The sequence below is a fragment of the Salvelinus alpinus genome, chromosome 5, assembly GCF_045679555.1.
Source record: "Salvelinus alpinus chromosome 5, SLU_Salpinus.1, whole genome shotgun sequence".
NCBI lineage: Eukaryota > Metazoa > Chordata > Actinopteri > Salmoniformes > Salmonidae > Salvelinus > Salvelinus alpinus.
In genome coordinates this window covers 49,465,823-50,442,289 of record NC_092090.1, presented here as the reverse complement: position 1 = coordinate 50,442,289, position 976,467 = coordinate 49,465,823, and the positions used below count along the sequence as shown (strand labels likewise).

At 42.4% G+C, this 976,467-nt stretch overlaps 3 protein-coding genes, 1 long non-coding RNA gene and 1 other non-coding gene across 7 annotated transcripts; 3 read left to right on the top strand and 2 right to left on the bottom strand.

Annotated features, from left to right (window-relative positions):
- The first annotated feature begins 203,830 nt into the window (after positions 1 to 203,830).
- LOC139576296 (cytoskeleton-associated protein 5-like) lies at positions 203,831 to 295,348 on the top strand. Of its 3 annotated transcripts, none has more exons than XM_071402238.1 (43): positions 203,831 to 203,892; positions 206,187 to 206,287; positions 206,484 to 206,674; positions 207,108 to 207,314; positions 207,550 to 207,721; positions 208,582 to 208,815; positions 216,280 to 216,393; positions 216,481 to 216,585; positions 216,729 to 216,818; positions 217,432 to 217,596; positions 218,872 to 219,000; positions 221,625 to 221,771; positions 222,418 to 222,522; positions 222,710 to 222,820; positions 235,904 to 235,996; positions 236,303 to 236,488; positions 237,476 to 237,570; positions 237,673 to 237,730; positions 237,984 to 238,109; positions 238,399 to 238,532; positions 239,115 to 239,289; positions 239,680 to 239,793; positions 239,891 to 240,019; positions 240,245 to 240,439; positions 248,821 to 248,953; positions 249,309 to 249,397; positions 250,270 to 250,389; positions 252,067 to 252,216; positions 253,834 to 254,037; positions 254,669 to 254,804; positions 266,046 to 266,239; positions 271,121 to 271,293; positions 271,540 to 271,731; positions 272,236 to 272,356; positions 272,566 to 272,745; positions 279,695 to 279,882; positions 281,444 to 281,519; positions 289,801 to 289,989; positions 291,651 to 291,758; positions 291,902 to 291,976; positions 292,197 to 292,359; positions 292,452 to 292,558; positions 294,942 to 295,348. In XM_071402238.1, the coding sequence occupies exons 2-43, from the start codon at positions 206,231 to 206,233 to the stop codon at positions 295,167 to 295,169; spliced, it is 5,958 nt and encodes a 1,985-aa protein (XP_071258339.1). In that variant the 5' UTR covers positions 203,831 to 203,892; positions 206,187 to 206,230; the 3' UTR covers positions 295,170 to 295,348. The 3 variants fall into 3 exon arrangements, with proteins under 3 accessions (XP_071258339.1, XP_071258340.1, XP_071258338.1); XM_071402239.1 differs by lacking the exon at positions 203,831 to 203,892 and adding an exon at positions 203,908 to 204,031 and having other exon boundaries at positions 272,236 to 272,311; XM_071402237.1 differs by lacking the exon at positions 203,831 to 203,892 and adding an exon at positions 203,908 to 204,031.
- Positions 254,295 to 254,403, top strand: LOC139577395 (small nucleolar RNA SNORD67). The gene has a single exon (XR_011675286.1). It is a non-coding gene; the product is annotated as a small nucleolar RNA SNORD67 (small nucleolar RNA).
- Positions 295,349 to 297,990: 2,642 nt separating the features above from the next.
- On the bottom strand, positions 297,991 to 299,665 carry LOC139575206 (uncharacterized). The gene is made up of 5 exons (XR_011674911.1): positions 299,447 to 299,665; positions 299,289 to 299,364; positions 298,854 to 299,008; positions 298,187 to 298,242; positions 297,991 to 298,111 (listed from the first exon to the last, which is right to left on the bottom strand). It is a non-coding gene; the product is annotated as an uncharacterized lncRNA (long non-coding RNA).
- Positions 299,666 to 392,743: 93,078 nt separating this feature from the next.
- On the top strand, positions 392,744 to 921,335 carry LOC139576292 (protein kinase C-binding protein NELL1-like). Its single transcript, XM_071402224.1, has 21 exons — positions 392,744 to 393,101; positions 393,840 to 393,968; positions 423,714 to 423,864; positions 448,727 to 448,897; positions 500,572 to 500,668; positions 516,340 to 516,412; positions 517,634 to 517,716; positions 533,645 to 533,779; positions 550,827 to 550,929; positions 571,757 to 571,830; positions 591,453 to 591,552; positions 597,266 to 597,394; positions 754,337 to 754,462; positions 794,942 to 795,064; positions 848,310 to 848,405; positions 888,398 to 888,538; positions 895,988 to 896,181; positions 907,334 to 907,510; positions 909,746 to 909,970; positions 912,253 to 918,930; positions 918,967 to 921,335. Exons 1-20 carry the CDS (start codon positions 393,053 to 393,055, stop codon positions 912,301 to 912,303), a joined length of 2,427 nt encoding a protein of 808 aa, XP_071258325.1. The 5' UTR covers positions 392,744 to 393,052; the 3' UTR covers positions 912,304 to 918,930; positions 918,967 to 921,335.
- On the bottom strand, positions 525,933 to 529,682 carry LOC139576294 (putative nuclease HARBI1). The gene is made up of 9 exons (XM_071402227.1): positions 528,653 to 529,682; positions 528,501 to 528,562; positions 528,332 to 528,418; positions 528,203 to 528,244; positions 528,091 to 528,134; positions 527,193 to 527,686; positions 527,008 to 527,123; positions 526,800 to 526,911; positions 525,933 to 526,705 (listed from the first exon to the last, which is right to left on the bottom strand). Exons 1-9 carry the CDS (start codon positions 528,753 to 528,755, stop codon positions 526,335 to 526,337), a joined length of 1,431 nt encoding a protein of 476 aa, XP_071258328.1. The 5' UTR covers positions 528,756 to 529,682; the 3' UTR covers positions 525,933 to 526,334.
- Positions 921,336 to 976,467: the final 55,132 nt, after the last annotated feature.

The following is a 976,467-nucleotide window of genomic DNA, read 5'->3' as shown; positions in this document are numbered from 1 at the left end:
CTCTGCAAGAGCCGCGGCTTTTGTGGAGCGATGGGTAACGATGCTTCGTGGGTGACTGTTGTTGATGTGTGCCGAGGGTCCCTGGTTCGCGCCCGGGTCGGGGCGAGGGGATGGACTAAAGTTAAACTGTTACATTGATGCTGTTGACCCGGATCACTGGGTGCTGCGGAAAAGGAGGAGGTCAAAAGGGGAGTGAGTGTGGCCGATGTGAAATGGCTAGCTATTTAGCGGTGGTGCGCGCTAATAGCGTTTCAATCGTGACGTCACTTGCTTTGAGACCTTGAAGTAGTGGTTCCCCTTGCTCTGCAAGAGCCGCGGCTTTTGTGGAGCGATGGGTAACGATGCTTCGTGGGTGACTGTTGTTGTGTGCAGAGGGTCCCTGGTTCGGTCGGGGCGAGGGGACGGACTAAAGTTAAACTGTTACAGTGGCATCTGCAAAGGACATGAACCGAACGTAGCTTGTCAAAGTTAGCTAGTCAATCAAGCAACTCAAGCCCAGACGTTAGAATTGCTTTGCAGCTTCCGGTTTCGTTTCCAAAATAAATGTCTAGAGCTTGTTTCAGAATGGCATTCGATAACAACCTTATACCAGTAGATGGCATAGTACAGGCTTGGGCCAAATGACTTGTGTGAGAATGATACTATAAAGACCCAGAAGAGCCTCGTCTAGAACAACCACCTGAGCTGCAAAATAGAAAGTAAATATGATTTAGGCTTATTCCACTATCTAAATATGCCATGCTGTTGTGTTATTTAATGGCAATATAATTGCATAATTTGTTTTTGCAGCAGCGTCGGGCTACTGTGGTGATCACGTAACCTAATGAATCACACTTTTCCCTGTATTTGGCAGCACGTACTGTAGGCTTTATATTTGGCATTTGGACTGTTGTATTTGCAAATTCCACTCTGTATGTAGGCTTGTCATAGCCAAATTAAACATTGAATTATTAAAGTGATAGGCTAAAGAACTTTGGAGAATTTAGATAATTTCAAATACACATATGGCTTTCAATAAACAAATGGATAAGACTGTTCTATTCTCTTTGATTTAGTTCCTATTGCATCTCAGACAAATGACAGAATGGATGACATACTGACTAAATGAAGGATGAATTAAATGTTCAAATATGTTGGACTGATGAGTTGCACGCCTCATGCATGCTCTGCACTTTATTTTGGCTAGTAGGCAAATAGGTCTACACTAGGGTATAAAGACTATGGCTGTATGCCTCCAGAAGGGGATCTTCTGAGGCTGAGGGGTGCTTTTCCGAAGGTGTGTGGTGCTGCATGAAGATCACAAGCTCTTCAACTGGGCAGCAGTATCGCAATGGAAGGGATAGCCTATACGGAGACCACCTAAGACCACTGCAACAGAGTTATTGTAAAGCGTGAGAATAATCTTATGCCAGACTTAGCCTACGTTTAACCTCGCCCTTGTTAATTTCAAAGTCCATATGTTCATGACCCAATTCATATAAATCATGTCAAATCATTTTAAATTCATATTAACCCCCCTTACAGAATATGCTTTGGCAAGATTTTGAGTGATGAAATTAATTGAGAAATATTCTATAAAAAAAATATTTTGAGTGGCAAAGACTCCAGTGGTCATACATAATTCATAGATTCACCAAACATTGTTATTATGTTTCATAATTCCTGCTATATACTACTGGTTATGATTGCAGACAGAGCCCTGAGAATTGAATGGTGCAATATTGAATTAGTCATATTTTGATACCGTGCATGCATGGGGATGTCCACGTCACCCAGAGATATTCCCATGCTGTAGAGATGCACCTAGCGGACTGAAACTTCATTGTTGTAGGCATAATACAGCGCGTGCTATCCAGACTTGCACTGGCAAACAAATCAATTACATTAGCTACCTAAATGTGAAGTAAACTCAACTGTGGAGTAATAGAGAATGGAGACTATTAACTTGGAAAAAGTACAGAATACCAATTTTCTGGTTTCTCTGACTTTCAGGTTTTTTATACTGTGTTATGCTTGTTTGTGTAGCACTCCTCACAGGGAGTTTGGTGTACGTTTTTTTGTTGGTGAGATGACACTGCCAAAACTCTGAAAGGTATTATTGTACGTCAGAATTGCAACACAAGATTTGTTCAAGCCTAAAATGTTAGTCCGTAATCGTTCACAGATGAACTTTCACGTTTACGTTTCATGTTTCAAGTATGGCTTTTATTACGATCCTAACAATTTATGTATGGATTTTCTTATGATCCTAACGATACATGCGTTCAACCTTTTGGCAGCAATCTGGCTCCATAAATTCAGTTCTGACTACAGTTGTGGCCAAAAGTTTTGAGAATGACACAAATATTATTTTCACAAAGTCTGCTGCCTCAGTTTGTATGATGGCAATTTGCATATACTTCAGAATGTTATGAAGCGTGCTCAGATGAATTGCAATTTCCACTTTCCAACATTTCCACTGCATTTCAGCCCTGCCACAAAAAGACCAGCTGACATCATGTCAGTGATTCTCTCGTTAACACAGGTGTGAGTGTTGATGAGGACAAGGCTGGAGATCACTCTGTCATGCTGATTGAGTTCGAATAACAGACTGGAAGCTTCAAAAGGAGGGTGGTGCTTGTAATCATTGTTCTTCCTCTGTCAACCATGGTTACCTGCAAGGAAACACGTGCCATCATCATTGCTTTGCACAAAAAGGGCTTCACAGGCAAGGATATTGCTGCCAGTAAGATTGCACCTAAATCAACCATTTATCGGATCATCAAGAACTTCAAGGAGAGCGGTTCAATTGTTGTGAAGAAGGCTTCAGGGTGCCCAAGAAAGTCCAGCAAGCGCCAGGACCGTCTCCTAAAGTTGATTCAGCTGCGGGATAGGGGCACCACCAGTACAGAGCTTGCTCAGGAATGGCAGCAGGCAGGTGTGAGTGCATCTGCACGCACAGTGAGGTGAAGACTTTTGGAGGATGGCCTGGTGTCAAGAAGGGCAGCAAAGAAGTCACTTCTCTCCAGGAAAAACATCAGGGACAGACTGATATTCTGCAAAAGGTACAGCGATTGGACTGCTGAGGACTGGGGTAAAGTCATTTTCTCTGATGAATCCGCTTTTCGATTGTTTGGGGCACACGGAAAAAAGCTTGTCCAGAGAAGACAAGGTGAGCGCTACCATCAGTCCTGTGTCCTGCCAACAGTAAAGCATCCTGAGACCATTCATGTGTGGGGTTGCTTCTCAGCCAAGGGAGTAGGCTCACTCACAATTTTGCCTAAGAAAACAGCCATGAATAAAGAATGGTACCAACACATCCTCCGAGACCTCCGAGAGCAACCTCCCAACCATCCAGGAACAGTTTGGTGATGAACAATGCCTTTTCCAGCCTGATGGAGCACCTTGCCATAAGGCAAAACTGATAACTAAGTGGCTCGGGGAACAAAACATCGATATGTTGGGTCCATGGCCAGGAAACTCCCCAGACCTTAATCCCATTTAGAACTTGTGGTCAATCCTCAAGAGGCGGGTGGACAAACAAAAACCCACAAATTCTGACAAACTCGAAGCATTGATCATGCAAGAAGGGGCTGCCATCAGTCAGGATGTGGCACAGAAGTTAATTGACAGCATGCCAGGGCGGATTGCAGAGGTCTTGAATAAGAAGGGACAACACTGCAAATATTGACTCTTTGCATCAACTTCATGTAATTGTCAATAAAAGCCTTTGACACTTATGAAATGCTTGTAATTATACTTCAGTATTCCATAGTAACATCTGACAAAAATATCTAAAGACACTGAAGCAGCAAATTTTGTGGAAATTAATATTTGTGTCATTCTCAAAACTTTTGGCCACGACTGTACATCAATTCCCCCAAGGTCAAATTTTTTTTAAAGTATTAAATGCTTAAATGCTTACCGTGTACCTATTTTTTTCCTCTGTAGTGGTGTACTTTTCTTTGTTAGCATTATTATGAAGGTCTATACACACACTGAACAAAAATATAAATTTCAACATGCAACAATTTCAAATATTTTACTTAGTTACAGTTCATATAAAAAATAAATGAATTAGGCACTAATCTATGGATTTCACATGACTGGGAATGCAGATCTGTATCTGTTGGTCACAGATTTTTTTTTTTATTGAAGGTAGGGGGGTGGATCAGAAAACCAGTCAGTATCTGATGTGACCACCATTTGCCTCATGCAGCGCGACATCTCCTTAGCTTAGAGTTTATCAGGCTGTTGATTGTGGCCTTTGGAATGTTGTCCCAATCCTCATCAATTGCTGTGCAAAGATGCTGGATATTGGTGGGAACTGGAACACGCTGTCGTACACATCGATTCAGAGCATCCCAAACAAGCTACATTTTTTTATAAAACATTTTATTTCACCTTTATTTAACCAGGTAGGCTAGCTGAGAACAAGTTCTCATTTACAACTGCGACCCTTTCCAAGATAAAGCAAAGCAGTGCGACACAAACAACAACACAGAGTTTAACATGGAATAAACAAACATACTGTCAATAACACAATAGATAGAAATTCTATATACAGTGTGTGCAAATGAGGTAAGATAAGGAAGGTTAGGCAATAAATAGGCCATAGTGGGCAAATAATTACAATTTAGCAATTAAACAATGGAGTGATAGATGTGCAGAAGATGAATGTGCAAGTAGAGATACTGGGGTGCAAAGGAGCAAAAAAAATAACAGTATGGGGATGAGGTATTTGGGCTATTTACAAGATGGGCTATGTACAGGTGCAGTGATCTGTGAGCTGCTCTGACAGCTGGTGCTTAAAGTTAGTGAGGGAGAGATGAGTCTCCAGCTTCAGTGATTTTTGCAATTCGTTCCAGTCATTGGCAGCAGAGAACTGGAAGGAATGGTGGCCAAAGGAGGAATTGGCTTTGGGGGTGACTAGTGAAATTTACCTGCTGGAGCGCGTGCTATGGGTGGGTGTTGCTATGGTGACCAGTGAGCTGAGATAAGGCAGGGTTTTACCTAGCAAAGACTTATAGATGACCTGGAGCCAGTGGGTTTGGCAATGAATATGAAGCGAGGGCCAGCCAAAGAGAGCATACAGGTCGCAGCAGTGGTGGGTGGTATATGGGGCTTTGGTAACAAAACGGATGGCACTGTGATAGACTGCATCCAATTTGTTGAGTAGAGTGTTGGAGGCTATTTTGTAAATTACATTGCCAAAGTCAAGGATCGGTAGGATAGTCAGTTTTACGAGGGTATGTATGGCAGCATGAGTGAAGGATACTTTGTTGCAAAATAGGAAGCTGATTCTAGATTTAATTTTGGATTGGAGATGCTTAATGTGAGTATGGAAGGAGAGTTTACAGTCTAACCAGACACCTAGGTATTTGTAGTTGTCCACATATTCTAAGTCAGAACCGTCCAGAGTAGTGATGCTGGACGGGCGGGCAGGTGCTGGTAGCGATCGGTTGAAGAGCATGCATTTAGTTTTACTTGCATATAAGAGCAGTTGGAGGCCACGGAAGGAGAGTTGTATGGCATTGAAGCTCGTCTGGAGGTTAGTTAACTTCTCACGAGTCACCAACCCTGATCCGGTAGCACCCCCCCCCCCCCCCCCCCCCCCCACTGAGTAGCATAGCTAGCATAGCGTCACAAGTAACTTGTAGCATCTAAATATCATTAAATCACAAGTCCAAGACACCAGATGAAAGATACAGGTCTTGTGAATAAAGCCACCATTTCAGATTTTTAAAATGTTTTACAGGGAAGACACAATATGTAAATCTATTAGCTAACCACGTTAGCAAAGGACACGATTTTTTTACTCCCAATAGTTTTTTCCTGCGTCAGTAGCTATCACTAATTCGACTAAATAAAAATATATATAGCCACTAACCAAGAAACAACTTCATAAGATGACAGTCTGATAACATATTTATGGTATAGCATAGTTTTTTTTTTGAAAAATGTGCATTTTTCAGGTATAAATCACAGTTCTACATTGCAGCTGCAATCTGAAATAGTGCTGACCCAGCCAGAACAATTACAGAGACCAACGTCATATAACGAATTACTCATCTTAAAACATTTCAGAAAAATACACAGCGTACAGATATTGAAAGCCCAACATCTGGTGAATCCAAACAATATTTCAGATTTATTAAATGTTTTATAACGAAAACAAAATGTAGCGCTAAATTAGCATAGCTATACCAGGCAGATTCGGCTAGGCGCCCACGGCCAGTTCACATGCACAACAGATATGATATAACATCGTAAATTGGGTCTTACTATGGCTGATCTTTCATCAGAATGTTGATCAAAGTGTCCTTTGTCAAGATGAGTCGTTGGTTCCGTTCAGAATTGTTCCTTTCCCACTCCATTTAGCACAGGTACTGGTCGAGTGGCACGGATCTCTCAAACGTAAATAAAATCAGACAACGGAACACCACAAAACTCCCGAAAAAATTCAAATAATCTGATTAAACTATATTGAAAAAACATACATTACGATGATATGGTCACATGTATCAAACAAAATTCGACACGGAGATAGTTTTCATCCATAACGCCAGCAAAACAGTACACAATCGCAGCTCCAACTTGTGCGAATCAGAAAACCGGAAGTTGTCGGTCACGCCAAAGAAATAGGTCTTATTTCACGTCAGTACCAGATAAACAAAGAATTTCTCCTCTGATGTCCTCTTGACACCCAGAGGAAGGCGAATGAAGTGTGTTTCTGGTCATAGGGGTCATGACCATATATAGGCAGAGCGTTGAAGCGAGCATAGACTTCTTGCATTCTACTTCTTGGTCAGGGAAAGTGCTGTCAAATGACTTGTGTATCACTCAGAGACAAAATTGAAACGGTTTTAGAAACTAGAGATTGTTTTCTTTCCAATGGTATTATTTATATGCATATAGTAAGAGCAATAATTGAATAAGAGGCAGTTTAATCTGTAGAGCAAATTATGCTAATGGAAAAATAGCACCCCCTGTATTCTCAAGAAGTTAACACAGTGTCCAAAGAAGGGCCAGAAGTATACAGAATGGTGTCGTCTGCATAGAGGTGGATCAGAGAATCACCAGCGGCAAGAGCGACATCATTGATGTATACAGAGAAAAGAGTCGGCCCGAGAATTGAACCCTGTGGCACCCCCATAGAGACTGCCAGAGGTCCGGACAACAGGCCCTACGATTTGACACACTGAACTCTGCCGATAAGAATGTGGTGATTGACAGAGTCAAAAGCCTTGGTCAGGTCTATGAATACATCTGCACAGTATTGTCTCTTATCGATGGAAGTTATGATATCGTTTAGGACCTTGAGTGTGGCTGAGGTACACCCATGACCAGCTCGGAAACCAGAATGCATAGCGGAGAAGGTACGGTGGGATTCAAAATTGTCAGTGATCTGTTTGTTAACTTGGCTTTCGAAGACCTTAGAAAGGCAGGGTAGGATAGATATAGGTCTGTAGCAGTGTGGGTCTAGGATGTCTCCCCCTTTGAAGAGGGGGATGACCGCGGCAGCTTTCCAATCTTTAGGGATCTCAGACGGTACGAAAGAGAGGTTGAACAGGCTAATAGGGGTTGCAACAATTTCAGCTGATAATTTTAGGAAGAGAGGGTCCAGATTGTCTAGCCCTGCTGATTTGTAGGGGTCTAGATTTTGCAGCTCTTTCAGAACATCAGCTATCTGGATTTGGGGGAAGGAGAAATGGGGGAGGCTTGGGCAAGTTGCTGTGGGTGGTGCAGGGCTGTTGACCAGGGTAGGGGTGACCAGGTGGAAAGCATGGCCAGCCGTAGAAAAATGCTTATTGAAATTCTCAATTATTGTGCATCTATCGGTGGTGACAGTGTTTCCTAGCCTCAGTTTAGTGGGCAGCTGGGAGGAGATGCTCTTATTCTCCATGGGCTTTACAGTGTCCCAGAACTTTTTGGAGTTTATGCTGCAGGGTGCAAATTTCTGTTTGAAAAAGCTAGCCTTTCCTAACTGCCTGTGTATATTGGTTCCAAACTTCCCTGAAAGTTGCATGTCGCGGGGGCTATTCGATACTAATGCAGTACGCCACAGGATGTTTTTGTGCTGGTCAAGAGCAGTCAGGTATGGACTGAACCACAGGTTATATCTGTTCCTGGTTCTAAATTTTTTGAAAGCGGCATGCTTATTTAAGATTGTGAGGGAAGCACTTTTAAAGAATAACCAAGCATCTTCTACTGACGGAATGAGGTCAATATCCTTCCAGGATACCGGGGCCAGGTCGATTAGAAAGGCCTGCTCGCTGAAATTGTTTTAGGGAGCGTTTGACAGATCTCGCTGAGATCCTGGTTGAAGACAGCACAGGTGTATTTGGAGGGCAGGTTGGTTAGGATGAAGTCTATGAGGGTGCATGTGTTTACGGATTTGGGGTTGTACCTGGTAGGTTCATTGATCATTTGTGTGAGATTGAGGGCATCAAGCGTAGATTGTAGGATGGCCGGGGTGTTAAGAATGTCCCAGTTTAGGTCACCTAACAACACGAGCTCTGAAGATAGATGGGGGGCAATCAATTCACATATGGTGTCCAGGGCACAGCTGCGGGCAGAAGGTGGTCTATAGCAAGCGGCAACGGTGAGAGACTTGTTTCTGGAAAGGTGGCATTTTAAAAGTAGAAGCTCAAATTGTTTGGGCACAGACCTGGATAGTAAGACAGAACTCTGCAGGCTATCTCTGCAGTAGATTGCAACTCGGCCCCCTTTGGCAGTTCTATCTTGTCAGAAAATATTATAGTTAGGGATGGACATTTCAGGGTTTTTGGTGGCCTTCCTAAGCCAGGATTCAGACACGGCTAGGACATCCGGTTTCGCAGTGTGCTAAAGCAGTGAATAAAACAAATTTACGGAGGAGGCTTCTAATGTTAACATTCATGAAACCAAGGCTTTTACTGTTACAGAAGTCAACAAATGAGAGCGCCTGGGGAATGGGAGTGGAGCTAGGCACTGCAGGGCCTGGATTAACCTTTACATCACCAGAGGAGCAGAGGAGGAGTATGATAAGGGTACGGCTAAAGACTATAAGAACTGGTCGTCTAGTACGTTCGGAACAGAGAGTAAAAGGAGCAGGTTTCTGGGCGCAGTAGAATAGATTCAATGCATAATGTACAGATAAAGGTATGGTAGGATGTGAGTACAGTGGAGGTAAACCTAGGCATTGAGTGACGATGAGAGAGGTATTGTCTCTAGAGACATCAATTAAACCAGGAGAGTTCACCGCATGTGTGGGAGGTGGGACAAGAGGGTTAGCTGAGGCATATTGAGCAGGGCTGGGGGCTCTACAGTGAAATAAGACAGTAATCACTAACCAAAACATCAGTGGACAAGGCATATTGGGGCGGCAGTGTAGCCTAGTGGTTAGAGCGTTGGACTGGTAACCGCAAGGTTGCAACGGTACAAGTCTGTCGTTCTGCCCCTGAACAGGCAATTAACCCACTGTTCCTAGGCCGTCATTGAAAATAAGAATTTGTTCTTAACTGACTAGTCTCGTTAAATAAAGGTTAAACCTTTTTTTTTATATATAATAATAATAATATTGACATTAGGCAGAGACATGCGTAGCCGAGGGATCATAGGGTTCAGTGAGAAGCTGGGCAGGCTGGAGACACGGCCTTAGAGGGACGTTGCGACGGAAGAAGTCTGTTGTAGCCCCCTCATGCGGTTACGTCGGCAGACCAGTCATGATGGATCAGCAGGGGTTCGAGTAGTAAAAGGGTCCAGGCCAATTGGCAAAATAGGTATAGTAGCCAAAGAAATTGGCTGATGGACCTCTTTAGCTAACAGTCCAGTATGCTCTAGACAGCTAGCGGGCCGCGGCTAGCAGGCTAGCAGCTGGGCATTCAGGGGTCGTCGCGACGGAGGAGCCTGTTGAAAAAAAACCTTGGGCCGATTACGTCGGTAGTCCAGTCGTGATGGATCGCAGGGGCTCCGTATCGACAATAAAAGGGGTCCAGACCAATTGGCAAAATAGGTATTGTGGCCCAAGGAGTGGCTGATGGACCTCTTCAGCTAGCCGGGAGATGGGCCTAGGATAGGCTAGCTCCAGGCTAATTGGTGCTTGCTTCGGGACAGAGACGTTAGCCAGGAGAAGCCAATTGGATAGCAGCTAGCTGGCTGCGATGATCCAGGTGAAGAGGTTCAGAGCTTGCGGTAGGAATCCGGAGATATGGAGAAAAAGAAGTCCGATAAGCTCTGGGATGAATCGCGCTTTGCAGACTGGCAGGAGTTGTCCGGGCTAAAGGTTAGCTGATGAACGCTAGCAGTGGCTAGCTGACTACTAGCTAGTAGCTAGTTAGCTGGCTGGCTTCTGTTGGGGGTTCCGGTTCTAAAGTAAAGAAAATAGCAGATCCAGGTTGCAGGAGAGTATGTTGAAGTTGGGGTTAAGAAAAATATTTAAAAATATATGCGAAGAAAAAATATATAAAAAGATATATACACGGGACACAACAAGACGAAGACAAAAGACGTCTGACTGCTTCGCCATCTTGGATATATACCAAAACCTTGGTGGGTGACATGTCTGGTGATTAAGCAGGCCATGGAAGAACTGGGACATTTTCAGCTTCTAGGAATTGTGTAATGATCATTGCGACATGGGGCTGTACATTATCATGCTGAAACATGAGGTGATATCGGCTGATGAATGGCATAACAATGGGCCTCAGGATCTCATCGCGGGATGTCTGTGCATTAAAATTGCCATTGATAAAATGCAATTGTGTTCATTGTGCGTAGCTTATGCCTGCCTATACCATAATCCCACTGCCACCATTGGCCACAAACCATTTGCCAATACGATGCCATCCACTCTGTACAGTTGAAACTGGGATTCATCCGTGAAGAGCATACTTCTCCAGTGTGTCAGTGGCCATCGAAGGTAAGCATTTGCCCGCTGAAATCGGTTACGACCCCGAACTGCTGTCAGATCAAGACCCTGGTGAGGACATCGAGCACGCAGATGAGCTTCCCTGAGACGGTTTCTGACAGTTTGTGCAGAAATTCTTTGTATGTGCAAACCCACAGTTTCATCAGCTATCTGGGTGGCTGTTCACAGACAATCCCGCAGGTGAAGAAGCCTGTTGTGGAGGTCCTGGCCTGGCGTGGTTACAAGTGGTCTGCAGTGTGAGGCCAGTTGGACATAATGCCAAATTCTCTGAAATGACGTTAGAGGCGGCTTATGGTAGAGAAATTAACATTAAATTCTCTGGCAACAGCTCTGGTGGACATTCCTGCAGTCAGCATGCCAATCGCACAGTCCCTTAAAACTTGAGACATCTGTGGCATTGTGTTGTGTGACAAAACTGCACATTTTAGAGTGGCCTTTTATTGTCCCCTGCACAAGGTGTACTGATCATGCTGTTTAATCAGCTTCTTGATATGCCACACCTGTCAGGTGGATGGATTATCTTGGCAAAGGAGAAAGGCTCACTAAAACAGATGTAAACAAATTTGTGCACAGAATGAGAGAAATAAGCTTTTTGTGTGCATGGAACATTTCTGGGATCTTTTATTTCAGCTCATGAAACATGGGACCATCACTTTACATGTTGTGTTTTATATATATTTTTCAGTATATACAGTACCAGTCAAAAGTTTGGACACCTACTCATTCAAGGATTTTTCTTTATTTGTACTATTTTCTACATTGTAGATTTTTTAAACCTTTATTTAACTAGGCAAGTCAGTTAAGAACAAATTCTTATTTTCAATGACAGCCTTGGAACAGTGGGTTAACTGCCTTGTTCAGGGGCAGAACAACATATTTTTACCTTGTCAGCTCAGGATTTCGATCTTGCAACCTTTTAGTTACTAGTCCAACACTCTAACCACTAGGCTACCTGCCGTCCCAGAATAATAATGAAGACAACAAAACTATGAAATAACACATATGGAATCATGTAGGAACCAAAAAGTGTTAAACAAATATAAATATATTTTATATATTTTGATGTCATTTATATTTATATTGTCATTTTGATGACAGCTTTGCACACTCTTGGCATTTTCTCAACCAGCTTCACTTGGAATGCGTTTCCAACAGTCTTGAAGGAGTTCCCTCATATGGCTGTGTAACAGTATAACTTTACGTCGTCCCCTCGCCCCGACACGGGCGCGAACCAGGGACCCTCTGCACACATCAACAACTGACACCCACGAAGCGTCGTTACCCATTGCTCCACAAAAGCCGCGGCCCTTGCAGAGCAAGGGGAAACCCTACTTCAGGTCTCAGAGCAAGTGACGTAACCGATTGAAATGCTATTAGCGCGTACCCGCTAACTAGCTAGCCATTTCACATCCGTTACACTCACCCCCCTTTCAACCTCCTCCTTTTCCGCAGCAACCAGTGATCCGGGTCAACAGCATCAATGTAACAGTATAACTTTAAACCGTCCCCTCGCCCCGACCCGGGCGCGAACCAGGGACCTTCTGCACACATCAACAACGGTCGCCCACGAAGCATCGTTACCCATCGCTCCACAAAAGCCACGGCCCTTGCAGAGCAAGGGGCAACACTACATATTGGTTTCAGAGCAAGTGACGTAACTGATTGAAATGCTACTAGCGCGTACCCGCTAACTAGCTAGCCATTTCACATCCGTTACACTCACCCCCCTTTCAACCTCCTCCTTTTCCGCAGCAACCAGTGATCCGGGTCAACAGCATCAATGTAACAGTATAACTTTATGGCGTCCCCTCGCCCCGACCCGGGCGCGAACCAGGGACCCTCTGCACACATCAACAACGGTCGCCCACGAAGCATCGTTACCCATCGCTCCACAAAGGCCACGGCCCTTGCAGAGCAAGGGGAAACCCTACTTCAGGTCTCAGAGCAAGTGACGTAACCGATTGAAATGCTATTAGCGCGTACCCGCTAACTAGCTAGCCATTTCACATCCGTTACAGCTGCTTTTCCTTCACTCTGCAGTCCAACTCATCCCAAATCATCTCAATTGGGTTGAGGTCAGGTGATTGTGGAGGCCAGGTCATCTGATGCAGCACTCCATCACTTTCCTTCTTGGTCAAATTGCCCTTACACAGCCTGGAGGTGTGTTGGGTCATTGTCCTGTTGAAAAGGAAATGATAGTCCCACAAAGTGCAAACCAGATGGCATGGCGTATCACTGCAGAATGCTGTGTTAGCCATGCTGGTTCAGTGTATCACGTTTCAGGGAAGACCGAGATACAGACAGTGTCGAAGTTACAAAAGTTTATTACTAGAACAGCGGGCCAGCAAAACAACAGGTCAAGGGAAGGCAGAGGTCAGTAATCCAGTGTGGTGTGACAAGGTACAGAATGGCAGGGAGGGTCAGGGCAGGCAGAATGGTCAAAACCGGGAAAACTAGAAACAGACAGGACCAAGGGAAAAAAAATGCTGGTAGGCTTGACGAACAAAATGAACTGGCAACAGACAAACAGAGAACACAGGTATAAATACACTGGGGATAATGGGGAAGATGGGCAACACCTGGAGGGGGGTGGAGACAAGCACAAAGACAGGTGAAACAGATCAGGGTGTGACAAAGTGTGCAATGAATTCTAAATAAATCACCAACAGTGTCAACAGCATAGCACCCCCACACCATATCACCTCCTCCTCCTTGCTTCACGGTGGGAACCACACATGCAGAGATCATTTGTTCAACTACTCTGTGTATCATAAAGACATGGCAGTTGGAACCAAAAATCTAAAATTTGGACTCATCAGACCAAAGGACAGATTTCCACCTGTTTAATGTCCATTGCTGGTGTATCTTGGCCCAAGCAAGTATCTTCTTATTATTGGTGTCCTTTAGTAGTGGTTTCTTTGCAGCAGTTTGACCATGAAGGCCTGATTCACGCAGTCTCCTCTGAACAGTTGATGTTGAGATTTGTCTGTTACTTGAACTCTGTGAAACAATTATTTGGGCTGCAATTTCTGAGGCTGGTAACTAATGAACGTATCCTCTGCAGCAGAGGTAACTGTGGGTCTTCCCTTCCTGTGGCGGTCCTCATGAGAGCCAGTTTCATCATAGCGCTTGATGGTTTTGCGACTGAACTTGAAGAAACTTTAAAAGTTCTTGAAATTTTACACATTGACTGACCTTCATGTCTTAAAGTAATGATGGACTGTCGTTTCTCTTTGCTTGTTTGAGCAGTTCTTGCCATAACATTGACTTGGTCTTTTCGAATAGAGCTATCTTCTGTATACCACCCCTACCTTGTCACAACACAACTGATTGGTTCAAACACATTAAGAAGGAAAGAAATTCCACAAATTAACTCAAGGCAAACCTGTTAATTGAAATGCATTCCAGGTGACTACCTCATGAAGCTGGTTGAGAGAATGCCAATGCCAAGAGTGTGCAAAGCTGTCATCAAGGCAAAGGGTGGCTTCTTTGAAGAATCTCAAAAATAAAATATATTTTGATTTAACACTTTTTTGGTTACTAAATGATTCTATATGTGTTATTTCATAGTTTTGATGTCTTCATTATTATTCTACAATGTAGAAAATAGAGAAAATAAAGAAAAACCCTTGAATGAGTAGGTGTGTCCAAACTTTTGACTGGTACTGTTTATATAGGCCTTCATAATAAGGTAGGCCACCTACGATATATTTTCTGTTAAACATAACTTGTTAATAAGAATTTGTTCTTAATTGACTTGCCAAGTTAAATAAAGGTTAAATAAATACAAATAATAATATCAAACAGCATCGATTAATTCCATGAAACTGTTGAAACCAATAATGTATACACTGAGTGTTCAAAACATTAAGAACACCTTCCTAATATTGAGTTTGGATTTGACATCACACCAAAGTAAAACGTGATTGTTAGCTTCTGGTCTGTGTCCTGATGTAGCTAGCTATGGATGGAGATGGGGATCTAGCGTTTCTAGTTAAAAATGATGGAGTAAAATTGTCATTTGAGCAGCTGCTGAAAATCAAGGAGAATTGGAGGCGGACTCCAAAATTGTGCAGGGGAGAGTAGCCACAGGATGGGTCACAATCTTTCAACACTGAGAATAGTGTGGCTAGCTGGGAGTAGTAAGTTAAAGATGCTGTTTTTCTGGCCATGCCTTCTATTTGACGAGAGCAAATATTTGCTCAACAACCCTGAAATTAAAGTTCTTTGGTCGAGTTCGGATCAACAAGGTGTTCGACCAGGCCGCAGACCAGGCACAACGAACAGGTGAAGAAACATTCTGTTTAGCTCACATAATATAATTGTAAAGTATGCAGTAAGGTCTGTAATTGTATTAACGTGGCAAAAACACATGTAGACATTAATAATTTCAATTCTATAGCTTCCCAAAACATTTTTACACTGGTGGGGGAGTGCCAAGATGGAGGCGCGGTGGCTTCAAAACAGCACGTGCCAAACATTTTCTAGGAATGTAAATAGAAAATATTAATTCATCACACGCATGAATCTGCTTCACTTTTCATAGGAGGTGCGTAATAGGCTCAGCCTAACCACCAAGCAACATTTTCCATGAGCGTCGCTTCATCACCATTCAGATGAATGCCAATGTTCCGATTCTAGATCCAGATTACCCCGGCCCTGCGCCTAGCTTCAGATTATATGAATAACCGTAACAAAGACAGTACAGTATGAAGACAGGCAGAAATGGCCTCTCCAATAGAAATCCTTGTTCACACTTGCCATGGCAACGTTGGCTAGCTAAGCTCATGCACAAAAACACGTCATTGGGTCTAACTGTCGTCTTACGTCAAACTGCACATGTGCAGGCTGTCAAATCAAAGGCACTCCTTCGATTTAACTTGGTTGTTAAACAAACAAATATTGAGCAACGTAATTACTCTTTGTGTCAAAAAAAACACTTCACATATCCTGAACCTCCCCCTATGATGGTGTCACACACACACACACACACACCACAACAAACTCAGTGTCACACCTTCCAGACCCACCAGATAGAGCTTCTGTTAGACACCTTTTGGCCATAGAGACATATGGCCGGTGGCAGAGGAAATGTGTGTGTGTGTGTGTTACACTGCCTTCTTAAAGTATTCATTCCCCTTGACTTATTCCACAGTTGTTGTGTTACAGCCTGAATTTGTCACACCCTGATCTGTTTCACCTGTTCTCGTTATTGTCTCCACCCCCTCCAGGTGTCGCTTGTTTTCCCCAGTGTATTTATCCCTGTGTTTCCTGTCTCTCTGTGCCAGATGTTTCTAAGTCAACCAGTGGCTTTCCCCGTTCTCCTGCTTTTTACATTCTCCTTTTTCTAGTCCTCCCGCGTTTGACCATTGCCTGTTTCTGGACTTTGTACCCGCCTGCCTGACCATTCTGCCTGCCTTGACCACGAGCCAGTCTGCCACTCTGTACCTCCTGGACTCTGATCTGGTTTTTACCTTTTTGCCTGTCCACGACTATTCTCTTGCCTACCCCTTTGGCTTAATAAACATTGTAAGACTTCAACCATCTGCCTCCTGTGTCTGCGTCTCGTCTTGTGCCTTGATAGAACAAACTGGCCATGACAGACCCAGCAGACTTGGACCAGCTCCACCACGCTGTCTCCCTGCAGGGGACCACCATTAGGAGACATGAGAAGTTGGTACAGGGCCTTTTGGAAGGGCTCAGGTCCTTGACGGAATGCCACAACCATGGGTTAAAGGCTATTATGGAGAAAATCAGGGAGTTAGCTCAGAGACTGCCTGCCACCTCTGAAAAATTCCAATCACCCCAGTAATTTTCCCCCTATCTGTGGAGTTTGTACAGCCTATCCCGGCTCCCCAAGAACCCTGCTTACCACCGGAGTGATATTCGGGGAATCCTGGTACCTGCCAGGGTTTTCTTTCTCAATGCATGCTTATTTTTGAGCTATAGCTATCTTCGTTTCCTTCAGACCGATCGAAGATACGCTAATGTCGGGAAGGGCGCTCTTCTGGGCTACGGCAGTTTGGGAACAACAATCTGTTATTTGTGGTCATCTGGAGGAATTCATGGCAGAAGTGAGAAAGGTATTTGAATCTCCGGTTCCCGGGAGAAAGGCGGCCAGTAAACTGCTTGTCTTACATCAAAACTCCCGTAGTGTGGCAGACTATGCAGTGGATTTTCGCACGTTGGCCGCCGAGAGTGCCTGGAATCCGGAGTCTCTTTTCGATACTTTTATGTACGGATTATCTGAAGAGGTTATGGATGAGCTAGCTGCTCGGGAACTGCCGGTGGACCTCGACTCCCTTATCGCCTTAACCGTTAAAATTGATGGACGCCTAAGGAAACGCAAGAGTGAGAGGAGGTCTGGTCTCGGGCACACTCGTGCACCCGATATGGCGCATTCACCTCCTATGGAATCCGGAAGTTTCCGAAGGCAGCTCTTCCGAGATGAGTCGAAGCCACCTGAGCTCTCTCGTGAATCCACGACGGGTGAGTTGGATATTCCTGAGCCTAGGCAGTTGGGAAGAACTAGGCTATCAGTTTTGGGGCGCTCGCGGAGGATGAATAATAACTGTTGTGTGTACTGTGGAGGGGAAGGACATTTTATAGCTACCTGCCCTATTAGGAAACCCCTGTCTCTAGTGGGTACCAGTACTATGGTGAGGCAGACTGGGAGTTCCCTAATTCCCATCACACGCACACCACTTTTTGCTCTTGTGCTGTGGGGAGACCAATCTAAGTCTCTCCGAGTGCTCGTTGACTCTGCGGCTGATGAAAATCTTATGGATGCCACCATAGCTTCGGCGCTTGATATTCCCACTCAGCCTCGCTCCGTGCCCATGGATGCTAGGGCACTGGATGTCCGCTCTACAGGGGAAGTCACCCATAGTACTGTGCCCATTCAATTACGGGTTTCTGGTAACCACAGTGAGACAATACAGTTCCTCCTCATTACCTCTCCCCATGTTCCGGTGGTTTTGGGATTTTCCTGGCTTCAAGAGCACAATCCAATGATTGGACCACAAGCTCCATCCTGGGTTGGAGCCCATTTTGCCATTCCCACTGCCTTCAAGCAGCACAGCCTTCCTCAAGTAATCTTCCTCAGGATGTTAGCAAGACTGTGGAGGTCTCTGCTATTCCCACAGAATAGCATGACCTCCTGGAAGTGTTCAGTAAGGCACGGGCTACTTCCCTTCCCCCGCACCATCCTTATGATTGTGCCATTTGATCCAGGTACTACACCACCTCGGGGTTAGTTGTATTCTCTGTCTGGACCAGAGACCAAAGCTATGGAGGAGTACATAGAGGAGTCTCTGGCCGCTGGGGCCGTCCGTCCGTATGCATCTCTTTGTGGAGAAGAAGGACAAGACCCTGCATCCCATCCGTGCATTGACTACCGGAGACTTAATGACATTACTGTCAAGAATCGTTACCCCCTACCTCTCCTCGGCGTTTGAACCTCTCCAGGGGGCCACCATATTTTCCAATTTGGCATTCGAAATGCCTACCACCTGGTTCGGATATGCGAGGGGGATGAGTGGAGGACAGCCTTCAACACAGCCAATGGACATTATGAGTACCAGGTCATGCCATTTGGACTCACCGAAACCCCCGCTGTTTTCCAGGCTTTGGTCATTGATGTGCTTCGGGACATGCTAAACCGGTTTGTGTTTGTGTACCTTGACGACATCCTGTTTTTTTGCCGATCTGCACGAGAACATGTTCTACAGGTCCTTCAGCACCTCCTGGAGAACCAACTGTTCGTGAAAGCCGAGAAGTGTGAGTTCCACCGCTGAGGGCAATGTTCAGATGGATCCTGGAAAGGTGAAAGCAGTGGTGGATTGGCCTCGACCAACATCCAGGGTGCAGTTGCAACGGCTTCTTGGTTTTGCAAACTTCTACCGCCGTTTCATTCGGGACTACAGCACACTGGCCACCCCCCTCTCGGCACTCACCCCTCCCAAGGTACCGTTCAAATGGTCTCCAGCTGTCTACAAAGCCTTTGTGGACCTGAAGCATCGGTTTACAGCAGCACCCATCCTCATCCATCCGGACCCCTAGCATCAATTTATGGTGGAAGTGGATGCTTCGGATGTTGGAGTGGGGGCCATCCTGTCCCAGCGATCTGCCCAGGCCCAGAAGCTTCATCCCTGTGTCTTCCTGTCCCATTGTCTCAATCCTGCTGAAAGGAACTAGGATATTGGCAACTGAGAACTCATGGCGGTGAAGATGGCTTTGGAAGAGTGGAGGCACTGGCTGGAAGGAGCAGAACAGCCATTCCTGGTCTGGACCGACCATAAAAAAATGGAATATCTCCGTACAGCCAAGCACCTCAAATCCAGGCAGGCCTGGTGGGCCCTCCTGTTCACCAGATTTAACTTCACCATCTCCTACTGCCCAGGGTCAAAGAATGTGAAGATCCTTGACCTCTGAAACCATTCTCCCTACCTCATGCCTTGCTGCCACTGTGGATTGGGGTACTGAGAACCTGGTCCGCGAGGCACAACGCTCCCAGCGTGGAATGGGCTCATTCCTCCAGGCTGACCTGTCATCCAGGGTCCCGTCGTACACTAGCCTTCCTTCAACAACGTTTCTGGTGGCCCACAATGGTCCCTGACATCTCTGCCTTCGTCACTGCATGCACTGTGTGCGGTCAAAACAAGACTCCGCTGCAAGCTCCTTCTGGCCTCCTGCAGCCACTACCGGTTCCTCATCGTCCCTGGTCTCATATGTCACTGGGCTCCCTCCGTCTGATGGCAACACTGTCAGTCTGACAGTAGGCGACCAGTTCTTCAAGGCCATCCATTTCATCCCTCTCCCCAAACTACCTTCTGCCAAGAAGACAGCCCAGCTTATGGTGCAGCATGTCTTCCAGATCCATGGACTCCCGGTAGACATGGTCTCCGATTAGGGTCCTCAGTTCTGGAAGGCATTCTGTGCCCTTATTGTGTCGTCGGCCAGCCTGTCATCCGGATTCCATCCCCAAACTAACCAAGACCTGGAGACCACCTTAATGTGCCTGGTCTCAAACAACCCCACTACCTGGAGCTGTCAACTGGTCTGGGTGGAGTATGCCCGGGACACTCTTCTCAGTTCTGCCACGGGACTCACCCCATAGAGCACTCGAAAGGGGAATCAGCCTCCACTTGCCTGAACAAGAGCAGGAGGTCAGAGTACCCTCGGCCCACTGTCACACCCTGATCAGTTTCACTTGTTATTGTCTCCACCCCCTCCAGGTGTCGCTTGTTTTCCCCAGTGTATTTATCCCTGTGTTTCCTGTCTCTCTGTGACAGTTTGTCTTGTATGTTTCCAAGTCATCCAGCGTTTTTTCCCGTTCTCCTGCTTTTTGCATTCTCCTTTTTCTAGTCCTCCCGGTTTTGACCCTTGCCTGTTTCTGGACTCTGTACTCACCTGCCTGACCTTGACCACGAGCCAGTCTGCCACTCTGTACCTCCTGGACTCTGATCTGGTTTTGACCTTTTTGCCTGTCCACAACTGTTCTCTTGCATACCCCTTTGGGATTAATAAACATTGAAAGGCTCCAACCATCTGCGTCCTGTGTCTGCATCTGGGTCTCGCCTTGTGCCTTGATAGGATTCAATATTTTTTTCTCACCCATCTACACACTACCCCATAATGACAAAGTGAAAACAGGTTTCTAGAATTGTTAGCAAAATGTACTGTAGTAGTAAGACAGCTGTGGGTTACAAAAGAAAGAAACAGGGAATTTAGTCTTATGACCACCAGTATTAGCATGCTCACAAAGTGAACGGAGACAAGACACAGCATAATGAACATTGGCCGTGCATAGTAGATCACCTGTTGGTGTAGATTCGTCAGGAAATGAAAATAAAATGAATGTCAATGTTCTATGGTCAGAGGCGATAGGACAGCCATCCTCTGCTATAAACTGTTCATCGGCACGTTCTGTTTTGTCCTTAACTTCCACAATCAGTCAGTGTACAGATGTAGGATCTTAATTTGATCACCCTGTTGCAGGAAAACACTACGAGAAGAGCAGCCTGCTGGTGTTAGTGGGTGGATAGGGACATTAACCTGATTAAGGAGGGATATCACACATGGCAAAAATTGTCTAGTCTAGTTTCTTCTGCAAGCAGGTGCCCTAAACCTGCCCCCGGAGGGGAGTAGTTCAAAGTCAAGGTGCAGGCGGTGGCTTGGGTCTGAAATGGTTTTGTGAGCCTTGCTGAGGGCCCTAACCTTGAAGATTTCATCCAAGTCTGTCTGTTTGACTCCAAGTACCTTGCTTGCTGTGGTGATAATCTTTCTCAGCATGTTCTTTTGGCTGACAGTGGCATTACCAAACCAATGCAAAATGTAAAAATACTCTCAATTAAAGATTTGTAAAAGTCTGTATAGTTCAGTCAACATGAGATCCATGAAAAGAGACTGGTGCACAGAGCTTGTTATAGCTGTATGACTGCTTTGTCGTGTTTAGAGGGCTGGTGTGTAATAGAGATATGACCTTTTCTGCATCGACTTGCAAAAGTACATTCCTCCCTGGGGTTGGCTATTAACACAGGAGCTTTTTCATTTCCTGGGCCTGAGCAGAGAGGTAGCTAAAGTAAATAAGACTCCACACACACACATTGGAATTGCTGAAAGTTGATTAGCACTAAATTGGTTTCAATTCTCACTAGTCTTGCTCAGTATAATAATGCCTTTATTGAATGATAGTTGAGAACATGTTCTACTTTGCCATGTACCTGATGAAAAAGAGCGCCACCAACTCGTGATCGACTCAGAGAGGTGCCAGTTTAGAATAGAAACAATCAACCCCAGTGTCCCCGCTCAGAGGGATAATGACATAACGGGAGACATACTCAAGTCAGTCATTTATTGCCTTAAAACACACACACACACACACACACACACACACACACACACACACACACACACACACACACACACACAGCATTGAACAGTAGATAGCAATGTTGATAATGGTAAAGGTGTAGTAGAAGTGGTTATGATAGTGGTATTATATTGATAAGAAAGCGTAAGAATACACAGGCTGTACTTACAGTGATTACTAAAGCAGTGTAGACTTGTATGCTAATGTATTAGCAGCAATGTACATAAGGTGCTATACAACGAGCAAAGCAATGGAACATAGCTGCTAATAAGGTGATTAGCATAGCATACACAGTTGATAAGGAAGGACAAATAATCAATAGCAGTGCAATTGTAACTGGTGTGAAATGGCTAGCTATTTAGCGGTGCACGCAAGTAGCGTTTCAATCGGTGACGTCACTCGCTCTGAGACCTTGAAGTAGTTGTTCCCCTTGCTCTGCAAGGGCTGCAGCTTTTGTGGAGCGTTAGGTAACGATGCTTCGTGGGATGCAGTTGTTGATGTGTTCAGACAGTCCCTGGTTCGAGCCCAGGTTGGGGCAAGGGTAGGGATAGAAGCAATACAATTACACAATGTTAACAGTAAACAGCAGATAAATACCAATAAATAGAGTAGAAAGTACAGTAAGCAGCTAATAGCAAAGGCACACAAAGCTGCAGTAATAATATTTAGCAGACACTTTTATCCAAAGCGACATACAGACATGCATAAAATGTACAAATGGGTGGTCCCGGGAATCAAATCCACTACCCTGGTGTTACAAGCGCCATGCTCTATAAAGGACCACAGTAAATAAGCACTATACAATACACACTATTTACAAAGGTGAGTTGGCATTCTAACAATGCTAGCCTGTAATTTACATGAGTTGACTGGTGCCCAATATCGGGGGCCAAACTTGATTTTTTATTGTATTTATTAAAAAAATAATTATTGATTAAAGCATACAGTATACAGTACATCTGACTGCATCAAATAAGGTATCATTCGATAGGCCTCAGTCCTGTGCTTCAAATTAGTGAACTTACTACACCCAACTTTACTACATAGCAAAATGACATCACCGTCCATGTTAAAGTTTATTTGGCTCATGAGATTTAAACATCTCTATATGGACTTCCGCATTACTGTCTTAAACCCTTACGTTTGGTACCAATGTTTTCATCTTGAGCAGGGGATTATAAAAAAACTACATTCGGCACTGTAGGTCCTGACAACAGCTTACCAGACCTGAAAGCTAAAAATACAATACATTTTTTAATAGATATGTGTGTGTTTGTCTGATTTAGACACAGATTATATCAAACAAAAAGGCTGATCAAAACATGTCTTTGGTGTATTGTTTGTCCGTGTCCAACAGAAGGGGCCACGTAAGGGTCCCATGTGGTTCAGTTCAGTTAGAGCATGGTGCTTGCAACGCCAGGGTTATGGGTTCGATTACTATGGGGGACCAGCATGAAAAAATATAAAAATGTATGCACAGGATAAGACTGTCTGCTAAAATAAAAAAAATACAAAAAATACAAAATGTAGGAGTAGTACTGCAATTTGCATATTTTGTTTTACCATTGCTCATAATTTCATGATACATTTGAACAGTATAAGACAAGTAAACCTTCTTGTGCTGTCATGCACCCTCTGTTTGAAACAATAGTTGGAAACGATTCACAGGGTGAAAAGACAAGTTCATTCACAAATTACATTTTCATATACAAAATGATATGATTCAAAAGATTTTGTAAAGCAAAAATAATATTTGTATGATGTATTTGAGTCTGTGCTATGACAATTGAGTAAGTCTGACATGGAAGTGAGGAACCGCTGCGACTATTTGTAGTCTTTTAGTGGTTCTGGAGGCAGAGGCCAGTTTAGCTCCAATAACATCCTATGTTATGGGGATACCACATGAAATGACTGAAAACTCTAAGATCATTAATGTAATGGGTAAACTAATAGAACCCGCTAACAATATGCAAAGCACAAAAGAGTGCCATATCAATAGTTTACTAGCACACATAGTTGTAACACAATAATAACATTGTAACACTATCATACAGTATAATAGCGAAAATATTTGCTAATTACACAAACATTGCAAGCATGACATGGTTGGCTGGAATAGGGCTCTTATATGTCATGCAATAGGACAACACCATGTTGGGGAAAAGTGTCCAGTTTATAGTCCAGTGTTGTACTCTTCGGCTGAAGTATAATCCACCTGTCTGAAGATCTTGGCCTGTGGCCAGGTGGGCCGGGTCAAAGGTGATGACGGACGGGTCAAGAGTTCCAATGAGAGGTCACTGGGGAGACCTGCCCCATGGCAGGCCATCTCGTCGAGATGGAAAGAGGCCTCATCATTGTATCTGTGCCATTGTGGTGTCTGTAACAGCATGGGCAGCGCCATTGAGGCAGAAGTAGTCAATTTTCTTCTTTACGATTGGCTGATCCCTCCTGATGACAGGGACAACAGGAGGGATCAGCTAAGGAAGTTGTAAGTCCCACCCAGTTGACTACATTAAAATGATGGACGTCCTCAATGGCTCTCATTATATTTTGATCCAAAGCCACGGATGAGTGAGTCACTCAGCTTTATGCTGACAAATATAGCTTTATGCTGCGAAATAGCCTACTAAATAGGACAAGCCTAAACAAAAAAGTAAAAAAGTTTTTTAAAAGTATGCTGATTTTGTACGTTTGCCCACTGACAAAGAAATGATCAGTCTATAATTTTAATGGTAGGTTTATTTGAACAGTGAGAGACAGAATAACAACAACAAAAATCCATAAAAACGCATGTCAAAAATGTTATAAATTGATTTGCATTTTAACCTCTCTTGGGTACGTGAGACGTTAGCGTCCCACCTCTTCAACAGCCAGTGAAACTGCAGGGCGCCAAATTCAAATATAGAAATACTCATTATAAAAATTCAGAAAACAAAACATATTTTACATAGGTTTAAAGATTAACTTCTTGTGAATCCAACCACGGTGTCAGATTTAAAAAATGCTTTACGGCGAAAGCATACCTTACGATTATTTGAGAACATAGCCCACTAGACACATTATTACAAACAGTAACCAGCCAAGTAGAACAGTTACACAAGTCAGAAATAGAGATAAAAGTAATCCCTTACCTTTGATGACCTTCATATGGTTGCACTCAGTAGACATTCATTTACTCAATAAATGTTCCTTTTGTTCGATAAAGTCTCTTTATATCCAAAAACCTCCGTTTTGTTCGCGCGTTTTCTTCAGTAATCCACAGGCTCAAACGCAGTCAAAACAGGAAGACAAAAAATCCAAATTGTATCCGTAAAGTTCATAGAAACATGTCAAACGATGTTTATATTCAATCCTCGGGTTGTTTTTAGCCTAAATAATCGATAATATTTAAACCGGACAATAACGTTGTCAATTTAAAAGGTAAACAAGAAAGGCACTCTCTCGGTCTCGCGCATGAAAAAGCTCTGTGACACTTTAGGGTCCACTCATTCAGACTGCTCTTACTTCCTCATTTTTCAGAATACAAGCCTGAAACAATTTCTAAAGACTGTTGACATCTAGTGGAAGGCATAGAAACTGCAATTTGAGTCCTAAGTCAATGGATACTGTAATGGCATTGAATAGAAAACTACAAAAACAAAAACAAAACAACTTCCTGAATGGATCTTTCTCAGGTTTTCGCCTGCAAATCAGTTCTGTTATACTCACAGACACTATTTTAACAGTTTTGGAAACTTTAGAGTGTTTTCTATCCAAATCTACCAGTTATATGCATATCATATCTTCTGGGCCCGAGAAGCAGGCAGTTTAATTTGGGGATGCATTTCATCCCAAATTCCGAATGCTGCCCCCTACCCTAGAGAAGTTAATGAGGGAAATAAGTATTTGACCCCTCTCAATCAGAAAGATTTCTGCCTCCCAGGTGTCTTTTATACAGGTAACGAGTTGAGATTAGTCTCAGTTTGTTACCTGTATAAAAGACACCTGTCCACAGAAGCAATCAATCAATCAGATTCCAAACTCTCCACCATGGCCAAGACCAAAGAGCTCTCCAAGGATGTCAGGGACAAGATTGTAGACCGACACAAGGCTGGAATGGGCTACAAGACCATCGCCAAGCAGCTTGGTGAGATTGTGACAATCTCACCAAGATTATTCGCAAATGGAAGCGATTATTCGCAAATGGAAGAAACACAAAAGAACTGTCAATCTCCCTCGGCCTGGGGCTCCATGCAAGATCTCACCTCGTGGAGTTGCAATGATCATGAGAACGGTGAGGAATCAGCCCAGAACTACACGGGAGGATCTTGTCAATGATCTCAAGGCAGCTGGGACCATAGTCACCAAGAAAACAATTGGTAACACACTACGCCGTGAAGGACTGAAATCCTGCAGCGCCCGCAAGGTCCCCCTGCTCAAGAAAGCACATATACATGCCCGTCTGAAGTTTGCCAATGAACATCTGAATGATTCAGAGGACAACTGGGTGAAAGTGTTGTGGTCAGATGAGACTAAAATGGAGCTCTTTGGCATCAACTCAACTCGCCGTGTTTGGAGGAGGAGGAATGCTGCCTATGACCCCAAGAACACCATCCCCACCGTCAAACATGGAGGTGGAAACATTATGCTTTGGGGGTGTTTTTCTGCTAAGGGGACTTCACCGCATCAAAGGGACGATGGACGGGGCCATGTACCATCAAATCTTGGGTGAGAACCTCCTTCCCTCAGCCAGGGCATTGAAAATGGGTCGTGGATGGGTATTCCAGCATGACAATGACCCAAAACACACGGCCAAGGCAACAAAGGAGTGGCTCAAGAAGAAGCACATTTAGGTCCTGGAGTGGACTTGCCAGTGTCCAGACCTTAAAACCTGTTTGGGATAGGGGGCAGCATTTTCACGTTTGGATGAAAAGTGTACCCAGAGTAAACTGCCTGCTACTCAGTCCCAGTTGCTAATATCTGCATATTATTAGTAGATTTAGATAGAAAACACGGTGAAGTTTCTAAAACTGTTTGAATGATGTCTGCGAATATAACAGAAATCATATGGCAGGCAAAAACCTGAGAAAAAATCCAAACAGGAAGTGGGAAATCTGAGGTTGTTCATTTTTCAACTTATTCCCTATTGAAGATACAGTGGGATATTGGTCATGTTGCACTTCCTAAGGCTTCCACAAGATGTCAACAGTCTTTAGAACCTTGTTTGATGCTTCTACTGTGAAGGGGGGCCGAATGAGAGGGGAATGAGTCAGAGGTCTGCCAGAATGCCTTGAGCTCATGACGCTCGTTCACGTGAGAGCGAGCTCTGTTCCATTGCTTTTCTACAGACAAAGGAATTCTCCGGTTGGAACATTATTGAAGATTTATGTTAAAAACATCCTAAAGATTGATTCTATATTTCGTTTGGCATGTTTCTACGAACTGTAATATGACTTTTCGTCTGAACTTTTGCCTGGACCTGCCCGTGCGTCGTGAGTTTAGATTGTGTACTGAACGCGCGAACCAAAAGGAGTTATTAGGACATAAATGATGGACTTTATGGAACAAATCAAACATTTATTGTGGAACTGGGATTCCTGGGAGTGCATTCTGATGAAGATCATCAAAGGTAAGTGAATAATTATAATGCTATTTCTGACTTATGTTGACTCCAACATGGCGGATATCTTTTTGGGTTGTGTTGGTCTCTGAGCGCCGTACTCAGATTATTGCATGGTTTGCTTTTTCAGTAAAGTTTTTTTGAAATCTGACACAGCGGTTGCATTAAGGAGAAGTATATCTTTAAATCTGTGAATAACACTTGTATCTTTTATAAATGTTTATTATGAGTATTTCTGTAAATTGATGTGGCTCTCTGCAAATTCACGGGATGTTTTGGAGGCAAAGCCAAATGTAAACTGAGGTTTTTGGATATAAATATGAACTTGATCGAACAAAACATACATGTATTGTGTAACATCTTGTCCTGGGAGTGTCATCTGATGAAGAATATCAAAGGTTAGTGCTTAATTTGATCTCTATTTCTGATTTTTGTGACTCCTCTCTTTGGTTGGAAAATCGCTGTATGCTTTCTGTGACTAGTTGCTGACCTAACATAATATGTTCTGCTTTCGCCGAAAAGCTTTTTTGAAATCGGACACTGTGGTTGGATTAACGAGAATTTTATCTTTAAAATGGTGTCTAATACTTGTATGTTTGAGAAATTTGAATTATGAGATTTCTGTTGATTGAATTTGGCATCCTGCAATTTCATTGGCTGTTGGCGAGGGGTTCCGCTAGCGGAACAAGGTTAATCCCATAGTAAATCTGTGGAGGGAGCTGAATGTCCGAGTTGCCAAACATCAGCCTCGAAACCTTAATGACTTGGAGAAGATCTACAAAGAGGAGTGGGACAAAATCCCTCCTGAGATGTGTGCAAACCTGGTGGCCAACTACAAGAAACGTCTGACCTCTGTGATTGCCAACAAGGGTTTTGCCACCAAGTACTAAGTCATGTTTTGCATAGGGGTCAAATACTTATTTCCCTCATTAAAATGCAAATCAATTTATAACATTTTTGACATGCGTTTTTATGGATTTTTTTGTTGTTATTCTGTCTCTCACTGTTCAAATAAACCTACCATTAAAATTATAGACTGATAATTTCTTTGTCAGTGGGCAAACATACAAAATCAGCAGGGGATCAAATACTTTTATCCCTCACTGTATATTAAATTGCCTAAATAAACTAGTACATTTTATAAATACATGTCTTGAAAATGTTTTTCCCCTCCCTATCCTTGCTGGACTCTCTTTCATTCGGTTTCTTCTTCACATCAGCAAAGAAGGACTCCATGTTTCAGAAACTCACTTTATATAGAGGGGCTATCACTCTTTCACACTGTGGTAAATAAAGCCAGTTTGCTATTTATTATTTTTTCTGTCGGTTTTTAGAGGGAGAGAAACCAAAAGCCCACGTGCCTATTTTTTTGAAAATCGCCAGTCCACATGTCAAGTGTAATCAACTCCGGGACCACCCATCAGCAATTTACCACAATCAACCACCTCATCACAAATGGTCGTGGCATAAGCTCAAAAATGTTAATTGAGGAACCACTGTAAGTCAGAAGGATCTGTGTAGGGGCAGGACATGTGCCGCTTTCCAGATCGTAGGGATAACACAGGAAACAATTGTCAAGTTAAAAATACAGGTTAAAGATTCAACATTGAGTAGGGCAGAGAGCTGTAGTGTCACGTTCCTGACCTTATTTCCTTTGTTTAGTCTTGTTTAGTTGGTCAGGACGTGAGCTGGGTGGGCGTTCATGTTTTATGTTCTCATGTTCAGGTCTGTTCACGTCGTTTTGTTGTTTTGTAGTTCATCAAGTGTTTTTCGTCTTCGTTATTATTATTTTAAAAAGTATGTATTCAAACCACGCTGCATTTTGGTCCGATCCTTGCTCATCCTCAGACGAGGAGGAAGACGAGCGTTACATGTAGTAAGAAGGGATCAAGTGAATCAGCCCCTATGTATTTTTTTTTACATCGATCTTTAGCAAGGCACTTAGTACATCATAGACATAAAACGGTTGGAATGAAAATAAAGAATGTGTGTCTAGGAGTATATAATTCTCTACAATATGTTTCAAGTTGAATAAAGGACTCCCTCTAGTGGAATTAGAGGAATTTTCAGAAACAATTATTTTCAAATAGGTGGCCAGCTGAGGCATAATGTTTATTAATTCTTGTCAATAGGGGGGCGCTGTTTTCACTTTGGAAAAAATCGTGCCCAATTTAAACGGCCTCGTACTCTATTCTAGATCATACAATATGCATATTATTATTACTATTGGATAGAAAACACTCTCAAGTTTCTAAAACTGTTTGAATTATATCTGTGAGTAAAACAGAACTCATTTGGCAGCAAACTTCCAGACAGGAAGTGAACATTCTGAAAATGGGGCTCTGTTTCAGGGCCTGCCTATTCAACTGGCTTATATTTATCGATATACATGCACTTCATACGCCTTCCACTAGATGTCAACAGGCAGTGGAAGGTGGAATGGGGTGTCTAGCTTGATCTGAGGTCGAATGAGAGCTTTTGGAGTGGCAGGTCAGGAATTTCCTTTGTCTACCAAGGCTCGACATTAGCTTCTGAAAAGCTTTCGGTTTACACGGCGAATATCTCCGGCTCTGATTTTATTTGATACATGTGATAATAACATCGTAAAGTAGTTTTTTTCAACCGAGTTTTATCAGTTTATTCAACGTTTATTGGGACTTTTGGAGTTTTCCATTCTTTGCGTCAAGAGAGGGTGGGAACGTTATCAACCTTGGCTAGCATTGTGGCGCGAATTCGACAGAAGAAAAGGACATTCTAAAACCAAACAACGATTTATTCTGGACCAAGGACTCCTTGTACAAGATTCTGATGGAAGCTCAGCAAAAGTAAGAACAATTTATGATGTTATTTCGTATATCTGTGGAAAATGTTGATTCCTATTCTCCGCCGTTTTGGTGAGCGCTGTCTCGTAATAACGCAAGCTGTATGTTATGGTAAAGTTATTTTTTTAAATCTAACACGGCGGATTCACAAGATGTTTATCTTTCATTTGCTGTACACCATGTATTTTTCATAAATGTTTTATGATGAGTATTTATGTATTTCACGTTGCTCTCTGTAATTATTCTGGCTGCTTCGGTGCTATTTGTGATGGTAGCTGCAATGTAAAACCATGATTTATACTTCAAATATGCACATTTTTCGAACAAAACATAAATTTATTGTATAACATGTTATAAGACTGTCATCTGATGAAGTTGTTTCTTGGTTAGTGACTAATTATATCTCTATTTGGTCGGTTTTGTGATAGCTACCTATGCGGTAGAAACATGGTGAAAATATGCGGTTGTCTTTGGCTATTGTGGTTAGCTAATATAAATACATATTGTGTTTTCGCTGTAAAACATTTTAAAAATCGGAAATGATGGCTGGATTCACAAGATGTTTATCTTTCATTTGCTGTATTGGACTTGTGATTTCATGAAAATTATATTATATGATATCCCTGTCCCGTTAGGCTAGGCTATGCTAGTCAGCTTTTTTGATGAGGAAGCTCCCGGATCCTGGATGGGTATCACTGAAAGGTTAATCAAATGAGTCCCACTGTAACGCTAGCGCGTTTTGGACTTCTAACCCCTTTAAACATTGTGTCTTTGAGCTACAGACTTCTGTGTGGTTAACGGGGGCTGAGCTAGAGCGATGTTTGTGAGACAAGGGCGGATCCTTAAGGGGCCCTGGGAAGGGACTTTTTACAAAAATGGCTGTAGAGTCTGGTTTGAGCTACAAACTATTAAACCAGGTAGGTTAGTTGAGAACAAGTTCTCAATTACAACTGCGACCTGGCCAAGATAAAGCAAAGCAGTTCGACACATAGTTACACATGGAATAAACAAACATACAGTCAATAATACAGTAGGAAAAAAACCATATACACAGTGTGTGCAAATGAGGTAAGATAAAGGAGGTAAGGCAATAAAATAGGCAATAGTGGTGAGGTAATTACGAAATAGCAATTAAACACTGGAGTGATAAATGTACAGAAGATGAATGTGAAAGTAGAGATACTGGGGTGCAAAGGAGCAAAATAAATAAATAATAAATAAATACAGTATGGGGATGAGATGGGCTATGTACAGGTGCAATGATTTGTGAGCTGCTCTGACAGCTGGTGCTTGTTAGTGAGGGAGATGAGAGTCTCCATCTTCAGCGATTTTTGCATCTCGTTCCAGTCATTGGCAGCAGAGAACTGGAAGGAAAGGCGGCCAAAGTAGGAATTGGCTTTGAAATATACCTGCTGGAGCGCATGCTGTGGGTGGGTGCTGCTATGGTGACCAGTGAACTGAGATAAGGCGGGGCTTTTCCTAGCAAAGACTTGTAGATGACCTGGAGACAGTGGGTTTGGCGACGAGTATGAAGCGAGGACCAGCCTACGAGAGTGTACAGGTCGCAGTGGTGGGGAGTATATGGGGCTTTGGATTCGAACCAGGATGTCTGTAGTGACACCTCTAGCACTGGGATGCAGTGCCTTAGACCCCTGCGCCACTCGTGATGAATGTGCCATCTGATTCAATGAATTATGGAGCCGAGTTGGCCTTTTGCTTACTTTTTAAATAGATATATTTATTTATGTAAATATTGGCATATTGAATTGTGTAAAAATGCTTTAGATGCCCAAAACGGTTTTAATTCTGTGAGAGCAGCTTACCGATCACTGTACCTGTACCACAGCCAATCTATAAATAGCATACCCAACTACCTCATCCCCATATTATTACTTACCCTCTTGCTCTTTTGAACCCCAGTATCTCTACTTGCACATCATCATCTGCACATCTATCACTCCAGTGTTAATGCTAAATTGTAACTATTTTGCCTCTATAGCCTATGTATTGCCTACCTCCCTACTCTTCTACATTTGCACACACTGTACATATATTTTTCTTTTTTTTTTCTATTGTGTTATTGACTGTACGTTTGTTTATGTGTAACTCTGTGTTGTCGTTTTTGTCGCACTGCTTTGCTTTATCTTGGCCAGGTCGCAGTTGTAAATGAGAACTTGTTCTCAACTGGTCTACCTGGTTAAATAAAGGTGAAATAAATCAAAAAGAAGCAAAGAGGCAAAATACAAGTTTTTTCTCTGTTCTTCTGTTGTTGTAGTTGTACTTTAACCATGGGAATTTTGTTTGCATAGAGTTTGCATAGACCCTGGCATTTTTATGGGAAAATAGTAAGCTAGAATATCCATTCAGACTGTTCAGCTAATTGGGTCATTGTAGAATTAAGAGTTCACGGAGTCCATTTATAACAACAGGTGTTGCAAATCACACAACAGGTATGCACACAGACATTTTCACACATGCACGTGCACACAAACACAGCCACAGATACTCACACACACACACACTAGGCACACACACACATGCAGAAGCATACCCACACATGTAAGACTTTTAAAAGAGAGTAATCATGCAAATCCAAAGAGCAAATACCATGTTCATTTTAGCCAGAAGCTGAACATAAATGGCTGTAGCCAAGGTTTGGAGGCTGCTTTATGACTGCACGGTAGCGTATTGACACAGCTGCAGTCCCCACCCTCTACAGATGTCCATATCGCTAACAAAAAGGAGGGTTGCATTAAAAGGAAACCTGCACAGCAACCAACCGGGGAGACATTATGGGGGCCCCTATAGAAAACAAGTAGGCCTCACACGATAGCATGTACTGGGCTATTGTGTGTATTGTTGTAAATTTACATGGTGGAAGAAAAATATAAATAAATGCCTTACTCTGTGTGTGTGTGTGTGTGTGTGTGTGTGTGTGTGTGTGTGTGTGTGTGTGTGTGTGTGTGTGTGTGTGTGTGTGTGTGTGTGTGTGTGTGTGTGTGTGTGTGTGTGTGTGTGTGTGTGTGTGTGTGTGTGTGTGTGTGTGTGTGTGTGTGTGTGTGTGTGTGTGTGTGTCACAGCTCTCTGGCTGTTGCCGGGCAGGGAGTGTCATTCCCTGGAAAGATGCATAGCAATTTCAAGTTATATTTTGGAGAATACAAAGAGTGAGAGACGGGTGGAGAGAAAGAGAGAGCAGAGGAGAGAGCAGAGAAATAAACGTCTGCCTATTTATGGAGACTCGCTGTGAGAGACTGACTGGCTTTGTGTTTGAGATGGAACATGTGGATGATAGAAATTGTCACATTATGCCTTGTGAAGACTCTGGCTTGTCATTTTGTCATATTCAGACAGCAGAATTTTTTAAAGGAGAAAGCCTTGGGCTGAAGTCAAGCACACATCAATCAGTGGGTGATTCAGAGAGTAAACACTCAGGTTTGCACACATACACACACGGACAAACATACGCCCTTACACACACACACAGACAGCCATACACACACACACACACACACACACACACACACACACACACACACACACACACACACACACACACACACACACACACACACACACACACACACACACACACACACACATGCATCTACCTCTTAAAAGGTATTGATTTTCAAATCAAGAAGCAAAGTGTGTGGAGGGCTCACAGAGTGACCTTGATCCCTCTTTTTTTATTTTCTTTCAAATAAACAATTGAACAGGGGAGAGAGGGAGTATGTGAGGTAGAGAAAGAGAGGTATCCAGCAGAGAAAAGTACAGATTATGTTTTGGAGAGACCAAATCGACAGTTAGACGTGGAACTACCGGCGCCGACAAAGATGGCAGTCTCGCTTCGCGTTCCTAGGAAACTATGCAGTATTTTGTTTTTTTACGTGTTATTTCTTACATTGGTACCCCAGGTAATCTTAGGTTTTATTACATACAGTCGGGAGGAACTTTTGGATATAAGAGCAACGTCAACTCACCATCATTACGACCAGGAATACGACTTTCCCGAAGCGGATCCTCTGTTTTGCCCACCACCCAGGGCAATGGATTGGATCCCAGCCGGCGAACCAAAACAACAACGCAGTAAAAGAGGCAGACGAAGCGGTCTTCTGGTCATGCTCCGGAGACGGGCAAATCGCGCACCGCTCCCGAGCATACTACTCGCCAATGTCCAGTCTCTTGACAACAAGGTAGATGAAATCCAAGCACGGGTAGCATTCCAGAGAGACATAAGAGACTGTAACGTTCTTTGCTTCACGGAAACATGGCTCACTCGAGACACGCTATCGGAGTCGGTACAGCCAGCTGGTTTCTTCACGCATCGCGCCGACAGAAACAAGCATCTTTCTGGTAAGAAGAAGGGCGGGGGGTATGCCTTATGATTAACGAGATGTGGTGTGATCATAACAACATACAGGAACTCAAGTCCTTCTGTTCACCTGACTTAGAATTCCTCACAATCAAATGTCGACAGCATTATCTAACAAGAGAATTCTCTTCGATTATAATAACAGCCGCATATATTCCCCCACAAGCAGACACATCGATGGCCCTGAACGAACTTCATTTGACTCTATGTAAACTGGAAACCACATATCCTGAGGCTGCATTCATTGTAGCTGGGGATTTTAACAAGGCCAATCTGAAAACAAGACTCCCTAAATTCTATCAGCATATCGATTGTGCAACCAGGGCTGGTAAAACCCTGGATCATTGTTATTCTAACTTCCGTGACACATATAAGGCCCTCCCCCGCCCTCCCTTCGGAAAAGCTGACCACGACTCCATTTAGTTGCTTCCAGCCTATAGACAGAAACTAAAACAGGAAGCTCCCGTGCTCAGGTCTGTTCAACGCTGGTCCGACCAATATGATTCCACGCTTCAAGATTGCGTCGATCACGTGGACTGGGATATGTTCCGCATTGCGTCAAACAACAACATTGACGAATACGCTGATTCGGTGAGCGAGTTTATTAGCAAGTGCATCGGCGATGTCGTACCCACAGCAACTATTAAAACATTCCCAAACCAGAAACCGTGGATTGATGGCAGCATTCGCACGAAACTGAAAGCGCGAACCACTGCTTTTAATCAGGGCAAGGTGACTGGAAACATGACCGAATACAAACAGTGTAGCTACTCCCTCCGCAAGGCAATCAAACAAGCTAAGCGTCAGTATATCGACAAAGTAGAGTCGCAATTCAACGGCTCAGACACAAGAGGTATGTGGCAGGGTCTACAGTCAATCCCGGATTACAAAAAGAAAACCAGCCCCGTCGCGAACCAGGATGTCTTGCTCCCAGACAGACTAAACAACTTCTTTGCCTGCTTTGAGGACAATACAGTGCCACCGACACGGCCCGCTACCAAAACCTGCGGACTCTCCTTCACTGCAGCCGACGTGAGTAAAACATTTAAACGTGTTAACACTCGCAAGGCTGCAGGCCCAGACGGCATCCCCAGCCGCGTCCTCAGAGCATGCGCAGACCAGCTGGCTGGTGTGTTTACGGACATATTCAAACAATCCTTATCCCAGTCTGCTGTCCCAACATGCTTCAAGAGGGCCACCATTGTTCCTGTTCCCAAGAAAGCTAAGGTAACTGAGCTAAACGACTACCGCCCCGTAGCACTCACTTCCGTCATCATGAAGTGCTTTGAGAGACTAGTCAAGGACCATATCACCTCCACCCTACCTGACACCCTAGACCCACTCCAATTTGCTTACCCCCCCAATAGGTCCACAGGCGATGCAATCGCAACCACACTGCACACTGCCCTAACCCATCTGGACAAGAGGAATACCTATGTGAGAATGCTGTTCATCGACTACAGCTCAGCATTTAACACCATAGTACCCTCCAAACTCGTCATCAAGCTCGAGACCCTGGGTCTCCACCCCGCCCTGTGCAACTGGGTACTGGACTTCCTGACGGGCCGCCCCCAGGTGGTGAGGGTAGGTAACAACATCTCCACTCCGCTGATCCTCAACACTGGGGCCCCACAAGGGTGCGTTCTGAGCCCTCTCCTGTACTCCTGTTCACCCACGACTGCGTGGCAATGCACGCCTCCAACTCAATCATCAAGTTTGCAGACGACACTAAAGTGGTAGGCTTGATTACCAACAACGACAAGACGGCCTACAGGGAGGAGGTGAGGGCCCTCGGAGTGTGGTGTCAGGAAAATAACCTCACACTCAACATCAACAAAACAAAGGAGATGATCGTGGACTTCAGGAAACAGCAGAGGGAGCACCACCCTATCCACATCGACGGGACAGTAGTGGAGAGGCTAGTATGTTTTAAGTTCCTCGGCGTACACATCACGGACAAACTGAATTGGTCCACCCAAACAGACAGCGTGATGAAGAAGGCGCAGCATCGCCTCTTCAACCTCAGGAGGCTGAAGAAATTCGGCTTGTCACCAAAAGCACTCACAAACTTTTACAGATGCACAATCGAGAGCATCCTGTCGGGCTGTATCACCGCCTGGTACGGCAACTGCTCCCCCCACAACCGTAAGGCTCTCCAGAGGGTGAGGTCTGCACAACGCATCACCGGGGGCAAACTACCTGCCCTCCAGGACACCTACACCACCCGATATCACAGGAAGGCCATAAAGATCATCAAGGACAACAACCACCCAAGCCACTGCCTGTTCACCCCGCTATCATCCAGAAGGCGAGGTCAGTACAGGTGCATCAAAGCAATGGCCGAGAGACTGAAAAACAGCTTCTATCTCAAGGCCATTAGACTGTTAAATAGCCATCACTAACATTGAGTGGCTGCTGCCAACATTCTGACTCAACTCCAGCCACTTTAACAATGTAAAAATGTATAAAAAAAATGTATCACTAGCCACTTTAAAAAATGCCACAGTAAATCACATTAAGGGTTTGGTAAACATGGCAGTGTTTCTAACTGGTGAGGCTGGAAGGAGTGGATGTCAATTTCTGTGGTCTGTGCTGTGACTCGTTCTAGCCAAGGAAGGGTTATAAACAACAGTTTTTGTGAAGGGCCTAAAATCAGATAAGTGTTCTATTCATAATCATGTAAACAACATAAGTGAGTTTTAAAAGCTCAAATATGGAGTGTCTCTCAAATGGTCGGATAGAGCGTTCCATAGGCGAAGGGCAAGGGAGCAGAACTCATAGGCGAAGGGCCATGGTCGGGTGATGTGTCTTGGGAACCTGAAGCAGAGGGGAGTGGCTTGTGGTTTGGGGTAATGTGGGCTGACTCTATCTTGGTCAGAAGTCTGGCAGCACTGTTTTGGATTAACTACAATTTGTTAACTGATTTGTCTGTTGACCAAAACAATTGGCGGGCAGACGGTTTGTTGTTTTTAAAATCCCAGACTGTAGCTGTAATGTCTGAGATACATAAAGCATTGGGTTCCCGCTTCAGGGTACCAGTACTGAGTCATTGTGCGGGGGTACAGGTTGGTCGAGGTAATTTGTACATGTAGGTAGGGGTGTCAATGTAAATAGTCCGGGTGGCCATTTTGATTAATTGTTCAGCAGTCTTATGGCTTGGGGGTAGAAGCTGTTCGGAGCCTATTGGACCTAGACTTGGCGCTCCGGTACCGCTTGCCGTGTGGCAGCATAAAGAACAGTCTATGACTTGGGTGACAGGAGTCTTTGACAATTTTTGGGGCCTTCCTCTGACACCGCCTAGTATATAGGTCCTGGATAGCAGAAAGCTTGGCCCCAGTGATGTACTGGGCCGTACGCATTACCCTCTGTAGCGCCTTATGGTCGGATGCCAAGCAGTTGCCATAGCAGGCAGTGATGCAACCGGTCAGGATGCTCTCGATGGTCCAGCTGTTCAGCCCTCCTTTTCCTGTAGTCCACGATCATATCCTTTGTCTTGCTCACGTTGAGGGAGAGGTTGTTGTCCTGGCACCACACTGCCAGGCCCCTGACCTCCTCCCTATAGGCTGTCTCTTTGTTGTCGGTGATCAGGCCTACCACCATTGTGTCATCAGCAAACTTGATGGTGTTGGAGTCGTGCTTGGCCACCCAGTCGTGGGTAAACAAGGAGTACAGGAGGGGAATAAGCACGCACCCCTGAGGGGCCCCCGTGTTGAGGCTCAGCATGGCAGATGATTTGTTGCCTATCCTTATCACCTTGGGGCGGCACATCAGGAAGTGCAGGATCCAGTTGCAGAGAGGGGTGTTTAGTCCCAGGGTCCTTAGCTTAGTGATGAGCTATGTGGGCGCTATGGTGTTGAACGCTGAAGTCAAAGAACAGGATTTTCACATAGGTGTTCCTTTTGTCCAGGTGGGAAAGGACAGTGTGGAGTGCGATTGAGATTGCGTCATCTATGGATCTGTTGAGGCAGTATGCGAATTGGAGGGGTCTTGAGTTTCCGGGATGATGGTGTTGATGTGAGCCACGACCAGCCTTTCAAACACTTCATGGCTACCGAAGTGAGTGCTACGGGACGGTAATCATTTAGGCAGATTACCTTCGCTTTCTTGGGCACAGAGACTATGGTGGTCTGCTTGAAACATGTAGGTATTACAGACTCGGTCAGGGACATGTTGAAAATGTCAGTGAAGACACTTGCCAGTTGGTTTGCGCATGCTCAGAGTACACGTCCTGGTAATCCGTCTGGCCCCATAGCCTTGTGAATGTTGACCTGTTTAAAGGTCTTGCTCACATCGGCTACGGAGAACATGATCAAACAGTCGTCCGGAACAGCCCTCATGCATGCTTCAGTGTGGCTTGCCTTGAAGCGAGCATAAAAGGCATTTAGCCCGTCTGGTATCCTCGCGTCACTGGGCAGCTCGTGGCTGGGTTTCCCTTTATATGCCGTAATAGTTTTCAAGCTGACGAGCGTCAGAGTTGGTGTAGTAGGATTCAATCTTAGTCCTGTGTTGACGCTTTGCCTGTTTGATGGTTCGTCTGAGGGCATAGCAGGATTTCGTATAAGCTTCCGGTTTAGTGTCCTTCTCCTTGAAAGCGGCAGCTCTAGCCTTTAGCTCGGTGCGTATGTTGCCTGTAACCCATGGCTTCTGGTTGGGATATGTACTTACATTAAGTATTTACTAGTTACACATTTTGTTATGTTACAGACTTTTTCTGAAATTTATTAAATCGTTTTTTCCCTCATCAGTCTTCACACAATACCTCATAATTGCGAAGCAAAAACAGGTTTTTGCAATTTTTGCAAATGCATTAAAAATACATCACTGAAATATGACATTTACATAAGTATTCAGACCCTTTACTCAGTACTTTGTTGAAGCACCTTTAGCAGCGAATACAGCCACGAGTCTTCTGGGGTACGACAAGCTTGGCACACTTGTATTTGGGGAGTTTCTCCCATTCTTCTATGCAGATCCTCTCAAGCTCTGTCAGGTTGGATGGGGAGCGCCGCTGCACAGCTATTTTGAGGTCTCTCCAGAGATGTTCGATCGGGTTGAAGTCCAGGCTCTGGCTGGATCACTCAAGCACATTCAGAGACTTGTCCCGAAGCCACTCCTGCGTTGTCTTGGCTGTGTGCTTAAAGTTGTTGTTCTGTTGGAAGGTGAACCTTCACCCCAGTCTGAGGTCTGGAGCAGGTTTTCATCAAGGATCTCTCCATACTTTGTTCAGCTTTCCCTCGATCCTCACTAGTTTCCCAGTCCCTGCCGCTGAAAAACATCCCCACAGCATGATACTGCCACACCATGCTTCACCATTTCCTGCAGACGTGACGCTTGGCATTCAGGCCAAAGAGTTCAGTCTTGGTTTCATCAGACCAGAGAATCTTGTTTCAAATGTTTTGCCAAACTCCAAGCGGAATGTCATGTGCCTTTTACTGAGGAGTGGTATCTGTCTGTCCATAAAGAGTGCTGCAGAGATGGTTGTCCTTCTGGAAGGTTCGCCCATTTCATTTTTTGATACCCTTCCCCAGATCAGTGGCTCGACTCAATCCTGTCTCGGAGCTCTACGGACAATTCCTTCAACCTCATGGCTTGGTTTTTTCTCTGACATGCTCTGTCAATTGTGGGACATTATATAGACAGGTGTGTGCCTTTCCAAATCATGCCCAATCAACTGAATTTCCCACAGAATTTCCCACGGACTCCAATCAAGTTGTAGAAACATTTCAAGGATGATCAATGGAAACAGGATGCACCTCGGCTCAATTTCGAGTCTCATAGCAAAGGGTTTGAATACTTATGTAAATGAGGTGTCTGATTTGTATTTTTAATACATTTGCAGAAATTTTTGAACCTTTTTTTCTTTGTCATTATAGGGTATTGTGTGTAGATTGATGAGGAAAATGTTTTATTTAATCAATTTTAGAATAAAGCTGTAACGTAACAAAATGTGGAGAATGTCAAGGGGTCTGAATACTTTCCGAATGCACTGTACAGTCACTGTGGGGATGACGTCGTTGATGCACTTACAGTGGGGAGAACAAGTATTTGATACACTGACGATTTTGCAGGTTTTCCTACTTACAAAGCATGTAGAGGTCTGTAATCTTTATCATAGGTACACTTCAACTGTGAGAGAAGGAATCTAAAACGAAAATCCAGAAAATCACATTGTATGATTTTTAAGTAATTAATTTGCATTTTATTGCTGGACATAAGTATTTGATACATCAGAAAAGCAGAACTTAATATTTGGTACAGAAACCTTAGTTTGCAATTACAGAGATCATATGTTTCCTGTAGTTCTTGACCAGGTTTGCACACACTGCAGCAGGGATTTTGGCCCACTCCTCCATACAGACCTTCTCCAGATCCTTCAGGTTTCGTGGCTGTCGCTGGGCAATACGGACTTTCGGCTCCCTCCAAAGATTTTCTATTGGGTTCAGGTCTGGAGACTGGCTAGGCCACTCCAGGACCTTGAGATGCTTCTTACGGAGCCACTCCTTAGTTGCCCTGGCTGTGTGTTTCGGGTCGTTGTCATGCTGGAAGACCCAGCCACGACCCATCTTCAATGCTCTTACTGAGGGAAGGAGGTTGTTGGTCAAGATCTCGCGATACATGGCCCCATCCATCCTCCCCTCAATACGGTGCAGTCGTCCTGTCCCCTTTGCAGAAAAGCATCCCCAAAGAATGATGTTTCCACCTCCATGCTTCACGGTTGGGATGATGTTCTTGGGGTTGTACTCATCCTTCTTCTTCCTCCAAACACGGCGAGTGGAGTTTAGACCAAAAAGCTCTATTTTTGTCTCATCAGACCACATGACCTTCTCCCATTCCTCCTCTGGATCATCCAGATGGTCATTGGCAAACTTCAGACGGGCCTGGACATGCGCTGGCTTGAGCAGGGGGACCTTGCGTGCGCTGCAGGATTTTAATCCATGACGGCGTAGTGTGTTACTAATGGTTTTCTTTGAGACTGTGGTCCCAGCTCTCTTCAGGTCATTGACCAGGTCCTGCCGTGTAGTTCTGGGCTGATCCCTCACATTCCTCATGATCATTGATGCCCCACGAGGTGAGATCTTGCATGGAGCCCCAGACCGAGGGTGATTGACCGTCATCTTGAACTTCTTCCATTTTCTAATAATTGTGCCAACAGTTGTTGCCTTCTCACCAAGCTGCTTGCCTATTGTCCTGTAGCCCATCCCAGCCTTGTACAGGTCTACAATTTATCCCTGATGTCCTTACACAGCTCTCTGGTCTTGGCCATTGTGGAGAGGTTGGAGTCTGTTTGATTGAGTGTGTGGACAGGTGTCTTTTATACAGGTAACGAGTTCAAACAGGTGCAGTTAATACAGGTAATGAGTGGAGAACAGGAGGGCTTCTTAAAGAAAAACTAACAGGTCTGTGAGAGCCGGAATTCTTACTGGTTGGTAGGTGATCAAATACTTATGTCATGCAATAAAATGCAAATTAATTACTTAAAAATCATACAATGTGATTTTCTGGATTTTTGTTTTAGATTCCGTCTCTCACAGTTGAAGTGTACCTATGATAAAAATGACAGACCTCTACATGCTTTGTAAGTAGGAAAACCTGCAAAATCGGCAGTGTATCAAATACTTGTTCTCCCCACTGTATATATGAAGCCGGTGACTGAGGTGGTATACTCCTCAATGGCATTGGATGAATCTCGGAACATATTCCAGTCTGTGCTAGCCTGTAGCATAGCATCCGCGTCAACTGACCACTTCCATATTGAGTGAGTCACTGGTACTTCCTGCTTTAGTTTTTGCTTGAATCAGAATCAATAATCAGGTGGATAGAGTTATGGTCAGATTTGTCAAATGGAGGGCGAGGTAGAGCTTTGTACGCGTCTCTGTGTGTGGAGTAAAGGTGGTCTAGAGTTTTTTTCCCTCTGCTAGAAATGAGGTAAAACGTATTTAAGTTTGCCTGCCTTAAAGTCCCCGGCCACTAGGAGCGCCGTTTCTGGATGAGCATTTTCTTGTTTGCTTATGGCCTTATACAGCTCGTTGATTGCGGTCTTAGTGCCAGTGTCCATTTGTGGTGGTAAATAGAAGGCCATGAAAAATATAGATGAAAACTCTCTTGGTAGATAGTGTGGTATACAGCTTATCATGAAGTACTCTACCTCAGGTTAGCAATACCTTGAGACTACCTTAATATTAGACATCGCACACCAGATGTTATTGACAAATAGACACACACCCCCATCCTTCGTCTTAACGGACGTAGCTGTTCTGTCCTGCCGCTGCACTGAAAACCCAGCCAATTGTATATTATCTGTGTCGTCATTCAGCCACGACTCAGTGAGACATACTATATTACAGTTTTTAATGTCCCATTGGTAGGATAGTCTCGAACGGAGCTCATCCAGTTTATTCTCCAGTGATTGCACGTTGGTCAATAGAATGGATGGTAGAGGCGGGTTACCCACTCGCCAACAAATTCTCACAAGGCCCCCTGTATTTCCTTCTTTTCTTCATGTGAATGACGGGGATTTGGGTCTTGTCTGGGAGCAACAGTATATCCTTTGTGTCAGACTCTTCGTACAGTTTGAGGTGAGTAATCGCTGTTCTGATATCCAGAAGCTCTTTTCAGTCATAAGAGACGGTAGCATCAACATTATGTACAAAATAGCACAATTGGTTAGGAGCTCGTAAAACGGCAGCCATCCCCTCTGGCACCATTCTATTCTGATGTGCAAAACGCTCTCCACACTACATATTCCCAACACATTTTGATATGTCAGCCACATATTCAAATTACTGGGAAGGGAGCACTTTGTAGCACAATCACAAAAAAGCTTGTGATTTTACATGAACTACTTTTATTGTATGCTGGCAGTGGCAATGTCCCCAAACAACATGGTTATAATGAAGTTGATAGTGACAACCTATCTCACATTCCATATGACAACCAGCCCTAGCAACTGATCTCACTTTTAAATCTTAATCTCGCCCTGAGAGGTAATTCTACTCTACAAAGCCATATCAAAGGGTTTCTTCTGTATATACATTTCACTGGGATTTTACCAAGAGCACAACTCTCACCCCCACCCCGCCCCAACCAGAACCCTCAGAGCCAACCCAGCGCCTCGTGCTCTCTCTCTCTGGGTATGCTCTGGAAGTTGTGGCTCTCTGAGCTTGGAGCCTCTGGCGATGTGAGTCATGCAAGATCTAATGGCTTTCTCTCATCGGCTTCTCTCTCACGCCGTAAAGTTCAAAGACAAGATGCCAATGGGCCAGGTGCTGGAGTGTTTTTTTAAAAAGGAGTGAGTGGATATAGGTGTGTGTAAAGGAGCGTAAGTATATGTGTATGGTGTGTGTGTGTGTCTACACTGTACCGTAAAGGTGAATGTTTTTGTCTGTTTGCAGTGTTGAACAAGTCCCGTGAAAGAGTAGTGTAAATGTTTGCGTGTGTGTGTGTGTGTGTGTGTGTGTGTGTGTGTGTGTGTGTGTGTGTGTGTGTGTGTGTGTGTGTGTGTGTGCGTGGGCGTGCGTGCGTGCCTGTCTCTTGAAAATACAATTGGAAACACTGGCTATTTTAGAACACTAAACACTGAAGTTATGTTTTGGACTGAAAAATACAATGTACAATTGCAGAGAAAGCCCTTCTCATTTTTAATGGAACAACCCTGCTATCAAAACCAGTCTTCAAACTTCAAACAGCATGCGACACAAGCAGAGACCCGGAGGTGGCAAAGCTGTGTGTGTGTGTTTGATTGTGCGTGTGCATTTTTGTGTATGTGTGTCCATATGTAAATGAGGCCATTGTATGAGAAGAACATATAGAGATGAACATCCACAAAATTAAACCCTAAATAGAAAAGCACTGTACTTAGCCAACCCACATGCCAGCCTCCCGGGCCCAGACACACACCACACCAGTGTGTGTGTGTGTGTGTGTGTGTGTGTGTGTGTGTGTGTGTGTGTGTGTGTGTGTGTGTGTGTGTGTGTGTGTGTGTGTGTGTGTGTGTGTGTGTGTGTGTGTGTGTGTGTGTGTGTGTGTGTGTGTGTGTGTGTGTGTGTGTGTGTGTGTGTGTGTGTGTAACAGCCCTGCACCAAGCTGCTGGGCCGAGATCCAGAACTAACCAGCACTAGAGAAACCGTAGAAGTAAAATAGTATAGAATATGTTGTTATAGCCCAGACTATGAGTTCTTCTGTTATTGCAACGCAATATAAAAACAGCATAGTTGTGGTAAGAAACTTATTTCTACAAAAACAGCCTATGTAGCATTGATAATGACTGAAACATTTATTCTAGTGTCAAAATTGACTACAAAGTGTAAATTGGATAATTTTGGTCATAAAGTCAGAATCGTCCAAAACTAAATTTTGTGAGATTTGTGAACAAGTTAAAGGAACATTTCACACTGGCTCGGCATATAGTCATTACTATATTAACAACATTATGTTTTTGTCATAAACATCAACATTATCCAAATCACAAGCTATTACGAGCGCATTTTCATTTCACTGGTAGAAGTGGGATGTTTCGACTTACTGTGTATTCTCCTGATCATAGTGAACCACAAAGTCCGGCATTCATAGCGAATGCAGATACCGCCCCGCTAGGTAGATGGGGCGTGCCCACAAACTTAGTTGGTGGCGTTTACTACGATCGACCAACACATAGTAATCTCAGAATTTTACATTTATGTTTGCTTTTCACTAATGTTTGTCATCATGCCAGTGTGGTGTTCTGTGTCTGGCTGTGCTAATTACAAAGAAGTGTGAAAATGATCTTTCACCGTTCTACTTACCAGAGATTTACCCCGATGCTGCCAGTGGCTTGCGGCTATCAAGAATGATGCTTACGGTGACCAAAGATCGTAGGGATTTTCAGGCTGACTAGATGGGGATTCCATTTAGACAACAGCTGAGAATTGATGCGAAACAACATTTTTTCCCCTTCAGAACAACACTGAAGATTCTTGATTAGAGGTAATGTACGTTAGCTAGCTTGCTAACCTAGTTGGACTAGGCAAGTTATTTCGCTAGCTAACATTACAGTCCTGTATTGAACTCTGAAAGACATCAGCTAAATCATATAGCTAGCTAACTATCTTTTGGATACACTGTCAATCAATTTTGCCTATGCCATGGTAGTGTTAAGCACCCAAGCTAACTGGCTAACGTTGACTAGCTTGCTAGCTACTTCCAGACACAAATGAGTGAACAGCTAACTCTGACCATTTTACTTGCCCTAGCAGTGCTGGTTAGACTGTTTTTATGTTATGAAGAGTGTTGGTGACTGCAACTGTGCTGCTGGAAACAATTTAATTACTATTTTTTTGCCAACGTTTACTGACAACGGCCATATTCAACGGGTGTTGAGTGTTGCTAAATTCATCAGAGAGAAAAGCAGGCGTGAGAGAGAAGCCGATGAGAGAAAGCCAGTTAAAGTGAATTTACCAGCTACATCTATCAACAGTAGTCGCATTGGCATCATGAACATTCTATTGAAATGGTTACTTGCATAATAGAGTATTTTGTTCAGACATGTAGCTTGCTATTCATCTAAACAATGAACCATAATCCCAACTCATGACGTTACTACCGTGCATGAATCTGCAGGTAGCTAACCAACCTGGTTCAATGTTAGCTAACTAACATTAGGCTAACTAGCAAAGCAAATGGCTCTGAGATACGAATAATAATACTACACAGATCAAACACAAAACATTAGCTAGCGAGCCACCCAGCCAGCCAGCTAACGTTAGCTAGCTAGCTAACAGTACACTTAACTTGAAAATGGAAAAGATGGCGCTGAAGAACATGGCTGACGTTTTACATTCTCCCAACCAATTGTGCTATTTTGTTAGTTTTTTGTGTTTTGTGTAACTTATTTTTTTACTTATTTGGAAGAAACGTTTTCCTTTAATGAGTCTGACGAGAAGGATACTGGAACAGGCCCAGAACCCCGTAATTTGTTTGAAGAAAATATGCAGGAAAGGGAGCCGCAGATCAGGCTGCCTTCTGAGAATCCATAGGTGAGTGAGTAAACTCCCACTGCCATCCATTCTTCTTGCTAACGTGCAATCATTGGAAAATAAAAATGATGACCTACGATTAAGATTATCCTACCAATGGGACATTAACAACTGTAATATCTTATGTTTCACCGAGACGTGACTGAACGACGATACGGATAATACAGAGCTGGTGGGATTTTCCATACACCGGCAGAACAGAAAAGCTACCTCTGGTAAGACGAGGGGTGGGGGTGTGTGTCTATTTGTCAATAACAGCTGGTGTGCGAAGTCTAATATTAAAGAGGCCTCAAGGTATTGCTCACCTGAGGTAGAGTACCTTATGATAAGCTGTAGACCACACTATCTACCAAGAGAGTTCTCATCTACGTTATTCGTAGCCGCTCTCAACCAACTCTATAAGGCCATTAGCAAAGAAGAAAATGCTCACCCAGAAGCAGCGCTCCTAGTGGCTGGGGACTTTAATGCAGGGAAACTTAAATCAGTTTTATGAAATTCTACCAGCATGTCACATGTGCAACCAGAGGACAAAAAATCCTAGACCAACTTTACTCCACACACAGAGATGCATACAAAGCTCTCCCCCGCCCTCCATTTGGAAAATCTGGGCATAATTCTATCCTCCTGATTCCTGCTTACAAGCAAAAACTAAAGCAGGAAGTGCCAGTGACTCGCTCAATACGGAAGTGATCAGATGACGCGGATGCTACACTACAGGACTGTTTTGCTAGCACAGACTGGAATATGTTCCAGGATTCATCCAATGGCATTGAGGAGTACATGCACCTCAGTCATCGGCTTCATCAATAAGTGCATCGACGACGTCGTCCCCACAGTGACTGTACGTACATATCCCAACTAGAAGCCATGGATTACAGGCAACATCTGCATCGAGCTAAATAATAGAGCTGCTGCTTTCAAGGAGTGGGAGACTAACCCAGACACTTATAAGACATCCCGCTATGCCCTCAGACGAACCATCAAACAAGCAAAGCATCAATAAAGGATTAAATAAGATTGAATCCTACCACACCGGCTCTGACGCTCGTCGGATGTGGCAGGGCTTGCAAACTATTACGGACTACAAAGGGAAATCCAGATGCGAGCTGCCCAGTGACGCAAGCCTATCAGGTGAGTTAAATGCCTTTTCTGCTCGCTTCGAGGCAAGCAAGACTGAAGCATGCACGAGAGCACCAGCTGTTCTGGATGACTGTGTGATAACGGTCTCGGTAGCCGATGTGAACAAAACCTTTAAGCAGGTCAACATTCACAAAGCCGCTGGGCCAGACTAATTCACATGACGTGTACTCAAAGCATGCGCAGACCAACTGTCAAGTGACTTCACTGACATGTTCAACCTCTACCTGACAGTCTGTAATACCTACATGTTTCAAGCAGACCACCATAGTCCCTGTGCCTAAGGAAGCGAAGGTAACCTGCCTAAATGAGTACCGACCCGTAGAACTCAGGTTGGTAGCCATGAAGTGCTTTCAAAGGCTGGTCATGGCTCAAATCAACAGCATCCTCCCAAACACCCTAGACCCACTCCAATTCGCATACCGCCCCAACAGATCCACAGATGACGCCATCTCAATGGCACTCCACACTGCCCTTTCCCACCTGGACAAAAGGAACACCTATGTAAGACACAGAATGGTCCAAACATACCAAGACAGTCGTGAAGAGGGCATGACAAAACCTTTTCCCCCTCAGGAGACTGAAAAGATTTGGCATGGGTCCCCATATCCTCAAAAAGGAGGTGCACCATCGAAAGCATCCTGACCGGTTCCATCACCACCTGTTATGGCAACTGCTTTGCATCTGACCGCAAAGCGCTACAGATGGTAGTGTGTACGGCCCAGTACATCACCGAGGCCAAGCTTCCTGCCATCCAGTACCTAAATAATAGGCGGTGTCAGAGGAAAGCCCATAAAATTGTCAGAGACTCCAGTCATGTTTTCTCTGCTACCGCGGTACTGCTACCGCGGTGCCGGAGCGCCAAGTCTTGGACCTAAAGGCTCCTCAACAGCTTCTACCCCCAAGCCATAAGACTGCTGAACAATGAATAAAATCTCCACCGGACTATTTACATTGACACCCCTTTTGTACATTGCTGCTTCTCACTGTTTATTAACTATGCATAGTCACTTCACCCCAACCTACATGTACAAATTACCTCAACTAACCTGTACCCCCACACACTGAGCTCGGATATTCTCTGTAAGGGGACAGTTTCTACATGTATCCAAACCGGACTTCAGAAATCTCCCTGCTACCATATGAGTCCAGGGAGATATCTGGGGTGAGATCCCTTCAAGACACCCCTGATGCACTTACATATTTGTAGAATATTTTAACTCCAGAAAGGGTATGTGTCAACTTGCTGAAATATCTAAGCCTTTATACTTAGGCATGAACGAATCCACGTACTTATATATATGTAGTCATTACCTGATCATTTATGGATCCATATTTTTTTTATTAAATACACAATTTCAATAGATATCCTTACATGATATGTAATATTCATCCTCATATGTCTGACCGAAAATGGACAAAATCATGATCAATGTCAAGCGTCCAAATTATTTTACATGTTCAGGCATCGAAAATCATCATGCTTCTTCACATGAAGCGGACATATCCGAGCATATATTTGCACCATATTCAGTAATAGGTAATAGTAACAAGGCACGGAAAAGCAAACATCGTCATATTTAATCCAAAGCATATCTCTACTAGTTCTGTTTGAAAAAACGCAGCATAGCAAATCCAGAGCTCGAATCACAACACCTGTTTTCTGTAAAGATGCAAACCTAGACCAAGCTTTGCTAAAAATGTATTGTATTTATTTAACAGAAACAATTTGCACACCCTAAATACCTCTGCCAGCCCTGTTTGTTATGTACGATGGGTGCAGATTGGGTCGACAGCGGCGCCAGCAGCAGTCCCTCGCAGTCCAGACCCAACGTGGTTGTAGTGTTGGTCTGTGATCCAATCCAAACTGTCAATGGATAATGAATTGTGTCAATACTGCCAGAAAATATTGTAATTTCACATAACCATACCATAAGGTAGCTACTCTACCTGCTTTATTCTTGACAAGAAAACTAACTGTAACAAGTTGCTAGTTAGTTATCTTCCCAGCCGCTTCCGGCTGAGAGTCAGGCACTCGGCTGAGAGTCAGACTCGGCCGACGTCATGTGGCCCAAATGTATTACTTGGGGCTTGGTCCGATTCCGGTGAGAGTTATCTGGCCCAAATTTATATATTACTTGAGGCTCGGGCCATTTCCGGTTTGAGTTATCTGGCCAAAATGTATTTCATTTTTTATTTTTTTCATATTTTCTCATTGTTTCTGTGATAAAATTAACATTTAAATTAAATTCTTTAAGAGTCCTGTGTAATATTTTTGTATTTTTATACTTTGTGCAATGCAATTGATAAGCATTCAAAATGTTGTGGATGGAGCCTCCTGAGTGGCGCAGCGGTCTAAGACACTACATCGCAGTGCAAACTGCGTTGCTACAGATGCTGGTTCGAGACCTGTGCCGACCGCGACCGGGAGACCCATGAGGCGACATCGGAGTTCGGGGAGGTTTTGGCCGGCTGGGATGTTTCTTGTCCCAACGCGCTGTGGCGGGCAATGCGCATGCACGCAGACACGGTCACCAGGTGTTTCTTCTGACACAATTTGTTTTTTTGAAGATGGGTATAATTGTATATATAAAATATATAATAGTAATATTAATGACTAAATCGGATAATTTTGTATACATTTATATACATTTGCATCGGGTCACGTCTGGGGGGGATTCTGGTAAAATGCCGGAGAAGTCAGCTGAATGCCAGTAGACAGAAATGGCCCGATGTACTTGGGCCGATTCTAGGCAGTCATTCATTTTGATTCCGGGCCGAGTCCGACACCCGATTCCGGAATGATTCAATCAGTTCCGGCCCCTCGAAAGAGGGCCACTTCTGGGCCGATTCTCATTGCTAGCTGGGTTATATTAACCAGTAATACATAACACGCCCAAACGTTTCAAAATGTTAGCTGTCACTTCCCTGAAGGGAAGGAAATATTGTTATTTGTTAGCTAGTTAGGCTATCAATTCGCTTTTACCCCTATAGCTAGCTAGCCCTACTGGCTGCTGGACAAATTAGCTAACGTTCTTGATTCTAGTTACAAAGATAAGAAAAACATCTCAAATTAGCGTTAACTTCTTTGAGGTATTTTCCGAACAGCTTCTCACTTCTTTGTTTCTTCAGTTGTCAGTTAGACCACACATTGTTTACAAACTCATTTGTGGCGCATAAATTCAAAAATGGCAGATAAAACTCCACAGCAGAAAAGGCGTAATTTTTGTTGCTAAGCTACCAGTTACAGTGCTTTTAGCTAGCAGTTTGCGCGTGCCTTTATGCAGATGGAATTCAAAAAGTTTAGCTAGTGTGTCACGTGTGCGCCCTCTCCGGCCTCTATTCACCAGGATGCTTGTTATGGCGCACACCTGTCACCATCGTTACGCGCACATGCTCATCGTCAGACTCACCTGGACTCCATCACTTCCATGATTACCTGCCTTATATATGTCACTCCCTCTGGTTCCTTCCCCAGGCGTCATTGTTTCTGTTTTTGTTTCATGTCTGTGCGTTGTTCGATGTTCTGGGTTTTCTATTATGTTCCGTTTATTTTATTAAAACACTCACTCCCTGAACTTGCTTCCCGACTCTCAGCGCACATTGTTACATAGTGTCTGAAATAACTATAGGGATTTAATGTTTGTGAAGTTATTGAACATGTCCTCAAAACTAAAATAAGCATCAGAAATTGTCCTTATTTAGCATATCAAAAATCATATCAAGACCCTGATATGGGCCTTAGCCAAGGGAAAGCATATCTGGAAACAATATACACTACATGACCAAAAGTATGTGGACACCTGCTCATCGAACATCTCATTCCAAAATCATGGGCATTAATATTGAGTTGGTCTTCCCTTTGCTGCTTTAACATCCTCCACTCTTCTGGGAAGGCATTCCACTAGATGTTTGATCATTGCTACGGATCATTGCCATTCAACCACAAGAGCATTAGTGAGGTTGGGCACTGATGTTGGGCGATTAGGCCTGGCTCGCAGTCGGTATTCCAATTCATCCCAAAGGTGTTTGATGGGGTTGAGGTCAGGGCTTTGTGCAGGCCAGTCAAGTTCTTCCACACCGACCTCGACAAATAATTTCTGCATGGACCTCGCTTTGTGCAATGGGGCATTGTCATACTGAAACAGGAAAGGGCCTTCCCCAAACTGTTCCCACAAAGATGGAAGCACAGAATCGTCTAGAATGTAATTGTATGCTGTAGCATTAAGATTTCCCTTCACGATTATTCCTCCTCCACCAAACTTTACAGTTGGCACTATGCATTGGGGCAGGTAGAGTTCTCCTGGCATCCTCCAAATCGCAACGAGCTTTACACCACTCCAGCCGACGCTTGACATTGCGCATGGTGATCTTAGGCTTGTGAGCAGCTGCTCGGAAATGGAAACCCATTTCATGAAGCTTTCGACGAACAGTTCCTGTGCTGATGTTGCTTCTAGGGGCAGTTTGAAACTCAGTAGTGAGTGTTGCAACCGAGGACAGCCGATTTTTACATGCTACACACTTCAGGATTCTTCCCATTCTGTGTGTGAGCTTGTGTGGCCTACCACTTCGCGGCTTTGCCGTTGTTGCTCCTAGACATTTCCAATTCACAAATACAGCACTTTCAGTTGACTGGGGCACATCTAGCAGGGCATAAATTTGAAAAACTGACTTGTTGGAAAGGTGGCATCCGATGACAGTGCCACGTTCAAAGTCTCTGCGCTCTTCAGTAAAGCCATTCTACTGCCAATGTTTGTCTATGGAGATTGCATGGCTGTGTGCTCGATTTTATACACCTGTCAGCAACGGGTATGAAAAAGCCGAATCCACTCATTTGTATATATAGTGTCGCTTATTATTTTGAATGTGCTGAAAAAAACTAAGATATGTGATGTATACAGTCAGTATTTGACAACACGAAGGGAGAAAATAGGATGTCTCATATCTAAGGATATTGAATGAGTCCATATCCGGCCATAGGAAATGTTCATGTGTGATATTCAGAGAAATCCCCAAATCATATTCAGTACGTCTAAAAGACACATCTGGATTCAGAATTTGTCAGGATGTGGTGCAAATCCACAAAACTCTAAATATGCATTGGAAATGGTCTGTCAAAAACATGTAATGTAAAGATATCCCCTGACATGGGCCCTTTCCGCCCAGTGGTTGCCCTACGTCCCTTCCACAAAAAGTGTAAAATGGTAAAACCACAACCATGTCTTTCCAGGAGATGTGCAGTATCAGCAAATCTGCAAGAGGTCCAAACAGTTGGTGGTGAAGGTCTATGAGCCGTACACCACTTCCAGTAGGGTTATCCAGCTGGCCATACACCGCAGATAGGACAAGACCATTCGCCACAAGCACAAAGAGTCTCAGCTTCCACAGCCCAGCATGCCAAACAACATTGCCAGTGTACTGAAGCTGGATAAAGGACAGTGTGTCTCAGCATTAGACCATGTAGAACCAACATAAAATAAATATGTATGAACAGTTCAGTGTGTCTGAGTGTGTATCATCTACAGTGAATGTAGCTACAGATTGTTACACCAGATAATGTGATTTAACCAAAGATTTTTGGTATCCATTACTGGGAGTTGCAGGCTAGGTACTGTTTGGTGTAGTACAGGTAGGGCTCCATCCCATAGTGCCTCATGTCATGATGACAGTCACCTGTTTCAATCAATGAGATAATGGATTTTCTAAATTCAAACTGAACCCCTGCACCTGGACACAGACATTTTATGAGACTCCTGTTTCCAAGAATCGAGAATTCTCTGTGGTACTCATTACCTATCCTGTAACTCCCAGCAATGGATACAAAATAATCTTTGGTTAAATCAGATCATCTGGTGTAACAATCTGTAGGTAGGTGAACTGGTGGTCATGAAGAAATTTCCATTAACCCTTTCACACGTACCATCACACTGGTGTGATTGTTCTACAGTGGTCCCTGAAGCGACCGATCACACCCCTGTGATTAGAGCGCACATTTAGAAAGCTTGTTTAGAACGGCCAGTTTCGAATGACGCAACAATCAGAAATTGAGCTGGCCACACTTTTTTTCAGAAACTATTTACACAAACACAGTCCTTACAAAGTTATGTCCAGAATGTGAGCAGTTTATTTTTGGATGCAATGTTCAGATATTCACAGAAGTATCTATAGCATAACACAATCATCCTAACCGGAAAAATGTAGGCTACATTTGTCCTAGCGCTAACTGAGGAAAGATTGACGCAACACAAGCAGTCATATTTTCTAACTCTCGGCTGACATAAACTACAATATGAACTAGCTAATAGCAATTACTATATATAATTAATCACATCACGGGTGAGCTCACCGTTGATCAAGGTAATTGAGTAAAACACTTTCTAGAAATCGAAAGTAATCCAACGATTAGTTTCAGCGCACAGCCATGCTTTTTTCCTCACAGAAACCAAAGATAACAAGAGAAGACAAGATGAGTTTGGTCTGTTTATAGTATGCATGTTGAAGGGGTGTGTCGTCTACCATTGTTTACATCCCACCATTCACTTCCTGAAGTTCTCAAAAAATGAGTGAACCTTTACTCACCTCATTTTGTTATAGCATCTTTGGTCCGACAGACGATCACGTGAAACCCAGAATTCATTGTATGTCAACAAACCTGTCTCCACACACATAGCTGAAATTAGCTTAGCTCATCAATCAGTACAACCTTCAAAAAAGTATTTTACACACATACTATGTGCCCATTACAATCTATGCAAAAATCGGAATGCATGATTTATCACCGGTAATTGAAAAACGTGAATAAAATAGTAAATATATCAATAATTACCACACAAAACATTTTCTGATAGTGATATATTGATACAAATGGCGTGTGCGGGCAGTCAATCATGTAACCTCTCACTCCCACTCTGAGCCATTCAGTGTTGTTGTTAATGTATGTAGCTAATGAGCTAAGCTGTAGCATTAGCAATGTCTTTCAAAAGGAGACGACTCACAAATTGCGGAAATTCGGACAATTAGTCTGAAAGTCAGGAATCAGATTCTGACAGTGAGGAGCTGCCCCCTGCCATCGAGAAGCCTGAATCTGAGGACCCCTTGTCCAGTGACAAAGTCCTAGTTCCATTTGAAGATGCTGGTGGTGATGGAGGCAGACCAATAGTGGATGAAGTACAGGAGTTATGTGGTAGCTGGAAGGCTGCCAGCCATTTCACCCTCCTGGCCCTGCTGTTTGCTTGATGAGTCCCAGTCTGGAGTGCAACGCCCCTTTCCATCTGAGGCAGAGTGCTTCAAGTTGTTTCTGACAGAGGAGCTGGTGGGAGACATAGCAGAGACCAATCGCCTTGGAGCCTTGGAGCTACAGGAGAAGAGAGCCAGGAGTGGGGGGGACAACCGCAATTTGTGAAATATATACCTTCCTGGTGACAGTCCTTCTCATGGGGATAGTAAAGAATTACTCCCTACTTTGCCACCCTCTTTTCCCAAGACTGCTTCCTAGTTCTGCTGCTATGACTGCATTTCATCAACAACGCTACTGGCATCCTAAATGACCCGTTATACAAAATAAGAAACGTCAACAGCTGGCAGTAAAGTGGCATGACAAACGAGACAGTTTAAAATTGCCAGTATAACATCAACATTAGGGTAGACTAGTTTAACATGTGCACAGGCACATAGATTACATTTAGAATAACATCTAGCCTATTTGAAATAAATATGGCATAACCCTCAACCGTTGCACGTTGAACAGACCATATAAATGTACCTACAGCTGAAGTCGGAAGTTTACATACACCTTAGCCAAATGCATTTAAACTCAGTTTTTCACAATTCCTGACATTTAATCCAACTAAAAATTCCCTGTCTTAAATGGAACCCAAACCGCGTGCGCCATCGTGCGCCATCGTGCATAAATGTATTTTATCATTCTACACCAAACGCGATCACGACACACAGGTTAAAATATCAAAACAAACTCTGAACCAATGACATTAATTTGGGGACAGTTCGAAAAGCATTAAACATTTATGGAAATGTAGCAAGTTAGCTTGCACTTGCTAGCTTGCACTTGCTAGCTAATTTGTCCTATTTAGCTAGCTTGCTGTTGCTAGCTAATTTGTCCTGGGATATAAACATTAGGTTGTTATTTTACCCACTGCACAAGGTCCTCTACTCCGAATATTAATCCACATATAAAACGGTCAACCGAATCGTTTCTAGTCATCTTTCCTCCTTCCAGGCCTTTTCATCTTTGAACTTATATGGTGATTGGCATCTAAACTTTCATAGTATTACCACGACAACCGGGCAACACAGCTCGTCTTTTAATCACCCACATGGGTAAAACCAATTAGGAGATGGCACGTGGGTACCTGCTTCTACAAACCAATGAGGAGATGGGAGAGGCAGGACTTCTATTTTAGCCCTTGGCAACACAGACGCTCGTTGACACGCGCGACGAGTGTGGGTGCAATAGTTGAATAACATAGATTCCTACATATATTTTGCGACGCGAGCGGTGTGGTCAGCGTATTAGGTCAGTTAGGATCACCACAGTATTTAAATAATGTGAAATGTCAGAATAATAGTAGAGAGAATTATTTATTTCAGCTTTTATTTATTTCGTCACTTTCCCCGTGGGTCAGAAATTTACATACACTCAATTAGTATTTGGTTGCATTGCCTTTAAATTGTTTAACTTGGGTCAAACATTTCGGGTAGCCTTCCACAAGCTTCCCACAATAAGTAGGGTGAATTCTGGCCCATTCCTCCTCACAGAGCTGGTGTAACTGAGTCAGGTTTGTAGGCCTCCTTGCTCGCACACACTTTTTCAGTTCTGCCAACAAATTTTCTATAGGATTGAGGTCAGTGCTTTGTGACGTCCACTCCAATACCTTGACTTTGTTGTCCTTAAGCCATTTTGCCACAACTTTGAAAGTATGCTTGGGGTCATTGTCCATTTGGAAGACCCATTTGCAACCAAGCTTTAACATCCTGACTGATGTTTTGAGATGTTGCATCAATATGTCCACATAATTTCCCCCCCTCATGATGCCATCTATTTTGTGAAGTGCACCAGTCCCTCCTGCAGCAAAGCACCCCCACAACATGATGCTGCCACCCCCGTGCTTCACTGTTGGGATGGTGTTCTTCGGCTTGCAAGCCTCCCCCTTTTTCCGTTTTTCTGTTTGGCCATAATGGTCATTATGGCCAAACAATTCTATTTTTGTTTCATCAGACCAGATGACATTTTTCCAAAAAGTACGATATTTGTTCCCATTTGCAGTTACAAACCGTTGTCTGGCTTTTTTATGGCGGTTTTGGAGCAGTGGCTTCTTCCTTGCTGAGCGTCCTTTCAGGTTATGTTGATATAGGACTCGTTTTTACTGTGGATATAGATACTTTTGTACCTGTCTTTTGTACCACAAGGTCCTTTGCTGTTGTTCTGGGATTGATTTGCACTTTTTGCACCAAAGTACGTTAATATCTAAGAGACAGAACGTGTCTCCTTCCTGAGCGGTATGACGGCTGCGTGGTCCCATGGTGTTTATACTTGCGTACTATTTTTTGTACAGATGAACGTGGTACCTTCAGGCGTTAGGAAATTGCTCCCAAGGATGAACCAGACTTGTGGAGGTCCACAATGTTTTTTGGTGAGGCTGATTTTTTCAAGCAAAGAAGCACTGAGTTTGAAGGTAGGCCTTGAAATACATCCCCAGGTACACCTCCAATTGACTCAAATGATGTCAATTCAGCCTATCAGAAGCTTCTAAAGCCATAACATAATTTTCTGGAATTTTCCAAGCTGTTTAAAGGCACAGTCAACTTCTGACCCACTGGAATTGTGATACAATGAATTATAAGTGAAATAATCTGTCTGTAAACAATTGTTGGAAAAATTACTTGTGTCATGCACAAAGTAGATGTCCTAACCAACTTGCCAAAACTATAGTTTGATAACAAGAAATTGTGGAGTGGTTAAAAAACTAGTTTTTTTAAAGTGTATGTTAACTTCTGACTTCAACTGTAACTCACCACTTGGTTATTGCAAGGCTAACTCCCAGGGAAATCATGACTTGGCAGCAAAATATAATCCAGTGAAAATGGCTGTGTTTATGTGGTGTAAATCTGAAAATTAGCAGCTGCCATCTTAAGGGATATTTAATTAATGCATGTGAGACAGGTTCCATGTACAACAAGACAGGCAGAGATGGAGAAAAATAACACAGAACAGGTTAATTACCTCTGGCTATGGACACTTTTGCCAGCAATAAAGCTTCCACGGCCTGTTCCTCGGGCAGTGAACATCTGGCCGTATCTACATTTTCGACCCCTTGGTCAGCTCGCTGTCTGAAAGTAAAGAAAACAGCATTTTTTTTTTATAGATATGAGATATGACCGTTCAATCTTCAGCAGCAGATGTCATTTTGAGGATACGTCAATACAGCCCAGTGCTGCTACCTGAGATGTCATCTTCGTAACTGTCCGCTTTGACTTCCTAAGTGTCGGAAAAAAGTTGCTTTCAGAACAATTATTTTTGATTGAAAATAAAAATGTGTTTTGCTCTCGACAAAAAGACACAAATGTACATCCATAGCATATAACAATTTGCCTGTGAATAACCACACTTTCACACAAACGTGCTACTACTGTATGCATAATTCTTGACGCAGAACCGAAGATGCTGCCATATCCTGCCAGCACGCCCACACGCAAGCCACTCAGGAGCAGAATCATGACGCGTGGAAGAGGGAAAGGAATGAGATTTGTTTTAAGTTGGGGAGGAGGGCTAATAGCTGAACAATAGACTATTCAACCTTTACTAAAGAATAGCCGAGCTAGGTGTGAAACCCCCCCCCTCCTATTACAGACCAGATTTGCCCTAACGCCCAAGGGGTAGCTTGCTACTCAATGTAATAAAGTAATGACTTTTCAAATAAGTTACCTTACACGTTATGTTGGCTGACAATTTGTTTGCTACGCTGTCCTTACGAACCACATAGCATATCATTACAGCAGTATGTACCGGTATGTTAGCTAGCTACCTAACATTAGCAGTTATGCATCAAAATTGCCAGTATATTAACTATAGGCTATCTAATTACCCAACGTTTATTGACTTGATTATTTTCGTCATTCTTAGCTTAGCTAAATGATAGAGTCGGTGTGCCTTCTCAATGGACATTCGGGTGTTTTCGTAAATTCGCTCTGGCTATCTATAGACTAGACAATAGAATGAGTCAAAATACACCCAAGGCTGAAAAACGGCTAAAGAACGTTGGCTAAACTGGAACACTAGCGCGAGCCCATAGCAAATGAATGGAATCGAACTGTCACGTTCCTGACCTGTTTTCCCTTGTTTTTGTATTTGTTTAGTACGGTCAGGACGTGAGCTGGGTGGGCATTCTATGTTGTGTGTCTAGTTTGTCTGTTTCTGTGTTCAGCCTAATATGGTTCTCAATCAGAGGCAGCTGTCAATCGTTGTCCCTGATTGAGAATCATATATAGGTGGCTTGTTCTGTGTTGGGGATTGTGGGTGGTTGTTTCCTGTCTCTGTGTTTGTGTTCTGCACCAGATAGGACTGTCTCGGTTTTCACGTTTGTTGTTTTGTATTGTTGTAAGTGTTCACAGTTCGTTAAATTAAACATGTTGAACACTAACTGCGCTGCATTTTGGTCCTCTCCTTCATCCCAGGAAGAAAGCCGTTACAGAACCACCCACCTAACCCGGACCAAGCAGCAGCAGCAGGAGAGGCTGCAGCTTCAGCAGCAGCAGCAGCAGCAGCAGGAGAGGCTGCACTGTTTGGAGGAATGGACATGGGAGGACGAATTAGACGGCAAAGGACCCTGGGCAGAGCCAGGGGAATATCGCCGCCCCAAAGAAGAGCTGGAGGCAGCGAAGGCGGAGAGGCGCTATTATGAGGCGCTAGCACGGCAGAGCGGCTGGAGGCCCGAGAGGCAGCCACAAAAATGTCTTGGGGGGGGGCACACGGGGAGTGTGGCAGAGTCAGGAGTCAGACCTGAGCCAACTCCCCCTGCTTACCGTAAGGAGCCGGTCAGGGTGGAATTGGAGGTGAGCGACGCAGAGACAGTGAAGGAGTTAATGGGGAAATTGGAGGAGAGAGTTATGAGGGAGGTGCTGGTTTGGTGCATGAGGCACGACATCCGCCCGACTGAACGTGTCGGGGAGTTGATTTCACCGGGAACAGCTCTCCATACTCGTCCTGAGGTGCGTGCTAGCCGTCTGGTTAAGACTGTGCCAGCCTCACGCACCAGGCCTCCTGTGCGCCTCCCTAGCCCTGCACGTCCTCTGCCAGCTCGGCGCTACAGCTCTCCCAGCCGTGCTTCCAGTGGAGAGAGAGGGCGTCGTACCGGGCAGGCACCGTGTTATGCGGTGGAGCGCACGGTGTCCCCGGTGCGTGTGCTTAGCCCGGTGCGCAACATCTCAGCTCCCCACATCTGCCGGGCTAGGGTGAAGATCCAGCCAGGGCGGATGGTGCCAGCCCTGCTCTCAAGACCTCCAGTGCGCCTTCACGGTCCGGTCTGTCCAGTACCACCAGTTCCGGCACCACGCACCAAGCCTCCTGTGCGTCTCCAGAGTCCTGTACGCACTGTTCCTTCTCCCCGCACTCGCCCTGAGGTGCGTGCCCTCAGCCCGGTACCACGCACCAGGCCAATAGTGCGCCTCGAGATTCCAGTGTGCCCTGTTCCTGCTCCCCGCACTAGCCTTGAGGTGCGTGTCTCCAGTCCGGTACCACCAGTTCCGGCACCACGCACCAGGCCTACTGTGCGCCTCAGCAGGTCAGAGTCGGTCGCCTACCCAGCGCCGTCTGAGCCATCCGTCTGCCCAGCGCCATCTGAGCCATCCGTCTGCCCAGCGCCATCTGAGCCATCCGTCTGCCCAGCGCCATCTGAGCCATCCGTCTGCCCAGCGCCATCTGAGCCATCCGTCTGCCCAGCGCCATCTGAGCCATCCGTCTGCCCAGCGCCATCTGAGCCATCCGTCTGCCCAGCGCCATCTGAGCCATCCGTCTGCCCAGCGCCATCTGAGCCATCCGTCTGTCCCGAGCCATCAGAGCCGTTCGTCAGTCAGGAGCCGCTAGAGCCGTCCGTCAGTCAGGAGCCGCCGGAGCCGCCAGCCAGTCAGGAGCCGCCGGAGCCGCCAGCCAGTCAGGAGCCGCCGGAGCCGCCAGCCAGTCAGGAACCGCCAGCCAGTCATGAGCCGCCCTCCAGTCATGAGCCGCCCTCCAGTCATGAGCCGCCCTCCAGTCATGAGCCGCCCTCCAGTCATGAGCTGCCTTCCAGTCATGAGCTGCCCTTCAGTCATGAGCTGCCCTTCAGTCATGAGCTGCCCTTCAGTCATGAGCTGCCTTCCAGTCATGAGTTGCCTTCCAGTCATGAGCTGCCTTCCAGTCATGAGCTGCCTTCCAGTCATGAGCTGCCCTCCAGTCATGAGCTGTCCTCCAGTCATGAGCTGGCCCTCAGCCCGGAGCTGCCCTTCAGTCCAGAGCTGCCTCTCTGTCCGGAGCTGCCCTTCAGTCCGGAGTTGCCCCTCTGTCCTGAGCTACCTCTCTGTCCTGAGCTACCTCTCTGTCCTGAGCTACCTCTCTGTCCTGAGCTACCTCTCTGTCCTGAGCTACCTCTCTGTCCTGAGTTATCTCCTCTATTTAGGAGGGACCTTTGGGAAGGTTCCTAGACCAGGGTCGGGGGCGAGGTTCGCCACTCAAAGGACGCTAAGGAGGGGGACAAAGACAATGGTGGAGTGGTGTCCTCGTCCTGCGCCGGAGCCGCCACCGCGGACAGATGCCCACCCAGACCCTCCCCTTGAGTTTTAGGGGTGCGCCCGGAGTTCGCACCTTGAGGGGCGGGTTCTGTCACGTTGCTGACCTGTTTTCCCTTGTTTTTGTATTTGTTTAGTATGGTCAGGACGTGAGCTGGGTGGGCATTCTATGTTGTGTGTCCAGTTTGTCTGTTTCTGTGTTCAGCCTAATATGGTTCTCAATCAGAGGCAGCTGTCAATCGTTGTCCCTGATTGAGAATCATATATAGGTGGCTTGTTTTGTGTTGGGGATTGTGGGTGGTTGTTTCCTGTCTCTGTGTTTGTGTTCTGCACCAGATAGGACTGTCTCGGTTTTCACGTTTGTTGTTTTGTATTGTTGTAAGTGTTCACAGTTCGTTAAATTAAACATGTTGAACACTAACTGCGCTGCATTTTGGTCCTCTCCTTCATCCCAGGAAGAAAGCCGTTACACGAACGTTCGCAGAGTCTGTTTTGACTGGAGTGATGCTTTGAATTCCATTAAAAAACATATATTTTTATTTTACCACTACAATCTGTTCGTTGGGCGAAACTGGAAAAAAACTACTTGTGTAGAAAGTAAACATCCGCACCTCAATGGTGTCAACTGTGCTAAAATCTGCGTAATGAAGTAGGGAAAAAATGAAAACTTCAGACTATTTCTGTTCTAGTGATCGATGACAAACGAGCTCGCGACCCAGACTTACATAATTACAAAGAGGAGATTCTCCTGATTTAAAATGGTGTCCGTGTAACAGTTTTGCTTCCGTCCCTCTCCTTGCCCCAACCTGGGCCCTCTGCACACAGACAATAGCCTCCCTCAAAGCATCGTTACCCATCGTTCTACAAAAGCCGCGGCCCTTGCAGAGCAAGGGTAACTATTTCAAGGTCTCAGAGTGAGTGATGTCACCGATTGAAACGCTATTAGCGCACACCTCGCTAACTAGCTAGCCATTTCACACCGGCTACACCTGACTTGAAAAAAATCCAAATATACACATTGCGAGATATTTGGCGAAATAGACAGACATGTCTATATTTCCCCAATAGGAAACAATGGGAAGACCGCAGAGTTCCAATATTATTTTTGTTGTTTACATTTTAACTATAAAACAACGTGAGCAGGTCTCATTGCCAACAATAGCGAAGCAGGCATTGTGACATTGAACAATAAGCTGGGAATAGAACGTTCGGAAGGCGAGTTGGTGACACGGTGCTCAATAGAAATAATAGGAGCAGGCAGGGTGAAAAATGCACTAAAATAAGGCCTGTTTTTTCACGATTACTTCAAAACGACGGCAAGCAGCTGGGAAATATGGTCATATTATGATACTGGGCTCCACGGCGGATGCAATGAACTAGTTTTTATCAGAAAAGAAAGTTGTTAAAAATTGAATGTGTCCAGCCTACTATCTACACGGATTTCATAGCACTCTCGTCTGAGTGTACCAGAGCGCAGAATAATTACATTACGAGCGCTCAACACCCGTTGAATATGGCCGGTGTCAGTAAACGTCGGGAAAAAAGCGCAATTAAATTGTTTCCAGCAACACAAACTGCCTTACCAGCTCTGCTTGAGCGAGTAAAATGGTCAGAGGTAAAATGGTCAGAGGCACAAAGGTCTCATTTGTGTCTGGAAGTAGCTTGCCAACGTTAGATTGGGTGCTTGACTGCCGTTGTAAGGCCAAAACGCTCAAATCAACCCTGCTCCTCGGCCCGAACGTCCAATGTGTGTTCCGAGAGCGAAATGGTCTGAATTTGCAAACTGACAATTTTTCTCTGAATAGAAACACCATAATATTAATCTAATTAATTAAGCCAAATTTCTTAAAATCAATCCCATATACTATGTTATTACAAAAAGGTTTTAAATTCTCTGGTAATGCCAATACTGAATACTATTAAATGCTCCTCAAAGATACCCTCTGGTGGTCAAACTAGCAATTACTTGCAGTAACAGAAGAAATGGCTGAGAATTAAATGACGTGCCACAGAATGCTGTGGATGAAAAGCATGCCCAAAGTAAACTGCCTGCTACTCAGGCCCAGAAGCTAGGATATGCATATAATTGTTAGTTTTGGATAGAAAACACTCTAAAGTTAAAATAATGTCTGTGAGTATAACAGAACTGATATGGCAGGCGAAAACCTGAGGAAAATCCATCCAGGAAGTGCCATTATTTTGAAATGGCTGTTTTTCCAATGAAAGCCTATCCACCATTTAAAGGGATAGGACCCAGATTCCGTTCCATATGGCTTCCACTAGTTGTGAACAGACTTTAGACATTGTTTCAGGCTTTTATTCTGAAAAATGAGGGAGAATGACCACATTAACTTCTTGAGAATACAGGGGGTGCTGTTTTCGCATTAGCATAAATGGCTCAACAGATTAAACTGCCTCTTCTTTAATTATTGCTCTTACTATATGCATATAAATAATACCGTTGGAAAGAAAACAATCTCCAGTTTCTAAAACCGTTTCAATTTTCTCTCTGAGTGATTCAGAAGTCATTTCACAGCACTTTCCATGACCAAGAACATAAAATCAAGATGTTTTGTGCTGGCTTCAAAGCTCTGCCTATATATGGTCATGCCTCCTATGACCCGAAACACAACTCACTGGCCTTCCTCTGGGTGTCTAGAGGACGTCAGAGGAAAAATTTCTTGTCTATCTGGGACTGACGTGAAATGAGAGCAAAATCTTTGGCATGACCGACAACTTCCGGTTCTCGATTGGATGGAATTAGAGCTACGTTTTTCTTGTGTTGTGCGGCCATTATTATCTCCGTGTCGAAGTTTGTTTGATACATGTGACCAGATCATCGTAATGTATGTTTTTTCAATATAGTTTAATCAGATTATTTGAATTTTTTAGGGAGTTTTGCGGTGTTCAGTTGTTAGATTTTAGTATCGTTTGAGAAATACGTGCCACTCCACCGGTACCTGTGCTAAATGGAGTGGGAAAAGAACGACTCTGAACGCAACCAACAACTCATCTTGACAATGGACACTTTGATCAACATTCTGATGAAAGAGCAGCCATAGTAAGACCCAATTTACGATGTTATATCATATCTGTTGTGCATGTGATCTTGCCGTGGGCGCCCAGCCGAATCTGCCTGGTATAGCTATGCTAATTTAGCGCTACATTTTGTTTTCGTTATAAAACATTTTATAAATCTGAAATATTGTTTGGATTCACCAGATGTTGGGCTTTCAATATCTGTACGCTGTGTATTTTTCTGAAATGTTTTAAAATGAGTAATTAGTTATATGACGTTGGTCTCTGTAATTATTCTGGCTGGGTCGGCACCTTTTCAGAATGCAGCTGCAATGTAGAACTGTGATTTATACCTGAAAAATGCACATTTTCAAAAAAAAACTATGCAATACCATAAATATGTTATCAGACTGTCATCTTATGAATTTGTTTCTTGGTTAGTGGCTATATATATTTTTATTTAGTCGAATTAGTGATAGCTACTGACGCAGGGAAAAACTGTTGGGAGTGAAAAAATCCTCTCCTTTGCTAACGTGGTTAGCTAATAGATTTACATATTGTGTCTTCCCTGTAAAACATTTAAAAAATCTGAAATGGTGGCTTTATTCACAAGACCTGTATCTTTCATCTGGTGTCTTGGACTTGTGATTTAATGATATTTAGATGCTACAAGTTACTTGTGACGCTATGCTAGCTATGCTAATCAGTGTGTGGGGGGTGGGGGGTGCTCCCGGATCCGGGATTGATACTCGTGAAAGGTTAAGTGAGTGGACCATGGGATGTCCCCAGAGCTCTTTGCTGTGCGTGACCGAGAGTGCGCCTTTCTTGTTTTTATTTTATATTGACGACGCTATTGTCCGGTTGAAATATTATTGATTATTTAGGCTAAAAACAACCTGAGAATTGATTATAAACATCGTTTTACATGTTTCTACGAACTTTACGGATACTATTTGGAATTTTCGTCTGCCTCTTGTGACCGCATTTGAGCCATTGGATTCCTGAACAAAACGCGCCAACAAATTGAGGTTTTTGGATATAAAGAGGGACTTTATCAAACAAAACAAACATTTATTGTGTAACTGGGAGTCTTGTGAGTGCAACCATACGAAGATCATCAAAGGTAAGTGATTAATTGAATTGCTATTTCGGACTTTCGTGACCATGCTAATTTGGGGCTAGCTGTTGTAGCATTGATTGATACACTCACAAAAGCTTGAATTGCTTTTGCTGCAAAGCATATTTTCAAAATCTGACACGATAGGTGGATTAACTTTTACTGCCTCAGAAACCCGGATCCGGGAGCACCCCCCACCCCCCACACACTGATTAGCATAGATAGCATAGCTTCAGAAGTAGATAGTAGCATCTAAATATCATTAAATCACAAGTCCAAGACACCAGATGAAAGATACAGATCTTGTGAATAAAGCCACCATTTCAGATTTTTAAAATGTTTTACAGGGAAGACAAAATATGTAAATCTATTAGCTAAACACGTTAGCAAAATACACCACTATTCTAACTCCATCAGTTTCTTACTCCTTCAGGTGCTATCACCAATTCGGCTCAACTAAGATATTGATAGCCAATAACCTATAAAAAAAACCATCAGATGACAGTCTGATAACATATTCATGGTATAGGATAGTTTTTGTTAGAAAAAAGTGCATATTTCAGGTAGAAATCACAGTTTACAATTGCACCGACCATCACAAATCCACTAGAATTACTAGATAGAGCAACGTGTATGACCAATTTACTCATCATAAAACATTTCATAAGAATAGACAAAGCATAGCAATGGAAAGACCCAGATCTTGTGATTCCAGACAATATTTCAGATTTTCTAAGCGTTTTACAGCGAAAACACAATAAATCGATAAGTTAGCATACCACATGTGAAAACGTTACCAGAGCATCGATTCCAGCCAAAGAGCGCTATAACGTAATCACCGCCAAAAGATATTAATTTTTTCACTAACCTTCTCAGAATTCTTCCGATGACACTCCTGTAACATCATTTTACAACATACATATACAGTTTGTTCGAAAAGGTGCATATTTAGCCATACAAAACCGTGGTTACACAATGAAAATACTAGGAAATCAAGCCTCAATATGTCTGACGTCATCTATCAGAGTGATCTAGTTTAATTAAAAGCTAATCATATACTTGACTAAAAAATACAGGGTTGACAGGAATCGAAAGACAAATTAGTTCTTAATGCAACCGCTGATTTACATTTTTAAAATTATCCTTACTTTTCAATACAGGGTTGGCCAAGTGAAGCTATACAAAACAAAATGGCGATATATGCGTTTAAAATATTTCGACAGAAACACGGTTTATCATATTAAATATTGCTTACTTTGAGCTGATCTTCCATCATATTCTTGGGCAATGTATCCTTTCTATGTTATAAACGTCTTTTGGTCGATAGATGTCCTCTGTCCTTCGAAATGTCCATCACCAACGACCGACACCCTAAAGCGTGTCCAAACTTTCAGAGTGCACGACAAAGAAATTCCTCAAAATCGCACTAAACGGATATAAATTGATATAAAACGGTTAAAATTCACTACATTATGATGTTTTTAACAACTATAACGACTGAAAACATGACCGGAGAAATACTGCTGGTTAGAAAACGATTTGGAACGAGGCAGGTCCGATGGCCTTCACGCTTGAGGCGCACGTTGAGAAAGAGGGGTCTCTGTACATTTTTGTCATTTATAATGGCTGTGAACGTCCCATAGACTTCATTGAAAACGTGATGACGTACAGACACCCAGAGGAAGACGTAGGTAGTGTCGGTTTCTTCATAGCATTCACTGTGGCCTTATAAACAGACCCCAGATCAGAGGTAAAAATTTCTGAAATCTGAACCCTGTCATGAAAAGTGCTGTAGAAATTGTTCTGTACCACTCAGAGACAAAATTTCAACTCCTATAGAAACTATAGACTGTTTTCTATCCAATAATAACAATAATATGCATATTGTACGATCAAGAATTGAGTACGAGGCAGTTTAATTTGGAAATGTAAAAAAAGAAATAATGCTAACAGCTCCCCCTATTGACAAAAGGTTAATAACAAGCTAAGCTGTGTTTTGGTATATTTCACTTGTGATTGCATGATTATAAATATTGTTAGTAATATTTTGCGCCCTGCAATTCAGCGGTTGTTTAGGAAAATGATCCCGCCAAAGGGATCCGTAGTTAATCGAGCACGGCATCTCCTCCTAGGCTGGATAATCCACAATCAAAGTGTAGCATCCACCTGGGTGATGCTTCGACGACTGTAAAACTTAGAGCCAGAAAAGACCACCACACCTCAACAGTAGTCTGGAACAGTCCCCTACGAGGAGAGCCTCTGCCATTCCCTCACACTGCAGTCCATATCTTTCCAGGAACCAGGACAAGTGGAACAAAAAGCCGGTGATGTGATGCATCCTTTCAAATACCATTAGGCAGCTACCTAGCTAGGTAGCCAAGCCACATAAACTGACTTGCCGTCATCAGGCCTGCAACTCCGTGGGTTACCACCAGATATTTCAGATCTACCCTCAAGTTAACAAGACAAAAAAAGTTAACTTAAAATGCAATTAAAAACACTTTAAAATATGAACAATATTTACAGTGCTCTCTGCCTTGGCGACCTACCAGCACCATGGCAACCAAGGAAATGTCCTATTACAATATTTACTTTCACTCTTGCTTTTCTTATCCAGCTCCTGTTCCACATGATAATTATTCTCTTTTCATTGTGTGAATGAGCCTCACATTTTAACTCTTTGTATGTATCCTGAATTTTGGGGAAGGAGGAACTATGTGTGTTGTCACGGTCTTGATAATGGACGGACCAAGGCGCAGCGTGTGTTGAGTTCCACGTCTTTTATTTAAGTGAAACTTTCAAACAAAAACAATAAACAAGCAACAAAACATGACTTACATGGTGCAACCATCACAAATACAAACAATATCCCACAAAGCAGGTGAGCGAATGTGCTTCCTAAATATAATCCCCAATTAGAGGCAACGATTACCAGCTGCCTCTAATTGGGAACCATACAAAACCACAAAAACATAGAAATACACATTCTAGAACACCCCCCCCTAGTCATACCCTGACCTAAACCACTATAGAGAATCCAAGGGCTCTCTATGGTCAGGGTGTGACATGTGTGCCCTGAAAACACCACTGAGAAAAGGTTCATGACAGCTCCTCCTGTTTGTCATTCCTACACACACATGAAGAGACACACACAAAGGTACAGACACATGCATACACACACGTTGTGATATTGTTGTATGGTGGTATTGAACATTTTGTGTTGTGGATATGTGGTGGTGTAGGGATGTTATATGATGTACTGTTTTATCTTTAGCTCATTCAGTACAAACATAGTTCACTGTTTTATCTTTTGTTTTATATGTAATGTGGGTGCTTTGGTGTGTTTGGACCCCAGGAAGAGTAGCTGTTGCCTTGGCAGCAGCTAATAGGGATCCCTAATAAATACAAATACAAATATACAATATACACACACACACACACACACACACACACAGATTATTTTGTCATTCCTAACCTGAAGCCATTGCACTTCCCTCCTGTGACATGCCAAAAGTGTGTCCTGACTCGTGTACACACTACGTTCGAACGCATCTGTGTTGTTTGGTAACTTTAGAGTGTTTCTTAATGAATTTGGTGTGGACAGCCAAAACATTGCCCTGAGTTTTGTCTCTCGAAATAAGACTCTTCCTACTGCTTTCTCTCTCTCAAGGTCTCTCTCTCTCAAGGTCTCTTTCTCTCAAGGTCTCTCTCTCTCTCTAGGTCTCTCTCTCTCTCTAGGTCTCCCTCTCTCTCTAGGTAGCTCTCTCTCTCTCTCTCTAGGTAGCTCTCTCTCTCTCTCTCTTCTCTCTCTCTTCTCTCTCTCTCTCTCTCTCTCTCTCTCTCTCTCCCCCCTTTGTTGGCCTGTCCTCCTCTCAGGAGTAGGATTATGTTTTCTTCTGCCAGTTTTTCTTAAGGTGAAAACGAACAAAAGCAACAGAGCCCTGCAAGCAACAGAGCGTCCACTGCCAACAAATTTCTCATCACAAATCTAACAGATGTAAAAGAGGTCTCGGATAACCTTCACGAGCAAACACACACTCACACACACACACACACACACACACACACACACACACACACACACACACACACACACACACACACACACACACACACACACACACACACACACACACACACACACACACACACACACACACACACACATACATACATACATACATACATACATACTGTACATACATGCACGCACACACACGCAAACAGAAAACTCACTCAGTTTAAACCAGGGGCTAGCATACGTAAAATTCAGCCGTTTCTCATTGGAGACTATAACCAGGTTGCAAGCCGCAGACTGCGTTATTGAACTGCGTTAGTGTCCTATATGCAGTTAATATATTTCAAAGCAAAATAGAAGATTGACCTAGAATTATTTACAATATGAGTGAAATAGTTTTCCTTCCAAAAATTGTAATTTAGTATGTTTAAAATCAGCTTTTCTGTGCGCCCTTGCTTGGGCCTGTTCACAAACAATAGAATGGTATGCCCCATGTGTTGTATTTTTTTAAACCAAAGAAGGCAGAAGCAGGCTGCAGCTTTCAAAACGAGTCAGGTATGGATGGACTTCGAAGTAAACTCATGATGGAACTACTAGGGCACTTTACCATAACAACAATAAATACAGACTTTGGCCAGTATTTAATGCAAATTAAATATATTTTTATTTGTCACATGCGCCGAATACAATACAACTTTGCCTTGAAATGCTTGCTTCCGGGCCCTTCCCAAAGATGCAGAGTTAAAAAATAATAATACAAATAAAATAGTAACACAAGATAAATAAAATACCCAAGAATTAAGCTATATACAGGGAGTACCAGTACCAGATCAATGTGCAGCGGTACAAAGTATTTGAGGTAGATACAGTGGGGAGAACAAGTATTTGATACACTGCCGATTTTGCAGGTTTTCCTACTTACAAAGCATGTAGAGGTCTGTAATTGTTATCATAGGTACACTTCAACTGTGAAAGACGGAATCTAAAACAAAAATCCAGAAAATCACATTGTATGATTTTTAACTAATTAATTTGCATTTTATTGCATGACATAAGTATTTGAAAACCTACCAACCAGTAGGAATTCCGTCTCTCACAGACCTGTTAGTTTTTCTTTAAGAAGCCCTCCTGTTCTCCACTCATTACCTGTATTAACTGCACCTGTTTGAACTCGTTACCTGTATAAAAGACACCTGTCCACACACTCAATCAAACAGACTCCAACCTCTCCACAATGGCCAAGACCAGAGAGCTGTGTAAGGACATCAGGGATAAAATTGTAGACCTGCACAAGGCTGGGATGGGCTACAGGACAATAGGCAAGCAGCTTGGGGAGAAGGCAACAACTGTTGGCGCAATTATTAGAAAATGGAAGAAGTTGAAGATGACGGTCAATCACCCTCGGTCTGGGGCTCCATGCAAGATCTCACCTCGTGGGGCATCAATGATCATGAGGAAGGTGAGGGATCAGCCCAGAACTACCCGGCAGGACCTGGTCAATGACCTGAAGAGAGCTGGGACCACAGTCTCAAAGAAAACCATTAGTAACACACTACGCCGTCATGGATTAAAATCCTGCAGCGTACACAAGGTCCCCCTGCTCAAGCCAGCGCATGTCCAGGCCCGTCTGAAGTTTGTCAATGACCATCTGGATGATCCAGAGGAGGAATGGGAGAAGGTCATGTGGTCTGATGAGACAAAAATAGAGCTTTTTGGTCTAAACTCCACTCGCCGTGTTTGGAAGAAGAAGAAGGATGAGTACAACCCCAAGAACACCATCCCAACCGTGAAGCATGGAGGTGGAAACATCATTCTTTGGGGATGCTTTTCTGCAAAGGGGACAGGACGACTGCACCGTATTGAGGGGAGGATGGATGGGGCCATGTATCGCGAGATCTTGGCCAACAACCTCCTTCCCTCAGTAAGAGCATTGAAGATGGGTCGTAGCTGGGTCTTCCAGCATGACAACGACCCGAAACACACAGCCAGGGCAACTAAGGAGTGGCTCCGTAAGAAGCATCTCAAGGTCCTGGAGTGGCCTAGCCAGTCTCCAGATCTGAACCCAATAGAAAATCTTTGGAGGGAGCTGAAAGTCCGTATTGCCCAGCGACAGCCCCGAAACCTGAAGGATCTGGAGAAGGTCTGTATGGAGGAGTGGGCCAAAATCCCTGCTGCAGTGTGTGCAAACCTGGTCAAGAACTACAGGAAACGTATGATCTCTGTAATTGCAAACAAAGGTTTCTGTACCAAATATTAAGTTCTGCTTTTCTGATGTATCAAATACTTATGTCATGCAATAAAATGCAAATTAATTAGTTAAAAATCATACAATGTGATTTTCAGGATTTTTGTTTTAGATTCAGTCTCTCACAGTTGAAGTGTACCTATGATAAAAATTACAGACCTCTACATGCTTTGTAAGTAGGAAAACCTGCAAAATCGGCAGTGTATCAAATACTTGTTCTCCCCACTGTATGTACATAAAGGCAGGATAAAGTGACTAGGCATCAGAATAGATTATAATAAGAGTAAAGTACAGAACAGAGTAGCAGCAGCAAATGATGAGTGTAAAAGTGAGTGTGCGTGTGTAATGTGTATGTAGGTGTGTTTGTGTTGTGTCAGTAAATCCGTCGTGCCTGTTGACAATGCGCCATTTCAAGGTAATTTCAGATTAAGCCGACACCTGCAGTGTTTTACCGTGATATTTGCGATGGGATTGAATCCCAGCCTAATTATTCTCCAAACGTGAGTTGTTTCTGTCTATTGCTTTGTCATTTAGCCTGCCATATTTTGTTGTTTGGCTAGCTAACTAGTTAGCCACAGTTGCAAGCAGGTAAGCTAATAACTGCTGAAATATCAACAAGCAGGCTAGCCAAAGATCCGACTCTAGGTTCAGATTGTTCTCTTTGAGTCAGAGCAGGCTGTAGCCAGGATTAAGCCAGTGCTGAGCCGGTGCAGAATAGGGATTGAAAACGTACCACAATCCAGAGATGCAATATGGCACTGTAATCCGAAGGGCCACAGTATCCCAACTGACAAATCGAAGAAAGAAAAATACTGCTCATTTTTAATTAAAGTGCCATTTTTGTCCTCATGCTAGCTAGTAGAAGCCACCAAAGCCATTTTGGAATGACACGTTGCGTTGAACAACGAAGGATAGTCAGCCAATCAGCTCGTTTGTTGTTCAACACGATGTGTCATTCCAAATGTCTAACCTCTGCGCAACAAAGTTTTGATAAATAATGTGGGAAAAAACATCCATATGAACATCAAAAGCTGCTATTTATTGCTGACCAGTAATGAGCATTGTGTTAAAAGCTCTGAGTAATGGGACTCCTGGGTGGCGCAGTGGTCTAGGCTGTGCCACCAGAGATTCTGGGTTCGAGTCCAGGCTCTGTCGCAGCCGGCCGGGACCGGGAGGCCCATGGGGCGGCGCACAATTGGCCCAGCGTCGTCCGGGTTAGGGAGGGTTGACCGGCAGAGATATCCTTGTCTCATCGAGCACCTGCGTCTCCTGTGGCGGACCGGGCGCAGTGCACGCTGACCAGGTCGCCAGGTGTATGGTGTTTCCTCCGACACATTGGTGCGGCTGGCTCCCCGGGTTGGATGGGCATTGTGTCAAGAAGCAGTGCGGCTTGGTTGGGTTGTGTTTCGGAGGACGCATGGCTCTCGACCTTCGCCTCTCCCGAGTCCATACGGGATTTGCAGCGATGAGACAAGACTGTAACTACGACCAATTGGATAGCACGAAATTGTGAAAAAAAAAAAAAAGCTCTGAGTAATTAACTGTTTTTCCTCAGAAAGTCTTGTTTCCCCATCACTAGTTATGCAGAGATTTTGTCGGTTTAGCTAACACCAGATTTCTGGATTGCTTACATTGCTCTTTCAAGTAGGTACTGGATGCTTGTTTTGCAAAGTGTGCAGTGTGCATTCCCAAGCCGTGTTATCTCCCCATCTGTCACGACTCCGACCGAGGCAGGCTCTCCTTCCCGTTCGGGTGGCGCTCGGCGGTCGTCGTCACCGGCCTATTAGCTGCCACTGATCCTTTTCTCCCCCTCCTTATGTGTTTATTGGTTACACCTGTTTTGTGTTTGTGCTTAATTAGTTGGGCTTTATCAGTCAGCCGGCCCGCCCGTTTCTTTGTGCGGGATTGTTAGTGTGTAAGCTTGGTGTTTGTTCGGACTACGTGTTTATGTATGTTCGAGTTTGTTTACTGGACTGTTTTTCGTTCCCCGTGTCTGGGGCAGTTTACGTAGAGCACCCAGTGTATTAGTGGGGTGGCCGAAGTGCCGTGTTTCATTAAAAGGAACATTGTTATTGAATCCTCTGTTTTTCCTGCGCCTGACTTCGCACTCCGACACCCAGTCCTTACACCATCTGAGAATTTGTGAGAAAAAAACTTCATGTTAAAACCCCCTAGAATCGATGTCCGAGCCCCCGTGGAATTCTAATTATAATAATAAAAAAATTCCCATCAAAATCAGTCTGTTTAAATATTTTCTCTTTATTTACTAAAGAGCAGATTGTGAATGTAAGTGTCTATTTTTGAAAGTCAAAGTCATTCTTTCATGTCACTGGAAAAGTTCAAGTTTCACTTCAAATCAAATTTCATTTGTTACATGCTTCATAAATAACCGGTTATAGACTAACAGTGAAATGCTTACTAACGGGTCCTTCTCAACAATGCAGAGGAAAAACATTTGAAATAGTAGAAAAATTATGCAGCGAGGAATAAATACACAATGAGTAATGATAACTTGGCTATATACTGTATACTGTAAATCCTTTCCACCTGAGGGGGAAGAGGCGTTGTCGTGCTGTTGTGGAAATTCAACACAGGGGACACTCAAAGTTAATCTTCAATGAATCATTGTTTATTTAACAGCAAGCTGGAGAGGTCACAGTCAAACTTAGATGCATAAAGTACCGGTCTGAAGTGAGCTCCACTGGGACAGTCCTGTTAGTTCTCTTATATACTGCTTACACAGACAAGTTATTTTACATTATTCATCATTAACTTTATTTTACCTTTTTAACCTTTATTTACCTAGGCAAGTCAGTTAAGAACAAATTCTTCTTTACAATGACGGCCTACCGAGGCCAAACCCGGACGATGCTGGGCCAATTGTGCGCCACTCTAGGGGACTTCCAATCACGTCTGGTTGCGATACAGCCAGGAATCTAACCAGGGTCTGTAGTGACGCCTCTAGCTGTTCTAGCAGGGAATGAACACCTCCCTCTGCAACTGGATCCTGGCAATGAAAACGCGCCTTGATATACCGTCGGCCCCGCGGCCTTGCGGAAAGGATTTCTACCTGACTCCCCAGATAGCCTAGTGGTTACCTTACATGGCTCTCTGAGAAAGAGATCACACAATCCTCATGCGTGGCAGGGGCATCACGTGTCTTAATGACGCGGAATGATTTTCTTCTATCACAGCCATTAAACTCTGTAACTGTTTCAAAGTCACCATTGGCCTCATGGTGATATCCCTGAGCGTTTTCCTTCCTCTCTAGCAGCTGAGGTAGGAAGGACGCCTGTATCTTTGTAGTGACTGGGTGTATTGATACACCATCCATAGTGTAATTAATAACTTCACCATACTCAAAGGGATAATCAATGTCTGCTTTTTTTACCCATATAACAATAAGTGCCCTTCTTTGCGAGGCATTGGAATACCTCCCTTCTCTTTCTGGTTGAAATTAACTTGTATGTGTGAGGTTGTCATTAAAACATCAGCAAATTTTTACTCCTGAACTTATTTTGGCTTGCCATAACAAAGGGGTTGAATACTTATTGACTCAAGACACTTACACTTTTCATTCCATTTTGACATTTTGGGGTAATGTGACACAAAATCTCAATGTAATCCATTTTAAATTCAGGCTGTAGCACAACACAATGTGGAAAAAGTCAGGGGGTGTGACTACTTTCTGAAGGCACTGTACTGTCACAAGCAGACAGTGCCCAATCCAAATTTACACATAGACCCTGTGCACTTCTGTAGATCTGAGACGATTTGATTGGTATAAGCAATACTTCCACAGGGCAGACTGAAGCTATCATCATATTCTTCAAATACCACCACAGTCCAATCTCTAACACAACGGGGTGGTAGCCCTTTCTTGCAGTCAAATTACCTAGTGGCCTCATGGTTGAAATGTTATTAATATTTTTCACAATTGCATAATTAATAAACATATATTTTTAACACCGAAATTCGGTGTTTCTATGTCAAACCTTTAAAAAAATATATTTTTTAGTCTTCTGTGATGTACTGTATATAAAGTGTAATAAACAAAATGTAATACATTTCAACTCTGACATGGTACATAACCATGTTGTCATGGATAGCTAGGAGTGGTGGGTGTGGAGTCAGGCGCAGAGAGCGTTTATTAAGCTGGGTCTAGCCAACAAACAGGCAAAATGACCAATAAACAGGTATGTCCCCAAAACCAGGGAAAAATAACAGACAGCAAAATACGTATAAGCAAAACAATTTCACCACTGACAGTGAGAATAAGCCCGCACAAAAGCAGGCGGGCCCTGGAAGTTTAAATAGGCCATAATTAACAACAAATAAGTAACAGGTGAAAACAATCAAGACAAAACTAACAGAAAAGAAAAAGGAATCGGTTTGCAGCTAGTAGACCGGTGACGACGACCACCGAGCGCCGCCCGAACAGGGAGAGGAGCCACCTTCGGTGGAAGTCGTGACACATGTGTTTGAGGTGTTTACTTTTGTTTCAAAGTTGATTTGTTTAAGACTATCAAGAAACACTCTGTGTGACACTGATTTAGCACACTGCAGTAAAAGGTTTTAAGACAGGCCACACAACAACAACAGAGCAATGGGGACTGGGGAAACTTCCACTGGGACACATTTCAAAGTATTACAGTACAGTTCACATTTTCAAATATTTTGGCCAGTGGCTTTTTTTATCTTATTTTCTTGCCAAGGTAATGATAGAATAAAATTGGAATGTGAAGTTTTATTTACCCTGTACCTATTTGTTTAACTTTAATTCCACCTTGATTTCTGCTCTTATTATTTAATTCCCTCTTGAATAAAACAGGATGATTTTGCTCAGTTCTGCATCAGTTCAGTGTCGGACACTCTGATTGGTTCATGATGTGGGTAGTTGTGGAGTGTCAGGTGGGTGCGACATAGTCCACTGACATCCACGCAAGAAAGAGAGAGGACAAGAGACAGACTGGGTAAGGGAAAGTGAGGAAGGGGTAAAGGGGAGGGAAGAAGGGGGAGTCATTCTTTGAAAGCCCAGCCACAAAGTCATTTTTTTTCTTCAATTCAATTCTTTTTATAAACCCAAATCTCAGAAGTTAAAAATCTACCCGTGCTGAAAGGATCTGTAGGAAAAACAGAGGGTGAAGCCCTGAGCTCAAATTAAAATAGCACTTAGTTAAAATCTCTGGGTTTCATCCTGTGGTTACACATACCTCTTGCTCTATCATATCCCTGACCTTCTCATCCCAACCAGCCTCTATACGGCTCTAAGCAGGGTCAAGGGGAGTGGATATCCCCAGTACTCCTCCTGGAAATTCATTAATAAGCATTTATGTACTGCATATACTGTGTGACCTCCAACATAACTGCAAATGCCTCTTAACCTCAAATATCTTAACCTCAAATAATGTTTGTTTAAAAAAACACAGTTCTGTCACATTCATATGTAGTTTAATGTATAATGCATACAACATGAATAATGTAAACCCCATGACATATGTAGCATTATGTTTTGTGGTAGGCAGTATTCCATTATCTGACAGGTATACCCGTGTGTATATGTTTAACCAGCTGACTTATTCCTAATTACTTTAATTATCAATAGGAGGGAAGTGAGATCAACCCTTTCTTTTTGGAGGATTATCCATGACATCCATTAACAATAGCATCCTGACACTACAGGCCATCTGATTGTGCATCCTATCTTGACAGGTGATTTAAAGGAAGCCAGAATTTGTGTGTGTGTGGGCGTGTGCATGTCGGTGCATGTGGCGTTGCCTGAGGCTAAATAGTTTGATTGACACATACTGCAGCTGAGCACACCCTAATCAGTCCAGAGGTAGCATGTCTCCTGAGTAATGTTTGACAGGACTGTTTTCATCAACATCAGTTTAGACTCGATGCTGATTCCTGATATTGTATAGTATTGTTCCATTTGGTTTGCAGTAAAGCCTTTGTTGAAACACAACCTGGTGTTTACATCCAAGTCAAAAACATGATAAATATTAAAGAGGCTAGCCAGGATATTGAAAACTATGTTGATATTTTTAAACCTGTTTTGGAAGGTTTAAAAATATGTATGGCTAATATATGCATATTAAACCATCTGTATTTGTATTTGTATTTATTATGAATCCCCATTACCTGTTGCCAAGGCCCCTATTCCACTAACACATAGTGCGGTTAACTTCTTATGGCTGGGGGCAGTATTGAGTAGCTTGGATGAATAAGGTGCCCAGAGTAAACTTCCTGCTACTCAGTCCCAGAAGCTAAGATATGCATATTATTAGTGTATTTGGATAGAAATTTTTCTAAAACTATTTGAATGATGTCTGTGAGTATAACAGAACTCATATGGCAGGCAAAAACCTGAGGAAAAATCCAACCAGGTAGTAGGAAATCTGAGGTTTGTAGTTTTTCAACTCATCGCCTATCGAATATACAGTGGGATATTGGTCATATTGCACTTCCTAAGGCTTCCACTAAATATCAACAGTCTTTAGAACCTTGTTTGATGCTTCTACTGTGAAGGAGGGGGGAATGAGGGCTCTTTGAGTCAGGGGTCTGGCAGAGTGCCATGAGCTGACCATGCGCGTTCACGTGAGAGTTAGCTTGCGTTCCATTGCATTTCTGAAGACAATGGAATTCTCCGGTTGAAACATTCTTGAAGATTTATGTTAAAAACATCCTAAAGATTGATTATATACATCGTTTGACATGTTTCTACGTACTGTAACGCAACTTTTTAACTTTGATGTGTATAATGTTGAGTCTACTCAAAGCTTTACTCAAGCCAGTGGCATGTCACTCGTAAAGATTGAAAAAAGTAAGGGGCCTAAACAGCTGCCCTGGGGAATTCCTGATTCTACCTGGATTATGTTGGAGAGGCTTCCATTAAAGGACACCCTCTGTATTCTGTTAAACAGGTAACTCTTTATCCACAATATAGCAGGGGATGTAAAGCCATAACAGATCAGTTTTTCCAGCAGCAGATCATGATCGATAATGTGAAAAGCTTCACTGAAGTCTAACAAAAGAGCCCCCACAATATTTTTATCATCAATTTCTCTCAGCCAATCATCAGTCATTTGTGTAAGTGCTGTGTTTGCCTTGAGTAGAACAGACTATATGGGATTGATTTTTAGAAATGTAGCTTAATTAATTTGATAATACAGTATATTGGATAACAGATCCAGGTTTCTAAATGAAAATACTTGCAGATCTGTAACGATTCTCGTTAGTGGAAGGAGAGGAGGACCAAAATGCAGCGTGGTAAGTGTTCGTCATATTTTAATTTCAAACTGAACACTACACAAAATAACAACGATGAGAAAAACGAAACAGTTATGTAAGGTGAACAGACACTAGACAGAAAATAAACACCCACAACCCATAGTGGGAAAACAGGCTACCTAAATATGATTCTCAATCAGAGACAACGATCGACAGCTGCTTCTGATTGAGAACCATATCAGGCCAGACATAGAAATACAACAACATAGAAAACAGAACATAGACTACCCACCCAAACTCACGCCCTGACCAACGTAACACAAAGACATAAAAAGAAACTAAGGTCAGAACGTGACAAGATCAATACATTTTCTTTGTAGATCTAATTAAATTGAGAGGATTGGAGGATTCTAAATTAATATCTAAGGGGCATTTTTTGTTAGGGAAAATCTGGTCTGTGATATTGAGTCAAAAATGTAAAACCTTACAGAGAATATTTAAGGGGCTTTTATAGAAATATAATGCAGGGTTAATAATAATAATCGCTGGATAACAGTTCGGCTCTCGGAACTCATTAAGAGGTGGCTTCTATATTCAATATAATCATTCATTCAGAAGGTTAAACTCATAGGTTTTAGGCCTGCAGTAGGTTGTAATAATCTATGCCTCCTGGGAATGTTAAAAAGTCCATAAGTTATTGGTGGAGTCAGAAGTATTAAAATCGACCAATGTTAGCCTTTAAATGCTTTATTATCCAAATTTTTAAAGTGTGTGTGGGCGGCGGAGAGAAACAAAATGGTGCAGTTTGAGGCCATGAGGCGGAGAGTGATGCAGGCGCTGGATATGGGGGGGGGGGGGGGGGGGTGAGCAGGTGCGTCTTGGCAGGTGTGATGTAGTTGTTATTTATATGTATATGTTTTGTATTGTCAAAAAATATCAAATAAATTTGTACAAAAAAGAATAAGGAAAAATAAAGCACATAACACGCATCTGATTATTCATTATGTATAGGATTTGATTTGTTTTGTTTACATTCTTCTTGTAACCACAATGTCACAAGTAATTGAACACAGACAACATGAGGAGATTAACTTGGTCAAAACATTTCTTTATTAATGACTATCAGAAATTATGTTGGTTCTTATTTATTTATTTCATTCTGTTTCTTCTTCACATCAGCAAAGAAGAACTCTGTGTTTCAGAAACTCACTTTATATAGAGGGGCTATCACTCTTTCACGCTGTGTTAAATAAAGTCAGTTTGTTATTTAGAATGATTTATTTCTGTTTTTAGAGGGAGAGAAACCAAAAGCCCACCGTGCCTATTTTTTCGAAAATCGTCAGTCCACATATCAAGTGTAATTCCCACATTGTATCTACCTAAGTTCTCTCCAGGACCACCGACAGTTTTTTGTTGTTGTTGCCTGATGCAGGACTAGTGCCAGAGAAGAGAGACTCTCAGACTGAAAACACCTCCATTAATTTACGAAAAGATAGTCAATTTGTGCCAGAGTTTTGACTAATGATAGATTAGCGTTCTAACTCCCACCTGTGATAGTGTGGTGCAATGACAGAATGCCACCATCTAAAACTAATGGTCGCGTCATAAGCTCAAAACCTTTAAAAGGAAGAACCACTGTACATTCGGGAGCAGCTTAGTAACATCATTTACTCAAGCTCCAGGATAGGAACAGTCACATTTCTTAGAATGGAGCTGCCCAAAATCACGGCTGGTGAGAAGGACGAGGAAATCCACCCACTCCCATGCTTCACAGGATTCTGAGAACCCTTTAAGCACGGGTGAAAGGCAGGATAACTTGAGCCTGGTGCAGGCTTCCGACAGATAGAGAAGCCCCGCTCGATCCAGAGCAGGGACGGAAGGTTGCCGGCGTCGACTTCGAAATCGTAGGGGAAGGAGTAGGCACAGCGGCCGCAGACAAAGGTACCCCCAGCAACGGAGGTGCAGTAAGATCAGGCTCCAGGGCGGCGAAACTATTCATTGTTTGTATCCTGCTGGGCGTCTCGTTGGGAGTGTAGACTGCTTTGCGGGAGGCCTCTGTCTTCGGCTTCCACGGCTCGTGACATGCGACCATCGTTGATTGCAATGCTCCTATTGCTGTGCTCCTTCGATTCTGTTATCAGGTGATGAGAGGCAGCAGATGGCTCCCCTGGCGAACAACCTCCGGGAAACACCGACCAATCGGATAACAAAGTATCAGGTATGGGGTTCTTTTCTACTCATGCGTTCTCATTTCAACACCAAACCCACCACTGGTGTGATTGGCCAAAGAGCTCTATTTTCATGTCATCTGACCAAGGCACCGGTTCAAATCCAAGCGCCAATGCTGTTTAGAAAACTTCAGGTATTTACATTTGTTGGATGGCATGAAAACAGAGCTCTTTGGCCATGCACACCAGTTGTTGGTTTGGTGTCGAAATGGAACCTACTGGAAAATATGGTGGTGGAGCTTTGATGTTATGGGGCTATTTTGCATCCACTTGTCCTGGGGCCCTTGTTAACAACATTATGAATTTTACCCAGTACCATACATACAGTATTTAATCAAGATATATTATGTTTTATGTTCAATAAATAAATACATTAAACATTTTTTTACCCACTTTGACTTTAGAGTATTTTGTAACACAAAATGTGAAGAAGGTCAATGGGTTGAAGAGGTGTTCACGAGTCCCAAATTTGAACCCGTACCCAAACGGAATAAATAATAATAATAATAATAAATTCCCCTTATTAGCGTAAAATAATACTGAATTCAATCTTCCATAAAACAAGAGGCTAATGATGCTAAATGTAAAAAGAAGTGAGTCAGTCTGCATCTGGCACACTGTACCTTGAGGTGCCTAAACACATCACAGAGTGAGAACTATAGTGTTGTCCAGAAAGGTCCTGTTTATAACCAACAAAACCCCCCAATCCATGGCAGCGCTAGGTCCAGACCCTGGGAGCCCTCTAAGGCTCTTCTGGTGAAAAAACAGAACTCTGGAAACTGAACAACAAACTACATAATTGTTCAACGTTACAGCCTGACACAGATCAATATTTTCACTGTAATTCACTCAACTGTGTTATCACTGCTTCAACACTAGAGAGGGAGAGGAAGGAGGGAGAGAGAGAGAGTGGGAGGGAGAGAGGAGTTAGAGTGTCACGCGCTGACCTTAGTATTCAATGTTTTCTGTATTATTTTGGTCAGGTCAGAGTGTGACGAGGGTGGATATGATTGTTTTGTATTGTCTAGGGTTGTTGTATGTCTAGGTGTGTGTGTGTAGTCTAGGCATATGTAGGTCTATGGTGGCCTAGATTGGTTCCCAATCAGAGGCAGCTGTTTATCATTGTCTCTGATTGGGGATCCTATTTAAGTTGCCATTTTCCAGTTTGGTTTGTGGGTTATTGTCTATGTGATGTTGCATGTCTGCACTCGTGTCATTTAGCGTTCACATTCGTTTTGTTATTTTGTATAGTTTGTTCAGTCTTCTTAATTATTAAAAGGAAGATGTATATTAATCACGCTGCACCTTGGTCTCCTCTCTACGACGTTCGTGACAGAATAACCCACCATAACAGGACCAAGCACCGTGAAAAGGAGGAAAATCGCTTAATGGGGAAATGGACCTGGGAGGAGATATTAGATGGAGCAGGACCCTGGACACAGCCGGGGGAGTATCGCTGTCCTAAGGAGGAGTTAGAGGCAGCGAAAGTGGAACAGCGATACTACGAGGGAAAATACCGGAGTATAGAGGAACGGCAACGATATGAAAGTGGAACAGCGATACTACGAGGAAAAATACCGGAGTATAGAGGAACGGCAACGATATGTAGGTACACGGCTAGCACGGAAGCCCGAGAGGCAGCCCCAAGAGGGGGGGAGGCACACGAGGAGATTGGCTGAGTCAGGTAGGAGACCTGAGCCAACTCCTCGTGCTTACCATGGGGAGCGTGTAACTGGTCAGGCACCGTGTTATGCAGAGATGCGCACGGTGTCTCCAGTTCGCATTCTTAGCCCGGTGCGCTCTATTCCATCTCCTCGCGTTTGCCGGGCTAGAATGGGCATCCAGCCAGGACATATTGAGCTAGCTCTATGTTCTGGATCTCCAATGCGTCTCCACGGTCCAGTGTATCCTGTTCCTCCTCCCCGCACTCGCCCTGAAGTGCATGTCCTCAGCCCGGTACCACCAGTTCCGGCACCACACACCAGGCCTCCAGTGCGCCTCCAGAGTCCAGTATGTCCTATTCCTCCTCCCCGCACTCGCCCTGAGGTGCGTGTCCCCAGCCTGGTACCTCCAGTGATGATCCATGGCACGAAGCCTCCAGTGATGATCCATGGCACGAAGCCTCCTGTGATGATCCATGGCACGAAGCCTCCAGTGATGATCCATGGCACGAAGCCTCCAGTGATGATCCATGGCACGAAGCCTCCAGTGATAATCCATGGCACGAAGCCTCCAGTGATAATCCATGGCAAGAAGCCTCCAGTGATGATCCATGGCACGAAGCCTCCAGTGATGATCCATGGCAAGAAGCATCCAGTGATGATCCATGGCACGAAGCCTCCAGTGATGATCAATGGCAAGAAGCCTCCAGTGATGATCCATGGCACGAAGCCTCCAACAAAGGCTGCCAGTCCGGAGCCTCCAACGACGCCCTCCAGTATGGAGCCTCCAGCGACGCCCTCCAGACCGGAGCCTCCAACAACACCCTCCAGTCCGGAGCCTCCAGCGACGCCCTCCAGTACGGAGCCTCCAGCGACGCCCTTCAGTCCGGAGCCTCCAGCGACGCCCTCCTGTCCGGAGCCTCCAGAGACGCCCTCCTGTCCGGAGCTGCCAGAGTCGCCCTCCTGTCCGGAGCTGCCAGAGTCGCCCTCCTGTCCGGGGTCTCCAGCGACGGTCCCCAGCCCGGGATCTCGAGCAACGGTCCCCAGTCCAGAACATCCGCCGATGATCCACGCAGCGAGGGTCCCCAGTCCGGGGCCTACGGCGAGGATACGCAGTCCAGAGCCTCCGGCGATGATCCACGGGTCAGTGCTACAATTGAGGACTCAGTGTAAAGAAGGGGGGCGGCGTCCAGATCCAGAGCCGCCACCGAGGGTAGATGCCCACCCGGAACCTCCCCTATAAGTTCAGGTTTGCGGTCGGGAGTCCGCACCTTTGGGGGGGGGGGGGGGTACTGTCACGCCCTGACCTTAGTATTCTCTGTTTTCTGTATTATTTTGGTCAGGTCAGGGTGTGACGAGGGTGGATATGATTGTTTTGTATTGTCTAGGGTTTTGTATGTCTAGGTGTGTGTGTGTAGTCTAGGCATATGTAGGTCTATGGTGGCCTAGATTGGTTCCCAATCAGAGGCAGCTGTTTATCGCTGTTTCTGATTGGGGATCCTATTTAGGTTGCCATTTTCCAGTTTGGTTTGTGGGTTATTGTCTATGTGATGTTGCATGGCTGCACTCGTGTCATTTAGCGGTCACGTTCGTTTTGTTATTTTGTATAGTTTGTTCAGTCTTCTTAATTATTAAAAGGGAAGATGTATATTAATCACGCTGCGCCTTGGTCTCCTCTCTACGACGTTCGTGACATAGAGAGAGAAGAAGATGAGGGGAGGGTGAGAGAGGGAGGTTGAAGAGACACATATGAGAGAGATGAATAGAGGAGACGAACGCCAGATTGTGAAAAAAGTGTTAAAGAAAAGTAATACTGTTATTTTTCAGTTATTTTTCTGCTCAAGAGGAGAGTTTGTGGGAAGTCTTGTTCCCACTGCGCTCATTTGCAGCCCATCTAAAAAGTAAAATGCCTCATGCATTGTTTGTTTTTATTTGGAAACTGCGTGGGCCGCTGGTAAAGAAATCTCACCTTTGCTGTTTTGGCAGTACACAGTATGATTTCTGAAGCAGCCCTTATGGCTTATAAAAGGGTGAATAAAGAGACTGGGATGGCAATGAAAACACTTGCATGTTAGTAATATATACAGTACTCATAACACACAACATCTGGCTCTGATCTGTGTGGCCTGGCTGATAAAGAAGGAAGAGGGGGTGAGAACAGAAGCAGAAAGAGAGAATAATCTACACTGAGTGTACAAAACATTAGGAAAACCTTCCTAATATTGAGTTGCACCCCCTTTTCCCCTCAGAACAGCCTCAATTTGTTGCGCTGTGGACACTACAAGGTGTCGAAAGCGTTCCACAGGGATGCTGGCCCATCTTGACTCCAATGCTTCCCAAAGTTGTGTCAAGTTGGCTGAATGTCCATTGGGTGGTGGACCATTCGTGATACACACAGGAAACTGTTGAGCTTGAGAAACCCAGCAGCGTGGCACTTCTTGACACACTCAAACCGGTGCACCTGGCACCTACTACCATACCCCGTTCAAAGGCACTTAAATGTTTTTTCTTTCCCATTCACCCTCTGAATGGCGCACACACACAATATGTCTCAAGGCTTAAAAATCCTTCTTTAGCCTGTCTCCTCCCCTTGATCTACACTGATTGAAGTGGATTTAACAAGTGACATCAATAAGCGATCATAGCTTTCACCTGGATTCACCTGATCAGTCTGCAGTATGTCATGAAAAGAGCAGGTGTTTCTAATGTTTTGTACACTCAGTGTATGTAGCCTCTTTGAAATCACAGGGAAAAAGAAAAGGGCGAGAAAGAGAGAGAGAGTGAGTGTACATTGTATGTGAGAGAAAGAGATTAGGAGAGACCTGGGAGAGCGAAAGAAAGAGCGAGAGAAGGAGAGGACTTTGTATTTACCCTCTGGTCTCTAGTATGTGGGCTTGATAGGACAGTGTGCAGAAACACATAAAGCTTCACCCTCACTCTTTGGAGCAGTCTAGGCACGCACACACAGGTATGCATGCACATGTGTTAAAACACACAGACACACTCACACCAGCATGTGCACACACATGCATGCACACTGGCACTACTCATGCAGAGCTACGCACTTTATAATGTCAGTGCATAACCCAACCCACCCCTTGAGTGTTACCCCTACGATTTACAGCTAACACACAAGCGGGCACGCACGCATGCATGCATGTACACCCACACACACTCCACCACTAGTATAATTGACTACAGTCTGATGGGGTGTATGCATTCATTCTCCCTGTCCTGCTCCATGGCACACTTTTGCTGTCCTCCTAGGCCTTACTTAATTTACTGCCGTGGGCTAAACCAGAGGCGCACAGTGTTTCTTGGTAGTCTTAAACAAATCTACTTTGAAACAAAAGTATACACCTCACACACATGGTTGAGGCTTAAAAAAAGAGGACACCTGAACCATGTCAGATATAGAGTTGACATGAATTAAATTTGGGTTTGCATTCCAATGTTACACTTATATATATCACAGAAGACTGAACTATAACAAAACCGCTTGACAAAGAAACACCGGATTTTCAGCTTGGTTTTTAAAATAGTGTATTAATTATGAAAAATATGAATTGCGTTCCAGTTGCAGTTGTGTGACAATGGGTGTTTTTGATGAGTGTGTCCACATGAAAACGGTTGTATGTTAAATGTGTCTGGTTAAAATGTTTTCAGCAGGGTTTAGAACCTGTTCAGGGAACAGAAGCGAAAATAGGAAAATAATGACATTTTCTGAGTTAGGAAACAGAACCGGTGAACGAAAGTATTCTCTAGTGTTACGGAACAGAACAATATTTATTTTTTCAAATCTTGAGAACCGATTAATAATGTAATTTTTTGTTGCAAAAATATTCTTAAGATGTAGAATATCATTATTTCTAAGATGTAGAATATCATTATTTCTACAACAGTATTGTTGAATACTAATTTCTGATTGGCTAGAAGAGCATTCTAGAATGGACATTAAAACCAGATAACGGGACAGTTGGAAAAGACATTGGGACACCTTGCAATCATGACACAATATGCGCCTATACATGCAGTCCGCAATTGCTACAAAGTTACAGAAAGCTAAACCAACAACTACACAAACTGAAATTGGATACATTGTCAACGCAGGTCCAACGATGAAAAAACGTAGCTAGCTATCTAGCTAGGTAGCATTGATTTGTTTTTTTCAGATACATTTTTTTTTGAGCATCTGATGACTTAACGTGGTGAGTAATGAACATGAATTTCTCTGGTCCCCTCTGCCGCTAAAGCTGTCAAATCCTCCAACGTTTTTAGTTTGACCAGGTGTTTTCAGAAACTGATATTTTTGAATTCGGTTGTCATACTGTATTGGCAGGTTTGCTAGCAATTAACATTTTAGCTAGCTTCTAGCCTAGTGTTTGATATGCAATGCGATGTCGTAATGAACAGTCAGTGTTGATGAGTTTCCTGATGAGAAGGCAAACTTTTCTAGCTATGCCAGGCAAAATCGGCAATATCAGCTTATTGTTATGGATATATGTCAATAGAAAACAGCTACTTTACTGTTATTCTGGCTACAGAGGTCGTGACTGTGTTAGCCATAGCTAGCTGGCTAGTTAGCAAGCAAGGGATAAGAACGGAACATAAAGAACGAACGTCTGGGTCACGTCGGTAAATATTGAACTAATGACTGGGTCACGTCTCTATTGTATTTTTTTATTTAACCAGGTAAGTTGACTGAGAACACATTCTCATTTACAGCAAAAACCTGCGGAATAGTTACAGGGGAGAAGAGGTGGGAAGAATAAGCCAATTGGAAGCTGGGGTGGCCATGGGGGATAGATTGGGAATTTAGCCAGGAAACCAGCGTTGTGTCATGGAATCTTTAGTGACCACAGAGAGTCCGGACACCCATTTAACATCCCATCTGAAAAACAGCACCCTACACAGAGCAATGTCCCCAATCACTGCCCTCGGGCATTGGGATATTTTTTGAAAGAGTTCCTCCGACTGGCCCGCCAACACCACGTTCAGCAGCATCTGGTCTCCCATCTAGGACCAACCCTGCTTAGCTTCAAAGGCAAGCCAGCGTTGCTTGCAACCAAAAGAAAAGAAAGTATGAATTTGCCTATAGAAATTAAAATATCAATGAAGAAAATGCTAAATGTGCGCTTTCATATTGTTTTCTTTGGCAACTGTGGTATAAGAGGGATAAACGCCTCCGTTCTTGTAAGGGCTGTCTCTCTCCTCATCCTCGGACGAGGAGAGGAGAGAAGGATCATCAGACCAAAATGCAGCAGTAGGGAAATAGGCCATCTCTTTTATTTCAATACGACGATGATGGCAACACGGAAAAAACAAAACACCTTCAAAAATACAAAACAAGAAAACGAAGTAGACGAAACCTGAACATAAACTTACATAATTAAACGTAACACTTACGGACAGGAACAGACTACATCGAAACGACACGAACAACCGAACAGTCCCGTATGGTGCAAGACATAACACAGATACGGAAGACAATCACCCACAAACAAACAGTGAGAACACCCTACCTAAATATGACTCTTAATTAGAGGAGAACGCAAAACACCTGCCTCTAATTAAGAGCCATACCAGGCAACCACAACCAACATAGAAACAGATAACATAGACTGCCCACCCAAAACACATGCCCTGACCTAAACACATACAAAAACGACATAAAACAGGTCAGGACCGTTACAGAACCCCCCCCTCAAGGTGCGAACGCCGGGCGCACCAGCACAAAGTCCAGGGGAGGGTCTGGGTGGGCAGTTGACCACGGTGGTGGCTCTGGACGCTGCCCCCACACCACCATAGTCACTCCCCGCTTCTGTCTTCCCCTTCCAATGACCACCCTAAAACTAACTTCCCCTAAATGAACGGCCAGCACCGGGAGAAGGGGCAGCACCGGGACAAGGGGCAGCACCGGGACAAGGGGCAGCACCGGGACAAGGGGCAGCACCGGGACAAGGGGCAGCACCGGGACAAGGGGCAGCACCGGGACAAGGGGCAGCACCGGGATAAGGGGCAGCACCGGGATAAGGAGCAGCACCGGGACAAGGGGCAGGTCCCGGCTGAGATACTCTGGCAGATCCTGGCTGAGGGACTCTGGCAGATCCTGGCTGAGGGACTCTGGCAGATCCTGGCTGAGGGACTCTGGCAGATCCTGGCTGAGGGACTCTGGCAGATCCTGGCTGAGGGACTCTGGCAGATCCTGGCTGAGGGACTCTGGCAGATCCTGGCTGAGGGACTCTGGCAGGTCCTGGCTGAGGGACTCTGGCAGGTCCTGGCTGAGGGACTCTGGCAGGTCCTGGCTGAGGGACTCTGGCAGGTCCTGGCTGAGGGACTCTGGCAGGTCCTGGCTGAGGGACTCTGGCAGGTCCTGGCTGAGGGACTCTGGCAGGTCCTGGCTGAGGGACTCCGGCAGGTCCTGGCTGAGGGACTCCGGCAGGTCCTGGCTGAGGGACTCCGGCAGGTCCTGGCTGAGGGACTCCGGCAGGTCCTGGCTGGACGGCTCCGGCAGGTCCTGGCTGGACGGCTCCGGCAGGCCCTGGCTGGACGGCTCCGGCAGGCCCTGGCTGGACGGCTCCGGCACGGTAAGCACGATATTCCCCTGGCTGAGCCCAGGGTCCTCTACCGTCCAGGATCTCCTCCCAAGTCCAGAAGTCCTGGTTGCTCTGTTGAGCATTCCCTTGCCGCTTGGTCCTAGGTTGGTGGGTGATTCTGTAAGGGCTGTCTCTCTCCTCATCCTCGGACGAGGAGAGGAGAGAAGGATCATCAGACCAAAATGCAGCAGTAGGGAAATAGGCCATCTCTTTTATTTCAATACGACGATGATGGCAACACGGAAAAAACAAAACACCTTCAAAAATACAAAACAAGAAAACGAAGTAGACGAAACCTGAACATAAACTTACATAATTAAACGTAACACTTACGGACAGGAACAGACTACATCGAAACGACACGAACAACCGAACAGTCCCGTATGGTGCAAGACATAACACAGATACGGAAGACAATCACCCACAAACAAACAGTGAGAACACCCTACCTAAATATGACTCTTAATTAGAGGAGAACGCAAAACACCTGCCTCTAATTAAGAGCCATACCAGGCAACCACAACCAACATAGAAACAGATAACATAGACTGCCCACCCAAAACACATGCCCTGACCTAAACACATACAAAAACGACATAAAACAGGTCAGGACCGTTACAGTTCTGTACATAGCCTTGGATAAATTAACACCGCCTCGTCCCGCTGTGTCGTCCATTATTTCCAAGGTAATGTACATACGTTGGCGTATGCAAAACACCAGTCTCAACGTCAACAGTGAAGAGGCAACTCCGGGATGCTGGCCTTTGGATGTACACACCGAGCTATCTGTTTGAACTACTAGCACAGCTCGGACACCCATGCATACCACACAAGATATGCCACAAGAGATCTCTTCACAGTCCGCAAGTCCAGAACAGACTATGGGAGGTGCACAGTACTACATAGAGCCATGACTACATGGAACTCTATTCCACATCAAGTAACTGATGCAAGCAGTAAAATTAGTTTTAAAAAACAGATAAAAAACACCTTATGGAACAGCGGGGACTGTGAAGCATCATAAACATAGGCACAGACACATGCATACACACACACTATAACATATGCACTATACACACACGTACACATGGATTTTGTACTGTAGATACAGTGGGGAGAACAAGTATTTGATACACTGCCGATTTTGCAGGTTTTCCTACTTACAAAGCATGTAGAGGTCTGTAATTTTTATCATAGGTACACTTCAACTGTGAGAGACGGAATCTAAAACAAAAATCCTGAAAATCACATTGTATGATTTTTAAGTAATTAATTAGCATTTTATTGCATGACATAAGTATTTGATCACCTACCAACCAGTAAGAATTCCGGCTCTCACAGACCTGTTAGTTTTTCTTTAAGAAGCACTCCTGTTCTCCACTCATTACCTGTATTAACTGCACCTGTTTGAACTTGTTACCTGTATAAAAGACACCTGTCCACACACTCAATCAAACAGACTCCAACCTCTCCACAATGGCCAAGACCAGAGAGCTGTGTAAGGACATCAGGGATAAAATTGTAGACCTGCACAAGGCTGGGATGGGCTACAGGACAATAGGCAAGCAGCTTGGTGAGAAGGCAACAACTGTTGGCGCAATTATTAGAAAATGGAAGAAGTTCAAGATGACGGTCAATCACCCTCGGTCTGGGGCTCCATGCAAGATCTCACCTCGTGGGGCATCAATGATCATGAGGAAGGTGAGGGATCAGCCCAGAACTACACGGCAGGACCTGGTCAATGACCTGAAGAGAGCTGGGACCACAGTCTCAAAGAAAACCATTAGTAACACACTACGCCGTCATGGATTAAAATCCTGCAGCGCACACAACGTCCCCCTGCTCAAGCCAGCGCATGTCCAGGCCCGTCTGAAGTTTGCCAATGACCATCTGGATGATCCAGAGGAGGAATGGGAGAAGGTCATGTGGTCTGATGAGAAAAAATAGAGCTTTTTGGTCTTAACTCCACTCGCCGTGTTTGGAGGAAGAAGAAGGATGAGTACAACCCCAAGAACACCATCCCAACCGTGAAGCACGGAGGTGGAAACATCATTCTTTGGGGATGCTTTTCTGCAAAGGGGACAGGACGACTGCACCGTATTGAGGGGAGGATGGATGGGGCCATGTATCGTGAGATCTTGGCCAACAACCTCCTTCCCTCAGTAAGAGCATTGAAGATGGGTCGTGGCTGGGTCTTCCAGCATGACAACGACCCGAAACACACAGCCATGGCAACTAAGGAGTGGCTCCGTAAGAAGCATCTCAAGGTCCTGGAGTGGCCTAGCCAGTCTCCAGATCTGAACCCAATAGAAAATCTTTGGAGGGAGCTGAAAGTCCGTATTGCCCAGCGACAGCCCCGAAACGTGAAGGATCTGGAGAAGGTCTGTATGGAGGAGTGGGCCAAAATCCCTGCTGCAGTGCGTGCAAACCTGGTCAAGAACTACAGGAAATGTATGATCTCTGTAATTGCAAACAAAAGTTTCTGTACTAAATATTAAGTTCTGCTTTTCTGATGTATCAAATACTTATGTCATGCAATAAAATGCTAATTAATTACTTAAAAATCATACAATGTGATTTTCAGGATTTTTGTTTTAGATTCCGTCTCTCACAGTTGAAGTGTACCTATGATAAAAATTACAGACCTCTACATGCTTTGTAAGTAGGAAAACCTGCAAAATCGGCAGTGTATCAAATACTTGTTCTCCCCACTGTATGTGGTAGTGGTGGAGTAGGGGCCTGAGGGCACAGTGTGTTCTGAAATCTGTAATCTCTAATTTTGCTGGATCCCAGGAAGAGTAGCTGCTGGGGATCCATAATAAATACAATTACAAATCATAATAATTGTTTGCCAAAATAACAATTTCTTGTCAAAACTATACATTTTGTAATGCCAATCCTGGTAACAATCTAGGTAGCAATCCTTTGTATGAACTGCCAACATTATTATGTGTATTATACGTTAATTGTGGAAATAAATTGTGACTAGTTTCAGGAAACTAGGCATATGTCGCATGTCACTACTTCACAGGAGCAGCATTTGAACATAATAATTTTCTTTTTAAAATCAACATTCGTTTTTTGGCCAGAAATGCCTTCTGGAACATGTGAACTTTCATGTGACTTAATAACAAACTTGTATTGCATCCATAAATACATTAAAGCAGACATCAAGGCAAAGGGTGGCTATTTTGAAGAATCTCAAATATAAAATATGTTTTGATTTGTTTAACACTTTTGGTCAAATGTAGAGACTCAGAGCTACAAAATCATATATCACACACTGCATTTGAGGAACAATGGGAAAGTAATTCTGCTTTGAAAGTTGATACACTTGTAAACTCACTTTTGAGAAAAGGGCCTTTGAATGTTTTGGTACCTACTGAAGAGCTCTCCTTTGTCTACATCCATTCAGCATTGTTCACACCCTCTTAAGCCAGACCCACCCATCTCTTAAGGATTCATATGTGAGGTCATGTGCTAAACAGTAAGTAGTGTAGTAAAGATTAAGACTAAACGTGGTAGTAGCCTACAATAATGAAACATTCCAGGAAAACAGAAAGTGTCCAGATGTCACCCAGTAAAATACTACTTGAGTAAAAGTCTAAAACTATTTGGTTTTATACTTAAGTATCAAAAGTAAATGGAATTATGTATCGAAAGTAAAAATATAAATCATTTCAAATTCCTTAAACCAGAAGACCTAATTTGTCACACCCTGGCCTTAGTTATCTTTGTTTTCTTTATTATTTTAGTTAGGCCAGGGTGTGACATGGGGGATGTATGTGTTTTGTATTGTCTAGGGTTTTTTGTATGTTTATGGGGCAGTGTCTAGTCTAGGTGTATGTATGTCTATGGTTGTCTAGATTGGTTCTCAATTAGAGACAGCTGTCTATCGTTGTCTCTGATTGGGAACCATATTTAGGCAGCCATATTCATTAGGTAGTTCGTGGGTGATTGTCTATGTCTATACGTTAGTTGCTTGTGTCTGCACTTTCGTTTTATAGCTTCACGTTCGTTTGTTGTTTTGTATAGTTTGTCAGTGTTCTTCGTCTTCGTTATAATTAAAAGGAAGATGTATTGTTATCACGCTGCGCCTTGGTCCTCCTCTCTTCAATGTTACGACGAACGTGACACAATTAAAATATATACTGTATATATATATTATTGACGGATAGCCAGTGGCACACTCCAACACTCAGACATAATTTACAAACGAAGCATTTGTGTTTAGTGAGTGTGTGGTATGTCACAAAATCATGTTACGACAACACATATCAATATTCATTTTACATATCAATATTTTGCTAAGTGGATGGATCTCTACAGAAGGTGTAAACTGTACAGCCAAAGGGTTATTTGCATAGTAGCAATATCAGAAATAGATAGTGTCAATATAAATAAAATAATATACAGTATGTACACTAACGATAGTGATAGATGAGGTAATTGTATGCATACAATCAGGGGTAAAGTGGCTGAGCAGCAGGATAATAAAAAAAATAGTAGCAGCAACGTATGGCGTGTGTGTTAGGAGAGAGTCATTTGAATAGAGGCACTGCAGATGCTGATGACTGGTCCATCAGAACCACACATGAACAAGCGAGTCTATTTTCGGAGAGCCTGTTTCTGTCCTGCCCTTTACTTTGGTGCAGGGCATGTGATGTCCATAGCCTCTTTGTCGCAAAACTCCCCGATCTTCTCAAAAATATATGTTTGTCTAGCTGTGTTCAGTCGAGGCATCAGCTGAAACCTGGCCCTGACTGAGTTCGAACGTTCCTTGGCGACAACAACACCAGGCTCCAGAGCATCGAAGCTGTAAAACAGGAAATAACAAACAAAAAAATAGAAGACATTACAACCTTGCACAACAGAAATTCACCTCTCAAGTTTAGATAAGAAGAATAACCTCATACAATGCAATGAAAATGATATTCACCTAAAGTGCTGTTACTGCTTGATCTGTGGCAGTGGCCTGAAGTATGGAGTCGGGTGTTGTTGCCAGCCATAGCTTTCCACCAGCACCGTACCATCCTCCAGTCCAACCAGCTGTGGCATGTTGACCCCCGTCACAGTGCTGTCCTTCACAGCACCAGCAATCTCAGACAAAGTGTTCACTTTGGTCTTTCTGAAGCGCTGCTTTAGGTTGAGGTCAAAGCACCAGTCAGGGGCAAACTTGGTGTGGCCTGTGATCAGGAAGTGAAGGTCTAGAATGTGGTGGAGATTGTGCATGGTCCGCCAGGCACAATACCAGAGGACAAACTTGTTCTTGTTTTGGCCACTGCAGTTATCACAATTCGGGCCCATACGTGTTTCCCCAACTCCGTAGTTGAAGAAATGAGGCGTTGTAGTTGATAACTGCACTGCTGCCTTTGCTGGATGACATGCCTTCATCAATCAAGTAGTTGACTTGTTGTGGTATTCCTTCACAGCAGACCCCAAACAAGCCACAATCCATAGAGTAACGTTAGCAAGTCAGCCACTGAACTCCAGCAGGCCAGCTAACAACAAGCTTTAACAAGCAATACAAACCGATAGTCATAGCTAGCTAAAGTTAACCAAACAGGTTCATTGTCAGCTAGCAAGCCAGCCATCTAACTTCGTTAGATGCTCAGCCCCCTCCTGTACTCCCTGTTCACCCATGATTGCGTGGCCACGCACGCATCGAACTCAATCATCAAGTTTGCAGATGACACAACAGTAGTTGGCTTGATTACCAACAAAGACGAGACAGCCTACAGGGAGGAGGTGAGGGCTCAACATAAACAAAACAAATGAGATGATCGTGGACTTCAGGAAACAGCAGAGGGAGCACGCCCCTAGCCACATCGACGGGACCTCAGTGGAGAAGGTGGAAAGCTTCAAGTTCCTCGGCGTATACATCACTAACAAACTGAAATGGTCCACCCACACAGACAGTGTAGTGAAAAAGGCGCAACAGGAGGCTGAAGAAATTTATCTTGGCACCTAAAACCCTCACAAATTTCTCAGATGCACAATGGAAAGCATCCTGTCATGCTGTATCACCGCCTGGTACGGAAACTGCACTGCCCGCAACCGCAGGGCTCTCCAGAGGGTGGTGTGGTCTGCCCAACGCATTTCAGAGACTGAAAAACAGGTTCTATATCAAGGCCTTAGAGGCTGCTCCCCTATATACATAGACTTGAAATCGCTGGCCACTTTAATAAGGGAACACTGATCACTTTAATAATGTTTACATATTTTGCATTGCTCTTCTCATATGTATATACTATATTCTATTATATTCTATTCTACTGTATCTTAGTCCATGCCGTTCTGACATTGCTCGTCCATATATTTATATATTCTTAATTCCGTTCCTTTACTTAGATTTGTGTGTATAGGGTATATGTTGGGAAATTGTTAGATATTACTTGTTAGATATTAATGCACTGTCGGAGCTAGAAACACAAGCATTTCGCTACACCCGCAATAACATCTGCTAAACACGCGTATGCGACCAATAACATTTGATTTGATATACAAAAGTATGTGGACACCCCTTCAAATTAGTGGATTCGGCTATTTCAGCCACACTCTATGCTGACAGGTGTATAAAATCTAGCACACAGCCATGCAGTCTCCATAGACAAACATTGACAGTACAGTGGCTTTACTGAAGAGCTCATTGACTTTCAACGTGGCACAGTTAGGATGCCACCTTTCCAACAAGTCACTTTGTCAAATTTCTACCCTGCTAGAGATGCCATGGTCAACTGTTAGTGCTGTTATTGTGAAGTGGAAATGTCTAGGAGCAACAACGGCTCAGCCGCGAAGTGGTAGGCCAAACAAGCTCACAGAACGGGGCAACTGAGTGCGGAAGTGTGTAACGTGTAAAAACCGTCTGCCCTCGGTTGCAACACTCACTACTGAGTTCCAAACTGCCTCTCGATGCAACGTCAGCACAAGAACTGTTTGTCAGGAGCTTCATGAAATCGGTTTCCATGGCCAAGCAGCCGCACACAGCCTAAGATCGCCATGCGCAATTCCAAGTGTCAGTTGGAGTGGTGTAAAGCTCACCACCAATGGACTCTGGAGCAGTGGAAACGCGTTCCCTGGAGTGATGAATCACCCTTCACTATCTGGCAGTCCAACGGACAAACCTGGGTTTAGCTGATGCCAGGAGAACGCTACCTGCCCCAATGCATAGTGCCAACTGTAAAGTTTGGTGGAGGAGGAATAATGATCTGGTGCTGTTTTTTGTGGTTTGGGCTAGGCCCCTTAGTTCCGGTGAAGGGAAATCTTAACGCTACAGCATACAATGACATTCTAGATGATTTTGTACTTCCAACTTTGTGGCAACAGTTTGGGGAAGGCCCTTTCCTGTTTCAGCACGACAATGCCAACATGCACAAAGCGAGGTCCATACAGAAATGGTTTGTCGAGATTGGTGTGGAAGAACTTGACTGGCCTGCACAGAGCCCTGACCTCAACCCTATCGGACACCTTTGGGATGAATTGGAACGCCGACCGTAAGCCAGGCTTAATCGCCCAATATCAGTGCCCGACCTCACTAATGCTCTTGTGGCTGAATGGATGAAAGTCCCCGCAGCAATGCTCCAACGTCTAGTGGAGAGCCTTCCCAGAAGTGTGGAGGCTGTTATAGCAGTGAATGCGGGACCATCTCCATATTAATGCCTATGATTTTGGAATGAGATGTTCGGCGAGCAGCTGTCCATGTACTTTTGGTCATGTAGTGTCTATTATTATAGCAAAGACATACTGTATGAATGTAAAAGCTAGATTTCCACAATGTTTGCCGCAATGAGAGAATTCACTTGTACTCATTCTTTATACTCTCCTGTTTTTATTAAGTTCTGTCTGGGATTTCTAGGATTGTAAACTCAAATGTACTTTTAGTTTAGAATCATTACTGGCATGCTTTGTTGAAGCAGTAGCAAACAGATACATAATTGACACACACACACTCTCTCTCTCTCTCTAGGACATGTGAATGTTATGAATAACGATTACCATATGTGAGACAGGTGGTTGGGAGGCTTGCATCTGGCTGTATCTGTCTCTGTTACATGTCCCTGTTATCCCTCCTTGCTCCACGTTCCCAATCCCACTGGGGGGAAGCATCCCGATTCTGTCAGGGTACCTGGCTGACAGTAGGATTCAAGCCGCCACGGGAGAGAGTTCAGAAGACAGAACCATGAGGGAGCGAGGGAAGGAGGGAGGGAAGGGAAGGAGAGAGAGAGAGAGAGAGAGAGAGAGAGAGAGAGAGAGAGAGGAGTGGCATAGATAAAGTGAGATGGAGGGGGAGAGAAAGAAAAGGGGAAAATGGAGAGTGAGGCTAAAGAGGGGGGGCAGGAAGAAAGAAAGCAACAGAGGGAGACAGAGGTAAAGACAATATTATAAACAGTGTTAAATGTAAAGTCATCTTCCAGTTAGTATTTTAGATGTCCAAAATGACCAATGAAATGGGATGTAGCTAACAACATATCTGCGTCCTAAATTGACTGATTTTCTCTGGAACAGTTACTGCATGCCTGATTCTGAAGATGCTACACCGAGGAAACACGTGTCAGAGAGGGATTCCAATGGCAAACAAATCCCTTCTCGTCTCTTTTGGGTCCAAACACTCATTTTTTAAGAATAACACTGCCTTATAAAGCCATGGCTGTCTGTGTAGTGGAGAGCATAGTGCAGTATCTTCACTGCTGTTCGTAATTTATTGACTTACTGACAAGCCAGCATGTTTATGGAATAAGTGAAAGAGTGAGAGAACTCAGTAAACAATTAATTAAAAAGGGTAATAAAAGAGAGAGAGACAGAGAGTAAAAGGTGTGTGTGTGCGTGTGCTTGCATGTGTGTGTATGTTTGCAGTCTGTCTATCTTTCTGCAAGTCTATCTGTGCATGAATGTGTCTGCCTACCCATGTTACATGCCCTGAAGTAGCTGTCTCAACCTGACCTTAAAAGCTAGCTTAGATGTACAACACTAGTCAAAAGTTTGGACACACCTACTCATTCAAGGGTTTTTCTTTATTTTTACTATTTTCTACAATTTAGAATAATAGTGAAGACATCAAAACTATGAAATAACACATATGGAATCATCTAGAAACCAAAAAAGTGTTACACAAATCAACAAAGGGCTATTTGACCAAGAATGAGAGTGATGGAGTGCTGCATCAGATGACCTGGCCTCCACAATCACCCGACCTCAACCCAATTGAAATGGTTTGGGATGAGTTGGACTGCAGAGTGAAGGAAAAGCAGCCAACAATTGCTCAGCATATGTGGGAACTCCACCGTTGGAAAAACATTACAGGTGAAGCTGGTTACTACATGATTCCATATGCGTTATTTCATAGTTTTGATATCTTCACTATTATTTTACAATGCAGAAAATAGTAAAATAAAGAAAAATCCTTGAATGAGTAGGTGTGTCAACTTTTTCCTGGTACTGTAAGTTTCATGATTAACTACTCATGGTGTGATTGTGATAAGTTACAGAAACTGAAGTTATTTTGTTCACCCGACCTAGAATACCTCACAATCAAATGCCGACCGTCTAACCTTCCAAGATAATTCTGTTTGGGTATAGTCATTGAATCAGATGGCTCATTCATTACAAAACCGACTGATATTGAAAACTACTTTAATGATTCTTTCCATGATTAGCAAACTTAGGCATGACATGCCAGCAACAAACACTGACACTACCCATCCAAGTATATCTGACCAAATTATGAAAGACAAGAATTGTAATTTTGAATTCCGTAAAGTGAGTGTGGAAGAGGTGAAAAATGTATTGTTGTCTATCAACAATGACAAGACACCGGGGTCTGACATCTGCGATTGGAAAATTACTGAGGATAAAAGCGGACGATATTGCCACTCCTATTTGCCATATCTTCAATTAAAGCCTATTAGAAAGTGTGTGCCCTCAGTTATTCCGCTACAAAAATAGCCGACCAATCAGCCTGTTACCAACCCGTAGTTAAGTTTTGGGAAAAATTGTGTTTGACCAGACACAATGCTATTTTACAGTAAACAAATTTACAACAGACTTTCAGCACGCTTATAGGGAAGGACATTCAACAAGCACAGCACTTACACAAATAACTGATGATTGGCTGATAGAAATTGATGATAAAAAGATTGTGGAGGCTGTTTTATTAGACTTCAGTGCGGCTTTTGACAGTATCGATCATAGTCTGCTGCTGGAAAAACGTATGTGTTATGGCTTTACACCCTCTGCTAAATTGTTGATAGAGTTACTTATGTAACAGAACACAGATGTTGTTCTTCAATGAAAGCCTCTCCAACATAATCCAGGTAGAATCAGGAATTCCCCAGGGCAGCTGTCTAGGCCCCTTACTTTTTTCAATCTTTACTAATGACATGCCACTGGCTTTCGTTAAGGCAAGTGTGTCTATGTATGCGGATGACTCAACACTATACAAGTCCGCTACTACAGCAACGGAGATGACTGCAAAAACTAAAAGCTTTGTATTTTGGACAAACCATTCACTAAACCATAAACCTCAACTAAATCTTGTAATAAATAATGTGGAAATTGAGCAAGTTGAGGTGATTGTCACGGTCAAAACATATTGATACAACAGTAGCTAAGACGGTGCAAAGTCTGTCCACAATAAAGCACTGCTCTACCTTCTTAACAGCACTATCAACAAGATAGGTCCTACAGGCTCTAGTTTTGTTGCACCTGGACTACTGTTCAGTCATATGGCCAGGTGCCACAAAGAGGGACTTAGGAAAATTGCAATTGGCTCAGAACAGGGCAGCACGGCTGGCCCTTGGAGTGTACACAGAGAGCAAACATCAATAATAATCATGTCAATCTCTCCTGGCTCATCACTACTTTTTTTAACTCCTCCACTCTTCAGAGGACAAATATCTTTTAGTTTTTTCCAGCTTTTCTGCTACATATACAGTGGGGAGAACAAGTATTTGATACACTGCCGATTTTGCAGGTTTTCCTACTTACAAAGCATGTAGAGGTCTGTCATTTTTATCAAAGGTACACGTCAACTGTGAGAGACGGAATCTAAAACAAAAATCCAGAAAATCACTTTGTATGATTTTTAAGTAATTAATTAGCATTTTATTGCATGACATAAGTATTTGATCACCTACCAACCAGAAAGAATGCCGGCTCTCACAGACCTGTTAGTTTTTCTTTAAGAAGCCCTCCTGTTCTCCACTCATTACCTGTATTAACTGCACCTGTTTGAACTCGTTACCTGTATAAAAGACACCTGTCCACACACTCAATCAAACAGACTCCAACCTCTCCACAATGGCCAAGACCAGAGAGCTGTGTAAGGACATCAGGGATAAAATTGTAGACCTGCACAAGGCTAGGATGGGCTACAGGACAATAGGCAAGCAGCTTGGTGAGAAGGTAACAACTGTTGGCGCAATTATTAGAAAATAGAAGAAGTTCAAGAACACTGCTATTTGTAAGGTTAAGTTTAAGGGTATGTTGTGATTTTTTTAATCATTCCTGAACCTGTGACCAGAAACAAGCTACATAGGAGCAATACCAGAATAAATGATCTATTGATTCTGTCTCTTCGCAGCAAAATGTACAGAGCTGAGATTGTTCTATGCCCCATATATATATCATTCTGTTGGTGGCAAACAATTTTATATAATAATTTAAATTGAATAACTCAAAGTGTTGAATCAAGTGTAGTTTTTTGTACCAGTTCATAAACCATGTGCCATGGATTTGGTACATCGAAAATCTCTTCCCATTTATTTTGCAACCTGTATGGCACAGCTGTCAACATTTATGTCCTCAAATGAAACTGATATATTTTTCTATTTATGCCAGTTCCTTTCAGCCAATTTGTATCTTTAATATATGGCAGGCAAACAAGTTCCCTGTCCCTTTTCCAATTTGGATTGAGCAGATATTCCCATATATTTCCGATAGCTGCATATGTGACATAACTCCTCCATTCAACTCCTTCTATTCAAAATATAAATAATACATATCATACACATTTTTTACCTTTTTTACATAAAGAATGTTTTTTTATTAATCAGTATATTTGAGTTTAACATTTACATTTACATTTACATTTAAGTCATTTAGCAGACGCTCTTATCCAGAGCGACTTACAAATTGGAAAGTTCATACATATTCATCATTTGTTGTATTATTTGTTCTATCTTTTCTGGGGGATAAAACTGAAATTTTAACCAGCTTTGTATGGCTTGTTTAAGAAAGGGAGATACTTTAAACAAAATTTCATTTTCAATTAGACGGAAATGAGAAGTTGCAATCTGTATGAAGGCAAAAAGGCAATTTTTGAACAAAGAATGAGCCTTTCTTAATAATCTACTGGAGAACCTGGAGAACTTATGTATGAGTGATGCTTTTAGTGAGAGGTTAAAAGCTTTAATATTTAATAATTTTAGCCCCCCAAACCCCTATTCATTATATAAATAGGCACGTTTAATTTTGTCTAATTTTGTAAAATAAACAATACAATTTAAGACGGAGAATCATTATTGTCTTTACCGGAGATAAACAAAAAGAACGCGCTATCTCGGCCTGAGTAGCTTACTTTTTGCACGCTTTTCATCCGGATGTCAAAATACCGCCCCTATCCCAAAGAAGTTTTAACCCCCAAGATTCTAAATCTAAGTAACATAATAAAACATAAAAATGTTTCTAAACACTTCTACATTAATGTGGATGGTACCATGAGTAATTGATTGGTGGGTCCCCTGCGGGACGGTTGAGCTATCATAGGCTAATATGATTAGCTAGCATGAGGTTGTAAGTAACAAGAAAATTTGCCAGGACATAGACATATCTGATATTGGCAGAAAGCTTAAATTCTTAAAGTCAATCTAACTGCACTGTCCAATTTACAGTAGCTATTACAGTGAAAGAATACCATGCTATTGTTTGAGGAGAGTGCACAGTTTTGAACATGAAAAGTTATTAATAAACAAATTAGGCACCTTTGGGCAGTCTTGATACAACATTTTGAACAGAAATGCAATGGCTCATTGGATCAGTCGAAAACTTTGCACATACACTGCTGCGATCTAGTGGCCCAAATCTAAATTGTATCTGGACTGGAATAGTACATTATGGCCTTTCTCTTGCATTTCAAAGATGAGGGTACAAAAACATACAAAAAAACGTTCGTTTTTTTCTTTGTATTATCTTTTACCAGAACTAATCTGTTATATTCTCCTACATTCCTTTCACATTTCCACAAACGTCAAAGTGTTTCCTTTCAAATGGTACCAAGAATATGCATATCCTTGCTTCAAGGCCTGAGCGACAGGCAGTTAGATTGGGTATGTCATTTTAGGTGAAAATTGAAAAAAAGTGTCCGATCCTTAAGAGGAATGAATCGTGAACATTGATGATTCAGAAAGTTACATGCTAACCTTTCAACATTACAATAACAGGGGAGGTTAGCATGTCTTGTTGGTATGGTCTTTTACCCTCTATAACTGCGCTCAGATCATTCTGCAGGCAGCATAGCGAAGAAAAATACATGATTAGAATTGATAATTGATCGCATGGTGCAAAGATGAATGCAATTAATTGATTATTTAATTTTATTGATGGACACACAGCTTTGTAGAACCAAGGTTACCAAGAACCAAGGCGAACCAATAACCAAGGCTACACAGCCTGCCTCTGCTCAACACGCGTGAAAAAATAGTTTATGGGGGATCCTGCAGTTCAGAATGAAATGGTCTTATCTCCCACGCGGCAGTCAAGTTATCCTGCCGAGTCGTTCACAATGCTCCCAAGTGGTGCAGTGATCTAAGGCACCTCATCTCAGTGCAAGAGGTGTCACTACAGTCCCTGGTTCATATCCAGAATGTATCACATCCAGCTGTGATTGGCGCACAATTGGCCCAGCGTATTCTGGGTTTGGCCGGGGGTAGGCCATCATTATAAGTAAGAATTTGTTCTGACTTACCTAGTTAAATAAAGGTTCAATAAAAAAATATATCAATAAAAGGTATCAATAAATCTTATTTGTATGGCTAGAAATCACAAATGTACATTGTTTGAAGCACACATTTATAAGTGTCAATCCCAAATGACAGCTCCAATAAGCCTGCGGGGAATGAGAATCATAACTCTTTTGAGTTTTCAGTTCATCGTTTGCTGGGAGGGGATCCTGCGTGCTCTGGCCATTATTCAGTCCCTTGCAACCAAAAATGCTTGATTTTGCGGCAGCTTTTCTGAAATTGTGCGATACATTTTGCAATGTTTTTTTCATGTTAATTTCCTAAAAAGCAATACAAATCATATGTGCTCAGTTTTAGAATGATTTTAATTAATCAGAATACATCATACAAAAACAATTAGAAACATTTGAAGTGCTACATTTTGTTTCTTTTCTGAACAAAAAAGGGGGTGGAAGCTAGCTCAAAGTCCCAACATAAAAGAAATGCATGCCCCCATAATCTGTAGGTATTAAACAAGTTTAAACTAGGACAAAAGAAACACCTGGCGTCCAATCTGCAATTAAGACATATTATATCTCAAGTTAATCTTCCATGAAAACAATTAGAGACAAAGTGCTCTTTTGGGCTGTTTCTTTTTTGGAACAAACACAGCTCTTTTTCTGAACATAACAAGAGGTGCGAGGTGACCTAGCTCATCTAGACCTATATCTCAATGTAATCATCCATTTCATCCTCCATTTCATCATCCCTATCCTCCTCCATATCAATTGCTCCACTGCGAAGTCGTTGGTTGTGGTACATTACGTTTTAAAGAGTTTCAAATGGCAAAGCTGACAAATTGCACTCAGTGCTTTGAGCAGTGCTCTCCATAGACAGACTCAGGAGAGCAGAGTGCCGACCACCCTACTAAAGCCAAGGTTAGCGGAGTAAAGGTTTGAGTGAAACGCTACTCGCCTTGATTCTTTCAGCGCTTGCCACAGTCTTCCCTGCTACCTCTTCAGTCAGGGTGATCTGCCGCTGCTGTGGGAACTGTTCTGACATTCTCATATGCTTTGTTGATTCAAAGTGAATGTTGATTGTCAACTTTCTCTTGTGACCCAGCACAACGTTGCACGGAGTGCAAAACAATTTCCCCCCCACTTTCATGTAAAACATTTGGAAATTGTTTTGCATGGTCTTTAGCTGTTATTTTTGTAGGCAAATGATTTCTGTTCATTATACTGCCTATCAGCCATCAACAATCAGCCATCATCTCGCACGTGAATACGCTGACAGGCCAGGGGGAAAAAACTTTGTTGATGTGTGGTTGGATTGGTAAAAATTATGAACCCGCTATTGATTGGACCCTTTTATGCGCTAAAAGTGCGGGGATTTGTCAAAATTGCGAGCTCTCGCATAATATGCGCTGATTGGTTGATTTTGCATTAAATTATGCGATTGCAGAATCCCGGAGGGACTGATTACTGAATCAAATTAATGAAATTTGTTGAAAGATTAATTATTTTTACTGAATTTTTACTGAATTAGGTGTCCTAATTAGTGCTCTTAAGTAAATGCGGGTCCTGATGCACTGGCCATATGCATGCATGAATATTCATGATGATACTGAACAAGCCCTGCCTGCTCTGGCCTAAACACTGCCTTTCTTCTGCCCTCATTATTCTGATGTGCTGAAAAAGAGCAACTAGGCAAAGAACAAGAGTGGAGTGCAAAGTCACACTACAGCAGAGAAACTTCAGACTCCCTGTGACCAAAAAGGCAACACAAGCACAACGAACTTAAGGGCATAAAAGTATACGGGCATAAAAGGGCATAAAAGTCCCTGCAACATATTTGAATGAATATCAGACCTACTAAAACTAATTGCAGAATGGAAGAGGGACAGAGGTAAAGCTTTAAAAATTAGCATTTCAAACAAGGAAGTTGAGTGTCTACATTCTAACGCATACTATGGCAGGAGTCCAAAAACAGGAGGGCTTTGTCACTCATCAAATGAATCAATGTGTGTGTGTTGTGCGTGCGTGCATTCTTGCTTGTCTGCTTGTGCGTTCATCCGTGTGTGTGTGTGTGCGCACAAACGGTCTGACTATGTGTGTAACCAGGTTTCGCTACGTGTGTGTGGCAGACATATTTGCCAGGGAGATGAACTGTGATACAGTATGGTCACAATGTAAGCACTTTTCTGTGCCTTGTTTTTTAGTGTATCGTTATCATGACATGTCACTGAACATCACTAATCTCTCAGACTGAATAAACCACAGCATGTCCTGTGAAACCAGCTCTTCCAGTCTAGCATACCAGAGAGACATCAAGGGAATCAGCCTGAGGCTGCAGCTATAGACCCCTGTGCATACATACACAACACATATAGCTACGCTGCTCAACAAGTTCCCCTTTTATGGCAGCAAACACAATTGATTTTCTTGTTACACTGCAAGACAATGGAGTGACAAAGTCAAATGAGCATCAACGGGTAACAAATACAGCCGTGCTGTTATACACAGTGTGCCTGAGTAGGTCTGTTGTGGTGACCGTATTACAGCAACACTGGCGGTCACGAGTCATGAAGGCAGTCAAATTCCACGTGACCGCTTAGTCACTGTAATTAAGCTTCTCCAAGCTCTGATGGTGCTGATGGTCATTAGTAGCCTACCAAAATTACTAACTACCTGGTACTCAGCACTCTATTGTCCCTCTAATCACTCTGACATCAATGCAAATGTAATCGAAAATCTAATCAAACACTTCACGAGAACCCATGAGCTTATGTTGCCCAACATTTCAATAGGCTATGCAATTGCGTGAGAAAACAGAGTGATGGCCTCTATAAAAAAAGAGGAGGCTTCCATCAGCGTTTTTATAGGCTAGGCCTACTATATTTATTTCTCAACATTCCTAATATTAAGCACATTGCTTCTCTTTACAACAGGAGTATAGCCTACCTGGCTGGCATGAAAATGAACCATGGGAAAAGTGTCCTCTATTCACTATTTAAGTGCAGAGATTACATTTATTTTTAACAGCTGTGTCGAGACAGGTGTATATTCTAAATAAAAACAAATTTCACACATATATTATTAAATCAAGAGAGGTCTGATGGGTGACAATATTAGCCTATCACTTGTGAATGATATATTATCACTTATGAATACTGATGCCCGGCGTAATTGTACCGATCATAGTCTGCTGCCTGAAAAACATGTGTTATCACTTTACATCCCCTGCTATATTGTAGATCGAGAGTTACTTGTATATCAGTCCACAAAGTGTGTTCTTTAATGGAAGCCTCTCCAACATAATTCAGGTAGAGTCAGGGCAGATGTCTAAGCCCCTTACTTGTTTCAATCTAATGACCTGCCACTGGCAACGAGTAAAGCCTGTGTGTCTACGTATGCTGATGACTCAACATTATAAACGTCAGCTACCACAGCAAGTGAGAAACAACGTCTATGAAGTCACTAACTTGCTTGTAACAGATTACATTCATATTCTGACTATCTCTGAAACTCACTTAATAATACCTTTCATGATACAGTGGTAGCAATACATGGTTAAGACATCTCCCGAATACAGAAATGTCAACGGGGGCGGTGTTGCGGTCTATATTCCTGTAATTTAGAGACAATCTAATGTTAAATACTCTTGAAGAATTATGGCTACAGGGTAATCTGTCTCACCTAAAGCCCATTCTTGTGGGAAGCTGCTATAGACCACCAAGTGCTAACAGTCAGTATCTGGATAATATGTGTAACATATCTTTTTTTTAGAGGGTGGATCAGCTTTATTATTGCGGATAGATTGTTGCTTCCATCAATGTAATTGTCTGCATCATTTCCAATCCCCAATATCTTTTTTGGTAAATATATACATACATACATACACACACATATGTATATATATATACTGTATATATATATATATATACAGTTGAAGTTTACATACACTTTATCCAAATACATTTAAACTCAGTTTTTCACAATTCCTGACATTTAATATGTCACACCCTGACCTTAGAGATCCTTTTTATGTCTCTATTTGGTTTGGTCAGGCTGTGATTTGTGGTAGGTATTCTATGTTATATTATTTGTATTTCTATGTTTTGGCCGGGTAGGGTTCTCAATCAGGGAAAGCTGTCTATCGTTGTCTCTGATTGAGAACCATACTTAGGTAGCCCTTTCTCCCACCTGTCTTTGTGGGAGGTTGACTTTGTTTGTGGCACATAGCCTTAAGCTTCACGGTTTGTTTTGTATTGTTTATTGTTTTGTCGGCATCATTTCTAATAAAAAGAAAATGTACGCTCACCACCCTGCGCTTTGGTCAAGTTCTTTCAACGGCCGTGACATAATCCTAGTAAAAACTCCCTGTTTTAGGTCAGTTAGGATCGCCACTTCATTTTAAGAATGTGAAATGTTAGAATAATAGTAGAGAGAATTATTTATTCATATTTTATTTATTTCATCACATTCCTAGTGGGTCAGAAGTTTACATACACTCAATTAGTATTTGGTAGCATTGCCTTTAAATTGTTTAAACTCTTTCAGCTAGGGGGCAGAATTTTTATATTTGGAAAAATAATGTTCCCAAGGTAAACAGACTATTTCTCAGGCTCAGATATTAGAATATGCATATAATTCACAGATTGGGATAGAAAACACTCTAAAGTTTCCAAAACTGTCAAAGTATTGTCTGTGAGTATAACAGAACTGATTTTGGAGGCGAAACCCTGAGGAACTCCAACCCGGAAGTGCTTTTTTTTATTTAATCCCTGTTCCATTGCTTACCCCTCCTCCATTTAAAGGGGTATCAACCAGATTCCTTTTCCAATGGCTTCCTCAGGCTGTGACCAGGCTTTAGACATAGTTTCAAGCTTTTATTTTGAAAAATGAGCGAGATTTATCAAAACGCGTCAGGTGTCCTTTGATTAGTTCCTGCGCAGGAGAGATGTGGCTCGACATTTTCTTTCTCTGTAGTATTGAACAGTTTACCGTCCGGTTGAAATATGATCAATTATGTATGTTAAAAACAACCTGAGGATGGATTATAAAAAACCTTTGACGTGATTCTACGAACATTACGGATACTTTTTGGAATTTTTGTCTGCCCTTCAGGACCGGAACGAGCTTGTGGTTTTCTGAACATAACGCGCAAACCAAATGGCGTTTTTTGGTTATAAAACTAATCTTTATCGAACAAAAATAACATTTATTGTGTAACTGGGAGTCTCGTGAGTGGAAACATCCGAAGATTATCAAAGGTATGCGATTAATTTTATTGCTTTTCTGACTTTTGTGACCAAGCTAATTTAAGGCTAGCTGTTCTAACAGTGATTGATACACTCACAAACGCTTGGATTGCTTTCGCTGTAAAGCATATTTTCAAAATCTGACACGATAGGTGGATTAACAACAAGCTAAGCTGTGTTTTGGTATATTTCACTTGTGATTTCATGATTATAAATATTTGTAGTATTTTTTTTGAATTTGGCGCTCTGCAGTTTAGCGGTTGTTGTTGATAAATAATCCCGGTAACGGGATCCGTTGCGTCAAGAAGTTAACCTGGGTCAAACGTTTCAGGTAGCCTTCCACAAGCTTCCCACAATAAGTTGGGTGAATTGTGGCCCATTCCTCCTGACAGAGCTGGTGTAACTGTGTCAGGTTTGTAGGCCTCCTTGCTCGCACACACTTTTTCAGTTCAGCCAAAAAAATTCTATAGGATTGAGGTCAGGGCTTTGTGATGGCCACTCCAATACCTTGACTTTGTTGTCCTTAAGCCATTTTGCTACAACATTGGAAGTATGCTTGGGGTCATTGTCCATTTGGAAGACTCATTTATGACCAAGCTTTAACTTTCTGACTGATGTCTTGAGATGTTGCTTCAATATATCAACATCATTTTCTTTCCTCATGATGCCATCTATTTTGTGAAGTGCACAAGTCCCTCCAGCAGCAAAGCATCCCCACAGCATGATGCTGCCACTCCCATTCTTCACGGTTGGGATGGTTTTCCTCGGTTTGCAAGCCTCCCCCTTTTTCCTCCAAACATAACAATGGTTATTATGGCCAAACAGTTCTATTTTTGTTCCATCAGACCAGAGAACATTTCTCCAAAAAGTATGATATTTGTCTCCATGTGCAGTTGCAAACCGTAGTCTGGCTTTTTTATGGTGGTTTTGGAGCAGTGGCTTCTTCCTTGCTGAGCGGCCTTTCAGGTTATGTTGATATAGGACTCGTTTTACTGTGGATATAGATACTTTTGTACCTGTTTCCTCCAGCATCTTCACAAGGTCCTTTGCTGTTGTTCTGGGATTGATTTGCACTTTCGCACCAAAGTCCGTTCATCTCTAGGAGACAGAATGCGTCTCCTTCCTGAGCGGTATGATAGATGCGTGGTCCCATGGTGTTTATACTTGCGAACCATTTTTTGTACAGATGAGCATGGTACCTTCAGGCATTTGGAAATTGCTCCCAAGGATGAACCAGACTTGTGGAGGTCTACCATTTGTGGAGGTATTGGCTGATTTTTTTTGATTATCACATGATGTCAAGCAAAGAGGTACTGAGTTTGAAGGTAGGCCTTGAAATACATCCACAGGTACACCTCCAATTGATTCAAATGATGTTAATTAGCCTATCAGAAGCTTCTAAAAGCATGACTTAATTTTCTGGAATTTTCCAAGCTGTTTAAAGGCACAGTCAACTTAGTGTATGTACATTTCTGTGTATGTAAAATCCATGTAATATAGCCTACACCTTCACAATAAATGTATTATTTATTATAGATAGGTCTAAAGAAACATGATTTGAAGAAAATGTGGTCTATTTCAGAAGAACAGAATAGCATACTCTGAGTTGTTCTTATATTAGGTCCTGATCTGTCTGTGGATTACACTAGTTCATTTAGCAGACAAGTTTTGCTTAGAATTCCGTGGCATTAGTTTATAGTATGAAGAATACAATTGAACAAAACTGAATAAAATAGAAAGGATATTTTCTCCAAATGATTTGAGGGACTACGCACATGTGGCTATCCTGTGTTGAGCGGTTAACAAAGAAATCAGTATTCCTATGTGCTTAACTTCTTGCAACTATAGGGGGTGCTGTTCCGCATTAGCATTTTTTGGTCTCCAAATTAAACTGCCTCGTGCTCAATTCTTGATCGTACAATATGCATATTATTGTTATTATTGGATAGAAAACACTTTCTAGTTTCTATAGCCGTTGGAATTTTGTCTCTGAGTGGTACAGAACTACTTCTACAGCACTTTTCCTGACAGGGAGTCAGATTTCAGAAATTTTTACCCCTGATCTGGGATCGGTTTTAAGGTGCCAGTAGATGCTATGGAGAAACCGACACTGCCTACGTCTTCCTCTGGGTGTCAGTACATCATCACGCTTTGAATGGATTCGATTGCGCAATCAGAGCCACTATAAAACACGAAAACGTGGAAGTACCGCTCTCTTCCTGCATGCGTCTTGCGCAAGATGGACATCAGACCTGCCTCCTTCCAAATGGTTGTTTAGCCAGTGATATTTATCCGGTCATGTTTTTAGTCGTTATAGTTGTTAAAAACATCATAATGTAGTTAATTTGAACCGTTTTATAGCAATTTATATCCGTTTAGTGCGATTTTGAGGAATTTCTTTGTCGTGCACTCTGAAACTTTGGGCACGTTTCGGGGTCCCGTTCGATCGTTAGTGGATATTTCGAAGGACAGAGGACATCTATCGACCAAAAGAAGATTAGACCCAAGAAAGGATACATTGCCCAAGAATCTGATGGAAAATCACCTCATAGTAAGGAATATTTAATATGATAAATCGTTGTTCTGTCGAAATATTTTAAACGCATATTACGCCATTTTGTTTGTTATAGCTTCTCTTGGCGAACGCTGTATAAGAAAGTAAGGATAATTTTAGAAATGTAAATCAGCGATTGCATTAAGAACTAATTTGTCTTTCGATTCCTGTCAACCCTGTATTTTTTAGTCAAGTATATGATTAGCTTTCGATTAAACTAGATCACTCTGAAAGATGACGTCCGACATTTTGAGGCTTGATTTCCTAGTATTTTCATTGTGTAACCACGGTTTTGTATGGCTAAATATGCACATTTTCGAACAAACTGTATATGTATGTTGTAAAATGATGTTACAGGAGTGTCATCGGAAGAATTCTGAGAAGGTTAGTGAAAAAATTAATATATTTTGGCGATGATTACGTTATAGCTCTCTTTGGCTTGAATCGATGCTCTGGTAACGTTTTCACATGTGGTATGCTAACTTATCGATTTATTGTGTTTTCGCTGTAAAACGCTTAGAAAATCTGAAATATTGTCTGGAATCACAAGATCTGGGTCTTTCCATTGCTATGCTTTGTCTATTCTTATGAAATGTTTTATTAAGAGTAAATTGGTCATACACGTTGCTCTCTATAGTAATTCTAGTCGTGTTGTGATGGTCGGTGCAATTGTAAACTGTGATTTCTACCTGAAATATGCACTTTTTTCTAACAAAACCTATCCTATACCATAAATATGTTATCAGACTGTCATCTGATGAGGTTTTTTATAGGTTATTGGCTATCAATATCTTAGTTTAGCCGAATTGGTGATAGCTACTGGTGGAGAGAAAAAATGGTGGACAAAGAAATTGTGTATTTTGCTAACGTGTTTAGCTAATAGATTTACATATTTTGTCTTCCCTGTAAAACATTTTAAAAATCTGAAATGGTGGCTTTATTCACAAGATCTGTATCTTTCATCTGGTGTCTTGGACTTGTGATTTAATGATATTTAGATGCTACTATCTACTTGTGAAGCTATGCTAGCTATGCTAATCAGTGTGTGGGGGGGTGGGGGGTGATCCCGGACCCGGGGTAGAGGCTCGTGAAAGGTTAATTTAGAATTATTAATGTAACTTTAGTTGTTCTATAAACATTGGGCTAGATTTTTTGATTTTTCAGACATTGTAAGGCTGCATGATGCGACTCTAATGATGATTTGAAAAAAGTCGCTTGAAAGGCATGAGCTCTGCTTTGTTTTTTTTGCGCAGGCTTTACACACTTCATCAGTCTCTCATTCACAATTTCACAAGCACTCGATAATGCCTTGAATTTCCCGGCGGTATCCCCTTTGTGTGGCTGCAATGCCCCCTAAAAAATCATTGTGTTTTGCAGTCAGTGGACATCGTTCCCTTCAACCTGATTGCTGCGCGCTCCATCACACAGGTCTTTCTCACATGCTCCAAGTGAAGACAAACACATTGTGGACACATCTGCATGCATCCTCATCCAATTCTGAGATGCATGTTGAAGATATTGGAAGAACTGTCCACATTTACTTTTCGTCAGCCAACAAGATGATTAGGCCTAACGAACAGCAAAAGCACTAGCCCATGTCAATCTACTATCCCACATAGTACAAAGGTCGACCCATTCTATTCTGTTCGAGAAATAAATATTCCAAACATAGCCTAGGACACTTGTGGGATGCGATAGATCCCAAATTAATACAACGACTAGCATAAAAAAAACTATTTTAAGAACTTATTTGGCCACTATAGGCTAGGCTACATAAGGTGTGCGACTATGATTAGAAAAGTTGCAAAAAATGCATTGTTTCTTATGCTGGGCATCATTCATAAGTGATCATATGTAATTCACATGTGATAGGCTAATATTGTCACCCAATATATGTGTGAAATTTGTTTTGATTTAGAATGGACCATTATCATGCACCTCTATCGAAAAAAATACATGTCATCTATGCACTTGAATAGTGAATTGAGGACACTTTTCCCCATGGTTTATTTGCATGCTAGCCAGGTAAGCTATACTGTTGTAAATATAAGCAATGTGCTTAATATTAGGAACATGAGCATGAGGAACATGAGCTCATGGGCTCTGATTAAGTACTTGATTACATTTTTGAAAAAATTTGCATTGATGTCAGGGTGATTAGAGGGACTATAGAGTGCTGATTACCAGGCAGTTAGCAAGTTTGGTAGGCTACTAATGAACATCAGCAGCATCAGAGCTTGGAGACGCCTAATTACTGTGCCTAAACGGTCACGTGGAATTTGACTGCCTTCATGACTCATGATTGCCGGTGTGGCGGTAAAACGGTCACCACAACAGCCCTACTATATACAAAACAAGTCCTACAGGCCCTAGTTTTGTTGCACCTGGACCACTGCCCAGTCATACGGTCAAGTGCCACAAAGAGGGACATGGGGAAATTACAGTTGGCCCAGACCAGAGCAGCACAGCTGTCCCTTAAATGTATACAGAGAGCTACCATCAATGACATGCATATCAATCTCTCCTGGCTCAAAGTAGATGAGAGATTGACTGCATCACTACTTGTCTTTGTGAGAGGTATTGACATGTTGACAGCACCGAGCTGTCTGTTCAAACGACTAACACACAGCTCAGACAACCATGCACACCCAACAAGACATGGTCTCTTCACAGTCCACAAGTCCAGAACAGACTCCGGGAAACATACAATATGACACAGAGCCATAACTCTATTCCACATCAAGTAACTCAGGGAAGCAGTAAAATCTGATTTAAAAAAAAACTGATAAAATGACACCTTATGGAACTGTACTGTGAAGGGACACACTAACAAGCACACACACACGCATACACACACACACGCTAGCGCATGCACTCTACACACATACATCGTAATATTGTTGTATGGTGGTTTTATCAATTTTGTAATGTGTAATAATGTTATATGATGTACTGTTTTGTTTTTATTTTTTTGTGTGATGAAAGTGCCTTACACTGGTTCCTCCTTTAAAAGTTGCAGCATATTGCAGCACAACTTGCGGGCTGCTGCAGCATTCTTTGGCATATTATTTAATTGTTAGTGCTTGTGTGACCACCAGCGGGCATCTTTGAGAAGCTTTTGATTGACTTCCATATTGATATTACTAGAGAATTTAAAACTATTTTTGTAATAACATAGTATATGGGATTGATTTTAAGAAATTTGGCGTGCCCAAACGGAATTTCCTCCTACTCTGTCCCAGAAGGTAATACATACATATTATTATTACTATTGTATAAAAAACACTCTGAAGTTTCTGAAACTGTTTGAATTATGTCTGTAAGTATAACAGAACTCATTTGGCAGACAAAAACCTGAGAAGAATTCCAAACAGGAAGTGAGAACTCGATTTTCAAAACAGTGCCAAATGATACCCCTTATAGTTATGGATGAGCAAACACTTCCTAGGGCTTCTTTTAGATGTCACCGTCTTTAGATTTTGGTTATATGATTCTACTATAAAGGATGGGCTCATAGGAGCTATTTTACTGAGTGGTCTTCAGAAATTCTCAGTCTCATTTTGCGCGCGAGCGAGAGAAAGTGCTCTCGTTCCAATGCTCTTTCTTCAGACAATGAAATTCTCCGGTTGGATCCTTATTGATGATTAATGTTAAACACATCTTAAATATGGATTGCATACATCATTTGACTTGTTTCTACGACCTGTAACGGAACTTTTTGAGTTTTTGTCTGGAGGGATTGCTCATGCGTCATGAAAATGGATTCGTGGGCTGAACATGCTAACAACAAGTGGCTAAATGATGGGCTTTATGGAACTTTTCAGTCATTTATTGTCGAACTGGGAATCCTGGGAGTGCCTTCTGATGAAGTTATTCGAAGGTAAGTGCATATTTATAGTGTTTTTGTAGCTTCTGTTGACGCCAAAATGGCGACTATTTCTTTGGCTGGATTTTGCTCTGAGCGCCGTTCTCAGATTATTCTTTTTCCGTAAAGTTTATTTTGAAATCTGACAAAGCAGTTGCATAGAGGATAAGTTTATCTTTAATTCTGTGAATAACACTTGCATCTTTTATCAATGTTTATTACGAGTATTTCTGCAAAATCACCGGATGTTTTGGAATCAAAACATTACTGCACGTAACGCGCCAATGTAAACTGAGATTCTTTTTATATATATATATGCACATTATCGAACAAAACATAAATGTATTGTGTAACATGATGTCAAATGACTCATCTGATGAAGATGTTCAAAGGTTAGTGATTCATTTTATCTCTATTTGTGGGTTTTGTGAAAGCTATCTTTGCTGTGAAAAAATGTCTGGGCTTTTTTGGATTTGGTGGTGAGCTAACATAAATATATGTTGTGTTTTCGCTGTAAAACATTTAAAAAATCGTAAATGTTGGCTGGATTCACAAGATGTTTATCTTTCATTTGCTGTATTGGACTTGTTAACCTCTTATGGCTCAAATATCAGCAGTGAGTATCAGCAGTGGAAAGAGGTGGCCATTTCAAACGGCCTCGTACTCAATTATTGTTCTTACAATATGCATATTATTATTACTTTTGGATAGAAAACACTGTCTAGTTTCTAAAACAGGTTTAATTATTTCTCTAAGTGAAACATAACTCTTTTTACAGCCCATTTTCTGTAAAAAGTGACATTTCCAAGAAGCTATGTCTCTCTTCAAGATACTCTCTATAAAAGGCCTTGGCACTTATGACTGTAGAAACACGTCACACGCCTTCCCCTGGATGTCATGCGGAAGTGAGAGAAGAAATGGCTTGATTATCTCTGTCAGGGACTGAAAACAACATCTTGGAGTGATAAGTGCGCACTTAATTTTTTTTTCTGGGCGCGAAGTAGGAACTGGACTGCGCTCCTGGAAAACACTCGTTATAGGTGAATATGACCTCCGGCTTCGATTTTTTTTGATACATGTCACAATATCATCCTAAAGTATGTTTTTTCAATATACTTTAATTATATTATTGAAATTTATTCTGGACTTTAGACGTGATGCGACGCAAGAATTTTGTCAAGACGGAGAGGTTAGCACGGCATGGCCAGTGTGCCATGCTAATTCAAGAGGGACATCGTTCGTTCTAGGTCCAAATGAACACGGTTCTGAACAAAGGACCCTTTGGAGAACATTCTGATGGAAAATCAACAAAGATAAGGACCCAATTTGGGATGCTTTTTCATATATCTGTCGAACTGTGCTATCGCTAGCGTTTGACTAGAATCAATGCTGCTGTGTGTTAGCTATTGTAGTAAGCTAATATAACGATATATTGTGTTTTCGCTGTAAAACACTTCAGAAATCGGAAATATTGTCTGTATTCACAAGATCTTTCTCTTTCATTAGCTATCCACCATATATTTTTCTGAAATCTTTTCTGATGTGAAATTAGTAGTTGACGTTGGTGTCTGTTTTCTCTGGCTACTGCCGTGCGATTTCTGACTGTAGCTATGATGGTGGCTAAGATGGTAGCAGTAATGTAAAACTGATTTATAGCTAAAATATTCAACTTTTTCGAACAAAACATAGATTTATTGTGTAACATGTTATAGGACTGTCATCTGAGGTAGTTTTTTCTAGGTTATTTAGGTTGGTTCTAGGTTATTTAGGTTGGTTCTAGGTTAGTTTGGTTAGCTTTGTGCATGCTAATTGCATGCTACCGTTGCTGTGAAAAATGTCTGTCTGTCTTTTGTATTTGGTGGTGAGCTAACATAAATATATGTGGTGTTTTCGCTGTAAAACACTTCAGAAATCGGAAATATTGTCTGTATTCACAAGATCTTTGTCTTTCATTAGCTATCCACCATATATTTCTCTGAAATGTTTTCTGATGTGTAATAAGGTAGTTGACGTTGGTGTCTGTATTTTCTCTGGCTACTCCCGTGCGATTTCTTACTGTAGCTATGATGGTAGCAGTAATGTAAAACTGATTTATAGCTAAAATATGCATTTTTTTTTTAACAAAACATAGATTTATTGTGTAACATGTTATAGGACTGTCATCTGAGGTAGTTTTTTCTAGGTTATTTAGGTTGGTTTTAGGTTAGTTAGGTTGGCTTGTGCATGCTACTTCATCCTACTTGTGCTGTGAAAAATGTCTGTCCTCTTTTTTATTTGGTGGTGAGCTAACATAAATATATGTGGTGTTTTCTCTGTAAAACATTTAAAAAATCGGACATGTTGGCTGGATTGACAAGATGTTTATCTTTCAAATGCTGTATTGGACTTGTTAATGTGTGAAAGTTAAATATTTAAAAAAAAATAGATTTTGAATTTCGCGCCCTGCACTTGAAGTGGCTGTTGTCATATTGTGTCCGGTGCCGGGCTTGCAGCCTGAAGAAGTTAATGTGTGAAAGTTAAATATTTCAAAAAAATATTTTTGAATTTCCCGCGCTGCCTTTTCAGTGGAATGTGGGGGGGGGGTTCCGCTAGCGGAACGTGTGTCCTAGACAGGTTCATTTGATTAATATTATGGTGCTTCTATTCCGAGAAAAACGAAACCCTCTGAGTTTCCATTAGGATGGAATGGAAAATATGGCACTGTACAACGTGATGGTAGGCTACAGCATAAGAGGATTGGAGGATTCTAAATTAATATCTAGGGGCATAACATTTCCACACCCTAATTGTAGTCTAACCGATACCCAAACGGAGATTCAGTGAAAATAAAAAATCTCATTGTTTTATCATGACCAGTCCCCATGCTTGTCTCAGAGCAGCGCAAAATGATGCTGAAATCCTTATTGCTTCAATATGCTTTTTAAATAAATAAGACCTACACCACTTTTACCAGCACATTACTCAACAATAGTGAGACTCATCTCGCCTATGGTAGGCCTACAGTATATTGAAAAAAATGTTTTTCAATGACGTGACTCCAATAATTACATTACGGTGATTGTAGGATTCTAAATGAATAGCTAAGGGGCATTTTTCGTTAGGATCTGTGAGAATATCTGAGAATATCTAAGGGGATTTTATATAATTCTAAATTAATTAATAATAATAATCGCTTTGTTTAAAAAGTAATGATATTTTGGAGATGATTTAACGGGCCACGAACTAGCATAAGTATCAACACAGTTAGCACTGCGATTCAGTGTCTTAGACCGCTGCAACAAACTCTAGCACCATGACCAGGATCTCTATTCATTTAAGTGAGAAGATTCGGGCTCTCAGGATATTTCAAAAATACTGTTAGACTTGGGGATTATGGTCACGGCATCAACTGAAGGTTGGTTCAAATACCTGATGTGCCCTTGAGCAAGGCACTTAACCCTAATTTGCTCCAGGGGTGCCGTACTACTATGGCTGACCCTGTAGAACAATGTAGGCCGTCATTGTAATTAAGAATTTGTTCTTAACTGACTTGCCTGGTTAAATAATAAAAAATATATTTAAAAAACTTTAAACTGACTATACAACAATGCATCAAATCAGATCATCTCAGCAAGGTGTTACCCGTGGTCGTGGAGCTTGGGGGAAGTGCAACTAGAATGTAGCTGAGATGTGGAGTTCTTAAGCATCGAATACATTGCAAATTGGGGGGATTTTCACACCTACAGCAGAAGGGCTATTAACCCTGCTAATCGATTGTCCTGCAAATAGCCTGGATTGTGACTATCTCGTTCCTCGCCCTCTTCAACGTGTCATTCTCCACCTGAGCTCACTTGTGGGTGTGCTGGCAGCATATGGCAGCATATAGCAGCGCCTTTGGTTGTGCATCAAGAATTCAGCATAGCAAGTTTGTTGTGTATGAAGGTTTGGTTATTCACAGGCAAATAGTAATAAGCTCTAAACCGCTCTGGTGACAAACTTTGCTGCCCTGTTTCCAATCGTCCACATGGCTGGGAGAACCTATTCAAGTAAGTAAATACATTTCGAAAATGTAAAAAAAAAAAGATGTATTATTAACTAACTAGCTACATTGCATTTGAACTCAAATGAGCTGCTAACGTAGCTAGCTAGTTTACATACTGTATTGTTGGAATTGGCTAAACTATGATCATTGAGATAGTAAATGAATGAAAGGAAATGAAAGAGACTGGGTTTTATGTCTCTGTAGAAGGACAGATAGCTGTGGAATGTGTTGGGGGGACGGGAGCAGAGCACCGTGTTGATACAGGAAAGACAGACGGACATCTGTGGATTAGATGGAGGGGTTGAGGTCAGGAGGTGAGGACAGTTCACCTGAAGGGAGTAATAAGGGTTTGGGATCTTGTTACTCTTTTCTGTTAACTTCTAGTTCCTCCCAAACCCGGATCCGGGAGCACCCTCCACAGTAAAAAAGCTGACTAGCATAGCCTAGCATAGCGTCACAAGTAAATACAAGCATCTAAATATCATTAAATCACAAGTCCAAGACACCAGATGAAAGATAGATCTTGTGAATCCAGCCATCATTTCTGATTTTTAAAATGTTTTACAGGGAAGACACAATATGTAAATCTATTAGCTAACCACGATAGCAAAAGACACAACTTTTTTTTCTCCACCATTTTTTTCCTGCATGGGCAGCTATCACAATTTCGACCAAATAAAGATATATATAGCCACTAACCAAGAAACAACTTCATAAGATGACAGTCTGATAACATATTTATGGTATAGCATATGTTTTTTTTGAAAAATTTGCATTTTTCAGGTATAAATCATAGTTTACCATTGCAGCCGCTATCACAAAACTCACCAAAGCGACTAGAATAACTACAGAGAGCAACGTGTATTACCTAATTACTCATCCTAAAACATTTCTTAAAAATACACAGCGTGCAGCAATTGAAAGACACAGATCTTGTGAATCCAGACAATATTTCAGATTTTCTAAGTGTTTTACAGCGAAAACACAATATATCGTTATATTAGCATACCACATGAGCTAACATCACCCCAGCATTGATTCAAGGCAAAAAGAGCGATAACGTTATCACCACCAAAATATATTAATTTTGTTCACTAACCTTCTCAGAATTCTTCAGATGACAGTCCTGTAACATCATATTACACAATGCATATAGAGTTTGTTCGAAAATGTGCATATTTAGCATCACAAATCGTGGTTATGCAATGTAATCAGTCGAAACATGGCATGCATTCTGGCCGGCGCCATCTTGGAAAGGCACCTAAGTTTACGATTATTTATCGATTAGATTGACAAAAAAAATACAGGTTGGACAGCTAATGAAAGATGCATTAGTTATTAATGCAACCGCTGAGTTAGATTTTTAAAATTAACGTTACTAGACATACAGTGTGCGTTACAGCCAGACTAGTGCCGCAACAATGGCCGACAAATGCGTTTACATTTTTCCACATAAATACGGAATAAAATCATAAATAGCTCTTACTTTTGGACGAGCTTCCATCAGAATCTTGGGCAAGTTGTCCTTTGTCCAAAAGAATCGTTGCTTTGTTGTAAAACGTCCTCTTCAACTTCGGAACTAGCAGCTAACAATAGCTATGTCGCACAGACATGCCCAAATGGCCAAAGTGCAATACTAAGGAAATACCGAAAATAGCAATATACTCGCATAAACTGATATAACTCAGTTTAAAATAACTTTGTTATGATGTTTCTAACACCTGTATCGAATTAAATTACAGACGGACATATCTAAGGCCGATAACTGAGCGTTTCAAAATGCTATCCTGAGGTCTTGCGTTGCGTAATGGCGGAAGTCGAAAAGAGAGCGCACTTCGTTCCTTGGGGCTTTATAAGCTCTGAGAAATACGTAGAGACTCCATTCCACTTCTCATTGGTTACTGACATCCAGGGGAAGGCGGGTGCAGTTCATTTCGATCCATAGGGCACACACAGAGCTTTAAACTGATCTGAGAACAGAGACTATTTTTCTGACCTTCGCATGTCCTGTCATGATTTTCGCTGGAGAAAGAGTTCTGGTTCACCCACAGACATAATTCAAACGGTTTTAGAAACTAGAGATTGTTTTCTATCCAATAGTAATAATAATATGCACATTGTACGAGCAAGAATTGAGTATGAGGCAGTTTAATTTGGAGACGATATTTTCCAAAGTGGAAACAGCACCCCCTGTATTGAGAAAAGGTTTTAAACCATAAACTAAGGATTGGAGAGAGAGGGAGTGTCTTAAGTAGGAGGTATATAACTGTGATTTGAGAAATGTTTTGCTGTCTGATTACAGCTGTACAGAACCTTTGGGAATAATTAAACTTGGTTAAAGCTTCTCTAGTGTCCGTGAGTCATTTACTCTGAAAAATAAGAACCTAACAGTATATATAGCTGGCAAAGTTAATTACATTTGACCAGCTACCTAACTTCATATTAGCTAGCTATCTTGATATATTTATCACTGTAAAAAACAAACTCCAAATGCATTTGTAGGTAGCTAGCTAACAGCCATGGAGGAGGGTGAAAGGATAGCAGGCCCAACTGTCAAGGAGAGAAAGTAGGCTATTCTGAATAGAGCAGGTACTTTTGTGTAGTTCCAGTCCCAAGAAGTGAGGAAAGAGAACATAATATTCAGTGCTGTCTAATTTGAGAATAACGAAGTCTATTTCTTGTGAGGTTTTCTGTCCTCAGATACAGAGAGCTGTGAAAGCCTGTCTGCAGATTAAGAGGTCCCAATGAAGAGCAGCGGTTGCCAGTCCTGGTCCTGGGACTCAAAGGGGTGCACATTTTGGTTTTTGCCTGAGCACTACACAGCTCATTCAAATGATCAAGTCATATTCAAGCTTCAAGTGGTATTTATGTATTCATTTGTGACGCTATCCTTGATATGATCCTGCTATTGTCACATGCTACACATGCACATGTATCTATCTATCAAATGTTATCATGATTTGTTATAAGGAATATTATACTTTAGTAATTCACAATTATCTGGAAATGTAAAAGTCTAATAATGACATTATCTTCTATTGTTTGTCCTCATGTGTCTGTTTTTCAGCATAAAGTACTCTGTAGCCACTTAGTGTGGACACCAGGTGAGGCCCCACACACACACAGATTCCTGTTGAACACAGTCTCTTTAAAGAGATGCTTTACATTGAAATACAGATAGAGACGTAGTAGTCCCAGAGTTAATGATCCAAGGTCAGTTTTGCATTTCACCTCTTGATAATTATGATGACTGACTGTGTTAGAATTTTAAAAAACAAGGCTTAATCATGCTCTCTCTCTATCCATCTGTCTCTCGTCTGCAGGTATGTTTTAATGTGAGAGAGGAAGCAAATCCCGTCATCGCCACATCACCTGCTCTTAAAATAACCTTCGGGCCAACTGTGGGCCCAAAGCTGGTTAGGAGACACCGCTAGAGACACTATGTAATGATGTGATGAACTGAGAGAATATTAGGGTAGCACTGTAATTCATTAATCATATGCTGTCTTCCCTGCTCCTCTGTTCTTACAGTGGTTCCTCCTTTAAAAGTTGTGTCATACTGCGGCACATCTTGCGTGCTGCCGCAGCACGTAATTGAATTCTCAGGCATTTTTTCTGTTACTGCAAGTTATTGCTAGTTTGACCACCAGAGGGCACCTTTGAGAAGCATTTGATAATATTCCGTATTGCCATTACCAGAGAATTTAAAAACTTTTTTGTAATAACATAGTATATGGGATTGATTTTAAGAAATGTGGCTTAATTAATTTGATTAATATTATGGTGTTTCTATTCAGAGAAAAACTAAAATGAAACCCTCGGGGTTTCTATGGCGCTGTACAACGTAACGTCGGGAGTAGGCTACAGGATCGGAGGATTCTCAATTGTTTGCCTTCATTAGACAACTTTCTTCCAATATTTCTGTAAATGAGTGATAATTATTCCAATAGTAATTCATTATGGATCCATAACTAAATCAACATCTGCATTTTGAAAGAGTATTTTTTATAATTATTTTATTAACGAAATGTGTTTATTTGTTTATTAGGCTATTGTGTAGTCTACAATACATACTGTAGTAAACATGGGAAAGTGCCTAATTCCTTACATAAGGCAGAGCAGGCGGAGGTAGCGGTCCTGCTGCTGGGTTGTTGCCCTCCTACGGCCTCCTCCACGTCTCCTGATGTACTGGCCTGTCTCCTGGTAGCGCCTCCATGCTCTGGACACTACGCTGACAGACACAGCAAACCTTCTTGCCACAGCTCGCATTGATGTGCCATCCTGGATGAGCTGCACTACCTGAGCCACTTGTGTGGGTTGTAGACTCCGTCTCATGCTACCACTAGAGTGAAAGCACCGCCAGCATTCAAAAGTGACCAAAACATCAGCCAGGAAGCATAGGAACTGAGAAGTGGTCTGTGGTCACCAGCTGCAGAACCACTCCTTTATTGGGGGTGTCTTGCTAATTGCCTATAATTTCCACCTTTTGTCTATTCCATTTGCACAACAGCATGTGAAATTTATTGTCAATCAGTGTTGCTTCCTAAGTGGACAGTTTGATTTCACAGAAGTGTGATTGACTTGGAGTTACATTGTGTTGTTTAAGTGTTCCCTTTATTTTTTTGAGCAGTGTATAATTCTAAAATTAATTAATAATAATAATCACTTTGTTTAAAAAGTAATGATATTTTGGAGATTTAGTATTAATTTTACCTATAGTGAGCGAGAAAAAGGCAATTCTTGAACATGGGGTGAGACATTCTTACTAATTTGTAAATAAAGCCAGAACAACGTGTCAAAATAAATTTAAAAAAATGACGTGACTGCCAATAATTACATTTAGAGAATTGGAGGACTCTAAATTAATATCTAAAGGGCATTTTTCGTTAGATATTCTCACAGATCCTAAGGGGCTTTTATATCATTCTAAATTAATTAATAATAATAATCACTTCGTTTAAAAAGTAACGATATGAGTGAGAAAAAGGCAAAAAATCACTTGCTTATATTCAGTCAACACATATCTCAAGAATATCATGGCATATTTGAACAAGTAAATTGTTATGAATCCATAACTAAATAAACATCAGAATTTTGAAATAGTATTTTTATTATTAACGAAACATAGCATATAGCACATACTGTAGTAAACATGGGAAAGTGCCTAATTCCTTACATAAGGTGCGCAGGCCATGTCCAGACTTTCTCGGTGACCTCAAGTACTCATTAACTCTGTCTTTAATGCTTTTTCGGGTTGCATCAGTCATGGACAGAAACTTCTGTGACACAGTATTAATGATGAACACCTGGAGGTTTACTGGTAAGCCACATTTGCCTCGGGATCCATCCCAGTTTGTATTCTGTGCCCACTCGTGGCAACTCTCTTTGGTTACACATCTCCACCTGACTCTCCACCAATGCCGCCTGACTCTCCGCTAATGAGGAGTGACTCTTCGCCAATACCGCCTGGTACCGCCAGGCTCTAGACCAATGCTTCAGCTGTCGCACGTATCTCTGCCCTCAGAGAATGTTTCTCTTTCTGAATGTCTGCCTTCAATGACTCGATCTCGGTCTTCAAAGTTTGAATGTCACCCATGAGCACCTTCATCAGATGAGCAGAATGGTACCGCCCTGAGCCCCCATCGATTACAGTGGCCTATGATAGAAACAGTAGATATATTAAAAATTAAAAGTGACTCCAACACACAAATGAAGCATACACATTTTAAGAATCTAGCTTAACTAACTGCTTTCTTGGCAAACATGCATTTTTTCAGTGCGGCCGGTTGTCCAGCCCTTTGTCCACTGATCTGCACGGATGGTTGTCGGCATGGTTGCAAGCTCTGCAAAAACACATTTACGTTTTTAGTACACAATTATCGATTTTATTGTACAGTATGCTTACACATTGATAGGTTATATACCTTCTCTTTTTTATATATTAAATGCTCTGAAACCAAAATACCAGTAGTTTTGGTGATCCTCTCAGCTCCGGCTCATTTCCAAGTCCTCTGGTGGTTACAGTCCTAACCCTGGAACGGGTAGCACCATAGAAAGAAGATGGCTTGATGAAAACAATGTTCATTTCGTCTGTTCTCTTTGGTCGCAATGGGATTTTATTTTGATTAACAGCTTGTTTTGAATGGTAACTGTGTTAAGGGTAGAGTTTTGGGCGGGTTGAGGAAAGACGTGACTTTCAGGTTACAATAGGCTGTTAGTATACAGCAGATTGCCGACTGTCCTCACTTTGATTATGCTGTACCACCATGACCAGGATCTCTATTCATTTAAGTGAGCAGATTAGGGCTTTCAGGAGGAACAGAAAATCTACTGGAGACATTTATAAAAAATACTGGTAAACTTGGGGATTTGTCACGGACAGTGCTATTCGCAAACACTATCATCAGATGCCTGTTCTACGCCGAACTCAAAAGCCCAGGAAAAGGAACAGGTACAGTAGTCTACGATACTTTAATGTAGGCCTAATAATGCTAAAATTAATTAATGCTTAAAAAAATAGACCTCTGGTCTTTACTGTATGCTGCACATTTTCACATTTTTTTTTTTTTATCAGAACATTAATCATGTGTGTTCGCTTGTTTGTACTGTTCTGTAGTTTCGACCCAATTATTAGTTACAGTACATTGTTTAGATCGAATCTGCAGACTTTTTTTCTTTAAATGATTGTTTCATGTAGGATGCTAAATTTTTGACCAGTTGCAATTGTAAGTAGGCCTACTAAAGCCTCATAGCCTACCTCCGCCAGTTAAGTTATTTTATATAGGTCTAGGCTCCGAAGAAATAGACTCCAATTAAGCCCTCTTGTTGTTTGTAAAGTCACATTAAAATTAAGATTAGTGTTGAAATGAATTGCTCGACTGGTGTAGGTTTTCTCCATCTGTTAGTGTTCAACACTTGCATAACAAGCTAGATATATTTTCAGCACCAGCCTACCCCAGCACCAGCCTACCCAGGCCAAACCCGCTGTGCCGCCCTATGGCACTCCCAATCACGGTCGGATGTGATACAGCCTGAATTCGAACCATATATAAAAATTCAGAACATTAACCATGTGTTGGTAGATATGTGTGTAGGTAGATGTGGAAAGATAGATACAAATGATTTGTTGCAAGTTGGGGAGGTGAGGAGGTGGGGGTTCACATCTAGCTCAAATTTGGGAGGGGGGGTTTACACCTAGCTCGGCTATTAGATCATTATTTTGTAAAGGTTGAATAGTCTATTGTTCAGCTAATAGCCCATCCTGCTACGCTTGTGAAAAACGAATAATAATACTTTTTCCCCTTTCCACATGTTAAAGATTCCAATAGATAAAGTGTTTTTAGCCACAATCGGCCCCAACCCCAATTAATACATTTGGGCACAGTCGATAGCGCCCTGGACTTCGGGCTAGAATGTTGAGGGTTCAAAACCTGCTCCCTGCTTTTCATTAAATTATTACGCAGGTCTCAGAGCAAATAGCCTGGATTGTTACTCCCATCACATTCCTCGCTCTCTTCCACACGTCATTCAGCACGCTTGTGGGTGTGCTGGCAGGATGTACTGTTTTTTTTCTGTATATATGAATTACAAATCAGCCTTTACTTAAATCATGATTCTAGTCTATTGCATAGTTACAATGTGTAATCATTGATGTCCCAGGAGCAGGAGTGGTAAACACTGTTGAAGTGCATAATTGTAATACATACAGAAAAAAACTTGCAAAATAGCGATTTTCGTAAATTGACTTTATGACAATAAAATATGCACAATCGTTTGTCTCTACATTAACTAACATATTCCTGTCAATTGTAAAAAAAAATCTTGACTCGATATGACATTATAATTACTTACATTTTCTTCCACCGTAATGTTTTGTAAGCCATCTTTGCTGAAGAAAGTCACCAGCGACGGGTGGCATAGCATCAAATTCGTCATTGGAACCGCTCAATATGATTGGTCATATAAAAACCTTGGGACCCAAATGCATAATGAGTGCTCTAACTCCCCCCTGCGGTGGTCTGGAGCAATGAAGTTGTGACGCTGGGTACCTCTAAGTCCCGCGACGTAAACTCGCAACTTGTAATGGAGGACCCACTGTAATGTGTTTGGACCCCAGGAAGAGAAGCTCTGCCTTGACAGGAACTAATGGGTATATGTGACTCGTTTAACCTCTCTAGGCTAGGGGGCGGTATTTTCACGTCCGGATGAAAAGCGTGCCCAAAGTAAACTGCCTGCTACTCAGGCCCAGAAGCTAGGATATGCATAGTATTAGTAGATTTGGATAGATAACACTCTGAAGTTTCTAAAACTGTTTGAATGATGTCTGTGAGTATAACATAACTTATTTGGCAGGCGAAACCAGGAATTTTGTTTTTGAGGTCACTCTCTTTTCAATGTGTTTTCTATGGGGATCTAGATTTCTAAGGCACTTGTTTGCAGTTCCTATCGCTTCCACTAGATGCCAACAGTCTTTAGAAATTGGTTGATGTTTTTCCTTTGAGAAATGAAGAAGTAGGACTGTTCAGAACGAGGGTCGAGTGTAGTGTACTGTTGTGGTTGGGGCGCTTGACCTGAAAGCTCGCTCCACTTTGTTTTTATCCGCTATTGAACGCAGTTTATCCCGTCTTAAATTTTATTGATTATTTACGTAAAAAAATACCTAAAGTTGTATTAGGAAAGTTGTTTGAAATGTCTGGACAAAGATTACAGGTAACTTATTAGATATTTTGTAGTTATGTTGCACAAGTTGGAACCCATGTTTTTCTGGATCAAACGCGCCAAATAAATTGACATTTTGGAGATATAACGACGGAATTAATCGAACAAAAGGACCATTTGTGATGTTTATGGGACATATTGGAGTGCCAACAAAAGAAGATCTTCAAAGGTAAGGCATGAATTATATCGTTATTTCTGAGTTTTGTGTCGCGCCTGGCGGGATGAAATATGATTGTCTGTGTTTGTTTGATGGGGTGCTGTCCTCAGATAATAGCATGGTTTGCTTTCACCGTAAAGCATTTTTGAAATCTGACACGGTGTCACGATCGTTTGAAGCATACTCGGACCAACGTGCAGCGTGATCTGGGTTCCACATCTTTTATTTTTAAAGTAAGTGAACCACACAACAAAACAATAAAGAATAAACAAAACATGACGACAATGGAGTGCTAACATGCAACTACACATAAACAATATTCCATAAAACACAGGTGGAAAAAATGCTACTTAAATTTGATCCCCAATTAGAGACAACGATAGCCAGCTGCCTCTAATTGGGAATCATACCAAACACCAACATAGAAAAACTAAACTAGAACCCCACATAGAAAATAATAACTAGAAAAAAACCCAGTCACGCCCTGACCTACTCCACCATAGAAAATAAGGACTCTCTATGGTCAGGACGTGACACACGGTGGCTGGATTAACAAGAAGTAAAGCTTTAATTTGGTGTATTGCACTTGTGATTGTATGAAAGTTAAATATTCTACCATTTCACCGGATGTTGTCAAATCGATCCCGTTAACGGGATTTGATCTTAACTTCTTTGATATAGGGGGCAGCATTTTCACTTTTGGATGAATTGCGTGCCCATAGTGAACTGCCTCCTACTCTGTCCCAGATGCTAATATATGCATATTATTATTACTATTGGATAGAAAACACTCTGAAGTTTCTAAAACTGTTTGAATGGTGTCTGCGAGTATAACATAACTCATATGGCAGGCAAAAACCTGAGAAAAAAGAGGAAGTGAACAGGAAGTCAGAATTCTGAGAAGGGTCGATGTTAAAGTCATTGCCTATTCAATTCCCTGTAATATATGGATCTGTTTGCACTTCCTACGCCTTCCACTAGATGTCAACAGTCTGTAGAACGCTGAATGAAGCCTCTAGTGGGATGTGGGGCCGGATGGGAGGTGTTTCAGTCACTGGTCTGGCAGATTGACAGTTCTTGCTCACGCGCTTTCCTCATGATATCGCCTTGCGTTCCATTACTTATACAGACATGAAGAAAAGCTCCGGTTGGAACGTTATTGGATATATATGATAACAACATCCTGAAGATTGATTCTCTACTAAGTTTGACCAGTTTATTCGACTTGTAATATAACTTTTTGAAGTTTTCGTCCGACGTTTGCCTGCATCTGCGTGAGCGTTTGGACACGTGTACTACACATGCTAGCAAAATTAGCTAATTGGACATAAGTAATGGACATTATCGAACAAAACAACGATTTATTGTGGAACTAGGATTCCTGGCAGTGCATTCTGATGAACATAATCAAAGGTAAGGGAATATTTATGATGTAATTTTGTATTTCTGTTGACTCCAACATGGCGGAGAAATGTTGTTAAATCTGAGCGCTGTCTCAGATTATTGCATGGTGTGCTTTTTACGTAAAGTTATTTTTTATATCTGACACAGCGGTTGCATTAAGAACAAGTGTATCTTTAATTTTGTGTAAAACATGTATCTTTCATCAAAGTTTATGATGAGTATTTCTGTTATTTGACCTGGCTCTCTGCAATTACTCCGGATATTTTAGAGGCATTTCTGAACATGGCGCCAATGTAAACCGAGATTTGTGGATATAAATATGCACATTATCGAACAAAACATAAATGTATTGTGTAACATGATGTCATATGAGTGTCATCTGATGAAGATCATCAAAGGTTAGTGATTAATTTTATCTCTATTTCTGCTTTTTGATACTACTATATTTTGCTGGGAAAATGGCTGTGTTTTTCTGTGGCTATGTACTGAGCTAACATAATTGTTTGGTGTGCTTTCCCCGTATATCATTTTTGAAATCAGACATGTTGGCTGGATTCACAACATGTGTAGCTTTAATTTGGTGTCTTTCATGTGTGATTTCATGAAAGATAGATTTTTATAGTAATATATTTGAATTTGGTGCGCTATATTTTTTCTGGATTTTGGTCAAGTGGGACGCTACCGTCCCACCTATCCCAGAGAAGTTAAGGAAACTAAGCGTATGTTGTGAGAGCCGTTTGAATTTAAACTTTTTTTAATCAAAATGAAAAATTTTGGGGGCAGAAATGCCTTCTGGAACATATGAACTTTCATGTGCCTTAATAACAAACTAGTATGCCATCTGTAAATACAAATAAAATGGTTAAATTACCAGCCAAGTTGGTTTAGCCACAGAAAAAGAGGGGCAACCTTCCCGCTAGCCATGATTGGCTGAGATAATGAGTGGGCTGGAGATGCTGAGAGATGAGTTTGGATTGGTCTGCCATGTAACACACTTTTTTAATATTTGAGCTGATCAATTTGTATAGGTAATCGTGTCTAACGTGGCTTTTAAAATAAATATACCTCGTAGTAGAACTGCATAAGTGTTGCTTTCCACTTTCTGGAAGACCGGGTTTTGAAATCAGAGTAGGATAGCTAAAGAGATGGAGAAAACACCTGTCTCTGGATTACATCTTCAAACTAAGGGCAACCATGGCATCCATGAGAGTGGTAGAAGCATCCATCTAGTTAGCTACATTTTCAGATATTACATGTTTCAAATTTTGTCATAAAATTCATTTCATTTCAAGTTAACATGTACTTTTAGCTAGCTAGCTAACGTTAGCTGGCTCGCTAGCTAACATTACGTGTATGATCTGTGTAGTAATATTATTCATATCTAGCATTGAACCTTGCTGGTTAGCTACCTGCAGTTTCATGCAGGGTAGTAACGTTATGAGTTGGGATTATGGTTCATTGTTTAGCTAGCTAGACTCCACTATGCAAGCAACCATTTCAATAAAATTTTCAATAAATTTCGCTCTGGATATCTACTCTGATTTCAGAGCACTCTCGTCTGAGTGTACCAGAGCGTAAAATAACTTACGAATTTACGAACACTCAACACCCATTGAATATGGCCGGTGTCAGTAAACGTTGGGAAAAAAACATACATTTTTGCCAGTACCACAGTTGCAGTCCCCAACGCTCTGGATAACAGCTCTGCTAGGGCGAGTAACATGGCCAGAGTGAGCTGCTGTCTCATTTGTGTCTGGAAGTAGCTAGCAAGCTAGTTAACATTAGCCAGTTAACTTGGGTGCTAGACTGCTGTTCTTAGGACAGAACCCTCGGATCAACCCTTAAAGAGATGGGTGGGGCTAAAGCTTAAGAGGGTGTGAACGATGCTGAATGGGTGTAGACCAAGAAAAGGCAATATTCTCAAAAGTGAGGTAACAAGTTTACCAACTTTCAAAGCAGAATTACTTTCTCATTGTTCCTCAACTGCAGTGTATGATATACCATTTTCTAGCTCTGAGTCTCTACTTTTATCCAATGTAAAAACCACAATTTCAAATGTTGCTACATAAGACCGAATCGAGCCGGTCGGTCACATACTGTATGCAGTATGTGCACTATGTCCATATATGTGACTCACCACCTGGATTCAAATTTGAAATTGTGTTTTTTACATTGGATAAAATTTGAGATTCAGAGCTACAAAATGGTATATCATACTGCATTGTTGAGGAACAATGGGAAAGTAATTCTGCTTTGAAAGTTGAAAAACTTGTAAACTCACTTTTGAGAAAATGGCCATTGAATGTTTTGGTATCTAGTGAAGAGCTCTTTTTTGTCTACACCCATTCAGAATCGTTCACACCCTCTTAAGTTTTAGCCCCACCCATCTTGTTTCGCCCTCAGGGCGTTCAGAGCGCACACTTGAGTTAACCATCCAGGTTCAATGTTAGCTAGCTGACATTAGGCTCTAACTAATGAAGCAAACAGCTGTGGGATACCAATAATAACATCAGCCAGCTAGCTAACAGTACACTTTAGCTTGTGTTCCTGTTAGGAGAGAATACCTTTTTATATACCGGCTTTGTTGAGTTGAACAAACTACCACAACAACTCAAAGCCATACCAACCATAACCACTATGTTTAGAAATAAATTACCTTTTTCTGGCCCGCAAATAGATTTGGCTGACAAATCAGCCCAAAACTAAATATGTGCGGCCCTCTGTTGAATTTTGAAAAATCTTGACGTGGCCCTTGAGCAAAAACTATTTCCCTCTCTTAAAATTATGCATAAAATTACATTAAAAAGAGAAGAGAAGCAAGGAGGTGTCAGCAAAAGAAACCGAGCCTGGATTATACCCCCGGGCTATTCATGTGCTGTGCTTTCCAGTTCCTCTTCCTCTTTCCCTAATTCCTAAAAAAATTAAGGTAAATTCCAACTCGTTTTGCTGACACTTCGTGACACGCCTATGTTTCCCAGTGTGTGTGTGTCTGTTTGTCTGTGTCTTATATGATTATCTCTCCTTGCTTCTCTTCTCTTTTTAATGTAATTTTATGCTTAATTTATAGAGATTGGGGTAATCTCTGGATTTCAGATTAGCTCACCACCGTGCCAGTGCTAAACAATATGATCCTGTCCACCATGGCTCAGGGCAGCCAAGTTGTCAAAAAATCCTGAATAATTCATGAATAAATGAAGTGAAGGAATTTACACCGCAAGCTGAGATGTTAGTATAGGCCATGACAAAAGCCTGGGGGCACAGTGAAGGGCTAGCCTCCTCTCGCTTCTCCTAATCAGCTGCTGTCCATCACATTGTCCCCTGATCTGGGGGATCAGCTCAACCGGTGAACAGGTGGGCACCCTCCAGCCCCCACTCACACTAAACAGACACAAATTAGCTGCTTTAGCTAGGCTACCTCCAGGGTACCATTTAATTGGTAGTCACTAGCAGACACCCTCAACATTATTCTTCTGCAAACAATTCTGAGACAGAGATGGAGCTTCTGGAAGTCACCTTCCCCCAAACTCGGGTGTTTGCAGCAAGTTTCCCACGGATTGTTAATCCACACATGCACGCACATACACAAGTACACACACACACTGCCCTCCACACAAAACCTGTCATTTAGCAGGGCGAGTGTTGAGAAGTCTGTCACTCCTAGATAAGATAAATAAGCGGTAGTTAGCTAATTGTAGGACACAGACCCCAGGGTGAGGCAGATTGGGGATTGGTGTGTGTGTGTGTGTGTGTGTGTGTGTGTGTGTGTGGTGTGTGTGTGTGTGTGTGTGTGTGATGTTGCAGTGCTGGTGATCTGTTTCCAATTAGTTTCCTCTCTCTCTGGTAGCGTGACCAATGTCCCTGTCGGCCAGAGCAGACACAATGTGCTGGACCTTGGTGCCCTGAGACAGTAGACACTGGAGACAGGGAATCGGAGACGGAATCGGCGACACTGGAAACCGGGAATCGGCTACAAAGAACACTATAGGGTTAAAATAGGGAATGGTGACAAACACTATTAAGGATAACTGATGCTGGGGGCGACCATCAGAAATGGTTCATGAATAATTCTATGGGGGTCCCATCAGGCAAAAACATTCTCATTCTCGCACAAACATCCACAGATATACACACAAACCCATGCACACACACAGATGCATGCACACCAGTTGAGGCTCTTCAAAGGAGGAAGGGGAGGATCCTCCTCCTAAGTGAGTTTCATAAAAATAGTAAAACGTTTTTAAAAAGTTATCCTTTTTAGGTAAAACTATACTAAATGTATGTCACCAAATCATTTATTAAAACACTGTTTTTCAATGAAGGTCTACAGTAGCCTCAACAGGACTCTGTAGGGTAGCACCATGTGGTAGCTGGAGGACAGCTAGTTTCCATCCTCTGGGTACATTGACTTCAAATACAAAACCTAGGAGGCTCATGGTTCTCACCCCCTTCCATAGCCTTTCAAAGTAATTATAACTTCCGGAGAAAGTAGCTCCAACCTATCAGAGCTCTTGCAGCATGAACTGACATGTTGTCCACCCAATCAGAGAATGAATCTAGTACTGAAAGCATAAGCTACAGCTAGCTAGCTCTGGAGTGCATAAAATGTGGTGAGTAGTTGACTCAAAGAAAAAGACAATAGTTGAACAGTTTTACACAAATGAATTTCTTCAAAAATTAAGGTGAGGCAAGAGAGGGAGCTGGATATATTAGATTTTTTTTCACTTTAACTTACTTAGCGAATGCAGCTTGCTAGTTTAGCCTACTCAAACTGAGAGGGATGCTATGTTAGCTAGCTGGCTATGGCTATCCAACACGGGAACTCTTCCAAGTCAAGGTTAAGCTTCGGGTTTTATACATTTTATTGCCATCGGGGCCTGCTGGTGTAACTGCTAAACTGCTTGCTGACTACACTGTACTGCATGATTGTTAAGGGTTTAATATAGTACCTATATTGACTATATTGTTAGCTAATAATGGTGACAATGATGTAAGCCATGTGTTAGTGGTTACATGAAGATTTGAAATACACTGCTCAAAAAATAAAGGGAACACTTAAACAACACAATGTAACTCCAAGTCAATCACACTTCTGTGAAATCAAACTGTCCACTTAGGAAGCAACACTGATTGACAATAAATGTCACATGCTGTTGTGCAAATGGAATAGACAAAAGGTGGAAATTATTGGCAATTAGCAAGACACCCCCAATAAAGGAGTGGTTCTGCAGGTGGTGACCACAGACCACTTCTCAGTTCCTATGCTTCCTGGCTGATGTTTTGGTCACTTTTGAATGCTGGCGGTGCTTTCACTCTAGTGGTAGCATGAGACGGAGTCTACAACCCACACAAGTGGCTCAGGTAGTGCAGCTCATCCAGGATGGCACATCAATGCGAGCTGTGGCAAGAAGGTTTGCTGTGTCTGTTTGCTCCACCGGTTTGCTCCGCCTCTGCACATTTGTGGCCTGCTGGAGGTCATTTTGCAGGGCTCTGGCAGTGCTCCTCCTTGCACAAAGGCGGAGGTAGCGGTCCTGCTGCTGGGTTGTTGCCCTCCTACGGCCTCCTCCACATCTCCTGATGTACTGGCCTGTCTCCTGGTAGCGCCTCCATGCGCTGGACACTACGCTGACAGACACAGCAAACTTTCTTGCCACAGCTCGCATTGATGTGCCATCCTGGATGAGCTGCACTACCTGAGCCACTTGTGTGGGTATTTTTATGCCTGGTCACAGACAGCTGATGTGTGGTGCACTTCAGGAAAAATGTGAGGAGAGCCTGTAAATATGAGAAGGAATTATAGCTACAACATTCAAAGTGATCCTGCTTTTCATATGTGGCTGCTATGAAAGTGAACTGTGTGTGTGTGTGTGTGTGAGATCAGGGGTGTATTCATTCTGCCGATTCTGTTGAAAAACTCTTAAACAGAACGAAACGGGGATAAACTTACAGGAAAATGTCCAATGGAAACTCGATTGAAACTGTTGGACTAATGATTACACCCTTGTTCAGCTAGATGCAGGCAAGAGTGTGCAAGGCGGTATTGAATGTTCACTGTCGGTCACCTTAATTACTCAAATTTCTCTCAACCTGTGCACCTATGTTGTAAACTTTCATTCATTGGCAGGTTGTCGCAACCTCATGATGGGTATAGAGAAAAATGTTGTATCATGTAGTAGCCTAAACCTATCAATGTTACGTTTAGCTGGGTGAATGGAATATGAATGACAGTCATCCAATATGCTGTAATAGAAATAAGGCCATGCTCATTAAAAAAAGTAAATTGTCCTGTCATTTTAAATGGCACCAACCATCAGTGATGCACACACATTATAAACACATGCACAAACACTCACGTAGACTGTTACGCACACCTCTTGGAGGGAAAGCAACACCCTGCTACACTCAATTCCCCGTGAAAGAGGTATGGGATTGCAGGTGCAGGTAAAGATGACAGAGGCAGAGAATTTTACTGTTAACAGGGAATTTATTTCCTTTACACAGTAAGGTGGGGAAAAGGGGCTGGACGGAACCAAAGCAAAGAAAGTAAAAGTTAGAGCCCCCTCTCCATCTCAGCACCACCTGGCATATTAACCAAAATACAGGGGATGGTCCACCCAGGTCTTACCTAGTGCATAGACATAGTAAATACTACAGGTATATGTATGCCCACAGGCCTCTTGCCTAAGCACTCCCAAGGTGCCTTCCCCTTCCCCCCTGGGAACAAAAAAATAGAATAATTACCAACGTAAGTAAACAATTTCAATAAACCAAAAAATAAAAAAAAATGGTCCTATACACAAACCTCTGCAGGACCGGTTACAAAATACTAGCCACAAATTATACAAACCAACAACAGGACATACCAAGAAGCTCTCTCTCCTAACAAAGGAACACTGGCTTATAGAGCTGCAGAAGGAGTCTGCTTTGGACTTCAGGAAGCCATTTCCTGAAATACACACATAAACACATACAAACCCACAACAACACAGAAACTGGGGAACGTAACACAGACGATACAAGCACCCTCAGTTTCAATGGGCCTGATGCCACTGATGTTCACCTTGCCTAGGAGCTTTTTAATGTGTAAGTATATTTGGTCTTCAGTGAAGAATTCCTTCTGTAGTTAAGTAACATGTGTTGTTATTTTTCTGCATGTCTATATACAGTACAGAGTCTATGTTCCCACAACACTCTAGAACCACACAGGAGGCAGATGGTTAGAGTCTGATATTTATTAGAATACAAGGGGCAGGCAATAGGCAGGTAGAAGTTCATTAACCAGGTCAGAGTCCGAAAGGTACAGGGGGGCAGGCAGGTTCGAGATCAGGCCAGGATGATTGGTCAGGCAGGCGGGCTCAGAGTCAGGGCAGGCAGAACAAGTCGGAACCGGGAGGGCTAGAAAACAGAGACTAGGAAAAACAGAAGCACAGAAAAACACGATGGTAGGCTTGACATGACAAGGCGAACTGGCAACAGAGAACACAGTTCTCACACTGGGGATAATGGGGAAGATGGGCGACACCTGGAGGGGGGGTGGCGACAAGCACAAAGACAGGTGAAACAGATCAGGGTGTGACACACTATGTTTCTAAGCAACTAAGCAATTAGCGAGAGAAACACTTTTTTCCATTCAACCCTTAGGAGAGGAACTGAGGCAAGAATGTGATCCTGCTCGGGATGAAGAGCCGTTGGGACTCACTACCTGCCACAAAAGGGGAGATTGATGTCCATCTGATCTGTGTATTTGTATTTATTAGAGATCCCCAGATCCCCCAGCTACTATTCCATGGGTCCGGTAAAATGAAGGCAGTTATACAATTTTAAAAACATTACAATACATTCATTACAGATTTCACAACACACTAAGTGTGTGCCCACAGGCCCCTACTCCACTACCACTCATTTACATCACAAAATCCATGTGTACGTGTGTGTAGTGCATATGTTATCATGTGTGTGTATGCATGTGTCTGCCTAACATGTGTGTGTATGCATATGTCTGCCTATGTTTGTGTTGCTTCACAGTCCCCGCTGTTCCAGGAGGTGTATTTTATCTGTTTTTTAAAATCTGATTCTACTGCATCCATCAATTACCTGATGTGGAATAGAGTTACATGTATTCATGGCTTTATGTAGTACTGTGCGCATCCCAAAGTCTGTTCTGGACTTGTGGACTGTGAAGAGACCTCTGGTGGCATGTCTTGTGGGGTATACATATGTGTCTGAGCTGTGTGCGAGTCGTTTAAACAGACAGCTTGGTGCTTTCAACATGTCAATGCCTCTCACATTATACAAGTAGTGACAAAGTCAGATTCTCCTCCACGTTGAGCCATGAGAGATTGACATGCATATTATTAATGTTTGCTCTCGGTGTACACCCAAGGGCAGCTGAGCTGCCCTGTTCTGAGCCAAGTGCAATTTTCCTAAGTCCCTCTTTGTGGCACCTGACCACACAACTGAACAGTAGTCCAGGTGCGACAAAACTAGAGCATGTAGGACCTGCCTTGTTGATTGATAGTGCTGTTAAGAAAGTAGAGCAACGCTTTATTATGGACAAACATCTCCCCATCTAACAACCCAACATTATTAATCAACAAGGTTGCCGAGAGGCCTACTAGGCTTTCATGGCAACGGCCGTTAGAGCTCACTTTGCCACGTATGTGCCCTGGTTAGAGTCCCTGTTGCAGCATTCACTTTCTTCCGCTACGTTGGTGGCATCGTTGGGATCACGTCCAGCTCACGTCTAGTTATGTGATCTAGTGGTGGGAAGCATTCTGTTTTTCAACATTGTGTTGGGTGTAATTAGATTTGATATATCTTGAGAACAATGGATATGCAACAATGGGTGTGAAGGATAGAAGTAGTTATGCCCTGACCAGTTATTCAGAAGAAAATCCTCTGTGATTGTCTAATTATATAAGTTAACTTACCAGTGTAGACCCAAAACAAACACATTATACACATTTACAAATGACCCGTTTTAAAGTGTTATTACAACTACAGTGTTTGTTTGAAAATGAAACGTTTAAATCTAATAACCTGACAATGATCCACATCAAATAATATAAGCGTGTTATGCAGAAAACCACAAATATAATTTTTGGGGGGGACGCAAACCAGTAATATGAATCACTGTTGATCCATCCTGTTCTGATCTAATGAGATGGATGTAGGATTTTCTACGGCCTAGAATCAAGGCCTTTCCCAGTCATGAAGGACAAGTCAGTTTCCCAGTCATGAAGGCCCCGCTTGGTTCTCATTGGCGTAGACTGAACTCAAATTAGGGGTTATATGTCAGACTCTCCAACACCACTTTGCCCAACATGTTATACCCCAGAGGTTGTAAATTAATTATGTTTAAGGTGATATAATTTGTATCATTATTTTAGGGCTGTGAAACATATATCTGAAAAGCTTCAGACTGAGCATTTCTCACTGGAAATTGCTGATGACATTTAGCATAGCTTAGGGCTAGGATATTTAATTAATTTGACTCTGTTATACCACTATTCCTAACATCTTATACCCCATAAATTGTAAATAAACCCTTTTTAAACTGATATAACTTGTATCGTTATTAAAGGGCTGTGAAACCCATAGCCAAATGGCTTCAGACTGAGCATTTCTCACCATTTATTTACGAAGAGCAATTTCCATTTTATAACATGTAGTGTCCATTTATTTACAGTAGTTTGTTGATTAATTATTGCTTTCTTCAGTGGAAATACAGAATACAGTGCCTTCGGAAAGTATTCAGACCCCATGACTTTTTCCACATTTTGTTAGGTTACAGCCTTATTCTAAAATTGATTAAATAGTTTTTTCCCCTCATCAATCTACACACAATACCCCATAATGACAAAGCAAAAATAGTTTTAGAAATGTTTGATAATTTATTAAAAATAAAAAATGCATTCAGACCTTTTACTCAGTACTTTGTTGAATCACCTTTGGCAGCGATTACAGCCTTGAGTCTTATTGGGTATGACACTAAAAGCTTGGCACACCTGTATTTGGGGAGTTTCTCTGCAGATCCTTTCAAGCTCTGTCAGGTTGGATGGGGAGAGTTGCTGCACAGCTATTTTCATGTCTCTCCAGAGATGTTCGATTGGGTTCCAATCTGGGCTCTGGCTGGGCCAATCAAGGACACTCAGAGACATTTCCCGAAGCCACTCCTGCATTGTCTTGGCTGTGTGCTTAGGGTCGTTGTCCTGTTGGAAGGTGAACCTTTGCCCCAGTCTGAGATCCTGAGCGCTCTGGAGCAGGTTTTCATCAAGGATCTCTCTGTGCTTTGCTCCCTTCTGCTTTGCCTCGATCCTGACTAGTCTCGCAGTCCCTGCCGCTGAAAAACATCCTCATAGCATGATACTGCCACCACCATGCTTCACCGCAGGGATGGTGCCACATTTCCTCCAGACGTGACGCATGACATTCATGTCAAAGAGTTCATCTTGGTTTCATCAGACCAGAGAATCTTGCTTCTCATGGTCTGAGAGTCTTTAGTTGCTTTTTGGCAAACTCCAAGCGGACTGTCATGTGCCTTTTACTGAGAAGTGGCATCCGTCTGGCCACTCTTCCATAAAGGCCTGATTGGTGGAGTGCTGCAGAGATGGTTGTCCTTCTGGAAGGTTCTCCCAACTCCACAAAGGAACTCTAGAGCTCTGTCAGAGTGACCATTGGGTTCTTGGTCACCTTCCTGACCAAGACCCTTCTCCCCCGATTGCTCCGTTTGGCCGGGGTGGCCAGCTCTAGAAAAAGTCTTGGTGGTTCCAAACTTCTTCCATTTATTAAGAATGATGGAGGCCACTGTGTTCTTGGGGACCTTCAATGCTGCAGAAATGGTTTGGTAATCTTCCCCAGATCTGTGCCTCGACACAATCCTGTCTCGGTGTTCTACGGACAATTCATTCGACCTCACGGCTTGGTTTTTGCTCTGATATGCACTGTCAAATGTGGGCCCTTTATATAGACAGGTGTGAGCCTTTCCAAATCATGTCCAGTCAATTGAGTTTACCACAGGTGAACTCCAATCAAGTTGTAGAAACATCTCAAGGATGATCAATGGAAACAGGATACACCTGAGCTCAATTTCGAGTCTCATAGCAAAGGGTCTGAATACTTATGTAAATAAGGTATCTGTTTTTTGTTTAATGAATGTGCAAAAATGTCTAAAAACCTGTTTTTGCTTTGTCATTATGGGGTATTGTGTTTAGATTGCTGAGGAAATTGTTATATTTAATCCATTTTATAATAAGGCTGTAACGTTTTTAAAAAATGTGGAAAAAGTCACTGTATGTGTAAAAATTCCAAGTATACCAAAAGCTAAATAAAGCAGAGATTTAGGACTGTTTAACCATGTTAATCATTACTGAAACATGCAAACTGCAAATATCTAGCCAGTTAACGATAATGAATACATGACAACTGTCACACCCTGATCTCTTTCACCTGTCTTGTGCTTGTCTCCACCCCTCTTCAGATGTCGCCCATTTTCCCCATTATCCCCTGTGCATTTATACCTGTTTTCTGTTTGTCTGTTGCCATTTCGTTTTGTCTTGTCAAGCCTACCATCGTTTTTTCCCATGCTCCTGTTTCTCGTTAGTTCCTGTTTTCTAGTTCTCCCGGTTCTTGACCATTCTGCATGCCATGACCCTGAACTGCCTGCCGTTCTGCACCTATCGGACTCTGTCCTGGATTACTGACCTCTGCCTGCCCTTGACCTGTCATTTGCTTGCCCCCTGTTTTGTAACTACTCTTTTGTTATTTCGAACCCTCTGCATCTGAGTCTTATCCTGAGGTCTGATAGTACGAACTGGCCATGACTGACCCAGCAGACTCAAACCAGCTCCACAACACCGTCTGGGAGGCATGAGGAGTTACTTCGAGGTCTTATGGAACGATGCCAGACCTTGACAGAACGCGATGACTGTGCCTTGAATGCATTGCTGGAGCAATTCAGCGGATTATCTGTGAGGCAGCTGGCCACGACAGTAACCGCCCAGCCCCTCAGTAACACCGCTGTCAGCAGTGCGTCTCTCCAGACCACCCCGGCTTCCCGAGAACCCTGATTACCTCCCCCGGAACGCTTCGCTGGAGGGTCAGGAACCTGTCGGGCGTGTTCCCTCATCTTAGTGCTGCAGCCTTCGTACTTCCCCTTGGACCACTCGAAGCGCATCTCATAACGCTAATGTCCGGGAGGGCTCTCGCCTGGGCTACGGTGGTGTGGGAACAACAATCTGCCATGTGTTTCAGCCTGGAGGAGTTCGTGGCTGAGGTAAAAAAGGGTTTGCAATTCTCTGTTGTCCGTGAGAAAGGCTGCCAGGAAGTTACTCCAGCTTTGCCAAAACTTCCGCAGTGTGGCGGACTATGCGGTTGATTTCCGCACGTTGGCTGCCGAGAGTGCCTGGAACCCTGAATCCCTGTTCGACACATTCCTTCGTGGATAATCGGAAGAGGTTAAGAATGAGCTCACAGTCCGGGAGCTGCCTACGGATCTCGACTTGCTCATCGCCTTGACCATCCGGATCGATGGGCGGCTACGGGAATGTAGGAGGGAGAGGAGGTCTGATTCCGGTCCCAATCGCTCGCCCAAGGATCCCATCTTGCCTCCAAATAACCCCGGAAGTTCCCGATGTCTATGTCACTGCGAGAATCTGAGCATACCAGAGTTCCCCGAAGAATCTCCAAGGTCTGCAGACTCTGGAGCCGATGTAACTCGGCAGAGCTAGGCTGAACGCTTACAGACTTAACACCCAGAGTTGTCTGTATTGCAGAACTGCCGGTCATTAAAATACCAGGCTCATCAGTAGGTAAGAGTACTCTGGTGGGTCATACATCATTTTTCTTCTCCCCTTACTCACACCCCTCTTCATGCCATCCTGCTGTGGGGTGACAGTTAATCTCTCTGGGTTCTCATTGACTCTGGGGCCGACAAATGTTTCATGGACGCCACCCTGGTGTCTGAGCTGGGCATACCCACTCAGCCCCTCTCCATTCCCATGGACGTTAGAGCACTGGATGGGCGCTCTATAGGTAGGGCCACCCACAATACTACTCCTATCCACCTGCGTGCGGGAACCACAGTGAGTCTTTACAGTTTATGCTCATCAAGTCTCCTCAGGTTCCCGTGGTACTAGGGTTTTCTTGGCTCCAGCTCCATAATCCCCTTATCAACTGGACTGCTGGTACTATCATGGGCTGGAGCCCGTTCTGCCATGCCCATTGCCTGTAGTCGGCACAGCCTGCCCCGGGACGTCTTCCTGTGGGCTCGGAAGAAGCCTCTGAACTCTGACGTTCTCGCGGAGTACCAGGACCTCTGGGAGGTTTTCAGCAAGGCCCGGGCCACTTTGCCTCCTCCTTATCGACCCTATGACTGCAGGATCAATCTTCTCCTGGGCACTACACCACCCCAGGGGGACGGCTGTATTCACTGTCGGGTCCGGAGACCAAGGCTATGGAGACGTACATCGAGGACTCCCTGGCTGCAGCGAGTATCCATCCTTCTGCCTCCCCCACTGGCGACTACCAGGGCCTCAATGACATCACAGTTAAGAACTGCTACCCGCTATCACTCATCTTCTCGGCTTTTGAGACGCTCCAGGGGGCAACTATCTTCTCTAAGTTGGACCTGCGGAATGCCTACCAACTGGTACAGATACGGGAAGGTGATGAGTGGAAGACAGGATTCAACACTGCAAGCGTACACTATGAATACCTGGTGATGCCATTCGGTCTGATCAATGCTCCTGCTGTGTTCCAGGCCCTGGTTAATGACGTTCTCCGCGACATGTTGAACCGGTTCGTGTTTGTTTACGTCAACGACATCCTCGTTCTTTCCCGCTCGGTACAAGAACACGTTCTCCACCTGGAGAACACACTTTTTGTCAAAGCCAAAAAATGCAAATTCCATCGCACCACCATCTCCTTCCGTGGATCCATAATCGCTGCTGGGAATGTGCAGATGAATCCCGGACAGGTGAGAGTGGTGGTGGATTGGCCCCAACCCACGTTGAGTGCAGCTGCAACGCTTCTTAGGATTTGCCCATTTTTATTGCAGTTTTATCCAGGGTTACAGCACCCTGGCTTCCCCCATGTCAGCACTCACCTCTCCCAAGGTCCCATTCACATGGTCCCCAGCTTCTGACCGGGCATTCCTGGACCTTAAGCACCGCTTCACCACAGCTCCCATATTGATCCATCCGGACCCGTCCCATCAGTTTGTGGTGGAGGTAGATGCATTGGATGTCGGAGTGGGGGCTGTCTGCTCCTAGCATTCTGCCCTGGACCTTAAGCTGCATCCCTGCACCTTCTTCTCCCATTGTCTTAACGCCACGGAGAGTAATTATGATGTATGGAATCGAGAACTACTCACGGTGAAGAGGGCATTGGAGGAGTGGAGACACTGGTTAGAGGGGGCGGAACTTCCATTCATAGTGTGATCAAAACCATCTGTGTGGATTCCGATTGGACAGACCAGCGTTGAATAGTTCTTAGCACAGGGACCTCCTGTTTGAGTTTCTGCCTATGGGAAGGGAGGAGCAAAATGGAGTCGTGATCAGTTTTGCGAAGAGAATTCAGGGGAGGGCCTTATAGGCATCCCGGAAGTTGGAGTAGCCGTGGTCGAGTGTTTTAGCAGCGCGAGTACTGCAGTCAAATTGTTGATAGAACTTCAGTAGCGTTTTCCTCAAATTTACTTTGTTAAAATCCCCAGCTACAATAAACGCGGCCTAAGGATATGTGGTTTCCAGTTTTCATAACATCCAGTGAAGTTCTTTGAGGGCCGTCATGGTTTGATTGTGAGGTATTCTAGGTTGTTTGAACAAAAGGACTTGAGTTCCTGTATGTTATCACAATCACACCATGAGTGATTGTCAGAGAGTCAGCATGGCATGATCATCCTCCAGAGCGTTTTCTCACTGACCTTTGTGCATAGCGCTATTAACTTCAGGGCAGCAATGTTGAGAGCAGTAGCAAAACGTTTTAAGTTTTTCATGATACCTTTAAAAATAAAAAGCTGTGGTAGACAGGATTATCTACACCTACTTAGCAGCTCATGTTATAGACAGAAGCATTCTACATGGCAGACCAATCTGAACTCATCTCTCGGCCAATCATGGCTAGTGGGAAGGTTCCTGTATTTTCCCGTGGCTAAACCAAATATGCTCGTTATGTAACAATTTTATTCGTATTTACAGATGGCATAAAAGTTAACATGTTCCAGAAGGCATTTCTACCAAAAATGTATTGTGATCTACATTTTATTTTTTTAAAACATTCAAATGCCTCCCCTGCGAAGTAGAGACGTGCCACATACGCCTAGTTTTTTTTAAACGGGTCACACATTCCCATATACACCCCTTTGTATCATGTGAATATGCCAAATAAACATTGATTTTGATTTGATTACATAATATAGATGGAATATGTGGTGTTGTGCTTCTGTAACCAGTGTAACATGCTAATGTAACCATCCTATGACTTGATGGCCCATAGTTCACCAATATGTCATGTAGATGAGCCATTGTTTACTTTACTGACCATGCTGGGCATTCAATCGTTCTGGTGAGTAGTTCACACTAGGTAGCAATCAAAATTACTGAGGATAATATCGGACAAGGTATGTTGAGCCAGGAGAGATTGACATGCATATTATTAATGTTTGCTCTCTGTGTACATCCAAGGGCCAGCCACAATGCCCTGTTCTGTGCGATTTGAACAGTATTCCAGGTTGCGACAAAACTAGAGCCTGTAGGACCTGCCTTGTTGTTAGTGCTGTTAAAGCAGCTCTTTATTATGGACAGACTTCTCCCCATTTTAGCTACTGTTGTAACAATATGTTTTGACCATGACAATTTATAATCCAGGGTTACTCCTAGCAGTTTAGGCACCTCAATTTCCACATTATTTATTGCTAGATTTAGTTGAGGTTAAGGGTTTAGTGAATGATTTGTCCCAAATACAATGCTTTTAGTTGAGGAAATATTTAAGACTAATTCGTTCCTTGCCACCCATTCTGAAATTAACTACAGTGCTTTGTTAAGTGTTGCAGTCATTTCAGTGGCTTTCGTAGCTGACATGTACAGTGTTGAGTCATCCGCATACATAGACACACTGGCTTTACTCAAACCCAGTGGCATGTCGTTAGTAAAGATGACTTTTTTCAATCTACCTGGATTGTTGGAGAGGCTTTCATTAAACAACACCCTCTGTGTTCTGTTAGACAGGTAACTCTTTATCCACAATATAACATGGGGTGTGAATCCATAACACATACATTTTTCCAACAGCAGACTATGATCGATGATGTCAAAAGCCACACTGAAGTCTAACAAACAGCCCTAACAATCTTTTTATCATAAGATTCTCTCAGCCAATCATCAGTCATATGTGTAAATGCTGTGCTTGTTTAATGTCCTTCCCTAAAAGCGTGCTGAAAACTTTACTAAGGGTTGGTAACAGTCTGATTGGTCATTATTTGACCCAGTAAAGGGGGCTTTAGTATTCTTAGGTAGTGGAATTACTTTTGCTTCCCTCCAGGCCTGACGGCACACACTTTCTAGTCAGCTTAATTTCAATATATGGCAAATAGGAGTGGCAATATCGTTTGCTATTATCCTCAGTAATTTTGCATTCAAGTTGTCAGACCCCGGTGGCTTGTCATTGTTGAATGACAACAATCATTTTTTTAACTCTTCCACACTGACTTTACGGAATTCAAAAGTACAATTCTTGTCTTGAATAATTTGGTCAGATATACTTGAAAGTGTAGTGTCAGCGTTTGTTGCTGTCATGCCTAAGTTTGCTAATCTTGCGAATGAAAAAATCTTTAAAGTAGTTGATGATATCAGTCGGTTATGTAATGAATGAGCCATCTGATTCAATGAATGATGGAATCTGAGTTTGCCTTTTTTTCCAAAAATTTCATTGAAGGTGCTCCAAAGCTTTTTACTATCATTCTTGGTCATTTATCTTTGTTTCATAGTGCCGTTTCTTCTTTTTATTCAGTTTAGTCGCACAATTTCTCAATTTGCAGTATGTTTGCGAATCGGTTGTGCAGCAAGACTTATTTGCAATTCCTTTTGCCTCATCCCTCTCAACCATACTATTTTGCAATTTCTCATCAATCCACAGGGATTCAACACTTTTTACAATCATTTTCTGAATGGGTGCATGGTTATTAGTAACTGGGATAAGCAATTTTATTAATGTGTCAAGTGCAACGTCTGTTTGTTCCTCATTACGCACCACGGACCAACAAATATTCTTTACATCAACAACATAGGAATCACTACAAAATGTATTGTATGACCTATTATATACTATATTAGGCCCAGCCTTTGGAACTTTGGTTTTCCTAGATATGGCTATATATTGTGGTCACTACATCCTATGGATCTGGATACTGCTTTCAAGCACATTTCTGCAGCATTAGTAAAGATGTGATCAATACATGGTGATGATGTCATTCCTGTGCTGTTTGTAACTACCCTGGTAGGTTGACTGATAACCTGAACCAGGTTGCAGGCATCGGTTACAGTTTGAAGCTTTTTCTTGAGTGGGCAGCTTGATGATAGCCAGTCAATATTTAAATCACCCAGAAAATGTACCTCTCTCTTGATATCACATATATTATCAAGCATTTCACACTTTATCCAGATACTGACTTGGCACTATATAGCAGCTTCCCACAAGAATGGGCTTTAGGTGAGGCAGATGAACCTGTAGCCATATTACTTAAATAGTATTTAACATGAGATCCTCTCTAATCTTCACAGGAATGTGTTTATGAATATAAACAGCAACACCTCCCCCTTTGGCATTTCTGTCTTTTTTTCTGTCTGTAAATGTTATAACCTTGTATTGATACCACTGTATCAAAGGTATTACCGAAGTGAGTTTCAGAGATAGTCAGAATATGAATGTCATCAGTTACTAGAAAGTTACTAATTTCATGAACCTTGTTCTGGGATGCTTGCTTGTTTTCAATGCTTTACTGGGAAGCTTAGCAGAATTAGATATTCTCGTGTTATTTATGTTAGTGCAGGGTGAGCTGCACACAGTGTGCTTCCTACTAGGGCAAACCGCCTCAGTGCTAACAGCATAAATCTAGTTCACAGACACATGATCGTTGCATACAATCACTTTAGGATCAGCAGAGACATTCAGGGCAGTTAGAGGGACATAAATTAGGTTACTCACATTGTGTCTACTGTCATGACGTTGGCCTGGGGGTAGGTTTATGACAGTCATAAATACCTCTTTCCCCCCTCCCCCGTTCCTCTCCCTACTCTACTGATGTGACATTAGAAATCCCCTTTGGTTAACATAGAGATTCTGGGAACATCAGAAGTTGGGGGGAAATGAACTATATTCTGGTAATCCGACCAACTGAACATATGCGGTGGTACTTAAGGTATATTATGTCAGTTCGGTTGCCCTCTGACACATTCTCATCAATGATAGAATGACAAACTCTACTGTGGAAAGTCTAAACATCAGAGGTATCGGATTCACATGGAATTGTTGTTTAATTCAAATGTTTGAATATGAAATTATTTGTGAAGAGATTAAATGTAATTTTAGCTTCCAAATGAGAGATTTGGGTTTTCATAAGTTTGGGCCTCTGCTCAACCAGTGGCCCGCCCCTGTGAAGAGACATGGGTTATAAACTTTTCAGACACACCCCTCTCCCTCCACTATATAAGCCATTGACGAATATTTAACCTTCTGTTCCGGGTACATTAGGGTGACGATCCGATGTCAGAATGGTTCAGGTAATCACTACCGAATGAAACCAACCTCAGCATGAGCTTTGGTTGCGACTGGTATGAACTTTGAAATCTTATTGACTATAGAAGTGATACCTCCTAGACGTTGTAAGCAACAGCAGCTGCAAATGTAAATTAGGACAGACAGAGTATCCAGTCTACCACTCAGCGCAGCAACAGACATTCTTCAAAGGACAACGGACCCGGTTGGGCCACACGGCCTTCCATCTACCACCAACCTACTGAAGCGCAGCTCAGAGTAAATATTTATTGCATTTTCCTTTTCCAAATGGGCGGTAATTTAGAATGCATAAGATATTGTATTTATGATAGCACAGCTTCGCCCTTTGTTCCTCAGTCTTCCCGCTCTTTCACTAAAACCCAGCCCCTTTTCTTTTGTGTAACAAGCTGTCATATCTGTTCCGCCCGCTAGGGACGTTTTCCTTTATGACGGCAATTTGTAATCAAGTTATGATTTAATTGTGTATGTGTGATTCTGTGTGATTAGTTAGGTATTTAGTAAATAAATAATTAAACCCAATTTTGTATTGCTGATTCAACTTGTTAGCCAGGGTTCGTGAAGATAACCAAGAATTTACAACTTTCAGATGAGACTGAAATAAGGTGACGATTAATATTGACTGCTATTGATGTAAAATATTATTAGGTCTTTAAGAGTTTATTCGGAAGATAACAGCTCTATAAATATTATTTTGTGGTGCCCCTCCTCCTCTAGTTAATTACATTACATGATTAGTTCAATCACTGTATTTTATAGAATAGCATGTCATAACACTTAATCCGGCATAGCCAAAGACACGACACTACCAATGCTCCTGGTATAATGTACATTTGCTAAAGCATTATGATGACTCAGCAACACAATGGTAGGGATTAACTGAGTTGGGCTTGGGTCATTGACTCAACGCAGCCTTATAATGCTGTGAAATGATCCAGGAACCCAAATGATTTGGGTGGATCCCATCCTCCTTATAAAACATGTTTTGTTTCCAAAAGGTATCAAAATTGTCAACAAAAGTTACACCCATTGAGCTGCAATAATCAGGTAGCCAGTTGTGAAGAGAAAGAATCCTGGTAAAGCATTCAATGCCACGATTCAGGGAGGGTACAGGGCCAGAAATGATGGGTCTTTTCTTAGTGTCTTGCAGAGAGTCAATCACCTCTTTGAAATCCAGTTTCAACAGTTCAGAGCTGCCCTTCATAATGTCATTAAAACCCACAGACTACGATATAATCTACATAGTACATTCGATAGCAGTTTAGTAATGTAATTTACTCGCTCTCTGGGATAGGGCATTGTTTTTGCACCAGGAATAGTCACATTTCTAACCATGGAGCTGCCCAAAATCATGGCTGGCAAGAAGGACGAGGAAATCCGCCCACTCCCACGCTTCAGAGGATGGTGCAGGCCTTCGACAGCTGGAGAAGCCCCGCTCGATCCAGATCAGGGACCGAAGGCTGCCGACGTCGACTTTGAAATCGTAGGGTAAGGAGAAGGAGTAGGCACAGCAGACACAGGTACCCCCAGTGACGAAGGTGCATGAAGATCAGGCTCCAGGGTGGCGAAACTATTCGTTATTTTTTTATCCGCTCCGGCCCTCTCACATTGGGAGTGTAGGCTGGTTTGCGGCAGGCTGCTCTATTCAGCTTCCACGGCTCGTGACATGCGACCATCGTTGATTGTCATGCTCCTCTTATGTGCTCCTTTGACTCCGCTATCAGATGGGAGAGGAGAGGCAGGAGATGCGCATAAACTCCGGGCAACACCGGCCAGTCAGATAACGACAAACCTCAAGACCGAGATGCATCCAACATGCGAGAACGCCGTACAGCCACCGGCGTAAAGGTAAACATTCCACTCTGCGTTTTCCCAAGTTTCTTACATAGGCTGGCTACCTGCGTGATCAAAGAAGCCACCTCAAGCCTATAATCCTCGGCAAGCAAACAATTGCCACATTGGAACCCTGAGTGATCCAGTTTGTCCCGAAAACAAAGCGCAGTAGATACAGCACTGGAACCATTCATTTACATCCTCAGACATAGAGGGCTCCATTGGAAAGCTAATCTGGGACTAACTTCGTTAGCTTGTTGGCTAACGTGAGCAGCTTAGCTAGGTTAGCGGCTCTTTCAAGCAGACTTTAACCTTTCTGGCGCAGGCGTTCCGCTAGCGACCCACCTCGACAACATCCGTTGAAATTGCAGAGCGCCAAATTCAAAATAGAGAAATAGTCAAAATAAACATTCATAAAAAATACAAGTGTTATACATCGGCTTAAAGATTAACTTCTTGTTAATCCAGCCACTTTGTCAGATTTCAAAAAGGTTTTACAACGAAAGCATACCATGCGATTATCTGAGGACAGCGCCCCGCTTACAAAAGCATACAAACATTTTACAACCAAGTAAAGGAATTACAAAAGTCAGAAATAGTGATAAAATTAATCACTTACCTTTGAAGATCTCCATATGGTTGCAGTCACAAGAGTCCCAGCTACACAATAAATGTTTGTTTTGTTTGATAAAATCCCTCTTTATATCCTAAAAACTCAGTTTTGTTGGCGCATTTTGTTCTGTAATCCACTGGCTCAAAGGCGGTCAAAACATGCAGACGAATACATCCTAATAGTACCGGTAAAGTTCGTCGAAACATGTCAAACGATGTTTATAATGATAATATTTCAACCGGAGAATAGCATATTCAATAGAAAGGAAAAACAATGAAGGACGGTCACGTGCGCAAACCAGCTCTGCATTCTTCCTCAGTCCACTGACAGAAAGGTCTCATTCTTCTTATTTTTTTCAGAAAACAAGCCTGAAACAATGTCTAAGGACTGTTGACATCTAGTGGAAGCCATAGGAACTGCAATATGGGTCCTAACCCATTAGATACTCTATAGGCATTCAATTGAAAATACCCACATCAAAAAAATCCCACTTCCTGGATGGATTTTCCTCAGATTTTTGCCTGTCATATCAATTATGTTATACTCACAGACATTATTTTAACAGTTTTGGAAACTTTAGAGTGTTTTCTATCCAAATCTACCAATTATATGCATATCCTAGCTTCTGGGTCTGAGTAACAGGCCGTTTACTTTGAGCACACTTCTCATCCAGATGTCGAAATACTGCCCCCAAGCCATAAGAAGTTTTAACCCTCTGAATGGCACACACACAATCCATGTCTCAATGCTTAAAAATCCTTCTTTAACCTGTCTCCTCCCATTCATCTACACTGAGTGAAGTGGAATTAACAACATCAATAAGGGATCATAGCTTTCACCTGGATTTGCCTGGTTAGTCTATTTCATGATAAGAACAGGTGTTCCTAATGTTTTGTACACAGTGTATATGTTATGGAGGTGTGATAGCATGCTGTGTTTGTGTTACTTTGCATGTTTTTGGCAGCATAAATGTCTGAGTTTGTGTATATGTCTTACTGTGTCTGTTATGTTTGATGTAGAGGTGTGTGTGTGTGTTTCCAGAGAGAGTCTGGCTGAGGGTTTATTGAAAATGTGAGGTCTACTAACACACTGAAATATTTTGGGTAGCTCATCCAGGCCATCACACACATTCCTGACTGAAAGGCTCACAAAGGAGCATTGTGCCTCAAAGGTGGATCTGAGTCATATCCTCACAAAAAGTAACCTACGCACGCACACACACACACACAATTGGCCTGAAGCCATACATTGTGAAGCTTAATGAATGACAGGTTTAATACCAGCTGTAAATGCTTCTAGACTATATATCCAGAGAGGGGGTTGCAGAGATAAATGACTGACTCTCACAATGGACAGGTGTGAAGGGTGCTGTGGAAGTTCTCCACTGTTATGTGACGCTAGTTGTGGCTATATGGGGCAGGTGTGTGTGTGTGTGTGTGTGCACACGCGCACATATCCGAGCGTATACATCCGTGTGCGAGTCACACTCCAAACCTGTCAACTCTTCACACAGCCACTACATCTTTGAATGTCTTCAAAAGCATTGAGGATACGTGCTACCTACAGTTGAAGTCGGAAGTTTACATACAATTAGGTTGGAGTCATTAAAACTCGTTTTTCAACCACTCCACCCATTTCTTGTAAACTAACTATAGTTTTGGCAAGTCAGTTAGGACATCTACTTTGTGCATGACACAAGTGAATTTTCCAACAATTGTTTACAGACAGATTATTTTACTTATAATTCACTGTATCACAATTCCAGTTGGGCAGAAGTTTACATGCACTAAGTTGACTGTGCCTTTAAAAAGCTTGGAAAATTCCAAGCTTAAGAAGCTATAGTGCCGCTTTGCTTGACATCATGGGAAAATCAAAAGAAATTAGCCAAGACCTCAGAAAAAAATGTGTAGTCCTCCACAAGTCTGGTTCATCCTTGGGAGCAATTTCCAAATGCCTGAAGGTACCACATTCATCTGCACAAACAACAGTACACAAGTATAAACACCATGGGATCACATAGCCATCATACCGCTCAGGAAGGAGATGCGTTCTGTCTCCTAGAGATGAATGTACTTTGGTGCGAAAAGTGCAAATCAATCCCAGAACAACAGCAAAGGATCTTGTGAAGATGCTGGAGGAAACGGATACAAAAGTATCTATATTCACAGTAAAACGAGTCCTATATCGACATAACCTGAAAGGCCGCTCAGCAAGGAGGAAGCCACTTCTCCAAAACCGCCATAAAAAAGCGAGACGGCGTTTTGCAACTGCACATGGGGACAAATATCGTACTTTTTGGAGAAATGTCCTCTGGTCTGATGAAACAAAAATATAACTGTTTGGCTATAATGACCATCGTTATGTTTGGAAGAAAAAGGGGGAGGCTTGCAAGCCGAAGAACACCATCCCAACCGTGGACCACGGGGGTGGCAGCATCATGTTGTGGGGATGCGTTGCTGCAGGAGGGACTGGTGCACTTCACAAAATAGATGGAATCATGAGGAGGTAAAACTATGTGGATATATTGAAGCAACATCTCAAGACATCAGTCAGGAAGTTAAAGCTTGGTCGCAAATGGGTCTCCCAAATGGACAATGACCCCAAGCATACTTCCAAAGTTGTGGCAAAATGGCTTTTACGGACAACAAAGTCAAGGTACTGGAGTGGCCATCACAAAGCCCTGACCTCAATCCTATAGAACATTTGTGGGCAGAACTGAAAAAGCATGTGCGAACAATGAGGCCAACAAACCCGATTCAGTTACAACGGCTCTGTCAGGAGGAATGGGCCAAAATACACCCAACTTATTGTGGGAAGTTTGGAAGGCTACCCGAAACGTTTGACCCAAGTTAAACAATTTAAAGGCAATGCTACCAGATACTAATTGAGTGTATGTAAACTTCTGAAACACTGGGAATGTGATGAAAGAAATAAAAGCTGAAATAAATAATTCTCTCTACTATTATTCTGACATTTCACATTCTTAAAACAAAGTGGTGATCCTAACTGACCTAAAACAGGGAATTCTTACTATGATTAAATATCAGGAATTGTGAAAAACTGAGTTGAATTTTTTTGGCTGAGGTGTATGTAAACTTCAGACTTCAACTGTACATTAGGTGTCACGTTCTTCGTCCTCCTCGTCAGAGGAGGAGTAATTGGAGTATTCATATTTAAAAGAATACTTTCAATAAAGAACAAAAACAATAAACTGACAAAATAAACGAAGACGCAACAGTCCCGAAATGGTGAACACTAAACACACGAACAGGAACAATCACCCACAACCCACAATGACAAAACAGGCTACCTAAATAAGGCTCCCAATCAGAGACAACGACTGACACCTGCCTCTGATTGAGAAACATATCAGGCCAAACACATAGAAACAGACAAACTAGACATACAACATAGAATGCCCACTCACATCACACCCTGACCAAACAAAACATAGAAACATACAAAGCAAACTATGGTCAGGGCGTGACAGAATCCCAGGCGGGCTCCGGCACTCTCTCTGGATCGATCGACCAGTGCTCTATTTCCTCCCAGGTTGTATAGCCCAGATCCTTCTCCCAAGTCCATGAGTCCTGCGTAATGGGCCGCTGCTGCTGTTGTCGCTGCTGCCCGTTACCACGCTGCTTGGTCCGATGTTGGTGGGTGATTCTGTAACGACCGTCGTTAGGTGGAAGAGAGGAGGACCAAATCGCAGCATGGTACGTTTCCATATTTATTGGAACACTTCATAAACACGAACAAAACAATAAACAGAATGAAACCAACGACGCTACAGACCTGAACATGTGAACCTAGTGAAAACAAAGAACGCAATGAACAGGAACCATCACCCACAAACAAACAGTGAACACAGCCTACCTAAATATGGTTCCCAATCAGAGACAACGTAAAACACCTGCCTCTGATTGAGAACCATATCAGGCCAATCAGACACACCTAAACCAATGAGACACATAGAATATACCCACCCAGCTCACGTCCTGACCAACTAAACAAAGACTAAACAAAGGAAATAAGGTCAGGAACGTGACACTGCAGTAGATGTCAACAGTCTTTAGAAAGAGTTTCAGGCATGTTTTTTGAAAAATGAGCTAGAATTTGTAGTTTTTCTAAGTGGCTCCCATTTTGGCTGTAGTGTTGTGGCGCGCGTCGGTGAGGGCACGCACTTCGTTATTTATCTCTGGTAATACTATTAACTTCTTTGGGCTGCAGGGGCAGTATTGAGTAGCTTGGATAAAAGGTGCCCATTTAAAACGGCCTTGTACTCAATTCTTGCTCGTACAATATGCATATTATTATTACGATTGGATAGAAAACACTCTCAAGTTTCTAAAACCGTTTGAATTATATCTGTGAGTAAAACAGAACTCATTTTGCAGCAAACTTCCTGTCAGAAAGTGAAAAATCTTAAATCGAGGCTCTGTTCCAGGGCCTGCCTATAAATGTGCTTGATATCTATTAGTATACATGCACTTCATACGCCTTCCACTAGATGTCAATAGGCTGTGAGAGGTGAAATGGGGTTTCTAGGTATTTCTATGGTCAAAAGATAGAGCTTGGAATGACATGACCCCAGAATTCCTTTGTTCAGGAAGCGCATAAAGGTCACCAGTATTGGCTTCTGAAAAGCAATCGTTATAGACGTCTTATATCTCCGGCTTTGATTTTATTTGATAAATGTGATAATATCATCGTAAAGTCTGTTTTTTCAATATAGTTTTATTAGATTATTGAACATTTTTCGGGAGTTTAGGCGTGTTGCGTTCTTTGCGTTTGGTGACGAAGGAGAGCTTAGCGCCACTTGGCTAGTTTTGCTTGCTCATTCGAGAGGGAAAAATGCCATTCTAAAACCAAACAACGATTGTTCTGGATAAAGGACCCCTTGTACAACATTCTGATGGAAGATCATCAAAAGTAGGACCCATTTATGATGTTATTTCATATATCTGTCGAACATGTTTACTTTTAGTTTGCGCCCAGATTTTGGGCGCGCTCTCGCTATAACGTAAGCTGCATGTCGTAATGAAGTTATTTTTAGAATTCTAACACGGCGATTGCATTAAGAACTAGTGTATCTGTTACGGTAGTCCTCCTCCTCTTCAACCGAAGAGGAGGAGTAGTGATTGAACCAAGGCGCAGCTTTGTGAAATGACATGATTTAATAAAGACACGACCAAACAACTAAGACAGAAAACGAACTAGACTTGAATAAACTAACAAAATAACAAAACGAATGTGTAGACAAACCTAGACATACGAACTTACAATAAAACACGAAGAACGCACGAACAGGGAAAAATAGACTACACAAAAATGACGATGTACAAACATACCGAACAGTCCCGTATGGTGCGACAAACACTGAAACAGGAGACAACCACCCACAAACAAACAGTGAGAACAACCTACCTTAATATGACTCTCAATCAGAGGAAACGTCAAACACCTGCCTCTGATTGAGAGCCATACCAGGCAACCCAAAACCAACATAGAAACAGAAAACATAGACTGCCCACCCAAAACTCACGCCCTGACCAATAAACACATACAAAACAAGAGAAAACAGGTCAGGAACGTGACATAACCCCCCCCTTAAGGTGCGAACGCCGGGCGCACCAGCACAAAGTCTAGGGGAGGGTCTGGGTGGGCATCTGACCACGTGGTGGCTCAGGCTCCGGACGCTGTCCCCACACCACCATAGTCACTCCCCGCTTCTGTATCCCCCTCCCAATGACCACCCTCCAACTAAACCCACCTAAATGAAGGGGCAGCACCGGGATAAGGGGCAGCACCGGGATAAGGGACGGCAGCTCCGGGATAAGGGACGGCAGCTCCGGGCTGAGGGACTCTGGCAGGTCCTGGCTGAGGGACTCTGGCAGGTCCTGGCTGAGGGACTCTGGCAGGTCCTGGCTGAGGGACTCTGGCAGGTCCTGGCTGAGGGACTCTGGCAGGTCCTGGCTGAGGGACTCTGGCAGGTCCTGGCTGAGGGACTCTGGCAGGTCCTGGCTGGACGGCTCTGGCAGGTCCTGGCTGGACGGCTCTGGCAGGTCCTGGCTGGACGGCTCTGGCAGGTCCTGGCTGGACGGCTCTGGCAGGTCCTGGCTGGACGGCTCTGGCAGGTCCTGGCTGGACGGCTCTGGCAGGTCCTGGCTGGACGGCTCTGGCTGGTCCTGGCTGGACGGCTCTGGCTGGTCCTGGCTGGACGGCTCTGGCTGGTCCTGGCTGGACGGCTCTGGCTGGTCCTGGCTGGACGACGGCTCTGCAGGCTCAGTCCAGACGGGCAGTTCATGCGGCGTTGGGCAGACAGCCAGCTCTGACCGCTCGGGACAGACGGGCAGCTCTGACAGCTCAGGACAGACGGGCAGTTCTGGGCAGACTGGCAGACCTGTAGGGAGGAGACGGAGAGACAGCCTGGTGCGTGGTATAGGCACTGGCTGCGCTGGAGAGGAGGAAAGCTCTGACAGCGCTGGACAGGTGGGAGCAGCTGGAGAGAGAACCCGGAGAGACAGCCTGGTGCGGGGGGCTGCCACCGGTGGACTGGTACTTGGAGGTGGCACCGGGTATACCGGACCGTGAAGGAGGACACGTGCTCTTGAGCACCGAGCCTGCCCAACCTTACCAGGTTGAATGGTGCCCGTAGCCCTGCCAGTGCGGCGAGGTGGAATAGCCCGCACTGGGCTATGCTGGCGAACCGGGGACACCATCTGTAAGGCTGTAAACTTCCGGCGCCGAACAGGATGGCTGCCTCGCTTCGCGTTCCTTGGAAAATATGCAGTATTTTGTTTTTCTATGTGTTATTTCTTACATTGGTACCCCGGGTGATCTTAAGTTTCATTACATACAGCCGGGAGGAACTACTGAATATACGATTAACGTCAACTAACCACCCTTCCTACCAGGAATATGACTTTCCCGAAACGGATCCAGTGTCTTGCCTTCCACCCAATACAATGGACCTGATCCCAGCCGGCGAAGCTACACGACGCCGAAAAAGGGGCAAACGTAGCGGTCTCCTGGTCAGGCTTCGGAGACGAGCACATCGCGCTCCACTCCCTAGCATACTACTCGCCAATGTCCAGTCTCTTGAGAATAAGGTCGATGAAATCCGAGCACGGGTAACATTCGAGAGAGACATCAGGGATTGCAACGTGCTCTGCTTCACGGAAACATGGCTAACTGAAAAGACGCTAACGGAGTCGGTGCAGCCAGCTGGTTTCTTCACGCATCGCGCAGACAGAAACATACATCTTTCTGGTAAGAAGAGGGGCGGGGGGGTATGCCTCATGATTAACGAGACGTGGTGTGACCATCATAACAACACTCAGGAACTAAAGTCATTCTGTTCACCTGATCTAGAACTCCTCACAATCAAATGTAGACCGCATTATCTACCAAGGGAATTCACTTCGGTCATAATCACAGCCGTATATATTCCCCCCCAAGCAGACACATCGATGGCCCTGAACGAACTCTATCTGACTCTCTGTAAACTGGAAACCACACACCCTGAGGCTGCATTCATCGTAGCTGGGGATTTTAACAAGGCTAATCTAAAAACAAAACTCCCTAAATTCTATCAGCACATCGATTGTCCGACCAGGGCTGGCAGAACTCTGGACCATTGTTATACTAACTTCCGCGACGCATATAAGGCCCTCCCCCGCCCTCCTTTCGGAAAAGCTGACCACGACTCCATTTTGTTGATTCCAGCCTACAAACAGAAATTAAAACTACAAGCTCCCGCGCTCAGGTCTGTTCAACGCTGGTCCGACCAATCTGAATCCACGCTTCAAGACTGCTTTGATCACGCGGATTGGAATATGTTCCGCACGGCGTCCAACAACAACAATGATGAATATGCAGATTCGGTGAGCGAGTTCATTAGGAAGTGCATTGACGATGTCGTACCCAGAGCAACGATTAAAACATTCCCAAACCAGAAACCGTGGATTAACGGCAGCATTCGCGTGAAACTGAAAGCGCGAACCACTGCTTTTAACCAGGGCAAGGTGACCGGAAACATGACCGAATACACACAGTGTAGCTATTCTCTCCGCAAGGCTATCAAACAGGCTAAGTCCCAGTACAGAGACAAAATTGAATCGCAATTCAACAGCTCAGACACAAGGGGTATGTGGCAGGGTCTACAGTCTATCACGGATTACAAAAAGAAAAGCAGCCCCGTCGCGGATCAGGATGTCTTGCTCCCAGACAGGCTAAATACCTTTTTTGCCCGCTTTGAGGATAATACAGTGCCACTGACACGGCCCACTACCATAACCTGCGGGCTCTCCTTCACTGCAGCCGAGGTGAGTAAAACATTTAAACGTGTTAACCCTCGCAAGGCTGCAGGCCCAGACGGCATTCCCAGCCGCGTCCTCAGAGCATGCGCAGACCAGCTGGCTGGTGTGTTTACGGACATATTCAATCAATCCTTAGCCCAGTCTGCTGTTCCCACATGCTTCAAGAGGGCCACCATTGTTCCTGTTCCCAAGAAAGCTAAGGTAACTGAGCTAAACGACTACCGCCCCGTAGCACTCACTTCCGTCATCATGAAGTGCTTTGAGAGACTAGTCAAGGACCATATCACCTCCACCCTACCGGACACCCTAGACCCACTCCAATTTGCTTACCGACCCAATAGGTCCACAGACGACGCAATCGCAACCACACTGCACACTGCCCTAACCCATCTGGACAAGAGGAATACCTATGTGAGAATGCTGTTCATCGACTACAGCTCAGCATTCAACACCATAGTACCCTCCAAACTCGTCATCAAGCTCGAGACCCTGGGCCTCGACCCCGCCCTGTGCAACTGGGTCCTGGACTTCCTGACGGGCCGCCCCCCAGGTGGTGAGGGTAGGTAACAACATCTCCACCCCGCTGATCCTCAACACTGGGGCCCTACAAGGGTGCGTTCTGAGCCCTCTCCTGTACTCCCTGTTCACCCACGACTGCGTGGCCATGCACGCCTCCAACTCAATCATCAAGTTTGCGGACGACACTACAGTGGTAGGCTTGATTACCAACAACGACGAGACGGCCTACAGGGAGGAGGTGAGGGCCCTCGGAGTGTGGTGTCAGGAAAATAACCTCACACTCAACGTCAACAAAACAAAGGAGATTATTGTGGACTTCAGGAAACAGCAGAGGGAGCACCCCCCTATCCACATCGACGGGTCAGTAGTGGAGAAGGTGGAAAGTTTTAAGTTCCTCGGTGTACACATCACGGACAAACTGAATTGGTCCACCCACACAGACAGCGTTGTGAAGAAGGCGCAGCAGCGCCTCTTCAACCTCAGGAGGCTGAAGAAATTCGGCTTGTCACCAAAAGCACTCACAAACTTCTACAGATGCACAATCGAGAGCATCCTGTCGGGCTGTATCACCGCCTGGTACGGCAACTGCTCCGCACACAACCGTAAGGCTCTCCAGAGGGTAGTGAGGTCGGCAGAACGCATCACCCGGGGCAAACTACCTGCCCTCCAGGACACCTACACCACCCGATGTCACAGGAAGGCCATAAAGATCATCAAGGACAACAACCACCCAAGCCACTACCTGTTCACCCCGCTATCATCCAGAAGGCGAGGTCAGTACAGGTGCATCCAAGCAGGGACAGAGAGACTGAAAAACAGCTTCTATCTCAAGGCCATCAGACTGTTAAACAGCCACCACTAACATTTAGCGGCCGCTGCCAACAAACTGACTCAGCTCCAGCCACCTTAAAAATGGGAATTGATGGAAATTATGTAAAAATGTACCACCAGCCACTTTAAACAATGCCACCTAATATAATGTTTACATACCCTACATTACACATCTCTTATGTATATGTATATACTGTACTCTATATCATCTACTGCATCTTGCCATCTTATGTAATACATGGACCACTAGCCACTTTAAACTATGCCACTTTATGTTTACATACCCTACAGTACTCATCTCATAGGTATATACCGTACTCTATACCATCTACTGCACCTTGCCTATGCCGTCTGTACCATCACTCATTCATATATCTTTATGTACATATTCTTTATCCCTTTACACTTGCGTGTATAAGGTAGTAGTTGCGGAATTGTTAGGTTAGATTACTTGTTGTTATTACTGCATTGTCGGAACTAGAAGCACAAGCATTTCGCTACACTCGCATTAACATCTGCTAACCATGTGTATGTGACTAATAAATTTGATTTGATTTTGATTTGATTTGATTTGGTGCCATGTATGCCGGCCCGAGGAGACGCACTGGTGGCCAGATGCGTTGGGCCGGCTTCATGACATCCGGCTCGATGCCCAACTTAGCCCTACCAGTGCGGCGAGGTGGAATAGCCCGCACTGGGCTAAGCATGCGTACTGGGGACACCGTGCGCTTTACCGCATAACACGGTGTCTGACCAGTACGACGCCCTCTCACTCCACGGTAAGCACGGGGAGTTGGCTCAGGTATCCTACCCGGCTTTGCCACACTCCTCGTGTGCCCCCCCCCCAAGAAATTTTTGGGTCTGACTCTCGGGCTTTTCGGGCTTCCGTGCTAGACGCGTCCCCTCATATCTGCAGTTTTGGGCTTGATTCTCCGGTCTCCAGCCTTGCTTCCTAGCTGCCTCCTCATATCGCCGCCTCTCTGCTTTCGCTGCCTCCAGCTCAGCTTTGGGGCGGCGATATTCTCCTGGCTGCGCCCAGGGTCCTTTGCCTTCTAGGTCTTCCTCCCATGTCCATTTCTCCAAATAATTAAGCCTCTCCTGTTGCGTGTTCCACTGCTCGAACTTATGCTGCTTGGTTCTGGATTGGTGGGTGGTTCTGTTACGGTAGTCCTCCTCCTCTTCAACCGAAGAGGAGGAGTAGTGATTGAACCAAGGCGCAGCTTTGTGAAATGACATGATTTAATAAAGACACGACCAAACAACTAAGACAGAAAACGAACTAGACTTGAATAAACTAACAAAATAACAAAACGAATGTGTAGACAAACCTAGACATACGAACTTACAATAAAACACGAAGAACGCACGAACAGGGAAAAATAGACTACACAAAAATGACGATGTACAAACATACCGAACAGTCCCGTATGGTGCGACAAACACTGAAACAGGAGACAACCACCCACAAACAAACAGTGAGAACAACCTACCTTAATATGACTCTCAATCAGAGGAAACGTCAAACACCTGCCTCTGATTGAGAGCCATACCAGGCAACCCAAAACCAACATAGAAACAGAAAACATAGACTGCCCACCCAAAACTCACGCCCTGACCAATAAACACATACAAAACAAGAGAAAACAGGTCAGGAACGTGACAGTATCTATCATTTCCTATACAACATGTATTTTTTAGTAAAGTTTATGAATAGTTATTTGGTCAGAATAGGTGAGTGTCAGAAACATATAAGGAGATTCTGGAAAATAATTGCTACATGGTCACATTGTATAACCACGGATTTCAGCTCTAAATATGCACATTTTCGAACAAACCATATATGTATTGTGTAATATGATGTTATAGGACTGTCATCTGATGAAGATTTATCAAAACGCGTCAGGTGTCCTTTGATTAGTTCATGCGCCCGAGAGTTGTAGCTCATTTTCTTTCTCTGTAGTATTGAATAGTTTACCGTCCGGTTGAAATATTATCGATTATGTATGTTAAAAACAACCTGAGGATTGAATATAAAAACGTTTGACATGTTTCTACGAACATTACGGATACTTTTTGGAATTTCCGTCTGCCCTTCAGGACCGGAACGAGCCTGTGTTTTTCAGAAAACTAATCTTTATCGAACAAAAATAACATTTGTGTAACTGGGAGTCTCGTGAATGCAACATCCGAAGATCATCAAAGGTAAGCGATTAATTTTATTGCTTTTCTGACTTTCGTGACCATGCTAATTTGGGGCTAGCTGTTCTTACTGTGTTGTCTAGTGATTGATAAACTCACAAATGCTTGGATTGCTTTCGCTGTAAAGCATATTTTCAAAATCTGACACGATAGGTGGATTAACAACAAGCTAAGCTGTGTTTTGGTATATTTCACTTGTGATTTCATGATTATAAAAAAAAAATATATATATTTTTTTTATTTGGCGCTCTGCAATTCAGCGGTTGTTTACGAAAATGATCCCGCTAAAGGGATCCGTGCGTCAAGAAGTTAACCACTTAACTGAGGAACTCAATTTAACCTTCCGCAATACCCTAGATGCAGTCGCACCCCTAAAAACAAAAAACATTTGTCATAAGAAACTAGCTCCCTTGGTATACAGAAAATACCCAAGCTCTGAAGCAAGCTTCCAGAAAATTGGAACGGAAATGGCGCCACACCAAACTGGAAGTCTTCCGACTAGCTTGGAACGAAGAGCCCTCACTGCTGCTCGATCATCCTATTTTTCCAACTTAATTGAGTTAAATAAAAACACTCCAAAATTTCTTTAAGATACTGTCGCAAAGCTAACAAAAAAGCAGCATTCCCCAAGAGAGGATGGCTTTCAATTCAGCAGTGATAAATTCATGAACTTATTTGAGGAAAAGATCATGATCATTAAAAAGCAAATTACGGACTCTTTAAATCTGCGTATTCCTCCAAAGCTCAGATGTCCTAAGTCAGCACAACTCTGCCAGGACCTAGGATCAAGGGAGACACTTAAGTGTTTTAGTACTATATCTCTTGACACATTGATGAAAATAATCATGGCCTCTAAACATTCAAGCTGCATACTGGATCCTATTCCAACTAAACTACTGAAAGAGCTGCTTCCTGTGCTTGGCCCTCCTATGTTGAACATAATAAACGTCTCTCTATCCACCGGATGTGTACCAAACTCACTAAAAGTGGCAGTAATAAAGCTTCTCTTGAAAAAGCCAAACCTTGACCCAGAAAATATAAAAACCTATCGGCCTATATCGAATCTTCCATTCCTCTCAAACAGTTTTGATAAAGCTAACTGCCTTCCTGAAGACAAAGAATGTATATGAAACGCTTCAGTCTGATTTTAGACCCCATCATAGCACTGAGGCTGCACTTGTGAAGGTGGTAAATTACCTTTTAATGGCGTCAGACCGAGGCTCTGCATCTGTTCTCGTGCTCCTAGACCTTAGTGCTGCTTTTGATACCATCGATCACCACATTCTTTTGGAGAGATTGGAAACCCAAATTGGTCCACACAGACAAGTCCTGGCCTGGTTTAGATCTTATCTGTCGGAAAGATTTGTCTCTGTGGATGGTTTGTCCTCTGACAAATCAACTGTAATATTTGGTGTTCCTCAAGGCTCCGTTTTAGGACCACTATTGTTTTCACTATATATTTTACCTCTTGGTGATGTCATTCGTAAACATAATGTTAACTTTCACTGCTATGTGGATGACACACAGCTGTACATTTCGATGAAACATGGTGAAGCCCCAAAATTGCCCTCCCTGGAAGCCTGTGTTTCAGACATAAGGAAGTGGATGGCTGCAAATGCTCTACTTTTAAACTCGGACAAAACAGAGATGCTTGTTCCAGGTCCCAAGAAACAAAGAGATCTGTTGAATCTGACAATTCATCTTGATGATTGTACAGTTGTCTCAAATAAAACTGTGAAGGACCTCGGCGTTACTCTGGACCCTGATCTCTCTTTTGACGAACATATCAAGACTGTTACAAGGACAGCTTTTTTCCATCTACGTAACATTGCAAAAATCAGAAACTTTCTGTCCAAAAATGATGCAGAAAATGTATCCATGCTTTTGTCACTTCTAGATTAGACTACTGCAATGCTCTACTTTCCGGCTACCCAGATAAAGCACTAAACAATCTTAAGTTAGTGCTAAACACGGCTGCTAGAATCTTGACGATTTGGTCCTGCCGTACATACCTACACGTATGCTATGGTCACAAGACGCAGGCCTCCTTACTGTCCCTAGAATTTCTAAGCAAACAGCTGGAGGCAGGGTGTCACGATCGTCTACTGAAGAGAGTGAGGACCAAGGCGCAGCGCGTGAAAAGAACATCTTCTTTTATTCAGAAGAGAGAGAACATGAAACGAACACTATACATAAACTAAACAAACGACCGTGAAGCTATAAACGTTGTGCACACACACACACACAATCACACACACACACACACACACACACACACACACACACACACACACACACACACACACACACACACACACACACACACACACACACACACACACACACACAGGCTACAAACGTTCAAACATAGACAATTACCCACAAACACCTAAAGCCTATGGCTACCTTAAATATGGCTCCCAATCAGAGACAACAATAACCAGCTGTCTCTGATTGAGAACCAAATCAGGCAACCATAGACTTTCCTAAACACCTACACTCAACCATAGACAATCCTAGACACATACACTCAACACAAACCCATACACTAAAACCAACACCCCCTTTACCATAATAAACACCCAAAACACAAACATACCCCATGTCACACCCTGACCTAACTAAAATAATAAAGAAAACAAAGAATACTAAGGCCAGGGCTTGACACAGGGCTTTCTCCTATAGAGCTCCATTTTTATTGAATGGTCTGCCTACCCATGTGAGAGATGTAGACTCGGTCTCAACCTTTAAGTCTTTATTGAAGACTCATCTCTTCAGTAGGTCCTATGATTGAGTGAAGTCTGGCCCAGGAGTGTGAAGGTGAACAGAAAGGCACTGGAGCAACGAACCGCCCTTGTTGTCTCTGCCTGGCCGGTTCCCCTCTCTCCTCTGAAATTCTCTGCCTCTAACCCTATTACAAGGGCTGAGTCACTGGCTTACTGGTGCTCTTCCATGCCATCCCTAGGAGGGGTGCGTCACTTGAGTGGGTTGAGTCACTGAAGTGATCTTCCTGTCCGGGTTGGCGTCCCCCCCTTGGGTTGTGCCGTGGCGAAGATCTTTGTGGGCTATACTCAGCCTTGTCTCAGGATGGTAAGTTGATGGTTGAAGATATCCCTCTAGTGGTGTGGGGGTTGTGCTTTGGCAAAGTGGGTGGGGTTATATCCTGCCTGTTTGGCCCTGTCCGGGGGTAGCATCGGATGGGGCCACAGTGTCTCCCGACCCCTCCTGTCTCAGCCTCCAGTATTTATGCTGCTAGAGTTTGTGTCGGGGGGCTAGGGTCATTCTGTTATATCTGGAGTATTTCTCCTGTCTTATCCAGTGTCCATTGTGAATTTAAGTATGCTCTCTCTAATTCTCTCTCTCTCTCTCTTTCTTTCTCTTTCTCGGAGGACCTGAGCCCTGGGACTGCCTCAGGACTACCTGGCCTGATGACTCCTTGCTGTCCCCAGTCCACCTGGCCGTGCTGCTCCTGATTCAACTGTTCCGCCTGCGGCTATGGAACCCTGACCTGTTCACCGGACGTGCTACCTGTCCCAGACCTGCTGTTTTCAACTCTCTAGAGACAGCAGGAGCAGTAGAGATACTCTGAATTATCGGCTATGAAAAGCCAACTGACTTTTACTCCTAAGGTGCTGACCTGTTGAACCCTCGACAACTACTGTGATTATTATTATTTGACCCTGCTGGTCATCTATGAACATTTGAACATCAGGCCACCCCTCATAGCCTGATTCCTCTCTAGGTTTCTTCCCAGGTTTTGGCTTTTCTAGGGAGTTTTTCCTAGCCACCGTGCTTCTACACCTGCATTGCTTGCTATTTGGGGTTTTAGGCTGGGTTTCTGTACAGCACTTTGTGACATCAGCTGATGTAAGAAGGGCTTTATAAATACATTTGATTTGATGTCTCTCTCTTCCCTGTTAAAATAAATGTCAAATCAAACAGGTTTAAACAATTATATCCTAATGTTTGTGTGTTTCAGATTCATTTCCTGCTAAGAATGTTTAAGGAGCTAACAGTTATAGTAAAAACAGTCAAAGTTAACATTTTGGTGTTTGACAATTTGGTGAAAGTCAGAAGTTTATAATGGGTGGTGGTGGTGGACAACAAATGGTCTTGTGTTATCACATTGAGAATCACAGCCATTATTTTTTTACTGAATCACAGCTCAAGACTAAATAAGACTCCTATTAGGCATATCCTATGTCCTACAGCATTTTTGTGTTCTTGCATATGTCAAATGATATAGGCTTAATCATCAAAATAATTAGTTCCTCAAATACCAACTCAAGCTGGTTTGAAAGGGTCAGTCTCAGTTATCATATAATAAGGGTTAGTTGTAGAGGTAGTGGGAATAGCTCTGAGTGCTTCCATTGCATCAACACTTGTCAATAGCCCATTTAGCACCCGGATTCCCAGGCTCTGTGACATAAACAGAATAGGAGAGTGAATGAGACAGAAAACCAACATGTCAATTTACCCTTAAAGCAGTTTCGGTACCATTAGTTAAGGGTAACAGAAAGACAATCTCAATTGTTTTGTTTTAAGTGACCACTGAGTGTTGAAACCTCCCGATAAGGCTGTTTGTAGATTTGAGATGTCTGTATTTGGTACCAGGAAAGAGCAAATAAACCTTTGGGGAATATGCACACACATATTCATAATACACACAAATTATGAATCAAAAAGTGTGCATTGTGTGCATTTTTTGCATTGTTCTATCTGACTGCACCTTGCTCAACACTTAGCGCCTTTAAAAGTATAAGAGTGTGGAATTCAATGACACTAAATTAGGTCCTTGGCTAATAAACTCTTTCAATATACAGTACCAGTCAAACGTTTGGACACACCTACTCATTCAATGGTCTTTCTTCATTTTTACTATTTTCTACATTGTAGAATAATATTGAACACATCAAAACTATGAAATAACACATATCCAATTAAGTAGTAACCAAAAAAGTGTTCAAAAAATCAAACTATATTTAAGATTTTAAATTCTTCAAAGTAGCCAGGGACTTAAACTAAATAAAAATATTAATGTACTGGAAAAAACATTGAGGTGGCTAGGGTTATACACTGGAGGGTACTATGTTAAATAATCTATATGAACGCAGCGTCCACTAGTCTGGATGCAGTTTGTCATAGCACACTCCACTTTATTACAGGTGTCCGTTTTCGCAAGCATTGATCTGTATCAGAAAGTGGGCTTGTCGTCCCTGGCAACTCGGAGAACACACCATTGCCTTCTGTTAGTTTACAAAGCACTCGTGCATAAACAACCACATTACCTCACATTGCTCCTGACATACAGAAGTACGAAATACCTCACTGGCTCCCAGGAATAGCTAATTCTTCAAATTCCTTTTGTCACTACTGATCTAGATAAAATAGCCTTTAGTTGTTATGCGCAACATATACTGAACAAAATATAAACGCAACATGTAAAATAAAAGATCCCAGAAATGTTCCATATGCACAAAAAGCTTATTTCGCTCAGATTTTGTACCCAAATTTATTTACATCCCTATTAGTGAGCATTTCTCTTTTGCCAAGATAATCCATCAACCTGACATGTGTGGTATATCAAGAAGATGATTAAACAGCATGATCATTACACAGGTGCACCCGTGCTGGGGACAATAAAACTCTAAAATGTGCTTTGTCACACAACACAATGCCACAGATGTCTCAAGTTGAGGGAGCATGCTGACAGCAGGAATGTCCACCAGAGCTGTTGCCACGCAAGCCCAGGACCTCCATCTGACTTCTTCACCTGCGGGATCATCTGGGTCCAGCCACCCTGACAGCTGATGAAACTGAGAAGTATTTTTGTCTGTAATAAATCCCTTTTGTGGGAAAAAACTCATTTTTATTGGCTGGGCCTTGCTCCCCTGTGGGAGCATTCATTAGGCCCTAATCTATGGATTTCACATGACTGGGCAGGGGCGCAACCATGGGTGGGCCTGGGAGGGCATAGGCCCACCCATGGCTGCGCCCCTGCCCAGTCATGTGAAATCCATAGATTAGGGCCTAATGAATTTATTTCAATTTACTTATTTCCTATGAACTGTAACCTAGCAAAATCTTTGAAATTGTTGCATGTTGCGTTTCTATTTTTGCTCAGTACATTGTATGAATTTCAGGATATTCTGAGACAGTGCCTCTCGGTCACTTCGGGGCATTGGTGGGAGACCTGTTCAAATTTGAGTGTACGTGTTTTTTGTAATTGACTTCTGATGTCTTGATGGGATGGGGTAAAACTGTTGGGGATACTATTTGATTGTATTCTTATTGATTGATTGCATTTCATATTTAATGTGTATTTTTGCATGCAGGGCTAATTTGTAAAAGAGACCTGGGTCTCAATATGACTGCCTGTTAAAATACAGGTTAAATTAATATGATAGATATGTTGTAGAATATTACCTTTGATTGAGGGGAAAGAGTGGACAGTGGACCGCTGGCTTGTGTACTTGACTAAGGGGACTAGTGTCCTCAAGTGGTGAAAGAGTGATGTGATCCTCTTGTGTGGATTTTAAACATGGAACACACTTATTAAAATCCCCCCCAAGAATTGATCAAACATTCTTTATACCTTGGTATAAAATACATGTTTTAGCCATAGTTTCATATGTCATAAGAGTCCTTTTAGTCAAGTTGATTTGGGTCCATATTACACGCCATCTGCTGGGTTGATGCATGCATCAGACAAACTTGATTTTGGGGTGAAATACTATCTTTAAGTGCCTGCTCAGATAAGAAACCTCAGTGTCTGCCTCATACATAGGTAAAGCAGGGATGGTGAGATGGCAGCCTGCTCTGATAGGACCAGATGGTGAAGGTGTATGAATAATGCAAGACTGTCTACATTCAGACAGGACCTGGCTGATCCGAGGTCAGATGAAAGACACAGCTGGCTGCTGCTGAGTGTTAAACGTTGTGTGGTGTGGTTCCCGGGGGTGAGCTGTGATTATTGGCGCTCTGCCCTCAACCTGTCTCCCCCATTTTGTCTCCTCCCTGTCTTCACCCCCTGTTGTGTCATCACTCAGTACCACACACTGAGGGCCTGACAGGGATACCTGGAGGTGAGGGGTGGAGTAAATTAAGACACTTTTCAAGCTCTATCTCTGACTCTGGAGGTGACCCTTCAACTCTCGTGGACAGACTGCGTAAACATAAAGGGTACTGTAGATCTGTCATGATACAACGGGATGCATGAGATAACAAGCAGCATTAGTTCTGATGCTTTTGACAAATTATTTCTCAGGTGTTAGCAAAAATATAAGAATCCTTGATAAATTCTCAGCTACGATCTTTCTTATCTACAAAGTGTATTCAAAATGTTCATCAGTCTAGTTTCAGACCAGGACATCTCTGCTGCATGTTATAGTAAATTATGTAGTACATTTTAATGGATAAGAAACGGGTTGGAGCTGAAATTTATTTTCCATTCATTTCGTTGTGTACAGAACAATTCATTTTTTTGTTCAGTTCCACTTTTCCGACCTGCAAAATAAAGTTCTGAACTGGTTCTAACCCTAAAAAAGTACCGGTTTCTATTGCTGAACTTTGAATGTCTGAACTTCTGAGAGTTGGAGCAGAGCGAAGCTTGTGTGTGCGGAGCGGCACTAGAATTTTAAAACATGTCCGTTTTGTAGTTAATAAATCCAATGTGAAATACGATATCTATAGTATCCGTTACTAGCATTGAAAAAGTGTATCCATTCTTCTTTAATAAAATAATTTCTGAATCATGCTTGTAATGTCTGTAAGCTACAGTAGCCTAAGCTTCGGGAAGGGGAGCGGCACGTGGCATACACACGCGCACACACACTGGCAAAGATTTTAGTTAGCTAGCTAGGTGGTCTTGTTATGTTAGCTTCCAAGTCAGCTAGCTATCTATGCAGGTTATTAGCTTGCATAACTTGTGTGTATAATTATAAGGGATAATTTTGTCGAAATAGTTACGTTTACAGAATGGGTAATTCCGGACAGGCTGATCAGATTCAACAGCAGCCTCCGAGGCTGATAAAATCAGGATGCTGCCTTTTAGGCTGTTTCATAGGCAAAGCTCTTTGCAGACAGTTTAGCAGTCAGCGCCTTATAAGCTGATGCATATATGATCCAGTGAGTTTAGCTTAATTCCCTGCAGGCTGATCAGATTCAATAGCAGCCTCAGACATTGATAATTCAGGATGCTGCCTTCTAGGCTGTTTCATAAAGCTCATTGCAAGCATGTCCACATCCCCATCTACCATGTCCACCTCACCAGCTACCATGTCCACCTCCCCAAAGTGAACCGAACTGAGACCATCTCTAGAGGTGGTCTGAGTCTGGTTGGCTTGAATTCCGTGGTCTGGTTTCTTTTTTACGGCAACGTAAACACAAAGCTCCCCAGGTTCGCTTGTCATTATTACTGCACCACACACTAGAGTACTTCAACACCGTTTCCCTTGCCATAACCCCTCACGCTGGTGCCACAAAAGAGAGATGAGGATGTGCAGGTTCGGAAAAAACATGTTCTGTTTTTGCACATTGATTAGCCATTGTCAAGTATGCAAAAAAAATCCAAAATATGTGTGGTTTTTAGTTCAATATTATTTGTTTGCCATATGTGATCTATACTGTAGCCTAAGAGGGCTTCATAAGCTGTTTATTCGATTGTGGGGTTTAAACACTGTGAGAAGAAAACATATTTTGTGAGAATTGCAACTTAAGGTAGAAAATCAATTATAGCTCTTAAAGGGGCAGTAGCCTACATTGGGTGTACAATTTTCAATTACAACATTATTTAATCAGCAGTTATTGTTCTATTTATTCTGTTACCAATAATATTTACATGTTAATATTATCTTCTGATTACAAGTATTATGTCTCATATTTTAACTAAATGCAATCTATTAGCTTCCAAAATACAAGTAGATATACAGTGGGGAGAACAAGTATTTGATACACTGCCGATTTTGCAGGTTTTCCTACTTACAAAGCATGTAGAGGTCTGTAATTTTTATCATAGGTACACTTCAACTATGAGAGACGGAATCTAAAACAAAAATCCAGAAAATCACATTGTATGATTTTTAAATAATTAATTTGCATTTTATTGCATGACATAAGTATTTGATCACCTACCAACCAGTAAGAATTCCGGCTCTCACAGACCTGTTAGTTTTTCTTTAAGAAGCCCTCCTGTTCTCCACTCATTACCTGTATTAACTGCACCTGTTTGAACTCGTTACCTGTATAAAAGACACCTGTCCACACACTCAATCAAACAGATTCCAACCTCTCCACAATGGCCAAGACCAGAGAGCTGTGTAAGGACATCAGGGATAAAATTGTAGACCTGCACAAGGCTGGGATGGGCTACAGGACAATAGGCAAGCAGCTTGGTGAGAAGGAAACAACTGTTGGCGCAATTATTAGAAAATGGAAGAAGTTCAAGATGACGGTCAATCACCCTCGGTCTGGGGCTCCATGCAAGATTTCACCTCGTGGGGCATCAATGATCATGAGGAAGGTGAGGGATCAGCCCAGAACTACACGGCAGGACCTGGTCAATGACCTGAAGAGAGCTGGGACCACAGTCTCAAAGAAAACCATTAGTAACACACTACGCCGTCATGGATTAAAATCCTGCAGCGCACGCAAGGTCCCCCTGCTTAAGCCAGTGCATGTCCAGGCCCGTCTGAAGTTTGCCAATGACCATCTGGATGATCCAGAGGAGGAATGGGAGAAGGTCATGTGGTCTGATGAGACAAAAATAGAGCTTTTTGGTCTAACTCCACTTGCCGTGTTTGGAGGAAGAAGAAGTATGAGTACAACCCCAAGAACACCATCCCAACCGTGAAGCATGGAGGTGGAAACATCATTCTTTGGGGATGCTTTTCTGCAAAGGGGACAGGACGACTGCACCGTATTGAGGGGAGGATGGATGGGGCCGTGTATCGCGAGATCTTGGCCAACAACCTCCTTCCCTCAGTAAGAGCATTGAAGATGGGTCGTGGCTGGGTCTTCCAGCATGACAACGACACGAAGCACACAGCCATGGCAACTAAGGAGTGGCTCCGTAAGAAGCATCTCAAGGTCCTGGAGTGGCCTAGCCAGTCTCCAGACCTGAACCCAATAGAAAATCTTTGGAGGGAGCTGAAAGTCCGTATTGCCCAGCGACAGCCCCGAAACCTGAAGGATCTGGAGAAGATCTGTATGGAGGAGTGGGCCAAAATCCCTGCTGCAGTGTGTGCAAACCTAGTCAAGAACTACAGGAAACGTATGATCTCTGTAATTGCAAACAAAGGTTTCTGTACCAAATATTAAGTTCTGCTTTTCTGATGTATCAAATACTTATGTCATGCAATAAAATGCAAATTAATTACTTAAAAATCATACAATGTGATTTTCTGGATTTTTGTTTTAGATTCCGTCTCTCATAGTTGAAGTGTACCTATGATAAAAATTACAGACCTCTACATGCTTTGTAAGTAGGAAAACCTGCAAAATCGGCAGTGTATCAAATACTTGTTCTCCCCACTGTATCTAGCTGTCCAATAACACATTCTGATGGAATGGCTTGTCCTGCACTTTGTAAAAACCCAGAGTGCATTGAGTGAATGTTGGGAAAAAGATTTTGTTCCTTTCTAAACATAGCAATGTGAATGCAAAGATGACTTGAACCACAAAATAGGTGAAGTGAGATGGCAAAAGAGTTGAGTCCACATTCAAAGGTTCCTTTTAAAGAGGACTACAGTGCCCTCCGTAATTATTGGGACAGTGACCCATTTTTGCTGTTTTGGCTCTGTACTACAGCACTTTGTTATTTGAAATGATACAATGACTATGAGGTGTTGTTTAATTTGAGGATATTTTCATCCATATCGAGCGAACCATTTAGAAATTACAGCGCTTTTTGTACATAGTCCCCCCATTTTAGGGTATCAAAAGTATTGGGACAAATTCATTTATATGAGTATTAAAATAGTCAAAAGTTTAGTATTTGGTCCCAAATTCCTGGCACGCAATGATTACAACAAGTTTGTGACTCTATAAACTTGTTGGATGCATTTGCTGTTTGTTTTAGTTGTGATTCATATAATTTTGTGCCAAATAGAAATCCATATCAAATAATGTATTGTGTCATTTTGGAGTCACTTTTATTCTAAATAAGAATATAATATGTTACTTATCACTTGTACATTAATGTGGACGCTACCATGATTACGGATAGTCCTGAATAAATCGTGAATAATGACGAGTCAAAGTTACAGACACAGAAATGTCATACCCCCAAGACGTGCTAACCTTTCACCACTACAATAACAGGGGAGGTTAGCATTTTGGTGATGGTATGATATTTGTGCGTCTAACTTTCTCACTCATCATTATTCACGATTCATTCAGGACTATCCGTAATCATGGATCATCCACATTAATATAGAAGTGTTTAGAAACACCTTCTATTCTTATTTAAAATAAAAGTGACTCTAAAATGACACAATGCATTTTTATAAAGTGCTGTACTTTCTAAATGGTTCACCCAATAGGGATGAAAATACCTTCAAATTAAAGCTCACTGTCTGCACTTTAAATCCAGAATGCGTGAGTACAGAGCCAAAAGAAGAAAACATGTGGGTAATACGCAAGCAGGAGTATATATATGGAGTAATTGCTAACATTAATCATGTTACAGTGTTCTGCAATGTTTTCCATGTATGCAATGAGGCACATGAGTGTCAAAAGAAGACCTATTAAACTTTGTTTACACATTGGAATTAGCTGAAGCTGTTGATCTAGGGGCCAACATGGAGAAGTTTGCTGCCACCCACATCCCCTCCAACTTCATGCTGTTGGACAACAGCAACAAAGAGGTTGCCATCAGCAGACCTGCCGATTTCAAGTAAATATACAAGATGTAGAATGATGGGTAGACAGTAGAGCATGAATAATCACCTTTATTGATCACGTATATTAAAGTTCTTTCTGCAAGGAATTTGACTTGGTGTCTTTGATGTCACATACAGTTACATAACAATACACATGGTACACATGGTACATTGGACGAACAGGACCTCGTAGTGCAGATGAACAACAAGTGCAACAACATAGATAATAGACTGTACACACAGTATTTGCAGCAGTTCGTGGTGGAGGTAAGTTGCAGTGAGTGTCCAAGAAAGTAGTTTCTAGAGGTATCATGATATGAGAGAAGTGAGTGTGTAGCAAGCATTAAAATACTACATATACTGTAGGTGGGGTAGGTGTAGACCAGGAGGAAATGTCATATTTTAGGGGTGCAGGGTGTTTCGTCTATGTGGTTGTGTAGAACGACTCTGCCAACGAGGTTGTTGGGTGGTTCTGATAGACTGGTTTTGGTCTCCTGAGTAATTGCAACAACAACAAAAAACATTTATGAGTAGCACCAATACACTGAGGCAGCTGACCGTGGCGCCGGCCTGGTGTGCTCTGTCTGAAAGTGAGCAGTAATACACACACAAACACACATACCAAGCCTGGTTTTAATGTTGCACACAGACCAGGCTGTGCTACTTTTGATTTGAGATCTCTAAACTGGATGTGCTACGTTGTCCTGGACTCACTCACACTCTCGGCCTTGGCCTGAAATTGTTCAGGGTCCGCTGCTCGATTCTTGAAAGAGCAACAGACTCTGAAATATAAAAATGTAGTGGACTAGCACAGGGGAATCTGTAACAATCTGAGCGATGGGACTGGAGAAATGTAAGCAGTGTTGGTTTACTGTACATATACTTTGTTTACAAACAATGGAGTTAAACAGGTGTATATTTTGGGTTCTGATGTGAGGTATGACAGTTGAACTACGCCCATGAGGCATTTAAGTTATATTCTTCAAGAATCAATACATACCATTAATTTGTAAGTGTTCAGAACGGAGCTAATGTGCATCTTCCTTCTTAAATATTATGTTCTTTCTTCTTAAAAGAAACATTTTTGATCAAGTTAATCTTCTCATATTTTGTGTGGTAAACTGCTAGCCTATGCCTATATACTGTATCTAATGAAAATATTCTAGCATAATGTTGAAATGCTGCCGATATATTGGTTTTAATGCATTTGATGAACCATTTAGCACTAGCCTGCCCAGCCCTGTAACATTTGCTTCATTGATGACTAATTTTAGTGATATGCAGGTAGTCAATGGGAAAACCTTAATTGCATACTCCTCACAAATCAGAATAATTCAGTGTGCAGTGTCACTTTTCCATGCCTGATATTTACCTGAGGGAGTCAGGAGGAGTGTAACCTTCCTGAGGGGAGGCTCTATTGTGTTGACACAGTCCGGGAAATAGTGCAGTCGGCTGTGGGAGGTTGGGAAACGGGCTCCGATCCATGTTCACTCATGAATTTAAAATAAAACTTACCTTGCGCATACTTAACTGTCCTGGTCTTCTGTGTTGGGGTTGTGTGCTTAACATTAAATCCTGTGTTGGTTGGAGTTAAAAGGGGTTCACACTAAACTGTGACAGCTCCTCAAAGAACCAAATTGAAAACAACACTCCTTCAGACACTGTATGATTAGACTCAGCAGCTAAACTATGTAATTCAACTGTATTATTCTTATAGACTGCATGTTGTAAGTTTTATTGGAAAATGGACCGACTATTGTCACGCTCCTCTTCCTGGAAATGACTGAACCAAAGCGCAGCGTGGTACGTGTTCATGATATTTTATTAAATCAGAACACTAGAACAAAAATAACAAAGAGAAAAACGAACAGTTCTGTAAGGTAACTAAAACTATACAGAAAACAACTTCCCACAAACACAGGTGGGGAAAAGGCTGCCTAAGTATGATTCCCAATCAGAGACAACGATAGACAGCTGCCTCTGATTGAGAACCACACCCGGCCAAACACAAAGAAATAGAAAACATAGAAATAAAGAGACTAGAATGCCCACCCAAGTGTCACGCCCTGGCCTTAGTTATCTTTGTTTTCTTTATTATTTTAGTTAGGTCAGGGTGTGACATGGGGGATGTATGTGTTTTTGAATTGTCTAGGGGTTTTGTATGTTTATGGGGCAGTGTCTAGTCTAGGTGTATGTATGTCTATGGTTGCCTAGATTGGTTCTCAATTAGAGACAGCTGTCTATCGTTGTCTCTGATTGGGAACCATATTTATTAGGCAGCCATAGATTCATTAGGTAGTTCGTGGGTGATTGTCTATGTGTAGTGTTTAGTGTCAGCACTATTTGTTCTATAGCTTCACGGTCGTCGGTTTATTGTTTTGTATAGTGTTCTTCATTTTTCGTCTTCAATAAAAGAAGATGTATTGTTATCACGCTGCGCCTTGGTCCTCCTCTCTTCCACAATATGATGATCGTGACACCAAGTCACACCCTGGCTTAACCAAAATAGAGAATAAAAGCCTCTCTATGGCCAGGGCGTGACAACTATTATGTGGCCTACCATACATAATATGCAATTCTGTACAGGTTTCACTAATTATATAGTTTCCCACAAAGTATTCTAGCAGCAAACAATATAGGTTATTTTCCTGTTTGTCACCAGATATCCCTTCATGAAGGATAAAATGGGATCTGGTTATGTAAGTACAGAGAAATACAGTATGTATGTTTCATCATTTACAAAAACTAAATTAATTTCAGTATCACCAAGTTAACTAGTCCTTGGTTATAGGACGCTTTGTATCGGACTTTGAAAAATACATTAAAGAAGGAAAGGTGCCCACTGATCCATGACGAGAAGGTGCATGAAGTGAGGGCCAGGTTTGCTGTGACGGTCTGTCAGGAAGCGCCACATGTCACATCCGCTGACGGAGCTGAGCCAGCTTGAACATATACAGTTGAAGTCGGAAGTTTACATACACTTAGGTTGGAGTCAATAAAACTCGTTTTTCAACCACTCCACAAATTTCTTGTTAACAAACTATAGTTCTGGCAAGTCGGTTAGGATATCTACTTTGTGCATGACACAAGTAATTTTTCCAACAATTGCTTACAGACAGATTATTTCACTTACAATTCAATGTATCACAGTTCCAGTGGGTCAGAAGTTTATATATACTAAGTTGACTGTGCCGCTAAACAGCTTGGAAAATTCCAGAAAATTATGTCATGGCTTTAGAAGCTTCTGATAGGCTAATTGACATCATTTGAGTCAATTGGAGGTGTACCCGTGGATATATTTCAAGGCCTACATTCAAGCTCAGTGCCTCTTTGCTTGACATCATGGGGGGGAGAAAAAAAAATCGGCCAAGACCTCAGAAAAAAAAGGTAGATCTCCACAAGTCGGGTTCATCCTTGGAAGCAATTTCCAAACACCTGAAGGTACCACGTTCATCTGTACAAACAATAGTACCCAAGTATTAACACCATGGGACCACGCAGCCGTCATACCGCTCAGGAAGGAGACGCGTTCTGTCTCCTAGAGATGAACGTGCTTTGGTGCGAAAAGTGAAAATCAATCCCAGAACAACAGCAAAGGACCTTGTGACGATGCTGGAGGAAACAGGTACAAAAGTATCTACATCCACAGTAAAACGAGTCCTATATCGACATAACCTGAAAGGCCACTCAGCAAGGAAGAAGCCACTTCTCCAACACATTTACATTACATTTAAGTCATTTAGCAGACGCTCTTATCCAGAGCGACTTACAAATTGGTGCATTCACCTTATGATATCCAGTGGAACAACCACTTTACAATAGTGCATCTAACTCTTTTAAGGGGGGGGGGGTTAGAAGGATTACTTTATCCTATCCTAGGTATTCCTTAAAGAGGTGGGGTTTCAGGTGTCTCCGGAAGGTGGTGATTGACTCCGCTGACCTGGCGTCGTGAGGGAGTTTGTTCCACCATTGGGGTGCCAGAGCAGCGAACAGTTTTGACTGGGCTGAGCGGGAACTGTACTTCCTCAGAGGTAGGGAGGCGAATAGGCCAGAGGTGGATGAACGCAGTGCCCTTGTTTGGGTGTAGGGCCTGATCAGAGCCTGAAGGTACGGAGGTGCCGTTCCCCTCACAGCTCCGTAGGCAAGCACCATGGTCTTGTAGCGGATGCGAGCTTCAACTGGAAGCCAGTGGAGAGAGCAGAGGAGCGGGGTGACCCGAGAGAACTTGGGAAGGTTGAACACCAGACGGGCTGCGGCGTTCTGGATGAGTTGTAGGGGTTTAATGGCACAGGCAGGGAGCCCAGCCAACAGCGAGTTGCAGTAATCCAGACGGGAGATGACAAGTGCCTGGATTAGGACCTGCGCCGCTTCCTGTGTGAGGCAGGGTCGTACTCTGCGAATGTTGTAGAGCATGAACCTACAGGAACGGGTCACCGCCTTGATGTTAGTTGAGAACGTCAGGGTGTTGTCCAGGATCACGCCAAGGTTCTTAGCACTCTGGGAGGAGGACACAATGGAGTTGTCAACCGTGATGGCGAGATCATGGAACGGGCAGTCCTTCCCCGGGAGGAAGAGCAGCTCTGTCTTGCCGAGGTTCAGCTTGAGGTGGTGATCCGTCATCCACACTGATATGTCTGCCAGACATGCAGAGATGCGATTCGCCACCTGGTTATCAGAAGGGGGAAAGGAGAAGATTAATTGTGTGTCGTCTGCATAGCAATGATAGGAGAGACCATGTGAGGATATGACAGAGCCAAGTGACTTGGTGTATAGTGAGAATAGGAGAGGGCCTAGAACAGAGCCCTGGGGGACACCAGTGGTGAGAGCACGTGGTGCGGAGACAGATTCTCGCCACTCCACCTGGTAGGAGCGACCTGTCAGGTAGGACGCAATCCAAGCGTGGGCCGCGCCGGAGATGCCCAACTCGGAGAGGGTGGAGAGGAGGATCTGATGGTTCACAGTATCAAAGGCAGCCGATAGGTCTAGAAGGATGAGAGCAGAGGAGAGAGAGTTAGCTTTAGCAGTGCGGAGCGCCTCCGTGACACAGAGAAGAGCAGTCTCAGTTGAATGACTAGTCTTGAAACCTGACTGATTTGGATCAAGAAGGTCATTCTGAGAGAGAAAGCAGGAGAGCTGGCCAAGGACGGCACGTTCAAGAGTTTTGGAGAGAAAAGAAAGAAGGGATACTGGTCTGTAGTTGTTGACATCGGAGGGATCGAGTGTAGGTTTTTTCAGAAGGGGTGCAACTCTCGCTCTCTTGAAGACGGAAGGGACATAGCCAGCGGTCAAGGATGAGTTGATGAGCGAGGTGAGGTAAGGGAGAAGGTCTCCGGAAATGGTCTGGAGAAGAGAGGAGGGGATAGGGTCAAGCGGGCAGGTTGTTGGGCGGCCGGGCCGTCACAAGACGCGAGATTTCATCTGGAGAGAGAGGGGAGAAAGAGGTCAAAGCACAGGGTCAAAGCACAGGTGACTTAGCAAACGAGGATCGGATGTCGTCGACCTTCTTTTCAAAATGGTTGACGAAGTCATCCGCAGAGAGGGAGGAGGGGGGGAGGGGGAGGAGGATTCAGGAGGGAGGAGAAGGTGGCAAAGAGCTTCCTAGGGTTAGAGGCAGATGCTTGGAATTTAGAGTGGTAGAAAGTGGCTTTAGCAGCAGAGACAGAAGAGGAGAATGTAAAGAGGAGGGAGTGAAAGGATGCCAGGTCCGCAGGGAGGCGAGTTTTCCTCCATTTCCGCTCGGCTGCCCGGAGCCCGGTTCTGTGAGCTCGCAATGAGTCGTCGAGCCACGGAGCAGGAGGGGAGGACCGAGCCGGCCTGGAGGATAGGGGACATAGAGAGTCAAAGGATGCAGAAAGGGAGGAGAGGAGGGTTGAGGAGGCAGAATCAGGAGATAGGTTGGAGAAGGTTTGAGCAGAGGGAAGCGATGATAGGATGGAAGAGGAGAGAGTAGCGGGGGAGAGAGAGCGAAGGTTGGGACGGCGCGATACCATCCGAGTGGGGGCAGTGTGGGAAGTGTTGGATGAGAGCGAGAGGGAGAAGGATACAAGGTAGTGGTCGGAGACTTGGAGGGGAGTTGCAATGAGATTAGTGGAAGAACAGCATCTAGTAAAGATGAGGTCAAGCGTATTGCCTGCCTTGTGAGTAGGGGGGGAAGGTGAGAGGGTGAGGTCAAAAGAGGAGAGGAGTGGAAAGAAGGAGGCAGAGAGGAATGAGTCAAAGGTAGACGTGGGGAGGTTAAAGTCACCCAGAACTGTGAGAGGTGAGCCATCCTCAGGAAAGGAACTTATCAAGGCGTCAAGCTCATTGATGAACTCTCCAAGGGAACCTGGAGGGCGATAAATGATAAGGATGTTAAGCTTGAAAGGGCTGGTAACTGTGACAGCATGGAATTCAAAGGAGGCGATTGACAGATGGGTCAGGGGAGAAAGAGTGAATGTCCACTTGGGAGAGATGAGGATCCCAGTGCCACCACCCCGCTGACCAGAAGCTCTCGGGGTGTGCGAGAACACGTGGGCAGACGAGGAGAGAGCAGTAGGAGTAGCAGTGTTATCTGTTAAAGCCAGACTACGGTTTGCAACTGCACGTGGGGACAAATATTGTACTTTTTGGAGAAATGTCCACTGGTATGATGAAACAGAAATAGAACTGTTTGACCATAGTTATGTTTGGAGGAAAAAGGGGGATACTTGCAAGAACACCATCCCAACCGTGAAGCACGGGGGTGGCAGCATCATGTTGTGGGGGTGCTTTGCTGCAGGAGGGACTGGTGAACTTCACAAAATAGATGGCAACATGAGGCAGGAAAATTGTGGATATATTGAAGCAACATCTCAAGGCATCAGTCAGGAAGTTAAATCTTGGTCGCAAATGTGTCTTGCAAATGGACAATGACCCCAAGCATACTTCCAAGTTGTGGCAAAATGGCTTAAGGACAACAAAATCAAGGTATTGGAGTGACCATCACAAAGCCCTGACCTCAATCCTATAGAAAATGTGTGGGCAGAACTGAAAAAGCGTGTGTGAGCAAGGAGTTCTGCAAACCTGACTCAGTTACACCAGCTCTGTCAGGAGGAATGGGCCAAATTTCACCCAACGTATTGTGTGAAGCTTGTGGAAGGCTACCCGAAACGTTTGACCCAAGTTAAACAATTTAAAGGCAATGCTACCAAATACTAATTGAGTGTATGTAAACTTCTCACCCACTGAGAATGTGATGAAAGAAATAAAAGCTGAAATAAATCATTCTCTCAACTATTATTCTGACATTTCACATTCTTAAAATAAAGTGGTGATCCTAACTGGCCTAAAACAGGGAATTTTTACTCGGATTAAATGTCAGGGATTGTGAAAAACTGAGTTTAAATGTATTTGGCTAAGCTGTATGTAGACTTCAACTGTATATAAGGTAGTTGTTGTGGAATTGTTTGATTACTTGTTAGATATTACTGCACTGTCGGAACTAGAAGCACAAGCATTTTGCTACACTCGCTTTAACATCTGCTAACCATGTGTATGTGACCAATGCAATTGTATTTTATTTGAATTTTATTTGAATTTGGTCCCAGGACCAAAATTGGTAAACACTGTTGAAGTGTATAATTCCAATACATACATGCAGACACAGCATAATTCAAAGACTGGAATTTGATACTCTTGGTATTGGATATGACTGAAAATGTATCTAAGATATTCATACCTAAACTGCACCTTTATTTGCCGAGGCAGAATACATGATCAGTGAATATATTAAATGTACAGGCTACAATGGGGGGATCCCATGCATAATAACTACATGTATATATGACTTGCATCCTTGGCACAAAGTTATATTATACTCTACTCAACCATTGGTTTCATTAATGTCATTCAGACTGTTTTGAAGTTGATACAACTGGCTATGATAGCTGATGTTCATAGCTAGGTTCTGAACTAATATGTATACCAAATGTTTTAGGGTCCATACACAGATCGGCTACATAGCTAGCTACACATCCATTGGCATACAGGTATTTTTATCCTCCACTGCACAATAAGCAAGAAAATAGTTAGCTAGCTAAGTAACTTCATCTGCATTGCATGGCAAATATCAGCAAGGAAAGCTTACAAAATTGTACATTTAATTGTACATTTAATTGTACAGCTAGCTAAAGCTAAATGCTTTAGCTAGCTAGATTCTTTACATCCACTGTTTCACAAGACGACCGCCTGGTTTGCTGGTTGTTTCACGAGTCCCTAAACCATTGAACAACCCAAGGCTGGAGACTTTCTTCAGCAAAGATGGCTGACAAAAATACTAGGATGGAAGCAAATGTAAGTGATTATAACGTCATAACAAATCATGCAAAAAAAATTACAGTTCAGAGGAATATGTTAGTTAATGTAGAGACAAACAATTCTGCATTTTTTTTATCATAAAGTTAATTTACAAAAATTGCGATTTAGCAAACTAGCTGACTAGCTAACATTAGCCAACATTATCCTTTATGGGTGTTGTGACATGAGTATGAAATTGTAATTCTGGTCGTTTAGTGTTTTAGGGCAGGGGTGCCCAACAAGTCGATCTACTGGTTGATCGCTGAGTGCTTGCCAGTCGATCGTGAGATGATTATACATCTACTAAAATTCAGCCACACAAATCAATGTCTATGATCTCTTTCTATTTTAACGTTTGACAGTGCTCCATTCACAGCAATGTCTGAATTCATGTGATTTACATAAAATATGACCAGTCCCTGCCCACTTATTGACGTATGCCTAGTTAGCGCGGTCAGATGCTGCCCGCCAACTCAAACTGACATACAGGATAAAAATACCTGTATGTCAATGAATGTGTAGCTAGCTATGTAGCCGGTCTGTGCATGGACCCTAAAACATTTGGTATACATATTAGTTCAGAACCTAGCTATGAACCTCAGCTATCATAGCCAGTGGTATCAAGCTTAAAACAGTCTGAAGGACATTAATTAAGCCTATGGTTGAGTAGAATATAATATAACTTTGTGCCAAGGATGCAAGTCGTATATACTGTACATGTAGATATTACCATGCATGAGATCCCCACATTGTAGCCTATACATTTAATATATTCACTGATGATGTACTCTACCTTAGCAAATAAAGGTGCAGTTCAGGTATGAATGTCTTTGAGATTAATTTTCAGTCATATCCAATACCAGGAGTATCAAATTCCAGTCTTGGAATTATGCTGTGTCTGCATGTATGTATTACGATTACCAATTTTGGTCCTGGGACATCGGTGGTTACACATTGTTACTATGCAATAGACTAGAAGGCTGATTTGTAATTTATATATACAGAAATAGAATATAAGAAACAGTACACTACACTTCCTATGCATCATGTAAATACTCTAAAACACGTTCATCTCAATATCTAATTTCCTTCATATGCATTGATGTAAGGGGTGCGTAACTGGTGGCAGTAAAGTCAGACGCAGGAGAGCAGAACTAGGTAATAGCTGGAGCAGTTTAATTTCAAAACCAACGGCATAAAGAAAATACCAACATTGGTACAAAACCCGATGCGCACCAGCAACCATGTGCACAAAGACATGGGGGGAACAGCGGGTTAAATACACAACACTTAATGAGGGAAATGAGAACCAGGTGTGTAGAAAAACAAGACAAAACAAATGGAAAATGAAAAGTGGATCGACGATGGCTAGAACACCGGTGACGCCGACCGCTGAACGCCACCCGAACAAGGAGAGGAACCGACTTCGGTGGAAGTCGTGACAATTGATCTGATAAACACAGGATCGGTGTAGTATTTCATCAAATGAGACTTAATTTCAACCAGTAGAGAATGTGAAATGCTTTATTGAAAGAAGTTCATTATCCAAGTGTTATAAATACATGCATTATAATTGCAATATATTATAAATGCAAGTTCAATCTTTACTTCAATGCACAGCTGTTGTGCATTATAAAAACAGAGGAAGAAAGAGGCGGCGAGAGAGGTGTAAGACAGAAAGGGAAAGAACAGAGGAGCAGGGAAGGCAGAATATGATTAATGAGTCACAGTGCTACCCTAATATTCTCTCAGTTCATCACAGTTACATAATAGTGTCTCTAGTCAGCCCGAAGGTTATCTTAAGAGCGGGTAAGGTGGCGATGACGGGACTGGGGGTTGGCATCCTCTCTTACATCAAAACATTCCTGCAGACGAGAGACAGATGGAGAGAGAGAGAGAGCATGTTTAAGCCTTGTGTTTAAAAAATATATATAACACTGTCAGTCATCATAATCAGGAGGTGAAATGCAAAACTTACCTTGGATCATTAACACGGGGACTACTGCATTTCTATCTGTATTTCAATGTAAAGCATTTCTTTAATAATACTTCCTGTTGACCTGACCAAGTGACCTCTCACCTTTGTAGCCAGTTCAGATGCGGGGTTTCACCGACACAGCTGATAACCTTAGAGGACATAGGGAGAAGGGGAGAGAGGGATGAAGTGAAGGAGAGAGACTGTTATTGAGAACAAAGGAATCTGTGTGTTCAACAGGAATCTGTGTGTGGCCTCACCTGGTGTCCAAACAAAGTGACTGGAGGGTACTTTATACTGAAATACATGCACAGACGCACAAGGACAAACAATATAGCATAGTTATTGAAATAATGAAATGTTTTACTATTCTCCATGGTTGGCCCTCTTGCCTATTCTTTGAAGGTGGAAGTAGCCACAGTTATACACCTGAGCCTGCTTACTGCAGAACACAATCCATCAATCAGATTGATACATGAGTGTGTAGGTGTGGGTTATAGGGTGTCTAATTATTCAAAAAAAATTCAATATGGGTGACTTAAAATAGCCTGTTTTGTTTTTGTGCAGACATCACACCCTTACCTAAACAGCACCCTCACCTGAGAAGTAGAAAAAAAGGGAGAGAAAAGGGAGAGAAACTGGGAATTGAATAACTTCAGTTGACATAGCTAAGTAAATGGAAGAATACTCTAATTGCAATGTGGATGGCTCTTAAAAAAGCCTTTGGTTGTGCATAGTGTAGTCTAAGGTGTTGCCAGGGAACAGCACCCTCTTCAAAGAAGTAGGAGGTGAAGATCTCACGCACACGGATTGCCTCTCTTGCTGCGTTGTTGGACCCCATCCTTGACACATCCTGCTGAGCACCAGACTTTCTCCTCTGGCACACTGCGAGCTGCAGATCCCCTCCTGTTCCTCATGTCCATCCTCATGAAGTTATGCAGGACACAAGTAGCCTTCACACGCCTGAATTCCTCCAGGAGGCAGTCCCAGATGGCCCTGGTCACCCAACCTTGCAGTGCCCTACACAGTAACTGTAGCCAATCGTTTTGAAATAATCTCCAGTTACAAGGTAGGAATATGGAAGATAGTTTCATTATTAGACTTTTACGTCACCAGGTAATTGTGGATTACTAAAGTATAATATCCCTTATAACAAATCATGATAACATTGGATTGATAGATGCATGTGCACACACGTGCATGTGTAGCATGTGTCAATAACAGGATCATATCAAGGATAGCATCACAAAAAAATACATAAATATTAAATCAGCTGTTTGAATCAGCTGTGCAGTGCTAAGGCAAAAACAAAAATGTGCACCCCTTTGAGTCCCCAGGACCGAGAACCACTGCTCTTCATTGGGACCTCTTCATCTGTAGACAGGCTTTCATAGCTCTCTTTATCTGAGGACAGAAAACCTCACAAGAAACACTTCATTATACTCAATTTACACTGCACTGAATATTATGTTACTATTATCTCAGTCCTCACTTCTAGGGACTGGAACTACGCAAAAGTTCCTGCCCTATCCAGAATAGCCAACTCTCTCACTTTGACAGTTGGAGCTGCTAACATTATCCTTTCACCCTCCTCCATGGCTGTTAGCTAGCTACCTACAAATGCATTTGGAGTTTGTTTTTTACAGTGATAAATATATCAATATTGCTAGCTAATTGATATATTCATTTAGCAGCTCATTTGAGTTAGCCTGCACTGTAGCTAGTTAGCTAATAACACATCATTTGTTTACATTTTCAAGATGTATTTCCTTACTTGAATAAGTTCTTCCAGCCATGTGGACAATTGTGAACAGGGCAGCAACGTTTGTTTGTCACCAGAGTGTTTTCGAGCATATTACTAATTACCAATTTAATAACCAGGCCTACATACAAATAAACTTGGTATGCTGAATTCTTGCCGCACAATCGAACGTGCTGCTATATGCTGCCAGCACGCCCACAAAGGAGTTACAATTGGCGGCCTTAGCAGCACGCAGCAATTTACCGCTTGCTACACGCCACGTTTGCACCGCCCTCTCCGCTTCTCACCGCTTTCCTTCCATTGAAAATGAATGGGAAGCTAGTGTACACGGGGCAAGGGAAATGGAGTCTCTAGAGATAACAAGAACAAGATAGGTGTCAGAAGTGGGGCAATAGTATTATCATAAGGATATTTATACTTGGAAAATGGAGGAGGAATGGAGGGAAAAAGAGAGTGAGAAGAGATCTAAGGGAGAGAGGGAAGAAGAGGGTGAGCTTGAGTCAGGTAAAAATGGTGGAAAAAGGGGAGATGGTTTGTTAAAGAAGAATGGTGGAAAGTGTAAGCAGAGGGAGCTGAAGACAGGAGGAGAAATGGCAGTGAATGAGGGTGAAGTATCGGAGGTGGTAGGTGCGCTGAAGTTATCGGTGACCTAGGTATGCACCAAGGATCAGGAAAAAGAAGAGTCTATGACAGTAGGAGTAAAGTATATGTAAAAAGTGGACTCTTGCCTTTTGGCTGATCCATTTGTGGTTTCATGGTGGGTGAAAAAAGAGTTGGGTCATGTGGAATTGGGGGGGGTAACCAGAAGTGGTCTAGTGATAATTGTTTGTGTTTCTGTTGGGCAGAGGGAGAATGTGCTCTGAATGAATGGGGGCAAGAAAAGTTAATTGTTTCGTTCTCAAGAAAAGGGCACCAATGAAAGGAGTGATAACTGGGGTAGCAGTAAATATAAAAGTTGACCAGCTGAGGGGAAAGATTCCCGTTGTATGTGATGCTTGTCGTTTGATGCGACGCAGACAGGGTGGCGGGAGTGGGGAAACAGAAGAGTTGAGTCTTTGCCCGACAAAGTGAAGTTAGGATATATAAGTTATCCTGTACGAGCGTATGTGCTGAATACATTACGGTGTTACAGGTGTCAATCTTATGGGTATGTGGCAGCAGTGTGTAGGAGGGAAGGTCCAAGGTGTGAGAAATGTGCAGAAGGGCATGAGACAAAGGAATGTGTACAGTGGTTCCTCCTTTAAAAGTTGCGTCATACCGCAGCACACCTTGCGGGCTGCTGCAGCATTCTATGGCACGTTAGTGCTAGTCTGACCACCAGAGGGCATCTTTGAGAAGCATTTGATAGTCTTCCATATTGGTATTACCAGAGAATTTAAAACCTTTTTTGTAATAACATAGTATATGGCTTAATTAATTTGATTAATATTATGGTGTTTCTATTCCGAGAAAAACGAAAATGAAACCCTCAGCGTTTCCATTAGGATGGAATAGAAAATATGCCGCTGTACAACGTGACGGTCGGGAGTAGGCTACAGCATAAGAGGATTGGAGGATTCTAAATTAATATCTATGGGGCATAACATTTCCACACCCTAATTGTAGTATAACCGAACTTTCAGTTGAGCGTACTTGATCTTAGCCTTCTCTACTTCTCTCCTGGAAGTTGATGCTGTTGCTATGCAACTTCTTGCTAGCTAGTTAGCATAACAAATGACTAGTTAGACATTTTTGGACTTTGGGTGTGTTCTTAAATTCAATCTGGAGTGCCTGCGCTCATAAATTCAGAGCGTTGTCAGATTGTCAGTTTGTAAATTCAGACCATTTCGCTCTCGGAGCGCACACTGGACGTTCGGGCCGAGGAGTAGGGTTGATTTGAGTGTTCTGGCCTCACAACGGCTGTTAAGTATCCAAGCTAACATTGGCTAGCTTGATGGCTACTTCCAGACACAAATGAGACCACTCTGACCATTTTACTTGCCCTAGCAGAGCTGGTAAGGCAGTTTTCGTGTTAACCAGAGCATTGGTGACTAACTGTGCTGCTGGAAACAATTTAATTATGCTTTTTTGCAGACGTTTACTGACGCCGGCCATATTTAACGGGTGTTGAGCATTCAAAAATGAATCAGTTATTCTGTGCTCTGGCACACTAAGACGAGAGTGCTCTGAAATCAGGAGTAGATAGCGAAGTGTGAATTTACGATAGCACCTGAATGTCCAATGAGTACGCACAACGACTATACCATTTAGTTAAGCTAAGAATGACGGGAATAATCTAGTCAATAAACATTGGGTAGTTAGATAGCCTATAGTTTATATACTGGCAAGATTGATGTATAACTGCTAACGTTAACTGCTAACGTAGATAGCTAACAAACCGGTACATAGTGCTGTAATGATATGCTATGTGGTTCGTAAGGACAGCGTAGCTAACACATTTTCAGCCAACATAACGTGTAAGGTAACTTATTTGAAAAGCCATTACTTTATTACATTGAGTAACAAGCTACCGCGAGGACGTACTCTATCGACTCTGCGGCTTGAGCATGCTTTTGGTGCACAGTCGATTACAGGCTGGACTTCGGGCAAGAAGGTTGAGGGTTCGAAACCTTCTCCCTGCTTGTTTCATTTGAAGTCATGCACAATTATCAGTTTATTATTTTGTTTATATTGCCCATTCATTGTCTGTTAGAGACACAGAGTGCATTGGGACCCAAAAGCATAATCAGTGCTTTAACTCCCACTTGGTCGTTAGGGCAAATCTGGTCTGTGATAGAAGGGGGGTTTTCACACCCAGCTCGGCTATGAGACTATTCTTTAGTAAAGGTTGAATAGTCTATTGTACAGCTATTAGCTATTATCCCCCCTCCCCAACTTGCAACAAATTGTTCCATCTCGTTCCTCGCCCTCTTCCACTCGTCATTCTATGGCATCACCTTCGGTTGTATGAAGGTCTAGTTATTCACTGGCAAATTGTTATATGCTATGGAGGTACATGTGTATTTTTGTCGAGAGCAAAACTTTTTTATTTTCAATCAAAAATAATTGTTCTGAAAGCAAAAACGAGGCTTCAAAGTAATAAAAAAAAATTGCAATCAAATATTTTGTAATAGAGCACAAAACTTTATGCATTTTATTCCCCAAGAATATTTTGAGAACAAAAATGTATTTGATTTTTTTTTTTTTTTGAGTGTCAGTTTGGCTTCAACCAATACTGTTCAGCCTTTCTTTCCGACACAAAGGAAGTCATAGCGGACACCTACGAAGAAGGACTGTGTGATGATGGCATCTCAGGTAAACAGCACTGGGCGTTCTTCCGTCCAACTTCTACATAGCTAGTAGTTAGCTCCTACGATTCAGTGTCGGGTCATAACAGTCTGCTAGATTACATACATGTTCAAACTTCCGGCGCCGAAAAGAGATGGCCGCCTCGCTTCGCGTTCCTTGGAAAATATGCAGTATTTTGTTCTTTTATGTGTTATTTCTTACATCGGTACCCCAGGTAATCTTAGGTTTCATTACATACAGTCGGGAGGAACTACTGAATATACGATTAACGTCAACTCATCATCGTTCCTACCAGGAATATGACTTTCCCGAAACGGATCCAGTGTTTTGCCTTCCACCCAATACAATGGATCTGATCCCAGCCGGCGACCCTGTGCGACGCCGAAAAAGGGGCAAACGAGGCGGTCTCGTGGTCAGGCTTCGGAGACGGGCACATCGCGCTCCACTCCCTAGCATACTACTCGCCAATGTCCAGTCTCTTGACAATAAGGTTGATGAAATCCGAGCACGGGTAGCATTCCAGAGAGACATCAGGGATTGCAACGTGCTCTGCTTCACGGAAACATGGCTAACTCAAGGGACGCTAACGGAGTCGGTGCAGCCAGCTGGTTTCTTCATGCATCGCGCCGACAGAAACAAACATCTTTCCGGTAAGAAGAGGGGCGGGGGGGTATGCCTTATGATTAACGAGAAGTGGTGTGATCATCATAACAACACACAGGAACTCAAGTCATTCTGTTCACCTGATCTAGAACTCCTCACAATCAAATGTCGACCGCATTATCTACCAAGGGAATTCTCTTCAATCATAATCACAGCCGTATATATTCCCCCCCAAGCAGACACATCGATGGCCCTGAACGAACTTTATCTGACTCTTTGTAAACTGGAAACCACACACCCTGAGGCTGCATTCATCGTAGCTGGGGATTTTAACAAGGCTAATCTAAAAACAAAACTCCCTAAATTCTATCAGCATATCGATTGTGCTACCAGGGCTGGAAAAACCCTAGATCATTGTTATACTAATTTCCGCGACGCATATAAGGCCCTCCCCCGCCCCCCTTTCGGAAAAGCTTACCACGACTCCATTTTGTTGATTCCAGCCTACAAACAGAAACTCAAACAACAAGCTCCCGCGCTCAGGTCTGTTCAACGCTGGTCCGACCAATCTGAATCCACGCTTCAAGACTGCTTCGATCACGCGGATTGGAATATGTTCCGCATCGCGTCCAACAACAATATTGACGAATATGCTGATTCGGTGAGCGAGTTCATTAGGAAGTGCATTGACGATGTCGTACCCACAGCAACGATTAAAACATTCCCAAACCAGAAACCGTGGATTGACGGCAGCATTCGCGTGAAACTGAAAGCGCGAACCACTGCTTTTAACCAGGGCAAGGTGACCGGAAGCATGACCGAATACAAACAGTGTAGCTATTCTCTCCGCAAGGCAATCAAACAGGCTAAGTCCCAGTACAGAGACAAAATCGAGTCGCAATTCAACAGCTCAGACACAAGAGGTATGTGGCAGGGTCTACAGTCAATCACGGATTACAAAAAGAAAACCAGCCCCGTCGCGGACCAGGATGTCTTGCTCCCAGACAGGCTAAACAACTTTTTTGCCCGCTTTGAGGACAATACAGTGCCACTGACACGGCCCCCTACCAAAACCTGCGGGCTCTCCTTCACTGCAGCCGAGGTGAGTAAAACATTTAAACGTGTTAACCCTCGCAAGGCTGCAGGCCCAGACGGCATTCCCAGCCGCGTCCTCAGAGCATGCGCAGACCAGCTGGCTGGTGTGTTTACGGACATATTCAATCAATCCTTATCCCAGTCTGCTGTTCCCACATGCTTCAAGAGGGCCACCATTGTTCCTGTTCCCAAGAAAGCTAAGGTAACTGAGCTAAACGACTACCGCCCCGTAGCACTCACTTCCGTCATCATGAAGTGCTTTGAGAGACTAGTCAAGGACCATATCACCTCCACCCTACCGGACACCCTAGACCCACTCCAATTTGCTTACCGACCCAATAGGTCCACAGACGACGCAATCGCAACCACACTGCACACTGCCCTAACCCATCTGGACAAGAGGAATACCCATGTGAGAATGCTGTTCATCGATTACAGCTCAGCATTCAACACCATAGTACCCTCCAAACTCGTCATCAAGCTCGAGACCCTGGGCCTCGACCCCGCCCTGTGCAACTGGGTCCTGGACTTCCTGACGGGCCGCCCCCAGGTGGTGAGGGTAGGTAACAACATCTCCACCCCGCTGATCCTCAACACTGGGGCCCCACAAGGGTGCGTTCTGAGCCCTCTCCTGTACTCCCTGTTCACCCACGACTGCGTGGCCATGCACGCCTCCAACTCAATCATCAAGTTTGCGGATGACACTACAGTGGTAGGCTTGATTACCAACAACGACGAGACGGCCTACAGGGAGGAGGTGAGGGCCCTCGGAGTGTGGTGTCAGGAAAATAACCTCACACTCAACGTCAACAAAACAAAGGAGATGATTGTGGACTTCAGGAAACAGCAGAGGGAGCACCCCCCTATCCACATCGACGGGTCAGTAGTGGAGAAGGTGGAAAGTTTTAAGTTCCTCGGTGTACACATCACGGACAAACTGAATTGGTCCACCCACACAGACAGCGTTGTGAAGAAGGCGCAGCAGCGCCTCTTCAACCTCAGGAGGCTGAAGAAATTTGGCTTGTCACCAAAAGCACTCACAAACTTCTACAGATGCACAATCGAGTATCACCGCCTGGTACGGCAACTGCTCCGCCCACAACCGTAAGGCTCTCCAGAGGGTAGTGAGGTCTGCAGAACGCATCACCGGGGGCAAACTACCTGCCCTCCAGGACACCTACACCACCCGATGTCACAGGAAGGCCATAAAGATCATCAAGGACAACAACCACCCAAGCCACTGCCTGTTCACCCCGCTATCATCCAGAAGGCGAGGTCAGTACAGGTGCATCAAAGCAGGGACCGAGAGACTGAAAAACAGCTTCTATCTCAAGGCCATCAGACTGTTAAACAGCCACCACTAACATTTAGCGGCCGCTGCCAACATACTGACTCAACTCCAGCCACTTTAAAAATGGGAATTGATGGAAATTATGTAAAAATGTACCACTAGCCACTTTAAACAATGCCACTTAATATAATGTTTACATACCCTACATTACCCATCTCATATGTATATACTGTACTCTATATCATCTACTGCATCTTGCCATCTTTATGTAATACATGTACCACTAGCCACTTTAAACTATGCCACTTTATGTTTACATACCCTACAGTACTCATCTCATATGTATATACCGTACTCTATACCATCTACTGCATCTGCCATGCCGTTCTGTACCACCACTCATTCATATATCTTTATGTACATATTCTTTATCCCTTTACACTTGTGTGTGTGTGTAAGGTAGTAGTTGTGGAATTGTTAGGTTAGATTACTTGTTGGTTATTACTGCATTGTCGGAACTAGAAGCACAAGCATTTCGCTACACTCGCATTAACATCTGCTAACCATGTGTATGTGACTAATAAAATTTGATTTGATTTGATTTGATTTGATTTGACATACATACATACCGTAGAATGATAAATCATGCAATTATTATTCTCAAGCTAACTAAAAACATTTAGCTACGAATGCCTGTTCTCGCCATTTTCAGTTGAATTCATCTAACTTTCTTTCATGGCAAATCATAAGCAGGCCATGCCCTATTTGTTTCATAGTCAATATATAATCATATTTCATGACAGTGTAACGGTTAGCTGTTTTTTACAGAAGGATGAAAGAACACAATATGTCTGTCAGGGAATGCTATTCTGATATGTCAGTTGAAGAGTTAGACCAGAAAGTCAGGGCCATTAAGGCAAAGATGCAGGTACCATTGCCAGAATGATTCAGCTTTTTTGCATTGCTCGGCAAAAATACTCTGTGCCTGCTCCCGTCTCTTGTCCACATTGATACAAATCATAAATTGATAAGGTACTAAGATGTAAAATGTCTCCATCAAATCTAAGAAGTAATTGTATTACTTATTCGTAGACAAATTTTCAAAGATGTATGAAATTGGAGATGTTCTTCATCAACTGGTATAAACTACATCAACTACATAAATAATGAAGCAGGTTAATAGGTTAAACACTTCACTTCTAATTCCAATGCTTTTTTTTCAAGCTACAACATCAAATCAAATCATAAATAATGAAGCAGGTTAATAGGTTAAACACTTCACTTCTAATTCCAATGCTTTTTTTTCAAGCTACAACATCAAATCAAATCAAAGTTTATTTGTCACGAGTGCCGAAGACAAAAGGTTTAGATCTTACAGTGAAATGCTTACTTACAGGCTCTAACCAATAGTGCAAAAAATGTATTAGGTGAACAATAGATAGGTAAAGAAATAAAACAACAGTAAAAAGACAGGCTATATACAGTAGCGAGGCTATAAAAGTAGCGAGGCTACATACAGACACCGGTTAATCAGTCTGATTGAGGTAGTATGTACATGTAGATATGGTTAAAGTGACTATGCATATATGATGAACAGAGAGTAGCAGTAGCGTAAAAGAGGGGTTGGCGGGTGGTGGGTGGTGGGTGGCGGGACACAATGCAGATAGCCCGGTTAGCCAATGTGCGGGAGCACTGGTTGGTCGGCCCAATTGAGGTAGTATGTGCATGAATGTATAGTTAAAGTGACTATGCATATATAATAAACAGAGAGTAGCAGCAGCGTAGAAAGAAGGGTTGGGGGGGGGTTGGGGGGGCACACAATGTAAATAGTCTGGGTAGCCATTTGATTACCTGTTCAGGAGTCTTATGGCTTGGGGGTAAAAACTGTTGAGAAGCCTTTTTGTCCTAGACTTGGCATTCCGGTACCGCAGGCAGCTTAGCCCCAGAGATGTACTGGGCCGTACGCACTACCCTCTGTAGTGCCTTGCTGTCAGAGGCTGAGCAATTGCTGTACCAGGCAGTGGTGCAACCAGTCAGGATGCTCTCAATGTTGCAGCTGTAGAACCTTTTGAGGATCTCAGGACCCATGCCAAATCTTTTTAGATTCCTGAAGGGGAATAGGCTTTGTCGTGCCCTCTTCACAACTGTCTTGGTGTGTTTGGATCATTCTAGTTTGTTGTTGATGTGGACACCAAGGAACTTGAAGCTCTCAACCTGCTCCACTACAGCCCTGTCGATGAGAATGGGGCATGCTCGGTCTTGGTTACGTTGAGGGATAGATTGTTATTCTGGCACCACCCGGCCAGGTCTCTGACCTCCTCCCTATAGGCTGTCTCGTTGTTGTCGTTGATCAGGCCTATCACTGTTGTGTTGTCTGCAAACTTAATGGTGTTGGAGTCGTGCCTGGCCATGCAGTCGTGGGTGAACAGGGAGTACAGGAGGGACTGAGCACGCACCGCTGGGGAGCTCCAGTGTTGAGGATCAGCGTGGCAGATGTGTTGCTACCTACCCTCACCACCTGGGGGCGTCCCGTCAAGAAGTCCAGGATCCAGTTGCAGAGGGAGGTGTTTAGTCCCAGGATCCTTAGCTTAGTGATGAGCTTTGAGGGTACTATGGTGTTGAACGCTGAGCTGTAGTCAATAAATAGCATTCTCACACAAGTGTTGCTTTTGTCCAGGTGGGAAAGGGCAGTGTGGAGTGCAATAGAGATTGCATCATCTGTGGATCTGTTTGGGCGGTATGCAAATTGGAGTGGGTCTAGGGTTTCTGGGATAATGGTGTTGATGTGAGCCATTACCAACCTTTCAAAGCACTTCATGGCTACGGACGTGAGTGCTATGGGTCTGTAGTCATTTAGGCAGGTTGCCTTTGTGTTCTTGGGCACAGGGACTATGGTGGTCTGCTTGAAACATGTTGGTATTACAGACTCAATCAGGGACATGTTGAAAATGTCAGTGAAGACACCTGCCAGTTGGTCAGCACATGCCCAGAGCACACGTCCTGGTAATCCGTCTGGCCCCGTAGCCTTGTGTATGTTGACCTGTTTAAAGGTCTTACTCACGTCGGCTACGGAGAGCGTGATCACACAGTCGTCCGGAACAGCTGATCTCTCATGCGTGCCTCAGTGTTGCTTGCCTCGAAGCGAGCATAGAAGTGATTTAGCTCGTCTGGTAGGCTCGTGTCACTGGGCAGCTCGCGGCTGTGCTTCCCTTTGTAGTCTGTAATAGTTTGCAAGCCCCGCCACATAAGACGAGCGTTGGAGCCGGTGTAGTATGATTCAATCTTAGCCCTGTATTGACGCTTTGCCTGTTTGATGGTTTGTCGCAGGGCATAGCAGGATTTCTTGTAAGCTTCCGGGCTAGAGTCCCGCACCTTGAAAGCGGCAGCACTACCCTTTAGCTCAGTGCGGATGTTGCCTGTAATCCATGTCTTCTGGTTTGGATATGTACGTACAGTCACTGTGGGGACGACATCCTCGATGCACTTATTGATAAAGCCAGTGACTGATATGGTGTACTCCTCAATGCCATCAGAATAATCCTGGAACATGTTCCAGTCTGTGATAGCAAAACAGTCCTTTAGTTTAGCATCTGCTTCATCTGACCACTTTTTTTATAGACCGAGTCACTGGTGCTTCCTGCTTTCATTTTAGCTTGTAAGCAGGAATCAGGAGGATAGAGTTGTGGTCGGATTTACCAAATGGAGGGCGAGGGAGAGCTTTGTACGCGTCTCTGTGTGTGGAGTACAGGTAATCTAGAATTTTTTACCCTCTGGTTGCACATTTAACATGTTGATGGAAATTTGGTAGAACTGATCTAAGTTTCCTTGCATTAAAGTCTTCGGCCACTCTGGGTGAGTGGTTTCCTGTTTGCTTATTTCCTTATACAGCTGACTGAGTGCGGTCTTAGTGCCAGCATCTGTCTGTGGTGGTAAATAAACAGCCACGAAAAGTATAGCTGAAAACTCTCTAGGCAAGTTGTGTGGCCTGCAATTTATCACAATATACTCTACTTCAGGCGAGCAAAATCTAGAGACTTCCTTAGATTTTGTAGACCAGCTGTTGTTTACAAATATGCACAGACCGCCCCCCCCCTAATCTTACCTGAGTGTGCTGTTATATCTTGCCTGTGCAGCGTATATCCCGCTAGCTGAATATCCATGTCGTCATTCAGCCACGATTCCTTGAAACATAGGATATTACAGTTTTTGATGTCCCGTTGGTAGGATATTCGTGATCGTACCTCGTCTAATTTATTGTCCAATGATTGCACGTTGGCGAGTAGTATTGACGGTAACGGGAGCTCTCCCACTTGCCTTTTCCAGGTCCTGACCAGGCATCCAGCTCTTTGTCCTCTGTACCTGCGTTGCTTCCTCTTGCAAATAACGGGGATGTGGGCCCTGTGGGGTGTTTGGAGAATTGGAGAATGTCTGTGCATTCTCCTTGTTAGCCTTCCAATAACCAAGTGGTGAGACACATAGCCCTCTATATTTAAATGTTTCAGGTACACTCAGATAGGTGTCTGCGTCACATACAGTCAGAAACCACTCACAGAGGCACACACAACTTGCATTTCTATGACCATCGGACCCACCTCAGTGTTCACCATTCATGGAGGAAGACCACAGAACCACAGACATTAGGTTCTTCCCCACCACAAAACCTTTTCTTTCTCTCTGTTAGAGTGGAACGCTTATGGAGAGATGTTTTGAGTGCTGAGACATGTCAGTACTACAACTTGCTGCACAGTTTGGAGGAAGAATGCTACCTTGACCTGTCGAATTCTATCCACCTCTGTGTGGTATATGTGTTCCTATCTCGTCTGCGGGCAGATCTGCAGCATTTCACAGAGAGTTGGAATAATCACCCTTTAAGTACAGAGGCGAACCTGACACCTCAAATGATCAACTCATCATCAAACTTCAAGTGGTATTTATGTATTCATTTGTGATCTGGTAATGTAAAAGTCTAATAGTGACATTATCTTCTATTGTTTGTCCTCATGTGTCTGTTTTTCAGCATAAAGTACTCTGTAGGCACCAGGTGAGACTACACCCACACATATTCCTGTTGAACACAGTCTCTTTAACTACCTTATTTTCTCAATAACAGTCTCTCTCCTTCACTTCATCCCTCTCCCCCTTCTCCCTAAATCCTCAAGGTTATATCAGCTGTGTTGGTGAACCCCTCCCGCATCTGAACTGGCTGACACAGAGGGCACAGCATGGTCATAGGTGAGAGTATTATTAAAGAAATGCTTTACATTGAAATACAGATAGAGATGTAGTAGTCCCAGAGTTAATGATCCAAGGTCAGTTTTGCATTTCACCTCCTGATGATTATGATGACTGACTGTGTTAGAATAAAAAAAACAAAGCTTAATCACGCTCTCTCTCTATCCACCTGTCTCTCATTTGCAGGTATGTATTGTTGTGAAAGAGGAAGCCAGTCCCATCATCGCCACCTCAACCGCTCTTAAGATAACCTTCGGGCCAACTGGGAGCCCAAGGCAGGTTAGAAGACACTGCAAGAGACACTATTTAATGGTGATGAACTGAGAGAAAATTTGGGTAGCACTGTAATTCATTAATCAGATGTTGTCTTCCCTGCTCCTCTATTTTATCTCTTTCCTTTTCTGTCTTCTACACCTCTCCCCACCTCCTCTTTCTTCCTCTTTTTTTTTATAATGCACACCATATGTGCATTGAAGTAGAGATTGAACTTGTATTTATAATATAATATTACAATTATAATATCTATAATGCATGTATTATGTATTTATAACACCTGGATAATGAACTTCCAATAAAGCATTTCACATTCTCCCCTGGTTGAAATTAAGTATGTCATTGAAATACTACACCTACACCTATTAGATATGCATAGGAAGTGTAGTGTTTAACAGTTTTTTTTCTGTATATATGAATTACAAATCAGCCTTTACTTAAATCATGTTTCTAGTCTATTGCATAGTTACAATGTGCAATCATTGATGTCCCAGGAGCAGGAGTGGTAAACACTGTTGAAGTGTATAATTGTAATACATACAGGCAGACACAGCATCATTCAAATAATGTAGTTTGATACACCTGGTATTGGATATGACTGAAAAAGAATGTCTCACAGAGATTCATACCTGATCCGCACCTTTACTTGCCAAGGAAGAGTACATGATCAGTGAATATATTCAATGTACAGGCTACAATGTGGGGATCTCATGCGTGTTGTTAGGTTCTAATTATCAGAGTAAATGACTCAACGGACACTAGAAAAGCTTAACCAAGTTTAATTTTACCCAAAGGATTGATACAGCTGGATTCAGATAACACATGTTTCCACCACCACAAGTATATATACTCCAATTTAGACACTCCTTCTCTCCAATCCTTACATCTTTTATGGTCCAACAGGAAGACGAAGTGATAGAGTAATAAACCGTTCTGTCTTCCTTAAGGTGACCTGACCTCAACCACCCTTGATGTCTATTCGGGAGGGTTTGACCGGTAGGGATATCCTTGTCTCAGTATGTATAAAAAATAAAAAAATAAAAATGTAATAAAATGTATGCACTCTACTGTAAGTCGCTCTGGATAAGAGCGTCTGCTCTTGGCCGGTAGGGATATCCTTGTCTCAGTATGTAAAAAAAACAAAAACAAAAAAGAATATGTAATAAAATGTATGCACTCTACTGTAAGTCACTCTGGATAAGAGCGTCTGCTAAATGACTAAAATGTAAAAAAATGTAAATGTATTCCAAAGCTCTCCACCCATATCACCTATAGCACTCCCGTGACTTCCTCCCGTCCACCCAGCACATTCCAAGGCCATCTGTCTCATACAGATAACCATTAACTTCTGATGTAACAACCATTCTCTATCACCCCTCAGATACTATAGTATTACTTCTGATCTATCATGTCTCTAGTACAGCAGTGTTCAAAGTTGAACCCAGAATCCAACAGTGGTAATAACTACAGTACATGTACAGTTGAAGTCTGAAGTTTACATACACCTTAGCCAAATACATTTAAACTCAGTTTTTCACAATTCCTGACATTTAAGATATCCCTCTAGTGGTGTGGGGGCTGTGCTTTGGCAAAGTTGGTGGGGTTATATCCTGCCTTTTTGGCCCTGTCCGGGGGTATCATCGGATGGGGCCACAGTGTCTCCTGACCCCTCCTGTCTCAGCCTCCAGTATTTATGCTGCAGTAGTTTATGTGTCGGGGGGCTAGGGTCAGTTTGTTATATCTGGAGTACTTCTCCTGTCTTATCCGGTGTCCTGTGTGAATTTAAGTATGCTCTCTCTAATTCTCTCTTTCTTTTTCTCTCTTGGAGGACCTGAGCCCTAAGACCATGCCTCAGGACTACCTGGCATGATGACTCCTTGCTGTCCCCAGTCCACCTGGCCGTGCTGCTGCTCCAGTTTCAACTGTTCTGCCTGCGGCTATGGAACGCTGACCTGTTCACCGGACGTGCTACCTGGCCCAGACCTGCTGTTTTCAACTCTCTAGAGACAGCAGGAACGGTGGAGATACTCTTAATGATCGGCTATGAAAAGCCAACTGACATTTACTCCTGAGGTACTGACTTGCTGCACCCTCGACAACTACTGTGATTATTATTTGACCATGCTGGTCATTTATGAACATTTGAACATCTTGGCCATGTTCTGTTATAATCTCCACCCGGCACAGCCAGAAGAGGACTGGCCACCCCTCATAGCCTGGTTCCTCTCTCAGTTTCATCCTAGGTTTTGGCCTTTCTAGGGAGTGTTTCCTAGCCACCGTGCTTCTACACCTGCATTGCTTGCTGTTTGGGGTTTTAGGCTGGGTTTCTGTACAGCACTTTGAGATATCAGCTGATGTAAGAAGGGCTATATAAATACATTTGATTTGATTTGATTTAATCCTAGTAAAAATTCCCTGTCTTAGGTCAGTTAGGATCACCACTTTATTTTAAAAATGTGAAATGTCAGAATAATATTAGATAGAATTATTTATTTCAGCTTTTATTTCTTTTATCACATTCCTGACAGAGCTGGTGTAACTGAGTCAGGTTTGTAGACCTCCTTGCTCGCACACACTTTTTCAGTTCTGCCCACATATTTTCTATGGGATTGAGGTCAGGGCTTTGTGATGGTCACTCTAATACCTTGACTTTGTTGTCCTTAAGCCATTTTGCCACAACTTTGGAAGTATGCTTGGGGTCATTGTCCCTTTCGAAGACCCATTGGGACGGCAGGGTAGCCTAGTGGTTAGAGTGTTGGGCTAATAACCACAAGCTTGCATGTCCAAATCCCTGAGCTGACAAGGTACAAATCTGTCGTTCTGCCCCTGAACAAGGCAGTTAACCCACTGTTCGTAGGCTGTCATTGAAAATAAGAATTTGTTCTTAACTGACTTGCCAAGTTAAATAAAGGTAAAATAATTTTGCGATCAAGCGTTAACTTCCTGTCTGATGTCTTGAGATGTTGCTTCAATATATCCGCATAATTTTCCTGCCTCATGATGCCATCTATTTTGTGAAGTGCACCAGTCCCTCCTGCAGCAAAGCACCCCCACAACATGATGCCGCCACCCCCGTGCTTCACAGTTGGGATTGGGGTGTTCTTCGGCTTGCAAGCCTCCCCCTTTTTCCTCCAAACATAACTATGGTCATTATGGCCAAACAGTTATATTTTTGTTTCATCAGACCAGAGGACATTTCTCCAAAAAGTATGATCTTTGCAACGTGCAGTTGCAAACCATAGTCTGGCTTTTTTATGGCGGCTTTGGAGCAATGGCTTCTTCCTTGCTGAGTGGCCTTTCAGGTTATGTCGATATAGGACTCATTTTTACTGTGGATGTAGATACTTTTGTACCTGTTTCCTCCAGCATCTTCACATGGTCCTTTGCTGTTGGTCTGGGATTGATTTGCACTTTTCGCACCAAAGCACGTTCATCTCTAGGAGACATAACGTGTCTCCTTCCTGAGCGGTATGACGGCTGCGTGGTCCCATGGTGTTTATACTTGCGTACTATTGTTTGTACAGATGAACGTGGTACCTTCAGGCATTTGGAAATTGCTCCCAAGAATGAACCAGACTTGCGGAGGTCTACAATTTTGTTTTTGATGTCAAGCAAAGAGGGACTAAGTTTGAAGGTAGTCCTTGAAATACATCCACAGGTACAACTCCAATTGACTCAAATTATTTATATTAGCCTATCAGAAGCTTCTAAAGCCTTGACATAATTTTTCTGGAATTTTCCAAGCTGTTTAAAGGCACAGTGAACTTAGTGTATGTAAACTTCTGACCCACTGGAATTGTGAATAAGTGAAATAATCTGTCTGTAATCAATTGTTGGAAAACTTACTTGTGTCATGCACAAAGTATATGTCCTAACCGACTTGCCAAAACTATAATTTGTTAACAAGAAATTTGTGGAGTGGTTGAAAAACGAGTTTTAATGACTCCAATCCAAGTGTATGTAAACTTCCTTCCGACTTCAACTGTATACACGACTTGCATCCTTGGCACAATAAAGTTATTATATTCTACTCAGTCCATAGGCTTCATTCATGCCATTCAGACTTGAAGTCGATACAACAACTATGATAGCTGAGGTTCATAGATAGGTTCTGAACTAATATTCATACCCAACGTTTTAGAGTCCATACACAGATCGGCTACATACTGTAGCTAGCTGCACATCCATAGGCATACAGTTATTTTTATCCTCCACTACACAATAAGCAAATAAACAGTTAGCTAGCTATGTTACTTCAGCTGCATTGCATGGCAAAATAAGCAAGGCAAGCTTACCCAATTGTACATTCAATTTGCAGTAAATGCTTTAGCTATCTAGATTCTTTACATCCACTGTTTCACAAGACGACAGCCTGGTTTGCCGGTTTTCTCAGGCGTCCCTAAAACATTAAACAGCACGAATTCCAATTTCATACTCATATCATAACACTAGTTAGCTAGCTGGCTAATGTTAGCTAGTCAGCTAACTTGCTAAATAGCAATTTTCGTAAATTAACCTCATGACAAAAAAGTATGCACAATCTCTACATTAACATATTCCTCTCAATTGTAATTTTTTTGCTTGATTCGTTATGACGTTATAATTACTTACATTTGCTTCCACCATAATATTTTGTCAGCCATCTTTGCGAAGAAAGTCACCAGCAACGGATGGCTTGCGTCACATTCATCATTGGAACCACTCGATTTGATTGATCATATAAAAACCTTGGGACCCAAATGCATAATGAGTGCTCTAACTCCCCCTTGCGGTGGTCTGGAGAAATGAAGCCATAACGCTGGGTACCTCTAAGTCCCGGGGTATAAGATCACAACTTTTAAAGGAGAAACCACTGTAGTATTGGGGAAAGTACTGGAATGTTTTAATTGTAGGGGTGCCCATGGAGCTGAAGATCAGCAATGTCCCGTGCGAGAGAGGCAGGTTGAGGTTTCCAGGGTTAAAGTAGTGCAGAAGTTGTCATATGCTGAGGCAGTGAAGAAAGTAGAGGAAGATGGGTTAAGGGGGAGGAGTGGTGAGAGTAGTAGAGACATACCAGTAGAGAGGGATAGGCCAAAAAGTGATATAAGTTGCAGTAAGATTGGAATTTTGCATTTATAGCAATGGTTATCAATTGTACTGCATGGATGGATCTGAAGTCTCAGAAAATTGAGGTTGTGGTGGCAGCTGCAGAGAGGTATTTGGGTGTGCGAGACTTGACATCAGAAGAGTTACAGGGTGATGGCATGAGGTAGAGTAAATACATTTAATTAGTGGAGTAGGGTGGTGTTCATTTTATTTTATATCATTTTGATATGAGTGAGTGTAGTGTTAGATGGTAGGGCATTTATTTTGTACATTGTACAAATGTCAGAAAGGGAGTTGTACTCCAGTCTTAGTAGGTGTCGGTAATGCAACAAATTGGATGCCAACCGCCTTTAAATCTCATAGAAGAAGAAGTACACGGGGCAATAAATAACGTGAGCCAGTTGCACAGACCCGCATAAAAGCGCGTTTAAATCAACCAATAATCGAGCGCGTTCCACGTTTGCACTTTCACAACCAATCACGGGTAAGCTTTGTGAAACTGACATTTTCAAATTAGATATTTTGTCTGCACTGTGGTGGTGTCGAGCAGAGAAATAATATTTACCCCCCCCATTGCCTTTCATTTCGGAAAAGATTAGCTACATATTGCAGAGACGAGTGAGGTAAGATTGGCATTGCTTGAATTAACGTCCCTAGTTTTAGGTTGGTGTTTCATTATGCGTTTAACTAGCCTGGTAAAGTCGAGTCGATAGTTTACGTTAGCTAACAGTAACTAGGTTATAAGACCAGCTGTGAAGTGTCGTAATGTTACAATACACAACTTGCGAGCTAGCACTACTGCTGCCTAACGTTAGTTGGTTACCTAAGGTAATTAGTTAGCTAACGTTACGTTAGATAACAGCAGCACAGTTACCGTTCACTAAAGTTCTGAACGCCGGTGTTGTACCGAAAATCTCCCCCCGTCAGAACCCCCACCACACCCTTTCGCGTTCTTCATTGCTTCGTCTTGTTTGCTAGTTGAGATTTCTGCTCTTAACTCCGCTGTCAGTTTAGCATACATTTCACTGATCTTAGAAAGCGTTTTTGTCGGTTTGGCCAATTGTTTCAAGTGTATGTGGCGGTTCTAGCTTGCCGCTGACCATGTCGCCCGTACCTAAATCCAACACTGATTTTTGTATTCATCTATAAATAAATCTCTCCCATTACTTATTCGACTAGTATTTTTGAAAGTGTAAGGATAAAAATGCAGCCATAGTAGTAATGAAATGTGTATTGCTTGCCAACATGTTACTCCCTCTATGTTTTAATATAACACACATACATTAATTATTCATTTCGTTTGCCTATCATGACGTGAAGTTTGTTCTATATAACGTATTTGACTGATGTGTGCCACGAAGTATTTGACTCGAGCCACAAAATTAAGGAAATTGGAGGAGGGGGGTGGAGATTTTCGGCACAACACCAAGGTCCTCTACTCTGACAATTATTCCTCTGAATTACTAGATACGACCTCTGTTTAATCTTATCTAGTCAGTATTGTAAATTAGGCTATGTTTATTAAGCAGGGCAATCCCGTTGGCAACTTTTATTAAGCAGGGCAAACCCGTTGGCAACTTTTATTAAGCAGGGCAAACCCGTTGGCAACTTTTATTAAGCAGGGCAAACCCGTTGGCAGTTTTTATTAAGCAATCAAACCTGTTGGCAATTTATAGCAGGGCAAACCGGTTTTGGTGATTTTTACATATCAAAATGAATCAATCGCAGCACGTCTTGTCATTCATCTCTTTTTTGCCAGATCAAGTACAATGCCATTGGAAATTATTCTGAACATACATTGCATTTGGAAAGTTTACAGACTCCTTGACTTTTTCAAAATGTTTACTTTACAGTCTTATCCTAAAATTGATTTGAAATAATTCCCCCCTTCAATCTAAACACACTATCCCATAATGACAAAGCAAAAACAGGTTCAGAAAATTTTACAAATGCACTCAAGAACATTCCGAGACTTGTCCCGAAGCCAGACAACGCAGGAGTGGCTGTGTTCTTAGGGTCATTGTCCTGTTAAAAGGTGAACCTTTGCCCCATTCTGAAGTCCTGAGCGCTCTGGAGCAGGTTTTCATAAGGATCTCTTTACTTAGCTCCAGTCATCTTTGCCTCTATCCTGACTAGTCTGCCAGTCCCTGTCGCAGAAAAGCATGCTTCACAATTTGTCTCGTTCACTTTAGCTTGTAAATGTCCACACTCACCGAAAATTACATTCGGTAGCTACTAACTCTGCTTGTATTATGAGCTGTGTTTGCCGGTCTTTGCATTTAGTTTGTCAACATTTATCTAAGCTTGTTAACATTTAGCTAAGTGTGATAGTTATTTTCACATTTTTTTTTTTGCATTGTGGTAATAGCCCCTATGGGCTTTTCCTTAGTGCCCCCTTGTGTGATATGCTGGTAATACTGTAAATCCTGGGATGCGAGAAGGATGGTATAACAACGTGAAAATCTGCTTACCACCCAAGCCTACTTTAAACATTAATTTACAATGGCGTTGTACTTAATCAGGTAACTGCTGAATGACTCAATGTGATTTGACTTTGATCTACCAGAAATCATCAAAACGGGTTTGCCCTGTCTACAACTGTTGGCCAGTGTTGGAATCTGGCTTGTTTTTGTCAAATGACCAAATGCATGCAAACTAGTTTATGTCTTCATAATAGCTGTCAGATAAATTAATATTTCTGACTAACTATTCTAGCTAAGACTCTTACAATTTTTTGTTGTTGCAATGAATATGTGCAAGTGTTCTCCTTTCCAACAGTATCAACTAGGTTAGCATTTTGAAGTGAATCCACACAAATCATCATGGGAGACGACAGTGACTGGATGAAGTTGCCAGTCGATCAGAAATGTGAACACAAGGTGACTCATCAGTTATTCTTTGGCATATTCTGCTCCTTTATGGTCCCTTTTGTGATACAGGTTGAAGGTTGGATTTCAGTTGGTTGTGGGAATGCACCATAAAAGCAAATTCACAACATTAGCTTGGCTTTATAGCTAACGTTACTCTAGCACCGTTCCACTTTTAACCCCTTATTGGCCCTTCTTGCTGTCCCAGGTATGGAAAGCCAGGCTGAATGGGTATGAAGAGGCCCTGAAGCTCTTCCAGAGGATTGATGATAAGAGTCCAGAATGGGCCAAGTACCAGGGAATCATCAAGAAGTTTGTGACGGACTCAAACTCAGTGGCCCAGCTCAAAGGACTGGAGGCTGTTCTGGCTTATGTAGAGAATGCACACGTGGCTTCTAGGTAAGGGGATGGAAAAATACTAAGTATTGTGTAGGACTAGATTATTATGAATTAATCATACAGAAATATCAACTCCACTTTCAACAACTCCAACGAAATTGCCTGTCTATGGTGTGGGAAGCGCTGACTCGCTGCCCTTTTCTATTATCAAGACATCTGCTGGTTACTAACTGGTTTATCTGTCGACTAGAACTCATGACTAAAGAGGCTTAATGCATAGCTTTTATTTTTACCCATAAGACTAGGAGTAAAATGTCCCTTGGGACCAATATTCTGTAGATACGTTTTGTAGATACGGCCCAGGGAGTTTTTCCTGACCAACTAGGCCTATGACCTGGATTATTTCCTTCTGGTCAGGTAGAACTCCTGGATCCTAGTTCTTGTGAAATAGATTGACTATTTTTGTTTTAACTTATCTATTGTTGCTCTACAGGATGGTGGGTGAGGTGTTATCAGGTGTGGTGTGTAAGGTTTTCAACCAGCCTAAGGCGCGGGCCAAAGAGCTGGCCTCAGACATCTGCCTCATGTACATAGAGATTGAGAAAGCCGACATTGTACAGGAGGAGCTCATCAAAGGATTAGAGAACAAGAACCCTAAAGTAGTCGTCGCTTGTGTGGAGACCATACGCAGGACACTCTGGTGAGACGCAGTAGAGAATGAATGTGTTCTTATCCTGGATAAGCACTAAATACTGGTACTTTTAAATACTGGTGATGATTGAGGAGACGTGACATGTTGGATCTTTTACCAAAGACTACACACACCCAATTTTGGGATTAAGACCTGGTTATGTTTTGCATGTACCACCTGCTTTGATTAAATGTAACTCAAAACAACAATGAAACTTCATGAATGTGCTTGTCTGCTTCCTTAGTGAATTTGGATCGAAGACTGTGACCCTAAAGCCCATAGTTAAAGTGTTGCCAAAGCTGTTTGAGTCCAGAGAAAAGGCAGTCCGAGATGAGGCCAAACTGCTGGCTGTGGAGGTCTACAGGTGGATCAGGGACTCACTACGACCTTCTCTTCAAAACATCAACTCTGTACAGGTGAGGGTTAAGGGTTGATCCAAACATGGTATTTCATCATTACCTGAATGAGAAGAGCGGATCAGCGTTGTTGCTGTGCATTGGAAAGCCTTCCATGAAGATGTCTTTGAACAGTGTTTTGGACAGATTCTCCCAGGAGATCTTTGCTGTGGTGCAGGCTTTCCCTAACTCAGCCCTGGGGCCCCTCCTAGGTGCATGTCATGTTTTTTGCTATAGCACTACACGTCTAATTCAAATAATCAAAGCTTGTTGGAGAGTTGGTTGTTTGAATAAGCTGTGTAGTGCTAGGGCAAAAAACAAAATGTGCACTGGGGGGGAGGGTCAGGTTGTTAAAAGCTGCTGTGTGTATATGTATGTAATCTGACCAAATTCACATAGAAATGTAGTTATAGATCTGCCATTTGAATTGAAAGCAAGTCTAAGAAAAGGTAGATCTGTTCTGTGTACTTTCTGTTTCCCGTTCTTAAGTATAGTTTTTGCTTCATACTTTCGTTATTGTATACCAGCTGAAAATACAATATTTTTGATTATAGAAAAGAGATTTCACAGCGGTTTAGATGGTACAATGATTCTCTACACAATGACTGCTTGTATTGTCACAAACTGAAATTAGGCAAACTTAGTATTTTAGCAACCAGGAAATAGTGTGATTTATGCGTATTGCACTTTTTTTTATGGGTTTTCGTCTTGGTTACTCACTATGCTGGGGAATTCAGACTGTGCAAGGCCCTTTTGCTTTTGACAAACTTGATAATTCTTGTGGGTGGTGTCTTTATAAAAGAGCCTTTTTTTGTAAACAAGCATACACCACTCTGCCTGTGTATATCTAAGCCAGTGTCTCTCTCCCCGTATGTCCCCAGTTGAAGGAGCTGGAGGAGGAGTGGGTGAAGGTGCCGTCGTCTGCCCCCAGACAAAGTCGTTTCCTACGCTCCCAGCAGGACCTGAGGGCCAAGTTCGAGGAACAGCAGGCCGTGGCAGGGTCCGACGGAGACTGTGAGGACGTAGCAGACTCTGCTCCTCAGGTGGACCCCTATGAGCTTCAGGACCCAGTGGAGATCCTCTCCAAACTGCCCAAAGACTTCTACGTGAAGATTGTAAGCACACACCTTACTGAGCATGGCCGTTATTTGGGCGGTATCCAGATTCTCATATCGTCATACCGTCCTTCTCATCCTGGCATTTATGGTTTTATTGGTTTAGTACACATGGGTGCGCCAATGCACTACACTAGAATATACACAGCGTAGTCATTTGCTAATACAACACCTTCAAGTAAGCATTTTACATCACATCCATTTCTGAGGTGGCTTTTTTCCATCTTTCATGAGTGCTAGGATTGGCTTTATTCATACGGCAGTGGATAACTCAACATAATTACCTCCTGAAAGTATGCTAGCCATTTACTTATATGAAGGTCAAGTGGTGGCAACCAGCGCTGAGAGTTTATTTATATATTTTTTTGGCAGGAGTCAACCCAGCCAGCCAAACTTTTCGCTCTTTCTCATTCAGCTGCATACCTGTATCATCGTTATGCAACAGCATAATTGGTTCTAGGGCTACAGTCACGTCCGAGAGAATATACAACACTTTCCTCCAATTTATATTCCTCAGGACAATCCCATAGCATATATTTGTATATGCCAAGTGAATTGAGGTTACAGGGGTCACAGTATGGGCTTTGAGCCTGTTTTGCATGAAATAATTTTGCTGATTTAAAAAATAATGAAAATATCTGTTTTAGGCTAAGGCTCTAACATAACAATGTGGAGAAAGTCTAGGGGTCTGAATACTTTCTGAAGGCTGTGTGTATATAGAAGAATGTCATCTGCATATACAGTGGTTCTTACTTTAAAAGTTTTGACTTTATGCCACAACCATTTTTGGGAGATGGTGGCAGATAGTGTGGCGCAATGACATAATTTACCACAATCACAAGGGGGAGTTAGAAAGCTGATCTATCGGTAGTCTAAACTGGCACAAATTTACTGTCTTTTCGTGTTTTCAGTCAGAGTTGCTCTTCTCTGGCACTAATGCCCTGAGAGTACAATGGGGGAGTTACACTTGACACGGAATGACAGTCCAGCGAGGATTTGTCAGCATAGAACTGCGTGACTCATTTATGGGGATATGATATGAGGAAGATTTCATCAGTATAGGAGAAGCAATTACATTCTGATGTTGTGCTATAGGCTTTAGCGACAATGAATAACGTTGGGGATACATAGGAATGGATTTGAGTGTATGCCATTCGTAGAAACCATCGCACCAGGGTTAGCATAACACACAAAACATATCGATAAAATTATTTACCAAACCAAATTTCTCCAAGTCCACAAAAGCCTTCTCAGCTTCTAGAGACAGCACACTGTGTCCTGGGCGACGCATATTTGGCACAGCGTTAGCCGGGGTAGGCCGTCATTGTAAATAATAATTTGCTCTTAACTGACTTTCCAATTAAATAAATAGAGATTAATGCAGAGTTGGTATGCTCAGGATTATTTTAATTTTTTTGTCAATGGCCGACTCCAATAATACCGTTCCTAAAATGTAGTAACACTTCAGGTGGAATGCCATTCGTCCCAAGTGACTTACCCTTTTTTTCCTTTTTATTTTACCCCTTTCAGTGCTGACTCCAGTTCTTCTGAGAGCTTGGCTCAGATCTGCAGATTGCTTCTTACACAATACGGACAAATCAAGATTATGTTAAAACTGCTTGCATTTGTCTAGTTCCAACTGGATAGAAGATTTGTAAAATCACTGAAATGTTGCATTAATTTCCTGTGGAACTGAAAGTAAGCCTTTTGACAGGGTCTATAGAAGTACAAGATTCACTTTGTTTAAATTAAGGCTAGAAGCCTGCTTGGTATGCTCCCATTTAAAATAATAGTTCTACCTTCCTCTATGCATGAACTCAGCTCTCCTCTTTTTAAATCATTCAGTTCCAGTTTAACCACCTTCAAATCATTGACAATATTTCAGGATCTTTTCAAGTGATTAAACATTTTTCTCCAATAACTTGATTCTGTGATTCCTGGCTTTGAGGTGAGGCGCCAAATATTATGTAGTCTCTGATAAACCCTTTAGTAGCCGTCCATGTAAACCTTGGGTCCTCAACAGAGTCCTTGATTATTTATTTTTTAATAATTCAACTATTTTGGCTTGAAATTCAGCCACAAACGATTCGTTTTGGGGAAGGGTTGTATTAAAACGCAAATGTTTTATTCACCTTAAAGCTCACATCGACTTGGGTAACCAGGGGATTATGATCTTAAAGAGTCACAGGCAATATTTCTATTGGCGTGACGCACATACGCTTGAATAGAAAACTCTACAGTCAATTCTACAGTATGATTTTGTTATGCAGGAAAAATATGCCCGGATTTAATGCCCGTATTCTAAACTCGCCACTCATCAGCGATATCGAGATGTTCCGTCATTGCATTCAACGCTAATGATGCTGATTGTTGGGCATGTGAAAACGTTTGCATGGATCTATCAAGCTTATGAATGCAGTTTTCGATCTCATCTGCCCTTATGACCAATTCGCACTCAAAGTGTTAACAATTCTTTGGTAAGCCCAGGGGAAAAGCTGTCCTCAAACAGCAGGTGCATAGATGGACACATACTACTTTCTTGTCCTATATAGACGTGCAAATGTAAGCTAAGCGGCCTGAAGTGTCCTTGCCAGTCTTTTCGTTAACTAAAGTTAAATTCCTTTTAATAAAAATAACTGCGCCTTTGGACTTAGAGGCTCCACTCGTCGAAGCAGCAACTTTACACACCTTATCCTGTAAGTGAGTGATATCTTCTACTCGCAAATGACATTCCTGGGTAAAGGCATTAAGCAAACATTTAGTTCTCTTTATTTTCACATTCAAACCAGACTTTTAGGCATAGGAGACAGCTTAACCTTTGTCAAAAACAAACCTGACAATTACAGGTTGAACTAAGTGGTTCAGATTTGCCTTCGATAAGCAGTGACATGTAACTCTGTTTCTGAGAAATGTAACATCCACGTAACTTAGGTCTCCAGAACTGGGGCCTAAATTAAAGGCCATATAACCAAGCGAAATTAAACTTGTGAAGCTTTGCAGCCAAACTTGAAAACAAAACTGGCTACAGTGGTTTAGGGAAATGGATACACAATGAGGTGATAAACATTAATCGCACCAAAAGCTAGCAATATCAACCCCCTACTAATCACGTTCCAACTTCAACATGCCTCCATTTCAGTATCGTTGAAACATTAGGTAGCCCGATTTGCTACAAATCCATGTTCTAACAGTTTTTCTAACCATTTTTTTTTTTATAGTCCAATACTAAATTATGAAATCCAATAGTCAACCGGTTGAACCAGCCTCCAGCTCTGCTAGTGAGCTAATATTAAGCATTATCTCCAACCGTGAAAGAAAGCATCCTACACCATTTTTTGGGGTGCTGGTACTCAAAGTTCTTGTCCAAAACAAAGATAATAGTTGCGTAGTCAAACGTTTGCTTCATCTTTACCTCCCAGTTGCTCCCGTTTCATGGGGGGTGTAAGACCTGTCGCTGGGCGGACTTCTCTGAAATTCCTGCCTCTTTTGCCGAGATGGAGAGCTGCTCACTGTTGAAAGTAAGTCACAGGGTGGTGGGATAGATCAGAAAAGAGGGTTTGCCCTGCAACGTATGGTTTTCCTGACATTTTGGATAGGGGCATTCTTTCTTGCTTCTCTTGCTTCACTCGCTCCTTGTAGAATAGCATTGCCATCTTGGTGTCTGAGAACCTATAAGACCATGGTCTGGGGGTTGTCCTTTGCATTTTGAATCGAAGTAGTTCCAAGTGATGGAATCCATTTGGGAAGGATTTCTTGCGGGAAAGCAATTGCATCACCTCCCTCCCGGTCTGTAGCAATCCCCGTGACCATCACGTTATTATGTCTGTCTTGATCCTCAAGCGATGTCATTTTGAACTGCATCTTCTCAATTTCCAGAGTGCAGAGGTTCACATCCCTTTTTAAGCCCCTTGACACAGTCTGAATGTGTTTCACCTTTTCTATTAGCGCTCAAACTGATCCCATGTGGGTGTCTAACTTTTTTCTTGCAAGGTAGCAACTTGTTCCCTCACTCCTTGAATTGCTGCACCAATAGCACATGTAACCACCGCCTCCATCTGGTCTTGTTCAGCTAAAGCTAGCATCAGTGTCAACTTCAGTTTTCTGGCGTTTAGTTGCCATTTTGGTGTGCAAACCAATGTTTCTTGACCCTAGACTTTCCCACTGACATTTAAACTAGAAAGTATAAAAAGTTGACGTAAACCTGAATAGAATGAGGAATTGTCGGCAGGAGCTTCAGTCTTCTGACCGTTTGTAGGTCATGTGAGCTGGTGTACATGCTGTTTGTGGAGTCTTGAGTCGCTAGGGCAAAAGGCCTGCTTGCTCTGATCGTAGAAGATGGCGGAGGAGCAGATGGGCTGACAGGCGAAAAAAAACAAGGACATCAAGATGCAGAATTCATCCAAAGGGCATTGACCTCTCAAACGCGGCAGAAAGCCAACGCAATATGATGCCCCATCTTATTAATTCAGCCACTTACTTGGATAACTAGCAAGTTAAATTTAGGTTCTTATTCTGCTTATCGCGCAGGGAAAAAATATAACTCATATCTTGCTGCGTTGTGTAAACGCAGGTCTAAAATACTTTATGTAATTTGTGCTTAGCATCAGAATTTTGTGCTGGTTGCACTTTTCCACTCGGATAAGAATTTTTGGTGTAGCCAGTCTACTTTTCTCTTGTAAATGTTAAATTAACTTTAAGGAAATGTAGCTGACTACTTTCTTTCTATGATAAACAGAAATATGATGGAAACGCATTGTTTTTGCAAAAGGACCTTGCGTGCTCATTTTACTTGTGGCTGCTGGCCAAATAGTTGTACTTCCGTTGTCATCTGATGAAATTCAGCTGTTTTTCTGCCTAATGTGTTGTGCTAATATATTTTCTGTGAAGGGGAAACTGTAGTTGCATGTCCCTGATCACTATTGATGCAAAAACCACGTGGCTTTCAATGTAAAATGCGACCCCTGGTCTCTACATAGCTGGACTCACCTGCTCCTGCTTTCTCCCGTTGTGCTATTTACAAACATACGTGATTGTAAGCTTCATAATGTGACTCGTAAAGTGATGAACGCAGTCTGCTTAATCTAACATATTGCAAAATTTGACTGCAGGTATTTAAAGTAGGTACAAAATATGACTTTTTAGTTAACTTCTAGTTGCACATAATCCCGGATCCGGGAGCACCCTCATCAGTAAAAAAGCTGACTAGCATAGCCTAGCATAGCGCCACAAGTAAATACTAGCATCTAAATATCATGAAATCACAAGTCCAAGACACCAGATGAAAGATGCACATCTTGTGAATCCAGCCATCATTTCTGATTTTTAAAATGTTTTACAGGGAAGACACTATGTATTTCTATTAGCTAACCACGATAGCAAAAGACCCAACTTTTTTTTCTCCACCATTTTTTTACTGCATAGGTAGCTATCACAAATTCGACCAAATAAAGATATAAATAGTCACTAACCAAGAAACAACTTCATCAGATGAGTCTGATAACATATTTATTGTATAGAATATGTTTTGTTCGAAAAATGTGCATATTTGAGGTATAAATCATAGTTTTACATTGCAGCCACCATCACAACTCTCACCAAAGCAACTAGAATAACTACAGAGAGCAATGTGAATTACCTAAATACTCATCATAAAACATTTATGAAAAATACGCAGCGTACAGCAAATGAAAGACAAAGATCTTGTGAATCCAGCCAATATTTCAGATTCTTTAAGTGTTTTACAGCGAAAACACAATTTAGCATTATATTAGCTTACTACAATAGCCAACCACACAGCAGCATTGATTCATGCACGTTAGCGAATAAACCAGCAAAAGATATTACATTTTTCACTAACCTTCTCAAAACTTCATCAGATGACAGTCCTATAACAACATATTACACAATACATATATTGTTTGTTCGAAAATGTGCATATTTAGCGGCACAAATCGTGGTTATACAATGAGAATAGTAGCCAAGCTGCCAACAAAATGTCAGGAGAAATCTTGGGAGAGGCACCTAATCTAATCAATAACTAATCATAAACTTGACTAAAAAATACAGGTTGGACAGCAAATGAAAGATACATTAGTTCTTAATGCAACCGCTGTGTTAGATTTTTAAAATTAACGTTACTACGACATACAGCGTGCGCTAAAGCGAGACCGCACCGAAATTAATGGCGGAATAGTAGTGTAACATTTTTCAACAGAACAACGAATTAACATCATAAATAGTTCTTACTTTTTGATGAGCTTCCATCAGAATCTTGTGCAAGTTGTCCTTTGTCCAGAAGATTCGTTGCTCGGTTGTAGATTGTCGTCTTCAACTTTGGAATTAGCAGCAAACGTTAGCCATGTGACGAAGACGTGTCCAACTCACTATAACGCAGCACAAATGAAATACCGAAAATCGCAATATACTGATATAACTCGGTTTAAATTAACTACATTATTATGTTTTTAACACCTATATCGAATAAAATCAGAGCCGGATAAATCTAACTCCTATAACGAGAGCTTTTCAGAATGCATTCCTGAGGTCTGTCTTGCGTCATGACGAACGTTGCACCCCCGGTTCCAAGAGCCTTTATACGGCCTCAGATCTACCTAGCAACCACATTCCAATTCTCACTGCTTACTGACATCTAGGGGAAATCGTATGCAGTGCATGTCGACTCATAGATTACATGCAAATTAATAAACTGACCCTGGAACAGAGTGCCCGATTTCAGATTTTTCAGTTCCTGACAGGAAGTTTGCTGCAAAATGAGTTCTGTTTTACTCACAGATATAATTCAAACGGTTTTAGAAACTAGAGAGTGTTTTCTATCCAATAGTAATAATAATATGCATATTGTATGAGCAATAATTGAGTACGAGGCAGTTTAATTTGGGAATGAATTTTTACAAAGTGAAAACAGCGCCCCCCTATTGAGAAAAGGTAACTTCAAATAGTTTTGACTGTTGGAAAATCCATCCCGTGGCTATTTTTCCAAATATTCCCAAGGCGCAATGGCCCTGTCCGGATTCCCATACTTGTGTCCTAAATAGTAGTGCAAAATGTTTGCCAGGATGGCGTACGCATTTTGGCTTTTCATCTAATATGAAATCACTCCATGCTCTTGAGGAACCGAATCTTCTTTTGACAACCGCTGATAATCAGATAAAGAGACGGGCTGTATCAAAATGAATGAATAACGGGACACGCAATAGTGCATTTAGGTGACATATTTGCAGTATGGGTGAGCCTAGTATGTTATTTGTTGCGTACTGCATAAATGTTTACTAAACCGTACATTGTCAATAATGTAGTAGCGAGACAGATTTTGGGCATGGCCTGTCTTCACAAAATCACATCTTTCCTGCGCAAAGCTTACACAAACTAAAGCTGTGGAGCCGATACTCAATTTGTCATTGTCGTGTATTGGGTCTGTGACCGAGTCTCCTTCTGTCACTGTAGGAGGCAAAGAAATGGCAGGAGAGGAAAGAGGCCCTGGAGGCCTTGGCGATGCTGGCTAAACACCCCAAACTGGATAATGGCGACTATGGAGATGTGGTTCGAGCACTCAAAAGGGTAGGCAACTCTAAGTGAGTGAAGTTGCAGTATGTATACAGTGCACTGACTACCCACTTAAACTCTCAATTGTTTGTCTATTTGTAGGTCATTGGTAAAGACACCAATGTCATTCTGGTGTCGCTAGCTGCAAAATGCCTGGCTGGATTGGCCTTCGGTCTCAGGAAGAACTTTGGGACGTATGCAGGCAATGTAAGTTCTCCCTTTAGACGGTTACTGAGAAACTAGAGATGCTTAAGATATTGCTTTACTGTGTAAGACTCTTCACCGGAAACGGTTTGTTAATCTCCAATTTTGACAGATTTGGTTATTTTAAAATGTTTATTTTCCTCAAGGTGGTGCCAACTATTTTGGACAAATTTAAGGAGAAGAAACCTGCTGTGGTCCAGTCCCTGCAAGAGGCAATCGATGCAGTCTTCCTGACGGTGAGTAGGAAGATTATTCCAACTGATTATCCTTTTGGTTCATAGCTTACTATGCACTTTAAATCTGTGTCAATGCTGTGTGAGCCTGTGTTATTGAAGGATCTGCACCAGTATCTCTTGGGCCATAGATCTCAACACAAAGTATAGTTGACTGTTATGTGAAATCTGTTTATGTAGCTGGTCTCTCCGGTCCTTTGTATAGGCCTTGTGCTAATCAACAGTTATTTTTTCCCTTTCTATAGTTGTCATTTGAGAAGCAGATGTATGCTAGTCTAGATGGTCAATGCATGTGATTATCTGTGGGCATGTACACCGATTACAGCATTTCCTTCACTTAGAATTTACTCCAGCTTTTTAATGTGGAGCGATGTTTAATTTGTCAAATGTAATTAACTCCATTAGAGGAGCAAATTCAACCTTGATCTATTTTCATTGGTAAGAGTTAAGCTATTTGCATGGGTCTGAAGTTAGCCAAATGTCATTTGTGTGATTTCCAAGATGACAGACAAGCCAGCATATCTTTCATATCACTTTACCTACAAATTGTTTAAGGGTAAAACAAAAAAAGTGAAATAGAAAAACAGGGTAATGGTCTGATTTTTGTTCTCTTCAGACCACTCTCCAGAACCTGAGCGAGGACATGCTGGCTGTGATGGACAACAAGAACCCGTCCATCAAGCAGCAGGCCTCTCTGTTCCTGACCAGGTGTATCCATCTTTCGACTCCTTCCACCCTGCCCAAGAGCCTGCTCAAACCCCTCTGTGCTGCCCTGCTCAAGGTTGGTCTCACCCATCCTGTAGGTCTCTAACTGTACATGTCCACTGGGGGAAAATATTATGTGAACATGCAATGTTCAGAGTTAAACTTCACAAATGTTCAGAAAATAAAGGAATATAAGGTTATTGTTTGATCGGGTGAAGTATTATACACCCCCAACATAGGGCTGGGCAATATGGCCAAAATATCATATGTATTTTATGTTTTGAATAATACAAGTTCTAAATTTGCTTTGAGAAGTTTGTGACCCTAGGGTGGCAACACATGAATTCAATGGTCTTTCTCCATTCTGATTGTTTTATACTGTTCAACTTCAACCCAAAATAATTTATAAATTCCTGCACTCATTTGAGAATTTCCACATTGCTATGTAGGGCTGCATGATATGGGCGAACAATCTAGGCCTTATTTTTAGCCAAACACTTCGCTGAACTGTTGTAATCATGGAAACAGAATGGGTTTTCTATAGTTAGAACATAGTAGTGGGGACTTTGAATACAGTGTTTTGACATGACAATGAAAAATGCTAGGGAGAAGTTATTGTAACAGGGTACGAACCTGTGTTTCCTAGGGGACCCTATAATCTTTGGCTACATTGAAAGTTTTCTCTTAGCTACTTCATGTAGCTAACATATTCATGCTTTGCGTAGTCCTCCTTGTTTTTATAAGATACTCTTGCACAAACATGCAGATTTAGGTCTACAGCATCGCTGAAGTTTAAATGCTGTATAGCTAATAACAATTGCTCTGACTCAGCTAGCAAATAAACGTACTAATTAGCATTAGCGGCTAACACAATTTTGGTCAAACTTGCTAAGGAAAGACATACTAGCAGTTTGCAAATATAAGAAATAAGAGCTAATAGTATAATTACTGACCACTAGTGGATTTATATTAAGAAGAAAAGTGAAAAGCATTGTCAACAATGTTGCATGTGCTGCATTGACCATGCACACTGAATGCAAGTGTCATGTTTACGGCACAACAAATGCACTCCTTGAGGGGCGGGGCTAGGTCTGTGGAAAACGGCATGTTTAGAGTGAGCGGAGCAAGATGACTCAATGAGCGAAGTAAACTATAAAAATGGACGTTACACACGGCGTATCCCATTAAACAAACCAAACATTTAAATACCGTTATAGAAGGTAAAGTGTAAACCCAATTCCGGTATATTGTAAAATACGGTATACTGCCCAGCCCTACCCCACAATTATTTCTATAAATCCCCATTTGAATATGGCTCTGTATGACATTGTGGGTTGTTTCTTCATGGCAGCAAGTGAATGACCCTGCTCCAGAGGTGAGAGATGCTGCGATCAAGGCTCTAGGCACGGCCATGAAGGTGGCAGGAGAGAAAGCTGTTAACCCCTTCCTAGCAGACCTCGACAAACTCAAGGTTGACAAGGTGAGGTGTATGTGTGTACATACATACAGTTGAAGTCAGAAGTTTACATACACCTTATCCAAATACATTTAAACTCAGTTTTTCACAATTCCGGACATTTAATCCATGTAAAAATTCTCTGTTTTAGGACAGTTAGGATCACCACTATTTTAAGAATGTGAAATGTCAGAATAATAGTAGAGAAATATTTATTTCAGCTTTTATTTCTTTCATCTCATTCCCAGTGGGTCAGAAGTTTACATACTCAATTAGTATTTGGTAGCATTGGCTTTAAATTGTTTAACTTGGGTCAAACGTTTCGGGTAGCCTTCCACAAGCTTCACACAATAAGTTGGGTGAATTTTGGCCCATTCCTCCTGACAGAGCTGGTGTAACTGAGTCAGGTTTGCAGAACTCCTTGCTCACACACGCTTTTTCGGTTCTGCCCACACATTTTTTGTGATGACCACTCCAGTACCTTGACTTTGTTGTCCTTAAGCCATTTTTCCACAACTTTGGAAGTAGTTGCCCTAACTGACCTAAGACGGGGCATTTTTACTAGGATTAAATGTCCGGAATTGTGAAAAACTGAGTTTAAATGTATTTGACTAAGGTGTATGTAAACTTCCGACTTCAACTGTATATTAGCCATTTGTATAGGCACCTGTATGTATGGTGCCTTTAGAAGTTATTCAGATGACTATTTCCACATTTTGTTATGTTACAGCCGTGTTTTGAAATAGTTTTTTTTCTCAAACTACACAATACAAAGAATGTAGAAGAATACAAAGAAATTAAATATGAAATAGCATGTTTACATAAGTATTCAGACCTATTACTCAGTACTTTGTTGAAGCACCGTTTGGCAGCGATTACAGCATTGAGTCTTCTTGGGTATGACAGCACAAGCTTGGCACACCTGTATTTGTGGAAGTTTCTCTCATTTTTCTCTGCAGATCCCCTCAAGCTCTGTCAGGATGGATGGGGAGTGTTGGTGCTCAGCTATTTTCAGGTCTTTCCAGAGATGTTAATTTGGGTTCAAGTCCGGGCTCTTGCTGGGTGACTCAAGGACATTCAGAGACATTTCCCGAAGCCACTCCTGCGTTGTCTTTGCTGTGTGCTTAGGGTCGTTGTCCTGTTGGAAGGTGAACCTTTGCCCCAGTCTGAGGTCCTGAGCGCTCTGTAGCACGGTTTCATCAAGGACCTCCGTACTTTGCTCCTTTCATCTTTCCTTCGATCCAGACTAGTGTCCCTGAAAAAGATCCCCGCAGCATAATGCTGCTACCACCATGCATCACTGTAGGGATGGTGCCAGGTTTCCTCCAGATGTGACGCATGGCATTCAGGCCAGAGTTAAATCTTGGTTTCATCAGACCAGAGAATCTTGTTTCTCATGGTCAGTATTTAGGTGCCTTTTGGCAAACACCAAGCTGGCTGTTGTGCCTTTTACTGAGGAGTGTCTTCCGTCTGGCCACTCTACCATAAAGGCCTGATTGGTGGAGTGCTGCGGAGATGGTTGTCTTTCTGGAATGTAATCCCATCTCCACAGAGGAACTCTGGAGCTCTGTCAGTGACCATCGGTTTCTTGGTCACCTACCTGACAAGGTCCTTCTCCCCCGGATTTCTCAGTTTGGCTGGGTGGCCAGCTCTAGGAATAGTCCTGCTGGTTCCAAACTTCCATTTTATAATGATGGAGGCCACTGTGTTTTTGGGGACCTTCAAGGCTGCAGAAATATTTTGGTACCCTTCTCCAGATATGTGCCTCAACATAATCCTGTCTCGGAGCTCTACGGACAATTCCTTTGAACTCATGGCTTGCTTTTTGCTCTGACATGCACTGTGAACTGGTGTGTAGACTGGTGTGCCTTTCCAAATCATGTCCACTCAATTGAATTTACCACAGGTGGACTCCAAGTTGAAAAAACATCTCAAGTACAATCATACATTTGCCAAAATGTATTATGCAGTATTGTGTGTAGATTGCTGAGAAACTTAAAAAAAAATAAAATCCAGTTTAGAATTAGGCTGTAACGTAACAAAATGTGGAAAAAGTCAATGTCTGAATACTTTCCGACAACACTGTGTATATCGTATCTCCACTGTTGGTATTGATAAATGGTTTTACACTTTTCAGGGCTCCAGAATATTTTTTTCCCCCTCTGGTTCCACTAACATTTTCAGTTGGTGGCACCAGGCCATGATTTGGTCGCACCAAATTTGTGTTGTCACTCAATTATAAAATGAAAGTTATTCACAGTACTGAGGTTATGATTCAAGAAATACGTTTATTTAAACAAGCAGGAATACATGATCAATATATTCTGATTTGCACCCCGAAAATATAAAGCTTTGAATTAAGTGACAAACTAGCATTTACAGCTCACACTGACGCAACCAATAACAAAAAATTGTGTCCCAAGTGAATGGATGCAAAAAATAATCCCTTTGGAGCCCTGCTTTTGGTCAACTTCAAATAAAATAGCTGTTGCAGTGTTTTCAGAGCCAGTTTGTGACAATGTTTGTATTGTTTACATAAATCAGAATTCTTTGTTTTAGATATATTATTGTTATTGACCTTGGGCCATCCTGTTGCTCAGATTGGTAATATCCAAGTGTTTTCTCTTAATGCTATTTTCCTCTCAAAGATTAAAGAGATTGCATCCAATGTGGAGCTGGCAGGAGGAAAGAAGGGAGGAGGAGCGGAGAAAGGGAAACCTGTCCCCAAGGCACAGCCACAGTCTGAGGCCCCGGCCAAACCCGCAGGGCCCCCTAAAAATGCCCCTGTGTATAAGGTGAGACGGCATGACCGGGCTCTTATTGTACGTTTCATGTCTCCGTAGTTTGCATGTCACGGTGGTCCTTGTCAGGTTTGTTGCACAAAATGTTTGAAGGTGTCTTTTAGAAGGGTTCAATTGAACTTTAATCATTTGGACAATATTGTTTTTCGCTCGAACCAATAGAGCTTGAAAACCAGTCAAATCCATGGGAAAGATACTAGAAGGTATTTGCATTGAAGCGTTCTTGTGTGATCCACTAAACCAGTGACTACCTAGTACCCAGAGCCCCAGGGACAATTTATTTTTGCTAAGCACAGAGCTTCAATATAAGGCTGTGGTCAAAACCATGACAGGTGGGGGTAGTTTAATGTTGAAGCTGGACTTATGGACAACCTGCTGGTAATATTAGTGCAACGAATACAGTGTGGGACAATGTAATCTCTGTTGACTATGTGGTCATCTATGCTGTTCTATTCCACAGCAGTGGCTCCTAAATGGTGGGTTGCAGCCAGTGTTTGGTGATTGCTTAAGGCTGGATTGGTTTTCCTCTTAAAAAGCATATTGGGGAAATATTTTAAATTGCTCTCAATGTGTTATTTCCTGTATGTAAAAAAATTAAATTATTTGTTTATTCTAAAATCTGGTTTAATCTGTCGTCTAGGATGTTGGCGTTGCTAAGAAAGGGAAGCCTGGGGCTGAAGGTGGAGCAGGAGCCAAGAGTAAGAAGCCTGCTGAAACCAAAGAGATCGTGGAGACTGAGCTCTCGGTGAGTACTCACATCTTACCGATTTTGAAGCATCTATATAGTCATCAATAAATTACTCTATTAAATAGATTCAAGTCGCAAATGGCAGCCCATCCCCCCCCCTATGGTGCACTAATATTTAGCTCTGGAATAGGGTGCAATTTTAAACTGGGCTCTAGTCAAAAGTACGTATTGACTGTGTTCTTAGGTGGAGGTGTGTGATGAGCTGGCTGCAGCGGTGCTGCCTGCCCCCTGTGTAGAGATGCTGGACAGCTCCAACTGGAAGGAGAGGCTGGCCAGCATGGAGGAATTTTACCAGGTCAGCAGCATTTATGATTTCACGTTCTCTTTGTTTCTCCGTCTACTCTATTACAACATTTGTTTTTGCAGTGTACGTCTCTTGAGTAGCCTTGCACCAGCCTTGGCTTGTGTGAGTAGGAATGGCTCATAGGCGCATATCTCCTGTTTCTGTATCGTGAGGCAGCTAGATGTACAAGTACACCTCCTGGACAGGACACTAATCTATCACCCCCAAGCAATCTCCTTCATGCTGAGTGCCAGGCAGGCTCATCAGATCTAGGGTTGAATATTTTGCAAATATTCCTTCCTGAGAATAAGTCTCTTTTTCTCCCGGGTAACCTGGTATTTCTCACCCAGACTAGAAGTGTCATTCTAAAGCATAAATATACAGAACAAACAATTATCCCAGAAACCCTAGACCATTCAAATTTGCATACCGCCCCAACAGATCCACAGATGATGCAATCTCTATTGCTCTCCACTCTGCCCTTTCCCAGCTGAACAAAAGGAACACCTATGTAAGAATGATATTCTTTGACTACAGCTCAGCATTCAACACCATAGTGCCCTCAGCTCATCACTAAGCTAAGGACCGTTGGACTAAACACCTCCCTCTGCAAATGGATCCTGGACTCCCTAACGGGCTGCCTCCAGGAGGTGAGGGTAGGTAGCAACACATCCGCCATGCTCATCCTCAACATGCATGCTCAGTCCCCTCCTGTACTCCTTGTTCACTCATGACTGCACGACTCCAACACCAAGTTTGCCGATGACACAACAGTGGTAGGCCTGATCACCGACAACGATGAGACAGCCTGTAGGGAGGAGGTCTGACACCTGGCCGTGTGGTGCCAGGACAACCTCTCCCTCAACGTGATCAAGACTAAGGAGATTGTGGACTACAGGAAAAAGAGGAGTGAGCACACCCCCATTCTCATCGACGGGGCTGCAGTGGAGCAGGTTGAGAGCTTCTTCAAGTTCCTTGGTGCCACATCACCAACAAATTAACATGGTCTAAGCAGACCAAGACAGTCGCGAAGAGGGCACGACAAAGCCTATTTCTCCCCCCCCCCCCCAGGAGACTGAAAAGATTTGGCATGGGTCCTCAGATCCTCAAAAGGTTCTACAGCTGCACCATTGCAAGTATCCTGACTGGTTTCATCACTGCCTGGTATGGCAACTGCTCGTCCTCCGACCGCAAGGCACTACAGAGGGTAGTACGTACGGGGACAAACGGGGTAGTACATCACTGGGACAAAGCTTCCTGCCACCCAGGACCTCGACACCAGGCGGTGTCAGAGGAAGGCCCTAATAAACTCCAGCCACCCTAGTCATAGACTGTTCTCTGCTACTGCACGGCAAGCGGTACCGGAGCGCCACGTCTAGGTCCAAGAGGCTTCTAATCAGCTTCTACCCCCACGTCAAAAGACTCCTGAACATCTAATCAAAGGGCTACCCATACTATTTGCATTGCCCCCCACCCCCCTATTTTACACAGCTGCTACTGTTATCAATGCATATTCACTTTAATAACTCTACCTACATGTACACTACCGTTCAAAAGTTTGCCGTCACTTCAAAATATCCTTGTTTTTGAAAGAATAGTTTTTTGTCCATTTTAAAATAACATCAAATGAATCAGAAATACAGCTGACATTGTTAATGTTGTAAATGACTATTGTAGCTGGAAACGGCAGATTTTATGATTTTTAACCGTCACTCCTGTGTTCTAATGGCACGTTGTTAGCTAATCCAAGTTTATCATTTTAAAAGGCTAATTGATCATTAGAAAACCCTTTTGCAATTGTTAGCACAGCTGAAAACTGTTCAGATTTTTTTTTTTTTTATACAAAAATACAATGGTCCTTTAGACTAGTTGAGCATCAGCATTTGTGGGTTTGATTGCAGGCTCAAAATGGACAGACACAAATAACTTTCTTCTATAACTCGTCAGTCTATTCTTGTTCTGAGAAATGAAGGCTATTCCATGCAGGAAATTGCCAAGAAACAACGCTGTGTACTACTACCTTCACAGAACAGCGCAAATTGGCTCTAACCAGAATAGAAAGAGGAATGGGAGGCCCCTGTGCACAACTAAGCGGACAAGTACATTAGTGTAGTGTACATATTACCTCAACTAACCGGTACCCCCTGATAAGTGGTTCGTCCTTTAAAAGTTGCAGCGTACTGCGGCGCAGCTTGCATGTTGCCGCAGAATTCTATTCTATGGCATGTTATTTAAGTGTGATCCGCATCTTTTGAGAAGTATTTGATAGCCTTCAATAATGGCTGTACTAGAGAATGCGGGCACGTTGGAGATCGGGGTTCAATTCCCCAATGGGGAGGAAGGAGTAGACTGTCCTTGTAAATAAGAATTAACTGACTTGTCTAGTTAAACTAAGAGCATATTATTTCTACACCCTAATTTTCTAGTTCTAGTCTAACCACTACCCAAATGAAAATTGTGAAAATAAAAATCGAATTGATTTAGCAAGACCAGTCCCCATGCTTGACTCAGAGTAGCGCGAAACAGTGCTAAAATAGGTGTAGACTATTGCTTCTAACTTAATATTCTCTTTAAATAAGACCTACACCACTTAACAGCACATTACTCAACACTTGTGAGACTCATGTCGCCTACAGTATATCGAAATGACGCTCTGCCAATAATTATATAGAGGATTGGAGGATAATTTATTCTCTTAGTAATTAGTTATGAATCATAGCTAAATAAACATCGGCATTTTGAAATATTATTTTATTAATGAACGCATAAAGATGCCATTTGTTAGATTGTTTTAGATTGGGTATTGAACCAGCATCTGTAGCAACAGCTTGAACTGCTATGCAGTGTCTTGTACAGTGCCTGAGTGGTGCAACGGTCTAACATGACCGGTCGAGAGTGGCCAACGGTAAGAGCAAAATATTCCTAAAAGAATAATAACCTTAGTGTAACAACCTTTTTAGTAAGTAATACTGAAGTCGTGCACAATTCAGTTTCTATTTAGGTATATATCACCCATTCATTGTCACACAGAGCACCGATTACGCTTTTGGGTCCTACTAACTCCCCCTTGCGCTGGTCTGGAGCAATGAAGTGGTGACGCAGGGTACTGTACTAAACCACAAATTACCTCTAAGTACTGCAGCATAAGCTCGCAACTTTTAGAGGAATCCCTGTATATAGCCTCGCTATTGTTATTTTACTGCTGCTCTTTATTTGTTTTTTCTTAACTGCATTGTTGGATAAGGGCTTGTAAGTAAGCATTTCACTAAGGTCTACACGTTCTATTCGGCGCATGTGACAAATAAAATTTGAACTGGCTATGCCATATTGCTGTGGGTTACACTAGTTCATTTAGCAGACAAGATTTGCTTAGAATTCCGTGGCATTATTTTACAGCATGAAGAATACAATTGAACAAAGCTGAATAAAATAGAAAACGTCCTTTCTCCAAACGATTTGAGGGAGTGTGCACATGCGGTTAACAAAGGAACAGGTTCTCCTATATGCTTCATTTAGTTATTTATGCAACTTTGGTTGTGATACAAATGTTGGGCTTTGTTTGGATTTTGAATACATTCTAAGGCTGCATGAAAGGCATGTGCTTTGTTTCTTGCACATACTTCATCACTCTTTCACAATTTGACAAGCACTTGATAATGCTGTGAATTTCCCAGCGGCATCCCCCTAATGTGGCTGTAATGCCCCTTAATGCCGTTTGTGGCCATTGGCCATTCTGCCCTTGGGCTGAATATAATGATTAGAATTCCCGGCTGCATGTTCTGAGGCGCCTCACTGTCATGGCTCTCTCAGATCTCAATTCTTTTTAGCCAATGCCCGTCACGTGATACGTTTCTTCTCACAGGCGTCTATCTTCGTTTCGATGTAGGCTGCAAGTGAAGACTGACACATTGGGGGTGCAACTGCGTGCATCCTTATCGAATTCCAGGCAACAAGATGAGTAGGCGTAACGAACAGCAAAAGCACTAGCCTATGTCCAGGCATGCAAACCTTTCAGCGAAATTCAGTTTTGAATCCAAAATAGGTGACCTACGTGATTCATGTAGATGAGGAAAGTATATACGAACGAGTGATGCGAGTTTGAACCAATACTGGCTATATCTAAGGCTCAGCCAGTCGTTCACAAAACCGAATGCAGCACGCGACTGAAGAGACAGACAATTTGCTAGTTACAGCATCAGCGCGTGCTCTGGAAAGAGTGGAGAGTGGAATGGCAGTTTGCCAGGTACATCAGCGTGTCCCCTGAACGATAAAAAAAAAAAGTTAACATTAGTGAGAAACCTGATCGCGGAGACAGGGGTGAGAAAGTGTATTGAATGAGCTGTAACCGAAAGACTACTGGCATTTGGAAAGTTTGAGGCAAGGGAGAAAGTGTGGTGGAACAAGTATTAAGTATCTTGCTAGCTGAATCGAATTCTCCGTCAGCTAGCTGGAGAAATGTTGAGCAGCATTAACCAAAATTATCTGATCAGTTAAATTGGCTAAGGTATTGTGTGATAATTAGCTGGCTAATAAAGTCAGACAAGTAACGTTAGTTAGCCAATGTTACATAAGAATAGTTAACGTTAGTAACCTAACCAATTTGCTATAGTATTACCTGGTATACGACTCCTTGCTGTTCCTCAAGTTATAATGCTTTAGTTGCTTACTGGACCCTGGCAATCTGATATGTTATCTAGCTAATGAACTATCTGAACTGTTTTTCCTCTACAGTACTATATGTTGTTCATTTTCTGAATGAGCTGTTGCTTGTTAAACAAGTGGATTCAGGGATCAAGTGTAGCTGGGCCTGGCATTGACTTAAGCTGGATGCCACTATAGATAGGCTGGACACAATTTAACAATGCTTTTTTTCTGATAACTAGTTCATTGCATCAGCAGTGGAGCACATTTTCATAATATTACCATATGTCCCAGCTGCTTGCTGTAATTTTAAAGTAATCGCTACTAAGCAGGCCTTATTTTAGGGTGTTTTTAACCCTGCCAGCTCCTATTACTCTTCTTTTGAGCACCGTGGCACCAACTTGACTTCCTCTTTTGAGCACCGTGGCACCAACTCGACTTCCGAATGTTCTTTTCCCAGCCCATTGTAAAATGGCATAATGCCTGCTTAGCTATTGTTGGCACTGAGACCTGCCCATGAACTCAGAGGCTTACCTCAGGAAATGTATTAAGTTCACTGCTACTTTGTGAGCCAGTTCACTTCTCCTGGATACACGTTGTTGTGACCCACAGGGTTAACGATGGCTGGCGCATAGCCATCAAACTTTAGACATTTTCTGATCATGTTTAACCATATTTTCTTTCAGCAAAAGGTGTAAAACTAAACAAAACCCGAGTCTCTGTTCTCTTTCAAGATGTGGCCGATTTTTAAACAGCCAGACATTTCCTTTTACTAAGAAATATCCTATTCTTTTGGGACGAGTTTCTAAATGTCTGCTGGGTAATTTGATATGCGTTAATCTGTTAAGTAGGCATCGAATGGAGCGAATGCTGGCAGGTTCATGGAGTTGCAAACCAAATGGATAGTTCTAGCTCCTTGATCAAGATCTGACGCATTTGCTACCTCAGCTTATGAACCCTAACAAGTGTCACAAATGAGTTATGTAGTACCCACAGGGCCACAGGGAGGAGCAAGAGCTTTAAACCCATACTATTTATAACCTATTTTAGCCCTAACCCTGACTTGTAACACAATGCACCTATAGCTGTAATGGTCACCATTTTTCTAAACCTAACTTTAACCCTGATTGACATAAAATAGCATGCAACAAAAGACTGTCTCTTTTTCTAAAATGGTCACATTACTTTGTGTGTGTACTCAGCAAAAAAGGAAATGTCCCTTTTTCAGGACCCTGTCTTTAACAGATAATTTGTAAAAATACAAATAACTTCACAGATCTTCATTGTAAAGGGTTTCCCATGCTTGTTCAATGAAACGTAAACAATAAATGAACTTGCACCCGTGGAACGGTTAAGACACTAACAGCTTACAGATGGTAGGCAATTAATAAGGTCACAGTTATGAAAACGTAGGACAGTAAAGAGGCCTTTCTATTGACTCAACACCAAAAGAAAGTTGCCCAGGGTCCCTGCTCATCTGCATGAATGTGCCTTAGGCATGCTGGAAAGAGGCATGAGGACTGCAGATATGGCCAGGGCAATACATTGCAATATCCGTACTGTGAGATGCCTAAGACAGCGCTACAGGGAGACAGGACGGACAGCTGATCATCCTCACAGTGGCAGACCATGTAACAACACCTGCACATAATCGGTACATCTGAACATCACACCTGCGGGACAGGTTGGCCACAACTGCCTGAGTTACACCAGGAACGTACAATCCCTCCATCAGTGCTCAGACTGTCTGCAATAGGCTGGACTGAGGGCTTGTAGGCCTGTTGTAAAGGCAGGTCCTCACCAGACATCACCGGCAACATCGCCTATGGGGACAAACCCACCGTCGCCGAACCAGACAAGACTGGCAAAAAGTGCTCTTCACTGACGAGTCGCGGTTTTGTCTCACCAGGGGTGATGGTTGGATTCGCGTTTATCGTTGAAGGAATGAGCTTTTACACTGAGGACTGTACTCTGGAGTGGAATCGATTTGGAGGTGGAAGGTCTGTCATGGTCTGGGGCAGTGTGCCCCACAGCATCGGACTGAGCTTGTTGTCATTGCAGGTAATCTCAACTCTGCGTTGAAGGGAAGACATCCTCCTCCCTCATGTGGTACCCTCCCTGCAGGCTCATCCTGACATGTCCCTCCAGCATGACAATGCCACCACGCACAGAACGAGCAGTATGGCTGATTTCCTGCAAGACAGGAATGTCAGTGTTCTGCCATGGCCAGCGACGAGCCCGGATCTCAATCCCATTGAGCACGTCTGGGACCTGTTAGATGTGAGGGCTAGGGCCCCCCCAGAAGTGTCCGGGAACTTGCAGGTGCCTTGGTGGAAGAGTGGGGTAACATCTCACAGCAAGAACTGACAAACCTGGTGCAGTCCATGAGATGCACTGCAGTACTTAATGCAGCTGTTGGCCACACCAGATACTGACAGCTCATTTTGATTTTGACCCACCCCCCCTTTGTTAAGGGAAACATTATTCAATTTCTGTTAGTCACGTCTGTTGAACTTATTCAGTTTGTCTCAGTTGTTGAATCTTATGTTCATACAAATATGTACACATGATAAGTTTGCTGAAAATAAATGCAGTTGAGTGAGGACGTTTCTTTTTTTGCACATGCATACATACACCTTTGCCAAATACATTTAAACCCAGTTTTTCACAATTCCTGACATTTAATCCTAGTGGATATTCCCTGTCTTAGGTCAGTTAGGATCACCACTTTATTTTAAGAATGTGAAATGTCAGAATAATAGTAGTGATTTTATTTCAGCTTATTTCTTTCATCACATCTCCTAAAGCCATGACATAATTTTCTGGAATTTTCCAAGCTGTTTAAAGGCACAGTCAACGTAGTGTATGTAAACTTCTGACCCACTGGAATTGTGACATCTGTCTGTAAACATTTAAGTCATTTACCTTTCCAACAATTGTTGGAAAGGTTACTTGTGTCATGCACAAAGTAGATATCCTAACTGACTTACCAGAACTATAGTTTGTTAACAAGACATTTGTGGAGTGGTTGAAAAGCGAGTTTGACGCCGACCTTAGTGTATGTAAACTTCCGACATCAACTGTATGTATATCGTATTATGCCTGTTTCTTTTGGGATGGAATGCGCTAACCTCAACTCTAGTATACATATATTATGTAATCATCTTAATATCTCAACAGTAATAGAAAACACAAGACTGCCTCAACAGCCTGCAAATAAATTACATCATGCAACCCTCGCAGTTAACAAATTTACCTCTGTGTGCTCTTCGTTTGCACGAGAAGGCAGAGTGATCGCTGCCGCTGACAGCACAAGCTTTTGGCAGAGCTTGTGGAGCTGGCTACTTGTGCGAGAAGGCAAAGCGGCTGGTTGATGAATTTGACAGTGAATGTAATAGGAAAATACGTTTCTCGACCAGAGGTGACTGAATTAATGTTCAGGATTATTGATAGTAGTTATTGGAACAGTAATCAAGTGTAATTTCAAAACATAAGCATGAAAATAATGATCTTGAATCATCATAGTAATTCGATCATCTGTTAAAATGCTGTTTCTGTCCTTCTCTTGCATTAGCAGTGTGGAAAGGGACAGGAAAGTGCGCGTCGGGAGTTTTTCTGTGAGGGTGTGGGGAAGTTGTACATGCAGGGAGAACTGATCTTCTTAAATGTCATTTGTGGTCTTATGCTCCTATCTATTGGGTTGATTTAGTTACTGCAGTTCATTTGTTTAAAAAAAATCTGATCATACTATCAAACTTTATATACCTAAGGTCACTGAATAAAGTGTATATCCTTACTGAAATAGTAATTACTCAAATGTTTAATATAAAATATTTGCCATTTCATTTAATCAATTACATTCAAAATAAAATATTTACAGCATAACAATTAAACTGATGGTCCATACGCATGTACAAAAAACACAATAGATTTAGTTATTTAAAGAAACACTTTCTATACATGGGTACCATTTTTTTTATTTGAGCTCCACCCCATCAATCTGCATAATCTCTTTCTAATTATGTAAGGCTGGGCAGTGTATCTCGTCATCAATTGCTAGCCCCGAAATACTATTTGCCCTTGGAACGCTGAACTCCCCCCATTTGTTTTCCTATGGAGAGGCATGCTGGTATATTTTGCCAAATATCTCAATGTGTATATTTAGATTTTTGGGGGGGAGTAGGACACCATTTTCATCTGTTCTTTCTAATTGTGACTGCCAGGTTGCAGTTGTAAATGAAAACTTGTTCTCAACTGGCCTACCTGGTGAAATTAAAAAAATAATTACGTAAGTCTGGGCAGTGTGTCTCATCATCGATCGCTAGAAACAAATAGTCCTAAATTGCAATTTGTTTCCTACTTCCTCCTTATGCAGACGTAAGGCGATTTGACACCATAGAGGTGCGTATGTTTTCTTTCAACACAAGTATTTTTTTCAGTTTTGTCCTTAGAACAAATTGTAGTGGTAATATAAAAAGGGATTCCTTTTTTTGTGCCTTTTGGGCAAAATGGATTTCTAAGCACAATTCCAGTCAAAATAGGCTCTGAGAACGTTCAATTCAATTAATTTGCTTTGGGCTCGCGCTAGTGTTCCAGCTTAGCCAACACTCTATTGCCGTTTTTTCAGCCTTGGGGGAATTTGGACTCGTTCTATTGTCCTGCCTACTATAGAGTTGAAAAACACCACACACTTTACCCCTTAATCACTTATTCAATACAGTGGATAAAAAAGGGTATGCCAGATGTACTGTGCCCGAATGAGATTATGCCAACAAAGGGTATCATGTTCTGCTGGCACATTGTAGAACAGATGTCCACAGGCAGAAAGTGTACAATGTAATAATGTGCAGTGTAGCTCAAATATTGTTTCTGTCGTGTTGAACTTGACAGTAACACGTGCGGGGGCATTATTAAATGTTTTACTCGGTGAACGTTATTTTTGTACACGTATCCTTGTGCTCTTGATGTCTACTATAATAGAGCAAAAATAGAATGCATGTTTCATTCCGTTTCTACTTAAAGATTTTTTCCCCCCAAGTGCAATATTTAGGTGTGTGTGTGGTCACAAGCATTCTATTATTAAGGCTGTCACGGCTAACTGCAATATCAGTGTATTTTTTGTTGTCATTTACAGTAAAGTCTAGGCAACAAATAACATTGGATTGCTATCTTTAATTTTTTAGCTACGAGTTAGGTTCACATTAACCACTTATTGTACACAGACTGATCATGTAGATCATATTCTTTTGTTTTAACCTGCATTTCCCCCTTGCAGGGATTTTTTTGTTTTGCATTTAGTGCAAAAAAAATAAAATACTAACCTTTTTGGGCAGTTTGCATCCGTCTGTCAATCTACTATCCCCCATAGTACAGCATTTGACCTATTCTATTGGTCAACTTGTTCTTCTGTATGATAAATAAATATTCCAAACATACTTTGTGGGATGCTATAGATCCCAAATTAATACAACCAATTATCAAAACCTTAAAAGAAATGATGCTGATGCAACAGATCAGACTGTTTTAGCTTAAAATGTTGATAAACTATGTGGCTATTTCTTCAAATAAAGTGCAGCAATGCGCACGCGGCAGTAGGCTACAAGCTCTCATATTCCAATATGCAACCAATTAGTGGGCAAACACCATTCTCAAGTGACCGCAAATGCGGTTATGCATGTAATGCTTTGTCGTTTTTTGCCTTAATGCATACAAGCTGGGCATCATTCTCAAGTGATGGGCTAATATTGTCACACATCAGACTATTCTTGATTTTAATCTTTACATATACTAAATGTGTGAAATCAGTTTTGATTTAGAATGGACCATTATCATGCCGCTGTCTCATGGCAGGGGGGAAAAATGCATGTCATCTATGCACTTAAATAGTGAATGAACGCTTTTCCCGTAGTTAATTTTCATGCCGGCCAGTTAGGCTATAGTCCTGTTGTAAAGAGGAGCAATGTGCTTAATATTAGTGAAATTCAGAAATAAATGTAGCCTATAGAAATTTGATAAGATCCTCTTAAAAATAGACGCCAACAAAACAATTTTCTCACGCAATTGCATAGCCTATAGAAATGTTGCCGAACATGAGCTCTTGGGCTCTCATGAAGTGTGTTGATTTTCGATAACGTGTTTTGTTCAGTGATTAGAGGAACAATGCAGTGCTGACTACCAGGCAAGTTTTGTATGCTAATGACCATCAGCAGCATCAGAGCTTGGAGAGCCTAGTTATGTGACTAAACAGTCACGTGGAATTTGACTGCAGTCAGGAGTCTTGACTGCCGGTGTGGTGGTAATACAGTCACTGTAACAGCCCTAGGTGGTACCACCATTTGACTCATGCAGCGCGACACATCTCCTTCGTATAGAGTTGATCAGGCTGATTGTGGCCTGTGGCAGGTTGTGTCCCACTTTTCTTCAATGGCTGTGCAACATTGCTGAATATTGGCAGGAACTGGAACACTCTGTCGATCCAGAGCATCCCAAACATGTTCATTGGGTGACATAACTGGTGTGTATGCAGGCCATTGAAGAACTGGGCCATTTTCATTTTCCAGTAATTGGGTACAAAGCCTTGCGACATGGGGCCATGCGTTATCATGCTGAAACTTGAGGTGATGGCGGCAGATGAATGGCACGACAATGGGCCTCAGGATCTTGTCACAGTATCTCTGTGCACTCAAATTGCCATCGACATGCAGTTGTGTTCGTTGTCTGTAGCTTATGACTGCCCATACCATAACCCCACCGCCACCACTTCGCAATGTTGACATCTGCAAAATTGTACGACATAAACGTTGTCTGTGGTTGTGAGGCCGGTTGGAAGTACTGCCAAGTTCTTAAACAACATTAAATTCTCTGGCCATAGCCCTGCATTCCTGCAGTCAGCATGCCAATTGCACGCTCCCTCAACCTGAGACATCTGTAGCATTGTGTTGTGACAAAACTGCGTACTTTAGTGTCCTTTTGTCCCCAGCACAAGGTGCACCTGTGTAAGGATCATGCAGTTTAATCAGCCGATACTGCGGTGGAAAGTGGCAGAGCTACAGCTCTGTCAGACCAGGAGATTTTCCTAAAAATGTCACCTCACAAAAACGTCTGTAGCGTCGACTGGTTTGGCCTACCACAATAGGGGAGATTCTCACAAACACGACCGTGTACTCCGTTTTGCGCTACGACCCCCACAAGTGTCATGGGACTTGTCTGAAGGTAACCCATACAAATGTATGGAGGTAGTTTTATGCCAACAAAAATAAGGGGTTAAATGTGTAAAAATAAATACTACTTGGGCCTAGGACAGATGCATGAATAAATGGCAAAAAAGACACTAAGGAATACGGTTTTGAAGTCTGTCCTAGGCCCAATAAGTATATTTTTTCCCCCCCCATTTAACTTTTATTTTTGTTGCTGTTCAATGTGTTTCTATGGGCTACAGTAGTAGAGTCCAAATTACAAATCCCAAAAATGTTTTGGGATGAAATATTGAAAGGGGTCCTAAAATACAAAATCAATTGGCTAAATGATCCATGGTATGACCTTAAAACAATTCCATATGTCAGCTTAAAACTGCATCTGCAGTTTAAAGATGCACCATGCAGAAGTCGCTCCGCCATTTCCTGGTTGCAAAAATTCAAAAAGTTCACCTAATTTTAAGTTTGACAAAATTAGCAAGTATAGTGGAGTCATTGTACAATCTAAACCGATGTAAAATATTGTATTTTCAGCTGTTTTGAAGCTGGTGTACAAAACCGAAAGTTTTTTTTACTGAAATATTTTTACTGAAATAGCACACACAGAACAGATCTACCCCCTCTTAGACTTGTTTTAAATGAGTGACAGATCTATAACTCACATCTATATGAATTTGGTAGGGTCGCCCCCAAAAAGTTACATTTTTAGCTTAAAACAAATCCAGATGGAGATGTAAATTAGTCCTTTATTACTGTAGCATAAGCAATGCTGCAGCAAATGTAGACCTACCTGTCACAATAGTACATTTTTTGTTTGTCATGAGATGCATTGTGATTAATCATGCAAATAGAGAGAAGGCTATAGAAGCCAGCAGAACATTTTAAGTTCCATGTCATGTTCATAAATAATTGACCCCTTACTCACATTTATCCTGGGAAATGAGTAGGTTTGGCTGGGAGATCTCAGTAACCCGGTTCCTGCTATTAAACCATAGTTGGGTCCCATTAGTTGGGACCATAGTTGGGTTACAGTATTTGCTATGACTCTGGATTGAACTCCTAATCTCAGGGCGTACACTACCCACAAGGCCACTGATTTGGTACAAGAACAGCCCTTAGCCGTGGTGTACAGTATATTGGCCATATACCACTCCCCTGCTGGTCTTAATGCTTAATTGATAGCCACACCAGGCGTTACACATTCAAAGAGATCCTTTATGAGTGCATGATGCTAACCCCTCTTCTGACTTCTCCCCTCCAGGTTGCGGAGCAGATGGACATCAGTGCGATGCCATGTCAGGCTCTGCTCCGCATGCTGGCCAAGAAACCTGGCTGGAAGGAGACTAACTTCCAGGTACCTAACAAACCTACCACACTCAACTGGGGGTTGTCCATAGACAGATTTTTGCCTAAATGTTTTGGATCTCTATAATCGTTTACCGTGCTTCTTGCCAATGCAAGATATTTAATGGTATTGGAATTGGCTAGTGATAAGACCCACTGCAGGCGATCAAAACTCTATTTTATAATACAGATTCACAATATTAACTGTCCAAACATGGCAACAGGATGATTTCACCTCCATACTGGATTTAAAATTAGTTGGTTCATGTGCGCTTAAACAGGCTACAGAATGTTCAGTGTTGTAACATGCCTCCAGGTGATGCAGCTAAAGCTCCAGGTGGTGGCAGTGGTGGCCCAGAGGGGCAGGTTCTCTAAGACGTCTGCCTCTGTGGTGCTGGATGCCCTGGTGGAGAAGATGGGAGACGTCAAGTGTGGAGGGAAGGCCAAGGACGCCCTAACGGCCATAGGAGAGGCCTGCTCTCTGTCCTGGATTGCTGAACAGGTAATAGACTGGATATACTGAACTATACTACACTGTAACTCTAAAGGAAAATGAATGTTTTGTCCATGTCTGTGAATGCCAAGTAGTTGAACTGGAACCAATGGCTTGCTTTAATGTGCTTTTGTTTTGGTCAGTGACTATTTCAAGAAAGGAGGGAAGGATTTGGGTGAACTCTGCTTGGATAACAAACTGTTACCCACTGATGCAGTTTGTCGATTGTTTTTTTCCCTCACTGGTATTAACTGACACCATTGATTTACTTTGTGAACCAAACTGCAGACAAATCCACTAACCCCTCTGACCACTCCAGGTTAGAGGTCGACCGATTATGATTTTTTTTTAACACGATACAGATTATTGGAGGACCAAAAAAAGCCGATACAATTAATCTGACATTTATTTTATTTTATATGTAATAATGACAATTACAACAATGCTGATTGAACACTTTAGCTTAATACATAAATAAAATCTTTCTGGTCTCAAATAAATAATGAAACCTGTATTGCCTGCTAACATGTTTTTCTTAACTAAATATGCAGGTAAAAAAATATATACTTCGGTGTATTGATTTTAAGAAAGGCATTGTTTATGGTTATGTACATTTGTGCAACGATTGTGCTTTCTTCTCGAATGCGCTTTTGTTAAATCCTCACCTGTTTGGCAACATTGAAGTAGGCTGTGATTCAATGATAAATTAACAGGCACCACATTGATTATATGCAACGCAGGACAAGCTAGTTAACTACACATGGTTGATATTACTAGGTTAACTAGTGACTGTGGTGATTGTTTTTAATAAGTTTAATGCTAGCTAGCAACTTACCTTGGCTCCTTGCAGCCACAAGCTCCTTTTGACGCTGCACTCGTGTAACAGGTGGTCAGCCTGCCACGCAGTTTCCTCGTGGATTGCAATGTAATCGGCGTCCAAAAACTCTGTTATGAACTTGAAATCGGTCCTAGTTAATCGGTCGACCTCTACTCCAGGTTGTGTCATTGGCCTTTGCCCAGAAGAACCCGAAAAATCAAGCTGAGGCACTGAACTGGCTGGCCAATGCCATGAAGGAATTTGGCTTCACAGGGTAAGTTATCACTCAGGTCTTATATTCCTTTGGAGTGTTGTCAGTGCTTTCTTGTCTCATTCATGGTATTGAATCAATCAAGCATGTCCTCTCCTGTTCCAGAATCAATGTGAAAGCTTTTATCAACCACGTCAAGACTGCTTTGGGTGCCTCCAATCCTGTGAGTGTTACTGCTGATTTCTATTTTTTGAGTTTGCCTTGCTTTATTTGTCTGCTGCTATTTGGGAGCAGTCAGTCAGTTTTTATATGGATTATGGTTCAAAACATTTCTACTTTAAAGTTGCCTTAGATTTACATTTTTGGGTCCTCATTCCTTGATCTTATAGAGCTCTCTGGTAGATGGATTGGTTCACAATTAAGATATTTTAAAAACGGTGAAACAAATGACTGCCTTTTTAACGTGTGTGTCGCAGGCTATACGAGCAGCAGCCATCTCTCTGCTGGGGGTGATGTACCTGTACATGGGTGCCTCACTGCGTATGTTCTTTGAGGATGAGAAGGCAGCACTGCTCGCTCAAATCGACGCAGAGTTTGAGAAGGTAGTATTTTAGTTGACACATCTTCATAAATATCTCTAGCTTACTTGACACTTGGAGTACCTGGTATGTTGTATCTATCCTTAAATGTATCTACCAAATGATGTGCCTTTTTATCAAATACTTTTGTTATTGTGAAATTGAATTATAGCCTCTTAAATGCCCAAAATATTTTCACACTAAATATTATCAGTGCAAGAATGCCCACTTTTTATTTTACACTGTTTCCAGGCGTAACTTAGTTTCCATATTGGCTCTGTGATTGACTCATCTTGGTTCTGCTGTGTCACAGATGCAGGGCCAGACTCCCCCTGCCCCCACTAGAGGCTCCATAAAAAGGACAGGGGGGCAGGAGGAGGGAGAAGAGGCCAAGGAAGAGGGGGGTGCAGGTGACATCATGGACCTCCTGCCTCGCACTGACATCAGGTTAGCACATCAATGTACTAGAGCGGTACTTCCAACCTTATCCTCGGACCACCAGACCTTTTTGTTTTAGCTCTAAACTGGCACACCCAATTTCAATTAGTCAAGGGGTTGATCATTAGTAGACTAATTGAATTAGGTGTGCCAGTTTAAGGCTGCAACAAAATTGTGTAACATCTGGTAACATCTGGTCCCTGATAAGAGGGTTGGGAAACACTGTACTAAAGAACTTCTCTAGCTTTGCAATAGCTGCTTCCGTGAGTGCATGAGTAGCACCACTTATTTAACTGTATGGGTTAGCATCACACCAGATCTAAAATTAGGTGGTGCACCTGAGTTTTTTTTGTTAAGCAAACGTTTAAAAAAATTAAAAAGCTCTGGGTAGAATGATACCAAGACTGTCAGAGGTATTGTCCTTCAGGCAGCCATTGTTCTAAGGTTAAAGTAATGTGGTGGCATTTATACTGTATTGCTTTCACAAATCTATTCTTATCAGATCAGTTCTTAGATGAGAACTGAAAGAACTGGGTGCATTTCATCACGGTCAAAGAAATGGCTCTTCTGACATGTTCTCTTTCTCTGTAGTGATAAGATCACAGAGGACATGGTGTCGAAGGTGGGCGATAAGAACTGGGCTATCCGTAAGGAGGGTTTGAATGAGGTGGCTGCAGTGCTCTCTGAGGCCAAGTTCATCAAGCCCAGCGTGGGAAACCTGCCCATCACACTGAAGGGACGCCTCAGTGACTCCAACAAGATCCTGGTTAGTGTTACACCCTGAGTGTTTCTCTAAATGGGAGTGTTTAAATGGGTTTACATTGCAGAGATGCGTGACCACTACCGTACCGTCACTTAGGCCTAAATGTGAATTAGTTTAGAGCAGTCTGCCCACATGTCAGTTTCCCTTCTATCTGATTGATTTGTTGCGCGATGTACTGTGACTTTAATGATAATCCGCAGCACTCACCAACATAATCTCACCAGTATAAATTGCATGCCAGAAGTGTTTGTGGGGAGTACTGCTGGGACTGTCATTTCCATGTCTCCAGAATTGACACATGAATTAAAAAATAATAATCAGTGCTTTGTCATTACTGCCTTGACTTGATCATGTGATCAGTTAAATGATTCTGTGTGCGTCTTTCTGTTTCAGGTCCAGCAGACCCTGTCGATCATGCAGCAGATGGCCACTGCCATGGGCCCTGCCCTCAAACAGCATGTCAAGACCCTGGGCATACCAGTCATCACTGTGTTGGGGGATATTAAGGTACACACGTGTCATAAACATCCCTTCTCTCTATCACAGACTGAAACGCGCGCACACACGTATGGTCAAACCCACACTTCTCATTGTCTTTCCCCAGAACACAGTGCGTGCTGCAGCCATGGCCACCCTGAACTCCTGGGTGGAGCAGACTGGTATGAAGGAGTGGCTGGAAGGAGAAGAGCTGTCTGAAGAGCTGAAGAGGGAGAATCCTTTCCTCAGACAGGAGGTGTGTGTGGGGGAAGGGGGTGGGTGTTATGGATAGGGTTTGTGATTTGAAGATTTTAGTACACATCATGATGTCAGTATAACAGCTGTTACATTTGTTGCCCTGTTTCTTATTTGCAGCAGGTCATTTCAAAGGGAATGGTCAGAGGCGCCCTCTAAAATTGGCCAAACTCTTTCATTTTAAAGCTTGAGTGACACCTGATTCAATCTCCCGCTCCTTCCACAGGTGCTTGGCTGGCTGGCAGTGCATCTGCCCACCATGCGCTCAGTGCCCTCCGATCTTATGCTGTGTGTACCCCCCCTGTTTGGTTGCCTGGAGGACCGCAACGTTGACGTAAGGAAGCGAGCCCAGGATGTCCTGCCTATCTTCATGATGCACCTGGGCTTCGACAAGATGAACAAGGCCACAGGCAAACTGAAGGTAGGGAACTAAGGAGATCAACTGTGCATGTCTTGTTTTTATTCTACTGTATGTACAGTGTATTTGGAAAGTATTCAGACCCCGTCACTTACTCTAAAATTGAATAAATTGCTTTTTACACACACTACCCCATAATGACAAAGCGAAAACAGGTTTTTAGACATTATTGCAAATAAAATAAATACCTTATCGAAATGGAGATCAGGTGCGTTCTGTTTCCATTGATCATCCTTGATGTCTTTACAACTTGATTGGAGTCCACCTGTGGTAAATTCAATTGATTGGACATGATTTGGAAAGGCACACCTTTCTATATAGTGTCCCACAGTTGACAGTGCATGTCAGAGCAAAAACCAAGCCATTAGGTCGAAGGAATTGTCTGTAGAGCTTTGAGACTGGATATTGTCATGGCACAGATCTGGGGGAGGGTAGCAAAAAATGTCTGCAGCATTGAATGTCCCCAACAACACAGTGGCCTCCATTCTTAAATGGAAGATGTTTGGAACCACCACGGCTCTTCATAGAGCTGGCTGTCCGGCCAAACTGAGCAATCAGGGGGAGGGCCTTGTCAGGGAGGTGACCAAGAACCCGATGGTCACTCTGACAGCTTCAGAGTTCCTCTGTGGAGATGGGAGAACATTCCAGAAGGACAAACATCTCTGCAGCACTCCACCAACCAGGCCTTTATGATAGTGGCCAGACGGCAGCCACTCTTCAGTAAAGGCACATGAGAGCCCGCTTGGCGTTTGCTAAAAGGCACCTAAAGACTCTCAGACAATGCCAACAAGATTCTCTGGTCTGATGAAACCAAGATTGAACTCTTTGGCCCGAATGCCAAGAAACCTGGCACCATCCCTACGGTGATGCATGGTGGTGGTTGCAGCATCATACTGTGGGGATGTTTTTCAGCAACGGACTGGGAGACGAAAGGTCGAGGGAAAGATGAAAGGAGCAAAGTACGGAAGTCCTTGATGAAACCGTGCTCAGGACCTCAGACTGGGTCAAAGGTTCACCTTCCAACAGGACAACGACCCAAATCACACAGCCACGAGAACGTAGGAGTGGCTTCGGGAGAAGTCTCAATCTCGAGTTGCCGAGCCAAAGCCCGGACTTGTACCCGCTCGAACATCTCTGGAGAGACCTGAAAATAGCTGTGCAGTGATGCTCCACGTCCAACCTGACACAGCTTGAGAGGCTCTGCAGAGAAGAATGGGAGGAGTTTCTCACCTGTGTCATACCCAAGAAGACTTGAGGCTGTAATCGCTGCTTTAACTTCTCTGCGCTACGGATCCCTTTTGCGGGATCATTTTCCTAAACAACCGCTGATTTGCAGGGTGCAAAATATTACTAAATATATTTATAATCATTCAATCACAAGTGAAATATACGAAAACACAGCTTAGCTTGTTGTTAATCCACCTATCGTGTCAGATTTTGAAAATATGCTTTGCAGCGAAAGCAATCCAAGCTTTTGTGAGTATCAATCAATGCTAGAACAGCTAGCCCCAAATTAGCATGGTCACGAAAGTCAGAAAAGCAATACAATTAATCGCTTACCTTTGATAATCTTTGGATGTTTGCACTCACGAGACTCCCAGTTACACAATAAATGTTATTTTTGTTCGATAAATATTACTTTTATAACAAAAAAACGCCATTTGGGTTGCGCGTTATGTTCAGAAAACTACAGCCTCGTTCCGTTCGACAAATTCCAAAAAGTATCCGTAATGATCGTAGAAACATGTCAAATGTTTTTTATAATCAATCCTCAGGTTGTTTTTAACAAACATAATCAATAATATTTCAACCGGACCGTAACCTATTCAATAAAAGAGAGAAAGAAAATGGAGAGCTACCTCTCTTGCGCGCAGGAACTAATCAAAGGACACCTGACTAGTTTTGAAAGATCTTGCTCATTTTTCAAAATAAAAGCCTGAAACTATGTCTAAAGCCTGGTCACAGCCTGAGGAAGCCATTGGAAAAGGAATCTGGTTGATACCTCTTTAAATGGAAGAAAGACGGGCAAGGAAACGCAGATTAAGAATGAATAAAAGATCACTTCCGGGTTAGATTTCCTCAGGTTTTCGCCTGCAGAATCAGTTTTGTTATACTCACAGACAATATTTTGACAGTTTTGGAAACTTTGGGGTTTTCTATCCTAATCTGTAAATTCTATGCATATTCTACGATCTGGACCTGAGAAATAGTCAGTTTACCTTGGGAATGTTATTTAAAAAAAAATATATATATATATATATCTGACCCCTAGCGTCAAGAGGTTAAACAATGTGATATTTCAGGTATCATTATGGGGTATTGTGTGTAGATTGAGAGGAGGGGGGGGGAGTAGTATTTATCATTTTCTATCCTGATGGGAGGCTTCTCTTCCAGGATGAAAATGCCCCCATCCACAGGGCACGAGTGCTCACTGACTGGTTTGATGAGCACACAAATGATGTATACCATGGCACTCTCACCAGATCTTCACCCAATTGTACATTCTGCAGCGGCACCTGAAAAGGCGTAGGGCTGGGCAATATGCACACCATAGTTAAGATGGCGCCGGAGAAAAAGGCTGACGTTTTACGTGTTCCTATCCAATAGTGTTTTTTTTGTTAGATTCTTTGCATTTAACTTTTTTAAACTTATTTTGTAAATAATGTTGCTGCTACTGACCGAAAATAACTTCTGGACATCAGAACTGCGATCACTCAGCACGATCTGGCAGAATCCTTTTTTTCCTTTAACGAGCCCGCTGTGAATGACATAGTTCTTTCCCGGGAGCAGGCCCAGATCCCCGTCATTTGTGTGAAGAGAAGGTGGAGAACAAGGGGCCGTAGGGGATCAAATAAATCCCTACTGCCTTCCATTCCGCTAGCAAACGTGCAATCTTTGGAAAATAAAATTGATAACCCACGCGGAAGATTAAACTACCAACGGTTCATTTAAAACCCATAATATCTATGCTTCACTGAGTCGTGGCTGAACGACGACACTATCAACATACAGCTGGATTGTTATATGATGCACCGGCAGGATAGAACAGCGGCGTCTGGTAAGATGAAGGGCAGCGGAGTATTTATTTTTCTATATAACAGCTGGTGCACAATATCTAAAAGTCTCGAGGTATTACTCGGCTGAGGTAGTATCATCAGCTGTAGACCACACGATCTACCTAGTTTTCATAATTTTTCATTGCTGTCTACATACCACCATAGACTGAAGCTGGCACTAAGACCGCACTCGATGAGCTGTATTCCACCATAAGCAAACAGTAACGCTCACCCAGAGCCGGCGCTCCTAGTGGCCGGCGACTTAAACCAGATTCAAGTTTCCTGCATTTAACTAATTTCTATCAGCATGTTAAATGTGCAACCAGAGGGCAAAAGAACTCTAGACCACCTTTACTCCACACACACAGAAGCATACAAAGCTCTCCCTCGCTCTCCATTGGGAAAATCTGACAATTCTATGCTTCTGATTCCTGCTTACAAGCAAAAATTAAAGCAGGAAGCACCTGATCAATAAAAAAAAAAGTGGTCAGGTGAAGCAGATGTTAAGCTACAGGACTGTTCCGCTAGCACAGACTGGAATTTGTTCCGGGATTCTTCCCATGCCGTTGAGTACACCACATCAGTCATTGGCTTCATCAATAAGTGCATCGACGACATCGTCCCCACAGTGACCATACGTATATACCCCAACCAGAAGCCATGGATTACAGGCAACATCTGCACTGAGCTAAAGGGTAGAGCTGCCGCTTTCAAGGAGCGGGACTCTAACCCGGAAGCTTATAAGAAATCCCGCTATGTCCTCCGACCCATCAAACAGGTAACGCGTCAATACAGGGCTTACATGCTGACCAGACCGGACACATCGCGTGCGCGAGCGTTTCAAAATATATGTAGAAATACATGTTATTCAATTATTGCACCCACACTGCTCACGCGTGCCAACAAGCGTCTGCGATGCCAAGGGCTAAAATAGAACTCCTTTCTATTTCTGACGCAGATCGCGCTGAAAGTCCTGCCTCATCGGTTTATAGAAGCAGGTACCCATGTGCCATCTCCTCATTGGTTATACCCACGTGGGTGATTGAAAGACAAACTATTTTGCCGGTCGTCGTGGTAATACTATGAAAGTTTAGATGCCGATCATCATATAAGTTCTGGAAGGAGGAGAAATGACTAGAAACGATTCGGTTGGCCGTTTTATGTGTGGATTAATTGTCGGAGTAGAGGACCTTGTGCATTTCAGGTAAAATAACAACTCAATGTTTATATCCCTGGACAAATTAGCTAGTAACAGCAAGCTAGTTAAATAAGACAAATTAGCTAGCAAGTGCAAGCTAACTAGCTAAGTTGCCATACATGTTTAATGCTTTTTGACCTGTCTCCAAATTAATGTCATTGGTTCAGAGTTTGTTCTGACATTTTAACCTGCGTGTCATGATCGCGTTTGGTGTAGGGGGACAAAATACATTTATGCACGATAGCGCACGCGTGGCAGCCGGTTTGGGTTCCGTGTAAGATGGCTCTGACGCTCGTCGGATGTGGCAGGGCTTGCAAACCATTAGTCTACAAAGGGAAGCACAGCCAAGAGCTGCCCAGTGACAAAAGCCTACCAGACGAGCTAAAGTACTTCTATGCTCGCTTCGAGGCAAATAACACTGAAACGTGCATGAGAGCACCAGCTGTTCCGGAAGACTGTGATCACGCTCTCCACAGCCGACGTAAGACCTTCGAACAGGTCAACATTCACAAGGCCGCCGGGCCAGACGGATTACCAGGACGTGTACTGTACGCATGGGCTGACCAACTGGCAAGTGTCTTCACTGACATTTTCAACCTCTCCCTGTCCGAGTCTGTAATGCCAATATGTTTCAAGCAAACCACCATAATTCCTGTGACCAAGAACACGAAGGTAACCTGCCTAAATGTATTTTATATATTTTTTTCCCACCTTTATTTAACCAGGTAGGCTAGTTGAGAACAAATTCTCATTTACAACTGCGACCTGGACAAGATAAAGAAAAGCAGTTTGACACACACACAACACAAAGTTACACATGGAATAAACAGTCAATAATACAGTAGAAAAAGTATATATAGTGTTCAAATGAGGTAAGATAGGGGAGGTAAGGCAGTAAATGGGCCATGGTGAAGTAATTACCATATACCAATTAAACACTGGTGTGATAGATGTGCTGACGATGAATGTGCAAGTAGAGATACTGGGGTGCTAAGGAGCAAGATAAATAAATACAGTATGAGCATGAGGTAGTTGGAATTGGCTATGTACAGGTGCAGTGATCTGTGAGCTGCTCTGACAGCTGGTGCTTAAAGCTAGTGAGGGAGATGTGAGTCTCCAGCTTCAGTGATTTTTGCAGTTCGTTCCAGTCATTGGCAGCAGAGAACTAGAAGGAAAGGAGGAATTGGCTTTGGGGGTGACCAGTGAGATATACCTGCTGGAGCACGTGCTACAGGTGGGTGCTGCTATGGTAACCAGTGAGCTGAGATGAGGCGGGGCTTTACCTAGCAAAGACGACCTGGAGCCAGTGGGTTTGGCGACGAGTATGAAGCGAGGGCCAGCCAATGAGAGCGTACAGGTCACAGTGGTGGGTAGTATATGGGGCTTTGTTGACAAAATGGATGGCACTGATAGACTGCATCCAATTTGTTGAGTAGAGTGTTGGAGGCTATTTTGTAAATGACATCGCAGAAGTCGAGAATTGGTAGGATGGTCAGTTTTACGAGGGTATGTTTGGCAGCATGATTGAAGGAAGCTTTGTGACGCGTAGCACTCACGTCTAGCCATGAAGTGCTTTGAAAGGCTGTTCATGGCTCACATCAACACTATTATCCCAGAAACCCTAGACCCACTCCAATATGCATACCGCCTTAACAGATCCACAGATGATGCAATCTCTATTTCACTCCACACTGCCCTTTCCCAGCTGGACAAAAGGAACACCTATGTGAGTGTTATTCATTGACTACAGCTCAGCGTTCAACACCATAGTACCCTCAAAGCTCATCACTAGCTAAGGACCCTGGGACTTAACACCTCCCTCTGCAACTGGATCCTGGACTTCCTGATGGGCCACCCCCCAGGTGAAAAGGGTAGGTAACCCATCCGCCACGCTGATCCTCAACACGGGCTCCTCGGGTGCGTGCTCAGTCCCCTTTCTTTACTCCCTGTTCACTGATGACTGCACGGCCAGTCACGACTCCAACACATCAAGTTTGCCGATGACACAACAGTGGTAGGCCTGATCAACGACGAGACAGCCTATAGGGAGGAGGTAAGACCTGGCTCTGTGGTGCCAGGACAACCTCTCCCTCAGTGTGATCAAGATAAAGGAGATGATCATGGACTACAGGAAAAAGAGGGCCGAGCACGCCCCCATTCTCATCGACAGGGCTGTAGTAGATCAGTTTGAGAGCTTCAAGTTCCTTCGTGTCCACATCACCAACAAACTAACATGGTCCAAGACCGTCGTGAAGAGGGCACGACAACCTATTCCCCCTCAGGAGACTGAAACATTTTTGGCATGGATCCTCAAAAGGTTCTACAGCTGCACCATCGAAAGCATCCTGACTGGTTGCATCACTGCCTTGTATGGCCACTGCTCGTCCTCCGACCGCAAGGCATTAGAGGGTAGTGCGTACGGGGCCCAGTACATCACTGGGGCCAAGCTTTCTGCCATCCAGGACCTCTATACCAGGTGGTGTCAGAGGAAGGCCCTAAAAATTGCCATAGACTGCAGCCAACCTAGTTATAGACTGGTCTCTCTGCTACCGCATGGCAAGCGGTACCAGAGCACGACGTCTAGGTACAAGTGGCTTCTAAACAGCTTCTACGCCCACGCCAAAAGACTCCTGAACATCTAATCAAATGGTTACCCAGTTGCGTTGCCTCCCCCCTCTTTTACACAGCTGCTACTGTTATCTATGCATAGTCACTTTAATAACTCTACCTACATGTAAATATTACCTCGACTAACCGGTGCCCTCGCACATGGACTCTGTACCGGTACCCCCCTGCATATAGTCTCGCTATTTAAATTTTACTGCTGCTCTTTAACTACTTGTTACTTTTTATTTCTTATTTAAAAATATTAATGTTTAACTGCTTTTTTGGTTAGGGGCTCGTAAGTAAGCATTTCACTCTGCTCTACACCTGTTGTGTTTGGCACGTGACTAAATTTGATTTGTCTAATTATTTTGAATGAATGTTTTACGCGATATTCCAAATGCCTGTATCGCAAGAATCAAGGGTACTTTTTTTATGAGCGCTTGTCTGCTTGTTCTCATGTTATATTTTCTACATTGTAGAATAATAGTGAAGACATCAACTATGAAATGACACATGGAATCATGTAGTAACCAAATAAATATAATTTGTATTTGAGTTTCTTCAAAGTAGCCACCCATGACGACTCCTTTGCACACTCTTGACCTTCTATCAAACAGATTCATGACGTAGTCACCTGAAATGCATTTAAATTAACAGGTGTGCCTTAAAGTTAATTTGTGCCATTTCTTTCCTTAATGCGTTTGAGCTAATCAGTTCGGTAGGGGTGGTATACAGATGATGGCCCTATTTGGTACAAGATCAAGTCCATATTATGGCAAGTAAGCGAAGAGAAATGGTCAGTTAGTCTGGAAAATATTAAGTACTTTTTAAGTTTCTTCAAGTGCAATTGCAAAAACCAAGCGCAATGATACTGCCTCTCATGAGGACTGCCACAGGAAAGGAAGACCCAGAGTTACCTGTGCTGCAGTGGATAAGTTCATTAGTTACCAGCCTCAAATTGCAGCCCAAATAAGTGTTTCACAAGGCTCAAGTAAGACACCTCTCAAATCAACTGTTCAGAGGAGACTGCGTGAATCAGGCCTTCATGGTCAAATTGCTGCAAACAAATTTCTACTCAAGGACACCAGTAAGAAGAGGAGACTTGCTTGGGCCAAGAAACACGAGCAATGGACATGAGACCGGTGGAAAGCTGTCCTTTGGTCTGAGTCCAAATTACATTTTTGGTTCCAACTGCTGTGTCTTTGAGACTTAGTTAAGTGAACGGCTGATCTCCGCACGTGTGGTTCCCACTGTGAAGCATGGAGGTGTGATGGTGTGGCAGTGCTTTGCTGGTGACTGTCTGATTTATTTAGAATTCAAGGCAGACTTAACCAGCATGGCTACCACACCATTCTGTAGCGATACGCCATCCCATCTGGTTTGTGCGACTACAACACCCTATCAAGACAATGTTGGCGTGTCCTTTATTTTGGCAGTTACCTGTGTCTTTAAATCCACTCCCAATATGCTTGCGATTAACACTGTCTTGAAGTTAATTGATAATTAATACATTTCTTGTCTAGCCTGCCTCTAAGGACCAGGTGGTTGCCATGCTGGACAAGGCCAGGGATGTGATGCCTGCTAAATCAGCTGGTCCTGCTAAAGCTGCCCCCACCAAGCCTGTATCCAGCGTCCACCCAGCCAAAGCCCTTGCAGGTGGGTTCACGTACAGCACTAAAGGAATTATATAATCCAGGGAGAGGGGTAAAAGGCGGACGGAATGAGGTCGTGGTGAATTACGTGATTGTTTAGTTTTCTTTATGCTGCCTTAGTTTCATTTTGAAGTACTAATGTGGCCCTCGAGCATTGATGTTGGCCATCCCTGAGCAAAAAGTAGAAATTGATTCGCTTTCTTTCCTTCAATCCAGACCTCAAATATAGCTAACACTAAAAGCAAAGCAAAACGACTCAACTTGTACTGACCCATAGGCATCTCTAACAAATTGCCTTTTTTTTTTTTGGTGCGAAAAGCCTCTTTAAATCCATGTTTCTCTCCCTCGCATCCCCTTAGCTTTGAGCAAAACCCAGGCTCCCATTGAAGAATATGCAGTTGCCGACCCAAAGAAAGCCAAGCCAGGGGCACTACCGGCCAAAGGAAAGGTGAGTGAGTCAAAGCTGTTCTCGTGTTCGCCATTTTAGGAGCGTCACCAATATCCATGTTTGTGTTACATGTACTGTACCTCATGTCTCATAGTTTGATCATGGTGCTAGAACATGCCAAAGTTCCACTTTAATTCTCCCTTGGATGATGGCCACCTAGGCAGTGTGCTTGTTTTATATTGATCATAGAAGTATTAATCAACAATTTATTTTTGAAGAATCAGTCAGTTAAGACTGTGGTCATCCAGAATGGAGGGATTTCTTTACAATGTTTATTAGGGCACGCTGTAGCAGATCTAGCATTTGTTGTACTACAAGTCCAGGTACCATCAGTTTTATCAGTTATGTTCCATTTCATGCCAAATGAACACGACCCTGGTGTTTTGTGTGGCTAGTGGAGGTCTCAGGAGTTGAACTCCACCCTAAACAGCAGCAGGAGCTCCAACGGGAGCAATAACACCAGCCTGGACAAGGAGCCTAGTGCCAGTCAAGCTAAAGGCTCAGCCAGGGGGAATAACTGTAAACAGCAGGTACCTCAGGCCTCTGCCTGAAAGGAAATGCACTTGTAAGGGTACTCGTACTATCTGCTGCTGTTGATGACATGCATGTTTCTTTTCGACAGGAACATGGTTTTCTTTTTATGGCACACACACTGCCATTAATGGAATCGTGCACACAAACCACCACGATCATCTCTCTTTTTCCAGGCACACAGTGTTAGAGGTGGACTCACAACTGTGCTTATTTGTTGCGTTCTTGCCTATTAATCAACTGTTCTCACCCCCCCCCCAATTCCTTTAAGGGTCAGTTTCCAGTCCCCCATCGCTCTGCTTTGATGCTCCTTTGAACCTATATCCCCCACCTCTCTCCAGGCTGCTGCTGGGAAGAAGCCCTTGGGTAAGGGTAAAGAAGAGGAGGACAAGTCTGGTCCCATCTTCACCATGGTGCCCAACGGCAAGGATCTGCGTGTCAAAGACGAGAAGAACTTGAAGGTGTGTATGTAATAGGGCTGTCCCCGACCCCAAAAAAGATCTTGGTCGACCGAGAGTCGTCTGTTCTTTCAACTAATCGATTTGGTCAATTTTTTAACATTTTCCAGAGACACACCCTGTGTTTTTAATAACTATATCTACTGAGCTTGTTTGGTGAAATAATTAAGACCCAAATGACTCGAGGGAGCCAAAGAACAAGAGCCTTTTATTTTTCTGGTTTACTTAATGTTCAATTGGTTTGTCTTATTCGTTGTCAAACTATTGTATGCAAACCGCTGTTTACAGTTTGCGTTCCATTTTATTTGGTGTCATCCTTTACATCAATGAAATGCTGCTGTACTGCAGACCTTTAGACATTTTGTCTTAAGTAGACCTTATAAACAACTACCGTATTTACCGGTAGGTAAGTCTTAGGCTACAATTAGGCTAATTTGTGTGTGCCGTCTACAAAAAAAATCTGGTTGGTTCAGCAAAAGGACGTTGGCCACGAGCAGCACCACAGATCTTGAGATGAACGAGATGCAAGAATTCGCTCTGTCATTCACAGCTTGGTTAGCCAGGGCACCAAAACAGCAGAAGTTGATCATCGTGCCCACTATGCTGTTTACTTTCTGCATCTACGTCATATCGCTGAGTGCCTTTAAATGAAAGTGAATGTTGGGCATTAATGTTAATACACTGTACAAAAATATAAATGCACCATGTAAAGTCTTGGTTTCATGAGCTTATTTCTCAAATTGTGCACACATTTGTTTAAATCCCTGTTGGTGAGCATTCCTTTGCCAAGATAATCCATCGACCTGACGTGTGGCATTTCAAGAAGTTGATAAAACAGCACGATCATTTCACAGGTGCACCTTGTGCTGGGGGCAATGAAAAGCCACTCTAAAAGGTGCAGTTGTCACACAACACAATGCCACAGATATTTTAAGGGAATGTGCAATTGGCATGCTGACTGCAGGGATGTCCAGTGGATTGAATGTTCATTTCTCTACATTACGCCGCCGCCTCCGTTTCGGAACATTTGGTAGTGCTTCCAACCGGCCTCACAACCGCAGGCCCACGTGTATGGCGTTGTGTGGGTGAGCGGTTTGCTGAGTTCCCCGCGGTAGGGTTTTGTTATGGGCAGGAATAAACTCTGGTCAACTAACATCTAGGGCAATTTGAATGCGGAGATACCGTGACACGATCCAGAGCTACATTGTGATGCCCTTTCTTTTGTGTCTGACCAGATGCATATCTATATTCCCAGTTGTGAAATCCATAGATTAGAGCCTAATGAATTCATTTTAGTTGACGGATTTAATGTTTGATTTTATTTTTGTTTACTATAGTAAACCATACAATTCTGAAAACACATTTATAAAATAATATACTAATTAGATTTGCACCTTTGTTCTTACATAATATAACCATATACAATTTCAATAGCACATGTCTTGGCGTGCCATCCCTGCGTCTTCTGCAATGGATTATTCAGTTGGCTGAGACAGGCGCAACTCAGATGGGTGTCTTGTGCCTAAAATATTTCCAATGCCTGTCAATTAAATGGGGTTAGTCCTAGTGTGTGCGCATCTATGGGCGAAAGTGCTTGGTGGTGAATTTTCAGAAGTGTAGTTCACGTTTGCCATTTGAGTAAACTGTGTGTGAGTTAAATCTATCCCCTGTGTGTTGTAGACGCTAAAGTGGAACTTTGGGTCTCCTCGCGATGAGTATGTGGAGCAGCTTAAAGTTCAGATGGCTCCCTGTGTGGCTAAGTGGCTTCAGGAGGAACTCTTCCACCATGACTTCCAGCACCACATCAAGGCCATCAACTCCATGATAGAGGTGAGACCATATGCATACATAGACTTCTAGTACCAACTCTGTGCTTTCACAGCCATAACAGGTGAGCTGACCCAGTTATAGTAGAATTTGTGAATGATGAGTTGCACCCTTAGTCAGGGGGCTAGTAGCAGGGGCACAGGTGTCTCGTACCTCTGGGGACACCAATGTGCACATGGGCTCACCCCCCCCATACACAAAGTGAGGTCCATACAAACGTTTTATTTTTTTTGAGATTGGTGTGGAAGGACTTGCCTGCACAGAGCTCTGACCTCAACCCAATCGATCACCTTCCGATGCGAACCACCTTTGGTGATGTGCCTGACCTCAGTAATGCTCTTGTCGCTGACTGGAAGCAAGTCCCCGCAGCAATGTTTCATCATATAGTGGAATACCTTCCCAGAAGAGTGAATGCTGTTATAGCAGCAAAGTGGGGAACAACTTCAGATTAATGCCTATGATTTTGGAATGGCATGTTCGACCAGCATGTGTCCACATACTTTTGGTCATGTAGTGTATTTCGAAATGCCAACGATATAATTTTCAATATAATGTTTAAAAGCAAATGTAGTTTAACGCCACTGCTTTTAACTATGAAGTATGTATAACTAAGACATCTAAGGTGTCAAATTTATATGCCACTCGCGTTCCAGCTTTGCATTGGTTTTGCTAGCTAAGGGGCTAGATGTCAAGATCACGCTTCTTGGTTACAGCAGAGACAATTCTAGGCTGAGGACCAGTCTGAATAGCTAACATTCTACTCCTTCTAATGGCAGAAAGGCCAGTCTCTTTGGCAATCTCCAAATATGAACATTCTATCATTAATGAGCTCGGAGTTGATCCTGATTCGATAATCCTCACCGCTTTCCTTCAATCACAACAATTATTCAAGTATTGGTACGCTAATTTTTTTGTCTCCGTAGAAAACGTTAATATCTGGTTTGCTAAGCAAATTTTTTTTTTTTTATCCAGTCGGTCAAAAATAACTAATGTAAATTCCCAAACTAAATAAATACAGCAATTCCAGCCACAACCTCAAAATACAACTAAATGCTTATTTTTGACTTTGTTATAATTGGAATTATAGAAACACAGCATGGCAGCAACACATGACAACATGGTAGAAACATGGCAGCAGCACAAAACAAGGTAAAAACAATGTTGGGCACAGACAACAAAACAAAGGGCAATAAGGTAGAGATGACAATACATCACGCAAAGCAGTGATTTAATCTAGCATTGGTAGGATGGTCATCAGGGTTAGTTTGGCAGCTGGGGTGAAAGAGGAGCGATTACGATAGAGGAAACCAAGTCTAGATTAGATTTAATTTAATACTAAAATATGCCATTTAGCAGGACATTTTATCCAAAGCGACTTACAGTAGTAAGAGCATACCTTTCATACTGATCCCCTGTGGAATCTAACTCACCACCCTGGTACAAGTGCCATGATTCACCAACTGAGCCACACATGATTTCCATAGTACTTGATGAATAGTAGGAAATAACCAGTATAAACATCATGGTGACCCTACCTTCATTTTGGAAGCAATCCTACATGTGTGAATGAATAAAGTTAACCCTCTACCTTTCTCTCTCCTCCCATCATCCCTTGTGTAGTGTCTGGAGGAGGAACACGAGGCAACGGTGGCCTGCCTAGACCTGGTCCTGAAGTGGTACACTCTGCGCTTTTTTGACACAAACACCAGTGTGCTGATGAAGGCCCTGGAATACCTGAAGCTCCTTTTCCTCAGCCTCAGCAAGCACAACTACCACCTCAGTGAACAGGAGGCCAACTCCTTCATCCCCTACCTCGTCCTCAAGGTCCATCACTGGGGGATCAAGGCTACGTCCCAAATTACACCCAATACCTATATAGTGCACTACTTTTACCAGAGCCCTATGGGCCCTGGTCAAAAGTAATGCGCTACATGGCGAATAGGGTGGCGTTTGAGACTCAACCTGTGTTTCACTGATAACTTTTTCACGCTGAGCGGTACTGTGCTGGTATGGGTATAGATCTGTTATATACTATAAGGGGTTGTTTATTCGGTACCAACATATGTAATTAGCTGTGGTGGGGTGTGAGTGATAAATTACAATGTCGTGGCGCTGGTTGCAGTGGCACAGGCGTCTCGTCCCGCACTTTGCTGGGGACACACCATGTGAACAGGAGCCATCTGACTCACCACCACCCAAAAAAATATTTCAAGTTAATCAACTCTAATCTGACAATTATTCCTACAATTGGGCAGCACACAATTGGCCCAGTGTTGTCCGGGTTTGGCCGGTGTAGACTGTCATTGTAAGTAAGAATATGTTCTTATCTGACTTGCCTATTTAAATAGGAGAGGGGGAAACAGTCCCAGATTGCAGTTGAACTGCCCTGACTGGTCTTTAACTCTAACCCTCCTGAGTGTTTACTTATTTGTTTGCTCTGTTGCCCCCCCCTCAGGTGGGGGAGTCTAAAGACGTGGTTAGGAAGGACGTGCGAGCCATCATGGGCATGCTGTGTAAGGTCTACCCTGCCAGCAGGATGTTCCCTTTTCTCATGGAGGGAACCAAATCCAAGAACTCCAAACAGAGAGCCGGTGAGATGACATAATACTCTGGGCATGGAATGAGAGCATCACCCCTTGTATTAGAATGTTTCTCTAGCTTTATCTGTATTTTGGTCTTGTAAGTCTTTCTAAAATGTATTAAGACACTGGGTACATACGACATCTGGCTTAAACCACCGGGTTAAACCTTATGGAACTTCTTTGGGCATGCGCAGTTTTATTTCCGTTAACAGGATGTGATCGAATATCTTCAGTACCTTGCTCATCATTCCACACACATGCATGCTTTCATGACCTAATTGTTTGCGTCGATAACAACTGGCCTGGTGGCTCACTGTGGGGAGGGTGTCTAATGGCTGCAGAATATTTTCGCAGCTTGAATCTCAAATGAGTTTTTTTAACTTTCTGATGTATACGGAACAAAAATAAATGCAATATGCAACAATTTCAAATATTTTACTGAGTTACAATTCATATTCATCGTTCTGCCCCTGAACAAGACAGTTAACCCACTGTTCCTAGGCCATCATTGAAAATAAGAATTTGTTCTTAATTGACTTGCCTAGTTAAAGGTAAAATTGATAAAATAAGGAAATCAGTCTATTGAAACAATACATTTATTAGGACCTAATCTATTGATTTCTCATGACTGGAAATAATTATGCATCTGGTCACAGTATATATTAAAAAAAAAAATTAAAAAAAATGTGCCTCGGATCTCATGGTATCTCTGTGCATTAAAATTTCCATGGATAAAAAATGTAATTGTGTTCGTAGTTTATACGCTGACAGACATGGCAGCTTTGCTTCTAGCTTCTAAGCAGTACTGTAATTTCTGGACTATTAAGCGCACCTGAATATAAGCCGCACCCACTGAATAAAAAAAAAAAAAATGTATTTTGTACATAAATAAGCCGCACATGTCTATAAGTGGCAGGTGCCTACCGGGCCCTCATGCTGTCCAACACGAGCAATGCCTTGTTCTTGTGAAAGAATCCTCCCGGTCGCTTGCCGTAACACTCCGTATGCCATTCATGCATTAGGCCTTCCGTCATCTAACCTTTCTTGTTGACTTTCACAACAATTCCTCTTGGAAATTTTTCTTTTGGCATCGTCATGCGTTTGACTTTTTCCTCGTAGTCGGGAGGGAGCTGCTGACAGACTCGTCCGTACCCTGATGGACAGGCCTTTACGTCTCAAATCTTAGACGCCACGATGGTCCACCTCTAAAATCCTCAAACTTCATTCCGGTGGCGATTGTTTTGGCTTTCAGTCGGATTAACGTTTTCTACGGAGACAAAAAAGTTAGCGTACCAATACTTGAATAATTGTTGTGATTGAAGGAAAGCGGTGAGGATTATCGAATCAGGATCAACTCCGAGCTCATTAATGATAGAATGTTCATATTTGGAGATTGCCAAAGAGACTGGCCTTTCTGCCATTAGAAGGAGTAGAATGTTAGCTATTCAGACTGGTCCTCAGCCTAGAATTGTCTCTGCTGTAACCAAGAAGCGTGATCTTGACATCTAGCCCCTTAGCTAGCAAAACCAATGCAAAGCTGGAGCGCGAGTGGCATATAAATTTGACCTCGGCCGTCTGCTCTCTGTGTGTTGACCCTGTCTTCAAGCTCATTTTCTAGTTCGGGCCATCTGCTTTTCTTCCCTCTGAAAGCTTTTGTTGTCTTTTTGCACTGAATCAGTTCCTCACGCTGCTGTTTCCAACGTCTTATCATCGACTCATTAAGGCCAAGCTCCCGTGCAGCAGCTCTATTTCCTTTTCCAACAGCCAGATCGATCGCCTTCAACTTGAAAGCTGCATCATATGCATTTCTCCGTGTCTTTGCCACGATGAGGGTGACAAAATGACTACCGTAATCAGAATGATGGGAAGTTTGAGCGCGCTCGATTTACGTCACATTGTGACGGTGCTCAGTTTTTTGGCGGCATGAATCTTGTGAAAGTGGGAAAAATCCATAAATTAGCTGCGTCATTGTATAAGCCGCGAGGTTCAAAGCGTGGGAAAAAGTAGCGGCTTATAGTCCGGAAATTACGGTATTTTGTTTGTTTTATTATATTACTAGCCCAGCAAATGTTTTGTTATTAAATACAGACGGAAAGATATTTTGGAGATCAGAGCGGTAGTAACTCACCAGCATTACGACCAGGAATATGACTTTCCTAAATTGGATCCTTTATTCGTACCCCCCGAGACAATTGAAATTATACCAGAGGCTGCTCCTAGACGCCATCTGTGGAGAAGAGGTATTCGGAGTGGATTTCTAGTCTGACTCGAGGCATGCACACATCCACCGCTTCCGAGTATATTACTCACTAAAGTTCAGTCTCTGCACAATAAAGCAGATGAGCTCAGGGCGAGGATCTCCTTCCAGAGAGACATCAGGGATTGTAACATACTCTGTTTCACTGAAACATGGCTCTCTCGGGATATACTCTCCACGTCCATACAGCCAGCTGAGTTCTCAGTACATCGCGCAGAAAGGAAAAATAAACTCTCCAGGAAGAAGAAACGCCGTGGTGTATGTTTAATGATTAACTACTCATGGTGTGATTGTGATAACATACAGAAACTCAGGTCATTTTGTTCACCCAACCTAGAATACCTCACAATCAAATGCTGGCCGTAATACCTCCCAATTGAATGCTCTTCGGTTATAGTCAGCCGTGTATATTTCCTCGCCGATACCACGACGGCCCTCAAGGAACTACACTGTACTGAAACCACATAACCTGAGGCCGCATTTATTGTAGCTGGGGATTTTAAACAAAGCAAATTTGCGGAAAGCGCTATCCAAGTTCTACCAACACATTGACTGTAGTACTTGCTCCGGGTTGACCTACAAGGACCTCCTCTGTTCATCCTTTGGCAAATCAGATCACTGTTCTATTTTGCTGCTGCCATTCTATAGGCAGAAACTCAAAAAGGAAGTACTCGTGCTAAGGTCTATTAAACGCTGGCTTGACCAATTGGAATCCATGCCTAATTTGATTACTTGGACTGGGTTATGTTCCGAGTGTCGTCTGAGAATAACGAGAATAACATTGACGTTTACACAGACATGGTGATTGAGTTTATCAGGAAGTCTATAGGTGGTGATGTTCCCACTGTGGCTAACACCTACCCAAACCAGAAAATGTGGATAGATGGTGGCATTCGCGCGAAACTGACAGTGTGAACCACCACATTTAACCATGGCAAGGTGACTGGGAATATGGTTTAATAGTGTGTTTTTCCCTCCGTAAGGCAATCGCAGGCAAAATGTCAGTACAGAGACAGTGGAGTCAAAATTCAGCGGCTCAGACACGAGACAGACTACAAAGGGAAAACCAGCCACGTCGCGGACACTGTTTTGCTCCCGGACAAGCTGAACACCTTCCTCCGCTTTAAGGATAACACAGTGGCCCGTATTCTGTGGTTCTTTGTGGCTGACGTGAGTAAGACATCGCAAGGCTGCCGGCCCAGACGGCATCCCTAGCCATGTCCTCAGAGCATGGGCAGACAAGCCTGCTGGAGTGTTCACGGATATATTCAATCTCTCCCTATCCCAGTCTGATATCCCCACTTGCTTCAAGATGTTCACCATTGTTCCTGTACCCAAGAAAGCAAAGGTAACTGAATTTACTATCGCCCCGTAGCACTTTTGTCATCAGGAAGTGCTTTGAGAGGCACTTGACCTGACACTCTAGACACACTTCAGTTTGCATACCGCCCCAATAGATTCACAGACGATGCAATTGCCATTGCACTGCACACTGCCCGATCCCATCTGGACAAGAGGAATACCTATCGAAGATTGCTGTTCATTGACTATAGCTCAGTCTTCACCATTAATACACTCCAAGGCTTATTAAGCTCGGGGCCCTGGGTGCTGAACCCTGCCCTGTGCAACTGGGTCCTGGACTTCTCGAAGGGGCAGCCCCCAAGTAGTGAAGGTAGGAAAAAACACCAGTTCGCTGATCCTCAACACAGGGTCCCCACAAGGGTGCGTGCTCAGCCCCCTCCTTTACTCCCTGTTCACCCATGACTGCATAGCCATGCACGCCTCCATCTTGCTTGCTCGCTTGCTAACGTTGTGTATGATCTGTGTAGTAATATTCTAATCAGAAATCCATTTGCTTTGCTAATTATAGCCTAATGTTAGCTGGCTAACAATGAACCTAGTTTGTTAGCTGTAGTATGAATCTGAAGGTAGCTAAAGCTATGACAGTTTGTATTTATAGTATATGAGTTGGGATTATGCCAGTTCATTGTTTACATGTCTAAACAAAAGACTCCACTTTGGCCTGATTATTACATGACCCATCAAATTAGCCACGTGTGTCGGGGGTGATTACGACCTTCTATTTCATGAACATGTGTACATGTCTAGACAATAGTGACCCATCCACTTAGCTAGATGTGGTTATAGCATTTCCTTGCCATCACCCATCAGTTTAGACAAGTGTGTTGGTAAGCGTCGTCTAATAATTATAAAATATTTATGTAACCACTTCACTGTATCGTTTACACCTTCTGTATCCTGTGCATGTGACAACCTTGGTATAGCAAATTCAAGGGCCATTTTCTGAAAAGTGGGGTTACAAGTTTATCAACATTCAAAGCAGAATTACTTTCCTATTGTTCCTCAACTGCAGTGTATGATATACCAGCTCTACTTTTATCCAATATAAAAAAAAATCACTTTCTAATTTTGCTACATATTGTCACATACACTACGTGGTCAAAAGTATATGGACACCTGTTTGTTGACCATCTCATTCCAAAATCATGGGTAATAATATGGAGTTGGTCCCCCCCCCTTTGCTGCTGTAACAGCCTCCACTCTTCTAGGAAGGCTTTACACTAAATGTTGGAACATTGTTGCGGGGACTTGCTTTCATTCAGCTACAAGAGCATTAGTGAGGTTGGGTGATTAGGCCTGGCTCGCAGTCGTCGTTGTAATTCATCCCAAAGCTGTTCGATGGGGTTGAGGTCAGAGCTCTGTGCAGGCCAGTGAAGTTCTTCCACACCGATCTCGACAAACCATTTCTGTAAGTACCTTGCTTTGTGCATTGTCATGCTGAAACAGGAAAGGGCCTTCACCAAACTGTTGCCACAAAGTTGGAAGCACAGAATCGTCTAGAATGTCATTGCATGCGGTAGCTTTAAGATTTCCCTTCACTGGAACTAAGGGGCCTAGGCTGAACCATGAAAACAGGCCCAGACATTATTCCTTCTCCACCGAACTTTACAGTTGGCACTATGCATTCGAAGGTAGCGATTTTCTGGCATCCACCAACCCCAGATTTGTCTTTCGGACTGCCAGATGGTTGTTCATCACTCCAGAGTACGCGCTTCCACTGCTCCAGAGTCCAATGGTGGCTAGCTTTACACCACTCCAGCCGACGAAGATTGTGATCTTAGGCTTGTGCGGTTGCTTGGCCATGGAAACCCATTTCATGAAGCTCCTGACAAACAGTTTGTGTGCTGAAGTTGCTTCCAGAGGCAGATTGGAACTCAGTCTGTCCTCGGTTGCGACACTGACTACTATCTACTATCTTGCCTACGGAGCTGTGAGGGGAACGGCACCTCCGTACCTTCAGGCTCTGATCAGGCCCTACACCCAAACAAGGGCACTGCGTTCATCCACCTCTGGCCTGCTCCCCTCCCTACCTCTGAGGAAGTACAGTTCCCGCTCAGCCCAGTCAAAACTGTTCGCTGCTCTGGCACCCCAATGGTGGAACAAACTCCCTCACGACGCCAGGTCAGCGGAGTCAATCACCACCTTCCGGAGACACCTGAAACCCCACCTCTTTAAGGAATACCTAGGATAGGATAAAGTAATCCTTCTAACCCCCCCCCCCCTTAAAAGAGTTAGATGCACTATTGTAAAGTGGTTGTTCCACTGGATATCATAAGGTGAATGCACCAATTTGTAAGTCGCTCTGGATAAGAGCGTCTGCTAAATGACTTAAATGTAATGTAAATGTATCTAAGTGCTTCAGCACTCGGCGGTCCCGTTCTGAGCTTGTGTGGCCTGCCACTTCGCGGCTGAGCCGTTGTTGCTTCTATATGTTTCCACTCCACAAAAACCACTATCGATCATGATCTGCTGCTGGAAAAAGTATGGCTTTGCATCCCCTGCTATATTGTGGATAAGGAGTTAACTGTTTAACCGAGCAGAGGGTGTTCTTTAATGGAAGCCTCCAACATAATCCAGGTAGAATCAGGAATTCTCTAGGGCAGCTGTCTAGGCCCATTGAAAAAGTAATCTTTACTAGAAATTTGCCGCTGGCTTTGAGTAAAGCGAGTTTCTACAGTGAGGGAAAAAAGTATTTGATCCCCTGCTGATTTTGTACGTTTGCCCACTGACAAAGAAATTATCAGTCTATAATTTTAATGGTAGGTTTATTTGAACAGTGAGAGACAGAATAACAACAAAAATATCCAGAAAAATGCATGTCAAAAATGTTATAAATTGATTTGCATTTTAATGAGGGAAATAAGTATTTGACCCCTTCTCAATCAAAAAGATTTCTGGCTCCCAGGTGTCTTTCATACAGGTAACGAACGGAGATTAGGAGCACACTCTTAAAGGGAGTGCTCCTAATCTCAGTTTCTTACCTGTATAAAAGATACCTGTCCACAGAAGCAATCAATCAATCAGATTCCAAACTCTCCACCATGGCCAAGACCAAAGAGCTCTCCAAGGATGTCAGGGACAAGATTGTAGACCTACACAAGGCTGGAATGGGCTACAAGACCATCGCCAAGCAGCTTGGTGAGAAGGTGACAACAGTTTCTGTGATTATTCGCAAATGGAAGAAACACAAAAGAACTGTCAATCTCCCTCAACCTGGGGCTCCATGCAAGATCTCACCTCGTGGAGTTGCAATGATCATGAGAACGGTGAGGAATCAGCCCAGAACTACACAGGAGGATCTTGTCAATGATCTCAAGGCAGCTGGGACCATAGTCATCAAGAAAACAATTGGTAACACACTATGCCGTGAAGGACTGAAATCCTGCAGCGCCCGCAAGGTCCCCCTGCTCAAGAAAGCACATATACATGCCCGTCTGAAGTTTGCCAATGAACATCTGAATGATTCAGAGGACAACTGGGTGAACGTGTTGTGGTCAGATGAGACCAAAATGGAGTTCTTTGGCATCAACCCAACTTGCCGTGTTTGGAGGAGGAGGAATGCTGCCTATGACCCCAAGAAACCATCCCCACCGTCAAACATGGAGGTGGAAACATTATGCTTTGGGGGTGTTTTTCTGCTAAAGGGACAGGACAACTTCACCGCATCAAAGGGACGATGGACGGGGCCATGTACCGTCAAATCTTGGGTGAAAACCTCCTTCCCTCAGCCAGGGTATTGAAAATGGGTCGTGGATGGGTATTCCAGCATGACAATGACCCAAAACACACGGCCAAGGCAACAAAGGAGTGGCTCAAGAAGAAGCACATTAAGGTCCTGGAGTGGCCTAGCCAGTCTCCAGACCTTAATCCCATAGAAAATCTGTGGAGGGAGCTGAAGGTTCGAGTTGCCAAACGTCAGCCTCGAAACCTTAATGACTTGAAGAAGATCTGCAAAGAGGAGTGGGACAAAATCCCTCCTGAGATGTGTGCAAACCTGGTGGCCAACTACAAGAAACATCTGACCTCTGTGATTGCCAACAAGGGTTTTGCCACCAAGTACTAAGTCATGTTTTGCAGAGGGGTCAAATACTTATTTCCCTCATTAAAATGCAAATCAATTCATAACATTTTTGACATGCGTTTTTCTGGATTTTTTTGTTGATATTCTGTCTCTCACTGTTCAAATAAACCTACCATTAAAATTATAGACTGATCATTTCTTTGTCAGTGGGCAAACGTACAAAATCAGCAGGGGATCAAATACTTTTTTCCCTCACTGTAGTTATGCGGATGACTCAACACTATGCACTTCAGCTACTACAGCGACTGAAATGACTGCAACATCTAACAAAGAGCTGCAGTTTCAGAATGGGTGGGAAGTTTGTCCTAAATATTACAAAAACTATTGTATTTGGGACAAATCATTCAACAAACCCTAAATCTTGTAATAAATCATTTGGAAATTGAGATGACTAAATTGCTTGGAGTAACCCTGGATTGTAAACTGTCATGGTCAAAACCTATTGATTCAACAGTAGCTAAGATGGGGAGAAGTCTGTCTATAATAAAGCGCTGCACTAACTTAACAGCACTATCAACAAGGCAGGTCCTACAGGCTCTAGTTTTGGCACCTGGACTACTGTTCAGTTGTGTGATCAGGTGCCACAACGAGGGTCTTAGAAAAATTGCAATTGTCAATTATGGAGGGCACCGTATATTACATAGGCAGTACCAGTTAAACGTTTGGACACCTACTCAATCAAGGGTTTGTCTTTATTTTTACTATTTTCTATAATATGAAGACATCAAAACTATAAAATAACACATGGAATCATGTAGTAACCAATAGTGGTAAACCCAAAATATATTTATGATTCTTCAAAGTAGCCACCCTTTGCCTTGACAGCTTTGTATACTCTTGGAATTCTCAAACCAGCTTCATGAGATATGCTTTTACAACAGTCTTGAAGGAGTTCCCACATATGCTGTGCACTTGGCTGCTTTTTGTTAACTGCGGTCCAACTCATCCCAAACCATTTCAATTGGGTTGAGGTAGGGTGATTGTGGAGGTCAGGTCATCTGATGCATCACTCTCTTGGTCAAATTGCCTTTACACAGCCTGGAGGTGTGTGTTGGGCCATTGTCCTGTTGAAAAAGAAATGGTAGTCCCACTAAGCGTAAACCAGATGGGATGGAGTATCGCTGCAGAATGCTGTGGTAGCCATGCTGGTTAAGTGTGCCTTGAATTCTAAATAAATCAATGTCACCAACAAAGAACCATCTCACCACCTCCATGCTTCACGGTGGGAACCACGCATGCGGAGATCGTCCGTTCACCTACTCTGTCTCACAAAGACACAGCGGTTGGAACCAAAAATCTAATTTGGACTCATCAGAACAAAGGACAGATTTCCATTGCTTATGTTTCTTGGCCCAAGCAAGTCTCTTCTTCTTATTGGTGTCTTTTAGTAGTGGTTTCTTTTCAGCAATTTGACCATGAAGGCCTGATTTCACACAGGTTCCTCTGAACAGTTGATGTCTGTTATTTGAACTCTGAATTATTTATTTGTGCTGCAATTTCTGAGGCTGGTAACTCCTAATGAATTGATCCTCTCCAGCTGAGGTAACTCTGGGGTTTCCTTTCCTCCGGCGGTCCTCATGAGAGCCAGTTTCATCATAGAGCATGATGGTTTATTCGACTGCACTTGAAGAAACTTTAAAAGTTCTCAATGTTCCTATTGACTGACCTTGTCTTAAAGTAATAATGGACTGTCGTTTTCTCTTTGCTTATTTGAGCGCTTCTTGCCAAAACATGGACTTGGTCTTTAACCAAATAGGGCTATATTCTGTATACCACCCCTATTTTGTCACAACACAACTGGTTGGCTCAAATGCATTAAGAACGAAAGAAATGACACAAATTAACTTTTAAGAAGTTAATATGCATTGTTATGATTTAAAATGCAAACATTTTTTACAGTTTCTGACTTAACTATACAAGTAACTCAAATGCTACTCTGTTTGCTGCACGGACATAACAAATAGTTTCATTGGTGGAGTTTAAACACTTGATCGATGTATGTATCAGAGTGTAATTGTCTTTACGACAGCTGTTTTTAGTCAAGACTTGTGTTTTTAACGTAATATGTAATTGTTGTACTGTGTTTTTATAGTGTTTTGTCTGAAACATTGTTCCCTCTGCTGCTATTGGACCAGGTCTCTCTTGGAAAAAGTGCATTAAAAAAAGTAATGCACACTTGTTAATTAAAATTTATTCCAGGTGCATGAGTTACCTCATGCAGCTGGTTGAGAGAATGCCAATAGTGTGCAAAGCTGTCATCAAGGCAAAGGGTGGCTACTACTGAAGAATCTACATGATTCCATGTGTGTTATTTCATAGTGTTGATGTCTTCACTATTCTACAATGTAGAAAATAGTAAAAAATATATAAAAAAAACCTTGCATGAGTAGGTGTCAACTTTTGACTGGTACTGTACATTAAAATGTTTAATATGCGTTAAGATTTACTTCGTCATGTATGCGTTATTTGAGGACCAACAGTAGGACGTTTTTTCCCCCAAAAAGTTTGTCAGGTGTGGGGATCAATCCCATACTTGATGTATCTAAATATTTACGATACATTTATATTTCACCATGCATGTACACTTTGCATAATCATCCTATGTCTTTTTCTGTAAAATTACACTGCTGTGATTGTAACTGGAAAAACTTGGCATTTTGTTGCGGATGGAAAGACGTGCCTTGAATTTTGTTAAGGATGCATGCAAATACATTATTCCAGCCCTCATTTTCAGACCTGTGTAAACAAGCTAAACTTTGAATATGGAGGTTTAGCTATCTCTGTTGCGCAAGTGGATGTATATTAAGGATTGGTTGGTGCACTATTTCTCCCCAGAAATGTGCACGTGTGACTTGTAGTAGCAAGGCTGCTACTTGTTTTCCTATGGGATAAGCTCAGTTGCTGCAGTTCTTACAAAAGGTATAAGCAGAGGGTTTACCCGGAGTTGATTTCAGTAAGTTGTTAACATTTCTGCCATTGTCTTGTTTAGTAGACCTATGTTATTGTTCTGTTCTCTTGCTATAGCTGTATCCAGATTGTCATACCTTCTTACAGATGTTTTCTTACTGGGATTTTCGGTATACTAACACTGAATACAATGGGGGTGTTGTTTTCAAAGCTAACAAGTACATGTAGAATGCTAATGACAGCATTGCGAAAATTTTATACAGTTTCTGACTTAACTATACAAGTAACTCAAATGCTACTCCGTTTGCTGCACGGACATAACAAATAGCCAGCAAGGCTATTGATCCTGGAAGGGATTCTCTGCTGTCACCAAGCGACTGCTTCATTTTGAAGAAGCTAACCACTTAGCTAGATAGCTAACTAGCTACTAAATTAGTGTCTTGTACCTCTCTGGGGGGACACCCATGTGTCTTAAACAGGGATTTTTTTGTCAAATACTATTAAATTACTTTAAATGCCTTAACCTACCCCATGACTACATACCACAATGTTCATGTTCAAAGGAAACGTTAGCTCATTTTATTATGAAGATGGTGTTCTCTATCAATCTAACTCCCTGGAATTATGTCTCTCCCGTCCTCAGAGTGCTTGGAGGAGCTGGGTTGTCTTATTGGATTTTACGGCATGTCTGTCTGCCAGCCGACTGCCGCCAAGTCCCTGAAAGAGATTGCTGTACACATTGGAGACCGAGACACGTCCGTCCGCAACACAGCCCTCAACACCGTGGTGACGGTCTACAACGTCTGCGGCGAGCAAGTCTACAAACTCATCGGCCATGTAGGTTTCACTCTTTAACGCGTTATGTGGGTGTAGTTTATCTAGGGACGTGAGACAACACAAACATACACATTATCAATTCCAGCAACAGATCACGTCTATAAACGGCATAAGAGTTGCGCTAGTTCTGTATGTACACGGGCCATCGGACCCGCCATCCACCATCGGATAGACTTGTCATGTTCAAGCAATGGTGTTAAAGATGAGGCCCGCGGCCACAAGTCGTCTGGTGGTTTGAGTAAAATAAACATATATAAATGTATATTCATTATCATTTCTACATGGTCTATTTTCTGTCCTTCTTGCTAACAATTGTTGCAACCCCTATTACTAGCCTGTTCAACCTCTCTTTCATATCGTCTGAGATTCCCAAATATTGGAAAGCTGCCGCGGTCATCCCCCTCTTCAAAGGGGGTGACACTCTAGACCTAAACTGCAACAGACCTATTTATCCTACCCTGTCTTTCTAAGGTCTTTGAAAGCCAAGTTAACAAACAGATCACCGGCCATTTCGAATCCCACCGTACCTTCTCCGCTATTGAATCTGGTTTCAGAGCTGGTCATGGGTGTACCTCAGCCACGCTCAAGGTCCTAAACGACATCATAACCGCCATCGATAAGAGACATTACTGCCCAGCCGTATTCATCGACCTGGCCAAGGCTTTCAACTCAATCACCACATTCTTATTGGCAGACTCGACAGCCTTGGTTTCTCAAATGATTGTCTTGCCTGGTTCACCAACTACTTCTCTGACAGAGATCAGTGTGTCAAATCGGAGGGCCTGTTGTCCGGACCTCTGGCAGTCTCTATGGGGGTGCCACAGGGTTCAATCCTCGGGCTGACTTTTTTTCTCTGTATACATCAATGATATTGCTCTTGCTGCTGGTGATTCTCTGATCCACCTCTATGCAGACGACACCGTTCTGTATACTTCTGGCCCCTCTTTGGACACTGTTAACTAACCTCCAGACGAGCTTCAATGCCATACAACTCTCCTTCCAAGCCTCCAACTGCTCTTAAACGCAAGTAAAACTAAATGCATGCTATTCAACCGATCACTGCCAGCACCTGCTCGCCCGTCCAGCATCACTACTCTGGACGGCTCTGACTTAGAATACGTGGACAACTACAAATACCTAGGTGTCTGGTTAGACTGTAAACTCTACTTCCAGACTCACATTAAGCATCTCCAATCCAAAATTAAATCTAGAATCGGCTTCCTATATTGCAACAAAGCATCCTTCACTCATGCTGCCAAACATACCCTCGTAAAACTGACCATCCTACCAATCCTCGACTTCGGTGATGTCATTTACAAAATAGCCTCCAACACTCTACTCAGCAAATTGGATGCAGTCTATCACAGTGCCATCCGTTTTGTCACCAAAGCCCCATACACTACCCACCATTGCGACCTGCACGCTCTCGTTGGTTGACCCTCGCTTCATACTCGTCGCCAAACCCGCTGGCTCCAGGTTATCTACAAGTCTCTGCTAGGTAAAGCCCCGCCATATCTCAGCTCACTGGTCACCATAGCAGCACCCACTCGTAGCACGCGCTCCAGCAGGTAGATCTCACTGGTCACCCCCAAAGCCAATTCCGCCTTTGGTCATCTTTCCTTCCAGTTCTCTGCTGCTAATGACTGGAACGAACTGCAAAGATCTCTGAAGCTGGAGACTCATCTCTCCCTCACTAGCTTTAAGCAGAGCAGCTCAGATCACTGCACCTGTACATAGCCAATCTATAATTTAGCCCAAACAACTACCTCTTCCCCTACTTTTATTTATTTTTTTAGCTCCTTTGCACCCCATTATTTCTATTTCTACTTTGCACATTTTTCCACTGCAAATCTACCATTCCAGTGTTTTACTTGTTATATTGTATTTACCTCGCCACCATGGACTTTTTTTGCCTTTACCTCCCTTATCTTACCTTATTTGCTCACATTGTATATAGACTTATTTTTCTACTGTATTGACTGTTTTGTTTATTCCATGTGTAACTCTTTTGTATTTGTCAACTGATTTGCTTTATCTTGGCCAGGTCGCAGTTGCAAATGAGAACTTGTTCTCAACTAGCCTACCTGGTTAAATAAAATAAAAAAACAATCACCAAAATGAAAGCTAGACAGTCAGGGAGCATACAATTCCAAGAACGATGGATAGAGGAGTATTTTTGGCAACTTGACAGTGAGGAAATATAAGCAATTTTGAGGTCCTTTCTTTGACAATAACAGCACTCCTCCAGCCTGACTTAACTGTCTCTCCCTTGTATGTTTAGAGAAGCCGTTGCTCATGTGCTAACAAATACATGCAAACATTGTTCACGCTGTCCATTTTATGTTCTTGTGTTTATATTTTGTATTCCGATAACTGCTTGCTCTTTAAATTAGTGGTGTGAATGTCAATGAAATAGGGATCCTTAATGTGAAGGAAATTCCCTAATGCAAAACAATATACAGTTGAAGTTGGAAGTTTACATACACTGAGGTTGAAGTCATTAACTTGTTTTTCAACCACTCCACAAATGTCTTGTTAACAAACTATAGTTTTGGCAAGTCGGTTAGAACATCTACTTTGTGCATGACAAGTCATTTTTCCAACAATAGTTAGTGAATTATAAGTGAAATAATCTATCACAATTCCAGTGGGACAGAAGTTTACATATACACTAAGTTGACTGTGCCTTTAAACAACTTGGAAAATTCCAGAAAATGATGTCATGGCTTTAGAAGTTTCTGATAGGCTAATTGACATAATTTGAGTCAATTGGAGGTGTACCTGTGGGTGTATGTCAAGGCCTACCTTCAAACTCAGTGCCTCTTTGCTTGACATCAGGGGAAAACCAAAAGAAATCAGCCAAGACCTCAGAAAAATAATTGTAGACCAAGTCTGGTTCATCCTTGGGAGCAATTTCCAAAAGCCTGAAGGTACCACATTGATCTGTACAAACAATAGTACGCAAGTATAAACACCATGGGACCACGCAGCCATCATACCGCCCAGGAAGGAGACGCGTTCTGTCTCCTAGAGATGAACGTACCTTGGTGTGCGAAAAGTGCAAATCAATCCCAGAACAACAGCAAAGGACCCTGTGAAGATGCTGGAGGAAACAGGTACAACAGTATCTATATCCACAGTAAAATGAGTCCTATATCCACATAACCTGAAAGGCCGCTCAGCAAGGAAGAAGCCACTGCTCCAAAACCGCCATAAAAGCCAGACTACGGTTTGCAACTGCACATGGTGACGAAGATCGTACTTTTTGGAGAAATGTCCTCTGGTCTGATGAAACAAATAGAACTGTTTGTCCATAATGACCATTATGTTTGGAGGAAAAAGGGGGAGGCTTGCAAGCCGAAGAACACCATCCCAACCGTGAAGCACGGGGGTGGCAGCATGTTGTGGGAGTGCGTTGCTGCAGGAGGGACTGGTGCACTTCACAAAATAGATGGCATCATGGCAGGAAAATGATGTGGATATATTGAAGCAACATCTCAAGACATCAGTCAGGAAGTGACAATGACCCCAAGCATACTTCCTAGTTGTGGCAAAATGGCTTAAGGGCAACAAAGTCAAGGTATTAGTGGCCATCACAAAGCCCTAACCTCAATCCCATAAACTTTGTGGGCAGAACTGAAAAAGCATGTGTGAGCATGGAGGCCTACAAACCTGACTCAGTTAAACCAGCTCTGTCAGGAGGAATGGGCCAAAATTCACCCAATTTATTGTGGGGAGCTTGTGGAAGGCTACCCAAAACGTTTGACCCAAGTTAAACAATTTAAAGGCAATGCTACCAAATACTAATTGAGTGTATGTAAACTTCTGACCCACTGGGAATGTGATGAAAGAAATAAAAGCTGAAATAAATAACTCGCTCTAATATTATTCTGACATTTCACATTCTTAAAATAAAGTGGTGATCCTAACTAACCTAAGACAGGGAATTTTTACATGGAGTAAATGTCAGGAATTGTGAAACCTGAGTTTAAATGTATTTTGATAAGGTGTATGAACTTCTGACTTCAACTGTATATGTAAGAAAATTCTGTTAAATAACAGTGCAGCTGGGCTTGCCTGCACTTTCTCTTTATGTGTTCGGTCAGTTTACATGCAACAATCTTAGCCTATTCATTGTTAAGCCTTCCTTTACTGAAGTTGCGGCACATTCCAAGCCAAGAAGTTGTTAATACAGCATTCAATTGCGAGATACAGCTTTTGATTGTTATATAAAAGGGCCTAGTGCACGCTTCTGCCTGGTGGCTGAACTGCCTCCACTGTGCACCGGCCCTCGATAGCTCGCTATGAAAGATGCAAGTGTTCTGTGTTGGAAGTACTAATAATTTTTCTCTTGTTCCAAAAATACTGAGTCTTAGTTGATTACTGGCAGATGTTTTCTTTATACTAAATGTTTTGTTAAGTCACAGTATTTCACAAACTTTAAAGTACTTTCTTAGGAGAGAGTGGTCTGTGCGCAAGCAGCTTGATTATTTGATTGACAATTCTGGTCGCCTAGTGATGGACGTTAATGTCGCTTCTGAAGCGTGACTTTGTCGTCATTTAAAAAATAAAAAATAAATTTAAAAAATGACTGCGGTAGATAATTGCCTAGCCCTGGTGGTCATATACGAAATGGGACCATTCTGCATTGTGAATTGACATGGAATTTTATTGCGGTTTAAACCTCACGCAAAGTTGTCCATTTGTCACATCGCTAATTCAAATTATGTGCATACAAGTGTTGGTGTCATTATATCCTAGTAAGTGTTTCTGAGGGGATAGGTTGGTGCAGGGCTCTGCACAGATTTGTCAATGTTTCTGCGCAGTCCAACTGCTGTGTAGCCATTGTCGATCAGTCCGACTGTGCTTCGTCCTCTTTAGCTGTCGGAGAAGGACATGAGCATGTTGGAGGAGAGGATCAAACGCTCAGCGAAGACCCCAGCCTCCACAGCCCCTACCCACAAACAGGGGGAGGAGAAGGCTCTGCCCACTCACCCCAATGCCAGCCTCCAACAGAAGCCCTCCAACAGAGCGCAACCCCCTATAAAACTCAGGTATGCAACCTTCCCCTCAATTAATCTGTACCGAGAATACATTACTTGTATCTCGAACTGTATTCTCTTCACCCACCTTTTCACTTATGTTTTCTACTAACTTATTTGACTGTGTTCCTTTGACATTGAAAAATGTTCACAAAAAGATGAAAGCTTTGACTTGGTTAATTTAAGTAATATTAGCAGACATGATTTAAAATGTTTTGCTTTTTTTGTCTGCCCTTATGTTCTCCTCCCCCCTTCCAGTCAGATCCGTCTGAATGCTCTGGTCCAGTCCCAGCAGGCTGAGCCCTCCCATGTTTGCCCTGTTGGGGAGTTCTATCTGGACCTGGATCTGCTGGAGCAGCTGGAGAGTGACCAAACCTCTGTTGTGCTGCCTGATCTGGTTAAACACAAACTAGAGGACTTGCTAGACCATGTTTTCATCCCAGAGCCCAAGTAAGAGTTTACTACACACCCCTTTGTCAGCAAGCTGCCTGACCTGGTGCAACAAACACACAGGTACACTATATATACAAAAGTATGTTGACATCCCTTTAAATTAGTGGATTAAGCTTTCAGCCTGTGCCCAACCTCACTAATGCTCCTGTGGCTGAATGTAAGCAAGTCCCAGCAGAAATGTTCCAACATCTAGTGGAAAGCCTTCCCAGAAGGGAAGGAGGAGGCTATTATAGCAGCAAAGAGGGGACCAACTCCATATTAATGCCCATGATTTTGGAATGAGATGTTAAACGAGCAGGTGTCCACATACATTACCAAAATTACATTATCAAAAGTATCTCATAAACCAAGTCTGAGTTGACAAACGCTGCAACTCAGCAAGCAACTCTTGCCCAAGTAAGTTACATACGCACTCACCCATTCACCCACTGCATGTCAGAGCCCAAGCACTGCACTACACTTGTCGTCCTGTGCCTCTGTGATGGTGTCTTTCCTCCACAGGCTTCGCCCAGTTCCCACCCACTTTGATGAGCTGCACGCAGGCCCCTCCTCCACCATCAACCTGGTTATCTCCCAGGTGGCCTCTGGTGATATTAACACTAGCATGCAGGCCCTTGCACAGGTACACACACAATATTTATGCTACAACTCTAATGTCCAACTCCAAAGGTTTAGTTTTTTGTGTACACAGATGTGCTATTGTGCGTGTGTGTGTGTGTGCGCCTAGATACGGATATACACACATGAATGCACCCACATGCTCACACATCTCTTTCTCTCACCCTCACTTACAGTTGTATTTCCATTACCTTCTCCCCTCTCCCCCTGTAGATAGACGAGGTGCTTCGTCAGGAAAGCATTGCGGAGGTGATGGTTGGTCACACAGATCAGTTCCTCATCGCTACCTCCCTCCAGCTCCGTCTAGCCCACAGCACACACATGGCTGACACACGCCTTCCCAGGGAGGACATCTTCAAACTCTACAGCTGTGCCATTGGAAACATGCTTACAGTGAGTACGAGACTAAAGGTGTGTGTGTGTTAGGGCTGTCAAAATAAATAGTGTTAATAGCATGATTTGCTGTATTTGAGAAATCTTAATTTGAGATTGTTCATATTTGGCCCTAATTGAAGCCGTTTCAATTAAACTTTCTGGCGCAGGCATCCCGCTAGCGACCCACCTCGACAACATCCGGTTAAATTGCAGAGTGCCAAATTCAAATTACAGAAATGTAAATATTTAACTTTCATGAAAATACAAGTGTCATACATCAGAAAAAAGCTTAACTTCTTGTTAATCCAGCCGCTGTGTCAGATTTCAAAAAGGCTTTACGGCGAAAGCACACCATGCGATTTATCTGAGGACAGTGCCCCGCATACAAAACCATGAAAAACATATTTCAGGCAGGTGTGCCACAAGTCAGAAATAGCGATAAAATAAATGCCGTACCTTTGAAGATCTTCTGTTGGCACTCCAAAAGGACCCAGCTACATCACAAATGGTCCTTTTGCTTGATAAAGTCCTTCTTTATATCCCCAAAACCTCAGTTTAGCTGGCGTGCTTCATTCAACAATCTACCGGTTTCCCTCCTTCAAAATGAATCCCAAACGTTACCAATAAACTTCTCCAAACAAATTAAACAATGTTTATAATCAAACCTTAGTTACCCTAATACGTAAATAAATGGTAACATTAAAGATGGAGAATTGTTGTCTTTACCCGGAGATAAAGACGTAGTGTTTTCTATCCAAATCTACCAATTACATTTACATTACATTTAAGTCATTTAGCAGACGCTCTTATCCAGAGCGACTTACAAATTGGTGCATTCACCTTATGATATCCAGTGGAACAACCACTTTACAATAGTGCATCTAACTCTTTTAAGGGGGGGGGGGGGTTAGAAGGATTACTTTATCCTATCCTAGGTATTCCTTAAAGAGGTGGGGTTTCAGGTGTCTCCGGAAGGTGGTGATTGACTCCGCTGACCTGGCGTCGTGAGGGAGTTTGTTCCACCATTGGGGTGCCAGAGCAGCGAACAGTTTTGACTGGGCTGAGCGGAAACTGTACTTCCTCAGAGGTAGGGAGGCGAGCAGGCCAGAGGTGGATGAACGCAGTGCCCTTGTTTGGGTGTAGGGCCTGATCAGAGCCTGAAGGTACGGAGGTGCCGTTCCCCTCACAGCTCCGTAGGCAAGCACCATGGTCTTGTAGCGGATGCGAGCTTCAACTGGAAGCCAGTGGAGAGAGCGGAGGAGCGGGGTGACGTGAGAGAACTTGGGAAAGTTGAACACCAGACGGGCTGCGGCGTTCTGGATGAGTTGTAGGGGTTTAATGGCACAGGCAGGGAGCCCAGCCAACAGCGAGTTGCAGTAATCCAGACGGGAGATGACAAGTGCCTGGATTAGGACCTGCGCCGCTTCCTGCGTGAGGCAGGGTCGTACTCTGCGAATGTTGTAGAGCATGAACCTACAGGAACGGGTCACCGCCTTGATGTTAGTTGAGAACGACAGGGTGTTGTCCAGGATCACGCCAAGGTTCTTAGCACTCTGGGAGGAGGACACAATGGAGTTGTCAACCGTGATGGCGAGATCATGAAACGGGCAGTCCTTCCCCGGGAGGAAGAGCAGCTCCGTCTTGCCGAGGTTCAGCTTGAGGTGGTGATCCGTCATCCACACTGATATGTCTGCCAGACATGCAGAGATGCGATTCACCACCTGGTTATCAGAGGGGGGAAAGGAGAAGATTAATTGTGTGTCGTCTGCATAGCAATGATAGGAGAGACCATGTGAGGATATGACAGAGCCAAGTGACTTGCTGTATAGTGAGAATAGGAGAGGGCCTAGAACAGAGCCCTGGGGGACACCAGTGGTGAGAGCACGTGGTGCGGAGACAGATTCTCGCCACGCCACCTGGTAGGAGCGACCTGTCAGGTAGGACGCAATCCAAGCGTGGACCTTGCCGGAGATGCCCAGCTCGGAGAGGGTGGAGAGGAGGATCTGATGGTTCACAGTATCAAAGGCAGCCGATAGGTCTAGAAGGATGAGAGCAGAGGAGAGAGAGTTAGCTTTAGCAGTGCGGAGCGCCTCCGTGACACAGAGAAGAGCAGTCTCAGTTGAATGACTAGTCTTGAAACCTGACTGATTTGGATCAAGAAGGTCATTCTGAGAGAGATAGCAGGAGAGCTGGCCAAGGACGGCACGTTCAAGAGTTTTGGAGAGAAAAGAAAGAAGGGATACTGGTCTGTAGTTATTGACATCGGAGGGATCGAGTGTAGGTTTTTTCAGAAGGGGTGCAACTCTCGCTCTCTTGAAGACGGAAGGGACGTAGCCAGCGGTCAAGGATGAGTTGATGAGCGAGGTGAGGTAAGGGAGAAGGTCTCCGGAAATGGTCTGGAGAAGAGAGGAGGGGATAGGGTCAAGCGGGCAGGTTGTTGGGCGGCCGGCCGTCACAAGACGCGAGATTTCATCTGGAGAGAGAGGGGAGAAAGAGGTCAAAGCACAGGGTAGGGCAGTGTGAGCAGAACCAGCGGTGTCGTTTGACTTAGCAAACGAGGATCGGATGTCGTCGACCTTCTTTTCAAAATGGTTGACGAAGTCATCCGCAGAGAGGGAGGAGGGGGGAGGAGGATTCAGGAGGGAGGAGAAGGTGGCAAAGAGCTTCCTAGGGTTAGAGGCAGATGCTTGGAATTTAGAGTGGTAGAAATTGGCTTTAGCAGCAGAGACAGAAGAGGAGAATGTAGAGAGGAGGGAGTGAAAGGATGCCAGGTCCGCAGGGAGGCGAGTTTTCCTCCATTTCCGCTCGGCTGCCCGGAGCCCTGTTCTGTGAGCTCGCAATGAGTCGTCGAGCCACGGAGCAGGAGGGGAGGACCGAGCCGGCCTGGAGGATAGGGGACATAGAGAGTCAAAGGATGCAGAAAGGGAGGAGAGGAGGGTTGAGGAGGCAGAATCAGGAGATAGGTTGGAGAAGGTTTGAGCAGAGGGAAGAGATGATAGGATGGAAGAGGAGAGAGTAGCGGGGGAGAGAGAGCGAAGGTTGGGACGGCGCGATACCATCCGAGTAGGGGCAGTGTGGGAAGTGTTGGATGAGAGCGAGAGGGAAAAGGATACAAGGTAGTGGTCGGAGACTTGGAGGGGAGTTGCAATGAGATTAGTGGAAGAACAGCATCTAGTAAAGATGAGGTCAAGCGTATTGCCTGCCTTGTGAGTAGGGGGGGAAGGTGAGAGGGTGAGGTCAAAAGAGGAGAGGAGTGGAAAGAAGGAGGCAGAGAGGAATGAGTCAAAGGTAGACGTGGGGAGGTTAAAGTCACCCAGAACTGTGAGAGGTGAGCCATCCTCAGGAAAGGAACTTATCAGGGCGTCAAGCTCATTGATGAACTCTCCAAGGGAACCTGGAGGGCGATAAATGATAAGGATGTTAAGCTTGAAAGGGCTGGTAACTGTGACAGCATGGAATTCAAAGGAGGCGATAGACAGATGGGTCAGGGGAGAAAGAGAAAATGTCCACTTGGGAGAGATGAGGATCCCAGTGCCACCACCCCGCTGACCAGAAGCTCTCGGGGTGTGCGAGAACACGTGGGCAGACGAGGAGAGAGCAGTAGGAGTAGCAGTGTTATCATTGGTAATCCATGTTTCCGTCAGTGCCAAGAAGTCGAGGGACTGGAGGGAAGCATAGGCTGAGATGAACTCTGCCTTGTTGGCCGCAGATCGGCAGTTCCAGAGGCTGCCTGAGACCTGGAACTCCACGTGGGTCGTGCGCGCTGGTACCACCAGGTTAGAGTAGCAGCGGCCACGCGGTGTGAAGCGTTTGTATGGTCTGTGCAGAGAGGAGAGAACAGGGATAGACAGACACATAGTTGACAGGCTACAGAAGAGGCTACGCTAATGCAAAGGAGATTGGAATGACAAGTGGACTACACGTCTCGAATGTTCAGAAAGTTAAGCTTACGTTGCAAAAAATCTTATTGACTAAAATTATATAGTACTGCTGGCTGGTGAAATAGGCTAGCTAGCAGTGGCTGCGTTGTTGACTTTGTTTGAAAGTGTAGCTGGCTAGGTAACCTCGACAATTACTCTAGACTACACAATTATCTTGGATACAAAGACGGCTATGTAGCCAGCTAAGATCAAACAAATCAAACTGTTGTACTGTAATGAAATGAAATGTAATACTACCTGTGGAGCGAAGCGGAATGCAACTACTCGCTCCAACCCGGAAGTGCGTATCGTAGAGGGAGAGGCAATAGAAGTGTTGTTTCTTGTATTATTGTCTTTTGTGTCTTTAGAGGACTGCTTCACCTTAATGTCCCCTTTCCCTTTTCTTCTGTCCTTATTTTGTCCCACTTTGTCCCTTCTTTGTCCCTTCTTCTCTTCTGCCAACTAGACACTCCTTGTTAGCTAGCTAGCTTCTTCCAGGAATGTCCCTAGCAACTGCCTAGCAACAGGTAAACAACTTAGCTAGCTAAGAAAACGGTATAATTTTATGAAAAATTGTTACTTTTTCAAAAGCCTTTCTTCTTTGTTAGCTGCTTGTTTGGTCTCCTATTCAGTTTGCAGTTTTCTTTTGATTTTTTTCGATGTACTTTACTCTAAAAAAACATTTAAATTTCAATATTTGTAGGAGCTCATCTTTTCAGCTGCTGCTGCTTAATTTGGAACTCCGGGATACTCAATTATATGCATATTCTAGCTTCTGGGCCTGAGTAACAGGCAGTTTACTTTGGGCACGCTTTTCATCCAGAGTCAAAATACTGCCCCCTAGCCCAAAGGGGTTTAACAAATATTTCATTGAGTTGTAGGTACAATATACGCTGTATATACAAAATAATCTGGACACATCTTCAAGTGGGTGGATTTGGCTATTTCAGCCACACTTGTTGGTGTATAATAGCATGGCTGTGTGGTCTATCTCCATAGACGAACTTTGGCAGTAGAATGTCTTTACTGAAGCACTCAGTGACTCAACATGGCATCGTCATAGGATGCCACCATTCCAACAAGTCAGTTCATAAAATGTCTGCCCTGCTAGAGCGGAACCAGTCAATTACGTGCTGTTATTGTGAAGTGGAAACGTCTAGGAGCAACAACTGCTCAGCCGCAAAGTGGTAGGCCACACAAGCTCACAGAACGGGACTGCCATGTGCTGAAGAGCGTAGGGCATACAATCTGTTCTCAGTTGCAACACTCAGTACAGAATTCCAAACTGCCACTGGAAGCAACGTCTGCACAAGAACTGTTCGTCGGCAGCTGCATACAAGCCTAAGATCACCATGGGTAATGCCAAGCGTCGGCTGGAGTGGTGTAAAGCTTGCCGCCATTGGACTGTGGAGCAGTGGAAACGCCTTCTCTGGAGTGATGAATCACGCTTCACCATCTGGCAATCCAATGGATGACTCTGGGTTTGGGGGATGCCATGTGAACGCTACCTAAAGTTTGGTGGACGAATAATGGTCTGGGGCTATTTTTACATGGTTCGGGCTTGGCCCCTTAGTTCCAGTGAAGGGAAATCCTAATGTTACAGCATACAATGACATTCTAGATTCTGTGCTTCCAACTTTGTGGCAACTGTTTGGGGAAGGCCCTTCCCTGTTTCAGCATGAAAATTCCCCCATGCACAAAGCGAGGTCAATATAGAAATGGTTTGTCAGGGCCTCCCGAGTGGTGCAAGGCAGTGCTTGAGGCATCACTACACATCCAGGTTCGATCATGGGCTGTGGCGCAGCCGGCTGCGATAAGCAGTCTGATAATGGGCGAGTTCGTTTTGCATAGCCCTGTGCACTATTATTCCCTATGTCGTTTGTCAACTACTGCTTTAGACTGCGTACTATTTGATTATCTTCATAGTATGCTGCCATATCGCAGTGAGTTGCTGAAAAGAGAACGAGCCAATGCTCTCAAATGATGAGAAAATAACATTACATTGTTATTTTGACTGCTTGTTTGATATGCTTGTCTAAATATCTGCATGTAACTCAGCAGCTAAGAAAACTGCCTGTGTCGTGATTGTTTGCAATACTCAGGGGTTAAAGTTCTCCCTCACTGCGATGGCTTTCCGTCATGGATTCAGGTGGTTGTTTTTGAGACCGCAATGAAAATCTCAAGGGCGGGGGCTGGTTTGAGGCATGTTCTACGAATTATATTCCTAACTCCGACAGAGACATGTAGTCTACTGTAGCTGCTGGCGAAGTCATTCAAAGCCTATGCAACTTTCCAGTTCCATTTTTGTTATGTTATTAAAAACAAAATCAGACAACCCTATAGTAGAATAGTTAGCCTACTTACCTAGTCGGCTTGTGTGTTTCATGCAAGTTATATAATCCTCGAGGCGTATTCGAGTTGCGAGAGCCATAGGTAGTGAAACATGTAGTCGGGAAATGATTCTTAATGAAATCGTGAGAACACTTAAAAGCTGTTTTGGATTTTGTTAGTGGGGGGTCAGTTTTCCATTGCTGACTTATTTGTTTACTCCTTCAATTGTGCGAGTGGCATTGTTTTACAAATTCAGTTAGAACTGGAGTTTCAAGCATGGTTTAGACTTAGAGATTGTAGTTAAGTGAGCAGTAGTTATGTTTAAAAAATAATAATAATAAAAAACTTGAACATGGGCAGAAATGTCAATAGCTACGGCAAGAAAATCCGGAACCGCAGCCACCATTTCTCAATACATTTTTATTAAACTGTAACCTAGACAGCAATGAATATCACTAACATGGTTGTAGCTATTTAATTAAATCAATGCCCATTCCTGTTTTTTATTTTATTTTCTTCATTTTTAAGATTCATTCTGTTTAGATCTTTCACATAGACTTATGTGATAGAGGTAGTAATTTGGGCTGTGTTCAGCCACACAAATGAATACACTACATTTAAGATGATTGAGAGTAAGACAAAAACAACGTATTTGCACATTATTTGCAGTTTATTACTACTTATATAATAGTGTACATTATACCATCTCTCCCTAGTTGTTTGGTGTGGCGCGGCTGGCAAGGGAAGCCTCCATGGGGGTGCTTAAGGACCTTGTCCAGGGTCTGGTGACAGTTCTGCTGGATCCCCGGATAGAGGAGAGCCAGGAGGGACAGCAGCTCATCCGCTCTGTTAACATGCTGCTGAGACGACTCTTCGAGGCCTCAGACCAGACCAACATACTCAGGTGTGTCGGGAGGAGAATTCAACTCAGTTTATGAAATTAAAATAGTGAAACATTAAATGTTTCCTTTTTTTAGATAACTATACGAAATATATTCACGTCACCAAATAACTGATTAAAACACTGTTTTGCAGTGAAGCTCTACAGTAGCCTCAACAGCACCCTCTAGGGCAGGGGTGTCAAACTCAAATACCCAGTGGGCCAAAATGTAAAACCTGAACAAAGTTGCGGGCCAACATTGAACAAATTAACCTTTTAATATGGACCCAAACAAGTTTTGCTTTAACATTGAATATGGAACAAGCATCGCTTATTACCATACAATATATAATTTAATAGTGGAGACATGCAAAATCGAATTTCAAATGAAAAAACACATCAATGGCATTCATTTATTAAATAAATAAAATAAATGGCATTATGGGATTCGTAGTATTAGCGGTGAATGCGCTGTATAATACCGGCGGGCCAGCTCTAGTAGTAATTTGGTATTGTCTCGCGGGCCAAATATAATTACCCGCGGGCCAGAGTTTGACACCCATGCTCTAGGGTATCACCATGGTGTAGCCGCAGGACAACTAGTTTCTGTCCTCTGGGTACATTGACTTCAATACAAAACCTATGGTTCTCACCCCCTTCCATCGACTTAGTGATTTTATATTGACTTCCGGGGAAAAACTTAAGGTCAAGCAGTAGCACTTAGCTAATGCAGCTAATTTGGCCTACTCAACAACCTGACTCAGAAATTATATTTGTTAGCTATCAAACACTGCAACTTCCAGGTCAAGATAAGCTTCTGGTTTTATTAATTTATTTTTACCAGGGCCGGCCAGTAACTGCTTGCTGTACACTACTGCGTGATTGTACACATGGATTAGATTGTGGGTTTACTAACGCGTTCTAGTTTGTTGACTAAGATTAATATGGTGACAATGTAGGCTGGTTAGCCATTATGGTGTGAAGGTTTGGCTTGGATAGGTTTTTGCGCCTGCTCACAGACTGTTGTGTTGTGCACTGAAGACCAAGGGAAAAGGTGAGAAGAGGAAAGCGCGTAGATGCAAGAAGTAAAGTGATGCTGTATGTGGCTGCTATGGAAGTGAACTGTGTGTGCGGGTGATCAATGGTGTATTCATTCCGCCGATTCAGTTGCTAAACGGAAGGAAACAACACGTGGAGGGATCTGCCTGAATTTGTCAAATAAACTCATTGTATTTGCAACTGTTGGGACAAATATTTACACCTCAGATCAGCTAGATGCAGGGTTGTGTGCAAGGCGGTATTGCATGTGTCACTGTCGGTCACCTTAACTACTTACATTTCTCTCGACCTGTGCACCTACGTTATAACATTATACGTTATAACACATCCAATATGCTGTAATGGAAATAAGGCCATGGTCCCCCCCCGTGTGTTTACTGCACACTGGAGAAAACGGACCTGTAACAATCAAAAAATTGTATTAGTGTATTCACTTGTATGACGCAGAATTGAAGAGGACTGATCAGACGGTCTTCTGGCAGTTACTGTTATGTTTATTAATGTGCTGTCACCTCTTTCTCTCCAGTGCTCTTCTGGTGCTACTGCAGGACAGCCTCCTGTCCTCCGCTGACTCCCCCAAATTCTCTGAACTCATCATGAAGGTAGAACTGTGTGTGGTCCAATTTGTGAAAAACATATACAGTTGAAGTCGGAAGTTTACATGCACCTTAGCCAAATACATTTAAACGCAGTGTTCACAATTCCTGACATTTAATCAGAGTAAAAAGTCCCTTTCTTAGGTCAGTTAGGATCACCACTTTGTTTTAAGAATGTGAAATGTCAGGAATGTGAAATGAATAGTAGTATTATTTATTTCAACTTTTATTTCTTTCATCACATTCCCAGTGGGTCAGATGTTTACGTACACTCAATTAGTATTTGGTAGCATTGCCTTTAAATAGTTTGACTTGGGTCAAATGTTTTGGGTAGCCTTCCACAAGCTTCCCACAATAAGTTGGGTGAAATTTGGCCCATTCCTCATGACAGAGCTGGTGTAACTGAGTCAGGTTTGCAGAACTCCTTGCTCACACACGCTTTTTCAGTTCTGCCCACACATTTTTTGTGATGACCACTCCAGTACCTTGACTTTGTTATCCTTAAGCCATTTTGCCACAACTCTGGAAGTATGCTTGGGGTCATTGTCCATTTGGAAGACACCATTGCGACCAAGCTTTAACTTCCTGACTGATGTGTTGAGATGTTGCTTCAATATATCCACATAATTTACCTACCTCACGATGCCATCTATTTTGAACTGCACCAGTCCCTCCTGCAGCAAACCACCCCCACAACATGATGCTGCCACCCCCATGCTTCGCGGTTGGGATGGTGTTCTTCGACTTGCAAGCCTCCCCCTTTTTCCTCCAAACATAACGATGGTCATTATGGCCAAACAGTTCTATTTTTGTTTCATTAGACCAGAGGACATTTCTTCAAAGTACGGTCTTTGTCCCCATGTGCAGTTGCAAACCATAGTCTGGCTTTTGTATGGCTATTTTGGAGCAGTAGCTTCTTCCTTGCTGAGCGGCCTTTCAGGTTATGTGGATATAGATACTTTTGTACCTGTTCCCTCCAGCATCTTCACAAGGTCCTTTGCTGTTCTGGGATTAATTTGCACTTTTCGCACAAGTATGTTCATCTTTAGGAGACAGAACGCGTCTCCTTCCTGGGCGGTATGATGGCTGCGTGGTCCCATGGTGTTTATACTTGCGTGCTATTGTTTGTACAAATGAACGTGGTACCTTCAGGCGTTTAGAAATTACTCCCAAGGATGAACCAGACTTGTGGAGGTCTACAATTTTTTTTGAGGTCTTGGCTGATTTCTTTTGGTTTTCCCATGATGTCAAGCAGAGGCACTGAGTTTGAAGGTAGGCCTTGAAATACACCTCCAATTGGCTCAAATGATGTCAATTAGCCTATTAGAAGATTCTAAAGACATGACATAATTTTCTGGAATTTGCCAAGATCTTTAAAGGCACAGTCAACCTAGTGTATGTAAACTTCTGACCCACTGGAATTGTGATACAGTGAAATAATTTGTCTGTAAACAATTGTTGGAAAAGTTGATGTCCTAACCGACTTGCCAAAACTATACTTTAACAAGTCATTTGTAGAGTGGTTGAAAAACGAGTTTTAATGACTCCAACGTAAGTGTATGTAAACTTCCAAATTCAACTAACTATTTGTCAACTTTATATTGCTTCCTTTTTCTCCACTGTCCTGTTTTTTTTAATTTTTTTATTATTAGTTGTCACGTGGACTAGTACATTAAAATGCCTTTCTTGCTCTTTCCCAACAATGCGGTAATCAAATTTCTGTACTTTTTATTTAAAAAATATAGTCAAGTAGAACAAAAACACACACGAAATAACAATAAGAACACAAAGTAAGCGAAATACAGGGTCAATGCATATACAATATTTTCAATGTGCAGGCATACTGTAGTAGATATTTATAGGTGTAAAGTGACTAGGCATCAGGGTATACACTGCACAAAACATTAGGGACACCTGCTCTTTCCTTGACATCGACTGACAAAGTGAATCCAGGTGAAAGCTATGATCCCTTATTGATGTCACCTGTTAAATCCACTTCATTCAGTGTAGATTAAGGGAAGGAGACAGGTTAAAGAAGGATTTTTAACCCTTGAGACAATTGAGCCATGGATTGTGTGTGCCATTCAGAGGGTGAATGGGCAAGACAAAATATTTAAGTGCCTACGAAACGGGGTGTGGTAGTAGGTGCCAGGGGCACTGGTTTGTATTTATTATGCCAAGGTAGCAGCTACTCTTCCTGGAGTCCTACAATATTAAGGCAGTTACACAATTTTAAAAGCATAATACTTTCGTAACAGAATTCACAACACGCTAAGTGTGCGCCCTCAGGCCCGTACTCCACAAAATCCATGTCTGTGGCGCAGCGTTCTAAGGCACTGCATCTCAGTGCAAGAGGCGTCACTACAGTCCCTGGTTCGAATCCAGGCTGTATCGCACCCGGCCGTGATTGGGAGTCACATATGGCAGCGCAAAATAAGCCCGGCGTCTTCTGGGTTTGGCCGGGGTAGGCGGTCATTGTAAATAAGAATTTGTTCTTAAGGTTCTTAACTGACTTGCCAAGTTAAATAAAGGTTCATATATTCACTCAGCAAAAAAATAAACAGCCCTTTTTCAGGACCCTGTCTTTCAAAGATAATTTGTAAAAATCCAAATAACATCACAGATCTTCATTGTAAAGGGTTTCAAATGCTTGTTCAATGAACCATAGACAATTAATGAACATGCACCTGTGGAACAGTCGTTAAGACACTAACAGCTTAGACAGTAGGCAATTAAGGTCACAGTTATGAAGACTTCTACTGACTCTGAAAAACACCAAAAGAAAGATGCCCAGGGTCCCTGCTCTCTGCATGAACAATCCTTAGGCATGCTGCAAGGAGGCATGAGAACTGCATATATGGCCAGGGCAATAAATTGCCATGTCCGTACTGTGAGACGCCTAAGACGGAGCTACAGGGAAACAGGACGGACAGCTGATCATCCTCGCAGTGGCAGACCACGTAACAACACCTGCACAGGATTGGTACATCCGAACATCACACCTGCGGGACAGGTGCAGGATTGCAACAACTGCCCGAGGTATACCAGGAACGCACAATCCCTCCATCAGTGCTCAGACTGTCCACAATACGCTGGACTGAGTGCTTGTAGGCCTGTTGTAAGGCAGGTCCTCACCAGACATCACCGGCAACATTGTGTATGGGCACAAACCCGCCATCGCTGGACCAGACAGGACTGGCAAAAAGTGCTCTTCACTGACGAGTCGCAGTTTTGTCTCTCCAGGGGTGATGGTCGGATTCGCTTTTATCGTCGAAGGAATGAGCGTTACACCGAGGCCTGTACTCTGGAGCGGGATCGATTTGGAGGTGGAGGGTCCGTCATGGTCTGGGGCATTGTGTCACAGAATCATCGGACTGAGCTTGTTGTCATTGCAGGCAATCTCAACTCTGTGCGTTACATGGAAGACATCCTCCTCCCTCATGTGGTACCCTTCCTGCAGGCTCATCATGACATGACCCTCCAACATGACAATGCCACCAGCCATACTGCTCGTTCTGTGTCATTTCCTGCAAGACAGGAATGTCAGTGTTCTGCCATGGCCAGCGAAGAGCCCGGATCTCAATCCCAATGAGCACGTCTGGGACCTGTTGGATCGGAGGGTGAAGGCTAGGGCCATTCCCCCCCCCAGAAATGTTCGGGAACTTGCAGGTGCCTTGGTGGAAGAGTGGGGTAACATCTCACAGCAATAACTGGCAAATAGGGTGCAGTCCATGAGAAGGAGATGCAGTGCTTGGTACAGCTGGTGGCCACATCAGATACTGACTTACTTTTGATTTAGACCCCCCCCCCCCCCCCTCCCCTTTGTTCAGGGACACATTATTCCATTTGTTAGTCACATATCTGTGGAAGTTGTTCAGTTTGTATTTTTATGTTCATACAAACATTTACACATGTTAAGTTTGCTGAAAATAAACGCTGTTGACAATGAGGACGTTTCTTTTTTTATTGCTGAGTTTTTATGTTTTAGTGAGTATGCACTTATGTTTGTTGCTTTTGTTGTTTCACTTTTCCGTAAGGTTTATTTTTAAATCTGTTTCTACTGCTTGCATCAGTTATCTGATGTGGAATAGAGTTCCATGTAGTCATGGCTCTATGTAGTACTGTGTACCTCCCATAGTCTGTTCTGGACTTGGGGGACTGTGAAGAGAGCTCTGGTGGCATGTCTTGTGGGCTCTGCATGGGTGTCTGAGCTGTGTGCTAGTCATTTAACAGCTCGGTGCTTTAAATGGTTCAATAACTCTCACAAATATAACTAGTGATCAAGTCGATCTCTCCACTTTGAGCCAGGAGAGATTGACATGCATATTATTGTTTGCTTTCTGTGTACATCCAAAGGCCATCTCTGCTATCCTGTTCTAAGCAAATTGCAATTTTCCTAAGCCCCTCTGTGGCACCTGACCACATGACTGAACAGTAGTCAAGGTGCCACAAAACTAGGGCCTGTAGGACCTGCCTTGTTAGTGCTGTTAAGGTAGAGCAGCACTTTATTATGGACAGACGTTTCGCCGTCTTAGTTACTGTTGTATCAATGTTTTGACCATGACAGTTTACAATCCAGGATTACTCCAAGCAGTTTATTCACCTCCAACATGCTCATTTTCCACATTATTCATTATAAGATTTAGTTGATGTTTAGGGTTTAGTGAATGAATTGTCCCAAATACAATGCCTTTTAGTTTTGGAAATATTTAGGACTAACGTATTCCTTGCCACCCATTCTGAAACTAAGTGCAGATCTATGTTGTGATGCAGTTGCTGTAGTAGCTGACTCGTAAAGTGTTGAGTCATCTGCATACATGGACACAATGGCTTTAACACAATGGCTCTAACAGTGCCAGTTAGTAAAGATTGAAAAAAGTAATCTTCCTGGATTGTTGGAGAGGCTTATTAAAGAACACCCTCTGTGTTATTTAATCGACAAAATAACAGGCTGACTACACCGCTAGTGTCGCATGCGCGAGCGTTGCAAAATAAATTAAGTAATCTGTATTCAATTATTGCACCCACACTGCTCGCACGCGCCAATGAGCGTCTGCGTTGCCATGGGCTAAAATAGAAGTCAGTTCTATTTGTGACGTAGATCGCGCGGCAAGTCCAGCCTCTCCCATCTCCTCATTGGTTTATAGAAGTAGATACCCACGTGCCATCTCCTCATTGGTTATACCCACGTGGGTGACTGAAAGACGAACAAGGTCAGTGGCGGTAATGCACCTAATTTATGGAAGTTGCCAATCGCAATATAAAGTCAAGAGAAAAGCCTGGAAGGAGGAGAGATGACTAGAAACTATTTGGTTGACCTTTTATGTGTTGATTAATTGGTGAAGTAGAGGACCTTTTGCATTTCAGGTAAAATAACAACTCAATGTTTATTCCCCAGGACAAATTAGCTAACTAAATTGCCATAAATGTTTAATGCTTTTCGACCTGTCCCCAAATTAATGTAATTGGTTCAGTTTGTTTTGATATTTTAACCTGCGTGTAATGATCGCGTTTGGTGTGGGGGGGACAAAATAAATGTATGCACGATGGCGCACGCGCGCAGCTGGATTGGGTTCCGTGTTTGGGGATGTAAAGCCATAACAAGTTTTTCCAGCAGCAGACGATGCTGGATAATGTCAAAAGCTGCACTGAAGTCTAACAAAACAGCCCCCACTATCTTTTTATTCATTCCTTTATTCATTTTTTATTCAAGTACTCTGCTTGTTGATTGTCCATCCCAATAAGCATGTTAAGTCTGTCAATTTGTTTACTGTAAAATACCATTGTATCTGGTCAAACACAATTTCTCCCATAACTTTACTAAGGGTTGATAACAAGCTGATTGGGCGTCTATTTGAGCCAGTAAAGGGTGCACACTTTCTAGTAGGCTTAAATTTAAGATATGGCAAATAGGAGTGGCAATTTTGTCCTATGTAATTTTCCAACTAACTTGTCAAACCCTGGTGGCTTGTCATTGTTGATAGACAATTTTTTCACCTCTACCACACTCACTTTATGGAATACAAAATTACGGTTCTTGTCTTTTCATAATTTGGTCTGATATACTTGGATGTGTAGTGTCAGCGTTGGTTGCTGCCATGCCTGAGTTTGCTAATCTTGCCAATGAAAAAATATATATTTTAAAGTAGTTTACAATATCAGTCGGTTTTGTAATGAAGGAGCCTTCTGATTCAATGGAGCTGAGTTTGCCTTTTTTCCTTTGTTTCATAGGGTAGTTTATTATTTTTATTAAGTTTAATCACGAGTTCTCCATTTTCAGTATGTTTGCCAATGGGATGTGCAGCCAGACTTATTTACCGTTCCGTTTGCCTCATCCCTCTCAACCATAAAATGTTTAAATCCTCGTGGATTGATGAGGAATTTAAGTTTTTAGTTTTCTTAATGGGTGCATCCTTATTAGTAACTGTTTGCTAGGTATTGTCTAAGTGAGTTTCAGAGATGGTCAGAATATGAATGTCATCTATTACTAGCAAGTTATTGATTTCATGAACCTTGTTTCTTAAGCTACATATGTTAACGTGGGCTATTTTGAGAACTTTTCTTGGATGCTTGCATGTTTTCATTGCTTTACTGGGAAGCTTAGCAGAAGTAGATATTCTCATGTTATTTATGTTAGTGGAAGGTGAGTTGCACACAGTGGACTTCCTACTATGGCACACTGCCTCAGTGCTAAAAGCATAAATCTGGTTCATAGAAGCATGATTGCTCCATACAATAGCTGTAGGTTCAGCAGAGGCATTTAGGGAAGTTAGATGGACATAAATTAGGTTACTTACATTGTCTACCAATGCCCTTGGTATAATACATTTGCTAAATCATTGATGACTCAGCGACACAATGGTAGTGATTAATGCAGCCTTAATGCTGTGAAAGGATCCAGGAACCCAAATGATTTGGGTGGATCCCATCCTCCTTCTAAAATGTGTTTTGTTTCCAAAATGTATTGAAGTTGTCAACAAAAGTTACACCCATTTTAGCTGCAATTGTCACAGACAATTGTGAAGAGAATCCTGCTAAAGCGTTCAATTCCACGATTGAGGGCACAGTGCCAGATATGATGGGTCTTTAGTGTCTAGCGGAGTGACAATCAGCTCTCAGGTTTGAGTGTCATGAATTGCAACGCAGCTAGGTTTTATCACGCTCAACGATTTCCATGTATCAAGAATGGTCCACCCACCCAAAAGACATCCAGCAGCCTCCCGGGTGGCGCAGTGGTCTAGAGCACTGCATCGCAGTGCTATGCTGCGCCACCAGAGTCTGGGTTCGCGCCCAGGCTCTGTCGCAGCCGGCCGCGACCGGGAGGTCCGTGGGGCGACGCACAATTGGCTTAGCGTCGTCCGGGTTAGGGAGGGTTTGGCCGGTAGGGATATCCTTGTCTCATCGCGCTCCAGCGACTCCTGTGGCGGGCCGGGCGCAGTGCGCGCTAACCGAGGGGGGCGGGTGCACGGTGTTTCCTCCGACACATTGGTGCGGCTGGCTTCCGGGTTGGAGGCGCGCTGTGTTAAGAAGCAGTGCGGCTTGGTTGGGTTGTGCTTCGGAGGACGCATGACTTTCGACCTTCGTCTCTCCCGAGCCCGTACGGGAGTTGTAGCGATGAGACAAGATAGTAATTACTAGCGATTGGATACCACGAAAATTGGGGTGAAAAGGGGATAAAAAAATTAAAAAAAAAAAAAAAAAAAAAAAAAAAAAGACATCCAGCCAACTTAACTGTAGGAAGCTTTGTCGTCAACATGGGCCAGCATCCCTGTGGAATGCTTTCGACCCCTTGCAGAGTCCATGCCATGACAAATTGAGGCTTTTCTGAGGGCAAAAGGGAGGGGTTGCGCAAAGCTAAATTCAGCAGCATAAATGATTGTGTGTAAGCAAATTGTGTGCATAGTGAGTGTTTGTGTGCCAAGAGATGGTTCAAAATGAAATGGAACGTCATTGCAGATGGTCAGTTTTTTTTGTGCTATTTAGCAGTCTTATGACTTGGGAATAGAAGCTGTTCAGGGGTCTGTTGATGTTAGACTTGATTCTCCGGTACCGCTTGCTGTGCGGAAGTTGAGAGAACAGGCTATGGTTTCGGTGGCTAGAGTCTTTAACAATTTTCTGGCACACTGCCTGAGATAGAGGTCCTGGATGGCAGGGAGCTCAGTCTCAGTGATGTGCTTGGGTGTCCGCACCACCTAGTACATCACTGGGGCCGAGCTCCATGCCATCAAGGACCTGTGTAGGATTTTGTGTATGTAATCTAAACCTCTCTGTCTCTCTCTGTGTGTAGTGTCTGTGGCGTATGATCAAGTTCCTGCCAGAAACCATAAGCAGTCTTACTCTGGACAAGATCCTGCTGGATGTGCACAACTTCATGAAGCTCTTCCCCAAAGAACGCCTACGGCAGCTCAAGACTGACATGCCCCACCGCACGCTCCAAACTCTGCTACACACACTCTGCCGCCTGGCAGGGCCCACGGTTGGCACACACACTATTAGATTCCCCTTTGCATCCTCATACTTTTGTGTATATATAGTGTAAGTGGATTTGTCTATTTCAGCCACACCTGTTGCTTAAAGGTGTATAAAATCGAGTGCACAGCCATGCAATCTCCATAGACAAACATTGGCAGCAGAATGGCCTTACTGAAGAGCTCAGTGACTTTCAATGTGGCACCGTCATAGAATGCCACCTTTCCAACAAATCAGTTCATCAAATTTCTTCCCAGCTAGAGCTGCCCCAGTCAACTAAGTGCTGCTGTTGTGAAGTGGAAACGTCTACGTGCAACAACGGCTCAACCGCAAAGTGGTGGTCCGCACAAGCTCCCAGAACGGGGACGCTGTAGTGGTAAAAATCGTCTGTCCTCGGTTGCAACACTCACTACAGAGTTCCAAACTCCCTCTGGGAAAAACGTCAGCATAAGAACTGTTCGTTGAGAGAATGAAATGGGTTTCCATGGCCAAGTAGCCGCACACAGCCAAGCGCCGGCTGGAGTGGTGTGAAGCTCACCACCATTGGTCTTTGGAGCAGTGGAAACACATTATCTGGAGTGATTAATCGTGCTTCACTATCTGGCAGTCTGACGAACTGTAAAGTTTGATGGAGGAATAATGGTCTGGGGTTGTTTTTCATGGTTCGGGCTAGGCCCCTTACTTCCATTGAAGGGTAATCTTAATGCTACAGCACATTGACAGTCTAGACGAGTCTGTGCGTCCAACTTTGTGGCAACAGTTTGGGGAAGGCACTTTCCTGTTTCAGCATGAATGCCCCCGTGCACAAAGCAAGGTCCATACAGAAATGGTTTGTCAAGATCGGTGTCGAAGAATTTGACTTCCCAGAATAGTGGAGGCTGTTATAGCAGCAAAGGGGGGACCAACTCCATATTAATGCCCATGATTTCAGAATGATATGTTCGCGCATGTGTCAACATACTTTTGGACATGTTCTGTAATTTGCTTATTTAAACACCATTGGATTCTCCTTTGGATCCTCATAATTTGCTTATTTAACATTTCTGTTCCTTACACCCTAACCGCAATTTAACGTGTACATGTTATTCATTGCATGTACATTCCTTGCGCGTGTCAGCAACCATCTGTTGCAAAACACTGAAATATATCTTGGTTCTATTTGAGACACTCGAAGCACTGCAAGTCCCGCCTGTCCCATCTACTCATTGGTTTTCACGTGGGTGCTTGGAACGATGAGATTAATCAAAGATGACTAACTAGGTTTCCCCTTATCTGTGGCTTAATTGTTTGTTTTCGTATGACTGAGTCAAAATTCTACAAAGGACCAAATACATTTCAGGTAAAATAACACCCCAATGTTTCTCCCAGGTCACAAACTAGTTAAATGTCCATTTAATGTTTCATGCGTGTTTCCACCTGCCCCCAAATTAATACACTTGATTCACAGATATTTTATCCTGTCATTATCGTAGATGGACAAAATCAACATAAACGTGATGTTGCACATGCAGACAGTTTACTCAGGTTGTTGCGCTTTTGTGATTGCCCAATTATGTCTTAATTACATGCGTGTTCACGGACTTGGCGCAATACCTTTACTAAAATTTGATTTCAACATTTATCCCAATAGTTTTGATGTTTGTTGAATGTTTGTCTTTCCATGAACAGATCCTGGATCACTTGTCACTGATTGAGAACAAGAGTGAGTCTGAATTGGAGGCTCATCTGAAGAGGGTTGTCAAGTCTGCCAAGACAGACAGAGAGACTGCACACACGGTACACTCCTACACATCTAGTTTGTTCATGGGCTCTCTTTTCCTCATGACAGATGGTTCTACATTTCCATCAAAGACACTCTGAATACTGCTTGTTACTGAGTGTATATAGCCTCATATCTGCTATTTGTCGTCTCTTAAAAGGTTCCCAAATCAAAGGATGCAGAGGTGTTGGAGGAGATCTTCAAAAAGATCTCTTCCAAGGAGAACAGCGAAGAGGTGAGGTTCAGATTCCCATGTAATTACTGTCAGACAATCTAACCCAATGGCAAACTAGCCAAGAACGTTATCTACAAAATATAGGCCTTAGGTTAGGGATGATTGGTTTGGCATCAGCTGTGTGTGTGAGAGCGGGTCTTCCTACCCAGTGTGATTGGTCTGGGTTTTTCCATGCTCTGCCATAGTGTTTCCCTGACAGCATGACTCTCTTTAATTGTAGGGTGTGTCTAAGCTGTGGGAGTTTAAGCAGAGACACCCTGAGGTGGACCTTGCCTCCCACCTGAAGAAGCTGCCACAGACATTTCAGACCTTTGTAGAGCACAGCCTAAACAAACTCTGCACAGAAAGAGGAGACAAGGCCAGGACACCATACCCCACCACAGGTACACACAACAGAGAGGGTAGGCATAGAGAATATAGCCCCTCACATGCTTCTCAACACCACCTGTTCTAACCTATTATTTATCCTCATTAGGTGTGGGTCTGGACCCTACTCCTGGCAGAGACGAGCTCAGACCCTCAGTCTACCAGGAGCGACTCAAGGTACTCCGACAGCTGCATGGCCTGGAGAACAACAACAAGGTACAGTATTTGCAAGAAGGGATGCGAATTCCGGTAAATTTTGCTGCTGACTAACCGACCCCCATTAACCGGTGAATTCTTTAGTGTAAAATGGGGTAGTTATGAGGGTTCTAAACTGCATATGGAATTATTTTAAGATGGTTGTACTATGGATCATTTAGCTATTTGAGTTTTGAATTGTAAGACCCCTTTAGGTATAAAAAAAAAAAACAACATTTGATTAAATATTGGTTTCAGCCTTTACTTCTTAGTCCATAGAAATCATTTGAATAACGCATTTGTAAATGGCCAAATATATGACTAATACATTAAATAATAAGAAACAAGGTTTTGAAGTGTCTGTCCTAAATCTAGGATATATTTTTTTAAACTCAGGAAATGTATATTTTTAGACATTTAACCCCCTTTTTTGGGTAGGCATATAACCTTCATACTTTAAAAAAAAAAAGTTGTTTTTTTTTTATTTTTTTTTTTTTATTCTTTTATACTGGTACCGGTTACGTTCATACTAGTCCCGTGACACTTGTAGGAGTTGTAGATCAAAACTGAGAACACCACTTTTGTGAGAATCTCCTCTTTCCATATTGGTCATAATTTTTTTAGCTCAAACCGTTCGGACGCTACAGAGGTTTTTGCAAGAAGACAATTTTTCGGGATGTCATGGTCTGACAAACACCACTCTAGCTCGGTCACTTTTCACCGCAGATAAACTTACGGATTTTGATAATGTATTGTAACTTAGTCAATCAACTCTAGTGGGTTAACAACCGAATAAATTTGTTCCAACTAGTAAAATACAAATGCGTGCGTACAAGGCACTGCCATTTTTCATTAAGAGCTGAAACTTGACAAAATCAATCATCACAGTCAAGAGGCTATTATTGAACATTCAACTACTCAAATGAAATGGCCAATGTAAAACATTTTTTGAATTGCTCGCTTACAGTAGTAAGCTATCCCATAGAACTTTAGCCTATTGGCAAATTTTACATAATCATCTTGTCCAACAACTGGAAAAAATATTGTAGCATAAAACAAATTAATGTAACGGGGGTTGAGTTGTTATTTTCAGTGACCACGTTGTCTGTCTGATACCACACCGTATTGCCTTTGCACTGAAATGCCGACTAGAGGGCGCGCCCCCCCCCCGTGGTTCCATTTTAATCATGCCAGATAAGCTATTCAGGTTATAAAACAGTGCAATTTGCTTGCTATTGCGAGTTGAGAAATAAATATAGTAGCAATAGAAAGGGATCCCCCTTTTTAAATGGTAACCATCAACTGTTTTCACACTACATTGCATTTACAAATGTTGCACAAGGAACAGGCTTAAAGGAATGCATTTTGCTCCATGCAGCAAGCAGTTGTTTTAGGAGCTGCGAGCTCTCGCTGCCGACAGGTGATGTCCCGGTTAAATAATGCTCTGTATGCGGTGGGTGTTTGATAATTAAGATTTATAGCGAATTAAACACAGACACACGCTTATTTAATTTTACTACATTATTCAAATTCACCTATAATCTGACAAACATGATCGATTACATGTATTCAGATGGTTTAGTCAACAATTAACATCCCTATTTGCAAGCAACATCATCTGACCAATTGGTGACAGATTTTCATGCGAATAATCTATAATCCTCAAAGAAAATATCAGCATTTTCCCACCAAATGGATTTGTTGTAGATAAAAATCAGTGTGATGTTAGTGCACACAATGTACTTTTTTGCTTAAGTTTTCAAGTACCGACTAAAAATGTAAAGTTCAATGTGTTTCCATTGCATTTTCAACTGTACAGATTTTTAAAAAATATATATATATTTGTTAAATAGCACGTGCCTACTCTGGTCTTGGCACCTGTGTTCTACCCAACAGGTAGTGTGGGTGGGCTGTGCGGATTGGCTAGTCAACATGAGATTATGGATAAGAGTGAGAATTTTATTTGTCAAGCATCGATCATGTCACCAAAATAAGACCCTCGATTTATTGGAAAGCAGCATCAAGCTCATCACTGAACTTTCACCACCCTGTGAAATGTATTTAATCCGTAGCTTAATTTTAACTATGGTTTTCTGAGTCGTAATGGGAGGACCACACACCATATCATCGTGTGACTCCAAATGTTCTTCGATATGGTTATTTTATCAATATTTCAACATAAAGGCATTTCCTCTGCCATTTCCCGCATAATACATTTTACTGACACAAACTTCCTGTTTCCACCCCATCTGTGATTTTATTAAAATTGTATGTACAATATGACTTCACTCACATGCACTGTGAATGGAAATGTGGTTACTGAAACATTTTCTGTTCTAGTAGTTTGTTGCTGTTATTGTAAATAGTGAGTGGATTTCTCTCCTATTCCCCTTCTCCCGTGTAGCCTCAGCAGAGGGAGGGTGAGGACGAGCGCACCGGTCTTCTCTCCAAGCCCCCCGTGGCCCCCTCTATGGATGTGCTCCAGAGCAAGATGTCCCAGATCCTCCACAACCGCCAATCACAAGACCAGCGCCACCCACAGAGCCCCGCCCGGCCCGCTGACTCCGGCTCCACAGGCAACCTAGCTGACCTCATGAAGAGACTACAGAAGATCAAGGGCAACCAACAATAAACTAGCCTGGGTGCCAGTCTGTTTCTACTCTTGCCAACTCCTTGTGATGTTTGGCATGCCAAACATCATGTTTGTGTATGCAATCAGCTAATGAAGGTGATGTGTGTGATGAATGCGATGCAATGTTTGTATGGATTATGTTTTGTATTTTATAAATAAAGTTTGACAAATATCTTGAATTGTTCTTCATGTTCAAGGCTGAAAAAGGTACGGGTGAAGGTCCAACCGTGTGACCGTTTTTATTTTTGTACTCTTGTAGCAAGAGATCTTACATTTTCAGCTGCATTTGACCACATTCTTATAGTTTAAGCGCTATCAGTGGGCAATTCCAAAATAATTATGTGAATGTATACATTTTTGTTGTGAAAGGATCAACTTGGGCGATGGAAAAAATGATCAGCCTTTAGGCAATAGTGAGGTTTGTGTGTCAGTCAGGGTTTTGCTATATAGTAAGTACATTTTGGTGGTGTGCCCCTGTCCAGGATTGATGGGAAGTTCGGCTTGTTTTACTGACTCGGATCTTTGACTCCTTCAGTCAAAAGAACAAGTCTTTAGGCTCATTTAATTCGAGTCCATAATGCGCAATGAACTGAACTTCAAATGTTCAAGCCTCTCGTTCACCATAAGGGGCTTACTGGAGCGGCCGTTTGTGACACTTGTAAAAGCGTGCCTTAAGACGTTTGTTAATTGCTTGGCGTATAAATAAGGTCTAGTGGCTGCAACCGGACCAGATTGTACACTGAAAAATATAAATGCAACGAAGTGTTGGTTTCATGAGCTGAAATAAGATCATAGAAATGTTCCATATGCACAAAAAGCTTATTTCTTAAATTTTGTGGATAAATGTTTACATCTCAGTGAGCAGTTCTCCTTTGCCAAGATAATCCATCCATTTGACAGGAGTGGCATATCAATAAACTGATTAGACGGCATGATCATTACAGATACACCTTGTTCTGGGGACAAAATGCCACTAAAATGTGCAGTTTTGTCAACGCAATGCCACACATGTCCCAAGTTGAGGGTGCGTGCAATTGGCATACTGACTGCAGGAATGGCAACCAGGGCCCTGTTTCAGAAAGCGGGTTTAGTGAAAACTCAGCTGACTCGGAGTTGAAGGGAACTCTGGGTTTTTGGTTTCACAAAGCCAGTTCAGCTTAACTCTGAGTGAGTTACTATGGCAACATACTCCGTGAAGCTAACCTGCTCACTGGCAGGTTTTCAACTAATCCTGAGTTTCTCCTCTTTAGCTATAGGCTGCAGACTGAAGGTGTCAGACGTGGCGTGTCCTTTTCTTGACGAGCCAGTTGATATTGAAGCACGAAATCACCGTCAGGAGAGAGTGATCAGACCCCGCTTGGATTTTTAATTCCCTGATTATCTGTTTGAGCGTTAATGTTTTTCTGAACAATATTCTCAGCCCTCAAAACGTTCATATGACACATCGTGGACATGCTCTCAGTTCTTTGTTGCACTTTGTTTTTTGGCAAGCGAGAGTTTTCTATATAACCTCGGTGACGCTAAGCATATTTCCAAGGCAACCATCTGTTGGGCTGTCAGAAAGTGACTATTCCACTGAAATGTTTACTGTACACTTTTGTGGTGTTCCCAAGTCACAAACCCACAAGAATTCCACAGAATTGCAGGTATCAGTCTAAGCAATCATTTATTTAGTATGAAGCTTTGAGACTTGAAGCACTAATCAGTTAATTTGATATATTTTAGGGTTTCCAGGTGTGATTGGCTGCATAGATGGCACTCATATTCCTGTCACAGTTCCTTCAGTAAATGGAGATTGTGAATAGGAAGTCTTTCCACAGCATTAATGTGCAGGTAGGCCTAAATAGTAGCCTTTAGCATTCCAAATGAAAGATACTTCACAATACAGCAACTGCAGCTAATTACTGTTCTGCACTGAAGATCTGTGTAATGTGATGTTGCTTCCATTTTGCTGATGTGGGCTGCGTGGCCTGGGTCTGCATGAATCGCAAGTTTTTCGTGAGTACTGAGCGCTAGATTTGCCCGTGGTGAGTTTAAATAGCAATATCCTATAATCAATTTTGTTTCCTGCTATTGCAACTGAAACTTTAAACTGTATTATCATAGTTTGATGGTTACCTACTCAGTAACCGGGTACCCCTGCCAGCCGTATTTGCTGATCCTGAGCCCGGCCCGCAGCAACAACTTGGCTCACTGCAGGACACAAGCCAGGGTAGCGATGACCATTGAGATGCTCCAGTGCCTTCATAGGACCCCCCCAGAAAGGGCAAGTGACATTGGCATGTGTGATTCTCCACAACATTGCCACAATTTGAGAACAATGTCCTACTCAACCAGTTAACGATCCTGACCACTCCGCTGACGCACGAGATGGAAGAGCAGTCCGAGACAATATGCTACCGTCATTTCTGATTGACCCATCACCTCCGCAGTGTCAAATAAAGACAATATGCCTTGCTTTTTATGAAGTCTGCCTCATTTCCTGCAAGTACACATGCAGTACAGTAGTTAATATTTATGTTCAAAAAAGTTAAATCATCCACCTGTGGGCACCTCACCCACCTTTAACTGATGTTCCAGCAGTTCTATTTTTATATTTTGCATCTGCAGCATGTGGTCAATTTCTAAATTACAGTTTTCAATTTATTTATCCAAGTACACCTTGTACAGCTGTTTCACATGGAGCTATAGAAACACAGTGCCAGGTCTACTTAGTTTCATTGTAAGTCATGGGCCGATGCTGAACAACATCTTACTGAGGCAAGTTGTGCTGTGGAGGTGGATGGACCCTCCGCCTCATTGTAATTCCAGCACTGCTCTGTTAGAAAAAGGTGCACGTTTTATTATGGTACAACACTATCGTCAACTTATGTTTAAGGTGTAAACCTCAATAGGACTCGATCTTCCCCCTCTGTGGCAGCTGACAAGGTGTCTTCATCCTCCTGTAATGAAAATTAACAATTTGTGTTCTACTCTAACCCATTATGAAAAATCTGTGGAGTATTAAGTATACTTACAACTGCATGGAGGTCTGTTATGGCAAAAGGTTCCACCAGACAGATTACACCAGTAACTGGTAGAAGATGAAGATTAGACAGTTACATGTATAACTTTACCCAGAAAAGTGCCCCACCTAATTTGAATTTTGGTTTTACAAGTGTGCAGGCCACATTTTTCAAATATATAACTGAGTCACCTTCATATAGATGTCTGAAGGACAACTAAGAATCTGAAAAAGTAACAGCAGTCAATTACAAAGAATTGTACCGCTACAAGAAAATCAGTGCGCTAAGTTGTGTCAAAGATGGATGGGTGGGCGTCACTGAGGTAACACTGGCAAAAGGATGAATGTACATATATTTGATTTACACAACATGCCTACCACTTTGAAGATGCAAAATGTTTTATTGTGAAACAAACATGAAAGGCAAAAAAACTGAACTTGAGCGTGCCTAACTATTCACCCCCCCAAAGTCAATACTTTGTAGGGCCACCTTTTGCAGAAATTACAGCTGCAAGTCTCCTGGGGTATATCTCTATAACCTTGGCACATCTAACCACTGGGATTTTTGCCTATTCTTCAAGGCAAAACATTGCTCCAGGTTGCAATGTAACAAAATAGTAAACACGCCAAGGGGATGATTAATTTTGCAAGGCACTGTATCATTAATTTGAATAACTAACCTGGTTGGGTCAAATGAGCTTCCTCCAGAGATGCCTTCAGAAATAGGTCGCCCACTGTTTTGACTGAGGGCCTTCTCTTCAGCCTCTGAGTGGTGGTGGTGGTGGTGGACCCCCCCCCCCACCTGTTTTTCAGCCCTCAGCCTTTTTTCTATTGGCTGTAATGGAGGTCACATTTGATATCCAGTAAGCACACATTTCTAGACTTGTATGTATAAAGGCATTTAGGGGTTACTTTCAAATAGACAATATTAAATACTGGCGGTGTTGGGATGGCTGAAAATTTTACTTTTTTGTGCTTGTGAAATTTTCTAAGTTCAAAAAGGGACAACTTTCTAAGTACTTAAATATATCACATGTTGAATGTAACCACGGAATGCTGTTTAATTAGGTAGGGTAGGCTGAACAACATCACCATTGCTTGTAATGAAATCATACCTTAACTATTTGAAGTATATTTTTATATTTCATCTTCAGTTGCTGCTGAGTACGTTTTGTGCCTGTTGGTTTGCACCTGCATAAATATTAAAACGCTCACTCACACACATATACATGTTGAATAAGTGGAACACTCGAGATTTCAATTTAATACTCACGCATTGACTCGGTCAGCAAGTTAATGCCACGCCAGCTCACATTTTTTTGCTGCTGGCACAGTATTGCTTTTTTTCTTAAATATTTACTCATATTCTGCATACACATTCTTTAATATTTCTAACTGCACAGGGGAGAAGTAGTAGGTTCAAGCCCTTTTTTCTCCTGTTGCCATGATGAATCATGTTATCTGCGTTCCATTGAGGGCTTTTTATCTCCTCATGCACGTGCTTTACTCAGGGTTAACTTAACTCGGAGTTGATTGAACTAATTGTTATCACCTGTTCTGAAACTGAAAACTGAGTTTTAAAAAATCCTAGGTTCTCTACTCTGACATTTAATCCACAGATAAAATTGAAAACAAATAATTTCTTGCAGGAGCGCAACTTTGCTTTTAGAAGTGGGGGGGACATATTATTTTACTTATTTATTTTCAGTCGGATAAACACTCCAAACAGCCTACCTGAAAGCTCGGAGGCGGCCCCGTGGTACTAAAGCTCACCGTTGCCTCGTTTTGTATCACATCCCAATGATAAAAATGCTATTTCAGAATGTGGGAGTGGACATGGGACATGTGAAAGTTGCGCCACTGGTTTCTATTAATCTCCTTTAGTAGTAGTCGGTGTCTAGTCTTCTTTTCTGTGGACTTTATATGTCGGTTGGCAACCAACTTTGTGCATTACCACCACCAACTGGTACTGAGGTCCACACTCCAGTCATCTTTCAATCAGCCTTGTGATGCTCCTAAAAACCAATGAGGAGATGGGAGAGGCAGGACTTGCAGCGTGTCATGCGTCAAAAATAGAAGCAATTTGTATTTTAACGCCTGGCTAGTCAGACTCTTGTTGACGTACGAGCAGTTTAGATTAAATGATTGAATAACATGTATGTGTACATTTATTTTGCAACGAGAGTGGTGTGGTCAGCTTGTTAGGTGAGAGAGTCTAACATAGCAGGCGTAAAAGAAACGCCTGAGCAGTGTTTCTTTCTGTTCCTGAGCATTAAAAAAAAACTGCCTGGAGGTTTTATTCTGCACTGTTCAACCACTCCAGTAAATGTGGAGGAGGAGTTAAGATGGAGTGTTGCCTTAACGTCCAAAAGCCTCAGTCGGGTCACAGGCTCTCTTTCAATTTCCCCTGAAAACCGGATACATCTGGTTAAGATTGACCCCCCTGAGGGTGGGTGAGAGATGACAGGGTTCTGGGTCATAGCTGTTTTTGATCTGGTTATAATAAGTTCAGAGTTTTGGATGGATTGACTAGTGCATGTTGGAGTGAACTTCAAAAGTGTGTACGTTACTGTAGGGCTTCCCTACAACTTTCTGTGTATAATGAAAATATGTGATGCAGAAAACCCCTGTTGCCAGGCGAATTTCCTCCGTCGCGATGTCCCTCTCAGGCCCTTCTGCTAGCTCGCTTGCCCCGGCCTGCTAGCTGTCTGAATCGCCGTGTCTCCAACCAGCCTAACTACTCACTGGACTCCTATGACCACTCGGCTACACATGCCTCTCCCTAATGTCAATATGCCTTGTCCATTGCTGTTCTGGTTAGTGACTATTGTCTTATTTCACTGTAGAGCCTCTAGCCCTGCTCAATATGGCTTAGCCAACCCGTTAGTTCCACCTCCCTCATATGCGGTGACATCAGCTTATTTTAAATGTTTCTAGAGACAATATCTCTATCATCATCAAACAATGCCTAGGTTTTGTCTGTACATTATGCTTTGAATCTATTCTATTGCGCCCAGAAACCTGCTCCTTTTACTCTCTGTGACGAACGTACTAGACGACCAGTTCTTATAGCCTTTAGTCGTACCCTTAATGGTAGATGTGAGGTTAATCCAAACCCACTGGCTACAGGTTATCTACAAGTCTCTGCTAGGTAAAGCCCCGCCTTCTCAGCTCACTGGTCACCATAGCAGCACCCACTCGTAGCACGCGCTCCAGCAGGGAAATCTCACTGGACACCCCCAAAGCCAATTCCTCCTTTGGTTGCCTTTCCTTCCAGTTCTCTACTGCTAATGACTGTAACGAACTGCAAAAGTCACTGAAGCTGGAGACTCACATCTCCCTCACTACCTTTAAGCACCAGCTGTCATAGCAGCTTACAGATCACTGCACCTGTACATAGCCCATCTGTAAACAGCCCATCTATCTACCTCATCCCCATACTGTATTTATTTATTTGTCTTGCTCCTTTGCACCCCAGTATCTCTACTTGCACATGCATCTTCTGCACATCTACCATTCCAGTGTTTAATTGCTATATTGTAATGACTTTGCCACCATGGCCTATTTATTGCCTTCCCTTTTCCTACCTCATTTGCACATGCTGTATATAGACTTTTTCTACTGTATTATGGACTGTATGTTTGTTTATTCCATATGTAACTCTGTGTTGTTGTTGGTGTCGAACTGCTTTGCTTTATCTTGGCCAGGTCGCAGTTGCAAATGAGAACTTGTTCTCAACTAGCCTACCTGGTTAAATAAAGGTGGGAAAAAAACATATATACGGAACGTAATCAGGGAAGTGATGGAGTCCAGGTGAGTATGATGATGCACAGGTGCGCGTAACGATGGTGACAGGTGTATGCCATAACGAGCAGGCTGGTAACCTAGAGGCCGGAGAGGGAGCACACGTGACAGTACCCCCTCCCAGACGCGTGGCTCCGGCCGCAGGACGCTGACCAAAATGACAATCCCGGGGATCAGGAGCGGACCGGTCACCCCTGAAGACGCGCGGGAACCTGTCGCCGGCTGGGGCACGGGAACCTGACAGACCGGCTGAAGCAGGGGAGCCTGGCGATCCAGCTGAGGCATAAGAGCATGACGAGATGGTGGACGCAGGGGAGCCTGACGAACCGGCGGAGGCAGGGGAAACCTGGTGATATGTCTGAGGCATGAGAGCCTATAGCGGCTCCCGGACCCGACGTCATTCCCCCGAAACAAAAACAAAAAAGCTTAAAATGTAAAATAATGTGACAGATGAAATGAAGTACGCAATCTATTTTATCTTCTAATGCATTGCACTGCAGGTATTTACTTACAAAGTATCTACAAATACTAAAATGTATACCCCGTTATAAGGTATAAACGCTCCCCAAGCCTACTGTAGATGCATAGCCGGGGGAAGATGTTTTAAGTTGGCTGTCCTTCCATGTCACACCCCTACCCAGGAGCAGTGGTGTAAAGTACTTAAGTAAAAATACTTGAAAGTACTACTTATGTAATTTTTTGGGGTATCTGTGCTTTATTATTTATATTTTTCACATCCAAAAATACATTATAAATGCTTAGCAGGACAGGAAATTGGCTAATTCACGCACTTATCAGGAGAACATCCCTGGTCATCCCTACTGCCTCTTATCTGGCGGACTCACTAAACACATGCTTTGTTTGTAAATGATATCTGAGTGTTGGAGCGTGCCCCTGGCTATCAGTAAATAAAAATAAAAAGTGCCATCTGGTTTGCTTAATATAAAGAATTTGAAATGATTTATACTTAAGTATATTTTAGCTATTACATTTACTTTTCATACTTAAGTATATTTAAAACCAAATACTTTTAGACTTTAACCCAAGTAGGATTTTACTGGGTGACTTTTACTTGAGTCATTTTCTATTAAGGTATCTTTACTTTTACTCAAGTATGACAATTGGGTGCTTTTTCCACTATTGCCCAGGAGGGAGGCTCGGACGCTGGCCCTCAGCGCCACTTTCTCCTTCCTCGTCACACCCCTACCCAGCTTTCCTGGAGGCTTTTGTTCTACCCCAGCAGTACCAGAAATAGCAACCCCTAACCCCAATGAGCCTTTTCAATAAATAATACTGCTCCCTGTAAGGTAATATTTTCTTAACTGATATATCGCACTGGCTTCGTAAAGGTTTTTTCAGATTCAGAGATTCAGATTTTAATAATCGCATATACAGGGTTGCAGGTTTGATTGCAGGGTACAGTGAAAATGTATGAAATAAAATAATGAAAATGGTAATAAAACAATAGAAATAGAAATAGCACTATATACATAATAGTAACTGTGGCAGTGATGAATAAATACATTTCAATAGGGGTGGATGCAGAGAAAAGACTGTTGGGGAGGGAGGGAGGTGTCACGTTCCTGACCTGTTTTTCCTTTTTCTTGTATTTATTTAGTTGGTCAGGGCGTGAGTTGGGGTGGGCTGTCTATGTGTGATTTTCTATGTTGGGGTTTTGTGTTCGGCCTGGTATGATTCTCAATCAGAGGCAGCTGTCAATCGTTGTCCCTGATTGAGAATCATACTAAGGCAGCCGGGGTTTCACGTGTGTTTTGTGGGTGTTTGTTCTTGTGTTAGTGTTCCGCCACACAGGACTGTCACGGTAGTTATTTTGTATCGCATATTGTTTTTGTTAATTATTAAATCACTATGGAAACTAGCCACTCTGCGTATTGGTCCGATCCGTCTCGCCTCTTCTCGTCCGAGGAGGAGGATTAGGACTGCCGTTACAGGAGGGGGGAGCAGCAGCATGATCGTTAAGTGAAATAAAACCCCAAAATAATATACATATTAACAACTGCAACAGTGATGAATGTCGTTGGGGTGGGGGCAGAGTAAAGTCCATAGGGGAAGAAGAATGTCCATAGGGGGACTAACAGGTAAGGTAAGTGAGAGTTGAGGGTGGGTGGGGGGGGAGTAGCATGGGGAGGGGGGAGCAGGTAGCTGACTAGTGGTGGCGATTCAGCAGCCTCATGGTCTGAGGGTAGAAATTATATCAGTTTTTGCCATGATGCTCCTATACTGCCTGGGTCTGAGTGATATTTATTACCCCTCTATGGGAAGAGGCTCTCACGAACACGTACATGTCAGTTGTTTTGCCACAGGCCTCACAAGACTCATCTGAAGGTCCCTCAGTACCAGTTGAACAAATGAATGGAAATATATGTATATGGAGACTGTTTAGTGCCAAAAATAAGGGGTTAAATACATGTTAAAAATAATAATAATAATGTTTCCTCATCATTCATATATCGCTCAGATATAGGACAGACACTTCAGAACAAACTTCCTTTTGATGCTATTTTGGGACTATTTGTTGTTCCATGTAGTGAATCAGTTATTCAGTTATGCATTTGTATGGGCTAATAGCGGTAAGGCCAAAACACATTTTTCATCAAATACATTTTTTACATATTCTTTTTGATACTTCAAGTGGTCTTAAAATTCAAAATCAAGTAGCATCCAGAAATCTGGAAAGCTGCATACGTCACACCTCTGCATAAAGCTGGAGATCCGTCCCAAGTTGGATAATTATCGCCCTATATCTAAACTTCATGTGCATGTTAAAGTTCCGGAGAACCTGGTGAATTCCAAGCTGAAAGACTTTCTCTAAAAGAATTGTGTTCTATCCCCAAACCAGTTGATATTTAAAGCTGTTGATATCCAAAAAGCTGACATTTTAAGTTGGGTTTTTAATTCAGGAATACATAGTGTTTCACTGTCAGTCAGGAAAGACCTTGTCCAAGGATAAAAAAAAAAATCTGTGCTTGATTATGGTGACATTGTTTATATGCCAGCGCCCTTACAGCCAGTGCCCTTAAGATACTTAACACTGTATATCACGGTGCGCATAGATTTTTAACAAATCCAAGACCACTCACTCAACACTGATCTATACGACATGGTGAAGTGTCCCTCCCTTCCTACAAGAAGGCTAAAACATTGATACATCTTGGCGTACAATGCAGTGCTTGGACTATTGCCTACTTTTCTGTGCTCCTCACTTATACAGCATATCCTTGGTCTTGAAACAAGCTGCAAAATACTTTAAAACTGGAGGAGAGGGTATCACTTGAGTTTAAAGCTCTGATAGAGGAAAATGTTGACCATTGTAATTGTTTTTAATGTATTGTACAATGCAGTTCTTGGACTATTGCCTACTTTTCTGTACTCCTCACTTATACAACATATCCTTGGTCTTGAAACAAGCTGCAAAATACTTTAAAACTGGAGGAGAGGGTATCACTTGAGTTTAAAGCTCTGATAGAGGAAAATGTTGACCATTGTGATTGTTTTCAATGTATTGTATTGTGTTCTTGGGTTTAATGTACACGCTGACTGCTTCCTGCTGACCTCTTGCCAGATCCCCCTTGAAAAAGAGGTTTATAACCCCAAGGGTCTTTTCCTGGTTAAATAAAGGTTAAATGAAAAACACACACACACCACCACCACTCCCATGCATGCACAAACACTTACATGCACACACACACAACACCACCACAATATTGGATGTGTGGAAATGCCTTTAGTGATGTTGTATTGAATAGTGGAGAGCCTTGGTAGTGCTCAGAGCTGTATTAATCTTCCCTGTTCTCCTCTGCTATGCTCTAGAGTACAGTCATGATGGATGGATGACCTTCTATTCCTTGGTGTCACACTCACACACTCCCATGCATCCACACACACTTACACACACCCACCACCACCACCACCACCACGTTGGTTGCCCATTAATAACTTATCCTTATAAATGGACCTAGTCGAGAACCAGGCTTCCCTAATACGAGAAAGCCTGGGGAAATTCATGGCAGAAATATAGCAAAATAGGGGTGGAGACCCAGTGTTAATCGTTTTACAGTCTTTGGTGAGAATGGCCGGGAAATCGCTGATTAAATCCACATCAAAATATGTTGTTGTATGTCTAAGAAAAAAGGTACTACAACCAAAAAGGTTTCTTCAGCTGTCCCCATAGGAGAACTCCTTTTGGTTCCAGGTAGAACCCTCTCCACAGAAATATTGACCATTGTCATTGTTTTTGATGTATTGTATTGTGTTCTTGTGTTTAATGTACACGCTGACTGCTTCCTGCTGACCTCTTGCCAGATCCCCCTCGAAAAAGAGGTTTATAACCCCAAGGGTCTTTTCCTGGTTAAATAATGGTTCTCCTATGGGGACAACCTCAGAACTCCTTTGGAGTGTGGAGCACACTTCTGGCAAAACATAATTACGTTTTTCCTCCAGGTTTTCTGCAATGTTGCAAACGAGCATACGGAACAACTCCGCAAAATGTGTCCTTCCCGGTCTGAAAACAGCGACAAACATAATACGTAGCACCAATGGGCATGTGGGGGAGGGTTCTTGAAATGTAACATCCAATCAAAATATTGCTGCTGGGAGCCAGCGGACCATTCAAACCTATTTTGCAATACAAAATTCTCCAGACCTCCAAGGGATGCGTGACAATGACGTGATTTTGAAGGTATGGCAATGCGAGACTAGGACCAGTCGAATCCAGTAATGGAAACTTGCCCAACCTTATCCCCTAATCTCCCGCACAACATATTTTCTACTGATCAATCTTAGTTTGAACGCCTATGAGGAAAAGTAATTCTGAATGTCATTGGCTATTGAATGTCATTGAGGAGTGGGGTGGAGGGCGGTAGTGTTAGGTGTCAGATTCATTTGTCAAACATTTTTTTTGACGCAAATCCTTATTGTATGGGGTGTGGAGGCGGGGTAGGTCGGGGTGGGGGGACATTCGTTATTCTCTTTGAAGGGTGTTGCGTCTGTGATTTATTCCGTGCTGCAGTAGAGATTGCGCAAGAGCATTATAACGTCATTATTGCTTGAAGTGTGACCCAATTTCTTTTTTCATCCTTCCTTTCATTCTCCTCCTCTTCTGTTGTCACCCAAATCCAGATGAAGTGTAGCTGAGCATATGGGGCTTTATCTGACTTTTCATCACAGGTTATCTAATCAGACTCAGTCACCATAACACGCCTGTCACAGCCGCTCTGTCTGAGAGTGGGAAGGAATCAACAGACTGGAGGAGGGAGAGAGAGAAAAGTAAAATACAGAAGGGAGAATGGGAGTCGGGAGTGAGACAGGAGTAAGGGAAGTGAGAGAGAAGATAGGAAGAACAGAGAGAAGGGAGGTCAAGGAATGGAGACACTTGTGAGACAAAAGGAGAGGGAAGGGAGGAAAATGAGAGGAAAAAGATAGGTAGAAGGGAGGGAGACAGAGGAGAGGGGATAGAGAGGGAGATCGGAAGAGAAGGAGACATGACAGAGATGGTAGTGGGATGGGAGAGACAGGAGAAGGAAGGGAGGAGGGAGAACAGAGGAGAGCGACAGGGAGATGGGAAGAGAATGAGACATGAGAGAGAGACCGTAGTGAGATGGCAGACAGGAGAAGGGAGGGTGATATGGGAAACTGGAGGAAGTTGGGAGTCAGAAGGGAGACAGGAGCAAATCAAAGTGGGATCGTTCTTTGTGGGAAGAGCATGCAGTGGACATCATACAGGAATCACTTGACTTTTGGCTGGCAGCCAACACACACGCATCTAAGACACACAGGGTCGCACTCTGACAATCAGAGAGGGGGCAGAATACTGTGGACTGACTGCACAGAGGTGCCAGGGAAGAAGGTTCTCCATGGGGGACCAGCGTGTGTGTGTGTGTTGAGGGGAAGGGGGTATCCAAGCTCCATTAGCCAGGTATAGACATTGAGTTATCAGATCTTCCCATCCCTGCTCTATTTTGGCGCATCTCTCAAACAGCTACAAATATTTACGCATTCACAAGGCAAATCTACTCTTGAGCTGGGCTCGGGAATGGAATAACTATTGAACAACTGAGCTTCAAATCAAATTTTATTGGTCACATACACATGGTTAGCAGATGTTATTGTTAGTGTAGCAAAATGCTTGTGGTTCTAGTTCTGACAGTGCAGCAATATCTAACAAGTAATCTAACAATTCCACAACAACTACCTAAAACACACAAATCTAAGTAAAGGGAAGGAATAAGAATATGTACATATAAATATATGGATGGGCCATGACCGACCGGCATAGACAAGATGCAATAGATGGTATAAAATACAGTATATACATCTGGCATGAGTAGTGCAAGACATGTAAACATCAGTATTAAAGTGGCGTTAATAAAGTGACTAGTGATCCATTTGTTAGTGACCAATGGTGTCAAGCCTGTATGTAGGCAGCTGCCTCTCTGTGTTAGTGATGGCTGTTTAACAGTCTGATGGCCTTGCGATAGAAGCTATTTTTCAGTCGGTCCATTGTAACCTGATCCTCACAGGCCAGTCATGACATTGGTCAAGTAGCCCTTACACAGCCTGGAGGTGTGTTTTGGGTCATTGTCCTGTTGAAATTACAGGACAAATTACAGTCCCACTAAGTGCCTGGTGACTCCCCAGGAGAGTAACCAGGGTGTCAACAAAACAAAGGAGATGATCATGGACTTCAGGAAACAGCAGAGGGAGCACCCCCCTATATATATCGAAGGGTCAGCAGTGGAGAAGGTGGAAAGTTTTAAGTTCCTGGGCGTACACATTACAGACAAACTGAAATGGTCCACCCACACAGACAGTGTGGATTTCTGTATTTCTGCATAAATTGGTCATCAAAGTCACAACAATAGACAAACATAGTGTGCATAGTGTGTCACCCAAAACCCTGACAAACTTTTCCAGATGCAAAATCGAGAGCATCCTGTCGGGCTGTATCACCGCCTGGTACGGCAACTGCACCGCCATCAACCGCATGGCTCTCCAGAGGGTGGTGCGTTCTGCCCAACGCATCCCCGGGGGCAAACTACCTGCCCTCCATGACACCTACAACACCCGATGTCACAGGAAGGCCAAAAAGATCATCAAGGACAACAACCACCCGAGCCACTGCCTGTTCACACCGCTATCATCCAGAAGGCGAGGTCAGTACAGGTGCATCAAAGCTGGGACCGAGAGATTGAGAAACAGCTTCTATCTCAAGGCCATCAGAATGCTAAATAGCATTCACTAACTCAGAGAGGCTGCTTCCCACATTGAGACCCGATCACTGGACACTTTAATAAATGTATCATTAGTCACTTTTAACAATGGCACTTTAAATAATGCCACTTTAATAATGTTTACATATATTAGTACCCATATCGCAGGTATATACTGTATTTTATACCATCTAGTGCACCTTGCCTATGACCGCTTGGTCATCGCTCATCGATATATTTATATGTACATATTCTCATTCACCCCTTTAGATTTGTGTGTATTAGGTAGTTGTTGGGGAATTGTTATTTGTTAGATATTACTGCACTGTTGGAACTAGAAGCACAAGCATTTCGCTACACTCGCATTAATATCTGCTAACCAAATCAAATCAAATGTATTTATATAGCCCTTCTTACATCAGCTGATATATCAAAGTGCTGTACAGAAACCCAGCCTAAAACCCCAAACAGCAAGCAATGCAGGTGTAGAAGCACGGTGGCTAGGAAAAACTCCCTAGAAAGGCCAAAACCTAGGAAGAAACCTAGAGAGGAACCAGGCTATGAGGAGTGGCCAGTCCTCTTCTGGCTGTGCCGGGTGGCGATTACAACAGAACATGGCCAAGATGTTCAAATGTTCATAAATGAACAGCATGGTCAAATAATAATCACAGTAGTTGTCAAGGGTGCAACAAGTCAGCACCTCGGGAGTAAATGTCAGTTGGCTTTTCATAGCCGATCATTGAGAGTATCTCTACTGCTCCTGCTGTATCTAGAGAGTTGAAAACAGCAGGTCTGGGACAGGTAGCACGTCCGGTGAACAGGTCAGGGTTCCATAGCCGCATGCAGAACAGTTGACCATGTGTATGTGACCAATACAATTTGTTTTCAGGTATTTCTACATGGTACACCTCATTTAAAGCTGTATAAACATCATCCCAATACACTTTCAACTTTGGACATGACCAGAATGTATAGTTGCTTACTTGTTCCTCCTAGAGAATGAAGGACCCATTTTATCTGTTATATGTGGTGTTCTGAAGAATCTTGTAATAATCTTTCATTTAAATTCCCTCCAGGTAGTTTGAACAGGTAACTAGGTGGGCCTCAGAGCAGATTTCATGCTATGTCTCTACTGATATTTCCTGCTCTATTTCAGCTTCCCACACATTACACCGGTTTTAAGGTCTCTGCACTGGCTGCCTATGAGTTTTAGAATTAATTTGAAGATTCTTCTATTTGTTTTTAAATCAATTCACAATTGTGCACCCCAATACGTCAGACATGCTTTTGAGTTATGTACCCAGTAGGTCCCTCAGGTCATCTGGCAGTAATGTGATCTTAAAACACATCTTTTAAGCTTTACTTTTCCTCAGAGTGCTTTTTAGTTGTTCAGTTTGTGTCATTCTTTAGTTTATCTTATGTTTGCATCCTGGAGTCACCTCTTCACTGTTGACGTTGATTCTGGTGTTTTGTGGGTACTATTTAATGAAGCTGCCAGTTGAGGATTTGTGAGGCATCTGTTTCTCAAACTAGACACTCTAATGTACTTGTCCTCTTGCTCAGTTGTGCACCGGGGCCTCCCACTCCTCTTTCTATTCTGGTTAGAGTCAGTTTGCTCTGTTCTGTGAAGGGGGTAGTACACAGCGTTGTGCAAGATCTTCAGTTCCTTGGCAATTTCTCGAATGGAATAGCCTTAATTTATCAGAACAAGAATAGACTGACCAGTTTCAGAATAAAGTTATTTGTTTCTGGCCATTTTGAGCCTGTAATCGAACCCACAAATGCTAATGCTATGCTAACATAATTGCAAAAGGGTTTAGCTAACACAACGTGCAATTGGAACACAGGAGTGATGGTTGCTGATAATGGGCCTCTGTACGCCTTTGTAGATATTCCATAATGTAGATATTCCAGCTACAATAGTACAACATTAACAATGTCTACACTGTATTTCTGATCAATTTGATGTTATTTTAATGGACAAAAAAGATTGCTTTTCTTTCAAAAACAATGACATTTCTAAGTGACCCCAAACTTTTGAAAAGTATTGTATATAAAAAATGATTTGATAAAATATGGAATTTGGCCTTTACTACTATAGCCTCCCCTTTCCATTGTGGGGTCATATTAGTTTGTAGCTCAAACGGTTCAGACGCTACAGACAGAAGTTGCACATCAGCGTAGCCAACTTCAGACGAGTCCTGTGACACTTGTGGGGGTTGTAGAGCAAAACGGAGATGTTCGTGAGAGTCTCTCCTTTCCATAGAAGGATAGCTCTGTTGTAATAGTTTGGTCGCAGAGTGGCCAAACCGTTCAGACACTACAGACGTTTTGTGAGAAGACCACTTTTTGGGATATCTCATGGTCTGACAAAAACTGCTGTAGCTCGGCCACCTTATATCTCTAGATTAAACTGATGATTTTGATGGGGATTTCTGTATTATGTCCGTCAATAGACCCATAATATGATATATTGATTTAGTTGATGGTTTACTATGGTATTTTTCAAAAAATGAGAGGGCTACTCACACAGTGTAGGGAAGGGATCACAACAGTGATTGAATGAGGGTATGAGGCAAGACTTGATATCCTCAGAGGCTTGACTTCAGGACAGGATAAGACAGGGGTAGATGTCTTCAGAGGCTTGACTTCAGGACACGACAGGCTCATCATGGATGGAGGGTGTTGGAGAAGAGCTCAACTCTTCTACTGAGGGCAGGACAGGATTTGACTGGGAACACAGAAAAACAGTACACAACACAGTTAGACAAAAGAGCTATGAATTAATGACTTCAGTCCAAGCAAGGAGTAAAATCTCATTTATGTGTAATAATGTGATTGTGTTAGTGAATTTCACTGACTGTTCATACAGTAATGAAAGACAATTGACAGGGCTATGCACAGCTCTTGGAGAGGAAACATTCAATTCTCCAGTGGATGAGGGCACATGGGACACGGCTTCAGGTCATGTTAGGAGAGAGTTGACACTGGTAGTACATTTACATTTACATTTAAGTCATTTAGCAGACGCTCTTATCCAGAGCGACTTACAAATTGGTGCATTCACCTTATGACATCCAGTGGAACAACCACTTTACAATAGTGCATCTAAATCTTTTAAGGGGGGGGGGGGGGTCAGAAGGATTACTTTATCCTATCCTAGGTATTCCTTGAAGAGGTGGGGTTACAGGTGTCTCCGGAAGGTGGTGATTGACTCCGCTGACCTGGCGTCGTGAGGGAGTTTGTTCCACCATTGGGGTGCCAGAGCAGCGAACAGTTTTGACTGGGCTGAGCGGGAACTGTACTTCCTCAGTGGTAGGGAGGCGAGCAGGCCAGAGGTGGATGAATGCAGTGCCCTTGTTTGGGTGTAGGGCCTGATCAGAGCCTGAAGGTACTGAGGTGCCGTTCCCCTCACAGCTCCGTAGGCAAGCACCATGGTCTTGTAGCGGATGCGAGCTTCAACTGGAAGCCAGTGGAGAGAGCGGAGGAGCGGGGTGACGTGAGAGAACTTGGGAAGGTTGAACACCAGACGGGCTGCGGCGTTCTGGATGAGTTGTAGGGGTTTAATGGCACAGGCAGGGACCCCAGCCAACAGCGAGTTGCAGTAATCCAGACGGGAGATGACAAGTGCCTGGATTAGGACCTGCGCCGCTTCCTGTGTGAGGCAGGGTCGTACTCTGCGGATGTTGTAGAGCATGAACCTACAGGAACGGGCCACCGCCTTGATGTTAGTTGAGAACGACAGGGTGTTGTCCAGGATCACGCCAAGGTTCTTAGCGCTCTGGGAGGAGGACACAATGGAGTTGTCAACCGTGATGGCGAGATCATGGAACGGGCAGTCCTTCCCCGGGAGGAAGAGCAGCTCCGTCTTGCCGAGGTTCAGCTTGAGGTGGTGGTCCGTCATCCACACTGATATGTCTGCCAGACATGCAGAGATGCGATTCGCCACCTGGTCATCAGAAGGGGGAAAGGAGAAGATTAATTGTGTGTCGTCTGCATAGCAATGATAGGAGAGACCATGTGAGGTTATGACAGAGCCAAGTGACTTGGTGTATAGCGAGAATAGGAGAGGGCCTAGAACAGAGCCCTGGGGGACACCAGTGGTGAGAGCACGTGGTGAGGAGACAGATTCTCGCCACGCCACCTGGTAGGAGCGACCTGTCAGGTAGGACGCAATCCAAGCGTGGGCCGCGCCGGAGATGCCCAACTCGGAGAGGGTGGAGAGGAGGATCTGATGGTTCACAGTATCGAAGGCAGCCGATAGGTCTAGGAGGATGAGAGCAGAGGAGAGAGAGTTAGCTTTAGCAGTGCGGAGCGCCTCCGTGATACAGAGAAGAGCAGTCTCAGTTGAATGACTAGTCTTGAAACCTGACTGATTTGGATCAAGAAGGTCATTCTGAGAGAGATAGCGGGAGAGCTGGCCAAGGACGGCACGTTCGAGAGTTTTGGAGAGAAAAGAAAGAAGGGATACTGGTCTGTAGTTGTTGACATCGGAGGGATCGAGTGTAGGTTTTTTCAGCAGGGGTGCAACTCTCGCTCTCTTGAAGACGGAAGGGACGTAGCCAGCGGTCAAGGATGAGTTGATGAGCGAGGTGAGGTAAGGGAGAAGGTCTCCGGACATGGTCTGGAGAAGAGAGGAGGGGATAGGGTCAAGCGGGCAGGTTGTTGGGCGGCCGGCCGTCACAAGACGCGAGATTTCATCTGGAGAGAGAGGGGAGAAAGAGGTCAGAGCACAGGGTAGGGCAGTGTGAGCAGAACCAGCGGTGTCGTTTGACTTAGCAAACGAGGATCGGATGTCGTCGACCTTCTTTTCAAAATGGTTGACGAAGTCATCTGCAGAGAGGGAGGAGGGGGGAGGAGGGGGAGGAGGATTCAGGAGGGAGGAGAAGGTGGCAAAGAGCTTCCTAGGGTTAGAGGCAGATGCTTGGAATTTAGAGTGGTAGAAAGTGGCTTTAGCAGCAGAGACAGAAGAGGAAAATGTAGAGAGGAGGGAGTGAAAGGATGCCAGGTCCGCAGGGAGGCGAGTTTTCCTCCATTTCCGCTCGGCTGCCCGGAGCCCTGTTCTGTGAGCTCGCAATGAGTCGTCGAGCCACGGAGCAGGAGGGGAGGACCGAGCCGGCCTGGAGGATAGGGGACATAGAGAGTCAAAGGATGCAGAAAGGGAGGAGAGGAGGGTTGAGGAGGCAGAATCAGGAGATAGGTTGGAGAAGGTTTGAGCAGAGGGAAGAGATGATAGGATGGAAGAGGAGAGAGTAGCGGGGGAGAGAGAGCGAAGGTTGGGACGGCGCGATACCATCCGAGTAGGGGCAGTGTGGGAAGTGATGGATGAGAGCGAGAGGGAAAAGGATACAAGGTAGTGGTCGGAGACTTGGAGGGGAGTTGCAATGAGGTTAGTGGAAGAACAGCATCTAGTAAAGATGAGGTCAAGCGTATTGCCTGCCTTGTGAGTAGGGGGGGAAGGTGAGAGGGTGAGGTCAAAAGAGGAGAGGAGTGGAAAGAAGGAGGCAGAGAGGAATGAGTCAAAGGTAGACGTGGGGAGGTTAAAGTCACCCAGAACTGTGAGAGGTGAGCCGTCCTCAGGAAAGGAGCTTATCAGGGCATCAAGCTCATTGATGAACTCTCCAAGGGAACCTGGAGGGCGATAAATGATAAGGATGTTAAGCTTGAAAGGGCTGGTAACTGTGACAGCATGGAATTCAAAGGAGGCGATAGACAGATGGGTAAGGGGAGAAAGGGAGAAAGACCACTTGGGAGAGATGAGGATCCCGGTGCCGCCACCCCGCTGACCAGAAGCTCTCGGGGTGTGCGAGAACACGTGGGCAGACGAGGAGAGAGCAGTAGGAGTAGCAGTGTTATCTGTGGTGATCCATGTTTCCGTCAGTGCCAAGAAGTCGAGGGACTGGAGGGAAGCATAGGCTGAGATGAACTCTGCCTTGTTGGCCGCAGATCGGCAGTTCCAGAGGCTGCCGGAGACCTGGGACTCCACGTGGGTGGTGCGCGCTGGGACCACCAGGTTAGGGTGGCCGCGGCCACGCGGTGTGAAGCGTTTGTATGGTCTGTGCAGAGAGGAGAGAACAGGGATAGACAGACACATAGTTGACAGGCTACAGAAGAGGCTACGCTAATGCAAAGGAGATTGGAATGACAAGTGAACTACACGTCTCGAATGTTCAGAAAGTTAAGCTTGCGTTGCAGAAATCTTATTGACCAAAATTATTAAAATGATACAGTACTGCGGAAGTGGGCTAGCTAGCAGTGGCTGCGTTGTTGACTTTGTTTGAGAGTGTCGCTGGCTAGGTAACCTCGGTAGCTAGCTATGTAACCTCGGTAACTGGCTCGTTAATTAGTATAAACTACACAATTGTCTTAGATACAAGGACAGCAAAGACAACTATGTAGCTAGCTAACACTACACTAATCAATCGTTCCGTTGATCCGTTGAATGTAATAGTTTCTACAGTGTTGCTATTCGGTGGCTAGCTGGCTAGCGAGCAGTGTTGACTACGTTACGTTACGTTAAAAGGACGAAAAATAGCTGGCTAGCTAACCGAATTAGTCTAAACTACGCAGTTATCTTAGAAACAAAGACAGCAAAGACAACTATGTAGCTAGCTAACACTACACTAATCGAGTCGTTCCGTTGAATGTAATAGTTACTACAGTGTTGCTGTTCGGTGGCTAGCTGGCTAGGTAGCAGTGTTGACTACGTTACGTTAAAAGTTACGTTAAAAGAACGAAGAATAGCTGGCTAGCTACGCAATTATCTTTGATACAAAGACGGCTAAGTAGCTAGCTAAGATTAAACAAATCAAACCGTTGTACTGTAATGAAATGAAATGAGAATGTGAAAATGTGATACTACCTGAGGAGCGAAGCGGAATGCGACCGGTTTCCACTCTAGCTTCCGGAATAAGAGGTGGCTTTTCTCCTACCATATCCATTGTGTTATATTCTCCTACATTATTTAAACATTTCTACAAACTCCAAAGTGTTTTCTTTCCAATGGTGCCAATTATATGCATATCCTGGCTTCAGGGCCTGAGCTACAGGCAGTTTACTTTGGGCATGTCATTTAGACAGGAAGAGGAGAAAAAAGGGGCCTAGCCCTAAGAAGTTTAAATTACAGGTTGTAAAGCAAAAAAATAGTAAAAACACCAAGGGGGATGAATACTTTTGCAATACTTTTGCAAGGCACTGTACATACTCTATTACCTCAATTACCTCATACCCCTGCACATTGACTCGGTATTGGTACTCATTATTGTTTTTATTGTGTTACTATTACCTTTTTATATGGCAAATATTTGGCTTACTTTTTTAACTCTACATTTTTGGGACTGGTAAATAAGCAATTCACTGTAAAGTCTACACCTGTTGTATTTGGCACATGACCAATACAATTGTATTTGATGATTTACATTTTTTCCCAATTTCAAACATTTTGAGTAATATAATATATTTTAGGGAAAAATTATTATACACCATATTATACACCAACAAACCAACTATTAACACATCTCAGTGCTGACTGATACATTATTTTTACCAGCAGGTGCCGCTAGTGTACCATGTCTTGATCAAAGCCTTGAGTAATGAACCTATTTCCCACACAATTGGCTGGAAAGCTTCCATGCTTCATGTCACCATCATTATTTTGCAAGCCTACCTGCAAGTCATATTATGCTGGCTTGCAAAGTGATGCTTATGTTCTATTGGAATCCAGACAGATTTAGGATATCTAAAAGTTGGAATTTGTATTAACTTGCAATCTGCATTCAGAACGACTACCAGAACATTGTGAGGACAACTATTTCAGCAACGGGTGCGAAAAAACGAATTAACTAATTGTATTACTATAGAAAAATGTATGTCATTTATCCTTGAGTAGCATAACATTAATCAATCAGTTACAGATATTAAAAACATTCCTAAAAAAATCGACCTGCAGTAGAGCATGCTGGGAAATATGATAATGATGGGTGGGAACGTTTTAATCTCCACAGAGTAAAATTGACACAATCACAATCTCAACACTGGTTGTTAAAACCAACTCTGAGGTTCTTTTACACAATGAGTGTTAATTTAACACCTTAATCAACACTAGAAATGTGTTGTGCGTGAAAAGTAGTGCACCTAACCTAAGATTTGGTGCTTTTATTTTGAATGGGCATCTTGTCAATATTTAAATCACCCAGAAAATATACCCCTCTGTTGATATCACATACATTATCAAACATTTCACACGTTATCCAGATACTGACTGTTAGCACTTGGTGGTCTATAGCAGCTTCCCACAAGAATGCTTTAGGTGAGGCGGATGAACCTGTAGCCATATTACTTCTGTCACACCCTGATCTGTTTCACCTGTCTTTGTGATTGTCTCCACCCTCTTCCAGGTGTCGCCCATCTTCCCCATTATCCCCTGTGTATTTATACCTGTGTTTTCTGTTTGTCTGTTGCCAGTTTGTTTTGTTCGTAAAACATACCAGCGTTTGTTTCCCTGCTTCTGCCTGTTTCTTGCTCCTGTTTTCTAGTCCTTCCTGGTTTTGACCGTTCTGCCTGCCCTGACCCTGAGACTGCCTGCTGTTCGGGACCCTTTACCCCTTCCCTGGATTATTGACCCCTACCTGCCTTGACCTGTCGTTTGCCTGCCCCTGTAATACACTTTTGTTACTTCAACACAGTCTGCATCTGGGTTTTACCTAAATGGGATAACTTCAACAGTATTTAACATGAGATCCTCTCTAATCTTTACAGGAATGTGGTTCTGAATATAAACAGTGACACCTCCACCACTGTCATTTCTGTCTTCTCTTTAAATGTTATAACCTTGTATGTCTACCACTTTATCATCAAATATATTATCTAAGTGAGTTTCAGAGATGGTCAGAATATGAATGTCATCTGTTACTAGCAAGTTATTAACATGGGTCATTGCTTGTTTTCATTGCTTTACGGGGAAGCTTAGCAGAAGTAGATATTCTCATGTTATTCATGTTAGTGGAAGGTGAGTTGCACACGGTGGACTTCCTACTAGGGCACACCACCTCAGTGCTAACAGCATAAATCTGGTTCATAGGCACATGATTGCTCCATACAATAGCTGTAGGATCAGCAGAGTTATTCAGGGCAGTTAGAGGGACATAAATTAGGTTACTTACATTGTGTCTCCCAAGCCCCTGGTATAATGTACATTTGCTAAAGCATTATGATGACTCAGCGACACAATGGTAGGGATTAACAGAGGTGGGCTTGGGTCATTGATAAGTCATTGTCTCAATGCAGCATGATAATGCAGTGAAAGGATCCATGAACCCAAATGATTTGGGTGGATTCCATCCTCCTTATAGAACGTGTTTTTTTTTCTAGAAGGTATCAACATTTTCAACAAATTGAGCTGCAACAATCACGTAGCCAGTTGTGAAGAGAAAGAATCCTGCTAAAGCGTTCAATGCCACGATTTACAAAGGATATGATGTATCTTTTATTAGTGTCTAGCAGGCCTCTGACAGATGGAGAAGCCCGCTCGTCTAGCCAGAGCAGGGATGGAAGGTTGCAGACGTCAACTTCAAAATTGTAGGGGAAGGGAAGGACTTCGGGCAGCACCGGCCAGTCGGATAAAGACAAACAACAAGGCGGAGATGCATCCAACAAGCGCGAACGCTGTCCAGGCACCAGCGTAGAAAAGGTAAACATTCCATTCTGCATTTTTCCCAGTTTCTCACGTAGGCTGGCGACCTGCGTCATCAAGGAAGCCACCTCAAGCCCATATTCCTCGGCAAGCAAACCATTTCTGCATTGGAACTGTGAGTGATCCAGTTGGTCCCGAATCAAAGCGTAGTAACTACAGTGGGCTCCAATGTAAAACTCATCTTCAACTAACTTCATTAGCAGCTTAGCTAGGTAGTGCTCCCCGTCCCTGGTAAGGTGATGCAAAATACTTGATTAAGAGGTCTATTCAATCAGATCTGTTTTAGCCGACATCTGCATAGAGGTTGTTTTAGCGGTGTCAGAGGTGGAACCGCTTTAGAGCTGTTAAATCCACAAGTGGCTCCTGGCATTATACCTAAAGCGGACATTACCATTGGCTGAACAGAGTTCCATTAAGAGAAATCCCATGCAGCCTCGTTTACAAGTTCGAACACTAGAATGTGAGATGTACACCTCGGTTAGGATGATAGAAATCCTCATTATTTTAGTTGAATTATTTTTCAATTTAAGTGTAATTATTTCTATATAGCCTACACTTTCTCATTCTGAATTTCTAACATGAGTGGGGCGGGTGTGTCTTTGAGTCAATGATCGCAAGAGCAGCTGCTCATCGATTTGACATCTCCAAAGAAGTTCCAAGTTATCTTTACTCACTGTGCATTTATAATTACTTTTATAATTACTTCTCAGTTGCCACTAGTTTTGGTGTCATAAGGCATTCATACTGTTAAATATATTTACGAATCAATGGGTAAATATCAACAATTTACATGACAACTGAACAACATCCAGGTTGTAGATTTAAGTTTGTCTATCGTTCATTGAACTTGTTGCAACACCTTTCAAATGCACAGTGTGACTGGAGTAACTTCAGGATAAATGCCTGCATACATTTCAGCTGCCACTAATAATACTGTATAAGCAGCACATAAGTGGTTTCCAGCAACATTAAAATGACATGGGCTTTTACATGATATAAAATAAAGTGTGGAGTGCAGCTGCCAGGGCATGTGGAAATTAGACTGTACTATTTAATATGCAGGTCACCTCACACCGGCTTAAATCCCCCGGAGAATGTTACACTATTTTCAGCTTTTCTCTCGGACGTGTTACACCTGGCACAGGGACACATTTGTTTTTCCTGTTGTCTGGGCTTAAGATACTGAGGAGGTGATCTTCTAGTATTGTCTTCTGAGTGTGTATGTGGGGGGAGGGAGCAGGGGTTGAAAGTGTAGTGAATAGAACAGGTGCAGTCTATTGTATACCAGTAGTTGTCGCGCTGTACCCAATGTGTGAAGATAAAGCACGCATTGCCAGGTGTTTTTCCCCTGTTCACCAGCAAACCCATCCACAACCATAAACGGTTGATACTGTGCTTGGTCATGACTGTTTATGGTAAACTGAGAATAAAGAAAGAGAAAGGAGAATGTCTGTTTTGAATTTCTCTATGGTTACATGATTTCCTCTTTCTTCCTTATTTTACTCTCATAGCCCTGCTCAGGGGTACTCTCATCCAAGCCTTGAGATCCGCACGTAGCACTGGTTTCCATCTTTTCCCTCTAATCAGTAAATAATTCAAGCCTGTGTCACCAGGTCAGTGAACTCTGGTCAATTAATGACATCAATTCATAGTCCAAATCAAATTGTATTGGTTGCGTACACATACACTACAGCAAAGGTGGACACCTGCTCGTGGAACATCTCATTCCAAAATCATGGCCATTAATATGGAGTTGGTCCCACCTTTGCTGCTATAACAGCCTCCAGACTTCTGAGAAGGCTTTCCACTAGATGTTGGAACATTGCTGCTGGGAATTCCATTCAGCAACAAGAGCATTAGTGAGGTCGGGCACTGATGTTGGCTGATTAGGCCTGGCTCGCAGTCGGTGTTCCAATTCATCCCAAAAATGTTCGATGTGGTTGAGGTCAGGGCTCTGTGCAGGCCAGTCAAGTTCTTCCACACCGATCTCGACAAACCATTTCTCTATGGACTTCGCTTTGTGCACGGGGACATTGTCATGCTGAAACAGAAAAGGGCCTTCTCCAAACTGTTGACACAAAGTTTGGAAGCACAGAATCGTCTACAATGTCATTGTATGCTGTACCATTAAGATTTCCCTTCACTGGAACTAAGGGGCGGCGCCCGAACCGTGCAAAACAGCCCCAGACCATTATTCCTCCTCCCCCAAACTTTACAGTTGGCACTGTGCATTGGGGCAGGTAGCGTTCACCTGGCATCCACCAAACCTAGATTCATCCAACGGACTGCCATATGCTGCTCGGCCATAGAAACCCATTTTATGAAGCTCCCGGCAAACAGTTCTTGTGGTGACCTTGCTTCCAGAGGCAGTTTGGAACTTGGTAGTAGGTGTTGCAACCAAGGACAGAAGATTTTTACATGCTTCAGCATGCGGTGGTCCCATTCGTGAGCTTGTGTGGCCTACCACTTTGCGACTGAGCCGTTGTGTCACAGGTTAGAGGTCATCATGGAGTGTTGTCCCCGAGGGTGCCACTGGAGGGTATCCTTATGTTTCTAGTGTCCAGGTGAGCCTGATTGGAATTATTGGGTTCACCTGGTTTAGGACTATTTAGGTTCCTCTATGGAACTGGGCTGGTTCCTCAGGTCTCTTGTCTTGTGTTGTGCACTTGCTTTGTTGTTTTTCCTGTGAATACTTCAGTAAACATTCTGGATTTCCCCTCACCTCTGCCTGCTGTGTATCCGAGTTTGCACCAGAGTTATTGTCACACGTTGTTGCTCCTAGAAGTTTCAACTTCACAATAAGAGCACCGGAGCAGCTCTAGCAAGGAAGAAATTTTACGAACTGACTTGTTGGGAAGGTGGCATCCTATGACGATGCCACTTTGAAAGTCACTGAGCTCTTCAGTAAGGCCTTTCTAATGCCAGTGTTTGTCTATGGAGATTGCATGGCTGTGTGTTCGATTTTATACAGACTGAACTAGCCAAATCCACTAATTTGTCTACATACTTTTGTATATATAGTGTATTTTGCAGATATTACAGCTGGTGCATCGAAATGCTTATGTTCCTAGCTCCAACAGTGCAGTAATACCTAACAATACACACAAATCCCAAAGAAAATATTAGAATTAGCAATGTCTGATTCTGGACTATAAATATACACTACCGTTCAAAAGTTTGGGGTCACTTAGAAATGTCTGTGTTTTTGAAAGAAAAGCAAATTTTTTGTCCATTAAAATAACATCAAATTGATCGGAAATACAGTGTAGACATTGTTAATGTTGTGAATGACTATTGTAGCTGGAAACAAGAACAAGAATAGACTGATGAGTTTCAGAAGAAAGTTATTTGTTTCTAGACATTTTGAGCCTGTATTCGAACCCACAAATGCTGATGCTCCAGATACTCAACTAGTCTAAAGAAGGACAGTTTTATTGCTTCTTTAATCAGGAACAACAGTTTTCAGCTGTGCTAACATAATTGCAAAAGGGTTTTCTAATGATCAATTAGCCTTTTAAAATTATAAACTTGGATTAGCTAACACAACGTGCCATTGGAACACAGGAATGATGGTTGCTGATAATGGGCCTCTGTACGCCTATGTAGATATTCCATTAAAAATCAGCTGTTTCCAGCTACAATAGTCATTTACAACATTAACAATGTCTACACTGTATTTCTGATCAATTTGATGTTATTTTAATGGACGAAAAATGTGCTTTTCTTTCAAAAACAAGGACATTTCTAAGTGAACCCAAACTTTTGAACGGTAGTGTATATGTATATGATGGTGTATATAGACATTATGGACAGAATATGAATAGAAAAAGTGTGTACAGCAGTAGTTATAAAAGATGAGCCTGACTAGAATACAGTATATGCATATGAATTGGGTAAAATAGTATGTAAACATTATTAAAGTGACGAGTGTTCAATAACTATGTACATAGGGCACTCTAAGGTGTAGGGTTGAGTACCGGGTGGTAGTCACCTACTAACAGTGATTAAGGTTTAGGGCAGGATACTGGATGGAGGCTGGCTAGTGGTGACTCTAACATTCTGAAGCTGTTTTTCAGTCCCTCGGTCCCAGCTTTGATGCACCTGTACTGACCTAGCCTTCTGGATGGTAGCGGGGTGAACAGGCCGTGGCTCGGGTGGCTGAGGTCCTTGATGATCTTCTTGGCCTTCCTGTGACACCAGGTGCTGTAGATGTCCTGGAAGGCTGGCAGTGTTCCCCCAGTGATGCGTTCGGCATTTTAAGGGCTGGATTGTCCCCATTTGGAAAGTCTTTTTTTACAGGGGCATATGGCAGTCCGTATAGCTCAGCGCAAAATCCCAGGTTCTATCATTATACTAGGACATACTGTACTTATTAATCCAGAGCCCCAAATTTGAATAGTCAAGGCCTAGTTCATATATCACCAAACATGGGGTGAGTATTAACCTTTTAAAAATAAGAATTCCCCTGAATGTACTTATTGGATCTTCAACCAGCACTGGTTCTTCACTAGTTCTTCACATCAGGAGTCATCTTCTCCATCAATGGAGAATGATCTGTCTGAAAACAGGCAATGCATCTATAATCCTTTTATTACTGGCCTTTTCAGCAGCCACTTTTTCTATCTGCCACCACTATCATCAACTAACTTTCTCAACCATGACGGAATGGCCCCTGTAGGAATTGAATCCACAGTTGAATTGTCACCACATTCGTTCCTTGGGCATTTTCAGATGAATTTCATCAGCGAGTGCAAAGATCAATTTCAGATTACTATAGACTGGGAATGTGTGTTGGTTATGTAAGTGACAGAGAGAGTGGAGTACATAAGTTTAGCTTCTGATTTTTGGCTTAGTATTTTCCTGACAAAGGGTTGCATTTCACACAGTTTTATTACATTGTTAACATTTTTAATATGATGTTTCATCTATTTGACTTGCTCTTTATACGTGTTGGCATTTGCTTGATGTAAATGCTGTACATAGCCAGGAGTGTTTGTGCATGTAAGAATTCTGTAGAAGAAAATACCAACACCTACTCATCCTATCAAGGGTTATTTTCTAAAGAAAACATCTTGGAAAATATAGATTTTCTATCCTTCTACCACTAGAGGCAATTAACCAGAGAGACGCAGGTGCGTTAGTATGTACAGTATGTGTGTGCAGGTAGAAGTGAATTGATACACTGTGGTCTGAGGCATGTGTATGGAATGAAGAGGACCAGAATATTAATGTGAGCTGGGGCCCTTGACATGAAGTCCTTGAGTGTGGTTCCTTGTAAACAATACAAAAAAAAAACTTTGAATGCATCCTTTGTAAGGGCCAGTGATTCATACTGAACAAAAATATAAATGCAACATGCAACAATTTCAATGATTTTACTTACAGTTCATATAAGAAAATCAATCAATTGAAATACATTCATAAGGCCCTAATCTACGGATTTCACATGACTGGGAATACAGATATACATCTGTTGGTCACAGATACCTTAAAAAAAAGTAGTGGATCAGAAAACCAGTCAGTATCTGGCGTGACCACCAGTTGCCTTATGCAGCCTGACACATCCCTTTCGCATTGAGTTGATCAGGCTGTTGAATGTGGCCTGTGGAATTTTGTCCCACTCCTCTTCAATGGCTGTGCGAAGTTGCTTGATATTGGTTGGAACTGGAATACGCTGTTGTACATGTCAATCCAGAGCATCCCAAACATGCTCAATGGGTGACATGTCTGGTGAGTATGCAGGCCATGGAAGAACTGTGACATTTTCAGCTTCCAGGAATTGTGAACAGATTGTTGCGACATGCAGCCGTGCATTATCATGCTGAAACATGAGGTGATGGCGGCGGACCTCGTCACGGTATCTCTGTGCATTCAAATTGCGTTTGTTGTCCGTAGCTTCTACCTGCCCATACCATAGCCCCACTGCCACCATGGGGCACTCTGCTCACAACGGTGACATCAGCAAACCGCTCGCCCACACAACGCCATACGTGTGGTCTGCGATTGTGAGGCCGTTTGGACGTACTGCCATATTCTCTAAAGTGGCACTGGAGGTGGCTTATGGTAGAGAAATTAACATTAACTTATCTGGCAACAGCTCTGGTGGATATTCCTATAGTTAGCATGCCAATTGTTCGTTCCCTTAAAACTTGAGAAATCTGTGGCATTGTGTTGTGTGACAAAACTGCACATTTTAGAGTGGACTTTCATTGTCCCCAGCACAAGGTGCTTATGTGTAATGATCATGCTGTTTAATTAGCTTCTTGATATGCCACACCTGTCAGATGGATGATTATCTTGGCGAAATGCTCACTAACATGGATGTAAACAAATTTCTGCACAAAATTTGAGAGAAATCACATATTTGTACATATTTTATTTCTGCTCATGAAACATGTTGCATTTATATTTTTGTTCAGTGTAGATCAAGTTAGATTAAACAAACTTCATTAAAGGTCAACTGCCACTTGGAACCAACTTCTCTGGTTTTAAACTGCCTATGTGACATCGATATGAGTGAGAAACATTATTTAGTGTCAAAATTGACTAGACGGTGTAAATAGGATAATTTTGGTCATAAAGTCATAACGTTTTGTGAGTTCATCACGACTTACTGGAGGGTATGGATTACATTCATGCCCGATTGCCTGGTGTCCACTATTAAGAGAGAAACATATGTGCTGATTGCGCTCTGTAAATTGCACACTCTCTATCGAATCATAGCAGCCCAGAACCTCCAGAGAGTGAGACAGACCTGCCCAAGACTTGTTTACATAAGACAACACGTTGCCAATGTTATGTTGAAATTACCCTTGGCTCTAAGCCCTTTATGGAGTGGCCACTTGCTGAGGTGTTTGATAATGTCAATCACTCGAGTCTGCCACTTTTTGGGCAAAATGAGAATTAAGACAATCAGAGCGCAATTGTATACCAACTGCAACTTGTCAATATTCCAAAACCCATTTGTGACCTGTTTTGTATCATGATTCGAAATGAAACACTGCCAGACAGATGCACACTCTGGTAATAGATAGTGATAAAGTAGAAAAAAACTAAACTGCACCGAAGCACACACATCGGCACACGCCATTGACCTGATAAGCTGATTGTGGCCTGGCTGCTCAATGTGCCTTCTAGTTACTACTTGCTAGCTTCATTGACAAATACAGAGTTGGTGTTTTTGGGCAATGATAAACAGTGTGTAGCTTGTGTGTTATTTACGTTAATTTGACTGCTTGAAGATGATAAAGTTGTAGACATGTTATTGTTCTCATAAATCAGTCCTGAGCTCGCAGCCAGACTTTCCCAACTCGATAGACTACGTTCGTTGCTCAATTGGTATCAAGGGACATCATGTGTGCCATTAAAATATTCCCCACACCAGTACACCACCGCCACCTGCCTGTACCAAACAGGATGGGTCCATGGACTCATGCTGCTTACTCCAAATCCTGACTCTGCCATCAGCATGACGCAACAAGGAGCGGGATTCGTCAGACTAGGCAATGTTTTTCCACTCCTCAATTGTCCAGGGTTGGTGATCCAGGAGCTGCTTCTTCTGTTTTTATCTGATAGTAGTGGAACTCGGTGTGGTTGTCTGCTGCAATAGCCCATCTGTAACAAGGATCGATGAGATTGTTTTGTACACCACTGTTGTACTGCGTGTCTGTTTGTGGCCTGCCTATTAGCTTGCACAATTCTTGCAATTTTCCTTCAACCTCTTTCATCACAGGACTGCCACTGACTGGATGTTTTTTGTTTGTCACACCATTCTCAGTAAACCCTAGACACAGTTGTGCTTGAAAAGCCCAGCATGGTGGCCGTTTCTGACATATCGTTTCATACCACTCTCAAAGTCGCTTAGGTCACTCGTTTTGCCCATTCTAACTGAATGCCTTGATGTCTGTCTGCCTGCTTTATTTGGTATTTTGTATTTTATTAGGATCCCCATTAGCTGTTGCAAAAGCAGCAGCTAATCTTCCTGGGGTCCACACAAAACATGAAACATAATACAGAATGACATAATACAGAACATCAATAAACAAGAACAGCTCAAGGACAGAACTACATAAAAACATTTTTAAAAGGCACACGTAGCTTACATATCAATGCATACACACAAACTATCTAGGTCAAATAGGGGAGAGGCGTTGTGCCGCAAGGTGTTGCTTTATCTGTTTTTTGAAACCAGGTCTGCTGTTTATTTGAGCAATATGAGATGAAAGGAAGTTCCATGCAATAATGGCTCTATATAATAATGTACGCTTTCTTGAATTTGTTCTGGATTTGGGGACTTTGAAAAGACCCCTGGTGGAATGTCTGGTGGGATAAGTGTGTGTGTCAGAGCTGTGTGTAAGTTGACTATGCAAACAATTTGGGATTTTCAACACATTAATATTTCTTATAAAAATAAGAAGTGATGCAGTCAGTCTCCCCTCAACTCTTAGCCAAGAGAGACTGGCATGCATAGTATTTATATCAGCACTCTGATTACAATTAAGAGCAAAACATGCCGCTCTGTTCTGGGCCAGCTGCAGCTTAACTAGGTATTTCCTTGCAGCACTGGACCACACGACTGGACATTAATCAAGATTAGACAAAACTAGAGCCTGCAGAACTTGCTTTTTGGAGTGAAGTGTCAAAAAAGCAGAGCATCTCTTTATTACGGCCATACCTCTCCCCATCTTTACAACCATTGAATCTATATGTTTTGACCATGACAGTTTACAATCTAAGGTAACGCCAAGTAATTTAGTCTCCTCAACGTGTTCAACAGCCACAGCATTCATTGCCAGATTCAGCTGAGGTCTAGAACTTAAGGAATGATTTGTACCAAATAAAATGCTCTTAGTTTTAGAGATTTTCAGAACCAGTTTATTACTGGCCACCCATTCCAAAACAGACTGCAACTCTTTGTTAAGGGTTTCAGTGACTTCATTAGCTGTGGTTGCTGATGTGTATATGGTTGAATCATCAGCATACATGGACACACATGCTTTGTTTAATGCCAGTGGCAGGTCATTGGTAAAAATAGAAAAGAGTAGAGGGCCTAGAGAGCTGCCCTGCGGTACACCACACTTTACATGTTTGACATTAGAGAAGCTTCAATTAAAGAAAAGCCTTTAAGTTCTATTAGATAGATAGCTCTTAATCCACGATATAGCAGAGGTTGAAAAGCCATTACACATACGTTTTTTCAACAACAGGTTATGGTCAATAATATCAACGGCTGCACTGAAATCTAACAGTACAGCTCCCACAATCTTCTTATTATCAATTTCATTCAACCAACCATCAGTCATTTGTGTCAGTGCAGTACTTGTTTAAAAAAAAAATATATGTTTATTATTTTCCAATATTTTTCTTTTTTAAAGACAGCAATACAAACATTGACATTCATTGTACTGTTGAATGGGATGGCCAATTTAGAGGACAAAACAAAACTCACACAAACAAAAAATAAAACAAAATCCTATTAGGTGGTACATGTATAAGAAGACAGCATATAGTCATCACAAGCAGTGTAGTTAAGCCAAAAATAAATATTGAGTGGAGTACAGCACAGAGTAGCAGCAGATCATCAACCCAGTTATGAAGCGAGACTAGACCATTTATCCAGTATTGGCTGCCATATTTTGTAAAACATTGGACTTCTATTGGAGGTATTGTATCAAATCTTTTCCATATGCATTACATTCCCTAAGTCCCGTAACCACATTTCAAAGGTAGGTACAGTCTCCAATTTCCAAAATTTGGCTAACAGAGTACAAAGGGAGACAGCCTTCCCCTCTTGGTTATTCCCATCAAATGCACCAAACAAAGCGATCAATGGGTCTGGGGCTATAACTCGATCGAAGGCTTTAGATAAGTAATCAAAAATAAGAGCCCAGTAAGCATGTAACTTAGGACATGTGCAAAATAAGTGGGTCAATGTACCCTCATCAATGTACCCTCTCACACAGTGGGAAGGTGTCCGGGAATATTTTAGGCAGTTTTACTTTTGAGTAATGTAACCTGTGTATTACCTTAAACTGTACAAGGTTGTGTCTGGCATTCACTGAACTGTGGTATATATTCCTGAGATCTTCTACCCAGTCCTCATCTGAGAATTCTGAACCAAGTTCTTGTTCCCAGGCCCTTTTAATAGTGTCTTTGGATACCTCTATGTGGGCCTGTAGCACATCATACAGTCTAGAGACCGACCCTTTTGAATGGGGTTTGACAAGGATCAGACTATCAAATGTTTGACTATTTGGCTTAATGCCACACTGTGGGATATGTGTTCTTAATAAATTCCTGATTTGGAGGTATCTGAAAAAATGTGTTGTTGGCATGTTAAACTTCCCCTTAAATTGTTGAAATGAAGCTGACAAACCCTCCACTGTGAAAACACCATATCATCCAATTCAGGGTGGAAAGCATGATTCAGGCAAATCGGGCTGTCAATGTATACAGTGGGTATGTTAAGAAAATACCTAATCTGTTTCCAGATCCTAAGAGATCCTGTTTCACGACATTCCCTAAGCCATTACAGTTCCAGCTGACTATCTTTATTCCACCAGGTCTACTCTGTGCTCGGTCACTATGTGGCATTTCTTATTTTAGAGCAAATTGTTGCTGTCAAACAAAACCCAGAAGAAAAACGTCCCGCCGTGCGGGAGCTTGTCATGCCACCCGTATTAATAAATCTGAACATAAAAAACAGACCTCATCCCCCCTTCCGTCCCTTTACTGAGTGACTTCCCCAAACGAAGCACTCCTTGACTAACACACTAACCTTAGAGTGTCTAGACATACAGCTTGAACTAACTCGTCGTCTGTAGATGCTCCGCATATAAACTAATATTATAAAACACTTAATTCTCACGTTAGGGGGTGAGTGGAGCTAAAACATGATAGGCTAAACATTGCTATATAAGCCATAACTTCTCACCTTTCCCAATTTCTGATCGAAAAGACATAGGCAGGAAATTCAAACACATTCCTGGCCTGTATTTGGCCATTTAGCCGGTTGACACAGCCGTTCTGTATCCTCAGCCAGGGAACTTGCTTGACAAGAACAGATCGGCCTCTTTTGGGTTGTCAAACGTACGTGTTGATCCCTCGACTGTCACCTTAAACAGGGCTGGGAAGAGGAATCCATATCGGATGTTGGCCGCCCTGCATTTGTTGCGTAACTCATCATACTCCTCCCGTTGGTTCCTCACCTCCAAAGTAAGATCTGGGTAGAAAGACACCCTGGCTCCGTTGTAGTTAAGGGGGAACTTATGACTAGCCAGCTTGAGGATGAGATCCCTGGTCTGGGGATAGTGCAGCTGTACAATGAATGGCCTTGATGGCGCCTCCTTGGCCGGCTTCGTTGCCTGTGATCTGTGTGCGCAGTCGATCAGGGTGGCCGTTTTGAAGTGTTCACTCCTCAGCAATGCCGGTATCAGCTCCGAGACAAATTCAGTGGGTTTCCCATTCTCAGTGTCCTCCTGGATCCTAAGTATTCGGATGTTCTGGTGTCTTCAATGTGACTCGAGCATTTCCAAATCGGGCTTTCAGGGTTTTGTTGTCCTTTTTGAACGTTGCGCACTGTTTCTCTATGTCCTGTAGCCTGGCCTCGTGATCGACTGTCGTCTGCTCAACCTCATGCACCCTTCCCTTAGTTGCCTTCACAGTTTCAGTCAAAGTCCCAATACTCTTTGAGATATCAGCCAACTGTGTGTCCACCTTCTTGCTTAGTGAGGAGTTTATGGCAGCCAGTATGTCACTTTGAGTAGGTTCTGTGGGGAACTCTTGGGAGCAAGCATCTTCAGCTAACTCCACGTGGGTCGGTGATGTTGATATTGGTTCATTATCTATCTCATTTAAATTATCTTGTTTAGCGCACCCTTTTTTTGGTGCCTTTTCCCTTTGTCATATTGCCAGACAATGTTTGAAGTTATAGGTTGTGAGATGTTAAGATAAATATGAATTTGTTTCAAAATAGAGTGGAGCTCTAGCGAAGCATGTCTATTCCATAGCACGCTCTCTAGCGCCCCCTCAGTGCAGTACATGTTGAGTGCACTTCTCTATAAGCATGCTGAAAGTCTGTTGCTAATTTGTTTACAGAGAAATAACATTGTATTTGGTCAAACACCAAGCATATAGGTCTGCTGTTAAAACCAGTAAAGGCCGCTTTACCACTATTGGGTAGTGGAATTACTTTGGCTTCCCTCCAGGCCTGAGGACAAAGACTTTCCTCTAGGCTCAGATTAAGGATACGACAGATAGGAGTGGCTATAGAGTCAGCTATATTTTATGCATGAATACAATTGCTCATTGTTGGCATTTCCTGCCTAAGTTTGTCCACTTTGCCAATGAAATAATCATCAAAATAATTGGCAACATCAAATGGTTTTGTGATGAATAAGCCATCTGATTCGATGAAAGATGGAGTTGAATTTGTCTTTCTGCCCATAATTTCATTTGAAGTTTTCAAGTTTTTTCCCCATCATTATTTATATCATTAATCTTGGCTTCATACAGTTTCTTCTTCTTTTTGTTGAGTTTAGTCACATAATTCCTCAATTTGCAGTAGGTAAGCCAGTCAGATGTGCAGCCAGACTTCTTAGCCACTCCATCTCTTTCAACCATACAGTTTTTAAATTCCTCATCAATCCTCATCAATCCATGTATGTGATGTTAGCAAGTTATTGATTTCATAAACCTTATGTCTAAGGCTACATATATTAATATGGACTATTTTCAGCCCTTTCCTGTGTAGCTTATCAGAGATATAATACTGAAAAGAGCAAACAAAGCAAGAGAAAAATATATACATTCAGCAGTCCATTAATCAATTGGTGTGTGTGTGTGTGTGTGTGTGTGTGTGTGTGTGTGTGTGTGTGTGTGTGTGTGTGTGTGTGTGTGTGTGTGTGTGTGTGTGTGTGTGTGTGTGTGTGTGTGTGTGTGTGTGTGTGTGTGTGTGTGTGTGTGTGTGTGTGTGTGTGTGTGTGTGTGTGTGTGTGTGCGTGCACGCGCGCTGCGGGGTTGAAGCTACGAACCCATAGGCTTGGCTCTCATCCCTTCCAGGCTTCTGTGAGGGAGGGATGAGCCTGTCATAGCGGATGTAAGCAATGTGCTCTGGCAGCTTTCATGGCTGGGATCAGTTCTTCCCTCTTCTGGCACAGCTTTAGGATAGTCCTCGTTGAGGAAGATATAGGTTCCTCTCAAGTTCTTGGCTCTTTCCAGAACAGCTACTGTACCTTGTCCTTGAACCTCAGGGACTTGACCACTATCGGCCTGGGCCTATCACCTGGGCCAGTGGTGGGTTTTCCAGTCGTGTAGGCACGCTACACCTCAATCTTCCTGTGGTCCATCTTCAATTTCTCAGAGATAATTTCCCTCACTTTGTCTTCAGACTCCGTCCAGGTCTCACGTTGAGATTCTGCAGTTCCGTCCACAACCATGCTGTTCCGCCTTGATTGTCAATCGAGATTTATCTGTCATTGTTATCACGGATTCACGCACAGAACTGATGTCTTCTCTCAATGACTTACAGATTGCTGTCATCTTGCCGTTCTCCTGTTTCAATCCATTGAGCTGATCCTGGGAGAACTGCAAACTGTTCTTCAGGTCCTGGATCTCTCTGGTCAGGTCGTCCATTTTTTTATTAGTAGAATCCACGTGGATTTGGACAAAACACTTGAAGCTATTTTCTTGTTGTTGTAACAACTGCTTGTACAGTGGTTGCTCAACTAAACGTTTTGAGATTATGCTGCGGGACTTAAAGGTAATTTGTGGTTTAGTACGGTACCCTGCGTCACTGTTACATTGCTCCAGACCAGCGCAAGGGGGAGTTAGAGCACTGATTATGCTTTTGGGTCCCAAGGCGCTAATGTGTCTCTAACTGACAATGAATGGAAACTAACATAAACCAAATAGAAACTAATAATTGTGCACAACTTCAAAATTTAATTTCAATGAACTGAATGATGAGGATGAAGAAGGTGATTGAATTTAGAACAATAGTGTAAGAATTGCTATTCCTCTGTCCTGCACGCACTCCTGGAAAAAAGACACTTATTTTTTTGTTACTACTCCTCAGTATTACTTACTAAAACTGTCGTTACACTAAGGTTTTTATTCTAAGAGAAACGAAAATGTTAAATTATATTGAACTCTCAACTGGTCACGTTGTACAGCACCATTATGGGCTATTAGCAGGACAATAGACTCTTGCCAACTCCTCTCTGTATTTTGATACTTTGTGCAAGGCAATTGATCAGCATTAAACACTTTGTGGATGGGGCCTCCCGAGTGCCGCAGCGGTCTAAGTCACTGCTACAGATGCTGGTTTGATAACCGTGCCGGCCGCGACTGGGAGACCCATGAGGCGACGCACATTTGGCCCAGCATCATCCGGGTTAGGGGAGGGTTTGGCTCCAAAATATAGTTATTTTTTAAACAAATAATTTAGAATTTTTTGTTTCTACTTGTTCAGAACAAATGACATGAAAAGCGCACATCCCAAACTCTAAAAGTAATTGGAAAGGTACATACAAATTATTTGTGACATTGTGGTTACAATAAAGAATGTAAACAAGATGCTGTGTTTTTATTTACTCTAGTGATGGACAGCTGGAGGCATTTTGAAAACAGGTTTTCAAACACTTGTTTTTCACTTTAGTACTGTAGTACTGTAGCAGGTGTAGCCCATCATGCAAACAATGTTTCCTATTAACAGGACATTAGACTCTTCACAGCCCGGCTACTGTAGGTGTGAAAATCCCCCAATGTGTAATGTATTCGATACTTAAGTACTATAAAGTGTTACATTTCTAACTCAAGACCTCATGCAACCGCAAAATGTCGGAGAGCCATATAGATTGAAAATAGTTGGGAATACATTTCATGGAATATGGTTTTTGAATTGACACGCAACTCTTCATAACCCGGCTGCTGTAGTTGTGAAAATCCCCCAATTTGTCCCAAACAGTTCTTCATCAACATCTCTATGCTCTAATTAATAAAATAACGAGATAAAATACATTAAAAATGTAGATGTTTATTTAAACTACATTTTAGTTGCACTTCCCCCAGCTCCACGAACACGGGTAAAACCTTGCTGAGATGATCAATAATTTTTTTGCATTGGTGTATCATCATTTTCTCAAGCCAAAACATTGATGGCCTTAACCAGTTAATCTTTGTTTGTAGGCTTGGTAGAGTTACGGATTCATGTTTTCAGTTGATGCCAAACAAGTTCGATCGGGTTTAAATCAGGAGACCTATACATGTAGAGATGAAAAAAATAATCTCGAGCCATAATACCTGAAAAAGGAGGCAACAGTGAATTATTGTGTTACACCTTAGCAGTCCGTGAGATGTAGGCTACAATATTTTATGTATCTTAGCATTATTAGGCCTACTTTACAGTATTGTAGCCTACTGTACCTGTTTATTTTCCCGGGCTTTTGCATTCGGCGTAACACAGGCATCTGATGATAGTGTTTGTGAATAGCACTGTCCGTTACCAAAATCCCCAAGTCTACCAGTAATTTTGAAATGTCTCCAGCAGATTTTCCGTTATTCCTGAAAGCCCTAATTTGCTCACTTAAATGAATAGAGATCCTTGTCATGGTGCTACAGTATGTTGTTACAGCATAATCAAAGTGAGATCAATTGGTGATCTGCTGTATACTTATGGCCTATTGTAACCTGAAAGTCACACCTTTCCAGTACTCCTCACCCTGCCCCAAACTCCACCCTTAACACAGTTACGATAAAAACGAGCTGTTTATCTAAAAAAAATTGACATTGCGACCAAAGAGAACAGAGGACATGGACATTGTTTTCATCATGCCAGCTACTTTCTATGATGCTACCTTTTCCAGGGTTAGGACTGTAACCACCAGAGGACTTGAAAATTAGTCGGAGCTGAGAGGATCACCAAAACTTAAAAGGTATTTTTGTTTCAGTGCATTTTCTTTAAAATAAATGTATCAATGTGTTGGCATACTGTGTAATAAAATCGATAATTAAATAAAGGTTTTAAAAATAAATAACTGTGTACTAAAAACGTGAATGTGTTTTGGCAGAGCATACAACCATGCCGATAACCATGCGTGGAGATCAGTGGACAAAGGGCTGGACAACGGGCCGCACCGGAAAAAAACTCATGGTTGCCAAGAAAGCGGTTAGTTTTGCTAGATTTTTAATATGTGTACGCAGCATTTGTGTGTTGGAGTCACTTTTAATTCTTAATTGATCTACCGTTTCTATCATAGGCCACTGTAATCGATGGGGGCTCAAGGCGATACCATTCTACTCATCTGATGAAGGTGCACATGGATCAGATTCAAACTTTGAAGACAGAGATCGAGTCATTAAAGGCAGACCAGCAGAAGAGAAACATTATCTGAGGGCAGAGATATGGGCGACAGCTGATGCATTGGTCCAGAGCCAGGCGGTATTGGCAGAGAGTCACTAGTCATTGGCAGAGAGGGCGAGGAATGAGATGGAGTCCCAATCCATGCCAGACACATCTGTGAGCTCTGGAACTCCACCTCCGACAGGCAGAGTCAACATACGTGGCGGGTTCATCAGGTCGTCGGTTCACCCTGACATTTCCATTCCTCTTCTGACAACAGAACTTGATGAACTGCTCACCAGGCACAGCAAGGGCCGTCCGGACCGTTATGCTGTTCTGCTATTCCAAGGATGTGTAACCGAAGAGAGATACCACGAGTTGACACAGAATACCAATACCGGCTCTCGGGGGCGCAGTGGTCTAAGCCACTGCAACTCAGTGAAAGAGGCATCACTACAGTCCCTGGTGCGAATCCAGTCTGTATCACATCCAACCGTGTATGGGAGTCCCATAGGGTGGCACACAATTGGCCCAGCGTCATCCGGGTTAATAGCACCATTATGGGCTATTAGCAGGACAATAGATACTTTGTGCAAGGCAATTGATCAGCATTAAAAACTTTGTGGATGGGGCCTCCCGAGTGGCGCAGCGGTCTAAGACATTGCATCGCAGTGCAAACTGCGTTGCTACAGATACTGGTTCGATACCAGTGCCGGCCGTGACCGGGAGACCCATGAGGCGGCGGTGGGATTTTGGTTTCTCTCCCTCTAAAAACATAAATAAATAATTCTAAATAATAAACAGGCTATATTTACAAATTAGTAAGAATGTCTCACCCCGTGTATAAGAATGTCCTTTTTCTCGTTCACTTTCGGAAACAAAATCCTCCAAAATATCGATTTTTTTTTAAACAAAGCAATTACTATTATTATTATTATTATTATTATTATTATTATTATTAATTCATTAATTTAGAATTATATACAATTATTGGCGGAGAGTCACATCATTGATATAGGCCTACCATAGGGACATGAGTCTCACTAGTGTTGAGTAATGTGCTGTTAAAAGTGTTTTTGGTCTTATTTATTTAAAAAGCATATTGAAGTTAGAAGCAATAGGATTTGAAGCAATAGCCTACCCGCTTGTGGTCAACTATTTCAGCTCCGTTATGCACTGCTTTGAGACAAGCATGGAGACGAGTTGGTCCTGATAAATCAATGAGATTTTTTTTCACTGAATCTACAGGTATTGGATATTGGTTAGACTATTGGGTATTGGTTAGACTACAATTAGGGTGTGAAAATGTTATGCTCTTAGTACTGTAGCCTACTCCCGGCCGTCATGTTGTGCAGCGCCATTTTCCTAACGTATAGTTTTGTTTAAAATTTTTCTTGGAATAGAAACACCATAATATTAATCAAATTAATTAAGCAAAATTTCTTAAAATCAATCCCATATTCTATGTTCTTACAAAAAAAGGTTTTACATGTTCTAGTACAGGCAATATTGAAGACTATCAAATGCTTCTCAAAGATGCCCTCTGGTGGTCAAACTAGCACTAACTAGCATTAATGGCAACAATAGCTGACAATTAAATAATGTGCCATAGAATTCTGCAGTAGCCCGCAAGGTGTGATGCAGTATGACTCAACTTTTACAGGAAGAACCATTGTAGGTATATTTTTGTTCGTTTAACTTCTTGACGCTAGGGGTCAGATATATATATTTTTTAAATAACATTCCCAAGGTAAACAGACTATTTCTCAGGTCCAGATCGTAGAACATGCATATCATTTACAGATTAGGATAGAAAACATTCCAAAGTTTCCAAAACTGTCAAAATATTGTCTGTGAGTATAACAAAACTGATTTTGCAGGCGAAAACCTGAGGAAATCTAACCCGGAAGTGATTATTTAAAAAAATAAATAAATCTGTGTTTCATTTCCCGTCTTTCTTCCATTTAAAGGGGTGTCAACCAGATTCCTTTTCCAATGGCTTCCTCAGGCTGTGACCAGGCTTTAGACATCGTTTCAGGCTTTTATTTTGAAAAATGAGCGAGATTTTTCAAAACTAGTCAGGTGTCCTTTGATTAGTTCCTGCGCGTGAGAGGGGTAGCTCTCCATTTTCTTTCTCTCTTTAATTGAATAGGTTACGGTCCGGTTGAAATATTATCGATTATGTTTGTTAAAAACAACCTGAGGATTGATTATAAAAAACATTTGACATGTTTCTACGATCATTACGGATACTTTTTGGAATTTTCGTCGAACGGAACGAGGCTGTAGTTTTCTGAACATAACGCGCAACCCAAATGGCGTTTTTTTGTTATAAAAGTAATATTTATCGAACAAAAATAACATTTATTGTGTAACTGGGAGTCTCGTGAGTGCAAACATCTGAAGATTATCAAAGGTAAGCGATTAATTGTATTGCTTTTCTGACTTTCGTGACCATGCTAATTTGGGGCTAGCTGTTCTAGCATTGATTGATACACTCACAAAAGCTTGGATTGCTTTCGCTGTAAAGCATATTTTCAAAATCTGACACGATAGGTGGATTAACAACAAGCTAAGCTGTGTTTTGGTATATTTCACTTGTGATTGCATGATTATAAATATTTTTAGTAATATTTTGCGCCCTGCAATTCAGCGGTTGTTTAGGAAAATGATCCTGCTAAAGGGATCCGTAGCGCAGAGAGGCTAACCACATCGCAGGCTGCTTTCAAGAAAACCCTGCTAGCTTGATATGCCGCTAGCTAGCAGCTAGGCTAACTGCGACGCCAAATAGCTCCTCAGACCTGTCCTTAGTCGGCAGGATCACTGGAAAGAGACAAGCAGTCCCAGCAACTGATGCCAACTGCGTTGCGGGATCCAAAATAAGAAGCTAGCTACCTACCAAGAACTTTGTATAGCAAGCTACGGCCATGTAACTCACTATCTTTAGGAGCGATCCATTTTCGTCAACAGGGTGGTGTACCTAATAAACTGTCCATTGAGTGTATGTTCTAATTAGAGAATGCCCCATTGATCTTGTAAAACAATGGGAACTGAACATTGATACATTGCACTCTCTCTCAACCAGTGGCACCGAAATCGATTGGACCATATTCCCCCAGACCACAAACATCTCTTTCTCTTAATCCTCTCCCTTTATTTTTTAATTGAAATGATCAAGATAGAGAGAATTGGACCAAGACAACTATTGGCCATTACCAGATAATATAGTGTGCATATGTTTGGGGGTTGAAAGCTGTTCAATAGAGATAGGCCCCAGTGTGTTTGTAGAATGAGCTTTTTCATTGCTCAGGATGTGGGGCTGTGATGGGAGAGATAACATCCAATCCCATAAGAGATGAGGGTAGTGTCCTCCCAAGTATAGGAGCCCAAGGGACAGACCTTAGGCTGCATCTCAAACGACACCCCATTTTCCATGTAGTGCACTACCTTTGAGAAGAGTCCCATGAAGTACCCTCATTATGTATGTCCCAAATAACACCTTATTCCCCATGTAGTGCCTTATGATTGGCCAATATATTGATCCACATGGGGAAATAGGGTCATTTGGTGAGCAGAAACAGAAGAGAAGGATACATCAATGGGCATCACCTCCAGTGATGAGGGGGGACAAGGAGATATACTTAATGAGGGTAATTCATCAGGTCACAGGTGGGATAAAGTGGGATTACATGCTGCTTTGGAATCTCTGTCCGTTTCCTAGGAGACATGGTTAAATCGACCTATGATCTCATCGTCTTCATTCAACGTGACATGTTGATTGTGTGCATACGTGCAAGTGTGTGTGTTTGTGAATCATCTGATCATACATGAAACGAAGGGCAATTATTAGCGCATTATTTTGCAAAGTTCTCTTGTATACTGTGTAAATGAAATCAACTGAAATGTTTCAGTTTGTTTGCGCATCTGCCAACAAGGGGTACTGTCACATAGAAAAACAGCCTGTGGTACAGAGGCCAACATCTGTCTGCCTCTGTGTGGGCCTTTGATTTGTGTTTGCTCCAGATGGCCCATCATGTATTGCTGTTTTACACCGCAGACCCTGGAGTACACAGAGGATTCCTGCCTCCAGTCAATGGGAAGACTTTCCAGCTGCACAACATTGAACGCCAGATAAATTAGAACTCCTCACTATGGTTACAATGCACCAACAGTCTCTCCTGATAATTACTCCCCCTGCCCTATACATAGCCTAATGAAAGAAAAGTTGAAATGTTAAATTGAAATCATTTTCTGTCATTGATTGTGTTTTTGATGTTGCTGGGTGCAGGAGTCAGTCACACACCGCTCCCAGTGGATAAGCTAATTGATGAGCTGTGTTATAGTTGGTACACAAAACTATTGTTTTGGGCTAACTGTTATATTTCAGGGTGAGCTGTGTGGGTATGAACTGGTATTTCTGTAAGTTGATGTGGCTCTCTGCAAAATCACCGGATGTTTTGGAGGCAAAACATTACTGAACATAACGCGTCAATGTAAACTGAGGTTTTTGGATATAAATATGAACTTTATCGAACAAAACATACATGTATTGTGTAACATGAAGTCCTATGAGTGTCATCTGATGAAGATCAGGTGGGGTGGCGATGATGGGACTGGCTTCCTCTCTCACATCAAAACATATCTGCAGATGAGAGAGCATGATTAAGCCTTGTTTTTTTTTATTCTAACACGGACAGTCATCTTAAATCAGGAAGTGAAATGCAAAACTGTCCTTGGATCATTAACTCTGGGTCTATTACATATCTGTCTGTATTTCAATGTAAAGCATCTCTTTAATAAAACTTCCTGTTGACCCGACCAAGTAAAAAAAAAAATATTATTTCACCTTTATTTAACCAGGTAGGCTAGTTGAGAACAAGTTCTCATTTACAACTGCGACCTGGCCAAGATAAAGCATAGCAGTGTGAACAGACAACACAGAGTTACACATGGAGTAAACAATAAACAAGTCAATAACACAGTAGGAAAAAAACAAAATGAGTCTATATACATTGTGTGCAAAAGGCATGAGGTAGGCAATAAATAGGCCATAGGAGCGAATAATTACAATTTAGCAGATTAACACTGGAGTGATAAATCATCAGATGATCATGAGCAAGTAGAGATACTGGTGTGCAAAAGAGCAGAAAAGTAAATAAATAAAAGTGACATCTCACCTATGATCATGCTGTGCCCTCTGCCAGTTCAGATGCGGGAGGGGTTCACCAAAACAGCTGATATATATGCCATCATCAGAGTCCTTTTTCGTAGGTGTCCGCTATGACTTCCTTTGTGTTTGAAAAAAGTTGCTTTCAGAACAATTATTATTGATTGAAAATATAAAAAGTTTTGCTTTCGACAAAAAGACACAAATGTACCTCCATAGCATATAACAATTTGCCTGTTAATAACCACACCTTCATACAAATGTGCTATTGTATGCAGAATTCTTGACGCACAACCGAAGACGCTGCAATATCCTGCCAGCACGCCCACATGCGAGTCGCTCAGTAGCAGAATGATGAGAAGGGCTAATAGCTGAACAATAGACTATTCAACCTTTACTAAAGAATAGTCTAATAGCCGAGCTAAGTGTGAAACCCCCCCTCCTATCACAGACCAGATTTGCCCTAACGACCAAGGGGTAGCTTGCTACTCAATGTAATAAAGTAATGACTTTTCAAATAAGTTACCTTACACGTTATGTTGCCTGAAAATAAAAACTTCTGACTATTTCTGGTCTAGCAATCAATGACGTACGAGCTCGCTGCCCAGACTTAAATAATTACAAAGAGGAGATTCTCCTGATTAAAATGGTGCCCGTGTAACAGTTTTGCTTCTGTCCCTCTCCTCGCTTGAACCAGGGACCCTCTGCACACATAGACAACAGCCACCATCGAAGCATCATTACCCATCGCTCCAAAAAAAAAAACAGAGCAGAGCAAGGGGAACAACTACTTCCATGTCTCAGAGCGAGTGACGTCACCAATTGAAACGCTATTAGCACGCACCCCGCTAACTAGCTAGCCATTTCACACCGGTTACTAATTGAGTGTATGTAAACTTCTGACCCACTGGGAATGTGATGAAAGAAATAAAAGCTGAAATAAATCATTCTCTCTACTATTTTTCTGACATTTCACATTCTTAAAATAAAGTGGTGATCCTAACTGACCTCAGACAGGGAATTTTTACTAGGATTAAAAGTCAGGAATTGTGAAAAAATGTGTTTACATGCATTTGGCTAAGGTGCATGTAAACTTCCGACTTCAACTGTACATATTGTGGCCATTGCATCGGCAGCTAGTTAGTGTAGCTAACTGCGTTTCACACTCTCTTTATAACCAGTTCATTTTGACGGTCTTGTAAGACTGCTCCTGGAACATGACAACATAATATAGTGACTAGCTGGAATCATGAGTGTTTTTTACTGGTCTAATTAGGCCGTGTCCATATTTTGGGACAGTGAATGTGTGTTGAATAGTCTGTTAGCTGTAGTTTGGGACCTGCTTCAAGTAATATCAGTCTAACCGTTTTGATTGTGTGTGTGCAGCTGATGTTAGTTACTTGCGTTTCACTTTTTGCACGTCTTTACTAGATAGCTTGCCCCTGTTCTGTGCAGTTAGTCTGCTCCATGTGGTTGTTCCATGGGCCCGTGTCTCATTTCAGCACCAAGCTGTTTTAGCCTCATGCTAGTTTGTTCTCTTTATTTCAGCTGCTTACTATATATTGAGGACAAATATGATTAACTTCTCTGCGCTACGGATCCCTTTTACGGGATCATTTTCCTAAACAACCTAATATACCAAAACACAGCTTAGCTTGTTGTTAATCCACCTATCGTGTCATATTTTGAAAATATGATTTACAGAGAAAGAAATCAAAGATTTTGTGAGTGTATCAATCAATGCTAGAACAGCTAGCCCCAAATTAGCATGGTCACGAAAGTCAGAAAAGCAATAAAATTAATCGCTTACCTTTGATAATCTTCGGATGTTTGCACTCACGAGACTCCCAGTTACACAATAAATGTTATTTTTGTTCGATAAATATTACTTTTATAACACAAAAACGCCATTTGGGTTGCGCGTTATGTTCAGAAAACTACAGCCTCGTTCCGGTGCTGAAAGGCAGAAGAAAATTCCCAAACGTATCAGATTCAAAAATATTACTAAGAATATTTATAATCATGCAATCACAAGTGAAATATACCAAAACACAGCTTAGCTTATTGTTGATCCACCTATCGTGTCAGATTTTGAAAATATGCTTTGCAACAAAAGCAATCTAACCTTTTGTGAGTGTAGCAATCAATGCTAGATCAGTTAGCCTTATATTAGCTTGGTTAGCTTGGTCACGAAAGTCAGAAAAGCAATACAATTAATCGCTTTACCTTTGATAATCTTTGGATGTTTGCACTCACGAGACTCCCAGTTACACAACAAATGTTATTTTTGTTCGATAAATATTACTTTTATAACAAAAAAACGCCATTTGGGTTGCGCGTTATGTTCAGAAAACCAAAGCCTCGTTCCATTCGACGAAAATTCAAAAAAGTATCCGTAATGGTCGTAGAAACATGTCAAATGTTTTTTATAATCAATCCTCAGGTTATTTTTAACATACATAATCGATAATATTTCAACCGGACCGTAACCTATTGAATAAGAGAGAAAAAGAAAATGGAGAGCTCCCCTCTCACGCGCAGGAACTATTCAGAGGACACCTGACTACTTTTGAAAAATCTCGCTAATTTTTCAAAATAAATGCCTGAAACTATGTCTAAAGCCTGGTCACAGCCTGAGGAAGCCATTGGAAAAAGAATCTGGTTGATACCCCTTTAAATGGAAGAAAGACGGGCCAGGAAACACAGATACAAATAATAATAATCACTTCCGGGTTAGATTTTCACCTGCAGAATCAGTGTTGTTATACTCACAGACAATATTTTGACAGTTTTGGAAACTTTGGAGTGTTTTCTATCCTAATCTGTAAATGATATGCATATTCTACGATCTGGACCTGAGAAATAGTCCGTTTACCTTGGCAACGTTATTAAAAAATAAAAAATAATCTGACCCCTAGCGTCAAGAGGTTATTAAGGTGAGTTGTTTATTTAGCCAAATTATAACTGCATTTTTGACTTGTGGGTGATGGTTATAGATACATATTGTGGCCATTGCATCGGCAGCTAGTTAGTCTAGTTAACTGCGTTTCCCACTCGCTTTATCACCAGTTGATTTTTTGCGGTCTTGTAAGACTGCTCCTAGAACATGACAACATAATATAGTGACTAGCTGGAATTATGAGTGTATTTACCTGGACTAATTAGGCCGTATATATTTCCGGACAGTGAATATGAGTTTAATAGTCTGTTTGCTGTAGTTTGGGACCTGCTTCAAGTAATATCAGACAAGTTGTGGTCATGATCCAATATTCTCATAATATACTTTGAAATTAGCATTGCAGGAGTATTGGTGAAAATGTTTGTAGTCGTCCTTATATAATGTGCCATGATTGAAATACAAATGTAATGCTTTTTCATCCATGTTGGCCTTATCGCGTACCATTTACTGCTTTCAGACCTAGTCATGCTGATCAGGGTGAAATTCAGTGGTGAACAAAAATATGTCAAGATCATTGACCTGACACTTGAAGACCTTTTGATTGGAGGTAAACTTTTAATTTGTGATTGGAAATAAATGTATTGTTTTCATACCAGTCAGTCTGATTATTCTTACCATTACGATTGCAATTATAATTGTAGGTTGTTGTTTTAATGTTTATCACAGCTTTCCTGAAAAGTATAGATCCCACTTACTAGTTTATCAGAGGCAAAGCTGTATGATGGCTCTGGAACTGAAGTTGATGGGGATGTGTTTGAGAAGGTGGTGACACGGCCAGATCTTGGTGTTTTCAAGCTCACACTGAACAATGATGCTAAAGGTATGTGCTGGTTTTCAAGTATTGGTTACTTGTGGCATCACTTTTATTATAACCATACATTTGACATGCCTGTATAATCATCTTTGTGTATTTCAGAATCTTCCCTGATGAGTCCTGTCTCTGCCAGTTCTGTGATGGGTGGTTCAGACCATGAGTCGGTTGATACAATCATTTTGAGCGAGGATGGAAGCCCCTCACGAAAGCGTCAAAGATCTGATGACGAAGCAAAAAACTCATTATTCAATTCAAGTGGCATCAAATGGATTTTTAACTGCTGTTTAAAAAAAAAAGCTAATAGAGAGCATACTGAAGAAAAAGCCTGGTGGAGAGGTTGTCATCAAGGAATACTCCAAAACTAAAAGCCTGACTGACTGCACCAGACGAAAGATGATCAACATTCTTGTTTCGGCGATGACAGAGACTCATGGGTAAGTTTAAAGGAAAGGTTCATAATGAAAATTGTTGAGCATTACTTGCTCCCATATCTGCTGAATGTTAAAAATGACTTCTGTATCAGTATCTCAGTCACATAATTGGATAGGCTACTGCTGACCATCCACTGCTATTGGTCGAAGATTTCTCTTGTATCAAACTCGATGGGAATGACACTGACTCAAAAATCACTCCTGATATTTAGCTGACTGGGGACGAATGAGATTCTGATTGCCACCTAAACATAACATTATATTCTTGTCAGGACATCACAATCGCGCAGTGTGAGAGAGACGTTTGCACAAGGCATCCTCTCCTTGTTCCCATACCTGAAGGATTCCTACACCGCAAATGGATATGTAAGTATACATTACAACTGATAAAGGGTATCTGCGTTTAATTCGTCTTGTATGGTATCTGAGAAAATGGGACTTGGTTATTTGTTTTTTCTTTCAAGATTATAAACCATGTTCATTTTCTTAAGGAACATTATTACAACCCGAATAGTGGAGAAGGGCACCTCTCGTATAGAATCAAAACCATTCAGAGAAATTTGGCTTCATCAGAGAAACGGCCCACTCAACTATATTCTGGAGGGCCAACTGCTGAGAGCGAGTCTTTGGCTACCCTGAGTGAAGACCAATGCTAAGAGGCCATTTCTCTTATGAAGCATTCTTCTGATGAAGAAACAGTCAAACAGAAGATGAAATCGACCTTTGAGTACAGGAAGAAGATGACCCACGACCCGAGTAAATGCTCCACCATCCTAACCAAATTTCCACACTTTCTTGATGTGAAGGGCTGGTTTCTTGATGTGAAGGGCTGTTTTAAAAACAGTTTTAAGTTGTATAAATTGTGTTTAATCTCTATATGCCAGTTCATGTTGGCCAGTAGTTCAATGAATGTGTAGGCTGGTGATTTACTCAAACTCTGTTTTGGAGGTTAAAGTGGAATGTTTTTGTCTTATTTGTTACAGATTGGACAGGATTTTGTGCTGCTGTTTGGAGAGGGAACATCAGCCAAGGTTTTTGGAGAGGTGGCCAACTACATTCAAGCAAAAGATCATCATGCTAAGCAAGACCCTAAGCAAGACCACTCAGGGAGCTGAACTTCAGGAGCTGATCCAGATGGCAGAATCTGCAGTTGATGAGGGAGCTGACACGAATGCTGATGGTTAGATGATCATAATGTATCATTTATATTTCAAATAACTCTGAAATGTTAATGTCACTGATGGAATTTCCCATTTTAATCAGGATCTCTTTGTTTAGGATGGGACGGTGACATTTCCTCCATCCTTCTCCTGCTCCATTTGACTCCTCCTTCATCACAAGGCCGCAAAAGGCCAGGCAAGATGTCTGCATCCCAAGCTGAACATCATCTTGTGATATTCTAAAAGGTTTGTATTGGTATTCTTATTCATGGACAGTGCTGCAGCCGTTATGATGAACTAATGATGGTGTTTGGTTTTGTCGTCTTCAGGCAGGAACCAGTATCCAGGAGCACCTTGATGCGATTGACCAGAGTCGCCAACCATATCTTCTTGCAGTCGGGACCAGGAATAGCGGCATCCATGCTTACTTCATCATCCTGGACAAGCGAGCCTTGCCGTGCAAGTCAACGAGCGCTCTTGGTGCCTTCGATGAGCTTTTCAAGACTCACTTTGTTTTTGGTACTGCTTACAATACACTGCTGCGCAACATGTACACCTTCATACAGACAACTGTGTACAACATAGACCTTGGGAAGGTTAAGGAGACTCCAAGGGTTGCTGAGCTCAGAGCTTTTTTAAAGATGGAGTTTACTTTGATTTGGAAGATGGACTATAAATGAAGAGACATTCTCTCTTTTCTAAGAGAAAAATGCATTGCAAATTCAACTTTTTTTATGATGACTTTGAGACTGCTAATCCATTGGGATCAAAAAAGGGTATTCACAAGTTGGGAGGTATATACTTTACTTTGAGAAATGTTACCCCAAAGTTTAATTCAATTTTGGTAAATATTCACTTATGTGCACTCTTCCATACCCAGGACCTTAAAGCATATGGATTTGATTCCATTCTTGAGCCAATAGTAAGCGATTTGATAGTGCTTGAGACTGAGGGTATTGAAGTTCCCTTCTTCAGTGGTCGTATACATGGCAGTATTGTCCAAGTAACTGGAGATAAGCTTGGTATACATTGCCTATTTGGTTTTGTGGAATCATTTAGTGCTCGTTATTGTTGCCGTTTTTGCCTCACTGAGAAAGCGGATTTTCAAACTGTGTTCTCTGAGGATGACCCAAGAGTGACTTTACGAACAAAACACATGCACTCAGACCATTGTCAAACTATTCAGTCAAACCCAACACTGCCTCATGTGTACGGTGTGAAGCATGCTTGCTTATTGAACTCTCTGCAATACTTCAATACTACAGACAATTTTTCTGTTGATATAATGCATGACAATTTAGAAGGAGTTGCACAATTTGAGGTAACTTGTGTTACAATATATACAAGCCAACTTTGTGACTGTTAAAGATGTGTACGGTAGAGTTCATTCATTTAACTATGGCTACAAAGAGAGGAGGAATCGTCCACCTGTACTCAAATTGGAGCAATGATTTGGGTCTAAATGCTATTCAGTCTTGGTGTCTTCTCTGTAATTTGCTATTGATATTTGGTGATCTGGTACAAAAAGATGATAAATACTGGCAGCTGCTTCTGTTACTACTACAAATTGTAAATATTGTGTTTTCTCCTATACTAACAGAGGGCATGACTATTTATCTGAAGGACTTCATTGCTGAACATCATAGGCTTTTCATGTATTTGTTTCCTAATAGAAATCTGTTACCGAAACACCACTTCATGATACATTATCCTCGTTGTATAAGGAATATTGGGCTCATTCTTCATTCGTGGTGTATGCGCTACGAGGCAAAACATAATTTCTTTAAAAAGCAACTGAAGAGTTTTAAGAATGCCACTATGACCTTAACCAAAATTACATCGCATATTATTGGGAAACGTTCAGCCAGGATAGACTAGCTATAGGTCCAGGAAAGATGTCACGGCTCAATGACCTGAAAGAAAGCCATGAGATTGCTGCCAAGTTGAATGTCTCAGTGCACACAAATGTTTTGTCAGTTAAATGGGTAAAGCACCATGGTACAGAATATCATCTTGATTTGGTCATATGTGGTGAAGTAGTCATTGAAATGCCAGTATTTTACAAAATGTAGGCTATTGTTTTGAAAGAGGATAATTCTTTGGGGGTTGGGTCAGCTCTTGAAACCTTATGTTTTAATGATAATTTGCATGCATTTAAAGTTGTTTTGAAGCAAAGTCCACCATGCAAGATGTTTCATGTAAATGACATCTATCACAAACCTTTTGATTTGCTCATGTCATATGGAGCAAGGGATTTTTTTGACTACATTGTCCCCTACTGTCACTTGATAACAGTTTAAGCCAGGGCTGTTACTTATGGTTAGGATGTGAGAAACATATTTGTTTTTAATGTAAATGTCTTCATTTTCCAACAAACCTATTGATTTGTTCATGTCATATGGAGCAAGGGATTCTTTTGACTACATTCTACTCTCACTTGATAGCAGTTTTAAGAACTGTAATATCTTATGTTTCACCGAGTCGTGGCTGAACGACAACACGGATAATATATAGCTGGCGGGATTTTCCATGCACCGGCAGAACAGAGAAGATGCTACGTCTGGTAAGACGAGGTGTGGGGGTGTGTGTCTTTTTGTCAATAACAGCTGGTACGCAATGTCTATTATTAAAGAACTCTCGAGGTATTGCTCGCCTGAGGTAGAGTACCTTATGATAAGCTGTAGACCACACTATGTACCAAGAGAGTTCTCATCTATATTATTCGTAGCCATCTATTTACCACCACAGATGAATGCTGGCACGAAGACTGCACTCAACAAACTCCATAAGGCCATAAGCAAACAAGATAATGCTCATCCAGAAGCGACGCTCCTAGTGGCCTGGGACTTTAATGCAGACAAACTTAAATCAGTTTTACCACATTTTTTACCAGTATGTCACATGTGCAACCAGAGGAAAAAAACTCTAGACCACCTTTACTCCACACACAGAGATACATACACAGCTCTATCCCACCCTCCATTTGGCAAATCTGACCATAATTCTATCCTCCTGATTTCTGCTTACAAGCAAAAACTAAAGCAGGAAGTACCAGTGACTCGCTCAATATGGAAGTGGTCAGATGACACAGATGATACGCTACAGGTATAACGGTTGTCGTCGGTGGAAGGAGAGGACCAAAGCGCAGCGTGGTTAGTGTTCATCTTATTTAATAAATCCAAAACTGAACACTTCAAATACAAAAACAACAAAGTGAAAACCGAAACAGTTCTATCTGGTGCAGACACACAAAGACTGAAAACAACCACCCACAAAACCCAACAGAAAACAGGCTACCTAAATATGGTTCCCAATCAGGGACAACGATTGACAGCTGCCTCTGATTGAGAACCATATCAGGCCAAACACAGAAAACCAACACAGAAATAGAAAACATAGATTACCCACCCAACTCACGCCCCGACCAACTAAAACAAAAGACAAAACAAAGGAACTAAGGTCAGAACGTGACAACAGGACTGTTTTGCTAGCACAAACTGGAATATGCTCCGGGATTTATCCAATGGCATTGAGGAGTATACCACCTCAGTCATCGGCTTCACCAATATGTGCATCGACGACGTCGTCCCAACAGTGACCGTACGTACATATCACAACCAGACGCCATGGATTACAGACAACATCCGCATCGAGCTAAAGGCTAGAACTGCCACTTTCAAGGAGCGGGATACTAATCTGGACGCTTATCAGAAATCCCGCTATGGCCTCAGACGAACCATCAAACAAGCAAAGCACCAATACAGGATTAAGATTGAACCCTACTACACCAGCTCTGACGCTCGTCAGATGTGGCAGGACTTGTAAACTATTGCCCACTACTCGCCCATTGACGCGAGCCTACCAGACGAGCTAAATGCCTTTTATGCTCACTTTGAGGCAAGTTACACTGAAGCATGCATGAGAGCACCAGCTGTTCTGTACGACTGTGTGATAACGCTCTCGGTAGCAGATGTGAGCAAGACCTTTAAACAGGTCAGCATTCACAAAGCCGCGGAGCCAGATGGATTACCAGGACGTCTCCTCGAAGCATGCGCGGACCAACTGGCAAGTGTCTTCACTGACATTTTCAACCTCTCCCTGACTGTCACAACTACATGTTTCAAGCAGACCACCATAGTCCCTGTGCCCAAAGAAGCGAAGGTAACCTGCCTAAATGATTACCGCCCCGTAACACTCACATCGGTCGCCATAAAGTGCTTTGAAAGGCTGGTCTTGGCTCACATCCTCAGCATGCTCCTGGATACCATAGACCCACTCCAATTCGCATACCTCCCCAACAGATCCACAGATGACGCAATGTCAATCACACTCCACACTGCCCTTTCCCACCTGGACAAAAATAACACCTATGTGAGAATTCTGTTCATTGACAACAACTCAGCTTTCAACACCATAGTGCCCACGAAGCTCATCACTAAGCTAAGGACCCTGGGACTGAACACCGCCCTTTGCAACTGGATCCTGGACTTCCTGACGGGCCGCCCCCAGGTGGTAAGGGTAGGCAACAACACGTCTGCCACGCTGATCCTCAACACTGGGGCCCCTCAGGGGTGTGTACTTAGTCCCCTCCTGTACTCCCTGTTCACCCACGACTGCGTGGCCAAACACGACTCCAACACTATCGTTACGTTTGCTGACGACACAATAGTAGTAGGCCTGATCACTGACAATGATGCCTTTAAGGAGGAGGTCAGAGAACTGGAAGTGTGGTGCCAGGACAACAACCTCTCCCTCAATGTGAGCAAGACAAAGGAGCTGATCATGGACTATAGGAAAAAGCGTGCCGAACAGGTCCCCATTAACATCAACGGGGCTGTAGTGTAGCGTGTCGAGAGTTTCAAGTTCCTTGGTGTTCACATCATCAACGAACTATCATGGTAGTTGCCTGAGGTAGAGACAGTCGTGAGGAGGGCACGACTACACCTTTCCCCCTCAGGAGACTGAACATATTTGACATGGATCCCCAGTTCTACAGCTGCACCATTGAGAGCATCCTGACCGGTTGCATCACTGCCTGGTATGGTAATTGCTCGGCATCTGACCATAAGGCGCCACAGTGGGTAGTGCGTATGGCCCAGTGCATCACTGGGGCCTAGCTTCCTGCCATCCAGGACCTATATAATAGGCATGTCAGAGGAAAGCCCATAAAATTGTCAGAGACTCCAGTTACCCAAGTCATAGACTGTTTTCTCTGCTACCGCATGGCAAGCGGTACCAAAAGGCTCCTCAACAGCTTCTACCCCCAAGCAATAAGACTGCAGAACAATTAATCAAATGTCCACCGGACTATTACATTGACCCCCTCTGGAGTGATGAATCACGCTTCACCATCTGGCAGTCCAACGGACGAATCTGGGTTTGGCCGAAGCCAGGAGAATGCTACCTGCCCTAAAGTTTGGTGGAAGAGGAATAATGGTCTGGGGCTGTTTTTCATGGTTCGGGCTAGGCCCCTTAGTTCCAGCGAAGGGAAATCTTAACACTAAAGTATACACTGACATTCTAGAGAATTATGTGCTTCCAACTTTGTGGCAACAGTTTTGGGAAGGCCCTGTCCTGTTTCAGCATGACAATGTCCCCGTACATAAAGCGAGGTTCATACAGAAATGGTTTGTCGAGATTGGTGTGGAAGAACTTCACTGGCTTCCACAGAGCCCTGACCTCAACTCCATTTTACACCGTTGGGATGAATTGGAACGGCGACTGCGAGCCAGGCCTAATTGCCCAACATCAGTGCCCAACCTCACTAATGCTCTTGTGGTTGATTGGAAGCAAGTTCCCGAAGCAATGTTCCAACATCTAATGGAAAGCCTTCCAAGAAGAGTGGGCTGTTATAGCAGCAAAGGGGGACCAACTCTATATTACTGCCCATGATTTTGGAATGAGATGTTCGGCGAGCAGGTGTCCACATACTTTTGGTTATGTAGTGTGTATACACACACACACACATATATATATATATATATATATATATACATATATATACTATACATTCTGTCATATTTATGTGATAAAAATGTCTGCCATTTAAAGGGGCTTTACACCAGCATTTGAAATGTACTTAATTTTATTGACAAAAACTGATGTATACATTGATCCTGAGAGACAATGTGCAATATAGCGTAATTGTATTTATTTACCACAGCCAGCATTAGCATCATTGCAGGTGCAACAATGGGAGTGCCATGGCTTATGGTAGGATGATTCAGAAAGCATGCCCAAATCCTCAAAGTCACTTTAAACCTAATGTTATCGTAACCCAAATACCATAACAAGTTGCACATATAGACTATTGGAGGATATTATAGGATTTTGGTATTTATATAACATTTCCTGCAATTTTTTTTATTTTTATTGTAAAATACACACCAATACAACAATATGTGTACATTGAGGGTAGCTGGTTTCTGTTAGCAGAGTTCTGAGCTGTTCTGACTGCAAGTAAGCATATACAGTGGGGAGAACAAGTATTTGATACACTGCCAATTTTGCAGGTTTTCCTACTTACAAAGCATGTAGAGGTCTGTAATTCTTATCATAGGTACACTTCAACTGTGGAAGACGGAATCTAAAACAAAAATCCAGAAAATCACATTGTATGATTTTTAAGTAATTAATTTGCATTTTATTGCATGACATAAGTATTTGATCACCTACCAACCAGTAAGAATTCCGGCTCTCACAGACCTGTTCGTTTTTCTTTAAGAAGCCCTCCTGTTCTCCACTCATTACCTGTATTAACTGCACCTGTTTGAACTCGTTACCTGTATAAAAGACACCTGTCCACACACTCAATCAAACAGACTCCAACCTCTCCACAATGGCCAAGACCAGAGAGCTGTGTAAGGACATCAGAGATAAAATTGTAGACCTGCACAAGGCTGGGATGGGCTACAGGACAATAGGCAAGCAGCTTGGTGAAAAGGCAACAACTGTTGGCGCAATTATTAGAAAATGGAAGAAGTTCAAGATGACGGTCAATCACCCTCGGTCTGGGGCTCCATGCAAGATCTCACCTCGTGGGGCATCAATGTTCATGAGGAAGGTGAGGGATCAGCCCAGAACTACACGGCAGGACCTGGTCAATGACCTGAAGAGAGCTGGGACCACAGTCTCAAAGAAAACCATTAGTAACACACTACGCCGTCATGGATTAAAATCCTGCAGCGCACGCAAGGTCCCCCTGCTCAAGCCAGCGCATGTCCAGGCCCGTCTGAAGTTTGCCAATGACCATCTGGATGATCCAGAGGAGGAATGGGAGAAGGTCATGTGGTCTGATGAGACAAATAGAGCTTTTTGGTCTAAACTCCACTCGCCGTGTTTGGAGGAAGAAGAAGGATGAGTACAACCCCAAGAACACCATCCCAACCTTGAAGCATGGAGGTGGAAACATCATTCTTTGGGGATGCTTTTCTGCAAAGGGGACAGGACGACTGCACCGTATTGAGGGGAGGATGGATGGGGCCATGTATCGCGAGATCTTGGCCAACAACCTCCTTCCCTCAGTAAGAGCATTGAAGATGGGTCGTGGCTGGGTCTTCCAGCATGACAACAACCCGAAACACACAGCCAGGGCAACTAAGGAGTGGCTCCGTAAGAAGCATCTCAAGGTCCTGGAGTGGCCTAGCCAGTCTCCAGACCTGAACCCAATAGAAAATCTTTGGAGGGAGCTGAAAGTCCGTATTGCCCAGCGACAGCCCCGAAACCTGAAGGATCCGGAGAAGGTCTGTATGGAGGAGTGGGCCAAAATCCCTGCTGCAGTGTGTGCAAACCTGGTCAAGAACTACAGGAAACGTATGATCTCTGTAATTGCAAACAAAGGTTTCTGTACCAAATATTAAGTTCTGCTTTTCTGATGTATCAAATACTTATGTCATGCAATAAAATGCAAATTAATTACTTAAAAATCATACAATGTGATTTTCTGGATTTTTGTTTTAGATTCCGTCTCTCACAGTTGAAGTGTACCTATGATAAAAATGACAGACCTCTACATGCTTTGTAAGTAGGAAAACCTGCAAAATCGTCAGTGTATCAAATACTTGTTCTCCCCACTGTATGTAAGGTCATACCTAGTTACAGTATAACCATTTATAACCATAGTCGGAACATAAGGTGCTCCATCTCTGCAGGTGATCTGTTTATCTGACCATTCTTAATAGACACGGTTCTTGACACACTCAAATTGGTGCGCCTGGCACCTACTACCATACCCCTTTCAACGACACTTAAATATTTTGTCTTGCCCATGAATGGCACACACACAATCCATGTATCAATTGTCTCAAGGATTAAACATCATTATTTAACCTGTTTCCTCCCCTTCATCTACACTGATTGAAGTGGGTGACATCAGGTGACGTCTATAAGGGATCATAGCTTTCACCTGGATTCACCTGGAAAGAGCTGCTCTTGTGTTATTACATTCTTAATGTTTTGTACACCCAGTGTATGTTGGTAGTATGAAGGTTGCAAAATTTGATCTCCACCAACATAAGGCAAGAGGGGTGTGAACAGTTTGGGGTCGCCTGGGTTGCAAAGTAGGGGGTTGTTATTACGCTGATAAATGACAATATCAATCCGGACCTTTGCCACCTACGAAATGTGTGTGATTGGACCTTCTCAAATAGTAGTTGAGTACCCCTGCTCTAGCCTATACGCAATATAGATGTTCCTTCCTAGTAGATCAGAGTTTGTATCCCAAATGGCACCCAATTCTCTATGTATTGCACTACTTTTGACCAGGACCCATAAGGCTTGGGTAAAGAATAGTGCACCAAATAGGGAATACAGACCATGTGTACTTGTTGTAAGCAGACTCTGCTTTGCAGTGTATGTGTGCATGCGTGTGTAGTTCTTTGTATGTGTGTTGGTGAGTGTATGTGTTTCAATGCATGTGTTTCAATATGTGTATGTGTGTGCATCCGTTTCTATTACACCAGTTGGTGTGTTTGTGTGTGCCACTGTGTGTTTGTCCTTATGTTTGTGGCGCTGTTTATTCTAGTGTCACAGTGTGTGTTCTGGGATTTTGGGGCTGGAGGCGATTCTCTTCTCCCATAGCAGCTGTGATTGGAGCTCCCAAACAGGCCAGTGTGGGCTCCCAGCACTACACCCCTGAATGGGAGGCAACAGCAGGCGCCCAGAGAGAGGGGAAGGCAGACGAGCCTGCTTCCACAGATACACTTCACCAGTTCCGGTCAACAACGGGATCTGCACAATACAACTGTTAATGCACTACTGTAGGCTTAAGCACGGGTGTTTACCACTGAGATTTAACTGAATCTTCGCCTCAAGATCACACATGGCCTGATCAGATGCCTTTATCTGTGATTGCCTCGGTTATGTACACAAATGGGATTATAGCGGTCATCAATGTGGTATCCATCTCCAGAGAGCTGCAAGTGTGTGGAAGTCCTTATTTCTATATCCATTTGGAGAAATAAGACAGTGGGGGCGTTGTGAGGGAACAAACTGTTGGCCATCTTTCCTCCGATGCTGCAAGTCCCTTTTGTTTCTGCTGAGGGGAAATGTCATTGCTTAAAGCCCAGCCTGCATGGCAGAGTTGTAGAATTGATTTCTGTGAAGGTCACTGAATGTGTTATCCTAATCAGGAAGACACAGCTGCCTTTAGTCATCCGCTGGGTAGGCCGGCACAGCCAGTGGTGGAACTACAAATGTTCAATTCACAGACTCTGCTGTTCCACTAAAATGAGAATGTAGCCAGAATGCTGGTGTTTTTCTTTTTCACTTGAGAAGAGCTGGGTCGTTTGCCGTTGGCCCCAGTGGCAGGTAAGGTGAATTAACGTGCCAGGTTAGGTGACATGTTAGGAGAATTAAGTTAAGGTTAGGAAAAGGGTTAGGGTAGGGCTTTTCAACTATATTCTTAAGGGTGCGAGATTTGAAAAAGGTTATTTCAGGGGGGCCAGATATTTTCGACCATGGATTACTCTTCCTAAAACTGGTATATAAAACAATGTTACAAACACAATTATAACCTTATAATTCACTTTTATTAAAATTAAATGTTGCTAAAAGTTCATTTTAAGTGCTTCAAGATTAGCCTATATTTGTGCATTTCTACTTATAACACCGTTGACCGGCATCACATTAATTCATCTTTTGTTTTCATTTACACATAGGTAAGGTTTTATGCATGGCATATCTCAGTTGACCAGAATCATGTTCTGTTCTATTTTCTATTTCTTTCTCATTTCGTTATTTTGACTTAAAAAAAATTAAATAATGTACACATAGAAACCTTTTATGGATGGCATATCTCAGTTGACAAGCTTTTGTGGAGAAGTCTCTCTCTCCCACACATCAGTAGAAAACGGGTCCCAATAACAAACTGCACCACTTATGTGGGGACTTAAACTTGTCAAATCTCGTTGCAAGTTAGCTGTCAGTTTATCTAAAAACTCTGACATCACGGGAGTGATCTGTACTGATGATGACTGAATATAGTTGCACAGTGTAGGGAAATTAAGTGTTTTGTTTGGGCTCAAATCAGAGGAGAAAATAACAAATGTACACTACCGTTCAAAAGTTTGGGGTCACTAAGAAATGTCCTTGTTTTTGAAAGAAAAGCAAATTTTTTGTCTATTAAAATAACATCAAATTGATCAGAAATACAGTGTAGACATTGTTAATGTTGTAAATGACTATTGTAGCTGAAAAAACACGTGTCCAGTGTCTGTTCTTTTGCCCATCTTAATCTCAGCCTAGAAGCTGCCAGTTGAGGACTAGCGAGGCGTCTGTTTCTCAAACTAGACACCCTAATGTACTTGTCCTCTTTCTCAGTTGTGCACCGGGGCCTCCCACTCCTCTTTCTATTCTGGTTAGATCCAGTTTGCGCTATTCTGTGAAGGGAGTAGTACACAGCATTGTACGAGATCTTCAGTTTCTTGGCAATTTCTCGCATGGAATAACCTTAATTTCTCAGAAAAAGAATAGACTGATGAGTTTCAGAAGAAATGTATTTGTTTCTGTCCATTTTGAGCCTGTAATTGAAACACACAAATGCTGATGCTCCAGATACTCAACCAGTCTAAAGAAGGCCGGTTTTATTGCTTCTTTAATCAGAACAACAGTTTTCAGCTATGCTAACATAATTGCAAAAATGGTTTTCTAATGATCAATTAGCCTTTTAAAATGATAAACTTGGATTAGCTAACACAATGTGCCATTGGAACACAGGAGTGACGGTTGCTGATAATGGGCCTCTGTACGCCTATGTAGATATTCCATAAAAAATCGGCTGTTTCCAGCTACAATAGTCATTTGCAACATTAACTATGTCTACACTGTATTTCTGATCAATTTGATGTTATTTTAATGGACTTTTCTTTCAAAAAGCTTTTCTTTCAAAAACAAGGACATTTCTAAGTGACCCCAAACTTTTTAACGGTAGTGTATGTAGATGCACTGTAAAATACATTCTGTACATTTTACAGTATATTACTGGCAATTAAGTTGCCAACAATTTATTGTTAATCTACAGAATTTTATCGGCAACTTGATTGCTAGTAAATTACTGTAAAAGAGGCACCAGTAACTTAATGTAAATAATATTAAAATAATGTAAATTTACACCGTTTTAATGTAAGTAAAAATTATTACAGCAAATTAATTGTCATAACACTACTGTAAATGAGACACCAGTAACTTAATGTAAATATATGAGAACCATTGAATGGAGGTGGCAGGTAGCCTAGTGGTTAGAGTGTTAGGCCAGTAACCGGAAGGTTGCTGGCTTGAATCCCTGAGTTGAAAAGGTACAAATATGTTGTTCTGCCCCTGAGCAAAGCAGCACTGTTCCCTGGGCGCCAAAGACGAGGATGTCGATTAAGGCAGCCCCCTGCACCTCTCTGATTCAGAGGGGTTGGGTTAAATGCGGAAGACACATTTCAGTTTATTATATTCAGTTGGATAACTGACTAGGTATTCCCATTTCAAGAAGCTAGGTGCATGTCACTACTTCACATGAGAGCCATTTGACTTAGACTTAAAAATAATAATCCAGTGATCATACACTGTTTACCAGGGGGCAGGGCTACTGACGTTAAGGCTAATCTGAAGATGGTACTGGTGAGAGCATAGGGATATTGTTATCCATGTTGGCACCAACGATGTTTGGATGAAACAGTCAGAGGTCACCAAGCGCAACATAGCTTCAGCGTGTAAATCAGCTAGAAAGATGTGTCGGCATCGAGTAATTGTCTCTGGCCCCCTCCTAGTTAGGGGGAGTGATGAGCTCTACAGCAGTGTCTCACAACTCAATCGCTGGTTGAAAACTGTTTTCTGCCTCTCCCAAAAGATAGAATTTGTAGATAATTGGCCCTCTTTCTGGGACTCACCCACAAACAGGACCAAGCCTGGCCTGTTGAGGAGTGACGGACTCCATCCTAGCTGGAGGGATGCTCTCATCTTATCTACGAACATAGACAGGGCTCTAACTCCCCTAGCTCCACAATGAGATAGGGTGCAGGCCAGGCAGCAGGCTGTTAGCCAGCCTGCCAGCTTAGTGGAGTCTGCCACTAGCACAGTCAGTGTAGTCAGCTCAGCTATCCCCATTGAGACTGTGTCTGTGCCTCGATCTAGGTGGGGCAAAACTAAACATGGTGGTGTTCGCTCTAGCAATCTTACTGGAATAAAGACCTCCTCCATTCCTGTCATTATTGAAAGAGATTGTGATGTCTCAGATCTCAAAATAAGGCTACTTAATGTTAGAGCCCTCATTTCCAAGGCAGATATAGTCAATGAACTAATCACTGATCATAATCTTGATGGATTTGGCCTGACTGAAAAATGGCTTAAACCTGATGAATTTACTGTGTTAAATGAGGCTTCTCCTCGTGGTTACACTACTGACCATATCCCCTGCGCATCTCACAAGTATTGCTAACATTTACGATAGCAAATTTCAATTTACCCCCCAAAAATGACAGCATTTTCGTCTTTTGAGCTTCTAGTCATGAAATCTATGCAGCCTACTCAATCACTTTTTATACGTAGCTACTGTTTACAGCATTCCTCACTGAGTTCCATGAATTCCTATTGGACCTTGTAGTCATGGCAGATAATATTCACATTTTTGGTGACTTTAATATTCACATGGAAAAGTCCACAGACCCTCTCCAAAACGCTTTCGAAACCATCATCGACTGGGGGTTTTGTCCAACATGTCTCTGGACCTACTCACTGCCATAGTCATACTCTGGACCTAGTTTTGTCCCGTGGAATGAATATTTTGGATCTTAATGTTTTTCCTCATAATCCTGGACTATCGGATCACCATTTTTTTACGTTTGCAATCACAACAAATAATCTGCTCAGACCCCAACCAAGGATCATCAAAAGCCATGCTATAAATTCTCGGACAACCCAAAGATTCATAGATGCTCTTCCAGACTCCCTCCACTTACCCAAGGACGTCAGAGTACAAAAATCGGTTAACCAGCTGAGGAACTAAATTTAACCTTGCTTAATACCCTAGATGCAGTCGCACCCCTAAAAACAAAAAAACATTTGTCATAAGAAACTAACTCCCTGGTATACAGAAAATACTCGAGCCCTGAAGCAAGCTCCAGAAAATTGGAAAGGAAATGGTGCTACACCAAACTGGAAGTCTAGCTTGGAAAGGCAGTACCGTGCAGTATCGTAGTTCCTTCACTGCTGCTCGATCATCCAATTTTTCCAACTTCATTGAGGAGAATTGGAGCAATCCAACATTTATTTTTGATACTGTCGCAAAGCTAACTAAAAAGCAGCATTCCCCAAGAAAGGATGGCTTTCACTTCAGCAGTAATAAATTCATGACCTTCTTTGACGAAAAGATCATGATCATTAGAAAGCAAATTACGGACTCCTCTTTAAATCTGCGTATTTCTCCAAAGCTCAGTTGTCCTGACTCTGCACAGCACTGCCAGGACCTAGGAGCAAGGGAGACACTCAAGATTTTTAATATTATATCTCTTGACACATTGATGAAAATAGTAATGGCCTCTAAACCTTCAAGCTGCATACTGGACCCTATTACAACTAAACTACTGAAAGAGATGCTTCCTGTGCTTGGCCCTCCTATGTTGAACATAATAAACGCCTCCCTATCCACCGGATGTGTACCAAACTCACTAAAAGTGGCAGTAAAAAGCCTTTTCTTGAAAAAGCCAAACCTTGACCCAGAAAATATAAAAAACTATCGGCCTATATTAAATCTCCCATTCCTCTCAAAAAAATTTGAAAAATCTGTTGCGCAGCAACTCACTGCCTTCCTGAAGACAAACAATGTATATGAAACACCTGATTTTACCCCATGATAGCAGTGAGACTGCACTTGTGAAGGTGGTAAATTACCTTTTAACTTCTTGGAACTACAGGGGGTGCTGTTCCGCATTAGCATATTTGGGTCTCCAAACTGCCTCGTGCTAAATTCTTGATCGTACAATATGCATATTATTGTTATTATTGGATAGAAAACACCTTCTAGTTTCTATAGAAGTTGGAATTTTGTCTCTGAGTGGTACAGAACAATTTCTACAGCACTTTTCATGACAGGGTTCAGATTTCAGAAATTTTTACCTCTGATCTGGAGTCTGTTTTTAAGGCGACAGTGAATGCTATGAAGAAACCGACACTGCCTACGTCTTCCTCTGGGTGTCTGTACGTCATCACGTTTTGAATGAAATCGATGGGACATTCACAGCCATTATAAAAGACCAAAATGTATAGGGACCGCCCTTTCTCGTCGTGCGCCTGAAGCGTGAAGGCCATCGGACTTGCCTCATTCCAAATCGTTGTCTAACCAGCAATATTTCTCCGGTCATGTTTTCAGTCGTTATAGTTGTTAAAAACATCATAATGTAGTTAATTTGAACCGTTTTATAGCAATTTATATCCGTTTAGTGCAATTTTGAGGAATTTATTTGTTGTGCACTCTGAAACTTTGGACACGTTTTGGGGTGTCGGTCGTTGGTGGTGGACATTTCGAAGGACAGAGGACATCTATCGACCAAAAGACGTTTATAACATAGAAAGGATACATTGCCCAAGAATCTGATGGAAGAACAGCTCAAAGTAAGCAATATTTAATATGATAAATCGTGTTTCTGTCGAAATATTTTAAACGCATATTTCGCCATTTTGTTTGGTATAGCTTCACTTGGCGAACCCTGTATTGAAAAGTAAGGATAATTTTAAAAATGTAAATCAGCGGTTGCATTAAGAACTAATTTGTCTTTCGATTCCTGTCAACCCTGTATTTTTTAGTCAAGTATATGATTAGCTTTCAATTAAACTAGATCACTCTGATAGATGACGTCAGACATATTGAGGCTTGATTTCCTAGTATTTTTATTGTGTAACCACGGTTTTGTATGGCTAAATATGCACCTTTTCGAACAAACTGTATATGTATATTGTAAAATGATGTTACAGGAGTGTCATCGGAAGAATTCTGAGAAGGTTAGTGAAAAAATTAATATATTTTGGCGGTGATTACGTTATAGCGCTCTTTGGCTGGAATCGATGCTCTGGTAACGTTTGCACATGTGGTATGCTAACTTATCGATTTATTGTGTTTTCGCTGAAAAACGCTTAGAAAATCTGAAATATGGTCTGAAATCACAAGAACTGGGTCTTTCCATTGCTATGCTTTGTCTATTTTTATGAAATGTTTTATGATGAGTAAATTGGTCATACACGTTGCTCTATCTAGTAATTCTAGTCGATTTGTGATGGTCGGTGCAATTGTAAACTGTGATTTCTACCTGAAATATGCACTTTTTTCTAACAAAAACTATCCTATACCATGAATATGTTATCAGACTGTCATCTGAAGAGGTTTTTTCTTGGTTAGTGGCTATCAATATCTTAGTTGAGCCGAATTGGTGATAGCACCTGAAGGAGTAAGAAACTGATGGAGTTAGAATAGTGGTGTATTTTGCTAACGTGTTTAGCTAATAGATTTACATATTTTGTCTTCCCTGTAAAACATTTTAAAAATCTGAAATGGTGGCTTTATTCACAAGATCTGTATCTTTCATCTGGTGTCTTGGACTTGTGATTTAATGATATTTAGATGCTACTATCTACTTGTGAAGCTATGCTAGCTATGCTAATCAGTGTGTGGGGGGATGGGGGGTGCTCCCGGACCCGGGGTAGAGGCTCGTTAGAGGTTAATGACGTCAGACCAAGGCTCTGTATCTGTCCTCGTGCTCCTAGACCTTAGTGCTGCTTTTGATACCATCGATTACCATATTCTTTTTCATATTCTATATTCTTTTGGAGCGATTGGAAACCCAAATTGGTCGACGCGGACAAGTTGGGACAAGCTGGTTTAGATCTTATCTGTCGGAAAGATATCAGTTTGTCTCGGTGGATGGTTTGTCCTCTGACAAATCAACTGTACATTTCAGTGTTCCTCAAGGTTCTGTTATAGGACCACTATTGTTTTCACTATACATTTTACCTCTTGGTAATGTCATTTGGAAACATAATGTTAACTTGCACTGCTATGCGGACAATACACAGCTGTACATTTTGATGAAACATGGTGAAGCTCCAAAATTGTCCTCACTGGAAGCCTGAGTTTCAGACATAAGGAAGTGGATGGCGGCAAATGTTTTAATTTTAAACTCGGACAAACAGAGATGCTTGTTCTAGGTCCCAAGAAACAAAGAGATCTTCTGTTGGATCTGACAATTAATCTTGATGGGTCTACAGTTGTCTCAAATAAAACTGTGAAGGACCTCGGCGTTAGTCTGGACTTCAATCTCTCTTTTGACAAACATATCAAGACTGTTTCAAGGACAGCTTTTTTCCATCTACGTAACATTGCAAAAATCAGAAACCTTCTGTACAAATATTATGCAGAAAAATGTATCCATGCTTTTGTCACTTCTAGATTAGACTACTGCAATTCTCTAGTTTCCGGCTACCCGGATAAAGCACTAAATAAACTTCAGTTACTGCTAAACACTGCTGCTAGAATGTTGACTAGAACCAAAACATTTGATCATATTACTCCAGTGCTAGCCTCTCTTCATTGTGTTCCTGTTAAGGCTAGGGCTGATTTCAAGGCTTTACTGCTAACCTACAAAACATTACATGGGCTTGCTCCTACCTATCTTTCCGATTTGGTCCTGCCGTACATACCTACACGTACGCTATGGTCACAAGACACAGGCCTCCTTTTAGTCCCAAGAATTTCTAAGCAAACAGCTGTAGGCAGGGCTTTCTCCTATAGAGCTCCATTTGTATGGAATGGTCTGCCTATCCACGTGAGTGACGCAGACTCTGTCTCATCCTTTAAGTCTTCATTGAAGACTCATCTATTCAGTAGGTCCTATGATTGAGTGTAGTCTGGCCCAGAAGGTGAACGGAAAGGCACTGGAGCATCGAACCACCCTTTCTGTCTCTGCCTGGCCGGTTCCCCCCTCTCCACTGGGATCTAACCCTATTACGGGCGCTGAGTCACTGGCTTACTGGTGCTCTTCCATGCCGTCCCTAGGAGGGGTGCGTCACTTGAGTGGGTTGAGTCACTGACGTGATCTTCCTGTCCGGGTTGGTGCCCCCCTTGGGTTCGTGCCGTGGGGGAGATCTTCGTGGTCTATACTCAGCCTTGTCTCAGGGTAGTAAGTTGGTGGTTTGAATATATCCCTCTACTGGTGTGGGGGCTGTGCTTTGGCAAAGTGGGTGGGGTTATATCCTGCCTGGTTGGCCCTGTCCGGGGGTATCGTCGGATGGGGCCACAGTGTCTCCGGACCACTCCTGTCTCAGCCTCCAGTATTTATGCTGCAATAGTTTATGTGTCGGGGGCGAGGATCAGTCTGTTATATCTGGAGTATTTCTCATGTCTTATCCGATGTCCTGTGTGAATTTAAGTATGCTCCCTCTAACTCTCTCTCTCTCTTTTTCCTTCTTTCTCTCTTCTCTCTGAGGACCTGAGCCCTAGGATCATGCCTCAGGACTCCCTGGCCTGATGACTCCTTGCTGTCCCCAGTCTACCTGCTGTCCCCAGTCCACCTGCTGCTGCTCCAGTTTCAACTGTTCTGCATGCGGCTATGGAACCCTGACCTGTTCACCGGACGTGCTACCTTGTCCCAAACCTGCTGTTTTCAACTCTCTAGAGACAGCAGGAGCGGTAGAGATACTCTGAATGATCGGCTATGAAAAGCCAACTGACATCTACTCCTGAGGTGCTGACCTGTAGCACCCTCTACAACCACTGTGATTATTATTATTTGACCCTGCTGGTCATCTATGAACGTTTGAACATCTTGGCCATGTGCTGCTATAATCTCCACCCAGAAACACAGCCATAAGAGGACTGGCCACCCCTCAGAGCCTGGTTCCTCTCTAGGTTTCTTCCTAAGTTCCTGCCTTTCTAGGGAGTTTTCCCTAGCCACCGTGCTTCTACATCTGCATTGCTTGCTGTTTGGGGTTTTAGGCTGGGTTTCTGTATAGCATTTTGTGACATCGGCTGATGTAAAAAGGGCTTTATAAATACATTAGATTGATTTGAAAGTTTTTTTGTTGTTGTTGATTGAATTGTGTTTTTTGGCAGAAATATCTTCTGGAACATGGGATTTTTCGTGTGCCTTATTCCCGATGGTTGATGTTCTCGCCTCACGGAAATCTAATTAACATAATAAAAAAATCCAGCAAAAAATCTGTCAGTTTAAGCTAGAGATATCTGTTTTTTACCCCCTTTGGCTGCATGTCTATCCACTGCATCTGCCTATGACAGCGCCAGAGCAGTGTTTGTCAGACATCACGAAAACCAGTGTTCTCACATTATTGTCTGTAGCGTCTGAACGGTTTGGCAAGATTAGACTCTCACGAACACGATGGTGTTCTCTGTTTATTTTATGACCTCCACAGCATGTTGGGACTCATCTGAAGTCGGAGCAGCCGATCTGCCAACTTCTGTCTGTAGCGTCTGAACAGTTTGGGCTACACACTAATATACTGTAACCCTTCTGTGGAAAGGTGAGACTCTCACGAACTCATACATATCCTTTTTTTGCTTCACAAGACACGTCTGTAGGTCCCCCGGTACCAGTTGAAAAAACGTATGGAAGTATATGGTCTACAGTCTATGGAGACTGGTACAAGTGATATCGGGTTAATAAAAAACATAATATTCCCATTGGAAGGTGACTACTTTTATACTGTTGCTTACAATTACGTAGCTAACAAGTTGAATGAACAGAAATCCATTCATTGAGTATCCATTTCACGCTCCTCTGTCCCAAGTTAGCTGGCTAACTGTAATATATAGTTATGGATCCGCTTTTTTGCAACCTGCTAATGTGGCAGTGAGTTGAAAGCCAAGGCTAGAAGCAGAAATAATGTGCAATTTCATGGCATGTACCGAATCAATTCCAAGATTTGACTCACATGTTCACAAGATGACTGCAACATTGCCCTTTCCACAAGCTAGCTATACATTTCAAAGCGAGGAGAATGACACTGACAGAAAATAATCTATTACTGATTTAGCTAAGAGGCAATGTTAGAAAAATATTCAAACAAGTAGTCTATGCTAACATTAATTTAAAAAATATGTCCAACATATGAAAAAGCCTGATAATAAATCTAAAAAGTATAGCAGGTTTCGTTTCACGAGTCTGTTGAACAGTTCTTACTAGATACCATAGCTACAAAGTCAGTTTTATATATCATAAAAATTAATGAAAACCAAAATGTGTTTTTGGTCTTAATTTAAGGTTAGGCATAAGATTAGTAGTGTGGTTAAGTTAGGAATACGGTTAGGGTTCGATTTTAAATCACATTTTAAGAAGAAAAATTGTACAAATAGTAAAAAAAAAAAATGTGTGGCTATGGTAATGCCAACCGAAAGCAATAATATACTGACTGTCATTTAGTATTGGAACAGCTTAAAATACAATGAGCTATTGCGTTTAGCCTAGCCTAGCTAACGTTACTAGCAAGTACTATTTGCAAAAAATACAATGATTTTATTCACAACATTTAAGACCCGATTCCACTGGCACTTAAAATTAGGGCCAAATTCGAGCTGGCTTGAATGGAATTGTGTTCAGGGAAACCCGGGCCAGCCCAGCCCAGTTTTACAACCCGGCTGGTGATGCCGTTACTATGTAACCACCAAGCTGATTTCTGCTGGATGCTGACACAACGTTTAGCTCGTTTGGGCTTGTTGCTGTTAGCTAGCACATGGACAAGCAGTAGTCAGACATGACATGAATTAACACCATAGCTGGAGCCTTCATTCATTTTTGCACGACACAATAAACTTTTATGAGAACAGTCAGTCCTCAAATGCTAGCTACCTAACTTATCTAGCAAATCAGAGATGAAACAAGCTAGCTAGCTTGCTAGCTAATGTGCGCTAGCAGTAATTTTTGCTGGCCAGGTAGTATTGAAAGCTAGCTAGCTACATCTTATCAAACCTGTTGTCTGATTTTCTTGGGATCAGTGTCCCATCTACAGTTGTAAATCATGTAGTGCAATGTGTTAAGAACGTGTTTTTTAGCGGGAAAAACATGTTGGTACATATAAGTGTCTTATATGGGCAGAAAGTGTAAATTCTTGTTAATCTAACTGCATTGTCCAATTTACAGTAGCTATTACAGCGAAAAAATGCCATGCTATTGTTTGAGGAGAGTGCAGAACAACAAACACTTTTTTCACCGCGACAGTTTTGATACATTCACATCTGAAGGTGAAATATTTACTTACATTCTGAAATCTTGCTCTGATTTGTCATCCCAAGGGTCCCAGAGATAATATGTAGTGTCGTTTTGTTAGATTAAATCACTTTTCATATCATAAAAAGGTCCCTATAGTTTGCACGATCGATTTTGTATTTCCACTCGTTCAACTTGCGAAGTAAGAAATCTGTGAAAATCGAATGCTAAACGTTGTTTCAACCAGTCAAATTACCTTTGTTTATATTCCTTAGACACCCTAAAAAGTAACCAGCCTTTTCTAGATCAGTCTGTATTCAGTCAATCCATTGGGAAACAAATTTTAGCTAGGAAGGCGTCATTCGGCATCATTACGTGCCGATGACACGGGCGGTGTTCACTTGATTGACTGTATCTTTGTTAAATGAGCACGTATCATTTTCAAACTAAGCTAGCTAGATAGCTAATGAGCTGTGCTTTACAAGAGTATGCGGAAACCCTTTGTCCATTGCACTATCTCTCAGCTATCCTAGCGTGCCAGGAGGCTAATTCCTTTTGGACATTTATGAAAGAATATGTCGAAGAGCGTTACGCATATCTGTGAGTTATGAAAACTAAGTGTTTTGCAAATTTTGAACTTACAATATGGCTACTAATACTGGAAAAGCTAAATCAAAGGTGAAGGTAAGTGCTTTACAGCAGAAAAAGACTTCGGACTTGGGACCAGCAGCACAATGTTGTGAAGAGCGTGTTCTAGATTCTGTAATTGTAAATAGTGTTTTTAAAATAAATTACTTTTACGTTGTGTGGTTTGTGGTGTGTTCGCTTCTGACATTAGATCAGTGTCGGCTGCAAACTTGGCCCTTATCTTAAATATTTCACTTCTGTGTTTGGAGACATTGGATCAGCATTCTTGTTGCGTCACCTGTTAGTACAATTTATGTAGGGAAGCTAAGGATCCATAATGTATGACATTCCTGGGAGTGTGTAAACTTGTATTTTTTATTAGCATAGCATTTTTGTATGTTTTCTATAGTTATATTCTTGAAAATCTATAAATTTACCAATTCGGCCACTTGGGTACATTTGAGCAAATCGTGAAGGACACCTACAGTGGGGAGAACAAGTATTTGATACACTGACGATTTTGCAGGTTTTCCTACTTACAAAGCATGTAGAGGTCTGTAATTTTTATCATAGGTACACTTCAACTATGAGAGACGGAATCTAAAACAAAAATCCAGAAAATCACATTGTATGATTTTTAAGTAATTTGCATTTTATTGCATGACATAAGTATTTGATACATCAGAAAAGCAGAACTTAATATTTGGTACAGAAACCTTTGTTTGCAATTACAGAGATCATACGTTTCCTGTAGTTCTTGACTAGGTTTGCACACACTGCAGCAGGGATTTTGGCCCACTCCTCCCTACAGATCTTCTCCAGATCCTTCAGGTTTCTGGGCTGTCGCTGGGCAATACGGACTTTCAGCTCCCTCCAAAGATTTTCTATTGGGTTCAGGTCTGGAGACTGGCTAGGCCACTCCAGGACCTTGAGATGCTTCTTACGGAGCCACTCCTTAGTTGCCATGGCTGTGTGCTTTGTGTCGTTGTCATGCTGGAAGACCCAGCCACGACCCATCTTCAATGCTCTTACTGAGGGAAGGAGGTTGTTGGCCAAGATCTCGCGATACATGGCCCCATCCATCCTCCCCTCAATACGGTGCAGTCGTCCTGTCCCCTTTGCAGAAAAGCATCCCCAAAGAATGATGTTTCCACCTCCATGCTTCACGGTTGGGATGGTGTTCTTGGGGTTGTACTCATACTTCTTCTTCCTCCAAACACGGCGAGTGGAGTTAGACCAAAAAGCTCTATTTTTGTCTCATCAGACCACATGACCTTCTCCCATTCCTCCTCTGGATCATCCAGATGGTCATTGGCAAACTTCAGACAGGCCTGGACATGCACTGGCTTAAGCAGGGGGACCTTGCGTGCGCTGCAGGATTTTAATCCATGACGGCGTAGTGTGTTACTAATGGTTTTCTTTGAGACTGTGGTCCCAGCTCTCTTCAGGTCATTGACCAGGTCCTGCCGTGTAGTTCTGGGCTGATCCCTCACCTTCCTCATGAACATTGATGCCCCACGAGGTGAAATCTTGCATGGAGCCCCAGACCGAGGGTGATTGACCGTCATATTGAACTTCTTCCATTTTCTAATAATTGCGCCAACAGTTGTTTCCTTCTCACCAAGCTGCTTGCCTATTGTCCTGTAGCCCATCCCAGCCTTGTGCAGGTCTACAATTTTATCCCTGATGTCCTTACACAGCTCTCTGGTCTTGGCCATTGTGGAGAGGTTGGAATCTGTTTGATTGAGTGTGTGGACAGGTGTCTTTTATACAGGTAACGAGTTCAAACAGGTGCAGTTAATACAGGTAATGAGTGGAGAACAGGAGGGCTTCTTAAAGAAAAACTAACAGGTCTGTGAGAGCCGGAATTCTTACTGGTTGGTAGGTGATCAAATACTTATGTCATGCAATAAAATGCAAATTAATTATTTAAAAATCATACAATGTGATTTTCTGGATTTTTGTTTTAGATTCCGTCTCTCACAGTTGAAGTGTACCTATGATAAAAATTACAGACCTCTACATGCTTTGTAAGTAGGAAAACCTGCAAAATCGGCAGTGTATCAAATACTTGTTCTCCCCACTGTAGGTGACTTCATACTAAATGTCATGTAGCTTGCTCATTCTTTAACTTCTTGTCAATAGGGGGGCGCCATTTCGACTTTGTAAAAATTCGTTCCCAAATTAAACTGCCTCGTACTTAATTCTTGCTCGTACAATATGCATATTATTATTACTATTGGATAGAAAACACTCTCTAGTTTCTAAAACCGTTTGAATTATATCTGTGAGTAAAACAGAACTCAAGTTGCAGCTAACTTCCTGTCAGGAAGTGAGAAATCTGAAATCGATGCTCTGTTCCAGGGTCAGTTTATTAAATTGCATGTGATCTATGAGTCGACATGCACTGCATACGATTTCCCCTAGATGTCAGTAAGCAGTGAGAATTGGAATTGTGTTGCTAGGCAGATCTGAGGCCATATAAAGGCTCATGGAACCGGGGGTGCACTCTTTTCAACGTTCGTCATGGCGCAGAGGAGGACCTCAGGAATGCATTCTGAAAAGCTCTCGTTATAGGCCTTAGATATATCCGGCTCTGATTTTATTCGATATAGGTGTTAAAGACATCATAATGTAGTTATTTTAAACCGAGTTATATCAGTTTATATCAGTATATTGCGATTTTCGGATATTTCTTTGTCCTGCGTTATGAAGAGTTGGGCACGTCTGGGCCACATAGCTAATGTTTGCTGCTAATTCCTAAGTTGAAGACGGCAATCTACAACCGAGCAACGATGATTCTGGACAAAGGACCACTTGCACAAAATTCTGATGGAAGCTCATCAAAAAGTAAGAACTATTTATGATGTTAATTCGTTGTTCTGTTGAAAAATGTAAAACTATTATTCGGCCATTAATTTCGGTGCGGTCTCGCTTTAGCGCACGCTGTATGTCGTAGTAACATTAATTAAAAAAATCTAACACAGCGGTTGCATTAAGAACTAATGTACCTTTCATTTGCTGTCCAACCTGTATTTTTTAGTCAAGTTTATGATTAGTTATTGATTAGATTAGGTGCCTCTCCCAAGATTTCTCCCGACATTTTGTTGGCAGCTTGGCTACTATTCTCATTGTATAACCACGATTTGTGCCGCTAAATATGCACATTTTCGAACAAACAATATATGTATTGTGTAATATGATGTTATAGGACTGTCATCTGAAGAGGTTTGAGAAGGTTAGTGAAAAAATTTATATCTTTTGCTGGTTTATTCGTTATCGCTACTGTTGGCTTGAATCAATGCTGTTGTGTGGTTGGCTATTGTAGTAAGCTAATATAATGCTAAATTGTGTTTTCGCTGTAAAACACTTGAAGAATCTGAAATATTGTCTGGATTCACAAGATCTTTGTCTTTCATTTGCTGTACGCTGTGTATTTTTCATAAATGTTTTATGATGAGTATTTAGGTAATTCACGTTTGCTCTCTGTAGTTATTCTAGTTGCTTTGGTGAGAGTTGTGATGGTGGCTGCAATGTAAAACTATGATTTATACCTGAAATATGCACATTTTTCGAACAAAACATATGCTATACAATAAATATGTTATCAGACTGTCATCTGATGAAGTTGTTTCTTGGTTAGTGACTATTTATATCTTTATTTGGTCAAATTTGTGATAGCTACCTATGCAGGAAAAAAATGGTGGGAAAAAAAAGTTGTGTCTTTTGCTATGGTGGTTAGCTAATAGAAATACATATTGTGTCTTCCCTGTAAAACATTTTAAAAATCAGAAATGATGGCTGGATTCACAAGATGTGTATCTTTCATTTGGTGTCTTGGACTTGTGATTTCATGAACATTTTATTATATGATATCCCTGTGGCTTTAGGCTAGGCTATGCTAGTCAGCTTTTTTGATGGGGGGGATCCCGGATCCGGGTTTGTGACTCGTTAGAGTTAACTAGCTATTAGCCAATACCATGGAAAGCAAGGGATTAATCTAGATAGCCTGTTATGCTAGCAACTACGCTAACCATTTAGCTAGCTAACGTCAGCCAGCCAAATACATGGCTCTGAGTCTGGCTGGCACTGGCAGGAGTATGAGGTAATGTTAGTTACAGCATGGTGGGGGTGAATTAAATTAGCTAGCTAACAAGCAACATTAGCAAATCCAGCTGCAGTCACATGTTGGCTACCTAGCAACATTACATCATTTCTAATTTCTGGAGGCAGTGGAAATGCAATTTGAGCTAGCCCACCAAGGCCAGCCCAACCTGAGTTGACCTCAAAGTGCCAAGGGAAATGGGGCTTTAGTCATAGTGAACATCATACAAAAGGCCGTTATGTGCCATTACCTTGCTCTAGTAGTATGCCTGCACCCTCGTCACATTAGCTATACACTGAACACTTTACCCCACTCCTTCACAAGGTACAAGGTCTTGTTAATTCATAATACAAAATATTTCCATAGATAGGAAGCTAAGAAGAAGGATTGTTAAACTGTCACTAACCAAGCTGGTTAGCTATCTGAATGTGAATTTTTGGCTTAAAAATGTGTTCCACCAGCTTGCTGTCAACATGCAGTAGTTCCCAGTTCCCACAATGCTGTGTGATTAGCATTTTTACTGTAGAAGCAAGAGCCAAAACTATCCAAAGTGCATTGCGATTTATAGTAATTCACAGATTATCAGTAAAACTGTAATGTATTGTTATGTTTTACTGTATAAACACATAATTTTGTTATACACTAGGGTACCATTGAGGATTTCCTCAACTGGACAACTTGTTACAGCTGTTGATAAATCATTGATAATAATCTGCCATTTTTTAAAAATGTCATTACATTAAGACATACGGTGGGACCATAGCTATATTCAATAAAATTAAGGAGTTGGTATAAAACCTATTTCTAACCCTTTATCATGGTGGGTGTCTTGACAGATTTGTCTAAAATCGTGTGACATAACACTTTGTGTTCACCATTTTTGATGGCTGACTTTTGTCCATTTCCAATAAGTTTAAACAGTGTTGAACCATTACCAAATGGACAGGCTGAAATCAACACTGAAACTGTTGGCAAATGGCATCACCGTAGTCTCTAGAACGTGCCGAGTTCAACGAGGTGCCCCACTTGACAGTAGCTCGCTCGGTCTGACCGCAGCGACCGTCCAACAAAGTAGGCCCAAAATGAAGCATTACCTAAATTTGAGGTGCTTTTGGGTGACAGCGGCAGAACCGCTGAGGCTAGAAACACAATTCAACCACAGGAAAGTTCCTAAGGTCCGCTTGATCTGTGCAAGCCTAACATTGACTGTGTGGAATTAACCCTTAACAACGTGTTTACGTGTTTACATTTTTTATGGTTTTAACAGAAGGCACGATGAATTGTGGGCCGGCACTGAAATATGTGATAGTTGGCTTCTAAAAGAGTTGGACAAAGTGAGGTTGGGGTCAGTATGTATAAGTTTGGTTTCAGTATGATATCTTATTGATTGATGGCTGACTTGATGGCAGTATAATATATTGGCATTGTACATTTTATATTGCAAATGGACAGTGTACATTTCCAATGTATTTAATGAGGGATTTACCATCTCCAAATGGACAGGCTGAAATCAACACCAACGAGTGATGGAGAGGAACCACTATCACTGCTTGGGCACCCCGAGTTCAATGAGCCAGTCAATTGGACATTTCTGCAGTATTTTAGAGCATGACCAATTCGTATCGGTAAATGCCCATTGTAATACATTGCAAATGGACAGCGTACATTTCCAATGTCTTTAATGAGGGATTTACCATCACCAAATGGACAGGCTGAAATCAACACCAACAAGCAATGGAGAGGAACCACTATCACTGCTCGGCCATCCCGAGTTCAACAAGCCAGTCAACTGGGCATTTCTGCAGTATATTAGAGCATGTCCAATTCGTGATGGTAAATGCCCATGGTGAGACATTGCAAATGGACAGTGTACAATTGTACATTTCCAATGTATTTAATGAGGGATTTAACATCACCAAATGGACAGGCTGAAATCAACACCAATGAGAGATTGGATAGTGTCCATTACACATACTGTATGCTATATTGTCAGTGTGAACATGCTCTTCATAAAGTTGACTGTGTCCATTGTCAATGTATATCCATAAGAACTTCACATTACGAAATGGACATGCTGAATCAACATCAGCGAGAAAGTCTTACTTCCTATGACTTCCTATGATCAAACATGGCAAATAGACATTCTAGGTTGATTCAGGGCTTAACATAGTGAAATATATCACTTTGTCAGTATATATGCCATTTGGACATTTCTTATGCCATTTGGACATGGTTCACTGACTTCTGGGTTTGGAAGCTGACTTCCTATGATCATATATGGCAAATGGACATAAAATCATGATTTGGTACTTTCAATACTTATATATGCCATTTGGACATTTCTTATGCCATTTGGACATGGTTCACAGACTTTTGGGTTCGGAAGCCGACTTCCTATGATCATATGGCAAATGGACAAAACATAGGCCTTAGGGGCAAACTCAATAAAATAAGACAAATGTATGTCCATACAGATACTTCATATGTGTATTTGAGAATTTCTTTGTTCAGATTTTGACATTTTCACCCTTGGGACTGGACTTTGTGACCATTTCCCATATGAAAATCTACAGTGAAGCGTGCTCGCCACCTTTGGAGTATGACACATGTTCCATTTATCATTTGTACCTTTTATTTAGCTAAGCAAGTCAGAACACATTCTTATTTACAATGATGACCTAGGAACAGTGGGTTAAATGCCTTGTTCAGGGGCAGAATGACAGATTTTTACCTTGTCAGCTTGGGGATTTCTTCTATCAACCTTTCGTTTTACTGGCCCAATGCTCTAACCACTAGGCTACCTTCCGCCCTTATACAATACTGACCTAGTATTGACCACTTGAAATATGTTTTTGATGAACTGCCTTCCATTTGAGTGGTATTTGCGATTGTGTATATGGTTGGCCCAATGCCAATAAGATGCCATACATTTTTGTCCATTTCATGGGCGTCTTCCCTTACCAACAAGTCAGTTTGTAAAATTTCTGTCCTGCAAGAGCCGGCCTGGTAAACTGTAAGTGCTGTTATTGTGAAGTCGACACGTCTAGGAGCAACAACGGCTCAGCCTCAAAGTGGTAGGCCACACAAGCTCACAGAATGGCACAGCCGCGTGCTGAAGCACGTAGCGTGTACAAATCGTCTGTCTTCGGTTGCAACACTCACTACCGAGTTTCCAAAGTGCCTCTGGAAGCAACATCAGCACAAGAACTGTTTGTCGGGAGCTTCATGAAATGGGTTTCCATGGCCGAGCAGGCGCACACAAGCCTAAGATCACCATGCGCAATGCCAAACGTCGGCTGGAGTGGTGTAAAGCTCGCCACCGTTGGACTCTGGAGCAGTGGAAACGCATTCTCTGGAGTGATGAATCAATTCCAGAAAGATGGTTGAACAAATTCTGGATTTCTGGCTTTTCTTAACCAGATAAGGTAGTCCAGGATTTCTTTCTTTCAGAACGGCTGCTCGTTTAAGTTATTGGGCTAAGCGAAGCGCATATTGGTTGATCTGACAAATGTCACATGCACGCAACATTCAAAAAGTCCTCATGTCGAAGGCAAAACCCCCCGATAGTTATGGAGTCAAAAGACAGAGCCCAATAAGTCTAGAACAACAACATACAATGAATATGTTCACATTTTTACCCCAAAAAAGAATACATCCAACTCTGGAAAAGCCAGAGAGGTGTGATGGAACATTTTATTTTGGTCGTTTTCTATTTTATACATTTCTGTGTTCTATGTTTGTTCTTTTCTAATAACCGTTTTCTTTCTTCATGCAAGTGACTTATTGAACGAACCCTCACTATCGGTATCTGCAATATGGCAGTATGCCCACACCCTTGTTTTGAGGACGATATCTTAGTTTCAAGGTCTCAGCTTAGAGAGAAGAAGCCTTGTGAGGTATTGGTCTGTCACATGTATGACCCAGTATTGTTCGGTCACATGAATGAAGCGGATGTTAATGATGAATTAATTTTGAATAAGCTAAATCATGCAAATATGACTTGTCTGCAGTATATAAGAGAACTAACATAACTGCCCCGTTAGAGCTCACTTTAGACCGGTACTTTATGCATCTAAGTTTGACTGTGACCTCTCCAGCTTGCTGACAATTAAGAGTGATCCATTTAGGATTGACTTGACTGTGTAAGAATTTCCACAACAAAGGGAGCCTGGCAGAAAATTGCAGACAGAGTAAATGCGCATGTGAAGTGGCCCGATTCCAATATCGAATAGGCCTAGCTTACACACATGGGTGATTAGTAATAATGCTTTCACTTTATAGAACACTTTTATTGCAACGCTGGTGATATTAAGTGTCAAGGCTATGGCCTAATATGTAAATTGTAGTAACAATGTCATAATTGTAATGGCATGTATATTATATTCCATAGTATGTATAGGATGAATAATAATGTATTTAATTCTCGGGCAACTGTGGTCTATGTTTAGTTGTAACCCTGTAACACAGAACCTGTTAGTTAATGCTGTGAAAATATGTTCTATTCATGTAGTCTCCTTCATTTGGTCCAGCGCGACTTTGAATTGGAGATATGTGTCCCATCTATAGCACCAATGACATTTGGAAATTGTATCATGTTTATCATGTTGCCCATGTTGCCTTATTAATGCCACGCCCTGATCTGTTTCACCTGTCTTTGTGCTTGTCTCCACCCTCCTCCAGGTGTCGCCCATCTTCCCCATTATCCCCTGTGTACTTATACCTGTGTTTTCTGTTGTCAGTTTGTCTTGTTTGTCAAGCTTACCAGCGTTTGTTCCTGTCAGCTCCTGTCTTTCCCAGCCTCTCTTTTTCTTGCCCTCCTGGTTTGTGACCCTTGCCTGTCCAGACCCTGTACCCGCCCGCTTGACCACTCTGCCCGTCCCTGAGCCTGCCTGCCGTCCTGTACCTTCGCTACACCTCTGGATTACTGAACTCTACCTGTTCCTGACCCTGAGCCTGCCTGCTGTCCTGTACCTTTGCTCCCACTCCGGATTATCGACCCCTGCCTGCCTTGACCTGTCGTTGCCTGCCTCGGTGGTTACAATAAACATTGTTACTTCACACAGTCTGCACTTGGGTCTTACCTTGATTCCTGATCATTAATTTGAGATTAGCAAAGCATCGCTAGTGGGCAAATGACCGCAGCCTACTGTACCTAGAGCAGCATCGCCCAAACATAAGAAAACTTCCAGTGGCAAAAAGCTGCTAAGCAATACACAGAGTTTGTATAGCAGTCAAAGCGAAACCACGTAGGGTTACATTTGCTATATATGGGTTGAGTAAATTGACCAGCTATATGAGTGATTGTGCGGAAAAACAATAATGTCAAGTGGATTTTCCAAGAAGGGACAGGCCATAGTGACGAATAAGAATCTGATTCGAGAAGTCCCGTATTTATTCATCAGAACAGGCTAAATCTTGCTAAATCACTAATCCGGCTTTCTGGAATACCTCTCGGATCCCATGTTTCATGAGCTAAAAAAAAAAAACGCAGTAATATGCACAAAAATCATATTTCTCTCCAATTTTGTGTACTAAAATGTTTACTTCCCTGTTAGTGAGAATTTCTCATTTGCCAAGATAATCCACCCACCTGACAAGTGTGGCATATCATAAAAGGGATTAATCAAATCAAATCAAATTGTGTTTGTTACATGCGGTGAATACAACAGGTCTAGATCTTACAGTGAAATGCTCATTTACAAGCCCTTAACCAAATATTCAGTTTTAAGAAAAAAGTAAGTGTCAAGAAAGTGTTTACTAAATAAACTGAAGTAAACAATAAATACAATAAATAAATAAGAGAATAGAAAAAAACAAATAATTAAACTGCTTGCTGTGCACTAGCAGAGAGAACAGTCTATGACTAGGGTGGCTGGAGTCTTTGGCAATTTTTAGGGCCTTCCTCTGACACCACCTGGTATAGAGGTCCTGGATAGCAGGAAGCTTGGCCCCAGTGATGTACTGGGCCGTACGCACTACCCTCTGTAGTGCCTTGCGGTCGGAGGCCGAGCAGTTGCCATACCAGGCGGTGATGCAACCAGTCAGGATGCTCTCGATGGTTTAGCTATAGAACTTTTTGAGTATCTGAGGACCCATGCCAAATCTTTCCAGTCTCCTGAGGGGGAATAGGCTTTGTCGTGCCCTCTTCACGATTGTCTTGGTGTGTTTCGAACATAATAGTTAGTTGGTGATGTGGACACCAAGGCACTTGACGCTCTCAACCTGCACAAATACAGCCCTGTCGATGAGAATGGGGGCGTGCTCGGCCCTCCTTTTCCTGAAGTCCACGATCATCTCCTTTGTCTTGATCACATTGAGGGAGAGGTTGTTATCCTGGCACCAGACTTCCAGGTCTTTGACCTCCTCCCTATAGGATGTCTCATCGTTGTCGGTGATCAGGCCTTCCACTGTTGTGTCGTCTGCAAAATTAATAATGGTGTTGGATTCGTACCTGGCCATGCAGTGATGGGTGAACAGGGAGTACAGGAGCGGACTGAGCACGCGCCCCTGAGGGGCCCCCGTGTTGAGGATCAGCGTGGCAGATGTGTTGTTACCTACCCTTACCACCTGGGGGCGGCCCGTCAGGAAGTCCAAGATCCAGTTGCAGAGGGAGGTGTTTAGTCCCACTGTCCTTAGCTTAGTGAGGAGCTTTGAGGGCACTATGGTGTTGAACGCTGAGCTTTAGTCAATGAAGAGCATTCTTACGTAGGTGTTCCTTTTGTCCAGGTGGGAAAGGGCAGTGTGGAGTGCAATAGAGATTGCGTCATCTGTGGATCTGTTGGGGCAGTATGCAAATTGTAGTGGGTCTAGGGTTTATGGGATAATGGTGTTGATGTGAGCCATGACCAGCCTTTCAAAGCAATTCATGGCTACAGACGTGAGTGCTACGGGTCTGTAGTCATTTAGGCAGGTTACCTTGGTGTTCTTGGGCACAGGGACTATGGTGGTCTGCTTGAAATATGTTGGAATTACACACTCCGTCAGGAACAGGTTGAAAATGTCAGTGAAGACACTTGGTCAGCGCATGCTCGGGAATACATGTCCTGGTAATCCGTCTGGCCCTGGGGCCTTGTGAATGTTGATCTGTTTAAAGGTCTTACTCACATCGGTTACGGAGAGTGTGATCACACAGTCGTCCGGAACAGCTGGTGCTCTCATGCATGCTTCAGTGTTGCTTGCCTCGAAGCGCACATAGAAGTTATTGAGCTTGTCTGGTTCGCCCATGTCACTGGGCAGCTCACGGCTGTGCTTCCCTTTGTAGTTCGTAATAGTTTGCAAGCCCTGCCACATCCGATGAGCGCCGGAGCCGGTGTAATAGTATTAAATCTTAAATCCTGTATTGATGCTTTGCCTGTTTGATGGTTCGTCAGAGGGCATAGCAGGATTTCTTATAAGCGTCCAGGTTAGAGTCCCGCTCTTTAAAAGAGTCAGCTCTACCCTTTAGCTCAGTGCGGATGTTGCCTGTAATCCATGGCTTCTGGTTGGGGTATGTACTTACGGTCACTGTGGGGACGATGTCATCGATGCACTTATTGATGAAGCCAGTGAATGATGTGGTGTACTCCTCAATGACATCAGAATAATCTCAGAACATATTCCAGTCTGTGCTAGCAAAACAGTCCTGTAGCTTAGCATCTGCGTCATCTGACCACTTCCGTATTGAGCGAGTCACTGGTACTTCCTGCTTTAGTTTTTGCTTGTAAGCAGGAATCAGGAGGATAGAGTTAAGGTAAGACTTGACAAATGGAGTGCGAGGGAGAGCTTTGTACGCATCTCTGTGTGTGGAGTAAAGGTCGTCTATGTCGCACTTCCACTTCTGAGGTGATATGTGACAGAGCTGGAGCGGTGTTTGTCAGGCCATGAGACATCCCGAAAATCGATTGTCTGAACAGTTTTGCCTAACAGTCCTACAAAAGCGATGGTGTTCTCCATTTTGCTCTACGACCCCCACAAGCGTCTTGGGACTCGTCTGAAGAGGGTACAGCCAATCTTCCAACTTCTGTCTGTAGCGTCCGAACAGTTTGGATTACACACTAATATGACCCCTCTGTGGAAGGTGAGACTCTCATGAACATGTACAGTCCCTCACAAGACTCGTCTGAAGGTCCCCGTACCAGTTGAAAAAAATGATAGAATTACAGTATATATGGAGACTGTTTAGTGACAAAAATTAGGGGTTAAACACATGTAAAAAAAAAAAAGGAACAAATGCTTCCTGATCTTTCTTATATCTCTCAGTTATAGGACAGACACTTCAGAACAAACTTCCTTTACATTTCTTTGGTGGACAATCTGTTGTTCCATGTAGTGAATTTGCTATTAAATGCATTTGTATGGGCTAATAGCAGTAAGCCCCCCCAAAAAATGTAATAAAAAAAATATATATATCAATTTTTGGGAAACTTCAAGGGGCCTTAGCATTGCAAATCCAATTGCTAAATCCTTGCTCTGTCCTTCTGAAAACAATTCCACATATCTTAGTAGAACCCCCCCCCCCCCCTCCACTGGTTTAGACAATTGATGCATATCTGTATTCCCAGTTATGTGAAATCCATAGATTAGGCCTTAATGAATTCATTTCGATTGACTCTTTTCCTTATATGAACTGTAACTTAAATTGTTGCATGTTGCGTTTATATTTTTGCTCAGTGTAGCTTTTGTTTTGATGACTGTTAGCAAGATGGACAGACTATAAATGTAGGTCCATAATAATTTCTACACAGTTTGTGTGGAAAACTCTACTTCTTCCAGTCAGATCTGGCCTTGTTTTCGGATGGCAAAACTGCTGCAAGGTGACAGTGCTCCACCCCACTCCTCAGAAGTGTAATTTTCCAGTTACACCTCTAATCTCTCACAGGACCCCCTGATCTGTCAATCTGACCCTGCCCACTTTGGCCCTTGGACCATTACTAGGCCGGCACCAATATATAAAGAGGTGATCGGGCCCAGGCCGGGACAGATTCAGTATACCTCTTTTTATTTTTTTTATTTTTATCCCTTTTCTCTCCCTAATTGGTAGTAGTTACAGTCTTGTCTCATCGCTGTAACTCCCGTACGGTCTCGGGAGAGGCGAAGGTCGAGAGCCATGCGCCCTCCGAAACACAACCCAACCTAGCCGCACTGCTTCTTGACACAATGCACATTGTACCCGGAAAATAGCCGCACCAGTGTGTTGGAGGAAACACCGTACACCTGGTGACCTGGTCAGCGTGCACTGCGCCCGGCCTGACACAGGAGTCGCTAGTGCGCGATGAGACAAGGATATCTTGCCGGCCAAACCCTCCCTAACCCGGACGACGCTGGGCCAATTGTGCGCCGCCCCATGGGCCTCCCGGTCACGGCTGGCTGCGACAGAGCCTGGGCTCAAACCCAGAATCTCTGGTGGCACAGCTAGCACTGTGATGTAGTGCCTTAGACCACTGCGCCACCCGGGCGGCTGTATAACTTTTCTTAGAGAAAGGATTAACACACAAACCACTGGACTGCTTTAATGGAGTTCGTTTCGATTAGATTTGAGTCATTTCAATGTTGATTGAGATTGTTTTTCCCCGAGATAGAAAAACAACATCAAACCACCCGGGGGACAGATTGAATGGGCTCATGGGCCAGGGCCTTGAGTTTAACACATATACTCTATAGCCTCTCTTCCTGTCTCAATAGTCCTGCTCACAGTGGGGTGGAGCACTCCCACAATCTCTCCCCTTTCCTCATGTCTCTCCATGGTCTCTCCTCACCTTTCTCTCTCTATAATATTTCCTTATTTCTATTTCCAGAGTCTCCTCACATCTCTCAATATTCTCCCCTCATTCTACCACCTCCTTAATCTCCCCTCATTCTACCACCCAACTCCTCCCAGTCTCACCTACAGCACACTCTTCTCCATACTCAAGGCATCTGTTTATGCCTTGCTGTACTGTAAGATTCCGACATTGTACTCTCTCACTTTCTGTCTCCTTTTACTTTAGTCTCTGACTCTATCTCTCTACCATCCAATCCACGCAGACATTATCAGCCCCTGATAAACTGCGGCTCGGCTGAGTGGTTCTAATTGACACAGAATCCTCTTGTTCCCCGCTATCTGACATCCAGCAGAATATGCAATGAGGAGAACAGAGATGAGAGCTGGAGTTGAATAGGGCGGCCACATTTACAACTACAGTGTGACCTGTGTGAAAACTGGCTCCATCTTATCTGTATTAAGTGTGATTAAAGAAACGGCGTGCCTCGTACAGGATGGCAGGCCACTGATAAAAGGCTGCCATCTCCAGAACTCATGTGAAAATTAACTGTCACTCGCCACCACATTCTCTGAGGCTGCTATCTGATATGACCAGGACTTTTTTAATACGATTGATTGAGTCTTATTTGAAAGGGAAATGGCTCAGTGATACATTTTCAGTTTTACTGGCAATGGGAGAGTGTGTGTCTGTTGACTGTGAGGGGAAAGGAAGGAAGTGGAGGTTATTACTTTGTGACAGTCCCAATCCTCTATTATCCCTCTAAGCACTCACCTGCTTCATTTGGAAAGGATAAAGACTCCCCTATACTCTTGAGAGACTGGAGGTATACCACTGTCAGTACCCTATTCTGCCTCTCAAACAAAGAGTTCTCTGGAGAACCCTGAAAAACTACTGTGGATCCAAGTCATACACTGTGATTAAGTGAGGGGTTGATGCTTCTATAATTACTAAGTCATTATCTATTAAATTAAATCTCGGCTGGTGAATATTTAAAATTGTATCATGAGGCTTTCTTTGGAAGACCGATTTTATATTCAAAATTATCTTCATTATGACCTCTTTCGGATGACACAAATATATTTTTTCTTAACGCCCATGTTAAGAATGTTAAACAAGTGTTCCAAAACTTTTTGGGGCCCACGATCCCATTTTGATATCAGAAAAATGCTTGCAACCCCACTATGAGAAAAAAGGGATATAATCAACACAGCCAGTGTTTACTTTTTTATTTGAGGCTATGACAAACTATTGACAGTATTTAAATCTGAATGAAGTATGGTTTGAAGTGACTGAAATTCATCAGAGGTATTGGGAAGTTCAGCAAGACATCAGGGAACATCAGGGAAGATCAGGCAATAAATGTGTATGATCTTCCGTTTAGAAAAAAACAATCATTGCTTTCCCCCCAGTAATTTTGTGCTGATTTGGTGCCTAGTCACGTTCACTCAGTTCCAACGAGTCCTGCACGTATTGTGGAGGGGAACAGAAGACACACACAGTGCCTTCAGAAAGTATTCACACGCCTTTTCCCACATTTTGTTTGTGTTACAGCCTGAATTTAAAATAGATTCAATTGAGATTTTTGGTCAAGGGCCTACACACAATATCCCATAATTGAAAAGTGGAATAATGTTTTGGATTTTTTTTTTACAAATTAATAAAAAATCAAAAGCTTAAACGTTTTGAGTCAATAACTAACTATTCAACGCCTTTGTTATGGCAAGCCTAAATAAGTTCAGGAGTAAAAATATGATTAACAAGTTAAATAATCAGTTGCATGGACTCTGTGTAAAATAATAGTGTTTAACAAGTTTTTTTTTCATGAATACCTCATCTCTGTACCTCACACATACAATTATCTGTAAGGTCCCTCAGTTGAGCAGTGAATTTCAAACACAGATTCAACCACAAAGACCAGGGAGGTGTTCCCATGTCTCGCAATGAAGGGCACCTATTGGTAGATGGGTAAAAATAAGAAAAGCAGACATTGAATATCTCTTTGAGCATGGTGAAGTTATTAATTACACTTTGGATTGTGTCACTACAAAGATACAGGCATCCTTCCTAACTCAGTTGCTGGAGAGGAAGGAAACCGCTCAGGGATTACACCATGAGGCCAATGGTGACTTTAAAACAGAGTTTAATGGCAGTGATAGGAGAAAGCTGAGGATGGATCAACAACATTGTAATTACTCCACAATACTAACCCAATTGACAGAGTTAAAAGAATAAAGCCTCTATGGAATACAAATATTCCAAAACACACATCCTGTTTGCAACAAGGCACTAAAGTAATACTGCAAAGAAATGTGGCAAGGCTATTCACTTTTCGTCCTGACAACAAATTGTTACGTTTGGGAGTACCACTCTCCATATTTTCAAGCATAGTGTTGGCTGCATCATGTTATGGGTATGCTTGTAATCGTTAAGGACTGGGCAGTTTTTTAGGATAAAGAACAAATGGATTGGAGCTAAGCACAGGCAAAATCCTAGAGGAAAACCTGGCTCAGTTTGCCTTCTACCAAACACTTGTAGATTATTTACCCTTTCAGCAGGACAATAATCCTAAAACACAAGGTTGCTTACCAAGAAGGCAGTGAATGTTCCTGAGTTTCTGAGTTACAGTTTTGACTTAAATCTATTTGAAAATCTATGGAAAGACCTGAAAATGGTTGTCTAGCAATGATCAACAAACAATTTGACAGAGCTTGAAGAATTCTGAAAAGAATAATGGACAAATGTTGCACAATCCAGGTTTGGAAAGCTCTTAGAGACTTACCCAGAAAGACTCACAGCTGTTATCGCTGCCAAATGTGCTTCTGCAAAGTATTGACTCAGCGGTGTGAATACTTATGTAAATGAGATATTTCTGTATTTTATTTTCAATACATTTGCAAAAATTCCCCAAAATGTTTTCACTTTGTCATTATGGGGTATTGTGTGATAAACTTTGAAATCAGACTGTAACACAACAACATGTGGAATAAGTCAACGGGTATGAATACTTTCTGAAGGCACTGTACATGTTCCTAATAGCTACAACCCAATCGCACCATATATGTTGCAAGAGATATCAGAGGTTACTCACGTAACCATGGTTCTATGAATTAAGCGCATTCAGTTGACTTCAGATTTGATTTGATTTTTTTGTTAGTTTTTCTTACGGACCCATTTCCAAATCAAGCCACCCAACCCCAATTTTGGTTAATGCTGATGGAAAGCCTACCAACTTGTGTGTGTCTGACAGAGAACCACCCATGCATATGTATATTGAAAGACCTGCTACATACTGTAGACCTACTAGAGTAGTTCTAAGTTTCCACCCAGAGAAAAAAATCCTGGAGCTGCAGGAGATAAGCTGGGCTTCACTTCATCCCTCATTGACTGAGGTGTGTGTGTGTGTGTGTGTGTGTGTGAGCTCGGCTTCCCTCGTTTCTCTTTGATTAAGGAGGACTTGCAGGGCCTCAGCCTTTGAAGTGGAGCCAGACCCATATAGGGGAGTCCTGGTGCTACCTGTGTGTGAAAGGTTAGGTACCAGAAGGGTATCAGGGCTACTTGTGGGGAAGCTGCTTAAACCCTCAGTGGCATCAGGCTACAGGGACTAAGCCAGAATGCCTGTGGAATGGCATCCAACCAAAACATCTGGTCAATCAACTCTCCAAAATAGATACAGAAAACAACGAGGCGGAGGAGTGATATGAAACGACAGTATATAAAGTGGTCTACATACCTTTGTTTTGAATATATAAGAAGATATTATGGTAGTACCTTCGGGAGTTGTTGCTGAAGCACCTTATAATCTCCAAGATTAATTTGATGTTTAAAGATGTACCTAGGTGATGGAGAGACTGTTTTATATGCCCTCTCCATCAGTCTACTATGTTCAGTCAGGATTAATTCCGGTGCTTTCCTAACCCAGCTCCAGTCTTTTACGCTGTGTGTCTCCTGGACTAGTAGAATGGCCATTCTTCCATTGATGGAACATCTCCCAGAAGATTTGGGAGGGCTTCTCTCCTTTTAAATCATTCCCATAGCAGGGCCCAAGACTGTCCGGGCATATTATTGATCACAGCAGGTTCCCACCTCATTTAGACCCTTTCATTGTTTTCATATAAAATGCACAGCCTCCTGTGGATTGAATCTGGGGCATGCTGATTTTCCTCAAATATACAGTCTTCAAGGGCTTTCTTTTGTGCTTGATTCATTGTTCCCATGCATCAGCTGTCTAACATGGCAGTCAGTGAAAAACAAAACAAAAACCAGCCATAGACCATTAATTTCTATGTATTTTTATTTCCACAACTGAGGTGTAGTTCTTGGGCATTCATAGTCTTTTCGGTGAGCTGCATCACTTGGCTCCGTTCATATAGAAGAGCCACATCATTTGGCTCCCAAACGGCTCTTCATTCAAAACGCTTGTAAATCGACCAAGAATCATGACCAAAATGCAAATCTCTAATGTATACCGAAATAAGTAGGCTACCATTATGTCAGATCGTGATATGGACTTTAAAATGCGTTTACCTGGCTAAAAATGGAATATAACTTTGCCATTTCTTAAAATGACATATTTGGGTGTTTTTAGAGCCTTTGTTCATGTTTTTTTGAGGGGGACGCCATACTACACAACAAGGATGAGGAAATGATTTGCTGTTTGGGGGAAATTTCTGAAACATGTGAAATTACAAAAAAGGTGTCTGGAGATTTGGTTGTAAAAAACGAAATTTACTCACCATAGTCTAGGAGTAAGGTAGGAACGTCGACTGAAGGATCCACTTTCTACTTAACACATTTAATCCCATCGGTCACAATAGGCTCAAAAGAAGTTAAAGTTGTAATATGTTATACATTAGTCTAGTATGATTCAGAGAAGATTCATATGATGGCCATTCTCAAAATGGTCACAAGACCACCAGCATAAATGTACTTTTACAGACGAATTTGGCACTAGAAGTCTGTATTCAACATTGTATTTAAAAAAGAAATAAAAAATCTAAATATAATGTTTAAAGGGTATAGTTTACATACGTGCTACGCGGTTCAGCACTTGGCGGTCCCATTCTGTGAGCTTGTGTGGCCTACCACTTTGCGGCTGAGCCATTGTTGCTCCTAGACGTTTCCACTTCCCAATAACAGCACTCTAGCAGGGCAGAAATTTGACAAACTGACTTGTTGGAAAGGTGGCATCCTATGACGGTGCCACATTGAAAGTCACTGAGCTCTTCAGTAAGGCCATTCTGCTGCCAATGTTTGTCTATGGAGATTGCATGGCTGTGTGCTCGATTTTATACACCTGTCAGCCACGAGTTTGGCTAAAATAGCCAAATCCACTAACTTCAAGAGGTGTTCACATACTTTTGTATACTGTATATTCAATATATTGAATCCATAATGCTTGTGTGATATGACATTATCTTAGCAGTCACATGTTTGACCAATGGAAAAAATACAGTGGTTCTAACAATATACATTTAATAAAAGCAGATTATTATTATTATTATTATGTTTTTTCTCCCAGTAGATTTAAGTTGAGTTGAGCTATGGACATACTTGATCAAGATGATCTTACAGATAATTTTACCATTATCCATTAGCCTATACATATGTTTAAATCAGTGATTTTGATTGTAACATTTCCTATTTTGTTATTTCAGGGGGAATACAGACACACAATAATTTACAAATATTTAATATCAATAGGTTTGTTTACTCTCTCTAGCACAATGGTAGACCAGGTTTGTGAGATTTTCTAAATAGTCACAAGGGTAGATCTGGTCTATCAGAGGATGAGTGACATAGCAATAATAATAATTTAAATGATGGTGATAGAGTCTGCTGAGGATCTTGTGGAGGTCAAGTCTGGGAACCAACCTAAGTCTTATAGCCACTGGAATTCTCTTCTTCCACTCTGTGAAGCACCCACTTGGGTGATGCCTCATCATCTCTGGACGCAAATCTCACCACACAATGTTCAGAGTAGTAGCCGGTCATCCTCTCTACGAGCCCTCTGCCTCAGCACTGTATTCCTCCATCTCCCATTCCTCTCACGCTTCAAGCGATTCCTCACATGATATTCTCAAAAGATGAGGAACTGGCAGCCAGTTACTGAGTCCAGATTTTGTTCAAGCAAAAACAAGCTAGCTAGCCAAGCCAAAAAGAGTTGACCTGTAAATCAATCTGCAAATCCGTGGCTCAAAACCACCAGATATATGCTGGCTGTATCACAAGCGGCCGTGATTGGGAGTCCCATAGGGCGGCGCACAATTGGCCCAGCATCACCTGGGTGTAGGCCGTCATTGTAAATAAGAATTTGTTCTTAACTGACTTGCCTAGTTAAATAAAGGTTAAATATATATATTTTTAAATGCAATAAAAACTCATTGTTATTAAAAATAGAAAAACTGTTTCCAAAAAGATTGGAGGACAAAAACTACCTTACAATAACAAATTATGTACAAATGTACAGGAGCTTTCTTTCTAGGCTTCTACCAGGGTGCCATGGCAACACCATAGGTGTAAACCTGGTTCGTATGAGTATTTGGGTTGAGATATATTCAGGTGTAGTTCTGGTTTATATTACACTGAACAAAAATATAAATGCAACATGCAACAATTTCAAAGATTTTATTGAGTTACAGTTCATATAAGGAAATCAGTCAATTGAAATACATGAATTAGGCCCTATTCTATGGATGTCACATGACTGGGAATACAGATACTTTTAAAACAGATACTTTAAAAGAGGAAGGGGCATGGATCAGTTAATCAGTTGGTATCTGGTGTAACCACCATTTGCCTCAAGCAGCATGACACATCTCCTTCATATAGAGTTGATCAGGCGGTTGATTGTGGCCTGTGGAATGTTGTCCCACTCCTCTTCAACGGCTGTGCGAAGTTGCTGGATACTGGCGGGAACTGTAACACACTGTCGTACACGTCAAACCATGGCATCCCAAACATGCTCAATGTGTGACTATGCAGGCCATAGAAGAATTGGGAAATTTTTAGCTTCCAGGAATTGTGTACAGATCCTTGCAACAGGGAGCCCTGCATTATCATGCTGAAACATGAGGTGCTGGCAGCAGATGAATGGCACGACAATGGGCCTCAGGATCTTGTCACGGTATGTCTGTGTATTCAAATTGCCATCAAAAATGCAATTCTGTTCGTTGTCATTAGCTTACGCCTGTCCATACTATAACCCCAACGCCACACTCTGTTCACAATGTTGACATCAGCAAACCACTCGCCCACACAAAGCCATACACGCCATCTGCCCGGCACGGTTGAAACTGGGATTAGTCCGTGAAGAACAGACTTCTCCAGCATGCCAGTGGCCATCGAAGGTGAGCATTTGCCCACTGAAGTCGGTTACGACGCCAAACTGCAGTTAGGTCAAGACCCTGGTGAGGACAACAAGCACGCAGATGAGCTTCCCTGAGACGGTTTCTGACAGTTTGTGCAGAAATTCTTCTGTTGTGCAAACCCACAATTTCATCAGCTGTCCGGGTGGCTGGTCTCAGACGATCCCGGTGGTAAAGAAGCCAGATGTGGACATCCTGGGCTGGCGAGGTAACACGTGGTCTGCAGTTGTGAGGCCGGTTGAACGTACTGCCAAATTCTCTAAAACGACATTGGAGGCGGCTTATGGTAGAGAAATTAACATTAAATTCTCTGGCAACAGCTCTGGTGGACATTCCTGCAGTCAGCATGCCAATTGCACTTTTCCTCAAAACTTGAGATATCTGTGGAATTGTGTTGTATGACAAAACTGCACATTTTTGTGATATTTTCTTGTCCCCAGCACAAGGTGCACCTGTGTAATGATCATGCTGTTTAATCAGCTTCTTGATATGCCACACTTGTCAGGTGGATGTATTATCTTGCTAAAAAGATAAATGCTCACTAACAGCAATGTAAACAAATTTGTGCCTAAATGTAAGCTTCATGTGTGTATGAACATTTTCTGGGATATGTTATTTCATGTTATTTCATGAACATTTTATGTTCAGTATGTTTTCGTTCAGTGTAGCTAGCTAGCTTCTGTGTGTATGCTTGTCCCAAAATGGCTGGCTGAAAGAGGAAGGGCTGGGGCAGTCCTATGTAAAACAATAGATCATGATTCAATTGGAAAAGTGGATATCCAACCAGCGTAGGGTGCCGCCTGAAAGTCTGAGTGCACAGCCCCTTCATCATCTTCTCTTCGTGGCGACAAATCAAAGTAACCATTCCAGACTCTCAAGTCAAGGATGTAGAGAGGATGGTGTTAGCAAGACCATATGAAACCATCATTACTATTCAGATAATTTTACATTCACTCACTCACTCACTCACTCACTCACTCACTCACTCACTCACTCACTCACTCACTCACTCACTCACTCACTCACTCACTCACTCACTCACTTACGCCTTCACTCACTCACGTACTTACTTACTTACTCCTTCTCTCACACATATCCTATCCCACACATGCATACACCACTCTTGCTCTCCCTCACACACACGCTGCTCCCAACTTAGAAAAGTTGTGACTGACTGGCTCAAATCAGTCTTATGTAGCAAAATAATATATATATTTTTTTTTACATTGGATCAAAGTAGAGACTCAGAGCTACAAAATGGTATATCATGCACTGCATTTGAGGAACAATGGGAAAGTAATTCTGCTTTGAAAGTTGATAAACTTGTAAACTCACTTTTGAGAAAAGGGCCTTTGAACAGTTTTGTTTACCTACTGGAGAGCTCTCCTTCGTCTACACCCATTCAGCATTGTTCACACCCTCTTAAGTTTCCAGGTAAAGAACAGATGAAATGCGTCCTGAGAACATTCTTGCAACTTAAATGTGAATGTTTTGTACAAACATTGTATAATCACCTGTCACGGCTGTTAAAAGAAGAGGACCAAGATGCAACATGTTGAGCGTACATTTTCTTTACTTGAATGAAAATGACGCCGAACAAAACAATAAACAATACAAAAACAAACCGTGAAGCTAAAGGCTACGTGCACTAAACAAAGTCAACTTCCCACAAAGACAGGTGGAAAAAAGGGCTACCTAAGTATGGTTCTCAATTAGAGACACCGATAGACAGCCGCCTCTGATTGAGAACCACACCCGGCCAAACACAAAGAAATAGAAAACATAGAAATAAAGAAACTAGAATGCCCACCCTAGTCACACCCTGGCCTAACCAAAATAGAGAATAAAAGCCACTCTATGGCTAGGGCGTGACAGTACCCCCCCCCCCCCCCCCCCCAAAGGTGCAGACTCCGACCGCAGCAAAACCTGACTCTAAAGGGGAGGGTCTGGGTGGGCTTCCTTTACGGCGGCGGCTCTGGTGCGGGACGTAGACCCCCCTCCGCCTCTAGCTCCCCCCACTTTGGTGGCGCTTCTGGTGCGGGAACCCTCGCCGCCGACCCCGGACTGGGCACCCTCGTTGCGGGCCCCGGACTGGGCACCCTCGTTGCGGGCCCCGGACTGGGAACCCTCGTTGCGGGCCCCGTACTGGGAACCCTCGATGGCGACTCCGGACTGGAGGCTGTCGCTGGAGGCTCTGGACTGGAGACCGTCGCTGGAGGCTCCGGACTGGAGACCGTCGCTGGAGGCTCCGGACTGGCTCGTAGAGTAGGCACCGGACTCACCAGGCTGGGGAGACCTACTAGAGGCCTGGTCCATGGAGGAGGCACAGGATGAACCAGGCTGGGGAGACCTACTGGAGGCCTGGTCCTTGGAGGAGGCACAGGTCGAACCAGGCTGGGGAGACCTACTGGAGGCCTGGTCCTAGGAGGAGGCACAGGTCGAACCGGGCTGTAGGGGAGCACTGGAGCTCTGGTGCTTAGCACTTGCACTGCTCCTCTTGGCTGCATGCCCACTTTAGCCCGTCACTTGCGGGGAGCTGAAACAGGCCGCACTGGGTTCTCCTGGCGAACTGGGGAAACCGTGCGTAGAGCCGGCGCAAGACTCACCGGGCTGTGGAGTTGCACTGGAGGTCTGGAGCGCCAAGCTGGCACAAGACGTGCAGGGCTGGGGAGGCGCACAGGAGGCTTAGTGCGTGGGGCTTGCACAGTCTTCACCAGACGGCTAGCACTCACTTCAGGACGACTATGGAGAGCTGACTCAGGTGACATCAAACCGAGGACACGCTCCGTAGGGCGAATGTCGTGCCTCATGCACCAACACAGCAGCTCTCTCATAGCTCTCTCCTCCAATCTCCCCATCAACTCCTTCACTGTCTCTGCTTCACTACCTTCGCTCCCCTCCAAGTTCACCCCGACTGGCTCTGGTTCCATCCTCGGCTCCGCCGACCGTCCCGTGTGGGGGGGGGCTGCCTCTCCTGGCCACGCTGCTTGGTCCTTTGTTGGTGGGAAGTTCTGTCACGGCTGTTAAAAGAAGAGGACCAAGATGCAGCGTGTTGAGCGTACATTTTCTTTATTTTAATACAAATGACGCCGAACAAAACAAAGAACACTACAAAAACAAACCGTGAAGCTAAAGGCTATGTGCCCTAAACAAAGTCAACTTCCCACAAAGACAGGTGGAAAAAAGGGCTACCTAAGTATGGTTCTCAATCAGAGACAACGATAGACAGCTGCCTCTGATTGAGAACCACACCCGGCCAAACACAAAGAAATAGAAAACAGAAATAAAGAAACTAGAATGCCCACCCTAGTCACACCCTGGCCTAACCAAAATAGAGAATTAAAGCCTCTCTATGGCCAGGGCGTGACATCACAAGAACAACTGGAGATTTGTTGTGTTATGAGAGCATTTGCCACAACCTAATGAATGTTCTATGAATCTTCACATAACCAATTTTGGTTTGCTGGGTAGGCATCTTTCATTTTCACTAAACTCTGTAACAAAAGTACCAAAATTAATATTGCCTGGGTATTTGAAAGTATGTGCATTGCACAATACAAGAAAATTTGATTTTAAGAGATGAATCTGCCAGCATAGTTTGATGGTATATTTGTTTCCTTTATAGTGACTAATTAGTAGACGTAGACTCATCACACACATAACAACGAGAATATTACACTCCCTAAGGCTTGGAGTCCTGTCCACGCCGTGCATACATGCCATCATCGCTGAATAAACGTACTTGTTTCAATGTCAGCGCATGGCTTGTGTCGATGCAGGTAACCTGACAATATACACACTGCACATATTGGTTGCATCCCACATGACAATCAATTCCATACATAGGGCTCTGATCAAAAGTAGTGCACTATCAGAGCACCGTGCGCAAAAGTAGCGCACAGTAGGGAACAGGGTGCCATTTGGGATGTGATATTACCTGCACTGGAGAAGCTCGGAGCGTGATTAATGGTATCCAACAAGGACAGCTCCCAGGAGGAAGATGGGTTGGAGTGCTTATAAGAAGCCCTCAGTATCCCAGGGGGCGAGATGGAGGGAGAGATTGATCGAGTTAGAGGTAAGGGAGGAGAGCGAGGAGACGGACACATGTCAGGGGTTTATGGATTGAATGTAGACTAACAGCGTGAAGTCCCGAAAAAAATACACATTCATGAGGACCTGACTAGGATTTAGCTGGTTAATAAAGAAATCCGCCTGATTCAATTAATCTTATCTTCATTATCATAGACCTTTTCTGTTGTGAAAAATACTGCATCTGATTATCTGCAAAAAAAGAGCAAAGGCTATGTAAGAGATGATGATTCGTAACAAATAGGCTATGTAATTACATGTAGCCTACTTGTTAGAATCCCAACTCTTATTACTGGTCCCCAGCGTCACCTCCAGAATTGGAGGTGTCTATCGTCACTGAAAGGGGGAGGATTAAGGTTCATTTTCGCCGCGCAAACATATCGTCTACAGATTAATTTGAATCCAGGAGGATGGCTAATGTGGTCTTCGTCAAGATTTGTGAATAATATCGCCTATTGAATAGATGGCAATAGTATTTAGAGTAAATTCAATGTAATTTACGTGCGCGCCGAAAGAACCCCTATTTCCTTGATGTGGAACGCTCCGAGCCTCTGCACCCAGCAACCGGGAGACGAGCGCAGTTTGCAGACAGACCTGAGCAAGTGGATTGCCAGCGAAGCGATCGACGGCGGATATTTTTGAGGAAACTGTACAGTTCAACTTCACACAAATGGATATTTACGTTGCTTTGTTATCCGTAGTGCTCATTGCGAAACCAGGTAGGTGTCACACTGGGACATATGCAGTTAGTTTACATATTGTTTTAGGTATCATTATCAGCTCTGTCAGCAATAGCTTTTTAATGCGCACCCACCCTCTCCTTCTCCATAGCCTAATTAGCAACTTGCGCGCAAGCTTCCCGATCGTTATTTTGTCTCTCGTAGATTTTTTATTAATCAATGAATTGTTTTATCAATATGCCCTTCATCGATTTTTTTATAAATCACATGTTTTTAAAATTCGTTTTATAGTACAGATAAATAGCATAGTTATCATCTCCTAAATCGTAGGGTTTGTTGTTGTGTCAGACCACATCTGTATAACGCGCAAAAGTCCCTAGAGAAATGACAGGTGTCGCACAGGTTGATGCAGCAGTCAATTTATTCCCACGCGGCAATAAGCCTAACATTTGGATTATGTAGACTTTCATTTAAAATGATCTGTCATTATATGGTATCTGATGTCTAGGGCCATGCAATTTACGCGTTTTGTCTCTGATATGATTGCCACTGTACCTTGGTGAAGGTGCTTTGAAATCGCATGGATTCAATCCCCATGTATTTGACTGTGTTGCAGTTCGTTGTATCATGCAGACGCTGAAGTTTGATTCTCAAACTCAATCATTAAAGAAGTGCCTTGCTGATATACGTTATACAGATCATATGGGTGGGAGGATGTGTGATAGTAACTGTGCACCCAATGTGTGACAATGTCTAAAGAATATTTCCCCCCTACAGTTATCGGCTTTGGAATAGATCCCGATTACCAGATAGATATCATCAATGAACTTGACTTCGCAAATGCAATTTATGGAATTACCCAAGTGGCAGGGCTTCACAACAATAGCAAAGCCTTCTTATTTCGAGGTAATGTATACTTCCTTTCTCTATTTGTGAATTAATTGATTGCTAGATCACTGTTTGATTTATCAGTGAATTGCAGAAATGTGTTTTAATTTGGCGTGGAATCCTGAGAACGTTTGATAAACTAATTTCATTTGTAAAATGTAGGTTACCCAAGCTTGGTTGTAGGATTATCCAGAATGTGTTAGGTAAAATGTTGGTAACAGATTGTGAACTAATCATCATCACATCACCAATGTATTGTAACAATTCTCACGATATGAGCCATATTACAATTCCTAACAAGTGGCCCAATGTGTAGGGTGCTTGCCTTTCACTGCACTGCCTCGCCGTTCGCTACATTGGTGTCAGAAGTTGGATGGCAGCCGAGAGGTCATCGTAACGCACAGCCCGGACATATGATGGGACTGAGTAGTCAAAATGCTTGGCTTGTTTGCCTTTGTATTTTGTATTTATTAGGGATCCCCATTAGCTCCTGCCAAGGCAGCAGCTACTCTTCATGCGGTCCAAACACATTAAGGCACTTACACATAAAACAAAAGATAAAACCGTACATCATATACCATTATTACCCAACTATATATCTACAATACAAAATGTACGTGTGTGTGTAGAGTGAGTGTGCTAGCGTGTGTATGCGTGTCTGAACCTGTGTGTGTGTCTCTTCATAGTCCCCGCTGTTCCATAAGGTATATTTTTGTCTATTTTAATCTGATTCTACTGCTTGCATTAGTTACTTGATGGGGAATAGAGTTCCATGTAGCCATGTCTCTATGTAGTACTGTGCGCCTCTCATATCCTGTTCTTGACTTGGGGATTGGGAAGAGACCTCTGGTGGCATGTCTTGTGTGGCATGCATGGGTGTCCGAGCAGTGTGCTAGTAGTTTAAACAGACAGCTCGATGCATTCAGCTTGTCAACATTTCTTACAAAAACAAGTAGTGATGAAGTCAATCTCTCCTCCACTTAGAGCAATGAGAGATTGACATGCTAGCTCTCAGTGTACATTTAAGGGCCAGCAGTGCTGCCCTCAGTCATTTTCCATCCAAGTTGTCAGACCCCGGTGGCTTGTCATTGTTGATAGAAATAAATAAAAAAATTCACCTCTTCCACACTCACTTTATGGAATTCAAACTTACAACGCTTTCATAATTTGGTTAGTTACACTTGGATGTGTATTGTCGGTGTTTGTTGCTGGCATGTCATGCCTAAATTTGCTAATCTTGCCAATTAAAAAATGATTAAAGTAGTTGGCAATATCAGTGGGGTTTGTGATGAATGAGTAATTTGATTCAACAAATGATGCAGCTGAGTTTGCATTTTTGCCCAAAATGTAATTTAATGTGATCCAACACTTTTTACCATCCTTCTTTATAAAATGTATCTTTGTTTCATAGTATATTTTCTTCTTTTTATTCAGATTAGTCACATGACTTCTCAATTTGCAGTACGTTTGCTAATCAGTTGTGCAGCCAGACTTATATGCCATTCCTTTTGCCTCATCCCTCTCAACCATACACTTTTTCAATTCCTCATCAATACAAGGGGATGTAACAGTTTTGTAAATGTAATAAGCATTTTCATAAATGTGTCAAGTGCAGTGTCTGGTTGCTCCTCATTACACACCACAGACCAACAAATATTATTTACATCAATAACATAGGAATCATTACACAACATATTGTATGACCTCTTATATACTATATTAGGCCCAGCCTTTGGAACTTTGGTTTTCCTAGATATGGCTACTATATTGTGATCACTACATCCAATGGATTTGGATACTGCTTTAATTACATTTTCTGCAGCATTATTATAGATGTGATCAATACATGTTGATGATTTCATTTCTGTGCTGTTTGTAGCTACCCTGGTAGGTTTGCTGATAACCTGAACCAGGTTGCAGGCACTGGTTACAGTTTGAAGCTTTTTCTTGAGTGGGCAGCTTGATGATAGCCAGCTGTGACATGGGGAATGTATGTGTTTTTGTAGTGTCTAGGGGTTGTTGTATGTGTATGGGGCAGTGTCTAGTGTAGTTGTCTATGTAAGTCTATGGTTGCCTGAGTGGTTCTCAATCAGAGACAGATGTCTTTCATTGGTCTCTGATTGGGAGCCATATTTAAGGCAGCCATAGGCATCATGCGTTTGTGGGTAATTGTCTATGTTTATGTTCTATGTTGCATGTGTGCACTTAGTTCTTCTTAGCTTCACGATCGATTGTTTTGTTCATTTTGTAAGTGTTTGTTTTTTACTTCATTAAAAGAAGATGTCTTATTTTTCACACGCTGCGTTTTGGTCCTCCATTCAAAGTCAAGACGATCGTGACAGAATTACCCACCAAAACGGGACCAAGCAGCGTGTCAAGCGGCAACAGGAGCAATGCACACAGGATTTATGGCAATGGGAGCAGGATCTGGGCTACACTACGTGGGAGGAGATCGACAGGTGGGCGATCGACCCAGGGCGAGTGCCGGAGCCCGCCTGGGATTCTCTGGCGCAGTGCGAGGAGGGATACCGGCGAATGGAGGCAGCACGAAGACGCGGTAGGAAGCCTGTGAGTCAGCCCCAAAAAATTCTTGGGGGGGGGCTAAAAGGGAGTGTGGCGAAGTCAGGTAGGAGACCTGCGCATACTCCCTGTACTTACCATGGAGAGCGAGAGTACGGGCAGACACCGTGTTACGCAGTAGAGCGCATGGTGTCTCCTGTACGTGTTCATAGCCCAGTGCGGGTTATTCCACCTCCCCGCACTGGCAGGGCTAGATTGAGGATTGAGCCGGATGTCATGAAGCCGGTCCAACGCATCTGGCCACCAGTGCGTCTCCTCGGGCCGGCTTACATGGCACCAGCCTTACGCATGGTGTCCCCGGTTCGCCTACATAGCCCGGTGCGGGTTATTCCACCTCCCCGCACTGGTCGGGCGACGGGGAGCATACAACCAGGTAAGGTTGGTCAGGCTCAGTGCTCAAGGGAGCCAGTACGCCTGCACGGTCCGGTATTTCCGGCGCCACCTCCCCGCCCCAACCCAGTACCACCAGTGCCTACACCACGCACCAGGCTTCCTGTGCGTCTCCAGAGCCCTGTTTCTCCTCCACGCACTAGCCCTATGGTGTGTGTCTCCAGCCCAGTACCACCAGTTCCGGCACCACGCACCTAGCCTCCTGTGCGTCTCCAGAGTCCTGTGCGTCCTGTTGCTGCTCCCCGCACTAGCCCTGAGATGCGTGTCCCCAGCCCGGTACCACCAGTTCCGGCACCACGCACTAGGCCTAATGTGCGTCTCCAGGGTCCAGTATGCCCTGTTCCTTCTCCCCGCACTAGCCTTCAGGTGCGTGTCCCCAGCCCGGTACCACCAGTTCCGGCACCGCGCACCAGGCCTACAGTGCGCCTCAGCCGGCCAGAGTCTGCCGTCTGCCCAGCGGCGCCTGAACTGCCCGTCTGCCCAGCGCCATCTGAGCCATCCGTCTGCCCAGCGCCATCTGAGCCATCCGTCTGTCCCGAGCCATTAGAGCCACCAACCAGCCAGGATCTGCCAGAACCGCCAACCAGCCATGAGCAGCCAGAGTCGCCAGCCAGCCATGAGCAGCCAAAGTCGCCAGCCAGCCATGAGCAGCCAGAGTCGCCAGCCAGCCATGAGCAGCCAGAGTCGCCAGCCAGCCATGAGCAGCCAGAGTCGCCAGCCAGCCATGAGCAGCCAGAGTCGCCAGCCAGCCATGAGCAGCCAGAGCCGCCAGTCAGCCAGGATCTACCAGAGACACCGAAGCGGATATTGACAATGGTGGAGTGGGGGCCACGTCCCGCACCCGAGCCGCCGCCATATTAAGGCCCACCCCGGACCCTCCCTTTCTGTGTCAGGTTTTGCGGCCGGAGTCCGCACCTTTTGGGGGGGGTACTGTCACGCCCTGGCCTTAGTATTCTTTGTTTTCTTTATTATTTTAGTTAGGTCAGGGTGTGACATGGGGAATGTATGTGTTTTTGTAGTGTCTAGGGGTTGTTGTATGTGTATGGGGCAGTGTCTAGTGTAGTTGTCTATGTAAGTCTATGGTTGCCTGAGTGGTTCTCAATCAGAGACAGATGTCTTTCATTGGTCTCTGATTGGGAGCCATATTTAAGGCAGCCATAGGCATCATGCGTTTGTGGGTAATTGTCTATGTTTATGTTCTATGTTGCATGTGTGCACTTAGTTCTTCTTAGCTTCACGATCGGTTGTTTTGTTCATTTTGTAAGTGTTAGTTTTTTCCTTCATTAAAAAAAGATGTCTTATTTTTCACACGCTGCGTTTTGGTCCTCCATTCAAAGTCAAGACGATCGTGACACAGAGAGTCACAAATAATCATGTTGTTTTGTAAAACTATATATATCCGACTCACGCTCAAGGAAATAAGTGGAACACAGTCAAATGTAACAAACAACTACATATTTAATAAAGAACTGTAAAAATTATACATTTATGACAAATCTACAAAGTTATGTGAGATCTATATGTAAAACATTTACATTTCACATTTTAGTCATTTTGCAGACGCTCTTATCCAGAGCAACTTACAGTTAGTGCATTAATTTTAAGATAACTAGGTGGGACAGCTACATATCAGAGTCAAATATACAGGATACAAAAATTCCATTCCAGCTAAACAATGGATATATAGCATTTAGCAAAAAAACTCATTTGAATTCATATCTAAAATCTATTAATTAAAAATCTAAGATCAGTAATACAGCCGGAAGTGTATATACATCTTAGCCAAATACACGTGAAGTCGGAAGTTTACATACACTTAGGTTGGAGTCATTAAAACTCGTTTTTCAACCACTCCACAAATGTCTTGTTAACAAACTATAGTTTCGGCAAGTCAGTTAGGACATCTACTTTGTGCATGACACAAGTAATTTTTCCAACAATTGTTTACAGACAGATTATTTCACTTATAATTCACTATATCAAAATTCCAGTGGGTCAGAAGTTTACATACACTAAGTTGACTGTGCCTTTAAACAGCTTGGAAAATTCCAGAAAATTATGTCATGGCTTTAGAAACTTCTGATAGGCTAATTGACATCATTTGAGTCAATTGGAGGTGTACCTGTGGATGTATTTCAAGGCCTACCTTCAAACTCAGTGCCTCTTTGCATGACATCATGGGAAAATCAAAAGAAATCATCCAAGACCTCAGATTATTATTATTTTTGGACCTTCACAAGTTTGGTTCATCCTTGGGAGCAATTTCCAAATTCCTGAAGGTACCACGTTCATCTGTACAAACAATAGTACGCAAATATAAACACCATGGGACCACGCAGCCGTCATATTGCTCAGGAAGGAGACGCGTTCTGTCTCCTAGAGATGAACGTACCTTGGTGTGCGAAAAGTGCAAATCAATCCCAGAACAACAGCAAAGGACCTTGTGAAGATGCTGGAGGAAACAGGTACAACAGTATCTATATCCACAGTAAAATTAGTCCTATATCGACATAACCTGAAAGGCCGCTCAGCAAGGAAGAAGCCACTGCTCCAAAACCGCCATAAAAAAGCCAGACTATGGTTTGCAACTGCACTTGGGGACAAAGATTGTACTTTTTGGAGAACTGTCCTCTGGTCTGATGAAACAAAAATACAACTGTTTGGCCATAATGACCATCGTTATGTTTTTAGGAAAAAGGGGGATGCTTGCAAGCCGAAGAACACCATCCCAACCGTGAAGCACGGGGGTGGCAGCATCATGTTGTGGGGGTTCTTTGCTGCAGGAGGGACTGGTGCACTTCATAAAATAGATGGCATCATGAGGCAGGAAAATTATGTGGATATATTGAAGCAACGTCTCAAGACATTAGTTAAGAAGTTCAAGCTTGGTCAAAAATGGTTCTTCCAAATGGACAATGACCCCAAGCATACTTCCAAAGTTGTGGCAAAATGGCTTAAGAACAACAAAGTCAAGGTATTGGAGTGGCCATCACAAAGCCCTGAACTCAATCCCATAGGAAAGCGTGTGCGAGCAAGGAGTCCTACAAACCTGACTCAGTTACACCAGCTCTGTCAGGAGGAATAGACCAACATTCACCCAACTTATTGTGGGAAGCTTGTGGAAGGCTACCTGAAACGTTTGACCCAAGTTAAACAATTTAAAGGCAATGCTACCAAATACTAATTGAGTGTATGTAAACTTCTGACTGTAACGCTCGTCTTTCTCCTCGTCTGAAGAGGAGCATGGATCGGACCAAAACGCAGCCTGGGTTGAATACATGTTTGTTTTATTAAAGAAAGACGAAGATGGAAAAACTCTTAACAAACTACAAAACAATAAACAACGTGAACAGACCTGTACTTGAGAACATAAAACATGAACGCACGAACAGGAAAGAACACACGAACGAAAACAGTCCCTTGTGGCACTGACACAGGAACAATCACCCACAAACAAACAGTGAGAACAGCCTACCTTAATATGGTTCTCAATCAGAGGAAACGTAAAACACCTGCCCCTGATTGAGAACCATATCAGGCTAGTTAACAACCCTAAACATAGAAACAAATAACATAGACTGCCCACCCCAACTCACGCCCTGACCATACTAAACAAAGACAAAACAAAGGAAATAAGGTCAGGGACGTGACACTGACCCACTGGGAATGTGATGAAAGAAATAAAAGCTGTAATAAATCACTCTCTCTACTATTATTCTGACATTTCACATTCCTAAAATAAAGTGGTGATCCTAACTGACCTAAGACAGTGAATATTTACTAGGATTAAATGTCATGAATTGTGAAAAACTGAGTTTAATGTATTTGGCTAAGGTGTATGTAAACTTCCGACTTTAACTGTATACACATATCTACCTCAATGACTTCGACTCGATACTGGTACCTCGTGTATATAGCCAAGTTATTGTTACACATTGTTTATTTATTCTTCGTTTTTTTATTTCTATCATTTGTTGCTCTGCATTGTTGGGAAGGGCTTGTAAGTAAGCATGGCAATGTTAGTCTACACCTGTTGTTTACAAAGCATGTGAGAAGTAGAATTTGATTTGAATGTGTTCCTCTTCTCACTTCTCAGTCAACATACCTGGTAGGATATAAATAGTTGTGATACTGTAGCAGCATGCCATTGGGCAATTCATTCTGAGGTGGGGATCGGAGGCTGAATTTTCTTTCCTCTCTTTTCCCAGTTTCAAAAACCTGTCCAAAACATGTGCCTCATACTGCTTACAAAGATTGCTCCACCTTTCCCACTTTTCTCTTATGCAGTTGACGAGTTAGAGCACAGACATTCTTTACCTTCACTGCCTCGAACAGTATCCTTACTGTAGGTGTTACACTATTGTGACTTTCGCATCCCAAATGGCACCCTATTCTCTATATAGTGTACCACTTTTGACCAAATGTCACCGAATACTGTGCATTCGGAAAGTATTCAGACCCCTTGACTTTTTCCACATTTTGTTACTTTTCAGCCATATTCTAAAATTGATTACATCGTTTTTTCCCTTCATCAGTCTACACAATACCCCATAATGACAAAGTTAAAAGAGAGAATAAAAATAATAATAAAAACACTGATATCACATTTACATAAGTATTCAGACCCTTTAGTCAGTGCTTTGTTGAAGCACCTTTGGTAGTGATTACAGCCTCAAATCTTCTTGGGTTTGATGCTACAAGCTCGGCACATCTGTATTTGGGGAGTTTCTCCCATTCTTCTCTGCAAATCCATTCATGCTCTGTCAGGTTGGATGGGGAGCATCGCTGCACAGCTATTTTCAGGTCTTTCCAGAGATCTGGTTCATGTTCGGGCTCTGGCTGGCCTCTCAAGGACATTCAGAGACTTGTCCCAAAGCCACTCCTGCATTTTCTTGGCTTGTGTGTTTGGAGTTGTTGTCCTGTTGGAAGGTGAACCATCTTCCAACCATCTTCCAGTCTGAGTTCCTGAGCGCTCTGGAGCAAGTTTTCATCTTTACTTTGCTCCGTTCATTTTTCCCTCAATCCTGACTAGTCTCCCAGTCCCTGCCACTGAAAAACATCCCCACAGCATGATGCTGCCACAACCTGCTTCACCATAGGGATCGTGCAAGGTTTCCTCCGGACGTAACGCTTGACATTCAGGCCAAAGAGTAGAATCTTGGTTTCATCAGACCAGAGAATCTTGCTTCTCATGACCTGAGAGTCCTTTAGGTGCCTTTTGGTAAACTCCAAGCGGGCTGTCATGTGCCTTTTACTGAGGAGTGGCTTCCATCTGGCCACTCTAAAGGCCTGATTGATGTAGTGCTGCAGAGATGGTTGTCCTTCTGGAAGGTTCTCCTATCTCCACAGAGGAACTCTGGAGCTCTGTCAGAATGACCATTGGGTTCTTGGTTATCTCCCTGACCAAGGCCCTTCTCCTCTGATTGCTCCGTTTGGCCGGGCGGCCAGCTCTAGTAAGAGTCTTGGTGGTTCCAAACTTCTTCCATTTAAGAATGATGTAGGCCGCTGTGTTCTTGGGGACCTTAAATGGTACAGAAATGTTTTGGTACCTTTCCCCAGATCTGTGCCTCGACACATTCCTGTCTCGGCGCTCTACGGAGAATTAATTCGACCTCATGTCTTGGTTTTTGCTCTGACATGCACTGTCAACTGTGGGATCTTATATAGACAGGTGTGTACCTTTTACAATCAATGGAATTTACAACATGTGTAGAAACATCTCAAGGATGATCAATGGAAACAGGATGCACCTGAGCTAAATTTTAAGTCTCATAGCAAAGGGTCTGAATTCTTAGGTAAAAAAAGCTATTACTATTTTATATATTTTTTTAATAAATTAGCAACAATTTCTAAAAACCTATTTTCTCTTTGTCATTATGGGCTATTGTGTGTAGATTGCTGAGGATTTTGATTTATTTAATCCATTTTAGAACAAGGCTGTAGCATAACAAAATGTCAAGGGATCAGAATACTCTCTGAAGGCACTGTATGTTGAATGAGCAATTAATGAGCATGGAAACTGGAGAGCCTCAAAAGTTTGCCAAAATTAGCTTATATCTTTCATTCTAATATGGCTATTTACTTACTTTTGTAGCTCTTCATCAGAAGCACACTTTTTGTAAGTAGTGAGGCCTAACTGTCCTCTCCAAGTTTAGTTGGAATTTAGCCCAAAGGTTTTTAGAAATGTGATTGGTTGATGATAGGCCTATGACATTGGCCTACGTCTCATCTGGCGCTGCTCAGAATATCAGATCTCAACAACGATGAAGAAGTGTTTAACATCACCAGTACCACATCCCTATGATGTATTTTTTTAAAGCACAACAACACTGCAAGAGACAGGTTGGAATGTCTGACTGAAATATAGAACAAATTAACTTGTGGTGTTTGAATTTGTTTATAAAATACAAGACATTATTATTTGGTTGTGGGACAAAGGGCCAAAATAGTGACTGTCCCGTACAATCCGGGACATATGGTCACCCTACATGCCTGGTAGGCTACTCCGGTTATCTCACTTCCCACAACAACCATTGTTTGAGGAGCATGCAACCTCTCGCCGTGCAACAGGTGATATTCCTGTCACGGATCCCCCTGTACTGATCTGATGCTCATTCTGTTCACCAGTTCCGGAGGTCTATGTCACCGGCTTTCTAGGCTTCACTGAACAGGATTCATTATCATCAACCCCGGGCTGTCTTGTCTGATTACACACACCTGGTTCCCATTTCCCCTGATTAGTATGTTATATATGTGCCCTCTGTCTTTGTCGGTTATTGTTCCCATGTCCGTTGGTCGTGTGAGTACCTCTGCGTTGGTGCAGCTGTTATGCTGCGTGCTTTATATATTGTGTATTACGGGTATCATCCCTTGTAGTTCAGTGAGGTTTACCCTCACTCTTTTGTTTGGGTACAGCCCAGTGTTTTTGTATACGTTTGTTTTGGGTGTATTAAAAACCCCTATTGTGTATTCCTGCGCCTGTCTCCAAATGTTTTATACCAGCGTGACAGAATAACCGATCTGCAAAATGGAGACAGCAAGAAAGACCGAGCTGGCGACCATTGTAGAGACAGTACATGAGGCCTGTCTCTCCAGACTCGGAATCACCATGGACAGTGTGCTGGCAACCATTCAGCGCTTGGAGGGGAGTGTGCAGTCCCTCCAGGCTCCAGCTCCGGTACCAGCTCCCACACCACGATCAACCTCCGTTCCATCGGAGGTGGTCTGTGGAATACCCCTGTCCCTCCCGAAGCGCTTCAACGGCCCACCAGCTAGATGCAAGGGGTTCCTTCTACAATGCGACATGTACCTCGCTCGCTACCCCGGGGCTGTTTCCGGAGAGACAGGGTTGCCACCATCATCTCGGCACTGACCGGACGAGCTCTGGACTAGGGTGCTCTGGTCTGGGAGACGGGCGGACCTGAGGTCGAGTCCTATGAGCGCTTCACCCTCCTCTTCCGCTCGTGTTTGATCATCCTGTGGAGGGCCAAGTGGAGGTTGAATGTCTACTCCGACTACACCAGGGATCTAGGACCGCCTCAGAGTTTGCCCTGGAGTTCTGGACCATCGCGGCCTCCACCGGATGGAATGAATTGGTCACCGTTTTCCGCAGCGGACTGCAGGAGGAGGTACAGCTGGAGTTAGCCTGCCGTAATGACATCCTGTCATTCGACCAGCTCATCAGCATGGTGATCCAGTTGGAGAACCTCCTGCGGTCCCGAAGAAGACCTGCGCGGAATTCGGAGCCCATGGCTACCCCTGCTCCGTGGCCAGAGCCGATGGAGGTGGGCTCGGGACGTTTGCCCGAGGCAGAGCATAGGCGAAGGAGGAATCTGGGCCTCTGCCTCTATTGTGGAGAAAGGGGTAATTTTTCCCCGACCTGCTCTCTATCCACGAAGAGGCGAGGAGGTGACAAGCCAGGGAATTCCCCTGCACCAACCCAGGTAGGAGGCAAGGTCTCCTCTCCTTGTCTGTCAAATCCACCAGTGTGTTTTCCCTTTAAATTCCCTGAGTACCCAAGCCCTTCACTCCCGTAAGCTCTGATTCCCGGTAGCTCCGTAAACAATCTCTTAGATGGCGCATTGGCCACTGCATTACACATTCCTTTGGTTCCCCTACAGTCAATCATTCCAGTTTGAGCCCTGGATAATCGTCCAATAGGAACAGGGCTCGTATATCACATTACTGTTCCTGTTTCTTTGCTGACCCATGACACTCATTCAGAACAGATCACTAACAGAAATGGAATAATGTGTCCCTGAACAATGGGGGGGGTCAAAATCAAAAGTAACAGTCAATATCTGGTGTGGCCACCAGCTGCATTAAGTACTGCAGTGCATCTCCTCCTTGTGGACTGCACCAGATTTGCCAGTTCTTGCTGTGAGATGTTACCCCACTCTTCCACCAAGGCACCTGCAAGTTCCCGGACATTTCTGGGGGGGGGATGGCCCTAGTCCTCATCCTCCGATCCAACAGGTCCCAGACATGCTCAATGGGATTGAGATCCGGGCTCTTCGCTGGCCCTGGATGAACACTGACATTCCTGTCTGGCAGGAATTCACACACAGAACAAGCAGTATGGCTGGAGGGTCATGTCTTGATGAGCCTGCAGGAAGGGTACCACATGAGGGAGGAGGATGTCTTCCCTGTAACGTACAGCGATGAGATTGCCTGCAATGACAACAAGCTCAGTCTGATGATGCTGTGACACACCGCCACAGACCATGACGGACCCTCCACCTCCAAATCGATCCTGCTCCAGAGTACAGGCCTCTTTTATTCTCCTAAGTTTTCATAACTGTGACATTAATTGCCTTCCGTCTGTAAGCTGTTAGTGTCTTAACGAACGGTCCACAGGTGCATGTTCATTAATTGTTTATGGTTCATTGAACAAGCATGGGAAACAGTGTTCAAACCCTTTACAATGAAGATCTGTGAAGTTATTTGTATTTTTAGGAATTATCTTTGAAAGACAGGGTCCTGAAAAAGCGAAGTTTCTTTTTTTGCTGAGTTTACTATGTTCTTACTTAACTTCTCTAGTACAGCCAATATAACAAAAGTTAAATGCTTCTCCAAGATGCCCTCTGGTGGTCTAACTAGCATTAATGGCAACAATGGCTGACACTTAAATAACGTGCCATAGAATTCTGCCCGCAAGGTGTGCTGCAGTACGACACAACTTTTACAGGAAGAACCACTGTACACTACATAACCAAAAGTATGTGGATGCCCCTTCAAATTAGTGGATTCAGCTATTTCATCCACACCTGTTGCTGACAGGTGTATATCATCGAGCACACAGCCATTTAATCTCCATAGACAAACATTGGCAGTAGAATGGCCCGTACTGGAGTGCTCAGTGACTTTCAACGTGGCACCGTCATAGGATCCCACCTTTCCAACAAGTCAGTTTGTCACATTTCTGCCCCGTAGAGCTGCCCCGGTCAACTGTAAGTGCTGCTATTGTTAAATGGATACGTCTAGGAGCAACAACGGCTCAGCTGCGAAGTGGTAGGCCACACAAGCTCACAGTCTATCCTCGGTTGCAACACTGACTACAGAGTTCCAAACTGCCTCTGGAAGCAACGTCAGCACAGGAACTGTTCATCAGGAGCTTCATGAAATGGGTTTCCATGGCCGAGCAGCCACACACAAGCCTAAGATTGCCATGTACAATGCCAAGCATCGGCTGGACTGGTGTAAAGCTCATCGCAATTGGACTCTGAAGCTGTGGAAACACGTTTTTTTGGAGTGATGAATCATGCTTCACCATCTGGCAGTCCAACGGATGAATCTGGGTTTTGCGGATGCCAGGAGAACGCTACCTGTCCGAATGCATAGTGCCAAATGTAAAGTTTGGTGGTGGAGGAATAATGGCCTGGGGCTGTTTTTCATGGTTCGGTCTAGGCCCTTTAGTTCCAGTGAAGGGAAATCTTAACACTACAGCATACAATGACATTCTATACGATTCTGTGCTTCCAACTTTGTGGCAACAGTTTGGTGAAGACCCTTTCCTGTTACAGCATGACCATCCCCCCCATGCACAAATTGAGTTCCACACAGAAATGGTTTGTCAAGATCTGTGTTGAACTTGACTAGCTTGCACAGAGCCCTGACCATAACCCCATCTAACACCTTTGGGATGAATTGGAACTCCGACTGCGAGCCAGGCATAATCGCCCAACATCAGTGGCCGACCTCACTAATGCTCTTATGGCTGAATGGAAGCAAGTCCCCACAGCAATTTTCCAACATCTAGTGGAAAGCCTTCCCAAAAGCCTTCCTGTTACAGCAGCAAAGGTGGGACCAACTCCATATTAATATCCACAATTTTGGAATGAGATGTTCGACGAGCAGTCGGTACATGTACTTTTGGACATGTAGTGTATGTAGTTCCAGCATTTCCACTTGCCACATAACCCTCAACATCCCCAACACCCCCCTTTCAGACTTCAAACAGGAAGTACCCGTGACCTGCTCCGTAGAGATATGGTCCTCCGAATCTGAGGCTATTTTGCAGGATTCCTTTGCTAGTGCTTACTGGAATATGTATCGGGACTCCGCCGATAGCATCGACGAGCTAACCACCTCCGTCTCGGGCTTCATCAGAAAATGCTTCACGTTGTCCCCACAGTGAAGGTTTGCTGCTTCCCCAATCAAAAGCCCTGGAATAATACCGAGGTACGCACTAAGCTTAAGGACAGAACTACCGCACACAGGGCTATCGCAGCCAACCCCAACTCTACGGCTGAGCGGAGCCATCAAACAGGCAAAAGGACAATATAGAAACAAGGTCGAATTCTATTACACCGTCTCCGACACTTGACGCATGTGGGGGGGATACAGTCAAGCTGGCAGTGATCTTCACGGTCATTTTCAACTTCTCCTTGTCCCAGTCTGTAAACCCCACATGTCTCAAGCTGACTACCATCATTCCTGTTCTAAATAAGTCTCAGGCTACCTTCCACAATGACTATCACCCTGTAGCACTAACATACAGTTGAAGTCAGAAGTTTACATACACTTAGGTTGGAGTCATTAAAAATCGTTTTTCAACCACTCCACAAATTTCTTGTTAACAAACTATGGTTTTGGCAAGTCAGTTAGGACATCTACTTTGTGCATGACAAATAATTTTTCCAACAATTGTTTACAGACAGATTATTTCACTTATATATCACTGTAACACAATTCCAGTGGGTCAGAAGTTTACATACACTATGTTGCCTTTAAACAGCTTGGAAAATTCCAGAAAATTATGTCATGGCTTTAGAAGCCTCCGATAAGCTTATTGACATAATTTGAGTCAATTGGAGGTGTACCTGTGGATGTATTTCAAGGCCTACCTTCAAACTCAGTGCCTCTTTGCTTGACATCATGGGAAAATTTAAAGAAATCAGCCAAGACCTCAGAAAAAGAATTGTAGACCTCCACTAGTCTGGATCATCCTTGGGAGCAATTTCCAAACGCCTGAAGGTACCACATTCACCTGTACAAACAATAGTACGCAAATATAAACACCATGGGTCCACGCAGCCATCATACCACTCAGGAATGAGATGCGTTCTGTCTCCTATAGATGAACGTACTTTGGTGTGCGAAAGTGCAAATCATTCCCAGAACAACAGCAAAGGACCTTGTGAATATGCTGGAGGAAACTGGAACAAAAGTATCTATATCCACAGTAAAACGAGTCCTATATCGACATAACCTGAAAGGCCGCTCAGCAAGGAAGAAGCCACTGCTCAAAAATCGCCATAAAAAAAGCCAGACTACGGTTTGCAACTGCACATGGGCACAAAGATCGTACTTTTTGGAGAACTGTCGTCTGGTCTGATGAAACAAAAATATAACTGTTTGGCCATAATGACCATCATTATGTTTGGAGGAAAAAGGGGGCGGCTTGCAAGCCGAAGAGCACCATCCCAACCGTGAAGCACGGGGGTGGCAGCATCATGTTGTGGGAGTGCTTTGCTGCAGGAGGGACTGGTGCACTTCACAAAATAGATGGCATCATGAGAATGGAAAATTATGTGGATATATTGAAGCAACATCTCAAGACATCAGTCAAGAAGTTCAAGCTTGGGTCTTCCAAATGCACAACGACCCCAAGCATACTTCCAAAGTTGTGGAAAATGACCTAAGGGCAACAAAGTCAAAGTATTGGAGTGGCCATCACAAAGCCCTGACCTCAATCCTATAGAAAATTTGTGGGCAGAACTGAAAAAGCGTGTGCGAGCAAGGAGGCCTACAAACCTGACTCAGTTACACCAGCTCTGTCAGGAGGAATGGGCCAAAATACACCCAATTTATTGTGGGAAGCTTGTGGAAGGCTACCCGGAACGTTTGACCCAAGTTATACAATTTAAAGGCAATGCTACCAAATACTAATTGAGTGTATGTAAACTTCTGACCCACTGTAATGCTGTAATAAATCACTCTACTATTATTCTGACACTAAAATAAAGTGGTGATCCTAACTGATCTAAGATAGGGAATTTTTACTTGGATTAAATGCCAGGAATTGTGAAAAACTGAGTTTAAATGTATTTGGCTAAGGTTATTGTAAACTTCAAACTTCAACTGTTTGTAATCATATCGTGCTTTGAAATGCTGGTCATGGCTCACATCACCGCCATCATCACAGACACCCTAGACCCACTCCAATTTGCATACTGCCCCAACAGATCTACAGACGATACAATCTCAATTGCACTCCACATTGCCCTCTCCCACCTGGACAAGAAAAATACCTATGTGAGAATTCTGTTCATCGACTACAGCTCAGTGTTCAGCACCATTGTCCGTTCCAAACTCATCACCAAGCTTAGGACCCTGGTACTGGACACCTCCCTCTGCAACTAGATCCTGAGCTTGCTGATTGGCTCACCCCTTTTGGTGATAGTAGGCATCAACGCTACCGCCACGCTGACCCTCCTTCAACGTCAACAAGAACAAGGAGCTGATAGTAGACTACAGGAAACAGGGGGGGTGCACAGCTAATGGCAGCAGCTAATGGGGATCCATAATAAATACAAATACACCCCCATCCACATCACGGGGGCCACAGTGAATAGCTTCAAAAGTTTCAAGTTCCTAGGTGTCCACATCACTTAACGTGGTCCTCCTACACCAGAACGGTCATGAAGAAGGCATGGCAACACCTCTCCTCCTTCAGGAGGCTGAAACGATTTGGCATGGCCACTCAGATTCTCAGAAACTTCCAGCTGTACCATTGAGAGCATCCTGGGTCGTTGTACCACTGTCTGGTATGGCAACTGCACCGCCAGCGCCCGGAAGGCCCTACAGAGGGTGGTGTGGATGGCCCAGCGCATCACTCCTACCAGCTACCAGTCACTTTTCAGCCCTGTTTACATGTATATCCTACTACCACTTTTTGTGTATAAACCCACCTCAACCACTCCAGTACCCTTGCAAATTGAATAAGGTACTGGCACTGACCTGTACATACTTTTTTAATCTATTTTCTATTATTCTATTATTATTATTATTGTCACTGCATTGTTGGGAATTAGCTCTCAAGGTAAGAATTTCACTATACTATTTTGACCTGTTGTACCCTGTGCACGTGGTGAATAAACTTTGAAACCTTATGTCATTATAATACGCTCACTGCTGACCTGGAAGGAGAAGGCTATTACACATGAATGCCAGCTCATTATAACGTATGGACCCTGGTCAAAACTAGTGCACTATATACGGAATATGGTGTCATTTGGGAAGCAGACCTGTTCTCCGCGGGCAAAGGCTCCACTCCTGTTCCTCATTGCAAATTAAAAAGGCCATCTGTACCATTGAGTAGAGACAGGAAGGATTTGCCAGCCTCCTGATGAAAGGTGTTGAGTTGTACCAGTGTGTGTGTGTGTTAGTGTTGGCCGATTTTACAGTTGCATTGTCTATCGGCGATGTTTGAAAGCCGTTGTCGATGGTGACGACATCATGATGTCACAAATGATGGTTTAGCATATTTGAACTTGACTGCACCGCCGGAGTCTGGCAGCACACAACAGCACAGCACAGTGAGTACACAGCAGGGCGGCATGCCAAATGGTCTATTCCCTATTTGCTATTAACATTGTTCTCTTGCACTATGTAAATTGTAAAAAGAGGAGAGAGCATTGCATGGCCTAGGCATTGCCTACTCTTCATGATCAACCATTGAAGGAATCCATATGCGGAGTTCCATCTCAGAAAGTTGTTTGCGAATAACCTAAATAAAAACATATTATAGTTAAAATTACACTGCACCAAATCCCCTAGTTTCAGACTCCTAATTATCCCCATATAAAATAAGCACAAATGTTCGAAAGCTAAATTATAAAATAATAAAAATAAAAACATAAGTAAAAAATGTATCCCAAACCCCCTTCCAAAAAATAAGTTATGAAATAACTAAACAAACAAACAAATATTGCAAGCTCTCCTCAACAGTGCAATACATACATATATAACAATAATACACACTCTTTATTTTGTTACTATAAGTAATAAAGATTAGTAAAAAGTCAGGGTGGGTGAGTGAGTTGGAGTCGGTGGAAAAAAGTCTCTTGAGAAGCAGGTGTGAAGAGTCAGTGAAAATAGTCTTTAAGGTGCAGGTGGTTGTCTGTGGTCAATTGCACAATCAGATGTTTTGGGTAGGGCTGCGGTGGAAGTAGACGGTTGCTCCAGTTTTTGTTCTGATGGCACTTTTCTCCCCAGAAGTGTGTTTGGCCCATCTTCTCTGGTCTGCTGATGGAATCGGGTCCTCAAACACATTTGACCGCGAGGGTGGGGAGGTTATTAAAAATTGCATCCAGGTCCTCTGGGTCTGTCTCCACATCAGACATCATGTCTTCAGTTGTCTCTGCAAATTACTGCTTCTCTTCAGCAGAGAGTTATTTTTACCTAATGCCCAGAGCCTGTGAAATTACAGGAGACAATAAATTATTCTGCCCAATAAACAAACGGTCTTGAATACTGGCATCTCAAAGCTAAAAAAGCTGGTGCTTCTGGCATCAGTCTTTCGTTCATATTAGCCATCGTGTTGTAGTCGAGCATCTGATTCAGCCTGACGATGACATCAGTGCTAGCTAGCTAGATTTCTTTGTTGAAAATAATAGGACTGCTTCTTACTTTGTTACAGAGTCACATTTGGAAGGTTGTGGCAGTGGGGTGTAGAGTATTGCAGAATCTGAGTATCGTTATAAACGTTATCCGTAACCATTTCCGTGGCTTAGTGCAACGAGTAGAAATTCCAGGAGTTGTTCATTGTTAGCTACAATAATATATATATGTTTTAATTCGCTCTGGATAAGAGCGTCTGCTAAATGACTTAAATGTAAATGTAAATGTTAATTACCACCAGTAGAACCCTCCAGTGAATTGTTGTGCCTTGAAGTGTTATGCAGTTTTCAAATTGCGTTCATTTAATTTTGTCATTTTCAACATTAACGCCCTCACTTCTGGTTTTGTTTGTTTGATTGGATTGTTTACCTTTCAATCACTACACCCTCCCTTCTATTCCCAAGCATTTGAATGGCTGATGAGTTTGTGCCAGTGTTGAAAATACACTTCCTGTCCCATCAAAACAGAAACTATATGGTCGCTCCATATACTTGAGTAAAAGTAAAGATATCTTCATAGAAAATGACTCAAGTAAAAGTTAGTCACCAAGTAAAAAACTACTTGAGTAAAAGTTTAAAAGTATTTGGTTTTAAATATACTTAAGTATCAAAAGTAAATGTAATTGCTAAAATGTACTTAAGTATCAAAAGTAAAATAAGAAGTATAAATCATTGAAAATTCCTTATATTAAGCAAAGCAGATGGCCACATTTTCTAGTTTTTATTTATTTACAGATAGTCAGGGGCAATCTCCAACTCTCAGACATAATTTACAAATGCAGCATGTGTTTAGTGAGTCCGCCAGATCAGACGCAGTAGGGATGACCAGGGATGTTCTCTTAATAAGTTTGTGAATTAGACCATTTTCATGTCCTGCTAAGCAATCAAAACTTTTTGGTGTCAGGTAAGATGTTTTGAGTAAAAATTACATCATTTTCTTTAGGAATGTAGTGAAGTAAAAGTAAAAATAGTAAAAAAAATATTAACAGTAAAGTACAGATACCCCAAAAAACGAATTAAGTAGTACTTTAAAGTATTTTACTTTACACCACTGCTTTAACACTAGAACCGCCTGGCCTTTCAGTCTTTCAGCCTGCTAGAGAATGTTATGAAATGCGTCACCTTTAGCATAAGCTTCAGATGCATATCAATCCATAAGGTGCGCAAACATAAGCACCAAGGCTAGATAAATAGTGCGTAAACAATTGTAAAGCATGAATTGCATGAAGAAATATTAGTGGAAATATGTCCATGTAAAAATATAACAATAGTTGTTTATTTAGATAGAGTCAAGGATATGTTTCACAAAGTCCTAGTGAAAAATGTAGGCCTAATGCACATTTTTGACACTTCCAGCCAATAACGCATCAACATTCTAACAGTCTAATAAATACATTTCATATATGCTATCGGAAGAATAATAATGAGGTTGTGTTTATAAAAGGCTTAGGTAACATGGGCCTATGGCAGTTCTAGTGTTAAAGAAGTCTAGTTGGGGCCTCCCGAGTGACGCAGTGGTCTAAGGCATTGCATCGCAGTGCTAGCTGTGACACTAGAGATCCTGGTTTGAGTCCAGGCTCTATCGCAGCCAGGCCACGACCGGGAGACCCCTGGGGCGGCGTACAATTGACCCAGCATCGTCCAGGTTAGGGGACTCTCATTCATATTCCATATACCAGTTCAATGTAACAGCAATAGGTTTAGGCTACTAAATGATACTCACATTTTTCCTATACCCATCATGAGGTTGCTACAACCTAGCCTGTGAATTAAAGTTTACAACGTAGGTGCACACAGGTCGAGAGACAAATTTGAGGAGATACATGGACAGACAGTGACGTTCAATACCACCTTGCACACTCTTGCCTGCATCTAGCTGATATAAGGTGTAATCATTAGTCCAACAGTTGCACACTAGAGTTTCTATTGGACAAATTCAGGTATGTTTATCCTCGTTTTGTTCCATTTGCTTCTGTTTAAGGAACGTTTTTCAACAGAACCGGCGGAATATATACACCCACTGATCACGCGTAAACACAATTCACTTTCATAGCACCATATTTGCTAAAGTAACGCCATAGTCCGCATAGCTAATATAACTAACACTTTTGTAAAACCTGCTACAATCATGCAGTAACGTTAGAATCATAAAACACGGGACGAGATGTTAAAACTGTCCATTGTGCCAATAGATGGTATGCACTCACATGAGATTTGCCGTGATGTTGACAGAGTGGCATGGGAGGTTTATTTCTTAGCCTGGGTTAAGATGTCAATTTTGGGACACATCCTCAGTAGTGTGCCTTAGAATCAGTGGGTGTTTCGGCCTTTAATCACTAAACACCCTCATCAAAGGTGGCCAGCTAAAGGGTGATCAAGCCTTAGCTTGTGTCCCATGCCCAATTAAGATTTCCCACGGGACTATGCAAGGCAGGGGCGTCCTCTTCCCTGAGCCAGCCCTATAGCTGACCGCATACCTCATATGCCCTCCTCAAGTTGGAGGGATCTGAATTGGGTTCTCAGGTGGGGGTGGGGGGTCATGAAGTTATAGCCCAGCAAGGTTCCTTCCGTTTGATCCAGATCCACTGGCTGCCTCTTTCAGCTGCTTGAGAAACTGCTCTGACGGTCTGCCGCAGAGCCTGTCCATGGATTCCAAGTTCTTTCAGCAACCTGATGGTGGAAGAAGCCACAAATCCTCTGCATCCCACTTCAACTGGCCAGACTTTTGCATTCCAGCCACGCTGAGTTGCGTCTGCTGCCAACTCTGTGTAACGCAGTTTCTTACGCCCGTAGGCCTCTTCAACAGAGTTTTCCCACTGGACTGTGAGATCTATGATGTACACAGCCTTTCGTGAAGGGGACCAGAGTACCATGTCTGGTCTAAGGTTGGTAGAAGCAATCTCAGGTGGAAAAATGAGTTGCTGGCCAATATCGACAAGCATCTTCCAGTCCCGGGCCATGGCTAGGTGTCCAGTTTCTGGCTTCGTAGGAGGATGCTTGGGTCTTTTCTGTCTCTCCCGGATGAATGTTGTTGTTTTGACGGGATTGCTTGTTTTTGGAGGTAATGAATTGGTTGCTCTTCTCTTGGTCTCAAGTGCTGCAGCCAGGCTCTCGAGGACCTGATTGTGCCTCCAGGTGTAGCGGCCTTGTGAGAGGCTTGTCTTGCAACCTGTCATTATATGCCTGAGAGTCGCTGGAGCTGGGCAGAGGGGACAGGTCGGGTCCTCGCCATACCATTGATGTAGGTTTTTTGGTGATGGAAGCACATCATAAACAGCTCTTATGATGAAGCTGATGTTGCTTGCCTCCATTTGCCAAAGCCCACTCCAGTTGATCTTTCTCCTCTCCAGGCCTTCCCACCACGTCCATTGCCCTTGTTTAGCAAGAGAGACAGCCTTTGCACTTCTTGCAGTCTCCTCCTGTCTGCGCACCTCCTCGACCACCAGCTTCCTGCGTTCAGATGTTGTTGCCTTATAGAACGTTGGTTTGCTTGCTGCCAGGCCAAAGCCTCCTCTTCCATGCTGGATATTCCCCACAATGTCTTGGTGTCTCAGGGCTGATGTTCCTTGCTGCACAGCCTTGGATGATGTCCATTTCCGTCCAGTTTGTAGGGAAGGTGCAGCCTTGCTAATGCTCTGGTCTTTGGAGTCCTTCAATGTCATCTGAAGTCTTACTTTATAGCACTTGTACTCCTCCGTTAGACTTGTAAGAGGTAGTTCAAGGACCCCTTTGCCATAGAGGCCGATGTTACTCAGGCATCGTGGGACACCCAGCCATTTCTTGACGTATGTGGTAATGGTTCGTTCCCTCTTCTCCACTGTTGTTATTGGGACCTCATAGACGGTGAGTGGCCACATTACCCAGGGGAGAAGTCCAAACTGTAGGCACCAAAGCTTGAGCTTCCCAGGCAGTAGGGTCTTGTTGATGTTCTCAAGACTGTCGGCGATGTCCTGCCTTACTTGCTGCACTTGATCTTTATCCCGGAGGCTTTCGTTGTACCATCTACCCAGGCTCTTGACGGGTTGCTCAGACACCGTTGGTATCGGGTCATCTCCAATGCAGAACCTCACATCTTTAAGCTGTCCCTTGACTATGGAGATGCTTAGAGATTTGCTTGGCTTGATTTTCATCCGGGCCCACTTGATGTTATCCTGCAGTTTTGCAAGTAGCCGCCTGGTGCATGCTGCAGTGGTGGTCAGTGTAGTCATGTCATCCATGTATGCTCAGATAGGTGGGAGACGGAGCCCTTCCTTAGTTCTCTCACCGCCGACCACCCATCTCGATGCCCTGATGATGACTTCCATGGCCATAGTGAAGGCCAGAGGTGAAATTGTACAGCCTGCCATTATGCCTACTTCCAAGCGCTGCCATGTTGTTGTGAAGTCAGGTGTTGTGAAACACAATTGCAGGTCTTGGAAATAGGCCTTTACCAGTGTAGTGATGGGTTCTGGTACGTGGAAAATGTTAAAGGATTCCCAGAGGAGTTCATGGGGAACTGAGCCAAAGGCATTGGCCAGGTCGAGGAAGATGACATAGAGGTCTCTCTTGTCCTTCTTAGCTGTTTGGATCTGGTGCCAAATCATACTAGTATGTTCCAGGCAACCAGAGAAACCAGGAATGCCTGCTTTCTGTACAGATGTATCAATGTACTTGTTCCTTTCCAGGTAAGTGGTCAGCCTCTGTGCTATTATACTGAAAAAGATCTTCCCTTCGACGTTGAGAAGGGAGATTGGTCGGAATTGACTGATGTCTGTCGCATCCTTCTCTTTCGGGATTAGCACACCACCAGCCCTTCGCCATGCCTTTGGTATTATTTCCTTCTGCCACACTATCCTCATGAGCCTCCAAAGAAAGCGTAGAACATCCGGGGCGTTCTTGTAGAGCTTGTATGGTATTCCATTAGGCCCAGGAGCCGAGGCCGCTCTTGCTCGTCGGACAACGTTCTCTACTTCCTTCCATTTTGGAGGGTCAGTGTCCAGATTGAATTCTGGTGGTTGAATAGATGGGATGTCATGTGGGATGATTATCTGCTCATGCCTTTTCGTGTCCTGGTGGACCTTTTCCAGATGTTCTTCCAGTTCTGGCTTTGGAGTTTTTAGGATTCCTCACTTTTCCTTTGCGAAGAGGTCTTTGACAAACTTAAAGTTTTTTTTATAGAACCGTGTTCTTGAGTGTTCCTTCTTCCTACGAAGTTTCCTTAAGTTTTCCGCTCTTCGCAAGGTTGCCAGCCGACATTTGATGTCTGTTTGGAGTAGCATGAGACCTTCTCTCTCTGCATCAGAGGCCTTCTTCCACTGCTTTCTCAGCTGCCTTCTCTCTCTGACAAGTATCTCGATCTCTTGCTGCCTCCTAGATTTGGCTGGCGCGTGTGGTGTCTTGCCACTTCTCCTTTCGTTTACTCCAAAGCGCTCTTCTCCGTAGTGGTAGAATGTCTACCATCCTTTCAAGCTTTTTCTCTGCTGTTCCTACCTGTTGTTCCAAGATTTTTGTCAGGTCGTTGTTGATTGTTTCCCACTCTCTCTTTTCAACAGCTTTGGGCCACTTCACACTCGGTCTGTGCCCTTTGATCTTTTCCTCTTTTAGAGGTCTCTGTGGTTGGGTGAGTTCATCCACCAGCATTTCCGTGCTTGTGTTATCCTCCTGCGCAGTGGTCTCTGCCTGCTACAATCATGCAGTAACGTTACAGTGTAGTCAGTAAGCAGTTACAAATTAGTAAAATCAAAAGCTTACCTTGACTCGGAAGAGTTCCAGTGTTGTTGGAAAGTCATCTAGCTAGCTAGCTAACATACCCTTCTCTGTTTGAGCAGGGTGTTTAATTAGGCTAAACTTGCTAGCTGCATTTGCTAGCTAAGTAAGTGATAAAAATGACACTCTCTCTCTCGCTTCTCCTTCATTCGGAAGAAATTAATTTGTTCAACTGCTCAACTATTGTCTTTCTCTCTCTTTGAGTCAACTACTCAACACATTTTAAACACTGGAATGCTAGCTAGCTGTAGTTTATGCTTTCAGTAGATCTATTCTCTGATCCTTTGATTGGGTGGACAAAATGTCAGTTCATGCTGCAAGAGCTCTGATAGGTTGGAGGACGTCCTACGGAAGTTGTCATTATTACTGTGTAAGTCTATGGAAGGGGGTGAGAACCATGAGCCTCCTAGGTTTTGTTTTGAAGTCAATGTACCCAGAGGAGGACAGAAGCTAGCTTTCCTCCGGCTACAACATGGTGCTACCCTACAGAGTGCTGTTGAGGCCACTGTAGATATTCTTTGCAAAATAATGTGTTTTAATAAGGGAGATGGGATTACAGTATATTTGGGATTACAGTATATTCAATCTGACACTGTCTCACTCTCCATTCCTCTCAGAGTTGGATTCCTTGTTTAGTTTACTTGTCTCACAGACATTCATTGACTAAAGGACCTGGGGCCGTATATATCAAGCTGTTGTAGCATCAGCTCCCCCTGTCCATTTAATCTTATTCATTGTGATCTTAAAGGCTAAACTGATCCTAAATCAGCACTCCTCTGAGACGCTTGATACATATGGCCTCAGATTAGTGATACATTATTATCTGCTATGAAGTGAATCTGGCCAGCTGGATTGGCATGTGTTGGTGGTGACTCAGTGGCCTTAAAAGAAGGGACTCCATCAGTCTCAGCCAGTTTCTTCTCCTTGACTCATCCTTCCATTAGGGCACCATAGCAGTAGACACTATGTAGGGGGACACACTGGCCTTATCCAAAATCTGTCTCGCCTACTACTTACTAAAACTACATAGGCCTATTATGTAGTAATCGTACTACATACCATTTAGAACGTAGCCTACTGTTTAGTAAAAACGAATGCAGTAGACAACAAATATCAACACCCGTCATGAGAATGGATAATCTAATGCACAATTGTGTTGATTCACACCATTCGATCATTTAGGTACAGCGAGTCTCCTTATCGGATTATCAGATGATTATCAGCTGTTGTCAAACACAAGTGACTCAGAAAATACGATTTTCTTCCTAAAAAGTGTGCAGTGAATTCTACTAGATAAAAAGTTGAAATGAGTATAACATCCTGGCATTTAAAACATACTAGATTTTCACATAATACAAAACTATTTTTGCATACATTATTATATTCCTACTATTTAGAACGCACATATTTGTATTTGTCTCAAATTACACCCTATTCCCTATATATAGTGCACTAATTTGACCAATGAGGAGGCTATTTAACTAAACTGGGCAAAAAAAAATGCATTAAAAAGAGTGCACTATAGAGAATAAGGTGTAATTTGATATTTGAACAAAGCGAACCACCACATTTAACCATGAGAACCACCACATTTAACCATGGCAAGGTGACTGGAAAAATGGTTGAATACAAGCAGAGTACTTATTCCCTCCATAAGGCAATCAAACAGGCAAATCGTCAGTACAGAGACAAAGTGGAGTCGCAATTCAACGGCTCAGACTCGAGACATATGTGGCAGGGTCTACAGACAATCATGGATTACAACGGGAAAATCAGCCACGTCGTGGACACCGACGTCTTGCTCCCGGACAAGCTAAACACCTTCTTTGCCCGCTTTGAAGATAATATAGTGCCACCGACGTGGCCCGCTCCCAAGAACTGTGGGCTCTCGTTCTCCGTGGCCGACGTGAGTAAGACATTTAAATGTGTTAACCCTTGCACGGCTGATGGCCAAGACGGCATCCCTACCCACGTCCTCAGCGCATGCGCAGACCAGGTGGCTGGTGTGTTTACGGACATATTCAATCTCTCCCTATCCCAGTCTGCTGTTCCCACTTACTTCAAGATGTCCACCATTGTTCCTGTACCAAAGAAAGCAAAGGTAACTGAACTAAATGAATATCATGCAGTGCTTTGAGAGGCTAGTTAACCTTTCTGCGCACAGATCCCGATTACGGGATCATTTCCCTAAACAACCGCTGAATTGCAGGGCACCAAATTCAAAAATATTACAAAAAATATTTATAATCATGCAAATCACAAGTGAAATATACCAAAACACAGCTTAGCTTGTTGTTAATCCACCTATCGTGTCAGATTTTGAAAATATGCTTTCCAGAGAAAGAAATCCAAGATTTTGTGAGTATATCAATCAATGCTACAACAGCTAGCCCCAAATTAGCATGGTCACGAAAGTCAGAAAAGCAATAAAATGAATCGCTTACCTTTGATAATCTTCGGATGTTTGCACTCACGAGACTCCCAGTTACACAACAAATGTCATTTTTGTTCGATAAATATTACTTTTATAAGAAAAAAACGCTGTTTGGGTTGCGCGTTATGTTCAGAAAACTACAGCCTCGTTCCGTTCGACGAACATTCCAAAAAAGTATCCGTAATGGTCGTAGAAACATGTCAAATGTTTTTTATAATCAATCCTCAGGTTGTTTTTAACAAACATAATCAATAATATTTCAACCGGACCGTAACCTATTCAATAAGAGAGAAAAGGAAAATGGAGAGCTCCCCTCTCGCGCGCAGGAACTACTCAGAGGACACCTGACTACTTTTGAAAAATCTCGTTCATTTTTCAAAATAAAAGCCTGAAACTATGTCTAAAGCCTGGTCACAGCCTGAGGAAGCCATTGGAAAAAGAATCTGGTTGATACCCCTTTAAATGGAAGAAAGACTGGCCAGGAAACACAGATAAAAAAATATATATATCACTTCCGGGGTATATTTTCTCAGGTTTTCGCCTGCAGAATCAGTTGTGTTATACTCACAGACAATATTTTGACAGTTGGAAACTTTGGAGTGTTTTCTATCCTAATCTGTAAATTATATGCATATTCTACGATCTGGACCTGAGAAATAGTCCGTTTACCTTGGGAACGTTATTTTAAGAAAATAAAAAAATATGACCCCTAGCGTCAAGAAGTTAAGGATCATATCACCTCTACCTTACCTGACACCCTATCCCATCTGGACAAGATGAATACCTATGTAAAAATGCTGTTAATTGAATATAGCTCAGCCTTCAACACCATAGTACCCTCCAAGCTCATCACTAAGCCTGGGGCCCTGGGACTGAACCCTGTGCAACTGGGTCCTGGACTTCCTGACCGGCCGCCCCTAGGTGGTGAAAGTAGAAAACAACACCTCAACTTCGCTGTTCGTCAACACAGGGGCCCCACAAGGGTGCGTGCTCAGGCCCCTCATGTACTCCCTGTTCACCCATGATTGCGTGGCTACGCATGTCTCCATCTCAATCATCAAGTTTGCAGATGACACAACAGTTGCAGGCCTGATTACCAACAATGACAAGACAGCCTAGAGAGAGGAGGTGAGGGCCCTGGCGGAGTGGTGCGAGGAAAATAACCTCTCCGACAACGTCAAAACGAAGGAGCTGATTGTGGACTTTAGGAAACAGCAGAGAGAGCATGCCCCTATCCACATCGACAGGACAGTAGTGGAGAAGGTGAAAAGCTTCAAGTTCCTCGGCGTACACATCACCGATGTTCTGAAATGGTCCACCCACACAGACAGTGTGGTGAAGAAAGCGCAACAGCGTCTCTTCAACCTCAGGAGGCTGAAGAAATTTTGCTTGGCCCCTAAGACCCTCACAAATGTTTACAGATTCACAATTGAGAGCATCCTGTCAGGCTATATCACCGCCTGGTACGTCAACTACAGTGCTTGCAACCGCAGGGCTCTCCAGAGGATGGTGCGGTCTGCCCAACGCATCACCGGGGGCACACTGCCTGCCCTCCAGAACACCTACACCACCCGATGTCACAGGAATGCCAACAAGATAATCAAGGACATCAACCACCCGGGTCACGGCCTGTTCACCCCGCTACCATCCAGAAGGCGAGGTCAGTACAGGTGCATCAAAGCTGGGACCGAGAGACTGAAAAACAGCTTCTATCTCAAGGCCATCAGACTGTTAAATAGCCATCACTAGCCGGCTACCACCCGGTTACTCAACCCTGCACCTTAGAGGATGCTGCCCTATGTACATGGACTCACTGGTCACTTTAATAATGGATACTAATTGATTTGATTCATAGTATACTATGGTAAATACTACAGCATACTACAGTCTGCAAAAACACTACAGTAAATGTAACTGTAGTATTTTTTATGTGGGTCAGTCAGTCAGTGTCTGTGCCTGGTCCTGTGCCAGTGATAGCGTGGAGGCTGAGTGGAGAGGGCACGGCGGATGCGGATCACACCGGCAGGACTTTGGCACCAACTGAGAGAGGTTTACAAGCCTGCCATGGGGGGCAGCCACTAACTTGTCCAATTATACTGAACAAAAATATAAACGCTAAATGCTACAATTTCAAATATTTACAGTTGATATAAGGAAATCAGTCAATTTATGTAAATTCATTAGACCCTTATCTATGGATTTCACATGACTGGGATTACAGATATGCATCTGTTGGTAACAGATACCTTAAAAAAGGTAGGGGTGTGGATCAGAATATCATTCAGTATCTGATGTGACCAGCATTTACCCCATGCAGCGCGACACATTTTCTTCGCATAGATTTGATCAGGCTGATGATTGTGGCCTGTGGAATGTTGTCCAACTCCTCTTCAATGGCTGTGCGAAGTTGCTGGATATTGACGGGAACTGGAACACGATGTCGTACATGTCAATCCAGAGCATCCCAAATATGCTCAATGAGTGACATGTCTGGTGAGTTTGCAGGCCATGGAAGAACTGGGACATTTTCAGCTTCCAGGAATTGTGTACATGGGGCTATGCATTATCATGCTGAATAATGAAGTGATGGTTGCAGATGAGTGGCTTTATGATGTCCCCATCACAAGTTGCACCTTTGTAATGATCATGCTGTTTAATCAGCTTCTTCATATGCCACACCTGTCAGGTGGATGGATTATCTTGGCAAAGGAGAAATGCTCACTAAGGGATAGGGATGTAAACAAATTTGTGCAAAACATTTAAGAGAAATAAGCTTTGTGTACGTATGGAACATTTCTGGGATCTTTTATTTTAGCTCATGAAACATGGGAACAACACTTTACATGTTGCGTTTATAGTTTTGTTCAGTGTAGAAACACTCGATTTGGTGTTCCATTGCACTACGCTTTGAAACATTTGTTACGATGTGCCCTAATGAACACGTCCATGACCTGTTTCGTGTGTCTTATGTGCCTCATAGATGGACATTTTTCTGGTGTACTTGCAAAACGAGTTTGAGTTTGTTAGTGGACATATCCTCCTAATGTTTCAAAGATTTGCTGTGTTGAACGCACCTCTGGGTTGGGACCTCATCTAGGTAAATAGGTGACAATTTTTCTTGCTTGATACTGAGTGTGTGTTAGTGTTAATCTTTACGTTGAATAATGCATATGATACTATGCCTTTCTTTGTCATTAGAGAAGGCATTCATTGAAAAAGAGAACCATATTGGTGAACAGTACTGTTTTGGTGAAAGTCAGCAGTTTTTCAGGCCGTGCCTCAGACAATGTGTGTTCCAAATGGCCCTGTGCGCCCTGGTCAAACGTAGTGCACAACATTGGGAACAGGTTGCCATTTGGGACGCAGACACTTTTCTGTCTTCTTTTCCCCTGCTAGCTGACGCCTGAACCTTAACAGGCAGACAGGATGTCGACTGTGAAAGCGGCGAACATGCCGTTCCCTGATTGCTGTTCTTTCTCTTTCATCCCCCAGATGTGGGGAGAGCAGTCCACGCGCCCGCCCACATCACAGAGAAGGTGGTGGAGCTCTTCAGGAGTAAAAGTGAATTTACCTTCCTGGCCTCCATCCAGCAGAAGTCCTCCACGTCAGGAGTCATCTTCTCCATCCATGAATCTGAACACAGGTAATGCATATTTAATCATTTTATTACTGCCTTCTCAGCAGCTACTTTCTCTATCTGCCACCACTATCGTCAACTAACTTTTCCCAGCTGTGACTCTGAATGGCCCCTGTTGGAATTGAACCCACAGATGACTTCCTGTTGCATTCATTGAGCATTTGCAAGGCGAATTTGATCAGCCCGTTGAAAATATCAATGTCAGATTACTCTGCTTTTGTGAGTGACGGAGGGAAAGGAGTGGGAGATGTGTAACTTTCTGAATGCATGTTTTTCTGCTTGCATGAATTGGAAAGAAAAAATGAGTTGCCCTCTCTCAAACTGGTGAATGACAGAAGGAAAATCATACTTGAAGGAGGAACAGACAATGTAGTCGTTGATGATCCAGCATTTGTACAAAGTGCACACGGACATGTTGCTTTAACCTTAACTCCCCCTCCAGCCATTTCAAATAACTTCAGTCACAAACGTATAATATCTCTGTATTTTGTGTGTATGTGTGTCTGTTTGTGAGTTGTGCCCTTATTACAGTCAACACACATATACAGTAAGCTCCAAAAGTATTGGGACAATGACAAATGTGTTGTTATTTTGGCTCTGTACTCCAGAACTGTGGATTTGAAATGATACAATGAATGAGAAAGTTAGAGGCATAAATATCATGCCCCCCAAAAATGCTAACATCCTCTCATATTGTAATGGTGAGAGGTTAGCATGTCTTGGGGGTATGCTATTTGATTCATTCAGGATGATCCATAATCATGGTAGCATCTACATTAACGTTTGTATGTCATTGTTACCCGGTGCTGACCCTGTTCCTGTCCTGTTCCATGTCTGTGCTAAATTAATTGTTCAACTCTCCGTACCTGCTTCTCATCTCCAGCGTCGGTTCTTACAGCTTTAACACATGTCCACTTATTTTGTCTGGGCCTGGGCTTTTCTGTGCGTTACATCCCCTGAACAACTTCAAAACATCAGCCTTTTTAACAACAACCCTCTCAAACATTTGTAATGATGCTTCCATTTGTTTTACCCCCGACACAAAGTCGTCAGATTCAAATCTTGAGAAGAAAACATTCAGCTCATTAGCTGGCCCTCATGTCTCCCAAGGTCGGCACTGGTTTTTCCTCTGCCTATGTGGGGGGTACTAGCCATGGATTTAATCCCTTGCCAGGCCACCCTTGAGTTCCCTGAGGGTCCTCTCCACCCTTTGCTTGTATGCCTCCTTGTCCACCAGTATCTGTCCCATACGGACTCGGGAGAGGCGAAGGTTGAGCGCCGTGCGTCCTCCGAAACACAACCCAGCCAAGCCGCACTGCTTCTTGACACAACGCCCACTTAACCCGGAAGCAAGCTGCACCAATGTGTCAGAGGAAACACCTTACACCTGGAGACCTGGTCAGCGTGCGCTGCACCTAGCCTGCCACAGGAGTCACTAGTGTGCGATGGGACAAGGACATCCCTGCTGGCCAAACCCTACCCTAACCCGGACGACGCTGGGCCAATTGTGCGCCGCCCCATGGGTTACCCGGTCACGCCCGGCTGCAACAGAGCCGGAACTCGAACCCAGAATCTCTAGTGACACAGCTAACAGTGCGATGCAGTGCCTTAGACCACTGCGCCACTCGGGAGGCCCGTAACCCAGCATTTTTTAGAGTGAGGATAAAACTAAATGGAATGGAGAAATCCTAGAGGAAAACCTTTCGACCAGACACTGGGAGAGAAATTCACCTTTCAGCAGGACAATAACCGAAAACACAAGAACAAATCTACACTGAGTTGTTTACTAAGAAGACAGTGAATGTTCATGATTGTCTGAGTTACAGTTCTGACTTAAATCTGCTATAAAATCTATGGCAAGACTTAAAAATGTCTGTATAGAAATGAACAACAACTTGGCAGAGCTTGAAGAATTTTGAAAATAATAAAGGGCACATATTGCACAATCCAGGTGTGCAAAGCTCTAAGAGACTTACCCAAAAGACAGACAGTTGTAATTGCTGCCAAAGGGTGTTTCACACATGCACACTCAGCATTAGTTTGTGAAAAATATCCTTTCTATGTTATTGTGTTATTCCAATATATTCTTCTCAAGATAAAATACAGTGAGCTCGAACTTATGTTGTTGTTTTGGCTCCAGCACTTTGGATTTTAAATGATATAATGACTTTGAGGTTAAAGTGCAGACTGTCAGCTTTAATTTGAGGGTATTTTCTATTTGTGTCCAATAGAAATGAATGGTAAATAATGTATTGTGTCATTTTTTTACCCCTTTTTCTCCCCAATTTCGTGGTATCCAATTGGTCTTGTCTCATCGCTGCAACTCCTGTACGGACTCAGGAGAGGCGAAGGTCGAGAGTCATGCGTCCTCCGAAACACAACCCAACCAAGCCGCACTGCTTCTTGATACAACGCACATCCAACCCGGAAGCCAGCCGCACCAATGTGTCGGAGGAAACACCGTTCACCTAGCAACCTGGTCAGCGTGCACTGCGCCCGGCCCGCCACAGGAGTCGCTAGTGCGCGATGAGACAAGGATATCCCTGCCGGCCAAACCCTCCCTAACCCGGACGACGCTGGGCCAATTATGCGTCGCCCCATGAGCCTCCCGGTCGCGACCAGCTGTGGCAGAGCCTGGGCTCGAACCCAGAGTCTCTGGTGGCACTGCAATGCAACCAGATAGGGTCCACCATTTATATCCAAATACCTCCTTTTTGTTTGCGTGTTTAGTACACAACCAAACTCACGACGCGCGGGCAAGTCCAGGCGAAAGTTCAGACGAAGTCATATTACAGTTCGTAGAAACATGTCAAACGAAGTATAGAATCAATCTTTATGATGTTTTTATCATAAATCTTCAATAATGTTTCAACCGGAGAATTCCTTTGTCTGTAGAAATGCAATGGAACAGAGCTAACTCTCACGTGAGCGTGCATGATCAGCTCATGCACCTCTGGCAGAGCCCTGACTCATTCAGCTCTCATTCCCCCCTCCTCACAGTAGAAGCATCAAACAAGGTTATAAAGACTGTTAACATCTAGTGGAAGCCTTAGGAAGTGCAATATGACCCCATTGACACTGTATCTTGGATAGGCAAAGAGTTGAAAAACTACAAACCTCAGATTTCCCACTTCCTGGTTGAATTTTTTCTCAGGTTTTTGCCTGGCATATGAGTTTTGTTATACTCACAGACATCATTCAAACAGTTTTCGAAACTCCAGAGTGTTTTCTATCCAAATCCACAAATAAATGCATATCCTAGCATCTGGGCCTGAGTAGCAGGTAGTTTACTCTGGGGACGCTTTTCATCCGGATGTGAAAATACTGCCCCCTACCCCAAAGAAGTTAACGGGATTTAAGCCATAAGAAGTTTTAAGGTCAGGGCCCTCCGCAAGGCTCACAAGCCACCCCCTGTATCCTGACTTTGAACTACTCCCCTCTCGGCACAGGTATAGGAAAAACAGAACTAGACAATAATTTGTGCCAGGTGTGATAAGTTAAGTACATGTGCTCTTGGATAGCACAACATTTTTGCTCCAGACGTTTCTCACCATTAAACTTCCTAATACAACGGCCGGAGAAGGGGATGGAGAAATCCGCCCAATTCTACCCCTCACACATTTCATGGAACATTTCACAGGCCCACGAGAAGCAGGATAGCGTACGCCCGCAGCTCCCGGCAATAGGTCCAGACCTGCCACAGCAGGAAGAGCCCTGTCAGATCCAGAGAGAGGGAAAGGAGACAAACTCGACAACGAGGCCGCTGTTGGAGTCAGTGCCGATGGAGTCAGCACAGCTGTCACAGATACAGGCAGACCCAGCAATGAAGGCGGAGGTAGATCAGGCACCAGGGTGGCAAAGCTACTCTTCATCTCGATCTGCTCCGGAACTCTCGCAGACACTCTAATCTATTTAGCAGCGTGCCGCTGCCTTCAGTTTGCGCGACTTGTGACATGGGACCAGCACTATTGGAACAAACCTCTTGATGTTCTCCATCTACTCCACCACAAGATGGGGGAGGAGGAGAAGCAGATGGAGACGACTTCCTTGGCAGGCAAGTTCCAGGTAGCACAGGCCATTCGGATAGGGACAGACGACAAGGCGGTGATACATCCATCAAGCTCGAGGAGCGTCCAGCCACAGGAGTTGAGAACGAGAAAGTTCCAATTGCCAGTTTTCACAATAAGTTCAGGCAGAATTGAAATTGGCTTGCTGAGGATAGCCACTTCATTCCTGTGCGTAATAGGAGCGTGCGCGCCTCAGTGAAATAGGCTACGTGGCCTGCGCTCCACGCTTTGGAGTCAGAACATTGAAAAAGAGAAGATTTTTCTACGTATGCATGAGTTGAAATATCATTAAGTCTGAGTAGGAAGAATGTAGGAATGTAGCAATATATGTAGAAATTGCCTTTTACATTGTAGAACCAGTTTATTGGTTTCCAATTGGGTAATTGTATGGTCCTGGGGGCCAAGTGCTTATATTATGCAGGCCTACCTGTTTGAGCTCCTGTTAGTCAGATTCAATGTGGTTTCTCAAGGGGAGGCTGTACAGTCTTGCCCTCTACCTGTAACGTCTGCTTCCAACTCACACTCTCAAACACATAGATCCCCTGAATGCATCTCAAGTTCCAACCCACTTTCCAGCTCACACTCTCAAACACATAGATCCCCTGAACACAGCTCACTCTCCAGATCCCAATCACCTGAATTCTGATCACCTGTTCACACACCTGTATGTCATTCTCACACCTATTTAGTTCAGTTCTTTGCACCCCATCATTGTGAGGTATTGTTTGTTTTGTGACACACTTCTATTCGGAGCTCTGGTTTTCCCGTAATTGAATCCGCCTGTGTATGATAATTTTTGCCTGCCTCACTAACGAAGCCTTCTGCCTGTTCTTTAGCCTATCGGATTTCCTGTTATCAACCTATTGCCTGATATCCCAGACGACGTTACTAGCCTTTTCCCTGCCTGTACTGTTGCCTTTTTGGACCTCAGTGTATGACCATCTGCCTGCCCCTGGACCCAGCTATCTGCCTCCTCCTGTGGTCCTTTACAATAAACATCTGCTGTGCCATGCGCTTCAAACCAGTTCTCTGTCTCCCATCCTGTTATTTACACTACCAGTGTCCATTCATATGGGACAGGCTATTGCCCGTGCATATTTGGTAAATCTACTAGTATATTTTCTTTGATATGAAGCTTTCATCATTGGATCAACACGACCTGTATATACCTCTACACTGAGTACAAGGTTCATATGTTACAATTATATTGAACAAAAATATAAATGCAAGATGCAACAATTTCAATGATTTTACTGAGTTACAGTTCATAAACTCAGCAAAAAAAGAAATGTCAACTGCATTTATTTTCAGCAAACTTAACATGTGTAAATATTTGTATGAACATAAGATTCAACAACTGAGACATAAACTGAACAAGTTCCACAGACGTGGGACTAACAGAAATGGAATAATGTGTCCCTGAACAAAGGGGGGTCAAAATCAAAAGTAACAGTCAGTATCTGGTGTGGCCAACAGCTGCATTAAGTACTGCAGTGCATCTCCTCCTTGTGGACTGCACCAGATTTGCCAGTTATTGCTGTGAGGTTACCCCACTCTTCCACCAAGGCACCTGCAAGTTCCCGGACATTTCTGGGGGGAATGACCCTAGCCCTCACCCTCCGATCCAAAATGTCCAAGACATGCTCAATGGGATTTTAGATCGGGGCTCTTCGCTAGCCATGACAGAACACTGACATTCCTGTCTTGCAGGAAATCACGCACAGAACGAGCAGTATGGCTGTTGGCATTGTCATGCTGGAGGGTCATGTCAGGATGAGCCTGCAGGTTGGGTACCACATGAGGGAGGAGGATGTCTTCCCTGCAATGACAACAAGCTCAGTCTGATGATGCTGTGACACCTCCAAATCGATCCCGCTCCAGAGTACAGACTTCGGTGTAACGCTCATTCCTTCAACGAAAAACGCGAATCAGACCATCACCCCAGGTGAGACAAAATCGCGACTCATCAGTAAAGAGCACTTTTTGCCAGTCCTGTCTGGTCCAGTGACGGTGGGTTATTGCCCATAGGCGACGTTGTTGCCGGTGATGTCTGGTGAGGACCTGTTTTACAACAGGCCTACAAGCCCTCAGTCTAGCCTCTCTCAGCCTATTTCGGACAGTCTGAGCACTGATGAAGGGATTGTGCATTCCTGGTGTAACTCGGGCAGTTGTTGTTGATTTCCTGTACCTGTCCCGCAGGTGTGATGTTCGGATGTACCGATCCTGTGCAGGTGTTGTTACACGTGGTCTGCCACTGCTAGGACGATCAGCTGTCCATCCTGTCTCCCTGTAGCGCTGTCTTAGGCGTCTCACAGTACGGACATTGCAATTTATTGCCCGGGCCACATCTGCAGTCCTCATGCCTCCTTGCAGCATTCCTAAGGCACGTTCACGCAGATGAGCAGGGACACTGGGCATCTTTCTTTTGGTGTTTTTCAGAGTCAGTAGAAAGGCCTCTTTAGTGTCCTAAGTTTTCATAACTGTGACCTTAATTGCCTACCGTCTGTAAGCTGTTAGTGTCTTATCAACCATTCCACAGGTGCATGTTCATTAATTGGTTGTGGTTCATTGAATAAGCATGAGAAATGGTGTTTAAACACTTTACAATGAAGATCTGTGAAGTTATTTGTATTTTTACGAATTATCTTTGAAGACAGGGTCCTGAAAAAGGGACGTTTCTTTTTTTGCTGAGTTTATAAGGAAATCAGCCAATTGAAAAACAATTATTAGGCCCTAATCTATGGAGTTCACATGACTGGGAATACATATATGCATCTGTTGGTCACAGATACCTTAAAAGGTAGGGTTGTGGATCAGAATACCAGTCAGTATCTCGTGTGACCACCATTTACCCCATGCAGCGCTACGCATCTCCTTCACATAGAATTCACCAGGCTGATGATTGTGGCCTGTGGAATGTTGTCCCACTCCTCTTCAATCGTCGTGCAAGTTGCTGGATATTGGCGGGACACGCTGTCATACACGTCGATTCAAAGCATCCCAAACATGTTCAATGGGTGACATGTCTGGTGAGTTCAGGACATGGAAGAACTGAGACATTTTCAGCTTCCAGGAATTGTGTACAGATCCTTGTGACACGAGGTGATGGCGGCAGATGAATGGCATGACAATGGGTCTCAGGATCTTGTCACTGTGCATTGAAATTGTGATCAATAAAATGCAATTGAGTTTGTTGTGCGTAGCTAATGCCTGCCCATACCATAACCCCATTGACAACCCCATCAACACACTCTGTTCACAATGTTGAAAATCGTCAAACCGCTTGCCGCATGACACCATACACGTGGTCGGTGGTTTTAAGTCCGGTTGGACGTACTGCCAAAGTCTTTAAAACGACGTTTGAGGTGGCTTATGATAGGCAATTGAACATTAAATTATCTGGCAACAGCTCTGGTGGACGTTCCTGCCCTCAAAACATGAGACATCTGTAGCATTGTGATGTGTGACAAAGCTGCAATTTTTTGAATGGCCTTTTATTGTTTCCTGCACAAGGTGCATCTGTGTAATGACCATGCTGACTCGACTTGGCTTGGTCTTAGAATGCACGACTTGGACTTGACTCGAGGCTTGACCCGCTATACTTGGGACTCGACTTGAGGCTCCGAGGTTGTGATTCAAATAATGGTGACTTGGTCCCACCTCTGATATACACTGAGTGTACAAAACATTAAGGACACATGCAATTTTTTTAGGGAGTAGCACAACTGCTCTTTCCATTACATAGAAAACCAGGTGAATCCAGGTGAAGTCAAGGTCCCTTATTGATGTCACTTGCTAACTCCACTTCAGGACCCTGTCTTCACTCCACAATGAAGATGAAGGGGAGGAAACAGGTGAAAGAAGGATTTCTAAGCCTTGAGACAATTGATACATGGATTGTGTAGATGTGTCATTCAGAGGGAAAATGGGCAAGACAAAATATTTAAGTTCCTTTAAAATGGGTATGGTAGTAGGTGACAGGCTCTCCGTTTTGTGTCAAGAACTGCAATGCTGTTGGGTTCTGAGGCTGTTCTGAGGGCAAAAGAAGGGGGGGGGGGGGGGGAACCCCAATATTAGGAAGGTGTTCCTAATGTTTGGTATACTCAGTGTATACATTGAAACATTAAGAACACCTTCCTAATACTGGGTTGCACCCCATTCCCCCTTTTGCCCTCAACAGCTTCAATTCATCCGTGTATGGACTCTTGAAGAGGTCGCAAGCGTTCTACAGGGATGCTGGCCCATCCCTGTATGACTCCAATGCTTCCCACAGTTGTGTCAAGTTGGATGGATGTCCTTTGGTAGGGGACCATTCTTGATATACACGTGAAACTGTTGAGCATGAAAAATCCAGCAGCAGTTCCTGAAACAAACTGGTTTGCCTGGCACCGACTAACTTATCACGTTCTACATGTTTTGTCTTGCCCATTCACCCTCTGAATGGCACACATACACAAGCTCATGTCTCACTTGTCTCGAGGCTTAAACATCCTTCTTTAACATGTCTCCTCCTCTTCATCTACATTGATTTAAAGTGCATTTAACAAGTGACATCAGTAAGGGTTCATAGCTTTCACCTGGATTCACCTGGTCAGTGGTGTTCTTAATGTTTTGTATACTCAGTGTATACAGTTGTGCATTCGGAAAGTATTCAGACCCCTTGACATTTTCCACATTTGGTTACATTACAGCCTTATTCTAAAATGGATTGAAAAAAACATCCTCATCAATCTACACACAGCACTCCATAATGACAAAGCGAAAAAAGGTTTTTAGAAATACCTTATTTACATAAGCATTCAGACCCTTTGCTAATACTCGAAATTGAGCTCAGAGGCACCCTGTTTCCATTGATCATCCGTGAGATGTTATTACAACTTGATTGGAGTTCACCTGTGGTAAATTCAATTTAATAGACATTATTTGGATAGGCACACAAATGTGCATATAAGGTCCTACAGTTGACAGTGCATGTTAGAGCAAAATCCAAACCATGAGGTCGAAGTAATTGTCTGTAGCGCTCCGAGACATAATTTTGTCGAGGCACAGATCTGGGGAAGAGTACCAAAAAGGTCCCCAAGAACACAGTGGCCTCCATTATACTTATATGGAAGAAGTTTAGAACCACCAATACTATTCCTAGAGCTGGCCACCCAGCCATACTGAGAAATTGGGGGAGAAGGGCCTTGGTCAGGGAGGTGACCAAGAACCCAATGGTCACTCTGACAGCTCCAGAGTTCCTCTGTGGAGATGAGAAAACCTTCCAGAACCTTCTCTGCAGCACTCCACCAATCCGGCCTTTATTTTAGAGTGGCCAGACGGAAGCCACTCCTCAGTAAAAGGCACATGACAGCCGCTCGCAGATTGTCAAAGGGCACCTAAAGGATTCTCAGACCATGAGAAACTAGATTCTCTGGTCTAATTAAACCAAGATTGAACTCTTTGGCCTGAATCCCAAGCTTCAAGTGTGAAGGAAACCTGACACCATCCCTACAGTGAAGCATGGTGGTGGCAGCACCATGCTGTGGGGATGTTTTTCAGTGTCAGGGACTGGGAGACCCTTGATGAAAACCTCCTCCAGAGCGCTCAGGACCTCAGACTGGGGGCGACGATTCACCTTCCAAAAGGACAGCGACCCTAAACGGCTTCTGGAGAAGTTTCTGAATGTCTTTAAGTGGCCCAGCCAGCGCAAGGACTTGAACCCGATCGAACATCTCTGGAGAGACCTGAACATAGCTGTACAGTGATGCTCCCTATCCAACCTGACAGAGCTTGAGAGGATCTGCAGAGAAGAATGGGAGAAACTCCCCAAATACAGGTGTGCCAAGCTTGTAGCTTGTAGGCTTTCTTCCTGGGATGAAGGAGAGGACCAAAACGCAGCGCGGCTAGTGTTCAACATGATTTAATAAAGATAATAACGTGAACACTACAAGCAACAAAACAATAAATGTGAAAACCGAAAACAGTCCTATCTGGTGCAGAACACAAAGACAGGAAACAATCACCCACAAACCAACAGTGCAAACAGGCTACCTTAATATGGTTCCCAATCAGAGACAATGACAAACACCTGCCTCTGATTGAGAACCATATTAGGCCAAACAACAAACCCAACATAGAAACCCAAAACATAGAATGCCCACCCAGCTCACGTCCTGACCAACTAAACAAAGACTAAACAAAGGAAATAAGGTTAGGAACGTGACATTAGGATCATACTCAAGAAGACTTGAGGCTGTAATAGCTGGCAATGGTGCTTCAACAAAGCACTGGGTAAAGTTATGTTTTGGGAAACATTTCAAAAAATCTGTTTGTCATTATGGGGTATTAGAACACAAAGGGTTTTCTTTAATGGAAGCTTCTCTAATGTCAAACATGTAGTTTGTGGTGTACCGCATTGCAGTTCTCTAGGCCCTCTACTCTTTTCTATTTGTACCAATGACCTGCCACTGGCATTAAACAAAGCATGTGTGCCCATGTAAGCTGATGATTCAACCATATACGCATCAGCAACCACAGCTAATGAAGTCACTGAAACCTTAACAAAGAGTTGCAGTCTGTTTTGGAATCGGTGGCCAGTAATAAACTGGTTCTGAACATCTCTAAGTGCATTGTATTTGGTACAAATCATTCCCTAAGTTCTAGACCTCAGCTGAATCTGGTAATGAATGGTGTGGCTGTTGAACAAGTTGAGGAGGCTAAATTACTTGGCGTTACCTTAGATTGCTAACTGTCATGGTCAAAACATATAGATTCAATGGTTGTAAAGATGGGGAGAGGTCTGTCCGTAATAAAGAGATGCTCTGCTTTTTTGACAACACAACGTTTTGCAGGCCCTAGTTTGGTCTAATCTTGATTACTGTCTAGTTGTGTGGTCCAGTGCTGCAAGGAAAGACCTAGTTAAGCTGCAGCTGGCCCAGAACAGAGCGGCACGTCTTGCTCTTCAATGTTATCAGAGGGCTGATATAAATACTATGCATGCCAGTCTCTCTTGGCTAGGAGTTGAGTAGAGACTGACTGCATCACTTCTTATTTTTATAAGAAGCATTAATGTGTTGAGAATTCCAAATTATTTAAATAGTCAACTTACACACAGCTCTGACATACACACTTACCCCACCATGCATTCCACCAGGGGTCTTTTCACAGTCCCCAAATCCAGAACAAATTAAAGAAAGCGTACAGTATTATATAGAGCCATTATTGCATGGAACTCCGTTCCATCTCACATTGCTCAATTAAACAGCAGACCTGGTTTCAAAATACGGATTAAGCAACACCTCACGGCACAACGCCTCCTCCCTATTTGACCTAGATAGTTTGTGTGTATGCACTGATATGTAGGCTATGTGTGCCTTTTAAAAAACATGTATCTAGTTCTGTCCTTGAGCTGTTCTTATCTATTAATGTGTGGACCCCAAGAAGAGTAGCTGTTGCAACAGCTAATGGGAATCCTAATAAAATACCAAAATACCAAATTGTGTTAAGATTGATGAGAAAAAAAATAAAAAATTCATCCATTTTAGAAACGGCTGTAACGTAACAAAATGTGGAAAAGTCAAGGGGTATGATTACTTTCCGAATGCACTGTATATGCCGTATTGTGATTTTATTCTATTCTATTACTTAGTATTATTACTATTATTATTTGTTATTATTGTTTCACTCACTTCTCTTTGACCTGCATTGTTGGAGCATAATCATTTCACTGTACCCTGCTGTATTACATCTGGGACCCTGTGCATGTGACTCATAAACTCTGATTTGATGTCTTTAGGAACCACTGTAACTAACTTGCTTACAATTTGTGATGAGTGAGTGTTTTTGCAGAAATAAATGGGCCTAAAGATAGGCCTACGCTACAGAGGCAGTATGTCATACATTTCTTTTTGAGCATCTGCTTCATGAAAGGTCTGTGCACTACACTGCCCTGTAGGCAGACTATGGCCTCTATTTTAACAAACCTAACTCAATAGTAAATCTAAGTGCAGGCGGTAACGCTATAGGTTCAGGGGTGTGTCAGAAATATTTGTGCTATTTTCACTATTACAATTATCGAGACATTTGCTGGCCTTGGCGGGAAAGTGCTGGGTTTTGATGAATGAACAAGTTGTGGGCGTGTCGAGGCTTGGCCCCTCACTGGCCAATCAGAAAGTGCTCCGTGGCGAAATATGTGGTTGCTTCAAGTTGTGTATTTATGTATTGCCTTGGAATCAACTCCAGTTCCAAAGTTAGTCCGTTATAGTTGGTTCAATGGCTTACAGAAACAACATAACAAAAATGAAGACCTATCTGTATGTTAACTTGAACCAGTTTGCAGTTCACATTGCTCTAAGTAATTGCATGGCTTCAATAGCATTCACACCTACTATAAATTGCATTATGGCTGAGCATGGATATGCCAAACATTGTAAATAAGCCAGATTAAATTTGTTATTGATAATGCCTAAAAAGACAGCAAATACTTCTAATCAAACAACTGGTTTTAAATAGGCTGTGTCTCACTTACAGGCCCATCATTTCCAGCATGTAATATTAAAACAACCCAGTCTATGGAGGGTTTTACACACATCCAAACTTTTCCCAGTAGCTGGACAAAGTTCAAACATAAATAGAAGGGGAGAATGTCCACTCACCGTTATACTGCTCGCAAATAGGCATATGTTTTATAAACACAATCGGAACCATTTATCAGATCGCATTCACAGATCACATTCATCTGCAGAAGTTTGCATTACAAGTATGCCACAGATTTTGTCATGAATATACCAGGGGCCTGATTTATAAAACTGTGCAGAGGATTCACGTCAAAAGATGGCATACGGATGAAACACAGAAAGTGCTTACGCACAAAAATATTCTGATTTATAACACAGAAAGGCTAAAAATGAAATTTCACCAGTGTGAAATAGAAATGATTGTAGGGGAGGTTGAAGCAAGAAAAAATATATTGTTTGGTGGACACAGTGTGGGCATTACAAATGCCAAAAAGGCGTTAGAGTGGCAGCATGTGGCGGACGCTGTGAATGCTGCTGGCTCAGAAGGACAGACTTTCTCAGGAATAAAAAAAGAAGTGGTCCGACATAAAAGTGGCAGCCAAAAGGCGCATAGCCTTACACAGACAAAGTGTTTGTACTATGGGTGGGGGAAAGGGGACAACGGAGCTCAACCCTCTTGATGAGCGACTTGCCGGAATTATAAGGGTATTCTTCCTGAGTGGAGTAGTGACGGAGGTGGAGGGGGACACGGACATGCAACCCTCCAGCGGCCGTGTCCTCACAGATGCAGTCCTGAAAACGCAAAGAGACACCTTCGACGCTATTAATGAGGTTGCCAAAGAGATGAAGTGGGACTGGCATGGCTTGGTTTCTGCTGATGCTTCTCTGTAAAGCTGGGCTCACTATACAGCACAGAGATCCAAGTGTTCCAAGTGAACAGCTCTTGGTAATCGGAAACGGCTTATAAGCCACTTATTATCATTGGCCAGTAAATCTTGCTGGTCTCTGAAAATTCGCTCTCTGAATTCTTCCATTTGCCAAATCTTCCAACAGTGCCAAAGCAGCCATTATGCGTCATTACGCATTGTAATTGCATGTCTTTTTATACCCACCCATTTGATTGTCAAAGCTACCCAATTGCGTAACACCTTCAGGTGTTGTAACGGCTCTCGCTGGTGGTAGAATGAAGAGTGGACCAAGGCGCAGCGTGGTAGGCATACATCGTCTTTTTATTGATGACACCAAAACACAACGACAAAAAACGAAAGCGAACAGTTCTGTCAGGCACAGACACTAAACAGAAAACAAGATCCCACAAAACCCAACAGGAAAATGACAACTTATATATGATCCCCAATCAGAGACAACGATAGACAGCTGCCTCTGATTGTTGAACCACACTCAGCCAAAAACAAAGAAATAGAAAAAATAGACTTTCCCACCCGAGTCACACCCTGACCTAACCAAACATAGAGAATAATGAGGGCTTGACAGGTGTGGTAATTACCCTGATTGTAACTGACAATGGCAGGGCCATTATCACATTGACAGTTCTGCGCAACGAACATGTGATAACAATATATGAAACTGTGCACTCGTATCTGCCCGACTGAGGCATTGAAAACGGCATCAGTTTAAACGTAATTTGTCCCATTGTTCACCTTATTATTTATGAGAATACATTTCATAACATACAAGTATTGTTTAATAATTACAGATCCAATTAATAATGATTACCGATTAAAATTTACAACATATTTGAGGGGTTCTTTTGCAAAAACAGATATCTCCATTTGTGTGCTTTACAGGGAACTCTTCATATAATACATGAGGTAATATTTAGATTTATTTTACACAATGGTATCAATTTCAAAGTGTTTCTCGAGTTTCATCCTTCTGCCATCGGAGTCGCAGTTTCTCATTTCTCCAGTTTATGTGCGTACGTATGGGTCAAAGTGTCCGTGGAAGACTGCATATTCTCCCGTCAAGTTATTATTTTTTTGATAAATCCCGAAGTTTGCTTAAAAATTGGCGTACGCCTTCTTTTGTGCTTACACAACGTTTATAAATGAGGCTCCAGGAAGGTGAAGTCTCCTTGTTTTTCGTTTAATTTTATTACAACCAATCTTTTTTTAATAAACTAACAACAATAAATAAATGTATATCATAAAATCTTCAGAATAAAAATACACGCATTGCTGTTGAACCTGTCTTCGTTATAGTAGGCCCAAGGGAGGGCGTTTTGAACATATGATGCGGAAAACACGCAATTTGTGAGGACAGATGCTGGAGATTAGAAGCAGGTACATGGAGTGAACATTTAATAACCAACGGATCTGGAACTATCGGGTATCAAGGTAAGACCCAGATGTAAACCGTGTCGAAGTAACAATGTTTATTACAGCAATAGAGGCAAAGGTACAGGACGGCAGGCAGGCTCAGGTCAGGCAGAGGTTGGTAATCCAGAGGTGGGGCAAAGGTACAGGACGGCAGGCAGGGTCAGGGGCAGGCAGAGTGGTCAGGCGAGTGGGTAGAGAGTCAGGACAGTCAAGGGTCAAAAACCAGGAGGACGAGAAAAGAGAGACTGGGGAAAGCAGGAGCTGACACAAAAACGCTGGTTGGCTTGACAAACAAGACGAACTTGCAGCAGACAAACCGAGAGCACAGGTATAAATACACAGGGGATAATGGGGAAGATGGGCGACACCTGGAGGGGGGTGGAGACAAATCACAAAGGCAGGTGACATAGATCAGGGTGTGACAGGAACAGAATACAGACAGCGTCTGGACAGGGGAAACGTAAATGACAATAATGCTGACACGGGGAACCAACGGAGGAACAGACAGATATAGATGGGGCAATCAACAAGGTGAAAGAGTCCAGGTGAGTCCAATGAGTGCTGATGCGCGTAATGATGGTGACAGGTGCAGCGCCAGAAAGGAGAGCGGAGCAGGCGTGACACCATTTTAACAGGTTACAGATAACTTCTAAATATGAGGTTCACCATATTCACCGAGGTTCTCGTCTCTTGTTTCATGATGGGCATGGACACGTAGCCTTTTACGCACATCCAAAATGGGACCTGTATGGCTAAAATAATGTGGGCCTGCCTACAATGCATAGATAAAAAGGGAATGTCAGCTCACTGTTTTACTCCTCTCAAACTTTATATTTCAATAAAGCTTTGGTGATTAAGATTTATTTGCAAGCAGTCTCAGGAGCCAAACCCTTTATTTATTGAGAGGTGGGGAAGCTTGGTTTTTAATCAAATACAACGAAATGGGAAAAAATCGAAATGTTTTATGTTTCTAAATACGAAGTATACAAGCACCAAAAGCACATTAGGCTACTCCATGTGCATATGGGCAGTGTGCATCATGACTGGATAGGCTGCGTTTCCACTGTAAAAAATGCATGCCTTTACCAACTGCGTTACCGCTAAAACCAGCTTAGATATCCATATCAGCACTGCCTGAAATTAGCACTTTGGTTCATGTTTTTAAGGACACACCTCAAATATTTCCACCCCGCCCATCTGAGCGCAAATGAGCTGATATAAGACAGGTAAATTGCCGTACATGGCGTTAGGGATGGAAAATGCCAGTGTGCCAGTTTTTACATGACAAAATTGTTAACTAATATGGGTTTGACAATAGAGCTGCCTTAATTAACGCCAGCCAAAAATAGAGCCTTATGTGTTAATTTGTGTGTGCTAGTAACTGCTGGCTGTAACTACTAACGTGTGTTTGTTCGTGTTACAACGGCTGGCCCCAGCGATAAAGCTATACTGTTATCTTATTCAAGTAATCTCAAGAACAGGAGGCTGCAGTTACGACAGGTATGAACTGATCAAATATGCTTGGAAAGTGGAGACCTCATAGAACGTTAAAAAGTAAACAGTACTGGAGACTACTTGCAGTTTTGAAGACATAGCGTTGACTAGCAGTAAATATTTGTGGTGGCTAATTAATGGTAAATAAGTTAATTGTTTCCCCCACAGCCAAGGTGATTACCTAGCCAGCTTAATTTGTTTACATTTATTTAGTGATTCTAGAGTTTGTACACAATTTTACTAGCTACAGTAGTGCTGCGTGTCAGACCTGGGTTAAAAAACGTACATATTTAAGTATTTGCATTTTAAAGACTTATTTTCTATGCGTTTGAGTATTTTCAAATAATGTGGCTGTGTCAACTACTTCTATCTGTAAACTTTGAAAGTATTTTTTATTTCCTATAAATACTATATGTGGTAGAGTGTAAAAATGTAATCTGTTTTGTTTGCATTCAACTTTGCATTCAATGCAAATGACTCGACCGGATGAAAAGTATCAACAGTATATTCATGTGCCTGTATGGTGTACATTTAGGGACAGTCTCACACCTCCTAGAGTAAATTGTCAACCCATCCTCACAGCTAACTCCTCCTTGATGCTGAGCGTGTCCTAAAATGTACACTGTACTCTTATATATTTTGTATAATTATTTTGTTACATTTTCTTTTTTTCTTTTTAGAGGGTAGATCAGCTTTAATATTGCAGATACAGTAGATTGCAACAACCATCGATGTAATTGTCTGCATCACTTCCAATCCACCATGTATTTTTTTGCAAATACACTGCTCAAAAAAATAAAGGGAACAGTAAAATAACACATCCTAGATCTGAATGAATGAAATATTCTAATTAAATACTTTTTTCTTTACATAGTTGAATGTGCTGACAACAAAATCACACAAAAATTATCAATGGAAATCAAATTTTTCAACCCATGGAGGTCTGGATTTGGAGTCACACTCAAAATTAAAGTGGAAAACCACACTACAGGCTGATCCAACTTTGATGTAATGTCCTTAAAACAAGTCAAAATGAGGCTCAGTAGTGTGTGTGGCCTCCACGTGCCTGTATGACCTCCCTACAACGCCTGGGCATGCTCCTGATGAGGTGGCGGATGGTCTCCTGAGGGATCTCCTCCCAGACCTGGACTAAAGCATCCGCCAACTCCTGGACAGTCTGTGGTGCAACGTGGCGTTAGTGGATGGAGCGAGACATGATGTCCCAGATGTGCTCAATTGGATTCAGGTCTGGGGAACGGACGGGCCAGTCCATAGCATCAATGCCTTCCTCTTGCAGGAACTGCTGACACACTCCAGCCACATGAGGTCTAGCATTGTCTTGCATTAGGAGGAACCCAGGGCCAACCGCACCAGCATATGGTCTCACAAGGGGTCTGAGGATCTCATCTCGGTACCTAATGGCAGTCAGGCTATCTCTGGCGAGCACATGGAGGGCTGTGCGGCCCCCCAAAGAAATGCCACCCCACACCATGACTGACCCACCGCCAAACCGGTCATGCTGGAGGATGTTGCAGGCAGCAGAACATTCTCCACGGCGTCTCCAGACTCTGTCACGTCTGTCACATGTGCGTGTGAACCTGCTTTCATCTGTGAAGAGCACAGGGCGCCAGTGGCGAATTTGCCAATCTTGGTGTTCTCTGGCAAATGCCAAACGTCCTGCACGGTGTTGGGCTGTAAGCACAACCCCCACCTGTGGACGTCGGGCCCTCATACCACCCTCATGGAGTCTGTTTCTGACCGTTTGAGCAGACACATGCACATTTGTGGCCTGCTGGAGGTCATTTTGCAGGGCTCTGGCAGTGCTCCTCCTGCTCCTCCTTGCACAAAGGCGGAGGTAGTGGTCCTGCTTCTGGGTTGTTGCCCTCCTACGGCCTCCTCCACGTCTCCTGATGTACTGGCCTGTCTCCTGGTAGCGCCTCCATGCTCTGGACACTACGCTGACAGACACAGCAAACCTTCTTGCCACAGCTCGCATTGATGTGCCATCCTGGATGAGCTGCACTACCTGAGCCACTTGTGTGGGTTGTAGACTCCGTCTCATGCTACCACTAGAGTGAAAGCACCGCCAGCATTCAAAAGTGACCAAAACATCAGCCAGGAAGCATAGGAACTGAGAAGTGGTCTGTGGTCACCACCTGCAGAACCACTCCTTTATTGGGGGTGTCTTGCTAATTGCCTATAATTTCCACCTTTTGTCTATTCCATTTGCACAACAGCATGTGAAATTTATTGTCAATCAGTGTTGCTTCCTAAGTGGACAGTTTGATTTCACAGAAGTGTGATTGACTTGGAGTTACATTGTGTTGTTAAAGTGTTCCCTTTATTTTTTTGAGCAGTGTATATACAGTACCAGTCAAAAGTTTGGACACACCTACTCATTCAAGGGTTTAGTTTATTTTACTACTTTCTACATTGTAGAATAATAGTGAATACATCAAAACTATGAAATAACACACATGGAAATATGTAGTATCCAAAAAAGTGTGGACCTGAATCAGGATCTCTAGTGGCACAGCTATTACTACCGGGGTGGCGGGGTGGCAGGGTGGCCTAGTGGTTAGAGCGTTGGAATAGTAACCGAAAGGTTGCAAGATCGAATCCCTGAGCTGACAAGGTACAAATCTGTCGTTCTGCCCATGAACAAGGGGGTGAACCCACTGTTCCTAGGCTGTCATTGAAAATAAGAATTTGTTCCTAACTGACTTGCCTAGTTAAATAAAGGTTAAAAGAAATACGATACAGTGCCTTAGACCACTGCGCAACTTGGGAGACTCTCCGCATGTGGAATTAATCATTCTGTTGTTGACGCCAAATTGTTGTGGCTACTCATACAATGTGATTTTCTGGATTTTAGTTTTAGATTCCGTCTCTCACAGTTGAAGTGTACCTATCATAAAAATTACAGACCTCTACATGCTTTGTAAGTAGGAAACACTGCCGATTTTGCAGGTTATCAAATACTTGTTCTCCCCACTGTATATACGTGTATATATATAAAACATCTATTGTATCTTTATCTTGAATTCTGGAAAATGACCCGTATGTAAGCATTTCACTGTTAGTCTACACCTATTGTTTACAAAACATGACAAATAACATTTTAGTTGATTTGATTTTGATTTTCTGTATATACACTACACCAACCACTGGCCCATATTCAGACAATCCCGCTGATTGAATCAGAAACCCTGTCTTTGATGTCTGTAAACACAGAATAATAACACTCCCCAGTAATGCTAGTTCATTTGCTCTGACTTAATTGTTTAAGGGTAACACGATTTCTCGCACAGGAGGGAGCAACGGTTGCTATGGAAACAGTTGAAGAGGAACAGGGGTCATTCATTCGATGGTGATGATGGGTTTTGAAGTTTATCGCCTTCATCTCCTCTTTTATTCATCTTCTCCATTTAGGAGCATACCTTTAGTGGTTATATAATGCATGGGCTTTTAAGATTAACATGTAGTGAAATTAAATACAAATTAGCACCTCGCAGTAAAGGCTATAGTTATATACTGTTGAAAAAGCTTATTTCATGAGAAACGTCCTACACTGTATGTCGGCTATTGTGTTTAAATAAATATACTCATGTTGTGCAATGTATCTCCCAACGGGTACAATCTTTTTAAATAATGTCATTGTGACATATGTTATAATCTCTCATGGACAGACTACGTAACATAACCGGTATCGTAGGGCCCTATAAAAAGAATGAGGACGGAATGATGGAATCCAGACATTGAAACAGATTTCAGCAATATTCAAAAATATGAATTTATAAGAGTGATTTAAATATTTTGAACTCAAGAGAAAATGTATTGATTTGTTCAAGTTTCTCACAAGATATGAAAATAATGCATCGGTGATTCGTATTTCCTGGAACTTTCTAAAGAAGCAACGACATGGGATGCCCCTTTCTGTGGGTTGCGCACATTGTCTATCACTGTAGCCAGTTAGCGATGCAAATGATAATGGTGTGATAATAGTTCTACCAATCTGTTTTACGGCCTCTGCATTATAATACATCATGACTGATCCTATATCTCCGAGCCTCTCTAACCTCTCTCTATACCTGGCATCCACCAAATGCTGCACTGTGTTCTCCCCCACAATTACAGCACTTAACCTTCACATTTCTTCCACATTCACCGTAATCATGTGCCCCTCCACACTTGGCACATATTTTCTTTCCTTTACACTGAGCAGCTACGTCCATTCTTTGGCATTTAAAACACTGCAGTGCATATGGGACTAATTCTCTAACATTGAAACTAAGGAATTCTATCTGTGCTTTTCCCGGCACGACTTTCTCAAACCTCAGCATCACTGATAAGCTTTCACTTCTTTGACCCTCTTTCCTACTGATCAACCTTTTGGCCTCAATCATTCTGCCTCCCTTCACATTTTCTTTGATATCTTCCGTGGAGATAGATATTGGGACCCCAGTGATGACTCCCCTCAATCTACCATAAGCACCAGGGACATGGCTTTTAATCTTCTTCCCTTTAAGCTTTTCCATTTTCAGAATCTTCTTTTGCTGAGCCTGGCTACCACACAATATTAACAATATACCATTTCCAATGAACCGAGCTCATTTCACTTCACGTACCTCTTTCTTTACAGCATTATTTAGTCGGATAGGGTGTAAGTGAGGCCCTGTGGTCTCATCAAACACTATCACCACTTTCCACCCCAACACATCATTCCTCTTGCTTCCTACCTTGGCCCTCTTTATGCTTTCTTTACTAGATGGTCTACTGCTTTCTGTATCATGATCTCTCATCTTCCTATGTCTTTCCACTACCAAACATTCCGGTCAATCTGGTTGTTGGGCAGTTGATTAAACTTAATACATTTTCTGCCGCTATTGTTCAAACAAAACGTCCCGCAACAGCTTTTCGGCATCTAAAAAGTAGGATTAGTTGAAGAAAGTCAGTTGGAATCAGCTCTTTGGCTGATAATCGTGACGTACATTCCATGTGACAATCTGTTCATGCAAAAAAAAAAAAAAAAAACGTTTAGAAATTGTTTTTAGGTAAAAAAGTTTGGACACACCTATTCCTTCAAGGGTTTTTCTATATTTTTGGTACTGTATTTTAGATTCTTTAAAGTAGCCACCCTTTGCCTTGATGACAGCTTTGTACACTCTTGGCATTCTCTCAACCAGCTTCACCTGGAATGCTTTACCAACAGTCTTGAAGGAGTTCTCACATATGCTGAGCACTTGTTGGCTGTTTTTCCTTCACTCAGCGGTCCAACTCATCCCAAACATCTCAATTGGGTTGAGGTCGGGTGATTGCGGAGGCCATGTCATCTGATGCAGCACTCCATTACTCTCCTTCTTGGTCAAATAGCCCCTACATAGCCTGGAGGTGTGTTGCGTGATTGTCTTGTTGAAAAACAAATGATAGTCCCACTAAGCGCAAACCAGATGGGATGGCGTATCACTGCAAAATGCTGTGGTAGCCATGCTGGTTATTAAGAGTGCCTTGAATTCTAAATAAATCACTGACAGTGTCACCAGCAAAGCACCCCCACACCATCACACCTCCTCCTCCATGCTTCACGGTGGGAACCACACATGCGGAGATCATCCGTTCACCTACTCTGCGTCTCACAATGACATGGCAGTTGGAACCAAAAATCTCAAATTCGGACTCATCAGACCAAAGGACAGATTTCCACTGGTCAAATGTCCATTGCTCGTGTTTCTTGGCCCAAGCAAGTCTCTTCTTCTTATTGGTGTCCTTTAGTTGTGGGTTCTTTGCAGAAATTTGACCATGATGGCCTGATTCACGCAGTCTCCTCTGAACAGTTGATGTTGAGATGTGTCTGTTACTTGAACTCTGTGAAGCATTTATTTGGGCTGCAATCTGAGGTGCAGTTAACTCTAACTAACTTATCCTCTGCAGCAGAGGTAACTCTGGGTCTTCCTTTCCTGTGGCGGTCCACATGAGAGACAGTTTCGTCATAGCACTTGAAGAAACTTTAAAAGTTCTTGACATTTTCTGGATTGACTGACCTTCATGTCTTACCAAATTGGGCTATCTTCTGTATACCACCCCTACCTTGTCACAACACAACTGAAAGGCTCAAATGCATTAAGAAGGAAAGAAATTCCACAAATTAACTTTTAACAAGGCACACCTGTTAATTGAAATGCATTTCTGGTAACTACCTCATGAAGCTGGTTGAGAGAATGCCAAGAGTACGCAAAGCTGTGGAAGTTTTGCGAACGTCTGTGTAGCATCCAGATAACCAAAAGATGATATCTTTCCCAAGATGTCTTGATAGCGAAAAATGCATCTGTACCTGGTTGTAATGTAATGGACCAGTTGGTTGTAATCTGGTTATATGACGTCTTGTCAGACAGAAAACCAGTTTAGGAAATGGAGGATACCTAGTCAGTTGTACAACTGAATGCATTCAACCGAAATGTGTCTTCCACATTTAACCCAACCCCTCTGAATCAGAGAGGTGCGGGGGGCTGCCATAATCGGCATCCACGTCTTCGGCGCCCGGAGAACAGTGGTTTAACTGCCTTGCTCAGGGGCAGGACGACAGGTTTTTACCTTGTCAGTTTGGGGATTCAATCCAGCAACCTTTCGGTTACTGGCCCAACGCTCTAACCGCTAGACTACCTGCCACCCCTTTTACCAGACATAATTAAGACATCACATGCCAAACCTTGCCCGCTGGCCTTGTGAATGAATGTACTCTATTTACAACCAGCTCATATTGTAAAGGGACAACAGAAACCTGGATTAGGCAGGTTCTGGTTCTGATTAATCCCTTCATGAATAGATGCCTGCCGCGAATGAAAATGCAGGCAGATTTGGATGCATGTGAATGGTTGTTGTATTGCCCAGCAATGAGGTGATCTCTTAGAGGTGGCAGTTGCCTGGGTACAGAGTACATGTGTTGATTTAATGGTGGCTCTTAAACGTTGAGGTCTGGCTGTCTGACTGTTTCTCTGGAACAGCTCCTGAACATTGTTCAGTCACACGGCTTACGTCCCAAATGGCACCCTCTTTCCTATGTAGTGCATTTCCTGTGGGCCCTGGTCAAAAGTAGTGTGTTATATAGGGAATAGGGTTCCATTTAGGATGCAGGCACACGCTCTGAGGGTTTACAACTTAATTAATTCACGTCATATTTGAGTTAATCTCCCTTCGTTTGATCAACTGCCCATTGAATCCACGGCCATATACATTATTTTTCTGTGTGTCGCATGGCAGTACTGTTTTGGATAGCTATCACGAGCTGCTCTCAGTTTTTCGGCAAACTGAGAATTGGGAGAGGGATAAATCCAGCTTCCCAGAACGGAGCCTCACTTGGTATTCTACATAGCGGGATGGTTGTATCCTCGTTGGGCATGAATATGGATGGGGCCTGGCAGGGCTGATGTGTGTGTGCGAGTTGGGACACTGTGTGTGTGTGCGTGTGTGTGTACATATGTGCATTTGCGTGTGTGGTGAACTCTGGGGATTGGAAACGGGAAAATGGTGGTTGTTTTAAGGGGCCAGTGTGCAGAAGTTTTTGAAGAAACAGAAATGTCACGGCTGGCTGGCTACGGTTCCCTGGGTGCTGCTGACTGTGGCCTCCTGGCTCTTAATTTAGCGCGGCTGATCAGAGCCTGAGTGCAGGGGTTAGGAGATGTCTGGACCTGGGTCATTACGCTCCATTGAAGGTTCATGGGGCCGCTCCTCCCTGTGTGTGCAATGCTGGACATGTTTAGAGACAGACGGCTTTAGAAACACACTCCCACACTCCTCCTCTCATTCTCCTCTGGGTGCTGACTCTCTCTTCTGCTTTTCCTCTGCACCTCTCCTGCTGTCCTTTTAAATGTTTTTCTTCTAATTTTCTTGTTCTTCAGACAGGCAGCAGACTCTTCTCGTCAGTTCTCTTCAGACCATTTGTTTTCTTTGGTTCTGCCCTCTTTGGTTCTCTTCTCTCCTGTTTTGTTCTCTACTTTCCTCTTCTCCTGTCAGTCGAACCGTGAATGTCTTTTTAGATTATTATTTTGCCATACGCGTTATTATCCGGCTTGTTTTCCTCTTGATTTTTGTATTAAAGACTTTATTCACATGTTTTAAATCAGTCAATATGATAACAAACAGCTCCAAGATGCCCATTACCCCATTGTCTTCACAAAAATATTGCTTACAACACTTTTTTGGTGACTACATGATTCCATATGTGTTATTTCATAGTCTTGATATCTTCACTATTATTGTACAATGTAGAAAATAAAGAAAAACCCTTTAATGAGAAGGTGTTTTAAAACTTTTGACCGGTAGGGTATGTATGTTGAATATTAACACACCACATTCCCCCATTGCATCACCTCATGACTCCAAGCTAAATTCTTCTCCATATTTCTCAGGGGCTGTAAGCGCTTCAGTGATCTCTGAACTCTGCCTGTAACCTTTGCCCTCTCCTCCCTTGCAGTTACTTTGAGCTGGAGAGCAGTGGGCTGAGGGAGGAGATCCGCTACCACTACCGCTACAAGGGCAAGCCTCGCTCAGAGTCCTTCCCCTACCGACTAGCCGATGGCCAGTGGCACAAGATAGCCCTCTCCATCAGCGCTACACACCTATTGCTGCATGTCGACTGCAACAGGTAAAAGACACACACAGGCGTAAACACATGTATGCGTATGCATGCACACACACCTATTGGTTAACATACAATCTAGCCATCTCCATTAGTGCTACAAGTACACTCCATTCTACCTACAAGTACAAGCAGTAATACAGACTGAAAGTCAGGCAATGGAAGCATCAGCTTGAACCAGCTTGAACCTTATATAACTGGCAACACTCATGTCACCTTTAGCATAAAAAAGGGAACCTTTGCTAACAGGATGTTACCAGAGGTGAAACCCCTGATACTGCTGTGAACTAACACTGTAGAAACTCACAGGTGGATGCACACACACCTACACACGTACACATGTACACTAATGCACTTGTGCACATGCAGTAGGTCACGCACACACGCACACATACGTATACACACAAGCACCACAGTTTCCACCACACACACAAACACACACACACACACACTCAAGGCAGTTAACCCACTGTTCCCCGGGCGCCGAAGACGTGGATGTCGATTAAGGCAGCCCCCCGCACCTCTCTGATTCAGAGGGGTCGGGTTAAATGCGGAAGACACATTTCAGTTGAAGGCATTCAGATTTACAACTGACTAGGTATTCCCCTTTCACTCAATCCCACACACACACACACACACACACACACACACACACACACACACACACACACACACACACACACACACACACACACACACACACACACACACACAGGGGCATGTTGAGAGGCTGTGATATTTCCAGCTGTCTCCCATAGCCACGTTCCCTTTGAGCATTCAGCGAGTGTCACAAGTTTCCCCGAGAAGTAACACCACTGATAAGCTCTGTGAGCTCATCAAGGTAAATATTTGTAAACACCTATTGTTGCTCTGGTGACAGGCTGCAGACAGTATTGGGTAAGAGAGGCAAGCTGTAGACTGTAGGGTTCTATATTTGTGTCACATCTACACATGTACATACTTATGCACACACATACACATGCGTGAGCACACACACACACGCATTTCCGCCCCCCCCCCCTCCCCCCAAGTTGTCAGATTTAAAAATATATATTTCATTGTTGGACATAAAACACCAGGAAATGAGCTCTAAGTTCTTTTAATGTAAAAAAAAATGTTTCCAAAGTTTTCCCACACGTAATAGAGAGGTTTGAAATTATTATGTTTTAGTCAAACATTATATCTGTTTGGGCTTTTTGCAATCAATTTGCAGTCTGCAAATCATTTGTAATTATGAACTGGGTGCTCCGAGGCTTGAATGCTGATTGGCTGACAGCCGTGGTATATCATGGGTATGACAAAACATTTATTTTTTAAATGGCGCCAAAGAGGATGGCTGACGTTTTACGGCGTCTTACCGTAAGGTGCTACAGAGGGTAATGCGTACGGCGCAGTACATCACTGGGGCCAAGCTTCCTGCAATCCAGGACCTATATAATAGGTGGTGTCAGAGGAAAGCCCATAAAATGGTCAGAGACTCCAGTCACACAAGTCATAGACTGTTTTTTTTGCTACTGCACGGTAAGCGGTACCGAAGCGCCAAGTCTAGTACCAAAAGGCTCCTTAACAGCTTCTACCCCCAAGCCATAAGACTGCTGAACAATTCATCAAATAGCCAACTGACTATTACATTGACCCCCCCCATCTCCATTTGTTTTTTACACTGCTGCTACTCGCTGTTTATTATCTATGCATAGTCACTTCACCCCTACCTACATGTACAAATTACTTATAACCTGTATCCCCGCACACTGACTCAGGACCAGTACCCCCTGTATATGGCCTCATTATTGTTATGTTGTGTTACTTTTTATAATTTTTTACTTTAGTATATTTGGTGAATAAAATTAACTGCACTGTTGGTTAAGGGCTTGTAAGTAAGCATTTCACGGTATGGTCTACACTTGTTGTAATCGGCGCATGTGACAAATAAAGTTTGATTTGATTCTAATTATATTGGTAACCAGTTCATAATAACAATAAGGCACCTCAGGGGTTTGTGGTATATGGCCAATATACCAACGGCTATTGGCTGTATCCAGGCACTCCGCGTTGCCCTGAATGCCAAGCGTCACATGTGGAGGAAACCTGGCACCATCCCTACGCTGAGGCATGGTGGGGGAAGTATCATGCTGTTGTTTTTCAGCTGCAGGGACTGGGAGACTAGTCAGGATGGAGGGAAAGATGAGCAGAGCAAAGTTTTTTATTTTATTTAACATTTATTTAACTAGGCAAGTCAGTTAAGAACAAATTATTATTTACAATGATGGCCTACTCCGGCCAAACCGAGACGACGCTGGTCAAATTGTGCACCGCTTTATGGGTGGCCGATGTGATGCAGCCTGGATTTGATCCAGGTCTTAAAAATTAGGATATTCTGGGAGAGAGAGAAAGAGACAGAGAGAGAATTCTAAATTCTTAAAAATGAGGACATTCTGGGAGAGAGAGAAAGAGATAAAGAGAGAGAGCATGGGAGAAAGTGAGAGAGCAAGGGAGAGACAGAGACAGAGTTGGGTAGAGCAACAGCAATGGTACTGTAGTGTGTCTGATAAACGCCTCTTGCACTGAGATGCAGTGTCTTCGACCACTGCACCACTCGGGAGCCCAAGTACAGAGAGATGCTTGATGTAAACCTGCTCCAGAGCGCTTAGGACCTCAGACTGCGGCTAAGGTTCACCTTCCAACAGGACAACGACCCTAAGTACACAGCCAAGACAACGCAGGAGTGGCTTCGGGACAAGTCTCTGAATGTACTTGAGTCACCCAGCCAGAGCCCGGACATGAACCCGAACGAACATCTCTGGAGAGACCTGAAAATGGCTGTGCAGTGACGCTCCCCATCCAACCTGACAGAGCTTGAGAGGATCTGCAGAGAAGAATGGGAGAAAATCCCCAAATACAGGTGTGCCATTGATTGTAGCATCATAGCCAAGTAGACTCGAGGATGTAATCACTACCAAAGGTGCCTCAACAAAGTACTGAGTAAATGGTCTGAGTACTTATTTAAATGTGATATTTAAGTTTTTAAAAACCTGTTTTGCCTTGTCATTATGGGGTGTTGTGTGTAGATTCAATCCATTTTAGAATAAGGCTTTTTAATGTAACAAAATGTGGAAAAAGTGAAGGGGTCTGAATACTTTCCGAATTCACTGTATATGCATTTTACGAACACAGTATACTTTATTTGTGATCTTGTTATTTTTAGTCCCACCATTCAGCTCCACAAAACCCTTCCCATCTATCTCTGAACACCATCCAGTTTTTATTTCTATTTGTCATGTATTTTTAATCTGAGCTGTGATGTTTACAAAATTCTCTACCTTTCTATTTTTATAGTATCTAAAGATTGTAAATTAAAGAAACATTTTTGCTAAGAGTATTATTATATTATTGATTGTAGAGGTCGACCGATTATGATTTTCAACGCCGATATCGATTATTGGAGGAACAAAAAAAGCTGATACCAATTAATCGGCCGTGTAAGGCCTGGGTGTCGGAGTGTGAAGGAAAAGCGCAGGAGCAGCAGGTGCAAATACAAATGTTCTTTAATGAACACGGACAAACTAGGCCACCCTACTAACACACTGGGTGTACACTACAAACTACCCCAGACACGGGGGGAATGAACACAGTCCAGTAAACGTGAAGCACAAAACCAACACCACACTTACATACAAACAATCCCGCACAAAGAAACGTGCGGGCCGGCTGACTAAATAAGCCCAACTAATTACACCCTCATACAAAACAGGTGCACCCAATAAACACATAGGGAGGGGGAGAAAAGGATCAGTGGCAGCTAATAGGCCGGTGACGACGACCGCCGAACGCCACCCGAACGGGAAGGAGAGCCTGCCTCGGTCGAAGTCGTGACAGGCCGATTTTTTTTATATATATATTTGTAATAATGACAATTACAACAATACTGAATGAACACTTTTATTTTAACTTAATATAATACATCAATAAAATCAATTTAGTCTCAAATAAATAATGAAACATGTTCAATTTGCATTAAATAATGCAAAAACAAAGTGTTGGAGAAGAAAGTAAAAGTGCAATATTTGCCATGTAAAAAAGCTAATGTTTAAGTTCCTTGCTCAGAACATGAGAACATATGAAAGCTGGTGGTTCCTTTTAACATGAGTCTTCAATATTCCCAGGTAAGAAGTTTTAGGTTGTCGTTATTATAGGAATTATAGGACTATTTCTCTCTATACCATTTGTATTTCATATACCTTTGACTATTGGATGTTCTTATAGGCACTATAGTATTGCCAGCCTAATCTCGGGAGTTGATAGGCTTGAAGTCATTAACAGCGCCATGCTTGAAGCACAGCGAAGAGCTGTTGGCAAATGCAGGAAAGTACTGTTTGAATGAATGCTTACGAGCCTGCTGCTGCCTACCGCCGCTCAGTCAGACTGCTCTATCAAATATCAAATCATAGACTTAATTATAGTCTAATAACATACAGAAATACGAGCCTTAGGTCATTAATATGGTCAAATCCAGAAACTGATCATTTCGAATCATTTCGAAAACAAAACGTTTATTCTTTCAGGGAAATACGGAACAGTTCCGTATTTTATCTAACGGGTGGCATCCCTAAGTGTAAATATTGCTGTTACATTGCACAACCTTCAATGTTATGTCATAATTATGTACATTTCTGGCTAATTAATTACGGTCTTTGTTAGGAAGAAATGGTCTTCACACAGTTCGCAAAAAGCCAGGCAGCCCAAACTGCTGCATATACCCTGACTCTGCATGCACAGAATGCAAGATAAGTGATACAATTTCCCTAGTTAAAATAAATTCATGTTAGCAGGCAATATTTACTCAATTTGCAGGTTTAAAAATATATACTTGTGTATTGATTTTAAGAAAGGCATTGATGTTTATGGTTAGGTACACATCGGTGCAACGACAGTGCTTTTTTCGCGAATGCACTTCTTAAATCATCACTCATTTGGCGAAGTAGGCTGTGATTCGATGATAAATTAACAGGTACTGTATTGATTATATGCAACGCAGGACAAGCTAGATAAACTAGTAATATCATCAACCATGTGTAATTAACTAGTGATTATGTTAAGATTGATTGCTTTTTATAAGATACGTTTAATGCTAGCTAGCAACTTACCTTGGCTCCTTTCTGCACTCGCGTAACAGGTACTCAGCCTGCCACGCAGTCTCCTCGTGGAGTGCAATGTAATCGGCCATAATCGGTGTCCAATTGTTATGAAAACTTGAAATCGGCCCTAATTAATCGGCCATTCCGATTAATCGGTCGACCTCTAATTGATTGATTGACTATGACTTTTCAAATCACCCAGAAGTGCTATTTGCAGAGTTAGGTCCAGGTAAATGTTGCAATTCTTCAGCAATTCCTGAACCTGCGACCAAATACAAGCTACATATGGACAGTGTCTCTTTGCAGCAAAATCTGCAGAGCTGGGAGGGTAGTATCCCCGATATATATATATAACATTCTATTGGTTGCAAGAATTGTCTATAATTTAAAATGAAAAACTCTGTTTTGAATCAGGTGTTGTTTTGTGTGTCAGTTCATAAACCATGTGCCATGGGATACATCGAAAGAAATTCTTCCCAACTAGTTTGTAATCTGTATGGCACAGCTGTCAATTTTTTGGTCCTTAAATGAAACTGGTATACGTTTTTTTTCATCACAATCTTCCTTAACCAATTTTGGTCTTTAACGCAGGGCTGACAGTCAAGTTCCTTGCTTTCTCCTCCTTCCACTTGCCTCTTCCATTTTTGCGGTTATGCTGCAATTAGTTGGTTGTAATTTTGGGTAGAAATGTCCATATATTTTTGTTTGCTGCATATGTGACATAATTCCACCAGTCCTATTTATGATATAATTTACAAAGATTATAAAAAAATGTAACATTTGATTTTGGAGGCCAGGTCATCTGATGCAGCACTCCATCACTTTCATTTTTGGGTAAACAAATATTGCATATCTTAAATTCTTTCCACAATTAATTCATAATATGTGTAATAATGTAGGCAGTTCATACAAAGGATTGTTACCTATAAGCAGTCAGTAATTATTTTTCAATTGTTTTTGGCAAGCAATTATTATTTTGGCAAATAATTATTGTGAATCATCCTGTATTGTCCCAAACCTCATTACCCCACAGCAACAGATGTGGGATACATACACACACACATTCCCTGCCATTCCCCCACAAACAACCATAAGCTCAGATGTTCAACAGTTGTTCCATCCCCAAACCCAATTCAAAAGAAGACTGTAGCTGTTTGAGAAGCCATGCAAAATTGAGAAGGAATGGGGAGATTTGATTAAACAAGGTCAAGTCCTAGCTGATGGAGCTCAGATACACCCCTTTACCCTGAAACACACAGACACATTGGTCCCCCGTTGTGACAATTTTCAATCTCTGTGCAGTCAGACCTTTTGATTATTTTGTGACACAAGGGCCATAATTATTTGCCCCCTCTCTGATTGTCCGAGTGTGACCACCTTCCAATGGGTTACTTACTGCAGCTAGTGTTTGCCAGCACTGTCACTACCTGAGGGCTTTGGTATTGTTAGACCAACCCTGCCAGGCAGGCTCAGAATATTGAGGGGCAGTGCAGCATTAGTGGGTCTCTGACCACATTTATCTTTCTGTCTTTGCTGTATATATTTATTTATTTATTTAACCTTTATTTAACTAGGCAAGTCAGTTCAGAACAAATTCTTATTTACAATGACGGCCTACTCCGGCCAAACCCAGATGACGCTGGGCCAATTGTGCACTGCTCTATGGGATTCCCAATCATGGCCGGTTGTGATACAGCCTGGAATCAAACCAGGGTCTGTAGTGACTCCTCTAGCACTGAGATGCAGTACCACTCAGGAGCCCCGTATAGGCTACTTGCAGTTCTCTTTAGTGTGTAGGTCGCTCAGGTGGGTGTCTAGGGTATAGGGTTGGGAACTGTTCCATCATGATAGGACAATAAATGAATAAACTATATCCCATATCTGCACAAAATTGAAATATCTCCTTGTCACAACTCCTGCTCGCAGACACACATGGGCTCTGGCATTTACAACCATTTTTATTTTTCACTCACTTAACTCCACACTTTTCCAAACACAGAAACAGACACCCCACTTTCCATCACAATACACTTGCACATACCCACATACTGTGCCTTCTATGTCCTCTGTTTGGTGTGTTTTTATCTCTACCATGTTAATTCCTACCTAATTTTGGGCTTTTAGTACTTTTGTGTTCCAGTTCCTTACAGTGGGGCAAAAAAGTATTTAGTCAGCCACCAATTGTGCAAGTTCTCCCACTTAAAAAGATGAGAGAGGCCTGTATTTTCATCATAGGTACACTTCAACTATGACAGACAAAATGAGAAAAAAAAATCCAGAAAATCACATTGTAGGATTTTTAATGAATTTATTTGCAAATTATGGTGGAAAATAAGTATTTGGTCAATAACAAAAGTTTATCTCAATACTTTGTTATATACCCTTTGTTGGCAACGACAGAGGTCAAACGTTTTCTGTAAGTCTTCACAAGGTTTTCACACACTGTTGCTGGTATTTTGGCCCATTCCTATATGCAGATCTCCTCTAGAGCAGTGATGTTTTGGGGCTGTTTCAACTCCCTCCATAGATTTTCTATGGGGTTGAGATCTGGAGACTGGCTAGGCCACTCCAGGACCTTGAAATGCTTCTTACGAAGCCACTCCTTCGTAGTTGAAGTGTTGAAGTGTACCTATGATGAAAATTACAGGCCTCTCTCATCTTTTTAAGTGGGAGAACTTGCACAATTGGTGGCTGACTAAATACTTTTTTGCCCCACTGTATATTTCAAGATGTATTATTTCAATAATTATCCTTTCTTCTAATGCTATCTTTTATCTATTTATAAAAACTATAAATATATACAGTTGAATACTAATTATTTTACAACGTTCCCTATCTTTAATGGTATAGTGTATTTGTAGTTTATTTCTTTATCAATAGTTTAAAAAAAATTACAATCCCTACCATGGAGAGTATTGGGTGTTCCAATATTCGACTCCATGGCTATTCTAAATAATAGCCATGGAGTCGAATATTGGAACACCCAATACTATATTTATAGTATATTTAGAATAGCCATGTGTCTCGGAACAGTTGGTTATCAATTTACAGTTTATCGACATCAAGAGCTAAACATTTCCCTTTAAGTCTATTCACCTTGAAGAGTGGGTACATAACTTTGCGCTGTTCTGCAATTTCCTTCGGGAGTTGATCATTCATGCCTAATTTTGTGCCAGCGAGTCTTTTGCCCGGATTTTTAAAAATTTTATACATTTTTTTACCTCTTTTTCTCCCCAATTTCGTGGTATCCAATTAGTAGTAGTTACTGTCTTGTCTCATCGCTGCAACCTCCGTACAGACTCGGGAGAGGCGAAGGTCGAGAGCCATGCGTCCTCCGAAACACAACCCAACCAAGCCGCACTGCTTCTTGACACAACGCACATCCAACCCGGAAGCCAGCCGCACCAATGTGTCTGAGGAAACACCGTACACCTAGCGACCTGGTCAGCGTGCACTGCGCCCGGCCCGCCACAGGAGTCGCAAGTGCGCGATGAGACAAGGATATCCCTGCCGGCCAAACCCTCCCTAACCCCGGACGACGCTGGGCCAATTGTGCGTCGCCAAGCGTCCTCCGAAACACAACCCAACCAAGCCGCACTACTTCTTAACACAGCGCGCATCCAACCCGGAAGCCAGCCGCACCAATGTGTCAGAGGAAACACCGTGCACCTTGGTTAGCGCGCACTGCGCCCGGCCCGCCACAGGAGTTGCTGATGCGCGATGGGACAAGGATATCCCTACCGGCCAAACCCTCCCTAACCCGGACCACGCTAGGCCAATTATGCGTCGCCCCACGGACCTCCCGATCGCGGCCGGCTGCGACAGAGCCTGAGCGCGAACCCAGAATCTCTGGTGGCACAGCTAGCGCTGCGATGCAGTGCCCTAGACCACTGCGCCACCCGGGAGGCCCTGTTGTGACTTTTTTAACCATTCCTGAACCTGTGACCAGAAACAAGCTACATAAGAGCAATACCAGAATAAATTATCTATTTATTCTGTCTCTTTGCAGCAAAATGTACAGAGCTGAGATTGTTCTATGCCCCATATTTATAGCATTCTATTGGTGGCAAGAATTGTATATAATCATTTAAATTGAATAACTCGAAGTGTTGAATCAAGTGTAGTTTTTTGTACCAGTTCATAAGCCATATGCATTGGAATTGGTATATCGAAAAGCTGCTCCTATTTATTTTGCAACCTGTATGGCGCAGCTGTCAACATTTTTGTTCTCAGATGAAACTGGTATATTTTTCTATTTATGCCAGTTCCTTTCAGCCAATTTGTATCTTTAATATATGGCAGGCAAACAAGTTCCCTACCTTCTCCCTTTTCTACTTGCCTCCACCATTTTTGTGGTAGTGCTGCAATCATTTGGTTGTAAGTTTGTATTGAGCAGATATTCCCATATATTTTCGATAACTGCATATGTGACATAACTCCTCTGTTTCGATTCATAATATCATTAACAAATATAATACTATTTTTAAACATTTGTTCCATAAATAATGTTTTTTTATTAATCAGTATATTTCAATTTAACCATAACTTGTTGTAATATTTGTTAAATATTTTCTGGAGGATAAAAATAAAACACAGCTTTGTGTGGCTTGTTTAAGAAAGGGTGATACTTTAAACAAAATTTCATTTTCAATTAGTCGGAAATGAGAAGTTGCAATCTGTATCAAGGCAAAAATAATCTACTGGAGAACCATTTTTGGTTTAAGTATAATTTATGTATGAGTGACGCTTTTAGTGAGAGGTTTAAAGCTTTAATATTTAATACTTTTAGCCAGCCAAACTCATATTCATTATATAAATAGGCACGTTTAATTTTGTCTGGTTTAGCATTCCAAATAAAATGAAATATTTTTGCTCATATGATTTAAAAAAACGAGTCATCTGGAGTAGGCAGTGCTATTAGTAAGTAAGTAAACTGTGATAGGACAGAATAGTTAATCAATGGGATTTTTCCATAAATAGACAAGTTTTTACCTCTCCATTGCTGAAGAATCTTATCTATATTTCCTAACTTTCTATTCGAAATGAATTATGTTAAGTTAATTTATATTTTTTGAGATGTGAATACCAAATATGTCTACTTCATCGGTACAATGTTGTTCATCCATCCTCAGTTTTCTCCTATCACAGCCATTCAACTCCCTGAGTGATTTCCTTCCTATCCGACAACTGAGTTAGGAAGGACGACTGTATCTTTGTGGTGAATGGGTGTATTGATACACCATCCAAAGTGTAATTAATAACTTCACCATGCTCAAAGGGATTCAATGTCTGCTTTTACATTTTTACCATCTACCAATAGGTGCCTTTATTTGCGAGGCATTGGAAAACCTCCCTGGTCTTTGTGGTTGAATCTGTGTTTGAAATTCACTGCTCGACTGAGGGACCTTATAGATAATTGTATGTGTGGGGTACAGAGATGAGGTAGTCATTCAAAAATCATGAAAACACATGAGTGACTCAATGTAATGTTTTATCTGACTTGGTAACCATATTGTTACTCTTGGACTTATTTAGGCTTGCCATAACAAAGGGGTTGAATACTTATTGACTCAAGACTTTTCAGCTTTTCATTTTTTATTAATTTGTAAAAAAAATATATAAAAAAAACATAATTTCTCATTGACATTATGAGGTGTGGTGTGTAGACCAGGGACCAAAAAATCTAAATGTGTACATTTTAAATTCAGGCTGTAACACAACAAAATGTGGAAAAAGTCAAGGGGTGTGAATTATTTCTGAAAGCACTGTAAATTCTTTAGTATTTAATTGCCATTTCACAAAAATCTGACTTTCCCCACATGCAAACTCATTTTTCTCAGCTTCAGAAGCATCTACATTCACCAAGCTGTGTGGTTTTCCTTTGATACTACTGTATATTCTCCAGACTTACTCAAAATGTTTAATTTGTTGTAAATTTTTTATTCTGGATAAAATGTTCTTGGAAAAATTTTCACAAACATCATACCCCCCCCAAAAAACTTCCCCTGTTATTGTAATGGTGAGAGGTTAGCATATCTTGGGGGTATGATATTTGTGTATCTAACTTTCTCACTCATCATTATTCATGAGTCATTCAGGACTACCCATAATCAACACTAATGTAGAAGTGTTTAGAGACATATTCTATTCTCATTTACAATAAAAGTGACTCCAAAATGACACAATATATTATTTAGAATGAATTTCTATTGGGCACAAAATAATCTGAAACACAACCAAAACAAAGCAAATGCATCCAACAAGTTTGTAGAGTCACAAGCTGGATGTAATGGTTGTGTGCTAGGTATATGGGACCAAATACTAAACTTTTTACTACTTCGATACAGATTTGTCCCAATTCTTTTGGTCCCCTAAAATTGGGGGGGGCTATGTACAAAAAGTTCTGTCATTTCTAAACAGTTCACTCGATATGGATGAAAATACCTTAAAATTCAAGCTGACAGTCTGAACTTTAACCTCATAGTCATTGTATCATTTCAAATCCAAAGTGCTGGAGTACAGAGCCAAAACAACAAAACATGTGTCACTGTCCCATTTTTTTTGCTCCCTGTATGTGCATACTGTATATGCTCATATGGTGCCTGGCCTTAAATATTGATCCAGTCATTGTAAGATCTGACATGCGACTGCAATGTAGTTAGGCAGGAACTCCACCAGCGTGTGTTGATTTGGTGAATGCGTTCAAGGTCAAATCTAATCTCCGAACGGGACTGTCAGAAGGTCAGATTGAGATACAATTATACGTCGTAATTGCTCTTCTTCCTCACAAACATCCCTATCCTACCCTGGCTCTTTTGTTGTTAGGAACCTGCTTGGTTAATTTAGAAAATAACATTGGCTATGCCGGTCACATGGTGGTCCTTCTAAACTGGAGAAGTGTCTTCATTTACTCTTGTTGCTCCGAAGGTCACGTTAGTTTTTGCTTAATAACTTCTTGCAAAAATATTAGAATCCTTGATCAATTCTCAGCTACGATCTTTCTTATCTTCGAACTGTATTCTGAATGCTCATCAGTCTGGTTTTGGACCAGGACATACTGTATCTCTGCTACATCACTTATAGTAAATTATATAGTAAATGCTATGGATGAGAAATAACATTGTGCTGCCCTCTTTATAGACTTCTCCAAGGCCTTTGATACTGTTGATCATACGTTGTTTATACAGAGGTTATTTTCTATTGGTTTAGATCACGCCGCTTGCATTTTGTTTCAGAACTACATAGCTGATAGATCACAATGTACATCTGCTGACAGGTCAAGTTTCCTTTTTATTTTTTTTATTTTTATTTAACCTTTATTTAACCAGGTAGGCAAATTGAGAACACGTTCTCATTTACAATTGCGACCTGGCCAAGATAAAGCAAAGCAGTTCGACACATACAACAACACATAGTTACACATGGAGTAAAACAAACATATAGTCAATGATACAGTGAAAAAACAATAAGTCTATATACAATGTGAGCAAGTGAGGTGAGATAAGGGAGGTGAAGGCAAACAAATATATGTATAAATAAATAAAAATATAAAAAGGCCATGGTGGCGAAGTAAATACAACACAGCAAGTAAAATAAAAACTAAAAACACTGGAATGGTTGGTTTGCAGTGGAAGAAAGCGCAAAGTAGAGACAGAAATAATGGGGTGCAAAGGAGCAAAATAAATAAATAAATACAGTAGGTAAAGAGGTAGTTGTTTGGGCTAAATTATAGATGGGCTATGTACAGGTGCAGTAATCTATGAGCTGCTCTGACAGCTGGTGCTTAAAGCTAGTGAGGGAGATAAGTGTTTCCAGTTTCAGAGATTTTTGTAGTTCGTTCCAGTCATTGGCAGCAGAGAACTGGAAGGAGAGGCGGCCAAAGGAAGAATTGGTTTTGGGGGTGACCAGAGAGATAAACCTGCTGGAGCGCGTGCTACAGGTAGGTGTTGCTATGGTGACCAGCGAGCTGAGATAAGGGGGGACTTTACCTAGCAGGGTCTTGTAGATGACCTGGAACCAGTGGGTTTGGCGACGAGTATGAAGCGAGGGCCAGCCAACGAGAGTGTACAGGTCGCAGTGGTGGGTAGTATATGGGGCTTTGGTGACAAAACGGATGGCACTGTGATAGACTGCATCCAATTTATTGAGTAGGGTTTTGGAGGCTATTTTGTAAATGACATCACCGAAGTCGAGGATTGGTAGGAGGATTGGAGGATTCCTTCACAGAACAAAAGGTGTTTTGCAAGGTTCCATTCTGGGCCAAGTACTTTTTAATATGTACATCAACAATATTGCACAATATTTCACCTTTATGCAGATTATACTGTTATGTACTATATTGTCTCCTCTGTGAACCAGGCTTTATCTGACTGCTTTTAATGTCGTAGAAAAAGCACTTGTTGACCTTAAATTAGTATTGAATCAGAGAAAAACAAACTACTGTATTTTGTTTTCTAGAGCCCACAACATTGACTCCACAGATAAAAAAATCTGCACCTTGAATGGAGCCCAAATTGAGCATATCCCTTTTTACAAATACCTGGGCATTTTGGATCAACTCTAAGTTATCTTTTAAAACACATATAGTTACAAAATTTTATTTTGCATGTCACTGTATCTATCCTAGATTATGCCAACATTATCTACATGAATGCAGCTGCCACTTCATAAAAGGAGTTAAATGCTGTCTAAACAAACAACAAAGAGGCCAAAGATAACCCTGAAGGAGCTGCAAAGCTCCACAGCGGAGATTGGAATATCTGTCAACAGGACCACTTTATGCCATACACGCCACAGAGCTGGGTTTATGGAAGAGTGGCCAGAAAAAAGCCATTGCTTAAAGAAACAAATAAGCAAACAAGTTTGGTGTTCGCCAAAAGGCAAGTGGGAGACTCCCCAAACATATGGAAGAAGGTACTCTGGTCAGATGGGAATAAAATTGTGCTTTTTGGCCATCAAGGAAAACACTATGTCTGGCGCAAACTCAACACTTCCCATCACCCCGAGAATACCATCCCACAGTGAAGCATGGTCATGCTGTGGGGATGTTTTTCATCGGCAGGGACTGGGAAACTGGTCAGAATTGAAGAAATGATGGATGGCGCTAAATACTGGGAAATTCTTGAGAGAAACCTGTTTCAGTCTTCCAGAGATTTGAGACTGGGATGGAGGTTCACCTTCCAGGATGACAATGACCCTAATCATACTACTAAAGCAACACTCGAGTGGTTTAACTTCTTGTCAATATGGTATAGTGACTAATTATATCTCTATTTGGTCAGTTTTGTGATAGCTACCTATGCGGTAGAAAAATTGTGAAAATATGTGGTTGAGTCTTTTGCTATTGTGGTTAGCTAATAGAAATACATATTGTGTTTTCGCTGTAAAACATTTTAACAATCGGAAATGATGGCTGGATTCACAATATGTTTATCTTTCATTTGCTGTATTGGACTTGTGATTTCATGAAAATTATATTATATGATATCCCTGTCGCGTTAGGCTAGGCTATGCTAGTCAGCTTTTTGATGAGGATGCTCCCGGATCCGGGATGGGTAGCAATGAAAGGTTAAGGGGAAACATTTAAATGTCTTTGAATGGCCTAGTCAAAGCCCAGACCTCAATCCAATTGAGAATCTGTGGTATGACTTAAAGATTGCTGTACACCAGCGGAACCCATCCAACTTGAAGGAGCTGGAGTAGGTTTGCCTTGAAGAATGGGCAAAAATCCCATTGGCTAGATGTGCCAAGCTTATAGAGACATACCCCAAGAGATTTGCAGCTGTAATTGCTGAGAAAGTTGGCTCTACAAAGTATTGATGTTGGGGGGGTGAACAATTATGCACGCTCAAGTTTTCTGTGTTTTGTCTTATTTCTTGTTTGTTTCACAATAAAACATATTTTGCATCTTCAAAGTGGTAAGCATGTTGTGTAAATCAAATGATACAAACCCCACAAAAATCTATTTTAATTCCAGGTTGTAAGGCAACAAAATAGGAAAATTGCCAAGGGGGCAAAATACTTTCGCAAGCCACTGTACGTGTTGACTGCCTTCATTCGTCGTCTATCTCAGTCAGGACCAAGCTCTCGGAAAGTTGTATCGATGGGCTCCCCCGGGAGTGTAATGCTCTGATTGTCCACCAGAGGTCACAATGTCCTTCTTAGTTGTCTGTGGCTTCAATGATTCACCAGTGATCGTCTGGGGTGAGCTTCTCGCCTCTTTTCTTCCTCAGGTAGATAGTCAAAGTTCCACACCACTTTACACACGCAGCTGCAGATTGGCAGTGTTTCTGGTCTGGTAGGTGAGGTTATCTTCTTCATTTAGTTTTGAAGTTGAGAGCTTTAGAGTTTCTGACCATTTCAACCTTTCTAAAGGTATTATTCTACGTTCAGCTCCCAACCACTTTACACGCCAGTAGCCACCTGGCAATGTTTTGGTCTGGTGTGAATTTCGTTACCTAGTCATTTAAGGAGTGGTCGGAAAGGGGCGGTTCCATCACACTTACAATCTTTTCTGAACTAAATCGGGGCGTGGCTTGTTACTGTGTAAGGTATTCTCAGAAACAATTATCTTATTAGAAAACTAAAATCACATTCCTATCTTAACAACAATAGTTTCATAATTTCAGACTTTATACCTGTAGTGTAAATACTTTTCAAGTTACAGTATTTCCTTTATAACCTTACTAATGCCATCACAAAATGAAAACAATATGACATGATTATTCTTTAGGTCCCCACTGACCATTTTTAATATTCCAATCTTAGAAATATTGCGGCAAAAGTCTTCTGGGGGACAAAGGCACACCTTAACAGAGTGTTAAGATGTCAAAACCATTATTGAAAAAAAAAAATATTGAAAAAATGAACTTGCTATGGCTTTGCATCTCTTGCCATCACATGGTTGGAGAGTTATTTATCCAATAGAACCCGAGAGTGTTCTTCAATGGAAGCTACTCTAACGTCAGCTATGTATAGTGTGGTGTCATTCAGGGCAGTTATCTAAGGCAGTTCATCTTCTCTGTTTTTACAAAGGATTTGCCACTGGTCTTACACAAAGCTAGAATGACTATGTATGCAGATTATCCCACACTCTACATGTCAGCACCCAACGCCAGTGAACTCACTGAAATTCTAAATAAGGAGTTACAGTCAGTATTGGGTGATTAGTAATAAACTGGTCTGAAATACATCTAAAACTAAAAGCATTGTATTTGGTTCAAAACATTCTCTCTAAGACCTAAACCTCAACTGGAGTTGTGCATAAAGGGTGTGACCATTGAGGAAGCTAAACTCCTTGGTATAACATTGGATGGTCAATTATCATGTTCAAGTCCTGTTGACAAAATTGTAGAGAAGATAGGGAGGAGTCGGTTATAAATATATGTTCTACCTTTTTGACACAAAAATCATCACTGTACTACTTGTTCAGGCTCTGGTCTCATCTTGATTATGTCTGCTAAAATTGTCAAGTGCAGCAAAGAAAGAACTAGCAAAGCTAGTCTGCATGCCAATCTTTCCTGATTGAGGGTTGATGAGAGATTAACTGCTTCTCTTCTAGTTTTTATGAGAAATATTACTGTGATGAAAATGACTGAATTATCTGTGTAATCAAATAACATTCAGCTCAGACACCCATACTGTCACACCCTGATCTATTTCACCTGGCTTATGCTTTTCTCCATCCTCTCCAGGTACGCCGTTTTTCCCATTATCCCCTGTGCATTTATACCTGTGTTTTATGTTTGTCTGTTGTCAGTTCGTCTTGTCTCTTCAAGCCTACCAGCGTGTTTTTCGGTACTCCTGTTCACTTTAGTCCCTGTTTTCTAGTTCTTCCGGTTTTGACCATTCTGCCTGCCATTCTGCACCTTTTGACACTGCCTTGGATTACTGACCTCTGCCTGCCCTGACCCTCAGCCTGCCTGCCGTTCTGTACCTTACAGACTCTGCCCTGGACTACCGACCTCTGCCTGCTCTTGACTTGTTTATTTACAAAACTGGGGACAAGCAAATGACATCTGTGTTTTAAACTGTCTGCATCTGGGTCTTATCCTGAGTTCTGTTAGTACGAACTGGCTATGACTGGCCCAGCAGACTCGGACCAGCTCCGCAATGCCGTCACCTCCCAAAGAGCCACCATTGAGATACACAAGGAGTTACTTCAAGGTCTTATGGAAGGATTCCAGAACTTGGCGAAACACCATGACCGTGCCTTGAATACATTGCTGGAGCAATTCCGCGGATTGTCTGTTAGGCAGCCAGCCACGACATTAACCTCCCAGCTCCCCAGTAACCCTGCTGTCAGTAGGGCATGCCACCCCAGCTTCCCGAGGACCCGGCTTCCCTCCTCCGGAATGCTCCGCTGGAGAGTCAGGAACTTGTTGGGTGTTTTTCTCTGTGTTTTTTCATCTTCGAACTGCAGCCCTCGTTCGAAGATAGCTTACCTCATAACGCTGATGTCCAGGAGGGCTCTCACCTGGGCTACGGTTGTGTGGGAACAACAATATCCCGTGTGCTTCAGTCTGCAGGAGTTCGTGGCTGAGGTGAAAAATATTTTTTGATTCTCCGTTGTTCGGGAAAGAGGCTGCCTGGAAGTTACTCCAGCTCTGTCAAGACTCCCGCAGTGTGGCAGGCTATTGTGTACATTTCCACATGTTGGCTGCCGAGAGTGCCTGGAATCCGGAATCCCTGTTCGACATGTTCCTCCACGGATTATCGGAGGAGGTTAACCTCTCTGGGATATTCGGGACGGTAGCGTCCCACCCCGCCAACAGCCAGTGAAAGTGCAGGGCGCCAAATTCAAAACGACAAAAATCTCATCATTAAAATTCCTCAAGCATACAAGTATTTTACACCATTTTAAAGATAAAATTCTCGTTAATCCAACCACAGTGTCTGATTTCAAAAAGGCTTTACAGCGAAAGCACCACAAACGATTATGTTAGGTCACCACCAAGTCACAGAAAAACACAGCCATTTTTCCAGCCAAAGAGAGGAGTCACAAAAAGCAGAAATATAGATAAAATTAATCACTAACCTTTGATGATCTTCATCAGATGACACTGTCAGATTTAAAAAAAACTTTACGGAAAAAGCACACCATGCAATAATCTGAGTACGGCGCTTAGAGAACAAAACAGCCAAAGAGATATCCGCCATGTTGTGTAGTCAACATTAGTCAGAAATAGCATTATAAATATTCACTTACCTTTGATGATCTTCATCAGAATGCACGCTCAGGAATCACAGTTCCACAATAAATGTTTGATTTGTTCGATGAAGTTCATCATTTATGTCCAAATACCTTCCTTTGTTAGGGAGTTTGGTAAACAAATCCAAACGCGTGTGCAAGTCCAGCCGAAAGGTTGGACGAAAGTCCAAAAAGTTCCGTTATAGTCCGTAGAAACATGTCAAACTAAGTATAGAATCAATCTTTAGGATGTTTTTAACATAAATGTTAAATAATGTTCCAACCGGAGAATTCCTGTCTGTAGAAAAGCAATGCAACGCGAGCTACCTCTCATATGACCGCGCGTCACGAGCTCAAAGCATTCTGCCAGACTTCTGACTCATTCCCCTCTCATTTGCCCCCACTTCACAGTAGAAGCCTCAAACAAAGTTCTAAAGACTGTTGACATCCAGTGGAAGCCTTAGGAAGTGCAGCATGACCAATATCCCACTGTATCTTCAATAGGGAATTGAGTTGAAAATCGACCAACCTCAGATTTCCCACTTCCTGGTTGGATTTTTTCTCAGGTTTTCGCCTGCCATATGAGTTCTGTTATTCTCACAGACATCATTCAAATAGTTTTAGAAACTTCAGAGTGTTTTCTATCCAAATCTACTAATAATATGCATATATTAGTAACTGGGCCTGAGTAGCAGGCAGTTTACTCTGGGCACCTTATTCATCCAAACTACTCAATACTGCCCCCCTGTCACCAAGAAGTTAAAAATGAGCTCGCAGCCCGGAAGCTGCCTACGGATCTCGACTCGCTCCTCGCCTTGACTATCCAGATCGATGTGTGTCTACGGGAACATAGGAGGGAGAGGAGGTCTGATTTGGTCCCACTCGCTCGCCCAAGGATCCCACCTTGCCTCCGAGGAATCCCGGAAGTTCCAGGCATCTACGTTTCAGAGAGAATCCGAGGTTACCCGAGTTCCCCCGAGAATCTCTGAGGTCTGCCGACTCGCCTCTTCTGGACCCAATGCAACTCGGCAGAGCTAGGCTGTCTCCAGCCGAACATTTACGCAGACTTAACACCAAGAGTTGTCTGTATTGCGGGACTACCGGTCATTACGTGTCTACCTGTCCATTAAAAGACAAGGCTCATCAGTAGGTATGAGTACTCTGGTGGGCCATATGGATAATTTTCCTTCACCCCTTACTTGTACCCCTCTCCATGCCATCCTGTAGTGGAGTGACCAGTCTAAATCTCTCCGGGTACTCATTAACTCTGGGGCCGATGAGAGATTCATGGACACTACCCTAGAGTCAGAGCTGGGCATCCCCACTCAGCCCCTCTCCATTCCCATGGATTTTTTGGGGGGGTTTACATGGCTCCAGTGTCACAATCCCCTTATCAACTGGACTGCTGGTGCAATCATTGTGTGGAGCCCGTTCTGCCATGCTCACTGTCTGAAGTCAGCGCAGCCTGCCCCGGGAAGTCTTCCTGTGGGCTCGGAAGAAGCCTCGAACCTCTCCACCGGCGCAGTACCAGGACCTCCGGGAAGTTTTCAGCAAGGGTTTCAGCACTTTGCTTCCTCCACATCTACCCTATAACTGCGTGATCGACCTTCTAATGGGCACTATACCACCCCAGGGACGGCTTTATTCACTGTCGGGTCCGGAGACCACGGCTATGGAAATGTACATCGAGGACTCCCTGGCTCTAGGGTGTATCCGTCCTTCTGCACCCCCCCCCCCCCAGGGTTTTTTTTCTTGTGGAGAAGAGGGACAAAACCCTGCGCCCGTGCATCATTTACCGGGGCCTCAATGACATCACGGTTAAGAACTGCTACCCGCTACCACTTATTGACTTGGCTTTCGAGCCGCTCCAGGGGGCCACCATTTCTTCTAAGTTGGACCTGCAGCACACCTACCATCTGGTGCGGATACGGAAAGGTAATGAGTGGAAGACAGCCTTCAACACAGCTGGCAGGCACTATGAATACCTGGTGTTGCCATTCGGTCTGACAAATGCTCCTGCTTTGTTCCAGGCCCAGGTTAACAATGTTCTGTGGTTCGTGATTGTCTACCTCGATGAAACCCTCATCTTTTCCCGCTCAGCTGAAGAACACGTTCTCCAAGTCCTCCAGCGTCTCCTGGAGAACCAGCTTTTAGTGAAAGCAGAAAAAAAGTGAATTCCATCGCTCCACCATCTCCTTCCTTGCATACATCCTCACTGCATGTAATGAGCAGATGGATCCCGGAAAGGTGAGAGCGGTGGTGGATTGGCCCCAACCCACATCCAGGGTGAGGCTGCAATGCTTTCTGGGATTTGCCCATTTCTATCATCCTTTTATCTGGGGTTATAGCACCCTGGCTTCCCCCCTTTCAGCACTCCCCTTCCCCAAGGTCCCATTTACGTGTTCCCCAGGTGCTGACTGGGCGTTGCTAGACTTTAAGCACCGCTTCACCACAGCTCCCATATTAATCCATCCGGACCCGTCCCGTCAGTTCGTGATGGAGATCGACGCTTCAGACTTCGAAGTTGGTGCTGTCCTGTCCCAGCGTTCTGCCCTGGACCTTAAGCTACATCCAACATTTTTGACTAGTTTTGTGTGTGTATCTAATATATATATATATATATCTCATCTCATTGCTTAAATGTATGCATAAATAAGACCTTATAGATGCCAAGTCTTGGTCATGATATGGTTTCAGTTTTCTTCTCCCATTGTCTTAACGCCACAGAGAGGAATTACAATGTGGGAAATCGAGAACTACTCGTGGTGAAGATGACGTTGGAGGAGTGGAGGCACTGGTTAGAGGGGGCAGAACATCCATTCATTGTGTGGATGGATTACAAGAACCTGGAATATCTCCGCACTGCCAAGCATCTCAACTCCAGGCAAGCTCGATGGGCCCTACTTTTCAGTTGGTTCAACTTTACCATCTCCTACCGCCCGGGGTCCAAGAATATTAAACGAAATGGTCTTTCACGCCGCTATAGCCCCGCTGCTACGGCGGGTTTCACACCCAGTCTAATGGCTAGTTGGAGCGAGCCAATCAGGACCTGGAGAAGACTCTTCGATGTCTCGTCTCTGCCAACTCACCACCTGGAGCCAGCAGCTCATGTGGGTGGAATACGCCCGCAACACCCTCCCCTGTTCAGCCACTGGTCTCTCGCTTTTCGAGTGTTCGATGGGTTATCAGCCCCCGCTCTTCCCTGAGCAAGATGTCAGCATATCCTCGGCCCAGATGTTCATCCGCCACTGTCGCAGTACCTGGAAGAGAGCCTTGTCTGCTCTTCTCAATACCACCTAAAGAAATCGACAACAGGCGGACCGCCACCGGACCCCTGTCCACTCGGGATCTGCCCCTTCCGGGTGGAGTCCACAAAACTTTCCCTGTTTTATCGCCCTTTCCCCATCTCTAAGATTCTTAGCCCCTCTGCTGTTCGTCTTCTGTTGCCCAGCACCTTCCGTATACATCCCACTTTTCATGGATTAAACCTCTGTCTCACAGCCCCCTGTCTCCTGAGCCTGCCCGCCGTTCTGTACCTTACGGACTCTGCCCTGGAATACCGACCTCTGCTTGCCCTTGACCTGTCGTTTGCCTACCCCGTGTTTTGTAAATAAAAATCTGTGAATCGAACTATCTGCATCTGCTATCCTGAGTTCTGTTACATACATACCCCACAAGACATGGCACCAGGTGTCTCCTCACAGTCCCCAAGTCCAAAACGAATTCACGGAAATGCACAGTTTTATAGAGAGCCATGATCGCATGAAACTCCCTTCCATCTCCAAGAACTCAAGCAAACAGAAAAAATAGCCTTAAAATATATGAGCCTTTCACTGCTACCAAACCCGGATCCGGGATCCCCCCCATCACAAAAGCTGACTAGCATAGCCTAGCCTAAAGCTACAGGGATATCATATAATAAAATGTTCATGAAATCACAAGTCCAAGACACCAAATGAAAGATACAGATCTTGTGAATAAAGCCATAATTTCTGATTTTTAAAATGTTTTACAGGGAAGACAAAATATGTAAATCTATTAGCTAACCACCATAGCAAAAGACAACTTTTTTTTTACTCCACCATTTTCTTACTGCATCAATAGCTATCACAAATTGGGCCAAATAAACATATAAATAGCCACTAACCAAGAAACAACCTCATCAGATGACAGTCTGATAACATATTTATTGTATAGCATATGTTTTGTTAGAAAAATGTGCATATTTCAGGTATAAATCATAGTTTACCATTACAGCCACCATCACAAATCGACTAGAATAACTAGAGAGAGCAACGTGTATTACCCAATTACTCATCATAAAACATTTCTTAAAAATACACAGCGTACAGTAATTGAAAGACACAGATCTTGTGAATCGGTTTAAATCGGTTTAGAATAACAAGATTATGATGTCTTTAACGCCTATAGCAAATAAAAATAGAGCCGGATATATCTAGTTTCAAAAACCAGAGCTTCTAAAAAGACATGGCAAGACCCTCTCTGCGTCAGCGCGAAGTTCCAAAAGGCAGGACACCTCGGTTCCAACCAATTTATAGACTTTCTGAACTGCGTAGCAAATCCATTTCAACTCTCCCTATTCGCTAACAGCCAGGGGAAGGCGTATGCAGTGCATCTCAACCAATAGAAGACAGGCAAAGTTAAAGACAGGTCTCAGAGCAGATGACAAAATTTGCCATTCTCACACAGACATAGGAAAAGTGCTCTAAGTCCAGTTCTCTTTCACTTACAGACATAATTCAAACGGTTTTAGAAACTAAAGAGTGTTTACTATCCAATAGTAATAATAATATGCATATTGTACGAGCAAGAATTGAGTACGAGGCAGTTTAATTTGGAGACGCATTTGTGCTATGTCGAAATGGCACCCCCCTAGTGGCAAGAAGTTACAACAACTCATGGAACGGCGGGGACTGTGAGGGGACACACACACAAACACATGGACACACAGACACAAAATATTTTTTGGTGGTATTGTTTGTATAATAATTTTTGTTCTATTGTTTGTATATCACTGTATTGTCTATCTGTGTATCAGTGTTTTGTTACTTGTCATGTTTTTTTTTTGCGGACTCCAGGAAGAGTAGCTGCTGCTTCTGCAAAATGAATATCGATCCATATAAACACATACAAATGCAGAAGATACCATACCTGCTACAGATTTAGTTTAAACAGCTTTTAGTGTCTACACAATCTTCAGGATACCCTAGAGTTGGATGCACTGGTGCCTTTCAGGCAGTTCGGTGTTGGTGGAAGACCTTTTCACAGAGGAATGTACTTGTTTTTTAAAGTTGTGTTTTTGTACTTTTGTGTTACCTGTACACCTTGATTGTATTTGTTTCTCTAATTTCTTAATATGTAATTGCTTGCTGCTTTTGTGATGCAGGTCTCCCTTGCAAAGAGCATTTGGTCTCAATGCGACTAGGGATGAGTTGGACCGCAGAGTGAAGGAAAAGCAGCCAACAAGTGCTCAGCATATGTGGAAACTCCTTCAAGACTGTTGGAAAAGCATTTCAGGTGAAGCTGGTTGAGAGAATGCCAAGAGTGTGCAAACTTGTCATCAAGGCAAAGGGTGGCTACTTTGAAGAATCTCAAATATAAAATATATTTTTTTTTGTTCTACAATGTATTATAATACAACATAGAAAATAGTAAAAATAATGAAAAACCGTAGAATGAGTAGGCATGTCCAAACTTTTGACTGGTACTGTACATGCAAAATCATAAATATTAAAATAAAATAAAATAGAATCTTCCTTCCAAGAGAGCATGCTGGGAAATATGATAATGATGGGTGTGCTTTAGGTTCAACTCTAGTTATTCACACCAACACTGCGGTTATTTTACACCACTGAGAGTTAATTTAATTATTGAATTAACACTAGAAATGTTACACTGAATTATCACTAGTTAACACTGGACATTTTGCTGTGTAGGGTTGTGCTAACACTGTGCAGCCAGCCAACACTAACATTCAGTACAGCTGGGAAACAAAATAAAAAATAAAATCCCACTGAGAACCAAGCTCCAGCTAACTGAGACAGCATAGCCACCTATGCACTGGTACGTTGTCCATTTTAAAAGACAGAGTTGTGTGACTTTGTCCTAATATGGACACCATATACAGGTGCTGCTCACACGGACACATGCACAATCCAAAGCGTCTCTCAGTCTATCCATATTTATTGAAGCAGATGCTCCGACAGCATGAGGACTATATAATGAAGAGGCATTTACGTGGCCTGAATTAACCATATGCTTGGCTAGCAACACAGATATCTCTACATTATTAATCTATGTATATCTGATCTATGAATCATAGTTTTCTCAATTGTAGATACTTCATCCTTGTTTTGTATTTTTGAGTTTGGTATCACTTTACTTATAGTGTTGATAATGTAGCATTCAGCATAAGGAGTCTTAATGAATGAGTTGGTAGGACAACATCTCTACCTTTAAAATTGAAGTACGCCAGATATACCCAGAATATTGAGGTTTGAGTATTTGAAATTAATACCTCTTAAATGTAATAGCAAAGTATTGATTTTCGCCTAAATAGACATATTCAAAAGTAACTGCTATTTATGTGTAATTATATGATTCTGACATGCAAAAAAAAAATGTAGATTTGGAAAGAAGACATCTGGGAGATTGAGGAAATTATCAGAAGATAGATAGTAGTTACATAGTTCAGAATACACAAGATCCAGCACACACAAAATAACAGGTTTTTAGTTTTTTATTTTGAAAGTCATCTTTCATTGACAAGCTATAAGTGAATTTTTGATGTCTAAAGCTGGAAACACATCAGATGGCTTCCACAACGTGAACAATATCAGCCAAAAACAATGGGATTGATAGATCTAACAACTAGAAATGGGCAGATGTTTTAGTAAGTGGTGTCAGGTGTGGTCACGGGACGTTTCCAAGTGTCCCTAAACCTCTCCAAAGTGGCTTATGTCTGTAAAACAGATAATTCCAGTGATATTAAATATTTGCAATCCCTAAATGGTATTTGTTCAGTATAAAAACACAATTTCTACCATATCAACCTCACTCAAACAGTGTGGTGGTGTTATGGGGTATCCAGGGTACATTCAAGTGTTCTTTCAACCTCTCTAAGGTGTCTGAATGTGGTAATTGCACTGTTTTTGCACACTGGATGTGCTAAAAGTTATTGTTCACTATAAAAACTACATTTCTACAACACCAACCTCTCTCAAACATTGTGTTGGTGTTGGGGGAAATACAGGGGGTATGGATGCCTACAGCGCGTAAGCAGGCAACATCATATGTTTGATGCGCAAAGATATAGTCACTCGGTGGAGATTTGTTCTTACCAACCTAAGGATTAATTTGATACCCCCCATGTAGCTATAGCTCAAACACAGACCAAATTGAAGCTAACCTTGTAAGATGTTTTCTGTTTGTTGAAAACATTGTCTAAAATAAAAATGTTGACTCTCGGAGCTGGTGATCAATAACGGTAGGTCACAGGCAGACAAATAAGAAATCCTCATGAACTGTGGAGTCCCGGCTTTCTGTGTGTATCAGCATATTCTTTGTTTATTTCGTTTATGCTTCACAACACTAACTGGAATGTAGGTAGCAGCCATCTTGAAATGAGGTCATCGGCTCGGCCTGCCCTTACAAATTTGTATGCCCATATATGGTAGTAAGTCTTACCAAAGATTTGAAGGCACCGATCAACAGCCAAGATACGCAGCTTTCCGCAGACACCCTGCTTTTGCAGATAGGGTCTACCGTTCTCATACCAGACTGAATTTAATAAAAACAATCAAATAGGGTCTCCAAATATGGGGACTTTACATTTAATGAATGTTGCTAGGGGGCCATTGATCTTCATATTGACATTCAAAGGCTAGGTACAGTACATGAATATATTAATTAGAATTCATTTTAATGAATGAATGGAATGAATCATAGTGTAGCTGCTATGTCTATCCTTTCCTCTCTCTCTCTCTCTCTCTCTATCTGTCTTTCAATCGCTATCTTCCAAACTTGCATCTCTCTGTGATTTGTGATATCAGCCCCTCTCTCTCGCTCTCTCTCTCTGTAGTGGTTGGTAGAGTTGTATGCCCGCAGGCCCTGTGGCATGACCAGGTCATTCTTTTATTACTGTGAATTACCATTCATTACACGCAAACACACACACACATATACAGTGGGGAGAACAAGTATTTGATACACTGCCGATTTTGCAGGTTTTCCTACTTACAAAGCATGTAGAGGTCTGTAATTTTTATCATAGGTACACTTCAACTGTGAGAGACGGAATCTAAAACAAAAATCCAGAAAATCACATTGTATGATTTTTAAATAATTAATTTGCATTTTATTGCATGACATAAGTATTTGATCACCTACCAACCAGTAAGAATTCCGGCTCTCACAGACCTGTTAGTTTTTCTTTAAGAAGCCCTCCTGTTCTCCACTCATTACCTGTATTAACTGCACCTGTTTGAACTCGTTACCTGTATAAAAGACACCTGTCCACACACAATCAAACAGATTCCAACCTCTCCACAATGGCCAAGACCAGAGAGCTGTGTAAGGACATCAGGGATAAAATTGTAGACCTGCACAAGGCTGGGATGGGCTACAGGACAATAGGCAAGCAGCTTGGTGAGAAGGAAACAACTGTTGGCGCAATTATTAGAAAATGGAAGAAGTTCAAGATGACGGTCAATCACCCTCGGTCTGGGGCTCCATGCAAGATTTCACCTCGTGGGGCATCAATGATCATGAGGAAGGTGAGGGATCAGCCCAGAACTACACGGCAGGACCTGGTCAATGACCTGAAGAGAGCTGGGACCACAGTCTCAAAGAAAACCATTAGTAACACACTACGCCGTCATGGATTAAAATCCTGCAGCGCACGCAAGGTCCCCCTGCTTAAGCCAGTGCATGTCCAGGCCTGTCTGAAGTTTGCCAATGACCATCTGGATGATCCAGAGGAGGAATGGGAGAAGGTCATGTGGTCTGATGAGACAAAAATAGAGCTTTTTGGTCTAACTCCACTCGCCGTGTTTGGAGGAAGAAGAAGTATGAGTACAACCCCAAGAACACCATCCCAACCGTGAAGCATGGAGGTGGAAACATCATTCTTTGGGGATGCTTTTCTGCAAAGGGGACAGGACGACTGCACCGTATTGAGGGGAGGATGGATGGGGCCATGTATCGCGAGATCTTGGCCAACAACCTCCTTCCCTCAGTAAGAGCATTGAAGATGGGTCGTGGCTGGGTCTTCCAGCATGACAACGACACGAAGCACACAGCCATGGCAACTAAGGAGTGGCTCCGTAAGAAGCATCTCAAGGTCCTGGAGTGGCCTAGCCAGTCTCCAGACCTGAACCCAATAGAAAATCTTTGGAGGGAGCTGAAAGTCCGTATTGCCCAGCGACAGCCCCGAAACCTGAAGGATCTGGAGAAGATCTGTAGGGAGGAGTGGGCCAAAATCCCTGCTGCAGTGTGTGCAAACCTAGTCAAGAACTACAGGAAACGTATGATCTCTGTAATTGCAAACAAAGGTTTCTGTACCAAATATTAAGTTCTGCTTTTCTGATGTATCAAATACTTATGTCATGCAATAAAATGCAAATTAATTACTTAAAAATCATACAATGTGATTTTCTGGATTTTTGTTTTAGATTCCGTCTCTCATAGTTGAAGTGTACCTATGATAATAATTACAGACCTCTACATGCTTTGTAAGTAGGAAAACCTGCAAAATCGGCAGTGTATCAAATACTTGTTCTCCCCACTGTATATACACACACCACCACCGTTCAGGGATGCAGACGGCATCACATCAGGATCAGTATGCTAGGCTGCTGTGAGCTGTACTGAACAATGACATGCATGCTGAGATGCTCAGGGATGGTTTAGATTTAGGTAGGCTTCACTAATCTAGACTGGGTTGGAGTATACTTTGCAAAACTGAAGCAGCTGGAATGATCTGAGGTATAGCTTCCTCAGGTAGTTGGCTGAGGTAGGTAACAGGTTATACTGTGCTGAGGTACAGTATGACTGAGGTAGCTTGACTGCTCTGGATTGGACTGGAGTTAGGAGGATACCAGCAAGGCACTAAGTGACTCTTATCTCCATCTGTATATTTTTATACTATTCTACATAGGTGGTAAAATATGGTCTGCTTTTTACAATCATTAAGGTAATGAGGTATAGCAGACATTGGAGGAGACATTGGAACATTCACCAACTGAAATATCCCCTAATGGTGGTAATACGATTGTCCGCATTTGTCTCGAGCAAGCACAGAATGACATTGGGCTTTGTTCATTAAAGAAATCAGTGGGGTGTAAGATGTCTATGTGGTGCTTTATCTTCACCTGCTAACAAGATCGTCTGATAGGAACAGGACACAGTTCTGCCTGGACAAAACTACTATTAGGACAAGAGTGGAGGCATTACACGGGATAATGAGGCGTTGGATAAATGAAAACCTCAATCTGTGACACTTAAGGCAGTGTGTGTGTGTGTGTGCTTGTGCAAGCTCATACTGGGCACAAATGTTTCTGTAATGTGATATGTGATTGCTGTGTGACTGTTGGTGGACCAGGTGTAGGGATTTATTTTCTGTGAAGGACAGTCACAGTTATTTTCTTTAGAGCAGCATGCACGCTTCATCACTTAAATTCTACAGCAGCTGGGTCACAAAATATAAGTGCAACTACGAAGAATAATAATGAGATTTCATCCATAACATTGGCACCAGTTGTCCTTGGGAACCCAAGGACGGGAGTTCTTCAGGGAACAGTTCTTTCCTCGCTGTATTAATAAAAGCCCATTGTGAAGCTCTCATTTGACAGAGAGCACAATACTAAGCACTGAAATAACACATTATGTGCGGTCATCTCAGGTCCGCAATCAATGGCCGACTTCAGCAGAACAACTTCAACAAGATCAATGATAGCTCCTCCTACACCAGAAATCTCTCCTGATAATGACTCCCCCTGCCTTACGCAGAGCCTAATGAAGGAAAACTTTAAATGTCAATGACTTTTACATTTAAAACCCTGTTTCTGCTATTGATTTTGCGTTTGTGCGCCACATGCCAGGTCAGAAGGGCACTGCTGGCCCCTCGCCTCGCTTGCCTTGACGAACCAAGTAACACAAAACCACCCCATATCCTGCAGCCCCAACCTGACTGGCTCCCTTGTGAGGAGGAGAGAGGTGATGTCTTGGAGGAGGAGAGGAGAAAGGCATGAGGTCCTGGAGGAAGAGAGTAGAGAAGTATGAGTTCTGGGAGGAAGAAAAGAGGAATGAGCCGAGGTCTGGGAGGAGGAGAGGAGAGAGAGATGAGATTTGGTCGGAAGGAGAGAGGGATGAGCTGAGGTCTGGGAGAAGGAGAGGAGAGAGTTTGAGGTCTGGGAGTGTGAGTGTGTTACGCAGATAACGTGTTGCAAGCTCACTCCACATCTAGCTCTGTCACGTGTGTTTGTGATCAGAGGACCACTGGTTCGAGCCCTGTAAGGGGACAGGGACAGTGGAGGAAGCGATGCTGTTAGCATCACATTGATGTCGGTTTCACACACACACACACACACACACACACACACACACACACACACACACACACACACACAGTATTTATGTTAAATGTATGTTAAATACATATTTTAATCATCTTTAGTCATTTGTATTTCATTTTCCTGAACTACAATTCAATGTATTTTGTAACAAGAAACTTGAGAGCTGTAATTTGTATTTAAAAGAAAATAATAATAATCTATATGTTTTCTGATTCAGCTTTAAATGACGTTCAGCTTAAAAAGTCTTCATAAAGCCTTCATAAGCACTACATAAATGTGTTACAAGGCATCTATAACCGTACAGTATGTCATTCTTTATGAAGGGTTCATAAATGTGGCATAACTATGTGACATAATCACCAATATCAAATGTGACATAACCCACTAAGTCAGAAATGATAAACATGAGCTTTACATTACATTTACATTTACATTTAAGTCATTTAGCAGACGCTCTTATCCAGAGCGACTTACAAGTTGGTAACGGGTAACATGTTGTGCTGAAGGATGGCATATGTTTCAAAGTGATGTCAAGACAAATGAGATGATTGTGGACTACAGCAAAAGGAGGACAGAGCACGCCCTCATTGTCATCGTAGCTGTAATGAAGCACTTTGAGAGCTTCAAGTTCCTTGGTGTCCACATCACCAACAAATTAACATGGTCCAAGCACAGCAAGACAGTTGTGAAGAGGGCACGACAAAACCTAGTCTCCTCAGGAGACTGAAAATATTTGGCATGGATCCTCAGATCCTCAAAAAGTTCTACAGCTTCACCATCGAGAGCATCCTGACTGGTTGCATCACTGCTTGGTATGGCAACTGCTCGGTCTCCAACCGCAAGGCACTACAGAGGGTAGGGCGTACGGCCCAGTACATCACTGGCAGTTAACCCACTGTTCCTAGGCCATCATTGAAAATAAGAATTTGTTCTCAACTGACTTGCCTAGCTAAATAAAGGTAAAATAAAAAAATAAATAGAGTGGTCTCTCTGCTACCGCACGACAAGCGATACTAGAGCGTCAAGTCTAGGTCCAAGAGGCTTCTAAACAGCTTCCACACCCAAGTCATAAGACTCCTGAACATCTAATCAAATGGCAACCCAAACTATTTGCACTGCCCCCCACCCCCCTTTGCACTGCTGCTACTCTCTGTTTATTATCTATGCATAGTCGCTTTAATAACTCTACCTACATGTACATATTACCTCAACTAACCGGTGCCCCCGCACATTGACTCTGTACCGGTACACCCTGAATACAGCCTCGCTATTGTTATTTTACTGCTGCTCTTTAATTATTTGTTACTTTAATAAGGTATTTTTTTCTTAAAACTATTGTTGGTTAAGGGCTTGTAAGTAAGCATTTCACTGTAAGGTCTACACCTGTTGCATGTGACAAATAACATTCGATTTGTTTAATTTCATGTTAGTAACATTACACCTAATCTCGTTCCCAGACGTTTCTGTCCAAATGAGCGGAAGGTCTAGTGGACCAGCGCATCAAACTTGGCCTTCATTAGTTATTGTTAGGTTTAAAATCTAATTTTAATTAGATCAATTGTGGAAATGGGCAGGGTTAAAATCCAATTTTGACGAGATACATTGTGGAGATGGGTAAGGTTTAGCAATAATTATGACTTTTTGACTGTGTTAAGTAGTGACGATGACAAATTCTTTACTCAGTAAGGTCACTCATAAAGAATTCGATGGTCACTCCCACTAAGGCCAACTTTTGAACGGTTGATAGCCCAAGCTTGAGTGTGCTGTGTGTGCAGTAGCCTGGGGACGACGTTGCATCAAGAAGCACTTAACTTAATGAAAGCTCATAACCTAAAGAAATTGAAAGTGTTTTTCTTCTGGAACATGGTTACATGTTCCTCAGTACACAAACACACACGCAACAAAAATGAGCCATACCTTGCGATGCTGGGCCCAGTCAGGTCTTTGACACATTCACCCACTCCCCCGCTGAAAGATCAGCCACAAAATGTTGACACAATTGTAACAGGTTGTAATCAAGCCCTGGTCTCCAGCATGGGAACAGAGGAATAATAGTAGCAGTAGAGGAATAATAATAGCGGTAGTTTCAGGTTGGACTACTCTAAATCATCTTGGTACTGACACACACACACAAACGCAAGCTTTGCAGGTCCATCAATCATTTAAATTCCTCTCACACCCTACAGTAACCTGTGGATCATGAGAGAACCTTCATAAATCAGCAGAACGTAAATAATTTATGGATGTGTTATGAATTACACATGTAGTGTCCTGTAATACTTAGTTTGAAGTGAGACACCTTCAGTCATTCATAACACATCCATAAATACTCTATATTGCATGATGCTGTACTTAAACCCTTTGGTCATTCATAACATAACGCATACATACCTTATATCATATGATGTTGTAGTTACTATAAAGTCAGACACCTTTAATCATTCATAACACATACATTGTCAGGACCGACACATGAGTTGAGAAGCAGGTACGGAGAGTGAACATTTAATATAGCACAGGCGTCAGAACCGGGTAAGACAACAACATACGACAATTAATGCTGAAGCAGGGAACAGAGCTGGGGAACAGAGCTGGGGAACAGACAGATATAGGGGAGGAAATAACACAGGTGATTGAGTCCAGGTAAGTGCAATGAATCGCTGATGCGCGTGACGAGGGAAGCAGGTGTGCGTAATGATGGTGGCACGAGTGCACAGTGCTGGGCAGCCTGGCGCTCAGGGGAGAGCGGGAGCAGGCGTGACATACATAAAGGCTTAATGTTGTAAACACAAATGTATTAACACTTAGGGAATTATCGCTAACAGCTAAAACAAATTAACATTAAAGACATGTTTAATAAACCATACATTTATTTAATTCGTTTTTTTTTTTTTTTTTACAAATACAACGTTTTAAACAGTGCAGCAATGCAGTTACATTGAACATTACACAGGGCTGTGAATAGTGTACCTTGTCCTTGAGCTGGCTGATGAACAAAGAAAGTTAGCATGTCTGTTAGGAAATGCCTTTGTCACTCCATCTGGATAAAGGCATTTCTGTGCTGCGCCAGAAACTCTAAATGGGAAGATGTGAAACTTGATTAAATTCATATTATTATATTCATACTTTATTTACAAATTGCATGACGTGACTATGAGACATGCCTGTATCTAGGAGGATTTGTATTTAGCTGAGCCTGCTAGCTAGCTAAATTTCGATTGAGGTAGCTACAGTATGTACTCTAACTCAACACTTAACTACTACAAACTAATTGAAATTATGATAAATAGCGGTTAACTTACTTGTTTTTTGTTGTTCAGTGGCAGCACTAGTGGGCATTTGCTTTGCAAACACATCACATAATCAGCGTTGTCGTGTCTTTGGCATCATTAAACTGAAGATTAATCTTTATCAACAATTCTCTGTAATTATTACGTGATTAAACTACTTAACCATGTAACTGTAATTAACTAGGAAGTTGGGGCACCAAGGAAAATATTCAGATTACAAAGTTATAATTTTCCTAATATAACTTTCAGATATTAATATCTGATCACTTAGTCTTCTGATTAATGAATTCTTCTTTACCTCACGTTAGTCTCATTCCAAACGTCGTAAATTGTTGGTTATCTGCACGAACCCAGTCTTCACTATGAGTCATCCATACATCAATTGTCTTAAATCATTTATTTACTAACTAAGTAATTCACAGAAATGCATAAACAAACAGTAGATAGTTACAAGGAAATGATAACGGAGTTTCCCTAGTGGGATAAACCGGTATCGCGGCTTGGTCGACAAAAAGGGAAGTGGGGGTCAACTGAGATGAGACACTACAAAGTTGATAATTATAACAATTGAAATGCTAATCCTTTGCACATGAACGCTCACTCATTCGGGAATAATTGCAATCAAAATATATATTTACGCTCAGTGTGTCGTCGGGATCTCTGTTGAAAAGTTTGTTTCTGTTGGAGAATCTGTCTGCCCTCTCTCTGTCGTGGTTAGAATGGATAGTTCAGAGTGACATTCATTCATGTCATTATAAAATAGATGTTTCGGCAGATGTCGGTCTTCGCGTTCAATGATTCCGAATTCCTAGCTGCAGACTAGTAATTAATATCAAAGACTTGTTCTTATTCTGTCGGTATCGATAGTCTAAGAGTTTAACCACGTGGTGTGGTTAAAAGATTCAGCCATCTACTCAAACCTTAGGTTTATGGTCTCCTCTCAAACCTTGGCCCTCTCGTTATCGAGGTAAGCTGGTCTGCAACCTTTAGCCATCTCATAATTGAGGGAAGCTCGGTCTGGTGATAGAAAACCCGGGTGGGGGTTTTATTCAGAAGAGCAGAAAAGGGCCTGTCCCAGGATGCCCGACCATAACTGTGCTCATGGGTCATTAAACAGTCCAAAATCACATTACACAATTTCACAAACAGTATCATCCTCACTCATTCATCTTATACAACAATTAGATGTAAGCCTCATAACTGAGGCTATTATATAAACAGCATTATGGTAATGTGGCCGTATTGTCTCCCATGAGTTTAACAAAATTGTACCAAATGGACCAGTTCGTAGCTGGATTCTTCACCGATCTTTTATACCTTCTCCAGAACATAAATGTGGTTCGAACCTCAAGTTCTGTGAGGTGGAAGAAATTCCTTTGTTCTCTCTATGAAAACTCACTCTCTCTCTATACTGTGCCCATGAGGATATAATATCCTCCAGGAATTTACGACCTGAGGTCGCAGCAGCCTGAGTGTAGGAGACAGAGAGAGGGGAATGGTGCTCGCTGTACCCAAAGAGGGCAACGTCATGACAGCATCTTGTCAGCAACACTAAAAAAAGTACTTCCGGGTCACAGAATTTCAGAAATGTCCAAATAAAAGTGTCAATACCCATTCATGATATATGAAAAATAATTATCTAAACATGAACAACATTCTTATTTAAGTGACATTTGCATTAATTGTGGGTTTTAAAACATGTTCCAAGGTCAAATAAATGCCCCCAATGCAAATCACACATTCTGGGTGCCACAGTAAAATAATTGCAGGGAATACTCAGTAGGGTCTGTAGAATGTATATATAGTGTCATTTCATGGGGCTCTGAATAATAAGAAGTGTTGCTGGCCTTTTGCTTCACCCATTCTATCGGCGACCGTATCAAATCACATGTGCACTTACTGCACTACAGAAATCCAGCTAACCAAACAACAGTGCAGGGCATGCACACTGAATTAAAGGGCAAGTACACTCAAATCTAAGTTTCTTAGAAGTTTCCCAGACCTAAAAAAAAAAGCATTGTTCACAACAATGCTTAAACCCTGATGTGGTTTAAGCATTGTTGTGAACACAGAAAATCAAATGTTGTTGTTTTTCTATTAAAAAAAGTGTGAAAAAATGGGGGACATCCGAAACCTAGAAAAAAAATAAACAAGAAAACAGAATTTTGGGGTAGCAAAAAATAAAACAATTATTTTAAAAGGCCCTACCAAAGTTTTTTTTTGCTGTGCATGACTTCGTTTTAGAATGTGTGCCATCTTGCAGCACAGCATTTTTGGGGAAGTTGAAGTCAGGTTCAATATTGACTATAGCAGACACTGTTATCCAAAGTGACTTAGTCATGCAAGAATCAAAACCAATATCCTGACGTTGCGATGCTATTACAAGATGCATGACAGCGTTATACATGCTTTTTGAAACCTCAATTTAATATGATTTATAAGGCCTTAATTAAGCGATACGTATACCACCATTTATAAAGCACAGGGTTATGTCGACATTGGTGGTTGTCACACAGTTATGCCACATTTATGAACCCTTTATAAAGCATGACATATGGTTACAGATTATTTCTAATACATTTATGTAGTGTTTTTGAAGGATTTATGAAGCCTTTATAAGCAGCACGTCATTTAAAGCAGGACCTAATTATGTCATAGCGGTTCACAATTTTGTGGCCCTCTTTCAGCCTGTATTGGTATCAGAAGTCTGATGGCACTGTTAAGCGACCAAAATGTAAATGTAAAAATGAACTCCACTCCCTCTCCAAGCCTCCCCCCAAAAACTGTGTGCTTAGTTATTCATTTTCACATTTACCTTTTGGCCATTTAGCAAACACTCTTATGCAGAGCGACTTACAGGCAGCGAATTCAACTAAGGTAGATAAAAAACACATCACAGTCATGGTTGTTAAGGGCTGAAGGGCTACTTGCTTATGGATTTTAATTAAATACAATACTTTGCAAATGTAAATTGTAATTGTTTTTGAAACGTTGGTCTTTATTTTATTTAGTAATTGTATTTAGTAATTTTTGTTAATCCCTACGCACAAACACACACAACTGCCTTTCCATCGTCCACAAGTTCACAGCAGTAGCTAGCATAGAGTAGAAATCATCCAGTAATCAGGAGGGGACAGGAGCAGATTAGGTCCTTTTTCAGGTGAAGTAATTAAAGATGTGGTTGACAGCAAAGGCAGAGCCTCAATGTCCCTCAGGAGTATGTTGACAAAGCCACATTATGCTGTATCTCAAACTACATGGCCAAAACCAACCTGCCTCCTGTACAGAGATGGATATGGAGAAGGAGTGGGGCGGTGGGATTTGGGTAATTTTATTCATTAAACAAGATACATCTGACATCTTTTAGGATGTGCTCTAGTTTTAGGGGAATATCTTTTCTGCTTCCCATCTTCAGTGAAGATGTGTTGGTCCTCAGGTGGGAATTTTTTGAAAAACTTTTTTCTCATTGGGGTCTAGTACAGAACCCTGATCCCACCAGTTTGGCAGAAATAGAAAATAGTTCCATGCCCGAAGCAGAGCTATTCAATTTCAGGGCCAAAACAGTTTTGGAGTTCATCCAGTTTTTAGTTTTTATTTCTCTTCTTCTGACCAGGGACTGATTCAGATCTGGCACACCAACTGAGTGAACTCTCTGGCCAATCAGTGACATGAATCAATCAATTTACGACCGGGTAGAAAAGATATCTAGCAGTACTTAATTCGGCCCTCCAGGTCTGGAGTTGAATTGCACTGTCCAACAATATGATATCTAATTATGTGCTCAGAGATCTACGGCTCGTGTTTGTTCTGTACAATACAGTTGCACAGGGAGCGGTAGAAGGTGGGAACATTTCAGACATGACGAGTTCAAGGGGAACGGGATTGTTTCGCCAAAGTAAACACCTCTATTGAATCCCATCAGGCCTGTTTCCCAAGCTCCTGCGATAAATGTTATTGTTATCATTTATTTACCGCGAATAAAAGTTCAAGGAAAATGCTACCTGGGGTAAAGCAACATTCCATTTAGTGAATTCATGACTGCCTCCTTCCCAACCACTATCCACAACTATCTTTCAGTGGTGTTGCCCCCTTTTGATTTGAATGACTGGCAGGGCAGAGGCAAAGCCTTCTCATAGTGCACCACTTTGCCAGTCCTCTAGGCATTAGGCAGAGACGGACAGATTCCCTTTTTGGGAGAAGTGGCTGCTTGTGAGATTGCTGCACCAGCTAAAATGTCTGGGAGCGCTTCACCTTCCTCGATACACAGAACACTTTGACAGAGAGACTAGGGCTGCATTCCAAACCCTATGTGCCCTGGTCAAAAGTAGTGCACTAAATTGGGAATAGTGTGCCATTTGGGATGCTGACCAGGCACTGAGAGGCAATGTGCAATTACACCAGCACATCTGCAGAGAAAGCACTCAACCCCCATAACTTAGTTGTCAGTGTTGTGTAAGATAAGGAAATTCTTCCTTGGGTTCATGAAGGTGAATGTTTGATATATGTGACCCGATTCAGGAAACTAGGCGTATGTCACAAATCATGACTTCACAGGAGAGCTGTTTGAACGTAATCTGAATCAAAATGCGTTTTTTGGCAGAAATGCCTTCTCAAACATGTGAACTTTCATGTGCCTTAATATCAAACGTGTATGCCATCTGTAAATACAAATAACATTGTTAAATGACGAGCCTAGTTGGTTTAGCCACAGAAAAAGTGAGCAACCTTCCCGCTAGCCATGATTGGCTGAGATAATGAGTGTGCTGGACATGCCGAGAGATGAGTTTGGATTGGTCTGCCATATAGCACACGTCTGTCTATTGGAGCTGGTTAGTATGTCTAGGTAATCGTGTCAAACGCGGCTTTTTTTAAATGTATTGCATAGTAAAACTGCATAAACCTAATGTCAAGTTAAAGTGTACTGTTAGCTAGCTAACCTTAGCTGGCTGGCTTGCTAGCTAATGTTATGTGTATGCTCTCCACTTTCTGGAGGACTGAGTTTTGTCAGTGGAATTTGAGTATGATAGCGAAGGAGATGGAGAAAACATCAGTCTGGATTACATCATCAAACTAAGGGCAACCATGCATTGCATCCGACAGGAGATGCCTAGTTTCAAACCATGATGTATACTGGTAAGATAGTCTAGCTAAATATTACACGTTCATATATTACATGTTTCTAATTTTAACAAAGTGGTTTAATTTCAAATGTACTGTTAGCTAGCTAACGTTAGCTGGCTGGGTCGCTAGCTAACGTTATGTGTATGATCTTATTCTTCGTATCTCAAACACATTTGCTTGACTAGTTATAGCCATAGAACTTGGTTGGTTAGCTACCTGCGGATTCATGCAGGGTAATAATGTCATGAGCTGTGATTATAGTCCATTGTTTAGTGAGCGAGCTAACTAGCTAGCTACATGTCTTAACAAAAGACTCGACTCTAATTTTGACAAAGTATTTTCATTTCAAGTTAGTGTACTGTTAGCTAGCTAATATTAGCTGGCTGCCTCGCTAACTAAAATTACGTCATGCGTTGGGATTCATTTTTTACCTAGCTAGCTATATAGCTACATTTCTTAACAAAATACTCTCATCTTAGTGTGCCAGAGCGCAGAATAACTGATGCATTTTTGAATGCTCAACACAGGTTGCACATGTCTGGTGTCAGTAAATGTCGGCAACAAAGCATAATTCAATCGTTGCCAGCAGCACTGTTACAGTCACCAACGCTCTGGATAACATGAAAACTGCCTAACCAGCTCTGCTAGGGGGAGTAAAATGGTCAGAGTGGGGTGTTCTCTCATTATGTGTCTGGAAGTAGCTAGCCAATGTTAGCCAGTTAGCTTGGATGCTTGACTGTCATTGTGAGGTCAGCGCTTTCGGGAACAACCCTACTTATTGGCCAGAACGTCCAGTGTACGCTCTGAACGCAAAACGTTCTGAATTTATGAACGGACAATCTGACAGCACAGTTGCAGTCACCAACGCTCTGGATAACATAACAGCCTAATATCATACACTGCATTTGAGGAAACAATAGGAAAGTAATTCTGCTATGAAAGTTGATCAACTTGTAAACTCATTTTTGAGAAAACCGTCTTTCAGTGTTTTGGAACTACTATTGGAGAGCCCTTCTTTGTCTACACCTATTCAGTATTATTCACACCCTGTTAAGCCTTAGCCCCACCCATCTCTTTAAGGGTTGATCTGTGCGTTCTGTACTAACTTGCCAGCTACTTGCAGACATGTAAGAGAGAGAGAACAGCTCACTGAACATTACTCACACTAGCAGAGCTGGTTAGAGCTTCTTAAGCCTAGGCAACTTCCAGTGAAACTAGAGGGAGTGCAATTCAAATTAACAATCATACAAATTATGGATATTAAACATTTAGGTACATACAAGTGTCTTATATCGGTTAAAAGCTTAAATTTTTGTTAATCTAACTGCATTGTCCGATTACAGTAGGCTTTACAGCGAAAACATGCCATGTGATTGTTTGAGGACGGCGCCCCACATCAAAATATTTTTCCACCCGCACAGGTTTCATAAATTCACAAAAAGCAATTATATATTCACTTACTTTTTTTAAATCTTCTTCTTCATCCAACGGGTCCCAGCTACAACATGTAGTGTTGTTTTGTTAGATGAAATCCTTCTTTATATCCCAAAAATTCTGTTTAGTTGGCGCCATCGATTTGAATAATCCATTCATCAACATGCAGAGAAAATAATCCAAAAAGCTACCGCCTAACTTTGTTAAAACAAGTCAAAATAAGTTTCTATTTAATCCTCAGATACCCTCAAATGTAATTAAACTATAATATTTCATACGGAAAGAAGTATGTTCAATAGGAGAACGATATTAGCAGGTGCATGTCCTCTTCGTTGCGCGCGCATACACGAATTTCCAAGTCTGTGTCCCTGTTTCAAAACTCAATATTCTTCCTCGTTTTGGAAGAATCAAGCATGAAACCTTGAAGAAAGACTACTGCCACCCAGTGGAAGCCATAGGAATTGCATACTGGGAGCTAGATTACATTTTCTACCCATATGTTCCATTGGAAGAGCATGGGCTCTCAAAACAAAAAAAATTCTGGATGGTTTTTCTTTGGATTTTCTCCTACCATATCTATTGTGTTATAGTCTCCTACATTACTTATAACATTTCTACAAACTTCAGAGTGTTTTCTTTCCAATGGTACTAATTATATGCATATCCTGGCTTCAGGGCCTGAGCAACAGGCAGTTTACTTTGGGCACGTCAGTCAGGCGGTAATGGAGAAAAAAACATTTTGTAGTTCTGAGTCTACTTTTATCCAATGTAAAAAAACAGAAATGCAAATGTTGCTACACAAGACAGAATCCAGCTGGTGAGTCACATATAATCTCAAAGGCTTTTCACACAGCAAGTTCTATCCTTAATCCTGTGTTAAAATTTGCCCTGTGCCTAGCAATTGTGCAATCTGTAGGGGAAAGTGGGGTAAATTGAGCCAAAGGGTAAGTTCAGCCACCCTTATTTCTAGGAAACCATACACAAAATTGATCATTTGACCACATATTTATGAAAAGGTCATCATTGCATGCAGTCTGTGATGGAAGAAACCACATGGAAAAAAGTGGTAAGCAAATTAGCTTTAAAAAAACAGATTTTCACCAAGTCAAATTAATGTATTGTGTTAAAGATGCTTGTATCTGAACCAAAGTAGATAATTTTAAGATTTATTTATACATCAGTTGGGGTATCTATATGAGCTTCAATATGAGGTCCTAAACCTAGCATGAAAGTGAAACGCAACGTGCCATTGGAACACAGGAGTGATGGTTGCTGATAATGGGTCTCTGTACGCCTAATCTTTTGAACAGTAGTGTATGTATATGGATATTTACCCCCAAATATATGGGGGTATGGAAATTACGCAGAGAATTACATTGATGGAAGCAACAATCTATTCGCTTTTCTTTCAAAAACAAGGACATTTCTAAGTGAAATGCACCCATGTGTGTATATATTTTTTAAATTGACCATGTTAAATTATCATTGTAATTGCGCACACATTGATGTCAGACATGCACCTACCCCAGTGTTCTGTTGGGGATGACTGGAATGAATGCAGGAACAGATTTCAGGAGCAGGACAAGACACCCTCTTTTTGACTGATGACTGATATTAGGGCATGTACGTGATAGACCTATCTGGTATTATGATGGGCATAATGCTTCTTGGCAGTGTCATAAAGTGTATTTTCTTAGTCCAAGTAAAGTGACACAGGATGGTCATAATGCTTCATGACTGTTATTTAAAATATAGTTTTTTTTCATGATTAGTCACAATAACAACAAAGGATTAAGGAAACAAACTTTCAAAACGAAAGGAAACCTCTTGGCAGGGAAAAACATGATTTGAATAAATGTGTGTTTTGTCACTATTATGTAGGTGTCATAACCAGCCATAAAATAACGCAATATAGAGTACCAGTCAAATGTTTGGACACACCCACTCATTCAAGGGGTTTTCCTAATTTTTTCTATTTTCTGCATTGTAGTATATAAGTGAATACATCAAAACTATGAAATAACAAATATGCAATCATGTAGTAACCAAAAAAAGTATTTTACAAATACAAATATATTCTTCAAAGTAGCCACCCTTTGCTTTGATGACAGCAATGCACACTCTTGACATTTTCTCAACCAGCTTCACCTGGAATGCGTTTCCAACAGTCTTGAAGGAGTTTCCACATACAGTGGTTCATCCTTTAACTTCTCTAGGATAGGGGGCAGCATTTTCACTTTTGGATAAATAGCGTGCCCGATTTCAACTTCCTTCTACTCATCCCCAGAATATAAGATATGCATATTATTAGTAGATTTGGATAGAAAACATTATGAAGTTTCTAAAACTGTTTGAATCATGTCTGAGTATAATAGAACTTATGTAGTAGGCAAAACCCGAGGCCTAACCATTCAGATTTTTTTTTTTTTAGGTCACTGTCTGTTCAATGAGATTTCATTGGGATACTAGATTTCTAATCAACCTGTTTTCAGTTCCTACCGCTTCCACTGGATGTCACCAGTCTTTAAAAATTGGTTGAGGTTATTCCTTTGTGCAATGAAGAAGTACGGCCATCTTGAATCAGAGTAACGTTATGTGCACTGTTTGAGAGTTGCGCAAAAGTAAAGTAGCGTTAGTTTGTTGTCCTCCTGTATTGAAAACAGATAGACCCGTCTTCAATTTGATCGATTACTAACGTTTAAAAATACCTAAAGTTGTATTACAAAAGTAGTTTGAAATGTTTTGGCAAAGTTTGCATGTAATTTTTTTAGATATTTTGTAGTGACGTTGTGCATTTTGCAAGCTGTTTTTTTCTGGATCAACTGCGCCAAATAAATGGACATTATGGGCGGAATTAATCGAACAAAATGACCATTTGTGATGTTTATGAGACATATTGGAGTGCCAACAACAGAATCTTGTCAAAAGGTAAGGCATGATTTATATTTTATTTCTGCGTTTTGTGTTGCGCCTGCAGGTTGAAATATGCTACACTTTCTTTGTTTACTGTTGTGCTATCATCAGATAATAGCATCTTATAATTTCGCCGAAAAGCCTTTTTGAAATCTGACATGTTGGCTGGATTCACAACGAGTGACGCAAGCGTCCCACATATCCCAGAGAGGTTAAAAGTTGCAGCGTACTGCGGCTCAGCTTGCATGGTGCCGCAGAATTCTATGGCATGTTATTTAAGTGTGAACCTCTGGTACCATTAATGCTAGTTAGTGCCAGTTTGACCACCAGAGGGCGTCTTTGAGAAGCATTTGATAGCCTTCAATAGTGGCTGTACTAGAGAGTGCAGGCACGTGGGAGACCAGGGTTCAATTCCCCGACAGGGAGGAAGGAGTTCGCTGTCCTTGTAAATAAGAATTTGTTATTAACTGATTCCATGTGTGTTATTTAATAGTTGTGATGTCTTCACTATTATTCTACAATGTAGAAAATAGTAAAAATAAAGAAAACCCCTGGAACAGGTAGGTGTGTCCAAACTTTTGACTGGTACTTGCTTAATTAATTTGACTAATATTATGGTGTTTCTATTCTAAGAAAAATTAAAAACCCTCTGGATTTCCGTTAGGATTTAATGGAGAATATGGCGCTGTACAACATGGTCGGGAGTACAGTACTGGGCTATTTAGCTAAAGAATCCCTGTGTTGTGCAGGCATGTGGGAGACCGGGGTTCAATTTCCTGATGGGGAGGAAGGATAAGGCTGTCCTTGTAAATAATAATTTACAAGACAACAGCCACTTCAAGTGCAGGGCGCGAAATTCAAAATATATTTTTTAGAAATATTTAACTTTCACACATTAACAAGTCCAATACAGCAAATGAAAGATAAACATCTTGTGAATCCAGCCAACATGTCCGATTTTTTAAATGTTTTACAGCGAAAACACCACGTATATTTATGTTAGCTCACCACCAAATACAAAAAAGGACAGACATTTTTCACAGCACAGGTAGCATGCACAAAACCAACCAAACTAACCAAGAACCAACCAAACTAACCAAGAAACAACTTCATCAGATGACAGTCTTATAACATGTTACACAATAAATCTATGTTTTGTTCGAAAAATGTGCATATTTGAGGTATAAATCAGTTTTACATTGCCGCTACCATCACAGCTACCGTCACAAATAGCACCGAAGCAGCCAGAGTAATTACAGACACCAACGTGAAATACCTAAATACTCATCATAAAACATTTCTGAAAAATACATGGTGTACAGCAAATGAAAGACAAGGATCTTGTGAATCCAGCCAATATTTCCGATTTCTGAAGTGTTTTACAGCGAAAACACAATATAGCATTATATTAGCTTACCACAATAGCCAGAAACACAAGCCATTTACCAGCAGCAAAAGTTAGAGATCGTAACAAACCAGCAAAAGATATAGAATTTTTGACTAACCTTGATAAGCTTCATCAGATGACAGTCCTATAACATCAGGTTATACATACACTTATGTTTTGTTCGAAAATGTGCATATTTAGAGCTGAAATCAGTGGTTATACATTGTGCTAACGTAGCATCTTTTTCCCAGAATGTGCGGATATTTTTATGACACTCAACTATTCTGACCAAATAACTATTCATAAACGTTACTAAAAAATACATGTTGTATAGGAAATGATAGATACACTAGTTCTTAATGCAATCGCCGTGTTAGAATTCTAAAAATAACTTCATTACAACATCCAGCTTAGTTATAGCGAGAGAGTGCCCAAAATCTGGGCTCAAACTACTAGTACACATGTTCGACAGATATATGAAATAGCATCATAAAATGGGTCCTACTTTTGATGATCTTCCATCAGAATGTTGTACAAGGGGTCCTTTGTCGGGAACAATCGTTGTTTGGTTTTAGAATGTCCTCTTCTCCAGTCAATTAGCACGGAAAGCTAGCAAAGTGGCGCGAAGCTCTCCTTCGTGAGCAAACGCAGACAAAGCAACACGCCTAACGTCCCGAAAAAATGTCAATAATCTAATAAAACTATATTGAAAAAACATACTTTACGATGATATTGTCACATTTATCAAATAAAATCAAAGCCGGAGATATTAGTCGTCTATAACGACAGCTTTACAGAAGGCAATACCAGGTCCCTTCTCGCGCGTTCCAGAAAACAGGAAATTGGAGTCACGTCATGCCAAGAGCTTTTATTCGACTTCAGATCATGTTATACACTCCATTTCTTCTCTCACTGCCTGTTGACATCTAGTGGAAGGCGTATGAAGTGCATGTATACTAATAAATATCAAGCACATTTATAGGCAGGCCCTAGAACAGAGCATCGATTTCAGATTTTCCACTTCCTGTCAGGAAGTTTGCTGCAAAATGAGTTCTGTTTTACTCACAGATATAATTCAAACGGTTTTAGAAACTAGAGAGTGTTTTCTATCCAATAGTAATAATAATATGCATATTGTACGAGCAAGAATTGAGTACGAGGCCGTTTGAAATGGGCACCTTTTATCCAGGCTACTCAATACTGCTCTGCAGCCCAAAGAGGTTAACTGACTTGCCTAGTTAAATTAAGGTTACACTAAGAGCAAAACATTTTTACACCCTAATTTTCAAATTCTAGTCTAATCAATATCCAAATAGAGATTCAGTGAAAATAAAAATCTCATTCATTTATCAAGACCAGTCTCCATGCTTGTCTCAGAGCAGCGCGAAATGGTGCTAAAATTGTTGTAGGCTATTGCTTCAAATCCTATTGCTTCAAACATAATATTATCTTTAAATAAGACCTACACCACTTTAAGCAGCACATTACTCAAAACTAATGAGACTCATGTCGCCTACAGTAGGCCTACAGTATATCGAAAAATATGACGTGACTCTCCGCCAATAATTACATAGAGGATTGGATGATTGGAGGATATTTGTGTATATTCAGTAATATTTATTCTCATAGTAATTCGTTTTGGATCCATAACTAAATAAACAAACATTGGCATTTTGAAAGAGTATTTTTATCCTTGTTTTATTAACGAAAGCATAAAGATGCCATTGTTAGTTACATTGTTTTAGTTTGAATGTGCAGACTGGCACTAACAACAGAACAGTGGGAACGTTTCCCTAGTCAGCGCCATGATTAGTGCATTGCCCCTTAAAGAGTTGCCTGTGTGGCGGGGTGGAGATTACCCCCCCTTCCCCTTCCTCCTCCCCCCTTCCCCATGGGCTAGGTCGGTCTTCTGTGCGCGGCTCTGCGGCCCATCCCGTGACCCCTGCCCTCGTGCCTTGAACCTCACACGCTTTCAGTGGATAAAGCTGGAGAACTGCAAGGCAATCCCATTGTGCGCCACTCTGGAGCCATGACCAATATGACCAATATATATTGTCCTGCTTATAACAGGGTTAATAATATATTTGTAAGAATATCCAACAGGCTTTTATATAATTCTAAATGAATAATAATCGCTTTGTTTAAAAAAAATAACAATATTTTGAAGATTATTTATTTTTCAAATAACATAAAATGAGCGAGAAAAAGGCCATCTTGAGCATCTGGTGAGACTTTGTTACTAATTTGTAAAAATTTGCCAGTTTGTTACTTATTTCTTTCTGTTTTTAGAGGGAGAGATACCAAAAACCTACAATCATCTCATGGGTCTCCCAGTTGAGGGCGGCACAGGTATCAGCACACTCTAATCAGCCCTGACCCTAATGGTCGACTATCTAGGGCGTGCACAGGGAAGGGCATATCCACAGGAACAAGGGGGATCCCTAAACTATGGGCAAATGAACGGTCAATAAAATTCCCAGCTGCGCCTGAATCTACGAGCGCCTTATGCTGGGAATGCAGGGATGACTCAGGAAATTTAATAAATACATACATGTGAGCAACAGGGGGCTCTGGGCGAGCCTGGTGCCGACTCACCTGGGGTGACACAATAGTGCCCTGTCTGCTGCCTCGACTCCCTGAGGAACCCCCCCAGCTCCGACCAGCAGTGTGCCCTCTGCGACCACAGATGGTGCAGGGAATGGCCCCTCCTCCGTTCGCCCTAAGCGCTGCACCTCCCAGCTCTATGGGCGTCGGAGCGGAGGTGCTGGGGTATGGAACTGACAGGCCCCGATCCGGACGTCCGCAGGTAGCCAGCAGGTTGTCCAGCCGGATGGGCTGGTCCAACATGAGGGTGGTGTCTCGGCAGGCCAACTCCCGACGGACGTCCTCGTGCAGACTGCACCGGTAGTGATCAATCAGGGCCCTGTTGTTCCATCCCGCGCTGGCGACCAGGGTCCGGAAGTCCAAAGCGAAGTCCAAAGCGCTCCTCGTCCCCTGCCTCAGGTGGAACAGACGCTGCTCGACACTCAGACAGGTGGTCAAACTGCCCGAAAGCGGCAGGTGAACTCTGTGTAATGGTCCATCGCCGCGTCTCCTTCACTCCACTGGCTATGCAGACACTTGTTGACGCGTGTGAGCAGTGTGGATGCAATGATTGAATAAAAGGTATGTGTACATTTATTTTGCAATGCTCACGCACGCGACACGAGCGGTGTGGTTAGCATGTAAACTGCTTGGAGTAACCCTGGATTGTAAACTGTCATGGTCATAATAAAGTCTATCTGTCTATAATAAAGCCTGCGCTTCCTTTTTAACTGTTGACTGGTGCTTGCTGTTTGAGTTTTTGCTATTAAGCAGGAATCAGGACGATATACTTATGTTTGGATTTGCCAAAGGGACAGGGCCTTTTATAGGTTTCTGCGTATGAAGTAAAGGTGATCTAGAGTTTTGTTGCCTCAAGTTGCACAGGTGACTTGCTGGTAAAAATTTGTTTAAAATGTATTTCAGTTTTCCTGCATAAAATTAACTTTCTACAAGAAATCCTTCCTCTGAATTTGCATTTTCTTGTTTGCGTATGGCCCTGTACAGCTCGTTGAGTGCAGTCTTAGTGCCAGAATTTGTTTGTGGTGGTGAGTAGACAGCTACGAAAAATATGGTAAATAGTATGGTCTGCAGCTTATCAAGAGGTATTCTAAGGTGAGCAAGATCTTGAGACGTCCTTAACATTAGAGATCGCGCCTCAACTGTTGTTAACAAAGAGACACACCCCTCCCCCTCTCACCTTACCCGAGTCTAACGTCTGATCTTGACGATGCATAGAAAGATTTGCCAGTTGTATATCCATGCCCTTGTTCAGCCACGCCTGCCTCCTCTGTCCAGCGCCTCACTATTCTCTGTGTTGGTGGTACAGGAAGGCAGGCAGTGTTCAGGGGCAGGCAGAGTGGTTAGGCAGGCGGGCTCAGGGTCAGGACAGGCAAGGGTCAAAACCAGGAGGGTGAGGAAAAAGAGAGATTGGGAAAAGCAGGAGCTGAGACACAAAAATGCTGGTTGACTTGACAAACAAGATGAACTGGCAACAGAGAACACCGGTATAAATACACAGGGGAAGATGGGTGACACCTGGAGGAGGGTGGAGACAATCACAAAGACAGGTGAAACAGATCAGGGGGTGACACTTCTTAATGCATTTGAGCCAATCAGTTGTGTTGTGACAAGGTAGAGGTGGTATACAGAAGATTGCCCTATTTGGTAAAAGACCAAGTCCATATTATGACAAGAACAGCTCAAATAAGCAAAGAGAAACGACAGTCCATCATTACTTTAAGGCATGAAGGTCAGTCAATACGAAACATTTCAAGAATTTTTATTTTCTTCAAGTCCAGTCGCAAAAACCATCAAGCGCTATGATGAAACTGGCTATCATGCGGACCGCCATAGGAAAGGAAGACTCAGAGTTACCTCTGCTGTAAAATATATGTTCATTAGAGTTAACTGCACCTCAGATTGCAGCCCAAATAAATGCTTAACAGAGTTAAAGTAACAGACACATCTCAACATCTACTGTTCAGAGGTGACTGCGTGAATCAGGCCTTCATGGTCGAATTGCTGCAAAGAAACCACTACTAAAGGACACCAATAATATGAGAGACTTGCTTGGGCCAAGAAACACGCGCAATAGACGAGCAATAGACAGTGGAAATCTGTCCTTTGGTCTGATGAGACATAGAGTAAGTTAACCTCTAATTCCTCCCAAACCCGGATCCGGGAGCACCCCCCACAGTAAAAAAGCTGACTAGCATAGCCTAGCATAGCGTCACAAGTAAATACTAGCATCTAAATATCATTAAATCACAAGTCCAAGACACCAGATGAAAGATACACATCTTGTGAATCCAGCCATAATTTCTGATTTTTAAAATGTTTTACAGGGAAGACACAATATGTAAATCTATTAGCTAACCACGTTAGCAAAAGACACCACTTTTTTTACTCCACCAGTTTTTTACTCCATCAGTAGCCATCACTAATTCGACCAAATAAAGATATAAATAGCCACTAACCAAGAAACAACTTCATAAGATGACAGTCTGATAACATATTTATTGTATAGCATATGTTTTTTTAGAAAAATGTGCATATTTCAGGTATAAATCACAGTTCTACATTGCAGCTGCAATCTGAAATAGTGCCGAAGCTGCCAGAATAATTACAGAGACCAACGTCAAATACCTAATTACTCATCTTAAAACATTTCTGAAAAATACACAGCGTACAGCAAATGAAAGCCCAACATCTTGTGAATCCAGCCAATATGTCAGATTTTTTAAGTGTTTTACAGCGAAAACACAATATAGCATTATATTAGCTTAGCACAATAGCCAGAAACACAAGCAATTTACCAGCAGCACAGGTTAGCGATCGTAACAATACAGCAAAAGATATATAATTTTTGACTAACCTTGATATACTTCGTCAGATGACAGTCCTGTAACATCATATTACACAATGCATATAGGTTTTGTTCGAAAATGTGCATATTTAGCAGCACAAATCGTGGTTATACAATGTGATCAGTGGCAACAGGTCATGCTTTCTGGCCGGCGCCATCTTGGAAAGGCACCTAATCTAATCAATAAATAATCGTAAACTTGACTAAAAAATACAGGTTGGACAGCAAATGAAAGATGCATTAGTTATTAATGCAACCGCTGAGTTAGATTTTTAAAATTAACGTTACTAGACATACAGTGTGCGTTACAGCCAGACTAGTGCCGCAATAATGGCGGACAAATGCGTTTACATTTTTCCACATAAATACGGAATAACATCATAAATAGCTCTTACTTTTGGACGAGCTTCCATCAGAATCTTGGGCAAGTGGTCCTTTGTCCAAAATAATCGTTGCTTGGTTGTAAAACGTCGTCTTCAACTTCGGAATTAGCAGCTAACATTAGCTATGTGGCCACAACATGCCCAAATGTTCAAAGCGCAATACTAAGGAAATTCCGAAAATAGCAATATACTCGCATAAACTGATATAACTCGGTTTAAAATAACTTCGTTATGATGTTTCTAACACCTATATCGAATTAAATTACAGACGGATATAGCTAAGGCCGATAACTGAGCGTTTCAAAATGCCATCCTGAGGTCTTGCTTTGCGCAATGACGAACGTCGAAAAGAGAGCTCCCTTCGTTCCTTGGCCTTTTATAAGCTCTGAGAACTACGTAGAAACTCCATTCCACTTCTCATTGGTTACTGACATCCAGGGGAAGGCGGGTGCAGTTCATGTCGACCCATAGGATACATACAAAGCTTTAAACTGATCTGAGAACAGAGCCTCGTTTTCAGACCTTCGCAGTTCCTGTCATGGATTTCGCTGCAGAAAGAGTTCTGATTCACCCACAGACATAATTCAAACGGTTTTAGAAACTAGAGATTGTTTTCTATCCAATAGTAATAATAATATGCATATTGTACGAGCAAGAATTGAGTACGAGGCAGTTTAATTTGGGAACGATAAATGTCCAAGTTGAAACAGCACCCCCGGATGATCTCCGCATGTGTGGTTCTCACTGTATAGCTTGGAGGAGGAGGTGTGATGTTGTGGGGATGCTTTTCTAGTGACACTGTCTGTGATTTATGTATAATTCAAGGCACACTTAAACAGCATGGCTACCACAGCATTCTGCAGCGATACGCCATCCCCTCTGGTTTGAGCTTAGTGGGACTATAATTTGTTTTTCAACAGGACAATGACCCAACACAACTCCAGGCTGTGTAAGGGCTATTTTACCAAGAAGGAGAGTGATGGTGCTGCATCAGATGACCTAGCCTCCACAATCACCCGATCTCAACCCAATTGAAATGGTTTGGGATGAGTCGAACCGCAGAGTGCTCAGCATATGTGGGAACTCCTTCAAGACTGTTGGTAAAGCATTCCAGGTGAAGCTGGTTAAGAGAATGCCAAGAGTGTGCAAAGCCGTCATCAAGGCAAAGCGTTGCTACTTTGAAGAATTTAAAATGCTGGTTACTAGATGATTCCATATGTGTTATTTCATAGTTTTGATGTCTTCACTATTATTCTACAATGTAGAAAATAGTAAAAATAATGAAAAACCCTTGAATGTGTCGCTGTGTCCAAAATTTTGACTGGTACTGTACCTGCGATTGAAGTCTTGCTCTCATTTCACAAAATGCATTTTCCAGTGATTGGACATTAGCCATCAGGATACTAGGAAGAGGAGGCCATGTAGCCAGTATTTTCAGCCTATCTTGGAGTTCCCGTTTCCTTCCTCTTCTTCATCGCCGGTGTAATTATTGCACAAACATTCTGAACAAATAAAGTCATAATTAACGCAAAAATAGCCATAAAAAAGCAGTCGAGCAGGAACCAGCAAGATGCACGTCCAGACGCATTGCTGTGTGTGTGTGTGTGTGTGTGTGTGTGTGTGTGTGTGTGTGTGTGTGTGTGTGTGTGTGTGTGTGTGTGTGTGTGTGTGTGTGTGTGTGTGTGTGTGTGTGTGTGTGTGTGTGTGTGTGTGTGTGTGTGTGTGTGTGAGTGAGAGAGATTTCAGAATCTGACTGTCTCTCTGTTGATTGTTTGTTGTTGGCAGGATTTATGAGCGAGTGATAGACCCACCTCAGATGGATCTGACCCTGGGCAGTGGAGTGTGGCTGGGTCAGCATAGCCACAAGCACGGCCTCTTCAAGGTAAAACAAACATACTTTCACCACCATATACACAATCACTGTAACCATTTAACCTCAATCATGCATGGCTTCTCAAAGGTAACAGTCTTCACTATCTTGTCATTCTATGGACGGCAGTACCATGCTTTCTCTCCGAAAATAAGATTTTTCTAACCTTACACTGAATTAACCTGTCTAGGATGAGAGTGGCGCTAGCGGCACTCCCCCCCCACCCCCACTGAAAAACCAGTGCCGCGAAATTCAAAAAAAATATTTTTTTTAAATATTTAACTTTCACACATTAAAGTCCAATACAGCTAATGAAAGACACAGATCTTGTGAATCCAGTCAACATGTCCGATTTTTAAAATGTTTTACAGGGAAGACACAATATGTAAAGATGTACATCTATTACCTAAAAACACATTAGCATAATCCACCATCTTTTATTTGTCCACCAACACCAGTAGCTATCACCAATTCGGCTAAACTAAGATATTTATAGCCCCTAACCAAGAAAAAAACTCATCAGATGACAGTCTGATAACATATTTATGGTATGGGATAGGTTTTGTTAGAAAAAAGTGCATATTTCAGGTAGATGGCATAGGTTACAATTGCACCCACCGTCACAAATGGAATAAAAAAACTACTTAGAGCAACGTGTTTACCTACTTACTAATCATCAAACATTTCGTAAAAATACACAGCATACACGAATCGAAAGACACAGATCCTGTGAATACAGACAATATTTCAGATTTTCTAAGTGTCTTACAGCGAAAACACAATAAATCGTTATATTAGCATAGCACATAGCACATAGCAGCCCAGCATTGATTCTAGCCAAAGTGAGCGATAAAAGTAAACATCGCCAAAATATATTAATTTTTTCACTAACCTTCTCAGAATTCTTCAGATGACACTCCTGTAACATCATATTACACAATCCATATAGAGTTTGATCGAAAATGTTTATATTTAGCCACCAAAATCATGGTTAGACAATGTGAAATGTAGCTCAGCTGGTCAGAAAAAGTCTGTGCGCCACTTAGACAGTGATCTACTCTTATACATAAATACTCATAAACGTGACTAAAAAATATAGGGTGGACAGGGATTGATAGACAATTTAATTCTTAATACAATCGCGGAATTACATTTTTTAAATTATCCTTACTTTTCAATACAGCTTGCGCCAAGCGAAGCTACGTCAAAAAACATGGCGTCCGAAGCCACTAACATTTTTCGACAGAAACACAATTTATCATAATAAAAATGTCCTACTTTGAGCTGTTCTTCCATCAGTATCTTGGGCAAAGGATCCTTTCTTGGGTCCAATCGTCTTTTGGTGGAAAGCTGTCCTCTTGCCATGTGGAAATGCCAACTGCGTTCGGGATGAACTGGAAGCGTGCCCAGCAATTCACAGCGTTTCAGAAATAAATGTCCCAAAATCGCACTAAACGGATATAAATTGCTAGAAAACGCTTTAAATTAACTACCTTATGATGTTTTTAACTCCCATAACGAGTAGAAACATGACCAGAGTAATATTACTCCCTCCACTAATGCTTGGAACAGGTGCGGGTCGGTGTCCTCTAGGCGCATGACGCAGCTCCAAAAGAGTGACTAGCCTCAGGGTTTTTTAATTTATAGTGCCTGTGAACGCGCAATCGACCCCATTCAAATCGTCATCACGTAAAGACATCCAGGGGAAGACGTAAGCAGTGTCCGTATAGTCATAGCAATAACAGTGCCCTTTTAACTGACTCCAGAACAGTGGCCAAAATTTCTGAAATATGACTCCATGTCAGGGAAATTGCTGTAGAATGGGCTCTGTTCCACTTAGAGACAAAATTTCAACTCCTATAGAAACTATAGACTGTTTTCTATCCAATAATAATAATAATATGCATATTGTACGATCAAGAACTTTGTGGGAAGCCGTTTCAAAAAATTACACGATTAGCATAAATAGCCACAACAGCGCCCCCATCCTCAACAGGTTTAAGAATAAATAGCGCATTTACATTTAGCATTTTAGAATCTGAGAGTAAATAGAGCCAAATATATTGATAGAAATCACTTTGTTCGTGAGAGATTTACATGGTTATTAAAACTTCACGCCAGGGTAAGCCTACACGAAACATAGCCCTTATTTTAAGTGTTTCTAAAATCCCATATGGGGAAAAATGAATGGTGGAAACATTATTGGAACCGTTTCCCTCTTTGACCAGTAAGTTTTATGGGTATTATAATACCTCCACTGTGGGGCTCTATTTATCACCATCAATAACAACACTTTGCTATGGTAAGACTCTATATAACGCAACCTCAACATAGCCTTATTATTGAGAGAGGGGTAGGGAGAAAGAGGAAAGGGGTGTGCGGACAGAGAGAGAGAAAATAGGGAGAGGTGGAGAGAGATCAACCGACCAATATTCTGCCATCTTACACCCGCCCGCTGAGCAGTCGATGGCCTCTTTTCTATTTTTATTTCATCTCATGTATAGATCAACAATACAGCGTAGAGCCTGAATAGATGATCCCATGCCTCCCAGGCCACCCACAGTCTGTCAGTGCCTGCGTCCATTTTGGACACAGCCAGTATCATCTTCTATTCTCCACAGCATCTGTAGTACCCATTCCTTGTTGTATTCTCTCTCTACCCATATGGTGACTACTGGGCCCAATCAAAGCATAAAGAACTCCCCTTCTCTTTCTCTGAGGATGAAAAAACTCACTATTTAAAGAATTCTCTCTGTCATCTTGGCTTCAGGCAGTCTGACTGCAACCAAGGTTGAAGCAGTAGCTGTCTAGCTCCAGTCTAAGGTGCAGCAGCGTTTAAGTTAAAGTTGATGGGAAAAAAAGAGCAGAGACAGATGGCCCAGAAACCTAGAAACGTTCAAGGTGTGACTGTGGAGGAGGGAGGAGGGAGGAGGGAGGAGGGGATTTGTTTTGCTGTGTTCAGAGATTGATTTGGTGCAGGAAATGTGCTGGAAATTCATACCTATATATTTATTACAACCACTTATTCACAGCTCGTGCTATAGCTTTTTTTTTTAAAGCATTAAGGCCATATTATGCATTCCTAATCCATTACACACAGCTGTTTCTAAAATCAAATAAGTTGGCTTTACATTAACAAAGTAAATAACAGGCATCCCGACTGGCACAGCGGTCTAAGGCACTGCATCGCAGTGCAAGCTGCGTTACTACAGATGCTGGTTCGATACCTGACTGTTGCAGCCGGCCGCGTACAGTGTACAAAATATATTTAGGTTAGGACACTTGTCAGCATTTACAGTGTAGAGAGTGTTACAATAATGTTCCCTTGGAATAGCATGCAGAGGTTCTCTATAAGATAAGCTACTGTATCTAAACCATGGCCGTAGGGCAGTTCGGGGAAATGCCAGATTGGTTGATCTTTAGCCCATTGGGACTGTCTAAATTGTGGTTTGAGCGCAGAATTATCATTATTTGACTAATAATGGGGGCCTCAAGAAATAAAGAAATGGACGTTGTGTTAAGAAGTGCCCAGACCGATGTCTGGTCCCATTCTGTCCCTGCAGTAAATACTTATAAAAACATTCCAAATGTGTATCTGGGAGAAGAAGTGAGGCTGTTATTATTGTTGTTGTTGTTGTGTAAGGGGGGGCTGTAGCCTCAGGTAGCCTGGGGAGCTGTGACGCTTCTACAGTTGTTCTTCTGCCCCCTCGTGTCGTTTTTTTCCTCTGCCATTCTCTCCTTTCTCTCTGGTCCGTCAGGAAGTCAAGGACTCAGTCGCAGGGCCATGAGCTTTGTGGTGAGCTTAGAGGGCACTATGGTATTGAAGACCGAACTGTAGTCAATGAACAGCATCCACACATATGCATTCCTTTTGTTCAGGTGGGTGAGGGCAGTGTGTAGTACAACAGCGAGCTGGTCTGCACATGCTCTGAGGGTGCGGCTAGGGATGACGTCTGGGCCGGCAGCCTTGCGATGGTTAACATGCTTGAATGACTCGCATACATCCTCCGTGGAAACCGTAAGCAGGTAGCCTTCGTTGTCGTCCGGTGCTCTCCTCCACAGCTCAGAAATGTTATGCTCGAAGCGTGATAAAAAGGTGTTTAACTCATCAGGTAATGCGGCGTTGCTGTCCGTGATGTGACTGGTTTTCTTTATGTAATCCATGATTGTTAGACGCCCCTGCCACGTACACCTCGTTTCCGAATCCGCTGAATTGCTCGCCCACTTTGTCCCTATACTTGTGTGTCACCCTCTTGATCGATCTGCGTCGGTTGTATTTGTACTGTTTAATCATATAATTGGCCCCTGTCACCTTGCCTTGTTTATAAGCAGCAACTCTCTCCTTCACTTTCCCGACCCCGACAAGGCTGCCATTAATCCATGGTTGTTGATTCGGGTAAGTTTTGGAAGACACCATCGGTATCAGATCATCTATGCATTCTTTTTTATTGAACCAGTAACTGAGTTGGTGTATTCATTCATGTTATTCACAGAGGGGCCCTGGAATCAATTATAGTCCGCGTGATCGAAACAATCTTGGAGCATGGAGTATGATTGGTCAGACCAGCATTACAGACAGATTTGCCGAAACAAGGAAGGGAGAGGGCCTTATTCCATTATACCCCCAGTGGTCAAGGGTAGAATTTCAGCAATTTGGACACTCATATATGCACGAACACACACGCACACAAACATGCACGCACGCATGCACACAGACACACACACACACATCCTCCCCTTTCCCCTCCCTCCCTTGCTACAGGCAGTATTACTTGCTGATCAATAGAGGCAATGTATGGTCAGGACTCCCATAAACTCCCAAGAGACAGACAGCCACATCACTGGCCAAACACTTTCACTTCCATGACACTCTTCACTGATGTCGGCTGATTATGCACTGTGGCATGTGTATTTGTGTGTATGTGCCTGCAACAAAGCCAGAGTTGAGCATGGCCGGTAGAGAGTGTGTGTGTGTGTGTGTGTGTGTGTGTGTGTGCGTGCGTGCGTGCGTGTACGTGCGTGCGTGCATGATCTACTCTGTTGTTCATCTCTCCTCTCGCAGGGATCTTTCTCTAAAGTGACACAGGTGTTGCTCTCATACAGGCTTAATGAATGCATTGTAAATGAATATCACAAATACAGTGAGACACAAAAAGATACAGAAAAATTGTATCTTGAGATATAGAATTTAAATGGGTTTTTATGGGCTTGACAAAATGCCTTCCAGACTCAATATGAAAATAGACTGTCCTCTTCTCTGTCACTATGAATAGACTTTAATTGTTCCAATATGCTGGGTATTTTCCCCTTGTTTTCAATGGCATGATGCTTTGGGTTAGTCTGACCATCCAGAATGGTCTCATGACTAGACATAACATAGTAAGCATACATCTGAGACACTCAAATTAGTATGATATGTTACGTTTGTTATGGTTACATAAGATAGATGTCACACCCTGATCTGTTTCTCCTGTCCTTGTGCTTGTCTCCACCGCCCTCCAGGTGTCACCAATCTTCCCCATTATATTTATACCTGTGTTCTCTGTTTGTCTGTTGCCAGTTCATTTTGTTTCGTCAAGCCTACCAAACTAGAAAACAGGAACTAGCGAAAGTCAAGTGCCCGGGAAAAACGCTGGTATGCTTGACAAAACAAAATTAACTGGCATTAGACAAACAGAGAACACAGGTATAAATACACTGGGGATAATGGGGAAGATGGGCGACACCTGGAGGGAGGTGGAGACAAGAACAAAGACAGGTGAAACAGATCAAGGTGTTACAATTGATGGGTACCTAACCCTTGTGTGGTGTTCGGGTCTGTGGGACCATTTTCAATGTTTACTAAAATAAAACTGATACAATTAATAATTGTATCAACCTGAAACTCATTGGCCATGGCTCTTTTTCTGTGAAGAACATGTAAAATAACACATTTTCATTGAGTGCACACTGTGCACCCCCCTACACATTTATATTACATATGTGGTGTTTGGGCCCACTGGACCCGAGGGTAATAAAAGTGTGGGAAAGAGTGTGTGTAGATGTCTTCAACATAGCACCAAGAATATGTCTGTCTCCCTGCCTGTCTCTTGCTTTTCTCGCACTCTTTACCCTTTGTAGAGTGTGAAACTACACAATGTCTTGCGGGAACCTGCACAATGTTATTGCAATACATTATTTAGATACATTGTAAAAAATTCAGTATTTGCCCAAACACTACCCCAGCCAGGTGCAAATTGGGAGAGTGACACCACAAACAATTAGCTTTGCATTTGTGGTTCCTAACCACAATCAATCAGTATGGCAAAAATAATCTCTGCTCAAATTAGAAATAATTTTTGCAGAGAGGGAAGCTGGTGTGGAAAAAGGATCTTCATCTTTGGAAGATGAAGAATTTTCTGAATATGAGGATAATTTCTCTGTCAATTCAGAGTCTGACAGTGAGTTGGAAGAATGGAAGAAGAGTATGAGATTGACCCTCAGCCAGCCCCATAACCAACCCGTCAGCAACGAGCTCATCAGCAGCCTACAGGAGGAGAAATATGGATGTCAAACAATTGTGAAATTGAATGGTCTTCTTGCCCAAGGAATGAGCCACCCCGCATGGCTGCCAATGTGATAAGGATGCAACCAGGGCCGACGGGAATGGCGGTTACTCATGTGCAAGACATAAAGTCTTCTTTTGAACTGTTCATCCCAGACACCATCCAGAAAATCATTCTGGACTGCACTAATTTGGAGGGAAGGTGTGTTTTTGCTGTTCGTGACTTTACTTTCATTAATCTGATGACCGTTATTTATCGAATCAGCTGACTATGTTTAATTGTTACTTGATTAAATTAATCATGTAACAATTACCTGATTAGGAATTTGGGGCACCATGAGAGCAGCTGTTTAAAGAGTGACCATCACCTGAATTAAACTCTGAAGGTCTTTACCTATCACATCCATAAAACAGACAATGTCCTAATCATATCATCATTCTGAACAGTCGCAACCTCTTGCATCTGCAAAAACCCCAGCCTTACTTATGATTCAGTACTACACACATTGGATTAATTATTTATTCACTAGCCAAGTAAATGATATCACAGAATAGACATACACACTTAATAAATTAGGTAAAGGTCCCTCGTGGACTGACAATATGTTGGCTTTTTACACAACGACAAGGAGAGAGAGAAAGAGAGAAAGAGACACTTATCGTTGATACATTTTAGAAACTATTCTCACAGTAATCATATACTTTGCACACAAACCACTGCCCATTTGGAGTACAAAATCCTGAATGTATTTACGTGTGAATGCCTAACGTTCGCTGTTTATCTCTGTCAGAACCAAGCCTTCTTAGGAAGGGTGTGGGCCTTACAGTGGCACGCTTGTAAGGCTCTGATTGTCCAAAAGGAGTCCCCCCCCTTCCCATCTTCTACTGTTGTTCACTCTGGAAGATGCTCCTTGGAAGATAGGCTAGCCTAAGTTGGGTTGAAGAGTAGTAGAATGGTCACATTTAAGTTCACTTTTCTAGATATTTGACATAGGACAGCAAATCAGCCGTAACAGTGATTGTCTGGGAGGTGAGCTTCACGCCTCCATCTCGTGTTGGTATTCAGGATTCAAACCACTTTACACATGCAGCTGCACCCTGACGATGTTCTGGTCTGGGAGGTGAGTTTATTTTCTTCACCTCGTGTTGAGGTTCAAAGTTCCAACCATTTCAAACGTGTAGCTCCCATTTCACGCTTTTCTGGTCTAAATGTTAATTTCTTTACCAATCCTTTTATGCACTCTGGTCGGAAGGGACAATTGCTTCAGGCTGACACGCTCTCTGACCTCACTCGGGGCGTGGCTACTTACTGTGCAAAGTTTATAGGAGGCAAATCCTGTTATTGGTCCTAAAATCACACCCCTATCTTAACATAAATACTTTAATCATATTTCACATACAATGTAGAGGATTGAGACTTCGTACATGTAGTGCATATACTTTTCAAGTTACAGTTTTTCCTTTATAACATTTTAAATGACATCACAAAATAACATCCCATATTACATTATTATTCTTTAGGTCACCTCTGACCATCCCCATGTTCTTATGTTAGAAATATTGTTCCAGTATTCACCTTTGAACGTGTTTAAATTTTGGCGGGGAAAGTGTCTGGAAACAAAGCACATTCCTTTGTGGATTTTGGAGAGGCAGAATTTACAACAGGGTGTGAACTGTCAATCCCCCAGCAGCTCCCTAATCCCCTCTGTCGGTGAGAGAGGGTCTGACTACTGTCATCCATTGTCAAACTGATCTGACACATTCGGATCCTCACAGGACAGTTATGACATTGGAGGGAGATGGAAGGAGATGGACCAAACTAATTTACATGCATACTTTGGGGTTCTTATCATTGCTGCTGTTTTCCTATCCAATGGGGAATCCACAGAATCCCTTTGGGATGCAGAAACTGGCAGGGAACTTTTCAGTGCAACAATGTCTCTGGAAAACTTCCACATTATTTCCAGGATTATCCGCTTCGATAACTGAGACACCAGACCAGCTCGGCGGCAGAGAGACAAGCTAGCTGCAATCCGGTCAGTGTGGGACAAAATATGGAATCAAGATCTGGGCTGCCTGTGATGTTGCTTCATCATGTGCTTGGAACTTGCAAGTGTATACGGGGATGCCAGATGGAGGAGCCCCTGAGAAGAACCAAGGGATGTGGGTTGTCCTGGACGTGACACAGGTACTCCGTGACCACAACATCACATGCAATAACTTTTTTACTTCGCACAAGCTGGGACAGGAGCTCCTCAAGAGGAAGCTGACGATGGTAGGAACAGTACAAGCCAGAGCTCCCATCTTAGCTGTTTAATACACGGAACAGGCCTATCAATTCCTCTGAGTTTGTGTTCACGGCCGACAAATCCCTAGTGTTCTACGTGCCAAAGAAAAGCAAAAATGTGGTACTCATGAGTACGCTGCATAGAGATGGGAGAATCTGTGGACTGGAATGTCAAAAACCAGAAATCATAATGGATTACAATGCAACAAAAGGAGGAGTGGTGACTGGCTACAGCTCCAAAAGTAGAACCCTACGCTTGGAACAGAGGGAAGCTCCAGAGGAGACGGCGCTTTCTCGAGGAGCTGGGCAAGGCATTGGTAAGACCTCAAATCCAGAGGAGGCAACATAGGGCTTCTGCAGCCATTGTGAGGAGGATTCAGGAGGATGATGCTGGTGCCCCATCTGGCCGACCCACAGAGCCAACAACTCCAATACCGGAAATAAGTGTGAGTGATGTTTTTGCTTGTGTGTGTGTCTGACTCTCCCACCTTGGCCTATATGTGAGTGAGTGAGTGAGTGAGTGAATGAGTGAGTGAGATGTTAGTAAAATTCCTTTACTAAGTGTTTTCATCTTTCTAGATTTTAGCCGGTAGCAACAAGAAGAAGTGTTGCGATGTGTGTGGACCCAAGAAGGACAGAAAGACACAGTACACATGAATCAAGTGCAATAAATACATCTGCAACACACACATTGTAAAACTCTGTCCCTCAAGTGGTGTGTAGACTGGACTTAATTGCTGTTCAATGGGGCTCATTTATCATTTCCATGAAAAACTGTATGTAAAATTTGGCCTTACAATTTGTTCAGTTCAAAGCAATAAACATGAATAGTGATGAAAACCTTGTTTCATTAATATTTGTTCAAGATAAACATGATTTATTCCAACCATTTCTTGATTATAATATATTTTTGTTTACAAAAATCACATTTTATAAAAAAAATAAAAATAGCGCTTTTATTGATAAATGTGATCTAGCAGAGGTAAATGTCAAATACTGTATTAACCATGTATGCTTTCTATATTGCTTGCAATTGATATGTCAACATCTAGTATTACGTACTTTACGTAAATTGTTATGGCTGTATTGTTTTAAAAACTCAATAATGTTGTGGGTCCATCAGACCCGCGAAATTGTGTGAATAAGAAAAAATATGAACATCACACAAGGGTTAAGCCAAAAACAATGGGAGGGTGGTAGGTCGGAGTGGATGGGTGAATGCATAACGCAAATGTCTAGCAACCCAAATGTTGCGAGCTTGAATCTCATCATGGACAACTTCAGCATTTAAGCTAATTAACAACTTTGCAACTACTTTGTTAGGATTTTTAAGATACTTTGCAACTACTTAAAGCCTTCCCCTTCCCCTAACTCTTAACTTTAACCCTAATCTTAACCCCTAACCCATAGAGCTAGCTGACGTTAGCGTTAGCCACCTACCCACCTAGCTAACCTTAGCCACAACAAATTGGAATTCGTAACTTAATGTACGAATTGGAATTTGTAACATATTGCACGAATTGCAATTCGTAACATATCATACGAATTCTAAATTGTAAAATGTCATACTATTAAGGATGATGGACATCCACAAATTAATACATACCATACGGAACATAACATTCATGTATCATACTATACTGAACAAAAATATGAACGCAACATGTAATGTGTTGGTCCCATGTTTCATGAGCTGAAATAAATGAGCCCAGACATTTTCCAGACACACAAAAACCTAATTTCTCTTAGATTTTGTGCACAAATTTGCTCACATCCCTATTAGTGAGCATTTATCTTTTGCCAATATAATTCATCCACCTGACAGGTGTGGCATTTTAAGAAGCTGATTAAATTGCATGATCATTAAAAAGGTGCACCTTGTGCTGGGGACAATAAAGGGCCACTCTAAAATGAGCAGTTTTGTCACACAACACAATGCCACAGAAGTATTGAGGGAGCATACAATTGGCATGCTGACTGCAGGAAGGTCCACCAGAGCTGTTGCAAAATATTTGAATGTTAATTTCTCTACCATAAGCCACCTCCAACGTCGTTGTAGAGAATTTGGCAGTACATCCAACCGGCTTCACAACCGCAGACCACATGTAACCACGTCAGCCCAGGACCTCCACATCCGGCCTCTTCACCTAAGGGATTGTCTGAGACCAGCCACCCGGACAGCTGATGAAATTGAGGAGTATTTCTGTCTTTAACTTTTCTGCGCTACGGATACCGAATACGGGTTCACTTTCCTAAACAACCGCTGAATTGCAGGGCACCAAATTCAAAAATATTCCTAAAAATATTTATAATCATGCAATCACAAGTGAAATATACCAAAACACAGCTTAGCTTGTTGTTAATCCACCTATGGTGTCAGATTTAGAAAATATATTTTACAGCGAAAGAAATCCAAGCTTTTGTGAGTTTAGCTTTCAAAGCTACATCAGCTAGCCACAAATTAGCATGGTCACGAAAGTGTGAAAAGCAATAAAATTAATCGCTTACCTTAGATAATCTTCGGACGTTTCCACTCACGAGACTCCCAGTTACACAACAAATCTTCTTTTGTTCGATAAATATTACTTTTATCACAAGAAAACGCCATTTGGGTTGCGCGTTATGATGAGAAAAACTACAGCCTCGTTCCGGTCCTGAAAGGAAGATTAAAATTTCCAAACGTATCAGATAAAAAAAATTACTAAATATATTTCTAATCATGCAATCACAGGTGAATTATACCAAAACACAGTTTAGCTTGTTGTTAATCCACCTATCGTGTCAGATTTTGAAAATATATTTTACAGCGAAAGAAATCCAAGCTTTTGTGAGTGTAGCTTTCAATGCTATAACAGCTTATCCTTATATTAGCTTGGCTAGCTTGGTCACGAAAGTAAGAAAAGCAATCAAATTAATCGCTTACCTTTGATAATCTTTGGGTGTTCCCACTCACGAGACTCCCAGTTACACAACAAATGTTATTTTTGTTCGATAAATATTACTTTTACAAAAAAACGCCATTTGGGTTGCGTGATGAAAAAACAAAGCCGTGTTCCGTTCGACAAATCCCCAAAAGTATCCGAAATGGTCGTAGAAACATTTAAAATGTTTTTTATAATCAAACCTCAGGTTGTCTTTAACAAACATAATCGATAATATTTCAACCGGAGCATAACCTATTCATTAAGAGAGAAAAGGAAAATGGTGAGCTCCTCCCGCGCGCGCATGAAATATTCAGAGGACACCTGACCTCTTTTGAAATCTCGCTCATTTTTCAAAATAAAAGCCTGAAACTATGTCTAAAGCCTGGTCACAGCCTGAGGAAGCCATTGGAAAAAGAATCTGGTTGATACCCCTTTAAATGGAGGTTAGACAGGCCAGGAAACAATTATTATTATTTTTTTTTATATCACTTCCGGGTTACTTTTTCTCAGGATTTCACTTGCAGAATAAGTATTGTTTTTCTCACAGACAATATTTTGACCGTTTTGGAAACTTTGGAGTGTTTTCTATCCTAATCTATAAATTATATGCATATTCTACGATCTGGGCCAGAGAAAATGTCCGTTTACGTTGGGTACGTTATTTAAAAAAAAGAAAATCTGACCCCTAGCGCTAAGAAGTTAATTGAGCACTTTTGTGGGGAAAAACTCATTCTGTTTGACTGGGCCTGGTTCCCCAGTGGGTGGGCCTGGCTCCCAAGTGAGTGGGCCTATGCCCTCCCAGGCCAACCCATGGCTGTGCCCCTGCCCAGTCATGTGAAATCCATAGATCAGGGCCTAATTTATTTATTTAAATTGACTGATTTCCTTATATGAACTGTAACCCAGTAAAATCATTGAAATTGTTGCATGTTGCATTTATATTTTGTTCAGTATAAATGGAGTGTCTCGGATTTACATACAGAATAATACGAACTGCTCTGACCACGTTGGACAATCACAGCGACAGACACACACATACACGAACCGCCACGCACCCCACGCACAAATGCACAAACTAGTTCTGAGCGATTAACCAAAATGCGGGTTCTTTTTTGGTTTTTAAAACCTCTTAAGGATCGGACCTTTAATTCCATTTTTCGCCTAAAATGAAATAACCAAATGTAACTGCCTGTAGCTCAGGACCTGAAGCAAGGATATGTTCTTGAAACCATTTGAAAGGAAACACTTTGAAGTTTGTGGAAATCTGAAATTAATGCAGGAGAATGTAACCCATTAGATATGGTAAAAGATAATACAAATCATCTTTGAAATGCAAGAGAAAGGTCACAATGTATTATTCCAGGTTAGGCACAATTTTGATTTTGGCCACTAGATGGCAGCAGTGTATGTTCTACGTTTTAGACTGATTCAATGAACCATTTAATTTCTGTTCAAAATGTTGTATCAAGTCTGCCCAAATGTGCCTAATTGGTTTATTGATACATTTTCATATTCATAACTGTCAAGATTGTGGGTAACTGGTGAAAGGAGTCAGGCGCAGGAGAGCTGAGATGCTTGGACAAGGTATTTAATTCAAGAAAACACCAGTATAAACACAATACTAAGGTGCTGGAAAAATAACGGAACCACGAAATAAACGGGCGTAAATAATAAAACCCGGCAACAATATACCAGCCGTCAGATACAGCCTTACAATAAAACGAACACGCACACAAACATGGGGGAAACCAGAGGGTTAAATAATGAACATGTAATGGGGGAATTGAAACCAGGTATGTAAAAAACAAAGACAAAACAAATGGAAAATGAAAAGTGGATAGGTGATGGCTAGAAGGCCAGTGACGTCGACCGCCGAAAGTCGCTCGAACAAGAAGAGGGACTGACTCCGGCGGAAGTCGTGATAATAACTGTGCACTCTCCTCAAACAATAGCATGGTATTCTTTCACTGTAATAGCTACTGTAAATTTGACAGTGCAGTTAGATGAACAAGAATTTAAGCTTTCTGCCCATATCAGACATGTCTATGTCCTGGGAAATGTTCTTGTTACTTACAACCTCATGCTAATCACATTAGTCTACGTTAGCTCAAACTTCCCGTAGGGGGGACACCGTGCAAATAATTGACCAACGTTGGTTCAATTATTCAATTTTTTATTTCTTCTTCTGTGACCTCAATGTGCAGTGTCTGTAGAGATACATCAGATCAAGCTTGGACTGTGCTATGTGGTAGGGAGTTGTAGTTTCCAACAGGCCAATATTCTACATAGTTTAGCGCCGGAAATGTGGTAATTAACTACATGACCATAACCCATTGCACAACCGCTGACTGCCTGTGTACACTAGGGAGCAGAGAAGAGAGAACGCACATTTGCTAGGGATAGAAACCAGTTGCTTCAAGAGCCTGAAAATACATGATCTAAATGATTTATAGTTGATATTCAGCAGTCATAAAAGTATTCCTTATTTACTTTGAAGAACTACTAAAATAGTGATTTTGTCAGACAGCATAGGCAGCAGCTCTATAGACATGAGATGCTGACTTGGAATTAAATAATAAAGTAATGAAATAAAACAAATATTTTATTCAAGAAATCTGAATAAATAACAGTTAATAAGTGATAAACAGTAATGGACAGTCACTATCATCATGGCATTTTTATTAATTGTTTTATTCTGTGTTACAGCATTTAAACGTGAAAATTTGATACTTTTTTAATAATCAAACCGAAACCGAACCAACCTAAAAAAGGACTAATAAGCACGCACACACAAACCACCCTCATGAGAGTGATTGACACTCCACTGATGGCTTTCATGCACTGAGCCACTGTCACCACCAGATAGACCCATGCAGTTGCTTTTTGGTCATTATCAGCCCTTCAATGTTGATATTTTTCTCTTTTCTCTTCTCTCTTTTCTCTTGTTTTAAACACCAAGAAAACCAAAGTTATGTTGGTCTGTTCCACTAGGAAAAGGCCAAAACAGCATGGGATACAATTAAGTATGGGAGGAGTACAAATTGAAAAAGTGGCAGAAACCAAACTATTGGGAGTGCAGCTAGACTTGGTCGTCTCAAATAACTAATCTATGTAAAAAAGAAAATTTAAACAGCATGCATAATCAGATGGATAGCTAAATATTTACCAGGGAAAAAATTATTAAGCAAATAACACAAGCATTAATTGAGAGTCAGGTGAACTACTGTTCTGTGGTCTGGGGAAATGCATCAAGTGAAGTTAGGAGGCTGCAGAATGCACAGAACAAAGCTGTAAGGATTGTTTTAAGGTGGAGATATGGTTCTTCTGTTGTAGTCATGCGCAATGTTCTTTGTTGGTCATCAATCGACAAGATAATTGAAAAAAACATGCTTATTTTATTTCATAATATACATCATTCAAAACTGCCAAGTTCTATTCACAACGGTATTCAGTTGGTAAGAGACAGACATTCTGTAAATACTAGGAATAGATTGTCCACCATCTATGCGTTATCCGGACAGAAAAGAGAAATAGGCAAAACAACATTTTGAATTAGAGCAATAAAGAAATGGAATAAATTAACTTGGCAAACCAGAAACCTTTCAATATATACATTTTAACATTATTTTAAAACGATATAAATATAATACAAAGAAATGTTGTGGGACTATAGTACATGAAGAATCAATATTCTTTAGATTGAGTATTTATTGGGTCATTATGTTAGTATATTATGTATGTTTGTAATAGTGTGTTATATGTGAAAATGTGTTTGTATTATAAATTGTATTTTAATGTTGAAGGACTCTTGGAAGATTAGTCCAAATGGGGACTAAAAGAGATCCAAATAAAATAAAATAAAATCTCTCTCTCTCTCGCTCTCTCCCCCCCTCTTTCTCTTTCCTTTTCTTTCTCATCTTCCCCACAGGGTACCATTCAGGATGTCAAATTCATTTTTGCTCCAAACGGCTACATCACACAATGTCCCAACCTCAATCGCAGTAAGTAGAATACAATTGCATTCGGCATACAATTGGCATACAATTGGCATACAATTGTATTGACAGGGGAGACCTGATCTTAGATCAGCACTCTTACTCTGATGTACTTTATGATTACAGGCTAGGGTTAGGGTTAGGGTATGATTAGCTTGTTGTTGAGGACATAGGACGGGTTATTCCAACATGTTCCTTGGTCGTAACTGTTCCCGTAATCTTCTTCATTTTGTATGAAAAGTGAAGAGGTACTGAGAGACAGTGGAGATGGCATCCTGAAATGTCTCATTAGCTATACTCCTGTTACTCTTACTAATCCCTCATCACTGAATAAGCCAGTGGAACTCCATCTCTGTTCTCGCTCTCGCTCTCCCTCTTTCTCTCACTGATTCCCTCTTTCTGTCTCTCTTTCTTTCTCTCTCACCTACACACACGTACTCGCACACACATGTACACGCATGTACACGCACGCACACGCACACACACACACACACACACACACACACACACACACACACACACACACACACACACACACACACACACACACACACACACACACACACACACACACACACACACACACACACCTTTCCCTTATCTCTGTCATTATAACCTCCCTCCCTCTTTCTTCCTCCCTCTCTCTCTCTCTCTCTCTCTCTTTCTCTAAATCCCTCCTGTTTATTGCCAAACAAATTAAGATGCAGGGCTTGTGTTGTGCATTTGTGGCGATGCTACTGTCTCTGTTGCTGATCAATAAGGCATGTAATCATAGTCTGTCACTACACTCATCGATACTTTTGTGAACCAGCACTCGCGCCACAGCCGAGAAGCCAATACAGCACTATTAGATACAGGACAACAAGCTGCTTAATATTAATATAGAAGTATATTTTTAGTTCTTCAAACATGCATACAACATTGTGTAAAGTGTAATTACCTACAATCACCCCAAAAATGAGCCACGTGGCAAGATAGGAAGTGCAAGGAGATTAAAACCAGACTTCCAATGAGTTCAATCACTCAATTTTCTCTAGCTTTGGTTATCGTCATAAAATATAGTTATATTTTGAGCAACAATGTTTTGGTAAAATGTGTATAAATGTACCTCTTCTCTTTTTCTCTTATTTTTCCTCCTCTCTACCTCCTTCCTTTTCGCTTGTCCTTTACTATTTTATCCCCTCTCCTACTCCTGTCTTTCTTTGTCCTTCCTTTTCTCCTGTTGAGCCTGTCCGACATGCAGTGATTTCCTGAGCCTGGTGCAAGGCATCATGGACCTTCAGGAGCTGCTGGCCAAGATGACCCTAAAGGTGAGAGTGACCAGCCTTAAAAAAAAATGCATTTTGACCTCAAGCAAGCGACCTTATAAGTGATGTGGTGTGATGCTTTATGTCCCAACATTGTACCTGAGAGACCTTAGTCAGAGGACATGAACATGCACACACACAAAGCCTTGTATTAAAGCCCTCTCTTCCTCCTCCAGAGGTCATACAATAGGCACAGACACACACACACAGGGTAAGTATGATCGGAGGTCACAGTGGTGTCATTAAATGGCAGCCATCTCGGCCCTGCGGGACACTAACAGGTGCTGAACATTATGTTCCTCTCAGCACGACCCCCAACCCTGTGTGTGTGTGTGTGTGTGTGTGTGTGTGTGTGTGTGTGTGTGTGTGTGTGTGTGTGTGTGTGTGTGTGTGTGTGTGTGTGTGTGTGTGTGTGTGTGTGTGTGTGTGTGTGTGTGTGTGTGTGTGTGTGTGTGTGAGTGAGAAGCAAGGACAGCCCACCAGCCAGCCCTGGGCTTGGTGTCATCCCATTGTAAATAACCGTCTCCTATTTTAATAGACCCGAAGCTCTCACTTTGTCAATTTCCCAATTGGCACCCTGTTCCCTATTTTGACTAGGGCCCATATGATTCTGGTCAAAAGTAGTGCACTATATGGGGAATAGGGTGGCATTTGGGGTACAGCCTGTCTGACTTCCCTGCTTATACAGCAACTCAGCCGGTAGAAATGGCACTTTCCTCCCCGTGTGTCTGTAAACGAGGGAGGGAGGGATAGAGGGGTGGAAGGGAAGAGGGTGATGAAGGTGGCGGATGAATAATTGCTAACCTCTTGGTTCTCGGCTGGCTGTATAATATAAAGTGTCACGGAGAGTGAGTTGAGAATAGAAGTTCCAAGCATGAATTAGCAGTGGCTGTGTGTGTGTGTGTGTGTGTTTGTGAGAGATAGAAGAGGTTGCAGATGAACTTAGTCAGAGCCTATATGCATATTTTGTGCTGTTGATGACATGAAATGGATGACACACACACTTTATGACAATCTTGTAGCATGTCATATCTTGCATAGAGTATACTGCAAGTGTAGTCTATTTTCTTAAGTCTTCAATATATTTTCCCGGAGTACGAACGCATGCATATATGCTACTCACGCAGGCATGCACGCACGCACGCACACACACACACACAGATGATTGGTATGTCCCATCGCGCACCTATGATGCTGATGCTATGGTGCTGGGGAAGTCAGCTTGTAGTGGTCCCGTATTTTAAAAACGTAATGTTAGATAGTTCCTCACCCTGGAGTCCCCTCAGTCTATGGAGGAACGATCTAACATCAAGTTGTAAAATACTGAACTTGGCCTTTAAAACATGTTATTTTGAAATTGTGTTTCAAATATTGTGTTTTTGGACAGCTCCTGTCTCCAATGCTCACGGCTAAAATTACTGTTCCATCAAAACATGGAACACCTTTCAATCAACGGGTTGATCAGAGCTCATGCCTTAATTACCTCATCCTCAGTGGGTTAGTGTGGCTTGGAGCCTGGTGCATGAGATGTGTAAGGGCCCACTAATGAGGATGGGCCCATTGTCTTACTCTATAGATGTTACGAGGTAATAAAAGGGGCGTAAACCATTCTCACCACTGAGTGTGTTGTTGACGAAACAGAGGAGAGACACGGAGGCCCGGCTGGCTTAGCTAGCCTAGCGAGCCTGGAGCCTCAACAAACATTTAACACTGCAGGTGTCACGCCCTGACCGCAGAGATCTTTTTATGTCTCTATTTTAGTTTGGTCAGGGTGTGATTTGGGTGGGCATGTTCATTTTCTATGTTTTGTATTTCTTTGTTGTTTGGCCGGGTGTGGTTCTCAATCAGAGGCAGCTGTTTATTGTTGTCTCTGATTGAGAACCATACTTAGGTTGCTTTATTCCACCTGTATTTGTGGGTAGTTGTCTATGTGTAGTTGCATGACAGCACTAGTCGTTTATAGCTTCACGTTCGTTTTGTTGTTTTGTTAGTTTGTTTAGTGTTTATTCGTTTATTAAAGAATAATGTATTCAAATCACGCTGCGCCTTGGTCTCATCGTTATGACGAACGTGACAGCAGGAGCTGTGATTATTTTGCTTTATTCCGGGACAATGTCGACCGCCCGGATTTTCAATGTAGCAACTGTTTCCTTGCAGAGGACTACAGGAGCGAAGTGGCTACTCTTAGCAAACAAATAGTGACCCTACATAAGCTACTGGGGAATCCACACCCGCCTACTTTTTCTTTCTCTCCCAGTAGCCGGACGCCGCTCTGGCCTGGTGGAAGTGTCTCCGACGTGTCGGCTCTCCACAATCGTCTGGACGGTACTCTGTATGGATCCCTCCCTGAAGGGGTCTCCCCCTTCCCTGAAGAATGGAGCTAGAAGGATGCTCCTGGATGACTTGGTGGATGTTCCTGTTTTCAATCCAACTAACCAGCCATGGAGATATGTCACTCACCGTGGAAGTCGAAAACAGCGTCCTCTGGCAACGGGGGCCGCCTTGGAGTTGTTAAGTCCAGACCAGACACAGGCCAGAAACAGCTTTGCGGGCCTGGATCCAGAGGTACCTGCGCCTTAGTCCTCTGTTCTGTCTCCCTCTCCGGTGGCTTCTACCTCATGTTCAGATCCTCAGAGCTCCCACCCTCATCTGACCGTGAGGCTGTCTGAGGCTCCTGCCCATTCCGCATCCTCGCTGGATACTACAGACGGCTCGAGTCCATCATGCGTCATCTCCTTTAAGTCCTCAAGGGGTTTGCAAAACACTTGAGGTGAAAGAACGGCCGGATCTCCTCAGCCATTGCACCATGTGCTATCCTGGGGCATGAGTACAGGACATTACTTGGCTGCTTCTGACCGTTCTACGACAGATGCCGGGAACTGACGCTGTCGTAGCCCGTGTAGGGTCATACAACATTAGGAGGGCTAGCTCGGAACTTCTGGAAATTGATTTTAAAGAACTGATTTAGGCACTGAAAGATTCACAAAATCGGCCATTATTTCAGGTCCGGTACCGTTGTTGGGATGTGGATGTGAAAGATTCAGCAAGCTACTGGCATTATACACCTGTCTAAAAGATTACTGTAGCTGTTGGAATCACTTTCATAGATAACTTTGACACCTTCTGGAACAGAAGGACGGAGTCCATCAAAATCATCTTGGTTCCAGGAGTCTATCCACGCATTTAAAGACTGCGTTGGGACAATGACATCAAGACCAGTTCAGTTAATCCCTACCATTGTGTCACTGACTTGTCATAATGCTGCAGCAAATGTACATTATCCCAGGGGCATTGGCAGACACAATGTAAGTAACTTCATTTTTGTACCCTTAACTGCCCTGAATGCCTCTGTTGATCCTACAGCTATTGTATGCTATAATCATATGCCGATGAACCAGAGCTATACTGTTAGCACTGAAGAGGTGTGCATTAGTAGGAAGTCCATTGTGTGCAGCTCACCCTGCACAATCCAGTTCAAACAAATTAGCATGTCTACTTCTGATAAGCTTCCGAGTAATGTATTGAAAACAATCATCCCAGAAAAGTGCCATAAATAGCCCACATTAACATATGCAGCCTAAGAAACAAGGTTCATGTAATCAATAACGTGCTAGTAACAGATGACATTCATATGTTTTTTACATTGGATAAAAGCAGAGACTCAGAGCTAGGAAATTGTATATCATTCACTGCAGTTGAGGAACAAATGGGAAGTAATTCTGCTTTGAAAGTTCATAAACTTGTAACCCAACTTTTTAGAAAATGGCCATTGAATGCTTTGGTACACCTACTGGAGAGCTCTTCTTTGTCTACACCCATTCATCATTGTTCACGACCTCTTAAGCCTTAGCTCCACCAATATATTTAAGGATTCACATGTGAGGCCATGTGCTAAGCTGTGAGTACGGTAGTGTACAACCAAAGATTTCAAGACAAAAGGCTGGTTTATACTACTTCTATCAATATGTCTATATACAGTTGTCGCAGTGACATCATGAGGATTCTATTGTCTTCCGACATACAACTTGTCATTGTGAAAAAGTAGAAACACAAAAACGACAGGCTGCATGTCATCAGCAGCCTACGGGTACAAAAAAGCATAACTGGTGCATTTTAACACCAATAAACCCATCCGTTTAAAAATGAATTTAGAATATGTGACTGACCGGCTCAAATCAGTCTTATGTAGCAAAATTTGAAATTGTGTTTTTAAACTGGATACAAATAGAGACTCAGAGCTACAAAATGGTATCATCCACTGCATTTTTTGAGAAAAAGAAGGTGCAAGTTTTATTATGGTACAACACTATCATCAACTGTTAGATGTTATTTTTAAGGTGTAAACCTCAAAAGGCCTTTCTGTATCTTCCCTCTCTGTGGCAGCTGACAGGGTGTCTTCATCATCCTCCTGTAATGAAAATTTACAATTTTGTTGTTCTACTCTAATCCATTACGAAAAATCAGTGGAGTATTAAGAGTACTTACAACTACAACTTACAACTATGGCAGAAGGCTCCACCAGACAGATTACACCACCAGTAACTGGTAGAAGATGAAGATTAGACAGTTAAATTATAACTTTGCCCAGAAAAGTACACCACCTAATTTGAATTTTGTTTTTACAACAGTGTGCAGGCCACATCACAATTTTTCAAATATATAGTGGCTTGCAAAAGTTTTCATCCCCATTGGCATTTTTCCTATTTTGTTGCCTTACAACCTGGAATTAAAATAGATATTTGGGGTGTTTGTATCATTTGATGTACACAACATACCTACCACGTTGGAGATGCTAAATATTTTTTGTGAAACAAACAAGAAATGAGACAAGAAAACTAAAAACTTGAGCGTGCATAACTATCCCCCCCAAGTCAATACTTTATAGAGCCACCTTTTGCAGCAATTACAGGTGCAAGTCTCTTGGGGTATGTCTCTGTACGCTTGGCACATCTAGCCACTGGGATTTTTGCCCATTATTCAGGCAAAACTGCTCCAGCTCCTTCAAGTTGCATGGGCTCCGCTGGTGTACAGCAATCTTTAAGTCATACCACAGATTCTCAATTGGATTGAGGTCTGTGCTTTGACTGGGCCATTCCAAGACATTTAAATGTTTCCCCTTAATGCTTAGGATCATTGTCCTGCTGGAAGGTGAACTTCCGTCCCAGTCTCAAATCTCTGGAAGACTGAAACAGGTTTCCCTCAAGCATTTCCCTGTATTTAGCACCATCATTCCTTCAATTCTGACCAGTTTCCCAGTCCCTGCCGATGAAAAACATCCCCACAGCATGATGCTGCCACCACCATGCTTCACTGTGGGCATGGTTTTCTTTGGGTGATGAGAGGTGTTGGGTTTGCGCCAGACATAGCGTTTTCCTTGATGGCCTAAAAGCTCAATTTTAGTTTCATCTGACCAGAGTACCTTCTTCCATATGTTTAGGGAGTCTCCCACATGCCTTTTGGCGAACACCAAATTATTATTTTCTTTAATAAGCAATGGCTTTTTTTCTGGACATTTCACAAAGCCCAGCTCTGTGGAGTGTACGGGCTTAAAGTGATCATGTGACACTTAGACTGCACACAGGTGGACTTTATTTAACTAATTATGTGACTTTTGAAGGTAATTGGTTGCACCAGATCTTATTTAGGGGCTTCATAGCAAAGGGGGTGAATACATATACGTGCACCAGTTTTCAGTTTATTATTTTTTTATATTTTTTTAAACAAGTTATTTCTTTCATTTCAATTCACCAATTTGTAATATTTTGTGTATGTCCATTACATGAAATCCAAATAAAAATCTATTTAAATTACAGGTTGTAATGCAACAAAATAGGAAAACCAACAAGGGGGACGAATACTTTTGCAAGGCACTGTATAACTCAGAGTCACCTTAAAATAGATTATTATGTCTGAAGGACAACTAGGAATCTGAAAAGTAACAGCAGTCAATTACAAAGAATTGTACCGCTTCAAGGAGATTAGTGTACCAAGTTGTGTTAAGATGGATGGGTGGGCGTTACTGAGGTAACACTGGCAAAAGGATGAATGTACATATATCATTAATTTGAATAACTAACCTCTTATGTAGGCCCTTGTGTCCTGGGGGGTGGTTGGGTCAGATGAGCTTCCTCCAGAGATGCCTTCAGCAATAGGTTGCCCACTGTTTTGACTGAGGGCCATCTCTTCAGCCTCTGTGAGTGGTGGTGGTGGTCGACCCCCACGTGTTTATCGGCCCTCAGCATTTTTTCTATTGGCTGTAATGGAGGTCAAATTTGAAGATGTCCAGCATGCACAAATTTGGAGACTTGTATGTATAAAGGCATTTAGTTGTGTCACGCCCTGACCTTAGAGATCCTTTTTATGTCTCTATTTTGGTTTGGTCAGGGCGTGAGTTGGGGTGGGCATTCTATGTTTTGTTCTATGTTGTCCTTTTCTATGTGTTTGGCCTGGTATGGTTCCCAATCAGAGGCAGCTGTCAATCGTTGTCTCTGAGAACCATACTTAGGTAGCCTGTGCCCACCTGTGTTTGTGGGTAGTTGTTTCCTGTTTTGTCTTTTTTCACCTTACAGGACTGTTTCGTGTCGTTCACTCTCTTTGTTATTTTTTGTCATTCAGTGTTCTGTTTATTTTTTTTAAATAATCATGGACACTTACCACGCTGCGTTTTGGTCCGATCCTTCCTATTCCTCATCCGAAGAAGACGACGATCGTTACAAGGTGTTACTTTCAAATATTAATTACTGGCAGTGTTAGGATGGCTGAAAAAATTTCACGAACTACTTAAATATATCACATGTTGAGGGTAGCCACTGCATGCTGTTTAATTAGGTAGGGTAGGCTAAACAACATCACAATTGCTTGTAATGAAATTATACCATACCTGTTTGAAGTATATTTTTATATTTCATCTTCAGTTGCTGCCAAGTACGCTTTGTGCCTGTTGGGTTGCACCTGCATAAATATTAAACACACACACACACATATATTATATACATACATGTTGAATAAGTGGAACACTCGAGATAAAACTTTTATTTTTTTCGATTAATACTCTTTGACTCAGTCAGCAATATTTTGCCACGCCAGCTCACATTCTTTTGCTACTGCTTCTGTATTGCTTTTTTTCTTAAATATATACTCATATTCTGCGTACGTATTCCTTAATATTTCTTACTCCACAGGGGATAGGTAGGAGGTTCGAGCCCTTTTTTTCCCTTTTGCCATGATGAATCATGTTATCTGCGATCCATTGATAAGGGCTTTTTATCTCCTCATGCACGTGCTTTACTCAGGGTTAACCTAACTCAGAGTTGATTGAACTAATTGTTATCACCTGTTCTGAAACCAAAAACTCAGAGTTTGACAGCTCAGAGTTAGTCAACCCAGAGTTCAGGTTTAAACTCAGTTTGTAAAAACCTGCTTTCTGAAACAGGGCCCTGCTCTGCCTTCTTAACAACACTATCAACAAGGCAGATCCTACAGGCCCGCACCTGGGGCTTGTTGCACAAAACTAGGATAAGGGATTAAGCCAGGATATCTTGGTGATCCTGGCTCAATTGATCCGTAATCCGGTTGCACTAAAGATGGATAGGGGGCAGGAGGATATGTTATGGTATAAATTACCATGGAGATTTATTCTGTGGAGCTAGCCTGCTCCAGACCAGGCTAAATTCCAGGATCTATTTAATCTCATCCCTAATGTCAGTCAGCAGTCACCACAAATGGAAACCAATAGTTATTTCACTGCTCACTATACATTGTTATCACATATAACTAGACCCACTGTTATTATTTAAACGTTTGTGATCATTAATTTCAATGATTTTGGATAAAAAATGATTTTTAGATGATGTTGCTATCATTAGATAATTTACAGTTTCCCATAGACTATAAGGCTATATATAAAATGATAGAATATTAGGGCCACAGAGGGGAAAAAAACACAAGTCATAATATTGTAACCAGTTGTTTTAAAGGAGGACAGTTGTTAAAATGACAGATGTGGGGCATTTCGTGAAATTGTACTTCAGTATGGTTTCATAAACAAAGACATGCTGATGTGCCAGAATATTAAGTATCACATTGTCATAAGTATCAAAACTGTAAAAACAATATGTAGCTTTTCTGCAGAAAGAACCAGCCTCATAAATGTATGACTTTATCCTTTTTCTTCAGTGTGGCCCTAGTACTCTGTCATATAAACAAATACACATTCCATATGAATATAAAAACACAATGTGTAACATTATGTTCCTTTATTGAATAAGGACAAAACAAAGCAGGTAAACCATCAGCTCCTTTCGAAACTGAAGTCACAGTGACTCTACAAGATGGAAAGCACAGAATCCAAGCATATTATACAAAATGATACATACACATTCAAAGGTCTGTATATAACACACCCTGCATGTCTGCACACTAAAATAAATGCAGGACAAATCCATACACATCAACTGAACAGACAAATGAATGGATGCAGTAGCCTCCCTGCAGCCTTGTATTACACACAGTATACCGCACAAACATCATAAGAGGCCAAATTCGTCAAAAAACGAACCCAAAAAAACCCAAATTCCTCTGCCACCGCAGGACATATTTAACCAAAATTGAAAGCACACATACTAACTAAAATAATTCAACACATATTGGTCCCTCAGCAGCCGACCACTGTCGTCATCAGGGAAGATTGCCGGATTGTCCCAGTCCATGGCTGGTGGCACTCTGGGGGCCCTCTCCTTCCTCAGGCAGGCCACATTGTGGAGGACAGCACAAGCCACAGTAATATCACATGCCCTAACAGGGCTGACCCTTAATTTGTGAAGGCAGTGAAAGCGTGCCTTCAGGAGGCCAAAGGTCATTTCAACTCTGGCCCTGGTCCTGGCATGGGCATGGTTGTAGGCCTGCTGTGCTTCCTGGGGGTCTGTGAAAGGTGTCAGGAGAAAAGGCTGGCAGCCATACCCCCTGTCTCCCAGCAACACACCAGAGAATTCACCTGTCAACACAAAATCTCATCATTACTACCTCATAAACACAGTGATATTCTTGACACAGCCATGATGGTTATAAATAGGGGTTGTGTGGCTTACCTTGTGATAGGCACTGATAGATTTCAGAGGCCCGAAAGATTCTGGAGTCATGGACTGAGCCAGGCCATTTTGCCACAACATTGCTGATCACACAGTCAGCATTGCAGACCATCTGAAATCATAAGATGAGGAATATTACACCAATCAATGCACATCACTGGCAATGCAGAGTGTTCGTCAATGGACAATATCAAAAAGTTATGTTCACCTGAACATTAATGCTGTGAAAGGATTTCCTATTCACAAAATCGGCCTCATGGGCACCTGAGGGGGCTTTTATCCTTATGTGTGTGCAGTCCACTGCACCAATGACATTGGGGAAACCTGTCACACAAAGTAATGAGTATCCTACTATGTGTTAACAGTTGTCCTGTAATTTGTAGATCCTCTTACCTGCAATCCTATAGAACTCCTCTTTGATGTCACAGAGTCTTCTGTGGCCAGGGAAGGAGATGAAGACATCTGCTAATGCTTTGATAGCCAGACACACACTCCTTATTGTGCGGCAAATTGTGGCCTTGTTCAGCTGTTCTGCATCCCCCACTGAGTACAGGAAGGCTCCACTAGCAAAAAAGCGCAAGGCCACACAAACCATTTGCTCCACACTCAGTGCATGGCTCCGTGCAGTGCGGTGCTTAATCCTGGGACCCAGTAGTCTGCATAGATACCTGATGCCATCTGCAGAAAACCTGTATCTTTCATATAGATGGTCATCAGGGAAGGCCAGTGGGTCCAACCGGTCCCTGAAGACCCTTTCTCGCCTGAAGGCTCTCCTCAGCACAAGTGCTTCTTCATCCACCACATCTCGCACGAATGGGCATGCCATTGTCAGAGCAGAAAGGAACACACAATTTTGGGCCTTCATATAGGCTAGTGGCCACACCTGGTGCTGGGGGGGTGGGCAAAAGAGGGCGATGCCTTATAACGATGACTTGGTTGTACTGATTGCTGGGAAAATAAAAAAAAACTTAGAAAGATGCCACCGTCCTGTGTGCTCACAATAAGAGCTCATATGTCATGGCTCACTTGACTTTACGAGAATATACCTAATTTTTATTTTGAGCTGTGTCATCTTCTTGGAGCTGGGGGAGGAAAGAAAAATAATGAATAATACATTTGTGTTACAGTTAGCATACAGTGTACATTGAAGGCATATCTCACCTCCCTCTCAAGTTTTTTTATTTCAAGGTCCAGTTTCCTAATTGTCCTCTTTTTTATTTCGGACTCCAGTGCAAGATTTTCCATCTTTTTCTTCTTGTACTGAATGTCTATGTCTGCCAGTTCTATCTGGCGCCGGAGGTGGTTGCCATACAACTTTCTGATAGCTTGTGAGCTCTGTGAACACAATACAATTAGCGCAGCTGGAATTTGGCAGGATGTGGTGTCCTTTTATTAATACGCACTATGTTGCCAGGCTGGTTTTCCCACTGTATAGCATCTGGGTCCTGTAAAAGAAATTAGATTTTTTGATTTTGATGAGGACTCCTCACCATTGTAGAGTAAATAGTACTTTCACAGTCTTAACATGATACCTCATGCCTTCTGGAATCCAGAGAGATGGTCTCCTCCTCATCATCGTCTCCATCATGTGCTGTTGCTGCTGCACTGGGGCCTTCACCCTATCACATTTAATCGGATTCATATTGAAGCTAGTAGACAAGACATGCCAGGCCTACAGTATGCCTTTGATGGAGTACTCACTGGATCAGCATCGTCTGGTGCTTGTGCTGGTGGCTCTAACAGGAACACAGTGCTGCCAGACACTGCAAGGCAATAGGTAAACCAAAGTCAGACAGTCCAAATTGATTCAATATGAATGTGGTTGTATCCCATGTAGAGATGGAAGGACATACCTTGAATGAAGCGGGTGGCATCTTGGGAGGAACCTATGCCCGTCTCTTTCCCCCCAGGGATCCCCTCTAAGACGGGCCTGCCTTTATTTAGCTCCAAGGCCATGTCCTCTGCTGGGGTAAGGTCAGCCTTTGGTGACCCACCACCCGTGCCTTGTCTGTGGGTATTCTTTTTCACTGCTAAAACAGTACAGACAATGTGTGAGCAGGCACCTTCTGGGTACAATATATGCTTGTGCTTTGTTAAATATTAGTCAGGGACCATACCATTCTGCAGAATGTTCTTGTATTTGATTTTGACCTGCTGCCATGTCCGTTTTGGCCCGTTCATGTTTAATCTACACACACACACACACACACACACACACACACACACACACACACACACATTTAATGGAGTCACACTGCAAAAAATTACTTGGTATTTTTGTCTTGTTTTCAGTAAAAATATCAAAAAATGTATCATAGCTTTATACAGTGTGATGGAGTTACTTTACACAATTTCACTCATATCTGCAGTGCATTTCAATTAAAAATTTAACCGTTTCATAATTACAGTACAACTGCATTTTTGGAGATGTGAATTAAATATTTGAATTGTAATTGTGATGTTTCAGCGGAGCGGTGAGTGTGTAATTGTGCACTACTTACGCATTCAGGCAGTCTGCAATACTTTGCCACGCTTTTTCTCTTTGCTTTATCACTGTGGCGGTGTTGCCTTTCTTCTTAATTATATCTTTTACCTCCTCGTATGCCTCCATGAGGATTTGTGCTTCCGACGGGGAAAAGTACGCGGCTCTAGTTGCCATGGTAAATCAGTTAATCTGTGATCTGTGGCGGGGTCTATTTGAGTGAGCCGTGAGCGCGCACCTATCCAGGATTGGTTTCACCTGGCTTAATGAATCCGTGTCTGCTCATCCTGGCTTGGTCTTTGTGCAACCAATTAAGCCTGGACGCACATGTTTTGGCTTCATTGAGCTCAGCTGAGTCATTTATCCCGGATGTCTTAATTCTACTTTTGTGCAACAGGCCCCTGGACTACTGTTCAGTTGTATGGTCAGGTGACACTAAGAGTGATTTAGGAAAATTGCAATTGGCTCAGAACAGGGCGGCACAGCTGGCCCTTAAATGTACTCGGAGATCAAACGTTAGTACTATTTCTGTCAATCTCTCATGGCTCTAAGTGGAGGAGAGATTGACTTCATCACTACTTGTTTTTGTAAGAAGTGTTGACAAGCTGAATGCACCGAGCTGTCTGTTTAAACTACTAGCACACAGCTCAGACTCCCATGCATACCCCAATAGACATTCCACCAGAGGCCTCTTCACAATCCCCAAGTCCAGAAAAGACTATGGGACATCGTAATATTGTTGGTGGTATGGTGGTATTATACATGTTGTATAGTAGATATATTGTGTAATAATGTTCTATGATGTATTGTTTTATCATTTGTTTTATGTCTGATGTAAGTGCCTTGATGTGTTTGGGCCCCAGGAAGAGTAGCTGCTGCATCTACTGGCGATTCCTAATAAATAAATACAAAATATGTGTTTGTGTCCTTTATCAGATTAAATCAAAATCAAATCAAACTTTATTTGTGACATGCGCCGAATACAACAAGTGCAGACCTTACCGTGAAATGCTTACTTACAAGCCCTTAACCAACAGTGCAGCTCAAGAAGAGTTAAGAAAATATGTACCAAATAAAGTAAAGTAAAAAATAATAAACAGTAACACAATAAAATAACAATAATGAGGCTATATACAGGGGGTACCGTTACCGAGTTAGTGTGCGGGGTTACAGGTTAGTTGAGATAATTTGTAGATGTAGGTAGGGGTGAAGTGACTATGCATAGATAATAAACAGCGAGTAGCAGCAGTGTACAAAACAAATTGACGGGGTATGTCAATGTAAATTGTCATGTGGCCATTTTAGTGATTTTTTAGCAGTCTTATGGCTTGGGGGTAGAAGCTGTTAAGGAGCCTTTTGGTCATAGGCCTGGTGCTCCGGTGCCGCTTGCCATGCGGTAGCAGAGAAAACAGTCTATGACTTGGGTGACTGGAGTCTCTGACAATGTAATGGGCTTTCCTCTGACACCGCCTATTATATACAGTTGAAGTCGGAAGTTTACATACACCTTAGCCAAATACATTTAAACTCAGTTTTTCACAATTCCTGAAATGTAATCCTAGTAAAAATCCCCTGTCTTAGGTAAGTTAGGGTCACCACTCTATTTTAAGAACGTGAAATGTCAGAATAATAGTAGAGTGATTTATTTCAGATTTTATTGCTTTCATCACATTCCCAGTGGGTCAGAAATGTACATACACTCAATATGTATTTGGTAGCATTGCCTTTAAATTGTTTAACTTGGGTCAAACGTTTTGGGTAGCCTTCCACAAGCATCCCACAATAAGTTGGGTGAATTTTGGCCAATTCCTCCTGACAGAGCTGATGTAACTGAGTCAGGTTTGTAGGCCTCCTTGCTCGCACACGCTTTTTAAGTTCTGCCCACAAAAAAATCTATGGGATTGAGGTCAGGGCTTTGTGATGGCCACTCCAATACCTTGACTTTGTTGTCCTTAAGCTATTTTGCCACAACTTTGGAAGTATGCTTGGGGTCATTGTCCATTTGGAAAACCCATTTTCGACCAAGTTTTAACTCCCTGACTGATGTGTTGAGATGTTGCTTCAATATATCCACACAATTTTCCTTTCCTCATGATGCCATCTATTTTGTGAAGTGCACCAGTCCCTCCTGCAGCAAAGCACCCCCACAACATGATGCTGCCACCGCTGTTCTTCACGGTTGGGATGGTGTTCTTCGGCTTGCAAGCCTCACCCCTTTTCCTCCAAACATAACAATGGTCATTTTGGCCAAACAGTTCTATTTTTGTTTCATCAGACCAGAGGACATTTCTCCAAAAAGTACAATCTTTCTGCCCATGTGCAGTTGCAAACCGTTGTCTGGCATTTTTATGGCGGTTTTGGAGCAGTGGCTTCTTCCTTGCTGAGCGGCCTTTCAGGTTATGTCGATATAGGACTCGTTTTACTGTGCATATAGATACTATTATACCTGTTTCCTCCAGCATCTTCATAAGGTCCTTTGCTGTTGTTCTGGGATTGATTTGCACTTTTCGCACCAAAGTACGCTCATCTCTAGGAGACAGAACACGTCTCCTTCCTGAGCGGTATGACTGCTGCGTGGTCCCATGGTGTTTATACTTGCGTACCATTGTTTGTACAGATGAACGTGGTACCTTCAGGCATTTGAAAATTGCTCCCAAGGATGAACCAGACTTGTGAAGGTCTAAACATTTTTTTTGAGGTCTTGGCTGATTTCTTTTGATTTTCCCATGATGACAAGCAAAGAGGGACTGCGTTTGAAGGTAGGCCTTGAAATACATCCAAAGGTACATCTCCATTTGACTCAAATGGTGTCAATTAGCCCATCAGAAGCTTCTAAAGCCATGACATCATTTTCTGGAATTTCTCAAGCTGTTTAAAGGCACAGTCAACTTAGTGTTTGTAAACTTCTGACCCACTGGAATTGTGATACAGTGAAATAATCTGTCTGCAAACAATTGTTGGAAATTTGACTTGTGTCATGCACAAAGTAGATGTCCTAACCCGACTTGCCAACACTATAGTTTGTTAACAAGAAATGTGTGGAGTGGTTGAAAAATGAGTTTTAATCACTTCAATCTAAGTGTATGTAAACTTCCAACTTCAACTGTAGGTCCTGGATGGCAGGATGCTTGGCCCCAGTGATGTACTGGGCTGTACGCACTACCCTCTGTCCCAAATGGCACCCTATTCCCTTTTTTGTGCACTACTTTTGACCAGGACCCATTTTGGTTTCTTAAGCACTGTGTGGGTGTGTGTATGTTTGTGTGTGTGAGGTATATGCTGAGGGTACACCCTACAAAATGCTGGCACTGTGTAAATATATGATAGAACACACAGTGGGTTATTTTGACCTAGCCAGTTGGTTTGCGTGAATTGGGTTGTTTGGATTGCCTAAACATGGGTTAATTTAACTGTCAGTTGGATTTTTATTAACTTTCATGATGGGTTCACGCAGCAGCTGTGTCTTTTTAAGGTATTCCATAGGATATTTTCAGGAGGCATGACCTATTAGGGAAGTGGCTTTCAGATAGTTATTTTTGGCCACCCATGAGAGGAAATGTTTCTGTTAAGTTTGTACACTGAATGTATAGTTCCCTTCAATATTTTTGCAAATTATTTCTTTTAATTTAAAATGAATAACATTACTATGTATATAATGTAACAAAATGGTAGCATTTAGGATATGCAAAGGCTCTTAAAGAACTCATACACATGTGTAAGTCTCGTTAAAGCTTGAAATTTGTCAATATTCAAACTTGGCATGAAATAAGGATACAACAGAACAGATGAACTGGAATGACATTTACACTCACAAGTGGCCAAAAATAACAATCTGAACAACACGCCCCTAATAAGCCCCCCCCTCCACCCCTTCAATCTTGTGATCTGACCCACTGGGTCATATCTCAATAACCCAGCATGAACAACCCAACCTTGCACTTTTTAAAGAAAACAACCCAGCTAAGTGACCCAATGCCTGCAACCCAGAAATTGGGTATTCCAAACATCCTAGAATGTTGTAGATTAAAGGTAGTGTAGATTAAAGGTAGGGTGACTAGAAAATAATAATGGTTTTAATTCTGAAACACTGGGGGCTAAACACACCAATGTCCATTTCTATGTGTAGTCGGTTGCTTTTGCATTTTTTGTCCTCTTGCTTGTTGAATTGGATTATAGTGCTGCAATATTTAAATGGATGATGATCTGTATTTATCTGTGTGTCTGTGTGTGTGTGTGTGTGTGTGTGTGTGTGTGTGTGTGTGTGTGTGTGTGTGTGTGTGTGTGTGTGTGTGTGTGTGTGTGTGTGTGTGTGTGTGTGTGTGTGTGTGTGTGTGTGTGTGTGTGTGCATTTGTGCATGTCCAGCTGAACTACGCAGAGTCCAGGCTGACCCAGCTGGAGGCCTGCCGCTGTGAGAGGACGTGCAGTGCCAACGGTGTGGTCTACAGAGACAAGGAGCTATGGGTGGAGCCAGAGAACTGCAGGAACTGCGGCTGCATGGTGGGCATCCCACCCGTCACACAGATACAATAACTTTGTATCTTTCTCCTCACAATAGTCGATAACTTCACCTCACACTAGTCAATTTGCATATTTTTGGAATATTCAAAGTCAGTTTAATTTACAAAATAAAAAAACATTTGAACATGTACAATGTTTCAATTCACAAAATAAAAAATATACAAATAATGATAATTTATAATTTGTATAATTTGTATAAAAGGGCAATGAGTTCTATAACTGCTTCAAATATTGTACGCCAGATCCTAATTGGGATGTCAAATGTTATGTTCCTTTTGATGCCAAAGAAGGCTCAAATTGGATGGTCCTTTTCATGGCGTAGAAGGCCCTTCTTGCCTTGTCTCTCAGATAATTCACAGCTTTGTGGAAGTTACCGGTGGTGCGGATGTTTAGTCCCGAGGTATGTATCGTTTTTGTGTGCAATAGGGCAACATTGTTTAGGTGGAATGTGTATTTTTTGGAACACCATTATTTTTGTCTTACTGAGATTAACCTTTCAGTGATACCCATCCCGGATCCGGGAGCATCCTCATCAAAAAAGCTGACTAGCATAGCCTAGCCTAACGGGACAGGGATATCATATAATATAATTTTCATGAAATCACAAGTCCAACACAGCAAATGAAAGATAAACATCTTGTGAATCCAGCCATCATTTCCGATTTCTAAAATGTTTTACAGCGAAAACACAATATGTATTTATATTAGCTAACCACAATAGCCAAACACACAACGGCATATTTTCACCATGTTTCCACCGCATAGGTAGCTTTCACAAAACCCACAAATAGAGATACAATTAATCACTAACCTTGAACAACTTCATCAGATGACAGTCTTATAACATCATGTTATACAATACATTTATGTTTTGTTCAAAAATGTGCATATTTATAGCTACAAATCCTGGTTTTACATTGCAGCCACCATCACAAATAGCACCAAAGCAGCCAGAATAATTAGAGAGCAACGTGAAATACATAAATACTCATCATAAAACATTTATGAAAAATACATGGTGTACAGCAAATGAAAGATAAACATCTTGTGAATCCAGCCAATATTTCATATTTTTTAAGTGTTTTACAGCGAAAATACAATATAGAATTATATTAGCTTACCACAATAGCCAAACACACAACGGGATTTATTCACCGCAAAGGTAGCTTTCGCAAAAACCAGCAATAGATATAAAATAAATCACTAACCTTTGGACAACTTCATCAGATGACAGTCTTATAACATCATGTTATACAATACATTTATGTTTTGTTCGAAAATTTGCATATTTAGAGCTGCAAATCGTGGTTATACATTGTGAATACGTAGCAACAATTCACCAAAATCTCCGGAGATATTTTGGACAGTCACCTAATCTAATCAAAGAACTCATCATAAACTTTACTAAAAAATATGTTGTACAGCAAATGAAAGATACACTGGTTCTTAATGCAACCGCTGTGTTAGATTTTTAAAAATAACTTTAGTAGAACATACAGCATGCAGTATTGTGAGACAGCGCTCACATATTCTCCGCCTTGTTGGAGCCAACATTTACCACAAAAATACGAAATAACATCATAAATATTCTCTTACCTTTCTTGAGCTTCCATCAGAATGTTGTGCAAGGAGTCCTATTTCCAGAATAAATCGTTGTTTGGTTTAGAATGTCCATTTCTTCTGTCGAATTAGCAACTTTGGCTAGCCATGTGGAGCTCACGTGTCCAAGAAATGTTTCGCGCCTGGAACGAAGAATTCCAAAAGTCCCAATAAACGTTGAATAAACTGATAAAACTCGGTTGAAAAATCCTACTTTATGAAGTTTTTCTCATATGTATCAAATAAAATCAGAGCCGGAGCAATTCGCCATGTATATCGAACGCTTTTCAGAAGACAATGTCGAGTTCCCCCGCGCGCCGTCGAAAACTGACAAAATACCGGACCTGCCACTCCAAAAGCTCTTATTCGGCCTCACATCAAGCTAGACACCCCATTCAACCTTCTACTGCCTGTTGACATCTAGTGGAAGGCGTATGAAGTGCATACATATCGATAAATAAAAGCCAATTGAATAGGCAAGCCCTGACACAGAGCATCGTTTTCAGATTTTTCACTTCCTGTATGGAAGTTTGCTGCCAAATGAGTTCTGTTTTACTCACAGATATAATTCAAACAGTTTTAGAAACTTCAGAGTGTTTTCTATCCAATAGTAATAATAATATGCATATTGTATGATCTAGAACAGAGTACGAGGCCGTTTAATTTGGGCACGATTTTTTCCAAAGTGAAAACAGCGCCCCCCTATTCACAATACGTTTTTGAGCCCAGGTCTGACAGAATCTGTGCAGAAAATGTAGGTAATGCTGTAGGCCCTCCTTGGTTGGGGACAGAAGCACCAGACAATCAGCTAACAGTAAACATTTAACTTCAGAGTCTAGTAAGGTGAGGCCGGGTGCTGCAGACTGTTCTAGTGCCCTAGCCAATTCATTGATATAAATGTTGAAGAGGGTGGGACTCAAGCTGCATCCATGTCTCATCCCCGGCCCTGAGGAAAGAAATCTGTGTGTTTTTTTTACAAATTGTAACTGCACACTTGTTGTTTGTGTACATGGATTTTATAATGTTGTATATTCCCCCCCCAACACCGCTTTCCATCAATTTACATAGCAGACCCTCATGCCAAATTCAGTCTAAAGCGTTTTTGAAATGGTTTGTTTATTTGTCAATAAGGGCGTGCAGGGTGAATGTGGGGTCTGACATTTGTTCAGAACATTGTTTTCACTGAGGAAATGTAGGTGTCTGCTGTTAACCTCTAACGAGCCTCTACCCCGGGTCCGGGATCACCCCCCACCCCCCCACACACTGATTAGCATAGCTAGCATAGCTTCACAAGTAGATAGTAGCATCTAAATATCATTAAATCACAAGTCCAAGACACCAGATGAAAGATACAGATCTTGTGAATAAAGCCACCATTTCAGATTTTTAAAATGTTTTACAGGGAAGACAAAATATGTAAATCTATTAGCTAAACACGTTAGCAAAATACACCACTTTTCTAACTCCATCAGTTTCTTACTACTTCAGGTGCTATCACCAATTCGGCTAAACTAAGATATTGATAGCCACTAACCAAGAAAAAACCTCTTCAGATGACAGTCTGATAACATATTCATGGTATAGGATAGTTTTTGTTAGAAAAAAGTGCATATTTCAGGTAGAAATCACAGTTCTACATTGCAGCTGCAATCTGAAATAGCGTTGGAAGCAGCCGGAATAATTACTGAGACCGACGTCAATTACCAAAAGAATCATCCTAAAACACTTCAGAAAAATAGACAGCCTACAGCAATCGAAAGACACAGATCTTGTGAATCCAGAGAATATTTCAGATTTTCTAAGTGTTTTACAGCGAAAACACAATATAGCATTATATGAGCGTACCACAATAGCCAGAATCACAACCGCATTTACCAGCTGTAAATGTTAGCGATCGTAACAACCCAACAAAAGATATATAATTTGACTAACCTTGATATACTTCATCAGATGACAGACCTGTAACATCATATTACACAATGCATATAGCTTTTGTTCGAAAATGTGCATATTTAGCAGCACAAATCGTGGTTATACTATGTAATCACTACAAACATTGCATGTATTCTGGCCGGCGCCATTTTGGATTAGCGCCTATTCTTATAAAAATACTATTCATAAACTTGACAAAAAAATATAAGTTGGACAACAATCGAAAGATAAATTAGTTCTTAATGCAATCGCTATGTTAGATTTTTAAAATTAACGTTACTAGACATATAGTGTGCGTTGCAGCCAGACCAGTGCCTGCAAAAGTGGCGCGCAAACACTATGACATTTTTCCACATAAATACATAATAACATCATAAATAGTTCCTACTTTTGGACGAGCTTCCATCAGTATCTTGGGCAATGTGTCTTTTCTTCAAAAGAATAGTTGCTTTGTTGTAAAACGTCCTCTTCACCTTTGGAACTAGCTGCTACCATTAGCTATGTCGCACACACATGTCCAAATCCTCAAACTAGATACAAAGGAAATTCAGAAAAATAGCACTATACTCGCATAAACTGATATAAATCGGTTTCAAATAACATCGTTATGATGTTTCTAACACCTATATTTAATTAAATTACAGACGGATACATCTCTGGTCGATAACTGAGCGTTCCAAAATTTCATCCTGACTTCTTGCCAGGCGCCATGACGAACGAAACAAAGAAAGGTACTCACGTTCCATCCGGCTTTATAACCTCGGACAGCTACGCAGACAGACCATTCCACTTCTCATTGGTTACTGACATCCAGGGGAAGGCGGGTGCAGTTCAATTCCAGCCATAGGATATACACAGGCTTTAAAACTGAACCCAGATCAGAGGATAATTCTCAGACCTTCGCAAGTCATGTCAGGATTTTTGCTGTAGAGGGAGTTCTGGGTCACCCACAGACATAATTAAAACGGTTTTAGAAACTAGACAGTGTTTTCTATCCAATATTAGTAAGGATATGCATATTGTACGATCAAGAATTGAGCAATAGGCCGTTTAATTTGGAGACCAAAAAATGCTAATGCGGAACAGCACCCCCTATAGTTGCAAGAAGTTAATTATAATGCAGAGGATTTTCCCAAGGTTGCTGTTGATGCATATCCCATGGTAGTTATTGTGTTCGAATTTGTCTCCACTTTTGTGGATTGGGGTGATCAGACCTTGGTTCCAAATACTGGGGAAGAGTTGAGGATAATGCTAAAGAGTTTAAGTATAGCCAATTGGAATTTGTGTTCTATATATGTGACCGACCGGCTCAAATCGGTCTTATGTAGAACATTTTAGTTTTTTTTAACATTGGATACAAGTAGAGACTCAGAGCTACACAATGGTATTTACACTGCATTTTCGAGGAACAATGGGAAAGTAATTCAGCTTCAAAAGTTGATAAACTTGTAAAACTCACTTTGGCCTTTGAATGTTTTGGTACCTACTGGAGAGCTCTCCTTTGTCTACACCCATTCAGCATTGTTCACATCTTCTTAAGCCAGCCCCACTCATCTTTTTAGGGATTCACATTGAGGTCATGTGCTAAACAGTGAGTAGTGTAGTAAAGATTAAGACTAAAAGTGGTAAAAGTAGTAGCCTACAACAAAGAAAATTTTCTGGTAAACAGAAAGTGGCCAGATACAAATATTTTATAAATATTAGATGACGCTTACCCAGACACACATGTCTAAACTGATAGGTCATGTGAAAGAAATGCTATAACCCCCAGCCACATCCAGTGGTGGAAAAAATACTAAATTGTCATACTTGAGTAAAAGTAAAGATACCTTAATAGAAAATGACTCAAGTAAAAGTGAAAGTCATCCAGTAAAATACTACTTGAGTAAAAGTCTAAAAGTGTTTGGCGGACTGAACACAGTTATATAGATCACCTCAAGATAAAAACATAATATTCAATATCGGTAAGTTAGACTAAATATTAGCACTACACAATCTGGTGGGTAATAACCTTCAATCTGGATCACAACACAAAACAAATCATAAGACTAGAGAAATGTATTGACAAATATTACAAAAACAAGCAACACCCAAACATGACGGAGAGTAAGACAGGGGAACCTATTTCAAAACGAAAACGTGACTCTTCTACAGACACAGACAATTTAATATTTTCACCACCGGGAATGGTAAAGGTCGAAACCGATCTGTTAAAATCAATAAATTACAAACTGGATATACTTGAACTAGTCAGTAAGGATATAAAGGAGTTGAAGGCAAGCCTCGAGATGAGTGACGAATAAGCTGCGACATTGGAGAATGACACAAACAAGCTAACAGGGACATTCAATAAGATTGAAACCGAGAGATGCTTTACTTGACATGCAGACTAGATCCATGAGAGAGAATCTGGTACTTACAAGTCTCCAAGAAAAAGAAGGAGAAGTTCCTGAGTCTGTAGTTAGAGAGTACCCCCTTACAGCGCTTCAGATCCCACACGAAGCTATCAACAAAATCCAACTCGAACGTGTACACTGCTTCGGACAGAGAGGGCAGAGGTATGAACGCCAAATCGTTGCCAAATTTCCTTTCTTTAAAGATAAAATAATGGTTAAAAGCCTGGGTAATGGACTTACTGGCAAGAAAATAGGCATGAATGACCAGTTCCCGAAGGAAATTGCAGAACGGTTTTTGCCTGCCTCAGGTTTTTGCCTGCCATATGAGCTCTGTTATACTCACAGACATCATTCAAACAGTTTTAGAAACGTCAGAGTGTTTTCTATCCAATAGTAACAATACTATGCATATATTAGCATCTGGGACAGTAGGAGGCAGTTCACTATGGGCACGCAATTCATCCAAAAGTGAAAATGCTGCCCCCAATATCAAAGAAGTTAAGGAGAAGTGCATCTACAGTCTAACCAGACAACAAGGTATTTGTAGTTGTCCACATATTCGAACCATCCGGAGTAGTGATGCTAGTCAGGCGGGAGGGTGCGGGCAACAATCGGTTGAAGAGCATGCACTTAGTTTTAGAAGCATTTACAGAGCAGTTGGAGGCCACGGAAGGAGTGTTGTATGGCATTGAAGCTCGTTTGGAGGTTTGTTAGCACAGTGTCCAAAGAAGGGCTAGATGTATACAGAATGGTGTTGTCTGCGTAGAGGTGGATCAGAGAATCACCAGCAGCAAGCCCAACATCAGTGATATATACAGAGAAAAGTGTCAGCCCGAGAATTAAACCCTGTGGTACCCCCATGGAGACTTCCAGAGGTCCGGACAACAGGCCCTCCGATTTGACACACTGAACTCTATCTGAGAAGTAGCTGGTGAACCAGGAGAGGCAGTCATTTGAGAAGCCAAGGTTCTTGAGTCTGCCGATAAGAATGCGGTGATTGACAGAGTCGAAAGCCTTGGCCAGGTCAATGAAGACGGCTGTTATCGATGGCGGTTATGATATCGTTTAGGACCTTGAGCGTGGCTGAGGTGCACGAATGACCAGCTCGGAAACCAGATTGCAAAGTGGAGGTATGGTGGGATTCGAAATGGTTGGTGATCTGTTTATTAACTTGGCGTTCGAAGATTTTAGAAAGGCAGGGCAGGATGGATATAGGTCTATAACAGTTTAGGTCTAGAGTGTCTCCCCCTCTGAAGAGGGGGATGACCGCGGCAGCTTTCCAATCTTTGGGGATCTCAGACAATACGAAAGATAATAATAGGGGTTGCAACAATTGCGGCTGATAATTTTAGAAAGAGAGGGTCCAGATTGTCTAGCCCAGCTGATTTGTAGGGATCCAGAATTTGCAGCTCTTTCAGAACACCCGCTGGCTGGGTTTGGGTGAAGGAGAAACGGGGGGGAATGCCAGCCGTAGAAAAAGGCTTATTGAAATGATTGATTATCTATATTTATCGGTGGTGAAAGTGTTTCCTATCCTCAGTGCAGTGGGAAGCTGGGAGGAGGTGCTCTTATTCTCCATGGACTCTACTGTGTCCCAAAACTTTTTGGAATTAGTGCCTCAGGAAGCATATTTCTGTTTGAAAAAGCTAGCCTTGGCTTTCCTAGCTGACTGAGTATATTGGTTCCTGACTTCCCTGAAAAGTTGCATATCGCAGGGGCTATACGTTGCTAATGCAGAACGCCACAGGATGTTTTTTTGCTGGTCAAGGGCAGTCAAGTCTGGGGTGAACCAAGGGCTATATCTGTTCTTAGTTCTACATTTTTTGAATGGGGCATGCTTATTGAGAGGAAAGCACTTTTGAAGAGCAACCAGGCATCCTCTACTAATGGGATGAGGTCAATAGCCTTCCAGGATACCCGGGCCAGGTCAATTAGAAAGGCCAGCTCACTGAATTGTTTTAGGGAGTATTTGACAGTGATGAGGGGTGGTCATTTGACTGCGGACCCTTTACACACGCAGGTAATGAGGCTGTGATCGCTGAGATCCTGGTTGAAGACAGCAGAGGTGTATTTAGAGGGCAAGTTGGTCAGGATGATATCTAAGAGGGTGTCCATGGTTACAGATTTAGGGTTGTATCTGGTAGGTTCCTTGATAATTTGTGTGAGATTGAGGGCCAGGATTCAGACATGGCTAGGACATCTGAGTTGGCGGAGTGTTCTAAAGCAGTGAATAAAACAAACTTCGGGAGGAGGCTTCTAATTTTAACATGCATGAAACCAATGCTTTTACGGTTGCAGATGTCAAGAAATGACAGCACCTGGGGAATGGGAGTGATGCTGGGGGCTGCAGGGCCTGGATTAACCTCTACATCACCAGAGGAACAGAGGAGGAGTGGGATAAGAGTACGGCTAAAGGCTAAAAGAACGGGTTGTCTAGTGCGTTCGGAACAGAGAGTAAAAGGAGCAGATTTCTGGGCGCGGAAATATAGATTCAAGGCATAATGTCAGACAAGGGTATGGTAGGATGTGAGTACAGTGGAGGTTAGCCTAGGCATTGAGTGACTACGAGAGAGGTTTTGTCTTAGAGGCACCATTTAAGCCAGGTGAAGTCACCGCATGTGGGGGATGGAACAAAAGGGCTAGCTAAGACATATTGAGCAGGGATGGAGGCTCTACACTGAAATAAGACAAAAATCACTAACCAAAACAGCAATAGGCATATTAATATTATGGAGAGGCATGTGTAGCCGAGTGATCATAGGGTCCAGTGAGTAGCTAGGCGAGCTGGAGGCACGGCGATTCAGACAGCTAGCAGGCCTGGGAGAGCAGGCTAGAAGATGGGTCTCAGGGGGACATTGCAACGGGAGAGCCTGTTGAAACCGCCCTCGGACGGTTACGTCGGTAGACCAGTCATGATGAATCGGCAGGGCTCCGTGTCAACAGCAAAGGGTCCAGGCCAATTGGCAAAAGAGGTTTTGAAGCCCAGGAATTGTCTGATGGATAAGAATTTGGCAACTCTACAAGCAACACTAGACTCTATTATTATGGTGGGGGATTTTAATATGGAAATCACACCACAAACAATCACCCTCAGGCACTTAAGGAAGTCACGAATCACATGGATATATTGGAATTAGTGGATATATGGTTGCTTAAATACCCTGACCTAGTGAGATATACTTGGCGAGGCTTAATCAAGCTAGTCGTCTTGATTACTTTATGTCATTCTCTTTGGCACCAAAAGTTTAAAAAGTGTTGATAGGGGACCGAATGCGGTCGGATCATCACATAATTGGCATATATATTACTCTTACAGAATTTCCACATGGGCGAGGATACTGGAAATGTAATCGATGCCTATTGGATGATAATTTGTTTATAACTACGACAGAATTATTTATAACTGACTTTTTCAGACATAACATATGTACAGCAGATCCCCTTATTGTTTGGGACACCTTTAAATGTGCCTATAGAGGCCATGCTATTCAGTACTCATCTATAAAACAAATCAATCTAGTCAAAAGAGTCCATATTAACAAAGGAAATTGAAGGACTAACAGTACAATTAGATAGCAATAAAAACTGTACCATAGAGGCTCAGAATAAGTCAGAGGAAAAACAAAAAGAAATGGAGGAACTTACTCAAGAAAAATCCAGTGTAATATTTTATAAAAAATAAAGCGAACTGGATGGAATATGAGGAAAAATTCACCAAATTATTTTCCAATCTTCAACATAGAAATGCTACCAATTTGTTTTATTGAAACATGTAACAAGTGATGGAGTCACACATGATTCACCAAATACTATTGTGAAAGAGGAAGTAAAGTACTTTAGAATATGTTTTCATATCAGGCTCCTCCATTTCCACTAACCTAAGATAATTGTATGGATTTTTTCCTATTAATAATGTAAAATTAACATCTGTACAGAAAGGCTCATGTGGAGGCCAAATTACAGAGGAGGAACTTCTTGATGCAATTAAATCCTTTAAGCCTGGGAAACCTCCAGGGCTGGATGTCATACCAGTTGAAGTATACCACACTTTTTTTATATGCTCAGAGGTCCATTGTTAGCATGTTTTAACAACTCCTATATAAATGATAGATTATCGGACAAGCAACAAGAAGGTCTGATTTCATTATTACTGAAACAGGATCCAAGTGGTATATATAAAGATCCAGTCCATTTGAAAAATTGGAGGCCTCTTACACTTCAGTGTTGTGATGGAAAAATTCTAGCTAAATGCTTGGCGCATATAATTAAATAGGTATTGTCAGATATTATTCATCCTCATCAGACAGTTTTTTTACATGGACGATATATTGGAGATAATATAAGACAAGTACTGGGAACAATAGAATACTATGAAATGTCTTGGAAACCAGGCCTGGTTTTCAGAGCTGATTTTGAAAAGGCTTTTGATAAAGTATGACTGGAGTTTATATATAAATGCCTAGAATATTTCAATTTTGGATACTCTTATAAAATGGGTTAACTTTTACTGCCTCAGAAACCCGGATCCGGGAGCACCCCCCACCCCCCACACACTGATTAGCATAGATAGCATAGCTTCAGAAGTAGATAGTAGCATCTAAATATCATTAAATCACAAGTCCAAGACACCAGATGAAAGATACAGATCTTGTGAATAAAGCCACCATTTCAGATTTTTAAAATGTTTTACAGGGAAGACAAAATATGTAAATCTATTAGCTAAACACGTTAGCAAAATACACCACTATTCTAACTCCATCAGTTTCTTACTCCTTCAGGTGCTATCACCAATTCGGCTCAACTAAGATATTGATAGCCAATAACCTATAAAAAAAACCATCAGATGACAGTCTGATAACATATTCATGGTATAGGATAGTTTTTGTTAGAAAAAAGTGCATATTTCAGGTAGAAATCACAGTTTACAATTGCACCGACCATCACAAATCCACTAGAATTACTAGATAGAGCAACGTGTATGACCAATTTACTCATCATAAAACATTTCATAAGAATAGACAAAGCATAGCAATGGAAAGACCCAGATCTTGTGATTCCAGACAATATTTCAGATTTTCTAAGCGTTTTACAGCGAAAACACAATAAATCGATAAGTTAGCATACCACATGTGAAAACGTTACCAGAGCATCGATTCCAGGCAAAGAGCGCTATAACGTAATCACCGCCAAAAGATATTAATTTTTTCACTAACCTTCTCAGAATTCTTCCGATGACACTCCTGTAACATCATTTTACAACATACATATACAGTTTGTTCGAAAAGGTGCATATTTAGCCATACAAAACCGTGGTTACACAATGAAAATACTAGGAAATCAAGCCTCAATATGTCTGACGTCATCTATCAGAGTGATCTAGTTTAATTAAAAGCTAATCATATACTTGACTAAAAAATACAGGGTTGACAGGAATCGAAAGACAAATTAGTTCTTAATGCAACCGCTGATTTACATTTTTAAAATTATCCTTACTTTTCAATACAGGGTTGGCCAAGTGAAGCTATACCAAACAAAATGGCGATGTATGCGTTTAAAATATTTCGACAGAAACACGGTTTATCATATTAAATATTGCTTACTTTGAGCTGATCTTCCATCATATTCTTGGGCAATGTATCCTTTCTATGTTATAAACGTCTTTTGGTCGATAGATGTCCTCTGTCCTTCGAAATGTCCATCACCAACGACCGACACCCTAAAGCGTGTCCAAACTTTCAGAGTGCACGACAAAGAAATTCCTCAAAATCGCACTAAACGGATATAAATTGATATAAAACGGTTAAAATTCACTACATTATGATGTTTTTAACAACTATAACGACTGAAAACATGACCGGAGAAATACTGCTGGTTAGAAAACGATTTGGAACGAGGCAGGTCCGATGGCCTTCACGCTTGAGGCGCACGTTGAGAAAGAGGGGTCTCTGTACATTTTTGTCATTTATAATGGCTGTGAACGTCCCATAGACTTCATTGAAAACGTGATGACGTACAGACACCCAGAGGAAGACGTAGGTAGTGTCGGTTTCTTCATAGCATTCACTGTGGCCTTATAAACAGACCCCAGATCAGAGGTAAAAATTTCTGAAATCTGAACCCTGTCATGAAAAGTGCTGTAGAAATTGTTCTGTACCACTCAGAGACAAAATTTCAACTCCTATAGAAACTATAGACTGTTTTCTATCCAATAATAACAATAATATGCATATTGTACGATCAAGAATTGAGTACGAGGCAGTTTAATTTGGAAATGTAAAAAAAAAAATAATGCTAACAGCTCCCCCTATTGACAAAAGGTTAAAGTCAGTAACCCTAGAAGTAAAATAGTAAATAATGGCTACATCTCAGAAAGTTTAAACTGACAGGAGGAGTAAAACAAGGTTGTCGACTATTGGCATATCTATTTTTTATTGCCATCGAAATGTTAGCTGTTAAAATTAGATCCAACAAATATACTATTAAGGGATTAGAAATCCTTGGCTTAAAAACAAAGGTGTCATTATACGCTGATGATTCATGTTTTCATTTAAAACCACAATTAGAATCCCTCCACAGCCTCATAGAGGATCTAGATACTTTTGCTTATCCCGAAAGAAGGACATGATCTCACTCCAATAAATGTTCATAGAAAGTTAGCAAAAATAGATAAGATCTTGCAACCACGGAAAGGAAAATACCTGTCTATTTTTTTTTTAATCACCCTGATTAACTCTTTAGTCATATCACAGTTGACCTATTTGCTTAAGGTTTTGCCTACACCTAGTGACGTGCTTTTTAAATTATATGAACAAAAAATATTACATTTTATTTGGAATGGCAAGCCAGACAAAACTAAAAGGGCCTACTTATATAATGAATCTGAATTTGGGGTGGGCAGAAATGATTAAATATTAAAGCATTAGACCTCTCACTAAAGGCATCAGTCATACAGTGCCTTGTAAAAGTATTTATCCCACATGGTGGTTTTCCAATTTTGTTGCATTACAACCTGTAATTTAAATGGTTTTTTATTTGGATTTCATGTAGTGGACATACACAAAATATTCCAAATTGGTGAAGTGAAAAGAAAAAAATGACTTGTTTCTAAAAATGTCTAAAAAAATAATTATTGCAAAATGGTGCATGCATATGTATTCACCCCCTTTGCAATAAAACCCCTAAATAAATCTGGTGCAACCAATTACCTTCAGAAGTCACATAATTAGTTAAATAAAGTCCACCTGTGTGGAATTTAAGTGTCACATGATCTCAGTACATATACACCTGTTCTGAAAGTCTCCAGAGTCTTCAACGCCACTAAGCAAGGGGCACCACCAAGCAAGCCGCACCATGAAGACCAAGGAGCTCTCCAAACAGGTCAAGGACAAAGTTGTGGAGAAGTACAGATCAGGGTTGAGTTATAAAAACATATCAGAAACTTTGAACATCCCACGGAGCCCCATTAAATCCATTATTAAAAAATGGAAAGAATATGGCACAACAAACCTGCCAGGAGAGGGCCGCCCACCAAAACTCACGGACCAGGCAAGAAGGACATTAATCAGAGAGGCAACAAACAGATTAAAGATAAGCCTGAAGGAGCTGCAAAGCTCTACAGCAGAGATTGGAGTATCTGTCCATAGGACCACTTTAAGCCGTACACGCCACAGAACTGGGCTTTGTGGAAGAGTGGCCAGAAAAAAAGCCATTGCTTAAAGAAAAAAATAAGCAAACACGTTGGGTGTTCGCCAAAAGGCATGTGGGAGACTCCCCAAACATATGGAAGAAGGTAGTCTGGTCAGATGAGACTAAAATTTAACCTTTTGGTCATCAAGGAAAACACTATGTCTGGCGCAAACCCAACACCTCTCATCACCCCGAGAACACCATCCCCACAGTGAAGCATGGTGTTGGCAGCATCATGCTGTGGGGATGTTTTCATCGGCAAGGACTGGGAAACTGGTCAGAATTGAAGGAATGATGGATGGCGCTAAATACAGGGAAATTCTTGAGAGAAACCTGTTTCAATCTTCAAGAGATTTGTGACTGGGACGGAGGTTCCCCTTCCAGCAGGACAATGACCCTAAGTATACTGCTAAAGCAACACTCGAGTGGTTTAAGGGGAAACATTTAAATGTCTTGGAATGGCCTAGTCAAAGCACATACCTGAATCCAATTGAGAATCTGTGGTATGACTTAAAGATTGCTGTACACCAACGGAACCCATCCAACTTGAAGGAGCTGGAGCAGTTTTGCCTTGAAGAATGGGCAAAAATCCCAGTTATGCACACTCACTTCTGTTTTTATGCCTTTTTCATGTTTGTTTCACAATAAATAAAATATTTTGCATCTTCAAAGTGGTAGGCATGTTGTGTAAATCAAATGATACATACCCCACAAAAATCTATTTTAATTCCAGGTTGTAAGGCAACAAAATAGGAAAAATGACAAGGGGGTGAATACTTTCACAAGCCACTGTACAAAAGTTACAGTAAGAATGTCACACCCCGTGTTCAAGAATGGCCTTTTTCCATTTATTCAGATTACAACTGCTCACTTTCGGTTATTTGAAAACGAAATCTCCAAAATATAGTTGTTTTTTAAACAAGTCTTAGAAATGTGGTTGCAATTTCTGTTTAATCCACCTGAAAAGACAGAACAAATAATACAACAAATATTGTGGTTTAACTGAAATATACTAATATATATATTTTTCAATAACATTTCATAATGTTATATCATAAATAGGACTGGTGGAGTTATGTCACACATGCCATGCAGCTAACACAGACATATGGAAATGTCTGCTCTACCCAAAATTACAACCAACTAATTGCAGCATTACCACAAAAATGGAAGAGGCGAAAAAGTAAGGAACTTGTCTGTCGGCCCTGCATTAAAGACCATAAATGGTTAAGGAAAATTGTGATAAATAAAAACATATACCAATTTCATTTTAGGACAAAAAAATTGACAGCTGTGCCGTATAAATTGCAAATAAGTTGGGAAGAGATTTTCGATGTGCCAATTACATGGCACATGATTTATGAATTGACATGCAAAACAATGCCAGATTCAAAACTTCGAATTTTTCAATTTAAATTATTATTCAAAATTCTTGCAACCAATAGAATGTTAAATATACGGGGGATACAATCTTCCCAGCTCTGCAGATTTTGCTCTGAGGAGGCAGATCATTAGATCTTTATTTTGGTACTGTCCGAATGTAGCTAGTTTTTGGTCACAGGTCCAGGTCCAGGAATGGCTGAAGAATTGCAACATTTACCTGGAACTAACGCTGCAGATAGCAAAACTGGGTGAATTGAAAAGTCATAGTCAATAATATAATTATTATTTTAGCAAAAAATTTTATCTTTAATTTACAATCTGTGGAAGCTATGAGAATATAAGGTTCAGTACTTTTGTGAAGCATCACAGCACAGTTGGCAAATATAAATCCAAAATGGATGGTGTTAAGAGACAGATGGGATGAGTTGAATGGAGCTGAAGTATGGGACTAAAAACAACAAGATAACCAATGTAAAACATACGGTGTCTGTAAAATGTATATAGGTTCAGAGGTTTTGTGAAATAGCACAGTTACAAATAGAAATCACACTGGATGGACATCAGAAATAGAGGAAGGACTAAAAACAAACAAAATATAACTATTGTAAAATAGGTTGTGTCTGTAAAATGTGTTTAATATGTTGGTAGATACTGAAGGTAGAGGCCTAAGTGTTATTGTAAATTAGTCTACTCCAATTGGGGGAGGGGTGGTAGCGTTTACATTGAACAATAAAGGTATATTCTAAAAAATGTATGTGTATATGTATGAATGTTTATGTGTATACATATATATATATATATGTGTGTATGTATATGGATATATATATTTACCCCAAAAATATATCGGGGATTGAAAATGATACAGACAATTACATTGATGGATACAACAATCTATCCGCAATGTTAAAGCTGATCCACCACTTTAAAAAAAGTATTTGGTTTTAAATATACTTAAGTATCAAAAGTAAATGGGAAATGTTTCATTTCAAATTCCTTATATTAGAAAACCAGACAGCAGCATGTTCTTGTTTTTTTAAATTAACGGATAGCCAGGGGCACACTCCAACACTCAGACATAATTTACAAACGAAGCATTTGTGTTCAGTGAGTCTGCCAGATCAGAGGCTATAGGGATGACCAGGGATGTTCTCATGATAAGTGAGTGAATTGGATAGTTTTGCTGTCAAAATGTAACATTAACTTTTCGGTGTCAGTGAAAATGTGTGGAGTAAAACGTAAATTATTTTCTTTTGGAATGTAGTGAAGTAAAAGTTGGCAAAAATATAAATGGTAAAGTACAGATACCCCCAAAAATGACTTAATTAGTACTCTAAAGTATTTTTACTTAAGTACTTTAAACCACTGTCAGAGTGGATAGGCTGTGCTCATTCTGCCCCCAAGATTCTGCCCCCAGGAAGAGACAGAGACTAATTTTCTGTGAAACCGTGACAGATATTTTGATGTAAGAAATACATCATTTCCCACAATTACACAACAATACGAAGAATTAGAAAACTTAAACTATGAAGACACACTTAAATACATAATTGAGGAGAAAACTAAATGCTGTGTTTTAGCAGCCAAGTTTGTGGCCTACTGCCACAACCTGAGGGACAGACAGTGAGTGAGAAGTATAGCGTAATTATTCATTTTTGCCTATTCTTTATTATTTTTTGTTATAAATGCTGTTAATATGAATATCACTATCATTATTATTGCTTAATTACATATAGTCTAGTATTTTCCTGTCTTTAACCATCAGAGATTACCACCATGACTTCCTTCTATGAGTCTATTACAGAGTCCGGTTTTTATGATTGAGTTTGATGGGTTGATTATGTGATTTGCACAAATAACAGATAAGTGAGGACTGATGAATGAGGACATGATTTTTGAACGCAGTATGTTTGTCTCTATGTTTTACACTCTATGTTTTACACTCGTCTTGTTGGCAGTGCCACAGACACACACACACACACACACACTGGGATGTTATCTGTGTGTTTTAGGGTAATCTCTTGTCTCTACAGAACGGAGTAGTGGAGTGTCGCAGGATATTCTGTCTCCCCGCCAACTGCTCAGAGGACTCTCTCTCCGTGCATGTGGAGGGCACCTGCTGCAAGAAATGCCGACGTGAGTACTGTCATCAATCCTCAACCACAGAGTGAGGAGACAATGTGCTGGAGGATGGCACTCACATGGGTCTAGGACCAGGCTGTGTATCATCTGAGAATAGGGACAGTGTATTGTTTTAGAGTGTGGCACACCTTCAAAAAAAAAGTTTTGATTTGTTCCTAAAGGGTTACAAACGCTTGTAACGCGTTGGTACACTGTACGGTACTTCCTTTGTACCTTTAGTTATAGGTACAGTGCATTCAGAAAGTATTCATATCCCTTGACTTATTTCACATTTTGTTGTGTTAGTCTGAATTCAAAAATGGATTAAATTGATGCTTTGTCTGCACCCATCTACACACAATACCCCATAATGACCAAGTGAAAACATGTTTTTAGAACTTTTTGCTAATTTATTGAAAATTAAATACAGAAATATCTAATTTATAACCCTGAGTAAAGACATGTTAGAATCACCTTTGGCAGCGATTTACAGCTGTGAGTTTTTCTGGGTAAGTCTCTAAGAGCTTTGCACACCTGGATTGTATAATAAACACAGCAAAAAAAGGAACATCCCATTTTCAGGACCCTGTCTTTCAAAGATAAGTCGTAAAAATCCAGATAACTTCACAGATCTTCATTGTAAAGTTAAACACTGTTTCCCATGCTTGTTCAATGAACCATAAACAATTAATGAACATGCACCTGTAGAATGGTCATTAAAACACTAACAGCTTACAGACGGTAGGCAATTAAGGTCACAGTTATGAAAACTTAGGACACTAAAGAGGCCTTTCTACTGACTCTGAAAACATCAAAAGAAAGATGCCCAGGGTCCCTGCTCATCTGCGTGAACGTGCCTTAGGCATGCTGCAAGGAGGCATGAGGACTGCAGATGTGGCCAGGGAAATAAATTGCAATGTCCGTACTGTGAGACGCCTAAGACAGTGCTACAGGGAGACAGGATGGACAGCTGATCGTCCTCGCAGTGGCAGACCACGTGTAACAATAACCGCACAGGATCGGTACATCCGAACATCATACCTGCGGGACAGGTACAGGATGGCAACAACAACTTCCAGAGTTACACCAGTAACACACAATCCCTCCATCAGTGCTCAGACTGTTCGCAATAGGCTGAGAGAGGCTGGACTGAGGGCTTGTAGGCCTGTTGTAAGGCAGGTCTTCACCAGACATCGCCGGCAACAACGTCGCCTACGGGCACAAACCCACCGTTGCTGGACCAGACAGGACTGGCAAAAAGTGCTCGTTACTGAGGAGTCACGATTTTGTCTCACCAGGGGTGATGGCCGGATTCGCGTTTATCGCCGAAGGAATGAGCGTTACACCGAGGCCTATACTCTGGTGCGGGATCGATTTGGAGGTGGAGGGTCCGTCATGGTCTGGTGGGGTGTGTCACAGCATCATTGGACTGAGCTTGTTGCCATTGCAGGCAATCTCAACGCTGTGCGTTACAGGGAGACATCCTCCTGCCTCATGTGGTACCCTTCCTGCAGGCTCATCCTGACATGACCATCCAGCATGACAATGCCACCAGCCATACTGCGAAGAGCGCGGATCTCAATCCCGTTGAGCACGTCTGGGACCTGTTGCATCGGAGGGTGAGGGCTAGGGTCATTCCCCCTAGAAATTTCCGGGAACTTGCAGGTGCCTTGGTGGAAGAGTGGGGTAACATCTCACTGCAAGAACTGGCAAATCTGGTGCAGTCCATGAGGAGGAGATGCGCTGCAGTACTTAATGCAGCGGGTGGCCACACCAGATACTGACTGTTCCTTTTATTTTGACCCCCCTTTGTTCAGGGACACATTATTCCATTTCTGTTAGTCACATGTCTGTGGAACTTGTTTAGTTTATGTATCAGTTGTTGAATCTTGTTACAGTGAGGGAAAAAAGTATTTGATCCCCTGCTGATTTTGTACGTTTGCCCACTGACAAAGAAATGATCAGTCTATAATTTTAATGGTAGGTTTATTTGAACAGTGAGAGACAGAATATCAATAAAAAAATCCAGAAAAACGCATGTCAAAAATGTTATGAATTGATTTGCATTTTAATGAGGGAAATAAGTATTTGACCCCTCTGCAAAACATGACTTAGTACTTGGTGGCAAAACCCTTGTTGGCAATCACAGAGGTCAGACGTTTCTTGTAGTTGGCCACCAGGTTTGCACACATCTCAGGAGGGATTTTGTCCCACTCCTTTTTGCAGATCTTCTTCAAGTCATTAAGGTTTCGAGGCTGACGTTTGGCAACTCGAACCTTCAGCTCCCTCCACAGATTTTCTATGGGATTAAGGTCTGGAGACTGGCTAGGCCACTCCAGGACCTTAATGTACTTCTTCTTGAGCCACTCCTTTGTTGCCTTGGCCGTGTGTTTTGGGTCATTGTCATGCTGGAATACCCATCCACGACCCATTTTCAATACCCTGGCTGAGGGAAGGAGGTTTTCACCCAAGATTTGACGGTACATGGCCCCGTCCATCGTCCCTTTGATGCGGTGAAGTTGTCCTGTCCCTTTAGCAGAAAAACACCCCCAAAGCATAATGTTTCCACCTCCATGTTTGACGGTGGGGATGGTTTCTTGGTGTCATAGGCAGCATTCCTCCTCCTCCAAACACGGCAAGTTGGGTTGATGCCAAAGAACTCCATTTTGGTCTCATCTGACCACAACACGTTCACCCAGTTGTCCTCTGAATCATTCAGATGTTCATTGGCAAACTTCAGACGGGCATGTATATGTGCTTTCTTGAGCAGGGGGACCTTGCGGGCGCTGCAGGATTTCAGTCCTTCACGGCATAGTGTGTTACCAATTGTTTTCTTGATGACTATGGTCCCAGCTGCCTTGAGATCATTGACAAGATCCTCCTGTGTAGTTCTGGGCTGATTCCTCACCGTTCTCATGATCATTGCAACTCCACGAGGTGAGATCTTGCATGGAGCCTCAGGCTGAGGGAGATTGACAGTTCTTTTGTGTTTCTTCCATTTGCGAATAATCACAGAAACTGTTGTCACCTTCTCACCAAGCTGCTTGGCGATGGTCTTGTAGCCCATTCCAGCCTTGTGTAGGTCTACAATCTTGTCCCTGACATCCTTGGAGAGCTCTTTGGTCTTGGCCATGGTGGAGAGTTTGGAATCTGATTGATTGATTGCTTCTGTGGACAGGTATCTTTTATACAGGTAAGAAACTGAGAATAGGAGCACTCCCTTTAAGAGTGTGCTCCTAATCTCCGTTCGTTACCTGTATGAAAGACACCTGGGAGCCAGAAATCTTTTTGATTGAGAAGGGGTCAAATACTTATTTCCCTCATTAAAATGCAAATCAATTTATAACATTTTTGACATGCATTTTTCTGGATATTTTTGTTGTTATTCTGTCTCTCACTGTTCAAATAAACCTACCATTAAAATTATAGACTGATAATTTCTTTGTCAGTGGGCAAACGTACAAAATCAGCAGGGGATCAAATACTTTTTTCCCTCACTGTATGTTCATACAAATATTTCCGCATGTTAATTAAGTTTGCTTAAAAAATTATTCAAGCTCTTTCAAGGTGGTTGTTGATACTTGCTAGACAGCCATTTTCAAGTTTTGCCATAGATTTTCAAGCCGATTTAAGTCAAAACTGTAACTAGACCACTCAGTTCAATGCCATCTTGGTAAGCAACTCCAGTGCCTTCACACCCCTTATCTTTTTCCACATGTTGTTGTGTTACAGCCTGAAATAAAAATGTATTAATCTGAGATTTTGTCACTGATCTACACACACTACCCCATAATGTCAAAGTGGAATTTTGTTTGTAGAATTTAAAAAAAAATACATTTAAAGCTGAAATGTCTTGAGTCAATACGTTCAACCCTTTGTTAAGGCAAGCCTAAATAAGTTCAGGAGTAAAAATGTGCTTAAATAATCACATAAATTGCATGGACTCATTTGGTTCTCAATAATAGTGGTTAACATGATTTTATAATGGCTACCCCATCTCTGTACCCCACACATACAATTATCTGCAAGGTCCTTCAATTGAGTAGTGCATTTCAAGCACAGATTCAACCACAAAGACCAGGGAGGTTTTTCAATGCCTCAAAAAGAAAGCCACAGATTGGTAGATGTGAAAAACGTTAAGGCAGAACACTGAATATCCCTTTGAGCATAGTGAAGTTATTAATTACACTTTGGATGGTGTATCAATACACCCAGTCACTACAAAGATACAGACGTCCTTCCTTGCTCAGTTGCTGGAGAGGAAGGAAACTGCTCAGAGATTCCATGAGGCCATTGGTGATTTTACAACAGTTACAGAGTTTAATGGTTGTGATATGAGAAAACTGAGCATTATAGTTACTCTACAATACTAACCTAAATGACAGAGTGAAAAGACGAAAGCTTGTAGAGAATAAAAACATAAACAAGACACTTAAAGATGCACTATGCAGAAATCGCTCCGGCCATTTCCTGGTTGCTAAAATTCGAATAGTTCGCCTAATTTCAATTTATGTGACTAAAGAAGGAGGTATGGTGTAGAGAATGATTGTACCATCTAAACCGCTGGGTAATATATTTTCCATAAACAAAATTATTGTATTTTCAGCTGTTTGTAGTTGGTGTAAAAAAACAGAAAGTAAAAGATACAAAATCAAAACTTAAAAACGGGAAACATAGAAATAGTGCAAATAGAACAGACTATTCTTACACTTGCTTTCAATGTAACTCACATTTCCTTGTGAATTTTGTCAGGTCGCCCAAAAAGTTACATATTGCAGCTTTAAGTAATACTGCAAAAAATGTGTCAAAGAAATGTATTTTTTGTATTGAATACAAAGCGTTATATTTGGGGCAAATACAACACAACACATCACTGAGTACCATTCTTCACATTTTGGTTGTAGCTGCATCATGTTAAGGGTGTGCTTGTCATCGGCAAGAACTACAGAGTTTTTAAAATCAAAATAAACAGAATAAAGCTATAAGCAGAAGCAAAATCCTACAGACAAACCTGGTTCAGTCTGCTTTCCAACAGACACTGGGAGAAGAATTCACCTTTCAGCAGGACAAGGCCAAATCTACACTGCAGTTGCTTACCAAGACAACATTGATTGTTCCCGAGTGGCCTACAGTGTTGACTTAAATCGGTTTGAAAATCTATAGGATGACTTGAAAATGGCTGTCTTGCAATGATCAACAATTAAATGAAAGAACTTGAATAATTTAAAAAAGAACAATGGGCAAATATTGTACAATCCAGGTGTGCAAAGCTCTTACGTCCCTATCCCGACTTCAGAATTTATGCCTTTCCTACACACACCTTTCCTACTCACTTCTCAGTATTTGGTATACAGACTTACCTAATTAATTTGCGTAATGCGCTCTGCAGGTGTTGCTAGTTTGCCCTCTCTGAATACATTTCTTTCAACTGCTGAAAACCCTCCCACTTGTTGGCCAACAGATTTTCTCATGGCGTTTTCATTCAATAGGGTTTTCAGTACATTTATCATAAGGCATCTCTTTAAATATGGTGCACCTTTGATTAGAATTTTGGAGTCACACTCAAATCAAATCAAATGTTATTTGTCACATACACATGGTTAGCAGATGTTATTGCGACTGTAGCGAAATGCTTGTGCTTCTAGATCTGACAATGCAGTAATAACCAACGAGTAATCTAACCTAACAATTCCACAACTACTACCTTATACACACAAGTGTAAAGGGATACAGAATATGTACATAAAGATATATGAATGAGTGATGGTACAGAACGGCATAGGCAAGATGCAGTAGATGGTATAGAGTACAGTATATACATATGAGATGAGTAATGTAGGGCATATAAACATAAAGTGGCATAGTTTAAAGTGGCTAGTGATACATGTATTACATAAAGATGGCAAGATGCAGTAGATGATATAGAGTACAGTATATACATATACTGTAGAGATGAGTAATGTAGGGTATGTAAACATTATATTAAGTGGCATTGTTTAAAGTGGCTAGTGATATATTTTTACATAAATGTCCATCAATTCCCATTATTAAAGTGGCTGGAGTTGAGTCAGTATGTTGGCAGCAGCCACTAAATGTTAGTGGTGGCTGTTTAACAGTCTGATGGCCTTGAGATAGAAGCTGTTTTTCAGTCTCTCGGTCCCTACTTTGATGAACCTGTACTGACCTCGCCTTCTGGATGATAGCGGGGTGAACAGGCAGTGGCTCGGGTGGTTGTTGTCCTTGATGATCTTTATGGCCTTCCTGTGACATTGGGTGGTGTAGGTGTCCTGGAGGGCAGGTAGTTTGCCCCCGGTGATGCGTTGTGCAGACCTCACTACCCTCTGGAGAGCCTTACGGTTGTGGGCGGAGCAGTTGCCGTACCAGGCGGTTATACAGCCCAACAGGATGTTCTCGATTGTGTATCTGTAGAAGTTTGTGAGGGTTTTTGGTGCCAAGCCACATTTCTTCAGCCTCCTGAGGTTGAAGTGGTGCTCTGGCAGCTCCAGTCAGGAGCTGCCAGAGCCGCCTGCCAGTCAGGAGCTGCCAGAGCCGCCTGCCAGTCTGGAGCTGCTCTTCAGTCCGGAGCTGCCCTTCAGTCCGGAGCTGCCCCTCAGTCCGGAGCTGCCCTTCAGTCCGGAGCTGCCTTTCAGTCCGTAGCTCCCCCTCAGTCCGGAGCTCCCCCTCAGTCCGGAGCTGCCCCTCAGTCCGGAGCTGCCCCTCAGTCCTGAGGTGTCCCTCAGTCCCGTGGGCCCCTTTAGTAGGGTTGCCAGTCATAGGTTGGTGGCGAGGGTCGTCGCTCAAAGGACGCTACGAAAGCGGACTAAGACAATGGTGGAGTGGGGTCCACGTCCAGCGCCAGAGCCGCCACAGCGGACAGATGCCCACCCAGACCCTCCCCTATAGATTCAGGTTTTGCGGCCGGAGTCCGCACCTTGTGGGGGGGGGGGTACTGTCACTTTCTGACCCTAGTTCTTTTGTATTTTCTTTGTTTTAGTTGGTCAGGGCGTGAGTTGGGTGGGTTATCTATGTTTTGTGTTTCTATGTGGGGTTTTTGTTTGGCCTGATTTGGTTCTCAATCAGAGGCAGGTGTTTGTCATTGTCTCTGATTGGGAGCCATATTTAGGTAGCCTGTTTTGTAGTGTGTTTTGTGGGTGATTGTTCGTGTGTTCACTATTTCGGGACTGTAGCGTCTTCGGTTATTTTTGTCAGTTTATTGTTTTCGTTCTTGTTGAAAATTATTCGAATAAATATGAATACTCACCACGCTGCGTATTGGTCCGACATTTCCTACTCCTCGTCAGAGGAGGACGAAGACTATTGTTACACTTCCACTGTTGTGTCGTCTGCAAACTTAATGATGGTGTTGGAGTCGTGCCTGGCCATGCAGTCGTGGGTGAACATGGAGTACAGGAGGGGACTGAGCACGCACCCCTGGGGAGCTCCAGTGTTGAGGATCAGCGTGGCAGATGTGATGCTACCTACCCTTACCACCTGGGGATCGGACGGCCCGTCAGGAAGTCCAGGATCCAGTTGCAGAGGCAGGTGTTTAGTCCCAGGATCCTTAGCTTAGTAATGAGCTTTGAGGGTACTATAGTGTTGAATGCTGAGCTGTAGTCAATGAGTAGCATTCTCACATAAGTGTTCCTTTTGTCCAGGTGGGAAAGGGTAGTGTGGAGTGCATTAGAGATTGCATCATCTGTGGATCTGTTTGGGTGGTATGCAAATTGGAGTGGGTCTAGGGTTTCTGGGATAATGGTGTTGATGTGAGCCATGACCAGCCTTTCAAAGCACTTCATGGCTACGGACGTGAGTGCTAGGGGTCTGTAGTCATTTAGGCAGGTTACCTTTGTGTTCTTGGGCACAGGGACTATGGTGGTCTGCTTGAAACATGTTGGTATTACAGACTCAATAAAAGACAGGTTGAAAATGTCAGTGAAGACATCTGCCAGTTGGTCAGCACAAGCCCGGAACACACGTCCTGGTAATCCGTGTATGTTGACCTGTTTAACTTCTCTGGGATAGGTGGGACGGTAGCGTCCCACTTGACCAAAATCCAGAAAAAAAATGTGCGCGCCAAATTCAAATATATTACTATAAAAATCAATCTTTCATGAAATCACACATGAAAGACACCAAATTAAAGCTACACATGTTGTGAATCCAGCCAACATGTCTGATTTCAAAAAGGATTTACGGGGAAAGCACATCAAAATATTATGTTAGCTCAGTACATAGCCACAGAAAAACACAGCCATTTTCCCAGCAAAAGATAGTAGTCACAAAAAGCAGAAATAGAGATAAAATTAATCACTAACCTTTGATGATCTTCATCAGATGACACTCATAGGACATCATGTTACACAATACATTTATGTTTTGTTCGATAATGTGCATATTTATATCCACAAATCTCGGTTTACATTGGCGCCATGTTCAGAAATGCCTATAAAATATCTGGAGTAATTGCAGAGAGCCACGTCAAATAATAGAAATACTCATCATAAACTTTGATGAAAGATACATGTTTTACACAGAATTAAAGATACACTTGTTCTTAATGCAACCGCTGTGTCAGATTTTTTAAAAACCTTACGTAAAAAGCACACCATGCAATAATCTGAGACAGCGCTCAGATTTAACAACATTTCTCCGCCATGTTGGAGTCAACAGAAATACGAAATTACATCATAAATATTCCCTTACCTTTGATTATGTTCATCAGAATGCACTGCCAGGAATCCTAGTTCCACAATAAATTGTTGTTTTGTTCGATAATGTCCATTACTTATGTCCAATTAGCTACTTTTGCTAGCATGTGTAGTTCACGTGTCCAAACGCTCGCGCAGATGCAGGCAAATGTCGGACGAAAACTTCAAAAAGTTATATTACAAGTTGAATAAACTGGTCAAACTTAGTAGAGAATCAATCTTCAGGCTGTTGTTATCATATATATCCAATAACGTTCCAACCGGAGCATTCCTTTATGTCTGTATAAGTAATGGAACGCAAGGCGATATCATGAGGAAAGCGCGTGAGCAAGAACTGGCAATCTGCCAGACCAATGACTGAAACACCTCCCATCCGGCCCCACATCACACTAGAGGCTTCATTCCACGTTCTACAGACTGTTGACATCTAGTGGAAGGCGTAGGAAGTGCAAACAGATCAATATATTACAGGGAATTGAATAGGCGATGACTTTAACATCGAACAGTCTCAGAATTCTCACTTCCTGTTTGGATTTTTTCTCAGGTTTTTGCCTGCCATATGAGTTATGTTATACTCACAGACATCATTCAAACAGTTTTAGAAACTTCAGAGTATTTTCTATCCAATAGTAATTATAATATGCATATATTAGCATCTGGGACAGAGTAGGAGGCAGTTCACTATGGGCACGCAATTCATCCAAAAGTGAAAATGCTGCCCCCTATATCAAAGAAGTTAAAGGTCTTACTCACGTCGGCTACGGAGAGCGTGATCACACAGTCGTGTGAAACGAGCATAGAAGTGATTTAGCTCATCTGGTAGGGTCCAGTTTACAATTGGCTCATTCATCCCCCTCCTCTCCCCTGTAACTATTCCCCAGGTCGTTGCTGCAAATGAGAACGTGTTCTCAGTCAACTTACCTGGTAAAATAACGGTAAAATAAAAATAAAATAAAAGGCTTGTGTCACTGGGAAGCTCGCGGCTGTGCTTCCCTTTGTAGTCTGTTATAGTTTGCAAGCCCTGCCACATAAGACGAGCGTCGGAGCCGGTGTAGTATGATTCAACCTTAGCCCTGTATTGACGCTTTGCCTGTTTGATGGTTCGTCGCAGGGCATAGCAGGATTTCTTGTAAGCTTCCGGGTTAGAGTCCCGCACCTTGAAAGCGGCAGCTCTACCCTTTACCTCAGTGTGATTGTTGCCTGTAATCCATAGCTTCTGGTTGGGGTATGTACGTACAGTCACTGTGGGGACGATGTCCTCGATGCACTTATTGATAAAGGCAGTGACTGATGTGGTGTACTCCTCAATGCCATCGGAAGAATCCCGAAACATGTTCCAGTCTGTGATAGCAAAACAGTCCTGTAGTTTAGCATCTGCTTCAACTGACCACTTTTTTATAGACCGAGTCACTGGTGCTTCCTGCTTTCATTTTTGCTTGTTAGCAGGAATCAGGAGGATAGAGTTGTGGTCGGATTTACCAAATGGAGGGCGAGGGAGAACTTTGTACGCGTCTCTGTGTCTGGAGTACAGGTACAGGTTCTCCTTCTGGTTGCACATTTAACATTTGATAGAAATTGATAGAAATTTGGTAGAACTGATTTAAGTTTCCCTGCATTAAAGTCTCCGGCCACTAGGAGCACCGCCTCTGGGTGAGTGGTTTCCTGTTTGCTTATTTCCTTATACAGCTGACTGAGTGTGGTCTTAGTGCCAGCATCTGTCTGTGGTGGTAAATAAACAGCCACAAAAAGTATAGCTGAAAACTCTCTAGGCAACTAGTGTGGCCTGCAATTCATCACAATAAACTCTACTTCAGGCGAGCAAAATCTAGAGACTTCCTTAGATTTCGTGCACCAGCTGTTGTTTACAAATATGCACAGACCGCCCCCCCTCGTCTTATCTGAGTGTGCTGTTCTATCTTGCCGGTGAATCGTATATCCTGCTAGCTGAATATCCATGTCGCCATTCAGCCACGATTCCGTGAAACATAGGATATTACAATTTATGATGTCCCGTTGGTAAGATATTCGTGATCATACCTCGTCTAATTTAGGGAGCGCGTGCTACGGGTGGGTGCTGCTATGGTAACCAGTGAGCTGAGATAAGGCGGGGCTTTACCTAGCAAAGACTTACAGATGACCTGGAGCTAGTGGGTTTGGCGACAAAAATAAAGCGAGGGCCAACCAACGAGAGCATACAGGACGCAGTGGTGGGTAGTATATGGGGCTTTGGTGACAAAACGGATGGCACTGTGATATACTGCATCCAATTTGCTCAGTAGAGTGTTGGAGGCTATTTTGTAAATGACATCGCCGAAGTCAAGGATCGGTAGGATAGTCAGTTTTACAAGGGTGTGTTTGGCAGCATGAGTGAAGGATGCTTTGTTCCAAAATAGGAAGCCGATTCTAGATTTAATTTTGGATTGGAGATGCTTAATGTGAGTCTGGAAGGAGAGTTTACATTCTAACCAGACACCCAGGTATTTCTAGTTGTCCGCATATTCTAAGTCAGAACCATCCAGAGTAGTGATGCTGGACGAGAGGGCAGTTGTGGGCAGCGATCGGTTGAAGAGCATGCATTTAGTTTTACTTGCAATAAGGGCAGTTGGAGGCCATGGAAGGAGAGCTGTATGGCATTGAAGCTCATCTGGAGGTTAGTTAACCTCTCTTGGGCACCTGAGACGGTAGCGTCCCACCACTTCAACAGCCAGTGAAACTGCTGGGCGCCAAATTCAAATACAGAAGTACTCATTATAAAAATTCTGAAAACAAAACATATTTTACATAGGTTTAAAGATTAACTTCTTGTGAATCCAACCACGGTGTCAGATTTAAAAAATGCTTTACGGCGAAAGCATACATTACGCTTATGAGAACATAGCCCACAAGACAAATAATTATACTATTATAATTGACACTATTATAACAGTTTTGGAAACTTTAGAGTGTTTTCTATCCAAATCTACCAGTTATATGCATATCATATCTTCTGGGCCAAAGAAACAGGCCGTTTAATTTGGGCATGCATTTCATCCAAAATTCCGAATGCTGCCCCCTACCCTAAAGAAGTTAACACAGTGTCCAAAGAAGGACCAGAAGTATAGAGAATGGTGTCGTCTGCGTAGAGGTAGACCAGAGAATCACCAGCATATAGAGTGACATCATTGATGTATACAGATAAAAGAGTCGGCCGGAGGATTGAACCCCATAGAGACTGCCAGAGGTCCGAGCAACAGGCCCTCCAATTTGACACACTGAACTCTGTCTGAGAAGTAGTTGGTGAACCAAGCGAGTCAGTCATTTGAGGAACCAACGCTGTTGAGTCTGCCGATAAGAATGTGGTGATTGACAGAGTCGAAAGCCTTGGCCAGGTCGATGAATACAGCTGCACAGTTTTGTCTGTTATCGTTGGTGGTTATGTTATCATTTAGATCCTTGAGCGTGGCTGAGGTGCACCCATGACCTGCTCGGAAACCAGATTGCATAGCGGAGAAGGTACGGTGGGATTCGAAATGGTCGGTGATCTGTTTGTTAACTTGGCTTTCGAAGACTTTTGAAAGGCAGGGCAGGATGGATATAGGTGTGTAGCAGGTTGGGTCTAGAGTGTCTCCCCCTTTGAAGAGGGGGATGACCGCGGCAGCTTGCTTTCCAATCTTTGGGGATCTCAGACGATATGATAGAGAGGTTGAACAGGCTATTAATAAGGGTTGCAACCATTTCGGCGAATAATTTTAGAAAGAGAGGGTCCAGATTGTCTAGCCCGGCTGATTTGTAGGGGTCCAAATTTTGCAGCTCTTTCAGAACATCAGCTATCTGGATTTGGGTGAAGGATAAATGGGAGAGGCTTGGGCAAGTTGCTATGGGTGGTGCAGGGCTGTTGACCGGGGTAGGGGTATGGCAAGCCGTAGAAAAATGCTTATTGAAATTTTCAATAATCGTGGATTTATCAGTGGTGACAGTGTTTCCTAGCCTCAGTGCAGCGGGCAGCTGGGAGTAGTTGATCTTGTTCTCCTTGGACTTTACAGTGTCCCAGTGTCCCAGTGTCCCAGCTCTTTTTGTGCTACAGGATGCACATTTCTGTTTGAAAAATCTAGCCTTTACTTTCCTAACTGCCTGTTCTGGTTCCTGACTTCCCTGAAAAGTTGCATATTCGATGCTAATGCAGTACGCCACAGGATGTTTTTGTGCTGGTCAAGGGCAGTCAGGTCTGGAGTGAACCAAGGGCTATATCTGTTCCTGGTTCTACATTTTTTGAATGGGGCCATGCTTATTAAGATGGTGAGGAAAGCACTTTTAAAGAACAACCAGGCTTCCTCTACTGACGGAATGAGGTCAATATCCTTCCAGGATACCCGGGCCAGGTTGATTAGAAAGGCCTGCTCGCTGAAGTGTTTTAGGGAGCGTTTGACAGTGATGAGGGGTGGTCATTTGACCGCAGACCCATTATGGATGCAGGCAATGAGGCAGTGATCGCTGAGATCCTGGTTGAAGACAGCAGAGGTGTATTTGGACAGCAGGTTGGTTAGGATGATATCTATGAGGGTGCCCGTGTTTACGGATTTGGGGTTGTACCTTGTAGGTTCATTGATAATTTGTGTGAGATTGAGGGCATCAAGCTTAGATTGTAGGATGGCCGGGGTGTTAAGCATTTCCCAGTTTAGGTCACCTAACAGCACGAGCTCTGAAGATAGATGGGGGGCAATCAATTCACATATGGTGTCCAGGGCACAGCTGGGGGCAGAAGGTGGTCTATAGCAAGCGGCAACGGTGAGAGACTTGTTTCTGGAAAAGTCGATTTTTAAAAGTAGAAGCTCAAATTATTTGAGCACAGACCTGGATAGTAAGACAGAACTCTGCAGGCTACCTCTGCAGTAGATTGCAACTCCGCCCCCTTTGGCAGTTCTATCTTGTCGGAAAATGTTATAGTCAGGATGGAAATTTCAGAGTTTTTGGTGGTCTTCCTAAGCCAGGATTCAGATACGGCTAGTATATACGGGTTGGCAGAGTGTGCTAAAGCAGTGAATAAGACAAACTTTGGGAGGAGGCTTCTAATGTTAACATACATGAAACCAAGGCTTTTACAGTTACAGAAGTCAATAAATGAGAGCGCCTGGGGATTGGGAGTGGAGCTAGGCACTGCAGGGCCTGGATTAACCTCTACATCACCAGAGGAAAAGAGGAGGAGTAGGATAAGGGTACGGCTAAAGGCTATAAGAACTGGTCGTCTAGTACGTTCGGAACAGTGAGTAAAAGGAGCAGGTTTCTGGGCACGGTAGAATAGATTCAAGGCATAATGTACAGACAAAGGTATGGTAGGATGTGAATACAGTGGAGGTAAACCTATGCATTGAGTGATGATGAGAGAGATATTGTCTCTAGAAACATAATTTAAACCAGGTGAGGTCACCGCATGTGTGGGAGGTGGAGCTAAAGGGTTAGCTAAGGCGTATTGAGCAGGGCTAGAGGCTCTACAGTGAAATAAGGCAATAATTACGAACCAAAACAGCAATGGACAAGGCATATTGACATTAGGGAGAGGCATGCGTAGCCAAGTGGTCATAGGGGTCGAGTGAGTAGTTCGGTGGGCTGGAGACACGGCGATTCAGACAGCTAGCGGACCGGGGCTAGCAAGCTAGCAGATGGGCCTTAGAGGGACGTCACAACGGTAGAAGTCTGTTGTAGCCCCCTCGTGCTGTTATGTCGGCAGACTAGTCGCGATGGATCAGTAGGGCTCCATGTGGTAAAAGGGTTCAGGCCAATTGGCAAAATAGGTATAGTGGCCAAAGAATTTGTCCGATGGGCCTTTTCAGCTAACAGTGCGATATGCTCTAGACAGCTAGCGTATTCAGGGGGCGTCGCAACGGAGGAGCTTGTTGAAAAAAAACCTTGTGCAGATTACGTCGGTAGTCCAGTTGTGATGGAATCGGCGGGGCTCCGTGTCGGCAGTAGAAGGTGACCAGGCCAATTGGCAAAATAGGTATTGTAGCCCAAGGAGTGGCTGATTAAGCCCACGGATGTATTAATTACACCATCCACAGTGTAATTAATAAATTCACCATGCTTAAAGGGATATATTTAGTGTCTGCTGTTTTTATTTTTAATAACCATCCATAGTTGCCTTTCTTTGAGCTCCCGAGTGGCACAGCGGTCTAAGACTCTACAGACATCCTAGTTCAAATCCAGGCTGTATCACAACCGGCTGTGATTGGGAGTCCCATAGGGTGGCGCACAATTGGCCCAGTGTTGTCTTGGTTTGGCCAGTGTAGGCCGTTATTGTAAATAAGATTTTGTTCTAAACTGGCTTGCCTAGTTAAATAAAGATTCACCTTTAAAAAATTACTAAATAAATAAATAAATTGCGAGACATTGGAAAACACCCCTTGTCTTCGTGATTGAAATTCACTGCTCGACTGAGAGACCTTGCAGATAATTGCATGTTATTATTGCACACAGAGTGAATCCATGGAACTTATTATGTGACTTGTTAAGCACATTCAGATTTAGTTTTTACATAATTATATTTTGACATACTGGTGGCCAGTGACACAAAATCTCAATTTAATACATTTTAAATTCAGGCTGTAAGACCGCACAATGTGGAAAACTCAAGCGGTATGAATACTTTCTGAAGGCACTGCACATAATTGTACCCCAGTTCATACATCAGATAGTACCTTTCTTCCAAAAGCTGGCTTTTAGAAAAGGTACGTTTGGCCTTTATAGGGAACCACAAACATGACAAAACCATGTGTTCCTTGAAAGTGGGAGAATCATACCTCTTAACACAAAGGCCACAAAAACTGGTAAACACTTCCTCTCACGGGTGGCCTAAAACAGTCAATTGAAAATCTCGCCCCCACTAAGCCACGCCTCCAAAATACTTTCCAGTTGTGCCTTGCCTTCCCGAGTGAATTGTAGAGTTACAACCTATGACTCTATTTGTTACTAACAGAGACATGGTTGTAGTATACATTCATTTTCAGTCCCGTGGCCTTCACCAAGTGTGTTCCTACGTGAATGTTACCATTAAAATTTAACTCTTTATGACAATATATACAGGGCATTCAGAAAGAATTCAGACACCTTCCATTTTTCCACATTTTGTTAGTTTACACATTTTAGTACCCTTTGCGATGAGACTCGAAATTGAGCTCAGGTGCATGCTGTTTCCACTGATCATCATTGAGATGTTTCTACAACTTAATTGGAGTCCACCTATGGGAAATTCAATTGATTGGACATGATTTGGAAAGGCATACACCTTTCTATATAATGTCCCACAGTTGACAGTGGATGTCAGAGCGAAAACCAAGCCATGAGGTCAAAGGAATTGTCCGTAGAGCTCTGAGACAGGATTGTGTCGAGCCACAGATCTGGGGAAGGGTACCAAAAAATGTCTGCAGCATTGAAGGTCCCCAGAACACAGTGGCCTCCATCATTCTTAAATGGAAGAAGTTTGAAACCACCAAGACTCTTCCTAGAGGTGGCCACCCAGCCGAACTGAGCAATCAGGGGAGAAGGGCCTTGATCATGGAGGTGACCAAGAACCCGATGGTCACTCTGACAGAGTTCCAGAGTACTTCTGTGGAAATGGGAGAACCTTCCAGAAGGACAACCATCTCTGCAGCGCTCCACCAATCAGGCCTTTATGGTAGAGTGGCCAGACAGAAGACACTCCTCAGTAAAAGGCACATGATAGCCCACTTGGAGTTTGCCAAAATGCACCTAAAGGACTCTCAGACCATGAGAACCTGGTCTCATGAACCAAGATTGAACTCTTTGGCCTGAATGCCAAGTGTCACGTCTGGAGGAAACCTGGCACCATCCCCACTGTGAAGCATGGTGGTGGCAGCATCATGCTGTGGGGATGTTTTTCAGCAGCAGGAACTTGGAGACTAGTTGGGATCGAGGGAAAGATGAACGGAGCAAAGTACAGAGAGATCCTGCTCAGGCCCTCAGACTGGGACGAAGGTTAACTTTCCAACAGGACAACGACCCTAAGCACACAGCCAAGACAACTCAGGAATGGGTTCGGGACGAGTCTCTGAATGTCCTTGAGTGGCCCACCCAGAGCCCGGACTAGAACCTGATCGAACATCTCTGGAGAGACCTGAAAATAGCTGTGCAGCAACGCTCCCCATCCAACCTGACAGAGCTTGAGAGGATCTGCAAAGAAGAATGGGATAAACTCCCCAAATACAGGTTTGTCAAGCTTGTAGCATCATACCCAAGAAGACTCGAGGCTGTAATCACTGCTAAAGGTGCTTCAATCAAGTACTGAGTAAAGGGTCTGAATACTTATGTAAATGTCATATTTCCGTGTTTTTTAAAATGACATTTTGCATAACATTTTAAAAATGTGTTTTTGCTTTGTCATTATGGGGTATTGTGTGTACATTGATGAGGGGGGAAAAATGATTTAATCCATTTTAGAATAAGGCTGTAACGTAACAAAATGTGAAAAAAGTCAAGTGGTCTGAATACTTTCCGAATGCACTGTGTCTCATGAGGGCCTTATTTTGAGGCCTAATTTTACCCTACTACAGTTGCCTGAACCTCATGATTTACACATCAGACCTGCCAGTAGAGTTGAAAAATGTTGGAAGCTTTCCCAAATTTCCCAGAAATCCTGGTTGAAGGATTCCCTGCTTATTCCCTCCCATTACCAGGAATCTTCTATCTGGGATTTCTGGAAAACGTACAATTATTTTACAACTGTACCTGCAAGTCACATACTGGTTTGCAAAGTGATGTGTAATTCCTCCAGCCACAGTTAGGATATCCAACAGTTGGAAATGTGTTCACCCTTAACCTGCATTCAGAATGACTACCAGTATTATAAACATTGTGAGGAGACTACCTAGGCCATTTAAACTGGATCAACTATTTCAGTAACTGTCACGCCCTGACCTGAGATATCTATGTTTTCTTTATATTTTGGTTAGGTCAGGGTGTGACTAGGGTGGGTACGCTAGTTTTTGTACTGTCTAGGGTTTTTGGATGTATAGGGTGTTTGTAGGTCTAGGTGATTTGTATGTCTATGGTGGCCTGATATGGTTCCCAATCAGAGGCAGCTGTTTATCGTTGTCTCTGATTGGGGATCATATTTAGGTAGCCATTTTCCCTTTGGTGTTCGTGGGTTCTTGTCTATGTGTAGTTGCCTGGCAGCACTCATTTGTATAGCGTGACGGTTCGTTTTGTTAGTTTTGTTCAGTGTTCATTCTTATAATAAAGAAGAATGTACGCATACCACGCTGCGCCTTGGTCTCCTCCTTTTGACGGCCGTGACAGTAACGGGTGCAACAAATCTAACAAAGTGATAGGATTAGTTTGGGAAAATGTTATTCATTTTTGTGTGGCATAAGATTAATAAATCAATGTACATGCAAAAACACAAATTTAAAAACAATTCTTGAAACAAACCTGTTTTAGCATGCTGGGAAATATGATAATGATTATGGTACAGATTAGCCTTTCTAGGGTACCAGTAATAAAGCCATTAGTTCATTTTATGTGGCAATAATTCATCAGTGTACCTTATGGTGGGTACAAATATTTACCTTTTTTCAATACATTGCTTTTCTGCTAAACAAAGGTACAGATCAGTACGATCAATAATTGAGGGTGCACAAAATATGTTTGTACACAGGGAAACAGGAATGTACCTTACCTGTACGTTGAGAGTGAGTGTGATGATACCCCAGGGGAACAATACCGTACCTTTATTTCTAAGATTGCAGGTCTACTGTGATACTGAACACAATCAACTGGGCTAGTAGACACAAACTGCCTCACTTTCTATTTATGTCCCTTTGCTTAAAGGCTATGCAGAAATGTCTCATCTCTTGCATTCTTAATGGGATGTTTATTTTCCCCCCAACTTCACTCACTCACATTTGCATTTTTTTCTCCACAGAATTAGAAATGTAGGACATTTGAACCTCAAAAACTTTTTTTGTAGGCCGCTCTAAAGTATTTCAGTACCCTTTGTACTGTGAATTACCATGGAAAGACTGAATCATCTGAACAATAAATATCATCTGAACGTCACATATTCCTTCCTAATTAGTATATCAGATAGGGTTACAAAATTCCATTAACTTTCCCCAAATTCCCAGGTTTTCCGGGAATTCAACTTTAATTAACCTGAAAGCGTCGCTGTATCTGGGTTAAGATTGACACATTTAATATGTCTCATTGGGTGGAACAAATGAATTTGGTCCCTTTCAATTCGGGAACAGGGTTTACTAACGACGTTGATGTTACCGGAACACGTGGTAACATAAAGAAATACTTGCTGTGGTCTACTCACGCTCTTGAAACGCGAGAGACAGAGAGATAATTTTGCTTTGGCCAAACAAATATATATCCTTATATTTCCATCATAGGCTGGCCCATATGTCCTAACCCTAGAAATGTAATACCGTAATTCACCCTACACTGATCCTTACTCAGTATGCAAGACCGGAGGGGAATATTTCTAGTATCTTGTTCAAATGGAAAAACACACACACAACAACTAATCCTGCTACGGCTCTGATGGTGTATAACGTAATCTGATAAACAATTCATATAGACTGAATTCAACAGCAAGGCCTACTTTTGTCTTAGATTCCTTGTACGGGGGCTCCAATATGTCGTGACTTTCATTAATGTGATGATTGTTATTTATTCAATCCACTATGTTTAATTCTAACCCGATTAAATTAATTATGTAACAATTAACGCATTAGGAATTTAGGGCACCACGGAAGAAGGTGTTTAACGAGTTACCATCTCCTGAATTAAACTCTAGAAGATATAAATATATCGACAACAGTAACTTATTAATCATTAGCTCATGTCAGTTCTAATTCTGAACAGTGGATCTGCAAGCACCTCAACCTTTGCTGATTATTCAGTAATACACAAATTGGTTTAATTATTTATTTACTAACCAACTAAATAATAACACAGAATACACATACACACTCACATGAGACAAACATCCCTTGTGGACTGACAAGATATGACGGCTTGTTACAACATACGGTTAGATGGAGAGGTGTTAAGAGAGAGCGAGAGACAGAGACAAAGGGACAAAGAGAATACTTATTGTACATTTTGAAACTATGCTCACAGTAACCATTTACTTTGCACATGAACCACCGGCCATTTTGGGATAAGAAGTAATGCATGTATTTACATGTGGATGTCTTTGTTCGTCGTTTGTCTCTGTTGAAACCAATCAATCCTTTTATGGGAAGGGGTCGATGGGTTTAAGGATCTGGTTGTCCACCAGAGATCACAATGTCCTCCTAAGTTGTCCTGGCTTGTTGTGAAGTGTTTTCAGAGCAGATACTCAGATGCTTGACTGAGATGGGATTTTCTCCTTCTTTCCTCGGGTAGATAGTCAAAGTTCCAAATCACTTTACATGCGTAGCTGCAGACTGGCATTGTTTCTGGTCTGGTAGGTGAGGTCTTCACCTCGTGTTGAGACTAAGTTCTAGCCATTTCCAACATGTAGCTAACACTCCACACTTTACTGGTGTAAATGATATATTCAGGGTTCTGCTCCCGACCACTTTACACGCCAGTAGCAATCTGGCAATGTTTTAGTCTGATATGTTAATTTTTAGCCAGTCCTTTTAAGCACTCTTGTCAAAAGGGCGGTTCCATCACGCTGACAAGCTCTCTAACCTAATTCGGGGCATGTCTAAACTAAAATCATGTTAATATCTTAACAAAAAATGTCTCATCCTTAATCATAGATTTTCTACAACATTTGGATGTAAACTTGACAGATAGAATGTGTACACTTTCCGAGTTACAGTATTTCCTTGATACCATTCTTAATGACATCACAAAAAAATAAACAATGTGACATGAATATTCTTTAGATCCCCACTGACCATACCTTAACATTCACATCTTAATATATGTTTGGACATTATAGTTTTGATGGCAAAAGTCTTCTGTAGACAAAGGGACATTCCTTCACCAATACTGAAGAGCTAGAGGGAGATTCCCCTGATGCCTAATTTATGACAAGGTGTCAAAACTGGCCCAACCCCCCACCCCTCCAGGAGAGTCATGACATACCATAATATATACTCACATATCACTAATGATAATGTACCTTTCCTTTGTCCTCACAGCAAAATGCACCTACATGGCCCAGACTTTGTCAGAGGGCCAGCGTGTGCTAACGAAGAGGTGCACAGAATGCAAGGTAACTACGGATCCGTCCCTCCCTGACTAACAGCATTAGGGTTGTCACGATATCATTATTGTGATACTCAGAACTATTGTGAAGTATCGTGATACCCAGAAGTACTATGAAGTATTGTGAAGTATCATGATAGTCATGGCAAGGAAACAAAACATGAAGCAGACTTAATTTATTGAGGAAAACGGTCCTAATGTTGGAAACAATAACACAAACAACAATACATGTAACCAGAGTCACATTTGTAAATATTCAAAGCTATTACACACAAACTATTTACATGAAGCAGGTTTTCAAAGAGTTGAGCGTGCTTCGTGTTTTCCTTCTTGCCATGAAAAATCGAGTATCATATTATTGTGATACTAGCATCGTGACAAGGAAGTTGTACAACTCAGTTCTGTAGATAGATTTGTGTAATTTAGTTATCCAACTGGCTTTATTAGTTCTCAGAGCCCAGACACAATCTGTTCAATCTTTCTTTTTTTATTCACATCCACGGGTGAGATATGAGGGTAATTGAGAGTAATTTATGAACATAGAAACAAAGGGCTGTTTGAAGTGACTGAGGGGTAAATCTAAGGAGCAGGGCTGACTCCCAATACGATCCCTCTACAGGATCCTATGGGCCCTGGTCAAAAGTAGTGAACTATTGGGAATACATTGCCATTTGGGTCGCATATTAAATTTAAGGAGCAGGCAGCACAGAGACCGTATTGCATTGCGGTAGACTATAATTAAAGTCATTATTCCGCTGAGGGAAAAAAGGACTCTCTTCTCTATGTGCTGCCATTTATCTTAAAAGGCACTTTTAAGAGGGAAAGTGTGTTTTACTGGTGTAATTGGTTACAAAGAGACTAGCCAGGCAGACAGGCAAAGGGTTTTAAGGCCCCCTTTAGACTTAACAGTGGTATTCAGTGCTCTGTAGGTAGCTTTCCTTCAGACAGAGATTACAGTCTCAATCATCTGCCACCATGATTGTTAAAGTGGAGAACTGCCCAGTTCGATGACATACAGTACCAGTCAAAAGTTTGGACACACCTACTCATTCAAGGGTTTTTCTTTATTTGTACTATTTTCTACATTGTAGAATAATAGGGAGGACAGCAAAACTATGAAACAACACATATAGAATCAGGTAGTAACAAATCAAGTGCTAAGCAAATCTCTTCAAAGTAGCCACGCTTTGCCTTGATGACAGCTTTGCACACTCTTGGCATTCTCTCAACCAGCTTCATGTGGAATGCTTTTCCAAAAGTCTTGAAGGAGTTCCCACATATGTTTAGTACTTGTTGGCTGCTTTTTCTACACTCTGCGGTCCATCTCATCCCAAACCATCTCAATTGGGATGAGGTCAGGTGATTGTGGAGGCCAGGTCATCTGATGCAGCACTCCATCAATCTTCTTCTTGGTCAAATAGCCCTTATACAGCCTGGAGGTATGTTTTGAGTCATTGTCTTGTTGAAAAACTAATGATAGTCCCAATAAGTACAAACCAGATGGCATGGCGTATCGCTGCAGAATGCTGTGGTAGCCATGCTGGTTAAGTGTGCCTTGGATTCTAAATAAATCACAGACAGTGTCACCATCAAAACAACCCCAAACCATCACACCTCCTCCTCCATGCTTCATGGTGGGAACCACACATGCAGAGATCATCTGTTTATCTACTCTGCATCTCACAAAGACTGCGGTTGGAACCAAAAATCTCAAATTTGGACTCATCAGACCAAAGGACATATTTCCACCGGTCTAATGTCCGTGTTTCTTGGCCCAAGCAAGTCTCTTTTTCTCATTGGTTTTGTCATGACTTACCCTGTTTGGGTGAGGATCATAGGCACCAGATCCCCCCCCCCCCTCCCCTCCCCTCTCCTCTCTCTCCCACCAGTTTTATGACCGGTAGTAAATACTGTGTAGAAACTTTGCGTTTGGCAGGATTGAGGGGAAAGAAACCCTTTTGTTACAAGAAGATTCCTCCCGCCAAAATGGTAACATCAAAAGGTTGAATAATTAAACAATATTTCTGTATTCCAAACAGTTGGAATGGTCCGTGGATACTTAAAGAACAATCCTGTCGAATTCATTAATAATTGGTGATGTAACTAAGGACAGTAGAACAACATAACTGTATCTCTGAATGTCTATATTTGCCAGTGATAAGATTCACATCCAAATGTTGGGGAACTGATATGATTAAATATGAAACTATTTGTGAGAAGATGTAATGTGATGTTGGCCTTCTAAATGAGATAATTGTTTTTCATATGAAGTCTTAACCAAGTCACTGGCCACGCCCACGTGAGCACAGACATTACGACAAAAGGAGGGAACTCCCCTTTTCCCCGAGTTCTTAATTAAGACTCGTGTCAAAGAGTATATAGACCAGAGGACGCACAAACAGTTAAGAAATCTACAAACCTAAAGACCAGAAAACATGGCGCTGTGGCTACTTGTTGGAATGGTTGGCAATTTAAATATAGACCAAACATCGTGAAGCGGTGGCAACATGGCTGAGAAATGGTTTAAAACTAAAGACCAAGCAGGGTGACGGTGTGAACCAGACATAATCAAATCAAATGTATTTATATAGCCTTTCTTACATCAGCTGATATATCAAAGTGCTGTACAGAAACCCAGCCTAAAACACCAAACAGCAAGCAATGCAGGTGTAGAAGCACGGTGGCTAGGAAAAACTCCCTAGAAAGGCCAAAACCTAGGAAGAAACCTAGAGAGGAACCAGGCTATGAGGGGTGGCCAGTCCTCTTCTGGCTGTGCCGGGTGGAGATTATAACAGAACATGGCCAAGATGTTCAAATGTTCATAAATGACCAGCATGGTCAAATAATAATAATCACAGTAGTTGTCGAGGGTGCAACAAGTCAGCACCTCAGGAGTAAATGTCAGTTGGCTTTTCATTGCCGATCATTAAGAGTATCTCTACCACTCCTGCTGTCTCTAGAGAGTTGAAAACAGCAGGTCTGGGACAGGTAGCACGTCCGGTGAACAGGTCAGGATTCCATAGCCGCAGGCAGAACAGTTGAAACTGGAACAGCAGCACGGCCAGGTGGACTGGGGACAGCAAGGAGTCATCATGCCAGGTAGTCCTGAGGCATGGTCTTAGGGCTCAGGTCCTCCGAGAGAGAGAAAGAAAGAGAGAATTAGAGAGAGCATACTTAAATTCACACAGGACACCGGATAAGACAGGAGAAGTACTCCAGATATAACAGACTGACCCTAGCCCCCAACACATAAACTACTGCAGCATAAATACTGGAGGCTGAGACGGGAGGGGTCAGGAGACACCTTGGCCCCATCCGATGATCGGGCCAAACAGGCAGGATATAACCCCACCCACTTTGCCAAAGCACAGCCCCCACACCACTAGAGGGATATCTTCAACCACCAACTTACCATCCTGAGACAAGGCCGAGTATAGCCCACAAAGATCTCCGCCATGGCACAACCCAAGGGGGGGGCGCCAACCCAGCCAGGAATATCACGTCAGTGACTCAACCCACTCAAGTGACACACCCCTCCTAGGGACGGCATGGAAGAGCACCAGTAAGCCAGTGACTCAGCCCCTGTAATAGGGTTAGAGGCAGAGAATCCCATTGGAGAGAGGGGAACCGGCCAGGCAGAAACAGCAAGGGCAGTTCGTTGCTCCAGAGCCTTTCCGTTCACCTTCACACTCCTGGGCCAGACTACACTCAATCATATGACCTACTGAAGAGATGAGTCTTCAATAAAGACTTGAAGGTTGAGATCGAGTCTGCGTCTCTCACATGGGTAGGCAGACCATTCCATAAAAATAGAGTTCTATTGGAGAAAGCCCTGCCTCCAGCTGTTTGCTTAGAAATTCTAGGGACAATTAGGAGGCCTGCGTCTTGTGACCGCAGCATAAGTTTAGGTATGTACGGCAGGACCAAATCGGAAAGATAGGTAGGAGCAAGCCCATGTAATGCTTTGTAGTTTAGCAGTAAAACCTTGAAATAAGCCCTTGCCTTAACAGGAAGCCAGTGTAGGGAGGCTAGCACTGGAGTAATGTGATAATTTTTGGGGGTTCTAGTCAGGATTCTAGCAGCCGTATTTATCACTAACTGAAGTTTATTTAGTGCTTTATCCGGGTAGCCGGAAAGTAGAGCATTGCAGTAGTCTAACCTATAAGTGACAAAAGCATGGATTAATTTTCTGCATCATTTTTGGACAGAAAGTTTCTGATTTTTGCAATGTTACGTAGATGGAAAAAAGCTGTCCTTGAAACAGTCTTGATATGTTCGTCAAAAGAGAGATCAGGGTCCAGAGTAACGCCGAGGTCCTTCACAGTTTTATTTGAGACGACTGTACAACCATCAAGATTAATTGTCAGATTCAACAGAAGATCTCTTTGTTTCTTGGGACCTAGAACAAGCATCTCTGTTTTGTCTGAGTATAAAAGTAGAAAGTTTGCAGCCATCCACTTCTTTATGTCTGAAACACAGGCTTCTAGCGAGGGCAATTTTGGGGCTTCACCATGTTTCATTGAAATGTACAGCTGTGTGTCATCTGCATAGCAGTGAAAGTTAATATTATGTTTTCAAATGACATCCCTAAGAGGTAAAATATATAGTGAAAACAATAGTGTTCCTAAAATGGAACCTTGAGGAACACCGAAATTTACAGTTGATTTGTCAGAGGACATACCATTCACAGAGACAAACTGATATCTTTCCGACAGATAAGATCTAAACCAGGCCAGAACTTGTCCGTGTAGACCAATTTGGGTTTCCAAGCTCTCCAAAAGAATGTGGTGATCGATGGTATCAAAAGCAGCACTAAGGTCTAGGAGCACGAGGACAGATGCAGAGCCTCGGTCTGACGCTATTAAAAGGTAATTTACCACCTTCACAAGTGCAGTCTCAGTGCTATGATGGGGTCTAAAACCAGACTGAAATATTTCGTATACATTTTTTGTCTTCACGAAGGCAGTGAGTTGATGCGCAACAACTTTTTCCTAAATTTTGGAGAGGAATGGAAGATTTGAAAGAGGCAAATAGTTTTTTATATTTTCTTGGTCAAGGTTTGGCTTTTTCAAGAGATGCTTTATTACTGCCACTTTTAGTGAGTTTGGTACACATCCGGTGGATAGAGAGACGTTTATTATGTTCAACATAGGAGGGCCAAGCACAGGAAGCAGCTCTTTCAGTAGTTTAGTTAGAATAGGGTCCAGTATGCAGCTTGCAGGTTTAGAGGCCAGGATTATTTTCATCATTGTGTCAAGAGATATAGTACTATAACACTTGAGTGTCTCTCTTGATCCTAGGTCCTGGCAGAGTTGTGCAGACTCAGGACAACTGAGCTTTGGAGGAATACGCAGATTTAAAGAGGAGTCCGTAATTTGCTTTCTAATGATCATGATCTTTTCCTCAAAGAAGTTCATGAATTTATCACTGCTGAAGTGAAAGCCATCCTCTCTTGGGGAATGCTGCTTTTTACTTAGCTTTGCGACAGTATCAAAAATAAATTTCAGATTGTTCTTATTTTCCTCAATTAAGTTGGAAAAATAGGATGATCGAGCAGCAGTGAGGGCTCTTCGATACTGCACGGTACTGTCTTTCCAAGCTAGTCGGAAGACTTCCAGTTTAGTGTGGCACCATTTCCGTTCAAATTTTCTGGAAGCTTGCTTCAGTGCTCGGGTATTTTCTGTATACCTGGGAGCTAGTTTCTTATAACAAATGTTTTTAGTTTTTAGGGGTTGCAACTGCATCTAGGGTATTGCGCAAGGTTAAATTGAGTTTCGCAGTTAGGTGGTTAACTGATTTTTGTCCTCTGACGTCCTTGGGTAGGCAGAGGGAGTTTGGAAGGGCATCAAAGAATCTTTGGGTTGTCTGAGAATGTATAGCACGACTTGTGATGCTCCTTGGTTGGGGTCTGAGCAGATTATTTGTTGCGATTGCAAACGTAATAAAATGGTGGTCCGATAGTCCCGGATTATGAGGAAAAACATTAAGATCCACAACATTTATTCCATGGGATAAAACTAGGTCGAGAGTATGACTGTGACAGTGAGTAGATCCAGAGACATGTTGGACAAAACCCACTGAGTCGATGATGGCGCCGAAAGCCTTTTGGAGTGGGTCTGTGGACCCACTCCAAAATTTGAAATGTATGTGCTATAACTACAAGGTCCGATAGGAATTCAGGGAACTCAGTGAGGAACGCTGTATATGGCCCAGGAGGCCTGTAAACAGTAGCTATAAAAAGTGATTGAGTAGGCTGCATAGATTTCATGACTAGAAGCTCAAAAGACGAAAAATAAATAAATAATTGTAAATTGAAATTTGCTATCGGAAATGTTAGCAACATCTCCGCCTTTGCGGGATGCACGGGGGATATGGTCACTAGTGTAACCAGGAGGTGAGGCCTCATTTAACACAGTAAATTAATCAGGCTTAAGCCATGGTTCAGTCAGGCCAATCACATCAAGACTATGATCAGAGATAAGTTCATTGACTAGAACTGCCTTTAAAGTGAGGGATCTAACATTAAGTAGCCCTATTTTGAGATGTGAGGTATCACGATCTCTTTCAATAATGGCAGGAATGGAGGAGGTCTTTATTCTAGTGAGATTGCTAAGGCGAACACCGCCATGTTTAGTTTTGCCCAACCTAGGTCGAGGCACAGACACTGTCTCAATGGGGATAGCTGAGCTGACTACACTGACTGTGCTAGTGGCAGACTCCACTAAGCTGGCAGGCTGGCTAACAGCCTGCTGCCTGGCCTGCATCCTATATCATTGAGGAGCTAGAGGAGTTAGAGCCCCGTCTATGTTGGTAGATAATGAATGATTAAGAAACTTTGAAACACTCTGAAACTTTCTCGAGTGAAGAGGAAGACTACACAGGAAAATTCAGTCTGCAGCTGTTTAAGTGCTTTAGTCTAGTAACCTCGACCGAGAACCACAGGGAAAACTCTTTTCACTAGGCGTGCAGAGTTCAATTAGTTATAGTTTTATCTAAATCTAGAAATTGTTTTAATTATTATTAACAAAATTCCTAACAATATCGCTGATTCATCATTTATGCTAGGGTTCGTGCAGATATCCAAGGATTTTGAAACATTCAGAATGTGACTGGTAGAAGATAATTAATTAATGACTGAAATGTAAGATATATTTCTATCTATAGAATTAATTCAGAAAACGGTAACTCATTAATCTTTTCACATGTACCAACACACGGGTGTGATCATTCTACAGTTGTACCTGTACCGTACGATCAAACCGGTGTGATTAGAACGCGTATTTAGAACGTCCAGTTTCGAATGACGTAACAATCAGCATTTGAGCTGGCCAGTGTTTTTTCAGAAACATTTTGCACAAACACGGTCCTTAGAAAGTTATGTCCAGAATGTGAGCAGTTTATTTTTGGATGCAATGTTTAGACATTCACAGAAGTTGCTACAGCATAACACAATTATCCAAACAGGAAAAATCTGGGCTACATTTGTCCTAGCGCTAACTGAGGAAAGATTGACATAACACAAGCGGTCATATTTTTATAACTCTCGGCTGACAGAAACTACAATATGAATTAGCTAATAGTAATTACTATTTATAATTAATCACATCACGGTTGAGCTCACCATTGATCGAAATAATTGAGTAAAACACTTTCTAGAAATCGAAAGTAATCCGACGATGGGTAGTTTGTGCACGCCGCCATGCTTGTTTTGTCACATCATCCAAAGATAATAAGAGGAGAAAAGATGAGTTTGGTCTGTTTATAGTATGCATGTTGAAGGGGTTGTGTCGTCTACGATCATCCACTTCCCTTCATTCACTTCCGGAAGTTTACCCGAAAGATGAGTGAACCATTCCCTCACCTCATTATAACATATTTGGTCTGGCAGATTATGTGACACCCAGAATGCATTATATAATGTCAACAAACATGGCGCCACACATACAGTGCCTTGCAAAAGTGTTCATCCCCCTTGGTGTTTTCCTATTTTGTTGCGTTACAACCTGTAATTTAAATTTATATTTATTTGGATTTCATGCAATGGACATAGACAAAATATTCCAAATTGGTGAAGTGAAATAAAAAAAAATCACCCACCCAAAAAATGAAATGTGGTGCGTGCATGTATATTCACCCCCTTTGCTATGAAGCCCCTAAATAAGATCTGGTGCAACCAATTACCTTCAGAAGGGACATAATTAGTTAAATAAAGTCCACCTGTGTGCAATTTAAGTGTCACATGATCTCAGTATATATGCACCTGTTCTGAAAGGCCCCAGAGTCTGCAACACCAAGAAAACGGCACCATGAAGACCAAGGAGCTCTTCAAACAGGTCAGGGACAAAGTTGTGGAGAAGTACAGATCAGTGTTGAGTTATTTATTTATTTTTATTTATTTAACCTTTATTTAACCAGGAAGGGCTCATTGAGATTTAAAATCTCTTTTTCAAGAGCGTCCTGGCCAAGATAGGCAGCACCAAGTCATTACAAAAATTACAGACAGACAACATGAAAAACTACAAGTAATCTAGTAAAAAACCATTGAATTCACAAGAGTATAACAATATCAAAAACAGCAAATTAAAAACATTGACAGGTCAGGGAATCAGCCTCAAAATCCTTCATCAGTGATTTAAAAACACCAATCGGGACAAGTTCTTCCAGTTTAAAATTATTTTGTAAGGTGTTCCAAGACAATGGCGCAGAGTACATAAAAGACCTTTTACCAAATTCAGTTCGGACATTTGGAACAGTTAGCAGGATAAAGTCTAGCGAACGAAGAGAGTACCCACCACATTTCTGAACAATAAAAATGCCCAAATAAAAAGGTAGTAAACCCAAAATGGCTTTGTAAATAAAAGTATACCAGTGACTGAGCCTACGAGTGACAAGAGAAGGCCAGCCAACCCTGGTATATAAAGTGCAGTGGTGCGTAAGGGTTTTGCAGTTTAAAATAAATCTCAAAGTGCCATGGTAAAGAGTGTCAATTGATCTCAAACACTGAGCGGAAGCATTCATATATAAAATATCCCCATAGTCTAGTAAAGGCATAAATGTAGCTGATACTAGCCTCCTTCTGGCTTCAAAAGAAAAACAGGCCTTATTCCTAAAATAAAATCCCAATTTCAGCTTCAATTTTTTTGTAAGTTGTTGAATATGCAATTTAAAAGAGAGGCCGTCATCAATTAGAATTCCAAGATATTTATATGAGGTTACAACCTCAATCTCCTTGCCCTGACAGGTAGTAATAGGTGATAGGTTCAGAGGTCTATTTCTTGCATTAGAAAACACCATTAGTTTAGTTTTGTCAGTATTGAGGATAAGCTTCAATTTACACAAGGTATGTTGAACAGTATAAAAAGCAGTTTGCAAGTTCTGGAAAGCTTTTGTAAGAGATGAGGCACAACAGTAAATAACAGTATCATCAGCATAAAAATGAAGTTGTGCATTTTGGACATTTTTGTCTAAATCATTTATATAAATAGTGAATAAGAGAGGACCAAGTACAGAGCCTTGGGGCACACCATTCAGGACAGACAATTTAACAGACATAAGCCCATCAAATTGAGTGCACTGAGTTCTATCAGACAGATAGTTAGCAAACCATGCAACTGCATGCTCTGAAAGACCTACACTCGACAATCTCTGCCTCAGTATAGCATGATCAACTGTATCAAAAGCCTTAGAGAGATCAATAAAAAGTCAGACACAGTGCTGTTTTTTGTCAAGGGCTTCAGTGATATCATTTAAAACCTTCATGGCTGCTGTAATTGTGCTATGCTTCTTCCTGAAGCCCGATTGGTACATTGATAAAATAGAGTTAGTAAATAAAAACTCTTTTAGCTGTTCACTTACAAGGGTTTCAAGTATTTTCACCAGGGGTGACAGCTTTGAGATTGGCCTATAATTATTTAAAAGAGTTGGATCTCCCCCTTTTAAAAGTGGTAGGACAAATGCTGATTTCCAGATCTTTGGAATTTCATTACATTCCAGGGTTAGATTGAACAGATATGTAAGTGGTTCAGCTATGAAATCAGCTGCCAGATTTACAAAGCAGGGATCCAAAAGATCAGGACCTGCAGGCTTTCTCTGATCTATGGATTTCAGGGCTTTATGTACCTCCTGCACTGAGAATGGCAAAAAGCTAAAAGTTTGACCAGCTCTCACTGGTTCATCCACACAGGGTTGTACAGAGACAGAGGACACTGGTTCATCCACACAGGGTTGTACAGAGACAGAGGACACTGAATCAAACAGCCTACCAGATGATACAAAGTGCTCATTGAAACAATTCAGCATTTCAGTTTTGTCATATATAGCAACAGAGTCCTTCAAAACACATGACGGTAATTCATTAACATTACTGTTACCAGACATGGACTTAATAGCATTCCAAAACTTTCTAGGGTCATTCAGGTTATCAGTGGTAACAGACATAAAATATTCAGACTTGGCCTTCCGGAGAAGAAAAGAACACTTGTTTCTTAACTGCCTAAAAATAAGCCAATCAGCATCGGAACAAGATTTCCTTGCTTTAGCCCAGGCTAGATTACGGTTGTGAATAATACAAGACAGCTCAGAAGAAAACCATGGATTATCCCGCCCTTTAACCCTGAACCTGCGGAATGGTGCATGTTTGTTTACTATTTGGAAAAAACCATCATGAAAGAATATCCAGGCAGTTTCCACATCAGGGATAAGCTCAATCTTGCTCCAGTCAAAATAAAACAAATCATGAAAGAAAGCCTGCTCATTAAAACACTTCAAATTTCTCTTACGAATAAAACGTGGATTTGTCTTTGGAACCTTAGTATTTCTAACAGCAACAGCACAATGGTCACTTAAATCATTACAAAAAACACCAACCGCAGAATATTTATGTGGAACATTTGTCAATATCAAATCAATCAGGGTAGATTTATCTGGGCATTTAAGATTTGGGCGAGTGGGTGAATTAATCAGCTGGGTAAGATTCATAGAATTACAAAACATTTTTAAATCATCAGACACCGGCTTTAACCAACACCAGTTGAGATCACCAATCAAGATCATTTCACTGTAAAGAAGTTTAGACATAAGGTGCATCAAAGAAGAAAATGCATCACCGAGAGCAGAGGGGGGTCTATAACAGCCAATCACAGTTATAGAAAGACCCTTTGAAACCTCAATATTCAAAGCAAGAAATTCCAACTGTTTACAAATAGTTTCAGACTTTGCCACACTTACATGGAATTTAGATTTGACATATATAGCCACCCCCCCACCTTTCTTAACCCGATCAGTGCGATAAACATTGTAACCACTTATATAAATATCCTTATCAAAAATAGACTTGCTGAGCCAGGTTTCAGAAAACACAATTACATCAGCATCAGTTGATTTAGCCCAAATCCTAACCCCATCAATTTTTGACAACAGGCTGCGTACATTTAAATGAAAAATACCAAAACCAGATCTTGATTTAAAATCAGAGGGGGTTTGGAGACATTGCATATCAGGGCCAGGGTTAGGTTGCACGTTACCTGATATCAACAACAGAAGAATAACTAGGCACCTCTGTTTAATAACCTTGCACGGCTTCTCTTTTTTAAGAGACCTACTGCAAGCGAATTCTACAAGTGAGTTTCCAGACAATACAAAACAGTCATTTAAAACCATTAGACTTTGGTAGTGACACAAATTCGTACTGTTCACATCATGACACAAATGCATCGGCACTTGGACGAGTGGACCGAGTGAAAAAGAGCGAGTTTCTGCAGACAAAATGTCTAATGGACGCGAGAGTACATTGTCAGATGTACTCACCCTGCGACAATGTTCGTTTTCTCCAGAGTTCAGTAAAGTCAGTGCACAAAGCAATACCACGTAAATTGTCATTTTCTCTGACAAAAAAACAAGAGGCCAACGAAGGTAAGGGGAGAGAGGTACAGCGTGTATGTGAATCAATGTGAGTGTTTGCGCGTGTGAGTAGATTGGGTGTTGAGGGCGATAGAGAGAACGGGTTGAGCTGCCACTGACAGCCAGGCGAAGAGCAAAAAGGAGCAGCTTGGACAAGACACTCCGCGGACGAAGGAGGAACTCAGGCCAGCCAGAGATAGGGTTACTTTGGTAAACTTCAAGTAATGAAGTGCCGAGTTGAGGAGGACCCGTGATCTTTACACCAGCAAAAATAAAATAGTTTGCACTACACAACAACGAAGTTACGCAACCATAAATAAATAGATTATTAGTAGTTTAAAATGTACTAGTCACAAACAAACGACTTGACATGCTGCCATCTTGGATTTTGCCGATTTCAGGATAGGTGTTATAAAAAAATATCAGAAACTTTGAACATCCCACGGAGCACCATAAATCCATTATAAAAAAATTGAAAGAATATGGCACCACAACAAACCTACCAATGTAACATTCTTCGTTGGGCGAAAGAGAGGAGGACCAAGATGCAGCGTGGTGAGTATTCATTTTAATAAGAATACTTAACCAACGAACAAAACAATAAACTGACGAACGAAAACGTAACAGTCCCGTATAGTAAACACAGGAACAGGAACAATCACCCACAACCCACAAAGACAAAACAGGCTACCTAAATATGGCTCCCAATCAGAGACAACGACTAACACCTGCCTCTGATTGAGAACCATATCAGGCCAAACACATAGAAACAGACTAACTAGGCATACAACATAGAATGCCCACTCATATCACACCCTGACCAAACAAAACATAGAAACATACAACGCAAACTATGGTCAGGGCGTGACAGCCAAGAGAGGGCCGCCCACCAAAACTCACAGACCAGGTAAGGAGGGCATTCATCAGAGAGGCAACAAAGAGACCAACGATAACCCTGAAGGAGCTGCAAAGCTCCACAGCGGAGATTGGAGTATCTGTCCAAAGGACCACTTTAAGCCGTACACTCCACAGAGCTGGGCTTTACGGAAGAGTGTTCAGAAAAAAAGGCATGTGGGAGACTCCCCAAACATATGGAAGAAGGTAGTCTGGTCAGATGAAACAAAAATGTAGCTTTTTGGCCATCAAGGAATACGCAATGTCTGGCACAAACACGACACCTCTCATCACCCGAGAACACCATCCTGATGGTTTTCATTGGCAGGGACTGGAAAACTGTTCAGAATTGAAGGAATGATGGATGGCGCTAAATACAGGGAAATTCTTGATGGAAACCTGTTGTAGTCTACCAGAGATTTGAGACTGGGACACAGGTTCACCTTCCAGCAGGACAATGACCCTAAGCATACTTCTAAAGCGACACTCGTGTTTTAAGAAGAAAACATTTAAATGTCTTAGAATGGCCTAGTCAAAGCCCAGATCTCAATCCAATTGAGAATCTGTGGTATGACTTAAAGATTGCAGTACAACAGCGAAACCCATCCAACTTGAAGGAGCTGGAGCAGTTTTGCCTTGAAGACTGGGCAAAAATCCCAGTGGCTAGAGGTTTCAAGCTTATAGAGACATACTCCAAGAGACTTGCAGCTGTAATTGCTGCAAAATGTGGTTCTACAAACTATTGACATAGGGGGGTGAATAGTTATGCATGCACGTTCAAGTTTTCTGTTTTTTTGTTTCACAATAAAAAATATTTTCCATCTTTAAAGTCTTCAAGGCATGTTGTGCAAATCAAATGATACAAACCTCCCCAAAATCTATTTTAATTCCAGGTTGTAAGGCAACAAAATAGCAAAAATGCCAAGGGGGGTGAATACTTTCTCAAGCCACTACAGCTGGCAAATAGCTTAGCTAATTATAATCAGTACAGCCTTCAAAAAAGTATTTTACACACATCACAGGTGTCCATTAGAATATATGCAATATTCATAATGCATTATTTGTCACCAGTAATTGAAAACGTGAATAAAACTGTAAACAACAATATACTCCATACATACATAAACTCAGCAAAAAAAGACACGTCCTCTGAATGTCAACTGTGTTTATGTTCAGCAAACTTAATATGTGTAAATATTTGTATGAACATAACAAGATAAACAACTGAGACATAAACTGAACATGTTCCACAGACATGTGACTAACAGAAATGGAATAATGTGTCCCTGAACAAAGGGGAGTCAAAATCAAAAGTAACAGTCAGTATCTGGTGTGGCCACCAGCTGCATTAAGTACTGCAGTGCATCTCCTCCTCATGCCTCCTTGCAGTATGCCTAAAGCACGTTCACGCAGATGAGCAGGGACCCTGGGCATCTTTCTTTTGGTGTTTTTCAGAGTCAGTAGAAAGGCCTCTTTAGTGTCCTATGTTTTCATAACTTTGACCTCAATTGCTTACCGTCTGTAAGCTGTTAGTGTCTTAACGACCGTTCCACAAGTGCATGTTTATTAATTGTTTGTGGTTCATTGAACAAGCATGGGAAACAGTGTTTAAACCCTTTACAATGAAGATCTGTGAAGTTATTTGGATTTTTACGAATTATCTTTGAAAGACACGGTCCTGAAGAAGGGACATTTCTTTTTTTGCTGAGTTTATATATGTACATACATACATTACCGTTCAAAAGTTTGGGGTCACTTAGAAATGTCCTTGTTTTTGAAAGAAAAGCACATTTTCTGTCCATTAAAATAACATCAAATTGATCAGAAATACATTGGAGACATTGTTAATGTTGTAATTGAATATTGTAGCTGGAAACGGCTGATTGTTTAGAAAATTGAATATCTACATAGGCATCCATCACTCCTGTGTTCCAATGGCACGTTGTGTTAGCTAATCCGAGTTTATCATTTTAAAAGGCTAATTGATTATTAGAGAACCCTTTTGCAATTATGTTAGCACAGCTGAAAACTCTTGTGTTTATTAAAGAAGTAATAAAACTGGCCTTTTTAGACTAGTTGAGTATCTGGAGAATCTGCAGTTGTGGGTTCGATTACAGGCTCAAAATGGCCAGAAACAAAGACCTTTCTTCTGAAACTCGTCAGCCTATTCTTGTTCTGAGAAATTAATGCAATTCCATGTAAGAAATTGCCAAGAAACTAAAGATCTTGTACAACGCTGTGTACTACTTCCTTCACATAACAGGGCAAACTGGCTCTAACCAGAATAGAAAGAGGAGTGGGAGGTCCCATTCCACAACTGAGCAAGAGGACAAGTACAATAGAGTGTCTAGTTTGAGAAACAGATGCCTCATAAGTCCTCACTGGCAGCTTCATTAAATAGTACCCACAAAACACCATTCTCAACGTCAACAGTGAAGAGGCGACGCCGGGATGCTGGCCTTGTAGACAGAGCTCCTCTGTCCATTGAATGTATTATTTTGACCATCTTACTCTTTTCTTCTTGATGGCCAGTCTGACATATATAATTTTTTCTTTGCAACGCTGCCTAGAAGGCCAGCATCCCGGAGTCGCCTCTTCACTGTGTACTTTGAGACTGGTGTTTTGCGGGTACTATTTAATGAAGCTGCCAGTTAGATTTGGGTATGTCATTTTAGGCGAACATTTAAAAAAAGGGGCGGATCCTTTAACTGTCCTGTTGCGTAATAATCACGTTTTGGAACACTGAGTGCATTCTGACAGCACGTGCATAAAACAACTCCCGCTGGGGCGACCGTTAGAAATATTTGTAGCTCACGTGTGAAAAGGTTAATCATGGTGCCCCAAGATTGCTGATGAGTTAGTTGTTACATGAGTAGTTTAATCATCGTAGTAATTAAACATAGTTAATCGATTTGATAAAAGAATTGTCATCACATTAATGATAGCCAAAGACATGACAGTGTCCTTTAGTAGGAGTTTCTTTGCAGCAATTCAACCATGAAGCCCTGATTTACGCAGTCTCCTCTGAACAATTGATGTTGAGATGTGTCTGTTACTTGAACTCTGAAATCTGAGGTGCAGTTGACACTAATGAACTTATCCTCTTCAGCAGAGGTAACTCTGGGTCTTCCTTTCCTGTGGCGATTCTCATGAGAGCCAGTTTCATTATAGCGCTTGATGGTTTTTGCGACTGCACTTGAAGAAACTTTAAAAGTTCTTGAAATGTTCCGGATTGACTGACCTTCATGTCTTAAAGTAATGATGGACTGTTGTTTCTCTTAGCTTTTTTTTCAGCTGTTCTTGCCATAATATGGACTTGGTCTTTTACCAAATAGGGCTATCTTCTGTATACCACCTCTACCTTGTCACAACACAACTGATTGGCTCAAACACATTAAGAAGGAAAGAAATGCCACAAATGAACTTTATCAAGAAACACCATGTTAATTCAAATGTATTCCAGGTGACTACCTCATGAAGCTGGTTGAGAGAATGCCAAGAGTGTGCAAAGCTGTCATCAAGGCAAAGGGTGGCTACTTTGAAGAATCAAAAATATAAAATAGATTTTGATTTGTTTAACACTTTTTTTGGTTACTACATGATTCCATATGTGTTATTTCATGGTTTTTATGTCTTCGCTATTATTCTACAATGTAGAAAATAGAAAAAATAAAGAAATCCTTGAATGAGTAGGTCCCAACTTTTGACTGGTACTGTAGATGTACATACTTCCTATTATCAAATTACAGCAAACCAGAGCGTTTAAAGGGGAAATTAGGACATTACATTTAAAAAGTTGCCCCTATCACTCCCATTGATTTGTAGCTATTAGTCGCTTAAGTTAGCTGAAGCTTGTAGTGTCTTTTATAGCAGTGGGCTAAATCAGGGTTCCACGGAGTGTTTCTTGGTAGTCTTAAACAAATCTACATTGAATCAAAAGTATACACCTCACACACATGGTTACAGACTTAATACAGGTGTCTCTTTTTTATGTCAAATATAGAGTTGAAATGTATTACATTTTGTGTTTGCATCCCATTGTTACACTTTATATACAGTTGAAGTCAGAAGTTTACATACACTTAGGTTGGAGTCATTTAAAACTCATTTTTCAACCACTCCACAAATTTCTTGTTAGCAAACTATTGTTTTGGTAAGTCGGTTAGGACATCTACTTTGTGCATGACACAAGTAATTTTTCCAAAAATTGTTTACAGACAGATTATTTCACTTATAATTCACTGTATCACAATTCCAGTGGGTCAGAGGTTTACATACACCAAGTTGACTGTGCCTTTAAACAGCTTGGAAAATTCCAGAAAATTATGTCATGGCTTTAGAAGCTTCCGATAGGCTAATTGACATAATTTGAGTCAATTGGAGGTGTACCTGTGGATGTATTTCAAGGTCTACCTTCAAACTCAGTGCCTCTTTGCTTGACATCATGAGAAAATCATAAAAAATCAGCCAAGACCTCAGAAAAAAAACTTGTAGACCTCCACGAGTCTGGTTCATCCTTGGGAGCAATTTCCAAACACCTGAAGGTACCACGTTCATCTGTACAAACAATAGTACACAAGTATAAACACCATGGGACCACGCAGCCGTCATACCGCTCAGGAAGAAGATGCGTTCTGTCTCCTAGAGATGAACGTACTTTGGTGCGAAAAGTGCAAATCAATCCCTGAACAATAGCAAAGGACCTTGTAAAGATGCTGGAGGAAACAGGTACTTAAGTAACTATATCCACAGTAAAACGAGTCCTATATCGACATAACCTGAAAGGCCACTCAGCAATGAAGAAGCCACTGCTTCAAAACCGCCATAAAAAAGCCAGACTACGGTTTGCACATGGGGACAAAGATCATACTTTTAGGTGAAATGTCCTCTGGTCTGATGAAACAAAAATAGAACTGTTTGGCCATAATGACCATCGTTATGTTTGGAGGAAAAAGGGGGAGGCTTGCAAGCTGAAGAACACTATCCCAACTGTGATAGATGGGGGTGGCAGCATCATGTTGTGGGGGTGCTTTGCTGCAGGAGGGACTGGTGCACTTCACAAAATAGATGGCATCATGAGGATGGAACATTTTGTGGATATATTGAAGCAAGATCTCAAGACATCAGTCAGGAAGTTAAAGCTTGGTCGCAAATGGGTCTCCAAATGGACAATGACCCCAAGCATACTTCCAAAGTTGTGGCAAAATGGCTTAAGGACAACAAAGTCAAGGAATTGGAGTGGCCATCACAAAGCCCTGACCTCAATCCGATAGAAAATGTATTTTATTGTGGGAAGCTTGTGGAAGGCTACCCGAAACGTTTGACCTAAGTTAAACAATTTAAAGGCAATGCTACCAAATACTAATTGAGTGTATGTAAACTTCTTAATTAACCACTGGGAATGTGATGAAATAAATAAAAGCTGAAAAATCATTCTCTCTACTATTAATCTGACATTTCACTTCCTTAAAATGAAGTGGTGATCCTAACTGACCTAAGATAGGGAATTTTTATTTGGATTAAATGTCAGGAATTGTGAAAAATGTAGTTTAAATGTATTTGGCTTCAACTGTACATCTCAAAAGACTGAAATATAACAAAACCGTTTGACATAGAAACACTGCATTTTCGGCGGCTTTCAACTTTGTGCAACAGTTTCCTGTTTCAACATGACAATGCCCCCTGTGCACAATGTGAGGTCCATACAGAAATGGTTTGTTGGGATCGGTGTGGAAGAACTTGACTGGCCTGCACAGAGCTCTGACCTCAACCCCATTTGAACACCTTTGGGATGAATTGGAACTCCGACTGCGAGCCAGGACAATTGCCCACATCATGTAACTCAGTCAAGCAGTTAAATCAGAACAGCATAGACTGTGAAGAGACAAACACACACACACACACACTGCATTCTCAAACACATGCTAACACACATACACATACATTTTAATATTGTTATTTTGCTGTATTATTGATTTTGTATTGTAGATATGTCATTTTAGAGTAGTGTGTAGTGTTATGTATTGTTTTATTGTATGTAATTGTGATTGGACCACAGGAAGAGTAGCTGCTGCCTTGGCAGCATCTAATCTGGATACGGGAATAAATAAAATATAAAAAATATGACACTACTTTTCACCAGGGGTAATAGGGCTCTGGTCAAATGTAGTGCACTATATAGGGAATATTGTGCCATTTGGGACACAGTTCCAGTTGGTGTCGCACCTGGAAGGGGGTGACTTTGAAGTAACTTTGAAATTTGAGAGGCACACAGGGACCATGGAGGAGCGGAACCTGAGACAAATTGACGCGTGTAACTGTACTTGTAGCTATTTATTTCGAAAGCCCATTTCTGTATGAGGAAGACCGTTTTATAGAGGCGAGAGCCTGCGTTCTCTCCCTTTCTTTGTGAATCTGTGTATATCCCTGTCTCTATGCATTTACATTCATTTTGTGGGTAATGTGCCTATATTCTGTAGTTTGTTTTTGCAAGTGTTGAGGGTCAGTCTAAAATGTAATTATCCTTCTTCTACAAGGATGCAAGCACGCTAATTTACTCAAACAACCAACTTACATACAGTATAACACTGTACATTTAATATGAAACATTTTGACTTTTGACTTCCTGGTCATATTTAAAAAGGGTCTGTTTCTCTTTTGCATCTGTGCTTTTCCATATGCTACGAAAGTCAATAATTGTTTGACATCATGTAATTATTGGAAACAACATATCGCTAACATGCTAATTCTAATCTATTGTTAATTGCCCCTGAGGGGACAAATAAAGTTGTAATTAATTTATTTGCTTGAATGTGTGTATTTGGTTTGTGTTTGCAGAACGGGATGATGGTGAGAGTGACAGAGAACTGTCCAGAGCTCAACTGCACCCTCAAGGAACAGATCCTACCTGACAACAGGTGCTGTAACATCTGCAAAGGTTGGTCCTTCAAATTTAAAGTTGCTTGCTATTGGTTCAGCCCTCATTCCCTCTCCCCTTGCAGTATCTCATTGGCTGAGCCGTCATCTTCCGCTGCCCAACATTTACTGAGTATGAATCATTCCTCATCTTCGTCTATCATTGGTCCCACCCTTAAAACCCGTTGTCTTCCATTGGACCAGCCCAGTGATTAACTTCTTATGGGCAGGTGGGACTGTAGCGTCCCACCTGGCCAACATCTGGTGAAATTGCAGAGCGCGAAACTCAAACTACAGAATTATAAATATTTAACTTTCATAAAATCAGAAGTGTAATACATCAAAATAAAGCTTAACTTCTTGTTAATCCAGCCGCTGTGTCAGATTTCAAAAAGGCTTTACGGCGAAAGCACACCATGCGATTATCTGAGGACAGCGCCCCGCATACAAAAGCATGACAAACATATTTCAACCAGGCAGGTGCGCCACGACAGTCAGAAATAGCGATATAATAAATGCCTTGCCTTTGATGATCTTCTTCTGTTGGCACTCCAAAAGGTCCCAGATACATCACAAATGGTCCTTTTGTTCGATAATGTCCTTCTTTATATCCATAAAAACTCAGTTTAGCTGGCGCGCTTCAGTTAATAATCCAGCCAGTTTCCCTCCATCAAAATGCATACAAAATGAATCCCAAACGTTACTAATAAACTTTTCCAAACAAGTCAAACAACGTTTATAATCAAACCTTAGGTACCCTAATACGTAAATAAACGATAAAATTTAAGACGGAGAATCGTTATTGTCTTTACTGGAGAAAAATACCAAAGAACGTGCTCTCTTCCACACGCTTGGAAACACTACAGCCAAAATGGGAGCCACTACAAAAAAACTACAATTTCTGGCTCATTTTTCCAAAAACCAGCCAGAAACTCTTTCTAAAGACTGTTGACATCTAGTGGAAGCCCTAGGAACTGCAATCTGGGAGGATTTCACCTTATAATGTTTTCAATGGCTGTCACTTTTATTATAAGTGCACTATATAGGGAATATGTATAATATATATAATTATATAAAACCCCTTAGATATTCTCACAGATCAGGTTTGCCCTCATAAAAATGCCCCTTAGATATTAATTTAGAATCCTCCAATCCTCAAAATTAAATTATTGACGGAGAGTCACGTCATTGAAAAACATTTTTGGAGATATACTGTAGGCCTACTGTAGGCGACATGAGTCTCACTAGTGTTGAGTAATGTGCTGTTAAAAGTGTTGTAGGTTTATATATTTTATTTAACCTTTATTTTACTACAGGTCTACTTACTCTGTTGGCATCTTGACCCAGTTTATGCCCTCATTTGCAATGCAAACCATCACGAATTACTATGGGAATAAATGGAAGAGACAAGTGGAAGGGGGGGAAAAGTAAGGAACTTCTCTGTCAGCCCTGGAGGCCTTTTCAAAACATGATTCTCAAGGGCTATTAGCAGAACAACAGACACGATGTGGTCCCAAAAACACCTCTCTGACATAGGGTCCAGCATATCTCTTGATGATGATCGGGCTTGGGCCGACACGGGCTTCTTTATATAATTAACATTTCATTAATTATTTATTTTTCCATATTTTCTCATTGTTTTGTGATCAAAAAATAAAATGAACTTTTAAATTAAATTCTTTAAAAGTCCTGTTTAAGTAATATTTTAGTATTTTGATACTTTGTGCAAGGCAATTGATCAGCATTGAAAACTTTGTGGATGGGGCCTCCTGAGTGGCGCAGTGGTCTAAGACACTGCATTGCTACAGATGCTAGTTCGATACCCGTTCCGGCCGCGACTGGGAGACCCATGAGGCGACACACAATTGGCACAGCGTCGTCCGAGTTAAGGGAGGGTTTGACCGGGCGGTGGGCTTTTGGTTTCTCTCCCTCTAAAACAGGGAGAGAAAACAACCGTGGCAAACTGAATTCTGGCGCACCCCCTTTCCCCGTTAACCACGGCCACATGGCGCACCCCCAATATCAAGGTGCACATGGGCCTATTTATATAATGAGTATGAATTTGGAGGGCAGAAATGATTAAATATTAAAGCATTAGAGTTTTAAGAATTGTGTGTGTTCAATTATTGTGACATTGTTGCATTTAAGCATATTGAAGTTAGAAGCAATAGGATTTGAAGCAATAGCCTACCCGCGTGTAGTCAACTATTTCAGCACCATTTCGCACTGCTCTGAGACAAGCATGGGGACTGGTCTTGATAAATCAATGAGATTTTTATTTTCACTGAATCTCCATTTGGGTATTGGTTAGACTACAATTAGGGTGTGGACATGTTATGCACTTAGTGCTGTAGCCTACTCCCGACCGGTCAAGTTGTACAGCGCCATATTTTCTGAGGGTTTCATTTAAAAAATGTATTTGAATAGAAACACCATAATATTATTCAAATTATTTAAGCTGTTTCTAAAAATCAATCCCATATACTATGTTCTTACAAAAAAAGGTTTTAAATTCTCTAGTACAGCCAATATTAAAGACGGTCAAATGCTTATCAAAGATGCCCTCTGGTGCTCAAACTAACACTAACTAGCATTAATGGCAACAATGGCTGACAATTAAATAACGTGCCATGGAATTATGTGGCAGCCCGCAAGGTGTGCTACCATATGACACAAGTTTTACCTGAATAACCACTGTGCGTTTCCTTTCTATCTCCTTCGTGGCATCAGCCAAACTTCCACCTCTGACTCTCTGATTCTTTGTACATGTAAGACCTCTTCTGAGAAAGAGGGGGGGAGGGAGGTAGAGAAAGAGAGAATATGACAGAGAAAGAAAGACAGAGGGAGGGAGAAAGAGAGAGAAAAATGTCAGAGAAAGAGAGTATATGCAGAGAGCGAGATTACAGAGAAGGAAAGGGAGGGATAAAGAGAGAAAAACATGTCAGAGGGAAAGAGACTTTTTCTTTAATGATACATACTCATTTCGTTAAAACCTCACAACCACCACCGCCCCCCCCCCTTTCAGAAATAAATATCACCTTGCCCTCTACCCCTTGATACCACACAACATCATACATCACAATAACCAAAACCTCACCACTTCTACAACCGTATATCCAACCCATTCTCCCCAGCTATACAGACGGCCTCACCAACACACCATATCTCCTGAAACATCTCCACACTTTTTATCATTTCATGGAACTCAAATTCCACTCTAAGGCGCACAGAGACCATCCCATTAAATAATAGTAAAGGGTCTGTTATCCCCCCACCTTTGACCCCGTTCCTCCTTGTTAGCCAAATAACCAACTTTGCCTGAGCAAACAAAAATTCAAACACACATTTGGCCTTTTCCTTATTAGAATACCTGTACTCCATTATAAACATCCCGACAGTAAACTCCACCCCCTACCTCTCACACAGACATTCCAACAGAGACATTAATGCCATTAACTTGAGGCACACAGAAAACACATGATGCACATCTCCACACTTTTTATCATTTTATGGAACTCAAATTCCACTCTAAGGCGCACAGAGACCATCCCATTAAATAATAGTAAAGGGTCTGTTATCCCCCCACCTTTGACCCCGTTCCTCCTTGTTAGCCAAATAACCAACTTTGCCTGAGCAAACAAAAATTCAAACACACATTTGGCCTTTTCCTTATTCGAATACCTGTACTCCATTATAAACATCCCGACAGTAAACTCCACCCCCTACATCTCACACAGACATTCCAACAGAGACATTAATGCCATTAACCTGAGGCACACAGAAAACATGATGCCCAGTTTCACTCATGACACAGAAAGGACAAACCTGTCCGACTCCCGGGTCGCCCCATGCCAACCAGCTGTTAGTGGCCAGGTCTCCATGTAGAACCCTCCACTGGAGGTCCCCTGATATCTTTGGTACTGGGAGTTTGTAGAGCCTCTCTATCTAAAACCCACCACACTCTCTGCCACACATTTCCCCTACCACTGATGTGCCTTCACTCCTGTTAGGCTCCTAATGTTCCTCACGTTAATGCAGAGGTTGTACAGGGCTTTACCTCCCACTCCCTCAAACTCCCCCAGGCTTGGAGTGTTAAAATGTAACAAGTCCTCCATACCCTCTTGCCAGTCTCCAGTCTCTGCTGTCATCTTCAGTGGCGGAAACATTGTGGCCCATCCCCCTTTGGCTGCTGCAACACCCCCCTTACCCCAGACAGTGCCTCCTGGACCTCCCCCAGGAATTTCTCCAGCAGCCTAAGAGATGTTAGTCCTGTATGTTGTGCCAGGACTTCCGAGGCTTATACCCCTCCGCATCCAAAGGTCACCCAGTAAACCCGCTGCCATCAGTCGCTTCTGAAGGATGGCCGATTGAACCAATCTCAAAAGGATGTCTAGATTCTGGAAGATAGGCTCCTCCACACACCCACAGCCCAGGCTCCAAACCGCCTTCTCGTGTGGTCCTTAGCAGCTGCCAGGCCCTCAGCACTGCAGAGTAAAAATCAGAGAGACCTGCTGTACTCAGCCTCTCCAGTCTCATGATGAACAGCTGCCGGTCCAACCCTAATCCATCAGCGTGCATTCTGGTTCCCTCCAGCCGACATCAGTATGGTACAGCAGTCTCTGCGCCACCTTTAGTTGTAATGCAGCCACCCTGCTCTCCAGTTCTACCAGGCCCTATACTCCTTCGTGGACAGACATGTGCAACACTGCCCGACTAGAAAAAATCCACCAGCTTGCGTTGCGGGGGGGGGGGGGGGGGGGGGGGGGGTTGAGAACAACCAGTTTATGCCACAGGAAGAATGTCGCCCGGCTGTTGATTATCAGCCCCCTCCCTCTATATGACACTTGGGAAAAAGCCACCTCCACCTGGCCAGTCTTGACACCACTGCCTGTGACAGCCCCTCTCAGTCCTTCCTGACCCACCTCTCCGAGCCCAAGTACAATCCCCAACATTTTAAGCTCATCACAACTCCACTGGAAACACCCTGGAAGCAAAGGGGGGCTCTATCTCTCCATGCTATGCATAACAGAGTTTTGCTTCGTTATAAGTAAGGACAGAGCCCTCCATACGGCCTCTCAACAACAAAAACCTTCCAGAATGCACTGAAAGAGAGAGAGAGAAAGAGAGAATGTAGAATGCCAATAGATCCCTAAGCACTGAGGTTCAGAGGGGGGATTTCACAGAGAGTTTGACTGGCACTACTCATTACTGGGAATGAAGGGAGAGATGGGTTCAGATCAAGAGAGGAGACGACTGAGTCGTCTACTGTACATGCAGGCCTGTGTCTGCCTGCCTGCCTCTCTGTGTCTGTCAATCATCAGTCTGTCTGTCTGGTTGTCTGGTAGATTGGCTGTCTGTCTGTGTGCACCTGTTTGATGGATTACACTCGCTCTTTTCAGCAGGCATTTTTCCTGTAGATTATTTATTGTGTATGTGTGTTTGTCTGGGGAAAGCTACAAACTCAAAGCGTTCCACAAAATCATAGCGTTTCCATGCCCCATTCTTTGCTCTTGGTACTACAGTTTTGTGAACTTTTGAGTTTGTGTTAGAATATGGTGTTAGATCAACAACATATTCTCTAATTCCTGAAAATTAGATTTTGGGTTACAAGCTTTTTCCAGGAATGCCGGCTCATTTTCTACCTCACCACTTCGCCCAACCCTACTGTCAGCACCCTGTGTGATCCCAGTCAAACCCAGACTGTTGAGTCAGAAGTTTGTCCCCCTCTCTCCCAGGCTACGACTTCTGCTCAGAGGGACTCATTTGTGGGGAAAATTCGGAGTGTAAAAACCGGAATACCAGAGCGGAGTGTGAGTGCAAGAGCGGCTTTGCCTCCATCCATGGGGACTCCACATACTGTGAAGGTAGGCAGCTGTGAACTATTTGACTGGGACTTTGGGTAGAAGACTCTGAACTAGCTGGGTTTTGAGAGCTTGTTTTGTGTATGTGGAAGTTGTATTTCTTTATTGCAAAGAGGACTAGGAGTAGAGTGAAGTTGCCCCTGCATGCTGATCTTGGGTGAGTTTAGCATTTCCCACGCTAATGGTTAAGGTTGTGGGAGGGGAAGCTGATCCTAGATCTGTACCTAGATTTCTGAATTATAGTGAATTATATTATCTCTATGGTTGAGTGGATATGTGGGTATGAGGGTATGTGAGATGCCTGGCCCATTCCATACAGTAGATGCCTGAGAGAGAGCTTGGCTGATGAGATGTTCAACTACCTCTGGCATTAGCAGGACATTTCAGAAACAAAATGTATTTGTTCAGTATTTGTATTTAAGGCAGCAGCTACTCTTCCTGAGGTCCAAAAACATGAAGGCACTTACATTATATATAAAACAAAATATAAAGCAGTTCATCATATAAAATTAATGCACCACTACATATCTACAATAAAACATGTACAGTATAATACCACCATACAACAATATTACAATGTATGTGTGTATGCAAGCGCTTGTGTGCGCATGTGTGTGTAAGTACCTTTGTGTGTGTCTTTTCACAGTCCCTGCTGTTCCATATGTTGTATTGTTACCTGTTTTTGTATCTGATTCTACTGCTTTCATCAGTTACCTGATGTGGAATAGAGTTCCATGTAGTCATGGCTCTATGTAGTACTGTGCGCCTCCCATAGTCTGTTCTGGACTTGGTGATTGTGAAGAGACCTCTGGTGTTATGTCTTGTGGGGTGTGCATTGGTGTCCGAGCTGTGTGCTAGTATTTTAAACAGACAGCTCGGTACATTCAGCTTGTCAACACTTCTTACAAAAACCAGTAGTGATGAAGTCAATCTCTCCTCCACTTAGAGCCATGAGAGATTGACATGCATATCATTAATGTTAGCTCCCAGAGTACTTTTAAGGGCCAGCTGTGCTGCCCTGTTCTGAGCCCTTCTTCTTTGTGGCACCTGACCACACTACTGAACAGTAGTCTAGGTGTGACAAAACTAAGGCCTGTTGGACCTGCCTTGTTGATAGTGTTAAGAAGCGCTTTATTATAGACAGACTTCTCGCCATCTTAGCTACTGTTTTATCAATATGTTTTGACCATGACAGTTTACAGTCCAGGGTTACTCCAAGTAGTTTAGTCACCTCAACGTGCTCATTTTTCACATTATTCATTACACAACGATTTAGTTGAGGTTTAGGGTTTAGTGAATGATTTGTCCTAAATACAATGCTTTTAGTTTTTGAAATATTTAGCAATAACTTATTCCTTGCCACCCATTCTGAAACAAACTGCAGCTCTTTAAGTGTTGCAGTCATTTCAGTAGCTGTAGTAGCTGACGTGTATAGTGTTGAGTCATTCGCATACATACAGTGCTGTGAAAAAGTATTTGCCCCCTTCCTGATTTCTTATTTTTTTGCACATTTGTCACACTTAAATGTTTCAGATCATCAAACAAATTTAACCCAAGTAAACACAAAATGCAGTTTTTAAGTGATGATTTTATTTATTACGGGAAAAAAGCTATCCGAACCGTCATGGCCCTATGTGAAAAAGTAATTGCCCCCTAAATAACTGGTTGTTCCACCCTCAGCAACAACTGCAATCAAGCGTTTGCGATAACTGGCAATGAGTCTTTCACATCGCTGTGGAGGAATTTTGGCTAACTCTTCTTTGCAGAATTCTTTTAATTCAGCCACATTGGAGGGTTTTCGAGCATGAACCGCCTTTTTAAGGTCACGCCACAGCATCTCAATCGGATTCAAGTCCGGACTTTGACTAGGCCACTCCAAAACCTTCATTTTGTTTTTTTAATCCATTCAGAGGTGGACTTGCTGATGTGTTTTGGATCATTGTCCTGCTGCAGAACCCAAGTGCGCTTCAGCTTGAGGTCAGGAACTGATGGCCGGACACTCTAGTTCAGGATTTTTGGTAGAGAGCAGAATTCATGGTTCCATCAATCACAGCAAGTCGTCCAGGTCCTGAAGTAGCCCCAGACCATCACACTACCAGCACCATATTTGACTGTTGGTATGATGTTCTTTTTCTGAAATGCTGTGTTACTTTTACGCCAGATGTAACGGGACGCACATCTTCCAAAAAGTTCTACTTTTGTCTCGTCAGTCCACAGAATATTTTCCCAAAAGTCTTGGGGATCATCAAGACGAGCCTTTATGTCCTTTTTGGTCAGCAGTGGTTTTCGCCTTGGAACTCTGCCATGGATGCCATTTTTGCCCAGTCTCTTTCTTATGGTTGAGTCATGAACACTGACCTTAACTGAGGCAAGTGAGGCCTGCAGTTCTTTAGATGTTGTTGGGGGTTCTTTTGTGACCTCTTGGATGAGTCGTCGCTGCGCTCTTGGGGTAATTTTGGTAGGCCGGCCAAACCACTGTTCCAAGTTTTCTCCATTTGTGGATAATGGCTCTCACCGTGGTTTGCTGGAGTCCCAAAGCTTTATAAATTGATTTGTAACCCTTTCCAGACTGATAGATGTCAATTACTTTGTTTCTCATCTGTTCCTGAATTTCTTTGAATCGCGGCATGATGTCTTGCTTTTTGAGATCTTTTGGCCTACTTCACTTTGTCAGACAGGTTCTATTTAAGTGATTTCTTGATTCAACAGGTCTGGCAGTAATCAGGTCTGGGTGTGGCTAGTGAAATTGCTTTCACTAGCCACACTCAGCTTTCCAAAAAATGTGATTAACCTCTCTGGGATATGTGGGACGGTAGCGTCCCACCTGGCCAACATCCAGTGAAAATGCAGAGCGCCAAATTCAAATAAATTACTATAAAAATGTTACTTTCATGAAATCACACATTCAATATACCAAATCAAAGCTATACTGGTTGTGAATCCAGCCAACATGTAAGATTAAAAAAATGCTTTACGGCGAAAGCAAACAATGCTATTATCTGCGGATAGCACCCCAGCTAACAATCCCAGACCATCATATTTCAACCTTCCCGGCGCGACACAAAACGCAGAAATAAAGATATAATTCATGCCTTACCTTTGACAAGCTTCTTCTGTTGGCACTCCAATATGTCCCATAAACATCACAAATGGTGCTTTTGTTCAATTAATTCCGTCAATATATATCCAAAATGTCAATTTATTTGGCGCGTTTGATCCAGAAAAACACCGGTTCCAACTTGCACAACGTGACTACAAAATATCTCAAAAGTTACCTGTAAGCTTTGTCCAAACATTTCAAACTACTTTTGTAATACAACTTTAGGTATTTTTTTACGTAAATAATCGATAAAATTGAAGACGGGATGATGTGTGTTCAATACCGGAGGAAAACAATGTGTAGCATGCTTTCTGGTCACGCGCCTCTAACAAACAGTACACTTCACTGGAGCCTCATTCTGAACATGGCTACTTCTTCATTTCTCTGCAGGAAGGTCCCTTAGAAATCTGGATTCCCAATGAAAATCCATTGAAAAGAGAGTGACCTCAACAAAAAAAACGTGAAAATGCTGCCCCCTATCCTAGAGAAGTTAACCACAGTAAATTCATGATTTAACTTCTCTAGGATAGCATTTTCACATTTGGATGAAAAGCGTGCCCAGAGTAAACTGCCTCCTATTCAGTCCCAGATGCAAATATATGCATATTATTATTAGTATTGGATAGAAAACACTCTGACGTTTCTAAAACTGTTTGAAGCATGTCTGTGACTATAACATAACTTATTTGGCAGGCAAAAACCCAGAGGACAAACCATTCAGATTTTCTTTCTTTTGAGGTCACTCTCTTTTCAATGGGTTTTCATTGGGAATCCAGATTTCTAAGGGACCTTCCTGAGCTAACAGACGTATTTGTCATACCTTTTGCCTCATCCCTCTCAAACAAAACATGTTTAAATTCCTCATCAATCCAAGGGGATTTACAATATGTTTCATGTTCTTAACTTCTTCAGGCTGCAAGCCCGACACCGGTACACTTATGACAACATCCAGCTCAAGTGCAGGGCGCGAAATTCAAAATATATTTTTTAGAAATATTTAACTTTCACACATTAACAAGTCCAATACAGCATTTGAAAGATAAACATCTTGTGAATCCAGCCAACATGTCCGATTTTTTAAATGTTTTACAGCGAAAACACCACGTATATTTATGTTAGCTCACCACCAAATAGAAAAAAGGACAGACATTTTTCACAGCACAGGTAGCATGCACAAAGCCAACCTAACTAACCAAGAACCAACCAAACTAACCAAGAAACAACTTCATCAGATGACAGTCCTATAACATGTTACACAATAAATCTATGTTTTGTTTGAAAAATGTGCATATTTGAGGTATAAATCAGTTTTACATTGATGCTACCATCACAGCTACCGTCAGAAATAGCACCGAAGCAACCAGAGTAATTACAGACACCAACGTCAAATACCTAAATACTCATCATAAAACATTTCTGAAAAATATATGGTGTATAGCAAATGAAAGACAAAGATCTTGTGAATACAGCCAATATTTCCGATTTTTTAAGTGTTTTACAGCGAAAACACAATATGGCGTTATATTAGCTTACTACAATAGCTAACACACAACAGCATTGATTCAAGGCAAATGGCAGCGATAGCACAGTTCGACAGATATATGAAATAGCATCCCAAAATGGGTCCTACTTTTGGTGATCTTCCATCAGAATGTTGTACAAGGGGTCCTTTGTCCAGAACAGTCGTTGTTTGGGTTTAGAACAACCTCTTTCCCTCTTGAATTAGCAAGCACACTGGCCCAGTTGTGCGAAGCTCTCCTTCGTGAACAAAGTCAAACAACGCAACACGCCTAACGTCCCGAATAAATTTCAATAATCTAATAAAACTATATTGAAAAAACATACTTTACGATGATATTGTAACATGTATCAAATAAAATCAAAGCCGGAGATAGTTTTCGCCTATAACGACAGCTTTCCAGAAGGCGATTCCAGGTTCATCTTCGCGCTTTCGAAAAAACAGGAAATGGCGGACACGTCATTCCAAGAGGATTTATTCGACCTCAGACCAAGATAATCACTTCATTTCTTCTCTCACTTCCTCTTGACATCTAGGGGAAGGTGTATGACGTACATGTATACCAATACGTATCATGCCCATTTATAGGCAAGCCTTTGAACAGAGACCTCGATTTCAGAAATCTCACTTCCTGTCAGGAAGTGGGCTGCAGAATGAGTTCTGTTTCACTCAGAGAAATAATTCAAACGGTTTTAGAAACTAGAGAGTGTTTTCTATCCAATAGTAATAATAATATGCATATTGTACGAGCAAGAATTGAGTACGAGGCCGTTTGAAATGGGCACCTTTTTCCAGGTTACTCAATACTGCCTGGGTACATGCTTAATAGTAAGCAATTGTAAAAATGTGTCAAGTGCAGAGTCTGGTTGCTCCTCATTACACACCACAGACCAGCAAATATTCTTTACATCATCAACATAAGAATCACTAGAAAACGTATTGTAAATCAAATCAAATGTTATTTGTCACATGTGCCGAATAAAACAGGTGTAGATCTTACAGTGAAATGCTCACTTACAAGCCCTTAACCAACAATGCTATTTTAAGAAAATACCTAATAAAAGGGGGGGGGTAAGAGATAAGAATAACAAATAATTAAAGAGCAGCAGTAAATAACAATAGCGGGGCTATATACAGGGGGTATCGGTACAGAGTCAATGTGCGAGGGCACCGGTGTCGAGGTAATTGAGGTAATATGTACATGTAGATATAGTTATTTTAGTGATTATGCATAGATAATAACAGAGAGTAGCAGCAGTGTAGACGAGGGTGGGGGGAATGCAAATAGTCCTGGTTGTGATTTGATTAGCTATTTGGGAGTCTTATGGCTTGGGGGTAGACGCTGTTTAGAAGCCTCTTGGACCTAGACTTGGTGCTCCGGTACCGCTTGCCGTGCGGTAGCAGAGAGAACAGTCTATGACTAGGGTGGCTGGAGTCTTTGACAATTTTTAGGGCCTTCCTCTGACACCGCCTGGTATAGAGGTCATTGATGGCAGGAAGCTTGGCTCCGGTGATGTACTGGGCCGTTGTCGTGCCCTCTTGTCGTGCCCTCTTCACAACAGTCTCAGTGTGCTTGGACCATGTTAGTTTGTTGGTGATTTGGACGCCAAGGAACTTGAAGTTCTCAACCTGCTCCACTACAGCCCCGTCGATGAGAATATGGGTGTGCTCTGTCCTCCTTTTCCTGTAGTCCACGATCATCTCCTTTGTTTTGAACACGTTGAGGAAGATGCTGTTGTTCTTGCACCACAAGGTCAGGTCTCTGACCTCTTCCTTATAGATTCTCATCGTTGTCGGTGATCAGGCCTACCGTTGTTGTGTCATCAGCAAACTTAATGATGGTGTTGGAGTCATGCCTGGCTGTGCAGTCATGAGTGAACAGCGAGAACAGGAGTGGACTGAGCACACACCCCTGAGGGGCCCCTGTGTTGAGGATCAGCATGGCGGATGTTTTGTTACCTACCCTTACCACCTGGAGTTGAAAGCTGAGCTGTAGTCAATGAATTGCATTCTCACATAGGTGTTCCTTTTGTCCAGGTGTGAATGGGCAGTGTGGAGTGCAATAGAGATTGCATCATCTGTGGATCTGTTGGTGCAGTATGCAAATTGGAGTGGGTCTAGGGTTTCTGGGATAATGGTATTGATGTGAGCCATGACCAGTCTTCAAAGCAGTTCATGGCTACATACATCAAATCAAATCAAAGTTTTTTTTGTCACGTCCGCCGAATACAACAGGTGTAGACCTTACAGTGAAATGCTTACTTACAGGCTCTTACCAATAGTGCAAAAAAGGTATTAGGTGAACAATAGGTAAGTAAAGAAATAAAAACAACAGTAAAAAGACAGTGAAAAAAGTAGCGAGGCTACATACAGACACTGGTTAGTCAGGCTGATTAAGGTACTATGTACATGTAGATATGGTTAAAGTGACTATGCATATATGCTGAACAGAGAGATGCAGTAGCGTAAAGAGGAGTTGGTGGGTGGTGGGTGGCGGGACACAATGCAGATAGCCCGGTTAGCCAATGTGCGGGAGCACTGGTTGGTTGGGCCAATTGAGGTAGTATGTACATACAGTAGGGAGAACAAGTATTTGAAACACTGCCGATTTTGCAGGTTTTCCTACTAACAAAGCATGTAGAGGTCTGTAATTTTTTATCATAGGTACACTTCAACTGTGAGACGGAATCTAAAACAAAAATCCAGAAAATCACATTGTATGATTTTTAAGTAATTAATTTGCATTTTATTGCATGACATAAGTATTTGATACATCAGAAAAGCAGAACTTAATATTTGGTACAGAAACCTTTGTTTGCAATTACAGAGATCATATGTTTCCTGTAGTTCTTGACCAGGTTTGCACACACTGCAGCAGGGATTTTGGCCCACTCCTCCATACAGACCTTCTCCAGATCCTTCAGGTTTCGGGGCTGTCGCTGGGCAATACGGACTTTCAGCTCCCTCCAAAGATTTTCTATTGGGTTCAGGTCTGGAGACTGGCTAGGCCACTCCAGGACCTTGAGATGCTTCTTACGGAGCCACTCCTTAGTTGCCCTGGCTGTGTGTTTCGGGTCGTTGTCATGCTGGAAGACCCAGCCACGACCCATCTTCAATGCTCTTACTGAGGGAAGGGGGTTGTTGGCCAAGATCTCGCGATACATGGCCCCATCCATCCTCCCCTCAATACGGTGCAGTCGTCCTGTCCCCTTTGCAGAAAAGCATCCCCAAAGAATGATGTTTCCACCTCTATGCTTCACGGTTGAGATGGTGTTCTTGGGGTTGTAATCATCCTTCTTCTTCCTCCAAACACGGAGGTCTACAATTTTGTTTCTGGTGTCCTTTGACAGCTCTTTGGTCTTGGCCATAGTGGAGTTTGGAGTGTGACTGTTTGAGGTTGTGGACAGGTGTCTTTTATACTGATAACAAGTTCAAACAGGTGCCATTAATACAGGTAACGAGTGGAGGACAGAGGAGCCTCTTAAAGAAGAAATTACAGGTCTGTGAGAGCCAGAAATCTTGCATGTTTGTAGGTGACCAAATACACTGCTCAAAAAAATAAAGGGAACACTTAAACAACACAATGTAACTCCAAGTCAATCACACTTCTGTGAAATCAAACTGTCCACTTAGGAAGCAACACTGATTGACAATACATTTCACATGCTGTTGTGCAAATGGAATAGACAAAAGGTGGAAATTATAGGCAATTAGCAAGACACCCCCAATAAAGGAGTGGTTCTGCAGGTGGTGACCACAGACCACTTCTCAGTTCCCATGCTTCCTGGCTGATGTTTTGGTCACTTTTGAATGCTGGCGGTGCTTTCACTCTAGTGGTAGCATGAGACGGAGTCTACAACCCACACAAGTGGCTCAGGTAGTGCAGCTCATCCAGGATGGCACATCAATGCGATCTGTGGCAAGAAGGTTTGCTGTGTCTGTCAGCGTAGTGTCCAGAGCATGGAGGCGCTACCAGGAGACAGGCCAGTACATCAGGAGACGTGGAGGAGGCCGTAGGAGGGCAACAACCCAGCAGCAGGACCGTTACCTCCGCCTTTGTGCAAGGAGGAGCAGTTGGAGCACTGCCAAAGCCCTGCAAAATGACCTCCAGCAGGCCACAAATGTGCATGTGTCTGCTCAAACGGTCAGAAACAGACTCCATGAGGGTGGTATGAGGGCCCGACGTCCACAGGTGGGGGTTGTGCTTACAGCCCAACACCGTGCAGGACGTTTGGCATTTGCCAGAGAACAGCAAGATTGGTAAATTCGCCACTGGCGCCCTGTGCTCTTCACAGATGCAAGCAGGTTCACACTGAGCACGTGACAGACGTGACAGAGTCTGGAGACGCCATGGAGAACGTTCTGCTGCCTGCAACATCCTCCAGCATGACCGATTTGGCGGTGGGTCAGTCATGGTGTGTGGTGGCATTTCTTTGGGGGCCGCACAGCCCTCCATGTCCTCGCCAGAGGTAGCCTGACTGCCATTAGGTACCGAGATGAGATCCCCAGACCCCTTGTGAGACCATATGCTGGTGCGGTTGGCCCTGGGTTCCTCCTAATGCAAGACAATGCTAGACCTCATGTGGCTGGAGTGTCAGCAGTTCCTGCAAGAGGAAGGCATTGATGCTATGGACTGGCCCGCCCGTTCCTCAGACCTGAATCCAATTGAGCACATCTGGGACATCATGTCTCGCTCCATCCACCAACGCCACGTTGCACCACAGACTGTCCAGGAGTTGGCGGATGCTTTAGTCCAGGTCTGGGAGGAGATCCCTCAGGAGACCATCCGCCACCTCATCAGGAGCATGCCCAGGAGTTGTAGGGAGGTCATACAGGTACGTGGAGGCCACACACACTACTGAGCCTCATTTTGACTTGTTTTAAGGACATTACATCAAAGTTGGGTCAGCCTGTGGTGTGGTTTTCCACTTTAATTTTGAGTGTGACTCCAAATCCAGACCTCCATGGGTTGATAAATTTGATTTCCATTGATAATTTTTGTGTGATTTTGTTGTCAGCACATTCAACTATGTAAAGCAAAATGTATTTAATAAGAATATTTCATTCATTCAGATCTAGGATGTGTTATTTTAGTGTTCCCTTTATTTTTTTGAGCAGTGTACTTATTTTCCACCATAATTTGCAAATAAATTATGACGAAGAGGAGGAGGAAGAGGAAGAAATCAGCCGTTACAGTATATCCACAGTAAAACGATTCCTATATCAACATAACCTGCAAGGCCACTCAGCAAGGAAGAAGTCACTGCTCCAAAACCGCCATAAAAAAGCCAGACTACGGCTTGCAACTGCACATGGGGACAAAGATCATACTTTTTGGAGAAATGTCCTCTGGTCTGATGAAACAAAAACTGAACTGTTTGGCCATAATGACCATCTTTATATTTGGAGGAAAAAGGGGGAGGCTTGCAAGCCGAAGAAAACCATCCCAACCGTGAAGCACGGTGGTGGCAGCATCATGTTGTCGGGGGGCTTTGCTGCAGGAGGGACTGGTGCACTTCACAAAATAGATAGCATCATGAGGATTAAAAATTATGTGGATATATTGAAGCAACATCTCAAGACATCAGTCAGGAAGTTAAAGCTTGGTCGCAAATGAACAATGACCCCAAGCATACTTCCAAAGTTGTGGCAAAATGGCTTAAGGACAACAAAGTCATGGTATTGGAGTGGCCATCACAAAGCCTTGATCTCAATCCTATAGAAAATTTGTGGGCAGAACTGAAAAAGCGTGTGCGAGCAAGGAGGCCTACAAACCTGACTCAGTTACACCAGCTCTGTCAGGAGGAATGGGCCAAAATTCACCCTACTTATTGTGGGAAGCTTCTGGAAGGCTACCCGAAACGTTTGATCCACGTTAAACAATTTAAAGGCAACGTTACCAAATACTAATTTAGTGTATGTAAACTTCTGACCCACTGGGAATGTGATGAAAGAAATAAAAGTTGAAATAAATCATTCTCTCTACTAATATTCTGACATTTCACATTCTTAAAATAAAGTGATGGTGATCCTAATTGACCTTAAACAGGGATTTTTTACTAGGATTAAATGTCAGGAATTGTGAAAAACTGAGTTTAAATGTATTTGGAAAAGGTGTATGTAAACTTCCGACTTCAACTGTACATTATCAAGCATTTCACACATGTTATCCAGTATTCATCGACCTGGCCAAGGCTTTTGACTCTGTCAATCACCACATTCTTATCGGCAGACTCAACAGCCTTGGTTCCTCAAATGACTGCCTCGCCTGGTTCACCAACTACTTCTCAGACAGAGTTCAGTGTGTCAAATCGGAGGGCCTGTTGCACTCATGCTGCCAAACATACCCTCGTAAAACTGACTATCCTACCGATCCTTGACTTCGGCTATGTCATTTACAAAATAGCCTCCAACACTCTACTCAGCAAATTGGATGCAGTCTATCACAGTGCCATCCGTTTTGTCACCAAAGCCCCATATACTACCCACCACTGTGACCTGTATGCTCTCGTTGGCTGGCCCTCACTTCATATTTGTCGCCAAACCCACTGGCTCCAGGTCATCTATAAGTCTTTGCTAGGTAAAGCCCCGCCTTATCTTAGCTCACTGTTCACCATAGCAGCACCCACCCGTAGCACACGCTCCAGCAGGTATATTTCACTGGTCACCCCCAAAGCCAATTCCCCCTTTGGCCGCCATTCCTTTCAGTTCTCCGCTGCCAGTGATGGAACGAATTGCAAAAATCACTGAAGTTGGAGACTCATATCTCCCTCTCTAACTTTAAGCACCAGCTGTCAGAGCAGCTCACAGATCACTGCACCTGTGTTTTATTTATTTTTCCTCCTTTGCACCCAAGTATCTCTACTTGCACATTCATCTTCTGCACATCTATCACTCCAGTGTTTAATTGCTAAATTGGAATTATTTCACCACTATGGCCTATGTATTGCCTTACCTCCCTAATCTTACTACATTTGCACACACTGTTTATATACTTTTCTATTGTGTTATTGACTGTATGTTTGTTTATTCCATGTGTAACTCTGTGTTTGTGTCGCACTGCTTTGCTTCATCTTGGCCAGGTGGCAGTTGTAAATGAGAACTTGTTCTCAACTGGCCTACCTGGTTAAATAAAGGTGAAATAAAAATTTAATAAATACTGACTGTAGGTGAGGCAGATTAACCTGTAGCCATATTACTTCAACAGTATTTCACTTGAGATCCTCTCTAAGCTTTACAGGAATGTGGTTCTGAATATGGACCATAATACTGTCCCGATTGGCATTTCTGTCTTTTCGGTAGATGTTATAACCATGTATTGCTACCACTGTATCATCAAAGGTATTATCAAAGTGAGTTTCAGAGATAGTCAAAATATGAATGTCATCTGTTTCAAGCAAGTTATTGACTTCATGAACCTTGTTTCTTAGGCTATATATGTTAAGCTTTTCATACGTGAGTTATAAAATATCTCTAACGGTCGCCCAACGCGAGTTGTTTTATGCACGTGATGTCAGAATGCGCACACTGTTACAAAGTGTAATTGTTACGAAACAGGACAGTTAATCCGCACTGCCCTCAAACCAAGGCACGCTGACTGTTTTTATTTATAGACTGTTTCAATTTGTTCATTTCAAATTATTTTCTCACAAGTCTTTCTTTTCTAACAACAGTTTGAATTGAGGTGTGTTCCGCCTCCTCATTAATTCACATAAAAGTAGGCCATTTCACTTTTGCGGACAATTAACTTTTTATGCATTACTGACCCGAACAAACTTCCCCAAGCACTTCCCAATTGTTTCTGCAAATCAAGTCTGCAGAAATGTGCGCGTCTCCAGTCAAAACAGGACCTGCACACAAGTGTTCACATTTTCCGTCTGGGGCCCGCATCACATTCATTGTTGTTTTCACTACATGATAATAACTTTGGAAATGTGTGCGTTTATATCAAAGTAAGTGCCTTATTATGTTATAATAGTTTCTGTATGTCGTGTTATGTCATTTCTACTGTAGCTCACTGTATGTATGGAGTATAATATATTGTGTGTATTCCTTACTACCGCGGACACGCGAGGTAACGTTACTAATTTCATAACCTTTATGGTGTTATATTCAATCATGCTCATGTAGCTAGTTACATTCTTCTATTAGCTCTGTAGAACAATGCTAATTGCGTCAGAGAAGTATTAGCTTGTGTTGTATTTTGAAGCTACCCTGGCCTTATGACCATGGGAGATTTTCATTTGGCCTATTTAGCATAGCTCTGTTCTGCCCTGCCCTGCCCTTGTGGAGCTCAACAGTTACTGTTATAACTCATTTGTGATTGTCAATTCAATATATTATTTTAACAGCAGTTTCATTATGTTACTTCCTTGTAATATTGTTTTATTGCTATATCCTGATATTGTATTCTAATTACTAATCATTCCTCTTTATTCTGTACTTTCAGAAACCACAAACAGTATTTGCCAATATCATAACTGGAACTGGACATATTTTTTAACTCATTAACAGTTTTACTGGATGAATACACAGCAAGAAAACACATAGGCCAATAAGTAATAGTCATCTATTTTATTAAACTATTGGTGATGGTTGAACAACAAAAACTTGTTTTACTTAGCCTCTACCGAATCACCCTCCCGGATCCGGGATCCTCCTCATCAGAAACGCTGACTAGCATAGCCTAGCCTAGCGCCACAGGGAATATCATATAATATAATTTCATGAAATCACAAGTCCAATACAGCAAATGAAAGATAAACATCTTGTGAATCCAGCCAACATGTCCGATTTTTTAAATATTTTACAGCGAAAACACAACATATATTTATGTTAGCTCACCACAATAGCCCAAAACACAACGCCATTTTTTCACCGCAAAGATAGCTTTCACAAAACCCACAAATAGAGATAAAAATAATCACTAATCTTTGAACAACTTCATCAGATGACAGTCTTATAACATCATGCTATACAATATATATATGTTTTGTTCGAAAATGTGCATATTTATAGCTACAAATCCTGGTTTTACATTGTGAACATGGCGCAAAAATGCTCCAAATTGTCCGGAGAAATTTTGGAGAGTCACGTAATCTAACAGAAAAACTCATCATAAACTTTACTGAAAAATACATGTTGGACATATAATTAAAGATACACTGGTTCTTAATGCAACCGCTGTGTTAGATAAAAAAAAAAAACTTTAGTAAAAAGCACAGCATGCAATAATCTGAGACAGCGCTCAGCCATTCTCCGCCATGTTGGAGTCAACATATTCAACAAAAATACGAAATAACATCATAAATATTCTCTTACCTTTGATGAACTTTCATCAGAATGCAGTGCCAGGAGTCCTAGTTCCACAATAAATCGTTATTTTGTTTTAGAATGTCAATTTCTTCTGTCGAATTAGCAACTTTGGCTAGCATAATGGTGCTCACGTGTCCATGAAAGTTTGGCGCATGGAATGAAAAATTCCAAAAGTCATAATAAAAGTCGAATAAACTGGTCAAACTCAGTTGAAAATCCATCTTTAGGATGTTTTTCTCATATGTATCCAATAACGTCCCAGACGGAGCATTTCTTCGTGTCTACCTAACGCATTGCAGAAAATGATATGGTGCTCCCAGGTGCGCAGCAAAATACTGCCAATATGGCTGACCTGTCACTCCAAAAGCTCTCATTCGGTCCCACATCAGGCTAGACACCTCATTCAACGTTCTACTGCCTGTTGACATCTAGTGGAAGGCGTATGAAGTGCATACATATCCATAAATACAAGGCAATTGAATAGGAGCAGCCCTTCACAGAGACCCATTTCAGAATTTTCACTTCCTATTTGGAAGTTTGCCTGCCAAATGAGTTCTGTTTTACTCACAGATATAATTCAAACAGTTTTAGAAACTTCAGAGTGTTTTCTATCCAATAGTAATAATATGCATATCCTATGATCTAGAACACAGTGCGAGGCCGTTTAATTTGGGCACTATTTTTTCCCAAAGTGGAAATGGCGCCCCCTATTAAGAAGAAGTTAAAGGAAATAAAACGGAATATGCTTATCCCATATATAATATTCATGCAGTGACTGAACAACAACTGCATTTCCACCCCCACCTCTAAAGGCATAGTATCATGGCAGGTCACCTGTCAAGTTACATGTCAGGAGAGTCAGTCAGTAATTGCTGCAGATGTGCTCAATTTTTTTTTTATTTTTTTTTATTTTATTTTATTTTTTCACCTTTATTTAACCAGGTAGGCTAGTTGAGAACAAGTTTTCATTTGCAACTGCGACCTGGCCAAGATAAAGCATAGCAGTGTGAACAGACAACACAGAGTTACACATGGAGTAAACAATAAACAAGTCAATAACATGGTAGAAAAAAAAGAGAATCTATATACAATGTGTGCAAAAGGCATGAGGTAGGCAATAAATCGAAAAATTACAATTTAGCAGATTAACACTGGAGTGATAAATCATCAGATGATCATGTGCAAGAAGAGATACTGGTGTGCAAAAGAGCAGAAAAGTAAATAAATAAAAGCAGTATGGGGGGTGAGGTAGGTAAATTGGGTGGGTAGTTTACAGATGGACTATGTACAGCTGCAGCGATCGGTTAGCTGCTCGGATAGCAGATTTTTAAAGTTGTTGAGGGAGATAAAAGTCTCCAACTTCAGAGATTTTTGCAATTCGTTCCAGTCGCAGGCAGCAGAGAACTGGAAGGAAAGGCGTCCAAATGAGGTTTTGGCTTTAGGGATGATCAGTGAGATACACCTGCTGGAGCGAGTGTTGCGGGTGGGTGTAGCCATCGTGACCAGTGAACTGAGATAAGGCGGCACTTTACCTAGCATAGCCTTGTAGATGACCTGGAGCCAGTGGGTCTGACGACGAACATGTAGCGAGGGCCAGCCGACTAGGGCATACAGGTCGCAGTGGTGGGTCGTATAAGGTGCTTCAGTAACAAAACGAATGGCACTGTGATAAACTGCATCCAGTTTGCTGAGTAGAGTATTGGAAGCTATTTTGTAGATGACATCGCCGAAGTCGAGGATCGGTAGGATAGTCAGTTTTACTAGGGTAAGTTTGGCGGCGTGAGTGAAGGAGGCTTTGTTGCGGAATAGAAAGCCGATTCTTGCTTTGATTTTGGATTGGAGATGTTTGATATGAGTCTGGAAGGAGAGTTTGCAGTCTAGCCAGACACCTAGGTACTTATAGATGTCCACATATTCTAGGTCGGAACCGTCCAGGGTGGTGATGCTAGTCGGGCGTGCGGGTGCAGGCAGCGAACGGTTGAAAAGCATGCATTTGGTTTTACTAGCGTTTAAGAGCAGTTGGAGGCCACGGAAGGAGTGTTGTATGGCATTGAAGCTCGTTTGGAGGTTAGATAGCACAGTGTCCAAGGAAGGGCCGGAAGTATATAGAATGGTGTCGTCTGCGTAGAGGTGGATCAGGGAATCGCCCGCAGCAAGAGCAACATCATTGATGTATACAGAGAAAAGAGTCGGCCCGAGAATTGAACCCTGTGGTACCCCCATAGAGACTGCCAGAGGACCGGACAACATGCCCTCCGATTTGACACACTGAACTCTGTCTGCAAAGTAGTTGGTGAACCAGGCAAGGCAGTCATTAGAAAAACCGAGGCTACTGAGTCTGCCGATAAGAATATGGTGATTGACAGAGTCGAAAGCCTTGGCCAGGTCGATGAAGACGGCTGCACAGTAATGTCTTTTATCGATGGCGGTTATGATATCGTTTAGTACCTTGAGCGTGGCTGAGGTGCACCCATGACCGGCTCGGAAACCGGATTGCACAGCGGAGAAGGTACGGTGGGATTCGAGATGGTCAGTGATCTGTTTGTTGACTTGGCTTTCGAAGACCTTAGATAGGCAGGGCAGGATGGATATAGGTCTGTAACAGTTTGGGTCCAGGGTGTCTCCCCCTTTGAAGAGGGGGATGACCGCGGCAGCTTTCCAATCCTTGGGGATCTCAGATGATACGAAGGAGAGGTTGAACAGGCTGGTGATAGGGGGTGCGACAATGGCGGCGGACAGTTTCAGAAATAGGGGGTCCAGATTGTCAAGCCCAGCTGATTTGTATGGGTCCAGGTTTTCCAGCTCTTTCAGAACATCTGCTATCTGGATTTGGGTAAAGGAGAAGCTGGGGAGGCTTGGGCGAGTAGCAGCGGGGGGGGGGCGGGGCTGTTGGCCAAGGTTGGAGTCGCCAGGAGGAAGGCATGGCCAGCCATTGAGAAATGCTTGTTGAAGTCTTCGATTATCACGGATTTATCGGTGGTGACCGTGTTACCTAGCCTCAGTGCAGTGGGCAGCTGGGAGGAGGTGCTCTTGTTCTCCATGGACTTTACAGTATCCCAGAACTTTTTGGAGTTAGAGCTACAGGATGCAAATTTCTGCTTGAAAAAGCTGGCCTTTGCTTTCCTGACTGACTGCGTGTATTGGTTCCTGACTTCCCTGAACAGTTGCATATCGCGGGGGCTCTTCGATGCTATTGCAGTTCGCCACAGGATGTTTTTGTGCTGGTCGAGGGCAGTCAGGTCTGGAGTGAACCAAGGGCTATATCTGTTCTTGGTTCTGCATTTTTTGAACGGAGCATGCTTGTCTAATATGGTGAGGAAGTAACATTTAAAGAATGACCAGGCATCCTCAACTGACGGGATGAGGTCAATATCCTTCCAGGGTACCCGGGCCAGGTCGATTAGAAAGGCCTGCTCGCAGAAGTGTTTTAGGGAGCGTTTGACAGTGATGAGGGGTGGTCGTTAGTGCTTGAGCATATGATACTCCTCAAAGCATGGTGAAATACATAGAGGTGTGTCACAAGCTAAACACATGTACTTTGTCAACCTCCTCTGCTTCCTTCTAATGGTGCCAGACAGGCAGACTTTGCAGTGCCTCTGTGTGTGACTACCTTGAGCAGCAGTTTGAGGGACTTTGCAGGGAAAATGCCATTGCAGTGAGGCGTATGGGATTGTGAAGGACTGTCACCAGGAAGGCATACATTTCACAAATTGTGGTTGTCACCCATTTAGCGAGTTTCCCCCTCACTCCTGGCTCTCTCTTCTCTTGTAGCTCCAAGGCATAGCGATTGGTCTGCTCGACTAGGTCTCCCACCAGCTCCTCTGTCAGAAACAGCTTGAAGGACTCTGCCTCAGAGGGAAATGGCAAGGTGCTTTGAAATCCATATTGGGACTAATCAAAGCAAACAGCAGTGCCAGGAGGGGTAAAATGGCTGGCGGCCTTCCAGCTACCACAGAACTCCTGTACTGCATCCACCATTGGTCTGCCTCCATCACACCAGCATCTTCAAAGGGGCCTGGGACTTCATCAGTGGACAAGGGGTCCTCTGATTCAGGGTTATCAATGGCTACAAGATTGGGGGAGCTCCTCACTGTCGGAATCTGATTCCTGACTTTCATACTGAGACTCATAGTCAGAATTGATAAAAATCTCCAGAATTTCCACATTTGTGAGTTGTCTCCTTTTGAAAGACATTGCTATTGCTACAGCTTAGGTCACTAGCTACGTACATAAACAACAACACTGCATGGTTCAGAGCTGAAGTCAGAGGTTACGTGATTGACTGCCTGCACGTGCCACTTGTATCAATACAGAACATGTTTTGTGAGATACGTTTTTATTCATTTACTGTTTTATTCACATGTTTTTAAGTACTGCTCACAAATCATGCATTCCGATTCTTGCATAGAATGTCATGAACACATGTAAAATACGTTTTTGAAGGTTGTACTGATTATGATGAGCTAAGCTAATTCCAGCTATGTGTGGTGGCAGTTTGTTGGCATACAATGCTTTCTGGACCAGAGTTGATATAACAAAATGAGGTGAGTGAGGGTTCACTCATTTTTCAAGTAACCTTCCGGAAGTGAATGATGTGATGTGAATGATGGTAGATGACACACCCCCTTCAACATGCATACTATAGACCAAACTCATCTTGTTTATTCTTATTATCTTTGTTTGATGCGAAAAAAAAAAAACATAGCGGCGTGTACAATCTACCAATCGTTGGATTACTTTAGATTTCTGGAAAGTGTTTTAAACAATTATGAGCTCACCCGTGATGTGATTAATTATAAATAGTAATTGCTATTAGCTAATTCATATTGTAGTTTCTGTCAGCCGAGTTATAAAAATATGACCACTTGTGTTACATCAATCTTTCCTCAGTTAGCGCTAGAACAAATGTAGCCTAGATTTTCCGGTTTCGATTATGTGTTATGCTGTAGCTACTTCTGTGAATGTCTGAACATTGCATCCAAAAATAAACTGGTCACATTCAGGACATTTTGTAAGGACTGTGTTTATGTAAAATGTTTCTGTGAAAAAACAGTGTGGTCAGCTCAAATGCTGATTGTTGCGTCAATCGACACTGGACGTTCTAAATAAGCGTTCTAATCACACCGGTTTGATTGTACGCTACAGGGACCATTGTAGAACGATCACACCCGTTTGATGGTACGTGTGAAAAGGTTAATATGAGCTAATTTGATCAGTTTTATTGGTTAATTGATTGTTTTTAATACTTTACTGTGAAGCTTATCAGAAGTAGGCTTGCTCATGTTATTTATATTGGCGCTGAGAGTGTACGGTGAGCTTTACACAGTGGAGCTGCATACTGTCTCAGTGCTAATAGTCTAACTCTGGTTCATAGGTACATGATTACTGCATACAATAGCTGTAGGATCAACAGAGTAAAGCTAATGGGTAAGAAGACACTCAGGGCCTTATTGCAGAGGTGGCTGGTGGGCAGAGATATAGGTGGATGTGATCATAATGGCTAGAATGGAATAGATGGCAAGGTATCAAGCACATGGTTTACATTCCAACCATTATTTCAACCATTACGATGAGCGCGTCCTCTGATATGTCTGTCCACCAGCCTCCTTTGGCTTATTGGCTACAATAGTTCCAGGGATTGTGGGTAGGACCCAGCCAAGGCTACTTCAGTGGGTCTGTGAGGACACTCTACAGCAGGGCAATAAGGGACAGTTGAGTTGGATTATGGGTATAAGAGTCTCAAGGCTGTTTTAGTTGTCATGGATTCAGGGGTATGAGACGCTTGGCCTTTCCATGGACTTATTGGTTTGTAACAGAGGGCTCGTTGGTGTAGGAGACTAGTGCCGATTAATTAGGCTTAATATGATTACAATATGTTGAGCCTATGGCAACAGTAGGAGGGCCCTTTGAGTGGGTCTACTGGTGTAGAGCTTTGGACACTGATGTGCTCTTGTTTATCGGGAAAAATATAGCAATACAAAAATGACCATTCATTATGATCCACATAAAAATTCAACTTTCTTGTTGCTGCAGGATTATTTTCCTGCAGTAGCAATCTGGCTCAAATTAAGATCTTATATCTGTAGAAGTGAGAGCCTGGTTCCTAATCAGTTGGCTCATGTTTCGAAAACTATGGGCACCATAGAGTAGATTTATGGCATACCAGGACCAGTCCTCAGTGGCTGCTGTCGCACTCTAAATCTTTCTTCCTCTATCTCTCTGTCTCTTTCTTTCTCTCATTCAATCAATCAATCAAATGTATTTATAAAGCCCTTCTTACATCAGCTGATGTCACAAAGTGCTGTACAGAAACCCAGCCTAAAACACCAAACAGCAAGCAATGCAGGTGTAGAAGCACGGTGGCTAGGAAAAACTCCCTAGAAAGGCCAGAACCTAGGAAGAAACCTAGAGAGGAACCAGGCTATGAGGGGTGGCCAGTCCTCTTCTGGCTGTGCCGGGTGGAGATTATAACAGAACATGGCCAAGATGTTCAAATGTTCATAGATGACCAACAGGGTCAAAGAATAATAATCACAGTGGTTGTGGAGGGTGCAACAGCACCTCAAGAGTAAATGTCAGTTGTCTTTTCATAGCCGATCATTCAGAGAATATCTGCCGCTCCTGCTGTCTCTAGAGAGTTGAAAACAGCAGGTCTGGAACAGGTAGCATGTCCGGTGAACAGGTCAGGGTTCCATAGGCGCAGGCAGAACAGTTGAAACTGGAGCAGCAGCACGGCCAGGTGGACGGGGGACAGCAAGGAGTCATCAGGCTAGGTAGTCCTGAGGCATGGTCCTAGGGCTCAGGTCCTTCGAGAGAGAGAAAAAATAGAAAAAGTGAGAAAGAGAGAGAGAATTAGAGAGAGCATACTTAAATTCACACAGGACACCGAATAAGACAGGATAAATACTCCAGATATAACAGACTGACCCTAGCCCCCCGACACAAACTACTGCAGCATAAATACTGGAGGCTGAGACAGGAGGGGTCGCGACGATACCCCCGGACAGGGCCAAACAAGCAGGATATAACCCAACCCACTTTGCCAAAGCACAGCCCCCACACCACTAGAGGGATATCTTCAACCACCAACTTACCATCCTGAGACAAGGCCGAGTATAGCCTACAAAGATATCCGCCATGGCCCAACCCAGCCAGGAATATCATATCAGTGACGCACCCCTCCTAGGGACGGCATGGAAGAGCACCAGTAAGCCAGTGACTCAGCCCCTGTAATAGGGTTAGAGGCAGAGAATCCCAGTGGAGAGAGGGGAACCGGCCAGGCAGAGACAGCAAGGGCAGTTCGTTGCTCCAGTGCCTTCCCTTTCAACTTCACACTCCTGGGCCAGACTACACTCAATCATAGGACCTACTGAAGAGATGGGTCTTCAATAAAGACTTAAAGGTTGAGACCGAGTCTGCATCTCTCACATGGGTAGGCAGACCATTCCATAAAAATGGAGCTCTATAGGAGAAAGCCCTGCCTCCAGCTGTTTGCTTAGAAATTCTAGAGACAGTAAGGAGGCCTGCGTCTTGTGACCGTAGCGTACGTGTAGGTATGTACGGCAGGACCAAATCGGAAAGATAGGTAGGAGTAAGCCCATGTAATACTTTGTAGATGAGCAGTAAAACCTTGAAATCCGCCCTTGCCTTAACCGGAAGCCAGTGTAGAGAAGCTAGCACAGGATTAATATGATCACATCTTTTGGTTCTAGTCAAGATTCTAGCAGCCGTTTTTAGCATTAACTGAAGTTTATTTAGTGCTTTACCCGGGTAGCCGGAAAGTAGAGCATTGCAGTAGTCTAGAAGTGACAAAAGCATGGATGAATTTGTCTGCATCATTTTTGGACAGAAAGTTTATGATTTTTTGCAATGTTACGTAGATGGAAAAATGCTGTCTTTGAAACAGTCTTGATATGTCCGTCAAAAGAGAGATCAGGGACCAGTATAACACCAAGGTCCTTCACTGTTTTATTTGAGACGACTGTACAAACATCAATTTACTGTTGAATTGTCAGAGGACAAACCATCCACAGAGACAAACTGATATCTTTCCGACAGATAAGATATAAACCAGGCCAGAACTTGTCCGTGTAGGTCAATTTGGGTTTCCTATCTCTCCAAAATAATGTGGTGATCGATGGTATCAAAAGCAGCACTAAGGTCTAGGAGCACGAGTACAGATGCAGAGCCTCGGACTGACGCCATTAAAAGGTAATTTACCACCTTCACATGTGAAGTCTCAGTGCTATTATGGGGGCTAAAACAGACTGAAGCGTTTCGTATACATTGTTTGGCTTCAGGAAGGCAGTGAGTTGCTACGCAATAGCTTTTTCAATTTTTTTTGAGAGGAATGGGAGATTCGAAAGAGGCCAATAGTTTTTTATATTTTCTGGGTCAAGGTTTGGCTTTTTCAAGAGAGGCTTTATTACTGCCACTTTTAGTGAGTTTGGTACACATCCGGTGGATAGAGAGCTGTTTATTATGTTCAACATAGGATGTCCAAGCACAGGGAGCAGCTCTTTCAGTAGTTTAGTTGGAATAGGGTCCAGTATGCAGCTTGAACGTTTAGAGGCCATGATTATTTTCATCAATGTGTCAAGAGATATAGTACTAAAAAACATGAGTGTCTCCCTTGATCCTAGGTCCTGGCAGAGTTGTGCAGACTCAGGACAACTGAGCTTTGGAGGAATACGCAGATTTAAAGAGGCATCCGTAATTTGCTTTCTAATATCATGATCTTTTTCTCAAAGAAGTTCATGAATTTATCACTGCTGAAGTGAAAGCCATCCTCTCTTGGGGAATGCTGCTTTTTAGATAGCTTTGCGACAGTTTCAAAAATACGTTTTGGATTGTTCTTATTTTCCTCAATTAAGTTGGAAATAGGATAATCGAGCAGCAGTGAGGGCTCTTCGATACTGCACGGTACTGTCTTTCCAAGCTAGTCGGAAGACTTCCAGTTTGGTGTAGCGCCATTTCCGTTCCAATTTTCTGTAAGCTTGCTTCAGAGCTCAGGTGTTTTCTGTATACCTGGGAGCTAGTTTCTTATAACAAATGTTTTTGGACTCCACTAAGCAGGCAGGCTGGCTAACAGCCTGCTGCCTGGCCTGCACCCTATCTCATTGTGGAGCTAGGGAGTTAGAGCCCTGCCTATGTTCGTAGATAAGATGAGAGCACCCCTCCAGCTAGGATGGAGTCCGTCACTCCTCAACAGCCCCAGGCTTGGTTTTTAACATTTAACATATTTAACATTCTTGAAAATATATGTTACATATCAAAATAAAGCTTAATTTCTTGTTAATCCAGCCGTGGTGTCAGATTTTTTAAAACGCTTTACGGCAAAAGCACACCATGCGATTATCTGAGGACAGCGCCCCGCATACAAAGACATGAAAATAATTTTTCAACCAGACAGGTGCGAAACAAAAATCAGAAATAGCCATATAATTAATGCCTTACCTTTGAAGATCTTCTTCTGTTGGCACCCCAAAATGTCCCAGAAACATCACAAATGATCCTTTTGTTCGATAATGTCCTTCTTTATGTCCCAAAAATGTCAATTTATTTGGCGTGTTTGATTCAGAAATACGCCGGTTTCAACTCACCCAACATGCCTACAAAGTCTCTAATATGTTACATGTACACTTGGTGCAAACATTTCAAACAATGTTCCTAATCCAAACTCAGGTACCCTAAAACGTAAATAATCGATACAATTTAAGACAGAATAAACTGTTTCTTATACCAGATAAAAACAACGTGGAGCAAGTTCCTGTTCACACGCACCAAAACAGTAGTCCACCTGGAGTGACACTTACAATGAATAGGACTACTTCTTCATTTCTCAAAAGAAAAACATTGAACAATTTCTAAAGACTGTTGACATCTAGTGGAAGCCATAGGAACTGCAACCAGGTTCCTAATAATAAGGGTATCCCATAGAAACCCTTTGGAAAGTCCTATGACCTACATTTTATTTGTTTGTCCTCGGGGTTTCGCCTGCCAAATCAGTTCTGTTATACTCACAGACGTTATTTTAACAGTTTTATAAACTTTAGACTGTTTTCTATCCAAATCTACCAATATATATATACAGTGGGGAGAACAAGTATTTGATACACTGCCGATTTTGCAGGTTTTCCTACTTACAAAGCATGTAGAGGTCTGTCATTTTTATCATAGGTACACTTCAACTGTGAGAGACGGAATCTAAAACAAAAATCCAGAAAATCACATTGTATGATTTTTAAGTAATTAATTTGCATTTTATTGCATGACATAAGTATTTGATCACCTACCAACCAGTAAGAATTCCGGCTCTCACAGACCTGTTAGTTTTTCTTTAAGAAGCCCTCCTGTTCTCCACTCATTACCTGTATTAACTGCAACTGTTTGAACTCGTTACCTGTATAAAAGACACCTGTCCACACACTCAATCAAACAGACTCCAACCTCTCCACAATGGCCAAGACCAGAGAGCTGTGTAAGGACATCAGGGATAAATTGTAGACCTGTACAAGGCTGGGATGGGCTACAGGACAATGGCCAAGCAGCTTGGTGAGAAGGCAACAACTGTTGGCACAATTATTAGAAAATGGAAGAAGTTCAAGATGACGGTCAATCACCCTCGGTCTGGGGCTCCATGCAAGATCTCACCTCGTGGGGCATCAATGATCATGAGGAATGTGAGGGATCAGCCCAGAACTACACGGCAGGACCTGGTCAATGACCTGAAGAGAGCTGGGACCACAGTCTCAAAGAAAACCATTAGTAACACACTACGCCGTCATGGATTAAAATCCTGCAGCGCACGCAAGGTCCCCCTGCTCAAGCCAGCGCATGTCCAGGCCCGTCTGAAGTTTGCCAATGACCATCTGGATGATCCAGAGGAGGAATGGGAGAAGGTCATGTGGTCTGATGAGACAAAAATAGAGCTTTTTGCTCTAAACTCCACTCGCCGTGTTTGGAGGAATAGAAGGATGAGTACAACCCCAAGAACACCATCCCAACCGTGAAGCATGGAGGTGGAAACATCATTCTTTGGGGATGCTTTTCTGCAAAGGGGACAGGACGACTGCACCGTATTGAGGGGAGGATGGATGGGGCCATGTATCGCGAGATCTTGACCAACAACCTCCTTCCCTCAGTAAGAGCATTGAAGATGGGTCGTGGCTGGGTCTTCCAGCATGACAACGACCCGAAACACACAGCCAGGGCAACTAAGGAGTGGCTCCGTAAGAAGCATCTCAAGGTCCTGGAGTGGCCTAGCCAGTCTCCAGACCTGAACCCAATAGAAAATCTTTGGAGGGAGCCGAAAGTCCGTATTGCCCAGCGACAGCCCCGAAACCTGAAGGATCTGGAGAAGGTCTGTATGGAGGAGTGGGCCAAAATCCCTGCTGCAGTGTGTGCAAACCTGGTCAAGAACTACAGGAAACGTATGATCTCTGTAATTGCAAACTAAGGTTTCTGTACCAAATATTCAGTTCTGCTTTTCTGATGTATCAAATACTTATGTCATGCAATAAAATGCAAATTAATTACTTAAAAATCATACAATGTGATTTTCTGGATTTTTGTTTTAGATTCCTTCTCTCACAGTTGAAGTGTACCTATGATAAAAATTACAGACCTCTACATGCTTTGTAAGTAGGAAAACCTGCAAAATTGTCAGTGTATCAAATACTTGTTCTCCCCACTGTATATGCATATCCTGACTTCTGGGCCTGAGTAACAGGCAGTTTACTTTGGGCACGCTTTTCATCCGGATGTCAAAATACTGCCCCCGACCCAAGAGAGGTTAAAGTGAAAAAGGCCATTATTGAACATGGGGTGAGACATTCTTACTAATTTGTAAATAAAGCCAGTTTGTTATTTAGAATGATTTATTTCTGTTTTTAGACGGAGAGAAACCAAAAGCCCACCGTGCCTATTTTACGAAAATCGTCAGCCCACATGTCAAGTGAAATTGCCCCATTGTATTTATCCAAGTTCACTCTTAACTCCAGGACCAACAACAGTTTTTGGTTGCCTGATGCAGGACTCTAGTGCCAGAGAAGAGAGAATCTCAGACTGAAAATGCCTCCATTAATTGCCAGAGTTTAGACTACCAATAGATCAGCGTTCTATCTCCCCCTTGTGATAGTGTGGTGCAATGACAGAATGCCACCATGTACCATTAACGGTCGCGGCTTAAGCTCATGACTTTTAAAGGAAGAACCACTGTCGGTTACATTTACTTTGGTGTTTGAGCTCCACTGATTGCCTTCTCTCTTGTACTTTCTCACTCTCTACCCCCCCCCCTCTCTCATCTCCCCTTCCCAAAGCAGTTGTTAAAGAGGAACACAATCGTCTCCAGACGTCCGTGTCTCCCAGGCTCGGCTAATGCTCAGAGAAAAATAATCATTATGTCAGCTGAGTAATTGCCTATAAAAATAAATAGTGCATTTGCTTCCAGTTCTTAATCTTATTTCTTTTGAATTTGGATGAGTGCAGAATGAAGCACCTCTGAGCTGACATAGTAACTGCTCATCTTCCCATCCGCTCTGGTTCATCTAATGTTCCTCTAACATTCTACTTCAGATGTACATGCCAGGCTCTAACTCACAGAGATGCAGAGCTTTTATCCATGCGCTTTCACCAAACCACCATCTGCTATGCTTGTTCTTCAAATCATTAGGGATCATAAGTCTGAACAGACACTCAACAGTACATAGAACTAGATCAACCCAGAGGAGAACTTTTCCTTCTTCTGTATTTCTCTCTTATTTTAGCCAGTTAAGAATGTAGAGAATGGACAATATATGATTGGTAGACTGCACCACGCTGAGAGCACGGCATTGGAGTCATATTAAATTGATATATTCGTATGAAATGGACAACCCAGAGTTGGACAAAGTTACCAGCATCTCATTATGAGAGAACAGAGCAGCCACTCCACACGCCGGCCTGGGAGACCCATCCTAATCCCAGGGAAAAGCCTAGGAGAACACCACGGCTGTGATTGATTGGTCGTGTCGGTCAACACTCAGCACTTCAAACTCCCAACAAGGCGTACTGGCTAGGTGGCTAAGCCTTGCAGACAGCCTGGACAAGTGTATCAAGATAGACAAGGCATCAAGGTATCTTTTCGCTTAGATTACAGTATTCGTCGATAAGAGAGGCTCATCTTTTCTGCAATGTCCTCCCCACTGCAGCCTGGAAATTACGTTTCCTACTTATCCCCCCATTCCTATCCCTCAGACAGAATTTTATTCCCCAGAAAAACAACTAGACCCCAAAAAAAGCCAGAGCTACTCAAGACATACTGGCTTGTCCTTTTGCTTCCTTTGCTTAGGAAAACACGTCAGGCAGAATTACTGAAATAGATCGCTGTGGAGTTGTGCATCTAAAGATGGCATATCCTGGGAGAAGTAGTTTTATTAATATGTTTCACCAGGGAAAATCACATAGGGACCCAGGTCTTGTTTACAACTGAGCCGACAATTGAACACATACAAAATACACATTAAATATACATTTCACGAGGGAAATTGTGTAGTCCTCTCTGAGAAAGTCTGCAATTTAGGTCTGAAAACAACCACGTGTTCTAACTTAAGGCTACATAACATGCAATGTGACAGGGAAATTCAAATCCGAGCCTGGAGGCCTTGAGTACTGCTGGTTTTCCGTTCTATCTGATAATTAGGTCTAAATCAGTCTTTTGTTGAGGGAAGAATGGGTAAGAATGAAAATCGGCAGTGGATCTGGCTTCAAGGCTATGAAAAATGTGTCCCTTGGTTTGACTGTGATGTAGCAACAGTATACTGTCTTCTCCACAGCCTAGTTTGTACCTACAGTGGGGCAAAAAAGTATTTAGTCAGCCACCAATTGTGCAAGTTCTCCCACTTAAAAAGATGAGAGGCCTGTAATTTTCATCATAGGTACACTTCAACTATGACAGACAAAATGAGAAAAAAAATCCAGAAAATCACATTGTAGGATTTTTAATGAATTTATTTGCAAATTATGGTGGAAAATAAGTATTTGGTCACCTACAAACATGCAAGATTTCTGGCTCTCACAGACCTGTAACTTCTTCTTTAAGAGGCTCCTCTGTCCTCCACTCGTTACCTGTATTAATGGCACCTGTTTGAACTTGTTATCAGTATAAAAGACACCTGTCCACAACCTCAAACAGTCACACTCCAAACGTCACTATGGCCAAGACCAAAGAGCTGTCAAAGGACACCAGAAACAAAATTGTAGACCTGCACCAGGCTGGGAAGACTGAATCTGCAATAGGTAAGCAGCTTGGTTTGAAGAAATCAACTGTGGGAGCAATTATTAGGAAATGGAAGACATACAAGACCACTGATAATCTCCCTCGATCTGGGGCTCCACGCAAGATCTCACCCCGTGGGGTCAAAATGATCACAAGAACGGTGAGCAAAAATCCCAGAGCCACACAGGACCTAGTGAATGACCTGCAGAGAGCTGGGACCAAAGTAACAAAGCCTACCATCAGTAGGGACTCAAATCCTGCAGTGCCAGACGTGTCCCCCTGCTTAAGCCAGTACATGTCCAGGCCCATCTGAAGTTTGCTAGAGAGCATTTGGATGATCCAGAAGAATATTGGGGGAATGTCATATGGTCAGATGAAACCAAAATAGAACTTTTTGGTAAAAACTCAACTCGTCGTGTTTGGAGGACAAAGAATGCTGAGTTGCATCCAAAGAACACCATACCTACTGTGAAGCATGGGGGTGGAAACATCATGCTTTGGGGCTATTTTTCTGCAAAGGGACCAGGACGGCTGATCCGTGTAAAGGAAAGAATGAATGGGGCCATGTATCGTGAGATTTGGAGTGAAAACCTCCTTCCATCAGCAAGGGCATTGAAGATGAAACGTGGCTGGGTCTTTCAGCATGACAATGATCCCAAACACACTGCCCGGGCAACGAAGGAGTGGCTTCGTAAGAAGCATTTCAAGGTCCTGGAGTAGCCAGTCTCCAGATCTCAACCCCATAGAAAATCTTTGGAGGGAGTTGAAAGTCCGTGTTGCCCAGCAACAGCCCCAAAACATCACTGCTCTAGAGGAGATCTGCATGGAGGAATGGGCCAAAATACCAGCAACAGTGTGTGAAAACCTTGTGAAGACTTAATGAAAACGTTTGACCTCTGTTATATACCTTTTGTTGGCAATGACAAAGTATTCAGATTAACTTTTGTTATTGACCAAATACTTATTTTCCACCATAATTTGTAAATAAATTCATTAAAAATCCTACAATGTGATTTTCTGGATTTTTTTTCTCATTTTGTCTGTCATAGTTGAAGTGTACCTATGATAAATTACAGGCCTCTCTCATCTTTTTAAGTGGGAGAACTTGCACAATTGGTGGCTGACTAAATACTTTTTTGACCCACTGTATATGCCCCTTGGCATGACCTACAACTGCTCTGGGGACTCACACAGGGTCGTGTTCAGTTAGAGTCAAGGTCAATTAGCATAATACGATTAGCATAATATCATTTGCATAATCCCCATATAAAACTGTTTGTTAAACTGGAGATATCTGGATTTTTGCAAGTGTTAAGGGTTTGATATCTGCTCCATGGTGGGTCCTAATCTCAAGTTTGTATTTATTTTATAAACTTTGATTTATTCAGAGGAACCCAATTGAGACCAGTGTCTCATTTACAATGGTGCCCTGAGGACAAAAATCACATCAATATAGCATAAACAAACATATTTTAAGAACTACAAGACCGCTATAAATACATTACATCAGGTTATTTCAACAAGTTCTAATAATTAATTGAAACAATTGCACACTTCAGAGAACTTCAGTACCAGGGAAATCAAGTGTAATTTGCTTTGTAGGGTATTCGTGCATTAAAACTAAAAGCGGATTTACCAAACTTTTTGGAGTCATGCGGGATCTTAAGAGTTAACCAAACCTGCGAACGGCTTCGGTATCTCTTATTTTCATATTTCAATGGGGAAGTGAGGTATGCTGGAGCAGAACTTTGTGGAGCAGAACTTTGTAAACAAGAAAGGAATGATGATGAAGTGATATACTGGACTTTAGTGAGGTCCAGCCGACATTCTGATACAGGAGGCAGTGATGAGTATTTAAACACTCACCTTTAATAAAGAGAATGGCGCTATCGTAGGCGGCGTCCAAAGGTTTAAGAGTAGTGGCTGCTGCATTCTGGTAAATGGTGTCACCATAGTGAGGAATTGGCAGGAAAGTTGACTACCATCCGCTGTTCATGGAAAGGCAAGATCTATTTTCAAAAAAGAATCCCACTATCAATCTTAGCTTTTTAACTAGCTCATCAATATGTTTTTTTAAACGTTACATCTTCATCAATCCAAACGCCCAGATATGCATAGGCGGGAACCCGCTCGATGAGAGAACCATCCAGATATGTGGTAGTTGAGTGGGCCCTGAGGGCACACATTTAAGGTGTTGTGAAATCTGTTGTGAATGTATCGTCATGCTTTTAAAATTGTAAAACTGACTTAATTTTGCTGCCTTGGCAGCAGCTAATGGGAATCAGTTTTAAATAGAATATACAAGTGAGTAAGTACGTAGCCCATCTGAGAAATGTTTCTGTGAATTAGATAACATATAATTCGTTTTGACCACATTAAGTACACGTTTAAAATCAACAAGGTCTTTCTGCAATGTAACAAAATTTGATTGTATCTCTAACATGGCTTGGACAACAGTCGGTGCATTGGCATAGATAACCGTATCGTCTGCATACAGATTAATATTACAGGATTTAATACATAGACCAATCTAATTTACAGTATAGGCGTCGGAAAGTATTCAGACCCATTTACCTTTTCCACATTTTGTTACGTTACAGGCCTTATTCCAAAATAGATTAAATAAATAAAAATCCTCAGCAATCAACACAGAATACCCCTTAACGACGAAGCGAAAACAGGTTTTTATACATTTTTGCAAATGTATTTAAATATAAAAACAGAAATACCTTATTTACATAAGTATTGAGACCCTTTGCTATGAGACTTGAAATTGAGCTCAGGTATGTCATGTTTCCATTGATCATCCTTGAGATGTTTCTACAACTTGATTGGAGTCTGTTGTGTATTGATATTCTAGTTGTGTCCCTTTAGGGCACCTGTAACCCCCTCTTGCTTACCTACGTTGAAATGTTTGGAATGTTCTTCCTGTAAAACGCATTAAACAATGCCCACGTTAATTTCTACTCCCGTCTCATGTCCTGTCCTTATATTAGTTGTATAAGTAATACAGTGTGCTATACAACAAAACTGGTGACGAGGAAGAAACGTTCTCACGTTTGTGCTCATCATCTTCGGCAGAAAGTCTGAGTTATATTCGTTATTTTTTTCCGCTGTAGAAAGACGCAAACAAAACGTGGAGCTAACCAGTCGAGTGATGCTAGCTAGCCTTTGATGTCACGGCAAGGAGTGCCTCGAGGGATAGGAAGAGTTTCGCTGCGGGAGAAAGTGAAGTCAGCGTGAGTTAAAAGAAAGAAAAAAAGGGTCTGGGAGTAAGGAACCGTCTGAAAAGTGTGAGAAAGAAAAATTTACCGAAAATGTCTGCATTGGAAATATAGGTACATTTTATGAATATGGAACAATGGAGTTCTTACACAGAACGTTTTGAGTACTTTGTGTTGGCAAATGGAACTAAAGCAGAAGTCGTTGTGCCAACATTTTTGACTGTTATGGGAGGAAAAACATTCAATCTACTGCGCAGCCTAGTAACGCCTGAAAAACCTGGTGATAAATCATATGATGAAATTGTGGCTACCTTAAAAGGACATTATTCTCACAAACCACTGATAATCGCAGTGAGATTCCGGTTTCATCAGAGAAATCAAGAGGAGGGGGAATCAATCTCACAGTTTGTGGCTGTATTGAAACAGTTATCTGAACACTGAATTTGGCCGATCAATGAGTGACACTATACGTGATAGGTTAGTGCGTGGCATGCGCAGCGAGGCAATTCAGAAACGCCTTTTGACTGAGAGTAACTTAACATTGCAGAGAGCAATAGAAGTGAGTATGTCAATGGAAATGGCAAATAAAGACGCACAACAGCTAAGTGCATAAGGTGTCTACAAAGTTAAAAAAGAAGGCAGGAGGTGCGAAGCCATGCTATCGCTGTGGGAAACCAGGTCACCAAGCAGAGGAGTGTTGGTGCAAAGACTTAGACTGCAGAAGTTGTGGGAAAAAGACACAATCAAACAAAAGTACTGAACAAAGGAAAGCGACTTCAGGAAGTACAAAAATAAAGTCCATAAAATGGAGCACACAGAGGATGAACAAAATGATACCCTGTCTGAAGGGGAAGAATCTTTGCATGTTTTGTCCATTTCAGACAATGGACACGGGTACTGGGTGACACCGCTACTGGATGGAAACGCAGTACGGATGCAAGTGGAAACTGGAGCAGCCATATATTTGCTGTCTGAGGCTGTATACAAGGAGAAACCACATCACCTCACACTACAGCCCACAAAGATGACGCTGAAAACATACACCGGTGAGATTGTTCCAGTGAGAGGAAGCGTAATTGTTACAGTGGAGCTCAACAAACAGAAGGTAAAGCTACCACTCTACATTGTGAAAGGCAACCATCCAGCATTGCTAGAATGAACATGGCTGGAAAAGATCAAACTAAACTGGTAGGAAATTCACATGGTTGCAAAAGAGGACACAAACCTACACGGGATATTGAGGGGAAAAAAAAAAAGTTAAAAGGAGAACTTGGCAGTATGAAGAACATAACAGTTAAACTGACCGTGAAACCAGACAGCAAGCCAAAATGCTTCAAAGCTAGACCTGTCCGATATGCCATAAAACCAAAAGTTGAAATTGAGCTAAACGGACTAGTCGAGAGTGGAGTATTGGATCCAGTGAATGTTAGTGAATGGGCTACACCCGTTGTTCCAGTCATGGAAAAAGATGGCTCACTCAGAATCTGTGGTGATTTCAAAGTCACCATTAACCCAGTCTTGACTGCTGAAAAATATCCACTACCCCTCATTGACGACCTCTTTTCTGGTTTAGCTGGAGGACAAAAATTCAGTAAGATAGACTTATGTCAGGCCTATCTACAGATGCATGTGGACCATGAGTCACAAAAACTGTTGACCATAGTGACTCACAAAGTCACTTCCTTTTGGAATCATCTCAGCTCCGGCCTTGTTTCAGAGAGCTATGGACCAGATACTGAGCTGGCTCACTGGGGTCCAATGTTACCTCTGATCTACTCATCACCGGCAAAGACAAGCAGGAGCACCTGAGAAACACTCCCCACGCTACAACCAAAGTGGCACCTGTGTCAGCCATGATGAAAAGACAGCTTTGCACGCGACTCGACCTCCAAAGACGAGACAGGTTGTACAGACACAACAGAGAGCACAGGTGGAGAGACAGAGCAAAGCAAAAGACAGGAGCTTCATAGCTGGAGAGAGAGTTCTTGCTCGGAACTACTGCAAAGGTCCAAAGTGGATACCAGCCACAGTGGTTGCACAAACAGGGCCTGTGTCCTACGCAGTTCACACACCAGAAAACATCATCTGGAGGAGACACGTGGATCAACTGTTGCCAGGAACCAACCTCAGAGATGACTCCTGTCAAGTGACAAACCATGATCAGCTACTGGAGACCTACCATGACTACGAGCTATCACCTGAACATCCACTGCAGCAACCTACAAATGTGGGAAGTGCTCCAGACTCACCTGAACCAGCCAGAGTGCCTACTCAGGGTACTGTTGTACCCCAGTCTGGGCATAGACCATCACCACTCAGACTCAGAGATGATGTGACTGTAGACTCACCTGTACGTCATCATTACCCTGCAAGAGAAAGACGACCCCCTGACAGTTTGACTATTTAGTTCAGACTAACCTCCGACATCGGGGCAGAATACACCCCAGGGTTAAGTCTGGGGTCTGAGGCAGTCTACCCTCTATCCCTAGTTTAGAAAAGGTTATTCTGAAAAGTTCATTTATTTACATTAAGAGAACTTATATTAAAAAGAAAACAATAGGCAAAACAGTGAATATTAACTTTTTCCTTATGAGGCATCAAAGGTAAAGGGGGAGGAATATGTTGTGTATTGATATTCTAGTTTTGTCCCTTTAGGGCACCTGTAACCCCCTCTTGCTTACCTACGTTGAAATGTTTGGAATGTTCTTCCTGTAAAACGCATTAAACAATGCCCACGTTAATTTCTACTCCCGTCTCATGTCCTGTCCTTATATTAGTTGTATAAGTAATACAGTGTGCTATACAACAGAGTCGACCTGTGGTAAATTCAATTTATTGGACATGATTTGGAAAGCCACACACCTGTCTATATAAGGTCCCACAGTTGACAGTGCATGTCAGAGCAAAAACCAAGCCATGAGGTCGAAGGAATTGTCCGTAGAGCTCTGAGACAGGATTGTGTTGAGGCACAGATTTGGAGTAGGGTACCAAACAAATTATGTAGCATTGTAGGTCTCCAAGAACACAGTGGCCTCCATCATTCTTAAATGGAAGAAGTTTGGAACCACCAAGACAGTTCCTAGAGCTGGCCGCCTGGCCATACTGAGCAATTGGGGGATAAGGGCCTTGGTCAGGGAGGTGAACAAGAACCCGATGGTCACTGACAGAGCTCTAGAGAACTGTCCAGAAGGACAACCATCTCTGCTGCACTCCACCAATCAGGCCTTTATGGTAGAGTGGCCAGACGGAAGCCACTCCTCAGTAAAAGGCACATGACAGCCCGCTTGGAGCATGCCAAAAGACTCTCAGGCCATGAGAAACAAGATTCTTTGGTCGGATGAAACCAAGATTGAACTATTTGGCCTGAATGCCAATTGTCACGTCCGGAGGAAACCTGGCACCATCCTTCCAGTGAAGCATGGTGGTTGCAGCATCATGCTGTGGGGATGTTTTTCAGTGGCAGGGACTGTGAGACTAGTCCGGATCGAGGCAAAGATGAACAGAGCAAAGTACAGAGAGGTCGTTGATGAAAACCTGCTTCAGAGCACTCAGGACCTTCGACTGGGGTGAAGGTTCACCATCCAACAGGACAATGACCCTAAGCACACAGCCAAGATAATGCAAGAGTGGCTTTGGGAAAAGTCTGTTTTTGCTTTGTCATTATGGGGTATTGTGTGTAGATAGATGAGGACAAAAAACAATTTAATACATTTTAGAATAAGGCTGTAACCTAACAAAATGTGAAAAAAGTCAAGGGGTCTGAAAACTTTCTGAAGGCACTGTATATAAGTGGTAAAGAGAACAGGTCCCAAAATTGACCCCTACAGTACACCTTTCGTAATATTGAGGAAACTACACTTGACACCATCACAAAGCACACATTGTGTCTTCTCTGGAAAATAGTAAACTATTTTCAAGACTCCTAGTGTGTGACATATCACGAAGCTGAGTAAACAGCATCATCATTACAAAGGTGCACCTTGTGCTGGTTACAATAAAAGGCTACTCTAAAATGTGCAGTTTTGTCACACAACACATTGTCACAGATGTCTCATGTTTTGAGGGAGTTGGGAAATTGGCATGCTGACTGCAGTAATGTCCACCAGAGCAGTTGCCAGAGAATTTAATGTTAATGTCTCTACCATAAGCCATAATCGTTTTAGAGAATTTGGCATTACGTCCAACTGTCCTCACAACCGTAGACCACGTGTAACCACACCAGCCCAGGACCTTCACATCCGGCTTCTTCACCTGCGAGATCGTCCGAAAACAGCCACCCAGACAGCTGATGAAACTGAGGAGTATTTATGTCTGTAATACAGCCCTTTTGTGGCAAAAAAACTAATTCTGATTGGTATTATACCGAACAAAAATATAAATGCAACATGCAACAATTTCAACGATTTTACTGAGTTATAGTTCATATAAGGAAATCAGTCATGGGTGGGCACAGGCCCACCCACTGGGGAGCCAGGCCCACCCATGGGTGATTTCCTTATATGAACTGTAACTCAGTAAAATTGTTGAAATTGTTGCACGTTGAGTTTCTATTTTTGTTCAGATTAATACCTTGCCTAGGCAAGATAGATAACTTGAAGATTGGACGTTAGTTAAGTTAGAAGTATCTCAGCCTTTATGCAGGGGGAGAACATGTTCTACTTTCCAAATCTTAAGGATAACACCAATAGCAATTGTCAATAAAAAAATTGAGGTTAAAGGTTCAACAATGAGTTGAGAGCTGTAGTAAGAAGTTTAAGTGAATCAGCCTGTGGAATCTGTGGATTTCTTTACATCGATCTTTAGTAAGGCACTTTAATACATCATAGACATCAAAGGGTTGAAATGAAAATAATGTATGTGAGTTTGTTAAAGCATCATTCTCTATAATCTGTCCAGAGGTTACTAAAGTACTCCCTCTAGTGAAATTAATGACATTTTCATAGACTTTCCTTTCAAAGTGATGGCCAGCTGAAGCATAATGGTTATTAAAATAAAAATGTAGTCTAGTAAGGGACCAGAGGCTGTCAAAACCTGCTGTGGCAATGAGGGGGTGGACTTTGGTTTCAAAGGTTTTGACCACTTTCCAGAAGTTGTAAGGATAACTACCACTCTCCGATACACAATTTAAGAAATATATTGATTTTGCTTTTCTAGCAACTGTCATTGCTATAAGAAAACACACACCATTCAACATTTTAAAATGAGGCGAGGTTGACTTTGAGCAGAGGCACTTACTGAAACAATGTCAAGAACCGAGGATTTTAACACTAACAATATTGCATTGTGGGATATAATGACTAACATGGGGTGCCAAGAATGGACTGACGCCGTAAATTTTAAATGACACAAACGCGCACACAATGACGATGGGCTGAGTATAATGGAGCATAGGCAGTGGAGGATATTACACCCGCCGTCGTGTAGGAAAGGCACTTGAGGTGTCATAAAGTCGTGAAGCAGTGAGAAGAGAGAGCACGAAGTGCAATGTGAGTGCAGTCTATTTGCGGCTATCAGAGTTAGATGTTGATGGCGATGCATATTAAGCTAAAGCACACAGCAGGCTGATATGAGTGGCTATAAAAAGCAGGCCCTCTCTGATCCAGTCCCCGTGTGGAGGGGTAGATGAGAACTCAGCTGGCCAGAACAGTCTTCATTATATTCAAGAGACCAGAACCCTGAGGTACCAGGTCTCAACAGCAGCCACTGCAGTCACTCTGGTAAAACCTGTGGTGGCCAGGAAATTACTTTGTTTACGTAGAGATCTGACATAATGATCTGGCACAGTTACAGCTGGACACATATACAGTCCTCTATTTGGACAGTGAGGTTTAATTTGGCTCTATACTCCAGCATTTTGGATTTGCACCGTGTTTGCACCCTATTCTCTACATAGAGCACTACTTTTTACCGGAGCCCTATGGGCCATGCTCAAAAGTAGTGCACAACAAAAGTAATAGGTTATCATTTGGAACTCAGACAGTGATAGTCCCTCCACCACTACAAACACTCTGAGGGAGAGAACACAATACATTGCCATGTATCTGCAGGAGAACTGGACTCCTCGCTCATCCTGGTTAATGCAGAGGCCTTTAGCATCCTGCCCTCATCATTAATCTGTGGCCACCTCCATCTTTCTTTCTTTCTCTCTGGCTTTTCCTCTGTTGCTGTGTCTCTCTTACCTACACACCTATCCATGCAAGGCACTTCATGTAACTAGTCCCCCCATTTGAAGATGCATAAGTCAGGCAGGTCACTCGTGATACAAGTCAGTATTCAACGTGCATCCATGTCTGAGGACGTCGGGAGATGACGTGGAAACAAGCCACTAGGGGCAACAGTGAGGGCTGTTACTTTCAAGTAGGGTTCAGTTATGCTAGGGTGTTGTGGATGGGCGTAAGCATCTGCCTCTGGTTCAAAAGGTCACATGTTTGAATCCAGCGATAGGAAGTTGTTTTTAATATTTTTATTTTAAGCCTATATCAAACCTTAACTATTCTGAGTTAATGCCTAACCTTAAGCATCTGCCTCTGGTTCTAAAGGTTGACTGTTCAAATCCAGCAATATGATGTTTTTTTTAATTTAACCTCTAGGGTACGTGGGACGGTAGCGTCCCACCTCGTCAACAGCCAGTGAAACTGCAGGGCGCCAAATTCAAAACAACAGAAATCCCATAATTAAAATTCCTCAAACATACATGTATTTTACACCATTTTAAAGATACACTTGTTGTAAATCCAGCCACAGTGTCCAATTTCAAAAAGGCTTTACGACGAAAGCAAACCAAACGATTATGTTAGGTCAGAGCCAAGTCACAGAAAAACACAGCCATTTTTCCAGCCAAAGAGAGTAGTCACAAAAAGCAGAAATATAGATAAAATGAATCACTAACCTTTGATGATCTTCATCAGATGACACTCATAGGACTTCATGTTACACGATACATGTATGTTTTGTTCGGTAAAGTTCATATTTATATCCAAAAATCTGAGTTTACACTGGCGCGTTATGTTCAGTAGTTCCAAAACATCCGGTGATTTTGCAGAGAGCCACATCAATTTACAGAAATACTCATACGAAAAGTCAAAACGTTCCGTTACAGTCCGTAGAAACATGTCAAACGAAGTATAGAATCAATCTTTAGGATGTTTTTAACATAAATCTTCAATAATTTTCCAACCGGAGAATTCCTTTGTCTGTAGAAATGCAATGGAACGCAAGCTAACTATCATGTGAATGCGTGTAACGGATGTGAAATGGCTAGCTAGTTAGCGGGTACGCGCTAATAGCATTTCAATCGGTTACGTCACTTGCTCTGAGACCTGAAGTAGGGTTTCCCCTTGCTCTGCAAGGGCCGCGGCTTTTGTGGAGCGATGGGTAACGACCGTGCTTCGTGGGCAACCGTTGTTGATGTGTGCAGAGGGTCCCTGGTTCGCGCCCGTGTCGGGGCGAGGGGACGGTTTAAAGTTATACTGTTACATTGATGCTGTTGACCCGGATCACTGGTTGCTGCGGAAAAGGAGGAGGTTGAAAGGGGGGTGAGTGTAACGGATGTGAAATGGCTAGCTAGTTAGCGGGTACGCGCTAATAGCATTTCAATCGGTTACGTCACTTGCTCTGAGACCTGAAGTAGGGTTTCCCCTTGCTCTGCAAGGGCCGCGACCTTTGTGGAGCGATGGGTAACGATGCTTCGTGGGCGACCGTTGTTGATGTGTGCAGAGGGTCCCTGGTTCGCGCCCGTGTCGGGGCGAGGGGACGGTTTAAAGTTATACTGTTACATGCGCATGGTCAGCTCGTGGCACTCTGGGAGAGATCTCACTCAATCTCCTCTCATTTGCCCCCACTTCACAGTAGAAGCCACAAACAAGGTTCTAAAGACTGTTGACATCTAGTGGAAGCCGTAGGAAGTGCAATATGACACAATTTCCACTGTATCTTGGATAAGCAAAGAGTTGAAAAACTACAAACCTCAGATTTCCCACTTCCTGGTTGGATTTTTTCTCAGATTTTTGCCTGCCATATGATATTTAGAAACTTCAGAGTGTTTTCTATCCAAATCTACTAATAATATGCATATCCTAGCATCTGGGCCTGAGTAGCAGGCAGTTTACTCTGGACACGCTTTTCATCCGGACGTGAAAATACTGCCCACTACCCCAAAGAATTTAAGCCATTCCGAAACCCTAACCATTTGGAGTTAATGCCTAACCTTAACCATAAACACGTCATATTTTGACTTTTGAAACAAATTCGAAATTTGACGTTTGAGAAACAGGGATCAACATAGAATTCTAACTTTCTCACTCATCATTATGCACGATTATCCAAAATCATGGTAGCATCCACATCAATGTAGAACTACAACAACAGGCAGTAAACAAACAAGTGCTTGTGGTATTTTTGTGAAGGTAACGTGTTTGCCTGTGGTTGGTTTAAAGTATTAGGCAGGTCTAGTTTATGGTTGTATGAGCGTGAATTTGTTGCTTGGATGGATGCATTGCTCCAACCTAACACACCCCACTCAGCTTTAGGATCTGAGTGAAACATTCATTATTGGTTTCATGTGTGTTGGGCCAAGGCCAGAGTGACAACCCAAAGGATGGCAGACCCCCAGGGCCAGGACTGTACCAACCAGCTAGTGATTGCCTAAATAGGTATCTCCCCTGACGTGGGCATGTTTTCAATTCTCGTATTGCCTGTAAGGAATCCACACCTCATGAAAGTTGCCCAGTACAACTTTAGTCTTGTAATGCATCAAATCTAGTGATACACTGACACGGATCCCTCCGGAACTGTCATTAAGCACACCTGGCCCCTATTCCCATTGATTAGTAATTGTATAAGTGTGCCCTTTGTTCACTGTTGTCCTGTTGATTATTGTTCCAATGTCCGTTGGTGGTGTGAGTACCTGTGCTATGTTGTCTTGGCTTTCATGCCACGTGTACTGTGCAGATGATTACAGGTCTCTTCCCGTGTGATGTGCGATTGTGTATTTTTTTGAGGTACTCCTCGCTCTTTTGTTTGGGTCTCAACTCTGTGTTTGGTATACGTGTTTGTTTGGTCTTCGTCCCTGTGCCTGTACACGGCACGCTGTAATTTGGGTGAAATTTTTTAAAAAGAAAAAAGAAATTCAAACAGGAAATACCCATGCTACAGACTATTCAACGCTGGTCTGACCAATTGGAATCCATGCTTCAAGATTGTTTTAATCAAACGGACTGGAAAATGTTCCGGATAGACTCTGAGAATAATATTGACAAATACACGGATACGGTGACTGAGTTTATCAGGAAATGTATGGGAGATGTTGTACCCTTTGTGACTATTAAAACCTACCAAAACCAGAAACCGTGGATAGATGGCAGTTTCGCGCAAACTGAAAGCACGAACCACCGCAGTTAACCATTGTGACTGGTAATATGGCAGAATACAAAATGTCAGCACGGAGACAAAGTGGATTTGCAATTAAACGGCTCAGACACGAGATGTATGTGGCCGGGTCTACAGACAATCACAGAATACGAAGGGAAAACCAGCCACTTCACGGATACCAATGTCTTGCTTCCGGATAAGCTAAACACCATTTTCGCCCGCTTTGAGGATAACACAGTGTCACCGACACAGCAAGCTACCAAGGACTGTGGGCTCTCCTTCTCCGTGGACAACGTGAGTAAGACATTTAAGCGTGTTAACTCTCGCAAGGCGGCATCTCTCTCATCCCAGACGGCATCCCTAGCCGCGTCCTCAGAGCATGCCCCGGCCAGCTGCCTGGAGTGTTTAAGGACATTTTCAATCTCTCCATATCCCAGTCTGCTGTTCTCACATGCTTCACGATGTCCACCATTGTTCCTGTAACCAAGAAAGCAAAGTTAACTGAACTAAATGACTATCGCCCCATAGCACTCACTTCTGTCATCATGAAGTGCTTTGGGAGACTAGTATAGGACCCTATCACCTCTACCTTACCTGACACCCAAGACCAACTTCAATTTGCTTACCGCCCCAATAGATCCACAGATGATGCAATCGCCATCGCACTGCACACTGTGCTATCCCATCTGGACAAGAGGAATACATATGTAAGAATGCTGTTCATTGACTATAGCTCAGCATTCAACAACCTAGTACCCTCCAAGTTCATCATTAAGCTTGAGGCCCTGGGTCTGAACCCCGCCCTGTGCATCTGGGTCCTGGACTTCCTGAGGGGCCGCGCCCCAGGTGGTGTAGGTAGGAAACAACACCTCCACTTCGCTGATCCTCAACATAGGGCCCCATAAGGGTGCGTGCTCAGCCCCCACCTGTACTCCCTGTTCACCCATGACTGCGTGGCCACGCACTCCTCCAACTCAATCATCAAGTTTGCAGATCACACAACAGAAGTATGACGAGACAGCCTACAGGGAGGAGGTGAGGGCCCTGGGGGTGTGGTGCCAGGAAAATTACCTCTCACTCAACATCAACAAAACAACAGAGCTGATTGAGGACTTCAGGAAACAGCATTTGGAGGACCATCCCTATCCACATCGACAGGACCGCAGTGTAGAAGGTGGAAAGCTTCAAATTCCTCGGTGTACACATCACGGACAAACTGAAATGGTCCACCCAGACAGACAGTGCGGTGAAGAAGGCGCAACAGTGCCTCTTCAACCTCAGGAGGCTGAAGAAATTTGTATTGACACCTAAAACCCTCACAAACCTTTATGGATGCATAATTGAGAGCATCCTGTCGGGCCGACAATGACGAAGTTGCAATACTGCCTGGTATGGTAACTTCACCGCCCATAACCGCAGGGCTCTCCAGAGGGTGGTGCGGTCTTCCCAACACATCACCGAAGGCAAAACACCCACCCTCCAGGACACCTACAGCACCTGATGTCACAGGAAGGACAAAAAGATCATCAAGGACAGCAAACACCCGAGCCACTGCCTGTTCACCCTGCTATCATCCAGAATGTGAGGTCAGTACAGGTGCATCAAAGCTGGGACCAAGAGACTGCAAAACAGCTTCTATCTCAAGGCCATCAGATTGTTAAATAGCCATCACTAGGACCTTTGAGGCTGCTGCCCTATATACACTGCTCAAAAAAATAAAGGGAACACTAAAATAACACATCCTAGATCTGAATGAATGAAATATTCTTATGAAATACTTTTTTCTTTACATAGTTGAATGTGCTGACAACAAAATCACACAAAAATTATCAATGGAAATCAAATTTACCAACCCATGGAGGTCTGGATTTGGAGTCACACTCAAAATTAAAGTGGAAAACCACACTACAGGCTGATCCAACTTTGATGTAATGTCCTTAAAACAAGTCAAAATGAGGCTCAGTAGTGTGTGTGACCTCCACGTGCCTGTATGACCTCCCTACAACGCCTGAGCATGCTCCTGATGAGGTGGCGGATGGTCTCCTGAGGGATCTCCTCCCAGACCTGGACTAAAGCATCCGCCAACTCCTGGACAGTCTGTGGTGCAACGTGGCGTTGGTGGATGGAGCGAGACATGATGTCCCAGATGTGCTCAATTGGATTCAGGTCTGGGGAACGGGCGGGCCAGTCCATAGCATCAATGCCTTCCTCTTGCAGGAACTGCTGACACACTCCAGCCACATGAGGTCTAGCATTGTCTTGCATTAGGAGGAACCCAGGGCCAACCGCACCAGCATATGGTCTCACAAGGGGTCTGAGGATCTCATCTCGGTACCTAATGGCAGGCAGGCTACCTCTGGCGAGCACATGGAGGGCTGTGCGGCCCCCAAAGAAATGCCACCCCACACCATGACTGACCCACCGCCAAATCGGTCATGCTGGAGGATGTTGCAGGCATCAAAACGTTCTCCATGGCGTCTCCAGATTCTGTCACGTCTGTCACGTGCTCAGTGTGAACCTGCTTTCATCTGTGAAGAGCACAGGGCGCCAGTGGCGAATTAGCCGATCTTGGTGTTCTCTGGCAAATGCCAAACGTCCTGCACGGTGTTGGGCTGTAAGCACAACCCCCACCTGTGGACGTCGGGCCCTCATACCACCCTCATGGAGTCTGTTTCTGACCGTTTGAGCAGACACATGCACATTTGTGGCCTGCTGGAGGTCATTTTGCAGGGCTCTGGCAGTGCTCCTCCTAATCCTCCTTGCACAAAGGCGGAGGTAGCGGTCCTGCTGCTGGGTTGTTGCCCTCCTACGGCCTCCTCCACGTCTCCTGATGTACTGGCCTGTCTCCTGGTAGCGCCTCCATGCTCTGGACACTACGCTGACAGACACAGCAAACCTTGCCACAGCTCGCATTGATGTGCCATCCTGGATGAGCTGCACTACCTGAGCCACTTGTGTGGGTTGTAGACTCCATCTCATGCTACCACTAGAGTGAAAGCACCGCCAGCATTCAAAAGTGACCAAAACATCAGCCAGGAAGCATAGGAACTGAGAAGTGGTCTGTGGTCACCTATAATTGCCTATAATTTCCACCTTTTGTCTATTCCATTTGCACAACAGCATGTGAAATTTATTGTCAATCAGTGTTGCTTCCTAAGTGGACAGTTTGATTTCACAGAAGTGTGATTGACTTGGAGTTACATTGTGTTGTTTAAGTGTTCCTTTTATTTTTTTGAGCAGTGTACATAGACTTGAAATCATGGGTATAAGGGCACAAGGCGAGATCCAAATGCAGACACAGGAGGCAGATGGTTGAGCTCTGATATTTATTATAACAAAAGGGGTAGGCAAAAGGCAGGTCGGGGACAGGCGAGAGTTCATAAACCAGGTCAGAGTCCAAACAGTACCAGGCGATAGGCAGGCTCGAGGTCAGGACAGGCAGGGGTACAGTGAACAGGTCCGAGACCAAACAGTATAAGGGGATAGGCAGGCTCGAGGTCAGACCAGGCAGAGTGGTCAGGCAGGCGGATATGGCGTCAGGACAGGCAAGGGTCAAAACCAGGAGGGCTAGGAAAAAACAGAGACATGGAAAATAGGAGTTAGGAGAAACGCTGGTTGACTTGGCAAAACAAGACAAACTGGCATAGAGAGACTGGAAACACAGGGATAAATACACCGGGGACTAATGGGGAAAACAGGAGACACCCGAAGGTGGGTGGAGACAATCACAAAGACAGGTGAAACAGCTCAAGGCATGACAACTGGACAATTTAATTATGGAACACTAGTCACTTTAATAATTTTTACATATTTTGCATTACTCATCTCATATGTATATACTGTATTCTATTCTACTGTATTTTAGTCTATGCCGCTCCTACATTGCTCGTTCGAATATTTATATATTCTTAATTCCATTCCTTTGGTTTAGATTTGGGTGTATTGTGTGAATTGTTGTGAAATTTTTAGATATTACTTGTTAGATATTACTGCACTGTTGGAGCTAGAAACACAAGCATTTTGCTACACCTGCAGTAACATCTGCTAAACATGTGCATGTGACCAATACAATTTGATTTGATCTGAATCCATTGTGACATTGTGGGAGGATAACCAACCTTCCAAGTAATGGCAATGGACTTCTTAGCCACAACAAATGCAAGGTCTCCAGTATTCCCATTTCCAAGCAAACAAATACTAACATTTGTAAAATATATATATTTTTAACACTAATATATCTTTGACCCCCTGGGTCAATGCATGTTAGGATCACATTTGGCAGCAATTACAGCTGTGAGTATTTCTGGGTAAGTCTCTAAGAGCTTTGCACACCTGGATTGTACAATATTTGTACATTTAATCTTTTTTATTTTTTATTATTGAAACTCAACTTGAGTTCAAACTCAAGTTGATTGTGGATCATTGCTAGACAGCCATTTTCATGTATTGCCATAGATTTTCAAGCCGATTTAAATAAAAAAATGTAACTAGGCCACTCAGGAACATTAACTGTCTTCTTGGTAAGCAACTCTAGTGTATAATTAGCCTTGCGTTTTAGGTTATTGTCCTGCTGAAAGGTGAGTGTATCTCTTCACAGTCCCTGCTGTTCCATAAAGTGTTTTTTTATCATTTAAAAAAAAGCTGATTCTACTACTTCCGTCAGTTACCTGATGTGTAATAGAGTTCCATGTAACCATGGCTCTGTGTAGTACTGTGCTCCTCCCATAGTCTGTTCTGGACTTGGGGTTTGTGAAAAAAGCTCTGGTGGCATATCTAGTGCGGTATGCATGGGTGTCCGAGCTGTGTCCTAGTAATTTAAAAAATACAGCATTCAGGTGCATTCAGCATGTCAATACTTCTTACCAAAACAAGTAGAGATGAAGTCAATCTCTCCTCTAATTTGAGCCATGAGAGATTGACATGCATATTATCAATTTTAGCTCTCCGAGTAGATTTAAGGGCCAGCCATGCTGCCCTGTTCTGAGCCAAATGTAATTTTCCTAAGTCTAGGTGTGATAAAACTAGGGCCTGTAGGACATGGATTGTTGATAGTGTTAATAAGAAGGCAGAGCAGCACTTGATTATGGACAGACTTCTCCACATTTTAGCTACTGTTGCATCAACATGTTTTGACCATGACAGGTTACAATCCAGGTTTACTCCAAGCAGTTTAGTCACCCCTTCTTGCTCAATTTCCACATTGTTTATTACAAGATTTAATTGAGGTTTAGTGAATGATTCGCCCCAAATACAATGCTTTTAGTTTTTGAAATATTTAGCAGTAACTTATTCCTTGCCACCCATTCTGAAACTAACTGCAGCTCTTTGTTAAGTGTTGCAGAGATTTCACTTGCTGTAGTAGGTGACGTGTATAGTGTTGAGTCATCCGCATACATAGACACACTGGCTTTACTCAAGGCCAGTGGCATATCATTAGTAAAGATTGAAAAAGTAAGGGGCCTAGACAGCTTCCCTGGGGGATTCCTGATTCTACCTGGATTTTGTTGGAGAGGCTTCCATTAAATATCACCCTCTGTGTTCTGTTAGACAGTTAACTCTTTATCCACAATATACTGTAGCAGTGGTTGTAAAGCCATAACACATACATTTTTCCTTAAGCAGACCATGATCGATAATGTCAAAAACCTGCATGGAAGTCTAACAAAACAGCTCCCACAATCTTTTTAGCATCAATTTCTCTCAGCCAATCATCAGTCATTTGTGTAAGCGTAGCGCTTGTTGAATGTCCTTCCCTAAAAGCGTGCTGAAAGTCTGTTGTCAATTTATTGACAGTAAAATAGCATTGTAACTGGTCAAACACCATTTTTTCCAAAAGTTTACTACGGGTTGGTAACAGGCTGATTGGTCGGGCATTTGAGCCAGTAAAGGGGGCTTTACGATTCTTGGGTAGCGGACCAACTTTTGCCTCCCTCCAGGCCTGAGGGCACACACTTTCTAGTTGGCTTAGATTGATGATATGGAAAATAGGAGTTGCAACATCTATATGTTTTTTAAACTTAAAATCCATATCAATACAAATGCCTAAGTATTTATAGGTTGGGACACGTTTGATTGGAGAGCCATCTAATGAGTGAACATGTAGGATATCAGAGCGGCGGTAACTCACCAGCATTACCAGCATTACGACCAGGAATACAACTTTCCAGAATTGGATCGCTTGTTCGTACCCCCCAGGGCAATTGAACTGATTACAGAGGCTGATCCAAAATACCGCCTGCGGAGAAGAGGTATTCGGAGTTGATTCCTAGTCCGACTCAGGAGGCGCGCACACCATCCACCATCATTAGAAACATTCTTACGAGAGTTTAAAAACAGAATTTTGTTTTGTCTGTATTAAGCACAAGTTTTAAATCAGCAAGGGATTCCTGCATAGCTATAAAATCTGACTGTAGTTTTGACACAGCCAGATCAACAGTCAGGGCAATAGCATACATAATACTACCATCCGCATATAGATTAAGTTTACAATTGTTTACAGATTGACTAATGGTGTTTATATAAATAGTGAAGAGAATGGGTCCCAAAATTGACCCCTGTGGTACAACTTTATGTACTTCAAGAAATTCTGACTTAAACCCCCATACATCACGATGGCCTGAGTTCTGCCACTAAAATAATCATGAAACCAAGACAGGCGTCAGATCTCAGGCCTATTGAGGACAACTTATTCAACAAAATACCATGATCAACAGTATCAAAATCTTTTGACAGGTCCACAAACAAAGCAGCACATTTAATTTCAGTGTCTAGATGGACAAGATCATTAACTAAAGTGGTTGCTGTAATAGTGCTATGCCCAGGCCTAAACCCTGATTGGTTTATATTCAAAATACATTTCTCAGATAAAAAAAAAGAGTAAAGTTGTACATTTACCGAAGGTTTAAGAATCTTAACTAAACAGGGAAGCTTTGAAATGGGGTGATATTTATTAAGATCGGTACTATCCCTGTCCTTATGGAGTGGCAGCACAAGAGGAAGATTTCCATACTTCTGGAATATTTCCTGATAACAATGTTAAATAAAATATGTGGGTTATTGAGCCAACAATGATGGGCGCTGCACACTTAAGGAGACCAGGGTCCAATTGCTCAGCCCCTGTGGATATCTTGTTGTCTATTGCTTGCGAAGCATCCAGTAATTATTTTTCTGTAAATAGTCTAAAAGTAAAGCTTTGACAGTCATTTCTCTGATCATTCAACAAGTTTCCCTTTTCAGCATCCAGCCCATTATAATTTTGAATAGGTTTAAAGTTATTTCAAAGAGATTAATTAAAATGGTGATTGAATGCATCAATGATGTAATAGTTTTCATGATGAGGCCAGGGTCTGAATTAATTTGTTGTGGCAGAGAGGAAGAGATTGTCACGCCCTGGCCTTAGTATTCTTTGTTTTTCTTTATTATTTTAGTTAGGTCAGGGTGTGACATGGGGAATGTATGTGTTTTTGGATTGTCTAGGGGTTTGTATGTTAAATGGGTCAGTGGCTTGTCTAGGTGTTTGTATGTCTATGGCTGCCTAGATTGGTTCTCAATTAGAGGCAGCTGTGGTTCATTGTCTCTGAGAGCCATATTTAAGGCAGCCATAGGCATTGGGTTTTGTGGGTAATTGTCTATGTAGAACGTTTGTAGCTTTTGTATTGCACTTAGGTTTGTAGCTTCACGGTTGTTGTTTTGTTATAAGTGTTCGTTTCATTTTTCACTCGTCTCAAATAAAAGAGATGTATTTTTCACACGCTGCGCCTTGGTCCACTCCTTATCCTCAAGACGATCGTGACAGAGATAGGACCCTTCAGGGATTTGACAGTTTTCCAGAATTCTAATCTGAAAGAGCAGTCACATAATTATCAGATTTATCCTTTCTGATTTGTTTTACACAATGATTCCTCAGTTGCTTAAAAGCTTGCCAGTCCAGGCCTAAGCCTGTGTCCCTAGCCATGACCCAAGCATCATCTCTTTTCTGAATGACTTCTGATGATTCTGGAATGTACCAGCCATTCGATCTACCTTTAACACTTTAACTGTGCATGATTATCCATAATGGTATTAAAGATATCTGTGAAGAGGCTCAAAGCTAAATCACGTTCAGGGATTGCTGAAATACAATCAAGGTCACTAAAATAAAGATCTGGTTAAAAAGCCTGTTCACTGAACACTAGATGTTCCTACATCTAGTGGAAAGCCTTCCCAGAAGAGTGGAGGCTGTTATAGCAGCAAAGAGGGGACCAACTCCATATTAATTCGCATGATTTTGGAATGAGATGTTCAACGAGCAGGTTTCCACATACTTTTGGTCATGCAGTATATTTCTCCGGTGTATTTGTTCAAATAAGATCAAGTAGAGTTAACTTTGAAGGATCTCTAGGGTTGGGACATGTGGACTTAGTCACCAGCTGGTTTAGATTTAAATTATAGGAACATAAATATGACAGCACTCCAATAACTGTAATTTACATTTTTATTGCCGCACAAACATTTAAGGTATGAACCCTTCTTCCCCCATTGCAAGGCAATGGCAATCAATGTCACAACAACAATATCACACAGGTGGGCATAATTATAAATTCATAGTCAGTATTGGCCCAATCAAGAGATCCCAACAGAGGGAGCTGTGGAGGAAACATGAAAATCAATTAAAGATAGACACAATATTATTGTTATTATTGTATTGTTTTGTTGTGACATTGATTGCCATTGCCTTCAACGCTGAAGAAGGGCTCATACCCAAAACGTTTGTGAGGCAATACAAATTTCTATTTAAGTTTAAGTTTATTTACAGTAGTGCTGTACTATTTCTATTCTTTGGATTAAGTAAGATGATCCAGCACCTGATTTAAGTTTATATAAGGTGGAGTCGAGCACCATAAAACATTTTTTTAGGTTTAGATCATTACACATGTTTTTTAGATTGTCTGAAGCCTGCATTTCCCAATCATAATGTAGGTCACCCAGGATATTAACTTCTGATTTAGTAAAATAAGACAACAAACTAGTTAACTCCTCGAGTGCACAAAGGTTAGCTGAGGGAGGACGGTAGACACCTATAGGAGTTATGGATTCATTTAAGTATAGTAGCTCAAGCTTTTTGGCAAGGGAAACGGATGTCAGTGAAGACAGCTCTGAACACATGCATACCCTCAATATTCATATCAGAGTGCAGAATGTCCCCAGAGATCCAAGTTTCAGTAAATACCAGAATGTACGGATTCATATGCATAGCCAAGATCTTGATGTAATTCTGTTTATGACGTAAGCTCCTAATGTTCAGATGCATCAAACCAAGTCCTTTACGATTTTTTCAAGTCACATGGAAACTCCAACTCAACACAGTATGTTCAATAGGCAGTTGCAAGCCCTGTCTGATGGTTGATATAGTTGGTATGACTATAAGATTGCACTGGACAGCACCATTTGTTATTTTTAAAGAATATATATTTAATTTTTATTTAACCTTTATTTAACTAGGCAAGTCAGTTAAGAAAAAAATATAATTTACAATGATGGCCTACCCCTCGGTTCTATCCCTATTAGGAATAGAGGAAGGGGAAGAAAATTGTATTACTTTTCGAAGGTTAGCACCATAGGACCTGAGGATGCAGCCAATGTCAATATTGTCAGGACCCGGTGCGAGAAACAGTCACTAATAATTGGCAGAACCCAGAAGATGAGGCAGACACAGCAGTACTAGAGATGGTGGTTTAATAAAAAATAGATATCTTCCAAAATACAAAAGAAAATCCACAAAGTGGTAAAAACAGCAAGGGAAAAAACAAACCTCAAAAGACCAATCCAAAAATACACGAGAACAAAACCAGAGAACCTCTGGAAAATCCAACAAGAGCAAAATGTTCACAAAGGCTGGGGCTGGGTGCTAACATACAAACACTGAGCAAGGAACTAAGGAACACACAGGGTTTAAATACTAACAAGGGAATGACTTACAGGTGCAAACAATAATTAGGGCAAGAAAAACAAAAGGTACAAAAAAGGTGCAAGGGGGACATCTAGTGAACAAAACCAAACAGTCCTGGCCAAAACCTGACAAATATGAGGAACTCTCAGAGTAACCAATGATGGAATGTTATTAACTGACTTACAAGGGCTTTCGTTGATATCGCGAAAACAGCCCAAACCTCTAGGTGATTTGAAAACCGAGGGGTATTCAAGTTTATGGAATTCCCATTTGAACTAAAAGCACTGGGTGAGCAGACCACGATGGGCTCCTCTTTTGAGCTAGCTAACAGTAGCAGATCTAACAGTGGAGTTCAAACAAATGTGTAGAACATTACAACTGGCAACACCCCTGGCAGTATAGACAACAGTATGACAATAACTCTTAGAGAGGATGGGAGCTATTACCTGAGCGGGGCTTGGTCTGTCTCTGACTCAATATCTTAATGAGCATTGAAGTTTGAAGAGAGGGTCCAGGCTCCTAGATGGTTGGAGTCCATCATCCCCGTAGAGCATCTTTTATTTCCAAAAAGTTTTGAAATTGTCAATAAAAGTTATGCCAACGGGGTGGCAGTAGCAGATAGAAAGAACTAAGAGCCTGTTGAACCTTTCACAGCCGATTCAGCTGCTCTATGTACTGGGTAGTTGAAGTATTCCCATTTAGAACCATTTCATGTGTCTGGAGGTACAAATCCGCCTTCCCGGCCGGCCAGGAGAGCAAATCAAGTGCACTATAGACCTACCTCTGGCCAATCGGATTGCTCAGATTTGTCTGCAATAACATAGCCAGGTGTAAAAAAAAAAAAAAGGTACAGCAAAGTTGATTCCGTAAGATTTCAAAACCATGACTGGAGAGAGAGACTGTCCACAAATACAGCAAAGAGCTGCTGTTTTTATGAGTGAGTTCATGTTTAAGTTCTTACTCAGCACAGTCAACACTTTTTATTCAACACTTAGGCTATAAAATGAGCGTTCTTCCTACTTCCACTTGCGCTACAACCAGCACTGCAGCATTGTTATTTTTAGCGGCTTGGGTCTTTTTTAATATCGAGACATATTTAACATTCTCTGTTCATAGGAGTAACAACATGAATTTGTGCATGAGGCAGTGTGATTCGAGTTTCGCCATGAGCTTGAAGACTGTCTCTTTTTGGTTTGTGGAGGAAAGGGAGAGTGGAGGGACGTTGAGAGGCGGACTCTCAGTCTGCTGCTCTCTCCCTTGCTGAGACTGACCATCAGATGCAGGCACCATCAACCCAGTAAAATACAAATTAAAAGCACATTATTTACAATGGCAAGAAAAAGTATGTCAACCCTTTGGAATTACCTGGACTTCTGCATGAATTGGTCATAACATTTGATCTGCTCTTCATCTAAGTCACAAAAAAAGGCAAACAGTGTGCTTATAGTAATAACACACAAGTTATTGTATTTTTCTTGTCTATATTGAATACATAATTTACACATTCACAGTGTAGGTTGGAAAAAGTATGTGAACCCCTAGGCTAATGACTTCTCCAAAGCTAATTGGAGTCAGTAGTCAGCTAACCTGGAGTCCAATCAATGAGACGAGATTGGAGATGTTGGTGAGAGCTGCTTTGCCCTATAAAAAACACTCACAAAATTTGAGTTTGCAATTCACAAGAAGCATTGCCTGGTGTGAACCATGCCTCAAACAAAAGTGATCTCAGAAGACCTAAGATAAAAAAAATTGTTGACTTGCATGAAGCTGGAAAGGGTTACAAAAGTATTTCTAAAAGCCTTGATGTTCATCAGTCCAAGCTAAGACAAATTGTCTATAAATGGAGAAAGTTCAGCATGTTGCTACTCTCCCTACGAGTGGTCGTCCTGCAGAGATGACTGCAAGTGCACAGCGCAGAATGCTCAATGAGGTTATTAAGAAGAATCCTAAAGTGTCAGCTAAAGACTTACATAAATCTCTGGAACATGCTCAGATCTCTGTTGACGAGTCTACGATACGTAAAACATGAAACAAGAATGGTGTTCATGGGAGGACACCACGGAAGACGCCACTGCTGTCCAAAAAAAACATTGTTGCACGTCTGAAGTTTGCAAAAGTGACCCTGGTGTTCCACAGCGCTACTGGCAAAATATTCTGTGGACAGATGAAGCTACAGTTGAGTTGTTTGGAAGGAACACACAACACCATGTGTGTAGAAAAAAGGCACAGCACACCGACATCAAAACCTCATCCCCACTGTAAAGTATGGTGAAGGGAGCATCATGGTTTGGGCTGCTTTGCTGCCTCAGTGCCTGGACAGCTTGCTATCATCGACGGGAAAATGAATTCCCAAGTTTATCAAGACATTTTGCAGGAGGATGTATGGCTATCTGTCCGCCAATTGAAGCTCAACAGAAGTTGGGTGATGCAACAGGACAATGACCCAAAACACAGAAATAAATCAACAACCGAATGGCTTCAACAGAAGAAAATACGCCTTCTGGAGTGGCCCAGTCAGAGTCCTGACCTCAACCCGATTGAGATGCTGTGGCATGACCTCAAGAGAGCAGTTCACACCAGACATCAAGAATATTGCTGAACTGAAACAGTTTGCAAAGAGGAATGGTCCAAATTTCCTCCTGACCGTTGTGCAGGTCTGATCCGCAACTACAGAAAACATTTGGTTGCTGCCAAAGGAGGGTGAACCAGTTATTCAATCCAAGGGTTCACACACTTTTTGCACCCTACACTGTGAATGTTTACACGGTGTGTTCAATAAAGACATGAAAACATATAATTGTTTGTGTGTTATTCATTTAAGCAGACTGTGTTTGTCTACTGTTGTGACTTAGATGAAGATAAGATCAAATTTTATGACCAATTTATGCAGAAATAGGTAGGAGAAAGCCCATGTAATGCTTTGTAGGTTAGCAGTAAAACCTTGAAATCATCCCTAGCCTTAACATGAAGCCAGTGGAGAGGCTAGCACTGAAGTAATATGATCAAATTTGTTGGTTCTAGTCAAGATTCTAGCAGCTGTGTTTAGCACTAACTGAAGTTTATTTGGTGCTTTATCCAGATAGCCGGAAAGTAGAGTATTGCGGTAGTCTAACCTAGAAGTGACAAAAGCATGGATAAATTTTTCTGCGTCATTTTTTGGACAGAAAGTTTCTGATTTTTGCAATGTTACGTAGATGGAAAAAAGCTGCCCTTGAAACAGACTTGCCATAGCCGCAGGCAGAACAGGACCTACTTTGACCAACACCATTCTTTTGAACGTGTCAACACTTAAGACTTGTAGACTGACAGATGTGTGACAGCACATGTTTTGTAGTCCAGCTTACCTTCTTTACAATATATCCATGGGTATGCCTCCTGTTTGTTCCTTCACATACTGTTTGTCCAAACATCAGCCAGTACTAACTATACTCACGTTACCAAATAATTGATTAAAACACTGTTTTTCAATGAAGGTCTACAGTAGCCTCTGCAGCATTCTGTAGGGTAGCGCCATTGCGTAGCCGAAGGACAGCTAGCTTCTGTCCTCCAACCTATCAGAGCTCTTGCAGCATGAACTGACATATTGTCTACCCAATCAAAGGATCAGAGAAGGAATCTAGTAATGAAAGCATAATCTGCAGCTAACTAACACTTCAGTACATACAATGTGGTAGTTGACTCGGAGACAAAGACAACAGTTTTGAACAAATTAATTTATTCCACAATTAAGGAGAAGCGAGAGAGAGAGAGATGTAGCTATATTTCGTAGTCTATATTTTTTTCACTTTCAATTACTTAGCTAGTGTCAAATGCAGCTAGATGGTTTTGTCTACTCAAACAGAGAGGGACTGTTGTAGCTAGCTGGCTATGGCTATCCAACACTGAAACTGTTCCAAGTCAAGGTAAACTTTTGGTGCTATTAGTTTATTGCCACTGGTGTAACTGCTAAACTAATTGCTGCTGACTACACTGTACTGCATGATTGTAGCGGGTTTACTAATGCATTTATTATAGCAGCTATGTTGACTATGACAACGATGAAGGCTGTGTGTAGCAGTTAGCAGTCATGTTTGTCTTGCATCATTTTTTGGGGCTAGGGCTGGGCGATATGGCTAAAATCTCATATCCCGATATAGGTCATTTCATATCCCGATAACGATACATATCACGATATAGCACATTTTCTGTAAATTCAATGAATAAATATTTTATATAAAATGACCACATGTAAAGGCCTATTTCTTATTACATTTTGAATTATACTCAACAAATAAACCTTTTGTGCAAATGTTCAATTAAGCATGTAACAAAATATGTATGTATAAGATCTAAAAAGGAAAATAGAAAACACTTCAACTATAGTTGCAAACAAAATAAATATAGGCCTAAAATATATATATATGGGTTTTGCATGTTATTTTGGCATTAATACATGTCACATATCAATTTGCATTTGGTACCTTGGGTCGAGTGTTAGAACCAACTCACGAAACCCCCGTTTCTCGACCGTGTAAATTGAGGAATTGTCTTTGCAGGTGTAAGTTGTAATGTCAGCTGTTATCTCCTTCCATCTTCGTGATTCTTTGCCATATGGTGTGCCGCTGGCAAAAGCCTCTTGCAACGTCTGAGTTGAGGGTTTGTTTTGATCACTCGCCTGTACTTTTTTGATTCTCATCCATAGACTCTCTCCGTACTGTTTCAAATGATTCTTGCGTAGGTGGTAAAAGAGGTTAGTGGTGTTTGAGCCTGTTGTCGGGACCGGCCTGCGGCATGTTTTGCAGAGGACGGTTTTCTGGTCCGCGTCAGACTTTTCATACCCAAACCACGTCCATGCGACCGAAGTAGCCCCTCGTTTAGGTACGAGCTCTGTGTCACGTTCACTCTCCTCCATGTTTGTTTGTGACGCAAAGTGCCGTGTGGAAGAACGCAAAGCGCCGTCCAATTTACAAAAAATATTACCGTAAAGAGTGTGATTTGCGACACAACAAAATAAACAATAGAGCATAAAATGAAACGATATACTTTTTTCTATTGTAAAACGATATTTATCGTCATTCTAGGAGCTCAGAAGCAAAAATATTTATGTCCAACGTTTCGACAGACAAGCTGTCTTCATCAGGGTATAATGACAAACTAATGATAACACCTAGGTGCAGGCAGGAGTGCGCAAGTCAATATTGAATGTGTCACTGTCTGTCAGCTTGATTTTAAAAAATTATCTCGACCTGTGCACCTACGTTGTAAACTTTTATTCATAGGCTAGGTTGTAGCAACCTCATGATGGGTACATGGAAAATCTGAGTATCATGTAGTAGCCTAACCTGTCGATGCTATATTAAGTTGGGTGAACGGAATATGAATGACAGACATCCAATATGCTGTAGAAATAAGTTATTGCTCATTTAAAAAATTATAATCTTCCCTTACAGTGTTCTTGCAAAAGTATTCATCCCCCTTGGTGTTTTTCCTATTTTGTTGCATTAACACCTGTAATTGTAATGGATTTTTATTTGGATTTCATGTAATGGACAGACACAAAATAGTCCAAATCCCAAAAAATTTTAAGCGGAAAGTGGTGCGTGCATATGTATTCACCCCCTTTGCTATGAAGCCCCTAAATGAGATCTGGTGCAACCAATTACATTCAGAAGTCACGTAATTAGTTAAATAAAGTCCACCTGTATGCAATCTAAGTGTCACATGATCTCAGTGTATATACACCTGTTCTGAAAGGCCCCAGAGTCTGCAACACCACTAACCAAGGGGCACCATAAAGACCAAGGAGCTCTCCAAACAGGTCAGGGAAAAAGTTGTGGAGAAGTACATATCAGGGTTGAGTTATACAAAAAATGTCAGAAACTTTGAACATCCCACAGAGCACCATTAAATCCATTATTAATAATGGAAAGAATATGGCACCACAACAAACCTGCCAAGAGAGTCGCCCACCAAAACTCACAGACCAGGCAAGGATGGCATTAATCAGAGAGGCAACAAAGAGACCAAAGATAACCCTGAAGGAGCAGCAAAGCTCCACAATGGAGATTGGAGTATCTGTCCATAGGACAACTTTAAGCCGTACACTACACAGAGCTGGGCGTTTCAGAAGAGTGGCCAGAAAAAAAGCATTTGCTTAAAGAAAAGAATAAACAAACACATTTGGTGTTCGCCAAAAGGCATGTGGGAGACTCCCCTAACATATGGAAGAAGGTACTCTGGTCAGATGAGACTAAAATGTAGCTTTTTGGCCATTAAGGAAAATGCTATGTCTGACGCAAACCCAACACCTCTCATCACCCCGAGGACACCATCCCCACAGTGTAACATGGTGGTGGCAGCATCATGCTGTGGGGATGTTTTTCATCGGCATGGACTGGGAAACTGGTCAGAATTGAAGGAATGATGGATGGTGCTAAATCCTGGGAACATCTTGAGGGAAACCTGTTTCAGTCTTCCAGAGATTTGGGACTGGGACAGAGGTTCACCTTCCAGCAGGACAGACCCTAAGCATACTGCTAAAGCAACCCTCGAGTGGTTTATGAGGAAACATTTAAATGTCTTGGAATGGCCTAGTCAAAGCCCAGACCTCAATCCAATTGAGAATCTGTGGTATGATTTAAAGATTGCTGTACACCAGCGGAACCTATCCAACTTGAAGGAGCTGGAGCAGTTTTGCCTTGAAGAATGGGCAAAAATCCCAGTGGCTAGACGTGCCAAGCTTATGGAGACATACCCCATGAGACGTGCAGTATAATTGCTGCAAAAGGTGCCTCTACAAAGTATTGACTTTGGGGGTGGGCGGGGGTGAATAGTTATGCACCCTCAAGTTTTTTGTTTTTTTGTCTTTTTTTGGGGTTTCACAAGAAAAAATATTTTGCATCTTCAAAGTGGTAATGATACAACCCCCCCAAAAAATATATTTTAATTCCAGGTTGTAAGGCAACAAAATATGAAAAATGCCAAGAGTTGTAAATACTTTCGCAAGCCACTCTACCTTACACTGACCACCACTGATATCATTGCATGGTAGTAGGCCTATTGGCGCTGTGGTGGGGGTACCATCTGCACAGAGAGGAGCTCCCCTGTCGTCTCAGGGAACCGGGGTAGCTGAGGTAGTGGTGGGATTGGTAGCTGAGGATGTGTGGGGATCGATAGCCGAGGTGTTGGCATACTGTAGGTACATTAGCTGAGGTGGTGCGATCAGGAGCTGTCAGTGTTTCGGAGATCGGGCCTGGACGCGGAGACTGGGGGGAGCCATTAATGTCAAGGTCGTGGTGGGGGCTGCCATGCTCAGTTCATCCATGTCTGAGGATGTCGGGAGATGACGACGTGGAAAGCGGCCACTAGGGGTAAGAGTCACTGGCCTCAACCTCTGATTCCAAAGGTTACACGTTTGAATCCAGCGATAGAAAGTTGTTATTGATATTTTTGTTTTAAGCCTATCCCAAACCTTAACCCTTAAGGATTCGGAGTTAATGCCTTAATTTAATTTAACCCTGACCTTTAAAATGTTGCGTAAATGCCTAAACTTCTAAATTTGACGTTTGAGAAACATGGATGAACGTCTAATTCTGAAGTCAGCCTGTGAGAGCTGGTGGGCCATGCTAATAGCCAGGTCAGATGAGGAAGGAGCTGGATCAGGATCAGGATCTTCACCTATGTCAACTTGCTGGCTGTTGTTTGTTTTTGTTAGGCCTATTGGTGGTGGTAGTTGCTTCAGCTTTTGCAACAACAAAAATAGAATGCACTTATGCTTATTTGTTTTGTCGCCATCATGTCTATGACAGCTAGCCAGCTGTCAAAATGTTTTGCCTCTGCTAAACATGCAGGCAAATGATGACACATTAGCCATATTGGCCAAGCCTCTGATGGGCTTCCGCATTGTACACGTAGCCTACAGTTCTTCATCATCCTTGCCACCACCAGAGAGAAGACTGGGAAGAAACCACCATTTACTTACCTCTAGGCTGCTAACCATATTTATTTGGTTTGTCATTATATCATTTTCCATTTAATTTTTGTGGTATTTAAATATAATACATTTTTCCAGAAATCATTTTACCAGTGTTGTATATTCTCAAGTTGACTCCCCCAGCACTACACACCTGGTCCCCTACCTCTGTGTCCTGTCACTCTGTCCTAAATAGTCCTGTGCTGTCTGATGTCTTGTGCATCTGTGTCCCCTACCTCAGCATCCTGTCACTCTATCCTAAATAGTCCTACATTGCTGATGGCTTGTCCCCCTGTGTCCTGACCTCTTGTCACCCTGAATCCTATTGCTCTGTCCTTTCCTCAGATATTGTAATGCTCTATAGCTAAAGTGGTACATAGCTGAACATAGACCACACGGCAAGGCATCCAAGGACAACTTGTCCCAAATGGCAACCTATTCCTTATGTATTGCACTACTTTTCATCAAAAGTAGAGCACTATATAGGGAATAGGGTGCCATTTGGGAGGCAGCACTTGGCTTTTTCACTGGCCTCTTCTCCAAACTGTTAACTACTCAAACAATGAGGGAATAATTATCTTGTTCCACAGGGTGGGTAATGAGAGAGCAATTAGGGACATCAGTCATTTTCACTTAGCCAGCCACTGCCCTTGGCTTGGCCCGAACGAAGACAGACACACACACGCCCGTGCGCACGCACAGACGAACATAGGCACACATACGTATACACATACTCAGGCACACGCACACACACACAGGCAGGCCCACGTACATACACACATATGCAGGCACACACACACGCACAGACACACTTAAGTACACACACACTTAGCAGAACGGTGATGCAATAACCACTCAGCTGAGACACAATCTTATTGCACCAAATTACTCCATCACAGAAAGATACAGAAATGAAGACAAAGGGGGCATTTTGGAGGAAAATAAGGAATTAGCATACAGCGTGAGGAAGATGGATGAATTGGCAAAAAGTATTACCCACCATTCCATATAATTGACAGAATGTGGGGGGGAAAAAACGTTGACTTTCTTTTTTCCCCTCTGAACTGTTTTATCCCACCACCGATTCCTATTGTCAGTTCTTCTGACCGGGGATTGATTTGAGATGTCTGTGCCCATGCCCAGTCTTATCCCAACAGTTCTGCCGAAAGCCTGAAAGAACAGAGTGCTTTATGATGGGACGTTCCCCAAGCACTGCCATACATTCACGTCATATTTTACTGTTGACAATTAAACATGCCAATGACCTTTCATTCTGACTGGTGTAGGTGTAATTTAATGCTCCACATGAACCAAGAAAATATGTGGCATTACAATAAAGTATGGTGGTGTTAAATCATGGTGCACACCGTGTCAATACTTCAGACTCTTTTAGATCATAAGTGATCTTAAAGAGTATGTGTGTGAGTGTGCATGTGTGGGTGATTTATGATTGCCGTCCCCATGAGTGTACCACCCTCCTTCAGGCTTGGATTCGCCATGCCAAAGGTTTTTCCCCAGATGCATGAACAATGAGGACATTTACTGCGATGTCGATGAGAACCTATAGCCAAATGCTCAAGAAAGGTTTATTGGAAACTAGTGCCTGCTAAATATCATTCTTTCATTTATTTAATTTGTTTCATTTGATTACAGTACACCTATGTTGTAATTATATCTGAACAATACATGTAGTCTTTGCATCAAAGATTGTGCAAGATGTCTTCAACGATCACACCTTTGATCACATATGGGATAGAAATTATGCACATTTGATGTTTAGTAAATTTTAGTGGGTAGTGTATTGCCTCATGTAAAAGCAGTGTAATGTGCTCTAATTTACAATGCTGTAGAATATTACATTCAAAGGGCAATTTTGGAACATGTATCTTGTATTTTTTGCTATTGGATTAACTGGTTTTAAAATAACTAAATTGAGAAGATATTATCATGGTTTGTTTTGGTGATTAAATACATTTTCTCATGATATTTCACAGTAAACTTATATTTTGGATCAATGTGATGAAAGATGTCTTCAAGAAAAGATAATACACAATAAAACATTCTTAATAGGAGACTTGCTGCTTTACAAGTCTTACTAGTTTGGAGTTTTGTACTAACAGTTTTGAAAATTCGACCACATACTTATGAAAATACACTGCTCAAAAAAATAAAGGGAACACTAAAATAACACATCCTAGATCTGAATGAATTAAATATTCTTATTAAATACTTTTTTCTTTACATAGTTGAATGTGCTGACAACAAAATCACACAAAAATTATCAACCCATGGAGGTCTGGATTTGGAGTCACACTCAAAATTAAAGTGGAAAACCACACTACAGGCTGATCCAACTTTGATGTAATGTCCATAAAACAAGTCAAAATGAGGCTCAGTAGTGTGTGTGGCCTCCACATGCCTGTATGACCTCCCTACAACGCCTGGGCATGCTCCTGATGAGGTGGCGGATGGTCTCCTGAGGGATCTCCTCCCAGACCTGGACTAAAGCATCCGCCAACTCCTGGACAGTCTGTGGTGCAACGTGGCGTTAGTGGATGGAGCGAGACATGATGTCCCAGATGTGCTCAATTGGATTCAGGTCTGGGGAACGGGCGGGCCAGTCCATAGCATCAATGCCTTCCTCTTGCAGGAACTGCTGACACACTCCAGCCACATGAGGTCTAGCATTGTCTTGCATTAGGAGGAACCCAGGGCCAACCGCACCAGCATATGGTCTCACAAGGGGTCTGAGGATCTCATCTCGGTACCTAATGGCAGTCAGGGTACCTCTGGCGAGCACATGGAGGGCTGTGCGGCCCCCCAAAGAAATGCCACCCCACACCATGACTGACTCACCGCCAAACCGGTCATGCTGGAGGATGTTGCAGGCAGCAGAACGTTCTCCACGGCGTCTCCAGACTCTGTCACGTGCTCAGTGTGAACCTGCTTTCATCTGTGAAGAGCACAGGGCGCCAGTGGCGAATTTGCCAATCTAGGTGTTCTCTGGCAAATGCCAAACGTCCTGCACGGTGTTGGGCTGTAAGCACAACCCCCACCTGTGGACGTCGGGCCCTCATACCACCCTCATGGAGTCTGTTTCTGACCGTTTGAACAGACACATGCACATTTGTGTTCTGCTGGAGATCATTTTGCAGGGCTCTGGCAGTGCTCCGCCTGCTCCTCCTTGCACAAAGGCGGAGGTAGCGGTCCTGCTGCTGGGTTGTTGCCCTCCTACGGCCTCCTCCACGTCTCCTGACGTACTGGCCTGTCTCCTGGTAGCGCCTCCATGCTCTGGACACTACGCTGACAGACACAGCAAACCTTCTTGCCACAGCTCGCATTGATGTGCCATCCTGGATGAGCTGCACTACCTGAGCCACTTGTGTGGGTTGTAGACTCCGTCTCATGCTACCACTAGAGTGAATGCACCGCCAGCATTCAAAAGTGACCAAAACATCAGCCAGGAAGCATAGGAACTGAGAAGTGGTCTGTGGTCACCACCTGCAGAACCACACCTTTATTGGGGGTGTCTTGCTAATTGCCAATAATTTCCACCTGTTGTCTATTCCATTTGCACAACAGCATGTGAAATGTATTGTCAATCAGTGTTGCTTCCTAAGTGGACAGTTTGATTTCACAGTGTGATTGACTTGGAGTTACATTGTGTTGTTTAAGTGTTCCCTTTATTTTTTTGAGCAGTGTAGTATTCTCTATTTCCCGATGGCTGCGTTCAGAACTGAAGCCTGGTGTGTGTGCACAATTGTGTGTGTGTGTGTGTGTATCCACTTGTGAGTGTGTGCTTATCTCAGTGCAGATCCTTGAAAGCTCACCGCCTGTGAGAGCTGCACCTGAGAGTTGTTTGAGAGTGTGTGCATTATGTGTCTGTGTGTCAGAGAAAATAGTTCAGTTATACAGAGCAGACTCCATGGCCCAAAGCCCGTACCCCAACCTCCAGCCCTAGTCCCAGACCAATACCCCCAGGCCCGTACCGCCAGCTCCAAACCCACAGTCCCATACCCACAACCCCATAGGAAGCCCAGTGGCTATGGAGTTGGACCTGTGGCCGGTTTGAATCATGGTCCGGGCGCTGGAAATAGGGGGGAATAAATCGGGCAACTGGAAGGCTGCTGGGTTCACATCCTAATGACATTCCCCCACAGTCGGGCCCTTGAGCAAGGCCCTTAAGTCCTCAACATGTTCTCCATCCAGGGGCGCTGTACTGCAGTTTAACTCTGGGCGTGTCTCAATTGAGTGTGATGTGTGCTGTCGAGAACGGAGCAGAAAAGTTTACACGATCAAACCTGTGAGAGAAGCACTGTTATCATTCATCATTTAGGGAAATCAAGAACAAAAACCTCTGTGTTCTATTGGTCAGTGCAAACCTCTCTCTGTGCTGTAATCCTGAAAAGGAGAGAGAAGGAAGGGAGGGCGGCAGGGAACAAGGGAAAGTGATTTTCTATTCCACATGAAATGCTAATCGGTCATGCAGGTTGAAGGAATAGGTTTGATACTGCTGTTTGATGTAATGAAATGCAATCATCGGTTACATCTGTTACATTACTGTCACGATCTATCACAAGGATGACGCTGGAGAGACGAAGCAGGTACGGGGAGTAACATTTAATAAATCACGGACATGGAACGAGACATAAACAGCTTAGCAAACAGAAAAACAATCAATGCAGAAGCAGGGAACAGAGCTGGGGAACTGACACATATAGGGGAGGAAATGAACAGGTGATAATAGAGTCCAGGTGAGTCCAATAACGCTGATGCGCGTGACAAGGAAAGGCAGGTGTACGTGATGGATGGCAGGAGTGAGTGATGCAAGGCATTCTGGCGCCCTCAAGCGCCAGGGGGAGGGAAAGAGCGGGAGCAGACGTGACAGTACCCCCCCACTAGGGGCGCCACCCGGCGTCCCACCTGGGCAAACCGGCCGAGACATGGGCGCTGGGCAAGCCGGTTGAGGCGTGGAAGCCCGACGAACCGGCTGGAGCGTGAGAGCCTGGCGAGCCGGCTGAGGCATGGGAGCCTGACGATCCGGCTGAGTCCAGACGCCTGTCGATCCCGCTGAGGAAACCCGATGATCCGGTGGATTGTGACGTGGGATGGGAAGCCACCGAGCCAACCGAGGCAATGAAACCTCTCGAGCCAGCCAGGGCATGAAAGCTCGACGGGCTGGCTTAGGCACCCCCGGTTCCATCGGCGGCAGAATCCACCCCCGACGTCACCGACAAAACAAAAAACAAACAAACAAAAAACTCCTGGACAGGCTGGGCAGACAAGAACTGACGATCCAGCTGAGGCCCGACGTGGGATGGGCGCCCTCCGAACCAACCGGGGCAAGGAAACCTCTCGAGCCTGCTAGGGCGTGGAAGCCCGACGAGCAGGCTAGGCACCCCCGGTTCCATCGGTGTTGACCCAGAGCCGATGCCACTATACCAACCAGAACGCCAGTACTCCCCGATGCTTCGTGTGATGGCTTCTGCATTCTGTCACGATCTATCACAAGGATGACGCTGGAGAGACGAAGCAGGTACGGGGAGTAACATTTAATAAATAACGGACATGGAACGAGACATAAACAGCTTAGCAAACAGAAAAACAATCAATGCAGAAGCAGGGAACAGAGCTGGGGAACTGACACATATAGGGGAGGAAATGAACAGGTGATAAGAGAGTCCAGGTGAGTCCAATAACGCTGATGCGCGTGACGAGGAAAGGCAGGTGTACGTGATGGATGGCAGGAGTGAGTGATGCAAGGCATTCTGGCGCCCTCAAGCGCCAGGGGGAGGGGAAGAGCGGGAGCAGACGTGACAATTACCACAGCTAAAAGCCTCAAACATGTATTTTAGTGTGTGTGTGTGTGAGTGTGTGTCTAAGCTTAATATACTGCTGCATATACAGTATTACACACACATGTAAGGGCGCACAAACACACACCCACACTGTTAGGAACTCCGTAGTAATTGGCTGAGAGGTGCGTTGACACAACAATATGTAAATGACAGAATCAGGTGACAATCATTAGTTCAAATGTTTGATTGCTTGATCAAGCGCTATTGAATACATTTGAATAATGACAGTAATAGTGTGTCCAAGTATTGCTCTAGCTGTTGTCTATATCTTAACCTTGTAAAACAAATGTACCCTGCAACACTAATTTAAACCCTATAACAACCTATTCCCTATGTATTGCCCTACTTTTGACCAAGGCCCATAGAGCTCTGGTCAAAAGTATGCAGGGCATAAGGTGCCATTTGGGACTCAAACAAGAGATTTAAGCCTTATGTTACACATTATTACACACCATTGTTAATGTCACTACTCAAATGCAATCAATCAAATATCTTAAATAATGACTGTCACCTGACATTTACATATTGTTGTGGCAACGCACCTCTCGGCCAATGACTACGGAGTGCCTGACATTATGTGTGTGGGCATGGGTGTGTGTTGGCGTGCTTCCTTACGTGTGTCTCATAAGATATGAGAAAACTGTGTTCAAAATCAAAGACGACATTCCCCTCCCACTCAGAACAAGATTAGATAAGCAATGTAACATCAACACTCAAGTAGCTTTTAATTTGTCTTCAGGTATTAAAACGTCTCTCCTGCACTTGCCACTGATTATTAATTACAGATGAAAGGAATACCAAATAAGGGCATCACTGTGATTGGCAGAAGGTTAAACACTTTCTTATCTGCAGAGACATGGGGTTTTCACACCTCGCCACCAGGGAATCTGACGAGACTACTAAGCCATAGCAAAGAGAGCTATCACACTATTAATCAACAGAAAAACGATGATTTACCTGTCACCTGGCTTGAAATCAAGTAGTGCACTATAAGGGGAATAGGGCGCTATATGGGACGCAGTTTTGGTTTATCTTCAGTGGGACCGAAGACCCAGAGAGGCCAGCTCAGGGTTTTCTATCACGATCTTCACAGTTTATCGAAGCACTCGCTCTCTCTTCATGGAAATTGTTAAAGAAAAGTTACAACATAAATTGTGTTGCGGATAAATTCACTTATAAAAAAGTTGGCTATGGGATTCAAACCAGCAACCTTTCAATTACTGTCCCAACACTCTTAACCGCTAGGCCACCTGCCGCCCATAATAGACAATGTATGTAGTATTGTCCCTGTCTGAGACCGTAAGCTACTTTAAGTTGGATGTATTAGTTGTTCTTCTTGACTTGACTATCGTATGTATGTATACTGTGAAGGTTCCTTTAATATGTATACTATTATCTTCCTCTAAAATGTATGTAGCATGTAGCCAGGCTTGTGATTGATGGATGTAGTGGTTTTCTTTCACTCTACCCTTCTCACGATCCCACCATTTGTAGAAAATCATTCTCAGATTTTGTACTGCATCTTTCGCTATCTCTCTCCCTCTATATTCCCCCTCTTTCTTCCTCTCTTTCCCCCGCTCTATCACCACCTCACCTCTCTCTTTCTACCCCCTCCTCATCTCTCTATTCCCCTCTATCTTTCTAACCCAGAGAGAGAGAGATAGAGAGAGAAATGGCAGGCAGTAAGCTTGTTGAAAGGGAACAAGGTGATATGGGGAATGTCACATGCCCTCTGTGGGAAGCCACGGAAGCTCGGCTGTTTTTAGCTGCTGTGAATTGAAAATCTCTCAATGTTTAATTTCCCCTTGAGAGTCACCTTGAGAGAGTGGGAGAGAGGGAGGGAGAGAGAGAGATAAGGTGAGATACAGTAAATGTAGGGACAAAGAGAGAGAGAGATATGTACACTCTTAGAAAAATAGGTGCTAAGTGCAACCATACAGGGTTCTTCGGTTTGTCCCCATAGGGGAACCCTTTTTGGTGCTAGGTAGAACCCTTTACAGAGGGTTTTACCTATAACCCTTCTATGTAGAGTTCTTCATTGAATCCCCTGGAAATGGTTCTACCTAGAACCCATGAAGGGTTATGCCGAGAACCCTGTATGAACGGTTCTACCAATAACCCTTTTATCCTCTAAAGGTTCTTTCTATAATCCTCTACGAAGAAATCTACAAATAACCTTTTCTTCCTAAAGGTTCTTCCTGGAACCAACTATGAAGGGTTGTACCGATAACCCATTTATATTTGAAGGCTTCTTCCTAGATCCCTCTATGAATGGTTCCATCAGCCTTATAAGCCTTTAAAATGTAACTCTTTACAACATAAGGCCTTTCTTTGATGGCCTAGTTATACCCTAACACAGTGATGTTAGGAAGCCCCATGTTTACAGGGCACATCAGGCCTGCAAATCACATTATGCTGGCTGCAAAGTGATGTGTACTTCCTATTGGAATCCAGCCAGAGTGAGGATATCCAACAATTAGAACTTTTAATCACCTGGAACCTGCATTCAGAATGACTGCCACATTCACTAATGGGACGACCTAAATCATCTGAACTGGAGCAACGATCTCAGTAATGGGTGCAATAAGTCCAACTATTAACAGATTGGATTAGTGTAGAAAAATGTGTTATTTATCTTTATGTAACATAAGATTAACCTTTACCGAACCTCAACCCCGTATCCGGGATCACCCCCCACCCCCCACACACTGATTAGCATAGATAGCATAGCTTCAGAAGTAGATAGTAGCATCTAAATATCATTAAATCACAAGTCCAAGACACCAGATGAAAGATACAGATCTTGTGAATAAAGCCACCATTTCAGATTTTTAAAATGTTTTACAGGGAAGACAAAATATGTAAATCTATTAGCTAAACACGTTAGCAAAATACACCACTATTCTAACTCCATCAGTTTCTTACTCCTTCAGGTGCTATCACCAATTCGGCTCAACTAAGATATTGATATCCACTAACCAAGAAAAAACCTCTTCAGATGACAGTCTGATAACATATTCATGGTATAGGATAGTTTTTGTTAGAAAAAAGTGCATATTTCAGGTAGAAATCACAGTTTACAATTGCACCGACCATCGCAAATCGACTAGAATTACTAGATAGAGCAACGTGTATGACCAATTTACTCATCATAAAACATTTCATAAGAATAGACAAAGCATAGCAATGGAAAGACCCAGATCTTGTGATTCCAGACAATATTTCAGATTTTCTAAGCGTTTTACAGCGAAAACACAATAAATCGATAAGTTAGCATACTACATGTGAAAACGTTACCAGAGCATCGATTCCAGCCAAAGAGCGCTATAACGTAATCACCGCCAAAAGATATTAATTTTTTCACTAACCTTCTCAGAATTCTTCCGATGACACTCCTGTAACATCATTTTACAACATACATATACAGTTTGTTCGAAAAGGTGCATATTTAGCCATACAAAACCGTGGTTACACAATGAAAATACTAGGAAATCAAGCCTCAATATGTCTGACGTCATCTATCAGAGTGATCTAGTTTAATTAAAAGCTAATCATATACTTGACTAAAAAATACAGGGTTGACAGGAATCGAAAGACAAATTAGTTCTTAATGCAACCGCTGATTTACATTTTTAAAATTATCCTTACTTTTCAATACAGGGTTGGCCAAGTGAAGCTATACCAAACAAAATGGCGATGTATGCGTTTAAAATATATCGACAGAAACACGGTTTATCATATTAAATATTGCTTACTTTGAGCTGATCTTCCATCATATTCTTGGGCAATGTATCCTTTCTATGTTATAAACGTCTTTTGGTCGATAGATGTCCTCTGTCCTTCGAAATGTCCACTAACAACGACCGAGACCGCGAAACGTTCCCAAAGCTAGAAAGTGCACGACAAATAAATTCCTCAGAATCGCACTAAACGGATATAAATTGCTATAAAACGGTTAAAATTAACCACATTATGATGTTTTTAACAACTATAACGACTGAAAACATGACCGGAGAAATATAGCTGGTTAGAAAACGATTTGGAACGAGACAGGTCCGATGGCCTTCACGCTTGAGGCGCACGTTGAGAAAGGGCGGTCTCTGTACATTTTGGTCATTTATAATGGCTGTGAACGTCCCATCGATTTCATTGAAAACGTGATGACGTACAGACACCCAGAGGAAGACGTAGGCAGTGTCGGTTTCTTCATAGCATTCACTGTGGCCTTATAAACAGACCCCAGATCAGAGGTAAAAATTTCTGAAATCTGAACCCTGTCATGAAAAGTGCTGTAAAAATTGTTCTGTACCACTCAGAGACAAAATTTCAACTCCTATAGAAACTATAGACTGTTTTCTATCCAATAATAACAATAATATGCATATTGTACGATCAAGAATTTAGCACGAGGCAGTTTAATTTGGAGACCCAAATATGCTAATGCGGAACAGCACCCCCTATAGTTGCAAGAAGTTAATCAACCAATCAAAACACAACTAATTCTGAAAAAATTACACAATCAGAGTAAAAAGTGTCATTTTTACTCTTCAATCACAAACATTAGTTATTTTTTCATTTTTCATTTAACCTTTATTTAAGCTAGGCAAGTTATTAACTGTTGTAATTTTACTCTTTTGAGGGTTCGTTTAACTCCTGATTCAACATAAGAAATGTTACACTGAAAAATCATGGCAAATGTCAGCACTGTATGTAAACTGATTAAGGGAATACCAGATACATGCACTAATATTCCCATTTAGTTTAAAACGTTCTCACACCTTTAAATGTATCAGATTATTCAAACTCCTGAGGTTAAAGTTTAAACACTGAGGTAAACACTAATGCTCAGGCACTATTTACAGTAAAAAAAAAAGAACAATAATACAATTAAAATACATTCAGAAATGTTCTATGCAGAACCCTTCTTGTCATCCAAAGAATCCTTCTTGCCATCCAAACAATCATCAAATAACCCTTTATTTTATAAAATTGTTATTTGGATGAAAAAGGTTCTCGATAGAACTCTTTGCCTTACAAAGAACCCTTGTCTTCCAAAAAGGGTTCTTCAGATTAAAACAATTCTTTGTATAACCCTATCCCTCCGCATACAACCCTTTTTTAAGAGTGTAGGGACACAGAGTGAGAAAGAGAGAGAGAGAATGCACAAAGACCCAAATAATGGTGAATTACACCTTCATTACTGTGAGACTTTACATTTACATTTAAGTCATTTAGCAGATGCTCTTATCCAGAGCGACTTACAAATTGGAAAGTTCATACATATTCATCCTGGTCCCCCCGTGGGAATTGAACCCACAACCCTGGCGTTGCAAGCGCCATGCTCTACCAACTGAGCCACACGGGACACTGTGTGGCTCAATAAATGTACACTCAGTACCAAAAAAGCACATGTACAACAGAAATAAAATGACAGTAATTGAAGTCCATAAACACAAACAACTGACAAAATTGGAAAAACCTCTTGGAAGAAAATTGAAACAAAAGGAATTAGCAATACAAAATGGTGATGTAGACAACACATTTTTAAACGTTCTACAAAACCGTTCAAATTGATGCAAATGTAGACCAATGTCAAAGTTGAGAAGTTTAATGGATTAGAAAAAGCTATAAAGGACAATCAAAGTCCATTGACTCCCCAATTACTGGCCAGGAGCTCGTGAACAGTAACCTGGGGAAATTTTTCTGTAGTATTATAAATGTAAGAGTTCTACATTTCCATAATAAGCACAATGTAATGAGTTAAAGACAAATTGGATTTATACCAAAACATCGCCGACCGATCATATTTACACCCTACACACTCTGATAGATAAACACGTCCACCAAAATAATGTCAATTTGCACTGCTTTATTAACTTCCAAAAAGCATTTGATACTATTTGGCATACAGGACAATTCTACAAAGTTATTGAAAGTCATGGAGGGGGTAAAAGTAATGACATAATTAAATCAATTTACAGTATTCTGGCAACATGTGCAACATCAAAATTGGCAAGAAAATAACAATTATTTAACCAGGTGGCGAGGCCTTCACCAGGGTTGCAATCTTCAATATTTACATAAAAGAATTGGCCACTATTTTAGAAAAATCTCCAAAATTCAGAGGTTAAATGTTGAACAAGTTGACTACACTTTGTGTTACCTTAGATTGTAAACAGTCATGGTCAAAAAATATAGATTCAATGGCTGTAAAGATGGGAGAGAGTAATAAAGAGAGACTCTGCTTTTTTGACCCCCACACTCCACAAAGCAAGTCCTGCAGCCTCTAGTTTTAACTTCTTGATTATTGTCCAGTCATATGGTCAAGAGCTGCAAAGAAAGACCTAGTTAAGCTACAGCTGGCCCAGAACAGAGCCGTACGTCTTGCTCTTCATTGTAATCAGAAGGCTAATATTAATACTATGCATGCCAGTCTCTCTTGGCTAACAGTTGAGGAAAGACAGACTCCGTCACTTCTTGTTTTTATAAGACATGAACGTGTTGGAACTTCCAAATTGTTTGCATAGTCAACTTAAACATTTTTAACCACTTTTTCATGGTATCCAATCGGTAGTTGCAGTCCTTTCCCATCGCTACAACTCCCTTATGGACTCGGGAGAGGCGAAGGTCGAGAGCCGTGCGTCCTCCAAAACACAACCCAGTCTAAGTGCTTCTTGACACAATGCCCGCTTAACCCAAAAGGCAGCCACACCAATGTGTCGGAGGAAACACTGAACACCTGGCGACCGTGTCAGCAGGCATTGCGCCCAGCCCACCACAGGAGTCTCTAGTGTGCGATGGGACAAGAACGTTCCTGCCAGCCAAACCCTCCTCTAGCCTGGACTCGAACCAGGATCTCTAGTGGCACAGCTAGCACTGCAATGCAGTGCCTTAGATCACTGCACCACTCAGGAGGGCTTGCATAGTCAACTTACACACAGCACTGACACACTTAACCCACCAGAAATGCCACCAGGGGTCTTTTCCAGGCCACAGGTCAGAACAAATTCAAGGAAACGTAGAGTATTATACAGAGCGCATTGAACTTCCTTCCATCTTATATAGCGCAAGTGAACAGCAAACATGGTTTCAAAAAACAAATAAAGCAACACCTCACAGCCAGGGTTGGGTAGATTACTTTCTAAATGTAATCCATTAGTTACTAGTTATCTGTCCAAAATTGTAATTAGTAACAACTTTTGGATTACCCAAACTCAGTAATCTCATTACATTCCATTACTTTTAGATTACTTTCCCTTTAAGAGACATTAGAAGAAGAGAATGTATGTTACCAATTGAACGACATCTATTTCAGGATAAATCAATGTTAAAGTTTACATAGCTGGCCATATATTGATGTTAAATTTTACATTACGGGTTGGTTATGTAGGCTTCTTCTAACCCATCGCCTTCTATTACATATAATAATACGATTAAGTTATATCTTTACATTACAAACCAAAGTCTATCAGAATTCCAGTCATTCCAATAAATGTTATATTCAAGAATAGGACTTGAATATATGGAAGTATGGCAGTATAGATGAGCCAAATTGTTTTACCTGAGCTTAACCCAAAAACGAAGGACTTATTAGCCGGACGTACTCTGTTGTTTATGATTTTGTTGACTGATTGGGCTCATATACTCGAGTTGAAAAACAAATGCTGCGCTCATGGAATGGAATGCTTTTGAGCACTACTGAAAAGTGCTATTTACTGGTGAAAAATGAATGCCATTTGCTGCATTTGCTATAGGCCTATTGTTTACCTTTTTGTTGGTGACACTTCGATATCATGATAATATGCAGCTGTTTAAAGGGCAAATCCACAGATGAAACAATAACAAGACAGTCGCCCCGCCTTTGTTTTGGTAAAATGCTGAGGGATGTGCCTGGAGAAATGTAACCACTCTCAGACTAATAGGCAGAGCTATGGATTCAAAGACTGACCATCCATGATATCAAAATTATTGTTTTTAGCAATCTTTTGAGGCTATACAGTGTTTGTTTACATTTACAATTGTGTTCAAATACACATTTAGATTTGTAAACAACCATCCACAACAACCACAATCTGTAAGGCGCATGAGAGAGCAGTAGTGGGATTCACATCAATACGCTATGTAAATATCAATAATATGTGATATTCGTATCGCCATAGATTACACCTCTGCTGTCGTCCTTACCTCCAAGCATTTATTCAAGTTGGATAATCTTTGGATGCCGACAGCAGTCGCACCATTGGAAGACATAGAATGGACTGTAGCCTACAAAAGCCTATTCTTGCTCTTTTCCCGCGATCCAACAAACCCATTTGGTGTGTCATCATAGTGGTCTCTGACTTGTAGTCAGACTCGCTCAGGTGGAACAAACTTAAAAACTTGCGCCTTTCTTCAATGCTGATTTGAATTTCATTGAGAAAACAGAGATGTGTCAAATATTTAGTTTTTCCGCAAACATCCTTTCTGAATTTAAAAGTAGTCATCTAGTTTTTCAATCAATGTAGCTCAGCTGGACACCTAAATGATGCAGGGAATGAACTTAGAGAGAAAGCACACAGGATATTCTAAGCCATTAAAAACATATTCAAAATCAAATACCTGGTTAAAACGAATTTAATGTCTCATTGAACCAATTGCACTTCATGGCAGTGAGCTGTGGGGTCCACTTGCAAAACAAGATCTCACCCAATGGGACAAACACCCCATTGAAACCCTGCATGCATAGTACTGTAAGATTATCCCACATGTCCAAAGGAAACCTACAAACAATGCATGCAGGGCAGAATTAGGCCAATATCCACTAATAATAGAAACTCAAAAAAGAGCAGTTAAGTTTGGAAACATCTAAAATTAATTTATCCCCTCTCATATCATTACCAAGCCCTTCAATGCCAAGAGTTGAGCAAAGAAAAGCGTAGAGTTCACAAACATGTTCTACTAACACACTGAAGCCTCAGGACCAGAACCTCCAATCAATCAGAATAAACCAAATTAAATCACAGTCAAAACAAAACTACATTACCTATTGGAAAGCACAACAACAAAATACAGGGATATCTGGCACTAAATCGACAGTACTTTTTGACCATGGTTACTTTTAAAAATATATTTTATTTTACCTTTATTTATACAGGTTTTTTCTCATTGAGATAATATCTCTTTTCCAAGAGAGACCTGGTTCAATAGCAGCAGGGGAACAATTATTCAGACAAAACAACTTACATACACTAACACAACATTAAACAAAACTATAAACACACATACAGTACAACAATTACATATTACAATAAAAACACAAACTTCTTGACAAAAAATAGCTGGCCTAAAAACAATTACACTCTTCTATGATATATACATTGATCAAGTGTTTAAACTCCACCAACGAAACTAGATCATCACATTTTAAAATGTTCAGGAGAGAATTCCAGGACCACGGTGCTAAGTAACTAAAACTATTTCTACCATGACCTGTTCTAATTTTTGGTACTGTTAGAAGCAAATCAGAATGGGACCGTAATTGATATTTATTTACTGACCTGACTAAAAAAGAACAGAGATAAAATTGCATTTGACCCAATATGGCCTTATAAATCAGTGTATACCAGTGTTTAAGCCTAAGCAAGGTCAATGACGACCAGCCAACAGCGCTGTAGAGATCACAATGATGTGTTAGACGTTTCTGATTTGTAATGAACCTGAGGGCTGCATGATATACTGAATCAAGTGCTCTCAGGGTAGTGACTGAGGCCTGCATATATATAACATCACTAAAATCTAAAACCGACAGTAATTTAGATCGTACCAGCTCCTTCCTGGCCTCAAAAGAAAAACAAGCCTTATGCCGGTAATAAAATCCTCTTTTCAGCTTGAGCTTCCTTATCAAGTTCTCTACATGCACAGTGAAGCTCAGCTTATCATCAACCCACACACCCAAATATTTGTACACTTTAACTTGCTCTATAGTATGTCCAGCCAATGTAGCAATGACATGATTTGTAACATGCCTGGCATTTGAATATACCATGCATTTTGTTTTACCCGAATTTAGAATCAGCTTTAAATCATACAGATTCTGTTGTATGATGCTAAATGCTCTTTGGGCATTTTCAAAAGCTAAAGATAAACTACTACCACTTTAATAAAGAACAGTATCATCTGCATAAAAATTAACATCCGCTATTTCAATAAGATCCCCAATGTTGTTGATATACAAAATGAACAACAGTGGGCCCAAAATAGAACCTTGTGGAACACCTGAGCACACCTCTATGGACTCAGTATTACAACCATCCGCCATTACACATTCTGTACGATTTGATAGGTAATTTATAAACCAATCTAGAGCATGACCAGTAATTTCACAACATTTAAAACTTTGCACTAACACAGCATGGTCCAAGGTGTCAAAAGCCTTCGACAAATCAATAAAAACAGACACACAATGTAACTTCTTATCAAGAGCACAGTGGATGTCATTTAAAACCTTCAATGTTGCTGAAACAGTGCTGTGGCCAGACCTAAAACCTGATTGCATTCAATTTAATATGTTGTTTTCTTGGAAGTAGGCCTTTAGCTGCCTACTAACTAAGGACTCCAGTACCTTTCACAGTACAGGCAAGTTACTGATCAAACACTTAGAAAAGCTTTGACAAAGTACAGGCTCAGTGAGCACAGCCTTGCCATTGAGAAGGATAGACAAATGAAAACTTGGCTCCCTGTAGAGGTAAGGCTGTGCAACCACTGCACTATTTAAAACAAATTGAATGTATTTCACCTTTATTTAACCAGGTAGGCCAGTTGAGAACAAGTTCTCATTTACAACTGCGACCTGGCCAAGATAAAGCAAAGCAGTGCGTCAAAAACAACAACACAGAGTTACACATAATCAAACGTACAGTCAATAACACAATGGAAGAATCTATGTACAGTGTGTGCAAATGTAGAAGAGTAGGGAGGTAAGGCAATAAATAGCCCATAGAGCTGAAATAATTACAATTTAGCATTAACACTGGAGTGATAGATGTGCAGATGATGATGTGCAAGTAGAGATACTGGGGTGCAAAAGAGCAAGAGGATAAATAACAATATGGGGATGAGGTAGCTGGGTGTGCTATTTACAGATTGGCTGTGTACAGGTACAGTGATCGGTAAGCTGCTCTGACAGCTTATGCTTAAAGTTAGAGAGGGAGATATATGACTCCAGCTTCAGTGATTTTTGCAATTCGTTCCAATCATTGGCAGCAGAGAACTGGAAGGAAAGGCGGCCAAAGGAAGTGTTGGCTTTGGAGATGAATGGTGAAATATACCTGCTGGAGCGCGTGCTACGGGTGGGTGTTGTTATGGTGACCCGTGAGCTGAGATAAGGTGAGGCTTTACCTAGCAAATGTTTGGCAGCATGAGTAAAGGAGGCCTTGTTGCAAAATAGGAAGCCGATTCTAGATTTAATTTTGGATTGGAGATGCTTAATGTGAGTCTGGAAGGAGAGTTTACAGTCTAACCAGTCACCTAGGTATTTCTAGTTGTCTAAGTCAGAACCGTCCAGAGCGGGCGCGTGCGGGCAGCAACCGGTTGAAGAGCATGCATTTAGTTTTACTAGCATTTAAAAGCAGTTGGAGGCCACGGAAGGAGTGTTGTATGGCATTGCAGCTCGTTTGAATGTTTGTTAACACAGTGTCCAAAGAAGGGCCAGATGTATATGGAATGGTGTCGTCTGGTGTCGAGGTGGATCAGAGAATCACCAGCAGCAAGAGTGACATCATTGATGTATACAGAGAAGAGAGTCAGCCCGAGAATTGAACCCTGTGGCACCCCCATTGAGACTGCCAGAGGTCCGGACAACAGGCCCTCCGATTTGACACACTGAACTCTATCTGAGAAGTAGTTTGTGAACCAGGCGAGGCAGTCATTTGAGAAACCAAGGCTATTGAGTATGCCGATAAGAATGCAGTGATTGACAGACTCGAAAGCCTTGGCTAGATCGATGAAGACGGCTGCACAGTACTGTCTTTATCGATGGCGGTTATGATATTCTTTAGGACCTTGAGCATGGCTGAGGTGCACCCATGACCACCTTGGAAACCAGATTGCATAGTGGAGAAGGTATGGTGGGATTCGAAATGCTCGTTTATCGGTTTGTTAACTTGGCTTTCAAAGATTTTAGAAAGGCAGGGCAGGATGGATATAGGTCTAAAACAGTTTTTGTCTAGAGTGTCTCCCCCTTTGAGAGACAGATGACCGCGGTACCTTTCATGTCTTTGGGGATCTCAGACAATACCAAAGAGAGGTTGAACAGGCTAGTAATAGGGGTAGCAACAATTTCGGCTGATCATTTTAGAATGAGAGGGTCCAGATTGTCCAGCCCAGCTGATTTGTAGGGATCTAGATTTTGCAGCTCTTTCAGAACAAAAGCTGTCTGGATTTGGGTGAAGGGCAAGTTGCTGCAGGGGGTGCTGAGCTGTTGGCTGAGGTAGGGGTAGCCAGGTGGAAAGAGTGGCCAGCCGTAGAAAAATGCCTATTGAAATGATAGATTATCATAGATATTATCATAGCCTTATCGTAGCCTCAGTGCAGTGGGCAGCTGGGAGGAGGTGCTCTTGTTCTCCATGGACTTTACAGTGTCCCAAAACTTTTTGGAATTAGTGCTACAGGATGCAAATTTCTGTTTGAAAAAGCTAGCCTTAGCTTTCCTGACTGACTGAGTATATTGGTTCCAGACTTCCCTGAAAATGTGCATATCGCGGGGGCTATACGTTGCTAATGCAGAACGCCACAAGATGTTTTTGTGCTGGTCAAGGGCAGTCAAGTGTGGGGTGAAGGGTGGTCGTTTGACTGCGGATCCATTACGCATGTAGGAAATTAGGCAGTGATCGCTGAGATCCTGGTTGAAGACAGCAGAGGTGTATTTAGAGGACAAGTTGGTCAGGATGATATCTATGAGGGTGCCCATGGTAACGGATTTAGGGTTGTACCTGGTAGGTTCCTTGATAATTTGTGTGAGATTGAGGGCATCTAGCTTAGATTGTAGGACGGCCGGGGTATTAAGTGTATCCCAGTTTAGGTCACCTAACATTACGAACTCTGAAGATGGATGGGGGGCAATCAATTCACATATGGTGTCCAGGGCACAGCTGGGGTATGAAGAGGGTCTATAACAAGCGGCAACGGTGAGAGACTTGTTTCTGGAAAGGTGGATTTTTAAAGTAGAAGCTCAAATTGTTTGGGCACAGACCCGGATAGTATGACAGAACTCTGCAGGCTATCTATGCAGTAGATTGCAACTCCGCCCCCTTTGGCAGTTCTATCTTGTCGGAAGATGTTATAGTTAGGGATGGAAATTTCTGGATTTTTGGTGGCCTTCCTAAGCCATGATTCAGACACGTCTTGGACATCAGGGTTGGCGGAGTGTGCTAAAGCAGTGAATAAAGCAAACTTAGGGAGGAGGCTTCTAATGTTAACTTGCATGAAACCAAGGCTTTTACGGTTACAGAAGTCAACAAATGAGAGCGCCTGGGGAATGGGGGTGGTGCTGGGGGCTGCAGCGCTTGGGTTAACTTCTTTAATTTTTTTTTTAATCTTTTTTTTTCTTCATTTTATTATTTTTTTTTTTTAGGGGTGGATCAGCTTAATATTGCGGAAAGAATGTTGCTTCCAATGTAATTGTCTGCATCATTTCCAATCCCCCATATTTTTTGGGGTAAATATATATATCCATACACGCATGCATACATACAGTGGGGAGAACAAGTATTTGATACACTGACAATTTTTTAGGTTTTCCTACTTACAAAGCATGTAGAGGTCTGTAATTTTTATCATATGTACACTTCAACTGTGAGAGACGGAATCTAAAACAAAAATCCAGAAAATCACATTGTATGATTTTTAAGTAATTAATTTGCATTTTATTGCATGACATAAGTATTTGATACATCAGAAAAGCAGAACTGAATATTTGGTACAGAAACCTTAGTTTGCAATTACAGAGATCATACGTTTCCTGTAGTTCTTGACCAGGTTTGCACACACTGCAGCAGGGATTTTGGCCCACTCCTCCATACAGACCTTCTCCAGATCCTTCAGGTTTCGGGGCTGTCGCTGGGCAATACGGACTTTCGGCTCCCTCCAAAGATTTTCTATTGGGTTCAGGTCTGGAGACTGGCTAGGCCACTCCAGGACCTTGAGATGCTTCTTACGGAGCCACTCCTTAGTTGCCCTGGCTGTGTGTTTCGGGTCGTTGTCATGCTGGAAGACCCAGCCACGACCCATCTTCAATGCTCTTACTGAGGGAAGGAGGTTGCTGGTCAAGATCTCGCGATACATGGCCCCATCCATCCTCCCCTCAATACGGTGCAGTCGTCCTGTCCCCTTTGCAGAAAAGCATCCCCAAAGAATGATGTTTCCACCTCCATGCTTCACGGTTGGGATGGTGTTCTTGGGGTTGTACTCATCCTTCTATTCCTCCAAACACGGCGAGTGGAGTTTAGAGCAAAAAGCTCTATTTTTGTCTCATCAGACCACATGACCTTCTCCCATTCCTCCTCTGGATCATCCAGATGGTCATTGGCAAACTTCAGACGGGCCTGGACATGCGCTGGCTTGAGCAGGGGGACCTTGCGTGCGCTGCAGGATTTTAATCCATGACGGCGTAGTGTGTTACTAATGGTTTTCTTTGAGACTGTGGTCCCAGCTCTCTTCAGGTCATTGACCAGGTCCTGCCGTGTAGTTCTGGGCTGATCCCTCACATTCCTCATGATCATTGATGCCCCACGAGGTGAGATCTTGCATGGAGCCCCAGACCGAGGGTGATTGACCGTCATCTTGAACTTCTTCCATTTTCTAATAATTGTGCCAACAGTTGTTGCCTTCTCACCAAGCTGCTTGGCTATTGTCCTGTAGCCCATCCCAGCCTTGTACAGGTCTACAATTTATCCCTGATGTCCTTACACAGCTCTCTGGTCTTGGCCATTGTGGAGAGGTTGGAGTCTGTTTGATTGAGTGTGTGGACAGGTGTCTTTTATACAGGTAACGAGTTCAAACAGTTGCAGTTAATACAGGTAATGAGTGGAGAACAGGAGGGCTTCTTAAAGAAAAACTAACAGGTCTGTGAGAGCCGGAATTCTTACTGGTTGGTAGGTTTTCAAATACTTATGTCATGCAATAAAATGCAAATGAATTACTTAAAAATCATACAATGTGATTTTCAGGATTTTTGTTTTAGATTCCGTCTCTCACAGTTGAAGTGTACCTATGATAAAAATTACAGACCTCTACATGCTTTGTAAGTAGGAAAACCTGCAAAATCGGCAGTGTATCAAATACTTGTTCTCCCCACTGTATATACATACACATACCTATATAGACATACATACTTTTTTAAAGAATATACCTTTATTATTATTCCCCGCAACCCTACCACCGCTCCCCAATTGGAGTAAACTAATAAACACTTCTGCTTTTACCTTCAATTTATACATCTTATACCCATTTTACAGACACAGTCTACTTTATAATAGTTCTCTCTTGTTTGTTCTTAGTCCTTCCTCTATTTCTGTTGTCCATCCAATTTTATTTCCACTTGTAACTGTGCTATTTCACAAAAGCTCCGCACCTATACACATTTCACAGATCCCGTATGCCCTACATTGTTTATCTTGTTATTAGTCCCACCCTTCAGTTCCACTCAACCCTTCCCATCTATCTTCCAACATCATCCATTTCGGATTTTTATTTGCCATATATTTTTCAACTGTGCTGTGATGCTTCACAAAAGATTTGAACCTTCCTATTCTCATAGCTTCTACAGATTGTAAATTAAAAATAAACATTTTTGCTAAAATAATTATTATATTATTGATTGATTGACTATGGCTTTTCAAATCCCCCAGTATTGCTATCTGTAGCGTTAGTTCTAGGCAAATGTTGCAATTCTTCAGCCATTCCTGGACCTGTGACCAAAAACGAGCTACATATGGACAATACCAAAATAAATGATCTAATGACTCTGCCTCCTCACAACAGAATCTGCAGAGCTGGGAAGATTGTATACCCCATATATATAACATTCTATTAGTTGCAAGAATTTTGTACAGTAATTTAAATTGAAAAATTCGAAGTTTTGAATCCGGCGTTGTTTTGCGTATCAATTCATAAACCATGTGCCATGGAATGGGTACATCGAAAATCTCTTCCCAACTATTTTGCAATTTATATGGCACAGCTGTCAGTTTTTTGGTCCTTAAATGAAATTGGTATATGTTTTTATTTATCACACTTTTCTTTAACCATTTATGTTCTTTAATACAGGGCCGACATACAAGTTCCTTACTTTTTCCCCTTCTACTTGCCTCTTCCATTTTTGTGGTAATGCTGCAATTAATTGGTTGTAATTTTGGGTAGAGCAGACATTTCCATATGTCTGTGTTAGCTGCATGTGTGACATAACTCCACCAGTCCTATTTATGATATCACTCACAAAAATTATACCTTTTTTAAACATTTCTTCGATAAATACAGTTTTTTTATCAATTACTATATTTGAATTTAACCACAATATTTGTTGTACTATTTGTTCCGTCCTTTCTGGTGGATTAAACTGAAATTGCAACCAACTTTCTAAGGCTTGTTTAAAAAAAAAGGATATTTTGGAGATTATTTCCTTTTCAAACAACCGAAAGTGAGCAGGTGTAATCTGAATAAAGGGAAAAAGGCCCTTCTTGAACATAGGATGAGACATTCGTACCAATTTACTAGAGAACCAGTTTGGATTTAAGTATAACTTTTGTATGACTGATGCCTTTAGTGAGAGGTCTAATGCTTTAATATTTAATAATTTCTGCCCTCCGAATTCATATTCGTTATATAAATAGGCCCTTTTAATTTTATCTGGCTTGCCGTTCCAAATAAAATGGAATATTTTTTGTTCATATAATTTAAAAAGCAGGTCACTAGGTGTAGGCAAAACCATAAGCAAATAGGTAAACTGTGATATGACTAAAGAGTTAATCAGGGTGATTTTTCCACAAATAGACAGGTATTTTCCTTTCCATGGTAGCAAGATCTTATCTATTTTTGCTAACTTTCTATAAAAATTTATTGGAGTGAGATCATTTCTTTCTTTTGGGATTTTTATACCGAGTATGTCCACATCTCCGTCAGACCATTTAATTGGTAAACTACATGGCAATATAAAATGTGTATTTTTTAGTGATCCAATACGTAATATGGTACATTTATCATAATTTGGTTTTAATCCAGAGAGGATAGCAAAGGTATCTAGATCCTCTATGAGGCCCTGGAGAGACTCTAGTTGTGGTTTTAAAAGAAAACATGAATCATCAGCGTACAATGACACCTTAGTTTTTAAGCCACGGATTTTTAATCCATTAATATTAATGTTTGATCTAATTTTAACAGCTAACATTTCGATGGCAATAATAAATAGATATGCCGATAGTGGACAACCTTGTTTTACTCCTCTAGATAGTTTAAAATTTTCTGAGATGTAGCCATTATTTACTATTTTACACCGAGGGTTACTATACATAATTTTAACCCATTTTATAAGAGATTCCCCAAAATTGAAATATTCTAGGCATTTATATATAAACTCCAGTCGTACTTTATCAAAAGCCTTTTCAAAATCAGCTATGAAAAACAGGCCTGGTGTCCCCGATATTTCGTAGTGTTCTATTGTTTCCAGTACTTGCCTTATATTATCTCCAATGTATCGTCCATGTAAAAAACCTGTCTGATTAGGATGAATAATATCTGACAAAACTTTTTTTATTCTATGCGCCAAGCATTTTGCTAGGATTTTTGCATCACAACACTGAAGTGTAAGAGGTCTCCAATTTTTTAATTGGACTGGATCTTTATATATACCACTTGGGTCCTGTTTCAGTAATAACGATATCAGACCTTCTTGTTGCGTGTCTGATAATCTACCATTTATATAGGAGTGGTTAAAACAAGCTAATAATGGTCCTTTGAGTATATCAAAAAAAGTTTTGTATACTTCCACTGGTATGCCATCCAGCCCTGGAGTTTTCCCATCCTTAAAGGCCCCAATTGCATCAAGCAGTTCCTCCTCTGTAATTTGGCCTTCACATGAGTCTTTCTGTACAGATGTTAATTTTACATTATTAATAGGAAAAAAATCCATACAATTAGTTTCAGTTAGTGGAGATGGAGGAGCCTGAAACGAAAACATATTCTTAAAGTACTTTACTTCCTCTTTCAAAATATAATTTGGTGAATCATGCGTGACTCCATCATTTGTAACAAGTTTTAATACATTTTTTTGGTAGCATTTCTATATTGAAGATTGAAAAAGAATTTGGTGCATTTTTCCCCATATTCCATCCAGTTCGCTTTATTTTTATAATATATTACACTGGATCTTTCTTGAATAAGTTCCTCCATTTCTTTTTGTTTTTCCTCTAACTTATTCTGTGCCTCTATGGTACCGTTTTTATTGCTATCTAACTGTACTGTTAGTTCTTCAATTTCCTTTGTTAATATGGACTCTTTTGATCTAAATTCCCTTTGTTTTATAGATGAGTACTGAATTGCATGGCCTCTAAAGGCACACTTAAAAGTGTCCCATACAATAAGGGGATCTGCTGTACCTATGTTATGTCTGAAAAAGTCAGTTATAAAATCTTCTGTCCTAGTTCTAAACAATTTATCATCTAGTAGACTTTGATTAAATTTCCAATATCCTCGCCCACGTGGAAATTCTGTAAGAGAAATATATATGCCAATTATGTGATGATCCGACCGCATTCTGTCCCCTATCAACACTTTTTTAACTTTTGGTGCCAGAGAGAATGGTATAAGAAAGTAGTCAAGACGACTAGCTTGATTTAGCCTCCGCCATGTATATCTGTCACGCCCTGGTCTTATTATTCTTTGTTTTCTTTATTATTTTAGTTAGGTCAGGGTGTGACATGGGGAATGTTTATGTTTTGTTGGTTTTGGGTGTTTATTTGGTAAAGAGGTTATGGGGTGTAGTAGATGGTTTTGTGTTGAGTGTATATGTCTAGAGTTGTCTATGTTGGTTAGTTATCTAGGAGAGTCTATGGTTACCTGAATGAGTTCCCAATTAGAGACAGCTGATTTCGGTTGTCTCTGATTGGGAGCCTTATTTAGGGTAGCCATGGGCTCTCATTGATTGTGGGTAATTGTCTATGTAAGAACGTTAGTAGCCTGTATGTTTGTGCACAACGTTTGTAGCTTCACGGTCGTTTTGTTGTTTTGTTAAAGTGTTTTAGTGTCGTGTTCATCTTCGTGTTAAAATAAAAGAAGATGGCATATTTTCCAACTGCTGCATTTTGGTCCGTTAATCCGCCACACGATCGTGACAGAATTACCCACCATAGGACCAAGCGGCATGACCAGCGGCAACAGGAGAAATACAAGGATTCATGGACATGGGAGGAAATTTTAGACCGGGAGGTACCAGGAGAATATAACCGCCCCAAAGCTGAGCTGGAGGCAGCGAAAGCAGAGAGGCGGCGATATGAGGAGCTAGCTCGGAGACAGGAAAGGGAACCTACAAAGGATCTGGGCTACACTACGTGGGAGGAGATCGACAGGTGGGCGATCAACCCAGGGAGAGTGCCGGAGCCCGCCTGGGATTCTCTGGCGCAGTGCGAGGAGGGATACCGGCGAATGGAGGCAGCACGACGAAGCGGTAGGAAGCCTGTGGGAAAACCCAAAAAATTTCTTTGGGGGGGGCTTAAAGGGAGAGTGGCGAGGTCAGGTAGGAAACCTGCGCCTACTCCCTGTAATTACCGTGGAGAGCGAGAGTACGGGCAGACACCGTGTTACGCAGTAGAGCGCACGGTGTCTCCTGTACGTGTGCATAGCCCGGTGCGGGTTATTCCACCTCCCCGCACTGGCAGGGCTAGATTGAGTATTGAGCCGGATGTCATGAAGCCGGCCCTACATATCTGGCCACCAGTGCGTCTCCTCGGGCCGGTTTACATGGCACCAGCCTTACGCATGGTGTCCCCGGTTCGCCTACATAGCCCGGTGCGGGTTATTCCACCTCCCCGCACTGGTCGGGCAACGGGGAGCATTCAACCAGGTAAGGTTGGTCAGGCTCAATGCTCAAGGGAGCCAATACGCCTGCACGGTCCGGTATTTCCGGCGCCACCTCCCCGCCCCAGTTCAGTGCCACCAGTGCCTACACCACGTAACAGGCTTCCAGTGTGTCTCCAGAGCCCTGTTCCTCCTCCACGCACTCGTCCTATGGTGCGTGTCTCCAGCCCGGTATCACCAATTCCGGCACCACGCACTAAGCCTCTTGTGCGTCTCCAGAGTCCTGTGCATCCTGTTGCTGCTCCCCGCATTAGCCCTGAGATGCGTGTCCCCAGTCCGGTACCACCAGTTCCGGCCCCACGCACTAGGCCTAATGTGCGTCCCCAGGGTCCAGTATGCCCTGTTCCTGCTCCCCGCACTAGCCCTGAGATGCGTGTCCCCAGCCCGGTGCCACCAGTCCCGGCACCACGCACCAGGCCTACAGTGCGCCTCAGCCGGCAGGAGTCTGCCGTCTGCACAGCAATGACTGAACTGCCCGTCTCCCCAGCGCCATCTGAGCCATCCGTCTCCCCAGCGCCATCTGAGCCATCCGTCTCCCCAGCGCCATCTGAGCCATCCGTCTGCCATGAGCCTGCAAAGCCGCCCGTCTGCCATGAGCCCACTGAGCCGTCCGCCAGACAGGAGCCGCTAGAGCCGCCAGCCAGACAGGAGCCGCTAGAGCCGTCCGTCAGACAGGATCTGCCAGAGCCGCCAACCAGACAGGATCTGCCAGAGCCGCCAACCAGACAGGAGCAGCCAGATCAGTCAGCCAGCCATGAGCAGCCAGATCCGTCAGCTAGCCATGAGCAGCCAGATCCGTCAGCCAGCCATGAGCAGCCAGATCCGTCAGCCAGCCATGAGCAGCCAGATCCGTCAGCTAGCCATGAGCAGCCAGATCCGTCAGCTAGCCATGAGCAGCCAGATCCGTCAGCTAGCCATGAGCAGCCAGATCCGTCAGCTAGCCATGAGCAGCCAGATCCGTCAGCCAGCCATGGGCCATCCCTCAGTCCGGAGCTGCAGTCCCTCAGTCCGGAGCTGCCATTCTTCAGTCCGGAGCTGCCCCTTACCCTGGTGCTGCCCCTTACCCTGGTGCTGCCCCTTACCCTGGTACTGCCCCTTACCCTGGTACTGCCCCTTACCCTGGTACTGCCCCTGATCCTGGTACTGCCCCTTACCCTGGTACTGGACCTTAGTCCGGAGCTGTCCCTTAGTCCGGAACTGCCCCTTAATACAATGGGGTTAATGTGGAGGGGGGTCGTTTGGAGGAGGCCTAGGAGGTGGTTAGGTACTGTGGTGACGTGGGGACTACGACCAGAGCCGGAGCCGCCACCGTGGAGGGGAGCCCACCCAGACCCTCCCCTAGACTGTGTATGGTGCGCCCGGAGTTCGCGCCTCAAGGGGGGGGTTATGTCACGCCCTGGTCTTATTATTCTTTGTTTTCTTTATTATTTTAGTTAGGTCAGGGTGTGACATGGGGAATGTTTATGTTTTGTTGGTTTTGGGTGTTTATTTGGTAAAGGGGTTATGGGGTGTAGTAGATGGTTTTGTGTTGAGTGTATATGTCTAGAGTTGTCTATGTTGGTTAGTTATCTAGGAGAGTCTATGGTTACCTGAATGAGTTCCCAATTAGAGACAGCTGATTTCGGTTGTCTCTGATTGGGAGCCTTATTTAGGGTAGCCATGGGCTCTCATTGATTGTGGGTAATTGTCTATGTAAGAACGTTAGTAGCCTGTATGTTTGTGCACAACGTTTGTAGCTTCACGGTCGTTTTGTTGTTTTGTTAAAGTGTTTTAGTGTCGTGTTCATCTTCGTGTTAAAATAAAAGAAGATGGCATATTTTCCAACTGCTGCATTTTGGTCCGTTAATCCGCCACACGATCGTGACAATATCTCACTAAATCAGGGTATTTAAGTCTCCATATATCCACTAATTCCAATATATCCATGACATTCATAATTTCCTTAAGTGCCTGAGGGTGATAGTTTGTAGTGTGATTTCCTTTCCGGTCTATAGAGGTATTTAAGACCGTATTAAAATCTCCCACTATAATAATAGAGTCTAGTGTTGCTTGTAGAGTTGATAAATTCTTATATATATTTTCAAAGAAGCTTGGATCATCATTATTCGGACCGTATAGGTTAACAAGCCATATTTGTTTATTGTCCAATAACATATTTAAAATAATCCATCTACCTTGAGGATCTGTTTGGACAATTTGCACATTTGGATCAAAATTATTGTTAATTAAAACCATCACACCTTTTGAATTTCTTTGCCCATGGGAGAAATATATTTTGCCCCCCCAGTTCTTTTTCCACAAAACTTCATCTAAAACTGTTGAATGGGTTTCCTGTAAACAATAGATATTATAATCCTTCTCTTTTAGCCAGGTAAATACTGATCGTCTTTTCTTATTATCTGCTAAGCCATTACAATTGTAACTGGCTATACTTATTTCACCACTTACCATAATGAGACACACCTTTCATTCTTTTAATCAGAATATATTTTTGTAAACGTACTATTAAAAAGTAACATAATGATTGAGTGTCTATATAGTTGTACCATGATATTTGCATTTCTACTAAGTAAACCTCCAATTGGTCCCTACTATTCCACCCGCTAAAAGGCCTCATCTCGAGATGGCTTGTCATCCCAATGCCCGGCAGACCACCCTCGACCCCCTGTATCCCATAGCCCTGAACCGACTGGGATCCATTCTTTGAAAAGAGCATACAGTGCCATTTACCGAATTGAAGTAGATCAATTGCCATAAGCATTTCCATTGCCCTCACCTCGATTTGTATTATATATATCTGTGGATCATCCTCTATTGTCCCTAACATCTTTTACTTCTTCCTTCGCAACAGTTGTGGGATACACACATACACCCACACACACTCAGCCCTTACCCCCACACAACCTCACTTTCTCAACAATTGCACCATCCCAGCGCCCAACTCAAGATGGGTCATGATTTACAAATGCACTTGCAGTTGCAGCTGCATGAGAAGGCCTGCAAGACCGCACAAAAAATGAGCAAAAATTGAGAGATTTATTTACCATTGTCACATCCTAGATAATGGAGGTCAAATGTACACCTTATTCCTGAAACACCCACAATACGGCCACCCGTCATGACCATGTCCCCACGCATCTCCATGCAGTCCGAAGTTTGGGTTAACTTCTTAATCACCAAAGGAACAGAGGAGGATAAGGGTATGATTAAAGGCTATAAGAACAGAGAGTAAAAGGAGCAAATTTCTGGTTGCAGAAGAATAGATTCAAGGCATAAAGTACAGACAAGGGTATGGTAGGATGTGAGTACAGTGGAGGTAAACCTAGGCATTGAGTGATGATGAGAGAGGTTTTGTCTCTAGAGGCACCAGTTAAGCCAGGGGAGGTCACCGCATGTTTGGGAGGTGAAACAATAGGGCTATCTAAGGCACATTTGGCAGGGCTGAGGGCTCTACAGTGAAATAAGACAATAATCACTAACCAAAACAACAATAGACAAGGCATATTGACATTAGGGAGAGGCATGTGTAGCCGAGTGATAGGGTCCAATGAGTAGCACTAGATGAGGCAGGGAGCCAATTCAGTAGTCACTACTACGCTACGCAAGCTGGAGACACGGCGATTCAGACAGCTAGCGGGCCGGGTTTAGCAGATGGGCCTCCGGCCATGTCACTACGGAAGAGCCTGTTGAAACCACCTCAGACAGTTATGTTGGCAGACCCGTCGCGATGGATCTGCGGGGCTCTGTGTCGGCAGTAAAGGGTCCAGGCCAATTGGCAAAAGAGTTATTGTAGCCCAAGAATTGGCTGGTGGACCTCTTTGGCTAGCTGGGAGATGGACATAGCTCGAGGCTAGCTCCAGGCTAACTGGTGCTTGCTTCAGGACAGAGACGTTAGCCAGGAGTAGCCACTCTGATAGCAGCTAGGTAGCTGCGATGATCCGGTGTAAAGGTTCAGAGCTTGCGGTAGGAATCCGGAGATGTGGTAGAGAAAAAGCAGTCCGATATGCTCTGGGTTGATATCACGCTGTGCAGACTGGCAGGAATTGACCGGGTTGAGGCTGGCTGATGTCCGAGTTAACGGTGAGTACCGCTAGCAGTGGCTAACTGACTAGTAGCTAGTTAGCTGGCTAGCTTCTAATGGGGGTTCTGGTTCTAAAGTATAAAAATAGCAGATCCGTACCACATCGGGTGAAGCGGGTTGCAGGAGAGTATATTCAGTCCATAGATGGAAAGTGAGATTAAAATATATACGAAGTATATACGAAGAAAACAATATATACACAGGACAGGACAGGACAGGACAAGAGAAAACACACGTCCAACTGCTACGCCATCTTGAAATATTGTTCCTTCAACCTACAGTAATTGTGTCATTCAGAGAATGTATCCTGTTTTTCTTTCTGTTCTTCTCCTGAGTTCAGTTTTAACTGTCCTGTATTCCCACTCTGTCCTCCCCTTCCTGTCCTTGTACCTTTCTGTCTGACTTTCTTCCTCACGGTGAGGGCTAGCTCCAGGCCAGGAAGTCTAGTCCGCTTCTCTGGCTTGCTGCCTAGCACCACAGCAGGAACTGAGACAGAGCTGCATTTACTGACAAAATGTAAAAATATAAAACAATTAGAGTGTAATTTCCCCAAATTTGAAGCCTTTATTGAAGGTTTCAAAGACCTCTCTGATGAGAAAAGACTACCCGTCCTGTTGGCGGAAGCCGCAAAGAGCTGTGGGTTGGCAGCGCACTACGTTGCTGCCTGCAATAAGATGAGGGACAGTGTCTGACAGACCAACCTGCACATGTCCTCTGTGCTTTTGTTATTGTCCATTGTATGGTTATTTTTTACCCTTGATTATTGTTGTTACTGATTGTTCCGTTGACAATATTGATTATTATTATTTTAATTATTATTATTATTATTATGTTAATATTGTAAATAATTCACAAAATCTCCAAAGTACGCTTTGTCAATATGTACACTGTCATGCCAATTTAATTTAATTGAAATATTGAGAGAGAGAGAAATAGATAGAGATACTTTTATATATATAGTGTAAGTGGACACCCCCTCAAATTAGTGGATTTGGCTACTTCAGCCACCCCCGGTACTTACAGGTGTATAAAATCGAGCACACAGCCATGCAATCTCCATAGACAAACATTGGAAGTAGAATGGAAGAGATGAGTGACTTTCAACGTGGCACAGTTATAGGATGTCACCTTTCCAACAAGTCAGTCTGTCAAATTGCTGCCCTGCTAGAGCTGCCCTGCTATAGCTGCCCTGGTCAACTGTAAGTGCTGAAGTCGAAACGTCCAGGAGCAATAACGTCTCAGCCGCAAAGTGTTAGGCCACTTGTTGGCTGATTTTCCTTCACTCTGCAGACCAACTCCTCCCAAACCATGTCAATTGGGTTGAGGTTGGGTGATTGTGGAGGCCAGGTCATCTGATGCAGCACTCGATCACTCTCCTTCTTGGTCAAATAGCCCTTACACAGCCTGGAGGTGTATTTTGGGTCATTGTCCTATTGAAAAACAAATTATAGTCCCACTAAGCGCAAACCAGATGGGATGGCGTTTTGCTGCAGGATGCTGTGGTAGCCATGCTGGTTGAGTGTGCCTTGAATTCTAAATAAATAACAGAGTCTCACCAGCAAAGCACCCCCACACCATCACACCTCCTCCTCGATGCTTCACGGTGGGCACCACACATGCAGAGATCATCCGTTCACCTACTCTGCATCTCACAAAGACACAGCGGTTGGACCCAAAAATCTAAAAGACCAAACGACAGATTTCCACCGGTTTAATGCCCATTGCTTGTGTTTCTTGGCCCAAGCAAGTCTCTTCTTCTTATTGGTTTCCTTTAGTAGTTGTTTCTTTGCAGCAATTCGACTATGAAGGCTTGATTCACACAGTCTCCTCTGAACAGTTGATATTGAGATGTGTCTGTTACATGAACTCTGTCAAGCATTTATTTGGGCTGCAATTTCTGAGGCTGGTAACACTAATGAACTTATCCTCTGCAACAGAAGTAACTCTGGGTCTTCCTTTCCTGTGGCTGTCCTCATGCGAGGCAGTTTCATCATAGCGCTTGATGGTTTTTGCAACTGCACTTGAAGAAACTTTCAATGTTCTTGAAATGTTTCCGGATTGACTGACCTTCATGTCTTAAAGTAATGATGGACTGTCATTTCTCTTTGCTTATTTGAGCTGTTCTTTCCATAATATGTACTTGGTCTTTTACGAAATAGGGCCATCTTCTCTATATCAAATCAAATCAAACTCTATTTGTCACATGTGCCGAATACAACATGTGTAGACCTTACCGTGAAATGCTTACTTACAACCCTACTTGTCACAAAAAAACTAATTGGCTCAAACGCATTAAGAAGGAAAGAAACTTTACAAATGAACTTTTAACAAAGCACATCTGATCATTTATATGCATTCCAGGTGACTACCTCATGAAGCTGGTTGAGAGAATGCCACGAGTGTGCAAAGCTGTCACCAGGAAAAGTGTGGCGACTTAAAAGAATCTCAAATATAAAATATATTTTGATTTAGTTTAACACTTTTTTGGTTTCTACATGATTCCATATGTGTTATTTCATAGGTTTGATGTCTTCACTATAATTCTACAATGTAGAAAATAGTCAAAATAAAGAAAAAGCCTTGAATGAGTAGGTGTGTCCAAACATTTGAATGGTACTTTATGTGTACAGTATGTGTCTGTTTATGTCTGTGTGCGTGTGAGCGTGTGAGCGTGTGCATGTGTGCATGTGTGCCTTAGTGCTATTTATTTATTAATATATCAGGGGATCCCTATTACACAGTGTAATTGGAACAGTAAGGCCTCTGACAGAGAGCTCATATTTGCACACAGGGCAAACGGCTATGTGGTTACTGAGACTTCATTAAATCTAAAGGAAAATTAATGATTCACTCACAGCAGCAGCAGCAAAATCTCTCTACTGCTCCACTTCCTCGGCTTCTCTCCTCGTCGAAAACTATTTATTAATTTTTTTCACTCAATTTTATTTTCTCTCTTTCTCTCTCTCTCTGTCATTCCAGTTATTCTTCTCACACTGTCTCACCCCTCCTCTCTCTCTCTTTCCCCTTCCCTCTGGTACTTTCGTGGAGATAAGGAAGGCGAACAATAGGCCTGAGAAAAATCACAGTGGCTTTGAACTGACTTAAGAGCTTCCAGACCCATAGAGCTACACCCACATTTATTTCTCAATTTTTATTTAACCAGGCAAGTCAGTTAAGAACAAATTCTTATTCATAATGATGGCCTACCCCGGCCAAACTCGGGCGATGCTGGGCCAATTGTGCGCCGCACTATGAGACTCCCAATCACGGCCAATTATGATACAGCCTGAAATCGAACCAGGGTCTGTAGTGATGCCTCTAGCACTGAGATGCAGTGCCTTGGACCACTGCACCACTCGGCATTCCCACATCTACTGTATACTGGAGCTACTGTAGGTCTACATATATGCAGTACAGGTTAACCTTTTCATGCCCAACTGTCCTCCCAAAATCCTTTTCCTGTTATGGATCTCTGTGTAAGGACAACATCTCCAGGCTGTGTAAGAGCTATTTGACAAAGAAGGAGAGTGATCGAGTGCTGCATCAGAGGAGGATGCCATCCCTCTCTTCAATCTTCCCTGTCCCATGTCCCTCTCTCTCCTCCATCCCTCTCTCCCATACCTTGTTGTTGCTCGTCCCTCACTCCCATCCCCTCTCTTGCCTGCCTCTATATTATCCATATTTCCCTCTCTCCCATCCCTCCCTCTCTCTCTTTCCTCTTTCCTCTCTCTCACTCCCATCCCTCTCTCTCCTCATCCTTCTCATCTCCCAGCCCTCTATCTTCCTTGCTCCCATTTCTCTCTCCTCCTCCCTCTCTCTCCCACCTCCTCCCGGTGAATCCACATTCTGTGGCTCCCCCATATGCTCTGCTGTCCTGCGTTATTGATGGGGCCCTATGGGGCAGACTGCTGGAACAACACAGACCCTTTATTATCCAGCCAAAATACAATTTATTTTTTTGCTGATAGCACGCCACAATAGCACATCCAAGAAAGTTTACAACAAAGTAGCCTATGGTTACATATTTATAATGTTGTCCATATGTTGCTACGTGTTGCTACGTATTGTCGTCGTCAGCCCAGCAACAATTCTCCCTCAAGGCTAAATAAAGTTTAAGTTTATGGAAACTTGCATAGTTCAGAGAGTCATCGGGACACGTGTAGTTCAGAGAGTCGGAGGCATCCGAGACGCCGCTAAATGGCCATCAACGATCAAAGGGTGCTTGTATTTGGTTGTCGTTTCTTTTCAAACGCATGAAGTAATCACCGTCATTTTCCTTTTGCTCGCCGGCTAGTGAACAAATCTGTATCCAAGTCCCCACTCATTAGCGATGCATCATGCGCTTCCGGGTGGGCTGCGTTCGTCAGACGGCTCTCTATCTATTTTAAGTGCAGTTGTGTTGTTCGTTTAAACAGTTCATACAGGGTGTTGCTGGTACTTTGTTATTCTCATTGCCTCATATAATGACTATGTGCGATGCACTGTGTGTTTTCTGTGTAAAACTTTGGAAGGAAAATTGCAGAGTGGAGTAGGATGCTTGTACACTCTTAGAATTAGTGGTGACGCAAGGAACCCTGGTGTTCCTCAAGGAACCATTGCTAGTCAGTGGTTCATATTTGCACCTTCGCCTAGTTGAGGGTATCTGGAGGAACCCTGGAGTGGAGGCATGGCTCAGTAGGGGCGTAGCTTTAATATCAATATTTTTTTGGCCGCCTGTTAGGTAGATGCCATTCCTGTTCATCTGTTCTATTGTATTGTCATCAGATGTTAAGGTTGAACAATGATAGTTTTGTTGCTTCAATGAGGCTAACAGAGATGTATGAGTTCCTCAAGAGCCTATGCAAATCTCAAGTTGGAATAGTTACCAATTTATTACTGTCAGCAATGTTAATAGTATTAATATTAGATTAGATTATTTAAGATGCATAAATATTCAAGGAACATTTTAGTTTGCAGTGTACAAACTAATCTGAAATAAAATCACATTTTATTTGTCACATGCGCTGAATACAATTTCACCTTACAGTGAAATGCTTACTTACAACCCCTTAACCAACAATGGTTTAAGAAGTTAATAAAAAATAAGTGTTAAGTAAATAATTGAAAATAAAAGTAACAAATAATTAAACAGCAGCTGTAAAATAACAAGCGAGGCTATATACAGAGGGTACCGGTTAATGTGCGGGGGCACCAGTTAGTTGAGGTAATTGAGGTAATATGTACATGTACATAGAGTTAAAGTGACTATGCATAGATTATAAACAGAGAGTAGCAGCAGCGTAAAAGAGGGTTCTAGGTAACCCTTTGATTAGCTGTTCAGTAGTCTTATGGCTTGGGGGTAGAAGCTGTTAAGAAGCATTTTGGACCTAGACTTGGCGCTCCGGTACCGCTTGCCGTGCGGTAGCAGAGAGAAAAGTCTATGACTAGGGTGGCTGGAGCTTTTGCAATATTCAGGGCCCTCCTCTGACACCGCCTGGTATAGAGGTCCTGGATAGCAGGAAGCTTGGCCCCAGTGATGTACTGGGCCGTGCGTACTACCCTCTGTAGTTGCCATACCACGCAGTGAAACAACCAGTCAGGATGCTCTTGCAGCTGTAGAACCTTTTGAGGATCTGAGGACCCATGCCAAATCTTTTCAGTCTCCTGAGGGGGAATAGGCATTGTCGTGCCCTCTTCACGACTATCATAGTGTGTTTGGGCCATGATACTGTGTTGGTGATGTGGACACCAAGGAACTTGAAGCTCTCAACGTGTTCCACTACAGCCCCGTCGATGAGAATGGGGGTGTGCTCGGTCCTCCTTTTCCTGTAGTCCACAATCATCTCCTTTGTCTTGATCACGTTGAAGGAGGGGTTGTTGTCCTGGTACCACATGACCAGGTCTCCGACCTCCGCCCTATAGGCTTTCTCATCGTTGACGGTGATCAGGCCTGCGACTGTTGTGTCATCAGCAAACTTGATGATGGTGTTGGAGTCGTGCCTGGCCATGCAGTCGTGGGTGAACAGGGAGTACAGGAGGGGACTGAGCACGCACCCCTGAGGGGCCTATGTGTTGAGGATCAGCGTGTTGTCGAATGTGTTTTTACCTACCCTTACCACCTTGGGGCGGCCCGTCAGGAAGTCCAGGATCCAGTTGCAGAGGGAGGTGTTTAGTCCCAGGGTCCTTAGCTTAGTGATGAGATTTGAGGGTACTATGGTGTTGAATGCTGAGCTGTAGTCAATGAATAGCATTCTCACATAGGTGTTCCTTTTGTCCAGGTGGGAAAGGGCAGGTTTGAGTGCAATACAGATTGCATCATCTCTGGATCTGTTGGGTAGGTATGCAAATTGGTGGGGGTCTAGGGTTTCTGGGACAATGGTGTTGATGTGAGCCATGACCAGCCTTTCAAAGCACTTCATGGCTACAGGCGTGAGTGCTATGGGTTGGTAGTCATTTAGGCAGGTTACCTTAGCGTTCTTGGGCACAGGGACTAAGGTGGTCTGCTTGAAACATATAGGTATTACAGACTCAATCAGGGACAGATTAAAAATGTCAGTGAAGACACTTGCCAGTTGGTCAGCACATGCTTTGTGTACACGTCCTGGTAATCCGTCTGTGAATGTTGACCTGTTCAAAGGTCTTACTCACATCGGCTACAGAGAGCGTGATCACGCAGTCATCTGGAACAGCTGGTCCTCTCATGCATGTTTCAGTGTTACTTGCCTCGAAGCCAGCATAGAAGTAATTTAGCTCATCTGGTAGGTTCATGTCACTGGGCAGCTTGTGGGTGTGCTTCCCTTCGTACTCTGTAATAGTTTGCAAGCCCTGCCACACCTCCAATAAGCCATGCCTCCAATCTGATAGGCTGTCACCTCTACAAAATACTATTAAAAATGTTCTAAATTCACAAAAAGGTTGGGTGGGTTTCCTCAAAGACACTTTTCAAAGGGGTTCCTCAAGGAACCTTTTTCAACTGAAAGGTTCTGCCAGTGTGGCAACCCAAAAGGTTCTTCCAAGTACATTTACTTCGAATAGTATAAGCCAAGGTTAGATGTCCATATTTATCCCCAAAACAAGTTTGCCATAGACTTCCAGCTGCATTTAAGATAAGTAGGATGAAGACTGAGATAAGAGACCTGTTCAAAGACTTTACATTTCATTTACTTTAATTTCATGAAATGTTAGAAATACATCCTTAGACTTTAGAAATACATCCTTCTTTACTGCTTGCCTTTAAGGCATTAGTGATCTAACATGATTGGTTAGGCCATAGAAAGGTGTCCACTACGTTGTGTCCACCAGTCATGCCATGTCAGATCAGCGATTATTTCGATGAAGGAAGAAAGGGCGGACAAACAAACAAACAAAGCATATTAGGAAGTGAGTAGTCTGACAATCTGTGGTATCATAGACAATGGCTGTCCTCCAATTTGAACAGTGACTTTTCAGCTTCTTTAACAGGGTCTGTGTGATTGTCAGGTATATTGATGACGTTAATGAGGGGCTGATGGCCTCTGCTTCCGCTGACAGTATGTGTAGTAATGCTCAAACAATGGTCTCTCCTCGGCCTGTCACACACATTTGGACTACTGTCTCTGTAGCTATAGTTCTGAGATAGAAGGAGAGGGGGGAGTCTATGCCAAAATGGGGGGGTTGAGAGAGAGAGTATCCAGTATGTGTGAGTATCTGTGAGTGTGTGTGTGTGTGTGTGCGTGAGTGTGTATGTGTACAGTCATGGCCAAAAGTTTTGAGAATGACACAAATATTAATTCCTTGCAGGTAACCATGATTGACAGAGGAAGAACAATGATTCCAAGCACCACCCTCCTTTTGAAGCTTCCAGTCTGTTATTCGAACTCAATCAGCATGACAGAGTGATCTCCAGCCTTGTCCTCATCAACACTCACACCTGTGTTAACAAGAGAATCACTGCCATGATGTCAGCTGGTCCTTTTGTGGCACGGCTGAAATGCAGTGGAAATGTTTTTGGGGGATTCAGTTCATTTGCATGGCAAAGAGGGACTTTGCAATTAATTGCAATTCACGTGATCACTCTTCATAACATTCTGGAGTATATGCAAATTGCCATCATACAAACTGAGGCAGCAGACTTTGTGAAAATTAATATTTGTGTCATTCTCAAAACTTTTGGCCACGACTGTATGTGTGTGAGTGCGTATATGTGTGAGTACTTGCCTGCCTGCATGCCTATTTGTTTGTGTGTTTGTGTGTGTGAGAGAGAGAGTTTTGTAGGAACCACTTTGTTCTATCCAGGTTGCTGTTATGCTTTTTATTTGACAACAATGAAAAGGGCCTGTCATGACGTTGCTATCATTAACCCTTTCATACGTGAGTTCCAAATATCTCTAACGGTCGCCCCAGCATGAGTATTTTTTATGCACCTGATGTTAGAACATTCTCTCCATTCCAGAATGTGATTGTTACGCAACATAACATTTAATCTGAGTTGCCCTCAAACCAAGGCACGCAGCCTGTTTTCTATTTTGTTTTCAATTTTCTAAGAACAGTTTGAATTGAGGTGTGTTCCACCTCATTCCTTCACATAAAAGTAGTCATTTTTACTTTTGCGGACCAATACATTTCTGACGCGGACAACATTCCCAAAAACACTTCCCAAATGTTTGTGCAGTTCAAGTCAGCAGACATTTGCTCATATTCCGTCCTGCACACACGTGTCACATTTTCCGTCTGTTGCCTACATCGCAGTCATAGTTGTTTTCGTTACCAATAATAACTTTGGAAATGTGTGCAATTTTATCAAAGTAAGTGCCTTATTACGTTTTAATAGTTTCTGCATGTCGTGTTATATCGTTTCTACTGTAGCATAATATTTTTGCATAATATTTTTGTGCATACTTATTATAACCGCGGACACGCGAGGTAACGTTACTCATTTCATAACCTTTATGGTGTTATACTCAATGCTTAGGTAGCTAGCTACATTCTTCTATTAACTCTGGAAAACAATGCTAATTGCGTCAGAAAAGTATTAGCATGTGTTGTATTTTGAAGCTACACTGACCTTATGACTCCCAAGTGGCGCAGCTGTCTAAGGCACAGTGTCTCAGTGCTAGAGGCGTCACTACAGACACCCAGGTTCAAATCCAGACTGTGTTTCTATCAAAGTAAGTTCCTTATTATGTTATAATAGTTTCTGTATGTCGTGTTATACCGTTTATTCTGTAGCTCACTGTGTATATGGCATAATATATTTGTGTGTATTCCTTATAACCGCGGACACGCGAGGTAACCTTACTCATTTCATAACCTTTATGGTGTTATATTCAATCGTGCTTATGTAGCTAGCTACATTATTCTATTAGCTCTGTAAAACAATGCTAGTTGCATCAGAGAAGTATTGGCTTGTACCACTTGGTCGTTTTCTGAGTGCATTCCACAAAGCTGTTTATCATGTCCGCCTTATCCACTGCCCCCATTTTGAGGTTATAGTTAAGCACGCAGTCTGGTTTGATTTTTCTCTCTCCCTTCAGGTGGTACAACTTCCCTGTGGCCGACATGGTTGCTGTATGGACAGTGAAGAGGACAGGGATGTCTCGTTTGTCACGCCACTTTACTGCCAGCTGTTGACATGTCTTATTTTGCATAACGGATCGTTTAGGATGGCACTAGCATTGTTGATGAATTGCAGTCATCACAGCAGAACTAGGAAGCAGTCTTGGGAAAAGAGGGTGGCAAAGAAGGGAGTTGCAAACAGGATCTGTTCTCCAGTATTCTCTTAGGGAGATCTTCTTTTACTCTCCCCATGAGAAGGAGTGTCACCAGGAAGGTATACATTTTTCTAATTGTGGTTGTCCACCCCACTCCTGACTCTCTCTTCTCCTGGAGCTCCAAGGCATAGCGATTGGTCTCTCCTATGTCTCCCACCAGCTCCTCTGTCAGAAACAACTTGAAGCAGTCTGCCTCAGATGGAAATGGCAATGGGTGTTGCACTCCAGACTGGGACTCATCAAAGCAAACAGCAGGTCCAGGAGGGGTGAAATGGCTGGCAGCCTTCCAGCTACCACATAACTCCTGTACTTCATCCACTGTCGGTCTGCCTCCATCACCACCAGCATCTTCAAAGGTAACTAGGACTTCATCTGTGGACAAGGGGTCCTCAGATTCAGGATTCTCAATGGCTGGGGGGCATCTCCTCACTGTCAGAATCTGATTCCTGACTTTCAGAGTCATTGTCAGAATTTTAAAAAATCTCCAGAATTTCCGCATTTGTGAGTTGTATCCTTTTGAAAGACATTGCTAATGCTACAGCTTAGCTCATTAGCTACATACATAAACAACAACACTGAATGGCTCAGAGTGGGAGTGAGAGGTAATGTGATTGACTGCCTGCACACGTCATTTGTATCAATAAATCACTATCAGAAAATATTTTGTGTGGTAATTATTGATATATTTACTGTTTTATTCATGTTTTTCAAGTATCGGTGATAAATCATGCATTCCAATTCTTGCATAGATTGTAATGGGCACATATGTGTGTAAAATACTTTTTTGAAGGTTGTACTGATTATGATGAGCTAACCTAATTCCAGCTTTGTGTGGAGCCATGTTTTTTGACATACAATGCATTCTGGGTTTCATATAATCGTCTGTCGGACCAAAGATGCTATAACAAAATGAGGTGAGTAAGGGTTGACTCATTTTTTGAAAACTTCAGGAAGTGAATGGTGGGATGTGAACAATGGTAGATAACACACCCCTTCAACATGCATACTATAAACAGACCAAACTCATCTCTTACTTTCTTTGGTTTCTGTGAGGAAAAAAAGCATGGCTATGAGCTGAAACTAATCGCCGGATTACTTCCGATTTCTAGAAAGTGTTTTACTCAATTATTTCGATCAATGGTGAGCTCACTTGTGATGTGATTAATTATAAATAGTAATTGCTATTAGCTAATTCATATTGTAGTTTGCCAGCCGAGAGTTATAAAATATGACCGCTTGTGTTGTGTCAATCTTTCCTCAGTTAGCGCTAGTGCAAATGTAGCATACATTTTCCCGGTTTGGATGTTTGTGTTATTCACAGAAGTATCTATAGCATATCTGAACATTGCATCCAAAAATAAACTGCTCACATTCTGGACATAACTTTGTAAGGACTGTGTTTGTGTAAATAGTTTCTGTAAAAAGTGTGGCCAGCTCAAATGCTGATTGTTGCGTAATTCGAAACTGGCCGTTCTAAATAAGCGTTCTAATCACACTGGTGTGATCGTACGCTTCAGAGACCACTGTAGAACGATCACACCCGTCTGATGGTACATGTGAAAGAGTTAATATGATGACATGCTATTTATCGAATAATTTTCTATGTTTGATCATTACGTGATTAAATTAATCATGTAACAATCAACTCATTAGTAATCTGGGACACCACCGGAAAAGTTTGTTTAATGAGTTACCGTTTCCCGGATTAAATCAAGAATAATTCCCAATCTCGAAATCATAGCAGTCAATCATATCCTCATATCAGTCTCATTCTGAACGTCGCATAATCCTTTAAATCTGCACAAAGCCGGGTCTCACTAATCATTCCGTACCACACAAATTGAGTTGATTATTTATTTACTAACAAGCTAAATGATAACATAAGATAGACACACACACACACACACACACACAGTCTAGGTTATTGATTATAACTTAAGACAATGACAACAGGTCCCTAGTGGACCAAAACAATATGACACGTGTTACACAAGATGGAGATTTAGAGAGAGAGAGAAAAGCAACACGCGGATACATTTGTAAACTATGCTTAGTTTAGCCCTTAGTTTAGGTAAGAATTGTAATGCATGTATTTACGTGTTGAAGGTCTCCGTTGGTTATCTCTGTTGGGCCCAGGCTTTGGTGGGCCAAGTTCCGCTTAGTGGAAGAGGTTCAACTGATGCCTAGTTCTTTGGATGGTGGTCTCCTTTGTTTTCGGGTGTAAGTCTCTGATTGTCCACAAGATGTCACAGTTTCCTTGCACTCGAGATGGGGTCTTCCGATGACGGCTAATCAGCCGTGTCGATGATGCCAGTGTGGGAATGGAAGCTGTGTAGACAACTGATTACTTTGTAGAGAATAACCGGGTGGTCCTGCTTGAATTCACCTTCTTAGATACAGTACTCAACCGTAGCATTGATTGTTAAGAGGTTCCTTTGTCCTCTTCAACCTCGTGTTGCGTTTCGGTGTTGGCTGCAGCTTGTGGTCCTCTAGTTTAATATGTTAATTCTTAACTCACATGCGTTATACCCTCGGGTCAAAAGGGGGCATTTCCGTCTTTATGACACGCTCTCTGGGTTCCCTGGGCGTAGCTCGTTACATGGCAAGGTATTAGGATTTACTATGATCTCTTTTAAATAACTAAAATCACAGTCTTATCGTCACAAAAACATTCTCTTTAATCTGAATATTTTCTACACAGCGCACAGTATGTAAACATCATGTACACATTATGAAAACTCTTCAAGTTACAATGTTTTCGTCATCACGTCCTCATTTAACATCACAAAATCGACATACATTTTTCATATTCATCTATCATTGTAACCACCATTTTGGCTGATGAAATATACTGTCCCAAAGTGCATTTGTTGCATGTTACAGTTCTGAGGTAGACTCTCCATAAGCCAAACAGACATTCCAATCTCCAATACTAAAGGAAAAAGGATTCATCTGCTGTCTTAAAATTTACGATGGTCGCCCCAACTCCATACCTCTCCCCCTCTGCGGGGTGGGAACCTTGTGCGATCAATAATGTGTCATGCTAGGGAATTAAATGCAGAGGAGCCCTCCCAAATCCTCTGGGAGATGTTTAATCGGGTGAAATATTCCATCAAAGGAAGAAAGGCCATTATATTAGTCTAGGATACACAGCGTAAAGGTTAGGAAAGCAATAGGAGTAATGCTGACTGAACATGGCAACTTGATGGAAAGGGCCTTCTCTTTCATTTGTTTGTTAGTTTTTGAAAGGGCATTAAAAGCCTCAACTACAATATGTCACTAAACTAACATGCAACTACACAGACACAGAAATATCCTAGTAAGATTCACCCACCGGGCAAAAATATGTTGATCTAATGTTTTATCTATGTCATCTGTCAAAATAGGGGTGGCAGGTAGCCTAGTGGTTAGAGTGTTGGACTAGTAACCGGAAGGTTAAAAGATCAAATCCCTGAGCTGACAAGGTAAACATCTGTCGTTCTGCCCCTGAACAAGGCAGTTAAACCACTGTTCCTAGGCCGTCATTGAAAATAAGATTTTTTTCTTATTAACCTTTTATGGCTGCAAGCCGGTATCGGGATCAATATGACAACAGCCAGTCCAAGTGCAGGGCGCCAAATTCAAAAACCATAAATCTCATAATTAGAATTTCTCAAACATACATGTGTCTTATATCATTTTAAAGGTAATCATGTTGTTAATCCCACCAAACTGTCCGATTTCAAATAGGATTTTCAGCGAAAGCACTACAAACGATTATGTTAGGTCACCACAAAACTAAAAATTAACATAGCATTTTTCCCAGCTAATGATAGCATCACAAAAACCAGAATAGAGATAAAATGATTCACTAACCTTCGATTATTTTCATCAGATGACACTCATAGGACTTCATGTTACACCATACATGCGTTTTTTGTTTGATTCAATTCATATTTATATTAAAAAATCAGAGTTTACATTGAGGCTACAGGAATCACTAAATGCAAAAACATCAAGTGACGTTGCATAGCCCGTCGTTTCAACATGAATACTCATCATAAATATAGATGATAATACAAGTTATACACATTGAGTTATAGATATACCTCTCCTTAATGCAACCACAATGTCAGATTTTAAAAAAACTTGAAGAAAAAATTATTGCACGCTATAATCTGAGATGGCGCTCAAATTAGCATATCACAGCTGCAAAGATAGCGTCACTATAAACAACAAAATATAATATCAATATTTCATTACTTTTGTTGGTTTCGATCAGAAGGCTAAGCAGAAACTCCAGGTCCACAAGAAAAAATCCATTATTTATGTCCAATTGTTAGCGCGTTTGGTAAACATATCCAAATGCTAATTCTGGTCAGCTTCATATCGGACAAAAACATCAAAATGTGATATTACCGGTCGAAGAAACATTTCAAACTAAGTACTGAATCAATCATTGGGATGTTTTTAACATATAGCTTCAATAAAGTTCCAACCGGAGTATTCCTTCGTGTCTGCGTGAGCCATGGAACGCAAGTGACTTGCATGAAGAAAATGCATGATCAGGAAATGGGTGCTTGATGGACACCTGACTGATTCTGCCCTCATTCTCTCCAACAAGACCATAGAAGTCTCATTGGAATTTCTATTGATTGCTGACATCTAGTGGAACCCCTAGGCAGTGCAACCCCTGTCATACGTCATTTGGAATTATTTTGGTACTCTGTTGAATACAGACAATCTCAGATTTCTGATTTCCGGTTTTCATTTCAACTCAGGATTTTGCCTGCCAATATGAGTTCTGTTAATCTCAGAGAAATAATTCAAACAGTTTTAGAAACTTTGGAGTGTTTTCTATCCAATATTAATAATAATATGCAAATATTAGGAACTATGACTAAGGAGCAGGCCGTTTGAAATGGACACCTTTGTCATCCAAGCTACTCAATACTGCCCCTGCAGCCATAAGAAGTTTAACGGACTTGCCTAGTAAAATAAAAATAAAAAATACTAGTACTGAACATCAGTGAAATATTGCGTTGAAATCAGCTGCGGCTCAACTGCAAGGGCATTAGGGGCAGCGCCCCACTTGTGATTGGTCAAATATATATATTAAAAAAATTATTTGTATACAGTACCAGTGAAAAGTTTGGACACAAACTATGAAATAACACATATGGAATCATGCAGTAACCACAAAAATTTTAAACAAATCTAAATATATTTCATATTTGAGATTCTTTGCCTTGATGAAAGCTTTGGACATTCTTAGTATTCTCTCAACCAGCTTCATGAGGAAGGCTTTTCCAAAAGTCTTGACAGAGTTCCTACATATGCTGAGCACTTCTTGGCTCAGGTGACTACCTCATGTAGCTGGTTGAGAGAATGGCAAGAGTGTGCAAAGCTGTCATCAAGGCAAAGGGTGGCTACTTTGAAGAATCTCAGATATACACTTTTTTTGGTTTCTACATGATTCCATATGTATTTCATAGTTTCAATGACTTCACTATTATTTTACAATGCAGCAAATAGTAAAATAAAGAAAAACCCTTGTATGAGTAGTTTTGTCCAAACCTTTGACTGGTACAGTTTTTTATATAAATCATTGATTATGTTTTAAATGCTCATAAAAGTGCAGTAAATGTTCCTGTTTCAAAAATATAATGTTCAAAACAAGCTGTTCAATTTATTTAACCAGGTAGGCCAGTTGAGAACAAGTTCTCATTTACAACTGTGACCTGGCCAAGATAAAGCAAAGCAGTGCGACAAAAAACAACAACACAGAGTTACACATGGAATAAACAAAAGTACAGTCAATAACACAATAGAAAAATCTATATGCAGTGTGCGCAAATGGAGTAAGGAGGTAAGGCCAATAGTAGCGAAGTAATTACAATTTAGTAAATTAACACTGGAGTGATAGATGTGCAAGTAGAAATACTGGTGTGCAAAAAAAGTTAATAAAAACAACATGGGGATGTGATAGGTAGTTGGATGGGCTATTTACAGATGGGCTGTGTACAGCTGCAGCGATCTGTAAGCTGCTCAGATAACTGATGCTTAAAGTTAGTGAGGGAGATATAAGTCTCCAACTTCAGCGATTTTTGCAATTTGTTCCAGTCATTGGCAGCAGAGAACTGGAAGGAAAGGCGGCCAAAGAGGTGTTGGCTTTGGGGATAACTAGTGAGATATACTTGCTGGAGCGCGTGCTACGGGTGGGTGTTGTTATGGTGACCAGTGAACTGAAATAAGGCGGAGCTTTACCTAGCAAAGACTTATAGATGACCTGGAGCCAGTGGGTCTGGCGGCAAATATGTAGCGAGGGCCAGCCGACGAGAGCATACAGGTCGCAGCAGTGGTGGGTGGTATATGGGGCTTTGGTGACAAAACGGATGGCACTGTGATAGATTGCATCCAGTTTGCTGAGTAGAGTGATGGAGGCTATTTTGTAAATGACATCGCCGAAGTCAAGGATCGGTAGGATAGTCAGTTTTACGAGGGTATGTTTGGCAGCATGAGTGAAGGAGGCTTTGTTGCGAAATAGGAAGCCGATTCTAGATTTAATTGTGGATTGGAGATACATAATATGAGTCTGGAAGGAGAGTTTCTATTGTAGCCAGAAACCTAGGTATTTCTAGTTGTCCACATATTCTAACATGCTGACCAGACCGGACACGTCGCGTGCGCGAGCGTCGCAAAATACATTTAGAAATCCATGTTATTCAATTATTGCACCAACACTGCTCGCGCGCGCCAACGAGCGTCTGCGACGCCAAGGGCTAAAATAGATCTAATTCCTATTTCTGACACAGATCGCGCTGCAAGTCCTGCCTCTCTCCTCATTGGTTTATAGAAGCAGGTACCCACGTGCCATCTCCTCATTGGTTTATAGAAGCAGGTACCCGCGTGCCATCTCCTCATTGGTTATACCCACGTGGGTGATAGAAAGACGAACTGTTTTGCCGGTAGTCGAGGTAATACAATGAAAGTTTAGATGCGATCACCATATAATTTACACGATGACAAAGCCTGGAAGGAGGAGAGATGACTAGAAACGATTCGGTTCGCCGTTTTATGTGTGGATTGATTGTCGGAGTAGAGATCCTTGTGCATTTCAGGTAAAATAACAACTCAATGTCTATATCCCAGGACAAATTAGCTAGCAACAGCAAGCTAGCTAAATAGGACAAATTAACGTTAGCTAGCTAACTAGCTAAATTACCATACATGCTTTTTGACCTGTCCCCAAATTAATGTCATTGGTTCAGAGTTTGTTTGGGCACGCAGCTGGTTTGGGCAAGATGTTAGTCAGAACTGTCCAGAGTAGATCGGTAGAAGAGCATGCATTTAGTTTTACTAGCGTTTAAGAGCATTTGGAGGCCACGGAAGTGTTGTATGACATTGAACCTCGTTTAGAGGTTTGTTAACACAGTGTCCAAAGAAGGGCCAGATGTATACAGAATGCTGTCGTCTGCGTAGAGGTTGATCAAGGAATCACCAGCAGCAAGAGTGACATCATTGATGTATACAGAGAAGAGAGTCGGCCCGAGAAATGAACCCTTTTGTACCCCCATAGAGACTGCCAGAGGACCGGACAACAGGCCCTCCGATTTGACACACTGAACTCTATCTGAGAAGTAGTTGGTGAACCAGGCGAGGCAGTCTTTTAAAAAACCAAGGCTGTTGAGTCTGCCGATAAGAATACGGTGATTGACAGAGTCGAAAGCCTTGGCCAGGACAATGAATACGGCTGCACAGTACTGTCTTTTATCGATAGCGGTTATGAAATCGTTTAGTACCTTGAGCGTGGCTGAGGTGCACCTGTGACCAGCTCAGAAACCGGATTGCACAGCGGAAAAGGTACAGTGGAATTCAAAATGGTCAGTGATCTGTTTGTTAACTTGGCTTTCGAAGACTTTAGAAAGGCAGGTCAGGATGGATATAAGTCTGTAACAGTTTGGGTCTAGAGTGTCACCCCCTTTGATGAGGGGGATGACTGCAGCAGCTTTCCAATCTTTAGGAATCTCGGACGATACGAAAGAGAGGTTGAACAGACTAGTAATAGGGGTTGCAACAATGGCGGCAGATAATTGTAGAAAGAGAGGGTTCAGATTGTCTAGCCCAGCTGATTTGTACGGGTCCAGGTTTTGCAGCTCTTTCAGAACATCTGCTATCTGGATTTGGGTAAAGGAGAAGCTGGGGAGGCTTGGGCAAGTAGCTGCGTGGGGTGCGGAGCTGTTGGCTGAGGTTGGGGTAGCCAGGAGGAAAGCATGGCCAGCCGTAGAGAAACACCTATTGAAATTCTCAATTATCGGGGATTTATCGGGGGTGACAGTGTTTCCTAGCCTGAGTGCAGTGGGCAGCTGGGAGGAGGTGCTCTTATTCTCCATGGACTTTACAGCATCCCAGATCTTTTTGGAGTTAGAGCTACAGGATGCAAATTTCTGTTTGAAAAAGCTAGCCTTTGCTTTCCTAACTGACTGTGTGTATTGGTTCCTGACTTCCCTGAAAAGTTGCATATCGCGGGGACTATTCGATGCTAGTGCAGTACGCCACAGGATATTTTTGTGCTGGTCGAGGGCAGTCAGGTCTGGAGTGAACCAAGGGCTATATATGTTCTTAGTTCTACATTTTTTGAAAGGGCCAAGCTTATTTAATATGGTGATGAAATTACTTTTAAAGATCAAACAGGCATCCTCTACTTACGGGATGAGGTCAATATCCTTCCAGGATACCCGAGCCAGGTCGCTTAGAAAGGCCTGCTCGCTGAAGTGTTTTAGGGAGTGTTTGACAGTGATGAGGTGTGATCGTTTGACCGCGGACCCATAACGAATGCAGGCAATGAGGCAGTGATCGCTGAGATCCTGATTGAAAACAGCAGAGGTGTATTTGGAGGGCAAGTTGGTCAGGATAATATCTATGAGGGTGCCATGTTTACGGATTTAGGGTTGTACCTGATGGGTTCCTTGATAATTTGTGGGAGATTGAGGGCATCTAGTTTAGATTGTAGGACGGCCGGGGTGTTAAGCATATCCCAGTTTAGGTCACCTAACAGAACAAACTCTGAAGATAGATGGGGGGGCAATCAATTCACATATGGTGTCCAGGGCACAGCTGGGAGCTGTGGGGGGTCTATAACAGGTGGCAACAGTGAGAGACTTTTCTTTTTAAATTAGAAGCTCGAACTGTTTGGGCATAGACCTGGAATGTATGACAGAACTTTGCAGGCTATCTCTGCAGTAGATTTCAACTCCGCCCCTTTTGGCAGTTCTATCTTGACGGAAAATGTTGCAGTTGTGGATGGAAATCTCAGAATTTTTGGTGGCCTTCCTAAGCCAGGATTCAGACACGGCAAGGACATCAGGGTTGGCGGAGTGTGCTAAACCAGTGAGCATAACAAACTTAGGGAGGAGGCTTCTGATGTTAACATGCATGAAACCAAGACTTTTACAGTTACAGAAGTCAACAAATGATAGAGCCTGGGGGCAAACAGGGCCTGGGTTAACCTCTACATCACCCGGGGAACAGAGGAGGAATAGGATGAGGGTACGGCAAAAGGCTATCAAAATTGGTCGTCTAGTGCGATGGGTGGCAGAGAATAAAAGGAGCAGATTTCTGGGCGTGGTGGAATAGATTCAGGGCATAATATACAGACAGGGGTATGGTAGGGTGCGGGTACAGTGCAGGTAAACCTAGGCATTGAGTAACAATAAGAGAGCTTGCATCGCTGGAGGCACTAGTGATGCTAGGTGAGGTCCCCGCATGTTTGGGAGATGGGACAAAAGAGGTATCTGAGGCATGTTGAGTGGGGCTAGGGGCTCCGCAGTAAAATAAAACAATGATATCTACCCTAAACAACAGTATACAAGGTATATTGACATTATAGAGAGACATAAAGCGAGGCATAAAGCAATCACAGATGTTGATTGGGAGAGTTAGCTAAGACAACAACGGGTAAGACAACAGCAGCTAATCAGCTAAGACAACAACAACAGGTAAAATGGCGATGAATGGGCAGAGAGGGTCAGTTAACTACACACAGGGCCTGAGTTTGAGGCTGGGGCCGACAGGTAAACAAAATAAACAAAAATGGAGTAACGTGACTAATGAACAGTCTAGCAGGCATCAGCTATGTAGCCAGGTGATCATAAGGTCCAGTGAACAGCAATAGATGAAACAAGGAAGCCTTTAGGTAGTCGTTAGTACGCTAGCAATCGGGGGACATGTTCATAACGTTAGCAGGCCGCTACTAGCAGAAGCGTCTTCACCGACGTCCGACAAAGGCCGGTTGAGGGTACATCGGACGGAATTACGTCGGCAGACCAGTCGTGATGGATTGGCGGGGCTCCGTGTCGATAAATTAATTTTAAACAGATTTCAAACACAAATCAATGCAGGGATTTCAAGGGTTGGTTTTATTTTAAGTAGAACTTGCGTTTGTTGACAACTCAAACAAAAATGGACATTGATATTACGATACGACAGCTTTTTGCCTGGAGGGCATATGAACCATATAATTATCCCAGTGTAGCAGAAACCCAACCCTCCACTGCAATTACTGGCTCTCCTAGTACAGAGGATCTCCATGGCCTCGTTGTGTCATGTCTCAGTGTCCACACATCCCTCTTCCATGGTCTCTTCAGTGAAGAGTGTCTGGGCGGTGAGGGGATGAGAGCAGCTGAGAGAGGGGGGGAGCTGGCTCCCTGGAGTTGTTGGCAGGGAGTGCTGTCTCTGTGTGCCAGATGGTGAGGCTGATCCACAGTTCTTCCAGGCTCAACCAGACTCTAGGTTCTATCTTTGTATCACACTGCTGGAACAACACAGTCAGAAAAACATTGCTATAACCACATTGCTGGAACCACACAGAACGACACAGTTAGAAGCACTTTTCTAGAACCTACAGTTACAAACACACTGTACTCAAAAAAAGCATCTCTATGCTCAATACAGGTCTTCACCACCCACTCCCAATAATTAATCCATACCACCCTCATGCACAAACGCAGACAAACTGCTTGGTTTTTCAAACCTTCCCCGGGCTAACCGGAGGCTAAACGCAATGTGTTCTCCATTGTAAAGCATATTGGACTGATGTAGTTGTAATATCTGATAAATCTTCTGCATTGTTATTGGATTTGACTCGAAGCCCATTGTTCAGCAAAGTACATTATATAATTATCATAATAACAAAGGAATTGTGTTTTGTGTGGGTTTTTTCCCACCGCAGGCAGTTGGCATCAGCCAAAATGATCTTTGTCCTTACGTCTGATACTGTAGCTCAGTGTGGTGTGGCCCGCTCAGTCCGCATGGCCTCTCTCCCACTCACACTGCCACTCAGCTGTGGCAGCGCGCACACACACACACACACACACACACACACACACACACACACACACACACACACACACACACACACACACACACACACAGAGCTGATGTCTGCTGATACCTTCCACTTAGCGCTCCTACTCTACTCTGTGGCAGCAGCTGCCAACCAGCAGCCAGCTGGTCAGTGGGCTGAGACCACCGCTGTCATCGTCATCTTTCTGTGTGTCAACAGCAGGGAAACGCAGCCAGCTGGTCAGTGGGCTGAGACCACCGCTGTCATCATCATCTCTCTGTGTGTCAACAGCAGGGAAACACACACACACAAAAACAAGCAGTAAACAGAAATGTAACACACCCAACAGTATTCAACCGTTGACAACACACACACACACACACACAACACACAGGCAATATACAACCAGTAAAAATACAGGTAACTCTCATACAATGGTACAAATACACACACACACCCTCCCCTCATCCTTCCTTCTCCTATTCCCCTTCTCCTCCCCCATCCCCGTTAGTGGCTTTATAAGATATTTATAAGCATTTTTATAGTTTTCTTCCAGTCTCTATCATCCAAGGTGAATGCTGTCATGTCATATTACCATGAGATACCTGCCATGGCTTTCATACCATCCTCCAAAGATTCCCATACACTGGCAGGTCTCTGTGTCTCAAATGGTTTCCTATTCCCTATGTAGTGCACTACTTTTGACCAGGGCCCATAAGGCTCTGGTCAAAAGTAGTGCTATACATAGGGAATAATCTCTGTGTATATTCTTCTTGATCAGGCTCAATTATGAAATGTCATCATGTCATTAGGTGTGTGTGTGTTTCCCTGCACACTTTGTGTGTGTGTGTGGGTGGGTGGGTGTTATCATGTGTCATGTCCTTAAGCTTTCAGTACAACCTCCCCTGTCACTCTCCTGACATGGAAGGGAACACAACACAACACATCAATGCATACAGTAATAGGGGAGTTGCCATAGTGTTTCTATGCTTTGTGGTGAGGATGTTACTTTGAGAAATTACAGTCGTGGCCAAAAGTTTTGAGAATAACCCAAATATTAATTTCCACAAAGTTTGCTGCTTCAGTGTCTTTAGATATTTTTGTCAGATGTTACTATGGAATACAGAAGTATAATTACAAGTATTTCATAAGTGTCAAAGGCTTTTATTGACAATTACATTAAGTTGATGCAAAGAGTCAATATTTGCAGTGTTGACCCTTCTTTTTCAAGACCTCTGCAATCCGCCTTGGCATGCTGTCAATTATCATCTGGGCCACATCCTAACTGATGGCAGCCCATTCTTACATAATCAATGCTTGGAGTTTGTCAGAATTTGTGTTGTTTTTTTTGTCCACCCGCCTCTTGAGGATTGACCACAAATTCTAAATGAGATTAAGGTCTGGGGAGTTTCCTGGCCATGGACCCAAAATATCGATGTTTTGTTCCCCGAACCACTTAGTTATCACTTTTTCCTTATGGCAAGGTGCTCCATCATGCTGGAAAAGGCATTGTTTGTCACCAAACTGTTCCTGGATGGTTGGTAGAATTTGCTCTCGGAGGATGTGTTGGGACCATTCTATATTCATGGCTGTGTTCTTAGGCAAAATTGTGAGTGAGCCCACTCTCTTGGCTGAGAAGCAACCCCAGACATGAATGGTCTCAGGATGCTTTACTGTTGGCATGACACACGACTGATGGTAGCGCTCACCTTGTCTTCTCCGGACAAGCTTTTTTCCGGATGCCCCAAACAATCGGAAAGGGGATTCATCAGAGAAATGACTTTACCCCAGTCCTCAGCAGTCCAATCCCTGTACATTTTGCAGAATATCAGTCTGTCCCTGATCTTTTTCCTGGAGAGAAGTGGCTTCTTTGCTGCCCTTCTTGACACCAGTGAAGATGCACTCACATCTGCCTGCTGCCATTCCTGAGCGAGCTCTGTTCTGGTGGTGCCCCGGCCCCGCTGCTGAATCAACTTTAGGAGACGGTCCTGGCGCTTGCTGGACTTTCTTGGGCGCCCTGAAGCCTTCTTCACAACAATTGAACTGCTCTCCTTTAAGTTCTTGGTGATCCGATAAATGGATGATTTAGGTGCAATCTTACTGGCAGCAATATCCTTGCCTGTGAAGACATTTTTGTACAAAGCAATAATGACGGCACGTGTTTCCTTGCAGGTAACCATGATTGACAGAGGAAGAACAATGATTCCAAGCACCACCCTCCTTTTGAAGCTTCCAGTCTGTTATTCGAACTCAATCAACATGACAGAGTGATCTCCAGCCTTGTCCTCGTCAACACTCACACCTGTGTTAACAAGAGAATCACTGACATGATGTCAGCTGGTCCGTTTGTGGCAGGGCTGAAATGCAGTGGAAATGTTTTTGGGGGATTCAGTTCATTTGCATGGCAAAGAGGGCCTTTGCAATGAATTGCAATTCATCTGATCACTCTTCATAACATTCTGGAGTATATGCAAATTGCCATCATACAAACTGAGGCAGCAGACTTTATAAAATGTATATTTGTGTCATTCTCAAAACTTTTGGCCACGACTGTACACTTTAAATTGTCATTTAAATTTTTTTAAATGGAGAATACTGAATCGTTCTTAGCAACAACAACAAAAATCTGAATAGGGTTTGTGTGTTTGTTTGAATATTTGTGTGTCCGTGCATTCTTGTGTGCGTGCATGTGTGCCTGCACATGCAGAATACAGAGTAGCTATATGACGCATATGCACACATGGTGACGGCAGGAAATGGATTTTGTCAACAACAATAAGAGATGAATGGAGCGGTGCTCAGTCTTGCGTGGTGATTTCAATGATAAAATATAGTGATAAAAATACAGAGGAGAGATCTTTCTCTCCCTCTCTCTCTCTCTGTCTCCTATTCATCATGCCATCATAATGATGGAGAACACGGCTGCACACACAGTAGCAGCCTCACAGTGTGTGTGTGTGTGTGTGTGTTGTGTATGTGTGAGTGTGCGTGCGTGCGTGCGTGTGTGTGTGTGTGTGTGTGTGAGAATAAACACAAAGGTTGAATAAGCTTAAAGAGCAACTGCACCTAACAAGCAACTTCTCATTTTGAAAATGGCCTATGTGGCATCGATATAGGTCAGAAACATTTATTCCCTTGTAAAAATGTTGTACAAAGTGTAAATGTGACCGACTGGCTCAAATCAGTCTTATGTAGCAAACTTTGAAATTGTGTTTTTTACATTAGATAAAAGTAGAAACTCAGAGCTAGAAAATGATACATCATACACTACAGTTGAGGAACAATGGGAAAGTAATTCTGCTTTGAAAGTTGATCAACTTGTAAACTCACTTTTGAGAAAATCGCCTTTGAATGTTTTGCAATCTAGTGAATAGCTCTTCTTTATCTACACCCATTCAGCACCATTCACACCCCCACCCTAAACTTTAGCCCCATCCATCTCGTTTCGCTCTCGTCAAGCGCACACTTGACACTCTGGCCGATGATTTGTTTACCTCTGGAAAACATGAAAATAGCCTTTTGCAGACGTTTACTGACACCGGCCATATTCAACGTGTGTTGTACACACGTCACGAAACGTTAGCTAATGAGCCAGCCAGCCAACATTAGTGAGTTAAACAATAAAATGTGCCAACAAGCCACAGTGCTGGGAGTTAACCAACGATGTTCAATGTTAGCTAGCTAACATTAGGCTCTAACTAGAACAGCAAATGGCTCTGGGAAACGAATAATAACATCAGCTAGGGAGCCAGCCAGCTAATGTTAGCTAGCTAGCTAGCTAACAGTACACTTTAGTTTGAAATGAAACCACTTTCTGTAAAAATTATAAAATGTGTAATATCTGAAAATGTAGCTAGTTAACGCTAGACTATCTTACCTGTATACATCATTGTGCATGGACACGTCTCCCTGTCAGGAATGCCTCGCCATGGTTCCCCTTAGTTTGAAGATGTAATCTGGAGACAGGTTCCTCCATCTATTTAGCTATCATACTCTAATTACACTGATTTCAAAACTTGATCCTCCAGAAAGTGGAGAGCCACACTTATGCAGCTCCATTACACAATACATTTTAAAAAAGCCGCGTTCAACAGGATTACCAACACAGACTGACGAGCTTCTATGGCAGACCAATCCTCTCTCGGCATGTCCAGCCCACTCATTATCTCAGCCAGTCATGGCTAGTGGGAAGGTTGCTCACTTTTTCTGTGGTTTAACCAAGAAGGCTCATAATTTAACAATGTTATTCGTATTTACAGATGGCATAGAAGTTTGTTATTAAGACAAATGAAAGTTCACATGTTCAAGAAGACATTTACGTTGAAACGGCTCTCCTGTGAAGTCGTGACTTGCGACATACGCCTAGTTTCCTAAAACGGGTCACAAATAATCAAAGGCCATTTTCTCAAAAGTGAGTTTACAAGTTTATCAACTTTCAAAGCAGAATAACTTTCCCATTGTTCCTCAACTGTAGTGTATGATGTATCATTTTCTAGCTCTGAGTTTCTACTTTTATCTAATGTAAAAAACACAATTTAAAATGTTGCTACATAAGACCGAATCCAGGTGGTGAGTCACATTTTGGTACTACTACTGGAGAGCCCCTCTTTGTCTACACCCATTCAGCATCATTCACACCCTCTTAAACTTTATCCCCACCCATCTTTTTAAGGGTTGATCCAATTATTCTGTACTAACAACAGCAGTCAAGCACCAAAGCTAATTTGCTAGCTACTTCCAGACACACATGAGAGAATAGCTCACTGAATATTACTCTCCCTAGCAGAGCTGGTTAGGCTGTTATGTTATCCAGAGTGTTGGTGACTGCAACTGTACTGTCAGATTGTCCGTTCCTAAATACAGAGCGTTCAGAAAGCACACTGGACACTCTGGCCGATGGGTAGGGTTGATCCAAACTTTCTGACCTAACAACAGCAGTCAAGCACCCAAGCTAACTGGCTAACATTGGCTAGCTTGCTAGCTACTTCCAGACGCAAATGAGCGAACACCCCACTCTGACTATTTTACTCGCCCTAGCAGAGCTGGTTAGGCTGTTTTCATGTTATCTAGAGCGTTGATGACTGTAACTGTGCTGCTGGCAACATTTTAATGGCGTTTTTTTGGCGACGTTTCCTGACACACTGGCACCCGGGGGTTGAGCGTTCGTAAATTCATAATTTATTCTGAGCTCTGGCACACTCAGACGAGAGTGCTCTGAAATCGGAGTAGATGGCCAGACTGAATTTACGAACGCACCCGAAATTGTTACTTGCCTAGTGGAGTCTTTAGTAAAGACATGTAGCTAGCTACAGTGGGGAGAACAAGTATTTGATACACTGCCGATTTTGCAGGTTTTCCTACTTACAAAGCATGTAGAGGTCTGTAATTTTTATCATAGGTACACTTCAACTATGAGAGACGGAATCTAAAACAAAAATCCAGAAAATCACATTGTATGATTTTTAAGTAATTAATTAGCATTTTATTGCATGACATAAGTATTTGATACATCAGAAAAGCAGAACTTAATATTTGGTACAGAAACCTTTGTTTGCAATTACAGAGATCATACGTTTCCTGTAGTTCTTGACTAGGTTTGCACACACTGCAGCAGGGATTTTGGCCCACTCCTCCCTACAGATCTTCTCCAGATCCTTCAGGTTTCGGGGCTGTCGCTGGGCAATACGGACTTTCAGCTCCCTCCAAAGATTTTCTATTGGGTTCAGGTCTGGAGACTGGCTAGGCCACTCCAGGACCTTGAGATGCTTCTTACGGAGCCACTCCTTAGTTGCCATGGCTGTGTGCTTCGTGTCGTTGTCATGCTGGAAGACCCAGCCACGACCCATCTTCAATGCTCTTACTGAGGGAAGGAGGTTGTTGGCCAAGATCTCGCGATACATGGCCCCATCCATCCTCCCCTCAATACGGTGCAGTCGTCCTGTCCCCTTTGCAGAAAAGCATCCCCAAAGAATGATGTTTCCACCTCCATGCTTCACGGTTGGGATGGTATTCTTGGGGTTGTACTCATCCTTCTTCTTCCTCCAAACACGGCGAGTGGAGTTAGACCAAAAAGCTCTATTTTTGTCTCATCAGACCACATGACCTTCTCCCATTCCTCCTCTGGATCATCCAGATGGTCATTGGCAAACTTCAGACGGGCCTGGACATGCACTGGCTTAAGCAGGGGGACCTTGCGTGCGCTGCAGGATTTTAATCCATGACGGCGTAGTGTGTTACTAATGGTTTTCTTTGAGACTGTGGTCCCAGCTCTCTTCAGGTCATTGACCAGGTCCTGCCGTGTAGTTCTGGGCTGATCCCTCACCTTCCTCATGATCATTGATGCCCCACGAGGTGAAATATTGCATGGAGCCCCAGACCGAGGGTGATTGACCGTCATCTTGAACTTCTTCTATTTTCTAATAATTGCGCCAACAGTTGTTTCCTTCTCACCAAGCTGCTTGCCTATTGTCCTGTAGCCCATCCCAGCCTTGTGCAGGTCTACAATTTTATCCCTGATGTCCTTACACAGCTCTCTGGTCTTGGCCATTGTGGAGAGGTTGGAATCTGTTTGATTGAGTGTGTGGACAGGTGTCTTTTATACAGGTAACGAGTTCAAACAGGTGCAGTTAATACAGGTAATGAGTGGAGAACAGGAGGGCTTCTTAAAGAAAAACTAACAGGTCTGTGAGAGCCGGAATTCTTACTGGTTGGTAGGTGATCAAATACTTATGTCATGCAATAAAATGCAAATTAATTATTTAAAAATCATACAATGTGATTTTCTGGATTTTTGTTTTAGATTCCGTCTCTCACAGTTGAAGTGTACCTATGATAAAAATGACAGACCTCTACATGCTTTGTAAGTAGGAAAACCTGCAAAATCGGCAGTGTATCAAATACTTGTTCTCCCCACTGTAGGTAGGTAAACAATGAACAATAATCCCAACTCATGACTTACTACCCTGCATGAATCTGCAGGTAGCTAACCAACCAGGTTCAATGTTAGCTAGCTAACATTAGGCTATAACTAGCCAAGCAAATTACTCTGAGATATGAATAAAAAGATCATACACGTAACGTTACTTAGCAAGCCAGCCAGCTAACATTAGTTAGCTAGTTACCAGTATACTTTAACTTGAAATGAAAAGACTATGTCTAAATTAGAAATGTGTCATATCTGAAAATATAGCTAGCTAGACTATTTTACCAATGGTCTGAAATCGGAATAGATAGCCAGAGCGAATTTACCAGCTAAGTTACGTATTTCAACATTTTTTGCAGTGACATTCTATTGAAATGGGTACTTACATAGTGGACTATTTTGTTAAGACATGTAGATAGCTAGCTAAACAATTAACCATAATCCTAACTCATGATGTTACTACCCTGCATGAATCTGCAGGTAGCTAACCAAACAGGTTCAATGTTAGCTAGCTAACATTAGGCTATAACTAGCCAAGTAAATGGCTCTGAGATACGAATAATAAGATCATACATGTAATGTTAGCTAGCGTGCCAGCCAGCACTCTTTAACTTGAAATGAAAATTATTTAGAAATGTGTAATATCTGAAAATGTAGCTAACTTCAAGGTTGGATGCTTCTCCCTGTCACGGATGCCATGGTTGTCCTTAGTTTGAAGATAATCCTGAGACAGGTGTTTTGTCCATCTCCTTAGCTATCATACTCTAATTCCACTCGGTACTCCAGAAAGTGGACAGCAACACTTATGCAGTTCTACTAAGCAAATTTTTTTTAAAGCCGCGTTAGACAGGACTACCTTCACATACTAACCAGCTCAAATAGACAGAAGCGTGCTATATAGCAGATAATTCTGGTCATAAAGTCAATCTTGTCCAAAACTGAGATTTGCGAGATGATAGGAAAAATGTGTATGTCACGGAATGAAGGGTACAGTAACAGTTTTAAGTAGGGTTGGGTTTATTTTAATCCTGACCACATGCCCACAGCTGGAAGCACCCAAGTAATAATTCATTTGGATCTCAACTGCCCGATACTAATGCCTATGATGGTCAATTTGGTTTGACATTCTAGTTAGGCACCATCAGTAAATTACACAATGTACATTTTTTAAATAAGTTGATTGGCGCGTACCGTTTATTTTAGTTGCTGCAGCTCAATTCCGCCCATATTAAGTTTGAGCCTTTTCCATAACATGGGGCTTGTGAAAGCGGTCATTTTCTCAACATGAAAGGATCCAGAAAATAAAATTGTCACAAAATAGTCTGTAAAACCCAAACCATTTGAGTTACAAACTAATGAGTGACCAACATCGAAAGGTGAGGCTCTACGACATCCTCAAGCTTCACTGCAGTCGTCATCAATAAGCTATGGACCCTGGGACAAACACCTCCCTCTGCAACTGGACTTCCTGACGAACAGCCCCCAGGGGGTAAGGGTAGGCTACAACACATCTGCCATGCATATCCTCAACACTGGGGCCACTCAGGGGTGTGCGTTTATTCCCCTCCTGTACTCCCTGTTCACCCACGACTGCGTGGCCAAGCACGACTCCAACACCATAATCGAGTTTGCTGACGACACAACAGTGGTAGGCCTGATCACTGACAACGATGAAACAGCCTATAGGGAGGAGGTCAGAGACCTGGCAGTGTGGTGCCAGGACCACACAACCTCTCACTCAATGTTAGCAAGGCAAAGGAGCTGATCATGGACTATAGGAGAAGGAGTGCCGGACAGGCCCCTATTAACATTGCCGGGGCTGAAGTGGAGCGGGTCGAGAGTTTCAAGTTCCTTGGTGTCCACATCACCAACACACAATCATGGTCCAAACACACCAAGACAGTGAAGAGGGCACGATAACATATTTCCCCCCTCTGGAGATTGAAAAGATTTGGCATTGGTACCCAGATCCTCAAAAGGTTCTACAGCTGCACCATCGAGAGCATCCTGACCGGTTGCATCACTGCCTGGTATGGCAACTGCTCGGCATCTGATCATAAGGCACTACAGAGGGTAGTGCGTATTGCCCAGTACATCACTGGGGCCAAGATTTCTGACATCCAGGACCTATATACTCGGCAGTGTCAGAGGAAAGCCCAAAAAATTGTCAAAGACATAGACTGTTCTCTCTGCTACCGCACAGCAACCGGTACCGGAGCACCAAGTCTAGGACCAAAATGCTCCTTAACAGATTCTACCCCCAAGCCATAAGACTGTTGAAAAAAAATATAAAATGGCCACGCACACTACACTGCTGCTACTCACTGTTTATTATCTCTGCATAGTCACTTTACAATTTACCTCGACTAAACTGTACCCACGCACATTGACTTGGTACCGGTGCCCCCTGTATATAGCCTCGTTATTGTTATGTAATTTCTTTTCTTTTACTTTAGAAAATATTTTCTTAACTCTATTTCTTGAACTGCATTGCTGGTTAAGGGCTTGTAAGTAAGCATTTCACAGTAAGGTCTACACCTATTGTATTTGGCGCATGTGACATATACAATTTGATTTGATTTCGAAGAGGTTTTCTAACAAAACAGACTGTCCAGACCGAACCATTGGCACAATGAGTAGCTCCGAGTCTGAGAAGGAGTTTATTACAAAGAATGAAATAATGTTAGTTACTGAACCCGTTCATGTTTGAACCGATCGTTGCCCCAGATCAAAGAGTTCGTTCTCATAGCAGTAACAACACAGATATGCCGTCTGAAACACCTCGACTAGAGGGTCACCATAGCGGTGACACAAAGTGGTGTGAGTGTGGATGCTGTCAGATAATGGCTAGAGACACGCACCGTGTGTTGTAGAGAGATGGTGGTGATACAGCACAAAATCCCAGTGGATGGTGGCTGTATTACATGCAGTCAGAGGTTCCTGTAAGTCTATCTGGATGGCAATGTATTTATTGGATGTGTCACTAATACTTATGAAGGACTTCCTGGCAGAAGAGGTTACTCGACCAGTCAGCAGCTGGTATGCCAGTTAAATAATTGCTGAAATTTTGCTTGATTATAAATTGTTTAAGGTTAAAATCAGTAGTGGGTATGTGCTCAATATATATAATCACTATCCTGGGCTCCTGAGTGGCGCAGCGGTCTAAGGCAAAAGGCGTCACTGCAGTCCCTGGTTCGGATCCAGGCTGAATCACATCCGGCTGTGATTGGGAGTCCCATAGGGTGTCGCAGTATTGGCCCAGCATTGTCTGGGTTTGGCCGGGGTAGGCCGTCATTGTAAATAAGAATTTGTTATTAACTGACTAGTTAAATAAAGGTTAAATAAAAAATAAATATATCAATGTTTATCACAGTGCTGTTTGGCGCAATGGTAACACATTCACCTTTTGATTAGACGACCAGAGTTCAAATCGCAGACAGCATCATGATTCATTACATCTCATTCTAATCAATAATGGGGTGTGCTTATTACAAATACAAATAATTTAGTTTCGGTATCAGACTTACTTTTCTTATGATTTTGTTTGCAGAGCATTCAGGCTGGTAGTTTTTGACCAGTTCACCCTATGGGGCACAAGGGAGAATTGGACGAGGTGTACGGAATCCCTGCATGTGTCGTTTCTTCCATTAGGCGCGCATACCCAGAAGCAAGAGGCATTTACATAGGGTTTGAGTTTGAATAAAACCAGTCAACTTAGTAAATCTAGCCTGCTGTAATTTATTTCAAGACTTACAGTGCCTTGCAAAAGTATTCATCTCCCTTGGTGTTTTTCCCATTTTGTTGCATTATAAACTGTAATTTAAATTGAATTCATGTAATGGACATACACAAAATATTCCAAATTGGTGAAGTGAAATGAAAAAAAATACTTAAAAAAAATAAAATAATATGTGTGCATATGTATTCACCCCCTTTGCTATGTAGCCCCAGAATAAGATCTGGTGCAACCAATTACCTTCAGAAGTCACATAATTAATTAAATAAAGTCCACCTGTGTGCAATCTAAGTGTCACATGATCTCAGTATATATACACCTGTTCTGAACGGCCCCAGAGTCTGCAACACCACTAAGCAAGTAGCACCATGAAGACCAATGAGCTCTCCAAACAGGTCAGGGACAAAGTTGTGGAGAAGTATAGATCAGGGTTGAGTTATAAAAAAATATCAGAAACTTTGATCATCCCACGGAGCACCATTTAAATCCATTATTAAAAAATGGAAAGAAGATGGCAGCACAACAAACCTGCCAAGAGAGGGCCGCCCACCAAAACTCACGGACCAGGCATTGCGCATTGATCAGAAAGGCAACAAAGAGACCAAAGATAACCCTGAAGAAGATGCAGAGCTTCTAATCGGAGATTGGAGTATTTGTCCATAGGACCACTTTAAGCCGTACACTCCACAGAGCTGGGCATTGCGGAAGAGTGCCCAGAAAAAAGCTATTGCTTAAGGAAAAAAATAAGCAAACACATTTGCTGTTCGCCAAAAGGCATGTGGGAGACTCCCCAAACATATGGAAGAAGGTACTCTGGTCAGATGAGACAAAAATGTAGCTTTTTGGCCATTAAAAAATTTCTTGACGCTACGGATCCCGTTACCGGGATCATTTTCCTAAACAGCCACTGAATTGCAGAGCGCCAAATTCAAAAATAATACAAAAAATATTTATAATCATGGAATCACAAGTGAAATATACGCCATACGGGTTGCGCGTTATGATTTGAAAACCACATGCTCGTTCCGGTCCTGAAAGGCAGAAGAAAATTCCAAAAAGTATCAGATTCAAAAATAATACTAAAAATACTTATAATCATGCAATCACAAGTGAAATATACCAAAACACAGCTTAGCTTGTTGTTAATCCACCTATTGTGTCAGATTTTGAAAATATGCTTTACAGCGAAAGAAATCCAAGCGTTTGTGAGTGTATCAATCAATGCTAGAACAGTTAGCCTTAAATTAGCTTGGTCAAGAAAGTCAGAAAAGCAATACAATTAATCGCTTACCTTTGATAATCTTCGGATGTTTGTACACACGAGACTCCCAGTTACACAATAAATGTTATTTTTGTTCGATAAATATTAGTTTTATAACAAAAAAAGCCATTTGGGTTGCGCATTATGTTCAGAAAACCACAGCCTCGTTCCGTTCCTGAAAGGCAGGCAAATTCCAAAAAGTATCCGTAATGTTCGTAGAAACATGTCAAACGTTTTTTATAATCAAACCTCAGGTTGTTTTTAAGATACATAATCGATAATATTTCAACCGGACGGTAACCTATTCAATAAAAGAGAGAAAGAAAATGTCGAGCTACCCCTCTCGCGCACAGGAACTAATCAAAGGACACCTGACTCGTTTTGAAAAACCTCGCTCATTTTTCAAAATAAAAGCCTGAAACTACAGTGGGGAGAACAAGTATTTGATACACTGCCGATTTTGCAGGTTTTCCTACTTACAAAGCATGTAGAGGTCTGTAATTTTTTATCATTAGTACACTTCAACTGTGAGAGACGGAATCTAAAACAAAAATCCAGAAAATCACATTGTGTGATTTTTAAGTAATTAATTTGCATTTTATTGCAGTACATAAGTATTTGATCACCTACCAACCAGTAAGAATTCCGGCTCTCACAGACCTGTTCGTTTTTCTTTAAGAAGCCCTCCTGTTCTCCACTCATTACCTGTATTAACTGCACCTGTTTGAACTCGTTACCTGTATAAAAGACACCTGTCCACACACTCAATCAAACAGACTCCAACCTCTCCACAATGGCCAAGACCAGAGAGCTGTGTAAGGACATCAGGGATAAAATTGTAGACCTGCACAAGGCTGGGATGGGCTACAGGACAATAGGCAAGCAGCTTGGTGAGAAGGCAACAACTGTTGGCGCGATTATTAGAAGATGGAAGAAGTTCAAGATGACGGTCAATCACCCTCGGTCTGGGGCTCCATGCAAGATCTCACCTCGTGGGGCATCAATGATCATGAGGAAGGTGAGGGATCAGCCCAGAACTACACGGCAGGACCTGGTCAATAACCTGAAGAGAGCTGGGACCAAAGTCTCAAAGAAAACCATTAGTAACACACTACGCCGTCATGGATTAAAATCCTGCAGCGCACGCAAGGTCCCCCTGCTCAAGCCAGCGCATGTCCAGGCCCGTCTGAAGTTTGCCAATGACCATGTGGATGATCCAGAGGAGGAATGGGAGAAGGTCATGTGGTCTGATGAGACAAAAATAGAGCTTTTTGGTCTAAACTCCACTCGCCGTGTTTGGAGGAAGAAGAAGGATGAGTACAACCACAAGAACACCATCCCAACCGTGAAGCATGGAGGTGGAAACATCATTCTTTGGGGATGCTTTTCTGCAAATGGGACAGCACGAATGCACCGTATTGAGGGGAGGATGGATGGGGCCATGTATCGCGAGATCTTGGCCAACAACCTCCTTCCCTCAGTAAGAGCATTGAAGATGGGTGGTGGCTGGGTCTTCCAGCATGACAACGACCCGAAACACACAGCCAGGGCAACTAAGGAGTGGCTCCGTAAGAGGCATCTCAAGGTCCTGGAGAGGCCTAGCCAGTCTCCAGACCTGAACCCAATAGAGAATCTTTGGAGGGAGCTGAAGGTCCGTATTGCCCAGCGACAGCCCCGAAACCTGAAGGATCTGGAGAAGGTCTGTATGGAGGAGTGAGCCAAAATCCCTGCTGCAGTGTGTGCAAACCTGGTCAAGAACTACAGGAAACATATGATCTCTGTAAATGCAAACAAAGGTTTCTGTACCAAATATTAAGTTCTGCTTTTCTGATGTATCAAATACTTATGTCATGCAATAAAATGCAAATGAATTACTTAAAAATCATACAATGTGATTTTCTGGATTTTTGTTTTAGATTCCGTTTCTCACAGTTGAAGTGTACCTATGATAAAAATGACAGACCTCTACATGCTTTGTAAGTAGGAAACACTGCCGATTTTGCAGGTTATCAAATACTTGTTCTCCCCACTGTATGTCTAAAGCCTGGTCACAGCCTGAGGAAGCCATTGGAAAAGTCATCTGGTTGATACGCCTTTAAATGGAAGAGGGGCAGGCAATGAAACAGGGATAATAAAAAATAAAAAAAGCACTTCCGGGTTGGATTTCCTCAGGTTTTCGCCTGCAGAATCAGTTTTGTTATACTCACAGACAATATTTTGACAGTTTTGGAAACTTTGGAGTGTTTTCTATCCTAATCTGTAAATTATATGCATATTCTACGATCTGGGCCTGAGAAATAGTCTGTTTACCTTGGGAACGTTATTTAAAAAAAATAATAATAATAATCTGGCCCCTAGCGTCAAGAAGTTAAGGAAAACGCTATGTCTGACGCAAAACCCAACTTCTCTCATCACCCCGAGAATACCATCCCCACAGTGACACATGGTGGTGGCAGCATCATGCTGTGGGGATGTTTTTCATCGGCATGGACTGGGAAACTGGTCAGAATTGAAGGAATGATGGATGGCGCTAAATACAGGGAAATTCTTGAGGGAAACCTGTTTCAGTCTTCCAGAGATTTAAGACTTGCTACCCGTTCCTAAACTAAAAGCAGCTCTTTGTTAAGTGTTGCAGTCATTTCAGTTGCTGTAGTAGCTGACGTATATAGACACTCAAAGCCAGTGGCATGTCGTTAGTAAAGATTTTTTTTAAGTAAGGGGCCTAACTAGCTACCCTGGGGTATTCTTGATTCTACATGGATTATGTTTGAGAAGCTTCCATTAAAGAACACCCTCTGCGTTCTGTTAGACATGTAACGCTTTATCCACATTATAGCAGCGGGTGTAAAGGCATAACACATACGTTTTTCCAGCAGCAGACTATGATTGATAATGTCAAAAGCTGCACTAAAGTCTAACAAGAAGGCCACCACAATCATTTTATCATCAATTTCTCTCAGCCAATGATCAGTCATTTGTGTAAGTGCTGTGCTTGTTGAGTGTCCTCTATAAGTGTGCTGGCAATTTGTTTACTGTGAAATAGCATTGTATCTGGTCAATCACCATTTTTTCCAGAAGTTTACAAAGGGTTGGTAACAGGCTGATTGGTCGGCTATTTGAACCAGTAAAGGGGGCTTTACTATTCTTGGGTAGCGGAATTACTTTAGCTTCCCTGCAGACCTGTGGGCACACACTTTCTACTAGGCTTAAATTGAACATGTGGCAAATAGGAGTGGCAATATAGTCCGCTAATATCCTCAGTAATTTTCCATCCAGATTGTCAGACCCCGGTGGCTTGTCATTGTTGACAGACAACAATATTTTTTTCACTTCTTCCACAGTGACTTCGTGGAATTCAAAAGTACAATTCTTGTCTTTCATAATTTGGTCAGATATACTTGGATGTGTAATGTCAGCGTTTGTTGCTGCCATGTCATACCTAACTTTCCTTCTCTTGCCAATGAAAAAGTCATTAAAGTAGTTGCCAATATCAGTGGGTTTTGTGATGAATGAGCCATCTGATTCAATGAATGATTGAAAGGCTGTGATTGCAAGTCTGCCTCATGCACACGATCAATAGACAGACAACAGTAGCATACCTTAAAGGGGCAATCAGCAGTTGCTACATCAATTTTTGCACTTATATATTAATGATATGTAACCATTGATTCTTGAAGAATCTAACTTATAAATGCCTGAGCTTAGTTTAAATGTCATAGCCAATCAGAACCCAAAATATAATCTTGTTTTACTCCAACATTTGCAAACAAACAAAATGTAAACAAACACAATATAGCCTCAAAACATGGTTAAAACTATACTTTTTGATATCATGGATACCAACTATACTTTTGATATCATCATGGTCAGTCCTGTGAGAGTGGCTACATTTCTCCTGCCCCATCCCTTACCTTTTCTCCGATAGACGAGCAGGGAGGCACTTTGTTAGTGTTTCTACTGCTGATTGCCACTTTAAGAAGTTAAGATGCAGATTAAATACACACCATAATATGTTACAGATGCTATAAAAATGTCCCATCACTCAGACAGTTAGTGAATACACAGCATCCAGCACAGCAAACAATCCATCAAATGTATTTTACAAAAGCCCTTTTTACATCAAAAATAATAACCACAGTGTTTATAGAGGGTGCAACAGTTCAACACCTCAGGAGCAAATGTCAGTTGGCTTTTCATAGCTGAGCATTCATAGGTTGAGAGAGAGAGTCGAAACAGCAGGACCGGGACAAGGTAGCACATCTGTTGAAATGAGTAAAAGAAATCTGTGGAAAAGCAATTCCACTCCAATTCCCTTTATGGATGGGTGTATCTTTGAATTCGCTGTTGAATGGCGTGCTCATTCTCCATTTTCGGAACACCAGCCCGCTCCCCCAAAGTGATCGATAGTATATCTTGGCTCGCACTGTGATTGTGATTCTGAGCTCTCAGGTTCATGCAGCGAGTTATGGTCTTCACTGATCTCACTCTCACTCTCTGTCAGTTCCATCTGGTCAGGACTCGGTTGTATACTGGTGGTCGTGAGCGCAATCTAGCTGGGCCCCGAGCTCTTTAGTGATGGTCCCGGGGAACCTCTTCTCCACCGCAGCACAGGAACACTCTGGCACCCAGGGGTCAATTTGGCATGCTATATTAACCATTATTTCCTGTTGGTAGAAAACAATTAAGGCATCTATTAGGCTATAGTTATATTTTGAGCACCTGCCCCCTGAAAGGTCTGTGCACCATTCTCACCCCCTCTCTCCCTCTCTTTCTCTCGCTCTCCTTTCCCCCATTGTGAATGTGAGTTGTTGTCCCTCTTATCAATCTCTGATGGTTCCCTTGAGCTCTTTGTCCTTGCACCAAGGTACAGAAGGGTAACAGGGCAGTGATGACATACGACATACACACGCGTAGTCTCTCTCTGCCTCCATCTTTCTCTCTCACACTAACACCTGCTTCACATTCACACTTACTCACACTGGATCCTGTGCACACTCCCACACTCTCTCCTGCAGCTGAGAGTGTGCAAAGTGGAACATGAAAAAAAGATGGTTGAATGGCTGACCCAGTGGCCCACTGGTTACGCTCCCCACGTCTCCTCCCAGCCTTTTCCACATACAGCTGTCTCACAGGGGGCACCTTTGGCTCACCTCTGTAGTTGGGAGAGGGGCTGGGGCACAAGGCTATATCTATTTTTGCTTTTGCCGTGGTTGTGTGTTGGGTGCATCTTGACCTCATACACTAGACCAAGCTTTTACAGTACTCTGCTCAGTCCAGTATTTGGCATTCCTCAGATGGTTCTCAGGTTTCTTACACTGGAGCAGAGCTGGGGAGAGAGGCCTGTGAGAGTGGATCATGGCACAAGGCAGGAGCAGAGCTGTGGAAAGATGCTGGGGCTGATACGGGTGGGAACTGGGAATTTTTCTACCAGGATTTCTGTAAAAAGAGCTTATCTGCGAGTGTCAGTTCCCTTTTTGCTGTGGAAGTGCAGCTGTTTTGGTGTTATCAGGCATGTGGCGCCTCATGCAGTCACTGCCACTTCTTTAATTGCTCTTAAGCAGATCACATTAAAAAAGTGCCTCTGTCTCCTGTTTAGGCTTCCGGCATATTCCATTATATCCTTCTCATTTCCCTAGCTGTCCTTCAATCTGCTCTGAATGTCAGGTGCTCGCAGTGTCTGGAATTTGTATAAATTATAAGTGTGGTTCAGCACGTCACAGTTTCAGGGACTGATATGTGGATGGGATGAGAGAGAGATGAGGGCAGAGAGGCTGAGACTAGAACATACAGAGAGACTGGACACTGTTGGAATCAGATGGTATGGAAAATAGTCTGTAAGAGATTCTATGGAGGTATACTAGATGGGCTGAAGAGAAACTAGAGAAAAGACTAGGAGAAATCTCTGACAAACTGATATATTAGAGCGAAAACCTGAAAAATATGAATCCTGGGAAAACAAAATTGAGAAAAAGGGATATTCAGAATATGGCGGCAAAAAATATATTCTATAGGGCCCTATACTGTACATTTCTGTAGTGAGATCACAATATCTTCACCCTAGCATCTGTTTTCAAATGCAGATAAATCTAACCCTGCTCTCCGTCTAGACTTAAACAGTACTCACTCCACACCCCAGGTTCCCTGGAAAAGTGGATGTACCAGCTTGGAACTGATGATGATATGAGGACTGTAATTTCCAGGTAGTGCTTTTTGGGGTATAAATAGCAGCTGGCAGAGCGCAGGACGGCCGCCAATCGCATCATTAGCACTCAGGACCCGAGTAAGGACTTTTGTCTGACTGACTGATGTGAGACGACTGAATATCTGTCACCATATCGGTCGCCATCTTATAAGGAGTCTAAAACAGCCCCAAATAAAAACGTGTCATTTTGACAGTAGGTGATGTTCTTTTATTTGTCAAATGTTTCAACTGCTAGTATCGTGTGATCTTTTTGTATACCTGGTGACAGTTGTACTGGCGAGCGCTAAGTGGTGTCAATTTATCTTGTGTCATGTTGAGCATTTTCCCCACACGACATCTCTCCTTCTCACAATCGCTTCTCCACCCGCCATTTTTAAAAAGACCCGACGGAGCTCATAGCCTTCTTGAATCATGCAGAGATGGGCATCATGAAGGGCTCATCATTGATTTTGTTGGAAAGGTGAGAAATTGTGCTTTACAATGGTATTTATATTACAGTTGATCTGGAAGTATTACGTTTTTTGGGTTCTAAAATAAGGTCAATTGTACGGACCAGTGCGATGTACAAACGTGAGTTAGTTTACGTTAGATATAAATAACAATGATGGCTGTCTTGGGAATTGAGTGTGCAGTTGATGTTTTATATATTTTTTTTATTTCACCTTTATTTAACCAGGTAGGCTAGTTGAGAACAAGTTCTCATTTGCAACTGCGACCTGGCCAAGATAAAGCATAGCAGTGTGAACAGACAACAACACAGAGTTACACATGGAGTAAACAATAAACAAGTCAATAACATGGTAGAAAAAAAGGAAAAAGAGAATCTATATACAATGTGTGCAAAAGGCATGAGGAGGTAGGCAATAAATCAGATAATTACAATTTAGCAGATTAACACTGGAGTGGTAAATCATCAGATGATCATGTGCAAGTAGAGATACTGGTGTGCAAAAAAAGCAGAAAAGGAAATAAAAGCAGTATGGGGAGGGTGAGGTAGGTAAATTGGGTGGGCTATATACCGATGGACTATGTACAGCTGCAGCGATCGGTTAGCTGCTCGGATAGCAGATGTTTAAAGTTGTTGAGGGAGATAAAAGTCTCCAACTTCAGAGATTTTTGCAATTCGTTCCAGTCGCAGGCAGCAGAGAACTGGAAGGAAAGGCGTCCAAATGAGGTTTTGGCTTTAGGGATGATCAGTGAGATACACCTGCTAGAGCGCGTGCTACGGGTGGGTGTAGCCATCGTGACCAGTGAACTGAGATAAGGCGGCACTTTACCTAGCATAGCCTTGTAGATGACCTGGAGCCAGTGGGTCTGACGGCGAACATGTAGCGAGGGCCAGCCGACTAGGGCATACAGGTCGCAGTGGTGGGTCGAATAAGGTGCTTTAGTAACAAAACGGATGGCACTGTGATAAACTGCATCCAGTTTGCTGAGTAGAGTATTGGAAGCCATTTTGTAGATGACATCGCCGAAGTCGAGGATCGGTAGGATAGTCAGTTTCACTAGGGTGAGTTTGGCGGCGTGAGTGAAGGAGACTCTGTTGCGAAATAGAAAGCCGACTCTAGATCTGATTTTGGATTGGAGATGCGTGATATGAGTCTGGAAGGAGAGTTTGCAGTCTAGCCAGACACCTAGGTACTTATAGATGTCCACATATTCTAGGTCAGAACCGTCCAGGGTGGTGATGCTAGTCGGGCGTGCGGGTGCAGGCAGCGAACAGTTGAAGAGCATGCATTTGGTTTTACTAGCGTTTAAGAGCAATTGGAGGCCACGGAAGGAGTGTTGAATGGCATTGAAGCTCGTTTGGAGGTTGGTTATCACAGTGTCCAAAGAAGGGCCAGAAGTATACAGAATGGTGTCGTCTGCGTAGAGGTGGATCAGGGAATCGCCCGCAGCAAGAGCAACATCATTGATATATACAGAGAAAAGAGTCGGCCCGAGAATTGAACCCTGTGGTACCCCCATAGAGACTGCCAGAGGACCGGACAGCATGCCTTCCGATTTGACGCACTGAACTCTGTCTGCAAAGTAGTTGGTGAACCAGGCAAGGCAGTCATTAGAAAAACCGAGGCTACTGAGTCTGCTGATAAGAATATGGTGATTGACAGAGTCGAAAGCCTTTGCCAGGTCGATGAAGACGGCAGCACAGTACTGTCTTTTATCGATGCCGGTTATGATATCATTTAGTACCTTGAGCGTGGCTGAAGTGCACCCGTGACCGGCTCGGAAACCGGATTGCACAGCGGAGAAGGTACGGTGGGATTCGAGATGGTCAGTGATCTGTTTGTTGACTTGGCTTTCGAAGACCTTAGATAGGCAGGGCAGGATGGATATAGGTCTGTAACAGTTTGGGTCCAGGGTGTCTCCCCCTTTGAAGAGGGGGATGACCGCGGCAGCTTTCCAATCCTTGGGGATCTCAGATGATACGAAAGAGAGGTTGAACAGGCTGGTAATAGGGGGTGCGACAATGGCGGCGGACAGTTTCAGAAATAGGGGGTCCAGATTGTCAAGCCCAGCTGATTTGTATGGGTCCAGGTTTTCCAGCTCTTTCAGAACATCTGCTATCTGGATTTGGGTAAAGGAGAAGCTGGGGAGGCTTGGGCGAGTAGCAGCGGGGGGGGGGGGGGGGGGGGCTGTTGGCCAAGGTTGGAGTCGCCAGGAGGAAGGCATGGCCAGCCATTGAGAAATGCTTGTTGAAGTCTTCGATCATCACGGATTTATCGGTGGTGACCGTGTTACCTAGCCTCAGTGCAGTGGGCAGCTGGGAGGAGGTGCTCTTGTTCTCCATGGACTTTACAGTATCCCAGAACTTTTTGGAGTTTGAGCTACAGGATGCAAATTTCTGCTTGAAAAAGCTGGCCTTTGCTTTCCTGACTGACTGCGTGTATTGGTTCCTGACTTCCCTGAACAGTTGCATATCGCGTGGGCTCTTCGATGCTATTGCAGTTCGCCACAGGATGTTTTTGTGCTGGTCGAGGGCAGTCAGGTCTGGAGTGAACCAAGGGCTATATCTGTTCTTAGTTCTGCATTTTTTGAACGGAGCATGCTTGTCTAATATGGTGAGGAAGTAACTTTTAAAGAATGACCAGGCATCCTCAACTGACGGGATGAGGTCAATATCCATCCAGGGTACCCGGGCCAGGTCGATTAGAAAGGCCTGCTCGCAGAAGTGTTTTAGGGAGCGTTTGATAGTGATGAGGGGTGGTCGTTTGACCGCGGACCCGCAGCGGATACAGGCAATGAGGCAGTGATCGCTGAGATCTTGATTGAAGACAGCAGCGGTGTATTTGGAGGGCAGGTTGGTCAGGATAATGTCTATTAGGGTGCCCATGCTGACGGATTTAGGGTTGTACCTGGTAGGTTCCTTGATGATTTGTGTGAGATTGAGGGCATCTAGCTTAGATTGTAGGACTGCCGGGGTGTTAAGCATATCCCAGTTTAGGTCACCTAACAGAACAAACTCTGAAGCTAGATGGGGAGCGATCAATTCACAGATGGTGTCCAGGGCACAGCTGGGAGCTGAGGGGGGTCGGTAGCAGGCGGCAACAGTGAGAGACTTATTTCTGGAGAGATTAATTTTTAAAATTAGAAGTTCGAACTGTTTGGGCATAGACCTGGAAAGTATGACAGAACTTTGCAGGCTATCTCTGCAGTAGATTGCAACTCCTCCCCCTTTGGCAGTTCTATCTTGACGGAAAGTGTTATAGTTGGGTATGGAAATCTCAGAATTTTTGGTGGCCTTCCTAAGCCAGGATTCAGACACGGCAAGGACATCAGGGTTGGCAGAGTGTGCTAAAGCGGTGAGTAAGACAAACTTAGGGAGGAGGCTTCTGATGTTGACATGCATGAGGCCAAGGCTTTTTCGATCACAGAAGTCAACAAATGAGGGTGCCTGGGGACATGCAGGGCCTGGGTTAACCTCCACGTCACCCGAGGAACAGAGGAGTAGTAGGATGAGGGTGCGGCTAAAGGCTATCAAAACTGGTCGCCTAGAGCGTTGGAGACAAGGAATAAAAGGAGCAGATTTATGGCCGTGGTAGAATAGATTCTGGGCATAATGTGCAGACAGGGGTATGGTGGGGCACGGGTACAGCGGAGGCAAGCCCAGGCACTGGGTGATGATAAGAGAGGTTGTATCTCTGGACATGCTGGTCTCAATGGGTGAGGTCACCGCATGTGTGGGAGGTGGGACGAAGGGGGTATCAGAGGTACGGAGAGTGGAACTACGGGGTCCATTGCAAACCAAAACAATGATAATTATGATAACTAGCCTGAACAACAGTATACAAGGCATATTGATATTTGGCAGAGACATACAGTAAGGCATAAAGTGATTGCAGGTCTTGATTGGGAGAGCTAGCTAAAACAACAGGTAAGATAACAGCAGCAATAACAGGGAGCTAGTCTAACACAGCAACAACAGGTAAAAATGGCGACGACTAGGCAGAGAGGGTCGGATTAACTACACACAGATCCTGAGTTAAAGCACAGAGCCGACAGATAAAACACAAATAAACAGAATGGAGTACCGTGAATTAATGGACAGTCAAGCATGCATCAGCTATGTAGCCAAGTGATCATAGTGTCCAGGGGGCAGCCGTAGATGGAGCAGGGAGGCCTCCACTAAGCTAGCACGCGGCGTTTAAAGTTAGTAGCCCGGGGGGTGGTCTGCTCAGACGGAGGGGGTCTGCTCAGACGTGGTCGTGTCGACAGAGAATCCAACCCGGATGGCGAAAGAGAGGTTGTGAATTGTAGAATTGTGTTTGCTAACTGGTGCTAGCTTCGTGGCAGTGGCGCTAGCTGCGCTAGCTGCAAGCTAGCTGTGAGGATCAGAAGTAGTGGCTCAGGGATTACGGCAGGAATCCGGCGTTGTTGTCGAGAGACAGTCCGATGCTGGTAAATTGGTGAGTAATATCCAGGCTAATAACAGGGCTGGTGTCTGTGCAGAAGGTAAAAGCTACTAGCAGCGGCAAAAAAATGGCTAAATTAGCTTGTAGCTGATTTAGACCAGTTGTGATGGATTGGCAGGGCTCTGTGTCGGCAAAAAAGGTCCAGTCCAATTGGCAAAAGAGGTATTGTAGCCCAAGAATTCGCTGGTAGACCTCTTCGGCTAGCCGGCAGATGGGCCTAGCTCGAGGCTAGCTCAAGGCTAACTGGTGCTTGCTTCGGGACAGAGGTGTTAGCCAGTAGTAGCCACTCGGTTGCAGCTAGCTAGCTGTGATGATACGGTGTAATTGTCCAGAGCTTGCGTCAGGAATCCGGTGATGTGGTAGAGAAAAAGCAGTCCTATGTGCTCTGGGTTGATATCGCGCTTGCAGACTGGCAGGTATTGGCCCGGTATTGAAGCTGGCTGTGTCCGAGTTAAGGGTGAAGACCGCAGCAGTGGCTAACTGACTACTAGCTAGTAGCTAGTTATCTGGCTAGCTTCTGATTGGGGTTACGGTTCTAAAGTATAAAAAATAGCAGGTCCGTACCACATTGGGTGAGGCGGAATGTAGGAATGTATATTCAGATCCTAGATGGAAAGTGAAATTAAAATATATACGAAATGTATACGAAAAATACGAAGACTATTTACACGGGACAAGACAAGACAAATACACGTCCGACTGCTACGCCATCTTGGATTTGGATGTGCGGTGTGGGTGTATTTAATTTCCTACAGAAGTGTGTATCCTCATAATGAAAATGTTAAATGTGTGTAAGACATCATTATCCCACTGCGTTATTTAATGTCCGTCCTATTTACCGCATATGTCGAATTTGACTGATTCCGGCAGAAATGCCTAATTATGAATTCAGGCTCGTTATAATTACGACAAGAGTTCGTAAAAATGAATACTTCAATGACACAGGAAGCCTGAAAATGTAACATTTAGGCAACTCATTCTCTCATCTCCTACAGCTGCTCTCGCTTAGGTGGAACCATAGAGGGCCAGTCTTAATTAGGGGAAGAGGTTCAGTGTGAATCAGGATGTACACTCACCACCCCGAGAAGGTCCCTCTCTAGTCTAGGGTTGGAAAGGGCTCCCCCTTTCAATCAACCAGAGTACCTTTAATCAGGCCAACCATCTGCTGCTGCTTCCCTACCAAAGGCCCAGGACACATACACATGCGCGCGCGTGTCCAAACAACATAGAAGAGAAAAGAACATGAATCATTCTGCTCTCCTCTCTTCCCACTGGCCTTGTCCTCCTCACCTCTCCTCCCCAATTTCTTCCCCCTTTCCCTCCCCCTCATCGATCCATCCTGCTGGACTACAGTGATATGTACCTGTTAGAGGATTTGGACCTGAGTACTCTCTCTAATCCCCTGCCCTTATTAGGCACCTACAGCATATTTGGAATTAGTATTTACACACACACACACACACACACACACACACACACACACACACACACACACACACACACACACACACACACACACACACAGTCAACATCTGCTTGGGCTGGAAAGCTCCTCACTTCAGATAAATAACAATGGGAAATAATGAAGCAGTCTCACAATGTTCTTGGCTAAATCAGCCCATTTTCAGAATCAAAGCATCATCCTGTGATGTTTTTGCAAAAAGGTAGGCTTCAACCTAGAATCTTGTAGTAACCAAATTTGTGTTACACAAATCAACATGTATTTTATATTTGAGACTCTTCAAAGTAGTCACCCTTTGCCTTGATGACAGCTTTGCACACTTGTGGCATTCTCTCAACCAGCTTCATGAGGTAGTCACCTGGAATGCATTTCAATTAACAGGTGTGCCTTGTTATAAAGTTAATTTGTGGAATTTCTTTCCTTCTTAATGTGTTTGAGCCAATCAGTTGTGTTGTGACTAGGTAGGGGTGGAACACAGAAGATAGCCCTATTTGGTAAAATACCAAGTCCATATTATGGCAAGAACAGTTCAAATAACAGCTCATCGTTACTTGAAGACATGAAGGTCAGTCAATGCAGAACATTTCAAGAACTTTGAAAGTTTCTTCAAGTGCAGTCGCAAAAAATAACAAGCGCTCTGATGAAACTGACCCTAATGAGGACCGCCACAGGAAAGGAAGACAGCGTTACCTCTGCTGCAGAGGATAAGTTCATTAGAACTACCAGCCTCAGAAATTACAGCCCAAATAAATGCTTCAGAGTTCAAGTGACTGACACATCTCAACATCAACTGTTCAGAGGAGACTGCGTGAATCAGGCATTAATGGTCGAATTGCTGCAAAGAAACCACTACTAAAGTATACCAATAAGAATAAGACACTCACTTGGGCCAAGAAACAAGAGCAATGGACATTAGACCGGTGGAAATCTGTCCTTTAGTTTGTTAACAAGAAATTCGTAAAAATCCAAATAACTTCACAGATCTTAATTTTAAAGGGTTTAAAAACTATTTCCCATGCTTGTTCAATGAACAATAAACAATTAATGAACATGCATCTGTGGAACGGTCATTAAGACACTAACAGTTTACAGATGGTAGGCAATTAAGTTATGAAAACTTAAGACACTGAAGAGGCCTTTCTACTGACTCTGAATAACACAAAAAGAAAGATGCCCAGGGTCCCTGCTCATCTGCGTGAACGTGCCTTAGACATGCTGCAAGGAGCCATGAGAACTACAGATGTGGCCAGGGCAATAAATTGCAATGTCCGTACTGTGAGACGCCTAAGACAGTGCTACAGGGAGACAGGACAGACAGCTGATCGTCCTCGCAGTTGCAGACCACGTGTAACAACACCTGCACAGGATCGGTACATCCGAACATCACATCTGCAGGACAGGTACAGGATGGCAACAACAACTGCCCGAGTTACACCAGGAACGCACAATCCCTCCATCCGTGTCCGCAATAGGCTGAGAGAGGCTGGACTGAGGGCTTGTAGGCCTGTTGTAAGGCAGGTCCTCACCAGACATCACCGACAACAACGCCGCACAAACCCACCGTCGCTGGACCAGACAGGACTGGCAAAAAGTGCTGGCAAAAAGTGCTCTTTACTGACAAGGCCAATATTCTACAGTGTTTAGTGCAGAAAACGTGGTAATTAACTACATTGACCATAATCCATTGCATGCCTACTTGTCCTGTCTGTGTGGGCAGAGATGAAGAGGTCGAAGCGAGAGGTTTCACTCACCAAAATCTTTTCAAAATGAACCCAATGCAGTTCTATAGGCTTATTTTGGACCCAAGCTTGTTGCCTGCCTTCCCGCATTTGGGACAACGATTCCCACTGTTAGGGCGGAGACATGAGCATCTCGTCATTAATTACAGATTATTGGTAACTTCTCTAGGGTAGGGGGCAGCATTTGGAATTTTGGATGAAATGCATGCCCAAATTATACTGCCTGCTTCTCGGGCCCAGAAGATATGATATGCATATAACTGGTAGATTCGGATAGAAAACACTCTAAAGTTTCCAAAACTGTTAACATAGTGTCTGTGGGTATAGCAGAACTGATTTGGCAGGCGAAAACCTGAGAAAAATCCATTCAGCAAGCCATTTTTTTGTTGGTTTTCTAGTCAATGCCATTACAGTATCCATTGACTTAGGACTCAAATTGCAGTTTCTATGCCTTCCACTAGATGTCAACAGTCTTTAGAAAGTGTTTCAGTCTTGTATTCTGAAAAATGAGGAAGTAAGAGCAGTCTGAATGAGTGGACCCTAAAGTTTTACTGAGCTTTTTCTGGCGCACAACCGAGAGAGTGCGTTTCTTGTTTATATTTTATATTGATGACGTTATTGTCCGGTTGAAATATTATCGATTATTTAGGAAAAAACAACCTGAGGTTTGAATATAAACATCGTTTGACATGTTTCTATGAACTTTACGGATACAATTTTGATTTTTTTGTCTTCCTGTTTTGACTGCATTTGAGCCTGTGGATTACTGAAGAAAACACGTGAAGAAAACTGAGGTTTTTGGGTATAAAGAGACTTTATCGAACAAAATGAACATTTATTGAGTAAATTAATGTCTGCTGAGTGCAACCATATGAAGATCATCAAAGGTAAGGGATTAATGTTATCTCTATTTCTAAATTGTGTAACTGTTCTATCTGGCTGGCTACTGTTTGTAATGATTTGCCTAGTGGGCTATGTTATCATAATCGTATGGTATGCTTTCGCCGTAAAGCATTTGTTTAAATCTGACACCGTGGTTGGATTCACAAGAAGTTAATCTTTAAACCTATGTAAAATATGTTTTTTTTCCTGAATTATTATAATGAGTATTTCTGTATTTGAATTTGGCGCCCAGCAGTTTCACTGGCTGTTGAAGAGTGATAAGTGATAAGCAGTAATGGGCAGTCACTGCCATCGTGGGACTCGCATGAATTGTTTTATTCTGTTTTACAGCATTCAATTCACATAATGCATAGTGCATTTAATGTTTAAAATGATCATCGAAACTGAAATCGAAAAAAGTGATTTTTTTTCATAATCGAACTGAAAACGAAACGACCTCAAAAAGCACAAATCGATCAGGACTAATGTAAAGTAACATGGCCGGAAAGAAAGTCATAAAGAAAGCATGTTGGAATTAATATGGAATGGAGATTTTGTTTCGCTCTGTAACCTTGCTTTCTTAATGTGGATTGCTGTGGTGCTAAACACATCTGGATGACGGTTTGATTGAGTAGTGTGTTTCCTTCTCAACCATCAGCAGTAAGAATAAGGAAGTGTACTGTGAGAATATGTGCTCTCGGCGTAGTTGCGTTTGCTTTCTGCATTGTATTTCTGTGTGTTGTTTACATTGTGTTTATCGAGTTCATATGTGCACATTTTTAGACAGCAGCAGATGTTGGGCTTCCTGCAGCGTGACATTGCCTGTCACAACTGTGTGTGTGTGTGTGGATGACATTGTTGCTGTCAGAACTGTATGTGCAGCCTGACAAGCTCTCAGAACACTGCCCCTCGGGCTGCAGCTGCCCCGCATCCACAGAAAGCTGTGTGGAGGTCTGTGTGAAGGTATCATATGTAGTCACAACTGTGTGTGTGTGTGTGTGTGTGTGTGTGTGTGTGTGTGTGTGTGTGTGTGTGTGTGTGTGTGTGTGTGTGTGTGTGTGTGTGTGTGTGTGTGTGTGTGTGTGTGTGTGTGTGTGTGTGTGTGTGTGCGCGTGCGCACGTAGGGGGCGGGGGGGGTTCATGTGTGTACGTTTTGGAGTTTGTTTTTCCCCTATACCCAAAATAATAATTCAAACAAAAGTGGATAGTAGAGAACATGCCTACCATTTACCCTCACTCCTAGGACAGACCAGAGTCTTAGATATGCAGTTTTAGAAACTTTGTTTTGTAAGAATTACATGGCAATGTTGTTGAAGTGTTGTTATTGATGTGTTGTTGAAGTGCTGAGCGCTCCTGCCAGCCTGTAGTGTGTCACAAATGCTTCACAGTAGATTTCTTACCTCACTAGAGTGGGCTAAATCAGGGTCACAGAGTGTTTTTGGTAGTCTTAAATGTACTTTGAAACAAAAGTATACACCTCGCACACATAGTTATGGGCTTAAAAAAAAGAATACATTGTACCATGTCAGAGTTGAAATGTATAACATGTTCAGTTTGCATCTCAATATTACACTTTATATACACATCACAGAAGACTGAAATATAGCACAACTGTTTGACATATAAAAATACTGGATTGTCAGCGTTTAAAAATTAAACAATGTTTATTAATTATGAAATTATGAAAAATACTAATAACATTCTACCCATGAGGTCACTAGGTAATGTGCCTGCAGGAAAGGACTACATGGCAGTTTATTACCTCGAAATAATAATAATCTAGCCTAAATAATAAATGTTAATTCCTTCTTAGGCTACCTGGCTTTCTCCTGACTGATTTAGAGTTAGCATGCCATTTAATAGCCTGTTGAAATGTTAAAGGTCAATTGATAGTGACACAATCACACGTTACTTCCCAAGCAAAGTGCTTTTTCTTGTCTCTTCGGCTATAAAAGGTTGTAGCGCAGCTCTGAATGTCATAGAGACAAACCAATTAAATCCCATATGCATTGGAGTCACGTCTTACCCCAAAATTGTACAGCTTTGCATCGTTATAGATGGCTTTATGTAATCAGTTCCATTAAAATATATATCTACGCCTATGCTTTCAGCCCTTTTCTTTAACAAAAGCCACATACCACCACAATTCGAGCCCTGGTTTTAACTTAACACACCAAGCCATTCACTGACACTGAGATATTTAAAGAGTGCATGCTGATATATACACTGCTCAAAAAAATAAAGGGAACACTTAAACAACACAATGTAACTCCAAGTCAATCACACTTCTGTGAAATCAAACTGTCCACTTAGGAAGCAACACTGGTTGACAATAAATTTCACATGCATGTTTTGGTCACTTTTGAATGCTGGCGGTGCTCTCACTCTAGTGGTAGCATGAGACGGAGTCTACAACCCACACAAATGGCTCAGGTAGTGCAGCTCATCCAGGATGGCACATCAATGCGAGCTGTGGCAAGAAGGTTTGCTGTGTCTGTCAGCGTAGTGTCCAGAGCATGGAGGCGCTACCAGGAGACAGGCCAGTACATCAGGAGACATGGAGGAGGCCGTAGGAGGGCAACAACCCAGCAGCAGGACCGCTACCTCCGCCTTTGTGCAAGGAGGAGCACTGCCAGAGCCCTGCAAAATGACCTCCAGCAGGCCACAAATGTGCATGTGTCTGCTCAAACGGTCAGAAACAGACTCCATGAGGGTGGTATGAGGGCCCGACGTCCACAGGTGGGGGTTGTGCTTACAGCCCAACACCGTGCAGGACGTTTGGCATTTGCCAGAGAACACCAAGATTGGCAAATTCGCCACTGGCGCCCTGTGCTCTTCACAGATGAAAGCAGGTTCACACTGAGCACATGTGACAGAGTCTGGAGACGCCGTGGAGAACGTTCTGCTGCCTGCAACATCCTCCAGCATGACCGGTTTGGCGGTGGGTCAGTCATGGTGTGGGGTGGCATTTCTTTGGGGGGCCGCACAGCCCTCCATGTGCTCGCCAGAGGTAGCCTGACTGCCATTAGGTACCGAGATGAGATCCTCAGACCCCTTGTGAGACCATATGCTGGTGCGGTTGACCCTGGGTTCCTCCTAATGCAAGACAATGCTAGACCTGATGTGGCTGGAGTGTGTCAGCAGTTCCTGCAAGAGGAAGGCATTGATGCTATGGACTGGCCCGCCCGTTCCCCAGACCTGAATCCAATTGAGCACATCTGGGACATCATGTCTCGCTCCATCCACCAACGCCACGTTGCACCACAGACTGTCCAGGAGTTGGCGGATGCTTTAGTCCAGGTCTGGGAGGAGATCCCTCAGGAGACCATCCGCCACCTCATCAGGAGCATGCCCAGGCGTTGTAGGGAGGTCATACAGGCACGTGGAGGCCACACACACTAATGAGCCTCATTTTGACTTGTTTTAAGGACATTACATCAAAGTTGGATCAGCCTGTAGTGTGGTTTTCCACTTTAATTTTGAGTGTGACTCCAAATCCAGACCTCCATGGGTTGATAAATTTGATTTCCATTGATCATTTTTGTGTGATTTTGTTGTCAGCACGTTCAACTATGTAAAGAAAAAAGTATTTAATAAGAATATTTCCTTCATTCAGATCTAGGATGTGTTATTTTACTGTTCCCTTTATTTTTTTGAGCAGTGTGTATATATATATACAGTATATATAGTAGACTATAATTTAATCTGTCAAACAGGAAGGCCTAACTCTTATTTCTTGAATAGGAAGAAATAGGCTCAAACACAAAGCCCCTCTTCTTGTTAGTAGCCTAAAGTCAAATTTAAAATGAAGACTGTTTAAATTAATTAGGCCATCTCAAATTAGTCTACTTTCAGCACCCATGCGCTGTCCATCTCCACAGCTGCCACTTCATAGTAATGTAAGTTATGTAAATAATATAACATAGCGTATTGTGAGGTCAATAATGCTTTTAAATAGCTGCATTATGGGCAACAAAACATATTGTTTTTATTAAAATAAATTATAGCAATAGGCCATAGAGGTGAAATGATTACAATTTAGCATTAACACTTGAGTGATAGATGTGCAGATGATGATGTGCAAGTAGAGATACTGGGGTGCGAAAGAGCAAGAGGTTAAGTAATAATATTGGGATGAGGTAGTTGGGTGTGCTATTTACAGATTGGCTGTGTACAGGTACAGTGATCGGCAAGCTGCTCTGACAGCTGATGCTTAAAGTTAGAGAGGGAGATATAACACACCAGCTTCGGTGATGTTTGCAATTCGTTCCAGTCAATGTATTTCAACAATAAGAGAGGCAATCCTGTGGATTGTGTGGATGGATAGACACATACCGCCGTCTCGTTCTGAATACATGAGGATTTATATAAGACTAAGTAAGAGTGTGTGTGTGGGTCTGCGAGTCAGATTACGTCTTCCAGTGCTCATCAGTCTGTGCGTAGAAATAGTACAAAGTCGTCACTAGCTTAGCATCAGGTAAATTTGAATGTCATGCCTTACGCTTTAAACTACACTGTCCCCATAATTTTGGGTATGACAGCTGTGCTGTTTGTCTGTGAAGAAGAAGGGTGGAATTGCTCTCTATTCTTCTCTCTAGTCGTGGGCTGTGTCCCAAATGGCACCCTATTCCCTATACTATGTAGTCACTTCAGAAAAACGTGTGATAAGAGCCTGTAACAAGACAGACGTCGGCAACACAGCACGTTCCTTTAGAAGGCCCCTAATCTCTATACGGAGGACATTTCCTGCACCACGGCTTCCCCTTAGATGTGAAGAAAGGAGATAAGAGGGGGGCCTGCATTCTAAATCCCCAAAATTAAATGCACCACTGGTTATTGGTCATTTGGTGTTGTGTTTAGTGTGTGTGCTTGTGTGTGTTGATTTTGCTTGTGTTAGTTCATGTGTTGTGGTGAGTGTGTGTACAGTATATTGTTGTTGTGGGTGCCTGTGTGTGGTGTGCGTGCGTGTTGTGTCCGTACGTGTGCACATGCGTGTGCGTGTGGAGTAATTGTGAGATAAGGGAGGTGATTTAGTCACAGTGTTCAGTCGTCTCCAGTGGCATGATCAAGATGAAACACACAGAAACACATGGCACACAGATGAAAGGAACGGGGTGGAATCCATTTGGCCCTCTGCTTGTTACACTAAACTCTCAGGCTCCGCATACCACTCAGCATCACAAAAAGGCCTAGTCCAATTCTGGAAGAACACCTGCTCTTTCCATAACATAGACTGAGCAGGTGAATCCAGATGAAAGCTATGATTCCTTATTAATGTCACTTGTCAAATCCACTTCAATTAGTGTAGATGAAGGGGAGGAGACAGGTTAAATAATGATTTATAAGCCTGGAGACAATGATGGACATGGAATGTTTGGTATTGTAACGTTCATCGTCTGAAGATGAGGAATCATCGGACCAAACCGCAGCGTGGTAAGTGTTCATGTTAAAACAGAACACTAAACAAAATAACAAAGAGAATGAACGAAACGAAACGAAACAGTTCTGTCTGGTGCCGACACAAAAACAGAAAACAACTACCCACAAAACCAACATGGAAAATGGCAACCTAAATAGGCTCCCCAATCAGAGACAACGAGAAACAGCTGTCTCTGATTGGGAACCAATTCAGGCCACCATAAATCTACATACCCCTAGACCATACAAAATCCCCATAGATAAACAAAAACTAAACAAACCACCCTTGTCACACCCTGACCTAACCAAAAAATAAAGAAATCAAATATAACTAAAGTCAGGGCGTGACAGGTATACTCAGTGTATATAGTAAAATAAACTACTAATGCTTCTAATAAATACTACCAGTTTTACAAAGGTAATACTTGCATGTGGTACAATGAGGTTGAGTCCCTTTGATACAAGGGGAGATTGTTATGGGACCTGTCACATGTCCTCTTTAGAGTCATCAACGTCTTTGTATCCAAAATGTATTGTCTGTGAGCGAAGACGAAAACGCCGTTACTCATTCATGGGCAATCGTTGAGTACTATCTGTAGTAGCATGTTGTAGAATTTGAGACATCTTACATATTAAGCCTCAGTGCCTCTCATGAGGACAAAACTGGAGAAATGTATTGTATTTGTATTTATTATGGTTCCCCTTTTTTAAATATTGCAAGCCATTCACAACATATTTCACAACACATTAAGTGTGTGATTTAAGGCCACTACTCTACTACCATATATACACACACACAACACAAAATCCATGTGTTCATGTGTGTATAGTGCATATGTTATCGTGTCTATGTGTGTATGCATGCGTCTGTGCTTGTGTGTGTCTCTTTTCAGTCCCTACTGTTCCATAAGGTACAGTGGCTTGCGAAAGTATTCACCACCCTTGGCATTTTTCCTATTTTGTTGCCTTACAACCTGGAATTCAAATATATTTTTTGGGTGGTTTGTATCATTTGATTTACACAACATGCATACCACTTTGAATGCAAAACATTTATTGTGAAACAAACAAGAAATAAGACAACAACAAAAAAGAGAACTTGAGTGTGCATAACTAATCACCCCCCCAAAATCAATACTTTGTCGAGCCACCTTTTGCAGCAATGTCACGCCCTGACCTTAGAGAGCTTTTTATGTCTCGATTTTGGGTTTGTTCAGGGTGTGATTTGGGTGGGCATTCTATGTTCTATTTTCAATGTTTTTGCCGGGTATGGTTCTCAATCAGGGACAGCTGTCTATCGTTGTTTCTGATTGGTAACCATACTTAGGTAGCCCTTTTCCCTCCTTTCTGTGTGGGAAGTTGTCTTTGTTTGTGGCACTTAGCCCTTAAGCTTCACGGTCGTTTTTGTATTGTTTTTGTCGGCGTCATCTTAATAAAAGGAATATGTACGCTCACCACGCTGCGCTTTGGTCCAGTTCTTTCGACAGCCGTGACAAGCAATTACAGCTGCAAGTGTCTTGGGTATGTCTCTATAAGCTTGGCACATCTAGCCAATGGGATTTTTGCCCATTCTTCATAGCAAAACTGCTCCAGCGCTTTCAAGTTGGATGGGTTCCGCTGGTGTACAGCAATCTTTAAGTCATACCACAGATTCTCAACTGGATTGAGGTCTAGGCTTTGACTAGGCCATTCCAAGACCTTTACATTTTTCCCCTTAAACCACTCGAGTGTTGCTTTAGCAGTATGCTTAGGGTCATTGTCCTGCTGGAAGGTGAACCTCCATCCCAGTCTCAAATCTCTGGAAGACTGAAACAGGTTTCCCTCAAGAATTTCTCTGTATTTAGCACCATCCATCATTCCTTCAATCTTGACCAGTTTTGCAGTGCCTGCTGACCAGTTTCCCAGTCCCTGGGATGGTGTTGGGGGTGATGAGAGGTGTTGGGTTTGCACCAGACATAACGTTTTCCTTGATGTCCAAAAATCTCCCTTTGAGTCTCATCTAACCAGAGTACCTTCTTCCATATGTTATCTGGCCACTCTTCCGTAAAGCCCAGCTCCGTGGAGTGTATGGCTTTAAAGTGGTCCTATGGACAGCTACTCCAGTCTCCATTGTGGAGCTTTGCAGCTCCTTTGGGGTTATCTTTGGTCTCTTTGTTGCCTCTCTGATTAATGCCATCCTTGCCTGGTATGTGAGTTTCGGTGGACGGCCCTCTCTTGGCAGGTTTGTTGTGGTGCCATATTCTTTCTATTTTTTAATCATGGATTTAAAAAGAGTTGCAAATAAAAAGCCATATCTCAGTCTGGCCAATATAAAGAAAAGATTAAGATGGGCAAAAGAACACAGACACTGAACAGAGGAACTCGGCCTAGAAGGCCATCATCCCGGAGTCGCCTCTCCACTGTTGACGTTGATTTGCTGGTGTTTTGCGGCTACTATTTAATGAAGCTGCAAGTTGATGACTTGTGAGGCGTCTGTTTCTCAAACTAGACACTCTAATGTACTTGTCCTCTTGCTCAGTTGTGCAACGTGGCCTCCCACTCCTCTTTCTATTCTGGTTAGAGCCAGTTTGCGCTGTTCTGTGAATGGAGCAGTACACAGCGTTGTACTACAACTTCAGTTTCTTGGCAATTTCTCGCATGGAATAGCCTTCATTTCTCAGAACAAGATCATACTGACGAGTTTCAGAATAAAGTTATTTGTTTCTGGCCATTTTGAGCCTGCAATCGAACCCATAAATGCTGATGCTCCAGATACTCAACTAGTCTAAAGGCGGCCAGTTGTATTGCTTCTTTGATCAGAACAACAGTTTTTAGTTGTGCTAACATAATTGCAAAAGGGTTTTCTAATGATCAATTAACCTTTTAAAATTATCAACTTGGATTAGCTAACACAACGTGCCCTTGGAACATAGGAGTGATGGTTGCTGATAATAGGCCTCTGTACGCCTATGTAGATATTCCATAAAAAAAATAATCAGTTATTTACAACTATAACAATGTCTACACTGTATTTATTTTAAAATGGACAAAAAAAAATAGCTTTTCTTTCAAAAACAAGGACATTTCTAAGTGACCCTAAACTTTTGAACGGTAGTGTAAATTGCACAAGAATTATACATTTGTGACTTGTATTCGGCCTCTATTCGGTCTTATGTCGCAAAATTTGAAATTGTTTTTTACATTGTATAAAAGTAGAGACTCAGAGCAACAAAATGGTATATCATACACTGCAGTTGAGGCACAATGGGAAAGTAATTATGTTTTGAAAGTTGATAAAATTGTAACCCCACATTTGAGAAAATGTCCCTTGAATATTGTGGTACACTTCCTGGAGAGCTCTTCTTTGTCTGCAGCATCGTTCCCGCCCTCTTAAGCCAGTGTATTGTAGTAATTGTCCAGCCCACTTTCCAGCTCACACTCTCAAACACACAGATCCCCTGAACGCAGCTCACTCTCCAGATCCCAATCACCTGAATTCTGATCACCTGTCATTATCACACACTATTTAGTTCAGTTCTTTGCACCCAATCATTGTGAGGTATTGTTTGTTTTGTGACACACTTCTATTCAGAGCGCTGGTTTTCTCGTAATGTAATTCTACCGTGTATGATTTTTTTTCCTGCCTCACTAACGACGCCTTTTGCCTATTCCCAACCTGTACTTTAGCCTATCGGATTTCATGTTATCAATCTATTGCCTGATCTCCCGGACGACAATACTAGGCTTTTCCCTACCTGTACTGTTGCCTTTTTGGACCCCCTGTGTATGACCTTGTGCCTACCCCTGGACCCAACTACCTGCCTCATCCTGTGGTCCTTTACAATATACATCTGCTGCTTGAAACCAGCTCTGTCTCCCATCATGTTCATTACACCAGCCACATCCAGTGGTAGAAAAAGTATTACATTGTCTTGCTTGAGTAAAATAAAGATACCTTAATAGAAAATGACTGAAGTAAAAGTCACCGAGTAAAATACTACTTGAGTAAAAGTCTAAAAGTATTTGGTTTGAAAAATACTTAAGCATCAAAAGTAAAAGTATAAATAATTTTAAATTCCTTCTATTAAACCAGACGAAGGAATGTCATCCAAACCAGTTCTATTTTATTGATGGATAGCCAGGGGCACACTCCAACACTCAGACATAATTTTCAAAAGAAGCATGGGTTTAGTGAGTCTGCCAGATAAAATGCAGTAGGGATTACCAGGGATGTTCTCTTGATAAGTGTGTGAATTGGACAATTTTCTTGTCAAAATGTAACAAGTACTTTTGGGTGTCAGGGAAAATGTATGGAATAAAAAATACATTTTCTTTTGGAATTTAGTTAAGTAAAGTAATGTACAGATACCCCCCAAAAAATACGTAAGTAGTACTTTAAAGTATTTTCACTGAAATACTTTACACCACTGCCCAAATGCTTTCACATCATTACATTAGCATACTTTATATACTGTTACACACGCACGTATTCCATACATAAATTAAGGCCATACAACCTGAGTGAGGTGCACATGTACAGTACATAGACAGATGCATGAACCATATATTTATGTGGTGGACACTTGATATGATCACATATTGTAGTGGTATGTCACAAAATCATGTTACAACCACACATATCAATATTAATTTTATATATCAATATTTTGCTAAGTCTTGCTAAGTGGATGGGTCTCTACAGGTGTAAATGGTTGGGCCAAATGGTTACTTGCATAGTAGGAATATCATAAATAGATACGGTATTATATTTATATTGACACTATGTAAAATATCAGTGAGAGACAAGGTAGTTATATGCATACAATCAGGGGTAAAGTGGCTGAGCAGCAACGTAGCAGCAAAATAGTAGCAGCAACGTATGGCGTGTGTTAGGAGAGTCATTTGAATAGAGGCACTGCAGATAGTGCTGATGACTGGTCCGTCCGAACCACGCATGAACAAGGGAATCTACAGTCGGAGAGCCTGTTTCTGTCCTGCCCTTGACTTTGGTTTAGGGCATGTGAAGTCCATAGCCTCTTCGTCGCAAAACTCCATGATCTTCTCACAAAGATAAGTTTGTCTAGCTGTGTCCAGTCCAGGTGGTGCTTGTACAGGCAGACCATCTATGGGAGGAAGGATGTCAGCGTTGCGCAGCAGCTGAAACCTGGTCCCGACAAGCTGAACGCTCCTTGGCAACAACACCACCAGAGCATCGAAGCTGTAAAACAGGGAATAACAACAAAAAAATCAGAAGACATTACATCCTTGCACAACATCAATTCACCTCCCAAGTTTATACACTGCTCAAAAAAATAAAGGGAACACTTATACAACACAACGTAACTCCAAGTCAATCACACTTCTGTGAAATCAAACTGTCCACTTAGGAAGCAACACTGATTGACAATAAATGTCACATGCTGTTGTGCAAATGGAATAGACAAAAGGTGGAAATTATAGGCAATTAGCAAGACACCCCCAAAAAAGGAGTGATTCTGCAGGTGGTGACCACAGACCACTTCTCAGTTCCTATGCTTCCTGGCTGATGTTTTGGTCACTTTTGAATGCTGGCGGTGCTCTCACTCTAGTGGTAGCATGAGACGGAGTCTACAACCCACACAAGTGGCTCAGGTAGTGCAGCTCATCCAGGATGGCACATCAATGCGAACTGTGGCAAGAAGGTTTGCTGTGTCTGTCAGCGTAGTGTCCAGAGCATGGAGGCGCTACCAGGAGACAGGCCAGTACATCAGGAGACGTGGAGGAGGCCGTAGGAGGGCAACAACCCAGCAGCAGGACCGCTACCTCCGCCTTTGTGCAAGGAGGAGCACTACCAGAGCCCTGCAAAATGACCTCCAGCAGGCCACAAATGTGCATGTGGCTGCTCAAACGGTCAGAAACAGACTCCATGAGGGTGGTATGAGGGCCCGACGTCCACAGGTGGGGGTTGTGCTTACAGCCCAACACCGTGCAGGACGTTTGGCATTTGCCAGAGAACACCAATATTGGCAAATTCGCCTTTGGCGCCCTGTGCTCTTCACAGATGAGAGCAGGTTCACACTGAGCACATGAGCACATGTGACAGACGTGACAGAGTCTGGAGACGCCGTGGAGAACGTTCTGCTGCCTGCACCATCCTCCAGCATGACCGGTTTGGCGGTGGGTGAGTCATGGTGTGGGGTGGCATTTCTTTGTGGGGCCGCACAGCCCTCCATGTGCTCGCCAGAGGTAGCCTGACTGCCATTAGGTACCGAGATGAGATCCTCAGAGCCCTTGTGAGACCATATGCTGACACCTGCACATTTGTGGCCTGCTGGAGGTCATTTTGCAGGGCTCTGGCAGTGCTCCTCCTGCTCAAAGGCGGAGGTAGCGGTCCTGCTGCTGGGTTGTTGCCCTCCTACGGCCTCCTCCACGTCTCCTGATGTACTGGCCTGTCTCCTGGTAGCGCCTCCATGCTCTGGACACTACGCTGACAGACACAGCAAACCTTCTTGCCACAGTTCGCATTGATGTGCCATCCTGGATGAGCTGCACTACCTGAGCCACTTGTGTGGGTTGTAGACTCCGTCTCATGCTACCACTAGAGTGAGAGCACCGCCAGCATTCAAAAGTGACCAAAACATCAGCCAGGAAGCATAGGAACTGAGAAGTGGTCTGTGGTCACCCCCTGCAGAATCACTCCTTTTTTGGGGGTGTCTTGCTAATTGCCTATAATTTCCACCTTTTGTCTATTCCATTTGCACAACAGCATGTGACATTTATTGTCAATCAGTGTTGCTTCCTAAGTGGACAGTTTGATTTCACAGAAGTGTGATTGACTTGGAGTTACGTTGTGTTGTATAAGTGTTCCCTTTATTTTTTTGAGCAGTGTATAAGAAGAATAACATCATACAATGCAATGAAAATTATTTTCACATAAAATGCTGGTGCTGCTTGATCTGTGGCAGCGGCCTGAAGTACGGAGTCAGGTGTTGTTGCGAGTCATAGCGTTCCACCAGCACCGTATCATCCTCCAGTCCAACCAGCTGTGGGATGTTGACCCCTGTCACAGTGCTGTCCTTCACAACATCAGCAATCTCAGACAAGGTGTTCACTCTGATCGTTCGGAAGCGCTGCTTGATGAGGCCGAAGCACCAGTCGGGGGCAAACTTGGTGTGGCCTGCGATCAGGAAATTAAGGTCCAGACTGTGGTGTAGCTTGTGCATGGTCCACCAGGCACAATACCAGAGCACAAATTTGTTCTTGTTTTGGCCACTGACACGATCACAATTCAGGTCCAGACGTGTTTCCCCAACTCCGTAGTTGGTAAAGAAATGGTGCATGTAGTTGCTACCTTTGCTGGATGACATTCCTTCATCAATCAAGTAGTTGACTTGTTGTGGTATTCCTTCACAGCATACACCAAACAAGCCACACTTGCAAGGATTTAAAAAGTAGATGGGACCCGGCTGCATAGGGTCAGAAGTATAGTCCACCTGCAAACAACAAAAGAACAGTAAGATCATTTACAATTAATTGTTTCACCCCTGTCAGTCTGTCTTTACACAGCTCAGTGAAAGGTATTTGCCTGCCTCCCATATATATATATATATTTATTTTTTTGTGTATGTATATCTATTTATCCATCTATGTCCTTAATCAGTATAAAGGAGGACATGTTTTGTACTTGTTGAGAAAAAACAAAGCTGTAATGCATCCTGATGTCTTTGCTTGCTGGTTAAGTAGGGTCCCCCAGAGACAACTGCAGGTCTTGACAGGTGGTCTTGCAGCCAGTAACCATCTTTTGGTAAATAGACCGTTCACTCTGAACAAGCAGGAGACGCTGCTCTTGCTTCTTCAGCTTGGCTGACTTAACAGCTTCTGGAAAATACAGAAATAATGTGAGATCAATAAAAGTAGTGCCAATCATGTTGGAGGTAAATTAAATAATCAAAACATGTTTATGCTTTACATATCAAGTGTTGTCATCGATTCCTTGTAGAGACGCCACACTTCTGCTTTTGTCACATGGGATGGCAGCAGCTTTCCACCAAAGTGTGTGTCCTGGGTGGCGTCCTGGTAATACTGTTGCATTATCCTCTGCGTAGTTGTTGATGAAGTTCACCACTCGCTGCAAGTCCTCATGCTTCATATGCCCATATGCCCCCCTAGGCACAACTACGACAACATAACCAACAAAATAATATATATACACATTCCAAGATATTTGGCGAAATAGACACATATGCCTATATTTCCCCCATAGGAAACAATGGGAAGATCTCAGAGTTCCAGTATTATTTTGTTGTTTACATTTTAACTATAAAACAACGTGAGCAGGTCTCATTGCCAACAATAGCGAAGCAGGCATTGTGACGTTGAACAATAAACTGGGAATAGAACGTTCGGAAGGCGAGTTGGTGCCACGGTGCTCAATAGAACTAATAGGAGCTGGCAGGGTGAAAAATGCACTAAAATAAGGCCCATTTTTTCACGATTACTTCAAAACAACGGCAAGCAGCTGGGAAATATGGCCATATTATGAAACTGGGCTCCACGGCGGATGCAATGAACTAGTTTTTATCAGAAAAGAACGTTGTTAAAAATGTCATGTGTCCAGCCTACTATCTACACGGATTTCAGAGCACTCTCGTCTGAGTGTACCAGAATAATTACTTTACCAGCGCTCAACACCCGTTGAATATGGCCGGTGTCAGTGAACGTCGGGAGAAAAATCATAATTAAATTGTTTCCAGCAGCACATTTACGGTCACCAACGCTCTGGTTAACACGAAAACTGCCTTACCAGCTCTGCTAGGGCGAGTAAAATGGTCAGAGGGATCACATTTGTGTCTGGAAGTAGCTAGCCAACGTTAGCTTGGGTGCTTGACTGCCGTTGTAAGGCTAGAATGCTCAAATCAACCCTACTCTTGGCCCGAACAACCAGTGTGCGCTCCGAGAGCGAAACGGTCTGAATATACAAACTGACAATTTTTCTGTTAATGGATAGACCATAATATTAATCAAATTAATTAAGCCAAATTTCTTTAAAGTTGCGGCACACCCTGGGTGCTGCAGCATACTGTGGCATGTCATTTCATTCTCAGCCCATTTCTTCTGTTACTGCAAGTTATTGCTAGTTTGACCACCAAAGGGCATTTTTGAGAAGCATTTGATAGTGTTCCGTATTGGCATTACCAGAGAATTTAAAACCTTTTTTGTAATATACATAGTATATGGGATTGATTTTAAAGTACAAAAGGGAAAATAAATACACATAAATATGGGTCGTATTTACAATTGTGTTTGTTAGCACACTGTTGTATTTCACCCAATATATGTGGGAGTTTATCAAAATTGGGTTTGTTTTCAAATGATTAGTGGGACTGTTTAATCTGAGGGAAATGTGTCTCTCTAATATGGTCATGCATTTGGCAGGAGGTTAGGAAGCGCAGCTCAGTTTCCATCTCATTTTGTGGGCTGTGTGCACGTAGCCTGTTTTCTCTTGAGAGCCAGGTCTGCCTACGGCAACCTTTCTCTATAGCAAGGCTATGCTCACTGAGTCTGTACATAGTCAAAGCTTTCCTTAACTCAATCAGTGTTTTAATGCCTATAAAGATGACTTTCAAGTTACATTAGCAGAGGAAAAAGGATGTGCTTAGTCTGGTTGTAATCTAACATGATACAGTATTACCTGGGTATTATTGTGTCAGAATCTCTCCCGGGGCTTGGTGTGTGCCTTTCATCTTTTCTCTCCTCTCTCTCGCTCATCCCTCTCCCTCTTTTCCTATTTCTGTAAAAATGGGACCGAATGTGTCTCTGCTTGGCACTCAGCATTAAGGAGGTATATTGGGGATAAGGCCCTGCAATATACTAACATTCTGTCTAAGGTGTGTACTTGTACATCAGCTGCCTCACGCTACAGAAACAAGAGATCCTGCTCCCATTAACCATTCCGGCTACCACAATCCAATTTTTGTGCAAGGCTATGTACTTATACAGTATTGTACCATTACCGACTACTGTTAGGGCCCCCATATAATACAGCTTGTACAGTACAGCCCACCTTTAGCTAAAACATTGGTACATACAGTGCCTTAAGAAAGTATTTGTACCATTTGACTTACTCCACATTTGTTTTGTTAGCCTGAATTCAAAATGGATTAAATATATTTTTTTCTCTCACTGTTCTACACGCAATTCCCCCTAGTGACAAAGTGAAAACATGTTTTTAGAAATGGTTGCTAATTTATTGAAAATGAAATACAGAAGTATGTAATTTTCATAAAGTACCAGTCAAAAGTATGGACACACCCAAACCTCCAGGGTTTTTCTTTATTTATACTATTCTCTGCATTGCAGAATAGTGAAAACCATGAAATAACACATATGGCACAATTAGTAACATAAAAAAAGTGTTAAACAAATCAAGATTAGATTTTAGATTCTTCAAAGTAGCCACCCTTTGCCTTGATGACAGCTTTGCACACTCTTGGAATTCTCTCAAAAGGCTTCACCTGAAATACTTTTCCAACAGTTCTGAAGTTGTTCCCACATATCCTGAGAACTTGTTGGCTGCTTTTCCTTCACTCTGCGGTCCAACTCATCCCAAACCATCTCAATTGGGTTGAGGTTGGGTGATTGTGGAGGCCAGGTCATCTGATGCAGCACCATCGCTATCATTCATGGTCAAACAGAGCCTGGAGGCCTCATTGTCCCGAGGTGCAGTTAACTCTAATGAACTTATTCTCTGCAGCAGAGGTAACTCTGGGTCTTTTCTTTCCTGTGGCGGTCCTCATGAGAGTCAGTTTCATCATAGTGCTTAATGGTTTTTGGAACTGCACTTGAAGAAACTTTCAAAGTTCTAGAAATGTTCAAGATTGACTGACCTTCGTGTCTTAAGGTAATGATGTACTGTCATTTCTCTTTGCTTTTTTTTGCTGTTCTGGCCATAATATGGACTTGGTATTTTACCAAATAGGGCTATTTTCTGTATACCACCCCTACCTTGTCACAACAAAACTGATTGGCTCAAATACGTTACGGCTAGACGTTCCGCTAGCATCCGGTGAAAGAGCGCGAAATTTGAATTAAATTTGAACTATTTAACTTTCATAAAATCACAAGTGCAATACACCAAAATAAAGCTTAATTTCTTGTTAATCCAGCCACCGTGTCAGATTTCAAAAAGGCTTTACGGCGAAAGCAAACCATGCGATTATCTGAGGACAGCGCCCCATCATTCAAACACATGAAAATCATATTTCAACCAAGCAGGTGCGACACGAAAGTCCGAAATAACGATATAATTCATGCCTTACCTTTGAAGATCTTCTTCTGTTGGCACTCCAATATGTCCCAGAAACATCACAAATGGTCCTTTTGTTCGATAAACTCCTTCTTTATATCCCAAAAATTTCCATTTATTTGGCGCATTTGATTCAGAAATACACCGGTTCCAACTCGCCCAACATGACTACAAATTATCTAATATGTTACCTGTAAATTTAGTCCAAAAATTTCCAACAACTTTCCTAATCCAACTTTAGGTATCCTAAAACGTAAATAATCGATACAATTTAAGACGGAATATACTGTGTTCAATAGCGGATAAAATCTAAGTGGAGCGAGCTCCAGGTCGCGCGCACCAAACAAAAGAGTCCACTTGGCTTGACACTCAGACTGAACAGCCGTACTTCTTCATTTCTCAAAGGAAAAACATCAACCAATTTCTGAAGACTGTTGACATCTAGTGGAAGCCATATGAACTGCAACCAGTTGCCTTATAAATCTGATTTCCCATTGAAAACACAGTGACCTCACATTTGCCAAATAAGTGATGTTATACTCACAGACATTATTTTAACAGTTTTAGAAACTTTAGAGTGTTTTCTATCCAAATCTACCACCTTGTGCAGGTCTACAATTTTATCCCTGATGTCCTTACACAGCTCTCTGGTCTTGCCCATTGTGGAGAGGTTGGAGTCTGTTTGATTGAGTGTGTGGACAGGTGTCTTTTATACAGGTAACGAGTTCAAACAGGTGCAGTTAATACAGGTAATGAGTGGAGAACAGGAGGGCTTCTTAAAGAAAAACAAACAGGTCTGTAAGAGCCGGAATTCTTACTGGTTGGTAGGTGATCAAATACTTATGTCATGCAATAAAATGCTAATTAACTACTTAAAAATCATACAATGTGATTTTCTGGATTTTTGTTTTAGATTCCGTCTCTCACAGTTGAAGTGTACCTATGATAAAAATTACAGACCTCTACATGCTTTGTAAGTAGGAAAACCTGCAAAATCGGCAGTTTATCAAATACTTGTTCTCCCCACTGTACATACATACGTACTCCAAAACACACACATCAAAACATACACATGCACACACATGCATATTGAAGCCACACACACACACAGACACACTTTCACGCTTCACATACGCTACTATGTTTATTATACACTGAGTGTACAAAACATTAAGAACACCTTCCTAATATTGAGTTGAACCCCCCAAGGCTTTAAAATAATTCTTTAACCTTTCTCCTCCCCTTCATCTACACTGATTGACGTGGCTTTAACAAGAAGACATCAATAAGGGATCATATCTTTCCCCTGAATTCACCTGGTCAGTCTATGTCATGAAAAAAGCAGATGTCCTTAGTGTTTTGTATACAGTGTATTTTCTAATTGCCTAGTCACTTTTATCCCGACCCACATCTATTGTACATACTGTATTACGTAAATGATCTCAACTACGTCGTACCCCTGCAAATTGACTCCGTACTGGTACTCCTTGTATATAGCTTGGTTGTTTTTTAATTGTGTTAATATTTCCTTTTTTATTCAGCAAATAAGTGTCTTCCTTTTTAACTCTGCATTGTTGGGAATGGGCTTTTAAGTAAACATTTCACTGTAGTCTACACCTGTTGTATTCGGCGCAAATTTCATTTGATTAGTTTGTGCTAATTTCGATGTTCTTGACACGTGTAACTGTTCTCACTGTAACTCCTCCTTCAGATATCGACTCCTATAATAATAATTATATACAGAATAGTGCCTTTCCACGTGCTCAGAGTGTTTAAATAATAATAACTCTCTAAGCTACCTAACCTGCCTAGTTAAATAAAGGTCAAATAAAAAAATTGAAATGTCATTGTATGGAGGTCAAATAAACCCAACTGGGTATTGCCACAGCACTCTATGACTGTGTCCCAAATGGCACACGCTTCCCTTTATAGTGCACTACTTTGATCAAGGCCCATAGGGCTCTGGTCAAAGGTAGTGCACTATCCATTGTTGCAACCCCTATTACTAGTCTGTTCAACCTCTATTTCGTATCGTCTGAGATTCCTAAAGATTGGAAAGTGGCCGCGAACATCCCACTCTTCCCACTGTTACAGACCTATATCCATCCTACCTTTCTAAAGTCTTCGAAAGCCAAGTGAACAAACAGATCACCAACCATTTTGAATCCCACCGTAACTCCTCCGCTAAGCAATCCGGTTTCCGAGCTGGTCACGGGTGCACCTCAGCCACGCTCAAGGTCCTAAATGATATCATAACCGCCATCGATAAAAGACAGTACTGTGCAGCCGTCTTCATCGACCTCATCCAGGCTTTCGACTCTGTCAATCACCGTATTCTTATCGGAAGACTCAACAGCCTTGGTTTCTCTAATGGCTGCCTTGCCTGGTTCACTAACTACTTCTCAGATAGAGTTCAGTGTGTCAAATCGGAGGGCCTGTTGTCTGGACCTCTGGCAGTCTCTATGGGAGTGCCACAGGGTTCAATTCTCGGGCCGACCAGCCAACGAGAGCATCCAGGTCGCAGTGGTGGGTAGTATATGGGACTTTGGTGACAAAACGGATGGCACTGTGATAGACTGCATTCAATTTGCTGAGTAGAGTGTTTGAGGCTATTTTGTAAATGACATCACCGAAGTCAAGGATCGGTAGGATAGTCAGTTTTACGAGGGTGTGTTTAGCAGCATGAGTGAAGGCGGTTAAATAAAGGTGAAATAAAAAATACAAAAATTAAGGGAAGAGGGATTTCACTTGGAATGCTGCCTATTTCTCTCCGAAGGAGTGAACTCCACTTTTTTATTGAACATTCGTAGAGGGATAGTGGGGTAAAATAGGATATGAGAGTATCAAAAGGTAGTGGGACAGATTTGAACACACACCGATACAGGTACATGTGGCCTGGGGTCTACAGCACTAACCACTAGACCAGGGTTTCCTAAACGCGGTCCTGGGGCCCCCCCTGGGAGCACGTTTTGTTTTCTGCCAGAGCACTACACAGCTGAGTCAAATAATTCAGGCTTGATGAGGAGTTGGATATTTGAATCAGCTATGTAGTGCTAGGGCAAAAAAAACGAAACGTGAACCCAGGGGGGGCCCTGGGACCAAGTTTGGGAAACCCTGCACTAGACCACCCATGCCACAGCGCTTCATTTCTACCAGAAAGCTCTGTGTGTGTTCCCTCAGATATTGACAACTCAGAGTCTGTTATTGTGGTAGTGCTGCAGGTTCCAAACCACATATACCCGCTGGCGACAGTGTTATATATTCCGGCCCCTACTCTCTGTCTCCCTTTGTATCTGTCCCCCTCTCTACAGTCCAACTGTCACTATCCATAAACAATATATATATACAAAAATATTTATTGACAACTCCTCTGTGTGGGTTCTCCTCTCAGATATCGATGAGTGTGCCACCCAGATGCACTACTGCCAGGCTAACACGGCGTGTGTGAACCTACCCGGCAGCCATCGCTGTGACTGTCTACCTGGCTTCATCAGAGTGGATGACTATTCCTGCACAGGTAGGCCAAATATGGACACACACACACATACACTTTGAACATTTTGGTAGGCCAACACAAACAAACACACACCCACACATACACTTCCTAATTTTCGGTACCTAACATCCTGAGGATTATCGTTCATTTCAAATCAAATTTTATTTGTCACATGCGCCGAATACAACAGGTGTAGACCTTACAGTGAAATGCTTGCCAACCTTGAGGGCAAGTATTGTGTCTTGGTAAACACAGAGTGCACTCACTTCTCACAGTTAACACACAACTCTCACAGTGCTAAAGTAGGCCAGATTAATCCTCTCAGTTTGTTTTAGTCTGAGATTTGTACAAAACTACAGAACAGGGGCAGTACAATGTTTCTCAGAGAAGGAGTGCTGATTTAGGATCAGTTTAGCCCTTTAGATCACAAGGAATGAGATTACATGGACCCGGAGAGGTGAACCTATATCAGCACTCTGAGAAGCTTGAAAACAGAGTTTTATAATTTTATAGTTTTACTCAGTGCTGGTTGAGAGAAGCAACACATTACAGCTCATGGTGACTTGAGCATCCTTCTCTCTCTGCCTCTCAGAAGACCGTGAGTGGTTGTGAGAGCCATTTGACCTCAGGTCGGTGTACTCTGGAGCCACACACACTGTCCTTCAGCTGGAGAGGGGTCAGGACGCAGCTCCACACTGTTGTCAAACTGGGGTCAGGACGTGGCCACTGTCGTGGAAATTTAGTACTGAGAGAGACTTGGTCATTTCTTCAAACAATCCTCTTTATTTAAAATGGATTAATTATTGCAATAATGAGGCTGGTCGACCCCACACCCTTGAGTGTTTGACCGAGTAACCTAACTTTTATACAAATGCAGAGCACTATATATGGCTGACACTAACAATGCTCAGTCATGGTTGGTTCAACCCCCCTCATGCAGACCAAGGAGCATCATAAGGCACTCTGGGTTCATCCTGTCATTATCTGCACGGGGTTGTTGTCTTAACCCCACCCTGGCTTAGTTTCCCAGTTGCAAGGATGATTTTGAGACAATTAGGGATTGTTCTACTCCTAAGCTATCTCTTGTAAAACACATTGTCTATGTAATGCAGTCTTTAACTCATTTTTGTCAACTCAAGCCATCTCCAGTGACCATAAACCCAGATTAGCTGCAGAGAACTAGAGTGGAGCCCATGAAAACGCAGACACTAGTAGGACAGAAATGCCTTATAATTAGTTAAATATTAATTATTAACCATTAATATCAAATAGATCAGTTGAATACGTCATTTTTCTAGCACACTACACACTGCAGTTAAACTGGGGCTGTCAGGTCAAGAGACCGTTTTATAAAGGTGGGAAAGACGTGAGGGGAAGGGGGGGGGGTGTTGGAGATGCAGACCTTATCAGATGAACAAACTAGCTAATTAAGTTTAAAGCCCAATCCTGAATCAGAAAAACATCCAAATGGAAGCCCCCATACCACTTAGTTTGCCATCTAAGGGATGGGGCTGGAGAAATGTAATAATTCTCAAATTAGATAGACCAAGCTTTAGATGCAAGGATTGACAGTCTGTGAGGTGAAACCACATTTTAAGGCTATACATTGTTTCCATATCACAGATTGGCCCTTTGAATTATGGAAATGTGCACATCTACTGTCTGTTGACATTGGCTGGGACTCTTCATCTGATTCAACAAGCCAAGCTTGTGTTTACTTCCGATACTTTCTGATTTAGTGAAATCAAACTGCTTGCCACATTCCTCTGGGCATGCAATGCCTCCAATTAGGTTTTGTTATGGTGGATTATTCTATGTGTGCATGCTAAATGGCACCCTATTCCAGTATATACAGTATATAGTGCACTACTTATGACCAGGGCCCATAGGGAATAAGGCAACCATTTGGGATACAGGCTAGTGGCGTGCAAATAGTCTGGGTAGCCATTTGGTGAGATGTTCAGGAGTCTTATGGCTTTTGGGTAGAAGCTGTTTAGAAGTCTCTTGGACCTAGACTTGGTGCTCCGGTATCGCTTGCCGTGCGGTAGCAGAGAGAACAGTCTATGACTAGGGTGGCTGGAGTCTTTGACAATTTTTAGGGCCTTCCTCTGACACCGCCTGGAATAGAGGTCCTGGATGGCAGGAAGCTACCCTTTGTAGTGCCTTGCGGTAATAGGCCAGGTAGTGATGCAACCCGTCAGGATGCTCTCGATGGTGTAGCTATAGAATCTTTTGAGGATCTGAGGACCCATGCCAAATCTTTTCAATCTCCTGAGGGGTAATAGGTTTTGTCATGCCCTCTTCGTGACTGTCTTGGTGTGCTTGAACCATGTTAGTTTGTTGGTTATGTGGACACCAAGGAACTTGAAGCTGTCAACCTTCTCCACTACAGCCACGTCGATGAGACGGTCCTCCTTTTCTTGGTACTTGGTCTTGGTACTTGGTCCTCCTTTTCCTGTAATCCACAATCATCTCCTTTGTCTTGATCATGTTGAGGGAGAGGTTGTTGTCCTTGCACCACACAGTCAGGTCTCTGACCTGTCTCGTCGTTGTCGGTGATCAGGCCTACCACTGTTGTGTCATCAGTAAACTTAATAATGGTGTTGGAGTCATGCCTGGCCGTGCAGTCATGAGTGAACAGGGAGTACAGGAAAGGACTGAGCACACACCCCTGAGGGGCACCCGTGATGAGGATCTGCGTGGAAGATGTGCTGTTACCTACCCTTACCACCTGGCGGCGGCGCAACAGGAAGTCCAGGATCCAGTTAAAGAGGGAGGTGTTTAGTTGCAGGGTCCTTAGTTTCGTGATGAGCTTTGTGTGCACTATAGTGTTGAACGCTGAGCTGTAGTCAATGAATAGCATTCTCACATAGGCGTTTATTTGTCCAGGTGTGAAAGGACAGTGTGGAGAGCAATAGAGATTGCATCGTCTGTGGATCTGTTGGGGCGGTATGTAAATTGGAGTGGGTCTAGGGTTTCTGGGATAATGGTGTTGATGTGAGCCATGACCAGCCTTCCAAAGCACCTCATGGCTACAGATGTGAGTGCTACGGGTCGGTAGTCATTTAGGAAGGTTACCTTAGTATTCTTGGGCACAGGGACTATGGTGGTCTGCTTGAAACATTTTCAGACTCAGACAGGGAGAGGTTAACACTTCTTATGGCTGCAATCCCGGTAACGGGATCGATATGACAACAGCCAGTGAAAGTGCAGGGCGCCAAATTCAAACAACAGAAATCTCATAATTAAAATTCCTCAAACATACATGTATCTCATACCATTTTAAAGGTAATCTTGTTGTTAATACCACCAAAGTGTCCTATTTCAAATAGGCTTTTCAGCGAAAGCACCACAAACGATTATGTTAGGTCACCGCAAAATCATAGACAAACACAGTCATTTTTCCAGCCAAAGACAGGAGTCACAAAAAGCAGAAATAGAGATAAAATGAATCTGTAACGGCAGCCTTCCTCCTCTTTGTCTGAAGAGGAGGTGTAGCAGGGATCAGACCAAGACGCGGCGTAGTTCGTGTTCATCATGTTTAATAAAAAGACGATAACGTGAACACTACACAAATACAAAATAACAAACGTGGCAAAACCGAAACAGTCCTCTCTGGTGCAATGAACACAAAGACAGGAAACAACCACCCACATATCCCAACACAAAACAGGCTACCTTAATATGGTTCCCAATCAGAGACAATGACAAACACCTGCCTCTGATTGAGAACCATATCAGGCCAAACATCAAACCCAACATAGAAACACAAAACATGCCCACCCAGCTCACATCCTGACCAACACTAAAACAAGGAAAACACAAAAGAACTATGGTCAGAACGTGACAGAATCACTAACCTTTGAAGATCTTCATCAGATGACACTCATAGGACTTCATGTTACACAACACATATATGTTTTGTTCGATAAAGTTAATATTTATATACAAAAACCTCAGTTTACATTGGTGCCATGTTCAGAAATGCCTCCAAATTATTCGGAGAAATTGCAGAGAGCCACGTCAAATAACAGAAATACTCATCATAAACTTTGATGAAAGATACACATGTTTTACATAGATTTAAAGATACACTTGTTCTTAATGCAACCACTGCGTAAGATTTCAAAAGCTTTACGGCAAAACACAATATTCAATCATCTGAAAACAGCGTTCAGCCACAAAAGCAAGCCATACAGTTATCCGCCAAATTGTGCAGTCAACAAAACTCATAAAAAGCATTATAAATCTTAATTTACCTTTGCTGATCTTCGTTGGAATGCACTCCCAGGACTCCCACTTCCACAAGAAATGTTCATTTTGTTCGGTAATGTCCATCACTTATGTCCAAATAGCTACTTTTGTTAGCGCGTTTGGTAAACAATTCCAAAGTCAAGCGCGTTCACTAAAACCTGACAAAATGTCCAAAAGTTCCATAACAGTCAGTAGAAACATGTCAAACGATGTATTGAATCAATCTTTAGAATGTTATTAACATAAGTCTTGAATAACGTTCCAACCGGAGAATAACTGACTTCAGATGAGCGATGGAACAGAGCTCCTTCTCATGTGAAAGCGCATGGTTAGAGCATGGTCAGGTCATGGCAGACCTGACTAATTACCCTCTCATTCGGCCCCCCTTCACAGTAGAGGCATCAGACAAAGTTCTACAGACTGTTGACATCTAGTGGAAGCCGTGGGAAGTGCAAACACATCCATATATCGCTGTGATTTCAATAGGATCTTGGTTGAAAATCGACCAGGATTTTTTCTCAGGTTTTTGCCTGCCATATGAGTTCTGTTATACTCACAGACATCAGTCAAACAGTTTTAGAAACTTCAGAGTGTTTTATATCCAATATGAATAATAATATGCATATATTAGCAACTGGGACTGAGGAGCATGCAGTTTAATATGGGCACCTCTGTGCACATTTCATCCAAGCTACTCAATACTGCCCCTTCAGCCATAAGAAGTAAAAAATGTCAGTGAAGACACTTGCCAGTTGGTCAGTGCATGCTCGGAGTACACGTCCTGCTAATCCGTCTGGCCTTGCGGCCTTGTGAATGTTAACCTGTTTAAAGGTCTTACTCACATCGGCTGCGGAGAGCGTAATTGCACAGTCATCCGGAACAGCTGATGCTCTCATGCATGTTTCAGTGTTACTTGCCTCGAAGCGAGCATAGAAGTTATTTAGCTCGTCTCGTAAGCTTGTGTCACTGGGAAGCTCTCCACTCTTTGTCGTCTGTTATTATTTACAAGCCCTGCCACATCCGACGAGCATCGGAGCCGGTGTAGTACGATTCGATCTTAGTCCTGTATTGATGCTTTGCCCGTTTGATGGTTCGTCGGAGGGCATAGCGGGATTTCTTATAAGCTTCCGGGTTAGAGTCCCGCTCCTTGAAAGCGGCAGCTCTACCCTTTAGCTCAGTGCGGATGTTGCCTATAATCCATGGTACAGTCACTGTGGGGACAACTTCATCGATGCACTTACTGATGAAGCCATTGACTGATGTGGTGCCATCGGAAGAATCCTGAAACATATTCCAGTCAGTGCTAGCAAAACAGTCCTGTAGTTTAGCATCTGCTTCATCTGACCACTTTTGTATTGACCGAGTCACTGGTGCTTCCTGCTTTCATTTTTGCTTGTCAGCAGGAATCATGAGGATGGAATTATGGTCAGATTTGCCAAATGGAGGGTGAGGGAGAGCTTTGTAGTGTCTGTGTGTGGAGTAAAGGTGGTCTAGAGTTTTCTCCCTCTGGTTGCATATTTAACATGCTGATAGAAATGAGGTAAAACAGATTTATGTTTCCCTTCATTAAAGTCCCAGGCCACTAGGAGTGCCGCTTCTGGATGAGCATTTTCCTGTTTTCTTATGGCGGTATACAACTCATTGAGTGCGGTCTTAGTGCCAGCAATGGTCTGTGGTGGCATGTAGACAGCTACGAAAAATACAGATAAAATCTCTCTAGGTACATAGTGTGGTCTACAGCTTATTATGAGATACTTTGACTGGTGCCCTTAGTTTGATTGAAGGCCTCAATCTTTATTTTTGCAAAAATATGATAGCTAACTTTACCTAGCTAAGCATTTGCTAGTCAGTGGCACAGACAGATTAAAACTGGTATCAACAAAATGTGTTTCATTCTATCCCATAAAACATGGCATCATTTAGCTATTAAAAGTTTATTAGGAAGTTGAATTAATAAGTTAGATGCTCACCGGACAACTTTGGTAGGTAGCTAGCTAGAAAGTTTGATTTCAATTTTCCAACAGATTTTTCGAATCCCCCTGATTGGACATCACCGGTTACTGGTCTTGGATCTCTTGCGTTCACCAGAAATGGCTTCTGGTAAACTGTTTGCCACTAGTGGCAATACATGTTATTGCCACAGGTTGCCACAGATTCACCACTAGTAGCAAACGTCTGAAAACTCCTGCCAACATTATGTGGCACACTATTCAGTTTGCAGCAAATTTGCGGGAAGTTTCCCGCAACAAATACATTTTTGTAAGGGAGGTCAGGTGGTTCAGACACTGGATTTGTATCATGATGTATGTACGTATACAATTCATACGTGTACAAATTGTGTTTCTCCAAAAAAACATGTGTATGCTGTACATGACAGGGGCAGGTGTGTGGGGGTGTGAGTCTAAAGCCAAACAAGCCCACATCCAGGCCCCGTGGTCTTGGGGGAGAGGAATAGCACTTATTCCCGTGATGATACTGTGTGAGAGTAGTTCCTACAAAACAGGTCATGTTCTCTTGGGAGTTTACTACATAACTGTTTGTTCAAACCCTTTTGAAAGTGACTTTGCCCACCATATCCATAAACAAAGTGTTCTATCTTTAACTATCTTTAAGCCTATCCAAATAGTATACTAGACTTTAAGCTGTTTTCTACACCAGAAAGATGTTTAATGGGATACGTCGGGATTTTGTCAATGAGGCCCTTTATCTACAAGTCAGATGAACTTGTGGATAACATTCATGGGATATTTTTTTTCAGCTCATGAAACATACAACAAACAAAAATATTAACGCAAATGTAAAGTGTTGGTCCCATGTTTCATGACCTGAAATAAAAGATCCCATAAATGTTCCATCTACACAAAAAGCCTACATCTCTCATGTTGTGTGGACAAATTTGCTTACATCCCTGTTAGTGAGCATTTCTCCTTTGGCAAGTTAATCCATCCATCTGACAGGTGTGGCATATTAAGAAGCTGATTAAACATCATGATCATTACACAGTTGCACCTTGTGCTGGGACAATAAAAGGATACTCTAAATTGTGGAGTTTTGTCACACAACACAATGCCACAGATGTCTCATGTTTTGAGGGAGAGTGCAATTGGCATGCTGACTGCAGGAATGTCAACCAGATCTGTTGCCAGATAATTTAATGTTAATTTCTCTACCATAAGCCCCCTCCAACATCATTTTAGGGAATTTGGCAGTACTTCCAACCGGCCTCATAACCACAGACAGTGTATGGTGTCATGTGGACGAACGGCTTGCTGATGTCAACGTTGTGAACAGAGTGCCCCATGGTGGCGGTAGGGGTTATGGTATGGGCAGGCATAAGCTACGAGCACAATTGCATTTTACCAATTGCAATTTGCTTTGCACAGAGATACCATGATGAGATCCAGAGGCCCATTGTCGTGCCACTCATCCATCTCCATCACCTCATGTTTCAGCATGACATTGCACGGCCCCATGTCGCAAGGATCTGTATCCTGAAAATGCAGAAAATGTCCCAGTTCTTCCATGGCCTGCATACTCACCAAACATGTCACCCATTGAGCACGTTTTGGATGCTCTGGATCGATGTGGACAGCATGTTCCAGTTCCCGCCAATATCCAGCAACTTCGCGCAGCCATTAAAGAGTGGGACAAAATTCCAAAGGCTACAATCAACAGCCTAATCAACTCTATGTGAAGGCAAATACATGAGGCAAATGGTGGTCACCAGATACTGACTGGTTTTCTGATCCACGCCCTTTTTTTGAAGGTATCTGTGACCAACAGCTGCGTGTCTGTATTCCCAGTCATGTGAAATCCATAGATTAGGGCCTAAAACTATAAATGCATTTCAATGGACTGATTTCCTTATATTAATTTTAACTCAGCAAAATATTAACAATTGTTCCATGTTGTGTTTATATTTTTGCTCAGTACATAAAAAAAAAAAAAAACACAGTCATGTGAAGCACAAATTAAACATCACAAATTACCCAGAAAAATTCCTCCACAAATAAGTCCTCAATCAATACTTTAAATTGCTCGAACTGCACCAGAACATCAAAGATGGAGGAGATCCTTGCCGAGTGTGATCAAGCAACCCAAGTTCAGGAGGTAATGTGTCAACACCTCAGTCTCCTGTTTACCCCCGACTTTGAGGTGTGTAAGAAAGCAGAGATACTAAGCTATGTGCAATTGTTTTAAAAAAGTCATGCCAAGGATCAATTAGCGAGTTGATTTTGAATTTTAAGAGAGTGAAGTATCCCATATATATATATACACACACGTTCAAAAGCTTGGGGTCATTTAGAAATGTCCTTGTTTTTGAAAGAAAAGCAAATTTTTCCATTAAAATAACAAAATTGATCAGAAATACAGTGTAGACATTGTTAATGTTGTAAATGACTATTGTAGCTGGATACAGCAGATTTGTAACGGAATATCTACATAGGCGTACAGAGGCCCATTATTAGCAACCATCACTCCTGTGTTCCTATGGCACGTTGTGTTAGCTAATCCGAAGTTGATAATTTTAAAAGGCTAAATTGATCATAAGAAAACTCTTATGCAATTATGTTAGCACAGCTGAAAACTGTTGTCCTGATTAAAGAAGCAATAAAACTGGCCTTTAGACTACTTGAGTATCTGGAGCATCAGCATTTGTGGGGTTGATTACAGGCTCAAAATGGCCAGAAACAAAGAACTTTCTTCTGAAACTCATCAGTCTATTATTGTTCTGAGAAATGAAGGCTATTCCATGCGAGAAATTGCCAAGAAACTGAAGATCTCGTACAACGCTGTGTACTACTCCCTTCATATACGAAGGCAGAGGAAGAGAGGCTATGCATCAAAAAACAGCATGCAGCAGCAAGCATGTGCGCACACACATACACACAAACCCACACAGAGCAGAATGTCTTTTGAATAAGCAGCATATTATGGGAGATAGACATCAGTCCTGATAGCGGTATGCTTTGACGCCGAAGAGTGCCAGACACTGGGGACATGATTCATACATTAAATCTTTATAGAGGAGCTAAATATAAATGCTATATTCTCAAAGCCAATTACGGATGGATGAGATCTGCAATGTGCAAGCTCGGAGTGAAACTCAAAGCGTCTGCTGAACTTTCCCTCTTGTATTTTATTTTATGGGTCTTTTTAAATTGGTTAGTAACGAGCCAGCCTGCTGGCGTGACCTCCATTTTGAAGAGTTAATGTATACTGGTGGGGTTGCCAAGGTTCCCACGCCCGTCACACCTCAGCTCTACATTCATTACTTGTATAATTGGAATTGGATTTTATTACATTTTCATTATTCATAAAATGTATCTTGGGTAAATATAATCTTTTCCATCTCTAGAATTTCTGAAAAATAAATGTGCCAACTGTTGCATAAAATGTATCTTGCGGTGGATTACCGCAAATCGCGTATTGTCGGGCTACAACACAGTGTGCCTTGATATTGCAAATCTATAAATTATAACTAAATAAACCCCCAAGCAATTGGACATATGGATTGGTTGAGTGAGTAGCAATTTGGCCGAGGCATTTGCATTGGTGGATCACACTGTACAAAATCTGATCGCAGCCATTTGACCAGAGAGCCTAAAGTGTTAGCCAGTTATGGGAGCTCCCAGCCATAGAAAAACAATTAAATTGTCAACAAATTTTTAAGTAATACAGAGTTAACATGTTAAGGTACCTAATGCAGGTCAAACCAAGTACATGTTATTTACCAAATCATTAAAAAAAAATCTCTGATTTATGCATACGTACTTTGGATGGTGTCCTCATTGATCGTGTCCCCACCTATACATACAGTGGGGAGAACAAGTATTTGATACACTGACAATTTTGCAGGTTTTCCTACTTACAAAGCATGTAGAGGTCTGTAATTTTTATCATAGGTACACTTCAACTGTGAGAGAAGGAATCTAAAACAAAAATCCAGAAAATCACATTGTATGATTTTTAAGTAAATAATTTGCATTTTATTGCATGACATAAGTATTTGATACATCAGAAAAGCAGAACTGAATATTTGGTACAGAAACCTTAGTTTGCAATTACAGAGATCATACGTTTCCTGTAGTTCTTGACCAGGTTTGCACACACTGCAGCAGGGATTTTGGCCCACTCCTCCATACAGACCTTCTCCAGATCCTTCAGGTTTCGGGGCTGTCGCTGGGCAATACGGACTTTCGGCTCCCTCCAAAGATTTTCTATTGGGTTCAGGTCTGGAGACTGGCTAGGCCACTCCAGGACCTTGAGATGCTTCTTACGGAGCCACTCCTTAGTTGCCCTGGCTGTGTGTTTCGGGTCGTTGTCATGCTGGAAGACCCAGCCACGACCCATCTTCAATGCTCTTACTGAGGGAAGGAGGTTGTTGGTCAAGATCTCGCGATACATGGCCCCATCCATCCTCCCCTCAATACGGTGCAGTCGTCCTGTCCCCTTTGCAGAAAAGCATCCCCAAAGAATGATGTTTCCACCTCCATGCTTCACGGTTGGGATGGTGTTCTTGGGGTTGTACTCATCCTTCTATTCCTCCAAACACGGCGAGTGGAGTTTAGAGCAAAAAGCTCTATTTTTGTCTCATCAGACCACATGACCTTCTCCCATTCCTCCTCTGGATCATCCAGATGGTCATTGGCAAACTTCAGACGGGCCTGGACATGCGCTGGCTTGAGCAGGGGGACCTTGCGTGCGCTGCAGGATTTTAATCCATGACGGCGTAGTGTGTTACTAATGGTTTTCTTTGAGACTGTGGTCCCAGCTCTCTTCAGGTCATTGACCAGGTCCTGCCGTGTAGTTCTGGGCTGATCCCTCACATTCCTCATGATCATTGATGCCCCACGAGGTGAGATCTTGCATGGAGCCCCAGACCGAGGGTGATTGACCGTCATCTTGAACTTCTTCCATTTTCTAATAATTGTGCCAACAGTTGTTGCCTTCTCACCAAGCTGCTTGGCTATTGTCCTGTAGCCCATCCCAGCCTTGTACAGGTCTACAATTTATCCCTGATGTCCTTACACAGCTCTCTGGTCTTGGCCATTGTGGAGAGGTTGGAGTCTGTTTGATTGAGTGTGTGGACAGGTGTCTTTTATACAGGTAACGAGTTCAAACAGGTGCAGTTAATACAGGTAATGAGTGGAGAACAGGAGGGCTTCTTAAAGAAAAACTAACAGGTCTGTGAGAGCCGGAATTCTTACTGGTTGGTAGGTGATCAAATACTTATGTCATGCAATAAAATGCAAATTAATTACTTAAAAATCATACAATGTGATTTTCTGGATTTATGTTTTAGATTCCTTCTCTCACAGTTGAAGTGTACCTATGATAAAAATTACAGACCTCTACATGCTTTGTAAGTAGGAAAACCTGCAAAATCGGCAGTGTATCAAATACTTGTTCTCCCCACTGTATCTGGGCATCTGGATTGACAAAAAGCTAACTTTCAAAAAGCATGTTGATGAGTTAAGAAATTAAGAATTCAAATAGGCTTCTATAGGAACTGGTCCTGTCTTTTTTTAAATAGCTGAAAACAAATCATTCAGTCAACATTCCGATTATTGACTATGGCAATATCGTCTATATGAATGAGGCTGCCACTGTGTCGACGTCATTGAATGCAGTTTATCATAGCAAATTGCGCTTTTTTACGGGTGATAGGTTTAGTACACATCATTGCATTTTGTATCAGAATGTGCGCTGGCCCTCCTTTTTTTTATTATTATTATTATTTTTTACATTTACATTTACATTTAAGTCATTTAGCAGACGCTCTTATCCAGAGCGACTTACAAATTGGTGCATTCACCTTATGACATCCAGTGGAACAGCCACTTTACAATAGTGCATCTAGATCTTTTAAGGGGGGGGGGGGGGGGGCAGAAGGATTGCTTTATCCTAGGTATTCCTTGAAGAGGTGGGGTTTCAGGTGTCTCCGGAAGGTGGTGATTGACTCCGCTGTCCTGGCGTCGTGAGGGAGTTTGTTCCACCATTGGGGTGCCAGAGCAGCGAACAGTTTTGACTGGGCTGAGCGGGAACTGTACTTCCTCAGTGGTAGGGAGGCGAGCAGGCCAGAGGTGGATGAACGCAGTGCCCTTGTTTGGGTGTAGGGCCTGATCAGAGCCTGAAGGTACTGAGGTGCCGTTCCCCTCACAGCTCCGTAGGCAAGCACCATGGTCTTGTAGCGGATGCGAGCTTCAACTGGAAGCCAGTGGAGAGAGCGGAGGAGCGGGGTGACGTGAGAGAACTTGGGAAGGTTGAACACCAGACGGGCTGCGGCGTTCTGGATGAGTTGTAGGGGTTTAATGGCACAGGCAGGGAGCCCAGCCAACAGCGAGTTGCAGTAATCCAGACGGGAGATGACAAGTGCCTGGATTAGGACCTGCGCCGCTTCCTGTGTGAGGCAGGGTCGTACTCTGCGGATGTTGTAGAGCATGAACCTACAGGAACGGGCCACCGCCTTGATGTTGGTGGAGAACGACAGGGTGTTGTCCAGGATCACGCCAAGGTTCTTAGCGCTCTGGGAGGAGGACACAATGGAGTTGTCAACCGTGATGGCGAGATCATGGAACGGACAGTCCTTCCCCGGGAGGAAGAGCAGCTCCGTCTTGCCGAGGTTCAGCTTGAGGTGGTGATCCGTCATCCACACTGATATGTCTGCCAGACATGCAGAGATGCGATTCGCCACCTGGTCATCAGAAGGGGGAAAGGAGAAGATTAATTGTGTGTCGTCTGCATAGCAATGATAGGAGAGACCATGTGAGGTTATGACAGAGCCAAGTGACTTGGTGTATAGCGAGAATAGGAGAGGGCCTAGAACAGAGCCCTGGGGGACACCAGTGGTGAGAGCGCGTGGTGAGGAGACAGATTCTCGCCACGCCACCTGGTAGGAGCGACCTGTCAGGTAGGACGCAATCCAAGCGTGGGCCGCGCCGGAGATGCCCAACTCGGAGAGGGTGGAGAGGAGGATCTGATGGTTCACAGTATCGAAGGCAGCCGATAGGTCTAGAAGGATGAGAGCAGAGGAGAGAGAGTTAGCTTTAGCAGTGCGGAGCGCCTCCGTGATACAGAGAAGAGCAGTCTCAGTTGAGTGACTAGTCTTGAAACCTGACTGATTTGGATCAAGAAGGTCATTCTGAGAGAGATAGCAGGAGAGCTGGCCAAGGACGGCACGTTCAAGAGTTTTGGAGAGAAAAGAAAGAAGGGATACTGGTCTGTAGTTGTTGACATCGGAGGGATCGAGTGTAGGTTTTTTCAGAAGGGGTGCAACTCTCGCTCTCTTGAAGACGGAAGGGACGTAGCCAGCGGTCAAGGATGAGTTGATGAGCGAGGTGAGGTAAGGTAGAAGGTCTCCGGAAATGGTCTGGAGAAGAGAGGAGGGGATAGGGTCAAGCGGGCAGGTTGTTGGGCGGCCGGCCGTCACAAGACGCGAGATTTCATCTGGAGAGAGAGGGGAGAAAGAGGTCAAAGCACAGGGTTGGGCAGTGTGAGCAGAACCAGCGGTGTCGTTTGACTTAGCAAACGAGGATCGGATGTCGTCGACCTTCTTTTCAAAATGGTTGACGAAGTCGTCTGCAGAGAGGGAGGAGGGGGGGGAGGGGGAGGAGGATTCAGGAGGGAGGAGAAGGTGGCAAAGAGCTTCCTAGGGTTAGAGGCAGATGCTTGGAATTTAGAGTGGTAGAAAGTGGCTTTAGCAGCAGAGACAGAAGAGGAAAATGTAGAGAGGAGGGAGTGAAAGGATGCCAGGTCCGCAGGGAGGCGAGTTTTCCTCCATTTCCGCTCGGCTGCCCGGAGCCCTGTTCTGTGAGCTCGCAATGAGTCGTCGAGCCACGGAGCGGGAGGGGAGGACCGAGCCGGCCTGGAGGATAGGGGACATAGAGAGTCAAAGGATGCAGAAAGGGAGGAGAGGAGGGTTGAGGAGGCAGAATCAGGAGATAGGTTGGAGAAGGTTTGGGCAGAGGGAAGAGATGATAGGATGGAAGAGGAGAGAGTAGCGGGGGAGAGAGAGCGGAGGTTGGGACGGCGCGATACCATCCGAGTAGGGGCAGTGTGGGAAGTGTTGGATGAGAGCGAGAGGGAAAAGGATACAAGGTAGTGGTCGGAGACTTGGAGGGGAGTTGCAATGAGGTTAGTGGAAGAACAGCATCTAGTAAAGATGAGGTCAAGCGTATTGCCTGCCTTGTGAGTAGGGGGGGAAGGTGAGAGGGTGAGGTCAAAAGAGGAGAGGAGTGGAAAGAAGGAGGCAGAGAGGAATGAGTCAAAGGTAGACATGGGGAGGTTAAAGTCACCCAGAACTGTGAGAGGTGAGCCGTCCTCAGGAAAGGAGCTTATCAAGGCATCAAGCTCATTGATGAACTCTCCAAGGGAACCTGGAGGGCGATAAATGATAAGGATGTTAAGCTTGAAAGGGCTGGTAACTGTGACAGCATGGAATTCAAAGGAGGCGATAGACAGATGGGTAAGGGGAGAAAGAGAGAATGACCACTTGGGAGAGATGAGGATCCCGGTGCCACCACCCCGCTGACCAGAAGGTCTCGGGGTGTGCGAGAACACGTGGGCAGACGAAGAGAGAGCAGTAGGAGTAGCAGTGTTATCTGTGGTGAGCCATGTTTCCGTCAGTGCCAGGAAGTCGAGGGACTGGAGGGACGCATAGGCTGAGATGAGCTCTGCCTTGTTGGCCGCAGATCGGCAGTTCCAGAGGCTACCGGAGACCTGGAACTCCACGTGGGTCGTGCGGGCTGGGACCACCAGGTTAGGGTGGGCGCGGCCACGCGGTGTGAAGCGTTTGTATGGTCTGTGCAGAGAGGAGAGAACAGGGATAGACAGACAGATGGTTGACAGGCTACAGAAGAGGCTACGCTAATGCAAAGGAGATTAGAATGACAAGTGGGCTACACGTCTCGAGTGTTCAGAAAGTTAAGCTTACGTTGCAAAAAAATAAAAATAAAATACAAGATCTTATTGACTAAAATGATATAGTACTGCTGGCTGGTGAAGTAGCCTGGCTAGCAGTGGCTACGTTGTTGAAAGTGAAGCTGGCTAGGTAACCTCGACAATTTCACTACATTTCTCTAAACTACACAATTATCATGGATACAAGGACAGCAAAGACAACTAGCTAACACTACGCTAATCAAGTCGTTCCGTTGTAATGTAAGTTTCTACAGTGCTGCTATTCGGTAGAAGTTGGCTAGCTAGCAGTGTTGGCTAGGTAGGAGGACGGCAGCGCGGCAGGCGAAAAATAGCTGGCTAGCTAACCGATAATTACTCAAAGCTACACAATTATCTTAGATAAAAAGATAGCAAAGAAAACTATGTAGCTAGCTAACACTACACAAGTCAAGTCGTTCCGTTGTAATGTAATCGTTTCTACAGTGCTGCTAATCGGTGGCTAGCTGGCTAGCTAGCAGGGTTGACTACGTTACGTTACGTTACGTTAGGGCGAGAATACCTGGCTAGCGAACCTTGATAACTACACAATTATCACCGATACAAAGACGGCTATGTAGCCAGCTAAGTAGCTAGCTAAGATCGAACAAATACAAATCAAAGATAGCAAAGACAACTGTGTAGTCAGCCAACACTACACTGATCAAGTCGTTCCGTTGTAATGCACTCGTTTCTACAATGCTGCTATTCGGTGGCAAGCTAGCTAGCTAGCAGTGTTGGCTACGTTGCGTTACGTTAGGGCGAAAATAGCTGGCTGGCGAACCTCAATAACTACACAATTATGTTTGATGCAAAGACGGCTATGTAGCTAGCTAAGATCAAACAAATCAAACCGTTGTACTGTAGTGAAGATGAAAATCAGACCGTTGTACTATAATGAAATGTAATGAAAAGTTTATACTACTATTCGGTGGACGTTTGCTGGCTGCTGGGCAGATAGCAGTGTGGACTACGATAGACGACGGAATACGATAATTACGCAACGCTACGATAGACGACGGAATACGATAATTACGCAATTATCTTTTATACACAGACGGCTAAGTAGCTAGCTAAGAAGAAATTGCTAAGGTTAGACAAATTAAACCGTTGTACTATAATGAAATGTAATGAAAATGAAATGAAAAGTTATACTACCTGCAGAGCGAATGCAAATGCGACCGCTCGCTCCAAACCGGATGTGGTTTCACATTTATTTCACCTTTATTTAACCAGGTAGGCTAGTTGAGAACAAGTTCTCATTTACAACTGCGACCTGGCCAAGATAAAGCATAGCAGTGTGAACAGACAACAACACAGAGTTACACATGGAGTAAACAATAAACAAGTCAATAACACAGTAGGAAAAAAAAATAGTCTATATACATTGCGTGCAAAAGGCATGAGGAGGTAGGCAATAAATAGGCCATAGGAGCGAATAATTACAATTTAGAAGATTAACACTGGAGTGAATCATCAGATGGTCATGTGCAAGTAGAGATACTGGTGTGCAAAAGAGCAGAAAAAAGTAAATAAATAAAAACAGTAAGGGGTTGAGGTAGGTAAATTGGGTGGGCTGTTTACAGATGGACTATGTACAGCTGCAGCGATCGGTTAGCTGCTCAGCTGCAGCGATCGGTTAGCTGCTCAGATAGCAGATGTTTAAAGTTGGTGAGGGAAATTAAAGTCTCCAACTTCAGCGATTTTTGCAATTTGTTCCAGTCACAGACAGCAGAGAACTGGAAGGAAAGGCGGCCAAATGGGGTGTTGGCTTTTGGGATGATCAGTGAGATATACCTGCTGGAGCGTGCTACGGGTGGGTGTTGTTATCGTGACCAGTGAACTGAGATAAGGCGGAGCTTTACCTAGCATGGACTTATAGATGACCTGGAGCCAGTGGGTCTGACACCGAATATGTAGCGAGGGCCAGCCGACTAGAGCATACAGGTCGCAGTGGTGGGTGCTATAAGGTGTTTTAGTAACAAAACGGATGGCACTATGATAAACTGCATCTAGTTTGCTGAGTAGAGTATTGGAAGCTATTTTGTAGATGACATCGCCGAAGTCGAGGATCGGTAGGATAGTCAGTTTTACTAGGGTAAGTTTGGCGGCGTGAGTGAAGGAGGCTTTGTTGCGAAATAGAAAGCCGATTCTTGATTTGATTTGGGATTGGAGATGTTTAATATGAGTCTGGAAGTAGAGTTTACAGACTAGCCAGACACCTAGGTATTTATAGATGTCCACATATTCTAGGTCGGAACCGTCCAGGGTGGTGATGCTAGTCGGGCGGGCGGGTGCAGGCAGCGAACGGTTGAAAAGCATGCATTTGGTTTTACTAGCGTTTAAGAGCAGTTGGAGGCCACGGAAGGAGTGTTGTATGGCATTGAAGCTCGAGGAGGTTAGATAGCACAGTGTCCAAGGAAGGGCCAGAAGTATACAGAATGGTGTCTTCTGCGTAGAGGTGGATCAGAGACTCACCAGCAGCAAGAGTGACATCATTGATATATACAGAGAAAAGAGTCGGCCCGAGAATTGAACCCTGTGGGACCCCCATAGAGACTGCCAGAGGACCGGACAACATGCCCTCCGATTTGACACACTGAACTCTGTCTGCAAAGTAGTTGGTGAACCAGGCAAGGCAGTCATCAGAAAAACCGAGGCTACTGAGTCTGCCAATAAGAATATGGTGATTGACAGAGTCGACAGCCTTGGCCAGGTCGATGAAGACGGCTGCACAGTACTGTCTTTTATCGATGGCGGTTATGATATCGTTTAGTACCTTGAGCGTGGCTGATGTGCACCCGTGACTGGCTCGGAAACCGGATTGCACAGCGGAGAAGGTACGGTGGGATTCGAGATGGTCAGTGATCTGTTTATTAACTTGGCTTTCGAAGACCTTAGATAGGCAGGGCAGGATGGATCTAGGTCTGTAACAGTTTGGGTCCAGGGTGTCTCCCCCTTTGAAGAGGGGGATGACCGCGGCAGCTTTCCAATCCTTGTGGATCTCAGACGATATGAAAGAGAGGTTGAACAGGCTGGTAATAGGGGTTGCGACAATGGCGGCGGATAGTTTCAGAAATAGAGGGTCTAGATTGTCAAGCCCAGCTGATTTGTATGGGTCCAGGTTTTGCAGCTCTTTCAGAACATCTGCTATCTGGATTTGGGTAAAGGAGAAGCTGGGGACGCTTGTGCGAGTAGCTGCGGGGGGGGGGGGCGGAGCTGTTGGCCAAGGTTGGAGTAGCCAGGTGGAAGGCATGGCCAGCCGTTGAGAAATGCTTGTTGAAGTTTTCGATTATCATGGATTTATCGGTGGTGACCGTGTTACCTAGCCTCAGTGCAGTGGGCAGCTGGGAGGAGGTGCTCTTGTTCTCCATGGACTTTACAGTGTCCCAGAACTTTTTGGAGTTAGAGCTACAGGATGCAAATTTCTGCTTGAAAAAGCTAGCCTTTGCTTTCCTGACTGACTGCGTGTATTGGTTCCTGACTTCCCTGAACAGTTGCATATCGCGGGGACTATTCGATGCTATTGCAGTCCACCACACTTAGTCACGTAGATTGATGCATTGCACTCTTTTTGTCTATAAACTCTTTTGCATAAACTTCCACCATACCTTACCTTGTTAACCTATGTGCTACTGGATCTTGGTCTCAGAATTTAATCCCTGTCAAAATAAAGGTTAAATAAATCATTAAAAAATCATGTCCATTCCAGTTTGTGGGGTTTTGGGACTAAGACTGCAGGATACTATGGAAAGGCTAATGGTATCAGTCACAACAGGGCAGAATCGGACAGACCATAGGGCAGTTTGGGAAAATGACACTTAGGGTTTCTGCACAGAATTATCAATAAGTGGCTAATAATGGGGGCCTTGAGGAACAATGGACCAGTGTGGGGGGCCTCAAATAGAAAAAAAGTGGTCTGGTGTGTTAGAAATGCTCTGGCTGGTTTCTGGACCCAGTCCTTTCCTGCGACAGGGTAGACAATCCCAATATCCTCAGGCATAAACCCTCAAACATTCTACTGTAGGTGCATACAGCTTCTCCTATTACAGATAAGCCATTATCTAAAATTCAATTTTAACTGTTGACCTTCCAACTGTTTACGTTCAACTATTTACCGTCTACCTTTTTTAACTTCACTAGGGTAGCGGGCAGCATTGGGAAGTTTGGATAAAAAGCGTGCCCAGAGTAAACTGCCTGTTACTCAGGCCCAGAAGCTAGAATATGCATATAATTAGTAGATTTGGATAGAAAACTCTAAAGTTTCCAAAACTGTTAAAATAATGTCTGAGTATAACAGAACTCATATGGCAGGTGAAAACCTGAGAAAAATCCAACCAGGAAGTGGGAATTCTGAGGTTTGTAGTTTAACTTCTCTAGGGTAGTGGGCAGCATTTTCACATTTGGATGAAAAGCATACCCAGATTCAACTGCCAGTTACTCATCCCCAGGAGATAAGATATGCATATTATTAGTAGATTTGGATGGAAAACACTCTGAAGTTTCTAAAACTGTTTGAATCATGTCTGTGAGTATAATATAACTTATTTAGCAGGTGAAACCCCGAGGACAAACCATTCAAATTTTTTTGTTTTTGTTGTCACTTTTCAATGAGGTTTAATTGGGAAACCAGATTTCTAAGCGAATTGCTTGCAGTTCCTACCGCTTCCACTAGATGTCAACAGTGCTGAGTAATAGGTTGAGGTTATTCCTTTGTGTAATGAAGAAATACGGCCATCTTGAAGTCGAGGCACTCCAGGTGTCCTGGACATGCGCTTCAATCAAACAGAAGGCATGCTACATATCATTGTAATCCTGTATTGAACACATATCAACCCGTCTTCAATTTTATCGATTATTAACGTTAAAAAACACCTAAAGTTGTATTACAAAAGTAGTTTGACATTTTTTGGCAAAGTTTACAGGTAACCTTTGAGATATTTTGTCGTCACGTTTGAGCAAGTTGGAACCGGTGTTTTTCTGGATCAAACGCGCCAAATAAATGGACATTTTGGATATATATCGACAGAATTAAATCGAACAAAAGGACCATTTGTGATGTTTATGGGACATATTGGAGTGCCAACAACAGAAGCTCGTCAAAGGTAAGGCATGAATTATATTTGTATTTCTGCGTTTTGTGTCGCGCCTGCTGGGTTGAAATTTTTTCTGTCTTTTGTTTACTATAAGTGCTATGCTCAGATAATAGCATCGTATGCTTTCGCTGAAAAGCCTATTTGAATTCTGACATGTTGGCTGGATTCAACCAGTGTAGCTTTAATTTGGTATCTTTCATGTGTGATTTAATGAAAGTTAGATTTTATAGTCATTCATTTTAATTTGGCGCTCTGCATTTTCTCAGGCTTTTTGCCAAGTGATACAGTAGCGTCTTGCCTAAACTCAGATTTTTGGATATAAATATGAACTTTACCGAACAAAAAATACATGTATTGTGTAACATGAAGTCCTATGAGTGTCATCTGATGAAGAGTATCAAAAGTTAGTGATTAATTTTATATTTATTTCTGCTTTTTGTTACTGCTCTCTTTAGCTGGAAAAAATGGCTGTCTTTTTCTGTGACTTGGCTCATACCTAACATAAGCGTTTGGTGTGCTTTCGTCGTAAAACCTTTTTGAAAATCGGACACTTTGGCTGGATTTACAACAAGTGTAGCTTTAAAATGGTGTAAAATACTTGTATGCTGGAAGAATTTAAATGTTGGGATTTCTGTTGTTTTGAATTTGGCGCCCTGTAGTTTCACTGGCTGTTGACGAGGTGGGACGCTACCGTCCCACATACCCTAGAGAGGTTAATTGAATGCCTATCGAATATCCTGTGTCTGAGGGGTCAGATTGTTCTTCCTAAGGCTTCTAGTAGATGTCAACAGTCTTTAGAAGTTGTTTCAAGCTTCTATTGTGAAAGGGGAGCGAATAAGACCACTCAAAGCAAGTGGCTCAGCTGAAAGCCATGAGTTGTTTATCGCGCGTGGCCGTGAGCACGAGCTCCGTTCCCTTTCTAATGAAAACAGTATTGTCCGGTTGAAACATTATTGAATATTTATGATAAAAACACCCTAAGGATTGATTAGAAACATTGTTTGATATGTTTCTACGAACTCTAATGGAATTTTTTAGACTTTGTCTCAACTTTGTGCACGTGATTTGTGCATTTGGATTACTGGACTAAACGCGAACAAAAAGGAGGTATTTGGACATAAAGATGAACTTTATCGAACAAAACAAACATTGGGAGTGCCATCAGATGAAGATCAAAGGTAAGTGATTCATTTTAACGCTATTTCTGACTTTTGTGACACCTCTCCTTGGCTGGAAAATGGCTGTATGGTTTTCTGTGGCTAGGCGCTGACCTAACATAATCGCATAGTGTGCTTTCGCCGTAAAGCCTTTTTGAAATCAGACACAGCGGCTGGATTAACAAGAAATTTCTTTAATCCTATGTATAACACTTGTATCTTTCATCAATGTTTATGATGAGTATTTCTGTAATTTGATGTGGCTCTCTGCAATTTCACCGGATGTTTGTTTGAGACAATGCATTTCTGAACATAACGCGCCAATTTCAAATTAGGTTTTTGGACATAAAGATTAACTTTATCAAACAAAACAAACATTTATTGTGTAACATGGAGTCCTGGGAGTGCCACCAGATGAAGATCAAAGGTTAGTGATTAATTTTAACACTATTTCTGACTTTTGTGACACCTCTCCTTGGCTGGAAAATGTCTGTATGGTTTTTTGTGGCTAGGCGCTGTCCTAACAAACGCATGGTGTGCGAGATTTTACTTACATCATTCTGTCGACATGAACCACGTTCGGATCTAGATGGAAATGAGTCATTACTAGAACCAAAGGAATTTGCTGACCGAAATCCACTTGAACTGTTCCTCTGCCCCCAATCTCGCATAAGGGACCCTCCAAAACTGCCTTTGTGGGTCAGTACGTACTGCTCTGCCAAAACAGCACCTTCAGATGCAGTCCGTGCTATGTTCATTTATATTGGTAGCAGGACGACCAGGGACAGATTCTTTAAATTGTTCGAGGACAACCAGGTTGCACAAAATCTTTAAAACTAGTGACTGCTGACGCAGTACACCAACAATTGAATTGAGTTAACAAATCCCGGGGAAAACAGTCCCATGTTGAGTTATCACCTTTCTTCAAAGATCTGAAACGCTGTCGATATGCTTCAGGGACCAACTCGTAAGCATTCAGGACAGCAGTTTTAACCTTTACGTAATCGTCGCCATCTATAGCGCTAGGAGATAAGCCTTTAGGTTGTTTAAAAAAAATCCTGCTTCTACCTTTCCAAATCATGCACTTTTTTGCTGTTTCAACCTTTCCAGATCGTTGTAATGATTTAGCTGCAGTAAAAGTAACTAATTTTTCTGCTCAAATGTCAAACCAGCACTAGACACAATTGGTACATTAATACAGCTGGACTAGGTTCACTCAATTCTGCCTTCAAAATACCAGCTGAAAGCAAATTAGCTGACAGAATAGACCTCCCTGTATTCTTGAGACATTTGTCACTAATATTAACATGATAATACTCACGCAACTTCAAAAGCTGTTCCTTTGAAAACTGCATAAGCAACTTCAGAAGGAGCACAGACCAAATCCTTAATAGACGCCATAATGCTACTACCAAATGAACAGATTAGCCCAAACTTTGAACTCCTCTAATGAGCACATCGACTACAGAATAAGAAGTACATAGCTGACTTAACAGTGCAAAAACAGATGAACATTACTTGAGTTTACCCAAATCCTATTGTTAAACTTAACCCTAGTCTTGGGTGGCTTCGCAGCAGGTATTGATGCACTAGAGCCTGCTGGCACGAAGCAGGAACCAGCTCGCTGGTAACCAACCCCGAATCACAGATGTGCTCCCGAGGCAACTGCTCGGACCACTATCACCACACAAAATACAAAATGCACAACGTGTCTCCAGTGGGAACACGCCACTATACCTACATGTAACAGGGGGAAAACACCATAGTTCTGAGCAATGAGTTGTCTGCCTCTAAACATCACAGTCATACCAAAGACAACATACCTCCATAATCCGATGGCCCAACAGGGAACAGAACAAAGTGTCTCTAGACAGTACAGGAAGAGAGACGTCGTGGTCTTCTCTCCACCAAATCAGAACCTGTAATAAACAAGTCATCAAACCGATACCTTAGAAGGCAATTTCTCTAAACCAATTGAAGTGTGATTAAACACAACTACAACAAGTCAACGTGTAACTCCCAATATACAATAGCGCATACGAAATAGCCAAATAGCCATAAAGGCTTCTGGGACAATACCAGAACTAAGCAAACCACAAGACCCACAGAAGAGTCATCAATTAGCACTAACCAATTACCATATATACTAGGGATAATGTCAAAACCACCCAAGGCAAGATCCCAGATAGCCATGTTGTTACAAATGGGGGCTCTTAGATGGTGACAAGCAAGAGAGTCCACACATTAGCAGTTAAAGATGAACAAAAATATTAAATAACTAACAAAGTATAAAACTACAAAGGAAAACTAACCTGTGAAGTGTGAAAGTATGCATGTGAGGAGTGTAATGGAGATGCATGGATGAAGGTAAAATGTGTGTAAGTGTTGAAGGGTGCACCTAATCAAAAACCTAATCAACCAGGTCAAAAAACAAAGGAGTGAGAGGAGTGAGACAGGAACTTTTATCTCCTAGTTGATCCCAAATCCAAGTGCAAATCCAAGTGCAACTTGTCACCGTAAATGAACGACCCAATCAGCTCCAACTGTCCCCAATCTGCAAATAAAAGCACAAACACAGAGAAGGAGGCAAGGAGAGTGAAACACAGTCGTCTTTAATCAGTTGATGTTGAGCTGTGGCTGTTACTTGAACTCTGTGAAGCATTTATTTGGCCTGCAATTTATGAGGCTGGTAACTCTATTGAACTTTTCCTCTGCAGCAGAGGTAACTCTGGGTCTTCCTTTCCTGTGGTGGTCCTCATGAGAGCCAGTATCATCATAGTGCTTGATAGTTTTTGCAACTGCACAAGTTCTTGAAATTTTGCGGATTGACTGAGCTTGTCTTAATTAATGATGGACTGTCATTTCTCTTTGCTTATTTGAGCTGTCCTTGCCATAATATGGACTTGGTCTTTTACCAAATAGGGCCTTCTTCTGTCTACCACCCCTACCTTGTCACAACAACTGATTGGCTCAAATACATTAAGGAAAGAAATTCCACAAATTAATTTAACAAGGCATACCTATTAATTGAAATTCATTCCAGCTGACTACCTCCTGAAGCTGGTTGAGAGAAAGCCAAGAGTGTGCAAAGTTGTCAAAGGTGGCTACTTTGAAAAATCTCATATAAAATAAAACATTTTGGTTACTACATGATTCCATATGTGTTATATTATAGTTTGTCTTCACTATTATTCTACAATGTAGAAAATAGTAAAAATAAAGAAAAACCCTTGATTGAGTAGGTGTGTTAACTTTTGACTGGTACTGTAAGTATTCAGTACTTTGTTGAAGCCCCTTTGGCAGCCATTACAGCCTCAAGTGTTCATGGGTATGATTCTACACATTTGGCCCACCTGTATTTGGTGAGTTTCTCCTATTCGTCTCTTCAGATCCTCTCAAGCTCTGTCAGGTTGAATGGGGAGCGTTGCTGCACAGCTATTTTCAGGTATCTCCAGAGATGTTCAATCACTCAAGTTCGGGCACTGGCTGGGCCACTCAAGGACATTCAGAGACTTGTCCCAAAGCCATTCTTGCATTGTCTTGGCTGTGTGCTTAGGGTCATTGTCCTGTTGGAAGGTGAATATTTACCCCAGTCTGAGGCACACCTGTCACCATTATTACGTGCATCAGCGCTCATTGGACTCACCTGGACTCCTTTACTTTTTGATTGCCACACTATATCGGTCTACTCCTCAGTTTGTTCCCTGTGTTTTGGGGGAATTGATGTCGCTACGTTTTCCCCTGTCCAGACGCTGACCTTGTTTTTTTCTTGTCTGTTATCCATTAAATGTTCACTCCCTGTACTTGCTTCTCGTCTCCCGGCGTTGGTCCCTACAAAATGCTGACACCACTATTTGAAGCATCAGGGAGTTCTTGTTTTTTGTTGTTGGTTTTGACATCGGGTCTGGGTACCGCCACCGATGGAACCAGGGGTGCCTCAGCTGGCTCGTCAGGCTTCCCCGCCTTAGGTGGCATGAGAGATTTCCTTGCCTTGGTTGGCTTGGCAGGATCCCATCCCACATCATGCCCCAGCTGGCTCACTGGGCTCCCACGCCTCAGCCGGATCGTCGGGCTCCCTCGCCTCAGCCGGATCGTCGGGCTCCCTCGCCTCAGCCGGATCGTCGGGCTCCCACGCTTCAGCCGAATCGTCGGGCTCCCACGCCTCAGCCCAATCGTCGGGCTCCCACGCCTCAGCCGGATTATCGGGCTCCCACGCCTCAGCCGGATCATCGGGCTCCCATGCCTCAGCCGGATCATCGGGCTTCTACGCCTCAGCCAGGTAGTCCAGCACTATACCTCGGCCGGCCCATCAGCCTTTCCCAGGTGGGATGCCTGCTCCCGCTTCCCCTCTCTGGCACTCAAGGAAGCAAAAAGGTATATGTTATTCCATCCGTAAGGCAATCAAACAGGCAAAACGTCATTATAGAGACAAAGTGGAGTCGCAATTCAATGGCTCAGACACGAGACATATGTGGCAGGGTCTACAGACAATCACAGACTACAAAAGGAAAACCAGCCATGTCGCGGACACCGACGTCTTGCTTCCGGACAAGCTAACACCTTCTTCGCCCGCTTTGAGGAAAACACAGTGCCACCGACACGGCCCGCTACCAAGGACTGTGGTATCTCCTTCTCCGTGGCAAATGTGAGTAAGACATTTAAGCGTGTTAACCCTCGCAAAGGCTACCGGCCCATACTGCATCCTTAGCAGCGTCCTCAGAGCATGCGCAGACCAGCTGGCTGGAGTGTTTAGGGACATATTAAATCTCTCCCTATCCCAGTCTGCTGTACCTACTTGCTTCAAGGTGTCCACCATTGTTCCTGTATCCAAGAAAGCAAAGGTAACTGACCTAAATGACTATCACCCCAAAGCACTTACTTCTCTCATCATGAAGTGCTATCACCTCTACCTTTCCTGACACCCTAGACCTTATTCAAATTGCTTACTGCCCCAGATCAACAGACGATGCAATCGCCATCGCACTGCACACTGCCCTATCCCATCTGGACAAGAGGAATACCTATGTAAGAATGCTGTTGATTGACTATAGCTCAGCATTCAACACCATAGTACCCTCCAAGCTCATCATTAAGCTCGGGGCTCTGGGTCTGAACCCCGCCCTGTGCGACTGGGTCCTGGACTTCCTGATGGTCCGCCCCTAGGTGTTGAAGGAAGCAAACAACACCTCCACTTCACTGATCCTTAACACAGGGGCCCCACAAGGGTGCATGCTCAGCACCCTCCTGTGCTCCCTGTTCACCCATGACTGCGTGGCCACGCACGCCTCCATCTCAATCATCAAGTTTGCTGACGACACAACAGTAGTAGGCCTGATTACCAACAATGACGAGACAGCCTACATGGAGGAGGCGAGGGCCCTGTGAGTGTGTTGCCAGGAAAATAACCTCTCATTCAATGTTGACAAAACAAAGGTGCTAATCGTGGACTTCGGGAAACAACAGAGGGAGCACGCCCCTATCCACATCATCGGGACCGCAGTGGAGCAGGTGGAAAGTTTCAAGTTCCTCGGCGTACACATCACTGGCAACCTGAAAAGGTCCACCAACACAGACAGTGTGGTGAAAAAGGCGCAACAGCGCTTCTTCAACCTCAGGAGGCTGAAGAAATGTGTCTTGGCACCTAAAACCCTCAAACTTTTACAGATGCATGATTGAGAGCATCCTGTCGGGGTGTATCATCGCCTGCTATGGCAACTGCACCGCCCGCAACCGCAGGGCTCTCCAGGGGGTGGTGCGGGCGCAAAGCCGGGGTCAAACTACCTGCCCTCCAGGACACTTACAACACCCAATATCACAAGAATGCCAAAAAGATCAACAAGGGGAAAAAAACATTGCCTGTTCACCATGCTATTTTTAAAAATTGATTTAACTAGACAAGTCAGTTAAGAACCAATTCTTATTTACAATAACAGCCTAGGAACAGTGGGTTAACTGCCTTGTTCAGGGACAGAATAACAGATTTTACCTTGTCAGCTTGGGGATTCGATCTAACAACCTTTCAGTTACTGGCTCAACGCTCTAACCACTAGGCTACCTGCCGCTATCATCCAGAAGGCAAGGTCAGTACAGGTGCATCAAAGCTGGGACCGAGAGACTGAAAAACAGCTTCGATTACAAGGCAACCAGACTGTTAAATAGCCATCACTTAGTGGCTTCCGCCCGGTTACGTAACCCTGAACCTTAGAGGCTCCTTATATATTCATAGATCACTGGCCACGTTAATAATGGAACAATAGTCACTCTAATAATGTTTCAATATTTTTGCTTTACTTATCTCATATGTATGTACTGTATTCTATTCTAATGTATTTTAGTCTATGCCACTCCGACATTGCTCATCCTAATATTTATATATTCCTTAATTCCACTCTTTTAATTTTAGAATGTGTGTATTGTTGTGAATTGTTAGATATTACTGCACTATTTGAAGCTAGAAACACAAGCATTTTGCTACACCCGCAATAACACCCGCAATATCTGCTAAACATGTGTATGTGACTACTAACATTTGATTTGATTTGTATTTGTCACATGATCGTCTCCCCCCCCCCCACCCCCTGCAAAGACAACCAGCTAACTAAGTAATTTGACCATAGGTCTTGAAGTCTGTGTACCAAATATAGCCTTTACGGTTATAATCTAATCCTGCTGGCCATCTATGAACCTCTTTTTGTGTGCTCTATCCTGTCTGATTATCCATCAGTCTGACAAACACAATGAACAGAGAAACAATCACTCCACTAAGAACTTTATTTTAATTATTTTGATTGATGATTGATTGAATGCAAGTGCTGTATAGCTTTATGGTGATACTATATATGTGTATGTGTGCGTTTGTGTGAATGGGATTTTGTTTTATTGAATGAAAGTGACGTATAGCATCATTATTTAGTTTATTATAAACTCCTAAAAGGTGACTATTACAGAGTAGGTGTAAGACTGAGAAAAATAAAGCGAGGAAGGGAGAGTGAGAGAGTGTGTGAAAAGGGAGGGAAGTGATATGAAGAGTTATGCCTCAGCAGCAAAAGGCCGGGAGGAAGAGGAGTTAGAGATGCTTGGAGGGATAGAGATGTGGAACAAGGAGGAAGAGGAGGATGGTGTGGAGCGGGAGGAGAGTGGAGGGAGATAATGAAGAGGAGGAAGAGGAGAGTGGAGCGAGAGGAACATGGAGAGGAAGATCAACATGGATAGGAGGAGGAAGAGGGAGAGCACACTAGAGAGTATGTCTGTGCCAAGTCTCACCATTCACACAGCTTACTTTGTAAAATGTGTCTGTCTCATTTGTTGAATATACAGTACATACAAATCAAATCAAATAATTTGTCACATCTCCAGAATACAACAGGTGTAGATCTTACCATGAAATGCTTACTTACAAGCCCTTAACCAACAGTTCAAGAAATATAGTTAAGAAAATATTTACTAAATTAACTAAAGTAAAAAATGTAATAAAAATCAACACAATAAAATAACAATAACGAGGCTATATACAGGGGGTACCGGTACTGAGTCAATGTGCGGGGGTACAGGTTAGTCAAGGTAATCTGTACATGTAGGTAGGGGAAAAGTGACTATGCATAGATAATAAACAGCGAGTAGCAGCGTTGGATGTAAATAGTCCGGGTGGCCATTTGACTAATTGTTCTTTAGTCTTATGGCTTGGGGGTAGAAGCTGTTAATGAGCCTTTGGGACCTAGACTTGGTGCTTCGGTACTGCTTTCCGTGCGGTAGCAGAGAGAACAGTCTATGACTTGGGTGACTGGAGTCTTTGACAATTTTTTGGGCCTTCCGCTGACACTGCCTAGTATACAGTATACAGTGGGGCAAAAAAGTATTTAGTCAGCCACCAATTGTGCAAGTTCTCCCACTTAAAAAGATGAGAGAGGCCTGTAATTTTCATCATAGGTACACTTCAACTATGACAGACACAATGTGAAAAAAAAATCCGGAAAATCACATTGTAGGATTTTTAATGAATTTATTTGCAAATGATGGTGGAAAATAAGTATTTGGTTAATAACAAAAGTTTATCTCAATACTTTGTTATATACCCTTTGTTGGCAATGACAGAGGTCAAACGTTTTCTGTAAGTCTTCACAAGGTTTTCACACACTGTTGCTGGTATTTTGGCCCATTCCTCCATGCAGATCTCCTCTAGAGCAGTGATGTTTTGGGGCTGTTGCTGGGCAACACGGACTTTCAACTCCCTCCAAAGATTTTCTATGAGGTTGAGATCTGGAGACTGGCTAGGCCACTCCAGGACCTTGAAATGCTTCTTACGAAGCCACTCCTTCGTTGCCCGGGCGGTGTGTTTGGGATCATTGTCATGCTGAAAGACCCAGCCACGTTTCATCTTCAATGCCCTTGCTGATGGAAGGAGGTTTTCACTCAAAATCTCACGATACATGGCCCCATTCATTCTTTCCTTTACACGGATCAGTCGTCCTGGTCCCTTTGCAGAAAAACAGCCCCAAAGCATGATGTTTCCACCCCCATGCTTCACAGTAGGTATGGTGTTCTTTGGATGCAACTCAGCATTCTTTGTCCTCCAAACACGACGAGTTGAGTTTTTACCAAAAAGTTATATTTTGGTTTCATCGGACCATATGACATTCTCCCAATCTTCTTCTGGATCATCCAAATGCTCTCTAGCAAACTTCAGACGGGCCTGGACATGTACTGGCTTAAGCAGGGGGACACGTCTGGCACTGCAGGATTTGAGTCCCTGGCGCCGTAGTGTGTTACTGATGGTAGGCTTTGTTACTTTGGTCCCAGCTCTCTGCAGGTCATTCACTAGGTCCCCCCGTGTGGTTCTGGGATTTTTGCTCACCGTTCTTGTGATAATTTTGACCCCACGGGGTGAGATCTTGCGTGGAGCCCCAGATCGAGGGAGATTATCAGTGGTCTTGTATGTCTTCCATTTCCTAATAATTGCTCCCACGGTTGATTTCTTCAAACCAAGTTGCTTACCTATTGCAGATTCAGTCTTCCCAGCCTGGTGCAGGTCTACAATTTTGTTTCTGGTGTCCTTTGACAGCTCTTTGGTCTTGGCCATAGTGGAGTTTGGAGTGTGACTGTTTGAGGTTGTGGACAGGTGTCTTTTATACTGATAACAAGTTCAAACAGGTGCCATTAATACAGGTAACGAGTGGAGGACAGAGGAGCCTCTTAAAGAAGAAGTTACACGTCTGTGAGAGCCAGAAATCTTGCTTGTTTGTAGGTGACCAAATACTTATTTTCCACCATAATTTGCAAATAAATTCATAAAAAATCCTACAATGTAATTTTCTGGATTTTTTTCCCTCATTTTGTCTGTCATAGTTGAAGTGTACCTATGATGAAAATTACAGGCCTATCTCATCTTTTTAAGTGGGAGAACTTGCACAATTGGTGGCTGACTAAATACTTTTTTGCCCCACTGTATGTCCTGGATGGCAGGAAACTTGGCACCAATGATGTACTGGGCCGTATGCACTACCCTCTGTAGCGCCTTACGGTCGGATGCCAAGCAGTTGCCATACTAGGCGGTGATGCAACCGTTCAGTATGCTCTCAATGGTGTAGCTGTATGACTTTTTGAGAATCTGGGGACACATGCCAAATCTTTTCAGTTTCCTGAGGGGGAAAATATGTTATTGTGCTCTCTTCACGACTGTCATGGTGTGTTTGGACCATAATAGTTTGTTGGTGATGTGGACACCAAGGATCTTGAAACTCTCGACCCGCTCCACTAAAGCCCAATCGATGTGAGTCCATGATCAGATCCTTTATCTTGCCCACGTTGAGGGAGAGGTTGTTGTCCTGGCACCACACTGCCAGGTCTCTGACCTCCTCCCTAAAGGCTGTGTCATCGCTTTCGGTGATCAGGCATAGCACTATTGTGTTCATCAGCAAACTTAATGATGCTGTTGCAGTCGTTCTTGATCACACAGTTGTGAGTGAACAGGGAGTACAGGAGGGGACTAAGTATGCACCCCTGAGGGGTCCCCGTGTTGAGGATCAGGGTTTCCGGGATGATGGTGTTGATGTGAGCCATGACCTTTCAAAGCACTTCATGGCTACCGACATGAGTGCTATAGGGCGGTAGTCATTTAGGCAGGTAACCTTCACTTTTTGGGGGCACAGAGACTATGGTGATCTGCTTGAAACATGTTGAAAATGGGCTACGGAGAGCGTGATCACAGTCGACTGGAACAGCTGGCGTGCTCATACATGCTTCAGTGTTGCTTGTCTTGAAGTGAGCATAAAAGGCATTTAGCTCATCTTGTAGGCTCGCGTCGCTGGGCAGGTCGCGGCTGCATAGAGGTATTTCTGGGCATAGCAGTATTTCTTATAAGCGATCAAATTAGTGTCCCACTCCTTGAAAGCGGCAGCTCTAGCCTTTAGCTCGGTGCGGATTTTGCCTGTAATCCATGGCTTCTGGTTGGAATATAGCTGCTCAAAGCGGTTGCGTGGCATATTGCTTCCTATGTACAGTATGTATGGTACCCTGATGGCGGCGTTAATAGACCAGCATGGGGGACAGCGAAAAGGCCCCTTCCCAGAAACCACAGGCGCTGGTCCCTGAAGGCATTCAAAATGCAGCTTGTGCAGTCACTTTGTGATGGCTACAGTGGCAGGAAGTGGGGAGCCAAAAGTGTGGCACCAGGGGGTGTGGACCGAGTTGTTACTCATAATTTGACAGCAGGTCACTTCCTGGTGAAGTTTGAAGGGCACAAGAGCTAGAAGCACAGTTCAAACTTTAAAACGTGTAGACTAGTCTTCATATCATTTATACTTTTTAAACTATTAAACTTTTTGTCCTCCATCCACTTTCATGGGATTTCCTCAACATTCTAAAGGTCCCATTGTGACATCATCACTTCCAACATTCCATTCACTGTAATTGTAAAAATGCTACCTCGTGCACTGAGATGCAGTGCCTTAGACCGCTGTGCCACTCCGAAACCCCTGGTTAGGGTAGGTTTTATTAGTCACAGTGGGTACAACATCTCCTATACACTTCCTGATAAACTCAGTCACTGACACAAGTCAGCTACAGCTAATCTTCCACTAATTCAAATCTGAACTTGTAATTGTAATTTGCTCTTTGTTTTTGAGCTATATCTGTTTGTCATGTGTGAGAAAAGTTGCTTTATATTGAAATTTCTCAGTAATCTACAGCAGCGTTCTACAATTCTATTGGGGTCTACAGGGTTAAACGGTGTAAGAGGAGTAGTTTGCAGAATAATACAAATAATTAAAAGTCAAAAGTATGTTGAAGATTTAAAGTGTGTACTGTTGCTTCACAAGTTATACTAATACATGTGTTATTCAAATACAATTACAACATAGGTGTACTGTAATCAAATTAAACAAATTAAAGGAATGAAAGAAACAGTGTTTAGCAGGCACTAGTTAGCATCAAGCCTGTCTTTTGGCAAAGGTAAAAACCTATTAGCATTACAAAATGAAGCCTGACATACTGTAGATCTGGATTATGTTATTGCATGCCTGAATGAGGGCCATACATTCCTGGGAATGGAAATCATACCTTCCACCTGTATGGTAATAATGTATTGTATTTTACAGTAGCACGAACAACACCAACACTAGCAACACCTGAGTTGTGGGTACAATTCCCACTGGGGTCACATACCAATAAGTGTGGACTCGCTGTTGTCATTCTGTGAAATAGAGTATTGATATGTCATCAGAGCGAGTAGCTAAGTGGTGAATGTTAGTCACACTCGGTTTGTTGTTTTTATGAAATATGTTTTTAAGAAACAGCTACGGATTCAGCGGTGCGGTTAGCTTTTACTGCTGGGAATGCACGTTTGTGTCCCGGGATCCCACTAAATAGCTTAATAGTTGGCTGGTAGCCGTCAAGCTAATCGATTAGGCTAGCAGTGCTAGCCCACTGGTGCTTCTATCCATGGCTGGGCACAAATGTGCTAGGTGTGAGATGATTTCCACAAAAGAGGAGGGAGAAAAAGTGGAACTGATAAATTGACTTGTGTTTCTCTGGCCTAAATGCATCACCATCAAGCAGCTTCGGGAAGAGATTCTGCGGTTGCTTGCTCAGCTGTAGGCGATCTGAGGGATGACTACAACAACAAAAAATCCCACCCTCACTAGCACAAGGAAGAGAACAATTATCTCTGGCTCCCTCCGATGCTATCAGGGGTTCAGAACATTTCAGCCACCTCATTGCCCTAAATGAGCACCTGAAGAAATGACAGGATTTGCTATGAGAGCAAACTACACTTTTTAAACAAGACTGGATTTACCCTAACCACAGGGGTTTACGGATTATTTCCAGAAACATTGCAAACTGTTTTAGAGACTGACGGCCTGGGTCAGGAAGTGCTCCAGTCCTCCCTGTCATAATTAGCAACAGAGGACATGGAAAGCATATTAGGTCCCGTAGTGCGTTAAATGTAAGTAACCTAATATATGTTCCTCTAACTCCACTGAATACCTCTGTCAATCCGGCAGCTATCCATGTCAAGATCGGTTTATTGAATGTAAGATTTCTAAATAAGAAGTCGTTCATATGCAATGATTTTATAATTTTCAATGACATTGATACTTTCCTAAACAACAGCTGAATTGCAGGGCGCCAAATTCAAAAATATTACTAAAAATATTTATAATCATGCAATCACAAGTGAAATATACCAAAACACAGCTTAGCTTGTTGTTAATCCACCTATCGTATCAGATTTTGAAAATATATTTTACAGCGAAAGAAATCCAAGCTTTTGTGAGTGTAGCTTTCAATGCTAGATAATCTTCGGACGTTTCCACTCACGAGACTCCCAGTTACACAACAAATCTTCTTTTTGTTCGATAAATATTACTTTTATCACAAAAAAACGCCATTTGGGTTGCGCGTTATGATGAGAAAACTACAGCCTCATTCCGGTCCTGAAAGGAAGATGAAAATTTCCAAACGTATCAGATTAAAAAATATTACAAAAAATATTTATAATCATGCAATCACAAGTGAAATATAACAAAACACAGCTTAGCTTGTTGTTAATCCACCTATCGTGTCAGATTTTGAAAATATATTTTACAGCGAAAGAAATCCAAGCTTTTGTGAGTGTAGCTTTCAATGCTACAACAGCTTAGCCTTATATTAGCTTGGTCACGAAAGTAAGAAAAGCAATAAAATGAATCCCTTACCTTTGATAATCTTCGGGTGTTTCCACTCACAAGACTCCCAGTTACACAACAAATCTTCTTTTTGTTGGATAAATATTACTTTTATCACAAAAAAAAAACGCCATTTGGGCTGCGCATTATTTTGAGAAAACAAAAGCCGTGTTCCGTTCGACAAATCCCCAAAAGTATCCGAAATGGTCGTAGAAACATTTCAAATGTTTTTTATAATCAAACCTCAGGTTGTCTTTAACAAACATAATCGATAATATTTCAACCGGAGCATAACCTATTCATTAAGAGAGAAAAGGAAAATGGTGAGCTCCTCCTGCGCACGCAGAAAATATTCCGAGGACACCTGACTAGTTTTGAAAAAACTCGTTCATTTTTCAAAATATAAGCCTGAAACTATGTCTAAAGCCTGGTCACAGCCTGAGGAAGCCATTGGAGAAGGAATCTGGTTGATACCCCTTTAAATGGAGGTTAGACGGGCCAGGGAACACAGATTAAAAAAAATATATATATATCACGTCCGGGTTACATTTTCTCAGATTTTTGTTTGCAGAATAAGTATTCTTATTCACACAGACAATATTTTGACAGTTTTGGAAACGTTGGAGTGTTTTCTATCCTAATCTGTAAATTATATGCATATTCTACGATCTGGGCCAGAGAAAATGTCCGTTTACGTTGGGCACGTTATTTTAAAAAAAAATCATTCTGACCCATAGCGCTAAGAAGTTTTTTAATGCTAAGTGAAATTTTTCTTAAACCAGAGGATTAGATTTTAGTCCTCTAAATCATATCAAATCACATTATATTGGTCACAAACACGTGTTTAGTGCGGGTGTAGCAAAATGCTTGTAAAAAATAAAGTGATATGATCCTGGACTAGTCATTTAGGTGAGTTACCTTTGCTTTCTTGAGTACAGGAACAATGGTGGCCATCTTGAAACATGTGTGGACAGCAGACTGGGATAGGGAGAGATTGAACATGTCCGTTAACACACCAGCCAGCTGGTCTGCACATGCTCTGAGGACGCGGCTAGGGATGCCGTCTGGACCGGCAGCCTTGCGAGGGCTAACACGCTTGTCTTACTCACATTGGCCACGGAGAAGGAGGGCCCTGACCTTGGTAGCGGGCCACATGAGCACTGTGTTATCTTCAAAGCGGGCAAAAAAGGTGTTTAGCTTGTCCGGAAGCAAGACGTTGGTGTCCACGACGTGGCTGGTTTTCCTTTTGTAGTCCGTGATTGTCTGTAGACCCTGCCACATTTTGTGTCTGAGCTGTTGAATTGCGACTCCACTTTGTCTCTATACTGACGTTTTGCCTGCCTTGTGGGGCAATAACTACACTGTCTATATTCTGCCATATTCCCAGTCACCTTGCCATGGTTAAATGCTGTGGTTTGCACTTTCAGTTTGCCCGAATGCTGCCATCTATGCACGTCTTTTAAATGTATTAGTATTTAACCTTCATTTAACTAGGCAAGTCAGTTAAGAACAAATTCTTATTTACAATGACGGCCTACCCCGGACAAAGCTGGGCCAATTGTGCGCTGCCCTATGGGACTCCCAGTCATAGCCGGATGTGATACAGCTTGGAATCGAACCAGGGACTGTAATGAGGCCTCATGCACTGACATGCAGTGCCTTAGACCGCTGTGCCACTCCGAAACCCCTGGTTAGGGTAGGTTTTATTTGTCACAGTGGGTACAACATCTCCTATACACTTCCTGATAAACTCAGTCACTGAATCAGTGTATTCGTCAATGTTATTCTCGGAAGCCACTCGGAACATATCCCAGTCCGCGTGATCAAAACAATTTTGAAGAGTACATGTAGATTCCGATTGGTCAGACCAGCGTTGGATAGTCATTCTCACGGGTACTTCCTGTTTGAGTTTCTGCCTATAGGAAGGGAGGAGCAAAATGGAGTCATGGTCACATTTGCCGAAGGGAGGGCAGGGTAGGGCCTTGTAGGCATCCCGGAAGTTGAAGTAACAGTGGTCGAGTGTTTCGGCAGCATGAGTTCTACAGTCGATATGTTGATAGAATTTGCTTTGTTAAAATCCCCAGGTACAAGAAATGTAGCCTGAGGATATGTGGTTTCCAGTTTGCATAAAGTCCATTGGATTTCTTTGAGGGCTGTCGTAGTATCAGCTTGAGGGGCGATATACAAGGCCCCGACTATAACCGAAGAAAATTCTCTTGTGAGATAATACGGTTGGCATTTGATTGTGTGGTATTCTAGATCAGGTGAACCAAAGGACTTGAATTCCTGTATGTTATCACAATTACACGATGAGTCGTTACTCATGAAACAGACACCCCCGCACTTCTTCCCGGAGAGATATTTATTCCTGTCTGAGCGATGAACAGAGAATCCCACTGGCTGGACCGATTCAGACAGTATATCCCGGGAGCCATGTTTCCGTGAATGTTACAATCCCTGATGTCTCTCTGGAAAGATGCCCTCACCCTGAGCTTGTCGACTTTATTATCCAGAGACTGAACATTAGCAAGTAATATACTCGGAAGCGGTGGGTGGTGTGCGCGCCTCCTAAATCGGACTAGAAGACCACTCCGAATACCTCTCCTACGCCAGCATTGTTTTGGGTTGGCTTCTGGAATGGCCCTGGGGGCGCGTAATCCTGGTCATAATGATGGTAGTGCTGGTGAGTTCACGTCGCTCTGATATCCAATAGTTCTTCCCGGCTATGTGTAATAACACCCCAAAAATTCTGTCCTAACAATGTAAGAAATAATACATTCAAAAAAAATACTGCAAAGTTTCCTAAGATCAAGAAGCCAGGCAGCCCTCTCTGTCGGCACCATCTTTAACTTTTGAAACTACCCTTCCAGCCTTTTATCTACAGAAATCCAGACTGTCTGGCTGTGGTGGTGGGGTAGCCGTCATTCATAGAGACAAGTTTATATGTAGCCCTGTGTCATGTGGTGAATCTTCCTCATTTGAGAGGCTATCTTTAGCTTGAACAAGAAACAGCCCATCTTGTATATGTTAGTGTACCACCCTCCTAAACCTAATATTTTGTTCATTCCAGAATTCTCTGATAGGGTTAATATTCTTAGCGACCTAAACATTCATGTGTGTTGCCCAAACAATGCACTAGTTGAAAATGTTCTTATCATGTTAGAATCCTTTAACTTTGTGCTACATGCCACAGGGCCTACACAAAGGCCATACTTTTTATATTGTGCTGTCCCATGGTCTGAATATTGAAACTTGGAAAAACTATTGATGTGTGTGTCTCTAACCATCTCAGTATTGTTTTTAGAATGCTTTCTCCTCCTCCTCCTAAAAATGTGCCAGTCCCAACTCGCTCTTGCATCATTAACTCCACAACTGGTAGAAAATTCTTGAATGCTTTTTTGTCCTCTACCATTAATCCTGTTCTCTGTCTTTACACCTATGATTTGGTGAAAAGTTTCAATGACATACTGTATGTCAGGCTACTTTAGACTCAGTGGCACCAGTTAAAATCAAGAATAAATTGTCTGGCATAGTCTCACCCTGGTTTAATGACCACACTCGTGCTTTATAAAATGAACATAACTAATGTTCATGTACAGGCAAAAGGTCAAAACCAGTTCAGAGTCCAGTAGATACCGAAGGGCAGGCAGGTGGGAATGGAGTCCAGAAAACAGGCAAGGGTCAAAACCCGGGAGGACTAGCAAAGAGAAGAGAAAAAGGAGTACGGGAAAAACACACTGGTTGACTTGACAAACATGCAAGACGAACTTGCACAGAGAGCCAGGAAACACAGGGATAAATACATTGGGGGAAATAAGCGACACCTGGAGTGGGTGAAGACAATCACAAGGACAGGTGAAACAGATCAGGGTGTGACAGTGCCATTTAGCTGAATGTAAATGGAAGGCCAGCAAACTTTAAGTATTCTATGAGATAATAAAGGATCTGATGAGAAATTACAATGTTTCAGTAAAAGATGCAAGAGCGAAACACTTCTCTACCCTGATCTCTGAGAAATCCCTCAACTGGAAAATTATGTTTAAGACAATTGAGTGTGTTGCTGGTGCCATCCCTAACAGTGACATGCTTGCATCCCCTGATCTCTGCAAAAGGTTTTTACGATTCTTTATAGAAAATATTAGATCCTAGATTGACAGAAGCCGGCCAAGTACCAGCATTTCTGATCAGGAGACACTTGAGGCAACTACTCTGAGACTGTCTACTGCATGGTTCTCCAACTTGCGGATCACAGGCCGAATTTGGCCTGTGGATGATTTTATTTGGCCCCCCCAATATGTTTTTATTTTACATTTGTATTCTTGGACATAAAAGACTGCAGTCTACAAGTTATTTTTTGTTATGTTACGGCCCTAACGGGCCCTGCATCTCAACCAGTAGCCAATACTGGCTAAAGATCTCAAGCAGGGATACAGCAACTTCCAGAGATGGTCAGGTTCTTGGGCTTTACGGTGGCCACTCTGGTTTGGGTGTCCTTGGCAGAACCGTGTCGCTGTAACCAAGTGGTCACATATCATTCTGGGTTCCACTGCGGAAGAGCAGGTCAGTGGAGTTTTATGAACATCAAGGCAGAGGTGAATTTTTTGATTTTTTTTTGACTTTCTGACGTAGTCAAGACTCAAATGGGCCTATACAGTGCACACATGTAGGCTACAGTTCTTCCTCCTTCGCCAGAATAAGACGAGGAAGAAACCACCATTTACCTACCTCCTAGGCTGCTGTAGCCTACATATTTATTTGTTTTGTCATTCAATGGTTTTTCGTGCTCCTTAGCGCTCCCCCAGCACTACACACCTGATTTCTTGTGTAGTGCACTATTTCTTGTGTAGTGCACTATTTCTTGTGTAGTGCACTATTTCATCAATAAAAAATAAACAAAATCGCAGAACCCAACCAGCCACACTACTTCCCACAGCTATGGGAGTAGCTAGCCTCCATTACTATAATAATGATAGCGATAATCAATTGTAAAAAATACAATAGACCTACTAATAACAACAGGCTACAGCCCACAACTTTATTATGAATACAATCAGCAATAGCAATGGCATGGAATACATATAAAACATAATTGCATAGAATTCTAAACATCATAACCTTTGATCTTGTATTTTTCAAGTAAATGTATTGAGCTTTCAAAAGTTCTCTTGTTGCTATCCCGTAAACACATACTGTAGTTGAAAACTACACATTTGCAACATCTTCGGTGGTTAATCCACTTATGTTTCAAAGACCACAAGGCAAAGCAACATACAAGTTGAAACATTTTATTGAAGTACACACTGTACTTACCGGAGCGTAGTCCAGCAGATTGGAAGCAGCAGTATGGATTGCTTCCCATTGAAATTAATGAACTTCCACCGGAACGCATACAGTTTACCACAGTTGGTTTTTACGCAGTGTAAGATCAAGTGTGTGGCGAAGTTTGTATCGTTAACTGTATTCAAGATAACTTTTGGCTGTGTTTGTGTTACACAACCTGTCATGGATTCCCAGAAGTAGGCGAGTAAATGAGATGTTTTTTTGCAGTGATGAGCGGCTAGAGATGGTGTTTGATCATACACTGCCTGTGGTGCAAACCCACTCCCTATTCCCTGAGGCTAAATGCTCAGACCAGCCCCTCAGTAAGCAGCTCAGATCTGGGAGGGAGATAGTTGACAGTACACTGTTGAATGAAAACAACTGGCAATCACCCTACAGGAGGGATGCACGTGCGACATACAAACACAGACATGAACAAAAATATTAAAAAACACAAACATGCATTCATGATACAAACACACTCTCACACTGCTGAGTAGTCTATACGCTTGCAGACAGACAGACAGACAGACAGACACTACCACACAGTCTGACCGTGCTGCATCTCTCCCTCAGAACATGACGAGTGTGCCAGTGGGCAGAGCTCCTGTGATGACAATGCCATATGCACCAACACCATCAGAGGCCACCTGTGCTCCTGTAAGCCTGGCTACGTGGGGAACGGCTCCATCTGCACAGGTAAGGCCTCACCCTCCATGCCTCTCTACCCCCTCTCTCTACCATCCTGAGCTCCATCGAGACCCCTACCCCATACTCTAGACATCCACAACCCCATCAATTTTTACTCTTCTCTCCTCATCTGCAGAGGAAAGGTCCCCCCTTCCTTGCGATCCCTAACCCTCTACACCAGGCGTGTCAAGCTCATTTTGCCCAGCTAGCCAGATTCAGTCTTCAACCGAGGTCCGGAGGGCCACACTTAAACTGTATTATATTTCCTGACCATCAAAATGTGCAACAGATTTTCCTCTATCCATTGCTTTTGGAATTTCAATGCACCCTGGTTGTCTAGCTTTTGTTTTATATACATACAGTTGAAGTCGGAAGTTTACATACACCTTAGCCAAATACATTTAAACTCAGTTTTAAAAATTCCCTGTCTTTTTTTTTTCTTTTTTTCTTTCACCTTTATTTAACCAGGTAGGCTAGTTGAGAACAAGTTCTCATTTGCAACTGCGACCTGGTCAAGATAAAGCATAGCAGTGTGAACAGACAACACAGAGTTACACATGGAGTAAACAATAAACAAGTCAATAACATGGTAGAAAAAAAAAAAAAAGAGAATCTATATACAATGTGTGCAAAAGGCATGAGGTAGGCAATAAATCGAATAATTACAATTTAGCAGATTAACACTGGAGTGATAAATCATCAGATGATCATGTGCAAGAAGAGATACTGGTGTCTTAAGTCAGTTAGGATCACCACTTTATTTTAAGAATAATAGTAGAGAGAATGATTTATTTCAGCTTTTATTTCTTTCATCACATTCCCAGTGGGTTAGAAGTTTACATACACCCAATTAGTATTTGGTAGCATTGCTTTAAAATTGTTTAACTTGGGTCAAACGTTTTGGGTAGCCTTCCACAAGCTTCCCACAATACATTGGGTGAGTTTTGGCCCATTCCTCCTGACAGAGGAACTGAGTCAGGCTTGTAGGCCTCCTTGCTCGCACACACTTTTTCAGTTCTGCCCATAAATGTCCTATAGGATTGAGGTCAGGGCTTTGTGATGGCCACTCCAATACCTTGACTTTGTTGTCCTTGTTGCCATTTTTCCACAACTTTGGAAGTATGCTTGGGGTCATTATTTGCGACCATGCTTTAACTTCCTGACTGATGTCTTGAGATGTTGCTTCAATATATCCACATAATTGTCCTACCTCATGATGCCATCTATTTTGTGAAGTGCACCAGTCCCTCCAGCAGCAAAGCACCAACACAACATGATGCTGCCACCCCCGTGCTTCATGGTTGTGATGGTGTTTTTCAGCTTGCAAGCCTCCCCCTTTTTCCTCCAAACATAACAATGGTCATTATGGCCAAACAGTTCTATTTTTGTTTCATCAGACCAAAGGACTTTTCTCCAAAAGTACGATCTTTGTCCCCATGTGCAGTTGCAAACCGTAATCTGGCTTATTTATGGTGGTTTTGGGGGAGTGGCTTCTTTATTGCTGAGCGGCCTTTCAGGTTATGTCGATATAGGACTTGGTTTACTATGGATATAGATACTTTTCTACCCATTTCCTCCAGCATCTTCACAAGGTCCTTTGCTGTTGTTCTGGGATTGATTTGCACTTTTTTTGCACCAAAGTATGTTCATCCCTAAGAGACAGAATGCGTCTCCTTCCTGAGCAGTATGACGGCTGCATGGTACCATGGTGTTTATACTTGCGTACTATTGTTTGTACAGATGAACGTGGTACCTTCAGACGTTTGGAAATTGCTCACAATGATGAACCAGACTTGTGGAGGTCTATAATTTTTTTTCTGATGTCTTGGCTGATTTCTTTTGATTTTACCATGATGTCAAGCAAAGAGGTCATGAGTTTGAAGGTAGGCCTTGAAATACATCCACAGGTACACCTCCATTTGACTCAAATGATGTCAATTAGCATATCAGAAGCGTCTAAAGCCATGACATTTTCTGGAATTTCCCAAGCTGTTTAATAGGCACAGTCTATTTAGTGTATGTAAACTTCGGACCCACTGGAATTGTGATACAGTGAATTATAAGTGAAATAATCTGTCTGTAAAGAATTGTTGGAAAAATGACTTGTGTCATCCACAAAGTAGATGTCCTAACCGACTTGACAAAACTATAGTTTGTTAACTATAAATTTGTGGAGGGGTTGAAAAATGAGTTTTAATGACTCCAACATAAGTGTATGTAAACTTCCGACTTCAACTGTATATACAAAAGTCAAAGGTTTCAGAACACCTACTTATTCTAGGGTTTTTCTTTATTTGTACTATTTTCTACATTGTAGAATAATGGGTAAGACATCAAAACTATGAAATAACACATATGGAATCATGTATTAACCAATAAAGTGTTAAACAAATCAAAATATATTTTATATTTGAGATTCTTCCAACAGCCACCCTTTGCCTTGATGACAGCTTTGCACATTCTTGGCATTCTCTCAACCAGCTTTACCTGGAATGCTTTTCCAACAGTCTTGAAGGAGTTCCCACCTGTGCTGAGGACTTGTTTGCTGCTTTTCCTTCACTCTGCGGTCCAACTGTCACGCCCTGGCCATAGAAAGGCTTTTATTCTCTATTTTGGTTAGGCCAGGGTGTGACTAGGGTGGGCATTCTAGTTTATTTATTTCTATGTTTTCTGTTTCTTTGTGTTTGGCCGGGTGTGGTTCTCAATCAGAGGCAGCTGTCTATCGTTGTCTCTGATTGAGAACCATACTTAGGTATCCCTTTTTTCCACATGTCTTTGTGGGAAGTTTGCTTTTGTTTAGGGCACATATCCTTTAGCTTCATGGTTTGTTTTTGTAGTGTTTGTTGTTTTGTTCGGCGTCTTTTTTCCAAATAAAGAGAAAATGTACGCTTACCACGCTGCACCTTGGTCCTCTTCCTTTAACGGCCGTGACACCAACTTATCACAAACCTTCTCAATTTGGTTGAGGTCGTGGGATTTTGGAGGCCAGGTAATTTGATGCAGCACTCCATCACTCTCCTTCTTGAGAAATTAGCACTTGCACAGCCTGGAGGTGTGTTGGATCATTGTCCGGTTGAAAAACAAATGATAGTCCCACTAAGCCCAAACCAGATGGGATGGCATATCTCTGCAGAATGTTGTGGTAGCCATGCTCGTTAAGTGTGCCTTGAATTCTAAATAAACCACAGACAGTGTCACCAGAAAAGCACCCCCACACCATAACAACTCCTCCTCCATTGTTTACGGTGGGAAATACACATGCGGAGATCATCCGTTCACCGACACCGCATCTCACAAAGACACAGTGTTTGGATCCAAAAATCTCAAATTTTGGACTCCAGACCAAAGGACAAATTTCCACTGGTCTAATGTCCATTGCTTGTGTTTTTTGGCCCAAGCAAGTCTTTTCTTCTTTTTGGTGTCCTTTTGTAGTGGTGTCTTTGCAGCAATTCGACCAGGCTTGATTCACACAGTCTCCTCTGAACAGTTGAAGTTGAGATGTTTCATTTATTTGAAATCTGAATCATTTATTTGGGCTGCAATTTCTGAGGCTGGTAACTCTATTGAACTTATCCTCTACAGCAGAGGTAACTCTGGGTCTTCCATTCCTGTGGCGGTCCTCATGAGAGCCAGTTTCATCATAGTGCTTGATGGCTTTTGCGACTGCACTTGAAGAAACTTTCAAAGTTCTTGAAATGTTCCATATTGACTGACCTTCATGTGTTAAAGTAATGATGGACTGCCGTTTCTCTTTGTTTATTAGAGCTGTTCTTGCCATAAGATGGACTTGGTCTTTTACCAAATAGGGCTATCTTCTGTATACCCCCCTTACCTTCTCACAACAAACTTTCAAACGCATTAAGAAGGAAAGAAATTCCACAAATGAACTTTTAAGAAGGCACACCTGTTAATTGAAATGAATTCCAGGTGACTACCTCATGAAGCTGGTTGAGAGAGTGTGCAAAGCTGTCATCAAGGCAAAAGGTTGAAGAATCTAAAATCTTGTCACGCCCTGACCTTAGAGAGACGTTTTATTTCTCTATTTAGTTAGGTCAGGGTGTGATGTGGGGTGGGCATTCTATGTTTGGTATTTCTTTGTGTTTGGCCGAGTGTGGTTCCCAATCAGAGGCAGCTGTCTATAGTTGTCTCTGATTGGGAATCATACTTAGGTAGCCTTTTTTTTCCCACCTATGTTGTGGAATCTTGTTTTTTGTTAGCTCTGTGAAGCCTGCAGAACGTGTCATTCGTTATTCTTTTTGTTGTTTTTGTTTGGTGTTCTGAGTAATTAAAGAATCATGAACACTTACCACGCTGCACCTTGGTCTCCTTCAAACAACGGACGTTACAAATCTAAAATATATTTTGATTTGTTTAACACTTTTTTGGTTACTACATTATTCCATATGTGTTATTTCATAGTTTTGATGTCTTCACTATTATTCTACATTGTAGAAAATAGTTTTTTTTTAAATAGAAAAACCCTTGAATGAGTAGGTGTTCTAAAAATTTTGACCGGAAGTGTATTTGATGGGATGTATAGACATTATGGACAGTATGTGGATAGAATATTTACTATATCTGAAGAATATGTAGGATAGAATAAGGACAGCAGCCTCTAAGGTGCAGGATTGAGTAACCGGGTGGTAAGCGGCTAGTGACAGTGACTAATTTCAGGATAGATTACTGGGAGGAGGCCGGCTAGTGATGGCTATTTAACAGTCTAATGGACTTGAGATAGAAGCTGTTTTTCAGTCTCTCTCGGTCCCAGCTTTGATGCACCAGCACTAACCTCTCCTTTTGGATGATAGCGGGGTGTACAAGCCATGGTTTGGGTGGCTTCCTATGACACCGGGTGCTATAGATGTTCTGGAGAGCAGGCAGTGTGCCCCCGGTGATGCATTGGGCAGGCCGCGCCAGGTGTGTCCCTTTCCAAATCATGTCCAATCAATTGAATTTACCACAGGTGGACTCCAAACAAGTTGTAGAAACATCTCAAACCTCATAGCAAAGGGTCTGAATACTTATCTAAAAAAACTTTTTTTTTGCTTCGTCATTGTGCTTCGTCATTATGGGGTATTGTGTGTAGATTGATAAGAAAAAAATATTTAATACATTTTAGGATAAGGCGTAACAAAATGTTGAAAAAGGGAAGGGGTCTGAATACTTTCCAAATTCACTGTATGGGTGTTTTTATAAAGTGGTGACCATGAGTCTCCGGCAAGGAAAACACCTCTCCTCTTCTCATCATTTTCCCTTTTTCTTAACTCTCCTCTCCTAATCTCGCTCTATTAATCTTGTTCTGTTTCCCAGGAAAAGAAACACAATCGTCTCTTCTCTTCCCCTTTTGCTCCAGTACTGTCTTGCTGTCTGTCCCCCGTGTAGACCTAATAAGTGTGTAATTAGAGTGCAGAATAGTGGGAATTCTCTTTATTTGGGAGTGAGACAGGTGTGTTTGTGCACGCGCGTGTGTGTTTGTGCGCGTGTGTGTGTGTGTGTATCACACCTGTCGTCTCACCACCACCTCCCCGTGTCCCTCTGTAATAGAGAGGTATTAGGATGGGAAGCAGGTGGAAGGCAGGTCTAGGGAGAGATCAATGCAATTTGCAAAGTGCCTTCCAGACAATTTCTATGCTGGATTGTCTCCAACACCAGGCACACAGCAGCCACTGACAAAAAAGAGGGAAAAAAGTGCCATCGAACAACTTCAATGCCACCTCCACATTTTTCACTCTGAAAGTCATGAGTAATATGCATTTCCCCAGAAAGCACAGAGCTGCCTGCCTGTCTGCCGGTGAGGTGTAATGTAGCTCCACAGTAGAGTGGGCTGGGCTTATTTCCTCCTTCAGCAGGCTCTTCTTGGACCTTTGCCGCTAAGATCTCAGGGGAGCTAAGCGTGCAGTCTCTTTCTCTCTCTAAATAAGGCAGATGTGCTCTGCAGAATAAATCTGTCTGACTTCATTGGCCCTGTTCTGCTCCCAGACACTGCATGGTGATTACATTGCACCTCAGATCCGTATTACTGGAGAGTAATTATGAATTGTATTGTTGGTTTCCCTAGTGACTCTACCAGCACAATTTATTTTTTCAGCCAGCGGATTGACAGAATAGGGAGACTGTAGAGACTATAGCAAGTGTATGAACTAAACCAATGCATTGCCATAAGCATGGCTATGGGCAAGGCTTTTGTGTGTCTGTGACAGAAAAAGATAAAAGACAGTTTATGCAGAGGTTGTTTACATATGCATGCACACACACAAACACGCAAATACACACACAAATTGGCCCTCCCTCTCATACCCACTGTCACAGAGATGATTGCTGGTTCACATGAAGCTTGCATGGAAATGAGAAGCTTGAACTTGTCCCATGTGGCTCAGTTGATAGAGCATGGCACTTGCAATGTGAGGGTTGTGGGTTTGATTCCCATGGTGAAAAAGTCAAAGAAATGTATGCACTCATTAATGTATGTCTCTGGAAAACAGTGTTTTCTCAAATGTAATGTAAATGTTGAACTCCTATCACCCTTTCTTTCTCTCTTCTTCCTTCTCTCTGTCGTCATGTTAATCTCAGAGGAGCAGCGAATGTGCCATTGCGTGAAACCCCAGCACACAACAATAGGCGGGCCACTGAAGTTCAATCAGACCCCAGCTAAAGATTATAGATCAGTATTGTCACCCGCTTCCTGCTTAATGAACAGAGGCGCATTGTAAATCCTTTTGTCGGCTGCAAAATGAGCTCCCTAATCTTGTTAATGGTATTCTTTTCTCTTTCTCTAGGACCGGTTTGTTGTACACAAAAGAGGTTTTTAAAAAGAGAGGATTTCAGCGGGGCCTAAACACTGGCTTAGAGAACAATGGGAGATGCCTGCTCTTTTCTCATCATTCTGAGCTAATAACGTGCGGCTGTGTTCGAATAGTCTAACCGCGTGCCGCAGTGGTTTGATACTGAGGGTAATGATGTTCGCTGCATTGGGGGAAATGGAGTGAGGGAGGAGGAGGAGGGAGGGAGGAGGAGTGTCGGAATTGGAGATGATGCTGTTCTTGTTTCCCTGCAATATTTATTTTTACAAATTTGGCAGGACGGTAGGAATACACTGTACGTTGTGCTGTTCAGATCCGCGCTGGAGGCCATGGTGGTATTTTCTCAACATTTAAAGGTTATAGGAGGAAAAAGCATGTATGATTAATTGGAAAATGTAAAAAAACTTGTTTCTGCATGTGGTACTAATTATCAAAGCAATTATTTTTTGCCTTGTCCTGCTATTGGATTTAGCTGCGGTAGAGTAAAAAATAATGTGTCTTCAGTCATCATCTCAGATCCTACTCCTCACAGAACGGCAGTTGTGTCCCAGATGGCACCGTATTCCCTATATAGTGCACTACTTTGGACCAGGGCCCATCGGGCTTTGGTCAACAATAGTGCACTATATAGGGAATACGGTGACATTTGGGACCCAGTCAGCATCAGAGGGGAGCTTCTTGTGTGTGTGTGCTTAAGCCCTCCCAGGCCCACCCATGGCTTTGCCCCTGCCCAGTCATGTTAAATCCATAGATTAGGGTTTAATTTATTTATTTCAATTGATTTATTTCCTTATATGGCTGTAACTCAGTAACATCTTAAATTGTTGCATGTTGCGTTTCTATTTTTGTTCAGTATAAAACAATTCCATAGCACCAACCTAATTAATTAAATAATTAATCACCCAATATATAGAGTTCTGTGTAAACCTCAAGATCCAGACACACACACACACACACACACACACACACACACGTACAGAGTACACACACACGTGCACGCAAGCACACAAACACACAAGAAGCTCCCCTCTGATGCTGACTGGGTCCCAAATGTCACAGCCAATCAGAATTAGATTTCCCCACAATAGGGCTTTAGTACAGACAGCAATATTCCTCAATTTCATCAGCTGTCCTGGTGGCTGGTCTCAGACGACCCCACAGGTGAAGAAGCCTGATGTGGAGGTCCTGGGCAGGTGTGGTTAGACGTGGTCTGCGGTTGTGAGGCCGGTTGGACGGACTGCCAAATTATTATTATTTTTTTTCCCACCTATGTTGTGGAATCTTGTTTTTTGTTAGCTCTGTGAAGCCTGCAGAACGTGTCATTCGTTATTCTTTTTGTTGTTTTTGTTTGGTGTTCTGAGTAATTAAAGAATCATGAACACTTACCACGCTGCACCTTGGTCTCCTTCAAACAACGGACGTTACAAATCTAAAATATATTTTGATTTGTTTAACACTTTTTTGGTTACTACATTATTCCATATGTGTTATTTCATAGTTTTGATGTCTTCACTATTATTCTACATTGTAGAAAATAGTTTTTTTTTAAATAGAAAAACCCTTGAATGAGTAGGTGTTCTAAAAATTTTGACCGGAAGTGTATTTGATGGGATGTATAGACATTATGGACAGTATGTGGATAGAATATTTACTATATCTGAAGAATATGTAGGATAGAATAAGGACAGCAGCCTCTAAGGTGCAGGATTGAGTAACCGGGTGGTAAGCGGCTAGTGACAGTGACTAATTTCAGGATAGATTACTGGGAGGAGGCCGGCTAGTGATGGCTATTTAACAGTCTAATGGACTTGAGATAGAAGCTGTTTTTCAGTCTCTCTCGGTCCCAGCTTTGATGCACCAGCACTAACCTCTCCTTTTGGATGATAGCGGGGTGTACAAGCCATGGTTTGGGTGGCTTCCTATGACACCGGGTGCTATAGATGTTCTGGAGAGCAGGCAGTGTGCCCCCGGTGATGCATTGGGCAGGCCGCGCCAGGTGTGTCCCTTTCCAAATCATGTCCAATCAATTGAATTTACCACAGGTGGACTCCAAACAAGTTGTAGAAACATCTCAAACCTCATAGCAAAGGGTCTGAATACTTATCTAAAAAAACTTTTTTTTTGCTTCGTCATTGTGCTTCGTCATTATGGGGTATTGTGTGTAGATTGATAAGAAAAAAATATTTAATACATTTTAGGATAAGGCGTAACAAAATGTTGAAAAAGGGAAGGGGTCTGAATACTTTCCAAATTCACTGTATGGGTGTTTTTATAAAGTGGTGACCATGAGTCTCAGGCAAGGAAAACACCTCTCCTCTTCTCATCATTTTCCCTTTTTCTTAACTCTCCTCTCCTAATCTCGCTCTATTAATCTTGTTCTGTTTCCCAGGAAAAGAAACACAATCGTCTCTTCTCTTCCCCTTTTGCTCCAGTACTGTCTTGCTGTCTGTCCCCCGTGTAGACCTAATAAGTGTGTAATTAGAGTGCAGAATAGTGGGAATTCTCTTTATTTGGGAGTGAGACAGGTGTGTTTGTGCACGCGCGTGTGTGTTTGTGCGCGTGTGTGTGTGTGTGTATCACACCTGTCGTCTCACCACCACCTCCCCGTGTCCCTCTGTAATAGAGAGGTATTAGGATGGGAAGCAGGTGGAAGGCAGGTCTAGGGAGAGATCAATGCAATTTGCAAAGTGCCTTCCAGACAATTTCTATGCTGGATTGTCTCCAACACCAGGCACACAGCAGCCACTGACAAAAAAGAGGGAAAAAAGTGCCATCGAACAACTTCAATGCCACCTCCACATTTTTCACTCTGAAAGTCATGAGTAATATGCATTTCCCCAGAAAGCACAGAGCTGCCTGCCTGTCTGCCGGTGAGGTGTAATGTAGCTCCACAGTAGAGTGGGCTGGGCTTATTTCCTCCTTCAGCAGGCTCTTCTTGGACCTTTGCCGCTAAGATCTCAGGGGAGCTAAGCGTGCAGTCTCTTTCTCTCTCTAAATAAGGCAGATGTGCTCTGCAGAATAAATCTGTCTGACTTCATTGGCCCTGTTCTGCTCCCAGACACTGCATGGTGATTACATTGCACCTCAGATCCGTATTACTGGAGAGTAATTATGAATTGTATTGTTGGTTTCCCTAGTGACTCTACCAGCACAATTGATTTTTTCAGCCAGCGGATTGACAGAATAGGGAGACTGTAGAGACTATAGCAAGTGTATGAACTAAACCAATGCATTGCCATAAGCATGGCTATGGGCAAGGCTTTTGTGTGTCTGTGACAGAAAAAGATAAAAGACAGTTTATGCAGAGGTTGTTTACATATGCATGCACACACACAAACACGCAAATACACACACAAATTGGCCCTCCCTCTCATACCCACTGTCACAGAGATGATTGCTGGTTCACATGAAGCTTGCATGGAAATGAGAAGCTTGAACTTGTCCCATGTGGCTCAGTTGATAGAGCATGGCACTTGCAATGTGAGGGTTGTGGGTTTGATTCCCATGGTGAAAAAGTCAAAGAAATGTATGCACTCATTAATGTATGTCTCTGGAAAACAGTGTTTTCTCAAATGTAATGTAAATGTTGAACTCCTATCACCCTTTCTTTCTCTCTTCTTCCTTCTCTCTGTCGTCATGTTAATCTCAGAGGAGCAGCGAATGTGCCATTGCGTGAAACCCCAGCACACAACAATAGGCGGGCCACTGAAGTTCAATCAGACCCCAGCTAAAGATTATAGATCAGTATTGTCACCCGCTTCCTGCTTAATGAACAGAGGCGCATTGTAAATCCTTTTGTCGGCTGCAAAATGAGCTCCCTAATCTTGTTAATGGTATTCTTTTCTCTTTCTCTAGGACCGGTTTGTTGTACACAAAAGAGGTTTTTAAAAAGAGAGGATTTCAGCGGGGCCTAAACACTGGCTTAGAGAACAATGGGAGATGCCTGCTCTTTTCTCATCATTCTGAGCTAATAACGTGCGGCTGTGTTCGAATAGTCTAACCGCGTGCCGCAGTGGTTTGATACTGAGGGTAATGATGTTCGCTGCATTGGGGGAAATGGAGTGAGGGAGGAGGAGGAGGGAGGGAGGAGGAGTGTCGGAATTGGAGATGATGCTGTTCTTGTTTCCCTGCAATATTTATTTTTACAAATTTGGCAGGACGGTAGGAATACACTGTACGTTGTGCTGTTCAGATCCGCGCTGGAGGCCATGGTGGTATTTTCTCAACATTTAAAGGTTATAGGAGGAAAAAGCATGTATGATTAATTGGAAAATGTAAAAAAACTTGTTTCTGCATGTGGTACTAATTATCAAAGCAATTATTTTTTGCCTTGTCCTGCTATTGGATTTAGCTGCGGTAGAGTAAAAAATAATGTGTCTTCAGTCATCATCTCAGATCCTACTCCTCACAGAACGGCAGTTGTGTCCCAGATGGCACCGTATTCCCTATATAGTGCACTACTTTGGACCAGGGCCCATCGGGCTTTGGTCAACAATAGTGCACTATATAGGGAATACGGTGACATTTGGGACCCAGTCAGCATCAGAGGGGAGCTTCTTGTGTGTGTGTGCTTAAGCCCTCCCAGGCCCACCCATGGCTTTGCCCCTGCCCAGTCATGTTAAATCCATAGATTAGGGTTTAATTTATTTATTTCAATTGATTTATTTCCTTATATGGCTGTAACTCAGTAACATCTTAAATTGTTGCATGTTGCGTTTCTATTTTTGTTCAGTATAAAACAATTCCATAGCACCAACCTAATTAATTAAATAATTAATCACCCAATATATAGAGTTCTGTGTAAACCTCAAGATCCAGACACACACACACACACACACACACACACACACACGTACAGAGTACACACACACGTGCACGCAAGCACACAAACACACAAGAAGCTCCCCTCTGATGCTGACTGGGTCCCAAATGTCACAGCCAATCAGAATTAGATTTCCCCACAATAGGGCTTTAGTACAGACAGCAATATTCCTCAATTTCATCAGCTGTCCTGGTGGCTGGTCTCAGACGACCCCACAGGTGAAGAAGCCTGATGTGGAGGTCCTGGGCAGGTGTGGTTAGACGTGGTCTGCGGTTGTGAGGCCGGTTGGACGGACTGCCAAATTATTATTTATTTTTTTCCCACCTATGTTGTGGAATCTTGTTTTTTGTTAGCTCTGTGAAGCCTGCAGAACGTGTCATTCGTTATTCTTTTTGTTGTTTTTGTTTGGTGTTCTGAGTAATTAAAGAATCATGAACACTTACCACGCTGCACCTTGGTCTCCTTCAAACAACGGACGTTACAAATCTAAAATATATTTTGATTTGTTTAACACTTTTTTGGTTACTACATTATTCCATATGTGTTATTTCATAGTTTTGATGTCTTCACTATTATTCTACATTGTAGAAAATAGTTTTTTTTTAAATAGAAAAACCCTTGAATGAGTAGGTGTTCTAAAATTTTTGACCGGAAGTGTATTTGATGGGATGTATAGACATTATGGACAGTATGTGGATAGAATATTTACTATATCTGAAGAATATGTAGGATAGAATAAGGACAGCAGCCTCTAAGGTGCAGGATTGAGTAACCGGGTGGTAAGCGGCTAGTGACAGTGACTAATTTCAGGATAGATTACTGGGAGGAGGCCGGCTAGTGATGGCTATTTAACAGTCTAATGGACTTGAGATAGAAGCTGTTTTTCAGTCTCTCTCGGTCCCAGCTTTGATGCACCAGCACTAACCTCTCCTTTTGGATGATAGCGGGGTGTACAAGCCATGGTTTGGGTGGCTTCCTATGACACCGGGTGCTATAGATGTTCTGGAGAGCAGGCAGTGTGCCCCCGGTGATGCATTGGGCAGGCCGCGCCAGGTGTGTCCCTTTCCAAATCATGTCCAATCAATTGAATTTACCACAGGTGGACTCCAAACAAGTTGTAGAAACATCTCAAACCTCATAGCAAAGGGTCTGAATACTTATCTAAAAAAACTTTTTTTTTGCTTCGTCATTGTGCTTCGTCATTATGGGGTATTGTGTGTAGATTGATAAGAAAAAAATATTTAATACATTTTAGGATAAGGCGTAACAAAATGTTGAAAAAGGGAAGGGGTCTGAATACTTTCCAAATTCACTGTATGGGTGTTTTTATAAAGTGGTGACCATGAGTCTCAGGCAAGGAAAACACCTCTCCTCTTCTCATCATTTTCCCTTTTTCTTAACTCTCCTCTCCTAATCTCGCTCTATTAATCTTGTTCTGTTTCCCAGGAAAAGAAACACAATCGTCTCTTCTCTTCCCCTTTTGCTCCAGTACTGTCTTGCTGTCTGTCCCCCGTGTAGACCTAATAAGTGTGTAATTAGAGTGCAGAATAGTGGGAATTCTCTTTATTTGGGAGTGAGACAGGTGTGTTTGTGCACGCGCGTGTGTGTTTGTGCGCGTGTGTGTGTGTGTGTATCACACCTGTCGTCTCACCACCACCTCCCCGTGTCCCTCTGTAATAGAGAGGTATTAGGATGGGAAGCAGGTGGAAGGCAGGTCTAGGGAGAGATCAATGCAATTTGCAAAGTGCCTTCCAGACAATTTCTATGCTGGATTGTCTCCAACACCAGGCACACAGCAGCCACTGACAAAAAAGAGGGAAAAAAGTGCCATCGAACAACTTCAATGCCACCTCCACATTTTTCACTCTGAAAGTCATGAGTAATATGCAAATGATCCGACTGTTTGTTGCACAGAGAAAAAAACGCAGAAAACAATTACTTGAATATGAAATGCACATCCTACCAGCTCAGAGAAAGAGCGTTCCAACCACACACTCTGATCATATCTATGTTTGTATTTACCATAAATCACGTTAAATATGCTTCAAATGGCCCCGTATTGCATATAATGAGATTAAAGCTATTGCTACATCTCAATTAATTCCCCAGCCAATTAGTATTCCATGGAGACAGAGTTGTAGGAATTATTCCCCATTTTCACAGTCCGCTCCGGGAATTCATTAATGATTGTTGGCCAATTGACCAGGAGCGTCTCACCTCAGTCTAATCATACATCATCACTGTGCTCTTAGAAATAAAGAAATGAGCCACAGATCTGGGCTAGGTCCGGAGTCTGTCCCTGCTAATATTGTCTGTCATTGTGTAGCCAATGTGAAATGGTTGTCGGAGTGTTAGTAGCGTTCAATCTGAGACATATCCCGCTCTGAGACCGAGAAGTACAGTAGTTGTTTCCCTTGTTCTGCAAGACCCACAGCTTTTGTGGCGTAACTGGTAACATTTCTTCATGGTGACATGTCAATGTGTTCAGAGGTTCCCTGGTTTGAGACCAGTGAGGGACAGAAGATGTAAGCTGGTAGGAATGTGGCTAGCATAATGTCCCAGCTAATATAGAAGAGGTAACCATGTAATTAGGGAAAGGGTGTACCTAGTCAGTTGCACAACTGAATGCATTCAACTGAGATGTGTATTCCACATATAATGTCATTGGCACCCAGGGAGCAGTTATTGGGGGTTAACTGCTTGCTCAAGGGCAGAACGGCAGATTTATTCCCATCTTTCCAGCGCTGGGATTCAAACCAGCAACCTTTCGGTTACTGGCCTGATGCTCTTATCTGCTAGGCTACCTGCTGCCCCTGGTACTGCTAATGCAAAAGAGTTATACTGATAGTAATGTAGCTAACATAGCATCTTTGCTAACGCTAACAAAGAGGTAAGCTGGTAGTACTGTAGCTCGCTAAGCCTCGTGCTGTGACGCCACCTTCCCTGTGTCTAACGATAGAGGTGTATGAATAGAGGAGGTAAAGTGGTTAACTAAAGAGAGAATATTCATCAACTCTTTGAGGACAATGGAAGACTATTTCTGAAGGCAGAGGCTGCGCAACCGGATCAAACCGCCCCATCCTGTCCCTGTCCCCCCCTTCTTTTTCTCAAACCATATAACATTCTGGGCATGTACCAACTTAACCCACTACATGCCAACCAGTTCATGGGAATATGTATTTAGATCTTCTTGAATTATGTACAGTGTTTTTTCGTGGGCAAATGTTTGAGTTGATTATGTTAACAAACTGCAGCCTACCTGTGTTTCGTTTCAAACAAAGCACGTATTTTGCCTAGTGGTGCGCACTGTTGAGAAGCTATTTCTATGAGGACAACGATCTTGAATAGCAATGAATGTCATATAGGAGACGTGGACATATTATGGAAGCCAGAGGTGCCATTATCTATCCATGATTCCATGAAATGTTCTATTGTGCAATATTACATTTACCTATAATGTGCATGAATACTGTATCTCATTCAAATAAAAATGTTGCACTATATGACATCATTGGTCTCTCCTTTTCATCTATAATGTCTATGATCCGACCAGGATAGCTCTGTACAGAAGGAGATTTATGTGGTCCATGAACTGAGTGGGTAAAAAGCACTCAGCTCCATCTCATTCTTATACTTATCTGCAGCTCTTACAACTGCAGCCTTTTCTCCAGCTATTCTCAGTGAGTATTGTTGAATACAGTATACTCTTCTTTCCTGTTGCTTTGGTTCACAAGATAAGGCAGAGACCAGGGCCACGATATCGATTTACATTCGTATTTCACCATAAGTACACGAGGCTGCCCCTTCCCATATCTTGTCAACCCACTCTGTCGCATCATTAGAAAACCACCATTCTCTGGTAAAGGCTTGATTTGTGCACGGCTGAGTACCGTAGGCATTGCCCGCAGAGGCCAACCTATTAGATTTCCCCAGAAAGCACAGAGCTGCCTGCCTGTCTGCCGGTGAGGTGTAATGTAGCTCCACAGTAGAGTGGGCTGGGCTTATTTCCTCCTTCAGCAGGCTCTTCTTGGACCTTTGCCGCTAAGATCTCAGGGGAGCTAAGCGTGCAGTCTCTTTCTCTCTCTAAATAAGGCAGATGTGCTCTGCAGAATAAATCTGTCTGACTTCATTGGCCCTGTTCTGCTCCCAGACACTGCATGGTGATTACATTGCACCTCAGATCCGTATTACTGGAGAGTAATTATGAATTGTATTGTTGGTTTCCCTAGTGACTCTACCAGCACAATTGATTTTTTCAGCCAGCGGATTGACAGAATAGGGAGACTGTAGAGACTATAGCAAGTGTATGAACTAAACCAATGCATTGCCATAAGCATGGCTATGGGCAAGGCTTTTGTGTGTCTGTGACAGAAAAAGATAAAAGACAGTTTATGCAGAGGTTGTTTACATATGCATGCACACACACAAACACGCAAATACACACACAAATTGGCCCTCCCTCTCATACCCACTGTCACAGAGATGATTGCTGGTTCACATGAAGCTTGCATGGAAATGAGAAGCTTGAACTTGTCCCATGTGGCTCAGTTGATAGAGCATGGCACTTGCAATGTGAGGGTTGTGGGTTTGATTCCCATGGTGAAAAAGTCAAAGAAATGTATGCACTCATTAATGTATGTCTCTGGAAAACAGTGTTTTCTCAAATGTAATGTAAATGTTGAACTCCTATCACCCTTTCTTTCTCTCTTCTTCCTTCTCTCTGTCGTCATGTTAATCTCAGAGGAGCAGCGAATGTGCCATTGCGTGAAACCCCAGCACACAACAATAGGCGGGCCACTGAAGTTCAATCAGACCCCAGCTAAAGATTATAGATCAGTATTGTCACCCGCTTCCTGCTTAATGAACAGAGGCGCATTGTAAATCCTTTTGTCGGCTGCAAAATGAGCTCCCTAATCTTGTTAATGGTATTCTTTTCTCTTTCTCTAGGACCGGTTTGTTGTACACAAAAGAGGTTTTTAAAAAGAGAGGATTTCAGCGGGGCCTAAACACTGGCTTAGAGAACAATGGGAGATGCCTGCTCTTTTCTCATCATTCTGAGCTAATAACGTGCGGCTGTGTTCGAATAGTCTAACCGCGTGCCGCAGTGGTTTGATACTGAGGGTAATGATGTTCGCTGCATTGGGGGAAATGGAGTGAGGGAGGAGGAGGAGGGAGGGAGGAGGAGTGTCGGAATTGGAGATGATGCTGTTCTTGTTTCCCTGCAATATTTATTTTTACAAATTTGGCAGGACGGTAGGAATACACTGTACGTTGTGCTGTTCAGATCCGCGCTGGAGGCCATGGTGGTATTTTCTCAACATTTAAAGGTTATAGGAGGAAAAAGCATGTATGATTAATTGGAAAATGTAAAAAAACTTGTTTCTGCATGTGGTACTAATTATCAAAGCAATTATTTTTTGCCTTGTCCTGCTATTGGATTTAGCTGCGGTAGAGTAAAAAATAATGTGTCTTCAGTCATCATCTCAGATCCTACTCCTCACAGAACGGCAGTTGTGTCCCAGATGGCACCGTATTCCCTATATAGTGCACTACTTTGGACCAGGGCCCATCGGGCTTTGGTCAACAATAGTGCACTATATAGGGAATACGGTGACATTTGGGACCCAGTCAGCATCAGAGGGGAGCTTCTTGTGTGTGTGTGCTTAAGCCCTCCCAGGCCCACCCATGGCTTTGCCCCTGCCCAGTCATGTTAAATCCATAGATTAGGGTTTAATTTATTTATTTCAATTGATTTATTTCCTTATATGGCTGTAACTCAGTAACATCTTAAATTGTTGCATGTTGCGTTTCTATTTTTGTTCAGTATAAAACAATTCCATAGCACCAACCTAATTAATTAAATAATTAATCACCCAATATATAGAGTTCTGTGTAAACCTCAAGATCCAGACACACACACACACACACACACACACACACACACACACACGTACAGAGTACACACACACGTGCACGCAAGCACACAAACACACAAGAAGCTCCCCTCTGATGCTGACTGGGTCCCAAATGTCACAGCCAATCAGAATTAGATTTCCCCACAATAGGGCTTTAGTACAGACAGCAATATTCCTCAATTTCATCAGCTGTCCTGGTGGCTGGTCTCAGACGACCCCACAGGTGAAGAAGCCTGATGTGGAGGTCCTGGGCAGGTGTGGTTAGACGTGGTCTGCGGTTGTGAGGCCGGTTGGACGGACTGCCAAATTATCTAAAATTACATTGGAGGTGGCTTATGGTAGAGAAATTAACATTAAATTATCTGGAAACAGCTCTGGTGGACAATCCTGCAGTCAGCATGTCAATTGCACACTCCCTCAACTTGAGACATCTGTGGCATTGTGTTGTATGACAAAACTTCACATTTTAGAGTGGCCTTTTGTTGTCCCCAGCACAAGGTGCACCTGTGTAATGATCATGCTGTTTAATCAGCTTCTTGGTATGCCACACCTGTCAGGTGGATAGATTATCTTGGCAAAGGATACATTCTCACTAACAGGGATGTGAACAAATGTGTGCAAACAATTTTAGAGAAATAAGCATTTTGTGCGTATGGAACATTTCTGGGATCTTTTATTTCAACTCATGAAACATGGGACCAACACTTTTTATTTGGGGTTTTATATTTTTGTTCAGTGTAAGATGGTCATACTATGGATCATTTAGTTATTTTAGTTAGAATTTTAGGACCTCTTTAAGTATAAACAAAAATATATCTAAAAAAATTATTGCATGTTTTTGTTGCTTTAAGTTCAGTGAGATAAATCTGAGATTTCCTTATAAGTGTTCACAGAATGTTACTTCTGTATAAAACAGTTTAACAGTCTCTACGATGTAATGCATAGCCTGTAGTTACCAAACACACCATGGGTAAAATCTACACATTTGATGTTACATCAAAATACCCATTATAACCATTTTAATGGCATAGGAAAGAAGAAGAAGAAATGTCACAGTATGCTTCAAGAATAGATCAACATGGCATGAGTTCTTCAGTTTGATACATTGTCCAGTAAACATGTTTAAATGTCTTGCACTATTGGTGGAATGGTCAAGCTGTTTCGAAATGGTTAAAATATTGAAGTGCTGATGAATAATCAATAATCAAGCAATACGCTATACAAGCAAAGTAATTGATAAACACTTAACCACCTATGAATCATCAATGAAAGAGTAATGGATAAACAATAACAGTTTGAAAACAGTGATTGATCATTATGATACACAGGATCAGTCTTTAGAGTCATGTTCAAACAAGCTGCACCATTGAATTAATTGTTTTGTAAATTGGCAAAAATGGGCAAAAATGATTAACCTGTGATCATACATGATTACTAATTGGTAGCTTAATCATTTCAGTAATGTACTCCAATTGCAAGGTTGAAGGGAAGTCAGTTGGCTGCATAAAATTATCCTACGGCGCTGCGGTGCAATCATCTTTTTGCCACCAGTGAGAGGACGTGAGCTGTCCAAGTGGGTAGGTGACTACCACACACTGGGATATGCATCACCTGTGCGACACAAAGTTATACCTGAAAATCAAGTGAGATTTCATTAAGGACTTCCGTCGTAAGAGAGAGTGTGTCTCTTTGACACTGAATTTTAGCACCTTGTGGGGCTAATTATTGAGGTACTGGGAGATCTCAGAATATGAGAACAGGAAAAATTCCAATGCCATGTGCCTTTGCCAACAGGAAGTTAGCGTGAGCTCATTATGGCATTTTTAGACGTCATGGCGAAGGCAACACTGTTCTTTTATAGCTCAATGGCTAAACATTTACCCTATTCTCCTGGGGTGGCAGGTAGCCTAGTGGTTAAAGTGTTGGGCCAGTAACCAGAAGGTTGCTGGATCAAATCCCTGAGCTAACAAGGTAAAAATCTGTCTTTCTGCCCCTGAGCAAGGCAGTTAACCATGCTCACCAGGCGCTGAAGATGTGGATATCAATTAAGGCAGCCCCCTGCACCTCTCTGGGATGGGTAGATGTGTTTCCTGATGATGTCTCATGTTTAAAAAAAAAATAGAATTTAATCAAATCATATTTAATTTGTCACATGCACCGAATACAACAGGTGTAAACGTTACTGTGAAATGCTTACTTACAAGACCTTAACCAACAATGCAGTTCAAGAAATAGAGTTACGAAAATATTTACTATATAAACTAAAGTTTAAAAAATTATAAAAAGTAAAACAATAAAATAACATAACAATAACTAGGCTATATACAGGGGTACCAGTACCAAGTCAATGTGCACCCCCTCACAGGTTAGTTGAGGTCATTTGTACATGTAGGTTGGGGTAAAAGGAGTATGCATAGGTAATAAACAGCGAGTAGCAGCAGTGTAAAAACAAATTATTCAGCAGTCTTATGGCTTCGGGTTAGAAGCTGTTAAGGAGCCTTATGAACCTAGACTTGGCGCTCCGGTACCGCTTGCCGTGCGGTAGCAGAGAGAACAGTCTATGACTTGGGTGACTGGAGTCTTTGACACATTTTTGGACCTTCCTCTAACACCTCCTAGTATATAGGTCCTGGATGGAAGGAAGCTTGGCCCCAGTGATGTGCTGGGCTGTACACACTACACTCTGTTGCACCTTACGCTCGAATGCTGAGCAGTTGACACACCAGGTGGTGATGCAACCGGTCAGGATGCTCTCGATGGTACAGTTGAAGAACTTTTGGAGGATCTGGGGACCTATGCCAAATATTTTTACTTTCCTGAGGGGGAAAATGTGTTGTCGTGCACTCTTCACGACTGTCTTGTTGTGTTTAGACCATTATAGCAAGATGGCGCCGACAGATAGGGCAGCTCTGCTTCTAGCTCCTAAGCAACTTTGTAGTATTTATTTGTTTGTTTGTTATTTCTTACATTATCAGAACAGGATTTCTTTGTGTTACATACAGCCAGAAATAACTTTTGGATATCAGGGTGGCGGTATTTCACCAGCATTACGACCGGGAATACAACTTTCCCGAATTGGATCCTTTGTTCTTACCTCCCAGGGCTGATTAACTGATTTCAGAGGCTGATCCAAAACACTGCCGGCAGAGAAGAGGTATTCGGAGTGGACTTCTAGTCCAACTCAGGGGGCGCACACACCATCCACTGCTTCCGAGTATATTACTCGCTAATGTTCAGTCTCTGGATAAATAGGTAGACGAGCTCAGGGAGAGAATCTCCTTCCAGAGAGACATCAGGGATTGTAACATACTCTGTTCCATGGAAACATGGCTCTCTCAGGATATACTATCTTTGTCCATACAGCCAGATGGGTTCTCAGTATATCGCACAGACAGGAATAAAGAACTCTTCGGGAAGAAGAAAAGCGGAGGTGTATGTTTCATGATTTACCACTCATGGTGTGATTATGATAACATACAGAAACTAAAGTCCTTTCGTTCACTCAACCTAGAATACCTCATAATCAAATGCAGACCATATTACCTCCCAAGAGAATTCTATTATTTTATAGTCACAGCCGTGTATATTCTCCTCAAGTCGATACCATACCGGCCCACAAAGAACTTCACTGGACTTTATGCAAACTGGAAACATGTATCCTGATGCCGCATTTATTGTAGCTGGGGATTTTAATAAAGCAAATTTGAGGAAAACGCTGCCGAAATTCTACCAACACATTGACTGTAGCACTCGCTCTGAGAAAACATTAGACGGCATCCTTAGCTGCTGCATCAGAGCATGCGCAGACCAGCTGGCTGGAGTGTTTACGTACAGTACATATTCAATCTCTCCCTATCCCAGTCTGCTTTCCACATATGCTTCAAGATGTCCACCATTGTTCCTGTACCCAAGAAAGCAAAGGTAACTGAACTAAATGACTATAGCCCCGTAGCACTCCTGTCATCATGAAGTGCTTTGAGAGGCTAGTTAAGGATCATATCACCTCTACCTTACCTGAAACCCTATACCCACTTTAATTTACTTACCACCCCAATAGTTCCACAGACAATGCAATCACCATCGCACTGCACACTGCCCACTTCACCGATCCTCAACACAGGGGCCCCACAAGGGTGCGTGCTCAGCCCCCTCCTATACTCCCTGATCGCCCATGACTGCGTGGCCACCCACGCCTCCGTCTCAATCATCAAGTTTGCAGATGTAGGCCTGACAATAATAGGCCTGATTACCAACAATGACGAGACAGCCTACATGGAGGAGGTGAGGGCCCTGTGAGTGTGGTGCCAGGAAAATAACCTCTCACTCTACCTCAGGAGGCTGAAGAAATTTAGCTTGGCACCTAAAACTCTCACAAACTTCTACAGGTGCACAATTGAGAGCATCCTGTTGGGCTGTATCACCGCCTGGTACGGCAAATGCACCACCCGCAACCGCAGGGCTGGTTCCTTAATTCCAATCTTTCACATTTAGGTTGTGTGTATTGTGTATTGTTGTGAATTTTTATATATTACTGCACTGTTGGAGCTAGAAACACAAGCATTTCGCTACCCCTGCAATAACATCTGCTAAACATGTGTACGTGACAAATACAATTTGACTTGATGATAGTTTGTTGGTGATATGGACAGCAAGGAACTTGAAACTCTCAACCCACTCCACTACAGCCCCGTTGATGTTAATGGGGGCCTGTTTGGCTCTCCTTTTCTTGTAGTCCACAATCAGCTTCTTTGTCTTGCTCACATTGAGGGAGAGGTTGTTGGCTCTGACCTCCTCCCTATAGGCTGTCTCATTGTTGTTGTCAGCCTACCACTGTTGTGTCGTCAGCAAACGTAATGATGGTGTTGGAGTCGTGCTTGGCCACGAAGTCGTGAGTGAACAGGGAGTACAGGAGGGGACTAAGCACGCACCACTGAGGGGTCCCAGTGTTGAGGATCAGCGTGGCAGATGTGTTGTTGCCTAACCTTACCACCTGGGGGCGGCCCATCAGGAAGTCTGGTGCTCTCATGCATGCTTCAGTGTTGTTGAAGAGAGCATAAAAGGCATTTAGTCGTCTGGTAGGCTCTCGGCCGGGTTTCCATTTGTAGTCCGTAATAGTTTGCAAGCCCTGCCACATGTTCAATGCACTTATTGATGAAGCCGGTGACTGATGTGGTATACTCCTCAATGCCATTGGATGAATCATGGAACATATTCCAGTCTGTGCTAGCAAAACAGTCCTGTAGCGTAGCATCCGCGTCATCTGACCACTTCCGTATTGAGCGTGTCACTGGTACTTCCTGCTTTAGTTTTGCTTGTAAGCAGGAATCAGAAGGATATAATTATGGTCAGGTTTATCAAATGGATTGTGAGGGAGAGCTTTGTATGCGTCTCTGTGTGTGAAGTAAAGGTGGTCTAGAGGTGGTCTAGAGTTGTTTTTCCTCTGGTTGCACATGTGACATGATGGTAGAAATAAGGTCAAACGGATTTACATGTAAAGTACCCGGCCACTAGGAGCCCCGCTTCTGGATGAGCATTTCCTGGTTTGCTTATGGTCTTATACAGCTCGTTGAGTGTGGTCTTAGTGCCAGCATTGGTTTGTGGTGGTAAATAGACGGCTACGAATAATACACTTGAGAACTCTCTTGGTAGATATTGTGGTCTACATTTTATTATGAGGTACTCTACCTCAGGAGAGCAAAATCTCGTGTTCAAAATGTTTAATTTATCCACTTCTACACTTCTAATTTACAGAAGTGGTCATTTCGAAAGTGGGAACCGTCCTTTCCTACAGACGATAGGTAAAGTGAGTCTAGGCTATTTCTGCTAGCAAAATGTGTTTAGACTGGAACACGTAGTTCAAAATGAACTAATTAATCAAATTCCAAATGTTTTTTCCTGGAACACGCAGTAATCTTACAGAAGTGCTATTTTTTTTGAGTGGGAATGCTCCCTATCCTACAGCCGATAGGAAAGGTGGCTCTATGGTCCCAGTGGCCACAATAGGCGTATGAGAAATTCAAGCAATATGCACTTAAACTGGAGCCCGCATTTTCTCATTAGGACACTAATTCAACTTTAGTTCTCCAAGTAAAACCACAATTATGTCTAGTACAGTCAGTTTGCAACACAGACAAATTTTTTTAAACTCTCTTTTAATTAGACAAGTCAGTTAAGAACAAATTCTTATTTTACAATGGCGGCCTACCCCAGCCAAACCCTTCCCTAACCCAGACGATGCTGGGAAAATTGTGCGCCACCCTATGGGATTCTCAATCTCCTTGTTCCTTCAGACTTATGGAAAAAACACACTACTTTCACTGATAAGCTCTGAGTTATGGACTATGAATCTTAAGTGTAATAATTTGTCCATTGAAGTCTAAAAGCAAGTGAAAATGTCTCTATTAGTTCCTCTCACGGGGTACCAAAATACAGTGCATTTGGAAAGTACTCAGACCCCTTAATTTTTTCCACATTTTGTTACATTACAGCCTTATTCTAAAATTGATTTTTAAATATTCCCCTCATCAATTATACACAAAATACCCAATAATGACAAAGCAAAAACAATTTTTGCAAATTTATGAAATAAAAAAACTGAAATATCTAAATACTTTCCGAATGCACTTTTTGTTGTGACTTATGGCTAATTAAAATTCTACAAAATTGACTGATTAGTGGAGTAATACATTTATCTGAATTATTTGATTAAGACCTTTAAGGGCTGGATATAGAGAAATCCTTGAATTAACTATATGAGTAGTTAACATTAACCATTATATCATTAATCCTATATCAATAATAGTCTTAATCAACAGTTAATTTACTATATTCTCATTCTGAACAGTCGTAAAGCTCTGATACCCGATGAACCAAATTGCTTGTAAATGAACTCAATGCCACAAACAATTCATTCAAGGTTTTATTTACTAAACTAAATAAGTTGGAAAATTAGGTAGTTAACAGATACAATAAAAAGGCAGAATATAATGGGATACAACACAGTGATTAAGGTGAGTCTCCACATGTTCATATGAATGGCTTCCATACTCAACTCAGGCAAATACATTCACAGGACTTTGAGAATGATATGATCTTATTCATTGAAAGTGAAAATGTGAGAGGCTACACCGACGCAGGCTTTCACAACAGCAAAATGACTCTTGCGGGCTTTGTTGACTATGAACTTGCTCGTTTACCCGACCATGGGACAGATGATGTTTCTTCCCACACTCGCGACTAACTGTATATGTGACGGACTGGCTCAAATTGGTCATATTTTTCAACACTTGAAATTGTGTTTTTTTACATTGGATAAAAGTAGAGAATCTGAGCTACAAAATTGTATATCATATACCACAGTTGAGGAACAATGGGAAAGTAATTCTGATTTGAAAGATGATACATTTGTAAACTCACTTTTGAGAAAATTGCCTTTGAATGTTTTGGTGCCTAATGAAGAGCTCTTCTTTGTCTACACCCATTCAGCATCGTTCACACCCTCTTAAGCTTTAGCCCCACCCATCGCTTTAAGGATTGATCTGAGCGTTCTGTACTAACAACAGCAGTCAAGCACCCAAGGTAACTTGCTAGATACTTCCAGACAAAAATGAGAGAACAGCTCACTGAACATTACTCGCCCTAGCAGAGCTGGTTAGGCCTTTATGTTATCCAGAGTGTTAGTGACTGCAACTGTGCTGTCAGATTGTCCATTAGTAAATTCAGATTGTTTTGCTCTTGGAGCGTTCAGAGTGCACACTGGACGCTCTGGCTGATGAGTAGGGTTGTTCCGAACCTTGTTTCTGACCTCATAACGGCAGTCAAGCACCCAAGCTAACTGGCTAACATTGGCTAGCTTGCTAGCTACTTCCAGACGCAAATGAGCGAACACCCCACTCTGACCATTTTACTCGCCCTAGCTGAGCTGGTTAGGCTGTTTTCATGTTATCCAGAGCGTAGATGACTGTAACTGTGCTGCTAGCAAAACTATTTAATTACGCTTTTTTGCGTTTACTTACACCGGCCATATTCAACGGGTGTTGAGCGTTCGTAAATTATTCTGCGCTCTGGCACACTCAGACTAGAGTGCTCTGAAGTCGGAGTACATGGCAAGACTGAAATTACAAATGCACCATTTCCGTCAAAATCAGAAACTTGTAATATCTGAAAATGTACCTAGCTACACTATCTTACATCATTCATGGATGGACATGTCGCCTGTCGGATGCCATGGTTGTCTTTGAAGATGTAATTCGGAGACAGGTGTTCTCCATCTCCTTAGCTATCATACTCTAATTCCACTGATTTCTAAACTCTGTCCTCCAGAAAGTGGAGAGCAGCACTTTGCAGTTTTACTACACAATACATTAAAAAAAGATGCATTAGACAGGATTACCTAGACATACTGACCAGCTCAAATAGACAGAAGCCTGTTATATGGCAGACCAATCCAAACTCATCTCTCGTCATGTCCAGCCCACTCATTATCTCAGCCAATCATGGCTAGCGGGAAGGTTGCTGACTTTTTCTGTGGCTAAACTAACTAAGCTCATAATTTAACAGTTGTATTTGTATTTACAGATGGCATACAAGTTTGAAATTTCACATGTTCAAAAAGGCATTTCTGCCCCCCCAAAAAAACACCTTTTGATGTTTTTGTTTTTACCTTCAAACATCTCTCCTGTGAGGTAATGACCCACGACATACGACTAGTTTCCTGAAATGGTGTAACGGGTGTCGTCGTCGGATGAAGAGGAATCGGACATCCTATTATAACCACCTCTCGCAGGATTTGTATTCATGTTACCTGATGAAATTGCTGTATGATATTGTTACCATCTGATGCACATTAAAATGTCATAAAAAATGAACACTACAGAGCTCTCCATGTACTCTGCCGTGCCCTGAATGTATTTCGGCTGATGATATCTGGAAATGTGCATGTCATCATAACATTTCAATACAGATATCGTCAACCGAAATACATTCAGGGCCCGTCTACTGTTGCTAGCCCCAGTTCTGACTTGTGCTCTGATTGAAAGCAGAGTTTTCTGCACATTAACACTAGAAGCTTTTAATTGAAAGTGTTGGTTCAAAGCTCCAATCCAGATGTATTGGTCAATACTGAGATGTGGTTAAGAAAGAGTGTTTTGAACACTGATGTTAACCTTTCTGGTTATAACCTTTTTCGGCAAGACAGATCTTCCGAAGGTGGTGGAGTAGCAATCTTTACCAAGGAACACCTTCAGTGCTCTGTTGTCTCCACCAAGTCTGTCCCCAAACAATTAAATTAGCTGTTTTAAGCTTTAAGCTTTCAAATAGCTCTTTATTGACTGTTGCGGGGTGTTTTCGTCCACCATCAGCAACGGCCTGTACCCTACCTGCCCTAAGCTCTTTCCTAGCCCCTTACACTAAGTCTGAATTTGTTCTGCTAGGTGACCTAAACTGGAACATGCTTAAACCACCTGACCAAGTCCTAAAACAATGAGACTCCCTAAATCTCTCTCAGATTATTACCAATCCCACAAGGTATGATTCCAAATGCCCAGAAAAGGCTACTCTCCTTGATGTTATCCTCACAAATAAGTGAGGTCTGGTGTTTCTGTAATGAACTTAGTGATCACTGTTTTGCAGCTTTTTTTCTAATGGCTGCTCAGTTCATAATGGCTGCTGTCCTGATTTGTCATAGTGCTTGCTGAAGAACTTTAATGAGTAATCTTCCTTCATGACCGGGCCTCTGTAAATTGGTAAAGAATCAGCAGGACATCTATTTGACTCATACATGCCTTCTTTCCCATCCAACATTTCCTCATCTCCCAGCCCTTCTAATGCGACTAGCCCCAATGCTCCTCCATCTTTTTACCCTGCCCCACTACACAGTTTCTCCCTGCAGGCGGTCACTGAGTCTGAGGTGCTAATGGAGCTCCTTAAACTTGACTCAAAAAAAACTTTATTCTTTCATCGCCAAGACTATCTCTGACCTTTTTAACCTGTCTATCCTCTCTGGGGAGGTTCCAATCGCTTGGAAGGCAGCCACGGTGCATCCTTTATTTAAAGCGGGAGATCAAGCTGATCCTAACTGTTATAGGCAGCCCTATTTCTATTTGGCCCTGTTTATCAAAAGTGTTGAAATACTGATCAATAATCAAATGATTCGCTTTCTTGATGTCTATAGTATTCTCTCTGGTATGCAGTCTGGTTATAGATGTGTCACTGCAGCCTTATAGGTTCTAAATGATGTCACCATTGTCCTTGACTCCAAGCAATGTAGTGCTGCCATTTTTATTGCCTTGGCTAAAGCTTTTGATATGGTAGACCATTCTATTCTTGTGGGTCGGCTAAGGAGTATTGGTGTCACTATGGGGTCTTTTGCCTGGTTTGCTAACTACCTCTCTCAAAGAGTGCAGTGTATAAAGTCAGAAAATCTGCTGTCTCAGCCACTGACTGTCACCGAGGGAGTCCCCCACGGCTCGATCTTAAGCCTCACGCTCTTCTCAATTTACATCAACAACATAGCTCCGGCAGTAGAAAGCTCTCTCATCCATTTATAAGCCGATGATACAGTCGTATACTCACCTGGCCACTCCCCGGATTTTGTGTTAAACGCTCTACAACAAAGCTTTCTTAGTGTCCAACAAGCTTTCTCTGCCCTTAACCTTGTTCTGAACACCTCCAAAACAAAAGTCACGTGGTTCGGTAAGAAGAATGCCCCTCTCCCACCGGTGTGATTACTACCTCTAATGGTTTAGAACTTGAGGTAGTCACCTCATACAAGTACTCGGGAGTATGGCTAGATGGTACACTGTCCTTCTCTCTGCACATATCCAAGCTGCAGGCTCAGGTTAAATCTAGACTTGGTTTCATAATCGTTCCTCTTTCACCCCAGCTGTCAAAACAAACCCTGATTCAGATTACCATCCTACCCATGCTAGATTACAGAGACGTAATTTATAGATCGGCAGGTAAGGGTGTTCTCCAGCGGCTAGATGTTCTTTAACATTCGGCCATCAGATTTGCCACCGATGATCCTTATAGGACACATCACTGCACTCTATACTCCTCTGTAAACTGGTCATCTCTGTATACCCGTCGCAAGACCCACTGGTTGATGCTTATTTATAAAACCCTCTTAGGCCTCACTCCCCCCTGAGATACCTACTGCAGCCCTCATCCTCCACATACAACACCCATTCTGAAAGTCATTCTGTTAACTTCTTATGGCTGCAATCCCGTTAACGGGATCGATATGACAACAGCCAGTGAAAGTGCAGGGCGCCAAATTCAAACAACAGAAATCTCATAATTAAAATTCCTCAAACATACATGTGTCTTATACCATTTTTAAGGTAATCTTGTTGTTAAACCCACAAACGTGTCCGATTTCAAATATGCTTTTCAGCGAAAGCACCACAAACGATTATGTTAGGTCACCACCAACTCACAGAAAAATTGAGCCATTTTTTCCAGCCAAAGAGAGGAGTCACAAAAAGCAGAAATAGAGATAAAATGAATCACTAACCTTTGATGATCTTCATCATATGACACTCATAGGACTTCATGTTACACAATACATATATGTCTTGTTCGATTAAGTTCATATTTATATCAAAAAACCTCAGTTTACAAGGTCGCCATGTTCAGAAATGCCTCCAAAATATCCGGAGAAATTGCAGAGAGCGACGTCAAATAACAGAAATACTCATCATAAACTTTGATGAAAGATACATGTTTTACATAGAATTTAAAGATACACTTGTTCTTAATGCTGTAAGGAAAGAAGATGTTCTTCGGTACTATATTGACCGTAAATGCCGATGCTTGCAAAATGCCTTTGATGGTGCGAAGACAGAAATCAGGCAGTCAATGGTTGAATGTTTGGCATGGCGAGACAGACAGTTGGATATATAACTCAAGGACCTTAGTAGGAAAGTGAGCACCTCCATGCGTGATGAAGCTCCGTCTGTCAATTTTTCTGGTTCTGGGACAAGGAGAGATGCTGGGTCTGCAGCAAGAAGAGATGCTGGGTTTTTACAGAGAAGAGACAACGGTGGGGTCAGGACGAGAAGGGAACCTACTGGGGCAACAGAGAATTCAACTGGAGGCACACACCGGGAAGAGAGTGGTGTTGCTGTTCAGAGATACAAACTATCAGTGAAGGTCCAGTTTCCCAGCTTTGGAGGACGGGAGGATAATGAAGATGCTTTTGACTTATCTGGAGAAATGTGAAGAATATATTCATCCTTTAACAGATGAAGAGGTGTTGGCAACTATGAATACTGTTTTACAGGGCACAGCCAAAGACTGGTAGTGAGTTGAAAGCTCAAAGTTTGATACCAGGGGGAGTTTCAAGCCTGCATTCATCTGGGCATTTTTCTCTGAAGACTATGATACAGAGGGAGAGAAGAGGCTTCAAGGCAGGATTCAAGGCCAAAAAGAGAGCATCCGAGACTTCACTTTTCAGTACTGAGCTCTGTGTATGCGCTGGACACATGGTCACACATGAAGAATAAATATTCAATCTGATACTCTGAAATTGTAACCCGAAATTGGCCAGCATTCTCAGAAGGACAGCCCACACAGTTGATGAGCTTGTGCGGATTGGGACCCTCATGGAAACTGTCTGGTCAGGCCAGTCCACCTACTGGAAATGGGTGAACGCTATCGCAGGCAAAGAGCAGTTCAAAACCCAAAAGCCCAGCAAGGACCAGGGAAAGTGCCCACCAGATGGAGGCAAAGGATTAAGATCCAAAGTCCATCTGAATGCAGTTTTGCCTGAACGCTCTAATAACCAGGGAAGACGACCCCTGACCAAGATCGTAGTTCCTATGATGGTGCGGGGGGATAAAGTGCAAAGTATTTTTGTACACATGGTGTTCATTCCCTCTGTTGCAGGAATCCCTCTATAAAGAAACCCCAAGACTCTCTGACCGCATGCTCTGAGCAAGAATTTGTCTTGGCCAATGGACAAAACTGCTTTACACTTTCCATGAGGACTTATGGTTGGTGAACACCTTCTGTAATGCACAAGTCACACCTGGCCTTCTCCATTGTGCTGGGTCTGGACTTCCTGTGCAAGACTGGCACATTACTCAACTTTTGGAGAGATGTATGGAGTGCGACATGGACGGCAGGAGTAGGTCGGATGGGATGAGCCCAGCTGTGAAGGATCATCAGTGGTAGGGCTATATCTTGCAGCACCCCCCAGTGACCATTTGAGAGACAGCCGCATCAAGGCTCATGTGGAAAATGCTGAATTGGACACATCCACCAAGGAAGCCTTACATAATCTCCTGCACCAATGGCCTTACATAATCTCCTGCACCAATGGGCAAAAGTCTGTCGAGACCGACTGGGACAAACACAGGAGGCAACCCACACGATCCAAATCACAGATGAACAGCCAATAAGAAAAAAAGTATTATTGAGTATCCCCAATGAATAAGGTTGTGATTGACAAGGTGAAAGTAATGCTCAACCAGATATTTTCAAGCATATTTAGGTAAAAACTGTAACTCTGCAACATTCACTATTTTATTGGTAAGCAACTCCAGTGTAGATTTGGCCTTGTATTTTAGGTTATTGTCCTGCTGAAAGGGGAATTATTCTCCCAGTGTCTGGTGGAAAGCAGACTGAACCATTTTCCTCTAGGATTTTGCCTGTGCTTAGTTCCATTGCATTTATTTTTTTATCCTGAAAAACTCTCCAGTCCTTAACAATTATGAGCATACCCAGAACATGATGCAGCCACCTCTATGCTTAAAAATATGGAGTGGTACTCAGTAATGTATTGGATTTGTCCCAAACATAACACTTTGTATTCAGGACAAAAACTGAATTGCTTTGCCACATTTTTAACAGTATAATGTTAATGCCTTGTTGCAAACAGGATGCATGTTTTGGAATATTGGTACAGGCTTCCTTTTCACTCTGTCAATTAGGTTAGTATTGTGGAGTAACTACAATGTTGTTGATCCATCCTCAGATTTCTCCTATCACAGCCATTCAACTCTGTAACTGTTTTAAAATCACCCTTGGCCTCATGGTGAAATCACTGAGCGGTTTCCATCCTCTCTGGCAACTGAGTTAGGAAGGACGCCTGTATCTTTGTAGTGACTGGGTGTATTGTTACGTCATCCAAAGTGTAATTAATAACTTTACCATGCTCAAATGGATATTCAATGTTTTTTATACCAATACGTGCCCTTCTTTGCGAGGCGTTAGAAAACTTACCTGGTGTTTGTGGTTGAATCCGTGTTTGAAATTCACTGCTCGACCGAAGGACCTTACAATTATTTGTTTGTGTGGGGTACAGAGATGAGGTAATAATTCAAAAACCAGGTTAAACATTATTATTGCACACAGAGTGAGTCCATGCCACTATTATGTGACTTGTTAAGCAAATGTTTACTCCTGAACTTATTTAGGCTTGCCATAACAAAGGGATTGAATACTTACTGACTCAAGACATTTCAGCTTTTCATTTTTAATACATTTGTAAATATGTTTAAAAACATAACTTCAAAGTTTAATTTGGGGCTATTGTGTGTAGGCCAGTGACAACAAATGTCAATGTAATCTATTTTTATGCAGGCTGTAACACAACAAAATGTTTTTTAAAAGCCAAGGGGTGTGAATACTTTCTGACTCCCCTGAATGCCTCTGCCAATCCTACAGCTATTGTATGAGGTAATCATGTGCCAATGAACCTGAGTTATACTTTTGCACCGAGGTTGTTTGCCCTAGTAGGTATTCCACTGTGTGCATCTCACCCTGCACTGCCATGTCTACCCCTGTTAAGCCTCCCAGTAAATGCAACAAAAACAATCAAGAATCCCAGAAAAGTGCAAAAAAATAGGCCACATTATCATATGTAGCCTAATAAACAAGGTTCATGAAATTGATAACTTTTAGTAAGAAATAACATTCATATACTGAATATCTCTGATACAGTAGTAGCAATACATGGTTTCAATATCTTCAGAAGAGACAGGAATGCCAATGGTGGAGGTGTTGCCAAGTCATATTCCTGTAAAGCTTAGAGAGGAGCTCATGTCAAATGCTGTTGAAGTAAAATGGCTACAGGTTCACCTCCCTCCCCTAAAGCCCATTCTTGTGGGAAGCTGCTATAGACCACCAAGTGCTAACAGTCAGTAATTGGATAATATGTGTGAAATGCTTGGTAATGTGATATCAACAGAGGTACACTACCATTCAAAAGTTTGGGGTCACTTAGACATTTCCTTGTTTTTGAAAGAAAAGCACCTTTTTTGTCCATTAAATAACATCAAATGATCAGAAATACAGTATAGACATTGTTAATGTTCTAAATTACTATTGTAGCTGGAAATAACAGATTTTTTATGGAATATCTACATAGGCATACAGAGGCCCATTATCAGCAACCATCACTCCTGTGTTCCAATGGCACGTTGTGTTAGCTAATCCAAGTTTAAACATTTTAAAGGCTAATTGATCATTAGAAAACCCTTTTGCAATTATGTTAGGCATGACATGCCGACAACAAATTCTGAACTTACACACCAATGCATAAATCACCAATTTATGAAAGATAGGCATTGTATTTCTGAATTCCGTAAAGTGAGTGTTGAAGAGGTGATATATTTTGTGTGTCTATCAACAATGACAAGCCACCTGGGTCTGACAACTTGGATGGATGGAAAATTACTGAGGATGATGGCTAACAATATTGTGACTCCTATTTGCCAACTCTTCAATCTGAGCCTACAGGAAAGTGTGTGCCCTCAGGCCTGGAGTGAAGCAAAAGTGATTCCGCTACCCAAGAATAGCAAAGCACTCTTTGATGGATCAAATAGCTGACCAATAAGCCTGTTGCCACCCCTCAGTAAACTTTTAGAAAAAAATTGTATTTGACCAGATACAGTGGGGAGAACAAGTATTTGATACACTGCCGATTTTGCAGGTTTTCCTACTTACAAAGCATGTAGAGGTCTGTAATTTTTATCATAGGTACACTTCAACTGTGAGAGACGGAATCTAAAACAAAAATCCAGAAAATCACATTGTATGATTTTTAAATAATTAATTTGCATTTTATTGCATGACATAAGTATTTGATCACCTACCAACCAGTAAGAATTCCGGCTCTCACAGACCTGTTAGTTTTTCTTTAAGAAGCCCTCCTGTTCTCCACTCATTACCTGTATTAACTGCACCTGTTTGAACTCGTTACCTGTATAAAAGACACCTGTCCACACACAATCAAACAGATTCCAACCTCTCCACAATGGCCAAGACCAGAGAGCTGTGTAAGGACATCAGGGATAAAATTGTAGACCTGCACAAGGCTGGGATGGGCTACAGGACAATAGGCAAGCAGCTTGGTGAGAAGGAAACAACTGTTGGCGCAATTATTAGAAAATGGAAGAAGTTCAAGATGACGGTCAATCACCCTCGGTCTGGGGCTCCATGCAAGATTTCACCTCGTGGGGCATCAATGATCATGAGGAAGGTGAGGGATCAGCCCAGAACTACACGGCAGGACCTGGTCAATGACCTGAAGAGAGCTGGGACCACAGTCTCAAAGAAAACCATTAGTAACACACTACGCCGTCATGGATTAAAATCCTGCAGCGCACGCAAGGTCCCCCTGCTTAAGCCAGTGCATGTCCAGGCCTGTCTGAAGTTTGCCAATGACCATCTGGATGATCCAGAGGAGGAATGGGAGAAGGTCATGTGGTCTGATGAGACAAAAATAGAGCTTTTTGGTCTAACTCCACTCGCCGTGTTTGGAGGAAGAAGAAGTATGAGTACAACCCCAAGAACACCATCCCAACCGTGAAGCATGGAGGTGGAAACATCATTCTTTGGGGATGCTTTTCTGCAAAGGGGACAGGACGACTGCACCGTATTGAGGGGAGGATGGATGGGGCCATGTATCGCGAGATCTTGGCCAACAACCTCCTTCCCTCAGTAAGAGCATTGAAGATGGGTCGTGGCTGGGTCTTCCAGCATGACAACGACACGAAGCACACAGCCATGGCAACTAAGGAGTGGCTCCGTAAGAAGCATCTCAAGGTCCTGGAGTGGCCTAGCCAGTCTCCAGACCTGAACCCAATAGAAAATCTTTGGAGGGAGCTGAAAGTCCGTATTGCCCAGCGACAGCCCCGAAACCTGAAGGATCTGGAGAAGATCTGTAGGAAGGAGTGGGCCAAAATCCCTGCTGCAGTGTGTGCAAACCTAGTCAAGAACTACAGGAAACGTATGATCTCTGTAATTGCAAACAAAGGTTTCTGTACCAAATATTAAGTTCTGCTTTTCTGATGTATCAAATACTTATGTCATGCAATAAAATGCAAATTAATTACTTAAAAATCATACAATGTGATTTTCTGGATTTTTGTTTTAGATTCCGTCTCTCATAGTTGAAGTGTACCTATGATAATAATTACAGACCTCTACATGCTTTGTAAGTAGGAAAACCTGCAAAATCGGCAGTGTATCAAATACTTGTTCTCCCCACTGTACGTGGCTTGTGAAAATATTCACCCTCCTTGGCGTTTTTTCCTATTTTCCAAACAGATTTTAGGGGGTTTGTATCATTTGATTTACACAACATGCTTACCACTTTGATGATGCAAAATATTTTTTCTTGTCAAACAAACAAGAAATAAGACAAGAAAACAGAAAACTTGAGGGTGCATAACTATTCACCCCCCAAAGGCAATACTTTGTAGAGCCACCTTTTGCAGCAATTACAGCTGCAAGTCTCTTGGGGTATGTCTCTATAAGCTTGGCACATCTAGCCACTGGGAGTTTTGCCCATTCTTCAAGGCAAAACTGCTCCAGCTCCTTCAAGTTGGATGGGTTCCGCTGGTGTACAGCAATCTTTAAGTCATACCACAGATTTTCAATTGGATTGAGGTCTGGGCATTGACTAGGCCATTCCAAGACATTTAAATGTTTCCCCTTAAACCACTTAAGTGTTGCTTTAGCAGTATGCCTAGGGTCATTGTCCTGCTGAAAGGTGAACTTCCGTCCCGGTCTCAAATCTCTGGAAGACTGAAACAGGTTTCCCTCAAGAATGTCCCTGTATTTAGCGCCATCCATCATTCCTTGAATTCTGACCAGTTTCCCAGTCCCTGCCGATGAAAACCATGATGCTGCCACCACCATGCTTCACTGTGGGGATAGGGTTCTCGGGGTGATGAGAGGTGTTGGGTTTGCGTCAGACATACATGTTCCTTGATGGCCAAAAAGCTAAATGTTTGTCTCATCTGACCAGAGTATCTTCCATATGTTTGGGGAGTCTGCCACATGCCTTTTGGCGAACATCAAACGTGTTTGCTTATTTTTTTCTTGAAGCAATGGCATTTTTCTGGTCAATGGTCTCCATAAAGCCCAGCTCTGTGGAGTGTACGCCTTAAAGTGGTCCTATGGACAGATACTCCAGTCTCTGCTGCAGAGCTTTGCAGCTCCTTCAGGATTATCTTTGGTCTCTTGTTGCCTCTCTGATTAATGCCCTCCTTGCCTGGTCTGTGAGTTTTCGGTTGGCGGCCCTCTCTTGGTAGGTTTGTTGTGGTGCCATATTCTTTAAATGTTTTATTAATGGTTTTAAATGGTTCTCCGTGGGATGTTCAAAGTTTCTGATATTTTTTTATAACTCAACCCTGATCTGTACTTCTCCACAACTTTGTCTCTGACCTCTTTGGAGAGCTCCTTGGTCATCATGGTGCCGCTTGCTTGGTGGTGTTGCAGATCTGGGGCCTTTCAGAACAGGTGTATATATACTGAGATCATGTGACACTTAGATTTCACACAGGTGGACTTTATTTAACTAATTATGTGACTTCTGAAGGTAATTGGTTGCACCAGATCTTATTTGGGGGCTTCATAGCAAAGGGGTGAATACATATGCACACACCACCTTTCAGTTTTTTTTTTAATTGAATTTTTTGAAACAATCATTTTTTTTCATTTCACTTCACCAATTTGGACTATTTTGTGTATGTCCATTATATGAAATTAAAATAAAAATCCATTTAAATGACAGGTTGTAATGCAACAAAATAGAAAAAACACCAAGGGGGATGAATACTTTTGCAAGGCACTGTACACTTCTATTTCACAGTAAATGAACTCCAAATTTTCAGCACACTTATAGAGAAAAGCATTTAACATGTACGGCACTTACACACTTACACTTCAGTGCAGCTTTTGACATTATCGATCATAATCTGTTGCTCGAAAAACATGTGTTATGGCTTTACATCCCTTGCTATATTTTGGATTGAGAGTTACTTGTCTAACATAACACAGAGGGTGTTCTTTAATGGAAGCCTCTCCAACATAATCCAGGTAGAGTTAGGCAATGAACAGGGCAGCTGTCTAGACCTCTTACTTCTTCAAATCTTTACTAATGACCTGCCAATGGTTCTGAGTAAATCCTGTGTCTATGTATGCTGATGACTCAACACTATACACTTCAGCTACAATAGCAAGTGAAATCACTGCAACACAACAAAGGGCTGCACTCCGTTTCAGAATGGGTGGCAAGAAATAAGTTTATCCTATCATTCACTAAACCCTAAACCTCAACTATTTATTGTAATGAATAATGTGGAAATTGAGCAAGTTCAAAAGACTAAACTGCTTTGACTAACCCTGGATTGTAATCTGTCATGGTCAAAACATATTGATACAACCGTAGCTAAAATGGGGAGAGATCTGTCCATAATAAAGCACTGCTCTGCCTTCTTAACAATGCTATCAACAAGGCAGGTCCGACAGGCCCTAGTTTTTTCACACCTGGACTACTGTCCAATCGTGTGGTCTGGTGCCCCATAGAGGGATTTAGGAAAATTACAAGTAGCTCAGAACAGGGCAGCACGGCTGGCCATTAAATGTACGCAGATAGCTAACATTAACAATATGCATCTCAATCTCTCCTGGCTCAAAGTAGAGGAGAGATTGACTTCATCACTACTTGTATTTGTGAGAGGTATTTACACGTTGAAAGCACCGAGCTGTCTTATTAAACTACTAGCACACAGCTCAGACACTCATGCATATCCCTCAGACATGCCACCAGAGGTCTCTTCACATTCCCCAAGTCCAGAGCAGACTATGGGAGGTACACAGTACTAGATAGCGCCATGACTACATGGAATTTTGTTCCACATCAACTAACTCATGCAAGCAGTAAAATATGAAAACAATACACCTCATGGAACAGCGTGAACGTAAGAGACACACAGCCACAGACACGTATACATGATAACGTATGCACTATTCACTCATGTACACTTGGATTTTGTATTGTAGATATGTGGTAGTAGAGTAGTGGCTTGAGGACACACACTTAATGTGTTGTGAAATGTTTTTTTAATTGTATGTAACTGCCTTAGTTTTGCTGGACACTGGAATAGTAGCCGCTGCCTTGGTAGCAGCTAATGGGGATCCATAATAAATACAAATACCACATGCATTTAAGGTAAAATAACAACCCAATGTTTATTACCCAGGACGAACTAGTTAGCAGCAGCCAGCTCGCTAAATGTCCATACATTTTTCATGCGTGTTTGACCCCAAATTAATTCAGTTGGTTCACAGCTGATGTTTTGCATTATAACTTATCATGCACTGTAAAAAAGGGGGGGTTGATTTAACGTACAATTGTCAGACAACCAGCTGCAATAGGATGGTGAGTTTGCTCAACAAACATTTTGTTGAGCAAACTCACAACAAAATGTTTTTGTGTGAAAATGTTGTTCAGCAAACCTCCAATCCTATTGTAACTGGTTGTACCACAGTGGTATGTTAAATCAACATATTCATTTGTTTTTAGTGTGAGTGCATCTGGTGGGGATAGACAACTTCAATATGCATGCGATGACGCTTGCGGACGCACGAGCACGGCCAGTGTAGCCAAGGTGTTGGTCTCTGACTGCTGAGCCCCTCAAGTGTTTTTGTCTGAATTATAGAGTTGGGCCATAACGGTTTAAGCTAAAACGCATAAATGGCATCACATTACTCCATAGCAGCCATGTTTGCACCTCTATAGCCAAGATTGGCCAATAACAGTTAACTGAATTGGCAAAATTGTATATCAAGATTGCTAACTGAACCACTACAATAATACATCATGGGCAAGTCCAGTACAGCTGGGCTCGGCTTGTCTTGTGAGAAATGGTTATTTGGGATATTAGCAACACACTGGAAGGCATCTCAGGAAGTATAATGAACTTTAGACATCACTAGACCAATCATCATGGAGTGTATTTCCGATTCGCTGTGGAAATAGAATAAATGTATAGGTGCAAAGGAAATTCATATTTTCACTTATGCCAAGTTTGCATATGTTATTTTCAGAGGACAATAAAAGACCAACTGCAAAGGTATATAATTATAAAATCCTCTTAATTTACGCTTGACCTTAAAATCGTATCTATATTAAAACTTAACTTTGCTTTATTATCTTCTCTTTATGTTGTGTTCCCTCCTGAAAGAAACAGAGGTAGATTTGTACCACTGCAGATGCGTAGTGAATTTGGGCCTTCATTTTGTCTCACTAATTGTTTTAATGGCCTTAGATGAGCAATCATTATCTGCAAACATAGAATCTCACGGATGTAGAATGAATAAATGCCTTTGACATCGGCATTTTCATTCCTAATTAAGTTATACGTGTTTTTCATCAAATGAATGCATGAACTATTATGATTGAATCCGAATTTGATTAGATATGAAGTGGCAATTAATGTCTTTGAATACCGTTTTCCCACGACGCAATCAAATCATATTCACAGAAAAGTAATTATATTATATACAGAATGAGATTTTGTTTTTCTCGTCTCGTCTGAACCATGTATAAAATCACACTTTTGCATCATTCAAACACTGTTTGCATCCCAAATGGCGCTTTATTTGCGTTAAAGTCTCGGTCAAAAGAAATGCACTATATAGGGAATAGGTTGCCATTTGGGACGAAGACACAATCTGGCTCTCTGGAATCTATTAGATACTATTCACATACTTTTCAAAAGGTATGCTTTAAAAGGTACACTTTTGTACCTGTGGACTATGTGATACACTATTGGCTATTTTACGGTACCAACTGCAAGAGTACAACTCTGTATCTCAAATCAAATCAAATTTTATTTGTCACATACACATGGTTAGCAGATGTTAATGCGAGTGTAGCGAAATGCTTGTGCTTCTAGTTCTGACAATGCAGTAATAACCAAGGAGTAATCTAACCTAACAATTCCACAACTACTACCTTATACACACAAGTGTAAAGGGATAAAAAATATGTACATAAAGATATATGAATAAGTGATGGTACAGAACGGCATAGGCAAGATGCAGTAGATGATATAGAGTACAGTATATACATATGAGATGAGTAATGTAGGGTATGTAACCATTATATTAAGTGGCATTGTTTAAAGTGGCTAGTGATACATTTTTGATCAATTCCCATCAATTTCCATTATTAAAGTGAGCTGGAGTTGAGTCAGTATGTTGGCAGCAGCCACTCAATGTTAGTGGTGGCTGTTTAACAGTCTGATTGCCTTGAGATAGAAACTGTTTTTCAGTCTCTCGGTCCCTGCTTTGATGCACCTGTACTGACCTTGCCTTCTGGATGATAGCGGGGTGAACAGGCAGTGGCTTGGGTGGTTGTTGTCCTTGATGATCTTTATGGCCTTCCTGTTTCCTGAAGTCCACAATCATCTCCTTTGTTTTGTTGACGTTGAGTGTGAGGTTATTTTCCTGACACCACACTCCGAGGGCCCTCACCTCCTCCCTGTAGGCCGTCTCGTCGTTGTTGGTAATCAAGCCTACCACTGTAGTGTTGTCCGCAAACTTGATGATTGAGTACCATGGACAGAAGAGGTAACTCTGGGTCTTCCTTTCCTGTGGCAGCCCTCATGAGCTCCAGTTTCATCATCGTGCTTAATGGTTTTTGCGACTGCACTTGAAGAAACTTTCAAAGTTCTTGAAATTTTGTGGATTGACTAACCTTCATGCCTTAAAGTAATGATGGACTGTCATTTCTCTTGGACTTGGTCTTTTACCAAATAAGGCTATCTTCTGTGTATCACCCCTACCCCTAGGAACAATGGGAATGTAATTCTGCTTTGAAGGTTGATAGACTTGTAACCTCACTTTTGAGAAAATTGCCATTGAATTTGTTAGTAAACCTACTCGAGAGTTGTTCCTTGTCTACATGCATTCAGCATCGTTCACACCCTCTTAAGCCTTAGCCCCACCCATCTCTTTCAGGATTCACATGTGAGGCCATGTAATTAACAATGAAAAATTCAAGACTAAAGGCTGGTTTATCTTCTTGTGGATTATCGACTTGACAACAGCCAGTGAAAGTGCAGGACACCAAATTCAGACAACAGAAATCTCATAATTAAAATTCCTCAAACATACAAGTATTTTACACCATTTTAAAGATAAACTTGTTGTTAATCCCACCACAGTGTCCAATTTCAAAAAGGCTTTATGACGAAAGCACACCAAACGATTATGTTAGGTCAGTACCTAGTCACAGAAAAACACAGCCATTTTTCCAGCCAAAGAGAGGAGTCACAAAAAGCAGAAATAGAGATAAAATGAATCACTAACCTTTGATATTCTTCATCAGATGACACTCAAAGGACTTCATGTTACACAATACATGTATGTTCTGTCTGATAAAGTTCATATTTATATCCAAAAATCTTAGTTTACATTGGCGCGTTATGTTCAGTAATGTTTTGCCTCCAAAACATCTGGTGATTTTGCAGAGAGCCACATCAATTTACAGAAATACTTATAATAAACATTGATAAAAGATACAAGTATTATACATGGAACTTTAGATAAACTTCTCCTTAATGCAACCGCTGTGTCAGATTTAAAAAAAACTTTACCGAAAAAGGACACCATGCTATAATCTGAGTACAGCGCTCAGAGCCCAAACAAGCCATACAGATATCCGCCATGTTGTGGAGTCAACAGAAGTCAGAAATAGTATTATAAATATTAACTTACCTTTGATGACCTTCATCAGAATGCACTCATAATTAAGAGCCAGGCCCTGCAGTACCTGGCTCCACTCCTATTCCCCAGGCGCTCTCTTTTGATGACTTCTGTAACCGTAATAGCCTTGGCTTCATGCATGTTAACATTAGAAGCCTCCTCCCTAAGTTTGTTTTGTTCACTGCTTTAGCACACTCTGCCAACCCGGATGTTTTAGCCGTGTCTGAATCCTGGCTTAGAAAGACCACCAAAAATTCAGACATTTTCATCCCCAATTACAAGATTTTCAGACAAGATAGAACGGCCAAAGGGGGCGGTGTTGCAATCTACTGCAAAGACTGCCTGCAGAGTTCTGTAATACTATCCAGGTCTGTTCCCAAACAATTTGAACTTCTACTTTTAAAAATCCACCTCTCTAAAAACAAGTCTCTCACCGTTGCCGCCTGCTATAGACCACCCTCTGCCCCCAGCTGTGCTCTGGACACTATATGTGAACTGATTGCCCCCCATCTATCTTCAGAGCTCGTGCTGCTAGGCGACCTAAATTTGAACATGCTCAACACCCCAGCCACCCTACAATCTAAGCTTGATGCCCTCAATCTCACACAAATTATAAATGAACCTACCAGGTACCACCCCAATTCCGTAAACACGGGTACCCTCATAGATATCATCCTAACAAACTTGCCCTCCAAATACACCTCTGCTGTTTTCAACCAAGATCTCAGCGATCACTGCCTCATTGCCTGCATCCGTAATGGGTCAGCGGTCAAACGACCTCCACTCATCACTGTCAAACGCTCCCTGAAACACTTCAGCGAGCAGGCCTTTCTAATCGACCTGGCCGGGGTATCCTGGAAGGATATTGATCTCATCCCGTCAGTAGAGGATGCCTGGTCATTTTTTAAAAATGCCTTCCTCACCATCTTGAATAAGCATGCCCCATTCAAGAAATTTAGAACCAGGAACAGATATAGCCCTTGGTTCTCTCCTGACCTGACTGCCCTTAACCAACAGAAAAACATCCTATGGCGTTCTGCATTAGCATCGAACAGCCCCCGTGATATGCAACTTTTCAGGGAAGCCAGAAACCAATATACACAGGCAGTTAGAACAGCCAAGGCTAGCTATTTCAAGCAGAAATTTGCTTCCTGCAACACAAATTCAAAAAAGTTCTGGGACACCGTAAAGTCCATGGAGAATAAGAACACCTCCTCCCAGCTTCCAACCGCTCTGAAGATAGGAAACACTGTCACCACCGACAAATCCACTATAATTGAGAATTTCAATAAGCATTTTTCTACGGCTGGCCATGCTTTCCACCTGGCTACCCCCACCCCGGACAACAGCACTGCCCTCCCCTCTGCTACTCGCCCAAGCCTTCCCCATTTCTCTTTCTCCCAAATACAGTCAGCTGATGTTCTAAATGAGCTGCAAAATCTGGACCCTTACAAATCAGCCGGGCTAGATAATCTGGACCCTTTCTTTCTAAAACTATCTGCTGAAATTGTTGCCACCCCTATTACTAGCCTCTTCAACCTCTCTTTCGTGTCGTCTGAGATCCCCAAAGATTGGAAAGCAGCTGCGGTTATCCCCCTCTTCAAAGGGGGGGACACCCTTGACCCTAACTGCTACAGACCTATATCTATCCTACCCTGCCTTTCTAAGGTCTTCGAAAGCCAAGTCAACAAACAGATTACCAACCATTTCGAATCCCACCACACCTTCTCCGCAATGCAATCTGGTTTCAGAGCTGGTCATGGGTGCACCTCAGCCACGCTCAAGGTCATAAACGATATCGTAACCGCCATCGATAGGAAACAATACTGTGCAGCCGTATTCATTGACCTGGCCAAGGCCTTTGACTCTGTCAATCACCACATCCTCATTGGCAGACTCGACAGCCTTGGTTTCTCTAATGATTGCCTCGCCTGGTTCACCAACTACTTCTCTGATCGAGTTCAGTGTGTCAAATCGGAGGGTCTGTTGTCCGGGCCTCTGGCAGTCTCTATGGGGGTGCCACAGGGTTCAATTCTTGGACCGACTCTCTTCTCTGTTTACATCAATGATGTCGCTCTTGCTGCTGGTGATTCTCTGATCCACCTCTACGCAGACGACACTATTCTGTATACTTCTGGCCCTTCTTTTGACACTGTGTTAACAACCCTCCAGGCGAGCTTCAATGCCATACAACTCTCCTTCCGTGGCCTCCAACTGCTCTTAAATACAAGTAAAACCAAATGCATGCTCTTCAACCGATCGCTGCCTGCTCCTGCCCGCCTGTCCAACATCACTACTTTGGACGGCTCTGACTTAGAATATGTGGACACCTACAAATACCTAGGTGTCTGGTTAGACTGTAAACTCTCCTTCCAGACTCACATCAAACATCTCCAATCCAAAGTCAAATCTAGAATTGGCTTCCTATTCCGCAACAAAGCATCCTTTACTCATGCTGCCAAACATACCCTTGTAAAACTGACCATCCTACCAATCCTCGACTTCGGTGATGTCATTTACAAAATAGCCTCCAAAACCCTACTCAATAAATTGGATGCAGTCTATCACAGTGCCATCCGTTTTGTCACCAAAGCCCCATATACTACCCACCACTGCGACCTGTACACTCTCGTTGGCTGGCCCTCGCTTCATACTCGTCGCCAAACCCACTGGTTCCAGGTCATCTACAAGACCCTGCTAGGTAAAGTCCCCCCTTATCTCAGCTCGCTGGTCACCATAGCAGCACCTACCTGTAGCACGCGCTCCAGCAGGTATATCTCTCTAGTCACCCCCAAAACCAATTCTTCCTTTGGACGCCTCTCCTTCCAGTTCTCTGCTGCCAATGACTGGAACGAACTACAAAAATCTCTGAAACTGGAAACACCTATCTCCCTCACTAGCTTTAAGCACCAGCTGTCAGAGCAGCTCATAGATTACTGCACCTGTATATAACCCATCTACAATTTAGCCCAAACAACTACCTCTTTACCTACTGTATTTATTTATTAATTTATTTTGCTCCTTTGCACCCCTTTATTTCTGTCTCTACTTTGCACTTTCTTCCACTGCAAACCAACCATTCCATTGTTTTTTTAGTTTTTATTTTACGTGCTGTGTTGTACTCACTTCGCCTCCATGGCCTTTTATATTTTTATTTATTTATACATATATTTGTTTGCCTTCACGTCCCTTATCTCACCTCACTTGCTCACATTGTATATAGACTTATTTATTTTGTTTTATTTTTTTTATTTTTTATTTTTTTTTTTTTTTCCACTGTATTATTGACTATATGTTGTTTTACTCCATGTGTAACTATGTGTTGTTGTATGTGTCGAACTGCTTTGCTTTATCTTGGCCAGGTCGCAATTGTAAATGAGAACGTGTTCTCAATTTGCCTACCTGGTTAAATAAAGGTTAAATAAAATAAATAAATAAATAAAATAAAACTCCCAGGAATCCCAGTTCCACAAAAAAAAATTGTTTTGTTCGATAATGTCCATAATTTATGTCCAAACACCTCCTTTTTGTTTGCACGTTTAGTTCCAAAATCCAAATTGATGTCACGCAGGTCCGACGAAAAATCAAAAGTTCCAATACAGTTGGAACATGTCAAACGATGTATAGAATCAATCTTTAGGATGTTTTTAACATAAATCTTCAATAATGTTTCAACCGGAGAATTCCTTTGTCTTCAGAAATGCGATGGAACGCAGGTCGCTCTCACGGGAGCGCGCGTGGTCAGCTCATGCCAGACACCTGACTCAAAGAGCTCTCCTTCCCTCATTCTTCACAGTAGAGGCATCAAACAAGGTTCTAAAGACTGTTGACATCTAGTGGAAGCCATAGGAAGTGCAATATGACCCCAAAGACACTGTATATTGGATAGGCAACCCTATAAACCTCAGATTTCCCACTTCCTGGTTGGGTTTTTTCTCAGGTTTTTGCCTGACATATGAGTTCTATTATATTCACAGACATCATTCAAACAGTTTTAGACACTTCAGAGTGTTTTCTATCCAAATCTACTAATAATATGCATATCTTAGCTTCTGGGACTGAGTAGCAGGCAGTTTACTCTGGGCACCTTATTCATCCAAGCTACTCAATACTGCCCCCAGACATAAGAAGTTAACGGTTTGGCCTATTATGGCCCCTCAATGGAAAGATTACACTCTCACGAAAACATACATGTCAGTTGTTTTTTGCTCTAAGACGCCCACAGGCCTCACAAGACTAATTTGAAGCTCCCCCGGTTAAAAAAATGAATAAAAAGGGTTAATTACATCAATGTTTCAGGTGTATACCTTACCGTGAAATTCTTACTTACAAGCCCTTAACCAATAATGCAGTTCAAGACATAGAATTAAGAATATATTTACTAAATAAACTAAAGTGGAAAATAATATAAAAAGTAACACAAAATAACAATAACGACAATGAGGCTATATACAGGGGGTACCGGTACCGAGTCAATGTGCGGAGGTACAGGTTAATCGAGGTAATTTGTAGGTAGGGGTAAAGTGACTATGCATAGATAATAAACAGCGAGTAACAGCAGCGTAAAAACAAAGGGGGGGTCAATGTAAATACTCCGGTTGGCCATTTAGTTAATTGTTCAGCATTCTTATGGCTTGGGGCTAGAAGATGTTAAGGAGCCTTTTGGTTCTAGACTTGGTGCTCCGGTTCCACTTGCCTTGCGGTAGCAGAGAGAATAGTCTATGACTTGAGTGACTGGAGTCTTTGACAATTTTTTCGGGCTTCTTCTGCCTAGTATATTGGTTCTGGATGGCAGGAAGCTTGGCCCCAGTGATATACTGGGCCGTAAGCATGATGCCGAGCAGCTGCCATACCAGGCGATGATGCAACCAGTTAGGATACTCTCGATGGTGTAGCTGTAGAACTTTTTGAGGACCTCGGGACCCATGACAAATCTTTTCAGTCTCCTGAGGGGGAAAGGTGTAGTCGTGCCCTCTTCGCAAGTGTCTTGGTGTGTTTGGACCATGATCGTTCGTTGGTGATGTGGACACCAAGGATCTTGAAACTATCGACCCCCTCCACTAAAGCCCCATCAATATTAATGGGGGCCTGTTCGTTCCTACTTTTTTTGGTAGTCCACGATCAGCTCCTTTGTCTTGCTCACATTGAGGGAAAGGTTGTTGTCCTGGCACCACACTGCCAGGTCTCTGGCCTCCTCCCTATAGGCTGTCTCATTGTTGTCAGTGATCAGGCCTACCACTTTTGTGTCATCTCTCTCTATACCTCTCAGATATAAGACAATTCAGAACAAACATTGTTGCACGGGGGCATTGTCATGCTGAAAAAGGAAAGGGCCTTCCCCAAACTGTTGACACAAAGTTTGAAGCACAGAATTGTCTAGAATGTCATTATGCTTCACTGGAACTTAGTACCTTTAAGGTTGCAGTGACACATCCATAACCTGAGCAGAAACCAGATTGCATACCAGAGAGACTTCAAGAAAGTCAGTCAGTTGATTGACAAGTTTTTACAACACTTTTGAGAAACAGGGCAAGATAGAAATTGGCCTATAACCACAAGGATATTGGCCTATAACCACAAGGATCAGATTGATCTCCCCGTTTTAAATAAACAATGCACTGTGGCTGCCTTCCAAGCACTGGGGAGTTTTTGTTGTTCTGGGCGGCAGGTAGCCTAGCGGTTAAGAGCGTTGGGTTGCTGGTTTGAAAGGTTGCTGGTTTTAATCCCCGAGCCGACTAGGTGAAAAAGCTGTCAATGTGCCACTTAACCCGAATTACTCCTGTAATTCGCACTGGATAAGAGCATCTGGTAAATTACAAAAATGTAAATGTAAAATGTTCTATAATGTTTCTTTCACTTTGAACATGTGGAGTAGGTTTTCCCTTTTTAGATAATATTTTAAGGCAGAAAAATGGGGAAACTGTGCAAGGGATGTATAGACTTTCACTCGGCACTGACTGTATGAAGCAACTGATAGAACCCCTTTTGGTAATACAGTGCACCACCAGGCTGTGTTAGTGCAATTTGACCAAGAAGGAGAGTGATGGAGTGCTGTATCAGATGACCTGGCCTCCACAATCACACGACCTCAACCCAATTGAGATGGTTTGGGATGAGTTGGACCGCAGAGTGAAGGAAAAGCAGCCAACAAGTGCTCAGCATATGTGGGAACTCCTACAAGACTGTTGGAAAAGCATTCCAGGTGAAGCTGTTTGAGAGAATGCCAAGGCATCAAGGCAAAGGCTGGCTATTTGAAGAATCTCAAATATAAAATATATTGTTTAACACTTTTTTGTTACTACATGATTCCATATGTGTTATTTCATAGTGTTGATGTCTTCACTATTATTCTACAATGTAGAAAATAGTAAATTAAATAAAAACCCTTGAATGAGTAGGTGTGTCCAAACTTTTGACTGGTGCTGTAGGTATTCAGACCCTTTGCAGAATTTGTTAGTGGAGTGTCTCCTCCTGCCACCGCCACTACTGAGGTGTCAACCACCACAGCATGTAGGCTAAGAGTAAAGAGTAAAGAGTACTTACCGTCCATTATCTAAATCAGTGGTGGAAAAAGTACCCAATTTTCATACTTGAGTAAAAGTATAGATACCTTTTTAATAGAAAGTTACTCAAAGTCAAAGTGAAAGTCACCCAATAAAATACTACTTGGGTAAAATTATTTGGTTTTACATATACTTAAGTATCAAATGTAATTGCTAAAATATACTTAAGTATCAAATGTAGAAGTAAAATGATCAATTATTTAAAAGCAAACGGCACAATTTTTTTTTGTTTTTATGGATAGCCAGGAGCACACTCCAACACCAAGACATTATTTACAAAAGATTAATTTGTTTTTAGTGAGTCCGCCAGATCATAGGCAGTAGGGATGACCATGTGTTCTCTTGATAAGTGTGTGAATTTCACAATTTTCTGGTCCTGCTAAGCATCGAAAATGTAACAATTACTTTTGGTTGTCAGGGAAAATGTATGGAGTACAATATTTTCTATAGGAATGTAGTGAAGTAAAAGTTGTCAAAAATATAAATAGTAAAGTACAGATACCCCAAAAAACGAGTTAAGTAGTATTTTTACTTAAGTACTTTATACCACTGATGTAAATGACTGCTGACGCGCCTCCATTACTACTGATGAATGTATTTAGGATAATGTATCCAGGACCACTCTATAAAATGTGACCGTGCTCTCCCTGCTCTCCTCCGACATTCATTTGTGTTTGAACAGAGCGAGTCGGTCGGGCTTGACTATCCTCTCTCCGTCTGTCCCCCTAATTTATGCTTCCAATTAGAGATAAGGATCATAAGGAAGAGGGCTGACAATCTCTTAATACAGCACATTAAAGGGATGTGCAACAGTCATCCCAGCACTAATTAAGTCAATTCCATTTCCTAGGGTGGAATCATAATGCTGTTATTTGTTTGGTGGATTTGGAAGAACTCGGAATTACAGGAATTTCCATTGGTCGCTCAACAAGCATGAACGGGCCAGTTATCAAGGAGCCGTGATGATCCAGTCGGTTCCTACACCACCCGGTGCTGGAAAGCAATCTAGGACTCTAATCGAAAGTCAAATAGCAAAGCTGTTTATATAAGCGTGTCTCCAAAAGTAGTGAATCAGCAACAGTCTCAGGTAGGCAGTGGGGGGGGGGGGGGGGGGGGGTTGAGCTGGAGGTCACTGGAGCTGCTGTGGTGGAGGGAATCTCTCCCTTACACCCTCTTTATGCTGATTGCAGTAAAATGATAATTAGACAAGTAGATACACTGAGTCAATGTAAGTGTAATTCATTCTTAAGTGCGAGGTGTATTAGTACAATCAGGCTCTTAATGAGGGGCCTGATATAACTTCTTTGTAAGGGGATCCAGTCAAATGAACAGCACTAATGGGTTTTGGCACAGTGCTGCATGGTTGTTTATTGCACTGATGTATCAGTTTGCATATTGAGAATGCTTTTATGCCGGAACCGGGGTGATCATTATGTGAGCAAATGGATGGTGAGGGGGCCTGTGTGAGGGGGCCTGTCGTGTTTGTGTAGTGTGCAGTAAAATGTGTACACACACAACACTATGAAGAGTTTTTTTCCCATTTAGACTCATCCTTCAAATCCTGTCATTAATTACTTTCTGAAAGAAATTGAGACCTGCACACTGTCAAACTTTTCTCCACTAACCTTTTGGGCACAATGGTGTCACTAAGTGCTTACAGAACCCAGCCTTCCCTTCCTCTACCATGCCCTTTTTCTATCTATGTCACGGAGTTCTAGGAGTGGTGGGTGTAGAGTCAGGCGCAGAGAGCAATACTTCCAATGGATGCGTTTATTTCGCTTGGTCTAGCCAACAATCAGGCAATGACCATAAATCAGGTATGTCTCCAAAAACGCGGAAATAACATACAACAAATTATGCAGGAAAAAAACAACTCCACCACTGACAATAGGATTAAGCCCACACAAAAGCAGGCGGGCACTGGAAGTTTAAAGAGACCATTGATGAACCAAAATAAGCAACAGGTGAAAACAATCAATACAAAACCAACAGAAAAGAAAAAAGGGATCGGTGGCAGCTAGTAGACCGGTGACGACGAGCGCCGAGCGCCGCTCGAATGGGGAGAGGAGCCACCTTCGGTGGAAGTCGTGACAATCTAGCTCTGATTGATTGGATGTTCTGGTCCTGAGGCTTCAGTGTGTTAGTAGAACAGGTTTGTGAACTCAGCCCCAGGACCAGCTGGATGAGGGGACTCTTTTCTTTGCTCAGCTCTTGGCATTGCAGGGCTTGGTAATGATATGAGAGGGGGTCACTGTATTTGAGGTGTCTCCAAAACTTAATTGCTCTTTATTGAGTTTTTATTATAAGTGGATATTGGCCTAATTCTGCCCTGCATGCATTGTTTGTAGGTCTCCTGTAGCATAATCTTATAGAATTCCGCATGCAGGGTTTCAATTGGGTGTTTGCCCCATTGTGTGACATCTTGTTTTGCAAGTGTACCCCACATCTCCCTACCATAAGTTGCAATTGGTTCAATGACATATTCAATTAGTTTTAGCCAAATTTGAATAGGTATTATCATTTCAATTAGTTTTTTAATGGCGTAGAATGCCCTACATGCTTTCTTTCTCAGTTCATTCACTGCCTCATTAAGGTGTCCAGTTGAGCTTATTTTTAAACCTAAGTAATTGTAGTGTGTGCAGTACTCTATGTATTTTGTAGCAATTGAGAACTTTGGTCTGGACCTTCTCTGGAAAATCATTATTTTTGTCTTTTGGGGATTTACTGCCAGTACCCAGGTCTGGCAGTACTGCTCTACCAGGTCCAGGAACTGCTGTAGGCCATGTGCTGTGGGTGACAGCAGGCACAGGTCATCTGCGAAGAACAGGCATTTAACCTCTGAATTGTGGAGACTAACACCAGGGGCTGAGGATTTTTCTAGAAAAGTGGCCAATTCATTGATGTAAATATTGAAGAGTATATTGATTTAATTGTCATATGTTTTACCACCTACACCACTTTCAATAACTTTGTAGAACAGTCCTGTATGCCAAATAAAATCAAATGGTTTTTGGAAGTCGATAAAGCAAGCGTACATTTTGGTGGATTTGTTTATCTATCAGGGTGTGTAGGGTGTAAATATAATCAGTCGTGGGATGTTTTGGTATAAATCCAATTTGGTTTTTACCCAAGATTAAGGACGTTTAGAACTCTTACATTTATAATACTACAGAAAACCTTTCCCAGGTTACTGTTCACACAAATGCCTCTGTAATTGTTAGAGTAAAATTTGTCTCTGTTCTTAAAGTTTGGGGTTATGAGTACTTGATTCCAGATATCAGGGAAATAACCTACACTCAGGATCAAATTAAACCGTTTTAATATAGCCAATTGAAATTTTGCACTAATGAATTTGAGCATCTCATTTAGGATGCCATCAGGTCCGTAATTGGGGAGTCCAATGGATTTTGATTGTCCTTTATAGCTTTTTGTAAACCATTCAACCTCTCATGAATTTGGCATTGTTCTGCGTTTGCATCAGTTTGAACGGTGTTGTAGAGTGTTTTAATGTGGGCTGTTCATATGTCACCATTTTGTATCGCTAATTCCTCTAGTTTCGATTATTTAATTATTTTTCAAATTTGACCAGAAGTTGTTTGTGTTTATGGTCTTCTCAATTAGTGTCAGCTGCTTGCTGTTGTACTGTGCTTTTTTGTTTCTGACTGTACGTTTATAGAGTTAAAGCTTAACAGTAATTAAGGCGTAATTCACCATTATTTGGGTCTCTGTGCTTTTGGTTTGATAGTGTTCTAAGTTTTTTCCTCATAATTTTACAATCTGCATCAAACCAGTTGTCATCTGTGGTCTTTAAAAAAAAAAGTTTTATCAATTGCAGTTGTGCTTCTTTTGCCGTTAGCCTGAATGTATTGTTCTTTTTTACTGCTTCGACAGAGCTGCAACAGATCCCTTCCGTTTTTGTTGATGGTGCTTTCACTGTTGTTTCTATGGGGAAGATTAAGACAGTTAGAAACAGTATGGCCTGTAATAAAGCTGTTCCCTCGTGTGGTCGTTAGGACAGATAGTGTTCCTGTGCGCGCATTTGTGTCATGACAGATGAGCATATTTCCCTGGGCCTGGAAATGGCATGTCTCTTCCACAAGGGTGGGGAATATCTCCTCTGAGTAATATGGGGATTCTGAGGGGGGATATATATTGCGCAATGGAACACATATTACAATTACAAGTTCATTTCTAAGTTTTAACCAAATGTGATATTTACCAATTTTGAGGGGATCAATTCGATTTTATAGTTCGGATTTGTACCAAATGATCAACACTCCAGAGTCTCTGCTTCTATTGACAGAGCTGTGTTTCTGTAACGGCACAATTACCTCTCTGTAGCCTGTGGAACAGTGAGTGACAATGTCTGCCTTACACCATGTCTCCTGCAGAATGATTAATTCAACATCGTTAAATTGTTTTTTAAACTCCAGTCCAAAGGTTGAGTTTATGCCTTGAATGTTCCACATGCTAACTGATAGTGATTTTCATGTTGCAAAAGAAGGAATAGCAGAAATACAGTAACTACTAACTACTAAGTTCTTAAGAGTGAGATAGAACAAATGTTTGCTGTTATCCATTGTTACCTCAGTGGGTTTTACCAGAGTAGTGGGTTTACGGTGTGGGGCTGGGGTACACAGGGCCTGTGTACAAGGAGGGGTGTGTCACGGGGGGCTAGAGAGCTTCTCTCTGTAGTAAGTGTCCCCATGTGAGCCTCCTTGCTGACTGGGGGTGTGGGTAAAGGGCGGTCGGTATGGGGGGCGGTGAGGGGCTGCAGCTTCTCTCTAGGAGTCTCTATAGTCTGTTCTCTGTGCTGCAGCCCCCTCTTATTGACAGACAACTCCCTTGCCATCTCCTCCTTTACCTGCACTAGCTCTCTCCTCATGGTGGCTTTTACCTCCTCAAGCGCTGTGGTAAGGCTCTCTCTCAACTCCTGGACAGAGTTCTTCAGTTGGGTCCTGCACTGGTTGATCTGGTCCTGTAGAAGCTCTGTGTCTGGGATGCTGCTCCTTTAGCTCAGTAACTCATTCTTCTAACAGAGCCAGCCTGTCTTTCAGTAGCCTGATGCTGGTGCTTCTCTCTCTCTCTCCCTGCTTCTTTCTCTATCTCTCTCTCTCTACTTTCTCTCTCTCTCTTTCTCTCCAGCATTCTGTGAGGAGGGGTGTAGGAGCGGAGGTACCTGTGTGTCACCCAACACCTGCGTCTGCCCCTCAGGCTTTACGGGACTCCACTGTGAGACAGGTATGACTGTAGAAATATATATATATATATATGTTGATTGAACATACCAGCTGCAATAGGATTGTGAGTTTGCTCAACAAAATAGCATTGACTTTGATTCAACGTACAACTGTAAGTGTAAGGCAACCAGCTGCAATAGGTTTGTGAGTTTGCTCAACATGTGGCCATATAGCTGAACCTACATATATTCTCAAGTTGAATTGTATGTTCACTCAACTTTAGAATTTTAGGTTGAGTGAACATGGAATTCAACTTAAGAATTGGGTCGACCTTATTTGCATATTTCCCAGAGTGACTTGCATTTATAGTGAATTGTAGTTACCATTTGTTAGCAACAGACACATAGTTTTTGTATGGTTTCAAAGTGATTGTTAACTTTAAACTCTATATGACAATACATTACATACACAGTGTACAAAACATTAGGAACACCTTCCTAATATTGAGTTGCACCCCCTTTTGCCATCAGAACAGCCTCAATTTGTAGGGACATGGACTCTACAAGGTGTCGAAAGCATTCCTCAGGGATGCTGGCTCATGTTGACTCCATTGCTTCCCGAGTGGCACAGCGGTCTAAGGCACTGCATCTCAGTGCTAGTGGCGTCACTACAGACCCTGGTTTGTTCCCGGGCCGTATCACAACCGGCCGTGATCAGGAGTCCCATAGGGCGGTGCTGTTCTTGACATACCAAACTGTGCGCCTGGCACCTACTACCATACCCGTTTCAAAGGCACTTAAATCGTTTGTCTTGCCCATTCACCCTCTGAATGGCACACATACACAATCCATCTCAATTGTCTAAAGGCTTAAAAATCCTTCTTTAACCGGTCTCCTCTCCTTCATCTACACTGATTGGATTTAACAAATGACATCAATAAGGGATCATGGATTCACCTGGTCAGTATGTCATGGAAATGTGTTCCTAATGTTTTTTTACACTCAGTGTATAACAAAAGGCCTTTCTTTAAGGGCCTAGTTACACCCTAGCAAAGTGGTCTTGAACAAGCCACATCAAGCCTGCAAGTCACATTACGCTGGCTTGCAAAGTGATGTGTAATTCATGTTGGAGTGAGGATATCCAACAATTTGAACTTTTAATCACCTGCAACCTGCATTCAGTGCCGTCATTTTTGAACAACTCTTTTTACTGACTCAAGAGTCATGATTCATGATTCATTTTTCAGAGCGACTCGTTCACTTCATTCGTTCGTTTCACCTGCTGGCCGAAATAAATTCTACAGCAGGATTAATACGTGATCCTCCAGCTCAGTGGCTCTGGAGATGTGCTCCGACCAGCAACTGCGTATTATGTGCACAAGGGAACATAGTAGATCATGCTGCAGGCAGAATAGAGAAGAAAAATACATGTTTAGAACTGATAATTGATCGCATGGTGCAAGAATTAATGCAATTAATTGAATAGTGAATGTTATGATGGACACAGCTTTGTAGAACCCAAACATACCCAGCCTCTGCTCAACAAACGCAAACTTGAGAATGAATCGTTTGGGGGGCTGCAGTTCGATACTGTGCATATCACTCTCATGGCAGTCATGTAGTGGAAGAATGAGAGAAGGTGATACTCTTGACTGGCTGGTGTGGGAGCACAGCGTGATGACTCAATCATGATTTATGACATTGTTTGGATGACTGACCATTTGTGACCAACCGCCTTGATTCAGTCAAAATTTGAAATTGTGTTTTTTACATTGGATAAAATCAGAGACACAGAGCTACAACATGGTATTTCATACACTGCATTTGAGGAACAATGGGAAAGTAATTCTGCTATGAAAGTTGATAAACTTGTAACCCTACTTTTGAGAAAATGGCCCTTGAATGTTTTGGTACACCTACTGGAGAGCTTTTCTTTGTCTACACCCATTCAGCATTGTTCACACCCTCTTAAGCCAGCCCCAGCCATCTCTTTAAGGATTCACATGTGAGGTCATGTGCTAAACAGTGAGTAGTGTAGAAAAGATTAAGACTAAAAGTGGTAAAAGTAGTAGCCTACAATAAGGAACAATTCCAGGTGAACAGAAAGTGTCCAGATAAAAATATTAGATGCCGCTTACCCAGACACACGTATCTAAATTGATGGGTCATGTGAACGAAATGCTGTAAAACCCAGCCACATCTTGCTAAGTGGATGGGTCTCTAGAGAAGGTGTAAACGGTACAGTGAAATGGTTACTTGCATCGTAGCAATATCAAAAATAAATAGTGTCAATATAAAGAAAGAAAGAACAACGGTCAATGCCAGTAGAGAAAGAACAAAATAATATACAGTATGTACAAGAACAATTTCAATAACGATATCAGTGATACTGGTGATAGATGAGGTAGTTATATTCATACAATCAGAAGTAAAGTGGAGAGAGTCATGTGAATAGTGCCAATGCAGATGGTGCTGATGACTGGGAACTCGCCCCGAGTGACGAACTGGTTCGTCCGAACCATGCATGAACAAGATAGTCTATATTCGGAGAGCCTGTTAATGTCCTGCCCTTGACTTTGGTGCAGGAAATGTGATGTCCATAGCCTCTTTGTCGCAAAACTCCCTGATCTTCTCAAATAGATACGTTTGTCTAGCCGTGTCCAGTCCATGTGCTGCTTGTACAGCAGACCATATTTGGGAGGAAGGGTGTCAGCGTTGAGCAGCAGCTGAAACCTGGTCCTGACTGAGTCCGAAAGCTCCTTGGCGACAACAACACCAGGTTCAAGAGCATCGAAGCTGTAAAACAGGAAATAACAAAAGAAATGTAAGACCTTATAACCTTACACGACATCAATTCACCTCCTAACTTTAGATAAGAAGAATAACCTCATACAATGCAATGAAAATGATATTCTCCTGAAGTGCTGGTACTGCTTGATCTGTGGCAGAGGTCTGAAGTATGGAGGTGTTGTTGCCAGACATAGCTTTCCACCAGCACTGTACCATCCTCCAGTCCAGCCAGCTGTGGGATGTTGACCCCTGTCACAGTGCTGTCCTTCACAACACCAGCAATCTGGACAAAGTGTTCACTCTGGTCTTTTTGTAGCGCTGCTTGATGAGGCCGAAGCACCAGTCGGGGGCAAACTTGGTGTGGCCTCTGATCAGGACGTGAAGGTCCACACTGGGGTGGAGCTTGTGCATGGTCCGCCAGGCACAATACCAGAGCACAAACTTGTTCTTGTTTTGGCCACTGCAGTTATCACATTTCAGGACCACACGCGTTTCCTCAACTCCGTAGTTGGTGAAGAAATGGTGCATGTAGTTGATGACTGCGTTGCTGCCTTTGCTGGATGACATTCCTTCATCAATCAAGTAGTTCACTTGTTGTGGTATTCCTTCACAGCAGACACCAAACAAGCCACACATGCAAGGAGTTAAAAAGTAGATGGGACCTGGCTGCATAGGGTCAAAAGGATAGTGCACCTGCAAACAACAAAATAAGATAAATTAAAATGTGCTGTCTCACCCCTGTCAGTCTTTAAACAGCTCAGTGAAAGGCATTTGCCTGCCTCCCATATAAACTCAGCAAAAAAAGAAACACCTTATTTCAGGACCCAGGTCTTTCAAAGATAATTCGTAAAAAACTTCACAGATCTTTAATGTAAAGGGTTTAAACACTGTTTCCCATGCTTGTTCAATGAACTATAAATAATTAATGAACATGCATCTGTGGAACGGTCGTTAAGACACTAACAGCTTACAGACGGTAGGCAATTAAGGTCACAGTTATGAAAACTTAGGACACTAAAGAGGCCTTTCTACTGACTCTGAAAAACACCAAAAGAAAGATGCCCAGGGTCCCTGCTCGTCTGCGTGAACGTGCCTTAAGCATGCTCCAAGGATGCATGAGGACTGCAGATGTGGCCAGGGCAATAAATTGCAATGTCTGTACTGTGAGACGCCTAAGACAGCGCTACAGGTAGACAGGACGGACAGCTGATCGTCCTCGCAGTGGCAGACCATGTGTAACAACACCTGCACAGGTGAAAATAAGATTTGAAAATAAGAATTTGTTCTTAACTGACTTGCCTAGTTAAATAAAGGTAAAATAAAAAACAGGATCGGTACATCCGAACATTACACCTGCGGGACAGGTACAGGATGGCAACAACAACTGCACTAGTTACACCAGGAAAGCACAATCCCTCCATCACTGCTCAGACTGTCCACAATAGGCTGAGAGAGGCTGGCTGAGCGCTCGTAGGCCTGTTGTAAGGCAGGTGGGCACAAACCCACCATCGCTGGACCAGACAGGACTGGCAAAAAGTGCTCTTCACTGATGAGTCGCGGTTTGTCATCCTCCTCCCTCATGTGGTACCCTTCCTGCAGGCTCATCCTGACATGACCCTCCAGCATGACAATGCCACCAGCCATACTGCTCATTCTGTGCGTGATTTCCTGCAAGACAGGAAAGTCAGTGTTCTGCCATGGCCATCGAAGAGCCCGGATCTCAATCCCATTGAGCACGTCTGGGACCTGTTGGATCGGAGGGTGAGGGTTAGGGCCATTCCCCCCAGAAGTGTTAAGGAACTTGCAGGTACCGTGGTGGAAGAGTGGGGTAACACCTCACAGCAAGATTTGGCAAATCTGGTGCAGTCCATGAGGAGGAGATGCACTGCAGTATTAAATGCAGCTGGTGGCCACACCAGATACTGACTGTTACTTTTGATTTTGACTACCCCCTTTGTTCATGTACACATTATTCCATTTCGGTTTATGTTGTTGTTCAGTTCATCACACAGCATATCTATCCAAGATGGCATAGCAGTCAGACGTCCTTTGTCCTCGTCTTGTCGTGTCCCGTGTATATATATATTTACATCTTCTCTTTGCATCTTTTCTTCTAAAAACTCAACTTCAAAACACACTCCTGCAACCCGCCTCACCAATTAAAAAATATATATTTTTTTTTTTCACCTCAAATCTGAAATCCACAACAGAAGCTAGCCAGAAGTTAGCCAGTTCACTGGCTAATGTTAGTATTCAGCTAACCACGGTTGGCGGTCATCAGCTGTCCTTTAGCTCGAAAAGCTATCGCCAGTTTTGTACAACGCGACTCAGGCCAGAGCATACCGGACCTATTTTCTCTCCATATCCCCGGATTTCTACCGCAAGCTCTGGACATTTACACCTGGATCGTGCAGCTAGCTAGCTGCTACCCGAGTGACTATTGGCTAACGTCGGTCCCGGAGCAAACATAAATTATTCCGGAGCTAGCCAGCTGAAGAGTTCCATCAGCCACTCCTGGGCTACAATCACCTATCCAGACCCGTTTTGCTGCCGATGCGGAGCCCCCCCGGGCCTTCACGACTGGACTACCGACGTCATCTGCCCGAGGGAGTTACCCAACTGGCCCCTCCGTCGCAACGTAACCTGAACGCCCATCTGCGGCCCGCTAATCGTTAGCTGTCTTATCGGCTGCTATCTGAATAGGTCTATCGGACAATTTTCTTGGGCCACTATAACTATAACTATTTTGCCAATTCGATTGGTCCCCTCTACCACACGGAACCCCACTAATCTACCGACGGAAACGCACGAGGTGGCTAAAAACAGACCTCCATCTTCTGCCAGCTTGCTACCCATGGCCCGGCTAGCTGTCTGAATCGCCGTGACCCCAACCAACCTCAGTACTCACTGGACCCTTATGATCCCTCGGCTAAGCATGCCTCTCCTTAATGTCAATATGCCTTGTCTATTGCTGTTCTGGTTAGTGTTTATTGGCTTATTTCACTGTAGAGCCTCTAGCCCTGCTCATTATACCTTATCCAACCTTTCAGTTCCACCACCCACACATGTGATGACATCACCTGGTTTCAATGATGTTTCTAGACAATATCTCTCTCATCACTCAATGCCTAGGTTTACCTCCACTGTATTCACATCCTACCATACCTTTGTCTGTACATTCTACCTTGAAGCTATTTTATCGCCCCCAGAAACCTGCTCCTTTTACTCTCTGTTCTGAACGTCCTAGTCGACCAATTCTCATAGCTTTTAGCCATACCCTTATCCTACTCCTCCTCTGTTCCTCTGGTGATGTAGAGGTGAATCCAGGCCCTGCAGTGCCTAGCTCCACTCCTATTCCCCAGGCGCTCTCTTTTGATGACATCTGTAACCGTAATAGCCTTGGTTTCATGCATGTTAACATTAGAAGCCTCCTCCCTAAGTTCGTTTTATTCACTGCTTTAGCACACTCTGCCAACCCGGATGTCCTAGCCGTGTCTGAATCCTGGCATAGGAAGACCACCAAAAACTCTGAAATATCCACCCCTAACTACAACATTTTCATACAAGATAGAACGGCCAAAGGGGGCGGTGTTGCAATCTACTGCAGAGATAGCCTGCAGAGTTCTGTCCTACTATCCAGGTCTGTACCCAAACAATTTGAACTTCTACTTTTAAAAATCCACCTCCAAACAAGTCTCTCACCGTTGCCGCCTGCTATAGCCTACCCTCTGCCCCCAGCTGTGCTCTGGACACCATATGTGAACTGATTGCCCCCCATCTATCTTCAGAGCTCGTGCTGCTAGCTGACCTAAACTGGGACATGCTTAACACCCCAGCCATCCTACAATCTAAGCTTGATGCCCTCAATCTCACACAAATGATCAATGAACCTACCAGGTACCACCCCAAAGCCGTAAACACGGGCACCCTCATAGATATCATCCTAACCAACTTGCCCTCTAAATACACCTCTGCTGTTTTCAACCAAGATCTCAGCGATCACTGCCTCATTGCCTGCATCCGTAATGGGTCAGCATTCAAACGACCTCCACTCATCACTGTCAAACGCTCCCTGAAACACTTCAGCGAGCAGGCCTTTCTAATCGACCTGGCCCGGGTATCCTGGAAGGATATTGACCTCATCCCGTCAGAAGAGGATGCCTGGTTATTTTTTTTAAATACGCAAACGTCCCACCGGCCAATAGCCAGGGAAAATAGAGCGCGCCATATTCAAATAACATGATATAAAAATCTAACTTTCATTAAATCACACATGTAAGATACCAAATTAAAGCTACACTCGTTGTGAATCCAGCCAACATGTCAGATTTCAAAAAAGCTTTTCGGCGAAAGCATAAGATGCTATTATCTGATGATAGCACAAAAGTAAACAAAGAGACAAGCATATTTCATCACTGCAAGCACGACACAAAACGCAGAAATAAAATATAAATCATGCCTTACCTTTGACGAAATTCTTTTGTTGGCACTCCAATATGTCCCATAAACATCACAAATGGTCCTTTTGTTCGATTAATTCCGTCGATATATATCCAAAATGTCAATTTATTTGGACCGTTTCATCCAGAAAAACACAGCTTCCAACTTTCGCCAAGTTACTACAAAATATATCAAAAGTTACATGTAAACTTTACCAAAACATTTCAAACTACTTTGGTAATACAACGTTAGGTATTTTTAAACGTTAATAATCGATCAATTTGAAGACGGGATGATCTGTGTTCAATACAAAAAGAAAACAATCTGACGCAACTTTTTTCATAATGTGACTCTCTCAAAATATTTACTTCATGTGACCCTCATTTACGATAGCCCTACTTCTTCACTACACAAAGGAATAACCTCAACCGATTTCCAAGGACTGGTGACATCCAGTGGAAGCGGTAGGAACTGCAAGCAAGTCCATTAGAAATCTGGTGTCTCTAAAAAACCTCATTGAAAAGACAGTGACATCAAAAAAATACAAATTCTGAATGGTTTGTCCTCAGGGTTTTGCCTGCTACATAAATTCTGTTATTCACACAGACATGATTCAAACAGTTTTAGAAACTTCAGAGTGTTTTCTATCCAAATCTACTAATAATATGCATATCTTATATTCTGGAGATGAGTAGCAAGCAGTTGAATTTTGGCATGATATTTTTCCCGAAAGTGAAAATGCTGTCCCCTGCCCTCAAGAAGTTAACCAACACAAAAACATCCTGTGGTGTTCTGCATTAGCATCAAACAGCCCCCGTGATATGCAACTTTTCAGGGAAGTTAGAAACCAATATTCACAGGCAGTTAGAACAGCCAAGGCTAGCTTTTTCAAGCAGAAATTTGCTTCCTGCAACACAAACTCAAAAAAGTTCTGGGACACTGTAAAGTCCATGGAGAATAAGAGCACATCCTCCCAGCTGCCCACTGCACTGAGGATAGGAAACTCTGTCACCACCGATAAATCCACTATAATTGAGAATTTCAATAAGCATTTTTCTACGGCTGGCCATGCTTTCCACCTGGCTACCCCTACTCCGGTCAACAGCACTGCACCCCCCACAGCAACTCGCCCAAGCCTTCCCCATTTCTCCTTCTCCCAAATCCAGTCAGCTGATGTTCTGAAAGATCTGCAAAATCTGGACCCCTACAAATCATAAATGACTCTATTAGGACACTTGTCTAATTGTCCTAACACACACCAAGGGCAATGAAACCAAGGATCATGGTCGTGGACAAAATAATGTCAGGCATTGTCCACGAGCAGGTGACGGACCAGTATTTGCGCGAAATCTGAACTTTCCTCCTGGTAGGCTACAACCAGGGGTGTGTTGATTTTCACATAGGTGTTATCTTGCCAGAACTCTGTGTTAAGTACAGTTTTCAACCTGTAGATATTCTCCACATCAATGACGGGGAGTGTGAGCAAGAATCCCACCTCGATGTTCTGAGTGTCTACATGGATGGGAATCCCACTTCCTAGGTTGTAGGCTAAGGGTACCTGTAGTAGTTTGGCGGTAGGTGTTGTAACTGAACTATCAATATATCATGCACCATTGTAATAGGCACTAGGTAAGAGGGAAAACTGTTCATGGCTACGTTATCAATGGATGAGCTGACCTCACGAAGGATGTCCCCCATCACCATTCTTACCTGCACATGAGCTTAATCATGATTCCTACTGAATGGAGGGTTCTGTTCACACCAGAACCACCTGGCCTTTCAGCATAAAGTACCCACTAGGGACTGTTGCCGGGCAAGGTGCGAAAGCATACTTGATAAATAAATGCTTGATAAATAGTGTCTAAACTGTCTAAAGTATTAATTGCATAAATAAATATTCATGGAAATATATAAATAAATACAAATAACAACAATAGTTATGTCTTTAGATAGTCAAGTCTATGTTTTGGATGATTCTACAAAGTCCTAGAAAAAGCATAAGGTCAAATTGTTCAAATGAGCGCCACGCTGATAATTAGGCATAACACAAACTCATCATTACAGTATTGTTGTTCTGAATTAAATTAACGTCTTTACATTTACATTTACATTTAAGTCATTTAGCAGACGCTCTTATCCAGAGCGACTTACAAATTGGTGCATTCACCTTATGATATCCAGTGGAACAACCACTTTACAATAGTGCATCTAACTCTTTTAAGAGGGGGGGGGGTTAGAAGGATTACTTTATCCTATCCTAGGTATTCCTTAAATTCCTTAATTTACCCTCCTTATCACTCAGTTAGGCCTAATTGAATTCAATTGTGAAGTAAGGTGTCCAATTATACATTTGTCATTCATTCAGTGAGGAGAGAGAGACGCATTAGCGCCTTGCTGTGTACCAACGTCCTACAGCACATTGTCTTGGCAGATTTAGTTATTAATAGGTGTGAAAAAAAAACAGGTAAAAAGGCTCAATACTTTAATGTTAGTGATTTCAAAATTCTGACAAATGAGCAGTGTAAAATATAAACATTTAGGAAAAGTCAGGGTTGGAGCTTAACACAGCTTTTTTTGGGGGGGGGGGCAGATTAGAATTGATTTACAAGATCAAGTTTCTAGTGTTAATTAGAGTAGAGTGTGTGTGTTAACCACCAGTAGTTACAATCTAAGTGCCTGTGTTCAGAAATGGGCAGACCAACATGGGCCCTTGGTCCTAGGAAGGCAACGTGAGTGGGATACATGTTTGCTAAAAGCATCTGTTTTAAATGCTAAGAATTCTTCCATGCCTGGTTTGGTAAGATTATCAAAGTAGGCTGTATGATTTTGATTTATTGGATCCTCATTAGCCGACGCCAATGGTGACCTCTAGTCGTACTGGGGTTCGACACATAATGAAAAAGACATTACAGACAAAATAAAAGACTTTACAATTTACATACATTAAAAAGCATTGACATGAAGTGTGTGTGTGTGCGTGCACCTATCAGTTACACATACAGTGAAGACATCAAAACTCGGAAATAACACATATAGAATCATGTAGTAACCAAAAAAGTGTTAAACAAATCAAAATTTATTTTATATTTGAGATTCTTCAAAGTAGCCACCCTTTGCCTTGATGACAGCTTTGCACACTCTTGGCATTCTCTCAACCAGCTTCATAATGTAGTCCCACGGAATGCATTTCAATTAACAAGTGTGCCTTGTTAAAAGTTAATTTGTGGGGGCCTCCTGGGTGGCGCAGTGGTCTAGAGCTAGCTGCGCCACCAGAGTCTCTGGGTTCGCGCCCAGGCTCTGTCGCAGCCGGCCGCGACCGAGAGGTCCGTGGGGCGACGCACAATTGGCCTAGCATCGTCCGGGTTAGGGAGGGTATGGCCGGTAGAGATATCCTTGACTCATCGCGCTCCAGCGACTCCTGTGGCGGGCCGGGCGCAGTGCGCGCTAACCAAGGGGGCCAGGTGCACGGTGTTTCCTCCGACACATTGGTGCGGCTGGCTTCCGGGTTGGAGGCGCGCTGTGTTAAGAAGCAGTGCGGCTTGGTTGGGTTGTGCTTCGATTGTAGCGATTGGATACCACAAAAATTGGGGAGAAAAGGGGTTAAAATTTAAAAAAAAAAAAAAAAAAAGAAGAAAAAAAGTTTTGTGGAATTTCTTTCCTTAATGCGTTTCAGCCAATCAGTTGTGTTGTGACAAGGTAGGGGTGGTATACAGAAAATAGCCCTATTTGGTAAAAGACCAAGTCCATATTATGGCAAGAACAGATCAAATAAGCAAAGAGAAATGACAGTCCATCATTACTTTAAGACATGAAGGTCAGTCAATCCGGAAAATTTCAAGAACTTTGAAAGTTTCTTCAAGTGCAGTCGCAAAAACCATCAAGCGCTTTGATGAAACTGGCTCTCATGAGGACCGCCACAGGAAAGGAAGACCCAGAGTTACCTCTGCTGCAGAGGATAAGTTAGACTTACCAGCCTCAGAAATTGCAGCCCAAATAAATGCTTCACAGAGTTCAAGTAACAGACACATCTCAACATCAACTGTTCAGAGGAGACTGCGTGAATCAGGCCTTCATGGTTGATTTCTGCAAGGAAACTCAAAAGACACCAATAAGAAGAAGTGACTTGTTTGGGCCAAGAAACACGAGCAAAGGACATTAGACCGGCAGAAATCTGTCCTTTGGTCTGATGAGTCCAAATTTTTGATTTTTGGTTCCAACCACTGTGTCTTTGTGAGATGCAAAGTAGGTTAACGGATTATCTCCCCTTTTGTAGTTCCCAGCATGAAGCATGGCGGAGGAGGTATGATGGTGTGGGGGTGCTTTGCTGGTGACACTGTCGGTGGTTTATTTATATTTCAAGGCACACTTAACCAACATGGCTACCACAGCATTCTGCAGCGATATGCCATCCCATCTCGTTTGTGCTTAGTGAGACTATAATTTGTTTGTCAACAGGACAATGACCCAACACACCTCCTGGCTATGTTGGGAGGAGATTTATGGAGTGCTGCATCAGATGACCTGGCCTCTACAATCACCCGACCTCAAACCAATTGAGATTGTTTTGGATGAGTCTGTATTTGCTGCCAAAGCAGCAGCTAGTCTTCCTGGGGTCCAGCGAAATTAAGGCAGTTTATACAATTTTCAAGGTGCGACAAAACTAGGGCCTGTAGGGCCTTCCATGTTGATAGTCTTGTTAAGGCAGAGCATCGCTTTATTATAGACAGACTTCTCCCCATCTTAGCTACTACTGCATCAATAGGTTTTGACCATGACAGTTTACAATCTAGTGTTACTCCAAGCAGTTTAGTCATCTCAACTTGCTCAATTTCCACATTATTTCTTACAAGATTTAGTTGACGTTTAGGGTTTAGTGAGTGTTTTGTTCCAAATACAATTTTTTTAGTTTTAGAAAAATGTAGGGCTAACTTATTCCTTGCCACCCACTCTGAAACTAACTGCAGCTCTTTGTTGAGTGTTGCAGTCATTTCAGTCGCTGTAGTAGCTGACGTGTATAGTGTTGAGTCATCCGCATACATAGAAACTCTGGCTTTACTCAAAGTCCCATGTCGTTAGTAAAATTTGAAAAAAACAAGGAGCCTAAACAGCTACCCTGGGGAATTCCTGATTCTAACGTGATTATATTTGATAGGCTTCCAATAAAGAACACCCTCTGTTCTGTTAGACAAGTAACTCTTTGTCCACATTATAGCAGGGGGTGTGAAGCCATAACACATACATTTTTCAAGCAGCAGACTATGATCAATAATGTCAAAAGCTGCACTGAAGTCTATCTAACAAGACAGCCCCCACAATCATTTTATCATAAATTTCTCTCAGCCAATCATCAGTCATTTGTGTAAGTGCTGTGCTTGTTGAGTGTTCTTCCCTGTAAACATGCTGAAATTCTGTTGTCAATTTGTTTACTGTAAAGTATCATTGTATCTGGTCAAACACAATTTTTTCCAGAAGTTTACTAAGGGTTGGTAACAGGCTGATTGGTCGGCTATTTGAGCCAGTAAAGGGGGCTTTACAATTATTGGTTAGCAGAATGATTTTAGCTTCCCTTCAGGCCTGAGGGCACACGCTCTCTAGTAGGCTTAAATGTAAGATGTGGCAAATAGGAGGGGCAATATCATATGCTATTATCCTCAGTAATTTTCCATCTAGATTGTCAGACTCTGGTGGCTTGTCATTGTTGATAGACATCAATAATGCTTTCACCTCTTTACGGAATTCAAAAGTACAATTCCTGTCTTTTATAATTTGGTCTGATATACTTGGATGTGTAGTGGCAGCGTTTGTTGCTGGCATGTCATCTCATTTGCTTATCTTGCCAATGACAAAGTCATTAAAGTAGTTTGCAATATCAGTGGGTTTTGATGAATGAGCCACCTGATTCAATAAATGAAGGAGCAGAGTTGGCTTTTTTCCCCTAAATTTCATGTAAGGTGCCCCAAAGCTTTTTACTATCATTCTTTATATAATTCATCTTTGTTTCATAGTGTAGTTTATTTTTATTTAGTTTATTCACATGATTTCTTAATTTGCAGTACATTTGCCAATCAGTTGGGCTGCCAGACTTAATTGCCATACCTTTTGCCTCATCCCTCTCAACCATTACATGTTTCAATTCCTCATCAATCCAAGGGGATTTAACAGTTTTTAGTCATTTTCTTAATGGGTGCGTGCTTATTAGTAACTGGAACAAGTCATTTCAATAATGCATCAAGTGCAGCGTCTGGTTGCTCCTCATTACACAACACAGGCCAGCAAATATTATTTACATCATCAACATATGAATCACTACAAAGCTTCTTGTATGACCTCCATACACTATATTAGGCCCAGCCTTTGGAACTTTGGTTTTCCTAAATATGGCTATTATATTGTGATCAATACATCCTATGGATTTGGATACTGCTTTAAAGCAAATATCTGCAGCGTTAGTAAAGATGTGATCAATACATGTTGATGATTTAATTCCTGTGCTGTTTGTAACTACTCTGGTAGGTTGAATGACAACCTGATCCAGGTTGCAGACACTGGTTACAGTTTGAAGTTTTTTCCTGAGTCGGCAGCTTGATGATAGCCAGTCAATATTTAAATCACCCAGAAAATATACTTCTCTGTTGATATCACATACATTATCAAGCATTTCACACATATTATCCAGATACTGACTGTCAGCACTTGGTGGTCTATAGCAGCTTCCCACAAGAATGGGCTTTAGGTGAGGCAGATGAACCTATAGCCATATTACTTCAACAGTATTTAACGTTAGATCGTCTCTAAGCTTTACAGGAATGTGGTTCTGAATATAGACCGCAACACCGCCTCCGTTGGCATTTCTGTCTTTTCAGTAGAAGTTATAACCATGTATTGCTACCACTGTATCATCAAAGGTATTATCTAAGTGAGTTTCAGAGATAGTCAGAATATGATTGTTATTTGTTACAAGAAAGTTATTGACTTCATAGACCTTGTTTCATGGGCTATTTTTAGCACTTTTCTGGGTTGCTTGATTGCTTTTAATGCTTTACTGGGAAGCTTATCAGAGGTAGACTTACTCATGTTATTTACATTGGAGCTGATAGTGCAGGGTGAGCTGCATAAAGTGGTCTTCCTAGTATTGCACACCGCCTCAGTGTTTACCATAGCTGTAGGATAAACAGATGTATTCGGTGCAATTAGGGGTTAAATGACTTGCATTGTGTTTGCTAATGCCCGTAAGATCATGTACATTTGCAGCATTATGATGACGCATTGTCACAATGGTAGGGATTACCTGAGCTGGTCTTGGATCATTTACCAGTCATTGTTTCAACGCAGAGTCCAGGAGCTAGGATGATTTGGATGGACTCTGTCATTCCTGTAGAGTATCTTCTATTTCCAGAAGGTGTCAAAGTTATCAATAAAAGTGACTCCAGCAGAGCTACAGTAGTCGTTTAGCCAGATTTGTAATGCCAGCAGTCTGCTGAATCTTTCATGCCCGCGGCCCAACGATGGTACTGGACCTGAAATTATTGGCTGTTTTTTGGAGTCTTTTAATGATAAAATCAGTTCTTTAAAATCTATGTTCAAATGTTCCGAGCTAGCCCTCCTGCTGTTGTTTGACCCCACATGGACTACAGCAGTGTCAGCTGGTGGTAGAACAGTCGGAAGCAGCCTTGTTATGTCCTGTACTTGTGCTCCTGGGTAGCACAGAGTTTTTTCCTTGGGGACTGAGATGTTTCTCACCATAGAGCTTCCTATAATGACAGCTGGTGATGTTGAATGGGCCGGTCAGTGTTTTTATAATACAACGATTCAGAATAAAAACCTATGGCCATAGGAAAAGAAAACCCCCAGATAAAATGCTGTCGTGAAGTGACTATCATTAATCTGATGACCTTTATTTATTTTATCAACTAACTATGTTTAATTGTTACTCTTAAATGAATCATGTAACAATCAACTCATTAGGAATTTGGGGCACCACGGAAGAAGTTGATTAACGAGTTACCCACTCCCGAATTAAACTCGAAAGATAGATACAGTGGGGAGAACAAGTATTTGATACACTGCCGATTTTGCAGGTTTTCCTACTTACAAAGCATGTAGAGGTCTGTAATTTTTATCATAGGTACACTTCAACTGTGAGAGACGGAATCTAAAACAAAAATCCAGAAAATCACATTGTATGATTTTTAAGTAATTCATTTGCATTTTATTGCATGACATAAGTATTTGATCACCTACCAACCAGTAAGAATTCCAGCTCTCACAGACCTGTTAGTTTTTCTTTAAGAAGCCCTCCTGTTCTCCACTCATTACCTGTATTAACTGCACCTGTTTGAACTCGTTACCTGTATAAAAGACACCTGTCCACACACTCAATCAAACAGACTCCAACCTCTCCACAATGGCCAAGACCAGAGAGCTGTGTAAGGACATCAGGGATAAAATTGTAGACCTGCACAAGGCTGGGATGGGCTACAGGACAATAGGCAAGCAGCTTGGTGAGAAGGCAACAACTGTTGGCGCAATTATTAGAAAATAGAAGAAAATAGAAGAAGTTCAAGATGATGGTCAATCACCCTCGGTCTGGGGCTCCATGCAAGATCTCACCTCGTGGGGCATCAATGATCATGAGGAAGGTGAGGGATCAGCCCAGAACTACACGGCAGGACCTGGTCAATGACCTGAAGAGAGCTGGGACCACAGTCTCAAAGAAAACCATTAGTAACACACTACGCCGTCATGGATTAAAATCCTGCAGCGCACACAAGGTCCCCCTGCTCAAGCAGGCGCATGTCCAGGCCCGTCTGAAGTTTGCCAATGACCATCTGGATGATCCAGAGGAGGAATGGGAGAAGGTCATGTGGTCTGATGATTCAAAAATAGAGCTTTTTGGTCTAAACTCCACTCGCCGTGTTTGGAGGAAGAAGAAGGATGAGTACAACCCCAAGAACACCATCCCAACCGTGAAGCATGGAGGTGGAAACATCATTCTTTGGGGATGCTTTTCTGCAAAGGGGACAGGACGACTGCACCGTATTGAGGGGAGGATGGATGGGGCCATGTATTGCGAGATCTTAGCCAACAACCTCCTTCCCTCAGTAAGAGCATTGATGATGGGTCGTGGCTGGGTCTTCCAGCATGACAACGACCCGAAACACACAGCCAGGGCAACTAAGGAGTGGCTCCGTAAGAAGTATCTCAAGGTCCTGGAGTGGCCTAGCCAGTCTCCAGACCTAAACCCAATAGAAAATCTTTGGAGGGAGCTGAAAGTCCGTATTGCCCAGCGACAGCCCCGAAACCTGAAGGATCTGGAGAAGGTCTGTATGGAGGAGTGGGCCAAAATCCCTGCTGCAGTGTGTGCAAACCTGGTCAAGAACTACAGGAAACGTATGATCTCTGTAATTGCAAACAAAGGATTCTGTACCAAATATTAAGTTCTGCTTTTCTGATGTATCAAATACTTATGTCATGCAATAAAATGCTAATTAATTACTTAAAAATCATACAATGTGATTTTCTGGATTTTTGTTTTAGATTCCGTCTCTCACAGTTGAAGTGTACCTATTATAAAAATTACAGACCTCTACATGCTTTTTAAGTAGGAAAATCTGCAAAATCGGCAGTGTATCAAATACTTGTTCTCCCCACTGTATATACAGTGCTGTGAAAAAGCATTTGCCCCCTTCCTGATTTTTTTAATTTTTTTGCACATTTGTCACACTTAAATGTTTCAGATCATCAAACAAATTTTTATATTACACAAAGATAACCCAAGTAAACACAAAATGCAGTTAAGTGATGATTTTATTTATTAAGGGAAAAAAGCTATCCGAACCTTCATGGCCCTATGTGAAAGTAATTGCCCCTCCCTTGTTAAATCATGAACTTACTGTGGTTAATCACATTTTTTGGAAAGCTGAGTTCAATTTCACTAGCCACACCCAGGCCTGATTACTGCCAGACCTGTTGAATCAAGAAATCACTTAAATAGAACCTGTCTGACAAAGTGAAGTAGGCCAAAAGATCTCAAAAAGCAAGACATCATGACACGATCCAAAGAAATTCAGGAACAGATGAGAAACAAAGTAATTGACATCTATCAGTCTGGAATGTTTTACAAAGCCATTTCTAAAGCTTTGGGACTCCAGCGAACCACGGTGAGAGTCATTATCCACAAATGGAGAAAATCTGGAACAGTGGTATATCTTCCCAGGAGTGGCCGGCCTACAAAAACTACATCATCATGAATGAAGTCGACAATCTACTGGTGAACCCTTTTTAATCCTTGTCATATGAAGATAAATAATGAAGATAAATTATAGATAAAATGTAACGGTGCTCATCGGCCATTGGACAAAAACATTACACAACAAGTTGGAAATCGCAAATTCAACAATGAGTGGTTTGGAAGGATACAGTGACAGTGGCTATGTGGTCACACATCTGTGATTAAGGGGCTCTTTTCCAAGTTTAAAATGATAACCATTCAACATTGGCCAGGCTGTTAATGAAGCATGATTTGTGCCACGCTCAAAACACTGTTAACTCGGAACTGCGAAAACTTGACTTCAGTGAGTTCAAGACAACTGGGAAGTCAGGAATAAACTAGCCCCGACTGGGAAAATACGTTTTGAATGGTCATCCAAATTGGGAATTGTAAATCCAGCCTCTTTCTAGCGCAACAACCTGAAGATGAATGGCGTCGTCTATTTTTTCCCGAGTTGTTTTGAAAGCACAATAAATCCAGAGAATGCCAGACTTTGATGACAAAATTTTCCCGCGAAGGACCGCCGTGCCACCTTCCTGTTCAAGTGAGCACAGCACAACAAGGTGAGTCCAAAAAGGTATTGTATGTTGCGGCATAAATTATGTAATATGCTAGGGAGATATGTATACTGTAGCTAAAAAAGTAATACTAAGTGAATGTTGTGTAGTAAGATGTTAGTAGCCCATGTGCCTCACCCTAATCATTTAGTCTATTTACCCCCTTAATTTCATCCAAACTGTTCTGACTTGATGGTGCACATGTAACCTGTTTTAGAGAAATTGTATAATCAAATATTGTAAGAGCTTTCATTGTCTGCTTATATGCCCTCTTTATTTATCCTTCGGTTCTGACTGGTGTACAGGGAGAACACTGTACGAACGGCCCATATTCTGAATTCTGTTGCTGTACATTTCAAAAGTGCTAAACAAATACTATTGACCTCCTCCGTCCTAGTTCTCTCATTAATGTCTTAATCAAAATTACGGATTGTCTCTTATCCGCTTGTTGTCCCCTTATGCCATCGTTTGTACATCTCAATTGTGATTAGAAACCATATTTGTTTAAGCAAATCAGCCATATCTGCTCCCGAGTGGCGCAAGGGTCTAATGCACTGCATCTCAGTGCAAGAGGTGTCACTGCAGCCCCTGGTTCAAATCCAGGCTGCATCACATCCGGCTGTGATTGGAGTCCCATAGGTTGGTGCATAATTGGCCCAGCGTTGTCTGGGTTTGGCCAGGGTAGGTTGTCATTGTAAATAAGAATTTGTTCTTAACTGACTTTCCTAGTTAAATAAAAAAATATCAGCCATCTTTTTTTTTTAAGCAGTAAATGAGGCTGGATTAATTGTTTCGCTGTCAGACTCCGCTGATTGCCAGGTGTAGCAGTGCTAAGATGTTGGGACTGCTGTTGGGACAGCTTTATGTAGGCCCTAACAGTTTGTGGACACCGTTTCTCACCGTTGTAGTGCAATTCATGGGTTGTTTCGTGTTGTCACGCCCTGACTTTAGTTATATTTGCTTTCTTTATTATTTGGTTAGGTTAGGGTGTGACAAGGGTGGTTTGTTTAGTTTTTGTATTGTCTAGGGTTTTTTGTCTTGGCTTTTTTGGATATCTATGGGGATTTTGTATTGTCTAGGGGTATGTAGGTTTATGGTGGCCTGAATGGGTTCCCAATCAGAGACAGCTGTTTATCGTTATCGCCATTTTCCATGTTGGTTTTGTGGGTAGTTGTCCATGTTTAGTTGCCTGTGAGCACTACGTTGGCTTCGTGTGTCGTTTGTTTTGTTGGCGACATCGTTAAATAAACAAGTATGTACGCTCAAAACGCTGCGCCTTGGTCCACTCCTTTAAACGGCCGTGGCAGTTGTGGCTTTGGTGGCATGCATCCAACTTTCTTTTTTTTTGCCCCACCAAGATTTACATGCTAAAATTGTCACTGCTTTTGAGTCCCATCTGCATTTGTTGGCCCTCTGACTCTTCTCTGCAGATTTCACAGCCAACTTGCAAGCGTACTTCAGTCATCTTCTTAGCCTTTTAGTGTAGTTCTGGTGCATGGTTGCACTGTTGCCAGTTGAACTCAGGCCAAAACAAAGGTCAATGGGTAACCAAGCTTGTCGCCCAAACATGAGAAAGAATGGAGTCTCACCTGTTGTCACTGCAAGTGCATGTATGCACTAGAGGTTTCACATAATGCCTCCAATCTTCTTTTCTCTCGTCATTCATTGTGCCTAAAATGTCCAATAAAGTCCTTTTGAACCACTCAATAGGATTACGTAAGGGGTTGTTCATGATTTGACGCCAGCAATGGAACATAACTCTGATATCAACAAAATTGGTGCCTTGGTCTATGACTCCTCTGAGGAAATCTATAATGTAAAGTCAAATTGTTCCAAAGTGCTCTGGCTACTGTCTGGCATTTTGGTCTATAGTTGAGATAGCTAAAGAGTACTTTGTAAAATGATCTGACATTACTAAGATGTTTCTGGTGTCTGAATTGTCAGGTTCAAGTGAGAGAATCAATACAGACTAGTTCTAGGGGTATAGATGTTTTGATATTCACTAGGTTTGCAGATTTTTGCACTCTATCCTTACGCAACACGCACCTCAGACTTTTTTTTACACTTGTCCACTTCAAACTCCATTCTAGGCTAGTAAAAGTAGGCCCTTGCAAGATCCAGAGTTCTCAGTACGGAAGTATCCTGTTTCTTCATGGATACCCTCTATAGCACATTGCCTGTGACTTATGGATATTACCATTTGGAAGAAAGGTTCTCCAACTTTTCAAAATAGCACTGCTTCTCTGAGAACAAACATATCCCATTCTCTGAGCATTATCCTGACTACCGTTGGCTCTTGCATCATTTGTTTTTCACTTCTCATCATCGTCAAAACAGCGTATTACCACTAAGAGTTGTGGGTCTTCCTGCTGAAGCTTATGCCAATCTGCTGCTGTTAACCCAGGCAAGTAGGGTTGACCTGACCACTGTTGTGGTTCTTCGAAATCCAGTGGTACGGCTCTTTCTCCTGATTCAAGAACTTCCACCATGGCAGTGTTATTGGCATCTACATCTTCATCATGTGTGTTTGAATGTATGAGGTGAGTATTCTTGCTTGATTGTTGATTGTCACCATGTGCACCTGTGACGCTGCATCCAGGACAGCCTTATCCACTATGGTATCTGCATCAGTCAACTCCCTCACTGTTGACTTCAGTCTCATTATTCTCCTCACTCTAAATTCACAGCCATTGAGGTAGTCCTGGAACTTATCAGTGAGTGCCCACTTGAGAGAAAGAAACTCCAGCTTATGGGCCGGATAGTTCTGTTCACTTTGGCTGGCATATGCTACTACCCACATCTGTCCATCTTGCATCTGATACAGGGTTGCACCAAGGGCTGAAGTGCTGGCATCAGTATTAAGCGTATATCAAATCCTCCAATCTGAAAATGCAAGAATAGGTGCTGCCTCTCAAGGATGGTCTCAAAGCTCTCTGGCAACAATCATCCCATTGTCCTGCGAGTGGTGGGCTCTTCATGGGCTGCCCTTTCTTCTTCACGGAGGGATCTCTGACTAGAAGATAATTCAGTGGCCTCACAATCCTTGAATAATTCTGAACAAACCTTCTGTAATATAGAAAAACCAAGGACTGCCCTTACTTCCTTTATGGTCCTTGGAACAGGCCAGGTCTTGAATGCAGACACTTTGTTTTCATCAGGCTCGACTCCCCTCTCAGAAATGACATGCTCCTCAAGCGTCTAAGAAAAGATTATGAGGTCATCAAGGAAAGCAATGGCTTCATCCAGGTTTATCCCTGCCCATCACCTTCTCCATCGTCCATTGGAAAGTAGCAGGTGCATTGGTCAATCCCTGCAGCATCATCTTGAACTGCCAATTTCCAAAAAGAGTGGTAAAGGCTGTTTTAGGTTTATCGCCCTCCATCTCGACCTGATAGTAGCCGCTTTTCAAGTCCAGTACAGTGAACCATTTGGAAGCAGCAAGAAGCTGAAGGTCTCCTCTATTCCAGTTCAGTCAAGACAATCAACTTTCAATAGTCTACAACCATCCTTAAGGCATCATTCTTCTTCCTTACAAGCACAATGGGAGAAGCATAGGAGATATCAGATTCCTTCAATTAGCTCAAAGGTGCTGCTTCAGATCATTGAAATCGTCTGGGGACACACAAAGAGTACGCTGCTTGAAAGGCACATCAGTTGACACGTTGATCCTATGTTTCCCTCCAGATATATGCCCTATATCAAAATCATGCTTGGAGAAAGCATCTGGGACCTTTCGATCAGTCTCTTAATCACACGTTCGCAGAATTAAGATGCAGCTGGCAAATATTCAAAATGAAAGTCAGACGACTGAAAAGTTGACTGTTCAACACAGATAGATGACTGTCTCTGGGGTTTCGTCATGACAATTTTGTACAGTTTCTCTTTCTCTTCCATTGATAGTTTTGACCCATTCCACTGCACATACATCTGCAATGACTATTTTTGGTGCGAGTGTAATATCATGCTCTGTCCCATTCTTCATCAGAACATTATAGTTCACAGGCTCTGCCTGATACAAGACAAGTAGCCCTCCTGGCAAACATGGACCTGAAGGCTCCTCTAGCACAGAAGACTTAAACTCATCAACACTGCCGATGAATTCACCGGAGACTTCAACAGTTTCCCCCTTTGAGACCAGTGACCGGCTTGCTGCTGTTCACTTAACTGTCCTACCGGATCATCCATGACAGGGGAAGTGACTCGATGACAGGCAGCATGCAGTACATGGACAAAGTCTTCGCAAATAGTGAGTTGGTCAACCGCGCTGTCACATCTCTACAAGACCTAACAACAAGCTTCAGCAAATATGTTCCTTGGATTAGGTTACCTCAGAACATATTGTAGAGAATGATGCAGACTCATACATACTTTTCGTTTCAACCATTTAATGTCTGATGTCCTAAGTGCTTTGCTAAAGATTGATGTAAAAAAAGAAATGGGAGCTGTTTCACTTGATCTGTTCTTACTGCAGCTCTCTGCCCTAATTTATTGTAGAGCCATTGACCTATATGTTTTACTTGACAATATTTTCTGGTATAATCCCCTACTTTTTCCAAATTTTGTTGTGTTACAGCCCGAATTTGAAATGTATTAAATTGAGATTTTGCGTGTGAAAATGTGAATTTTGTTTTTAGACATTTTTAAATACTAAATACGAGTAGGAGTAAAAATTTGCTGACCAAGTCATAAGTTGCATGGACTCTGTAAAAATTTTAAAAGCAGACACTGAATATCCCTTTGAGTATGGTGAAGTTACTAATTACGCTTTGGATGGTGTATCAATACATCCAGTCAATACAAAGATACAGGCGTCCTTCCTAAATCAGTTGCCGATGAGGAAGTAAACTGCTCAGGGATTTCACAATGAGGTGATTTTAAAACAGTTATAGTTTAATGAATGTGATAGGAGAAAACTGATTATGGATCATTCACATGGTAGTTACTCCACAATACTAACCTAAATGGCAGAGTGAAAAGAAGGTAGTCTTTACAGAATCAAAATATTCCAAAACATGGATCATGTTTGATATAAGGCACTAAAGTAATTTTGCAAAAACATTGGCTAAGAAATGTAATCGTTGTCCTGAATACAAAGCATTATGTTTAGGGCAAATCCAACACACCACTCTTCATATCTTCAAGCATGGTTGTGGCTGCATCATGTTATGGATATGCTCATGCTCATCACCCAGAATGGAGCTAAGCACAGGCAAGTTCCTAGAGGAAAACCTGGTTCAGTCTGCTTTCCAACAGCCACTGGGTGACATTCACCTTTCAGCAGGACAATAACCTAAAACTCAAGGTTTTCTTACAGACAACAATGTTCCTGCGTGGCCTAGTTACGGTTTTGACTTAAATTGTCTAGATAATCTATAGCAAGACTTAAATGGCTGTCTAGCAATGATCACCACCAACTTGATAGAGCTTGACGAGTTTAAATAAGAATAATGGCCAAATATTGTACAATCCTGGTGTTCAAAGCTCTTTGACTTACTTAAAACCTCTCTAGGGTATGTGGACTAGCGTCCCACCTGGCCAACATCTGGTGAAATTGCAGAGCGCCAAATTCAAAAACAGAAATACTCATAAAACAAATACTCATAAAAATTAATAAAACATACAAGTGTTATACATCGGCTTAAAGATGAACTTCTTGTTAATCCAGCCGCTGTGTGTGATTTCAAAAAAGCTTTAAGGCGAAAGCATACCATGTGATTATCTGAGAACAGCGCCCAGCACACAAAAGCATACAAGCATTTTCCAGCCAGGTAGAGGAGTCAGAAATAGCGATAAAATGAATCACTTACCTTTGATCTTCATATGGTTGCACTCACAAGACTCCCAGTTACACAGTAAATGTTCGATAAAGTCCCTCTTTATGTCCCAAAAACTCAGTTTTGTTCAGTAATCCAATGGCTCCAAGGCGGTCACAGCAGACAGACGAATACATACTAAAAGTACCGGTAAAGTTTGTCGAAACATGTCAAACTATGTTTATAATTAATCCTCAGGTTGTTTGTCTTTATAATCAATAATATTTCAACCGGACAATACCGTTTTCAATAGAAAGGAAAAATAACAAACGGTGCGAATCAGGTCTGCAAAGTTCCCCTGTCCTCTGATCAAAATGGCTGTTTACTCGTCGACATAGCCTGAAACTATGTCTAAAGACTGACATCTAGTGGAAGCCATAGGAACTGCAATCGGATCCTAACCCATTGGATTCTCTATAGACATTGAGTTGAAAAACAGCCACATGAAAATAATTCCACTTCCTGGATGGATTTTTCTCAGGTTTTTGCCTGCCATATCAGTTCTGTTATACTCACAGACATTATTTTAACAGTTTTGGAAACTTTAGAGTTTTCTATCCAAATCTACCAATCTGGGCCTCAGTAACAGTCAGTTTACTTTGGGCACTCTTTTCATCCGGAGGTGAAAATACTGCCCCCTACCCAAGAGGTTAAAAATCACTGCCAAAGGTGATTCTAACATGTATTGACTCAGGGGTTGAATACTTATCTAATCAAGATTCTGTATATTAGTGTTTTATTTAGCATTATTCTAAAACAAATCTATAAAAATCTTGCACTTTGACAGAGTATTTTGTGTAGTTAGATGAGAAGAAAATATAACTAAATCAATTTGAATCCCAATTTGTAACACAACAAAATGTGGAAAAAGTCAAGGGGTGTGAATACTTTCTGAAGGCGCTGTAGATAACTATCGTCCAATTTCCAAATGATTTTGCCATTACAAAGTTTTATCATCCCTGGCCAACTCTCAGCCAATAACTTTTTTAACCTCTCACTCTATTCTTAATGTGCACCAGTCTGGTTTTAGACCTGGACATAGCACCGTATCAGCTGCTAGGCTGTTTCAGATGTGTTACATTTCTTACATCATAAAAATAATTATGCTGCCTTATAGACCTTTCCAAGGCCTTCAACACTGTTGACCATCACATTCAAAGGTTGACTGAAATAGGCCTGGTTCAGGCTTCTTGTACAGTGGTTGCTCCACTAAATGTTTTGCGATTATGCTGCGGGATTTAGAGGTAATTTGTGGTTTAGTACGGTACCCTACATAACTACTTCATTGCGCCAGAGTAACGCAAGGGGGAGTTAGAGCACTGATTATGCTTTTGGGTCCTACCATGTCTGTAACTGACAATGAATGGGTGACATAAACCTAAATAGAAACTGATAATTGTGCAGGATTATTTTGCTCTTACTGTAGTACTGTAGCCCACTCCCAACCAATCACGTTGTACAGAGCCTGAATGGCGCATTGGTCTAAGACACTGCATAGCAGTGCAAGCTGTGTTGCCGGGGTGATGTGACATTCAATACCTGTGCCGGCCTTGACTGGAAGACCCTTAAGATGACTGTAGGTTTTTTGTTTCTCTCCCTCTAAAAACATAAATAATTCTAAATAACAAACTGGCTTTATTTACAAATGAGTAACAATCTCTCACCCCATGTTCAAGAATGGCCTTTTTCTCGCTCATTTTACGTTATTTGAAAATGAAATCATCTCCAAAATATTGTTATTTAAAATAAAATAAAGATTATTAATTTAGAATTATATAAAAGCCCCTTGGATATTCTCGCAGATATATTATTAACCCTGTTATTAGCAGGACAGTATATATATTGGTCATGGCTCCCGAGTGGCGCACAATGGGATTGCCTTGCAGTTCTCCAGCTGTATCCACTGAAACAACGGTGGGCGCGCAAGGTTCAAGGCACGAGGGCAGGGGGCATGGGATGAGCCGCAGAGCTGCGCACAGAAGACTAACATAGTCTATGGGGAAGGGAGGAGGGGGTGTGGACCCCCACCCAGCCACAATGGGTAGCATGGAGCAACACTAAGGGGCATTGCACTAATAATAGCGCTGACTAGGGAAACATTCCCGCTGCTAGTGCCAGTCTGCACGTTCAAACTAAAACAATAACTAATAATGGCATGAAAAATGCCCCTTACATATGAATTCGGAGGGCAGATATTATTAAATATTAAAGCATTAGACCTCTCACTAAAGGCGTCACTCAAATGTTATACATAAATCCGAACTGGATTTAACGAAAAATTGAACGTAAAGCACACATTTGTAAACTGTAAAAGTAATTGGAAAGGTAGATACAAATTATTGGTGACATTGTGGTTACAATAAAGAATGTAAACAAGATCCTGTGTTTTTATTTACAGTAGTGGACAGCTGGTGGCATTTTGAAAACAGGTTTTCAAACCCTTGTTGCCCGATTTGCAGGACAATACTCTTTATAGCCCGGCTAATATAGGTGTGAACATCCCTCCCCCTACCTGCAAAAAATGACATTGCGACCAAAGAGAACAGATGAAATAGACATCGTTTTCATCAAGCCAGCTTCTTTCTACGGCGCTACTGAAGGCCTACATTCCAGGGTTAGGACCATAACCACGAGAGGACTTGAAAATGAGCCAGAATTGAGAGCATCACCAAAACTAAAGGTATTTTGGTTTCAGTGCATTTTCTTTAAAAATAAATGTATATAGCCTATCAATGTGTAGGCATACTGTGTTATAAAATTGATAGTCAAATAAAAAACATTTTGTACTAAAAACGTGAATGTGTTTTTGCAGAGCATACAAACATGCCAACAACCATCCGTGGAGATCAGTGGACAAAGGGCTGGACAGCGGCCCGCACCGAAAAAAAACACATGGTTGCCAAGAAAGCAGTTTTGCTAGATTCTTAAAATGTGTACGCAGCATTTGTGTGTTGGAGTCACTTTTAATTCTTAATTGATCTACCGTTCCTATCATAGGCCACTGTAATCGATGGGCCCTCAGGGCGGTACCATTTTGCTCATCTGAAGGTGCACATGGATCAGATTCAAACTTTGAAGACCGAGATCGAATCATTGAAGCCAGACCAGCAGAAAGAGAAACATTATCGTAGGGGAAAGAGACGCGGGAGACAGCTGATGCATTGGTCCAGAGCCAGGCGGCATTGGTGGAGAGACAGGCGGAGAATGACGCATTGAAGAGGGCAAGGAACGAGATGGAGTCACAATCCATGCTAGGCACACCTGTGAGCTCTGCCGACAGGTTGAGTCAACATCTGCATTGCTTGCTTTTTGGGGTTTTAGGCTGGGTTTCTGTATAGCACTTTGTGACATCGGCTGATGTAAAAATAACTTTATAAAATTGATTGATTGAACATACATGGTGGGTTCATCACGTCGTCTGTTCACCCTGACATTTCCATTCCTCTTCTGACAACAGAACTTGACCAACTGCTCACCAGGCACAGCAAGGGCCATCCGGACCGTTATGCTGGTCTGCTGTAGCCTAATAAACAAATGCAGGTGGCTTATATCTTTAAAATGCTTTATTATCCAAGTGTAAAAGCATATACTGTACTGTATTTCTTCCTCACCATCTTTTATGCTTTCATTAATAAAATAATGATAAAAATACTCTTTCAAAATGCCGATGTTTATTTAGTTATGGATCCATAATGAATTACTATGGGAATAAATATTACAGAAATATTGGCACAAAGTTGTCTGAAGGCAAACAAATTGTTGCTTACTGGAAAATACTTTTTCAAACACACACGGTCACGTTGTACGGCGCCATTATGGCTATTAGCCTTTATGGGCGGCTCACAATTAGCCCAGCTTTTCTCTCCCTCTAAAAACATAAATGTTTTGGCCTTTACAAATATTATTTTGACCTTAATTCAGATTACAATCGCTCACTTTTGTTTTTTTGAAAACGAAATAACCTCCAATATACCGTTATATATTATCAAGTTGATAGCACAGTCATATAGCCGGCACCTACATAATGCTGAGTTACTCACTACTATCGGCTATTAGCAGGACAAATACCTTTACCGACACCTCTCTGTATTTTGATAGTTTGTGGATGGGGGCCCCCGAGTGGATGGGGGCTCCCGCAGTGAAAAATGCATTGCTACAGATGAAGGTTCGATGCCGGCCGTCACCGGGAGACCCATGAGGTGGCTTTTTATGTCATTATTGGCGGAGAGCACATATTTTTTCGATATACTGTAGGCCTACCGTAGGCGACATGAGTCTCACTAGTGTTGAGTAATGTGCTGTTTAAAGTGGTGTTGGTCTTATTTATTTAAAGAGCATATTGAAGTTAGAAGCAATAGGACTTGAAGCAATAGCCCACAACTATTATAGCACCGTTTCACGCTGCTCTGAGACAAGCATGGGGACTGGTCTTGATAAATCAATAAGATTTTTATTTTCACTGAATCTGAATCTTCGTTTGGGTTTTGGCCAGACTACAATTGTACAATTAGGGTGTAGAAATGTTAGGCTCATAGTGTAACCTTTATTTAACTAGGAAAGTCAACTTCTTATGGCTGCAATCCCGTTAACAGGACGATATGACAACAGCCAGTGAAAGTGAAGGGCGCCAAATTCAAACAGAAATCTCATAATTAAAATTCCTCAAACATGCATGTATCTTATACCATTTTAAAGGTAATCTTGTTAATCCCACCAAAGTGTCCAATTTCAAATAGGCTTTTCAGCAAAAGCACCACAAACGATTGTTAGGTCACCGCAAAATCACAGACAAACACAGTCATTTTTGCGGCCAAAGACAAAGACAGGAGTCACAAAAAGCAGAAATAGAGATAAAATGAATCACTAACCTTTGAAGATCTTCATCAGATGACACTCATAGGACTTCATGTTACACAACACATATATGTTTTGTTCGATAAAGTTAATATTTATATACAAAAACCTCAGTTTACATTGGTGCCATGTTCAGAAATGCCTCCAAATTATCCGGAGAAATTGCAGAGAGCCACGTCAAATAACATAAATACTCATCATAAACTTTGATGAAAAATACATGTTTTACATAGAATTAAAGATACACTTGTTCTTAATGCAACCGCTGTGTCAGATTTCCCTCCCGCTAATTGGGCAACTTTTGCATATTTACATTTTTTGGAGAGATGCTATAAATTAAGATGATTCAATGTATTTTGAAAAACTTTGATGTCATTCAAGCAAGCCAAACACTTGTGAGTCCAAATGTGTACTTGACCTCTCCATTTCATAAAACTCATATACATTTTCAATGTTTATGATCACTATGTTTGATGTACAGTTACAAGATTACATGTTGTCATACCCTGGGTTGTTCTGAACAGAATGTGTTAATTGTTAAGAAACTTGCGCTCATGACTCCTTTCTTTGCGCACCAAAATGATGATCCGTTTCTCTGAATTGCCTTGTGAATGGCTAACACTGTAAGATCATATTTTATTAGCTGGTTATATAAGCAATAGAACACTTGTAGCTGTTTCGTTTGGAACACAACCCCGCATCCCCGCCAGCACACAATTACTGTTGTTTACGCAATCACAATCTGGAGCAGGTGGGTATGATTTGACTGCCCATTTTACATATTAGCAGAATCTTTTTTAATAACACACAAACTACCAAAATTACAGACTAAGAATGGACAGCGATAGGCCTACGTGTTCATCTTATATTTATGTAATGAAAAATCAGTGTGTCTTGTTTGCAGCGAGACTGTCCCTGTTTGAAAATAATTTAATCTGAGACATGATTAGGAATCTGAGCATGGTATTTTCGAAAATTAGGCCTACCTTTCCATGACGGACAGTAGACCAACTCACACAGAAAAAATTTAAGCTTTAACTGCTGGCTACTCTTCTTCCTTAACCCAATGAGAGTACGTGTTTCCTTAAAAGCTGTCTGGGTTTAAACATCTATTTTACAGAAAGTGAATAGCTTAGTCAATTGATAGTGACAGAATTACAAAACAATTACAAAAATGACTTCCCAAATAAAGTCCTTTTTTCCCTCCTTTTCCCTCCTCCTTGTAGCTCAGCCACTGAATGTCAAAGAAACGACATGCATTTTTCTTCACAACCAAGCCCTCTTGTTCTTAGTAAAGTCGAATTAAAATGAAGATGTTGAAATTAATTATGCTAATTTAAATTTGCCTACTTTCAGCATCATGAGCTGTCCATTTCCGATTGATTTTGGCACGATTTCTGCTTCAAATTTCAGCACCACCGACGTAAGTTACTGAAATCTGGCACATTGTTCGGTCAATAACTCTGATAAATACATCATGGACAAGAAACATTGTTTTTATTGAATTAAATGATATACTGAACAAAAATATAAACGCAACATGCAACAATTTCAAAGTTACAGTTCATATAAGGAAATCAGTCAGTTGAAATAAATTCATTAGGACCTAATCTATGGATTTCACATGACTGGGCAGGGTCACAACCATGGGTGGGCAGGGTCACAGCCATGGGTGGGCCTGGGAGGGCATAGGCCCACCCACTTGGTAGCCAGGCCCGCCCACTGGGGAGCCAGGCATAGCCAATCAGAATTAGTTGTTTTTTTTACCACAAAAGGGCTTTATTATAGACAGAAATACTGCTCAGTTTCAGACAATCCAGCAGGTGAAGAAGCCGGATGTGGAGGTCCTGGGCTGGCATGGTTACATGTGGTTTGCGGTTGTGAGGCTGGTTGGACGTACTCCCAAATTCTCTGAAATGAAATTGGAGACAGCTTGTGGTAATTGAATGTTAATTTCTCTATCTGGCTACAGCTTTGGTGGACATTCCTGCAGTCAGCATGCCAGTTGCATGTGACAAAACTGCACATTTAAGAGTGGCCTTGTATTGTCCCCAGAACAAAGTGCACCTGTGTAATGATCATGCTGTTTAATCAGCTTCTTTGATATGCCACACCTGTCAGGTGGAGGGATAATTTTGACAAAGGAGAAATGTTCACTAACAGGGATGGTAACACATTTGTGCACAGCATTTCAGAGAAATAACAAAAGTGTGTATGGAACATTTCTGGGATCTTTTATTTCAGGTCATGAAACATGGGACCTAGACTTTACATGTTGCGTTTATATTTTTGTTCAGTATAGTAGTAGCAAGCTATCAAAGTTGACCTCCGGTACTCCTTCTCATCTTCCTGCTCTCTTTCTGAAACAGAACATAGGCTAGTCTGCACAAAAGATATTTAATTTTTTGGACTAGGCCTTAACAAAACAATAATTTGACTCTCCTCCTGAACTGCCACTGTAGGCCCACACAGCACAGCATTGGTTAGGCAGCACAAAAAAGGGTTTTGATCAGCATGACCAGAGCAGGCCAGGGCAATAGAGGTGGTACATTTCTGTAAACTTAGCACTAGTAGGGCGAGTTCAAGTGTGTCATAGGCCTACATGAGCCCCAAGTCCATAAACTGTTTTGAGGACAGCCGTTTTAGCAACCCCTGATAGTTTGTCTGTGTTTCTCATGTCAGAGTTGGCCTGCTCAAAGTGGTCAAGCCTCTGACCGACAAGCCTCTGCACACACAACTACAGTTATTCATCATTCACACCACTGCCAGAGAGAGACGGAAGACGAGGAAGAACCCACTATTTACCTATAGGCTGCTATAGCCTACATATTTATTCAGTTTGTCATTCTATCATTTTCATGGAATTTTTGTTGTAATTAAATATAATTTAGAATTTATCAGAATTCATTTTCCACAAATATTTTTAACAGCTCCGTGTATTCCCAAATTGAAAAAAAAGCGAGGGAGCGTTGCTCCACCACACTACAGCAGCACTACATCCCTGGCAATGTAATGAACACGAGGGGAGACAGAGACCTGGTTTCAAGCGCAGGGCGCTGTCACGCGGAATGACGCTGGAGAGACGAAGCAGGTACGAGGAGTAAAACATTTCATTATAATGGACAGAGACGAGACAGGAACAGCGTCAGAAACAAATTCAAAAGACAAAAACAATACAATGCAGCAGCGGGGAACAGAGCAAGGGAACAGACAAATGTAGGGGAGGAACAGAACATGTGACGAGTCCAGGCGAGTCCAATAACGCTGATGCGAGTGACGAGGGAGGGCAGGTGTGAGTGATGGATGGCAGGAGCGTGTGATGCAGGGTAATCTGGCTCTCTCAAGCGCCAGGGGAAGGTAAGAGCGGGAGCAGACGTGACAGTACCCCTCCCTCTTGGGACGCCACCCGGAGTTCCACCTGGGCGAACCGGCCGAGACATGGGTGCTGGACAAGCCGGTTGGGGTGTGAGAGCCTGGCGAGCCGGCCGAGGCATGAGAGCCTGACGATCTGGCTGAGGCATGAGAGCCTGTCGATCCCGCAGCAGAAGGGGAGCCCGATGATCCAGTGGAGTTTGACGTGGGATGGGAAGGCGCAGAGACAGGAAAACATCTCGAGCCAGCCAGGGCGTGAAAGCCTGACGGGTTGGCTTAGGCACCCCCGGTTCCATCGGCGGCGGGATCCACCCCGATGTCATCAACAAAACAAAAGACAAAAACTCCTGGACCAGCTGGGCGAACAAGAACTACGATCCGTCTGAGGCCCGACGTGGGATGGACGCCCTCCGAGCCAACCGGAGCAAGGAAACCTCTCAAGCCAGCTAGGGCGTGAAAGCCAGATGAGCTGGCTAGGCTTCCCCGGTTCCATCGGGGGCGACCTAGAGCCGCTGCCACCATTCCAACCGGAACGCCAGTACTCCCCGATGCTTCGTATGTTGGCTGCTGCATTCTGTCACATGGAATGACGCTGGAGAGACGAATCAGGTACGGGGAGTAAAACATTTAATTATAACGGACAGAAACGAGACAGGAACAGCGTCAGAAACAAATTCAAAAGACAAAAACAATACAATGCAGCAGCGGGGAACAGAGCAAGGGAACATACAAATATAGGGGAGGAAAAGAACATGTGACGAGTCCAGGTGAGTCCAATAACGCTGATGCGAGTGACGAGGGAGGGCAGGTGTGAGTGATGGATGGCAGGAGGGTGTGATGCAGGAAGGGAAGAGCGGGAGCAGACGTGACAGGCGCAGCAGGTGTTTATTGCAAAGGACCACAGGAGGAGGCAGAAGGTCATACACAAGGGGTCCAAAAGGGCAACAGTACAGGCAGGGAAAAGGCTTGTAAACGTAGTCCAGGAGATCAGGCAATAGGTAGATAACAGGAAATCCAATAGGCTAAAGTACATGCAGGGAATAGGCAAAAAGGTGTCATTAGTGAGGCAAGCAAAAACTGTCATACACGGGAGGAGTAAATCACAGGAAACACAGCGCTCTGAAAGACGTGTTTCACAAAACAAACAATATCTCACAGTGATGGGGTGCAAAGAACTGAACAAAATAGTGTGTGATAATGACATACAGGTGTGTGAACAGGTGATTAGAATTCCGGTGATTGGGATCTGGAGTGTGAGCTGCGTTCAGGGGATCTAGGTGTTTGATAGTGTGAGCTGGAAAGTGGGCTGGAAAGTGAGCTGCGTTCAGGGGATCTACATGTTTGAGGGTGTGAGTTGGAAGCCTAGTTTTATTTACACCATCCCAGCAGCTATCTTAGAAATGTAACTTTGCTCTGTGCTTCTCCGAGCATGTACTTTGTAGTCTATTTGCCTATAGGCTATGGATCATTTGATTGAAACCACACTAAATGTCCGATAGGCACACTTGATAGTGTATGCCCAGCAGAGAATCAGAGATGAGGGGCAGCATCAGGCACACACCAATATATAGCCTTATAAGCAAGTAATTATAAAACACTGAGAAATATTGACATTTCATCCATTACAAATTACATGACCCTCCCCTGGCCTAGATTAAAAAAGTACTAAACCTTTCCCTTGACTGAAATTGAAGGAGCATGACCCTCCCCCATCTTCTTCCAGGTACCATTCTGTAAATGTTGATCCATCCCTTATAGTTGAAGACTCTTCTTTGAGTCATAAAAGTCCATTGAAATTGCTCAGGAACTGTGCACATTGTGAAGAAGTGTGTGGCCACTTGGAGACACCAGTTAGTCCTCTCACTCAAACCATGTTTTTGTCTTATGCTGCACCTACCCCACATTTTCCAGGAATAGCCTTATGTTACTGAATGTATCCAAAGTATTTTCAGATTCCTTTATCAACAAAAGTGGCAAAAAGTACAGTAAATATAAAATGCACATAAAATCAAAAGGTTGGATTGGTTGGATTCAGTCTTGTCAGATGAACTGTTGTGTACTCACCTTTTGATCTAATTTCCCCATTATCTCCAAACTCTTCCCTTTCTTTAGCTACCATGGTTATGGATTTCATAATTCTCTTCAAGAAACATTTAAATTTAGCCCTATCCATATACAGTGCTTTTGGAAAGTATTCAGACCCCTTGACTTTTTCCACATTTTGTTAGGTTACTGCCTTATTCTAAAATAGATTAAATCGTGTTTTCCCCTCATCAATCTACACACAATACCCCATGAAGACAAAGGAAAAACAGTAAAAAAAAAAACTGAAGTATCAGATTTACATAACTATTCAGACCGTGTACTTAGTACTTTGTCAAAGCACCTTTGGCAGCGATTACAGCCTCGAGTCTTCTTGGGTATGACGCAACAAGCTTGGCACACCTGTATTTGGGGAGTTTATCCCATTCTTCTCTGTAGTTCGTCTCAAGCTCTGTCAGTTTGGATGGGGAGCATTGCTGCACAGCTATTTTCAGGTCTATTCAGAGATGTTCGATTGGGTTCATGTCCTGGCTCTGGCTGAGCCACTCAAGGACATTCAGAGATTCGTCCCGAAGCCACTCCTGTGTTGTCTTAGGGTCGTTGTTCTGTTGGACGGTGAACTTTTGGCAAACTCCAAGTGGGCTGTCATGTGCCTTTTACTGAGGAGTGGTTTCTGTCTGGACACTCTACCATAAAGGCCTCATTGGTGGAGTGCTGCACAGATGGTTGTCCTTCTGGAAGGTTCTCCCATCTCCACAGAGGAACTCTAGAGCTCTGTCAGAGTGACCATCGGGTTTTTGGTCACCTCCCTGACCAAGGCCCTTCTCCCCCGATTGCTCAGTTTGGCTGGGCGGCCGGCTCTAGGAAGAGTCTTGGTGGTTCCAAACTTCTTCCATTTAAGAATTATGGAAGCCACTGTGTTCTTGGGGAACTTCAATGCTGCAGAAATTGTCCCAGATCTATGCCTCGACATAATCCTGTCTCTGAGATTTATGGACAATTCCTTCAACCTCATAGCTTGATTTTTTGCTCTGACATGCACTGTCAACAGTAAGACCTTATATAGACAGGTGTGTGCCTTTCCCATTCATGTCCAATCAATTTAATTAACCACAGTTGGACTCCAATCAAGTTGTAGAAACATCTCAAGGATGATCAATTGTAACAGGTTGCACCCGAGCTCAATTTCTAGTCTCATAGCAAAGGGTCTGATTACTTATATAAATAAGGTATTTTGCAAACATTTCTTAACCTGTTTTCGCTTTGTCATTATGGGCTATTGTGTGTTGATTGCTGAGGACATTGTTTTATTTAATCAATTTTAGAGTAAGGCTGTAACATAAAAAAAATTGGGAAAAAGCAAGGGGTCTGAATACTTTCTGAAGGCACTGTAGGCATATTCCCACCAGTGTAAATGGTTAAAGTGGGCTTCTTTTATAGATCTTGCCTCTCCCTAAACAGCAGGAAGCAGATTGTACGGTCAACTTTCCTGCCAGTTTTTGACTATGGTAACACATTTTACCAGAATGCAGCAGCCACTACTCTTAAACTTTCGGATGCCGTCTACCATAGTGCCCATCGCTTTGGGAGTCTGTTGAATTTGTTAAATAAGAATTGCATTTGTTTTGATTAAATGTGAAAATGTATTGTGGTGTTGAAATTGTAGTAAAAAAACATATATGTTTGTTTTGAATTTGTTGTCCTCATGGCACCATTGAAAATGAGACCCATTTCTCAATGGGCTCCCCTGATTAAATAAGTTCAATAAATAAAATAAAAACAAATCAAGAAAATAATGACTTATGCTGAAGAACTAATGATATATTTTGTAAAGTTGCATGAATATCACTTAAATCGAAACTATTAGACTTGTACAGTAAATGCATATAAAACATAACTTTCTGTTTAAAGAAATAAATACATATTGACACATGTATTACAAGCCTAACAATATTGTATATTTTGAATCCCAGATACTCATAGTTGCCCTTTGATAACTGCTTTAAAATCATTAAATATGACAGCCTTTCTGTTCGCATAACTCCTTTTGTCTTGTAATAGGCTGTGCGACCATAACATTTCAATAATCATGCCATGTGTTGTATGACTACGTCTACCTCAGTGATTTCCCTATGCGTACTCCTGTGTACACACACTCGGCACACATATTGTACCATGACGATGCTGTCTGGTGCTGTCTGTATGTTAATAACCCTACAAGTATATTATTTAGCATTTTTTTTCTCCTAACGCTTATCATAACACGGTAATGGATAGATTATCTTTTTCCCTGTGAGGCTATTAATATGGAGAGGGAGAGAGATTTTGTGTGATAAAGAGCGAGTGTGTGTATGTTTCTGGTCTATTCATACCCTTAATGAAGCTTTTGCAGTCACATGATCGTAGTTTTGTGAAAAGAATTGTCTTCAACAAATGATCCAGTGCCCACCCTTGGGCCAGTTAGTGACAATTATTCAAACTTATGTTTCCTGGATTAATGACAGAGAGAAAACATTTCATGACAATAGCTCAAAAGGGAAAGGAGATATTCTTGTTCAAAGTTTGGTGGGGGACAAAAAGTCTAATTTGCGGAAAATATAATGGGCCGAGCTTATAGGTCCTCATGGGAAACGTGTTGCTCATGCGGTAGCCTCTGCCAAGTCCCCAACAACCGGATGTTCCAGTTTTCAGGGGAAATGGAAAGAGAGCCTGTGATGTGCCTTCTGCTTTTGGACGTTATCAAGGCGACACTCCATCTTAACTCCGCCTCCACATTTACTGGATTGGTTATTAAACAGTGCAGAAGAGAACCTCCCCTGACAGTTATTTTTCTTCTCGTCAACACCAGTATGTAGGGGATCTAGTTTCAGATGTTTCTTTTACACCTGCTACGTTAGGTTACTCATGAGGAGATGCATATATACAAAATGTTGTGACTGTAGCTCAAACGGGACAGGAGATATGCATGTTTCCAGCCAGTCATTCTCAACCCTGTACACACTCACAGCAGAGATGGGTCTAGCTAGCATAAGCACTGTGTGGTTCCCTACAAAAGCCCCATACACCCTCACAGCAGAGCTGGGTCCAGCTAGCATAGGCACTGTGTGATTCTTTTAAAATGCTATTTATTTTTATTTTTAACAATTATTTGGTGGTAACAGGCCTATATATACATTAATAATCCAGTAGTACACATGTATTGTAACCTGTGTCAATTTTAGCATGTAAATCTTGGTGGGACAAACAAAAAAAAGAATGTATGCATGCCAACTGTAACGATGTGTGCTGAGAGTCAGGAAGCAAGTTCGGGGAGCGAATCATTTAATGAACGAAACATAATACAAAAGAAGAAACACGAACAACGCACAGACAGGAACAGAAACAATAACGCCTGAGGAAGGAACCAAAGGGAGTGACATATATAGGGAAGGTAATCAGGGAAGTGATGGAGTCCAGGTGAGTCTGATGACGCGCAGGTGCACGTAACGATGGTGACAGGTGTGCGCCATAACGAGCAGCCTGGTGACCTAGAGGCCGGAGAGGGAGCACACGTGACAGTAACCCCTCCCCAACGTGCGGCTCCAGCCGCAGGACTCCGACCAAATGACGATCCCGTGGATCATAAGCGGACCGGACCCCTCTGCAGAGGCGTGGGAAACCTGTCAATCCGGCTGAGATGCAGTAGCATGGCGACGTAGAGCGCCGAAGAGAGAGCATACCTGACAATACCCCCTCCCCGGTGCATTCGGCTCCAGCCGCAGGACGCCAACCCAAGGGACGATCCCGGGGATCAGGAGCTGTGCGGGAACCTGTCACCGGCTGGGACGCGGGAACCTGACAGACCGGCTCAGGCAGGGGAGCCTGGCGATCTGGCTGAGGCACGAGAGCCTGACGAGCCGGTGGACGCAGGGGAGCCTGGCAATCCGACGAAGACATGAAAGCCCGACGAGCCGGCTGAGGAAGGGGAGCTTGGCGATCCGGCTGAGTCATGAGAGCCTGAAGAGCCGGCGGAGGCAGGGGAGCCTGGCGATCTGGCTGAGGCATGAAAGCCTGTAGTGGTTCCCGGACCCAACTTCATTACACTTGACACAAAAATAAATAAGCGAAACAAACAAAACAAGAAACACAAACAACGCACAGACAGGAAACATAAACAATAACACCTGGGGAAGGAACCAAAGGGAGTGACATATATAGTGAAGGTATGGAGTCCAGGTGAGTCTGATGACGCGCAGGTGCGCGTAACGATGGTGAGAGGTGTGCGCCATAATGAGCAGCCTGGTGACCTAGAGGCCGGAGCGGGAGCACACGTGACACCAGCAAAGCCACTACACAACACTAAACAATACAGTTCAGTCTTTTAAAAAAAACATCGCTGATATGGCTGACTTGCTGAAACAAATGTGGTTTCTACTGACAATTGAGATGTACAAATGATGGCATAAGGGAACGAAGAGCGGATAAGAGGCAATCCGTAATTCTGATTAAGACATTCATGAGCGTGCTAGGATGGACGTAGTCAATAGAACTATTTGTTTTGCTCTTTTGAAATGTACAGCGACAGAATTCAGAAAATGGGCCGTTATTATAGTATTCTCCCTGTACACCAAGTCAGAACCGTAGGAGAAATAAAGGAGTTATATAAGCAGACAATGAAAGCTCTTACAATATTCAATGATTACATTTCTCTAAAACAGTCTATAGGCTACATGCGCACCACCAAGTCAGAATAGTAGACTAGGTTATGAGGGGGAAAGGGACCAAATTATTAAGGTGAGACATATGGGCTACTAACAGCTTACTACACAACATACACATAGGTATACTGTAGCTAAGAAAGTAATGCTATCTCCCTGGCATATTACATATTTTATGCAGCAGCATACAATAAACTTTTGGACTTACCTTGTTGTGCTGTGCTTACTTGAACAGGAAGGTCGCGAAGCGGCCCTTCTTATGGGCAAACTTTGTCATCAAATTCTTTCATTATATTCATTTATGGTGCTTTCAAGACAACTGTGAACTCGGGAAAAAACAAGGTTAAATCATGTTGTCAGTGATCTTCAGGTCGGAGCTCTAGGAAGGGGCCCGAGTTCCCAACTTGGAATTCTGAGTTTTTCCAGTAGGAGCTCATTTTTTTCCCAGTTGTCTTGAACTCACTGAAGTCTGAGATTTCCAAGTTTCAAGTTTCCAGTTGTTTTGAACGTGGCAGAAGTCATGCTGAATTGACAGCATAGCCAATGTATTCAAACTTTTCTGTCCCATGGTGTTGCATGTGAATGTTTATCCTTTTAAGCTTGGAAAAGAGACCCTTAAACACAGACTTGGACCACACACCCACTCCACTGAATGTACATGTAAATCTATGGCAGCACCCAAGGGGCTTGAATTTCCGAGCTCTCCCTGTAGATTTAGCTGTGATGTAGTGTCCCCATGAGTGACAGAACACTGAGCCAATCATGGTGCAACTAGAGAACATTACCATCCCATACGCTTCGTATTTCCCGCTGGCTGCCCCACGACCACAGAAAGCACTAAACTATGCTGAAACACCTGCATTTTGGAGATGCCGTACTCAAGAAAGTAAAAAAGATGTTTGTATGCAGATGTATTAACTTCATTGTTTGCAAACTGATATGTGACACGTATAAATGTCACAATAACATGCAAAACAGGCAACCCCCCCCCCCCAAAAATGTATTCAATTTTTTTTTGCTAAACAGGTGGGGCTCAAAACATGTGGGGCTCTGCTCCACCTGCCCTGATTGAGAGCTCGCCACTGATTGTAACAATCAGGAGACAGTTGGGATTGCCTTAAGTGCAAATGTTATAGAATTACACATAGATTAAGTAATTCATATGATCTTTGTGAAAATAAAATGTTGACGGCATCAGATATACTGTGTTTCCACCAGACATTGACGAGTGTGCGGAGGTCCTGATCCAGTGCCACATTCACTCCCGCTGTGTCAATCTGCCGGGCTGGTACCACTGTGAGTGCAGGAACGGTTTCCATGATAATGGCTCCTACCTGATCGACGGGAGTTCCTGCATCGGTTAGTATGCAGTCATTATATTCCACCTCTGTTGGTCGTCTCCATCTCTACTGCTCCTGTCCATCTTGGTCTTCTGTAGCTCAGTTGGTAAAGCTGTAAGTTGCTTGGGATAAAAACTGTCACACATTACAGGGGAGGGGGGGGGCTGTTAACATGGCTATGCAGATTTATTTTGTGCTGCATGTTGCAGTCTTTTGTTGTGTAGTCTGAATGAATTAATGAATGGAATTTGATTTGCAAATCATGAGAACAGCAATAATAAAACATATATAAATAGTAGACACGGACTAACAATCAATGAGACTACAACATTGATGTATATATAAATCAATATCAAATCATGTTTAGTGCATTACAGCAACTGACGTAGGGAATCACATGTGATCCCAATCTCTGTTACTGTCAGAAGAGCATGATTTCTCCATATAGCTCAGGATGTAGCGATGCATCAATCATGCAGAGATACAATGGTCAGGAATACACAGGAGAACATCACTATCTATAGTTAAAAATATACTGTGGCTTGCGAAAGTGTTCAGCCCCTTGGCATTTTCTTGCCTTACAACCTGGAAATAGAATGGATTTTTGGGGGGTTTGTATCATTTGATTTACACAACATGCCTACCACTTTGAAGATGCAAAATATTTTTTATTGTGAAACAAACAAGAAATAAGACAAAAAAACTGAACTTGAGCGTGGATAACTATTCACCCCCCCAATGCAATACTTTGTAGAGACATCTTTTGCAGCAATTACAGCTGGAAGTATCTTGGAGTATGTCTCTATAAGCTTGGAACATCTAGCCACTGGGATTTTTGCCCATTCTTCAAGGCAAAACTGCTCCAGCTCCTTCAAGTTGGATGGGTTCCGCTGGGTTACAGCAATCTTTAAGTCATACCACAGATTCTCAATTGGATTGAGGTCTGGGCTTTGACTAGGCCATTCCAAGACATTTAAATGTTTCCCCTTACACCACTCGAGTGTTGCTTTAGCAGTATGATTAGAGTCATTGTCCTGTGTTACGTTCCCCAGTTTCTGTGTTGTAGCTTGTGTATTTGAGTGTGTGTGTTTCAGGAGATGGCTTCCTGAAATTCTTCCCAAGCAGCTGATTGGTCGACCCCAATTGATGATTGGAGAACTGACCCCGCCCCCTCTTAACGATACAGCTGTCTCTAATTACCATTGCCACCTGAAGCTATAAAAGCCAGTGTTCTGTTCAGAAAGGGAGAGATGATAGAAAGAGAGAGATGATAGGCAGGCTTAGATCATTGTAGGCTGAGATTGAATGTGATATAGATCATTGCTGGAGAATTTGATTGTGATATAGTGTGTGTTGTTTATCAGAAAGCGTTGGTATGTCCTGTGTTAGTTGTTGCTGGGAGCAGTTGGTATGTTCTGTGTGAGATTGTTGCTCAGCTAGAGCTTATTTGATGTCCTTTGTTTATTAGTTTGTTTGAGTATTGTTTGATATTCTGTTTCAGTTGTTCCCAGGGGGGAAGGGGAAGGCACCTAGGGAGTGCTTAGGCAAGAGGCCCGCGGGCATACATATACCCGTAGTATATTCACTGTCTAGACACACTAGGTAAGACCTGGGCGGACCACCCCCTGTATTTTGGTTAGGGCACCAGGTGGTGCTAAGTTAGGTAAGTAGCGGGTAGGCAGGTTAGATAGGAGAGGGGGAGCTTTGACATTTACTTTCTTTGCTTTGGTTCCGTCCAGCCCCTTTTCCCCATATTACCGCGTAAGGAAATAAATCCTAGTAAGCGGTCAATTCTGCCTTTTGTCGTCCTTACTCGCACCTACAGTCCATACCTCTTTCGCTTCACGGAGAGTTGAGTTGTAGCAGTGTGTTGCGTTCCCTCTTCACAGAGGCGTGCGTAACATCCTGCTGAAAGGTGAACCTCCGTCCCAGTCTCAAATCTCTGGAAGACTGAAACAGTTTTCCCTCAAGAATTTCCCTGTATTTAGCGCCATTCCTTCAATTCTGACCAGTTTCCCAATCCCTGCCGATGAAAAACATCCCCACAGCATGATGCTGCCACCACCATGCTTCACTGTGGGATGGTGTTCTCAGGGTGTTGAGAGGTGTTGGATTTGTGTCAGACATAACGTTTTTCTTGAATGCCAAAAAGCTCAATTTCTCATCTGACCAGAGTACCTTCTTCCATATGTTTGGGGAGTCTCCCACGTGCCTTTTGGGGAACACCAAACGTTTTTGCTTATTTTTTTCTTTAAGCAATGGCTTTTTTCTGGCCACTCTTCCGTGAAGCCCAGCTCTGTGAAGTGTACGACTTAAAGCGGTACTCCTGGGGAGTTTATCCCATTCTTCTCTGCAGTTCGTCTCTTTTTTAGAGAAATGTAATCACAGATACTCCAATCTCCACTGTGGAGCTTTGCAGCTCCTTCAGGGTTATCTTTGGTCTCTTTTTTACGTCTCTGATTAATGCCCTCCTTGCCTGGTCCATGAGTTTCGGTTGGCGGCTCCCTCTTGGCAGGTTTGTTGTGGTGCCATATTCTTTCCATTTTTTAATAATGGATTTAATGGTGCTCCGTGGGATGTTCAAAGTTTCTGATATTTTTTTATAACTCAACCCTGATCTGTACTTCTCCACAACTTTGTCCCTGACCTGTTTTGAGAGTTCCTTGGTCTTCATGGTTCCGCTTGCTTGGTGGTGCCCCTTGCTTAGTGTTTTTGCAGATTCTGGGGCATTTCAGAACACTCATCCAAGCTTCTGGACATCAAAACTAGGATTACTCACCTCAAATTGGACGAGGAGTTCTTCTTAAATGAGTAGGACGCAAGGGATATACTACAGACACCCGACCAGACCCAGATCCCCGTGATTCGCTGGAAAAGGAAACGTAGGATTCGCAGAAAGAGTTCAGGATGCCTTGTGAGGATCAGGAGACGAGTGGCTAATCTGCCCTTGCCTTCCCTTCTGCTAGCTAACGTTCAATTGCTGGGAAATAAATGGGACGAACTGAAAGCACGTATATCCTACCAATGGGACATTAAAAACTGCATGTTTAATGTGCAACCAAAGGGAAAAGAATTCTAGACCATCTTTACTCCACACACGGAGACGTGTACCAAGTTCTCCCTCGCCCTCCATTTGGCAATCAGACCATAACTTTATCCTCCTGATTCCTGCTTACAAGCAAAAATTTAAGCCGGCAGCACCAGTGACTCGGTCTATAAAAAAGTGGTCAAATGAAGCAGATGCTAAACTACAGGACTGTTTGGCTATCATAGACTGCAACATGTTCCGGGATTCTTCCGATGGCATTGAGGAGTACACCACATCAATCACTGGCTTAATCAATAAGTGCATCGAGGACGTCGTCCCCACAGTGACTGTACGTACATATCCCAACCAGAAGCCATGGATTACAGGCAACATTCACACTGAGATAAAGGGTAGAGCTGCCACTTTCAAGGAGCTAACCGGAAGCTTATAGGAAAATCCTGCTATGCTCTCCGATGAACCATCAAACAGGCAAAGCATCAATACAGGACTAAGACCAAATTGTACTAAACCGGCTCCGACGCTTGTCGGATGTGGCAGGCCTTGCAAACTTTTACAGACTACAAAGGGAAGCACAGCCGAGAGCTGCCCAGTGACACGAGCCTACCAGATGAGCTAAATAACTTGCCTCGAGGCATATAGCACTGAAACATGCATGATAGCATCAGCTGTTCCGGACGACTGTGTGATCACGCTCTCCGCAGCCAATGTGAGTAAGACCTTTAAACAGGTCAACATTCACAAGGCCGCTGTGTCAGACGGATTACCAGGACATGTACTCCGAGCATTCGCTGACCAACTGGCAAGTGTCTTCACTGACATGTTCAACCTCTCCCTGTCTGAGTCTGTAATATCAACATGTTTCAAGCAGACCACCATAGTCCCTCTGCCCAAGAACACTAAGGTAACCTGCCTAAATGACTACCAACACGAAGCACTCATATCTGTAGCCATGAAATGCTTTGAAAGACTGGTCATGGCTCACATCTGTGAAAATGATATTAATTTACTACAGCTCAACCCTCCTGTATTCCCTGTTCACTCATGACTGCACGGCCAGGCATGACTCTAACACCATCATTAAGTTTGCTGATGACACAACAGTGGTTGGCCGACAATGATGAGACAGCCTATATGGTGGAGGTCAGAGACCTCACTGTGTGGTGCAAGGACAACAACCTCTCCCTCAACGTGATCAAGACAAAGGAGATGATTGTGGACTACAGGAAAAGGAGGACCGAGTATGCCTCCATTCTCATTGGCGGGGCTGCCAAGAAGGTCAGCATTCCGGAGTCGCCTCTTCACTGTTGACGTTGAAACTAGTGTTTTGCAGGTACTATTTAATGAAGCTGCCAGTTGAGGACTTGTGAGGCATCTGTTTCTCAAACTAGACACTCTAATGTACTTGTCCTCTTGCTTGCTTTGTTTGTAAATTATTTTGTACATTATGTTGCTGCTACAGTCTCTTATAACCTAAAAGAGATCTGGATATCAGAACAGCAATTACTCACCTTTAACTGGACAAAGATTGTTTCTTTAATGAGTCTGACACAAAGGATATGTTGTTGCTCCCGGACCACACCCAATCCCCGTCATTCGCATGAAGAAAAGACGGAGATACAAGGGGCCAAGATCCGTGGGCCTTGTGAGATTTCATCGGCGAGTGGGTAACCAGCCTCTACCATCCGTTCTATTGGCCAACGTGCAATCACTGGAGAATAAACTGGATGAGCTCTGTTCCAGTCTATCCTACCAACAGGACATTCAAAACTGTAATATCTTACGTTTCACTGAGTCTTGGCTTAACGACGACGCGGATAATATACAGTTGGCTGGGTTTTCCATCATCGGCAGGATAGAACAGCTACGTCCGTTAAGATTAGGTGTGGTGGTGTGTGTATTTGTTAAGGAATATTAAGGAAGTCTCTAGGTTTTGCTCACCTGTGTTAGTGTGGTCTACAGCTTTTCATGAGATACACTATCTACCAAGAGAGTATCCGTTTATTTACCACCACAACCCGATGCTGGCACTAAGACCGCACTCAACAAGCTGAAAAAGGCCATAAACAAACAAGGAAATGCTCATCCAGAAGCGGCGCTCCTGGTGGCCGAGGACTTTAATGCAGGCCAACTGAAATCTTTTTTTACTAATTTCTACCAGCATGTCACATGTGCAACCAGAGGGAAAAAAACTATAGACCACCTTCACTCCACACACAGAGAAACGTACAAAGATCTCTCTCAACCTCAATTTGGCAAATCTGGACATAATTCTATCCTCCTGATTCCTGCTTACAAGCACAAGCAAAAGCAGGAAGTACCAGTGACTCGCTCAATACGGAAGTGGTCAGATGACGCAGATGCTACACTACAGGACTGTTTTGCTAGCACAGACTGGAATATGTTCTGGGATTCATCCTATGGCATTGAGGAGTATACCACCTCTGTCACCGGCTTCATCAATAAGTGCATCGACGACGTCGTCCCCACAGTGACTGTACGTACATATCCCAACCAGAAGCCATGGATTACAGTCAACATCCGCTAAAAGCTAAATGCTGGAGCTGCCGCTTTCAAGGAGCGGAACACTAATCCGGACGCTTATTAGAAATCCCGCTATGCCCTCAGACGAACCATCAAACAGGCAAATTGTCGATACTGCACTAAGATTGAATCGTACTACATCGGCTCTGATGCTCATCGGGTGTGGCAGGGTTTGCAAACTATTACGGACTACAAAACAAAAAGCTGTCCAGTGATGCAAGCCTACCAGATGGGCTAAATGCCTTTTATGCTCGCTTCGAGGCAAGCAACATTGAAGTATGCATGAGAGCACCAGCTTTTCCAGATGACTGTGAGATCACCCTCTTCATAGCCGATGTGAGCAAGACCTATAAACAGGTCAACATTCACAAGGCCGCAGGGTCAGACCAATTACCAGGTCGTGTGCTCACAGCATGCTCGGATCAACTGTCAAGTGTCTTCACTGACATTTTCAACTTCTCCCTGACCAAGTCTGTAATACCTACATTTTTCAAGCAGACCACCATAGTCCCTGTGACCAAGAAAACGAACGTAACCTGCCTAAATGACTACCGCCCCACAGGACTAACATTGGTAGCAATGAAGTGCTTTGAAAATATGGTCATAGTTCACATAAAACCATCATCCAAGAAACATTAGACCCAGTCCAATTCGCATACCGCACCAACAGATCCACAGATGTTGCAATCTCAATTGTACTCCACACTGCCCTTTCCCATCTGGACAAATGGAACACCTATGTGAGAATGTTGTTCATTTACTACAGGTCAGTGTTCAACACCATAGTGCCCACAAAGCTCATCACTAAGCTAAGGACCCTGGGACTAAACACCTCCCTCTGCAACTGGATCCTGGACTTCCTGATTGGCTGTCCCCAGGTGGTAAGGGTATGCAACAACACATCTGCAACGCTGATCCTCAACACGGGGGCCCCTCAGGGGTGCTTGCTTGGTCCCCTCCCGTACTCCCTGTTCACCAACGACTGCGTGGCCAAGCACAACTCCAACACATCATTAAGTTTGCTGATGACACAATGGTGGTAAGCATGATCACCGACAACGATGAGGCAGCCTATAGTGAGGAGGTCAGAGACCTGGCATGGTGGTGCCAGGACAACAACCTCTCCCTCAACATGAGGAAGACAAAAGGAGATGATCGTGGACTCCAAACTCAACAAGACAGTCGTGAAGAGGGCACGACAATGCCTTTGTCCCCTCATGAGACTGAAAAGATTTGGCATGGGTCCACAGATCCTCAAAAAGTTCTTCAGATGCACTATCGAGAGCATCCTGACCGGTTGCATCTCCGCCTGGTATGGCAACTGCTTGGCATCCGACCATAAGGCGCTACAGATGGTAATGCATACGGCCCAGTACATCACTGGGGCCAAGCTTCCTACCATCCAGAACCTATATAATAAGTGGTGTCAGAGGAAAGGCCATAAAATTGTCACCCAAGTCATAGACTGTTCTCTCTGCTACCGCATGGCAAGCGGTAAGTCTAGGTCGAAGAGGCTTCTAAACAGCATCTACCCCCAAGCCATAGGACTTCTACCCCCAAGCCATAAGACTTCTACCCCCAAGCCATAAGACTTCTACCCCCAAGCCATAACAGCCCCCCCCCCCCCCCCCCCACCCCACCCCACCCCGCTGCTACTCTCAAATTGATCAGAAATATAGACATTGTGTACATAGTGTAGACATTGTTAATGTTGTAAATTACTATTGTAGCTGGAAACGGCAGATTTTTTAATGGAATATCTACCCACCACCCCCACCCCTCTAGACTAAACTGGAGTTTGGAGAGGGGAAAATGGCGTCACAAAGAAAGCCACACATTCTTGTTTTTGATAGGTAAAGCAGCTATTCTCTGTTTCAGACATTGACGAGTGTGCCACGCAGACACACACCTGCTGGAACGACAGTGTGTGTGTGAACCTTCCAGGTGGTTTTGACTGTATGTGCACATCTGGACCGGCCTGCAGTGGAGACTGTCTTTACGAGGAGGGCCTCAAACACAACGGACAGGAGTGGAACCACAGACTGGACCGCTGCTCCCTCTGCTCCTGCAAGGTAGGGCAAACACACACACACACACAAACACAAGAACATTCTGCTCCCTCTGCTCCTGCAATGTAAGACTAACACACACACACCACACCTACATGTGAGCCAACACTCATCCAAGAATACAGTCACATTGACACTTCACTGTGTTAACACACAGACAAACACATGTATGGGTGTACACGCACACACACAAGATATAGTTTTTATGACATACACACATCTCCACCTCACAACTACTTTGTTAGTGGTTACTACCTAGTAAACAGGAACAAAGCAAGAAATTACAGAACGACACATACACAGTCACATAGATGAAACGACTATCTGCACACACACTCACATCTCGGTTCCCGCTGTAACATCACACACACCTACTTCAAAGTCAAGACAGAGAATGAACACAGAGAACAACACACACTTCTACTCTGTCACACACACACACACACACATACACTCAAACTCCCTGCTGGTTCCTGGCCTTGCTGCTGAATATAATTGTCTCATTGCTCACTGTATGACTGTTTAGGGGTGTCAAACATATGGGCTGTTTGTTTTAGTTTTTTTTGGGGGGGGGGGGGCAAATCTTAATCGACATTAAAATGACTAAACCCAAATCGGAACTGAGTAGAAATTAAGATAGACCTACATTTACAGTGTCTTTACTCTGTCCAGCTTGCTAAGAGTCAGTGAAAAAACTAAAACTAGATAGTCAGGAAGCATAAACAATTCCAAAAGCGATGGATAGAGGCCTGTTGTTTGCTAAATGAGTGTGACACCCCTGGTTTAGCAGGTCCCAGTTCAGTAGGGAGGCGTGCACTGTAGAGGTTTTCACGAGCAGATCCGGATCCAGAATTCGAAATAATGTCATAGGTCTGGGTTTGATCTGATTGTCACGAGTCTCGGGTATGCGTAATTGCTGCAGTAGAGAGAGAGATAGAAATTGTACTATTTATGCTGCTGCTCTTGCTTTTCACGAGAGTGGCGCATGTAGCCTGTTGTCATTGTCAAGCAATAGGCTATAGTCATAGAGCCTCTGTGTGTGGCAATGGTTAGGAGGTATCTAATCAATTGAAGATGGAATTAAAATGATGGAATGAAAAGTTAAAGGAGAAGGACAGGCTTCAAAAGCCAACAGGTAGGCTGCTACTTAATATTCCGAATGGAATTGTTGGTATTTGTAACTGTAGGATTAAAAAGCGCATGTACTGCAGCCTCAATTATAGTGTTTATTTCGTGAACAAAAATTGTGACAAACACCTATTTTTCAGTGGCAATAGACAAGCATATAACAGAGTGAGAGGTTTTCAGTGATAAGGAAAATTAATCTAAACAGCACAGATGCGCAGCACAGTTCTTTTGAACAGTGGGCAGGACACCTCACACCCGGCAAACGCAGCCTACATCAACCAGGCGCAAACAATGAGTGTGGGCAGACTGACTCCGCTCAGCCTCCGATTATACACATAGCTCAGGCGACTCTCGCTTCACCTTAGCTAACCAGTCACCAACAGCCTTTTAGTTAGCTACCCTTTGCCTGGTTAAGAAACATAAGCTGCTTTATGAAATTAAAAACAATTGCAGAATTTAGTTTAATATTAAAACAACAGTCTAGCTATGTTTTTCTCTCCTTTGAGAAGGCTATAGAACAAAAGTCTGCCGTTGAATTTGTAGTCTCGCTCAACCCACCCACTTTTCACACTTTCATATACAGGTTACAGTTGCTTGCGAAAGTGTTCATCCCCCTTTGCCTTTTTCCTATTTTGTTGCCTTACAACCTGGAATTAAAATTGCTTTTTGGGGGGGTTGTTTCATTTGATTTACACAACATGCCAACCACTTTGAAGATGCAAAATATTTTTTATTGTGAAACAAACAAGAAATAAGACAAAAACATAGAAAACTTGAGCGTGCATAACTATTCACCCCCCAAAGGCAATACTTTGTAGAGCCACCTTTTGCAGCAATTACATCTGTAAGTCTCTTGGGGTATGTCTCTATAAGCTTGGCTCATCTAGCCACTGGGATTTTTGCACATTCTTCAAGGCAAAACTGCTCCAGCTCCTTCAAGTTGAGGTCTGGGCTTTGACTAGGCCATTCCAAGACATTTAAATGTTTCCCCTTAAACCACTCAAGTGCTGCTTTAGCAGTATGCTTAGGGTCAATGTCCTGCTGGAAGGTGAATCTCCGTCCCAGTCTCAAATCTTTGGAAGACTGAAACAGGTTTCCCTCAAGAATTTCCCTGTATTTTGCGCCATCCATCATTCCTTCAATTCTGACCAGTTTCCCAGTCCCTGCCGATGGAAAAACATCCTCACAGCATGATGCTGCCACCACCATGCTTCACTGTGGGATGGTATTCTCAGGGTGATGAGGGGTGTTGGATTTGCTTCAGACATAATGTTTTCCTTGATGGCCAAAAAGCTCAATTTTAGTCTCATCTGGCCAGAGTACTTTCTAACATATGTTTAGGGAGTCTCCCACATGCCTTTTGGTGAACACCAAACGTGTTTGCTTATTTTTTTCTTTAAGCAATGGATTTTTTCTGGACACTGGAGTGTACGACTTAAAGCGGTCCTATGGACAGATACTCCAATCTCTGCTGTGGAGCTTTGCAGCTCCTTTAGGATTATCTTTGGTCTCGTTGTTAACTCTCTGATTATTAATGCCCTCCTTGCCTAGTCCATGAGTTTCGGCTGGCGGTCCTCTCTTGGCAGGTTTGTTGTGGTGCCATATTCTTTCCATTTTTTAATAATGGATTTAATGGTGCTCCGTGGGATGTTCAAAGTTTCTGATATTTTTTTATAACTCAACCCTGATCTGTACTTCTCCACAACTTTGTCCCTGACCTGTTTGGAGAGCTTCTTGGTCTTCATGGTGCCACCTGCTTGGTGGTGCCTCTTGCTTAGTGGTGTTGCAGACTCTGGGGCCTTTCAGAACACGTGTATAAATACTGAGATCATGTGACACTTAGATTGCCCACAGGTGGACTTTATTTAACTAATTATGTAACTGCTGAAGGTAATTGGTTGCACCAGATCTTATTTAGGGGCTTTATAGCAAAGGGGGTGAATACATATGCATGCACCACTTTTCAGTTTAAAAATGTTTAGAATTTTTTGAAACAAGTAGTTTTTTTCATTTCACTTCACCAATTTGGACTATTTTGTTTATGTCCATTACATGAAATCCAAATAAAAATCCATTTAAATGACAGGTTGTAATACACCAAAATAGGTAAAACACCAAGATGGATGAATACTTTTGCAAGGCACTGTATGTAGCCAATGTAGCTTAGTCTCATTTCTTCCTCCGAGAAAATGGATTGATTCTAGCCCTTTGGTTACAGCTCAAAAGATATGACCCGTAATACCGTTGGTAAGTTTTTATTTTTTATTGTGCTTTGGCAGGCTGCATTTTGCATTCATAAAACATGTCACTGGCCATTCTAAAACTACGCTACTTCCGGACCATTAATAATTTGTTTTGGCTGCATATTGTTCAGTCATGTCACCTCATTCGCTAGCTATAGCCAACAACCTGGATGCGTTCAGCATGAGGCAATGTTTTAAAACGTTCAGAAATATGCTATGTAGAACAAACATGAGTGCCAAAATTAAGACTAGTCAATTAGCCTAGCTAGCAAATGTTAGCTAGCTAAGTGTCACGTTCTGACCCTAGTTCTTTTGTTATTTCTTTGTTTTAGTGTGGTCAGGGCGTGAGTTGGGTGGGTTGTCTATGTTAGTTTTTATATGATTTTCTATTTCTGTGTTTGGCCTGATATGGTTCTCAATCAGAGGCAGCTGTCAATCGTTGTCCCTGATTGAGAACCATATTTAGGTAGCCTGTTTTCTATTGTGTTTTGTGGGTGGTTATTTTCAGTCTTTGTGTGTCTGCACCAGACAGAACTGTTTCGGTTGTTTCTTTGTTGTTTTGTTATTAAGTGTTCTGTTTTGATGATTATTAAACATCATGAACACTTACCACGCTGCACCTTGGTCCTCACCTTCTTCCACCGACGACAGCCGTTACACTAAGGTCGATGTCCATTACTGAGCGGGAATTAATTAGCATAATCAAAAAATCTCCATATAAATACATCACATTTTAAGAATCTAGAAAAACTAACCGCTTTCTTGGGAACCATGCATTTTTTCGTTGCGGCCCGTTGTCCAGAGCCTGTGTCCACTGATCTCCACGAATGGTTGTCGGCATGGTTGTATGCTCTGCAAAAACACATTCACGTTTTTAGTACACAATTATTGATTTTACTACACATCGATAGGCTATATACATTTTTTAAAAGAAAATACACTGAAACCAAAATACTTTTTAGTTTTGGTGATCCTCTCAGCTCCGGCTCATTTTCAAGTCCTAACCCTGGAACGGGTAGTCGCCCTGATGCCCGGGTTTGCATTACAAATGAGGGCATAAACTGGGTCAAGACGCCAGCAGAGTAAGTAGTATGTAGTATGTATGTAGTAAAATAAAGGTTAAAGAAAAATAAATAAATAAAAGACCTACAACTGGCAACTGGCATCAACTGAAAACATGAATCTGTAACGATGCAATTCTCCCCTTACCATCCTTCTTTGCAAGAGTCTATTGTCCTGTTAATAGCCCATAATGGGTGGATAGATGGCTTATTTTGTAATCCAATGTATTGAATCAATGTATTAATTACAGTCATTTACCATTCTAATTTTCGGTTTAAAAATGACAATATTTTGGAGATGATTTCGTTTTCAAATAACCGAAAGTGAGCAGTTGTAATATGAATAAATATGCATGCTGCAAAACGGATTAAGTATAATTTTTGTATGTCTGATGTATTTAGTGAGAGGTCTAATGCTTTAATATTTCATTTCTGCCCTCTGAATTCATATTCATTATATAAATAGGCCCATGTGCACCTTCATCAGAACCGCAACATGTCATCTAAAACGATTTAATTCATGAATGCATAAAATCAACCAAAGTCAGCCTTTAAATTATTTATAATCCAAATGTTTAAAGTGCGTGTGGACGACGGAGAGAATGCATTTGACTGTTAGCGCTTTCAGGAGGAACGGAAAATTGCGTGACAATTCATAAACCACGTGCCATCAAATCTCGTCCCAACTATTTTTACATTTAGAGGATTGGAGGATTCTAAATTAATATCTAAGGGGCATTTTTCATTCGGGCAAATCTGGAAAATAGAGACAATAATACATGGCATCCAGGTCAGGATAACCAAACCATTTCTTTATTAACCTTTCTCGCCCCGGGGTTCCACTAGCGGGAACACCCACAACATTCTGCTGCCTTCGCAGAGCGCGAAATTCAAAAAATATTTTTATGAAATATTTAACTGCCACAAATTAACAAGTCCAATACAGCAAATGAAAGTTAAACATCTTGTGAATCCAGCCAACATGTCCGATTTATAAAATGTTTTACAGCGAAAACACAATATATATTTATGTTAGCTCACCACAATAGCCAAACACACAACGCTATTTATCCACCGCATAGGTAGCTTTCAAAAAACCGACAAAATATAGATATAATTAGTCACTAACCAAGAAACAACTTCATCAGATGACAGTCTTATAACATGTTACACAATACATTTATGTTTTGTTCGAAAAATGTGCATATTTGAGGTATAAATCATAGTTTTACATTGCAGCTACAATCACAAATAGCACCGAAGCAGCCAGAATAATTACAGAGAGCAACGTGAAATACATAAATACTCATCATAAAACATTGATGAAAAATACATGGTGTACAGCAAATGAAAGATAAACATCTTGTGAATCCAGCCAGTATTTCCGATTTTTTGTGTTTTACAGCGAAAACACGATATAGAAATATATTAGCTTACCACAACAGCCAAACACACAACCACATTTATTCACCGCAAAGATAGCTTTAGCAAAAACCAGCAATAAATATAAAATAAATCACTAACCTTTGGACAACTTCATCAGATGACAGTCTTATAACATCATGTTACACAAAACATTTATGTTTTGTTCGAAAATGTGCATATTTAGAGCTGAAAACCGTGGTTATACATTGTGAAAATGTAGCAACTTTTCACAGAATGTCCGGATATATTTCTGACACTCACCTAATCTGACCAAATAACTCATCATAAACTTTACATAAAAATACTTTTTGTATGGCAAATGAAAGATACACTGGTTCTTAACTTTTACTTGGTACTCATCCCGGATCCGGGAGCACCCCCATCAGTAAAAAAGCTGACTAGCATAGCCTAGCATAGCGCCACAAGTAAATACTAGCATCTAAATATCATGAAATCACAAGTCCAAGACACCAGATGAAAGATACACATCTTGTGAATCCAGCCATCATTTCAGATTTTACAGGGAAGACACAATATGTATTTCTATTAGCTAACCACGATAGCAAAAGACTCAACTTTTTTTTCTCCACCATTTTCTTACTGCATAGGTAGCGTTCACAAATTCGACCAAATAAAGATATAAATAGTCACTAAGCAAGAAAAAACTTCATCAGATGACAGTCTGATAACATATTTATTGTATAGCATGTTTTGTTCGAAAAATGTGCATATTTCAGGTATAAATCACAGTTCTACATTGCAGCTGCAATCTGAAATAGCGTCGATGCAGCCAGAATAATTACAGAGACCAACGTCAAATACCGAAATACGCATCATAAAACATTTCTGAAAAATACACAGCGTACAGCAAATGAAAGACCAACATCTTGTGAATCCAGCCAATATTTCAGATTTTTTAAGTGTTTTACAGCGAAAACACAATATAGCATTATATTAGCTTACCACAATAACCAGAAACACAAGCAATTTACCAGCAGCAAAGGTTAGCGATCGTAACAATCCAGCAAAAGATATATAATTTTTGACTAACCTTGATAAACTTCATCAGATGACAGTCCTGTAACATCATATTACACAATGCATATAGGTTTTGTTCGAAAATGTGCATATTTAGCAGCACAAATCGTGGTTATACAATGTGATCAGTAGCAACATTTCAGGCATTCTGGCCTGCGCCATCTTGGAGAGGCACCTAATCTAAACGATAACTAATCGTAAACTTGACAAAAAAATACAGGTTGGACAGCAAATGAAAGATGCATTAGTTATTAATGCAACCGCTGTGTTAGATTTTTTAAATTAACGTTACTAGACATACAGTGTACGTTACAGCCAGACCAGTGCCGAAATTAATGGCGGACAAATCATTTTACATTTTTCCACAGAAATACGGATTAACATCATAAATAGCTCTTACTTTTGGAAGAGCTTCCATCAGAATCTTGGGAAAGTTGTCCTTTGTCCAAAAGAATCGTTGCTCGGTTGTAAAACGTCCTCTTCAACTCTTCAAAACGCAATACAAAGGAAATTCCGAAAATCGCAATATACTCACATAACTCGGTTTAAAATAACTTCGTTATGATGTTTCTAACACCTATATCGAATACAATCAGAGCCGGATATATCTAAGGCCTATAACTTGAGCTTTTGAGAATGCCATCCTGAGGTCCTTCTTTGCGTCATGACGAAGGTTGAAAAGAGTGCACCCCCCATGCTATGGGCTTTTATAAGGTCTCAGATCTGCCTAGAAACTCCATTCCAATTCTCATTGGTTACTGACATCCAGGGGAAGGTGCGTGCAGTTCATGTCGACCCATAGGATACATACAGAGTTTTAAACTGATCCTAGAACAGAGTCAACATTTTCAGATTTTGCAGTACCTGTCAGGAATTTCGCTGCCAAACGAGTTCTGTTTCACTCAGAGAAATAATTCAAACGGTTTTAGAAACTAGAGAGTGTTTTCTATCCAATAGTAATAATAATATGCATATTGTACGAGCAAGAATTGAGTACGAGGCAGTTTAATTTGGGAACGATAAATGGTAACGTTGAAACAGCCCCCCCTATATTGAGAAAAGGTTAATGCAACCGCTGTGTTCGATTTTTTAAAATAACTTTAGTACGACATACAGCTTGCGTTATTGCGAGACAGCGCCCGCTAAAAGGGCGGAGAATAGGACTAAACATTTCACACAAAAATACGAAATAACATCATAAATTGTTCTTACTTTTGCTGAGCTTCCATCAGAATCTTGTACAAGGAGTCCTTGGTCTAGAATAAATCGTTGTTTGGTTTTAGAATGTCCTTTTCTCCTGTCGAATTAGCAACCTTAGCTAGCCAAGTGGCGCGAACATGTCCATCTTCTCTCGACGCAAACAACGAAAAACTCCAAAAGTCCCGATAAACGTTGAATAATCTGATAAAACTCGGTTGAAAAAACATACTTTACGATGATATTATCACATGTATCAAATAAAATCAGAGCCGGAGATATTAGCCGTGTATACCGAACGCGTTTCAGAAGGCAATCTGGGGTTCTTCTCGCGCCTTCGAAGACAATGAAATGTCCAGACCTGTCACTCCAAAAGCTCTTGTTCGACCTCAGATCAAGCTAGACACCCCATTTCACCTCCCACTGCCTGTTGACATCTAGTGGAAGGCGTATGAAGTGCATGTATATCGATAGATATAAGCCAGTTGAATAGGCAGGCCCTGGAACAGAGCCTCGATTTCAGATTTTTCACTTCCTGTCTGGAAGTTTGCTGCAAAATGAGTTCTGTTTTACACAGTTTTAGAAACTTGAGAGTGTTTTCTATCCAATAGTAATAATAATATGCATATTGTACGATCTAGAATAGAGTACAAGGCCGTTTCATTTGGGCACGATTTTTCCCCAAAGTGAAAATAGCGCCACCTACACACTAACAGGTTAAAGACTATCAGAAAGAATGTTGGTACTTATTTATTTTGATCCAAAGCCATGAATGAGTCACTCAGCTTTATGTAGGTGCCGAGACTATATGACTTCGCCATCAACTTGATTATTTAGCAGACATCACTTGCTAATATTCAGTCAACACATTTATTTTAAGAATATCATGGAATATAATCGAACATTTTAGTTTCTAAATTCAATCACTTTTTTCATCCTCATCATTCAGTTCATTGAAATTCAATTTTGAAATCGCGCACAATTATCAGTTTCTATTTGGTTTATATCGCCAATTTATTGTCAGGTAGAGACACATTAGGGATTGGGACCCAAAAGCGTAATCAGTGCTCTAACTCTCTCTTGTGGTGGTCTGGAGCAATGAAGCAGTGACGCAGGGTAACGTACTAAACCACATATTACTTCTAAGTCCCGCGGCATAATCTCAAAACGTTTAATTGAGGAACCACTGTAACTGTTTGTGAGAATGTTAATGTAGTTGACGTGTTCTGTAATGTTTTTCTGTTGGTCCAAAACCTTTGAACATGATTACTGCCAGTTCTAAAGGTTTTGAAAAGCAAACATATGTGCATGTGACAGATGGGAGCAATAATAAATACTGCATAATGCAATCTTCAGTAAGAAAATTAACCTGATATCAACATCGGTAAAATATGTATTTTAGCTCACTGGGTAACTAATCAAGTAAATATGAACTCGTGAGATTTTTTCATAATAGTGCATGCTAATGCTAACGATGGACTCTTCGGGAAACTTGTCAGGCTTTAGTATTAAGTATAGGCCTACCATTAGCTAATCAACGTATATATTTGTAGTTCCCATTGTTTGCAATCTTACATTGTTATCAATCTCATTGGGAAAAAGGTGAACATGCTTGCAGCTTAGCAGTCAATCGCTATAGGCATGAGCATGAAAACCTCCCATTGGAAACCCGGCCGGTAAGATCCTTATATTGATTGGAATTTTCTTCAGGATGGCTTACGCACGGCGCTGAGAATAATGTCAAGCTGAATAAAAGTATATTCAATTGAAAGATTATGCAATTTAACCTCAGGGCTACACATAGAGGTACTCCAGTCAACCTTAAGCGGTTTCTCAGATAGAGAATGGGACTATTTCAAATCCTAGCAAGGGTGTTTTTTAGGGTGGTTGCCCCAAAATGTATTATTCTGTATTGAATTGGAGGTTGTTTGAGTTATTGAAAGCTATGCATTTTTAACATTACAAACTTTGCATTTACTTGGTAAATGAAACAATGCAGCATTTGCTGTAAAATTCCTAATTTGAAGGCTATTCCAAAGCATTGCTACAATGCAGACAATGGGAATGATATTACATGGCATTAGTCAACCACCCGAGCAAAATTAATGATGCCTCTCATATCCATAGCCATAACATTAAGAGGCTAACGCTAATAAAGCTCTTGGATATTAGCACCATGAGAGACACTGGCTACTGTAGCGAGACAATACGTGCCAATAAGATATTGGCTACTCATTATGCGAGTTCATTTTATATACCCTATACATTTTGCAACAACCTTTTTATATAGGGTTTTTATATCTACATTATTGTGCTCATTGCCAAGCTGGCAAGGGCTCAGTGTGGCCAGTAAAATGGATCATAAAGTTCTCACTGGTCGAGAGCCTGGAATCTCTGTAGAAAGAGTGACACCAATGGCCTTGACCAGCCATCCAATACAAAACCCTAACCCCGTAAAAACACTCCTCTCAAAACGTCAATGACAAATTGTAGTCAGTATTGTTAGTAATGGCCTTACTCAATAAAGTGTATTTTCCTCTATAATGTAAATGTAGATACAGTACATTGCAGTTACTGTAGCCTTTCTGTAGGTAGGCTGTAGCCTTATCAATGTCTCTTTCTGACAGGATGGTTATACCTTCTGCAGGAGGAGTGAGTGTAACTGTTTAGATAAGACTGTAGGTAGCTAGGTAGGGTAGGAGGCATACCTGTGTGTGTGTGTCTGTGTGTGTGTGTCTGTGTGTCTGTATCTATGTGCATTCAAGCAAAATATTAAAATGGCAGTAATAAAACTGGAAAAGTATTTACAAGCAAAACCACTGTCACTGTCCTGATTTTAGTAGTCAATTAGCATTTTGGAAGAAAGGCCTCAAAGTTCCAGCTATGCTGGGATTGAGGGTTATTTGCTTGTAGAACAATTCTTTTTATTTTGGGTCTGATTCGAACCCATTCTTGTAGCGGCACATAGTACGTGATAAGGAGTCAGCGGCTTAGACTGCTGGACCATCCCAGGCCATGGCCTTGACATTTCTTTGAATTCCTATGCATTTACCTTGTCCCCAGGATGGACGCACCTTCTGCAGGAGGAGAGAGTGTCATTGTGCGGACCCCGAGGCAGACCTGTTCTGCTGTCCTGAGTGTGACTCCAGAAAGTCCAGCCAATGTCTGCACCAGAGTGGACACATACTGTACCGCAGCAGAGACTCCTGGATCTACAGCTGCCAGCAGTGCCACTGCCTGGTATGTACACACACACACATGCGTTTGCATGCATATACACATGCTTGAATGCACATACAGACACATAGACATGCACATACACACACTTGCATGCTTCTTGTGTACTTTATTGTACAAAAACACACACACTCTTGGTCACACAAGCACATTTTAAACTTGTGCAACATGGATGAAGAGGATGTGTGTGTCTCCTCTGATCTTGATTGCGTGTCTTCATTGAGCAGCACCTAGCTAATTATTATGGCTACCAGGAAACAAAGCAGATCCTTGCATGCTAATGAGACAGGCTGTGAAGAAGCAGATGATACCATCTTGATATGAAATACAATTAATTTTTTGGTGGCCTTGACAGTGTGTCTGTGTGCGCACCTGCGTTTGTAAATGTGTGTGACGTCTTTGTGTGTGCATGTGCGAGGTGCATGACCTTACTCTGGTGGAGCTGGTAATTAGCGGGCTCTGACAGCTGTGCAATTAGCTAAACGGTGCTGCCGTGGAAACACAAATCCCAGGATCAGCATGGCACCAACAATCACTCTAATTGGCCCAGGAGGCATTCAGGTGTCATCAGAAAGGAAGAAAGACATTCTAAAGCCTTAGACACAGGTGCCACTACTGTAGCCTATGGTAAAACCTTCAAGGGATTCACACCAGGAGAATTTACAGTGTGAGCCTGTGATAGTAAACTGATATTATAAACTGGGTGGTTCGAGCCATGAATGCTGATTGGCTGACAGGGGTATATACACCTCAAATCTCTGAGGTGCCAAATTGTTATTATAAACTGGTTACCACGGCTTTGACAAAAAGTTTATTTTTAATGCTCTAATTACGTTAGTAACCAGTTTATAATAGCAATAAGGCATCTCTGAGATTTGTGGTATATGGTGTTGTGTCGTGCATAAAAACAGCCCTTAGCCATGGTATATTGGACATATACCACTCCCCCTTGGGCCTTATTGCTTAAGTATACACTACCGTTCAAAAGTTTGGGGTCACATAGAAATGTCCTTGTTTTTGAAAGAAAATCCAAAAAAAATTGTCCATTAAAATAACATCAAATTGATCAGAAATACAGTGTAGATATTGTTAATGTTGTAAATGACTATTGCAGCTGGAAACGGCAGATTTTTTCATGGAATATCTACATAGGCGTACAGAGGCCCATTACCAGCAGCTATCACTCCTGTGTTTCAATGGCACGTTGTGTTAGCTAATCCAAGTTTATCATTTTAAAAGGCTAATTTGTAACGGTCGTCGGAAGGATGAGACCAAGGTGCAGCGTGGTACGTGTTCATGCTTCTTTATTAACCTGTTTGGGCTGCAGGGGCAGTATTGAGTAGCTCTGATAAAAGGTGCCCATTTCAAACGGCCTCATACTCAATTCTTGCTCGTACAATATGCATATTATTATTACTATTGGATAGAAAACACTCTCTAGTTTCTAAAACCGTTTGAATTATATCTGTGAGTAAAACAGAACTCATTTGGCAGCAAACTTCCTGACCAGGAAGTGGAAAGTCTGAAAACGATGCTCTGTTCTAGGGCCTGCCTATAAATGGGCATGATACGTATTAGTATACATGCACGTCATACACCTTCCACTAGATGTCAAGAGGCAGTGAGAGAAGAAATGGAGTGATTATCTTGGTCTGAGGTGGAATAAATCCTCTTGGAATGACGTGTCACCCATTTCCTGTTTTCTGGAAAGCGCGAGGATGAACCTGGAATTGCCTTCTGGAAAGCTGTCGTTATAGGCGACTACTATCTCCGGCTTTGATTTTATTTGATACATGTGACTGTACGCCTATGTAGATATTCCATAAAGAAATCAGCCGTTTCCTGCTACAATAGTCACTTACAACATTAATGATGTCTACAATGTATTTCTGATAAATTTTATGTTATTTTAATGGACCATTTTTTTTGATTTTCTTTAAAAAACAAGGACATTTCTAGGTGACACACTACCGTTCAAAAGTTTGTCGGTGATCAAAGCCATAGTACTGATCCCACTATGTCAGCCATCAGGTGATTCACATTAGAGAGCTGCTTAGACACTTGTCTCTCTACTCCTAGCTTTATCTTTCAATATGGTCTTACAATACCCCATATTAGTCATCTCAGTGTCCAGCGCTTATAAGGACTGTTCCAAACTCTTATTTTCATCGATTGTTTTGCTTCTATTCTCCCCCAATTCCTCTCGCCTTATCTCTTTATCTCTCTATCTTTCTGTAGGAGGGAAAGGTGGACTGCTGGCCCCTGGCGTGTCCAGTGTTGGCGTGCAAATACTCTGCCTTGGTGGAGGGCGAATGTTGCCCGCACTGCGTCACTGACCCCTGCCTGGCAGACAATATTGCCAACGACATCAGGCAGACCTGCCAGGACCCCGCGGGCATCACCCGCCTCAGCAGTGCCACGTGGCCCATGCCAGGGTCACCCTGCACCACCTGCAAGTGCAAGGTAACAGCAACAACTCATATCTTACCTGACACAGCCACACACACACAGACAAAAACGCATACACACACAGGAGTACGTAAAAACACACATACGTATGTACATACACATATACTGACACACACACGCACACAGTGAATGGCAAGCTTTCCCTACACCTCCTGAAAGTGCAAAGTACAGTATATTCGGAAAGTTTTCAGACCCATTGACTTTGTCCACCTTTTGTTACGTTACAGCATTTTTCTAAAATTGATTAAATAGTTTTTTTCATCATCAATCTGCATACAATACCCCATAGTGACAAAGCAAAAACAGGTGACAAAGCAAAAACACATTTATTTAAAATAAAAAACGGAAATATCACATTTACATAAGTATTCATACCCTTTACTAAGTACTTTGTTGAAGCACCTTTGGCAGCGATTTCAGCCTTCAGTCTTCTTGGGTATGATGCTACAAGCTTATCACACCTGTATTTGTTTGCAGAGCCTCTCAAGCTCTGTCAGTTTGGATGGGGAACATTGCTGCACAGCTATTTTCAGGTCTCTCCAGAGATGTTAGGTAAGGTTCAAGTCAGGGCTCTGGCTGGGCCACTCAAGGACATTCAGAGACTTGTCCAGAAGCCACTCCTGCATGGTCTTGCCTGTGTGCTTAGGGTCGTTGGCCTGTTGGAAGATGAACCTTCGCCCCAGTCTGAGGTCCTGAGCGCTCTGGAGCAGGTTTTCTTTGTACTTTGCTCCGTTCATCTTTCCCTCGATCCTGACTAGCATCCCAGTCCCTGCCGCTGAAAAATATGTCCACAGCATGATGCTGCCACCACCGTGCTTCACCGTAGGGATGGCGCCAGGTTTCCTCCAGATGTGATGCTTGGCATTCATGGTCTGAGAGTCCTTCAGGTGCCTTTTGGCAAACTCCAAGCGGGCTGTCATCTGCCTTTTACTGAGGAGTGGCTTCCGTCTGGCCACTCCACCATAAAGGCCTGATTGGTGGAGTGCTGCAAAGATGGTTGTCCTTCTGGAAGGAACTCTGGAGCTCTGTCAGAGTGACCATCGAGTTCTTGGTCACTTCCCGAACAAAGGCCCTTCTCCCCCAATTGCTCAGTTTGGCCAGGCGGCCAGCTCTAGGCAGAGTCTTGGTGTTTCCAAACTTCTTTGATTTAAGAAAGATGGAGGCCACTGTGTTCTTAGTGAACTTCAATGCTGCAGACAGGTTTTGGTACCCTTCCCCAGATCTGTGCCTCAACACAATCCTGTCTCAAAGCTCAATTCCTTTGACCTCATGGCTTGGTTTTTGCTCTGACATGCACTGTCAACTGTGGGATCTTATATCAAGAGGTGTGTGCCTTTCCAATTCATGTCCAATCAATTCAATGTACCACAGGTGGATTCCAATCAAGTTGTAGAACCATATCAAGGATGATCAATGGAAACAGGATGCACATGAGTTCAATTTCGAGTCTCATAGCAAAGGTTCTGAATACTTATGTAAATAATGTTTTTCTTATTTTCACTTTGTCATTAAGGGGTATTGTATGTAAATTGATGAGGGAAAAAAACGATTTAATCAATTTTAGAATAAGGCTGTAACGTAACAAAATTTGGGAAAAGTCAAGTGGTCTGAATATTTTCAGAATGCATTGTATTATACAGGTTCTGCTGATATTCTGTCATACCTAGTGTCATACAGACACACCCTTTAGACACACAAACAATGCCAGAACCACCCTGTATGTGCCACCCTTGCCTGCATATTTACATGAATACAAACACACACAGCTGTGTCACCTGAAAGAACAAAGCAGGCAACCCTAACCTAGGCCGGGATTCAATGCAAGGTGCATTATAGGGCAGCACACTATACAGACAATAATGGCTCAGTGGTCTAAGGCACTGCATCTCAATGCAAGAGGCGTCACTACAGTCCCTGGTTCAAAATCCAGGCTGTTTCACATTCGGCCATGATTGGGAGTCCCATAGGGTGGCGCACAATTGGCCCAGCGTCATCCGGGGTAGGCCGTCATTGTAAATAAGAATTTGTTGTTGATAACTGGCTTGCCTAGTTAAATAAAGGTTACACAAGGCATTTTCCCCGATGTTCGCAGAGATCGCATTCATGGTAATGCTGCACGTCGTAAATTACCTTTTTAACGTTTATTGAATCCCGGCCCTAACCTCACATCACTCACACATGGTAACATAAGCAAACATGCACAAACAGAATGGAACTAACTACCCGTCTCTTTTTTTTCTCTTCGTGTTCCCCTTGTTTATCGTTGCCGCGGTCAGAATGGAAGTGTGTGTTGCTCAGTGGAGCTGGACTGCCTTCAGAACAACTAAGCACTCCTCTTTCGGATGCCTACTCCTCTCCTCCACTCCAATCGCTCCATTCCGCCGATCCTAGACTGGTCATACTGTTTGAAGATCCTACCTTTGGACCTTTTACCACACATGCACACAAACACGCACATACGTACGCACACACACACACACTCTGCCTGTGTTAGGGAAGTGGCTAGAGCTGTGCGTTCACACTGGATCTTAAAGTCACAATGTTTTAATGACAGACGGAGAGATGGAGTTTGTGTCTGTTAAACTACAGGACAAGACCAACCTACATATAACCGTTTCCCCCCTACTTGCACCCTTATACGTGTATTACAGGGTGTGTGTCCTGTATGTTTGTGTGTGTGTGAGTGTGTGTATACCAGAGATTCCCAAACTTTTTTGGCCCACGACCCCACCATGTAAAAAATGTATAATCAAGGGACAGTGTTTTTTTTAAATTGGGGCTATGACAGTCTATTAGAAATGAGTCTAACTGTACTCTTGACAGTATTTCAATGTGAAGGAAGTATGGTTTGAAGTGACTGAAATGCATCAGAAATGTGTTGGGAAGTTCAAAAGATCATCAGGCAATAATCTTGTTTGATCTTCTGTGTAGAAAAGAGCATCATTGTTGATGATGCTCTTTTCCCCCCAGTCTGAATTAGTGCCTGGTCTTGTCTAATGAGTCCTGTGTAACATGGGGGTTTTGTAGAAGGAGACAGAAGACACTTTCGAGTTCCTGAGAATGGTTTGATGGGGTCATAATATTTTGTAGCTTAAATGGATCAAAAGATAGAGCCACATTTGTAGGAAGAAAACAGAAACTGCTGTGTTTTTTGCATCGAGGGGCTACCAAAGCAATATTTTCCCGCAGAGTTTATCTCAAATCAAATCCAATTTTATTGGTCGCGTACACATATTTTGCAGATGTTATCGCAGGTGCAGTGAAATGCTTATGTTTCTAGCTCCAATACCTAACAATACAAAATAATACACACAAATCCCCCAAAAATTGAAAGAAAGAAAGTAAGAAATATCAAGGTCAGAGTCTGGAATATAAATGTATATAGTGGTGTATTTAGACATTATAGACCGTATATGAATAGAACAGGTAGTAGTTATATAGGATGAGCCTTGACTAAAAATCGAGTATATACTTTTTTTACTTTTTAATTTAACCTTTCTTTAACTAGGCAAGTCAGTTAAGAACAAATTCTTATTTACAATGACGGCAAAAGGCAAAAGGCCTCCTGCAAGGACAAAACACACATCAAGACAAGAGAGACAACACTACAAAAATAGAGACCTAAGACAACAACATAGCATGGTAGCAACACAACATGACAACAACACAACATGGTAGCAGCACAAAACATGGTACAAACATTATTGGGCACGGACAATAGCACAAAGGGCAAGAAGGTAGAGACAACAATACATCACGAAAAGCAGCCACAACTGTCAGTAAGTGTCCATGATTGAGTCTTTGAATGAACAGATAAAACTGTCCAGTTTGAGTGTTTGTTGCAGCTCATTCCAGTCGCTAGCTGCAGCGACCCAGGGATGTGTGTGCTTTGGGGACCTTTAACAGAATGTGACTGGCAGAATGGGTGTTGTATGTGGAGGATGAGGGCTACAGTATATATCTCAGATAGGGGGGAGAGAGGCCTAAGAAGGTTTTATAAATAAGCATCAACCAGTGGGTCTTGTGAAGGGTATACAGAGATTACCAGTTTACAGAGGAGTATAGAGTGCAGTGATGTGTCCTATAAGGAGCATTGGTGGCAAATCTGATGGCTGAATGGTAAAGAACATCTAGCCGCTGGAGAGCACCCTTACCTGCTGATCTATAAATTAAGTCTCTGTAATCTAGCGTGGGTAGGATGGTCATCTGAAACGATTAGTTTGGCAGCTGGGGTGAAAGAGGAGTGATTATGATAGAGGACACCAAGTCTTGATTTAACTTTAGCCTGCAACTTTGATATGTGCTGAGAGAAGGACAGTGTACCATCTAGCCATACTCCCAAGTATTTGTATGAGGTGACTAACTCAAGCTCTAAACCCTCAGAGGTAGTAATCACACCTGTGGGGAGAGGGGCATTCTTCTTACCACACCACATGACCTTTGTTTTGCAAGTGTTCAGAACAAGGTTAAGGGCAGAGAAAGCTTGTTGGACACTAAGAAAGCTTTGTTGTAGAGCGTTTAACACAAAATCTGGGAAGGAGGCAGCTGAGTACAAGACTGTATCATCTGCATATAAATGGATGAGAGAGCTTCCTACTGCCTGAGCTATATTGTCGATGTAAATTGAGAAGAGTGTGGGGCCTAGGATCGAGCCTTGGGGTACACTCTTGGTGACAGGCAGTGGCTGAGACAGCAGATGTTCTGACTTTATACACTGCACTCTTTGAGAGAGGTAGTTAGCAAACCAGGCCAAAGACCCCTCAGAGACACCAATACTCCTTAGCCGGCCCGCAAGAATGGAATGGTCTACCGTTTCAAAAGCTTTGGCCAAGTCAATAAAAATAGCAGCACAACATTGCTTAGAATCAAGGGCAATGATGACATAATTGAGGACCTTTAAGGTTGCAGTGACACACCCATAACCTGAGTGGAAACCAGATTGCAAAAGAGAGAATACTATAGACATCAAGAAAGCCTGTCAGTTGATTATTGACAAGTTTTTCCAGCACTTTTGATAAACAGGACAAAATAGAAATAGGCCTATAACAGACAGGATCAGGTTGATCTCCCCCTTTAAATAAAGGACGGACCGTGGCTGCCTCCCCAGAGAGGAGAGACAGGTTAAAAAGGACAACCGAGCACTGAAGGTGATCCTTGGTAAAGATTGCCACTTCCCCACCTTTGGAAGATCTGTCTTGCCGAAAAAGGCAGTATTCAAAACAGTCTTCCTTAACCACGTCTCAGTAATGAACAACACATCTGGATTGAACTGTGAACCCACACTTTCAATTGATCCATTTTAGGTAATGAGCTTCTAGTGCAGATAAGCCAGGCTTTTACGATATCAGAAATCAGTGACGCAGATATCAGAGCACAAGTCAGAATTGGGGCTAGCAACAGTAGATGGACCAGGGTGTACATGCACATTTCCAGATATCATCAACAGTAATACAATCAAGACATGGCAGAGGACAGGGAGAGCTCTGCAGTGTTGATTTATGACATTTGAATGTGCATTAGATGGCAACAAGATCATATTGTACAGCAATTGCATCAGGTAACATGAATACAAAGCCGGCGAGAGGTGGTTAGAATAGAATGAGAGCCCAAAAGTCTGTGTAGCCAATAGAGTCAGGGTCCCAAGTTTGGGAACAAACACAGTCTGTTCGACGGTTGGGTAAACAGGACAGTTCATAGTCAACAAAGCATGCAGAAATCATGAGGCAAATAGCAAAATAGTGACTTGTGGCTAACCATTGTAAGTTCAGAGTCACTCACCCCAACAGTGCGTGTGTACTGGAGGCGAGCGAAAGCTCGGGAGAGGGGGGAGTGTGGTGGGTGTACCTGTACCAGACAGAGACAAGCCAGGGCAGACGGTGAACAGATTGTCAGCTGGAATCCAAGCAGCAGTGCAGCAGGCAATGGGAGTAGGTGTCACACCCACTTGGGAGAAGCTTTTATTTCTGTAGTCCGATTTCTTGTAGAAAATAGCAGTGGATAGTCTCTGAAAGCAGGAGGGGGCTTCGAAGGCCTCTGGGTTTGGGTGGGGTAGGCTGTGAGAGACTCCTGCCATTTGTTGGGCTCAAAGGCTTCGACATCTCTCACTTCACACCTCAGTGATAATTGAAGTTGTATATGGTCTGTCCTAGCAAGCTTGGCAGCCTTAATTTAGCATTCAGTCCCCATAAAGTAAAATATATCATTGTAATGTACTTTATTTTTAATTTCTCTTCTTCTTGGCTTTCAAAATAGCATCAGACCAAACATTACTCACTCAGATCCAGGTTGGATGGTGACCTCAAGTCTCTGCTGTTTGTTTGCCAGAGCACCCTCTGTATAGTTTGAAAAAATGAATCATTGGTAGTAGTAATCCTTCCAGGTAATTTTGTCCAAAATTAGGTTGTAGGTTTGGCGTTTTGATCTGAAGTGAAGGTTATGCTGTGGAGGGCATATGAAGTGGGTAAAATGGTATGTAAACATTATTAAAGGGACCAGTGTTCGATGACTATATACATAGGGCAGCAATACGTATCTAAGGTGCAGGTAGAGTACCAGGTGTTAGCCAGCTAGTAACAATGACTAAGGTGCAGGGTACTGGGTGGAGGTGACTATTTAACAGTCTGATTGCCTGGAGATAGAAGCTATTTTTCAGTCTCTGGGCCCCAGCTTTGATGTACCTTTACTGTCTACGCCTTCTGGATGGCAGCGGGGTGAACAGGCCGTGGCTCGGGTGGCTGAGGTCCTTGATGATCTTCTTGGCCTTCCTGTGATACCGGGTGCTGTAGATGTCCTGGATGGCAGGTAGTGTGCCCCCGGTGATGCGTTGGGCTGATCGCACCACCCTCTGAAGGGCCCTGCGATTACGGACGGTGCAATTGCCATACCAGGTGGTAATACAGCCTGACAGGATGTTCTCAATGGTGCGTCTGTAGAAGTTTATGAGGGTCTTAGGGACCAAGCCTAATTTCTTCAGCCTCCTGAGGTTGACGAGGTGCTGTTGCGCCTTCACCACAGTGTCTGTGAATGGACCATTTCAGGATGTCAGTGATGTGCCTCTTTACTGCGGCACCATTGATGTGGATATGGGCGTGCTCTCTCTGTTGTCTCCAGAAGTCCATGATCAGCTCCTTCATTTTGTTTTGTTGACATTGAGGGAGAGGTTATTTTTCTGGCACCAGTACGCCAGGGCCCTCACCTTCTCCCGTCTCATCAGTGTTGGTGAAGCAAGTGGGACAACAGATGGGGATAGAGAGATTGAATATGTCCGTAACACTTTAGCCAGCTGGTCTGCACACGTGGCTAGGGATGCCGTCTGGGCCGGCAGCCTTGCGAGGGTTAACATGCTTAAATGTCTTACTCACGTCGGCCACAGAAAACGAGAGCTCACAGTCCTTGTGTTTTCCTCGAAGTGGGCAAAGAAGGTGTTTAGCTTGTCCGGGAGTGAGGTGTCGGTGTCTGCGACGTGGCTGGCTTTCCCTTTATAACCCGTGATTGTCTGGAGTCCCTCCCACATACATCTCATGTCTAAGCTGTTGAATTGCAACTCCACTTTCTCCATGTAACGTCGTTTTGCATCTTTGATAACCTTACGGAGGGCATAGCTGGTCTGTTTGTACACGTCCATGTTCCCAGTCACCTTGCCGTGGTTAAATGTGGTTTAACCACCACCTATCCACGTTTTTTGGTTTGGATAAGTTCTAATCGTCATAGTGGGAACAACATGCACTTCATGGTGAACTCACCAAGTCAGTGTGTACAGTTTTACTATTCTCAGAGGTAACCCGGAACATTTCCCAGTCCGCGTGATTAAAACAATATTGAAGCATAGATTCCAATTGGTCAGACCAATGCCTCGGGAAATGCGGTTTCCAGTTTGCAAAAAGTCCAGTGGAGTTCCTAGAGAGCTGTCGCAGGGTCTGCTTGGGGGAATATACACGGCCGGGAGGTAATAAAGTCAGTATTTGAAGGTGAGGTATTCAGATTGGGAGAATAAAAGGACTTGAGTTCCTAGCAAGAGAGAGAGTGGGGCTTATTAAGGTTGAGAAGTATGGCCCTCTTTCTGCTAGTCAGAAGCTCTCTCTCTCTTTTCTCATCCCCCCCTCCCTCTCTCCCTTTTTCTATTTATTCACTAGGGATGGGAAATGCCAGGGACCTCACGGTACGATATCATGATACTTAAGTGCGGATTCGATATGTATTGTGATTCCATGTGCATAGTGATTTTATACTATATGTATCACGATTCTGTATGTATTGCGATTCGATACTGTGATTTTAATACGATTCAATGTGACGTTGTCTGCTCCAGAGGGACAAGAAAGAGCCATGACAAAACAAGTTTTGATCAGTCATGGAAACTAAAGTGCTAAAAACATGTTGGATCACCATTTTAAAAGAACATTGAGACCAAGCTATAAATCGTAAAAATAATACTGCAATACTCTACCGCATGGATCTCCAACCCTGCTTCTGGAGAGCTGCCGTCCTGTAGGTTTTCACCTCAAACCTAATGTAGCGCACCTGATTCTAATAATTTGCTGGTTGATAAGCTGTATAAGGTTAGTCACAACTGGGGTTGAAGCGAAAGCCTACAGGAGGGTAACTCTGCAGGAACAGGATTGGACAGCCCTGCTCTACTATATCGATTTTTTTCCCCCCATCCTTACTATTCACCCGGTTTAACAGTGTCCCTCTCTTTCCTCTCATTCCCCCACCTTTCCCTTTCTTACCTAGCCTCCAACACTGTCACTCTGTACTCTCTTTCTTCACAACCTCTTTATTTTTCATCTCTGCCCATTGAAGATTCCTTTCGCTCCCATCTTCCTCTCTCCTCTTCTTCTCCCTGACTTCGTCATTGCTAATGTGTGTCCCTCCGTATTTCCAGTGCTCACTGTCAAAGCAATCAGAGCAACATGTAATAGGTTGGGCGGGGGCTAGGAGGCACACGATAGGTTGTCCAGGAGCTAGAGGGTATGTTATTGGTTAGGCAGGACCTATGACACTGCTGTGAGGTAGTCAACTATCCTGTAGCAAAACATTTTGCAACAGAAAACATTTTGAAATTAAAATGTGAGTTTCTTATTGAACAAATTCAGGTAGAACCTCCCCGTTTTGGTCTATTTTCTTCTGTTTGGTTTTTACTGAATACGACCCAGGTGGATGAGATGAGCCACCCTCCTTTAGAATAGAAAGCTTTTTGAGCTCTTTGAAAAGCGGCATACAAATTCCTATCCAATATCATTATTGTCGTCATCGTGTGTTAGTGTGAAATACTGATCCTGATTGAGCACACGATGTGTTTGTCCCACCTGATCTGAGGTCAGCCCTGCTGTATAGTGGTACAATGGATGTGTTGTCTTCTCCTAGAGAGCCAATCTACAGCATTTCATATGGGCACTGATGTCCCTGATGTCTTTTAGGTTCTACAAGGAGTATACATGAAGCTTTGTTTGTCATGGATGTGGACTTTCCTTGTCTTTGCGCTATAACGAGATGCACATTTATGGTTGACATTTTAGCAGTGTAAAAAACACACAGCGCTATTGTCAATTGTCAAAAAAAACACCCGCCTCGCAGATACTATGTGCGGCATTGCAACTGCATGATGAATAAACAATCACCACAAACATTGCAGAAGAAAGGTTTTTCAAATGTATTCATTAAAAATGTCAAAGTCACACTAACTTGATCGTTGTTTGGCGTTTACAAAATGGTACCCTTTGTACCAACCACAATATCTATGTTTTTTCATATTGTTGTTGGTCTTAATTTGCACTGGGTGTCTTGTTTCTGATAGAAAGCTTTGTGAACCACCTCACAATCCCAATCACACCAGGCCTGGCCTCTTGTACAAATTGAAATATAAACTGTGAAAGGAATACACTATGAAATGTGGAAAGTGAATATTTGTATAAAAAAATGTATATATATATATATAATAATGATAAAACAATTGCCATTGAAAACCCTGGGGCAATACTTAAGAAGATAAGCAACCATTTAAAATTAAACAGTTTCTCCGGCACAAAAATTGAAGTCGTCAATTTACTTGCACGTGACAGATCGCTAAATTGTAGCTGGTCCCATCATAAAACGGCACACATTAGCCCTATGCTAACCTCACCAGATGGCAGTGATTATACCCTGGAACAAGTTCTGCATCAGCCAATTAAAATCGTTGACGTAATTGCAAATGTTCCAAACAGTTCAACAGCATAATTAAAGCAACAATCACATGTATTTGAGTGACTGGTCAAACTGCTCTCTGTGTAAAGTGCCTAGTCCTTGAAATGTAGATTTACATATATTGTGTTAGTTTTGAAAAGGGATGTAGTCATCTGCTTGAAAAGGAAGATTAAGAACTACTTTAATAAAGAGCTACCTCTTTTAGCCTTGCATGCAAACACATTGGCCATGTCCGAAAACCCATACTTGTGTCCTAAATAGTAGGCCGTCTGAATATTTGAAAAATTAAGTTTAATAGTAATTAAGTTTAATAATTCATCATTTGAATTTATTTTAAATGCACAGATGTCATACTCACTACGGCTTTGACAAGAGCTGATCAATTAGATTTGGGGATGCGCTACCGAAATCAACAAATAATGGGAAACAACACAAATACGCATGACGTATTCTCAGTATGCAGAAATAAAACGTTTAATATGAGACTTTTCAAAATTTGAGTATGGTTTAAATGCCAGGATGTTATACTCATTTCGGCTCTTCTTCTACTGTAGTAGAATTCGACAATACATTGGAAAAGGTGGGTGATCGGCTGTAGTTCTCTTCAAGTACCAAAACTAGGCTATTTAATTTAGACAATGCCCAAAGCCTCTGAGGTAGTGTTCAAATGTAGGCTAAGTAGTTTTTGCTCTACTTAAAATGATAATGAGTATGGCATCGTAGGCTACATCTTCGGAAACAGTGGCTTTCTGTTTTCTCACTGTAAAGTTTTATTGTCTTCTTGGCCTTCGTCAGAGCTTTTAAACAAAATACAAAACCATCTTTTGATTTCTGAATGTGTCAGCACCGGGGGCTCGGGATGTAGCAGCGTTATTGATGTCATGTTAATCAGGCCTTTTGTTTTAGATTTGAAGGCTACACTACCTATTTAATGAATGGATCAAGCCTTAGCAGTCATTCTGATCTCGTTCCCAATTATCAGCGCTTTAATTTATTATGTTGCTGTCCAGCGGTTCTAAATTTGCGAAGCACCCGACTGTCCACATTTTCTGTGCAATAGCTTTTTGATTTTAACATTTGAAAAGTTTTGGTGTGTATAATAGGCTATTTGATTTAATTTATATATGTTACAGCACTTTGGTTTCACTAATAAATATGTTGAAATGGAACCAAATGATCTGTTTCTGTCTTCAGTCATTTTTAAATAGGATAGATGGGCTATATGGTCTACTACGCTATAAATCAAATGTGATAGTCTGTTTATAACCAGCCTGAGTAGGCCTATAATTCCATTCCTAATCTATTCAGATTTTAGAGAAATTATTCAAATTGGAAATCAACTATTATCAGGCTGGTTAATGCAATGCATGTCTGTTGAATTTGGAAGAATCCACCCACACTCGACCCCGCCCCACCTACTCAGCCAATCAGGACCCATTTCTAAGTTGTGGCATACTGCATACTTTTTACTAAAGGGTACGTGGTAAATAGTATGTGACGATGAGTAAATAGTATGCAGTTTAAGTATGTAGTACACTAGTATGGGTATTTGGACACAGCCACTGCTATTGCCTAATAATCATATTGCATATGATTATTGTTGCACCCTCAACAACTACTATGATTATTATTATTTGACCATGCTGGTCATTTATGAACATTTGAACATCTTGGCCATGTTCTGTTATAATCTCCACCCGGCACAGCCAGAAGAGGACTGGCCACCCCTCATAGCCTGGTTCCTCTCTAAGTTTCTTCCTAGGTTTTGGCCTTTCTAGGGAGTTTTTCCTAGCCACCGTGCTTCTACACCTGCATTGCTTGCTGTTTGGGGTTTTAGGCTGGGTTTCTGCACAGCACTTTGAGATATCAGTTGATGTAAGAAGGGCTATATAAATACATTTGAATTGACATAGGCTATATTACACGGATGTGTACACCTAAATGGAGGCCTACAATGTTGTATATGCATTTTTATAATCATCTGCTTTGTCATATTAATTATTTGACTTGAGGAGTATGAGCATTGTACAGTGAACAATAGGATTATATGTTGCACTCTCATTATCATCCTACAGAAGGCAGAATTGCAGTTCTTTCACAGAAATGTATCGCGAGTCCGGAGGACTCGAATCAACAGTGTTGATGGAGGAAGACACTTAGCTTGATCAGCATCCGATGGTGAATTACTTCTATTTGACAGTCATCTAACGTTAGTAGTAGCTAGTAGCCTAGTCAAGGATGCATCAATGCAATATTGGCACATTACATTTTGTTACCAAAAGAAAACTTTGAAAATGTACGTTTAAAATATCCCTCTAGTGGCCAGGGTTGACCTATTTTAATGAATGCCATTGGATTGGTGGATATAAAGTCTAAGATCTTTGATAAACTGGTGTCGTGATGTTACTATCATTAATGTGATGCCTGTTATTTATCAAATCAATTAAATATGTTTAATTGTTACTTCATTAACTTCTCTAGGGTAGGGGGCAGCATTCAGAATTTTGGATGAAAAGCATGCCCAAATTAAACTGCCGGCTTCTCGGGCCCAGAAGATATGATATGCATATAACTGGTATATTTGGATAGAAACACTCTAAAGTTTCCAAAACTGTTAAAATAGTGTCTGTGAGTATATAACAGAACTGATTTGGCAGGCGAAAACCTGAGAAAAATCCATTTGGGAAGTAGTTTTTTTGGGGTTTTGTAGTTTTCTATTCAATGCCATTACAGTATCCATTGACTTAGGACTCAAATTGCAGTTCCTATGCCTTCCACTAGATGTCAACAGTCTTTAGAATGTGTTTCATGCTTGTATTCTAAGAAATTAGGAAGTAAGAGCAGTCTGAATGAGTGGACCCTAAAGTGTCACAGCGCTTTTTCATGCGCGCGACCGAGAGAGTGCGTTTCTTGTTTAACTTTTATATTGACGACGTTATTGTCCGGTTGAAATATTATCGATAATTTAGGCTAAAAACAACCTGAGGATTGAATATGAACATCGTTTGACGTGTTTCTATGAACTTTACGGATACAATTTGGATTTTTTTGTCTGCCTGTTTTGACTGCGTTTGAGCCTGTGGATTACTGAAGAAAACGCGCAAACAAAGGTTTTTGGATATAAAGAGACTTTATTGAGTAAATGAATGTCTGCTGAGTTCAACCATATGAAGATCATCAAAGGGATTCATTTGATCTCTATTTCTGACTTATGTAACTCTTCTACTTGGCTGGTTACTGTTTGTAATGATTTGTCTGCTGGGCTATGTTCTCAAATAATCGTAAGGTATGCTTTCGCCGTAAAGCATTTTTTAAATCTGACACCGTGGTTGGATTCACAAGAAGTCTTTAAACCTATGTAAAATATGTTTTGTTTTCTGAATTTTTATAATGAGTATTTCTGTATTTGAATTTGGCGCCCAGCAGTTTCACTGGCTGTTGAAGAGGTGGGACGCTAACGTCTCACGTACCCAAGAGAGGTTAAATGAATCATGTAACAACTAACTCAGTAGGAATTTGGGGTACCACAGGAAAAGTTGTTTAACTTCTTGACGCACGGTTCCCTTTAGCGGGATGATTTTCGTAAACAACCGCTGAATTGCAGAGCGCCAATTTTTTTTTTAAATACTAAAAATATTTATAATCATGAAATCACAAGTGAAATATACCAAAACACAGCTTAGCTTGTTGTTAATCCACCTATCGTGTCGGATTTTGAAAATATGCTTTACAGCGAAAGCAATCCAAGCGTTTGTGAGTTTATCAATCACTAGACAAAACAGTAAGAACAGCTAGCCACAAATTAGCTTGGTCACAAAAGTCAGAAAAGCAATACAATTAATTGTTTAACTTTGATGAACTTCGGATGGTTGCACTCACGAGACTCCCAGTTACACAATAAATGTTATTTTTGTTCGATAAAGATTAGTTTTATAACCAACAAACGCCATTTGGTTTGCGCGTTATGTTCAGAAAACCACAGGCTCGTTCCGGTCCTGAAGGGTAAAAAAAAATTATCCGTAATGTTCGTAGAAACATGTCAAACGTTTTTATAATCAATCCTCAGGTTGTTTTTAACATACATAATCGATAATATTTCAACCGGACGGTAAACTATTCAATACTACAGAGAAAGAGCTACAACTCTCGGGCGCATGAACTAATCAAAGGACACCTGACGCGTTTTGATAAATCTCGCTCATTTTTCAAAATAAAAGCTTGAAACTATGTCTAAAGCCTGGTCACAGCCTGAGGAAGCCATTGGAAAAGGAATCTGGTTGATACCCCTTTAAATGGAGGAGGGGCAGGCAATGGAACAGGGATTTTTCCAAATAAAAGGCACTTCCGGGTTGGAGATCCTCAGAAATCAGTTTTGTTATACTCACAGACAATATTTTGACAGTTTTGGAAACTTTAGAGTGTTTTCTATCCTAATCTGTCAATTATATGCATATTCTAGCATCTGGACCTGAGAAATAGTCAGTTTACAATGGGAACGTTATTTTTCCAAACATAAAAATTCTGCCCCCTAGCTGAAAGAGGTTAACGAGTTACTATCTCTGAATTAAACTCTTGGAAGATACACACTACCGTTCAAAAGTTTGGAAATCTCCTTGTTTTTGAAAGAAAAGCACGTTGTTTGTTCAGTAAAATAACATCAAATTGATCAGAAATACAGTGTAGACATTGTTAATGTTGTAAATGACTGGAAACGGATGCTTTTTTATGGAATATCTACATAGGCGTACAGAGGCCCATTATCAGCAACCATCACTCCTGTGTTCCAATGGCACATTGTATTAGCTAATCCAAATGTATCATTTTAAAAGGCTAATAGATCATTAGAAAACCCTTTCGCAATTATGTTAGCACAGCTGAAAACTGTTGTGCTGATTTAAAGAAGCAATATAACTGGCCTTTAGACTAGTTGAGTTTCTGGAGCATGTGGGTTCGATTACATGCTCAAAATGGCCAGAAAGAAAGAATTTCTTCTGAAACTTGTCAGTCCATTGTTGTTCTGAGAAATTAAGGCTAATCCATGCGTGAAATTGCCAAGAAACTAAAAATCTCATGAGAAACAGACGCCTCATAAGTCCTCAACTGTCAGCTTCATTAAATATTGACTTAATTATGTATTTACTAACTGACTAAATAATAAACCAGAATACAAAAACACACACTGTCTAGATTATTGATTAGAAACGTAATACAGTGAAACAGGTCCCTAGTGGACTAACAATAGCATGACTGCTTGGTTATAAAAGGGAGCGGTCAGGAAGAGAGAAGGACAAAGAGAGGCAAACTTATTGTACCTTTGGAACCTACACTCAAAGAAATAGTAACACTTTGCAAATGAACCACCGCTCATTCGGATAAGAAATGCAATATATATATTTACGTGTAGCTGTCCATGATCGTTGTCTCTCTGCTGAACCCAATCAATCCGTCTATGGAGAGTGGCTCGATGTAAGGCTCTGGTTGTACACCAGAGGTCACAATGTCCTTATTAGTTGTAGAGCTTCTCTGGTCTTGGAATGTTCATTAGAATAGATACTTCAAATGTACCAACGATTGTCTGAGATGGGATTATTCTTTCCCACCTCAGGTCTTTAACTTCTCTAGGATAGGGGGCAGCATTTTCACTTTTGGATAAATAGCGTGCCCAATTTCAACTTCCTTCTACTCATCCCTTAGAATATAAGATATGCATATTATAGTTTATTATAGAAAACACTCTGAGGTTTCTAAAACTGTTTGAATCATGTCTGTGAGTATCACAGAACTTATGTAGCAGGCAAAACCCCAAGGACTAACCATTCAGATTTTTTTTTTTTGAGGTCACCGTCTGTTCAATGAGTTTTCATTGGGATACTAGATTTCTAATCAACCTGTTTGCAGTTCCTACCACTTCCACTGGATGTCACCAGTCTTTGGAAATAGGTTGAGGTTATTCCTTTGTGAAATGAAGAAGAACGGCCATCTGGAATCAGTGTAACGTTATGTGTACTGTTTGAGAGTTGCGCAAGACTAGAAAAGTATCGTTAGTTTGTTGTCCTCCTGTATTGAAAACAGATAGACCCGTCTTCAATTTGATCGATTATTAACGTTTACAAATACCTTAAGTTTTATTACAAAAGTCTTTTTTTTTTTGGAAGCTGTTTTTTTCTGGATCAAACGCGCCAAATAAATTGACATTTTGGACATATATGGACGGAATTAATCAAACAAAAGGACCATTTGTGATGTTTATGGGACATATTGAAGTGCCAACAAAAGAAATTCGTCAAAGGTAAGGCATGATTTATATTTTATTTCTGCGTTTTGTGTTGCGCCTGCAGGGTTGAAATATGCTACACTCTCTTTGTTTACTGTTGTGCTATCATCAGATAATAGCATCTTATGCTTTCGCCGAAAAGCCTTTTTGAAATCTGACATGTTGGCTGGATTCACAACGAGTGTAGCTTTAATTTGGTATCTTATATGTGTGATTTAATGAAAGTTTGATTTTATATAATTTTTTTGAATTTGGTGCTCTACATTTTCGCAAGCGTCCCACATATCCCAGAGGGGTTAATCAAAGTTTTAGGACCACTTTTACATGCACAGCTGCAGACTGAATGTTTCTGGTCTCCTAAGTGAGGTTATATTTCCTTGTAGTGTTGAGGTTGAGAGCTTCAGAGTTTCTAACCATTTCAACATGTGGACCACGGTCTCACGTCTTTTGGTCTCAATGGTTGATTATTCAGGGTTCAGCTCCCGACCACTTTATACGCCAGTAGTAACCCGAAAATGTACTGGTCTCACCATTTTCAGCTGTGTGGCCACCACTCCACGCTTTCTGGTCTTGTAGTTTTAACCATTCGTGACGTCTGGCTTACACTGTCCGTCTGCTTGGTCTAATGTCAATTTTGTTACCAAGGCTTTTATCCTCAGGTAAAAAGGGGGCGTTCCATCATGTCGACACAATGTCTGTGCTCACTTGGGTGTGGATACTGACTGAGCACAAGTTTATATGAAATAGAGGGCTAAAATCACATTGCTATCTTCAAAAAAGTATTCTCATATTTAATCATATATTTTATACAACATTTAGATGTAAAGTTGATACATAGAATGCATATACTTTCAGAGTTAGTTACTTTGTTATACCATCCTTAACTTCTTATGGGCAGGTGGGACGGTAGCGTCCCACCTGGCCAACATCCGGTGAAATTGCAGAGCGCAAAATTCAAAAATACCAAATATTTAACATTCTTGAAAACATATGTGTTATACATCAAAATAAAGCTTAACTTCTTATTAATCCAGCCGCTATGTCAGATTTCAAAAAGGCTTTACGGCGAAAGCAAAACATGCGATTATCTGAGGACAGCTCCCCGCATACGAACACTTGAAAATCGTATTTCAACCAGGCAGGTGCGCCACAAAAGTCAGAAATAGCGATATAATTCATGCCTTACCTTTGAAGATCTTCTTCTGTTGGCACTCCAAAATGTCCCAGAAACATCACAAATGGTCCTTTGGTTCGATAATGTCCTTCTTTATGTCCCAAAAATGTCAATTTATTTGGCGTGTTTGATTCAGAAATACACCGGTTTCAACTCGCCCAACATACCTACAACGTATCTAATAAGTTACCTGTAAACCTGGTCCAAACATTTCAAACAACGTTCCTAATCCAACCTCAGGTACCCTTAAACGTAAATAATCGATCAGATTTAAGACGGAATAAACTGTTTCTAATACCAGATAAAAACAATGTGAAGCGCGCTCCAGTTCACATGCCTCAAAACAGTAGAGTCCACCTGGAGTGACACTTACAATGAACAGCCCTACTGCTTCATTTCTCAAAAGAAAAACATCGAACAATTTCTAAAGACTGTTGACATCTAGTGGAAGCCATAGGAACTGCAACCAGGTTCCTAATAATAAGGCTATCCCATAGAAAACAATTGGAAAACCCTATGACCTCAATTTTCTTCCTGGATGGTTTGTCCTCGGGGTTTCGCCTGCCATATCAATTATGTTATACTCACAGACATTATTTTAACAGTTTTAGAAACTTTAGAGTGTTTTCTATCCAAATGTATTATATGCATATCCTAGCTTCTGGGCCTGAGTAACAGGTAGTTTACTTTGGGCACGCTTTTCATCCAGAGGTGAAAATACTGCCCCCTACCCAAGAGAGATTAATGACATCACAAAATAATAAACAACATGACATGATTATTCTTTAGATCCCCACCGACCATTCTTAACATTTGGATGTCAGGAATAATGTTCCAATGTTTACCTTTTATTAGAAAATTGTTTTGAAGGCAAGAGTCTCTCTCTACACACAGCACATTCCTTTGGTGGATACTGAAAGGCAGAGAGGGAAAGTTCCCCCCTTGCCTAAATGTACGACCCAGTGTTAAGATGTCTAGACCAGCACAGCCCCCCTCCCCCTCTTCTGTGGGAGAGAGGGGGTCTGGCTATCTTCAAACGTTTGCCTAGCTGATGGGTCCTTTGATCCACTGTCAGGAGAGTCATGACACTGGTGAAGAATTTGTTCCAGCGTATAATCACTGCCACCTGGTTAGGTTAGCATTGTCTAATGTGCGCCGTGTTATCTGATGGGACCAGCTACAATTTAGCGTTATTGCCACGTGCAATTAAATCTACAATTTGAATTGGCTGATATGCATTTTAAGCCAGATAAACTGCTTCAATTTAAATGGTTGCTTATGTTCAAGTATGTCCCCCAGGATTGTAAGATTGTCATATTGATTGGTTTGTTATTGAATGAGTACTGTAAAACTATTTCCAAGTCTGTGTGTAGATGTTGTTACATACTGAGGTTATGATAAGATTTTTTTTATCATCATTAAAATCGTCATTAGCCATGTTTGCATGACTTCTATTACTTATTTTGTTTGGGTCTGTTCTGTTTGGCTGTAAATATTGTGTAAAGTGAGGATTCTGCATAAAGAGTAAGGCTGAATAATGATTCTCCTTTCCACACCTTAAGACCTGAGCATTTTTAGTCAACGGTGTGAGAAAGCTATACATTGATTGTTTCTTTCTTTTTGTATTATTGCCTTAACCATTTGAAATAGTTGTCATGGTGTATACATGTCACATCACCTCAACAGCAGAAAAACTCAGGGGAGAAGTTGCACGAATGCACAGACCTAGGATCAGCTTACTTACCAAAAGCTGATCTTAATCATTAGAAGTGGAAAACACAAAACTGAACATAGATCAGCATCAAGGTGCAACTTCATCCAAATCCAGGAGGCTCTGCAGTGATCAAAAATTCACAACGCTAAACCACCATGCAAACAGAACAATCATGTCCGCACAATGTTTTCATGGACTGAATTACTCCGAGTGAATTTATTTAAACCCAAGAGATGAAAAAAAGAAAGAAGAAAGTGTACAATTGTAAAAATGTTGTTCTTGATTAAATTCCTACTAGAAAAATGATATAAAAAGCAAACCCCTTGTGTTCTCCTTTTGTATTTGTGTTTATTATGGATCCCCATTAGCTGCTGCCAAGGCAGCACGTACCCTTCCTGGGGTCCAGCCAAATTAAGGCAGTTATATAATTTTAAAAACATTACATTCACAACAGATTTTAATGTCTCACTTAAATATAACATTGGATTCAAATTAGCTTTTTATTGTTTCTAATAGAGGATGAACAGAATATTCTATTCCAAACTCACCAACTAACTTGTACTTATTTGGCCTCCTGAGTGGCGCAGCGGTCTAAGGCACTGCATTGCAGTGCTAGAGGCATCACTACAGACCCTGGTTTGTTCCCAGGCTGTGTCATAACCGGCTGTGATCGGGAGTCCCATAGGGCGGTGCACAATTGGCAAAGCGTCATCTTGGTTAGGGGAGGGTTTGGCCGGTGGGGTAGGCCGTCATTGTAAATAAGAAATTTGTTCTTAACTGACTTGCCTAGTTAAATAAAATACATTTGACTTGAAGACTGTGACAAGAGTTTGCTGCACATTCCTAAGTTAATAATGATTTAAGTTGTGGATGTTTTGGCAGTGCTTGGTAATGTAATTGGTTAAAACAAATGTGATTCATATCATATGGATTATGGCCAAGATTCAATCCAAGGTGCATTATAGAGTAGTGCCATAGAGGTACAAATGTGGTTGCCTGTTGTTTGTAAATGGCTGTAAAGAGGGTCTGATTTCGGAACAGGCTGATTTCGCCTTGGTTTTCCTTCTCCTCATTAAGAAATGAGACCGAAAAGATGTGATTTGTGTCTTGGAGACGTGCTTTGATGTGGGTGTTTCTTGTGTCTTCACACGTGAGAAGCGTTTGAACATTCACTCTGGCAAAACAGCTGACGGGAAAAATCTGGCGGAAGTGAGCTCGCAACCGGAGGGTTGCTGGTATCAAATCCTAGATACCCTTGCCTGTCGTTGTGACCTTGAACAAGGCACTGAACGAACCCCCCCACACACACACATCAACTACTCCACGGGTGCCAGTCCCCCGCTTCAACCATTCCAACATGTATATGTGTCTTTCGGATGGGTTGGAATAAAGCGGAAGTAACATTTCAGTTGGACAATTAACAAATACACTGAGTGTACAAAGCATTAGGAACACCTTCCTAACATTGCGTTGCGCCCTCAGAGCAGCCTCAGTTCCTTGGGCCATGGACTCTACAAGGTGTCAAAAGCGTTCCACATGGATGCTGGCCCATGTTGACTCCAATAATGCTTCAAACCCTGGTGAGACGTTTTGATAACCATGTAAATAGTCGGCTGTATTTACCCCCCAAAAATGAAATGCTAATTATTTGTTAATGTGGCTATCGTAAAGAACTACATATCCCATGATGATTTGGACGAGACCTCAGTATCAAGGCAAATGTAACTATCTAATGTTTGCTAAATTTAGTATGAATAAATTGGCAACATTTGTCAGCAACTACATTTGTCAGCTGGAGATGAAGTGCAGGAGCTCTTGCAGGGATTTGTAGTCTTGCATGATGTCTATTTTGATGCTAATTGCATTTTCGAATCTGAGACTAAATAGAGCCAAAATCCCAAGAGAGATGTACATGGTTATCAAAAAGTCAAGCCAGGTCTAGCCTACACGAAACACAGCCTTTATTTTAAGTGTTTCTAAAATTCCCTATGGGAAAATGTAATGGTGTCAAAATTATTCTATAGTTTCAAAGCTTAAAATTCCTTCATCTACATTGATTGAAGTGGATTTAACAGGAGACATCAATAAGGGATCATAGCGTTTACCTGGATTCACCTGGTCAGTCTATGTAATTGAAAGTTATCTTAATCTTAACCAGTTCTGCCAGGGTGAGTGAACTGGTCAGAGTGAGGTGTTCTCTCATTTCTGTCTGGAAGTAGCTAGCAAGCTAGCCAACTTACTGAATAAGTATCAGCCAGTGTGTGACTGTGTGTCACGGTTTTCTTCCTGGGGTGAAGGAGAGGACCAAAATGCAGCGCGGCTAGTGTTCAACATGTTTAATTTGATGAATAAACGGTAACACTAATACAAATAACAAAATAACAAATGAGAAAAACCGAGACAGACCTATCTGGTGCAGAACACAAACACAGAGACAGGAAACAATCACCCACAAAATCCCAACACAAAACAAGCCTCCTATATATGATTCTCAATCAGGGACAACGATTGACAGCTGCCTCATTGAGAACCATATTAGGCTGGACACAGAAACAGACAAACTAGACACACAACATAGAATTCCCACCCAGCTCACGTCCTGACCAACACTAAACAAGCAAAACACATAAGAACTCTGGTCAGGACGTTACACTGTGGCAAAATTAGTTCGATGTTGGATATATCAATGGGGCTAGTAAAGGGACCATCAATAAATTACGCAATGTACATGGGACAATATTTTTTTGTTGCACTCCTTTCAGTTTTCTCATTAAATGCTTTCAATGTTGTATATGAATTTTTACAATTTATAGTTGGTTTGAAGTTTTAAGTAATAGAAACAATTGCCACATAGGTCATTTTTAACCAGAAAAGTTGAAAGCGCATCATAATGATGCAAAACGCATGATTTGTCCGGTGACACTTTGCTTCTTGAAAGTCCAATATCTTGAAAACATGACTGCAGACATGCTCAAAACATAAGAATGAATTTTCTTTCACAGCTATTTAGTGGCCACAATATATGAATGACACACAATATTTGGTTCAGGACTCCAGCACTGCAGGTGTCACTAATATTAACTTTACACTTTTTTCTAACAAATATATATTTTTTTTAATGGAGATAGCATGGACAGTGCCAGTGAGGCTTTCACATACACTGTAATGGCACAAATACAAGGATTAGTCTTCTTTCTATCTCTATGAATAGCCACAAGACAGCTGACAATGCGCCTTTGAAATATATTTTCCCAAACTTTCGCGAAGATCGCATTCACAGTAAACGCTGGCATGTCGGCCCAAGCATAAATTACCTGCTCCATCCATTTAGACCTGAATTAAAAGGAATTGAATTCCCTTTTTTGCACTTTTATCTCTACGTGTGTTCTGACCTTGAACTTAGGCACGAGGTAACGGATGTTTCAGCCAGCTAGTCGTTTGGGGTGGAGATTAGAGAAATGGAGGTGTGGCAGATGTGTCTACAGATATGCCGTATTCTGACCTTGACTTAATTCCCTTTGTTATTCCACCACCTTTACGCGCAATGAATACATTTGAGCAACCTGTCGGTTTCAAGTGGAATAACATCTACATTTTTTTTAATAGAAATAACATCATTCTCCATGCACTGTTGTTTACAAATTTATAAGAGCTATTGAACATTTTTCCTTATGATGCTGGAGCCAAATGTGAAACCAGTAGACAAATTTGAAACCAGTCATATGACAGCAAACTGAAGCATATCAACACAACTTTTCCACAGTGAAGTTAATGTAATGCTGGTCTTTTAACTTGCAGGGATGACATTTGGAGACCCAAGCTATAGGCTTCTGTAGCCATGTGCAAATGACAGTATAGCGCCGATCCTACCCAGTTGATTTATGTGCTCTAGAATATTTTAATTGGGCTTTATTGATACAAAAACACACATTTACTTAAACAGGCAAGTCAATTAAGAACAGATTCTTATTTACTATCACTAGCCTGTTCAAACTCTCTTTCTTTTCGTCTGAGATTCCCAAAGATTGGAAAGCTGCCGCGGTCATCCCCCTCTTCAAAGGGGGAGACACTCTAGACACAAACTGCTACAGACCTATATCTATCCTACCCTGCCTTTCTAAGGTCTTCGAAAGCCAAGTTAACAAACAGATTACCGACCATTTCGAATACCACCGTACCTTCTCCGCTATGCAGTTTGGTTTCAGAGCTGGTCATGGGTGCACCTCAGCCCCTCTCAAGGTCCTAAACTATAGCATAACTGCCATCGATAAGAGACATTACTGTGCAGCCGTCTTCATCGACCTGGCCAAGGCTTTCGACTCTGTCAATCACCACATTCTTATCGGCAGACTAAACAACCTTGGTTTCTCAAATGACAGCCTTGCCAACTTCACCAACTACTTCTCTGACAGAGTTCAGTGTGTCAAATCAGAGGGCCTCTGGCAGTCTCTATGGGGGTGCCACAGGGTTCAATCCTCGGGCCAACTCTCTTCTCTGTATACATCAATGATGTCGCTCTTGCTGCTGGTGATTCTCTGATCCACCTCTACGCAGACGACACCATTCTGTGTACTTCTGGCCCTTCTTTGGACACTGTGTTAAGTAACCTCCAGACAAGCTTCAATGCCATACAACTCTCCTTCCGTGGCCTCCAACTGCTCTTAAATGCAAGTAAAACTAAATGTATGCTCTTCAACTGATCGCTGCCCGCCCCCCCAGCATCACTACTCTGGACGGTTCTGACTTAAAATATATGGGCAACTACAAATACCTAGGTGTCTGGTTAGACTGTAAACTCTCCTTCCAGACTCACATTAAAAGCATCTCCAATCCAAAATGAAATCTAGAATCGGCTTCCTATTTCGCAACAAATCCTCCTTCACTCATGCTGCCAAACATACCCTCATAAAACTGACCATCCTACCGATCCTCGACTTCAGCGATGTCATTTACAAAATAGCCCCCAACACTACTCAACAAATTGGATGCAGTCTATCAAAGTGCTGACAGTTGAACAGCCTTATCTCAGATCACTGGTCACCATAGCAGCACCCACTTGTAGCACGCGCTCCAGCAGGTATATCTCTCTAGTTACCCCCAAAGCCAATTCCTCCTGCCTTTCCTTCCAGTTCTCTGCTGCCAATGACTGGAATGAATTGCAAAAATCACTGAAGCTGGAGACTCATATCTCCCTCACTAGCTTTAAGCACCAGCTGTCTGAGCAGCTCACAGATCACTGCACCTGTACGTAGCCCATCTGTAAATAGCCCATCCAACTACCTCATTCCCCTAACGTATTTATCTTGCTCCTTTGCACCCCTGTATCTCTACTTGCACATTCATCTTCTGCACATCAATCACTCTAGTGTCTAATTGGTATATTGTAATTACTTCGCCACCATGGCCTATTTATTGCCTTATACCTCCCTTTTCTTACCTCATTTGCACACACTGTATATAGATTTTCTTCAACTGTATTATTGACTGTACGTTTTGTTTATTCCATGTGTAACTCTGTGTTGTTGTATGTGTCGAACTGCTTTGCTTTATTCTTGGCCAGGTCGCAGTTGTAAATGAGAACTTGTTCTCAACTTGCCTACCTGGCTAAATAAAGGTGAAATAAATACAAATATGTTTTTAAATTACGGCCTAACAAGAGTCAAAACACACCCGGACTTCTCTGTTTATTTAACAATTGGTAATGTGTTAAATATTAGCCACTATCGGTAGCTACCGTCAGTTATACAAACATCTATAACTGTCACTTTAGTGTTAGTTTCCTTACAGTTTGGATAATTTTGTTATATCGTTAGTTGTCCCCCACAATAAAATCAGAGAGGGGACGGTGGATCTGTCTCCGTCCTTTTGTCACACGCGTTTGTTCTATTCATTCAGGCTCTCTCGATCTCATCTATAGAATGCAAGCCCAGTTAGACCGGAGACATGTCTCACATGCACCACTAATGATAGAATGGAATGTGGCTGTAAAGTTTCATCACCCTCTAGTAAAACCCATTTCCACGACACCCAGACTAGCTGCGGGGAGCTGGAGTGGACACATTAAAAACTCAGCCTTAGCAGGCCAGTCTTACTCTGAGTTAAATATATAATCGTTTACTATTAATATCAGACAAATCAGGTAAGTATGTAATTTTTCTATCACATTCTCCTACAGCATCACATAATTATTGTTAACCATACATTGAAACAAACAAAATACATATTTCTGCTGACATTTCATCCATGGTACACAACCTTTCTTTGGGTTGCTGAGTTTTAGACCTCTCCTATCTAAACAGTCAATCTGGAACAGAAAATGAAAATAAAAATAAAAATCACACACAAGCGTCATTACAGCAAATAGGACAATCATCACACTTGCATCATACACAAAGGTAGGAGTCAGCATGATGAAAATGTCCACCCCATTTAGAACGAACCCTTCCTACACCAGTGAGACACCCCTCTCTGGGCACTTTGTACACTCAGTAGGAACATGAGCTCCACATCTGGGTCCTTATGCTCAGAATTGGGGTCCTCATCAGAGATGTTGTCAGAAATAGGTCAGGTAAATCACTCAGTTTCCAAATCATAATTAAATCCAAATTAATTATCCAACCAAAATGTTGAATAACATTGCTCGGTGATTCACATTGGTTATATCACTCAAAATGAAAACCCTCAACTTAACATACATCAATACTGGCAGAACGTACATTTATATTAGCCATACAATATATTAATCTCATAATTCTACTATTAAGTTCCTCATCAGGGTTATGATTACAGATCAGTATCTCAATGCATTCTTAGCCTAAATAACTATATATTTAGCCGTGTAGACCTCCATCAACCAGATACCCCACGATAACAATTTCAGACAAGTCTAAATCAATTACGGGTACAGTTGACCAACCCCTTTCCTTTTCCGGCACTCAATCTTCTGGCATTTCTTCATTTTTCTTCTTCAGACAGCTTCACAGTTCAAAATGGATGGCCCATGACAATGTCCCAATTTCAATGTTTCACCTGTACCCCACCACAACTCATTTTGTCTTGACCATTTACCAACCAGTATACCAGCAATATGAGAGAAGTTTTGGAATGGATCTCTCTCCATGCTCACTCCATGTAGACTTCTGTTGCACTCCAGAGAGAAAGGGGCAGTTGATAACTTCAACTGGATGCTATACACTGGTTGCTGGCTCATACTCAGGTCTCTCGATAGAAGTGGTGCCGTAGTGAATTCTATTTCTTCAGCGGGTTAGAGGGCGTTTTGAAATCCACACCGTTTGGTCAAATTATCCCTTAAATGCATCTAGATACCATAACCTCAAGAAAGGACAGATCAGAACAAAAATTCAGTTCAGTTCATTTCTGATTCAGGAAATCCAGACAAGCATTTCAAGAAATCCAAACAAATGATCACTACTACCAATATTCTTAATGCAAATCTCTAAAACACATGTAAAAAAAAATAAAAAAATAACATCACATTCTGTTGAAACAATGTTTCAAATTTGTTTATACTCCCCTCATCACACTGTCAACCTCATTCGCAGAGTCATAGGATCAGGAAATTATCAGGCAGGCCCAATCTGGTGAGATTTATCAAAACAAAACAGAACAAACAACAAACTCATTCATACATCACTCAATACATCACTCAAGGTGTGTAAACTTCAATCCCCCCAAAAAACAAAAAATTGTAATTTCCCCATTTTGACACGACTCACCATAGTGACTAATGTGTAAAAACAACAACATTGCAAATCAAATTTGAATTACTACCCTTAATAACTCCAACAACAAAAACATCTGTACCCATAACTTCATAGTAAAAATAGACTAGAGACAGGTCTATCCTTCTTGTGGTCCTATTAGTTATAAAACTTCTCCATAGTTATCAGTATTACAAATGACCTTCAAATCAGTATTAAATATGACCTTTAAATCATCCTCCAATGTCTCTCAGCATTCCAGTGAGGGTGATCAAACCACACTAGAGGTCATTCAAACCCTTCGAAAAAATACTTTCTCTATTAATCCAATTCTCTAAAAACAGTCAAACATTTCATACATTTTGTATCCCAAGTTGACAGTAAGTTTCCCAATATCATAGCCTCAGGAAACATTTCAAAGTGAGAGAAAAATGACCACCCCCATTCTCCTGGGAGAGAAAGTGTCAATTTCATTAGCATTCCATATACTAATATCATAATCAGCAACCCAAAGGTTTTAACTACAAACAAAATATGATAATAATAAGCCCACTGTATTCCCTCAAATAATTAATTGTTTGTTTTAATCTACCCCAGCGTTTATGGGAAGAGATGTAAAGAAAGTCTATGACATAACACAAGTTAGATAAACTAGTAATATCATCAACCATGTGTAGTTAACTAGTGATTATGTTAAGATTGATTGTTTTTTATAAGATAAGTTTAATGCTAGCTAGCAACTTACCTTGGCTTCTTGCTGCACTCGCGTAACAGGTAGTCAGCCTGCCACGCAGTCTCCTCGTGGAGTGCAATGTAATCGGCCACAATCGGTGTCCAAAAATGCAGATTACCGATTGTTATGAAAACGGCCCTAATTAAATCAGCCATTCCGATTAATCGGTCGACCTCTAACCCCTACTTCCAATGTCCCACTGCCTGCTTGCTTTCAACCGCAGCTAATATTTTTTACAATCTCAAGACTCAATCGCTCTACTCATCATTTCACCTTGTATTGAAACCTCAGCTTTTGAAATTGTTAAAATATTGCATCATTAGAGTACCTATCAACAAAATAAACTACACTGCTCCAAAAAATAAAGGGAACACTAAAATAACACATCCTAGATCTGAATGAATGGAATATTCTTATTAAATACTTTTTTCTTTACATAGTTGAATGTGCTGACAACAAAATCACACAAAAATTATCGATGGAAATCAAATTTATCAACCCATGGAGGTCTGGATTTGGAGTCACACTCAAAATTAAAGTGGAAAACCAGACTACAGGCTGATCCAACTTTGATGTAATGTCCTTAAAACAAGTCAAAATGAGGCTCAGTAGTGTGTGTGGCCTCCACGTGCCTGTATGACCTCCCTACAACGCCTGGGCATGCTCCTGATGAGGTGGCGGATGGTCTCCTGAGGGATCTCCTCCCAGACCTGGACTAAAGCATCCGCCAACTCCTGGACAGTCTGTGGTGCAACGTGGCGTTGGTGGATGGAGCGAGACATGATGTCCCAGATGTGCTCAATTGGATTCAGGTCTGGGGAACGGGCGGGCCAGTCCATAGCATCAATGCCTTCCTCTTGCAGGAACTGCTGACACACTCCAGCCACATGAGGTCTAGCATTGTCTTGCATTAGGAGGAACCCAGGGCCAACCGCACCAGCATATGGTCTCACAAGGGGTCTGAGGATCTCATCTCGGTACCTAATGGCAGTCAGGCTACCTCTGACGAGCACATGGAGGGCTGTGCGGCCCCCCAAAGAAATGCCACCCCACACCATGACTGACCCACCGCCAAACCGGTCATGCTGGAGGATGTTGCAGGCAGCAGAACGTTCTCCACGGCGTCTCCAGACACTGTCACGTCTGTCACATGTGCTCATGTGCTCAGTGTGAACCTGCTTTCATCTGTGAAGAGCACAGGGCACCGGTGGCGAATTTGCCAATCTTGGTGTTCTCTGGCAAATGCCAAACGTCCTGCACGGTGTTGGGCTGTAAGCACAACCCCCACCTGTGGACGTCGGGCCCTCATACCACCCTCATGGAGTCTGTTTCTGACCGTTTGAGCAGACAGATGCACATTTGTGGCCTGCTGGAGGTCATTTTGCAGGGCTCTGGCAGTGCTCCACCTGCTCCTCCTTGCACAAAGGCGGAGGTAGCGGTCCTGCTGCTGGGTTGTTGCCCTCCTACGGCCTCCTCCACGTCTCCTGATGTACTGGCCTGTCTCCTGGTAGCGCCTCCATGCTCTGGACACTCGCTGACAGACACAGCAAACCTTCTTGCCACAGCTCGCATTGATGTGCCATCCTGGATGAGCTGCACTACCTGAGCCACTTGTGTGGGTTGTAGACTCCATCTCATGCTACCACTAGAGTGAAAGCACCGCCAGCATTCAAAAGTGACCAAAACATCAGCCAGGAAACATAGGAACTGAGAAGTGGTCTGTGGTCACCACCTGCAGAACCACTCCTTTATTGGCGGTGTCTTGCTAATTGCCTATAATTTCCACCTTTTGTCTATTCCATTTGCACAACAGCATGTGAAATTTATTGTCAATCAGTGTTGCTTCCTAAGTGGACAGTTTGATTTCACAGAAGTGTGATTGACTTGGAGTTACATTGTGTTGTTTAAGTGTTCCCTTTATTTTTTTGAGCAGTGTAATAACATATCACCATTCACATACTGTCAACACTCATTATGTTTACATCAATCCTCCTTATCAATATTACTCTATATTTTTAATACCAACCTCTGCTTTACACTCATTAAACGTGTATTATTTTAAGGTTAGCCTGTAATGCGCCAAATGTAGAAAATACAGCAGCCAATTCTTAATCAATCCAAACAACTCAAATTGGAAATTCTTACTTTCCAATTGACTAACTCTCCTTTGTTACTACCTTCACTGGTCTACATCGCTTCCCTTAAACTCAACTATACGCTACCTCTGTCTTTCCGTCTAAACGTTACCAGGTGAACAATTTCTTTAATTATAGTCAAAACAAACATCACTTCTGTTCACAGGGAGGATACTTTAATTACTCTGCTGTCTCTTCCTCCCTTTCGTTAATTCAATACATCTATTTTAGAATAAAACAAAATAAAGTGTCTCACGAGATTAAAACTACTATGGTTTTCCTGAGTCGCATTGTTCTCAAAGCCCCCAAATATGTTCTCTTGTTTCGCCGGTTGTACTTTACCATATAATACCTTGCGACCCTGCTCTACCACATAGTTTACTAATGTGGCGATGTTTGGTATATGAGTTTCTTCGTCTTTTCACACCAATAAGAAATACACTACATATTGTATCAACACAGAACCCCCAAATCTACACCCTTTAGCGATTGTTTGCGTGAACAAAGTTTCACTATTTGTGACCGTCATTCGCGCTCTTGCCCATATACACTGGCAATTTTACGTTACCTAATACGTTACCTTTATGTTACCTAATACCCACTGTCCTTGATTCTCACAAGGATTATTCAACCCCAAAATCTGCTAAGGAGCAGCATTGATCCAAACTCTCCGATTCATAAAATACACATACTTTTCTTGACTCACACCCAAGCTAACTGGCTACAGTTGGCTAGCTCGCTAGCTGACGCTACTTCCAGACACAAACAAGGGAACACATCTTCACTCTCCATTCTACTCACCTAGGCTTTTTACATGTTATTCAAAGCGTTGGTGACTAACTGTGCTGCTGGCAATAATTTAAATTGTGTTATTTCCCTAATGTCTACTGACACTGGACATATTCAACTGGCATTGAGCATTCGTGAATTCATCAGTTATTCTGCGCTCTAGTACATTCAAACCAGTGCTCCGTAATCCGAACAAAATAGCCTGAGCGAATTTACCAAGTACCCTATTTAACAATGTCCATACTCAAATTACTTCACATATAGTACGGTTAGTGTGATTACGCTGATAGAACGCTAACATTAGTATGCTGGTGTTATACCTCTTCCATGAATTTATTTCCACTCCTCTCTCCTCGCGGTTTTAATATATTGATGAAAAATCCTAAATTACACTTTGTACTACATTATGTTACGTCAAAAATCCACCTTATTTCGCTCTAACTTCATGGGGAAAGGATGTATTCAATAATTATAGCAACTCATCTCTTACTGCGAAAAACACATTTTCAGGCCTTAGGGGCAGTTCTCTACATGTATTACCCTGACGGAGAAAATCACATAACCGTTTAGACATATGATGCTTTTAACCTTATCTCTATCAAATGATCCATAAAGAGAACACTCTGAACCTACGTATGTCTACGTGTGGGTTGTTTAAGTTGCATCTCATTATATTACCAGTATTACTTTATCAAATCTCTAGTAATCGATTATACACATACAATTTCTCATTCATTTTTTTTCATGTCTTCACAGAATCAATATATAACGTAGGAAGTCTTAGGTACTTACATGAATTAATCACTCCGTTTCCAACGACTCTTCATACACTCCCAGCGGAACTCAAAAACGTTAGTTTCTCGGACGCTGCACTATGGGAATAATTCTCTAAGGTTCTCTAGTCTTCCAGAAATGATAGAATAACATCTAGCACTTAATAATACCACTCCACGATATTCTATGATGGGCAGTGTTGAACGGACCCCATATCTTATTATCCAAATGTAAGATTAAAACTTATTTCTAGACTCACAAAACTCTCATTCACACAGTACTTTTCCCAAAACATACTTCCCTCACACACTCTCGTATCACATTCACAGAAAACACAAACAAAAAACAGAGGGGAATGAGACAGACAAGAGGAAAACCGATTAGCGCTGTTTTTAGATGTCAAAACCTTGTCTATATGAACAGGGAATCCCATACCATTATCAAACTATTGCCTAATTAGTGGTTCCACAACGGGGTATTGTATCCACACTGGGATATCTCCAACTGTGATTACTATGGTATAGATTATTTTATGTCTATCCAAATGTGCAAAACTACCTACAGAGTACCCATGTCTGCTATTTAATTATGTAGCACGGTCCCCAAAATTCCAACCTTATTGTCTAAGTATCAGGAATAACAAAACACTTACAATAACACCTAATAACAGTAACCCAGGGCATACCCGTTTACATCATTTAACTAAACATTTTATCAATTACATACACTTTAAAATTTGAGGTGATGCCTTGCGCTGCACTGTAGTCCCTCATTCAATGTTTTCTTGCAAGATTACAAATGCTCTAGTCCTTCGCTCTACATTAACCTTGCCAACCAATCCTACTGTGATCAAGTCAGTACCACGGATCTGGACTTTTGGTTGCAAGCAACTGGCTAATTACTTCACTTAAGAACACTTATCAACTCAACTCAGTCCTGCTAGTTACCTCAGCTGTGGCCCTCTTAAGGAAGACCTTGCTCTGAGCATACCCTCAACAGGGTTTTATTTATATAATTTGTATTTTATTTAATACGTTTTTTTAAATCATCACTTATTGATAGATTGTCCAAGTCTACCTCTCTCAGTACTATGTCCGAGTTCTGGTATCCACCCGTGCCCGTTACCTCTCAGATCATAGGCGGGTCCAGTTTCTCAATAATACGCGTGTTTACCCGAGATCCCTATTTCTGATCCCCTGTGCACAATTTACCCAGAGCGGTCAACAGGTGAAATTGCAGATCACCACCTCTTTGGCAAAAATGTTGTGGAAATTCAGTAATGAGACTTGGTAATTTCTTCAAACAATTATCTTCATTTAATATCAATTAATTATTGCAATAATTAATCCGTCAGCCCAACAGTCTTGACTGTCGGACTGAGAGCCTGAATCATTTGTGGGTGACATGTTTACTGTTTCCTTCTTTACCTTTCTTTTCTCTGTTACGTTTGTGTGGTTGTTCCTGAGGGTTGCCTGCAATAGTGGATCATATTAGGCTAACATATTACAATAATTTGGGACATGTAGCTTATTTTTTAATCATTATGGAATGCGGACCATATGTACAGTACTTTCAGAAAGTATTCATAGCCCTTGACTTATTCCACATGTGTTGTGTTACAGCCTATATGGATTTATTTTTTAAATCTACACACACATAATGACAAAATGAAAACATGTTTTTATACTTAACAAAAAATAAAAGCAACAAGGTCCAATGTTTCATGATCTGAAATAAAAGATCCCAGAAAATTTCCAGACGCACAAAAAGCTTGTTTCTCACAATTATTTTGCACACATTTCTTGACACCCCTGTTAGTGAGCATTTCTCATTTTCCAAGATAATCTATCCACCTGACAGGTGTGGCATAACAAGAAGCTGATTAAACAGCATGATCATTACACAGGTGCACCTTGTGCTGGGGACAATGAAAGGCCACTCTAAAATGTGCAGTTTGTCACACAACACAATGCCACAGATGTCTCAAATTTATGGGAGCACGCAATTGGCATATTGACTGAAATAATGTCCTCCAGAACTGTTGCCATAGAATTGAATGTTAATTTCTCTACCACAAGCAGGCTCCAAAGTCATTTCAGAGAATTTGACAGTGCGTCCAACTGGCCTCAACTGCAGTCCACGTGTAACCACGCCAACCCAGGAACTCCACATCCAGCTTCTTCACCTGCGGGATCATTTGAGACCAGCCACACGGACAGCTGATGAAACTGAGTAGTATTTATGTCTGTAATAAAGCCCCGATTGGCTGGGCCTGGCTCCCAAGTGGGTGGGCCTATGCATTCCCAGGCCCACCCATTGCTGCGCCCCTGCCCAGTCATGTGAAATCCATAGATTAGGGCCTCCTGAATTTATTTCAATTTACTGATTTCCTTATATGAACTGTCTTGAAATTGTTATTATTTCTGTTCAGTATAGAAATTTGCTAATTTATTGAAATGAAATACAGAAGTATCTAATTTACATAAGTATTCACACCCCTGAGTCAATACCTGTTCAGAGAATCACTTTTAGCACCATTTACAGCTGTGCGTGTTTCTGGGTAAGTGCACACCTGGATTGTACAATATTTGCACATAATTATTTTTAACCCTTGACTGACCGGCGGAATGTAAATTTCTTTACTGGACCATGACCTCGGTGGAAATAAAATAGAATCATTTGTCAAGCATATGAAAACATGATACATATTTTAAAAGCTGAGAAACAAGTTATTTCAAATTATATGACATACAACACACAACCACATTATTCAAATTGTAATCAGTCAAGAAAAACACCTGTGAAAATGTGTATCTTACGAAAATCTATGCTATTCTCCCAAGCAGCTACCATTTACAAAACTTGATACTTTTAGTTTGACATTGAAGACATATTGAGAACTAAATATTTTTTCCAAAGAGCCTGTATAATACAATTTAAAATACACATTAAACACACACACACACATATATATATATTGTGGCAGACCAGGGGGTTTGGTCAAGACGTTTACAAGGATCAGACACGGACAGAGTTGGATTAGCTCAGTTTCAAGGGTGTTTATTTAAATAACCAACAAAAAAAGTCTCCCCCAGGAGATCTTCTCTGGGACACCGTCTTCTGGGCTCCGGGTCTTGATGTATCCTGTGGGGAACAAAACTGAGCTCCCTCCGTATTCCCTGAGACTGAGCACGAGTATAAAGGCGTAACCTCTCTTCCCCCAGTCCCGTGTGCTGCCCTTCTGGCAGCAATCAGCCCCTTGATTACTCACCAACCACAATCAGCCCCAATTAGTCCTGGCCGGAGCCCATCGAGACCTGGCACGTCCAGCAGAGGGAGCCATCGCCTCATGATGTATATAAATATATATACAGTATATACAGTGCCTTCGTAAACTATTCAGACCCCTTGACTTTTTCAAAATTTTGTTAGATTACAGCTTTATTATAAAATTGATTCAGTAGTTTTTTCCCCCTCATCAATCTACACACAATACCCCATAATGACAAAGCACAATATATATATATATATATATATATATATATATATATATATATATTATTTTGCTAATTTATAAAAAATTAAAAAACTGAAATATTACATGACATAAGTATTCAGACCCTTTACTCAGTACTTTGTTGAATAACCTTTGGCAGCAATTATAGCCTCGAGTCTTCTTGGGTATGACACTACAAGCTTGGCAGATCCTCTCAAACTCTGTCAAGTTGGATGGGGAATGTTGCTGCACAGCTATTTTTAGGTCTCTCCAGGGATGTTCGATCGAGTTCAAGTCCGGGCTCTGGCTGGAGACTTGCATTGTCTTGGCTGTGTGCTTAGGGTCGTTGTCCTGTTGGAAGGTGAACCTTCGCGCCAGTCTGAAGTCCTGAGCACTCTGGAGCAGGCTTTCAGCAAGGATCTCTCTGTACTTTGCCCAATTCATATTTGACTCGATCCTGACTAGTGTCCCAGTCCCAGCCGCTAAAAAACATCCCCACAGACATGATTATGCCACCACAATGCTTCACCGTACAGATGGTGTCAGGTTTCCTCCAGACATGACGCTTGGCATTCAGGCCAAAGAGTTCAATCTTGGTTTCATCAGACCAGAGAATCTTGTTTCTCATGGTCTGAGAATATTTAGGTGCCTTTTGGCAAACTCCAAGCAGGCTGTTTACTGAGGTGTGGCTTCTGTCTGGCCACTCTACCATAAAGGCCTGATTGGTGGAGTGCTGCAGAGATGGTTGTTCTTCTGGAAGGTTCTCCCATCTCCACAGAGGAACTCTAGAGCTCTGTCAGAGTGACAATCGGGTTCTTGGTCACCTCCCTGACCAAGGCCCTTCTCCCCCGATTGCTCAGATTGGCAGGGTGACCAGCTGTAGGAAGAGTCTTCGTGGTTCCAAACTTCTTCTATTTAAGAATTATGGAGGACACTGGGTTCTTGGGGACCTTCAATGCTGCAGAAATGTTTTGGTACCTTTCCCCAGATCTGTGCCTTGACACAATCCTTTCTCAGAGCTCTACGGACAATTCCTTTGACTTCATGCGTAGGTTTTTGCTCTGACATGCACTGTCATCTGTAGGACCTGAAATAGACAGGTGTGTGCCTTTCCAAATCATGTCCAATCAATTGAATTTACCTCAGGTGGTCTCCAATCAAGTTGTCAAAACAACAAGGATGATCAATGGAGACAGGATGCACCTGAGGTCAATTTCGAGTCTCATAGCAAAGGATCTGAATACTTACGTAAATAAGGTAGTTCTGTTTTCATTTTTAATACATTTGCAAACATTTCTACCAACCTGTTTTCGCCTTGTCATTATGGGGAATTGTGTGTAGATTGCTGAGGATTTTTATTTATTTAAGCCATCTTAGAATAAGGCTGTAACGTAACAAAATGTTGAAAAAGTCAAGGGGTCTGAATACTTTCCGAAGGCACTATATATATATATATAGAGAGGTCGACCGATTATGATTTTTCAACACCGATACCGATTATTGGAGGACCAAAAAAAGCCGATACCGATTAATCGGACGATTTTTTTAATTTATTTGTAATAATGACAATTACAACAATACTGAATGAACAATTATTTTAACTTAATATAATACATCAATAAAATCATTTTAGCCTCAAATAAATAATGAAACATGTTCAATTTAGTTTAAATAATGCAAAAACAAAGTGTTGGAGAAGAAAGTAAAAGTGCAATATGTGCCATGTAAGAAAGCTAACGTTTAAGTTCCTTGCTCAGAACATGAGAACATATGAAAGCTGGTGGTTCCTTTTAACATGAGTCTTCAATATTCCCAGGTAAGAAGTTTTAGGTTGTAGTTATTATAGGAATTGTAGGACTATTTCTCTCTATACGATTTGTATTTCATATACCTTTGACTATTGGATGTTCTTATAGGCACTTTAGTATTGCCAGTGTAACAGTATAGCTTCCATCCCTCTCCTCGCCGCTACCTGGGCTCGAACCAGGAACACATCGACAACAGCCACCCTCGAAGCAGCGTTACCCATGCAGAGCAAGGGGAACACCTACTCCAAGTCTCAGAGCGAGTGACGTTTGAAACGCTATTAGTGCGCACCCCGCTAACTAGCTAGCCATTTCACATCGGTTACACCAGCCTAATCACGGGAGTTGATAGGCTTGAAGTCATAAACAGCGCAATGCTTGAAGCATTGCGAAGAGCTGCTGGCAAAACACACGAAAGTGCTGTTTGAATGAATGCGTACGAGCCTGCTGGTGCCTACCTTCGCTCAGTCAGACTGCTCTATCAAATCATAGACTTAATTATAACATAATAACACACACAAATACGAGCCGTAGGTCATTAATATGGTCAAATCCGGAAACTATCATCTCGAAAACAAAACGTTTATTCTTTCAGTGAAATACGGACCGGTTCCGTATTTTATCTAACGGGTGGCATCCATAAGTCTAAATATTCCTGTTACATTGCACAACCTTCAATGTTATGTCATAATTATGTAAACTTCTGGCAAATTAGTTCGCAATGAGCCAGGCGCCCCAAACTTTTGCATACACTCTGACTCTGCGTGCAATGAACGCAAGAGAAGTGACACAATTTCACCTGGTTAATATTGCCTGCTAACCTGGATATGCAGGTTTAAAAAAAAGGTTTAAAAATATATACTTCTGTGTATTGATTTTAAGAAAGGCATTGATGTTTATGGTTAGGTACACATTGGAGCAATGACAGTCCTTTTTCGCGAATGCGCACTGCATCGATTATATGCAACGCAGGACACGCTAGATAAACTAGTAATATCATCAACCATGTGTAGTTATAACTGGTGATTATGATTGATTGATTGTTTTTTATAAGATACGTTTAATGCTAGCTAGAAACTTGCCTTGGCTTCTTACTGCATTCGCGTAACAGGCGGGCTCCTTGTGAGGCAGGTGGTTAGAGCGTTGGACTAGTTAACCGTAAGGTTGCAAGATTGAATCCCTGAGCTGACAAGGTAACAATCTGTCGTTCTGCCCCTGAACAAGGCAGTTAACCCACTGTTCCTAGGCCGTCATTGAAAATAAGAATGTGTTCTTAACTGACTTGCCTAGTTAAATAAATGTGTAAAGAAATAAAAAATAAATCGGCGTCTAAAATTACCGATTTCCGATTGTTATGAAAACTTGAAATCAGCCCTAATTAATCGGCCATTCCGATGAATCGGTCGACCTCTAAAATATATATATATATACAGTGGGGAGAACAAGTATTTGATACACTGCCGATTTTGCAGGTTTTCCTACTTACAAAGCATGTAGAGGTCTGTCATTTTTATCATAGGTACACTTCAACTGTGAGAGACGGAATCTAAAACAAAAATCCAGAAAATCACATTGTATGATTTTTAAATAATTAATTTGCATTTTATTGCATGACATAAGTATTTGATCACCTACCAACCAGTAAGAATTCCGGCTCTCACAGACCTGTTAGTTTTTCTTTAAGAAGCCCTCCTGTTCTCCACTCATTACCTGTATTAACTGCACCTGTTTGAACTCGTTACCTGTATAAAAGACACCTGTCCACACACTCAATCAAACAGATTCCAACCTCTCCACAATAGCCAAGACCAGAGAGCTGTGTAAGGACATCAGGGATAAAATTGTAGACCTGCACAAGGCTGGGATGGGCTACAGGACAATAGGCAAGCAGCTTGGTGAGAAGGAAACAACTGTTGGCGCAATTATTAGAAAATGGAAGAAGTTCAAGATGACGGTCAATCACCCTCGGTCTGGGGCTCCATGCAAGATTTCACCTCGTGGGGCATCAATGATCATGAGGAAGGTGAGGGATCAGCCCAGAACTACACGGCAGGACCTGGTCAATGACCTGAAGAGAGCTGGGACCACAGTCTCAAAGAAAACCATTAGTAACACACTACGCCGTCATGGATTAAAATCCTGCAGCGTACGCAAGGTCCCCCTGCTTAAGCCAGTGCATGTCCAGGCCCGTCTGAAGTTTGCCAATGACCATCTGGATGATCCAGAGGAGGAATGGGAGAAGGTCATGTGGTCTGATGAGACAAAAATAGAGCTTTTTGGTCTAACTCCACTCGCCGTGTTTGGAGGAAGAAGAAGTATGAGTACAACCCCAAGAACACCATCCCAACCGTGAAGCATGGAGGTGGAAACATCATTCTTTGGGGATGCTTTTCTGCAAAGGGGACAGGACGACTGCACCGTATTGAGGGGAGGATGGATGGGGCCATGTATCGCGATATCTTGGCCAACAACCTCCTTCCCTCAGTAAGAGCATTGAAGATGGGTCGTGGCTGGGTCTTCCAGCATGACAACGACACGAAGCACACAGCCATGGCAACTAAGGAGTGGCTCCGTAAGAAGCATCTCAAGGTCCTGGAGTGGCCTAGCCAGTCTCCAGACCTGAACCCAATAGAAAATCTTTGGAGGGAGCTGAAAGTCCGTATTGCCCAGCGACAGCCCCGAAACCTGAAGGATCTGGAGAAGATCTGTAGGGAGGAGTGGGCCAAAATCCCTGCTGCAGTGTGTGCAAACCTAGTCAAGAACTACAGGAAACGTATGATCTCTGTAATTGCAAACAAAGGTTTCTGTACCAAATATTAAGTTCTGCTTTTCTGATGTATCAAATACTTATGTCATGCAATAAAATGCAAATTAATTACTTAAAAATCATACAATGTGATTTTCTGGATTTTTGTTTTAGATTCCGTCTCTCATAGTTGAAGTGTACCTATGATACAAATTACAGACCTCTACATGCTTTGTAAGTAGGAAAACCTGCAAAATCGGCAGTGTATCAAATACTTGTTCTCCCCACTGTATATACATACACACACACAAACATGTTACATAGGCTACATGTAACATAGGCTACATAACACAATAATAATACAGGGAATTAGTATAACAACTACTAACAATATTAGACAAATAACAACAATAACCACTAGCTACTCACTTTTCACCACACACTCCATGAACACACTGCGGTAAATCCACCTCTGATCTGCACTGGAAGGCAATGGCAGTCGAGACTGGGTCCTATTTATAGGGATGTAAGGGGTACCCATTAGACCGGTCAGACCAGTGCAGGACCAGGCTGCATAATCAGCTTATGTCCAGAGTGTGGCGTGTGAGACCAGCTGATTGGCTGATATCACCTCACATGACAGCCAGGCTCAGCAGCACCAGCCGAATATAAACAAAATGCATACATAACAGCACATTGAACAACAGTAAAATAGTGCCCTCTGCAGGGGAATTCTCTACAACGTTTTTAATAGAGATGCTCTTGTTCTTAAAACAATGGCCGAAGGAGTTGCAGAACGCTTGACTTACAAGTGGTTTGATGGCACTATTGTAATGTATTTTTGTGAAATCCATGGTGACATTTACAAATGCTTACTGTAGCCTAAATCTGTAAATCATATGTTCATTTCAGATGCAATCTCAACTGACTGAGAAGACACAGAGATTCACTATAAACCCAAAACAGGGATCCAAGTGGATCTCGCATCATATGTAAGTCTGTATACCTTTTGGCCAATAGTCACAGAACCAGGTCATGAACTGATTCGCCTCTCTAACCACTAGGCTACATGCACACCACACAGCTTGCACCAGATTTCTCTTATAAAGTGTGTTTGCGCACAGAATTAACCAAACAAAATGAAATGTAATATACTGAATCAACCTTGGTCAAATGTTGTTTTACAAACCAAAAATTAGCCAACATTTGTTTATCGCTCAGCACTTTTAATGGCACAATCATTCAAAGGGTTGTATTTGGCTACATTACTTATTAATATTAACCATTCTTCTTCAATCTTCAAGGTCATCATCAAAGATGACTAACAACAACTACCGAATGGATTTAAATTAATGGAAAGCACACGTGTCCATGCTTCACTATCAAAAAGCTTGTTGATGGGTTCTATGAACCCATAGATCTGTACAGAAAGACAGCATTTGAGCTTGTAAAGGAGCCAGATATGGATGCCATAAGATGTAAGTACCAATATTGTGAAATTGTCCTCAAATATTAAAATGACAGAATGCCCATTGTAAGACTGTCCTTGATACAAAGCAATGAGCCGACGCTGATACTACTGCTGAAGCATTTACTCCCATCAAATTGACCAGAATCATGGTTTTCCACAAATGTTACCGACTGGCTCAAATCAGTCTTATGTAGCAGTTTGAAATGTTGTTTTTTACATTGGATAAAAGTAGAGAATATTTGTATATTATACAGTACAGTTGAGGAACAATGGGAAAGTAATTCTCCTTTGAAAGTTGATCAACTTGTAACCTCACTTTTGAGAAAATGGCCTTGAATGTTTTGGTACTACTACTTGAGAGCCCTTCTTTGTCTCCACCCATTCAGCATTGTTCACACCCTCTTAAGCTTTAGCCCCACCCATCTCTTTAAGGATTGACCTGAGCGTTCTGCCCTAAAAACAGCAGTCAAGCACCCAAGCTACCTGGTAACGTTGGCTAGCTTGCTAGCTACTTCCAGACACAAATGAGAGAACAGCTCACTGACCATTTTACTCGCCCTAGCAGAGCTGGTTAGGCTGTTTTTATGTTATCCAGAGGGTTGGTGACGGCAACTGTGCTACGGGCAACAATTTATGCTTTTTTGCCAAAGTTTACTGACACAAGCCATATTCAACCGGTGTTGAATGTTCGTAAATTCGTCAGTTATCTTCTAGTTCCTCCCAAACCCGTAAAAACAACTGCCCGAGTTACACCAGGAACGCACAATCCCTCCATCAGTGCTCAGACTGTCCACAATAGGCTTAGAGAGGCTGGCCTGAGGGCTTGTTGTAAGGCAGGCCATCACCGGCAACAACGTCGCCTATGAGCACAAACCCACCGTCGCTGGACCAGACAGGACTGATAAAAAGTGCTCTTCACTGACGAGTCGCGATTTATTCTCACCAGGGGTGATGTTCGGATTCGTGTTTATCGTCGAAGGAATGAGCGTTACACCGAGGCCTGTACTCTGGAGCGGGATCGATTTGGAGGTGGAAGGTCCGTCATGGTCTGGGGCGGTGTGTCACAGCATCATCGGACTGAGCTTGTTGTCATTGCAGACAATCTCATCGCTGTGCGTTACAGGGAAGACATCTTCCTCCCTGGATCATGTCCTCGCATTTCAAGGCTATGCTGTGACATTGATTTATTGATTTAATCCCACTCAAATTACTAGTGTTGTCATCATACTGTAGGTAACCCTCATTGACTCTTGTTTTGAACAATCCCCTAGAGTTGATGTCTGCGACACCTGCATAATAAAATAATCTGCATAGAAATCTGTCAATTTAAGCAAGAGATATCAGCATCTGCAGTGAAAGGTAACAGAGCTAGAGCAGTGTTTGTCAGACCATGAGCAGTTTGGGAATTGCATTCACGAAAGAGTTGCTGCCTACATTTTGTGAGCTCGGGGATCTCATTCTTGGGAGGACTGCAGCTCTTGCAGATGAGTTTGTGTTGACACATAGAACTTCCCTCGGACAGAGCGCCCAGTGGTTAACCTTGCACAGGGTGTGGTCCAGAGAGGTCGCCTCTTATTGCGAGGTTTTTGCAAGGTTTTGGTTGGAACAGATGTGTATGACGGGTTCGTTTCTCTGCAGAGTGGCGATCCTGTTAAGCAGCCAGTGAAGGTACTGCGAGACACTGGCGCAGCCCTGTCCTTCATTTTGGAGGGTGTTTTGCACTTGTCTGACACATCAGGGTGTGTAAATAAGTTGCATGGAAGTCTGATCTTATTTCTGGTTCCATTATGGTTGGAGTGAGGCCTAGCCTACCGGTCAAGTGAGTCTCATTAATTTTGGGAGGCAATTTGGCTGGAAGGGAAGGTCGTGCCAGGTCCTGTAGTTTGAGCGGAACCCAGAGTGGAGGAACCTGATGGGTTATCAGAAAATTACCCTAGAGTGTTCCTAGCGTGTGCCATTACACGTGTTATTTCTAAGAAACACGACAGTAGCATGTCTAGTGTTGAGGAGGATTTCAGAAATCCCACCATGGTCGATCTGTCTGAGTCGTTTATGGGTGATCCTGATTTCACAAAACCTCCTGAGTTGACCTCTCCTTTGAAAACCCCAAAGGTGAGCGAGGTTGTAGGACCGTTGAAGGAATAGAGGGTCCCTACAGTTGACACTTTGATGTCTAGGAAGCAGCAGTATAAAGATGTAAAGATGCTAACCTCTGCCCTCTTTATGCTGAGTTACATCCAGAGGAGGAGTGTGATGAAGTTTGTGTGGGTTGTTTTGACAGAGATTGTGTTCTAATGAGGAAATGGCATTCACACACCACTTCTGGGCAAGACTATTGGCCCAGTGTACCTCAGATTGTTGGTCCAGCTATGCTTCAACAAGAGATACTGAAGTTGGCTCACGATGGTAGTATGGAAGGCCATCTTGGGCTCAACAAAATGTATGAACATATCTTGCGTTAGCTTCTTCTGGCCTGGCCTAAAACAGGATGTTGTGGCTTACTGTAAATCCTGTCGCATTTGGCAGCGGAAGGGTAAACTGAACCAAGCTGTACCTTTGCAGCCTATTCCATGGGTCAGCAGAGGAACGGGAACAGTGATGTGATGTACGAGCCCTGTCCCTATTGAATGATTATCCAGGGATCGAACCTGAATGGGTGACTGTAGGGGAACCAAAGGAATGCAAAATGAAGTGGCCAGTGTGCTATGTAAAAGATTCCCGAGAGCTCCAGAATCAATCAGAGCTAACAGAAGGGAGGGGCTAGGATATTCAGGGAATTTAATGGGAAAACACACTGGTTGAGTTGACAGAAAAGGAGAAGAGATCTTGCATCCTCCCTGGGTTGGAGAAGGGGAATTCCCTGGCTTGTCACCTCCCCACCTATTAGTGGATAGAGGGCAGGTCAGGGAGAAATTACCCTTTTCTCCACAATAGCAGCAGAGGCCCCGATTCCTCCTTCTCCTACGCGCTGCCTCGGGCAAACGTGCACAGCCCACCTCCATCGGCTCTGGCCACAGAGATTCCGCGCAGGTCTTCGTCGGGACCGCAGGAGATTCAACCGAATCGCCATGCTGATTAGCTGGTCGAGTGACAGGTTGTCATCCGGTCAGTGCCAAGATGACAGTGGAAACCCTGTCTCTCCCAGAGACAGCCTCGGCATAGCGAGCGAGGTACAGGTTACATTGCAGAAGGAATCCCACGAATCTCGCTGGCGCGCCATCAAAGTGCTCTGGGAGCACGAAATCGTGGCTGAATGATGACATGGATATTCATCTAGCAGAATATACGCCGCACCGGCAAGATAGAACAGCACACTCCAGGAGTAAGACGGGGGGAGGGGCGGTCTGTACATATTTGTAAACAACAGCTGGTGCACGAAATCTAAGGAAGTCTCTAGATTTTCCTCACCTGAAGTTGAGTATCTTATAATAAACTGTAGACCACACTATTTGCCAAGAGAGTTTTACTGTTCGTGGCTGTCTATTTACCACCACAGACGGATGCTGGCAATAAGCCCGCACACAGTCAGCTGTATAAAGAAATAAGCAAACAGGAAACCGCTCACCCAGAGGTGGCGCTCCTAGTGGCCAGGGATTTAATGCAGAGAAACTTAAATCAGTTTTACATCATTTCTATCAACATGTTAACTTCTCTAGGATAGGGGGCAGCATTTTCACTTCTGGATAAATAGCGTGCCCAATTTCGACTTCCTTCTACTCATCCCCAGAATATAATATATGCATATTATTAGTAGATTTGGATAGAAAACACTCTGAGATTTCTAAAACTGTTTGAATCATGTATGTGAGTATAACAGAACTTATGTAGCAGGCAAAACCCCGAGGACTAACCATTCAGATAAAAAAAAAAAAATTTAGGTCACTGTCTGTTCAATGGAATTTCATTGGGATACTAGATTTCTAATCAACCTGTTTGCAGTTCCTACCGCTTCCACTGGATGTCACCAGTCGTTGGAAATTGGTTGAGGTTATTCCTTTGTGCAATGAAGAAGTAAGGCCATCTGGAATCAGTGTAACGTTATGTGTACTGTTTGAGAGTTGCGCAAGACTAGAAAAGTATTGTTCGTTTGTTGACCTCCTGTATTGAAAACAGATAGACCCGTCTTCAATTTGATCGATTATTAATGTTTAAAAATACCTAAAGTTGTATTACAAAAGTCGTTTGATATGTTTTGGCAAAGTTTAGAGGTAATTTTTGAGATATTTTGTAGTGACGTTGCGCAAATTGGAAGCTGTTTTTTTCTGGATCAAACGCGCCAAATAAATTGACATTTTGGACATATATGGACAGAATTAATCGAACAAAAGGACCATTTGTGATGTTTATGGGACATATTGGAGTGCCAACAAAAGAAGCTCGTCAAAGGTAAGGCATGATTTATATTTTATTTCTGCGTTTTGTGTTGTGCCTGCAGGGTTGAAATATGCTACACTCTTTGTTTACTGGTGTGCTATCATCAGATAATAGCATCTTATGCTTTCCCCAAAAAGCCTTTTTGAAATCTGACATGTTGGCTGGATTCACAACGATTGTAGCTTTAATTTGGTATCTTACATGTGTGATTTAATGAAAGTTTGATTTTTATAGTAATTTTTATAGTAATTAATTTGAATCTGGCGCTCTGCATTTTCTCTGTCTTTTTGCCAAGTGAGACAGTAGCGTCCCGCATATTTGGATATAAATATGAACTTTACCGAACAAAACATACATGTATTGTGTAACATGAAGTCCTATGAGTGTCATCTGATGAAGATCACCAAAGGTTAGTGAATAATTGTATCTCTATTTCTGCTTTTTGTTACCCCTCTCTTTGCTGGAAAAACGGCTGTGTTTTTCTGTGGCTATGTACTGACCTAACATAATCGTTTGGTGTGCTTTCGCCGTAAATCCTTTTTGAAATCAGACATGTTGGCTGGATTCACAACAAGTGTAGCTTTAATTTGGTGTCTTTCATTTGTGATTTCATGAAAGTTAGATTTTTATAGTAATATATTTGAATTTGGCGCTCTGCATTTTTACTGGCTTTTGGCCAAGTGGGACGTTAGCGTCCCACATATCCTAGAGAAGTTAAACAACAATCATCACACAGGTGCACCTTAAAAGGTCACTCTAAAATTTGCAGTTTTGTCATACAACACAATGCCACAGATGTTTCAAGTTGAAGGAGCGTTCCATTTGCATGCTGATGACAGGAATGTCCACCAGAGCTGTTGCCAGAGAATTGAATGGTCATTTCTCTATCATAAGCCGCCTCCAATGTTGTTTTAGAGAATTTGGCAGTACATCCAACCGGCCTCACAACCGCAGACCATGTGTATGGCATTGTGTGGGCAAGCGGTTGCTGATGTCAACATTGTGAACAAAGTGCCCTGTGGTGGAGTTGGGGTTAGGGTATGGGCAGGCATAAGCTATGGACAACGAACTGCATTTTATCGATGGCAATTTAAATGCATAGAGATACCGTGACGAGATCCTGAGGCCCATTGTCGTGCCATTCATCCGCCGCCATCACATTTCAGTCTTATCCAGAGCGACTTACAGTACTGAGTGCATACATTCATATGTTTTTCATACTCATGTTTCAGTATGATAATGCACGGCCCAATGTCGCAAGGATCTGTCCACAGTTCCTGGAAGCTGCAAATGTCCCAGTTCTTCCATGGCCTGCATACTCACCAGAAATGTCACCCATTGAGCATGTTTAGGATGCTCTGGATTTACGCGTATGACAGTGTGTTCCAGTTCCCTCCAATATCCAGAAAGTGTTGGTCCCATGTTTAATGAGAGAACACCTCACTCTGACCATTTTACTCGTTTCTATGTTTTATGTTATCCAGAGCGTTGGTGACTGTAACTGCTGCTGGCAACAATTTAATAATGCTTTTTTTGCCTACGTTTACTGACATCGGCCATATTCAACTGGTGTTGAGCAAATTCGTAAGTTATTCTGCACTCTGGCACACTCAGACGGGTAGATAGCCAGAGTGAATTTACGAACGCGCCCAAAGTTTCAGAGCTAATAGTAGAATTCAGATTACTATTGACAATACCCTTATGCTTATGAGCACATGTAGTAAAACAATGGATTGATATAAAACTATTGATAGCATAGGTGGAGCAGATCTATCAATGGAAATTAAATTAACAGGCACAGAATTACTATTTACAATACCCCTATCAAGATGGGAAACTGTGGAGGAATGATATCCCTGATTTAATGGGAGTAAGTACTTTTGAGGAGCTTGATTTGATCAGTCATTGTCTGTGTTGGGTTACCATTTTCATACGTGAGTTCCCAATATCTCTAATGGTTGCCCCAGCGTGAGTTTTTTTATGCACGTGATGTTAATGTTCTCTCCATTCCAGAATGTGATTGTTATGCAACAGTACATTTTTTAGACCTTTCTGACGCGGACAAAATTTCCCAAGCACTTCCCAATTGTTTGTGCAGTTCAAGTCTGCAGACATTTGCGCATCTCCCGTCAGAACAGGATCTGCACACACGTCTGCACACACGTTTTCAGTCTGTTGCCTGCATCGCAGTCATTGTTGTTTTCATTACCAATAATAACTTTGGAAATGTGTGCGTTTCTATCAAAGTAAGTGCCTTATTACGTTATAATAGTTTCTGTATATCGTGTTACAGTGGGGCAAAAAAGTATTTAGTCAGCCACCAATTGTGCAAGTTCTCCCACTTAAAAAGATGAGAGAGGCCTGTAATTATCATCATAGGTACACTTCAACTATGACAGACAAAATGAGGGGGAAAAATCCAGAAAATCACATTGTAGGATTTTTTATGAATTTATTTGCAAATTATGGTGGAAAATAAGTATTTGGTCACCTACAAATAAGCAAGATTTCTGGCTCTCACAGACCTGTAACTTCTTCTTTAAGAGGCTCCTCTGTCCTCCACTCGTTACCTGGAGAGTGATGGGTGTGGAGTCAGACGCAGAGAGCAGAAGGTAGACGAGAAAAACGCTTTAATGTCCTTCCGGCTAGTAACCAGTTAAAATCATGGGTGAAGCCCAAAACACAGGTGCAACAAAACCCAAAACCATAGTTACTAAAAAACCCGGACAGCGAAAACCCAAAAGAACACAAACACCACATACGTTAAAAATAACAACAAGCCCGCACAAACACCAGCGGGCTAAACAAACTTAAATAACACCCATCCCAAAACCCCAGGAACAGGTGAAAACAATTAGACAAAAACAAACGAAAAGGAAAAAGGGATCGGTGGAAGCAAGTAGACCGGTGACGACGACTGCCGAGCGCCACCCGAACAGGAAGGGGAGCCACCTTCGGTAGTATTCGTGACAATTTTTGTGAATATTCCTTATAACCACAGACACGCGAGGTAACGTTACTCATTTCATAACCTTTATGGTATTATATTAAATCGTGCTTATGTAGCTAGTTACATTATTCTTTGAGCTCTGTTAAACAACGCTAATTGCGTCAGAGAAGTATTAGACTGTGTTTTTGAAGCTACCCTGGCCTTATGACTCCCAAGTGGCGCAGCGGTCTAAGTCACAGCATCTCAGTGCTAGAGGTATCACTACAGACACCCTGGTTCAAATCCAGGCTGTGTTTCTATCAAAGTAAGTGCCTTAATGCGTTATAATGAACTCAGCAAAAAAAGAAACGTCAACTGCGTTTATTTTCAGCAAACTTAACATGTGTAAATATTTGTATGAACATAACAAGATTGAACAACTGAGACATAAACTGAACAAGTTCCACAGACATGGGACTAATAGAAATGGAATAATGTGTCCCTGAACAAAGGGGAGGTCAAAATCTAAAGTAACAGTCATTATCTGGTGTGGCCACCAGCTGCATTAAATACTGCAGTGCATCTCTTCCTCATGGACTGCACCAGATTTGCCAGTTCTTGCTGTGAGATATTACCCCACTCTTCCACCAAGGCACATGCAAGTTCCCAGACATTTCTGGGGGGAATGGCCCTATCCCTCACCCTCCGATCCAACAAGTCCCAGACGTGCTCAATGGGAATGAGATCCGGGCTTTTCGCTGGCCATGGCAGAACACTGACATTCCTGTCTAGCACAGAACGAAGTCACGCACAGAACGAGCAGTATGGCTGGTGGCATTGTCATGCTGGAGGGTCATGTCAGGATGAACCTGCAGGGAGGGTACCACATGAGGGAGGAGGACGTCTGCCACTGCGAGGACGATCAGCTGTCCGTCCTGTATCCCTGTAGTGCTGTCTTAGGCGTCTCACAGTACGGACATTGCAATCTATTGCCCTGGCCACATCTGTAGTCCTCATGCCTCCTTGGAGCATGCCTAAGGCATGTTCACGCAGATGAGCAGGGTTTTTCAGAGTCAGTAGAAAGGCCTCTTTAGTGTCCTAAGTTTTCATAACTGTGACCTTAATTGCCTACCATCTGTAAGCTGTTAGTGTCTTAACGACAGTTCCACAGGTGTTCATTGATTGTTTATGGTTCATTGAACAAGCATGGGAAAACAGTGTTTAAACCTTTTACAATGAAGATCTGTGAAGTTATTTGGATTTTTACGAATTATCTTTGAAGACACGGTCCTGAAAAAGGGATGTTTCTTTTTTTGCTGAATTTAGTTTCTGTATGTGATTTGTATGTGAACTGTACGTCCAATTACAATAAAGACCTTGTTCAGTAATCATCTCACCTGTTAGTTGGAGGTGAATTATGTGGCCATTGAGGACAGCAGTGTCGATCAGACGGAAAAATATCTTCTTATATCACTTGTTTTCCGAGTGCATTCCACAAACCTGTTTAACATAACCGCCTTATCCACTGCCCCCATTTTGAGGTTATAGTCAAGCACGCAGTCTGGTTTGATCTGTCACTCTCCCTTCAGGTGGTCCACCTTCCCTATGGCCGACATGGTTGCTGTATGGACAGTGGAGAGGACATGACATCTCGTTTGTCATGTCATTTTACTGCCAGCTGTTGATCATTCTCCTTGAACTCCACCTCCCCTCTCTGCATCTTCCTGCATCCGAATGCCGGCATCCCCTTCCTGTTCGACCTGACTGTGCCACAGGCCCCTGTGCTGTTGGAGAGCAGATGCTGGAAGAGTGTGGGGCTGCTGTAACAATTGTCCACATACAAGTGTGTCCCTTGCTGAGATGAGGAGCCAGAATAGCCATCACCAAAGACCCGGACACCCCAAGCCCCTCATAATGTTGGATGTCAGTGGTGGACCCTGTGTAAACTATAATATCCTGGTCAAATCCTGTCTTCACATTGCACATGACAAAGAACTTGACCCCAAACCTGTGCCTTTTGGAGGGAATATATTGACGGAACACCAGCCTACCTTTCCAGAACATCAGGGACTCATCAATGCACAGATCCTTGTTTGGCACAAAGACCCGTGCAAATGCTGATATCAGGCTGGTAAGAATATTTCTTACTTTGTGTAACGGGTCATTTAGGATGGCAGTAGCATTGTTGACGAAATGCAGGCATCGCAGCAGAACTAGGAACCAGTCTTGGGAAAAGAGGGTGGCAAAGAAGGGAGTTGCAAACATAGGATCTGTGCTCAAGTACTCTCTTAGGGAGTTCTTCTTTACTATCCCTATGAGAAGGACTGTCACCAGGAAGGTATACAATTCACTAATTGTGGTTGTCACCCATTTTGCGAGTTTCCCCCTCATTCCTGGCTCTCTCTTCTCCTGTACCTCCAAGGCATAGTGATTGGTCTCCTCTACTATGTCTCCCACCAGCTCCTCTGTCAGAAACAACTTGAGGGCACTCTGCCTCAGATGGAAATGGCAAGGGGCGTTGCACTCCAGACTGGGACTCAAAGCAAACAGCAGTGCCAGGAGGGGTGAAATGGCTGACGGACTTCCAGCTACCACAGAACTCCTGTACTTCCTCCACTGTCGGTCTGCCTTCATCACCACCAGCATCTTCAAAGGGACCTGGGACTTTATCAGTGGACAAGGAGTCCTCGGATTCAGGGTTCTCAATGGCTACAAGGTTGGGGGCCAGCTCCTCACTGTCAGAATCTGATTACTGACTTTCATACTCAAATCAAATCAAATGTATTTATAAAGCCCTTCTTACATCAGCTGATATCTCAAAGTGGTGTACAGAAACCCAGCCTAAAACCCCAATCAGCAAGCAATGCAGGTGTAGAAACACAGTGGTTAGGAAAAACTCCCTAAAAAGGCCAGAACCTAGCAAGAAACCTAGAGAGGAACCAGGCTATGAGGAGTGAGCAGTCCTCTTCTGGCTGTGCCGGGTGGAGATTATAACAGAACATGCCCAAGATGTTCAAATGTTCATAGGTGACCAGCAGGGTCAAGTAATAATAATCACAGTGGATGTCGAGGGTGCACCAGGTCAGCACCTCAGGAGTAAATGTCAGTTGGCTTTTCATAGCTGATCATCTCTACCACTCCTGCTGTCTCTAGAGAGTTGAAAACAGCAGGTCTGGAACAGGTAGCACGTCCGGTGAACAGGTGAGGATTCCATAGCCGCAGGCAGAACAGTTGAAACTGGAGCAGCAGCATGGCCAGGTGGACTGGGGACAGCAAGGATTCATCAGACCAGATAGTCCTGAGGCATGGTCCTAGGGCTCAGGTCCTGAGAGAGAGAGGAGAGAGAGAGAGAACTTAAATTCACACAGGACACCGGATAATATCTGGAGAAATACTCCAGATATAACAGACTGGCCCTAGCCCCACCCGACACATAAACTACTGCAGCATAAATACTGGACGCTGAGACAGGAGTGGTCGGCAGACACTGTGGCCCCATCCGACGATACCCCCGGACAGGGCCAAACAGGCAGGATATAACCCCACCCACTTTTCCAAAGCACAGCCCCCACACCACTAGAGGGATATCTTCAACCACCAACTTACCATCCTGAGACAAGGCCGAGTATAGCCCACAAAGATCTCCGCCACAGCACAACCCAAGGGGGGGCGCCAACTCAGACAGGAAGATCACGTCAATGACTCAACCCACTCAAGTGACGCACCCCTCCCGGGGACGGCATTGTCAGAATTTTTAAAATCTCCAGAATTGCGCATTTTTAAGTTGTCTACTTTTGAAAGACACTGCTAATGCTACAGCTTATCTCACTAGCTACATACATAAACATACATAAACAACAACACTGAATTGTTCAGAGTGGGAGTGAGAGGTTACGTGATTGACTGCCGGAACGCTCCACTTGTATCAGTAAATCACTATCAGAAAATGTTTTGTGTGGTAATTTATATATCTACTGTTTTATTCACATGTTTTCAAGTACTATTGACAAAGCATGCATTCCGATTCTTGCATAGATTGTAATGGTCACATATGTGTGTAAAATACTTTTTTGAAGGTTGTACTGATTATGATGAGCTAAGCTAATTCCAGCTATGTGTGGAGCCATGTTTGTTGACATACAATGAATTCTGGGTGTCACGTAATCGTCTGTCGGACCAAAGATGTTATAACAAAATGAGGTGAGTAACGGTTCACAAATTTTCTGAGAACTTCCGAAAGTGAATGGTGGGATGTGAACGATGGTAGACGACACACCGCCTTCAACATGCATACTATAAACAGACCAAACTAATCTTGTCTTCTCTTATTATCTTTGGTTTCTGTGAGAGAAAAAAAACATGGCGGATGATTGTGTTATGCTGTAGATATTTCTGTGAAAGTCTGAACATTGCTTCCAAAAATAAGCTGCTCACATTCTGGATATAACTTTGTACGGACTGTGTTTGTGCAAAATGTTTCTGAATAAACAGTGTGGCCAGATCAAATGCTGATTGTTGCGTCATTCGAAACTAGCCGTTCTAAATAAGCATTCTAAATCACACCGGTTTGATCTTATGCTACAGGGACCACTGTGGCATGATCACACCCGTGTGTTGGCACAGGTGAAAAGGTTAATTGACTCTTAGAATCAAATTCCAGCACTCCTGTTTGCCTGTTCCATTTACCATATTAATATTGCATCATAATTTCATCAAGCAAAATAGTATGAAATGTAGCAGTCCACAGGCATTTCTATAACTCTTTCTTTCATAATGTTAATATTGCGAAATAGAGTTTGCAGGTACAGTAAGAGTTATAGAAATGACTGTGGACTGGTACATTTCATACTCTTTTGCTTGGGGTTGCAGTCACTTTACATGGGTTTTTCCTCTGTCTTCCCATGCAAGATAAAAGATTGAATTTCAATGTTGACAGACACAGTCCCTAATCTTATTCCTGCACCATGGTGTCTCTTCTCCTACATCTCCACTGTGATATCCGTTTACATTGGTTTGGACAGGAGAGAGCAATATGGTGGGAAACTTCATCTAAGGTTGTGAGTGAGTTACACCATACTGCTTGCACTCATTACAGATAAGGCAGAGAGGAAGCCACAGTAAAATTCCAGGAGAGGATATTGTCATTCATATAGGATGTGCGAGGGACTACTTGGCCAATAAACTTACAATAAATCATTGTAAAACCTCTGATTTAACCATCTCTGTGGTCAGAGTGGAACATAGACACACAAATAGTTTCTGTCACTATCTACTGGATGCAGGCAGGTTCAACTGTTGATTCTTCGAACACATTATTTCCCAAATGGGGGGTCAGTTGCCAGTGGTACTTCACACGCCTAAAAGCATTTTATTTGTATTTTATTTAACCAGGCAAGTCAGTTAAGAACAAATAGATATTTACAATGACAACCTACCCTGGCCAAACCCTAACCCGGACGACGCTGAGCCAATTGTGCGCCGCACTATGGGACTCCCAGCCGGTTGTGATACAGCTTGGAATCGAACCAGGGTCTGTAGTGGCGCCTCTAGCACTGAGATGCATTGCCTTAGACCGCTGCGCAACTCGGGAGCCTAAAAGTAAAAGTGTAATTCTCAGTAAAAAACGCTTAACAATCAAGCGTTTAAAAGAAGTCCCACATTTCTTAAAACAACAAAACAAATATACGAGCCAATATAGACCGTCACTGCCTGGCGGTCGAACACTTTAGCCTTAAGACACCCCTCTTATCCTTTGCTCCCTCCGCCAGATCTTTCCATCTGTGTGGGGGAGCTTGTGCAGGCGATGCGATTCCATTTCCACAGCCAATTGTCCTCCATCAGATGCCACAGGACGTTATCAGCCTGGCCCAGGCTCATTCTCCCACAATGCTTCATTACTTTCACGCCCTCTCTTTGTCTCCCATGGTGTTCCCTAACACCTCTACCTGACTCATTACCCAGTCAGAGCTGCTGTATCTGACAGGGCCATATTTACTGAAAAGACATGCATTCCCATGGAAAAGCACACACACAGACACACACACAGACAGACACACAACTCTGCTTCATAGCTCCACTATCATGTCTGTTCTAAGCTATCTTTCTAAGCTGTATTTCCATGTCTGTATGGGATGATTTGAATTATTTTGCCACTGAAAGGTTAGTTTACCTGACACCTCACCATGGTGGAAAAGTGCAGACAGAGCTTTGTGTGGCACCAAGCACAATTGCAAGTTTTGATTATCTTCTAACATTGCAAGACAGTTGGGTGAGATATAGGCTTTCACATGACCAAAGAACATAGTCAAGTACAGTATCTGTTGGATTTGTATCAACTATAATAAAACATTACACATTCCAACATTTATGCCGGGGTTATATCCGATCGCGCATTTGGACAACATATGCAACGTTTACTGTGAATATGGTCTCCGTGAACAGGGTAACATTGCCTTTAAAGTGTGCATTGAGGATAAAATCAATCAGATTAAATCCCAGCCTTAGAAGAAAACTATGACTTAATTGTTCTGCTATGGCACAACGTGGCTTTTCAATCCCCTAAACTGTCATTGAAATTGCTTACAATGCAGTATGCTGCTAAGAATTTTGTCTGAAAAGGATTCAGTTGAAAAGGGTTGATTGATTGATGTCAGTTAGGACTAAGTCTGTCTTTGTCTGACATGTTGTGATTGCTGTTAAGATCTGAGACGCCGTGGATAGTAGAGAGAAGGGGCACAGAGAGTGTATTCAAAGTCGGGGTTGGGGAGGAATTGGAGTGGGGTCGACCCACATTAAACATTTTAAACATGTTTTTGATTCCGATTATTGTATGGCACAATATAGAATTTTTGGGGAAATAGATTATTAGAATAAAAAATATTGAGTAAAAATGTGTATTGGTTCTCCTAATTTTGATGAAGATTAATTGAAGGTTATTTATTGATGTAAAAATGACTGATGTTGTGTCATTCAATTTGGGGCGGGATGGGGTGAAAAATTATTGCAAAAAAAATGTGGCCCCTGCTGAAAAAGTTTGAACACCACTGACCAAGAGAATGTCAACACAAATGATTAGTGGTTTATATTCAGATAAAAAATGCACTTAAATGCACATGTACAGTATAAGATATAAGAAATGTACTTCTATGATATTAGACACACAGTTATACTGTATTATCATGACACAATGATGCTCTAATAGGTTTACATTATGAAACCACTCAATAACCAATACATTCTCTTCCATCAGTTAAAAAAATAGATATATTTAAATAATAAATCAATAATAAAAAACGATATCTTCAACATTCAGTAACATTTCAAAACGTCAACAGTTTCAAACATTTTCCCCTTTTCTCTAGTTTTTTCCCCAATGATTACATTTCCCCCCCCCCAGTCAATACTATTATAATTTGTTACATGTATTTATATAGCGTCTTTCTAGATGCTCATAGCACTAAGGTGGGGAACTCACCTCTTCCACCACAAATGTGTAGCCATTTGTGCCAGAACGCTCACCACAATACCACAAAACATTGCCCTTCATGTGAATATGCCTAAATTAGATGGATTATGTATCTATTTACTTAGTTTTGCTGTCTGTATGGATAAAGCTGGTCTATCATAAGTAGCATTCCCTATCATGTAAGTACATTACATGATGCAAATAATATAAACTGAAGTTATTGAGGATACAAATTAGGTAGAAACATTAAACAATTTATTCCAATATATTTGCATACCATTCTTTAAACTGAGATAGGGCTCAACTCAAATCTACATTGCAGTATTTACGCAATATATATTTTTCCTATGATCAAATTAACTCACAGACTGTTCTTGGGTACAACTACTACCAGGGCGACCTGTTGTAAATAATGACACTGTGTGTGTTATGTGATAGAAAAAGCAAGTATTTAACAGATCTATTTGATATTAATTATTCATATTTAATAATTATTCATATTTAATAATTACGCATTCATATTTAACTAATAGTAAGACATTTCTGTCCTACTGGTGTCTGTATTTTTATGCTCTCCACTCTAGTTCCCTGCAGCTAATCTGGGCATATGGTTACTAGAGATGGCTTGAGCTGACAAAGGAGTTAAAGACTGCATTACATAGACAAAAATGTGTTTTACAAGAGATAGCTTAGGAGTAGAACAATCCCTCTGTCTCAAAATCATCCTTGCATCTGGGAAACTAAGCCAGGGTGAGGTTAAGACAATACACCCCTGTGCAGATAACGTCATGATGATCCCAGAGTGGCTTACGATGCCCCAATCTGCATGGGAGGGTTGGAACCAAACATGACTAAGCATTCTTAGTGTCAGCTATATAAATAACTCTGCATTTGTGTAAAGTTTAGGCTCTCAACCCAACAGTGAAGACTGTTGGGTTGTTAGTCTCATTATTGCAATAATTAATTAAGATGATTGTTTGAAGAAATGCCAAAATCTCTCTCACTTGATTAGAATATTCCACGACAGTTAAAGCTGTCAAATCAAGCGGCTCCTGGCATTATACTTAGTCAACATTGCCATTGGCTGCACTTAGTCGCATTCACAGAAATTCCATGCAGCCTTGTTTACAAGTTCGAACACTGGAATGTAAGATGTAATCTAAATCTTGATTAGGATGATAGGAATCCTCATTTTGTTTAATGATTTTATCATTTGAGTGTAATCATTTTTACATAGACTACACATTCTCAATCTGAACTTTTACCATGAGTGGCGTGGTGTGCTTCTGACAATGACGCAAGCTCAGCTGCTCACTGATTTAACACCTCCAACGCAGTTCCACCTCTGACACTGCCAAAACATCCGCTATGTGACTGTCTGCTATCTCCGGTTAACGCTTGATTTGATTGAATTTAGGCCATAGTCTCCATTTGAAAATGCTCACACATCCAACTCTACAGGTTCCAAGTATAACGCACATCAATTAATTGACATAAAACACGTACTGTATAAGCAGTGTTGTCATGACACCACAATGCCTGTTCAATTACCTCCTCCCTATAGGCTGACTCGTCGATGTTGGTTATCATGCCTACAACCGTGGTATTGTCAGCGAACTTGATGGCATTGGTGTCATGCAAAGCCACGCAGTCGTGGGTTAATGGGGAGTACAGCAGAAGACTGAGGACACACCCCTGTGTTAAGAGTCAGTGTGGAGGAGAAAGTAATAAGTGTGGAGGAGGTGTTGTTGCCAATCCTCACAGCCTGTGGTCTGCCCATCAGGAAGTCCAGGATTCAGTTACAGAGTGTGGTGTCCAGACTACAGAGTGTGGTGTCCAGACTACAGAGTGTGGTGTCCAGACCCAGAGCTCTGAGCTTGGCGTCGCGCTTGGAGGGAACAATAGTGTTGATGAACAGCATTATCACAAAGGTGTTCCTCTTGTCTAGATGTGTTGCGGCTGTTTGAATAGTGATGGAAATGGCATCTTCCATGGAGCGGTAGGTAAATTGGAGTGGGTCCAGTGTGCTTGGCATGTGGGCCTTTATGTGGGCCTGACCAACCTCTCGAAGCACTTCATGATGACCAAGGTGAGCATGGGGGGCGATAGTAGACTACATGAAGGTGAAGGTGAAGATGAAGGTGGTCTGTTTAAAGCAGGTGGGGATTACAGCCTGGGACAGGGACAGGTTGAAGATGTCAGAGAAGACGCCCTCCAAGGATGCGGCCAGGGATGCAATCTGTGCCGGCTGCTTTGTGAGTATTCACTCTTTTGAGACTTTTCCTTACGTCAGCCTCAGAGAGCAAAAGCACCTGGTCATTCAGGGCAGCGAGAGCCTTCCTGGATGGCTCAGTATTGTCTGCCTCGAAGTGAGCATAGAATATGTTGAGCTCGTCTGGGAGGGAGGCTTCGGTGGGCACCGCACAGCTGGAATTTCCTTTGTAGTCTGTCATAGTCGTCATAGTAGTTCTTGCCCCATGCGACTCGAGTCTGAGTTGTCGAACATCAATTCAGGTTTGACTCTGTATTGTCTTTGCATCCCTAATGAATTTGCCGGCGTTGCCTTAGGTCATTTCGGACAGGAGAAACAGGTAAGCCCACTGTGCGGGGAACAAAGGAGCAAATATAGTATTTCAGATCTGGGAGGCTGAGAGTATTACTTATCCCAGGAACTACCACTGAGATAGAAATTTGAAAATATTCCTGCAGGTTCTAAAAAAAATATTGTATGAAACAATTGATTAAGTATGTTTTGGGAACTGTCCTGTGTTTGTGAATGTTATATGAGAGTATATGAGAGTGAATGTTATGTGTGTGTGGAAATAAGTGTTAATCTGAAATTTGGATAAGATATAGAAATGTGTATAATAAGCTGATTTACATTTCGGGTAATAATTTTCGATATGTAACGTTATCTTGGGGTTCCCTCCATCACTGCCCATCATAGAATATCACAGGATGGTATTGAGTGAGGGATGTTATTTTAGAACAGTAGCGGCAAGTCTATAATTTCTGGAAATCTAGAGAACCGTTGAGGATACATGTGGTGTAACGGTTTTCTTCCAGGGGTGAAGGAGAGGACCAAAGTGCAGCGCGGCTAGTGTTAAACATGTTTAATAAAGAACAAGTGAAACACTACAAACAACAATACAAAATAACAAATGTGCAAAAACCGAGACAGACCTATCTGGTGCAGACAATCACAGAGACAGGAAACAAACACCCACAAAATCCCAACACAAAACAAGCCTCCTATATATGATTCTCAATCAGGGACAAAGATTACCATCTGCCTCTGATTGAGAACCATATTAGGCTGGACATAGAAACAGACAAACTAGACACACAACATAGAATTCCCACCCAGCTCACGTCCTGACCAACACTAAACAAGCAAAACACATAATAACTCTGGTCAGGACGTTACAGTACCCCCCTCCTGAGGTGCGGACTCCGAACGCACCCCTACAACTCAAGAGGAGGGTCTGGGTGGGCATCTGTCCGCGGTGGCGGCTCCGGCGGTGGACGAGGACACCACTCCACCACTGTCTTTGTCCCCCTCCTTAGCGTCCTTTGAGTGGCGACCCTCGCCCACGACCTTGGCCTAAGAATCCTCCCCAAGGCCCCCACATGATTTTGGAGGTAGCTCAGGACAGAGAGGTAGCTCAGGACAGAGAGGTAGCTCAGGACAGAGAGGTAGCTCAGGACAGAGGGGCAACTCCGGACTAATGGCATCTCCGGACTGAGTGGCAGCTCCGGACTGAGTGGCAGCTCCGGACTGAGTGGCAGCTCCGGACTGAGTGGCAGCTCCGGACTGAGTGGCAGCTCATGACTGAGTGGCAGCTCATGACTGTAGGGCAGCTCATGACTGTAGGGCAGCTCATGACTGTAGGGCAGCTCATGACTGTAGGGCAGCTCATGACTGTAGGGCAGCTCATGACTGTAGGGCAGCTCATGACTGTAGGGCAGCTCATGACTGTAGGGCAGCTCATGACTGTAGGGCAGCTCATGACTGTCTGGCGGCTCTGGACGCTCATGGCTGGCTGACGGCTCCGGCAGATCCTGTCTGGTTGGCGGCTCTGGCAGATCCTTTCTGGTTGGCGGCTCTGGCAGATCCTGTCTGGTTGGCGGCTCTGGCAGATCCTGTCTGGTTGGCGGCCCTGGCAGATCCTGTCTGGTTGGCGGCCCTGGCAGATCCTGACTGACGAATGGCTCTAGCGGCTCCTGACTGACGAACGGCTCTGACGGCTCGGGACAGACGGGCGGCTCTAACGGCTCGGGATAGACGGATGGCTCAGACGGCGCTGGGGAGACGGATGGCTCAGATGGCGCTGGGGAGACGGATGGCTCAGATGGCGCTGGGGAGACGGATGGCTCAGATGGCGCTGGGGAGACGGATGGCTCCGATGGCGCTTGGCAGACGGCCAGCTCAGACGGCGTTGGGCAGACGGACAGTTCAGACGGCGTCGGGCAGACGGGCAGTTCAGGCGCCGCTGGGCAGACGGGCAGTTCAGGCACCGCTGGGCAGACGGCAGACTCTGGCCGGCTGAGACGCACTATAGGCCTGATGCGTGGTGCCGGAACTGGAGGTACCGGGCTGAGGGCACGCACCTCAGGGTGAGTGCGGGGAGAAGGAACAGTGCGTACAGGGCTCTGGAGACGCACAGGAGGCTTGGTGCGTGGTGCCGGAACTGGAGGCACTGGGCTGGAGACACGCACCATAGGGAGAGTGCGTTGAGGAGGAACAGGGCTCTGGAGATGCACTGGAAGCCTGGTGCGTGGTGTAGGCACTGGTGGTACTGGGCTGGGGCGGGAAGGTGGCGCCGGATATACCGGACCGTGAAGGAGGACACGCGCTCTTGAGCACCGAGCCTCTCCAACCTTACCAGGTTGAATGGTCCCCGTAGCCCTGCCAGTGCGGCGAGGTGGAATAGCCCGCACTGGGCTATGCAGGCGAACCGGGGACACCACCTGTAAGGCTGGTGCCATGTACGCCGGCCCGAGGAGACGTACTGGAGGCCAGATATGTTGGGCCGGCTTCATGGCACCCGGCTCGATGCCCAACCTAGCCCTACCAGTGCGGCAAAGGTGGAATAGCCCGCACTGGGCTAAGCACGCGTACTCTGGACACTGTGCGCTCCACCGCATAACACGGTGTCTGACCAGTACGACGCCCTCTCACTCCACGGTAAGCCCGGGGAGTTGGCTCAGGTATCCAACCCGGCTTCGCCACACTCCCCTTTAGCCCCCCCCCAAGAAATTTTTGGGTGAGCCTCTCGGGCTTCCGTGCTAGTCGCGTACCCTCATACCTCCGGTTCCTCTCTCCGGTTGCCTCTGCTCTCCTCGCTGCCTCCAGCTGTTCCCATGGGAGGCGATCCTTTCCAGCCAGGATCTCCTCCCATGTGTAGCAACCCTTGCCGTTTAAGACATCTTCCCATGTCCATTCCTCTGTCTGTCTCTGCTGCTGTCGCTGCCCGTTGCCACGCTGCTTGGTCCGGGTTTGGTGGGTGTTTCTGTAACGGTTTTCTTCCAGGGGTGAAGGAGAGGACCAAAGTGCAGCGCGGCTAGTGTTAAACATGTTTAATAAAGAACAAGTGAAACACTACAAACAACAATACAAAATAACAAATGTGCAAAAACCGAGACAGACCTATCTGGTGCAGACAATCACAGAGACAGGAAACAAACACCCACAAAATCCCAACACAAAACAAGCCTCCTATATATGATTCTCAATCAGGGACAACGATTACCATCTGCCTCTGATTGAGAACCATATTAGGCTGGACATAGAAACAGACAAACTAGACACACAACATAGAATTCCCACCCAGCTCACGTCCTGATCAACACTAAACAAGCAAAACACATAATAACTCTGGTCAGGACGTTACATGTGGAGCATTATTCCCATGAATAATATTCCCGGGCAGGGTTCCGCGGGAGTATAGTTGCACAGCTGGCACTTTGTAGCAGCGGAGAGTAATTGAAAACACACATGGAGTCATTAATTAATGTGAGTACCTAAGATTTCCTACGTTATACATGGTTTATGTGAAGACATAAAAAAATGAAATTGTATGTGTATAATCGATTACTAGAGATGTGATAAAGTAATACTGGGAATATAATGAGATGCAACTTAAACAACCTATATATAGACGTACGTAGGTTCAGAATGGTCCCTTTATGGATCATTTGATAAGAGATAAGGTTAAAGGCATTATAAGGCATTATATGACTGTCTAAGCGCTTATGGGATTTTCTCCATACGGGTAATACATTTAGAGAAAACTGCCCATAAGGCCTGAAAATCAATTTTTTGCCGTAAGTGATGAGTTGCTATATTTATTGAATAAACCATTTTCCCATACAGTTAAAGCGAATTAAGATGGAATCTCAATGTAATTTATACCGTCGTACAAAGCCAAATTAGGATTTCCATCAAACTAAATATCATTGCGGAGCTAATGTGCTTTTATTAAAAGGTGCAAGATCTTGTTGTACATCAATGGATGTCGATGTAATTTGTTTGACTTCTATGATTGTGAATAAATCCCCTTTGCACACGTGTTTCTCCGCAGAGATTTTCACTTGAAACGAACTTTAAGGCTATTTTCTGGTAAATTGTGTCGTTATTATGTGCCAGATGTTAAGACTACAAACCATTATAATTGGGCTATTTGCAGAAATTACTGGTCATTTCAATAGCATGGGTCTATGTTACGGACTTAAATCTGAGATTCTGATTGTATTTCAACTATTGCCATGTTTATCTTAGATAGTTATAGCAGCCAGTGTTTGTTTTTAACATGACAAGCGAGGCAATTTCGAGGTAATTCGTTTTTGTGTGGCCTAAATGGTCTGCTGGAATAATCTACTGAGAATGGAGTCATATTTGAGTCACTGAATCATGAACTGAATATATGCTAGACAACAACTGCAAGTGTTTGTTTTATTACCTGTAGTCTAATCAGAAGGGACTGTTACCTATATTTAATTCATTCTAATAATAGCGGATAGGCAATGGCGATAGAGCTGTGACTATGATCTTAATTGTTACGTATCTAATATCCATCCTGCCCTGCCTTTCTGAAGTCTTCGAAAGCCAAATTAACAAACAGATCCCGACCATTTCGAGTCCCACCGTACCTTCTCCACTATGCAATCTGGTTTCCGAGCTGGTCATGGGTGCACCTCAGTCACGCTCAAGGTCCTTAACGATATAACGGCCATCGATAAAAGACAGTACTGTGCAGCCGTCTTCATCGACCTGGCCAAGGTTTTCGACTCTGTCAATCATCGCATTCTTATCGGCAGACTCAATAGCCTTGGTTTCTCAAATGACTGCCTCGCCTGGTTCACCAACTACTTCTCAGATAGAGTTCAGTGTATCAAATCGGAGGGCCTGTTGTCTGGACCTCTGGCAGTCTCTATGGGGGTGCTACAGTGTTCAATTCTCGGGCCGACTCTTTCTCTGTATATATCAATGATGTCGCTCTTGCTGCTGGTGATTCTCTGATCCACCTCTACGCAGACAACACCATTCTGTATACTTCTGGCCCTTCTTTGGACACTGTGTTAACTAACCTCCAGACGAGTTTCAATGCCATACAACTCTCCTTCCGTGGCCTCCAACTGCTCTTAAACGCAAGTAAAACTAAATGCATGCTCTTCAACCGATCACTGCCTGCACATGCTCGCTCGTCCAGCATCACTACTCTGGACGGCTCTGACTTAGAATACGTGGACAACTACAAATACCTAGGTGTCTGGGTAGACTGTAAACTCTCCTTCCAGACTCACATTAAGCATCACCAATCCAAAATGAAATCTAGAATCGGCTTCCTATATCGCTACAAAGCTTCCTTCACTCATGCTCCCAAACATACCCTCGTAAAACTGACCATCCTACCGATCCTCGACTCGGTGATGTCATCTATAAAATAGCCTCCAACACTCTACTCAACAAACTGGATGAAGTCTATCACAGTGCCATCCGTTTTGTCACCAAAGCCCCATACACTACCCACCATTGCGACCTGTATGCTCTCGTTGGTTGGCCCTCGCTTCATACTCGTCGCCAAACCCACTGGCTACAGGTTATCTACAAGTCTCTGCTAGGTAAAGCCCCGCCTTACCTCAGCTCACTGGTCACCATAGCAGCACCCACTCGTAGCACGCGCTCCAGCAGGTATATCTCACTGGTCACCCCCAAAGCCAATTCCTCCTTTGGTCGTCTTTCCTTACAGTTCTCTGCTGCCAATGACTGGAACAAACTGCAAAAATCTCTGAAGCTGGAAACATTTATCTCCCTCACTAGCTTTAAGCACCAGCTGTCAGAGCAGCTCACAGATTACTGCACCTGTACATAGCCTATCTATAATTTAGCCCAAACAACTACCTCTTCCCCTACTGTATTTATTTATTTTGCTCCTTTGCACCCCATTATTTCTATTTCTACTTTGCACATTCTTCCACTGCAAATCTACCATTCCAGTGTTTTACTTGCTATATTGTATTTACCTCGCCACCATGGCCTTTTTAAAAATATTTTTACCTTTACCTCCCTTATCTCACCTCATTTACTCACATTGTATATAGACTTATTTTTCTACTGTATGTTTTGTTTATTCCATGTGTAACTCTGTGTTGTTGTATGTGTCGAATTGCTATGCTTTATCTTGGCCAGGTCGCAGTTGCAAATGAGAACTTGTTCTCAACTAGCCTACCTGGTTAAATAAAGGTGAAATAAATAAATAAAAAAATTAACAAAATAAATACAATACCTGTTGTATATTGGTCACAATATGAGAGTTCATTGAAGACGCAGACGAACAGCATCATCCAGGTGCAGCAGGGACTTGAACCAGGGGTCCAAAGCAGTGCTCATCTATAAGAAGTCTTGGACACCAGGGTCAGCATATCTAGGCTCCAGGTTAACTCTGATAGCAGTCTTGACAGCCCTTACTGCAGGTTCATCTTCATCAGATGCCACCATTGATTTCAGTATCATTGTTTTCATAAGCAGGACCATGGAAGCTGATGGAATGCTCCTCAGTGCATATCAGTGTTGTTACTTCCTCTGCTAGTCTAGTGTCATTTTCAGACAAAGTCACAATATATTTGACATTCTTCCTCACAGCTTGATCAGTCAGTGTACAGCGCCTTGCAAAAGTATTCATCCTCCTTGGCATTTTTCCAATTTTTTTGCATTACAACCTGTAATTTAAATGGATTTTTATTTGGATTTCATGTAATGTACATAAACAAAATAGTCCAAATTGATGATGTGAAATAAAAATAAAAAAAGAATCCCAAAATGTTAAATAATTTAAAACAGAAAAATGGTGCGTGACTATGTATTCCCCCCTTTGCTATGAAGCCCCTAAATAGGATCTGGTGCAACCAATTACCTTCAGAAGTCACATAATTAGTTAGATTGCACACAGGTGGACTTTAGTTAACTAATTATATGACTTCTGAAGGTAATTGGTTACACCAGATCTTATTTAGGGGCTTCATAGCAAAGGGGTAGAATACATATGCACGTAGCACTTTTCAGTTTTAACTTTTTAGGATTTTTTGAAACAAGTCATTTTTTCATTTCACTTCACCAATTTGGACTACTTAATGTATGTCCATTACATAAAATCCAAATAAAAAACGATTTAAATGACAGGTTGTAATGCAAATGTAATGCAAATGTCTCCCGGGTGGCGCAGTGGTCTAGGGCACTGCATCGCAGTGCTAGCTGCGCCACCAGAGTCTCTGGGTTCGCGCCCAGGCTGGGCTGGGTTCGCGCCCAGGCTCTGTCGCAGCCGGCCGCAACCGGGAGATCCGTGGGGCGACGCACAATTGGCATAGTGTCGTCCGGGTTAGGGAGGGTTTGGCCGGTAGGGAGGGTTTGAACGGTAGGGATATCCTTGTCTCAGTATGTATAAAAAAAAATTTTTTTTTTTAAATGTTATAAAATGTATGCACTCTACTGTAAGTCGCTCTGGATAAGAGCGTCTGCTCTTGGCCGGTAGGGATATCCTTGTCTCAGTATGTAAAAATGTAATAAAAATGTATGCACTACTGTAAGTCGCTCTGGATAAGAGCGTCTGCTAAATTACTAAAATGTAAATGTAAAATGTAATACTTTTACAAGGCACTGTAGCACCATCTGTAGATAGTCAATCAGTTAGTTTTAAAAATCATTCTGTTTCCAAATTATAATTAAAACTCAATTAACTATTCAACCAAAATTTAGATTGCCTTTACTCAGTGATTCACATTGGTTATATCACTCAAAATGAAACCCCTCAACTTAACACACATCAATGCTGGCAGAATGTACATTTATATTAACCTACAATATAATTATCCTATAATTCTAGTATTAACTTTCTCATCACGATCATAATTACAGATCAATATCTCAATGCATTCTTAGCCTAAATTACTATACATTTAGTAGTGTGTAGACCTCCTCAATCAACCTGATACCCCAAAATAAACAATTTCAGACAAGTCTAAATTAATTACGGGCACAGTTGACCAACCCCTTATTCCCGACACTCCAATCTTTTGGCATCTCTTAATTTTCTTCTTCAGTTAGCTTCACAGTTCAAAGTGGAGGGCCCATGATAATGTCCCAATTTCAATGTCTCAGGAATAATCTGATTTTCCCAAACAGACTAATGACTCACCTGAGCCCCACC

Excerpts from the sequence above, each read along its gene's own strand:
- LOC139576296 (XM_071402238.1), top strand. The coding sequence starts at position 206,231 with ATGGGAGACGACAGTGACTGGATGAAGTTGCCAGTCGATCAGAAATGT. Across the intron at positions 217,597-218,871 it reads TCTGTGCTGCCCTGCTCAAG|CAAGTGAATGACCCTGCTCC; the intron begins GTTGGTCTCACC and ends TCTTCATGGCAG. Across the intron at positions 266,240-271,120 it reads TCTACAAACTCATCGGCCAT|CTGTCGGAGAAGGACATGAG; the intron begins GTAGGTTTCACT and ends CGTCCTCTTTAG.
- LOC139576292 (XM_071402224.1), top strand. The coding sequence starts at position 393,053 with ATGGATATTTACGTTGCTTTGTTATCCGTAGTGCTCATTGCGAAACCA. Across the intron at positions 423,865-448,726 it reads ATCCATGAATCTGAACACAG|TTACTTTGAGCTGGAGAGCA; the intron begins GTAATGCATATT and ends CCTCCCTTGCAG. Across the intron at positions 907,511-909,745 it reads GCCAGCAGTGCCACTGCCTG|GAGGGAAAGGTGGACTGCTG; the intron begins GTATGTACACAC and ends ATCTTTCTGTAG.
- LOC139576294 (XM_071402227.1), bottom strand. The coding sequence starts at position 528,755 with ATGGCCTTGGAGCTAAATAAAGGCAGGCCCGTCTTAGAGGGGATCCCT. Across the intron at positions 528,419-528,500 it reads CACCAGACGATGCTGATCCA|GGTGAAGGCCCCAGTGCAGC; the intron begins GTGAGTACTCCA and ends TAAATGTGATAG. Across the intron at positions 527,124-527,192 it reads GGAGTTCTATAGGATTGCAG|GTTTCCCCAATGTCATTGGT; the intron begins GTAAGAGGATCT and ends TTTGTGTGACAG.